This window comes from Phacochoerus africanus, chromosome 6 (assembly GCF_016906955.1).
Source record: "Phacochoerus africanus isolate WHEZ1 chromosome 6, ROS_Pafr_v1, whole genome shotgun sequence".
In the NCBI taxonomy this organism is placed as follows: domain Eukaryota; kingdom Metazoa; phylum Chordata; class Mammalia; order Artiodactyla; family Suidae; genus Phacochoerus; species Phacochoerus africanus.
Window position 1 is genome coordinate 79,884,597 of NC_062549.1, and position 1,153,433 is coordinate 81,038,029.

General features: G+C 40.3%; 7 protein-coding genes and 2 long non-coding RNA genes across 20 annotated transcripts; 4 read left to right on the forward strand and 5 right to left on the reverse strand.

Annotated features, from left to right (window-relative positions):
- Positions 1-242: 242 nt before the first annotated feature.
- UBE2V2 (ubiquitin conjugating enzyme E2 V2) lies at positions 243-31,102 on the reverse strand. Its single transcript, XM_047783943.1, has 4 exons — positions 30,980-31,102; positions 15,930-16,078; positions 10,454-10,579; positions 243-1,135 (listed from the first exon to the last, which is right to left on the reverse strand). The coding sequence occupies exons 1-4, from the start codon at positions 30,993-30,995 to the stop codon at positions 989-991; spliced, it is 438 nt and encodes a 145-aa protein (XP_047639899.1). The 5' UTR covers positions 30,996-31,102; the 3' UTR covers positions 243-988.
- A 22,545-nt stretch (positions 31,103-53,647) lies between these two features.
- Positions 53,648-65,656, reverse strand: MCM4 (minichromosome maintenance complex component 4). Its single transcript, XM_047783944.1, has 17 exons — positions 65,518-65,656; positions 65,327-65,396; positions 65,099-65,188; positions 64,809-64,972; positions 64,622-64,723; positions 63,723-63,818; positions 63,545-63,640; positions 61,779-61,917; positions 59,829-60,049; positions 59,250-59,370; positions 58,386-58,645; positions 57,780-58,145; positions 57,388-57,515; positions 56,395-56,602; positions 55,244-55,472; positions 54,758-54,891; positions 53,648-54,100 (listed from the first exon to the last, which is right to left on the reverse strand). Exons 2-17 carry the CDS (start codon positions 65,388-65,390, stop codon positions 54,008-54,010), a joined length of 2,511 nt encoding a protein of 836 aa, XP_047639900.1. The 5' UTR covers positions 65,391-65,396; positions 65,518-65,656; the 3' UTR covers positions 53,648-54,007.
- Positions 65,657-66,270: 614 nt separating this feature from the next.
- PRKDC (protein kinase, DNA-activated, catalytic subunit) lies at positions 66,271-222,693 on the forward strand. 4 transcript variants are annotated; one of them, XM_047783945.1, is made up of 86 exons: positions 66,271-66,434; positions 67,623-67,699; positions 67,788-67,880; positions 68,234-68,308; positions 68,989-69,097; positions 70,965-71,077; positions 71,171-71,270; positions 77,254-77,309; positions 77,391-77,421; positions 77,875-78,032; positions 82,366-82,512; positions 83,757-83,921; positions 84,370-84,538; positions 85,434-85,483; positions 86,082-86,207; positions 88,683-88,835; positions 90,169-90,284; positions 90,915-91,074; positions 91,951-92,037; positions 92,945-93,064; positions 93,315-93,474; positions 99,494-99,600; positions 101,279-101,387; positions 102,898-103,061; positions 103,701-103,853; positions 109,758-109,865; positions 112,784-113,010; positions 121,660-121,754; positions 123,234-123,333; positions 126,094-126,227; positions 128,955-129,209; positions 131,460-131,686; positions 132,446-132,654; positions 132,891-133,023; positions 133,448-133,606; positions 134,269-134,475; positions 139,969-140,154; positions 140,546-140,650; positions 142,142-142,309; positions 145,328-145,455; positions 151,154-151,361; positions 153,986-154,164; positions 155,438-155,606; positions 155,718-155,783; positions 157,041-157,113; positions 159,277-159,425; positions 161,558-161,692; positions 161,893-162,012; positions 163,827-163,970; positions 164,813-164,964; positions 165,471-165,602; positions 166,976-167,087; positions 168,146-168,270; positions 168,375-168,524; positions 170,398-170,571; positions 171,041-171,139; positions 172,360-172,567; positions 174,412-174,601; positions 175,656-175,868; positions 177,905-178,017; positions 179,339-179,470; positions 180,472-180,651; positions 183,587-183,792; positions 185,509-185,647; positions 186,623-186,811; positions 187,303-187,527; positions 188,527-188,635; positions 190,685-190,796; positions 198,835-199,009; positions 202,427-202,601; positions 204,953-205,146; positions 205,828-206,008; positions 206,494-206,654; positions 209,000-209,211; positions 210,439-210,526; positions 210,609-210,752; positions 212,934-213,138; positions 214,482-214,549; positions 215,003-215,223; positions 215,382-215,474; positions 219,176-219,265; positions 219,456-219,527; positions 219,598-219,799; positions 220,226-220,414; positions 220,989-221,128; positions 222,337-222,693. In XM_047783945.1, exons 1-86 carry the CDS (start codon positions 66,281-66,283, stop codon positions 222,539-222,541), a joined length of 12,411 nt encoding a protein of 4,136 aa, XP_047639901.1. In that variant the 5' UTR covers positions 66,271-66,280; the 3' UTR covers positions 222,542-222,693. The 4 variants fall into 4 exon arrangements, with proteins under 4 accessions (XP_047639901.1, XP_047639902.1, XP_047639903.1 ...); XM_047783946.1 differs by having other exon boundaries at positions 204,956-205,146; XM_047783947.1 differs by lacking the exons at positions 219,176-219,265; positions 219,456-219,527; positions 219,598-219,799; ... (1 more) ...; positions 220,989-221,128; positions 222,337-222,693 and adding an exon at positions 218,769-219,169.
- Positions 222,694-249,472: 26,779 nt separating this feature from the next.
- Positions 249,473-251,044, forward strand: CEBPD (CCAAT enhancer binding protein delta). The gene has a single exon (XM_047783957.1). The coding sequence runs from the start codon at positions 249,515-249,517 to the stop codon at positions 250,283-250,285; it is 771 nt and encodes a 256-aa protein (XP_047639913.1). The 5' UTR covers positions 249,473-249,514; the 3' UTR covers positions 250,286-251,044.
- A 469-nt stretch (positions 251,045-251,513) lies between these two features.
- SPIDR (scaffold protein involved in DNA repair) lies at positions 251,514-561,414 on the reverse strand. 6 transcript variants are annotated; one of them, XM_047783956.1, is made up of 20 exons: positions 561,258-561,414; positions 554,449-554,595; positions 553,264-553,330; positions 548,228-548,407; positions 541,810-541,970; positions 473,546-473,793; positions 458,751-458,848; positions 430,504-430,711; positions 365,032-365,227; positions 362,893-363,110; positions 292,016-292,156; positions 273,474-273,561; positions 272,488-272,631; positions 272,337-272,396; positions 269,956-270,160; positions 268,908-269,054; positions 255,824-255,917; positions 254,931-255,045; positions 254,688-254,741; positions 251,514-252,008 (listed from the first exon to the last, which is right to left on the reverse strand). In XM_047783956.1, exons 1-20 carry the CDS (start codon positions 561,288-561,290, stop codon positions 251,844-251,846), a joined length of 2,769 nt encoding a protein of 922 aa, XP_047639912.1. In that variant the 5' UTR covers positions 561,291-561,414; the 3' UTR covers positions 251,514-251,843. The 6 variants fall into 6 exon arrangements, with proteins under 6 accessions (XP_047639912.1, XP_047639909.1, XP_047639908.1 ...); XM_047783953.1 differs by having other exon boundaries at positions 254,931-255,048; XM_047783952.1 differs by having other exon boundaries at positions 548,228-548,410.
- A 188-nt stretch (positions 561,415-561,602) lies between these two features.
- Positions 561,603-829,963, forward strand: LOC125129345 (uncharacterized). The gene is made up of 3 exons (XR_007135461.1): positions 561,603-561,774; positions 664,708-664,812; positions 829,631-829,963. It is a non-coding gene; the product is annotated as an uncharacterized LOC125129345 (long non-coding RNA).
- PRRX1 (paired related homeobox 1) lies at positions 795,413-868,471 on the reverse strand. 2 transcript variants are annotated; one of them, XM_047783959.1, is made up of 5 exons: positions 867,464-868,471; positions 813,433-813,608; positions 808,682-808,863; positions 804,844-804,915; positions 798,683-798,768 (listed from the first exon to the last, which is right to left on the reverse strand). In XM_047783959.1, the coding sequence occupies exons 1-4, from the start codon at positions 867,702-867,704 to the stop codon at positions 804,861-804,863; spliced, it is 654 nt and encodes a 217-aa protein (XP_047639915.1). In that variant the 5' UTR covers positions 867,705-868,471; the 3' UTR covers positions 798,683-798,768; positions 804,844-804,860. The 2 variants fall into 2 exon arrangements, with proteins under 2 accessions (XP_047639914.1, XP_047639915.1); XM_047783958.1 differs by lacking the exon at positions 804,844-804,915 and having other exon boundaries at positions 795,413-798,768.
- Positions 868,472-934,970: 66,499 nt separating this feature from the next.
- GORAB (golgin, RAB6 interacting) lies at positions 934,971-957,402 on the reverse strand. Of its 2 annotated transcripts, none has more exons than XM_047783960.1 (5): positions 957,241-957,342; positions 948,328-948,676; positions 945,999-946,100; positions 943,167-943,307; positions 934,971-936,738 (listed from the first exon to the last, which is right to left on the reverse strand). In XM_047783960.1, the coding sequence occupies exons 1-5, from the start codon at positions 957,299-957,301 to the stop codon at positions 936,282-936,284; spliced, it is 1,110 nt and encodes a 369-aa protein (XP_047639916.1). In that variant the 5' UTR covers positions 957,302-957,342; the 3' UTR covers positions 934,971-936,281. The 2 variants fall into 2 exon arrangements, with proteins under 2 accessions (XP_047639916.1, XP_047639917.1); XM_047783961.1 differs by having other exon boundaries at positions 934,972-936,759; positions 957,241-957,402.
- Positions 957,403-957,715: 313 nt separating this feature from the next.
- Positions 957,716-1,024,033, forward strand: LOC125129348 (uncharacterized). 2 transcript variants are annotated; one of them, XR_007135462.1, is made up of 5 exons: positions 957,716-957,799; positions 959,978-960,031; positions 961,108-961,136; positions 962,141-962,215; positions 1,022,943-1,024,033. It is a non-coding gene; the product is annotated as an uncharacterized LOC125129348 (long non-coding RNA). The 2 variants fall into 2 exon arrangements; XR_007135463.1 differs by lacking the exon at positions 961,108-961,136.
- The last annotated feature ends 129,400 nt before the right edge of the window (positions 1,024,034-1,153,433 follow it).

A 1,153,433-nucleotide genomic window follows, 5' to 3' on the forward strand; every position in this document is an offset into this window, starting at 1 on the left:
GCTAGAACTCAAATATATTTGTGGTGAATTCGAATTCAGAACATCATTCCTCCTCCTAACAAGAAATTAAACTAAGTAATCTGTTCTCTGAAATACTCTGTAAATTTCAACTCACAAGACATATACAACATAGGATAAATAATAAACAGTGTGTATAAATGAAAAGCTACAATATTTCCAACTTTTGCTACCTCAGCAAATTACCATATACATACTTCATCAATATAATAGAAATGGCACAGTTTCTGAGGACACGTTCCACATTTTATTTACAATTTAAGACTAACTTTAATCTCAAAATCACATATCCATACACCTATTTCCTTTTTGTTGATTTCACTTAAACATAAATGCATGGTTTGTCCAACAAAGACTGTAAACAAATATTTACCACGTCTGTTACATGGAACACACAGGAACAGCTTGTAACAGAAGTTCAGCCACTTCCCCCACGACATTTTTTATTATAAATACAGGTATCAAAACAATCCTGAACATATTTTTGATACTACTAGTAGTCAGCACCCATACCGCTTCAAAAATTAACACATTTTGTGACAATATTCATTGTACCTGCTACTTTAGACAATTTCAACCGAAGCTCTTTCACTAAGCAAGATGGACACAGCACGCCCTTTCAGTTCTTCCCTCTTGAGATTTTCTCCTTTTCAGAAACACACCTGCTTCCACAGCCCTCTGACACTTCTTGCCATGCTTTCACTTGTAAACCTGAGCTCTGTTTTGAGTACTCCAGGTTAGGCTTAAATGACAGTGCCTTAGCAAGAAAGAAAAATGTGCTGCATATTCCTCCTGCTACCCGAAAACATACTGGGTGTACATATATTAAATATAGTCTTACAAATGTCCAGGTCATGTTCACCAGCTGGAATTATCTTCATGTGTGGGTATTTTGCATCGTGATATTTGATCAAGACATTAACATGAATAGAAGGTTGTTGATTTAAGACAAGTTTCAGATCCACTAAAATTAATTGTTGTATGTTTGTCCTTCTGGTGGCTGTGGCAGCTTCATATTTTCTTTGGACATCATTAGACGTCTTAGCTCCTGAAGTACAACTTTAATGCTATATGAATTTTGCCATTTTGCTAACACTGGTATGCTCCGTGCATCCACCTGAAAAGGGGCAGAAAGAGTAAAATTAACTACCAGGTTCAAAGTACTTTGGCACCAATTTACTAGACATATTTTTTTTTTTTTGTCTTTTTGCTATTTCTTTGGGCCGCTCCCGCGGCATATGGAGGTTCCCAGGCTAGGGGTCGAATCGGAGATGTAGCTGCCAGCCTACGCCAGAGCCACAGCAACGCGGGATCCGAGCCACGTCTGCGACCTACACCACAGCTCACGGCAACGCCGGATCGTTAACCCACTGAGCAAGGGCAGGGACCGAACCCGCAACCTCATGGTTCCTAGTCGGATTCGTTAACCACTGCGCCACGACGGGAACTCCACTAGACATATTTTAATAAGAAGCACTTTTAAAAATTCATAGTCTGGCTGTATTTTCACAAAAGCCAACATTATGAAACAACAAGTTTGTATAATACTTAGGGAAAACATTCCTTCTTTAACAGGTGTTTCTTACACACCTGTGTCCTTTTTTGTGTGGTGCTTTTCTGTAAACACCAAGGGCACTTTGGTCCTCAGAAATAAATGGCATAACTACACTGTAAACATATGTAACAATTCCTTCTCCATGAGGTAAGGTCAGACGGCTCCTCTCCATTTCCAATACTACCACCCTAAGTCTGAGCAAACCTCCTCTAGGATCTAGGAAAGAGCTTTGAACCCAAATTCAGCCTGCAATCTCTCCCAGTGCACACTCCAAACTGTACTGAGTCCTCCCTGGTGGGAACCTGAGAAGGTGGGGCCGGAGCGCCTGCAATACCTCCCTCCCAAGTACCTGCTGTCATTCGGCCAGTCTGACAGTTCCCTGGAAAACCCCAGAGACAAGGTTTCTCCTTGTCTGACTTCAGAACTCACTCACTGAGGACCACACACCTCCACCCTGGCATTTGTCAAAAATAACCAATGCCAATCGTTTAACAACTCAGAGAAACAACTACTATGGAGAAAACAAATAAGCAGCAAGGATATGTTGTACAGCACAGGAAAAAAGCCGTTATTTTGTAATAACTTTAAATGGGGTATAATTTATAAAAATACTGAATCACTATGTTGTACATCTGAAACAACATAATATTCTAAGTCAACTATACTTCAACAAAAACTAAAAATTTGAGGGAATTCCCTGTGGCTTAGCAAGTTGGGGATCGGCTTGTCACTGTTGTGGCTCTGGTTGCAGCTGCACCGCAGGTTCAATCCCTAGCCTGGGAATCTCTGCATGCGTGGAAGTGGCCAAAAAAAAAATTTTTTTAATTGTTTAACACCTCTGCTGCCTGAGGAGGCCATGAGAGGGCAAGCAGGAAGGTGATCAAAAACTTCCCAGGAAAATCTGGCAAATGAGACATCCACAGGGGCTTTGAAATGTTCCAAATGCCTGTGAATCTAAAAGAGCCTGTACTCAGGCTCAAAAGACCTGAGAAAGCCATAAACTCTTACCTACAGTTGGTCTTGAGTAACATATAATAAATCTGATTATGCACCGTAACCAAGTGGAATTTATCCCAAAGTGCAAGGTTAGTTCAATATATAAAAATCAATCAGGAGTTCCTGCAGTAGTGCAGCAGGTTAAGGATCTAGGGTTGCCGCAGGTATAGCTCAGATTTCATTCCTGGCACGGGAACTTCCCTATGCTGTGCATGCGACCATAAAAAAATAAAAATAAAAAAATAAAAATCAATGTAATAATTAAGAGAACAAAGAACAAAAACCATGATTATCTTAACAGACACAAAAAAGCACTTAACAAAACCGAAGAATCTTTCATGATAAAAACACTCGGTAAATTAGGTATATCAACCCGATAAGGAGCATCTATAACAAATACACAGCTAACATCACACTCAACGAGGAAGATGGAGCACTTTCCTCTAAGATAAGGAACAAGACAAGGCTGTGGCTGCCAACACTGCTATTCCATCAACACTGAGCTGGAGGTTCTAACCAGTAATCAGGCAAGAAAATGACACAGGAGGTACTGAATAGAAAGATGTAAACCCGCCTCTACATGCAGATGACATGACCAGTGAAGATACTACTAGAGTGTTAAGCTACAGCAAGGCTGCAGGATGCAGGGTCCATACACAAAACCTCGTCTGTATACTTGCAATGAATGAGCTGAAAATAAAATACCCACTTACGATAGGATAAGAAACGATGTAATACATAGGTATAGATTCAAAGAAGTGTAGGATATATAGGCTGAATACTGTAAAATACTGTTGACAAATCAAAGCCCAAAATAAATGGATGGACCTCCGTGGAAATGGGTCAGAAGACTTCATGTTGTTAAGATGACAATACTCTGCACATTGATCTATAGCATTCACACAATCCCTATCAAAATTTCAACTGCCTTTTTTTCCTGCAGAACCAGACAAGATGATCCTAAAATTCATATGGAAATGCAAGGAATCCAGAACACCCAAAACAACATGAAAAAACAAAGTTCTTTCAAAGCTTACTGCAAAGCTGCAGTAATCAAGAAGGGTGGTGCATACATAGGAATGGACATACAGATCAATGGAATACGACTGAGAGCCCAGAAGTAAATCCATGCATATACGGTCAAACATCTGAACAGAGTGCCAACCATGGAGAAAAGACAGTCTCTTCAACAAATAGTGCTGGGACGACTGGACATCCATGAGCAAAGGAATGAAGCTGGACCCTTAACTCACACCATACGAAGACATTAACTTAAAATGGATCACTGACATAAACTAACAGCCAAAGCAATAAACCTCTAAAAAGGAAACAGAATTAAATCTGTAAGACCCCAGATTTGACAGTAATTTCTTAGATATAACACCTAAATACTTCAAACAAAAGAAAAAGGAGAGAAACTGGATATTTAAAAACGTTTAAGTTTTGTGCTGAAAATATCAAGAAAACAAAGAGACTTGGGAGTTCCTGTATAGCACAGCAGTTAAAGGATCCAGCGTTGCCGAGAGCTGCAATGTAGGTCACAGATGCAACTCAGACCCATTGCTGCTGTGGCGAAGGCTGGAAGCTACAGCTCCAATTTAACCCCTAGTCTGGGAGCTTCCATGTGCCACAGGTGTGGCCCCAAAAATAAAGAAAAAAAGGAAAAAGACAAGACAACCCACAGGATGAAAGAAAATCCATGCAAATCAAATATTCAGTAAGGGCTCTTTTTCAGTAATGAACTCTGTAACTCAATAACAAAAGCCAAAGTGCTTAATGAAACTGTGTGCGCATCACATGGTGGTAGGCAGCTGTTACAGACTGCATGTCCATGTCCCCTAAAGGTGTATGCACAAACACTAACACCCACAGAGCAGCACTGGGAGCTGAGGACTCTGGGAACTAGTTAGGTTCAGATGAGGACACAGGGATCAGAAGAGACCAGAGCAGAGTTCCACAGTGGTTAACGAATCCGACTAGAAACCATGAGGTTGTGGGTTCAGTCCCTACCCTTGCTCAGTGGGTTAACGATCCGGCGTTGCCGTGAGCTGTGATGTAGGTTGCAGACGCGGCTCGGATCCCTCATTGCTGTGGCTCTGGCATAGGCCGGTGGCTACAGCTGCGATTAGACCCTAGCCTGGGAACCTCCATATGCCGCAGGAGCGGCCCTAGAAAAGGCAAAAACGACAAAAAAGAAAAAAAAAAAAGAAGAGACCAGAGCTTGCTTGTCTTCCTGTAGGGACTTAGCAGGAAGTCAGTGCCCTACAACCCAGGGTGGAGGTCCACCAGAACCCTAGCACATAGGCACCCAGAGCTTGGGCTGCCCAGCCCCCAAACTGCGAGAACTAAGTTCACGGATTTAAGCCGCCCTGGTTTATGGTGGTTCTGCTACAGCAGCCCAAGCTGAGAGCAGCTTTCCTAACAGCTCCAGTCTTTGGATCCTCAACCCAACACACATGCCTACCTACGTGTGCCCTTCCTCGACCATGGGCCACACCTAGCAACTGTTTCCAAGGACACGGTACTGGGCTATCGCGCCTGGTATTAAGTCACAAAAACACTCCACCTTCCATCTGGCTCTTATTTGCTCTCTCTCACCTGCTTTGCAGATGGAAACCAGCTGCCGAGCTGGGAGCTGCTCTGTAGAAAGGCCTATACCACAAGGAACCAAAGGTGCCCCCTGGGCAACAGTGTATGAGAAACTGAAGCCCTCAGTCCAAAAATCGGCTACGAGGAGCTCCTGCAACAGTACACCGGGACCAGTGGCATCTCGGCAGCACTGGGATGCGGGTTCAATGCCCAGCCTGGTGAGTTGAGGATCCAGTGTTGCTGCAGCTGCTATGGTCAGATCTGATCCCTGGCCCAGGAACTCCATATGCCATGGGGCAGCCAAAAAAGAAATAAGACAAAACAAAACCTAAGAACTGACAGCTGCCAACAAGCAAGTGAGTTAGGCTGGATCCTCAGCTGGACATTCAGAAGAGACCCCGGCACAGGCTGGCATGCCGACTGAAGCCTGTGAGAGACCCCTAGCCACAGGCTCAGCTGCACCCACAGTCCTGCCCACAGGGCCAGAAAAACAATAAATCCTGTTGTCTCAGAAGGATCTGAATAGACAGTTCGCCAAAGATGGAAAAAAGGGGCGGGGGGGGGGGGGGTAAAGACGTAAAAAGGTACTCAATGTTATCAGCCTAACCCGGGGAGTGCAAATCAAACACCAACGGAGCATCACTTCACACCCACTAGAGTGGCTGGAGTCAGAAAGACACGAGCTGGCAAGGATGTGCAGAGGCTAGAACCCTCATCACTGCTGGCAGAAAGGGAGAGCAGAAAGTCCTTTCTGAAAAACAGTCTAGCAGCTCCTTAAAAGCTAACAAAGAGTAACCATATGACCCAGCAATTCCACTCGTAGGTATGAACCCAAGAAGGGAAAATATTTGCTCACAGGAAACCCTGCAGACAAATGTTCACAGCAGCATTCCTCACAACAGCCAACAGCGGAGAAAACCCGCAAACCCATAATGTGATGAATGAATTAACAAACTGTGATCTATCCATGTAATGGAATTATTTATAGCAATAAAAGGAAGTACTGATGCTACTACATGGATCAACCTTGGAAATATGTCAGGTGAAAGAACACATATTGTATGATTCCATCTACAATAGGCAAATCTGCAAGCTGAAGACCAGGCCACCTACCCCACCCTGGGCCCCACCTCAGTGAATGCCCTAGAGCAGTGCCACTCAAAGAACTTGCCACGGAAGAGCTCCAGGCCTGGACCTTTTACTGGCCCATCACAAGATAAACACATCAATTTAACAGAGAAACTTTTACCTTAAAAACCTAAGCTTGGATTTTCTCCTTTTCATCTTCCTAGTAATTCATTTTCATTGTACTTATACAAATACTGATCCCAGAGTTCCTGCTGTGGCTCAGCAGGTTAAGAACCCAACCAACATAGTATTTATGAGGAAGCAGGTTCGACCCCTGGCCTCACTTAGTGGATTAAGGATCCTGCGTTGCTGTGAGATGTGAGTCACAGATACAGCTTGGATCCGGTGTTGCCATGGCTGTGGTGTAGGCTTGCAGCTGCAGCTGTGATTCAACCCCTGGCCCAGGAACTTCCAGAGAGAAAAAAAAAGAAAAAGAACCCAGCACTGTCTCTGAGGCAGTGTGGGTTCAATCCCCAGTCTCGTGCAGTGAACTGAGGATCCAGCATTGATGCAGCTGTAGTGTGGGTTGCAGATGCAGCCTGGATTTGATTCCTGGCCTGGGAACCTATATTTGCCATGACACCACCCTCCACCCTCCCATCCCGACACACACACGCTATTTCCAAAGCAGAAATACTTCCACGCTGTAAAGTTAAATGATAGTAAACCAAGTAACTGCAAATCCTGTGAAATACCAACAGAGTGGCGGGAAGGGATGAAGAGGGAGAAAGAAGGAAAAGAAAAATCCTGTCAGAACAAATCTGCATCTTATGAGTCCATGATAAGGCACTGGCCTCCAAAGAGTAGGCCTCATGGAGTAAAGCCCAGTAAACCAGGCAGTGCTAACTGCCCACAAGGAATAACCACTTAGCTGTAAACCAATGCTCCAGGGTATAAGAATACTTGTGTAAGAGTCTTCACTGGGAGTTCCCAGTGGCTCAGCGGTAATGAATCTGACTAGTATCCATGATGCAGGTTCCATCTCTGGCCTCACTCAGTGGGTTGGGGATCTGGCACTGCCGTGAGCTGTGGTGTAGGCTGCAGACACGGCTCGGACCTGGCGTTGCTGTGGCATAGGCCGGCAGGTGTAGCTCTGATTTGACCCCTACCCTGGGAATTTCAGGGTCTGGCCCTAAAAAACAAAACAAAAAAAGAGTGTTCACTGCAGCAATCTTTTCAGTACAAACTGAAAACAACCTAAAGGCCCAGCAAGAGAAAAATGGAAAATTAAACAACAGAAAGGAACAATCTAATCTGCACGAGTATGGATGAAGTTCGAAATTCACTGCCGTGAGTCCACACAAAAGTGACACGCCGCAGAGGTGTATGCAAACATGCACAGTAAAAGCACAATCATGCATGGAAATGATAAACACCACATCTGCGATGCGACTGTCTCTGAGGGAGGAGGAAAGGGAACTTGGGAAAGGCACCAGCAGAGTTAACTATTTAGAATGCAGTCTTCTCCCACCCCCTCCAGGAAAAAAAAAAAAAAAATCTGTTACAAATAAGACAAAAGTGTTAAGATTTGAGGAACGTGGATTTCTCCTGTGGCACAGCAGGTCAAGGATCTGGTGTTGTCACTGCAGCAGCCTGGGTGCTGCAGAGGCTCAGGTTCTATCCCTGGCCCAGGAACTTCCACATGCCTTCTGTATGGCCAAAAAAAAAGAAAGATTTGAGATAGGTCTATGGAGGATGTCGGTTATATCACTCTCTAAAACTTGCCTGTATGTTAGAAATAATTCTTTTAAAAACACCAGAAATAGAAAAATAATCAATTTACAGTAAGTGCTACATAGGAAAGAAGAGTGACTGTAACAGAATAACAAAGGTACAGGATTCAGACTGGGGATCAGGAAAGACTTCTCTGAGAGAGGAACATTTACACTGAGAAGTGAAAGCTCTAAGGATCAGCCCAGGGTGGGGGTGGGGGGTTCCCACATGGTGAACAAAAAGTGCAAAGGTCCTGAGGCCAAAGGAGAGGTGTTCGGGCAGCGTGCTCATGAGCCCCTAGAGTGCAGGCAGAGGGTGAGCAAAGGGGGCTAGGCCCTTATGGGACATAACGCATAGGAGCGCTAGGACACAGCTTCTGCCCCAGGTTCCTCCAGCTGCTGGCTTCATAAAGCGTGGAGGGGTGAGAAGGTAAAACTACAGCGGCCGTGCAGGGTGCAGACAATCGATAATGGCCAACATTCCCCTGGGACCCCCCCGTAAGGAGAAAAGTAAGACTGACTCAGGTTACACTTTCAACAAACACTAACAGGACAATGACAAGGGGTAGAGAAAGAGAGGCACAGGAGGTAAACGTCCAAAATGGACAGGAAGCCCACGAGATCAGATGAACGCCTTAGAGGTGGGCGTGAAATTTAACCCTGAATTTCCTAGTTCCCACAACAACACAGAACCCAGCTTGAATTATTTAATTTGCAGTCTATGATATGAAAACAAACCAGCAACTGAGACGAGCAGCTAGTCCTGGTAGAAGAATTTAACAAAAGTATCCTCTTCATAAAGGCAAAGTCATATGTCATAAAAGAAATTCCCAGAGTTCCTGTCGTGGCGCAGTGGTTAATGAATCCGACTAGGAACCATGAGGTTTCAGGTTCGATCCCTGGCCTTGCTCAGTGGGTTAAGGATCCAGCGTTGCCATGTGCTGTGGTGTAGGTCGAAGGTGTGGCTCGGATCCTGCGTTGCTGTGGCTCTGGCGTAGGCTGGCAGCTACAGCTCCAATTAGACCCCTAGCCTGGGAACCTCCATATGCCGCGGGAGCAGCCCAAGAAATGGCAAAAAGACAAAAAAAAAAAAAATTCCCTAAACAGTATCCTTTCTGTAAATTCAAAATGTTTCATAATCCCACTTCCATCAACTCTAATGTTACTTGATATAGAAATAGCACTGTGTAATTTCCAGAATAATGACTGAAAGACCAGAAACAATGAAAACTGAGAACTGCCATTTCAAAAGCAGGCAAGAAAGAAGAAATGTAGAAAAACAAAAAGCACAAACAAAATATGATGGTTCAGTGAAACCTGAATGCATTCAGCATACTGCACAGTAAAGGTCAGAGGGTGGATGCCCTGTAAGTCACAGGAAGGGCAGACTGGCAGCAAGGGCTGGCAGGCCCAGGGCCGGGAAACCCAATGACCTTCCTCCAGCCAGCGTCCTGCTTGTGTCCAGTGGACCCAGCAAGGAGGAGCCAGCCTACCTGGGGCCCAGCTGTGGGCCTGCACCCCGAGACTGGGGCTGGGGCTGTAGGGCTGGCTGTGCCCAGGGCTGGGTTTGTTGCCAGAAACACGCTTCTATGCAGGGGACTGAGCACATTAAGTAAATACTCGGGATAAGGGGAGCTAGGGCTTGAGCACTGCAGGGGCACTGCAGATATGGGAGCCTGGAATGTGAAGTAGCCCTCATGGTTTGGGATGGACAGTGGATGACGGAGGAGAGAAGGGGAGGTTAAATGCACACATGGGACACATGGGGTGAGACTGAAAGAACATAAACGAATGTCCAAGACATTAATTGCTGTTGCTGGAGACAGGAACACAGGGGCTGGAAGAGGGCGCACGCAGAAGCTAACGTAATGGTGACTCCGTACTGGAGTGACATCCTGCTTCCCATCATGAGTCCTACCCCTACAGGTACTCTCAAAGGGCAGATCCTGAGCAGGAACCAGGACTCGTAGGGAAACCCAGCTACATCCACTAACTTGAGTGAGTCAGGCGGAGCCTGTCATTTTGATTTATCTGCTTTAAACAGACAACCACACTCAACCGTGACCATCTGTTCCCATCCAGACACACTTGTTCCTCCAAGAAAAGCTTCCTCTTCATGAATAGTCAGCCTTGTAATCTCACCAAACGTACCTTAACCCTAAAGAAAAATAACATTCAAAGAGAAATAATGACCATCTTTTCACTGAGTAAGGAGTCAACCTACTGAATAGTAAAAATATGACCAGTGAAGAAACAAATAAAACCCCAGGAAGGGTGACCATCACATCTGTATCATAACACAAGGTCCTAAGGGACAGGTCTGTTCATAAGAGAAAAACAACATAAACTGCTTCACACGTTCAATAAACAAAGGGCTTTTTTCTGTTTTAACTTACTCCTGACTATATATTTATAGGGTTATATGAGAATAATGAAAATGACTACTTTAACTTACCATTCCACTGGAATTATTTATTCCATTCATATTAATTTTGGTTACAAATCTAACTGATGGAGGAGCTTCTGGGTATTTAGGTCCGCATTCTATTTTCAGGCTATATATTCTGTTTTCATAATTTGTCTGGAAAGCAAACATAGTAACAGTAATATTGAAGTGTTAATAAAGAGAAAAAGTACAATATAAATGCACCTCATATTACCACGCATATGATCAAGAATTTACTTTTACACTTTTTTTTTTTTTTTGCTTTTTTAGGGTCAAACTTGTGGCATATGGACGTTCCCAGGCTAAGGATCAAATTGGAGCTGCAGCTGCAGGCCTACACCACAGCCACAACAACATGGGATCTGAGCCTTGTCTGTGACCTACACCACAGCTCATGGCAATGAGGGATCCTTAACCCACTGAGTGAGGTCAGGGATTGAACCCACATTCTCATGGATAATAGGTTCGTAACCCACTGAGTCACAATGGGAACTCCACTTTTTTACAAATGTATTTGATCTATATGGTTAAAAGAAAATGCAATGAGTATATTAAAAGTAGAGATTTTATAAAATTAAATAATTCCAGGCTTCCCCTGGTGGCTCAACAGGTTAGGGATCCAGCATTGTCACTGTTGTGGCTCTGGTTATTGCAGTGGTACAGGTTCGATCCCTGGCCCAGGAACTTCTGCATACCACAGGCATGACCAAAAAAAAAAAAAAAAAACTAAGTTAATTCTACAAAGTAATATCAAAATGATCAGAACTTGCTTTTGTGGTATAAACAATACCCTTAACAAATTAAAAGGAAAAAACAAACCATTTAAATTCAGATTTTACTAAAAAGTTCACTTTGTAGGGTGTTCCTGCTGTGGTTCAATAAGTTATGAACCCAACTAGTATCCCTTAGGACACAGGTTCAATCCCTGGCCTCACTCAGTGGATTAAGGATCCAGCCTTGCCCTGAGCTGTAGTCTAAGTCTCAGACACAGCTCAGATCCCGAGTTGCTGGGCTGTGGGGTAGGCCGGAAGCTACAGCTCTGATTTGACCCCTAGCCTGGGAACTTCCATATGCCGTAAGTGCGGCCCTAAAAAGTAAAAAATAAAAAAAAAAAAGTTCACTTTGTGGCTTGACTTGACTTGTGTCACACCCCTAGAAAGGGTCCCATTTGTCCAGGACAATTCTGTTTATTCTCTTTTCCCCGTGTTAACTTTTTTTTTATATTTCTGCTTGATTGATTCTGCTTCTTTTTAGGGCTGCACCCACCCATATGGAGGTTTCCAGGGTAGGTGTCAAAACAGAGCTAGAGGTGCCAGCCTATGCCACAGCAATGCAGGATCTAAGCCGTGTGTCTGCAACCTACACCACAGCTCACGGCAATACTTTAACCCACTAAGCAAGGCCAGGAATAGAACCCACAACCTCATGGTTCCTAGTCGGATTTGTTTCCGCTGTGCGCCATGTTGGGAACTCCTCCCCTGTGTTAATTATTACTAATGTTTCTTTACATTCTCAAAAGAGTCTGGCTGAACAATCAATTATATGGTTACCCCACTAATAGGCAATCAGTACTTTCTAGCAAAAGGGAAAACATTGTATTATACCATTGTATAGCACTAAAATAATTAATTTATGCCTCTCATTAGTTACATTTACATTATTACTTCATTAATTTTGTGGTTCATTAAATTCCATTACCTAAATTCAGAGTTACAACAGCCAACTTTTATGTTTCCACATCATTTAAAAATAGGGTTTCTTGGAGTTCCCATGTGGCCTAGAAGGATTCAGCATTGTCCCTGCTGTGGTTTGGTTTCAAGCCCTGGCTGGGGAGCGTCAATGTGCCATGGTGCAGCCAAAAGCAAACGAACGAACAAACAAAAACAAGTTTCCTGAGAAGTCGAACATCATCATTTTATACAACAGCCATTTAAAAACTACCAGACTTGATGCTTCTACATTTTTTTTAGTGCTTACTTTCACGCCTATGATTTACTCTTCTTTATCCTTATGGCTTTTGTTCACTTGGTAAACTTATTAGTATACAATTAAAACCAGACAGTCAAAAATAAATGAAAGCGACAAATTTAAAACCTGTTGACTCCTGTATGAACCTGGGGAAAAAAGCAACTATGTGTAGATTTCACTTATCCCAACTGAGCCCAGCTTTCTCCCCCTTAAATAAGAGTCCTCCCAAGCAGAGGTCAAAGCTGAGGTATTAAACAACCATAATTTTAAATGTATGCAGGGAGCTCCCTGGTGGTCTGGGAACTAAGACCCCACATCAAGCCACTGTATGCCATAACCAAAAAATTAATCAATAATCCCTGAGAAATTCCATAACGTTAAAAATACTCAAAGTACGTGGAAACAACCAAAACTCTCATACTCTGCTTGTGTAGAGAATGGTATAACCATTTTGGAAACAATATGGCATTTTCTGATAAAATAAATAAGCATACACCTCCCCTACTGTGCAGCAATTCCATTCCTAGACATTTTATCCAAGAGATATGAAAACAAACCTACGGTCAAAGACTTAGAATCATAGCAGCTTTAGTGGGGTTTTTTGGCCACACCCATCACAAGCCACGTCACAGTTCCCAGGCCAGGGATCAAACCTGCACCTCACAAGTGACCTGAGCCACTGCAATGACACTGCCAGATCCTTAACCCGCTGCACCACAAGAGAACTCCTCAAAGCAGCTTTATTTGTAATAGCCAAAGAGTACTGATAAACACACGATGGCATATGCATACGATGAAATACTACTCAGTAATAAAAAGAAGCACACTGGGATTTCTCCTGTGGTACAGCAGTGAAGGATCTGGTGGTGGTGTCACTGCACTGGCTTGGGTTGCTGCTGTGGTGTGGGTTCAATCCATGGCCAAGGAATTTCCACATGCGACGGGCACAGCAAAAAAAAAAAAAAAAAAAAAGGAAAAAAAACACTATGGGAAATAGCTGAATCTGAGATATTATGTGAGGTCAAAAAAAAGCAGACCTCTAAGCACACAACTGCATGATTTCACTTATTTGTATACAATAAGGTATCCACAACTTGTTCTTTCTACAATAGGTGGAGGAAGGTCTGGGGTGACAGAAATGTTCTCTACCCTGACAGGAGTGTAGGAGACAAGGTGCTTTTGTCAGAATTCTTGGTCAGACTTATTATGCACGTTACTATATGCTAATCAGACCTCTCTTTTTTTTTTTTTTGGTCTTTTTGTCTTTTTAGGGCCGGACTCAGGGCATATGGAGGTTCCCAGGCTAGGGGCCTAATCAAAGCTGCAGCTGCCGGCCTACACCACAGCCGCAGCAACTCAGTATCCGAGCCACGTTGGCAAAGAGGACCTCTAAAGTTTCATATATTTTTATTTTATTTTTTATGGAGCTGCACCCATAGCATATGGAGGTTCCAGGCTAGGGGGTCTACTCAGAGATGTAGCTGCTGGCCTACACCACAGCCACAGCAACCCCAGATCCTTAACCCAATGAGCGAGACCAGGGATCGAACCTGCAACCTCATGGTTACTAGTCGGGTTTGTTAACCACTGAGCCATGATGGTAACTCCAAGGTAGGAATTCTATTATCCTAACTGGACACAGACATCTGAAGCTGGGGACAAAACTGTTCTCAATCTGGCACCTTCCAAAGAAGAAACGACTGAGATGCCAGCCCCTGCAGGTTTTACTCCAAGGCAGCTGAGTGAGCGCTGGGGCCAGTCACCTGCACCCAGCCCCACAGGCCTCAGTGAGGGAGGGTGGGCCTGGAGGGACGTTGCCTCTCAGGGTGAACCCTCCCGCTTCCTCCTGCCCCAAAGGGAGGGAAGCGACCTAGGACGACCTCTCACCACCACAGAAAGGCAGTCAGCCACACCCTATCTCTGGGCTCCCTGCAAGCAGACTTATCTCACCCCTATCCTACCCTACAACAGCCCTGGCTCCCACTGGGTACAGCCTGGACCCAGGAGGTTCCTGAGGCTCAATGACACCAGGAAGACAGCTAGCCTGGGGGTCTTGCTGGTGACCCCAACTGGGTAAGGGATACTAGGTATGGGACAGACCACTAGATCACTGAGGGTCTTATACACAAGCTCCAAAACACTCTTAAAAGTCCATTAGAGGTAGTAACTGGAGAAAAACCAAAGCTAAATAGTTTCAAATTTACACTTCACCCAGCTCAGACTATCCAATCTTCAAGCTATTCATTATATAAAAATGTTAAGTTAAAAATACTTATTTTTACCAAATAGGCCATGGTGATACTGTTCACAGGCAGTGAAAAGTCAAGGTTTTCACTACAAATAATTATAAACTTATAAAGCATCAAGAAGTCTATAAACATTTCCTTCTTCATGTCTTACAGAAAAATCAGAGCAGTGGGGGGAAAAGGGAATTTATTATTTAGAACACAAATTTTGCAAAGGAATAGCAGAAAATACAAAACACACATTCATTCATTCTCTAAAGTTAACACTGCTAATTACCGGATCATTTTTCTTTTGTAAAAATCAGAAGGAAATACAAACTCTACACAACAGCAAAACAGTTGAAAAGCTCCCATCACAGGTAGCAAACACACAAACCAAAGACTTAAACTTCGAATTTATATTTTTTTTTCCAACAAGTCAAAAAGCAAACAATACATATTTCAAAGACTCACTGCAGGGTGTGCAGCACATGAGGCCTTTGAGGAAAGAATGCAATGTAGAAAAAAAATTCCCAATCTGAACATAATTTTGAGTAAAAATAAAAAGTCAGAAACTTGAGAAAGACCCAAGAATAAAACACAATAGGGCCTGTTGCCAACGAAACTAGAAAACATTCAAGAATCAGCCTTTTCTACCTATTTAATGGATGAAGATATTGAGGCCTGGGACACGTACATGGTGAGTCAACCGTCACTGGCCAAGATCGATATGCACTTAATACAACCAGTTTAGAAACCCGGTAAAACACACAGTGGGTTAGTCACACGTTACACCGAGATACACTGCTTGCTCTTCCCGCACGCCCCTCCAATTCCTCATCTTTTCTCCTCTCTATCTGGAATGTTCTCCAGCCCCATCACCACCTTCTGAAATCCTACCAGTCAGTCCTTTAAGGCTCATTCCAAAGGCAACTTCCTCCACTCTCCACAGCCTTTCTCAATCATTCCAGCTAGAAGAAACATAGTCTAAAGTCCCGCAGTGAACTTTCTCTGCCAGATTCTGAATGTTCAGAATCTGTCATTTGTACTCATTTCTTCTCCTCTACTGAACTGCAAATATTTTGACAGCAACAATCTTATCAGTCTTTCCCCCCAATCCTCCAGAAAATCAAGCGTCAATAAATGCATACAAAATAAATAAAAAGTGAGGGACTGTTTCAGTTAGAAATTATCATAATCATTTATTTTGATATCAGTATTATAAAATAAAATGCTTACTCTAAAGTGACAATAAATATTAACAGAAAAAGTATGTAATTTACAGCACTGACCCTTGGTGGCCCAATAATCATGCCTGTCCACCTTGTAAGTGTCATGTCTTCGTCATCTTCAAGGCCCCAGCTAACCGTACCATCGCCTACTCCTTTTTGTCCTTCTTCAAGTTCTTCCAACAAGCGAAAATTACGAGGAACTTTAACTCCTATACAAAAGAATGTCAATGTAAATGTAAAAAGCTCATAATTATAAGGACTACACATATTCAAATTCAGCTTTTCCCGAATTAACCTTTATAAATTATTACCCAAAAGACAAAATTCCCTTTAAAAAGCATTCTGTCCCAGAAAATGCTGAATCTAAAAACCTTTCAAAATGTAAACACTAGAGAAAGCATGTACCAAACATTGACAGCAGTACAAAACCAGTACCTCAACTCCTAATCATTCCGTTTTATACGGACATAAATCACCCTAAGGGAATCATTCTAAGTGATTATTTTTCATAACGGAGGTTCTGTTCCTAGTCAAGAATGCTGCATCAAATAAATGGGCAGGACCAGAAAGTTCAAAAAAGCTTCATTTCATTAACATATGCTCTCCAATGACCTTTAAAGAATACAGCTATGTTCCATCTGTAAAAGTGTACTAGAGGGACCCTGCTAGAATGCAGACCCCACCCTGGGCCCCCCACGGGCTCCTTCCTGCAGACATGCCTACTGACCACAAGGGCCTGCCTCCCCCGTCAGCAGGTACAAGACTGAAGAGCCCATTTCCTGGAAGACCTAACCTCCTGGTGGAAGACATGCCTTTCACCTCCTGGCCCAACCCCACGACGTTTTCACAACCCGGCATTCTGAACCCTTTAGCTCTATTTCTAAAATCTTAACACAGAATCTTCCTCTCTACCTAGAGATCCCCGCCTTTCAGGGTCTCACTGACCCTGGTCTTTGCCACCACTCTGATCTCCAACCCCTGGAACCAACCAAGATTCCTGGGCTTTATCACAACCTGTCCCAGACTTTACTGGCCTGACCTCTCCAAAGCATGGACCCTGCAGCCCTCTGGTTCTCAACAGCACCTAGCAAGAGACATCCTCCACCCCACTGCACAAGTCTTGAAACCCCAGAACCTCCTCTCTGACTCTGGAGCACTTCTCCCTCTCCTGCCAATCCAAGCACACACACAGGTACCAGGCAGGAAAAGGGGACATCTCTTTTAAAGCAACTGTCATTTTGTATAGCTTTTCTCTTTTCCTGAAACTAAGACATCTCTTTCGGTTATCAATTCGGAGTAATCCTTTTGAACATATAATGAAAAGCCACTAAGTGCCATAACTTAAAAACACTAGCCATGGAGTTCCCATCGTGGTTCAGTGATTAACAAACCCAACTAGGAACCATGAGGTTGCGGGTTCAATCCCTGGCCTTGCTCGGTGGGGTAAGGATCCATAGTTGCCGTGAGCTGTGGTGTAGGTTGCAGACGCGGCTCGGATCCTGCATTGCTGTGGCTCTGGCAAAGGCTAGCAGCTACAGTTCCGATTAGACCCCTAGCCTGGGAACCTCCATATGCCACGGAGCAGCCGTAGAAAAGGCAAAACAAACAAACAAACAAATAAACCAAACACACACTAGCCACTTTATGTGTTGTGCTTCATAAAAAACTGGAAAACCTTGGGCCACAGAAACACGAAGCTGTTATAACCACAAAAACAAGAGTAGTCATTACTAGAGTTCCCACTGTGGCTCAGTGTTAACGAACCCAACTAATATCTAGGAGGATTCAGGTTTGATCCCTGACCTCACTCAGTGGGTTGGGGATCCGGCATTGCCGTGAGCTGTGGTGTACGTTGCAGATGGGGCTTGGATCCTGCATTGCTATGGCTGTGGTGTAGGCTGGCAGCTGCAGCTCTGATTTGACTCCTAGCCTGGGAATTTCCATATGCTAAATTTTTTGGCCCTAAGTCGTTATCACAACTACAATAATTACTAAAAACCATTTGCTTAGTGTATAATAATTATTAATAACCATTTGCCTAGTGTGCTATTTTAAATAAATTATCCCATTTGATCCCAAAAGCACTCATTTTACAGTTGAGGAAACCGAAGTTTGAAGAAGCTGAGTGACCAACCCAAGGTCACACAGTCCTAAGTGGCAGATCCGGTATTAAAACCCAGTCTCTTCACTGAGGTCACTCTCTTAACCATGAAGTCACATAGCAAGCCACCCAGGCAGCACCCTGTGCACAGGCCAGGGATCAGACTGCCCACAGCTAGCTCCCAGTGCTGCCGCCTTCCAGACAGGGGGCCCAGCACTGTTTTCTCATCCATAAATGTGAGAAGAGACCACAGCAGTTTCTACCTCACAGGCTCACCGTGAAAAGTCAACACAGTAAGGTTAAACTGAATGTTGAATATGATTTTAGTGCTCATGTTAAGTTACAAAACACTTCTATTCATCCCCAGCTACCTCTGGTGAGAGCTAAAGCTCTCTGAAGGCTGGCCCCGGAACAGTTACCCTGGGCTGGAGTCTCTACCCATGTAACAAGACGACTGCTCTTCTCCTGGGGCCGTACCGTCATGATCTCCACAAGATACTGCTATTGACCTGCTCTTTGAAGTAATCTTAAAGAAGCCTGATTACCTCTTACCATTCTGAAGTCATTCCCTAAGTAAAATTCTAAATTTGTGTCATTTCGTAGCCTCCTTTTTTATAAACAATTCAGTCAGGTGATCTTTATAAGCATCCAAAACTACAAAGTAAACAATGTAAAATTAATGTTTCTTTTTACATAAGTGCCTTAAAAGCAATAAATTTAGTGGCTGCTAAACTTTTCACCATATCTCTATGCAGCATTCTGGAGAAATAGTTCAAAGATTAATGGATCGATTACTGGCAATGTCAAAATTGAAAAGGTTATAGCAGCTAGGACTATTTTGTTTTCAAAGTATAAGACTCAAAACAAACAAAACCCAGTGAGCTGTATTTTCAAGCTCAGGGCTAGAGTTTTCTGTTTTATTTCGCCCAACCACTAGCGTCTGCAAAGAGAAGGAGCCACAAGGGGGATGGTGGTCTATGAAAAAGCTACAGCAGGCACATAGGTGGTCCTTTGAATCTCTTACCACCTCCAAGCCTTTTTCTAGAGTTCTGCTTGCTTTTCCCTGTATCATGTTTGTGTTGTTGTTGTTGAAAAGCAGCCCATACACCCACCCCTTTCAAGCTGAAACTCTTTTACAACGCCATCAATTTTTCAGTCCAGAAGAATCCCAGAGATCATCCAGTACAAAACCTAACATTTTAGGCTTTCCCCATAGTACAGTGGGTTAAGTATCTGGCACTGTCACTGTGGTAGCTCTGGTTACAGCTGTGGCATGGATTCAATCCCTGGCCCAGGAAGTTCCACAAGCCGTGGGTGTGGGAAAAAAAAAACAAACCCTAAAAACTGGATTAGTCTCCAGGTGTCCACTAATCTAGTCTCCTTATTACATGATGATGAACTTCCATTTATGAGGCAAAACCCTGAATAGACAACCTAAAAAATATGCTTCCAGTTTTTAGTATGAAGGGTATCAGATTCCTAACCATGTGCCTTTGATTTTCAAAATACCAAAAGTAAAGGCATAAAGACAACAAAAACTAGAATGAGTCTTGAAATGCTGTGTATCAGGAACAAGGATTCCCCAATTTTAACTCATAAAATTTAACCTTTTTCAGTTACAGGGAAAAAAGCATAAATAAGACCTTAAATAGTAATAAATCTGTCAATCTACCCATACAAACATAAGAAATGACAGCAAAGCAAATTCATTATCAGTTTACAACTAACCATCTAAATTAAGTAAGTTCTGAAATAACGCTTAAATTTTTTTTAGGGCCTCACTGGCCATATACAGAAGATCCCGGGCTAGGGGTCGAATTGGAGCTGCAGCTGCCTGCCAGATCCGAACCTCCTCTGTGACCTATGCTGCACCCTGCAGCAACACTGGATCCATAACCCACTGATCGAGGTCAGGGATCAAACCTGTGTCCGCACGGATCCTAGTCAGGTTCTTAACCCACTGAGCCACAACGAGACTGCACTTTCTTTTTTAATGAACGTACTTCTATGTGAAACACAGTCAAGTACCATATCTACCTGCTGGGTATGAGTATTCATCTTTGGGGGTGGGGCAGGGTCACTGGACACTCTTCCAACCCAGCTGACCAGGGGACCCACCATCTACTCAAAATTAACTTGCCCAGAGGAATGCCATGAACCCGCTCTCCAACCCCACTTCAGCGGGAACTCACGAACATACAAGTGCGCTCCACGCCCCCTTCCCTCACTACTCTACCTGCCCTAAGCAGCTGTGGGTTAAGGAAAAGTGTGTCTGGGGCACCCAGCTTACCTGCCCTGCAGAGTTCTCTCAGGCACAGGGGTTTCTGCCACCAGGCAACAAGCTGAGGGGCACACGGTTAGGACGGAGCTCTCAGAAAGTCCCCTGTTAACTTCAGTGCTGGCTCCTGTCCACCTGGTGAATTCTGAGTCCCCTCGAACCCCCAACAGGCTGACTGAGTGAAAACTGACTTTTACTGAGCACCTATGTGACAGACATGTGCAGACAGGCAGAAGCATCATGTTCTACTCTGCAAGTTGTTTTAACACCACCATTTCACTAAATAAGAAAATTCAGGTTTAAATTACAAGGTTGAACCTTATGAATGAAACTGTTGGTATTCAGGCATCTTTTTAACCAACAGAAAAGAGATTTCATAAGGTTCAACCTAACATGGAGTAAGTGGATTAGGTGAGATGAATAGGGTTTCAAAACCCAAGCTCACGTCCCTCGCTCCTGCTCAAATGCCCTGAGCCCTGCAGATCTGATGGGGATGAGGGACACATAGTGACCAACTGAGGGGAGCAGTTCTGACAAAACACATCCAGCTCTGCACCCTTTAAAAAAAGAAACTTTCTATAGATCACATACTTGGGTTGTGCTCACAGCAAAATACTACTACCCAGGCAAAGAATATAACCATCATTTTATATTTTTCAAAGTACTTTCCCATACAGCCATGTTATCTGAATAAAGGAAAAATCTTTTAAGGTACGATGGGCAGATATATCTATGTTTTACAAAGATAAGGGCATGAACTAACTCACTCAAGATCATGGCAAGCTAATAGCTAAGTCAAAAGTGTCATTCATATTTCTTGACATGAGTATAACTCTGTTACTGTATACTGCATACTCCAGAAAACAAAGCAGGGAGACCATAGAACATGTACAACCTAAAATACATATTTTTCAAAACACACTCATTGCTGACATTCACTATATAAACAAAAACATTATAAAGAAAGTCCCAAAACTTAAATCCAAAAAACAAGAACATCCATTCACTTTTACGTTAATCCATCCATTTACTCAATAACCCTCTGATGACTACTCGCTGCTGTTACTCTGCAGGCACCTGATAAAAACTCTCTTTGCCCTAAGCAGCTCACCTGAGAGGAGGCCAATACAGAGACAGCACAACACAAAGAAAAAAATCCTCTGGGGGGACCTAGAAAGGACAACCAACCCCAAAAGAAGGACAAGGAAGAACTCCTTGAGGAAGAAACTCCCCAGGTACAACCTAAAAGAAACCACGCAGATGAGAACTGCGTAAAAATATTCAAGATGTCAGGGTGGAAAAACATAAGCAAAGAATGTCAAAAAACTGAATAAACAGAGCAATCTGCATGCATGAGAAACTCACAGCAAAGATGGTAAGTTCTCCTCAAAATAATCTTCGGACTTTCAATTTAAACGGAAATTCTAGGGAGTTCCCTGGCAGTCTACAGTAATTAGGACTCGGCACTTTCATTCCTGTAGCCTGGGTACAATCCCTGATCTGGGAACTGAGATCCCACATCAAGCCTCAGCATGCTACAGCCAAAAACCAAACAAAAACCCCTGAAATTCCAATGGCATTATTCTCAGAAATGGACAGTCCTAATATTCTTATGGAAAACCTAAGGGGCAAGAATTTAGAGAAGATATTTAAAGAAAAAGAACCACCCCCCCCCCCCAAAAAAAGGAGTTCCCATCGTGGCGCAGTGGTTAACGAATCCGACTAGGAACCATGAGGTTTCGGGTTCGGTCCCTGCCCTTGCTCAGTGGGTTAACGATCCGGCGTTGCCGTGAGCTGTGGTGTAGGTCGCAAACGTGGCTCAGATCCCGAGTTGCTGTGGCTCTGGCGTAGGCCGGTGGCTACGGCTCCGATTCGACCCCTAGCCTGGGAACCTCCCTATGCTGAGGGAGCAGCCTAAGAAATAACAAAAAGACAGGGGAAAAAAAAGAAAACAGAGGGGATACTTTTCCTAGATATTAAGATTTCCTCCTCAGCAAAGAACGTAGTTAGGATAATGTGAAATTAGTGCAGGAGTCAGTTCTTCACTCTGGAGAAATTCTGTTTGATAACCCTACCTAGGCCCATAAGCCCACTCACTGGCTGCTTCAAAAACCACAGTCACGGGAGCTCCCATCATGGCTCAGCGGTTAACAAATCTGACTAGCATCCATGAGGATGCAGGTTCAATCCCTGGCCTCAATCAGTGGGTTAAGGATCTGGTGTTGCATGGCTGTGTTTAAGCCGGCAGCTGTAAGCTCTGATTAGACCCCTAGCCTGGGAAGTTCCATATGCCTTGGGTGCAGCCCTACTAAGCAAAAAAAACAAACAACTAAGATGGCATCAACTATACAAACTATTACTTTAAGAAATTAAAACACACTACCAATTAAACTATATGACATATATCCATTTCAGATAGTAAAACCTGTCTTAGAATTAATGGAATATGCGGATAAAAAAAATCTGAAAAAATTCTAAATCAAACATTCTACATTTGAAGCATCTGTACTATTTACCTTCAAACACAGATAGAAAAACCTGGATTAGGAGTTCCCATCGTGGCTCAGTGGTTAACGACTCCGACTAGGAACCATGAGGTTGCAGGTTCAGTCCCTGGCCTTGCTCAGTGGGTTAAGGACCCAGCGTTGCCGTGAGCTGTGGTGTAGGTTGCAGATGCAGTTAGATCCCCAGTTGCTGTGGCTGTAGCGCAGGCCAGCGTCTACACCTCCAGTTAGACCCCTAGCCTGGGAACCTCCATATGCCGCGGGTGCGGCCCTAAAAAGACAAAAAGAAAAAAGAAAAAAAAAAAACCTGGATTAGAAAATTTGTGAATTACCTCGAACCCATGGTATGGAGGCTGCAGAGTGTACAGCAGAATACAAACCATGCTGCCAGTACTCTAAAGATTACAACCAAAACCACTCTGCCCCCGGCTACTCCGCAAAAATTACTACAGTCTACGTGCTGCACACTAACTCAGATAAGGAGAAAACAAGCAGTTTCGTGTGTTTACTTAATGAACGTATTTGAACACAAAATATCCTTTTAGTATTGTTTCACTTCAGAAAAGTAAACTAAAAACTTATGAATAAAACATTATAATACATAAAGGGGGAAAACTAGATTTTCTTGAGCCATTTCTCGTGATTAAATCACTCACAGAAAGGGCACCCTAAGAAAATGATGACAACACAAGAGGTACTCAGTAACATTCCATGAGCTTATGGCAGAGGCTCACGTTCACCCTTTCTGGCAACATTTATGGGCTTAAACTCCCACCCTCTGTCAAATGGTAAAACAATCATAACCAGATCATCAGTTAGAACTTAACATACGTCAACGTGATGCTTTTAAAAGAGTCAGTTAGGTGGTAAAACTATGCAAGCCAAACTTTCCATCTTAATAAAGTAGAAATAAGTAGACAAATTGGATTTCATCAAAATTTAAAACTTTTGGGTTTCAAAGGACAAATCAAGAAAGTGAAAAACCTACAAAATGAGAGAAAATACAAAGCATACATTAATAAGGAACTTGTATCTAGACCACATAAAGAAGAAATAGAATATATAAAGAACTCTTACGACTCAACAATAAAAAGACAAACAATGCAATTTTTTTACATGAACAAACCAGATGCTTACATGGGCAATTAATCTACAACAAAGGAGGCAAAAATACAATGGAGAAAAGACAGTCTCTTTAGCAAGCCAGGAGGATTGGGGAAAGTGGACAACTACATGCAAAAGAACCAAACTGGACTACTCTTCCCACACCATTTACAAAAGTAAACTCAGAATTCATTAAAGACTTACAATAAACCTGAAATCTTAAACCTTCCAGAAGAAAACAGTATGCTCTTTGACACTGGTCTTTGCAATAATTTTTTACATCTGTCTCCTCAGGCAAGGGAAACAAAAGCAAAAATAAACAAATGAGACTGTATCAAACTAAATGCTTTTGCACACCAAAGGCAACTATCAACAAAACAAAAAGGCAGCCTAGGAATGGGAGAAGACACCTGTAAACAATAGATCTGACAAGGGGTTAATACCCAAAATACACGAAGAACACAAATAACTCAACGCTCAAAAAAATAAACCTGAAGCCTGATTAAAACAATGGGCAGAGGATCTGAATAGACTTTTCAAAAAAAAGACATTCAGATGGTCAACAGTTAAGTGAAAAGATGCTCAACATCATGCATCATCAGGGAAATGCAAATCAAAACCACAAAGAGCTATATCACCTGACATCTGAGTGGCTGTCATCAAAAACTTAACAAATAAGTCTGCAAGAATGTGGAGAAAAGGGGACCCTTGTGCACTACTGGGGGGAATATAAATTGGTGCAACAACTATATAAAACAGTGTAATTTCCTCAAAAAATTACAAATAAACTAATGCACAATTCAGCAATTCCGCTCCTGGGTATTTATCCAAAGAGAACAAAAACACTATTTCAAAAAGATCCATGCATCCTTTTGTTCATTGCACCATTATGCACAACAGGCAAGATATGAAAGCAACTTAAATGCCCATCGATACATGAATGGATAAAGATGTACACACACACGCAATACTTCTCAGACGTAAAGAAGAATGAAATCTTGCCATCAGCAACAATATGGACGGACCTAGAGAGTATTATGCCAAGTGAGCTAAGTCAGAGAAAGACAAATGTTGTATGCCCACTTATATACAGCAACCAAAGTTTATAAAATACAGGGTGATACAGAAGCAGCATCAAAGAACCTGAAATCAAGAAACTAGCTCTGGACTCAACAGCTGGCTAAATAATCTTGTCAAACTCACTTCATAACTAGATATTCAGTGCTCATCTATAAAATAAACCTGGTCTAGAACCTAAATAATTCATAGTGTACTTATAAATAAATCGACTTTAAATTTCATCCCATTTATTTTAGTCTACATACCTTCCATCATTTTGAAGTTTGGGGTCAAACAGCTCCCCAAATGATTGATAAATGGCTATTTCCACACATGGCAACCTCTGTTTGCCATGGTTTCCATATGCATGACTTCCAGTTCCCATGGTTTAAAGACCAGCCCCCCAACGACACAGTTCAAACTTCAGTCACCACAGTATCCTAACTATGCATGAAGTACGCACTTTGCCACTAGCCCCTCGGTCCACAAGACTGTGCACGTAACATGAGCAATCACAATCATTGGCCATCACTTCCCATTTACAGTGCTTTTAACAGGCTGCTGCACCTCTCTCAGTTCTCAGACAGCAAAGCATGCAGGAGAGCTGCCTCCTGTCCCCCAGTGGTACCCACGTGAGAGTCTATAGCCAAAAAAAAGTTCCCGTTATGGCACAGCAGAAACGAATCCAACTAGGAACAATGAGGTTGCAGGTTCCATCCCTGGCCTCGATCAGTGGGTTAAGGATCCCGCACTGTTGTGAGCTGTGGTGTAGGTCACAGACATGGCTCGGATCTGGCGTTGCCGTGGCCCTGGCATAGGCCGATGGCTGGCAACAGCTCCGATTAGACCCCTAGCCTGGGAACCTCCAAATGCTGTGGGTGCGGTCCTAAAAAGACAAAAGACAAAAAATAAAATAAAATAGCCAACAAAGGCAAAAATGCAGCAAAGAAACAAACACTGGTAACATGGGAAATGAAATTTGAACAGAGAGTCACAGAAGATATTTCTGACCATAGGAACGTTGAAGAGACTCCAGAAGAGCAGGCAGTGGAATGCAGTGAAGGTGAACTTATGCACATAAATGTAGAAAGGAGATGCAGGAAGATGACCACATCCCAGAGGAAGGGAAACTTCACAATTAAGAAACTCTCAGAGATCTACCCTCTAACACTGAAAGCAAAGGAAAGAGTTACCGCTGTGGACCAACGGGATCAGCTGTTGTCTCTGCAGTTCGGGGACCCAGGTTCCATCCCTGGTCTCGGATCTGATTCTTGGCCTGAGAATTCCACAGGCCCTTGGGGCCGCCAAAAAGAGAAAAGAAAGAGGGAAGGAAGGAACGAAGGGGAAGAGAGGAACAAAGGGAGGAAGGAAGAGAAAGAAAGAGGAGCTCCCATCGTGGATCAGCAGAAAGGAATCTGACTAGTAGCCATGAGGACGCAGGTTCGATCCCTGGCCTCCCTCAGTGGATTAAGAATCTGACATTGCTGTAACCCGTGGTGTAGGCCAGCAGCTTCAAGTCTGATTCAACCCCTAGCCTGGGACCCTTCCTATACCACGGGTTCGGCCCTAAAAAGACCAAAAAGAAAAAAAAGGAAAGAAACACAAAGAATAAAATATTGGAAGAAGATCCAAATTAGAGAATGACAATTCAAAGCATAGAAAAGATGCCTGCTCCACATAAATTACAAGATGAGAAGAAAAAGGCAAGCATTGTTCAAACTAGTCTAGACAATTTTATAAAGAGATCAAACACTCTAATTCTTTATTTTTGTTTGTTTTGTTTTCTGGCTACACCCACCGCACGTGGAAGTCCCCAGGGATTGAAACTGCACCGTGGCAGTGCCCTGGGCCACTGCAATGAAAACGCTGGATCCTTTGGATCCTTAATCTACTGCACCACTAGAGAACTCCCATTCTAATTCTTTTTTTTTTTTTTGTCTTTTGTCCTTTTAAGGCCACACTCGCAGCATATGGAGGTTCCCAGGTTAGGGGTCAAATAAGAGCTGTAGCCGCCAGCCTATACCAGAGCCACATCAACACCAGATCCAAGCCTCGTCTGCAACCTACACCACAGCTCACAGCAATCGCAGGATCCTTAACCCACTGAGCAAGGCCAGGGATCGAACCTGCAACCTCATGGTTCCTAGTCAGATTCGTTAACCACTGTGCCCCGACAGGAACTCCCCCATTCTAATTCTTATTCTCACATTTAAATCACAGTGTACTAACAAATGTTAGTTTTACTTTTTAAAAAATGTTTTAGTGAACATTTTCAAAGGTCACAGAATGATCCTAATTTTTCACACTTAGTAAGACTGTTTGGGACAGTTTCAGTCTGCCACCCCAACTACTCTGCAAAGGGAGGGCTGCTCCACAGTAAGCAGTACCTGACGTTATCAAGAGCAAACATGCATCAGGAGCATCCAGGTTCATAACTAACAGACAAATCTACCAGGCCAGTTATTACTCTCAAGAGGGAAATACCTTAGACTACAACAGTTCAGCTCCTATATTGTTTAGTTTCCAAATTCTACGGTTTATACATGCAAATCTCTTTTACTGCTCCCACGTTCTGCCATATCCACACAACTTCATCTTTAATATGGGGAAAACAACCTCATATTGTCCAACCTTTTCATAGACGGGGAGGTGGAAAGCAAGGCTTAAGAGACTCAGGAGCACATCTAGCATGCAAAGCAATCTAGGAGGGCAGCAGGAAAACTGAAACACTGCTAACCCAGTTCTTGCTCCAGGATACATAATGCTGCCCACTTCTGAAAATGGTAATTGGGTTTTACTTTGGTCTTGTTTTCCACTCATGTGGCTTACCATCAAAGAAAAAATATTCCATCTTTTTTTCTGAGCCTCTCACTAAAGACATTTTGCAATCTTCTGCATTCAGAGAAGACAGCTCCATCACACCACTAGTCTAACTACTGATAAATGACAAAAAATATTCAAATGTTTCACATTACAATGTATTCTGGATGGGATCCTCGGACAGAAACAGACATTAGGTAAAAACTAAAGAAACCTGAATACAGTACCAACTTCAGTTAATGATAAGTATGTTGATACTCGTTCATTACTTGGTGATAAATGTACCAGACCATGATGTTAACAGGAGAAATTGGATACGTGTATAGGAATGCCCTGTACCATCCTCACAACTTTTCTGTAAAATTTGAAAGTACTCTAAAATTAAAAATGTACTATTTCTATAAATTATTGCATACACTTTTAATTTTGAATCACAGGTACTAAACATAGTAGTGTATTTCTTTTTCTTTTTTTAAGCTGTGTGCTATGAAATCATACCGACCCCCCAGAAGTGACTCTGCCTCTGGGAACTGGGAATCTAGCCAGTGGGGTTTCCACCACAGCCCATTTCATGAATGGAAGTGTCTGAGAGTCTGAATAAGGATTCTACTAGAAGAGAAGCATGAAAGCCACTCTCAAATCTAAAAGGGAATAAGGGCTCCTGATTTCAGGATTATTCCAAATTCAGAGTTCCTCATGATGAAAAAAGCACTAGGCTGAGAGTAAAAAAACTAGATTCTAATCTGGACTCTATTGATAACCAACTATGTAAAATCTTATATTTCCTTAGGCCTCAGTTTTCTCGTCTACAAAAAAAGAGGATCAAGTAGTATGGCAAAGTATGTTTCAGCTCAGAGGTCTGTTTAATTAGAATCCCCCTCAATTTTTTTTCTAGTAACAGAAAGGATAAAAACATATGACTTAGGCAATGGACATTAAAATACAGTGCTTTAATTGAGGTAAAAAAAATATTTGTCGGATGCCTTTTCTTTTTGGCCTATCAAACAACTATTTTTGTCAAGATTATTTTGGCTCAATTAAAAAACAAGTAGGAGTTCCCACTGTGGTGCAGCGGGTTAAAGATCCATCTTATCTCTGTGGAGGCACCAGTTCAATTCGGCCCAGCACAGTGGATTAAGGATCTGGCACTGCTGAAGCTGTGGCATATGTTGCAGGTGTGGCTCGGATTTGATCTCTGGCCTGGGAATTTCAATATGCCTCAGGAGCAGCCAAAAAAGAAAAGGAAAGAAAAAGAAAAACAAGCAAACATATACAATACCTGATCTAACTAATCTAATTTAAATTTCAAGCTTTACCACATCTACTTCACAGATATAAAGGTACTGTTTCCCTCCCTTACTACCAAGAAGCAAATATGAAAGTGTAACTAAGAGAAAATATAATTTAAAAATAGCTTCAGGAGTTCCTGCTGTGGTGCAGTGGGTTAAGAATCCAACTACATTGGCTCAGGTTGCTGCAGATGCATGGATTCCATCCCCGGCCTGGTGCTGTGGGTTAAAGGATCCATCATTGCCGCAGCTGTGGCACAGGTTGCAGCTGCAGCTCAAGTTCAATTCCTGGCCCAGGTACTTCCATATGCCTCAAGTTCAGCCATAAAAAAAAAAAAAATAGTTCCAATACATAATCCAGAACTTACTTTAGACTCCTCTCCCCCAAGTGGACAACACTGTCACTCTTGTAAAGCACAAAAAAGGATAACTAGAACATAAAATTCACCAGGGCAATTTTTAGCAACAGTTTCAAAACAAATTTCAGTGGTTTAAGAAAACATCAATTAACTACCTAAAATATATTCTTTTTAATTAAGCTAAAGTTTCAAATCTCATAAATCTAAACGGTGTAAATACAGGAATGCTGAAAATACAGACCAGAAAATACACATTCCAATATATAACAAATATGCAAATAATCTCACAGCAATTTCCTTACAACTCCCCCAAATGATTAAATGTGGTTAATAAAAAGTACCTGTCATTAATATAACCATTGGTCTTTTCAAAATATTTCCACACTCTCTCATATGTACAGTGTGTGTGGGAGGGATTGTGTTTAAGTAAAAAATGAAATCCACAAAGTGAAAACTATCAATCGAATGAAAATAAATCATTTTATTACTAAGTTTTCAAGAACCTATAAGTACTAAGCACAACTCATAAACACAGCCCCACTCACAAGCACGCAGGATTTCAAATGGCAAGGGCAGTAATTATAAAGTTTTAACACTAAAATATCACTTTTAAATCACCCATGCTTTATTACTTAGTTCTCATCTCATCTCTCATCAGTCTACTGAAATAGTTCCCCAACACTAAAACTACTAAACATCTTATCCTGACGTCTGCACGTAGTCAAGATGAGACACTAAAAAGACACAACTTCTCACTGAAATGAATGTAGAATGGTATTACCTTGAGAGTACCCATCACAACATACACTGATGCCTTCCACTTTAGTATGTAGACTTGAAAATTCGTTTTATTATATAATGATGACATGAAATGCAAAACTAGTTTGTATTAATGGGTATAATTAGAAAAATTAAAGATCATACGCATTAATATTTTTAAGTAATAAAGCCTAACATTTTGACTTTAACATTTAAGAGTCAAATGTCTAAAACCTTAGTGGTAATACTTAATTTCAAAGTCTGTGCTCATAGAAAACAAAACTGTATTAAGTACAAGAAAGGAGTTGAATAGCTAATCTAAGAAATTGCTTTTTCTTCAGTTAGCGTTCACCTCGCTCCTTGCTTTTACTTAGTTTGGACCACAGTTTTTCACTCAAATCAAAGATAACACACCTGCGGTCAGTTAGGAGACGGCCCCGTCCTCCGCCCACGTCAAGGCGAGTCAGGAATCAGACTCGCTTCAGCCCGGACCCCCAAGCGAGCCCTCCCGCGCCCAGGTGGAGGTAGCCCACCCTGGGTACCCCTCCTCGCTCTCTCAGAGTCCGCGAGCCCCCGCCTGCCTGACCCAGCACCGCCTGCAGGACCCCGGACCAAGCAGGGCCCAGCCCAGCTCCCGGGCGCGCAGCCGACGCGCGGGCACGACCGCCGCCCCGACAGCAGCCCCGACCCTCCCTGCTCCCAGTGCGCTTCACGGGAAACGCAGCCACCGAGGGGCCGCGCTCCTGCTTCTCCCCATGGCCAGGCCGATAGCCGGCAGCAGGCGGAGGCGCAGCTCGGGTCGGGGTGGAAAAGCAAGCGGCCCGGCCGGGAACAGACCTGTGGAGACCGCCATCTTCTCCTGCAGTCCGACGCACCGCCCTCACGCACGCGAACACCGCGCCACTTCCGGGAGCGCCACTGCCCGCCCTGCGGCTTCCGACCACAGGGTCCCGCCCCGCGGCTTCCGGTGCGTCACCACGGACCCGCCCCGCGGTTTCCGGGTTCCCGAGGCGCTGCAACTACTTCGGAGAAATGTGACAGAAGTTGGCGGAACAGTCTCGAGTCGGTCACCGTAAGAGAGAGCGAAGCGCGAGGCGAGAACGCTCCGGGAAGGGCTCGCGCTTCGGAGAACCCCTGCCGGCGTGACGTCACGGGCGTGCGTCGAGCCGGGGGGCGGAGAGCCGCCGAGGGCCCCCTGATGGGGAAGGACGCGGCTCTGAGAGTTGGACGGAGGGCTTGTGGGAGGAAGGCTGGTCCCGAGGGGTCGTTTTCTGTGGAAATAATTCAAGAAGCGGACCGGAACTTTAAAGAACCGTTAAAATTAAGCTACCTTATTCGTATTTTCTTTTGCGATATGAGTGGTGGAGGCAATGATTAAGATCTATGTCCAAGTCTAGAAAATTCTCCCCAAAAGTGTGAAAGAGCTTCCGAGTCACAGAAGAGCCTCGCTGCGAACGTGCCCCCACTGTTGGCGTCGGCCGCGGGGACGCGCACAGACTCGGGTGGTGGCGCCAAGCCGACCCCGCGTAGGACTGCCGGCGACCCCCGAGGGCTGCGAGGCCCCGGGGTGCATGCACCATGCTACCCGCAGAAGGGGCGCGGACGCAGTCCCGCCCCACCCCCCGCGCTGGTATTCCCGACCGGGCGGGGCCGAGGAGCTCGTCCCAAGTCCTGCCTTAGTAGTACTTGCTATGCACAAGGCGAGGTGGTTCCTGTTGGGTGGTGCTGACTGAAAAAAACGCACAGCCTGAAAGCTGAGAGTTAGGTTTTGTTTGGCAGACATTCTGAGGACTTGGAGCGCGGGAGCCAAGACTCAGATCACTGTGAGAGACTGCTTGGAAGTGGGGGGAGTGTACATTACTGTTGAAGAACAGACATCCCAAATTAAAGAATTTCACGCTTTTTTGTCTATGGGAAGGTGCAGAGTCTGGCATTGAAATATTCCTTTGACGAACACCTTAGGTACCTCGTGCCCTTAGTATCCCGTGCCCTCAGGATGCAGCCTTGGCGGTGGCTGCAGCGCTCCCTGAGCTGAATTCCCAATGTGGTGGCCTGATGGCTATGACATCCTTTGTTTACTGATATGGCAGGCAATATTTTTGGCCAAGCCTGCAGCATGTGTGGAAGTTCCCAGGCCAGGAATGAAACCTGCACTGCTGCAGTAACAATGCCACTAGATCCTTAATGCTACGCCACTATTTTCTAGTCAGAGGGGCCACTTCTTTCCACCCTGCACCCTTATTTCTCACCCATCTCTTACACATGACTTAGACTTTGGGAGGAGACAGATCCTGTTCTTAATTTCTCAATGTGCTGTGTCAGCTGCTTTTTCTTCCCAGTTGCTCCCAGCTATGCCTCATAATAGGAAGTGGCACTATAGGGTGCTCTTTTAAGATTTGTTGCACTCTTCTCTGGAAGGAAGCCTCTACAACGGCTTCCAGTGATCCCTTCTGGTGTTGATACCTTGTTTTATAATCCTCTTGCCTTTTGTGGGGCGGGGTTTACTGACCAGCTTCCAATAAACAAAATAAGACAAGTGCAGGAATATCACTTCTGAGATTTTGTTTAGAAAGACTAGGCTGCTGGGAGTTCCTATTGTGGTGCAATGGAAATGAATCTGACTAGGCAGGTTCAATCCCTGGCCTCGCCCAATGGGTTAAGGATCTGGCATTGCCGTGAGCTATAATGTAGGTCACAGACATGGCTCAGATCCCACATTACTGTGGCTGTGTTGTAGGCCAGCAGTTACAGCTCCAATTTGACCCCTATCCTGGGAAACTCTGTATGCTACAGGTGCGGCCCTAAAAAGCAAAAAAAAAAAAAGGACTCCTGGAGTTCCCTAGTGGCTCGGGGGTAAGGATTCAGCCTTGTCACTGCTGTGGCTCAGGTTTAATCCTTGACCTCAGAACTTCTGCATGCTTTAGGCATGGGGGGCCAGAGACCGGATTTCCAACATGCTCTCTCTTGCTCCCTGTGGAGGAAGCCAGCTGTCATCCTGACAGCTGCCTTCTAGAGAAGCCCACATGGCAAGGAGCTAAGATCCTCTGGCCCAAGAACCTTGAGGAAGTGAGGTCTTCGGTTCAACAGCCACAAAGAACTGAACCCTATCAACAAATATGGGGAGTTCCCATCATGGCGCAGTGGTTAACGAATCCCACTACAAACCATGAGGTTGCGGGTTCGATCCCTGCCCTTGCTCAGTGGGTTAACGATCCGGTGTTGCCGTGAGCTGTGGTATAGGTCGCAGACACGGCTCGGATCCTGCGCTGCTGTGGCTCTGGTGTAGGCTGGCAGCTACAGCTCCGATTAGACCCCTAGCCTGGGAAACTCCATATGCCCGCGGGAGTGGCCCAAGAAATGGCAAAAAGACAAAACAAAGCAAATATGGGGGTGAGCTTGCAAGCAGATCCTCCCCGTTGTCTCTTTGGATGACACTGCATCCTGGGCCAGCCCCTTCATTGCCACTCTGCTAGAGACAGAGGAACCAGCTAAAGGTGCCCAGATTCCTGACCCACCAATAATGAGATAATACATGTTTGCTGTTTTAAGCCACTACATTTTGGAATAATTTGTTTTGCAGCAATAGGAAACAAACACACTCTCTCACAGTACCCAAGACATGGAAGCAACCTAAAGTGTCCATCGACAGAGGAATGGATAAAGATGTGGTAAATACATATGATGGATTATTAATCAGCCATAAAAACAAATGGAATTTTGCCTTTGTCAGCAACATGGATGTACCTGAGGGGTATTACGCTAAGTAAGTGAGACAAAGACAGATACTCTGTTTTCACTTATATGTGGAATCTAAAAAAAATCAAACAGGAGTTCCCGTCGTGGCGCAGTGGTTAACGAATCCCACTAGGAACCATGAGGTTGCGGGTTCGGTCCCTGCCCTTGCTCAGTGGGTTAACGATCCGGCGTTGCCGTGAGCTGTGATGTAGGTTGCAGACACGGCTCGGATCCTGCGTTGCTGTGGCTCTGGCGTAGGCCAGTGGCTACAGCTCCAATTCGACCCCTAGCCTGGGAACCTCCATATGCCGCGGGAGCGGCCCAAAGAAATAGCAAAAAGACAAAAAAAAAATTTAAAAAAAAAATAAAATAAAAAATCAAACAAACAAGTGAGTGTAATGAAGCAGAAACAGGTTCACAGATATAGAGAACAGACTAATGGTTATCCGAGGGGAAAAGGAAGAAGGAGGGGCAAGGTAGGGTTAGGTGAGTAAGAGGTGCAAACTACTATGCATAAAATAAATAAGGTGTGAGAATATATTGTGCAGGATAGGGTATATAGCCAGTGTTTTATAATAACTTTATTATTTGTTTTATTTTTTTTTAATAGTTATTTCCCCAATGCAATTTTTTTTCTGCTGTACAGCATGGTGACCCAGTTACACATACATGTACACATTCTATTTTCACTTATTATCATGCTCCATCACAAGTGACTACACATGGTTCCCAGTGTATAATAACTTTAAATGGAATATAATGTAAAAGTTTAGAAACACTGCGTTGTACACCTGAAACTAATAATATTGTAAATCAAGTATAACTCGATTTTTTTTAAAAAAACTTTGTAAATTTCTCTTGCGATTTCATCCATACCTCAAGTGTTATTTAGAAGTGTGGTATTCAGTCTACACATATTTTGGGAGTCACTGAAGGTATTTGATGTCTGATAATGTTTACTCAATGTTTGGAGGATTAGCTAATGTACAATAACAGTAAGCAGTTATATTTTTTTTTCCAGAGCCTCACCGCAGCATATGGAAGTTCCCAGGCTAGGGGTCGAATTGGAGCTGTAGCTGCCAGCCGACACCACAGCCACTGCAACACAGGATCCTTAACCCATTCAACAAGGCCAGGGATCGAACCCGCGTCCTCATGGATACTAGTTGGGTTCATTACCACTGAGCCACAACAGGAACTCCAAGAAGTTATGTTCTTGACTTCTTTGTTGTGGATTGACCATAAGTACATGGGTTTATTTCTGGGCTCCCTCTTCTGTTCCATTGATCTGTGTACCTGTTTTTTGTGCCAGTGTCATACTGTTTTGTTTTGTTTAGTTAAAAACTTATTTGAGGAGTTCCTGTTGTGGCACAGCGGAAACGAATCCTACTAGGAACCATGAGGTTGCAGGTTCGATCCCTGGCCTCGGCTCAGTGGGTTAAGGATCTGGTGTTGCCGTGGGCTGTGGTGTAGGTTGCAGACGCAGCTTGGATCTGGTGTTGCCGTGGCTGTGGCGTAGGCTGGCAGCTGTAGCTCTGATTTGACCCCTACCCTGGAAACCTCAAGCAAAAAAACAAACAAACAACAACAAAAAAAAACCTTATTTGAACTCACTGTTTTGACCAAAGCGTCTATTTACCAGCCTCCCAATAAGCCATGGTGTTTGCTAGTGCCTTTCTGTTGTGGACCCCGATTTGGGGGCAGAGGAGGAAGCCAGGGAGACAGATGACAGTCCATGAGAGGGGGACACCTCACTCACATACACTAGTTTATCCCACTCAGCTCATTTAATGGGATTTGTTAGACTTGGACTAATTCTGTCTTCAACCTTATCTACCGTGCAGCCTTCTGTAGATCTTGGTTGCCTCATCAGCAGTATGACACTACCATACTGTTGTGATTAATGTAGCTTTGTAGTGTAGTGTGAAGTCCAGAAGCGTGATGCCTCTGGCTCAGTTCTTTCTCAAGATTGCTTTGGCTCTTCAGGGTCTGTTTTGCTCCATATAAATTTTAGAATTATTTGTTCTAGTTCTGTGAAAATGCCATTGGTTGTTTTTTTTCCCCTCACCTGCAGCATATGTAAGTTCCTGGGCCAGGGATCGAATCCGAGCTGCAGCTACGACTTGTGCCATCGCTGCAACAATGCTGGATCCTTAACCTGATGCACCACAGTGGGGACTACCATTTGTATTTTGATAGGGATTGATAAAAAGCTTTTTATTTTTTTATTTTTTTTTAATTTTTATTTATTTATTTTTTTGTCTTTTGTCGTTGTTATTGTTGTTGTTGTTGTTGTTGCTATTTCTTGGGCCGCTCCCACGGCATATGGAGGTTCCCAGGCTAGGGGTTGAATCGGAGCTGTAGCCACCAGCCTACGCCAGAGCCACAGCAACGCGGGATCCGAGCCTCATCTGCAACCTACACCACAGCTCATGGCAACGCCGGATCGTTAACCCACTGAGCAAGGGCAGGGACCGAACCCACAACCTCATGGTTCCTAGTGGGATTCGTTAACCACTGCACCACGACGGGAACTCCCCTGATAAAAAGCTTTTTAAATGAATGAAAATACAACTTATCAAAATTTGTGTCATATAGTAAAAACAGTATTTTGTGTGTGTGTGTGTCTGTGTGTGTGTGTCTTGAGGGCCACACTTGTGGCATATGGAGGTTCCCAGGCTAGGGGTTGAATGGGAACTGTAGCTGTTGGCCTACACCACAACCACAGCAATGCCAAATCCAAGCTGCGTCTGCGACCTCTACCACAGCTCACGGCAACGCCAGATCTTTAGCCCACTGAGCGAGGCCAAGCATCAAACCTGCATCCTCGTGGATACTGGTCAGATTTGTTTCAACTGAGCCACAATGGGAACTCCTGAAAACAATATTTAGAGGGAACTTTTAGCATTTAATGGAATATTTGACAAGAAAAGAGGAGTTCTCACTGTGGCACAGTGGGTTAAGGATCCTGCATTACTACAGCTGTGGTGTGGCTTGTAGCTTTGGCTCAGATTCAGTCCCTGGCCCAGGAACTTCCAATGCCACAGGTGCACCTGGGGAGGCGGGGGAAAGAACTGAAATCAATCATCTATGCTTCCACCTTAGGAAACCAGAAAAAGAGACAATTAAATCCAAAGTAAGCAGAAAAAAAGAATAGAAAGGAGTAAAATTGAAAACAGGAAGTCAGTCACATCAACAAAACCAAACTGGTTCTTTGAAAAAATCAGTAAGAGCAGTAAGCCCTCGAACCAGGTTAACAAGAAAAAGGAGAGAACACACAAATGACTAATATTAGACATGAAAGAGGGTACATCAATGTGAATCCTATAGACATTAAAAGTATACTAAAGGAACACTATTAACAAACCTGTGCCCCAGATTTGACAACCCAGATGAAATGGACCAATTCCTTGAAAGATACAATCTGCCAACACTCACAGACAAAATAGATAGTATATCTATATAAACAAAGATGAATCACTAATTAATAACCTTCCAAGATAGAAAGCACCAGGCCCAGATGGGTTCATTGGTAAATTCTATGAAACATTTAGGGGAAAAATTATATGAATTCTCTACAAAATCTTCCGGAAAGTAGAACAGAGGGAACACTTCCTACTTCATTCTGTGAGGTTAGCATTACCCTAATACCAAAACCAAAGGCATTGTAAGAAGAGAAAACTATAAACCAATTTATCTATTCACCATAGATGCAAAAATCATCCGTAGAATATTAGCAAATAGAATTCAATAATGTATAAAAGGAATTAAATGCCATAACCAAGTGGGATTTATCTCAGGAATGCAGTTATTTCAGCATTCAAAAATCAATGTAATTCATCATATCAACAGATTAAAAAGAAAAGCCACGTGACCATATCAATAGACGCAAAAAGCTAGGATAAAATCCAACACCGGAGTTGCCGTCGTGGAGCAACAGAAACAAAATCCGACTAGGAACCATGAGGTTGCAAGTTTGATCCCTGGCTTTGCTCAATGGGTTACGGATCCACCATTGCTGTGAGCTGTGGTTTAGGTCGCAGACGTGGCTTGGATCCTGCGTTGCTGTGGCTCTGGCATAGGCTGGCAGCTACGCTCCAACTAGACCCCTAGCCTGGGAACCTCCATATGCCGCGGGTGCAGCCCTGAAAAGACAAAAGATGAAAAAAAAAAAAAAATCCAACACCTATTCATGACAAAACCATGAGTTAAATAGCACTAGAGGGGACTTCACTCAGCTGGATAAGAAAAAAACTACGAAAAAAGCCAACAGCTGATGTGATAGTGGTGACAAACTAGATTTTACACTAAAATCAGGAACAAGACTAGGATGTTCCTTCACACCACTCCTTTTCAACATTGTACTGGAGAAGAAAGTCACTTTCACAATGACATGATTTTATATGTAGAAAATCTGAAAGAACAAAGATCTGGAATAAGTGACTATAGCAAAGTTGCAGGATACAAGGCTATTATACAAAAGTCAGTCATTTTCCTAATAACAGCAATGATCACGTGGAGTGTGAAATTAAAACAATATCCTTCATGTTTCAGTGGGTTAAGGATCCAGCTGCAATGGCTTGGGTTGCTGTGGAGGCATAGTTTCAATCCCTGACTCCAGTGCAGTGGGTTAAGGGATCTGGCATTGCCAAAGCTGTGGTGTGGGTTACAGCTGCAGCTTAGATTCAATCTATGGCCTGGGAATTTCCATCTGCCTCAGGTGCGGCCATAAAAGAACAAACAACAGCAACAAAAAAGACACAGTGCTAATGTAAGTATCCTCCAAATTAAATTCTTAGGTGTAAATCTAGCAAACTGTATAAGATCTATATGAGTATACTTACAGAACTCTGATTAGCAAAAATCAACAAAATAAATGGAGAGGTATTTCGTGTTCAGGAACAAGGAGACATAATATCTTTAAGAGGTCAGTTCTCCCCACCTTAATCCATATATTCAGTGCAATCCCAAAGTCCATGAAGTTATTTTGTTATTCTAAAGTTCATACAGAGGAAGTTCCCACTGTGGCTCAGTGGTTAACGAACCTGACTAGCATCCATGAGGATGCAGGTTCCATCCCTGGCCTTGCTCAGTGGGTTGGGGATCTGGCGTTGCTGTGAGCTGTGGCGTAGGTTGCAGATGTGCTCAGATCCCGCATTGCTGTGACTGTAGTGCAGGCAGCGGCTACAGCTTCGATTTGACCCTTAGTCTGGGAACCTCCATGTGCCAAGGGTGTGGCCCTAAAAAGAAAAAAAAAAAAAAGCCAAAGTTCATATAGAGGCAAAAGACCTAGAATAGCCAACACAATATTAAAGGAAAAGGACAAAGTTGGAGGAATGACACTACTGGGATCCAGGACTTACTGTGAAGCTACAATAATCAACACAAAATCATATTGGTGAAAGAATAGATCAATGAGCAGAATATAGAGAGCCCATAAACAGACCTATATAAATAGAGTCAACTCATCTTTGACAGACAGCAAAGGCAATGCTATGGAGCAAAGATTGCCTTTCCAACAAATGATATTTGAACAACTGAACATCAACAAGCGAAAAAAAAAAAAAAATCTAGGAGTTTCTCTTCTGTCTCATCAGGTTAAGAACCCAACATAGTCTCCATGAGGAAGCCTCTTCTATCCCTCGCCTCACTCAACAGTTAAGGATTCAGCATTGCTACAAGCTGCAGCATAGATCACAGATGTGGCTTGGAACTGGTGTTGCCATGGCTGTGCTGTAGGCCTGTAACTGCAGCTCACATTCGACCCCTAGTCCAGGAACTTCCCTACACTGCATGTGTAGCTGTACAAAGAAAAAAAAAATTCATAACTTACTTTAGTATATCTTCTTTTTTTAGTTTCTTGCATGTCTTTCACATAAACATGTTTTTATTCATCGCTCTTTTATTCTGTATATTATTTACTACTTTCAGTGAAAAATATTTTTCCACACAATCTTTGTAATTATAATTTTAAAGGCTTTAAAATATTTATAACATTATCAGGCCATTCTCTTAATTTTGGACATTTGTCAATTGCTTCCAGGATTCTTCCTAGAACAAGTTCTTCTATCTGCATCTTTAAGCAGTTAGAGGAAAGGCTAAAGTTTCTTCCTAAGTCTTCTGGACCCTAAAAATAATCAGCCATAATTAATACTCATGTCACTGACCAGAACTCAGTTTCACTCACCTGGGTGCGGCAAAGCCAATCCACTGACCCTTGGTTGTGGTGAAGGAAAGTGCGGCATTTCCTTGCAGGCACCAAGCAAAGAGCAGGCAGCTAGTGCTCCAAAGAACTCCCTGAGGACCTCAGGGAAGGTGTTTTTTTTTGTTTGGTTGGTTGTTGAGTTTTGTTTTTGTTTTGTTTTGTTTTGATTTTTGTCTTTTTGCTATTTCTTGGGCTGCTTCCGCGGCATATGGAGTTTCCCAGGCTAGGGGTCAAATCGGAGCTGTAGCCACCAGCCTATGCCAGAGCCACAGCAACTTGGGATCTGAGCCACGTCTGCAACCTACACCACAGCTCACGGCAATACTGGATTGTCAACCCACTGAGCAAGGGCAGGGACTGAACCCACAACCTCATGGTTCCTAGTCGGATTCGTTAACCACTGTGCCACGACAGGAACTCCGGTTGTTGGTTTTTTTGTTTTGTGTTTGTTTTTTGTCTTTTCAGGGCCGCACCGGAGGCATATGGGGTCTAATCAGAGCTGTTGCCTCCAGCCTACACCACAGCCATAGCAACATGGGATCTGAGCCATGTCTGCGACCTACACCACAGCTCAAGGCAACACTAGATCCTTAACCTACTGAGTAAGGCCAGGGATCCAACCCACAACCTCATGGTTCCTAGTCGGATTCGTTTCTGCTGCGCCACAACGGGAACTCCAGGAAGAGTTTTTAAGGCAACTTTAGGGATGAGGGTCACAGGTGAGATCAGCTGATGGACATGGACATTCTTCTGATTGGTGGGGATATAACAGGATTATTTCAGGGAATCTTTTTTTTTTTTTTAATTTTATTGGAGTATTGTTGCCTTTCAGTGTTGTATGTTTGGGGCATTTTAGTCCTCTGTCTTCTGGTTCCAACCAGTCTGTTGTTGTGGTTAGAGTTTCTATCTAGTAGGGTCCTGGTTTCTGTGAAGACTCCAGGATATGTATCAGATTGTGATCTCTTTCCCTTCAGGAGGAACTAGGAGTCCGAGGACGGTTTTATCACTGACCTGTTGTTCAGACAGTTATTACCTTTCTTGCTTAATTGCTTTTCCTTTGTTTCTGCATTTTTCTCACTTCTCTAAATATTAATGTTTGAGGCTCCTCTTTTGTTGTTGTTGTTGTTGTTCATTTGTTTGTTTTTTGCTTTTTAGGGCCGCACGTGCGGCATGTGGAAGTTCCCAGGCTAGGGATTGAATCTCACTGCATCTGCCAGCCTATACCACAGCCACAGCAACGTGGGATCCGAGCTGTGGCTTCGACCTACACCACAGCTCATGGCAATGCTGGATCCCCGACCCACTGCAAGGCCAGGGATTGAACCCCCATCCTCATGGATAGTAGTCAGGCTCATTACTGCTGAGCCACAATGGGAACTCCTTGAGTCTGCTCTTTGGATCTCAGAGGAGGTGTGGAAGACTACAGGTTTTTCTACAAACAAGAAGCAGAGGAGACGAGGGGCCTGTCACTGGGAAGGCCCCACAGGGTCCTGCTTGGTCTCGCCCATGCCAAAGAGAACATTTGGGGGGAGGAGTTAAATTTGGCTCCCTTTCATTGACAAGTCTACAGTAAGCATATGTCTTTGAGTTTGTTATCTGGACACACAAATTCATGTGCCTGACACAGTGAGGCTAAACATTGACAGTTTAGAGCAGAGAAAAATTTATTGCAGAGAAAAATGTTCCACAAAGAAAAGCCTTGGATCAGATGACTCACTGGTGAACTTGACCCAGCATTTAAAAAAGAATTAAAGCCAAATCTCTAAAACACTTCCCAAAAATTGAAGAGGAGGGAACGCTTTTTAATGCATTCTCTGAAGTCAGCATTACACAATAACAAAGCCGGACAAAGACACTGCAAGAGAGGAAATTGCAGTCCAATATTCCTTATGAATACTGATGCAAAAATTCTCAACAAAATACCAATCAACTGAAATCAACATAGTAAAAATACTATGCACCATGAATAAGTGGGATATTTTCCAGGAATGCAAAGTTTGTTCAACATAGTATACCACATTAATAGAATGAAGAAAAAAATTACATTGTAATCCCAATTCATGCAGTAAAAGCATTTGACAATATTCAAAACTCTTTCATGATAAACAATGCTGAAAAACTAGGAATAGAAGGAAACTCCCTCAAGACGAAGAAGGCCACACATGAAAACCCCATCGCTGACATCATTTTCAGCAGTGAGACTGAACACTTTTCCCATAAGATCAGCATTAAGACAAGGCTACCTACTTTGCCACTTCCATTCAACACATTTTAAAAGTTTTACGAAGAACAATTAGGCAAGAAAAAGAGATAAAAGTTATCTCAATGAGAAAGGAAAAAGTGGAGTTCTCTTGTTTCACAGCAGGTTAAGGATCAGGCATTGTCACTGCAGTGGCCCAGATCACTGCTGTGGCACTAGTTTGATCTCTAGCCCAGAAATTTCTGCATGCCATGGGCAGGGCCAAAAAAAAGGAAGAAGTAAAATTATCTCTGTTCGCTGATGGCATGATCTTATATGTGGAAAATCCTAACAAATACACACAAACTTTCAGAACTAAGAAACTAATTGAGGAGTTCCCACTGTGGTGCAGTAGTTAACAAATCTGACTAGGAACCTTGAGGTTTCGGGTTCGATCCCTGGCCTCTCTCAGTGGGTTAAGGATCCACTGTTGTCATGAGCTGTGGTATAGGATGCAGACGCAGCTCGGATCCCGAGTTGCTGTGGGTCTGGTGAGTTACTGTGGGTCTGGTGTAGTCTGGCGGCTACAGCTCAAATTAGACCCCTAGCCTGGGAACCTCCATACGCTGCAGGAAGCGGCCCTAGAAAAGGCAAAAAGACAAAAAGAAAAAAGAAAAACTAGTTGAGCAAGGTGTCGGGATACAAAATCAACTCACGAAAATCAGTTGCATCGCTATACACTAATGGTGAACAATCCTTAATAGAAATTAAGGGAACCGGAGTTCCCTTCGTGGAGCAGTGGAAACAAATCCAACTAGAACCATGACATTGAGGATTCGATCCCTGGCCTCACTCAGTGGGTTAAGGATGCGGTGTTGCAGTGAGCTGTGGTGTAGGTCACAGATGTAGCTCGGATCTGATGTTGCTGTGGCTGTGGTATAGGCTGGTAGCTACAGCTCCAGTTAGACCCCCTAGTCTGGGAACCTCCGTATGCTGTGGGTGCGGCCCTAAAAAGAAAAAAAGAAATTAAGAAAACCCTTTTACTTACAATGGCATTAAAAAGTACTTAGGAGTAAATTTAACCAAGGAGGAAGAAGACTTATACACTGAATATTACTAAAAATATTGCTGAAAGAAAAAGACAGCCCACGTTTGTGGATTGGAAGACTTAACCTTGTTAAGATCAAAATATAGGGACGCTGCTGCAGGTCTGCCCACAGGGAAGCAGTACGTGATGTTGGGGATGTAAGAACAGACGAGGCGGTGCTATGTCTCCCATCTTGGACTTGAGGAGGGGTGGTGCCCTTTGTCATAGGCTGTGCTCACATCTGCTCCTGGAGGAGGTGACTTCCTCCTACCTGCAGGTGAGCCAGCAGCTCTGTACCGGGAGGAAGTGCAGCTACAGAGGGAATGGCTGTTCCCTTACTAAACCTTCTTGGTCTCGGGCAGACCTCTCCTGTGACCACTGCAGCCCATTCAATTCAGGGAAATGAATTCCACAAAACATAGTACCAGCTTAATCAAGGTGACAGAGAACACAGCCACTCTAAGAGCTAGATAGTCTTTTTTTTTTTTTTTTTGACAAGTCAGGAGGATGTGAATGCTTTCACTAGGATAATTGTACCATGTTGTAACTGTTTTTCTTCCTGGCCACGCCTGTGGCTTGTGGAATTCCCAGGCCAGGGATCAAACCTGTGCCGCAGCAGCAACCAGCTGCTGCAATGACAATGCTGGACCCTTAACCTACTTCACCGCAAGAGACTCCAAGATGTGTCTGAACTTACAGTGAATTTACTCTCTCCTTTTTCTTTTCCACCTTGGTCCGAAGTAGAGTATTTTTTTCACACACTATTTTTAGAACTAAATATATTTTCTTATTTCTTTTTTTTTTCTTTTTAAGGCCATACCTGTGGCATATGGAGGTTCATGGGCTAGGGATACAATCGGAGCTACAGCTGCTGGCCTATGACATAGCCACAGCAATGCCAGATCTGAGGCACATCTGCAACCTACCACAGCTCATGGCAACGCCAGATACTTAATCCACTGAGTAAGGTTAGGAGTTGAACCCACGTCCTCATGAAGACTAGTTGGGTTCTTAACGTGCTGAGGCACAACAGAAACTGCTGGAATTAAATATATTTTCTGATTGTTGAAATAGGTGTTTTAATTCCTATCTCCCTGCTGTTGCCATTTATAAAACACCTGACTTTTTTTTTTTTTTTTTGTCTTTTGGGGCTGCATCCATGGCATATAGAGGTTCCCAGACTAGGGGTCGAATCAAAGCAGCCTACACCACAGCCACAGCAATGCCAGATCTGAGCCCACATCTTCGACCTACCTCACAGCTCAGGGCCACACCGGATCCTTAACCCACTGAGTGAGGCCAGAGATTGAACCTGTGTCCTTATGGATGCTAGTCAGATCTGTTTCCCCTAAGTCACGATGGGAACTCCAACACTTGAAATTTTTTAATGCTTCTGATAGTTTCAAACTTAACAGTACAGGGGAAAACTGTAAAAAACTTTGAAAGGGACTGAGAAGCCCGTTGGCATATGTGATGGAAACAAGTATTGTCCGAGTGACCTGATCCTGCAGGTTTTCTGCCTTTTTTGCTGTCTCTGACCTATTTTACAAGGCGTTAATTGTAAAAAACTGAAAACAGACAGGAGTCAGTCAGAGAAGGCATTTCTCGTGCAGAAGCACCAGCTGAGGGGGGCGTGGCAGGTCCAGGGGACACGTCCAGAGGTGAGCAGGGCACCTGAGCGAAGGCTGGCACCTCCATCCTTGCGCTGCTGTACCAAGTAAAGGGCCAGAGGCAGAGTGGCTTACATGCAATGGAAACATTTCTCACAGCTCTGGCAGCTGCGGATCCCAGGGTCATATCTCCAGCAGATTCAGCATCTGGTGAGGCCCCTCTTCTGGGCTTACAGAAGGCTGATGGTGTCCTCACAGGATGGTCTCCATTAAAAGGGCACCAGTCCCATCAGGAGGCTCTCAGTCACCTCCTAAACCCACCAAGACCATCGCCTAAGGCATCAGGTTTCAACACAGGAATGTTAGGGGGACTTAGCGCTCAACCCACAGCAGCTGGCCAGCCCTGGGCTCTGAAGGACTGCACCTGGCAGGTCACACAAACAGGAAGCTGTTTCTGCAGGAAGAGATGCTGCTTTGTCAGTAGAGTGCCTCATGCTCACACTGCTCTGCTGCTGCCTCTGCCTCTGGAGAATTAGCTGAAATCCAGGACAACAAAGTGGAAAAGTTCTGTTTTGCTCCTTTTTGATATATATTTTAAGTTTATCTGAGACATTTCTCCAAAGAAAACATTCAAATGGCCAACAGGAACACGAGAAGATGCTCAATCATCAGGGAATGTGAATCAAAATCACAGTGAGATTATCACCTCACACCTGTCAGAATGGCCGTCATCAAGAAGACAACAAATGGAGTTCCCACTGTGGAGCAGCAAGTTAAGGATCCAGCATTGCCACAGGTATGGCATAGGTTGCAGCTGTAGCTCAGATTCAATTCCTGGCTTGGGAACTTCTAGGAGTTTCAGGTGCAGCCAAAAAAAGACAACAGTTGCCAAATGTTGTTGAGGATATAGAGAAAGAGGAATCCTCGTATACTTTTTTTTTTTTTTTGGTTTTTAGGGCCACACCTGCTGCATATGGAGGTTCCCAGGCGAGGGGTCGAATTGGAGCTGTAGCCTATACCACAGCCACACAACACGGGATCTGAGCCGTGTCTGAGACCTACACCACAGCTCATGGCAACGTCAAATCCTTAACCCACCAAGCGAGGCCAGGGATCGAACCTGTGTCCTCATGGATGCTAGTCAGATTCATTAACCGCTGAGCCACAACAGGAACTCCGAATCCTCATATACTATTGGTGGGAATTTAAATTGTTGCAGCCACTGTGGAAAACTATGTGGAGGTTCTTCAAAAAGTAAAAATTAAACTATATGATCCAGCAATTCCACTTCTGGGTATTTGCCCGAAGAAAACAATAACACTAACCAGAAAAGATACATGCACTCCAGTGTTTACAGCAGCAGTTTTTATAGCAGTGTTAATTATTTGCATTAACCAGGACAGGGAAGCAACCTAAGTGTCCATCGATATATGAATGGATGAAGAAGGTGGAATTCTACTCAGCCATAAAAAAGAATGAAGTTTTGCTGTTTGCAACCACATGGATGGACTTGGAGGATATTATCCTGAGCAAAGTAAGTCAGAAAAAGACAAATATTGTATGATATCATTGATATGTGGACTCTAAAAAATAAACTAGTTCCCCTGTGGCTCAGTGAGTTGAAGATCAGGCCTTGTCACTGCTGTGGCTCAGGTAGCTGCTGTGGCATAGGTTCACTCTCTGGCCCAGGAACTTCCACACATTGTGGGCATGGCCAAAAATTTAAAAAACAAACAGGGAGTTCCCATTGTGGCTCAGTGGTAATGAACCCATCTGGTATCCGTGAGGATGCAGGTTCGATCCCTGGCCTTGCTCAGTGGGTTAAGGATCCAGCGTTGCCATGCACTGTGGTGTAGGTCAAAGACATGGCTCAGATCCTGCTTTACTGAGGTTGTGGTGTAGGCCAGCAGCTGTAGCTCCAATTCAACTCTTCGCCTGGGAACCTCCATATGCTGCAGGTGAGGCCCTAAAATGAAAAAAAAAAAAAAGCAAACAAGACTGCAGCTCAGATCTGATCCCTGGCTCGGGAGCTCCATATGCTGCTGGGGTGGCCAAAACAGAGGGAAAAAAAAAGAGTAATATTTTAACCTTGTTCTAAAAGAATCAATATGTAAATCAGTACTTTGGAAAGCAGGGAACTCCACAGTCAAATCCTATTTCGTGGAACTGTGTCCTGTATCCATGAGAGAAAGAGTTTACCTAGGAGCATATACAGTTCGGAAATCTGACATTGAGAATAAGTGAGCAAAGTGTTTCACATGCTTGAAGATTTGCCAGCCTGGCATCTTTTCTTCTGAAGGCTCATCTCACAAATTCATTCTGAGCAAGATTTCCCATTTGATGGTGTTTGATGTGTAAGCCCTTCTAAGTAGGTCCTTGGGAGCGATTGTCATAAATGCTTGCAGACTTTCACTGAGGAAGTAACCAGACATGCGCTGTAGCTGCTTCTGAAGCTTTCTTCTCTATGATTGTCTGTAATTTTTACTTCTTTGCTTGCCTTTGCTATATCCGTTTTTAATTTTCAGGAGTCTTGTAGGAAGCAGTCATTACACTTTATTCTTGAGTCAGATGTTTTGCTGTAACAATGCTGGAGTCCTGGGGCAGGGAGCATGTTGCCAATTAATCACTTATTCTCCAGCGCATTTGCCCTCTCCAAAGCTCCTGGTTCAGGGGAAGAGGTTTCATGCACTTAAAACATGTCACTGAGCTTGAGTTTGGCACTCTGGTTGCTTAAAAGTTCAGAATGTGTTTAATAATGTAGCAGTAGTTTTTAGGGATGTTTTACTATAAACCTACTGGAAGCAGTCACAATAGATATGACAGAAATCGTCAGCACAGGTGCTATATGCAGTTTGAAAACGGTTTCAGTTTTCCTCAGCTATCATATGACAATATAATTTTCCAACTAAAAGACTTTTTGTTTTTGTGAGATTGTGCGTTTAGAGTTCACAGTGCTTAAAGCCGTGAGGTCACTCCCCTTGCCTTTGAAATCGAACAGAAGAGTGGGGAGGGCAGGCTGCTGTCAGAGGAGAAGAAGAGGAGTCTGGAGACTTGAATTTCTTGAGCCACAAATTTCATCGAATCAGAAGTTTCCTTTTAAAGGCTGATGCTAGTCTATTGCGCAGAGCAGGAGTGTACTTGTCTAACTGATCCTGGCGGTCCTGGAGCAAACCCTGGGGAATTCTGGATCTTCCCACCCCTTCAGAAACCATCCCTACATTTCTGTCCTTGGCTGAGATCTGCTCCTCTGTGACCAGGGTTGGAGCTGGAACATGTCTTCTTTTGCAGAGATGCCAGAAAGGGAGCAGCACTGCCTGTGGCTGTTCAGAGGCAAGAGCCCGGCATGTGGTCTGGAAGAAGCCCGCTTGTGAAATAAAATGCACCAGCTATTGCTGGGTCTCTGAGAGAAGTTTGAGAAAGTCTGGAAGCATATTTTAAAGTCTATAACTTTCCTTGAGTTCCCTTGTGGTGTAGCAGGTTAAGGATCTGGTGTTGTCACTGCACCGGCCCAGCTGTGTGGGTTTGATCCCCAGCCCAGAAACTTCCACATGCTGCAGGCACAACCAAAAAAAAAGTTTATAACTTTCCATTTGCAGTAAATAGGCAGAGATCAGTTAGAGGAAGGAAGGAGTCTAGAGGATAAACACCCCTATGTTTTTTATTTTGTTTTTTAGATTCCACATATAAGTGAGACCATATAGTATTTGTCTTTCTCTGTCTGACTCATCTCCCTTAGCATAATGCCCTCTACGTCCATCCACGTTGTCACAAATGGCAGGACTTCCTCTTTTTTTTTCAGGGCCGCACCTGTGGCATATGGAGGTTCCCAGCCTAGGGGTTGAATTGGAGCTACAGCTGCCGGCTTAGCCACAGCAATTCTGAATTCAAGCTGCATCTGCAACCTACACCACAACTTATGGCAACAAGGAGTCCTTAACCCACTGAATGAGGTCGGAGATCGAACCTGCTTCCTCTTGGATGCTAGTCGGGTTCATTAGTGCGGAGCCACGACAGGAACTCCAGGATTTCCTTCTTTTTCTTTTTTTTGATTTTTAGGTCCGCACCCTCGGCATATGGAGGTTCCCAGGCCAGGGGTCTAATCAAAGCTGCAGCTGCTGGCCTACACCATAGCCACAGCAACTCGGTATCCAAGCCTCATCCATGACCTATACCACAGCTCATGGCAATGCCAGATCCTTAACCCACTGAGTGAAACCAGGAATCGAACCTGCAACCTCATGGTTCCTAGTTGGATTCGTTTCTGCTGCGCCACGGTGGGAACTCCCAGGATTTCCTTCTTTATAGATGAATAATATTCCATCATATATATATATATATATATATATATATATATATATATATATATCTCACACACTCTACCTATTCATCCATCAGTGGATTCATAGATTGTTTCCATGTCTTGGCAGTTGTGAATAGTGCTGCAATGATTATGGGGCCCCTGGAGTTTTATAAATGGCTCTTTTTATCTGGAAAATTTGTGTATGCCTTGGAAAAAGTCCCTGGCTTCATGGGACTTACATGGTAACGGAAGCAGACAAACAGTAAACTCTTAAATACATGTATGAGATCATGGTAAGTGCTAAAAAGAAAGAAGGGTAATGGACTGAAGGGTGACAGATGACCACATTGGGCCCCTTGGTTGGGCAGTTAGAGGAGGTCAAGGATGTCCCCGTGCCCCTTTGTCAGGCAGGTCCTCTTGGGAAAGGGTTGCCTGCAGCTTGACCATGGGTCAGGCAGTGTTGTGTGAAGCCAGGCAGGAACCCAGGCAGAGGCGGCGGCTGAGGGGAGGTGGGCCTCACAGACCTTTCAGATGGGCCAATATGGCCACCAGAAGAAATCCAGTGTGGCTGGAAGATCCTGCATTAGCCATGGGGGCCCAGGAATGGACAGGGGTTAGACTCTGCAGTGTTTTAGTTATAAATGGCAAGAGGTTTCTATTTTATTTTAATTAGAATAGGCAACCTCTGAAAAGTCTTGAAACATGATAAATGTAGTGTCAAATTGTATGGCATTGCCAAATTGGGATGATGATACTTTTTTTTGTCTTTTTAGGGCCGCACCCGCAGCATGTGGAGGTTCCCAGGCTAGGGGTCAAATTGGAGCTACAGCTGCCAGCCTACCCCACAGCCACAGCAATGCCAGTTCTGAGCCTCATCTGTGACCTACACCACAGCTCATGACAATGCCGGATCCTTAACTTACTGGGCAAGGCCAGGGATCGAACCTGCGTCCTCATGGATGCTAGTCAGATTTGTTTCCACTGAGCCACAGTGGGAACTCCTGATTTAATTTTTTTAAAAGATCAACTCTAGAGTTTAAGGGTAAAGAGGAGCACGTGTGTAACTCTTAACATTTAATGAGAAACAGTATATTTATATAACCCTAGATTGTCTCCCCACACGCTACTTAAAATTTCAAGGGAAAAAATAGTTAATTTAAATGAAGAAACCTGGCAGAGACTTTACTCAGGTGATCAAGGTTAACCTGAGGAGTGAAGGTCAGTTTTGTTGACCCCTGATGGATGCACTAAAGCCACAGCCTCACTTTTGTGCAGCTCCTGCCAGACCACACCCAAAATCTATCCATAATGACCATTGGTGAGATTTGAATGTCTGTAGATTAGGTGACAGTATTAATTGATTGCTATGAAGTTATTCTGTGGTTATTATATGAAGTAAGGCTGCTGTTTTTAGGATATACATGGTTTTTAGGACGTATTTAGAAGTAAAGGGCATCCTATCTGTAATTTAGTCTTAAATAATTAAAATATTTACAGAGAAGGACAAAAAATAGATTTGAGAAAATATAATGTTACAGGAAATTAAGGGTAAATGGGAACTATGCTATTCTTATTTATGTAAGCCTGAAGCTTATTTTTTAAAAAAGTTTTTAAAAATAAAATGGCAGGAGTTTCTGCCATGGTGCAGCGGAAACGAATCTGACTAGGAACCATGAGGTTGTGGGTTCGATCCCTTCTGGCCTTGCTCAGTGGGTTAAGGATCCACTGTTGCTGTGAGCTGTGGTATAGGTTGCAGACATGGCTCAGATCTGGCATTGCTGTGGCTGTGGCATAGGCCAGTGGCTACAGCTCCAATTAGACCCCTAGCCTGGGAACCTCCATATGCCGAAGGTGCGGCCCTAAAAAAAAGACAAAAAATAAATAAAAAAATTAAATTGCAGCCTTTTAAAAATAAATAACAGCTTTTTCTCAAACTAAACATGCAAACCTAACCCCATGCAAAGAGTCATTAAGTTCTGGGTCTCTTCAATCTTGCTGACTTTTGGTTCCTTGGGTGGAGTTTGGAATGATGGAAGGACAGTGGCTTTGTGTGTGTAAATCAAAGCTATTCCATCTAGCAGGTCTGGTATCTTTCAGGGTCAAAGTTAGAGGAAAAAATTGAAATGCAATTACATTATATTGTAACATTTAAAAAATATTTGTAGGAATTAAGCTGAACTGTATTGTAGTGAGAAGAGCCTATATTCTCCTTTCCTGTTCACTGACCAGGTGCCTGAGTCCTCAGGTCCCAGCCTGGGCAGCCACACCTGTGCTCAGAAACTACCTTGGACCATGGGGATGAGGCTGACCTTCCTGCCCGGGGGTAAGGCGGCTCCAGCTGTTGGGAGGCTCCCCTGAGGGGGCAGCTCAGGACTGGAGTGGGCAGAGCTCTAATCCTGGACTTCCTGCCTTTAAGGATGGCCTCTTATGGATGTTGCATGCTCCCCCACGTCCCATTTTGGGACAAACACCTCACAGGCACCTGTCCCTGCACTGCACTGAGGGTGAGCCCCTCCCTGCTTTCAGAACCCACGAGCATTGAGCCATCACATCATCACACGAGGATGGAACCCTCATTATATTCATTCAGCTCACATTCCCCGAGAACCAAACTTCACTTGCAGCTGTTAAGTAACTTCCATCTTGGTGTTGAATGACAAGGTTCAGGAAAAATATCTAGGGTATACTTGCGGGGGGAAGGACCTCAGTCGACATCCTGAGGGTGCACTATTTCCCAAGGGGCTCTGGGTACTGAGCACATGTTCTGGAACTTCCAGTGTTTCAGCCGTTCTGCAGGCTGAGAATCATTTGGTGGAAACCCCTGTCTTATTTCCGTATCAGGTCTACAACCTGTGTAAAGGAGGAATTCTCCAGTGGTGCAGTGGGTTAAGGATTGGGCATTGTTACTGTTGTGGCCTGGATTCAACCCCTGACCAAAAAAATCCCAAAAAATCTGTGTAAAGGAATCAGCTCCAGAACCTGGTGGTAGCAATGGTTTTTAATTAGCTTATAATTGTGTAAGGACTTCCGATGACCTTATTCAGTGTACAATTTAGTGAGTTCCCTGGTGGCCTATTGGTTAAGACGTGGTGCTTTTCACCTCTGTGCCAAAAAAAGAAAAAAAAGACAATTTCGGGCAAAGCAGCTCTTGCTGTGGCCCTGCTCATTGGGTCCCAAGAGACGGGTATGCCCCCCACAGCTGGTCAGTGGCCTGAGAACCAGCCACCTGGAGACACGTGGACTCAAGACTTCTCAGACTCGGGCATGGTGGGGCTCACTTTCCCACCTGACTGGACCTTGAGCAGCATCCAAACACACTGAACTGAGCTGGAAGGCCAAGCTTGGTCCTAGAGCTGAAAGCTCCAGGCCTTTGCCCCAGCCCAACCATGGCCTCTAAGTAGGAGGCACTGAAAGAAACCCCAGGATGCACGGAGACCAAATTTAACCCACACTAACATTTTAATGCTGTTTAAACACTCAATTAAATCATTTTTGGAGTTCCTGTCGTGGCTCAGTGGTTAGCGAATCCGACTAGGAACCATGAGGTTATGGGTTCGATCCCTCCTGGCCTTGCTCAGTGGGTTAACGAGTTGCTGTGGCTCTGGCGTAGGCCGGTGGCTACAGCTCCAATTAGACCCCTAGCCTGGGAACCTCCATGTGAGCAGCCTTAGAAATGACAAAAGGAAAAAAAAATTTTCTATGAACACTTTACTAATGAATGTTCATTCTAAATAAAAAAGGCCAATTCATGGGAGTTCCCGTTGTGGCGAAGCAGAAACGAATACGACTAGGAACCATGAGGTTGTGGGTTCGATCCCTGGCCTCGCTCAGCCAGTTAAAGATCTGGTGTTGCTGTGAGCTGTAGTGTAGGTTGCAGACGCAGCTCGGATCCTGCGTTGCTGTGGCTGTGGTGTAGGCCAGCAGCTGTAGCTTTGATTTGACCCGTAGCCTGGGAACCTCCACATGCCACAGGTGCAGCCCTAAAAAGCACCTCCCCCCAAAAAAAGGCCAATTCAGAGCTCCTTTGCAGCAGGTTAGGGATCCAACACTGTCACTATGGAGGCTTGGGTCATTGCTATGGTGTGGGTTTGATCCCCGGCCTGGGGACTTGCATGTGTTGAGGGTATAGCCAAAAAACAATCAAAGCCTTTGTCAAACTCCAGTGACTTCTGCGTTGTAGGGGTTACTTACCACAGCAGCATTTCCACCCAAGATTTTAGCCTATGGTGGTTTTAGGAGAATGACTGCTAGGAATGAGGTAATTTTTGGATAAAATGAAATTTATTCTATTTTAGTTTCTTTTATGATTTAGATAAAGTACTCATCATCATGAATTTCCATGTTTATTAAGACTGTTTTTGTAATGAAAAATAATGCCAGATAACCAAGTATTATTTATTCTATCATTTATTGAGGAAAATGTTTGATACATATTAGGATGAAATAATAGAAAGTGACCAGACATTGGGCTGTTTCCAGCGTCATAGTAGCCAAAGGAACAAGCCAGGACTCAGCAAGGACAGGAACCCTCCAGGCACCATCACAGATCCAGCACAAGGCCAATACCCACCTGGCCGCCTCCTGCGGTCTGTACATGGTCCAGCCCTAGTGCTCAGAAGCGGGACTTGAGGACACAGGAAGATACTCTCCACCGTGTGCTCTTTACTCTGCACGGCACCTCTCTAGTAAACTGAACATCTAAGGAGCCCGTAACGACCCCGAGGCTCTCCTCACGGCTGCTCACGGGCTTCAGAGCAAGCGCACTGTCTTGCCAGTCACCGTCAGGAAGTCGTCATCGGCCAGGGCACGCAGTGCTTCTTCAAACATGTCCCTGGTAATTGCCTTCAGGGAGAGAAGAGAAAAAGAAGTTGTGTGTGTGGAGCCCCTTGTCACTGCGGCATCTCCTTTCTTGGCGGCTGCACACTGTCTCCTGCTCCCACTCAGGAGGCAAACATTCCCTGCTGAGAGGCTCTGCTCTGCGTAGCCACTCAGCTCTGCCTTGTGGGGCCAAGAAGAGAGAGAGTGTCACAAAAGCAGGCGAGGAGGGCATCCGACCAGAGGTCTTTCTGTGAACAGTTCAGCCTCCCTTGTTCACAAAAGGGAATCCAAGTGTTTTATCCCCCAAACAAACTTATTACCTCACATAGATTTGATAGTTATTAAGATGTGTGACAGTAACAGTGTAACAGCAAAAATATACACTCTGAATATGTTATGAGGTTATTCACCGTCACAGATGATGCTAAGAGTGTATCACGGATGAAAAAAATAGCGAGTGACAAAAATGGAAACTGGTAAGGTTCAAAAGCCACGTGTCCACATTCATATAGAAACGGAAAACCCAACAAAATTCTCATTGCAGTTGTTCCCTGATGGTGATTCTCTTTTGTCTATATCCACGGTTATTACTTCAACGGTAGATGCAGGAAAAAAAACCTTTAAAGTGGCATCAAAGGAAAAGAAAACCCTATTAAACAAAATATACACATTAACACTTACTATGTCAGACTGTCCCCGAATATCTTCAAAAAGTTGCTGATATTTCAGGGCTGGTGTTTTGCCCTTGGATAAAATAAGCTTTTTCAATGCTTCAGCTAACTCTTCTTTCCGCTTACGAGAAGTGGCACTCATTCCTGATTTAAAAGAAATTAATGAAGACATTTCTGCTATAACAAAGTGAAAATGTTTTAAAATTTCCATTAATGTTTCTTTAGTCACGTCACCAAAAAAGGTTAGGGGATGGTGGCTGAGTGCCAGAATACACTCAAAATCAGAACGAGTTCTGAATTGCTTCCCATTTTCTATAAGCACAAAGCTGTGACTTTCCACTGAGCAGCCCTGGCCGTCCGTATAGAAGCAGAGCTGCCCTCGCCCAGGATGCTGGACAGCACGAAGCCCTCTGCAGTCAGACACTGCTGCTTGGGCATGTCTGTCTCTCACAACCCCGACCAGTCTGGGGAGGGACACGGTGCCCGTGCAGCGCACCTGTGGTCAGGATGGAAATGTCCACAATGCCGGTCCGAGGGTCGGTCGCCGACTGCTTTAGGGCCTCCCGGTGCAGGCGCTTCGCCTCCTCCACGTCAACTGCCTCTACCTTGTTTGAAAAGCGCACTTTGGCGTGGGCTTCGGCTAGACGGATCAGTGACTCCAGCTGCCGGGGGTACGCGGACACCATCCCTCGGCTGCTGCCGATCTTCCTCATGTCCACGTAAGCCTGCGAACACACAGACAAGCCGCCACTTCTCGCACGATGACCTCTGAACCCTGGTTGCTTGGGCTCCCCGGAAGCAAACCAAACCCCCACCACCTCTCTGTGCAGGCCAAGAGGGGGCAAGAGCCAGGTCCAGCTCAGGCCTCAAACTGTTAGGGCCGAGGGGTCTGCCCAGGACACACAGGGGCCTGGTGCTCAGAGGATGGGCTGTATCAGGAACCCGTCTGGCCTGTTTACGCAGCAGCCAAGGGTTACTGGGCTAACGTGCAATGAGGTCAACTGTTTAAATGCAAGTATGGATGACAAATTCCATCGAGATGATACAGGTGGGCAGTTGTGTATCAGGTGTAACTCTCATCGGAGCATTTTTTGGGGCCTGTGTCAGGATGTAAAGCCCACCAAGAGCGAATAAAAATCCCCAACAAACAGAAAGAGGAGTTCTACAGTGGTCTAGTATCATCATTGCTGTGGTGTGGGTTTGATCCTGCCCTGGAAACTTCCACATACTGCAAGTATGGCTGAAAAAAAAAAGCAGCCCAACAAAACATCAGGAACTTCCTTAGTATCATGTGTGAATAACCTGATGTGTGTCTTCATGCAGTGCTGCCCATGTAAAAGTTGCTGAAAAGTGAACATAAAAACAAGTAGATGAAGACCAGAGTTACAAAACTAAGTAGCACCACCTCTATTTTGGCTCAGGTCTTAAGGACACCATGTTTACAAGTATTTAAATAGAAAAAAAGTGCTTAACATGTAGAAATGAATCCTTTCCCCTTTCGACATTTGGAAAAGTCAGTTATGCAACACAGGAGGGAAAGTAGTTGCAGAAGAGCGTCTGTTGCTCTTGCCCAAACACTGGCTGCTTCAGAGGCTGCACAGCGCCCACAGTGCTCGGGCCTTAGGCAGCCTCGAGCGGACCTGGTACCTCGATGAGCGCCTGGCTGGCGTCCTGGCTCAGCCGGGGCAGGACGGTGCTGTGTGCATAGGCGATGTAGTCCCTGAGCACTGCCATATCCATGACCTCCTCCTGCGCCTGCTCCTCGCTTTGGTAGTACAGGGACACCAGGTGGTGCGCCAGACGCCGGTCATAGGCTTCGTCCTGGGGGTCCAGCATGAGGAAGATGAGGTCAAACCTGAGAAGACATGGTCAAGGTTCCCTGTGGAGACGGCAGTGCACCTGCAGGGATGCCCAGGTGCACACCTTGAGCGCATGCTCCCTGCAGCTCTCAGGCACCAGAGGCTCCTGAGTCGGGAAACACCGTTACAGTTCTGAAGACTGAAGATGCAAATGGAAATAATTCAACAGTTCCAGGGGAAAGGAACCATTTGTTAAAAGAGTTGAGCCATCGAAATCTAAAATCTGCTTATGAAATACACCTATGTCTGAGAAAAGTGTGGGCTACGTGACTCCTTTTCCACCAGCTACATTTTCAGAACCTTTTCTACCACACGAAGCTGCTCTCTGCACTTTGCTGCTGACCCTACAGCGGCTGTAGGACCCCGTGCCCAGAGACAGGCTTCTGCAAGGGCCAAGGTGAAAACACAAGCCTACTTCAGGGGAGCAGAGAAACACACAGTCCTCATCTTGAAAACCCGTGACGACCGGATCTGCAGACATCTACATTGCAGTGAACAGCTTATGACGGTGGCACGCGTTGTCTTGGTGCTTCCTTTCGGCCACCCCTGTGGCACACAGAAATTCCCAGGCCAAGGGTCGAATCGGACCTGCAGCTGTGACCTACTCCATAGCGTGGCAATGCCGGATCCCTAAGCCACTGTGCCACTTACAGGGAGAAGCTGGATCCTTAACCCACGGTGCCACAGTGGGAACTCAACTATTTCCTTCTCTTCATCTCACCCCCAGGCCTTTCTAAATGAGCAAAGCATAACCATCTTCCATAAAAATACACTTCCATACCTTGATAACAGTGTGTGGGGCAGCTGAATGTTTTCAATGGTGGTTTTTTTCGGGTTCCACTGAGACTCGATAGGGTTTGCAGCTGCCAGGATGGAGGTGCGGGCGTTGAGCTGACAGATGATCCCAGCCTAGTAGAGGTACAGTGCAGTTAGAAGCCTTAGTCCCTCTGTCAGGGACCTGCTGTCACCACGAGCCACAGGGCCTAGCACAGTGACCTCACCACCAGGGACAGCGCCCTGAGTCAGATTTGTGCTGTTTCAGATCAGCTTTTGCTCTGAACACATCTTTCTCAGGAACTGACCTCTCACACAACATTTAGGACAAACTTGAGTTCTATGAGGACAGTGACAGGAAAATACCCGGAGCCTGAGCTCCAGGCCCCGGTATTTCACCTTGGCGATGGAGAGCGTCTGCTGCTCCATGACCTCGTGCAGCACCGACCGCGTGCTCTCGTTCATCTTGTCGAACTCGTCGATGCAGCAGATGCCATTGTCACTCAGGACCAGGGCCCCCGTCTGCAGCACGAGCTGCCGCGTCTCGGGGTCCTTGGTGACATAGGCGGTGAGGCCAACGGCACTGGAGCCCTTCCCGGATGTGTACTGGCCTCGCGGCACCAGGTTGTACACGTACTGCAGCAGCTGGGACTTGCTGGTCCCAGGGTCCCCGCATAGCAGGATGTTGATCTCGGCCCGGAACTTGCCTCTCCCTGTGTGGCTGAAGTCCTTCCTTGTTCCGCCAAAGAGCTGAAGCAAGATTCCCTGGACACAGACAGGCGCAGTCACCAGCAGCCAGCGGTGGAAACCCGGCTGAATGCTCAAGGCGCTTTTCTACCCGGTGAACAGTGTGAGTTACCAGAGTGCAGGAGGACCAGGGGCAGGAGGCAAGTGCTCTGCAGCTGTGACACCGGCCGAGCCGTCCCGCCAGGCATGGCCCTGAGCCTGGCTCTTAGCTCCTCGGGGCTGTTTACCCAGAGGGCCCAAGACCCCAGCCCGCCTTACCTTCTTTATATCTTCATGTTCATAAATGCTCGGAGCCAAGGCTGAAGCAAGTCTCTCGTAAATGTCTGGTTTTCTGGAAAGCTCCTTAAGCAATTCCACACGTTTCTCTGAGAAAAGTTTCTGCTCCGCCTCTTCATCGAGGCCATGCAGACGTTTGGAGTCGGTTTTGCGGTAGTGAATGACGTCAATGTGGGTTTTGTAGACAGACTTCACGTTGCTCACTCTGGGGTTGATGCGGATGGGGACAGCTCGGTAGATGCCTGAGGGCACAAAGGGTTACTCTCACCACCCGAGGCGGGCAACTCAGACCTGGCGCGGCTCTGGGCACAGCAGCCAAGGTGACACAAACCACTGTCTCTACAGGACGCGCTGCTTACACCTTTGTTTGAAACAATTTTCATTTCTCTTAAACCAGATATACTGAATCTAGTTATAACTATCTGACTGAAACAAACACTATGATCTTATACCAAAAACCTGGAAAGAGAGGAAGTCCTACCACTCATAGATTATTTCTGGCAGTAACAGTGGGACAGCCTACAGCCTTTGGGGATACCACGTTGCCTTCCCTGCCGAGGCTTCCATAACTTAAGGCTGAGTGACAGTTGCTGGACCCCACGGCCAAATTCAGCGCCCATGCTCTGGGACGAGGGTGGCAGGCTGTGGGGCACCAGGGGGAGCATGTCCTGGCATAGCCGCCACTGAGGCCGCCTGTCCTCCTACCAGAAAAAGGTTAGCCCTGAACCAAGTGTTTGGGAAGGCGGCAATGCCAATGCCAGCTCCTTCTTGAGACACCAGGGCCATCAGGTCAAGAAGCACACAGCTGAGACAGAGAAGAGGTGATGCAGGGGACACAGCCCTCACCTGTGACGTGCACTCTGTCCCCAGGCTGGACCTTGTCCACCAAGTCGTTGTGAGCAAAGAGGACGACTGTGTGTGGTGTCTGGCCGGCGGGCATGTCCTCAGGAGACTCCTGGAGCTTGATCTGAAAGAGCCGTGCAGACCCTCAAGACAGGCCGCGCCCTCCCCGCTCACAGCTATTTCCACCTCCTCAGGAAGATTTTCACATTAAACCTGCTATGGAATAAAGTGTGCACGAGAAGCCGGCACACACACTCAGCCCAGTGGCTGCCGGGTCACCCACCTGCCAGCTGACAGACTTAGCCTCCACGTTTGGGGACCTTCAGGTTTTACATGTGCCTGCCTGATGGGCTAGAGACCCTCCAACCTTAGTATTTCCCACAGAAGCATCTCATTAGATTTAACTTAATTACAAATGATGTTAAACTGAGGATACTCCCTTACAGAACCCCTGCCCCTGGCAAGACCCCAGAGGAGCACCCAGGGCCCGGCCCAGGCCTCTAACGAGCCCGCCTGCCCCAGAGCAAATGAAGTGTGGTTTCAGGGGTCCGGAGTGGACAGGGCATGCAGAGGGGCACGCACCATCTGCTTGTCGGAGAAGACGGAGCGGTTGTGGATGAGCGCCATGCTGTGGGTGGTGTGGCAGCGCTCGCAGGTGCCGGGCTCTGCAATGCGGCCTCGGTCTATCTCCACCCGGGCCGTGTGGGCGCACACCTGGCACTGGAAGAAGGCCTCCTGCATCTCGGGGATCAGCTGGGATGTCCTGATCACCATGCCGCTGATGGCAATGAGCTGGTCGATGTCTGCAGGGTGGGGAGAGGGCAGGTGTCCTGAGCCGGAGCAGACGTCCAGCCAGGAGGGCCTCAACTGAGGTGTTGGGATGGCCAGGGTCACAGAGCAGACATCTCGCTGGATACCCTGGGGTCTGGCCTCAGACATGCTTCCCGTGTCTGGCTTGCTCCCCCCAACCCCTTAGGTCCACTTACCCGTGCTGAGCTGGGCCAAGCCAAGGCTACCTGGAGATGTGGGCCCCAGGATGCAGCCGAGAGCCATGCTTGTGACCATCTCCTACAGTCACAGGGGCCATCCCCACGTCAAACACCATTGCTTGTCTGTTCTTTCTTTCCTGGGGCCCTGTCCCAGGCACCCCCATCTCCTCCCTCGTGTGCCTCCTGTCCAGCTCCGCTTTTTGCCTCCATGCTTTTGCCCATGTTGTTCCCTCGCCTGGATCTCACTCTTGCCACACGCGGGGACCCTGGCTCCTAATGAACCGGGTAGGCGGCTGGGCTGGGTGGGGTTCCCGTGTGCCCTTGGGGACAGGCTGAGCCTCCGCAGCGTCACCCATGGGGCAGGAGTCAGGCCCCCCTGCTGCTGAGGACTAGCACCCGGCAGAGAACCACCTTCCCCACAGCTGAGCTTCCCACGCCGCCAGCTCTCAACAGGGCTCACGTGGCCTCTGCCATCTGGTCCCCGCCCCCCCCATATCCTCCTGCTCCCTCCCACCAACCCTCCTCTTCTTTTAAAATGTAGCTGTTGTGATGGCTGGATCTCTGGAAGTTCCTTGACTTCTACAACCATGGTCATTGCCAACCTCCCTGGAACTTGCCCTTTAGTAATAAAGCAGCCCAGCACCCTCATCTGGACAACTCCTACCCACCAGGGTTCCTCCACAACCTCCCAGTGCGGGGATGGTACCAGAGTCAAGTTCCCAAGGGAAAATATGACTCTTCCTTCGTAAATGGCCAAGTCCAATATTTGCTGCTGTTTATTGGTTGTTTCGCTTTTACTGAGATATGCGTCTTTAGCACATTTACCTACAGGAGTACTTGCTAATTTCCTACAGCTTTTATACCTCACTCAACCATCACATCTGCCCTGTGTTTTCACTCCTACAGGCACCGTCCATGGTGGAGCATCCTAACTGCACTTGAACACACCCTGCATACTCAGGAACTTCTCAGGAGAAATTCTTTCTGCTCAAAAAGGATCAATGGCTCCCCACTGGCTTAGGATTAAAAGCCTAAGCTCCTCAGGCCCCACCCAGACATCCCTGCTGCAGCCATCGCGTCCTGTCTGACATCTTGCTTCACTTCTGCTCACATCCCTTCTTTCTGTCTAGAGTGAAGCCCTTAGGTCTGCTTCCCAATCCTTCCCATTGGGCCGGCACTGCCTCTACTTGGGCTGAGACTTACCCGCCACATGCTTCTGCCTCTTCCACCATTTCTTCTGTAAGCTTCAGGGCAGGGACTGCATTTTATATTTGTTTTCAACACTGACCCTGAATTTAGAGAGCTATCGAGTTATAGTATCTTTTTTATGGTTTCACTTTAGTTAACAATAGGTATGGTGGATCTAAAAGCTTATGGGTGACTGGATCTGTCACTAGGTCTTGTCAGTTTATAGCCCACGACCAATGCTTTTAAAGTTCCTTGATGAGGTTTTGTTTACTTTCACATAAGGTATTTTCCTGCTATTAAAAGTGTTACCCTCTATATGTCATCTCTATCTCAGTAAAAGTGGAAGAAAAATCACCTTCTGGATTCAGGTTCCTCATATTCTTAGTCTTCAATGCATTGAATGGTCTTACTTGAATCTGATGTTCTAAGATCGAGTCAGGATAACGGTCAAAGAAGATCTCATTGACAGCCATGTCGAAAGTTGGGATAACTTCCTTTAAAAACAAATATAATGCAGGCTGTGTTTGTGTTCTTATTTCAATATATTCTTATTTTTTTATTTTTTGTCTTTTTAGGGCTGCACTTGTAGAATATGGAAGTTCCCAGGCCAGGGGTCAAATTGCAGCTGTTGCTGCCAGCCTGCGCCAGAGCCACAGCAATGCGGGATCCAAGCCACGTCTGCGACCCACACCACAGCTCACAGCAATGCCGGATCCTTAACCCACTGAGCAAGGCCAGGGATCGAACCTGCAACCTCATGGTTCCTAGTCAGATTCGTTTCCACTGTCCACGATGGGAACTCCCAATATAGTCTTAAATATAATAAAGCAACTCATGTTAGCAAAGCATCAAAGCAAGAAACAAACAAAAAAAACCCACAAAAACTCACAACCTGCATAATCCAAAAGCATTACCTTGTAAAATCACAGACATGCTGTTTACAAACCTTTGGGCACCCTGAACTCTCTCACCTCTGCGTATTCCCACTTGAGTTAAATAATACCAGACAGACAATAGTGCCTTCATGGAGTTCCCTTGTGGTGAGGGTTCGATCCCTGGCCTGGGAACTTCTGCATGCCATACCCAAAAAAGTTGCCTTTATGATACTGTAGTTACATGACCTTAGTAACAGAACCTCATCCTCTCATGACTTACTTTTTCTCTATAACAAAATGATATCAAAATATTCACTCAAATTTGTTAATACCTATTCCCCATTTTGCAGATAAGGAAACAGCCTCGTGGAAGCTGAGGAACTGGACCAAAGTCTCAGTTACTCAGCAGCAAAATCAGGATTTAAAACCAAGTCTGGGAGCCTTTTATCGAGGTTACCTGACCTGCTACCTCCCAGGCCTAAGTCCTAATTTCACCCCAAATAAAACTTAGCTCTCAACTTAAAAAAATAAAGCAAAACCAAGTGTACCTGCCTTCAAAGCCTCAAGCTAGATTCCATGTAGCTGATATTTTGTTGATAAAACCTGAACTTAGTAGGTTAATGTATCCTGTTAGACTGCAGGAATGGGAACACACCTAGGAAACGTTTCCATTTAAGATACTTTAAGTCACCAAACCCAACAAACTGTCAATTATAAGTCACCATAATTTTATATAGAAAGACATATGGCCAGTTCAGTTACAGCATGCTGTTTTTTCATTTGTTTGATCTTTTGTCCTTTTTAGGGCCGCACCCATGGCATATGGAGTTTCCCAGGCTAGGGGTCTAATCAGGGCTGTTGCTGCTAGCCTACGCCAGAGCCAAAGCAACGCCAGATCTGAGCCACGTCTGTGATCTACACCACAGCTCACGGCAACGCCGGATCCTTAACCCACTGAGCGAGGCCAGGGATCGAACCTGCAACCTCATGGTTCCTAGCCAGATTCATTTCCGCTGCACCACAACGGGAACTCCACGACATGCTGTTGACATTACCACACACCCCAGTTTCAAATGTTGAAGTGTGGAAAAGTGTCCCTCTTAGAGAAGAAAGAACAGGGTTTTAAGAAGTTGTTATGCTTTGGAGGCATAGTCTGTCTGCTATGAAGTTAATTCTACTGTACGGAAACTTGGCACACGCTCTAGATGCCTACTGTAGTTCCCCAAGGTGAAGGCCAAGTCCTTACCTGTGGGTAGCAGATGAGCTGTCTGTACAGATTTGTGTCAAATGATTTTATGTGTTCACAGTTTACGTTTAAAAATGGCTCTCCAGTAACGTTAATCTATGAAACAGAAAAAACAATTTATATTCTGCTAATTGTTTTACCACCTACTTTGAGTTTTGAGGTGAGCATATTTGATTACCTCCCCAAGTCGCTGCATGTACAGAGGTTCAGTAATGTCTATGCCAACATTTTCTTCTTCTTTAGCCAGAGGATCGATAAAACGCTGAAGAAATCTCTTAATGGGGAGAGAAAAACATTAAGCTTAATGCAGGTAGGAATAAGCAACTATACAAAACAAAGTTATGAACACTGGGGTGCATGTATCTTTTCAGGTTAGTCAAGACATGGAAACAACCCAAGTGCCCATCAACAGAAAACTGGCTTAATAAGATATGAGAAGAAAAGACATACACAGTAATACTACTCAGCCATAAAAATTGAAAAATTGCTGTTTGCGGCAACATTGATGGGTCTAGAGAACATTATACTTAATGAAATGTCAGGCAAGAAAAAGACAAATGGTATATGATATCACTTATGTGTGGCATCTATAAACACAAATAAATCTATACACAAAACAAACACAGAGACATAGAAAGCAAACTTATGGTCAACTGTGATAAAAAAAAAAGAAAAAAGAAAACAAATTTACGGTTATCAAGGGGAGAGGAAAGAAGGGAGAAATTAGGAATATGGGATTAACAGACACAAGTGCTATATTTAAGATAGAAGGGCAATATGGGTTTACTGTATAGCACAGGAAGTTATAGTCAGTATGATAACCTATAGTGGAATATAAACAAAAAAACACATATAATAACTAAATCACTTTTCTATACACATGAAAATAACACAATATTGTAAATCAACTATACTTCGAAAAAAATGGTGTGTCAATTTGGAGACAGCCATATTTCTCTTTTAAAAACTTGTCAGCTACATAAAGATCTGCCCCTAAATATTACAGGTTACTTGGATGCAGTTACAAACACTTTCTTCCAGCCATTTCTGGAGCCTGCAGGATGACAAATATCTCACCTGAAAATTTTCTTTGCACGTTGCCACATTTACATCTGTTCCCCAAATCACGAGCTTCTGGCCCAAAGACTGCTCGCTTGCCACTATATCCTCTGCGGCTGGCTGTATAGGAAAAGACGACGTGAGCAGGGTCACGGGGATGGCCCACCTCGCCCGGCCCCTATGCCCGGGACCGCCCAGCACTCACCCCGTCCGAGTGCAAGTCCACCTGCAGCCCCTTGCGCGCCGACCCCAAGTCGGGCCTCTGCCGCACCGGTGTACCACGAACGCCACTCCTTGGGGTGCCCTCCACTCTTGAGCTTGGAGTGCCGTAGGTCAGCGGCGAGCTCATGTCCAGGTCCAGGGGGGCCCCTGGGGACCGGGTCCCATGGGGTGAGCGCAGGGGCCTGATTCTCGTTCACTACCCCCACCCGGGAGCACCCCACCCCAGCCACCTCCCAATCCTGCGGACCCCCGAACCCCGACCGGGTGGCTAACCTGCCGACGGCGCACGGGGCGAGCTGCGGAGCTCGGTGCCTGGCGACAAGGGCAGCAGCTGAGGTTCTCCAGCTGACGGGGGGTCCTGGCCTAAGGGGAAGGGCATGGCGGCGTCGGCGCAGTTGGCCCCGGAGCCGCACGGGGACTGGGGACTTGGGGCTGACCCGGCACTGCCCGCCTGCCCTCCCCGGAGACCCCACGGGGCACAGCCCAACCCCGGGTATTCACCTGGCGGCGTAGGGGCGGCCCGCCGAGTGCTGCGACGGCTTGGGGTGGACGCCGGGGACGACATGGCTGGCTGCGCGACAGGGATTCTGGCTCGAGTGGATCCTCCCAGATGGACGCCCGCCTTCTTCCCGCGTTCCTGAACCCCTGCCTCTCAGCCCTTCCCCCAGCCCCGCTGACCCGCGGGGCCACACCTGAGGGTCGCGCTTGCTCTGCTCCAGCAGGGCCCAGGTTTCCCGCCGGCGGCACCGTTGTCTCCGCCCCCTGACGGCAGCTCACCAATCAGAGCGGCGCCCTGCTTCCGGAAAGGACCACTGTGCAGCAGCAGGGGGAGCTAGACGGCCTCCTCACGCGCCCCGCAGGAGACTGACGCAGAACTCCCCGGCTCGAGTGGTCTTGTCCGCGACTGGAGTGCGATTTCGCGGGAAATCTAGGGAGGTCGCCTGACTGCGTTCAGGGTCCAGGCGCCACAGGGCGTTCCTTGGTGGAGCCGCTCCTGCGGCCTTTGGAAGTCCAAAAGATATGTCCCTGCTCCTTACACAGGGCTAGCTGTCGCCCCTGACCCGAGCCCTGGCCTGTCTCTTTCTGTCTGGGGCACTTGGTCAATTCGCCACCTGTCCTGCGCATCTACTTCTGGAGGTCGAGCCGTTGAATTCCTGACTCTCCCCAAGTTCTAACGTTTTGTTTTAAGTGTACTGTGGACCCCACGTTCATAACCCTCCCCAAATCTTAAAGTACGTGTAAGTCACTATTCCTACAGGGAGAGACCCCCTCGAGGGTCCCGGGAAAGGTTTCAGCACGGAAAACCGAATCCAAGGCATTTCAAGGACCGGAAAGGGTGTGCGCAAGCGCCAGGGAACCTTGCAGGTCCGCGAAGCCCCGCCCACAGCCCCACCCCCTGCCCCACAGCACTTCTGGGCCGGGGCCTGGTGTGCGCAGGCGCGATCCTCGGCCGTCATGGCTGACTCGGGGTCCGGCGTGCGGCTCTCCCTGCTGCAGCTGCAGGAGTCCTTGTCGGCCTCCGACCGCTGCAGCGCGGCGGTGGCCAGTTGTCAGTTGCTGCGTGGCCTGGGGCAGGAGTGCGTGCTGAGCTCCAGCCCGGCGCTGTTGGGTGGGTACGGTTCCTCACTTCCGTCGGCTGGTCCAGCGTGGGCGACTAGGGCGGTGTTTGAACTGGGTCCTCAGAATTTGTGATGTGTTCAAAAGTGGTTTAACAGCTGCCTCTTAACGGCAGAGTTAAGGTATTTAAAGCAAAGCCGAGGGTGGTGAGGGAGTTCCCGCTGTGCGCAGTGGGTTAAGAATCCGATTGCAGCGGCTCGGACCGCAGAGGTGCGGGTTCATGCTCCTGGCGCAGGGGGTGAAGGCTCCCTCCTTGCCCTCTGGGCCGGGCATTTCCCCGTGTCCCCTGCGGCCATAAATCAATGCCCTGAATTGGGCCATCATTGCTCTCCACAGTGGGGAGGGTAATCGAGAGGATAGTGTTTTCTTCCACGTCACTCTCGCCTAAACCCGCCAGTCCATCTTCCAAAAGTTTCACTGGGAATATTCAGCGTATGTCTATTCGCTTGAGAGGTTATCCAGAAGTGTATTGATTTTTTACCCCTTCTCAGACATACCACAAGCTTAGTGTTTAAATCAACACAGTGTTGTTAAAGTTTTGGAAGCCCAGCAGGCCTCTCATCAAGCTAAAACCAAGGTAGCAGGCATGTCCCCTTTCCTTTTTCTACAACCCTTGGGGAAGAATTCATGTCCTTTTTCATTCAGGTTGTTAGCAGAATTGAGCTCCTTGCAGCTGTAGGAGAGAGGTCCCTTTTTTTCTTGCTGGTGCTCCTTGCTTCTAGAAGGCATGTGCAGTTCGAGGACTATTCCTCCCTATCTTCAAAGCCAGCAGCAGTGGGTCGGGCAACACAGGTGGAATCCTTATGTTCTCTGATTTCCCATCTTCCCTCTTCCTCTTGTGAAGGCCCTTTTGAATGAACTGGGGCCCCAGGTGGCCCAACAGTCTCCCCAGTTTAAGGACAGCTGAGTAATGACCTTAGTTCCACAGGCAACTGTAATTTTCATTTGCCATGTAAAGTGAGCATATTGACAGGTGTGACACTAGAAGTTAGGATATGGGCATCTTTGGGACCATTATTCTGCCTACCTTATCCCTATGGAACGTCATCTAGAACTTCCTGTTTTCCTTGCCAAAATATGGCCGCCTTAGGCTAGTGTTTTATCACTCAAAAGGCAACAGCTTTAGGGGGCATTTATGGAGTACTTCTTGGCAGTTTATTAATTTGTTGTTTTTTTACAGCATTACAGACTTCCTTAGTTTTTTCCAAAGATTTTGGTGTGCTTGTATTTGTTCGGAAATCACTTAGCATTGATGAAGTAAGTTGAAGATTTCCATTTTATTCTTCTTGATATGCCTTCATGTTGAGGGACTGTGATTCTTACTCATGATTTTTTTTTATTATAGTTTCGTGATTGTAGAGAAGAAGCCTTAAAGTTTTTATATATTTTCTTAGAAAAAATTGGCCAGAAGATCACACCTTATTCTCTCGATATTAAGGTAAGGAGGAAAAAACATACCTTGTGTATCAAAGTCCATTGTAACTTAATGGTGTAGATTAAACTTGGATTTTGATTTTATGTCTACATTTCTCATTGGGGCACTTACTTATTTCTTTCTTTTTTTTTTTTTTTTCGAGTTTACTTATGTCTGCTTGATTGTGTTAGAAATGCAGTGGGCTTTTTTTTTTTTTTTTAATTTAATGAAGTGAGGTCCTAGTCAAGAAGTAGTAAATGGGAGTGTGTTGTATTTTGGTGCTGCTCCTCTCAGAAGTAACTTTAGTTGTTGTTAAATCTTACTTATAACAACTAAGATCTTATTGATGATTTGGAATATCTCCTTTTAAAACCTAGAATACTTGTATCAGTGTTTACACAAAAGATAAAGCCGCTAAATGTAAGATTCCAGCCCTAGATCTTCTTATTAAGGTAATTAAAAAAAGTTTCCAAGTGCATGTGTTTCATATTAAGTGTAACTTAAATAGAAAGCTGGAGTTTGGGGTTATGTTTTGGGTGAGAGGTTTTGGGATAAGCTCAGATCACATCCACGTGTGGGGAGGATGCATGTTTCCCAGACATCACCTAATAATGTCTTGGTATTTTGCCCTCAGACCCTTTTGGGAAGCAAGGGAAGAATTTGGGGTTGTGAGGGGGAAGACAGCTGAGGAACTGACTTGCTGCTAAGAGCTGCCAGGCTCCTCCTCATTGTGCCTTTGAATGTTTTCCGGAGGGGCCTGTGTGGTGTTTTTAGTGGTCATAGGGGCTCACACTCACCTGGGTCTTGGTCTTAGATGCATCTCTCTTATCTTGTCTGTCTTAGGATTTCTTTGGGTCTGTTTGGTCCTTCTTGGCCTCAGTGCCTCTGAGATCATGGGTCTAGTGATAAGTTTTCTTAAGTCTACATCCTCTTGCTTTTGTAAACCCTATTTTTCCACCACCCACCTCAAATTCCACCTCCCGAATAATTTGGCTGGAGAAGAGTCCTGAGGGGTCAAGCGTGAGTACAGGTCAAGCACAAGTGCCCCAAGGTCCACGGTTGTGGGCCTGTGCTGTGTGCAAAGGCGGTTCCCTCCATCCTCTGTAAACTTTGCTGACTTGCACTCTTTCAGTTACTTCAGACTTTGAGAAGCTCTAGACTCATGGATGAATTTAAAGTTGGAGAATTATTTAGCAAATTCTATGGAGAACTTGCACTGAAAACAAAAATATCAGATACAGGTGAGATTTATATTTAAATGTTATTGTAAAATATTTTAAGAAATTTGGAATTCTTTTATTGCCTTGTTGCCACGGCTTGGGTTGCTGCTTTGGCATAGGTTTGATCCTTGGCCCGGGAACTTCCACATGCTATGGTCTTGGATTAAAAAAAAAGCTAAAAACATTTTACGCTAAAAAATTATCACTGCATTCACGTCGTGGCGCAGCGGAAACAAATCTGACCAGGAACCATAAGGTTGTGGGTTCAATCCCTGGCCTTGCTCAGTGGGTTAAGGATCTGGGGTTGCCATGAGCTGTGGTGTAGGTCGTAGATGTGGCTCAGATCCCGTGTTGCTATAACTGTGGTATAAGCTGGCAGCTGTTGCTCCGATTGGACCCCTAGCCTGGGAACCTCCATATGCCGTGGGTTCAGCCCTAAAAAAAAGCGAAAAAAAAAATTTATTACTGTGAAACTTAGGTTTTCCTTTTTTTTTTAAATGGCTGCACCTATGGCATATGGACGTCCTTGGGCTAGGGGTTGAATTGGAGCTGCAGTTGTAGGCCTATGCCACAGCTGATGGCTCTGCCGGATCCTTAACCCACTGAGCGAGGCCAAGGATCGAACCTGCATCCTCACAGACACAATATCAGATTCTTAACCCCCTGAGCCACAACAGGAACCCCCAAAACTTGTTTGTTTTTTTTTTAATTTTATTTTATCGAGGTACTTAGATGTTTTACAGATCAACTTTTTTGGCTGAAAACAGACCAATGTGGAAACGAAAGCAATGTGTAAAGACTTTGCTTTTAGAAATTTTAATCTTTTTTTTTTTTTTACTTTTTAGGGCCACACCCGCCGCACATGGAAGTTCCTAGGCTAGGGGTTGAATCAGAGCTGCACCTGCCGGCTTACACTACAGTCACAGCAACACCAGATCCTTAACCCACTGAGCGAGGCCAGGGATCAAACCTGCATCCTCATAGATCCTAGTTGGGTTTGTTAACTGCTGAGCCGCGAAGGGAACTCCTAAAAATTTTAGTCTTTACAAAATGATTTTTTAAAATAGAAAACTCCCAACCCATGTCAAACTCTAAAATAATAAAAGATAATAAATTATTATCTTTTCTTATCAGAAAAGATTGAGCACATAAAGTACCTTATTGTAAAATTGTTTTGAACGAAATATTCTTTTTTTTTTTTTTTTTTTTAACGGCCACATCTGCGCCATGTGGAAGTTCCTAGGCTAGGGGTAGAATCAGAGATACAGTTGCAGGTCTACACCACAGCCACACTGGGTCTGAGCTGCACTTGAGACCTACACTGCAGCTCACGGCAACGCTGGAGACCGAGGGCAGGGATTGCCTGCACGCTGACAGAGTCAGTGTTTTGTCCTTAACCCTCTGAACTGAAACCAGAAGTCTTTGTACATTTTTAAAACATGATTTTTTTTTTTTGTCTTTTTGCCATTTCCTGGGCTGCTCCCACGGCATATGGAGGTTCCCAGGCTAGGGGTTCAATCGGAGCTGTAGCCACTGGCCTACGCCACAGCAATGAGGGGATCTGAGCCGCATCTGCGACCTACACCACAGCTCCTGGCAATACTGGATCCCTAACCCACTGAGCAAGGCCAGGGATTGAACCCGAAGCCTCATAGTTCCTAGTCGGATTCGTTAACCACTGAGCCACGATGAGAACTCCAAAACATAAATTTATTTACATTTTTTGGCTGTACCCGAAGCACATGGGAATTGTTGGGCCAGGGTTCAAACCTGAGCCACATCTTCGGCAATGGGGCTTAACCCCACTATGCTACAGGGGAGCTTCCTCTTTATTTAACTTACTAAAATGTCAGTTTTGGTCTTAATTTGTCTAAAATTTATTTTTCAGTCTTAGAAAAAATATATGAGCTCCTAGGAGTACTAGGTGAAGTTCATCCTAGTGAAATGATAAATAATTCAGATAAACTCTTCCGGGCTTTTCTGGGTGAACTTAAGACGCAGGTATGATGAACTTTCTGATATTCTTTTCTCGTTGCACATATTGGGTGTATTTTTCTCCATGAATGTAGCTTTTTGATGAAACTCTTCTTCTAGATGACATCGACAGTAAGGGAGCCCAAACTGCCTGTTGTGGCCGGGTGTCTGAAGGGACTGGCTTCGCTTCTGTGTAACTTCACCAAGTCCATGGAAGAAGGTACTGCTTAACAGCACTGGAGTTTCTGTCCTTAGGAAACCGTCAGTCTAGGAGTTCCCATCGTGGCTCAGTGGTTGACGAATCCAACTAGTACCCATGAGGTTGCGGGTTCAATCCCTGGCTCGCTCAGTGGGTTAAAGGATCCGGCATTGCCATGAGCTGTGGTGTAGGTTGCAGACATGGCTTGGATTTGGCGTTGCTGTGGCTGTGGTGTAGGCGGATGGCTACAGCTCTGATTTGACCCCTAGCTTGGGAACCTCCAAATGCCGTGGGTGCGGCCCTAGAAAAGACCAAAAAAAAAGGAAAAAAAAAAACCTAAAAAAACCAGTCAGTCTAAAGTGCATTACTTGTGAAGGTTTTTGAGCTCTCACATCAGTGGTGGACTTGCATGTGGTTGTAGGAAGTAACCCAGAGGCTCTGTGTGCCTGTCACCAGCCTCTCCTGGAGCCGTGGTTCAAGAGCACTCAGACCCTACCTGCTTCCTGCGCACACTTGGCAAGAGGCACTGGGTTCCAGCAGGGTTGTCACGTGTGGACTTGTGTCCGGCAGTCCATTACTACCAGCCTCCTTCCTGCTGCCCTTTTTGGGGTACAGGCACCTCCTCCCTCAGCCACTACTGGCCTGGCTGTGTCTTGAATGTCATAATTTCAGGGTGACATAAGGGGACTTGTAGCATGTCATGTTCTGTGACTGGCTTATTTCACTTTGCACAATGTCCTCAGGGTTCATCCAAGTTGTAATGCTTGTCAGAATTTCTGTTTTAAGGTTGGCTGATATTCTATTGTGTGAGTATACACTTGGGTTGCTTCTTTTTGACTGTTGTGAGTAGTGCTGCTGGAAAATGAGCATGCAGATATCTGGAGTCTGTTTTCATTTTGGGGATGAATTCCCAGAAGTAGAATTGCTGGACCGCAGGATAGTTCTGTGTTTATTTTTGGGGGACTCACCATCATGTTTCCCACCCTAATTTACATTCCCACCAGCAAGCACTGTTTGTCCACATCCTCTCGCCAGCACTCATTTTCTGTGGTTTGAAGTAGCCGTCCTAGTGGGTGTGGGGTGGCACCTCCCTGAAGGCTGATGGTATTGAGTGTCTTTACATGTGCCTGGTTCCTGCTCGTGTGTCTTCTTTCCATGAAGGTCTATTTGGGTTCTCTGCCCATGTTTAAAGTCAGATCATTTGACTTTTTGTTATTGATGTGTAGGAGTTCTTTATATATTCTGGGTATCAATTCCTTATCAGACATGTGATTTGCCGTTGTTTTCTCCCATTCCGTGGATTGCCTTTTCACTGTTGATTTGATGTGCAAAAGTTATTCATTTTGATGAAGTCCAGTTGATCTATTTTTTCTTTAGTTGCCTGTGATTTGGGTGCCAAATCCATGAAATCGTTGCTAAGTCCCTGAATTGTTTGGGCCTTTGTAGGAATCGTTGGGCATCAGTGTGTGGATCTGATTCCTGAGTTCTCTGTTCTAATCCATCAGTCTGTGGTCTGTCCTCTGCCAGCACCACTCTGTCTTTTTGATGTCAGCCTTAGCTGTCAAGTGCAGTTAAGTTCTCACATGTTACTCTTTTCAAAATCATTTTGAGATTAGAAGGCCTATGCTTGTCCATGTAAATCTTAGAATAAGTTTGTGTCTGTGAGAAAACTTGTTTGGATTTTGACGGTCATTGTGTCAGGGGGTGAGTCTGGGGAGAGTTGATGTCTTCTCTGTGTTGAGCCCTCCGGGCCACGCACACAGTGCATCTCCGTTTATTTAGGTCGCCTTTGATTTCTTCCACTCACATTTTATAATTCTTAGGATGCAGATCCTTGCCTATTGATTTTAAACTGTTTAATATAATTTGTTCCATAGCTATCAATAATGTTTTTCTGTGGTATCTCAAAATTAAAGGTTTGGAGAATAATCTATGACAGCATTATAAGGATTGTGAAGTTCAATTAGTCTTAAAAGACAAATAAAACTTGACTAAAAGATTCTTTAAAGGGAAAAAAATCTTTTTGCTCTTCCTTAACATTTTTGCTCAGGTAACTGCCAAATTTTTCTACCTCCTGCCTGTGTTTGCTTTTATTAGATAGGAACTTAAGAAATTGCCATATGCCATGATTTTTTACCTGTGAAAACGACTTTTGTATGTTTCAGCCACTGTTCCTGCTTATCCCTTCTTTGCTGCCTCTGACTGAGAGCGCTGGGGCAGCTCTGCCTGGTTTCCCTTCCTTGCCCTCTCCCCGCCTGCCCTCGCCTGGTCTGTGGCCCCTTCTTGCTCTGTCAGATTGCTGCTCAAAGATCTCCTGATAGCTGGAGCCTTTCTTCTCCCCCGTGAGAGGCGCCTCCTCTGGCTTCTGTAGTCCTCTCTATCGCAGCGCCCGTGACGTGTTTTTAATCCACCAAGTGTATGTTTATTTCCGTCACCTGACTGTAGTGGCAGGGAATGTTGCTTTTGCTTCTCATTAATTGACATTTGGTGAACAGGAAAAATAATAACACATTGCTCATGTAATGTGTACTAAAGATTATTCATGTTGCAAGGAAAATTCCTGTAGGAATTTTCTCTAAGATAGGTGATAATCTCTTTGTTTTACAGGCTAGCAAACTAGAACTAAGGTAAGTAACTTCTCCTTTGTCCTTCAGGTAGTGAGGTGGGCAGAATCACGGCACTGTGACCCCAGCCCCTGTGACCTTTCGGGCACACGGCAGAGGGGAGTTGGGGCTGGAGATGCTTGTCTGCTGACCTGGGGACCTGGCTATCACAGGGCACTTAACTGTGAAGGAGGGGCAGTAGTCAGAGCTGCGCTGTGACGCCAGGAGGCTGGCTTTGAGAAGGGCCCAAGCCAGGGGTGTGAGCAGGAAGAGGCAGCCCTTAAGCCTCTAGAAAGGAACACACCGTGATGGCACCTTGACTTTGTTATTTTGCTTTTTTTTTTTTTTTGCTGTACCCAAAGCATATAGGATTTCCTGGGCCAGGGATCAAATCTAAGCTGCACCTGCAACCAGTGCTGCAGCAGTAGCAACGCTGGATCCTTAACCTGGTGTGCCACAGTGGGAACTTCTATTATTTTGCTTCTTTAATTGAAGTGTTGCAATGCAATATGTTGATTGTTTCAGGTGTACGGCATAGTGATCTGACAATAAAGTACCATAGGAAACCGTCTGTCACCAACAAAGTTGTCATAGTGTTGCTGACTGTGTCCTGGTGCTGTGCATTACATCTCTGGGACTCAGTATTTTATAACTGGACGTTTCTACCTCTTAATCTTCCTCACCTGTTTGACTCATTCTCCCACCTCCCTTCCCTCTGACAACCATCTGTTTGTTCTCTGTATATGTGAGTCTGCGTCAGTTTTGTTAGGCTTGTTCATCTGTTTTTTAGGCCCCGCATATAGGTGAGATCACATGGTATTTGTCTTTCTGTGACTTGTTTCACTGAGCGCAGTGTCGTCTAGGACCATCCATGGAGCTGCAGGTGGCAAGACTTCATTCTTCCTTCCAGCTGAGTAGCAGTCCTACAAATACACACACAGATGTGTACCTTTATCCATTCATCTCTTGATGGGCACTTAGGTTGCTTCCCTGTCTTGGCTGTTATAAATAATGCTGTTATGAATATTGGGGTGCATGTGTCTTTTCTGATTAGTGGTTTCATTTCCATTGGGTAAATACACAGGAGTGGGATTTTCTGGATCATACCATAGTTTTATTTTTAATTTTTTGAGGAACCTCCACACGTTTTTCCACAGTGGTTGTACCAGTTTACATTTCCATCAGTGGTTCCCTTTTCTCTGCATCCTTGACAGCACTCAATGTGGCCAGCCCTTGGGGCGAGAGCCGCTTTGGAGGGATGCTGGTGCTGGTCAGGGGTGCCTGATATGGCAGGGGCGCTTTGGGGCTCTGGTGTGGCCGAGGGCGCCCACCAGGGCTGGTGGGGGATGGCTTGGAGGAGAGCAGCTGGATCGGGTCCACAGGTGAAACCAGGGCAGGGTGAGCGGTGCTGATGGGTTAGGTGGGGAGTCAGGAAAGGTGCTTGCGAGCCTGGCCAGCTAGCTGGAGGATGAGCCACACAAACAAAAGCCCACACGCAGAGGCTGGTCCCCACCAGCCCCTCTGTACCCTGAGACTGTGCCAACAGATCGCTGCCCCCCACCCTCTGTATAAGTTAGCCCAGGACTCTCCTTCCTGGGAGCCCTGGCTGCTTTTCCAGCTGCTGCCTCTGCGCCACTGGAACTCTGGCCCCGGTTTCCTGCAGGCCTCCAGCTCTCTCAGGTGTTGTAGGCACTCCTCCTGTGGGTGCATCTTCTCCGGCTGGGGAGTCCGATGTGGGGTGGAGACCTTGTTCTTCAGAGGAGCCTCCAGGGCTGTGATTCCCTCTCGCCGACAGAGTGCTGGGGGCGTGGGCCAGGCAGAACTGCCCCTTTGAGTGGCTGTTCCTTGGTGTCTTCAGTTGTGTCTTGAGGTCATTCTCAGACAAAGTTTTTCCACTTGGAGCTGTGATCGTGCTGTGTCTGTGGGAGGAGGGGAGCTCGGAATCCTTCCCTACCCCCCACCCCCCTTTATTTTATTTTTTCAGTCTTGTAATTATGCTTTATGAAGATGTTTTTCTTACTCTAAAAATATGTTCCTCATAGGAAATCCAGAACTAATAAAAAAGAAAACGAAAATCACCTGTTAGTCCACCATTAAGAAACACATGTTGCTAATATTTTGGCATGTTTCCTTCATACCTTTCTAGTTCCCAACCCACACATCCCTGGCTCCTCTAGCAGCACCTCATCTAAAAGACTTCCCAGACCTTTCATCATGACCTGACACCTTGATTTTAGCTCAGTGCCATCCATTTCAGAGTTCTCAACTTCCAGGACTACATGGTAATAAGTTTGTGTGGTTTTAAGCCACTAAGTTTATGATAATTTATTCCAACAGCAACAGGAAGCTAATCTAACCAGCCTGTGGCAAGATTGAGGTTTAAGCCTGGGCATGAGGCTAAAATGTAGATGTTGGGCGTAGTGTGATGCTGTGACCGCAGGCATCAGGGCTGCATACCCACCCGCTCATTCATGGGACACCTAGTTGCTGGGTGCCTTTTGTCTGCCGACTGATGCTTTGGGCGAAGTGATGAGAGTCCCCAGCTCCTGGCCATGGTGAGTGTCTGCAGGAGACAGATGAGGTGCTTCGCAGGTTTCAGCGCTTCTTTGGGCAGACACGCTGGGTGCAGTGAATAGGCGTGTGGGAGTGTGGGGAGATGAAAGAGGCACAGCGGGTGGTTCTCCTCAAGGGGGAATGAGAGGCGACGGCCTGCAGGCTGGCACAGAGCCGGCTGGGTAGGGCATACCAGGCGGAGTGGCCTGTGAGTTCCCGGCGGCAGCCTGCGGCTGTGGCGGGCAGGCTCAGGAGGGCTGGGCTGCCTGATGTGGCACTCGAGTGGTGAGCTTGCCCAGCTTCTGGGGGCCGAGTGTGAGGGGCTTCTAAGGCGAGCCCTGGTTTTCCTATAGGGAGCAGCTGTGCCAGTGGCTGACCAGCTGAAGGCATCGGGGGCGTGGCCTCTTGATGGGTGTGGCCCGGCGGGCGTGAGCCCCTAAGGTCTTGCCCAGGTTGCTGAGCGGCAGGCAGGCCGAAGCTGCGCTTTCTGTGTTGGTTACGTTTAGCTGTGGTGGCTCCGCAGCCTCCAAGCATCTGTAGGGCCGGATCCTGCGGGGGAAGGAGCCGGCTTCCGACGTCTTCCGAGAGGAGCTGAGAGCATGAGCAGGGTTAGCTCTGGAGCCAGTGCAGAGAAGCAGGGAGTCTGCTGCCAGGAACTGGCTTGTTGTGTCTAGCTCGGCACAGGCAGCTCCAGTGGGGTTCAGAGCACAAGCTGACGGGGTGCTTAAGGGTCAGCGGAGTGAAGGCTTGGCGAGGGTGCCGCCTGAACTAGGTTGCTTGTACGGTTCTTGTGAGGTGTGTCCTTGATGCACTTGTGATCTGACAGCCTGTGTTCTCTTTTTCCCCAGATCCCCAGACTTCAAGGGAGATTTTTGATTTTGCATTAAAGGCAATCCGTCCTCAGGTAGGATGAATATTTTCTCTAATTCCTTTACAGTTGAAACTTGTGATTGTCAAACACTGATGGTAAATTTTTTTTTGATAGATTGATCTGAAGAGATATGCGGTGCCTTTGGGTAAGAGTCTACATTTAATGAGGTGAAATGTTTCCGATTAAGTTGATGCCTTGAGTGAACTTTTGCTTAAATTGTGGATGAGAGCATGATGACACCTGTGACTGACGTGCCTATGTGGTAATTGATGGGAGTTTACGCAGGCAGAGGTGGCAGGCAGAGGTGGTTACATTTAGATTATGTGACTTCAGAAAACTACTTTAGAGCAACTTTCAGGGAATCCAGATTGTTTGATTCTGACTTTATCTAAACAAATCCCGATCCTACTTCTGATGCTTGTTTTGGGGTCATTGGCCAAGTCATGGCCCTCTTGGTTCCAGTGGAGGTCTGAGAGGGTCCTATGTCATTAGCGATGATTAGTAATGATGCTGGAGCTTGGGGAGCAGAGTTTGACTTTTGACACTTGTTCCACCCTTGGTTGTCCTACTCTAAGTGTGATGTGTTTTGCATCTGCAGCTGGCCTGTGCTTATTTACGCTGCATGCCTCCCAGTTTAGCACTTGCCTTCTGGACAACTACATTTCCTTATTTGAAGTCCTGTCAAAATGGTGTAGCCATCCAAACACGGAATTGAAAAAAGCTGCACATTCAGCTCTGGAATCTTTTCTGAAACAGGTACTATTTAAAAATATTTTATGCAAAAAATTAAATTCCCATATTGTGTGTGAGCATTTGAAAACGAGTACAGGCTCATCTCTGGTGCTTAGGGAAGGTTGGCCACCAGCCGCAGGGTGGCAGCCGGTCTGGGGGAGAGCTTGGAAAGCAGCAGATCGGTCAGGGCCTCTGAGCCAAGGCTGGACAGAAGAAGGGGCAGCAGTGGAGAGGCAGGAGGGAGGATGGGGGTCAGGGTTGGGGTCAGTGGTCCTAAGACAAGATGCTTCTCTGCGTTGCTAGGAGACTGAGGAGAGCCCACCTGCCCTGGGGTGTTTCCATCCAGGTGGGATGTGGGTGTGGAGCCCGAGCCAGCAGTTGGCAAGGCGTCTCCATCAACCAAGGCACGTGTACCTGTGCTTCTGTGCGCCCAGTGGCAGCTGGAAATTCCCGAGGACCAGGCTGGTGGTGGGAGTTAGCCTAGCTGGGTTGGCCCTGATGGAAGAGCTGAGCAGCGGTGCTGGAGTGGGGGTTAGATTCACAGGCTGACCCGAAGACCTCACCCGTGGCACAGTCGGGGTCCATGCAGAGACCCCCACACCTTGTTTATGGACTTAGGGTTGTTCCTGGTTTGGGGCTCCTTGAAAGAAAACAGCTGAGAATATTCATGACCAAGTGTTTTCGTGGGCATGTGCTTTCTTTCAGTAAACACCTAGCAGTGGTATTGCTGGGTCACATGGTATATTTTAACTTATAAGAAACTGCTAAGCTCTTTTCCAAACTAGTTGCACTGTTTTACATTCCCACTGGTGAGCTCTAGTCTCTCCACATTCTTGCCAACACCTGACACAGTCAGCCTTTAATTTTAGCCCTTCTCGTGGTTGTGCCGTCACCTGCTGTGGTTTTGAGTTTCTGTTGAGTCTGTTGATGATCTTTTTTTCCTGTGGTGGTTTGTCAATTCTTATGTTTTGTGAAGTATTCATGCAGATATTTTGCTTGTTTTAAAATCAGGTTGTATGTTTTTTAATCAACGAGCTATAAATATTCTTTATACAGTTGGGAGGCAAATTCTTTTTTCAAAATATTGCAGATAGTTTTCCTTTGTGGCTTTCGTTTTCATTTTCTTAACTGCCTTTTTTGAAGAGCAGGAGTTTGAAGCTTAAGTCCAAGCTCCCAGTGTTCCAGCTGACTCTCTTGCTGACCTCAGAAACTTCTGCCAGTCCGTGGTTGCAAAGGTTTTCTCATCGTTTTCTGCAAGAAGTTTTATGGTTCATAGTTTTAGCATTTTCATTTAGGTCTATGATCCATTTTGAATTAACTCTTTTTTTTTTTTCTTTTTATCCCTACTTTTTAGGGCCGTACCCACGGCAAATGGAAAGTTCCCAGGCTAGGGGGCAAATCAGAGCCACAGCAAGGTGGGATCCGAGCCACATCTACAACCTACACCACAGCTCACGGCAATGCCAGATCCCTGATCCACTGAGCCATGCCAGGGATGAAACCTGTATCCTCCTGGACACTAGTCAGATTCGATTCCGCTGCACCACAAGGGGAGCTCCTGAATTAACTTTTGTGTGTGCTGTAAAGGAAGGTGTAAAGGTGCTCTTTTTCCTCTCCCATTTTTTTGGTTTGAGCATCACTTGCTAAAGGTTGCTTTCCCTCTCGACTAACCTGGGCACTTTTGTCACAAGTCAGTTAACCAAGTGTGTGAGTTTGTTGTGGACTTATATTTCACTGGTCTGTTTGTATAGTACCTCACTGTCTTTTTTTTTTTTTTTTTGGCTTTTTGCTTTTTAAGGGCGATACCCTAGGCATATGGAGGTTCCCAGGCTAGGCATCGAATCAGAGCTACAGCTGCCGGCATACACCACATCTCATAGCAACGCCAGATCCTTAGCCCACTGAACGAGGCCAGGGATAAAACCTGCAACCTCGGAGTTCCCGTTGTGGCACAGTGGTTAACGAATCCGACTAGAAGCCATGAGGTTGTGGGTTCGATCCCTGCCTTGCTCAGTGGGTTAAGGATCTGGCGTTGCCATGAGCTGTGGTGTAGGTTGCAGACACGGCTCGGATCTGGCGTTGCTGTGGCTCTGGCGTAGGTTGGCGGTTGCAGCTCCGATTGGACCCCTAGCCTGGGAACCTCCATATGCCGTGGGAGTGGCCCTAGAAAAGGCAAAAAGACAAAACAACAACAACAAAAAACCTCTGCAACCTCATGGGCCCTAATCAGATTTGTTTCTGCTGTGCCGTGACAGGAACTCCTTTTTTATTTTTATTTTTTTTTTTAGTACCTCACTGTCTTGATGACTGCAGCTTTCTGTTAAGTCTTGAAATTAGGCGATGGATGTCTTCCAACTTAGTTTTTCTTTTCCATTGTTTTGACTCTTTTTTTTTTTTGGTCTTTTTGCCTTTTCTAGGGCCACTCCCTTGGCATATGGAGGTTCCCAGGCTAGGGGTCTAATCAGAGATATAGCTGCCGGCCTCTGCCATAGCCAGAGCAACACGGGATCTGAGCCGCATCTGCGACCTACACCACAGCTCATGGCAACACCAGATCCTTAGCCCACTGAGCAAGGGCAGGGACCGAACCCACAACCTCATGGTTCCTAGTTGGATTCGTTAACCACTGAGCCATGACAGGGACTCCTTGAGTGCACATTTTTTAATTTAAACGTTACTCCTGTGGGAAGGAAGTTTTTCCTTTTTTATTTAATAGCATTATGTAAAGTTGTTAAAAACATGGCAGGATACTAGCATGTAATTTAAAAATGTAGAAAAATACAAAGGAGATTGTTAAATCCTTTGAAATCTTACCACCAGGAAAAAAAAAATCACCATTTTGGTGGTGATGCTTCTAGGCGCCCTTTCTCTGTCTGTTGTCCCCTTCTCGTTATCTCCTTTCCCCAAGGAAGAGGATGGGGAAGGAAGGAGGGAGAGAGTTTGACATCAAGGAGTAATTAGTTGTAATTTCTGTAGTCCTGAAATTTTCTGCTCTGTGGGCTCTGTTTTCCTCCTGCATCTTGGGATCTACTTGATGAACTGTAGTGGCAACATACAGATAATATGTGTCATTGTATTAGCAAAAATGTGGTAACCTCTTGTCTACCATTGGGGAATTATTTTCAAGTTTATGCTACTATATACAGAAAATAATTGGGTAAATATGCATAAAAGGGACTTCCCATTGTGGCTCAGCAGTAATGAACCCAACTAGTATCCGTGAGGGCATGAGTTTAATCCCTGGCCTTGCTCAGTGGGTTAAGGATCTAGCAGGTTCAAGCCCTGGCCTTGCGCAGCAGGTTAAGGATCCAGCGTTGCTGTGGTGTAGGTCTGATTTGACCCCCGGCCTGGGAACTTCTATGTGCTGCAGGTGTGGCCCTAAAAAGCAAAAAAAAAATAATAAATAAATAAATAAAAAGGGTGTTTGTTGAAAGTAAAATAGTAAAAATTTAGAAACAGCTTAAATGTGTAAACATTATAACATGTTCATAAAATGAAAAACTGTTCTGTGACTAAGATGACGGCATGTGTTCCTTCCTGAGGAGCGTGTTCAGGAGTCTGGGAAGGGGATCTAGGACGCCACGTACCTGACGTCTGCTCTCCTGAAACGGATGGGTGCCAGGTGCTGCAGGGGCGTGTTCGAGGCCTGGGGGCTGGTGCGGGGCCAGGTGTGCCCTCCTGGTTGGCCACACAGGGCCCTGTCTTCTCTCTGCCTTTGCTGATTTCCTGGCTTCTTCCCATTCTGGCCTCAGACCGTCTTAGCGGATTTAGGAATTGGGGTCACCTGATGCCCTGCCACCCCTGTCTTTAGGCCATAGACTCTTGGCGTGGTGAGCAGTGGTCTCCTTGCTTCTTAGAGTACTTCTTGCCTCATGGAATTTCAGCTTTATATTTTGTAGCTTATTTTGCAAAATGAGATGCTGTGTCTTTCTGATATTAGTTCTGAACCCTATTCTGTGTTGCCCAACTGGGGGTCCAGTCTGTTGGTGACTCTGAACTCACTGGCCACTGGGCCTGCCTCACCGTGAGTCGCAGATGAGTCTAAAGATGATTTCTGCTTCAGCAGGAGCCTTAGCCCTGGAGCTTGTGTTACATGCGTACATTTTTCTGCATTTACCTGGTCTCTTTCAGTTGCTTTCTCTAGGAAAAATGCATCATGCGTAATAAAGGCTTACTTAAGAAAGTGCCTTTTCCAAACCTAATGGAGACCAAGCAAGTTGACTGGTTCTTTACAGTAAAAGTGACTGTGGTGGCAATAGCCCCTAGGTCACATCCAGTCCAGCAGTTCTAGCCTTCCCACGTTTGCATAGATTCCTTTGTTAAACATACTTCTCCAGGGAACGTCATGCTCTTGCAGGTTTCTCTGATGGTGGCCGGCGATGCTGAGAAGCACAGGAGCAAGCTGCAGTACTTCATGGAGCAGTTCTACGGGATCATCAGAGACAGCGATGCCAGCAGCAAGGATTTGTCTGTCGCCATTCGTGGATATGGACTGTTTGCAGGGGTGGGGCTCCTTCACTTCTCTTTTCAGTTTCATTCGAGTGTTTAGAGAAGTGTGATTTATTGCATTTTGAATAGCATCTCACACTTGTGATGTTCTTTTTTGCTTTGTTAATTTGTCTTTTCAGTGCCTGCTATGTACTAGAATTCTGTCTGTGTATTATTTCAAATAGTCATAACTTTGCTACAAGTTTTTAGGGGTATTATTCCACTTTACCGATGAGGAAAGTGAGGCCCAGAGAAATGAGGTCACCTGTGAAAGGACACAGTTAACAGGTGACAGAACAAGATGTAATTCCAGCCTGAAGACTAGAGATACCACGTTTTCCCTGTGCTGTGCTCCCGTTCCTGGGGAAGGGACGTCGAGCTCTATGACACTCACTGCTTAGCAAAGGCCCCGGGGCTGCGGGTGGTCTATTGAGGGTTGTGGAGTGTAGCTGAGGTTGCTTCCTTCCTGGTGGATAAGTGGCGTCTGCTGGACAGACAGAGTCCCCTGCTGCCTCTCTGTGCTGACCTGCCCACCAGCGAGACTCCCAGCCTTCCACTCTCACACCTTGTTCCATCCCTGAAACGTCCTCATTTGCTTCTAGATGATCTTTCCCCTTCAAAAAATCTTCATCTTCATTTGTCTCTTTTGTCCTTCCTAGGGCAGAAGAGCCAGTGTGACAAGGCTGAGAGGTGCCCAGTAGCGAGGGGTGTCTAGCCTCATGGCCAAGCGCTAACTCTTGTGGACATGTTCATGGTGCTTAGGTGCACACTTGACTGAGTTAGGTGGTCAGAGCGTGGCCTCAGGCAGGAAGGAAGGGAGAGCACTCTGAACAGGCGCAGGGCCGGAGCCTTCCGGAGGCTGGGCTGCACCTTACGTCTGAGGAAGCCCTTGCACCACCCTCAGTGGGCAGTGGGTGGCCGGTCAGACTGTGAGTTATGAAGGTGGCGCAGTCCCGCGTGCTCTATGGGTGTGCTTCTGTCCCTCATCTGGGCCACTGGCCTCTGCACAAGGACTCCCCTCCTTTGTCCAGTGCCTAGAATGCAAGTGTGATTAGTAGGTGTTTTGAGTATCAGTAACAGTTTAGTATGGCTTTCAGATTTTTTTCAAGTATAACATCCACTATTTAATATCTGTATTTCTTCTCCATTAAAAAGCTTTTTAATATTCAGTTTATGGCAATGTGGCTTAACACAAAACCTTACATATCATTACTTAGACGTTGGTAAGGTTGACAAGAGTGTTGTTTACCTTTTCTCAAGCCTTGCAAGGCTGTAAATGCCAAAGATGTTGACTTCATGTACGTGGAGCTCATTCAGCGCTGCAAGCAGCTATTCCTGGTGGAGACGGACACTGCTGAGGACCATGCCTACCAGATGCCCGCTTTCCTCCAGTCTCTGGCCAGCGTCCTGCTTTACCTGGATACAGTAAGGGAAAGAGTTACTGAAAAGGAGTACAGATTTTACTATTTTATCTCAGTTCTTCAAGTAATCTGGTGGAATAGTAGGAGTTTTATGCATTCGGTACAGGCACCTTTGTGATCAAGGGGGTGTTTTTAGTTAGTATTTCGGGTTGGTATAATTTTGATCCTGAAACTTGACATTTTGTTCCCAAAGTAGGAAAAATTACCTGGTGCTCTTTTTATCTTTCTAAAAGATTAAGATTGTTGCTCGGGATGGAATTAATTATACCTTGAGTATCATTCAGATGGTTTCGTTCTGATTTTTTAGTCACAGCAGTGAATTTAAGCCTATTAGCAGATTAGATAAGAGGCTCTGCTGTGTGTCCGGCTGGGTTCTGGTCGCTGTGGCGCTTTGGGTATCTTTGTGCTTGTTTACTCCCTCCCCTGACTTCAGCTGGCTTTCTTCTCTGAAGCTTCCTGAGGTCTATACTCCGGTTCTGGAACATCTTATTGTCGCACAGATAGACACTTTTCCACAATACAGTCCAAAAATGCAGTCCGTGTGTTGCAAAGCCATAGTGAAAGTGTTCCTGGCCTTAGCGGAAAAAGGACCAGTTCTCTGGAATTGCATTGGTACTGTGGGTGAGTTTGGAATTCACTCTTGTTTTTATGATGATGATGATGAATACCTAACGTGTTGTTTGATATAGATAAAGAACATCTGGTTTTCTTTTCTTTTTAGGCCTGTACCTGCGGCATATGGAGGTTCTCAGGCTAGGGGTGGAATTGGAGCTACAGCTGCTGGCTTACACCACAGCCACAGTAATACAGAATCTGAGCCGTGTCTGTGTCCTACACCACAACTCACGGCAACTCCGGATCCTTAATCCACTGAGTGAGGCCAGGGATCGGGCCCACAAACTTATGGTTACTAGTCAGATTCGTTTCTGCTGTGCCACAACGGGAACTCCTATTATATCTTTAAAAAAACCATTTTTTTATTATAGTTGATTTATATTTATTCTATCTTTTGATGCCTCTTAAAGAACTCCTGATGTTTTGGTGGACCAAAATCTCCTTTTTCTATCTTTTTTTGAATTCTTTTCTCTTGCTTTTGAATCTTAATAGTCTAAAATTTAAAAGTAAAGATAATAGCAAACTTAGGGAAAAAGATTGAGAGGTATATTATGTTAAAAAACAATGGCTGGGAGTTCCTCTTGTGGATCAGTGGGTTAAGAATCTGACATAGTGTCCATGAGGATACAGGTTTGATCCTTGGCCTCGCTCAGTGGGTTAAGGATCCGGTGTTGCTGTGGTTTAGGTCGCAGACGTGTCTTGGATCTGGGTTGTTGTGGCTGTGGTGTAGGCCGGCAGCTGCAGCTCCAATTCAACCCCTAGCCTGGGAACTTCCATATGCTGCAGGTGCGGCCCTAAAAAGAAAAAAAGAAAAAAATGGCTGTAATTTCATTGAAGGTTAGTTTTTGTTTTTATTGAGGGTTTGGTTTATTTTTCAGTTTTTCATTTTCTTTTTTTTTAGTGCATCAGGGTTTAATCAGAATATGCTCTAAACCAGTGATTCTTCAAAAGGTAAATTCTGACTCTGATTTGAAAATTAGCCTTTATTATCTTGTGAGTTAGAGATGTTGCTGGAGGTTTCAGTCTGTGAATGTATAAAAGTGGCTTTTTTTGTTATTAGCCATGCCTCACATTCTGAAAAGTGTAGGATGTAATACCTGTGTATTTTTTTAGGTAAATGAACTTCTAGGTTATGCAACATTCCTAAACATGACCTATTATGCATACATTTTTACAAACAGGGATATTTTTTCTCTTGAAACTCCAGGACCAAGTACTTAGGTGTGTGATGGGAGGCATGTCTTAGTTATTTGAAGTACAGGAAATAGAATGAGGTGAGAGATCTATGTCCGAAGGTGAGATAAGTTATTTATGACACATACCTTTGATATTGTTTTGAAGTATTTGTTAGTGCATTGCTATTTTAGTCCCAGTTAGAAATTCATGACTTTTTCCCCGAGTTTTTATTATGCTTTCACACTATGCTATCTTCCTTAACCAAATTATAGCCTCCAGCTGGTGGCTGTTTTCGTTGAGAGAATTCTGAAATCAGGAAGTGGTGCTTGTTCTGAGAATCCGTCCTCAGTGCTTGGTGTCTGTCTTCCCCCAGGGTGCGGAGTCTGAATCTGAGGATGCCCATGCATCAGAGGAAGTTAGGACCAGAGGGTGGAAAGTGCCCACGTGCAGAGACTACTTGGATCTTTTTAGAAATCTCCTGAGCTGTGACCAGACAATGGTAAAAACAACAGGTCTAAAGCCATAGAAGTACCTTGGTTCCTCTTTATTAGCCTCCACAGTTTTACACACTTAGGACTTAATTATTTCAGAAGTATATTTTATTAGCTTTCAATTTTTTTTTTTTTTTTTTTGCTTTTCAGGGCTGTACCCTTGGCACATGGAAATACCCAGGCTAGGGTTGGAATTGGAGTTGCAGCTGTCGGCCTGTGCCACAGCTCATGGCAGTGCTGGATCCTTAACCTGCTGAGCGAGGCAAGGGATCAAACCTGAGTTCTCATGGATACTAGTCAGGTTCGTTTCTGCTGAGCCATGACAGGCACTCCCAAAAAGTTTTATTTTAAATTTTTTAATCTTTTTTTTTTTATCCTTTTGGGGCCTCACCTGCAGCATGTGAAAGTTCTCAGGCTAGGGGTTGAATTGGAGCTGCAGCTGCCAGCCTACTCCACAGCCACAGCAACTTGGGATCTGAGCTGTGCTTGTGACCTATACCTCAGCTCACTGCGACGCCAGATCCTTAAGCCACTGAGCAAGGCTAGATATCAAACCTGCATCCTCTTGGATACTAGTCAGATTCATTTTCCCACTGTGCCACAACAGGATCTCCCCAAAAAGTCTTATTTTTAAAATTTAAAATTTTTTATTTTTTTGGCCATGCCTACAGCATGCAGAAGTTCTGGGCCAGAGATTGAACCTGTGCCACAGCAGTGACAGTGCTGGATCCTTAACCCACTGCATCGCCAGGAAACTCCAATAGTTGTTTTGTTTTTTTTTTTTAAGTACTTCAAGTAATGAAAAATTAAAACAGTGTATGTTAGCATAGTTAAAGTGAGACTAGAAAAAAATCAATTAAAAGGAATAAAATCTCAGAACTCAAATTTAAAATTAATTACTGTAGCTGGGTCCTTCTTCATTTTGTTATTCATTTATTAGGGCCACACCTACAGCATTTAGAAGTTCCTGGGCTAGAGGTTGACTCAGAGCTGCAACTGCTGGCTTGTGCACAGCAGTGCAGGAGCCAAGCCACATTTATGACCTACATCACAGCTCATGGCAACTCAGGATCCTTAATTCACTGAGCGAGGCCAGGGATCAAAGCTGAATCCTCATGGATACTAGTTGGATTCTTAACCTGCTGAACCACAACGGGAACTCCAAGGGTCCTCCTTTTAGCTTAAGAAGCAGCATTCATGGTATATAGTTGGTGCTATGTTGTTCCTTTGAACAGCAGATCCAGCCTGGTAGATGACAAAAATGTGACAGTGTTATCATCTTGGAAGAGCTGTGTTCTCATCTGTTAAACTGACCTAATAGGTCTTATGATTGTCGGTGCACAGCTGTTTTTCATGATTAGCATAATGCCTCCTGCCTCATGTTTCTGGCCAATTTTTTTTTTTTTTTTTTGTCTTTTTGCCTTTTCTAGGGCCGCTCCTGTGGCATATGGAGGTTCACAGGCTAGGGGTCTAATCGGAGCTGTAGCTGCCGGCCTAAGCCGGAGCCACAGCAATGCAGGATCCGAGCCATGTCTGCAAACCTCACCACAGCTCACGGCAATGCCGGATCCTTAACCCACTGAGCAAGGGCAGGGACTGAACCCGCAACCTCATGGTTCCTAGTCGGATTCATTAACCACTGCGCCACAACGGGAACTCCCTGGCCCATGTTTCTTAGTGCCTGCTTTAAGCCAGTTTCTGGCTACCATGTAACATAAAGTCTTTGACAAAGCATTAACAGCCTAGAAGAAGCAATTTTTCTCAAAAGATGGTTCCCATCCTCTGAAAAAAATCTTAGTAGTTTTTGTTATTGAGGTAAAATTGTGTAGTAATGTTAGTAATTTTACCTAAAAGAATTCTTTCTTTTTTTTGGTCACGCCCATGGCATATGGAAGTTCCTGGGCCAGGGCTCAAACCCATGCCAGAGCTGCGGCAATACCACATCCTTAACCCGTTGTTCCCAGTGGGAATTCCAAATAGTTCTGTCTTCTATGTGATGTTAGGTGTATTTTGAGGTAAGTTCCATAGAATATTTTAGGAAAGGCATTTTTGAAGAAGTAATAGATAATAGTGCTTTAAAATCCATTCTGAGGATATTTGTCTGTATGCATGTACGTGTGTATATTAATATGTGTATATGTGTGTGCATGTGTATTTGCGTGAATACATACATGACAGGTGTGTATAGTGCACACACACAAAGTTTGTGAAGTAAACACTTTGGCAAGGATTGCCCTAAATCTTCTCCTCCTCTGCTGTGTATGTGTAAGTGTTTGTTATGTTACTGGCAAGTCGTATCTGACTAAAATGATATTGCCCTAATAGTTTAGGAAGTACGTTTTCCAGCTTGAAACCTTTGAAGTAAATCTATGGTTTGCACAGCAGTTTCCATTGTACCTAAATTTGCATGTATATCTGTATGTCGTAATGCTAATTTAATGCACTTTTTTGCAGATTTTGAACTTTATTTTTTTTATTTTAAGGATTCTCTTTTAGCAGATGAAGCATTTCTCTTTGTGAATTCCTCCCCTCGAAATCTGAGTCGTATGCTGTACGATGAATTTGTAAAGTCAGTTTTGAAGATTGTGGAGAAATTGGATCTTACACTAGAAAGGCAGAATGTTGCAGAGAAAGAGGTTAGATTTTGTCGTAATAATTCTGAACCATTTTTATACCATCTCTCTGTAGAGTGTTGCAGGAAATTGGTTTCTTCAGCATTACTATGTGTCATTGATCCTTTTCTACTTGAGTTGCATAATGTATAGAAAATATTCTGTAGTAGATGGTTTAAAAAGCAATTTATATGTTGAATAACAGAGCAGTTTTTTTTGGAAAAAATTATTACAAGGATTGTTACTCATTCTTAGGCAATATTAAAGAGCCAGATCTTGTTTAGGGTAGAGGTTTTTGCAGTAAGATTGGGAAACCTGGGATCCCTCTGTTTCCTAGCAGGGGAGAGGCTATGCTCTTGAGACAGTAGATAGTAGGCAGAGGCAGACCAAAGAGAATGCCCCCTCCCCTTTTTCTGCACTGTTTTCCTGGCCGGGGTCACAGGTGTATGACCTGGAGTGAAACTGCGGCTCAGGGCTGCTGGCCTCTGAGGATTTTTAGTACCAGAACACTCAGATAACGAGACTCGTGGCAAAGTGCAGTTGACTCTTGAGCCCTGTGGTCCTTGGAGTTGATTTTTGCATGTCAAGGTCTGTGCGTGTGCGGCCGAGCCCAAAGCCGTGTGGGGGCAGAGTAAGGCCCTTGCTGCACTGCTAACTTTCTGCTCTTACGCTTGTTGGCAGGGACACCAAGTGTGGTCTGTCGCTCTTTACGCTTTCTGCTATGCATGTCTAAAGCATTTCATTAACCCTGTGCCCTGGGGACTCACCAGGCCTCTCAGCCACCCATCCGCATTTGGAGCACACATACTAGTCTCTATCTCTGCTCCCCTGGCATCTTCCAGCGTGTCAGCTGTCACCTCTGTTAGCGTTTCCCAAATAAGTCTAAGTTCCAAAGAAGTCTCTAGCCTTCCCTGCTTCCAACCCTGTGTTTCTAACTACTTCTGCAGCATTTTCACCTGAATTTGAAACACTCACTTAGTATTTTAATATTTGTATGTTACTTAATACTAGCCCCTAGCCCTGTGTTTCTCAGTTTGACACCTCTGTGTCATTGCTGATGCTTCCTACCGTGTGAAGCTGGCCTCTGTCCAGGCACCACTGCTCCTCTGAGGAGTTGTCTCCCCACGCCTTCCTGTGTTTGCACCTCTCTTTCACTGGTGGTGTCCCTGTGTCCCCTCTCTAGTGTTTTCTGAGGGTCCCAGCTTTTCTATCCACCTGAGCTTCTTGGGCAGGTCTGTGCCTTCTCACCTCTGTATTCCTTCTTCATAGCCTCAGGTTTGGCCATAGAGTCCTTTGCTCAGTTGTTTGTTGAATGATTGAATGGTGCAGTGTCTTCTTGGTACAACTTATTTTTCAGGGTGAAAATGAAGCTACTGGTGTTTGGGTGATCCCAACTTCAGATCCAGCCGCTAACTTACATCCTGCTAAACCTAAAGATTTTTCAGCTTTCATCAACCTGGTGGAATTTTGCAGGTATTTAAAAAATCTTAGGATTTCCTGTCGTGGCTCAGTGGTTAACGAATCTGACTAGGGACCATGGGGTTGCGGGTTCGATCCCTGGCCTCGCTCAGTGGGTTAACGATCCGGCGTTGCCGTGAGCTGTGGTGTGGGTCACAGACGCGGCTCGGATCCCACGTTGCTGTGGCTCTGGCGTAGGCTGGTGGCTACAGCTCCGATTGGACCCCTAGCCTGGGAACCTCCATATGCCGCTGGAGCGGCCTAAGAAATGGCAAAATAAATAAATAAATAAAAATAAAGAAAATCTTATATGTTTAAGAGTGGAATTATCAGTTATTGGCTATAATATAGGAAGATCACTTTTGGAGACGTAAGAAGTGAAATTGTAGGGCTTAAAATATAAAACCACTTCTGCAAAGCTTTAAACTCTATCTAAATGTACCAGCTGAGGCTTATTTTTTTTTTCTTTTTAATATATTTTAAAGGTCCTCAGGTAGGGAAAATAAGGAATGTATATATACCTGAAAATGCTATATAATGGAATCACAGATTATAATTTTCATTATGTTCCTTATAATTTCAAAGCCAAATAAAAACAGTTTATGGTGAGAACTTCTACATTAAGTTTTGAGTTTGCTTTTATAGAGACATTCTTCCTGAGACACACATAGAGTTTTTTGAGCCATGGCTGCACCACTTTGCATATGAGATAATTCTGCAGTCTACACGGTCACCACTAATTAGTGGTTTCTACAAATTGCTTTCTGTTGCCGTGAGAAATGCCAAGAAGATAAAATATTTTGAGGTAAGCGTTTTTTGGAGGACATCGAATATTCCTTTGTTTATAGGTTGCGTGAGTGTGTATAAGTGTATTATAAAATACAGCATTATAGTGTATTGCAGTTTTAAGGAATATTGGTTTTATGATAATATATGTATGTATGTATTTATTTTTGGTCTTTTTTTGTCTTTTCTAGGGCTGCACCCACGGCATATGGAGGTTCCCAGGCCAGGGGTTGAATCGGAGTTGTTGCCGCCAGCCTATACCACAGCCACAGCAACGCCAGATCAGAGCCTTGTCTGTGACCTATACCACAGCTCACAACAACACTGGAGCCTTAACCCATTGAGCGAGACCAGGGATCAAACCCGTAACCTCATGGTTCCTAGTCGGATCCATTAACCACTGTGCCAGGACGGGAACTCCCAATATGTATTTTTTAAGAAAAGTGGTAGTGTGAGCTGATGGCACTCTTTTTAAAAAGTTAACTAGTTGCCCTCCCTGCACCTGGCTGACTATGTGAGCTCTGCAGAGGCTCTGAGGGCCTGGTTGGTGCTAATCAAACTAATCAAACTCTGGGCCGCAGCCCAGCAGCCTGTGCCTGGGCCACCCTGGGGATGTGCTGGCTCATGAGGCTAACCGGGTTAGTGTCCAAGGGCTGTGGTCATGAGCCCGTGTCTGCTCTGGGCGTACACCATGGCGAATGGACTCAGGCCTCTAGCTTTTGACCAGCTGTCTACCTCCCACCTCACGCTCGGTTTCTCACCGGCCTCTGCCTGCAGTGTTTTCAGGGCCGAGTTCCCTTCCCTTCTGTGTGAGGCCTGAGCAAGGGGATAATGGGTTGCCCGGGGAAGGATGGGGGTATCGTTCACTGAACTAATTTAGTGGTTTATTCCACAGGGAGTTGGTCCACAGAGTCAGAAACAGTCTCCTGAGGACCCAGAAAAGTATTCCTGCTTTGCTTTGTTTGCAAAATTTGGTAAAGAGGTAATTTTTTTTTTTGTCTTTTTGCTATTTCTTGGGCCGCTCCTGCGGCATATGGAGGTTCCCAGGCTAGGGGTCCAATCGGAGCTGTAGCCACCGGCCTACACCAGAGCCACAGCAACGCAGGATCCGAGCCGCGTCTGCAACCTACACCACAGCTCACGGCAACGCCGGATCGTTAACCCACTGAGCGAGGGCAGGGACCGAACCCGCAACCTCATGGTTCCTAGTCAGATTCGTTAACCACTGTGCCACGACAGGAACTCCAAGAGGTAATTTTTAAATGATTTATCCAGTGTCATCGTCAGTTATTTAAGGATGAATGTAGGGACTTCCTATTGTGGCTCAGTGGTAATGAACCTGGCTAATACACATGAGGATGTGGGTTTGATCCCTGGCCTCACTCAGTGGGCTTAGGGGCCTATGTGGCTGTGACTGTAGTGTAGGCTGGCAGCTGCAGCTATGGTTCAGCCCGTAGCCTGGGAACTTCCATATGCCACAGGTGCAGCCCTAAAAAGCAAAAAAAAAAAAAAAAATCTGTATGTCGAAATTTATGTAAATGATCTGATTACATAAACATTGGTTGCTCAATACACGTGAGAATTAAGAAGTTGAAAAACACTAACAGAGGAAATCGTGGGGCTTTCCTGAGTTTTTGCAAAATAATTTGAATGCTGACAGCTCAGAGTTAATAGATTCTTTAGCTTTTCCATATGGTGGGGATTAAGTACTAAACAAATGAACTTTTCCTGGAGATCAGGCCTTCATTTTTAAATGAATGTGTCTGGGTCAAACAAAGACCACATGGTCATTTCTCATATTTGAGAGTAGGGTGTCTTGAGTTGACCTTGCAGTCGAAGGCTCTGTTCAGGTGCATAGCACTGACCTTCTTGTCACCTTTCTTGCTAAGGTGTCGGTTAAAATGAAGCAGTACAAGGATGAACTCCTGGCCTCCTGTTTGACCTTTGTCCTGTCCCTGCCACATGCCATCATTGAAGTTGATGTCAGAGCCTACGTCCCAGCACTGCAGGTGCGTCGTCCTGTTTCCTGCAAAGTGTGGCAGTTACAGTTGGCACTCACCCATTAGATGCCCTGGTTCAAGTTCTGCTGCCACGGAGCAGCGTGGAGACAGCCGGCTGGGCCTCTCAGGGCCCTCGGGGGTGTGAGGAGGAGACACCACTGCCAGGCCTTCCCCAGAGGCCCATCAGGGCAACCTCCTCTCCTGCCTGTCTGGGGAAGCCCCTTCCATCCTTGGTGACCTTGTTTGTACTGCTATGCAGATGGCGTTCAAGCTGGGCCTGAGCCACACCCCACTGGCAGAAGTAGGCCTGAGTGCCCTGGAGGAGTGGTCCGTTTGCATCTGCAGACAGGTGATGCAGCCCTATTATAAGGACATTCTCCCCACCCTTGATGGATATCTGAAAACTTCAGCCTTATCAGGTAAGGTTTAGGAGAATTTTGACATGTATCTTAAATAAAATGACAGCAAATAACTATAATAAGATTGCGTATTTATATTTTTGCTACTTCTGAAATTTGAGCCCAATATATTCAAAATATGTTCGGTATCTTTGTAATCTCCCCAATTCATTTCAGTATAATTGGGACATAGAAAGTATAGCTGAAGTATTAAACCAATTTTTTACTTTACTCACTTATATCCTACCAAGATTTACGAAGTCTCCAAGGGCAGAAACTCTGCCTTAAGTGTCTTGAACTTCTTATAGATCCTAATAATACTACCTTGCAAAGACTTTTTTTTTTGTCTTTTTGCCATTTCTTGAGCCGCTCCCGCGACATATGGAGGTTCCCAGGCTAGGGGTTGAATTGGAGCTGTAGCCGCTGGCCTACGCCAGAACCACAGCAACTCGGGATCTGAGCTGCATCTGCGACCTACACCACAGCTCATGGCAATGCTGGATACTCAATCCACTGAGCGAGGCCAGGGATCGAACCCGCACAACCTTGTGGTTCCTAGTCGGATTTGTTAACCGCTGAGCCACACGGAAACTCCGCAGAGAGACTTTTGTTTAATAAATCAACCAGGAATTAAAACAATAAGAAAACCCACTAGTAATTTTATATTTTGACCTAATCTCAACTGACTTTTATTGGTGTTCTTCAGATATAACTGATGAAGCACTAATATTATTTAGGAATTGTCAGATAAGAAATAGGTTTGGGAAAAAATTCAGTGAATAAATTCTCCTAGTCAAGAAAAGTAGTATGTAGAATTGAGGGGAACAGATTTGCATGAACCAGGTGGACTGGATGTTGTGACCAGATGGACTGGACGTTGTTATCACAGATGCAGCACAAAGAAAGGTTCATACTGGAAAAGATCCTGAAGTATTAGTAAGAATTTAAATGAACTGTCACCAAAGTGAAAAGTCGTGTTAATTTGTAAAATTTTATCTATGTAAATCATTTTCTTTTTCTTTTTGTCTTTTTAGGGCTATACCTGTGGCATATGGAAGTTCCTAGGCTAAGGCTCAGATTGGAGCTACAGATGCCGGCCTGTGCCACAGACACAGCAATGCCGATCTGAGCTGTGTCTGTGACCTATACCACAGCCCACAGCAATGCCGGATCCTTAACTCACTGAGCGAGGCCAGGGATCGAGCCTGTGTCCTCATGGATACTAGTTGGGTTCATTACCGCTGAGATACAATGGGAACTCCAGCAAGTCCTTATTTTATGTTCAACTTAAATACTGTTGGTTTGAAAACAGTAATTGAAAATTGTGTGACAAGTTTTGTTTACTGTGCCTAGTTTTTATGACACCTCAATACATATTCAGAGTTCATGAAGAAAGTCACAATTTTGGGATAGTAATAACAAGTATTGTTTAGAAACAAAAAATACAAAGTAGTTGATGTTTGAACCCTATCTGACTTCTGAAATTCACTTACTGTAAGGAGAGCTGCTCTTTGAGTAGTTCACTAAAAATACGTGGATTTGGTTAAAGAAAATGAATGTGGTACTTTAATTTGCTTTTTTGCATTTAATTCTGCCAGTTACCTCATTGAAAGATTTGTATTTCTTTTAAGTTAATGTGGGACATTTCTGTGATTCTTCTAAGCAGAGGATTGTTTTATATCTTGGTAAACATATGGATAATTAGATAGGGCAAAGCAGAGGGAGGTAAAGTAATAAACTCACTCCCTGGTCTCAGAGGCCACCCCTGTTTTAGTGATATTTTATTGCATGGGAATTAAACTCCCATAACTGTTGCTTTAACAGTCAGAGAGCCCCTTTGCTCTTTACCCAGACCTAGCAGCTCCGTCGTATGCCCCCGCCCTGTTGCTGTGTGTCCTTTCTCTGTACCTTGTAGTAGTGGGTGTGCACACAGGACGCCGTTTCCTGACCCCTGTGTCAGGCAGTTGCGGGCACCATGGGTATTTCTGCCTGAATCCTGCACGTGCATTGCCTTTCCGCACCCGAGGCATCGTCGTCGTCAGAAGCAAGCCGGGTCGTGTTCTCCTCCCCATCCCCTGCAGCCCAGTGTAGGCTTTCAGCTGCTTGTAACTTCCTCTGAGGCTGTCCTTTTAGCCGAGTTTTCTGGGGCCGAATTCAGGCCTGTCTGTGTCCTGCGTTCAGTTGTTGTGCTTCTCGATGGGCATCTGTCTGGGCCAGTTCTCAGATTGTCACGACGGTAGAGGGTGATGGATGGGATTTGGGAGAAGGTCCTGCTCCACTGGGCTCGTCTCGCGTCCCCTGGTGGGGAGCCTGGGGCTGGCATTGGTGCTGCCACAGTGGCCATGCTCTTTGGCGTTGGCTTAGCAGGAGCCCTGCGGGGCCCCTAAGATGGTGAGTAGGTCCCAGAGGTCCTCCTCCCTCTCCTCAGGTGCTGGTGGGGCCCCAGCTCCTAGGGTGGGGGTGCAGGCAGGGTGGGGAGGGCAGCATGTGGGGGTCGGACTGCTAGATCAAGGTGCTGTTGGCTAAGGAGAACTAAGGGGCCCCGAGGAATCACCCAGGGGAGGGTGGGGGCTCAGGGCTGCCGCCTTCTCTGCTCTCACTGTGACTCTTCCACCCACATGGTTGATATAAGCATACACACATGGTGGGATGGACGTAGGAACAGGGAGGGAGGTGTGCGTGTGTGGGTAACGCACACCCATGCTCCCCCTCTGTCCATGGAAAGGCCTGCCCTGGGCTAGTGCTACCTTGACAGCAATGAGCAAACCCGTCCCCAGATCGTGGCTTTGCAGAAATGCCTGGTTCCAGCCTGGGACAGGGAAGGACAGGAAGAACCTGGAATTTTGTATTTCCTGAAATATTCAGAAATCAAGGAAGTGTCCAGAGAACGATGGGGAATGTTCCAGGAAACGGGATAATCTGAGCATCAACATGGGTCATTCCAGCCAGAGCCAGAACCATAGGCTCAGGGAGGCCCTGTTAAGTGTGCAGTTACAAGTGGCTGAGTACGTGGGGTCACGTGGTGCCCTTCCTCCTGCTGTGGTAAGTCACTGCAGGCCGAGCAGTGGAAGCATCACCACCTGTCATGTCCCAGTCCTGTGGGTTGCAGGCCCCAAGTCTCCCACAGCTGGAATCCAGGTGTCTGCTGGCTGGGCTCCTACCTGGGGATGAGTCTTCAGGACCGTGTGGGTTGTCTGGCACCTGAAGTCCCCACCTCCCTGCTGTTGGCAGTCCAGGCTCATGCTTGGCCTCCGGAGGCCTTTCTCTGGTCCTCCAGCGTCACAGCCAGCAGTGTGCTTTGAACCCTTAGACTTGGACTCTTCCAGAACAGAAGCCCAGATTCTCAGTGAATGCTCCCCAGGGGTCTCGCTCACTTGGCACAAGCAAACCAAAACTCCGTCTGAGGGAGAAGAGCTGGAGAAGCAGGGGGTGGAGCGGGTGAGGTTCTGTTGTCACGGGGTCTCGTTTCTGGGAGCCAGGAGAGGTGGGTGCAGCCATGGTGGAGTCAGCGCATCAGCACTGGAAACCGCCGTGACTCCACCAGAAGAAGGTGACCCCGTGTCGAAGGCCTTATCTGACCCGGGATTAACAGGACTAGTGAGGTGTCCCAGGCGGTTCCTGGAGCCTGAACGCAGTCAGGAGGCAACGTTTGACGAGTCCAGATCGAGGGACATGTACTGCTGTCCTGGCACCTAGTTTTGTGAATGTCTGGGTCGTGAGGTTCCAGGAGAGACCGAAGAGAAAAGACGGCTAAGTGTGACCTGTGCTTCTGCGCTGAGACAGCTGAGGGCGAAGTGGCGTGTCTGCAGCTCAGCACCCTGACCTGGGCAGTGCCTGGCTTTCACAGGGACAGGGACCTTGCAAGTCACACACTCTTCAGGGTGGCGGAACTCTCATCAGGTTGCTAACTTACAAATAGGTGGTTCGGGAAAGAAAAGTTCTGTCCTGTATTTGCATATCCTGTAGAAGATTAATTGTTTTAAGAGTAAGTTTAATAGAAGCTGCTTTGCAGCCATAAATGTTCTTATTCTTCAGGGAGCTCTCACCAGGCTGATGATTCTCCTGAATTAGTTATTACTATCAAAGTGGCGAAATGGTGGTTTTCTTTATTTAACATTTTTTAATTAAGATATTGTCGAGTTCCCGTTGTGGCGCAGTGGTTAACGAATCCGACTAGGAACCATGAGCTTGCGGGTTCGGTCCCTGCCCTTGCTCAGTGGGTTAACGATCCGACGTTGCCGTGAGCTGTGGTGTAGGTTGCAGACGCAGCTCGGATCCCGCGTTGCTGTGGCTCTGGCGTAGGCTGGTGGCTGCAGCCCCGATTAGACCCCTAGCCTGGGAACCTCCATATGCCGCGGGAGCGGCCCAAGAAATAGCAAAAAAAAACCCAAAAAAGACAAAAAATATATATATATTGTCGATTTACAATGTTGTGTTAATTTCTGCTGTACAGCAAAGCGATTCAGTCACACATACATATGTTCTTTTTCGTCATCTTTTCCATTATGGTTTATCGTAGGATATTGAATGTAGGTCCTTGTTTATCCATCCTGTGTATTACTGGTTTGCATCTGCTAATCCCAAACTCCTAATCCTTCCCACCCCCGTCCCCCTTGGCAACCTCAGGTCTGTTCTCTTTTTTTGGCCACACATGCAGCATGTGGAAGTTCCCAAGCCAGGGATCGAACCCACGCCACAGCAGTGACCCAAGGCACAGCAGTGACAACTCCAGATCCTTTGACCATTAGGCCACCAGAGGTCTGTTTTCTGCATCTGTGACCCTGCTTCTATTTTGTAGATAAGGTCGTGTGTGTGGTATTTACTTACTTACCTTCCTATCTTTTTGGCCGTGCCCATGGCTTGTGGGAATTCCTGGGCCAGGATTGAGCCCATGCAACATCATTGACCTGAACCTCAGCAGTGACAGTGCCTTAACATGCTGAGCCACAGAGGAACTCCTGTGTTATGTTTTAGATTCCACATTTAAGTGATATCCTATGGTATTTGTGTTTGTCTGACTGACTTCACTTAGTATGATAATCTTTAGGTCCATCTGTGTTTCTGGAAATGGCATTATTTTGTTCTTTTTTATGGCTGAGTAATATTCCATGGTATTTATGTACTGCATCATCTTTATTCATTCCTCTGTCATGGGACATTTAAGCTGCTTCCACGTCTAGGCTATTGTGAATAGTGCTGCGGTGAACACCGGGGTGCACATATCTTTTCGAATTAGAATGTTCTCTGGATAGATGCCCAGGACTGGGATTGCTGGATCATAGGGCAACTCTGTGAAATGGTAGTCTTCCAACTCATCATCCCTTTTATTTAATTTGCATTCTAGCTTGAGGAACAACTTTGTTTTTCACCTATTTCTTTCTATTAGGAAGGACTTGTGGTTCTTATTTTCTTAGTGGGTGTCCTTTCCTGCTCATGGATGGTGGTGCTCAGCTGGCCCTCATGTGACTGGTCTGTAAACGGTGGGGGTTGTCCTCCTCCTGAGCAGCCCCTTCTCTCTGGTGCGTCTCATCAGGATAGCCTGCACCATATGAGAACCAGCCACTTCTCCAAGGAACCGTATTTCTTTAGTCAACCAGTCAACAATGATATTTCAAACCAAGACAATCATTATTAGTGTTTGTGTTCTAGAAATTTCATTTTTTTGGTCTTTTTGTCTGTTCAGGGCTGCACCTGCGGCACATGGAGGTTCCCAGGATAGGGGTCTAATCGGAGCTGCAGCTGCCAGCCTATGCCAGAGCCACAGCAATGCAGGATCCGAGCTGCCTCTGTGACTTACACCCCAGCTCACGGCAATGCCGTATCCTTAACCAACTGAGCAAGGCTGGGGATCGAACTTTTGCAGTGTCATGGTTCCTAGTCGGATTTGTTTCCTCTGCACCACGACGGGAACTACTAGATATTTCATTTTTAATCGTAAATTAAATTAGGATTTTTCTGTCTCTGTGTGCAGTATAGTGTGTTTTCCCTTGTATTCACCAATAAAGGATGCTTAAAATTGACTTTTGTTGACTGTTGATAGATGAGACCAGGAGTAACTGGGAAGTGTCGGCACTTTCTCGGGCTGCCCAGAAAGGATTTAATAGAGATGTGTTAAAGCATCTGAAGAGGACCAAGAACATTTCATCAGTAAGGAATCCCTTGTCTTTTCTTTACTTTAAATAACGGAGAGATCAGATTCTAATGCTTGTGAAAAGTGAAAATCTTCATTTAAAATATTAATTGTTCTTATATATAAATTAGAGTTTAGAAATAATTCAAGCTATATATAAATTGAATTTAGAAATAATTCCAATACATAATTTAGCAATAAAAATGTAAATGGTATTGGTGTTCCCTTGGCACAACAGGTTAAGGATCTGGCTTTGCCTCTGTGGTGGCTCGGCTTGCTGCTGAGATGCGGGTATGATCTCCAGCCCAGCGCAGTGGATGAAGGATCTGGTGCTGTAGCTGCCATGATGTAGGTTACAGCTTTGGCTCAAGTTCAGTCCCTGATCCAGGAACTTCCATATGCCATGGGTGCAGCCAAAAAAGAAAAAAGGAAAAACTGTGTTAACTGGTTTATTTCCTTGATCTTGTTTTCTCTTTTTTGGCTGCTCCTGTGGCATGCAGCAGTTCCTAGGATGGGGATCGAACCCAGGCCACAACAGGGACAATGCCAGATCCTTAACCCACTGAGCCCCAGGGAACTTCTTGCTATTGTTTTCTTGTTTGGCATAAGCAGTTGCAATACTGATATTATGGATGTGTGGGATTGATTCATTTACTGATTTGATCTGAAATGCATCATTTTGTCAACTTTAATTCATGGCAGTTTTTATTTTTTTTTCAGTGATAATATCTTGAACACTTTTTAAAGATGTGGTATATAACATAATAAAAATGATGTAAATAGAGAAAACTGAGTTAGTGCAGGGAAAGTATTTTAGGTGTGATGTAAAAAAATGAAATTTGAAAAACCTTTTATGTCTGGAACTGATACTTCAAGCTCTGGGGAAAAGTCCTCCCACCTCATTATTTTCAACAGCTTTTTTTTTTTTTTCTTCCTTTTAGGACTGCACCTGCGATATATGGAGGTTCCCAGGCTAGTGGTGGAATCAGAGCTGTAACTGCCAGCCTACACCACAGCCACAGCAACATCAGATCCGAGCCATGTCTGCAACCTACACCACAGCTCGTGGCAACGCCAGATCCTTAACCCACTGAGCAAGGCCAGGGACCAAACCTGTGTCCTCATGGATGGTAGTCAGATTGGTTTCCTCGGAGCCACTATGGGAACTCCGCACACCGACCAAGCTTTAAGAAGCTACCATGTGCTCAGTTTGGAGAAGTAGGAAGAAGGGCTGCCCGCTGCCCCTCCTTGTCCAGCCACAGACATGAAAATGGAAACACACCCCTTGCCTGGGGTTGTTTGTTTGAAATACATAGTTACTTTTCCTAAAAGTATGTCATTGGCTAATATGCAATGGATTTAGTATTTTTAAATAAGATGATAACTATTTAATATTTCAGTTTTAACTTTTATTATGATAAATATTGGGAAATATAACCCACATAAGCAAAAGTTGTTTGGAGATTTTCATATTTTTAGGAGTGTAAGGGGGTCCTCACAAAAGTTGGAGCCACTGGCCTAGGAAATGGACATGTAACTGAAAAATTGCAAGAGCTGTGACTTCTTTTCATGGATTTACAATGAAGTTAATGCAGTACCGTGTAGCCTATCATGAGCCCTTGGAGCATCAGTAGTGGAGAGAGACAGGGAAGAGTTTTATTCTGGCTCACGTTTGTCTTTAATATTTTCACTCAGTTATCGGCACATTCGCAAAGTGAAGCACTGTCCTTGGAAGAAGTACGGGTTCGAGTTGTGCACGTGCTTGGCCGTCTTGGAGGACAAGTCAACAAAAATCTCCTAACAGGTAACCTTTCCTTAAGATAAATTAACCTTTGCAAGTTCCTGGTGGCTCAGCGAGTTAAGGATCAGGGTTGTCACTGCTGTGGTGCTGGCTGGATCCCGGGCCTGGGAACTCTGCAAGCCCTGGACATGGCCAAAAGAGAAAAAAAGATGAACTAACCCTGTAGCTGTATTTTTGTACTTCAGTTTGAATCCTTACAGACGGTGGTGTATCCAGATATTCACTCCCATTTGTGATTTTTGTGTTTTCAAGTAAGATTTCAAAGAATCCCGTTTTGCCTGATGAAATGCTTCATCTGGGCCCTGCAGTCAGCGGGGTTCTGTGCCCTCACAGGAGTGCTCTGGCGTCTTTTCCACTTGAAGCAGAATCTGAGTCGATACTCTACATTAAACATGGTGTTGGGAATTCAAAGTTATCTCTTTTAAGGCTGATATTCTCAATATTTAGACATTTTCAGATTGTTTTTGATCAGAATTAGTGTTTTTGACTTGCTGACTTGGCATTTAGGAAGTTAGAGCCTCTTGAAAGGGAATAAAGGAGAGTAAGTGTTAAAAAAAGATTTTTTTTTTTGTTGTTGCCCTGGGGCATATGGAAGGAATTTCCAGACCAGGGATCAGATCCAAGCTGTAGCTGTGACCTCTGTGGCAGCTGTGGCGATGCGAATCCTTAACCCACTATGCCCGGTGGGGATGGAACCTGCAACCCAGCGCTCCAGAGACACAGCCCATCATGGCACAATAGTGGGAACTCCCAGCAGATTTTTTTTTTTTTTTCTGTCTTTGGTCTTTTTTTAGGGCCGCACTTGTGGCATGTGGAGGTTCCCAGGCTAGGGGTCGAATTGGAGCTATAGCCGCTGGCCTACACCAGAACCACAGCAACACGGGATCCAAGCCTTGTCTGCGACCTACACCACAGTTCACGGCAATGCTGGATCCTTAACCCACTAGGCGAGGCCAGGGATCGAACCTGCAACCTCATGGTTCCTAGTCAGATTCGTTTCTGCTGTGCCATGATGGGAATTCCATTTTTTCTTTTTTTTTGGCCAGCAGATTTTTAATCAAAATTGTGTTCAATTACCATTCTCCCACAGAATAGTAAGTCTTACTGCAATTAGAAATTAAACATTCCGGAGTTCCCGTCGTGGCGCAGTGGTTAACGAATCCGACTAGGAACCACGAGGTTGCGGGTTCGGTCCCTGCCCTTGCTCGGTGGGTTAACGATCCGGCGTTGCCGTGAGCTGTGGTATAGGTTGCAGACGCGGCTCGGATCCCTCGCTGCTGTGGCTCTGACGTAGGCCGGTGGCTACATCTCCGATTCAACCCCTAGCCTGGGAACCTCCATATGCCTCGGGAGTGGCCCAAGAAATAGGGACAACAATAAAAAAGACAAAAGACAAAAAAAAAAGAAATTAAACATTCCAGACTATGATACTAGTTTAGAAATAGCTAAGTCAGATCTGCAGGTGGCTGGTGGCCACTGGTCAGCACATCTAAACCTCTGAATCTCTGGACAGGGGTGTCCTCGCGGGATCGTCTGCGGAAATGCGTGGCGTGGGACCCACAGCGGAGGCTCAGCTTCGCGGTGCCCTTTCCGGACATGAAGCCTGTGGTCCATCTGGACGAATTCCTGCCTAGAGTCTCAGAGCTGGCGCTCTCGGCGGGCGACCGCCGCACCAAGGTACTGGGTGTGCCTGCTGCGCCGAGGGTGTGTATGTGCGCACGCGGAAATGGTGCCTTTTCTGTCCGACAGTGGGTAAAAAACTGCCAGTTTGCAGAAGTATACGTCCTTGGTAAGAAAAAGTTACCTGTCAGTTACCTCAACAGCTAATAACCTGGCAAATGTTTACCCCCCAGGGCTCTTCATAGTGCGAACATAGTACAGAGGCATTTAAGGTGATTTTTAGTCTGCTTGGTTATCTCCTCAACCAGAGAGACTAGAAATCTCAAGTTTTTATATGACTTTGTACATTTCCAAAGTTGGCGCTTTAAAAGCGTATTTACCAAAATTGATAGTTGAAAATGTGCTGAGAGATGAAGCACAGTTCTGGGTATGGCAGCACTGAAATACATTTCTTATGGATGTATTAGTCCCAATGTCTAAACATTTTCAGTTCATTTCTTGACTCTTGGAAATGGGTGCATCAGAAGTGGACGGAAGGAAGCACTGCTCTTCTGCAGGGGGTGCTCCGTGCAGTCAGCTTCTGTTTGGGTGTGACGCTTACCTGCTGCAGGGCTGCTGCTGCCTTTGGGGAGCCTTTGAAATGCTCTTCTCTTGTGAACTGAGAACGTCGCCTTGTTGGACCCTGGCCTGTTACAGGTTGCAGCCTGTGAACTTCTGCATAGCATGGTTGTGTTCATGCTCGGAAAGGCCAACCAGATGCCCGACGGGGGCCAGGGCCCGCCCCCGATGTACCAGCTGTACAGGCGCACCCTTCCAGTGCTGCTGCGTTTGGCGTGTGATGTAGATCAGGTGAGTGGGTGATGAGGAACTTGAAACAGTTTTGAAACTTTAACAAGTCTTTGGAACCATTGGGGATCTGCCGTCCTTCCGCCTCTGGTTTAGTTCTTCAGGGTTAGGACCTGGGGCTCGGGACTTTTAAAAGCTCCCTGCGCTTTTTTTTTTTTTTTTTTTGTCTTTTTGCCATTTCTAGGGCCGCTCCCGCGGCATATGGAGGTTCCCAGGCTAGGGGTTGAATCGGAGATGTAGCCTCCGGCCTACGTCAGAGCCACAGCAGCAAGGGATCTGAGCCGCATCTGCAACCTACACCACAGCTCACAGCAACGCCGGATCGTTAACCCACTGAGCAAGGCCAGGGACCGAACCTGCAACCTCATGGTTCCTAGTCGGATTCGTTAACCACTGCGCCACGACGGGAACTCCTCCCTGTGCTTTTTAAATTCATGGCACAAAGTCTGGGGGAGAACTGCTGTTCCAGGTAAGTTTCCTGAGAGTCTAGTGTCTGGCTGTTTGCTGTCAGCCCCTTCACATCGGGCTTGTGTCTTTTTTTTTTTTTTTTTTTTTTGGTTGGTTGTCTTTTGAGGGCTGCACCTGCAGCATATGGAGGTTCCCAGGCTAGGGGTCTAATTGGAGCTGTAGCTGCCGGCATACACCACAGCTCACAGCAATGCCAGATCCTTAACCCACTGAGCGAGGCCAGGGATTGAACCAGCAATCTTGTGGTTCCTAGTTGGATTAGTTTCTGCTGAGCCACGACGGGAACTCCCAGGTCTCGTGTCTTTCAAAGGAGTCGGGAAGAAAGGAGGAACTTGAGCAGGCAGTCAGGGAGGGGACTGGAGACGTCTGCAGGTCGCCGCTTCCTCGTGGCTTTGTGGAGTGAATTCTCCATTGCTACCGCTACGCAGAAAAAATTTGAATTGTCACTTTGTTTTTGAAGCTAGCAGAACCCTGATACCAGGGTGCACACGTAAAAAAGAAAACTAGGCAAAAAACTCATTTATAAATATAGATGGAAAATCCTTCAGTATATGTATGAATGAATACAAGCCAGCTATGTATGAAGGTGCACTGTGACTAAATAGAATTTGGGGTTAAAACTGGAGATTTACCACAGAAATAGATTTCGTAGGACTGATAAGCCTTCAGGGTATTTTAGTGAAACAGGAATGGTTTAGTTTTGCCTTTAAAATGATGAGGGATGTTTGTCTGAATGTCGCATTCAGATCATACCCAGCTGTGAAGCTCTGGTGGTGCCGTGGGGAGAGGTGACGTGGCCTCTCCTCTGTCTGGAGCAGGGCCTTGTGTGGGTGCTTGCTCGGGAGGCCTCACGTGTGTTCCATCGGTCGCTCGCACTGGTTTGTCCCTGGGCCACTCTAGGCCCTGAGATCCCGGAGGGAGGGGAAGGAAAAAATGATTATTTTAATATAATTTTTAAAAAAATTGTGAAAGTTCAGAGTATCAGCTGTTAAATCTAAGGATTAATGAAGGAAGGAGAAAGCTGACGTATTACAAAGTTGAATTCTCATATGTCAGTATTGACCACTTGGAAAATATGTCTACATTATGCCGTTCATAACAGCATAAAAAATAGAATAATAAAACATCTAGGAACAAACTTCAGTGTGCCAGGCAAACAGATTTTTATAAATATAAAATTAATATGCTGTGTCCCTAAAGAATCAATACTGAGGCATTCCCTTCGTGGCTCAGTGGTTAGTGAACCTGACCAGGATCCGTGAGGATGTGGGTTTGATCCCTGGCTTCACTCAGTGGGCTCAGGATCCATTGTTGCTGTGAGCTGTGGTGTAGGTTGCAGATGTGGCTTGGGCCCTGCATTGCTCTGGCTATGGTGTAGGCCGGCGGCTACAGCTCTGATTCAACCCCTATCCTGGGAACCTCCATATGCCACTGGAGGGGCCCTAAAAAGCAAAAAAAAAAAAAAAAAATCAATATTGAAGAAAATGCCAGTTCTTTCTAAAACATTCATCAAGTTTGGTGTCATTCCAACAAAAATCCTGGAATTAATTTCATTGTTTTTTCATTTTTAAAGTTGTGTTGAAGTATAGTTGATTTACAGTGTTGTGTTACCTTCTATTGTACAAGTAATTCAGTTACATGTACATACATACCCATTCTTTTTCGTAGTCTTTTCCCATATAGGTTGTCACAGAGTATTGGGTAGAGTTCAGTAGGTCCCCTTGATCATTCATTCCATAGACAGTAGTGTGCACAGGCCAGCTCCCAACCGCCGTCCATCCCTCCCCACAGCCGTTCCCCCTTGGTAACCATTAGTTTGTTTTCTGTGTCTGTTGGTCTGTTTCTGTTCTGTAGGTAAGTTAATTTTTTTCGTGTTTTAGATTCCACGTGTAAGTGATATCATGAGATACTTGTCTTTTTCTGTCTGGTTTACTTCACTTAGCATGATAATCTCTGGATCCATCCATGTTGCTGCAAATGACATTATTTCTTTCATTTTTATGATTAACATCCCATTGAGTTATACACACACACACACACATACATTCACACCACCCCCCACATGTTCTTTATCCATTCCTGTGTTGGTGGGGCTTCTGTGTCTTGGCTATTGTGAATAGATCTGCCATGAACATTGAGGTGCATGTATCTTTTCAAATTATGGTTTTCTCCAGATAGGTGCCCAGGATGGGATTGCTGGATCATGTGGTAGTTCTATATTTCATTTTTTTAAAGAGCCTCCATCATGTAAACTGATAGAACCTGGTAGTGGTTCTATCAGTTTACATTCCCACCACCAGTGTAGGAGGGTTCCCTTTTCGCACACCCTCTCCAGCATTTGTTATTTGTCAACTTTTTAGAGATGGCCGCTGACCAGTGTGAGGTGGTACCTCATTGCAGGTTTGATTTGCGTTTCTCTAATAGTGACGCTGAGCATCTTCTCATGTGCTTTTGGTCTTCTGTGTGGCTTCTTTGGAGAAATGGCTATTTAGATCTTCTGCCCATTTTTTTTATCAGATTGTTTTTTTGATGAGCTACACGACCAGCAGCTGTTATCCAGAAAGGTGTTCAGGATTTTCTATATAAAACAGTCATAAGCTAGAAATATCTGCATTTCGGTTTTTTTTTTTTTTTGCTATTTCTTGGGCCGCTCCCGCGGCATATGGAGGTTCCCAGGCTAGGGGTCGAATCGGAGCTGTAGCCACTGGCCTACAACCTACACCACAGCTCACGGCAACGCCGGATCGTTAACCCACTGAGCAAGGGCAGGGACCGAACCTCCAACCTCACGGTTCCTAGTTGGATTCGTTAACCACTGCGCCACGACGGGAACTCCCAGAAATATCTGCATTTCTAATAGGATTTGGGTAACTGGATCATGCTATATCCATATATGAAGTACAAGACATCTAAAAAGGATATTTTTGTAGTGTATGTATGTATTATTTATTTATTTATTTATATTTTTACGGACAAGTAGCAGCATATGGAAGTTCCCAGGCTAGGGGTCAAATCAGAGCTGCAGCTGCCAGCCTATACCACAGCCACATCAATGCCAGACCTGAGCTGCATCTGTGATCTACACCACAGCTCAAAGCAACCCTGGATCCTTAACCCATTGAGCGAGGCCAGGGATTGAACCTGCATCCTCACGGATGGGCTTCTTACCGCTGAGCCACAGCAGGAGCTCCAAGTAGCTTATGTATTTGTAGAAAGTAGTTACAAAAGTGTATGTTTATTTTTATTTTTTATTTTATTTTTTGTCTTTTTACCATTTTCTTGGGCCGCTCCCGCGGTATATGGAGATTCCCGGCTAGGGGTCGAATCGGAGCTGTAGCCACTGGCCTATGCCAGTGCCACAGCAACATGGTACCTGAGCCGCGTCTGCGACCTACACCACAGCTCACAGCAATGCTGGATCCTTAACCCACTGAGCAAGGCCAGAGATCGAACCTGCAACCTCATGGTTCCTAGTCGGATTCATTAACCACTGAGCCGCGATGGGAACTCCAAAAGTGTATGTTTGTTTTTATACTCATGTATATACATATTTAAATGTGTATAAATCAAATATGTTGAAATTTTTTTGCTTTTTTTAGGGCTGCACCCATGGCATATGGAAGTTCTCAGGGTAGAGGTCGAATCTGATCTCCTGCTTCTGGCCTACACCACAGCCATAGCCATGAGGGATCCAAGATGCATCTGCGACCAAATAGCACAGCTCATGGCAATGCCAGATCCCTGACCCACTGAGTGAGGCCAGGGATCAAACTTGCATCCTCATGGATACTAATTGGATTTGTTACCGCTGCACCACAATGGGAACTCCCTCAAATATATTGAAATTTAACAGTGATTTTGAATAGTAACAGTGATTACCTTTTGGAAATAGGATTGTAGATGGATGATTTTATACTTTTACTGCAATTTCTGTAGGGGGTATGTGTGTACAAATATATATAATTTACTTGCTAAGATTACAAAATAAGGATTTCCCTGATGGTTTAGTGGTTAAGGATCCAACATTGTCACTGCTGTGGCTCAGGTGTGATCCCTGGCAGGAATTACTTCATGCTGCAGGTGCAGCTGGAAAAGAGAGAATACAAAATGAATCTTTTAGGAAATAAAAGTGATGCTTTAAGACCAGGTTAAACTTCCAAGCTGAGATGTAAGACCCTTGTACTTTTTATTTTTTTTTAATTTTTAAAAATTTTTTTATTTTTTAATATTTTTTTTTATTTTCCCACTGTACAGCAAGGGGGTCAGGTTATCCTTACATGTATACCCTTGTACTTTGATTATGTAAAAATTGCTTCAGAGTTTAGAAAGATATTTTTTGGGGGAGATTTAGCAAAGTGCAAGAGAACTTGTTGTGGTTCCCATTGTGGCTCAGCGAGTTAAGAACAGAACATAGTGTCCTTTGGATGTGGTTTTGATCTCTGGCCTTGCTCAGGGGGTCAGGGATCCAGCATTGCCGTGAGCTGTGGTATAGGTTGCAGACGCGGCTCGGATCTGGTGTTGCTGTGGCTCTGGCGTAGGCCGGTGGTTACAGCTCCGATTCGACCCCTAGTCTGGGAACTTCCATAAGCTGCAGGTGCGGCCCTAAAAAGACAAAAAAAGAGACGCTTGTTGTTTAGTCTGAACCCCAACACGTGTCACATGATTATTGTTGTGGTTGCACTTGCAGCACATGGAAGTTCCTGAGCCAGGTATTGAACCTGTGCCACAGCAGCAACCTGAGCCACTGCAGTGACAATGCCGAGTCACTGGGGTACGTTCATCTTGAGCTTGGGGAGGGGGCACTGTCTGGACTCCCTGGAATCCCTGCCGCCAGGGCCCCTCCTGGTGAGATGGGCAGGGAGACCTGAGGCTGGGCCTGTGAGCACTGCAAACGTGTGTGCAGATCGAAGTTGATGGTTTTGACCCCAGTGAATGATAAACCTTCTGGATCATAAAAGCCAGCACCCAGCGCTCCCTGGGCCCTGGAAGACTTAGGTAGTTCGAGAAGGTATTGGGAGCCCCCTCCTCTCGAGGAGTAAGGTTTTCTCCCTCTTCGGGGTGGATGGGGTACCTCTCCCCTGGACGTCGTGTGTGTGGGGCATGGAGCTGGCTCCCGGCCTGTCACCATGGGGGTGGGAGGTGGGGCTGGATAATGACCTGTGTCCCGTACTGTGCATGTTCAGGTCACGTGAATCTAGATGCATCTGATGAAAACTGGCACTGGTACCCTGTCACCCTCTCGTTAGAGGAACAGAAAGTCTTAGTGCTCTCAGGAAGGACAGCAGGCAGACGCATCTTCCACAGAAGTGAACTAGAGAAGGAATCCAGTAAACCATTGTGGCTTTACTGGATTTTATTTTAATTTGTCTCTTGTTAGTAGAACTCTTTTTGATGTGAAATTTACGTGAAGAAAACAAACTGATGGTGCTGCTTCCTCAGGTGACAAGGCAGCTCTTTGAGCCGCTAGTCATGCAGCTGATTCACTGGTTCACCAACAATAAGAAGTTCGAGAGTCAGGACACTGTGGCGCTCCTGGAAACGATACTGGTGAGTAATGGTTGTGCTTTTCCTGCTGTTCCCACTGACTGCTTGTATTTGATCCACACTCAGACCTTTAAGGAAAGCTACCTGTCAAGGTATCAGAAGGTAACATCGGCTCTGATTGTTATCATCTTTTGCTCTTGTCGTAGAGAACTGGAGAGGTGGCATTTTAATGAGCGGGGTACAGTATTCATTTACTTAAGTGATAGTTTTTAATATTTGTAAGACGATATTTGCTTTTTTGGTTTTTTTGGGGGCATGTTGTGAATTTGACATGCTTCATCTGATTAACAGTGTGGTATGTGTTTTCAGGGTGGAAGGGGTGAATCAGAGTATTCTTGGACTTTGATCAGAGTTGCAATATTCTTTATTATTCTTTTTCGTGTCTACAGTATAACAGTTAACTCAGGTGTGAAAGGAATTTTTTGAGGTTGTCCCATTTTCTCTTGTATTTGCATTCAGTGACTAAGACCCCGGGAAGTAGTAGCTCACCGTTTGCATAGAGCACCCTGAGGTGCTGGAGGCAGAACTGTCGGCATCATCACTGGTTCACTGAGGGTAGGAGCTGTGTAGTCAGGGAGTTCCCTCTGTGGCGCAGTGGAATAAGAAGCTGACTATAGCAGTTTGGATCACCGGGGAGGTGTGGGTTTGATCCCTGGCCTGGCACAGTGGGTTAAAGGATCTGGTGTTGCTGTAGCTGTAGTGTAGGTCACAGCTGTGGCTCAGATTCAACTTGGCTCCGGAACTTCCATGTGCCTTGGGTGTGGCCATTAAAAAAAAAAAAAGAAAAAGAAAAAAGAAGCAGTGTAGTCAGTCAAATCTTTACTGTCTTTCCACACTTATAATACTTTTCTGAATTTATGCAAATTGCTTTACATTTCATTTCTTTAATGTTGTCATTTTTATTTTTTTGGTCTTCTCTGTGGCATGCAGAAGTTCCTGGGCAGCAGCAGTGACAGCACTGAATCCTTAACCACTAGGCCACCAGGGAACTCCTGAATGTCATCTTAATTGGTTTTTACCTATTATTTCAAACCTATAATTTTGTCCCCAGTTGAACACATAGCAGATTTGTCCAAACAGACATTCTTTTTTTTTTTTTTGTCTTTTTAGGGCCGCACCCATGGCTCGTGGAAGTTATCAGGCTAGGGGTCGAATCGGAGCTGTAGCTGCTGGCCTACACCACAGCCACAGCAACATAGGATCTGAGCCTTGTCTGCAACCTACCCCACAGCTCATGGCATCGCTGGATCCTTAACCCACTGAGCAAGGCCAGGACCGAACCTACATCCTCAAAGATACTAGTTGGGTTTGTTAACCACTGAGCCACCTAGGGAACTCCCAAACAGACATTCTTAAATGTCATGTTTTTGCAAATAGGTTCGCATTTGAATCTGTGTCGTCTTTGTTTAAGATGAGATGACGTGTGTCGGGCAGAGTGGCAGAGGTCGCACAGAGAGCCACCAAACACCCGCTGTTGTTCCCGTGGTGTGTGGAGTTGTTAGCAGTGAGTCCTCCTTTGGCTCTCAGAGTCGCCCCAGTCAGATGCCACTTATGGGCGGTGGGAGTTACTGAATGTTTTTAATTAGGAGGAGGATGTAGACATACCTATGGTTTAACTCCCTGCAGTGTCTGCAGTGACATCTGATTGGAGCAAATACATTTAACTACGTTTAACTTGTGGCTTCTTCAAATGGATTTATTCTAATGTTTCTAGTCCAGAGTTTCTATCTTTGCTGTTTCTTTCCCCTTTTTGACCTTTGAAGGTAGCTTAAGTCAGGGCTGCAAAAAAAAAAAAAAAAAATCGGGAGAGATGATGATGGAAAGTGAGGTGCTGTGGAAAGCACAGCTAGAGGAGGAAGTGAGAGGCTGGCGGCCCTCCAGCCTGAGTGTCCAGTGGCTTCCTCCGTCCACGCACGGCTCAGCGCTGAGGGCCCTGAATGCCTCTGCCCTTTCCCAAGTCTGTTCCCATCACTTTCGTTAATTCTCATTGGTGCTGTGGTCAAAGATGACAAAATCAAAGTAGCAAGGGACTGGGGATGGAGAGGGAATTCTCACTTCAGTGTCAGTTCCCTCGAACTGTGCAGCTCGAAGAGGGAAACAAACTTCAGATCTCCTTAGCTGTTTTTTAGAGACTGCCTTTATGGAGACTGCACTGACAGAAAGTTCTATTTTTAGAGCTGCACCTCTCTTCCATTTTTCTCTGTGTAGCATTACAGTTTCCTTGGAATTTGCAAGGGTCTTATTCTCCTTTTTTTTTTTTTTTTTTTTTTCCCTTAATGGCTGTACCTGTGACACATTGATTCTCAGACCAGGGATCTAATCTGAGCTGCAGCTGTAGCAATGCTGGGTCCTTAACCCACTGCACCATGCTGGAGATCAAAGCCACCCCTCTGCAGAGACCTGAGCAGCTGCACTCGGATCCTTAACCCACTGTGCCACAGCAGGAGCTCCTCTTTCTTTCCAATAAATAAAGCATTTCAGACACTGTTGTGAAGTAGAATCAACAGCAGTTTGTAGGATATAGTCATTGTGTTTCTAAAGGGAAAGAAAAAGACTGCTTTGGCGTTATAATTGAAGTATTCTCCCTCCCTCTCCTTTTGGACACACTGGCACGTGGAAGTTCCCTTCTTCGGAATCAACAGAAGCAGTGACAACACCTGACCTTTAACCAGCTGAGCCCCCAGTGACCTCCCTGTTCTTTCTTTTTCCCCCTCACAGATTTTCTTTTTCTCATAGATTTTTGTTTAAAAGCATTTTCATTATGTCAAAGGGAATCTGTTATTAGAGTCTAGATTCTAGACAGTCAGATTGGTTTGACTAGTGTGTTTTTTCTTAATGCTCTACGTTAACTTTCATAAATACTCCAGTTATGCTCAGAAGCAGACTAGAGAATTCAGTTCTCATTTTATCCTTTCTTTCAGGATGGAATTGTGGACCCTGTTGACAGTACTTTAAGAGATTTTTCTGGTCGATGTATTCAAGAATTCCTCAAATGGTCCATTAAGCAGACAACACCGCAGCAGCAGGAAAACAGTCCAGTAAATACCAAATCGCTTTTCAAGAGACTGTACAGCTTTGCACTTCACCCCAATGCTTTCAAGAGGCTGGGAGCTGCCCTTGCTTTTAATAATATCTACAGAGAATTCAGGTGAGTAGCCACACAACAGGAAAGCATGTAAAGTTGTTTAAATGTTGAGTAGTGGTTTCATAAAGCGACTGGATTTTTTTTTTTTTTTTTTGGCTTTTTAGGGCTGCACCCTCGGAATATGGAGGTTCCCAGGCTAGGGATCTAATCAGAGCTGTAGCTGCCGGCCTACACCACAGCAACTCCAGATCTGACCCGTATCTGTGACCTACACCACAGCTCATGGCAATGCCGGATCCTTAACCCACTGAGCGAGGTCAGGGATTGAACCCACAACCTCATGGTTCCTAGTCGGATTTGTTTCCACTGCGCCATGATGGGAACTCTGGGACTGGATGTTTTTGATCAAACATTTAGTAAATAATTACATGCTATTTTCAGGGGGGTTAAATGATTGGAAAAATGCAGTTTGCATTCCAAAAGGTCCTGAGCACTAAATTCAAGCATTACACTGCACAGCCTGGTAAGAGCAGCACAAGACATTGTGCAGAAGAGGTGTGTCCGACCCAGTCTGGGTGGGTCAGGGAGGCTTCCTCCAGCACCAACACTTGGGACGAGACTTAGAGGGTGAGTGCGTACCAGCCCAAGCATTTCAGGTTGGGGGATGGGGCAGCGGTCAGAGATGGGCCATGTATAAGGAGGTGAAGGGGTTTTCTCCTCCTTGTCATACAGTTTGAGGCTTGGAAGGGCCCCAACTGAGGCTGGCCAGTAGCTTCTGTCTGCAGAGTTTAGACGTGAGGTGCATATGGCGTAGGAGTGGGGAATGATGTGGTTAGACTCCTCCTGAAGATCACCTGCCCGTGGCTGTGTGGAGAGTGAACAGGCTCTTTCACAGCCCTGACCTAAGGCTCTAGTAAGGTGTGTTCATTAGTTCATTGCTAATTAGGATCGATAACATGCGTGCCAGATGCTGACTATACAAAGATGTGGCCCTTTGTGAGGGTTGCATTTTAAAGAGAGGTAGAGGGAGTTCCCTGGTGGCCTAATGGGTTGAGTGTCCAGTCTTGTCCCTGCTGTGGCGTGGGTTTGATTGATCCCTGGTGGGAACTTCCACATGCCATGGGCACAGCCAGAACATAATAATAATAAAATGAAAAAGAGAGGTAGATAGTATTTAATCAGTCACATAGATAAAGGTAAAATTTGTAGCTGAAATCAGTGCTTTTAACTAGTGGCACATGATCACTAAAGAGTCTTATAACGAGGAATCTGACTACATGGTCACAATAGCTTCTCAGGAAATGGCAGTTGGGATAGTGATGAGGGAGCAGGTGTAATAGTAAGAGAGATGATGGATGGATGGGGCTCTGGCTCTGTGTGTAGGCCTGTGCACATTTGTATGAAAATCGACTGGAGTTGGAAGTCATTGTACTGATTTATTTATTTATTTATTTATTTATTTTTGCACATCCACAGCAGTGGAAGTCCCTGGGCCAGGGATCAAACCTGTGCCCCAGTAGTGACTCGAGCCCTATCAGTGACAGTGCTGGATCCTTAACCCACTGGGCCACCAGGGAACTCCAATTTTTTTTTTTTTTTTTTTGAGGTGTACTTGATAGAAAACATTACGTTTCTGGTGTGCAGTGTAGTGATTGACAATTTTTGAAGGTTATGCCCCCTTTATAGTCATTACAGAATATTGGCTGTGTCCCCTGGACTGTGCCATGTCTCCTTGTTGCTTCTCTATCTTATGCACATAGTACTTTGGGTCTCTAAGTCTTCTCCTCCATCTTGCCCTCCCCCTTCCTTCTCCCCATTGGTAACCACTAGTTATCTATATCCTCAAGTCTGTTTCTGTTTTGTTGTATATGTTTTATTTTTTTAGAGTCCCAGTATGAGTGATATCATACAGTGTTTGTCTTTTCTCTCATCTATTTCACTAAGCATAATACTCTAGGACCATTCATGTTGCAAATGGCAAGTTTTTGGGTTTTTTTTTTTTATGGCTGAATAGTGTTCCATTGTATATATAAACCACATCTTCTTTATTCTTTCATTTGTTGATGGACACTTAGGTTGCTTCCATGTCCTGGCTATTGTAAATAAGGCGACAATGAACATTGAGGTGCATGTTTTTTGGTTTTTTTTTTAACCCTGGCCACACCCATGGCATGTGGAAGTTCCTGGGTCAGGGATTGAACCCGTGCTTCAGCAGTGTTCCAGGTGACGGTGGTTATAGTGCTGGATCCTTAACCAGTTGCACCACAGGGGAACTCCTGCATGTACCTTTTTTTTTTCCCCCTTTTTTCTTTTTAGGGCCGCACCAGTGACATATGGAAGTTCCCAGGCTGGGGGTCGAATCGGAGCTGTAGCTGCTGGCCTGCACCACAGCCACAGCAACGCAGGATCTGAAAATGTACACCACAGCTCACGGTGATGCCCAATCCCTGACCCACTGAGCGAGGCCAGGAATCGAATCTCCGTCTTCACAGATACTAGTTGGATTTGTTTCTGCTATGCCACAAGGGGAACTCCCTCTTTTTTTTTTTTTTTTTTAGCTATTTCTTGGGCTGCTCCTGCGGCATATGGAGATTCCCAGGCTAGGGGTCGAATCGGAGCTGTAGCCACCGGCCTACTCCAGAGCCACAGAAACGCGGGATCCGAGCCGCGTCTGCAACCTACACCATAGCTCACGGCAACGCCGGATCGTTAACCCACTGAGCAAGGGCAGGGACCGAACCCGCAACGTCATGGTTCCTAGTCGGATTCGTTAACGACTGCGCCACGACGGGAACTCCCCTCTTTTTTTTTTTTTAAATGGCTGCATCCCTGGCATATGGAAGTTCCCAGGCCAGGGACTGAATCCATGCTGCAGCTGTGGTAACACTGGATCCTTTGGCCCATTGCACAGGCTGGGGATCAGACCTGCTTGTCCTAGCAACCTGAGCTGCTGCAGTACGAATTTTAACCCATTGTGCCAAGGCGGAAACTCTCCATGTGTGTCTTTTTGAATTGTGGTTTTCTGCAGATATATGCCCAGGAGTGGGATTGCTGGGTCATTTGGTAGTTCAGTTTTTAGTTTTTTGAGATATTGCCATACTGTTTTCCACGTGGGTGTACCAGTTTATATTCCCACCAACAGTGCACAAGGCGTCCCTTTTCTCCACATCCCCACCTACACTCATTATTTGTATTCTTTTTGTTGACAGCCGTTCCTACAGGTATGCGGGGATATTGTGGTTTTGATCTGCAATTCCCTGATGATTAGTGATATTGAGCATTTTTTCGTGTGCCTGTTGTCCATCTGTGTGCTTTCTTTGGAAAAATGTATATTCAGGTCTTCCGCCCAATTTTTAATTGGGCCATTTGTGTTTCTTTGATGTTGAGCTGTGTGAGCTCTTATATATTTTGAATATTAACCCCCATCAGTCATGTTATTTGCAAATATTTTCTCCCATTCAGTAAGTTGTCTCTTTGTTTTGTTGATGGTTTTCTTTGCTGTGCAAAAGCTTTTTTTAAGCTTAGTTAGGCAACATGTGTTTATTTTTGCTTTTGTTTCTTTTGCTTTAGGAGACAGATCCAAGAAAATACTGCTACAGTTTATGTTAGAGTGTTCTGCCTTTGTTTTATTCTAGGACTTTTAAAGTTTCTGGTCTTATTATATTTAGGTCTTAAACCCATTTTCTTTCTTTTTTTTTTTTTTTTGCTTCTTAGGGCTGGACCTGTGACATATGGAAGTTCCCAGGCTAGGTCAAATGGGAGCTGCAGCTGCTGGCCAACGCCATAGCCAAAGCAATCTGGGATCTGAGCCACATCTGTGACCTACACTGCAGCTCATGACAACACTGGATCCTTAACCCACTGAGTAAGGCCATGGATTCAACCCGTATCCTCATGGATACCAGTCAGGTTTGTTACTGCTGAGCCACGACAAGAATTCATTAAATCCATTTTGAGTTTATTTTTGCGTATGGTGTTGGAGAGTGTTCTAATTTCGTTCTTTTACATGTAGCTGTCCAGTTTTCCCAGCACCACTTATTGAAGAGATTGTCTTTTCTCCATTGTATATTCTTGACTCCTTTGTCATAAACTAATTGGCCATAAATGGGTGGGTTTATTTCAGGGCTCTTTGTCCTGATCTATGTGTCTGTTTTTGTGCCAGTACCATACTGTTTTGATTACTGTACAGTGTAGTCTGAAGTCAGGGAGCATGATTCCTCCAGCTCTGTTCTTTCAAGATTGTTTTGACTACTTGCAATCTTTTGTATTTCCATACAAGTTTTAAAATTATTTGCTCTAGTTCTGTGAAAAATCCCCTTGCTGTTTTGATAATTTTTCTTTTCTTTTTTGACCTTTTAAAATTGTGAAATATATATGTACAGAAGAGTGTTAAAACATGCTAAAACTACCACTATTTGCAGGAGACATGACATATATAGAAAACCCTGAAGACACCACTGATAAAAATTGTTAGAACTGATAAACTCAGTGAAGTTGCAGGATCCAAAATCATTATATGAATCAACATACAAAAGTCTATTACCTTTCTGTGTACTCACAATGAACTATCAGAAAGTGAAATTAAGAGGACCCTATCATTTACAATTACGTTAAAAAGAATTTAAAAACCTTGGAATAAATTTAACTAAGGAAGTGAAAATCTATATACTGAAAACTGTAAGACATTGATGACAGAAATTTAAGAAGACGCAAATAAACAGATATTTTGTGATCATGGGCTGGAAGAATTAATATTGTTAAAATGTCCATAATTCCCAAAGCTATCTACAGATTCAGTGCAATGCCTATCAAAGTTCCAATGGCTTTTTTCACAGAAATAGAACAACAATCCTTAAATCTGCATGAAGCCACAAAGACCCCAAATAGCTAAAGCAGTCCTGAAAAAGAACAGAGCTAGAAGCATCATGCTTGTGATTTCAAACTGCAGTGTGAAGCTATAGTCATCAAAACATATGGTTTTGGTGTAAATACTGTCATAGATTAATGGAATAGAATAGAATGCCCAGAATTGAACCCACACACGTAAATGAATAAATATATACATAGGCCATTCACAGAAACTAGCTTGAAATGAATTAAAGATTTGAATGTAAGACCTGAAATCATAAAATTCCTAGAAGTAAACATAGGCAGTAAGCTGCCTGGCTTAGGTCTTGGTGATGATCTTTTTCTTTAGGGCCACACGTGCCGCATATGGAAGTTCCCAGGCTAGGGGTTAGATTGGAGCTGTGGCTGCTGGCCTTCACCACAGTCACAGCAATGCCAGATCTGCGTTGCATCTGTAACCTATGCTGCAGCTTGCGGAAATGCTGGGTCCTTAGCCCACTGAGCGAGGCCAGGTGTCAAACCCGCATCTTTTCCAGCACGATGTTGAGTTCTTAGCCTGGTGAGGCATAATGGGAGTCCCATTGACAGTGATTTTTTGAATTTGCCACCAAAAGCAAAATAATGAGCAAATGAGACAGTTCAGACTAAAAAGCTGCACAGCAACAGAAATGATCAACAAAATGAAAAGGCTCAATTTCCCTTGTGGTGCAACCTGTTAAAGATCTGGTGCTGTCACCGCAGTGGCTTGGGTTGCTGCTGTGGGCAGGTTCACTCCCCGGCCCAGGAACTTTCATGTGCCACAGGTGCGGCCAAAAGAAAAACATGAAAAGGCAGCCTACACAGTAGGAGAATACATTACAAATCATTTATCTGATAAAGGGTTGATATCCAAGATATATCAAGAGCTCAATAGCAAAAAAAAAAAAAAAAAAAAATCAAATCTGATTAAAAAACCGACAGAAAATGTGAATAGAGATTTTTGCATAGAAGACATAGAAATGGCCAGTTGTTACGTGAAAAGGTGCTCCACATCCCCGATTATCAGGGAATGCAAATCAAAACCCCAAAGAGTTATCCCCTCACATGTGTCAGAATGGCTGTCATCAAAAAGACAACAAATAAATGTTGGTGAGGATGTAGATAAGGGGATACACTGTTGGTGGGAATGTAAACTAGTGCAGCCACTGTGGGAAGCAGTGTGGAGGTTCTTGAAACTAAAAATGGAGGTACCATATGACCCAGTAATTCCACTCCTGGGTATTTATTCAAAAAAAGAGAAGCTTTATTTACAATAGCCCAGATATGGAAACAGCCTCCATGCCCATTGATAGATGAATGGGGACACACACTCATATACATGTGGTGAAATATTGCTCAGACATAAAAAGGAGGAAACCTTGCCATTTGTGACAACATGAATGGGGCTGGAGGGCACTCTGCTAAATAAATTAAGTCAGAGAAAGACAACTACTGCATGATCTCACTTATGTGTGGAATCTTAAAAAACAAAACAGCAAGCTCATCGATAGAACAGAGGTTGCCGGAGGCAGGGGCTGGGGGCTCAGAGAAATGGGTGAAGGGGATCAAAAGGTACAAACTTCCAGTTATAAAATGAGTCCTGGTGATACAATGGATAGCACGCTGACTTTGGTTAATAACACTGTGTCCTACATGTGAAACTTGCTAAGAGATCTTAAAAGTATCTTGTCCAAGACAAAAATTTTGTTACTGTGTCTTGACTGATGTAACTGGGCTTATGGTGACAAGTCCTTTTGCTGTACATATAATGTACAATTATATACATTGTTGTAATGTTATATGTCAGTTACACCTCAATTTGAAAAACTCTAAAGTGTTTATAGTTCGTAGGATAATAATATAATAAAAGGAGTTCCTGCATCCTTACCACCTGGTTTAGTAATAGAGCATTATCAATATTCTGTTCCTGGGTTAATCATTCTCCTGGCTTCAATATTACTTCTAGCCTTGCTTTGCCTTTTGCTTCGTTACCTGTGTATGGTCGCTAAGCGGTACACTCTGGATTTTGGAAAGTAGCTGTTAGGCATAGACACGGCCAGGTAAGGATGGTTCAGTGTTTTCACTGTCAGGTTAAGGATCCTGGGAAACTGCTGAACAAGAGACTGGCTTCAGCTTCCCCGAGAGGTTCCAGGAGCTCCGTCCAAGGAGTTCAATTGATAAGGTCCTTGTTAGTCCTGGAAAGCCGAGCTCTTCAGAACTGCTGAGGGGAACGCACAGCCGTGAGAGCTGCCGCTGAGCCTGTGCACAACCTTTTAGTTTCCTCAGTCCTCAGGCGCCTGCCTCAGCTGTCGGGAGCGGGTCGAGCACAAGTCACTGGCGGGGTCAGGCGGAATGTGGGCCGGAGGGCAGCTTCTCCGGCGGGGCTGCTTAGGTCCCGCTCCTCTGGGTCTGTCCACGTGGAAAACCCCATCAGCAAGCCCCTTGCCTGCCCTGTCACCTACCCTTGCTCCTGGGCACTCCTTCCCCCGTCCTGTCAGACCTGGTTTCCTGTCCCCTGTGCCGCCTTTCTCAGGTGCTCTGATTTGCTGGACCGTATTCCAAGTGGCCTGGGGAAAAGATGCTGGAGGGAACCATGTCTGAGGGCTCGTCCGTTGAATAAAGACACAGCTTCTGATGTTTCCTTCCTGTGTACTCATGAACTGTGCTGGAGAGCTTTCTTTGGATGTGATTTTGTTGTGTCATTTTTCTGCTCACCTCTTTGGTTGGCTTCCATATCTAAGATAAAAGCTCTTGGACTCAGCCTGGCTCGCTAGGGCCTCCAATTTCAACCCCAGGCCCTGCAGTCCGACCGTGGAGTGCGCTTCTCCACGGCCTTTCCTGCTCCCGCTGCCTCCATGGCTCTGTCCACACACCTTGATTCCTTTATTTTCTTGTCAGATCTGGGGGTGCGATGGGGAGTGTGGCAGACGTATGGTGCTTGTGGAACCCTGGGAGGCTTCTCAGGTCCCCCTCTGGGATTCAGAGGTTTTTTTTTTGTTTTCTAAATTAGGATAGGAGTTCTCTTGTAGCTCATTGGGTTCAGGATCTGGCTTGTCACTGCAGTGGTGCCGGGTTTGATCCTCGGCCTTGGAACTGCAGGTGTGGCCAAAAAAAAAAAAAAATTAGGATAATATTCCTGCTAAGCCAAACACCAATTTCCAGTCTCACTCTTTGTTGTCCTTGTCCTAGTCTAACACCTGCTGGTTCCTCGCTGTGGTTCCCATTGTTCCAAGAAAGCGCTCCTTCCCAGAAGTGGGGCAGTGACCCTGTGCTTGGTCACACAACTGGACCACCTGGCATTTTGTACTTAGTCATTCTCTGTCCTGTGTTACTGAGGAACAGATTTTCCAGGGAGAGGCTGGCCTGTGTCCGTGGCCTGCCCATGACTGGGCTCCCTGTCTGTAGGTGACCCACATGCAGCAGCTACACTTGTAAAAGGCCCAGAGATTATGGGTGGTGGTGAGCTTTTAGAGTTTTGGATAGGTGGAGAGCTTTTAAAATGCCTTCATTGGAAAAGACTGTGGATGTGGTACCAGATCTTTTCTGTTATGTGTGATTTTAATGAGGTGTGTGGAGCGTGGTCAGAACTGTGGCTTTAGAGTTTGGGTGTGAGCAGACCCACAGGTGGAGGGAGGTGCCTGTGAAAAGAACCTGTGTCTCTTGGGTCTGCTCTTGAGGAAGCTTTCATCTTTGAGAAGTATTTTAGGTTGTTTCATGTTTTAGAACGTTGGAGCCATTTTTGAAGACAAGTTGAGTTAAGGCATGTGTTGTTTAATAGCATTGCTTTTTCTCCTAATTTCTCTTCTATGTTTTCTCAGCTGAGGCTCAGGACCCTTTATTTTGCAGGGAGGAAGAGGCGCTCGTGGAACAGTTCGTGTTCGAAGCCCTGGTTACGTACGTGGAGAGTCTGGCCTTGGCCCACGCAGATGACAGGTCCTTGGGTATGTCTCATTGGTGCTTTCTGCCTGCCCATAGCCTGGGAGAGCCTGTCTGCTGGGGGCTGGTTATTCCCCCGTGGGCAGCTGTCTGTCTTCTCTTCCATGGCTGACGTGTAGGGTGACAGGTGAGGGGAAGATGGGCCCCCACTGTCTCAAACCCAGTCTGTACCAGAGGCATCCAGGCCTACCCGCTAAGCCTCCCATGGCCCCCTGGTGGCCACTCAGCTTGACCCCTGTTTGGTCAGCAGCCTGTGGGGCCGTTTGATTGTAAAGGTCTAACGAAGCATCCAGTTAACTATGGTGACACAGTTTGTGAAAACTTAGGATTGCACAAGGTAAAGAAAGCTGGATGCAGTAACCACTGACATAAGTTCAGTGTCTCTGAACTCATAAAGATAGAAGAATGTGATAAAGCTATTTGGACAGTAATTAAGACATAATTTTAAGATACTGTGTTAGAAACAGGCTAGAGTGGCTAAGAGAGTGATGAATGATGGTCCTCACTTTCTCTCTGGAAGCCCAGGCGCTCTGAGCTGGGGGCCTCTGGATGGGCTGCACACTGGGGGTCAGGCAGTGCTGTGGGCTCTGCTGCGGGCCTCGCCACGGCTGGTGTATGGCTCTCCCTCCCACTCACCCAGACGGGGGCTGAGGGGGCGGGGATGCATCTCATCTTTTAGCAGATGGCTTGAGCTCTGTTACCCTTCATGTTGATAGCTCTACTAATAAGCAAAAACACTTAAAATTGAGTCCTGCCATCGACAGCTTAAATTTGCTTTGTCTCCACATCACATGTGGGTGAGTTTTCTCCACAAGTGAAACTTTACTCTTTTAAAAATCATTGCCAAAATGCTATAAAATGTGGTTGTAATGATCATTGTACAACTATAAATGTAATTGAGTAATAAAAAAAATGCTATATATAAAAAAAAAATCACTGCCATATTAGAAAGCAGAGAAAGAAAACTTTCCCTGATATGGTATCAGAGGTCAAATAAGTTGTGCGAGACCCTTTTCTAAAATAACCCTAGAAGCCTGTAGATGGTTTTACCCTTGTACTTCTCTTCTACTCTGACAGTGGCTCTTATTTAGCTACAGTATGTTTGACCTAAATGATAAGGAGAGGTCAGGGAACTTATACCCCTGAAATAAGAGCATTAAATGGAGGTGCTCTGGCCTGCTCTGGGGGTCTCGTAAGCTGTGGAGTCCTCCTTCCATCTCAGACCTGGCCGGGAGGCTGTGCTGTGCCGACTTGAGTTGCCGGTGTTGCTTTCTGGGCACTGCTCTATCCTGCAGCCTTGAAGATGGGTTTTGTTTTTGGACATGCACTCAATCATTTACTTAAATTTTGTATTTTGAGAGATGAAAAATACTATCTTTTGTAAATCACCTTTTTAATTAAAAAGCTAGCCAGTAAGACTGTGATGCTCTTCATTAATGATGACCAGCTGTCTTTCCCTCTGGAAACGGTGTCTGTGAGAGCAGGTACGGCCCAGCAGTGCTGCGATGCTGTTGACCACCTCGCGCGCATCATTGAGAAGAAGCACGTTTCTTTAAACAAAGCAAAAAACCGACGTCGGCCCCGGTATGTAATGTTGCTTCCTTTTCCATTTTTTCCCCCCACCATAAAATGAATTAGCAGTTAAAGGAGAATCTGGGAGGAATTTGTGGAAGTATGAAGTCAGTTTTCCAAAGTCATTAAAAAGCTTTCTGTTTGAAATGCTTCAAAGTGTAGTTCTCGTTGATCTTGGATAGGATAGTGGATACATTTTGAAAATTAGTTTTGTAACTAACATTTATTTTCTCAGCACTAATTTTTCATCTTTCTGTTTTTGTTTTTATTTGTTATTAAAGTATAGTTGATTTATAATGTGCCAATTTCTGCTATAGAGCAAAGTGACACACACACACACACACACACACACACACACACACATATGCTTTTTCTCATATTATCTTCCATCATGTTCTGTCCCAAGAGACTGGATCTAGTTCCCTGTGCTGCACAGTAGGACTTCATTGCTTATCCATTCTAAAGGTAACAGTTTGCATCTGCAGCAGTTTTTGAATACAAATTTGATGTTGAATTATCTGACTGAAATATGCATGAACTGCTATGGAGTAAGTTTGAAATGTAAGAACCAGAATATTGAAATAGTATGATTTTGACAGACAAGGAATTGCAGAATTATGAAATGAAAGTACTCGAAACCAGGGCTGGGTTATTGCCCAGTGGTTTCCAGTCTTTTCTCTCATTTCCATCCCAGCAGGGTCTCATTCTCCAACAGGATGGGGGGATGCCATCATTTGGCCCCGCCTGTGTTTGGTGTCTGCTGGCTGCTGCCATTCTGCATATGCCTTGGCCTTGTGGATTGGTCATTAAATTCCCTCTGCAGTTCTATTTTTTTTTTTATTTTATGATTTTTATTTTTTCATTATAGTTGATTTACAGTGTTCTGTCAATTTCTACTGTATAGCATAGTGAGCTAGTCACACACACATAGATATATTTTTTTCTCACATTGTCCTCCACCATACTCCATCACAAGTGACTAGATATAGTTTCCTGTGCTATACAACAAGATCTCATTGCTTATCTATTCCAAATGCAATAGTTTGCCTCTATTAACCCCAGATTCCCAGTCCATCCCACTCCCTCCCCCTTGGCCACAAGTCTGTTCTCCAAGTCCACAAGTTTTTCTGTGGAAAGGCTCATTGTGCCATATATTGGATTCCAGATATGAGTTGTATCATATGGTATTTGGCTTTCTCTTTCTGACTTCTCTTAGTCTCTAGCTACATCCATGTTGCTGTAGATGACATTTCCTCCTTTTTTCCTCCTTTAATGGCTGAATAGTATTCCATTGTGTATGTGTACCACATCTTCTTAATCCATTCATCTGTTGATGGACATTTAGGTTGTTTCCATGTCTTGGGTATTGTGAATAGTGCTGCAGTGAACATACAGATGCATGTATCTTTTTGAATGAAAAGAATATATATGTCCTGAATATATGCCCAGGAGTAGCATTTCTGGGTCATATGGCAGTTCTGTATTTAGTTTTTGGAGGTACCTCCATGCTGTTTTCCATAGTGGTTGTGCCAGTTTACATTCCCACCAACAGTGTAGGAGGGTTCCCTGTTCTCCATGGCCTCTGCAGTTTTAAAATTGATTCTTCCAGATCCTGCCACTAACTTGTAACATCTATCTCTTTAGGTCATTTTTGCTCAAACTTGAGTATCAGAATTACTTTGAGGTCCAGTTAAAACGCAGATGGCTCAGCCCTACCCTCAGAATCTGCTTCAATAGGTTTGGGGTCGGCTGAGAATTTGCCTTTCTGCCAAGTTTACAGATAATACTGATAGAGGTGGTCCAGGGGCCACAGTTGAGAAGCACTGCTTTAGGTCTTAAACCACCTTTTGTTTCAAAGTGCATTGAAAAGGAAACATGACAATACTTGGTGCTGTTCTTTTAGGAAATGCTTTTAAATTTTTCCCTCAATTAAAAATAAAGGTTTAGCAGCATTTAGGACCTATTTACCCTGTGATGTTTGGATTGTATTCCTCTTCTTCTTTTTTTTTTTTTTTTGTCTTGTGTCTTTCTAGGGCCGCACCCGAGGCATACAGAGGTTTCCAGGCTAGGGGTCTAATCGGAGCTGTTGCTGCCGGCCATTTATTTCCACTCTGCCCGATTGTATTCTAATGATAATACCTTAAAAGTAAATTCAGAAGTTTCTGTTGTGGCTCAGTGGGTTAATAATGTGACTAGTGGAGTTCCTATTGTGGCTCAGCTGAAAGGAACCTGACTAGCATCCATCAGGACACAGGTTCAATACCTGGCCTCATTCAGTGGGTTAAGGATCCAGTGTTGCTGTGAGCTGTGGTATAGGTCGCAGACATGGCTTGGATCTGGTGTGGCTGTAGCTGTGGTGTAGGCCGGCAGCTACAGCTCCGATTCAACCCCTAGCCTATGAACCTCCATATGGCTCAGGTCCAGCCCTAAAAAAACAAAAAACAAACAAACAAAAAGAATGTGACTAGTACCCATGAGGATGCTGGCTGGTTTGATCCCTGGCCTCACTTAGTGGGTTAAGGATCTGGCATTGCCACAAGCTGCTCCCAGCATTGCTGAGGTTGTGATGTAGGCTGGCATCTCCAGCTCCAATTTGACTCCTACCCTGGAAACTTCCATATGCTGCAGCTGCAGCCCTAAAAAGGGAAAAAAAGTAAATTGAATGCCTTTTAATGAGGTTTCTACATGTATCAGGGTAGCAAAGTCAAATTTATGGTTTTAGACTCTGGGCTGCTGGGGCATGTGTTAAATACAGCGTGTTATCTCCTGCAGAGGGTTTCCACCTGCGGCATCCTTGTGCTTATCGGATGTGGTCCTGTGGCTGTTCGCCCATTGCGGGAGACCCCAGACAGAATGTCGACACAAATCCATAGAACTCTTTTATAAATTTGTTCCGTTATTGCCAGGTAAGGTGATCTTTATGTCCTATAAATGATGGGCTTTGTTTTTACCAGTAGTTTAGCGAGGCACTTAGTTAAAATGTGATCTTTCTATTCTTTAGAGAAATGTAGCCTAATAAATATAAAAGATAAGTGTGTTCATTAGCCATTGCAGATCATTTAATTTTTTTTTTTATCTTTTTGGGGCTGCCCCCATGTATATGGTGGTTCCCAGGCGGGAGTCCAATCAGAGTTGTAGCCGCTAGCCTACGCCACAGCCACAGCAATGCCGGGTCCAAGCTATGTCTGTGACCTAACCCACAGCTCACTGCAACATGAGATCCTTAACCCATTGAGTGAGCTCAGGGATTGAACCTTTGTCCTCATGGATCCTAGCTGGGTTTGTTAACCACTGAGCCACGACGGGAACTCCAGATTGTATGAAAGGTGATAAAACATGGCTGTACCTTTCTCAAAGATTTATAGAAGGAAAGAAAACAAATGATGCTTTGTTGTTAGATGATACAAATGAAGTAAATTTAGAATTCCCAGTATCTTTTTTATTCCACTACATTTTTTCTTTTCTGTCCCATATTTAGAAGAAATAAAAGAGTTGGATGGCCATTGCATTTGTTAACATGCTATTCAGTTAAGATTTAGGGATCTTATTAATAGTTAAGGAAATAATGCAGTTGTTTTATTTCAGCATGTAATTAGGAATTGCCAGACTCCTAGGTCTGAATGATCTTAGATCCCGTTGTGCTATTAAAAGAAAGCCATGGACCATGCTTTTCAGTAATTGCTGCACTAAACCATTAAACTGCTTGCAGAGTTGAGATAGTTTCTACATTTCTCCGGAATAAATGTATTGTCCTCTTTCCTCCTGTAAGCCCATCCCTGAGTCTGGTAGCTCAGGAGTGGGGAGCTCTGCCCCAGGAGCAGGACAGCCCAGGCCCTGGCTCCCCCTTTCTGGGCACTGAGCTCTACTCCAGGGCCAGGATGTGCGGGGCGTCTGGGTAAGCGCAGGGGGTGCTTCAGGAGCGTGAGCCAGAGACACTGTGGGGCTTCTTCAGGGAGGAAGAGGTGAAAGTTACTGTGTATAATTCTGAAGGATTCTGCATTCTACTAAAGAATAGGTTGTGTTAAATACACTACATATTATGTATTATATATTGTAATGGTATTCATCTTATATATTACATATACTATTTAAATGTGTATAGTATGTATATACTGTAATTTTATGTGTATTGTAGGAATGTATATTTCTATTTTCAATTCAGAGAATCATTTCAGAAGCATTATTAGTATTTTATATTATAAATTTATAAACTGCTTTAGTTTACAGAGTTAGTTTGACGTGTTGTCATTCTCACAGCGGAATCAGTGCGGGGTGGATGGAGTGGAGGTTGGGGCGCTTCTTATTTTTAAAGGATATCAAGGCCTAGACACTGCAGAGGGAGGACAGCTGGCTGCAGCCCCATGATTTCTAGTGACATCAGCTCAGCTGACCCCAGGCATTTCTGCTGCTCCTCCTCTCAGCTTTCTGCCAGGGGGGCTATGTGTATTTTCAGTGAGATAACTAGAGCTCCAACTCTCAGAATTGTCTTTGTTAAACTGGTGAAGCCTGCCCTGCTGCCACCTTACGATTTATCCTCTTGTGCATCCTCCTGTGAGGTCTCTGCCTGGTGACTTTTAAGGGATGGGCGTAGGCATCCCTTGATTAGAAAGGTCCTGTGTCCCGCAGGAGTGCCCCGTGCCCTGGGGCCAGGCTGTGGACACCCAGGCCTGTGGGATGTAATGACACGTGCACGTTCGTCCGCACTGTGTGTCGGGGCCTTTGGGTGCTGGCGCTGTGAAAAGGGGCAGGTTGGGCAGAAAGGCAGAGGGATGGGCCCTGCTCGCTCTCAGCGGGTCTGGTTCTCCTCTGGACCTGTCCTCCCTGGTCCTTCATTTCTGCACATCCTCTTCTGCCGCTCTGACCTAACCCTTGGCATAGAATTAAAATGTCTTCTCATTTACTCGTTGGAGTTTTATTTTCTTTGTTCTTTGCAAAAATAATGGAGTGTTTCATATTTCTTTCTAAAACAAACCTTGAAAACATGGTACTAATCTTTTATTTATATAGCTTGTGATAGGTGTTTTTTTGGTATAATAAACCCATTTCTTCTTCTTTTCAGAAATACATAATTGTTTTGGATTCTGCTCTAACTTCTCTAACTTAGAGTCAGAATGACTTAACCTTTTCAGAACTAGTGATTTCAGAGCATAGAAAATACATTTTTGATGTTTTTTTCTTTTTTTCTTTGCAACCTACATACACCACAGCTCATGGGAATGCTGGACCCTTAACCCACTGAGCGAGGCCAGGGATTGAACCAGTGTCCTCATGGATTTGTTTCTGCTGAGCCACGACAGGCACTCCAGATTAGTGATTTTTATTATGTGAAAGTTATTTGTATGTCTATTTTATTTTTTTGTCTTTTTGCTATTTCTTGGGCCGCTCCCGCGGCATATGGAGTTTCCCAGGCTAGGGGTCTAATCGGAGCTGTAGCCTCCGGCCTACGCCAGAGCCACAGCAACACGGGATCCGAGCCGCGTCTGCAACCTACACCACAGCTCACGGCAACGCCAGATCGTTAACCCACTGAGCAAGGCCAGGGACCGAACCCGCAACCTCATGGTTCCTGTTCGTTAACCACTGCGCCACAATGGGAACTCCTGTATTTCTATTTTAATCTTCTCTTTTTTAAGGCAACAAATCCCCTTCCTTGTGGCTGAGAGACGTTATCCAGAAAGAAGATATTTCCTTTCTCATAAACACATTTGAAGGGGGAGGAGAGACTTGCGATAGGCCGTCTGGCATCCTCGCTCAGCCCACCCTCTCCCACCTGCGAGGGCCGTTCAGCCTGCGTGCGGTGCTGCAGTGGATGGACATGCTGCTGGCGGCGCTGGAGTGCTACAACACCTTCCTGGGCGCGAGGACCCTCGAGGCGGCCCAGATCCTAGGTGGGTCACGCCTCCCTGAGCCAGCACATCTGGGGAAAACCATCGGGATTTAGAGTAGACAGGCCCCTGGCCCCTCAAAGCTGTGGAAACGAGAACAGGGGTCCTTTATTTAGTTCCACTGCTTCTTGGGCTCTCAGCAGGGGTGGCTGTGACTCTTGTCTGAGGCTGCAGGTACGTGTCCAAAGTCGGTGCTGTTTTTTCACCCTGTTCACAGGATTCCGTTTTTTTTTTTTTTTTTTTTTTTTAAGGGCTGCACCCTCGGCACATGGAAGTTTCCAGGCGAGGGGTTATATCAGCTGCAGCTGCCAGCCTACACCACAGGCAATGCCAGATCCAAGCCATGTCTGTGAGTTACACCGCAGCTCCTGTCCACGCCAGATCTGTGACCCACACTGAGTGAGGCCAAGGATCAAACCCACATCCTCATGGGTACTAGTTGTGTTCGTTAGCGCTGAGCCACAACAGGAACTCCCTGTTCACAGGTTCTTGATGACTCTTCCATAAAATAACCTTTTGAGGTTTTTGTGCCTGTTGTACACTGAGTTCTTCCTGACACGAGAATCTGTGGTCTTACTCCATGTTTCTGTGTAGCAGGTCTTTATTTTCCTTACATTTTGCTGTTTCTTGAGCATTTTTGCTGTGGTGTGGCAGTGACAGTGTCATTTACAGAGGAGAGCAGCTAGGGTGGAACGTTTGTGTGTGAGGATGGCTCTGTCCTTGTGACCTGGGTGGCCTGTGGGGGTGGCAGCCCTGAGAGGCGTGGCCCCTGGGAGGGAGCGTCAGGAGCTGGTGGGCAGCTGAGAGATGTGCCCTCCGCTTGGAGGTTTTCTGAGCTTTTACCTGGATCCTCTCGCATCGGCTGAACTGAACCACAGACGTGCCCCTCAGCTCGTGTTCCACTGCTTAGAGGAAGGGCCCCCACTCCAGCCACGGGGGCCGTTGACCAAAGGGATCGCCGTCCCCTCCTCAGTCTGTCAGAGGCAAGGTCTCTGTTACAGGCATCAGAGAGAAAGGCGCCTGGTTGCATTCCTTCCAGCTTGAGGCTGGCAGGGCCAGGCTGGAGGGCAGTGGGTACTGGGTACACATGCCCTAGGGCCAGGAGGACAGGGTTTATGCTGAGAAAATCTGACACCAGCATGAGATTCTCAGAAGGGGAGGTCATAAAAGTTGTGCAACTTTATTGACAGCAGTAGTGGCTGTTCAGTTGCAAACAGTATCTTAAATGTGTTAAGAGATTTCATATATCCTCATTTGGAAAATTAAAATAAGGAAAAAGCATAGGAAATACACAAACCATTCTACCCAGTTGCATTCCCCAGTGATAAACGCTGTAATAACAGAGTAGTGTTTACTTTTCTAAACTTTTTCTCTCTATATATACATAACATATGTATGTATTTTAATTTTTCAATTTCTACACACATGTATAAATAATTTTTTGTTAACGGGATTATTCATGCTTTACTGTAATATGCTTTTTAGAAAGAAAGTACATTGGACATGCGATGTCAGTATATATAGCTTGATCTGTGAATGACCACATATTCCCAAGTTGTGTGGCTATGTCACAGTTAAGTGGTCTTCAAACTATTTTATTCATGTACTCTGAGAGGAGGGAGACATTAAAAACAGTTTACTTTCTCTCAAGCTTTAAAGTTGACCAAAAATTTTTCCTTACGGCTTTGAATAATTGAAAAAGTTTTAATTTCTGGAGTTCCTGTTGTGGCTTAGTGGGTTAAAGAACCTGACATAGTGTCCATGTGGATGTGGGTTCGATCCTTGGCCTTGCTCTGTGGGTTAAGGATCCCAAATTGCCACAACCTGTAGGTCACAGATGAGGAGGCTTGGATCCCACGTGGCTGTGGCATAGGGCGGGAGCTGCAGCTCCAGTTCGATCCCTAGCCTAGGAACTTCCATTTGCCACAGGTGTGCACATTTTTTAAAGCTTTTGGTATGATTTGGCAAATTGCCCTTCAGAAAGATCGTTATTAATTTATGATCCCACAAGTAGTATTTGAGAAGCAAGACCTAACCATTCATAGATGTGTTCTTACTGTCTAAATTTGAATTCTCTTAGGGTGGTTTTAATTTAGAAGTGACAAGCAATAACTGCCATTTTATTCAGCCTTCATTAAACTTGCACAATTTTGACTTAAAATATATCATACCTATCCCTAAAGAAGAGGTTTCACGTGAATCTAGGGGCTAAGCAGGAAGCGTGTGTTAATATTTTCATGTCATTTTTTCTAGGTGCTGACACACAGTCTTCCCTCTGGAAAGCGGTGGCTTTCTTTTTAGAAAGCATTGCTCTGCAAGATATTTCAGCCGCAGAGAAGTGCTTTGGAGCCAGGGCAGCAGGTGAGAGACCCAGCCCGCAGGAGGGAGAAAGATACAACTATAGCAAGTGCACAGCCGTGGTCCGTGTCCTGGAGTTCTGTACCACGCTGCTTGGCATCTCTACGGACGCCGCCTGGAAGGTAGGCTCGTGCCCTGGCTTCTTGCTCTTGGATCTCGCCCGCCCCCTGCTTTGGTGTTTCTGGCCTTCTCAGACTGTATGCTGCTATTGGAATTACCTTTTTTTTTCTTTTTCTTAGTGCCGCACCCACAGCATATGGCGGTTCCCAGGCTAGGGGTCTAATTGGAGCTGTAGCCATCGACCTATGCCAGAGCCACAGCAACACCAGATCTGAGCTGCGTCTGCTACCCACACCTCAGCTCATGGCAACGCCAGATCCCTAACCCACTGAGCGAGGCCAGGGATTGAACCCACAACCTCATGGTTCCTGGTCAGGTTGGTTTCCGCTGCACTACGATGGAACTCTGGGAATTACCTATTCTTGAAAATAATACAACTCTGCATGTGCTTTAGATTCTCATTATGTGAATGAAAGGCACATTTTAAATTTCATTTATTGGCTGTTGCATTTTAAGCTCTGGTCCAGAATCTGCCGTAGGAAACACGCCTCAGTTGGTACCTGTTAGTGTGTCTGGGAGCCTCCCAGCCATGGGTCCCTGGGGTCAGTGCATTCTCAGTGCTTGATGGATGCCAAGCCCACCCCTCAACCAGGGCTGGATGCCTGCGGCCACACTTTCCGCAGTTGTGGCAGAAGGTCTGCAGCGGAGACCCAGCGGCCCCAGAGCCTCGGGGGTGCTGTCCAAGGCCCCACCAGCCCTGCCCCGGTGGGTGGAGCCTCACCTCCTGGGCACGGACACCCACGGTCGGCGTGTTTGTGCAGCTCCTTGGGACCGGTTCATGCAGCACAAACCTCATGAGGCTCCTGGTGACCACACTGTGTGCGCCCTCGAGCGTGGGCTTCAATGTCGGAGACGTCCGGGTGATGGACCACCTCCCCGACGTGTGCGTGGGCCTGCTGAAGGCCCTGAAGCCATCCCCGTACTGCGACGCGCTGGAGACGCTCCTCAGGGCGGAAGTCCCAGCCCGGAGGTGGGCCCTGGTCCTGGGGGTGGGTGGAGGGGCTCCCAGCAGCTGGCTGCACCTGCCCAGTGCTCAGCCCCGAGGTGTCCAGGCGCCACTCACCGGCCCTCATTCGCTTCATCTCTGTGGCTCTCAGGGCCGGGAGGTGGGTCAGCACAGGCCACTGGACACACCAGTTTTTAGTGTTTTGTGACATAAGGAGAACGGCGCTCACCTGGCTTTCCTTCTGTCTCCTGCGTGGCCAGCATTGAGGAGCTCTGTTCCGTTGACCTGTACTGCCCTGATGCCCATGTGAGCAGGGCCAGGCTGGCTTCTGTCGTGTCCGCTTGTAAGCAGCTGCACAGAGCTGGCTTCCTGCACGTGACAGCGCCATCACAGGTAAGCTCCCCATGTGTTTCCATTTCTCTTAGCTTATTAGTCCTGTTAGTCTAATTATTCATAGTCTTTTAAAAAACATCCGTTATGTACAGAGTATGCCAAGGTGGGGGATTAGAGAAATACTTATTCCAGGCATGTCAGTGTTGCCTAGAACATAAGTATGAAAATAAGTGTACAGAATTATAAATGTGAATTGAAAATAAAGGAAAGGATGCTGGAATAGTTCCAGCAGCCTCTGAAGACCTTTAGGCACTGACTGCCCTTGTGCATCTGAGGCCAGGAGGCAGGGGTGCATGAAGATGTCCACGACGATTGGAGGGCAGTGGTCAGTATTCGCTACCAGGGATTTTTCTCAAGGAAGGTGGGAGATTGTGTTTTCTCTAAGCAACCTCATTGCTGATAAGTCAATGTGGCTTTGCTTTAGTCTACAGAGCAGCAGCACTCTCCTGGTATAGAGCTGCTTTCCCTGGTTTATAAAAGCATCGCACCTGGAGTTGAAGGGCAGTGCCTGCCTTCCCTGGACCCCAGCTGCAGGCGACTGGCCAGTGGGCTTCTGGAGTTGGCCTTCGCGTATGGAGGACTGGTAGGAAAGCTGCCATGTGCCTGTCCTAGTGCTGTCCCGGTTCTGTCCTAGCGCTGTTGCGTGTAACTCATTTGAAGCGATTCTGGATGCAGGGATTTGTTGGGTAATTTCTTAGCTGCATGAGGACTTTAATTGATTTACGTGAGGTGACTTTCTAAAGTTCTTCTTTTTAATAAAAGAGAACGACGTTCTGAGGTTGAGGTTTTGGGTCTGTCCTAGTTTGTTTCCGTACAGAACGCTTGTGAGTGTAAAGCTGACCTGTGGCCTCTTCCTCCCCCATCCTCGGTGATTCTTCAGATGGCAGATTTGGGAGAGACCTGGGGGGCAAGTCCAGAGTCCTTATGGCTTTTAACTGTGGGGCTGGCTTCCCATGGCCTCTCTGAGGCTTGGTCCCCTTTGTCCACTCAGTGCAAACAGAGGACGCCTAACGCCACTTGTCCTTCCTAGACTCTCCCCTCAAGGCTTCAGCCGTGAGATTTTCTGGAACTCTGGGAGAGTTCCTTACCCAGAGTGAAGCCTAGAAAATGGGGCCGCTCTGAACCATCTGCAGGTTAGACCACCAGGGCCCCCAGGACCAGGCCCCGTAGGTGCTGTGTTTTCCACTGTCAGAGTTAACAGCTGCCTGGGGTCTCTGTGCCATCGATCTTCTCCTGTGTCCACAGTGTGAGCATCTCGTGGGTCTCCTCCTGGACACGGCGGCGGTGGTGTCCATGCCGGCTTCAGGGGCCTCCCAGAGGGGCATCGTCACCTTCTCCCACGGACAGTATTTTTACAGCTTGTTCTCAGAAACAATCAACACCGAATTGTTGAAGAACGTAGATCTTGCTGTTTTGGAGCTCTTGAAATCATCTGTGGATAATCCCAAAATGGTAATGGAATTTTCCTTTAAGTAAAATATGTTTTCTTTAGTAATGCTTGTGAAACGATTGCCCTCTTCCTGAAGTAATACATCATGAAAACAAAGTAAGGTCTCTTCCTAGAAGGTTTAAAGCCCTTGCTGATGTCCAAACACAAAACCAAAGCCAGCAAAGCACAGCCTGGTGAATGGCTGGCAACATCAGTGGGTTTGAGACCTTGCTCTCTGTTTCTCTCAGGCCCTGAATCTTGGGCCTCATGCAGTGAGGCCCAGCTCTGTTGGAGGGACGTGGCATCGGAGGCCCTGATCCTGGCCCCGGGCCAGCCTGCCTTTGGGTCCCCACCAGCCCCTGGCTGGCCCATGCTCGTGGTTTCCAGGGGCTCAGCCGAGTCCTCCTCCCCATGTGTTCCTGTGGAGCCCTCTTCATCTTTACACTGAACCTTTGCAAGTCCGGGTTTAACGTGTACATGACTCCGGTTTGCTGAACTTACACAGTTTTGAAATTTAACCTGGTCACTAGACAATCAAAAATTGTTAACTGTTGGTGCTCCTATTGTGGTGCAGTGGAAATGAATCTGGCTGGTATCCGTAATGATGCAGGTTCAATCCCTGGCCTCTCTCAGTGAGTTGGGGATTTGGTGTTGCCATGAGCTGTGATGTAGGTAGCAGATGTGGCTCTGCTGTAGGCCAGCAAAAAAAAATTTTAACTGTTGGAATAACCATTCTTAGGGAGAGGCCTAATTTCCTAGAGTTAATAAGCTCTTATTCCAAACAGTGCTTTTTGTCTGTTGTAGGGGAAGATTGCACTAGGAATTTGTCTTTTAAAAAGTTAGAAATAAAGGAGCAGTAGGCCCACAACACTCAAATACGACATTTTGACCTTTTAAACTATTCAGACTTATGGGGAAGATGATGGGTAAAGCTAACTCATTTACTCCTCAAGCAACAGGGTTTTTATTGTTGTTTGAGGGTTTTTTGGCTGCACCTGTGGCATGTGGAAGTTCCTGGGCAGGGGATGGAACCCGCGCCTGAGCCACAGCAGTGACAACGCTGGATCCTTAACCCACTGAGCCACAGGGGAACTCCACGTTGTTTTTTTTATTTTAAAGCACAATCTCGAAGGACACAGAAAACGTAGAAAAGACGAGTGTGTCAGCATTTCGGAAGCTGGAAAGCAGAAGGACCAGTGGTGAAGAGATTTCAGAGTCTGGGAAAGCTGCAGTGGGGCCTGCAGTGGGGCTGTGCTGTGCAGGGGCCTGGAGGAAGGACAATGGGATCGTGTTGTGCAGCAGGCTTGGAGGAGGGAGAGGGGACTGGGTGTCAGCCAGCCCCGCCCCCCCAACCCTCCCTATCTTCAGGGGACGCAGGAGGCTAAAGGCACTGATTCCCTTGGATCAGGGATCCTGGGCATGGTTGAGGGTAGGGCCACCTTTTTCTAAAGAAACACCTTTAGTGAAGATTAAAATCACAGGATATAGCACAAGTATTTTTTTGAACAACATGGTGGAGTTTGAAATGCTTTGCACGGTACCAAAAGCACTTCATTGCTCCACTGGTGAGAATTCCATTTTGTACTTTTATCTCCCCAGTTTAACATTAGTTCTTCAACTCTTCTGATCTTGGTCTCCTACTGATTTTTTTTGAACAGCCAGAGTGTTTCTGGTGTATGCTGTATTTCTTATTTTGCCCATTTTTCTGATAGGATGTATTTTCTTATTCATTTATAAAAGTTTTGTATCGCAAGGGTAGCAGATCTCTTCCATGTCCTTGAAAGCAGAAAGTCATTTTTCCTACTGACCATTTGTCCTGCTTACTCGGAGTCTTTTTTTTTCTGTACAGAAGCATTTGGTTTGTGAAGTTTGAAATGCTTTACACCATAGCAAAGCAGAAGTGGCAGAAGTATTTGAGTTTTTACCGTTGGAGAGATACTAGTTGCCTTTTTTTTCCCTTTCTTTTTAAGGTGACACCTGCACATTGTTTTAATTTCAGCAATTATAAGACATTTTAACATCTACTAAGGCAGTGTTCCTTCTTAGCATTTTTTTTTTTCAGAATTCTTCAAGCTGTGCTTGCATGTTTATTCTTTGAGGTGGAAATTTAGAATCATTTTGTCCAATTCCACACACCCATCTCCGAAGCATGGAGGGATTTTGATTGTTAATACATTGTGGATAGAAATATATTTAACCAAGCTGACCTCTTTTAAAAAATTAAGGCACATTTTCTGTGGTAGATCTCTCCATTTATTCAAACCTTTATTCATGTTCTCAAATCTTTTTCTCATACTGTTTATGTGGAAGGTTATAATTGTGTATTGATTTTGTATCCTGTTTCCTAAGTTTTTGGGTTAGATTTAACAGTTTTGGGCAGAGTCTTTAGGGTTTTCTGTATATTGGATCATTTGCAAACAGGACAGTTTTACTTCTGAGTTGAAAGGATACCTTTTATTTCTTTTTCTTGTCTGATTGCTGTGGCTAGGACTTCCAATCTTGTATTGAATGAAAGTGGGGAGAGTGGACATTCTAATCTTTTTCCTGATCTTAGAGGAAATGTTTACAGCTCTTCATGGTTGAGTATGATGTTAGTTTGTGGTCTTGTCGTATAAGGCCTTTATTAGGTTGAAGTGTGTTCCCTCTATATCCACATTTTGAGAGTTTTTGTTGTGGATGGATGTTGAATTTCATCAGATGCTTTTTCTGCATCTATTGAGATGAACTGATGGTTTTTACCCTTAGTTTGTTAATGTGGTATGCCACTTAGATTGATATGCAGGGACCGAACCATCCTTGCATCCTTGAAATAATTCCATCTTGATCGTGGCATGTGTGATCCTTTTAATGTATTATTGAGTTTGTTTGCTAATATTTTATTGAGGATTTTTGCATCAGTGTTCATCAGGGATATTTCTCTATAATTTTCTTGAGGTGTCTTTGTCTGGTTTTGGTATCAGATTAATGCTGGTCTTGCAAAGTGAGTTTGAGGAGGTGTTGGTTCTTCTTGAATGTTTGGGGGAATCCATCATTGAGGCTGTCTGCTTCTGGACTTTCATTTGTTGAGATGTTTCAATTACCAGTTGTATCTCTTTATTAGTGATTGGTCTGTTCAGATTATTTATTTTTCATGACTCAGTCTTGGTAGATTATATGTTTCTAGGAATTTATCTCTTTGTTCTCAGTTGTCCAGTTCGTTGGTGTGCAGTCGTTCATAGTGGTCTCTCATGGTCCTTTGTGATGTACGGAAACCTTGAACATGGGGAGTTAAGTGAAAGCCTGTCTAAATTCTGAATTTGGAGGCTTTAGCCCTTTTTCTTCAATTTGGCTCCCAGAATACAGTCAGCTAGATATGCTTTCAGGCAGTATATCAGACAACTTGGAAAAACCCAGGAGAAAATCAAGGTCCTGTTATCCCTCCCTGACCAGATGAGCTGCAGTGACCCTCCCCACCCACGGCTCGAGCATCCGCCAGGTCCTCGGTGGGCACAGGCCCTGGAGGCAGACTGTGCAGTGAGAAGGGATTGTAAAAAAAGAAACCGGAGTTCCCGTTGTGGCGCAGTGGTTAACGAATCCGACTAGGAACCATGAGGTTGCGGGTTTGGTCCCTGGCCTTGCTCAGTGGGTTAACGATCCGGTGTTGCCGTGAGCTGTGGTGTAGGTTGCAGATGCGGCTCGGATCCCGCGTTGCTGTGGCCCTGGCGTAGGCTGGTGGCTGCAGCCCCGATTAGACCCCTAGCCTGGGAACCTCCATATGCCGCGGGAGCAGCCCAAGAAATAGCAAAAAAAAAAAAAAAAAAAAAGACAAAAAAAAGAAACCACAGAGAGGTGAGAGAAGAAACTGTCCACGAAATAGGAATTACTCCCGAGAAAGAATGTCAGAGAAAGAAAAAGAAAGCTTGTGAGTTGAGATCAGCATCAGAAATTACACGTGAAGTGGATTTGGAAGATGGAATTGAGGAGCTTCACAGAGAGGAGGGTAAAATGGCAAAACAGCACATAGAGGAAGATGAGGAAACTTGGGATTTATCTCTAAGGCCTGGCTCCAGGGCCTCCACCCCAGAGGGAAGGCGGGCCAAGGTGAGGCTCCAGGATGATGTTTCATAAAGGAAGGTGTTGAGTTCCAGGTGAAAAAGGCTGTCGAGGCTCTGGCACAGGGTATGAAAATATCTCTACAAGGATCAGACTTGAAAATTCAAAACCTGGAGGGCTGACCAGGAGAAAGATCCTGAAAAGGTTCTACAAAAGGATCAGGAACCTGGATGGCGGTTGTCTTTGCAAAGCAGAGTGCATGCTGGAAGACAGAGGCAGTTGTCTTTCAAAGCCCCACATAGAAGGTTTCCAGCCAGGAGGCCTGAGTGGCCAGGTCGTGAATTAGGGTGTCTCAGGGGCTCCGGTTCCTGCACCGGGAAGCTGCCAGGGACCTTCTGCACTGATGTGGGGCGGCAGGAGAGAGGGTGGGGACTCCGGGAGTGAGACCAGGTGGGTGCTGCAGAGACAGCCTGCGGCCTCCTGGATGCTTGCACGTCTGCAAGAGGTCGAGTGGACTGGGGAGAGCTGGATGACAGCAGTGGGGACAGCGAAGAAGGTGGGTGTTTGACCCCTGGGCCCCTGGGCTGGCGCTGAATCCCCACCAGGTGGACCCCTGTGTGTAACTGGCTTTATGGTTGGCCCTGAGTCCGTGTATAAGTGGATCACCTAGGTTCAAACCCATGTTGTTCAAGCATCAGCCATCAACTCGAGGAAGGTAAAGTGTTACATCAGGAAGAACACATGTGCCTGTACTTGGCTTGGGTCACCTGTGAGAAATGTCACATTGCCACCACGGCAAGAGTACTGAATACATAGATCTAACAGTGTTGCTTTTGGGATGGAAGTGTGCGTGTGCATCCCTGGTATGTCCCTGTGTGTGTCCCCATGTGCGTGAGCATTCCCATGTGTCTCTGTGCGTATCCATGTGTGTCCCCCATATGCACACAGCAGGGATGGTGACGGGAGAGCTGATTTCCACTCCAATCAAGAATGACGCCAAGTAGGAGTTCCCGTTGTGGTTGAGCAGATTGGGGACCCAACGTTGTCCCCTTGAGGACTCAGGTTCAACCCCTGGCCTCCCTCAGTGGGTTAAGGGTCTGGTGTTGCTCCAAGGTGTGGCCTAGGTTGCAGGTGGGGCTTTGATCCTGCATGGCTGTGGCTGTGGTGTAGGCCAGCAGCTACAGCTCCGATTTGACCCCTAGGCTGGGAACCTCCACATGCTGCACATGTGGCTGTGAAAAGAAAACAAAAATGGCCGCAACTAGAACAAATAGTAGTTTAAGCTGATTCATCAAGGGCACCACTGTGGTGGAAACATTTGTGGAAAATGTTTGTGTTAAAGTGCTTAATGTTGTGTGGTAAGCAGCCATGAAGAGGTGGTGCCATCTTCATCTTCCAAGAATAGCTTGGAAGGAGGGTAGATTTCGGGTGTGTCCAGCAGCCGAGATGCTGAGGGTTTCTTCCTTCACGCGCGTCTCTTGCAGGTGAGTGCCGTTTTGAATGGTCTGCTCGATCAGAGCTTCAGGGACCGAGGCAGTCAGAAGCAGCAGGGGCTGAAACTGGCCAGTACCATCCTGCAGCACTGGCGGAGGTGTGACGCGTGGTGGGCCGAGGGCTCTGCTCCCGACGGTAAAATGGCAGTGCTGACCTTACTGGCAAAAATTTTGCAGGTATTTTGAGAGTCTTTGAAAATATAGTCTGTTTGCTGTTGGCATCTTTAAAAATTTGATGGAAGTTTCTTGAAAAAGCTCATTGGTTTGACAAATAAAAAAAAATTTTGACCATTGCTGGTTACCTTATGTTTTATACCTTTTTCTGTTGTTTTACATCCTTTTATTCTCCGTATCAACTTTTATACTTTTATCTTTTTAGTGTAACTTTATATACATTGTCTTTGTGGATAGTTTAAAAATATTTCAGAACTAGAATTGTTGAAATACCGTTGAAGCCGAAGAACAAATTTATAGGTTATTTCTGAAATTTAAAAGTTTGAAAAATGTATTAAAGGAAATTGGAGGCATACCATAGAAATCTATTGTGTTTTTATTTTGCCTCTTTTAGATTGATTCCTCTGTAACTTTTAATGCAAATCACAGCTCATTCCCGGAAGTTTTTACAACATACCTTAGCCTCCTTGCTGATTCGGATTTGGGTCTACATTTAAAGGTAAGTGGTGTAAAAGATTCCTTCCAGATTATGTTCTCCATTTGCTTTTTCCATTTTATATTTTTGTGTATTTGTGAAATTTTTTATTTTCTTAATATGGAAAATTTCAAACATATTTGAAATCAGAGAGACCAGCATAGTAAACCCCTGGGTACCTGTTGCCGGCTTCCTAGCCAGCTGTCTGTGGGAATGTTCGTTTCAGCCATAGTCACCCCCAGCAGGACGTATGGAAGGCCCTGTATCGCATTATCTCCACGTTTTGTAGTTCATCTCCAAGAGATAAGTGTGACCAGAGTGAGATTGTTGCAGTTGGAAGAAGAAATGTTTATCCTTACATCTGGATGACTAAAATGAGCTTTTTCTTGAATTCCCGTCGTGGCTCAGTGGTTAACGAATCCGACTAGGAACCATGGGGTTGTGGGTTCGATCCCTGGCCTTGCTCAGTGGGTTAAGGATCTGGCGTTGCCATGAGCTGTGGTGTAGGTTGCAGACTTAGCTCGGATCCCACACTGCTGTGGCTATGGTGTAGGCTAGCAGCTACAGCTTGGATTTAACCCCTCGCCTGGGAACCTCCATATGCTGCAGGCGTGGCCGAAAAAAGAGAAAGAAAAAAAAAAAAACAATTCTCAGAAAAAGCCCATTTTATTTTATTTTATTGTCTTTTTGCCTTTTCTAGGGCCGATCCTGCTGCATATGGAGGTTCCCAGGCTAGGGGTTGAATTGGAGCTGTAGCCTCCAGTCTATGCCACAGCCACAGCAACGCCAGATCTGAGCTGCGTCTGCTACCTACACCACAGCTCACGGCAACGCCGGATCCTTAGCCTACTGAATGATGCCAGGGATCCAACCCACTTCCTCATAGATGCTAGTCTGATTTCCTAACCCACTGAGCCACAACAGAAACTCCAAGAATTGCTGCTTTAATGAATAAAAAAAGCATAAACTATTGCTCATTTTTACTTGAATCAATAACAAAGTATCTTGCAAATCTTTAGGATCAAGAACTCAATGGACTTTGTGATTTTAAAGTCCTATAAAAATGAAATTTTACTCTCTAATAAAATGTGACCTTTAGGAAAGCCATCTTTTTGCTAGATCCTGAAAGGGTCTCTGGCATTTTCTGCTGTCGTGATTAATCAGGTTTCAGGTTTATTACTGGGAGTGGAGGACCTGAGCTGCCCCAGGAGGGAGGGAGGGAACAGTGGTGAGATGCTCTGCGGCCCAGGCTGAGGGCCCGGTCCACCTGCACCTCCCAGATGGTCTGTCCTCAGAACTGAGGCCACGCGTCCCTAGTGGAAGGAGAGGTTGCATACAGAGCCATCCTGCCCGCCCGGCACCAGCGTCCTGCCTCGCCTGAGTGCAGGCAGAGGCCCGGATGCGCCCTGTTGCGGGCCTGATGCCCTAGAAGGCATCCAGAAGTCATTGGGTCCACACAGCGCTTTGCACTCTGGAAAGCAGTCATTTGCTTGTTGTGTGTCCCTTGCTCTGCAGGGCCAGGCCGTGGTCCTCCTCCCCTTCTTCACCGGCGTCCCGTGCGGCCGTCTCGAGGAGCTAAGGTGCGTTCTTGAGAAGCTCATCGTCTCCAGTTTCCCTATGAAGTCTGAAGAATTTCCCCCGGGGACTCTGCGGTACAATAACTATGTGGACTGTATGAAAAAGGTTAGTTTTTAATAGCACCTAAAATTCAAACACTGCTTGTTTGCTGTTACATTTCTTTATGAAAGATTTGAAATATTCAGCCAGAGTTCTGACTTTAAGGATTCAGTTTAATTCATTTTGAAAGCTGGGTATCTGTGGAGGCAGATGCATATCCCAATTCTATGAAACTGATTTTATCCCCATATTTATTTATTTGCTTTTTAGCGCTGCATCTGCGGCATATGAAGGTTTCCAAGCTAGGGGTTGAATTGGAGCTGTAGCCGCAGGCCTACACCATAGCTACAGCAACACCAGATCCAAGCTGCATCTGCGACCTACACCACAGCTCATGGCAACCCCAGATTCTTAACCCACTGAGCAAGGCCAGGGATCAAACCCACAACTTCGTGGTTCCCAGTCAGATTCGTTTCTGCTGCACCACAACGGGAGCTCCTCCCCCCAATTTTAAATGGTGAAGTATTTTATGCCTAATTTATAAGTTTTGAAGAATAATACCACAAAGAGCTAAGATAGAATATTACCAATACAGTTCAGTTTCTGGAGTTTAGTTGACTAGTGGTTATTCAAGAAACATGTGGTGGTTCTTATGTATCTTATGGTGGAAGTTTCCTGAAACAGCAGGGGCTTAGCCACGGTGGTAGCTTCCCTTTCTCCCATACAGTTCTTCATCTGCTGTGGTGACCCCTGCACAGAGCTGCAGCTCCTGTCTCGTCCCTTTTGGGAGGAAGGGAGGGGAGAGATCCTTTCCTGTAAGGGCTCAGCCCAGACCTTGCTCTTGTCAGTTCCCGCTTGACACGTACAAGCGAGCAAGGCTGTGAATGTTGTTTTCGGCAGCAGGATGCTCAGCTAATAACGTCATGGGCCAGCCAGTGGGAAAAACGAGAGCAGCACCACGGGAGGGTGGCTGGAGGTCTGCCACACTCGTGGTGGACAGAGCCCTGGGCTCAAGAATCCTGAGGCATGGAGCCTGTGGTAAAGCAAGGGGGAGAAACGGATGGTTAAAGCACACACTCTAAAAAATGCCAAGGTGGTTAAAGCACACTCTAATAAATGCCAGGATGGTGAAAGCACACACTCTAATAAATGCCAAGGTGGTTAAAGCACACACTCTAAAAAATGCCAAGGTGGTTAAAGCACACTCTAATAAATGCCAGGATGGTGAAAGCACACTCTAATAAATGCCAAGGTGGTTAACGCACACTGTCTAATAAATGCCAGGATGGTTAAAGCACACTCTTTAATAAATGCCAGGGTGCGGTAACCATGCCCTTCAAAGACGGCTGCTCCAGTACCTCCAGTCTCATGTGTTCTTACGATGTGATGTTTCCATTGCCTGGAGAAAAAGAGATGTTGCACATTTTGAAAGATTCAGCCAGATTTTCATCCCATTGGGTATGGCTTGGCCTTAAAGACTCACTGATGATAATGCAGTGCAGTGGATGTGATGCTTATGACTTCTAGGTCTAGTCTCAAAGGCTTCTGGCTGGCTCCCGACTCCTTGCTGGGTCTCGGGGTGTGGGCCCCATCGCCGTCCTGGACGGAAGCCAGGCGGCCACATGGAGAGGCCCGTGCATGTGGACGCTCTCCTTCCTATCCTTTTCCTGTGATTTGATTTTTCTTTGTAATACACAGAGAAGTTGAAAGAATAGTAAACAAGCCTCCAGAGAACCATCTCCTGTGTTCAGCAGTTAACTTTTGGTGATAGTTGCTTTATCTGTGTGTGTTTGGGGTGAAACGTGTACAGCTGGCTTCAGACATTGCGCTGCTTCACCCTGAAAACCTTAGCAGCGCGTCTGCACAGTCAGGACGCAGCAGTGACACCAACCCAGGAACACCTGCTCCTCTCGCACCCTGTGCCCCTTTGTCCATGGCCACGTTTCTCCAGGCGTCCCCAAGCGTGGCTGGATTTTTCAAACCAGGATCTAAACGATGGCATCACGTTATCGTGTCTAGAACTACTTCCCTCCCATCCTGTTTATTTCCCATAACGTTGGGTTTTGGAAGAAACCAAAGAAGTCCTCCTGGCTACTGTCCCGTTGTATTGTTTCCCAGCATCCCTCACTCTCCTGTTTCCTCTAAACTGGCTGTTTGGCTTCAGGTTTGGTCCTGGGATGAGTAGCATTTGCTGCAACAGCAGCAACGCATCAGGAGGTAGATGGCACCCTGTCCTGTGGAGCAGCCTCTTGCTCAGTGGGCTGGCTGGGGTGGTTACTGCCTCACTTTTCAGACTGCACGTGCTTTTTGCAGTTCCACGTCACAGGTGGGGGACACCACTGTGCTGGTGCTGGCTGTGTAGCCTGCTCCCCACCAACCTTCCAGCCAGTGGTTGTTACGTCCACAAAGGTTCTCAGTAAATCTTTAGTACTTTCTCTTAATGCAAATACAAGTGCACACGACCCCGAAACACTGGAAGAAAGCTTCTAGTCTAAGAAAGATTAAAACCAACAGAAGAACGCAACTCGGAGGCAGCAGTCAGCACGATGAGAACATCAAAGAGGCTGTTGAGAAGGGCCTCAGAGACAGGCGGTGCCGCATGTGTGGGATAGGACAGGGGCTTTTGGAAATGTAATGTACAGAAGCAAAGTAAGAGCCCTCAGAACAGAAGATGGGATTGTGTCCCTCCCCTGGGCAGGAGAGCAAGGGGACCCGGCCATGGCAGAGGGGAGCTGCCTGTGCTGCAGGAAGGAGGTGTGGGAGGGACGCAGCCCTCAGGGGCCCAGGGTTGAGAAGGAGGCCCTGCCAAGGACCTCGTTATGCAGCTTCAGACCTGAACACAGTTAGAGGGGAAGTCTGTGCAAAACCTTGAGAGACTCAACTCAAATACATAGTGAATGTCATCATATGCCAGGCATTCGTTGTAGTTGCAGAAGTGACGTATATTAGCTCTTGTTAATCTTTGTGAAATTGTTATAATAGTATCTCTTTGTTTTTCCTTTGAACTTTGAGAAATAACACAAAAAGAAAAATCCAAAATTATTCTTGTCATCATCGTCACTGTTGGTATGTCTTTCTTTCTAGTTTCTGGATGCATTGGAATTATCTCAAAGTCCCATGTTGTTGCAGTTGATGACAGAGATTCTTTGTCGGGAGCAGCAGCATGTTATGGAAGAATTATTTCAATCCACTTTCAGAAAGATCGCCAAAAAGTAAGCCATTCTGTTCTAGTCAAGGATCCCAGGAACCATATACGTTGTATTTCTGTGGGATATTATCTTTTTGTTCCAGGGTGAGTGCAGTTGCACGCTGACCGCTGAATTTTGTTTGGTTTTGTTTTCCTTTGAGGGGAAAAAAAAGACTTATTATGAAAGTTTCAAATATGCTCAAAGCTGGAGTTCCCGTCGTGGCGCAGTGGTTAACGAATCTGACTAGGAACCATGAGGTTGCAGGTTTGATCCCTGCCCTTGCTCAGTGGGTTAAGGATCAGACATTGCCGTGAGCTGTGGTGTAGGTCGCAGATGCAGCTCGGATCCCGAGTTGCTGTGGCTCTGGCGTAGGCTGGTGGCTACAGCTCCGATTGGACCCCTAGCCTGGGAACCTCCATATGCTGTGGGGGCAGCCCAAGAAATGGCAAAAAAGACCCCCCCCAAAAAAAAATTCTAAAAGCTAAAGCTAAGGCTGTAAATGAGACTCTGGACTGAAGAAACATCAGCTTTTTCCAGCTCGATCACCCTTTCTAGCTTTTTCCTCTTTGCTCAAGATTTAAAGCAAATCTGTGACACATGTAATTTTATCCGTATTCTCTATGTATCTCTAAAATACGCTATTTTCTTAGGTAGCTATAGTATCATTATCGACTAAGCAAAACTATCAGCAATCTCATACTCAGATTTCTCTGTTCCGCTTTAGTGCTCTAGTCTGTTGGGTGATTTTAATTCTGATCCATTTGGTCCCACACGTCTGCTTTTGTCTGCAGCAGCCCCTTCCCTCAGTGATTCCCTCTTGTTGTTGTTGTTGGGATGCTTGCCCCATGTGTTGTCTTAGTTATCTGGTTTTTTTCTGTTCCTTTCATTGGACATATTCATTCAGCCCTGATGTTTCATGTAACGGGAAAGTTAAGTCTGAAGGCTCGGATTTGGGCTTGGGTTTGGTGAGGTTATTTGACACACATACGCATGCTCTGCACTTCACGTTGGCGGCATGACCGGCCCTGGTGTCGGGATGCTGAGATGGATCAGCCACCTTCTGGGCAGCCTCTTCCTGGTGGTTTCCTAGCGTCCATTCATCAGTGTACCAGACCCCTTACTTCGTCAGGATTTGCGATGCTGTAGAATAAATACTGTAATGAAAAACTGGCCCTCACCAGGCATGCCACTGACAGTATTTTAGTGAAATAGGGTAGAAGAGATGGGATAGGTTTGATTATTGGTTTTTAAAGTGAAGACTTGACATAAAAACGAGTGAAATAATGCATTTGCAGCAGCATGGATGGACCTAGAGATTATCATACTAAGTGACATAAGTCAGAGAAAGACAAATACCATATGATAGCACTTATATCTGGAATCTCAAAAAATACAAATGGACTTATTTACAAATCAGAAACAAACTCACAGACTTAGAAAACAAATGTTGTTACCAAAGTGGGGAAGGAGATGGGTGGGGTCACATACATGCTACTATATATCAAGTAGATAATCCACAAGGGCCTGGAGTATAGCAGAGGGAATTCTGCTCAGTACTCTGTCATAACCCCTATATGGGAAAAGAATCTCAAAAAGAATGGGTATATGCATATGTATGACCGAATCACTTTGCTATATACCAGAAACTGATACAACGTTGTAAAGCAACTGTACTCCAATATAAAATAAAAATTAAAAAAATAAAGTAAGGAGTTCCTGTCATGGCTCAGCAGTGACAAACCCGAATAGTGTCCATGAGGACATGGGTTCATCCCTGGCCTTGCTCAGTGGGTTAAGGGACCTGTGTTGCCATGAGCTGTGGTGTAGGTCGCAGACATGGCTCAGATCCCATGTTGCTGTGGCTTGGTGTAGGCGGCAGCTGCAGCTCCGATTCAGCCTCTAGCCTAGGGACTTTGCTGCAGGTGCAGGTGCAGCCCTAAAAAGACAAAAAAAAAAAAAAGTAAAGTAAGGGCTTGATCCCACAACTTGCTTCCAGTTGTGACAAGAAGGCTGGATCTTTAACCCACTGAGCAAGACCAGGGATTGAACTTGTGTCCTCATGGATGCTGGTCAGATTTGTTAACTGCTGAACCATGATGGGAACTCTATGGAGGCTTTTTTCTTAATTGGCATTATATATATTGAATATGTAAATACCCATATTAATTTATCTTTTGAACTATATTTTACATATTGTAAAATTGATCTGTTTTAAGTATATAATTCAGTGATTTTTTTAATTTTACCAAGTGGTGTACAACCATCACCATAGAATAATTTCATCCTTCCAGTGAGATTTGACATGACCATTTATGATTAATTGCCATTCCCAGCCCAGGCAATCACTAATCTGCATTTGCTCTTCATAAATTTGCCTTTTCTAGACATTTCATGTAGTGGGAATCATACAGTATGTGATCTCATGTCTGGCCTCTTTATTCAGCCTGTGGCTGAGGTTCATCTGTGATGTAGCATGAATCAGTGGTTCATGTCTTTTTATTGGCATTTAAAAATTAATAATTAACCAACTATGGAACATTCAACATGACAGTGGGAGAATATACATTCTCTCAGCCCACATGGAACACTCCTCAGGACAGTCTCCATAGTAGGTCGTGATACAAGTCTTCATACCTTGAAAAGGATTGAAGCCTTAGAAAGTACATTTTCTGTTTTTTGGTTTGTTTGTTTTGTCTTTTGAGGGCTGCACCCACGGCATATGGAGGTTCCCAGGCTAGGGGTCGAATTGGAGCTGTTGCTGCCAGCCTGTGCCAGAGCCACAGCAACGCAGGATCCAAGCTGTATCTGTGACCTATACCACAGCTCATGGCAACTCCGGATTGTTAACCCACTGAGCAAGGCCAGGGATCGAACCTGCAACCTCATGGTTTCTAGTCGGATTTGTTTACCACTGAGCCACGACAGGAACTCCCAGCATTATGGACTTTTAAATTTAACTTCTTTTATTTTTTTCACTTACGCTATATATGTTTTTTTTTTTCTGTTCAATGTTGTTTTTAATAACATTCCAGGAGTTCCTGTTGTGGCTTAGTGATAATGAATCCAACCGGTACCCATGAGGATTTGGGTTCAATCCCTGGGCTCACTCAGTGGGTTAAGGATCTGGCATTGCTGTAGGTCATAGAGGCAACTTGGATCTGGTGTTGCTCTGGCTGTGGTGTACACTGGCAGCTGTAGCTCCAATTCAACCCCTAGCCTGGGAACTTCCATATGTTGTGGGTACAGGCCTAGAAAGAAAAAAACCAAAACATTCCAGAGTTCCCATCATGGCTCAGTGGGAACGAATCTGGCTAGCATCCATAACGACATAGGTTTGATCCCTGCCCTTGCTCAGTGGGTTAAGGATCCGGCATTGCCATTACCTGTGGTGTGTCGCAGATGCAGCTCGGATCCTGCATTGCTGTGGCTGTTGCGTATGCCAGCATCTGTAACACTGATTTGGCCCCTAACCTGGGAACTTCCATATGATATGAGTGTGGCCCTAAAAAGACAAAAAATAAAAAACAAAAATAAACTTAAAAAATTCCATCATTGGAGTTCCTGTCATGGCTCAGTGGTTAACAAATCGACTAGGAACCATGAAGTTGCGGGTTCGATCCCTGGCCTTGCTCAGTGGGTTAAGGATCCGGCGTTGCCATGAGCTGTGGTGTAGGTCACAGACTCAGCTTGTATCTGGTGTTGCTGTGGTGTAGGCTGGCAGCTAAGCTCCGATTTGACCCCTAGCCTGGGAACCTCCATATGCCTTGGGTGCAGCCCTAGAAAATCAAAAAAAAAAAAAAAAAAAATTCCATCATTACTTAATTGCTTTATCCTATGATACAAGCAAAATTTTTTCAATAATGACAATACTAGTATTCATATTCAGAATAATTGTAGCTGGATGAGTTAAAATTTTTAATTTCGGTTCTGATTTACTTAGAATATCCTGAGGACATACGGTCTTAATTTTGTGTTCCAAAATCACTTAACAGTTTTTGGCAATGTGTGGTTAGTATACCATTTAGTTAGGAATGCTTTCATTAATTTTTGGATCTTGGAAGTTGTTTATGTTTTCTATTCTGATATACTTTTCATTCTGAATATATAAAATATGTATATAATTCAGAGGTTAGGAGTACATAAAGTTGCACTCAGGAGCCTTGCTCCTGTCCCCCTCTAGCCTCTTCTGTCCCTTCACTTTTGTTTCTACTTCAGATCTTCTACAGGTCACTCAAGATCAGCATGTGGAGATGGTCTCCTTGCCTTTTAAAAAACCAGCTCTGTAATTTTTCACTGTGTAGAAGTGTCATGGTTTTGAAGCCGCCCAACTGATGGGCTTTTGGTCAGTCTTTTGCTGTTAAAAATAAGGGCACAGTGACTAGCCCTGCACATAGGTCATGTTGTATTTGCCAATTTATCTTTGGAGTGGATTCTTAAGTGCATGGGACAGGGTAAATGTATCTCTAGTTTTGCTGGCTGTCACCATGGCCCCTTATTCAAACAGCTCCAATAACATATGAAAGGGACTATTTCATCATTCTTGCCAATAGAGTATGTTGTCAAACATGGGGATTTTTTCTGGGTGTTACAGGTGAGAAAGGATATCTCAGTGTTGCTTTACTTTGTCTTATTATGAGTTAACGGGGGCATGTTTTTATGTATTTAATGCTCACATGCATGCATTTTCCAGGAAACCACCTCTGCCCTGCTCTCGCATTTCCCCTTTCCTCCTCCCCCCTTTGCCTTTTTCCGGGAGGACCTCACGTCTCCACTCTGCTCCCAGCAGGAGCTGGAACCCCAGGCAGCATCCATGTGAACATCGCAGAGCCCGTGGAGATCTGTGTCCACAAGTTTTTATGGCTCAGTTACCTTTGGATCTAATATTTTTGCCCTGGGTCCTATCTAACTTGTGAGCATTGAGATTTTAGAACTGGAAAGGATTTTAATGACCTTGTGTTTTTGTAGGTGAGGTGACCAACTCTGCACTCTTAACTTAGAGATCGATAGACCAGGTCTTGGGGGTCATTATTCGTGTACCGTATTTTCCAGATGAGAAAATAAAGGGCCATATGGATGTATCTCTGCACAGGAAGTAGGAGTGGTGTTTCATTACTGAGGGAGAGACTGGAATTTCTCATCAGAATTCATGGGTTTTAAATTCTGAGATGTGTGATAGTCTTCAGGCTGAGACTCTTGCAAAGCTTTTCAGATGTTTTCTGAGCAAGACCAGATTAGAAAGCAAATGAAAAGAATCCTTCCTAATACATAAATTGACATGAAGATTTCTGGACATGAGTAAAATAATATGGTTTATGTACAAATACTTTTTGTATTTCACTGTTTTTATATATAAAATCTTTAACGTTATTTTTCTATTTAAAATTTTTTTTCCACAGCATATTGGAGGTTCCCAGGCCAAGGGTCTAACTGGAGCTGTACCGCTAGCCTACCCTACAGCCATAGCAACACCAAATCCGAGCTGCATCTGCAACCTACACCACAGCTCACAGCAACACCAGATCCTTAACCCACTGAGTGAGGCCAGGGATCGAACCTGCATCCTCATGGATACTAGTCTGATTCATTTCCACTGAGCCATCATGGGAATGCCTTATTTTTCTAGTTCAAAATCATTGGTGTTTACTTTGCTGGTAACGTAGTGGGCCCACGTGAAATATTTTTTTAAAGCATGAATATTCATATGATTTTCTTTTTCTCTTAGGAGTTCATGTGCCACACAGCTAGGCCTTCTGGAAAGTGTCTACAGAATGTTCCGGAGGGACGACCTACTTTCCAGCGTTACTCGCCAAGCAATTATGGACCGAGCGCTTCTCACTCTGTTGAGGCACTGTGGCCTGAGGGCTTTGAGAGACTTTTTTAGCAAAATCGTGGTGGATGCCATTGATGTGTTGAACTCCAGATTCATGAAGGTTATTAAGTTAATTTTTTTTTTTTTTTGCGCTTTTCAGGGCCACATTTGTGGCCAATGGAGGCTCCCAGGCTAGGGGTCCAATCAGAGCTACAGTTGCTGGCCTGCACCACAGCCACAGCAACACCAAACTGAGCCTCGTCTGTGACCTACACCACAGCTCATGGCAATGCCGGATCCTTAACCCACTGAGTGACACCAGGGATCAAACCTGCAACCTCATGGTTCCTAATCAGATTCGTTTCCTCTGTGCCATGACAGGAACTCCTGTTAAGTTAACTATTAATGAGAGTTGATGGATCTCCTTGGTTTGTGACATTGGAAACCACCACATGTCTGTGAAGTGAGGGGCATCAGTCTGCGTTGTGACCCTGGCCTGCGTTTCCTGAGGCTGCCAGAACACAGCCCGCTCTTGTGGCCCTGGAGCTGGAATCCAACGCCTGCTCCAGCGGCTTTGGGGGGATGCACCCCTTGCTCTTCAGGCTCCTGGGCTTCAGCTCCTTGCGGTCTTATCACTGCTCCCTCTGCCTCTCGGGTCACTTGACCCCGCACTTCTGCTCCTTTCTCTGCTCCCTCCTGTAGGTGTGCAGTCGCCTTTAGGGCCTGCTTGATCTTCCCATTTCAGGATCCTTTGCTTCATTTCATCTGTATCCTCCCTTTTGTCAGGAGACGTAACGGTCACAGGTTCCAGGTGCTGGAATGTGTGTCTTTTAGGGACTGTCCACTTAATATTTCCACTTGCAAAACACTTACCCAGCATCCCCCAGAGGTAAACCCATTATAACACTGACTTTGAAATCCAAAAGCTTATCTGGTATTACTAGACAGAGCCCCAGATCTCGTCATCTAAATTGGGTGTGGATGGGATTTGGAGTGTGGTCTTGGGACAGGCATGGGATGGCAGTCATAGGCACTCCTGTTTCAAAGAGGAGTACGTGGAGGTGGGGAGTCAGTGTCTCAAAGCAGTTTGAATGTCCAGCCAGGCCAATTCCACGAGGCTTCACGTCTGGGAATCATGCTCCCAGGGTGAAAAAACGGGTTTATCTGTTTTTCGCCTGTAGAATTTTGGAAACGTCCTTTATTTCATTTTCATTTTGTCTCTGTCCCTTTCAGTCCAGGCTGCTGTAACTTTCTCAGAAACCTTCTGTCTCCCATGCACGTGCACGCCGTGGAGATCCACTCCATGAGGGGGGCCGCCTCTGTTCCAGGCTTCTGTCAGATGATTAAGTGTGTCTCTGTGTCTTACAGGCTTAGTTTCTTCAACCACGCCTTCGATCTTCTTCCCAACACACTCTCCTCACAGCGAATCTCCTGATGTTCGTCTTTTCTAGTCTGGATAGGCCAAGACTTGGTCCAGTCATCCAGTTCTGCTGCTCGGGCTTGTCTTTGTTTCTCATGCTTCACGTTTTATGATAAGCAGCGGAGAAGAAACCAGGCAGCACCTCCTCCAGATCTGCTTGGGAACCTTCTCAGCTGAAATTCAAGTGCAGAGCTTACAAGTTTTGTCTTCTCCTCCCACTGGCTTTTTCTTCACTTCCTTCTGAGTCCTCACCAGCATGTGCCTTTTTCACTCTTGGCTCTGCCTGGCAGTACCTTTTTTTTTTTTTTTTTTTTGCTTTTTAGGGCCACATCCGTAGCACATGGAGGTTCCCAGGCTAGGGGTCAAGTTGCAGTTACAACCGCTGGCCTACACCACAGCCACAGCAACACAGGATCTGAGCCGTGTCTTCGATATACACCAGAGCTCATGGCAACGCCGGATCCTTAGCCCACTGAGCAAGGCTGGGGATCAAACCCGCAACCTCATGGTTGGATTTGTTTCCACTGCACCATGATGGGAACTCCTCCAACGGTCCCTTTAATGTCGACATTTCCACCAGTAGTCTCCACACGGCCAGCCGGGCTCTCGCTGTCATACTTGGGAGAATTTTTTACACTGGTACCCTCTGTCAAATTCCAAAGCCACTTACATATTTTTTTTCAATTGTTATAATAGCCCCCAACTCTTGGTACCAGTGTGTGTATTAGTTTCCTTACGCTGCTGTAATAAATTTCCGTGAGCTTGGTGGTGTAGAACAGCAGAAGTTCATGCTCTCCAACTTTGGAGGCAGACGTCGGACCTGGGTTTCACTGAGCTGAAGTCAGCATTTGCTGCCACACTGAATCTAACCCATTAATACTTAACATACATCGTTTAGCCCCCGGGCCTTCTCTTACTGAAGTGGTTTAATGTCTTTGTTAAACTTATTCTTAATGTAGAGGGTGTTGGGTATTTTTTGTTGTTGTTGTTGTTGTTGTTGTTGCTATTTCTTGGGCCGCTCCCACGGCATATGGAGGTTCCCAGGCTAGGGGTCTAATCAGAGCTGTAGCCACCGGCCTACGCCAGAGCCACAGCAACGCGGGATCCGAGCTGCGTCTGCAACCTACACCACAGCTCACAGCAACGCCGGATCGTTAACCCACTGAGCAAGGCGAGGGACCGAACCCGCAACCTCATGGTTCCTAGTCGGATTCGTTAACCACTGCGCCACGACGGGAACTCCAGAGTATTAAATTTGATTTATTCAGTAAAATAGTTCTCATGTTTGACAGGACCAAAGGTAATCATTTGTTATCTTTTCTTAGCTGAATGAGTCTGCCTTTGACACTCAGATCACCAAGAAGATGGGCTATTATAAGATGATCGACGTCATGTACTCTCGTCTCCCGAAAGATGATGTTCACTCTAAGAAATCTGAGATCAATCAAGTGTTTCACGGCTCGAGTATTACAGAAGGAAATGAACTGACAAAGGCACTTATTAAGTAAGTAAAGTTTGGATCACATTTAATTTGTTAATATTTTTCATGCATGTATTTTTATGAATGCATGTAATGTGAATAAATGTTTAAACACTGAATTTTTATAGTTTTCCTACATACAGACTGCTTAGATGGACTATGATTCAGCATGTTATTGGGTAGCATGTTTTATGCTACGCACATCTTTTATAAAGAATAAAGCGTAGAGCTCCATGGTAGCACACACATTTAAGGATCCAGCATTGTTGCTGCAACACAGGGTTGCTGCTGTGGTGCAGGTCCAATCCCTGGCTTGGGAATTTTTATATGCCATGGGTGCAGCAAAAAAAATAAAAGAATAAATCTTCTTTCCTTTGGTCCTACTTGTGCCATATAGAAGTTCCTGGGCCAGGGATCAAACCCTTGCCACAGCAGTGACAACACTGGATCTTTAGCCCCCTGCACCACCAGGAAGCTCAAAGATATATATTTTTTTTCTTTCTCAGTGGCTTGATATATTTTTAATGCTATGATTTACAGTAAGAAAGGAGTTGGTGTACTTCGTTTTTTCCATCGTTTGAAATTAAAGGAGTGTTAAATGTTCTTCAGTAGACAGTCTAGAAAGAGTCTAGTCATGAGGTTCTTTTCTGTTGAATCTAGCCTTCTGCCGTGGTTCCCTCTGGGTCTATGCCCAGTACCAGTGGTGCCAGGTCTCATTCTGCACGCTCCCTGTGTCCCTACTTGTGATGATGTCACCACCACACATTTGCATAAACGAGTGGCTTGGGGGTCCTGTTGCTTTTTGTGCATTTCTCGCACCTCCTTGCCCTCCCGCCAGGCCCAGAGCTGGTGGCTTTGTCTCCGTGGAGCTCCTGGAACCAGAGGCCTACCTTCCTTGCCTCCTCGTGGCACCTGCAGGCTCCTGCACAGCTGCCCTCCCTGCCTCGAGGCTTTGTTCTGGATGCTGCCTGCCCAGTTGCCAGGGACAGCAGCTCTGTTCTGCCAACCTGGTAGCGGGCTGCAGTGTCAGCGTCTTCGCGGGCAGCATGCAGGGGAGGGGCAGTTGCTCGGGCCACTGCATAGGCCCTGCAGCATGAGGGCCAGGATCCCCTCCACCCTTGAGGGCCTGCGGTCGCTTTTCCTTGTGACTCTGTCAAGGATCAGGTGTGACGGGGCCTCCTGGTGCCTCTCCTGGCCCCTGGGCCCGGACTGGACTGCTGTTACCTCCCTGCAGCCCGTGCTTGGTCCAGCGGGCACAGCGTCCCGGCGAGGGCTGACTCTTTCCGGTGCCCCGTAGGCTGTGCCATGACGCCTTCTCGGAGAACATGGCAGGGGAGACACGACTGCTGGAGAGGAGGCGGCTGTACCACTGCGCTGCCTACAACTGCGCCATCTCGGTGGTCTGCTGCGTCTTCACCGACCTCAGGTTTTACCAGGGCTTCCTGCTCAGCGAGAAGCCAGAGAAGGTAGGCCCTGCCCTGCTGTGGGCTTGGCCGCCCGCGGGCTGTGCCTTGGTCTCCCCTGGCGTGGAGTGTCCCACCACCCAGGCATCTCTGTGTGCTTCTTTGCATTTGCAGAACTTGCTCATTTTTGAAAACCTGATAGACCTGAAGCGCTGCTATACATTTCCTGTAGAAGTGGAGGTGAGTGAAACTTCTCAATGGTGTTTCTAAGATCAGAGCACTTACAGAGAGGAGCATGTTAAAGCACCCATATTCCAGTCTGCTTTGAACTGTAAACACTGGCAATTTTTCAGTTTGACCTGAGATACAATCTCAGGCAACATGACTCGGATCTTTCCTTAACATGTCAAAGAGAGAAAATGCCAGTAAAAGGGGCAGTTAGGACACATCCCGAAGTTGTTTTCTGAGTAAGTTCCTCTGGTCAGTTGAGGTCTGCCCCCATCCAGGATTAGGGCCATTGCAGGTCATGGGGGCCAGGATCAGGGATTCTGATCGGAGATGCTCTGGCAGAGGAAGAGCCAAGCCAGCCTCAGCCAAGCTCAGTGGTGGTGGGAGGCTGTGGGAGGCCGCGGGAGCCTGTGGCAGGCATGCAGAGCGCGTCTGGGTGGGAAGGGGGGCAGAGCCACACAGCTCAGCCTGCAGAGTGAGTGGCAGGGAGCCTGCCTCTGTCAGGTACAGCTGCCAACCTTGACACTGTCTTAGTGGCTCACAGGTTAGGGTGAGCGGCTGTTTCCTGCTTGGTGGCCCTTCCTAGACCTGTGTTCAAAGAAGTAAATGAGAACACAAGAACAAAGTCCTACTAGTTTAGTAAGCCTTGAGACACATGCTGTGTTACTACTGACCTTCCAGCCGCTGGGAGGCGCTAGAAGCTGTCAGGAGCGCATAGTCAGGAGCTGAGGGTGGAGGGTGGGGGCTCTAGGCCTGTGGCAGGAGCAGCTGAGCCCAGACTGGGTCCCAGAGCCCGAGGGGCCTGAGCCTGCTCAGCTCCCTGGGGTTGTCTTCCTTAAGGGTGCCTGCCTGCCCTTGTAGGTGTTTTTCAGTCTTTTAAAAACTTTCTTGGGGAGTTCCCATTGTGGCACAGCAGAAACGAACCCGACTTATATCTATGAGGTTGTGGGTTCCATCCCTGGCCTCACTCAGTGGGTTAAGGATCCTGCATTGCCGTGAGCTATGGTGCAGTTCCCAGACATGGCCTGGATCCTGAGTTGCTGTGGCTGTGGTGTAGGCCGGCAGCTGTAGCTCCACTTCAACCCCTAGCCTGGGAACTTCCTTATGCTACAGGTGTGGCCCTAAAAAAACCAAAAATAAAAAAAAATTTTTTTGGTAAATTGTTGCTTAAAAATTAATAATTTTATTTTTTTTGCCAGATTGTTACTAAAATTGAAAATATGTGATCACAATTCTAAAAAGTTTTAATTGTCTATTTTTGCCTAAAAGGTTCCCATGGAAAGAAAGAAGAAGTACATCGAAATTCGGAGAGAAGCCAGGGAAGCGGCAAGTGGGGATTCAGGTAGGATCTTCTCAGCATGAGGAGAAAGATTCCAAGAGTTGATGTTTGTTATGCAAATAGACAATAGTTTAAATGCCCCCGAGTGTTGATACTGAATTTGAAAATTCTTACTTTGAAGCGGCAAATGGAATAGTACTTTTTTTTATTTAGGGCTGCACTCTCAGTGTATGGAAGTTCCCAGGCTAGAGGTCTAATTGGAGCTTTAGCTGCTGGCCTACACCACAGCCACAGCAACTCGAGATCCGAGCTGGGTCTGTGACCCACACCACAGCACAGGGCAATGCCAGAGCCTTAACCCCCTGATCAAGGCCAGGGATCAATCCTGTGTCCTCATGGATTCTAGTCAGATTCGTTTCCGCTGAGCCATGACAAGAACTCCTGGAATTGTACTTTGAAAGAAATGAAGTTGGTTAAATTCCACCAGCATAGAAATGTCTCATAGGGGCCAAAGGGGCTCAGATCTGGTATGAGTTTTTCACAGCTGCAAGATTAGCTCAGTGTTTGTTGGTGTTTAGCCACATTCAGAATTCTGTGTTAAAATACAGTCCATCCTGCCACTCCTCAGCTCCACCTCCCGCAAAACAGCTGCCCGCAGCCCCAGCAGCCCACCTCCCAGCCTCCCTGCTTCCCTGAACCCCAGGGCGTTTGCTATGATGTTCCCTCGGCCCCAGAGATCAGCATGGCCGTGACACTGTGTTTCAGGCCAACCTCTGAAGGAAGTTCTCCCAGCCTCCTTGTTTAGAACCAACCCTCTGTCCTCTACATGCTTCTTCTTTCAATTTTTTGTTTGTTTTGGCTTTTTTTAAAATGCATTTTTTAAATTAGTTTTTTTGATTAAAGTATAGTTGATTTATTACAGTGTTGTGCCAATTTCTGCTCTAGAGCACAGTGACCCAGTCATACATACGTTGCCTTTCTCATACTCTCTTCCATCATGTTCTCTCCCAGAAGATTGGATATAGTTCCCTGTGCTGTACAGTGGGACCTCAGTGCTTATCCATTCAAAATGTCATCATTTGCATCCACTAAACCCAAATTTCCTGTCCATCCCACTCCCTATCCCTTTCTGCTTGGCAACCAACCACAAGTCTTTTCTCTATGTCTGTGAGTCTGTTTCTGTTTGGTAGATAGACTCACTTGTGCTGTATTTTAGGTTCCACATGTAAGTGATATCATATGGTATTTGTCTTTCTCTTTCTGGCTTACTTCACTTAGTTTGAGAATCTCTGGTCGCATCCATGTTGCTGCGAATGCCATTTTTGTTTTTTGTTTTTTTTTATGGCCGAGTAGTATTCCATCATGTATATATACCACATCTTCTTAATCCATTCATCTGTAGATGGACATTTTGGTTGTTTCCATGTCTTGGCTATTGTGAATAGTGCTGCTATGAATGTAGGGGTGCATGGATCTGTTTTTTTTTCCTTTTTTTTTTTTGTTTTGGCTGCCCCATGGAATATGGAGTTCCTGGGCCAGGAATCAGATCTGAGAAGCAGCTGCTACCTAAGCCACGGCTGCAGCAACACCAGATCCTTAACCCACTGTGCCAGGCCAGGGATCGAATCTGTGTCCCAGTGCCCCCAAGAGGCCACGAATCCCGTTGTACCACAGTGGGAACTCTGCAAATATCTTTTGAGTTGTAGCTTTGTCCGGGTATATGCCCAGGATATGGTAGGTTTTGTTTTTTGTAGTGGCTGGATCTGAGCCATATGGAAGGCTAGAGGTTGAACTGGAGTTATAGTTGCTGGCCTATATCACAGCCACAGCAATGCAGGATCCCAGCCACATCTACAGCCTACACCACAGCTCACAACGCCAGATCCTTAGCCCACTGAGCGAGGCCAGGGATTGAACCTGCATCCTCATGAATACTGGTCAGGTTTGTAACCTGCTGAGCCACAATGGGAACTCCACATCATCCAAATTTTAAATGCAAAAAAGTTCTGTGAACGTCACATCCAAAACTGAATCTAGTTCAGTTTCTTTGTTGGTGATGAAGAGCAGCTCTTAGTGCGGACAGAACCCGAGCCCCCAGGCCCTGTGCTTTGTTGGCTCGGATGGTGTTAGGGAACCACTGGTCTGGAGAACACCTTTGCTGGAAGAACCCTAAACCCTGCTCTCACTGATTTGAGTACATGTGTTTCCTCCTCCTTCTTCCCTTAGGCGACCCCCAGTATATGTCATCCTTGTCACATCTGGCAGACAGTAGCCTGAGTGAGGAAATGAGTCAGTTTGATTTTTCAACGGGAGTTCAGAGCTACTCATACGGGTCCCAGGACCCTAAATCCACTGCTGGTCGTCTCCAGAAACAGGTAACTCTAAAAGGGGGCAGTGGGCAGCGGGGACAGCCTCTCCTCCTGGGGTGCATGTCTGATCCCGCCAGCACGGGAGGGGCCTGGGTTCACGTCAGCTGGGCTGATGTCGGCATCCCTGGCATGAGTGGGGCCTCCTTGAGAGCAGGTGATGAGGGTGGGCGCTAGGTTGGTGGCTGCTTTTAGGGTGGGGTTCACTCTGTTTCTTCTTGGGTCCTGCAGCTGACGGAGTTGGTCACCCCTGTTTCCTGGGTTACCCGCTCCTGTGCTGTCTCTAGCTTGGGTGCATCTCTAGCCGATTGCTCTGAAATTTCAGGGAGAAGACATGCCTGTCTTCAGCCCCTCCCCTCCTGCCCTCTCTGCCTCCCGCCTCCTCTGCGCTGTTCATTCTGGTCTGTGTGTCCTGAGTGCTTTTCAGCATCTTGGCGCTCGATGGGCTGGTTCTCAGACATGCCTGCGGCTGCCCTGGCCTCTTGGCAGTGATCTGTGCTGACTCTTCTAGGTGGGCGGTCACCTTGGGGGCCCTTTCTCCACCTCTCTGACTAGTCTTTGTTTTGGAAAGTGACTGTTTTCAAACCTTAGAGCAGAGTCTGACTCAGTAGGGGCAGGAGCAGTGCCCAGATCCCTGAAGCCCCAGCTGTCTGGTGGCGTCTCTGTGGCAGGGGTCCTGCTCCTGTTTGCCCAGGGCAGGAATGTGACTGCCAGGGCGATGCCCTGCTCTCCTGGGGAGAGGGGTGTGGACCCCATTTCTGAGACTGTGCATTTCATTCCTCACCCATTTCTGCCTCCTGGTTCTGCCATCCACTGAGGTCCGTGCTGCTGTGCTGTTGTCTGACTGTCCCTGGGCCCCGTCAGCCGGCCTCATGCCGGTGACCCGCTCTCCCCTCCCCGCGTGCCCTCTGTTGGCAGTTAGCAGTGTCATCTCCTACCTCCTTTTTTTTTCTTGTTTGTCATATTTCATTATTTCAGAAACATTTTCTTCTATTATATCATCAAATGTTTTTAAAATTTTAAGAAATTGTGATAAAATATATATAATCTAAAATTTAGCATTGTAGCCATTTTTAGGTGTCCAGTTCAGTGGCATTAAGTACATGCACATTGTGTAGTCATTACTACTATTCATCTTTAGAAATTTTCATCTTCCCAGACTGAAACTTCACAGCCATCCAACAGTGAGCCCCTCTTCAATCTCCCCTCATCCCCCTTCTCCCCTCCCTCCTTCATCCCGCCCCCTTTATCCCCCTTCATCCCCCATCCCTCCCCCATCCCCCTCATCCCTCCCCCTTTTATCCCCCCTTCCTCTCCCCTTGCCCCTCCCATAGTTCTTGGCAACTACTGCCCTCACTTTTTCACTCTGTTCATTGAGTCACCTTTATTTATTGTGATGCTCAGATTGTCCCGGCCTGGCCAGTGGGCCTGGTCCCTATGTGCTGGCATCTCTGTCCCTGAATGTCCTTGTCGTCCTTTGAGCAGTTCCTTGCTGGCGGCTCTGGAAGCACCCCCAGTTGTCTCCTTCCCCCAACCCCACCCTGCTTGGGTGCTCTTCCCGGGGCCCTGGTCCGTGGGTGGAGGGTGGCAGGGCTCCATGCACACCCACACATCTGTGTGAGTATGTGTGAAGCCGAGCTCCACGTCAATGTCCTTTTCTAGCTCCTGACGCTCGCTGACCACCCCGCCCTGCTCTGCACACCATCACCCTCTGTTGGGCCCTCGACTATGCCACCGCCCACCCTCCTCCCCCGCCTGGCCTGCTGGCAGCACTCCCCTCAGCTCCAGGGCCTCTGCCAGGAAGGGAACGGGGGCTGTATCTTCAGGTCGAGTTCGTGCCATAATGACAAGCTGGTGCACGAGTCCTTTGGGGAGGCAGTACATGGCACAGGTCATCCTGGGGAGGCTCTGCTCCTCTGCTTCCAGGACACACATCTAGAAAGATGGCTGTGTTTGTGTGAAGCGGCCCGTGTCTACAGCGGGGCCCTGACCTGCGTGTGAGCAGAGGAGGGCCGTGCAGAGGGGGCTGGGCAGCTGTTCTGGGAGTCATGGGCCCCATGTGGGGTGCCGTTCACTGAGGAGGTAGTCGTGTATTCAGAGCTCTGCCGTGTGCCCTGTCTCACGAGTTTCTCCTCTCCCAGGAACGCAGAGACGCCGCCGTCCCTGGCGATGTGCTGGAGATGGAGATGGACGAGCTCAACCAGCACGAGTGCATGGCCCGGATGGTGGCCCTGCTCAGGCACATGCAGACGGTCCAGGCCGAGCAGACAGAAGAGGTCTTGTTTCCCCTAATCTTGCTCGTCTCACTTGAGAGCACGTTGAGAAGGAACGTGCACCCCACCAACCAGGCCAGATTCCATCTTGGGCAAACATGGCATCTTCTCTCGTGTCTTGCTTTGTCATTGTTTCCTAATATCAAAATGGGAAGCTGTGCTGTTCTGTTTTCTCACGAAAGTAATTCTGAGTGTCGTTTCAGGGTTCAGTGCCGAGCGATCTTCCTCCTTGGATGAAATTTCTTCGTGACAAACTAGGAAATCCATCGGTATCATTAAATATCCGTCTCTTCTTAGCCAAGCTTGTTATTAATGCAGAAGAAGTAAGTAATTTATTATTTCTTTAAAAGTTCTTGGCAGTTATGTGCATTTACTTAAAAAAACCCACAGTGGAGAAAGATATAAAAGGACAGAGCCGGGCATTATTCACTGAATAACCGAGGCCCCCTGTTATTTGTTCAACATCGTTCTTTCATCATTTTCTTGTAAAACACGTGAACTAACTTCCAGTGACCTTTGTTATGAAGTTTTCTCATGGCTGTTAACCTTCTTGGTTTATGGCACAAAGAGCGTGGTGAAAACACTCCTGTTGACTCCACATTAGTCCAGTGGTCCCCAGGGCTCGGGGTGGGGGTGGGGCTGCTGCACAGGTCCCTACGGGCGGGGGCTTGCGGGGCAGAGGGAGCCCATTCACTGTGTCCCAGAGGGGCTCCTCTAGGCTGCATGCGGCAAGGCCTCGGGTGGTGGGGGCTTGGCCTGAGGCTGCTGCAGGACCCCTTCTTCAGGGTTACACTTGGTTTCTGGCTCCTGGGTCTCAGACAACACCACCCTCTTGGTTCTGGAGCCAGAAACTTGAGGCTGCGGTGTCAGCTGGCTGATTGCTTCTGCGGCCACGAGCGGGCCTCTTCCTGCTGCTGTGGCCTCGGGCGTTCCGTGGCCTGAGGGTGGTTTCTCTCTGCACCTGCAGTGTGTAAAACTCCCTCTTAATGAGAGTGTCATTGGGTTAAGGCCCACCCCAGTGACTCCTAACCAGATGCTCTTCTGAGACTCCATTTCTGCTAAGGTCCCACTTACAGGTTCTGAGAGTTAGGGCTTCTGCATCCTTTGGGGTTCACAGTCTAGCTTGTAAGACTCGGGCTCACACGTGATTTCTAGCTCAGGACCTGTGGGTAGGATCAGCCGACTCCATGGCTGACAGAAAGGAGCTGGTGTCTGTTTTTTGGCTCGACAAGGAGGCTGCTGCATTGTGCTCACACATGAGGTTGTGGGCCTCTGGACATGACTGAAGGTGGCCCTGCAGCCTCCTATGTGCCCGGAGCTCAGGGACAACTAGGGCCCATTGTTTTGTGGGACAAAATAGGAGAACTTGTAGTTACATTTCTCTTTAAAGTTTGAACCTTTAATTTATCCTTTTCTTACAGTTTAGTAATATAGTAAAGAAGGATATGTTTCCAACTTATAAATAACCAGTAGACAAACTTAAAGAGTGTAAATTTTTCTTACCTGTAGGGCACATGATCAAAAAAGATTTGAGACCATACAGAGCTAAGCTGTGAGAGTAGATGAGAAACCCCTGCACAAACATTTGGAGGAAGAAGGTGCCAGAGGGGAAGAAATTTAGTAGCCTGAGTTACACTTCAGTATGCAGTTTTTAAAATAAATTAAATGGAGTTTAGTATGCCAGAGGCACCATGGTTTTCAGAGATCTTGAGCATGTGAAGCTTATAATAAAATGACTTCTACAGCGACAGAAGAAATGAAAAAAAAATTAGCCACATGCCCCTAATTTTGATCTTCTAATTTTTCACGTACCCTGTGCCTTTCTTCCCTAGAGCTGCGTGCCATTCCCCTGGGACAGGCTGGTGCAAAATACTTCGATTTTTACTTCTGCCAGCTTTGCTGTGTCAGGAAGGTTTCATGCAAAGAGAAGATCAACAAGAAGTCCATTTCCATTGTTTGTGGTTTCAGGGCCCATGCAAAGAGAATTAATTGAGAATCTGATTGAATTAAGCAGGAGTTGTTGGAATTTACATCTGTTTTGACTTTAGGTCCAGCAGTAACATAGAATAATGTTCCTGAACTCACATTTTGGTCGTTTAGAGCAGTCTTGTGACATTTGACTTCTGAACTCTCCTAGGTCTTCCGGCCTCATGCCAAGCACTGGCTCGGCCCCCTGCTGCAGCTGGTAGTCTCTGAAAACAACGGCGGGGACGGGATACACTACATGGTGGTTGAGATTGTGGCAACGGTCCTTTCATGGACAGGAATAGCTACTCCTGCGGTAAGAATGGAAGCGTCCCTTCGCATCCCCAACAGAGCCTGTGCCATGTCCAGGCTTCCACCTGCCCATAGTCGTTTCCAGCCTGGAGCCATCGCAAGCGGCCTCAGTAATGCACAGAGCTCTCCTGGAATGTGTCCTGGGACAGCCTGTCTTAGGCACGAGGTGCATCCATGCGGCTATTGCCCATGTCTGTGTGGGGCTGCGTCTGTCTCATTTCACAGCAAACCAACTTCAGTGGGAAAGAGCGACTTTGATGTTAGGAGTGGGCTGAGCCGAGAGCCGAGCTGCTTGGGGTCAGGACACCAAACCTTCCACCACTTGTTGCAAAAGTCTGAGCGAGAGCCTGAAACCAGAGGAAGTGTGTCTCCCCTGCTCTGTGTGCCTGGGGCATAGCTTCCGGGTCAAGGGTCAGGGACCAGCATGACCTGGGGGTCATCTTGCCTCAGAGGGAGTCCCAGTGCGAAGGCTCCAGCACTTTGGTGGCCCTGCCTTAGATGTTGAGCCAGAGTGGGGAGAGGGGCCTTCAGGGTCCCCTCCCTCCCTATGGGGAGGTCTTGGCGGAGGCCCCTGGGAGGAAGCGTCCAGAGCCTGTGAGAGGGCACGGCCCCGAGTGCTTGAGGGATGCCCCGGCCTGGGGGGAAGAGGGTGGCTTTCTAGGAGGCTGGCCAGGTAAAGTCTTTGTGATCACCTAGGGTCTCATCTGCACAGTCCCAGGTGGGTTTTCACCAGGAGCCACACACTTCCGTGGAAGGCCAGCTTTCTTATAAATGGACTTTGGGGCTAAAAAAATGCTTTCCCAGAATGGAATGCTACATATTAACAGAATTTCTGTACCTTTTTAGGGGGTCCCTAAAGATGAAGTGTTAGCAAATCGATTGCTCCATTTCCTAATGAAACATGTTTTTCATCCAAAAAGAGCCGTGTTTAGACATAACCTCGAAATTATAAAAACCCTCGTTGAGTGCTGGAAGGATTGTTTATCCATCCCTTACAGGTATAAGTTTACTGGATTTTGCAGTGTTGTTTAAAGATCTTTGATGTGTTGTACATAATGATTACAGTGAAAATTACTTGGAATGAGAGAAGGAAAAATGTAACCTGAAATGGAATCTATTTATAAGGTGTAATGTTGCCACCAGTGTATCAGATCCAGAAGCATCTCTTGGTGGCCATTGTCTCTGGGTGGCCCCCTTCGTCCCTCTGGGCGTGTGGGTGTGCCCTGCCCCTCTCTGCCCAGGCCAGTCATGCAGCACTGGCCTGGGACAAGCTAGAACTTCCACAAGGTTTTACTGTCAACCAAGGGAGAATTGAGGCAGATGAATAGATTGTAGGAAATGTAGACCTGCATGTGTTCCTGAGCCTGAGTAAGCTGGATGTGAACAAAGAGGGAGGAGCAGGAAAAATATTCCTCCCCTGAAAAATTAGCCACAGAAAATTTACATGTCTTCCTTCCTCCTTGTATGTGACAGCTGATACTTGTCCTTCATGCTCATGTTTCAGGTTAATATTTGAAAAGTTTTCCAGTGAAGATTCTAATTCTAAAGACAACTCAATCGGAATTCAATTACTAGGCATTGTAATGGCCAATAACTTGCCCCCCTATGACCCAAAATGTGGCATAGAAAGTATGAAGTAAGTATCACGTTTTGTTTGCTTTGTTTCTTTTTTAGGTTAAAGCATACCTGAATTGAAATAGAGCTGGAATATTTCAGTTTGATAAATTTAAGGACTATAACCCATGTTAAAAGTATTTCCACCCAGTTCCCGCTGTGGTGCAGTGGGATGGACAGGTCTTGGGAGCGCTGGGACACAGGTTCTATCCCTGGCCTGGCACGTGGATTAAGGATCTGGCATTGCTGTCACTGTGGCCTAGGTTAAAACTGCCGCTTAAAGCTGATCCCTGCCCCGGGAGCTCCATATGCCTTGGGGTGGCCAAAAAAAAAAAAATTCCACCCAAATTACATAGTTGGGTTTAGAGGTCATTTGGGAGAAAAAAAAAAAAAAATGTTAGTGGAGTGAATAAGGAAAGATAGTTTTTTTTTTTTTTTTGTCTTTTTGCTATTTCTTGGGCCGCTCCCGCGGCATGTGGAGGTTCCCAGGCTAGGGGTCGAATCGGAGCTGTAGCCACCGGCCTACACCAGAGCCACAGCAACACGGGATCCGAGCCGCGTCTGCAACCTACACCACAGCTCACGGCAACGCCGGATCGTCAACCCACTGAGCAAGGGCAGGGATCAAACCCGCAACCTCATGATTCCTAGTCGGATTCGTTAACCACTGCTCCACGACGGGAACTCCAGGAAAGGAAGTTTTTAAAATAGTGTAATTTTTTTCACGTATATTTGGCAGACAAGACATTAGCTATTTTTGTTTGAGCATCTACTCCTGACAGCAGCATGAGCTGTGGAGCCCATTACAAGTCATGGCCGTTTAACAGGGTGGCCCAGACCCTGCCCCCCATCCCCTGGCCTCTGCCGGAGCTGCAGCCTCTCGGCTCCTCTTCACAGGGCTGGGGGCTTCAGGAAGGTGTTTCCTGACCTCACAAGGAGGCACTAAGATCTGTGTGGAACCTGTTACTTGGTGGATTTCGCATCTCCCGAGCTTCTCCTGGTTCTTTGGAAGTTGTCACTGTCCGTTGGTCCTCCTTTGTTTGCCTGGTGTCACAGACAGACATGTGGCTCAGCACAGATTCAGCGGGAAATGGTTCCCTTTTGTGAGCTCACATCCTGCTGTCACAGGCCTAGGAGCACCCCCCGCGTTTCCATTTCCTTCTCTTGATATGTAGACTATTCAAAAGGTGCCGCTGATGTCAGCGGTGGGTCCTGCTGGCTCACCCTCCACATCCCATGTCAGCCTTGTGTTCATCTGCCCCAGAGCTGCGGGTGGTCTGGGTCCTGGTTGGGTTTCATTCATTCAGGCTCGGTGCGCAAGGAGTGGGACAGCTGTGTTCTCATTGCTGATACAGAATGTGCCGTTCATGCCTCTGCTTTCTGTGCTTGTCCTAGATACTTCAAAGCTTTGGCCAGTAACATGTCCTTTGTGAGGCATAAGGAGGTGTATGCGGCAGCAGCCGAAGCGCTGGGCCTCGTGCTTCGCCGTCTGGCTGAGGGAGAAAGCGTGAGTGCCGGGTGCCTTGGAGTCAACACTTCCTCCTGATCTGTGACCTGACACTGGTGTCCTCCATCCTGGAAACTAGCCTGGGCATTGGGCATCAGTAACAGTTTACTCCTTCCTGCTCTATACAGCACTCAGGTTTTTAAAATGGCGTGGTTTTTTTAAAATGCTCGGAAACTTGGCAAACATTTAGATGGGTAACTTAATTTTTAATTAATTTGACCCTCTGAACTTGGTCTCAGGAGTCCCATTTGGAGAAACTGCCATTAGAGCCTGTTGTGGTTTGGGCGAAGTTCCAACTGGTGAAATTTTGCGCTTGCAGCTTTTGACACAGTGTAGTGGACGCCCAGGAGGCAACCAGGAGGATGACCGGGGGGAACCAGGAGGACCAGGAGGGGGATGAGGATGGGACTTGGGGGGGGACCAGGAGGGTGACCAGAGTGACCAGAAGGGGAGCTGGGAGAGAACTAGAGGGACCAGGAGGACGACCAGGGGGACAGGAGGGTGACCAGAATGACCAGCAGGGGGATCAGAGTGACCAGGAGGGGACCGGGAGGGCGACTGGGGTTCTGTGCTCTGCCCGCCTCCAGGCCTGTGAGCAGGGCCTGCTGCATCTGCAAGCACAGCACACAATCTCTACAGATTGGCATTAAAGATGAAGAGAGCCACGTGGGCTTGGGATGGAAACGGCCCCCACGGGTGACAGGGACTGCCCAGGAGGCGTGCCGGCCCTCGGCCCTTTGTCCCTGCTCCCAGGACCCTGGGCCCTCCTTCCTGGAACTGTCCTCTCCCCAGCCTCCTCTGCAGCTCTGCATTTTATCCTCTTCTCTCTCGCTGCCCCCTTGCTGGTCACCTAACCTCCTGGTGTTAGGAACTGCCCTGTTCGTCTCCAGCCCCTCCCCCCGCCCCAAAAGAGACCGAAGAAGTGCAGTCACCTGAGCCCGAGCCTCTGTAGGTGTCCAAGCCCAGGGCCCTCCATCCGTGACTTTGAGCACTTAACTCCTCTCGGTTCTCAGCCTAATTTCCACCTTGTGTATCTAAAAAGAAACTTAATTTTTCAGATGCTGGAGGAGTCTGTATGTGAACTGGTGGTGACATGGCTGAAGCAACTTCAGAACAGGATGGAGGACAAATTTATTGTGTGCTTGAACAGAGTCACGAAGAACTTCCCTTCCCTGGCCGACAGGTGCGTTGTCCTGGGGAGTCAGCACTGCCCCCCCGCCCCTGCTGACAGGTGGGGACTGTGTGGTCAGCACTGCCCTCGGCTCACTGGCCTTGCCCGCTGGCCAGGTTCATGAACACCGTCCTCTTCCTGCTGCCGAGGTTCCACGGGGTGATGAAGACGCTCTGTCTGGAGGTGGTGCTGTGTCGTGCGGAGCAGATCACTGACCTGTACTTGCACTTGAAGAGCAAGGATTTTGTTCAGATTATGAGACACAGGTGAGTGAGAAACAGCCTCATCCCCCAGTGCGGCTGCCCCCTCCGTTCAGGGGCACTTGCAGGTGGTCATGGAATGTGTCTTCGTTCACTTTGAATCTGTGAGGAAGAGATGGTGGGGCTGCCCCTGGCTTCTCTGACCTGGCACCAGCGAGGCCCCATCTTGAGTTGTTTGAGGCTCTTCTCAGATCCAAAGTATGCCTAGTTTTGAGTTCCATTTTGTCAAGTAAGTGGCTTCTGTTATTTTTTTGTTTATTTTCATTTTTTGGAGTTTTATTGAAGTATAGTCGATTTAAACAAGGTTGTGCTAATTTCTGCTGTACAGGGATTCATTTATACATGTACATACATCCATTGTCTTTCAAATTCCTTTCCCTCTTAGGTTATCACAGAACACTGGGTACAGTTCCCTGCAGTGCAGCAGGTCCCCAATGGCCAATGGTTCCATAGACCTCAGTGTGCAGATGCCAGTCCTAATCCCAAGTCCATTCCTCCCACTGCCCCCCCCCCACCACCTGTCCCCTGTCCACTTTGGTAACCGTAAGTTTCTAAGTCCATGAGTCTGTCCCCATTCTGCAAATAAGTTCATTCGTATCCTTTTTAGATTTCACATATAAGTGATCTCATATGATATCCATCCAATGTTGTGACAAATGGCACTATCTCATTCTTTTTTATTGCTGAGTAATATTCCATTGCATATATGTACCACATCATCTTTATTCGTTCCTCTGTTGATGGATGTTTAGGTTGCTATTTGTTAAATTTGTTTATTTTCAAAATTGCAATATGCTATTAAAGTAAACGTTAGGAGAGGATGCTCTTGATGACTTAGCATGTTTTCATTTCTCTGTTTTACTGCATATTTGTTATGTCCTCGTTGCCCTGATTCCCTCCCCTTGGCATTTACTCGGATCCCTGTGGTAGGGCGTTCTCTGGGTATGTCTTTTAAGGAGGGAGGTGGGTGTGTGTCCTGTCGGGACATGCTGGTGCCTGACCAGCTCTTGAAGTCATGTTAAAAATTATGAAATCCTTTCTTTTTAGCTTATTTTGTTTGACATTGTCAGGTTTTTAAGAATGAACTTTCTATTTTGGAATGATTTTATTTTCAGAAAAGTTAAATGATGGTACACAGAATTCCCACACACCCTTCACCCAACTTTCCCTCTGACATGACCCTCGTGAGTTTGCCAAAACTGAGAAATTTACCCTTAGTACATTTCTGTTTTGTTTTGTTTTGTTTTTTCGAGGGCTGCACCTGTGGCATGTGGAGGTTCCCAGGCTAGGGGTCTAATTGGAGCTGTAACCACCGGCCTATGCCAGAGCCGCAGCAACGTGGGATCCGAGCCATATCTGCAACTGACACCACAGCTTATGGTAACGCCGGATCCTTAACTCACTGAACAAGGCTAGGGATTGAACCCACAACCTCATGGTTCCTAGTTGGATTCATTTCCACTGCCCCACAATGGGAACTCCGATAATTATTTTTAACAATGTTAAATAAGTGTAGTATTGCCTATTATATTAAATTCTGAAATACAGAACAGTGCAAAGAAGAAAAAGTTATCTGTCATATCTGAAAGTATAATTAAACAGCTGTTAAATTTGTGTGTTTTTAAAAATTCCTCCTTTTTTTTTTTTATCTTTTTAGGGCCACACCCGCAGCATATGGAGGTTCTCAGGCTGGAGCTATAGCCGCTGGCCTACGCCACAGCCACAGCAACGTGGGATCTAAGTCGAATCTGCAGCTATGCCAGATCCTTAACCCACTAAGTGAGGCCAGGAATCGAACTTGCATCCTCATGGAGACTAGTTGGGTTTGTTAGCTGCGCATGCCACGACGGGACTCCAAAAAAAGTCCCTCTTCTTACAGAGATGACGAGAGACAGAAAGTGTGTTTGGACATAATTTACAAGGTGATGGCGAAGTTAAAGCCAGTGGAGCTCCGTGAACTCCTGAGCCCCGTGGTGGAGTTCCTCTCCCACCCGTCTACCCGGTGCCGCGGGCAGATGTATGACATCCTAATGTGGGTCCACGACAATTACCGGTGAGTCTGCGTCGACCATTGATGCCACTTTCCATGGAACGTTTGGACGCCTTTAGAGTCTGGAACAATAATGATGATACAGCATTTAAAAATATGATTGATAGTGAAAATATAACCTTATGTTTTTCCTTTTTTTAAAAATTAGAGCATAGTTGATTTACAGTGTTTCATCAGTTTCTGTTGTATAGCAAAGTGACCCTGTCACACATATAGCCCTATATCCTTATTATAATTCACTTTACACACGTGTGGGAAACATTCAGTGTGAAGTTACTGGTTGAGTTAAGGATGTCATTTGTTTTCACAGCCACCCTTCTGCTCTGACCTGGTGACTCCTCCCGGGCAGGTGGTTGGGGTGAGACGCAGGGGCTGCTTGGAGCTGGCGGGCTGAGGCAGGTTTTCAGCATTGTTGGGGTTGAACAGACTCAGAGGGGGCCCTGATGTCTTGTCATTGTGTGTCTTCTCACAGAGACCCAGAGAGTCAAGCAGATGGTGATTCCCAGGAAGTGTTCAAGTTGGCGAAAGACGTGTTGATTCAGGGATTGACTGATGAGAACCCCGGGCTCCAGTACGTACCCCCCTGCACCCCAGCACCCGGGCCAGTCGGGCACTCTGAGGTTCTTTCTCGGCCAGTGTGGGGCCTTTAGAGGCGTCAGAGGGCATTTGCAGATTAGCATTTTCTTTGCCTCTTGCTTTCATTTTTTTGTTTTGTTTTCTTTTAATCTGTTTTCCTTACAGTTGATTTACAGTATTCTGTCAATTTCTGTTGTACAGCAAAGTGACCCATTCGTACAGATGTATACATTCTTTTCCTCACCATAGCCTCCATCATGGTCCGTCACAAGTGAGTGGATGGAGTTCCCTGTGCTGTACAGCAGGGTCTCACTGCTTATCCGCTCCAAGTACCAGTTTGCATCTGCTGCCTCTTGCCTTCACAGTGTGTAGCAGACATGTATTTTAGATCACATTAAGTCTAAAAACCCTGACCCCCGTTACTTTATTATGAAAGTGGCGTGACTCACTCTCAACTGTGCCATGAGTGATGGTCTTTTCAGCTGGGAAATTGGACAAGAAGCTGGGTTATTGTTTACTATTTAACCCAGATACTGAGGTCCCACCATTCATTCAGTGTCGAATGAAAAGCTTGAAGCCTTGGGAACAGGAGGAGACTACACTGCAGTCACGCATGGAGATAAGACGCGGTTCTCATAAATTCGAGCTTTGTGAGTTACAGGGCATGTGTCCAGTGCTGATGAAACTTCATAGGAGGCTCAGACCTCATACAGTCTGTCAGCTCACCTGCAGCTGTGCTGCAGTTGTTAATTCACTGAGCTTTTAGAAATTGTATTTGGACTTCATAAATAATCGCAAATTGTAAAGCATAATCTGCTTTTTAACTAGATTAGTTTGAATATTTTATATTCATATTATGTTTTGAATACTTTATGGCACTAATTTTTGGAGTCAGTTTTCTTAGCAAGGCAGTGAAGGACTGTATATCTTTTTTTTCCACATTTTCTCAGTTTGAAAATAGCTAGTGGTATATACTTATCATCGAAAACTTCCCATGTAGTAGAGATGAAAATAACATCTCCCAGTTTCTCCCCTCTTGTTAAACGTGCTAGCATTTCTCCCCTTGAAGGGATGCGTTGTTTATAAGTCAGCTCGCTGTGTTGGTAATAGTTTTGCGTGTGGGTTCCCTGCCTTGAGCCCCTGGTGGAGGAAGAGGTGCCTTCCTGCTGGCCATACACACGGGCCTCCTTCTCTTGCTCCCTCTCTGCCTTTCAGGTTAATTATTCGGAACTTCTGGAGCCATGAAACTAGGTTGCCTTCAAGGACCTTGGACCGCTTGCTGGCACTAAATTCCTTATATTCTCCCAAGATAGAAATGCACTTCTTAAGCTTAGCAACAGATTTTCTGCTCGAAATGACCAGCATGAGCCCTGATTTCCGGAACCCCATGTTTGAGCACCCTCTGTCAGAGTGTGAGTTCCAGGTGAGTTCTCGTCCCTGCGATTCTGAGCCTTCTCTGCCTGGTGGTCAACAGACACTGTCCACTAGCGTGAAATGGCTCCTGCCTTCCTTCCTTCCTCCCTCTTCTTTTTTTTAATGGCTGCACCTGAGGGTCCTAGGCCAGGGGCGGAAGCGGAGCTTCCTGTACCACAGCCACAGCCACAGCCACACAGGATCAGAGCTGCAGCTGCCATGTGCGCTACAGTTTGCAGCAACACTGGATCCTTAATCCACTGAGCAAGGGCAGGGATCAAACCCGTGTCCTCATGGACTGGTTGGGTTCCTAACCTGCTGAGTCACAGTGAGAACTCCGATTTCTTTTTGTCTTTAATTGAGGTATAAGTGACACCAGCTTTGTGTTAGTTTTAGGTATACAATGTAACAATTTAATACTTGTACAGGTTACAAAACCATCACCACAATAAATCCTTACTTCAGGTAGTTACAGATTTTTTCCCCTTGTGATGAGAATGTTCAAGCTTTGCTCTTTTAGCAACTTTCAAGCAAACAGCAGAGTGTCCTTGCCAGGGACCCCTTGCTATGCATCACCTCCCATATGTGTTGATCTAACGGGTGCAAGTCTGTACCTTTTCTCTCCCTCACCTGTTTCTCCCACCCTATCTGACTCTGGCAACGCCATTCTATTCTCTGTTTCTGTGGGCTTGGTTTTTTGTTCGTTGTTTTAAATTTTACATATGAATCACATCATACAGTATTTGTCTTTTTCTTTTGGACTTTTTTGTTTTTTTAGGACCTAAGAGAACCAGTGATCCAGTTTGTTCATGTTTTGAAAATCTTTTTTTTAAATTTAATTTTATATTTATGTATGTATTTGCTTTTTAGGGCCACACCCGTGGCTTATGGATGTTCCCTGGCTAGGAGTCAAATTGGAGCTACAACTGTTGGCCTATGCCACAGCAACACAGGATCCAAGCTGCATCTGCGACCTACACCACAGCTCACGGCAACACCAGATCCTTAACCCACTGAGCGAGGCCAGGGATCAAACCTGCATCCTCATGGTTCCTAGTCGGATTCATTTCCACTGCGCCACAACGGGAACACCTGAACTTATTTTTTATTGCTGAGTAGTAATCCATTGTGTATACAAACCACCTCTTCCTTACCCATTCATCTGCTGATGGATACTTAGGTGGCTTCCACATCCTGGTTACTGTGGAGAATGCTGCAGTGAATAGTGGGGTGCCACGTATCTTTTCACATTAGTGTTTTCGTTCACTGGACAAATACCAGGAGTGTCGCTAGGTCATCTAGGAATTGGATTTTGAAGTTCCTGAGGAACCTCTGCTTGGTTTGCACCGTGGCTGCACCGATTTGGATTTGCACCAGCAGTGCAGGGGCCCTTCCGCCACACCTTCCACTGCACTTAACTGGAGCGGCAGCTCACTGGGGCTTTGGTTTGCTTCTCTGATGGCTGGTGAGGCGGGTCACTTGTTTTACATGAAACCCACTTGTGTTCTTTCTGGAGCACCTGCTTGCGTGTCCCCTGCTCTCCCCACCCGCCCACAGCTCACTCTTGTCCTCCCAGCCCCCACGTAGCTCTTCTGTTCTCATGTGTCCCACCCCGGTTCCCAGCACCTCCTCGGAGAACCCTGCAGTCCAGAGTGTTGAGAAGTAGAAAAGGGGGTTTTCTCCCCCAGTGCTGATTAGGTTTTTAGTTGGCAGATAATTGTTGTTAAGACCCTGAACTTTGAAAAGGTGGTTCTTCAGCTCCTTCTCACGGAGCAACGTGAGTTATAGCACACACCTGCCCAGGGGCCCTGGATCCTGGAGGGGCCGTTGCTGCATCTGAATGTCTCTCCTCAGGAGTGTGCCATCCGCCCTGACTGGCGTTGCCGCAGCACCGTCCTCACGCCACTGTTCGTGCATACGCAGGCCTCCCAGAGTGCAGTGCAGACCCGGACCCAGGCCGGGCCCCCCTCGGCTTGGGGGGTGATGGCCGGGCAGGTCCGGGCCACCCAGCAGCAGCATGACTTCACCCCTACGCAGAGCACAGGTACTGTGCCCTGGGCCTGTCCATGGGATGGTGCTAGGAAAAGTGCCAGGAGCCTCGGGGGAGATATGTGGGTCCAAGGACAAGGGGGTGAAGGTCCTGGATCTAGAACTCCTGGAGGCAGAGGTGGAGGGTAGGCTGGTTCACGGGGGCCAGCGTGCGGAGGGGGGAGCATGTGGTGGGGGAGCTTCAGGCCTGGATGGATGGTAGGGACGGCTGTGGGGCTTCAAGCCTGCTGCCCAAGCTGGCACCTGAAAGTTTTGGTGGAGCCCATCAAATGTTATTTGTTTTTACCACAATAAGAGAAAAGTGAGAAAAGGATTGTTTCTAACTGAGAAGGACAGAAAGAGTTTCAGTACATGTATGTTCTTTTGTTTTTGTCCAGAAAAATCTGTTTAGTGCATCACATTTAAAGCCACTTATCTCACAAGCAAAGCAAAGCTAAATTCATTACTATGTTTGTAGGTGATAAACTTCTTTCTCAAATGGTTCAGCTGTTTGCTTTGATCAGCAAAGTATAAACTGTAGAGTTAAATATCCAAATGATTTTATGTAAATACTTCAGTGTTCTTCCTTTGTATAATTCGTTCATGTTCTGTTGGTTCTAGAAGTAGGACTAATTTGGACATTTACAGTGAACGCTTTATGAGGCCAATGTTAGAAACACCAGGGCTTAGAGCCTCACAGGTGCAAAATGTCGTTTTTATGAGCAGGTGACGTGGTTCCTACTTTTCAAATGAGGGCCCGTGGCTTGGCTACCTGGGCCGCCCAGGTTGCCCACTGAGGTCCCAGTCATTGCTGCTGGGTAGCCCTGCTCTCACGGCATGTCCTGTGGCTTTTCCCCTGGTGTGTCCCGTGTCTTGTGTCTCATCCAATGTCCTATGGTGTGTTCCCATGTCTTGGTGTGTCTTGTGTCTCATGGTATGTCATGGCTGCATGTCCCCTGTCTCATCCCATGTCCCATGGTGTGTTCTCATGTCTTGTGGCATGTCCTGTGTCTCATGGCATGTCCTGTGTCCGGCCGTGTGGAGTGACTAACCATTGCACCTGTTCGCAGGGGGAAGAGGCTCCTACCACTGGCTGACTGGGGGCAGCATTGATCTGCTGGGGGATGACATGGCCTCTGCCGAAGATTCCTCGTCCTCGTCCTTGCTCTTTGCCCACAGGAGGCCTGAGAGGTCTCAGAGAGCCACCCTGATGTCGGTGGGACCTGACTTTGGGAAGAAGAGGCTGGGTCTTCCGGGGGATGAGGTGGACAGTGGCACGAAAGGTAATGAGGTCGTCGCCATGTGTTGGAACACCTGCCTCTGAGTCCTGTCCCCTGGGTGGAGCACCTGGGAGCCTGGAGTTAGGCGTCCAGAAAGTGTTGTGACCCCCTCCCTGGTGATGTTCCAGAAATTTAGGGGTCATGAGAGGAGGCAGAACTGGGAGGCTGAGTCTCAGGAGGAGCGGAGGGGTCTCAGGGGCCATGAGTGGGGACAGGCCAGGCACCCCCGCTCCCGGCAAGAAGCACAGCCTGTCCTTCCCAGACCCCAGACCTGGCTTCTGCCAGCCCGCCAGCCAGACCTGTGTCCCCAGTGGCATTTTTATTGCCCCCCTTTCTCTCTGGGTCAGTGTCTGGGACATCGAGGACACATCTCCCTTCCCTTGTTCCCCTCCCCCACCCCGCCTCACTTGCAGCAAACCTGGGGCGCCACCATGTCATGTGCTTGAGCATGGGTCACATGGACCGTTTTCCTTCCTGCGCAGCCATTTCCCGGGGCATCAGTGACCGTCTCCTCTGGACCTTCTTTCTCCCCGTCCGTCCACAGGTTTCCTCTGAGCACAGAGCTGTCCTCTCTCTGAACCCCTAGGCCTCCCCCTGGCCGTGACCTAAAGACCGTGCCATGTCTGCTCACCTGAGCTTGCTCCTTTGGCCGGGTCGGGGGCACCTCCCGGGCACTTTGGGGCAGAGCTCAGCATGCAGCTTTGGGGCCAAGGGTAGGTGAGGCTTTGAGGGAACAGGCCCCTGGGGTCGTAGCTCTGGACTCGGGGCTCTGATGTGGCTCTCATGTTTTCCAGCGTTGGAACTGGGTCTCTGTCCTGGGGACACTCTTAGGATCTTCTCTCTTCAACCAGTTTTAGGAAACATCACAGAAGTGTCTTTTGGTGCAGGTCTGTTTTAGTCCATCTTCCTGGGCGAGAGGAAGGCCCTTTCCCATTGCTCACTCCTGTTTTCTGGCCCTGGGGTGTTTTCCTTGGTGATCTTGGATGATTTCCACACGTCCATCTCTCTTCAGGGAACCGTGGCTTGAGTCATGGATCCCTCTCCTGATTTCCTTGTGTTCATCCTCCTGTTTCCTCTTCTGGTGTCTCCTGGACCCCATCTTCTGGGCTCTGCTGTGACTGATGAAATCCTCTTTCAGGATCCAGGCGCCCTCGGTGCCTGACCGTCCCTCAGTCCTGACCCCTCTGTTATGACATCTACTCTGATCTTTCTGAGAGATGGTTGCATTTTGAATTTATTTCCTAGATGGTCTGCTTTCGACGTTTACTCTTTCCCTGTTGTTTTGGTCTCTCTTTTCTTTTTTTTTCTTTTCAGGGCCACACCCACAGCATGTGGAGGTTCCCAGGCTCAGGGTCAAATCAGAGCTGCAGCTGCCAGCCTACACCACAGCCACAGCAATGCCAGATCCGAGCCTCATTTGCGACCTACACCCCAGTTCATGGCAACGCCAGATCCTTAACCCACTGAGCGAAGCCAGGGATCAAACCTGAGTCCTCAGAGATGCTAGTTGGGTTCATTAACACCAAGCCACAAGGGGAACTTCTGGTTTCTATTTTTCTCATGTGAAGCTTTCCTCTAACGCCTGGTGCCTGGTGATCGTCAGCTTTGTGCTGTGTTGCAGGCATTGGGGTTGTGTCGGGTTGGAGCTGATTCACCAGCCCCGTGCTGGCTGCTCACCTAGAGGCATCATCTCTGCTCTCCTGCCTTCAGGCCCAGGGCTGGGGCCGGGGACCTGGGGCCATGTGGGAGTGGGGGGTTGCAGCCCTGCTGAAAGTCCTCTAGCCTTGCTGCCACCTCGAGTTCCCGAATCCCCTGTTATCCCTTCTATGTGACTGCCCGACTCCCCACGTGGCCCTGGGCTCCAAAGCCAGCCAGTCCTCACCGTGCTGGCCTTTGTGTTTCACGGGTTCACACTGTTCTAAAAACCAAATGAAGGAAAGGTGAAAAAGGGCAAAAAGCAAACAGTCGCACTTTTGTTTTCGGGATTGGGGAGGAGGCAGAGTCAGGCACAAGTAACAAACCTGCTTTCTGTCCTTCAGGTTCAGATAATCGGGCAGAAATACTGAGGTTACGCAGACGATTTCTAAAGGACCGAGAAAAGCTGAGTTTGATTTATGCCAGGAAAGGTGTTAATGAGCAAAAAAGAGAGAAGGTTTGTATCTGTTTCTCGCCTTCATTCTGTCGAGGGACGTGTGCTGAGAAGCAAGCTTCCCTGTTGGCCAAGAGCCGGGCCTGAAGCAGCGCCACACAGCCTCTGCATGTGGCTGGGAGGCCCCAAGCCTGGTCCCGCCTCTCTGGACACATGGGCTTTCTCTGCGTGGGGCAGACAAGACCACCCGTCCTTCCTAGGTTTGCGTCTGACTTCAGCCCCTCTCACCTCAAGGCCAGGGCCTTGACCCACCTCAGGACCAACATGCTGAGCTGCGGGGGGAGGCCGTGCTCGTAGAGGTGAGGGGCGGCCGGCAGGGGAAGTCCTGAGCCCTCTGCTGGGGCACAGGGGGGCTTGAGGTGGCAGCTGAACATTCCTCAGAATGTGGGGATTGTGGGAGAATTCGTTTAGCCACGGCTTCAATGTGAGACACAGGTCAGTAATGGTGACAGTGTTAGGGACCAGGTTGTGAATTAAAAAACCCGTCTTTGTTCCAGCTCAGTGTAAATCCTCAGCTTAGTCCACAGTGAGTTCAAAACTGAAGCACGAGACTTCAAATCTGAGCGTGAGCTGGTCGAACGGTTCCATTGTATCTTCTGTGGAAAGAGAAGGACCTTTCCACTCCATCATGTCTGTAACCACGACTCCTCAGGCCTCTCGCTGCCCACCCATCTCGGTGGCTTGGGGATGCCTGGCCTTGGGGGGCGGTCCTGTGCTCTCTCTGGCTGGTGGTGTTTGTGCTTGCGGAGTTGCGTTCCGTGTGAACTACACACAAAAAAGCTGGGGCCGCGTCATTGGAAATCACCAGGATTGAGCACGTTGGGAACTGTTCAGAGGCCCTGGGGAGGGTGCCTGCAGTGGGAAAGCTGCAGAAACACTCCAGCAGAAGGCGCCGTGCATCCACGGCCCATGGGCAGGGCGGGCGGCCAGAGAAGCAGGTGTGAGTCCAGCAGCTTGAACAGAGCAGGGCCAGAGGGGCCGGTGGCCTCGCTGGGCACAGCCAGGGTTTGGCCTCAGAGTAACAGAAAGGAAGTACAGCTTTCTCTTTTGCGGTTTTAAAAAGTTTTAAATCAAGTTCTCTGATTTCAGAGAAACTCAGGTTTTTGGTAACAGATTTTTAAATAATCTTATTGTTCATCTGCCTGGGATTTTTACTTTGGATTTCTCACCTGCCGGGCTGGTAGAGCACAGCAGCCACACCCTTTGGATAGAAACTGTCCCTCGTGCACTTTGCGTTGTGCGGCAGAGATGGTCCCGTAGCGGGGGCACTCAGCTTTCTCCACCGAGAGCCCTGAATTCCGCTCTGTGTCGCTCTTGATTGTAGGAGATCCAGAGTGAGCTGAGGCTGAAGCATGAGGCCCAAGTGGTCCTGTACAGGAGTTACCGCCACGGAGATCTTCCCGACGTCCAGATTCCCCACAGCAGCCTGATCGTCCCCTTGCAGGCTGTGGCCCAGGTCGGTGCTGGAATCCGTCTAGTGCTCCAGGGGCTGCCACTGGGAGGGCTCCCTGCGGGCACTGCTTTGTCCCTGAAGTGGGCGTGCTGAGGCCCTTGTCTCAAGTCTTGGCTGTGTTGCCTCGTGAGGCCCTGACACTGACATGAGGCCCTGTCCAGACACGCTGCTCTGTGCAGTGTCTCCATGTGCAGGTCACAGAGTGGAGCCACTCAACTCACAGAGTCCCTGGGTGAGGCCGGGTCGGGAGAGCACCGATGGCTCAAGGGCCTCCAGCCCCATGAACTGCCGCTGGCTCAGGGCTGGCTGGGAACAGTACTTGGAATGTGGGGAAGAGTAATGTTTTCTAGCCAAATTCTGACAGAAATAGGATGTTTATCCCTTGCAAGTTCTTTGACTTTAATTGAAATGATTTTTAAAATCAAAGAGGATTATTTATTATTCTAGGTACAGAATATAATGTTTTATATTTCTAAGGATTGCAAATCTAATATTGATTATAACAATAGGCTATATCTGTGTAACCCATTACTGCTTTATAATTTCTTTTTTCCCCCAGGGCCGGACTTGCGGCATATGGAGTTTCCCAGGCTAGGGGTCAAATTACAGCTTCAGCTGCCGGCCTACACCACAGCCACAGCAACGCCAGATCCGAGCTTTGTCTGTGACCCACACCACAGCACACAGCAATGCCGGATCCTTAACCCACTGAGCAAGGCCAGGGATCAGGCCTACATCCTCAGGGATGCTGGTTGGGTTTGTTACTGCTGAGCCATGACAGGAGCTCCATTAAGCCAGGTTTTAAATCAGCATCTTTGGGTCCAAAATCCATGCCGCTGTGCCCTTTACAAGAGTCGTGTCAAATCCAGCTCCTCCCCCGGGGGCGGCCGCTGCCATGCTCTCCATGGAACCGAGAGGTGTCATTGGGTTTGCAGCAGTTGGTGCTCTCTGGGACGCCTGGTGCTGCAGGTGCCTTACAGGGCCTGTCTGCCCCCCCTCCCCAGAGAGACCCGATAGTCGCCAAGCAGCTCTTTGTCAGCCTGTTTTCCGGGATCCTGAAGGAGACGGACAAGTCCAAGGCCGCAGCTGAGAGACTCAGCATCGCTCAGCAGCTGCTCCAGGACCTCACACGCTTCCTCGGCACCACCTTCTCCTTCTTTCCACCCTTTGTCTCCTGCATCCAGGTAAGGCTGCGTCCCACCGTCCACCCGTCGCAGGCCAGTGTCTCCGCAGTTCTGCTCACTTCTACGGGTGAAACAAGGTTTTCAGCAGTGGATGTGCTCTGCTGAGGCCTCCTCTTCCCAGATGGTAGACACCATTTATTTGTATTTAAAACTGAGATATGACAGAATAATCAGAAATGAAATGTGGCATCAGTCGTTCTGATCTTGAATAAGCCAGGCTCTTCCCCAAGTCCTGTCCCCCTTGCAGGTGTTGGCAGAGCCTGAGCTGCCTGTGCTCAGGGGTGGGGCCGCCGCCGCCCTGCATTCTGGGTGGGCAGACGTGGCAGGGCGCCAAGGCAGCCTCGTGCCAGGAAGTCGAGTGTTGCGATGCGCTGAGTGGTGTGGGGTCTGCTGGGCAGTAAGCTGGCCGCCTCCTGGGTGGAGTGGGCCGTGTATCATACAGACGATGAAACACAGTGGCCACAGTCCTACTTTGATGACCTCCAAACGTGCTAATTAGAAGATTACTTTCTCATGTAGGAAATGTTTCCTTTGCCACTTAAGACATGGATCCTTACAGAGGCCCTAATGGAAACTCTTTGGGCTTCATTTCAGTATTTTTGTAACTAATTAACCTTCCTGGAGGGCTTCAATAATCATATTCTTTAAGCAGCTTTGATGTGCAAACTAAATAGGTAATAATTCTCCAATTAAGTACTGAGTATTCCTACTTTGTTCTTTTTTTTTTTTGGTCACACCCATGACATGTGGAAGTTCCCAGACCAGGGATCGAACCTGAGCCACAGCTATGACCTGAACCACTGCAGAGACAATGCCAGATCCTTAACCCGATAAGCCACTGGGAACTCCCCTACTTTGTTCTTTTTGGAGTAGCGTGAAACTGTTGGTGTATTTTCTTTTTATGTATTAGTTCTATTTTTATTGGTTTATAACTTACAAATGGAACTTTTTCGTTGGTTTTCTCTTGGTGATACCAAAGATTTTGCATCAGCCAGTATTTCAAAATAAGTTTCTCTCTATGTTGTATTCTGGTTTCTTTCTTTTTTTGTTTTTGTTTTTTTAGGGCTGCACCCTCGGCATATGGAGGTTCCCGGGCTAGGGGTCTCATTGGAGCTGTAGCTGCCGGCCTACACCAGAGACACAGCAACACAGGATCTGAGCTGTGTCTTCGACCTACACCATAGCTCTTGGCAATGCGGGGTCCTTAACCTACTGATTGAGGCCAGGGATCGAACCCTCGTCCTCATGGATCGTAGTCTGCTGAGACCCGACGGGAACTCGTCTGTCTATTGTATTCTGTGGCTTTTTAAATCTGAATTTCTACTTTTGTTCCTGTGTTTATTTAAATAAACAATCACGGGAAACACTGGGCAGGCAAGCTTGCTGTCAGGCCCTGAGCTTGGGAAACACAGCAAGAGTGCAAGGCAGGCCGCAGGTGCAGACTTGAGCAGGCTGATTTCTGCTTCGTGTCTGAAGCCTTGGTATCTCCCCTCCCTCCAGGCCTCATCAAGCCTGCCGGGGGCATGGGCCAGGCCGAGGTCTCCAGGACACTGCTGCCGCCAGCACTTGGCACAGTTTGCTCTTGTCTGCGGCACCCTGCACCCGTCACACTGTCCTGACCATGCTGTCAGACACACTGGGAGGGCATTGTGTGCAGACCTTTCAGAAGAAGAGAAAGTCTTCATCTGACACAGTGAACTCACATCCAAGCAGGGACAGTAGGCAGCTCACTTCTTTCTGTGTGGGAATTTAGAAGTGAAATCAGTTGGCCAGTTGGCTACATGTTTTTGCTTAGCAAACCCTTCTTTATAAAGTAAAAAGATACTGTTAACAGGATCAGACAGAATAGTCAATTTTCCTGAAAATGGAAGTTCCTGAAAATGAATTCGTCCTGAAGAGCTTGTTTCATTATAAGCACACACTCATAAGGTGCTGTCCCACTGATAGGTGTTTGTGCATTAAAACCATTTCATGAAGGACTTTTCTTGGGCAAAAGGAGTAAATCTTAAATCACACAAAGTCAGAGATAACACTGTGTACATGTGCCTGAAGCATAGGAGGCACTCAGTATTTGTAGGATGAGTGGCTTTTACCTGAAAATTAAAATACATTTATTTAAAACACCCCATTCCGGGCCTCACTCTCAACGTTAGCCTAGTGCTGTCTGGAAACATGACCCTCAGTTAAGACAGAGCTTTGCGGCGTCATTAATGGAAATAGAGTCTCATTGGATCTTCCTTCCTTCACCGCTCGTTCCTCTAAGGGAACCAGAGGCTCCTGTTTACTCTGCAGACTCCATGCTCCGCCAAGACCCCTGAGGTAGAACCACGTGGGCTCATGGTCACTTACTTGTCAGTCTTGGCGAGGGGCCTGGAGCGAGGCTCAGACACAGGCCTGCTGTTCATACTGTTCTCTGTATTGATTGGGGTTTATTTTTTGTTATTTTTGCTGAGATAGAACGCTCAGTGGAAAGTGAGAGTTGCAGTGATAATTCTGAAGTCTTTTGTTCAGTGTTATGAGCAAGTTTGCCCCTGGGTGGAGGGCGATGGAGAAGCCGCTGGATAACAGAGCTGAGGGCGCGTGCTTTGTGGCGACTGGATGTGAAATCCTTGTATCTCAGATACTTTTCTCATCCACTCAGGCTCAATATTCTTGGGAACCTCGATTTGTCAGGATATGCACAATATCTATAAAAACCTTCATAGTCTGCTGGGGGTTTGATGGTTTAAGTTAATCCTGGATTGCCATTATAAAAATAAAAGGTCCTTTCCTCCTCTGAGCAAATTGCAGATAAGGAAAACATAACAGAATTACCTAGAAATGTTCGGTTTTATCACAATGAAGTCAGACTTTGTGTTTAGGAAAGCAAGTTACTCATTGTGCAGATGGGGTCCAAGAAGCACGGACTAAAGTTCTACTATGTCTGCCTTTGCAGGAGGTCAGCTGCCGACACACCGACCTGCTGAGCCTTGACCCGGCCTGCGTCAGTGTGGGTGGCTTGGCCAGCCTGCAGCAGCCCGGGGCCATCCGCCTCCTAGAGGAGGCCCTGCTGCACCTGGCGCCCCAGGAGCCTCCTGCCAAGAGGGCTCGGAGGAGACCCAGCCTCCCTCCAGATACTGTCCGATGGATGGAACTCGCCAAGTAAGCCTTGGGCCCTGGGCTGCTGGGCCCGCAGTGCCACAGCAAGTGGACAAGTTAATAGAAATGCAGTCCATGCATCAGGAATCCCTGTCACAACAGGGATGTCTTGCTCTAGGGGAGGGAACTTAAAAGGAAACCTGTTCATTTTTCTCGGTGTCCAGTTTTTTAGACTCTGTAGTACTCACCAGGTTTAATTTCATGTGGAGTGTGGTTGGTCATATCTGAAAGTTCCTAATATTTTCTGTGTTTATGCTGCATTGCTAACTAGAGGATGGTGTGTTATTTCAGTAGGACTCAATCTTTAGAAACGATCTAATATGATGACTGTTTATTTGGGAGAAACAACTTATGTTTTCTATGATTCTTCTCTTACGTGAGGTTTTATCATAGGAAAACCCGTGCTGATTCTGAGAAGATGTTGGATTAGGTTGCAGTTTAGCTTGCACTGCTCTTGTCTAGCACTGATGGTGAGATCTTCAGCTTCTAGGGAACAAGAGAGAAGAGGGAGGGTGGAGTTCTCACCTCGTCCCCGTCTCTGGTCTCTCTGACCCGAGCCCCGCAGGGGGAGCAGAGGCCATGAGAAAGTGTGCCCTGGGGCTCCGGCCACGTCAGGTCATCGCTTTGAGCATGTCCAGTGATGGGTCCAGCAGTGGGGCTGGTGTAGGGTGGCCATGACGCTGGTCTCTTCTATCCCTGGGAGATGAGTATAGCTGCATCGCCTCTTGGGCTCGTGGGCTCTGAGCTGTGTCCCCACCTCTGCCTGCCTCTGACTTGTCACCTCCTCCCCTCTGTGAGCTGGGCAGTAAGTCAGAGCTCTGAAAGAGAACCACAAACACAAGAGACTCTGCCCAGGGAAACACCAGACAGACTCAGGAAAAGCAAGGAGGGAGGGGGTCCTTGGGTGACTGCGGGGTTAGGAAGAGAGGGCTTTTCTGTGGAGACTCAAAAGATGGAAAAAAGTCTCCAGAGGAGTGAGCACCTGAGACTGTCTCAAAGGGGAAGTTTGGCTGATGTCAGGCAGATGTTTTGTTAAGATCGGAGAGACGAATGCTCTAGCAGACGTTCAGGCTCTGAGAAAACCACTTGTCCGCAGCATTGAGGTGGCCATAGAACAGGGATAAAACGTGGCATCTTAGGACCAGGATGAGTCTGTACCTGCAGCTGGGGTCTTGACAGGGCTCCAAATTTCACGGCTAGACAAGGATTCCAAGAGGTTACCAGGTATGTGCAGTGTTTCTCTGATGGATCAACCTGGAACGAGCTCCCTTAATGAGTCATCTGTGCATATGATACTTTCAGATTCTACTTTAAATGCACATTGGAATAATTTCTGACTTCTGTATGGCTAAAGTCATAAAACTTAATGGTAATTTCAGACTTTGTAAGCTCATATTTTTACAAAACAAAAATAACATTTGTTTTTTAATATACTGACATTTTGATGTAATATCATTTCATTAGAATAGATTTTAAAACTGTTGGCAATGAGATCCTGCTATATATATATAGCACAGGGAACTGTATCTAGTCACTTGTGATAGAACATGGTGGAGGATAAGGTGAGAAAAAGAATATATGTGTGGCTGGGTCACTGCTGTACAGTAGAAATTGACAGAACTAAGCCAATTTAATTGACAGAATTAAGCCAACTATAATGGGAAAAATAAAAATCATTTTAAAAAAATTGATTGGGACTCTCTTGGGTTTGTTTTACAGACTGTATAGGTCGATTGGAGAATATGACATCCTCCGAGGTATTTTTAGCAGCGAGATAGGAACAAAGAAGATCACTCAGGACGCATTATTAGCAGAAGCAAGAAGTGATTATTCTGAGGCTGCGAGGCTGTATAATGAGGTAAAATTGACCTCTAGCATGTCAGTTGCTTAAACATTTTTGTACTCTGATTCAAAAACTACTAACTTTAGAATTTAGAGCTTCGTAATGTTTCATTTTTATTCCCCATTTCACACAATAATTAATAGCAGAAAATGGTTTCCTAATAACCAAATGTGAACTAATTACTGTTGTACTCTTATTCTTTTTAAGAAAATTCATTGAATAAAATAAAGCATTTTTTTTTTTTTTACCGAGTACTATAAAATTGTAAGATGTTATTTCAGTATCTGATGTTACTATATAACCTCCATTTGAGTAGTTTGTTTTCCTTAAGTTAGCAAAAAAAATTTATTAAAAGGTCAGTAAGAGTTGGTTTTGGGAAGATGACTTTTAGTTGTCTTGAGTGTTCTGTGTTCGAGGTGCCAGAGGCCGGTGAGCAGGTAGCAGGATGTACTTGATATTGAGGTCTGCGGCCTGTGCGAGAGTGAGCAAGGTGGTAAAATTCTCTCCGTTTTTAAAAATGTCTCAATTTCTAATTTTCATTATAAGATCCTTTAAAGTAGTAAATAATCCGTGGTATTTACATCAAATTATGGGCATTTAAAGTCTTCGGTTTGGAGTTCCTTGTGACACAGTGGGTCAGGGATCCGGCGTTGTCGCTGCAGTGGCTCCGGTCGCTGCTGTGGTGTGGGTTCCATTCCTAGCACAGGAACATCTGTATGCTGCTGGCATGGTCAAAAAATAAATTAAAAAAAAATTCAGTTTCTTAATTGGCTTCCTTGGCAAATTTCCCAGAGAAATGCCTCCCTCTTGGCCTTTATGTTGGTTTTTTCCTATTAGATTCTCTCCAGTTCCTGTTCGATTTTCCCTTCTCTCCGCCTGTGGTAAACGTGAAAAGAGTCGTTCTCAGTAGGGACCTTACACAACCTGCAATGCGGTGTTTTCATCTGCATCGTTTCCAACTGAAATAACACAGGATCTTTCCTCTGCCAGGCTCTCAATAAACAAGAATGGGCAGACGGGGAGCCTTCAGAAGCCGAGAAGGACTTTTGGGAGCTGGCGTCCTTGGACTGTTACAACCAGCTTGCCGAGTGGGGCTCGCTGGCCTACTGTTCCACGGCCACGGTGGACGGCGCCAGCCCCCCAGACCTGACCAAGGTGTGGAGCGACCCTTTCTATCAGGTGCGTTGAGTCACTGCTGAGGCCACCGAGAGACACGTTCTGATGGTCAGGTGTTTTCTGGTTAGTGACATTGTTTAAAACTCCTCAGAAACAGGGCGTGGTTGTGAGGCAGTGGGGTGTTTATATGACCCAACAACTCCACAGTGTTGCTGAACCACTTACTGGTAGCTTTTAGCCTTGTAGCCCTTTCAAAGCAAGTGGCTGCGGCAGCCCTGGTGGGACCCGGGGACCGGGGCACCTCCTGTCAGGTCTGCGCTGGTCGCACTGCGGGCCCCCTTGTCTGCAGGACTTCTTCCTTATGTCTCATGGTTGCTAGATGAGCAGTGTTAGATGAGCCTCTTTAAAAAATTGTAGTTTTAGGTTTGAAACATTTGAAACACTCTCACTTTGGCTCTAAACCATGACCTGTAACGTGACGCCAAAGACACCATAGTATGAAATCATGAGGTGCCGTCGGCCCTCTGCGTCACAGGCTGACTTGGGCTCTGCAGGAGGCATGCCTGCCTTCCATCATGCGCAGCAAGCTGAAGCTGCTGCTCCAGGGTGCGGGCGACCAGACCCTGCTGAGCTTCGTGGACCAGGCCGTGACCTCAGAGCTGCACAAGGCCCTGCTGGAGCTGCACTATAGCCAGGAGCTGAGCCTGCTGTACCTCCTGCAGGATGATGTCGACAGGGCCCAGTACTACACTGAGAATTGCATTCAGGCGTTTATGCAGGTAAGACAGGTACACCGACCCGAAACCTGCCATTCCTGTGACGTTTTGCTCAGGTCAGCAGACTTGTGGAGGAAAAGCCACAGCAGCAGTTTCCACTAACCGCATGTCATGCCCTCTGGGTGCATTTGTCCTGGTACCTCTTAGACCTTCTGTTTTATTTATTTATTTATTTAGTCTTTTTGTCTTTTTAGGGCCACACCCTGCAGCACATGGAGGTTCCCAGGCCAGGGGTTGAATTGGAGCTGTAGCCGCCGGCCTACAGCCACAGCCACAGCAACAACAGATCCAAGCTGTGTCTGTGAACTACACCACAGCTCATGGCAACGCTGGATCCTTAACCCACTGAGCAAGGGCAGGGATCAAACCTGCAACCTCATGGTTCCTAGTTGGATTCATTAACCACTGAGCCACGACAGGAACTCCGACAGTCACTGTCTTCATCTTAGTTTTTAAACGTGTTTGAGGTTCATTAGTACACTAAAGATGAAGCTGAGCAAAGAAGAATTGGCTTCTCTAGTTGGCAGTTTTACCCTATAGGGTGTTGTGATTATTAAGAATTGATGGCAAATAGGGAGTTCCTGTTGTGGCTCAGTGGGTTAAGAACCTGACTAGTATCCATGAGGACACAGGTTCAATCCCTGGCCTTGCTCAGTGGGTCAAGAGTCCTGTGTTGCTATGGCCGTGGTGTAGGCTGGCAGCTGCGGCTGCGATTCAACCCCTAGCCTGGGAACTTCCATATGCTGCAGGTGTGACTCTAAAAAAAAAAAAAAAAAAAATTGGTGGCAAATAGAGTCAGTGCTGCCTGGTTGTGTTGCTGTTATTGAATGTGACCGAAAACCTAAATTAAAAACATTTAGACCATTTGTTAACTGCTCCTGTGGCTTAATGTTAACCACCCAGAGACATTTTGTTTAGTTGCTGTTTCATGTTGTTGAGGACTGTGTTAAGATCTAAAGCAGTCACTTGACTTGTGACCAGTGCCGAATCACTTTTTTCCAGAATTATTCCAGCATTGATGCCCTCTTGCACAGAAGTAGACTCACCAAATTGCAGTCTGTACAGACTTTCATAGAACTTCAGGAGTTTATCAACTTTATTAGCAAACAAGGTAATTTTAAGTTTATACCTACCATTTTTGTTCTCTTTACAATTATGGAAGAGTTTCAGCATTTGATCTTTTGGCTTTTTAGTGTTAGTACATTTCTTAATGTATGAGTTAGAAACTGCCTTGAGTTTAACCAACAAATAACATATTTCGAGATTGTTGAAATAAATGCTTATAAGAGTCAAGCGCTGTTCTCGGCCTGAGGAAGCTCAGCGTGGTGGTTGGACATGTGGCACCTGCCAAGGCAGGTACAGGATCACATGAGGATCTTGGGCGTCAGGACCTGCTGGGGTGGGCCCTGGGTGGGGTGTGCGGGGAGAGGGGCTCATGGAGGGCTGTCCTGAGCCTGAGGTGATGGGGGGCTGCTGGTGACAGTGCCTAGATCTCGGAGGCCTCCCCTGGAGTCAGAGGTGACATCCTAATTGTAAACCTGAATTTCAGTTTTTGTGCTAAATAATTAAAAATCAGGGAGTTCTTGTCGTGGCTTAGTGGTTAACGAATCCGACTAGGAACCATGAGGTTGCAGGTTTGATCCCTGCCCTTGCTCAGTGGGTTAAGGATCCGGCGTTGCTGTGAGCTGTGGTGTAGGTCGCAGACGCGGCTTGGATCCCATGTTGCTGTGACTCTGGCATAGGTCAGCGGCTACAGCTCCGATTAGACCCCTAGCCTGGGAACCTCCATATGCCGCGGGAGCGGCCCAAGAAATGGCAAAAAGACAAAAAAAAAATCATTATGAAAGACTTCAGAGTACTAATAAAAATTGGTATTCAGGAGTTCCCGTCATGGCTCAGTGGTTAACGAATCCAACTAGGAACTGTGAGATTGCAGGTTTGATCCCTGCCCTTGCTCAGTGGGTTAAGGATCTGGCGTTGCTGTGAGCTGTGGTGTAGGTCGCAGACGCGGCTTGGATCCCATGTTGCTGTGACTCTGGCGTAGGCTGGTGGCTACAGCTCCAATTCGACCCCTAGCTTGGGAACTTCCATATGCCGCGGGAGCAGCCCAAGAAATGGCAAAAAGACTGAAAAAAACCAAAAAACAAAAAACCTTGGTATTCAGAAGTATCTACCTAATTGTTCTCTGTTTAAGTTTGGAGATTGCTTCTTTTTTTTTTAGGGCCGCACCTGTAGCATATGGAGGTTCCCAGGCTAGGAGTCTAATCAGAGCTACAGCTGCTGGCCTATGCCATGGCCACAGCAACGTCGGATCTGAAGCATGTCTGCAACCTACACCACAGCTCACAGCAAGTCCAGGGATCGAACCTGCAACCTCATGGTTCCTAGTCAGATTCGTTTCCACTGCTCCACGACGGGAACTCCCGGAGATTACTTTTCAAGTACTTATTATGAATGACGTCACTCTGGGAGCTGTGTTACCAGTCTCTTTTCTCTAAGTTACCTGTTTTTTGCAATAGTCTTTTGAGAGGTAGGTTTTTTTCCCCATTGTACAGAGCCTCAGAGAGATCCAGCACCTTGTCTAAGCTAATACAGAGAGCGTCCAGATTTTGAACTCAGGACTGTTGGATTTCAGCTTTGGTCTTAAGCACTGCTTTCCAACCAACAGAAAGAAAATCGAAGGCTTAAAACTTAGCAATGCGGAATTTAAGTTTCACGAGGACGTTCTGAATCTGTGGTGATGTGGCCTTGGGCAGAGCTCTGTCTCAGACACCACTTGGTGCACGTCCCCCGGGTACCCTGTGACGGTTGAGACCAGAGCTTCCAATAAGAAAATTGGCTGCAACTCTATGCAAACTTGTCAATTTTCAGTGCTGTCTAGGTTTTGGAATTGTGGGTGGAGCTTGTGGGCCTGGGATGAATGTGAAGGTTGGGTATGTTTATTTCCTCATTTTTGCTCTGGGGCCTTAAGAAGTTGAGTTTTAATGTAAAAATGTATTAAATATGGTAATTTTGTGCTCCTGTTGTGAAAGATGAGACAAAATGTTTTAGTGTGGAGCAGAAATTTGAATTAGTTTCTTTTGACTAATGGCAGCTGGGCTTTGGAAAGTAATGTGATCCTCGAGCTGTGGATAGTCATGTGCTCTAATATTGCTTGTAGGTAATTTATCATCCCAAGTTCCCCTTAAGAGACTCCTAAAAACCTGGACAAATAGATACCCAGATGCAAAAACAGACCCGATGACCATCTGGGATGACGTCATCACGAACCGGTAAGGTCCGACCCTTTTGAGTGGAATGTGGATTCTTTGCTGAAGTTGCCACAAACTGTGGTTTAGAAAAATGTGGAGTTTGAACGTTTCAACGACGGGCCAGTTTCCACGAGTCTGTCCTGGCCTGTCTTTGCTGGCGGCAGCCCCGTGGCCATACTCTGGAAGTGAGAGAGGGCAGGGCTGCACCTCTGCTCCTGTCTCAGGGCTGAGTGTTAGGGAGGGAGGTGGCAGTGAAGAAGGTACTGCTTAGGCATTTCTCATAATTCTGCTGTCATCACCTGGATTTTTGACATGGCACCTCCTGCTCCCAGCTCTGTCAACTCCTGGAGTTTTCACTTTACCAGATCTGAGAGGATTTTCCTTTTCTCGTCCTTTCCTCACCTGTAACAGCCATGGGAAACCGTATGTTTCAGAGAAGAGGTTGTGAGTTGTTTGGTGCAAATACATGCAGTCGATGGAAGAACTGTGACCCTGTCTCCTGTTCTTGCCATCGGACTCTGTTTCCTTGTTTCCTCTGCTACTAAGCTTTTACAAATTTACTTTTTATACTCTTTACTTTTCATACCTTTTTTATTTTTTATTTTGAGACAAGTTCTTACCTATGAAAAAGTTACGAGAAAATTAGAACTCTGGAGTTCCCATTGTGGCTCAGTGGAAACGAACCTGACTAATATCCATGAGAATGTGGGTTTGATCCCTGGCCTCGCTCAGTGGGGCGGGGATCCGGCGTTGTCATCAGCTGTGGTGTAGATTGCAGACATGGCTTGGATCCTGCGTTGCTGTGGCTGTGGTGTAGGCCGGCAGCTGCAGCTGTGATTCAAGCCCTAGCCTGGGGACTTTCATATGCCACAGATGTGGGCCTAAAAAGAAAAAAAAGAAGAGCTCTTCTGTGTGCCTTTCATCCAGATTCATGGTTTTTAACTCTGTTTTCTTTTCTGTGGCTGCACCCATGGCATGTGGAAGTTCCTGAGCCACAGATGGGATCTGAGACAGAGCTGTGACCCATGTGACAGCTGCAGCAACACCGGGTCACCCACCCCCTGCTCCAAGCTGGGGATCAAACCATTACCTCCACAGAGACGAGCCGGGTCATTAACCCTGAGCCACAACGGGAGCTCCAGCGTTTTTCACATGTTCCACATTAGCATTTCTTTCTTTCTCTCTTTCCACATATGTGTATGTATTTTCTGAACCGTTTGAAGGTAAGTTGCACGCATATGTTTTCTTACCTCGTTGTCAGTGTACCTTTTTCCTAAGACAAAGAGTATCTTCTTCGCACCGTGCTACAGTAATACCATCCCTGTTTTCATTTTAATCTGTAGCCTCAGTTTCAGTTTTGTCGACTGTCCTGTTAATGTCCTTGAGAGCGTTTTCTCTTCTCAAGACGGGATCCAGCGCACGGCCCTGTGCACACTTGGCTGATGTCTTTAGTCCCTTTAACTTGGAGCAGTTCCCCACCGTTCTGCACGACCCTGACACTGGGGAGGGCTTTTCCTGAGTTTGGGTTGACTTTACCCCCTCATGATGACCAGGCGCCGTGCCCCTAGCCAGAAGGCCCCCCAGGTGGAGTGTTCCTCCTGTGGTCCCCCTCTGGAAGCACAGGGTGTCCACCTTCTTTTCCCGTGATGGCCATGCTGGCAGCCTCGTTAAAGTGGCATCTGGTCTTTCCAGAGTGAGGCCCGTCTTCCCTCTGCCACTGAAGAGCAGGGTGGGAGGTGCTTTGAGACATACCTGTCCCCTGCTTCTCCCGAGACTTACTCCTCATGCTCTGTGTCTGTGGACGACTTTGTAGCCCAAACCAGTCTGTGTGTGTGTGTGTGTCTTTTTTTTTTAGGGCCGCTCCCGTGGCATATAGAGGTTCCCAGGCTAGGGGTCAAATCAGAGCTATAGCCAATGGCCGTAGCCACAGCAATGCCAGATCTGAGCCGTGTCTGGGACCTACACCACAGCTCATGGCAACGCTGGATCTTTAACCCTCTGAGCAAAGCCAGGGATCAAACCTACGTTCTCGTGGATGCTAGTTAGATTTATTTCCACTGAGCCACAGTGGAAACTCCCCAAGACAGAAACTCCCCAAGCCAGTCTTGCCAGTGACAGTTGCAGAGTGATGCTCTTCTTGCCCCACCGTCGGGTTCCTGTTCATCAGTCTGTGTCTTATGAAGAAGCACTCTCCCTTCCCCCAAGTCTTCATTGACTGACGTACCTAAATTTCGCAGTATTACTCTAGGAGTGATACCACGGTTCCTGTCATGGGCAACAGAAACAAACCCGACTAGCATCCATGAGGGTGCAGGTTCCATCCCTGGCCTCGCTCAGTGGATCAAGGATCCGGCGTTGCTGTGATATGTGCTATAGTTCGCAGATGCGGCTTGGATCACATGTTGCTGTGGCTGTGGTGTAGGCTGGCAGCTATAGCTCCAATTTGACCCCTACCCCGGGAACCTCCATGTGCCGCAGGTTTGGCACCCAACCCCTCACCCCCCCCCCAAAAAAAAAAAAAAAACCCAGCAGAAAAATGAAATGAAAATATAGTCTTACTATAGAATCATGGATTCCAGTTTTATTTAATGGAATAGAATCCATTACTTATTTTCTGTTCAAATTGTCTCAGATTTGGCTAGTGGGAGACCCTTCAAGCTGATAGGCCAGGCTCAACTTGCAAACTTATTCTCCTACTTTCTTCTAGAATTGTTAATGGCTTTAGTTTTTACATTTAGGTCCTTGAGAAAGTGGGAGATGATTCTTGTAGATGTTATAGGGTGGGTTAGATTTTTCCTGTTTCCTTATGGAGACCTAGCTGTCTAGTCGCATTTGTACAAAAGTCTTTTTATAATTGAGTTGTCTTGGTACCTTTTTTTTTTTTTAAATCAGTGACCATTATGTCTGTGGGTCTATTTTTGAATGCTCTGTTCTGTTTCTTGATTTTTTTTAAATTTATATTTTTTGTTATTTCCCCAACACAGTTTTTTTTCCCACTGTACCGCATGGGGACCTAGTTACACATACATGTATACATACTTTTTTCTCCCATGTTTCTTGATTTTTATGCATCTCTTTTTACTACAGAAATCTGTCTTCTTTACTGTTGCTTTATAGTAACTCTTGAATCAGAGTGAGTTCTTCAACTTTGTTTTCTTCTTCTTTTCTCTCTCCCTCTTTTCTTTCTTTTTTTTTCCCCTGCTTTTCAGGGCCACGCTTGCAGCATATGGAAGTTCCCAAGCTAGGGATCAAATCAGAGCTTCAGCTGCTGGCCCACGCCGCCACAGCCACAGCAACGCCAGATCCAAGCCACGTCTGTGACCTTCACCAGATCTTGTGGCAAAGTGGATCCTTAACCCACTGAGCGAGGCCAGGGATCAAACCCACATCTTCATGGACACTCTCAGCTTCTTAACTTGCTGATCCACAATGGGAACTCCCCAAATTTGTTTTTCTTTATGAAAATTACTTTGCTTATTTTAGATTATTTATGCTTATATATATAGAATTTCTGTCAGTTTCTACCAAAAAAAAGAAAGAAAGAAAAATAGAGTTTGATTAGGATTTCATTGACTATAGATCAACTTTGGGAATTGCTGCTTTAACAGTATAGAGTTCTCCAATTCAGGAATGTGTTATGTCTCTGTTTAAGGCCTTTTTAATTTCAGTGATTTGTACTTTTTCAGCACGGAGATCTTAGATGTCTTTTGTTAGGTTCATTCCTAAGTACTTAATATTTTTTCAGCATTGTAGAAAATGGAGGGGTTTTTTCGCTGTATTTTCCAGTTATTTGCTGCTTGTCTGCCGGTTTTCTAAAAGTTTTGTTTTACCATGAATAGGTGTTGAATTTTGTCAAGGGCTCTTTTCTGCTTCCATTTAATTGGTCATGTTGGTTTTCTCCTTTAGTGTGTATATATTTATATATGTCTGTTAGGTCTGTTTTGTCTGTAGGGTTGTTTAAATCCAGTTTCCTCACCGATTTTCTGTCTGGACGGTCTGCCCTTTGTTGAGGGTGGGATGTTTACGTCAGCTATTGCTGTGTTGCTGTTTATTTCTCCTTTTAGTTCTATGAGCATTTGCTTTATTATTTGCTTTATTATTAACCCTAACCCATTTGCTTTATGATGTTGGGTGCATAGATATTGTCATTACATTTACTTGACAGACTGTCCCCTTTGTCATCATAGGACAACGTTCTTTGCATCTTTTTACCATTGTTCGTTTAAAGTCTGTTTTGTCTGATGGAGTCTAGCTACCCCCACTTTTTGGAGTTGCCATTTGCTAGAAGTCCTTTCTCCATCCCTGTTTCTGTCAGTGTGTCTTTAGAGTGAAAATGAGTCAATTGTGGGCAGCACATTATTGGATTTCTCTTTTTTTAATCCATTTTGCCTGAAGACTGACCCATTTACATGTAAAATGCTCATTGAGTAGGTGAGGATTTACTGTTGAGGGTCCGTCACCCCTGGCTGCTTATCCTGCTCTCTTCCTATGGTTTGATGACTTTTTGTTTGCTGTGCTTTCACTTCTTTATAGTGAGTTTTTCTGTAACCACTACAGGTTTTTCTTGTGTGGTTACCATAAAGCTTACGTAAATGCTCTCGTAACCTGATTTTAAGCTGATAACAACTTACTTGTGATAACATTCTTAAACTTTATGCTTTTATGTCCTCATCGTCTTACATTTTAAGCTATTGATGTTACAATTTACTTTTTTTTTTGCCTCTGCAGCATGCAGAATTTCCTGGTCCAGGGATCACACCCACAACACAGCAGTGACAACACTGGATCCTTAACTGCTGGACCACTAGGAACTCTTCCATATTTTTATATCATGTACCCAATACCAGATTATTGAAGTTGTGGTTATATTTAACATATTTGTTTTTTAAATTTTAAAGTAGAGTTGTCACTGAATTAAATACCGTCATCACCATACTGGAGAATCTATGTGTATGGTTACCAGTGGGTTTTATACTAACTTCATGTGTTCCTGTGATATTAATTAACACCTCTTTCTTCCTTCCTTCCTTCCTTCCTTTCTTTCTTCTTTCTTTCTTTATCTTTTTAGAGCTGTACCTGTGGCATATGGAGGTTCCCAGGCTAGGGATCAAATTGGAACTATAGCAGCCGGCCTACACCACAGCCACAGCAACTCGGGATCCCAGCCACATCTGCGACCTACACCACAGCTCACGGCAATGCTGGATCCTTAACCCACTGAGTGAGGCCAGGGATTGAACCTGTGTCCTCATGGTTACTAGTCAGATTTGTTTTCCACTGAGCAGCGACGGGAATGCCCACCTTTATATTTCTGCTTGAAGAACTCTCCTTAGCATTTCTTATAAGGCAGGGAGGCCTAGTAAAGTACCCCTCAGCTTTTGTTTGTTCAGGAAAGCCTGTCTTGTTTTCATTTCTGAAGGACAGCTTTTCCAGGTATTGTCTTCTTGGTTGACAGGTCTTTTATTTATTTATTCTTTTCTTTTGATATTTTGAATGTATCATCCCATCCTGAAAAGTTTGTCTTTTTTAAAAATTTATTTTATTGAAGTATAGTTGATTTCCAGCATTGTGTTAATTTCTTCTGTACAGCACAGTGATTCGTTTATATATATTCATACATTCTTTTTCATTTTCTTTTCCATGATGGTTTATCCCAGGATATTGCATATAGTTCCCTGTGCTACACAGTAGGACCTTGCTGTTTATCCATTCTATGTTTCCTGAAAATTTTCTTTCTTTTTTTTTTTGTCTTTTTGCCTCTTCTAGGGCCGCTTCCGTGGCATATGGAGGTTCCCAGGCTGGGGTCTAATCAGAGCTACAGCTGCTGGCCTACACCAGAGCCACAGCAACACCAGATCCGAGCCGTGTCTGTGACCTACACCACAGCTCATGGCAATGCCAGATCCTTAACCCACTGAGCAAGGCCAGGAATCAAACCCACAACCTCATGGTTCCTAGTCGGATTCGTTAACCACTGAGCCACAACAGGAACTCCCTGAAAATTTTCTTTTGAGAACTTCACCTTACTGGGGGAGGGAGGTTTTCCCTTGTGTGATGTGTCAGAAAATCAGGCTCGACCGTTTCCAGTGGCCACGACGTGGAGGCAGCTCTGTGTGCATTGGCCCAGAGCGGGTAGAAGAGGTGGTGCACTCACTCTGGAGGCCCCGCTGTGTGGGCTCAGCTCTTTTATGCTGTTTGCGTGAATGAGGGAGATTCTGTTCCAGCAGCTTGTGGACTTGGATGTGGACTCTGTCATGCTTTCTGTTGGCTCAGGTCTCGGTTTGGTTCTGAGTCAGTCCTACGCACATGTCCGTCAGGAGCTAGAGGCTCTCTTCTCTGGTGCTGCCCCTCCAGGCCTCCTCTTCCAGCCTTTGGTCTCTCCAGGCACAGCACAGAATCCCAGCCCCTGGGGCTGGTACACTCCATGTCATGGTCACCCTGCTGGCAGACCTGGAAGGAGGGAGAGAAAATGCGGGCAACTCATCCCAGTGGCAGAGCCTTCTCTGACTTTGACTTCCTTCCACCTGAAGTTGGCTGTGTTTTATTTACTCTCAGGTTCATTGGGTGGTTATAGGTGCATTTTCTCCAGAGTTTCTAGTTGTCATCAACAGAAGGATGGCTTTAGGGGCTTACATGGCCCTACAAGAACCAGGACTCTCTAAACTTTAGGAAGATGAGTCTTTCATGCTCCTTCCCCCCCAGGCTAGTACAGGAACCCAGCAGGGACACAGTACTGGGAGCTTCTGCCTTGGTTTAATTTGTGCCTTCTCTCTGGGATGTCATGGTCTGTGCTACCTGGAGTGGAATGCCTTCCGCTGTCCCCACACCTCTGGGGGCCCAGGCCATGTTTGTGCCACAGCATAACATTCCATGTCCCCCATTACTTGTTTTTCCAGAGGCTTATCCAGCACCCAGTTTCCACCCCCTTTGCTTGCTTAGCTTTGGGAGGGAGGGGGCACGTGTGTGTTGGGCATGGGATGGGGGCATAGAAGCAGATGAATGACAGGTTGTGTGTTGAGGAAAAAACAAGACAAACAAGAGAGATGTGGCTACAGTATGTCTAAGAAAATTGAAACTAGTCCCTGGATGAATAGAAATTTTGCTAATTATTAAAAAAAGAATGACAGTTGATTTACAATGTTCTGTCAATTTCTGCTGTATACCAGAGTGACCCAGTTATATATACGTTCTTTTTCTCACATTATCTTCCATCATGTTCTATCACAGTTGATTAAATATAGTTCCCTATGCTATAAAGCGGATCTCATTGCTTATCCATTCCAAGTGCAAGACTTTGCATCTCCTAATCCCAAACTCCCAGTCGATCCCACTCCCTCCCCCATGGCAACCACAAGTCTGTTCTTCATGTCCATGAGTTTGTTCATTTTCTGTAGAAAGCTTCGTTTGTGCCATATATTAGATTCAAGATGTAAGTGATATCATATGATGTTTGTATTTCTCCTTTGGACTTACTTCACTTAGTATGAGAGTCTCTAGTAGTTAATTATTGATGAGGGGTACATTTTCCATACTTAGGTCCTTTGTCAGTGTTACTGGCAATGAAAATAATGAAAATAAAATCATGGGAACCAAGTCATATATAAATCATGCTACAAATCAAAACAACCTTTCAGCTCTATGACTTTGTTGTCACTGTTCCCAGTGGCTATGGCCTGCTTGATGCTTGACCTTGTCCCCCTTTGGGAAGAAGACTTTGGGTTTGGAGATAAAAGGAGAAAAATGGATATGATGCAACACAGGCTCTATTGTCCGTTTGTTCAGAGAGCAGGTTATGGGTGTGAATACTTTACTTTTGCGGAGGTGGAAGCCGTGGCCGGTACCTGGAAAATTCTCTTGAAGTATTCTAGTGATCTTCCAGGAGTTGGTTAATTAAAATGGAGATTAAATCCAGTACTGAGAATGTATATTTACAGTCCAAAAATGAGCACAGTTTGAATGAGTGTAGCGTTTCTGTCTGAATGCTACCCAGTAGCTTCCTGTGTGTCAGAGATTTCTTTCATGGGTCTGGCATTAATTGTCGTTGTCTTGTTTTGTGTAGTTGTTTCTTCCTCAGCAAGATAGAGGAGAAGCTTGCTCTGCTTCCAGATGATGCAGATGTGGGTGTGGACGGAGGTGGGGGCCCTGGGCACCAGGTGGAGAAGGAGGCTCAGTCTCTGATCTCAAGCTGCAAGTTCTCCATGAAGTTGGAAATGATAGCAGGTGCGAGAAAGCAGGTAGGCGCTGCTGCTGCTTTTTTTTTTATTATTACTCAAATGAATTTATCACATCTGTAGTTGTATAATGATCATAACAATCTGATTTCACAGGATTTCCATCCCACAGCCCAGGCACATCCCCTCACCCCCCAAACTGTCTCCTCCAGAGACCGTAAGTTTTTCAGTGTCTTTGAGTCAGCATCTGTTCTGCAAAGAAGTTCAGTCTGTCCTTTTTTCAGAAGGTAGGCGCTTCTGAACTTGGCTTTCTTCACACAGTAGAATCTAAGGCTGAGGGATATTTTAGTTGTTAGATTTGTTTTTTGTTTTTTTGGGTTTTTTTTGGTCTTTTTGCTATTTCTTGGGCCGCTCCCGCGGCATATGGAGATTCCCAGGCTAGGGGTTCAATCGGAGCTGTAGCCACCGGCCTACACCAGAGCCACAGCAACGCGGGATCCGAGCCGTGTCTGAGTTGTTAGATTTGTTTGCTTGTTTGTTTATAAGAAGGTAAACTTGAAGAAACACTTAAAATTTTCCAAAAGCCTCTGTAGTTTACTCTATACTTGTTAATTATTTCAAAACGATTATTAGAAAATAAAGCTAATTTCAGGTATTCTCTTGTTCAACAAAATGAATGCTTGCCAGTTAGTTACAAATTGTATTTAGGTTTAGTTTGTGGAAATCTGTCATTTTTTGATGCAAGTGTGCTTTGCTTAAAAGTTGTGTATAAACATTTTAACTGTTTAGATCATACTTTTTGTGTAATTAAATCATATTTGAATGTCTTAGGGGAGCTTGGTCTGATTGCTGTTGTAAAGCAAAGAATGTAATTCTGATAGAAATAATATTTCTGTTTTGTGGGTTTAAGTGCTCAGTTACAGGTTTTTCTTTAAGATGGGTGTTGTATCAGTTAGGAATTTTTATATTTCAAATAACAGAAAGCCCAGCCCAGAGCGGCCTAAGTGAATAAAGGACATATATCAGTTCCTCAAATGACAAGTCTGGAGGAGCCACTTCCAGCTGCTCTCAAACACTCTGCCAAGGACGTGCTTCAGCCCTGGTCTCCCGGTCCACACGGGTCTTGGCCTCAGATCCCACAGGATGAGTCTCTTTGGCAGCTCCGGGCTCGCCCTTCGAAGTTGGAAGCAGCTTTTTCTTGTCTTACTTCCTCCCCACTGCATCATCCTGGAATTAGTTTCTCCCTGACAGATTTCCCACAGAAAGAAAGGAGATGCTTTTTCCCATAAGGCCTGGCCATCTCCTCCAAATCCTCAGCTCCTGGTGCAGCAGCAGTGGCCATGGTCTAGGGCATGTGGCTTCTCAGCAGGAGATGAGGGGCTCATCTCAGAGGGGACAGTGGGTGCTGGAGGTGCAGGAAGGGGGAGGAGGGGAAAGAAGGCTCCCTGGAGGCGGCAGCAGGGGGAACAGCAAGAGAGAATGGTCCTGGATGCATTCAGACAGAATCCTGAAAGTGAGAGACTGGGAGCTAAGGTCTGCTGTGAGCGGAGGGGTTTTCTTGCGATGCTGGTTTGAGGTGGACTATGGAGCATGTGGCCAGGAACTAGGCCTGGAGGCTCGAGGGACACAGCGGAGGCTGCTGAGGGGCCGGCCAGAGAGACCATGTGGGAAGTGGGGGCGGGAAGATGCAGTTGGGACAAGCCAGGATCAGCAGGAATGATGAGGCTTGGGGTTTTCGTCTGAGTGGTGGAGGGGAGGTGACTAGGCAGGCACAGGTCTGATGTCCGTGTCTTTGAAGCTTAACACAGAGTTAGATTTCAAAGATATCCACATAACAACCGACTAAATAAAACTAGATAAATTGAACTTTGAAAACTTCTCCACCTCAAATGACACACCCAGGAAAATGAAGCGACAACCCATAAGATGGGAGAAAATACTTGGAAATCCCGTAGCTAAGAATGGTCCACTATCCAAAATACATACATCAGTCCTTATAGCCGGATAACAGAAAGTTGAACAACCCAGTGAAAAATGGGCAAAGGATCTGATTAGACATTTCTCCCAAAAAGACACAAGTGGCCAGTGAGCCCATGAAAAGACTCAGCTCCATGAGCCATCAAGAAGATGCAGATCAAACCACAGCAGGGGCCATGGCCCCCCCAGGATGGCAGGTGTGGGGCCACTGGGGGTTCGTTCTGTGAGCTCCTCCAGCCCCGTCACCAGTGGCCCAGCAGGCCCCCGTCTCGCCCTGCACCCAGAGAGATGAGGAGGCGAATACCTCCATCCAGAAGTTTGCGAGCAGATTACGTTCAAGCGAATTAGCAAAACGAGCATTATTCAGAATAGCCAGAGGGTGGAAAAAGGTGAAAGTTTATCACTAGGTAAATGGATAAATAAACTGAGGTTTATCCAGCGAAAGGAAGAAAGTTCTGATAACCCCACACGCAGAGCCAGCACCCACCTTCTCACTCTGTCTGTGGGGAGGGTCCAGAGGCTGGGCAGTGGCTTCCGTGTGTGTCGGTGAGTGTGTTCTAGAATTGGGCGACAGTGGTGGCTGCCCAGCCTGGTGGTTCCTGGAGACACCAGATTGTGTGCGGTCCTTGAGCCCGTCCCCACGGTAAATACACAGACACCCTTGTGACTGACGCCAAGGCCATGCCGTCGCTGCTCTAAGGAGGGTCATGTCCCAAAGGCCAGAGAAAACTCCTTGTGTGCAGGGACTTCTAAGTTGTCCCATGTGTCAGCTTGCTGCTTTTGTAATAGGGGCGGGCGCAGCCCTTAGTGTGTGTGACCCTTAGTGCCAGTTAGAGGTCCCCCTCCTCCAACAGCGGTGCCCCTGGTGGTGGGCGGCGTGAGCGGATTGCAGCCTTTTCCCGGGCCCTCTAGGCCCTCCAGCCCCGGGCTGCTGAGGGAGCTGGGAGTGGCGAGGCTATGGGCTGTGACCTGCTGAGACCATGCCACCTGCCCACTGGCCAGCCCAGCCCCACCTCTGAAATCTAATGACAGCAGAGGCCTCCCAGAGCTGAAGATGCTTGTGACCTTGAAGAAGTAAGATAAAGGGTGGTGATGATGCTTTGCCTATAGGATTTGTTAATGGTTAACAGCTGCCAGGAGTCGTGGAGACAGAGTTTAATGTCTCCCTTCCCTTTCCTTCCTTGTGTGTTACACCTTCAGATTAAAAAGTGGCAGAACAGAGGGTGACATTTGTTCGATAGGGGCTTACAGGTATATCCTTCTGGGCAGCCTCAGGAGCGAAGGATCCAACACCAGGAAGTTTGCAGCAACTTGCCATGCCCCTCCCTCACCTTTCTCTGAAAAGCTTTGCTAAAGGCTCGGGGGAGTCCAGGTTTTCGGGCACGGGCCAACAGTTTCCTCGCGTGGCCTGCAATAAAGCTTGCCCGCTCCAGACTCCTGTGGCCTCACTGTGGGTCAGGCACAGACCTGCGTTCCGTGACGCGCTCTTTCTTCTGCGTGCAGAGCAACTTCTCACTCGCCATGAAACTGCTGAAGGAGCTGCACAGAGAGGCCAGGACGAGGGACGACTGGCTGGCGCAGTGGGTGCAGAGCTACTGCCAGCTCAGCCACAGCCGCGCCCGGGCCCAGCGCCCATCCGAGCAGCTCTGCACGGTGTTGAGGACCGTCTCCCTGCTGGGTGGGTACATGCGCCGGGCGCTGCGTGGGAATTAAAGTGTGTAAACATTTATAAATATTTAGAGCCAAGATACTTTGTGTCCTAATCATACTATTGAATATGACTTCTGGAGCTTTTATTTCTTTACAAAGTAAAGTTGAAATAAAAAATGTGCTCTTTATGAAAGCACTTACATGTGAACCTAAAATATGGCACAAATGAACCTGTATACAGAATGAAACAGACTCACAGAATAGAGAACAGACTTGTGGTTGCTGATGGGGAGGGAGCAGGATGGACGGGGAGTTTGGGGTTAGATGCAGACGATGACATTTAGACTGGATACGCAGTGAGGTCCTGCTGTGCAGCTCAGGGAGCTATAGCTAATCTCTTGGGTAGAACATGATGGAAGATAACGTGAGAAAAGGAGTGTATATCCATGTATGACTGGGTCACTTTGCTCTACAGCAGAAATGGGCACAACATTGTAAATCAACTCTCCTTCAATAAAAACAAATCAAAAAGTGATAAAAATGTTCTCTTTAATACCTAGCCAAATTTTGGATGTAATATTTAATTATTCTGAAAATGTTGTGTTTACATATGAGAACTGCCTTAAAAATTAAACACGAAAGCCTCTTCTCTTTCTCTGACGACACTGCCTTTAAGGCTGAGGGGCCTGCGTGGACCGGGTCCCATGCACACGTCCAGGGCTACGGTCCTGAGCTGACTCCATCGGGCACTGCCTCCAGGTGCAGCAGCACTTGGGACGCACTTCCACAGTGCCCTCAGGATCAGAAATCATCCTGTGATTGCTCAGCCATTTCTGATGGTTTTTGGGCTGGGGGTGGGGTGGGGAGGAGTTTGCCGACACTGAGATACCATTTAATCCTGGTGACAGTAATTGCTTGTTTTTGGTAACAGCCCTGGGAAATGTGCAGGGCTATTCCTGTGATCACCTGTCTGAGGGCACAGGAGTGTGGCTGTCTGGACCTCCTGGGTGGCTGCCCTTGCTTCTCGACCTCTGCAAGCTGCAGGCTTGACCAGAGCTGAGTTAGTGCCACATGGGAAGACCAGCCCTAGACCTTGGACTGCACTGGTCACTGTTGCTTTATCGGCTGTAAGTTTAAAAATCTGGGTCATGGAGTTCCCATCATGGCGCAGTGGAAACAAATCCGACTAGGATCCATGAGGATGCGGGTTCGATCCCTGGCCTCGCTCAGTGGGTTAAGGATCTGGCGTTGCCGTGAGCTGTGGTGTAGGTTGCATACATGGCACGGATCGGGCATTGCTGTGGCTGTGGTGTAGGCTGGCAGCCATAGCTCTGATTAGACCCCTAGCCTGGGAACCTCCATGTGCTGTGGGTGCGGCCCTAAAAGGCAAAAAAAAAACAAAAAACAAAAACAAAACTGGGTCATTAGTGTAGATGCAGGGGGCATTCGAGCCCTGTCTATTCTCTGCAACAGAGGTGCTTTGAGAAAAGCAGAGGGTAATGCTTGAATGACAGTGTATTCGGTGTTGTTTTTATTTTTTAAATGATATTTGTTTTTTCCATGATAGCTGGTTTACAGTGTTCTGTCAATTTTCTGCTGTACAGTAAGGTGACCCGGTCACATATACATGTATATATTCTTTTTCTCTCATTATCCTCCATCATAAGTGACGTGATAAGATATGTATTCAGTGTTTTGATTGTTGAGCCTTGATCAACTGTGGTTACTATTGACAAAGAATGTTTTTCATTAATGTGAGTTCAAGAAATTCCCAATGCTTGAAGTCAATTTCTTATATCTTCAGGATTTATTTTAATTGGTTTCTTAATAGAAAACAGCATTTGTACATTATGAATATCTTCTTTTTAATTTGTGGTATTCTCAAAAAATTGTGTGTGTGCGTGTGGTTGGTGTATGTATGTATATGTGTGTGTGGCTGGGTATGTATGTGTATATATGTGGTGTCTATTGCCTGGTGTGTATGTGTGGTGTGTATTGTGTTTGTGTATATGGTGTGGGTGTGTATGTGTATATGTGTGTGTATGCGGTATGTATTGTGTGTATATGTGGTGTGTGTGTATGTGTGGTGTGTATTGTGCATATGTGTATGTGGTGAGCATGTGTGTGTGTATGTGGTGTGTTTGTGCGTATGTGTGTATACGTGGTGTGTGTGTATGTATGCGTGCACGTGTATATTGTGTGGTGTGTGTGTATGTATGTGTGTATATGTGGTGCATGTGTGTATATGTGGTGCGTGTGTGTATGTGTGTGTATATGTGTATTGTGTGGTGTATGTGTGCATATGTGTGTATATGTGGTGCATGTGTGTGTGTATGTGGTGTGTGTGTGCATATGTGGTGTGGGTGTGTGTTTAACCAGCAGGTGAGAGCACTCTGAGTGACTCGAGTGGGAACCTTCCGTCCTCCTGGGACCAGAACGTTCTCCTGGGCACAACGTACCGGATCATGGCTGACGCGCTCAGCAGCGAGCCCGCCTGCCTTGCAGAAATCGAGGCGAGCAAGGCCAGAAGGGTCGTGGAGCTTTCTGGATCCAGCTCGGAGGGCGCAGAGGAGGTGGGAGTGAGCTCTGAACACCCGTGTGTGTCTCTACCCTGCACACTGCTGCAGAAAGATGCTGTGACTCTTGCTTTGTGTTTTTAAGGTGTATTTGACAGTTACCCACAGCCAAGTTTCTTATTGGAAAAATGACATACTCTGTGTGTTTCCTGGTTATTTGAATGACACAATTTTTCTTAGTCTTAAAAATGGGAAGTCTGTGTTGGACCGATGTGGGCAGTTCTTCCATGAATCCTCTTGCTGGAGTCTCACCACTGGTCCCATAGACACCCCACTTGCTCGTGGCAGAATGAGTTTTTCTGCTTGTTTATTTAGTTTGTGGCTTTGTTGACTTTTCTCAGGTGATGCTGTGTTTTTGGAGGTTCCTGGGTGCTCCTCATCCCGCCGTGTCCCACTCACTGTATCTGTGTCCCCGCCTCCTCCCCCCAGTGTCCCAGCCTGCAGCCTCCCCCACAGTGTCCCTGCCAACGCCTCCCCCCACCCCAGTGTCTCAGCCCGCAGCCTGTGACCAGGGCTGTTCAGCCACATGTAGTTGCGGGCTGCGTCATCCTGGGCTTTAGGCCCTTCCCAGCCCTGGCAGACTGGCCTGTGCACCTGACCAGCTTTCTGTGTGCCCGTGGCCGACGGGTCCTGGTGCGGAAGCCAGGCCCCCTCAGGTTTCGGGGTCTGAATTTCTAGGTGGCTGCAGGTCTGTACCAGAGAGCCTTCCACCACCTCTCGGAGGCCGTGCGGACAGTGGAGGAGGAGGCCGGGCCTTCCACGCAGGGCTGGGGGCCCGTGGCAGCGATGATAGACGCCTACCTGACGCTGGCCGAGTTCTGTGACCAGCAGCTCCGCACGCAGGAGGAGGGCCCGGCCGGTGAGTGTCTCCTGCATCAGCGCAGAGTCTGAGGGTCTTGTGCATCCTTCCGGTTTCCTCTGGTTTTAAATGACTCACATTCTCAGAGAAGCCCTGTCTTTTTAAGAGCCTGTGACAGTGCCCGCACTGTGGCTGCAAGTGAGCAGAGTCAGGCTGTCCGTCCTTCTCTCGGCTTAACGGACACGTGTGTCAGTGGCTTCTGCGGCCAGCCTCCTGCTCCTGGAATGAGCTCAGTAACCAGTGGCTGCACTGCCTTTTCTGTTCCAGCCAGGAAGCAAGCTGGGCTTCCCCCCATGGAAGAGGGGAGCTTCGGACAGAAGCCGTACACACAGTCCAGCTTGGTGTCTGTGGAGCTGGTGTAGTTGTTGGAAAGGGCATGGTGACCACAGAACGCGAGCCCAGAGGGGAATGTCGCCATTGCCGAATCTGCACTTGATGTCTGCTGGGGTCCGCTGACACTGTCTCTCCTTTCCTGTCCTCGCCAGTCTTCCGGTCTGCAGACGTGCAGGCATATCCAGCCCGCGTGGTGGACAGTACGCTGAAAGCTCTGAAGTTAGACTCCAGCGAAGCCCGGCTGAAGTTCCCCAGGCTCCTGCAGATAGTGGAGCAGCATCCGGAGGAGACCCTGAGCCTGATGACAAGAGAGGTCAGTGCCTTCATTCTGGCGGAAGGGAGCGTGACTGAACCTGAGGACACAGGCCTGCTTCCAGCCAGACGCGGGACGTGAGAAGCGCGTTTACTGCGGCACTTCCTCACCACTGAATTGTGCTCCATTCCAAGAACACATGTCATCAGAGTGTCAGACCCACGTTCCTCTGTGGTTGTCGATCTGAGCCCTGCATCTGACAAGGACCCAGGAAATAGAGGTGGGGCATCTGGGCAGATGGAGCCCTGGCCCACAGTCAGCTGCCTGTCAGGACCGAGCTGATCTGTAACGCTCAGGTCACTGCCCCGCAGCGAGAAAAGGAGAACATTTCAGCGGGTGTCCCAGGACCTGAGGTCCCGCCCAGACTGGTCTCTCCGCCAGGCAGGGCTAGCTGATGGTGGAGGGGCATCAGAAAGGCCCCTTTGTGGCTTCTCTGGATGGTTAACTGGAAAATAGGGCCAAGCTTTGAATGAGCAACGTCGTGGTTCAGAAAGGGTGACGAGCTGCTGTTGACTTGCACAGCAGGCTTATAAACAGTGCCGGTTGCTGAGCTCAGGCCTCAGTGTCTGTGTGCTTGGCGTGGTAGGACTTTCCAGTAGGTCCTAGACAGGAGATTCAAGTGAATTCAAAAATGCAGCACATAGGCGTTTTTCTCAAAGATATTTCAGTAAGTTATGATTATATTTTTTCCCCGGACGGTATTTATAGATAATGAAGATGGCATTTTGAGTCTGCGAGGAAGTAAGTGGGGTGGTGGGCAGTGTTGTCACGGCACTTGAGCTGGGCAGCTGGCTTGTGCTCACGGCTGCCTCAGCCTCCGTCCTTCCTGGTTTTACCAACATCCCAAGTGCATCATGTTTTATCTTGAAATGAACACCTGGAAAAGCATTAGAGGAAAATCTGAGCAAAATTTCTAAATGGTCTTGGAGTGAAGAGACAAAAACCAGGAACCCTAAAGGAAAATAATTTGATACTTCTATCGTTAAAAAATACCATATACAAAGTTGGAAAGAAAAACTAGGAGAAAAACATTTGCCACACGTGCTAGAGACAGGGGAGGCTTGCGGTCCCCGGAAGAAGCAGCCTGGGAGGGGAGCAGAGGGCCTGCGTGGATCCAAGCACATAGGGCTGGTGACACAGGCTGTCCAGCCTCACTCATGATGAAACATATAGACTAAAGGCAGATAGTTTCCACTTCTTAGATTGACAATATGTTTAAAATTTTTTTATTTTATTTTATTTTTTCTTTTTGTCTTTTCTAGGGCCACACCCATGGCATATGGACGTTCCCAGGCTAGGGGTCTAATCAGAGCTGTAGCCACCGGCCTACACCACAGCCACAGCAACACCAGGTCCGAGCCGCGTCTGCGACCTACAGCACAGCTCACGGCAACAATGGATCCTTAAGCCACTTAGCGAGGCCAGGGATCGAACCCACAACCTCTCGGGTCCTAGTTGGATTCGTTAACCACCGAGCCATGACGGGAACTCCTAAAAATTGATCGTGTCCAGTGTTGGAAGGGATTTGGGAAAGTAGTCAATTTGATACACTTTTAGAACTGAAAACTGAAAACATCTTCTTTAAGGGAAATCTAGTGATGCTTTTTTCAATTAATATTCACATTAAAAGTAAAAAGGAATTGAAGGAGTTCCTGTTGTGGCTCAGTGGAAGCGAGTCTCACTAGGATCCAGGAGGATGCGGGTTTGATCCCTGGCCTTGATCAGTGGGTTAAGGATCCAGCATTTCCATGAGCTGTGGTGTAGGTCGCAGATGTGGCTCAAGTCCCAAGTTGCCGTGGCTGTGGTGTAGGCCGGCAGCTGCAGCTCAGATTCAACCCCTAACCTGGGAATTTCCATAAGCTGCAGGTGTAGTCCTGAAAAGCAAAAAAAAAAAAAAAAAAAAAGGAATTGAGGAATTCGTTTAGGAATTTCTCCTCTGGGAGTATTGCACAAGTACAAAGAGATAAACATAGAGGGTTGTCCATTGTAGGGTTATCTGTGATAGCAAAAATTGGAAAATACCCTAAAAGTTCATTATAGAGCACTAGTGAAATAAGGAATACTGTCCAGATGCTGAAAGAAATAAGGTAAATCCAAAAAAACCAGCAGTGGCACGTCTCATCTGATCCCACTCCTGTAAAGGGAGGCTCTGTGCACAGCCTGGGGAGGATCTGGTTCCCAGTGGATCAGGAACCGAGAGGGAGAGGTGAGCAGGCTTTTTCTCTAGACCTCTGTCTGTTTTGTGCTCGTGCTATATATACATGGGCACTTCCACAGTGGACATGCAGTGCTGCTATAGGAAGGCTGAATGCTTCCTCATGACTAAGTCCCAGGTCTCTTTTCAGATTTCGTCCATTCCTTGCTGGCAGTTCATCGGCTGGATCAGCCATATGGTGGCCTTGCTGGACAAGGACGAAGCCATCGCTGTCCAGCGCACTGTGGAGGACATTGCTGACCACTACCCACAGGCCATCATCTACCCATTCATAATAAGCAGCGAAAGCTATTCCTTCAAAGGCACTTCCGCTGGTCATAAGAACAAGGAATTTGTGGCAAGGTAATAGAATAAAAATTAGGTTGATCAAACATTGAACATTTATAAAAAAGTGTATGGTTCGAGCCTATGTTTGTTCTCAAGTTAATTAGAGCTGCTGTCAAGGGTGGGAGCTCTTAGACACCTGCTTATAGGCTTATCTGCCTGGTGTGTTACTTGCTGTAGAATTTCCTTCCTTCTGTAAACACATTTCATCTTAAAATGTTACACTCATGAAGCATTCTACCTTTGTGCCCTTAGTAATCTGTTTGCTGAGACACTAACTAGATGGGTGCTTTCTGAGGTCGGTTCCTGAAATTGTTCTTAATCTCCAGGGGGCCCTTCTTCTTTTTTTTTTTTTGGTCTTTTTTTGCCACTTCTTGGGCCGCTCCCTTGGCATATGGAGGTTCCCAGGCTAGGGGTCTAATCGGAGCTGTAGCCACCGGCCTACGCCAGAGCCACGGCAACGCGGGATCCGAGCCGCACCTTCGACCTACACCACAGCTCGCGGCAACACCGGATTGTTAACCCACTGAGTAAGGCCAGGGATCGAACCCGCAACCTACCTCATGGTTCCTAGTCGGATTCGTTAACCACTGCGCCACGATGGGAACTCCGGGGGCCCTTCTTCTTAATTAAGACTCAGTGTCATTCTCTTCACTTCTTTTGATTTGTAAGTGGGGGCAGTTGCCAGAGCCGGTGATGGGGCTTCAGCCGGAACATTGGTAAATGCACGATATTTTAGTGACCTTCTCTGTCAAGAGCTGATTTGCCTCATTGGACTGTTCTGCTTCTGTGGGACGAGGCAGAGGAAGGCACAGCTCTCGCCACAGCTTGGCAGGGGTGGGGGTGGGGGTGGGGGTTGTCCCCCTTGCCCCCCGCCCCTGTCCTCTCTCACCAGACCAGCTTCAGCTGATCGGTGTCTTGAAAGAGAAGTGTTGACAGCATGTCCAGAAGGCCTTTGATCTCATCACATAACTTGAGGAGCTGGATGTGTTGGCTCATGTGCCCCAGAATGCCCATGTCATCTGCCAGGGGCTTGGCTTGGCCTTGTCTAGGGACCTCCCTTCTGCATAAGAGGCACACTCTCTGCAACCTCTGTTTTGGACAGAAGGTTTAAATTGCTCCTTCCCTAGGCTATGTCACTGGTGAAGTACAGTTTATACGTAAGTGTAATCATATACATATAAATTATAGGCCTTGATCCTTGGAAGATGCTTGAGCATCTCAGCTTGGTGGTTTTTTTCCTAGGATTAAGGCTAAGTTGGACCGAGGAGGAGTGGTTCAGGACTTCATTAACGCCCTGGAGCAGCTGTCCAACCCCGAGACGCTCTTTCAGGTAGCATGACCGCTTCTGTCGCCTGAGCCACAGCCCAGTGAGCCCTGCCTGCAGCTGGCCTGACTTCCTTCCTTCTGCACAGGACTGGATGGAGGACATGAAGGTTGAACTGGAGAAAACCCCTGTCAATAAAAAGAAGATTGAGAAGATGTATGAAAGAATGTACGCAGCCTTGGGAGACCCACAGGTCCCAGGCCTGGGGAGCTTTCGAAGGCGGTTTATTCAGGTAGGGCGGACGGCTACACGTGCAGTCATTGGATGGGACTGGATAGTAATTGTGGTTTAAATGTCTGTTGAATTTGTAAACTTCTTTTCCATCTTGCGCTCACTGCAAGCTATCGATGGCGTATTTTCAGGTCAGATGATGCCAAGTAGGTCCATGGGTAAAACTTCAGGGTTTATTACATTCTGTGCTTTCGGTCCAATCCTTAGATGCGAAGGTTTCATGTAGTCTAGGGTTTGTAATTCTCAGAGCGATGTGCACGTCACATCAGAAAGGCACTTGTCTTTGCTGTGGGCTGATTGTGCCCCTGTGAGCGCTTAGTTTGTCCAGGGCCTCTGCATAGTTGCCCCCAGTGCATACATACAACTGGGGCGTCAGGGTGGACAGGACCCCGTGTGTGTGTGTGTGTGTGTGTGTGTGTGTGTGTTTGGGGAGCCCATCCCTTCTCTGCAGCTGCCCAGAGCCGCCTCCGCCTCCTCACCATCCCCCGACACAGCGGGCCCTCCACCTGTCACTGTTCCTGTACTGGGTTGTCTAAAATGGAGCATATAGGAGTTCCCGTTGTGGCGCAGTGGTTAACGAATCCGACTAGGAACCATGAGGTTGCGGGTTCGGTCCCTGCCCTTGCTCAGTGGGTTAACGATCCGGCGTTGCCGTGAGCTGTGGTGTAGGTTGCAGGCGCGGCTCGGATCCTGCGTTGCTGTGGCTCTGGTGTAGGTGGGAGGCTACAGCTCCGATTCAACCCCTAGCCTGGGAACCTCCATATGCCGCGGGAGCGGCCCAAGAAATGGCAAAAAGACAAAAATAAATAAATAAATAAATAAATAAATAAAATGGAGCGCATATTTCATTTATACCAGCTTCATGATGTGGGGTTAGTTTTAAATTGGGGGGAACATTTCTAATTAAAGACGATCAGGTAAATCTTGACAGCTATTAAGTCATCATTAGTAATATACTCTTCAGGTTTTTTAAAAAATTTTGATGTCGAGGTTATAATTTAAATAGTATTTGAGTAGAAACTAATACAAAGAATGACTTGATATGTTCCAAATAGGGAACTTCTGATAAATGCTTTTAGAAATACAAATTATCCAAATAATATTTATATTGGTTTATGATCCAAAATAATGGCTTGAAAGATCCTCACTAAGGGAAAGTGTTTTCTTTCTTATGTTTTTCTCTTTTGCTCCAGTGAGGAATTGTGGGCTGTTCATTTTTATTGAATTACTGCCTTAATTTTGTACCTTGTCCAGTTACTCCTGTTACCATAATGCTCTAGGTCAGCAGGTACATAGCAGACCCACAGAGGTTAAAGGACTAAGCTCTTTGCCAAGTTTTCTTCCTTTTTTTTTTGTTTTTTTTAGGGCTACACTGGTATATGGAGGTTCCCAGGCTGGGAGTCAAATTGGAGCTTTAGCCGCTGGCCTACACCACAGCCACAGCAACGCAGGATCCCAGCCAGCCACATCTGTGACCTACATCACAGCTCATGGCAATGCCGGATCCTTAACCCACTGAGCAAGGCCAGGGATTGAACCTGTGTCCTCATGGATGCTAGTCAGATTCCTTTCCACTGAGCCACGATGGGAACTCCTTCCTTTTGTTTTTGCAGCCATGGATGGTCCTGGGCCAGGGATCTAACCCAGGCTGCTGCAGTGACAGCGTCGAATATTTCACCTGCTGAGCCACAAGGGAATTCCTGGGATTTTCCCAAGTTTTAAAAAGCCCTTGTTAGGATTTATGCCCAAAAGTTGGACCCCAGCAGTGCATGGGTGTGCTGGGTGCATGGGTGCGCTGCAGCTCCTGTTCAACCCCTAGCCATCACCCTTTCCATCCTTTCAAAGGCACCAAAGAAACAAACGGAAAGTAGGCTTCAGTGCTTTAGTGTTGAAACATTCCAGGCAAGTGAAACTACATTAAAAAAAACAGTTATCACTGAGTACCTGTTTATTTTAAAGAGTCATAATAAGTGTAGAACCTTTTCAGAAGCTCAGACTAGGGAATTCCCTTGTGGCAGAGTAGTTTAAGGATCCATATTGTCACTGCTGTGGCACAGGTTTGGCCCCTGGCCCAGGAATTTGCATATGCTATGGTTGTGGCCAAAAAAATAAACTAATTAAATTTTTAAAAAGGAGTCCAAACTAAACAGTAATACTTAAGGTAAATTATTATGGATTTCAGGCTTTTGGAAAAGAATTTGATAAGCACTTTGGACGAGGAGGTAACAAGCTGCACGGCATGAGGCTCCAAGACTTCAGTGTCATCACCAGCTCACTGCTTGAGAGGATGGGCAGGGCCTCAAAGGCGCCGGGGAACCTGAAGGAGTTCTCGCCCTGGCTGAGTGACTTCCGGGCAGAGGCCCTGCGGGACGAGCTGGAGGTTCCTGGTGAGCTGGCCTGCGGGGACCACAAGGCGGCCTCTGAGGGGAGTCCTGCTGCAGCAGGAGCTCTTCATTTCCAAGATAGTGCTATCCAGTCTCTACTGTTTTCTTTCCTTCAAAAGAATTTTAAATTCCATGTATCCTTCGCCATTAGGAAAATCTACCTTTACTATGAAGAGTACACATAGCAAATGTCTAGTTAAGTTAGAGTTCTCTTACGTTCCCAATTAATGACAAGAGCTCAGATGTCCATCCACTAATAGTAAGAACTGGTAATTTCCTCTGAACATACCACACATTGCCCCCAAATAACTTCTCTTTAGAAATAAAACACAGGCAGCGGCAGAGGTACTGCAGATTTGGCCCCGGTCATGGCAGCAAAGCAAATTAAAGCAGGCGGTTTCCCAGTGCACATGAAGTTGTGCTCACACTTACTCAAGTTTATTACATGTGCAAGAGCAGTGAGTCTGAAAATAATGTGTGGGCCTTAATTAAAAAATAATTTATAGGAGTTCCTATTGTGGCTTGGAGGATTAAGTGAGCCAACATAGTGCCCATGAGGATGTGGGTTCCATCCTTGGCCTCGCTCAGTGGGTTAAGGGCCTGGCATTGCTGTGAGCTGTGGTGTAGGTCCAGACTCGGCGTGGGTCCTGTGTTGCTGTGACTGTGGTGTAGGCTGGCAGCTGCAGCTCCAGTTCAACCCCTAGCCTGGGAACTTCCTTATGACGCAGGTTTGGCCATTAAAAGAAAAAACAAAAACTTTATAGCTGGAAAATGCTACCCATCTTTTGGCAGCTTAGGGTTGCCACAGACCTTCAATTTTTATAGATACAGGATCTGTAAAAGGCAGGAACTGTGTCTGCACAGCCAGAGTGCATGTCACCTCTTGGGACACATGCTGGTCCCACGTGAAGTGATGAGGTGGTGCTACAGACACACCTTCTGGAGGAGGGAAGGTGACGGGACAGAGCAGCAGTGTCCTGGTCAAATGTGAGCACAGTGGGATTTCTCACATCTCGTGTGAGATTATGAAAAACGGTAGCATGGTGACTTAGGTACTTGCTCCAGTCATGAGGATAACAGACCACATGGTGAACACTAACCCTGTGCCTTGCACACCTACTCGGTCCCAGGACGACTGCAGGGAGCTGGGGCCTCCTGATGCACCCTGGACTCTGCTGGGGGCAGGGTCGCTGGCCTCGTCCGCTCTGCCCAGGGGCAGAGCGGCTCCGCGGCCAGTCCAGTGGCAGCTACAGTGGCCGTGGACCCCAGCAGTGCATGGGTGTGCTGGGAAGTTCAGGGCTCGGCCACCAGCGGCATCCGAGCCGGGCCCCTGTGTTTGGTTTCAGGTCAGTACGATGGCGGAGGGAAGCCGCTGCCCGAGTACCACGCGCGCATCGCCGGGTTTGACGAGCGGGTAGGTGAGGGGCCCTCAGGGTGGCCAGCTGCACCTTGGGCACAGGAGTCACTTAATGTCCCTCAGAGGAACTTAGCGACCTTCATATGACATTTCCAGCCTTTCGGTCATATTTGAGGATCTAGTAATGCAAAGAATAAGTGGGGTGTGTGGGGTGTGTGTGTTGGTTACACACGTGTGTAGACGTGAACTCATTGTAAGAAGTTGGCGTGTTGTGAGCGGCCTGCTGTGAGGCTGCCCAGCTGTGAGCTGCTTTGTCACCAGGAAGGTGGCATTTCTCGGCCATGATGGTTGGGCGGGAACGGGGAGCAGGGAGGTTGGCCGCCCTCACTGTCTATCCCTCTTCTGTGGCCTGCCTGTGTCCCTGGGGACAGCTCAGCAGCCTCGCAGGCCCTTGGTGACAGATGCTGTGCTGCCCCCGGTTTCACCTAAAATGCTTCTCAATTTTTACAGGTGAAAGTAATGGCTTCTCTCCGGAAACCGAAGCGCATCGTGGTCCATGGTCACGATGAGCGGGACTACCCCTTCCTGGTGAAGGGCGGTGAGGACCTGCGGCAGGACCAGCGCGTTCAGCAGCTGCTCCAGGTCATGAACTGCGTGCTGGCCCGCGACGCCGCCTGCAGCCAGAGGGGCCTGCAGCTGGAGACATACCGTGTGGTGCCCATGACCTCCAGGTGCCGCAGCTGAGCGGAAAGCCCGACCCCTTTGCCAGGCGGGGGTGGGGGTCACCAGCTGGAGCTGGCGGGATGGCGCTTGTCACCCGTGCGGCACGTCCTCGTGGAGACGGTGAGGGAGAGGAGGCCATGTGTGCATAACCGCCCTCCCCTTGCAGACTGGGGCTGATCGAGTGGATTGAAAATACTTGCACCTTGAAGGAGTTTCTTATGAGCAACATGTCCCAGGAGGAGAAGGCGGCTTACACCAGGTACGTCGAGTCTGAGGGCTCCTTCTCCGGCTCTGCCTCCCCCGACACTCTCCCCAGCCTGGGCCCACTGGGGACCTTTTAGGGTCCCGTTAATTAGCGCTGTTGGCCACAACCTGGCCTATGCTTTAATCTGCCTTTAGCTGGGGGAATAAAGGAAATGGAGTTCAGGGTTCCATGGTCGCATGTGTTTTATCAGAATTTCTAAAAAGGATGGGGAAAAAGAAAAATCTTACAAGGTGAGTGTTATTGTTGCATCCATACAGCTGAGGCAGCTGAGGCCAGAGGGGTGAACTGACTCCAGTGTATAAGTGGTAAAGGTGGGCTTATTGGTGCTTAGTTCATGATACAGGTGCGGCCCTTTTTTTTTTTTTGGCTGCACCTGTGGCATGTGGAAATTCCTGGGCCAATGGTCAAATCTGTACAGAGACAATGCCTGATCCTTAACCCGCCGTGCCACAAGGGAACTCCAGGTGCTTTTTATTTTCTTTTATCCTTTGGTATTTTCCAAGTTTTCTACAGTGAACATGTATTTTTAAAATCAGGGATTTATTTATTTATTTGCCTTTTAGGGCTGCACCTGCGGTATATAGAAGTTCCCAGGCTAGGGGTGGAATCAGAGCTACAGGTGCTGGCCTGTGCCACAGCCGTGCAGGATCTGAGCCATGTCTGCAACCTACACCACAGCTCCTACATCATGCTGGATCCCCAACCCATTGAGCGAGGCCAGGGATTGAACCCATATCCTCAGGGATGCTAGTCAGGTTTATTTCCGCTGAGTCAGAATGGGAACTCCAGGAATATTTTTATTTATTTTTCATTAAAGTATAGTTGATTTACAAAGTCGTGCTGCCAATTTCTGCTGTACAGTAAGATGACTCAGTCATACATATATATATATTCTTTTTTATATTACTTTCCATTATGAAATTCTGTTTCCTTCTATCTCAGAAGATTGGACATAGTTCCCTGTGCTGTACAGGAGGACCTCATTGCTTATCTATTTTAAATGTCATAATTTGCATCTACGAGCCCCAAACTCCCTGTCTATACCACTCTCCCTCCTCCCTCTTGGCAACCACAAGTCGGTTCTCTATGTCTGTGAGTCTGTTTCTGTTTTATAGATAGGTTCATATTTTAGATTTCACATATAAGTGATATCACATGGTATTTGTCTTTCTCTTTCTGACTTACTTCACTTAGTATAAGAGTCTCTAGTTCCGTCCATGTTGCTGCAAATGGCATTATTTCGTTCTTTTTTATGGCTGAGTAGTATTCCATTGTGTATATGTACCACATCTTCTTTTTTTTTTTTTTGTCTTTTGTCTTTTTTGTTGTTGTTGTTGTTGCTATTTCTTGGGCCGCTCCCGCGGCATATGGAGGTTCCCAGGCTAGGGGTTGAATCGGAGCTGTAGCCACTCGCCTTCGCCAGAGCCACAGCAACGCAGGATCCGAGCCGCGCCTGCAACCTACACCACAGCTCACGGCAACGCCAGATCATTAACCCACTGAGCAAGGGCAGGGACCAAACCCGCAACCTCATGGTTCCTAGTCGGATTCGTTAACCACTGCGCCACGACGGGAACTCCATGTACCACATCTTCTTAATCCATTCATCCATTTTGTTTTGTTTTGTTTTTTATCTTTTAGGGCTGCACCTGAGGCATATGAAAGTTCCCAGGCTAGGGGTCAAATCAGAGCTGCAGCTGTCACAGCCACAGCTTCTCAGGATCTGAGCCTCGTCTGTGCCCTACACCACAGCTCACGGCAAAGCCAGATCCTTAACCTACTGTTCAGGGCCAGGGATTGAACCCTCATCCTCATGGATCCTAGTCAGGTTTGTTAACCACTGAGCCATGTTGGGAACTCCCCATTCATCTGTTGATGGGGATTTAGGTTGTTTCCTTGTTTTGGCTATTGTGAATAGTTCTGCTAGGAATGTTTTTTAGATTTGTCTTTTGTTTATGTAAAGAAAAATAAGGACAGCATGACCTAAAGACATTTTGAAGCAGTTTTGGTGACCAGCAGTAGGATGGAGGGAGAGAAGAAGGTCACAAATAGCTTTAAGGCCCATTTCTCTTCACCGTCCTCGTGTTATTTCCTGGGAGTGTTTTCTTAGCCTGTTCTCATCAAACTCTTATTCCCAGGTACCAGTTGCTGCTCAGGGCAGTGTCTACCATGTTTAATTTCAGTCATTCGAGGCCTTTCCCTAGAACTGTTCCTGCTTTCCCTAGAGGAAAAGGACACTGGTGAACAGCTCCCCTGGGGTCAGCAATCCTAGCTGTCGCTCGTGCTGCCACCCAGGGGGCCAGATCCCACTGGGACAGTGACTTTCCCTTTCCCACAGCTGTTGCCACTTGTAAGATGGGAAAGCATGGGAAGCGTGTAGGCCAGCGCAACTGTCAGTGGGGTGCATGGCGCTTTTCCGGCCGGGGGTTGTATAAATTACTTCCCACCACCTTTTTTTTTTGGCTCACTGTGGCATATGGAGGTTCCCAGGCTAGGGATTGAACTCATGCCACAGCAGTGACAATGCTGAGTGCGTAACTGCTAGATCACCAGGAACTTCCCGCTACCTTTTCAAGACAAGGCACTTCCAGGAGTTCCTGTTGTGGCTCAGGGGAAACAAATCTGACTAGTAACCATGAGGATGCAGGTTCGATCCCTGGCCTTGCTCAGTGGGTTAAGGATCCAGCGTTGCCGTGAGGTGTGGTGTAGGTCACAGATGTGTCTCAGATCCCACGTTGCTGTGGCCCCTGGCCTGGGAACTTGCAGGTGCAGCCCTAAAAAATAAATAAATAAATAAATAAAACAAGGCACTTCCAGCCTCTACTTCGAAAATTGTTGCTATTTTTTTCTTACTTCACGTGTTGCAGTTTCCCCATATAAGTATTTTCATCTAGTTGAAACTGGGAGAGAATTTAGATGGAAATGGAATTTAACTTATTAGAAGCAGCTCAGAAAAGATTCGCCTTACATGATTTAACTACTAAGCAATGTGTCCTGAAGTTGTTCTTTAGATTTTTTTTTTCCAAGAAAACTTAAGCTTTTGACACCAACCCCAAAGTAGCTAAATATACAAATATCATATTTGTATGTTTTCAAACTGGCCAGACATTGCTTTTTGCCTGTGACACATTACTGAAAACAGCTTTTCAAATTCCGTTTAAATCCATTGTCATTTAAGAAAATACTTCACTGCACTTTACGGATGTTGTATATCTGCATACTGGAAATTGTTAAAAAGAGAGAGAGAGTGTTTAAATAATGACAAAAGCAGTGTCTGTTTTTATACAGCTTGGGGCTGTTCTGTCTGTGGAAGTGACTTGCCTGCTCTGCTCTAGTCGCCCGGGGAGCTGTCCTGCCTGAGGCCTCTCTGAGAAGGCAGCTGTTTGGAACCACACGCTTTTCAGCTCCTCTTGTTCCTCCCTGTATGAAGTGGGAAGTTTACTGTACTCAGTTGCTTTGTACCTGAATTTTTGCACAGGAAATAACCATGGTTCTTCAGGAGCAAATAAGAATAAATAATGATAGATTGGAAGTCTAGGTCCAGTGTAGCACGAGTTCTTTGTTAATATTAAATACGATTAAAAGTCATATTTACTTTTCCCTGTTGCTCAATGAATTCCTGGTGACCTCTGCCTCTGAAATCCTCTAACCCTAAATATCTTTCCGCTGCCGACTCCCTTTTTCCTGTGTGTTAGTGGCCCCGCAGCACCAGCCCATGATTATAGAAACTGGCTGATGAGGATGTCTGGGCGGCGGGACCCTGGTGCCTACATGCTCATGTTTAAGTAAGTGCTTTTCCGACTTTGCTTTGTACTAAGTCATTCTTCTCAAAGTTGCATTTACACTATTTTTTTTGGCCTCAGAGAAATTAAAATCTAGTTATTTGATATTTGGCCTTCAGCCTAACAGAGAACTTTAAATTCTTAGTCACGAGAAGTTTGTTCTAATCAGACATTTCCTGTTATTAAATCATAGGGGAGCAAGTCGCACTGAGACAGTCACATCTTTTAGAAAAAGAGAGAGTCAGGTGCCAGCCGACCTCTTAAAGTAAGTGTGTTTCTGGCTTTACAAGCTGGCGGGGCCTAGGGCAGAGGCTCCATGGACTCTCCCTCTGCAGGCGGGCCTTCCTGAGGATGAGTACCGGCCCCGAGGCCTTCCTGGCTCTCCGCTCTCACTTCGCCAGCTCCCACGCGCTCCTGTGCGTTGGCCACTGGATTCTGGGCATCGGAGACAGGCATCTGAACAACTTCATGGTGAGCTTGGAGACGGGCGGTGTGATTGGAATTGACTTTGGACACGCATTTGGATCAGCCACCCAGGTGAGCTCGCCCTGCTGTTCTCGATGGGTCTGGCCTTGTGACCCCTCTGGAAATGGTTTGTCATTGTCGTTAAAGTTGACATTCTTGCAGAAAGGGAAAATTGCAGCTTTGTTTCAGCCTTATCCACAGGTTGTGGAAGGAGTGATGATAAGTTAATTATATAATCAGAGCTAAGAAAAATGTGTTCCTGTAAGAAGGTGGGAGGTTTGACGACGCCCCATCACCAAACGGCTTGCACAGACACAAACCTTCCTGACGTCACACTCGGAGCCTCCACCTCTGTGGCCTCGGGCACGGTGATGTCACACCCTGGGGCTGCTTTTAGGAAGAGAGCAGATGTGCTCTCCCCTGGGTGGGCCACAGCCATGGGGTCTGCTCGGCCTGGCTCCTACCTGCTGCCTCTGACACACCCCGTTTTCTCTGTAGTTTCTGCCGGTGCCCGAGTTGATGCCTTTTCGCCTGACTCGCCAGTTCATCAACCTCATGTTACCACTAAAAGAAACGGGGCTCGTGTGCAGTGTCATGGTGTGTGCGCTGAGGGCCCTGCGCGCACGCCCAGACCTGCTCATCACCACCATGGACGTGTTTGTGAAGGAGCCGTCCTTCGACTGGAGGGTAAGGTTGTTTCTACACACTTTTCACCTCTATTACAGCACACCAAGATTGAGCCAGCATTTCCTGTTATCTGATGGAAGTGTATCCTATCGTATTTACCAAAATTCTTTTGTTGTTATGTACAGCATTTTTTTTTCTTTGAAATGAACATTTGGGGTCATTTAGCTTGAAAATCGCACAAGAGACATAACCTTTATTTGGGAAAAAAAAACTGTTGTTTCAATTGAGAATATTTCCAACCCTTTGGTTCAGTTTCTCTCTGAGACAACTTTTACTTTAAAATCTGTTCTACACATAAAGCCAGATGCTGCTTTTTCTTAAATTTCAAGGGTTCTTTATAACACAGCCCCTAAAGGAGGCCCAGCAGCAGCGTCCTTCACAGGGAGCGTGGTTTCAGCCCTTCATGGTCATTGTCACAGTTATGTGTTCTGCCACAAGGGTTTCCATAAAAAGCCACAGATCCCTCCACCGTTACAGAGATTTGTTTATTTGAAGATCATTACTTGTTTAATCTGTTGGAATGTGATCATATATTGTTACAATAAGCAGAGAAAGTCATGTTCTTTCCCTTTAGAATTTTGAACAGAAAATGCTGAAAAAAGGAGGCTCGTGGCTTCAAAAAGTAAATGTGACTGAAAAAAACTGGTACCCCCGGCAGAAGGTACATTACGCGAAGAGAAAGTTAGCAGGTGCCAATCCAGCTGTTATTACTTGGTAAGATGTTGTTTGTGGATAAAATCCTGGTGTTTCCTGAAGGGTCACCAAGTGCCGCATGTCTGTCTTTGGCCTGTGGCGTCAGCACTGTCACCCCTGCTTACCAGCAAGCAGCAGAGCGTGTGGGGGCCGACCTCGCCATGGCCTGGCCCCGGGCCCAACTCTGACACATTCCTAGACGTTGTAGGAAGATCTTTACTGGCACAAGGAGATGTAGGTTTTATGTTTGCTGTGGTCCTTTTTCAGGACAAATAAGACCCTGGTATCACAGCCCCGAGGTGCACATAGCACGGGGGCTCGTCAGCAAGTGTGCAGGTCCATTTACCTTTAACTTGGTTCTGGCTGAGGTCTGAAACCAACAGGAATTTATAGAAATGATTCGCAAGAAGGAGACAAAGTCGGCCTTCACGATTAATTAATAGTGCAAGGCAATCTGTGGTCAGTGGTCTTCTGACAAAGGTGCCAAGACCATTCAGTGGTCTTTCCAGCACATGGCAAAGAGATGAAGGTGCAATGTCTGCACACTACATACAGAGTTCATTCAGACTGTCAGGCCCTGACCGATGAGCGAAGGCTGCAAAATACTTAGGAGACAGGGGTAAATACCAGGATATCCTCAGGTAGGTAAAAATACAGCCCATGGAATGGGAGAAGACATTTGAAAGTCACTTAGCTGATAAGGGACTTGTGTATAGAACACTAACAATTTAGAGCAGAATAAAAAGACCACCCAATTGAAAAATGACCCAAGGACTTGAAAAGACGTTTCTCTAAAGAAGATATGCAGATGGCTAGTAAGTACTTGGCGAGATGCCGAGGTCATTAGTCATCAGATAAATGCAGGTGGGATTCCACCTGACACCCACTGGGGTTGCTGGGCCACGCACCAAGCTTGTTACCGAGCTGGGTGGTGAGGAGCCCTCTGACGTTGCTGGTGGGGATGGAAGACAGTGCAGCAGTTCTTCGAACAGTTAACCGTGGGGTCACCATGTGACCCCGCCTCCACCTTGGGTATGAACCCCAGAGAGGTGAGAGTGCGAATCCACACGAACACCTGTAGACAGACGTTCATGGCATCCGTCACGCTCTGTCTTCCTACAGATCAGATCTCTTACCTTCAGGGTTACGAGCAACAGAAATGCCCTATGTGATGACAGGAAAAATAATGCATGGTTTGTGTCTTCATATTTGTTGAACCTTTTTTCCAGTGATGAGTTATTTCTGGGCCATGAGAAGGCGCCTGCTTTCAGAGATTATGTCGCCGTAGCTCGAGGAAGCAGTGATCACAACGTTCGGGCCCAGGAGCCAGAGAGTGGACTTTCAGAAGAGGTGCAGGTCAAGTGCCTCATTGACCAGGCAACAGACCCCAACATCCTTGGCAGAACTTGGGAAGGGTGGGAACCCTGGATGTGAGGTCCAGATGAGTCAGCAGATCGGGCACAGCGAGTATTTGAAGTGTGCCCTGAACTTTGATCTGAGCGATCCATGAGCTGCACTTCCTGAAGAGGAGTCTGTTTAGTGACACACTCCTGTATGACAAGTTTAATCAAGGTCATGACAGAGAAGTGAGTGCTGGTGTGTGTGCAGGGTTGGGTCATAATCACAGATTAGGCTTAGGGCTCACATGGATGTTTAAGAGAGAAGCATATAGCCAGCCTCCTGCCAGCACTGGATCAAGGGTATCACAGGTTACCAATGCCAGGACTGGGGGAGACGGTGTGTGTGTGTGTGTGGGCATTCCATGCAGTGTTCCCATTGGTAATTACCCAGGAGACTTGCTCCCTGAGACTTTGTGACAGTAACTGGGAGGCTGTTATATTGTATTAGGAACACAGAGATAAGAACAGGTCAGGCTCTGATTATGGCTTACCATATATAAAAATGATTGTGTTTGACATTTTAGGATAACTTTGTAGGGTTTTTTCTTTCACTTTATTTTCTTCTAGTTTTGATCTTTTATGACAGAATTGCTCTCGAGCAGAGAGAAGATGTAGGAGATAAAAACCTCAGTCTTGGAGTTTCTGTTGTGGCGCAGTGGTTAACGAATCCGACTAGGAACCATGAGGTTGCGGGTTCAGTCCCTGCCCTTGCTCAGTGGGTTAAGGATCCGGCGTTGCTGTGAGCTGTGGTGTAGGTTGCAGATGCGGCTCGGATCCCGTGTTGCTGTGGCTCTGGCGTAGGCTGGTGGCTACAGCTCTGATTAGACCCCTAGCCTGGGAACCTCCATATGCCGCGGGAGCAGCCCAAGAAATGGCAAAAAGACAAAAAACAAAACAAAACAAAAAAACCCCTCGGTTTTCGAGTGCACTCTTGCTGCTTTGATCACAATAGAAAGGGAGAGAAAGGGCTTTGCATCCCAGACTCAGGAGAAGTTCAGAAATTTCAAGTATGACAAGAGGGGTGATACTAAGCATTCCAGTTCTAGGAAAATAAAAGAAATGCTTGTTGAAATGAGTCTTCTTTGGAGATAAAACATGCATTCTAGAGCAGTAAGATCAAGTTAAAAATGAAGAAATGACTTTCTCTACGTCACAGAGCCTCTGGCTCTGCCCCAGCCCTTCCCACCGGGAACCACACCCACGTCGCCTGGAGGGTCCCAGGCTGGGGGTGGAATGTGAGCTGTATCCACCGGCCTTCACCCCACAGCCACAGCAATACAGAATCCAAGCTATACCTGCAACCTACGCCGAAGCTTGCTGCAACACCAGATAACCTGCTGAGTGGGGCCAGGGATCGAACCCTCATCCTCGTGGAGTCTAGTCAGGTTCATTACCACTGAGCCACAATGGGAACTCTGGCTTTGAGCTTTTTGTGTTTTTCCAACACTTATAGTTAGAAACTTCTGTATGATTTTGAGAAATAGTAACTCTTAAGAACATTAAAGCTTTTTTTTTTTTTTTTTTACCCACAGTAGTGTATAGCTTTTATGCTATGTCAAAAGCAAAAATGTTCATCTTATAAATTATTTCATTATGTTATTTAACAAACTTATTCTGATAAATACAGGTTTATGGCATTATGGCATTAAAATAAGCCTTTATCAACAAATAGTGTCTATTCATTGAAAGAAATTTTTTCTTTTAAAAAAAAAGTGATCATGGTTTGAAAAGCAGTATCTACACATATGAGCTAGTAAATGTGTTTTTGCTACAGCAAAACAAGCCACTTTAGTGTTGAGTGTTATATTTTGTTTTCTGTAACAACTAACCATAATTTTTCCTTGAGTCTTGACAATGCTAGATTTGTTCCCTGCTCCCTGTATCATGGGAATCCCCTTTCTCAGGGACTACTTTTTGTATCAATAAAAGTTCATCATGACAAGATGAATGTGTGTCTGAGGCCATTCTCAACATTCTCTTCTTGAAAATTCAGCGGGACCCCATGACAGTGAAGTGAATAATAGAAAGTTGATTTTTTGCAGCATCCTGAAATCCTCGCCAGTCACTTGGGGTGGGCAGTGCTCCACACTGAGGGGTTGTGTCCTGCTCAAACCTTGGTTCACACTTAAGCTCTGTGATCCCTGCTGAATAAAGATGCTTGGCTTGGAAAACAGGAAGTAAAAGACATCTCTACTGATTATAAGGAAACCTGAAAATATTAAGCATATTTTTATTTTTATTAAAGCATTTTAATATTTTTATCTTCTTTCTTTTTATGGCCACACCTGTGGCATAAGGAAGTTCCCAGGCTAATGACCAGTAACTTCTGCAAAGGTGGATATTTTTGAACTTTGGAGTACTTGCTGTGTGTTCAAGTGAAAGCCCAGCTTTGGGGGTGGTACTTACTCTCTCTGAACATTATGAAATTGAGGAATTTAAGGATTGGCTATTTGAAAAGCAAAGGCCACTAGAGTTTGGTTTGATTAATTTCTTTCAGCATTGGTTTGTAATTTTTACTAGTTTTTGATGTTTCTACTTTTCAGTTTCCTTGTTTAAATTTATTTCTAGGTATTTTATTCCTTTGGATGCTATTATATCTTGTATTATATAGTTTCCTAATTTCTGTTTTGGATTGTTCATTGCTACTGTACAGGAACACATTTTTTTTTTCTTTTCTTTTTAGGACTGCACCTGTGGTATACACAAGTTCATGGGCTAGGGGTTGAATCAGAGCTTCACCTGCAGTCCTACACCACAGCCACAGCCACAGCCACAGCCACACCAGATCCGAGCCACATCTGTGATCTATGCTGCAGCTTGTGGCAACACCTGATCCTTAACTCACTGAGCAAGGCCAGAGATTGAACCTATGTCCTCATGGATAATAGTCTAGTTCTTAACCTGCTGAGCCACAACAGGAACTCCTTTATTTTTCATTTTTTTCTTTTAGTTCCCAGGCTGGGGGTCGAATCAGAACTGCAGCCACCAGCCTATGCCAAAGCTATAGCCACATAGGAAAAACAACTGACTTTGTGTGTTGGTCTTTTCTCCTGAAACTTTGCTGAATTAATTTATTAGCTCTAGTACTCATTTTGTATATTCTTTGGGATTTTCTATATAGAGGATCACTGACTATGATGGAGGTAGTTTTACTTCTTCTTTTCCAGTTTGAATGCCATTTCTTTTTTTTCCTTGATTGATTTGGTTGGAACTCCCAGTATTGAATAACAGTGGTGAAGGTGGGCGTCCTTGTTTCTGATGTGAAGGGAAAGTTTTAACCTCTCACCAATGAATATGATCTTAGCTATGGGTTTTCATAAATGTCAAGTTGAGGAAGTCCATTCTAAGTTGCTCCATGTTTTCATCGAGAAATAGTGTTGAATTTTGTCAAATGCTTTTTTTTTGCATCAGTTGAGATGAACCTGTGTTTTTTCTCTCTTGTCTGTTAATGTTACCATAACTGATATTCGATGTTGAGCCCCCCGCCTCCTCCACATTGCTAAGACAAATCCCACTTGGCCATGGTGAGTAATCCTTTTGACATGCTATAGGATTCGATTTCCTAGCACTTTGTGGAGGATTTTTGCATTAGTGTTCATAAGGGGTATTGTTGGTCTGTAGTTTTCTTATAGAACCTCTTTGACTTTGCTTTCAGAGGATGAGTTAGGGAGTTTTCCCTTCTCTGATATTTTTTGGAAGAGTTTGAGAAAAACTTGCGTTAATTTTCATTCAGTGCTTTGTAGAATTTGCCAGCAAAAGCATCCTTTCCTTTGGAGAGGTTTTTTTTTTTTTTTTAATTATTACTATTTCTAATTAAATCTCTTATTGCAGATCTATCCAGATTTTCTATTTCTTTAAATTATTCAATGAATTTTATTACATTTATAGGTGTACAACAATCATCACAACCAAATTTTGTAGCATGTGTTTTTTAATTTCTGCATGTGTTTTTTTAATTGTTCCCAACACTATTTGTTGAGAAGATTTTGCTTTTCTCACTCTTGGCTCCCTTATCAAATATTACTTGACCATACATGTGAGGAGTTAATTCTGGGGGCACTATTCCATTGGGTCTATGTGTCTGTTTTTGTTGCAAATCTCATACTGTTTTAATTACTGTTGCTTTCTACTATAGTTTGAAATCAAGAAGTGTGATGGATCTGGGTTTGTTTTTTTCTCATCACTGCTTTGGCTATTTGGGGGGGGGGTCTTTTGTGGTTCTGTATAAATTTTAGAATAGTCGTTTTTATATTTCTGTGAAAAATGCCATTGTGATTTGTAGAGAGATTGCCCTGAGTGTATAGATGGCTTTGGGTAGCAGGAAAATTTCCAGTGTTACCTCTTCCATCTGATATATGCAAGATGTCCTTCCACTTCTTGGTGTCTTTTTGGGTTTCTTATAATTTTCATTGTATAGATCTTTCATTTCCTTGTTAAATTTATTCCTAGACATTTTATACTGTTTTTTATGCTGTAGGACAGTTTTCTTTTGCAGATGTTTCTCAGTATATAGAAATGAAGCTTATTCTGTGTGTTGATATTCTTTTAAATTGGCCACACTCATGGTATATGGAAGTTCCTGGGCCAGGGATTGAATCCCACCTATAGCTGCAAACTGTGCCATAGCTGCAGCAATGCCAGTTCCTTTAACCCATGTGCTGCAGTCAGATTCTTAACCCACTGCACCACAGTGGAAACTCCTATGTATTGATTGTTACATCCTACAAATTTACTGAATTCATTGTCTATATCCAATAGATTTTAACTTGAGTCTTTGGGGCTTTCCTAGCTAAGATTACATCATCTGGGAGTAGTGATAATTTTACCTTTCCCTTTCAGATATGGGTATTTTTTTCTCCGTCTTACTTGATTGTTCTAGGTAGGACTCCCAGGACTGTGAATAATTTGTGAGGGTGGATACCCTTGTCTTGTTCTCAATCTTCGAGTAAAACTTTTATTTTATTTTTTCCATTGAGCACAATGTTAGCTGTGGGTTTGTGGCATATGGCTTGTTATGTTGAGGTATTTTCCTTTCAGCTGAAGGTTTTCATTATTATAAAAAGTTGTATTCTGCCAAGTGTGTTATCTGCATCTATTGAGATGATCATGTGACTTTCATCTTTCATTCTATTAATATGGTTTGTCACATTTATTGATTGGTGTATTTGAACCATCCCTGCACCTTTGGGGAAAAAAAATCCCACTTGATGATGGTATATAATTCTTTAAATGAATTCTTGAATTTGGATTGATAATATTTTGTTGATGAGTTTTGTGTTTATCAGGGATATTGGCCTAGAGTTCCCTTTTCTTGCAGTGTCCTTATCTGGCTTTGGTATCACGATAATACTGGCCATGCAGAATGAGTTTGGAAGTGTTCCCTCCTCTTCAGCTTTTTGGGGTGTACTTGAGAAGGATTGGTGTTAATTCTTCTTTAAAAGTTTGGTAGAATTCTCCAGTGAAGCCATCTGGTCTTGTTTTCTGTGTTGGGAGGTTTTTGATTTCTGATACAATCTCTGGACTCATTATTGGTCTGTTCAGAGTTTCTGTTTCTCTCTGGTTCAGTCTTGGTAAGTTGATCTAGGAAATTACCTGTTTTTTCAAGGTTGTCCAGTATATTGTGTATACTTGTTTTTAGTAGTTGCTTATGATCCTATGTATTTTCGTGTCTGTTGGTTTTTTTTCTCATACATTTGTGATTTTGCAGTTTTTCCTTTTTTACCTAAGCCTCACCAAGGGTTTGTCAATTTTATTTTCTTGGAAAACTCATTTTTATTGACTTTTCTATCATTTTACTGGTCTGTTTCTTTTATTTTGGCTGTGATCTTTATTATTGCCTTCCTTCTGCTAACTGTAGGCTTAATTTGTTTTTTTCCAGTTTGTTATGCTATAGTTATATCGTTTGTGATCTTAAAATTTTTATTTTTTGACTTTTTTTTTCTTTTTTTTTAGGGCCACACCCATGGCATATGAAGTTTCCCAGGCTAGGGGTCCAATCAGAGCTACAGTTGCCAGCCTACGCCACAGCCACAGCAATGTGGGATCCTAGCCGCGTCTTCGACCTACATCACAGCTCACGGCAACGATGGATCCTTAACCCACTGAGTGAGGCCAGGGATCACACCAGCATCCTCATGGTTCCTAGTTGGATTTGTTTCCACTGTGCCACAATGGGAACTCCTTAAAATTTTTAAGTACATGATTTTAATATTTTTAATTTTTTTTTGTCTTTTGTCTTTTTTGTTGTTGTTGCTATTTCTTGGGCCGCTCCCGAGGCATATGGAGGTTCCCAGGCTAGGGGTTGAATCGGAGCTGTAGCCACTCGCCTTCGCCAGAGCCACAGCAACGCGGGATCCGAGCCGCGTCTGCAACCTACACCACAGCTCACGGCAATGCCGGATCGTTAACCCACTGAGCAAGGGCAGGGACCGAACCCGCAACCTCATGGTTCCTAGTCGGATTCGTTAACCACTGCGCCACGATGGGAACTCCTAAATACATGATTTTATAACTAAACTTCCTTCACTGAACTGCTTTTGTAAGGTCCCAAAGGTTTGAATATATGTTGTATTTTCATTTTCATTTGTTTTGAGATATTGATTTCTTCTTTGACCCATTGATTGTTCAAGAGTGTGTTTATTTTCTGCATATTTGTAGAGTTTTTAGCTTTCCTCATGTTTTTGAATTTGAGTTTCTTTCCATTGTGGTCAGAGAAGATACTTCCTATGATTCAAATCTTCTTAGATTTACTAAGAATTGTTTTGTGCCCTGTCACATGATTTATCCTTGAAAGGGTGCCATGTGCCATTGAGAAGAATGTATTTTGTGGCTATTGATTTTATAGTTATCTATTAGGTCCATTTGGTTTAATGTTTGATTCAAGTCCACCATTTCCTTGTTTATTTTCTTTTGGGTCATCTGTCCTTTGTTGAAAATCTGCTATTAACGTGTCCCCTACAATTTTTATATTATTTTCCCCTTCATTTCTGTAGTATTAGCTTAATATATTCAGGTGCTCCCCTGTTGGGTACGTCTATACTTAAGATTGTTATATCTACTGTAATGATCTTCTTTGACTCTTGTTACCGTTTTTGTCCTAAAGTGTATTTTGTCTGATAGAACTACTCTTGCTTTCTTTTGGTTTCCACATGAATAAAATATTTTTTTCCTATCCCATCATTTTGAGTTCATGTGTCCCTAAGGCTCAAGTGAGTCTCTTGTAGGTGCATATAGTTGGTTCTTTATGCTTTTTTTTTTCTTTTTTTTTTTAGGGCCACACCCGTGGCACATGGAGATTGCCAGCGTAGGGGGTGAATTGGAGCTGTAGCTGCTGGCCTACACTACAGCCACAGCCATGCTGGATCCGTAACTCACTAAGCAAGGCCAGAGATCGAACCTGCGTCCTCATGGATGCTGGTCAGAGTTGTTAAGCACTGAGCCACAACAGGAACTCTGGTTCTTTTTTAATATATCCAGCCATTCTGTGCCTTTTGATTGGTGAGTTTAACACATCTGAATTTAGAGTATTTGTTGATATGTAAGGACTACTGCAATCTTAGCTTTTACTTTCTGGTTGTTTTGTATTTCCATTGCATCTTTTCCCCTCTGTTTCTGCTTACCTTGGTAAATTTGTTATTTTCTGAGGTAGTGTGTTCTGTTTCCCCCTTTTTTGTTTTTTTGTGGTTACCATGGGGCTTACATAAAACATCTCATAGATAGAACAGTATGTTTTAAGCTGATAATGATGACTCTAATCAAGATGGCAGACCAGGGAGTTCCCGTTGTGGCTCAGTGGTTAACAAATCTGACTAGGAACCATGAGGTTGCAGGTTCGATCCCTGGCCTTGCTCAGTGGGTTAAGGATCCAGCATTGCTGTGAGCTGTGTTGTAGGTCGGAGACGCAGCTCAGATCTGGCGTTGCTGTGGCTCTGGCGTAGGCCAGCAGCTACAGCTCTGATTAGACCTCTAGCCTGGGAACCTCCACATGCCGTGGGAGCGGCCCTAGAAAAGGCAAAAAGACAAAAAAAAAAAAAAAAGATGGCAGACTAGGAGGACATGGAACTCGCCTCTCTCTCTGTAGAGACATCACAAGTACATCTACACAGAAAACAATTATCACTGAAAACTAACTGGAGACTAGTGGAAAAGACGCCTGTGCAACCAAGGCTATAAGAATGATCCACATGGAATCAGGCAGGCAGGAAAGAGAAGTGATCAGGTCAAGACCTGTGTCTCTGGGAGGGGACTCAGAAGAAAAGGGAGGTGACTTGGGCAGACAGCCTCCCTGGAGAGTGAGAAGTTGGGGCTATACACTAAGCCCCCATCCCTAGGGGCCAGCAAGGGAAGATGAACCTTCTTGGCTGGTAGCACTTACAGGAAGGCTATAGGGAGACTGGACTCGGCTTGTGAGCAATGCGTGAATGCTTGCTGGCTCTGAAAGCTGGGCGGGGGACAGACTGAGACCAACCCAGCATGTACCCTAGCTAGAGTCAAGGTAACACACCAGCGCCATTTGCCATATGTTGCGTCTCCACCATGGAGCAAGGGCTGCCATGACCAAGGAAAAAAACTTGTACGTGAAATGCCTGGCATCTGAGCAGGAAGGAAGCAGCCATTACTGGCAGGTGCAGAGGCAGCGGATCAGAGAGCAGATCTTTGTCAGTAGCCAGACTGCCACACCCCATGCCCTCACCCTTGCCCAAACCATCTGGGACTGAGGGTGTCAGTGCTGGGAGGGGGAAGGGCACACACTTTAAGGGGACTGAGTGAGCCTGGACCCAATCCTCAGGGCTTCTGCTCCAGCAACTTGGGATCTGAGCCTGCCCCCAGTAGAGTGGTGGTGGCCACTGAGTAGAGGCAAAGCCCCGCTTCACACAGGGCCCCCACCCTTGGCCTCACCGTCTACCGTGGTGACAGCTGCCATCATATCCTCAGAAAAGATGTGACCGGCCTTCACATCAAATTCAGCTCTCTCATGAAGCCACTGAATACATGCAAACTATGGGGGCACCCCATCAAGACCACCAGAGCTAACTATTTCATCTAATTTAATAGATGGAGCAGGATGAGCAGAGATTTAACTCAACTGAAAGAGCAAGAGAGGGTTAATGATCCGGCGTTGCCGTGAGCTGTGGTGTAGGTTGCAGATGTGGCTCGGATCCTGCATTGCTGTGGCTCTGGCGTAGGCTGGCAGCTACAGCTCCGATTCAACCCCTAGCCTGGGAACCTCCATATGCCGTGGAAGCGGCCCAAGAAATGGCAAAAAGGACAAAAAAAAAAAGAGCAAGAGAAAAGTCCTGAAAAAAAAAAAAAGAAACAATTTATTAGATAAAAGCATCAGTAATAAGAATGCTAACTAAATTAGGGAAAAGAATAGATGAACATAGAATTTTAACAAGAAACTAGAAAATTATACATAAAAACACCCAATCAGAAATGAATAATTCAATAATAAATGAAAAATACACTGGAAAGGAAGGAATGAAGAGCAGACTGGGTGATACAGAAGAATACATAAGTGATCTGGAAGACAAAAGAATTTACATCACCCAATCAACAGCAACAAGAAAAGTTTTTTAAAGTTTGAATGACTTTGCTGTACAGGAGAAATTTACAATGTTTTATTAATCAACTCTACTTCATTTAAAAAAAAAAACTAAAAAAGTACCCACAAATCTAAAGATTATACTATTTTTTTATTTTTTGCTTTTAGGGCCATATGGAGGTTCCCAGGCTTGGGGTTGAATTGGAGCTACCCCAATCCTACACCACAGCCACAGCGACACAAGATGTGAGCTGCGTCTGTGAACTATATACACCACAGCTCACGGCAACGCCAGATCCTTAACCCACTGAGCAAGGCCAGGGATCAAACCTTCAACCTCATGGTTCCTAGTCGGATTCATTTCCTCTAAGCCACAACAGGAACTCCTAAAGGTTATGCTATTAAGAATAATTTTTGTTAGCTATGACCTCACTACTAACCCAGTTAACTAACAGTCCATTTATAACATTTTGCAATAGGAGATATTCTTGTTAAATTCCACCTGATTACAAAAACAGCCTAAGGGATCTTTGGGATAACATCGAGAGTACCAACATTCACATTATAAGGGTCCTAGGAGAAAGACAGAAGGGGGTCAAAATGCACTTAATAAAATTATGGCTGACAACATCCCAAGTCTGAAGGAGGAAACATATCCAGGTACAGGAAGCAAAGAGGGTCTTAAGATGAACACAAATAGATCCACACCAAGACGTGTCATTAAAATGGAATAAAGAGAAAAATTCTAAAGGCAGCAAAAGAAAAAGTCATTTACGAGGAAACCAGCATAAGGCTATGAGCTGATTGATTTTTTCTTCAGGAACTTTCTAGGCCAGAAGGGAGTGGCATGATGTATTTAAAGTGCTAAAAGAGGAAAACCTGCAACCTAGTATACTCTACACAGCAAGATTATTATTCAGAATAGGAGAGATAAAGTACTTCTAAAAACCCAAAGAGTTCCCCAAATAACCCTAAAATGTTAAAGGATCTAAGTGGAAAAGAAATGGTTACAAGAGTAAATATAAACAGGAAAGGAAAAATCCCACTAGTAAAGGCAAGTAGATATTAAAGGCCGAGGACAAACTAAGATTAAATAAAGAATAAAGGACAAAAACTGATAAACTCAAGTGTAACAATAGTAATTAATAAAGGGGTAACACATGATATCACAAAGTGTGGCAAGGAAATAAAAAATGTATACCTCTTAGAATGAGTTTGAACTTAAAAAGAACTGTTTGAAACAAGTAGAGTTCCAGGTCTCCATCTACTTGTTTTAAAACCGAAGGATAACTACAGATTGTAAACCTACAAACGAGAGAGTAGCTAAGATGGACCCTGTGCTCACCTCCTCTCACAATGCAAGCCACCAAAATTACAACTACCTGCAGGACAACCTTTGGTGAAAAGACGAACCTGCCGGGAGTTCCCATTGTGGCTCAGCAGGTTAAGAACCCAGCTAATATCCACGAGGATGCAGGTTCAATCCCTTGCCTCAGTGGGTTAAGGATCCCGTGTTGCCACAAGCTGAGGTATAGGTTGTAGATGTGGCTCGGTTCTGGTAATGCTGTGGCTGTGGTGTAGGCCGGCAGCTGCAGCTCAGATTCAACCCCTAGCCTGGGAACTTCCATATGCTACAGGTACAGCCCTAAAAAAAAAAACAAAGCAAAACAAAAAAGGTGAACCTACCAGTAAAGGTCTACAACTAAAGACATAAAGCAGGAGCCACACTGAGATGACATCAGGGGTGGACTCACTGTATGATCAGTCCCATAGCACTGTGTGGGTGACCCTCCAGCTGGAGGATAATTACATTGCGGAGCTTTTTCCACAACAGTGAGAGTTCTGGGCTCTATGGGTCAGGCTTCCCAGGCTAGAATCCTGCACCAGGAGGATAAGTCCCCAGAGCATTTGCTTTGAAGGCCAGCAGGGCTTAATTTGGGGAGTCCCAAAGGAATACAGAAAATAGAGACTCCAACCATAAAGGGCACACACAAAAAATCTCATGCTCAACCAGAACCTAGGGCAAAATCTTGGCCAGACCTAATTGCTGGTCTTGGAGGAGTCTACTGGAGTGATGGGGAGAGGATGCAGCCCACTCTGGGGACATAGACACTGGTGGCAGCCATATTTAGGAACATTCTACTGCTGCTGGTGGCTTCCATCCTGGCTCACTAGTGCCAAGACCTGCCCCTCCCAAAAGTCTCTGGGCACCAAATGCTGGGATGACTCAGCTCACATAACAAGCTGGGCAGGGAAACAGTCCAACTCATCAGCAGACAAGCTCCCTAAAGATTTCCTGAGCCCACAGCTGTATCCAGACATGCCCCTAGACAGTCCTGCCCACCAGAGGGCCAAGACCCAGCTCCATCCACCAGTGGGCAGACACTGGCCCCTTCCACCAGCAAGCCTGCATAAGCCTCTAGACCAGCTTCATCCACCAGTGGACAGACACAAGAAAACCATGATCTTGCACATCCAGCTTGCCCATAGAAAGCCAGACCAGTGCGTTCCCATTGTGGCTTAGCAGAAATGAATCTGACCAGTATCCATGAGGATGCAGGTTCAATCCCTGGCCTTGCTCAGCAGGTTAAGGATCCAGCGTTGCCATGAGCTGTGGTGTAAGTCACAGACGCATTTCAGATCTGGCATTGCTATGGCTGTGGTGCAGGCTGGTGGCCACAGCTCTGATTCAACCCCTAGCCTGGGAACTTCCGTATACTGTGGGTGCAGCACTAAGAACCAAAAAACGAAAAAAAAAAAAAAAAAGCCACACCATACCTTGGGTCTAGCTGGGCCTTGGCCCTGCACAATAGCAGGCCAGCACAAGCTCTGGGACACCCCAGACCCTACACCCAACTGCCTGTGTGAGGAACCAGACTCCCCACCCCCCCATCACTGCCAACAATCTAAAATGAGCTCTGGGATCACTGGGCCCTGCAGCCAGACTCTAGGAATGAATCTAGCATAACCCCAGGACCTGGCTTCACTTGCCAGTGGGCAGCCAACAGCCCTGGGGTCTTTGGGACCCTGACTCCACCCATTACTGAGCCAGTGCTAGCCCCAGGGCCCCTAGGGTTCTGTAGCCAGCCTCCACACTACCAGGGCCCACTGAACTGCCACCAGCAGCATCTGCACAAAGCGGAACCTGTCAACTAACTGGACTAGGGGCCAGCCAAGCTTAACAGACTGCCCACATAGCCCACCACAAGAGAAGGACCTATGCAGCCCTCTTAGGGGGAGCCCTTAGAGCATACAGCTTGAGCAACAAGAGGGAAGTGCATGGTGGGATACACAGGAGGCCACTTTTCTAAGGTTGAGAAACATTACTAACTTATGCATACCAGAAAATACAAGTAGCAACTTAGACAAAATGAGGCAGAGGAATAAGGTCCAGATGAAAGAACAGAATAAATCCCCAGAAGGACAACTAAGTGAGGTGGAGATAGGCAATCTACCCAACAGATTTCAGAGTAATAATCATAAAGATGACCAAATAACTCAGAAGGATAATGGACGCTCAGAACAAGAAATTAGAATTTTTTAGCCAAGAGAAAATAAAACTGTAAGGAATCAGTAGTAGACTAAATGATGCAGAAGAACAAATCAGTGAGCTGGAAGACAGTGGTGCAAATCACTATCACTGAACAGAAGAAAGTATGAAAAGAAACAACAGTTTGAGGAGTTTCCGTCTTGGTGCAGCAGAAATGAATCTGACTAGGAACCATGAGGTTGTGGGTTCGATCCCTGGCCTCACTCAGTGGGTTAAGGATCTGGCATTGCCATGAGCTGTGGAGTAGGTTGCAGATGCGGCTTGGATCCTGAGTTGCTGTGGTTCTGGCAGAGGCCAGCAGCTGTAGCTCCAATTTGACCCTTAGCCTGGGAACCTCCATATGCCACAAGTGCAGTCCTAAAAAGCAAAAGAAAAAGAAATGACAGTTTGAGAGATCTCTGGGACAACATCGAGTGCACTGATAATTTGTACCACAGGGCTCCCAGAAGAATAGAGATAAAGGGACGAGAAAATATTTGAAGAGACAACAGCTAAAAAATTCCCTAATCTGGGAAAGAAAAGTCACCCAAGTCTAGGAAATGGAGAGAGTCCCATATAGAATGAACCCAAAGAGGAACATATCAAGACATATTCTAATCCAAATGACAAAAACGAAAGAGAATATTAAAAACAGCAAGGGAAAAGCAAGAAATAACATATAATGCAACTCACACAGGCCATCAGATGATTGTTCAGCAGAAACTCTGCAGGCCAGGGGGTGTGGCACATTATTCCTAAAGTGATGAAAAAGAAAACCTATGACCAAGAATACTCAACTTAGGAAGGCTCTCTTTCAAATTTGATGGCAAAATCAAAAGCTTTACAGACAAGCAAAAGCTGAAAGAGTTCACCACCACCAAACCAACTCAACAATAAATGCTAAAGGAGGAGTTCCTGTTGTGGCACAGTGGGTTAAGGACCCAGTGTTGCTGTGAGCTGTGGTATAGGTTACAGATGTGGCTCAGATTCCACAGTGCTGTGGCTGTGGTATAGGCTGGCAGCTGTATCTCCAATTGGACCCCTAGCCTGGGAACTTCCATATGCTGGGGGTGTGGCCCTAAAAAGACAATAAATAAATAAATAAAAATAAATAAATCTAAAGGAACTAATCTAGGTTAAACAGAAAAGACCATAACAAGAAATAAGAAAATTACAAAAAGGGAGGTTCTCTTCAAGCAACAGGTTAAGGATCTGGTGTTGTCACTGCAGTGACCCAGGTCACTGCTGTGGTGAGTTTGATCCCTGGCCCAGGAATTTCTACATGTCGTGGGTGCAATAAAAAAAAAAATAAAAAATTACAAAATGAAAAAGCTCTGAAAAAGCTCACCAGTAAGAGCAAATTTACAGTAAAAGTAGGAAATCATCCCTACACAAAGCTAATAGGGAGCTTAAAAGACAAATATAGTAAAACCAATGATATTTACAATTTGCAGTTGAAGGATACACAAAACAAACCTAATGTATGATATCAAAAACAGTAATCATGGGGGGAGGAGAGTAAAAATGCAGGGTTTTTAACATGCATTTGAAACTAGGAGATCAGTAACTTTAATCACACACACACACACACACACACAACTATACAAAAATTTCATGGTAACCACAAGCCAAAAATCTATAATAGATACACACAGAAAAAAGAAAAAAGGAATCCAAACATAACACAAAAGATAGTCATCCAATCACAAAAGAAGAAAGAGGAAAAAGACCTAAAAAGCAAATTCAAAACAATTAACAAAATTGCAATGAGACCATACATATTGATAATTACCGTAAATGTAAATGGATGAAATGTGCTGACCAAAAGACACAGATTAGCTGAATGGATTCAAAAACAAGACTGACACGGGTTTGATTCCTGTCCTTGCTCAGTAGGTTAAGGATCTGGCATTGCTGTGAGCTGTGGTGTAGGTTGCAGATGTGGCTTGGATCCCACATTGCTGTGGCTGTGGTGTAGGCCGGTGGCTACAGCTCTGATTCGACCCCTAGCCTGGGAACTTCCAAATGCCACAGGTGTGGACCTAAAAGGACAAAAAGACAAAAACAAAACAATACAAAACAAACAAACAAAAAACTCATATATATGCTGGCCTACAAGCAACTCAGTTCAAATCTAGAGACACACATAGACTGAAACTGAGGGAATGGAAAAAGGTATTCCATGCAAATGGAAATTAAAGGAAGCCAGAGCAGCACTAATTAGACAAAACAGACTTTAAAATAAAGACTGTTACAAGAGACAGAGAGGAACACTACAAAATGATCAAAGGATCAGCCCAAGAAGATATAACAATTGTGAGTATATATGCACCTAATATAGGAGCACCTAAATATATAAGGCAAATATTAACAGACATAAAAGGAGAAATCAACAGTAACACAATAATAGTGGGGTACTTGAACACCCTACTTACATAAATAGACAGATAATCCATAAGGAAACACAAGCCTTAAATGACAAATTAGACTAGATGGACTTAATTGATAATTATAGAGCATTCCAACCCAAAGCAGCAGGATGCACATTATTTTCAAGTACACACAGAACATTCTCCAGGGTAGAGCACATGCTTGGCCACAAGGCAGCCCTTGGTAAATTTAATATAACTGTAATCATATCAAGCATCTTTTCAAACCACAGTGCTATGTGACTAGAAATCAACTACGAGGAAAAAAATTGCAAAAAACACAACATGTGGAGGTTAAACAGTATGCTACTAAACAACCAATGGATCACTGGGGAAATCAAAAAATGCCTAGTGACAAATGAAAACAAAAACAAGGCTACCCAAAACCTATGGGATGCAGCAAAAGCAGTTCTACGAGGGAAGTTTATAGTAATACAAGTTTACCTCAAGAAACAAAAAAATCTCAAACAACCTAGCCTTACACCTAAAGCAACCAAAGAAAGAACAAAAAACAAAACCCAATGTTAGTAGAAGGATAGTAATCATAAAGGTCAGACAGAAATAATATAGAAACTAAAAAAAAAAAAATAAACTCAATAAAACTAAAAATCTGGTTCTTTGAAAAAATAGACAAAACTGATAAATCTTTAGCCAGACTCATCAAGAAAAAAGGGAAAGAACCCAAATAAAATAAGAAATGAAGAAGTTACAACCAACACCACAGAAATAGAAAAGATCAAAAGAAACTACTATGAACAACCATATGACAATATAATGGACAACCTAGAAAAAAAGGACAAACTCTTAAAAAGATATAATCTCCCAAGACTGAAACAGGAAAAAAAAGAAAATAAGAACAGACCAATTACCAGCAATAGAATTGAATCAATAATTTTAAAACTCCCAACAAACAAAAGTCTAGAACCAAATGCCTTCACATTGGTAAATTCTACCACACATTTAAAGAACTGACACCCATCCTTCTGAATTTGTTCTATGAGGCCACCATCACACTGATACCAAAACCAGTCAAAGATATCACAAAAAAAGTACAGGCCCATATCACTGATGAACATTGATGCAGAAATTCTCAACAGAATACAAGCAAACTGAATCTAACAATACATTATAAAAAGAACAAACCCCAGGAGTTCCCGCTGTCGTGCTGTGGAAACAAATCCAACTAGTATCCATGAGGATGCAGGTTCAATCCCCGGCCTCGCTCAGTGGGTCAGGGATCTGGCATTGCCACGAGTGGTTGTATAGGTCACAGACAGGGCTTGGATCTCATGTTGCTGTGGCTGTGGCACAGGCTGGAAGCTGTAGCTCCAATGTAACCCCTGGCCTGGGAACCTGTGTATACTGCCAGTGCAGCCCTAACCCTCCCCCGAAAAAAAATTCAAACACCATGATCAAGTAGGATTTATCCCAGGCAGGCAAGGATTTTTCAATATCCACAATTCAATTTATGTGATATACCACATTAATAAACTGAAGAAGAAAAATCATACAATCATCTCTATAGATAAGACAAAGATTTTGATAAAATTTGACATCGATTTATGAGAAAAAAAAAACTCTCCAGAAAGTGGCATAGAGGGAACATACCTCAACATAATGAAGGCCATATATGACAAACACACAGCTAACATCATACTCAATGGTGAAAAGCTGAAAGCATTTCCTTTTTTATTTTTTTACTTTTCTAGGCTGCACTTGTGGCATACAGAAATTCCCAGTCTAGGGATCAGATTGCAGCTGCAGCTGAGGCCTATGCCACAGCCAGAGAAACACTGGATCTAAGCCACACCTGCAACCTATGCTACAGCTTGCAGCAATGCTGGATCCTTAACTACTGAGCAAGGCCAGGGATCAAACCCTCATCCTCACAGAGACAATACTGGGGGTTTAACCCACTAACCCACAATGGGAATTCCTGAAAGCATTTCCTCTAAGATCAGGAACAAGATAAGGATGTCCACTCTCACCATTTTTACTCAACATAGTTTTGGAACTCCTAGCCACAGCAATTAGAGAAGAAAAAGAAATGAAAAGAATTCAAATAGGAAAGGAAAAAGTGAAACTGTCATTGTTTGCAAATGCCATGATACTACTATACATAGAAAATCCTAAAGATACCACCAGAAAACTACTAGAGTGCATCAAAGAAATCAGTAAACTTGCAGATTACAAAATTAATACACAGAAATCTGTTACATTTCTATACACTAACAATGGACTATCAGAAAGAGAAACTAAGGAAACAATTCCATTTACCATTGCACCAAAAACAATAAAATACCTAGGAATAGGGAGTTCCTGTTGTGGCTCAGTGGAAATGAACCCTACTACTAACCACGAGGTTGCATGTTCAATCCCTGGCCTTGCTCAATGGGTTAAGGATCCGGTGTTGCCATGAGCTGTGGTGTAGGTCGAAGACATGGCTCAGATCCTTCATTGCTGTGGCTGTGGCATAGGCCAGCAACTGTAGCTCCGATTCGACCCCTAGCCTGGGAACATCCATATGCTTCGTGTGTGGCCCTAAAAAGCAAAAAAAAAAAAAGAAAAAACCAAACCAAAACAAAACAAAAAACAAACCTAGGAATAAACCCATGTAAGGAGGCAAAAGGCTTGTACTCCAAAAACTATAAGACATTGATGAAACCAGAGATGACACAAACAGATGAAAAGATATACCATGTTCCTAGACTAGAAGAATCAAAATTGTTAAAACGACCATGGAGTTCCCGTCGTGGCACAGTGGTTAACGAATCCGACTAGGAACCATGAGGTTGCGGGTTCGGTCCCTGCCCTTGCTCAGTGGGTTAACGATCCGGCATTGCCTTGAGCTGCGGTGTAGGTTGCAGATGCGGCTCGGATCCCGAGTTGCTGTGGCTCTGGCATAGGCCGGTGGCTACAGCTCTGATTCAACCCCTAGCCTGGGAACCTCCATATGCCGCGGGAGCGGCCCAAGAAATAGCAATAACAACGACAACAACAACAACAACAACAAAAATCTCTGCCCAGAAATAGCAACAACAACAACAACGACAAAAAACAAACAAACAAAAAAACGACCATACTACAGATTCTATGCAAATTACCAATGGCATTTTTCACAAAACTAGAATAATTTTATATCCTTTTTCCCAATTTTTTTTTGTCTTTTGTCTTTTTTGTTGTTGTTGTTGCTATTTCTTGGGCCGCTCCCACGGCATATGGAGGTTCCCAGGCTAGGGGTTGAATCGGAGCTGTAGCCACCGGCCTACGCCAGAGCCACAGCAACGTGGGATCCGAGCCGAGTCTGCAACCTACACCACAGCTCACGGCAACGCCGGATCGTTAACCCACTGAGTAAGGCCAGGGATTGAACCCGCAGCCTCATGGTTCCTAGTCGGATTCGTTAACCACTGCGCCACGACGGGAACTCCCTTTTTCCCAATTTTTTATAATTGATTTACAATGTTGTGTTAGTTTCTAGTGTACAGCAAAGTGATTCCATTTGTGTGTGTGTGTGTGAGTATGTGTGAGAGAGAGAGAGACAGGGTAAGGGTAATGCCTTCAACTTTAGACGAAATAATTTTAAAATTTGTGTGGAAACACAAAAGACCCCAAATAGCCAAAGCAACCCTGAGAAAGAAGAACGGAGCTGGAAGAATCAGGCTCCCTGACTTCAGGCCATCCTACAAAGTTACAGTCATCAAAACGGTATGGTACTAGCACAAAAAGAGACACAAAGATCAACGGAACAGGATAGAGAGCCCAGAAATAGACCCAGGCACTTATATTGAACTAATCTACAACAAAGGAGGCAAGAATATATGATCGGGAAAAGACAGTCTCTTCAATAAGTGGTGCTGGGAAAACTGTACAACTACATGTATAAAAAAAAATAGAATCAGAACATTCTCTAACACTATATACACAAAGTCAAAGTGTATTAAAAACCTAAATACAAGACCAGGTACTATAAACTCCTAAAAGAAAACACAGAAAAAAAAAAAGGAGAGAAAAAAATTAGAAAATTTATATATAGCTCGTAGAACTCAATAACCAAAAATCTAAGAACCCAATTTAAAAATGGGCAGGAGACCTGAATAGATATTTTTCCAAATAAGATATACAGATGGCCACTAGGCATATGAAAAAAGTGTTCAATGTTGCTAATCATCAGAGAAATGTAAATCAAACCCACAATGAGATATCACCTCACATCTGTCAAAATGGTTATAATCAAAAAGTCTGCAAATAACAAATGTTAGTGAGAATGTGGAAAAAGGAACTCCTAGTACACTTTAGGATTGTTAACTGGTGTAGTCAGTATGGGAAACAATATGGAGGTTCCTCAAGAAAACTAAAAACTAAAACTACAAATGATACCATATGAATTCCAATGCTTGGGTATATATCTTAAGAACACGAAAACACTAATTTGTTTTTCAATTTGTTTTGTATTTTTAGGGCCACATCCATGGCATACTAAATTCTCATATTAGAGCTGCAGGTGCTGGCCTATGCCACAGCTGGCCAACACCACAGCCACAGCAATGCAGAATACAAGCTGCTGTGCAACCTACACCACAACTCATGGCAATGCCAGATCCTTTTAACCCCCTGAGTGGGGCCAGGGATTGAACCCGCTTCCTCATGGATACTATTTGGGTTTGTTACTGCTGAGCCACAATGGGAACTCCTAAAAAAGCTAATTTGAAAAGACACATGCACTCCAGTGTTCACAATAGCATTATTCAATAGCCAAGACATGGAAACAACCTAAATGTGAAACCAAATTCACATTTCGTCTTTTTTTTTTTTTTTTTTTAAGACTATACCCACTGCATATGGAGGTTCCAGAATTGGAGCTGTTGCTGCTGGCCCACGCCATAGCCACAGCAGGTCTGAGTCCAAGCCGTGTCTGAAAACTACACCACAATTCATGGCAATGCCAGATCCTTAACCACTGAGGCCAGGGATCAAACCAGAATCTGCATGGATATTAGTTGGGTTCATTAACTGCTGAGCCACGATAGGAACTCCCCAAATTCACATTTTTCTTTCTTTCTTTCTTCCTCCTTCCTCTCTCTCTCTTTCTTTCTTTCCTTCCTCCAGTGGTATGTGAAGTCATACCACTGGGGGAAAAAAAGCCACCTGCAAGCTCCCTCGAATGTGTGAACGCCTACCCAGGTCAGCACTCACCTAATTTTTGCCCACAATGTCCACAGGGGTTTGTCTACTGGCTCCATTGGTTCTGCAGCCTGTTTGGAAATTTGCATGACTCTTACTAGCTGTGCTGGTTAGACTCTTCCGGGACCTACAGGGTAAGGTGTTAGATTCCAAAAGACCCAGCAAGGTGTTTTTTTCATGTATACATGCCTAATTTATTGATTTAAAAGAGAGATAAAAGGAAAAATGTTTTCATTACCATGTAGCTGATATCATTCCTATGCATTTTTCTTTTAATCCAAATAATAAGAATTTACAAAGTAAAAATATAATTATGCAGGCTGTTACGTTTAACTGTGTAGCTACATTTACCTTCATTTCTTTGTATGCTTTTGATTAACCATCCAGTATTCTTTCATTTCACCTATAAGGGCACCTTTTAAGATTTCTTGTAGAGTAGGTCTCTAGCAAAATACTCTCTATTTATCTGGGAATGTCCTAATTTTTCCATCATCTTGGCTGGATGTAGAATTTTTTATTTCCGTATTTTTCTTTTTTCACACTGATACATGCCTCCATGGTTTCTAAGATGGAACTGACTATTAATCTTACTGAGGATTTCTTTTTTCTTTCTTTTTTTTGTTTTTTTTTTTGCCATTTTATTGGGCCGCTCCCACGGCATATGGAGGTTCGCGGGCTAGGGGTCTAATCAGAGCTGTAGCCACCGGCCTACACCAGAGCCACAGCAATGCGGGACCCGAGCCACGTCTGCAACCTACACCACAGCTCACGGCAACGCCGGATCGTTAACCCACTGAGCAAGGCCAGGGATCGAACCCGCAACCTCATGGTTCCTAGTCGGATTCGTTAACCACTGAGCCACAACAGGAACTCCGAATTTTATTCCTTTTGATAATTTCTTAACTCTTATTGATAGTTTCTATTTGGTGAGACATCATTCTCCTGATTTCCCTTAGCTCTTTGAGCACATTAAAAGAGGTGACTTAATCTTTGTCTAGTAAAGCCAAGATGTCTGGGTTTCCTCAGGGATATTTTGTATTAATTCTTTCTTCTGTGAGTGGGTCATACTTTCCTGTTTGTCTCATAAAGTTTTGCCTTAAAACAGACATTTTGAATGTTATGATGTGACGGCTCTGTAGATCAGATTCTCCCCCCGCCCCCTTTTTTGGCTTTTTAGGGCTGCACATATGGCATATGTAAGTTCCCAGACTAAGGGTTGAATCAGACCTACAGCTGCCAGCCTATGCCACAGCCACAGCCACATGGAATCCGAGCTGCATCTGCAACCTATACCACAGCTCACGGCAACACCGGATCCTTAACCCACTGAGTGAGACCAGGGATCGGAACCCACATTCTCATGGATCCTAGTCGGGTTCATTTACTGCTGAGCCATGAAGGGAACTCCAGATTTTCCCATCTCTTCAGGGTTTGTTGTTGATGTTTTCTTTGGAATACCATTTGTTTAGTGACTTTTTAAGAACTATTCAATCACAGTATTCTTTGTTATGTGTGGCCATTTAAATGTTTCACCAGCTTAGTGATCAGTTTGTGTTTTAATAGTTACCTAAAATGCCATAGGCTGCTATACCCATTAGTTTTGCTCTAACATGCTTTTGGTAAATGATTAGTGCTACCCCTTGCTCTGCCTCTCAGGACCTGTGGCAGGTCCAAGCATACAAACTTTGTTGAGAATAGAGTCTATATTGCTCCCTCTGGCACTAGCAACCTGCAACAGGAGTTCACACTGCTGTTCTCATGACCAGCATCCACCCAGAGAGTGCAGGACAGCAAGAAAGACATTTGAAATGCCACAGCACTTTCTTATTGCAATGCAGCGGCTTCTTTTTTCATTAGGCTTTCCTCCAGTTGTTGGAGGTTTTAGACAGACTCCAGAATTCCATGGAATTTGATTCTCAAGGGTTTGCCTGCAGTTATTATGGAGGGATGGAGCTATACACCACCATTCTTAGCCAATTTGCTCCTGCTGTTTTTTAAAGGTACTATTTTGTACTCATATCAAGAACTCACGTATTTCCACTATGGCTTAGTGGGTTAAAGTTCTGGCTTGTCTCTGTGGAGAAGCCAGCTTGACCCTGGTGCAGCGCATGGGTTCAGGATCTGGCTTTCCTGCAGCTGTGGTGTAGGTCTGAGCTCCAGCTCTGATTTGATTCCTAGCCTGGGAAATTCCATATGGCCTGGGGGTGGCCAAAAAAAAAAAAAAAAAACTTAATCTCCTCTAAACTTTGATTTTAATATCACTCTTATGCATATGTAACCAGGAAAACATAAGCCAGTTATTTTGCTTAAGATATCCCTAAGTTTTTTCATTTTCATTGTTTGCCTCCTCTGAATCACTTGTTTTTTTTGTCTTTTTAGGGCTGCACCCTCAGCATACGGAGGTTCCCAGGCTAGGGGTTGAATTGGAGCAGTAGTCGCTGGCCGACACCACAGCCACAGCAATGCCAGATCTGAGCCACGTCTGTGACCTATACCACAGCTCATGGCAACGCTGCCTGATCCTTAACCAAATGAGCGAGGACAGGGATCGAAACTGTCCTCGTGGATGCTAGTCAGATTCATTTCTGCTGAGTCATGATGGGAACTCCTGAATCAGTTTTAAACTCAGTCATTGATGTTTGTAATTTTTTACAACATTCTCTCTGTTCCATCCAGAGAGGTGATGACACAGACCTTATAAGACCACTCTTCACTATCATCCCCAGGATCTTACTCCCAGGCTCTAACATTCCTATGCAGGCAATGGCAAATGTCATAAATGATACCTTGGCCAATGGTGACTGTCATATGCATCCTAGTTTCAACAAGATAGAAAAAATGTGCATCCAATAACTGGGATGTATTTTTTCTTAGAAACCAGAGTGGAAATGATTAATTGGGCTAAAACAAGGCACAGAGAGTAACAGAGAGGTGTCATTTTAGTAGGGCTCTAGGAGATGGAAAGATCTTACTAGACATAGCAGAGGAAGAACCATTGGCATTGCACCTGGGCCTATGCAGGACTGTAAGGTTTTCAGAGTTGAGTCAGGCATCAGTTGCATGCAGTGGGACATGGATATAAAAGAAGCGAGCAGTGGATATTCACACTTGGAAACAAACCCCATTCTCTTGGCAAATAGCCCTTCAGAAGATTCTAAGGAACAAAGTAATGTGATGGCAAATTCCTCTTTAAGGTATCTTGGCAGCCACCTGAAGAACAGGCTGGGTGGGGAGAAGAGGTTGCAAGAGTGCAGACCTGCCAACCCTTCCTGGGTAAGTGGTTGTGATGGACATGCCACTAAGGTGGCAGGGGAGCTGGGGTGTGGCCGGGCCGACAGGTATGGGCTGAGGGAGTCTGAATTCATTTGACAGGAATATAAGATGGCAGGGAAAATTGCTTCTCCCTGTGTTTTATTACTGGGAACATGAGCAAGTGTGTGCCAGGTGGGACACCTGACTCACAGAATCAAATACCTATTCTTAGCTCTGGCTACTTTGTAATCTGTGGGCTCTGTCTCTTAATGTGAGACAGAGTAATATGTTCACTCCAGAGGGTGAAGTAAATGCAGAATTCTTTCCCCATCACAGTAGAGCTCTAATAAAACACACAGCACTTAGCGGTGCCAGGGATGCATGACCCCAATTTCCACTGGCTTCGTTCTTTTGGTCCTTAGAGTCCCTTTTACAAACAAATACATTGGGAATAAGGTTTATCCAATAAGTCTATATTTGTAACCACAAGACACATGAGAATATATCATACAGTTAAAATTATCCCTAAGCCAGGAGGTGAACAAAAGTTATCTGATAGTTGAGAATCATCATCATCTGAAGAGGGCGCTAAAGTCACAGTTTCCCTCTTCTTGACACTGGCACTGCTCAAAAATATTTTCACTTTTCCAAACTTTAATTTGGAGAACTGTTCTTGTCCCATATCTTGCACCATATAAAACATCCAAAAGTGATCCCTCGTGAGGATTGAGGTATATTCTGTCTTATGAATGGGGCAGCCCAACGTCCTATACAGTGCTATACAGCTAAAGCACATCCAGGCATGTCCAGCCTCTAGAATTCTGAAAGGATGGAATGTGTTTAGAAAGTCCACGTGAAGTGGGCTGCATCTGAACAACTCAACTGAGCTCAACATAGCAATGCCCGCATAAACATGGGGGAATCCAAGGATCCATTTTTAAGGAATGCTTTCTAACCTGGCCGCTTCCTTTCGACAACTCTACTCAGAACACTACAGCTTGGAGTTCCCATTGTGGCCCAGGGGAAACGAATCCGACTAGGAACTATGAGGTTGTGGGTTCCATCCCTGGCCTCGCTCAGTGGGTTAAGGATCTGGAGCTGCTGTGAGCTGTGGTGTAGGTCCCAGACGAGGCTCAGGTCTGGTTTTGCTGTGGCTGTGGTGTTGGCGGGCAGCTGTAGCTTTGATTCGACCCCTAGCCTGGGAACCTCCATATGCCACAGGTGTGGCCCTAAAAAGCCAAAAATAAATAAATAAAAAATAAAAATACTACAGCTTCAAGATCCCTAACAATGAGAAATGCAGTAAGTGGAGACATTCAAAAAATGACTGTGAACTACTATCAGAGAGCTATATTGTTATACTGCATTTTTAACAGTCTTTCACTTGTGTTCAATGTCATAACAAATCTATACTTTGCTGGCCTATGACCTCTCCTTTCTCTATTTCTGAAAGAGGGAAGAAAATTCTTAAATCTACAAGTTATCATTGGGATTTCCCACTCTGGCACCATGGAAATGAATCCAACTAGTATCCATGAGGATGAGGTTCTATCCTTGGCCTCACTCAGTGGGTCTGGGATCTGGCATTGGGGTGGGCTGTGCTGTAGGTCGCAGACGTGGCTTGGAGCCCATGTGGCTGTGGCGCAGGCCAGCAGCTGTAGTTCAGATTGAACCCCTAGCCTGGGAACTTCCATATGCCACAGGTGCAGACCTAAAAAAAAGTTCTAAAAAATAAAAATTATCATTAATTACTGGTTAATACATTTAAAAAATATGAGGATAGCATCTTCCAAGCTCAATCCCAATCTGACATCTGGATGTACCAATCATCTCGCTGAATTTTTTTTTTTTTTATGAGAAATGGTTCTTTGTGCATTCCCTCCCTGGAGAAGTCTTTGGTAACGTTTTTATGGCTTCTGAAATACATGTCTTTTTGGGGGGATGTGCATGAACCACACTCTATGTGTTCCTAGGTTTTACCATTAATAGGTAATTATAAGTGTGAGATCTATATCATGTCCCCTGAGTAATTCTAGCGCATTATGTATGTCCCTCTAGAAAGCCTACTCAGTACCCTATGGTGCGTTTTCAGAAGTCACCACTGGAACTGACGGCAGACACTCCAGCGATAGTTCATGGAGCGCTGTAGAGCTTGTGGAATGTTGAGTGTTGGGACAAGAGGAAACGAGAAAGGCTGTGGATGAAGGCCAGGTCTGAACAGGGTCTGTGGTGCGAAAAATGGAATTGACCTGAAATGCCTGTCCAAATTGTAGGAAACGCAACAAAACCAGTTCAGTGTCTTTTTCCTGCATTTTACAACCCGGAAAGCGAACATGTTAATACCTTACCAGAGGTACTAGTATAAACGTTTTCTTTCTCCTGAAAGGGACCCACCCCACTGCTCTGGATCCAAAGGCACTTCTTTTTTTGGAATATTGAATAGAAAGAATCCGGCATAAAAAACTGAAGTAAGAAACCACCGCAAGATGGCACTGCTCTAGTGGACCAGGAAGCAGCGCCAGGGGTGCCGGGCTCGTGGGGCAGGGAGTTGGTGGGGTTCGCCCGGGGCACGGAGTTATCTAGAGGCTCCGAGCTCGTGGGGCTTGCGGGGTGCAGGGTTCAAAATAGCTTCCCCTGGCCCCAGGCCCGCGGGGTTTGAGAGCGACCCCACCCACCACCCAGGAGCCAGCGGCCAGCGGAACGCCGCGGGACAGCGTCGCGATCCTCCCCCATTCCCCATCTCCGTGATCGGGAAGCACCAAGACCCAAATTCCCTGAAGCTGCGAGGCAGCGCCCCCGTGCAGAGTCCCCGCCGCCCTCCGCTCTGGTTCCGCCCCGGTGCCGCGGGAGCAGAGGCCCCGACCCACCAGCAGGAAGGAGGCGCGGCCGAGGGAGGGTCGTTCCCGGCAGCGCCGCGCGGGCCGGGCCGGCGGGCAGGAAGCGCGGGGGAGGCGCTCGGGCGGGGGTCCCGCGGTCCGCGGCCGGGGCGGAGCGTGCGCGTCAGCCGGGCTAGAAAAGGCTGCGCCCGGACCGCCAGGGGACCGCGCTCGCTGTCGGCTCGACGCCGCCATGAGCGCCGCGCTCTTCAGCCTAGACGGCCCAGCGCGCGGCGCGCCCTGGTCTGCGGAGCCCGCCGCCTTCTACGAGCCTGGCCGCGCAGGGAAGCCTGGTCGCGGAACTGAGCCGGCCGCTCCCGCCATGTACGACGACGAGAGCGCCATCGACTTCAGCGCCTACATAGACTCCATGGCCGCCGTGCCCACCCTGGAGTTGTGTCACGACGAGCTCTTCGCTGACCTCTTCAACAGCAACCATAAGGCTGGCGCCCTGGAGCTGCTGCCCGGGGCCCCCGCGCGCCCTGCGGGCCCCGGCCCCGCACCGCGACCGCTCAAGCGCGAGCCGGACTGGGGCGACGGCGACGCGCCCGGCTCGCTGCTGCCCGCGCAGGTGGCCGCGTGCGCACAGACGGTGGTGAGCCTGGCGGCCGCCGCGCAACCCACGCCTCCCGCGTCGCCCGAGCCGCCGCGCCGCAGCCCCGCGCCCCCAGCGCCAGGGCCCGCACGCGACAAAGCAGCGGGCAAGCGGGGCCCGGACCGCGGCAGCCCAGAGTACCGGCAGCGGCGCGAACGCAACAACATCGCGGTGCGCAAGAGCCGTGACAAGGCCAAACGGCGCAACCAAGAGATGCAGCAGAAGCTGGTGGAGCTTTCAGCCGAAAACGAGAAGTTGCAACAGCGCGTGGAGCAGCTCACACGGGACCTAGCCGGCCTGCGGCGATTCTTCAAGCAGCTACCCGGCGCACCCTTCCTGCCCGGCGCGGGGGCGGCGGACGCGCGGTGACGCGGGGGGCGCGCGGACTGCGGCCGCAGTGCCTGGAGTCGCCGGGCCGGTCTGGGACTTGGACAGCTGTCGCGTGGACCCTAAGTTACTGTGACGGCAGCTTCTCTACATCCTACCCCTAGGATGCAGCTAAGGTACATTCGTAAGAGACTTTTCGAGACTAGCCTTTGTACTGTAGATACGAAAAAAAGACTGAGCATGCTCACTTTTTTATATTGATTTTTACAGTATTTGTAAAAATAAAGATGCGTTAGACCCACCTTGATTCCTGCGCTCAAGGCCCTCCGGACCCGCCGCGGAGGGCGCGTCTGGCCGGCTTGCGCCCTGGGGCCGGGTTCCTGGAAGACCATGGCTTTGCTTCTCAAACAGGCCGAACTACACCTGCGGACGTGCGGGTTAATTTGAGGAGACCCGCTCAGGTGGAAGGCGCCCCGGGATCGTGTCAAAAACTTGCTGGAGCGCGCCCCACCTCGAGTGGGGGCTCCAGGGGCGGGGAGAAAGAGGGCTGAGGTTATCCGAAAACTGGTCTGATTCACCTTGACTGTAATGGGATTTGCTTTCCCTTTGCTCAGTCTTGTAGACAGCTTTAAGTAGACTTCCAAGGTGTGTCAAGTACAGAAGTCACGTAGGAGATGAAAAGAAACAGTCACAAAGCTACTTAAAACCAGCTACCTTGCCAGTACTTGTAATGTTTCAACGCTTAATATGGACGAATAAATAAAGCCTTTCCCCCAAGAGTGTGGGTACTAGGCACCCTTTCTTGGTCTTGGCTGCTACATCTATATTATGTAATTAATTAACTGTGGCCTGTCATGATTATGTAGTCATAAGGGAGGAAATGCAACATCTTTAGTGTCCAGAGATAATTAATCCGTGGTTTTACTTTTAAACTCAGATCTCTGCCAACACAGTGAAGGATAACCGAGCTTTCCCAGTTTCCATAATCTTGGCCCCCGCCCCGGGCCGGGCCAGACTAACCAGACCTGTCGGTGTCTCTGTAAGGTAGCTATCGTCAGGTCAGTTACTCTACCTACACTTCATGAGAAAGTTTTACCTCTGACATAGTTCCCCAGAACACTTTACGAAAAGCACTGAACTGCAAAATGCTTAGGTTGGACACTGATTATGGAGAGCAGTGATAGCACAATAGAGGGCAAAGGTTTAAGCTTTGCAAGGTATTCTTTGGGGAAATGTTAAAGGAAGTACAAAAAAACATGCTGAATCATGGTAAAATTTGAACACTTTAAAATTACAATGGAACAAAATAATTTTTTCTTCTATATTCCTGTCTAAGATAAACACAAAATGAAGATCTCAAGCTTATTTAAGCTTTAACGTGTTTCTAAATTTGCAGAAAGGTAATAAAAAATAATCATAGAAAAAAGTATTTTGATTTCTAGTTTACAAAACCATTTTTCCAACATTTGCCCCAGAAAAGCTAGAGTTCCATTTCGAGATCATAAAGTACATTCACTCTGTCCAGAGTTAACCAATAACTCCCAGCCACCACCACCACCACCACCACCACCACCACCACTGTAAAGCCACTTTGTAAAATTCACAGATCCCGCAGCTGCAGCTGGTGTTCTGAAGGGCCTCTCATGTCACTCAGGAGCTCGACCTCCTCCAATCCCACACAGCTTGTAGGGTGGGTGGTCACCGACAGGACAAAACAGGTTAATGGCCCCACCTCCTTTCCGAGGACACTCCTCACTTCATAACTCTGCAGGGATAAAAGGTAGGCTGGTTAAAGCAAACAGCCCTGGACATTCTGTTCCCAGCAGCACAGGACACCAGAGACAGAGCAGAAGGTCCTTCCCCTGCTCATGACCCTGCTCTTCAGAGGTGAGAACAGGCTCCAATAAAAGCAAAGGAAGGAACTGCTTTTTCCTGATACTGGAGTTAGTTTTTACACGAGAACATTACAATTATCTGTTATGGTGTTAGTGGATGCACGGATGCGCGTCTCCCAGCTGGCTGTCCTGGGAGAGGAACTGGGGGGAGAGCAAGTCAAGGGCCGAGCCCTGTGTCCCAGCAGGAAGCACGCATCCAGCCTGTAGCTGGCTCCCACTTCCCCAATCCAGCAACACTTCTGGCCAAAGGACTTCCTCTCGTCCCACTTCCTCTGTAACAGGACCCCGTTTCTTCCAGTTACCCTGAGCTTAACACCTCTTCCTACGCTGTAGAAAGATTCTCCTTCACACTGGTTAAACTTGGGCAAGTCTCATCTCTACTTGGGAATGCAGAGCCCTGGATGGCAGGGGGACCAGGTGACCAGATTGGGAAGGTGTGCTGTGCCCTCCTGGTCTCTGAGGATCAAACCTCAGAACATTTTCTTGCAGAGGTGGGGCTGAAAGCAAAGAGAGGCTTGTTGATCTTATGGAGACTGAAGCCCTAGATGGTCACATGTCCTTTGGGAAACTCCTCTGCTGCTACTTGCAGAGTAACGTCAGGGGTACCCCTCAGCCCCGCCCTGGGCCAGACACTTGACAATGTCTATGATAACCAAGTTCAGTGCTAACTCCTCTCTTCCATCATGAGCGTGTCTTAGCAGAGGAGACTGGGGCTGGAGGATCAGATGACGTGGCCAAAGCTGGCATGTCTGTGTCTTCTTGGTGGGCACCTCACTGCCCTCAGCCTGGGTCTGGGCTGGGTGCCCGGCTGGCTTCTCCTGAACTGAGTGTGGTGGGAGGGGCACTGAATGTGTCCCAGGCTTGGCCAGGACAGGGGCCTATCTTTGAGACCCAGACACATGCTGTGAGGGGTCCAGGCTGTGTGCCTGTCTGGTCAATGCCCAGGAAGGTCCCGCCCAGCCCAAAGGAGCCCAACAGCTGCCCAGGAACTGAAGGGCTTCCTGTGAATCCAGCCCAGCCTCCAGGGCACCAGCTGCTGCCCCGTGGATCCTCGCTCAGGCAGCAGGCCTATGTGCAGAGTGTGGGGGAGCACTGGGCCTGGAGATGGCTTGTTCTGGAGCAGTACATGCCTGTATTGGTCTGGGACATGGACACTGCAGTGCTTGTCTTCCCGTCTATGAGACAGGCCTGGAGCCAACCCCCTTGCCTCCCCAATGTGGCCTGCAGGGAGCTAGCTCTGGCTTCCTTGGCAGCATGTTTGCATGAAGGAAGTTAGAGGATATGGCTGGAAAAGTGGGGAGGCCTCCTGCCTGGGCTCTTGTGACCAAGACATCAAGGTCATGGCCCCCTTGATCCTTCACCCAGCCCACAAGGTGCCTCACACAGTGGATACATAGCAGGAAGGAGATAGAGACGCTGGGTTGGGAAGGTGCCCACACAGGGCTGGAAGGGCTGCATGTGGCTGTGTTGTCTGTTAGGGCTGTACCTGCGGGTGTAGGCAGGGGACCTAGGCACGCTCCCACTGGGGGTACAAGCATGGAACTCTGACTTAAAAAAAATCCTCTTTTTAAAAAGTCAGATTTGGTAGCTACGGTTTTCAGTAATTACTGTTTATAAAGGAGATTAAGTTATAGTTTTATATTCGGGAGAGATGAAAACATGCACATGTGCTGGTCAAATGAAAGCGTGTGTGTGTGTGTGTGCACAAAATGTGCCTTTATTTTTAAAAGATGCAATGTATCTTCCTTTAACTTTTCCTTCTGTGAAGGCTAAGGAAAAAGACAGCACATTTCCTGTCCTTGTAATGTTACCCAGGAGCAGTGGCCTGTATGACCACAGCCAGTTCCACTGCTTTCACATCTGGAGCTTGACCTTGTTAAGTGGAGGCATGAGACCAAATACTCCTGCGTCCTAATCAGAAGCTGCATGTTGTTCCCAGGAATGGAGTCGTGGTTCTCATGGATTTTGGTGAGTGTACATTCTCACACTGAAAACTGGCAGAATCCAGACAAGCCTCATGGCCAGTGTCTCCACACAGGCCTCTCCTACACATGTGTCCGCGTCCTTCCTGAGAATCGCTGCATGGAGCCAGGGGTGGGGTGGGGGTCGGCTTGCATCCTGGTCAACTAGACTTGGCTCCCAGTGCACAGCTGCACAAGGGAACACTGAGTGGCCACCCAGGCCCCTCACCCAGAGCACACATGTACATACTTCATACACCCATGCACACACAGGTGCACACACATGCCTTCTGAGCTCTTTAGGAGTAGGATGTAAGTAGCTAAGAAGTGTAATGTGTAGAAGGTATAGCCTGCCTCCATCAGAAGGGGCTGAATGAAATGAGGGTGTTCCTACCAGCACCCCCTCCCCTGTCTCCAGGTTCCTGAAGGGAACAGGTGGTTGAGGGCCACCCTTGCGGGAGCCTAGGGCCCGCAGGTGTTCTGTGCGCCAACCCCAAGAGCTCAGCTATTGGCTTTGTTTGGGTCCTAGTCGTAGGACCCAGCAGAGGAGAGCGAGGATGTGGGCCTGGGCAGGGCACCTGGACTTACCCCATCCTCACAGGCCGCAAACTTCAGGAGCGAAGAGATGCTGTCCTGCAGCAGCTGCAGTAACAGGAAGGGGCTGGGTCAGGACCCCGAAAACACCCCCAACCCGACCCGAGAACTGACGTGTGGCTCTAAGCCACCAGCTTCCACCTCAATGCCTTAGGTCAGACAGGGTGACTGTGGTCCATGGGTGAGTCCTTTCCCTTTTCCCAGGAAGAGAGCTGGGCCACACCTGCCAGCTCTTACCTTGACCCTCACTGTGCACTGGGGTCGAGAGGGGCAGTCCAGGAAGACTTGCAGGTGCCTTCTGAAGAGAGGTAAGGTGACCACGCGGGAGCAGGCCCCACAGGAGAAGGTGCGCCTACTGTTGGAAACAAGACCCAAAGAGAAGGCACAGAGCACAAGCGTCTGGCAGTGGACAGACACTTCCTACACTTGAGGGTCTGCCGAGACGGAGTGGAGCATTCACGTCCAGAAACCCAGGTTCTGAAGCAGGTCAGAAGCAGCCCAGGCTCAGCGGTCTGGCCGTGTGTGTAATGCATGGAGGACAGAGGCACACGGGCAGGGAGCCTCATCCCAGCTGAGCAGGTGGCAAACAAGCCAGAAGGGCCAGATCAGGAAAACCTGCTTTAATCCTCAGTGTCTCTGCTCCTTCCCGCTTCCAAGTAAACCTGAGAGACACTCCTTCTGTCTCCAAGTGCAACCGGGTGTTGCCTTGTCCAGGCCTCAGACCACCCCCTCAGAGGCCTCAAGCAGCAGGAAAGTGATGACACACCCCAGTGTAAGCCTACAGTCACAGGGGAGCCAGATGGGGGCAGTGGTGCTGGGCAGGGAAGGAGGATCTGCTTGCAAATGACCCAGTGGGTCTCACGTTATGTTTGCTCTGAGTTCTTTTTCTCTTGGCTGATAATTAAGGAGCTGAGGAAACCTGGCTCTTCTTACTTTTAAGACAGGAGGTGGTGCGGGGCAGAGCTGAACCCCAGTTGTAAAGAGAGAAAACATGTTATATGTGGCCTCCCTGCAGCTTGACCCTGCTCCCTGTGCACTGGGCCCCTGGCCCAAGGCACAAGGCCATCATGGAGTCCCCAGATGGCTGCTGCTGCCCTGGGGTCTCTCAGGCCAGCCCCCTGCCCCCATACCTGTCTTCTGGGCTCCGTTCCAGTCTCTCGCTGCCACACAGGTCACATACAGGCCATGAGAAGGCGGTGCTCTCATCCACAGCAACCACAGAGCCTGGGCCCACAGGAAGCAGAGCCAGGTTCAGAAGCGGCTCTGCCCCCCACCTCCCCAACTTCTCTTTACCCCTCAGGTCAAAGATGGTAACATGAGGTGCTCCAGGTTTGCTTCTCACTGAGTTTATATAAATGTTGCTAAAATTTTTATAATTCCCATTGCAAAAAATTACAACAAAGAGTAAGTTTTTTGTTTCTGTTTTTTGGGCCATAGCATGCAACAGCTTTATGTGGGAATCTCAATTCCCAGACCAGAGATCAAATCCAGGCTGCAGTGGTAAAACTCCAAATCCTGATCACTAGACCACCAGGGAACTCCCAACAAAGAACAAGGGTTTTTTTTTTGTTTTTGTTCCACCCATGGCATGCAGTTCTCAGGCCAGGGATTGAATTTGTACCACAGCAGTGACAACGCCAGATTCTTAACCCATTGTGCCACATGGGAATTCCAAGAGGGAGGTTTTTGTTTGTTTGTTGTGTTTGTTGCTATTTTAGGGCCGCACCCTTGGCATATGGAGGTTCCCAGGCTAGGGGTTGAAGTGGAGCTACAGCTGCCAGCCTACACCACAGCCACAGCAATACCAGATCTGAGCCGCGTCTGCAACCTACACTACAGCTCATGGCAATGCTGGATCCTTAACCCGCTGAGTGAGGCCAGGGATCGAACCTGCACCTCATGGTTCCTAGTCGGATTATTTCTGCTGTGCCACGACGGGAACTCCTAGCAAGAGCAAGTTTTAAAGCTTAGACATGTTACTACTTAACCAAATAGTCTCATTTTTGGCCTTTTCCAACGTGCATGCACTGTTCCAAGCAGGCCATCACTGCACCATCTCATCCTGCCCTTAGGCTGCTGCATGCTGTCTACTGAGGTTCCCTCCACCACTCTCCAAACTGGACACCAGGCCTACAGTCTACCCCAGTCAAGGCAACTGGCATCTATCTATCTGGCCCCTTCTGTGCAGGACCCTTCCCTTGGGAAAGTCATGGAAGCACAGTTACCGTGTCACGGTGTATGAGGGTTAGAGACAATGGAACCCTTTTCAGAGATGCTTCCCATGGAACCTTCAGATTCACATTGTCCACACCCACCACTGCACTGATGGTGACATTAAGTATTTGCCTCTTTGGTTGGTAGAACAGAACTCCACACCTTAGTTAAATATTCTTATTGAATTGTTAGGATCTCCTCTTATGTGACTTCTCTGGTTTCCTTATTTCTTTTTCACTCTAACATTTGTGATTTACTTATTCAACAAATCCAAGTCCAGTGCTCTTTAGTGTGGGATAAAGCTTAGCACTTCAAACATAAGGATAAATGACACAATCTATACTTTCATGCACCCCCCCATTTGGCTGGGAAACTGGATAGTTTTACTCAAAAGAGGAGTAAAAATTTCATGAAATATAAGAGAGAATATCTGCAAAAGACACTCTGGTAAAGGACTGCCTATCCAAAATATTAAAGAACTTTCAAAACTCAACAATAAGAATCAGAATAACCCAATGAAAAAATGGACCAAACACTCTGACATCTTACCAGAGAGAATATCCAGATGTCAAAGAAGCACATGAAGAGATGTTCAGCATCATGTCACGAGGGAAATGCAACTTAAAACAACAATGAGCTATCCCTGCACACCTATTAGAATGGCCAAAATCCAGACACTACCAACACTAAATACTGATGAGAATGTGGAGCAACAGGAACTTTCAGTCATTGCTACAGGAATGCAAAATGGTGCAGCCACTTTGGAAGAAGTTTAGTGGTTTCTTATAAAATTAAACACAGTCTTACCATACAACCAAAAATCACACTTCTTGCTATTTCCCCAAAGGACTGAAACTGTGTGTCCACATAAGTACCTGCATGTAGCTGTTCACAGCAGCTTTATCCATAATTACCAAAACATGGAGGCAGCCTGGGCATCTCTCAGTAAGTGAATGGGTACGTAAACTCTAATGCTCTAGAAAATGGAGCACTATTCAATGATTTTTCTAAAAAAAGTGAGTTCTCAAGCCTCGAAAAGGCATGGAGAAACCTTAAAAGTGCATATTACTAAGTGAAAGAAGTCGACCTGAAAACGCTAAGCACTGTATGATTCCAACTGTAGTTTTGCTTCTGGAAAAAGCAAAACTATACAGATAGTGAAAACACCAGTGGTTGCCAGGGACTAAGGAGGAGTGAGGGCAGAACAGGTAGAGCACAGAGGATTTTACATTAAGGAAACTATTCTGTATACTGTAATGATGGTCACATGTCACACACCTCTCTAAATCCACAGAATGTACGACACCAAGAGTGAACTCTGACATAAACCATGGACCCTGGGCGATGGTGATTTTTAATAAGAGTACCGTTTGATGAGGATGCTGATAGTGGGGGGCAGGAAGAATGCAGGGGATCTCTGTACCTTCTGCTCAATTTTGCTGTGAACCAAAAACTGCTCTAAAAAAAAATAGTCTATTAAAAAAACATGGAATAAATGCCAAACTAAGAAATGGAAAAAAACCCCCAGAGGCGCAGAAAGGACTCCCTCTAGGCTGGCCTGAGTGTCAGGGGAGCTTCCTAAAAGAATGGACCTGAGGTGGGGCTGCAGGAAGGGAGGCCCACCCAGTACCTACAGCAGGGCTGGAGGCCAAACAGGCATAAAGGAAATGCAAGTGAAACAGCTGTCAGGTCGGCAGGCCAGGACCACCTAGGGTCTTGCTAAGGATTCCAGACCTGGTCTTGGAAGGGATGATAAGTCAGAGAGGCATTTTAAATGGGGGATGAGTTGGTCTGATTTTCTTGGGATATGAAGCATTGCAGATACTACTGAGATGCACTGCAAGTCACAGACCATCCTTGCTGAAAAGTGGTGAAATTAGACATTTGAGAAAAAGTAAGATGTGACCTAAGTTTCCAGAAAAACAGAAGAGTCATCTTTCCCACTCTTGGAGCAAAGAATTTCATTTTCCACTAGAACAAACATCAGGAGAAAATTTATCTGCAGAGGATAAAAGAGAATGATGAGAACTAAGCAGGCTTGGCTTATTAAAATGCATTCATGCAATGCATCCTTGAATGGCTTTTTAAAAATGAAAATAATACATCTTGATTTTGAAAAGGCTGCCCAGCTAATTTGATTGTCCTTGCAAATCTGATCAAGACTAAGTCAAAGGGATGAAAAATTAAGCCAATAAGAGCTTATAACACAGCCAGAAGGGCATGTCTTCACCAATGGCAGAGCATAGGCTGGGGGGTAGAGGGGCTCCCACCCCAGGGGTGTCAGCACAGAGGCCAACACAGTCCTAGGTGGGTCTGCTAACCGAATGATGAAAAAGAAGACCGCAGTGAACCACGGTTGCTCTTACTCTGGGCTTTCTTTGGGTGTTGATGGCATTTACATTTATGTGCGAGTAAGCAATTTCCTTCCAATTAGGGATTAAGTAAAACGTGAGCTGAGGAAACGCACTTCATCTCAGATCTACACACCAATGGAAATCCCTTGTGGCGACCCAAGGATGGCTGTGAAGTGCACCATTAAAACTTTAGTATCTGTGATATTCACTTCACAAGCATCGGATGGAAAATAACAACTTTCTTAGAGTTTGAGAGTTTGTAGCATCACACTCCATGCTTGGCTGCAATTTGCTATTAAAAACCTTTACTTTCTTTGACTTATTTACAGAAATCTCTTATAACTAGGCTTGGGAAGGTTTATCACAAGTTTATTAAAACAACTTTGGAAAAGGTCCTGCCTGAGGGTCCTGTCGGAATCGCCCCAGGCCGTCCTTTGTGGACAGTTCCCTGGGCCAAAACCTTCCAGTGATGGCCTGCTCTCTGCCACATTCTCCTCACCTTTCTTTCTGGCTGAAAGAAGTTGGGAATCCAGACCTTTTTCTTCTAGTTCAAGGTTGACACCTGGCCTGAGGACTGGACTCTGCCCCCTTGTGTGATGCATCCCCCACACAGGGCAGGGAAGATCACTGTCCACAGTGAGCAGCGTGCAGAGTGGCAAGGAGTGCAAGGAAGACAGAACCAACTCCCAAACTGTCCCCCAAACAGACCGGAAGTACCTGCAGCTCTGGAAGCCACCCCTTGAGGAGGTTCCTCCCTAGAGGTGATGTTGGTTCTCAGTGAGTGACGGACTCTCAGGCCATGCTCTGTGCAGGGAACAGGCTTGCTGTCCTGCCAGGTCCAGGTGGCTGTGGGAGACCCTGAGGCCAATGGACAATCTGCCTGGGGCTCTGCTTGGACTCTGTGGGACAGACTGGGCACAGCAGAGCAAGGCTGAGGGGCTCTTCTGGATCTGATGGAGTTGGATCTGGGAAGGCCCACAGCTGGCTAAAGGGCAGGGGTCCCCATCCCTCTGTCTGGGAACTGGTTCCTGCCCCTTGGCTGGGGGCCCCTGCCAATGGTGGTTTCTGCGCTATGCCTTCTTTTCTCAGGCTAATTGGTTTTATCAGAGGATCTGGCTGCACTGCTGTAACAGTCGTCTGCACCCTGCGGGACAGCTTCAGAGAGACCCACAGAATGCTGGATACTAAAATGGCAAAGAAGGAAGATGGTATAGGTCAGAAACTGGATCTACACAAAGGGAAGGAATAAATGAGGGTAAAGTAAAACCTTTAACCTTAGTATAAATTGATCTGTAAGATAATAGTTTGCTTAAATAATAACAGATGTGATGCAATGCCTGTGGGTAAGAGAAGTGAATGACAGCTGTTATAAGGGACTGGAGGGAGGAAATGGGAATATGGTTATATCTCGAAGCAGGCAGTATTATTTGAAAGTTGATTTGACTGGTTCTAAATGTACACTGCCAACTCTGGGGCAACTACTACTAACTTTTTCTGGAGTATAATTGATAATACTGAGAGAAGAAAATGGAATCATATGACATGCTCAATTAAGATGAGAAAAGGCAGAAAGTGGAAAACAAAAAAAAGAAGGTCAATGCATAGAAAACAAACATAAAGATGATATCTACTAACCCAATTATATACTCACTTTATTATTATTATTACTATTGTCTTTTTGCCTTTTCTAGGGCTGCTCCCGCAGCATATGGAGGTTCCCAGGCTAGGGGTCTAATCAGATCTGTAGCCGCCGGCCTACGCCAGAGCCACAGCAACGTGGGATCCGAGCCACGTCTGCAACCTATACCACAGCTCACAGCAACGCTGGATCCCTAACCCACTAAGTGAGGCCAGGGATCAAACCCGAAACCTCATGGTTCCTAGTTGGATTCGTTAACCACTGAGCCACAATGGCAACTCCCTATATACTCACTTTAAATGTCTAAATACACAAAAGAGACTATCAGAGTAGAGAAAATGTGAGTCAACTCTAGAGTGTCTGCAAGAAACCCACTACAAACACAAAGACACACAGAGATTAAAAGCAAAGGGATGGAAAAAGGTACACCATGCTCACGACAGTAAGAGAAAACTGGAGAACTACATTCATTTCAGATAAAGCTGACTTCAGGGCAAGGAAAGTTATCAAGGATAGAAAGGCATGACTTAATGATAAAGGGGCCAGTTCTCCTAGAAGACATAACAGTCCTTAATGTATGTGCCCTAACAGGCTGCTAAACTACATGGGCCAACTTATAGAATAGCAAGGTGAGACTGACAGACCCAGGGCTGTATTTTACATTCATGCTTGGAGACTTCAATATGCACCAGTGACCAACAGGTCCACAAGCAGAAAATCACAAGGACATAGCTGAAGTGAGCAGCACCGTCACCTGTGTCTCACTGATGTTTACAGATGAGATGACTCCACTAATCCCTCTTCTCAAGCACTCATGGGACCACCATCCAGACAGGCCACATTCTGGGCCACAAAACACACCTTAACCCATTTGAAAGTATAGAAATCATGCTAAGCATGCTCCTAAACTACAATGGAATTAAATAGAAATCAATAACAGAAGGATAGCTGAAAACCCCAAATTATTTAAAAATATTTTGAGCTAAATGAAAATTTTTAAATATCAAAACTTGTGGGGTATAGCAAAAGCAGTGCTTAGAGAGAAATTTATAGCAATAAATGTAAACACTAGAAAACACCCTAAAATTAATAAATAATAATCTAACCTTTCATTTTAAGAAGAAATAAGCAAACTAAAAAACAAAGTAAGGAGAATATAAACAAATAACAAAAATTGGAGCAGAAATTGAAAACAGGAAATCAACAGAAAACCAAAAGTTGGTTCTTTGCAAAGATCAATAGAAACTGATAAACTTCTAGCTAGGATAACCAAGAGTAAAAGAGAGAAGAAACAAATTATTTATATCAGAAATGAGAGACATTAAAGGGATAATAAAGGAACGTTAGAGACAACTTTGCTAACTTAGATGAAATGTAGCAACTTCTTGAAAGAGACAATTTGCCAAAACTCCCATAAGAAACAAGGGATCTGAATAGGCCCAGAGCTACAGGCACAGCTGAGAGATACTCTGGGCTCAGTTCCAGACCACTCAACGCAATAAACCGAGTCACATGAATTTTTTTGGGTTTCCCAAAGGATATTAAAGTTAGGTCTACACTCTACTATAGTCTGTTAAGTGGGAAATAAATACATTATGTCTAAAAAGCACAATACCTTAATTAAAAAATACCTTATTGCTAAGATGTGCTATCCATCATCTGAACCTTCAACAAGTAATAATCTTTGCAAAGGTAACATCAAAGATCACTGACCACAGATCACCATAACAAATACAATCATAAGGAGAAGTTCCGAAATACTGCACAAATTACCAAATTGTGACACTAAGACGCAAAGTGAGGAAATGCTGTTGAAAAACAGCATGGATAGACTTGCTTGACATAGGGTTGCCACAAACCTTCAATTAGTTAAAAAAAAAAAAAAAAGGAATATCTACAGAAGCGCAATAAAATGAGGTAAGCCTATCTTGAAGAAATTGAAGTGATAGTTCATAACCTTTCAAAACATAAAGTACCAGGCCAGGGTGGGTTCATTGGTAAATTCTACCAAACACTTAAAAGGAAATTATCACCAATCCTCTATAATTTCTTCCAGAAGACAGGACCAGAGGGAATACTTCCTAACTATGAGGACAGTATTCACCTAATGTCAAATCCAGAAAAAGACATTACATGAAAGGAAAACTATAGACCAGTATCTTTCATGAACACAGACGAAAAAGTCCTTAACAAGATATTGGCAATCTAATCCAAATACATAAAATGAGTATTATACTGTGACCCAATGGGACTTACTGCAGGTTTACAAGGCTGGTTCAATATTTTAAAAATCAATTACTGTAATCTATCACATCAACAGACTAAAGTAGAAAAATAATATGATCATTTCAATAGATGTGGAAAATGCATTTGACAGAATCTAGTACCCACTCCTGATAATATCTCTCAGGATTCTAGGAAGAGAGAGGTCTTCCTCAACTTGTAAAAGAACATTTACAAAAACCTACAGTTGGAAGAAACCAATAAAGAAGCTATGTGATTTAGGAAAGAGTGAATCAAACCCAAATGATAATACAGGGAAGCCTAGGACAATACTGACCACAGACCCAGGTTTTGCTCAGAAAGGGGGGACAGAAACTTCAGGAGGGAAAGGACAAAGGAAAGGGGTGATTCCAAAAATCTGTCACCATTTTTGAGGATTTGGAAAATAATTAGAGTGAGGCAGGCAGTGCAACAAAAATAAAAGTCAACATAAAACTCCACAAAAAAAACCATACAAGAAAACAGTGTGGTATATATACTAGTTTCCTGTTCAGCAATAAGTATTTATATAATCATAATAATAAAATACCACTTATTGAGCTTCATCTTTGAGAATCAACCCGTAGACGAAGAGCAAGGCTTTATAGCTACAGGACAGAACATTATCGATCTTGACACACAGAAACAACAGGGCGGAAAGGAAGAGGACAGGACAAGAAGGGCAGGAGAGCTATGTTTTATCTTTTCCTTCCATGTGTGCAATAAAGAGTTATTTATCTTTAGTAGACAAAGCAACAAATACACAAAATGCCTACAGCTAACATCATACCTAATAGTGAGAAAGTTGATGCTTTCTCCTTATGATCAGGAAGAGGGCAAGGAAGTCCCCTCTCCTCTTTGGCCAGGTGCTGGAAGGCCTGGCTAAAGTGAGAAGGCCAGAAAAGGAAATAAAAGGCATATAGATTGAAAATCAAGAAAAACACTGTCCTTGACCACAGATGACAGTTTTCTATGTATTATATCCCCCCAAATCAACAAAAAATCTAGAACTACAAAATGATTATAACGAGGTTGTAAGAAACAAGGTTAAAATACAGAAGTCAATTGCTTTCTTTTACACTAACAATGAACAAATGGAATTTGAAATTAAAAACACACAATAGCATTTACATTAACACTAAAATAAATAAAACACAAGTATAAATGTAGCAAAATACATATATGATCTATATGAGGAAAACTGCAAAACTCTGCTCAAAGAAATCAAAGATCAGACCTAGAATAGCCAGATAATACTGAAAAAGAACAAAGCTGGAGGACTGACTCAGCCCAACTTGAAGACACAACAGGGCTACCATAAGCAGGCCAGTGTTGAAATGGTGAAAGAACAAATAAATCAGTGCAACAGAATGGAGAGCCCAGAAATAGACCCCCATAAATATAGTCAACTGATTTTTGACATTTTAACAGAGAAAGGGCAGTCTTTACAAAGGTGTTGGAACAACTGATAATATACATGAATAAAAATGAATCTAGAAAAAGAACTTACACCTTCCACAAAATTTGATTCAAAATGGATCAGAGACTTAACATATAAAATGCAAAACTACAAAACTCCTAGAAGAAAACAGAGGAAAATCTGGGTGATGTTGGGTTTGACAATGAGTTTTTACACAGAATACCAAAAGCTCAATTCATGAAAGAAAAAGCTGATTTTAGACTTCATTAAAGTTAAAACTGGTCTGCAAAAGCCAGTATTAAGAGAATGCAAAGACAAGCCAAAGATGGGAAAGAGATCTGCAAAAGACAAATCTGATAAAGGACTGCTATCCAAAATGTACCAAAAACTCTTATAAAAAAATGAACCCCTGAATAAAAAGAGGGCCAAATCTCTCTATAGATACCTTACCATGGAAGATGCACAGATGGCAAATGAGCGCATGGACGTCTCAACATCACATGCGCCAGGGAAGAGCGGTGAGAAACACTACACACTGGTCAGTGGCTGACAAACTAAAACAGTGGTGAGGATGTGGAGGGCAGTGAGGTGGCCTGCTACAAAGTTCTGCTCTAGGGGCATGAGATGAACTTTGCTGGCCCAGCTCTCCGTCCACTGCCCATGTGTCACTCATGGCAGTGCTGGAAGACCCTCCATGAACACCACCCTCTCCAGGGAGGCTGGAGTGGACAGTGGATTCTTGTGCCTTGGTTTTTACCTCCTGAAACTGCCCTCTGTCATCCTGTGTGGACCTGGAGCGTCTAATCTCAGTCTCCTCTTCTGTCTCTCTGGAGGGTCACTTTCTGTGGACGCCTCCCCATCAAGCATGGAGGTATCACAGTTTCTTTCTCATTCTACTGATGCTGTATATATAATCATGGTCCACATGAAAACTATCTAAAACATCAGAAATACACCCAAAGGATAGAAAACAGATGTGTACTCAGAGGCCTTACATGAACATTCATAGCAGCATGATTCATAATATCAAAAAAATGTATGTCTATATCCGGACAAAACTTTCATTGAAAAAGACACATGCACCCGTATCTTCATTGCAGCACTTCAGCACTATTCATTGCAGCACTTCACAAGAGCCAAGACATGGAAACAACCTAAATGTCCATCAACAGACAAATGGATTAAGAAGATGTGGTGTATATACACAATGGAATACCACTCAGCCATAAAAAAGAACAAAATAATGCCATTTGCAGCAACATGGATGCAACTAGAGACTCTCATACTAAGTGAAATAAGTCAGAAAAAGAAAGACAGGAGTTCCCGTCGTGGCGCAGTGGTTAACGAATCCGACTAGGAACCATGAGGTTGCGGGTTCGGTCCCTACCCTTGCTTAGTGGGTTAATGATCTGGTGTTGCCGTGAGCTGCGGTGTAGGTTGCAGATGCGGCTCGGATCCCGCGTTGCTGTGGCTCTGGCGTAGGCCGGTGGCTACAGCTCCGATTCAACCCCTAGCCTGGGAACCTCCATATACTGCAGGAGCGGCCCAAGAAATGGCAAAAAGACCCCCCCCCCAAAAAAAAGAAAAGAAATGCATGGACTTGGAGAACAGACTTGTGGCTGCCAATGGGGAGGGGGAGGAAGTGGGAGAGACGGGGAGTTTGGGGTTAATAGATGCAAACTATTGCAATTGGAGTGGATAAGCAATGAGATCCTGCTTATAGCACAGGGAGCTATATCTAGTCACTTTGATGGAACATGATGGAGGGTAATGTGAGAAAAAGTATATATATATATATGTATACACACACATATGTATGACTGGGTCAATTTGCTGTATGGTAGAAATTGACAGAACACTGTAAGTCAATTATAATGGAAAAAATAAAAATCATAAAAAAATGTATGTCAACTGATAAATGGATAAACAAAACAGGGTCTAGCCATACGGTGGAACATTCAGCCACAGAAAGAAATGACGCCTAAAAAAAGTCTTGAAAATGTTCTGCTAAGTGAAAGCAGCCAGAAACCAAGGAACATGGAATGTATGACTCATTTACATGAGTGTCCATGGAGACAGAGGGCAGAGGGGTGGGTGCCAGAGCCTGGGAGGGGGCTGGGTGCGACTGCTGACAGATACAGCATTTCTCTCTGAAGCTAGTTAGTGGGATGGTTGCACAACTGTGTGAATACACTAGAAACAGTAGAGTTGTGCACTTTAAAAGGGTAGATTTCACCTCAATTACACTGTGATCAAAAACTAGATGCCACTTTTTTTCAAAGCCACTGAAATGACAAAAGACAAAATGTAAAACAGGAAGTGGCGGCACACTATTGTAAATGGACTAATTACCACTGAATTTCTCACTTTAAAATGGTTAATTTTATGTGCTTTAAGTCTCATTATAAGTTATTTTTAAAATTAGGAGGTTCTGGAGTTCCTATCATGGCTCAGTGGTTAGCGAACCTGACTAACATCCATGAGGATGCGGGTTCAATCCCTAGCCTTGCTCAGTGGGTTAAGGATCTGGCACTGCCCTGAGCTGTGGTGTAGGTTGCAGACCCGGCTGTGGTGTAGGCTAGCAGCTATAGCTCTGATTGGACCCCTAGCCTGGGAATCTCCCTATGCCACGGGTACAGCCCTAAAAGATGGAAAAAAAATAAGAGGTTCCTTAGAAAGATTGGGTCTCTCCTCTCCCCTTCCCACAAGTGTCTGCACATCTCCTCGGCCTGTGTCCCTTACTTCCTGGCTGCAGTTAAGAGTGGGTCAGGGTCCAAACCCTCCTCGGTGCTCTGGGTGGTGGTGATGTCTGGTCCCCTAAGGCCTGAGTGGTGACTTCTGAATGGGGGATGCTTCCTCACCCTTCTCTGCTCTGAGCCCTGGAGCGATCCCCACTCTGAGGGAGGGGAGGGGATAGGAGCTTCTCCACAGGTGGCTGGAGGCCACAGGCTGTGACAGATGCCCCAGGGTCTGCACATGCTCTGTCCTCACTGCCTGTCTGCTAGGGGCTGCTCAGCCTCGCAGACTCTCAGCCACCCTCACCCGCACTCCTCCAAATGGCAGTGCAATGGTATCCCTGCCGACAGCCAGTCCCAGCTTTGCACCAAGCCTCTCCATGGTGCTGAAAGCACTGCTTCTTGAGGACAGAAATCCGATCACTCCACCTCCTTAGCATGGCTGGGACAGCAGAGCAAGACAGAACCAGCCGCACCATGAAGGCCTTCTCGCTGCCCTCCCTCCTGTCTGGAAAGCCTTTACCAACTCTGCCTGAGCAATCCTGAACATCCCAGGGCCATGACCCCTGCGTCACCAGCTCCAGCCCCCAGCCCTCAGTCACCAGCCTATGGCAGTGGAAGCACTGAGTGTTGGCCTCTTCCCCCAGCTCCATAGCCTCACAAGTGCGTCTCACGTACACCTCAACAGTGCTTTGAGGTCAGTTCTATTACCCCTGTTTCAGGGTAGAGAAAGTGGGAGACCCACATGCAGTGACTTAGAGCCTGCTTATTCAGGACCGATAAGCTGTAGCAGTTATGTTTTGATACTAACAGTGAAAGGAGATGTAAAGAGGGGAAAATCCAAATGATCTCAACACAATGAACACAGCTTCAACTCCCAGGCACACAGGGGACTGTGGATTCAAGCAACAGTGGGATCACAGCTTTTGCTGTTCATAATGGGGTTCAGGAATCTAGGGGTCCAAGGGTGGAGGAAACAGGCCCTCAAGGTTATTTTCAGAATTTCTGTGCTTTCTGGAAAGTGCATTACCTTCACAGAGGTTCCTGCCCGCCACCCACATCGTGCTCCCTCTGGACTGGATTTGTTGTCCCACCTGTCAAGTTTCCTCCCGGCTAAACCCACCTCCAGACCTACTCCTCTCCCTTGTCTCGCCCCACCCTGGCTGTACCAAGGCCATGCCCCACCCCTACCTCACGGGTCAGCCTTCCTCCAGACCCCTCCTTCCAGATCGGGTGCTCACCCTGTCCTGCTGTGGTCTGTGAGAGGTCTGCTCTCTTCCTGCCCCGCCTCTCTGTCTAACCACCCCCCTCCTCCCCCCTCCAACTGGGCTCAAGGCTCCCACAGGTGAGGGAGGTCCAGGCACTGGCACTTGGAAGAGCACTGGAGGCTTCGGGCCTGGGTTTGGCTGTCCTATACAGACAACGAGTTTGAGAGGCAGGGGTCTCTTCTGATTTTTTTACTTATGCAGCCAATGTCTGGAACATGTCAGGCTTCAACAAATACTGGATGAATAAAGAGTAAAGGAATATAAAATAAATGTGATATTTAAGAAAATACAAACACCTCTTCCATCAAGATTGACTACCCACCTTGAACACTGCAAGTGGAGTTGACCTGAGTGACAGAATCCAGGTCATCTAGCCTCACAGGGCCTGGCAGCTCCCAGGCACCAGCAGCCATATCCAGATGGGGCTTTGGAAGCAAGAGGACAGTGCGTCCAACACAAAGGATCCGCCCTGCAGATAGAGACACTCAGCTATCACAGCCCTGGGGTCTGAGGTAAGAGCTCTCTGGGGTTAGGGTGGGGAGAGGGCCAAGGGCACTGCCGAGGGGTCCCTGAGTATCACAGACAGACACAGCGCTGGGCAGAAAGGAAGCTCAATGTCTTGTGCACTGACCTGGAAACACACACAAACACCTGGCTTGAATTTGATTCAGAAAGGCAAATTTTGTGTCATGCAAGTTATAAATGGAAAAATATAATATAGGCCAGATCCTAGTCTGATTACTGGAAAAAAAAAAAAGGGCTAAGTGATATAAGCACACAGGCCTCCGAACCCACAGGTTCTGCACCTGCAGATTCCACAAGCATGGATTCAAATGACGGTGGATAGAAAATATTTGGAAAAAGTTCCACAAAGTCCCGAAAAGTAAAATTTGACTTTGCTGCACATGGGCAACTATTTACACAGCACAGACATCTGTAAGTGGTCTGGAGATAATCTAAAGTGTAAGAGGACATGTGCAGGTCACATCATTCACATCATTTTACAGAAGGGACAGGAGTACCTGCAGACTTTGGTGTCCGCAGTGGGGTGGATACTGACGGCTGACTGTATACATTTAAATGTCCTAGCCTTTGGTCTGTTTTAAAAAATGATGCTGCAGGCAGTGGCCTCAGGTGACTTTCGCACCTGTAAAGTATGTCCCTAACAGACCACCCCTGTGTAATCCCTGGTGTCCCCTGTAGCTGGGTCAGCACTGCAGGGGCCTCTGGTTCTGTCCAGGCAGCCATCACAGGGGTCATGTCTGCAGTGGACTTCGGGATGGGCCAGCAGTTCTGGAGCAAGGCAGAGGCATCAAGAATGCACAAAGCTATGTTCTGGCATCAAAGCTGCCAGTAAGAGGAAAATATACCTTGGTCTCGGAGAGCATCCTTGAAGAGGAAGCTCTGGGAGGTGGCTTTGGAGAGCGCGTCTTGGACATCCTGGGCCAGCACACATGAGGGGGCCACACATACAGGCATGGTTCTGGGGAGTCCAGAGTCCTCATCCTGCATTTGCAGAGTAATGTCGGTCACCACCAGCCATATCTCCCTTGGCTCTGGAAGCAAACTGTTTACCTATAATTCAAAGACACAGTCAAGGCTGTAACTTAATAGCTATTCTTATACCCCTCAACTTTTTTTTTTTTTTTTTTTTTTTAAGGGCTACACCTGCGGCATATGGAGGTTCCCAGGCTAGGGGTCGAGTTGGAGCTATAGCCGCTGGCCTACATCACAGCCATAGCCATTTTAGATCCAAGCTGTGTCTGCGACCTACACCACAGCTCATGGCAACACTGGATCCTTAACCCACTAAGTGAGGCCAGGGATTGAACCTGTGTCCTCAGGGATACTAATCAGATTTGTTTCCTTTGAGCCATGACAGGACCTCCTATCCAAAATTACTTTTATTTTTATTGACTTTTTATGGCTGCACCCACAACATATGGAAGTTCCCAGGCTAAGGGTTGAAATGGAGCTGTAGCTGCCGGCCTATACCAGAGACACAGCAACGTGGAATCTGAGCCACATCTGTGGCCTACACCACAACTCGCGGCAATGCCAGATCCTTAACCCACTGAGCAAGGCTAGGGATTGAACCTGCATCCTCATGGATACTAGTTGGGTTTGTTACCGCTGAGCCGTGACGGGAACTCCCAAAATTATTTTTCAAAGCAATAATCTTACTTTATTTTTTAATTTTTGGCTGTACTTACAACCTTCAGAAGTTCCCGGGCCAGGAATCAAACCTGTGTCACAGCAGCAACAACACTGGATCCTCAATCTGCTGCACCACCAGGGAACTGCACAACTGAATCTTTCTTGCAGTGCCACGTGCACTCTAAAGTGGATGGTTAGCACCCTAGAGCATATAGGTGGTTTGCTCCAGGACTTAGCTTATTCCAAATCCTCTTTGAGGAAGCTGGGTTCCGCTGATTTTCTTTCCCACAAAAAGCAGAATATAGGAAGTATAAAGAAATGCAGTGAATTGAGGAATCTGTTCCACTGGCTCCCTAATCCTCTGTATATACACCCCCATGATTGCTGCCAGGAAGTGCCTGTGCTAAGGGAAGCCTGTTTCTTGGGACAGAAGGGGGTACATGTTCTCAGCCAGCCCTGAGCCAGGCTCCTTTGCTCAGTGAGGCCAACAACTGCCTTGGGCCTCCACTAGGCAGGTGGCTGAGACCTGGCTGTGGGGTCAGCCCTGGACATCTGCTTCCTGTACCACAACTTCCGGGCTGCAGGCAGGAGCAGGCGGAGTGAGAGCCACAAGGTTGCTGCTCGTGCCGAGGTAACTCTACCTGCAGGTAACAGCAGCTACATCATGAACCACTGACGTCTCTCACTTGCCACCTGGGATGCATTCAGGGTAACATGCATGTGCAAGGTGCCAAGCTTCAGTGCACCCAAGCTTTCCGCTGACAGCGGGTGAAGGAGCGCAGTCAGCCTTGGAAGTAAGAGGCACACGAGGTGCTGGACTGTGTCCTCACTGGGGGCTGTTCCCTGCCTGTGAAGCAGGGACTTAGAATGGCTTGCAGGAGTGCTGCTGGTGACTAATGTCAGTCACCTTCTTGTTCCAGGAGAGGTGTTAATTCTGTTAAATGACTGGAAGGAAATATCCACGCCCTCTCGGATGACTGTGACACAGGGACATTCCCTTGTGAGTTAAGGTCCAGCAGGGATTCCTGGCTTGCTGAGAGCACCCCTTCCCTGGTCTTGGCCTAGCTGACCTGTGGGTCGCCGCTCTGCAGAACTGCCTGAAGCCTCACAGGCACCACAGGGTCCCTTGACTGTGCAAGAAAAGGCTCAATCCTGAAATTTTTACTTTCACCCCAGAAATGAGGTTCAGCTTCTCTTTCCTTTCCACAACCTGCCTGCTTCACACCCTAATACTATCCTGGTGGCTGCAGTCCCACTGCACAAGGAATGGATTTATTAGTGTTTTACCGCAAGTGGATTTGTTTTTTTGGCTGCATCCGCAGTATGTGGAAGTGTCCGGGCCATATGTCAAGTCTGAGCCACAGCTGTGACCTACACCACAGCTGTGGCAAATGTCCAATCCTCACCCTGCTGCACCAGGCTGGGGATTGAGCCTGTGCTGCCACAGAGACAATGCCAGGTCCTTAACCTGCCACACTACAGTGGCAACTCCACAGGCGAATTTTGTTTCTATTTTGGTATTCCATTAATTTCTGAGAGATATTATCTTTTAAAAACCTGTATAACACTTAACAAGAAAGAGGAGACTGATTACCTGTGGTCTTCGGTAAATCACTCTGGCATAGAAACTGCAACGGGTACAGAGGCCACCAGTCTGGAAAAGCATTAAAAACGGTGAGTAATGTCTCCCTGAGGGCACAGACACAGCAAACTAATTGAGACCGTGGTAGAAACAAAGACGCCACCTGGAGAATTTCCTTTAAGAAGCGGGGAACTGGAGGCTGGTACAGCTTAGAAATGGGGTCTTCTTCAATGATATCAATTTGTGCCAGATTTGGGTGTGCAGTGAGGATATAACAGAAGCTTGGAGGAGGCAGATGGGTTTTTTCCTGTTCAAAATGAAGACAAAAGTATAACACTATTAACATAAAGCTACTTTTTGATACATACTTATTCATAGATGCAGACCACTCTCTGTAAGGCTCTGTAAGAAACAAGTCATGCTGTCTCCCTCTGGGACCAAGCATAAAAACTTCTGTGCTTCTGAATTCATTACTGATTCCAGATTTCCTTTTAGAAATGTATCCTTCAGAGTACACTGAGGACACATTCAGAAACTTCTTCCCTGTAAATAATCTAGAAACAGCTTCTGACCACTATGCTGCTGGCCTAGCACAGGTCCAGTCACTGCACAAGCCAGGTGGCCCCAGCTTTCAGCCTGGGGAGCTATGGCCCAAAGTAGTGCTGCCAGCCTGGTGGATAAATAAGACTCCAAGTAGAAAGGAGGGACACATTTTAATCAGTCAATTTTGCTATCTGTAAGCAGCTACCATAAACATTCTGATGAGGAAGGAAAGGGAAATCCCTGATTCAGCCAGGGGTTGAGCCATGAACTTGTTTACTGAATTTCTGCTCTAATTGGTGACTGAGTGTCAGCTCTACTACTGACTGGAAGGTGCTGGGAGAACCTACCCCATGTCTTGTTTGATGTGAGGCTGAGACCCTCATTGTGCAGGGTGTGTGATGGTGATAGTCGAGAGACGTCACCATAAAGTAACCTCAGGAAGGATGGACACAGCACAGTGGGGAAGGCTCCTGCCAGGGAGGCGAGTGGGTCTGGTTCATGCTCCTGGGACTGGGCTTCTCGGGGTGTGGACTGAGCTGTGCACCTCGCTCAGCATCTGGCACAAGGCAGGTGCGACCAGAGGAAGCACTTCAGTGCTGGGCTTACCTCTTCACAGGCTGGGCTGTTGCCAGGTGCTTTCAGAAGTGCCACTGGAGGCCACATGGTGTCGATCAAGCTGAAAAGTTCTGCCATCCTGGAAAAAGAAGAGATGTTTAGTAAGTGAGCTGGTCACACACAAATCTGCTCCATAGACACCAGGCCAAATGCCAAGGAACCACCATTAAGGACGAGTGATGAAGACGGTGGCACACAGACATACAGACCTTCAAACCTGACTGCCTAAGGACAGGAAGGAGACTATTCACTAAATTATGATGCACCTGATATACGCAGAGAAAGCTCTAATTCGAAAAGATCCGTGCACCCATATGTTCATAGCAGCACTATTTAAAATAGCCAAGGCATGGAAGCAACCTCTATGACCACTGACAGATGACTGGATAAAGATGTGGTACATATATACAATGGAATATTACTTAGCCATAAAAAAGAATGAAATAATGCCATGTGCAACAACATGGATGGACTTACAGATTATCATACTAAGTGGAGTAAATCAGACAGAGGAAGATAAATATCATATGATAGCACTTATACGTGGAATCTAAGAAGTGATACAAAATAAACTAATTTATAAAACAGAAAGACTCAACGGAGACACTCTACCAAAGGGGAGAGCAGGGTGGGCGGGAGTAGGGGTGAATTAGGGATTTGGGATTAATAGCTATACATGACTATATATAAAATAAACAACAAGGTCCTACTATATAGCACAGGGAGCTATATTCAATATCTGATAATAACCTATAATGGAAAAGAATCAGAAAAACTTAACTGAATCACTTTGCTATACACCTGAAACATTTTAAATCAACTACATGTTAATAAACACTATAAAAAAGAGAGTCATGATACTTTGCTAAGTGAAAAGCAAACAACAAATTATGTTTCTCTCTGAAGGATATAGAAATGTTTTCAGTGGTTATCTGAGCAGAGGTTAAAGGTGAAACATTTTCTTTCCTGGGCTCGTGTATTTCCTATATTTTTCTAAAACAGATACATGCTACGTATATAAAAAGAAAAATTATCAATAAGTTATCTAAAACAAAGCCAGACACCCAAGGACAAATAGTGTATGATACACTTATATGATGTCCCTAGAGGCAAATTTACAGAGACAGAAAGTAGAAGGGTGGCTGTCAAGAGCCGGGGAGAGGGGTGGGGAGTCAGTGTTTAATGGGGACAGAGCTTCACTTCGGGAAGCTGGCAAAGGGCTGGAGATGGATGGTGACAAAAACGGTTAAGATAGAAAGTTTTGAGTTATGTACATTTTACTACAACTTTAAAAATCATGTTTTAGTTGCAAAAAAGGAAAGTATATCACAAAGTCTTAGATTTTGCCAAGTTTCAACAATATTAAGAGATAACGTTTACTTTTTAAAAAGCAAGTACTATTTTAGGTGCTTAGGATCCAGCAGTTAACAAAACTGAAAACCTCAGAACTGAGAATGAGGGTCTCAGCATCAAGGAGAGCAAGATTCAAAGCTTCCTCACCACCCTCGGCCCTCACTCCAGTCACCAGAGAAAGAGGGCTGTGGGTGCGGCTTTTGGCCAGTACCAAGTTCTTGGTTAAAATCAAGGGCAAAAGTAGTGAGCAAAGGGGCACACAAGTGAAAATTCACTCTCTCCTTCTCCTGGCAGCAGCTGTTTTTGTGGGTAACTGGACAGGGGTGGGCACCCAGGGCCAGGTGAGGTTCAGAGGCAGCCACTGGATGCTAGGAGCCCACTGGACGCTACGGGCCAGGGAACCTGCTGCGCCTCTCTTTTGTGGCCTGTCTGCTGGCTCCTGTCCCTAACTTCCTTCTAAGAGTGGCACCTCCTGCTTCTTTCCATGCAAATCCCCGAGAGATGGGCACTCATGTGCCAGCGGAGATGAAGGGTAGCATCTCAGTGAATGAATAACCCACACTCATAAACACAGACACAACCTCATTGTGGGTACCAGAGCTGGCACCTCTGATATCCTACTGTGGTCTGGAGAAATGCATGTTCGGAATGTTGCTGTCACCTCCACACCACACAGATTCACCTCCTGCCGTGTCCATTAAGCCATCATTCATGCCCCTCCAACCACTAATCTGCTTTCTGTGTTTATAGGTTTACCTCTCCTGGACAATGTATATAAATGGAATAACATCATACATGTATCCTGTGCCTGGCTTCTTTCACTTAGTATAAATGTTTTAAAAGTTTATCCACATTGCAGCCTGTCAGTATTTCACCCCCTTTATGGGCTGAATAATATTCTATGATATGGATAAATGATATTTATTCATCCACTCATCAGGTGACGGACATTTGGGTGTTTCCACGTCTCAGTTACCGTGAACACCGCTGCTCCGAGCATCTCTGTGGACCCAAGTGTTCATTCATTTGGGGAGATAATCTAGGAGTGGGACTGCTGGGTCACATGGTAATTCATGTTTAGCTTTTTGAGGAAAAAAAGTGCCAAACAGATGTCAAAATGTTTTCCACGTGCTGTACCATTTTACATTCCTAACCATGTGTGAGGGTTACAAATCCAATTTTCGCTTTTAAGTTAGGTATAAAACTTTAGGAATTCCCACTGCGGCACAACAGGATTGGTGGCATCTCTGGAGTGCCGTGGCATGGGTTTGACCCCTGGCCTGGCAAAGTGGGTTGGGGATCTGGTGTTGCTGCAGCTCTGACCGGGATCTGATCCTCGCCTGGGAACTTCACAAGCTGTGGGGCAGCAAAAGCAGACAGACAACCCCCCAAAAGCCCAACTTTATATTTAGAAGGATTTGTGAAAAACTCCAAGTACTTTTTCCCCCTACATTTACCTTCTATTTTATGACGATGAAATTTTAATTTGAACATATATCACTTTTATAACCTGTTTTGAAAAGAAAACGGCTAGGGCTCTGCTAGAACAGTGGTGACAGTGGAAAGAAGTGCAGCACAGTGGAAAGAGCATCCTCTCTGTCACATGGGCCTGGTCTGCACCTCCTGCTGCCCTCACTGGTATTAGGAGGCTGCCACCTTTACACTCGAGTAAACTCCCAAAGCAGTAATCATTTACTCATAATTATCTAATTACTATTATTTTTATAATCATTTTGTCATTAATTTACTTGATTAAAAAAACTTATTTTAAAATAATTACAGTCATAGAAAGTTGCAAAGGTAGACTAGAGATCCTGTGTCCCTTTCCCCACTTTCTTATGAAAATACAGGACACTGGCGCATGTTCTTTGCCATTTCTTCACAGATGTCTATTCCTGTAACCACCATCAAGATGGAACTATCCCATCATGTTCCTTGTGCTCCCACTTCCACCAGCATCCCAAACCTCTGTTTTCCATCTCTCCAGCTCTGTCACTGAGAAGGTTACATGCACAGAGTCATATGGTGTGTGACATGTTGAGGTTTTCATTCAGCAAGATGACCCCAAGACCTACCCAAGCTGCTGAAGCATCATCAGTCTGTCCCTCTTCACTACTGAGTGCTGTCCATGGTGGAGGTGACACAGTTGTTTACCATTCACCTTTGAGGGCCATCTGGGTTGTTCCCGGTTTGAGGCTATTACAAACACTTGTGTATAGGTTTTTGTGTGAATGCAGATTTTTTTCTCTGGATAAATGCCAAGGAGTACAGTTGCTCAGGTAAGTTCAGTTTTTAAAGGAACTGCCACCTCTATCCCTGGAGAGCCACACCATCTTACAGCCCCACCAACACAAGAGACAGTTTCTTCACATCCTCATTAGCATCTGATATTGGCACTGTTTCTCATTTTAGTTGTTCTGATGGGAGGGTGGGAATATCTCAACATGGCCTAGATGTGCTTTTTCCTAAGCACAGTGATGTCAAAGATCTGTCCATGTGGTTATCTGCCATGCAAGGGCCTCTGGAAATGTCTCTTTATGTCCTTTATCCATTTTCTAACTAGACTGCTTATGTGTGTGTTCACTATTGAGTTTTGAGGTTCATTATTTAGTCTAAGATATAAGGTTCACAAATATTTTCTCATGGTCTGTGGCTTGCCTTTTCATTCTCTTAAAATGATTTTTTGCAGTTAAGTAAAAGTTTCTACTTTTGACAAAGCCCAGCTTACTAATTTTCCTTTTATGGCTCATGCTTTTCGTGTCACATCCCAGAACTCTTTACTCAGTAGGTCCCAGGGGTTTTCTACGAAAGACTGTAGAGATTTTATGTTTAAACCTAAGATCTATTTTGTGGCATGAGATTGGGTTGAGACAAAGTTTTTGCCCATAAACATCCAATCTGTTGAAGACTATCCTTCCTCCTTTGAACTGCTTTATTTGCACCTTGGTCAAGAATCACTTGGTCATACTCCCACAGGCCTGTTTGCAGGTTCTCTCCACCAATCAGTGTCACCCTCCACCAGTGCCACAGTTTCCTGAAGCCATATAATAAGTTTTGAAATTAGGTGTGATTCTTCCCACTTCATTCATTTTCAAAATTGTTTTATCTACTATAGTTCCTTTGTATTTACAAATAAGGTTAGAATAGGCCTGTCTATATCAACAATAAATTTTTTTTTTCTTTTTACAGCTGCACCTGCAGCATATGGAAGTTTCCAGGCAAGGGGTAGATTTGGAGCTGCAGCTAAGGCCTATGCCACAGCCATAGCAACACCGGATCTGAGGTGCATCTACAATCTATGCCAGCTTGTGGCAATACCAGATCCTTCACCCACTGAGTGAGGCCAGGGATTAAACCAGCATCCTCATGGAGACTACATAGGGTTTTCAACCTGCTAAGCCACAACGGGAACTCAGCAAAAATTTCTGCTGGGACTTTTAATGGGTATTGCATCAACCTGATATTCTCTATGGGGGAGAATTAGCATCTTTACAAGGTTGAGTCTTCCAACCCATGAATATGGCATACCTCTCCATTTATTTAGATCTTCTCTAATTTCTTTAATCAGTGTAATTTGCAGCATACAAGTCCTGACATGTTTTGTCAGACTTATACCTAAATAATCCTTTTTAGGCAACTGTAAATACCGTATTTTAAATTTTGGTTTCCATTGCTAGTATATAGATATGTGATTTTTTTTAAAAAAATTGTTGCTTCTTCATTTTTTATTTATTTATTTTCTTTGCTGTGCCTGTGGCATGTGGAAGTTCCCAGGCCAGGAACAGTACCTGTGCCATAGCAGTGACCTGAGCCACAGCAATGACAACACCAGATCCTTAACCCTCTGACCTACCTGGGAACTCCAGAAATGTGATTGATTTCTGAATATTATTCCTGCATGCTGACCTGTGACTTTGATGACCTGACTTCCTAGTTCTAGGAATTTTTTTTTTCCTTTTGTAGACTGCTTGGGATTTTTAATACAGACCATCATGTCATCTGAAGTAGAGGCAGTTTTATCTCTTCCTTTGTGATCTTTTTGCCTTATTGTGCTGGTTACCTATTTAGTACTTTTAAAGCACCCATCAGAACCTGACATTTAGCTTCCAGTGTGAACCTCTCTGATAGAGAAGAGACTGAGAGGACATCAAGGACAGAGAATATGAGAACATGGAGTGTGCTATGAGCGTGATGTCAGTGACAATGTTGGCAAAGCTGGATGAAGACAGTAGGGATGCCATTTAAAGGGCAAACTCACTGCCCTCTTCTCTCATTTCCTTTAGGCCAATTCCTTTCGCTTCTCCCATCTTTCCCCTCCCCATACCCTACACCCCAAGGATGGAAGCTGTTGAAATCTAAGTAGAAAATACACAAATGAGTCACAAAGGGAGGGGACCAACATGAGGCCAAATTCAGCATAAGAGTCTGAAATGATGTCAATACTCAGGTGTTTCTCTGGGATGCAACAAGAGCCCAGGCCTGCCATGTGGGGACAACAATGTGCTTGCAACAAAGAACCCCAAGTGGGCAGATCCATCTCTGAAGTTATGGCTGAGAAGGGCAGCTCTTTAACCCTTTCTCCCAGTGCTCTTGGTCACTCTGATGAGCACAAGAGGACCGGGCTTAGTTCTGGGGCAGCCACAGCAGGGCTGCTTGGAACAAAGAAGAGGCCACAAGAGCAGAGTGTGACTGGGACAATAGCGAGAGGAGTTGTAGAAACATCCACCTGAAATGCTGCTGAACTTCCTTATTTCACTAATTGTATACACTGGTGCAGCCTTGTTGTACCAGGGCGATTTCTCTTGTCTAGCAGATGGCCAGTGTCACCTGGAAGCAGATCACAACTACAGCCCATTGAGAGAAAGCAAGGCTGTGAGCTCCCTTTGAGCAAACTAGATCATTCACCAATACCTACTCTCTGGGCCTGTTCTCAGTTATTTTAGGGTTATTTCCCCACCTGATGCTGTCTCCTCTAACTACCCCCAAATCTCCACTGGGTAATCTGAGACTGCCTGAGCCACTTCTTTTAGGTGTAGGTGGAGTGGAACTTGCTGCAGGAGATTTAAATCACAGTGGTGACATCACCCACAAGACCAGACACAACCTGTTCATGGAGTTAATTCATCCTCAGAGATTTCAGAACTTTTCTTAACCAAGCAAATTTTGGGGATGTAAAATGTTCCACAAAGTTGCTAATTTCTCTGTACCCACTATTAGGTTGTACTCATGGCTTTCCAGGATAGGTGATCTGTAGGTGGAGTATTTCAGAGCAGTGGTTCTCAAAGTGGGTCTCCAAGATCCTTTCAGGGCCAGAACTGCAAGGCCAGAACAATTTCCTAGGACCTTATTTTTCCTTCTCCCATGAGTGTAGAGTGGAGTCTTCTAGTGGTTACATGATGTAGACATAAAATGCACAATAGACTGAATGCAGAGCAGTGACACCAGCCCACAATCTTCTATTAGTCCAGACATTAGAGAGAGCTGCAAAACATAGAATGACGCTACTCTTCTCACTAAAGCTGCCTTGTTTCAGAAAATATTTTTCATAAAAATGCTATTTATGTTACTAAGTAGGTTAATTATAGGAATTTTTTTTTTTTTTTGCTTTTGCTTTTTAGGGCAGCAGCTAGGGGTCGAATCAGAGCTACAGCTGCAGGCCTATGCCACAGCCACATGGAATCTGAGCAACGTCTGTGACCTAGACCACAGCTCACAGCAACACTGCATCCTTAACCCACTGAGCGAGGTCAGGGATCCAACCAGCATCCTCATGGATCCTAGTTGGATTCATTACCGCTGAGCCACGAAAGGAACTCCAATTATTAGGATTTTTAGGTGAACTAATACATGTTTAATTTTTTCCATTTTAATTTCTAATATGGTAATTATTGGTCAGTATAACCACAGTGAAAGAACTCCTTGGAATCACAATAAATTTGAAAAGTACTAAGAGGTCTGGAGACCAAGAAACCTGGAACTGGTCTTTAAACCTCTGTGCTGCCCAAGGTCCACTTCACCATCTTCCTTCCCTCCCTCTGCCTGCCTCTGTGCCCTTGACTGTCTTCCAGAAGGTAGCTTGTGTCACCTTATGTCCTTTTATGTCACCATCAAACACACGCAAGCCAATGTCAAATGAACTAAAACTTTTGCCTTGATACCAAAATACATTTCCTCCAGAGGTTTGGTCTGCTAGACATTAACCAGATGGCCCAAGAGATCATGAACAACTGATAGGAGCCAAGGCAACCTTAAGATCCTCAGGTCAGATGATCAGGGACTAAAATACATCACTATGCTGGTGAGGGAGTAAAATGGGACAGTCACTTTGGAAAACAGTTTGGCAAAGACGCAGCAATCCCACTTCTAGGTATCACTCAGGAGAACTGAAATCTTATGTCCATTCTGAATGTTCACAGCAGTATTATTGTTCACAACAAACAGAAAGTAAAGTGGAAACAACTCAAATGTCTATCACCAGATGAATGGATAAATAAGACTGATATAGCATATATTAGCATACCGGCAGCCATAAAGAGGAAGGAAGTACTGACACGTGATACAACATGGATGAACCCCGAAAATATGATGCTCATGGAAGAAGCAGGATGGATCCTTCATACGAAGTGTTTAGTATATGCAAATTCACAGAAAAAAAGAGTACATTAGTAGTAGTCAGGGCTGTGGGATAGGGAGTGACTGCTAACAGGGATGGGGTTTCTTTTTTGGGGGGGTGATCAAAATGTTCTGGAATTAGACAGTAATGGCATCAAATCAGGTATTCTGACCATTCTCTGCTAGTAATATCCCCCCAAATATCTTATAGATGTGGGGAATTACTAAACATCTTCCAAGGCTGGTTCCATGAATTTCAGAAAGATATTTTTAAATTGTAGATAGTTGGAGAAACTGAAAAAAGGAAATGAAACACATCTCAAATTAAGCCTTTTGCACCATTCCTTTGAACCATTGCTTAAATTTATTATATAAGTGTTGGAAGATAAATTTGTGATTTTGGAATGCCTTGCATTTTATACTATTATCTGCTAATTGTATTAAAAAAGTGTCCTTCGTAATCTCAATCATTTCCTCAAGATTTAGGATATAAAAATATTAATTAGCACAAGTTTGTATAAGACAAGTTCTTTGCACACTTCTGTTCTACCTCAGCACAAAATATCACACACTCAATTTCACAAGAAATAAGGGATTCTTGCTGCATGCTGCTATCTGGACCTCTGCAGACCATTCTTGATTTGGTTTCATGTCCCAGGTGGAATTTATTGTTTCAAAACTGTCACCTGATCTACTCACCAGTGTGGAAGCAGGAACACCCACATTCCCCACAAATCTGTCAGCCCGTAGTTTCTGACAGATCCATATGCTTCTACCAAATGTTATTGTAAGTACACTCTGGGCGTTCCCATCGTGGCACAGTGAAAGAAGCAAATCTGACTAGGAACCATGAGGTTTTGGGTTTGATCCCTGGCCTCACTCAGTGGGTTAAGGATCTGGCGTTGCCATGAGCCATGGTGTAGCTCACAGACGCCACGGCTTGGATCCTGCATTGCTGTAGCTGTGGTGTAGACTGGCAGCTACAGCTCCGATTGGACCCCTAGCCTGGGAACCTCCATATGCCTCAGGTGTGGCCCTAAAAAAAGACAGAAGACAAAAAATAAAATAAAAAAATAAACAAGTGCACTCTGACACTTAAGAAAATGTGCCTCCTTACAGACCACTCTGTTATCATGAACTCACACATCAGGTTGCCTCCTTTCGTACACTCTTCCAGAGACAGTCTGATGGTCCCGCTGGGGCCGTCTACATTGGTGTGAGAAGGGAACCAATGAAACCCTCTTGCCAAGCGAATGGTCTTGAGGGACGTCACAAAACGGTAAACTACAAAGAAAACCATGGAGGAACTTGAATGACTGCAATGACCCTGGGGGCTCAGGGGTGTCATCAGGACACAGGCTAGCCATGGCTTCTGGACACCTGGCACGTTTTGTTTCTTAAGCTTGGTGCTGGTGCCACGGGTATCTCCACATTCATGCACCACACTCTACAATCAGGCATAGTTTGTATCTGCTGTATTTCCCTGTAAATAAGCTGAACCTAAAAGACTAGTAAAGAAGGAAGTACATGCACACATGCAAACGTCTGCTGCCAAGAAGTGGCAGAAACTGGAGAGGGAAAAGCAACCAGAGACACGTTTAAGTTCATGGGAGAACATGAGGAATGAACATCCAATGGGAAGGAGATACTACTTTCCTTTTCTCTATATGTTAATTATTTTGACAGCAATGACCAGTGCAAGCAGTGGCAGCATTACTGCTCCTTCACAGAGGACACTGTGACTCCTGACCTGAGGCTTCTCACAACATGTGGTCCAGCTTCAGAGGCCTCCATGACCATTCTCTGCCTTTTTAGTGATTCTGGGGAGAAACGAAAATTCTCTTGCTTTTTAAAAAAACAGTAATGAAAATTACCTTTCTTAAGCCATATTTGGAGTTCCCGTCATGGCTCAGGGGAAGCAAATCTGACTAGTATCCATGAGGACAAAGGTTCAATCCCTGGCCTCACTCAGTGGGTTGAGGAGCTGGCATTGCCATGAGCTATGGTGTAGGTTGCAGATGAGGCTCAGATCCCTCGTTGCTGTGGCTGTGCTCTAGGCTGGCAGCTGTAGCTCTCATTTGACCCCTAGCCTGGGTATCTCCATATGCCACAGGTGTGGCCCTGATAAGAAAAGAAAAGGAAAAAAAGCCATATTTTCATTAATAAATGTCTAAGTAAACAGAAAAAAAATCCCTAACTAAAACTGAAGGAATCAGTGTGATTATTTACCAGGGATCTGATGTGCTTCCTGGTCACTCAAGATCATTCTAGTATACAGATGGCTCACTGCTGTTGTTTTAACAAAAATAATGGAAAACACCAAGGATCTAAATTAAATCAACACCTCTGACAAGAAATGATCAGATTTCTGATTCAAGGACCACGGATCATACCTATAAAGCAAATGAGAAATTTACAGAAACAAATTCCCCTAAAACTGTTAGTAATTACACGTCAGCTGTAGCATGGAGGATGCCGGCACCAGAATCTGATAGACCTGGCTCTAGGCCCACTTCACTGGTGCTGAGCCAAGTCATTACTTCATCAGGGTCTTTATTTAAGAACAGAATAACACTAACTAATTTTCTAGCTAGTTGGAGAGTGAAAGGAAAGAAAAGAGGGATTATAGTGACAATGAAACTCCTGTTCTTTCCACTTCCAGCATCCCATATAAACAGACAGGAATTTCACTGGCAAACATAAAGATTTAAGAGTATTTCTCCTAAAATTAAAATGTGTAAGATTCTCCATATTTAAGAAGGCACTTAACGAAAGTATATTTTAAAAATCCGTATTTCATATTTGAGGTTAACAAGGAACACTCCACTTAGTTTCTGAATCACATGTCCCCATAATAATAGCCACTGCCACAGGCTATTATCTTGAGAGAGGGAGAAAAAGAACATATTGATAATGTGACATGTTTATAACAGCAATTAATCCTCAATAATTGCAAACCATGAAGCCCTGGGAGCTGAGTGGGAAGTTACAGTGGCTCCGACCCACCCAGCTCCCAGTTTTGAACAGAACAGTCCCGCCACATGGATTTGTTATTAAAATGGAACTTTCTCTTTGGATTTCTATTTTTTAAAAGCTCAAAAGATTTAAAACTACCGGTCCCCTACTGGTAGATAATTATGATTTTTGTGAGAATGGTGGGGGGATGGGGGGAGTGTTGAGATTTCTGAGAGAAGGAAAGAATGAAAAAAAAAATCCTGTTCACTTACTGAATTCTAGACTTATTGTGTGCAGGTAAATTCACCAGATAAATTCCTAACCTGGAGGGGTAGGGAGCAGTTGTTTTTAATGTTCTTGCATCAGTTGATATTTCTTCTGGTGTCTCCAATCCCTGTTTTAACTACAATCTCTGTATTTTCAACTCCACTGGCTTCATTAACCATTCTCTATCATTATTATCATATAACTGACAAGGCTAGCAATTTCCAAGTGGGTTTAATTCCTTTCCTGGAAAGAAATGGAACACTTCCAACTCTAGTTATCATCCTTCTGGATTACTCGTCTTTCTCTTCCCATTTTGTTTGTAAAAATAAGACAATAAAGACATATATCAATGCTGGCCAGAGTTCTACTTCTGAAATTTTGGTGTTGTCTTTTAACAGCAAGTCCCCTGGCACAAGCTGGGCTGACACAGCTAAATCCCCCCGATGTAACTGGTGCTATTCTGTCTCTCGATCATGGCAGGGAAGGTGGTGGAGCAAGGGGAATGATCAGAGCTGCTTCTGAGACTGCTACTAAAAGTTCTGTTATGTTTTTATATGGCCAAGAACTACTGTGACAGTTTTGGTTCAGACGTCATCATTTTTCGTGAGGTTTTTACTGAACACTCTGTTAACTGCTACAGAGGACATGACAATAAATAACACTTGGCCTCAGCACGGCAGGCTATTTTTTGTCAAAAGATAACAGGAATGAATTTACGGTGTCTGCCTGGAAACTGGATGAACCTACAAGCCCCACCCACCCAGAAAAAATCTTAGTAGACTCTCAGGGCTTCCCTGCTGGAAGCTCAGCACTCCGAAAACTCGACTGTGACTCCAGCTCTGAGGCCACACTCGGGTGCTGTGTAAACGGACGAGTGGAGAGAGACATGCAAAGGCCAGCGAGAGCAAAGCCTCTTTACCTAACTGATGACATGGTAAGTGCATCTTTATTAAAGAGTTTTTCGAAACACTACTAGGGCAGTCAACTTGACAATGGTTAATGCTTGGCTTACACAGTTCAAACGACTCTTTCAGGTGGTTTGTGGTTCTTGCTCCTCCTGTTCCTGTGATCAACCTGATGGGTGCGTGGAGCCTTTTTCTAATCTGCTGTTTTTCCCCTTCAGATGCTTTACTCAGTGTCTCTATCACTGATTATACAGATAGATATGTAATAGTTTCCTCTTAAGGAGTGTTCATTGAAAAGATAAAGATAATGACTGATTTAGAGGGGTAGCCATTTTACTAAACAAATCTGTCCTAAATGGTTAAGATTAAATAATTGTCATGTCCTTTCTGAGCCTCTATTTCCCAGTTGGTCTTTTTGAGCTATGTGAAATTATGCCCAGAAGTTTCATTTAGAAACTGTTCTTCTCCAACTGGACTTATGAAACACTATAGCTGTTTTCATAACTCAGTGTAAACACTTTTTAGGCAATTAGTTCATTCCCCCCCCCCAACTTGTAAAAACCCACAAAATTAATGTAAATCAATAATTAGCCACATTAAAGTACATAGTTCTGTGATACTTTGCACATTCACAATGTCATCTGGCCCCTGTACCCGTCAGCAGTCACTTCTGCTCCTTCCTCCTGGAACCAGCAACCTGCATTCTGTCTGTTTGTTTCATATAAATAGGTTCCTACAACCTGTGATCCTATGTGGGCCTATTTCGCTCAGCATCATGTTTTACATGGATCTATGCTTCATTTCATTCAGTCAGTTCTTTGAGCATCCTTGGTTTTAGGAGTTGGCACCTTCTCTTTCAGTGACATTTTATTCTCCTTCCAGAAACTTGGGTGGTGAACTTAGCAGGAACAATTTTCATTTTTCAAAATTATGAAAGAATTCTTAGGCATGTCCCTTAAAAGAGGGTTTCCAACCACAGCAAGGAGCAAAGAGATTCTGGACATCAAACCCCAAGGGAACTTGGGGTAATCTTTTTGAAGAGGGTAGTCTTTTTGAAGAGGGGAAATCAAAGGAAGGAAATTGCCACTGAGGTTTCTTCCCCCAGGAGAGCTCTTGCCACTGCTTATTTCCTGTTAAGGGAGCATCTGAGATGATTCCTTAATAACGACCCTACCCCCAGCCCCATCGACGCAGACTGCACAACTCCTAAACACTCCCTCTGCTGTACCTCTGTGCACGTGGGCCACACAAGGGTCTCCCAGGAGATCAATGCCCTGGTGCCCCAGAGTCACAGTGGGGCCTGGCCTCTGGCCAGTCACCCTCACCTTGGCTGGGCCCTCCTCCATCCTCCATCCTTGACAAAGAGCTCTCACAACACAACATCATGCATGTACCTCCGGGCTTAGTGAGGGGAACCTAGGGTCTGGGACCAGCATACACACAGGGCGTGGTCCTTACCTCCCTGGACACTGGTATTGGGGCCAACCTAGTCTCCATTTCTCCCACCCAAACTGAGCACCAATAATTACTGCTTAAAAAGTAAAAGTGTGCATATTCAAATCTTGATGCGGGAAATTCTACAATGAACCTAAGTAAACAAGTAATGTCCATTCCACAATTATTTACTGTGAGCCTCTCATCTGGCAGGGATTTAGCTATGTACAGGAAATAAAATGGTAAGCAAGAAGCTAAGCCTGTACCCACAGAGCCCAATGAAGGGCAGGCCAGCCTAAAACACTGGCCATGAGGTATTCCTATCCACAATGGTCTATACCATGCAAATAGGTGTGAGAGTGACAAGGCCAGGTCTGCTTGTCAATGAGCCAATGGGACTCACAGCTGGGCAGCCCAGACATGGCCCATGCAAGCCAGCTGGGGGAGCATCCCAGGGCTCCTCAGACAAGTGTTAATGTTTGCCTATTACTGCTAAGATGTCACTCTCATTGACATTAGAATTTGCCCTCTGGTGGGAGTGAGGTCACGTGAATCCCATTCAGTCCTGAGCACTGGGCACAAAGTAGCTGCTGCAGGAGGAAAAATCCTTAGGTGAGAACTGGCTGTGAGGGCAGGAGGGACTTGAGAGCTCCAGGCCCTGAGTGCAGTGAGCTGGGGAGTGGGAGGGAGGCTTCCAGGGGCTTCGGTATTCTGACCAATGGGGTTAATTTGTGAGCATGCTATCCAAGCTTGGCTTCTAATTTACACTTTATCGTACTTAATCTGTTACCATTAAAACAAAATCTGGCATTTAAACAATAAATAATTAATTAGACCATTCTCTGAAATACACCCCCCTCAGAGTGCCCAACCCCCTTCTCTATCATCAAAGCGGACCAGAGATGGGGGAGGGTGTGTGTGTGTGTGTGTGTGTGGGGGGGGGGTCCTCCCCACCTTCCTGCTTTCCTGCTGGGCTGGGAGTCCTGAGAGGGAGGAGGCAGTGGGCACTCCTGGCGTCCACTACAGCTGCCAGCAGGGCTGCCCCGAGCTATGAGAAATGAAAAAAGCAGTGCTACCTGGTTCTTCCTCTCCTCCCTCAACTGATGCAGAAGTTTCCAGATTTGAAGCCCTGCTCCAATCTCCCTCTGTGCCAAATCTATATAAAGTACAACAGCAGGATAATCTTAACTCCATTTTCATGTTTTTATCTCTTCTTCTCTCCTCTCAAAAACCTCTAGGGCCCCTAATTTTCTCTTGGACCAATGCAGAAATCCCTAATGATAGGATTTAAGGGTTTATCTAGCTGACATTTTATTTCAGTATTTTTTTTTAATTTTAATACATTCAGATTAGGATAAATCCCAAAAATCTAGCACAGTAGCAACTAGCCAGGGAGCACAGCCAAAAAAGGTATTAAATATTCAAATAAATGAGACAGGAGTTCCCATCATGGTGCAGGGAAATGAATCCAACTAGGAACCATGAGGTTGCAGGTTCGATCCCTGGCCTCGCTCAGTGCGTTAAGGATCCGGCGTTGCTATGTGCTGTGGTGTAGGTCACAGATGCAGCTTGGATCCTGCATTGCTGTGGCTGTGGTGTAGGCTGGCAGCTGCAGCTCTGATTTGACCCCTAGCCTGGGAACCTCCATGTGCCACGGGTGCGGCACTAAAAGGCAAAAAAAAAAAAAAAAGGAATAAATGAGTGAGTTAAATTTCCTCCTAATCCTACTTTTATGTCTTCGCAGATAACATCTTACCAATTTGAAGAGAAATTTTCTTTCTGCAAGATCAAGATGTTTAAACATCCTTCTCACTTCTTTCAGGAAAACTTCTGAGACAATCCATTTAAGATTTCTATCACTTAAATCCTTGAGCAGGTCTAGCCTTCAGTTCAAAGGGAGGCAATCCAAGGTCAAAAATCATGTTAGTTGCTTCCTTGTCATTCTAGCACTCAGGTAGGCCCCTCTGTGCTTACTAAATGCTCTTCAATAGACTTCTCCAGTACATTACTCTTAAAGGGCCATTTGAGAGATCTAAATAAAATAGTATCTGGGAACCTGGGTCAGGGGACACGCCTCTGTATTTTAGACAGATTAGTTTTAACAAGTTGGGATATAAATACTAGTAGGATTTTAAACTGAGAGGTTCCCCCCCAATTTGCTAGCTATATTTTTCATACATATAGAGTTAACGCTATTTCAGAAAACTTTTTCCCCCTTAGTATTACCCCATCACATAAAAATAAAAGCACATAATAATCAGCAATAAAAAGATAAAGCTCATACACAGAATTATGACACCAAAGTAAAGTGAGTTTTTGGCTTGTTTGACCTCTAAACTGTTGCAGAGGCCACCTGGGATGACAAGGGTCAGGGGACATGCCTCAGTCACTGGACAAACAGCTTGGAGTCCTCCCAGGAGGGAGAAAGCAAGGCAGAGCACATGCCTCAGCAGTGTTGTTTTAAAGTGGCCTTTTCCTTTAAATCCAGGCTATTATTCTCTGACTCTTCTGATTTTGACCAGTCAGTACGGCTGCTCAACTCCAAAAATGTGTCAGAGAAACACAAAAGACCTGACAGATTTTTTCATGCAACTGTTCTGAGGAGGCAGGTGGGGGCCCTATGTGGGGGTCCGGCAGCAAATCTCTCTGACTGCCCACCCTACCCAAAGCCATCAGAGGGAGCAGTGATTTCCGTCATGATGAATGGGGACAAGATGAAACCTGTGAGCTAAGATTTAAAAGACTCCATGACATAGGCCAAACTTAAAACTCTCTTCCAACTGGCAAAAAAGTAAATTTCTGTATTAGATATTGGAGTTATATAATTATAGTTATACTTCCCTGAATTTTGGGAAATAAGTGTATTATGCTAAAAATTTTAAGAAGTATATTTTGTTACAGTTTATGAGAGTTGCTATGAAACATAATAATTTTAGAAAAAGAGACAATTTGTCTTTACTGGGCCATGGATGGGCGACCGACAATGGATGATATCACTAATAGGCAGTTATAACAGTCAGCATTCCAAAACTATTTAATAATTTGTTTTGAAGAAATATAGTTTCCAAAAGAACAAAAACAATCTAAATATTTGGATGGCTGGATGATAAAATAAAGTTAAATATATGAGATAAAGAACTTAATTCCAACTTAAAAAAAGTATGTATTTAATCACCAATTTAAAAATGGAATAGGTTCCAAAAGTTCAAATGTAAATGAATTACTTAGAGTACTCCATGCATTGCCCATGGAAAAAAACATTTCCTATGGCAATGTTTGCAGATAGTAGTAAGGCTTCCAGTGTAACCCACCAAAGCTGGACAACTATCAGGCACACGTATGGCCACATAGTGTCACTGTAGAAGAACATGTCCTTTAGAGCCAGAGGCTCCTGGACCCTGCCTTGGCTCAGTGCCTAGCAGTATCCCCAAGGAAATGCATCCCCAGGAGTGGCCTCCTCTGGCCGGCAGCACACCCAGAGACCTGCCAGCTGGAGGATGAGCCCCATCACGGGGAGCCACCGGCCCTGGCGTGCTAGGCAGGGAGGCTGGTGCAGAGTCTATGCAGCTGGGGCAGTGAGTGCCATCAGGCCAAGGTGCAGGCAGCCCCTTGCTTACCACAACCACATGTCATCTTTTCAGATGCCTGTGATTCTGAAACTGAGGACCAAATGGGGTTCAGACTTCATAAAGATAAGGTTCATGTGACTCAATAAGCTTTCCAAATATCTGGGCAGCTCTCTCCCTAATCTATAAGGGATTATTGACAGTGTAACACAGACACCATCTACAAACAAAAAGAAGCATTTGTTAGAGACTAACCTATAAGAATCAATAAAATGCTCTTGTATCTACCTGGAACTCACAGGGATCTGCCCTTCAGGAAGACCGAGTCTTGGGCACGGTCACCACTCACCTGTTTACTTGCACAGTGCCATGGGGAAGACAGAGGAGGCACAGAGTTGGGGCCAGGGGGAAGCACAGTGAGAGATGTCAGTCAGGAAAAATGCTCAACAGTGCTCACAGTTTAGAAAGACCACAGGAAGTTCCCACTGTGGCTCAGTGGTAACAAGCCTGACTAGTATCCATGATGATGCGGGTTTGAGCCCTGGCCTCGCTCAGTGGATTAAGGATCTGGTGTTGCTGAGAGCTGTGGTATAGGCTGCAGATGTGACTCAGATCCCACATTGCTATGGCTGTGGCACAGGCTGGCAGCTACAGCTCTGATTCGACCCTCAGCCGGAACTTCCATATGCCACAGGTATGGCCCTAAAAAGCAAAAAAAAAAAAAAAAAAAAGAGAAAAGACCACAGCTGGAATAGTCATTATACAGACCACTGGAGGTGGCTACCAATGACTGCTTCCAAATCAGAGTAGCATATATGCTTAATGGGTTTTCCTCCATCACATACTGTTATAGGCTCAGACATTACTATAATTAAACAAAACATTACCATCAAGAGAGCTAAAATGGCATGCTATGGAGGCTACAAAGGAAACTCCAAATTCACTGTTTACATCAATTCTCTATATGACTGGATAGTTTCATTAAAAATGTTTTTTCTTTTCCCTAATTCACAGATTAAGATGATTATTTGACAGAGGACAAGCTTTCTTGCTCTGGAAAGCAAAAAGATAAGACAAATTAAGAGTGCTGCTTAAAGCTTATAAAACACCTTTTCACTAAGTTATATTTTCATTTATATAAACTGACTGATGCAAAGCTGCCTTGTTATCATAGATAGGGAAATATATAGAAAAACTTTAGAATTAAAACATGTACATAATATTTTTAATCTTCTTGATTTTAATAAAATTGTGAATCATTAAACCTGCATAATTATTTTTGCTGTCAATTATAATTTTTCTCCCAGAAGTACTTTATGGGCTTCACTCAATTTCTGGCCTTGTTTCAGAGGCAAATTCTAAGATCCTAGTTTATTGTCTTTATACAAGTACAATTAGAAATGTTACTATAGTGAAGTGGATGCTACTGTGGTGTCCTCACCTTTCTCGGGTGGCCTTCTGCAGCACCTTCATTCCAGCCAGCCTGCAGGACTTCCCCTCCAATTCTCTGTCCTTCAGGGGAGCGCCCTCCGTGTGTACCTCACTGAAGAGTCCGTGGGCATCTTGCACAAGAAGGCAGACTCTATAAAAAAGCATTCACATTTGCTCTTAAGAGACAGGGGTTTTTTTTGTTTTGTTTTGCTTTTTTGCCTGTGCTCATGGCATGCAGAAGTTCCCAGGACAGGGATCAATCAACATGCCACAGCAGTAACAATGCTGGATCCTTAACTTGCTGAGCCACCAGGGAACTCCTAGGAGACAGTTTTTTGATTCAGTATAGAGGTCAGAAATTTCCTTCTCCTTCACTAAAAATCCACTGGAATTATCTTCCTAAATGGATGAATCAGGATAAATGACACTGAACTGAAACATGAACTCCCTAGATTTGTACTTGCAGATGTGTGGATCACTATCCACAAAATACAGGAGACAGAATTCTTTTGACATAAAACTACACCCTTAAAACCAAAGGTAGTTTAAATGCACATAAAGACCACCCTTTCAAATCAAATATTTTACTGTTGCCCAGAAAGAGAGGATCCATTTTCATCCTGTCTGCCATGACAGAAACATTTATGTTTGCTCAACACTAAATTGAGTATGGCTGCTCGACACTGAACCAGTCACTCATGATATTGCCCTGTTTGGAGCAACGTGCTGTGTGAAGGCAGGGGTGAAAGCATGCAATTTTGTGTTAATTTATAACGTTGTTTTTGTCCCCTAACTATTCTGTATCATATATAACCTCTTGGAGGGAAGTGCTTTAGTATCTGCCCTGACTTGCCTCTCTGTTCTCTAACTTGGGAAGCCGAAGCAGAGCCCTGGGACCAGGTCCCCGTTTCCCTGCAGTGGGAGAGCAGACTGGTGGTCCGACACCTGCTCCCATGCCCTGAAGTTAACACCTGCCCCACTCCTGATGCATCCCACTGCTCTGTAATCATCACTGTCTGTCAATACACACCAAAGTCAAGATGAATACAAACATCTCCATGGATCTGCTTTTTAGAACTAGAGAGAATTTCGATCGCTTGTGTTGAGAAGGGAGAGGTGGGGAACTGGCTCCTACCTCAGCCTTAAATCTGCTCTGATGTTTGCCAGCATCTCAAACAACCAAGGCATAGTGCCCTTTTTTATACTTCTGCCCTAGAGATGAGCAATTACTACCGTCCTCTTCTACTTTTTCGCATCCAGCCAGACATGCCTTCCCATTTTGTTCTGCTCATGCAGCAGGTCTAGGCCTGAGGTCCTCACTGGCTCATCAGGATGGGAACCATTGCGATCCCCACAGTCCCAGCATGAGCTGGTTTATTAGCAGTGGCACACAAGGAGCCCCATGCCCTCGTGATACTATCTTCTAAAATTGCTGCTGGTGTGATAGTCTGCATGGAAAGGCCCACGATCAACTCATCTTACCTGAACCACCAGAGACATTTTCCATAAATTACAGCATATTCAGGGGTCCACAAATGGCTTCGAAGGGAGGAAGCACCATGTGGGTGACCCTGGTACCTGCTGTAAAATGTTCCTTAACTCTACAAGCTTTTTTGTTCTCACTTAAACGTGAGAATGAGGGAGCGACCACTGAGGCCTATGTGGGCAGAAACTGATCTCAGGTTTGGCAGTGACTGGCACAAGGAGTCAGTCCTGCCTTTGGGGGGGCACGTAGGCCAATTTTTAGAACAGTTTTCTCCATACGGCTCTTGTGCATCTTTGATCAGGTCTATGCCTAGATGGCTCATGGTCTGATGATGTTTTTGTTGTGGCCTGTGAGGCTGAGACATGAGAGGTATAACTAATGTTTACGTAGTGAACTTCTATAATCCGTCAATCTTTTTTGGCCGCCCTATGGCATATGGAATTCCCAGGCCAAGGATCAGATCCAAGTCCTAGTTTTGACCTGAGCTGCACCTGTGGCAATGCCGGATCTTTAAACCACTGTGCTGGGCCAGGAATTGAACTGCGTCCTAGCATTCCCAAGACTCTACCAACCCCATTGCGCCAGAAAGGAAACTCCTGTAATCCATCAATCTTAATAAAATATATTGTTGGTAATACTGTTAATGAGGTTTATGTAATTATTTAATCCTTGAATAATGACAGCTTTGGCTCCTGCCTACTAGTCCTATGCTTTTTACTTATTATCTTTTCTGACTGCTCTTTGGGGTTTCAGCACAGTCTTGAAAAGAAGGCAGTGACAGTGGGCATTCTGACCTTGTTCTCAGTTTTAAAGAAAATGTCTCCAAAGTTTTACAATTAAGAATGATGTTGCTATAGGCTTTTTTTTGGTAGTAGACATCCTTCATCAAGTTAATGATTCCCAGTTTGCTGAGGATTTTTCAAAATCATGAATGGGTGCCAGAGCTTATAAAATGCATTAATTTATTATTAATGATTAATGTATTAATGGAAAAGATTATATATTTTCACTTCCTTTGCTAATGTGGTAATGATAATTACAGTTTTCCAAGTGTTAAAGCAATTTTTCACTCCTGAGAAAGAACAAAGATTCTATTTGCTTTGTTTTGTTAAAGATTTTTGTATCTAAACCCATGAGTGATACCTTTTATTTTTCATATTCGATTTGGTATCAAGATTATTTTTATCAGCCTCATATAAGGAGTTGGGAGGGATTCCTCTTTTATTTGAAAAATTTGAGTGATCTGTTTTTTTTGGCAGTTTGAAAGGATTTAGTGATAAAATGACCTGGCTCTTGTGCTTTCTTTTCTTTTTTTTTTTAGGGCTGCACCTGCAGCATATGGAGGTTCCCAGGCTAGGGGTCGCATCGGAGCTGCAACTGCCAGCCTACAGCACAGCCATAGCAACGCAGGATCCGAGCCATGTTGGCAACCTACACTACAGCTCATGGCAATGCCAGGTCCTTGACCCACTGATCGAGGCCAGGGATCGAACCCGAAACCTCATCATTCCTAGTCGGATTCATTTTCGCTGTGCCACGACAGGAACTCCTCTTGTGCTTTCTTTACCAGGGAAGATTTTAACTCTCAATTCAATTTCTTGAACAGTAACTGGACTATTTGGGCTTTCTAATTTTTTCTTGAGACATTTTGGTAAGTTATATTTTTTAAGTTATATTTTTATATAGGGATTTGTCCATTCTGTTCACATTTTTAAATTTATTAGCATAAAGATAGAATAATAACTTCTTATTATGTTTCTAATCCATGACAGAGTTGATGCTCTTATTTTTCCTTTTTAGTACTACTTATTTATATCTCTCCTTTCCTCTTTATGAGCTCTATCATAGAACCATTAACCATTTCAAAGAACCAATTCTTGGAGTTCCCATCGTGGCACAGTGGTTAACGAATCCGACTAGGAACCATGAGGTAGGTTGCGTGTTCGGTCCCTGCCCTTGCTCAATGGGTTGATGATCCGGCGTTGCCATGAGCTGTGGTGTAGGTTGCAGACGCGGCTTGGATCCTGTGTTGCTGTGGCTCTGGCGTAGGCTGGTGGCTACAGCTCCGATTTGACCCCTAGCCTGGGAACCTCCATATGCTGCGGGAACGGCCCAAAAAAATAGCAAAAAGACAAAAAAAAAAAAAAAGAACCAATTCTTGGCTTTGTTTATGTCATTATTTCCCACCTTTTTTTTTTTTTTTGGTCTTTTTTGCCATTTCTTGGGCTGCTCCTGCGGCATATGGAGATTCCCAGGCTAGGAGTTGAATCAGAGTTGTAGCCGCCGACCTACACCACAGCCATGGCAACGTGGGATCCAAGCCGCATCTGCAACCTACACCACAGCTGATGTCAACGCTGGATCCTTAATCCACTGAGCAAGGCCAGGGATCGAACCTGCAACCTCATGGTTCCTACTCGGATTTGTTAACCACTGCGGCATGACGGGAACTTCTATTTTCTACTTTTATGTTTATATTCTCTTCTCTTCTATTTTCTTTGTACTTATTTATTTTTCTCTTTAGGGCTGCAGCATATGGAAGTTTCCAGGCTAGGGGGCAAACTGGAGCTGCAGCTGCTGGCCTACGCCATAGCAATATCAGATCTGAGCCGCACCTGCAACCTACGCTGCAGCTCATGGCAATGCAGGATCTTTAACCCAATGAGTGAGACCAGGGATCAAACCTGCATCCTCATGGATACTAGTTGGGTTTTTAACCTGGGGAGCCACAATGGGAACTTTCTATTATTTTCACTTATTTTTTTATGTATGTCGGGCTGCTCCCGTGGGATGAAAAAGTTCCTGGGTCAGGTATCGAACCTGTATCACAGCAACAACCTGAGTCATTTGCATGACATCAGATTCTTAACCCTCTGTGCTACAAGGTCACTCCATTTCTATTATTTAAAACTGTTTCTTATATTAGCGGCTTAGCTCATTCATTTGGAGACTTAATTCATTCTAAAATGAGCTACTGGAGTTCCTGACGTGGCTCAGTGGTTAATGAACCCGACTAGGATCCATGAGGATGTGGGTTCGATCCCTGGCCTCACTCGTGGGTTAAGGATCCAGCATTGCCGTGAGCTGTGGCATAGGTGGCAGACAAGGCTTGGATCCCGCGTTGCTGTGGCTCTGGCGTAGGCCGGTGGCTACAGCTCCAATTCGACCCCTGGCCTGGGAACCTTCATATTCTGCAGGTGCAGCCCTAAAAAGACAGAAAAACAAAAAATAAAAATAAAAATAAAATGAGCTATTTACAATGGTAACAAACCTGACTAGTACCCATGAGCACATGAGTTCGATCCCTGGCCTGATCAGTGGGTTAAAGGATTCTGAGTTGCTGTGAGCTGTAGGTTGCAGATGTGGCTTGGATCCCACCTTGCCATGGCTGTGGCATAGGTTGGCAGGTGCAGCTCCAATTAAACCCCTAACCTGGGAACTTCCATGTGCCATGGGTACGGACCTAAAAACAAAACATAACAAAAAAATAAGTAAAAGAAAATTAGCTATTTAAACTACAAAATTTCTTCTAAATATCGAATTAATGATATCACATAAATTTTAATATTTATTATTTTTATTATATTAATCAATTTTAGGTAAATTTTCCATTATTATTTCTTCTTTGCTCCATGAGTTATTTGAAAGTATTTAAAAAATCTTTTCTACAAGGATTTAAAATGCACATATTTGTGTTATTAATTAATTTAATGCACTAAGGGGAGCAAATGTGCTCTCCAATAATGCTTCTCTTACATGTGTAGAGATCTGCTCTAGGGCCTAGCACATAATCAATTTTTATAACAGTTTTATTTTATTTTATTTATTTATTTATTTTTTGGTCTTTTTGCTATTTCTTTGGGCTGCTCCCGCAGCACATGGAGCTTCCCAGGCTAGGGGTCGAATCGGAGCTATAGCCACCGGCCTACGCCAGAGCCACAGCAACACAGGATCCGAGCCGCGTCTGCAACCTACACCACAGCTCACGGCAACGCCGGATCGTCAACCCACTGAGCAAGGCCAGGGGCCGAACCCGCAACCTCATGGTTCCCAGTCGGATTCGTTAACCACTGTGCCACGACGGGAACTCCCAATTTTTATAACAGTTTTAAATGAGAGAAGAATGCACATGCTCTAGTTGTTAAGGACAAGGTTTCTGACATGATCTGTAAGTCAAGTTACTAAGTGTATTTTGCAAATCTTCTGTATGTTTTCTAACTTTTTTTGTTTGCTACACTGATAAGTTATTGCATTAGTTATCCATTCCTTCATGACAAATCATTCTACAAATGAGAAGCTTAAAATAACAAAACCGATTTTGTTTTACAATGTTTGTGGGTTAAAAATTTATCTTTTTTTTTCTTTTTTTGTCTTTTAAGGCTTGCACCCTTGGCATATGGAAGTTCCCAGGCTAGGGGTCGAATTGGAGCTGTAGCTGCTGGCCTACACCACAGCCACAGCAACACCAGATCCTTAACCCATTGAGCAAGGCCAGGGATCAAACCTGTATCCTCACGGATACTAGTCAGATTCGTTTCTGCTGAGCCAAGATGGGAACTCAGAAATACATCATCTTTACAGAAGTTGGTTAGTGCCAGCTCTGATCTATTTGCATCTTCTTATCCTCAAAAGACCTCAGAGTTAGGCTAGTCTTACCCTTTCTTAGCATACAAAGGGCTGAAGATCAGAAAGTTTTACTATTTGCCCAACATCATACAACATTAAATAAGAAAACTCTAGAAGTTCCTGTTATGTCTCAGTGGGTTATGAAGTTGACCAGTATCCATGAGGATGTGGGTTCAATCCCCGGCTTTGCTCAGTGCATTAAGGATCTGGCATTGCCGTGAACTGTGGCATAGGTCACAGACGTGGCTCAGATCCTATGCTGCTGTGGCTCCGATTTAACCCCTAGCCTGGGAATTTCTATATGCTGCAGGAGCGGCCCTAAAAAAAAGAAAAAATAAAGACAATTCTAACAAAATAAAACGAATACATAAACATATCTTTTTTTTTTTTTTTTTTTCTTTTTGGGGCTATACCTGTGGGATATGGAAGTTCCCAGGCTAGGGGCTGAAGCACAGCTGCAGCTTTAGCCTATGCCATAGCCACAGCAACACTGGATCTGAGCTACACTGGCGACCTTTGGATCTTTAACCCACTGAGCAAGGCCAGGGATGGAACCCGCATGTTCACAGAGACAATGTTGGGTCCTTAACCTGCTGAGCTGCAACAGGAACTCCTAACATAAACTTATCTTGAGGTGTGGGGAATCACCAGGCTTAGAAATTAGCCAGAAATGGAACCCAACCTCCACATTTCAAGACAGGTGGAAGTGATATACAAACAGCTGGAGTCAGAGCAATGCACAACAGACCTTCAGGCCACAGCAGCATATTGGCTCAGAGAACTCCATGCTGATGGAAGGCCCTACACCTAATGTGGCAGCTACATGGCCTACTGGGTACTTCCAATGTAGCTAATGTGGGTGAGGAACTGAAATGTAAATTGCACCTAATTTTAATTTGTTTAAATATAAATAATCTCATGTGGCTACTGGCTACCCAACCTGACAGCACAGTCTTAAAGGCATAAGAACTAGAGGAACCCAAAATCTATAAATACTTAATGATTGGTTTATCAACCTATTAAAGAGCAGTAAATAAAAAGTGAAAAGCTGGAGTTCCTGTCGTGGCACAGTGGAAAAGAATCCGACTAGGAACCATGAGGTTTTGGGTTCAATCCCTGGCCTTGCTCGGTGGGTTAAGGATCTAGCGTTGCTGTGAGCTGTGGTGTAGGTCGCAGACGAGGCTTGGATCTGGCATTGCTGTGGCTCTGGTGTAGGCTGGTGGCAACTGCTCCAATTAGACCCCTAGCCTGGGAACCTCCGTTTGCCGCGGGAGCGGCCCTAAAAAGACAAAAGAAAAAAAAGGTGAAAAGCATAAGTGAACCAGAGGTAACTTTCTATTTAAAACATTTCAAATTGTATTTTATCAAACACTAATATTCAAAGTGATTAAAAGGCGTTCCTTAAAAACTATCAACAAAATTTTGCTAACAATATTTTTTCTAAAATGTACTTTATCGGATCCTTGGAGAAAAAGATATAAAAATCCCATATAATTATTAATGTGTTCAATTCTTGCAAATACACTTTATACCCAAGAACACCAAGAAATCCCTGACTAGTTGCCTGATGAACATATGATTTTAGTCTGTTTAGTAGCAATATTTATTTATTTTCTTTTTTCTTTCTTGGCCGCACCCTTGGCCAAGTTTCTGGGCCAGGGATCGAATCTGAGCCACAGCTGTGACTTACGCTGCAGCAACACCAGATCCTTATCCCACTGTGCTGGGCCAGAGATTGAACCTGTGCTGCCACAGAGATAACACAGGATCCTTAACCCATAGCATCACAGCAAGAACTCCAGGATCAATTTAACAGGTGATGTCCAGAACAATGTCCCATCTATCTTAAAGATACTAGCCTTAATATTTTCACATTATTATAATGACATTATTTGATATACTCTGGCTGTAAGGTATTTACAAACTCATTTCTCATGGTTGACTGGAAAAAGGAAATTTTACACAAAAATTAGGGTTCTGTGGCTTATAAATAGGTCTGGATCAAACACGTGAAAAGCTAGGATTCTTCAACATGAAGATGAACAACTGTGGCCTTTGGAGTTTACAAAAATGAGGTGCTGAGTTGCCTAAAATAGAACAATTAATGTTCAGTCCTACTGACTTAACCTCAGGATTTAAGGGCCAAAAAGGAAGTGTGATACAAATTATTTGTTTCTTCCAGAATTCTGAGTGTTGTCTCACTGCCTTCTGGCTTTCCACTGTTTCTAATAAGAAGTCCCTTGTTTAAGAGGAGTCAATTTTCATTTGCTGCTTTTAGGACTTTATCTTTGGTTTTCAACATTTTGACTATGATGTATTTGAGTATGGCTCTCTTTAGGTCTATCATACCAGAAGTTCACAGAGCTTCTGGGACATGCTGACTAAATTTTCCCAATATAATCGGAGACATTTTCAGCCATTATTTCTTCAACTACCTTTTCTGTGCCCTCCCTACTGCCCTGCCCTTTGGGTACTCCCATTACACGTGTGCTGGTACACTTAATGATGTTTCACATTTCTATGAGATTCTGTTTCATCTTCTTCATTCTTCTCCCACCCTCTTAGCACATTTGTCATTTGTGAGATATCCATAATTGTACAGAGATTATTATGGTTTTTTTAAACTCTTCATAGATTGTTATTAAAAAGCTTTCATAAGTATTTTTTAATCGAATACTCTGCAGTCATAAATTTGAGATTAAGTTTTAACATCCTATTGAAATTACAATATTCTTTTCTTGAGAAAGAGCTTTAAGTTTGACTAAGGACTTAAATATGTCATATGCACAGGGGCCGTGCTAATCTCTTTATGTTCCAATTTCAGTGTAAGAGCACTTTTCATTCTTTCTCTCTCTCCTTTAGGCTGCACAAGCTCCATTTTTCTAGATTTAACTTCATGGATTCAAATATACGAACAACTCATACAATTCAACAACAACAGAAAAACGACCCAATCAAAACATGGGCAGAAGACCTAAATATACATTTCACCAAAGAAGACATACAGATGGCCTGTAGGCACATTATAAAATACTCAACATCACCAATTATTAGAGAAATGCAAATCAAAACTACAATGAGGTACCATGGTTAATGACCATCATTAACAAGTCTACAAATAACAAATGCTGGAGAGGGTATGGAGAAAAGGGAACTCTCCTACACTGTTGATGGAAATGTAAACTGGTATGACCACTATGGAAAACAGTTTGGGGGCACCTCAGAAAACTAAATACAGAGCTATTTACTATATGACCCAGCAATCCCACTTAGAGGCATATATCCAGACAAAACTATAATTCAAAAAGACACATGCACCTATATGTTCAAAGCCTAACCCTATCCCTAACCCTAGCACTATTCACAATAGCCAAGACATGGAAACAACCTAAATGTCCACTGACAGAAAAATGGATTATGATATGGTATATATACACAATGGAATACTACTCAGCCATAAAAAGAATGAAATGCCATTTACAGCAACATGGATGCAACTAGAGATTCATATACTAAGTGAAGAAAGTCAGAAGGAGAAAGACAAATACCATATGATATCACTTATATGTGGACTCTAAAATACAGTATAAGTGAGTCTATATACAAAACCGAAACAGACTCACAGATATAGAGAATAGACTTGTGGTTGCCAAGCGGGAAGGGGTATGGAGTGGGATGGACAGTGAGTTTGGGGTTAGTAGATGCAAATTATCACATTTTGAATGGATAAGCAATGTGGTCCTACTGTACAGCACAGGGAACTATATCCAGTCTCTTGGGACAGAACATGATGGAAGATAATATAATAAAGGAAATGTATTTATGTATGTGTGTGCACACACACACACAAACACACACACACACATGACTGGGTCACTTTGCTGTACAGCAGAAATTGACACAAGGTAAATCAACGATACACAAAAAATTTTTTAAAAAGTTCATGGATTCTTTCTTCTGCCAGCTCAAACCCACTTTGAGCCTATCTAGTGAATTTTTCATGTTAGTTATTATACTTTCCAACTCCAGAATTTCCATTTGGTTCTTTCTATAGTTTGTGTCTTTGTGTTGATATCCTACTTTGGATCAGACACTGTAAGCTGTAGACATGGGTTTCTTCCAGTCCTTTGAACATATTTATAATGGCTGTTCTGAAATCTCTGTCTGCTAAGTCCAACATCTTAGGCCCTTCAAAAGTGGTTTCTATCATCTTCTTTTTTCCTTGTATATGGGTCGTGTTCTCCTGTTTCTTTGAATACCTTGCAATTTCTTGTTGACAACTGGACATTTTGGATAGTATACTGTGCAACTTTGGATCCTGGCTCCCCAGCCCCAGCCCCACGCCTGGCTGATGATGTAGTTTATTCACTTGTTCGGTCACCTGTCTGAACTGCTTTTCCTTGCAGGCTGCAGTCCCTGATGGTCCTGCTTGGACTGTTTCCTTTTATCTTCGCACAGGGCTACCTAGGGATGTCCCCAAGTTAGGGAAGCTACTTACTGGTGAAAGGTTATGCTTAAGTACCTGTAGCCAGTCAGACTTTTCTCTCCACCACTGGATATGTGTGCCTGGAGGTTACTCTTAGTTCAAGGAGTGAGGTTTTAGTCCTCATCCCCCACCTTTCGACAGAGCTAGTAATTCCCCTCCCTAGTCACACCTGTGAGGGTGTGGCCTTGGGCAGGCCAGATGGTCAGACCTATGTGTGATTTTATTTTAAAGCCTGGTTTCCCAGAGTTGTTCCGGGATCAAAGCAGCTGACTGTTCATCCAGTACAGTTGGAGGTGGTTCTGAGGCCTATAGGGCAGCAAGGTTTGCACCCCAAATCTTCCCATGGAGGTTCTGAATGCTCCTAGGAGCACACCCTTCCTGTCTTTCAAGTATGACTGTGATTCCAGGAGGGCTCGCGGCTGTCTCTTCTCCCTACTCTCTGTTAAACTTGATTGCTCTTCCACTTGGTGATATGGATTCAGGGAGGTATAAGCACTCTCTGAACTGCTTTTCACCAAGATGGCTCATTCTTTTCACCAAGATGCCCATTCTTTTCAATGATACCCTTGGGCATGGAATTCTCCTGCCCTCTCAGGCAGCCCTATAGAGCTCTTCTTCCCCATATTCTGTCTCCCTCTGGGCAGTGCCCTCTTGTCCTGGACTAATACCTCTGGCCTAGAGTGGGTGCTAAGGGTCTTCTGGCCTGGCCTGCCTGTGTGCTTTATCTATCCTGGAGGTGAGCTGGGGTAGGACAGTTGGGCCAGTATTCTGGGCCAACTACACTTGGGGTAGAGCTTCTGTAACATGGCCTGGAGACAGGGATGCAGGGGGACATCCCTACCAGAGTGAAACTGTGCCCTGGACTGGAAGCTGAGGGGAGGGGAGCCAACTTCTGGACTCAATCCCTGGAGTTGAGCCCCAGCATAGCAGTGGTTGGTGAGGGTCAAGGGCCGCAAGCTCACTGGACTTCCTGACATTCAGTACATCTTCCCCAGTCTACTACTGATGGAGTGTTTTTCCATTTGCTGTATGCCCCCAGGACAATTTGCAGAGGTTTTACATGATTGAATTTTTTAAATAGCTTTCTCCAGTTAAAATATTTGTTTGTTAGAGTTTCTGTCGTGGTGCAACAGAAGCAAACCAGACCAGTATCCATGAGGATGCAGGTTTGATCCCTGTACTCACTCACTGGGTTAAGGATCCAGCGTTGCCTGTGAGCTGTGCTGTAGGTCTCAGACACAGCTTGGATCCCGTGATGCTATGACTGTGGTACGGGCCCGCAACTGTAACTCTGATTTGACCCCTAGCCTGGGAATTTCCATATGCTGCAGGTACTGCCCTGGAAAGCAAACAAAAACAAAAACAAAAAATAAAACTAGGAATTCTCATTGTGGCACAGTGGAAATGAATCCGACTAGCAACCATGAAGTTGCAGGTTCGATCCCTGGCCTCGCTCAGTGGGTTAAAGGATCTGGTGTTGCCGGAAGCTGCGGTCTAGGCTGCAGACAAGGCTCAGATCCTATGTTGCTGTGGTGTAGGCCAGCAGCTGTAACTCTGATTCAATCCTTAGCCTGGGAAGCTCCATATACCATGGGTACGGCCCTAAAAAAAAAAAAAAAAAAAAAAAAAAAAACACCAAAAAAACCCCCCCACCACATTTTTTCGCTAGAGAGAGAATCCACTGTGTCTTCACTTTGCTATTCCGAAGTCAGTCTTCTATTTGTTTCTTCAACTTAACTTCCATGAGAAATAAAGGTGATCTGGATAGGAGGAAGATGGTGGAAAAGAAGGACTGGAATTCAACTTCTTTCCTAAAAACAACAAAATTTACAACCAAATGCTGGACAATCGTCAACCAAATGGACTGGAAACTTTCAAAAAGATATCCTACTCCAGAAGACAAAGACAAGGCCACATCAAGGAGTAGGAGGGGCAATTATGCGATATATAAGTAACCCCATACCTCCTGGGTGGGAAGCCCCACAGACTGGAAACTAACTGGTTCACAGAGACTCACCTACAGGAGTGAGAGTTCTGAGCCCCACATCAAACTCCCATGTGTGGGGATCTGGCACTGTGAGAAAGAACTCCCAGAGCATCTGACATTGAAGGCCAGTGGGGCTTATGCATAGGAGCTCTATGGGACTGGGGGAAATGGAGACCCCATTCTTAAAAATGGATTAAAGCCTGATGTTAAAAGGCACACACAGACTTTCACGTGCACTGGGTCCCAGGGCAAAGCAAAGTCTCCATAGGAATCTGGGTCAAACTTGACTACAGTTGTTGAAGGACCTCCTGGGGAAACAGGGGTGAATGTGGCTTGAGGTGGGGCAAGGACATTGGAAGCAAAGCTCTTGGGAATATTCATTCAGCGTGCCTTTCTCTGGAGGTGGCCATTTTGGGAAAATCTGGCCCCAACCATCAGCCCTGAGAAGCCCCAGCCCAAACAACAATCCAGGTAGGCTCACACCTGCCCATCAGTAAACAGGCTGCCTAAAGACCCCCCAGGCACACAGCTGCCTCTAATCTCACCCAGAGACAAAGCCCTACCCACCAGAGGGATAGGAATCAGCTCCACCTACCAGTGGGCAGGCATCAGTCCCTCCCATGAGGACGCCTACAGAAAGTCCCCATACTAACTTCCGCCACAAAGCGGGGCAGATGCCAGAAGTAAGAGAGGCTACAACTCTATGATCTGTAAAATGGTCACCCCACCAAAAACCTATAAAAATGAAAACACAGAGAACTATAACTCAGAGGAGAGGGAGGGAGAAAAAACCCAGAAAAACAGCTAAGTGATCAGGAGATTCTCAGCCTCCAGGAAAAAGACTTTAGACTGTTGACGCTGAAGATGATGCAAGACATTGGAAATAAACTGGAGGCAAAGAAGGATAACTTACAGGAAACACTGAGCAAAGAGATACAAGACATAAAACTTAAACAAGAAGAGATGCAAAATACAATAAATGAAATTAAAAATTCATTACAAGCAGCCAACAGCAGAACACAGGAGGCAGAAGAACGAATAAGCGAGGTGGAGGACATACTAGTGGAAATCACAGATGCAGAACAGAAAAGAGAAAAAAGATTGAAAACAAATGAAGAGTCTCAGAGAACTCTGGGACAACGTTAAACACACCAACATCGGTATTATAGGGGTGCCAGAAGGAGAAGAGAGAAGGGGACAGAATAAATATTCAAAGAGATAATCGCTGAAAACTTCCCTAACACGGGAAAGGAACCGCTCACTTGAATCCAGGAAGCACAACGAGCACCATATAAAATAAACCCAAGGAGGAACACCCTGAGACACACAGTAATCAAAATGGCCAAAATTAAAGACAAAGAGAAAATATTGAAAGCAGCTAGGAAAGAGAAACAAACAACATACAAGGGAACCCTGATAAGGTTATCCGCAGATTTTTCAGCAGAAACTCTAAGGCCAGAAGGGAGTGGCAGGATATACTTAATGGGATGAAAGGAAAAAACCTCCAACCAAGATTACTTTACCCGGCAAGGCTCTCATTCAGATCTGAAGGAGAAATCAAAAGCGTCACACATAAGCAAAAGCTAAGAGAATTCAGCAACACTAAACCAGCTTTACAACAAATACTATAGGAACGTCTCCAGACAGAAAAGAAAAGGCCACAACCAGAAACAAAAATACCACAAATGACGAGGCTCACCAGTAAAGGCATATATACAGTAAAGATACAAAATCATCCACACACAATTATGCCACCAAAATCCGAAATCGTGAGAAGAGGATGGTACAAATGCAGGACACTGGAGATGCCCTTGCAGTTAAGAGACCAACAACTTAAAACAATCTCATATATATATATATATATAGACCCTTATATCAAAACTTCAGAATAACTGCAAACCAAAAGTTGACAATTGATGCACAAACAAAAAGAAAAATCAACTCAAATACAACACTAAAGATAGTCATCAAACCAGAAGAGGAGAGAACAAGAGAAGAAGGGAAGAAAAAAGAGCAACAAAACCAAATCCAAAGCAACTAATAAAATGGCAACAAGAACATACATATCAATAATTACCTTAAATGGTAATAAACTAAATGCCCAAATCAAAAGACATAGACTGGCTGAATGGATACAAAAACTGGGATGTGGTGTAGGTCACAGACGTGCCTCGGATCCTGCATTGCTGTGGCTGTAGTGTAGGCTGGCAGCTACAGATCCAATTCACCTCCTAGCCTGGGAACCTCCACATGCCGCAGGAGTGGCCCAAGAAATGGCAAAAAGACACACACACACACACACACACACACCCACGCACACAAACCATCAATCCAAGAAGAAGATGGAACAATTTTAAATATCTATGCACCCAACATAGGTTCACCACAATATATAAGGCAACTGCTAACAACCTTAAAAGGACAAATCAACAGGAACACAATAATTGTGGGGGACTTTAACACCCCACTTACAGCAATGGACAGATCATCCAGACAGAAATCAGTAAGGAAACAACAGGCCCTGAACGAAGCATCAGACCAGATGGACTTAATGGCTGTTTATAGGATATTCCATCCAAAAGCAACAGAATACACATTCTTCTCAAGTGCACATGGAACATTCTCTGAGATTGATCACATCCTGGGCTACAAATCCAACCTCGGTAACCTTAAGAAAATTGAAATCATATCAAGCATCTTTTCCGACTACAACGCTATACGACTGGAAATCAACAACAAGAAAAAAAAAAAACTGCAAAGAACACAAACACATAGAGACTCAACAACATGCTACGAAACAACCAATGGATCACTGAAGAAATCAAAGAGGAAATTAAAAAATACCTAGAAGCAAATGACAACAAAGATATGACACTCCAAAACCTATGGGATGCAGCAAAAGCCATTCTAAGAGGAAAGTTTATAGCAATACAAGCCCACCTCAGGAAACAAGAAAAAGCTCAAATCAACAAGCTAACTTTACATCCAAAGCAGACAGAGAACAGACAAGACCTAAAGTTAGCAGAAGGAAGGAATCATAAAGATCAGAGCAGAAGTCAATGAAATAGAAACAAAGAAAACCCATAAAAAAGATCCATGAAAGGTAAAGCTGGTTCTTTGAGAAGGTCAACAAAATTGATATACCCTTAGCCAGACTTATCAAGAAAAAAGAGAGAAGACTCAAATCAATGAAATTAGACATGAAAAAGGAGAAGTAACAACAGACATCACAGAATACAAAGGACCACAAGAGACTACTATATGCAACTATACGCCAATAAACGGAAAACCTAGAAGAAATGGACAAAAATTCTTAGCAAAGTACAATCTTCCAAGACTAAACCAAGATGAAATAGAAAAGATGAATGGACCCATCACAAGAACTGAAATTGAAACTGTGATTAAAAAACTTCCAACAAACAAATGTCCAGGACCAGATGGTTTCCCAGGCAAATCTACCAAACATTTAGAGAAGAGCTAACACCTCTCCTTCTGAAACAATTTCAAAAACTGCAGAGGAAGGGATACTCCCAAACTCAGTCTATGAGGCCACCATCACCCTGATATCAAAACCAGACAAAGATACCACAAAAAAAGAAAACTACAGGCCAATTTCACTGATGAACATCGATGCAAAAACCCTCAACAAAATACTAGCAAACTGAATCCAACAATACATTAAAAGGATTGTACATCATGATCAAGAGGGATTTATCCCAGGGATGCAAGGGTTCTTCAATATCCACAAATCCATCAGTGTGAGACACCACTTTACCAAACTGAAGAATAAAAACCCTATGATCCTCTCAATAGACGCGGAGAAAGCCTTTGACAAAATCCAACACCCATTTCTGATAAAAACCCTTCAGAAAGTGGGCATAGAGGGAACCTACCTCAACATGATAAACGCCATGGATGACAAACCCACAGCGAACATCGTTCTCAATGGTGAAAAGCTGAAAGAATTCCCACTGAGATGAGGAACAAGACAAGGATGATGTCCTAGCCACGGCAATCAGAAAAGTAAAAGAAATAAAAGGAATCCAAACTGGAAAGGAAGAAGTAAAATTATCACTATTTACAGATGACATGATACTATACCTAGAGAATCCTAAAGACTCTACCAGAAAACTGTTAGAGCTCATCAATGAATTTGGCAAAGTCGCAGGATACAAAATTAACACACAGAAATCAATGGCATTTCTATATACTAACAATGAAAGATCAGAAAGAGAAAGAAAGAGAAAGAGAAAGAAAGATCAGAAAGAGAAATTAGGGAAGCAATCCCGTTTACCATCTCATCAAAAGGAATAAAATACCTAGGAATAAACCTACTAAAGAGACAAAAGACCTATACTCTGAAAACTATAAGACACTGATGAATGAAATCAAAGAAGACACAAATAGATGGAAAGATACACCATGCTCGTAGACTGGAAGAGTTAATACTATCAAAATGACTGTACTACCTAAGGCAATCTACAGATTCAGTGCAATTCCTATCAAATTACCAAGGACATTTTTCACAGAACTCAAACAAAATATTTTAAAGCTTGTTTGGAAGCACAAAAGACCCAGAATAGCCAAAGCCATCCTGGAAAGAAAAATGGAGCTGGAGGAATCAGGTTCCCAGACTTCAGACTATACTACAAAGCAACAGTCATCAAAACCATATGGTACTGGCACAAAGACAGAAATATAGATCAGCAGAACAGGACAGAAAGCCCAGAATTAAACCCACGCACACACAGCCAACTAATCTATGGCAAAGGAGGCAAGAATACACAATAGAGAAAAGGCAGCTTGTTCAATAAGTGGTACTCGGAAAACTGGACAGCCACATGGAAAAGAATGAAATTAGAATACTCCCTAACACCATACACAAAAATAAACTCAAAATGGATTAAAGACCTAGATATAAGACCAGACACTATAAAACTCTTAGAGAAAACATAGGTTAAACACTTTCTGACAAAAACAACAGCAACATTTTCTCAGATACACCTCTTAGAGTGATGACAGTAAAAACAAAAATAAACAAATGGGATCTAATTAAACTTAAGAGTTTCTGCACAGCAATGGAAACCCTAAACAAAATAAAAAGACAACCCACGGAATAGAAGAAAATCTTTGCAAATGAATCAGCTGACAAGGGATTAATCTCCAAAATTTATAAACACCTCCTACCACTCCATACCAAAACAACAAACAACCCCATCAAAAAATGGGCAGAAGATCTAAAAGGATGATTCTCCAAAGAAGACATATAGATGGCCAAAAAGCCCATGAAAAGATGTTCAACATCACTCATCATAAGAGATATTCAAATCAAAACCACTATGAGGTACCACCTTACATCAGCCAGAATGGCCATCCTCAAAAAGTCTACAAACAGTAAGGGCTGGAGAGGGTGTGGAGAAAAAGGAACCCTGTTATACCTTGGTGGGATTGCAAATTGGTGCAACCACTGTGGAAAACAGAATGGAGATTCTTCAGAAAACTATAGATAGAACGACCATTTGATCCAGCAATCCCACATCTGGGCATCTATCCAGAGAAAACCATGACTCAAAAAGACACATGTACTCTAATGTTCATTGCAGCACTATTTGCAATAGCTGAGACATGGAAGCAACCTAAATGTCCATCGACAGAGGAGTAGATCAAGAAGATGTGGTATATATACACAATGGAATATTACTCAACCATTAAAAGGAACAAAATAATTGCATATTTAGCAACATGGATGGTCACAGAAATTACCATGCTAAGTGAAGTCAGTCAGACAATGAGACACCAACATCAGATGCTATCATTGACATGTGGAATCTGTAAAAAGAACACAATGCACTTCTTTGCAGAACAGATGCTGACTCACAGACTTTGAAAAACTTATGGTTTCCAAAGCAGACAGTTTAGGGGGTGGTAGGATGCACTAGGGGCGTGGGATTGAAATTGTATAAAATTGGATTGTGATGATCATTATACAACTAAAATGTAATAAATTCATTTATTAAAAAAATTAAAAAAAAATAAAAAAAGAAATAAAGATCCTCTGATAGTTAGCACGTGCTGTGTAAGAAAATGTGATAGCTCCTTAGCTATTATTTGTATTACATTTTGAGAGTATCTGGAAACTTTGCAGACCTAAGTGTGAGCTGTTCTTTTTTCCTAAAAAACATCTTGACTTGCTTCGACACAAGAAATGAGCCAAGTACAAAATCATTGCGTCAGACACAGAAATGCCTGATGCAGTGAGGTCCAGAGGCCTGCAGAGCTGTGAAATCAAAGTCATAAGATTCTTAATAACAATGGAACACACAAGGTTGTTAATGTGCTCCAAACAGTGCCCTGACCTTGGGTGTGCCTATTTATGTGCTAAGCAGGCAGGACTGCTGGGGGCCTAGGCCCTGTGCAGGTGCCCTCTGCATCTCCCCAGGGAAAGGCCCAGCACAGGTAACACAATCACAGGCCGGGGAGTGTAGGAAGGAAATAGCAGAGAGCATGCAGTAAGCACTGGGGTGGACTGGCTTGGCCAGGTGGTCAGGAAAAGCTCCTTAAAGAGGTGATCTTAAAGCTGAGTCCTGAAGAAAGAGAAGCTCACTGTGCACAGGGTAGAGAGAGGCATTCAGAGGCATTGAAAGCACAGCGCACACAGCCCTGGGATAGCAATGATCTTGTCCATGATTGAAAAATTGAAAGAAGGCTGGAAAATAATAAGAAAAAGAAGGTGGGGGAAAGTGGCAATAAGGGGAAAGACTAATATTTGGGGTTTCAATGCATTACCCTTAATTTAAAATCAGTTATATTTAGGAAAAACTTAAATTATGGGAAGCACTTGTGAAGGGGCAGGAACAGGGTTGGGGAGGAAGCAGAGGTATCTCCCTGGTGGTGTGCATCTGGTGGTGGGTATGGGGCAGGTGGCCAGGGGCCTGTGTGGGGGCATAAGGGACAGGCCTGATGGGACTAGATGGTGAATCACTGGCACTGTGCAGCCAGCACACCCACCTCCTGCCACCAGCAAGCAGCGGGGACACTAAAAGAGTTGTTAGATCGAATGCTATTTCAGAAGTGTAACTGCTGGGACAGGGAGGAGGTTGGCTTGAACAGAGAATTCAGTCTCCTTGGATCTGGGGTGAACTCCCCGCCCGAATCAATGGCCAACAGGGGAGCTGCCAGGTGCTGTTCACAGGCTGAATTCTGCTGGATATGTTTTGTTTGTTTATTTCATGTTAAATTTTAAAAAATATGAGCTCCAAATATTAACATTTGGGAGATTTTATATGATTCAAATTTCCCATTGTCCTGAGAAGCCTGAAGCTATGGAGGCACTGGGCCAACACCTGTGGTGAGGCACCAGCTTGTCAGGCCCTCCAGTGGCCCCTGCCCGCCCCCCAGCCCTCACACAAGTGCTGTCCTCCTGGCCTCATTCAGCATGCCAGCCTGTGTTAGGGCCACATTTTAGGGCAGAGACAGAGCACATGGTCTTGGGGGATGGATGTGGGACAGGGAGTGTCCCTATTGGCCTAAGATTTCTAAAGAGGTGAGCGGAGTGGAGAATAAAGAGCAACTTCAGGAATGGGCAGCCCAGCTGTGGGTCTCATTTCAGAGAACAGAGAAGCTGGGGAATCCAAAGGTAAGGATAGAACTGACCCACACAGGACTCGTGGGGCTCGGGCTCACTGTGGGTCACACAGAGCACAGGTGAGGAGGGCTGGGGTTCTGCCCTGCTCTGCCAACACCAAACTCTGCACTGACCGTCTCTCTCCAGACTGGGGGTCACTCTCTGGAGGCCTTGCCAGTTATCTTGGTCTAAGTCAGGTGAGATGACTCTATTTCTACACGGAAGGTGCTCTGGCCCTGGCAACTGGGCAGCAGCATGTGGACAAGCACAGCAGGACAACTGGCACTGTCCTCAATAAGCTCTGAAAAACAGAATTTAGCTGCAGCCAAGCCACATGGAGATTAGAACTGACATTTCAAGTGGTGTGAGGGGTCAGCACACGTGAAATCGAGCTTCCTTGCTGGGAAGCAGGTTGGGCACATCTGTTCACTCTCTGGCTGCAGGACACCAAAGATGCTCAGCAACACCCACCCTCCACTACCTGCGACCAGCAGGCTCGGGCTCTGACGTTCCACACACACTGAGCACTGGCGCACGTGAGCAGGTCACTGTGTTTTCAGAAGTAGTCAACTTAGATAAATGCTAGGGACAGCACAAGGAAAAGGTCTCCCAAGGAGGAGGGGATACTAGTGGTTAGAATGAGAGCCTCAGTAGTGCATTCGCTACATAAGACAGTCTGCCATTCAGATCTCTTGGAATAACAGTCTGGCAAGTGAATGCTACTTATTTAAAAGCAATGTTCCATTCATGCCTAAAACATTGACTTTCACCTAAATAAAATCCCTTCCCCTACCTTCATGATTTTTAGCAAGTGGTGCCTGCTGGCACTGGCCAGGGAGGGGCTGCTTGAATTCTGCTACTGGTGGACATGGGCCTGGCTGCTGGGAGCTTCAGCTTTCCAACCTGTACAATCCAGATAACTTCACTTTGCTTCACACCCAGCTAAGTGCCCGCACCTCGTATGTGCTCAGAACCCTGGTTTCCTGCACCCACCAGGCAAATTCACATTGTTACCAATGCAGTTTATCAACAAGAAGGTGGTTTTCTCCTATCACGCTTCAGCCCACCCCTTATATCATGAGTGTGCCCCTCAGTAAAAGGGTTGATCTGCAGGAAGGGGCTCAGTGAAACCAGCCTATGGTCAGCCTGGTGGTGCTGTCCCCAATATCCAGCTCCTGAAGTTCTGTTGTAAGTGAAGCTCCTCTCTATGTAAAGCAATCAAGGCTTATTAGCAAACCCAGTGTCCTCTACCTGCCCAGCCACAGGGCACCCCATCCTGGCCACCAGAGCCTGGCTACGGCACTTGGACTCCATGAATTTCTGAGACATGAGGGTGAGGCTGGGAGAACTGACTGAAACTGGTGCCAAATGAAACTACACAGCACATGCCAGCAACATAAAATAAGAGAGATAAGAGGTTCCCAGTTCAATCCCAGGCATATCATGATAGAAGGATAAAGTCCATCATGGAGTTAATATTTGTCTTTAAGAATGTTTCTTCCCTTCTCGTAACAGCCAAATGTCCCATCATTAAAGATCACTTTAAAAATTCTAGAAATGCGTGCATTGTTAATCTGTGAAAGCAATGGAACAAAGTACAAGGAATAAGGAAAACAAATGTTGATTCATAGATGGGGTTTTAGTAAGACTATAATTTAATTCCCCTTTGAAGTTTTAAATGCCCCTCCCCAACTTTTCAAAAGTATTTATTTTTCCCTCCTTTCATTCTGTGACTCAGTAAGATAGATACATAAGAAAATAGAAGCAGTGTATGTGTGTGTGTGTATGTGCGTGTGTGTGTGTGTGTGTGTGTGTGTGTGTGTGTCTATGCTTGTGTTCTGAGAGAGAAGCAGATGAAGTGACATGTGGGATGTTTACACGAGTCAGGGAAGTAGTTCTGAGCAGTCCACCAAGAATTCCCGGAATCAGAATCAGGCTCCGCTGTTTTATTCTAGGTCAGTGTCAACTGAAACAGCCTCTGAAAATCAACAAGGATCTTTCTCTCCACATTATAATCCCTTACTAAGCCTCAATTTAAGGACAAGAAACAGAAGAAATTAGAGGATGAAGTGAGAAAAAAAGCAAGAGAGAGAGAGAAAGGGGAAGGAAGCTGAGAGGGGAGTTTGGACCAGACCCGGGGCGGGGGAGTTGGGGGGAGTGCAGAGGAAGAGAGCCGAGGGGGCAGGGCCTTCCCAGCTCCAGCCCGCACGCAGACGGGAAACCAGATACAGCAGGACACTGTGTCCTCCTGAAAAACAACCAGACTGCACTCCTAAAGTAAACAGTTAATCCCGCTGTTTATCTTCTTAACATGAGATGTTAGCAGGATGATCCCTACTGCACAGAAATGTGGTCTCTATTCATTTAAAAATCCTATTTCTCTTTGCTAAAATAAAAGTGTGACATGAAAACTTTCTAGTATCAGTGAACAGGAAGGAATAATAATCTTTCTTTGCTGAAAGTGACTTAACTAAAGGATGGCAAAAAGCCTGAGAAAGGCCTTTTCCACACTCATACTTCCTCTTCATTATTGGAAAATACTGTATTGCTGAAATCAACCAAACAAAAAACACTGCTGCCAGCTTGGTCTTTAAGGAGGACACGAATAATGCTGACATAATTGTGGTGTCCTGGGCTTGGACTATGGTCTCAGTTCCTAGAGATAAGACTGTGACCGGACCAAGACAAGTCACAAGAGGACATTTTACACAATCATACAAGTTTGCCTCCAGAACGAATTTTCAAAGGTACAGTTGCTCTCACATATTTTTGTTAGTTGAAATTTGTACTGAAGGAAGCAGCTGTGAGATTCACCAGAGACCCTTATATAAGTACTTGGCCCCTTCTCCCAGTATGCTGGGCATCAGTAAGACTTTGCGCCAGACCCCTCATGGCTATGATCCACCCACCCAGGCCAGGGCTCACTCACTTGACTGGTCTCTCACCTGTGTGTGTTTGGAGCTGTGAAGTTTCATCACTTGTGGAGGACCCTGCGCCCACCAGCACAAGGACCCTTGTGACACCTTTTACCACCTACCTCCCTACCATCCACCCATAACATCTAATTTGTCCTCCATTTCTGAAATACGGCCACTTTAAAATGCTATAAAAATGGAATCAAGTAGTATATGCTCTCTGGGACTAATTTTTTTCCCTTAGCATAGTTCCCTGGTGATAATCCAAGTTATTATGCCTTTTATTTTTATAACAGCTTTGTTGAGGCCTAATTTACATACTATAGAAATTCATCCCTTTTAATTGTGGCAAAATAACCATAACATAAAATTTATAATTTCACCATCTTCATGTGTACAATTCAGTGGCATCAAGTACATGCACATGTTCTGCAACCAGCAGCACTAACTAGTCCTAGTCCCAGAATATTTCCCCAAAAGGAAACCCCAACCTGTTAAGCAGCCTTCCTTTTGTCTCCTCTCCCAAATACTTGGCAACATACTGATCTGGCTCTATGGATTTGCCTGTTCTAAATATGTCACATAAGTGGAATCATGCAAAATATGGCCTTTTGTGACTGGCTCCTTTCACTAAGCATAACATTTTCAAGGTGCGCCCATGTTAAGGCAGGTGCCAGTCCTGACTTTCTGTAGGTGGCTGAAGAATATTCCATTGTATAGATATATCACACCCTGTTTCTGCATCCATCAGCTGATGAACATTTGGGATGTTCCTACTTTTTTGAAGTGATATTATTATTATAATATTACTATATATAATAACTATAATAGTATTATGAATGATACTGCTATGAACGTTAGTATAGCAGTTATGTAGATATGTTTTCAATTCTCTTGGGTTTATACTTGGGAGTAGAATTGCTGGATCATGTGGTAACACCATATTTAGCTTTTTGAGAAACTGCCAGATTATTTTTCCAAAGTGGCTGCACTATTTTACAAGCCAGTCTGAGGGTTCCGATTTCTCCACACCTTTGTCAACACTTATTAATGTCTGTCTTTTTTATTACAGTCATCCTGGTGAGTGAGAAGTGATATCTCTTTGTAGTTTTGATCTGCATTTCTCTGGTGGCTACTGACATCGATTATCATGCACTTCTTGGCCACCTATATATCTTCTTTGGAGAAGTGTCTATTCAAATCCTGACCATTTTTTATTTGGGTTATCTTTTTATATTGAGTTGTATTCGTTTTTATATATTCTAGATAAAAGTCCCCTATCAGATAATGGGGTTTGCAAAAAGTTTCTCCCAATCTCTGGGCTGTCTTTACTTTCCTTATGATGTCCTTTGAAGCACAGAAGTTTTTATTTTGATGAGACCCTATTTATGGTGTTTTGTTTTTGATTTTTGCTTTTTCAGGACCATACCTGTGGCATATGGAAGCTCCTAGACTAGGGGTCGAATCAGAGCCACAGCTGCCAGCCTACACCACAGCCACGCAATGCCAGATCCAAGCCTCATCTGCAACCTATGCCACAGCTCATGGCAAAGCCAGATCCTTAACCCACTGAGTGAGGCCAGGGATCAAATCCGCATCCTCATGGATAACAGTTGGGTTTGTAACACGCTGAGCAACAACAGCAACTCCTGTATTTTTCTTTTGTCATGTATGCTTTTGGTGTCATATGTAAGAAATCATTGCCTAATATATTCCTATGTTTACTTCTGATAGTCACATAGTTTTAGTTCTTCATTTAGGTCTATGATCCATCTTGAATTAATTCTTTTGCATTCATTGTGAGGCAGGGGCCAACATAATTCTTTTGCAATGTGGATATCCAGTTATCTCAGTGTTATTTGTTGGAATTACTATTCTTTCCCAGTTGAACTCTCTGTCTCCCTTGTCAAAAATCAGTTGACCATAAATGTAAGGCATTACACGTTTTAAAAGAACATATACATCATCCCAGTGATATTTTAAAAAATATGAATTTTATGAGGATAGGTCTTTTTTTGTGTGTGTCCTCATGAACTCACCATTTAATAGAGGAGATAAAGCACATATTTAAATAAGCAAAGTACCACACAGAAACTCTACGAGTCATAAATAAAATACCATGGAATTTCTAAGAAGAGAACATTACCTTCAGTCTGGACCCCAGGGAAATTTCTGCTGACTGGGGTTATATGAGACAGACCTTCAGAGGGAGGGAGCATGTCATCTTGTAAGAAGAGGGAATATAGGCACAGGAATGGTGGAGAGGTGGGACAACGTCAGCCAGTGAGCAGTGGGGGCAGCAGAAGGTAAAAGCTAAAAAGAGCAGCTAAAGGAGAATCCTGCCAATGGGATTCTGGCCATCATTTCATCTATTTATCTTTCTGGGGTTATTCATGGTTCCTTTTTTTTTGGCTTTTGGTCTTTTCAGGGCCTCACCCACAACATCTGGAGGTTCCCAGGCTAGGGGTCTAATCAGAACTGTAGCCACCGGCCTATACCACAGCTCACGGCAACGCTGGATCCTTAACCCACTGAGCAAAGCCAGGGATTGAACCCGCCACCTCATGGTTCCTAGTCTGATTCGTTTCCACTGCACCATGACAGGAACTCCTCTTTCTGGGGTTATTCAAATGATCTGAAATAAGAAACTATTACTTCTTTAATCAGAAAACAATTAGCTAAATTATTACAAAATATTACAGAAAGTAGATTAGTGGTTCCCTGGAGCTAGCGGTGGGAATGGGGGCTAACTGTGAAAGGACATGAAGGACCTTACTGGGGGGCAAGAAAATGTCCCCAAGCTGATTTAAGGTGATGGCTTCACTAGTTGGTAAAGCTACTAGACAACACTAACTCATATAATTGAAAGAGGTGAATTTTATGATCCACCTATTTCTTTTCTTTTTTCCTTAAAAAATTTTATATTGGAGTATAGTTGATTTGCAGTGTTGTTTCAGGTGTACAGCAAAGTGATTCATTATACGTATACAGATCTCTTTTTTTCAGATTCGTTCCCCATATAGGTTGATGAATGTAGGTCTTGGAGAGGACTTAATTAGGGTTTTTGACTGTCATTGGTGTATAAATCTATCTATTCTTCCCAGGATACACAGACTAGAGCTGCTGATGTGTTTATTCAGGTTCTCTGAATACTGAGCAAAAGTAACTGGCCAGAATACCTTTTAATCTAGGCCTATTACTTGGCCGTCATCATGCAGAGGACTCCTAAAGCTTCAAAACTGTGCCTCTTCCTCTGTGCTCCTCTTTGTGTAACATGCCCACCTCATTCTCTTAGTCATTTGGTTCCGAAACTTGAGAGTGACCTTTCTTTTCTTTTTCAAGTCCAGTGGCTACAGCCTATCCATTTACACCAAATTTAACTTTTTAATGTCATCACTCCTCCTCATTCCTGTTTTGCTTTCTTGTTCTGCTTGTGAACTCTGCTGACTCCTACATGGACTAGGCAGATGTTGCCCAACCGGTCTCCTGACTTCATTCTTCCCTCAAACCACTCCTGCAGGCTGCTGCTCAAGCAGTCTCAAGGAACAAAGTTAGTCACATCACTCAGCTGGCCATGGACCCTCCACGGGACCCCAGAGACTTCTGCATATCTCCTGATATGCACAAGCATGAGTCTAAGACCAAGCACTTGAAGTCTCTACTCACCTGAATCTTGGCTCCCGCTGCTTCCTCTAATAAAATCCAATATTCCCTGCTGCTGCCACTTGTCTAAGTATGCTCACTTTTCAAATTCCATTTCTGTCATGATTCTTCTCTCATTCCAATAGTGTAAACAATTGAGTTCCCATCGTGGCTCAGCAGTAACAAACCTGACTAGGATCCATGAGGACGTGGATTGATCCCTGGCCTCGTTCAGTGGGTTAAGGATTCAGCGTTGCTGTGAGCTGTGGTGTAGGTTGCAGACAAAGCTTGGATCCTGTGTTGCTATGGCTGTGGTGGAGGGCGGGGCTACAGCTCTGATTTGATCCCTAGCCTGGGAACTTCCATATGCCATGGGTGTGGCCCTAAAAAAAAAAAAGTCAACCCCCCCGCAAATCTTCCTTTTTCTTTGCATGTAAAACTGTTCATTTTTTGCCTTTATTTTAGTTTTTATCACATCCTATATTATATTACAGAAACTTGAATAGATCTTTTCTCTGTCCTTTTTGACTGGAAGTTTCTTAAGGAAGGGGAACATATTTTTTATTCCCTATGTAACCATCATAGCCCTGAGCTGAGAGCCTTATGCACTGCAGATGATCAATATATGCTTGGTGCACCAAGCTGAATTAATAGACAGGCATTTACTCAGGCTTTGAAGGGAGAGAAGGTATAAGTAGTAGTTCCTACCCTTAGGGACAGGAATCAGTATTGAAATGCTTTATACAGGTAATTCACAAGGTACACCTTACACTGCTGCAAAGGACAGGACAGGGAAGAGAAGTATCAGTAGAAGTAGCAAAGCTCTAAATTGGAAAAAGATAAATGAAGGGAGGAAAGGATCTTAGCTAAGAAAGTTTTTGCTCAAAATGCGCCAAATCGACTCAGCAGTCCTGGGCAGACCATGGTCTTGTTTCCTCTCATTTATCCCCCAACTCACTTTCAAATGAGGGTCATTTGGTATTCCCACTTTTCCATGGCCTTCCACCATGAAACCTGAACAGCCTAGGGTCTGTGAGCATAGCCTTAGGAAGAGAGCATCGGGGTAGGGTGGGGCGGGGGGTGTATGTGTATGTGCGAGTTTTGGTAGCACACCTCCTATGGCCTCCCCCTGATCGCCCCAGGCCACACTGGCCAAACTGAGACTCATCACTGCCTTTCCTAACCAGGGTTCTGTGAGGGTGAAGCCCTGACACTTTGAGGCCAAATTGTATGCAGTGGACCCCACCTCCTATGCAGCCAGATGGTACTAGTTATGTGTAGTCTTGGGAGACGAGAGAAGAGTCTGGAATATCCTCAGAGTTCTGTGGTTCCAGCGAGGGAACCAGCTGAGCGTCAACCAACCTTCATCAGGCCTCGTGACGCAGGAGGAACAGCGTTACTCATTCTTAGATGACTGGCTTCTGAGTCACATTCAAAGCTGACTAACTGGCCTAGAAACCAGTCCTGTCTAATGCAGCATCTTATAAATCATCTGTGTTTGTGAAGCAGAAGTACATGTTCTACCTGCTTTGACCCTACCAAATAAAACACAATCTACTGCAGCAAAAAGCATCCACGGAGGGCTTTCTTATTTTTCAAATAACAATGTTGATTTTACAAGTTCTTTGGCAACCCTAAGAAAATCTGTTCTAGGAACACCAGCACTGAGCAATATTAAATTGTTTTAGGATATTTTATAATGATGTAATTTCAAAGGCTAAACCACATTCAGTTTACTGTACTCAGGAGAGCAGACAAGGGTTACTTTCAGAAGACAACTCTATTTCACAGAGAAGGAAGCTTCTCAAGTACGAATCTTCTGTTTCCAGCCAGCCTACCTCATAGTAGGACTGCATGCCACACTTGCCCCTTCTCCCAGCCTCCTTCTGCCTCATCTTCCCACCTGACCAGGTACCAGGAAACCCCCTGCCTATGCCCAGGAGACCGGCATCTCTCCTATGCCTGTTCATATCCTAATACCAGCTCCTGCATGTGGACCAGTAGATGGCACCTGAAAGTGAGTTCAGGGCATTCTCCTCCCAGCTGGTGCCCACATGGCCCTCTTACCTCTGTCTTCCAGAAAGTATGGGCCTCACGATCTCAAATTTACTAAAAGATCTAAATACAGTATACTCATTAGTGTCCTAATGAAATTTGAAATTGGAACAAGACAAATGAAGGGAAGGAGGAAATTTAGCTAAGTAACTTTTTTACTCAAAATGTTCCAAATCAACTCAGCAGCCCCGGACAAACCATGGTCGCTTCTCTCACTTGTCCCCCACTCACTCTCAAATGAAGGTCATTTCTGCAAACAAGGACTTTCTCCTACATCAACAGCCACCACATGACCACCGAGGGGAGGAAATGAACACCATCTACCCTCTGCCTAACTCTCAGCCCCGCTTGAGCATCACCCGCCATGCCTGTTGCATCCTGTGCAGAAGACAACTCAGACCTGCATGCTGCACTGAAATCCTCTGTGATCTGGAAGGCTCCTGGTCTTCCTTGACTTTCATGACCTTGATATTCTCCAAGGATACATGCCAGTAATTTTCTAGTACACAAAGCCTTACTTTGTGGTTTTCTGATATTTTCTCATGATGTGATCCAGCCCCGTATCCTTGGAGTGAATGCAGGAAGTGATGCTGTATTCTTCTGAACAGTTGGCGCTGTACTTCAACTGGTCCCATTAGTGACAATGTTCAGATTTATCACTCACTTGAGTGATTATTTGTCAGGCTTCTAAACTATAAGTTACTTTTTCCTTCCTAAATTAAAAAATATTGTGTGGGAAATACTTCCAAATTATGTAAATATCCTATTCCTTATTAAATTTTCAATTCACTCTGTTTTTTTTTTTTTGGTATTTTTTAGGGCTGTACCCATGGCATATGGAGGTACCCAGGTTAGGAGTCCAATCAGAGCCATAGCTGTGGTCCTACACCAGCAATGCCAGGTCCTTAACCCACTGAGCGATGCCAGGGATCGAACCTGCGTCCTTATGGATGCTAGTCAGATTCGTTTCTGCCGAGCCACAATGGGATCTCCAATTCATTCATTTTTAATAACTGTGGGTTCATGAATTCTTACGCAGTGGGTAACATTTATTTATTTATTTGTTTGTTTGTTTGGCTGCATCCACAGCATGTGGAACAACCACACCACAGGAGTGACCTGAACCACTACAGCGACAACACTGGATCCCTAACCTGCTGTGCCACAGGAGAACTTCCCATCATTTATTTTCTTGGTCAAATTGCCTAAGACTTGACTGGTGGTAGCCTTTTCCAAGCTGGCTCCCATGTCCTTTTGCTAAGTCCCCAGCGTTTTTTTTTTTTTGGTCTTTTTAGGGCCATACCTGTGGCATATGGAGGTTTCCAGGCTAGGGGCCTATGCCACATCCACAGCAACGCCAGATCCAAGCCACATCTGCGACCTACACCACAGCTCATGGCAACGCTGGATCCTTAACCCACTGAGCAAGGCCAGGGATCGAACCTGAAACCTCATGGTTCCTAGTCGGATTCGTTTCTGTTGCACCACGACGGGAACTCCCCCAACATTTTTTGAGCATGTTCCTACTTCCCGCTGTAACAAAATGTTCAAGGCTCATCTTATAATTTCTCCCATGCCAGTCTGGAATCAGCCATTTCACCAAGGAACCCTGGTTTCTTTCAGATATTTAAAAGCTAATATCTGGGTGCTAAATGTGTCCTTGCTACTGGAGGGTCACTGTCCCAGAATATTTAGAGGACGGAGCTGGGGATGTACAGCTCCTCTCACACACACTAGTACACATACACCTCCGCTGATTCATCCATAGATCCACCTTGAAAACTATGAGATTACACACTCCAGGGTTCATTTCATGTTTCTCCATTTCTATGTCAGTGTCACAAACTCAGCATGTCTACAACTGAATCCACTATTGTCCTAGCTCTCTCCAAATCAGTTAGCCTGCTCAATTTCTTCTCTCCTTTCATGGTACCATTTATCGTGACCCAAACCACAGAACCCTTCCAGAGTCTGCCCTTTCCTCCACTGTCCACATTCAATCCTTTGCAGAGTTCTGCCTCTTCTGCCTCTTGGCTGATTCAGGACGTACCATCTCTTTATCCACAGCTCCCCTTGCTTCTCACATGGTCTTTGCAGGTTCTTCCTCTTCCAACAAAACCCTCCAAAGACTTTGGATCACACACAGAATAGAATCCCAAGGCCCTGTTGTAGCTTTTGAGACCTTCTCATGACCAGATGCCGACCAGACCTGACCACCCTGACCTTTATGCACTGGCCTCCCTGCTGTTTGGCAAACTCGCCAGGCTCACCTGTCACTCAGCCTTGCATACGTTCCCCTTCCAAACACACGGAGGCTTCTTCTCTCACTTCCTTTGAGATCTTCACTCAATTATTATCTTCTCAGTGAGGTTCTCCTCTATTCTTATGTAAAAAGAGCAACCCCTCGACAGTCACTGCCCCCCTGTCCAGCTTTACTGAAGTCACAACCAATATCCATTTGTCTGCTGTCAGTCTTCTCCAATTTAAAGTAAGTTCCACTACTGCATAGGTTTCATCTTTTTTGTTCTTATTCACTGCCATGTCCCTAACACCCAAAACAATGTGTGACAGAGAAGGCACAAAAATACTTGCTGAATAAATATTTCCAAGTGGATGTCTTAGCTATATCATGTAGTGGCTCAGTATTATATCATGGAGTACGTCATAATTCAGTAATCCACCTTTTACTGAATATTGAGGTGCATCTCAATTTTTCCCATTATTATAGGCTTTGCTATCATGAAAAATAGTGTGTATTTGTGATTTTCATTGTTTCTTGTGAATTAAATTTCTAGAAATTACTGAATCAAAGAGTATATTGACTTCATTGCTGTGTGTTACATACTGCTTTCAAAACAGTTATGTTTAAAAATTCCAAGAGGACTACCTGTATAAAAAGTCCTATTATTTTCTAAATAGAATATAATTAAAAATGTAAAAGTACACAGAGACATGTGACTGTTTCCCTCCCATTCTTGTCTTCCATCCTCTAGTCCCCACATGCCTTTCACAGATAATCACTATTGCTTTTTCACAGGTTCTTTCAGAGTTTCTTTCTTTCTTCTTCTTTTTTTTTTTTTCTTTTTTAGGGCCACACCTGTGGCATATGGAAGTTCCCAGGCAAAGGGTCAAATCTGAGCTACAGCTGCCACCTACTCACAGCCACAGCAATGCAGGATCTGAGGCACATCTGTGACATACACCACAGCTCATGTCAACTCCGGATCCTTAACCCACTGAGCCAGGCCAAGGTTCAAACCCGCAACTTCATGGTTACCAGTGGATTGTTTCCACTGCACCACAATGGGAACTCCCCTTTCAGAGTTTCTTATATATAAAATCTCCAAGGAATACAGCACATTTTAAACATCACAGTGTTCCTTGCTTTTTGTATTTAACCAATGTCATAAATGTTTGTGTATCAGATCACAGAGCACTTCCTCATTCTTTCTTTTTTTTTTTATAGCTGCACAGATAGACTGCTGTGTAGTAGGTAGGTATTCCATTGCAAGTGATTTAATTTTAATCCTCTAATACTGACCATTTAGGTTATTTCCACATTTGCAATAAACAATAGGGCCAAGAATAACCCTGTACCCCATATGTGTGTAGGTGTATCTGTAGGATAAATTCCAAGAAGAGGCAATACTGGGTCAAAGATATAACATGCTTCAAATTCATGCTCACATGCACACCACACACATTCACATGTACACCTCCCAGTGCCCCTCTACCCTACACAGTGACAACTCACTCTCTCTTCACCAGTGGGAGCAAAAGCACATTTTTTCTCAGCCTCATCAAACTAAATGAAACTAAAATTTTGGATTACTGCCAACTTGATAAAATTGCATTTCTTTAATCATGAGACAATGAACATATTTTACCTGCTGATTTTTTTCTATGAACTGTGTGTTCATATCCTGAGTTGCAGGCTTCTTCTCTATGAATTTCTGTGCATACTTTGTCATCAGAGAGACTAGCTCTCTCTAATATGGACTGCAAAGGTATGTTTCCAGTTTGCCATGCAGATTTAATAGGATTCATTAATAGTTTCTTTTGGAACCTTTGAATGTTAAGTCACAGAAAACTTCCACTTCAAGATAACTCTCCTATGATTTTTTTGAACTGTTACAGTTTTAGTTTTTATCTTTAAATCTCTGATCCATTAGGAATTTATCCTAGTGTAGGATGAGTGAAAACAATCCAATCCCACCCTCACCCTCAATGGCTCAGCTCCTGTCCTTACACCACGTATTGAATGGTTAATCTTTCCCCACTGCTTTGAAATATGTATGTTATTTATGAAATTCTGTATATATTTGGAATTTTCTCTTCTCTTCCATTGGTTTATCTATTACATGTAGAAAGAAAATCCTTTCAATTTTAAAAAGTGGCATTCACTAATTTCTGCTTTTAACAGCTAAGTGTTTCCTATCCAAGGCATTTTTGTGAAGAATAAAGAAGATAATCCCTTCAGGGCACAGTGCCTGGTTCTCTTGTCTTGATTTCTCTCCTCTACTACAAGTTTACATCCAGGTGGGTTTCTCCAGCTCAGCACTTCATGGGCCCTTCTGTCTTAACCAGAATGTGCCAGAACTCTCAACTTAAACTCTATGCTTCCAGGTCACCCCACCTCAGTAACTGAGCAGCCATCAAACTACAGTCATCCCTGATTCCCTTTCTTCCGCCATCCCACGCCCAGCCGTTGTCACCTTTAAAACAGACCCTGCATTGCCCTACTTTTCGCCACCTCCTCTCTAGCATGCTTGCTTGTCCAGATCACCAGCCTTCCCAGTCTGGATTCCTGAAACAGCCTCGTTAACTTGCCTCCGGCTCCTGCTCTTCCACAGACCTTGTCATCCAGAGCAGCCAGAGCCTTCTTTTCTGAGCACATATCAGATCAGACCCACCCCCTGAAGGCTTCAGAATGGAATGAAGCTGCCTGCATCCTCTGGGTTCATCTTCCACCAGGGCCCTGGGGTCAAGGAGCCTAAACGATATCAGCTCCCTTTCTGCTCCCGGAACATACCAAGTTCACCCTTTTCTTTGCCAAAGATGTTTTCTTTGGAAAGTGTCTCCTGGAGATTTGCAGGCTGGTGCCACCTCTTCATTTAGGTCCCTCCTCAAAGGGCTCTTTCCTGGGCCTTCCCAGTCAGTCTAGGTAAACTTGACACTGCCCCCCGCCACACACACACCAGGTTCTTCCACACTCAGCACAGTATCATTTCCTATGATGAGAGCAAACATTTTTTGAGCTCTTAGCTACAAAGGAGACAGAGGTGACCTCAGCCTCCATGTAGATTTATGCTGTGCTTGGATATCTTCTCACCCTCTTGCAAGGAGGTGGCCAGGGATGTAATTCCCAGCATCCTTCCTCACTGGTGACCCCATGGTACTGGTGCGGCTGTGTGATTCAGCTTTGGTGTGAGTGGAAGTCACCGCCAGGGACCAGCCAGGACAGACTGAGGGTGGAGCCCACAGGTTCCAGAAATGTGACCTCTGTGGGCACCGTGCTTAGAGTTTAAGTAGTGCAATTAGCAAGCGTCTGCATGTCACTAACTATGATGAATGACCTCAACAAGTTCATACAGTTAAATAAAACATGTCATGGAAAAAACCAAACTTTAATAAATAAATGGAAAGGATGTGTTAGGTACTACCCTACAAGGTCATGGTAGCATATAGCTGAATTACTATTACTATTCCATTTGGGGCAGAAAGGAAAGTCTTTCCATTTTGAACACTTCATATTAATGCTTTTTAAAAATCTTTCTAAAAAACTTATAGTTGATTTACAGTATTGTGCCAATTTCTGCTGTACAGCAAAGTGACCCACTCATACATATATATTCTTTTTCTTGTATTATATTCCTTCATGGTCTATTCCAAGAGTTCATATTAATGCTTCTGCATACACAGTTCAAAGGTTTTTCAAGGCAAATTTTTTTTTTTTGTATATAATATGCCAAAAACATTTCAACTACTGAGTTGCAGCTTTCTCTAAAATAGAAGATCACAGTTCTTACAATTGTTATAGAAAATAGAAAATAAAGATTATTGCGGTTATTAATCATCTGAATATGAGTATTTTCCATCACAAATACACGGGTGTGGGCTGAATTTGACTTAAAACACATTCTGTTTAAGAGGAGCATCCCACAGTTTGTTTATGAAGTATTCATATTTTAAGGCCTTTGTAAATCTTAACAGCTATCTTTGTGTTAGATGTTGGCTGAGAAGACCAAGACACTAGTAGTGATGATCACTGCAGTAGGACAAAGAAGATTATGCGGTGACGCTGGCACGTCTAAGAGGCTCAGCAGAGCAGACTAAGGGGAGGCAGCCCTGGGGTCCATGGTAGAGACCCTGGGGCTGACAGAATTCCTTCTCCAGAAATACTTGCGAAGACAAAGCATGTCATCTACAGAAAGAGAGGTTGGAGGGTGATATGGAAAACTGTGAGCCAAAAATGAGCACAACAGCTAAAGAAAGTTCTATGTAGAGAACCATTTTGAGAGAAGGCGCTTTTCCTCGGACACAAACAATCTCTGCCAAGCAGTCAGAGCTACACACAGAGAACTCCTTCTAAAGCCTCTATCTGGCCATGACCACCAAAGCTGGCAACAACCCTACAGTGCTTTAAAATGAGCTCGAAGGTTTTTTTTTTTGTCTTTTTGCCATTTCTTGGACTGCTCCCGTGGCATATGGAGGTTCCCAGGCTAGGGGTTGAATCAGAGCTGTAGCCGCTGGCCTACGCCACAGCCACAGCAACGCGGGATCCGAGCCGCGTCTTCGACCTACACCACAGCTCACAGCAACACCGGATCCTTAACCCACTGAGCAAGGCCAGGGATCGAACCCGAAACCTCATGGTTCCTAGTCAGATTCGTTAACCACTGTGCCATGACAGGAACTCCTGAGCTCGCAGTTTTTTAATCTCCTTGTGTTCTCCGGTATCTCAGAATCATTCTCCAACCAAAGGACCTCTTTGGAGGAATGGCTAATTCTAGGGCGGGGCCAGGAAACAAACAAGATAAGCCTGGAGCATCTTGTAATGTCAGGAGGGAAGAAAGTGCTCAAAACGAAGCAAAACCAAATGGGAAGCTCACACTGACAGGGGTATGTCAGAGACAAGAAGTCAGCGCGGAGTTTCAGTGGCCAAAGCTGGAACAATCTGAGCAACAAAATAAATAAAACAGTACTGGATTTTAAACCAAAATATAAAATAAAAATTCATGAGTCCAGGGAGTTCCCGTCGTGGCTCAGCGATTAACGAACCTGACTAGCATCCATGAGGACGTGGGTTCGATCCCTGACTGGCTCAGTGGGTTAAGGATCCGACATTGCCTTGAGCTGTGGTATGGGTTGCAGACATGGCTCGGATCCCAAGTTGCTGTGGCTGTGGTGTAAGCCAGCAGCTACAGTTCCAATTCAACCCCTAGCCTGGGAACCTCAATATGTCACGGGTGCGGCCCTAAAGAGACAAAAAGACAAAAAAAGACAAAAAAAAAGAGTCCATACTGATCTAAAAAATGAATAAGCGAGGGAGAGGAGAAATCTGTTGTGCAGACCCCAAGCACTCACTCTAGGGTAGTGGAGGGCCAGAACTCACTCCTTGGGCCTGGCTGAGTACAGTGACTTCCTGCCAAATATCGGGAAGAGCAGGGAGAAGTGTAACTTTGCAGTGGAAACGCCTGACAAAGACCACCTCAGTCAGTGATCAAGGCCAACACCAACAGGCCACGCTGGCGGCACACACCCCGAGGTGTGGTGAAAATGTGATCTTCCTCCAGAGAAGACTAATCATGAGTAATCCGATAAATTCCAGTTAAGGGGATGCTACAAAACCCAGTGCCCCTGGAAACTGTCAAGGCCATCAAAAGCTGGGGAAGTCTGAGGAGCTACCACAACCCAGAGGAGCCTAAGGAGCACGACCACTAAATGATGTGGTCCCTGGAAGGGTCTTGGGGCAGAAGAAAAACATTAAGTAAAAATCTAAGGAAATGTGAATAAAGTAAGGACTTTAATTAAAAGATCACGGGGGAGTTCCCATCGTGGCACAGTGGTTAACGAATCCGACCGGGAACCATGAGGTTGTGGGTTCGATCCCTACCCTGGCTCAGTGGGTTAACGATCTGGCATTGCCGTGAGCTGAGGTGTGGGTCGCAGATGCGGCTCGGATCCCACGTTGTTGTGGCTCTGGCGTAGGCCAATTGCTACAGTTCCGATTGGACCCCTAGCCTGGGAACCTCCATATGCCGTGGGAGCGGCCCAAGAAATGACAAAAAGACAAAAAAAAAAAAAAAAAAAGATCAAGGCTAGGAGTCCTCTTCTGCCTCAACGGGTTTAGGATCTGGCATTGCCACTGCAGCTTTACTACCTGGCCCAGGGAACTTCCATATGCTGCAGATGCAACCAAAAAGAAAAAAATTATACTTACCCACCTTCCGAAAGTGCTATGTACCTGTAGCAGATATTATTTCAGTGTACACAGACAACGATAACTGTTTACGTGGATCCCAGGACCCCTTGCCCTAAAGCTGAAGACTCTGGTAGAGATCTGGTCATCAGCACTACACTGGGAAGGAATCAGACTTTTTAACTTTATTTTACTCAATTATTTTTTCCCCAGTTTTATTGAGATATAATTGAATAAGTTTAAAGCATATAGCATAATGGGATAATATTTTTCTTAACAAGCATGACCACTTTGCTATTTTGTTACCTGTACATTTCTAAATTGCTACAATTTTAGATTTAACCTCATTTCTTACACTGACCAATTGCTTTTCCGACTAAATTTCTATACACTTAGGGAAACAGTTCCCTTTGTGGATGGGCTATCTTGCCTGAAGTTGCGCAGAAAGCCAACACGTATGCTGGCCCAATTTTTACCCCCCTGGATGTGGGTCAGCATGCTGGCCTCCTCCCTGTCTCCTACCCTGCCTCTCTCCCAACCCCCCAGGATTCCGAGGCACTTTTGCCCAAAGAGCCTCTTCTTAGGGTAATCTGTTTTTTTAATATTTGATGCTTAGTTACAGTTCTTTCACAGCTCTTTCTAGCTGTTAATAGAGCAAACTCTGGGGTCCCACTCTCAAGTAAAGTGTTACTTGATGATATATATGCTTTCCGGGGGAAAAGTGTTTAATTTTTATAGCCAGAAATATAAGAGATTCACTAGAAATTTTAGTTAATTATCTCTACGGGTGGTGCAAATTTTACTCTAGCTATTTAATGCTCCATTATTTCATCTCTGTGGGCTAACAAATTGCAAACAGAAAACAGAGGCTGCAATCCTGTAGACAAATATTTCATTGAAGATGAGTCAGCAAATGTTGCAGGATTAGGAGCCAGGTGGTGGTGCCAGCACAGGTCCTGGGCCAGGTGAGACACGCTCTACCATGCCAGGCAGGCAGGCTGTCCTCTGGCTCAGGTTGGGGCATGACACTCAAAGAGAAACAGTGCCTTCAATGAACGTCTCTGCTGACTTTATGTATATAAAGAGTAGAGGTTTTCCTCTGGAGGAATACAGAGACTTAAAACATGAAGAATTTTTCTCTCTCACTTTCCTATTTGGAAAAGTCCCTTTTCTTTGTTTTTAAAGGTGCATCTGGGATCTAGCTTAGAAACTAGATTAGACTTGAGATCACTTCTAACTAAGTCTGCTATGCATTTCCCAAGCCATAATATTGCCATGTACCTTGAACATGCCTAGTGAATATGAACTGACGGTGAAGGTGAATGCAGTTAGCAGCAAGTAATCTCTGTGTCTGTCTGTCCACTGTCCTCTCTCTTCAACCACACTTGAGAGTGTCTGCCTGGCACTGGGCCCTGCTTTCTATGTAAGGGATGCAGACCTGAATGATACAATTTCTCATATTGATAAAGTTTATAATCCAGTAGGACCCACAGAAAGATAAACTCAGATTTTTAAAAAGGAGCTCATGAAATGTGTCTTCACATGGGGAATCTGAAAAGTACTAAAAACCCAAAACTCTTAGTTGAGAATCCAACCCACCAATAAATCACCAATCGAAATCACTAAATAAAAAACAGTGATAACACCAAAGACTGGTGATGGTTCCTTAGCAGTGTGTGAACCCGGGTCCCTCACACGTTGCTGGTTGGAAGGTAAGATAGTGCAGACCCTCTGGAAATGGTGCGGCAGCTTTTCAGGAAACTGAACACATAACTGCCCTATGACCCGACAACTGCACTCTGTCCCAGAGAAATGAAAACGTGTTCACACAAAAACCTGTTAATGAATGTTCACAGCAGCTTTACTCATAACAGCCCGGATGTCCTCCAACAGAGTAACATCAGGTCAAACTCGGGCATCCATGGCCCAGAGCACCCTCAGCAACAGGAAGGGACAAGCTACTGGAGTAAATCTCCAGGGAATCATGCTGCGTGAAAAAGCCAATCCCCAAAGATGACACACTGCACATGTATACAACACCTAACATTCTTGAAAGGGGAAAATGATAGAAATAGAGAATGGATCAGTGGCTGCCAAGTGCTGGGGTGGGGGTGGGGGGAGGTGGGCCCGAGGAAAAGGGTATGATTATAAAAGGGCATCAGGAGGGATTCTGTGGTGACAGAACTGTACTTTTCTTACAACTACATGTGACTCACAGTGATCTCAATAAAAATTTTCATTAAGAAGACAAAAAAATCCCCTTCAAAGTAAAACAGTGTTTAAAACTCTACTGAACACAAGCATAGCATTCACTCCCCAGAAGTGCCCGTGGACGCTGTGCTGCACAATGATTACCATGACCCCTGCTTCCACCACAAATGCCCACCAACAGGAGACAGGAAGCAGTGAGACCCAAAGTGAGAGGCTTCCTATCACTACAGCGATGGAGCTGAGGCCCTGGAGGTGTCCCTGTGCACAGGACAGCATGGGCCTCCCACCATGCCCAGGCAGGCCGGGGGGACATGTCCAGATATCTGAGGCACAGTGGGACACACACACTCAAGCCAAGGCCTATGCTTTTCCTCTTCTGGGTTTGCTCTAAGCAGTAGTGCTTTACTCTCAAAATATACAAGTAGTTCTACACAGTGATATCTGACTAGAAGAAATCTTTCTTTCCTCTTTTCCCTTCATGTTAGAAATCTACTTTTCCACATCTTTATACCTGTTTTTTAAAATCGACTCACACACATCAGGTAGCATGGCATGGAGGTCCTGCAAAAGGTAGTAGCACGGTCCTTATTTTCATGGCTCTGTACCGTCCCTTTTGTAAGAAAAGCGCTGCCACCTATACAGCCAGAAGCAGGAAGAGGCGACAGTGAAATGCTCAGGGACATTTACTTTCTTTCTTCATCAAAGAGTCTAAGCAATTTTCTGACTGGATACATAACTGACTTTTTGTTTAAAAATATGTTTTAGACTTTAAGAAATGTTATAATATTAATTTTCCAAACACCAGATTATAGCCACCTGCTTTAATGGCTATGTTCTTTATAAGTGAAGCAGACAGTAACTGCTCTCACTTCAAATAAAAATAGTACTTGTAGTTGTGCTATCCGTGCCAGCGTGGGACTAGCAGTAAGTGAGAGTAACTGTGCTGATGTTGTAACCGGTGGTCCTACAGGATGGGAAGTACCTTGGCACCACACTGACAGCAGCAAACTGCTGTGAGGCACACAGACCTCAGCCTCCTGCCCTTCCACAGTCTTCTCTGAGCAACAGGAAAACTTAAATCCACCTCTCCTAGGTGCTAGCCTTTTCTAACACTGCTGTACAGGTGCTGCATGGCATTTTACGTGCTTAACAGCTCCTCAAAAAAGCGAACAAAAACACAAACACTTGGCATACTGTAGGTTCTCAACCAAGTTCCTTTTCTTCCCTTGAGTACATAGTCAAACTGAAGTGTTGGATAAAGGGAGTAAAAAATGTTGTCAGTGTGCTGACATTCTTCAGGCTAAGACAAAATGTTTCATGATTTCAACCTAAAAGAAGTATTATAAAAAGACTAGAAAATAATATACAAAATAATTATACAGTGAACAGAATTTGAATAATTTTTCTATTAGTGAAAATCATGAAATTTTCCATAGATGTCACCATGTCACTTTTACCATTTAAAAATTACACCAAAATATTAATGGAACAGGTTGTCACTTCCATGGTCACACTATTTCATGCACAAGACGGGCTGTGAGCAGTGCGTGTTGAGCAACGCTGCTTCTCATGTGAGCTCTGCCAAGCCTGGCCCACGCTCGGGTGCCATGTGTTAACTCTCAAATTTCAGAGTAGGTAAAATTCTGCAATTTGTTTGAAAAAGATGGGACTGTAGTTCAACTTTTATTTCACAATCAGTAGAATCAATCACAGTATGGGATATGTTGCAATTAAATCAAAATGTAAATATTTTTGTATGGGATGTAATGCAAAAAGTTGTGAAAAAAACATTTCCTACCCCCCTATCATTTTCTTAAAAATAGTCCATTCCAAAAGGTTTAACTCAAAATATGTTCTGTTTGGGTGTTGGGGAGGGGGATGTGTGTGCAGAATTCTCTTCTACATCTGTGACTCCTGCAAAAATATCTGGCAGTACATTCAGTTCTGCGTCTTAAAACCTCACAGGGCCAATTTAAAAATAATATTATAAATGTTCATGGTTATCATCACTTAACTAATCTAAAGCAACAAAACACTTGGCTCCACAGTTTTCTCAGATCATCCTGAGGTAATGGCTGAATCCTGGACTTTGGTCTCACCAGAAAGATAGTTTGTCAAGAACTAAATTTCATATAAATCAAGGAGCTGTGTTTCACTGGCCTTTTAGAAAATAAACTACCATTATAAATGAAAACCGTATGTTGATTCTCTGAATTTTTGGTGAGTTGTGAACTCTGAAAAATCAAGTAAGAATTCTTCATCAGCTCGTCATTCCCTTTCATAGGTTCAGAACGAATAAATCTAAACCCGTTTTTGAGATGCAAATTTCCTATTCACCATTTGTCCTAATATATTTATTGTGATGATTCCAGAATTCAGTGCTTTTCTGTAGCTTTTTAAAGATCTGCTGTAATATTTGTGTGGTTTTTAAAATTCATTAATACATGAAATGTGTTATGAGGTAAGACATATGTGATTGTAGATGAAAGCCTAAATTCTTATTTTCAGTAACTAACTGTATGACCCCAGTAAAGATTTTCCTTAAAATCTATTGTAATGACTAATTTCAAAGCCTGAAGCCAAAATCAGTAGCCTTTATTGTCCCCACTGCTTCTAGGCCTTGGGGACACCAAAGAGGCTGCCTGGGAGGAGCAGACCTGGAGGGAGAACGGCGCTCCTGGGGGTGGCAGGCCCAACCCTTCTCCCTGCCCCTCACTCAGGACACTGGGGTTGGTGGCATTCTTGCCATCCCCATGAAGGAGGCCTTTGACTTGGTGTGACTCTGGCACTATGACTTCCTGCCAGTAGTTACAGCTATTTTACTGTTTTTGAGTCAGCAGGGCATAGAAAATATGTTAGGGACCTGTCATGTCACATCAGCCACATGGATTCACTCAAGGTGCAGGAGGCACAGATTTGTGAACAGCTGAATGAGAAGTTGCCTCTTCTCTAGAATTTTCAGACACCTTGCAACCAAGGCTGGTGTGGAAGGCATGACACACATTTGGGTAACAAACAGAAGCCATGAGTCCTCTAGGTCCTGCTCCCTGGGAGGCAGCCCCAAACTGCCCTTGGACCAGTGTGTCTGTCACACGCACAGTCGATGATGCAAGGCTCACAAAGCACTCTGCACACTCTGCCATGTTCCAGGACAATGTAAGGACATGACTCTCTGCTTGCCCAAGGTCATGAGACCAGGGAGGCCACCGGAGCTGGCGCTGAAGGTGAGATCTGAATTACCAATCCTGGATTCCTTCTCACTTCCCCTATTGCTCTTCTCAGAATTTACATTAACACTGTTTTCAACATAGTTTTATTTATATTTTTCATTTTGCTTTCTATTTTCCCCAATGTTCATTCTCTCACTTGTAAATCATAAATGCTGGTATAAAGATTTGATTTTTTTACCTTACTTTGGCTCATAAATTTGCTGTGCTACCTGTGTCATTTTGTAATTCAATATATTTGAGAGTTCAAGTATGCAGAGAAATGCCAACATTTCTGAAGTCACATTTTACCACATGTAAGCTATTTTACCTGAAAATTAATATATTAGGCGCTTTAATTTTACACTTTCTTTTCAGTATGTAGTTCAACAATACATAAACATATACCTATACCTCCAAGTATTATTCTGATGAGCAGTGTGGGAAGTTAACAATTACATTAAACACCAGCTGAAAATTCTCTTTTATTTTATTATTATTATTTTTTTGTCTTTATGCCATTACTTGGGCCGCTTCCACGGCATATGGAGTTTCCCAGGCTAGGGGTCTAATCGGAGCTGTAGGCACTGGCCTATGCCAGAGCCGCAGCAACGTGGGATCCAGCCGTGTCTGCAACCTACATCACAGCTCATGGCAACGCCAGATCCTTAACCCACTGAGCAAGGCCAGGGACTGAACCGGCAACCTCATGGTTCCTACCGGATTCGTTAACCACGGCACCATGACAGGAATTCCTCTCTTTTATTATTTAAAGGAAATTCAAGACTAAAGAGATTTATCTCTTTGTATTCTTCATGGGGTGGCAAACTATGGCCTGTGAGCCAAATTCTTCCTGCCACCTGTCTTTATAAATAAAGTTTTATTGGGACTAGCGCATCTCCTCACACACTCCTGTCCAGCGCTGCTCTCATGACACAAAGGCTGAGGCCAGTAATGGGCATAGCCTACAAGTCAATGCTTGCCAACCCTGTTCTGTACGATAACAAAATGAAGCCCCACTGTGAGCTAGGCACCTCACCTTGCCTCCTCGTTTAATCCCCAAAACAACCCCGTGCAGTGGACGACAGTCCAGCCCCTGTCTCCATCCTAACAAATGTAATCCCTAAATCTCTGAGACTGTTGGCCTCTATTCTGGGGGAAAAGAAAGCATCAGGAGGAACCCAGGGCAGCTCTGGATCTTGGGAGAGGTGGCTGTGTCTCGTCGCACAGCTGCTGGGAATCCCAACCCGTGTCTGCATGACTTCATCACTTCAAACGCCTAAGTTCACTTCTGCAAATAAATTAGGTTTAAAAGGAGAATATATTTTCTAATTTCTGGTGAGACTGATCCAGGAAGTAGCTAAGGCCCACGGATTCTTGGCTACTTTGGAATATTGGCTAAATTGGTTTATCCTTTAATCCCCAAAACAAGCCACACAAGAATCCAATGAACACTCTCCATTCAAAATGTTTTTCATTTTCCATCTAGCTATTTCCATCTAGCTATTAATGATCTCCAAAAAGTTAAATTTTGCCTTCAGTCAGAGTTTATCCCATGAAGAGCTAGAGCAATACAAACAGTTCTGTTTAACATATCCAGAATGGTTGGGAAAGTTATTCTCCCCTCATAAGATGATAATTCCTTGCTGTGGCTAGAGAAAAAACAACTTTTCCATCCAATTTTTATGACACCGATGGGAAAACATCCTAGCTCTTTTCAAAAGCAGCATGCAAGGAAGCATGATCTGTGAAGGACAGCTACTTTAACAGAGAAAGCTATACATATTTTTTGTTTTCAAGGATGATAGGAAGAGCACCCAGGGAGTTCCTGTGTTTTAACAGAGCTATTCTAAATCACATCTCATGACAGACTGGGTGAGTTCATATAAACACAGTCGGTGGTATGAGTAACAAAATCTGTTTCCATCAGAAGCCCTTTATCCTGCGTAAGAGACCTGCACACTAATGGTAGCCCAGGCCAGCGCTAACCAGCTACAGCTGGTTCGATGCTATAAAAAGAACTAATGAAAACATGAAGGCTCCCTCTCACTCCACTTCAGCCAGCCCGTCAAGGCTGCATAGACAAGCCTTTCCAAATACTCTGTGAATGAACTGGCTGGGCTTGGCTCTCTGTTGTTTACTGAACAGTGTGTGCAGGGCCAGTGTGTGTCCGGGAGGAGCAGGCGAGGGGTGGTGGTGGTGGAGGAACCACATGATCTATCAATGCGCGGGGCCACTTTTCCCAGTGGTCTTGGATTGCACTCTCTCACAAATGGGGGGGGGGGTGCAGAGAAATTTTTGAAAGCAGAGCTAGAGTACTTTGAGCAATTTCTTACACACACATACACACTTTAAGTACTTAGGCTTTTGTTATGAAAGTGTATCATTAAATCTGAGGTAAATTAATGCCTTATCAGATACGCTAAATTCTTAAGGTAATTTCTCACTGACTTGCATTCTCAGAGGAAGCGATCATCTGATAAAGAAATGATCACCATTTAAATTCTTTACTCAGCTAAAATATTCCAGACTTTTAGTGCTAGACGGGACTGTGGTGATTTTTTCCATTCTTCATCTCACATATGCTCTTGTGGGGCTCAGAGGGTCCTTAGCCTAGTTCAGACCACATGCCTGGGGGCACAGCACCCACCACTGTTCTTCTACTCCACCTTTGCTAGATGTGGCTAAATGAACATGGCCAAGAATAAAACATAGTGCCTGGATTATTTCACAGTTTTGACCTAAATCAGTCTTTTCACATATGATGTTACTGCAACGTCAACTGAAAGTTTAGGGAGTTGCCCCAGCCTGTCTTCACATTCTTGAATAGCCTGAATGCACTACTCCGCTGGATAAAAGGGTTTTGCCTTGGACATGCAGGGCTGACACTTGGTGCCTGAGACATGAATCTGCAGAGCAGATGCTGACTCACATGCCAGGCCCACACTTCCATCTGCCTGTGTGATAGCCCACCAGGGCCTCCTGTCATCACTTTCATCTCCATATTCACTCAAATTAATGTCAGACACCAAACCACAGATCCAGGAAGTTCAGAGAACACCAAGAATGAATAAATGCCAAAAAACCTACACACATCCATGTCAGTTTCAAACGTAGAAGATGAACAATAAAGAAAAAACCCTGAAAGAAGCTGGGGTGGGGGCAGGGGAGTGGTGGAAACACCCTCAACTATAGCGGAACAAAGACAGGAACTACATCTGACTTCTAAGAAATCATGCAAACAAGAAGAGCGGAGTGAAATATTTAGTTTTGAGAGGGAAAAAAAAAAAAAACACCTAGAATTCTGTACTCTGTGAATAAACACTTTCTCAAACAAATATTGGGGCAACTTGCTGCCAGTAAACCTGCCTTGGAAGAAGTGGTAAAAGAAGTTCTTTAGAGAGAAGGAGAATGATATAGGTCAGAAACTCGGACCTACACACAAAAAGGAAGAACACTGAGGAAGGAATAACTGAAGGTAAAAATAAAGACTTTTACTTTAATTCTTAATTGACTTAGTACATAATAGCTTGTTCATAATAAGAGTAGCAACAACGTATTTGATTATGTGTGTTTATGTGTAAGTGAGATGAATGACAGCCACAATACAAATAATGGGAGGGAGGGATCAGGACTGTCTTGTTCTTAAAAGGTGCTCACATGCTGAAGTGATCCATGTTATTTAAAAGTGGACTTGGATTTCCTGTAAGTGTATATTGCAAACTCTAGGGCAACCACTAAAAAAAGTAAAAATGTAAGTACAACTGATATGCTAAGAAAGGAGAGAATCTTGAGACAGACCATGATGGAAAATAATATAAGAAAGGGAATGTATATACATGCATGAGTCACCTGGCTGTACAGAAGATATTGGTACAACAACACTGTCAATCAACTATCTGGAAGTTTCCAGGCTAGGGGTCAAATTGGAGGTGTAGCTGCCAGCCTACACCACAGCCACAGCAACACCAGATCCGAGTGTGTCTGTGACATACACCACAGCTCACAGCAATGCCAGATCCTTAACCCACTGAGCAAGGCCAGGGATTGAAGGTGTGACCACATGGATACTAGTTAGATTAGTTTCTGCTGAGCCACGATGGGAACTCCCTGACTATACTTTAATTTTAAAAAAGGAGAGAAAATGGAATCATAGAAAATGTTCAATTAAACTACAAAAGGCAGAAAAAGAGTAGAGGACAAAAAAGGAACAAAAAAACAAGGGCAACAAATAGAAAACAGTCATGACTATGGTAGGTATTAAACCAATTATATCAATGATCACTCTGAACATCAATGGTCTAAATGCACCAAGACAGACTGTTGAAGTGGAAAGAAGACGATGACCTCTGTATTGTTCACAAGAACCCACTTTAAATATAAAGACACCTATGGATTAAAAGTAAATGGATGAAATAAGAATATTCCGTGCAGACAAAATAACATGGTTATAGTATTATAGTACCATAATACCTAATATAACATGCTAACAGTAACACAATGAGAGCCAGGAGGAGTTATTTTAATTTCAGACAGAGCAGACTTCAAAGTAAGGTAAGTTATTATGGATAAAGAAGGACATTACAGGGGAGTTCCCGTTGTGACACAGTGGAAATGAATCTGACTAGGAACCATGAGGTTGCAGGTTCGACCCCTGGCCTTGCTTAGTGTATTAAGGATCTAGTGTTGCCATGAGCTGTGGTGTAGGTCACAGATGTGGCTTGGATCCTGTGTTGTTGTAGCTGTGGTGTAAGCTGGCAGCTCCAGTTCCGATTCAACCCCTAGCCTGGGAATCTCCATATGTTGCGGGTGCATCTCTAAAAAGAAAAAAAAAAAAAAAAGAAGGACATTACGTAATGATAAAGGGCTCAATTCTCCAAGAGGACACAATTCTTTTTTTTTTTTTTTTTTAAAGACATAACAATTCTCAATGTATGTGTGCCTAACAACAGAGCATCGAACACTGAGACAAAAACAGCGTGACAAAGAGAAGTAGTGAATCCACTATCATGGCTGGACCACCACCCCTCTCTCAGAAATGGACAGAATCCAGCTGAAAGAAAATCAGTACAGTCATAGTTGAACTTAATGACAGTATTAATCAATTGGACATAATTGACATCTATAGGCTACTTCATCGAACAACAGCAGAGGACACATTCTTTTCAAGTCCACATGGAACATTCAACAAGACAGACCATAGTCTACGCCATAGAGCACATGTTAACATGTTTAAAAGAACAGAAATTATACAGTATTTGTTGTCAGTGGAATTAAACTAGAATGCAATAACAGATAACTGGAAAATCCCAAAATACATAGAAGCTAAAGAAAACTTAAAGTATAGTTGATTTACAGTGTTTCAGGTGTACAGCAGAGCGATTGATTCAGTTATACATACACATGTATATGTATATATATTCTTTTTCTGAGTCTTTTCCATTATAGATAATTATAAGATATTAAATATAGCTGCCTGTGCTATACAGTAAGACTGTGTTATTTATTTTATATACGGTAGTATATAGCTATTAATCCCAAATTCCTAATTTATCCCTGCCCTCCAGCCTGTCCCCTCTGGTAACCATAAATTTGTTTTATATATCTGTGAGTCTGTTTATTTTTTGTAAATAAGTTCGTTCATATCATTTTTTCTAGACTCTATATATGTGGTAACATATATTTGTCTTTCACTTTCTGACTTACTTCACTTAGTATGATAGTCTCTAGTTCCATCCATGCTGCTGCAAATGGCATTATTTCATTCATTTTTTTTTTTTTGTCTTTTTGCTATTTCTTGGGCCGCTCCCACGGCATATGGAGGTTCCCAGGCTAGGGGTCGAATCGGAGCTGTAGCCACTGGCCTACGCCAGAGCCACAGCAACACGGGATCCGAGCCGCGTCTGCAACCTACACCACAGCTCACGGCAACGCCGGATCGTTAACCCACTGAGCAAGGGCAGCGACCGAACCCGCAACCTCATGGTTCCTAGTCGGATTCGTTAACCACTGCGCCACGACGGGAACTCCTCATTCTTTTTTAATTGCTGAGTAGTATTACATCTACAGCACATCTTCTTTATCCACTCCTCTGTTGATGAACATTTATGTTGCTTCCATGTCTTGGTTACTGTAAACAGTGATGCTATGAACACTGAAGAGCATGTATCTTTTCAAATTAGAGTTTTCATCTTTTCTGGATATGCCCAAGAGTAGGATGGTTGGACGGTATGATAACTCCATTTTTAGTTTTTTAAAGTACCTCCATAATGTTCTCCATAGTGGCTGCACCAATTTACATTCCCACAAACAATGTAGGAGGGTTTCCTCTTCTCCATACCTTCTCCAGCATTTATTGTTTGTAGACTTTCGTTTGTTTGTTTGGCCGTGCCCACAGCATATGGAAGTTCCCAGGCCAGGGATCAAACCTAAGCCATAATAGTGGTCCAAGCCATAGCAGTGACAATGTCAGATCCTTAACCATTAGGATTATTCTGACCAGTGTGAGACAATACCTCATTGTAGTTTTAATTTCCATTTCTCTAGTAATAGCAATGTTGAGCATCTTTTCATGTGACTGTTAGCCATCTTTATGTCTTCCTCAGAGAAATGTCTAACTATGTCTTCTGCTCATTTTTTGAGTGGGTTATTTTGTATATATATTGAGCTGTATAAACTCTTTGTATATTTTGGAAATTAATCCCTTGTTGATTGTATTGTTTGCAAATATTTTCTCCCATTCCATGGGTCAAAACAACACCTGAGACATAGATGAAATCTCAAGAGAAATTTTGAAAATGTTTTAATAAATGAAAATGGAAACATAACTTAAGAAAGTGTGTAAGATGCAGCAAAAATAGTTCTTAGAAGGAAATTTATACTATTGAATGCATTAATTAGAAAAGAAGAATCACCTAAAATTAATCATCTAAGTTTCCAACTCAGGAAACTAGAAAAAGAGCAAACTAAATCTAGTAATGGATTGGTTCCAGCACTCCCCTGGGTACCAAAATCTGCAGATGTTCAAGCCCTTATATAAAATGACATAGCAGAGCTTGTCCTCTGTATCCATGGGTTCCTCATCCCACGGATACAGAGGGTAGACTGCACAAGACATTCTGGAAAAGGCAAAACTATGGAGACAATTAAAAAACTGGTGGATTTCCTGGGTGTGGCAGAGGAGATGAATAGGGTTAGAGGATATTTAGAGCAGTGAAAATATTCTGTATATCATAATGATGAATATATGTCATTACAATTTGGTTTAAACCCATAGAATGTACATCAGCAAAAATGAACCCTAATGTAAACTACAGACTTTGGGTGTTTATGACATGTCAGTGTAGGTTCATCCTCAACAAAAGAATATACCATTCTGGAGAATGATTGTGATATGGAGGAAGTTATATGTACGCGGGAAAAGAGATATATGGGAGATCTCTGTACTTCCCTCTCAATTTTGTTGTAAACCTTAAACTGCTCTAAAAAAAAAAAGTCTTAAAGTGATTCCGATTTTGAACAAATTCAGTTTAGTTTTCTTTCAAGACTGAATTAAACCAATTCAGCTGTTTTGGTTGAACTGGAATACAAAAAAAGATGTCACTGATAGATATACCTTTCCTGCAAAAGATAAAGGAATGGAAGATATTTTATAAATTAAAAAAAAAGCTGGACAAATCAGCTAGAAATGATACATGGGAGGGACTCTGATTGAAACACAAACCACAAACACAAAAGCCTGTAACTATGCAATGACCTCTTGCTTTCTGAGGTCTTTGTCCCATACTCTCAACTTTTACAGCTTCCTTGTGACGTTAAGGTCCACCATGACCTCTGAGGATGTAACACACCCTGAAGATGCTACAGGTGCCCAGAGGACCAGGGTGTGGCTTTTTCTATTCCAACCTTGCAGTCTCCTGGCCCCTGCAGGCATAATACTCATCTCCTTCGAGTTTCCTATCTCCACGTGGCATCAAGTATCATCCACAGCAAGTCTGAGTACAAAGGTGACTTTTGTTAATGTTGTTATTTCAGGATGGGGCTCTAGTTTCTTTTCCGTTAACGCTATTTTTTTGTGTGGCAGGATGACGTGCCATAGTAGGCTCAAGATAAAGGTCTGCTAATGAACACTGCCCTGCAACACAGGCCTACTGTTTCTCCTTGACCTTTCTAAAGGAAAATAATGGGTCTTCTGATAGCTAGAGCAATGTTTTTCTCACTACACAACTATGTTTGAGGGTAAAAAATCCCAGACTAGTACTTTCAATGTAGGAATGAATGTGAATAATAATAAATGATTCAAAGACAACTCAAAATCTGGATCATAGTTAACTCTCCTTTGAGCTTGTAAAGGTCAAAAATGCTATTGCTTCAGACTCCCTTAGATACCAGTGAGTGCTCTGGCTTTGTCCCCAGAACATTATCAAACAGGAGTTAAAACACAAGTTAATTTTTTAAAAAGTAACTTCAGAGTAGAAACCTGATAAACACTACCTCATCTAGAAATCAAGTCAACAACAGCAGAGATAAGCCATGTGGACAGGATGCACCCTTGATAGGATGTGGTGAAATGGCTCTTCACCAATGATTTTCCTCTCTAAACCCATACAAGTCTAAATTCAGAAAAACACAAATTACAGGATATTCTACAAAATATCCAGCCAGTAATCCTCACAGCTGGCAAGGTGATCAAAAATAAAGAGTATCTATGAAATTAACAGTCTGAGTAGCTCAATGTAATATGGTCTGTGGATGGGATCTTGGAACAGAAAAAGGACATTAGGGAAAATCTGAGGAAATCTGAATAAAGCATAAGTTTCCATTAATAATAAGAGTACCAATACTGGTTCAATAATTGTGAGACTGTATCAAAACAATATAGGATGTTAAAAATAGGAGAAACCACACCTGAAACTTACATAATGTTGTAAATCAACTATACCTCAATTAAAAAAAATAGGCAAAACTATGTATGGGGTATGTGGGAATTCTCAGTATTATCTTTGTAAATCTAAAACTTCTAAAATAAAAAAATTATTAAAATCAGTTTTTAAAAAAGCAAAGCTAAGTGTATGTTTGTAAATCTGCATTACAGAGACTATTATTGCAAAGACGGATCATACAGAACAAAACTAGTTCCATAAAATGATGACTCAAAGCAATTATTTTATTATTTTATATTTTTATTTTTCAATTTTTCATTATAGTTGATTTTCAATAAAGTAATTATTTTACTATTTTGGTTACAATACATTCCTTACCAAGAATCACCATGTTAGTAACTTCTCTGATTCCTAATTTTATGATGTATAATCCAAAAAGAGTTGGATAAGGCTGTGCAGAAAAAGCATTTGACAAAATCCAACACTCTTTCCTGATAAAAACACTCAACAAACTAGGAAGAGAAGGGAATTTCCTCAACTTTACAAAGGGCATACATGAAAAACCAACACCCAAAGTTCCCATTGTGGTTCAGTGGGTTAAGAACCTGACATAGGATGCGGGTTTAATCCCTGGCCTTATGCAGTGGGTTAAGGATCCAGTGTTGCTGCAAGCTGCAGTGTACGTTGCAGATGAGGCTTGGACCTGGCAATGCCATGGCTGTGGTATAGGTAGGAAGCTGAAGCTCCAACTTGACTCCTAGTCTGGGAACTTCCATATGCTGCAGATGCGGCCCTAAAAAGAAAAAAGAAAAGGAAAAACCTATTTTATATTCCTGGCTCCTTTGTTGAAGATTAATTGACTGTAGGTATCTGGGTTTATTTCTGGGTTCTCTATTCTGTTTTAGTACCAGTACCACACTGTCTTGATTATTATAGCTTTGTAGTATTGCCTGAAGTCTGGGAGAGTTTTATACCTCCTGCTTGGTTTTTGTTCCTCAGGATTGCTTTGGCAATTCTGGGTCTTTTATGGTTCAATGTAAATTTCTGGATTGCTTGTTGCAGTTCTGTAAAGAAGGTCATTGGTAATTTGATAGGGATTGCACTGAATCTGTAGATTGCTTTGGGTAGTGTAGCCATTTTTTATGATATTAATTCTTCCAACCCAGGAACATGGAATATCTTTCCATTTCTTGAATCCTCTTAAATTTCCTTGATTAATGTTTTATAGGTCTCAGCATATAAGTCTTTCACATCTCCTTGGTCAGGTTTATTCCTAGGTATTTAATTTTTGGGGGTGAGATTTTAAAAGGTATTTTTGTAGTCCTTTTCCAATATTTCATTGTTAGTATACAGAAAGGCAACCAATTTCTGAATGTTATCTTTTATCCTGCTACTTTGCTGGATTCGTTGATCAGTTTGAGTAGTTTTTGTGTGGAGTCCTTATGGTTTTCTATATATCATCCGCATACAGTTACAATTTTACCTCTTCTCTTCCAATTTGGATACCTTTTATTTCTTTTGTATGTCTGAATGCTGTGGCTAGGACTTCCAATACTATGTTGAATAAAAGTGGTAAGAGTGGGCATCCTTGTCTTGTTCCAGATTTTAGTGGGAAGGATTTCAGCTTTTCTCCACTGAGTATTATATTTGCTGTGGGTTTGTCATAAACTGCTTTTATCACGTTAAGGTATGTTCCCACTATGCCCACTTTAGAAAGAGTTTTTATATTGAATGGATGTTGGACTTTGTCAAATGCTTTTTCTGCATCTATTGAGATGATCACGTGCTTTTTGACTCTTCTTAATGTGGTGTATGACATTGATTGATTTGCATATGTTGAACTATCCTCATATACCGGGATGAAACCCACTTGGCTGTGGTATATGAACTTTTTTATATGTTAATGGATTAGGTTGGCTAAAATTTTGTTGAGAATTTTTGCATCTATATTTATCAAAGATATTGGCCTATATTTTTCTTTTTTGGTAGTATCTCTGTCTGGTTTTATTATTAGGGTGATGTAAAATGGGAAAAAGATAGTCTCTTCAGCCAGTGTTGCTGGGAAAACTGGACAGCTGCATGCAAATCAATGAAATTCGAACACACCCTTATAACATGCACAAAAATAAACTCAAAATGGCTTAAAGACTTAAATGTAAGACAAGACATGGTAAAACTCCTAGAAAAGAACACAGCCAAAACATTCTCTGACATCAGTTGTACAAATGTTTTCTTAGGTCAGTCTCCCAAGGCAACAGAAGTAAAAACAAAAATAAACCAATGGGACCTAATCGAACTGACAAGGCTTTGCAGAGCAAAGGAAATAATAATAATAAAAAAACCTTAAAAGACAACCTGTGGAATGGAAGAAAATAGTTTCAAATGATGCAAATGATAAGGGCTTAATCTCTAAAATATACAAACAACTTATACAACTCTACAGCAAAAAAGCCAACAACCCAATTGAAAAATGGGCAAAAGACCTGAACAGACATTTCTCCAAAGAAGATATACAGATGGCCAACAGGCACATGAAAAAATGCTCAACATCACTAATTATTAGAGAAATGCAAATCAAAACTACTATGAGGTACCACCTCACACCAGTCAGAATGGCCTTCATTAACAAGACCACAAACAACAAATGCTGGGGAGGGTGTGGAGAAAAGGGAACCCTCCTACGCTGTTGGTGGGAATGTAAACTGGCAAAATAGCAATGGAAAACAGTACGGAGGTACCTCAGAAAAGTAAATATAGAGCTACCATATGACCCAGAAATCCCACTCTTGGGCATATATCTGGACAAAACTTTCCTTAAAAAAGACACATGCACCCGCATGTTCACTGCAGCACTATTCACAATAGCCAAGACATGGAAACAACCCAAATGTCCACTGATAGATGATTGGATTAGGAAGGTGTGGTATATATACACAATGGAATACTACTCAGCCATAAAAAAGAATAATGCCATTTGCAGCAACATGGATGCAACTAGAGACTCTCATACTTAGTGAAGTAAGTCAGAAAGAGAAAGCCAAATACCATATATCACTTATATCTGATATATGGCATAAGTGAACCTTTCCACAGGAAAGAAATGCATGGACTTGGAAAACAGACTTGTGGTTGCCAAGGGGGAGGGAGTGGGATGGACTGGGAGTCTGGGTTTAAAAGATGCAAACTATTGCATTTAGAGTGAATAAGCAATGAGATCCTGCTGTATAGCACAGGGAAATATACCTAGTCACATATGATGGAACATGATGGAGGATAATATGAGAAAAAGAATATATATATGTATGTGTGACTGGGCCACTTTGCTGAACAGTAGAAATTGTCAGAACACTGTAAACCAACTATAATGGAAAAATAAAAATCATCAAAAAAAAAAAAAAGAAAAAAAAGAAAAATCCACACCCAATATCAGACTCAGAGCGGAAAGATGAACGTTCCCCCTATAATCAGGAAAAAAAGATGCCTTTTCTTGCTACTTCCATTTAAGCTTGTCCTTGAAATTCTATCCAGAGCAATTAGGTAAGAAAAGACACAAATGACAAATATATTGGAAAGGAAGACGTAAATATATCTCTCCACACTAGCCAGAATACAAGAAAAAGAAAAAGAAAGAAAGGAAATAACAAGCTTTGGTGAGGATGTGGAGAAACTGGAGCCCACATATGCACATATGTATCTGGAGAGACAATAAAATGGTGCATCTGCTGTAGAAAATATGCTGGTGGTTCCTCAAAAAGTGGTTAAACATAGAATTACCATATAACCCAGCAATACTACTCAGAGGGATATACCCAAGAGAAATGAAAAAAAAAAATGTGTCCACAGAAAGTCTTCTAGGAAGATATTCACAACAGCATCATTCATAACAGCCAAAAGTGGAAAAAAAAAATCCCAAACATCTATTAGAGGATGAATGGCTAAACAAAATTTGGTATACCTATACAATGGCATACTGTTCAGCCATAAAAAAGAAAAGACAATGACAAAGGCTTCAACACAGACAAACTTTGGAAACATGATGCTAAGTGAAAGACACCAGACCTCAAACGCCCCCACACTGTACAACTCCTCTTATATGATGTGTTCAGAAGAGGCGCAGACGTAAAGACAGAAAGCAGATGCTGGGTCACCAGGGCCTGGCAGGGGCGGGAAGTTGATGAGGAGGGCGCAGGGTTTCCTTCTGTGATAGGAAAAATGTGTTGGAGATAAATAGAAGTGGTTAAACAATAAATAGACCTGGTGGTTGCACAACACTGTAAATGTACTAAATACCTTTGAATTGTATACTTTAAAATGGTTAATTTTATGTGATGTGAACTTCACCTCTATCAAAAAATTTTGTAAAAGTAAAGGTGATGTGTGCACACAAAAGACCCACATGTTCTGACAGGCATTCAGGGAACTAGTCCTAGCACACACAATTCCTCCCAAGGCAGTGACTGTAAATGGCCTCTTCTCATGTAAGCTTCCAGGCAGTCTGTTTGCAAGGGGGCATGTAGGATGGCCCTGAGCAAATGTGCATTCTTTGTGCGGTTTTTACTAAACGTCACTCTCCAAGCAGAAGTGACAGGAGAGCTGCAGCTACCAGGGGGCCAGAAAAAAAGGCAAAGAGCCCCTGGGATGAGGCTCCACTGCTGTACCTTACCCCTTAGGCCAGAGCCTCCTACTTTCCACCCATGCCTCTACACAGACACCAGATACCCTTCTTTGAGAAGCACCTGGGAGAAATTCAAAATTTAAACATAAAGGTACACTGGCAGATAGCCCACCATGGTGAATGACACTTGCTCCCCAAAACATGGTAACAACTCTATCATAGCAAGAAATCTCATTCTAGTCTTTTCTGAAGAGATGATACATTAATGAACAGAATAAAAATTGGAATTTCTTGCTTTCAAAAGATTTAAAGATTTCCTGGTATCTTTGCTGACACTGCAGTTTTCTACTTTTCTACAGCTCACAAAGACAGGCTTTCAAAGACTGTCCATTGTTTTCTTGTACAGCCAATGTTCTATGGTCGCTTATCTGTGTGCACAGCTGCCTAAGGCACCTCTAGGTTTTCCAAAAGGCAGTTTAAGTGGCAATATTTCAGAAGGTTTGATGTTTATTTCACTCTTCTCTTCCCACTGCCCTACATACACACAGAGGCTGGTCCTCTCTGCTGGCTCCCTTCTGCAGGAACTTCTGACACCTGCATTCAGATTCCACACCAGAGAGAGGGAGGACAGGCTGGGACATGGCTGAGGACCCTGCAGAGCAGCTGTGCCGCAGTCAGAATTACTCCAGACCTGGGCGACTGCCCCCCTCTCAGCTTCCCCTGAGCAACACAGACCTTATTCTCTCTTCAATTCAAAGCATGGGTTTCTGCCTCCTCAGCTAATTAAATTTTGTTTAATGTTAAATGTTGCTTTCATCCTTTCATCACCTACCTGTGCCATATTTCTCTTAGTCCTGCATTAATTGCAATAAATGCTGTAACCCCTCAGTCATTCTCAGCTGGATTCTTTTTTTTTTTTTTCTCTTTATAAATATCCTCACTCTAGAGCAGCTTTTACTGCTCCCCAAGAGCCCCTCCTCTTTGCCCTTTTCTTGTTCCTTTACATCGACTGAGCACCTTGCAGGGGCCCTGAATGCAAGTGTCTCATCTTCTATATTCCCTAAAGCAGAATGTTCTTGGCAATTCCTACTCCTAGGATCAGACTCCCTGTCAGTCTCCTTAGAGGAATAACAGCACGTGAGGCATGTCCACACAGCTGGTTAGTCCAGAGTAAAGAGAGGGACACAATCACGCATTAGGCTACTCCGTTGCCACTCCTCTTCCCACCCACACGTACTGTTATGTGTCTACTACCTTCAGGGTCCTGTACCATCTGAGGGTCCTTGACCTCAGATGGTTAAATGGGAGAAGCGAAATTTAAAAACAATACGTATTGGCTGATTCTGAAAGCACTGACAAGTATTAGTGAATGCCTAATACCTGGCCATTATCCTCACTATATGACAAGCACCTGTCTAGACGCCCTTGTAGCTGTGCAAATAAATGCAAAGGTTCAGAACACATATCACTTCCAGGCCAACCAGTCTGAAGAAACAAGGGTCTCTGTTAACATATCACACTGTCTCTGTCTTCCAAAGAATGGCTTTGGAGGGTATGTTTGCTGCATTTTTCTGTGGCACATGGGGCTGATTAGGATCAAGCTAATTAGAACTGCACGGCCAGGAAATGAGCACAACAAGGGTAAGCCTACCAAGACTGCCAGCTGGCTGTCCCAAGTGCTCTGGGTCCAGCAGCAGCTGGAAGGAAGGCAGGGCAGAATAGGTCATGTGACGGAGGCAAACAGAGAGAAAGGGGGCAGCAAGATATGTCAACTCAACGTGAGCAGGAAATTGGATCTTACACTTGATCTAACCCGTCTGCGGGTATTTGGCTGTGCAGACACGTGGTGTTTTGTGCCAGAACTTGGCTGTCCCCTGCCCCTCGCCCCAAACACTGTCACTGTCTCCCACGGCTCTGCTCTGTGCTGTCGTCTCAGAACGCACATTCAGAGCTGCAATCTGGCTCACAGGGAAGTTCTAGTGTGACCAAAGTACTGCTCCAGATTACAGCTGCAGGCATGGGGCGGGGGGGGGGGGGGATGCAGACCATCAGAGCTCTCCGGCCTCTTTTAGGAACAAAAATTTCCAGGGGAAGGAGATCAGGGACAGGCAGAAAATTCCCTGCCTGTTATATAGGGCCACCTTGAAATCATTCTTGATCTTGATGGAAAACAGGTGCTGGAAAATCACCACGGCCAGATTAAAATGAAAATTTAGAACTATGGATACACATACCATGGTCGTCTGGCTATGAATCTGGAAAACTACTCTTGTTATCTTCATAACGTTACGAAAATTTTATTTTCATAACTGTCTGTATTCACATTAGTAGGCTATTGTTATTCCTTTTGATTTTTTCAAGTGAATCACATAAAAAAGAACATAGATACTATTTCACATTATCAATAAACTCATTGAGGATACATATTCAAGGTATATCTTCGCTATAAATATGAACTCCAGCAATGAAAAGTGTTGGTATTACACAGTATTTAAAGAACATGAACGTACCGCTTTCATATTATCTACAGCTCTGATTCTACTCTGAAACATTTAAAACTTCAGGAGTTCCTGTCGTGGCGCAGTGGTTAACGAATCCGACTAGGAACCATGAGGTTGCGGGTTCGGTCCCTGCCCTTGCTCAGTGGGTTAACGATCCGGCGTTGCCGTGAGCTGTGGTATAGGTTGCAGACGCGGCTCGGATCCCGCGTTGCTGTGGCTCTGGCGTAGGCCGGTGGCTACAGCTCCAATTCGACCCCTGGCCTGGGAACCTCCATATGCCGCAGGAGCGGCCCAAGGAATAGCAAAAAGACAAAAAAAAAATTAAAAAAATAAAAAAATAAAATTTCAATCAGCTAGCTGTAACCTGACATTAGACCAATAAAATGATAAAAGCTTAAAAAGAGATAAAGAGTAGGAAAATGGATCCATTTTCTGCCATCCAGAAAGGAAGAACTGATACTCACACAAAGACAAACTGTTATAAATGCCAAAAAGAGATACACCTAACTGAAATATATTTAGGGACATATAGAGCAGGCACAATATTTGCAGATAAATACTCCTACATATAATCCTTACCTGAAAGGAGTTTACAACCTTAAAGACTGACATCTCTATAACTACAATGCAAATGACCGTAATAGCTATAGAACAAATTGTGCTATCTACTTGGAATCAGGCATTTTATAAATGTTATCTCATTTAATCTTCAAAATAAACACTCAAGGCTGACAATGATGGTACTAACTGCACGGTGCTATTCTACCTACATACCTACCCATCTTTTTTTTTTTTCTGTTTTGGCCACCCCACAGCACGCGGAGTTCCCAGGCCAGGATCAGATCCAGCTGCAGCTGTGACCCACACCGCAGCTGTGGCAACACTGGACTCACTGTGCTGGGCTGGGGATCAAACCTGCATCTTGGCACAGCAAAGATGCTACCAATCCCACTGCGCCATAGTGGGAACTACCCATCTACTCATCTTTAACCAATAAACAGTGCTAGAGGATAGCAGTGTTCAGATTCAAACTCAAGTTTGTCTGCTTCCAAAATTTGTTTTTCTCATTGTACCACACGGAAGAAGACACTATTTCCCTGGGGGAAATCAGGAGAGATTTCACGGGGCAAATGGCATAAGACTGGGTAGGAAGATGAGCTACTGTGAATGTACCACAGCATCAAATAATAATTTCTATTTTTCTGCCTTAAGATAATGAAAAGAACTTCCAGAACAATTAAGAAAGAAAAAGAAATAAGATACAACAGATTGGAAATGAAGAAGTAAAACTACCTTTATTCAATGGAGTTCCCATTGTGGTGCAGTGGTTAGCGAATCTGGCTAGGAACCACGAGGTAGGTTGTGGGTTCAATCCCTGGTCTTGCTCAGTGGGTTAAGGATCCGGCATTGCTGTGAGCTGTGGTGTAGGTTGCAGACTCGGCTCAGATCCCGTGTTGCTGTGGCTCTGGTGTAGGCCGGTAACCTCCATATGCCTCGGTGTAGGCCGGTAACCTCCATATGCCTCTGGTGTAGGCCGGTAACCTCCATATGCCTCGGAAGACAAAAAGACAAAAAAAAAAAACAAAAAAACTACCTTTATTCAAAGAATGAGTGATTTTATGTATGAAAAATCCTATGAAATCCACTAAAAAGCTGTGAGCTAATAAGCAAATTCAACAAGACTTCAGAATATAAATCAATATATAAAAATCACTTGCATATCTACACGTTAGCAATAAACAATCCGAAGTGAAATTAAGGAAATAATTCCATTTACAAAGGTATAAAAAAGAAAATATTTAGGTATAAATTTAACAAATATATAAGGCTTTCAGGCTGAAAATTATAAAGTACTGCTGGAAAAAAATTAAAAATCATTTATCTATTTTTTTTGCTTTTTTAGGGCTGCATCTGAGGCATAGGGAAGTTCCAGGCTAACGGTTGAATTGGAGCTGCAGCTGCTGGCCTACATCACAGCCACAGCAATGCTAGATATGAGCTGGATCTGTGACCTACACCACAGCTCACGGCAATGTGGATCCTTAACCCACTGATTGAATGCAGGGATTGAACCCCCATCCTAATGGATACTAGTCAGTTTTGTTATGGCTGACCCACAAAGGGAACGCCTAAAAATTTAATTAAATGAAAAGACACCCCATAGTTATGGATCCAAAAACTAAATATTGATAAGATGGCAATTGACAGATTCAACACCATCTCTATCAAAAAATATCTATCAATAACCCAGATGGTTCACTGCAAAAGTTATCAAGTTGATTCTAAAATTCATACGTAAATATAAGAGACTCAGAATTTCCAATATAATCTTGAAAAATAAAGTTAGAGCACTCACAGTCCCTGATATCCAAAACATACTATAAACTTACAGTAATTAAGATAATTGTGGTGCTGGCATGCAGATAGAGCAGCAAAGGAGAACTGAGAGTCTAGAAATACACACAGGAGTTCCCATTGTGGGTCAGTGGTAACAAACACGATTAGTAACCATGAGGATACAGGTTCAATCCCTGGCCTTGCTCAGTGGGTTGAAGATCCGGTGTTGCCATGAGGTGTGGTGTAGGTTGAAGACGTGGCTTAGATCTGGCATTGCTGTGGCTGTGGTATGGGCCAGGAGCTGTAGGTCCGATTCAGCTCCTAGCCTGGGAACTTCCATATGCTGCATGTGTGGCCCTAAAAAGCAAAACAAAAATAAAAATAAACACATATTTATGGTCAACTGGTTTTTGACAAGGGTGTCATGAAAATTCCATAGAGGAAGAATACTTATTTTAGTAAACAGAGCTAAGAAAACTGGATATACACATGTAAAATAATGAAGCTGAACTCCTGCCTCACAGCATACACAAAAATCACTCAAATGGATCACAGACTTAAACATAAGCGTAAAAACTCCTAAAAGAAAATACATAGAATAAATCATCATAATTTTGGATTAGACAACATTTTCTCAGATAAGACACCAAAATACCAGAAGCATATGCAACCAAACACCATCAAAATTAAAAACTTTTGTGTTCCAAAGAATATTATCAAAAATGTGAAAAAACCCCTACAGAATTTGAGAAGATATCTGAAAGTCATATATGTGGCAAGAGACTTATATTCAGAATAAAGATATAAAAGTAAAATATAAATATAAATAAAATAATATATAAAATAAAAAATATATAAAATAAAAATAAAAATATATAATTCAACAACAAAAAGACAAATAATTCAATTAAGAAAACATGCAAAGCACTTAAAAAGGCATCTCTCAAAAGAGGTATACTAAGGAGTTCCCGTCATGGCACAGTGGTTGACGAATCTGACTAGGAACCACGACATTGCGGGTTCAATCCCTGACCTTGCTCAGTGGGTTAAGGATCCGGCATTGCTGTGAGCTGTGGTGTAGGTCACAGATGCAGCTTGGATCCCTCACTGCTGTGGCTCTGGCGTAGGCGGGTAGCTACAGCTCCAATTAGACCCCTAGCCTGGGAATCTCCAGGGAGCGGCCCTAGAAGAGGCAAAAAGACAAAAAAAAAAAAAGAAAAAAGAAAAAAAAAGTATACTAATGGCCAAGATGTATATGAAAAGATGCTCAATGTCATTAATCCTGAGGGAATGTAAATTAAAGCCATAATGAGATACCACTTCACATCTACTAGGATGGCTAGAGTAAAAGAGTCAATCATAAGTGTTGCTGAGGATGTGGAAAAACTGGAGCCCTTATACATTGCTGGTGGGAATGTAAAACAGTACACGTTCTTTGGAAAACAGTTTAGTTTCTCAAAGAATTTTTAAAAAGGGTTATCATATGACCTAGCAATTCTACTCCTTGATATATACTTAAGAAAACCATGAAAAATTACATCCAGAGAAAAAAAACTTGTACGCAGATGTTCATAGCACTATTCCTATTAGTCTAAAGTAGAAGCCACCTAGATGTTCATCAATTGATGGATAAACAGATAAACTAAATATGGTCCATCCATACAACAGAATCACTCAGTCATAAAAAGACAAGTGCTGACATATGTCACGACATGGGCGAACCTTGAAAATACAGGAAGTGAAAGAAGCCAGTCATTAAAGACCACATATTGTATGGTGCCATTTATAGGAAATGTCCAAAACAGGCAAATCCACAGAAACAAAAAGTAGATTAGTGGTTACTGTGGCTAGGAGAAAGAGGAGTTAGTAGTCAATTGGTATGGGGTTTCTTTTTGAGGTCACAAAAATGTTCTAATATTATCATATGGTTATGACTGCACAGTTTTGTAAATATAAAAACTGTTGACCTGTACATTTTGGAAAGGAAAATGTTTACATGTGAATTACATATTGATAAAGCTCTTTAAAAAAGAGGTAGAAATAAGATAGATTCCTTCAGCTTCTTTTCAGTTGAGTTCTTATTTCTACATTTCTTTGTATATGTATTAAAGAACAGCAAGGATTAGATCTATAATTCAATGGGCTTGATACTATTTTACCCTTCAGTATTTCAGATTGTGAATAGGAAGAATGGCAAGGAATTCAAAATATCTGGGTGTCAATTAGTAGGATTACTAGTAATGAGACAGTACTGAGAAAAATACAGGGCTAAATGACCTTGGGATATCATAAGGACCACCAAGAGCTGTTTTAAAGAAGAAATAAGCAAATCATTTCACCAAGTAACAGGAAGAAAGTGAAAACTCATAAGATCTGCAGATGTGGCTGGTGTGCACACAGCTGACAACCTTCTTTTCAAAAGAACTCTAGCAGCTGGAGACAAGATTTGTTCTCTAATGTCCAAGCACACACACACAGGTCTCTGATTTTCTCACTCAATACCTGTCACCTCCTCATTCGGCATTTCCACTACCAAGAGTCTGGGATGTCTTCAACTGCTCTAGATAAAGCAAAACTAGACCGTTGTAGTTACCAGTATCAACCAATACTGGGTGCAGCACTAAGGCCGTTGTTTGAAATGTATTTATTACAGAGGAAACTTCTATATCTCCATCATTTAGAGGCAGCGTTCACTGTTGACAGATGAATATACATAAATGTTCATTTTCTAAAGTAAACAGGCACCAACTCCTTGCTGATGAAGAGGCAAGGACAAGGGTGGTCAAAAGCATGGAAGTAAGGAGTTCCCACTGTGGCTCATCGGTAACAATCCCTGGCCTCGATCAGTGGGTTAAGGATCTGGCATTGCTGTGAGCTGTGGTATAGGTCACAGATGCAGGTTGGATCCTGTGTTGCTCTGGCTGTGGTGTAGGCCAGAAGCTGCAGCTCCGATTCGACCCCTAGCCTGGGAACTTCCATATGCCGCATGGCAGCCTTTAAAAGAAAAAAGCATGGAAGCAAAACAACTTCAGTCAAGCTTCCCCTACAGCCAGAAAACAGATGCCAAACCAACACAAATGTTGATTCATAACTTGATGTCTTTTCTTTGCGTTTAGGTTTCTATTACTTTACAAAGTTGTTTGTTAGTATTTTACAATTTTTGCAAATTCATGCTTGCTTGCTTTTTTTTTTTTTTTTTTTTAATATATGGCTACACCTACAGCATATGGAAGTTCCCAGGCTAGGGGTGGAATAGGAGTTGTAGCTTCCGGCCTGCACCACAGCCATAGCAACACCAGATCCAAGCCACGTCTGCGACCTACACTACAGCTCATGGTAATAACAGATCCTTAACCCACTGAGCAAGGCCAGGGATCAAACTTGTGTCCTCATGGATACTAGTCAGGTTCCTTACTGCTGAGTCATGTTGGGAACTCCCCATGCCTGCTTCTAAAGAACAAGTGAGCCACCTTCTACTGAGTGCTATTAGTATATGGAAGCGTCATGGTAAATGCTTTACATACATGATCTCATTTAATCTTCACCCATGAACCTGTATTATGGGAATTATTATAATTCCAATTTCACAAATAGGAAATATAATTTGCTCCAAGTCTCCCCGCTAAGTGGCAGAGCTGGAGTCAGCATGTGAACCAAGACTAGTCTGATTCCAGAGTTTTGGTTATTTCCATTGATGGCCTGCCTCTACCTCAATGAACTTTCAAAAGACAAATGGTATTTGTCTTTGTCTGACTGACTTCACTTAGTATGACCATCTCTAGGTCTGTCCAGGTTGCTGCAAATGGCAACATTTTATGGCTAAGTAATATTCTATTGCACATACATATTACATCTTCTTTACCCATTCATCTGTTGACACACACTTAGGTTGCTTCCAAGTCTTAGGTATTATAAATACTACTGCTATGAACACTGGCTATAAATCTAAAAAATTATACAAATGAACTTATTTACAAAACAGAAACAGAATCACAGGCATAGAAAACGAACTTATGGTTACAAAGGGGAAAGGGGGGAGGGATAAATAGAGTTTGGGATTAACAGATACATACCATTTTATATAAAAGATAAAAAAACGAGGACCTACTGTACAGTACAGGGAACTATATACAATATCTTATAATAAGCCATAATGGAAAAAATATGAAAATGAATATATATGTATATATAACCAAATCACTTTGCTGTATATCTGAAACTAACACAATATTGTAAATCAACTATACATCAGTTAAAAAGAAGGGAAAGGAAAAAGAAAGAAAACTGGTACCTCTATTAAGAGCGAGAGCTAGAATGCCTGGACTGTGGTTATGCTGTGCTGTGAGCGCTGGGCATCCCCAATACCTTCTGTACAGACAAAACCTTGCTCTCGAAACCTGCCTACACGCCCTGCTCCCAGTCATGCTTCTACACACCCCCTACCCCCAGCAACTCCGGTGCACAAAGCCACCGAGGAACTTGTTTCAGCTTTCAGCTTATGAGGCATCCCTGTGGCACTGTGTTAGCCGCCCTCTTTCACACATGGAGGTCCCGCCACTCTAAGTGCCTGCCACAATGACCTGGCTTTCCTTGTGCGTCACGCCCTTCCTCTCCAGTTCCCTCTGTAGTCTCTCTTCCTCCCATTCTCTAGTGCTAGATGACCTGACATGGTGATGTGACACTTCCCTAATGTGACCTCACCCATTGCCCTGGCTGTGACATGGCAGCTCTGAAGGGGGCACAGGGTGGGGCAGCAGGTACTGCCTGTACCAAGGAAGCTGTTATCTGCCTCTCACAGTACACGCCCTCCAGTGCCTTTGGAACTTAGCACCATGGACAAATGCAACCTATCAAACTAGCCCTCAAGACGAATCCACATACAAATATACATACTGCCAGCTATAGGCTGAAAACCCCCAAATATTTATCTCCAACCTAAAATCCTTCTCTGAATGTGAGATTTGTACATAAAGACATTTCTCATGTGACATCTTTTCTTAGATCTCAGGAATCTCAAACTAAATATGCCCCAAACTGAATTATCAGTTTCCCCTCCAAACCAGTTTTTCTCATCAGTAAACAGCAATCATTCAACCAAGCAATCAAACTGAAAATCACTTTTTGTTTTTTGTTTTTTTTTTTTTTGCTTTTTAGGTCTGCACCTGTGGCCTATGGAGGTTCTCAGGCCAGGGGTTGAATCGGCGCTGCAGCTGCTGGCCTACACCACAGCCACAGCAATGCAGGATCTGAGCCGCGTCTGTGACCTACACCATAGATCATGGCAACACCAGATCTTTAACCCACTGAGCAAGGCCAGGGATTGAAACTGCATCCTCATGGCTCCTAGTCTGATTCATTTCCGCTGAGCCATGATGGGAACTCTGAGAATCACTTTTTGTTTTTGTGCTTCAATAATGTTTTATTTATTTTTAAATTTTGTAATTATAGTTGATCTCTTAATACTTCCTTCTATCTTACCCCTCACCCAGCCCTTTACCAAGTCACTACACACCATCAGAAACACTGTCTCCATTTCCCTTGGTGTCACATGGGGCTCAGGAGCCTCTGACAACAGCAAGACTCTCTTCCTGGGTCTCTGCTTCCCCTGGGGTCCTGCCCCATGAGCATAGCTAAAGTTGTCTGCTGGACTGGTAAACCTTATTTGGGGTTAGGTGGTGGCCATGGCAAACACTGCGGTTCCTGTATGTGGCCTGTGAGGTTGTGGCCACCCTAAATCTGGGTTCTCTGCTGTCTTCTCCATCCCGGCCACTCTGCCATCTCCCACCTGTCTAGGAACTATCAAAGGTACTTCCTCTTGTGGATGCAATTCTCTTTCATCTGATTTTCACCTAACATCCATTTATCTTTCAAGTGTCACTTAAATAGTACTTTCTTAAAATACTCATGCTTGAATCCCCAAACTAAATTCTGTCCCTTCTCCAGTGGTCTCATAGTGCCCTACTTTTTATTATCAGAGCACTGATCACAGCTTAAACTCATAAATTGTTTTGTCTGGGAATCCCTCAGCAGACTATGCTCCATGAGCACAGGATGATGCCTGGTTTAGTCAACTATGCAGACCCAGAACCTGACCCAGGACAACAGCGGATTTTTTTTTTTAATTGAAAAAAGGAAGAAATATGATATAAGAGACTTCCTAAAGAAAGAGTCAAAAGATGAAAAGAGAATAAAACATCATGACATAGAGAAACGAAAATGTGCTTTTTTCCCTGAGTTCAGCTCAATGAATTTCCATAAAATTAAAATGCAAGATAATTAGAAAACCGTTAAATAGGAAGGTTCTGTCCCTGCAGGCTTTTGACCACTGGGTAAGTTCTATGAATTCAATGCCCTCACAAAAGACTAACTCCCCCATAAGAAATGTCTCTTCAATGATAGGCTAGAAAGAATGTGTGTCCCTGAGGGATAAAATTAAATTATTTGTCCCTAAGTTACATACCTCAAGGAGAAAGGACATAAAGGTTTCAGAAAGGGAGGAAGAGAGGCAATGTTCAAGGGCGATCACCAGGGACTGGGAACAAAGTCGTTTTGTCTAGACTCTACTCTGCTGGCAGGGAGAGAGTCACTAGGGAATCCAATTACCTGTCTTTGCCTTAGTTTCCTTCACTATAAACTGTCTCCAAGACTAGTGCTCTATTTCAGCTAAAAAAGCCTATGGCCTTATTAGTCATGCACTTATCTAATATTCATCCAATATGCAGTGGATTTAGATAAAGGTGTATTTTGGCTTTGAACAGACTAACTTGCTTAATGCTTAGGGAGTGTCCTCTGGACTGGTTTTTTGTTACCTTTGATTTTAGTGATTTATAAAACTTGGGTTCATGTTGGTTACTGTGACCTACAACACCTTGAGAAACTGAGCAGAAGTGGTTTCTTTCATAACCCAAGTTAAAGGAAATCATCCAGAAAAACAATGGACAGGAGACTCTTACATACTACATTTCTGAAATCTAAAGTATATTTCTGATGATGTTTCACAGCTCAGAGGACATGAGTCTTTTGACAGAATCTATCCTAGCCTCTTCAGGACTGGCAGGTTTCAAATAAATTTCATTTCAAAGCTAACAAAAATTGGGTTTTCTACCATAGAAGAGAAGCTTTTACTGATCTCATAAAAGTGACACTGCTGGAATGCTGGGAACGGACTGAGACGATATGGTCAAGGAGTCAAGTTAGACATAATTTTTCATCACAGTGTTTCACTGGGAATCACCCCACCTGGTTTGGGCAGGAAGACAAGGGAGTCTCATAAGACAAGGTTGTTTATCTTTGCATAGGCCTTAATTTATTCTGACGTGGCAATTTCCAGCTCTTTATAGAAAATACACAGTGTTCAGTTCAAGGATGGTTAGACAGGTTCTTGGGTTAAGACAGGTAAGTAAAGCAGGGACAGCAAGAGATCCCTGGCCAGTCTTCCTCCTGCACCCACCACACTCATGTTCTGGACAAGGATGACTCCACATGATGTATGGCTGCCCAGTACTGATGGGCAGGAAGTTACAGGCAGAAATCTCAAGTAGAAAAGAGTGTTCCAAGTAACAGGCCTGAATCTTCTGATGGTGTTTCCTCTGTTGTGTTGCACATGGAGGTGTAAAGGTCCACGCCAGGACACATGCTGATGAGTGACTCTCCAAGGAGGTGTTTTATACACACCAGCAAAGAATTAATAGAGAGCTAAGTATAATGCTACTTCTATGTCAATTAGATTTGTAAACTGGAGAAGCTGATCATTATTATAGCAAATGAACTGAGGAAAAACTAATAATCAGTTATACAATAAGATCTCTTTGTATCCCAAAGACATCTCAGAAGCCTTGTCCCAAACCCAAGGCCAAATACTGTAGTCTCTGTCCCCAAAGCTCCTTTTTCTGCACAGTCTACCGAGTTCCCCCGGGCTAGCTTTCCAGGGTGAAAAATGACCCCTGGGTCAGCTGTAATTTAGATTACACAGACTGGTTCTTACTCAGTTTTTTCCCCTGTCTTTCAGCTCCAATATTCTCTATAATTCTGTCATTGGGGGATTCTATATCTCATGATATTTTTATGTCCACCTGTGTAACTGTCAGCAAGTAAGAACCTCTCTGAGGCCCAATTTCCTCATCTGTGAAATGGGATTAGTGTCCTCCAGCCTCTGTCTACAATCTCATGTGTGCTACAAGAAGCCCCTCTCCCTGCCCCCACAATGCATATTATTACATCTGAATAACTGAATGCTGTTTTCTTGTTTTTGAGGTTGATGCCTGGCTTGCCTTCAATCTGCCTGAGCATAGCCTCATTCGGTATGTTGCAGGGTGCGTTACAAGGCACAAACCCAAAGCAATCATATGCCGACCACTGGCAACAGCTCACCTTTCAATTTCTTCTCTTTGTTCAATGAGTAAAATAAGTGTGACTATAGGAGCTGGAGGGACAGACTCTGAATCACCATCAGCTTCCCCCACCCTCTCACCACTTGGCTCAGCACCTGCTGCCCCCACCTCCTTGGAGTTGTGCTCTCTATGCCTCACTCACTCTTATTCCCCTCTCCAGAGCCCACAAGGTTAGTTATTTAACCTATACCTGTCTCAGGTAATTCTACTCAGATTTATGCAAATTTAAGTCTAGCACAAAACTGGTTGACAGCCACAAGTCATGTTTAAAACCTAGACAATGGTTTGACACACATATATCAAACAAAATAAAAACACCTTTTTTTTCTATAATTCCAAAAGAAATGTTCTCTAACTCTACACATGAAGGGGACTTTTCCGAAATTCACAGTACTTTAAAGTAAATTGCCACCTACTAGAAGAGAATTCCTAACTAACAGAGCAATGTTTATGTTGCTCCTTCCAAATAACATCAGAAGGCACCTTAAGAATAGAATGACTGTGGATTATTATTTCTTCAATATGTGTCTTCTTAATAGTAGATAGAAAAAGAGATCATTTGATGAATGGGTATCTATGCTTTTAATTTCTATTCTGTTATAAATCTGTCTTTCTACTTTGAGGGCAATTTAACATGGAAAGAAAGATAACCTCAGAAAGGTCTGACATAAACACTCAGTAAACAATGTGTCTACAACTCTTTGAAAACACATAAATTCAGGGAGAGTTTAAATCTAAGTACTAAAGATGCCATTCCCACAATCTGTTGGAGAAAGGTACCCTTTTTTTTTGAAGTTTAAGTTTTATATGGGGCAAAATGAGGACTTAAGCCCGGGAGGCGGCATCTCAAGTAAGCCTGAGAAAATAGTAAGTACTTTGGATCACAGGTCTGGAACTTGCTCTTATAGCCAACGAGCTACACTGTCCACCAAGGCAGCCACCATCTACATGGGGTTACTGAAAATCAAGTTAATTAAAATTTAAAATGTAGCTCCTCAGTCTCACCAGCCACTTTTCCTATGTGGTCAGGGGCTACCTCACTGGTCAGGGCAGCACACAATGTCTGTATCACTGCAGACATTCTGCAAGGAGCACTGATGCAGACTCACAGCTCTCTGGGAGCCACAGATTTACCAACTGCCATTGATTCATTAAGGCTTTTAATTCATAAAACTTACTGCAGCAGTCTTTTTTAAGTATATAACCACACTATGGCTTTTTCAGAACAATGCCAATTGTGCTTGTATTACTTTCAATAACATAAACTATTAAAGGTAAAAATAAATGCAACAAACTTTTTAAGTAGGGCTTTGTATATAAATAAATAAACAGACACAATCTTTTGTAATACCATGTGTCCCAGATTTTGATGTAAGAAAAAAACCAACCAAACAAAAACAACTCATGTATGGTGAATACAGTGAAGAAATGGCCCCGAGGGAGAAGAGCCTCCACTTTCTCTAGGTGAGTCTGGGCACCTGGGCCTTTGTCTTGTCACTCACCGTACTCCGGGGGGGTCTGAGTCTCCTGCCTGCTGACACCTGAAGGGAAGAGAGTACACTCTCTGCACCACCACTCGGACCCCAACTCCCGGCAAGGTGGCAGCTCCTTGGCCTTCCACTGCATCCAGCAGAGAATCCCTCAGGGGGGCTTGGGTGGGGAAGAGCTGCTCTGGTCCTTCATGCCTGAGGGTCCCATCTGCGCGACCACCACACATAACCTGGCAAGACATGCAAAGGAACGGTTCCAGTCTGAGTCATGAGGGTACACTGCCTACCACAGTGATGTTCTTGGGTAGTCCTCCGCTGTGACTGCAGAACACCTGAGGGATGATGAGAGTACAAAGCACATCCATGGCGTGGGCCTCGTGTCTGCAGGCCACCAACTCGGCCAAGGAGGCCCAGTGAGCCCTAGTGATGGGAACAGCGGAAATAGACTACCTCAGGTCTTTGAAAACATGTAGAAAGTACTGCTATTAAAATACCTTATGGTAATTAAAAACATTTTCTTTTATGAAGTAATAGTCCCAACAACACAAACTAAAAAACAAAATAAAAGAATGACTAGGGTTTTTATGAAGTGCCAGCACTTTGCACAGGGTTTTATGTTGTTCACTCCTGTGAACAACATAAAACCCCTTTACAATCCCAGTAAATATCTTAAAATAAGATTGCAGCACCTCCAGAGTGCTCTGTGCCTCCTACATTCCACACGTAGCAGACACGTGTAACCTCACAACCCAAGGAGGCAGGTTGTACCAATACCACTGTTTTACAGTCAGGAATGCTGAGTCAGAATTAAGTATGTGCCCAAGTCACCTAGCAGGAAGTGGCTGAGGAAGGACCCAAACTAGGCACCTAGTTCCAAAGAGCATACTCTTAACTACCAAGCTATGTGGCAGCTCCCTGGTTGCTGACTTGAGGCAAAGACACCAGCTCGTGAATTTAATACCAGACAGCTGTTTAAAATTGTGCTGAAGCAGTAATGCACTTTGAGCTGCCCTTTTTTTTCTTTCCTCTTTTGTCTTTTTAGGGCCACAGCCACGGCATGTGGAGGCTCCCTGACTAGGGGTCCAATTGGAGTTACAGCTGCCAGCCTACGCCACAGCCATAGCAACGCCAAATCCAAGCCGCCTCTGTGACCCACACCACAGCCCAAGGCAATGCTGGATCCTTAACCCACTGAACAAGGTCAGGGATCGAACCCACAACCTCATGGTTCCTAGTTGGATTCGCCTCCCCTGCGCCACGATGGGAACTCTTGAGCTGCATTTTAATCTCCTTTTCACATAATCCCCTCCAGACAATTGTTCTGATGGTCAAAGGGAGATTCTGCTTGACTCCACACACAGAGTAGGATGAAAATTCATCTGCTTTTCTTTCTGATTTCTTCTCAACGCTGTCTTTGGCCTCAGTGTGGTACTCTGCTCTGACTCAGGAACTCAGTGCGCCTGAGGCAGGAGCGCTGGAGTGAGATACTCAGGGCCTGGAGTGGTCCCACTGCAAGTGAGGTTTAGTGGTTCTCCAAGTTCATCGTGGTGGATGATCATGGCTCAGGACCGCTAAAATTACAAAAAGCAATCTCTAGGGTTTAACCTCAAAAGTTTACGTGGCTCTTTTTATCCCAAGGGACACATATATCACAAAAAAGAAAAGCATGCTTTTTAATTTTTTTTTTTTTTTGTCTTTTTAGGGCCACACCTGTAGCATATGGAAGTTCCTGGGCTAGGGGTTAAACCAGAGCTGCAGCTTCCGGCCTACGCCACAGCCATAGCCATGCCAGATCTGAGCCACATCCATGACCTATGCCACAGCTCAAAGCAATGCTGGATCCTTAGCTCACTGCGGAAGGCCAGGGATCAAACTTGCATCCTCATGGGTACTAGTCAGGTTCTTAACCTGCTGAGCCACAATGGGAACTCCAGGAAAAACGCGATTGTTAAAAAATAAATGAAAGAGTCTTAAATAAACTTCTTAGGCAATTATGAGAACTTAAAACTCCAATTTTAATACATAGAATAAAGATTACATATATATTTGAATATTTGGAGAGGACCAAAGGTAAACACCTCTATAAATACCAAAGCCGTTAAACACAATATTATCACAAAGCAAAAAACCTATAAGTCAATGGCAGTTTACCTGGCTTTCGGGTGAGTTATTTGTTAGGCTCTTAAATCTATATATCTGGGCCAAAGTGATGCTTCTTCTTGGAAGGGGCGTGTCCCAAATGTGTACTTCATGTGCTGTTTTTGAATCTTCTTTGGCAACAACTTTCTGACAAAAATAAGTATTCAGAATAACAGGGAAACTTCCATTTGGGATAATGAGCTTTTGCCTAGAAAGGGAAAGAAATACAAAAGCTTAGTTGCAATGCTGGATTCCCCTCACCTTGCTAAACTGCAAATACAAAGGGCAGTGACTCACTGGCTGAGGACAACACCAAGCCAGCCCCAGTGACAGCCAACCTCTCACACGAGTGGCTGTCAGTGCATCTGGCTCTACTCCTCAGTTTAGAGAGCACGTACTGAGATTTTTTTTTTTTTTTTTTTTTAAAGAGCAGGTTTAGAGAGCATGCACTGAGACTTAAAAAAAAAATGCAAGTTTAGAGAGCATGTACTGAGATGAATACTGTAGCACCTTTAATTAGTTTTTCTGAAGATCAAACTGAAAATAAAAACAAACCTAAGGGTTAAACCTCACTTGATAAATGACACCACAACCAACAACATTAATGATCAGCATCATGATGCTGGACTCACACAGATTCTGTTAAGGAATTTGAGGAACATGTATTTACTGTCCAGAAAACTCTCAGAGCATCCTTGAGAAGTCAGCAGCCATGGAAGCAGGCAGGCCACAATGTGGGGGAGTTACACACACAAGGGAAATAACAAAAAACTAGACAGTAACAGTCCCCCAGGGTCCAAGCATTAGGGTTTCTCCTGGAATCAGTTAAAAGAGAGAGAGAAAGAGAGAGAGAAAGAATCCTATATGTTCAATAAAAATGACAATTTGTCAGAATATCTGCTTTCACGAAGAGCCATTTTGGTTGCCCTTTACTGAGTATTATATACAGAACCCAGGCAAGCAGGAAAAAATAGACTTTTTTAATGTTACTAAGAACAGAGAAGGAAAATCAAGTGAAATATCTTTTCATTTTCTATCACTTGTCAACACTGCCAAAGTGTGAAATACTAGGTTTGCAGTTCATAAAACAAACAGTATTTTATTCCACATGACAAATAAGATCAATTTGCTTGTTTACGGTCTAGGAAGAATGTGTCCAAAACTGCAGGGTGGCAAAGAAGAATAGGATTAATGCAGTGACCTAAAGAAAACAAAGACAAAGGAATTTTCTTTTCTTCTTTCCTTCCCTCTTTTAAGGTCCAGCTAGCTAAAGAAGTTAGACTAAGAACCACAGTTGTCCAAAAAACAACCTAGACCTAATTCTTCTTCCCACAGAAGACATACTTGGGATAAACCAATCAATTTGTTTACAATTTAGTCTCAAGTGGAAGCCCCACTGCCCCAAGGATGACACTGTCTAGAGGACACATCTTCCCAGCAGGTGAGACGGAGCCATCCTGTTGGGCTGGTTGAGAGGGCTTACGGCCCATGCAGGGACTTACACCAGGACATACACCACGTGCACTAAAGCTGTAGCAGAAAGAACACGGGCTTCTGGGGGGATTTCTCCATATTAATTAAGATCTCTCTGAAAAGCTGTCTCTGTGAGAGGTCTTGTCTGGCTGGTTCAACAATGACAGAAACAATGTTTTTTTGTTTTTTTTTTTGTCTTTTTGCTATTTCTTGGGCCGCTCCTGCGGCATATGGAGGTTCCCAGGCTAGGGGTCGAATCGGAGCTGTAGCTGCCAGCCTACGCCAGAGCCACAGCAACTCGGGATCCGAGCTGCATCTGCAACCTACACTACAGCTCACGGCAACGCCGGATTGTTAACCCACTGAGCAAGGGTAGGGATCAAACCCGCAACCTCATGGTTCCTAGTTGGATTGGTTAACCACTGCGCACGACGGGAACTCCAACAATGTTTTTTGAATGAATGTTGCCCCTTTTTCTGGCTTCCTTGGGAAAGCTGTTTTTTTCTGTGCTCTTTAGTGCTTTTCATAATACTTACGTCCATCTCTACAACTAAATTCCTCAACTATTAGAATGTAGCAGCTGTCTTTAAATTTTAAAAATTTTTTTTTGTGTGTTTTTCTAGGGCCACTCCCACAACATATAGAGGTTCCCAGGCTAGGGATTGAATCTGAGCTGTACCTGCTGGCCTACGCCAGAGCCACAGCAACTCGGGATCCGAGCCACGTCTGCGAGCTACACCACAGCTCACAGCAATGCTGGATCCTTAACCCTCTGAGCAAGGCCAGGGATTGAACCCGCAACCTCACAGTTGCTAGTCCGATTCGCTAACCACTGAGCCACAACGGGAACTCCTTTTTTAAAAATTTTATAATGATTTTAATTTTTTTACATTATAGCTGGTTTACAGTGTTCTGTCCTTCTTCTACTGGACAGTAAGGTGACCCAGTTACACATACATGTATACATTCTTTTTTCTCCCATTATTATGCTCCATCATAAGTGTGTTTTTGAGTGCCAAATAGTACCTAACATGTGTGAGGGACTAAAAAGATGTTTTTCAAGTTAATGAAAAAAACCCATACTTTATCCCTATTCATCGGATATATGTACAAAGAAATGAGAATGCCTTTCAAATAGATAAATCAGACCTTATACAATTGCTTCTCATGTGCTTTCAAAGAGGAATCTGCGCATAGTATACATTTAAAATCAAGGGGAAGTGTCTGGGCACACCAGCTCCTGTGCACAGCACACAATGACTTAAGACACAGGAGAGAAGAAGACATGCTTTTGGACTTAAGAAGTCCTGGCTTTGCCACTTACTAGCTCTGTGAAAGTGGACAAATTTAATCTGTCATTCAGTTTCTAAAGATGGGAGCATGAACAGAGGCTTAGCTATAGGCACCGCCCAGATTCCTTTGAGGATGAAATGAGTAACCTGATGTGGAGTTCTTGGAGTAGCTTCACAAATACAGGCCGAGGCTGATAGTACTGTCGCTACCCCAAGAGTTACACTGTCAGTCATTTCAGGAAAAACTAGAGTTATTTAGTGTTATTTCCCCAAGGCCCATTTTCTTTCTCCTCCTAAAGATTACTAAGAAGTCTATACCATTAGCAGCAAATATAACTTTTCTCTCACCCTTCATGTACTGTGCTGCTGATATTCTCGGGTTAGACTCTGCTGGGTTCTACTGCACTGGCCCACACTCTGATTTCATCCTCTTCACAATAAGTAGGACTATCCCCATCATCAGAGGAGGTGAAATAACAACTGCGTCTGTGCCAACGGTCCATGACAGGGCTTAAACACAAACCCGTGGCTTTAAAGCCAGTCTGTTTATTTTTCTGGAGGGACCAGTGCACAAGAGAGGGAGCACCATAACTGTCTGGCAGTGACTGGCTGGCCCATAGGATCAGATGAGGCCACCAGGGCAGTGGGAGATGTGGGGGGCTGGTTTGACAAGTTGCAGTGGAGGGACATTAAGTTTAATGCACAAAAGTGCCTGGTGATAACAGAACATCAGAGCCATCTTCTATACCTGTGCCTACAAAGTAGCTCTTGTAGCTAATCAATTTTAAATGAAATAAAATGAATTTGAAAATGCAGTTCCTGAGTTGGAGGAACCACACTGCCAGTATTTGAAGTGGCTGGTGACCACACTGGGCAGCACAGATAAAGAATGTTTCCATGCCTGCAGAAAGTTCCATGCAGCTGAGAATTTTGATTCTTAGGATAGACAATAAACCACATTCTAGTTACTCAGTAAATGCTTTTTGGTTAATCAACTGATTGAATTTGAAAGAGACTATTATGCCCCAGCGACTTCTGGGGCAACTTCACAAGCTTTGAACCATTTAAATTCCCTCTTTCAGACACCAGCATCTGAACCCCTGCATGAAGCCCAAGTCAGCAATAACACAATGGTAACAGTGCTTGTCATGAATTTTTTGGGGGCTTTTTTTCTTTTCTTTTCTTTTACGGTCGCACCCACGGCATATGGAGGTTCCGAGGCTAGGGGTCCAATCGAAGCTACAGCTGTTGGCCCACACCACAGCCACAGCAATGCCAGATCCGAGCCGCGTCTGTGACCTACACCACAGCTCACAGCAATGCCAGGTCCTTTAACCCACTAAGTGAGGCCAGGGATAGAACCTGCAACCTCAGGGTTCCTAGTCAGATTTGTTTCCACTACGCCACGACGGGACTCCTTCGTGTGTTTGTGTGTGGGTGATGAATTTTTTAAAATAGTAAAATATCCTGCCCATATTTTCAATTATTTAAATACTGAATAGGCACTCTTCCTCTTACCAAAAATCAGATTTATTATAAGAAAAATTTAAAGACATAAGTCCTAGGAAATATCTCTAAACTGAAGAATTAAGCCAGTTTCAGAAATAAGAAGTTTAAGGCTTATACTTCCTTTATTTTCAACTTATTTGTTAAGATTTATCTCTTGGGTTCAGATGTGTTTCTTTTACTTTCCTATCCAAATAACACCCATAGGAGTTCCCGTCGTGGCACAGTGGTTAACGAATCTGACTAGGAACCATGAGGCTGCAGGTTTGACCCTGGCCTTGCTCAGTGGGTTAAGGATCTGAACATTGCCGTGAGCTGTGGGGTAGGTTGCAGATGTGGCTCGGATCCTGTGTTGCTCTGGCTCTGGCGTAGGCTGGCGGCTATAGCTCCAATTCGACCCCTAGCCTGGGAACCTCCATATGCCAAGGGAGCGGCCCAAGAAATGGCAAAAAGACAAAACAAAACAAACAAACCAAATAACACCCATATTATTTAAGAAACTGGTTAAAAGAGTGAAGTAGAAAACTAACATTTATACTTGTATTATTTTTAAATTCCCAGAGAGTAGACTTTGTCTAATTCCCTTTTTATCAAAATAAAATCACATCAAGGAGTTTAGTTCCACTCCAAAGTGAACACTAAAACACATTAAAGATGAATTCATGGAAGAGTATAAAATATGAGATAGACTTCCTCTATAAACCAGAAGTCTAGTTCTCTAGGCAAACATAAGTCTCTGACCTATTTCCTTTTTGAGGCACAGGTCACTGGAAAGTGCAATTTAAAGAAAGAACTACCAGATTTCTGGAAGTGGTTATAAACTTTATTTTCAAGGCACAGATCCTATACTTTTATCCAGTAATGAAAATTCTGCCAAATATAATAGAAAATGCAAAGAGGAGAAAAAAGCAGGAGAAACACGGCCTGAAGTTGAACTGACCTAGGTTTAAAATCTAGCTCTGCTACCTCTTGTCTATTTTATCTTGATCAAACTACTTCAATTTTCTGAACTTTAACTTTTTCATATCTAATATGGGGATCATGTCTACCTAATGTTTTTACTGTGCGATTAGATACATACATTCAAATATACAAGCCACACAGAGACAAGTACATGCAATGCTTGTCATACACACTAGCTGTTATTTAAAACAGTACCTAATGCACTAGCTATTTCTAAAATCTCTAAATGTTATTAATTTTTCCAATAGAAGATAGTATATATTAGAAAAATTTAGTTTTTTCTGGGTTCATGGTAGTTTATTCACTTCTGTATACAACTGGGTAATTAAAGACCTAAAAAATATTCATACATTTTTACTCAACAAAGTCACTATTAAGAATCTACACCACTGTAAACCAGCTATAATGGAAAAAATAAAAATCACTATAAAAAAAAAGAATCTGTACCAGTAAAATAATCAGAGATATGGAGAGAAACACAAAAATATTAATCACACTCATTTATTATAGTGAAATATGGCAAAGAATCTAACTTTCTAACAAAAAGAAAAATAAATCACAAAACAGCTATACAAAAGACAGACTTAAAAATTCTAATTCAAAAAATGTATTTAATGACATTGTGGGTGGAGCTCCTATTATACTATTGAACTAGATACAGACTCAGCTCTATATGAGCTATGAGATCCCAAGATGGTAGGACTATATATGTATAGTGCATATGTATTATACATATATTTTTATCTTTTTATGGCCACACCTGTGGCATATGGAAGTTCCTGGGCTAGGGGTCTAATGGGAGCTGCAGCCATGGCTTCTGCCACAGCCACGGCAACACCAGATCCTTAACCTACTGAGCAAGGCCAAGGATCAAACCTGCATCCTCAGGGAGACAACATCAGGTCCTTAACCTGCTGAGCCACAATAGGAACTATAGGACTGTATGTTATTAATACAATATTCTCGCAAGGAGAAAGTGCTGGAACGAACTGCACCAGAAAATTAAGCAATTTATCCCTAAATGAAGGGATTATATACAGGTAATTTTCATTTTCTCCTTTGTATTATTGCCTTTTTCCCCCCCACAATAAAATGTATTAACAGACATAATTAAACACTTAAATCAGTCTTTAACAATAAACTGTTAAACTCTCTTATCTATCCACCCATGCTTCCAGCCACACATCGATCCACTCATCCAACCCAATAGCTATGAGTCAACATGCCTTCATCCTGTCTCTTCTCAGCATCCCAATTCTCTCATCTGTCTATCTCTAAGTTTAGATTTGTGCCATGACAGTACCATCTCTACAGAGTTGGCTGTGAGTCTAGCACTCAGAAGGTAAACTATCCTCTTTCAGCTCCTTTGCTCCATTAAAATACAGTTGACTAGGTAACACAGCACAATGCTATGGCTGGGTAAAGGATGAGACCTGCTCTAATTAATACTGTTTCTTGAAAATCAGAAATAGAAATATTTACAAGATCAAAATGTACGCATTAACAAGTGAAGTGCAGAGTGCAGACAGAAACCAGATGCTTACTATCAGTTATGACTGGTCTCTTTCTCTCTCTTTTTGTGCTTTCAGGATCTTTCAATACTTATTTTCCTTTTGAACAAAATACTGAAAGAATAAACTTAAAAGACAATATATGACTGGTCTCTGTCTTTAAGGGACATTCCACATTGAGTTATAAGGCATCTCCTGAATATAAACCTAAATATATTTACGTGTTGCCAGCGCTACTTTTCCCATGCCAATATTAAATCTTTATCTGACAGTCTTTATCTTGTAGTGTGACTCCAGAACAGTTTTCAAATTTAGCATGAATCAGAATCATAGGCTTGTTAAAACACAGATTGAGTTTCTGATTCAGTAGGGCTGGGATGAAGCCACCTAATTTGCATTTTTAACAAATTTCAAGGTGATCCTGCTGGTCCCACCATCATACTTCAGGGATTACAACACTAGAAAAACACACATGACCATTACACCCTCCTAACTTGACTCAAGCACACAGCACACCTCTGAAGTTTACCCTTTTTAGCTACAGAACACCTACTTCATTGTTAGGACTTCACATAAATGTCAGGAAGCTTCTCGGTGGAGGCTTCCGGCTTTGCAAGAACTTGTAGGAAAGTAGCACTTTCCTCCTTTGAGCTCCATTACATCTGGTGAGCTGTAGAATTTTAATGATTTAACTTGCTGACATCTAGGGACTGGCTTTCTCACCTCTGAATTAACAATAAAGATCTTATAAATAACAAGGTCCTACTGTATAGCACAGGGACCCATACTCAATATCCCATGATAAACCATAATGGAAAAGAATACTCAAAAAAAGAATGTATATATGTATACAAAATATTAGCAAACCAAATTCAACTATATATTGAAAAGATCATACACCATGATCAGATGGGATTTATCCCAGGGATGCCAGGATTCTTCAACATGTGCAAATCCATCAGTGTGATACATCACATCCACAAACTGAAAAATAAGAACCACATGATCATCTCAATAGATGCAGAAAAAGCTTTTGACAAAATTCAACACCCATTTATGATAAAAACTCTCCAGAAAGTGGGCACAAAGTGAACCTACCTCAACATAATAAAAGCCATATATGACAAACCCACAGCTAACATCATTCTCAATGGTGAAAAACTGAAAACATTTCTGCTAAGATCAGGAACAAGGCAAGGATGTCCACTTTCACCAATGTTACTCAACATAATTTTGGAAGTCCTGGTAATGGCAATCATAGAACAAAAAGAAATAAAAGAAATCCAAATTGGAAAAGAAGTAGTAAAACGATCATTGTTTGCAGATGACATGATACTATACCTAGAAAGTCCTAAAGACACTACTGGAAAACTATTAGAGCTCATTAATGAATTTGGTGAAGTTGCAGGATACAAAATCAATACACAGAAACTGATTGCATTTCTATATACTAAGAACGAAAGATCAGAAAAAGAAATTAGGGAAACAATCCCATTTACCATCATATCAAAAAGAATAAGATACCTAGGAATAAATCACCTAAAGAGACAAAAGACCTGTACCTTTCAGAGCACAGGTCTTTTGTCTCTTTAGGTAGATTGATGAAAGAAATCAAAGATGATACAAATGGATGGAAAGATACACCAAGCCCTTGGATTGGAAGAATCAATATCGTCAAGATGACTATACTAACCAAGGCAATCTACAGATTCAATGCAATCTCTTCCAAATTTCCAAAGTCATTCTAGAACAACATTTGTTAAAATTTTCATGGAAACACAAAAGACCCCAAAGAGCCAAAGCAATATTGAAAAAGAAAAATGGAAATGGAGGAATGAAGCTCCCTGTCTTCAGATTATACTATGAAGCTACGGTTATTAAAACAGTGTGGTACTGGAACAAAAACAGAAATATAGATCAATAGAAAGCCCAGAAATAAACACAAACACAATCAATTAATCTATGACAAAGGAGGCAGGAATATACAGTGGAAGAAAGATGTGGTGCTGGAAAAACTGGACAGTTACATGTAAAAGAATGAAACTACAACATTCTTTAACACCATACAGAAAACTAAACTCAAAATGGATTAAAGACCTAAATGAAAGGCCAGATACTATAAAACTTGCAGAGGAAAATATAGGCAGAATGCTCTTTGACATAAATCACAGCAACATCTTGTTTGAGCCACCTCCTACAATAATGACGTTTAAAAAACAAAAATAAACCAGTGGGACATAATTAAACTCAAAAGCTTTTGCACAGCAAGGAAGCCATTAAAAAACAAAAAGACAACCCACAGAATGGGGTTACAAACAATGCAACTGACAAGGGCCTAATCTCCAAAATATGCAAATAGATCACACAACTCGATGACAAAAAAACCAAATAGCCCAATCAAAAAATGGGCAGAAGGCCTACACAGACATTTCTCCAAAGAAGCCATATGGTGGCCAAAAGGCACATGAAAAAATGCTCTAATTATTATAGAAATGCAAATCAAAATTACAATGAGGTACAACCTTACACCAGTAAAAATGGCCATTATTGACAATCAACAAATTACAAATGGCGGAGAGGGTGTGGAGAAAGGGAACCCTCCTTCACTGCTGGTGGGAATGTCAATTGGTACAACCACTATGGAAAACAGTGTGGCGGTTCCTCAGAAAAACTAAATATAGAACTACCATATCATCAGGCAATCCCACTCCTGAGTACATATCTGGACAAATCTTTCATTCAGAAAGATATATGCACCCATATGTTTATAGCAGTACTATTCACAATAGCCAAGAAATGGAAAACAACCTAAATGTCCATTGACGATGAATGGGTTAAGATGTGGTACATATACACAATGAAATAAAAAAGAACAAGATAATGCCATTTGCAGCAAGATGGATGCAACTAGATATTCTCATACTATGTAAAGTAAGTCAGAAAGAGAAAGATAAATACCATACGATATCACCTATATGTAGAATCTAAAATACGGTAAAAATGATCCCATTTATAAAACAGAAATAGATCACAGACATGGAGAGCAGAATTGTGGTTGCTGCAGGGGGAGGTAGGAGGAAGTGGGATGGACAGGGAGTTTGGGGTTGATAGATACAAACGACTACATTCGGAATATATAAGCAATGGGCCCTACTGTTCAACACTGTCCAGTTTCTTGGGATAAAACATGATGCAAGATGGTATGAGGAAAAGAATGAGTGTGTGTGTGTGTGTGTGTGTCTGTATCTATATATATACATATACACACTACGCTGTACAGCAGAAATTGACACTGTAAATCAACTATATTCTAATAAAAAAATTACACGTGGACTAACCCCCCAAAAGAATTTATATATAACCGAATCACTTTGCTGTGCAGCAGAAATTAACACAACATTGCAAATCAACTATACTTCAATTGAAAAAAACAACAAAAATCTCACTCCATGCAGTGGGGAAAAAAAAAAATTGTAAGTAAAGTCTCTGGGCCCACAGCTCCATTGCTGCAGAAAAAACTGCAATCTGATGAACATTTTCTTTCACTTGATTAACAAGGCTCCTCACATCTCATCCACAGGGTCTTAAGTCAACAAGTAACATGCAGTTCGGAGTTCCCATTGTGGCTCAGCAGAAACCAATCTGAATAGCATCCATGAGGATGCAGGTTCTATCCCTGGCCCTGCTCAGTGGGTTAAGGATCTGGTGTTGCCATGAGTTGTGATATAGGCCAGTGGCTGCAGCTTCAATATGACCCCTAACCTGGGGACCTCCATATGCTGCGGGTGTGGCCCTAAAAAGGCAACCCCCCCCCAAAAAACAAACAAACAAACAAAAAAACAATTAACATGCAATACACCATTCCACACATCTTTCTAGGTAGAACTGTCTAATCTGAGCAGCAGTGTGGTACAGTGTGTACAGCAAGAATGTGAAGTCTACAGATGGTAAAAAAACACATGAAAAGATGTTCAACATCACTCATCATTAGAGAAATGCAAATCAAAACCGCTATCAGGTACCACTTTAAGCCAGCCAGAATGGCCCTCATCAAAAAGTCTACAAACAATAAGTGCTGGAGAGGGTGTGGAGAAAAAGGAACCCTAGTACATTGTTGGTGGGATTGTGAACTGGTGCAACCACTGTGGAAAACAGTGTGGAGATTCCTCAGAAAACTAAAAATAGAACTACCATTTGTTCTAGCAATCCCAGATCTGGGCATCTATCCAGAGAAAACCTCAACTCGAAAAGACACATGTACTCCACTGTTCATTGTAGCACTATTTTCAATTGCCAAGACATGGGAACAACCTAAATGTCCATCGACAGAAGAGTGGATCAAGAAGATGTGGTACATATACACAATGGGATATTACTCAGCCATTAAAAGGAAGGAAATACCGGCATTTTTAGCAACATGGATGGACCTAGAAGTTATCATGCTAAGTGAAGTCAGCCATAAAATGAGATACCAACATCAAATGCTTTCACTGACATGTGTAATCTGAAAAAAGGACAGACTGAATGAACTTCTTTGCAGAACAGATGCTGACTCACACACATTGAAAAACTTATGGTCTCCGGAGGAGACAGTTTCGGGGGTAGGGGGATGTGCTTGGGCTGTGGGATGGAAATCCTGTGAAATTAGATTGTTATGATCATTATACAACTACAGATGTGATAAATTGGAATAATAAAAAAAAAGAAAATTAAAAAAAAAAAAAAAGAGGAGTTCCCGTTGTGGCGCAGTGGTTAACGAATCCGACTAGGAACCATGAGGTTGCGGGTTCGGTCCCTGGCCTTGCTCAGTGGGTTAACGATCCGGCGTTGCCGTGAGCTGTGGTGTAGGTTGCAGACGCGGCTCGGATCCCGAGTTGCTGTGGCTCTGGCGTAGGCCGGTGGCTACAGCTCCGATTCAACCCCTAGCCTGGGAACCTCCATATGCCGCAGGAGCGGCCCAAGAAATAGCAACAAAACAACAACAACAACAACACCAAAAAAAAAAAAAAAAGAATGTGAAGTCTAGAGATTTGCGTTGTCCCAACCTGTCACTTACAAGCAGATGATCTTGATTGTATCACCTGAAAAAACAGAATCCTCTATGTCTTGTACAGGGTTATAACCACATTTATGTTAGAGCATTTTAAGGCAATAAGGAATATGAAAGTATTTTATAAATTAAAATGATTTACATAAATGATTATTATTCTTCCAAGACCTTGGATTTATAAAAATTAGACTATTCTAGAAAACTTTTAAATAGTATCAAACCAGTAACAAACCATTTAAAACTATAATTTAAATGCAACTTAATGTTATTTAAACAAACAAAAAACCCTGTTTCTTTGTTTTTTGGGTTTTTTTTTACTATCAAAATTCAGGAATCTTTGGTGTATTGTTTTTAAACAGAAATATATGACTTTCCAGGAGTTCCCATTATGGCTTAGTAGGTTAAGGATCTGACATTGTCTCTATGAGGATTTGAGTTTGATCCCTGGCCTCACTCAGTGGGTTAAGAATTCAGTCCTGCCGCAGCAGCATAGGTTGCAGATGCTGCTTGGATCTGGTGTTGCCATGGCTGTGGAACAGGTGCCAGCTATAGCTTTAATTTGACACCTAACCCAGAGACTTCCACATGCCACAGGTGTGGCTATAAAAAGAAAAAAAAAGAAATATATGACTTTCCAAATACGCAGGTAACAAAGCCTTCTTCAAGAATGCCTATAACCACAAACCTCAATGTGGTGAACACTTTCAAAGAAAAAAAAAAACTTAGAAACATAAAAATGAGGTGACAATACCTAAGACAAATCAAGAGTCAGAGGAGTGACTAGGTTTTTCCTCATACTCACCTCTACTCAAGCTCTGAAGGAAAACCTGGCTCAAGACAGGCTAAAGAACCAGAGCAGTCCAAACAGCTAAGCTTGCCTTGTTGTCTAGGTTTTTTATTCCAACTGAGCTAAAAAGTTGATTTAAAAAGCCCACTCTATCAAGAAATATCATAGTAAATATTAATATGAATAACTCAATCTGCAAATATATTCAGATCACTAAAAACCAACAAAGGCAGAAAAGTAATAGCATTCTTTAAAAAGAATTCTTATAATGGTCATCATACATACATAACAGAGGTCATCTCAACAAGCCAACGGTACCCATACATAAAAAAATATTTTAATGGTTCAATCTTTTTATTTCATAAGAAATAAAAATTGAGATGACAAAATATGAGGAACAGACTAGAATACTTGAATAGTGTACCTAGAATAGAAAGAGAGGAAAAAAATCATATGAATTGAAAATATGTTTTTCTAAAACCCACAAAATGCCCCAAACTGAAATTTCATTTGAAAATCTACGGAATTCAGAAGAAAGGGATTCACACTAAACGACAATTACAGAAATTTGAGAAGACAATGATCACAAAAGAGCTGAAGTTGACACTATTAAAATAAGAGAATCAGTAAATTAAAATCAAGAAATACTGTCCTCAAAACCCACAAAGCCTAGGTTTAATTATTACCACAAATAGAACTTAGTGTAGCTTCAAACAGAACAAACCTCAGTTAAACTAGATAAATGTGCAAGGCTGGGTAAAGGACATAATTTAAACTATAAAAGGAACAAGAATGCTCTGGGATCAAAACTGTATTTCACAGAAGAAACACAACTTCTCTTGAATGGCACAACTAATTTTCGTGAACAAAGAAATTAGGGCAAACAAGAATGGCAGAAACCTCAGAATATCACATAGCAACCAGAGCACAGCAAAACCATAGTAGGGTGTGTCATATGCCAAAACCAAAATAGCAGCCCAAGGTGAGCTTCACCCACCCATGAGAGATACTATGGTAACTAGAGCCAGAAACAAAAAATACATTTTTGGCCCTTTGAAAGTGAGCCTGTGACCCGAAAAGAAAAAGTTCCCCGGAGATGCTACAACTAGCTGAAGGCTACAGTCCTGGTGAGGATTAATCCTGAGGAGGGTATGAAATCGCCCAGCCTTTGTTTCTCCACCTGTTCCTATTCCGTTCATCCAGACTTGGTTGGTCCTGATAGTGTGTCCTCCTGAGAGCTTCCTGGCCCTCGTCTGAGGTGCCATCATTGCTCCCACAAACGTGCCTGCAGAGCAGAGGAACGTTTGGAGGGCCTGAGGGCTACTCTCAGGTTATGACAAAGGACTCCTGAGCAGGCCTGACCTGAAAGTGAGTGTGTGGCCATGGAGCACTCAATGTGCCATTACCCTTTCAACTCTTCACACCTGGAAGAGCCTGAAACACAGCCTGAAACACACCTTTTAGCTACAAGCTCATCACACTCCCAAGTCTCCCAGGTACAGGCTTGTCTGGAGCTCTGTGAGCCCCACAGGCATTATCAAGACAAGGAGCAAGTACAGTGTAGAAACTTCACTTTACAATTTAGACATTAAAACATTTTTATGGGGAGTTTCCAACATGGCTCAGCAGAAACGAATCTGACTAGTATCCATGAGGATGTGGGTTAGATTCCTGGCCTCGCCAGTGGGTTTAGGATCTGGTGTTGCTGCACGTCTGGTGCAGGTTGCAGACGTGGCTTAGATCCCATGATGCTGTGGCTGTGGCACAGGCCGGCAGCTGCAGCTCCGCTTCAACCCCTAGCCCGGGAACTTCCATATGCCATTGGTACGGCCCTAAAAAGAAAAGAAAAAAACCCAAAAAAACCCCAAAAAACCCAACCATTTTTATGGTTGCAACTGTGCCATATGGAATTTTCTGGGCCAGGGATTGAATCTGAGCTGTAGCTGCGACTTACAATGCAGCTGTGGCAATGCCAGATCCTTTAACCAAATGAGCCAAGCTGGGGATCCAACTCAGACTTCCACAGGGATCCAAGCAGCTATAGTTGGAGTCTTAACCCACTGCACCACAATGTGAACTCCTAGACATATTTTAAATAGAATCTCAAGTCATTTATACTTTAGGCTAACCTGTGTTTTTTGGTTTGTTTTTGCTTTTTGTGTTTTTTTTTTTTTTTTTGCTTTTTAGGGCCACATGTACAGCATATGGAAGTTCCCAGGCTAGGGGTCGAATCAGAGCTGCAGCTGCTGGCCTACACCACAGCCACAGCAACACCGGATCCAAGCTGCATCTGCTACCTACACCACAGCTTGCGACAATGCCAGATCCTTGGATACTAGTCAGGCTCGTAACCTGCTGAGCCACAATGAGAACTCCTCCTTTCCTTTCCTTCCCCTTCCTCTTTTCTTTCTCTTTCTTTTCTTTCTTTCCTTCCTTTCTCTTTCTTTTTTCTTTTTTTCCTTCCTTCCTTCCTTCCTTCTTTCCTTTACTTCGTTCCTTTCTCTCATTTCTTTGTTCCCTCCTTCCTTATCCTTCCTTCTTTTTTCTTAGGTCTTTCTCTGTTCTTTCTTTCTTCCTTCCTTCCTTCCTTCCTTCCTTCCTTCCTTCCTTCCTTCCTTTCTTTCCTTTCTTTCCATGGCTAACCTGTGTTAAATTTATTACCTGAAAAATTAATACATATGACTTTCTACTTAACAAACTGTTCTGGTTATACAAAGACAAGCACACAAGGATTTGTTTTCATCAATGATAGGATTATTTGTTTCCTTCTGTCCAGGGGTATTGTTTAATGTTCTCCTCCTTCTGGACACTGTTGAGTGGGTTTGTGGGGGGCGAGGACAGTAGAACTCCAGTTCCAGCAGAGACTTTGAGTCAGTGTGTGAGAGGGTACAGATTCAAAGGAATGGAGGTCTTCTTAATATTTCATTTTTGTCTTTAAGACAGTTCTCATTTGCAAAGTGATCTTCAAAGGAAATGATGTAGGAATCAATTATACAAGTGTTTATATCTTTTTTACAAGTTTATAACTGACAATATCAACTAAATACTTGATCCTCTAAAATTTATAAAGATACATGCACATTAAGGTTGCAAACTATCACTCTGATGAGCTATACATACAATGGTAAAGATTATCTACATCATCTTTGTCAAAATAGACCAAATAGATGTTAATTCTAAATAGCCTGCAGCATCCTTTCAGGAAATATTTTATGTTAAAGCTTTATACTATTTCAATTAAATTCATCTCCAATACATTTACTGAGCACTTATTATATACAAGGAATTACGCAGTGATTGATACAAATGGTACAGTTGTATATGATTAACTCAGTAAAAAGCCCAGTTTATTAAGACAGGGAAAGCATAATAATAACACGCATTCTTGTTATAATAATCCTTTAATAATTATATGTTTTGTACATTAATTAAATGAGCATTTTATAAATGACTTTCCCTTAAATTACCTCATTTGATTCATTTTTTCTTTTTATTTCTTTCTTTTTTTTTTTCTTATTAGGGCCACATAAGTGGCATATGGAAGTTTCCAGGCTGGGGATTGAATCCCAGCTACAGCTGCCAGCCTACACCACAGCCACAGCAACCCAGGATCTGAGCCGCATCTGCAACCTACACCATAGCATGCAGTAATGCCAGATGCATAACCCACTGAGCAAGGCCAGGGATCAAACCCACATTCTCATGGATATTAGTTGGGTTCTTTACTGCTGAGCCACAATGGGAACACCAGCTTATTTGATTCTTATAACTTCCTTGGAGGAAAGCAGGATACTAGAATTATCTCCATTTTAGAAGGGAAGACAGTGATGTGCATAGCAGATGAGTGAAAACCAAGGTTCAGACTCCTACAGGTAGTGATGATATTGTAAAGTAAGGGAGCTTAGGATGACAACAAAAAGAGCACCAGCCACAGGCAAAACTTCTTCCTGCTTCTTAGGTGCTAGATACCTTCCAACCATTAAATCCTTTAAGCTCAAAGAAGACCCCGTGAGACACAGAGAAATGCAGCAGCTGCCTAAGAATACATGTTAAAATTGGTGAGTCAAGATTTGAGAAGAGGTGTGTGACACGAAAAATCACTACTCTTACTGACACTTGTATGACTTCTTTGAAGAAATGTTTACTCAGATTTTTTGCCTATTTTAAAAATTGAGTTAGTTGTCTTTTTATTACTGAGTTATTAAGAGGTCTTCATATATTCTATGCAAAAGTACACACAACCATTTATCAGATATATGATATGCAAATATTTCCTCCCATTCTGTGGGTTCACTTTATTCTTTTCCCCCACTTTACTGAAGTACAATCAACAAATAAAAATTGTATAAATTTAAGGTGTACAATGTAATGTTTTGATATACGTATACACTGTGAAACAACTACCACTATCAGGCTAATTAACATAACCAACACTTTATATAATTACCAAATCTTTTGTGTGGTGAGAACACAAGATCTAACCTCTCAGGAAATTCAAGTATAGACTACAGTATTACCAACTACATTCACCAAGGTGTACATTAGGTCTTTAGAACCTATTCACCTTACAAAGGAAAGTTTGGGAGTTCCTGTTGGGACTCAGTGGTAAACGAATCCGACTAGCATCCATAAGGACACAGGTTTGATCCCAGGCCTTGCTCAATGGGTTAAGGATCTGGTGTTGCTGTGAGCTGTGGTGTAGGTCACAGACTCAGCTTGGATCCCCTGTTGCTGTGGCTGTGGTGTACGTCGGCAACTGAAGTTCCAATTAGACCCCTAGCCTGGGAACCTCCATATACCGTGGGTGCGGCCCTAAAAAGCAAAAACAAACAAACAAACAAACAAAAAAACCAACCAAACAACAACAACGAAAAAACTTTGTACCTTCTGACCAATATCTGCCTATTTCCCCTACTCCCCAGCCCCTGGCCACTATTCTTCTACTATGTTTTTATGAATTTGACTTTCTTAGAGTCCACATATAAAGTAAGAACAACAGTATTTGTTTTTCTATATCTGGCTTATTTCACTTGTAGCATAATGTACTTTTCACCATACTGATAGCATATTTGAAGCACAAAAGCTCTTAATTTTGATGATGTGTGATTTATTGTTTTGTTGTTGTTACTGCTGCCCATATTTTTAATTTCGTATTTAGGAATCTATCACCAAATCTGAGGTTATGAAGATTTGTTTCTGTTCACTTCTAAGTGGGAATTGATAAACTATAACGTGTTTCAGTGTGGCTCTCCTTGTGCATATCCTTCTAGGAGTTCACTGAGCTCTTGAATACATGTATTCATGCTTTTCCTCAGATCTGGAAAATTTGGGGTTATTATCTCAAGTATTTTTTTCTGCCCCTTTCATTCACTCTTTTCCTTTTGAGACTTGTAAACTGTGTATGCTGCTATACTTGATGGTGCTCCACAGGCCCCATACGTTCTGTTCATACTTCTTCATTCTTTTTTCCTTCTGTTCCTAAGGTAGGATATGTTCAATCTTCTTATCTTTTTTTTTTTTGGTCTTTTTAGGGATGCACCCTCAGCATATGGAAATTCCCAGGCTAGGGGTTGAATCGGAGTGGTAGTCATTGGCCTACACTACAGCCATAGCAATGCAGGATCTGAGTTGTACCTGTGACCTACACCACAGCTCACCGAAATGCCTTAAACCCTCTGAGCAAGACCAGGGATCTAACCCTTGTCCTCATGGGTACTAGCTGGGTTTGTTAACCACTGAGCCATAACAAGAACTCCTCAATTTTCTTATCTTTAAGCTTGCTAATCTTTTGTCCTGCCAGCTCAAATGTACTGTTTAATTCCTCTAGTGAGTTTCTCATTTCATTTTTATACTTTTCAGCTCCAGAATTTATGCTTGGTTCTTTTCTCTCTTTAGGATATTCTCATTTTGTTCATAGTTTTCCTGATCTCCTTTAATTCTTTGTTCAAGGTCTATTATAGCTCAATGAACATAATTAAGACTATTGATTTAAATAATTCCAATGTGTGTGCTTCCTCAGGGATGGTTTCTGTCAAATTCTTATTTCCTGTGAAGAAGTCATTCCTTTCTGTTTCTTTGTATGTTTTTTCTTCAAATCTGGATATTGTGAGATTAAGCTGTGGTAACTGTAGAAATTTAATTTCCCCATTCCCCAGGAATGGTTTTTGTTTGCTGAGGGCTGGAGCTATCCTTTTGGACTCTTCTAAACTAGTTTTGCAAAGTGTGTATTCTTGTGATGTATGAGAAACTAAAGCTTCTCTTCATTTGTCTCGGCAGACAGCCACTGACCAAAGCAAAGGATACTTTAAATGTCTGACTCCCAAGAGTTGGTGGGGAGAAAAAACATTCCTGTTTCTTAAATCCTCCAGTGTCTGGAGAGCCACTTCAGCCCAGAGAGGGGTGAGACAATGGCTGACCTCTCTGTCATGCCCTCAGTGATCAAAAGCAGTAATCGACAATAAAAATTCATAACACTCATTTTTGGAGGACAAATTCCTCACTGCATGAGGAATGCTTACCACCAGACAGCTGCCTGTCATGGGGCTGGGACTAGGGGATGATAGCCACTATAGTGTGAAGGCTGAATTCAACCAATATTTACTGAAATTTACCAGTGTCTCCATCAAGTTCTCCCCTGGATGCTGAAAGTATTCTATGAGACCCAAAGTTCTAAAATGGTTGCCTCAGAGAGTTTTGAAAGTTCAGTTGTTGTTTTGGTAGAGGTACACATTCCTGGAGCTTCCTGATTTGCCATCTTCCCTGACTTCACTTCAGAAATAGCTCATATTTAGTAAACACTTAGCTTCAAAGAGATGGGAAATGATTGACTGGGGACATAAAGCAGTTTAGCATAAGATTTATTCTCTCAACACTATACTTTGCATATAGAACTTCAGTAGAGCTGGAAAATGCCTTAAAAATAATCAAGTTTGAGTTACTGATTCTGTAAATAAGAAAACAAAAGTTCAAGGAAGTTAGTGAATTATCCAAAGGTCACATGGAGTCTCCTGATGGCAAAGCGATGATTATAACTCAGCTTACTAAAATTCCTAGTCTCTTTTCTACCATATGTCCTCACTTATCTGAGCACCTAGGCATTTGGAAATAGCATGAAAATCTTTTTTGAAGTAGAAGTATCTTTATAAGCAAGGGCAGAGTCCAGAATTCACATTCTTTAGACATATTGCCTATCCTCCAAAACCAGCTTAATCCCCATTTTCTCCAGGGAGCCTGCCATCATGAGTTAATTGTAACTAGTAATTGTAGTCTCCATTTGTCTATATTACTTGCATGGAATTCATTGCCTTATACTACCATTACTTTGTAGTCATGTGTTTAAAATCTCCTAAAGAGAGAAGAAATTGTTTTTTCTTTTTATTTATCTGTTCCATGTATATATAAATAAAATAAGGTCTGAACAAATACTTGCCGAGTAAGTGACAAATGGAATCTTTCAGCCCAGACCCACAGATTAAGTCTACTTAAAATACAACTTCATAGTGTCATAGCTACACTAAGATAAACCTGAAGGCTCCAATATACAGAATAAAGTCCACTGTCCTTAGGTGATATTTGAGCCCATTCAATTTCCAAGAGTGGCCTGCATGGCCTTCATGGGTGAAACTTTAATTTGTATACTTCTCAGTATATAATACTGTGTCTTGCATGTAGCAGGTGCTCAATGATTACTGACTAAATGACAGAGGCTTAAACTACAGTGAATATGATTTAAGAGCAATGTAAAAAGCAAAAAAAAGATTTAAAATATTTAACAATGGTTATAAAAGTCCTAGGGATGTAATGACTGTACAGCATGGTGACTATAATTAATAATAATGTACTGCACATTTGAAAGTTGCTAAAAGAGTAGATCTTAAAAGTTTTCCTTACAAGAAAAAATAGGAAAAAATGTAACACTGTCTGGTGATGAATGTTAACTAAACCTATTGTGCTAATTATTCTACTATATATAAATATCAAATCATTATGTTATATGCCCCAAATTAATAATATATAAATTTTAAAAAATTCTAGATAAGCAGAATTTTTATACTAACATTTAAAAATGTTTCTAAGAGACTAAAATGACAAAACAAAGATCTTCATTTTTACTTTTAAAATGTGAAAAAATACAGAGTTCCCATCGTGGCTCAGTGGAAAGGAATCTGACTAGTATCCATGAGGATGCAGGTTCGATCCCTGGCCTTGCTCAGTGGGTTAAGGATCCAGTGTTGCTGTGAGCTGTGGTGTAGGTCACAGATGCAGCTCGGATCCAGTGTTGCTGTGGCTGTGGTGTAGGCTGGCAGTTGCAGCTCCAATTTGACCTGTAGCCTGGGAACCTCCATATGCCACAGGTACAGCCCTAAAAAGATAATAAATAAATACATAAATAATGAAAAAACAGTATTTTCTTAGACATACTTTAGGAACTTAGGGTGAACATTATTCTTTATTTAACTTTATATTGTTTTCTCTTTTTGTTTTTCTTTTTTTTCACTGCCCAAAGTATGCAAGTCACCCAAAAAGCAAATCAGAATTCCTCATTCAATATCTTTTATGAAAGGTAATAAATCTAATATAAATCTGTGCTGAATTTTACTTATACTTCAAGCATTAAGAAACACCTGCAAAAAAAGAGGAATAAATAGCTTAAGTTGAGCAAGGAAATGCATTTAGAAACTTGAAAAATGATGAAATAATATAATCATTATATATATGTGTTTGTGTGTATACAGACACATGCATACATGTGTCAAATGTTTTATTTTTATACACATTGTTTATAAAGCTCCATGCTGACCTACAGGAACCCTTACATATGGGATGGGTAGAGATGGGCAGTCACTCGAAGAGATGATATGAGGGACCCTGCCAGGGAGATGGATGTGGGACCTGGAGGAGAGGCAGGGAAGAGGTAAACAGGGGCAAGGGAGAGATGAGGGAGAGACAAAGATTAGCATTGTAACCATGCTGGTCAGATCCTGGGTAAAAATGGCAGAGGTAGAGGAGTCAAACAGGATGTAAGCTGGAAAAAGCCAACGGATTCAAAAATTAGTTGGCCAGGAATTTACTACTGAGTGAATAATCTCAGAAGAAAAGTACGCCTAAAGATCAATTGCAATGGGCTGAGAACAGAATGTAAAACCTACACTTGGAAATGTTCAGGCTGCTGAGAGGAGGAGGCTTTCTAGGCAATGTCTGAGGAGAACGTGGTGCAGAAGGAGGCAGACTGAGAAAGGGGCTCAAGGTAAGTGATGGAGCAGGTACTGAGGAGGCCAGGGGATTCAGGTCAGGATGTGAAAAAGTAATTCTGCTTGGATGATGTGGGGAAACTACAAAACAAATACAATACTCAAATTGAGAAACACTTAAATTTGACACGAGCCTACGAAGGTACGACCAACACTTCATAGGCCCTAGTTGAACAGCTGGGGCCACCTTGAGTTTCATCTAAATCCATGTACTATTCAAGTTGCCAACTGCAAAGGTTTTATGAAGCACTTGCCCCAAGCCAGGCACTGTGATCAGGTACTGTGTATGCTTCACTTTGATGAGCTGTTAGGCCCGTCCTACAAAGGAGGTGCTGTTAGTGTCACAAGTTGAAAGGTGAGGAAACTGAGGTAGAAACGAATTAATGTACCAAGATTACAAAGCCAGGGATAGAGAAACTAGGTTTGAAATAACTCTGCCTTAAGTGGATCTAACACAAGGTCTAGAAAGGACATTTCCCCCAGACACAGAACTGGCTCAGTTTCTTTTTAGAGCAGAGTTGGATGGACTATCTAAGGGGGGGGGTGGGTACTTAAAGTGAAATGCTTATTATTTTGGAAAAAAGACACACACAGGAGTTCCCGTCGTGGCGCAGTGGTTAATGAATCCGACGAGGAACCATGAGGTTGCGGGTTCGATCCCTGCCCTTGCTCAGTGGGTTAACGATCCAGCGTTGCCGTGAACTGTGGTGTAGGCTGCAGACGCGGCTCGGAACCCGTGTTGCTGTGGCTCTGGCATAGGCTGGTGGCTACAGCTCCGATTCAACCCCTAGCCTGGGAACCTCCATGTGCCGCGGGAGCGGCCCAAGAAATAGCAACAGCAACAAACAACAACAACAAAAAAAAAAAGAAAAAAAAAGACACAGAAACTAACTCTTCAAGTGGTAAAATGTGAGAGTTGCTCTAGACTTAAGAATAAATAGATTATCCCAAGATATACATGAAGGGAGGAAAGGAGAGCAGCAAGAAAAAAAGTTGTTTTATCTGATTACTAAAATCATAAATGACCATTATAGATAACTTGGGAAAATCAGAAAAGTAGAAAGAAGAAAAAAAAATCATTAATAGGCAGACAGGCATATGATTATGTTGGTGTAATTTGTTCCTGAGCAAACCCAGATTTTTGGCAAACTGCCTTTATACTCCTTGGCTGAAATCGGAAGGCTTTTCAGAGAATCCCAAGGGAACTGCTAGATGCAAGAAGAGCTACAAGCTGGATGAGAGAAAAAGAATAAGCATGGGTGCCTGGCTCCTAATGATGCAGAAGTAGAACTTTGAGCAGCTAACTTGAGGAATTCTAGAAAAGATGCTGGGCCCCAAGAATCTGAACAACCTGAAGAGTGGTTTTCCCCTTGGCTTAGAAGTACTAAGTGTGAAAAGATGGATTTGGAAAGGACAGTCAAGACTATAATACACAACAAAGTAAAAGAGCAGTAGTTCCTACCAGGAGAGTTGGACAAACGTCAAGTTGCACACTAACATATGCGCATCAGAGTCTAAGAAAGAGTGTTAATGCCATGAGAAATTATAAAACACTCCTTAGGGTAGCCAACAAGAATGACAACTTTTGATAAGATCATCTGCAATTTTACCATGTGTGGCCTATCAACGTAACGTAAGCAAGGAAATCTTTTAGATCACTTTGAGAGTTGTATCGGTGGCTGTTTTCTCCAAAAGGAATAAGCATTTCACTTTTAACCAAATAACATTATATTAAGTATTATTCTTTTTTTTTTTGGCTTTTTCTAGGGGCCACACCCGTGGCATATGGAGGTTCCCAGGCTAGGGGTCAAATTGGAGCTGTAGCTGCTAGCCTCCGTCACAGCCACAGCCATGTCAGATCTGAGCCACAACTGCGACCTACACCACAACTCACGGCAACGCCAGATCATTAGCCCACTGAGCGAGGTCAGGGATCGAACCTGCAACCTCATGGTTCCTAGTCAGACCTGTTAACCACTGAGCTATGATGGGAACTCCATTAAATATTATTCTTATCAGAAGTTGGTTACATAAAGTCAAGAACCAAGGTTTTTGTTTGTGCTTGGTAAAGTCAACCCAATTTGAAAGAGAAAACTTGGATTTGAGTCCTGGATGGAAGATACAAGATGCTATATGGTAGTTTTTGCTCTGAAGACTTCTTTCATAATTTATTTCAATTCATTTCTTCACAAAGGGAACAAGGTCCTGTGAACATGGCAGTATATAATGCTGCTGCCCAGCCTCATCTTTAAACCCCTCCAGATAAGCTCAGAGGATGCCTCTGTGGCAACTGTCACTGCATAGAAAACTGAAGGTCTCACCAGGTGTCAGGATTGCCTTGCCTTAGGAGAACACATAATTATTTCTTTATGCCATCACAGACATCATAGACATAGAAACAGAGAAGTATGACTCCTTCACAGGAAATAAGAATTTGACCATTTTTTTCACTTGGCTACGGACAGCTATCGCCTGCTCTGGTCCCTTCTGAAGGCCCTTCTTTCCTCTCCCCTCTCTGCATATTTCCCCACAAGCCTCATGCCACATGATGGCCAACCCCATGTGCTCCTCAGCTTCTGCCCAACCTGCTGACCTGCATCTCCAGCCTGGACACTTCATGTGCATTCTATTCTAACAACTGACTAGACCATGTGGATTCCAAATGAACCTGTCAAAAATGGAACTAGAATTCTTCTCTAGCCTCAGTATTACCCATCTTTCTTAAGAGTTCCAACAACATGCAGCTGTCTACATTAGAATCTGGGAATTGTGGAGTTCCCATTGTGGCGCAGTGGTTAACGAATCCGACTAGAAACCATGAAGTTGCGGGTTCGATCCCTGCCCTTGCTCAGTGGGTTAACGATCCGGCATTGCCGTGAACTGTGGTGTAGGCTGCAGACTCGGCTCGGGTCCCGCTTTGCTGTGGCTCTGGTGTAGGCTGGTGGCTACAGCTCCTATTAGACCCCTAGCCTGGGAACCTCCATATGCCGCAGCAGTGGCCCAAGAAATGGCAAAAAAGACAAAAAAGACAAAAAAAAAAAAAAAGAATCTGGGAATTGTCTCAGACTCTTATCTCTTGCCAGTTCTACCCTCCAGTCCCTTATAGCACTGTTGTCATTTATTTCACTTATGGATAAGCTAAAATCACCAGATACATGGTTTTATTATTGTTTGAACAAACTTATCTGTTAGATGAACTAAGAAATATATTTAGCCTTTATTCCTTCTCTGATGTTCTTCCTTTATGTACATCCTAGTTTCTGACCTATATCTTTTCCTTTTTCCTGAAGAATTTCTTCTAACATTTCTTGCAAGGCAGCTCTATGTAAATAAATTCCCTAATATCTTGCTTGTCTGAGCTAGAGTTTATTTTTATTTTATTTTTGAAGGAAACTTTTGCTAGATTAGGATTTGAAATTGTTTTTTTTTTTCTTTTTAATACTTTAAACATTTCACTATGCCCTCTTCCTGCTTTCATGGTTTCTGAGGAGTCTGATGAAATTCTTATCCTTACTTCTCTATAGGTGAAGTGTTTCCCCCATTTTGAACTCTTTCGGGATTTTTTTTGTCTTTGATTTTCTGTGTGTAAGTACGATACGCCTACATACAGATTTCGTTTTCATCCTGCTTGATGTTCTCTGAGCTTCCTGAATCTGTACTTTGTTGCCTATCATTTATTTTGGAAAAATTTCAGTCATTTTCATATATTTCTTTCCTTTCTTTCTTTTTTCTCCGGTGTTTGCATCACATGTATGCTACACCTTTTGGTCACTGTTCCACAGTTCTTGGGGAATTATTCCCTTTTTATCATTCCTTTTTTCCTCTTTGCACTTCAGTTTTGGAAGTTCTATTGATGTTTCTTCCAGCTCTTGGATTCTTTCCTTGGCCACATTCAGTCTGCTAAGTTCCCCCAAGGCACTCTTCATTCTGTAACAGTGTTTTCATTTCTAGCATTTCCTTTTGATTCTTTCTTAGAGTTCTCACCTCTCTGTCTGCATTACCCATCTGTTCTTGCATGTTGTGCACTTCTTCCTTTATAGCCCTCATTATATTATTCACGGCTGTGTTAAATTCCTAATCTGCTTAATTCCAACATCTCTGCTGTAACTATGTCTGGTTCTAATGCTTGTTCTGTTTTTCTTCAAACTATGATTTCTGCCTTTTAGAATACCTTGCAATTTTTTTTTGTTGAAAGCCAGGCATGATGTCCCGAGTCAAAGATGTGTAGGCCTTTAGCAGGAGGCTTTATGTTTACCTGATGAGGACTTTACTGCTTGCTACAGCTGTAGTCGTATAAACCAAAATGTTCTCTGGTGTCACTGTTTTTGTCTGCCCTGGGTCTTCTGCATTTCCCTTAGAGGCTTCTTCTTAATTTAGGTTTGAGATGTATAACTCTTTCGTTTTATTCCTCTGTCCTTATACAGGAGTCCTGATATAGTGGTAAGCTGTAGGGTTAGGGGAAATGTTCTCGAGCCTATGATTAGGTCTCGAGCCTGTTAGTGAACCTGCACCTCTGGACTGTGACCCTCACAACAGCTTCTCAGCTCCCCTGCCCCACCTTCGATGAGACAGGAAGACTGGAAGAATATGGAGTTGGGTATCTTCCTCCCTCCAGGTTTGCTGGGCTCAGATAAGACCCCAGCAGATGAGGCTCTGGTTAAATAGTTTCCTTTGGCAGCAGGTCTTGTTCAGAAGTACAGAGGGCCCAGCTGTGTTTCAAAACAATTCGTGTTCCCTCTCCATGCTGGAGACGTGAGGGGAATTTTCTGACCTTCCCTGTGAGAACATGTAGGGTTCCTGGAGGTAAATCTCAGAAACTTGCATCCCAATCCCCCAAGACAGTGGCCCCTGGAGTTTTTAACTCTCAAGCTTGTCCACCCCGAGTCTCCAGCAATTTGTCTATTACAGCTAAGGTTTCTCCACCCCAGTACAGGATCCAGTGGATGTTTCTGCTCCTGCACTTCTATGAGTCTCCACATCCTCTTGTCTGTTTCTCTAATTGAGGGGGCAGCCCTGTGATTTCAGTCTGCTATGGCTCTAAAGAGCTGTTGATTTTGTTTGTTAAGCTTTTTTCATGTTGTGGAAATAGAAGTAACAACTTCCAAGCTCCCTGTATGTCAGATCAGAAACAAAGTCAGAACTCCTGGGAGTTCCCATCGTGGCTCAGTGGTTAATGAATCCGACTAGGAACCATGAGGTTATGGGTTCGATCCCTGCCCTTGCTCAGTGGGTTAAGGATCCAGTGTTGCCATAAGCTGTGGTGTAGGTCACAGATGCGGCTGGGATCCCGAGTTGCTGTGGCTCTGGCGTGGGCCGGCAGCTACAGCTCCGATTAGACCCCTAGCCTGGGAACCTCCATATACTGCGGGAGCAGCCCCCCAAAAGGCAAAAAGACAAAAAAAAAAAAAAAAAGAAAGTCAGAACCCCTGGTTCTGATTCTGGGCTTTTAAACTCATCTTGTTTTCCTTCCTGGGCATTTGATGAACCATCCTTGCAGCACTCTCTAGTAGCTTTGGTAAGCTTTCAACCATTTCTTTGTTCCACAGGTCTCGTTTAATGTCCATCTCCATAAAACATACAAGCAAGAATGTTTTTTGTTATTGCCGTTCATCACATTCTGCTGGTGGGTGAGTTTGCTGGGTTTTAGGGTTTCTATCCAAAAGAGGACCAGAGGCTCTCTGTGACAAAAATCTGTGTCTTAGGTGTTCTGAGTTTTCTTTTAGCATCTAGCAAAGGAGCAGCAAAGTCTCAGGGCTCTTTGCTCTTCACTGATAAAAAAGTCAAAATTTAATGATACTTATTCAATTAAAGATTCAAATTTCTTTTATTTATATAAAACTAAGTCTAAGGAAAAGATAATCTGCCTCGAGTTCAATGGGCCAGACTAGAATTAAACAACAAAACCAGAGCAGCAAGAGATACGGAGGCTGCGATGTCTTGTGGGAAGGATGGTGCCACCACACCCCTTATTTTAGCTCCACGTGGTGCTGCCTCGGTGAAGGAGCTGACCCTGGGGACAGAGCTGAACAGACCACCCCTCTTTCTGTCCTTTCCCCAAATTAGGAGTTTCTGAGTTTAACTCCGGGGAAGGACTCTAAATACACTGTTCCTATGGGCACCCAGGGTGGCCGGTACCACTGTACCATTCTGGACTCCTCACATTTAATAAAGAAACAATCCTTTCTAATATACACTCGGCCGAGTTTTGTCAAGCGTCATTATGGGGTGCCTGGGGTTATAATGATCACACCCAACCATCCTTTTTGTTACTCCAGGCCCAGGAGGTGAGCCCTGCAGATCTTACCCACACATCCAGATGGTAGCCTGCTGACCGGAAGCTTCCTCTAGGATGGCTCAGTGGGTACAATCAGGTTGGACTAGCCAGCAGTGCCACCATCCAGCCTTGTGACCTTTCCCTTATAGAAGGCCTTTCTTTATACACAAAACTTTGTAAAGAGGAAAACATAAGATCTCTCTTGCTTTTTTCACCTATATTTGTTACATAGTAGAGTGGGTTATTCAGTTGCTAACCTTAACCCTAGAACCATAAAAAGAGAGACTGGTTTTTGTGTTCTGGGTTTCTTTTTTTTTTTTTTTTTAAGGCTGCTTCCTGTTCCAGTAAATGGAATATCAGGATTCTCCACAGAGTCACGTGACAACTAGGCAGCACACAGCTGCCCTCTGGCACGGTATGTAAATGAACTCAGTCACCCTTTGGGTTTTCCCCTTTCCTTTCCCTGTTCTTTGCGGAGGACACAGAACCATAGGGAGTAACTAGCTGAAGTTTGCTCTGTACTTTAATAGCAGGCAGAAAGCCAAACTGCAAATACAATGACTGGATTCAGTTTTACAAGCAAACACTGGAACTGAATTCACCCTAGTCCGGGAAGAATGCCTTCGATCAGAACTAGCAGGAAATCCAATTCAAAACAGGGTGTGTCACCTTAATTCACAGTGTGGCCTTTACACCTTTAATGAAGGCCTTTGGAAATGAAAGCTTACTTCCGTAAAAGGTCCACAAAAAAGACTAAATTTTACACAAATGATACTAGATATGCTATGCAGAGCATCTGAGTTCCCACAGCCAGCACCCTTGGTAGGACTGTGAGCTCTGCTCATCCTCCCTGGGATAACTATGGTCATCGTCTTAGAGGATATTAATAATTACTTATTTCCTCCACCTTTCTTCCAAGCTCTGAGGCCCTTCTGACATCATGTCAGTTCTCCTCTTATTCTCTGGGTCACTTGAATAACCTGATATGGGAACCTAGACCCTGAGGGCAGGAGAATAGACACATACTTTGGCCCAAGCACCTCTGAAACCTTCCAGGAGGCTTATGTGCCTGTCTTCCGTGGCTCTGGCTGGCTGGGGACAAACCCAAGTGCTGAGTCGGCTGTTCCAGGAAGGGTCAGGAGAGGTCAGGACCTCATCCTACTGCAGTGGTTGGGCCTTACCTAAATTACACTATGACTATAAGGACCAGGCAGAGGAAAAAACGGGCCAGATGCCCTTCCAAACTGTTAATCTGGGTGTATGGGAGGGGGGAGTAGAAGGAATAATATGAAGTAAAGGCTTCCCTAACTTCAAGGTTTGGGTGAGGAATAAGAAGGAGGCGAATGCTCTGCAGCCCTGCAAGGACATTATTTTCTACGAATTTTTAATATTTTATATAATTTAGCCTCAAGTGAGCAGCTGCCAGATTTACCAGATAAAATATAGAATGGCCAGTTAAATGTGAATTTCAGGTAAATGATAAACAATTTTTCAATGTGAATATGCCCTGTAGTTTACTTGAAATTCACATTTACTTGATTGCCCTCTATTGCATTTGGTTTCCCTACTTGGGTGTCAGTTCCAACAAAATGATCACTAAAATGACTTTTACTGCTGGGATTCAGGATTGTGAATCAGACTGCTACCAGTGAGATGTGCCTGACCCCGGGTGACACTGGGTCCAGCCCTCACTGTGCTTTCTCATGGGGATGGAATAAGATGCCATCTTTTCATCCAATGGCAGGAAAACAAAGATGTCATAACAGCACCCAAGACTAAAACTGTAACACTGAAGAAACTAGGTCATAGATGGTGTCAACACATCACACTCCCATCTTCCTGAGGAAGTCAGTACTTCTTATTGGGAAGACTGAGCCTGCTTATGGTGTTAGTGCCATCACAAGAAAAATTTGAGAGGTATCTCTAGGCTACCCAGTATGGCGGAATAAAGAGACAACAGTGGCAAACCTGGCTGCAATGTGATTTATGCTAAGGATCAAATGTAATCTGCATCACCAACCAATGTGTATACAAGCCTATGTGTTCAGTAGGCCCTTTTACCTAAAACACAACCTTCAAACCTCCACACTCTCAAATCAAGTTCTCAGGTCACAAAACTGACATTTGCGGTCACAATCCTAGCGAGGACTCCTGTGTGCAATGCCTCCATCTTACTGATCTAGTTCAGGTCAAATAAAATGCAACAGGTTTTCAATAAAATACCAGGAAGTTCATTAAGTGGAATTTAGGTGGAAATACACAAAACTAGTACCAAGGCTCCAATTTTGAAAGAAAAATTTGCCTTAAAATTTAAAAATATACATATTTTAAATGTTGCTTTTAAAACAATGTGTTAGAGGGAGTTCCCGTAATGGCTCAGCAGTAACGAACCTGACTAGTATCTATGAGGATGCAGGTTTGATCCCTGGCCTTGTTGTGGATCTGGCGTTGCTGTAAGCTGTGGTATAGGTTGCAGATGTGGCTCAGATCCCACATTGCTATGGCAGTGGTGTAGGCTGGTAGCTACAGCTCTGATTTGACCCCTAGCCTGGACTGGGGTCGGGGGTGGGGGGCTTAAAAAGACAAAAAAACGAAACACACAAAAAAACAATGTGGCAGCAGAAATGTCATTAGGTTATTGTAGATTTCACAAACAATATGTAATATTGGAGTTCCCGCTGGGGCAAAGTGGTTAATGAATCCGACTAGGAACCATGAGGTTGCCGGTTTGATCCCTGGCCTCACTCAATGGGTTAAGAATCTGGCGTTGCCGTGAGCTGTGGTGTAGGTCGCAGATGCGGCTCAAATCCCGCGTTGCTGTGGCTCTGGCGTAGGCCACTGGCTACAGCTCTGATTAGACCCCTAGCCTGGGAACCTCCACATGCTGCAGGAGCGGCCCTAGAAAAGGCAAAAAGACAAAAAAACAAAAACAAAAACAAAACAATATGTAATAAAGAGCTTCCTCAGATACAGAATATTACTACCTGGAGGAAAAAAAAACTATGCCCAAACAAGAACAAATATTTTCTACCTTTGTCTTTTAAAAAGAATTTGTCTTTTAAAAACAAGGAGCTCTCTTGTGGTGCAGCACGTTAAGGATCTGGCATCATCACTACAGTGGCTTGGGTTGCTGCTGTGGCGCTGGTTTGATTACTGGCCTGAGAACTTCCACATGCCATGGGTGCATCCAAGAAAAAAAAAAAGAAGAAAACAAACATATAGCACACAACACAGTGGTATTTTGTGATTTCTGACATGAACATATTTGTACCAACCAATCCTGGAAACAGAAGAGGGGGAGACTGGTCAGCCTAAGGTCACTCTGGCAGCCAGGAAGAACAGACACTTCCTCTTTCCCTGTGAGCTCACAGGCTCTCACATTTCCACGCTGGCTCTGACCAAGCCTTCAGCAGTTTTTCCAACCAAACAGGGAAAATAAATGGATTTTAAAAGTTATTTTCTTCACAAATTCGGGGCAGGAGATCACCCGGGGAAACACATATAGTTACACAGGGCTGTGGGTCACAGTGCTGCACTGCAGAGACCAAAGTACATGCTTATCTAAATGATGGGCAGGCAGCAACAGGACAATTCTCTTAGGACTGAAATTCTTTTTCTCCTGCTCATACATTTCTAAGAAGTAGGAGCACCTCTAATTAACACAAAATGCTGCCCTATCTTAATGGTTAGATTTACATCTACAAAAACTAACTGGAACACTTCCAATATGAAATGCATCTCCCCTCTATTAGAACAACAAAAACGTCTGGATATTTTTTCTAAAATCCTCCTTGCGGTTTCTGTATTTTCTTCATTTACAGCAACATATATTCCATAACATCCAAGAAAGAAATTTCTGGTTTTAACTATTTGTTCTTGAGGAGAAAGTATTAAGGAAAGGAAGATAGTTATTACTATTCATTTATCGAAGGCACTTAATAAAATGTCTACAGCAAAACTAAATGAGGTCATTCTGGAGCACCCCCCCTACCACTGGATTCTAACCACTCTGCCTCTGATTTGACACCCACTCTGAGGAGCTTCTCTGTGGAGAGATGACTTAGATCCAAAAGGCATTCTCAAAATGCTACTCATGCATTTTCCTCTGAAAAAGCAAAGCCTCGAAAAGGTCACATCCAGTTAATATGGAAGCTGCACAGCACGTCAGGAAAAGGTAAAGCTGCAGGCATGTCCCTAGAAAACTCTTTGAGCCTCATTAAGTTTGCATAAGTTTTCTCAGGAACCCCAACATTCTCCTTTCTCATCAACAGACTACAAAAGAATCAAGGAAACTTGACATCCCAGACCTGCTGTGTGCTCAACACTAAAGCAAGTCTAAGATGAAGATGAGTTCCTTTCTGAAGCCAGGACTCTGATGTGCCCTGTCACACAGCTCTACAATCCTTTGTCCCCCATTAAGTTTATTTATTTACAAATTAGTCAAACACACAGAAGCAAGGCACGGCTTTATGGCAGGGTTTACAGACTATCAACACAACAAAACAGAATACAGAGCAAAGAAAAATATCCTAGGATACAGGAATAGAGTAAGTGATAAGGGATACATTTAGAATCCGTGGAGGAAAGTTATTTAAAAAATGAAGCGGATAAAATTATTTGGAAAATATTAAAATTGACCCCTATATTGATCACAATATACACTAAAAAACATTTCATATGTACTAAAGAGTTAAATATTGAAACCATAAAATTGATCCCTATATTGATCACAATATACACTAAAAAAATTTCATATGTACTAAAGAGTTAAATATTGAAACCATAAAATTACTCATAGAGAAATAAGCAAACATTTCATTGAATTGGTGATTTCAATATGTTCTCACTGCAGTAATAATGCTATGACCTTTTCTTTTCCCATTATTTAATTCCTACATATAGCTTTAGATTAAAAGCTTGCTTTTTCTAAGAAGACTAGTAAGTGTAAGTGAACATAATCACTTTGGATGCCTAATGAATTTGATACAACTAGAGCAAAAGGACATGTCACTGAAGGACAACCTGATTGGAGAACCACCACCAATCTCTTTCTGAGCCCTGAGAGCAGTGGCCCCAGCCTTGAGTCATAGATACAGATCACATCAAGCAACTGTGTCTGTGGGCTAGAGGGACTGGAATTGGAGTAAAGAAGGCCGGATAAGGAACTCTGCATCTCTGCTGCAACTTTTGTTTCCTGGGACTACTTCAGAATTTAAAAGTTATTATATGCTCATTATCCACCAGTCATTAAGGAAATGCAAATCAAAACCAGGATGAAATACCACCTCACACCAATTAGAATGGCGATTTAAAAAGAAAAGAAGGAGTTCCTGTTGTGGCTCAGTGGTTAATGAATCCGACTAGGAACCATGAGGTTGCCGGTTTGATCCCTGGCTTTGCTTAGTGAGTTAAGGATCCGGCGTAGCCGTGAGCTGTGGTGTAGGTCACAGATGCGGCTTGGATCCTGTGTTGCTGTGGCTCTGGCGTAGGCCGGCAGCTACAGCTCTGATTAGACCCCTAGCCTGGGAACCTCCATATGCCGCAGGAGCGGCCATAGAAAAGGCAAAAAGACCAATAAATAAATAAATAAATACACAGAAAAGAAAAGGAAAATACCAAGCATTGGTGAGGATACTGAGAAACTGGAACCCTTGTGTATTGCTGGTGGGAATGCAAAATGGTACAGCTACTGTAAAAAATTATAATTGTTCCTCAAAAAATTAAACACAAAATTACCATATTATAGGCCATTTTCACCCCTGTGTATATACTCAGAAGAACTGAAAGCAGGAGCTGAAACAGATATTTAAATAAATGTTCATAGTAGCATTATTTGCAATAGCCAGAAGGTGGAAACAAGCTCAAATATCAATCAACAGATGAATGAATGAAAAAAAAAATGCGGTCCATTCATACAACAGTACAGTATTTAGCCTTAAAAGGAAATGAAATGTTGATATGGTACAACATGGATGAACTTGAATGACATCATGCTAAATGAAATAATCTAGACACAAAAGTACACATACTCTATGACTCCACTTACATGAGTTACCTAGAATAGGCAAATTTATATAGAGAGAGAGTATAATAGAGATTACCAGGAGTTGGGAGAGATGGTTGGGGGGAAGAATGGGAAATTATTGTTTAATGGGTACAGAGTTTCTGTTTAAGTTGATAGTAATATTAAATTTCTACACAATTACCAGATATGCATGGAAAAGTAATTTATAAAACTTAGTATCTGGACTTGCACAGAGTAATTAGGAACAATGGACAAAAAGCACATGAAGTCCTGTAAGTCCTATTACAGAAACATATATGGCCCTGAGCTTTGAAGATTACCTAAGGATCCAGTGTGGATGGCATGACAGGCTCTAGGCGCAGGGGCGTCACTTCCAGCATCAGGGCTGATGGCTACTGCCTGCTAGTGCTCATTAGTTCTCACTCACGACCCAGGGAATTTGACAAGGGTCTTCTTTACCAAGTGTTTAGAGAGCATACATTTAGAATGATACTCCAATTTTGAAACAGGAGTTTCACTGTGTTCATAAATCCTCATAAACACCCTTAAAAATAGGTCAACAACTCCTTTTGCACCTTTTAGCAGAAGGTGACCTTGGTGAGTGTTCAGGTGAGACAATAAGTGCCCCCCAGAACGACAGCTCAGCATGTAAGGGCCCGTGCACCACTGCCTGTGGCAGGGGCTCTGCTCACAAGAAAGACAAGAGTCCTTCCTTTTAACAACATTCAAAATCACAGCAAACAGTTTTAAAACATGTTCTATGATTCCATGATTACCTGTTACCAAATAGCCATTCAAATTCTTCAAGAGTATGTGAGAAAGGTAGACCTCAGACACGAAGGGCAGTCGTGCTGTTTTGTGAGCTGCATGTGTGAACATAAGGAAATGATTTGCAGTGTATGATTTACAATAATTATTAAATTTCCTTTTAAGCAGTCTCAGTATCTGTCACACATACATTACTACTGCCCTCATCTCCCTATCAGATTGTTTTCTTAGCACTGCCTACTTAACTTACTTTCAACCATCAATGCTGACATCCTCAGAATCATATCAAAAGAAACTAACTCCATAGAATTTAGCATAGATCTGAATATCCCCCTTTGTGCCTTGCTGTACCTGTAGCTTTCTACCATAACGTAAAGGAATGCTGCACCCAATTATTGACATGTGTTCCCTGTTCTGGTCTGCAGCACCATCTCCTCTCAAAGATGATACAAGAAGCACATCTTTCACAGTGCCTAGCACTTAACGCCTAGAACTCAGCAGCACCATCTTGGCACAAAGCAGTTATTCAGCAAGTGTCTGTGGAATTGATGGATGAATACATTTGGGATATATTAACTTTTTGAGACCAGATAGGTGCTTAGAAGTAAATTTTTGTTATACAAAGCCCCATCCCCTAAAACTAGCAGACATCTCCATACCAAATGAATGAAAATTAATCTCAACCAGTAACTGCATATTCAGACAGTTTAACAAATGTAAAACATCCAGGACAGAGCCAGACACATTAAATGCAACAAACCCTAGTTTATCTCCTAACTACTGTCAGCTAATATTTAAAGTTTTTAATAAATTGTTACTATGAGATCAGGAACTTCTGATCACAGACATAAAGGATGAAATACTACAGGCCATTTTCGGGACCAATCCCTCAAATGCACAGACCACTGTCACTGACGTTTTACAGAGCCCACAGCCAATCACCACTCCAGGCTGAGGGCACGGGGTTCGCAAGTGGGGCAAGACACAGAGAGAACAACGGTAGGTGACTACAACAAAAACAACCTGTTTTCCAAACTCTAATAATAGACTGTAGAAAAACACACATTTAGACACACACCTAACCCTAGAGCTTTTAGTCATTTTAAAGCTATTAGCAAGGATCTTATCCCAAACAACAGCCTCTTCTCCACCCCTACTGCTACGTCTAAAAATAAAATAGCACATTACACAGGCATATTTTGCTTTCTCCAGCTAGGAGCTCAGAAAACCCCCTCAAGCCTTACTGCAGCAGGATCAGTCCACTGTACACTATGAGTCAGCACTTCTCCACATTTCTGGAAATTCCTTACTAGCAACATGACCCACACAGGAAGCCAACTTTCCATTTCAATGTATAACAGGAAATATTCAAACATTTCACTTAAACTGGAGAATTATTTTAATGTAAAATAAGTAAGAATCTACTAAAAGGCATTTGCTTAAAAAAAATCTATTTTAAAATAAGTAGACAAACAACGATTTGCTAAACCAGTATAATCAATCTGAGCAAAGACAATTCAGTGCCTAGAAGAGAGGAAACACAGATTAAGTTTACAATTTAACTCAGTTACTGTCCAATTTTATGTTGTACTCATTACTACAAAGTTACGTGACTTTGGAAAACCTATTTTGTTATATTAAGAATCTGCTAAGTTTTGTTTTGAATACTTGGCTTGGCCAGTAATGCAATTATACAGAAATAACAATGGAAATGTAAATATTATTAGGAAAGAAACCCTTTATAGCAAATATTATTATAGAATATACCTCCTCCCTTAATTAATGTATTGAAGTTACTTGATTAGCATAAAATACATCAATAAGTTACAGAGATTTTATGTTTCAGAAGCGATTTTTTAGAAGATTAACAAACTTGAAAACAGCCTGTCTGTCCACTAAGGACGGCACCCAGCCCTCAGAGGGCCACGTTTCCAATTTGCGTTCAGAATGCTGCTTTCACAGTTAAAATGTCAGCTACAAGTTGTTTTCCCACAATTCTTAAACAGAGTTTCAAAACTTAAGTTCAGGAAAAAGCCAAATAGCTCAGCTATTACAGTCATTAATAAATGTATTTAACATTCGTGCAGCATCAGAATGTAAGACATCTGGTCCTAATTTCAGTTTTGGCTCAGAATAAAAGTGCCTCCCCCACAACAGTTTGATTATAAACTGTTCTTTTCCTCCTCTCTCTTTTTCTTCTTTGGAAGCTGTTGTCCTTCATTCTTGCTGGAAGCCACCTGACCACTGCCTGGAAGAGGAATGCAAAACATTCCCAGGAGCGGCTGTGACGTCAGCCCCACATTCCACCTCTCTGCGGTCAGGGCTGCCGGGAAACTCCAGCCTCCAGCAAAACCCCTCAGATGAGATAACAGCTAAGGCCTGCACTAAATCACAGTAAGAACTCCTTCACATTGCCCTTTAAAGATGGACATTTAAAAGGGGGAGGGGTATAGAGCTGGCTTTATGAAGCATATTTACCACTGATCTTCAAAATTTTGGTTTATTTGTTTTCTCCTTTGGAGAAAAAAGCAAGAAAAAAAAATGATTTAACAACAACCAACAGCAGACCAAATCACCTTAGGCCTTAGTATAGAGACAGGGTAAGATAAACAACAAAATAATTTGGCCTTCCTCAATTAAATAACGCCCCACCTGTCTCCAAACTCTCTTAGAGGAGGAAGAGAAGAAAGTCCCATGCAAGTATGCCTCCAAAAGTGGTGGCTGCATAGAGAAGGGATATGTGTATGTGTATGGCTGGGTCACTTTGCTGTACAGCAGAAATTATCACAGCCTTGTAAATTAACTATACTTCAATAAAACTTAATTAAAAAATGAAAAGGAAAGTAGTGGATGCATTTTCTCTAAAAAGAAATATTGTATAAAGAAACTGCACAATGTAAATATTCCAAATAAAATACAAACATACATGTAATCTTACATACAATTTTCATTTGCAACTTCCTAGATTTTGCCAAGTGTATTTATTAATGTATTTGCAAATGTACTGTACATGATATTTTGTCCTCTGTTTTCCTTACATGCTTTACTGAATATCTTTGCATGCTATATAATGAACCTCTATACTTATTAAACTCTAAAACTGTAAAATGTTTCTTGGGGAGGAGAGAGGAGTCTATTACAAAACATGTTCTATGCATACCATTTTTTCTGTTTCTGCTAAATAATACCCTTGGAATTAATTTGCAGGCATAGATAATTAAATTGAATGAAATGTCTTATCACATTTCCTATACACAGAGACACTGATTTCCAAGAAGAATTATTCAATTATAAGACGGATATAAGTTTCCATGTATCCACTGTACTGTAACTTTGTCAGTATTCATATATGTATGTATACATAACTGTACATAAAATAGGCATGGAATAATGTGAAAAGATGCTTTAATTTTAAGCATCTTTAATAAGGACACTGAAGGATTAATAAGGACACTGAAGATTCCTTGATGAGTTTTAGGCAATTTTTATGATGAGAACTTTTAGAAAAAAGTACCACAATCATAAGTAGAAATTACAGGTATTATCAAAAAACAGATTTTAGGAGTTCCCGTCATGGCTTAGTGGTTAACGAATCCGACTAGGAACCATGAGGTTGCGGGTCTGATCCCTGGCCTTGGTCAGTGGGTTAAGGATCCGGCGTTGCCTTGAGCTGTGGTGTAGGTCACAGACGCGGCTCAGATCCCAGGTTACTGTGGCTCTGCTGTAGGTTGGTGGCTACAGCTTTGATTTGACCCCTAGCCTGGGAACCTCCATATGCCGTGGGAGCAGCCCAAGAAATGGCAAAAAGACAAAAAAAACACAAAAAACAAAAAAAGGATTTTACATTCATCCAAACAACAACAAAAATTGTCATAGTTGAGCTTCTAAGTAATATATGCTATTATTAAAAGCAATCACCATCTAATACGACTATAAAATATAGTTGCTAGATACGGGCATGTGTGTATCCCTCTGTGCTGTATTATGTGTGCACATACCCACCTACCACTAAAGTGTATGTGTAAATAAGGAGCACAAGATAAGATACAGGTCCTACTTCTACCTCCAGAAAAGTTAATTGCCTTTCTGAACCTGTTTCCTCATCTGTAAGAATCTTCTACTTTGCTTACTAAATCCAGCTTGTCTTTTCTTGATATTCAACCTCTGAATCTTCATCCCTAGCACAATGTCTGGCACCAAACATTCTCATTAATGGCAAATGAATATATTTTAATTCACTAGGTAGATTCAAAATAGGCAAATACTGGTAAAACAAGGGGAGAAATGCTCCAATATATTATTTTACTTTTTCTTTCATTCTTGAGTATCAAGTGAAAATGAAATCACCAGTTTAAGCTGGTGGTCACATTCTCTTTTTACTATGATTCATTTTAAAGTTCAAAGCACAGTGGGACAGAATGTTTTGGAATTTGAAATACCTTAAGCCTTCTGCCTTGGAGTAAAGCCAGGTGACCTAAACACATATCATTAACAAAACAAAACAGAACAAAAACTAAGAGAAACTAGATGACAAAAACTAAAGAAACTAGCACCATCCTCACAGAGCTCTAGATGGACTTCATCCATTTTCCTAAGAGCTGCTGAGTTCTTGAGCACAGACTATTCTATTATTTAATTGGATACATTCTATTAGCTTAGTAAAAATTACAACTACAACTTGTACCAAATTCCTTCCTGACAAACTGCTCTAGACCCCTTGCATCCCTGCTCTGGGAAGAGCAGGGCAGCTTCAGGATGTTTTCTGCACAAGAATACCACCTGGAGGGAGAAATCTCAGCAATAGCACCTGCTGCAGCTCTTATTGCTTTTCTTCCTCTCAGTGAGCAAAGGCAGTTATGGGATGTGCTGCAGAGTTCATTAAAGACACCTGTTTATGACACTATGCCAGAAGCTGCACCCATCTGGCCATCAGAGCCAGGAGGAAATGGTCACCTAACAGATCAGACCATTTCCAGCAAAGTAAAACAGAACAGTGTTCCACATCCCTTTAAAAACTACCTCACTGACGTTATACCAATTTGGGATGAGACGAATGTCACAGTAACCAAAACAAGTAGAAAAAATTATTCAAAAGCAAACTATTATTTTATTGCCATAGGCTAGGAATGACCTTGATAAGCTATTGCCTCAGCTGATTAAAAATGGCTTCAGATTAATTATTAAAAAACCAAAGTTGTGGAGTTCCCGTCATGGCTCAGGGGTAATGAACCTGACTAGTATCCATGAAGACATGGGTTTGATCCCTGGCATCACTCAGTGGGTTAAGGATCTGCTATTGCTGTGAGCTGTAGTGTAGGTTGCAACCAAGGCTTGGATCTGGCATTGCTGTGGCCAGTAGCTGCAGCTCCAATTCAACCCCTAGCCTTGGGACTTCTATATGCTGCAAGTGTGGCCCTAAAAAGGAAAAAAAACAAAAAACAAAAAACCCCAAAGTTGCCTTATTTGGTAAATATTACCCTGTACTCAACAAGGTTATAACTGATAAACTTATCTAAATTATTCAGTGTTTTTTTTTTGTTTGTTTGTTTTTTGTCTTTTTACCTTTTTCTAGGGCCACTCCTATGGCATATGGAGGTTCCCAGGCTAGGGGTTGAATCGGAGCTGTAGCCGCCAGCCTATGCCAGAGCCACAGCAATGCGGGATCAGAGCTGCGTCTGCAACCTACACCACAGCTCATGGCAACGCTGGATCTTTAACCCACTGAGCATGCCAGGGACCGAACCCACAGCCTCATGGGTCCTAGTCGGATTCAATAACCACTGCGCCACGACAGGAACTCCTATTCAGTTGTTTGTTATAACCAGTTTATCTTGAAGGGTACATCTGATGTTATACTGCAATCAAGCCTCATGAGTATTTTCTGTGATTACCTTTTTAATGGAGGAATGGGCGCTCATTAACACTCAGAAATGTTACTATTTTATTGGGCTGAATGAAACACAGAATGAAACTATATCAATAGCATAACTTTAAACTTACTGCACCTAATATTTATCAAGAGACTGCCAAAATTAATAATGTCCATCAAGGATTCTTTTCTTTCTTTTTTTTTTTTTGCTTTTTAGGGCCGCACCCGCAGCACATGGAGGTTCCCAGGCTAAGGGTTGAATCAGAGCTGTAGCTGCTGGCCTACACCACTGCCACAGCAATGCAGGATCCAAGCCATGGCGTCTGTGAGCTATACCATGGCTCACGGCAACGATGGACCCTTCACCCACTGAGCAAGGCCAGGGATCAAACCTGCAACCTCATGGTTCCTAGTCGGATTCATTAACCACTGAGGCACAACGGGAACTCCAAGGGTTCTTTTTGATATAAAAGTCTGAATCAAAATTTTCTTTTCTTCTTTTTGTCTTTTTTTTGGTCTTTTTAGGTCCACACCTGCAGCATATGGAGGTTCCCAGGCTAGGGGTTGAATCAGAGCTGTAGCTGCCGGCCTACACCACAGCCACAGCAATGCCAGATCCAAGCCACGTCCGCGACCTACACCACAGCTCACGGCAACACCAGATCCTTAACCCACTGAATAAGGCCAGGGATGGAAACCGCATCCTCATGGATACTAGTTGGGTTCACTAACCACTTAGCCATGACTCCCTCTTCTTTTAAAAAATCATCTGTATTGTAGAAAGCATTAGCAATTAATGTTAATAAACAGCTAAAATTCACTGAGCAACTATTATACTGACACTAGTAACAGACACTCTGTTTCATTAAATTTAACATACCCCTTAAAGTACTTTTGGCTTCATTTCATTCATTTAGGTACTATGCTCACAGGTGCTCAAAACATTCCCACAATAAGCCAAAAAAGAATAACATCCACAATCTCAGTGAATAGCACTGAGCTCTTATGTTGGCAACTTGCACCAACAGATGTTAAGAGAAAGAATCGCCATTAAACTCATTATTATATTATACTTTTATTTCTATATTACAGCTTTGTCCTTTTAGGGACATTCTTCTAAGAGACCACTACTAGGTATGGCAGTCCTTTTTATGTGTACTGGATCTGTTCACATGCAAAACCTTGAACCCGCAGTGAATGAACCTTCTACTTTACCACTGCTTGTTTGCTTCCCTTGCATGTAGATTTCCATATTCATTAAAATCTTACACTTTCAAGTCCACATAAAATCCATTTTAGAACAAGACAGAATACATAAACAAACAAATAAATGTGCATTGCTAACTTAGGTCCATGAAGAATCAGAACTGCTGGGGTAGAGGTGGTTGTCCAAGAACGACAGGTAGTCCTGTGTTGTTGAGATATGTGAGGTGTGAAATATTTAGCAAAAAGGAGAAACAGAAGGCAACTAGTTGGGAAGTGGATAACTGAAAAGGCCACTGACTGGTACTTCCAACTTAAAAATTATAGTTTAGCTTCAGATACCATTTATTGAGCTGCTACCACTTATTGGCAGCTTTCTGGGTGCTCAAATAAGACATTTTCATAATCTCCTTGAACAAGCCAATGAGATAGTTATTAATGCTCTGTGTCATCTCTGTGGACAAGGAGAATCATGGCAATCAAAGAGCTTGCTCATATATATCTAATGTCCTGACTTTCCTAGCTGCTGCTTGAAGGATGGGCTTCCAATTAACCTGTATGAGGGAATTAGTAGTCCTCTGAGAGTCCTGGCAGGCATACAGCCTTTGAGACACTGATGAGTTTGGGGCATACCCTCCAAGAATGGAAGCCACTATGAACAAAGCTGCTTGAACAATCAGAAGTTTGAGTGAATGGCTACCAGGAGCCTGGACTGGCCAACTGACAAGGGACATCTCCTACATGAGATTAGTATGATAAGACTGGAGAAGTGGCTGTTTTATATAATCACACAGAAACCAACACAGAGAATCAAGAAAAATGAAGAAATGGGAGATCTCTTCCAAACAAAAGAACAATATAAATCTCCAGAAACTGACCTTAATGAAACAAAGTTTAGTGAGTTACCTGATTGAAAGTTCAAAATAACAATCACATAGATGCTCTCCAGGGTCAGGAGGACAAGGCATGAATAAAGTAAGAATTTCAGCAAAAGATAAAATTTTAAGATTTTTAAAGCTCCAAATAGAAATAATAAAGCTGAAGAACAGAATAACTGAATAGGAAAATTCAACACAGGGATTCAAAAGCAGTGTAAATCAAGGAGTAGAAAGGATCAGTGAATTTAAAGATAGGGCAGTATAATTCACTCAGTAGCAAACTGTTAAAAAAAAAAGAAAAGAAAAAAAGAAAAGAAAAAAAAAGAAAAGAAAGTGAAGACAGCTTAAGACACTTATTGGAACACCATCAAATGGACCAATATATGCTTTTATCCTTTTATAGGGGTTCTAGAAGGAGAAAAGAAAGCCAGAAAGGGGCAGTAAGCATATTCAAAGAAATAGTGACTCAAGCTTCCTAATCTGGGGAAGAAACATAAATGAAGGTCAAAAGTTCCAAATAAGATAAATACAGAGAGAGCTGCATAATGAGATACATAATTATATTCATCAAAAGTTTAAGACAAAGAAAGAATTGTAAAAGCAGCAACAGAAAAGCAACTTGTTATGATAAGGGAATCTCCATAAGACTATCAGTGGATTTATCAACAGAAACCTAGCAGGTCAGAAGAGACTGGATGATACATTCAAGGTGCTTAAAGAAAGCAAATGCTAACTAAAAATACTCTACCTGGCCAAGTAATCCTTCAGAACTGAAGGGGAGAGAAAGAAATTTGCAGATAAATAAAAACTAAACCATTTCATCACCATTAGACTATCTGTATAGGAAACACTAAAAGAAGTTCTTTAAGCTAAAATAAAAGAACTGGAGTTCCTGTCGTGGCTCAGTGGTTAACGAATCCGACTAGGAACCATGAGGTTGCGGGTTCGGTCCCTGCCCTTGCTCAGTGGGTTGACGATCCGGCGTTGCCGTGAGCTGTGGTGTAGGTTGCAGACGCGGCTCGGATCCCGTGTTGCTGTGGCTCTGGTGTAGGCCGGTGGCTACAGCTGCGATTTGATCCCTAGCCTGGGAACCTCCATATGCCGCGGGAGTGGCCCAAGAAATAGCTAAAAAGACAAAATAAAATAAATAAAATAAAATAACTGATTAGTAACACGAAAAAAATCAAAGTATACAATTCACAAGTAAAGGTAAATATAAAGTTAATTTTAAATAGTATAAAATCTAAAATGGCAATAAATACACATTTATCAATAATTATCTTAAATGTCACTGGACCAATGCTTCAATCAAAATACAAAGAGTGGCAGACTGGATTAAAAAAAAAACAAAAACAAGTAAGAGCCTACAATACGCTGCCTACAAGAGACTCCCCCTAGGGCAAAGGACACACATAAATTGAAAGTGAGGGGTTAGAAAAAGACAATTCATGTGGATAGAAACAACAGCAAAGTGAGAGTTGCAATACTCATATCAAACAAAACAGACTTTAAAACAAAGCCCATAAAGAAAGATAAAGAAGGACACTTTTAATGATAAAAGGATAAATTCAAGAAGAGGATATAACACTGGTCAATATATATGCCATAACATAAGAGGATGCAAATATATACAACTAACAGACATAAAAGAAGAAACTGATGGAAATACAATAATAGTAAAGACTTTAACACCCCACTCACATCAATGGACAGGTCCTCTAGACAAAATCAACAAGGAAACAGAGATTCTAAATGACACAACAGAGCAGTTAGATTTAATTAGTATTTTCAGGACATTACATCTAAAAAAACCCAGAATATACATTCTTTTCAAATGCACATGGAACATTCTCTAGGAATGACCACATACTGGGGCACAAAACTAACCTCAACCAATTTAAAGAGCACAGAATTTACTTCAAGCATCTTCTCTGACCACAATGGCATGAAACTAGAAATCAACCACAGGAAAAAAAATTGAGGGAGTTCCCGTCATGGCTCAGTAGTTACCAAACCCGACTAGAATCCAGGAGGACGTGGGTTCGATCCCTGGCCTTGCTCAGTGGCTTAAGGATCCAGTGCTGCCATGAGCTGGGATGTAAGTGGCAGATGTGGCTCGGATCCTGTGTTGCTGTGGCTGTGGTGTAGGCTGGCAGCTACTCCTCCGATTCAACCCCCAGCCTGGAAACTTCCATGTGTTATGGGTGCAGTCATATAAATAAATTAAAAAAAAATTAGAAAAAGAAAACAAACAAAACCTTAAGTCAGCAGAAGGAAGGAAATCATAAAGATCAGAGAGGAAATCAGTAAAAGAGATTTAAAAAATTAGAAAAAATATCAATCAAACCAAGACCTGGTACTTTGAAAGAATAAACAAAACTGACAAACCTCTGGCCAGGTACACCAAGAGGAAGAGAGAGCGAACCCAAACGAATAAAATAAGAAGTGAAAAAGGAGAAATCTCAACTGATACTGCAGAAATAAAAAAAAAAAAAAATCAGAGAATACTATGAACAAACACGTCAACAAATTTAACAACTTAGAAGAAACAGACAACTTTCTAGAAACATATAGCCCACAAGGCTTGGATCCCGTGTTGCTGTGGCTATGGTATAGGCCAGCAGCTGTAGCTCTGATTCGACCTCTAGCCTGGGAACCTCCATGTGCTGTGGGTGTGGCCCTAAAAAGCAAAAACAAAAACAAAAAAAAAACTGAATGAGGAACACTCCCAAAGACATTCTATGAAACCACCAAAACCAAAGATATCACCAAAAAAGAAAATTATAGCCCAATATCTTTGATGAATATAGACACAAAAATTCTCAAAAAAATTTTAACCAATGGATCCAACAGCACATTAAAAAGATCATATACCACGACCAGGTGGGATTCATCTCAGGTTCACAAGGATGGTTCAACATATGCAAATCGAACAATGTCACATACCACATTAAGAAAAGTCAAAAGCCACCATGACCATCTCAAAAGATGCAGAAAAAGCATTGAAAAAATCCAACATCCATTCATGATAAAATCTCTTACCAAAGTGGGCATAGAGGGAACATATCTAACTTAATAAAAGTCATTTATGACAAACCCACAGACAATACAATACTCAATGGCGAAAAGCTGAAAGCCTTCCCACTAAAATCTGGAACAAGACAAGGATGCCCAGTCTCATCACATTTATTCAACACAGTATTGGAAGTTTTAGCCACAGTAATCAAATAAAAGAAAAGCATCCCAAATGGAAGAGAAGAGGTAAAATTGACACTCTATGCAGATGATAAGATACTATATGTAGAAAACCCTAATGACTCCACACAAAAACTACTCACACTTATCAATGAATTCAGCAAAGTAGCAGGATACAAGGTGAACACTCAGAAATTGGTTGCATTTCTGTATACTAACAATGAAATATTAGAAAAAGAATATAAAAAATCTTTTAAAATTGTACCCCTAAAAATTCAATAAATCTGACCAAGGAGGTGAAAGACTTATACACCAAGAACTGTAAAACATTAATCAAGGAAATTTAAGAGGATTCAAAAAAATAGAAAGATATCCCATGCTCCTGGATGGGAAGAATTAAGGTTGTTAAAATAGCCATTCTCCCCAAAGCAATCTACAAATTTAATGCGATCCCTATCAAATTACCCACGACATTTTTCACAGAACTAGAACAAACAATCCAAAAAGTGATATGGAACCATAAAACCCAGACCACTCCCAGACCCAGAACTGCCAAAACAATCCTAAGGAAAAAAACGAAAAAACAAAAAACAAACAAACAAAAAAAACCAAGCAGGAGGCATAACTCTCCCAGACTTCAGACAACATTACAAAGCTACAGTAATCAAGACAGTGTGGTATTGGTACAAAAACAGACACAGAGATCAATGGATCAGAATTTAGTTCCAAAACTAAACCCAGACACCTCTGGTCGATTAATCTTTGACAAAGGAGGCAAGAATATAAAATGGGAAAAGACCATCTCTTTGGGGAGTTCTGGTTGGGACTAAGTGGCACAAACGCAACTAGTATCCAAGAGGCTGCACCTTTGACCCCTGGCCTTGCTCAGTGGATTAAGAATCTGGCATTGCCATGAGCTATAATCTAGGTCACAGACACAGCTCGGATCTGGTGTCACTGTGGCTGTGGCACAGGCCAGCAGCTGCAGTTACGATTCAACCCTATGCTATGGGTGCAGCCCTAAAAAGAAAAAAAAAAAAAAAAAAAAGAGGAGTTCCCGTCGTGGCGCAGTCGTTAACGAATCCGACGAGGAACCATGAGGTTGCGGGTTCGGTCCCTGCCCTTGCTCAGTGGGTTAACGATCCGGCATTGCCGTGAGCTGTGGTGTAGGTTGCAGATGCGGCTCGGATCCCGCGTTGCTGTGGCTCTGGCGTAGGCCGGTGGCTGCAGCTCCGATTCAACCCCTAGCCTGGGAACCTCCATATGCCACGGGAGCGGCCCAAGAAATAGCAAAAAGACCAAAAAAAAAAAAAAAAAAGAAAAAAGAAAAAGGTCTTTTCAGCAAGTGGTGCTGGCGAAATTGGAAAGCTGCACGTAAATCAAGGAAACTAGAATGCACCTTCACACCATGCACAAAAATACTCAAAATGATTTAGAGTCTTAAATATAAGAGAAGACACCAAAAAACTAGAAGAGAACATAGGTGAAACATTCTCTGACATCAAATGTTTTCTTGGTCAGTCTCCTATGGCAATAGAAATAAAAACAAAAATAAACCAATGGGACCTAATCAAACCTACAAGCTTTTGCACAGCAAAGGAAACCACCACTAAAAAAAAAAAAAAAAAAAAACAGACAACTTATGGAATGGGAGAAAATAGTTGGAAATGATGCAACCAACAAGGGCTTAATCTCCAAAATATACAAACAAACTCACACAACCCAACAACACAAATACCCCAATCGAAAAATGGGCAGAAGACCTAAATAGACATTTCTCCAAAGAAGAGATATGGATGGCCATCAGGCACATGAAAAAATGCTCAGCATCACTAACTATTAGAGCAATGCAAATAAAAACTACAATAAGGTAGCCCCTCACACCAGTCAGAATGGCTGAAGAGGGTGTGGAGAAAAGGGAACCCTCCTTCACTGCTGATAGGAATGTAAACTGGTACAACCACTATGGAAAACAGTACAGAGATTCCTCAGAAAACCAAATATTGAACTACCATATGATCAAAAAAAAAAAAAACAACAAAAAAACCCAGAACTACCATATGATCTAGCAATCTCACTCCTTAGCATATATCCAGACAAAACTACAAATAAAAAATAAAATAGTGTTCATTGTAGCACTATTCACACGAGCCAAGGCATGGAAACAACATAAATGTCCATCAAGAAATGAACAGACACAGAACTCGAACAAAATATTTTAAAGTTTGTTTGGAAGCACAAAAGACCCAGAATAGCCAAATACATCCTGAAAAAGAAAAATGGAGCTGGAGGAATCAGGTTCCCAGACTTCAGACTATACTACAAAGCAACAGTCATCAAAACCATATGGTACTGGCATAAAGACAGAAATATAGATCAGCAGAACAGGACAGAAAGCCCAGAATTAAACCCACGCACCCACAGCCAACTAATCTATGGCAAAGGAGGCAAGAATACACAATAGAGAAAAGACAGCTTGTTCAATAAGTGGTACTCGGAAAACTGGACAGCCACATGGAAAAGAATGAAATTAGAATACTCCCTAACACCATACACAAAAATAAACTCAAAATGGATTAAAGACCTAGATATAAGACGAGATAATGTAAAACTCTTAGAGGAAAACATAGGTCAAATAGTTTCCAACATAAACCATAGCAACATCTTCTCAGATCCACCTCTTAGAGTGATGACAGTAAAAACAAAAATAAACAAATGGGACTTAATTAAACTTAAGAGTTTCTGCACAGCAAAGGAAACCCTAAACAAATAAAAAGACAACCCACGAATGGGAGAAAATCTTTGCAAATGAATCAACTGACAAGGGATTAATCTCCAAAATTTATAAACACCTCCTACCACTCCATACCAAAACAACAAACAACCCCATCAAAAAATGGGCAGAAGATCTAAAAGGATGATTCTCCAAAGAAGACATACAGATGGCCAAAAAACTCATGAAAAGATGTTCAACATCACTCATCATTAGAGAAATGCAAATCAAAACCGCTATCAGGTACCACCTTACACCAGTCAGAATGGCCATCCTCAAAAAGTCTACAAACAATAAGTGCTGGAGAGGGTGTGGAGAAAAAGGAAACATGTTACACCGTGGTGGGATTGCAAATTGGTGCAACCACTGTGGAAAACAGTGTGGAGATTCCTCAGAAAACTAGAGATAGAACGACCATTTGATCCAGCAATCCCATTCCTGGGCATCTATCCAGAGAAAACCATGACTCGCAAAGTCACATGTACTCAATGTTCATTGCAGCATTATTTTCAATAGCCAAGACATGGGAACAACCTAAATGTCCATCGACAGAGGAGTGGGTACATATAGACAATGGGATATTACTCAGCCATTAAAAGGAAGGAAATACCGGCATCTTTAGCAACATGGATGGACCTAGAAATTACCATGCTAAGTGAAGTCAGTCACATAATGAGACACCAACATCAAATGCTTTCTCTGACACATGGAATCTGAAAAAAGGACAGACTGAACTTCTTTGCAGAACAGATATTGACTCACAGACTTTGAAAAACTTACGGTTTCCAAAGCAGACAGTTTGGGGGGTGGTAGGATGCGCTGGGGGCGTGGGATCGAAATCATATAAAATTGGATTGTGACAATCACTATACAACTATAAATGTAATAAATTCACTGAGTAATAAAAAAATAAAATAAAAGCAAAAAGACAAATTAATAAATTAAGATGATGTGGTACATTTGTACAATGGAATACCACTTAGCCATAACAAAGAACAAAATAATGCCATTTGCAGCAATATGGATGCAACTAGAGATTCTCATACTAAGTGAAGTATGTCAGAAAGAGAAAGACAAGTAGATCAATGGAACAGAATGGAGAACCCATGAATAAACCCATGTGTACATGGCCAATGAATTTCTGGCAAAACAGCCACAAATATACAATGGATGAAAGACAGTCTCTTCAACAAATGGTGGTGAGAAAGCTGGATAGCTATATGCAAAACAGTGAAACTGGACCCCTAGTTTACACCATACACAAAAATAAACTCAAAATGGATTAGAGACTTGAAAGTAAAATCTGAAATTATAAAACTCCTAGAAGAAAACATAGACAGTAATCTTGACAAATGCCTTTGTGATGGGTTTTTGGACTTGATACCAAAAGCAAAGGCAACAAAAGCAAAATAAACAAGTGCAACTCCATCAAACTAAGAAGCTTCTGCACAGCAAAGGAAACCGTCAACAAAATGAAAAAGCAACCTACTGAATAGCAGAAAATATTTGCTAATCGTTTATATGACAAGGGGTTAATATCTAAAATACATTATGAATTCTTACAATTCAACAGCAAAAGCCCAAAAATCTGATTAAAAGAAATAAGCAAAGGAAATAAATTTTTCTAAAGAAGACATCCAAATGGTCAGAGGTACACAAAAATATGTTCAATATCACTAATCGTTAGGGAAATGCAAATCCAAACCACAATGAACTATCACCTCACACCTGTTAGAATGGCTATCATCAAAAATAACAAGTGTCAGTAATGATATAGAGAAAAGGGAACCCTTGTGCATTGTTTACTAGGGAATGTAAAATGGTACAGTCACCATGAAAAACAATATGGAGGTTCCTCAGAGAATTCCAGCAATCCCACTTCTGGGAATACCTTCAAAGGAACTGAAAAGAGGATATCAAAGAAATATATACACTCCCATGTTCACTATAGCATTACTCAAAATAGGTAATATATAGACACAAGCTAATCTTCATCAATGGATGAATGGATAACGATGTTACACACATATAGAATTTTATTCAGCCAGGAGAAAGAAGGATATTGTGTGCCATTTCTGGCAACTTATGAGACTTGAGGGCATTATGCTCTGTGACATTAACCAGCCAGCCAAAGACAAATACTTCATGGTATCAGTTATACATGCAATCTAACAAAAACAACAACAGAAAGTCAAATTCATAGTAAAGTAGTTTCCAGGGCTGGCAGGTGGGAGAAATAAGGAGAGGCTGGTAAAAGTGTACAAATTTTCAGCTATAAGTTCTAAGGATCTAATGTAAAATACGATGACTACAGTTGGTAACACTGTATTAAAATCTGAAATTTACTGACAGTAGAACTTAAATGTTCTCACCATGAAAAAACAAGTGTAAATATGTAAGATGTGTTAATTAACTAGATGGGTGGAAACTTTAACAATGTATACATATATCAAATCACAATGTACATTTTAAATACCTTTCAACTTCATTTGTTGATTATACCCCAATAATGCTAGATGTGTGTGTGGGGGGGGAGGGGGGAGGGGAATTATAGGGGAAATGCTAACACTTCCAGGAGACAGAAATTAGTAGCAGTTGTGTTTGATTTAAACATTTTCCTACAGCTTTTAACTAGTTTCTGTATTTCAGAGAGTAAGTAAAATTGAAACACGGTGAAGTTTCATGGACCATGCCCAACTTCACAATCTTTACACCCGCCAGTTGTGAAATGTAGACACACGGAAAAGACCTACATTCCAATGTTCAAATACAGAAGACGTTAACAATTTTCTAGTAATTATGAAAGAATGATACTCTCCTTGAAATTTCATTATAACAGAATTCATTTCCTGAATCAGTACATGATTTTAATTATCACTACATGATCTTTAGATTATTTTAAGATATCAATCTAAGAAGCACAAGACTATTCCTCAATATCTGATTTGACTCCTATGTGAAAGGTAGAAAAAGAGTTAAAAACAAAACAATTTGAAACAACAGAAAGACAGAACGCACTATCCTTCTCGAGTACAGAGTATGCTTCTAGAAAATCTGGCAGGGTATGGGGAAGATGGCAAACTGAATCCATATGCCTTTGCTGGACCACCAGTTTACCTTCCCCAACAGCCTTTCCTAAACTAGGTGAAATGGGCCAAAGGCAACAATAACTCAACTACATTTGTCTTTAGGGGAGCATCACAGGAGAGTATTGCTGCTTTCAAGATTTTATTTTCCAAATAAAAATCTTCCTTTCCCGACACACTCTCCTATTTCCCATTGTCACTCCCTCAGCAGTTGAAGAGAACCTATGAAACACTTGGTCCCAGAACATAAAGCTGTCTCCCCAAATATCCAAAGTACCTTAAATATTAGATAATTTGTTTCTTCTAAGTATCCATGACACTACTGATAAAAATGGTGACAGATACAACCCAAGCAGATCTGAGAGCCAAGAATTTTGAATGTTATGACCCAGCTACAGACTGACCCAGTTGCTTTTATTAAACAACTGTTACTTAAATTATATAAACTCTGAACTCTCAGCTGTAAAATGGAAATGACAAATGCTACAGACATCCCACGAAAAAGAGCAGCTAACAAGTTAATTCTGTATTGGACTGGATTCATACTTCTTAAACTAAATCAATTATTTCTAAAATTTTTAGAATTCTAGCTGACAGATAAAATATAACCAGCACTTATATTTTCTGTTGTAAGAGGAGAGGTCTGAGGCCAACTCTGTAAAGGGAATAGAAATTCAGAACTCTGTTTTTACAGAATTGTCTTGTCTGAAAGAGAGAAATATGCAAAATGGCAACCTGACCTGTTCACAGCTCTCTCAAAGGCAAAGAGCTGACCTTTAGTTCCATTAAAAAGTGATCCAAAAAGGAACTAAATACTGACATTTTTAGCAACATGGATGGAGCTAGAAATTATGCTAAGTGAAGTCAGCCATACAATGAGACACTAACATCAAATGCTTTCACTGACACGTGGAATCTGAAAAAAAGGAGAGAACGAACTTCCTTGCAGAAGAGATACTGACTCACAGACTTTGAAAAACTTATGGTCTCCAAAGGAGACAGTTTGGGGGGTGAGGGGATGCGGTGGGGTTGTGGGATGGAAATCCTATAAAATTGGATTGTGATGATCATTGTACAACTATAAATGTAATAAATTCATCGGGTAATAAAAAACTATTATATATAGGATGGATAAACAACAAAGTCTTACTGTACAGCACAGAGAACTACATACAATATCCTAGGATAGACCGTGATGGAAAATAATTAAAAAAAAGAACATATGTGTATACATAACTGAGTCACTTTGCTGCACAGCAGAAATTAACACGATATTGTAAATCAACTATACTTCAATAAAATTTAAAAAAAAGAAAAGAAAAAAAAAAAAGTGATCCAGTGTTCAGAACCACCACCAAGAGTGTGATTTGTGATTGGGGTTAGAAAAATCCTTTAGGTGTTTTTACTATTTCACTCTTCGGATTATTCTTTCAAGATTATATTCCTAAAACAGGCAGGGATGGCATTTTTACTGAGAAAAATTTTTGAGTAAGGTAATAATTGACATTCATTTTCAAAAAATTACTTTAAAATTTTCTCAAAATATCCATGAATGTTCCAAACAGCATTAAGAGAGGTCCTATATTACAAAAAAACCTGAAAAAAAAAAAAAAAACCCTACTCCATACATATGCTTAGGATTTGGGTCAAACAGAAAACAGAACCTCTATTGAGCAGTCATTAATCAGACTAGTTTGATTTTTTTTCTCCTGGTCATTTTTCTTTAGCCAGCAAAGACTGGCAAAGAGACTCTCCACAGTGTCATCATGCCAGGCTGAGAGGGAATGTTGCACTTGAGAACACTTGGAGGCCCAGGGATGATGCCTGCATGGAAGTACTGTCCCTGACTGCTTCGCACCGAGTTAGCAGGAGAGCATTACTGTTAAGTGAACACCACCTGCCCTGTAAGGTTTTATCTAAGCTGAGCTAGGAGGACCTATAAACTGTGTGCTTTCATAGCTATAAATACACATATTCCCACTTCCTCAAAAATGAGCTAGTTGTCTAATTTCAAGATATTCTCAGAAAGCATGGAGACCATATGGTTGTACTTGTCTCAAAGAGCCAATTTCCACTTCTACCACCAATACCAGCCCTGCCCCCAAGAAACTCACAGCATAGGAGGAGAGACATAAGTGTGTTCTAACAGAGGCATGTGGAAGACACAATGTAGCAGGCAAGAGAGAGCAACCACCTATGCCTTGAGCTGGGAAGAAAATGGCAAGGAAGTACAAAGAGAAGGGGGAGAAGGGGTGCAAGTTTTGTCATGTGGACCAGGGGGTTATGAAAAGCCCCTCTAGTAAGAAATAACAGTGCCTTTAAACAGGGGGAAAAAGTACGGACCCTTGGTGACCACAACAGTCATTATCATCTGGAGAACAGGACCAGCCAAAGGCCACCTTTATTCTGACATCTGCCTTTATCTCATAGATTACCATTATGCCAAAAATAATAGAAGAAAAAATAAGTTAGAAAAATTTCTTTATTCTAGCTGTGACATGTATGGGTTTATGCTTCTATGATTTGAAGACAGAAGACAGAAAACATAATTGTTTCCAACACCTTTTAAGCAAGAATAAATTCATACTAAATTATGAACTATCATTTGTGTTCACAGATATTACTTAATTTAATGGGTACGATTACTGCATATTGGAAATAATTCATGTGCTGAATGTAGTGTTCTTAAAGGAAGATGCACTAAGAGGGCAAGGCAACTGACACCTACCACATTTTCTCTGTGTAGGAGCTCACAGGCCAGAGCTTTATGCCAGGAACTCAAGGGTTGTGCTAACAACCTATCCTTAGAAGACCAGGGCCAGAAAGCAGAACATTTTTAAACAGTGGAACTTTTTTGTTTGCTTTTCCATTCTTTACTTTTGTGATAAAGAGTATGCATGGGCCAACTGGAAGGCTGCATTTGATATGAAACATTCCATTCATTCAATAACGTTTAATATTTAACCATAAGTTTATTGCTTTAACTGTAATGTTCTTAACAAGGCTTCTAAGTGAGATCAAAACGGGCTTGTGTTTCTGCAAGTAGCTGCCTGTGCGGCTGGATCAAAATTACTGATGTTTAGCTTCCCTGAAATAAAGCAACTTTGCTCTAGACAGTAAAGATGCGGTATCCTCTGACCTCGCTGAAAGGGTGAAAACATACTCCTTTAGAAACAAGTCCATAGCGCATCTCATCTCTAGGACTTCACCTAGTTTACCCCACGTGTGTCATCTCAGAGAGTAGTGTTGTACTCAATCCTTGGATGATACCTATACTACTCGGTAGTTACTTCCCAGTTCTCTACAGAATTCTTACCTGAGTTTTACATGATTTTCCTAATCAATCACTGTGTGAAGATGAAGCCTCTGAACCATACAATTATGTTTTTATGGCACAGAGAAATACATATGAAAACAGGTTCATAATGGACCTTTTTATTTATTTATTATCACTTATCTTCAGTCATATGAAAAGCACAGCCAAGTATTACCTGCCAGGCTAGAAACGAACATAAGGAGGCTCAAGGAAAAAAAAAAAAAAAAAAAGACTGGAAATGTCATGCTGGACCTTAAACACTGGACAAGTGTAAGCCTAATACACTTTCCACCAAGTTCCCTCAAGTCTAAGGAATCAACATTTCTCTTTGGTCCCACCAGACCCTCAACCCAGCAACACTCTCCCCGCCTTGGCTGCCACTCTGTCACTGGTCACAGCACAGCGCTAAGGTGTAGGTCAGGATCTCTCTCCATCAAGGCTTATTTTTTTTGGCTATGCCAATGGCATGCAGAAGTTCCAGGGCCAGAGACTGAACCTATGCTACAGCTGTAACCAGAGCCACAGCAGTGACAATCTTGGATCCTTAACCACTGAGCCACAATGGAACTCCATCCATCAAAGCTTCTTGAGCCTCACAACTGAACACTGCAAAGTGACAATCCATTATCCCAGCCTCTTCTCGGAGAGAGACAGTAGGGTGAGAGGGATAGGTCCTATTCAGTACTTGTTCGTAATTATTATGCACACCTTTTTGCAGAATACAGTCTTGCTAGTTGCCTTCCTGAGCACTCTTGTTACTGCCGAGGATTCTTCATGCTTAGGCTTCTTGGTATAGAAAATGAGGAAAACAAAGAGCAAGAGCCCTGAAGGGCTATTGTGAGGTTAACTGAGATTCAGGAACTGAACACTGTACCTGGCATATTATGAACACTCATGTAAATATTAGCAATTATCACTCTTGTACTATTTAGAAGTTTAATAATGAACTGATTAGTTGGGACAGCACTGGAATTTTGGAAGGCTGTGAACTCATAGATTTGGACCTTGTAACATAGGGATTATTTGACCTATAAAATTTACTTATTCTTTTTTTTTTGGTCTTTTTGTCTTTGTTGTTGTTGTTGTTGTTGCTATTTCTTGGGCCGCTCCCATGGCATATGGAGGTTCCCAGGCTAGGGGTTGAATCGGAGCTGTAGCCACCAGCCTATGCCAGAGCCACAGCAACGCGGGATCCGAGCCGCGTCTGCAACCTACACCACAGCTCACGGCAACGCCGGATCGTTAACCCACTGAGCAAGGGCAGGGACCGAACTCGCAACCTTATGGTTCCTAGTCGGATTCGTTAACCACTGCGCCACGACGGGGAACTCCTACTTATTCTTAATTTTAATAGCAAACTAAGTGTTACCAAAGATTCCATTTAAATTGTTTCTACATATCTACAGAAAATAATGCCTTCATACTTCCATAGCGTGTACTACAAAAGTATGAATTTTGGTCTGGTAACTCATTTGTGAAGCGGAACAAACACTCGAGAATGAGTAGCTCTCTTAATTGCTCTCTTCTGCATTTTGTTTGTTTTGTTTTGCTTTTTAGGGCTGCACCCATGCCGTATGGAAATTCCCAGTCTAGGGGTCAAAGTGAAGCTAAGGCTGCCAGCCTGTACCACAGCCATAGCAATGCCAGATCCGAGCTGCATCTGTGACCCACACCACAGCTCACAGCAACACCAGATCCCTGACCCACTGAGTGAGACCAGGAATCAGTCCCGGGTCTTCATGGATGCTAGCTGGATTTGTTTCCACTGCGCCACAATGGGAACTCTCTGCATTTGTTTTTATGATGGTAAAAGACATGTAACACAAATTTTACCATTTAACCATTTTTAAAAAATTTTATGGCCACACCCACAGCATATGGAAGTTCCTGGGCCAGGGACTAAATCTGAGCCACCGTTGTGACCTACACTGCAGCTGTGACAATGCTGGATCCTTTGACCCACTGTGCCGGGCTGGGGATCGAACCTGCACCTCAGCAGTGACCCAAGCTGCTACAGTTGGATTCTTAACCCACCACGCCACAGCTGGAACTCCCATTTAAACATTTTTTTAAAGCAGACAATTCAGTGGCATTAAATATATGTATAATGTATAACCATCATAACTGTCTATTTCAAAAACTTTATTGCTATCCCAAAGAGAAGCTCTATACCTATTAAAGTTACTCTCTAATTCCCTCACCCCTTGGTAATCTCTAGTCTACTGTCTCTATGAATCTGCCTATTTTAAGTAACTCATAAATGGAATCAAATAATATTTGCTTTTTGTGTGTCTGGCTTCTTTCATTATGCACAGTGTTTTCAAGGTTCATCCAAGCTGTAGCATATATTAAAATTTCAGTCCTTAAAGGATGAATAATACTTCACAATATGTATATACATTTTCTTTATTCATTCTTTATTCATACTTGGGTTGTTTTCCCTTTTGGCTATCAATAAACACTGACATACAAGTAACCATTTGAGTCCCTATTTTCAATACTTTCGGATATATACAAAGAGAGGAACTGTTGGATAAAATGGTAATTCTGTGTATAACTTTTTGAGGAACAGCCAAACTATTTTTCACAGTAGCTACACCTTTTACAATTTCTACCAGCAGTGATCAAGAGTTCCTAGTTTTTTTGTCTTTGTCTTTTTACAGCCAAACTCAAGGCATATGAAAGTTTCCAGGCTAGGGGATGAATTGGAGCTGCAGCTACTGGCCTACACCACGGCCACAGCAATGCGGGATCTGAGTTGCATCTGAAACCTGCACCATAGTTCACGGTAACCCCAGATCCACTGAGCAAGGCCAGGGAACGAATCTGCATCCTCATGGATGTTAGATTCGTTTCCACTGAGCCACGACAGGAACTCCAAGAGTTCCTATTTCTTTACACCCCCATTAACACTTGTTATTTCCCATGGTTCCTGATCACAGCCATCCTGGTGTGTATGAAGTGGTATCTCATTGTGATTTTGATTTGTATTTTCCTAACGACTAGTGATGTTGAGCATCTTTTCATGTATTTATGGCTGTTTATATATCTTCTTCAGAGAAAGATCTATTCAAATTCTTCGTCCATTTTCAAAGTGCACTGCTTATTTTTTTATATCAAGTTATAGGAGATCCTTATACACTGTAGGTGTGAATCCCTTAGCAGGTATATAATTTGCAAACATTTTCTCACATCCTGTGGGTTGTCTTTTCACTCTCTCAATACTGTCCTTTGATGCACAAATGTTTTTAGTTTTTGATAAAGTTCTATTTATCTTTTCTTCTGCTTTTTTTGCTTTTTAGGGCCGCACCTGTGACATATGGCAGTTCCCAGGATAGGGGCTGAGTCAGAGCTACAGATGACGGCCTACACCACAGACACAACAACTTGGTATCCGAGCTGCATCTGCAATCTACACCACAGCTCACGGCAACGCTGGAACCTTCACCCACTGAATGAGTCCAGGGATTGAAACTGCAACTTCATGGTTCTTAGTTGGATTCATTTCCGCTGAGCCACAACGGGAACTCCTATTGATCTATTTTTAAACTGACTGTTCTTTCGGCATCATACCCAATAAATCATTGCCAAATCCAGTGTTATGAAGATTTCCCCATGTATTTTCATCTAACGGTTTTATAGTTTGATTTCTTAAATTTAGGTTTTTGATCATTTGTTAATTTTTCTACCTGCCCCAATTTTTTTTTTGCATATGGCTATCCTGTTTCCCATTACTATTTTTTGAAGACTATCCTACTCTCAATGAATGGTCTTGGTACCCTTGTCAAAAACCATTTCAACATATATAAAGGGTTATCTTGGAGCTCTCTATTCTACTCCATTGTTCTTTATCTCTGTCCTTATTCCAATATGACACTGTTTTCGTTACACAGCTCTGTATTAAGTTCTGAAGTCAGAAAGTATGAGTGTGTTTATTGTAGATTTTTGGTTTGTGGTTCCCATGAGGTTTTGATATAGCATTCTATATAATGCAAAATTGTTTTAAGTTGCTGATCTCTTAATTTCAAATGTGTTTTCAATATTCTCATTTGTCCTCTCCTCTAGAGAAGCTCCTTTAGCATTTGTTGTAAAGCTGGTTTGGCGGTGCTGAATTCTTTTAGCTTTTGCTTGTCTATAAAGCTTTTGATTTCTCTATCATATCTAAATGTCTGCATGGTTAGAATATTCTTGATTGCAGGTTCTTCCCCTTCATAACCCTAAATATATCCTGCTACTCCCTTCTGGCTAGCAGAGTTTCTGTTGAAAATTCAGCTGATAACCTTATGGTGATTCCTTGTAAGTTACCTGTTGCTTTTCATATTTTCTTATTTTTTTATTTTTAAAAATTTTTTCAAGTATAGTGCATTTACTATATTGTGATAATTTCTACTGTACAACAAAGCGATTCCATTATACATATACACACATTCACTCTTTTTCAGAATCTTTTCCCATACAGACTATCAGAGAATATTGGGTAGAATTCCCTGTGCTATACAGCAGGTCCCCACTGGACAGTCATTTCATATGTCGAAGTGTGAACATGCAGGTCCTACACCTTCAGTAATACCCTGTCCTCAACCTATCCCCTTTGGTAATCATAAGTTTGTTTTGGAAGTCTATGAGGCTGTTTATGTTCTGCAAATAAGTCTATTTGTATTCTTTTTTTTTTAGATTCTACATGTAAGTGGTCATATGATGTTTGTCTTTCACTAACTTCACTTAATATAATAATCTCTAGGTCCATCCATGGTATTATTCATTCTTTTTAATGGTTGAGCAATACTCCACCGTATAGATGTACCACATCTTCTTTATCCATCTCTTTGTCAGTAGACATTTAGGCTGCTTCCATGTCTTGGCTATTGTAAACAGTGCCGCAAGGAACACTGGGGTCCATGTATCTTTTTGAATTATGGTTTTCTCTGGATAGATATCTAGGAGTTGGATTGTTGGAGTTCTATTTTTAGTTTTTTGAGGAATCTCCATGCTGTTTTCCATAGTAGTTGTACCACTCTACATTCCCACCAACAGTGTAAGAGGGTTCCCTTTCTTTGCACCCTCTCTAGCATTTATTGCTTATAGAGTTTTTTTTTTTTTTTTTCCTTTGGTCTTTTTGCTATTTCTTGGGCCGCTCCGGCGGCACATGGAGGTTCCCAGGCTAGGGGTCTAATCAGAGCTGTAGCCACCGGCCTACGCCAGAGCCACAGCAACACGGGATCTGAGCCGCCGCGTCTGCAACCTACACCACAGCTCACGGCAACGCCGGATCGTTAACCCACTGAGCAAGGGCAGTGACCGAACCCGCAACCTCATGGTTCCTAGTCGGATTCATTAACCACTGTGCCATGACGGAAACTCCTAGAGTTTTTGATGATGGCTATTCTGGTGGTATAAGGTAGTACCTCCTAGCAGTTTTGATTTGCATTTCTCTAATAATTAGTGATGCTGAACATCTATTCATGTGTTTTCTGGCCATCTGTATGCCTTCTTTAAAGAAATGTCTATTTAGATCTTCTGCCTGTTTTTGATTGGGTTGTTTTCTTGATATTGAGCTGCATAAGCTGTTTGTATATTTTGGAGATTAAGCCCTTGTCATTCATTTGATTTTCAAATATTAGTATTTTCTCTTTGTATTTAATTTTTGTTTGATTAGTATGTGTCTTAGCATATTCCTCTTTGAGTCTATCCTATATGGTACTCTCCACACTTTCTCAACTTGAGTGTTTCCTTTCCTACATTAGGGAAGTTTTTGGCTATAATCTCTTCAAATATTTTCTCAGGCCCTTTCTCTCTTCTGGGACCCCTATGATGCAAATATTGGTTCATTTAATGTTGTCTCAGGGGTCTCTCATTTATTTGTCTTTTTGCCTTTTCTGGGGCCACTCCTGAGGCACATGGAGGTTCCCAGGCTAGGGGTCCAATCGGAGCTATAGCTGTTGGCCTACACCACAGCCACAGCAGTGGGGGATCTGAGCCGCGTCTGCAACCTACACCACAGCTCATGGCAACGGCAGATCTTTAACCCACTGAGCAAGGTCAGGGATTGAACCCGCAACCTCATGGTTCCTGGTCGGATTCATTAACCACTGAGCCACGACGGGAACTCCAGGGGTCTCTTAGATTGTTCTCAATTCTTTTCATTCTTTTTTATTCTTTTCTGTGGCAGTGATTTCCACCACTCTGTCTTCCACCTCACTTATTTGTTCTTCTGATTTAGTTATCCTGCTAATTAATTCCCTCTAGGGTATTTTTCATTTCAGATATTGACTATTGTTCATCCTTCTTTGCTTGTGCTTTAAATCTCTCTGTTAAACATTTCTTGTAACTTCTTGATGGGTTCTTATATTTGTTTCCTCAAATCTTACTATCATTACTCTGAATTCTTTTTCAGGTAGACTGCCTAGCTCCTCTTCATGTACTTGCTTTTCTGTGCTTTCATCTTCTTTCTTTGTCTGAAACATATTTCTCTATCATCTTACATTGTCTAACTTTCTGTCTGTGATCCCCTTGACAGCAAGTGTACAGATGCAGTGGCTGGTGCCCAGTCCTGGAGTTCTTGGCAGTGGTGACAATTCATGTGCATGCAGAGCACACAATGGGAGCAACAGTGACTTGTTACCTCTCTGGAGTCAGGTGGCTGCTAGGGATAGGGTTGATGATGGAGGTGGCAGGTGTTCACAGGACTGCTCCTAGGGATGGTGGTGGCTTGCATAACCCCTCCTGGTGCCACCTCCAACTTTGTTCTTCTTTTTCAAGATTGTTTTGGCTATTCCAGATTCCTTTATAGTCTACATGAATTTTAGAATGGCCTGTCTCCTTCTGGAAAAAAAAATGCTGTTATAATTTTGATAGGGATTACACTAAATCTGTAGATACACTATCATCATCTGAACAATATTAAGGGCTTCTGATTCATGAATATGGGATGTTTTTCCATTTATTTATGTCTTCTTTAACTTATTTCAGCAAAGTTTTGTAGTTTTTACTATGCAAGTCTTGCATATCCTCAGTTAAATTTGTTCCTAAATATTCTATTCTTTGTGATGTTATATTATAAATAGAATTATTTCTCTAATTTCCTTTTTTTTGTCTTTTTGCCATTTCTTGGGCTGCTCTTGCAGCATGGAGGTTCCCAGGCTAGAGGTCTAATCGGAGCCATAGCCTCCAGCCTATGCCAGAGCCACAGCAACAGGGGATCCCAGCCGTGTCTGCAACCTACACCACAGCTCACAGCAATGCCGGATCCTTAATCCACTGAGCAAGGTCAGGGATTGAACCCACAAACTCATGGTTCCTAGTCGGATTTGTTAACCACTGAGCCACGATGGGAACTCCTCCTTTTTTGTTTTATTTATTGCTAGCATATACGTGATTTCTGCATGTTGATTTATATCCTGCAACATTGCTGAATTTGTTTATTAGCTCAAGCCATGCACGTATGTATCCGTGTAATCTCACAGGGGAAAATCTATGTGAGGTCACAGCAAGAGCATGGACATCTGGAAGCCAAGGATAGAGTACTCAGTGGAAACCAACACTGCTGTTACCTTGATCTCGGATTTTCAGCCTCCAAAACTGGGAGAAAATAAATTTATGTTGTTGAAGCTGCCCAGGCTGTGGTATTTTATTATGGGAGTTCTAGAATTTAATATTGGTAGCGAGTCAAGTTTGTCTGCTGGTTGAAAAGACAAGCTGGCCAAGGGAGATGCAGGGCTGCTCTTTCCTCTCCAGTGGCCTGACGGCTCCTCCTCTCTCAGTGACCCCAAGCATCATCTTGTGACCTGCTTTCTGTGAAATAACACCATGATCTAGATATCTTTCTATAAGTGGAAATGCTTTCTCTATCACTGTGTTAAATGACCACCTATTTTAGAGATATATGGTAATTTATTAATCCATCCAATGTTAATGGCTCTTTGGGTTGGTTTTCAATTTTAAAGTTTTAAGCAAAACAGTTATGCCAAAATCTTTCATACGTATTTGAGTTTATTTATAGGATGAAGTCCCAGTAGCAAAAGTTCTATATCAAAGTGTACTCACATTAATTTTTGTGACATATTGTCAAAGACGGTACCAACTTACACTCCCACCAACATTTTGGAATGACCAATACTTTAAAATTTTTGCCAAAGTATTTTGCTTTATATATTTGGTACTTGTAAGAATAAATTTTAATGTGTTTGTATTTATTACATGTATTTATGTGTTTGTTTCCTTCTTTTGAGATAGTCATTTTGAAAAAGGTCATAATGACACCAGAAAAACTGATCACATTACATCTATTTCAAATATTTTCACTTTTATAGATTTGCTAAAATTCTTAAAGATATCATTAACATCTAGCACCATCTGGCTTGGTTAACACAATCAGTCCAAGTTGTCTTTCTAGAGAGTAAAATTCATTTCCCACTGGATGGCAGAGTTTATAAAACCAGAAAGATATCACACATTAAAACTGAAAAACATAGAATTACATTTCACTCTTATTTTATAACCAATATTCTATTTACAGAGCAAAACCCCTCAAAGAATGATAACAAAAAACTTGAGGAGAAAAAACATCCAAATAAAGTTTAGAAGTAACAATCCACATACAGCACCATATACAGAATTCCTCGTATTTTCCTTAAAAGAATGAAACAACTAACCATTGAGGGAGTTGCCCTTAAGATCCAGACCTAAAGACAGCCCAAAGTCAAATAATAATAATAACTCATGTACCTGTAAGGTCTAAGAGGCCAGGGGGATTTGGAAATTTTTTGTGAATATAAATCTTTGCTGATAACCTTGATCTAATTTTACTTCTCATGAGCCAAAGAAAGAGACCCGCATTTACACAGTGGTCAGCAACTCCTCAAGGCATTCTGCTATAAAGGAAAGAAGAAGAATGAACCTACAGGAAGATGATGTTAGGTGAAGATAAATTAAAAAAATTTTCTTCACCTGACAGGAAAAATAGGATGATGGGAAATTTCACAGAGAAGAGAATTAATGGCACTGTATTCTTGAGTATGCTCCACAGAGTGACAGTTGGTCCTTACAACATTATATATAATATCCTCAAACTGAAGATAGCCACAACTATCTGTCAACAGAAGAAAAGCTTAATTGCCTAAATTAAATATGCAATACTATATAGCAATGAAAATGAACAAACTGCTAAGTGCAACAGAATTGGTAACTCTCCCAAGCATAACTTTAAGCAAAAGCAGTCAGGCAAAAGAGAATGATTATATGATTTCTGTATGATTCTATTTATATAAAGTTTTCAAACACTTGAAGGAGTCTACTGCATCAGAAGTCAGGATCATAGTCATCTGGGGCAGGAGGGAGAGAAAGGAGAGAGGGTTGCAGTCTGCAGTATGGACATTCTGTTTTTTGGACTGGATAGCAACTGTGTATTCACTTTGTAATTACTGGATGAAAAGGATACTTATAATCTGTGTATGGTTCTATATGTACTTTACATTTTTTAATAAAAATATATTAGAAATTTAAATAAGATAAAGAGATGCAAGTTGTCCTCAGATACCCTTAGATTAGAAACTGATGATTACTCACTTGGAACACAGTGAAAAGATTTCTCCTCTGAAGAGGAAGTATAACTTAATGATCTGTAAGTTGACTTTGAATCTAAGAATTTACAGATGAATGAAATTTAAAAACAGCCAGTAAAATTAATAGCCCTTTAAACAAGTCTGCTCAAACTTTTCCTCAGAGTAATGACTTTATTTTTTTGTGGTAAAAATTAATATCCTATGCAGAAGAAAACAAACATGGTATCCTTAAAAATGATTTCTGATCCATTAATGACCACTTACGCTCCTTAAGATCAAACTCTATTTTGTCTTAATTCATGATTTTACCCCCTCAAAGTAATTAGCGAAGAAATACTAAGTTAATGTGTATTATCCTACCGTCACATAATAACTCTTATGAAAATGACATTTCTAAACAAGATTAAAAACAAAAACAGCCAGATTTCATAAAAACACACCACTTAGGCAGGAATCTTGATGTGGCTGTTCCTCCCTCACCATCCCCGCTACCTGCTACTTTGCCAAATTATCAAAATTTTGCTGCCAGAAGAACAAACAAGCCATCAGAGAAAGGTCAGAGCTTCTGTTACATAAAATCTATGTCAAATACTGGCTCCTTTCCCCTGGCATTACTGTATAATAAAGTGACAAAAATGTTCCTGATAAAAATTTCTTCTGAGACAAACTCACAGTGATTGCATGGATCAGTTCTTTGCACTCACCAGGGAGGATAGATGTGGACGATGTCTTGTGGAAGTCCTCTGAGGCAACGTGCAGTCTCCTTGGAGAAGAGAACCTTCAGGCCAGGGACTCCACCTTGAGAAGGGCTGTCACCCTGTAGCCCAGATAACTGCTCACACATGGCAACTTGGATAGTGCATTCCTCATGCAGCTCTAGAATTTTCACAGTTAATACACCAGATTTAATATCTAAAAGATTAAGAAAAGAAGAAGACCAAAAATGAAGTCTGAAAGACATATGGTGCAAGTATGATTAAATTATCATGAAAAAGAGAAGCACATTCATATAGCACTTCCTCCCTGGAGAAAATGGTCTATAACTTGGCAAAGTAAAACAGAGACTATAACATGCTCAGGGTAACATTTTTAAAAATCAAATTAACATTCGTATTGTATTTCATATATGCATTTTAAGCAACAGGAAAAGTCCACTATCATAAAGAAAGTATTATACATACAGAAAACCCAGTCCCATCATTTCACAAAGCATGTTTTTTCACTCCAAAACTTGAACCCTGATGGGATTAAGATGGCGGAAGAGAAGGACTGGAGCTCAACTTCTCTCCTAAAAACAACAAAATTTACAACCAAATACTGAGCAATCTACAACCAAATGGATGAGAAACTTGCAAAAAGATGTCCCTAGCCCAGAAGACAAAGAGGAGGCCACATCAAGAGGTAGGAGGGGAATCACATGATACAAGTAACGCCATACCTCCCAGGTGGGAAGCCCCACAGACTGGAAACTAACTGGTTCACAGAGACTCACCTACAGGAGTGAGAGTTCTGAGCCCCACATCAAACTCCCATGTGTGGGGATCTGGCACTGTGAGAAAGAACTCCCAGAGCATCTGACATTGAAGGCCAGTGAAGCTAGTGCACAGGAGCTCCAGGGCACTGGGGGAAATGGAGACCCCATTCTTAAAAGGTGCACACAGACTTTCACGTGCACTGGGTCCCAGGGCAAAGCAAAGTCTCCATAGGAATCTGGGTCAAACTTGACTACAGTTGTTGAAGGACCTCCTGGGGAAACAGGGGTGAATGTGGCTTGAGGTGGGGCAAGGACATTGGAAGCAAAGCTCTTGGGAATATTCATTCAGCGTGCCTTTCTCTGGAGGTGGCCATTTTGGGAAAATCTGGCCCCAACCATCAGCCCTGAGAAGCCCCAGCCCAAACAACAATCCAGGTAGGCTCACACCTGCCCATCAGTAAACAGGCTGCCTAAAGACCCCCCAGGCACACAGCTGCCTCTAATCTCACCCAGAGACAAAGCCCTACCCACCAGAGGGATAGGAATCAGCTCCACCTACCAGTGGGCAGGCATCAGTCCCTCCCATGAGGACGCCTACAGAAAGTCCCCATACTAACTTCCGCCACAAAGCGGGGCAGATGCCAGAAGTAAGAGAGGCTACAACTCTATGATCTGTAAAATGGTCACCCCACCAAAAACCTATAAAAATGAAAACACAGAGAACTATAACTCAGAGGAGAGAGAGGGAGAAAAAAACCAGAAAAACAGCTAAGTGATCAGGAGATTCTCAGCCTCCAGGAAAAAGACTTTAGACTGTTGACGCTGAAGATGATGCAAGACATTGGAAATAAACTGGAGGCAAAGAAGGATAACTTACAGGAAACACTGAGCAAAGAGATACAAGACATAAAACTTAAACAAGAAGAGATGCAAAATACAATAAATGAAATTAAAAATTCATTACAAGCAGCCAACAGCAGAACACAGGAGGCAGAAGAACGAATAAGCGAGGTGGAGGACATACTAGTGGAAATCACAGATGCAGAACAGAAAAGAGAAAAAAGATTGAAAACAAATGAAGAGAGTCTCAGAGAACTCTGGGACAACGTTAAACACACCAACATCGGTATTATAGGGGTGCCAGAAGGAGAAGAGAGAAGGGGACAGAATAAATATTCAAAGAGATAATCGCTGAAAACTTCCCTAACACGGGAAAGGAACCGCTCACTTGAATCCAGGAAGCACAACGAGCACCATATAAAATAAACCCAAGGAGGAACACCCTGAGACACACAGTAATCAAAATGGCCAAAATTAAAGACAAAGAGAAAATATTGAAAGCAGCTAGGAAAGAGAAACAAACAACATACAAGGGAACCCTGATAAGGTTATCGGCAGATTTTTCAGCAGAAACTCTAAGGCCAGAAGGGAGTGGCAGGATATACTTAATGGGATGAAAGGAAAAAACCTCCAACCAAGATTACTTTACCCGGCAAGGCTCTCATCCAGATCTGAAGGAGAAATCAAAAGCGTCACACATAAGCAAAAGCTAAGAGAATTCAGCAACACTAAACCAGCTTTACAACAAATACTATAGGAACGTCTCCAGACAGAAAAGAAAAGGCCACAACCAGAAACAAAAATACCACAAATGACGAGGCTCACCAGTAAAGGCATATATACAGTAAAGATACGAAATCATCCACACACAATTATGCCACCAAAATCTGAAATCGTGAGAAGAGGACAGTACAAATGCAGGACACTGGAGATGCCCTTGCAGTTAAGAGACCAACAACTTAAAACAATCTCATATATGTATATATATATATATATATATATATATATATATATATATAGACCCTTATATCAAAACTTCAGAATAACTGCAAACCAAAAGTTGACAATTGATGCACAAACAAAAAGAAAAATCAACTCAAATACAACACTAAAGATAGTCATCAAACCAGAAGAGGAGAGAACAAGAGAAGAAGGGAAGAAAAAAGAGCAACAAAACCAAATCCAAAGCAACTAATAAAATGGCAACAAGAACATACATATCAATAATTACCTTAAATGGTAATAAACTAAATGCCCAAATCAAAAGACATAGACTGGCTGAATGGATACAAAAACTGGGATGTGGTGTAGGTCACAGACGTGCCTCGGATCCTGCATTGCTGTGGCTGTAGTGTAGGCTGGCAGCTACAGATCCAATTCACCTCCTAGCCTGGGAACCTCCACATGCCGCAGGAGTGGCCCAAGAAATGGCAAAAAGACACACACACACACACACACACACACACATACACACACACATCATCAATCCAAGAAGAAGATGGAACAATTTTAAATATCTATGCACCCAACATAGGTTCACCACAATATATAAGGCAACTGCTAACAACCTTAAAAGGACAAATCAACAGGAACACAATAATTGTGGGGGACTTTAACACCCCACTTACAGCAATGGACAGATCATCCAGACAGAAAATCAATAAGGAAACAACAGGCCCTGAACGAAGCATCAGACCAGATGGACTTAATGGCTGTTTATAGGATATTCCATCCAAAAGCAACAGAATACACATTCTTCTCAAGTGCACATGGAACATTCTCTGAAATTGATCACATCCTGGGCTACAAATCCAACCTCGGTAACCTTAAGAAAATTGAAATCATATCAAGCATCTTTTCCGACTACAACGCTATACGACTGGAAATCAACAACAAGAAAAAAAAAACTGCAAAGAACACAAACACATAGAGACTCAACAACATGCTACGAAACAACCAATGGATCACTGAAGAAATCAAAGAGGAAATTAAAAAATACCTAGAAGCAAATGACAACAAAGATATGACACTCCAAAACCTATGGGATGCAGCAAAAGCCATTCTAAGAGGAAAGTTTATAGCAATACAAGCCCACCTCAGGAAACAAGAAAAAGCTCAAATCAACAAGCTAACTTTACATCCAAAGCAGACAGAGAACAGACAAGACCTAAAGTTAGCAGAAGGAAGGAATCATAAAGATCAGAGCAGAAGTCAATGAAATAGAAACAAAGAAAACCCATAAAAAAGATCCATGAAAGGTAAAGCTGGTTCTTTGAGAAGGTCAACAAAATTGATATACCCTTAGCCAGACTTATCAAGAAAAAAAGAGAGAAGACTCAAATCAATGAAATTAGACATGAAAAAGGAGAAGTAACAACAGACATCACAGAAATACAAAGGACCACAAGAGACTACTATATGCAACTATACGCCAATAAAACGGAAAACCTAGAAGAAATGGACAAAAATTCTTAGCAAAGTACAATCTTCCAAGACTAAACCAAGATGAAATAGAAAAGATGAATGGACCCATCACAAGAACTGAAATTGAAACTGTGATTAAAAAACTTCCAACAAACAAATGTCCAGGACCAGATGGTTTCCCAGGCAAATCTACCAAACATTTAGAGAAGAGCTAACACCTCTCCTTCTGAAACAATTTCAAAAACTGCAGAGGAAGGGATACTCCCAAACTCAGTCTATGAGGCCACCATCACCCTGATATCAAAACCAGACAAAGATACCACAAAAAAAGAAAACTACAGGCCAATTTCACTGATGAACATCGATGCAAAAACCCTCAACAAAATACTAGCAAACTGAATCCAACAATACATTAAAAGGATTGTACATCATGATCAAGAGGGATTTATCCCAGGGATGCAAGGGTTCTTCAATATCCACAAATCCATCAGTGTGAGACACCACTTTACCAAACTGAAGAATAAAAACCCTATGATCCTCTCAATAGACGCGGAGAAAGCCTTTGACAAAATCCAACACCCATTTCTGATAAAAACCCTTCAGAAAGTGGGCATAGAGGGAACCTACCTCAACATGATAAACGCCATGGATGACAAACCCACAGCGAACATCGTTCTCAATGGTGAAAAGCTGAAAGAATTCCCACTGAGATGAGGAACAAGACAAGGATGTCCACTCTCGCCACTGCTCTTCAACATAGTTTTGGAAGTCCTAGCCACGGCAATCAGAAAAGTAAAAGAAATAAAAGGAATCCAAACTGAAAAGGAAGAAGTAAAATTATCACTATTTACAGATGACATGATACTATACCTAGAGAATCCTAAAGACACTACCAGAAAACTGTTAGAGCTCATCAATGAATTTGGCAAAGTCGCAGGATACAAAATTAACACACAGAAATCAATGGCATTTCTATATACTAACAATGAAAGATCAGAAAGAGAAATTAGGGAAGCAATCCCGTTTACCATCTCATCAAAAGGAATAAAATACCTAGGAATAAACCTACTAAAGAGACAAAAGACCTATACTCTGAAAACTATAAGACACTGATGAATGAAATCAAAGAAGACACAAATAGATGGAAAGATACACCATGCTCGTAGACTGGAAGAGTTAATACTATCAAAATGACTGTACTACCTAAGGCAATCTACAGATTCAATGCAATTCCTATCAAATTACCAAGGACATTTTTCACAGAACTCAAACAAAATATTTTAAAGCTTGTTTGGAAGCACAAAAGACCCAGAATAGCCAAAGCCATCCTGAGAAAGAAAAATGGAGCTGGAGGAATCAGGTTCCCAGACTTCAGACTATACTACAAAGCAACAGTCATCAAAACCATATGGTACTGGCACAAAGACAGAAATATGGATCAGCAGAACAGGACAGAAAGCCCAGAATTAAACCCACGCACCCACAGCCAACTAATCTATGACAAAGGAGGCAAGAATACACAATGGAGAAAACTGGACAGCCACATGGAAAAGCATGAAATTAGAACACTCCCTAACACCATACACAGAAATAAACTCAAAATGGACTAAAGACCTAGATGTAAGACCAGACACTATCAAACTCTTAAAGGAAAACATAGGCCAAACACTCTCTGACATAAACGACAGCAGCATCTTCTCAGATCCACCTCTTAGAGTACTGACACTACAAACAAAAATAAACAAATGGGACCTAATTAAACTTAAAAGTTTCTGCACAGCAAAGGAAACCCTAAACAAAATAAAAAGACAACCCACGGAATGGGAGGAAATCTTTGCAAATGAATCGACTGACAAGGGATTAATCTCCAAAATTTATAAACACCTCCTACCGCTCCATACCAAAACAACAAACAACCCCATCAAAAAATGGGCAGAAGATCTAAACAGACAGTTTAGACATACAGATGGCCAAAAAAACTCGTGAAAAGATGTTCAGCGTCACTCATCATTAGAGAAATGCAAATCAAAACCGCTATCAGGTACCACCTTAAGCCAGCCAGAATGGCCCTCATCCAAAAGTCTACAAACAGTAAGTGCTGGAGAGGGTGTGGAGAAAAAGGAACCCTAGTACACTGTTGGTGGGATTGTGAACTGGTGCAACGACTGTGGAAAACAGTGTGGAGATTTCTCAGAAAACTAAAAATAGAACTACCATTTGATCCAGCAATCCCACATCTGGGCATCTATCCAGAGAATACCATGACTCGCAAAGTCACATGTACTCAATGTTCATTGCAGCATTATTTTCAATAGCCAAGACATGGGAACAACCTAAATGTCCATCGACAGAGGAGTGGATCAAGATGTGGTACATATACACAATGCGATATTACTCAGCCATTAAAAGGAAGGAAATACCGGCATCTTCAGCAACATGGATGGACCTAGAAATTACCATGCTGAGTGAAGTCAGCCATAAAATGAGATACCAACATCAAATGCTTTCACTGACATGTGGAATCTGAAAAAAGGACAGACTGAACTTCTTTGCAGAACAGATGCTGACCTACAGACATTGAAAAACTTATGTTCTCCAGAGGAGACAGTTTGTGGGGTGGGAAGATGTGCTTGGGTTATGGTTAGAAATCCTGTGAAAGTGGATTGTTATGATCATTATACAACTACATATGTGATAAATGCACTTGAGTAATAAAAAAAAAAATTCCATGCAAAGGAATCCAAATAAAGCTGGAGTAGCAATACTCACATCAGAGAAAACAGACTTTAAAATGAAGATTATTTGAAGGGATAAGGAAGGTCACTAACTCATGAGCAAAGGATCAATCCAAGAAGAAGATAGAACAATTTTAAATATCTACACACCCAACATAGGTTCACAACAATATATAAGGCAACTGCTAACAACCTTAAAAGGAGAAATCGACAAAACTTGAACCCCTTCAAAATGCATAACGAAGGGAGTAGAACCACGTTCTTCTTTCTCATATGCCCCTCTACCTCATCACCTGCTTTGATTGTCTACTTTGATATGACATAGTGTGACTGGTCAGCTGCATGTATTCTAATAATCATGGAAGTTAAAAGCAGAGGATTTCTGTGGAATGCTGGGAGTTAGGGCTCTAGATTTAAATGGGTGGCCTTTAGGAGTTCCCCTGTGGCTCACTGGGTTATGGATCTGACAATGTCACTTCAGTGGCTCAGTTTGCTGTTGTGACATGGGTTCGATCCCTGGCCAGGAACTTCCATATGCCACAGTAGTGCTCCCCCCACATTTTTAAAAAATAGGTGGAATTTTATATGGATTCAATCACTGGCACTCATTAATTAAGCCGACTAAGTTATACAGCATTCCAACATTTCATGTGTAAAATGGGATCATGCCACCTTCCTTGAACAACATTTTAAAGAATTAAGTGAGATAAAGTTGACAGTGTACATAACCTATAACCCAGAAATCTCAGATATGTACCCAGAAACTCAGTCACAGGCACAGGAGATCTAGACAAGGCTGTACACCTCAGGGTTCTTTATAAGAGTAGAAAACTGGACCCAGCATCAGTCTGTAGCTGATGGGTAAACTGTGGACCCTACAGATGCTAGTGTGGGCAGACATGATCTGGATTAGCTAGGAGAGATCTTAAACACAAGAGGGGCAAACAAGACAGGTACAGTCTAACATCCAAAATGTTATTTTTCTTAAAGACGGAGATCAATAAAATATTGATACAGACTTGTCATTCCAGTACATAAATATGGACGAGCAGGATTCCCAGAAAACTCGGGATAACCATTGAATCATGCAAGAAAGAGGAGTGTGACAAGTGGAACCCACTGGATTTCAAATTTATTTGTCATATTGTTTCCGTTATAAAAACAGAAGACAAAAGATTAACATGTGTTATTAATTCTAGGTGCTGAATACGCTTATGTTTTTCTATTACTCTCTGTTTTATAATTGAAAAAATAAATGAAATAAATGAGATAAAACCCTAGTGTCTGGCACAGTGCCCTGCTAATAAAAGACACCAATACGAGTTTCATTATTTTAGCTAAGTAGTTAGTAATGAGTGTAAAAATTAATATTAAAATAGTGCCAAGGTTTTAGTTATATAATTTAACTTCATTTCTTTCTTTGTTTCACTTTTCTCTAGTCATTTTCCACTCGACCCCAAGTTTTCCATGCCCTCCTATCTCTGAGTCCCAGTAGCAAGTATTCACATATGAAGCAAGGGCATAGCATCTCCCCAGTACATTATTTGGGACTACACATTCTAAGGTATGTGTCTATCTTGAGACTATTTCTTAAGGTAGGAAGGAAACAGAAGGGGGAAGGATATGAACAAGCACAATGCCTAAGCTGTGCTGGTCACTATGGGGAGTAAAAACACACTTTAAAGAACAGCACTGCCCAGGAAGAGAAGACTGAGTCTGCTCTGCCACTACAGGGGTCTCTTTATTAAAAATTAGTTCACCCTCAGCTGGTGAGGAGGAAAAGAAGTCAGGATACACAGGGGTCACCATAGTGCACAGGTTGTCTTTCCTAGGCAGGGCACCAGGGCAGTGGGTGGACACAGGTTCATTGGCACTGAAGGGAAAAGTCCTAGGTTTAGCGACCACACTAGCTACAGCTGCATTTCTGGACGTATCTACTCGTATCTGTACTCAAGGCTCACTCAACACTGTCCTCACCACTGGCAGCAGCTGTTGTCCATATCATCATGGCCAGTGTCTCCAGAACCCATGGCCTTGCTCAAGTTCAAGTGGCCAGTGCCTGCCAAGGTACCACTCACTGTCTTGTGTGGCTGATTAAAAAGTCACATAGGTTTTCAGTGATTTGCCCCCAACCCTATAGTCCCCATAGACTCTGATAAGAGTTTACCAAAGGCAAGACGCTGCAGAAACACAGAAACAGTATTACAGCAGAAACACCTAGGTATCTAAGATGAATCATACTATTACTGACTGCAGTTTCTTAGAAGATATTTATAAGAACTCCTGACAATATCAAATAACTATGAATCGTGATTTGAATATCACCACAGCATGCGTGGTGCCAAAATAGGTTTGGGAGTGCCATCTTGTTTGCATACAGGGCTGCGACCAGCATGGCACTCTCCACAGAACACTGAAGTCCCCTGCACAGGACGCGCTCCCACACAGGCTTGGGGAGAAGCCAGTGGCCTGCTTTTCCTGGAGAAAGTAAGCAGCATAATCTCCCATTCATCTGAGAGGGAAAAAGATGAACAACAACCCTAGACAAGGTACGTATTCAGTGCAAGCTTTCAATCTGAGTACAAGAGATACTGGTTCTACAATGAAGATGTTATGCAACTAGATAGAAGGAACACAAAAGGCCATTCCATCACAGTGGGGCAATGTTTTCCATAAATGCTGTGAGATTCGGCCAGTGTTTCACATTGTCAAGAAGGTGTTTTCTGAATCCCATCCAGAGCCAGCTACTCCTTCCCTTGAAACCCTCAAATATCTTATCTACACTAATCTTACAATAGTGTCCTCCTTTTTAAACGGAGATAGCATTAGCTATAGTCAAGAACACTGCAAAAGTTGAGAGAGAGCACAGAAAGCCCACAGTGCAGAGACTGGTCTGTCACCCATGCATCAACGGCAACCACTGTTATCACAGTCACTGTCACAATATTAACTTTTCAAGGCATTTTCAAATCTATTACCATACCTGACCCACAATAACCCTGTGAAATAGATAAGGGAAATATTAACTTCCCTTTTTGACAAATAAGAAAACTAGTTAGTTGCTCACATGACTTTTTTAAGGTCAGAGAGGATTTACTGGCAGGTCTCATGCTCAAAACTGAGTATCCTCACAAGTCACTGACTTGCAATGTCTCAAGGGTAAAGGCTAGTTAAGGACAGGAAACTGAGGATTTTTTTTTTTTCTACTTTATTATGCTAAAATATCAGAGTTGTTTAAAATGTTAAAAAAAAAAAGTGCACTAGGCTGAGAAATGGATTCCCGTGAGGCTTCTCACTGGTTGGACAGTCAGGATTTCAACATATAAAGGGAAAGCCTAATATGACAGAAACCAAACACTGAGAAGGTGGTGTCCCAAGGACTGAGGTGAGAGTAGACATCAACAAAGCTCCAAGGTTGTTAAGACAGAGGAACGGACAATCCACACAGAAAATACACCACAGGATCTAGTAATTTCTATCCAAACATATGCTGAGCAGATGAAATGCTTTGAATTAAAATGGAAAATAGTTAACTTAAAGGCTAACATTTGCTGAATGAATACATGGATGAATGATTTATCAGATAACTGTTTTAAATAAGCCTTGATTTTAAAGGAGCAGGAGCCCTTAAAGGAACTAAGAGATATATGAACAAAATATGTTTGTGACTCCTGAGTTAAATGACTTCTCTGAAATATACAGATAGCCAGGGTCCATTTATATGCATGTTAATTCCAATCCCCCTCAGTGGGTTATGTTTACGAATTAGTATATAGTGTGAGGATAATTTTCACAAAATACTATACAGGAAACTAACAAAAACTATAAGAAGGTACCAAATGAAGCAAGTTAACATGTGGGAAGAAATACTGAAATGATCCTCCTACAGAGACAGAAACATCTGTAATTTTTTTAAAAAATTTTTTCATAATATAGTTGTTGCACTAACTTTAGGTTGTTCCATTTAATTATCTAAACACTGACCACAGAGTGATTTGGGATTTTCCCTATATTATTACTTTCTCCGAATCTTCATAGCCATTGCAACAGGCTAATCCACACAGTATCTTGCTTTAAAATACAGGTTCTACTATTCTCTGACACTGGTACTTTTTCTCTTCTTCATGCTAAATCATCAACAGGTGCCCAAAGTTACTCTTTTCCTCAGTCTTCACCCATCATCTACACACCCATCTACACACACACACACACACACACACACACACACACACACACACACACACACAGAATGGGATAGAAGGGCAAGAGAGCATAGCAAGGGTTAGAGATGGAGATCAGGGGAGCTCAAAGTACACCTGCTTCCTGTGCAGACAGAGGAACAGGTTTCTTGGTGTGGAGGGGGGGGGGTTAGGAGTGGGTGGGGAGCGGTGAAGAGGCTAAGAGTGATATCAAGATATCAGTTTGGGATATATTAACACTGAAATGCCTCTTAATTATTACAACAGTGTCACCCTAACTGATCTCAGTCTGATACATGAATATTCTGACCTATCACCAGACCCCCTAGAGTGACCTTTCTACATGCACATTTAATGACAGCCACCCCTATTCCTGAACCCTTCAATGGCTATCCACATATAATCCAGACAACTGTCCACTGTTTAGAAACCTTTGTTACCAGTTACTTCTTACTGTTCTAGCCTCAAATTTCACAACTCTACTAAATTATTTTTAAATTATCTCTATACTCATGCTTTAAGGAAGTATTTTATCACCATCTTCCAGGTGAATTCTCTGAATACAGCTCTCCTTTTCCATCCAGCAGAGTGTATTACCCTCCTCTATGTCATCACTGTACCTCTTACTTACCAAGATTTTATACATAAAAGGAATAATTTTGTCTTTCAAACCATGAACTCTGTGCTGTACCTGAATAAATACTGATAAAATATACATGAGCTGAATGAACTCTAATAATACAAATTGTGAAAAGAACTCTGGAGATTATTTTTCTATTCTTGATTTCACTGCCAATCAAGATGGTTCTGACCTACCTCCTTTACCTCGAATGGATATGATGTGTACCCAGAGGAAGTAAATTAAGCTTTGATTAAAGTGATGCTCCAAAAGCAAAAACAAACGGTTCAGTCCAAAACCAAATCTAGGAGTTCCCATTGTGGCTCAGCAGTTAATGAACCCGACTAGCAACCATGAGGATGCAGATTCAACCCCTGGCCTTGCTCGGTGGTTAAGGATCTGGCATTGCCAGGAGCTGAGGTGTAGGTCGCAGGTGCAGCTTGGATCCCACGGTGCTATGGCTGTGGTATAGGCCAGCAGCTACAGATCCAACTGGACCCCCTAGCCTGGGAACCTCCATATACTGCAGGTGAGGCCCTAAAAACTTAAAAAAGAAAAAAAGACAAAATCAAATCCAAATGATGTTTTAACTATTCACCGTATTGTACTACTGTTTTTCTCCATTAACATGAACTGAAATTTATATGTACACAATTGAACTATCTTTCCTTTTGAGATGCTACAACTATGTCTAATTTTACCAATGATCCCAAACACCTTGCAAAATTATACTTCTGTGAAATATTCAATTAGTGAGTCTCTAACCATATTATTGTATTATTATTAATGCTCAGTATATCAAAATTTTAGTTTCTGAGAGAATGTTATAAGCAGCCATCTGATTCATTTCACATATAATTTCACAATAAAATTCAGAAAGCTCTAACTAGGAAGTCTAGATCACAGTACTTAAAAACTACATTCTAAAAAAAAAAACAAAAAACTCCACAAAACTAAATTCTAAAGAAATTCACATCTTTACCCTGCAAAAACACAATTACCCCTTGTTTAAAATTTATGCTCCCCCATAAAATTTTAAGTCATCTGGCAATGATGAACAGACACATTTCTTAACCACAACTGCTTACTGAACTGTAAACAATTGTGCTTTCACTTCTTGATTCTACATTTTTTTCCCTTTTCACCCAGTTTAAAATATTCTCTGCCAAAAGCCACAATAATTCTAAGCATGAAACAGAAATCTGAAACCCAACTTTTATTAAAAAAAAAAAAAAAATGACCAAGCGACTGTAACGTTCATCACAGTCCCTAACCATGAGAACAAACAGACTTTAGCAGAGCATGCCAGCCACCTGGGATCACAGAATCACAGTGCTAGCACCAGACATGTTACTGTGACTTGTTCTGTAGCAGTAGACTCTATCATTCTGTAGATAGTGAATGGGAGACAGAAGGTCCCCCTTTTTTTTTTTTTTTTTTTTAAAGAAATCCAAGTTAGGAAAAAGCATACAAAGGCTCCAAGAATAGATCCTAAGCAAAGTTTATACAAACCCAGAGAAGGAGTACTATGGACCAAATGTCTGTGTACCCACTTCAGTTCACATGTTGAAGCCCTAACCTTCAGTGTAGCTGTATTTGGAGATTGAGCCTCCGAGAAAGCAATTAAGCTTGGATGAGGTCATCAGGGTTGGGCCTTGAACTCACAAGATTAGCGACTGTCCTTATAGGAAGAGACACCAAGAGATCTCTATCTCTCTCTGCTGAGCAGGGAAGAAAGGCCATATAAGCACACATTCAGGTTAAGTGCTGCCTACAAGCCAGGGGAGGTGGCAGAGCTCTCACTACAAACTGGCCATGGTGGCACCCCACTCTTGAACTTCTAGCCTCTAGAACTGTGAGAAAATAAATGTCTACTGTTTAAGGCCTGTTGTCTATGTTATTTTTTATGGTAGTCTAAGCCGACTAAGACAGATTTTTGTACCATGAAGTGGGGTGCTCCTATAACAAATACCTGAAAATGTGGAAGCAGCTCTAAACTGAGTGACAGGCAGAGGCTGGAGGAGTTCTGGGATGCATGCTAGAGATACGGATATTAAAGGTGATTCTGATGAAGTATCAAACAGAAATGAGGAACAAGTTACTGGATACTAAAGGAAAGAGAATTACCCCCAAATCTGTATGTTGAGGCCTCACTCCTCAATGTGATGGTGTTTGCAGGCAGGGCCTTTGGGGGTGATTAGGACAGGAAGGTGGAGTCCTCATGAACTTGCGCCCATATAAAAAGAGACATAGCAGTTCCAGTCTTGGCTCAGTGGTTAATGAACCCAACTAGCACCCATGAGGATGAGGGTTTGATACCTGGCCTCAGTTAGTGGGTTAAAGATCCAGTGCTGACATGAGATGTGGTGTAGGTCAGACACGGCTCAGATTTGGCGTTGCTGTGGCTCTGGCATAGGCCAGCAGCCACAGCTCTGATTGGACCTCTAGCCTGGGAACCTCCATATGCTGCGAGTGCGGCTCTAAAAAGACAAAAAGTCAAAAAAAAAAAAAAAGAGAGAGAGAGAGAGACAAGCGAGGATCTCTCAGGATGTGAGGATGCAGCAGAAGGTGGCCATCTACAAATTTGGAAGAGGCTCTCATCAGGAACTAAATCGACTGGCACCTTGGATTTGGACTCCCAGCCTCCAGAACTAGGAGAAATAAATATCTGTTGTATAAGCCAACCAGTCTATGGTGTATTATTAAAGTAGCCCAAACTAAGACAGAAGTTTTTATTAAAAGATGGCAAAGAGTTTGGCTGAATTTTTTCAGTGTTGTGCAGAAGGTGAAACTTGAGAGCCATGAGTTCAGACATTTAGCAGAGGAGATTTCTAAGCAAATATTTAAGGTACAGCTTGGGTCCTCTTGACTCTTTTTTATTTTTTTCATTTTTTTAAATTTTTTTTTTTACCTCTTGACTCTTAACAATAAAACACAAGAGGAAAGACATGAATTGAAGAAGGAACTGTTAAGCAAAAAAAGCAGCAGAACTTCAAAATCTAGAAAATTCTCAGCCTGTTCAAAAGAACAGAAAGCAAGCAAGCAAGGAAGAAAGCAAGGAAGGGAAAGAAAGCAAGGAAGGAAGGAAGAGGGAGGAGGGAGGGAGGGAAGCAGGGAGGAAGGAAGGAAGAAAGAGAGCGAGAGAGCATGCTGGGAATAGGATACCAAGGGTATGGCTAGACTATCACTTGATTTTTTGACTATAGGAACAGAAACATTGCCAGTGAGAACTGAAGGGAAGAGAGCAGAGGAGATGAGGGAAGGCTGCTGGACTTCTTACAGGGCAAAGAACTACCTGTGAATGTACATCGCCCTTCAAAAAAGAGAAGGGTAACCCTGAAGGTGGTTCAGAGATCATCAGGGCTGCTACTCTCACCACAGGCCCAAGGCCAGGGCTGATTTTTTTCCCCCTGGGTTTCAAAAGGTACAGCTATCTTTCGGGTTTAGGTGGGCCAAGATGCCCCTCCCAGCCCAGGGGTAGTTCTGCAGAGAGCCTTGGGTGAGAAGCCCGACAAAGTTGTGGGGGTGACTTTTCTCCAGTGGACCTGGAGGGCAGAGGACTGAAAAAAAGGGGATTTTCCCTGAGCCTTAAAATCTAATACAATTTCCCTTCCTGGTTTTTGGACTTGCCTAGGACATACGTCTTTCCTGTGCCTGACCCAGCATTATGTGTGGAAGCACACAACTCACCTGGTTTCACGGAGCCCAGTTGTTGAGGAATTTTGCCTCAGGATGAACTGGACCTGAGTCTCATCCATATCTGATTTAGATGCTATCTAGATGAAACTTTGTACTGTGGAGTTGATACTGGATTGAGTTAAGAGTTTGGGGGCTGTTGCGACAGAATGAATGTATTCTGAATGTGAGAAGCACATAAATTATGGAAGGCCAGGAGCAGAACATCACAGACTGAATGTTTTTGCCTCTCCAAATTCACATGCTGAATCCCTAACATCCCCCTCCCAGCCCCCAGCCGCCTGCTCACCGGTGTAGCTATAGTTGGTGATGTGGCCTCTGAGGAAAAGAACTAAGGTTAGATTGAGGTCATGAGGATGGAGGCACTGATCTGATAGGATTAGGGTACTGATAAGGAGAGATCCAGAGAGCTGAATCTCTCTCTCTCTCTTCATGAGCACACAGCCAGATGGCAGCTGCCTGTATGCCATGAAGACAGCCCTTGCCAGAATTAGATCATGCTGGCACCCCAATCTCAGAATTCCAGTCTCCAGAACTGTGAGCATTAAACGGCCCGTTCTGTGGTAATTTGTTATGGCTGCCCAAGCTGAGACAGGGGCTATTACAGGTTAAATTTCCCAAAATGTGGTACATGAGACCATCTAGTGTGCATATTGACCCCTTTCCCTCTGAGTACACACAAAGCAGGGGCTTTCTTTGAAAGACGTCCTTATTTAAAAATCTTTCATAGCATTGTAGGTAATATTCTTGGCTCGGAAAATAGGATTGAAATACTGAAAATAACTTTTAAAAAGTCATATGGTTGTTAAATTAACTGTTTTTATAAATTTAACATCAATTGAAAAAACAAATAAACGCACTGACAAAAATTTCAGCAACCCGATCACAATTACAAAATAGCGAATTACTTACTGTGGATGGTTACTAGAGTCCTCTAGTGTTTAAAGCTTATACCCACCCTCCTCTAAATAATCCTAAAGGAAGCTAAAATTGCGTGTGCATCTGTACAGAACAGCATACCCACTGTAAGGCCAACACACCGTAAACCTTGAGGCAAAAACAACTTGCTGATGCGCTGCTAGAATCTAGGGTGTCCCTACTACCATGCTATTCTGATACTTACTCCAACACCAACCCTCAACACCTTCCCACTTTCAAGGAACTATTAATAAGGGATATGCTAACAAACAACTTCTTTTTTTTTTTTTTTTGCCTTTTCTAGGGCTGCTCCCATGGCATATGGAGGTTCCCAGGCTAGGGGTCTAATCGGAGCTGTAGCTACCAGCCTATGCCAGAGCTGCAGCAATGTGGGATCTGAGCTGCATCTGTGACCTACACCACAGCTCACGGCAATGCCAGATCCTTAACCCACTGAGCGAGGCCAAGGATCGAACCCACAACCTCATGGTTCCTAGTTGGATTTGTTAACCACTGCGCCACGACGGGAACGCCTAACAAACAACTTCTAAATCATCAGTTAAGTCACTTTAAATTGGGTTAAAATAGGCAAAATCTACAATCAGCTGGGGCAGTGCATGTCCCAGTAGGAGTACAATGAATTCACAACTACTAAAGAAAAGCAGATATTCTGGTTTTAGGTGCTATCTCCTTCCAAGAACACTGAGTGTGACAGTATAAAAGACATCATCTCTTGAAGGGCATACAGGGAGAGACCAGAGAGAGCAATCATAAGTGCAATACCTAGTGGCCCTGAGGGGAAGCACTGAGAATGAATGACTTTACACGGGAACAATGGACAGAGCCAGGTAAAAGCGCAACACAGAATCGCAAAGTAGAAATCAGCAAGACTTGATGAAGTCAAATTTTCTCAGAAAACAAACAGGCACAGATAGTGATTCACATGTGCCTTCAGCTCCAGCGATTTGGGACCCGTTTTACACTCTGGTGTCACATAAAATTTTTACATTCACCACTGATACCATTTATTTACTTCATAACACTGAGACTCCAGGCACTGCTCAGGTTGCTAGGTCAGCTTATATATCCTTGAAACACTTTGCAGAGCTACAATTTGCTTACAGTTCGTGTATAAGTACAACACATCAACACCAGAAGCATAACTATGAACAAACTATACTAGGCTTAGTAACTGAGTGTATTATCATGAAAGACACATCTGATCCACAAAGGAGATACATAGTGTTGTGACAGGTGCAGGGAGACACAGCAAGGGAACCCGTGAAAAATAGTCAGGTAGGCTGGGAGCATGACCAAGAATGCTCCCCAGAGAGTTTAATGGTGATGAACATTTACTCCAACATGAGAGACAGTCAATGGAAATTTTTTAAAGCAGAAGAATGATATCAGATTTGCTACTTAGGATGATGAGCCTGACAGGCTGAAAATGAGGAAAAGGGCAATGGCAGAGAGACCAGATGGAGACTGACATAGTAATCCAGGCACAAGGGAATAGGGGCCTGAACTAGTGGCAGGTGGGATCAATGAAGACACCTGACCTAGGGGTTCCCATTGTGGATCAGTGGTAATGAATCCAATGGGTATCCATGAGGATGTGGATGAGAAAACTTTTTTTTCCTTATCCACTATATAATTCATTTAGAATGAGATAACTTTGTGCAGTCTTATGTTGGGATCATTTACAACAGGAAACAGAAATGAAGATTCTTTTAAACCTAGATATATGAGAAAACAATCTATAGAACTACTATTTTTATTTTCATGTAAAAAGAAGTAGAGAAAGCATAGGTTAAATAAATTTACAGGGAACCTGAAGGCATCATTTAATTCTGTTGTATTACCAAATCTCATTTCATAGATTTTTAGATAGACTTACAAGAGATAAAAATGGACATGGCAGAAGCAGCTAAGAAGTGACAGATACGCTAGCCAGAGAGCTGATTTTGGTATTAGTATTTCTTCCTCTGTTCTCAGGTCCCATCACTATTTTTAATATAATTCTGAAACAATTTGATATTATGAAAGTCACATATGAACTCTTTACTCTTCTGTTAGCTCATACTTAATATTCACTGGAAATTATAGCCATTTGGGACACAAAAATCACAGCTCTAACACTGGGCAAACTAGTATCGTAGTTTGTTTTCTGACTTAAATAACTCAAGAGTATTGATGTGAATTCCTTTTGTCCATGACTAAAAGAACAGTATTAAATACCACTGCTGTACCAAAATGTGGGTCTAGATCTAAAAAGGGGGAAAAAATAAAGCCTAGATATTAATTGGCTTGCTGGTTTTACTGGCCAAAGGAAAGCTGGAGATAATCCAAAGGCAGCTTCCTTGACCCAACAGGAAAGGGAAAGTTAAGCAAAAGAACTGCAGCAAAACCTCTCTAGCAACCTGGAGGCAGCCCACACTGAGTGGGTCACAAGCAGCGTCCCTTCACTTGAAGCAAAGAGTGGTAAGAAAGGTAGGTCAAGGAGTTTGAGAGAAAAAATTGAAATGACTTTTTGAAGACTTTGAACGAAAAACCTACTACTTTTTTCCGTCCATGTCATTCTCATTTTATAAATCTAAATAAACATGCAGTTTTTAAACTCATCATATTATATCAAAAACCCTGTACAAATTACCAACGATCAGCCAGATTAAATGAACAGCTAACCACATGCCTCTCTTTCCTACCTTAAAACACTCAATATTCAGAGTTCCTGTTGTGGCGCAGCAGAAACTAATCTGACTGGGAACCATGACATTGAGGGTTTGAGCCCTGGCCTCACTCAATAGGTTAAGGATCTGGCATTGCTGTGAGCTGTGGCGTAGGCCTCAGAAGCGGCTTGGACCCCGCGTTAATAGGCCAGCAGCAATAGCTCGGATTAGACCCCTAGCCTGGGAACCTCCATATGCCACAGATGCGGCCCTAAAAAGACAAAAGACAAAAACAAAAACAAAAACAAAACAGTCAATATTAGAAGACTTAGATTAAATATGCCTATTTTCTAACAATTATTTGTCAACTAAATAGAGGGATCTTAGTTTACCAACTAACTTCCTTTGAGAGAAAAAATCAGCCTAACATTTTCTAACTCAAGACATTCTTTAATTATGAAAAAACAATTCATCAAAGAAATTAGGAAATTAGGATACACACATAGCTACATAAAATTCTTGGCTCTTCTTTTTGCTCACACCACTGTCACTATATAGGAAATGCTGACCCTCATATTCCTTCTTTCTCTCTTGACCACTCAAGTGGGGAGTCTGGCATTTCAGGGTGGTCCCAGGCCTCATAGGGGCCCCCTGAACCAATGAGAGAGAGGCAGGGGCCAGATTTCTGGCTTCCCATTCCCAACAGGGCCAAAGGAACTCCACTCCAAGGAAGCCGATCCATTACTCTGGAAGCTGGAAACTTCCTATGCATCGGGGACACAGCAATGTTTGGGAAAGGATAATGCAGGTGTGAGGAGAGATGCAGGAGTGCTCAGGAGACTGAAACCAAACCTTCAGGGTTGCTCCAGGACAAGTAACAACCAACTGTGTTGTGAAAATGTCTTACTGGGAAAACCAGCCTCATTATTCAAGTTTTCACAAAGGTATAAATTTCAGCACTTCTTGAGTAAAAGTAGTGGAACTCTCTATCATTTCACATTTTCCTCCCTTCTTCTCTAATTGTGAAAACAATATATTTCATTTTTAACAGACTTCTTCTTTTTTAAGAGGAATATTAAAAACAAACAAAACACCTATCCCATTACCTTTTCCAATGATAACCTTTGTCAACAGTTTTCTACATTTTATAGCATTTACTAATACTTCTAAACTATTATATATGAAGAAATTCTAAAAGCATTACAAGGGCCCAGGAGCACTATCCTGAATATTTATTACAGTTAATCATCAGAATAAGGAATAGTAATACTCTATCTTTCAATATTTCTTGAAACTGTATAAATACAACATTCTTCAGGAGTACTCACTATAGTCATTCTCCTTTACAGTCTTATGGAATAATCTTTACTCCCTTTGGCTTTGTTTCTTGTGTCTGATTTTCCAAAATGTGCTTCAATAAGTAGAATTTTACAGACATTACTAAAACATCTTCAAATGTAAAATACTATTTTATCTCTAAAGAACAAAGCTTTAATATTAATTTTAAAAAAGAAAGAAAGAAAAATTAATTACACTGTTCTGACAGGGTCATTTCTGTCAGTAATGGACTCATATTTGTTGCTTAATGAAAGTATGAATGAATGAATGAAATGAGAAACAAAGTAAAACAAACAAATACCCACAGGTAAAAATACTAAGGCCATCTGTCATGAAAAAAAAAGATGAGGCAGCAATACACTGTATTCCTCCAGTGAGTAAAAAACAAAAACAAAAACAAAAAAATTCTGAAATTGGTAGAAAACCATCTATTTCTATTCTTTGAGTAGTGACAGTTATAGGGGTACTCCTTTCAGAAGTACTTGTTAAACATCTATGTTTTCTATACTTTCTTTGCTGTGATTTATTTCAACACAAAACGGTAATATAAGAAAAGCAAATATTGACATGGTAAAAGTTCTTCAAATTAAAAATCTGTTTCATTCAGATTTTCTAATGTATCTTTATATTTCTCTGCTTGAATATAATAATGTTCACCAAATAAAGTGTTCCTTATTGGACTTTAATAATAACCTAAAGAAAAAAATCTTTCAATTACAAGTACTGTGCCAGTGGAATATGCACTACTCAGGTCAACAATTACATGGAAAGATGCTTGACATTATTAATTATTAGGGAAACACAAATCACGCAAGGAGATTATCACCCTCATATCTGTCAGAATGGCTACCATCAAGAAAAAAGAAAAATTGCTGGCACGGATGTGGAGAAAAAAGAACCCTTGTGCATTGTTGGTGGGAATGTAAACTGGTACAGCCACTGTGGAAAACAGTATGGAGGATCCTTAAAAATTAAAACAAGAACTACCATAAGATCCAGGAATTCCAATTCTGGGAACATATCAGAAAGATATGAAAACAGTATACTGAAGAGATACCTGCACCCCCACCCATGTTCACTGCAGCATTATCTACAGTAGCTAAGTTATGGAAACAACCTAAGTGTCTATCAATGGATGAATGGATAATGAAGGTATATTATAAATATATGTATTTGTATATACATATTTGTGTATATACATAAAATATTCCATTGTGTATTAAAGTATACACAAAGAATATTATTTTTCAGGCATAAAAAAGAAGGAAGGTCTGTCATTTCCAACAACATGGATGGACCTTGAAGGCATTATGCTTAGTGAAATAAGTCATACAGAGAAGGACAAATACAGTAAGATCTCACTTGTATGAGTTCTCATTTTAACCTAAGATACATATACATGGAAACAACCTAAATGTCCATCCACAGATGAATGAATTAAGAAGATGTGGTATATATACACAATGGAATACCACACAGCCATAAAAAAAAACCAAAATAATGCCATCTGCAGCAACATGGATGGGACTAGAGACTCTCATACTAAGTGAAGTAAGTCAGAAAGAGAAAGACAAATACCATATGATATCACTTATATCTGGAATCTAATATACGGCACAAATGAACCTTTCTACAGAAAAGAAAACCAAGGACATGGAGAACAGACTTGTGGTTGCCAATGGGGAGGGGGAGGGAGTGGGATGGATTGGGAATTTGGGGTTAACAGATGCAAACTACTGCCTTTGGAATGGATAAGCAATGAGATCCTGCTGTACAGCATTGGGAACTATATCCAGTCACTTATGATGGAGCATGATAATGTGAGAAAAAAGAATGTATACAGGTATGTGTGACTGGGTCACCTTGCTGTACAGTAGAAAATTGACAGAATACTATAAACCAGCTATAATGGAAAAAATAAAAATCATTATAAAATTTTAAAAAATAAAAAAATAAAAATAAAACACACATACAACAACAACCCAACAAATCAAACTGATAGATCAGATTTTTGGGGGAAGAGGCGATTGGAGGAAGGTCAAAGGTACACACTTCCAGTTCTAAGGTAAGTAAGTCCTGGAGGTGGGATGCCCAGTGTGGTGACTGTGGTTAATATTCCTGGATGAGATACAGGAAAATGGTTAAGAGAGAAGATCCTAAGGGTTCTCATTCTGAAGGAAAAAATAATATTTTTTTTGTTATTTACATGAGATGATTGATATTAATTACACTTGTTGTGGTAACACATATATGCATACCAAATCATTATACTTTACATCTTGCACTTACACAGTGATACATGTCAACTACATCTCCATAAAACAGAAAAAAAAATAGGAGAAATTCTCTAATCTATAATTTTTAAATATATATTAATAGTTAATCTATAATTTTTCTTACAAAAATTAGTAACAAAACCATTGTTCCATAATTCTTTAGCCACACTCCTCTGGTACTCTAGACTGGAAGCTTGACTGAGGCTGTAGGCAGCCACTGAAAACGTGACGTTCTCCCACACGGCCTGTCTGGCATAGCACTCACCTGAATGCCTCACAGATGCTTTGCTGTGCCAACCTATACCTATGTTTGCTTTTTTTTTTTTTGGTTATTATTTTTTTTATTTATTTACTTTCCCACTGTACAGCAAGGGAATCAAGTTATCCTTACATGTATACATTTCCCCCCCCCACCCTTTGTTCTGTTGCAACATGAGTATCTAGACATAGTTCTCAATGCTATTCAGCAGGATCTCCTTGTAAATCCATTCTAAGTTGTATCTGATAACCCCAAGCTCCCGATCCTTCCCACTCCCTCCCCCTCCCATCAGGCAGCCACAAGTCTATTTTCCAAGTCCATGATTTTCTTTTCTGTGGAGATGTTCATTTGTGCTGGATATTAGATTCCAGTATAAGTGATATCATATGGTATTTGTCTTTGTCTTTCTGGCTCATTTCACTCAGTATGAGAGTCTCTAGTTCCATCCATGTTGCTGCAAATGGCATTATGTCATTCTTTTTTATGGCTGAGTAGTATATATACCACATCTTGCGAATACAATACTCTGTTGATGGACATTTGGGTTGTTTCCATGTCCTGGCTATTGTGAATAGTACTGCAATGAACACGCGGGTGCACGTGTCTCTTTGAAGTAGAGTTTTGTCCGGATAGATGCCCAAGAGTGGGATTGCGGGGTCATATGGAAGTTCTATGTATAGATTTCTAAGGTATCTCCAAACTGTTCTCCTTTGTGGCTCTACCAGTTTACATTCCCACCAACAGTGCAGGAGGGTTCCCTTTTCTCCACACCCCCTCCAGCACTTGTTATTTGTGGACTTATTAATGATGGCCATTCTGACTGGTGTGAGGTGGTATTTCATGGTGTTTTGATTTGCATTTCTCTTATAATCAGCGATGTTGAGCATTTTCTCCTGTGTTTGCTGGCCATCTGTATATCTTCCTTGGAGAACAGTCTATTCATCTGAGATAATGAAAGCTCCATGCATGCAGTGACATGGTACACAGTGTCTAGGAGTAAACACCTCTGGAATGAATAAATGAAGGATGACCCGTTCAGCTCCTTGCCCTGTACTTCTCTCTTGCCACCTTCCCATCTCCACCATCAGATTCGAAGCATCAGTAAAGTAGCAGTATGGGAAAAGAGCATTTATTTCATATAACTAAGATCAACACAGAAATATGGGTACACAAAAAATACTGCTCTGCACAAGTGATTTTACAGAAAAAGACACTGAAAATTGCTTGGTTGCTTACCCTCTACATAAAGAACAGGCAGTGAAAATGTAAGATTTAAAGGCCCTGTCTCCTGCCCCCAAATCGGCCTTCTTCATTTAACAAATAATCTCTGACTCAAGGCCTGTCAGAGGGTATTCTAAGGTAAGCACCCACATACGTGCACTTAGTGACCACTTCCAACATTTTCCAGAGTAGCAAGTTGAAAAAAAAAGAAAATTCAGAGAGAATTCTGCTTTGGCCAACAGTAAATTTTACTACCATGACTTTGCTTCTTTCTTCCCCTTGCCTCCTTGCCCCTTCTTCTTTCTGAAGTTTAGAGGGAAATTTTATGAACAAAATCTCATGAAAAATAATTTATCTAAAGCCCATCATTTTTTGTTTTTGGTTTCACTTCTTCTTTTTCTTCATTATTTTTTTTTCTTTTTACATTCTTCCTCAACAATATAAGGAGTTCACTGGTTTTTTTCATCCAAGAATATATGTAACTTAATTTTTTAATCTTAAAAACACAGACATAAAACATTATAAAAATATTTGCTGCACTGTTACTAAACTGAGGCCAGACAAGGGAATCTTAACACTCACATCTACAGAACTCATATCACATCTATACTCACATCTAACACAACACGGGCTCATGTCCTCAGTGCCTGGATCTGCCCTCCCAGGAACCTATCCAGAACAAGAGAGGCCATGACCACAGGCCACTTGGGCAGAAAGTCTCATGTAAATCTGGCTCTGCCACCCACTGGCCAGGACACAGGACCCTGCCTGCCCACATTCTCTCCGTTTCTAAAATGGCATCAGAGAACCTAACTGCAAGAGCTGCTGTGAGTATTAAATGAGATGATAAACATGAGAAATATTCTGAATATCACTTAATAAAAACTGGCCACTGCCACCAAGGTGAAAAGCAATGTTGGAAAACTGTTTCCCCTCAAAAAGAAGAAAAATAAAATGGTTCCTGAAAAGAAATGCGGAAATATTTTCCTCTTGCTTCTACACTCATCATTCTCTATTCCATAGTCACTATTTTTTTTTTTTTTTTAACAGCCACACCTGAGGCATATAGAAGTTTCCAGGCTAGGGATCAAACTGGGGCTATAGCTGTGGCCTATGCCACAGCCATGGCAACACTGGATCCAAGCCACATCTGCAACCCACACTGTAGCTTGCAGCAATGCCGGATACTTATCCCACTGAGCCAAGCCAGGGATCAAACCCACATCCTCACAGAGACAGTGTCAGGTCTTAACCTAGTGAGCCACAATGGGAACTCCCACAGCCACATTTTAAAATGCATATGTGTGCAAGGCATCACACTAGAATAAAACCCAATCATGGCCTCCAGGCCCTGAATGGTCTGGCCTTTCCCCCCCAACTCTTCTTGGTTTGTCATCCAACAAACCAATCTCTACTGGCCTTCATGCGAGGTACACATGCTTCTCTCTGTTCTTTCGACAGTGAAGTTGAATCCCCCGAGTGTATCAAAAGAACAAAAACAAACAACAACAACAAAAACCAGAAAATAAGAACACATTAAAATTCACTCAAGTTTAAAGAACCTTGAGATTATGTCTTTTATACTGAAATGTACTAGAAAGTACTAAGAAAACAAAACTGACTATAAAGTAGCCCAGAAAAGTAAGCTATCTATGAGGGAAGCAAAGAAAAACTGAAATCCACAAACTAAAGGTATTAAAGGTATGAAAAATCTTTTTCTTAAAGTTAGAAAGATGTGTTAGATATTCCCTGAAGTATTTGATATCTGATATTAATATGCAATGACTTAAAAAACTAGACATGCCCTTATTTTAACACCTAGCAACTGAACCCTTGCCCATTTATATCAGAAAATTAAACACCTGTGTTCACTCAAAATCTTGTTCATAGCACTTTTATTTATGATTGCCCAATCCTAGAAATGATCCAAATGTCCCTCCATACGTGTACAGTTAAACAAAGTCTGGTACACCCATAGCACAGCTCACCAACATAGACACATGCACATGGGTAAATCTCAAAGGAATGCTGCTGAGTGAAAAAAGTAAATTCCAAAAGGTTATTTACTATATTATTTCACTTATGTAACATTTTGGGGATGACAATAATATGGAAAGAGTGAATAGGCTGGTGGTTGCAAGGTATCAGGAGGGCAGGAAGAGGTGTGCACAGCCATAAAAGGCAGAACGAGGAATCCTGGTGATAAGTGTTCTGTACCTAGAGTGTGGTGATGGATACCTGAATGTACATATGTGATTAAATTACATAAACAAAACACACAGAAGTGCACGTAAACTGAAAAAACCTAAGCAAGGCTGGCAAATGCTATCTGGATCAATTCCTGGTTATGTCAGCTACTAGTGCTAGGGGCCATGTCATCCTTGGGGGAAAGAGGTGAAGGGGAAGGAACCACTGTGTTATTTCTCACAGTGGCATGACCTTCATGTGGATCTACAATTATCTAAACATGAAAAAATTTTTTAAAAAGACAGATATGGTAGAGACACCCACTCAAATATTTCTAGTTAGTAAGCAGGCTCAATATCCCTCTCAAATGTGAAATAATTAAATGACACTCCTCAAATGGAAGAAACCTGGGAAGAAAGGCCTCAGACTTAATAATTACAATTATAGATTAATTATGTAAACTATAATTTATCATATCTGAGGGAGATGAATAATGATATTCATGGTGAGATGTCTTGGGGAGACATGTTATACTTAATATCCAGAACAAAAACCAAGATGTGGTTCATAAATTTACTACTAACTCCTAGATTTCTCAAACCCATCAGAAGAAAGTGAAGCCAAGCCTAATACAGTCACCTGGTCAGTCAAAATTAACCAAAGCTAAGTAACACTCCTGAGTGTAAATGAAATAAGATGGGATTCTGACTGTGGTACCTTGCAAACCCAGATCCTAAGGGGGAGGAGGAGATGTTGCTCTTGGCTGCTTCTGCCAGAGCCAGCAGCAGGGAAACTGACCTCAAAATGACAGCACCTCTTGTTTCCACCACCTATGGAGTCTGGGGTTGCCCTGAAGGCTGCATGTTCTTCCCATGCAGTATCAGATTTATTGTTAGTACAGCTCATAAGGCAAGGCTCAACAATTATACTCATTTTTGACAGGGAAATTAAGAGAGTTAGAGAGCTTAGATTAAGAATGGAGATATTTTAATAAATCCATCACTGAATTTCAGCTGTTTATTCAATTTCAGTTCTTAGGATTAGGGGGTTACCTTTATTTATTTATTAGGAGAGTTATCTTTATTTAATATTTGCAAGTTTTTCTTTTATTTACTCAGTTGCTATAAACATATAGAAAGGAAAAAAATTTATATTGAAATAAAAAATTCTTCTGCCCGGCCACAAAGGAAGCAAAACACTGAATACTGAAATGTTCCTCCTAATAAATGTTTATAATAACATATCAAAAGGAAAGGAAAAAAAAGACATAATTTTGTACAAGGCATTAAGGGGAGGATTCACAGATATGAAAAATAAGAAATTTATCTAAGGAAAAGAAACAGAAAACAAAATCCAAATTCCTAAATATTCAGACTTCTAACAGAAAATACCACTGGAGATGGTTATATATTCATATTATAAAATTCATGGATTAACGTTTGGCTCTAGTTTTTTGTTTTATATTGCTTTTGTTTTTCATTTATGGCATGACTAAATATCCTCTATTCTCAAATTTAAGAAGGAAAATCATAAGGAACATCCCAAGTAAACTATTTGGTACTGATGAGTCAAACACGGCTTTTCCCTTCAGTCCAGGCATCCAATCACAGACGTCTGATGGTACCTTTCTAGCCCAACCACCAGCTCTGTGCTTGACAATTTGGTTAATTCACTATAATGAGAAGCTGTAGCAGCAACTTTCAATCTGTATGCTGCAACTCATTAGAAGGGTCCTGCATCAATTTAGTGAGATCAGGATTTTGGTATTTCACATATACTGAGGCCAGTGTTGTTTATTAAATGTTTGCTTCAGATGTGCATGTGTGTGTGAATGTTGTGTGTGTATTGAGAGATGACATAAGATGTACTGCTTACTATGTCACAAAAGTCTGAAAGCTACTAGAATAGATACAGCAAGAAAAAGGTATAACATAGAACCCTCCAAGTCAGCTCTTTAGACACCTGAAGAAAATGGCATGAAAGTGGTAATGATCAACTTCATATATTTTGCTGTAAAAATAATTTTTTTAATAATGATTTTTATTTTTTCCATTAACTGGCATATTCTTTACTCACAGATGGCAGTGCAGCCTTACCTGAACGTGTCCTCTGGTAAGGACACTGATGTCTCCACAAAGAAATGGCAGATCTCTCTCGATTCTGCAGTCCATTTAGTCTTTCTGCTAGCCCGCCTCTGTTTAATGAATTATAATGTATTAAGTTTAGTTAAAAGAAAAAGCTTCAGAATTGTTGAAACATTTATATTTTATAGCCTCCAATCAGGAAAAAATAAAGCATGAAAATTTTGACTTATTTAATACTATATTCTCTTCCTAGAGGCCAAATCCTTCTAGGTTAGTAATCTCTTAAGATTATTTGGAAGATCAGTTTTCTGGTTCTTAGAAATATGGGCTCCTCTGAGATCAGTCCAACTTCCTGACTATTCTTTCTCAGTTTACTTATTCCAAAAATATGTACTGATTACGTGTTTCCTGCTCTATCTAGGCAAGCACCAGATGTCAAGAATATGAAGAAGGCAACAAGCCATGCAATGGTATACCTTACAATCTGATCAGCAGACAGGAGCAAACAGATAAAAGTAAAATGGGTTCCCAGTTGTAGTCAAGTATAAAGCCTGTATGCTGTTAATAAGTAGAACATTCAAATAAGAGGATGTGGGTATGGGCCATTACCTTGGCCCACAGAGATAACTGAGTATTAATCATAAACATAAAACAAGGATACCAATATTATACAAAGACGAAAACCCCCATGTGTGGTAGGAGAACAACTCATAACAATGTTTACACGGGCATTTCATAAGAGCCCCTAGCCATCAATTCTTATCAATAGATAGACAGATAGATAGATAGATAGATAGATAGACAAATATAAACACATCTGTATTTTTTGATTCAGTATAAACTACCTGCATTCAGAAAAGTCAGTAGCTCCTGACACACCTGTGATCTCAAGAGAAATCAAGCTCAGCTGTTAAACCTCATTGTGACTACAGCTACATAATGTTTCAATGTATTCGCTTATAAAAGTATGTTCACTAGTCATTTCACTAAGTTCTCTCTCTTCTCCCTCTCTCTGGTGGCATATGGAAGTTCCGAGGCTAGGGGTAGAATTGGAGCTGTAGCTGCCGGCCTACTCCACAGTCACAGCAATGCCAGATCTGAGCTGCATCTGTGAGCTACACCACAGCAATGACGGATCCTTAACCCACTGAGCAAGGCCAGGGATCAAACCTGTGTCCTCATGGATCCTAGTCAGGTTTGTTAACTGCTGTGCCATGAAGGGAACTTACTGAAAACAGTTGTTGAAAACAGAAAGGACTTAGCAGTGTCTGGCATTTAGTAAACCTTCAAGAAATGCTAGTCATTGGTGTTACTGATTCTGTTAAGATTCTTTTTTTTTTTTTTTTGGTCTTTTTGCTATTTCTTGAGCCACTCCCGCGGCACATGGAGGTTCCCATGCTAGGGGTCGAATCGGAGCTGTAGCCACCGGCCTACGCCAGAGCCACAGCAACGTGGGATCCGAGCTGCGTCTGCGACCTACACCACAGCCCACGGCAACGCCGGATCATTGACCCACTGAGCAAGGGCAGGGACCGAACCCGCAACCTCACGGTTCCTAGTCAGATTTGTTAACCACTGAGCCACTACGGGAACTCCAATTCTGTTAAGATTCTCATTTGCACTCTATGCTTTCCACAATGATTGAAGGATCTTAATATATATCATATGCATTATCACTACCACCTACTTTGTTTAGGCACTAATTATTTCTGACTATGTGTGTGTGAACAGCATTCATAAAAACAAATTTTAATCACAAATATGCCAAAGAATCTATATTTGTGCAAGTCCTTCTTCATACCATTCTGTTTACAATGAAGTAACTCATCTATACACTGCCTTTAAACAACACAATGAAAACAGGTACTACTGTCATCTGCATTTTACAGGTGATACTGGGACTTCAACACTGCACACGCTGAGACATCTACTGAGGGGCACAGCTGATGTACACCAGGCAGTCTGGCTCCAGCCTCAATAATATACCCACAGTCTGTTAAAGAATACCTACTACTTAAAAATACTAATAATATAATAAATACAAGGAAAAAAGGCAAAACACTGTATGCTTTGCCCAATGATCTAGATATCTGCCAAATGCTGATTTTCAATCTTATGACTTTAGAGAGAAGCAAATGAAAGACAAACGACAATCTGAAAGCAGCATATGGTTAATGTCAGGCCTAGAATCTCACAAAAAACTGTAGGAATTATAGAATGAAAGGTAAAAAGCAAGAGTAAAAATGAATGCAGAACAGTTCTCCACATGCAGGAACATCTGAAGCCTAAGAAAGAATCTGCATTTCCACCTTGGTTTTAGTCATTAGGTCACAGAATACCTCTGCTCCAAGAATTCCTGCAAGGAATTCCAAGCAGAAGCACCACAACTTAGGGATGGAAACACCGTGACCTATGATCAATAATCATAATTCTAGTAAAAACTCCTACACATTTAAAAAACAAATAAGGTTCAATAAGACTCCTTCTACAATACATGCAAATTAACATTTCTTGTTTCCTTTTTCTCTTCAGTTTAGATGTATTTGACAAATAAATTTGTATTTAGAGTGAAAAATGTGGGATTTAATACATGTATACATGTGAAAGGAACCCCACCCTTCACTTAATTGAGAGAGAACCATTACTTCATATATTTATCTTCTTTGCTTTTAGACGTAAACTTTTTTATTTTAGGGCCATACTTGCAGCATATGTAAATTCCTGGGCCTGGAGTTGAATCAGAGCTACAGCTGCCAACCTATGCCACAGCCACAGCAACACCAGATCCGAGCCACATCTGTGACCTATGCCACAGCTTCGGGCAACGCCAGATCCTTAACCCACTGATTAAGGCCAGGGATCAAACCTTCTTCCTCATGGATACTATTCAAGTTCTTAACCTGCTGAGCCATAACAGGAACTCCTTGGTATAAACATTTAAATTCTACTCTCTTAGCAAATTTTGATTGCACAATACAGTATTTTCAGTAACTGTCACCATGTTTACATTAGATCCTCAGAACTTATCCACCTTGTAATAAGTTTTCACCTCTTTCATATGATATATTCCCAGAAGGAGTATTTCTGGACTGTATGGTAGATATATTTTTAACTTTCTTAGAACCTCCATACTGTTTTCCACAGTAGTTACACCAATTCCCATTCCCACCAACAGTGCACAAGGGTTCCGTTTTCTCTGGCCAGCACTTGTTGTCTCTTGTCTTTTTGATGACAGACATTCTGATAGATGTGAGATGGTATCTCACTGAGTTTTGACTTGCATTTCCCTGATTATCACTGATGTTAAACATATTTTCGCATACTGTTTATCATTTGAATGTGCTCTTTGGAAAAATGTCTATTCAGTTAATCTGCTTATTTTTTAAATCAGAGTGTTTGATTTTTTTTTTTTTTGCTATTGAATTGTATGAATTCATTAAATAGTTTGGACATTAAACTCTTATCAGATATGTGATTTGCAAATATTTTCTTCCATTCTGAAGGTTGCCTTTTTCATTTTGCTGATGGTGTCCTTTGCCATGCAGAAGCTTTTTAGTTTGGTGTAGTTTCACTCATTTATTTTTGTTGTTGTTGCCTTTGCTTTTGGTATTAAATACAAAAATTCAACACCAGGACCAAGGTCAAGAAGACTACCAGCTGTGTTTCATTTAGGTCTTTTGTTTTCAGATCTTCCATTAAAGTCCAATACCTTTTGAATTGTTTCTGTGTATGGTGTAAGACGGGGTCCAGTTTCATTCTTTGGCATGTGGGCTGTACAATTTTCCCAATACTATTTATTGAAAAGACCAATTTCTCTCCATAGTATATTTGTGGCTCTGTTGTAGTAAGTCAATTGGCCATATATCCACAGGTTTATTTCTGGACTCTCTATTATGTTCTACTGAAATATGTACATTTTTATACCAATACCATACGTTTTTGATTATATTGCTTTGTAATAACAGTTTGAAATCAGGTAGTGTGGTTCCTCCAGCTTTGTTCTTCTTTCTCAAGACTTCATTGGCTATTCAGGATCTTTGTGGAGCCACACAAATTTTAGGATTGTTTGTTCTATATCTGTGAAAAATGACATTGGACTTTTGATAGGGATTGTACTGAATCTATAGACGGCTTTGGGTAGTATGGACATTTTAGCTATTCTAGTTCTTTCAATCCATAAGCACAGTATATATACCCATTTATTTTTGTCTTTCTTAATTTCCTTCATCAATGTCTTATAATTTTATTACGCTGTCTTTAAGAGACCAACTTCACTTCTAGGGACACATACAAATTGAAAGTAAGAGGATGGAAGAAAATATTCCAAGCAAACAGGAATCAAAAGAAAGTTGGAGTAGCAATACTCATAATACACAAAACAGCCTTAAAATAAAGAATATAAGAGACAAAGAAGGACATTACAAAATGATCAAAGGATCAATCCAAAAAGAAGATATAACAATTGTAAATATATATGCACCCAACATAGGATCCCCTCAATAAATAAAGCAACTGCTAATAACCTTAAAAGGAGAAATTGACAATAACACAATAATAGCAGGGGACTTTAAAACCCCACTTACAACAATGGACAGATCATCCAGACAGATAATCAACAAGGCAACACAAGCCCTAAATGAAGCATTAGTCCAGATGGACTTAATAGATATTTGTAGGACATTACATCCAAAAGCATCAGAATACACATTCTTCTCAAGTGCACATGGAACATTCTCCAGGATTGATCACATTTTGGGCCACGAATGAAGCCTCAGTAATTTTAAGAAAAATGAAATCATATCAAGCATCTTTTCTGACCACAACACTATATGACTGGAAATCAACAACAAGGAAAAAAAAACGCAAAAAAAATACGGACACATGGAGACTAAACAACATGCTACTAAACAACCAATGGATCACTGAAGAAATCAAAGAGGAAATTAAAAAATATCTAGGAGCAAATGACAACAAAGATACGACACTCCAAAACCTATGGAATGCAGCAAAAGCCGTTCTAAGAAGAAAGTTTACAGCAATACAAGCCCACCTCAGGAAATAAGAAAAAGCTCCTCAGGAAATAAGAAAAAGCTCAAATAAACAAGCTAACTTTACATCTAAAGCAGCTAGAGAGAGAAGAACAGACAAGACCTAAAGTTAGCAGAAGGAAAGAAACCATAAAGATCAGAGCATAAATCAAGGAAATAGAAACAAAGAAAAACATAGAAAAGATCAATGAAATGAAAAGGTGGTTCTTTGAGAAGATCAACAAAATTGATAAACCCTTAGACTTATCAAGAAAAAAAGAGGACTCAAATCAATAAAATTACAAATGAGAAAGGAGAAGTAACAACAGACATCACAGAAATACAAAGGATCACAAGAGACTACTACATGTAAATATATGCCAATAAAATGGACAACCTAGAAGAAATGGGCAAATTCTTAGAAAAGTATACAGTCTTCCAAGACTAAACCAAGATGAAATAGAAAAGATGAACGGACCAATCACAAGTACTGAAAGCAAAACTGTGATTAAAAAACTTCCAACAGGAGTTCCCGTCATGGCACAGTGGTTAACGAATCCGACTAGGAACATGAGGTTGCGGGTAAGGTCCCTGGTCTTGCTCAGTGGGTTAAGGAACCGTCGTTGCCGTGAGCTGTGGTGCAGGCTGCAGATGCGGCTCGGATCCCGAGTTGCTGTGGCTCTGGTTCTGGCTGGCAGCTACAGCTCCGATTCAACTCCTAGCCTGGGAACCTCCATATGCTGCAGGAGCGGCCCTAGAAAAGGCAAAAAAGACAAAAAAAAGACATCAAAAAAAAAAAAAAAACTTCCAACAAATAAAAGTCCAGGACCAGATGGATTCACAGGTGAATTCTATCAAACATTTAGAGAAGAGCTGACACCTATCCCTCTGAAACTATTCCAAAAAATTGCAGAGGAACACTCCTAAACTCATTCTATGAGGCCACCATCACCCTGATATCAAAACCAGACAAAGATACCACAAAAAAAGAAAACTACAGGCCAATTTCACTGATGAACATCGATGCAAAAACCCTCAACAAAATACTAGCAAACTGAATCCAACAATACATTAAAAGGATTGTACATCATGATCAAGAGGGATTTATCCCAGGGATGCAAGGGTTCTTCAATATCCACAAATCCATCAGTGTGAGACACCACTTTACCAAACTGAAGAATAAAAACCCTATGATCCTCTCAATAGACGCGGAGAAAGCCTTTGACAAAATCCAACACCCATTTCTGATAAAAATCTTTCAGAAAGTGGTCATAGAGGGAATCTACCTCAACATAATAAAGGCCATGGATGACAAACCCACAGTGAACATCGTTCTCAATGGTGAAAAGCTGAAAGAATTCCCACTGAGATCAGGAATAAGACAAGGATGACCCCTCTCACTGCTACTATTCAACATAGTTTTGGAAGTTCTAGCCATGGCAATCAGAGATGTAAAAGAAATAAAAGGAATCCAAACTGGAAAGGAAGAAGTAAAATTATCACTATTTGCAGATGACATGATTCCATACCTAGAAAATCCTAAAGACACTACCAGAAAACTGTTAGAGCTCATCAATGAATTTGGCAAAGTCACAGAATACAAAATTAATGCACAGAAATCAACTGCATTTCTATAGACTAACAATGAAAGATCAGAAGGAGAAATCAGGGAAACAATCCCATTTACCATCTCATCAAAAAGAATAAAATACTTAGGAATAAACTTAACTAAAGAGACAAAAGACCTGTACTCTGAAAACTGTACAATGCTGATGAAAGAAATCAAAGATGACACAAACAGATGGAAAGACTTACCATGCTCTTGCATTGGAAGAATTAATATTATCAAAATGACTATAGCACCTAAGGCAATGTACAGTATCAATAAAATTCCTATCAAATTATCTAGGACATTTTTCACAGAACTCAAACAAAATATTTTAAAGTTTGCTTGGAAGCCAAAAGACCAGAATAGCCAAAGCCATCCTGAGAAAGAAAAATGGAGCTGGAGGAATCAGGCTTCCTGATTTTAGACAATACTACAAAGCAACAGTCATCAAAACCATATGGCACTGGGACAAAGACAGAAATGTAATCAGTGGAACATGATAAAAGCCCAGAATTAAACCCACGTACCTACAGTCAACTAATCTATGACAAAGGAGGCAAGAATATACAATGGAGAAAAGACAGCTTATTTAATAAGTGGTGCTGGGACATCTGGACAGCCATATGTAAAAGAATGAAATTGGAACACTTCCTAACACCACACATAAAAATAAACTCAAAATGGATTAAAGACCTAGATATAAGACCAGACACTATAAAACTCTTAGAGGAAAACATGGGGCAAACACTCTCCAACATAAACAACAGCAACATCTTCTCAGATCCAAAAGGGGATGGGTTGGGGGTTTGGGATTGAAATGATATAAAATCAGGTAGTGATGCTCACTGTACAATTATAAATGTAATAAAATTCATTGAGTAATTTAAAAAAATGTCTTATAATTTTAAATGTAGAGGTTTTTTTCCTGCTTAGCTTAATTCACTCCCAGATATTTTATTCTTTTTGATGCAACTGTCAATAGGATTGCTTTCTTAATTTCTCTTTTGGATAGGTTTGTGGTTACCATATAGAAAGAAAACTGATTTTTCTAAACAGAGATGTACAGGGGGTTCAGTTCCAGATGATCATAAAATATTTGAGATGGCAATATAGTAAATCACCCAAACTTTTGGGTTTCCCAGTGTATATCAAAGTTATGCTTACACCATACTGTAGATTATTAAGTGTGCAACATTATGTTTAAAAAATGTACAATACTACTGGGAAAATGGCACAGATAGATTTGCTCAACACGAGATCATCACAAAACTTCAATTTGTAAAACACGCAAACAAACCCTCACAATGTCTAGAAAGCACAATGAAGCAAAGCACTAATAAAATAATGTATGCCTATACTGATTTTACATCCTTTACTGAATTCATTTATTACTTTTAACACTTTTTTAGTGGAGTCTTTAGGGTTTTCTGTATAATATAATGTCATGTGTCATTAAGACAAGTTTCAATTCAAATGTTTGGATGTCTTTTATTTCTTTTTCTTGCCTAATCACCCTGCCTAGAACTTGCAGTACTCTGTTGAATAAAAGTGATGAGTGCATATCCCTGTTGTTCCTAATACCCAGGACACTTTTCCATTTGCAAACCCCTTTCACCAAGACAGACACAACTCTGGCAGTTATCCTCTCCATCCTCTCCATGTGTTGATGACCCTTTCCATCAACACATAAAAAATGCTGTCATTCTCAATCATAAAAAAACTCAACCTCCTAACTCTTTTCAATTAACAAACAGTTCTTTGTACCTCTTAGAGCAAAACACAATGAATTTTCTATTCATACTATCTTCAGTTTCTCTCTTTCCATTCTCTCTTAAACCCACAGCAATGTGGTCCTTCCTGACCATTCCACTGAGAAGGCTCCACATTCCCTGCTTTCCAGAGTGCAAACCCAGCAACATCAGTCTCAAATGGCTGTCCTCTCTTCTCCTTAAATACATTTCTTCACTTGCTTTCCAGGACATCATGCTCTCTTAGATTTGATTCCTCCCTCAGCAGCCTCTTCCTCTGTGCCTCAACCACTGCAGAGTGCCTAGTACACAGATTCTCTGACAGACTTTCCTTTCAATGTGTGCTTGATCTATGAAATGACCTGGCTTGTGCTCTAAAAGCAATCTGGACACTGAAGACTACAAATTCACATCTAACACAAACCCTGACAGGTGAAGTCCGGACTCCTACTCCTACTCAGATATATAATGTCTAACTGAACACAGTCAAAACCCTCATCATTTCTTTGAACAATGTCTTATAGTTTTCACTGTAGAGCTCTTTCATCTCACTGGCTGATTTTATTCCCAAGTATTTTACTATTTTTGATGTTACTGTAAAAGGAATTACTAGTGTCTATATCAATACTACAACTGATTTTTGCATGTTAATTTTGTATCCTGCAACTTTGTTGAATTTGTTGATTAGATCTAACAGAGTTTTGTTTTGTTTTGTTTTGTTTTGTGCAGGCTTTAGGTCTTTCATCACATATAAAATATACATATGATATATATGATGAATATATACCATATATATATTCATCATATATAAAATCATGATGAAAGAAACAGAAAACACAAACAAGCAAATCGATATCCCATGTTCATGGAATGGAAGAACTTAAAATATCCATACTACCCAAAGCCATCTAAAGAGTCAATGCAATTCATATTAAGATTCCTACGGAATTTTTTACAGAAGTGAAAATTTGTATGGAACTGTAAAAGACCCCAAATAGCCAAAGAAATCCTGAGAGAGAGCAAAGTGGGAAGCATCACACTTCCTAATCTCAAGCTATAAGATAAAGCTATAGTAATCAAAAGAGTATGGTACTGGCACAGAAACAGACAAATAGGAGTTCCTGTTGTGCCTCAGCAGAATCCGACTAGTATCCATGAGAATGCCAGTTTGATCCCTGGCCTTGAACAGTGGATTAAGGATCTGGTGTTGCTGCAAGCTGCAGTGTAGGACACAGATGCGGCTCAGATATGATGTTGCTGTGGCTATGGCATAGGTTGGCAGCTGCAGCTCTGATTCGACCCCTAGCCTGGGGAATGCCATATGCCACAGGTGCAGCCCTAAAAAACAAAACAGGCAGACACATAGACCAATGGAACAGAATAGAGAGCCCCAAAATAAATCCATGCATATACAGTCAATTAATATCTGACAAAGGAGCCAAGAACATCCCAATTGAGAAAAGACAGTCTCTTCAATAAATGGTGCAGGGAAAACTGGATGGTCATATGCAAAAGAATGAAACTAGACCCTTTATCTTATACCACTCACAAAAACTAACTCAAAATGGATTAAAGGTAGTTCCTGTCATGGCTCAGCAGTTAACAAATCTGACGAGCATCCATGTGGACACAGGTTCGATCCCTGGCCTTGCTCAGTGGGTTAAGGATCTAGCGTTGTCATGAGCTATGGTGTAGGCCACAGATGTGGCTCGGATCCTGTGTTGTTATGGCTGTGGTGTAGGCTGGCAGCTACAACTCTGATTCGACCCCTAGCCTGGGAACCTTCATATGTCAAAGGTGTGGCCCTAAAAAAAAAAAAAAAAAGGATTAAAGATTTCGATGTAAGACTTGAAGCCATAAAAAATAACAGCATAATGCCATCTGCAGCAACATGGATAGAACTAGAAACTCTCATACTAAGTGAAGTAAGTCAGAAAGAGAAAGACAAATACCATATGATATCACTTATATCTGGAATCTAATATACGGCACAAATGAACCTTTCTACAGAAAAGAAAACCAAGGACATGGAGAACAGACTTGTGGTTGCCAATGGGGAGGGGGAGGGAGTGGGATGGATTGGGAATTTGGGGTTAACAGATGCAAACTACTGCCTTTGGAATGGATAAGCAATGAGATCCTGCTGTACAGCATTGGGAACTATATCCAGTCACTTATGATGGAGCATGATAATGTGAGAAAAAAGAATGTATACAGGTATGTGTGACTGGGTCACCTTGCTGTACAGTAGAAAATTGACAGAATACTGTAAACCAGCTATAATGGAAAAAATAAAAATCATTCCAAACAAATAAATGTAAGACTTGATATCATGAAATTCCTAGAGGAAAACAGGAAAAAAACTCCATGACAGGGGTCCTAGCAATGATATTTTGGATATGACACCTAAAGCACAAACAACAAAAGAAAAAATAAACAAGTGGAACTACATCAAACCAAAAAGGTCCTGTATAGCAAAATAATCAACAAAATGAAAAGGCAACCTACGGAATTGAAGAAAATTTTTGAAAATCATACATCTGATAAGATGAATCAAATACATAATCAAATATATATCAAATACAAAATACATAATGAACTCATATAATTCAATAGCAAAAAAATCCAATTTAAAAATGGGCAAAAGGCTGATAGACATTTTTCTAAAGAAATTCAAGTAGCCAACAAGTGCATAAAAAGGTCCTCAACATCACTAATCACCAGGGAAATACAAATCAAATCAGTGAGGTGTCGTCCCTAATGCCTGTGAAAATGACTCTAATCAAAAAGGCAAGAGATAGCAAATTCTTATGAGAATGTAGAGAAAAGAAAACACTTTTGCACTGTTTGTAGAACTGTAAATTGATACAGCCCACTAAGTAGGACAGTCTCTCAGAAAATGAAAAATAGAACTACCACATGATTCAATAATTCCACTATAGGGTATATATCTGAAGGCAACAAAATTACTACTTCAATAAGATATCTGCACGCCCACATTCACTGTAGCATTATTTACAATAGCCAATATAAAGAAATAACCTAAGTGCCCATAAATGAATAAAGAAAATGCCTTATGTATATATATGCAATGGAATACTAAATGCTACGTGGGCATAATAAAGAAGAAAAACCTTCCATTTATGACAACACTGATGGACTCAGAGGATGGATTATGCTAAGTCAAATAAGTCAGACAGAGAAAGACCAACACTATATAATCTCACTTACATGTGGAGTCCAAAAAAAAAAACTTACAGGAAAGGAGCTCAGACTTGTGGCTACCCAAAGCAGAGGCAGGAGGAGGGAGAACTGGATGAAGGAAGTCAAAAGCTATAAATTCCAGGTATAAGATAAATAAGTATTGGGGATGTAATATATAACATGATGACTATGGTTAACACTGTTTTATGATATATACAAAAGTCACTAAGAGAGTAGATACTAAAGGTTCTTATCATGAGGTAAAAAACATTTTTCAATTTTTTTTAGTACCTATGTGAGGTGAAGATATTAATTTATAATGTATTTCACAATGTATGTAAGTCAAGTCATGCTGGAACTTATACAGTGCTATATGTCTATTAAATCTCACTAAAACTGGAGTTCCTGTCATGGCTCGATGGTTAAAGAATCCAGCTAGGAACCATGAGGTTGCAGGTTTGATCCCTGGCCTCACTCAGTGGGTTAAGGATCCAGTGTTGCCGTAAGCTGTGGTGTAGGTCGAAGATGCAGCTCGGGATCCCATGTTGCTGTGGCTTTGGTGTAGGCCGGTGGCCACAGCTCTGATTGGACCCCTAGCCTAGGAACCTCCATGTGCCGTGGGTGTGGCCCTAAAAAAGATAAAACAAACAAACAAACAAAAAAACAAAAAAGAAAAAAGAAAAAAAAAACTCAATAAAAAAGAAAGAAAGAACACAATACATATAAAAGAAGATTATTACTGTTAAGGATGCAGAATAACTTCTATGTTTAAAAACTAATTGGGAGTTCTCGTCGTGGCACAGTGGTTGATGAATCCGACTAGGAACCATGAGGTTGCGGGTTCGATCCCTGCCCTTGCTCAGTGGGTTAACGATCCGGCACTGCCGTGAGCTGTGGTGGAGATCGCAGACGCGGCTCGGATCCCACGTTGCTGTGGCTCTGGCGTGGGCTGGTGGCTACAGCTCCTATTAGACCCCTAGCCTGGGAACCTCCAAATGCTGTGGGAGCGGCCCAAGAAATGGCAAAAAACAAATAAAATAAAATAAAATAAAAATAAATAAATAAAAACTAATTGTGGGAGTTCCCATTAAGGCTCAGCAGTAATGAACCCAACTAGTATCCATGAGGATGCAGGTTCAAACCCTGGCCCCACTCAGTGGCCTAAGAATCCAGTGTTGCCATGAGCTGTGGTGTAGGCCAGCCCCTGCAGCTCTGATTCGAACCCCTAGCCTGGGAACTTTCATACACTGCAGGTGCAGCCCTTTAAAAAAAAAGGGGGGGGGGGAGATGATGTGCACAATATGACTGACTGACAAAACTGACCACATAAAATATAAACTTTTATACATTGACCCAAATATATGTACACATATAAAAGAATTTAATGCCAAATAGCAAAGCTGGAAAACTCCAATTTTTATTTGAAAGTATGGAATCAAAATAATGAGAAAAACTCAAAGCCCAGTAAACTGTGAAAAGAACCTGAAGAGTCAATTTATAACAGAGAAAGTAAAAGATTAATAACCTTACTCTCTTCAAAAAGCCTCCTCATTTTCCCACCAAGGAAAACCAAACAAACCATAAATCCCCTTTTCTCTCATCTCAGGAAATGTCAGCTCTGTTCTTCCCAGCTGCTCATTAAGCCCATTCCCTGATCCCATGTTAAACCAGCCATCTATCCCTCTTTTTTCTGCTTTTTCTCGATAAAGTTTATTTCCTTTTGACATGACAACTACTTTACTTCTTGGCTCCTCACAGGCCTTCCCCTCAAAACAAGCAGGGCCTTCACTGAAGCCTCTGTTCACTGTCCTGCTTCCAGGACATGAAACAGTGCTTGCCAGGCAGTATGTCCTCAATAGGGTTGGGAACAGGACTTTGTGTAATTGTGCAGGATTGCTGTGACTGAAACAACGACATTCAAATTCCTCTAATTAGCTTCCTTTCCCTTTTTCTCCAGAGATTTTTACAAACCACTACCATTCTCATTTGAGGCTATAACTTCCTCACTCTGGGCATAAGGCCTTCTGTCTTACTTTATGTAAACAAAAAATGGGCATAAACTGACTCAGGACACTACATTCATCCCACGAGTCTCGGTTACATCCTCATATTCTTCCCTCCACTCCTTTATTTAAGGCAGGCCTCCCTCCCCCATTTCTTTTCCTGGACATTAATGGCAATTACCCCTAACTCCCCTGTCTCCATGGGTCTTCCCTATTATTCTATAAATCCACCTCACCTTTTCTCTAGGATCGCTTTAGACACTGGAACTCATTCATGCCCAAACAAGCTTAGTTCCCCACTCCTTTTCTGCCTTGAATCCCAGATTCTAGACACTTCTTGTCTCTACTCCTTGAGTCCCTCGCCTCCTCCCCCAGCAGTTCACCGACACTGCCTGACACTGTCATTGGGCTCTCCTTGGTGTGTATCATACCTGCCCTATCTTCATGTAGACATACCCTAAACAGATCCCACACCATGTTCTTCATTGCCATGTTTATACTTTCTACTGTACTCCTTTTCCTTGAAACTCTACTGAGCCTGCTTTTGTGGCACTGTTTCCCACAAGTTCTCCTTCTCACTTTCATTAGGGTTCTGTCTTCACTGTTTTGTTCTAATTTAAAACACAAAAGAGATGATGTACAATGCAGGGCTGAGACATGCCCCCTCACATGGCACATCCCAGACCCCTTCACACACCCTTCTGGGCCCCCCTGGCCCCTATTTGTTCTTCACAAGCACACCAGCCACTTTCTTGCCTGTGAATCCTTGCTCTCATAAGTCTTTACATCTGTAAGTGTTTCCCTGGCCAACCACAATCACAAAAGTAATCTCTAGAGTCTATATTTCTACTTCCCCCTTTAGATATAAGTTACTCGAAAACAGGAACACACATTTTCTCATCTTACTTGTCTAAGACAACACCGGAACACTGGTGCTCAATAAAATTTGATAAACATAAATAACCAATTTCCATTAAGGAAAACAGTCTATATAAGCTGGTTATGACTGAAACAGTGACTGCTCAACTCAGATGAACAATTCCATATATCGCTTCCAGAAATCAGGACTCCGTAACTGATTCCTGGAATTACAATTCTATTCCATTAATCTTCCTTCCCAAGCAAGTAAGTATTCTTAAATTAACATTTTAGGTATTCGGTTTTTTTAAGAAAGAGGAAAATTTTTTAAAAAGTATTTAAAAAGGTGTAATTTAACCTTAAAAGCTTCTTTCTTGCTGAATTTTCTAGAGTCTTGGGAAGCTTTGTGTGTTTCTGGGGTGTGGATAAAACAGGTTCTGTAGATTTTAGCTTCGGGTTTATCAGTCTCTCCATAACCCGTCTTCCATCTGATCCAAAATCCATGTGGTATTTGTAAGAGGATTCTGAATCAATGAACAAGGCATTCTCCGAGTCATTTTCTTTTTCACTATCTGATGAATACTCCAAAATTTCTGTAGGACTTGTCTGAAAAATATTAAAAGAAACGTAATTAAACCTGGAGAAATCTTTATTTAAATCCGTATTTATATATGCCTACTATTCTATTCCCTTATGACTATATTCACTGAAATAACTTTGTAAATATGGTATCTACAGCTTAAACTTCTATTTTGACACAAAATCCAAAGCAAGCAAGTCACAGACTCAAAGACAAGAGATTAAATCAACTACAACACAGACAATATCTCACAGAATCCACCAAATTCAGTACAAATATTTCATTCTTCCTTCAATGAACTAAAATAAATGTGCCACACATAATATCTCAGTTTCAGAAACTGAACTAATAACAACAACCTGAATGATCACAGTCATTGTAATCTCACAGGGATAGGGAAAAAGTATTGTTTTGATTTTGACTTTTAAAGTGGGGTAACTAGTATTCAATACTTGTTAAAAACCAAACTAAGAAAATTGTCTCTTTAAGCGTAAAACACTTTATTTACCAAAGTATTCTCCAAGGATAAAGATAAGAAACTGACTTTTCCCACACAATTCCAATATAATATTTCCTAGAGGCTAGTCTGAAACTGCTAATATCAACAGGAATGAGTCACTGAATCTTCTTCCTAACATTTTCAAAATTGTTTCTTCTTTCTTCTATTCAAATTACTGAACTACCAAATAAATAAGACTTTTTTTTTGAAAACCAGATTATAAAACAGGAATTTATATTCAACAGCCAATCCTAGAGAGAAGAATCGAAACGTTCTTTTGTGGTGTTTTCTGTCTTTGTTAGACATACACTAAAACTTTTAAGTGTCATAGGTATTTTATTTTCCCAATACTTGGTTTTGCAGGTCAGTCCCACATTGTTCTAATGTCAGTAATAATTTATCCTTTAACATTCTAATTTTCCAGCCTATTAGTAGCCCCTCCTAATTTGATACCTACACTAAACTTAATATTTACTAAACGTAAATTGTATATTTAGTTGAATGGATCTTCTGTACCCAGTCAATTCAGTGCCGCTATGGGGACTCTCAAGAGGAGCCTTTCTGTTGACGGTCAGCATGGACTGTGTCAGCGGTACTGTAGCAAGCACTTGGCTAGAGACAGTGAAGAGGATACAAGTAAATGAGGGTTATCACTTGTGGGTATAAGTGTGTGCATGTGTATGCATGTAGGTTGGCATTACGGTTTTTATCATTTCCTAATCTACACACGTTAGACAAAAGGCTTTTCACATGCGGTCTTTTTTGAAGATTTTAGAGTTAAAAACCTTTCTAAGAGCTTAAAAAGAGCTCACCACATCTCCTCTAAAAACCAGCTTGGGCAGTCACCTGTTACCAGGCACATTTAAAGTATGAAAAAGTAAATTAAAGGAATTCTCAAATGAAGAGCTTTGTTTCACTATCATTTTCACAGTCTCAGTTGTGTGCCTAAATTACTGCATTACTAAAGTTTTTTTTTTTTTTTTTTTTCTGGCCATGCTCACAAAATATGGAAGTTTCTGGGCCAGGTATTGAATCTCAGCCACACCTGCAACCTATGCCCCAGCTCTGATCCTTAACCAAATGTGCTCGGCTGGGGATCAAACCAGCAACACCACAGACAAGCTGGATCATTAACCCACTGTGCCGCAGGAGTAAATCTACTAAAGTGTTTAATTACTAAATGCTGCTAACCCATTAATAAATGCACAAGGGTTGTGTGTTCTCCCCATAAAAGTTTCTGAATAAGTATTAACAATAGGGTGCAAAAAGAACCAGAGCAGCTTACACTGAAAATTAAGTTCCTCAACAATGAAAGCTTATATATATATTGCTAGAGAACTCCAAATTTTTTTTTTTTTGTCTTTTTGCCATTTCTAGGGCTGCTTCTGTGGCATATGGAGGTTCCCAGGCTAGGGGTCTAATCGGAGCCATAGCCTCTGGCCTACGCCAGAGCCACAGTAACACCAGATCCGAGCGGCGTCTGCAACCTACACCACAGCTCACAGCAACGCCAGATCCTTAACCCACTGAGCAAGGCCAGGGATCAAACCCGCAACCTCATGGTTCCTAGTCGGATTCGTTAATCACTGCGCCACGACGGGAACTCCTCCGAGAACTTGAAATTTAATTTCATCTTTCTGTTGTGGAATGTCTTTTCTTTTAGTACTCTCAAGTTCTGCCCTCCCTGGTAAAGCAGGGCTTCTCAACCTCAGCACTACTGCCATTTCAGGTTGGATAATGTGAGGGCCTGTCCTATGCACTGCAGGGTGACAGCAGCATCCCCGGGCACTACCTACTAGATTGTACCATCACTCCCCACCAGTCGTGACTAATCAAAAACATCTCTGAGCATTGCCAAATGTCCCCTGGGGGACAAAATCACCCCTTGTTGAGAACCACTGTCCTAGCAAAATGTCAACAAATAACCAGCCCACATGTGACCCGTGCTAGGCACACATATAAAGAAGCGAAGGGGACAGAGTGCTTTGTGGGGATGGGGAGTTCAGAATGCAATAGGCATAAAACAACATTGCAGATGTACCGCAACTAAAGCTTTGTTCAGGCTCCATGGGAATAGGTAGGGCCCAGCGAATAGGGACAAAAGAAAGAACTGCTGCTTAAGTAAGGAACTGCCACCTAAAACTGCATGCTAAGTCTAAGTTATTAGGCAGAGAGAGAAGGAAGTGCATCCAGGGACAAGGAACAGGAGGATCACACATATGAGGCCAGACAGAACAGAGCATATGCCAGAAAATCTATAAGCAGCAACTGACAGAGAGAAGGCTATTGAGTGCTTTGCAGACCGCAGCAGAGAAGGCAACTTTATTCAGAGGCACTAGGGGAGCCACGCGACATTCCAATAGGGCCTAACCAAGTTGGATGAGAATATGGAATGATCATCCAAGCATTCTGAAGAACACACTCTAGTATAAGCATGTAGGGAAAACAGTTAGAAGGCTCTTCCACAATCAAAGCAAAACATAAAGAGGTTGTAAGTGGTAGTGGGAGTAGACAGAAGTGAACTTAAAAGAAAATAAGAAAAGAGATATAACAATACTTAAGGACTCCCAGATGTTAGAAAAGAAAGTGAAGGCAGAGTCAAAGGGAGACCCCAAGCATCTGGTTAGGCAACAAGTAAAGAAGGGTACATTTACCAAGGATGGGAATTCGGCAAACACATCTGGAGAGGGGTGGCTGCTAATACTAAATTTGGTTTTGCTATTTTAATACTGCAATGCCTAATAACATAGTTGAGGTAAAACTGACCAAGAGACAGCAGCTCTCTGGGTCTAGAGCCTTAAGAAAGGGATATGAGATGGAGATACAGGTTCAGGAATCACAAAAACAGAAATAGTGCATGGGATTCTGAGAGTTGGAAAAGATTGTCCATAGAAATGACGTAAAAGTGAGAAGAGAAGGTCCAGGTTGGAACCTTGGGAATATCATCAACATTTAGGCTATATTCAGGTGAGAAGAGACAGAAAAGTGGATTGGATTTGAGCAAAAAGAGACTGCGCAGATATGACCCCAACATCATCTCCTGCTCAGCCCTGCCCTCAAGAGCAGGTTATCTTGAGCAATTTACTTAACTATTCTATGCCTGTTTTCTCACCTTTCATTTAGAGAAATAATAACATCTAACACATCAAGCATTTAGTAAATGTTTTAAATTTTATATTTCTAATTTTTCTATTTATTTTTTAAGTTTTTTTTTTCTTGATTCCAAAGAGGATCTCTATGTAAAGAATGAGGAATACAACAAATAACATCTTCAGCAGCCAATCAAAAGGACAAGCAATGCCTTAGCCAACAGAGGAAAAATGTATTCTTCACACAGGCATTTCTAATTTCTAATGGGAAACAAATGGCCATAATAAAAATCTTTAGGAAAAGATAGCAAGAAGCAACACTTTAGCACATTTTATTTTAGAGCCGTCCTCCTCACAAGCCTGAATCCTGATGAATGTGGAGGAACTCTCTCTACATGGACACAGAAAGGAATTACAGCACACCAAACACTAGCTGTCTTGGCCCCAGCCTGACAGGAACTCACGTTCTTTTACAAAGGATGGTGTGTGCCTGTGCACACATGTACACACACGTGTGTGTGCATGAGCGGAGGTGCCAAGTGCCTAAAATGGGAAGAGAAGAATCAAAGACAGGTCAGAGGAGCTGCAGATTGAGAAGCTCCAGTTTACATTTTATCTTTATTTTGTAGAATCTGATTAATTAGAAAGAAGGGCTATGAGTTTTGGGGTAATAAAGACTTGGTACTAAATTACAGCTCAGCTATTTTATTGTTTTGGAGTTGCACAGTTATTTCACTGACTCTCCCATTCCTCAGTTAAATCACTCAAAAATGGAAAAATTCTTCTAGAAATACTTTGAGAATTAGAGGTAACCACTAATTATTATGAAATAATTCAAGCACATGGAAAAGTATAAGAAATAAAAAATATATGTATTCATTACCCAATCACCCTTCATCAAATATTAGCACATATAATTTTTTCTTCAGTATTTATTTATTTATTTGTCTTTTTGCCTTTTCTAGGGCCGCTTCCATGGCATATGGAGATTCCCAGGCTTGGGGTCTAATCGGAGCCATAGCCACCGGCCTACGCCAGAGCCACAGCAACGCAGGATGTGAGCCTCTTCTGTAACCTACACCACAGCTCATGGCAACTCTGGATCTTCAACCCACTGAGTAAGGCCAGGGATAAAACCCGCAACCTCATGATTCCTAGTTGGATTTGTTAACTGCTGCGCCGCGACGGGAACTCCCAGTTTTTTTTTTTTTAAATGATGCAGTTGAAATTTCCTGTCTCTCTCTTCCTGTTCTAGCTTTCCTCCTTCCTAGAGGTAACTCTCTCCTGAATTTGATGTTTCATTAACATCCTGTTTTTATTCTTTTTTATCACACACACATTAAGAACTGTACAGTATTATTTTATAAGCTTTTAAACTTTGTACAAAATTATAAAATGGTATCTTATGAACACAGCTCTGAATAACCCACTTATCTCATTAATGTTATCTTTTTTATATTTATCCATGTTCCTACATGTAGCTCTAGTTCAGTGATGCCCAATGCAAGAAAGGTATATAACTTTAAATTTTCTAGTAGCAACATTAATAAAAGGATGAAACTAATTTAACAATGTTATTTAACCAAGTATATCAAGGCTATTATCATTTCTTTTCTTTCTCAAGTCTCACTAGAAACACCTTCAGCAGTCCCTTCACAGCAGTCTCAGTTTCTGCTTCCATGCAGATCAAAACTCTTCAGGGAGTTCCCATGGTGGCACAGGGGAAACGAATCCAACTAGGAACCATGAGGTTGCAGGTTCGATCTCCGGCCTCGCTCAGTGGGTTAAGGATCCGGTGTTGCCATGAGCTGTGGGCGTAGGTTGCAGATGCAGCTTGGATCTGGTGATGCTGTGGCTGTGGCATGGGCCAGCAGCTGTAGCTCCAATTAGACCCCTAGCCTGGGAATCTCCATATGCTGCAGGTGTGGCCCTAAAAAGCAAGCAAACAAACAAACAAAACTCTTCCAGCCTCCACAAACCCAGTTCCAAAGCCATTTCCACATTTAAGGTATTTGTATCAGCACCACCACACTTCTCAGCGCCAATTTCTATATTAGTCTGCTCCGGCTGCCATAGCAAAATATGAAATAGAGGAAGAGAGAGAGAAATTTTCTCTGCTTTTCTTGGAAGGCTAACCAACTGGTGCCCTCTGAAAACTTTCATATATGCTTACTTTCTTCAGGTATAAAACCCAGTTACAGAAATAATACAGAAGAGAAAATTAGTATCTTTTGCAGCAGAATAAATATTGCAGTGTTCAAATTCAGAGAGCCAAAGAATGACTATGTAGCTATGATTATAGCCAATGTTTAAAACATAATAAAATTACTAGTATAATTCCTTTTCTCTCCTCTGATCCAATGAACTTTAGAACTAAAAGTCTCCTGAATTAGTAATTAAATATCACAAACAACAAGATTAAGACATGAGCAAGGAGTAGTTCCTGTGAATTGGTCAGCAAAGGTAAGGACAACATCCCAACCTGTCCACAGCTGAAGTCACCTGTAATTTACCAAACCCATACTGGCTCAGTTTCCAAAAGTCAGCAATACGCTGTGGGAGACATCTGATACAATTTATTTCTGACCAGCCTCCTCCCTGTGGCAGAGAACCAACTGCCTTTCTACCAAGGGGATAGCCATCCATTTCCAAGCAGCCACAGGGGTGGCCTCCAAGGTATGAACTATGTGTCACTATAACAACTGACCAGAGTTGAGACAAGCAGACTCTTGCTCTGCAGATCTTGAATTGAGAGATACAGAGTCTGGGAAGTAGAAGCTGAGACACACTAATGACAAATCTCTAAAGGAAATATCCAGGAGTTCCTACTGGTGAGGCTCCCAGAGCTCCCTGAGGCCCAGCTCGCCCTTCAGCTTTTTCTTAGGTTCCTCAGGGTACACTTGCATGATTCCAAAAAAAATTTACTCTTCCTCTTAAACTGTCTACATTTATTTTCTGTTACTTGCAACTAAGAAGATTAACCATGTGCTAAATACAAGTACAGAAATGTTCCACTGAACAAATACTTATTAAGTACACACTATGTGTAAGGTGTTATGCAAGAGTGAAAATTTAATGAGACATAAAGTGCTTGAAATCAAATAAAGGAGATATTATAAGCATGGCTCATGTTAAACGATCCAAATGGGCAAAGAATGGGGCCCTTGTTTCTTGCCGATTTGAAACCAGCAGACATACTGGAAGAGAGTAAAACCTATACTGAGTCTCATAGGATTGAAAAATTCTTAACATATAAATATAAAAAAAGAGAAAACACATAAGGCAGGAAAAGTACTATGGGTATTTCAAGATAGGCAGACAAGTCTAGACAAAACAGAGTTTAGAGTTCACGTTGGGAGGCAAGATACAATAGCGACATTAATTCTCAAGATTCAGTGTGTGGGGGTTCCCTTGTGGCACAGCACGTTAAGGATCTGGCACTGTCATTGCAGCAGCTTGGGTCACTGCTGAGGCAAAGGTTCGATCCCTGGCCCAGGAACTTCCAAATGCCACAGCAGCTGCCAAAAAAAATGGAAGGAAAAAAAGGAAAGGAAGGGAAGGAAGGGAAGAGAGGGAAGGAAGGAAGGGAAGAAAAATATTGGGTATGTATCTAGAGAGAGCACACCTGTTCTCTTACATAAAGATAATCAAATGACCCATCATCAATGGAGGATACGTTCTAAATTTATTTATTGGGCTAGTAATAAATTTGGGCAAATTCGCTCACATCCTTCCAATGTGGCTTCTTGGTACCAGTGACTGCTCTGGGTCAGTGGTACAGTACATGTCTTCAGACTTGTATCTATTCCCAGTCCCATTGCTGAAATGCAAATTAAGTTACTATATTGTTTAAATGTACTGGAAGTCATTCAGCACACTGGCAAGTGCTAATTCATTTCTGGTCTACTACTTTAATAATTACTATTCTAAAACTGTTCGGTAACCAAATAGCACTAATGAAAATGATAGGGATGGAGTAGGATAGTTACACAGGTAGTTGTATAAGTCCCAGTAGGGGACCACAGATAGAGAAGGAAACCTAGGGAACTTTGGGAGACCACTATAAGTTAATGAGCACTCAAGAAAGCCAACAGAATGAAGCAGACTTGCTTAACTATAAACCACAAGTCATGCCTCCGGTCAATAAGAGAAAGATAAAAAGAGGCCTGCATTCAAGTTCAGCAAGAAAATGGCCCTAGGGACCAAGGGAGGGAATTTAAGGACTGCCCTTCTGCTGATCTGAATAAGCACTCTGACAGTACTAGTTTGACCTTATAGGGTCAAATACTCTCCTACTGGATATGAATGAGGAGCTAATAATGTAAGCCTGAGGCTACTCAAAGAATGAGGAAGAGGCAGTCTTTTCCCACTCCCCAGTTCCCTTGGATTATAAAAATTTAGCCCACCTAATCCTCAGGGCAGAGCCTCCTTGCCTGCCTGCTTGCATCTCACAAGCATCATATCTTAATAAATCTATTTCTTGCCTATCATTTTGTCTCTCAATGAATTCCTTCTGCACCAAGGCACAAAGAACCTGAACCTCCGTAAGTCCAGACACTGGGTGAGTAATTCTAATTTAAAAACCGTGGGTTCAAGTCCCAATCTGGGTTCTGGCTAGTTTTAAGTCCTAAGTGCTGTCAGTTTCAAAAATACTTCAGATAAAGAATTACTTGGTTTAAGTAAAGTACTAGGAGAAGCCAAATTTCATGAGTCAGGATAGTGGTGGTACTACCAATTGAAACAGAGAACACATTTATAAGCAAAGAAAGGGGAAAGAAGATAATTCTTTGGAACTAAAGGAGTTTTAAATAATCTCCAGACTAGCCTAGAGACACAGAGCTACCTGGCAGGAGGCTGGAAATTCAGCTGCTTGGCCAAGAGGCCAAGCGGCAGAAGAAATGACCCAAGACACTGACCTATAAGATGCCCTCATGGAAAACACCAGTGAGGACAAGCTGGCCTCAGCACTAATTTCTAGGCCCCCTGAACCTAGTTAAGGTGAATTTATGACTTCAGCCTCATAGTGGACTATCTCCTACAGATTGTATGATAGGAATCACAATGGCTCCATGACTTCCACTACTTTCAGAGATTGTTTATTTTGATCATCTATAATACTGAGTGCCAAGATTATTAAAAAAAAAAAAAAAAAAAAAAAGGACCCCCAGCAACTCTCCCTTATAATCTGGCAGTTACCTGGCAGTGCATACAACATCTGGGTGATAGGAAGAGTGAGAATGTGTGTGGAAACACATTCATACTTATGTGAGTTGATTAAGAAAAACCCAAAATTTAAAAAACCCTGCAATTTACTAAATAGGTGGATATTCAACAATATTATATACTATCTTTTTTAGAAAACAGATTTTAAACAACTATCATAAATTTTAATTAAAAACTTTAATTAGCATAATATTCTATGCAATTCATCTGATACTCTAAAGCTACTTCCTAAAATCCTATCTACAAATTTCTTCATGAGTTGTTCAGGAAAGATTCTTGTAAGTAAAGAGCTACCCATGAACTCAAGTGTCCTAATTCCTATAAATCAAATCTTAATCTAAATCTGTGTATGAAAGTCCAGAAGTGTAGGGTTTCCTGGATAAAAACTGTGTCCACTAACAAAGGGAGAAATTAAACTGCAAGATTAAGCAGATCCTCACATTAAAGAAAATGTAACCAATCAGCCAAATGAAACACTGCTCTTAATTAAACATTCAGAAATTAAAGCTTTTAATTCTAAAATTTATAGAAAGGTCACACTAAGAGCAACAATGGACCATCAGTAATAAATGATAACCTATTTTTATTTTTTTATTACTCAAATGAATTTATCACATCTGTAGTTGTATAATGATCATAACAACCTGATTTCACAGGATTTCCATCCCATCGTCCAAGCACATCTCCCCATCCCCCAAACTGTCTCCTCCAGAGACCGTAAGTTTTTCAATGTCTGTGAGTCAGCATCTGTTCTGCAAAGAAGTTCAGTCTGTTCTTTTTTCAGATTCCTCATGTCAATGAAAGCATTTGATGTTGGTGTCTCATTGTATGGCTGATTTCACTTAGCATGACAGTTTCTAGGCCCATCCATGTTGATAAAAATGCCAGTATTTCGTTCATTTTAATGGCTGAGTAATACCCCATTGTGTATATGTACCACATCTTCTTGATCCACTCTTCTGTCGATGGACATTTAGGTTGTTTCCATGTTTTGGCTATTGTAAATAGTGCTGCAATGAACAGTGGAGTACATGTGTCTTTTCGAGTTGTGGTTTTCTCTGGATAGATGCCCAGATGTGGGATTGCTGGATCAAATGGTAGTTCTATTTTTAGTTTTCTGAGGAATCTCCATACTGCTTTCCACAGTGGTTGCACCAGTTCACAATCCCAACAGTGTACTAGGGTTCCTTTTTCTCCACACCCTCTCCAGCACTTATTGTTTGTAGACTTTTTGATGAGGGCCATTCTGGCTGGTGTAAGGTGGTACCTGATAGCAGTTTTGATTTGCATTTCTCTAATGATGAGTGACGCTGAACATCTTTTCATGTGTTTCTTGGCCATCTGTATGTCTTCTTTGGAGAACTGTCTGTTTAGATCTTCTGCCCATTTTTTGATGGGGTTGTTTGTTTTTTTGGTATGGAGCTGCAGAAGGTGTTTATAAATTTTGGAGATGAATCCCTTGTCAGTCGATTCACTTGCAAAGATTTTCTCCCATTCTGTGGGTTGCCTTTTCGTGTTGTTTAGGGTTTCCTTTGCTGTGCAGAAACTTTTAAGTTTGATTAGGTCCCATTTGTTTATTTTTGTTTTTACTGTCAGTACTCTAAGAGGTGGATCTGAGAAGATGCTGCTGTCGTTTATGTCAGAGAGTGTTTGGCCTATGTTTTCCTTTAAGAGTTTGATAGTGTCTGGTCTTACATCTAGGTCTTTAGTCCATTTGGAGTTTATTTTTGTGTATGGTGTTAGGGAGTGTTCTAATTTCATTCTTTTCCATGTGGCTGTCCAGTTTTCCCAGCACCACTTATTGAAGAAGCTGTCCTTTCTCATTGTATATTCTTGCCTCCTTTGTCATAGATTAGTTGATCAGTGGAACAGGATAGAAAGCCCAGAATTAACCTCTTTATTTTTAAATGATACCTTTGTAGCTAAATACCTACTCAAGTGGTAAAACAAAAGAAAGACTAAACTAAAATCATTCCTTGAGAAAACCAATTATGGGACAGAAAAAGCTCACTTTATTTCATGCAAAAACAAAAGCCTCAAGCCCTGGTCTCAGCCCAGGTTAGAAGGCGTTCCCCCAGTGAAGTACCTTGTGTGCCTACCAGCCCTGCCGTGCGGGCAGGTGCTGGCTGCACCCTACCTGGCAGGGCGAAGTCCTGCAGCACTGGTTTCTGCTCTCCAGGGCTTTCCACCCAATTACTGGCTAGCCCAGACCTGCCCTGCGAGGATCTTACAAGATCAACAAGAGCTGGACTATGCTAAATTCACCATGTTTATCCAGGTTCAGCCTCTTTTTCTTCAAGTCACACTAAAATGAGAACAGTTGGGAATCTTAAGGAAATAATAAGAAAATTATAAGCTTTTATCTGATTAGAAGCTTTTAAATCCAATAACAACCACTAAATATTTTTAAGGAGGTTAAAAGGTAGGAGCAACAGCAAAAATGCTCAAGAAAATATGCCACAGCAACTGTGATGGTAAAATTACCAAAACCAAGACATTGCTTAAAAATTACAGGGAATGAAAGAGTACTGGTGGCTGATAAGCCTACAAATTTAGTTAACAAATGCTTTAATTTTCACTTCCAATTCTAAAATGGAATTCAATCACTTAACAAATTAGTTTAATGCCTGCTATGTATCAAAATTCATTCTGGGTACAATGGATATAGTGGTGGAGGGGACACCAAAATCCTTATCCATGTGGTTTTTAAATTCTAGTAGAATCATAACATACAGACAGACACAAACTCCTTAACTAACGTGGGCTGTTCTCTGGCTATTTATCAAGAACTAGCGTGAAAAAGAACTAGTGTGAAAAAGGATAGCAACACCACCTAGAATGGAAGACTCCAAGCTACTAACAATTTTATGTTCTATTGGGATTAAAAATAAATAAAAGCAACATAATTCAAGACAACAGAGCCTTAAACTACAGATAGGAGATATACTTTCACTGTTTACTTTGTATGCTTTTTGTGACAGAAACTTTATCCATGAAAATCACTGCCAGCTACTGAGAGGGAAAACAAAAGCTACAGATTTTTCTCACACATTCAGGAAAAAAAAAAAAAAAAACCACCACATCTTTTCTGAGGTAAACAGGTTTAACAAGCTACACCCATGGTTACACCTCTGTAAACCACTTGGCTTGCCTTCCTCAAACCAAATATTTCCAACCTTAAATTCCAGCCTGATGAGAACTACACAACTCAAATTCTACCAACATGGGTTCACGAAAGCACCACTCCACCTCATCTTAGTGTCCAAAATGTCTGCTCTGAGGAGCCCAACGAGGAAATGAGAAGCAGCAGGGCAAAGGCTCATAAGAGAAAAGGTGACAAAGAGAGAAACTGCAACATTCAAGAAGGAACCTGCTGGGTCAGTCAAAGTTCACCCAGCAGCAGCTGATCATAAGAGCCTGCGGGCCCAAGGCCACAAAGGCACTGCAGCAGAAGCAGAGACCCACCAGAACCAGGATCACATGGCCTGGCAAATGACTCTAACAAAGAAAAGCACCCTCCCTCCAAGGAATATAGCATACAACTGGAATATGGATGCAGCCTGTGACACAACCTACAGACCATTCTCTCTGTTTAAAATATATTAAAAGACACAGCCCGTCTTTGTCAACACTGTTGTCTAGCAGACCCAGACAGGGGCAGGCACATGTACTCTGGTTTGCTGGAGGCTAAGGGGCATCCAACTCAAACCTACACTCAAAAGAAAAGCCTCAAAATTAACAGAGAAGCAAAAATGCCAGCATACTCAAAAAATTAATGTGTTCATTTATGCAAATAAACCCAGAGGCAAGACATAGGTTGTTGCTGGTTATAAGCCAGGCTTTGCTTTTATTGAAGGCAAAAGAATTAAAATGCTATACAAACTATTAGGTACAAAATAAGCTACAAGAATATACTGTACAACATGGGGACTGCAGACAATATTTTATAATAATTATAAATGGAGTATAGCATTTAAAAATAGTGAATCACTATATCATACACCTGTAAGATATATAATATTGTACAGCAACTATATTTCAATTAAAAAAAAAAAAAACTAACCTAACCAAAACTAAAATAAAACCCTACACAATGAGGATGGGGTTGGGGTGTGGGGTTGGAATGAAAGAAATGGAGGGAGGAGCTTGGAGAAGGGAGAAGACTTTAAAGGAAAAAAGCCAGGTAGGAGTTCCCATCATGGTGCAGCAGAAATAAATCCAACTAGGAACCATGAGGTTGTGAGTTCGATCCCTGGCCTTGCTCAGTGGGTTAAGGATCCAGCATTGCTGTGAGCTGTGGTGTAGGTTGCAGATGCGGCCAGGATTTGGCGTTGCTGCAGCTCTGGCGTAGGCTGGCAGCAGTAGCTCCGATTAGACCCCTAGCCTGGGAACTTCCACATGCCTCGGGAGCGGCCCTAAAAAAAAAAGACCAAAAAAAAAAAAAAAGAAAAGAAAAAGAAGAAGAAAAGAAAAAAGCCAGGTAAATGCCCTAAGGAATGAGGGAACACAAAAGCAAAAACCGTGAAAAGCTGGTACACAGACTCACAGGGTTACAGGGCCTAGGGTGTACCCTCCAAACATGGGTTCCAGGAGGTGTTAATAGGCATTAAGAGAAAAGGGAGCACTGCCATCAATCACCTTAAATTCTGAGATTTCTTAGGAGCCTTTAATATGTCCTTCCGCAATGTGACCTTTAGGAAGAAGTTGTAATTTTTCATAATTTCTTCTACTTCTATCCTCTTACATGTTATATGCTGAATATAATTTAGTATTTTCTTGACAACTCACAATTCTGTTTGTGGATAACCATTATTTTGGACTTGGAGATACTGCAGTTCTGCAAATGCCAGATGGGTTTCCTTTCCCTCTATTTACAAGGTTGCTGGCTGGCCTTGATCCTATGATGCCCAAGTGTTTCTAGCCACCTCTCTGATTGACTATCAAAGTCACAGACTTCTTGTTTGCTTTGGGTTTGAAACCAGGAAATAGGCTCAGTGTTGGACATCAGGAGGACTATAAAGGCTAATAAAATATAGATTCTGCTCTTTAGATATTTATATCTGGGAGTTCCCGTCATGGTGCAGTGGTTAACGAATCTGACTAGGAACCATGAGGTTGCAGGTTCGATCCCTGGCCTTGCTCAGTGGGTTAAGGATCCGGCGTTGCCATGAGCTGTGGCGTAGGTCGCAGACGCGGCTCGGATCCCACATTGCTGTGGCTCTGGCGTAGGCCCAGTGGCTACAGCTCTGATTCGACCCCTAGCCTGGGAACCTCCATATGCTGCGGGAGTGGCCCAAGAAATGGCAAAAAGACAAAAAAAAAAAAAAAAGAAATTTATATCTGGCTACTTGTCCACAACTGAGTGAAGGCAAAAACACGTGCTGTAAAGGAAATCTAACAGCAATTATTTCAAAGGTCCAAGGCCTTGTTCCAGATCCAAGGTTAGCTGAAAAGCCTCAATCGGACTTGTGGTCATATCTTATATAAAACGAAAATGTTTCTTCAAAATAATTAAACCTTAACAAATTAATCGTCACAAAATTCCTTTGAGGTGAAAAGAGGACAAACTAGGTAAAATTAACCAGAGGAAGATAAAATTATTTATATGTAGTTGTCCATTGTTACACATTTCATTAAGTGAAGAGTCTAAGGAATTCCCAATATCCACACAGGATCCTAAACACATGATACCAGCCTCTGTCTAGAAAATAATGCCAGCCAAAAGAACAGAGGAAAATTTACAAACAAACACACACACACACTTAACTTCAACAGCTACAAAAATGCAACAAGGCAAAATGAAATATCTTCAGAGATTTAGAAGAAATTTGTCTGTTGCATTTTCCATACATAAGGGTCAATAAAGGTGATTCAGCAAACACTTTACATTAGTATTAAGGAATTTAAAAGGTATAAAGTTTCATGATGCTCATTTTATCATTATTTCAATAACTAAAAGATAACATTTAATATACTATTGGGAATTTTATTGGCCATAATGAGCTAAAACTATATTATGTAATCTGGACAAAACTCTACTTAAAAGACACACATGCACTCTCGTGTTCATTGCAACACTATTCACAATAGCCAGGACATGGAAACAACCCAAATGTTCATCAACAGAGGATTGGATTCGGAAGATGTGGTATATATACACAATGGAATACTACTCGGCCATAAAAAAGAATGACATAATGCCATTTGCAGCAACATGGATGGAACTAGAGACTCTCATACTGAGTGAAGAGTCAGAAAGACAAAGACAAATACAATATGATATCACTTATAACTGGAATCTAATATCCAGCACAAATGAACATCTCCACAGAAGAGAAAATCATGGACTTGGAGAACAGACTTGTGGCTGCCTGACGGGAAAGGGAGGGAGTGGGAGCCTGGGGTTATCAGATACAACTTAGAATAGATTTACAAGGAGATCCTGCTGAGTAGCATTGAGAACTTTGTCTAGATACTCATGTTGCAACAGAACAAAGGGTGGGGGAAAATGTATACATGTAAAAATAACTTGATCACCATGCTGTACAGCAGGGAAAAAAAATTGTGTCATTCATCAAAAAAACAAACAAAAACTATATTATGTAGATAAGTCATCTCTAAAAACAATTACTCTTTAACATTCATGCAAGAACATGAATTATGAAAAAAAAGTGTCAGGCCATCTCAGTCTCTATAAAAGCTAGGCACAGCAAGATAGTCTACTCTTAAGAAGATACTTGGTTTAATCTGTAAATTCAAATTATCTTGGTGAAATTTTAAAGACCTATGATACTATAAAGTTATGCTGGGCTTGCCTTTTGAAGTCATATAGAAACTTCTTACTTGAAAATAAGGTAATGCTGACTAAAAATAACCAATTCACTAAAAAAGCATATTTGAAATATAATTGTAACTATCAGAACATTTTATATATACATGAAACCACATACATAAAACACTGTATAGCAGAGCACTTAAAACCAGCAAACATTCACCTATGTTTCTGAGCACTGATTATGGAGTGTGTCAGGAATGCTAACTCAGCAACCAACATGCAGTCAGAAGGGCTGCTTTTGGAGTTCCCTTGTGGCACAGTAGGTTAAGGATCCAGTGTTATCACTGCAGCATGCACAACCAAAAAAAAAAAAAAACCAACAAAGAACGGCTGCTTTCCTCACTGGCCCTTGATAGCATATGAGAAATGATCTCTTGGAATATTCAAACTGATAGAAATATCTTGCACACTCAGTACCTTGATCATACTGTACTACTGTGTCTAAATGGTATATCCAAATAATGTAATCTATGGTGAACAACTGCCTTCCTTCTGCGAGGGTGGGTTTGGTCAATCACTGAGCACTGTTACCAGCTAGACAAATCCTCCCAGGAACCAGTAAGATTATTACATTCTGCACATGCTGCTACAGTCATTGCTTGGGAATCAAGCATGTCATGTGCAAGCCCTCGGATAGGACTCTTGGAAGTTTGTGCCTGGTTCTCCCAACTGCTCTTGATGCACTCTTCTTCTGTAGACTGTGCTTGGTATCATTTGCTGTAATAAACCACAGCCTCAAGTATATAATTTTCAAGTCCAATAATTCCTCCTAACAAATCATTAAATCTAGGGATGGTCTTAGGTACTCCAGATGCAGAGTTTATAGGATTTTATTAATTTTAACACACTCTCCATCATTTGAGTAGAGAGATAGAAAGCAATCTACATAATCCTAGTATTCAGGTATGGCTGGATATAACCTTTGGATATTGTATATTCAAATCTTAGAGAAATATCAGGCCCCACTCATGCAAACCATTTAAGATTAGATAATTAAGATTTTAAATCAAATCATCTAGAACAGGGTCTGGCAAATTTTCCTGTAAATGACCATATACAGTAAGTACCTTAGTCTCTGAAGGCCATATATGTCTTTCGCAAATACTCAACTCTGCCACTGCAACATGAGAACTGCCACAGACAACACATCAACTGGTTCCAACAAAATCTCTTTTGCCACGACAGATAAGGGGCTTGATGCAGCCTGCAGCTACAGTTTGCCAATCCCATTCCAGAACAACTGAGCTTCAATAAAAACAATTTTTCTCAATTTCCTTACTAGGTAAAGAAAAGTACAGGTTAAAAAATAATAAAACAAAAAAGTAAACAAATGAGAATACCAAAATTCTTTTCTTTTTTTTTTTAAATTTAATTAACTAATTTTATTTATTTATTTATTTTTTGTCTTTTTGTTATTTCTTTGGGCCACTCCCGAAGCATATGGAGGTTCCCAGGCTAGGGGTCGAATCAGAGCTGTAGCCACTGGGCCTACGCCAGAGCCACAGCAACGCGGGATCCGAGCCGCGTCTGCAACCTACACCACAGCTCATGGCAACGCCGGATCATTAACCCACTGAGCAAGGGCAGGGACCGAACCTGCAACCTCATGGTTCCTAGTCGGATTCTTTAACCACTGCGCCACGACGGGAACTCCTCAAAATTCTTTTCTGATGAGAAATTTCAACATACCTTAGTGATAATAAAAGTAAAATTCCAATCACATAATTATAAATTTTAAAATTCAACTTAGTATTTGCTGATATCCATTTGATCTCAGTACAACACCATCAGAAGCTATGAAGAGAAAATCCAAGTGTAAGTTGGCTCACTGGCACTGGGTACCCCTAGAACTGGCTGACATATCCCTACACTGGTTTTCTATTGCTTTGTAACAAATACCATAAACTTGGCAGCTTAAGACAACATACATTTACTAGCTCACAGCTCTGTTGTCCAAACTTTCTCCAGGCAAACAGAGTCCAGGCACGGGAGGCTGACTTCTCAGTCTCCCAAGGGTAAATTAAGTTGCTGACTGGCTGCTTCTCTTTTGGAGCTCAAGGCCCTCTTCCCACCTCACCTGGTTGTGAAAGGTTCATTTTCTTGCAGTTGTCAGGCTGAGGTCCCTGCTTTCTTGCTGGGAGACAGCTGGGAGCTGCTCTTAACCTACATAACTTTCCACATAGCCTCCTCCATCTTCAAAGCCAGCAACGGCAACGGATAATTTTATTCCTGTGGGATCCTCATACAACTGCTTGCAACTGATTCTTACAATCAAAGTTTAAAACATTTAATTTACCCAATAACTAGATTGAGTATTGCTCAACGAATATGTTGAAGTATGCCTGACAAAATTAAAGCCCCTAAAAATCACTGAGAGGTTTTGAAAAGAGTTTTTTAAATAGAAAGGATCCTACCCTAACATTTAAGATGACAGATTTCTGGACTTAATCCAAACTTCTGAGACACCTGGACCAGCATTAACACGAATCTTAAGCATATAGGTAACACATGACTATGAAGTCAAACCAAAAAAAGCTTTTCTATCATGCTATGTTCTTAATCACACTCGTAAGAGCCCCAAATCTATATAAATTCCTTCCTTCATCATCCACAACTTGTTGATTTAATGAAAACTATCCTAAAAGAAACTGAACAAAACAGGAAATTTCTAACTTAAGAATGTAAAACAATTAGAGTTATTTTCTTCAAGATCTTGATTAAAAAAATTTTTTTTTGTTTTCTTATTAGCTATTAAGTCTTAATCCATTTTACCAAGACAAAAAAGAAAGGAAAAAAAAATTTCTAAACTAGACAAAGCAAAATAAGAGAATTACATGCCCTGAGAACTTTCTACCAGTTTTGGCTACAAATCTACCTGGCTACAATTATTAAAGCTAGGTGTTGCTGGAGTTCCCATCGTGGTGCAATGAAAACAAATCTGACTAGGAACCACGAGGTTGTGGGTTCAATCCCTGGCCTTGCTCAGTGGGTTAAGGATCTAGCATTGCTGTGAGCTGTGGTGTAGGCTGCAGACACGGCTTGGTGTTGCTGTGGCTCTGGTGTAGGCCGCAGCTACAGCTCCGATTAGACCCCTAGCCTGGGAACCTCCATATGCCGTGGGTGAGGCATTAAAGGACAAAAAGACAAAAAATAAAGTTAGGTGTGGTTATCAACCATACTTTAATAAATAAATAAAAAGGGGATTACAAACTTAAAAAAAAAAAAAGATCAGGTGCTATTGTTGAAATGGCCTTTCTTGTCTTCTTGATTTAATTAGGTATAATTGAAAGCTGAGCTGTCCAGAACAAATCAGAAGATTAAATCTCAGCTAAAAATGAGGATAGAATCTAAAACTAAACTGTCACAAAGAGGCCCAAGGTAGAGACAAACAGGAAAATAACCTCTTTTTGTTAGACAGCTATAAAGAAAAGGAAAACAAAAGAGAACCTAAATAGACATTTTAGACTTCAAAGTTGCATAAGAAAGGAAAAACAATTAAACAATTCAGAAACATATTCACAATAGGACAGTCTATATTTTTGTTTTCTAGGTAACAAAGTTTAATTGCTTAGAATAGATAGTCTTCACTTTGGAAGTTTATATGGACAAATAATGATATACCTAAAACAAAATACGGTAACTGGTTTTAATAGAACTGATTTCTATTATGCTATTTTAAATTCTAGGGAAATACCAGGTTTATTTATTTTATTTTTTTCTTCTGAAATCCCTTTTGATTGACTTCCTCCACATCTGTCCCTAATCCTATTTTTAAAATTTCCCAGATGGACCAGAGAAAAAAGACGGTTTAGTAGAAACCACTACCACACCTAAAATGAGTAAAACAAATTAAGAGAACACAGGTCAAGAACAGCTCAACTTCTATTAAAAGAAAAAAAGAGGGGTTCTTATTGTGGTTCAGTGATAAAGAACCCAACTAGCATCCATGAAGACGTGGGTTCGATCCCTAGCCTTGCTCAGTGGGTGAAAGGATCCAGCGTTGCTGTGAGCTGTGGTGTAGGTCACAGACTTGACTCAGATCCCAAGTTGCTGTGGCTGTGGCATAAGCAGGCAGCTGTAGCTCTGATTCAACCCCTAGACTGGGAACTTCCAAGTGCCATGGGTGCAGCCCTAAAAGATCAAAAGAAAAAAACCCACAATACTAACACATACACACACAGCTGACAGCAGGCTTCATAGGTAAACCTCAGGCATGAGCACTTTCTACAATTTATTTCTCCTAGGCCTGTGCCCCTGAACACTTATTAATATCAGATGACTGCTAACTTTTACGCTTTTAAATTAGAAATTTTAAAAAATGGAACTTAAACCAGAATACTACATTTTAATACAACCAAATATTGACATAAATTCAGCAAAAATTTTAAATAACAGTAATTTGGGCCTATCACAAAAATCCCCCCTTAATTCGCAAATTAATCAAAATGACTTATTTAGGATCTACTCAAAAATCACTGAATCGATCTGGCTAGAGCACATATTTAGGAAGCCCATGTAACAAAAAGCCTTAACTTCTCTTCTCAGAAAAAGAAAAAATTCCAACTAAATTACTGCCAAATTTTAAACCTGGAAATCTCAAATGCTTTGAATGCATTTCCCCTTAGGACTATCCAAAACCAAGCTAATTATTAATGTGTACCAACTCCTATGTCCAATTTTCTCATACCAAAGCGCGAAACTTTTTCTGGATTAGAAATGTTTAATTGTGAAAGTGGTTCTATATCTTCTCTATTGTAAATAAAGCTGCAAAGAATATAGGGGTGCATGCATATATTTTTTCAAAATAGTGGTTTTAGGTTTTTTTTTTTCCAAATAAATAGTTCTTTTGTTTCATTTGTTGAAACTATAAGACATTGATAAAAAAAAGTTGAGGATGACACAGATGGACAGATATACCATGCTAATGGATTGGGAGAAATAATATTGTCAAAATGACCATGCTACTCAAGGCAAAACAACCCCTACCAAAAAACCAATGGCACTTTTCACAGAACTAGAACAAGTAATTTGAAATTTATATAGGAACATAAAAGACCCTGAGTAGCCAAAATAATTTTAAGAAAGAACAACAAAACAGGAGATACTGTGCTCCCTGATTCTAATCTATCCTACAAGGCTACAGTAATCCAAACAGCATGGTACTGATACAAAAAAAAGACACAGAGATCAGAGGACAGATTAGTATCTTTGTTTTCTTCAGGTAAATACTCAGAAGTGAATTGCTGGATTGCACAGTAGTTCTACTTTTAACTTTCTGAGGAAACTCCATACTGTATTCCACAAGGACTGCACTAAGTTACAATTCCCACCAATTGTGCACAAGGGTTCTCTTTTCTGAACATTCCTCACCACTACTCGTCATTTATTTCCTTTTTAATAACAGCCATTCCGACACGAGTGAGAATGTATCTACTGAGGTTTAATAGTAATGATGAGCATCTTTTCATGTGTCTTGGCCATTATATGTCTTCTTCGGAAAACTATCCATCTATACAGATTCGAAAGTCACTTTTTTAATCATTTTTTTTAAGGTTGCATTGTATAAGTTATTTGTATATTTTGGATATTACCCCTTATCACATACATGTTTGCAAATGTCTTTTCCCATTCAGTAGGCTGCCTTTTCATTTTGATGATATTTTCCTTTACTGTGAAAAAACTTTTCAGTTTGATGGAGTCCCATCTGTTTATTTTTGCATTTGTTTCCCTTGTCTGATGAGACAGATCCAAAAAACACTCCTAAGATTATAAAGTAAAAACAGCATACTGCCTATGTTTATTTCTAGCTTTATAGTTTCAGGTCTTACATCTAAGTCTTCAATCCAATTTGAGTTTATTTTTGTATACTGTGTAAAAAAATTGTCTAGTATGATTCTTTCATATATAGCTGTCCAGTTTTCCCAACATTAATTACTGCAGAGGTTGTCTTTTTTTGTTTGTTTTTGTCTTTTTAGAGCTGTACCCACTATGTAAGTTCCCAGGCTAAGGGTCAAATCAGAGCTGCAGCTGCCAGTCTATACCACAAACAGAACAACATGGGATCTAAGGCGTGTCTGCAACCTACACCACAGCTCATGGCAATGCCAGAACCCTTAACACAGTGAGCAAGTCTAATGACTGAACCATGATCTCCTGGATACTAGTCGGGTTCGTTACCACTGAGCTAAAATGGGAACTCTGAAGAGGTTGTCTCTTTTCCATTGTATATTCTTGCCTCTTTTGCCATAGCTTGGTTGACCACATAAGATAGGGTTCATTTCTGGGGTCTTTATCGTATCCATGTATCCACATGACAATTTATATGCCAGTACCATGCTGTTTTGATTAATGTCACTTTGTAGTATAGTTAATTTTATTCCAAGGTATTTTATTCTTTTAAATGCAGTTGTATTAAATGGGATCATTTTCTTAAATTCTCTTTCTGCTACTTTGTCTTAGAGTATAGAAATGAAACACATTTCTACATATTAATTTGTATCCTGCAACTTTACTACATTTATTAGTTCTAACAGTTCACCAGCGGTGTCTTCAGGATTTCCTATATATAGTATCATGTCATGTTTCCTGATGTAATAAGCTTTTATCACTATAAACTTCCTTCTTAGAACTACTTTTGGAGTTCCTATCGTGGCTCATTGGTTAACGAACCCAACTAGTATCCATGAGGACACAGGTTCAATCCCTGTCCTCACTCAGTGGGTTAAGGATCCAGCATTGCTATGAACTGTGGCATAGGTTGCAAACACGGCTCAGATCCCAAGTTGCTGTGGCTGTGGTGTAGGAGGGCGGTTACAGCTCTAATTGGACCCCTAGCCTGGGAACCTCCATGTGCCACAGGTGCAGCCCTAAAAAGACAAAAGACAAAACAAAATGAAAAAACCAAAACAAACAAACAAAAAACCTGCTTTCACTGCATCTCATAGATTTGGGATCATTGTATTTCTGTTTTCATTCGTCTCCAGGTATTTTTTAAATTTCCTCTTTGGTTTCTTCAGTGACCCACCAGTTGTTTAGTAGCATGGTGTTTAGCCTCCACAAACACAAAGCTTTTGTCTTTTCTAGTTTTTTTCCTATAGTTGATTTTTAGTCTCATATCATTGTGCTTGCTAAAGATTCATGACATGATTTCAAACTTCTTAAATTTATTGAGACTTCTTTTGCGGCGACACATCTTATCTATCCTGGAGAGTGTTCCATGTGCACCTGAAGAGTGTGTATTCTGCTGCTTTGGGACAGAATGTTTTATCTCTCTCTCTCTCACACACACAAAGTCCATCTGATCTAATGTGTCATTTAAGGCCAGCATTTTCTTATTTTCTCTCTAGATGACTGTCCTTTTCATTTTTTTTTTTTTTTGCCTTTTCTAGGGCTGCTCCTGCAGCATATGGAGATTCCTAGGCTAGGGGTCTAATCGGAGCTGTAGCCATCAGCCTACACCAGAGCCACAGCAACTCGGGATCTGAGCTGTCTCTGCAACCTATGCCACAGCTCACGGCAATGCCGGATCGTTAACCCACTGAGCAAGGCCAGGGATCAAACCCGCAACCTCATGGTTCCTAGTCAGATTCGTTAACCACTGTGCCACGATGGGAACTCCGAACTGTCCTTTGATTTAATTGGAGTATTAAAGTCCCCTACTATAACTGAGTTACTGATGATTTCTCCCTTTATGTCCACTGTCACTTGCTTTTTGTATTTAGGTACCCCTATGCTGAGTACATATATATTTACAATTGTTATATCTTCTTTTTGGATTGACCCTTTTATTATTATACAATGTCCTTTTTTGTCTCTTGTTATAGTCTTTGTTTAAAGTCTGTTTTGTATGATACAGATATTGTTACCTCAGTGTCCTTTTTGCAAAGAATATCTTTTTTATCCAATTTTAGTCTCTCTGTGCCTTTAGATTTGGAACAAGTATCTTGTAGGGAGCATATAAATGTGTCTTATTTTTTTTTAATCCATTCATCCACTCTATGCCATTTAACTTAAGTATTTACATTTAAAGTAATTATGGATAGGTATACTTAGTGCTTAACTGTTTACAGGTTGTTTTATAGTTCTCTTTTGGTTCCTTTCTTCTTTTGCTCTTTACCCTGTGATTTGATTATGACTATCTTCACTGTTACACTGGCATTCTTTTCTCTTTTTTGTGTATCTATTATAGATCTTTAGGTTTTGGTTATTGTGAGGTTCATATATAGCTATATAAACATACATGTGTTTGTGTGTTTGTATGATCATTTTTAGTTCATGATCTTTTAAGTTTAAACACACTCTATCTCCCCAACTCATTTAATGTTCTTAACAGAGTTTACATCTTTATGTTTTATATATCCCTTACCTACTTATTTTGGAAATAGATGACTGTACTACTTTTGTCTTTTAACCTTCTTACTAGCTTTATAAAGAGGCCAACCTACTACTTTGCCTTTACTCATGAAATTTTTTCCCTTTGGAAATTTTCATATTTTTAGTTGGCTGTGGTCTTTCCTTTGCTTAGAGAAGTCTCTAACATTTCCTGTAAATCTGGTTTTGTGGTGAATTCTGTCAGCTTATGAACAGCCTGCTGAATTCTACTTGTCTACTCTTTATCTTTCCTTCAAATCTGAATGAAAGCCTTGCCAGGTAGAGAAACCTTTTCTTTTTTTCATCTATACATTGTTAATTTTTATTTTTTAAATTTTATTGAAGTATAGTTGATTTGTGATGTTGTATTAATTTTTACTCTACAGCAAACTGATTCAGTTATGCACATACACTTATCTATTCTTTTTCAGATTCTTTTCCCATATAGGTTACCACAGAATACTGAGTAGAGTTCCCCATGTTATAGTATTTTTGTTTGTCAGGCTTTTCCCTTGACCACTTTGAATATTGTGCCACTCCCCTCTGGCCTGCAAATTTATGCTGAAAACTCAGCTTATAGCCTTATGGGAATTCCCTTGTACATAATTAGCTGCTTTTTACTTGTTGCTTTTAATTATCTCTACCTTTTTAAATGTTTTAACAAATCTCAGATTGTAGTTTTTAAGGAGTGTGTAATCAGTAGAGCCAATGCTGCTGATAAATCATGTGGAATGAGTATGCCTTAGGACTGAAACTGCAGTATTGGGGAGTGGTACCATGCACAGGGATAGAAGCTTGAAAGAAGGTAGAGGAGAGACATTAGAGACAGAAACTTTAAGACACATCTCAAGGAGTTTACATAAGACTTAGGGAATGAGGCAGAAGGTGCAAAGTAAATGCATTCAAGAACAGTGTGAGGCATTCTTGTTGTGGCTCGGCAGGTTAAGAACCCAACTAGCATCCCTGAGGATGCAGGTTCAATCTCTGGCCTCGCTCAGTGGGTTAAGGATCAGGCATTGCCACAAGCTGCAGTGCAGGTCACAAACATGGCTTGGATTTGGCATTGATGTGGATGTGGCTGTGGCTCTAGTTGCAGCTCCGATTTGACCCCTAGTCCAAGAACTTCCATATGCTGCAGGTGCAGCCCTAAAAAGAGAAAAAAAAAAAAGGAATGGTGTGAGTTTTGTTTCGATAGGTAAAGCACTTTCCCTGTCTTTTGCAAACATAAATAAAAAGCAAACAGTTTGTCATTCAAGGCCTTCATGATCTTAATTCCCTACCCTAACTTTTTATTGCTCTTCTGTAAAAAAGCCTAACTCAGCTACACCAAAATTTCTGAATTTTCCCCAGAATGCTGTTTTTCTTTTCTTTTTTCTTTCTTTCTTTTTTAAATAACTATCTTACCTAGAATGCCCTTCCTCCTTCTTTTCTACCTGGCAAACTCCTTCAATGCTAAAGACTTTGTTTAAAGCATCAATCATCTGTGAAGCCCTTCTCCCTACCCCCAACCTTCTATGAGTGAATTTCATAGTGAGCACCCACATATTCACCTTCTAGAGTCTACCATTAGTATTTCCCATGTTTGCCTTACATATGTCTACTATACAGTTCTTCCGAACGCACAAAGAAAGAACTGTATAGTAGTTTGCTGTTTGCCTCCACTACTTATTGTACCCATTCCTATTCCTGAATTTCTATGCACTATTTGTATACATGTCTGTCTGTACTTGAGACTATCAACTTGAAAGCCTAATCTGGTTTTTGTATACATGGCTCCAAGAGTATATGACATAGAAAAATTCCCCGTAAGACAGAATATGAAATAAATAAATTCTAATCACATAACTCAGTGAAAACTTATCTTTACCTGATCTCTAAATTACAGTAACAGAAAAAAAATTTTTTCCACAATATACCTTTCCCATATGTGTTGGGAGCCCTAGGTGCAATTGTTCCATCCAAAGAGCAACAAAGGGGACATAAACTTTGTATCACTTCTGCAGTTGATAGAGAAGGAGACTAAAGAGATTCCTTATGCTTTGGGAGGAGAGCAAACATTTCTTTCTGTATTAGATCACACACACACACACACACACACACACACACACACCCTCCAGGAGACCACAACAAAATTTATAGATACTACTCATGTGATAGGTTAACCACTTCTGTTCGACCCCATTGTTGCAGCTAGGAAACCACCTCTTCAGGAGATAATCATGAAATCAGTTCCTATGCAGAGATGAGATTAACAGAATACAACAGACCTTAAGTGTAGAGAACAGGAGAGAATGGAAGATAAATGAATGGAGATTACTTTCTATTCTATTAAAAGATTTTCATATAATGGTGGGGCGTAGAGGTGGTGTACATACATATCTTAAAAAATAAAAACAGACAAACCAGAAGAGTCACTGTTAAAAATGAGTGAATTTAATATGACTATAGGAAAAAAGCCTTGAACAACAGAATCCTTTTCAGACTATGGTGAAAGTATTTTCTTTCCACATGTATTTTGTTCCCCAGATGATTAGACTCTTAAATATACCCTAGAAAAGAAGTTCTTTCTACAAAGCATCCCCTTCATAACTGCCTATCATGACACAGCAACCAAGAAACACAGAGCTTGCACTGGGGACAGTCAACTGGTGACTTCCTGCTAGACTTTCTCAACTCATAAGATGATGAAATTGCTTGGTGTTGCAATGCAGTTATGGCTTTGGGTGAAAACATAGGGCATCCAAGACAGAAGTGGCCAAAGACAGTGGTGCCCAGTAGGAAGTTGTTCCTACAAAGGAAATTGCAGTTTCTAAGATGAAGAGGAAGTCAAGAGGGAGAATTAAGTGTCTTAAGAACTTGAGATAATACTGAAGAAACTATTTGTGGTCTCAAATATAGTTAAAACCTTATGTAGTGTATTCAGGTTATCATTTGAAACTGTGAATGCAGCTTAGGGTACAGCTTGCCCACAGAAGTCAAATCATGTCTTCATTAAGTGTCTATTAGCAGCTGCTGTTCTCCTTCTCTATTCTTTGCAGAAAGCTTTTCTAGAAAAATGTCTGATGATAATATTGAGTAAAAGGGACATAGGAAGACCATTCTCACTCATCTGCTCCTACACAGTAAAAATCTTAGTTACATTCCTCTTCATTTTATGAGGCCCTGTACTGCCCTCTTCATATACAAACCCTTCCACAATGAGCTTTTAGTTTCTGTAATAAATGGTAAATTCTAGAGTTTGCATATTTCCATTTGCCCATAATATGTATCCTAGTCACAACGAACACATTACTAGTCGGTTCCTTGGCATTAAATGAATTAACCCAAACTATCATTTTTAGTTCAACACAACCTTCATAATAAGGTCTAAGGAACCTCTGGCATAAGTTGTTTCTATCTCCCTCATCTATAGATAATAGAAACTCAAGAGAAACTTCATATCCCACCCACTTATCTCTCTTTTTAATTTTTTATTATGCCCGGAATTTTTTCCTGATGCTTATAAATATTCAGAGCAGACTTATTCCACTATTAAGCAAGAAACAGCATTGCATATATGATTTTAGTCCATAATAGGCTTTATAAACATTTAATAGTGGAATTAACAAGAAGAGGACTATTAACAGCTTTTCATAAAAGACCACATGGACTTTCTTTCCTGTGTCTGCAAAGTGGGTGTGACAATGTCAATTTCCTTGCTATTAAGAGTAGTAGCACATGCACCTATGCAAGATTATGTGAGGCACCAAGGATGTGCTTTTTATTCTATTTTCTGAAATCTTGTTTTGGTACTATTTTACTCTAAACAATCTCTAGACACCTTTTTGATGTCTCAACTGCTTCTGACTCTGTTAACAACCACTGAGATCATCCTCCTACCATTTCTAATTTGGCTTTTGAATCACTGTGTTTTCATGACCTCTGGCTTCCTTTCTCACCTTCATTCACTTAAACACTGCTGAATACCAAGCACTCTGTTCAATGCTGCTGCACAAACACTGAGACGATGCAGGCTAGCTGTGGACAGGGAATTACGTGTTACAACAGAGTGCATTACATGCTAATGGAAAGAGGAAGGGCTAAGTGCTACAGGGAGTGTAAGGGCAGGAAGCCAGACCCAGGGGTGTGTCCCCAGAGGGAGGGACAGTGAAGATGGCCCTGTGAATATATTAGAACACCAGCAGCAGAACTTCTTGCCATTTTTTAAACATATTCCCACTGTCTTAAACATGTGAGTATACATAATACACTACCTATACCCTTCGAATGCTGTCCACGAGCTTTATGTTAGTTTTCTATTATGTGTAACAAGTGCCTAAAAACTCAGGGGACTATAGCTGCGCTGGCTTATTAAGTAGTTCTGTAGGCGAAAAGTCTTGTACATTTCAACTGAGTCCTCTGCTCAGGGTATCACAAAGCTGAAATTGAAGTACTGGTCGGGTTTAGTCCTCCCAGTTCTGGAGGCTATGGAGAAAAATCTGATTCTAAGGTCATTCTTGTTGCTAGAATTCTGCTCCTTTTTGCTTTATGACTGAGGTCTCCATTTCTTTGCTGGCTGTCAGCCAGGGTCTACTCTGAGCTCCCCTAGATGCTGCCACATTTCTTGCCCTGTGGCCTCTGCCAACTGTGAGCCAGCAATATTACATAAATCCCTCTCCTGTTTCCAATTCTGACTTCCTCGGTCTCTGACCTCTAGAGCCAGATTTAAAAGGCTCATGAGATCACATCAGGCTCACTGAGAAGCAACTCTTATCTTCAAGCCCATTATGCTATATAACAGAAACTAATCATGGGAGCAATCAGGTGCCATCCTAGTCACAGCCTCAGGGAATATACAGGGTATAGCAGGGAGTGGGGATGTTGGTCATTCTAGAAGTCTACCTACCAAAATTTACAAAGTAAACACAAAAACTAGGTATCAAAATACTTGTCATCAAGGAAGAATTTTATGGCACTGATTAGAAACGGTACTTGGGAAGTTCCCTGGCAGCTCAGAGGGTTAGGGATCTGGCCTTGTCGCTGCTGTGGCACGGGTTCACTCTGTGGCCTGGGAAGGAAGGAAGGAAGGAAGGAAGGAAGGAAGGAAGGAAGGAAGGAGAAGAGGAAAGAAAAGAAAAGGAAAGGAAAGAAAGAAATAGGATATTTGGGTTTGCTCTAGATACGGATTTTATTTTTCAATCCTAAGATTGCAAAAACCAAAAAAATTACAGACAACTATCAAATCTATGCCTCCTGCTTTTTTATCCTTAATTTACTCTTTACAAATGCCTGAGATATTTATATTTGAAATATCCACTTCACATAATAAAACTGAACTAATAAATAACCTTTTCCTTTAGAGATACTCCTTTCTGAGATTTCCATTACACCCACAGGCAGCCAGGACTTGAGAGTATCAGCCTCAGCATGGTTATTTTATCTTTTACTCTATGTTCTCTTTGACATCAAGCCAAACTGAAACTAATTCATCATAAATCTTAATACTCTCCCCTCTCTCCATTTTTAAGCACACTTTGTATCTAGAATAGGGTCATGAGAAACAAGGTCTCCAAACCTGATGTCCCCTCCCTGTAATTTTCTTTTCTTCTCCTCTGTCCATGAACAAACTGGCCCCACCCCACACATCTCAGTAAAGTCCCCACCCCCCCTCTCAGCTCATTCAGCAACCCCACGGGGGAACAAGAGCAGCTCTTGTCCCAATCACAGCTATCAGAGCACCTCATCCCAGCACCCAAGGCCAACACTCAGCATTCTCTGGACCCCAAACTCATACTTCAAGCCCCATAATCACCTCTACACCATAGAGTCAGTTTCCTGGACATCTCACCTTCTAGTCACACCTCTGGCTCTGCATACTCCTCTCAGGCAGACATACCTTGGCCTTGAGGGGTCAGATCCAAAAAGGTTTTTCTGATTACTCTCACCACCATCCGCCTCAAGGTCCTCTGCACCTATATTGCCTGGTATTAGCCTTATCTTGCTCTGGCTCCTATCACTGTTTAACAGGTGCACTCTACAAAGCATACCTCTCCCCCCTATCAAGATGGTTGTCTGTGTGTGTATTTACTCTTCTATATCCCTCAGCATCTTATGCAGCATACACAAGAAATAAAAGAATGACTCCCCCCCCCCCACAATCCAATCTACATTTCCAGTCCTAACTTTTCAGCTCTTTTCATAATCTCTATTTCTCCTTGCCTGGAAGTACAGCATCTTTAGAATAGAGGTTAATACAGTAGGCCATCAACTCTGGTCTCTACAGGACTGAAATAACAGCATAATTAACAGTCTGGAGTTGCATATGAGTCAATTTATTTATATTTTTTGTCTTTTTGCTATTTCTTGGGCCGCTCCTGCGGTATATGGAGGTTCCCAGGCTAGGGGTCGAATCAGAGCTGTAGCCACCGGCCTACGCCAGAGCCACAGCAACATGGGATCTGAGCCGCATCTGCAACCTACACCCCAGCTCATAGCAACGCTGGATCGTTAACCCACTGAGCAAGGGAAGGGACCGAACCCGCAACCTCATGGTTCCTAGTCGGATTCGTTAACCACTGCGCCACCACGGGAACTCCAAGTCAATTTATTTAATGTTTAAATTAAATAATATTTAAGACTCTTCAAATAGGAGTAACAGGAAAACAGATTCTAGGAAAATAAACTACTTCTTTTAGATACTAAGGACACATAGCAAAAGAAGTGTTAGAGAGAGTAATAGAACTTGGAAAATGTGCATGAATGTGCAAAATTGCACATACATAAGGGCTGTTTTATTTCATAAGTAAAAGATACGAAACAATTTGAAAGTTCACCCACAGGGGACAGCTAAATGGGTGAGGGTATCACCATGTGCTGGGCCACTGCACCTCAATGGTAAAAAGGAGACTTCCGAGTCACCACAAAAAGATCTGGGAACATTAAATGTGCACTTTGAGCACACAGCTGTGTGTCAAGTATGCTGCCATTTGTCTAAAAGGGCCAGAGGACAGGAGTTCCAGTTGTGGCTCAATGGTTAAAGAATCTGACTAGGAACCATGAGGTTGCAGGTTCCATCCCTGGCCTTGCTCAGTGGGTTAAGGATCCGGCATTGCTGTCAGCTGTGGTGGTCACAGAAGAGGCTCCCATCTGGTGTTGCTGTGGCTCTGGCGTAGGCTGGAGGCTACAGCTCCAATTAGACCCCTAGCCTGGGAACCTCCATATGCTGTGGGTGTGGCCCTAGAAAAAGACAGAAAAGAAGAAAAGGGTTAGAGGATAGATCTTCATATACATTTATAGCTCTGGAAGAATTTAATAACAATGTTTGCCCGTGGGGGAAGGAGTCTTTGGGAATGAGGCAGCTTCCATCCTTGCCTATTGTGTGTGGAATGTGTGAGCCTGGTACCTAAAGAGGCCAGGCAGAGCTACTTCTGCAAGTGTGGATATGGAGCAGATTCATTCACGGCTTGTTATAAAGCTCAGTGCCCCAGAAGAAGCTTGATGCCTCGAGAAATAATGCATATACATCTTTACCATTATATTTATGTCTTTCTTCTCTGGCAGAAGAAAAGTTACAGAGGTAACATTCATGGACTTCTTCTTCTGCTATAGGTGCTGCGCTGTACATAGCACAGACACATACAGGAACAGTCACAGACTGTCTGTAAGGGCAAGCAGGTGGCACCTGCATACAAGAGGCTGCCCACCCCTTAATTCTGCCATTTGAGACAACATGGATTGGAGCTTGAGGCCATTATTTATGCTACAGAGAAAGACAAGTATTACATGGTATCACTTACATGCAGAATCTAAACAAGCCAAACTTATAAAGGCACAGAGTAAAGTGGGAGTTACCAGGGGCTGGGGAGTAGGGGGACAGAGCAGATATTGTGGAAGGGTATAAACTACAGTATGTAGTAAATAAGCCCTCAAGATCTAATGCACAGCATAGTGCATACAGGCAACAATACTGCATTTTCATCATCAAGCCTGCTTAGAGACTAAAAGTTAACAATTCCAACCACTAAGAAGAAATGATTTATATTTAACAAGACAGAGATACTAATTATCGCCACAATGGCAATCATATTGCAATGCATAAAGGTATCAAATTAACATGTTGTACACCTTAAATTTACAGTGTTATGTGTCCACTATTTTTCAATTAAAAACTTTATCAATTAAGAAATTAATCTGCTACCTGCCTAAGTGTATGCAGAGAAAGCCTGGAAACTTACCTGAGACCTGAGTAGCTATGGATCCAAGACAAGCTCTGACCATAAATTCAAAGAAAAAAGCCAAATTATTAAAGACAGAGCTACATTTTAATAAACATTGTTGGATTATGATTCCTGCTTTACCAGAAAGGCCACTGAAAAGACTGTGAGAAACAAAGGTATTTTAAAAATCCAAATCATAGTCTCTAAGATCCATTACAACCGAAAGAAAGCAAATGGACACTGGATATTTCCCAAATGAGAATTCTCTATTTGAACTAAAGAGAAACTAGGGCTTGCCAACTGGTAATTAAATGACTGAGCAGACCTAACCAGCTAGCGGAGTTGGTCCCCTCATCCAGGAGTAGGCTCTACACCTCATGTGAAAGAAAAACAAAATCTGCTTTGAAGTTATAGGATCAAAAACATTGCTTGACAGATGTTAACTAGACTTATGGTGATCATTTTGCAATATATACAAGTATCAAGTCATTATGTCGTATACCTGGAACTGATATAATGTTATATATCAATTATACATTATTTTAAAAAAGAAAAACAAAGAACCAAAACAGGGCTTGAAACTACAGCCAGGGTTCTTCTGACAGCTTTTGGCCCCGATTAGGCCAAATGTGACGGCAATGCGTCTTCAAGTGAGGCCTAAGCTCCAGGGCCAAGGACTCAGGAACACCTGGTATAAGTAACCTTGGCTTGATGGCCAAGAGGTCAGACGCCATAAAAGAGTTGGAAAGAGGCTGAAATCTATTTCAAGTCTACACAGGCTTAAATGTGACCATTTACTGTTTGGGCAAAATGTGTGATACATTCACACAATGAACCAAATGTTTTATTTCATAAGAATAATGCTTTTATAAAAGCAATAAATAAGCTCAGAATGCTTATTCCCCTTTCTCCATTGTTCTCTTTTGAAACAATGACAAAAGCATATTTAGAACAGATTCCTACCTTCAAATAAATGCAGTAGATTCTCTATAGGCATTTCAGCCACCCTGCTCTAAGTCCCCAAAACAACTTGCAGAACTGTGCTGGGAGAGAATGATTTTCCTTAACCTCTAGAGAGGGAAGAAGAGAGAGGGGGAGGAAGGGGGAAGGGAGGAAAAGAGGTGGAGAGGGAGAGGACAGAAAACTACCTAACAGCACGCTGGCAGCAGACACCCACACTCTCCTGACTAAATGGGAGCTCAGTGGCCCCCATACTGAATTGAACCACAAAGCATGTTTCTGCTCTTAACAGCAAAATCAGAAAGTATCATTTCAATAACATGAATAACTCTCTATAAGACTTCCATACACATGGAAAGGAGCCATCCAACAAGCTACCTTTTTAGAGAGATCACTGCCAAAGGTTGGGGTAGGGAACAAGAAGGGGAACTAAGAGACTGAAGAGTTTGAAATATTCTACCTCCTAAATAAAAAATTTTAAAAAGAGCTATAATTTTTATGCCTTTTAATTCTCTCAGAAATACTTTGCCTCAAGATTTAGCCTATGGATCACCCCTGGAGCTTACTGTAACATGACCTCTGACAAGCACACTGCTTTGTCAGTTCACTAGGTAGAGAAGGGGACAAGACTGACTATTTGAGGTGATGCTGGCCATAAAAAAGGAACGTGAGCAAAGACGGGAGGAAGGTGCATGAATTCTTCCTATGATGTCTTATTTCTCAGGCTCTACAGATGGGTGTCCATGATTTTTTCTCTTTCTATTTTTGTGTACCTAATCTATTTCACTTTTTTTTTTAATAGAGAGGAAGACACAATGTATATATTTCAGAAATAGCAGAAATCTAATGTGGCTGACATGTAAAGGTGTGCAGTCAAAGAACAGCAGGAGGAAATGCTTATGGTGGGACTTGGCACACACATCAGCACAGGTGAGATGTGCCCCAGGCAGCCTTGCAGACCACAAGGCACAGAGGAAGAGCCCCAGTCCGACTCCCATGGGTAGCTCTGCAATAGCATTCTGAATAGAAGATTCTGATCCCACTGCACAGCACAATCACTGTGGGCCTTTAAAAATGATGCAAGTGGTACTGTCAGCACCATGTAAGACAGGTGGGCAACTTACATCAAAATCTCTCATTTCTGGGGCAGCAAGGCAGACCTCTACCACACCAACCTCAAAAGAACGTGCACTGCCACCTGCCCTGCTCCATGCACATACATGCGCACACAGCACTCCACCTCACAGCCATTAAGACTCGCACTTCTTCACGGTCCACCAATATGTTTTCCTGGGGCCTCTCCAGCTACCCCAAGGCCTAGACCTCAGACTGTCATGAGATATAAAGCATACAGAGCCCCTGAACTGGACAACTAGAGCAAAGCACAGTCTAGGAGTACCAGCCATGCCCCTGCTAATGGTCTTCACCAAGGCACTGCTCTTTCAGACCATATTAAGACAACCTAGTAAAATCTGCCCTCAGGCTAGTGCTCCTGCCCCTGCCTACATTCAGGGGCCCTGGGTTCCTGACCTCCCCAAACATGCTAGCTTCAACGCTGCTCTCCTACAGGACATTTCGGCTCCTCTGACTGGCTCTCCATCACAGCAACTCCCAAATCACAGAATACCTGCAGAGCTCATGAACACAGGATAGCTTTGCCCCACCTCCTGATTTTAATTCAGTGGTCTGTGGTAGGCCCAAGAATTTGCATTTCTAATCCGGCATTGCCCTGAGCTGTGGTGTAGGTTGCAGACGCAGCTAGGATCCCGAGTTGCTGTGACTCTGGTGTAGGCCAGCAGCTGTAGCTCCGATTAGACCCCTAGCCTGGGAACCTCCGGATGTCGAGGGAGCGGCCCTAGAAAAGACAAAAAAAAAAAAGAATATGCATTTCTAACAAGTTTCCAACTGGTGCTCTGCTGCTGGCAGGAGGGCCACTGTTCTACATAGTCCTCACATCTGAATAACTGGTCTCGATTCCTGTCCACCTGATACAGCCTTATGTAGCCCAAACTTCTAACCTCTCCTGGGACAGCAGACTCCCTAACTATGCTCAGGGGGTTGTAGCCCCCACTCAGGCCCTTCCAGAGAGCCACAGTGTGTCAAAGATTCACAAACAAGGATAATGTATACTCATCTTATCTCTTCCTTACTAATGGGCAGACGGATAGAAGGCACTCAGTACAATATATAATGAACTGAATTATTAATAAAATGATTTATTGCCATGATAAATCCACAAAGTGCTTTACCATTTACAAATCTATTTCATTCTATATGTTGCCTCACTAGAAACTGACAACAATCTTTAACAGTAACTATTACTGTCGATATTTTAGGGGTGATAAAGCTGAAGTCAGGGCAGTTTTGAAGCTACCCAAGATCACAGCACTTTAGATACCTTTAGATACCTCCTTTTACATAACTGTGGTTATTTAATCCATTTATCTTTTTTTTTTTTTACAGTTTCATCAGCATCCCTCATCACTTATTTTCAATATTAAAAAGCACAACAGCATTCAAGGAAGGTATGAAAAAAGTATGTGAATACTCATCAGAAACACTAAATAAATGCTGAATCAGAGTCCCATCCTACCATGACTGCAAACAGCACCAAAGCAGTGTTTGTGGTCTGGCAGTTCCAAAGACAAGGCTAATGGGCCCCACAAGTTACTTTAAAGCACAGAAGGCAGATTGGCAGCCAGTGAAAAGTTTTTGGTTTTGCTTTTTGCATTACACAGTTTTTTACTCTTTACTTTTATTTTTCTTTGAACTGGTTGCCTATATGTAGAAACTAGGCAATTTCACATACAGATCTAGATTGACAGCTTCTCTTGAAATTGAGGGGCCTGGCAATGCCAGAATCAAATACTTGCAAGGCAACAGCTGGCCAGAGCTTACTAAGGAATCCTGTGCTCGGCCAGCCCCTCTGGGCCCTGATGGTTTGTACCACTTGCCTGGTCCACAAGCATTCACAGGTCTCCTGCCCTAGGGCTTGTTCTTACACAGATGGATTAATGACAAACAAGGTGAGGAGAATACATTTCTCCAGGCTCAATGAATTACAGTTTGAGAGTGGTACCATTTGGCTACTTTGGGACTAATGAGAAATAACCAGCCACACAGCAATGATTCTTATTTCCTGTTTTCTGAGAAAGTCAGTCTCTCCATTTCTATAAAAAGAGTATTCCAGCCTCTTTCAAACAGTTTTACATACATGCATTCACACATATGATTCAGTAGGAAAGCCAATCCTGATCACATTGTTATGGCTTGTTGTTACAAGGATCCATTTTTCGGAGTAAGAATAAAGCCAGTGTTACATTCAAAATGAGAACTACCATTCACAACATACTCTTGAGACACACAAAAAATATACGCAAAACACACACATACAAAATGACTGTGCTTTCTTCAGAGATAGGATGCCCTCTATCCTAAATTGTAGGACAAATGCAATAGGGCATAATGTCAAGTGACTGAAATCTCAAGTTTGGAGTTCCTGTCGTGGCACAGCGGAAACAAATCCAACTAGGAACCATGAAGTTTCGAGTTCAACCCCTGGCCTCGCTCAGTGTGTTATGGATCCAGCGTTGCCATGAGCTGTGGTGTAGGTCACAGATGCGGCTCAGATCTGACGTCGCTGTGGTTGTGGTGCAGACCGGGAGCTGTAGTTCCAATTAGACCCCTAGCCCGGGAACCTCCATATGCCGCAGGTACAGCCCTAAAAAGCAGAAAAAAAAAAAAAAAGAAAGAAAGAAAAGTTAAGACATATAATCACCATCCTGTATTTGTCAACTCTCATTTCCACTTGGCCTCTGTGGGTACAGCCAAGAAGGACGGCTGTCTCAGGTCCTTTGTGTGATCTGATATATAGAACTGGGACCTGGGACTCCCAAACAAGCAGAGGCCTTGACTGCAGTGCTTTTCAAAAGAGAACTTCTGTCAACATTTAGGATTAACTGTGTTCCAAGCCAATGACAACAGAACTCTACTAAAAAATCTATTCAAGGAAATCGGTCTGAGACCACTATGCCTCATTCTCATCACCAGATATCTATAAAATAGTCCCACTAAGAGTTAAGTGTCTTAAAGTGAAAATAAGTTACACAAAAATGCTAATTCTAACTACCTCAAGTTAGAGAGATTACAGAAAAGTTATTGTGATTATGAGTTAATGATGCAGAAAAAACTCAAAAAGGGGTATATGTGTGTGTGTGTATGTGTATGTATCATACATCCTAACTTCTTAAATGTTAATAATGATGAGCAGGACTAAAACCCATAAAAAAGAAAGGAACATATAACATGAAAATAAAATCTTTAAAATTTTCCTACTGAAAATAGGAATGGTCAGAAAGTGCTCTTGAACTGAGAAATTCCTAAGAGACAATCTAAGCCATTCCATGTTCAGAGACAATTACAGAGAGAACAAATGTGAATGTATTTAATCATTTTCTCTTCACAAGCCTGCTGTGGGGTAGATATAAGGAAATCTTAGCCTAAAATCTTAATCTTTTTTTTTCATTTTTTAAATTTTTGGTCTCTTTTGGGCCGCACTCGCAGCACATGGAAGGTCCCAGGCTAGGGATCGAATCAGAGTTGTAGCCACTGGCCTATGCCACAGCCACAGCCAATGCCAGTTCTGAGCTGTGTCCACGACCTATACCACAGCTCATGGCAATGCCTGAGCTTTAATTACTGAGCAAGGCGAGGTATCAAACCTGTGTCCTCATGGTTACTACTCAGAATGGTTTCTGCTGAGCCAAGAAGGAACTCCCTTAAATCTTAATCTTAAAGTAAGAAAGTCTGTGTGAGGTCCTGTCTCCTCCCACCACAGGAAAACAGGCCAAACTGTGCAGTGAACGTACACTGCAAATCTATCACTTTTTACATATTTACCTGTGGAAAAAATACAATAATCTCTCAATATTTCTTTCTTTTTTGTGTGTGTGTCTTTTTTCGCCTTTTCTAGGGCTGCACCCTTGGCATATGGACGTTCCCAGGCTAGGGTTCTAATGGGAGCTGTAGACGCTGGCCTATGCCACAGCCACAGCAATGCAGGATCCGAGCCGCGTCTGCGACCTACACCACAGCTCACGGCAACACTGGATCCTTAACCCACTGAGCAAGGGCAGGGATTGAACCCGCAACCTCATGGCTCCTAGTCAGATTTGTTAACCACTGAGCCATGACGGGAATTCCTCAATATTTCTTTCTTTAAAATTAAAAAAAAAAAAAAGGGAGTTCCCATGGTAGCACAGTGGAAATGAATCCGACTAGTACCCATGAGGATGCAGGTTTGATCCCTAGCCTCGCTCAGTGGGTTGGGGATCCAGCACTGCCATGAGCTGTGGTGTTGGTCATAGATACACCTCAAACCCCACACTGCTGTGGCTGTGGCGTAGGATGGCAGCTATAGCTCCAATTTGACCTCTAGCATGGGAACTTCCAAATACTGTAGGTGTGGCCCTAAAAAAGCAAAAAAAAATTTTTTTAATTAAAAAAAAAAAGTCTGCCCAAATCCCAGTTTACCTGTTAATATAATCTGATAAATAAGGACAGCAATTCTTACTGGGGTAAGGAACAGAGACCATCAGAATAAAATACATGTAAGCCACATACATTTTAGTGAGCAAATACTCATAAATCCATGGAATCACAGGTAAGCATGCTTACATTTAATGCTCTCTAACGTCATTTACTGATCTTCAAGCAGCTTTAAAACCTTATAATTTCAGCACATAAGAAATCTTTCCTTTCTTTCTCATCTCTTCCTATTTCCTTCCCCAATTTTTTTTCAGAACTCCAAATTCTGTATTTCATATTTCTTTCTTATAAGTGAAAAACAAAACAAAAGCACATATTTTTAGAAATGAGTCTGAGGCTCTTTGTGTTTTCCATTTTAGAAATTCAGCTGAATAAAAGAACCAGAAATCATATGGTGAGAAAAACAAATGTTATCTTGCTCCATCATACCACGAAAAGAATGTAACCTATAATCAAAGTGAAATGAAGGAAAAAAGAAGAGAAAGGAAAGAAGTCTGACTTAAGCAAATGTCCTCATTCACGAAGACCCTGGCTCTCAAGAAACTTCATTCTAGTTGGGGAGAAAGGCAGATAAGGCACAATGGAAGCAGGAAGAATACTATGGTGATGTAATTCCCAAACCTTAACTTTCAACTAACACTACAACATCCGTCTTGAGGAGAAGGGGAAGTAAGCAGTATATTCCTTTCAACATTTAACAATATAAGGCATTCTGAGAAATTTACATATATCCAATCTACTTTAAGAATACTTAATATTGGAGTTTCCATCCAGGCACAGCAGAAATGAATCCGACTAGAAACCATGAGGTTGCGGGTTCCATCCCTGGCCTTGCTCAGTGGGTTAAGGATCTGGCATTGCCGTGAGCTGTGGTATAGGTCACAGATGCGGCTCGGATCCAGCGTTGCTGTGGCGTAGGCCGGCAGCTGTAGCTCCGATGAGAACCCTAGCCTGGGAACCTCAAAAAAAAAAAACCTTAGTATCATTCAAAGGTCCTTGGTAAAGTGATAAATTAGTATTTTTGCCAAGATTTGATGGGAAAAAAATTTCTTCTGTTCATGCTTTATTGAAAGCCCAGCCAAAATAACCCATGCAGAAAAATACCCCAAAGAAATGTTTATATTACAGCTTTTGATAACATGTTTGGTTTTAAATCCTTAATATTAAGTCTATAAAAGCATTTTTGTGACTTATTTGCTTCATTTGATTATTTTTTATGATATGAAATAGATTCCCAGACCTAAATACCCATCATCACAAGTCTGACCTGTAACATGACCGTTACCCATTAACTGACCAGGCTGTTAGTACTTGGTGAGCAGCTGAGGACAAGGCATCAAATTCCAGAAAGGCATTAATGAATAAGACAGTGATTGATCACAAAAAAAGAAATATTACTGGACTTTAGCCAAAAAAAATCACATATTAATACAGACACCAATACAAGCCTTCTTTAAAACCTTTATCAGTATCAACACAAACTTAATCACCTTAAACACTGCAATGAATAGGGAAAAATGTTATCTTCTGCAATGAATAGGGAAAAACATATCTTACCTTATAACTAGTGAGCTATAAGATGTGGTTGCTCATTTACATATATGCAAATTTAATATTTTTAGAAAAATTTATTTACACATGTATAATTTTCAGGCAAAACTGCTCCAACCCTTAGCTTTATGCATACTTATTGCATTTTTTTTTTTTTTACTTACTGCATTTTTAATACAACAGAGTCAATACATTTCTGTAACTGGAAAACAAAGATGGTAAGTGAGGAAAAAACCAAGACCCTAAGAAAGAACCATTCATTCCAACGCATGAAAGGATGAATAAAAGCCTTAAAGATGGATATATCTTGACAGTCTTTTTCTTACTTCTAATTGATCTTTTCTAGCTTTAATTTGCATATGTGACTGAGAGAAGCACTTTCTGACTACTGTGTGTTTTCTTCAGTGGTATAAAGCAATACAGCACATAACACCAGAGTGCATGTAGTGCCTACTAGATTCTCCTCTGGCATGGTTGAGAGAGCAGTGAAATTTTACCAATTCAGGCGTGGAGAGTCAACAAGCAGGCAAGGTGACATCAAAAGCAATGTTTGTATATGAAGCCATAAAAACTATATTCTTGAAAGACAAAAGTATTAATAATCTTATTTAAAACAATTAATTCTCCAGACCCACCTAACATGACAAGACAAGAGGAGTATTCCTCACTCAGTTCAGAACCTACACTGAAACTCATCTGAATGAACTTGACCCTGGGTGGCAGCAAGCCAGAAATCTTCGTCACTGAATGACTTAACAGAACACTGTGTTCTTGGCACAAGCACAAGAAAAGGTGTTGAAATTCATGCTAAAAAGAATCTCAGCTTTCATTTTAAATAAGTTTTTTAAATATGATGATAAAAGATACTTTATATAAGGACTTTTCACTGTTTGGTATATTTTTAAATCAGGTAATTTTTTTACTCCTACTCCATCTGGTTCACTTTCAATACTTCCTGGAACAATCAAGAAAATCCCCCCTCCCCGGTCCCCAGCACTGTGATTCCCTGCTCTGGCCCTCCCCTGTACCTCCTCCTCTAAGGATATACCTGGAAAATTCCAATGTGCCCTGCACTGGCACGGTAGGGAGGGACAGCAAGTAAAGCCAGAAACAATGTATTGACTCACTTCCGCAGAGAGCCCTGGAGAAAAATGTGGGCCATAGATTAGTCCTCTCACGCAATGCAGTTAGAACAGGTAAGAGGTAGTAAAGTTATGTCATTCTCATACAGGTTACGTTAACTTATCCACAAAGCTAAGATGCAAATGAGAAGGCAAGGGAAACACAATTTAGCAGAGTCTATTTACTTTCTTTGAGAAAAAAAAGACACTAGTCTTTTCTCTTAGTTTTTGCCATCCTCTTCTCCCACTCCAGAAATGCCATCCTCGGTATAACACTAGGGTAGCTCATCCTCATGAACTACTGCATTTACAATCCTTCCTACTCTGGGGGAAACCCACACAAGTCCTAGAGTGCTCAGAGTGAACAAGATTCAAACCACAAATATTTTGCAGTCTACACTGGCAGAAGTTGACAACGAAACGACAGATGTTTGTTTACTCACCCTTAAACCCTTTAAGTTTTAGTCTTAATTCTTTACTTAGCCTTAATTCTTTTTCAGATTTCTCATATCAGCACATATTCAATGTCTAGGTCAAAGCAAACAGGCATATAAAGCCTCTAACTCTGATACTGACACTGTTGTGCCTAGACTCCAGAAAAAGACCGAACCACATAGTCAAAGGATTTTTCTCAACACAGTAAAATGTTAAGGATTCTTTTAAAATTATACTTTAAAACTTACCCCTTCAAAAGTATAATCATTTGTTCATAATTATTTCAAGTTATGTTTAAGATAAGTTTTAAGTAATATTAGCAAGGAGGTCAAAGGAAAAGAATTTAAATATATATGGTTTACCTTCAAATAAAAGCTTTTTTCATTCAATTATGATTTGCTCACATGAATGTTAAAACTAATCTAGTTAGAATGAGTAAGAGGTAAGTAAAGTGATGTCATTCTTAACACCAACTGATAACTAAGGATATATGGACCAAAACTGAGTCTACAAATAGGTCTAGGCTTACAATTTTGCTATAATTAAAGTCATCTCTATTGTGTATTTCTAAGACACTTAACCAACAAATAAAAAGTCTGTTCATTTTATTAATGTTATGTAAAATATCATTTATATTATACATCATTTTCTAGAAGGATATATACTTTCTTATGGGGTTCCACAGTATTACATAAAGCACTTCCACAATTTACACCTTGGCATAAAAATTATGAAAATTCTATGTAAAGATCACCTGATAATCCTTGAGAAACTATCCCACCTACACAAAATGACAGAGATGACTTTTGAGGGTGTGTGTGCCTATGACTATATACCTATCTATGAAGGCAGTGCTTACAAAACATACATGAATATAAAGATAATGGCAATTTCAATTAAAAAAAGAATTTTAAATGTCAGGAGTATTTTTTTCACTTTCCGTTTTGATACAATTTCAGACATATAGAAGAGCTACAAAAATAATATGTAGTTTCTAAGGGGTCTTCCCTCAGCTTTCCCTAATGTTAACATTTTACATAACCATGGTACAACTGGGAAAACAAAAACTAACATAGAAACAAATACTATTAAACTAAAAGCTTTAGTCAAATCCCTCCAATCTTTCTGTTTTAGGACCCAATCCAGGATCTCACATGGCATTTAACTGTCATAATCTCCCGATTCTCTTCCCATCTGTGATGGTTCCTCTTTCCTCATCTTTCAAAGTTGGCACCTTTGAGAAGTACTGTTGATGTACTTTGTAGAATGTCTCTCAATGTGGATTTGTGTAATATTTTCTCATGATTAGATAGAGGTCAGGACTTCATGGTGGTGTGCCCTCAGTTCATCACATCAAAGAGTACATAACATCAATGTCTTATTAGTAACACTGATAACTGGTTAAGGGAGTGATGACTAGGGTTCAATATGCACAGTTACTATTTTCACCTGTATCATCAATAAAGGGGGTATATTTTAAAGTCATACAAATATATCCCGTTTCTCATTAAGTTTTACCCACTGATTTTAACATTCAAAGGTGGATCTTATTACTCTTCTGGTCTAGATGATTTCCTATTTCCCTCATTCCCTCTACATTTATTGAAATTCTTCTCTAAGTCATTCTTTCTCTACTAATTATTTATTCAATCACGTATCTATATCAGTATGGATCCACTGGTTCACTTATTTTATTCTTTGTGTTATTATTCAATATTATCATCAGCTCCAACTGTTCCAGTTTTTGGTCAAAGACTAAATGTGACCTTTGGACATTCCCCCCAAAACTCTTTTTTTGTATATTTTCTTATTTTCTAACAACTAAAGATGTTGTTAGAAAATAAGAAAGGCTCACCTTACATCTTCTCTGCCCTGCCACAGACTCAGCCATTCTTTTAAAGAGCCCTAATTCCTTTCACTGGAGTGTGGTAATGAAAACCATGGGCTTGGGGTGCTAGACTGACTTGTTGCTTACTGCTTCTAGGCCTTCTCAGTTAACAGAGATAGGAAAATGCATGCATGAGAACACATACATTTCTACATTTCTTTCTTAAATATATATGTGTGTGTGTGTATATACATATATGAAGCACATAAGTTCAGACTGATAGGCTGTACTCCAATATGGAATCACGGAATTCATTTAGCATTTCCCATTGCTTACTTGTAACTTCATTCTCCTCTAGCTCTCAGCATATGAGATGTATTTATTTATGTGCTCAACAATAGTACATATAATATTTTCAAAATTGCTACATCATGCAGCTGTGAGACACAAACATCAAATATAGTACAATGTGTACATACAGTTTGTTCTTAACCTTATAGTATTCAGCCAAAATTACTTAGGTTAGTTCCCTCTTCCTCAAACCCTTAAGTAAGGTTATATCTTTTACCACAGTTTATATTCCACTTTGGGTTCCCCGGACAACCTGATCTATTTAAATGTGTGCAAAGCAAAATTTACTCTTTAAGGTTCACAGTTCTATAGGTTGTAGCAAATGCAGAATTGTGTGTGCACTGCCGTAGCACACCAAGGACAGCTCCTTCACCTTGAAAACTCACATTTCTCCTTTGCAGTCAATCCCTTAGCTCAACCTTGTCAACCTGCTTTCCATCCTGACAGAAATGTAACATACTTGGTTCTGACTTGTATCACTTAGCAAAATGCATTTAAGATTCATACACATTGTTGCATGGATCCATAGTTTTTTTTGTTACTGAGAGTATTCCACAACGTGGGTGCATCCATTTACCTACCGAAGGATACCTGGGCAAATTCCAGTTTGGAAAGGATATGACCAAAGCTGCTATTAATATTAACTTCCATGTTCAAGTTTTTGTGAAAACACCACAGTTCATGGCAATGCTGGATCCTAGAATTGAGTTTTTTTTGGGTTAAGGACATCCTCAGGAGTTCCCGTCGTGGCACAGTGGTTAACGAATCCGACTAGGAACCATAAGGTTGAGGGTTCGGTCCTTGCGCTTGCTCAGTGGGTTAACGATCTGGCGTTGCTGTGAGCTGTGGTGTAGGTTGCAGACACGGCTCGGATCCCGCGTTGCTGTGGCTCTGGCGTAGGCCGGCAGCTACAGCTCCGATTAGACCCCTAGCCTGGGAACCTCCATATGCTGCGGGAGCAGCCCAAGAAATAGCAAAAAGACAAAAAAAAAAAAAAAGGACATCCTCAACCTTGGTATGTATGTGTGTCTCTGTGTATATGTGGTTTTATTTATTTGAATTTTATTGAAACATATTTGACATAAATTTAAGATGTACACATGTTAACCAGTCATTTTGTAATATGACTGCCATTGTAGCAACAGTCTCATCTCTATCACATCACCTACCATTTATTTTTTGTGATAAGAATGATATCTAGTCTCCTAGCAAGTTTGATGACTATAATACAATACTGTTGTCTATATTCACTACACTGTACATTAGTTCTCCAGGACATATTTGCCAACTAATGGCAAGTTTGTGCCTTTACATGGCATCTGTCCTGTCCCCCCAGCCCAACAGCCCCAGATAACCACTATTTTACTCTCCGTTTTTACACTTATTATTTTTTTGTCTTTTTTTAGGGCTGTACCCACAGCTCATGGAGGGTTCCAGGTTAGAGGTCGAATAGGAGCTGTACGCACCCGCCTACACTACAGCCACAGCAACACCAGATCTGAGCTGCATCTGTGACCTACACCACAGCTCATGGCAATGCTGGATCCTTAACCCACTGAGCAAGGTCGGGGATTGAACCTTCATCCTCATGGATACTAGTCGGGTTCATTAACCACTGAGCCATGACGGGAACTCCCAGAAAACAGTGTAAAAGTTTCTCAAAAAACTAAAAATAAAACTACTACATGACCCAGTAATTTCACTCATGGGTACATAGCCATAAAAAAACAAAAACACTAGTTCAAAAAGATACATGTACTGCAATGTTCATTGGAGCATTATTTACAACTGCCAAGACACAGAAACAAGCTAAGTGTCCACTGACAGATGAACGATAAACATGCATGCGCATGAACGCTTACACACACACACACACACACACACACACACACACACACACAAATGGAATACTACTCAGCCATTAAAAACAAAATTTTGCCATTTGCAGCAACATGGATGAACTTGGAGGGCATGATGCTTTGAGAAATAAGTTAGAGAAAGGCAACTACTGTAATGGTATCACTTACATGTGGACTATAAAACATACAACAAACTAGCAAATACAGCAAAGAAGCAGACCCACAGATACAGAGAATGGTTACCAATAAGAAGGGGGAAGAAGAGGCGATATACAGGGAAGGAGTGGGAGATACAAACTACTGGGTATAAGACAGATTCAAGGATACATTGTACAACACAAGGAACAAAGGCAGTATTTTGTAACAACTATAAATGGAAAGCAATCTTTTAAAAATGTACAGGATGAAAAGTTTTTAAAAAGTAATTCAGAATGATGAGGTGTGAGGGAGCTTCCAGAATGGTGAACAGATCCACGCACTGGGAGAGCAGCAGGCCAAGAGAAACCCCTACCCCTTATGCCACCTACACCCCCATCGTAACTTCCCCTATACATCTCTTCCTGGTATTTGGCTGTTCCTGAGTTACATACCCTTTATAATAAAACTGAAACCATAAGTGTAAGAAAAAAATTTGTAGGTACGTATGATAACAGATATTAACTAGATATTGTTGTGATAATTTCACAATATATATAAATATCAAACCATTATGGTGTACATCTGAAGCTAATATAATGTTATATGCCAATTATAACCCCAATTAAAAAAAAAAGCTAGGAGTTCCCGCCATGGCTCAGCAATAACAAACCCGACTAGTGTCCATAAGGACACAGCTTCAATCCCTGGCCTCGCTCAGTGGGTTAAAGATCCATCATTGCCATGAGCTGTGGTGTAGGTCACAAACTTGGCTCAGAACCTGAGTTGCTGTGGCTGTTGTGTAGGCCAGCAGATGCAGCTCCGGTTTGATCCCTAGTCTGGGAACTTCCATATGCTGTGAGTGGGGCCCTTATAAAAAGACAAAAAAAATTAAATTAGAATTAAAAAAAAATCTGTATCAAGTGGAGTTCCTATCACTTGAAATAGTGGAAAAATCCTAATTAAGTTTGGAGTTGATCTCCTGCAATTAATAGAAGCTTAAAGTTACTTAAATCAATACAATGAGGACAGTCATACCTACCTGAGATGCCTGTAAAGAGTTAGTGAATTCAACTGCATTCAATTTACACATCAACTAGGGAGCATTATGTTAATTTTCAAATATCTGGATTTTTCCTGGATATCTTATTATCAATTCATACTTTAAATTCTGTGATGGTTATAGAATATCCCCTCTTCAGCGTGTCAATCTTTTCAAATTTATTGAGATGTTTTATGACTCAATATACGATTTAACTTGGTATGCATATCACATACATATGAACAGAACACTCACAGTATTATGTCCTAGTTACATGTGATACCCTACAAATGTCAACTAGGTAGTTTATAATATTCTTCAGATCTTCTATGTTCTGATATTTTGGTCTAGATTTCCTATGTTATAGATATAGTGGTGCTAAAATTTCTACCTATGATTGTAGATCTTAAGTATATACAAATTTACGATTGCTACGTCTTCTTGATGTTTTAATCACTATGAAATGCCTTTTTATCTGCAATAACACTGTTTGAAATCTACTTTATCTAATATTAATATAACCACGCTAGCTTTCTTATACTTACTATTTGCATGCTACATCTTTTTCCATGCATTAATTTGCAGTCTATCTGTGTCACTATATTTTTTTTCTTCTGAGGGCCACATCTGCAGCATATGGAAGTTCCCGGCCTAGGGGTCAAATCAGAGCTGCAGCTGCTGGCCTACACCACAAGCCAGAGCAACACCAGATCCTTAACCCACTGAGCAAGGCCAGGGACTGAACCAGAGTCCTCATGGATACTAGCTGGGTTCTTAACCTGTTGAGCCACGACAGGAAATCCATATGTCATTACATTTAAAATGCATCTGGGAGTTCCCGTTGTGTTGAAGCAGAAACAAATCCGACTAGGAACCATGAAGTTGAGGGTTCGATCCCTGGCCTTGCTCAGTGGGTTAAGGATCCAGCGTTGCCGTGAACTGTGGTGTAAGTCGAAGATGTGGCTCAGATCTGGCTGGCGGCTACAGCTCCAATTAGACCCCTAGCTTGGGAGTCTCCATATGCCGTAGGTGTGGCCCTAAAAACACAAAAAGACAAAAAATAAATAAATAAATAAATAATAATAATAATAAAATAAAATGCATCTCTGGTGGAAAGGAAATAAGTAGGTCTTGCATTTTACCAATTTATCAATCTCTACCTTTAAGTGAAACACTTAATCTACTTTCATTCAGTGTAATTGCTAATGTAGGTCTAAATTTTTGTTTTCTTTTCATCTCATCTGTTTATATTGCTGTCCCTCCCCTTACACCTTGTTCTAGAGTCTCTGAATGTATTTCAGAATCCTATTTTGACTTCTCTGTTGCTTTTTAGCTAAACCTCTTTGCATGATTTTCTTCTTGAGTATTTGCTGTAGGGATTACATGTCTTAAACTTTTCATAGTGGACTTAAAGCTAATATTCTACCACTTTTAAAAAAAGTACCTAGAGTTCCCATCGTGGTGCAGTGGAAACAAATCCAACTAGGAACCATGAGATTGCGGGTTTGATCCCTGGCCTTGCTCAGGGGGTTGAGGATCCGGCGTTGCCGTGAGCTATGGTGTAGGTTGCAGATGCAGCTTGGATCTGGCATTGCCGTGGCTGTGGCGTAGGCTGGTAGGTACAGCTCTGATTTGACCCCTACCCTGGGCACTTCCATATGCCACGGGTGCAGCCCTAAAAAGACCAAAAAATAAAATAAAATAAAGGTGTTCTATAGCCTGCTGGCCTGCACTGTTTCTGATAAGTAGTTACCATTTGTTACTGTACCATTTCTCAGGGTGCTTTAATGATATTTTCTTTATGGTGGCTCAGTGGGTTAAAGATCCAGGATTGTCACTCTATAACTCACGTTGCTGCTGTGGCATGGGTTCAATCCCTGGCCCATGAATTTCCATATACTGCCAGTGCAGCCAAAAAAAGAGACAGATTTTCCTTATCTGTCATTTTCAACATCTTGACTATGATATAAACTAAGTGTGATTTTCTTGTATTTATCTTGTTTGAAATTCACTGAGCTTCTTGGATACGTAAGTTTATGCATTTCACCAGTTTGGGGAAATTTCCAGCCATTATTTCTCCAACAATTTTTGCCCCAACGCTTCCTCTTTGCCATCTCTAGGACTCCATTAAATATGAAATGGGAGTTCCCATTGTGGCTCAGGGGTAACGAACCTGACTAGCATCCATGAGGATGCAGGTTTGAACCATGAACTCGCTCAGTGGGTTAAGGATCTGGTGTTGCTGTGAGTTGTGTTATACGTCGCAGACATGGCTTGGATCCCGGGTTGCTGTGGCTGTGGTGTAGGCCAGCAGCTGTAGCTCCAATTCGACTCCTAGCCTGGGAACTTCCATATGCTGTGGGTGTGGCCTTAAAAAATCAAAGCAAAAACAAAAAAAGTGTTACTATCACTGAGGCTAGCTTCATTTTCTAAAAATCTCTTTTTTCACTTTTTCAGACTGAATAATTTCTACTGATCTATCAAGATCACTGACTCTTTTATCTTTATCCAGTCTTCTGTAATCCCACCCAAATAGATTTTTATTTCAAGTATTGTATGCTTTATTACAGAATTTTCATTTGCTTTTTTTTCCAATTTATATTTTTCTGTTGAGTGTTTTGCTGTATATATGTTCCTTTACATCCAGAACAGAGTTAAAACAGTTGCTAAATCTTTTTTTTTTTTAATTTTATTGGAGTATAGTTGACTTACAGTGTTGTATTAGTTTCAGGTGTACAGAAAAGTGAATCAGTTATACATATACATATATCCATTCCTTTTTCCCCATATAGGTTAATAGAGAACATTGAGTTGACCTCCCTGAACTACACAGTAGGTCTTTGTTAGTTACCTATTTTATATATAGTGGTGTGTATATTAATCCCATACTTCCAATTTAACCCTCCTGCCATGGTTTCCCCTTTAGTAGCCATAAGTTTGATTTCAAAATCTGTGAGTTTATTTCTTGTTTACAATTGAATTCTTCTGAATCATTTTTTATTAGACTCTACATATAAGTGATATCATACATTTGTCTTTGTCTGACTTACTTCACTTAGTATGATAATCTCTACATCTATTCATGTTGCAAATGACTTTATTTCATTCTTTTTTATGGCTGAGTAATATTCCACCTTATATATGTGCCACATCTTCCTTACACATTCCTCCATTGATGGACATTTAGGTTGCTTCCATGTCCTGGATGTTGTTGTTGCCATGAACACTGGGGTGCACATATCTTTTCAAATTATGGTTTGCTCCAGATATATGCCCAGAAGTAGGATTGCTAGGTCACATGGTATTTCTATATTTTTTTAGAAAAATATATTTTTCTAAATATATATAATACTATATATTGTTTATATAGTTTTTTAAGTAAGATTCATAATGTTTTCCATAGTGGTTGCATCAATTTATACTCCTACCTACAGTGTAGGCTAATTCCAATATACAAGTCATATTAAGGTCCATCTCAATTAACTGTCCTTTCATTTAAGTATAGGTCACATTTTCTGGATTTGTGTGTGTATAAACATAGGCATTAGAGTGATACTTTTTTTTTTTTTTTTACACTCTGGAATCTCTTATGCTCTTCTGAAGATTATTTACTTTTTTGCTTAAATGGCAGTTGGCTATACTCATTCTCCACAATGCTTTCTCACATGTAGTAGAAAGTAATTGAAATCTGTGTAGTTCCTATATCTTATAAGATATAGATGCATAATTTGGGGGTTCCTTCCTTCCTACTCTAACTTTTAAGCTCCTACAGCCACCCCAAACTCTGTGTTGTGATATCTATACAAGTTTAGCCACTTTAAACTACATTGATGGGGGCAAAAAGCAGAGAATAGTGAAAAACTCTCCTTGTTTGGGCCACCCTCGTCTTCTAAATGACAACCCCTTCAGTTTCTGCCAGCTGCCTGCCCATCTACTGTGCCTTCACTTTTATATTCTTTTTATACCTTTATATAAATATATTTCAAAAATGTTTATTTGTCCATAATTTGCCATTGCTATTTGTAAGAAAAATAATCTGAAACACGCTATTGTCATTACTAAAAGTGGAACTCCTAAGAATTTTTTAAATTAGAAAACTAGAGGACTATAAAAGTCACACTGTGATTACTTATATCATTACTTTTTAATTTATATATAGTTGTAACCTGAATTCCTACAGTAGTCCTTTTTCTATTCTATTCCTTCTTATACCAGAAAACAGATAACTGGGGAAATGAAAGGAAGGAGAAGAAAGAGGAAAATGAAGGGAAATGGGATGACAGGGTGATAATGAAAGAGGAGGAAGATTTATACTGGCCCCAAACTGACAAAGTCCCTGTCCTGTTCCGTCACAAACTAAAGTTTAGCCAATTAAAGAAGATATGAATAAATAAGGATGTAAGTTCTGAAACAGATGCTATTAATGCTACTGGCACATTCTTTCACACTCACTTCATTAAAAAGAATAAAAGCCAAAATATGCTATAATATTAAGAGATCATGAACAGATAGACCATAGATATATACACACAAAATTGTAATATAAAATAAAAACCAAAAAATATCTACTCCTCAATACAACTTATAACACTCCACCTTTTTTATCGTGAGAACGCACTGGACAATAGATGTTGTTCTTAAGCATAATGTTTCTATAATGGAATCTTTCATATATAATCAAAGAAAATCATGACTAAAAACTCCATATTTCCCTTTACAAATGTTGTCAGTTTTTTTTTTTTCCATTTTTTTTGCTTTTTAGGGCCACACCTATAGCACATGGAAGTTCCCAGGCTGGAGGTCGAATCGGAGCTACAGATGCCTGCCTAGGCCACAGCCACAGCAACGCAGAATCCGAGCTACATCTGCAACCTACACCATAGCTCACAGCAACACCACATCTCCAACCCACTGAGTGAGGTCAGGGATCAAACTCGTATCTCCATGGATACTACTCAGATTAATTTCCATTGAGCACAACTGGAACTCCCTTGTCAATTTCTATATAAACTTATTTTAGAGAGGGTTTCTAAATGAGTGCTTTTGATTATGATAATTAAATTCTTTCAACTCTATAACAATGTATATACATTGGATAGCACTTAGACATTAACAATTAATACATAGTCATATCATTTTATTCTAATTCATCATTAAAACTAAAGTGAAATTGAATGTCTTCTGAATATATAGAAATAAATAAAAATAGAGAATTATAAATATGCTCATTCAATCTACAAATACTTTCTAGGTTTGCATGATCACTTTCTAAATATCCTCCTATGTGAGAATATAAAACTGTGCTTATTCCAATTCTGTTAAACCTTTTCCATATTTCATCTTCTGTGACATATTGAATCATTTGTTCTGCCCCTACTGTTAAGAGTACAAAAAACACAACTGGTTATTTTGTTTTTTTTTTACCTTTTTTAAAAATTAAAGTATAATTGATTTACAATGTTGTACCAAGGAACACATCTGTTTTATAACCATGAATCCATATTTCAAATTTGAAGATCACATTTGCTTTCTCTTTAAAACTGCATGAACTAGAGAGTTCCCGCTGTGGCACAGCAGAAATGAATCGGACTAGCATCCATGAGGATGCAGGTCCAATCCCTGGCCTCGCTCGCTCAGTGGGTTGGGGATCTGGTGTTGCTGTGAGCTGTGGTGTAGGTGGCAGACACGGCTTGGAGCTGGTGTTGCTGTGGCTGTGGTGTAGGCAGGCATCTGTAGCTCCGATTGGGCCTGTAGCCTGGGAACCTCCATATGCCACTGGTGTGGCCCTGAAAAAGCAAAAAAAGCAAAAAACAAAAAGCAAATCCTACATGAACTACTTTCAGATCTTGTTTATGCCAGCCAGCTTCTCTTAGGCACCTTCACCAAAAGCTCAAACCTCACTAGGGTTATCTGATATTTATTAAACCTATTAGCCTATACTTGCATAGGAGTCACTACATAAAGCAGAAGAAAATTACATAACAAAGCTCACCTAAACCCAATTTTCTTCACACTTCCTTAAAAATGTAGGTTACACAGAAAACTCACTGCTGTATCTCTGCTGCCCTCTATAGGAATGATTCTTGGAAGACACTAACAAGATAAATCAAAAACCCAGACAGCAATACTGAACCATAGGAAAAATCACATCAATAATCAACTCCATTTGACAAATGTCCTAAAAGGCAACATTATGGTCTTTGATTTCCATCATGCTTTTCCTACAAGTTGTTATGTAATGATGCTATACTTCAAGAAAATGAACACAAGTAATTAAGAGAACTTGGGACCAGACTCTATGAGTTAGAAGCTCATTCTGACATTTATTAGCTATGTCTCCATTCCCTTATCTATAAAATGGGGCTAATAACATCTAGATAACACCATCAGCACTTAGCAAAGTGCCTCAGATAAAGAAAGAACTCAGGATTACTGTGTTTTATTAATATTATTGCTATTACTATTATTGACAAAATGGTCAGGACCACAGCACTGAAGCCAAAGTCCCTGAGTAGAATCCAGGTTCATTTTGAGTTCATATTTGTGTATGGTGTTAGAGAAATTTTTTTTTTTCTTTTTAGAGCCTCACCCATGGCATATGGAAGTTCCCCGCTAGGGGTCGAATCAGTGCTGCAGCTGCTAGCCTACGCCATCAGCCACTGCAACACCAAATGTAAGCCACAATCTGTGACCAACACCATAGCTCATGGCAATACCAGAGGATCTTCAACCCACTGAGCAAGACCAGGGATTGAACCTGTGTCCTCATGGATACTAGCTGGGTTCTTTACCACTGAGCCACAATGGGAACTCCTAGAGAATGTTCTAATTTCATTCTTTGACATATATCTGTGTAGTTTTCCCAGCACCACTTATTGAAGAGACTATCTTTCCTCCACTGTAGGTTCTCTCATCCTTTGTCATAGATTACTTGACCATAGGTGCTTGTGTTTATTTCTGGACTTTCTATCCTGTACCATTGATCTGTATTTCAGTTTCTGTCCCAGTACTGCTTTGATTACTGTAGCTTTGTAGTATAGTCTGAAGTCAGGATATCCGATTCCTCCAGTTCCGCTCTTCTTTTTCAATACTGCTTTTGCTATTCGGGGTCTTTTGTGTTTCCATACAAATTTTAAAATATTTTGTTCTGGTTCTATAAAGAACGAACGTCACTGGTAATCTGATAAGGATTGCACTGAATCTGTAGATTGCCTTGGGTAGCATAGTCATTTTGACAATAGTGATTCTTTCAATCCAAGAGATTCTCATACTAAGTGAAGTAAGTCAGAAAGAGAAAGACAAATACCATATGATATTGCTTATATGTGGAAATTAAAATATGGCACAAATGAATCTATCAAACAGAAACAGACTCACAGACATAGAGAACAGACTTGTGGTTGCCAAGGGAGAGGGGGGAGGAAGTGAGTTGGATGGGGAATTTGGGGTTGGTAGATGCAAATCATTACATTTAGAATGGATAACAATGCGGTCCCACTGTACAGCACATGGAACTATATCCAATCTCTTGGGATAGAACATGATGGAAGAGAGTATGAGAAAAAGAATGTATATATGTGTATGACTGGGTCACTATGCTGTACAGCAGAAACTGACTGTAAAATCAACTATATTCTTTAAAAAAAAAAAATCCAGGTTCAATCATTTACTACTTTATAACCATAGGAAAATTACTCAATCCCTCTGTTTTAGAATCCTCATCTGGAAAACAGGAATGGTAATAGTTCCTACCTCACAAAGTTATTGTGGGATTTAAATATGCTTTGTATGTAGCTAAGCACTTAGAAGAGAGTCCCACAACATCAGAAGCACTCATGATGTTATTAACAGATGCTGTTACTATGAGTTCAGTAAACTTTACACAAAGACTAGGAGAACTCTGTTACAGAGAACTGATGGAACTGTCTTTATAGGCATGTATGTATGTTTCCTAATTCAAAAACATCCCTCACCCCACCCTGGGAACTGGATTCAAGATAGATGTGAAATAATCAAGGCTTCCCACTGAGTTAAAATACAATTCTTCTGTAGAGTAAATATCCACTCACCATGTATGTTCCATTTCTACAAACACACATGAGATGCAAAAAGTAATAGCCTTGTGAGTTATATAAGGAAGGTTTTATTTCTGAAGAGCTAAGAAACAGTTATAAAACTCCCAATTATAGTACAAATCTTCCCCCTCCATGTTATTCAAAGTGCACAACTCATTTTAACACTGTAACTGACTCTGTCAACACCCTACTCACATCTCCTACCTCTTTTCAGTGATGCTGGCCCTATTTCCAACTTTCAGCACCCTCATTTCTTTGCATCAGGGCTTCACCTGGCTGTTGGGACCCATTTTTCTCTACCTGCACAGTAGTTTGTAAGAACTAGGAAACACTCCTATCCCCTGTCTCCACCAAGAAGCAACCCTCAACCAATGAATGAAGGGATTATATATAAATACTCGGGCTTCCTTAACCCTCTGGAGGCATAATTCTGATGCTTCCAAAGATTCCCAACAGCACTAAGGTCTAGTGCCCACAATGGTAACTTGCTTGATATAGATGCCTTGATTGGCTGCTATCATTCCCCAGGCTCAATGGACCACTTCACCACCAGAGAATTCTCAGGGCATGCTGCTATGGAAATTCAAGGGAAAACAAACTATAAGTAGAGGCAAGTCTACAAAACTGCACATCACATAGTTGGTTTTTTTCAGCCTATCTGAAATACTGAAAAAACAAAGGAGAGTGGTTTTAGGTATGAGCACAGGGAAGTATTAGGAAAAAAGTGCTGATGTGACTACAAGATACTGGGTAGAGGTATGCAGGTATGAGTTAAAGTCTCCTGAAAGGTAGATGCCAACACAGCATTGGCTACTACATGAGAAATTTATTGGGGGAAGTACCTACAAAGGATAAAGGGGAGAAAGCAGGAGTCAAAGAGACCTTTAAGGCCACAGTGCAGGTCTGACAACTATGAAAGGTGAAGGAGAAGGAAAGAGGATTCGGTAGAAGAATTTCTAATGGCAGTGAAGCACTAGGAAATTTTGGCTTGGCTGATGGTATGTTGTCAAAGTCACCCCTCAAGCAGATCTGTGTGACTCTATCTCACAACCCTGGCATATTCCATGGTCAAGTATTGGGACAAGCCCCTGGGAAGTATGGCCCCAGTACAAAAATAATAGTGGGTCCTGAAGGATGGCAGTTGGGGCCATCAATCAACTAGGTTCCTCGCAACAGAAGATCTGAGTGCACACTTCTTGCCCTGCAAAGGATGATAGTCCAAACTGACATCAACTTAGGACTTGAAAAATGTGTCTAGAGAAAATCTTCCTCTTCTTCAAGGCTGTCACATTATCAATTTGCACTACAGTTTTCTATGTCTATAAACTTCATGTAATATACTATCAAACTGTACCTATCCTTCAGCAAGCTGGCTTAACTTCTCAACATTATCCATTAAACTATAGCTCTCTACTATATAAAAATATACTACAATCTGCATTGATCATATAAAATTAGGTTGCTTTCCAAAGTTTTTTCTCTTGTTAACAATACTATTTTTGCACAACAAAGGAAACCAAAAAGAAAACAAAAAGACAACTTACAGAAGGGGAGAAAATAGTTTCAAATGATGCAACTGACAGGGGCTTAATCTCTATACAAACAACTTCTACAACACAACAGCAAAAAAACCAACAACCCAATGGAAAATGGGCAAAAGACCTGAATAGACATTTTTCCAAAGAAGATGTACAGATGGCCAATAAGCACATGAAAAAATGCTCAACATCCCTGATTATTAGAGAAATGCAAATCAAAACTACCATGAGATACCACCTCACACCAGTCAGAATGGCCATCATTAATAAGGCCACAAATAACAAATGCTGGCAGGGGTGTGGAGAAAAGGGAACCCTCCTGCACTGTTGGTGGGAATGGAAGCTGGTACAACCACTATGGAGAACAGTATGGAGGTACCTTAGAAATCTATACACAGAACTACCATATGACCCCGCAATCCCACTCTTGGGCATATATCCAGACAAAATTTTCCTTAAAAAAGACACATGCACCCTCATGTTCACTGCATCTCTATTCATAATAGCCAAGACATGGAAACAACCCAAACGTCCATCGACAGATGATTGGATCAGGAAGATGTGGTATATATACACAATGGAATACTACCCAGACATAAAAAAAGAATGAAATAATGCCATTTGTAGCAACATGGATGGAATTAAAGACTCTCATCCTGAGTGAAGCAAGTCAGAAAAAGAAAGACAAATACCATATGATATCACTTGCATCTGGTATCTAACACAGCACAAATGAACCTTTCCACAGAAAAGAAAATCATGGGATTTCTGGGTTATATGGTAGTTCTATGTATAGATTTCTAAGGTGTGGTTGCCTGGGGGGAGGAGGAGGGAGTGGGAGGGATTGGGATCTTAGGGTTAATGGGTGCAAACTATTGCTTTTGGAATGGATTAACAATGACATCCTGCTGTGTAGCACTGAGAACTATGTCTAGATACTTACAACAGAGCATGACAATGGGAGAAAAAAGTATGTATACATGTATGTGTAACTGGATCCCCATGCTGTACAGTGGAAAAAAAATTGTGTTGGGGAAATAACAATAAAAAATTAATTAAAAAAAACAATACTATAATAAATGCTCTTGTACACATATGCTTTGGGGCATGTGTGAAAATTCCTCTCAACAGTGGCTTTCAAACTTTTTGGTCAAGAACCACAGTAAAATATACATTTATATTGTAATCCAACACATGTACAGTAATAAATCTAAATCTAAAATTTCACAAAAAATACTCCTTACTGTCATTACATTCTAATGTAGTCTATTTTATTCTAATACACACACACACACACACACACACACACACACACACACACACACTTTTTTTGGCCTTTTCTAGGGCTGCTCCCGTGGTTCCCAGGCTAGGGGGTCTAATTGGAGCTGCAGCTGCTGGCCTACGCCAGAGTCACAGCAACACAGGATCCGAGCTGCGACTTCGACCTACACCACAGCTCATGGCAATGTTGGATCCTTAACCCACTGAGTGAGGCCAGTGATTGAACCCACAACCTCATGGTTCCTAGTTGGATTAGTTAACCACTGAGCCACGACGGGAACTCCTATTCTATTCTATTTTTCTAATTTTATTTTTTTATTTGCTTTTTAGGGCCACACCTTTGGCATATGGAGGTTCCCAAGCCAGGGGTCCAATTGGAACTAGAGGTGCCGGCCTACGCCACAGCCACAGCAAGGCCAGATCCAAACCATGTGTGCAACCTACACCACAGCTCACGGCAACACCAGATCCTTAACCCACTGAGCGAGGCCAGGGATCGAACTTGCATCCTCATGGATCCTAGTCGGGTTCGTTAACCACTGAGCCTCAACGGGAACTCATGTTTTATTCTACTATATTTTTAAAAGTCACTGAATTAGTTACAGCATCTACTAATGGAACATAAGCCATATTTTGAAAAAAATCAAGGATAATTATATAAAAACAAAATCATGGGATGCTAAAATATGAACATGTTCAATTTCACTAGAACTTACTAAATCACATAATGGCTCTACCAATTTACATTCCAACAGCACCTATTTTTATCCATCCACATTACTGACATTAGGCACTGTCAGATCTTTCTTTTAATAATCTGATGAAAACAAACTATCTCATTTTTAATTTGCACTTCTCATACAACTAGTGAGACATGCTTATTAGTCATTCAGGTTTCCCTTTCCTATTCTTCACCTGATTTTCAATTGGGCTATCTGTCTCTTCTTCACTGTTTTGTAGGTCTCACTTTATTCTGGATAGGTTTGCAAAGTGTCCTTTAAAAATTTTTTTAATGCAAGCAATAAATGTACTTGGTTCAAAATTCAAAACAGCATAAAAGGTAACACAAAAAAGTTTCCTATCATTTCAGATAGTTTATAGAAATATAATCTTTCCATTTTTATACACAATTATTCTATACCCTGTTTTTGTCATTTAACAAAGCATCTTGAATATCATTTCATAAGCACGTAGTCCTACATCTTATACTTTGAAAAATGTTTTATAAATTTTATTGAGTATTTAACTTAAGTACACCAAACCACACATATTTAGAGTATTTAATTTGACCAGTTTTGACAGTACACTCCTATGAAACTATTACCACAATTAAGACAATAAACATTTCTATCACTCCCAGAACTTTCCTCATATCCCACTGTAATCCCCCACTCTCATCCCCAATTAACCACTGACCTGCTTTCTCACTACAGAATCATCTGCATTTTTTTTAGAATTTTATATAAATAAAATCATAGAGTGTATACTCTGCCTCATTCATTTTAAGCGCCTGAGGCTAAACTGTGAAGGTTAAGTTACATGGACTTTGATGTGGAGGCAATGGGGAACCACTCAAAGAGTTTCATTAAGTCAGTGATAAGGTGATAATGTTTATTAAGATTAGTCTAACAAAAAGATATAAGAAATCAGTTATGAAGCAACTGAAATATAACAAACATTAGGTGAAAGGGCCAAATTTCGGGTAGAAGTGTTAAGGATGCTGTGGTTTTGAGGCCAAATATGCATGGACTGATAATGAAATAGTCAAGCAGTGAAAAAGAAAAGACATAAATTGTGACCAAAAACACATGAAGAGGATGAGCCTGGACTAGAAGGAAGAGGGAAAAGACTTGAGACTCTTAGGCTTATAGCAACTTTAGAACATCCACACAGAAATGTCATCATGCAGCTGGAAACCCATATGGAATTCAGGACAATAAGGAGATTAGAAAAGATTTAAACAGTTATCGCTTGAAGAAAATAAGGAAAATAACTGAGGAGGAAGAGAATGGAAAAAAAAGGAGGCAGGAGTTAAGGCCCTGGAGAACACTGCTATGATTAGGTAGACCACGACTGCCACATTACAGCAATGCCTCCCAGTGCCTGCCTGGAGGAAACCATTTTTTGAGTGACTTTTCAATAATAATGTACTATATGTTATATTTCAATGTACATAATTAATAAAAACAAGTGTACCTGATGAGGAACTACATGGGAGAAGTAGAATTTTTTAAATACAAAGTAAGCCAAGCTCTTCCATCTCTCTCTCCTTTTTTTTTGACTGTAAAGTTCTGCCTATTTGCATGCTTCTTCCAATATAAGAGAGCAACCTATGCAGATTCTGAGGCATTCAAACAACACCTGAATACTTTTGTGGCAAGGTTTCACAGCTGCCTTGTTTACTACATCAATAACTTGGTCAGTCATATACTTTTTCCTGACAGTTTCCTATCAGAAAGTTGCACGTAATAGCATCGACTTCACAAAACTGCTTTTTTTCCTCCACTCAGCAGTTGGAAATTCCTGGGCCAGGGATCAAACCCATGCCACAGTAGTGACCTGAGCCACAGCTGTAACAATACTGTATTCTTAGCCCACTGTGCCACAAAGGAACTTCCTCACCAGATTGTTTTAAGGTTCAAATGGAAGATGTACTGCTATAAACTAAATGCTGAAACCTAATCCCCTCCAAATTCTGTATGTTGAAACCTAATCCCTAATGTGACGGTATCTGGGAGTGGGGCCTTTATGTGTGGTCCTCATAAATGGGATTAATGCCCTTATTAAAAGGCCCCAGGGAGACCCCTCAACCATGTGCAGACGAGTGAGGCAACAGCTATCTATGAACTAGGAAGCAAGCCCTCAACAAGCACCATATCTGCTTGCTCCTAGATGGTGGAACTTTCTAGTCTCAAGAACTATGAGAAATAAACTTATGTTGTTTAAGCCATTCAGTCTACAGTAGTTTTGTTACAGCAGCCCAAAAGGACTAATACACATAAATAAAGCAACCACTACAATATAAAGTCCAGTATAGTTTAATATACATGATGTGATTCTTTTTCTTCCTTGAGGGAAAAGCTAATGATGGCTATGTTTTCCTTTGTTTTATTTAAATTATGAATTAAATATAGCAAAGAATAAGATAAACTGCCAATAATCCTACTACTCAGAGGCACACTGTTTACATTTTAGAGAACTATGAGTGTTTGCTAGTCTTTTTTTTTTTTTTTTGTCTTTTTGTCTTTTTTCTAGGGCCGCACCTGTGGCGTATGGAGGTTTCTAGGCTAGGGGTCTAATCGGAGCTGCAGCCGCCGGCCTACGCCAAAGCCACAGCAACGAGGGATCCAATCCATGTCTGTGACCTACACCACAGCTCACGGCAATGCCAGATCCTTAACCCACTGAGCAAGGCCAAGGATTGAACCGGCAACCTCATGGTTCCTAGTCAGGTTCAATAATCACTGTGCCACAACGGGAACTCCAGCTATTCACTCCTTATAACTATACTTTACTATTCAAGAGGTACCCTGAAAAGTCCAAGTAATATTGTAATTTGTAATTTTAACAAGCCCTACAAGCTTGAATTTGAACTGCAAGCACTAGAAAACCTGTGTGCAAGGGCTTCTTAGTCAGCAGAGTTAGTATACCTAGCCAACCACCTGCATCTTTACCACGAAAGCATTACAGTCTCTAACAGATGTGGTTATTTATAGCAGCTTTCCAAGGATAAATATATCCTTAGTTGATAGACTATTTCCCCAAAAAAAAAGCCAAGAAAAAAATTTAAAGTTCTAAGAAACCGATAGTTTCTAAAGAGAAAAGTTTCTAATTAAGAGTAAAATATTATATTTTTAATTCAGTGATGGCAATAATCCATGATGAGGACAAGTATATTATTCTTTCTGTTTAAAATAAGAAAAAGGAATTCATGAAGGTAACTTCATTGAATGATTTATTACCACTGCAGAATCCGCTCATGAAATACCAGACAAAACTTGACAATTATAAAGATAGATAACCTGTAATATGAAGCTACACACAGGAATCCCACCTTTCTTAAAAGAAATAAGATCCTTTAAAAATCCAGGAAATGAAGTAACAGGTAGTTCAGCCAATGAAGCAACCAACGAGAAGTGAATACTGAGAAAAAATTTTAAGAAATATGTTTTTAATGGCTGGACCTAGAAATGATCATACTAAGTGAAGTAAGTCAGAGAGAGAAAGATAAATATCATGATATCACTTACATGTGGAATCTAAAATATGATACAAATGAACTTGTTTACAAAACAGAAACAGACTCACAAATATAGAAAACAAATTTATGGTTACCAAAGAGGAAACGGAAGAGGGGGGACAAATTAGGAGTTTGGGATTAGCAGATTCAAATTACTATATATAAAAGAAATAAACAACAAGGTCCTACTGTACAGCACAGTGAACTATATTCAGTGATTTGCGATAAGCTATAATGGAAAGGAATGTGAAAAAATTTGTGCGTACACATATAACTGAATCATTTTGCCATACACAGGAACACAACACTGTAAATCAACTATACTTTAAAAAAAATAAAGAGAAGTACATTTTTAGTACAATATGACAACAGAAAGAAAGTAGAAAATGGTATCACAGAAGAATCTGCTTCTACAATGAGTAAGTTTACACAGGTAAAGGGTTATGGGTCCAGTCCACATATTGAAAGGACAACAGAAACCTTTGGGAGAGCTCCCGTTGGTTGTGGCTCAGCAGGTTAAGAACCCGACTAGTATCCATGAGGTTGCAGGTTCCATCCCTGGCCTTGCTCTGTGGGTTAAGTATCTGGCACTGTCGTGAGCTGTGGCATAAGGCACAGATGCAGCTCGGATCTGATGCTGTTATGCCTATAGCGTAGGCTGGCAGCTGCAGCTCTGATTTGACCCCTAGCCTGGGAATTTCTATATGCCACAGGTGTAGCCCTGAAAAGAAAAATAAAGAAAAAGAAAACCCTTTGAGTCATGGCACAACACTTCCTGGTCCAGTAATATAAGGTTTATTCCATGGGGTTTTATGGCAGTCTCAGGACTTTCAATGGTCTTTTGGGACCTCAGAGTTGAAATTTTACTGTATGTTTGGTATTCTGTCTTTTTCATTTAGCATTCTCTCATAAACATTTTTATTATATCAATGATAAAAAGTACTCAAAAACATATTTTAATGATAGAAAAATATTCTAAAATACAGACATACTGTAGACTTCTTTTTTATTGTGGCAAACTATACATAAAAAATTTACCATATTAACCATTTTTAGGTACACTCCTCAATGGCATTAAGTACATTCACAATGTTGTACAACTACCAACATGAGAACTTTTTCATCATCCCAAACAGAAACCCTATACCCATTCAAACAACTCTTTCTCCTCAGCCACTGGTAACCTCTATTCTAACCTCTGACTCTCTGAATTTGCCTACTGTAGGTACTACAAGTAGAATCAAACAGTATTTGTCCTTTTGTGTCTGACTTTTTTGCACAGCATAATGTTTTCAAGGTTTATCCATTCCATATTGTACCATGTACCAGAATCTCATTCCTTTTTTTTTTTGCCACATCTGCCACATGTGGAAGTTCCTGGGCCAGGAATCAAACCTCCCTGTGCCACAGCGGTGGCAACTCCAGATCCTTAACCCACCACACCACATGAGAAATTCCTAGAATTTCATTCCTTTTGAATGCTGAATAATAACCCACAGTATACCAAACTGAGCAGCACTCTGCCATGTCTCCTGCCTCCTCTTTGTAGAAAGGCCTTAGCCTCCTAGAACTTCCCAAAGTTCCAAAGAACAAATATAATCAGAAAAGTGAGAAAATGGAAAAACAAAGTAGAACAATCAAGCAAGATAAAATAGTAATAATTTAGCTGTTAAACCAAGTCAAGGACTTTTAGTTCTCCCTCAAGGGCTAAAGATAATATCCTGAGCCATATCCTTGAGTTGTTTTGCATACACTCAATTGCCGTACCCCAATGGAAGAAGTTGGCTGCATGCTAACCACAATCACAGAGACCCCAGACTAGATGGAACCAGAGGCTGATAATGTTGACTCCTAATTACTTCACCACCAAACAATCACAAGAACGTCCATGAGCTAATCATGTACCCTGCAACCCTCTCATTCACTCTGTCTTTAAAAATCATTCCCTGAAAGCCAGTAGGGAGTTTGGGTCTTTTTAGTATGCGCTGCACATTCTTCTTGCTCAGCCCCATGTTGGGGCACCTTGCAATAAATGCTGTGCTTTCCCTCATCACAACCTGGTGTCAACAGATTAGCTCTACTGCGCACAGGCAAGCGGACCCAAGTGTTGTTCAGTTATATACATACACATACACACACACACACACGTGTGCACATACATATGGTACACAAACACACATTCACATACACGTTTTATTTATTCATTCATCTGTGGATTGGTATTTGGGTTCTTCCTACCATCTGGCCATTGTGAATAATGCCACTATGAATATCACTGTTCAAGTATCTGTCTGAGTCCCTGCCTTCAATTCTTTCAGGTATAGAGCCAGAAGCAAACTTACTAGGTCATATGGTAATTTTATGTTTAACGTCTTAAGAAACCACCAGACTGTTTTCCACAGTGGCTGCCTCATTTTACATTCTCATCAGCAATGCACAAGGGCTCCAATTTCTCCACATCTTCAAGATATTTTTCACATTTATTGATAATAGCCATCCTAATGAGTATGTAGTAGTATCTCATTATGGTTTTGATTTGCATCTCCCAAATGACTAATGATGATGAGCATGTTTTCATGTCCTGGATTGCATGGAAGGACCAGGAAAATGGCCATGATGGAATAAGAGAAAGTGGATTTATCCACTGAAATAACCAAAAACAAACAAAAAAAAGAAACAAAACCAGACAAAATACATGAAACATTTCAAGACATGAGATATCGGGCAAGAAAAACACTAACCTCGGAAAGTTGGGAAACAAAACACTGAGCTCTGCAATTGCTCCAGGAGGGGGAGCTGAGGTGGAACCTGATGGGCCCCTTGAGTTAAGGAGCTAGAGCTTAGAGTCCATGGAAACAAAAATAGTTGGAGGAGTTCCCATCATGGCGCAGCGGAAACGAATCCAACTCGTAAACATGAGGTTGCGGGTTCAATCCCTGGCCTTGCTCAGTGGGTTAAGGATCCGGCGTTGCCATGAGCTGTGGTGTAGGTCGCAGACGTGACTCGGATCTGGCATTGCTGTGGCTGTGGCATAGGCCAGCGGCTACAGCTGCAATTAGAACCCTAGCCTGGGAACCTCCATATGCTACAGGTGCAGCCCTAAAATGACAAAAGCCAAAAAAAAAAAAGTTGCTGGAGTTCATTGAACAGAGTAGCAGAAAAGCCAGCGATACATAGAGAACCACAAAAATTTCCCTCAACTATTTAGCAGACTACTGATTAGCATGTACATATAAAGACACTACCCTAAATCAGGGAAAGAACCTTCTGGAAGTATTAGACAAACAGTGCCCAGAGCTTACACAGGGTCAGGAAACAGTAGTTATTCTACCAACCAGACTGAAAAAATCCAAAATTCAGGAGTTCCCGTCGTGGCAAAGTGGTTAACGAATCCGACTAGGAACCATGAGGTTGCGGGTTCGGTCCCTGCCCTTGCTCAGTGGGTTAACGATCCAACATTGCCGTGAGCTGTGGTGTAGGTTGCAGACGCAGCTTGGATCCTGCGTGGCTGTGGCTCTGGAATAGGCCCATGGCTACAGCTCTGATTAGACCCCTAGCCTGGGAACCTCCATATGCAGAGGGAGCGGCCCAAGAAATAGCAAAAAAGACCAAAAAAAAAAAAAATCCAAAATTCAAAGCATTACAGTTAATACTGAGGAAGGTCTTGCTTCAGTTGTGGGACCTAAGACTGAGTATTTCCCTGTACTCACCTAATAAATCATAAAGCAACACCCAAAAGGATGAACCTGTTTCCAGGTAACGGCACCCCAGAACAAAGCCCCAGAACATTTAAAGAAATGTTTTTAAAATCCAGCACCCAACAATATATAATTCAAAATGTGTGATAGCCACTCAAAAATTTGGCATGTAAGAAACAAAAAAATACAATCTATAATGAAAAGAAATATCGATAAATAGAAAGAGACACAGATGACAAATTTACAGAAAAAGCCATTAAAACAACTATTATAAATATCCTCTTTATGTTCAAAGCACAGACAAATGTATGATCATGTTAAGGAGAGACATGACAATATAAAATAGATTATATTAAACTTTCAGAGATGACAAATACACTGGATAGTATTAACAGCAGATTAGACTGCAGGAAAAAGAGTATTAAACTTGAAGATATAACAATACAAACCACTCAAAACAAAACAAAGGAGAAAAAAATGAACACAACATCAATAATCTATGACATGACACCAAGTAGCCTAATTATTACACACATAATTGGAATCACAGAAGGAAAGGAACAGGGGAGTCAGGGGTGGGGGGGAGTGTTGAATAAAAGCAAAACTCTCCAAAGGTGATGAAAACTTTAAATCCACATGTGAAGAAGAGAGTTAGCTGAGCAGACTTGAAACAAGTATTCCTAGAAAGCCATGATTGTAATGTCAGTCCTTGCTTACCCCTGGAAACTCAGATTTCAGGAGGGTTCCCACCATTCCCTAAATGAGATAAGTGTCTCCCTGTGCCTAAACTGTGCTAGCTCCCCCAGCAGACAACACTGCACATATGCTGTCAAAACTCACTGCTAGAGCAATTAAGCGTATCTTGTGTGACTTTACCAGAAAAAGACTCTTGGAAGATTGCTAATTTTGCTTTTGTATCTTTTCACTGTAAAAAATCATAGCCATGACCATGACTGTATGCTAAGTTCTGAGTGTCTTCCAAGCAAATTACTAAGCCAAGAAGTGAGCTTTGGGACCCCTGATACACCACAGATTCAAGAAGCTTGATAAACTCCGAAGAGAAAGCCACATCTAGGCATATCACAATCAATAGTTTAAAACAAGGAAAAAGAGAAATTGTAAAAAGATCAAGAGTAAGAATAGTTTCAGGCTTATTTTTTTGGGGGGGTGGGAGGGCATGCCCAGGACATGTGGACTTTCCCAGGCCAGGAATCAAACCTGAGCCATAGCAGTGACAACGCTAGATCTTTAGCCACCAGGCCATCAGAGAACTCCATTTCAGGCTTCTTGATAGCAACTCTGGAACTAGAAGACAATGAAGCAATGCCTTCATAATTCTGAATAAAAATTATTTCTAACCGTAAAATTCTATATAAATTTTTAATCACACATCGAAGTGTGATGAATGTACCTTGTGACATGCCAAATCTCAAATCCCTAAATCCTTTTCTTGGAAGTTACTAGAAGATGTGCTCAATAAAGTGAGAGTGAAAAACCAAAGAAGAGGAAGATACAGAATCCAGGATAAAGCTGCTCCATGCAGGAGAGAGATGAAGGGAATTCCCCAAAAGATGGTGAAAGGAAACTTAAGGGTGGCAATGTTCACAAAGCAGAGAGGACCCTCAGCTGAAATCAGAGCAGCTAAAAGGTCGTAGGAAAGAGTTCTCAAAAATAAAATAAATAAATAAATATAGAATGCCTGTCTGAAAATCTTAATGGGAGACCTAAATAATAATGAAAAATTAGTTTATTCATAATATGTAAAATTAGACAAAATCACAAATGATTAATTCCTGAAAAAATGAGAAGTTGTGAAGGAAAATCACAATTAAAAGTTGCCTTGTTATGAATATTATTATTCAGAATTACATAATGCTGAATCAAATCTAATCTAACCAGACCATGAGACATCTGTCCTGGAGAAACAGAAGGATGGGAAAGCCCCATGTGTAGCAGAGGTGGGGAGTGGGTGAGGAGAGAACTCAGTATTTATCCATATTTAAAAGCACATTACATGGGTATTATTCAGAGAAAAAGAGGTAAAGAACAAAAGAACCCACAGAGTCAAAAGTGGTAGTCCCTGAGGAAGGAGTTACAAACAAAACACCAAAGGCTGTGACTAACGAATGCCATAACAGAACAGAAAGTTAGAATCGATGTTTGTTCTTACCTTAGGAAGTTCAGGTAGCATCTCTGCAGATGTCGAAGAACTGCTTGCACAAGAAGCACAGTCAGATATTTCCACTGTGCTCTCACAGTCTTCAAATTCATCACAATCACAGGTATCTTCCCTGTCACTCTCAACCTCCCAGTCGATAAATTGTAAGTCATCTAAAAAATTCAATTTTAACCTTATTAAATATTCTTAATGTGTTTCAAATCTATTTTTCCTGTAGTTTTAAAAGACCCATGTTGATCAATACTTAAAAATTATATTCCCACTCTTACCAATAACCATCTTACTTCTCCCAACTCTTAGCCAACCCTGATTTTCAGGTAACTACTTCTATTAGTTGTCTTTGTATTCTAGAGTTTCTCTAGCATGTTCAAGCACATAAAATACACTGTTATTCCATCCTCCTTTCTGATATACTTTTTCCCCCCTAGGGCCACACCCAAGGCATATGGAGGTTCCCAGGCTGCGACCTACACCAGAGCCACAGCAACCTGCTGGATCCATGCCGCGTCTTCGACCTACACCACAGCTCACTGCAACACCAGATCACAACCCACTGAATGAGGCCAGCGATTGAACCTGCAACCTCATGGTTCCTAGTTGAATTCGTTAACCACTGCGCCATGACGGGAACTCCCACATTTTTTTTTAATGTAACTGAAAAGTTTTCACCCATGAGTAAACAAAGAACATCCTCATTCCCACCCATGGCATATGGAAGTTCCCTGGCTAGGGGTCGAATCAGAACTACAGTTGCCAGCCCATTCTAGAGCCAAAGCAACACGGGATCCCAGCCTTGAGCCTCATCTATGACCTACACCACAGCTCACGGCAACATGTATCCTTAACTCACTGAGTGAGGCCAGGGATGGAACCTGCATCCTCATGGATCCTTGTTGGGTTTATTAACCACTGAGCCAGGAAGGGAACTCCAGGAAAACGTTTTTAAAAAGAAAGGCTTTTTTTTTTTGTCTTTTTTAGGGCCACAATAGCAGCACGTGGAGATTCCCAAGCTAGGGATCTAACTGGAGCTACAGCTGCCGCCCTACACCACAGCCACAACAACACCGGATCTGAGCCGCATCTGCAACCTACACCACAGCTCAGAGCAATGCTGGATGCTTAACCCACTGTGCGAGGCCAGGGATTGAACCTGCAACCTCATGGTTCCTAATCAGATTTGTTTTTGCAGCGCCACAATGGGAACTCCCAAAAAGAAAGATATTTTTTAAAAAGAAAGATATTTTAAAAAGAAAGATACTGAAAAGGCTCTTCCTTTTCAATACTAATTCTGGCATTCAAGACTCAGAGACTCTAATCCAACATAGTTGGAAGAAACTCTAGGAATATTGTTGGTATAGCTCACCTGATAATTCTGATAAGAAGCCAGGTAAGGGAACCACCAAAACAGTACTGAAGCACACAGCACTTAAGTTAGATATCCCTGACACACTTACTAATTAATTACATTATACTTCTCCCTAAGTCCCAATTTTCTTCTGTAAAATGAGGATACCTAGCTCACAGACTGTAGTAGGTATCAAAGGAAATAACCTACATGACATCCAGCCAAGTGTCCGGGATAAAACAAGAACATGACAAATGGAATTAAAGGTAAAAAGAAGGAAGAGAGGAGTGGAGAGGGGAGACCAGGGAAGAGTAGAGAAGAGAAAGACAAATCAGCAGTGGTACACTCAGAGGCACTTCAAGGGATCACATAACTTGTTATGTAAATGCTCAACTTGTTTAAGAGAAGGAAGTCAACAGTTTGTTAGCTCACTAACTCCTTTTAAAGTAAGTATCATTAGCTCAAAGCATCCTTTCATTCTTAAATAGAGTTTTGGAAAGTACTGAATATCTTTTCAGTAGAAGATAGAAGTTAGAAGAGGATATATACATTTTTAATGCCACTCTTACTGAGATATAATTCACGAACCATACTATTCACCCCTAAAAAGCATAGTTTTTAATTATGAAATTATTTTCTAAAGTATGTGAAGAGAAACCAAGAGTTACATACCAAAGAATTTGATTTAATATGACTGAATTAATAATATAAACCGTGTGAGAGTATGTATAACCTTAAAATACCACTTCACCTGGCCATTGCTAAAATGTCAACTGACAGACACTAAGATGGCATACAGTGGCCAAAAGAATTTTGTTTTCTTTTTTGGCCACCCCGGAGCATTTAGAAGTTCACAAACCAGGGGTCAAACTTGAGTCAGAGCTGCAACCTACACCACAGCTGCAGCAACAGTGGATCATTAACCTATTGGGCCATAACAAGAACTCCCAAAAGTGGCCAAAAGAATTTAACCACCTTCTACAGGCGCTGTCTGTACAAACTTATCTTTGACTAAATAACTAACTAATATGAACTATCGGAGTTAAATGTCAAAGTTTATTTTTAAAGCATTAAGACTTATAAAAACTCCAGGTGAACTACATATTTTAAAATTTGTAAAAAGACCTGAGTTACATAATTCTAAATCTCTAGTTCTCAAGTGAGGGTGATTTTGTCCTGTAGGGGATATCTGACATCTGGAGACATTTTTGGTTGTCACAACCAGGCTGGGTCTGCTACTGTCAACCCATTGGATAGAGGTCAGAGATACTATGAAACATCCTACAGTACTTAGGAAAGCCCCCTCCCCGAACAAAAAAATTATCTGGGGCAAATGGCAAGAGCGTCAATGTTGAAAAACACTGTTTTAAGCTGTTAACAATATGATATAATATAAAATGCCATCAGAGCAGAAACTTTAGTAATATTTTTACCACACATTGGTTGTGATAGTATTTACCCAAAACAGGTTGGCAAGAAGGCAATATGGGTGTAGCTTTATGTACTAGAGCCATCCCTCACTATATTGTGCTTCACATTATTGCACTTTGCAGATACTGCACTTTTTACAAATAGAATGTCTGTGGCAACCCTGCACTGAGCAAGTCTATCGGCACCAGCATTTGCTTACTTGGTGTCTCTGTGTTGCATTTTGGTAATTCTTGTAATATTCCAAACTTTTTCATTATTATTATACTTGTTACAGTGATCTACATTCATGATCTTTGATGTTACCATTTAATTGTTTTGGGGATGCCATGAATCATACCAATGGAGAACTTTATGGAAAAGTGTTTGTCCTGACTGCTCCACCAACCAATCTTTCTCCATCCTCTTCCTTTCCTTTAGTCTTCCTATTCCCTGAGACACAACATTGAAATTATGCTCGTTAGTAACCCCACAATGGCATCTACATGTTCAAGTGAAAGGAAGAGATACACATCTCTCACTTTCAATCAAAAGCAAGAAATGGCTATTGCCCTTGTGGCTCAGCAGAAACGAACCTGACTAGGATCCATGAAGATGCAGGTTCAATCCCTGACCCTGCTCAGTGAGTTAAAGATCCGGCATTTCTGTAAGCTGTGGTGTAGGTCGCAGATGTTGCTTGGATCCCAAGTTGCTGTGGCTATAGTACAGTCCACCAGCTACAGCTCCGAATCAACCCCTAGGCCTGGAAACTTTCATATGCCATATATGCAGGCCTAAAAAGCTGGGGAAAAAAAAAAAAAAAAAGGCAAGCAATGATTAAGATTGGTGAGGAAGGCATGGCACAGTCAGCCAAGGTGTGAATGCAAATGAAAACTTCTTGAAGGATATTAAATGTGCAACCTCAGTAAACACACCAAATGGTAAAAAAGCAAAACAACCTACTGTGGATCTGTAGAGGTTTTAGTGGTCTGGATAGAAGATCAAACCAGAAACAACATTCCCCTAAGCCAAAGCCTGACCCAGAGCAAACTCTCCTTAATTTTACGAAGGCTGAGAAAAGTGAGGATCTGCAGAAGAAAAGTTAGAAGCTATCAGAGGTTTGTTCATGAGGTTTAAGGGAAGAAATCATCCCCATGACATAAAAGTTTCAGATGAAGCAGTAATGTGGATGTAGAAGCTGCACCAGGTTATCCAGATGACCTAGCAAAGGTAATTCGTGATTCTGGCTACACTAAATAGCAGATTCTTCAGTGCAGATAAAACAGCCTTCTACTGGAAGAAGATGCCATCTAGGACTTTCAGAGCTAAAGAGAAGTCAGTGCCTGGCTTCAAAGCTACAAAGGATAGGCCAACTGTCCTGTTAGGGGCTAACATAGCTAAGCGACTTGAAGTTGACCCAATGCTCCATCTACCATTCTGAAAATTCTAGGGCCTTTAAGAATAATGCCAAATCTCTCTACCTGTGCTCTGTTACGTGGAACCACAAACTCTGAATGACAGCACATCTGTTTACAACATAGTTTATGGAATGTTTTAAGCCCACCGTTGAGACCTACTCCTCAGAAAAAATGATTCCTTTCAAAAATATGACTGCTCACTGACAATGCATCTGGTTTCCCAAGAGACCTGATGAAAATATTGTACAAAGGAATGAATTTTGTTTTCATGCCTGCTAACACAACATTCACTCCACAGCCCATGGATCAAGGAATAATTTCAACTTTCTAATCTTATTATTTAAGAAATTTATTTTGCAAGGCTATAGTTGCCATAGACAACGACTCCTCTGATGGAACTGGGCAAAGTCAACTGAAAACCTTCTGAAAAGGATTCACCGTTCTAGAGGTCATTAAAAACGTTCATGATTTAGAAGTTCCTACTGTGGCTCAGCGGCAACAAGACCAACTAGTAACCACGAGGATGCAGGTCCAATCCCTGGCCTCGCTCAGTGGGTTAAGGATCCAGTGTTGCTGTGAGCTGTGGCGTAGGTTGCAGACACGGCTAGGATCCTGTGTGGCTGTGGCCAGCAGCTGTAGCCCCCATTTGACCCCTAGCCAGGGTATTTCCATATGTCGCAGATGCGGCCCTAAAAGACAAAAAAAAAAGCACATTCATGATTCATGCATGGAAGAGGTCAAAATAACAATACTAACAGGAGTCTAGAAGTGGATTTCAACCCTCATGGATAACTGCAGAGTTCAAGACTTCCATGGAGGAAAGAACTATAGATGTGGTAGAAACAACAGAACTAGAATTAGAAGTGGAGCCTAAAGATGTAACTGAATTGTTACAATCTCAGGGTGAAACCTGAAGGATGAGGAGTTGCTTCTATGGATGATCAAAGAAAGTGGTTTCTTGAGATGAAATCTACTCCTAGTGAAGATGCTGTGAAGAAACCACAATAAAGGAGTTCTTGCTGTGATGCAATGGGACTGACAGTGTTATCTGGCCCACTGGGATGCAGGTTCAATCCCCAGCCCTACACAGTAGGTTAAGGATCCAGCATTGCCACAGTGCCGAGGGGGTGGCAAGAAAGAAAGAAAGGAAGAAAGGAAAGAAAGGAAACAAAACAAAAAAGAAAAAGAAATGGCAACAAAGGCTTTAGCATATATATAAACTTAGTTGATAAAGCAGAAGCAGAGTTGACTCCAATTTGGAAAACAGTTCTCCTGTGAGTAAAATGCTAGCAAACAGCATTGCATGCTCCAGAGAAATCCATTGTGAAAGTCAAACAATGCAGCAAACTTCACAATTTATTTTAAGAAACTGCCACACCAATCCCTGCCTTCAGCAACTATCACCCTGACCAGTGAGTGGCCATCAACATCCAAGCAAGATCCTCCACCAGCAAAAATAAATGACTCACTAAAGGCTCAGATGATGGTTAACATTTTTAGAAATAAAGCATTTTTAAATTAGGGAATGTATATTTTTCTAGACATGATGTTATTGTATACTTTATCAACAGATGACAGTAGTATATAAACATAACTTTTATAGGTAGTGGGAAATCAAAAATTCATGTAACTTACTTTATTGCAACATTCACTTTACTGTGGTGGTCTGGAACCAAACCCACAATACCTCCAAGGTCTGTCTGTACTTGACAGAACTGGCTTTGTCATCAAAGAGACACAAAATTGAATCCAACTAATTCTAACATGTTTAAACCTAAGTTTTAACAGTAAAAGTAATACTGGTAATACATATCTCTTAGAGTTACTGTGAGAAATATTACGAGAAAATGTTTCTAAAGGGCTGAGAGGCTGGGACACAGTAAGATGATAATCAATGCTAAGTATTAGAAAAGGAGGTGTTCCCACCGTGGCTCGGCTAAAATGAATCTGACTGGCATCCATGAGAATGCGGGTTTGATCCCTGGCCTAGCCCCGTGGGTTAAGGATCTGGTGTTGCCTCGACCTGTGGTGTAGGTTGCAGACACAGCTCTGATCTGGTGTTGCTGTGTCTGTGGTATAGACCGGCAGCTACAGCTCCAATTCAACTGTAGCCTGGGAACCTTCATACACTACAGGTGCAGCCCTTAAAAAAAAAAAAAAAAAAGTATTACAAAAGGAGTGTAAGTTTTTTCCAATATTCAAACCCACAACTAAATTTCTTACAAAATCATCAATTTACCTTCACTGGCTCCATCTTCTGGACATAAGAGATTTCTGTTATAAAACCTGTCTATTCTAGAACCATGTCCATTATCTCTCTGTGATTTAAAAAGTGTTTTATCTTCATCAGACAAATCACTTCCACTGGAACTCCATGTTAGAGCTGTAAGGTCACTGGTACGCTTAGATGTGGTAGGTTCTACTAAAAAAAGAAAATATTACAAAATCATCAATTGATATAATTATTTATCAGAATGAGGTTTTATGCATGTTACTTTCCCAAAGTCACAAATACACAGAATTCTAATGATAGTGAAGGTAATATCTTATTTCAAATCTCTCCAACCAAAGGTCTCTGTGCAACCCAGCCAAGATTCCTTGAATGAAAGCGAAATTACAAAGAAGTAGAGCTGACTGAGATAAGTTATAAAAGACAAGGAAAATGACTGGAGTACAAATGAAAACTCAAAAAATAACCTTGAGGAGTTTCCACTGTGGCACAGTGGGTTAAGAATCCAGCTGCAGCAGTTTGGTCACGGCAGAGGCTTGGGTTAGATCCCCAGCCCAGCGCAGGAGGGTTAAAGGATAGAGGGTTGCCACAGCTGCAGCCTAGGTTGCAGCTCTGGGTCAGATTCAATCCCTGGCCCAGGAACTTCCATATGCCATGGGTGCGGTCATTAAAAAAATAACAACAAACTTGAAATAATTATAAAGCTGTAATTTCATAGAATATCTGATCAAACCATAAGGGAAAAAACACAAAACTAACTACAAAATCAATAGTTATCTATAATTGGAATGCTTCTATGTTTTTGTTTTTGTTTTTGTTTTTTTTGCCATTCTAGGAACTCTGCTAGCAGTAATTTGCTTAAAACACTTAATAGCAGGGAGTTTCCATTGTAGCTCAGTGGGTTAAGAACCCAACTAGTATCTATTAGGATGAGGGTTCAATCCCTGGCCTCACTCAGTGGGTTAAGGATCTGATATTGCTACAAGCTGCAGCATAGGTTGCAGATGTGGCTCAGATTCAGCTTTGCTGTGGCATAGGCCAGCAGCTGCAGCTATGATTTGACCCCTAGCCTGGGAAACTCCATATTCTGCAGGTGCAGCCCAAGAAAGAAAGAAAAGAAAGAAAAGAAAGAAAAGAAAAGAAAAGAAAAGAAAAGAAAAGAAAAGAAAAGAAAAGAAAAGAAAAATAAAGAAAAGAAAAGAAAGAAATAAAAAGAGAAAGGAAGAAAGGAAAAGCCAAACTGTTTTTTGGATGGTTTTGCTATTTTACAGGCCCACCAGCAATGTGTGAGTAATTTAGTTTCTCCACATTATCAACAGCACTTCTTGTGGTCACTATTTTTAAAAAAAACTTTTATTTTATTCCTGTGCCTACGGCATATGGAAGTTCCCGAGTCAGGGACTGAATCCGAGCCACAGCTGCAGCCCACACCATAGCTGTGGCAATGCCAGATCCTTTAGTCCACTGTGCCAGGCCAGGGATCAAACCCTGCTGCAGTCAGATTCTTAACCCATTGTTCCACAGCAGGAGTTCCCATTATTTTTTATTTTAGTCATTCTGATAAATAGGAAACCTTGAAGGAATGGGGAGACTCCACCTGAGTGGAACCAGAAATCCAAGAGACAACCTTACTGATATTGATCACAAAAGGAGTAGATAGCTAATAAAAATCAATTTTTCTTATATTAAGTAATTGAGTTATAATGCTAAAACCCCAAAACCCTCCCTTAGCCATATTTTAATATACTATGAGATTAAGAGATTAGATTTTATAACTCAAGTTTTATAGACGAGGAAACAGGGTCAGAAGTTAAACAGCTTCACTAAATACATAACACCTCTGATACAGTAAATCCTGGGGGGTGGGGGAAGAAAACTCTTGCCCTCAAGAAATGCACAGTCTGGGAGTTCCCGTTGTGGCGCAGTGGTTAACGAATCTGACTAAGAACCATGAGGTTGCGGGTTCGATCCCTGACCTTGCTCAGTGGGTTAACGATCCGGTGTTGCCGTGAGCTGTGGTGTATAGGTTGCAGACGCGGCTCGGATCCCACGTTGCTATGGCTCTGGCGTAGGCCAGTGGCTACAGCTCCGATTCAACCCCTAGCCTGGGAACCTCCATATGCCGTGGGAGCGGCCCAAGAAATAGCAAAAAGACAAAAAAAAAAAAAGAAATGCACAGTCTGAAAGAAAACACTAATTAATCATGAAAAGGAAAATTAAATACTATATTAGAAGTATGTCACAATATAATGATATCACAAAAAAAGTGATGCTCCATTTTTTGGTTGATCAGGAAAGGAGGACTCACTGACAAAATGATGTCTGGAAAATCAACACTTACAAAAGCACAAAAACGTGAAATAATAGTAAACATTTACTGAGCACTTTGTGCCATAAACATCTAAAATTACCAAAGCTATCTATCCCTCAAAAGATTAAATACTAACAATTCAGATAAACCTAAGAACCTATATGGACTTAAAGAGTTAATAAAACTAAGCTGTGTACTTACTTGCAAAAGACATTATCAATCTTTTTCATTATTATGCATCTGGAAAAGTAAATCAAATGGAAGAAGTGGAATGCTACAGACTGTATGTCTGTGTGCCCCTAAAACTCACATATTAAAGCCTAATCCTCCATGTGATGGTGTTAAGAGGCATGGTCTTCAGGAGGTAATTAGGTCATGAGGGCGAGGCCTCATTACTGGAATTAGTGCCCTGTTAAAGAAGCCCCAGCGAGATCCCTGGCCCCTTCTACCATGTGAGGACATCGAAACAAGACTCTATAAACCAGGAAGTGAGTCCTTGTCAGACACCAAATGAATGCACTAACTTTCAGCCTCCAGGACTGTGAGAAATAAATTTTTTTTGTTTATAAGCAACCCAGTCTGTGGCATTTTTGTGATAGCAGCTTCAATGGACTAGGTTGTCACTATTTCCAGAATATATAAAGAATTCAGAAACATATAAATTATAGGCACTTAACCATATATTTATATAGGTAAAATCTCTACTAGGAATTTATTACTCAGTAACTCATTTTATTTGCCAAAAAGGGTGCCCTTGAAATCAAGGCCCATTCCAATGAAATTCCAGAAAGGTCATCAGCCAGGCTATGAGAATAGTTACCATGCATTTACAAACATTTCTGGGTGTCCAGTGGGTACCAGGCATTGTACTACCACCTGGTGTCATAGGCTGAATTGTGTCCCTCCCAAAACTCATTCATATGTTAAAATCCTAACCCACTGTAAACCAGGAATGATGGAAAAAATAAAAATCATTAAAAAAAAAATCCTAACCCCTAACATCTCAGTACATGATCTTATTTGGATATAGGGTATTTACAGAAGTAATCGAATTAAAATGAGATTTTTAGTGTGGGTCCTAATCCAATATGACAAGTATCCTTACAAAAAGGAGAAATTCAGACACAGCCAGACATGCAGAGAGGGAAGATAATGTAAAGAAACTCATGGAGAAGACAGCCATCTACAAGTCAAGGAAAGAAGCCTAGAGAACATCCTAGAAGGAACCAAATCTGCCAATATCTTCACTTAGGACCTTCAGCCTCCAGAGTGCAAGATGATAAATTTCTGTTGTTCAAAACACTCAGTTTGTAGCACTCTTTCTTTTTTTTTTTTTTTGGCTTTTTAGGGCTGCACCCAAAGCATATGGAGGTTTCCACGTTAGGGGTCCAACTGGAGCTGTAGCCGCCAGCCTACGCCACAGCCACAACAACGTGGGATCTGAGCCGCATCTGAAACCTACACCACAGCTCACGGCAACGCCAGATCCTTAACCCACTGAGTGAGACCAGGGATTGAACCCACAACCTCATAGTTCCTAGTAGGATAGTTGGATTCGTTTCCACTGTGCCACAATGGGAACTCCTGAGCTCTTTTTTTATAACATTCCTTGCCATATCCTAACCCTAGCCCCCTAGAATATAAAGATGAGCAATGGAGGAGGAACTGCCCTTAAGAAATGTATAGTCCAACGAGGAGAAAAGCACATCAACAAATAATAATTTAAAAATTTACTAATGCCTCACAAGGAGCAGATTTCTGACCTCAATAATAAACAGGTTTTGAGAACATATTTTGCAGGGCATTTCAAGAAAAATATTAAACAGTTTTCTTTTTATTACATAGTTTCAAGTTTTTGGTACTACATTTCTTTAAGTTCCGTCTTTTAAAGAAAATCACTACCTACAAAGGTTCATGTCTGGCCCCCTGGCCTTGTTGTTGCAATACATAAATTCAACCCCATTTCCTCAAACAGTCCAATAGGGTTTCCTACTGTTTGTAACTGAAAGCCTTCTCTAATTTGCCAAGTAAGAATTTCACTAAGTAGATAGTCCTTATATTGTAGGTCTTACCTTTATTTCCCAAATCAGATTTTTAAAAAAATTCCTGGAGCCATGAGCCTGAGCTTATTTACTGGGCTCTGTTGATAGGAGTGAACCAAGGAAGGAGACAAAAATTTTTTTAATAATTACCCATAGGAGGCAGAAAAAATGGGATAGATGCTAACTAAGATGAGAGAGATTTTTCAAGAAAATATCTTTTTACATTGTTTTGGCATATTTTAACCATGAATATAGAGTCTATCCAAACTACATAAACAGCTTCTTAAAAAAAAAGCAAATAGGGAGTTCCCGTCATGGCGCAGTGGTTAACGAATCCGACTAGGAACCATGAGGTTGCGGGTTCGGTCCCTTACCTTGCTCAGTGGGTTAACGATCCGGCGTTGCCGTGAGCTGTGGTGTAGGTTGCAGACACGGCTCGGATCCCGCGTTGCTGTGGCTCTGGCGTAGGCCGGTGGCTACAGCTCCGATTCAACCCCTAGCCTGGGAACCTCCATATGCCGTGGGAGCGGCCCAAGAAATAGCAACAACAACAACAACAACAACAACAACAACAAAAAGACAAAAGACAAAAAATAAAATAAAATAAAAAATAAAAAATAAAAAAGCAAATAAATCAAAGGAGGACATATTAGCTTTATATCTTTTCTGTCAAGAAATCAACAACACATTACCTTCCTTGGGTACACAGGACAATTCAAGGTGTTTTTCTGTAGTGGTCTTCTTTTCAGCTATTAATGACTGCAGGCAGATAATGACAATAATAATAATTAATGATGTAATAATTTATGTGAAAAGGGCTAGAAACCAATAATGTTTTGTTTTGCTTTCGTTTTTCCTTTTTAAAGCTGCACCCTTGGCATATAGAAGTTCCCAGGCTAGAGGTCAAACCGGAGCTGCAGTTGCAGGCCTACACCACAGCCACAACAACGCCAGATTCAAGCCACATCTACAACCTACACTGCAGCCTGCAGCAACGCTGGATCCTTAACCCACTGATCAAGGCGAGGGATCAAACCCACATCCTCACAGAGACTATGCCAGGTTCTTAGCCTGCTGAGCCACAACGGGAACTCCAACCAACAATATTTTGTAAAATATTCAAGCACTTATACCACACCCCCTTAACATATTCCTCAGTTTTCCTTTATTTATATTTGCCAAGAAGTGTTCCCAAAGCACATACTTGTAAGTGCTTTTCTTTTCTGCTTTTTAGGGACACACCTGCAGCATATGGAAGCTCCCAGGCTAGGGGTCGAATAGGAGCTGCAGCTGCCAGCCTACACCACAGCCATAGCTTGTGGCAATGCCAGATCCTTAACCCACTGAGTGAGGCCAAGTATCAAACCCGCACCCTCTCAGACACTAGTTGGGTTCATAACCCACTGAGCCACAACAAGAACTCCCATAAACACGTTTTTATATTTTTCCAGAATCTCAACAGAGAGCTGTCTAAACTTTAGAGTTTATAATAGTGGTGAGTATTCCTTATGTGAGTACTTCAAAGTTATCATATAAACAGAAATGAACAGAATAACTTGTTGCCATAAGATTCGTAATATATAAGCATTTCATAAACATACTTTTTTAAAAGAGTAGCATGCTCATCTGTTTCATTTTCTGAGAACATTTTCAATATGTACTCCTCACCAAAAAAAGTACAAAGGTTCTTTGTGACTATTAATATGCCACAATTAAGAATTCAAGGATGAGGGAAAAAAGTAATACACTAAGTACAGTATTCTAAACGAAATTAAGGAAGGGAATTCCAAAGAAATATAATTACGGTGACCTGAACACTCAGGAATCTGGCATCTATTCTCTAACATTCGGGGAAAACAATACTACAACTACTTTACCGGAGTCTCCTGAAATCCTTCTCCACACCTGAGCCAGGCTTTAGAAAGGGAAGCAGCTGTCCCTACAGTCCTGCGCCCTGATCTTCTGCACTGCAGTTGATTCTCTCCTGGAAAGGATCCATATTCTACATCCCAATTTCTTTTTCTCTGTAGAGATAATTTCCAAAGAAAAAAGATAATGAAATCAACTTCATTAAATGTAGATTAACAATATGGAAACCCAAGAATGGCAGTGGTGAAGGCATAGTTCATAAACATCTCTGAATTCCCACAGAAAGAAAAGATCATGAGAGAGCAAAACCAAATATACTTGGGTAACACTTAGAACCAGATTATAAACTCCAGAGTAAAAGTGGACATTAAACCCTCCAAAATCCTTCATGTTATGATATCTTTTTTTTTTGTTTTTTTGCCTTTGAGGGCCACACCTGCAGCATATGGAGGTTGCCAGGCTAGGGGTCAAATTGGAGCTATAGCTGCCGACCTACACCACAGCCACAGCAATGCCAGATCTGAGCCGTGTCTGCAACCTACACCACAGCTCACGGCAACACTGGATCCTTAACCCACTGAGCAAGCCCAGGGGTTGAATCCTCAACCTCATGGTTCCTAGCCGAATTCGCTTCCGCTGTGCCACAACGGGAACTCCCATGGTATGATATCTAAGAAGAAAGAAGCTGAGAGAAGCAAGGAAGCAAATGAGGACTGAGCACAGAGGATCTGGGGTTCACCAGGAAGGAGAGCAGGTAGTCAGAGAATGCACCCAAAATGGAGGGTGTGGAGAGGACATGGGCTCTACCCCAGAAGACCCAAAGGGGTATGGGCAACCAGGACACTAATAACTAGACAGCCAAGATTACCTTCCTGATAGGGAAGAAACTGCTGGAGTAGAACTAAACTGGAAGAAATCCAAGATCAAGCAGATACCACAGAGAGTATCTCAGAAATAGAGGGTATTATTAAGGAGGAAATTTTAAAGTTTACCCTCCTCCAATGAAGAAAGAATAAAAGAATTCAAGAGAAACAAAGATAAACTCTTTCAGGGATTTAACACAAATAGGAATCCATGAAAAAGATAAGCAAAGTAATAGGACAGAATATGAAAAACAATTACAGAAAACTTTCCTAAAATTAAAAAACCTACATTAGTAAGCATACCACATAAATATCAACCCAGAAGCAATAAAAACCAAGATATATTCAGTAAACAGAGTTTTTAAAAATTCCTTTGAGCAATTAGTAAAAAGAACACATGACATTATCATTATTGTTGACAACAACTCTTCAAGCCAGAAAAAACTGGAATCACACATTTAAGATACTTAAAGGGGAGTTCCTGTTGTGGCACAGTGGGTTAAGGATCTGGCATTGTCTCTGCAGCAGCTTGGGTCGCTTCTGAGGCATGGGTTCAATTCCCAACCCAGTACAGTAGGTTAAGGATCCAGAGTTGCCACAGCTATGGCAAAGGTTGCAGCTGCAGCTCAGATTCGAATCCTAGCCCAGGAACTTCCATATGCCTCACACGAGTTACTTTACCGTTTTTATAAAATGTCTAAAATAGACAAATATTCATTTTATAAGTGTTAAAATTTGCATTCTAAGGAAAATTGCAGATTTGCATTAGGAATCAAATTAAGGTCAACTACTATGAGCTGATCACTTAATCAGAAACAAAATCTGGAGTTCCTGCTGTCACAGTGGGTTAAGAATCCAACTGCAGTAGCTCAAGTTGCTGCAGAGATGAGGGTTCGATCCCTGGCCCAGCACAGTGGCTTAAAGGATCCATGTTGCCACAGCTGAGGCATAGGTTGCAGTTATGGCTTGGATTCAGTCTCTGGCCCAAGAACTTCCATATGCCCTGGGTACAGCCATAAAAATTTTAAAAAAAGAAATAAAAGAAAAAGAAATAAAATCCCTCATCAATGCTATTGTAGTAGTTGTATAAAAAAAAGTAAGATTAAAATATACCATATTGAAACTTCCTTAACTAAGAAGGTAACAAATTCATAAAGATAACTTCGCCCACAACATAGATGGTATTCTGATACTTAACAGGTCTAAGCACGTTCTTTCTTATGCAAAAATTCCTATGTTGGGGCAGAACTACAAGAGGAAGAGGCATCTGTCCTCAGCAAGGTGCTACCCTCCACCAGCTTGCAGTTATCTGACAGTTCTGAAGAAGCTCACTTACTTATCTAAAACAAGTAAAAAAAAAAGAAACAAACAAACAAAAAAGTGATCTACATAGAGCAAATAAATATATATATAAAACTCCATAATACCTCCTTAACAAATTAAATCAGCCAAGGTTAGCTCTTTAAAGAAGCTCTTTAAAGAAGTGGGTGAGGCGTTCCCATTGTGCTTCAGCAGGTTAAGGACCCACTATAGTCTCTGTAAGGATGCAGGTCCGATCCCTGGCCTCGCTCAATGGGTTAAGGATCCAATATTGCGGCAAGCTGTGGCCTAAGTCGAAGATGTGGCTCGGATCCAGTGTTGCTATGGCATAGGCCTCAGCTGCAGCTCCAATTCCACCTCTAACCTGGGAACTTCCATATACAGCAGGTGCAGCCGAAAAAAACAAACAAAAATCAACAAGAACAAAAAGAAGTGGGCGGCGATACTAGGGATGGGATAGGGAAGGACAAGATGAGTCTGAGATACTCTGAGCAGGAAGTAAGAAACTGTTCAAGGAATAATGACAACATGTCAAAAGGACATATGAGCCTGCAGAAAGGGGCTCTCACTGGCCAAAAGCAGGACATTCCAGCATCAAATAATGACAGTAAAGTATTAAAATCTGTTGAATAAAGTATGAATATAAATCTACATTGATACAAACAAACACATAAATGATGGATTTAGAAAATCATCAATGAATGCTAAAACTAGTGGCTGAATGTTTGAGGATAAAGAGGATATATACAGGGTCACAAAGCACCTCTCCACAAATTATTTATTAATCCCAAAGGTTAAAAATAGTAACTTGACAGTGGAGAAACCTGTTAGACATCATCTTAAGTCATCAATGTTGGCATAAATCAGCATCAAGTGCTTTCTGATATGAGACATCAAGCAGAACACAAGACAACAGCCACAGTATTACTACCAAAAATGCACAACCTAAATCTAAACTGAGAAAATAGATCATTATTAGACAATTGATAACATTTGAACATAAGGGAGTTCCCTTCGTGGCTCAGCAGTTAATGAACCCAACTAGGATCCACGGGTATTTTTCCCCATGTTTCTTCATACCTACAATACTTGCAAATCTTCTAAACTAGTTTTTCTTTCATTTACTCATCAGATACGTATTAGGTATCTAATATACTCAAGGGATTGTGGCAGGTACTCTGGGAGACATGGGTTGAAGACACAGTCCCTAACCTCACAGTATCCACATTATAAGGGAATAAAGGCATAGATACAAACAAACCTAATATGGAATGAAGTTACAAGGATGATACAAAGTTCTACAGGAATACAGAATAAAATTAATTTACAATTGCTTTTTATTGAACACATAATAAGGAGAAGGTAGGATTTAAGGTGGGCCTTGACAGATGATTAAGGTTTCAATAAGCAAAAGTGGAAGAAGTGGACTTACTACATACCAAGAACATTAACAAATATCAGGAGGAAAGAAAATACAATGAAAATAGTTTATTTTACCTAAAGGATAAATAATAAAGTTGGAAAATTTAGGGAAAGATTATGACCATATTATGGAAGCTGTGAATAACAGGCAAAGCAAGGTCTGGAGCTGACAACCTGGATACAAATCCTGGCTTCTTCACTTAATTGTTGTGTGACCCTGGGTAAATTACTTAACCTCTCTGCTCTGACTCAGTTTTCTCATCCATAAAATAACAGTACCTGTCTCAAAGGACTTTTGAAAAAATTAAATGAGTTAATACACATAAAGTACTTATCACAAGGTAAGTCCAAAATAAATTATTATGTGTTCAATAAGAAGCAAAATAGGAGTTCCCGTCGTGGCGCAGTGGTTAACGAATCCGACTAGGAACCATGAGGTTGCGGGTTCGGTCCCTGCCCTTGCTCAGTGGGTTAAGGATCCGGCATTGCCGTGAGCTGGGGTGTAGGTTGCAGATGCGGCTCAGATCCTGCGTTGCTGTGGCTCTGGCGTAGGTCAGCGGCTACAGCTCCGATTCGACCCCTAGCCTGGTAATCTCCATATGTCACGGGAGTGGCCCAAAGAAATAGCAAAAAGACAAAGAAAAAAAAAAAAGAAGAAGCAAAATAATGCCTAAGCAGAGGAATAACAATTAAGATGGGGCCCAAGGGAAAGTCATCTCAGAAGATGGAATGGAAGCATGCTACATGGTTACACACAAATATTCCATGCATGAAGTATTTTGGGCCTGACCTAGGGTGAAAAGAGAAAACAAAGAAAGAAACGAAAGAAAAAAAGAAAAAGAAAAAAAACTTCCTGGGGCAAAATTATCTTGGCAGCCAGGCTCTAAGATGGATCACCAGCTCTTGGCATCCACAACCTCTACGGTCCCACACTATACCATTTAATCTATGTGATTAATAGAAGACATGGCCTATCACTTCAAAGATTATGTTATAAAAAGACACCAGGGCCTCTTTCTTAGTTGCTCCCTCACTCTTGCTCTTAGGAAAGCCAGTTGTCATGTTGTGAGCTGACCTATGGAATTGGCAAGGAACTGATGCTTGCCAACAATCACATGAGTGCTTAGAAATGGATCCTCCAGCCTCAGTGACCCTTTATTTGATGCGACTTGTGGGAAACTCTAAGGTGGAACCACACCAAGTCATTCTCAGATTCCTGATCCTCAGACACAGTATGGGAAATAAACATCTGTTTTAAGCTGCTTTGGTTTTGAGACAATCTGTTACAGAGTAATACATAGTTAACACAACTACTGAAAAGAAAAACTGGCAAGGTCTTGAAAACTGATATAATGAAGAGAGTAAAAATGAGTATCAAGTCAAAAACATGAACACTTCTAAGTCAGGATGGAGTGTAAGTGCCTGACATTATTAAGCATTTGACCACCAAGTGGCATCCATTTCAGAAATCCATCCTGAATAGATGCATCTCCAGCTGTATGACACGGCTACTTGCAAAACCACCAGGTAAGGAACTACATACACCCCCTCCCATGAAGGGCTTTCTTTCAAAAGCCTTGGGTAATCTAGATAACTGACCATCAGAGTAACCCTGCTTCTCCCTAATTCCCAGTATTACTTAAAAATAGCCAATGAAAGTAAACCCCAAAATTCCAGACATTTGACCCTCAAACTAATAAAGGCTGACCCCAAGTATGCCATCCCTCTCGCTCTCCCTTTGTCCCTCTCTATGTCTCTCTCCTCTTGACCTTGCTGTGCAGCCCTTTGGTGTACAATGTACTCTCCAGGACCTGTAAGGAATCTTGTTTTGCAAAGTGCCCTGATGGTTTTTGCTGAAGTGCACCTTGCCATCATAATTAGAACCACAAGATCTGGTCCAGCCATAACAATGGGTGGGCAGGAGGATGTCTATGGGAGCTTTGGACAAATAATACAGGCTGAGACCTATAAAACACAGAAGAAACTGTTGACTAGGCGCCTTAGTGGACTGTGGTCGAAAGAATGATTTCACAATACACTGAGTTTAAGCTGAACTCAAGGGAAAGGTCAAATACAGATCTGAAAATCATCATCAACGTATGAGATTGCCCAGAACAAACTTGTAAAGAGGTAAAAAAGCACAAGGTCAAAAGTTAGAACCCGCAGGAAGACAGTAAAGAGAAGTAAATGAGCAGTTGCAAGACAGAAAGAGAAGCAGGTGGCAAATATGTCAAATGCTACAATGACCAAAGTTATATTGGATTGAATAGTTTAATATGCTTCCTTGGGAGTTCCCAGCGGGGCGCAGCGGCAACAAATCTGATCAGGAACCACGAGGTTGTGCGTTCCATCCCTGGCCTCACACTCAGCGGGTTGAGGATCCGAGGTTGCGGTGAGCTCTGGTGTGGGTCATAGACGCGGCTTGGATCCCGAGCGGCTGTGGCATAGGCCGGCAGCTGTAGCTCCAATTAGACCCCAGGCCTGGGAACCTCCACATGCCATGGGTGAGGCCCTAAAATACGTATATATATATTTTTTTTTCCTGGATTTTTCCTATGTCTAAAATCAGGATGTAGCCCACAACCTACACGTATGCGTGTCATAGGCTTCTTTTCCTCCCTAAAGTGATTATAAAACTGGCAAGGTGTGTGACACTCACTCAGTGGTATCCCAGAAGCGAGGAGATACGGTAGTGACAAGGGGGCTGAGCCATACACGGACTATTCTTTCAGATGGTTTTTTGGTAAAAGGAGCGGAGTCAAGAAAGTAAGCAGTGTCTGCTTTGATAAGTTTTCGGTCAGATGATAAGTTTTCGGTCAGATGAGACAAGCATATTCGTAAGCAAGGAGCTCAGAAACAGCTTTCGAAGCGCCTAGGGCACTTACACTCCGAACCAGGCTCCCCACACGGACCCCGCGCCAAAGGCTGAAGGGCCAGGGGAGGCGACGTGGCGCAGACCCGGCGGAGACACAGCCCCTCGCGGACCCAGGACGCCGCCGCCGCTGCCGGGGTGCGACCGGCAGAGACCGGCCGAACCCAGGGAGGTTCAAACCACACGGTCCTTCTGACCCGCCCCGGTCGCCCCGCGACCGCCGCCCTCCAAGAGAGCGGCTCCTCCCGCTCTGCCTCAGACGCCGGCCGCTTCCACACTACGGGCGCCACCGACCCCTGGCCTACCCAGAGGAGGCGGCACCCACACGCCCAAAGCCTACCTTCGGGCCGCGCGAACCGCCGCCGCGGGGCATGTTCCTGCACGCCGCGTCCTCAAGAGCGCACCACCCCCTCAGGGAGCCGGAAAGCTGCTCACCACCGCACCAATTCGGCGCGCCGCGCCGCACCACGCGCTACGATTGGAGGGCCTCGGGCTGAGGGCTGGGGCTCTCCAGACGTACCGCCCCCCAGGCGGGTCGCGCCGCACCGCACATTGTGATTGGTGGGCGCTCAGTCTGGGGGTGGGGACTCTGCGGGCGCACCGCCCTCCCGACGCGCCGCGCGGCACCGCACGTTGTGATTGGCTGGACCTCGGGTTGGGGGAGGGGATTCTTCGGGCGCACCGCCCTCCCGACGCGCTGCGCAACAGCGCGCGCTGTGCTAGGCTGCTGCTCCGGCTGGAGTGTAGTTTCCTCTACTACCCCCGCCCCCCGCACCCGGTTGGCCGCTGGGAACTCGGTAGGGACGCCAGGTCTGGATCAAGGTTTGCTGCGGTACTCCTCCTACCTGTACCTGGAGGTGAGTCCTGCAGAGCGCCCCTTGGACAGGCCGAAGTGCCGCCTCGGGAGCTATTGAAAAGTCCGCGCGCTGTTTTTCAGATAAGGCTCGTACATATTGTGTTTTGTTAGGCAAGGACTCGCCTTAATAAAAATAAGTGATAACCCAAAGTGGGCTATGAATTCAACAATTGATACTTAAGGAATGGTGCAGCCGTAGATAACCCGAGATAGGGGTGCTATTTCCCCACCTGCTGGGAGACAAGGGGGTTAGTATGCAAACAAGAAATTTTCAAGTTCAGAGACGCCAGAATCCCTGTGGGACTTGTTATAACCGGTGACTAGGTCTTAGACTCCTAGGGTCCGGAGTGAGGCCGGAGAACCTGCATTTCTGATGAGTTCCCAGGTACCGCCGTCCTGCCTCACTTTGAGAACCAAAGGCTGTTCCCTTCCTTAGACCCTGCAAGCCAGTTTACTTAAGTGTCCCAGCATTTGGAGAGTAGATTCAAAACGGAATACAATGGGAAGGACAGAGTATAAAGGGAATTAGGTTACAATGTCATAGGGAAGGAATATTCGCTAATAAAGATATGTCTGTGGTAGAGAAAACTAACACCGTGATTTAAGGTGAAAAGCGTCAGCCAGGGCAGGAGGGAAGGATTCCCATTGGTACCCTCACAAGTATGGCAGAAGTGGAGTTTTGGTCTTTTGCTGCAAAAGCACTTTTGTGTTTTGCAATTTAGCCGTTTTCAGTCTTTTTCTCCTCCCTGGTGCCTTTTCTTTCACCATATTGTGTTTGAGTTCCAGTGCCTAAGCCACAACTGCTTGGTATAAAGTAAGATGTCCATTCTGCAATCACCGAAAAAAAAAAAAAAGTATTAGCTTGAGGTAGACCTTACTAATAATGTTCCTGTCAACACTTAGAATAAGATAAATTGGTTCTAAATATGGGTAGTTTAGGATTTAGAATATCGAGCCTCTGCCAGGGAGTCCACAAAGATTTGCTATTATTGCCTCAATTAGACCTTACTGAAGCAGAAGATAGATGGGTCCCAGGCTGAGCAGCTGTAATCTGTTCCCTGTGGCAGATAACTTCAAGATAAAGGCTGCATCCTGCTTGAATAAAAGAGAGATCACCTTTTTCTCATTCTTGAGGTCAAGGAGACCTCCAGAACTACACATTTGCAAAAAGTTTCCTCAGGGTCAGAGAAAGGAGGGGTACCAGTACACCCTGTCAACTTCCCAGAGACCCTTGTGCAAAAATCCATCCTGAGGGCAGGGCCCTGAGTCAGGTCACAGCCAGACAAGCAAGGTGACTGGCCAGAGGAAGCCCCAAACTGGCTCTGATGGCCACAGGAACTCACCTCTGAAGGTGAAACCTGGAGGTGTCCAAAAGTTACCATTGCTTTGTTACCATGCTAGGATCTCTGACCCAGGGAAGGATTTGTACTCTGCTGGGCAAAATTCTTCCATGTGCAAAAAAGCATGGAAGACTGCGCATGCCCCAGCTAGCCCCAGCTAACCCCACCTGCCTCTGAAAATCTTCACCCCTTTCCTAGAACCCTGGTGAGAAGTCTGCCTCCTACCCCTTAAAATTCTCTTACTCCCTTCCCTTCAGAGAATTCCCTTACCCCCTCTCCATTCTCCATTCCTTGGTCAATGACTAAAGTTTCTGCTCTGCTTTACCCAACTGCATTACTTTGATTGGCATTTGCAATTCCAAGCAAAGGACGCATTGAGGGAGTCACTGATCTGATGGGGGTCAGTAACAAACCTGTTCATTTTCGCAGACATTTTATCTCTCTTATCAAAGGCCTGTCTGTCCCACATCTATGACTGAGCAGGACCCTATGGGGCCTTCCTGAGACAGCTGCTTTAGCTCCTCTCTAAAGTACCTAGATAACAGTGTCCGACGCATGTTTCCTAGTTGTTTTACAAGTGTGACCCCACCACACATACACCAAATGATAGATATTAACAATTTGATGACCCTGAGTACACAGTCCCCAGGTATTCTGGAGCCTAAGGACTGATAATGTTAACCCCTGTGACCCCGCCCTGTGATCTCACAATCAGCCAATCAGAGAATTGTGCAGGAGCTGATCCTTACTCTATGACCCCTCCCTCACCTGGCTTTTAAAAATGCTTTACAAAGACTGGGGAATTTAGGGTATTTGGGGGCATAAGCATGACCCTGCAATAAACATTTCTCTGCTCCAAACTCCAGTGTTTCAGTTTGTTTGGGGGTCACTGTGCAATGAGCACACAAACTTGCACTAACCCCTCTTGTGTTAATCTCTTACCTACACACTGCCACTACTGTATTTTAGGCCACCAGTTTCTTTTGCCCAGACTACTCGGTAGCCTCCTAACTAACATAGCCTAATCCACTCTTGCCCTGATCCATCACACACTTAAAATCCATTTTCCCTACAAGCATCCCCATGATGTTTATGCTCTCCATATGAGCGTGACTTTCAGTTGTCAGTTGTACCCTGGGCCTCAGGGTCTCTGCATTTGCTACTCCATGTCCTGAAAGGCTCTGGCTGCCCTCTCCCATGCCAGTTTGTATACAACTATTGAAAATTGTTGAAGCTGGGAGATCAGTACATAGAGGTTTACTCTGTGATTCCTTGGGATGTTTGAAAAAAAATTTTTTTTAATTTGAGATTTAAAAAAAGCGAAACAGTTCCCGTTGTGGCTCAGTGGTTAATGAATCTTACTAGGAACCATGAGGTTGCGGGTTCGATCCCTGGCCTCACTCAGTGGGTTAAGGACCCGGCATTACCGTAAGCTGTGGTGTAGATCGAAAAGGCAGCTTGGATCCCACGTTGCTGTGGCTCTGGCATAGGCCAGCAGCTGTAGCTCCAATTAGACCCCAGCCTGGGAACCTCCATATGCTGCAGGTGCGGCCCTAGAAAAGACAAAAAAAAAAAAATTAAAAAAACAAAACAAAACAAAGAAACCACAAAAACCCTGAACCTGAACTCCTTAGTTTTGTTTTTGAAATCTCGGCTGCTTTTGTCCACTGATGCCAAATAGAAATGCAGAGACAGACTTGGAGGAAACAGAAAAAGTGGCTTCAATTGCCAGGCAAAGAGGGGACACAGCAGGCTAGTGCCTCAAGGACTGTGACCCCCTCCTCCCCCTGCCCCAAGAGGTAGTGAAGAGTCTTAGACTGTTTGAGGAGCAGGGCGTGATCAGCTCATGGATATTTTCCTGACTGGTGGGTGGTGAGGTAAGTGGGAGTCAACGTCATCAACCTTCTTGTTCCAACCAGTCTGGGCTCTACATGCTTGTGGGCAGCACACAGTTGACTTCTTCCACCTGGTGGGAGCTTCAACACCTCCAAAACAGCTCCAAGGACATGGCTCAGAATATTATCCACAGTCTTTGAAGAAGAACTGAAGGTCCTTGACTTTGTCAAATGGCTAAATTTTTATTGCTCTTTTTCTTTTTCTCTGTATTTTCTCACTGCTCTGATTAAATTGGTTCTTTGATGAAAGTTTTTCTGTAGATAAAAAAGCCAGGTGGAGGATGTGAGTGGGGTTCCACTCTGGGAAGGCCTCCCGGGGTCCTGTTCAGTTAGTTTCCCTGAACTCTCAGGTGGTTGAACCTCCCTCTTCATCATTTTCACAGACCCTATGATCCTTTGAAGATGTTGTAATAATCATAACCTAAATAATTATTTTAATAATTTATCATCCGGTTCCACCTATGTACTATAACATAGTACCATTTCTGTCTTCTTGATCTTTATATCCTTAGCACAGTGTCTTCCACAAATGAAGCACCCAAATAAATATTTGATATGAATAAATAAGTGAACTGATAATTATGAAATAGAAATAATTTGCCTGAGGTTGCACAGCTAGTATGTGCTTAGGGTTTGATCTCGTGTGACACCAAGTCCATGTTTTCTCCATTTTACTATTTATAGCATACTATAATTGTGAGCAATTAACAATTGATGACACTAACCCTAACCTAAGCATTCTCTGACTCTAACATTGACCCTCATTCTGATGCTGACTCTGACATGATCCCAGAACTTGAACTTTGCACCGATCCACATTACCATAACAATGAACTTCATCCTGACCCTGATTCTAACTTTTGACCCAAAGCTTAACATTGACTCTGAACATGACACTGAAACTTAACATGACCTTGACTCATGATCTTGACCTTGACTCCCAAGACAGGAGCCCCAGCCATCACCATGACTCGGTCCCTAACACCAGCACTGACCATTACCCTAACCCTCCCACTTGACCCTACCTTCACCCTGACGTACACCTAACCTTGCTCCTTATTTCACCCAACCCTAACCCTGACCCTAACCCTTAGCTTTCTTATAAGCTGGTGCTCATAGATCCTAACCCTGACCCTCAACTTTACCTTTATGCTAACCAAGGCCGGCTTGAGACTTGACTATGACTCTGACCCTAAATATACCTGACCTTGACCCTATGCTGGCCTGAATAGTAGCCCTTAAGAGACATGTCCAGTTACTAATGCCAGTACTAGTGAATGTGACCTTGTTTGGAAAAACGGCCTTTGCAGAATTAAGTTAAGGATTTCAAGAAGAGGTGTACTAAACACTGTTTCCTTGTGGATAGAGCAGGTACTAGCTTGTTTGGTGATACATTTTGACACACAGAAGAAGGGAAAACAGACTTAGAGGAAGTCCACGAAGATGGAGGCAGAGAATAGAGTTAAGCTACCACAAGCCAAGAAATTCTGGGGCTACTAGAAGTTGGAAGAAGCAAAGTAGGATACTCCCCTAGAGCTTTTGGAGAGAGTGTGCTCTTGTCAGCACCTTGATTTCTGACTTCCTCTTTTTTTTTTGTCTTCTTTCTTTGTCTTTTCTAGGGCCACTCCAGCGGCATATGGAGGTTCCCAGCCTAGGGGTATAACAGAGCTGTAGCCGCTGGCCTATGCCAGAGCCACAGCAACATGGGATCTGAGCCACATCCTTAACCCACTGAGCAAGGCCAGGGATCGAACCTGCAACCTCATGGTTCCTAGCTGGATTCTTTAACCACTGAGCCCTGACAGGAACTCCTCCAATTTCTGACTTCTGACCTCCACAACTGTGAGAGAATAAATTTCTGTAGCTTTAAGCTAACTAGTTTGTGTTAATTTGTCACACAGATCTAGGAAACTAAAACGCACTCTGATTCCCCATAACAGTGAATATAAAATTTACCATCATCTAGCCCTCACCCTAACACCCATCCTTACCCTGAAAATGAACCTTATTCTGACCTCAATCCTGATAAGAGCCAGAAACCAACTTTTTCCTCAGCCCTCACTGTGACCTTGACTTTCAGACTCACTTTGAGCTAGACCTTGACCATTTTCCTGACCCTCATAATCACACTGATACTGAATAGATCCTTCCTCATAACTTTGACACACTGACCTTGACCCTGACCCTGAACTCATCCTGAACTTAACCTTGACACTATTTTCTGCCATTTACTACCACCATGACCTTGACCCTAACTGTGAAGATCCTTATGACCCTAAACCTCACACTTAGTATCTTCTCAGCTCTGATCCTTGTCCTGACCTGACCTCACCCACCACCTGTCCTGACTGAGTATGAGCTTGATCCTAATCCACTGCCTAATTCTTTCCTGACTTTGTCCCTGACTTTCATGCTCACATTGACCCTGAAGCTGATGTTGAACCCAACACTACTACATTTGTGATATTTGTTAGATTCCACATCCAAGGGGTATCCTATGGTATTGTCCTTCATTTTTGGACTTATTTCTCTTTGTATGAGAGTTTCTGGTTCCATCTATGTGGCTGCGAATGTCATTTTTTATGACTGTGTTGTATTCTATTGTGTATATGTACAACATCATCTTAATTCATTCATCTGTCAATGGACTTGAGTTTGTTTCCCTGTCTTGGCTATTGTGAATATTGCTGCAATCAACATAGCAGGGCAGGTATTTTTTAAAAGAATATTCATCCAGATATATGCCCAAGAGTGGGATTGCTGGGTCATATGTTCATTCTATATGTATTTTTCAGATTTACCTTGATCCTGTTGTCTGTAGTTTTGGTACTAATTTGCATACCCAACCACACTGTAGGAGGGCACCCTCTTCACCATACCCTCTCCAGGATTTGTTATTTGTAGACTTACTAATGATTGCCATTCGGACAGGTGTGAAGTGGTACCTCAGTATAGTTTTGATTTGCATTACTCTCCTAATGTATTGATCATTTTTTCCGGTGCTTGTTACCCTATGTATATCTGCTTTAGGGAAATGTCTATTCAGGTATTTTGCCCATTGTTCAATTGGGTTGTTGGATTTTTTTTTTTTTTTTTTTAGGCTGTTGGTTTGTATCAGTTGTCAAGCTGGTAATATTGAAACCCCATCCAGAATTCCCCTCGTGGCACAGCGGAAACAAATCTGACTAGGAACATGAGGTTGCAGGTTCGATCCCTGGCCTCCCTCAGTGGGCTAAGGGTCCGGTGTTGCCATGAGCTGTGGTGTAGGTCGCAGATGCAGCTCAGATCTGGCGTTGCTGCAGCTCTGATGTAAGCCAGCAGCTATAGCTCAGATTCGACCCCTAGCCTGGGAACCTCCATATGCTGTGGTTGTGACCCTAAAAGGACAAAAAAAAAAAAAGAAGGAAGGAAGGAAGGAAAGAAAGAAGGAAGGAAGGAAGGAAGGAAGGAAGGAAGGAAAGAAAGAAAGAAAGAAAGAAAGAAAGAAAGAAATCATATCCTGACCTGGGCTTTGGGAACCAGATAGAGTGCCTGCAGGTTGTGCATGGAAGGTTGTACAATGGTGATTTTTTGGTGAGCAGTTGCAGTAATCTGTGTTGTTTCTTTCAAGAGGTCTCCTGAAACTCCATTCTTTTCTTTCCATGTGAGCCTCCTTTTTTCTCTCTATACACCTGGTTTGAAGACCTGATCTAATGCCAGTTCAGATGAATTAATGCCAATAGAATGATTACAGAAAGCTCTCATGGAGATGCCTCCTTTCTCCCTGGGAAAAGATCTCTCTGTGTCTCTGTGCTGGGTTTGTTAACCTCTGGACTTGAAAACCGTCGATGGGCAGACAACTCACGCACGCTTCAGGTGCAGTCAATAAAGTAGGAAAGAAAGAGAAAAAAAAAAAAAGAATCATACTTTTATTGTATGCATGAAGGAATAACACTTGGAAAATTAAGAAAAAATCAAAAGTTACATATATACACACCTGTCTTCCTAAATACATAAGTTCAGGGTTATCTAAAAAAGGAAGAAGGCTGTCATAACATGATGGGTCGGAACTGAGTGTTTGAACAGAGTGGCATGGAGTAGGTTGGCTTCAGGGCTCTGAAAGCCTTTGAGAGAGAAATAGCCCCCTTGGAAGGGCACTTCTTGGTATTTCAAGAAATTGGAGGAAGGAAATAAAACTACCATACTGCCCTCAGACAATGCAGCCCCCTGGTGCTGCTAAGCCAGAGAGGAGGAAAACCTGAGAGTTGCTATTAGAGCAGATTCCACAAGACGTCACCAGAGGATCTTCTGGCACAGGTGCAGCTCCAGGGCTGGAGGTGCTGGCTCAGAGATGGGATTGATGGTGTGTTTCCCAGAACCCACAGCAAGCACCCAGAGGTTCGGCGTTGTTCTCTGATCACCTGGGACTCTCTGCTCCAAGATGCCTCATGTCGGGCAGAGGACACAGGTATCCCTTCAGCTTTGGATGTGGATTGGCAGCCTGGTTAGGTAGCAGTGTTCTTAGAATTCATGAGAGATTTGCTGGGTTTTGGAATGCCTTGTATTCCTCCAGAGGCAGGAGCCTAGACTCACACAGCACCTGTGTTGAATCGTGAGCTGACCATTTTCAAGCCCCTGACTGTCGGGGCTTTAGGTATGTGGAGAGAGAGGCTGGTGCTGATGAATGAATGGGGGACTTCGGTGGCATTATGGTGGGCAACTGTGCCAATCCTTGTGCTTTTTTCTGTCAAGAGACCAAGTGAAATTTCCTTCCTGCCTTTGCAGTTGAGGCTCCTTTTCAGTGTGGTACTAGGTTATGGGGGCCTGACCAAAAACAGGTATAGTGACTTAAATAGGGTTGATTGGTATCATCAAGAGAGCTCTCAGGGAGTTCCCTCGTGACTGCCAGGCTTAAGAGTCTATCTCTGTCACTGCTGTGGCTGTGCTAAGAGCTGTGTTGGGAAATCAAACTCTGGCGCAGACCACATGTCAATGTTGAAGGTGGCACCCAAATAAATTCATAAATAAAAAGAGATATTGAAAGAATTGCTCAATATTTAAGGAAATCAATAAACACATATAAATATTCCTACAGAGTAGATAAGGGATTTGATAGATAAGGCACTAATAAAGGGTCACCTGTCACTATAACTCTGGTGACAGAGGGTTTTCAGTAGCAGCCTGGGGAAATAAAAGTTTTGATTGTAGTGTAGGTAAATGTCTATTCAGGTCTGTTGCCTGTTTTTCAATTGGGTTGTTGCTTTTTTTTTTTTTTTTTTCCTCTCTGCTGTTGGGTTCTATCAGTTGTCAATCTGATAATTTTGAAACCCCATCCTGACCTGGGTTTTGGGAACTGGATAGAGTGCCTGCTGGTTGACCATGGAAGGTGGTTCAAAGGTGATATTTTTGTGAGCAGCTGCACTAAACCCTGTGCTTTTTCTCTCAAGAGGTCTCTTGAAACTCTTATTCTTTCCAGTGAGCCTCTTTTGTTCTCTCTATACACCTGGTATTAATATATGATCTAATGCCAGGTCAGGTGAATTAAGGCCAGTAGAATTGTATAAAAAAATCTCTCACAGACATCCCTCATGGCTCCCTGTGTATAAGATCTGTCTGTGTTGCTGTGGTGGGTTTGGTAAGCTCTGTGGCTTGAAAAATTTCGATGGGCAGACAACTCATGCACACGCTTCAGGTGGGATCAAGAAAGAAAGAGGGAAAGAGAAAAAGAAAAAAAAAGAAAGAAAAGAATCAAGACTTTAGTGTACGAATGAATGAATAACAGTTGGATAATTAATAAAAAAATCAATAGTTCCATATATACACACCTGTCTTCATAAGTACATATGTGCAGTGATATCTAAAAATGGAAGAAGGCTGTTATGACCTGATGGGTCAGGAGCTGAGTGTTTGAACAGAGTGGCCTTGGGTATGTTGCCCTCAAGGCTATGAAAGCCTTTCAGAGAGAATGAGCCCACTTGGAAGGGCACTTGTTGGTATTTTAAGACAATGGAGGAAGGAAATCCAACCAGCCTATTGCTAACGGCCAGTGTAGCCCTGGGGGCTGCTTAGCCAGAGAGAGGCGGAAAGCCTGAGAGTTGCTATTAGAGCAGATTCCACAAGATGGTGCCAGAAGTACCTTCTGGACCCCGGTGCAGCTCCAAGGCTGCTGGTGCTGGCTCAGAGGTGGGGTTAATGGTGTGTTGGGTAGAACCCACAACAAGCACTCAGAGGTTTGGGGTTGTTTTCTGGGCACCTTGGACTCTCTGCTCCAAGATGCCTCATGTTGGGCAGAGGACACAGGTATCCCTTCAGCATTGGATGTGGACTGGCAGCCTGGTTGGGTGGCAGTGTGTTTAGAATGCTTGAGAGATTCACTGGATTTCAGAATGCCTTGTGTTCCTCAAGTGGCAGGAACCACCACCCATGCAGCATTTTTGTTGAATCCTGAGCTGACCATTTCAAGCCCCTTACTGTTAGCGCTTATTTGAAGAGAGAGGCAGGTGCTAATGAATGAAATCAGGATGTTGGTGGCATTATGATGGGCAGCTGTGCTAATCCCTGTGCTTTTTTTTGGCTCAAGTCCTAGTGAATTTCCTTCTTGCCTTTGGAGATGAACCTCTCTTTTAAGCATAGCGACAGGGTAGGGAGGCCTGACCGAAAGCAGGTCTGATGAATTAAGCAGGGTTGACTGGTATCAAGCAGGATCTCAGGGAGTTCCCCCATGGCTGCTCAGCTTAAGAGTCTATCTCTGTCAGTGCTGTGGCTGTGGTAAGAGCTGTGTTGGGAAATCAAACTCTGGTCTGACAATATCCCAGTGTCCCTGGTGGCTCCTGAATCAACTTATAAATAAAAAGAGATATTGAAAAAATAAGCTTAGTTGATAAATAAGTCAATAAATACATGTACACATTCCTACAGAGTAGCTAAGGGATTTGGTAGATAAGGCAATACTAAAGGATCTCCTGACACTGTAGCTCTGGTGATGGAGGGTTTTCAGTAGGGTCCTGGGTTAATAAAAGCAGTGGCATGGATTCAATTCCTGGACAGACAGTATCTGCTTGCCAAAAGTGAGTGCACAAAAATAAATAGGCAAATAAAAAATGAAGATGTTAATATAGAAATAAATTCATACATCCTAGGTAATTACTTCTGGTCAGATATCACATTGCTAAGAAATCTTCATAGGTTCAGTGGTGTCAGGTTGCCTGTTTTTTTTCTCGAGAGACAGGAGTCCAGACCCAGACACCTTCTCTGGTGAATGCTGAGCAGGCAATTTTGGTTTCTTTTTTAAAAATCATTTTTTATTTCCATTATAGCTGATTTATAGTGCTCTGTATCTTTCTTCTTAACAGCACAATGATCCAGTCATACATGTACATACATATCCTTTTTCTCACATTATTCTCCAACTTGTTCCAAAAAAAGTGACTAGAGATAGTTCATGGCGCTATACAGCAGGATCTCATTGCTTGTCCACTCCAAGTACAAGAGTTTGTATCTGTTAGCCCCAAATCCCAAGTCTTCCCACATCCTCCCCCTCCAATCTGGCAACCACCAGTCTGTTCTCTAGTCAAGATTTTCTTTTCTGTAGAAAGGTTCATTTGTACCACTTATTAGATTACAGATCCAAGGTGTATCCTATGGTATTGGCTTTCATTTTCAGACGTATTTCACTTAGTATGAGAATCTTGAGTTCCATCTATGTGGCTGCGAATGTCATTTTTTATTTTTGTTTTTTTATTTTTAGGGTTGCTCCTGTGGTATATGCAGGTTCCCAGGCTAGGGGTCCAATCAGAGCTGTATCCACTGGCCTACACCATGGCCCCAGCAACTTAGGATCCGAGCCCCATCTGTGACCTACACCATAGCTCACCGCAATGCTGGATCCTAAACCACTGAGTGAGGCCAGGGATCAAACTGCCATCCTCATGGGTGCTAGTTGGGTTCGTTAACCGCTGAGACAACACGGGAACTCCTGTACGACATCTTCTTAATCCATTCATCTGTTGTTGGATCTTGAGTTTGTTTCCATGTCTTGGGTATTATGAATACTGCTACAATGAACATAGAGGGGCACGTATCTTTTTAAAAGAGGCTTTGTCCAGATATGTGCCCAAGAGTGGGATTGCTGGGCCATAGGTTTGTTCTATATGTATTTTTTTGGATTTACCTCAATCCTGTTTTCCATAGTGGTTGTATCAATTTATATACATATCTACAATGGAGGAGGGCACCCTCTTTGCCACACCCTCTACAGGATTTGTTATTTTTATTTTTATTTGCTTTTCAGGGCTGCACCCGTGGCATATGGAGGTTCCCAGGCTAGGGGTCTAATCGGAGCTCTAGCCGCCGGCCTGCACCACAGCCACAGCATTGCAGGATCTGAGCTGTGTCTGTGAGCTACACCACAGCTCACAGCAATGCCAGATCCTTAACCCACTGAGTGAGGCCAGGGATTGAACCCGTAACCTCATGATTCCTAGTCAGATTCATTTCTGCTGAGCCACAACGGGAACTCCAGGATTTGTTGTTTGTAGACTTGCTAATGATGGCCATTTGGATAGGCGTGAGGAGGTACTTCAGTGTAGATTTGCATTTCTCTCCTAATGAGTGATGATCATTTTTTCCGGTGCTTGTTGCTCTCTATATATCTGGTTTTGGGAGGTGTCTATTCAGGATTTTTGCCCATTTGTCTATTGAGGTTTTTTTTGGTGGTTTTTGTTTGTTTGTTTGTTTTGTTTTAACTGTTGGCTTGTAACAGCTGTTGAGTTGGTAATGTTGAAACCCCATCCTGACCTGTGTTATGGAAACTAGACAGAGTGCATGCGGGTTGTGCATGGAAGGTGGTACAAAGATGATATTTTGGTGAGCAGCTGCACTAATTCCTGTGCTTTTTCTCTCAGTACATCTCCTGAAACTCTGTCCTTTTTTTACATGTGAGCCTCCTTGTTCTCTCTGTACACCTGCTATGAAGACCTGGTCTAATGCCAGGTTGGGTGAATTAAGGCTGGTAGAATGATATAAAGAAAGCTCTCTCAGAGATCCCTCTTGTTCCCCTGTGTAATATCTGTCTGTGTCACTGTGGTTGGTTTGGTAACCTCTGAGCCTTGAAAACCGTCGATGGGTAGACAACTCACACATGTTTCTGGTGGGGTCAATAAAAAGAATGAAAGAAAGAGAGAAATTAAAAGAAATAAAGACCAGAGTTCCCATCATGGCTCAGTGGTTAATGAACCCGACTAGGAACCATGAGGTTTCAGGTTCGATCCTTGGCCTCGCTCAGTGGGTTAAGGATTGGGTGTTGCCATGAGCTGTGGTGTAGGTCACAGACACTGCTCAGATCCCACATTGCTGTGGCTGTGGTGTAGACAGGCAGCTACAGCTCTGATTAGACCTCTAGCCTGGGAACCTCCATATGCTGTGGGTGCGGCCCTAAAAAGACAAAAGACAAAGAAAAAAAAAGAAAAGGAAAGAATCAAGACTTTATTGCACGAACGAAGTAATAAGAGTTGGAAAATTAAGAAAAATCAACAGTTTCACATATATACACCTATCTTCATAAATGCACACATGCAGGGATATCTAAAAAGGGAAGAAGTCTCTCATGAAATGATGGGTCAAGAGCTCAGTGTTTGAACGGAGTGGCATGGGGTAGGTTGGCCTCAGGGCTCTGAAAGCCTTTGAGAGAGAAATAGCACACTTGGAAAGGTACTTGTTGGTATTTCAAGAAAGTGGAGCAAGGAAATCCAACCAGAATATTGCTGAAGGCCAGTGCAGCCCCAAGACCTGCTGTGCCAGAGAGAGGAGGAAAACCTGAGAGTTGGTATTAGAGCAGATGTCCACAAAATGGCGCCAGAAGTACCTTATGGACCCAGGTGCAGCTCCAAGGTTGCAGGTACAGGCTCAGAGGTTGGATTGATGGTGTGTTGGGCAGAACCCACAGCAAGAACTGAGAGGTTTGGGTTGTTTTCTGATCACCTGCTACTCTCTGCTCCAAGATGCCTCATGTCGGGCAGAGGACACAGATGTCCCTTCAGCATTACATGTGGATTGGTGTGTGGCAGTATGTTTAGAATGCTTGAGAAATTCACTGGCTTTCAGAATGCCTTGTGTTCTTCCAGGGGCAGGAGCCAAGACCCACACAGCCTCTGTGTTGAATTGTGAGCTGGCCATTTTCAAGCCCCTGACTGTCGGGACTTTAGGCAGGTGGAGAGAGAGGCAGGTGCTAATGAATGAAATCAGGATGTTGGTGGCATTATGATGGGCAGCTGTGCCATCCATGTGCATTTTTCACTCAAGAGTCCTAGTGAAATTTCCTTCTTGCCTTTGGAGATGAGCCTATCTTTTCAGTATGGCGCCAGGATAGGGTGGCCTGACTGAAAACATGTCTGATGAATTAAGCAGGGTTGACTGGTATCATCAAGCAAGCTCTCAGGGAGTTCCCTCGTGGCTACTGGGCTTAAGAGTCTGTCTCTGTCAGTGCTGTGGCTGTGGTAAAAGCTGCATTGGGAGATCAAACCCTGGCTAGACAACATCCCAGTGTCACTGGTGGATCCTGAATCAATTTATAAATAAAAAGAGATATTGAAAGAATGAACTCAATTTTTAAGGAAGTCAATAAATACATATTTGCATTTCTACCAAGTAGCTAAGGGAATTGGTAGATAAGGCAATACTAAAGGATCTCCTGACACTGTAGCTCTGGTGACGGAGGGTTTTCAGAAGGGGTCTGGGCTAATAAAAGCCGTGGCATGGATTCAATTCCTGGCCAGACAGTATCTGCATGCCACAAGCGGGTGCAGAAAAATACATAGATAAAAAATAAATAAATACAGATTTAAGATAGAAAAAAATTCATACAAGCTAGGCAATGACTTCTGGTCAGATGTCACATTGGTAAGAAATCTTGACATGTTCAACAGAATAAGGTTGCCTGTTTTGTTTTGTTTTGTTTTTTTTGAGAGGAAGGAGTTTGGACCAAGACACCTTCTTGGGTGAAGACTGAGCTGGTAGGTTTTTTTTTTTTTTAATCGTCTTTTATTTCCATTATAGCTGCTCTATTTCTCTACAACAGCAGTGTGATCCAGTCCTACATATATACACGTATCCTTTTTCTCACATCATCCTCCATCTTGTTCCACAAAAAGTGACTAGGTATATTTCCCTGTGCTATATAGCAGCATCTCGTTGCTTACCCACTCCAAGTATAAGAGTTTGCATCTATTACCCCCTATATCTCAGGCCTTCCCACTCCCTCCCTCTCCAATCTGGAAATCACCAGTCTGTTCTCCAGGCCAAGATTTTCTTTCCCATAGAAAGGTTCATTTGTGCCATTTGTTAGACTCCAGAGCCAAGGGTTAACTTATGATATGGTCTTTCATTTTCAGATGTATTTCACTTAGTATGAGAGTTTCTAGTTCCATCTATGTGGCTGTAAATACCTTTTTTTTTTTTTTTTTTACGGCTGTGTAACATGCCATTGTGCACAGGCACAACATCTTAATCCATTCATCTGTCAATGGACATTGAGTTTGTTTCCATGTCTTGGCTATTGTGAATATTGCTGCAAGGAACAGAGCAGGGCAAATCTCTTTTTAAAAGAACATTCTTCACGATATAGATATATGCCCGAGAGTGGGATTGCTGTGTCATATGTTCATTGTTTATGTTTTCTTTGGCTTTACCTCAATCCTGTTGTCCATAGTGGTTGTACTAATTTACATACCCACCCATACTGGGGGGGGGGGGAATTCTTCTCCACACCCTCTCCAGGATTTTTTGTTTGTAGACTTACTAATTAATGATGGCCATTCAGACAGGTGTGAGGTGGCACCTCAGCATAGTTTAGATTTGCATTTCTCTCTTAATGAGTAATTGTGACCATTTTTTCAGTGCTTGTTGCCTTATGTATATCTGGTTTGGGGAAATGTCTGTTCAGGTCTTTTGCTCATTTTTTAATTGGGTTGTTGGACTTTTTTGGCTGTTGGTTTGTATCGGTTGACAAGCTGGTAATATTGAAACCCCAGCCTGGCCTGAACTTTGGGAACCATATAGAGTGCCTGCAGGTTGTGCATGGAATGTGGTACAAAAGTGATATTTTGGTGAGTGGCTGAACTAATCGCTGTGCTTTTTCTATCAAGAGGTTTCCTAGAACTCCATCATTTTCTTTCTATGTGAGCCTCTTTTTTTCTGTCTATACACCTGGTATGAAGGCCTGATCTAAAGCCAGAGCTTTGGTAAGCTCTCTGGCTTGAAAATCGTCAATGGGCAGACAACTCATGCCCATTTCAGGTGGGGCAATAATGCAAAAGAAAGAGGGAAAGAGAGAATGAGAAAAAAATGAAAAGAATCGAGATGTTATTGTACGAATGAAGGAATAACATTTGGAAAATAAAGGAAAAATCAATAGTTCCAGATATATACACCTATCTTCCTAAATGTATAAGTGCAGGTATATGTAATAAAAGGAAGAATGCTGTCATGACAGGGGTTGGGAGCTGAGTGTTTGAAGGGTGCGGCATGGGTTAGGTTGGCCTCAGGGCTCTGAATGGCTTTAAGAAAGAAATAGCCCACTTGGAAGGGAACTTCTTGGTATTTCAAGACAATGGTGGAAAGAAGTCAAATCAGCATATTGCCTGGGGCTGCAGAGCCAGAGAGAGGAGGAAAACCTGAGAGTTGCTGTTAGAGCAGATTCCACAAGATGGCACCAGAAGTACCTTTTGGACCCAGGTGCAGCTCCTAGGCTTCAGGTGCAAGCTGAGAGATGGGGATGATGGTGTTTTCAGGCAGAACCTACAGCAAGCACTCAGAGGTTTGGGGTTGTTTTCTGATCGCCTGGGACTCTCTGCTCCCATATTCCTCATGTCAGGTAGAGGACTCAGGTGTCCCTTCAACATTGGATATGGATAGGCAGCCTGGTTGGGTGGCAGTGTGTTTAGAATGCTAGAGGGATTCCCTGGGTTTTGGAATGCCTTGTATTCTCCAGAGGCAGGAGTCGAGACCCATAGAACCTCTGTGTTGAATTGTGATCTGGCCATTTTCAAGCTCCTGACTTTTGGGGCTTTAGGTAGGTGGAGAAAGATGCTGGTGCTGATGAATGAATGGGGGACTTCACTGGCATTATGGTGGGAAGCTGTGCTAATCATTGCACTGTTTTTTGTTCAAGACACCCAGGGAAATTTTCTCTGGAGATGAGCTTCTCTTTTCAGTATGGCACCAGGGCATGGAGGCCTGATGAAAACCAGGTTTGATGAATTAGCGAAGGTTGATTGGTCTCATTGAGAAAGCTCTCAGTGAGTTCCCTCATGGCTGCCTCGGTTGAGAGTCTCTCTGTTACTTCTGGGGCTGTGGTAAGAGCTGCATTGGGAAATCAAACCATGGCCACACAACAACCCCATGTCACAGGTTTTACCCAAATAAGTCTATAAATAAAAAGTGATATTGAAAAGAATGAGCTCAAATGATAAAGAAGTCAATATATACATACATGCATTCTTACAGAGTAGCTAAGGGCAATAATAAAATATCTCTAGACATTATACCTCCAGTAACAGAGGGTTTGAAGTAAGAGCCTGGGGTTGTGTAGCCATGGCATGGATTCAATTGCTGGGCAGACAGTATCTGCATGCCACAAATGGGTGCAGAAAAATAAGTAGGTTAAGTTAAAAAATAAATAAATGTTAATATAGAAATATTCATACACACTTTGTATATACATCTGGTTGGATGTCACATTGCTAAGAAATCTGGACAGATTCAATGGAGTCAGTTTGCCTGTTGTTTTCTCAAAAGGCAGGAGTCTTGACCCAGATACCTTCTTTGGTGAATGCTGAGCTGGTAATTTGGGGGTATTTTTGGTTATCAATTTTTGTTTCAATTATAGCTGATTTAGAGTCCTCAATTTCTCTTTGACAGCAAAGTGAACCAGACCCATATTTAGATACATATTTTTTCCTCACATTATCCTCCATCTTATTCCAAAAAAAAGGGACTAGGTATAGTCCTCTCATTGCTTACCCACTCCAAGTACAAGAGTTTGCATTGATTACCCCCAAAATTCCAGTACTTCCCACACACTCCTGCTCCAATCTGGCAACCACCAATCTGTTTTCCAGTTCATGAATTTCTTTTCTGTACAGGGGTTCACTTGTGCCATTTGTTCGATTCCAGGTAGAACGGGTTTCCTACGGTATTTGTCTTTCTCTGTTGAACTTATTTCACTTAGTACGGGAGATTCTACTTTTATCTATGTGGCTGTGAATGGCATTTTTTGTTGTTGTTATTATTATATGTCTGAGTAGTATTCCATTGTGTATATGTACATTTGCTTCGTTTGTGAAAATAGTAACTTTACCTACTAAATCAGGCTTCTCAGAAAGTAGAACATGTTTAGAGCTGGTATCAAGCTACCTAAGTCCACTGCAACCCCTAGAGCTCATAGAGCTTTTGGCAATTAATCGGCTCCAAGTCCTATTTAGAAGAGAAACCTAGTTTAGAAAAAGGCAAGAGTTGCTTTTATTGCAAACCACTATTGGTTTGGTGTTCTTTCTCTGAATGCAGGATATTTTTCAAGTAGGAAGCTTCAAGCCTCCTGTATTGTATCATTTATGACATTGCTATTGGGCATTAATTGCCTTGTCATAGCTATGTGCTTCTTATCCCACTTGGAAAAAAAGCACCATTTCTTACCATATCATGCTTCTCCAAAAAGAAGGACACTTTTAAGTTTGGTATCAAGCTACTAAGGCCTTCTGTCACCACCTGTTGCCACAGAGGTTCTATCAATTGAGTGGCTCCAAGGCCTAATTAGCAGAGAGGCCTACGTGGCCTTTCATGTTGCGTTTCATTGCAAACCACTACTGGGGCTGTTGTTCCTTTTCTGAATGAGTTATATTTTGCAAGTCAGAAGCTTCAAGCCTCTTGGTTTTTGTTGTTGTTGTTGTTTTGTTTTGTCTTTTTTTTTTTTTTTTTTTTGCTATTTCTTGGGCTGCTCCCACGGCATATGGAGGTTCCCAGGCTAGGGGTCGAATCAGAGCTGTAGCCACCAGCCTACACCAGAGCCACAGCAATACCAGATCCAAGCTGCACCTGCAACCTACACCACAGCTCACGGCAATGCCGGATCGTTAACCCACTAAGCAAGGGCAGGGACCGAACCCGCAACCTCATGGTTCCTAATCGGATTCGTTAACCACTGCACCACTTCGGGAACTCCTTTTGGTTTTTTGTTTGTTTGTTTGTTTTTAAGCCTCTTGTTTTTTTGTCTTTTTGAGAATGCTATTGGGTGTTCATCTCCCTAACATCACGATGTGCTACTTTGCCTCGTTTGTGAATTGACCAAACTTTCTACCAAATCAGGCTTCTCCATAAAGGAGAATATGTTTGGCATGGGTTTCAAGCTACTGAAACCCATTGCAAATACCTAGAGCCCAAGAGCATTTGGGAGAAATGTGGTTCCATTGGCTTAGTTAGAAGAGAGGCCTTGGTAGGAAATAGGCCAAGGTTGCTTTTCATTGCAAACCTCCATTGGGACTGGTGGTCTTTCTCTCAGGGGAGTTTACTTTGCAAGTAGGAAACTTCAAGCCTCTTGTTTTGTGTCATTAGTGAGATTGCAATATGGTGTTTATCACCCTTACCATGGCTATGTGCTGCTTTGCTTTGTTTGTGAAATGACCTACTTTTCCTAGCAAATCAGGCTTGTACATAAAGGTGAACATGTTTGGAATTGGTTTCGAGGTACTTAAGTCCACTGCAACCACATAGTGCCCACAGAGCTTTTAGCAAGTAAGCAGCTCCAAATCTTATTGAGAAGAAAGGCATAGTTTGGAAAAAAGCAAGGGTTGTTTTTCATTGCCAACCACTATTGGGGCTGAAGCTCTGTCTGTGAATGCAGTATATTTTGCAAGTAGGAAGCTTCAAGCCTATTGTTTTGGGTCATTTGTGAAATTGCTATGGGGCGCTTATCACCTTAGCATCGCTATGTGATGCTTTGCTTCATTTGTGAAAGGATCAACTTTGCCTACTAAATAAGCCTTCTCTAGAAATGAGAACATTTTTAGAATATGTTTCAAGCTACAAAGCCTACTGCAAAAACCTAGTGCCCTCAGAGCATTTGGTAGGGTAGTGGCTCTATTGGCGTAGTTAGAAGAGAGGCCTAGGTGGGAAAAGGCCAGGGTTGCTTTTCATTGCAAACCACCATGGGTGCTGGTGTTCTTTCTCTGGGTGTACTATACATTGCAAGTAGAAAGCTTCAAGCCTCTTGTTTTGTGTCATTTGAGAGATTACTATTGTGTGCTTATCATCCTAGCATAACAGTGTGCTGATTTTCCCATTTGGAATAAAACCATCATTTCCTACTTTATCTCCCTTCTCCAGAAAGTAAAAAAAAACTTTGGAGTGGTTTTCAAGTCACTGAAGCCTGCTATAAACACCTAGTGCCCACAAGAATTTGGGAATGTTGGAGTTCCTGTCATGGCTCAGTGGTTAACAAATCTGACTAGGAACCATGAGGTTGCAGGCTTGATCCCTGGCCTTGCTCAGTGGGTTAAGGATCCGGTGTTATCATGAGCTGTGGTGTAGGTCGCAGAAGAGGCTCTAGATACAATATGCTTACCTAGCTTGAAAAATATTCAAAATCTATTCTCTGTGCTGGAAAAGACTGCTTGATATAAAAAGGCACTCCCTTCACTAGTGTTTTCATGCAGTACATACCCCACAAAGGTAAACCTGCAAGATAAATCATTTTTAGAAAAGACACAAAATAAGATGCTTCTAGCTTCCTACTTGCAAATTTTATGCCACTCAGTGAAAGAGCCCAAGCCCAAGTGGTCTTTTCAACAGGAGAGCAATTGCTATCATGCACTTGGCAGGTGAGCCACTCTGTAAGCCATGTTGTATATGGGGCATATGTGGGAAAAAGAAAAGGGTTGCTTTCCCATGGAAAATACCCTTGGGGCTGGTGCTCTTTCAGTGAGCGGCATACGCCTTGCAAGTAGGAAGCTAGAAGCCTATTGTGTCATTTTTGAGAATGCTATCATGTGGATATAGGCCTTAACTGGCTATGTGCTGCATTTCCACTATAGAGAAGATAGCACCTGTTCATTGGAAATCAGTCTTTTCTATCATGGAGAATATGTTTTGAATGTGTTTTAAGCTAGTTAAGCAAATTTAATTATCTAGAGCATACAGAACTGTAGGTAGTTGAGCAGCTCTATGAGTTTGTTACACCAGAGGCCTATTGGGAAAAAGGCAAGGGTTGCTTTCTGTGGAAAATGTCATTGTGGATGCTCTTCTTTCAGTGAATGGCATAAACTTTGCAAGTAGCAAGCTAGGAGCCTCTTGTTTTGTGTCATTCCTGAGAAAGCTCTCTTGTGGGTATCATTCTAAGCTGGCTATGAGCTGCATTAACACTGTAGTGAAAGGAGCGCCTTTTCATGCCAAATCAGGCATTTCTAGCAGGGTGAATACATTTTGAACATGTTGGAAGCTAGTTAAGCATATTTTAAGTATCTAGTGCACACAGAGCTTTGGCAGTTGAGCAGCTCAATATGCAACATTATACATGAGGCTTATGTGGAAAAAGGCAATGGTTGCTTGCTGTGGAAATCACCATTGAGGCTGGTGCTCTTTCACTGAGTGGCATAGACTTGCAAATAGGGATCTGGAATCCTCTTGTTTTGTGTCATTTCTGAGAATGCTGTATGTGGTCATCAGCCTAAGCTGGCTGGGCACTCCATTTCCACTGTAGTGAAGAGAGCAATTTTTCATACCAAAACAGACTTTTCCAGCATGAAGAATATGTTCTGAATGTGTTACAAGCTAGTTAAGGAAACTGAAAGTATGTAGTAGACACAGAGAACTTCACAGCTGAGTGGCACTAAAAGTCTTGTTATAACTACTTGTAAAAAATGCAAGGTTTGCTTTCTTGTTGAATACACCATTTGTGCTGGTACTCCTTCACTGAGTGGCATACCTTTGCATATGGGAAGCTAGAAGTCTCTTGTTTGTGTCATTCGTGAGATTGCTGTTGTGTTGGTATCGGCCTAAAGTGGCTATGCTCTTCATTTACTGTATAGTGAAGGAAGGACATTTTCATAGCATATCAATCTTTTCCAGAATGGAGAACAAGTTTTGAGTGTTTTACATGTTAGTTAAGCCCACTGCCAGCATGTACTGCCAAGAGAGCACTTGGCAACTCTGCAGCTCTATAAGCTTTGTTGCATCAGAGGCCTATTTGGAAAAAAGGCAAGGATTGCTTTCCTGTGGAAATCACGACTGTGACTGGTGATCTTTTACTGAGTGGCATAAACTTTGCAAGTTGGAGGCTAAATGCCTCTTGATTTGCATCATTTCTGAAAATGCTCTCTTATGGATATTGGCCTAAAAGCTGACTACTCACTGCATTTCTACTATAGCGAATGAATGCCTTTTCATAACAAATCAGCTTTTTCCAGCATTGAGAACCTTTTGAAAGTGTTGGAAGCTAGTTAAACAAGCTGTAAGTATCTGGTGCACGCAGAGACTTTGGCAATTAAGTGGGTTTATAAGACTTGTTACACCTGAAGCCTATGAGGAAAAAAAGACAAAAGTAGCTTTCCTGTAGAAAACACCACTAGGGCTGGTGCTCCTTCATTGAATGGCTCACTTTGCAAGTAGGAAGGTAGAAGCCTGTTGTTTTAGGTCATTTTTGAGATTGCTGTCATATGGGTATTGGCCTAAACTGGCTATGTGCTGCATTACCTCTACAGTGAAGAGGGTGCATTTTCAAAGCATATCATCCTTTTCCAGAATGGAAAAAAAGTTTCAAGTGTTTTCCAAGCTAGTTAAGTCCACTGCAACCATCTAGTGCCGAGAGCCCTTGGCAGCTATGTGGCTCTCTAAGACTACTTGTACTGAATGCCTATTTGGAAAAAAGGCAAGGGTTGATTTCCTGTGGAAACCACCACTGAGGCTGGTGTTCTTTCAGTGAGTGGCATACAGTTTGCAGTAGCAAGCTAGAAGTGTCTTGTTTTGTGTTTATTCTTGAGAATGCTATCCTGGGGGTATTGGCTTAAGATGGCTTTGCACTGCATTTCCACCATAGAAAAGAGAGAACCTATTCATACCAGATCAGTTTTTTCCAGCATAGAGAATACGTTTTGAATGTGTTGTAAACTAGTTAAACAAACCGTAAGTACCTAGTGCGCATGGAACACTTGGTAGCAAAGCAGCTCTATAAGACTTCCTATACCTGAAGCCTATGAGGAAAAAAGGCTTTCCTGTAGAAACACCATTAGACCTGGTGTTATTTTACCATCTGGCACACATTTTCTCTTTCTTTCTTTCTTTATTTTATTTATTTATTTATTTATTTATTTTTTTGCCTTTTTGCCTTTTCTAGGACTGCTCCCGCGGCATATGGAGGTTCCCAGGCTAGGGGTCTAATCAGAGCTGTAGCCGCCGGCCTACACCAGAGCCACAGCAACGTGGGATCCGAGCCACGTCTGCGAGCTACAGCACAGCTCACAGCAACGCCAGATCATTAACCCACTGAGCAAGGGCAGGGACCGAACCTACAACCTCATGGTTCCTAGTCGGATTCATTAACCACTGCGCCATGACAGGAACTCCTACAATTATTATTATTTTTTTTTTTTAATTTTATTTTCCCACTGTACAGCAAGGGGATCGAGTTATCCTTATATGTATATAAATATATTTTTCCACACCCTTTGTTCTGTTGCAACATGAGTATCTAGACATAGTTCTCAATGCTACTCAGCAGGATCTCCTTGTAAATCTATTCTAAGTTGTATCTGATAACCCCAAGCTCCCGATCCCTCCCACTCCCTCCCCTTCCCATCAGGCAGCCACAAGTCTATTTTCCAAGTCCATGATTTTCTTTTCTGTGGAGATGTTCATTTGTGCTGGATATTAGATTCCAGTTATAAGTGATATTATATGGTATTTGTCTTTTTCTTTCTGGCTCATTTCACTCAGTATGAGAGTCTCTAGTTCCACCCATGTTGCTGCAAATGGCATTATGTCATTCTTTTTTATGGCTGAGTAGTATTCAATTGTGTATATATACCACATCTTCCAAATCCGATCCTCTGTTGATGAACATTTGGGTTGTTTCCATGTCCTGGTTATTGTGAATAGTACTGCAATGAACATGCGGGTGCACGTGTCTCTTTGAAGTAGAGTTTTGTCCGGATAGATGCCCAAGAGTGGGATTGTGGGGTCATATGGAAGTTCTATGTATAGATTTCTAAGGTATCTCCAAACTTTGTGGCTCTACCAGTTTACATTCCCACCACCAGTACAGGAGGGTTCCCTTTTCTCCACACCCCCTCCAGCACTTGTTATTTGTGGACTTATTAATGACGGCCATTCTGACTGGTATGAGGTGGTATCTCATGGTAGTTTTGATTTGCATTTCTCTTATAATCAGCGATGTTGGGCATTTTCTCCTGTGTCTGCTGGCCATCTGTATATCTTCCTTGGAGAACAGTCTTCTCACTCAAATCTGGAACAAGACAGGGATGCCCACTCTCACCACTGCTATTCAAAATAGTTTTGGAAGTTCTAGCCACAGCAATTAGGCAAACAAAAGAAATAAAAGGCATCCATATAGGAAGAGAAGAGATAAAACTGTCACTGTATGCAGACGACATGATACTCAACATAGAAAACCCTAAGGACTCAACCCAAAAGCTACTTGAACTGATTCATAAATTCAGCAAAGTAGCAGGATATAAGATTAACATTCAGAAGTCAGTCGCATTTCTGCATACCAACAATGAAATATTAGAAAAGGAATACAAAAATACAATACCTTTTAAAATTGCACCTCACAAAATCAAATACCTCGGAATACACCTGACCAAGGAGGTAAAGGACTTATATGCCAAGAACTATAAAACTTTAATCAAAGAAATCAAAGGAGATGTAAAGAAATGGAGAGATATTCCATGCTCCTGGGTTGGAAAAATCAATATTGTAAAAATGGCCATATTAACCAAAGCAATCTACAGATTCAATGCAATCACTATCAAATTACCCATGACATTTTTCACAGAACTACAACAAACAACCCAAAAATTTATATGGAACAACAAAAGACCCAGAATTGCCAAAGCAATCCTGAGGGACAAAAACCAAGCAGGAGGCATAACTCTCCCCGACTTCAGGCACTATTACAAAGCCACAGTCATCAAAACAGTGTGGTACTGGTATCAAAACAGACAGACAGACCAATGGAACAGAATAGAGAACCCGGAAATAAACCCTGACACCTATGGTCACTTAATCTTTGACAAAGGGGGCAAGAACATAAAATGGGAAAAAGAAGTCTATTCAACAAGCATTGCTGGGAAACCTGGACAGCTGCATGCAAAGCAATGAAATTAGAACACACCCTCACACCATGCAAAAAAATAAACTCAAAGTGGCTGAAAGACTTAAATATACGACAGGACACCATCAAACTCCTGGAAGAGAACATAGGCAAAACACTCTCTGACATCAATATCATGAATATTTTCTCAGGTCAGTCTCCCAAAGCAATAGAAATAAGAACGAAAATAAACCCATGGGACCTCATCAAACTGAAAAGCTTTGGCACAGCAAAGGAAACCCAAAAGAAAACAAAAAGACAACTTACAGAATGGGAGAAAATAGTTTCAAGTGATGCAAGTGACAAGGGCTTAATCTCTAGAATATGTAAGCAACTTATACAGCTCAACAGCAAAAAAGCCAATCAATCAATGGAAAAATGGGCAAAAGACCTTAAAATTATTTTTTTAGTAGTTATTTCCCCAATACAATTTTTTCTCTACCATACAGCATGGTGACCCAGTTACACATACATGTACACATGCTATTTTCGCACATTATCATGCTCCATCATAAGTGACTAGAAATAGGTCCCAGGGCTACACAGCAGGATCTCATTGCTAATCCATTCCAAAGGCAATAGTTTGTACCTATTAATCCCAAACTCCCAATCCACCCCACTCCCTCCCACTCCCTTTTGGCAATCACAAGTCTATTTTCCCAGTCCATGATTTTCCTTTCTGTGGAGAGGTTCATTTGTGCCTTATATTAGATTCCAGATATGTGATATCATATGGTATTTGTCTTTCTTTTTCTGACTTACTTCACTCAGGATGAGATTCTCTAGTTCCACCCATGTTGCTGCAAATGGCATTATTTCATTTTTTTTTTTAATGGCTGAGTAGAATTCCATTGCGTACCATATACATACATCACATCTTCCTAATCCAATCATCTGTCGATGGACATTTGGGTTGTTTCCATGTCTTGGCTATTGTGAATAGAGCTGCAGTGAACATGGGGGTGCCTGTGTTTTTTATAAGGAAAGTTTTGTCCAGATATGTGCCCAAGAGTGGGATTGCTGGGTCATGTGGTAGTTCTATGTATACATGTCTCCATACTGATCTCCATAGTGGTTGTACCAGCTTCCATTCCTACCAGCAGTGCAGGAGGGTTCGCTTTTCCCCATACCACCTCCAGCATTTGTTATTTGTGGCCTTATTAATGATGGCCATTCTGACTGGTGTGAGGTGGTGGTATCTCATGGTAGTTTTGATTTGCATTTCTCTCATAATCAAGGGGTGAAGACCATTTTTTCATGGGCTTGTTGGCCATCTGTACATCTTCCTTGGAGAATTGTCTATTCATGTCTTTTGCCCATTTTTCCATTGGGTTGTTGGCTTTTTGGCTGTTGAGTTGTATAAGTTGTTTGCATATTCTAGAGATAAAGCCCTTGTCCATTGCAACATTAGAAACTATTTTCTCCTATTCCGTAAGTTGTCTTTTTGGTTTGTTTTTGGGTTTCCTTTGCTGTGCAAAAGCTTTTCAGTTTGATTAGGTCCCATTGGTTTATTTTTGCTTTTATTTCTGTTGCTTTCTGAGACTGACCTGAGAAAATATTCATAAGGTTGATGTCAGAGAATATTTTGCCTATGTTCTCTTCCAGGAGTTTGATGGTGTCCTGTCGTATATTTAAGTCTTTCAGCCACTTTGAGTTTATTTTTGTGCATGGTGTGAGGGTGTGTTCTAGTTTCATTGATTTGCATGTAGCTGTCCAGGTTTCCCAGCAATGCTTTGCTGAAAAGACTTTCTTTTTCCCATTTTATGTTCTTGCCCCCTTTGTCAAAGATTAAGTGACCATAGGTGTCTGGCATACATTTTATAAGTAGGAAGTTAGAAGCCTCTTGTTTGCGGCTTTTTTGCGATTTCACCAAAGTGGCGATCATTTGATATCGTAATGAGTGACATTGACTCTGTAGTGAAGAGAGTGCCTTTTCCTAACAAATCAGCATCTCCCCACATGGAGAACATGTTTTGAGTGAGTTGCATGTTAGTTGAGCCCACTGTCAGAATCTAGCACACACAGAGATTTTGGCAGCTGAGCAAATCTACAAAACAAGTTGTTTGTGAGAGACCTATGCAAAAAATTAGGTGAGGCTTGTTTTTTGCTGGAAACCACCATTAGGCTTGGTGTTCTCTCAGTGACTGACATACACTTTGCAAGTAGGAAGCTAGAAGCCTCTTTTTTAGTGATGTTTATAAGTTTGCACCTTAGCGGCAATCACCCCAGGTCTCTTTGTGCTGCATTTCCTCTCTTGTGCTAAGAGCATCTTTTTAAAAAAAAAAAAAAGTATTTTCCAACAGGGAGAATATGTTTTGAGTGTGTTGTAAGTTGGCTGAGTCCACTGCCAGAATCTAGCACACAGGGTTTTTAGCAGCTAAGTGCCTCTATAAAACCCATTGTGAGAGGCCTAGGTAGAAGAAAGGCAAAGGCTGCTTTTCTGTATAAACCACCATTAGGACTGGTGTTTTTTCAATGACTGGGATACACTTTGCAAGGAGGAAGCTAGAGGCCTCTTGTTTTGTGACATTTATATGATTGCTCCCACGGGGCAATCATCTGATATCAAAATGTGTTGCTTTTCCTCTGAAGTGAAAATAACACCTTTTACTAACAAATCAGCATTTTCCAGCAAGGAGAATGCCTTGAGTGTGTTGCAGGCTAGTTAAGCCCACTGCCAGAATCTGTCACCCACAGAAGCTTTGGCAGCTGAATGCATTTCTAACCACAAGTGTATGGGAGAGACCTAGGTGGAAGAAAGGCAAGGGCTGCTTTTCGGTGGAAACCACCATTGGACCTGGTATTCTTTCAGTGACAGGCCTACATTTTGCAAGTAGAAAGCTAAAAGCCTCTTTTTTGTGTGTGATGTTCATAATTTTGTTCCCATGTAGTGATCATCCAATATCATAATGGGCTTCAATTCCTCTATCAGAGAAGACAGCACCGTTTTCTACCAAATCAGCACATTTCAGCATGGGGTATACGTCTCGAATGTGTTTCTTGCTGGGTGACACCATTGTCTGAATATATGGCTCACAGAGCATTTGGCAGTGGAGTGCTTCTAAAACAATTGATGTATGTGACAGGCCTAAATGGAAAGTAGGCAAGGGTTGCTTTCTTGTTGAAACCACCATTGGACATAGGTGTTCTTTCAGTGACTGGCATACATATTGCAAGTAGGCAGCTAGATGCCTCTTTTTTTCTGACATTTGTAACATTGCTCCCAAGCAGCCATCAGCCAAGCTAAAAGTATGTGCTGCTTTTACACTGTAGTGAAAGGAGTGCCTTTTATTCCCAAATCAGCATTTTCCAGCATGGAGAACACATTTTGAATATGTTGCAAGCTAGTTGAGCCCACTGCCAAAATCTCATGCACACAGAGCATGTAGTAGCTTAACTCCTTTGTAAGGCCAGTTGTTCTTGAGAGGCCTAGGTTGGAAAAAAACGCAAGGGTTGCTTTCCTGTGGAAACCACCCTTAGCCCTGGTGTTCTTTCAGTGACTGGCATGAACTTTGCAAGTAGGAAGCTAGGCACAACTTGTTTAGTGTCATTTTTAAGATTGCTCACACTCGGTGATAAGCTGAGATCACTATGCACTGTGTTTCCAGTGAAGTGAAAGGAGTGTCTTTTATTACCAAATCAGCACTTTCCAGCATGGAAAACACGATTTGAGTGTATTGCAAGTTATTTGAGCCTGCTATCATAACCTAGCACGCACAGAGACTTTGGCAGCTGAGCACTTCTGTAAACAATGTTGTACGTGAGAGGCCTAGGTGGAAAACTGGCAAGGGCTGCTTTCTTCTGGAAACAAACATTGGGCCTGGTTTTCTTTCAATGAAAGGCATTCTCTTTGCAATTAGGAAGCTAATAGCCTCTTTTTTAATGACATTTGTAAGATTGCTCAAAGGTGACAGTCAACTGAGCTCACTATGTACTGCATTTCCTCTAGTGATGAGAGCTCATTTTCCTACCAAATCAAGATTTTCCAACATGGATAAAAGATTTTGTGTGTGTTGCAAGCCAGTTGAGCTCGCTGCCATAAACTAATGCACACAGAGCATTTGGCAGCTGAGTAGCTCTGTAACCCCACTTGTATGTGAGAGGCCTAGGAGCAAAATGGCATGGGTTCCTTTCCTATGGAAACTACCATTGGGCCTGGTGTTCTTTCATTAGCTTGTTTATACTTTGCAAGTAGGAAGCTAGAAGCCTCTTGTTTGTGGTTTTGTAAGAGTGCACCAATGCGGCAATAGGACTAGCTTGCTATTTGCTGCATTTCCATCATAGTGAAGATAGCATTTTATCTTACCAAATCAGCATTTTCTAGCAACAAGAACACTTTTTGAGTGTGTTGCAAGGTATTCGAGCCCACTGCCAGAATCTATCACACAGAGAGCATTTGGCAGCTGAGCATATTTCTAAACACAGGTGTGCAGGAGAGGTCTAGGTGGAAAAAAGGCAAGGATTGCTTTCTTGTGGAAACCCAGTTGGACCTAGTGTTGTTTCTGTGTCTGGCATACACTTGGCAATTATGAAGTTAGAGGCCTGTTGTTTAGTGGCACTTGTAAGATTGAATAAATGCGGGAATCAGCCAAGTCGGCTATGTGCTTCATTTCATTTGTAATGAAGTGAATGCCTTTTCCAACCAAATAAATATTTTCCAGCATGGAGAAAACGTTTTAAGTTGTTGCAAGCTAGTAGAGCCCCTGCCAAAATCTAGCACACAGAAAGCATTTGGCATCTGAGCACATTTCTAACCCCAGGTGTAAGGGAGAGGCCTAGGTGGAAAAAAGGCAAGGATTGCTTTGCTGTGGAAATGACAATTAGGCCTGGTGTTCTTTCAGTGACTGGAATATATGTTGCATGTAAGAAGCTGAAAACTTCCTGTGTTGTGACATTTATCAGATTGTTCCAACATGGCACTTATCAGATATCATAACGCGCTGCATTCCCTCTGTAGTGAAGCGAGTGCCTTTTCCTAACAAAACAGCATTTTCCAGAATGGGGAACAAGCTTTGAGTGTATTGCAAGATAGTTGAGCCTACTGCCAGAATGTAGTGCACACAGAGCTTCTGGCTGCTGAACGCTTCTATAACACACATTGTACATAAGAGTCCTGATTGGAAAATGGCAAGGGATGCTTACTTGTGGAAACCACCATGAGGCCTGGTGTTCTTTCAGTGACTGGAATTCACTTTGCAAGTAGGATCTTGATACCTCTAGTTTAGTGACATTTTTAGATTGTTCACACTTGTACTATATTATTTCTGTAGTAAAGAGTGCACCTTTTCCTAAAAAATCAGCATTTTCCAGAATGGAGATCATGTTTTGAGTGAGTTGGAAGCTAGTTGAGCCCATTGCTAGAATCTAGGGCACACATAGCCTGTGGCAGCTGAGCACATCTATACCAAAGTTGTACTTGAGGGTCCTAGGTGGAAAAATGGCAAGGGTTGCTTTCCTGTGGAAACACCATTTGGCCTGGTATTCAGTAAGTGATTCACGTTCATTTATCAATTAGGAAGCCAGAAACCTCTTATTAAGTGACATTTATAAAATTGCCCACAGGCAGCGATCAGTTGACCTCACTATGCACTGCATTTCCTCTATAGTGAAGAGAGCACATTTTCCTACTAAATCAAGATTTTCCAGCATGAAGAACAGGTTTTGAGTATGTTGCAAGCCAGTTGAGCCCATTGCCATAAACTAGGGCACACAGAGCTTTTGGGAGCTGAGTGACTCTATAACCCATTTAAATATGAAATGTCTGTGAGGAAAATGGCATGGGTTGCTTTCCTGTGGAAACCACCAATGTGCCTGGTATTCTTTCACCAACTGGCATACACTGCAAGTAGGAAGCTAGAAGCCTCCTTTTGTGGCATTTGTAAGATTGCACCAATGTGGCAATTTGCAAATCTCCCTATTTCCTGCATTTCCACTGTTGAGAAGATAGCACCTTTTCCTACCAAATCAGCATTTTCCAGCATGGAGAACACGTTTTGAGTGTGTTGCAAGGTATTTGAGTCCACTCCAGAATCTATTGCACACAGAGCTTTTGGAAACTGAGCACATTTCTAACCCCAGGTGTAAGAGAGAGGCCTATTTGGAAAAAAGGCAAGGGTTGCTTTCCTGTGGAAATCTGTATTGGCCCTGGTGTTCTTGCAGGGACTGGCATACACTTAGTAAGTAGGAAGCTAGACACCACCTTTTTAGTGGCATTCATAACACTGAACACACACAGGAATCAGCCGAGCTTGCTATGTCCTACATTTCCTCTGTAATGAAAAGAATGCTTGTTCCTACCAAATAAGAATTATCCAGCATGGAGAAAATGTGATTCTGTTGCAAATTAATTGAGCCCACTGCCAAATCCTCTCACCCAGAACTTTTGGCACATATTCACCTTTATAACAACCATTTTACGTGAGAATCCTATGTGGAAAAAGGGCAAGGGATAATTCTTGTGGAAACCACCATTGGGCCAGCTGTTCTTTCAGTGACCGGCATGTTCTTTGCAAGTAGGAAGGTGGAAACCTCTTGTTTTGTGACATTTATAAGATGGCTTCAACACGGTATTCATCAGATATACTAATGTGCTGCATTTCCTCTGTAGTGAAGACAGCACCTTCCCCTAACTACTCAGCATTTTCCAGAATGGGGAACAAGTTTTGAGTGTGCTGCCAGCTAGTTGAGCCCACTGCCAGAATCTGGCAAACACAGAGCTTTTGGCATCTGAGTGCCTCTGTAACATGTTATAAGTAAGAATCCTCGGTGGAAAAAGGCAAGGGATGCTTTCCTGCAGAAACTACCATGGAGCCTGGTGTTCTTTCAGTGACTAGCATATTCTTTGCAAGTAGGAAGCTAGAATCCTCTTGATTTTGACATTTGTAAGACTGACGACCTATGGGTAGCTGCACACCTACCTATGCCCTGCGCTTCCACGGTATTGAAGAGAGTGCCTTTTCATACCAAATCCGCTTATCCCAGCATGGAGAACTCATTTTGAATGTGTTGTAAGCTTGTTAAGCCCCCTGCACAAATATAGCCCAGGCAGAGCATTTTGCAGCATTTTGCAGGTCAGTAACACTAGTTATACATGTGGCCTAGGTAGATAGAGTCAAGCGTTGTTTTCCTGTGGAAACCTCCATTGAGCCAAGTGTTCTTTCAATGATTGGCATAAAATTCACAAGTTGCATTTCCATTGTAGTGAAGAAAGCAGCTTTTCCTAACAAATCAGGCTTTCCAGTATGGAGAACACATTTTGAGTGTGGTGCAAGCTAGTTGAATCCACTGACAGAAAGTAGCACACACAGAGCAGTTGGCAGCTGAGCTGGTCACTAACCCTATTTGTATGTGAGATGCCTAGGTTGAACAAAGGCAAAGGTTGCTTTCCAAAGATACAACCTTTGGGCCTGGTGTTCTTTTAGTGACCAGCATACACTTTGCACCTAGGAAGCTTAAAGTCTCTTGTTTGTAACATTTGTATGTTTGCTGATGTGTGTTGCACCCTATCTAGCTATGACCTGCATTTTGCTCTCTCTCTCTGTCTCTGTGTGTTTTTTTCACTCCCCTCTGATCAACACAGTTCATGAACTGTCATGTTGATCATAACTCAGTGTCTTATACCCTGAATAATGATGGTTCCTTCTGGTCTTTTGTGCAAGTGTGATGTGACTATTTCCTCATTCCTTTGTTCCTTGGCTACTCCATGATTCCAAGTGGAATCAAGGGAAGATCCTACTACCAAGTTGGAACTCACTTCCTCCCATTCCAAGTAAAGGATTTTTAGTTTTGATCTTCAAATGTGAAAATCATGTGAGAAAAAAACTTGTCAGTGTCTCAATACAGTTTTAATTTACCTTTCTTTTATGACTGTATATTGATCATCTGTTGATGTGTATCTTTGCTTCTTTAATGAAATGAGTATTCAAGTCTACTGTTATAATTTTAACTTGTTTTTTTAACTGAGATTTGAGTGTTCCTTTAAAATTCTAAATACAAGTCTTTTATCAAATATGTAACTTGCCATTATCTTCTAATAGTCTGTGCCTTTCTATTCTTTTAAGTGTCTTTCAAAGACCAGAAGTACTTAATTTATCATTTTTTTTCATTTATGGATCATGATTGTGTGTTGTATTTAAGAAATCTTTGCCTAGCCCAAGGTACAAAGATTTCTTCTAATTTCATAGTTTTAGCTTTTACATGTAGTCTTACTTATACATTTTGAGGTAGCTTTTGGTTATGTATAAGATGTAGATCAAAGTTCTTTTTTTGAATATAAATCACCAGTTTTTACAGTTCTATCTACTGAAGTTTATCCCCTCGCCACTGAATTGCCTTTGGAAATCTTTTAACCATAAAAGTAAGTATCTCTTTCTGGAATCTTATTTCTATCAAAAGCACTGTTTAGCAGAAATACTGACAATGCACTTCCTTGTCTTTTTCCTGATCTTATGGGGGAATCATTCAGTATTTCACCATTAAGTATGATTTTAGGTGCAGATTTTTTATAGATGTACTTTCACAGGTGGAGGAAGTTTCTTTCTTTTTTTTTTTTTTTTTTATTTTCTTTTTACAGCCGTGCCTGTGGCATGTGGAAGTTCCCAGGCTAGGGGTCAAATCAGAGCTGCATCTGCCACAACCACACCAACACCAGACATGAGCCAGATCTGCAACATACTGCCATTGTTTGTGGCAGTGCCAGATCCTTAAACCACTGAGTGAGGCCAGGGATTGAACCCATATCCTCGTGGATATTAGTTGGATTCTTAACCTGCTGAACCACAATGGGAAGTCTGGAAGTTTCTATTCCTAATTTTCTGAGAGTTTTTATTAGGAATGAATGTTGAATATTGTCAGGTACTTTTTCTCTAGCTACTGAAATAATCATATATTTATCTTTTTACATCTGTTAATGTAATATGTTACAATGGTTGATTTTCAAACATTACAATGACATGGCACTTCGGGATAAAATCCACATGCCTCTGGTATATTATTTTTTTATTTAGTGTGCTTTTGGATTTGCTAAACTTGCTTAAAATTTTTTGCGTAAATGTTTTTAAGGGACATTCGTCTGTAGCTTTTTGGTTTTGTTTTTATTTTTCTTGGAGTGTCTTTATGTGATTTCAGTATCAGAATGTTGCAAGCCTCATGTAAGGAACTGGCAATCATTCCCTCATCCTCACATTTCTTGAAGAATTTGTGTAGAATTAGCATAATTTCTTTCTGAAATGTCTGCTAGATCACTTAAGCCTGGAGTTTCTTTGTGGATGTGGAGTTTTCTTTGCAAGATTTTAAACTACAAATTCAACATCTTTGCTAGATATAGAATACTCGGGTTATCTATTTCTTCTTCAGTGAACTTTCGTAATTTGTGTCTTTCAATAAATTTGTCTACTTAAGTTGTCAAATTTATTGGAATGAAGTTGTTCATGATATTTTAATATCCATAGAATCTCTGGTGATATTATTTCTCTCATTCCTTATGTTGATAATTTGTGTCTCTTCTCTTTTCCCCCTATGATGTTCTCAAAGAAATTGCTTTTGGCTTCATTGCCTTTCCTTAATGTTTTTCTCCTTTCTAGTTTTGTTGGTTTTTGTTTTGATCTTTATTATTTTCTCTCCTTGCTTACTTTTAATTTTATTTGCTTATTTTTCTCTACTTTCTTAAAGTGGAAGCTAAGGTCATTGATTTGAGAATTTTATTCTAATGTAGGCAAATGGCACTAATAATTTTCCCTATAGAAACTTGTTTATCTGCATCCCATAAAGTTTGAAATTTTATATTTTATTTTCATTTACTTCTAAATACTTTAAGCTTCCCTTCTTTTTTTTTTTTTTTGAAGACATATTGGTTATTTAGAGGTAGGTTATCTAGTGTCCAAATTTTTGCATTTTTCAGATATGTTTCTGGTTTTGATTTCTAATTTAACTCCATTTTGAAGATATTTTATATGACAACTACCTTTTGATTTCTTAAGAATTGCTTTATGACCTATAATATGGTCTATATTGGTAAGTTTCCTCTTTTTTCATAAAAAAAGTTTTTTATTTTTGATTGAGTATTCTATAAATGTCAGGTCTAGTTGGTTCAAGTCTATATCCCTTATTGATTTTTTTGTGTGATTATGGACTATTGAGAGAGTGGTATTGAGTTCCATGATTGTAAGTGCATATCTATTTCTCATTGTAATCCTATCAGTTTTTTTTAATGTATTTTGATTTTTATTTTAATATTTTTTTGTTTTCAGGTACTTAAGTGTTTTGGATTGCTATGTATTCTTACTTAATTGACCCCTTTATCATTATATCATTATGCAACTACATGTCTTTTTCCCAGGAATCATTCCTTGCTCTTAAATCTCTCTCTCTCTCTCTCTCTATATATATATATACACACATATATATTACTATAATAAATGCCAATTTATGATATTGATATATATCATATACAATGTGATATTTATATATGATATTGATATAGTTATTTCTGCTTTCTTTTGAATAGTGTTAGTATGTTATATCATTTTCCAGCCTTTAACTTGAATTCTATTTGCGTATTTATATTTAGGATAGATTTCTCATAGGCAGCATAATGTTGAGTCTTGCTTTTCATTCAATCTAAAATTCTCAAATATCTTTTTCACTGTAGATATTTAGAGCATTTATATTTATTCGGAGTGGGTTTAAGTCTTCATTTTACTTTTTCTTTTCTGTTTTTCCTATCTATTTTTCTTTCTGTTTTTGTCTTTTTGATTATGTATTTTTTATGATTCTATTCTATCTCTATTTTGGCTTAATATATGTAACTCTTTTCTATATTATCTAGTAGTGGCTTTTGGATTAATATTATATATCATTAATTTACTTTGAAGTGATATATTATAAATTTATGAATAAGAACCTTAAAGAGTATTCATATTTTCAATCTTTTGTGCTATTTTTGTCATATATTTAGCTTTTATGTTGTTATTTTTTGATTTAAGCTGTTGTTTCTCATTTAAATGGATTTAGATAATAAGGAAGAAAAATTTAGTATTTAATATATTGCAGTCCAGTGTTCTTTATTCCTTTATGTAGACTAAGATTTTCATTTGGCATTACTATTTTTGGGGGCATTATTTTTTGGAAGAATTTCCTTTAAAATTTTTATGCTGCAAATCTGGTAAGAATGAATTTTGCCACCTCTTGTATACCCAAAAATATCTTTATTTCACTTTTGCTTTTGAAAGATACTTTTGCTGGTTAAAGGATTCTTGATTAATAGCTTTTTATTTCAATACATTATGAGGTTGTGTCATTGCCTATGATTTGTACTGTTTCAAGATAAATTTGTTGTCATCTTTACATTTGCTACTCTGAATGAAATGCATCCCCCACCCCCAGCTCTCTCTTTTATTTTATTTTACTTTAGTCTTTTTAGGACTAAACCTGCAGTATATGGAATTTCCCAGGCTAGGAGTTGAATTGGAGCTGCAGCCACCAGTCTACGCCACAGCCACAGCAACACAGAATCCAAGCTGTGTCTACAACCTAACCACAACTCACAGCAATGCCAGATACTTAACCCACTGAGTGAGGCCTGGGATTGAACCTGCATCCCCATGGATACTAATCGGGTTCACCATCACTGATCCATAATGGAAACTCCCTACTCTGGCTGTCTTTAAGATTACTGTTGCCCATTAAAAGATGATAAAAATCATTACTTATTAAAGAAGTGCAAAACAACAATGAGATATTAGCTCATACCTGTCAAAATGGCTGTCACAAAAATGTTTATAAATAATGAATGCTGGAGAGGGTGTGGAGAAAAAGAGACCTTCATACGCTATTGGTAGGAAAGTAAATCCGTGCATCCATTATGGAAAACAGCATGGAAGTTACTCAAAAAACTAAAAATGGAACTACAATATGATTCAGCAATTTCACTCCTGGGAATCTGGAAGATGTATCTGGAAGAAAGGAAGACATTAATTTGAAAAGATACATGCATCGCTATGTTCACACCAGCACTATTTACAATGGCCAAGGTACAAAAGCAACTCAAGTGACTATCAACAGATCAGTGGATAAAGAAGATAGACACACACACACACACACACAAATATTATATATATATTAACCTCAACCAAAAAAGAATGAAATTCTTCCATTTGCAGTAAGATGGATGGACTTAGAAAATATGATGCTTAGTGAAATTCAGACAGTGAAAAACAAATGCTGAATATCACTTATATGTGGAATCTAAAAATAAAAAATAATGCAAATGAACGTATGTACAAAACATAAATAAACTCACAGATATGGAAAACAAACTGTTGCTTACCAAAATTGAGAGGGAAGAGGGAGTGGGCAAATTAGGCATATGGGGTTAAGAGATGCAAACTACTATGTATAAAATAGATAAGCAACAAGGATATATTGTATAGCATAGGGAATTATAGCCATATTTTGTAATAACTTTTAATGGAGTATAATCTGTGAAAATACTGAATTACTATACTGTATATCTGAAACTAATATAATACTGTAAATCAACTATACTTCACTAAAAAAGATCACACTGTTAATACTTGCTAGAGTATTTTTAATATCAGATATTATAGCTTTCATCTATATAGGTTCAATTTTGGTCTTTTAGAGATATTTCTTTGTCTTTGCTTAACTGTTCATCCTTCTACTTAACTTCTTAAATAAATGGAATATAGTTATTATAATTGTTTATTGTCCCTACAAATTCTATTGTCTGTTATTTCTGGGTCAGTTTTGATTCATTTTGCTTACAATTATGGGTTGAATTTTGTTTCTCTGCACGCTTTGTAATATTTTGTTGGATGTCAGACATTGCTAATTTTAATTTGTTAAGTGATGGAATTTTTGTATTCCTAGAAGTAGGCTTGAGTTTTGTTCTGATAAGTAATGAAAATATTTGGAAATCAGTTGATCCTTTTAAGCTTTGTTTTTATTTATTTAATTAATAATTAATTAACTAGTTTTTGTTTTTTAGGGCTGTACCTGTGGCCTACGGAGGTTCCCAGGCTAGGGGTCGAAATCAGAGCTACAGCTGCTGACTTATGGCCACATCAGTGCAAAATCTGAGCCGTGTCTGCAACCTACACCACAGCTCATGGCAATGTGAGATCCTTAACCCACTGAGTGAGGCCAGGGATCTAACCCACAACCTCATGGTTACTAGTCGGATTCATTTCCACTGTACCACGACAGGAACTCCTAAGCCTTGTTTGTTTCTTTTTCTAATTTTTAAAATTTTTTTTCATTTTATTATTATTATTTTAATAGTTATTTCCCCAATACAATTTTTTTTCTACTGTACATCATGGTGACCCAGATATACATAAATGTACACATTCTATTTTCGTACATTATCATGCTCCATCATAAGTGACTAGACATAGTTCCCAGTGCTACACAGCAGGATCTCATTGCTAATCCATTCCAAAGGCAATAGTCTGTATCTATTAACCCCAAGCTTCCCAACCACCCCACCTCCCTCTCCCTCCCCCTTGCAACCACAGGTCTATTCTGCAAGTCTATGATTTTCTTTTCTGTGGAAAGGTTTGTTTGTGCCTTATATTAGATTCCAGATATAAGTGCTATCATATCTTTCTCTTTCTGACTCATTTCACTCAGTATGAGAGTTTCTAGTTCCATCCATGTTGCTGCAAATGGCATTGTTTCATTCTTTTTTATGGCTGAGTAGTATTCCATTGTATATATATACCACATCTTCCTAATCCAGTCGTCTGTCGATGGACATTTGGGTTGTCTCCATGTCTTGCTAAGCCTTGTTTTTAAACTTTGCAAAGTAGAACTAAAACAATTCAGAAATAATTTTTTCTCCTCTGAGACAAAATCTGTTTTGAGTACTCTACTTTATTACTTGTGAATAATGAAGTTTTAATTTCTAACTTGTAGGCGTAAGCACTATTCCAGGTCTTTTGGAATCCAGTGTATTTTCCTCTTTAATCATTTTGGGTACCTGCCCACCTCCATGGCCCCATCATAAGCCTCAGGTAATTTCTTGAAATGTGTGTTCTGATCACTGCATAGTTGAATAGTTAAAGGGACTCTCTGCAGATCTCTGGAACTCTCTCTTTGTGTACTCCTTTCTGGCACTTTTCTCTGTGAACTCTAGATATCTTGACCCCTCTGGCTTCCCAATTCTGTCTTTTAAACTTGGTGAGACCCTTGGGTTACTCCTTTATGGGCTGCAGTCTAGAAACTTACTGTAGTTGGTAAACTCAGTCAATTGTAGACTCTGTTACTTTTCCCATCTCTCAGGAACCATTGTCCTTTGTTATCTGATGTCAATGACTTGTGGACAATTAGTGTATATACATAGGTATGTGTATATATGTGTGTGTATATAATCTTTCAATGTTATTATGTTAGGGTAAATCTATTCTCTGTTTCTCTATTTGGAAATAGTTTGATAACTTGAAGTCTTTCTTTTACACAGTGCTAGGCAGACCAGAGCAGCATTTTATCTGGGTCTTGGGCTAACTTTTCCCCACCCTGAGGCAAGAATCTGAGTATTCTTTTCAATGCTCCCTTAGAGGGGAAAAAAAGATGTATCTATTTTTAAAAATCCCATTGGGAATTATTCTTCTCTTTCTTCCCTACCTCTACCCAGCATTAATACCATTAACACCCAACAGTAATTATAAGTATAGTACATTATAGAAGAACCAACTATATAATTTTTTTATAATTCTAAAAAGATTTAAAATACATTAAAAAGTAGAGCTATAGATCTTGGGTCAGGACTTGGAAATCTATAGACATAGAGCCTCCTTGGGACCCACAAGTATAATATTTAGGAAGAGATTCCTAGTAATCCTTAAAAACATGGAGAATCTTGCTTACCATTCTGACACTGCAATGCAGAGGAGGTTGGACATTCCTGAGAATGCTTGTTGTGTGATTGAAGGATCAGTATGGGAACACAAAAGAGACAGTTCTGCTGCCAAAACACGTGATCATGGAGCATCAGCACTGTCTAATGAAAAAACAAAGAAGAAAAACACATTTGCTATGCATAGTCAATGTTAAATATTTGTGCTGAGCCTCTAATACATGCATATCTATGTATCTATATCTATCTATCCATCTATATATCAGAGTAGGATTAGAAATGAGCTTCAGAGTTCACAAAATCTGTATTAAAATCTTGTTTCTGTTACTGAGCCACAATTTTTTCATCTATGAAATTCATAAAACAAATGCTACCTTGTAACAGTTACTGTGGGGATAAGAGGGTAACATTCATGACAAAAAAGGAAGTTCCTAGCAAAGTGATTGGAAATGGGGACTCAGCTACTGTTAGCTTCTATTCCCATACATTAGGCAGCTAGTTGTAGGTAGCAACTTCCTAGGATGCTAGGGTAGAGGGTGTGGACATCCCCAAATTTTCATGCTTCACTCTCCATGCATGAAATACTTCAGATCACTCTCTAAGTCACTGGAGAAATGTTACTTTTCTTTCTATATTTTCTCTTCTTCCCAGGGAAATTAATTTTTTAAAACTCAGAATATTTACCTCTGAGCTAATAAATATTTAGATTTTCACCCTGACTGTTTGTTTTTTTGTCTTTTGTTTTGCTAGATTAAATGCAAATACGGGGGCAGAATGTAAATACATAAAAAAGAGAGATGGAAGAAACATTTTACTTTTGTGAAAGTATGAGTACCATTGCCAATTTTTTTTAAATTTTGGGACTCTGGTCACAGGTAGGTTTGTTAAAGTAGTGAGCCTGAAGAATCTTCTTGTCTCTAAGACAAATGATTACTTTTCCTACATAGATAGACACTAGAATGATTGGAGCAAAAGTTGGTGATAAAATTTAAGTTGCAAGTCAACCTTCTAGGGACATCCTTATACCTCTCTCTTTATATTTCCCTTATGTACCCTTTTCCTTGCCTCTCATTTTGCTTGACCCACTCATATCTCTCTGGGCATCTATCTCAATCTTATACACATACATGGATTTATTTCTAAAGAAGAAAGTGAGGTGTGAGGTGACCTGGGTCCTGGGCCAAGGGTATAAGCCAGTTGGATGCTGGGAGGGATGGTCTTAGTAGAAAAAGGGAAGATGATCTCTTGCTTCTGTGGATGTCTTCATTGGATTCTTTTAGACCTAGCCTTCTTTTAGTTATATTTCCTTTTGGCACATAAATATGTCTTCTCTATTCCTTTTGAAACTAAATTCTCTTCTGTGCCCTGAATTATCTCTCTATTTTTGATAATCATTTTGTTCTCTTTATTGGCTTGTATTCAGAAGGTTTTCACAAATGTCTCAAAAATCTTGGTTGTCTAGTCATATTTAATAATTGGATGCCACTGGTGGGGTATTGTATGTGAGAAATGCTTATCAACTAGTGGGCTTGGCTTTAGAATAGTTGGGTGGGGACCCTAGGGTTATGCTGAAGTATATCTAAGCAACAGAATCAAGGTGATTTTTAAAGAAAATTTATAACTGTTTTTGAGAAAAAATGTCCTCACATTTTGCCTGCTAATGGACTCATGTCCCCATGGAATATAGTATGTGTGTAAGGGGGGATGGGAGGCAATATAGACTCTTCTGTATAAACTTTCAATGAGTCTTTTCAGCAAATGCTTATGTCTTCAGCTTTCCTCTGCTTCCCAACGTTTGTCATTACTTTGATTTCCATAGCTCCAGACTTTCCATGGTTCCATAGGGCAAACTGCCTCCCTTTTCAGCTGTCCTCCATCCCAGTGTTCATGTACTCCTGCCTTTCGGCTTCCTCTACCGTACTTTATCAGTTACCATCTTCTATCTCCTCTGTCATCCAGAAGTTTCCTGATATTGATAGCTGATTGAGAACCCATCACTAATTCCCTTTGTTGCTGTGGCTTTATACATTTAACAAATTTTATTACTGTTATTGTGTGGAGGGAGAGGAGATAGACATCTGTTAGCTTCCACTAGAAATCTTCCATTTGCCTTTTAAATGCTGACATGCCAAAGGAACAATCCTAGGAAGAATCTCTATTCATGATATACCATGACATATTTAGCTTAGATTTCTTTGCCTATTTGACAATTAATGGTTTAATTGAAAGGACAAATATTCTTTGACTGTAGCAATTTCTTCACCCTGATGGGTGTACAGGCCATGTAAGAGAAATAATAGCACATTAAACTATATTTCTAATAGAATACAAATGAAAGGATTGTTTAATAGGACAGGGGCCTCTGAGAGTCTGCAAGACAGAGGCCAGGGTAATTTATGAAGAAAAAAGGCTTTATCCAGTGAATGGACAGTACCTGAGAACAGAATAGGTTAGTTAGAGAATGGCAGAACAAATCTTCATTTATTATTTACAATGTGTCGGATATAGAGATAGGCAGACCGTGCCTGTGGGAAGTTTAGCTTTTAATTCTTTAAAACTTTTAAAATTGTTTTATGTATTTGTCCCTCCACACCTCCATTAATTTAAATAACTTAATTATCTTTAGAAGACATTATTTTAAAGAGAAGGTTAACTTAGTAAAGTTTTAGCCTTGCATAACTGTGCTAAGCTAGTTGAGGCTAATTCTTAGCACCCACCTTCTGGAAAATGTTGGTGTGCTTCCACCTGGTGGTATTAAGCAAACATTGCAGAACAGAGTAATAGGTTATCCGCTTGGCTTCTCAAACAAATCTGTTATACCTTAGGAACCCTCAACAATTTATGAAAGCCTGTTGCTGTATGTGTGAATTTACACATTTCTACTTTCACAGTTGAGGGGTGGGCTGTGCACAAGGGAGAATGAATTTATGATTGTAATTTAAGGAGTAATAGAAGATGAAACCCCTAAATGTCACATTTACTACCTGAGTGGAATTCACTGGAAGTTATATATATAACTTATATATACACACACATATACATATAGATTATACATACATATATATAAAACACATAGCATATATATATAGTATATACATGTACACTAAGTATGTAAATAGCATGGATGTGTATTGAAATGCGAAGAGAAGCATATGAATAGTCACCATGAAATACTTGCATAAACCATGTTAGGAACTATGCAGAAAACAGGCTGGAGTGGTCAACTACACTTAAGCCTCACTTGTAAAGTTTTCTGAGTCCCTTTGAATGGACAGCCCAAACCATCTCAGAAATAGAGGGGAAACTGCCTTCCTAGGCCAAAGAATCAGAATACTTAAACAAGATACTCAGTCTCTCTCTTAGGCCCTGAGATAGGGAATCAGCATGATGCAAAGCACATCATGGGCTGTATTTCCCCATGGAAGTGAATTATATTATATTCCAAAGCTGATTTTCAATAAAATAATATTTCAGCTATGTTATAAGGCCAATCTAGGATTTTTGTCTCAATAGGTCTAGAGACTATGCAAGTAATAGAAAATGGATACATGTAGGTAAGGTCACTAATGCATATTACTGATCCACCATAACTCTGAACTCCTGAACTCATTTAAGCATTCAGATTCACAATTAGTAGGGCATTTTTTAAAAAATCACACTAAAGGATAAGTCATGAAGCAGAGACTGAAAACACAGTATCCGTTAGAGAGAAAAGTGTTCAGAGAAAGTCTGAGGCTTCTTAAAAGCCAGGAAATGATATCATTCAAAATACATAAAACCTCAGTTTTATGAAGTTTTATGGCAATTATAAGACACCCATTTGTTCTCCATCTGAAGGGCAACAGTTAAAAAGTCTGATAATATCCAGGTATGTGTGAAAGCATGAGGAAATAGGCACTCTAATATTCACAGGAATGCAAACTGACGGACAATTGTGCATTACAAAACTTCAACCTCTTCATACTTTCTGGTCATTACTTTCTTAGCATTGCAAAAAAAAATGACAATTTTTGTATAGTTTGAAATTGAAGAACCAAAGATATAATTCAGTATTCATCATTTGAAGAATAGTTTAGTAGATCATAATACATCAAAACTATAAGCTGTAAGCTGTAGTTAAAAGAATGAGGTAAATCTATGAAAATATCTGTAGGACATAAGTTGAATGAAAAAAGTAAATTGCAGGCCATACGTAAATATGTGAATTTAGTAAAGAAAACTAAATAACAAAGCTATTTGTCTCTGTGTGTGCATGTATATTTGGATGTGAACAGAGCTGTTTGGCAGGACACCTCACACAATAGCTGGGGAGGAGGTTGGGGAGGTGAGGATAGTGAAGAAGACATCTATGTCTTTAGCATGTTTTACAATGAAAGTTCTCAAGAATTGTGTACATTTGAAGTAAATAAATAATGGCTAAAATATTTTAGGAAAAAGAGAAAGTAGGAATGGAATAATTTGTAAGTTTTAAAGTAACACTGACTGTGATTCACAGAGGAAAATCCAGAGAGTCAGCAAAAGTCTGGCTTTTACACATTCATACTGTTTGTGTAAAGCATCAAGGGTTTTAATCAGTTGTTTGAGAAACTCTGCTCTCATTGACATAAATCATGTCGGGTATTGACTCCTTTTCTGGTATCCCAACCCCCTAGCACAATAATACCAAGTAGGCATCTGATGCTCTAAAGACCCAAGACAAGAAAGCAGCACTGTAGTCTTCAGAAGCGGGTGGCATGATTATTATTCTGTGACTTACACATCCCTTGACTTTCCTGGATGCAAAGCTTCGCACTTTGCTGATGATCATCACGACTCTTTCCTGCATGTACACACTCTCTTTCTTCATCCACACAGCCATTTCCTGTTGGGAACACAAAAAACATAATAGAACCATACTGTTTCCATTACCACTAGTCCCCTTCTTCTGGTCTACAATTTCACCAAGTCAGGTTTCCCCATTGTCTCCCAGTGGTTTCAAATTTAACCTATATTTGTTTTTAAAATGTGACAATAGGCTGATATATTACTATCCAGTGTAGTACATCACCTATCATAATAACTACACCTGGGTTTTATTTTATTTAATTCTATTCAACTAGGATTTACTAATATCCACTATAAAAGTCACTTTGCAAGGCATCATGAAAAGTTAACATGAGACTATAACGAGATTATCATCAGCTCTTTCTCCTCTTTGTTTCAAAATACATATTTTTCTCTTATTTAAAAAAATCATAAGAGCTGCTTTTCAGTTTTAAAAAAGAATCAAAATGTGATATGATCTTGAGGTGTCATTTTATCCCAGAATTTTTTCTGCAGATTCACCATTCAGATACTTTCTGGCTCACAGGTTCAGAGTATGTTTCTGGAGGCAGCTCGGTGAGAAAATTCTTGTTGATTTTGATTCATTGCTAAATTTGGTCTATCTTGATTTAATTTCTACCTATTTCATTTAAATCCTCAGATGCAGGGACATATTTGCAACCTTGGGAAAGGAGGGAGACCACATATGCCTTACATACTGACCACTCAGTAGACTTAAGGCAAACTGTCAGAGCCCTTAGTGTTTAGCCAGCGGTTAGCCAAATTTCATCCCCTTCACTTGCTCCCATTGTCTAATACTGTTCTGAGGTTTATTTCCTAGGGCAGAAGAGTCTCTAAATCTCAGGGGGAGGGAGGAGGTCAGCCTTTGCCTTTTCTGGGAGTGAGGTTCAGCTTTTTTTGAGGATCAGGGGAATTTCTACAAATGGTAGTATAAGGACTAGGTGGTTAAGTAACAGGGTCCCAAGCTCCTCCATCCAATAGCTGTGTACATATTATTGCTCCTCTCTCTGCTTCCACTTTCTTATCTGCAAAATGGCTTTTTTTTTTGTCTTTTTGCCTTTTCTAGGGCCGCTCCCATGTCATATGGGGGTTCCCAGGTTAGGGGTCTAATCAGATTTGTAGCTGCTGGCCTACGCCAGAACCACAGCAACGCAGGATCCCAGCCACATCTGCAACCTACACGACAGCTCACGGCAATGCCGGATCCTTAACCCACTGAGCAAGGCCAGGGATCAAACCCACAACCTCATGGTTCCTAGTCGGGTTTGTTAACCACTGAGCCACGACGGGAACTCCCTTTTTCTTTTTTTATATCCAGATTTTAATGTAAATATAGGTTTGTGGAAAATACATCACAGAAGTGAAAGGTCCTCATCGTGAGAAAGTATCAAATTTTGAATTTAATCAATAGTACTATTTTTCTTTTATCAAATTTAGGGATATGGCTTCACTTTTAGGTAAGCTTTCTTTCCTTCTGCCTTCCTTAGATTTATTTCAAGGTTTTTTTTCTCCCCTAACTTCATTCAATTATTTCCAACATTTCTGATTTATAATTCTAAGTATTTAAAACTATGGATTTTTTTCTATACATTCTTCCAGCTATATTCTATAGGTTCTGATGTGTAGTGCTATCAACTTTCTGTAATTTTCATATTAATTTTCTTTTTTACTTTTTTTCTTTTTTTGTTTTTTTGTGTTTTAGGGCCACACCTGCAGCATGTGGAGGTTCCCAAGCTAGGGGTCTAATCAGAGATATAGTTGCCAGCTTACATCACAGCCACAGCAATGCCAGATCCAAGCCATGTCTGTGACCTACACCACAGCTCATGGCAATGCCAGAGCCTTAACCACTGAGCGAGGCCAGGGAGCGAACCTGCAACCTCATGGTTTCTAGTCGGATTCGTTTCTGCCCACCACAATGGGAACTCCCCATATTAATTTTCTCTTTAACCTAAGAATGGTTTAAAATAGAATACCTTATATGAAAATGGTAGAGTTTTTGGTTTCATAAATTTATTGTTGGCTTTTAATTTTTTTGCTTTCTGGTCAGAGAACATTTCTGCTATTGGAATTTTGGAATTTGTACAGAAATACTTAGCTTAATATAGGTTATCTTTTGTGAGTATACCTTCTTATGGACACTAGGAAAATAGTGTCAGGGCTAGAGATTGATATATGGGTTTCTTTCTCTTTCCCACACACATAAACACACACTTACCTCTGTCTGAAGTATATCCTAAATTCTTACTTGCTTTAATAGTCCTTGATGACATGCTGACAGGTGAATTAAAGCCTTCTACTGCAAAAGAGTACTTTGTGTTAGTATATGAACCAGTAACTTTCTCATAACTTTGTTTTCAGAAACAAAGTTTCTTTATCAATTTTTACTACTATGAAATATGGTATCTAGAGTATATTAATTTTTGATTGCTGTATAAGAAAAACACCCATTTGTTTTTTGATGTTTCTGTGGGTCAGGAAGGTCAGGCTGTGCTTAGGGTCTCACATGGTTGGAAACAAAGTGTCCTGTGAACTGTGCTCTTATTGAAGGCTCAGGATCTTCTTCCAGGGTCATTTAAGTTGTTGGCAGAATTCGGTCCCTGAGGCTGAAGAACTGAAGTCTGTCCTCTTGCTGGCTCTGTTTGAGGGCAACTTTCAGCTTCTAGAAGTTCTATGCAGTTCTTTGCACTGTGGCCCCACCACAGGCCTTCTCACACTACGAATATCTGACTTCTTTCTCCAACATCAGGACCCAGGCTTAAAGGGATCCTGTGATTACACCAGGAGCATTCATAATCTTCCTTTTGATAAACTCAGAGCCAGTCTTCTAGTATCCTAATTACATCTGTAAAATCCCTTTTGCCATGTGGTGTAACATAATCATATCCCATCACATTCAGAGATTCAGCCTGTATCCTCCCTTGATTTCTCAGCCTTGAGAGGAGGGATTTATACAAGCCACAGATACTAAGAAATAGGAATATTGGAGGACATCTTAAAATTCTTCTGACCAAATGCATTTTTATAATTATTTATTTTCACTATGTATTACAAACTTTTTCATGATGTGATACTTTAAGAAACCACACAGAATATTTTAAAGCTTAAATCAAAGTCAAGATCATCTGAATTAAGATTCCCAACTTCTAATTTATTGCTATTATTGTTTACATTTTCTTGGTATACTTTTTTCTTATTTTATTTACAAACTTTTTGAGATTTTTTTTTTTATAAATGTCTCTAGTAGGTAGCATATTTCTGGGTTTTATTTGTAATTTTACCAGATTCCTTTCTCATTGTACATTAGTTCAATCCATTTTGATTTATTTACAAAACAGATTTTGGTCTTAATTTTGTTCTATATTTGATATTGTGCTTTTTTATGTTGTTATTGCTACTTTAAATATTTTATTATTTGGCATTTTTTCCTTACTATCTTGTGTGTGTGTGTGTGTGTGTGTGTGTGTGATGTGTTTTGGCGTGTTTCTTTAAAATGAAAGGTTTATATTTCTGTTGTGAATTATGATTAAGATGACTGTAACTTTTTGTAATACATTTACTCCTTGAAACTTTAGACCAAATCTGTTGATTCCCAACAGTGAGAAAAGATGAAATTTGTTCATTTCTATTTCCTCCCACTTCATTCTCCATAGGATTTTAGTTGATTAATTTCCTTAGTAAGGTGGAGGCAAGATGGCAGAAGAGTAAGAGGACATGCTCACCGTCTCCCACAAATGCATCAAAAAAACACATCTACATGTGAAACGACTCATGCAGAACATCAACTGAATGCTTGCAGGAGAACTTAAACCTCCAAAAAGGGCAAGAAACTCTCGACATAACTGGGTAGAACAAAAGAAAAAAAGAGGGAGAGAGAACAGGAATCAGGATGGGACTAGCATCCTATGAGGGAGCAGTGAAGGAGAAAGGGAACCCACACCCTGGGAAGCCACCTAACCAACAGAAAGATCAGCTGAATTGGAGGGATCTCCAAGACACTGAGAAAAATGCAGCAGCAGGTCTGAGAACCAAAAAGCAGAGTGAGAGATGCACAGATCATCTGAACCACTGACACAGACCCCACAGCCTGAGATGCTCATGTGGGGGCTGGGGTCTGAGACTTAGGCTCCAGAGGTCAGTCCATGGGAGTAGGCTGGGGTTGGCTGTGTGGAGACAGCCTAAGGGACTAGGCAGCAGTGTGCTGCAGGTGGGGGAGCAGTACACTAAGGGCTGGGGAGTGGAAAGCCACAGCAGAGGGAACACAGGAGAAAGTCCAGACATGCAGGGGAGACAAGGAGCCATTGTTGGGAAGGGTAGAGGAGGAGGGGCAAGCCCCCATAGAAAATTCCTTGTCCCCTAGTGTGTGTGTTTGCCCTCTGGATTGCAGAAGGTGGAGCATTCCCAGTGTACCCCCGCCACCCATGACTGGAAGCCACTTGCCATCTGCTGCAGACCGGCCCCCCTGCCAGTGGGAAGCTGCCCCACTGGCCTGCTACACTCCCTGCACCCATGCCCTGGCCATGTGGAGCCATCCCTCTGGCCACCATGCTCCTAGCACCCATGCCCTGCCTGCATGGAGCTGCCCTGCCAGCCCAACCATGGACTGTGCCAGACTACAGTTTGGTTTCCCCAAATTCTCAGAAAAATAAAAACATAAGAATGAAGAAGCTCAGAAACCATTCCCAGTTAAAACAACAGGAGAACTCACCTAAAGCAATCAACAATGAAACAGACCTCTGCAATCTGACAGACTTTGAGATCAAAAGGGAGATAGTGAAAATACTGAAGGAATTAAGATATGAACAGTAATGCAGATTCCCTCAGAAAGGAGCTAGAAAGTATAAGGAGGAGCCAAGAAAGACTAGAAAATTCATTTGCAGAAATACAAACCAAGCTAAAGGCAATAGAGACCAGAATGAATAATGCAGAGGAATGAATTAGTGACGTGGAAGGTAGAATAATGGAAATCACGCAAACAGGACAGCAGACAGATAATCAAATGAAAAAACATGAAAGCAATATAAAAGAGACCTATAGGATAATATAAAGTGGGCCAATCTACATGTAATAGGAACTCCAGAAGGAAAAGAAAAAGAAAAGGGGATTGAAAATATATTTGAAGACATTATGGCCGAAAACTGGCCAAATCTAAAGGATACTGATATCAAGATACAGGAAGCACAGAGGGCCCAAAACAAGTTGAACCTAAACAGGCCTACACCAACACATAGTGCAATAAAAATGGTAAAAGTTAAAGATAAAAAGAGGATCCTAAAGGCAGCAAGAGAAAAGCAAAGTGTTAATGATAAGGGAAGCAGCTGATTTCTCTACAGAAACACTACAGGCCAGAAGGGAGTGGCAAAATGTATTTAAAGCGCTGAGGAAAAAATCTGCAATCTAGAATACCCTATCCAGCAAGAATATCATTTAAAGTAGAATGGGAAATCAAGAATTTCTCCAACAAACAAAAGCTGAAAGAGTACAGCAATACTAAACCCATTCTAAAAGCAATACTGAAAGGGCTTCTCTAAATTAAAAAAAAAAAAAAAGGAAGAACTAGGATGGAGGAAACCACAATTGGAAAGCAGTCACATAAATAAGCCAGCATACTGATCTAAACATGAAGATGTTAATAGTAAAAATATATTAAAATCAAAAAATGTGGGCAAGAGAAGTAAGAAAAAATAGAATTTTTTTTTTGAATTTTAATGATGTGTTTGGGCCAATATGATTATCAGGCTAAAGCAAGCAGATATAGGAAGGGGTTAACATACTTAAAAAACAGGGCAACCACAAATCAAAACCAAACATTACATTCACAAAAACTGAAAAGAAAAATACTCAAGCATAAAATAAATGGAAAGCATCCAACCAAAAAATGGAGAGAAGAGAAACATAGAATCAATTGTAAACAAGGTTTAAAATGGCAATAAATAAACATCTATCAAATATCACCTTAAATGTCAATGGACTGAATGCTCCAATCAAAAGACACACAGTGGCAGACTGGATAAAAAGCAAAAACCTTCAATCTACTGCCTACAAGGAACTCATCTTAGGGCAAAGGATACATATAGATTGAAAGTGAGGGGATGGGAAAAGATATTTCATGCCAATGGACAAGACAGGAAAACAGGAGTAGCAATATTAATATCAGACAAAATAGATGTTAAAACAAAGGCTGAAAAGAAAGACAAAGAAGGACACTATTTAATGGTTAAAGGATCCATTCAAGAAGAGGATATTACAATAGTCAATAATATGCCCCTAATATGGGAGCACCGAGATACATACAACAAATCCTAACAGACATAAAAGAAGAAATTGATGGGAATACAATCATAGTAGGAGACTTTAACAACCCACTGACATCAATAGACAGATCCTCTAGACAAAAAAATCAATAAAGCAACAGAGATCCTAAAGGAAACAATAGAAAAGTTAGACTTAATTGACATTTTCAGGACATTAAATCCAAAAAAATCAGAATACACATTCTTCTCAAGTGCACATGGAACACTCTCAAGAATTAATCACATATTGGGGCACAAGGCTAAACTCAAAAAATTTAAGTGTATGGAAATTTTTTCAAGTATCTTCTCTGACCACAATGGCATGAAAGTAGAAATCAACCATGGGGAAAGAAATGAGAAAAAACCTACTACATGGAGACTAAACAACATGCTACTAAAAAACTAATGGGTTAATGAGGAAATCCAGAATGAAATTTAAAAATACCTCGAGACAAATGATAATGAAGACACAACCACTCAAAATCTATGGGATACTGCAAAAGCTGTGCTCGGATGGAAGTTCAGAGCAATACAGGCCTTCCTCAGAAAAGAAGAAAAATCTCAAATTGGCAACTTAGCCCACCACCTAAATGAATTAGAAAAAGAAGAACAAGAAAAACCTAAAGTCAGCAGAAGGAAGGAAATCACAAAGATCAGAGAGGAAGTTGATAAAATAGAAATTCAAAAAACAATAGAAAAAATCAATAAAACCAAGAGCTGGTTCTTTGAAAAGGTAAACAAAATTGACAAACCTCTGGTTAGACTCACCAAGAAGAGGAGAGAAAAAACCCAAATAAACTAAATAAGAAATGAAAAGAGGAGAAGTCACAAACAGATATTACAGAAATACAAAAAGCCATGAGAGAGTACTGTGAAGAATTGTATGCCAACAAATTTGACAACCTAGAAGAAATAGACTTACAGCCTGCCCAAACTGAATCAAGAAGAAATAGATCAACTGAACAGACTGAACACTAGAAATGGAATTGAATATGTCATAAAAACACTCCCTACAAATAAAAGTCCATGACCAGATGGCTTCACAGGTGAATTCTACCAAACATTCAAAGAGGAACATGTACCCATTGTCCTTAAGTTTTTCAAAAGGTTGAAGAAGAAGCAACACTCCCAAAGACATTCTATGATGCCACCATCACTCTAATTCCAAAACTAGACAAAGATACCATCAAAAAAGAAAACTATAGCCCAATATCTTTGATGAATATAGATGCAAAAATTCTCAACAAAATTTTAGCTAACTGAATCCAACAACATATCAAAAAAATCGTACACCACAACCAGGTGGGATTCATCCAGGTTCACAAGGATGGTTCAACATATGCAAATCAATCATCCAGGTTCACAAGGATGGTTCAACATATGCAAATCAATCAATGCCATACACCACATTAACAACAACAAAAAAAGTCAAAAGCCACATGGTCATCTCAATAGATGCAGAAAAATCATTTGACAAAGTCCAACATCTATTCATGATAAAAACTCTTACCAAAATGGCTATAGAGGGAACATTCCTTAACATAATGAAAGCGACTTACGACAAACCCACAGTAAATTTAATACTCCATGGAGAAAAGCTGTAAGCCTTCCCACTAAAATCTGGAACAAGGCAAGGATGCCCACTGTCACCACTGTTATTCAAAATAGTTTTGGAAGTCCTAGCCAGAGCAATCAGAAAAACAAAAGAAATAAAAGGCATCCAAATAGGAAGAAAAGAGGTCAAACTGTCACTGTATGCAGATGGCATGATACTATATATAGAAAACCCTGAGGACTCAGCCTAAAAACTACTTGAACTGATCAATAAATTCAGCAAAGTAACAGGATAGAAGATTAACATTCAGAAATCAGTCGCATTTCTGTATACTAACAATGAAATATTAGAAGAGGAACACAAAAATACAATACCTTTTAAAATTGCACCCAAAAAAATCAAATACCTGGGAATACACCTGACCAAGGAGGTAAAGGACTTATGTGCCGAGAACTATAAAACATTAATCAAGGAAATTACAGAAGATGTAAAGAAATGGAAAGCTATTCCTTACTCCTGGGGTGAAAAATTAATATTGTAAAAATGGCCGTATTAACCAAAGCGATCTACAGATTCAATGAAATCCCTATCAAATTACCCATGACATTTTTCTCAGAGGTAGCAGAAACAATCCAAAAATTTATATGGAACCGCAAAAGACCCAGAATTGCCAAAGCAATCCTGAGGTACAAAAACCAAGCAGGAGGCACAACTCTTCCAGATTTCAGGCAATATTACAAAGCCACAGTCACCAAGACAGTGTGGTACTGGTACCAAAACAGACAGACAGACCAATGGAACAGAATAGAGAACCCAGAAAGAAACCCAGACACCTGTGGTCCATTAATCTTTGACAAAGGAGGCAAGAACATAAAATGGGAAAAAGACAGTCTTTTCAGCAAGCATTGCTGGGAAACCTGGGTTGCTGCGTGAAAATCAATGAAAATAGACCTCACCCTCACACCATGTATGAAAATAAACTCAAAATGGCTTAAAGACTTAAATAGAAGACAAGACACCATCAAACTCCTGGAAGAGAACATAGCAAAACATTCTCTGACATCAACCTTATGAATATTTTCTCACGTCAGTCTCCTAAAGCAACAGAAATATGAGCAAAAATAAGCCAATGGGACCTAATCAAACTGGCAAGCTTTTGCACAGCAAAGGAAACCAAAAAGCAACCAAAAAGACAACTTACAGAATGGGAGAAAATAGTTTCAAATGATGCAACTGACAAGGGCTTAATCTCTAGAATATACAAGCAACTTATACAATTCAACAGCCAAAAAGCCAACCACCCAATGGAAAAATGGGCAAAAGACCTGAATAGACATTTCTCCAAGGAACATGTACAGATGGCCAACAAGCACATGAAAAAATGCTCTTAACATTCCTGATTATTAGAGAAATGCAAATCAAAACTACCATGAGATACCACCACCTCACACCAGTCAGAATGGCCATCATTAACAAGTTCACAAATAACAAATGCTGGAGGTGGTGTGGAGAAAAGGGAACCTTCCTGCACTGTTGGTGGGCATGGAAGCTGGTACAACCACTTTGGAGAACAGTATGGAGGTACCTTAGAAATCTATACACATAACTACCATATGACCCAGCAATCCCACTCTTGGGCACGTATCCAGACAAAACTTTCCTTAAAAAAGACACATGCATCTGCGTGTTCATTGCAGCACTATTCACAGTAACCAAGACATGGAAAAAACCCAAATGTCCATCGACAGATGATTGGATTTGGAAGATGTGGTATATATACACAATGGAATACTACTCAGCCTTAAAAAAAAGAATGAAATAATGCCATTTGCAGCAACATGGATGGAACTAGAGACTCTCATCCTGAGTGAAGTAAGTCAAAAAGAGAAAGACAAATACCGTATGATATCACTTATATCTGGAATCTAATATAAGGCACAAATGAACCTTTCCACAGAAAAGAAAATCATGGACTGGGAGAATAGGCTTGTGGTTTCCTATGGGGAGTGGGAGTAAGTGTGGTGGATTGGGAGCTTGGGGTTAATGGGTGCAAACTATTGCCTTTGGAATGGATCAAAAATGAGATCCTGCTGTGTAGCACTGGGAACTATGTCTAGTCACTTATGATGGAGCATGATAATGTGAGAAAATAGAATGTATATATGTATGTGTAACTGGGTCACCATGCTGTACAATAGAGAAAAAAACCTGTATTCGGGAAATAATTAAAAAAATAAAATTAAAAAAAAACAAAAGTTGCCCTGCAACTCAACAGCTGGGTAGAAGTTGAGAAAAATATATGAATAGAGAATTCACAAAAGAAGAGAACTCAGTGTTCAATAAATATTATAAGGTTCTTAATCTTCCTTGAAGTCATGGAAATGGAAACCATCAAAATACCATTTAGCAAATAAGTCAAAATAAAATAACTAAAAATAGGTAAAAATTTAAAGTTGATCATTCACATACCTACAAAGATAAAAGAAACTGGAACTTTCTCACATCAGTGGAGGAAGTAGAAATAGATATAGATACTTTGTAGAGTAGTTTGTCACATTTTAGAAGAATTGAAGAATTTGCAACCTAGAATTTCTAATTGTAAGCCCATAGACACAGGAATATTTGTACAACTTGTGCACTAGGAGACATATGAAAGGATGTTTATTGAAGCATTGTTTTTATAACAAATTTGAGATATAATTCACATCCATAAAATTCACCTTTCAAAGTGCACAGTAGTTTTAAATATAATTACAACCATCATCACTATCTGTGCACGCAGATTTGTAAGAAGTATTTGTCAGTAGTTTTCTTGAGATATTTTTGTCTCATTTTGTTACCAGGGTACTGTCGGCCTAATAGAATTAGTTGGATGGTGCTCATTCCTCTTCAATTTCTCTGAAACAAGTTTCTAAATATTGGTGTCAGTTTAGCTTAAACATTTGGTAGAATTTGCCACTAAATTCATTTCGTTCTGAGATTTTCTTTGTAGTAAGGGTTTTTGGTTTGTTTCTGTTGTTTTTGTTTGATTATTTTGTTTTTTGATTTTTTTTTTTTGCTTTTTGCTTTTTAGGGCCATAACTGTGGCACTGGAAGTTCATTGAATTGGAGTTGCAGCTGCTGGCCCATGCCATAGCCATAGCAATGTGGTATCCGAGCCATGTCTGTGACCTACACCACAGCTTACAGCAATGCTGGATCCTTAACCCACTGAGTGAGACCAGGGATGAAACCTGCATCCTCATGGATCTTAGGTTCATTTCTGCTGAGCCACAGTGGGAACTCCCTGAGTTGTTTTTGGTTTTTGTTTCTTTGGACTAATAATTTAATCTCTTTCTACAATTCTATTCAAAAGTTTTTCTACTTTAAAAATAAATGAAGTATAGTTGATTTACAATGTTGTGTTAATTTCTGGTGTATATCAAAGAGCTTCAGTGATACACACACACACACACACATATATATATATATATATATATATATATATATATATATATATATATATATATACTTTTTGTAGTCTTTTCCATTATGGTTTATTAGAGGATATTATATATAACTCTCTGGCTATATAGTAGGACCTTATTTTTTATTCACTCTCTATATAATAGTCTGCATCTGATAATTCTCAAACTACCAATCTATCCCTCCCCCCACCCCTTGGCAACCATAAGTTTGGTCTCTATGTCTCTGAGTCTGTTTCTGTTTCAAAGTTAAGTTCATTTGTGTCATATTTTAGACTCCACCTATAAGTGATATCATATGGTATTTATCTTTCTCTTTCTGATTTACTTCACTTAGTATGATAATCTCTAGGTCCATTCATGTTGCTACAAATGGCACATTTCATTCTTTTTATGACTGAATAATATTGCACTGTATATAAGCACCACATCTTAATCCATTTGTCTGTTTATGGACTTTTATTTATTTATTTTTTGTCTTTTTGCCATTTCTTGGGCCGCTCCTGTGGCATATGGAGGTTCCCAGGCTAGGGGTCTAATCGGAGCTGTAGCTGCCAGCCTACGCCAGAGCCATAGCAACATGGGATCAAAGCCGTGTCTGTGACCTACACCACAGCTCACGGCAACTCCGGATGGTTAACTCACTGAGCAAGGCCAGGGATCGAACCCTCAACCTCATGGTTCCTAGTTGGATTCGTTAACCACTGTGCCACGACGGGAACTCCTGTTTATAGACTTTTAGGTGATTCCATATCTTGGGTATTATAAGTAGTGCTCTATGAACACTGGGGTGCATTTATCTTTTCGAGTTATAGTTTCATCTGGATATATTCCCAGGAGCGGGATTTCTGGATCATATGGCAACTCTATTTTTAGTTTTTTAAGGAACCTCTGTACTGTTCTCTGTAGTGACTATACTAATTTACATTCCCACCAACAATGTAGGAGTGTTTCCTTTTTTGCAACATCCTGTCCAGCATTGTTTTTTGTAGACTTTTTAATGATGGTCATTCTGACCAGTGCGAGGTGGTACCTCATTGTCATTTTGAGTTGCATTTCTCTTATAATTAGTTGAGCATCTTCTCGTGTGCCTGTTGGCCATCTGTATGTCTTTTTGGAGAAATGTCTACCTAGGCCTTCAGCCCATTTTTTATTGTGTTGTTTGTAATTTTTTTCTACTTCTTGAGCCAGATTTGATAGTTTCTGTCTCTCTAGAAATCCATCCATTTCATATGTTATGTAATTTGTTGGCTTACAATTATTCACAGCATTCCCTTATAACTTTCAATTTCAGTACAATTTTTCTTAATTTTTGAAATATAGTTTTGCCAGATATAGAAATATTGGTTGACAGTTTTTTTTTCTCCAAGCTCTTGGAATATGTTGCCCTACTACATTCTGGCATCCATGCCTCTGATAACAAACCAGCTGTTAATCTTCTGACAATATCTTTTACATGATGAGTTGCCTTTCACTTGTTTCTTTTAAATTTTCCTTTGTTTTTCACTATAGACAGGCTAAGTTCATTGATTTTCTTGTATGTGTAGGTTAATGGTATTCTTGGTTAAATTTGGGAAGTTTTTGACTATCATTCCTACAATTATTTCTGCTCCTTTTTGTCCTCTCCTGTTATTCACATTGGGCATTTTTTTTTTTTTTGGTATATTGTTGATGTACTGCAAGTCACTGAGGCTCTGTTTATTTTTCCTCATTCTTTTTTAAAATTTCTACTCTTTAGACTGGAGAACATCAATTGACCTGTTGGTAAGTTTGATAATTTTTCCTTCTGCTACTCATATCTGCTTTTGAGCTCCTCTAAGTAAATTTTTCATTTCAGTTGTACTTTTCACTCTAGAATTTCTATTTGGCTGTTTTGTATAATTTCTATTTTCTTTTTGTAATAGAGACGTTTTCTCTTTTCTAAGAGACATTGTTTTCATACTTTCTTTAAAAACATGGTTTACTTTAGTTCTTTTTTATATTTATATATATATAACAGTTTGTTAGAAATTTTTGTATAGTAGATACAATATCTGGTTTTCTTAGCAACAGTTTTACTGTTTTTTTTTCTAGCTGTATATAGAATATAACTTCCTTTTTCTTTGCATTTGCCATATTTTTCATTAAAATATGGATATCTACACAATATAAATCTGTTGAAATCATATTGCTCTCCCTTCAAAGTTCTTGTTATGCTTATTTTTGTTATTCTTCATGGTTAATAAAAATAATTATGAATGCGGTGATTTTCCTGGAGTAATTCTGTAAAGTCTGTATTTTTGTCACATATAACCACTGAATTCTTTGTTCAGTTATCTAATGATTGGAGCACTAAAAGAGCAGAGAACCAAGCAGGGATTTTCTTAAAGGTTTTGAAACAATAAGTCTCTCAACTTTTGCCAAAGTTGTGTGTGTGTTGTTGTTGAATTCTTTCTGCACTTCTTCCAGTTTACAACACTGCCTTAGCCTTTGCTTCCTGATTACAAAGAACCTCAAGGTAGTTCAGAGGTAAGAGATTAGAAACTTCTCAAGGCTTTCTTTGGCATGTGCCAATCCCTGAACATGTGCATGACTGCTAGATTCCCAGAAATATGTCAGAACTTTCAAAGCCTTCTAGGGCATCTCATTTCCCAATTTTTCTTTTTCTTTTCTTTTTTGGTCAGCCTCCTTTTTTGCTCCACCTCTGGGAGATGCAATGTTGAACAACTGCCACTGCTAGGTTTTGACGAATGCTCTGGGAATAGTGCTATTTTCACTGAGGGACCTTTGAGTCAGGTAAAATAAAGATAGGCCTTGTGAATAGTACATTTTTCAGGAAGATAACAGAAAGGTCAAATAGTGATCATTCCCCTGGATAATTTGAGGGATCTATGAACGTATTCTGCCCACTATAGCAGTGGTTATGCCACTGATTTTCACAGCTACTATGGTTTTGGGGTTGTTAGTTTTTAACCTTTTCAAAGTAAACACTTTTTAGCTGATTGAAAACATTAAGATAATTCCCAGAGTTTTCAAAAATTTGATTTTGCCAGTGTTCTCACTGCTTTTGTGGAGGAACAAATTTTTAGTCTTACCCAACAATTACAAAAGTATTTGCACAGCCTTATTTTTAATAGGAAAAAATTGGAAAAATATGTTATAGCCAGAAAATGGAAAAATGAATTGACCTCTTTATAAATGGGACTCAGCAGTTAAAATTATAGACTGATTATATATCTATACATGGATAGCTATAAAAACAAATCATAGGATGATACCTATAGTACAATAATATTTATATAATTAAAACACATAAAGCATACTGGCTAATATGCTTGATGGATGCATATATTGAAAGCAAATTATTTTTACCAAAAATGTCTGGGAAGATAAATATCATATGCATGATACTGATGGGAAATAGGATTGGAATAAAATTTAAAAATATGAGCAACTTTTCCCGTAGCACTTTTTATTTTATTAACAAAAAATATGGACACATGAGTGTTTTCTATGTTACTTTTGTGCCTTTCTCTATTTAAAACTTAGGAAGAAAGAAGAAGAAAGTCATAATAGATTGTATTCTTCTGTTCCCCAAATTGACTTTGTTCAATTTTTTATAATCTATGGGTGGAGAGACAACAAAACACAAAAGTAAGATAAATAACACCGGAACCACAATTGGGTCTATTACAAAATGATTTTGAAATGACTTTCAAATCTGGAATGTCAAATTCTGGTTTTCATTTTGTTTTTAAATAATCACAAGTTCAAATCATGCAGAACATTGTGAATCATTAGGTTCTTTCTCTCTTAAAACTCCATAGTATGTCTCTTCTCCAGCCAAGGAAACTAAACAATCAACACCATGTCTCTTCCTTTCTCCACAGTGTTGGTTTGTAATACCCCCATTGTTTCCAGGGGAGAGAAAAGGAATTGCTTTGTAGTTACAACCACTTGAAAGAACATAGTACCTCTCTTTCAGAGATTTTTTTGACATCCCATCAGTGATATTGGGAGCACAAGCACCTATTCCACTTTATAGGTAGCAAGTGGGGGAATCTGAATTGCCATTGATACAAAGTAATTGTCCTCATAGACTATTTGACAAGTGTTAAAATTAGAAATAAACCCAAGCCTAGCCCTTCTTGGTCTCTTAGCCAGAGAAAGCATCAAAAGCGTTCTCATTACCACATAGAACCACTAGGTGTCACTAAAGATAAAACTTGTATACATTGGCAGTAGCTAGGAAAGCAGAAAAAGCAAGTGAAATTCATCATGTTTATGGAGAAAACTAAAATTTCCACCTTCAGGTGACACAATGGAAAATGGCTTCCCTCTAAACCAGTACCCTCAGGAAATGGTTTCAGAACCTGTCTTGTCATATCTGTATGTGGACCCATTTGGGTTGGCAAAAGCATCTAGCAGAAACAACTAAATGATCTCACAAAATTCAAGAAGCATGTTATAGAATGACTCTGTTGCTGAATTGGGGTTAAAGTTCCAAGCCTCAAATGCTAAAGTCTCTCGTGGGAATTGTGTCTAAAGTTTCAACAGCTCTCCTCAGAGAGTCAGATAAATTGAATTCTCTTTAGACAAGAAAAATTGAGATGAGATACAATTTTTTTTTCAAATTAGGTTCTTCTTTTCACTGTGGTTTCCCCTATTTATGTCTTTATGCTGAAAAACATAAATGGCAAATAGTATGAATTCAATACATATTTGATGGATGAAGGAAATCAATCTTTATTTAGTTCCTCTCTACTGTTATTTATGTATTTGTTTTTTGGCTTACAACATCAAAACATTTTTAAAAATTATTTTATTGAAATATAGTTGATTTATAATATTGTATTACTATCTACTGTACAGCAAAGTGTTTCAGTTACACACACACGCACAATTTTATGTTCTTTTTCAAAAATTTTTCCATAATCTTTTTCATTATCGTTTATTACAGGATTTGTTATAGTTCCCTGTGCTATACAGTAGGACCTTGTTTTTTGTCTATTCTATGTATAATAACTTGCATCTGCTGATCCCGAACCCCCAATCCTTCCCTTCCCAACCCCTCTTCCCCCTTGGTAATATAAATCTGGTCTCTATGTTTGTGAATCTGTTTTTGTTTGGATAAGTTCATTTATGTCATATTTTAGATTCCATGTATAAGTGATATCTCATGGTATTCTGATTTATTTCACTTAATATGATAATCTCTAGGCCCATTCATGTTGCTGCAAATGGCATTAATTCATTCTTATTTATAGCTGTGCTATATACAATATAGCACATCTTCTTTATCCATTCAACTGTCAACAGGTATTTAGGTTTCTTCCATGTCTTGCTATTGTAAATAGTGCTGCTATTATGGAGGTGTATATATCTTTTCAAATTACAGGGTTTTTTTTTTTTCCTGGATATATGCTCAGGAGTGGGATTTCTAGATCATATGGCAACTCTCTTTTTAATTTTTAAAGGAACCTCCAAAATGTTCTCCATCATGGTTGTACCAATTTATATTCCCACAAACAGTGTGGGAGGGTTCTTTTTTCTCCGTACCCTCTCCGGCATGTATTTGTAGACTTTTTAATGATGGCCATTCTTACCAGTGAGGTGGTACCTCATTGTAATTTTGATTTGCATTTCTCTGATAATTAGTGATGGTGAGCATCTTTTCATGGGTCTATTGACCATATGTATATCTTTGGAGAAATGTATATTTAAATTTGTTGATTGGTTGTTTTAGTAGTTGTTGTTATTGAGTTATATGGGCTGTTTGTATATTTTGGAAATTTATCCCTTGTAGGTCACATCATTTGCAGATATTTTCTCCCATTCTGAAGGCTGCCTTTTCATTTTGTTTATGGTTTCCTTTGCTGTGCAGAAGCTTATAAAATTGATTAGGTCTATTTATTTATATTTGCAATAATTATTTATTTTGCCTTGAGAGACAGACCTAAGAAAACATTGGTACAATTTATGTCAGAGAATAGTTTACCTACTTCTAGGAGTTTTTAGTGCCATGCATTATATTTAAGTTTATAAGCCATTTTGAGTTTATTTTTGTGCATGATGTGAGGGTGTTGTTCTAATTTCATTGATTTACATTCATCTGTCCATGAGTGCTCAACATCACTTGCTGAAGAGACTTTTTTCCCCACTGTATATTCTTCCCTCCTTTGTCAAAGATTAATTGATTGTAGATGTGTGGGTTTATTTCTAGACTCTATTCTGTATTATTTTCCCACATTTCTGTTTTTGTGCCAATACCACAGTGTTTAGATTACTGTAGCTTTGTAGTATTGTCTGAAGTCTGGAAGGCCTATGCCTCCAGCTCCCCCCCCCCCCGCCCCCCCCCCCCAGGATTGCTTTGGCAATTCTGGGTCTTTTATGGTTTTGTATAAATTTCAAGATTATTAGTTCTAGTTCTGTGAAGAAAGTCATGGGCAATTTGATAGGTATTTTATTAAGTCTGTGGATTGCTTTGGGTAATATGGCATGAGGTATCTTTCCATTTGTTTTAACCATCTTCAGTTTCCTTTATTAATGCAACAAAACATTTATTATATCACCATTTTTGTGGTTCAGAAAATCCAGCCAAATCATGGCTTGGTACCCTGACTCAGGCTCTCTAACAAAGCTGCATTCAAGTTGTTACCTAGGACTGTGGTCTTCACAGGGCCTCTGTCCAAACTCACTCAAATAGTTGTTGGGAGGATTCAGTTCATAGATTATTGTACTGAGGGCCTCAGGTCCTTGTTGAGTGTTGCCTGGAGGCCTCCCTCTGTTCCTTGACATGTGCATTTCCTTATGTGGAATCTCTTCACATGGAAGCTGGCTTATATTAGAGCCAACAAGAGAGAACAGAAGGGAGAGCCAGACAGAAATCTTAGTCTTTAAGCAACCTAATTTCAGAGGTGACATCCTAAAACGCTGCCATTTTCTATTCATTAGAAATGAGTCACTAGGTCTGGCCTGCACACAACAAGAAGGGATTACAGAAAGGCATGATTAACAGAAGGGAAGGCTTCTATCTCTTTCTTGCATTCTTTTTTTAAACATAATCTTCACCAAAAAAAAAAAAAAAAGGCGTATTGAGTCACAGCTTTGTATAAACAATACTCATGGGATATAGTGACAAATGATCTTTAATTTTATTTCTTATTACCCCTTTAAACACATTAAGTCATAAATTCTTTCCCTGCTCTTGGATAAAACCTTTAGGCATACCTATAATATATGATCTCCTGTTGCTACTAAAAAATTCCTATGATCATTTTAAGTAGAGAACTATGACAATTTAGTAATGGAAACTGTCCAACTGCATGTAATAACACAATTTATTTCACTCAAAATCACAGCTTTTTTTCCCTCATGCTACAGCTGGTGGCGGTCTGGCAGCTTCCAGAAGGAGTTAAGTTGTGTTTCTTCTATTTTTTTATACTCAACTCCTCCCTGACTCCCTAACATAGTTTGGAGAAGCTGGAAAGAGGAAGAGCTGAAGAGAGAAGTTAAGTGTCCTTTTTCGAATGATGCTTTGAGATATTCAGATGTCCTCACTAGAAACATCTGATTGCATTTCCAAAGATGCAAGCTAAGCATTTCTTCTGACTGGCCATTCTTTCTTGGTTTTTCATATACATTTATTTTCTTTAATATACATTACATTTTTTTCTTTCATTTACTTTTCATTATTAAATGCTATGGCATTCCTTCCTTCTTCTATAATATTAGATTCCCAAGTTTTAGCTGAGTCCACGTTCATTGCTATTCCCAGCCTTCCTTATCATGGTCCATGTACAAATTCTTGGAAGCATCCTTAAGTGGAGAGGTAGGCTTTGTTTTTCCTTCCATCTTTCCTATTGGCTGCTGCAAGAACATGGTCATTGCAGATTAAACAGTGAGGTGGAAACCCTTTGCTGAGGGTCTGATGATCATGGAGCTTTGTACATTCTAGCTCTAGATTTTATTCATAAAGATAATTAAAATTCTAGTCTCCTGCTTTAAGTTTCTATCACTTGCAGACAAACAAAATCCTAGCTAATAGAAATGCACAACTAAATGAGATTTAATTATAGGAGAGCTTTGTTCATGAATAAAGTCAAGACTTAGGGGATCAAGATGACAGAGGAGTAAGACAAGTCATGCTCACCTTCTCCCACAAACACATTAAAAAAATATCTACATGTAAAACAACTGGCACAGAACATCTCCTGAATGCTGGGAGAACTTAAATCTCCAAAAAGGGCAAGAAACTCTTGACATAACCGGGTAGAACAAAAGAAAGAGAGAGAGAGAGAGAAGGAATCAGGACGGGACTAGTGTTCCTGAGAGGGATCTGTGAAAGAGAAAAGGAACCCACATCCTGGTAATCCACCTAACTGATGGGGAGATCAGCTGAGATGGAGGGACCTCAAAGTCACCAGAAAAGCTGAGTAGCTGGACTGAGGAGGGCAAAGTAGAGTGAGAGCTGCACAGATCATCTGCCCTACTGCCCCAGACACCACAGCTTAAGATGCTTGGGCGGGGGCTGGACGCTGAGACTTGGGCTCTAGAGGAACACTGCCCTGCAACTACCACTGCCAAACACTCTGGGCAGCACCCAGATGCTTGATGACTCCCTTCCCAAGACCCTACAACTAGGAGAAGCTGGTGCAGCACCTCCTGCATGATCTAAGCCTGAGGGTGCTTCTTGAGTGGTGTGCAGGTGGCAAGGGCAAACCATTGCAGTTATCTCTGACTCCGGAGGTACGCGTGGCCTACCACCACTGGGGATCCCTGAACAAGAACCACTTGCAGCCCCAACCACCTCCGAGGGCACCACAGAGGAGGACATTGGAATAGAACAGCACATGTTGTTGCTCTTGCTACCCTGGGAGCATACCTGCCCTGCTGCTGCCACTACCATATTCTCTGGGCAGTGCCGAGATGCTTGATCACTGTCCATTCCCAGGAACTTACAACTAGGAGCAGCTGGTGCAGCACTTCCTGTGGGGGCTCAGTAAGATGAGGTGTTTCTTGAATGGATTACAGGAGGCAGGGGCAAACCACTGCAGTTATCTCTGACTCCACTGGTGCATGAGGCCTGCCACCACTATGATTCTGTGAACAAGCACCACTTGCAGCCCCAGTCACCTCAGAGGCCAAAAATCACCTGCTGGGAGGTGCACCCCTGGGAGCACACTGGCTCTGCTGCTCCCACTGTCAAATGCTCTGGGCAGTGCCCAGACACTTGATCATTGTCCCTTCCCAGGATCCTGAAACTAGGAGGGGTCTGTGCAACAACTCATGTATGGACTAAGTGAGATGGGGTGCTTCTTGTGTGGTCTGCAGGTGGTGGGAACAAACCACTGCAGTTATCATTGACTCCAGAGGTGGGCATACCCACTACCTATTGGGGGTCACTGAACAGGCACCACTTGCAGCTCCAATCACCTCAAAGGAGGGCCCTGCAATCAAACACTACCTGTTGTTGTTCTCAATACCCAGGGAACACAAACACACTGCTGCTGCCACTGCCAAGTGTTCTGCACACGTCGTCAATCTGCCTAAGGCTCATTACTCTTTCCCAGGACTTTGCAACTAGGAGTATCCTGTGCCACCTTCCTGCAGGTCCTTGCTGCTTTTAAGAGCCAGCAACCAGGCACTGACTACCAGCCTTACCCACTGCCTCCTTCTCCCTGGAAACACACTCAGGGATTAGAGCTGCTCACATTGAAGAAAGAGAGAGCTATTATTCAAACTCCCATACCAAAAAAAAAGTAGTAACACCCCACAAAATAAAAAAGGGTGCACTTGCATAGAAGTAGTCCTCTATGAATACAGTTTGGCTTCCCTAAACTCACAGAAAAAGAAAAATATGAGCAAGATGAAGACGCTCAGAAACCATTCCCAGTTAAAAAAACAGGAGAATTACCTGAAGCAGCAAAAAATGAAACAGACCTCTGTAGTCTGACAGACACTGAGTTCAAAAGGGATATAGTGAAAATACCCAAGGAATTAAGGCTGAATATCAAGGAATTAAGAGCAGATATGAACAGTAATGCAGATTACTTTATAAAGGAACTAGAAAATATAAGGAGGAATAAAAAAAAAGAAAATTCATTTGCAGAGACAGAGACTGAGCTAAAGGCACTAAAGAGAAGAATGAACAATGCAAAGGAACCAATTAGTGACTTGGAAGATAGAATAGTGGAAATCACCCAATCAGGACAGCAGACAGAAAACCAAATGAAAAAAGCACGAAAGCAATATAAGAGATCTATGGGATAATATAAAGTGGGCCAATCTAGGCATAATAGGAATTCCAGAAGGAGAGGAAAAAGAAAAGCGGATTGAAAAAATACTTGAAGGAATTATGTCACTAATCAAAAGGAAAAATCTATACATAGAACTATGACATGACCCAGCAATCCCACTCTTGGGCACATATCCAGACAAACTTTCCTTAAAAAAGACACATGCATCTGCGTGTTCATTGCAGCACTATTCACAGTAACCAAGACATGGAAACAACCTGAATGTCCATCAACAGATGATTGGATTAGGAAAATGTGGTATATATACACAACGGAATACTACTCAGCCATAAAATAGAACAAAATAATGCCATTGGCAGCAACATGGGTGAAACTAGAGATTCTCATCCTTTGTGAAGAAAGTCAGAAAGAGAAAGACAAACACCATATGATATCACTTATATCTGGAATCTAATGTATGGCACAAATGAACCTTTCCACAGAAAAGAAAATCATGGACTGGGAGAATAGGCTTGTGGTTTCCTATGAGGAGTGGAGTGAGTGTGGTGGAATGGGAGCTTGGGGTTAATGGGTGTAAACTGTTGCCTTTGGAATGGATTAGAAATGAGATTGTGCTGTATAGTACTGGGAACTATGTCTAGTCACTTACGATGGAGCATGATAATGTGAGAAAATAGAATGTATATATGTATGTGTAACTGGGTCACCATGCTGTGCAGTAGAAAAAAAAATGTATTGGGGAAATAACTAAACAAAAAAAAATAAGTTAAAAAAAGAAACACAACATGTTGCTAGTAATGAAAAAAAAAAGGAAGAAAGTGAGGGGATGGGAAAAGATATTTCATGCCAATGGACAAGACAGGAAAGCAGGAGTAGCAATACTCACATCAGACAAAATAGACTTTAAAACGAAGGCCATAAAGAAAAAAGAAGAAGGACACTATTTAATTGTAAAAGGATCCATTCAAGAAGAGGATATTATTACAGTCATCAATATATATGCCCCTAATATAGGAGCACCCAGATACCTACAACAAATACTAACAGACATAAAAGAAGAAATTGATGGGAATACAATCATAGTAGGAGAGTTTAACACTTCACTCACATGAATGGAGAGGTCCACTAGACAGAAAATCAATAAAGCAACAGAGATCCTAAAGGAAACAATAGAAAAGTTAGGCTTAATTGACATTTACAGGACATTACATCCCAAAAAATCAAAATATACATTCTTCTCAAGTGCACAGAGAACATTCTCAAGGATTGATCACATATTGGGGCACAAAACTTACCTCAACAAATTCAGTGTATAGAAATTATTTCAAGTATCTTCTCTGACCACAATGGCATGAAAGTAGAAATCAACCATGGGGAAAGAAATGAGAAAAAACCTACTCCATTGAGACTAGACAACATGCTACTAAAAAAACTAATGGGTTAATGAGGAAATCCAGAATGAAATTTAAAAATACCTCGAGACAAATGATAATGAAGACACAACCACTCAAAATCTATGGGATACTGCAAAAGCAGTTCTCAGAAGGAAATTCATAGCAAATAGAGGCCTTCCTCAGAAAAGAAGAAAAATCTCAAATTGGCAACTTAGCCCACCACCTAAATGAATTAGAAAAAGAAGAACAAGAAAAACCTAAAGTCAGCAGAAGGAAAGAAATCATAAAGATCAGAGAGGAAGTCGATAAAATAGAAATTCAAAAAACAATAGAAAAAAATCAATAAAACCAAGAGCTGGTTCTTTGAAAAGATAAACAAAATTGACAAACCTGGCTAGACTCATCAGAAAGAGGAGAGAAAAACCCAAATAACAAAATAAGAAATAAGGAGAAGTTACAACGAACACTACAGAAATACAAAAGCCATGAGAGAATACTATGAACAATTACATGCCAACAAATTTGACAACCTAGAAGAAATGGACAACTTTCTAGAGACTTACAGCCTGCCCAAACTGAATCAAGAAGAAATAGATCAACTGAAGAGAATGAACACTAGAAATGAAATTGAAAATGTCATAAAAACACTCCCTGCAAATGAACGTCCATGACCAGATGGCTTCACAGGTGAATTCTACCAAACATAAAAAGAGGAACATGTACCCATTCTTCTTAAACTTTCCAAAAATCTGAAGAAGAAGCAACATTCCCAAAGACATTTTATGAAGCCACCATTACCTTAATATCAAAACCAGACAAAGATACCGCCAAAAAAAACTATAGCCCAGTATCTTTGATGAATATAGATGCGAAAATTCTCAACAAAATTTTAGGCAACCAAATCCAACAACATATCAAAAAGATCGTATACCACGACCAGGTGGGATCCATCCCAGTTTCGCAAGGATGGTTCAATATACGCAAATCAATCAATGTCATACACCACATTAACAACAAAAAACGTCAGAAGCCACATGGTCATCTCAATAGATGCAGAAAAAGCATTTGACAAAGTCCAACATCCATTCACAATAAAACCTCTTACCAAAGTGGGTATAATGGGAACATTCCTTAACATAATAAAAGCCATATATGACAATACCGAACAAATATAATACTCAATGGAGAAAAGCTGAAAGCCTTCCCACTAAAATCTGGAACAAGACAGGGATGCCCACTCTCACCACTGTTATTCATCATGGTATTGGAAGTCCTAGCCACAGCAATCAGACAAACAAAAGAAATAAACACCCAAATAGGAAGAGAACAGGTCAAACTGTCACTGTATGCAGATGACATGATACTATATATAGAAAACCCTAAGGACTCAACCTAAAAACTACTTGAACTGAGCAACAAATTCAGCAAAGTAGCAGGATATAAAATTAACATTCAGAAATCAGTCTCATTTCTACATACTAACAATGAAATATTAGAAAAGGAACACAAAAATATAATATCTTTTAAAATTGCACCTCAAAAAATCAAATACCTGGGAATACACCTGACCAAGGAGGTAAAAAACATATGTTGAGAACTATAAAACATTAATCAAGGAAATTAAAGAATCTGTAAAGAAGTGCAAGGATATTCCATGCTCCTGTGTTAGAAAAATTAATATTGTAAAAATGGCCATACTACCGAAAGCAATCTACAGATTCAATGCAATCACTATCAAATTACCCATGACATTTTTCACAGAACTAGAATAAGCAATCCAAAGATTTGTATAGAATGACAAAAGATCCAGAATTGCCAAAGAATTCAGAGGAACAAAAACCAAGCAGGAGGTATAACTCTCCCAGACTTCAGGCAACATTAAAAACCCACAGTCATCAAGACAGTGTGAACTGGTTCCAAAACAGACATACAGACCAATGGGACAGAATACAGAATCCAGAAATAACTCAGACACTTATGGTCCAGTTAATCTTTCACAAAGGAGGCAAGAATATAAAATGGGAAAAAGACAATCTTTTCAGTAAGTGTTGCTGGGAAAACTGGACAGCTGCATGCAAATCAATGAAACTAGAACACACCCTCACACCATGCACAAAAATAAACTCAAAATGGCTGAAAGACTTAAACAGAAGACAAGACACCATCAAACTCCTAGAAGAGATCATAGGCAAAATATTCTCTGATATCAACCTTACAAATATTTTCTCAGGTCAGTCTCCCAAAGCAACAGAAATAAAAGCAAAAATAAACCAATGGGACCTTATCAAACTGAAAAGCTTTTGCCCAGCAAAGGAAACCATAAAAAAAAAAGACAACTTACAGAATGGAGAAAATATTTTCAAATGATGCAACTGACAAAGACTTAAATCTGTGAAATATACAAACAACATATACAACTCAACAGCAAAAAAGCCAACAACCCAATGGAAAAATGAGCAAAAGAGCTTAATAGACATTTCTCTTAATATATACAGATGGCAAACAAGCACATGAAAAAATACTCAACATCACTGATTATTAGAGAAATGCAAATCAAAACTACTATGAGGTACTCACCTCACACCCGTCAGAATGGCCATCATTAATATGTCCACAAATAACAAATGCTGGCAGGGGTGTGGAGAAAAGGGAACTCTCCTGCACTGTTAGTGGGAATGTAAGTTGGGAAAACCACTATGGAAAACAGTACGGAGGTACCTCAGAATGCTATATGTAGAACTACCATATGACCCAGAAATCCCACTCTTGGGCATAAATCCAAACAAAACTTTTCTTGAAAAAGACACATGCACCTGCATGTTCATTGCATCACTATTCACAATAGCCAAGACATGAAAACAACCCAAATGTCCATCCACAGATGATTGGATTAAGAATATTTGAGGAGTTCCCTTCATGGCGCAGTGGTTAATGAATCTGACTGGGAACCATGAGGTTGCGTGTTCGATCCCTGGCCTTGCTCAGTGGGTTAAAGGATCCGGCGTTGCCCTGAGCTGTGGTGTAGGCTGCAGACATGGCTCAGATCCTACGTTTCTGTGGCTCTGGTGTAGGCCGATGGCTACAGCTCCGATTCGACCTCTAGCCTGGGAACCTCCACATGCCGTGGGAGCAGCCCTAGATAAAGCAAAAAAAAACAAAACAAAAAAAAACAAAAAAAAAGAATATTTGATATATATATACAGTGGAATACTACTCAGCCATCCAAAAGAAGAAAATAATGCCATTTGCAGCCACATGGATTGAACGAGAGACTCTCATGCTAAGTGAAGTAAGTCATAAAGAGAAAGACAAATAGCATATGATATCACTTATATCTGGAATTTAATATATGGCACAAATGAACCTTTCCACAGAAAATAAACTCATGGACTTGGGGAACAGGCTTGTGATTGCCAAGGTTGAGTGGGAGGGAGTGGGATGGACTGGGAATTTGGGGTTAGTAGATGCAAACTATTATCTTTGGAATGGATAAGCAATGGGATCCTGCTGTATAGCACTGGAAACTATGTCTGGTCACTTGTGACGTAGCATGATAATGTGAGAAAAAAGGATGTATGCATGTGTGTGTGACTGTGTTACCTTGCTGTGCAGTAGAAAATTGACAGAACACTGTAAACCAGCTATAATGAAAAAATAAAAATCATTAATAAAAAAAGTTTTAAAAAATAGCCTTTACTCATGCATGAACTTTTATAGCTATTCATATATGACATTGAATGAGGTTCTAGAAGAAGGTGAAATAGGGAATTTTTCCCACAAGAGGTCACTCTCCTCCCTTCCTAGTCCTTCCTCCATAAGACATAGGAATCAACACCCTGAGACTGATTGCTTCTCCAGTATTTTATAGCTGCTGCTTCTCTGTTCTCTGAGGCAGCAAGCCTTGTATTATTCTTATTAAATTTCAGGAATATCTCTTGGCTTAAGGGGAAATTAATTAATAATGTGACCATAATTTTTTCATGCCTAACTTCCTATAATTCTATTTCTCTTAGATATTATGTATTGTTATATATTATAGAATATTGTGATAAGAAATTAGGGTTGTTCTTTTTTCCTAGAATGGTCAATTCCTTGTCATAGTCTGATAATATTTCTCTCTGTGATTTCCAGCTTAAAGACATGCTCCATGAACATAAGATTCTATAGCCACTACCTCCTTTTGCAAGTTTCATACTGCCTGTTAGCATATTAAATGGCAGAGTACCCAAAGCATTTTCCAGTCTCATTTGATTGTGGGATCCTTTTATCGTATAGCATCTACTAACACATATTAGCACAAACCCTCTGCATCCTGGAGAGTGTGTCACAGTGAGCTCCTCATGCTTCCTGTGGCCCATGGGTTTGATCACTGATTGCATGACAGTCTTCCCTAATTTGTAGATAAAAGCCAGACTCACGGATAACATTTCTTTAGCTTAAAATAGTTTTCTGGAGTTCCCTTCGTGGCTCAGTGGTTAACGAATCTGACTAGGAACCATGAGGTTGCGGGTTCAATCCCTAGCCTCACTCAGTGGGTTAAGGCTCCGGCGTTGCTGTTAGCTGTGGTGTAGGTCGCCGATGCGGCTTGGATCTGGTATTGCTGTGGCTCTGGCGTAGGCTGGTGGCTACAGCTCTGATTAGACCACTAGCCTGGGAACCTCCATATGCTACCGGTGAGGCTCTAGGGAAGGCAAAAAAGACAAAAAATTTTTTTCTTGTAAATTTTGCTTAAATCTTTGTGTCAGTTGTTGATTTTCTGCTTGACCAAATAAATGAACAAGTAATAAGCATGTTAGAGTCAATCATGCTTAGATTTAGGCTTATTTTTCCAAAGTAATAATTTCTATGGTTGTGATTTTATGTTACACATATACGGTATCAAAGATTTGCCAGAAAATTATTTGTAGCTCTTATGATAAAGTATATTTTGACACTGTCTCATGATGAATCTCAAAAGTAAAGCTGAGGAGCTAGAGGAACTTCACTCCTTGGATTGAAAGATGGAAGCTTGAAAGAACAGGAAGGCATTTGGGGAAGGGACTTGAGGGGAAGATGGGAAGGAGAGGAAGAGGAAGCATTGCTTTCTCATTAGTGAAAACATTAGGAAATCCACCCTTCCCAAGTCTATAAACTGTCCCAAAGAAATGTCCTTATTTTCTTTACCCATGTTTCTCCCTTTTGTCTCTTTTCATTGTGTCTCAAAATGGAAAGGACCTGGTTAAGGTGAGCAGGGACTATTCTGATTTTTCTTATTTCCTAGCATTTAATTATAGGAATGGTAAATGTATGAATCTAAAAATAATGCCTACTGGAAAACAATACCTAATGGAAACTGGGAAACAATATGCCGGCCCACCCCTAGCATGTGCTGTATAATCTAGCTCCATTGTATTTGATTTTTTATTTAGTTATTTTAAACTTTTAATCAATAAGAACATTTATTTAAACTTTAAATAAGTTTGCTACATTTTTGTAGAAAAAAACAAAACAAAAATCTTTCCACCTTCATATTAAAGAAAATTCTGCAAACAAGAAGCCTTAATTATTTAAGTTCTCTTTCTGGAAAAGTGGAAATTTTGTGGGTTGGGCGTAGGACAGGGAAGGGACTAGTTATATCACATTTTCATTTAGACATGGTAGTTCTTAGGAGATATAATTGAATTTAGAATGAAATTCTTATAATGGGAAAAAAAAAAGGAAAGTCCAAAAACAATTACAGTACACAATCTATTGCATTCTATTTTACAGTAACATTTGAGACATTTCAAAGAGACTCAAGATTCTCCCATGGAAGTTTTTAAATATGAAAAATATGTAATACTCATGGTACTTTACCATCAAGTTTTTTATTTTTAAAAGACTTACAATATGTGGGGCACAGCACATCATATAATAATTTTTCTGGCCTTCCATATTACCAAATTTCAAAAGTAGATAGAAAATACAGAAACATCTACATTCAGTAAGAACAAATAAATAAAAAATACTCTGAAAAAATATGATCCAGTCAAAAACCTAGAGATCTTTTTTTTCAAAGCTGTAAAATGAAAACTTAAAAAAATATGTTGATGGGATTATGAAGCATAAAAACTTAAGAGACTGAAGACTCATCACTGAAAAAAATGAAACATTACTTCCCTCATGGTCACCTTCTAGTATGGGAAGACAGACAGTAAACAACTAAATACAAAATGTAGTATATCATATGGTTATAAATACTACACAAAAAGACAAAGTAGAGAAGAGGGGCAGAGATTTTGGACAAATGAGAAGTGGGCATACTTTGCAATTTTACACTTGATCTTAGCCAAATTCTGAGAAGCAATGTAATTTGCAATTTTAAAGAGTGTGGATAGCAAATGCTTCCATGAAAAAATGATATTTAGGAAAAGACCTAAAATGAGTGAGAAGAGGAGCCATGCAGCTCCTTAGGGGAAAGGCCTTCCAGCAGAGGAAACAGCAAATGTATAGGCTCTGGGCCAGAGCATGCTTGGGTTTCTCAAAGAGATCATTGTAGTTGACATAAGTGGGAAAGGGAAGGAAGGAAGCCACTGGGGCTTTGAGTAGAAGAAGGACTTGGTCTGACATGCCTATTTGATAAGAGTCTGAAGTTGGACTATTGCATTAGAACAGAGAGCCATTAGAAGTGTTTATAATAATCTGGGCAAGAGGTGTTGGTGCTGGGCCAGAGTAGAAGTACTGCGGGTAGAAACAGTGCTCAGGTCCTGGACTGTTTTCAAAGTAAGGCTTCTGCATTAGGTGATGGATTGGATGTGGAGGTATGAGAGAAAGAAAGAAATCATGAGCAAATAGAAAAATGGACATCCTATTCTGTGAGATAGGGATGGTTGGGAGAGGGTGTGTAGTAGGAATGGTATAGAAGTTAAGAGTTTTTAAATACATGAATTATGCACATGTTCTAGTATAGATACTGAGTACACAATTGGATATGAGAAATTTGTTTATGATAAACGATGCATCACAAGATTGAAGAAAAAATGGATTCGTATAAAAAATGCAGGCAAAAGTAGTTATTCAAGGGGAAATTAGTTTGGAGCTTAAATTCACACAGTACAGTAAAAGAAATTTAAGTTGGATTAGAAAAGTAAATATTTAAAAAAAAATCTGGAAAAATATGCTAGTTTTTGACCTCTGAATGGCAAAAATCTGAGTGTAAAAATAATGGAAAAAACAGAAGGGAAAAGATTGGTAGCTTTATGCACCAATAAATTTGAAACACTATCAAAAATGTAGAATGTGAATAACAATCTAGGGGAAAATATACCATAGATATGACAAACATGGGTCAATAGTCTTATATAAAGATGCTTTACAAAGCAGCGATAAAAAGACCCAAATTCAATATAAAAAATTTAAAGATCATGAAACTACAATTTATGGAAAAAAGAAAAGTTGAATAACTATATTTAAGTGTTCAAACTGACCAATAATCAAAATGATGAAAATTAAAGTATTCCCCTCTTCTGTTTTTATTTATCAAAATGTATGTTTCCAGCAACCCTGAAAGAGAGGCAGTGTGGGGGCTGTATTCAGATCCTGTCATCCAGTGCTGCTGGGAACACACACCTGGACCTTCCAAGAAACATACATCCTTGGAAGAATTCATACTCTATGACACAATGACACTTCAGAGATTGCAAAGGGATATTCAGTCAAAACTTTGTGTCCAGAGATATTCGTCACAGTATTATAATGCAACTATCAACAAAAGAAAAGCGATTGACTCAATGATAAGGCATACCTAAAATTAAAGCATATTATGTAGCTATTAAAATTATGTTATGGAGAATTTTTAAAGATGGGGAAACTCTAACAGTGTATTTTTTACTAAATAAAATATGAGTACAAAACATCATAAATCTAATTATGTAAACATTAAAGAAAAATATATTCGACAAAAATAGCTCCCCATGTACAAAAATTTAATGGATGTTTAATACACCTAACTAGGAACATATAGCAATTGAAGATTATGGAAACAGAAATTATCCACAACCCAGAGATATAAGTGAGGTCTTCTTACATCCTCAAACCCCAGGTGAGCCAGCCCAGACCTAGAGGACCTCTTCTAGGTAAACCGTAGGACATTGAGAAATTTTATGCTACTAAATTTTCTGTGATATGTTACATCAGAAAGCTAATTGATACACTTAGTTACTCAAACCTGGGGAGCAACTGCTTTTCTCTCCATTATTATACTTTCTGGGAAAGGAAGGATCATACTTTCAGGAAGAAGAATGAATGGTACAAGTGAACCAGCATGCAAGGGGCAGACATTGCGCTCCCCTCACTTTATCCCTGCCCACACTTTTACCTTCAGAAAAGCAGTAACATCATCCTGTAGGGCCTTGTGAGAAGCCTGTGAGCAAAGGCTGGTCAGACCTTCAGTACTTCCTGAGTTCCTGCCTCTCACTGCTTCATTAGTTCTCATTTAAAAAAAAAAAAAAAGAGAAATGATTTATTTCTTCACCTAGATGGTAGTTTTTGTAAATCAAGTATGCTTCAATCAAATTAAAAAGAGAAACCAAGGCAGATAGAATATGATGACTAACAAATTAAATATGCATGAAGGGGAGAACCATATTCATCAGTTATTCTTGTAATACTGGGTGTCCCTTTAGTTTGTGTAATGGGGGGAAAGCCTATACCATAGTTAACTGAATTAATAAAGTCATACTTCAGAGTGGAGAAAGGCATTTGAGTATCATATTTTTCATCAGGTGCCTGAAAAGGAAAAGCAGGGAATTCAGAAGGCATTTGAGTGTTGGAAAAACAGGTTGTCATTTCTTGGCACCACAATCTTGTTCTTAAGGACCTTGGGTGGAAACTTTTCCCTTCCTTCATTTTTCAGCTCATATGTATTTCCATTGAAATCCAATCCTTAAATTTCTGATTCATTTACACTTAACTCATTACAATGTTTTTGGGAACTACTTGCAGTGAACCTTTAGAACATGATTCCATTTACCAGGAGAATGAGTTCCCATTCCTGCCTATCCCAGAGGGCACATGTAAAAAGAGGAAGTGACAGTCCCCAGGAAAATTATTGGAATGTAGCTTCATAGGGGAAACAGGGCTGAACTTGGTAACTTGCTTTAATTCTTACCATCTTCAACCGAATTAATGAAGGAAAACCGAATGTCCTGGGGGCCCTAAGCAGTTAAATTATCTTGGTGGGGAGAGAGGCTAGATCCATCCTAGAAATGATGATGCCAGGATGATACACATATCACCTTATCTGGCTGAGTGGGCCATCAGTAATAATTACAGTAACTCACTGGAAGAAACCCTTGTAGCAAGGGACTCAAGTATGCTCTCCTGGACAGAATTAAGTAATCTCTTTGGTGATAGTGAATAAACTCAATCTGATGAATATTTCTAGAGAGAAGCTCAACAATCTCAGAGAAGTTTCCCTACCTTCTTTCTTAAATCAACTCAATTACCTGTATCGTCTTCAAACGTCCTCTTTAGAGAAGTTAATGCATAAACTACTCTCTCTTTTGTATTATTTCTCCATTGCCTTCCATTTAGCTCTCCATTTAAAAGATCCTTCCTTAAACCTCTGTTTCTCACCATTCACGTTGTCCTTTCAACTGAGATTCTAGGAAAATTAACTCCTATTCATACTACGCATACTTTGATTCTCAATTGCCTGCTGAAGAAAAGCAGAATACTTGACCCCAAAATATGTTGCTTTTGGCATATGGATTATTTTGAGCTGAAGGCAATCAAGACCAGCAGACTCAAAAAACAAACAATAGCAACAACAATAAATTAAAACAAAACACTTTTCCTCTTCCTTAACTACGTAAAAGAATTTAGATGGAGAGCGTGACTAAGAGAGAGAGCTATTATTACCAAAGGTAACTTTTATCCAAATAGTATATCTGTACATCAGGGTAAATGTCTAATTATAAAATGTATACTCTTCTTATTGTCCTGTGCATTGCCCTAATCCCTTTTGTTTCATTTTTATTTATTTGTCTGGCTGCACTCTCAGCATGTGGAAGTTCCTGAGCCAGAGATTGAACCTGCACCATGGCAGTGACCTGAACCACTGCAGTGACAATGCTGGATCCTTAACCCACTGCACCACCAGGGAACTCCCTACCCTCCTCCCCTTTGAAGCCCCAGGCTTCTAACCAATTTCTTAGCTCAGGAAGACACATAAGCCTCAACTGCTGAAACTTGCCCTTGGGTCTTATATTCTTATGGGGATCCCATGCATATGTAATTGAATTTGTTTTTCCTGTTAATGTCTTAGGTTAATTTAGAGACCCAGAAAAAAGAACCTAGAAGCATAGAAGAAAATTTTTCCTCCTCTACACTGCTCAACCCCTAAAATCTATATTTTGCCTCTACCACTCATTTAAATTTTTTTTTTTTTTTTTTAACCACAGCTGGGCAAAGATCTTCATAATGAATATATCTAGTGGAGTGGACACATTGCACATCACTCTTGATGTATCTATTTCTTGAACACTATAGAAGCATATCTCTATATCCATGTGTATCACCAACAAAGAAACTGCGCTAAGCTTCTGTGTCCAGAGTTTTATTGGGGTTTCATTACATAAGCATGATTTATTGAATCATTGGACATGTGGGGGAACTGGATCTCCAGCCCCACTTTCCTTTCTGCAGCCCTCTGGTAACATAGTTGGTATTTCTGGCAGGACCAGAAACTATCTCTATCTCGAGGCCAGCATGGGTCACTTTTTTAGCATAAATTCAGTGTCTCCCAGGGGGTCACCATGAATAACAAAGACACTCCTACCACTAAGGAAATTCCAAGGATTTATAGGCTCCCTCCCAGGAACCCGGGACAAAGATCAGATAAATTCTTTTCTTACTGAAATATAGGTGATTTACAAAGTTATGTTAGTTTCTGGTATACAGCAAAGTGATTCAGCTATATAACACATGTATATACATATATTCTTTTTCAGATTCTTTTCCATTATAGGTTATTACAAAATATTGAATATAGTTCACTGAGCTATACAGTAGGACCTTGTTATCTATTTTATCTATAGTACTTTATATCTGCTAATTACAAACTCTTAATTTATTCCTCCCTATCATCCTCTTTGATGACCCTGTTTGTTTTCTATGTCTGTCTCTGTTTCATAAGTTCATTTGTGTAATTTCTTAGATTCTATATAAAACTGATACCATATGATATTTGTGTTTCTCTGTGACTCCCTTCACTTAGTATGATAATCTCTAGTCCATCTATGCTGCTGCAGACAACATTATTTTATTATTTTTATGGTTGAGTAATATTCCATTTTTATATACACATCTTCTTTATCCATTCCTCTGTCGATGGACATTTAGGTTGTTTCCATGTCTTGGCTATTGTAAATAGTAATGCTCTGAACATGGGGGCGAGTTAATATTTTCAAATTAGAGTTTTCTCCAGTTATAGGTCCAGGAGTGGGACTGCTCAATCACATGGCAACTCTATTTTTAGTTTTTTAAGAAACTTACATACTGTTCTCCATAGTGGCTGCCCCAATTTACATTTCCATCAACAAAATTGGAGGGTTTCCTTTTCTCCAATGTCTCTCCAGCATTTAATATTTGTAGACTTTCTGATGATGGCCATTCTGAACAGTGTGAGGTGGTAAGTCATTATAGTTTTATTTATTTATTTATTTATTTATTTATTTTTGTCTTTTTGCTATTTCTTGGGCCGCTCCCACGGCATATGGAGGTTCCCAGGCTAGGGGTCGAATCTGAGCTGTAGCCACTGGCCTACGCCAGAGCCACAGCAACGCAGGATCCGAGCCGCGTCTGCAACCTACACCACAGCTCACGGCAACACCGGATCGTTAACCCACTGAGCAAGGGCAGGGACCAAACCCGCAACCTCATGGTTCCCAGTCAGATTCGTTAACCACTGTGCCACGACGGGAACTCCCCATTATAGTTTTAATTTGCATTTCTCTGATAATTAGCGATGTTGAACATTTTTCATGTGCCTGTTGGCCATCTCAGTAGTCTTCTTTGGAGAAATGTCCATTTAAATCTTCTGCCCAGTTTTTGATTGGATTGTTTGGGGTTTTTTGTTATTTAATTCTATGACCTATTTGTATATTTTGGAAATGAATCACTTGTTGGACACATCATTTGTCAATATTTTCTCCCATTGCATAGGCTGTCTTTTCATTTGTTTATGGTTTCCTTTGCTTATAGTTTATAGTTTTGATGAAGACTCATCTTTTTTTTTTTTTTTTTGCTTGCATTTATTTTGCCTTGGGAAACTGACCTAGGAAAACAATATAATTTGTGTCAGAGAATGTTTTACCTATGTCCTCTTCTAGGAGTTTTTGGAGTAATGCCCTATGTTTAAGTCTTTAAGCTATTTTGAGTTTATTTTTGTGTATGGTGTGAGGATGTGTTCTAACTTCGTTGATTTAGATATGGCTGTCCAGCTTTCCTAACACAACTTGCTGAAGAGATTATCATTTCTCCATTGTATATTCTTACCCCTTTTGTCAAAGATTAATTTACCATAGGTGTATGGGTTTATTTTCAGGCTCTCTGTTCTGTTCTATTTTCCCATATATTTGCTTTTGTGCCAGTACCACACTGTTTTGATTACTATTGGTTTGTATTATTGTTTGAAATTTAAAAGGCCTGTGCCTCCAGCTTTGTTCTTTTTTCTCAGGAATGCCTTGGCAATTCAGGGTCCTTTGTGGTCTCATATAAATTTTAGGATGATTTGTTCTAGTTTTGTGACAAATGTCATGGGTATTTTGATAGGTATTGCATGAAATCTGTAATTGCTTTGGGTAATATGGCCATTTTAACAGTGTTAATTCTTCCAATTCAAGAGCACTGGATATATTTCTATTTGTTTAAATCATCTTCAGTTTCTTTTATCAATGTTTTTATAGTTCTCAACATATAAATCTTTCACCTCCTTGGTCAGGTTTATTCCTATGTATTTTATTTTTTGATGTGATTATAGAAAGGATTTTTTAAACTTTCCCTTTCTGATACTAAATTATTTATAATATAACATTCAGCTAAAGCTTTTGAAATTCTATAGGGAAGAGGTAATTCACAGAAGAATGCTATATGGTTTCAATGCACATTGTAACTGATTAAAAAAATCTGATATATGGAAGTCAGATTTATGATGACAAAATGAATACAATAATAATGGAGAGTTATGGAATAATCATATAGCAGATGTATTAGTGTAGACATTAAAATTATGCTCAAAGAATTTTTTAAAGGCATAAGAAAAATATAAAGTAATAAAATTTTTTCATATGGAGAGAGAGAAAGTAAAAAGAACAAAAACATCGTGAAAATACCTTAGCGATGATCATAGTTGGGGAAGAGTAGAAAATGATGATGTAGTAAAGCTGAGAACACACTCTCCAATCAACTCCAAGTTGTGTTTACCTGGCTGAACCTGGGGACAGGCAGTTTTGAAGTCCACACTGGCTGCGAGATTAAAACAGAAAAGCTTTGTGTCTTCTATATATCAGTGTGAGATAGAAAATAAAGCTGCAACCTAGTTTAGTTAAAGGCAATGATGAGACAAAATGTAAAACCCTTCCATATTTTATTCCTACTGAGTTCATACCACTTAGCTGTTTTGTGTGTGTGTGTGTGAAAGACACAGAGGGAGAGAGAGAGAATTTTAACAATAGTTATTTAAAAAATTATTCCTTTTTTTTTTTTTGGTCTTTTTGCTATTTCTTGGGCCGCTCCCGCGGCATATGGAGGTTCCCAGGCTAGGGGTCGAATCAGAGCTGTAGCCACTGGCCTACGACAGAGCCACAGCAACTCGGGATCTGAGCGGCATCTGTGACCTACACCACAGCTCACGGCAACGCGGGATCATTAACCCACTGAGCAAGGGCAGGGACCGAACCCGCAACCTCATGGTTCCTAGTCGGATTCGTTAACCACTGCGCCACGATGGGAACTCCAATTATTCCTATTTTTATGTCAATTTTTTTTTTTTTTTTTTTTTTTTTTTTGTCTTTTGAAAGCCATACCCACAGCATATGGAGGTTCCCAGGCTAGGGATCAAATCACAGCTGTAGCCTCTGGCCTACACCACAGCCACAGCAATGCCAGATCCAAGCTGCTTCTGCAACCTACAACACAGCTCATGGCAACACCTGATCCTTAGCCCACTAAGCGAGGCTAGAAATCAAACCTGCATCCTTATGGATATTAGTCAGATTAGTTTCTGCTAAGCCATGATGGGAACGCCATATGTCAACTTTTATTTGTATATTTCCCCCTTTTTCTTTTTAAAGTGAGTGTATACTTTTCTTTAAAAAACCCAAAAGGGGAGTTCCTGTTGTGGCACAGTGTAAATGAATCCTACTAGGAACTATGAGGTTGCGGGTTCGATCCTGGCTTCGCTCAGTGGGTTAAGGATCTGGCATTGCCGTGAGCTGTGGTGTAGGTTGCAGACGCGGCCTGGACCTGGTGTTGCTGTGGCAGTAGGCCAGCAGCTGTAGCTCCGATTAGACCTCTAGCCTGGGAACCTCCATATGCCACAGGTGCAGCCCCAAAAGACAAAAAGACAAAAAAAAAAAAAAGAAAGAAGCAAAAGGTACAAAATGGTAATATGGCATTAAGAATAATTTTCTCTTTTTTCCTTCTTTTTTATCTACTAGAAAAAAATGTAAAACACATTCTACATAGAAGGAAAAGGCTTTTCTTTTGTACTTAAAGGATTACCTCCCTGTCCACATACCTATTTTATGAAATCTTATACATTTGCACTAAAATTGGCTTTAACTCTTAAATTACTTTGAGGAGAAAATTTCCCCAAGTTCTAAGGCCAGTTGCTATTCAATGATGATAAATTGAAGCCACAGATTTTACATTTCTTTGAAACATTAAAGTATAATTCTAAAAAAAGGAATTCTCATTTTTGTATGCTCTACAAGAACTTTCCTAAATTTGCCCAGTGAAGTATTGTCAACCTAAGATTATTCCCATGGCAGAAAGGAAATAATAAAGGGGGAATCCAAATGTATTTTTCACATTTCAGATGCAAAATGCTTTTATTTCATTTAATTTAGTTTCTTATTTTGTATTAAATTTTTATTCTTTTCCGCCCTTCATTTTACCATTGAATTGCAATGATCACGTTTGTAGATTGCCCCTAAGATTCTCTCCTTTAAGTATCTTCCATAAAAGGTTACATTTTACATAACCCAAGTAGGAATTAAGCTCTCTTTTTAGAACCTAAGCCAGAATTTTTCCTTGTTGCTATTCTTCTGTAATCTTTATTTCAAGTCATAGGGTAGTCATTGTCAAAGTGTCATCACCAGATTCTTAGAGGCTCCTGAGATCCTATCAGGAGTACATAAGGTCAAACTACTTTCATAAAAATGCATTTATGGTGCAAAAGCATTGGCAAATAAAACTGCTAGTTCTTTAGCATGAATCAATGCAATGGCACCAAACTGTTACGATAAACAAAAATAAACCAGGCAAAGGTAATACAAGTCTCTCTAATATCCTGTGTAATGAAATGGGAAGCACACATAAAACACTTCTGCTACAGCATGAAATACAGTGACTTCTTGTTTTTGAGGAAAAGCTCTTGTGTGATTCTTTGCGTTGTGAGCTGAACTCAACAATTTATTCATGAAACTTTTTTTTTTTTAATGTGAAAGAAGGAATGACACACGATCGTTTTTCAGCCTGAGGTATTTGGCAGACAGTTTCTTGAAAATGAGTGAAGTGAGTTTCTCACTTTGGGGAAAGCAAGTATCTGGTGCCAATGATAAAATTAAAGTTTTAAAGAGAAAATTTGAATCTTGGAAAATTTTATCTCCCACCATGAGTTTGACAGCTTCCAAATACTTAAAGACTTTTCTGATGAAACTGGTGTTGATATTAATCAGTGTGATTTTGTGTCAGCATTTGGAAGAGCTGCATAACTAAGTAAACCAATGTGTTCCAAGTTACCAATATATCATGTTACAAAACTGGATGTGAGTGAATGATCTCAAAGTGCAAGACAGACCAATGGATTTTAATAGAGTATAAAAAGTTTGATGTGATTTCAGATTCCACATTATAACTAACACTTAATAAATTATCGCTGATCAAATTTTAGTATAATAGCAAGGAATAGTGAAAATATGTGAAAGGCATATTGAAAATATGTGAAACAGCAAGGAATAGTGAAAATACGTGAAAAAACCCTAGACATGACGTCAAAGGGACTACACATAGTTCAATAATTATTAGAACATTTCTTCTTCAGGCATATTTGCTATTGAAAAACAATTTTAAGAAACTACACTACTTTGTTGGAGTTCCTGTCGTGGCTCAGTGGTTAATGAATCCAGCTAGGAACTATGAGGTTGCGAGTTCGATCCCTGGCCTTGCTCAGTGGGTTAGGGATCCGGCATTGCCGTGAGTTGTGGTGTAGGTCACAGATGTGGCTTGGATCCCATGTTGCTGTGGCTCTGGCATAAGCCTGCGGCTACAGCTCCAATTAGACCCCTAGCCTGGGAACCTCCATATGCTGCGGGTGCGGCTATAGAAAAGACAAAAAGACAAAAAAAAAGAAAAGAAAAGAAACTACTTTGTTGAAATTGCTACCTAGTTTACAAAATTCATTCCCCTGAGATATCTAAGAGTAGTAACTGCTTTGTATCAATAATTAACATGGTGAGGGGACATGAAAATGTTGACTGACCTTGGTAAAGGCACATTTTTATTAAGTGTATTTTAAAGGCAAAGTTTTGAATAACAACTTCAATTTTTAATTTTCTTGTAAATTATTTCAATTTAGCGACTGAAATTTCTCAAGAATAACTGACCTATTAGGAGATAAGTTTAGTATGTCTGTGAAATACACTTTAGCTTTCAAGTTCCTTACAGATGAAAGCTTTTGTTCTTGGCCGTGTAAGAGATATAACACCTTTCTTGAAAACTGTTTTTAGGAAAGAATATGCTTACTTTGAATGTTCCCCATGAGCAACTAGGACACTCTCAAATAAAATAAATGTTTCCTTTATTTCAGGGCAAATAAATGATATGTTCAGATGCCTCTGAATGGACTTCAGAAATGAGTCATTGAGTTTTTGGAGGGGTCTCACTAGCCTTGAAGGAAACCAGAGAACTGAAGTAGTGCCTACAGGCACTATGGCCTGAGATTTGACCTACAAAATCCTTTAGAACCTCGACCCTGTAAAACAAAGAGATGAGTGGTGAGGAATGTTTCAGTTTCCTACTCACCAGTAAATGTTCGTCAGGTTTTGCTCCAGACCTCCTCAGCCCCACTACATTGTTGCCCAATATTTAGGGAAGTCCCCATATAAGACATTCTTCAGCTCTAGTCATAATTGAATTCATGGATAAGTGGACTTTTCCCGTCTATGTCACACTGAGATATAAGAAACACAAACTGTTTTACTAGATCCGATTCTAGAGACTATTTAATTGCTAGTTGTATAATTTTTAACAAATTACTTGTCTTTTATGGACCCCAATTATTTCCTCATTAAAAGAAAATGCTAAAGTAGATTTCAGTTACAAAATTCTATAATTTTATGAAAACTGTCCTGTCACTGGTTCTTAGGCTCCGCAGAAGAGAGTTGCTAAGTATCTACACAATCCAGTTTCCCTACCCTTGCAGACCCAAACCTAAGTTATATTTTGCTGTGCTCACATTTGGGCTCAAAATCCTACTCATTTCAAGACATTAAGAAGCTATTACCAAATGATTAGAGTTGGAATATTTTCTAGATGAACTTTGAAATTAATTCCTGGTTATTAGGATGACTTCTCCTTAAATAGCTAACATTAGCATACACTATTTTAAGTGTATTAATTCATGTATTAGTTCACTGAATCTCAGCCATTTTGTTAGACAAGTGCCATTACTACTCCACTGAATACATGAAGAAATTAAGGTACCAGAAAATTTAGTACTTGTTACAGTTGCTCAGGGGTGAGGAGAAATGGAGTTCAGTCTCAGCGGTCAATTAGAGAGCTGCATTCTCAGCCACAACCCAAGACTGTTTCCAGTATTCATTTCTGCCTGTTTTCTCCCTCTTTTTTACACTGCTTATTATGGAAATATTAAATCATATGTGAAAGTAGCAAGAACCTTGTCACAAATCTGTACATACGTAGCATCTAACCTCTATAATGGTCAAACATGACCAAACATGTTTTATTTATATATTCTTTACCTTCTTCAACTACATTATTTTGAAACAAATCCCATGGATCTTATCCTTTATTCATAAATACTTCAGTATGTATCTCTAAAAGATTTCTACCAATACCATTGTCATGCCTAAGATAATTAATGGTAATTCTTTAATATGATCAAATATTTAGTCAGTATTCAAACTTTCCTAATCATCTCATAATTTTAAACATTTGTCGTTTTGCAGTTTGTTTAAATCAGAACCCCAGAGTGTTGTACATTTTGTTTGTTCATCATGTCTTTCAAATCTCTTTCAAACCATAGATTTCGCCTCCTTTTTTCCCCCTTGCGATATATTTGTGGAGGGAACTGAGCTGCATTTGCTTATTGAATATTGCGGTGTCACCAACATTATCCTCTGTCCTTTGTAGTTCTGATAAACTGAAAATTTGATCTAGAAGCTTGGTAAGATGCAGATTTGACTTTTGGCAAGAATATAGGTATACTTCAGAGATATTGTGAGTTTGGTTCCAGACCACTACAGTAAAGTGAATATCTGAATAAACTGAGTCACACAAATGTTTGGTTTCCCAGCATGTATAAAAGTTATATTTACGCTACCACTATACTCATAGAAGTTATGTCTATTAAGTGTGAAGTAGAACTATATCTGAAAATGTATATAACTGGGTCACTTTTTTGTACAGCAGAAATTGACAGAACATTGTAAATCAACTATAATAAAAATTTTTAAATGTACATACCTTAATTAAAAAATATTTTATTGCTAAAAATTGCTAACCATCAACCTGAGCCTTCAGCAAGTCGTAATCTTTTTGCAATAGCATCAAAGATCACAGATTACCATAACAAAATATCAAAAAATTCAAAATATCATGAGAATTACTAAAAAGTGACACACAAACACAAAGTGAACAAATACTTTTGAAAAAATTGCAACTTGCCCTCAGGGTTGCCACAAACCTTCAAGTTGTTAAAAAAAAAAAAAAAAAAGGCAATATCTGCAAAATGCAATAAAGTGGGGGATACCTGTATTTCACGGATGGTGTTGTGAATGTTCTATGCATCATACCAGTAACCACAAAATATCTGGTTATTTTTCTTTTTGTTACATTAAGACCAATGGGTTTCAGTATTGTCAGTTTGAGACACCCCTTCAATGTTCCCTTTCAATTTTTGGTCTAATGGTTTAGCATCTGTTGATGATTATCAATCATTTTCTTACTAAGTTTTGCAAAATGATAATTTCTAATTTCATAATTCCTAATGAAGTTGTTAGCTGGAATTCTGATACGAGAAAATAAACTCTAGGAGTTCCTGTCGTGGCTCAATGGTTAACAAATCTTACTAGGAACCATGGGGTTGTAGGTTCGATCCCTGACCTTAATCAGTGGGTTAAGGATCCAGCATTGCTGTGAGCTGTGGTGTAGGTACTCCAGGTCACATAGCCACAGAAAGAGGTAGAACCAGGTTTTGAAGCCAGTCATTCTAGCCCTGGGAACCATTCTTTTAACTGCTATGTTTTACTCCATTTAGAATGGAATCCACAGGTTTATGAGTCAAGCTGCTTCCACTGACCAAGAGGTAAACACACTGGCTAACACAATTTGTAAATAATATCACTCAAATAGTGTACTAATTATAAGATGATTTTTAATACTAGGAGGCTTGATTCTTTACAATTTTGATAACTGAATTTATTAATTAATAAAGTCAATGATCTTGTGAACTGAACTTCAACAGAAAGCTTGCAGAGACTTTGTATTACATCCCTGTGGTGAAAAATAAGATCCACGAAGACTAGCCTAAGATAAGGCTCCTGAGTGAAAGGAGAGAGGAAGAAAGAAGTAAAAGGGGAAGAATGTAAGTTTCTCCTTGAGGTCTAATGTAGAACTACTTAATCTGGTTTTGCTTGAGAATCTCAGGGTAAAAGACCTCTAAGGCAGGAAGTAAATTCCAAAAAGGTAGGGACCACACCATTTTTATCACCAATGGATTTCTCTGTGCTTTAGGCACAAATAAAAATTACTGAAGGAACAATGAGTGTTATATGTGTTTGATTCTTCAGCAGTGAGTCCCTATGGCTCTATAAGAAATGACAGAAAAATCATGAGCTTCCCTGTAGAGACTGAGATACAGAGGTTAAAATGTCTACTATCCAGTAAAGCCAAGTATATTTGTATGGGGAAAAGAATTCACCTAATTCACCTTGTACAGCCAAAGTAACATTTTATAGAGACCTTAAATGCCTTCCAATCTATTGGGGGCTGTAGCTGCATCAGTAAGTACACGTGTATCTTTGAAAATAACTTGCTCAATATGGTAGTCACTGTCCACAGGTGGCTATCTAAATTTAAATTGGTAAAACTAAATAAAATTAAAAATCCATTTTCTTAGTCATTCTAGCCACATTTCAGATGCTGAATAGCACATGCAGCTGGCTAGTGGCTACCAAACTAGATAGCTCAGTTCTAGATTATTTTCCTCATTACAGAAAGTTCTATTGGGAGTTCCCGTCGTGGCTCAGTGGTTAACGAATCCGACTAGGAACCATGAGGTTGCGGGTTCGATCCCTGCCCTTGCTCAGTGGGTTAACGATCCAGCGTTGCTGTGAGCTGTGGTGTGGGTTGCAGACGTGGCTCGGATCCCGCGTTGCTGTGGCTCTGGCATAGGCCAGTGGCTACAGCTCCGATTCGACCCCTAGCCTGGGAACCTCCATATGCCGTTGGAGCGCCCAAGGAATGGCAACAAGACAAAAAAAAAAAAAAAGTTCTATTGGACAATGCTACTGTGAGGAATGAGCAGAAAATAACTGCTACATTGAAAGTTACCATAGTGGCTCATCAGAAACAAATCCACCTAGTATCCATGAAGATGCAGGTTTGATCCCTGGTCTCACTTAGTGGGTCAGGGATCTAGTATTACTGTGAGCTGTGATATGGTCACAGATGTGGCTTGGATCTCAAGTTACTGTGGCTGAGGTGTAGGCTAGCACCTACATTTCTGATTTGATCCATAGCCTGGGAACTTCCATATGCCTCAGGTGTGGCCTAAAAAAGAAAAAAAAAAAGAAAGAGTAAATCTTGATAAGGTGAAGAATAAGTGAAGAAGTCAACTACCATCACCAATACTAACACCAATATGAACAACAGTCCTTCTCCTTTACCCACACTCCTAGATAAAATTCCCTTTCTGGAGTATGTGGCTCCCCATCTTTTGGATAAAACCTAGAGCAGATCCCGTGACTTTTGTGGTTACTCTGAAATGTGATTTTTATTTATGAAACTTATTTCTGTATTTTGTCTAATTACAAGTACATTTCTTAACTCTGTCCCTACTTTTCAGGCCCTGTCAATTTGCCTTTTTTGACGATGACTCCAGGCTGTTCCTTTGGAAAAATTTATGGTTGTCTTTCCAGGACCCATAACAATGCCTGGCATGAGTACTAAATACATATTTGTGGTTAAATAAAGATGGCCACAAGTTTTGTAAATAAAGAAAATCTAATTTTACCCTCAAGTATTCATCAAGAGTGGAAAAATATGGGAATAGGCATTTATGGAAAGATGAGATCAAAAAGCAAAATTATAGTATTTTTTAATATAAATTTTTCTTCAAAGTTAAAGTAGAATTTTCATCAAATGAAATGGACAGATTTTAAGGATTGATGAGTTTGTCCAAATTCATATACCTATGTAATCCTTATTCTCTCCAAGATATAGAGCATTCTACTCACACCAAAGATATTTCCTGCATCTTCACAGGCAATCACTGCTAACCACCCACTTCCCAAACTATAGCTTTAACTATTATCAAACAGTTGAATGAAAATTAAACACTATTTAGTGAACTCAAACTATAGACTCTTTTGTGTTTGGCTTCTTTAACTTAGCATAAATATATATCTTTAATATATGTATTTTATATTATACATATATTAATATTTACATTATATATATAGTATATACATATATATACACATTTCTTTGGTAGTCCAGCCATGTTGTGGCATCATGTGTAGGATTCCACTCTATGGGTATACCACAACTTGTTCTGATCTGTTAATGGATATTTGCATTATTTTCAGATTTAAACATATTATGAATAAGGTTGTTTTAACATTCACTTTTTAAAACATTGTATTTATGTTGGGCAGGTAAGCTAAAAGTAGGATAGTTGGATCATAGATAGATATATTTTTAACTTTATGAAAGACTTCCAGAATGTCCCCGAAGTACTTTTACCGTATAATATTCCCACTAGCAGTATATAAAATGTTAAATTATTTCACATCTTAATAATTAGTGTTATCAGACTATAAATTTTAACCATTCTAGTGAGTGTCATTTGGTATTTGAGTTGTTAGTTTGCTTTTCCCTAATGACTAATTATGTATATTACTTGTACTTTTTATATATAAATTGGCAAAATGCTTGTTCAAGTGTTTTGTTCATTTTAAAAATTTTGATGTATACACCCAAATAGCCCCGCCTGACCCAGCTAGCCCCTCCCTCCAACCAGCACTGCCCACCCTGGGGAAGTGCTCGCAGGACAGGGAGTGCCAGGGCAAGCCCTGCCCAGCTACGGGAAGTACACCCCCACCACAGTGCCCACCTCCAAGTCCCACCCACCCCTGGGAAGCGCCCTCCACCTCGGAGTAACCTGGCTGGCCCCACCTGTGCTCCAGAAGTGCCCTGCTGCTGCTAAGCGGGCTGGGCAGCACCACCCACCCTTAGAAAGCACCCTCTGCAGTGGAGTGACCTCTCTATCCCCACCTGCCTTCGGAAGCTCCCCACTGCCACGGAGTAAGCTGGCCAGCACCACCTACGCTGAGCAAACTCTGCTGTGTGGGAGTGACCCATCTAGCCCCGCCTACCCTCAGGAAGCACCCCCACTGCTGCGGAGCAAGCCGTCTAGTGCTGCCTGCCCTTAGGGAGTGCTCTGCCGCCAGGGAGCATCAGGGCAAGTCCCGCTGTGCAGCCGGGAGTGCACCTCCAACACGACCAGGAAAAATATAAGCAAGATGAAGAAGCTCAGAAACCATTCCCAGTTAAAGGAACAGGAGAATTCACCTAAAGCAGTCAACAAAGAAAAATATCTCTGTAGTCTAACAGACTTGGAGTTCAAAAGGGAGATAGTGAAAATACTGAAGGAATTAGGATATGAACAGTAACGCAGACTCCCTCAGAAAGGAAATAGAAAATACGAGGAGCAAAAAAAAAAAAAAAATTCATTTTCAGAGATACAAACTGAGCAAAGGGCAGTAAAAACCAGAATAAATAATGCAGAGGAATGAATTAGTGACGTGGAAGATAGAATAATGGAAATCACACAAACAGAACAGCAGACAGAAAACCAAATGAAAAAACATGAAAGCAATATTAGAGACCTATGGGGGTAATATAAAGCGGGCCAATCTACATATAATAGAAATTCCAGAAGGAAAAGAAAAAGAAAAGGGGATTGAAAATATATTTGAAGAAATTATGGCTGAAAACTTGCCAAATCTAAAGGATACTGATATCAAGAATACACAATGGAGAAAAGACAGCCTATTCAATAAGTGGTGCTGAGAAAACTGGACAGCCACATGGAAAAGAATGAAATTAGAACACTCCCTAACACCATACACAAAAATAAACTCCAAATGGATTAAAGACCTAGATATAAGACCAGACACCTTAAAACTCTTAGAGGAAAACATAGGCCAAACACTCTCTGACATAAACGACAGCAACATCTCAGATCCACCTCCTGGAGTAATGACAATAAAAACAAAAATAAGCAAATGAGACGTAATTAAACTTCCAAGTTTCTGCACAGCAAAGGAAACCCTAAACAAAACGAAAAGACAACCCACAGAATGGGAGAAAATCTTTGCAAATGAATCGACTGACAAGGATTAATCTCCAAAATTTATAAACACCTCCTACAGTTCAATACCAAAAATCCAAACAACCCTATCAAAAAATGGGCAGAAGATCTAAACAGACAGTTCTCCAAAGAAGACATACAGATGGCCAAAAAAACCATGAAAAGATGTTCAGCGTCACTCATTACTAGAGAAATGCAAATCAAAACCACTCTGAGGTACCACCTTACACCAGCTAGAATGGCCATCATCAAAAACTCTACAAACAATAAATGCTTGAGACAGTGTAGAGAAAAAGGAATCCTATTAAACTGTTGGTAGGGATGTAAATTGGTGCAATCCCTGTGGAAAGCAGTGTGGAGATCCTCAGAAAACTGAAAGTAGAATTACCATCTGATCCAGCAGTCCCATTCCTGGGCATCTATCCAGAGAAAACCATGACTCAAAAAGACACATGTACTCTAATGTTCCTTGCAGCACTATATGCAATAACCAAGACATGGAAACAACATAAATGTCCATCGACAGAGGAGTGGATCAAGAAGATGTGGTACATATACACACTAGAATATTACTCAGCCATTAAAGGAGAGAACGGCATTTTTAGCAACATGGATGGACCTAGAAATTATCATGCTAAGTGAAATCAGTCAGAAAATGAGACACTAACATCAAATGCTATCATTTACATGTGGAATCTGAAAAAAGGACACAATGAACTTCTTTGCGGAACAGACTCACAGACTGAAAAACTTATGGTTTCCAAAGGAGACAGGTTGGGGGGTAGGGGATGCACTGAGGGTTTGGGATTGAAATGCTATAAAATTTGATTGTGATGATTGTTGTACAACTATAAATGTAATAAAATTCATTGAGTAATTTAAAAACAAAAAAATAGAACAAAATTTAACCATTGCAGGAATTATGATTGCAAAAAACATCATAATGTTATAACCCTTAAACAAGTAAAAATCACATAACTAACAAAAATAGGAAGGGAGAGAACTAAAGGAAATGTAGCAACACCAACAGCTTCATTGCTGTGGCAGAGATAAAAATCACACTAAGATTGGAAAAGCAGTTTAAAAAATGACAATGAGACTAATTTAATTTTCTTCATATGTCTTTTTAAAAATTTTTTAACAATTTAAAAAATTTTTTTAAAAGTAATCACTTTGATACATGAGAAAATTTTATGTCACATTTAACAATTTATTTCTTTATATTTTTCTTCACAAAGTAAAATTAATTGTTAGATATTTTATTTAAAATAGCATAAAAGGTGGAATTCCTGCTTTGGTGCAGTGTGTTTATAATCTGAATTGTCTCTTTAGCCTTACTGGTTTGATCCCAGGCCCCATGCAGTGGGTTAAGGATCCAGCATTGCTGCAGCCGTGGCAAAGTTTGCAACTCTGGAGAATGCAATCCCTAGCATGTGAACTTTCATATGCTGCAGCGGCAGTTGAGAATGGAAAATAAACAAAAAATAAAATAACAAAAGGTATCATCTCTTTCTTATAAAAATTAATTTCATCTACCTACTCTTCTGATACTATTATTTTGTTGTGTTCAAATTTCATTAATTTTTTAATTTTTTTAAGGATAATTTCTCTTTTACTTGCCTTTTGAGTATCACATTAGTTAAAGCCTGACACATAACAAAATTTAGTATTTTTGTTATTATTTAGTTGTGGATATATTTCTATTACCTTTATGATTTCTTATTTAAGCCATGAGTTTGAATAGCTCTTTTTAAAAAAGACTTCATGTATATGGCATATTTTAGTTACCTTTTTGTTATGGATTTTTCATCTAATTTTATGTGATTAATTTTTTATACATTTTATATTCTTGAAGACAATGTATATTTTCTTTCTCTTTTTTTTGTTTTTTTTTTTTTTCTTTTTAGGGCTACGTCTGCAGCGTGTGGATGTTCCCAGGCTAAGGGTCCAATCAGAGCCATAGCTGCTGACCTGTGCCACAGCCACAGCAGCAATGCCAGATCTGAGGCGTGTTTATGACCTGCACCACAGCTCACAGCAACACCGGATCACCCTTAACCCACTGAGTAAGATCAGGGATTGAACTTGCAACCTCATGGTTCCTAGTAGGATTTGTTTCCACTTAGCCGGGACAGGAACTCCATATTTTTAAATTTAAGGTAGAAAAATAATCTCTATAGATAAAAAGATAGAAATATGGATATTAGATCAGGCTTGGTGATATTTGGTTCAAGTCTCCTATATCCTTGTTTTTGCTCTGCTTTGAAGAAGGACATATCTCTTACAGATATATTAGAAACCGTGCTTCTAGGTACATACACATTTGTGATGATTATTTCCTTTGTTGTTATGCTATATAACACCTCATTTATGTTAACTATCTTGCTCTACTCTGGTATTAACATTATAAAATAAGCTTTAATTTGGTTTGAGTTTATATGTTATATTTTTATAACTTCATTTTCTGCCTCCAATGCTTAGTTTCAGCTGTGTCTTATCAGCAACATTTAGATGTATTTTATTCTTTATTTTATCCAAACCGCTAATCTCTGTCATTTAATAGGTGGTTTCATTGCATTTATATTTAATTATTAAAATGTGCATTTATTCCTCCTCTTTTATTTAGTGTTTTTGGTTTATCACTACTTCTTTGCTCCATTTTTCTTTTTCATTTTCATCTGTTGGATTAATGCAGTTTAATATTTTTATTTTTTCTTTCCCTCTCTTAGTTCAGAAGATAAGTATCTCTGTTCCTTTACTGCTTATCCTAAACTTTCTATTGTTCTATCATGCATGATTAGCTCTAATTTTTTAATGGTGTATAAATGTATTAGTTATTGGCATCCTCCTCATGAATGAGATGCTAGCATTCTCTTAACCCACAAAAATTAGTCATCAGTTGGCTTTTTTACAGTTACTGAGTTATTAATTTAGTGACAATGTTTATTACTTTCCATATTTATGGTTATTTCTTATATGCTATTCCTTTTCCATAAGTTCCCTTTTCTTCTCAGCTTCACCTAATATTTGTAGGGCCTAGAGCAGGAATATAAATGGAGGTCACATATCCTATGCCTATATATTTAACATTTGTAAGTAAAGCATACATATTATTAAATAAATTATATTCTATCCTCTTTTTTTGACAAACATACCTTCCTAACAACCTGGAAGTCTATGTTCTAAACTAGAATTCTTAGATTTCTTGGACTTTCAAGCCAGAAAAGCATGGCTTGGGAAAAATAGTCCCTTGGCCTTTGTTCTTCAGCTTGCAGCCATTCTGTTTTCACTCTGGTTCTATCCCACACAATTAAAGGCCTTTCATACATGTTTATAGTCTCCACCACCACTACAACCAAACTTCATGGACATTTCCTGCAAACAGCAACCAGTGGGCCACCTCTTGGTGGTGGCACCTCTCATTTATGGGACAACAGACTGGGGAAGGAGCCCCATGCATGATCTGTAAGCAGGTTCAGGGCTGTTTTTGTGGAAAATTGTGGGGGTTCTGGGTATTAGGACCAGGGTCTAGAAGAAGAAGCTGATTCCAGGTGGGCACTTCTCCTTTGCCCTATAGATTCTACTTCATGGATAGAGAATTAGAAAAATCAAGGGCAGAGAGAAGGCTGACAGCACAGGGTTCAGGAGAGCTGCCTGGTTCTCAAAGTAATAATATCACGAAAAGACTGTCTTTCCTCCATTGTATATTCTTGCCCCCTGTGCCATAGATTAATCAACCTTAATTGTGCAGGTTTATTTCTGGGCTTTCTGTCCTGTTCCATTGATATATATTTCTGTTTTTGTGCCAGTACTGTACAGCTTTGATGACTATAGCTTTGTAGTATAGTCTGAAATCAAGGAGTGATTCCTCCAGCTCCACTCTTCTTTCTCAAGATTGTTTTGATCATTCAGGGTTTTTTCTATTTACATACAAATTTATTTATTTTTTTTTCTAGTTACATGAAAAATGCCATTGGTAATTTGATAGTGATTGCATTACATATGTAGTTTGCCTTGGGTAGTATGGTCATTTTAACAGTACAGATTCATTTTAATAGTCCAATTCAAGAACATTGTATATATTTCTATCTGTATCATCAGTGTCTTACAGTTTTTGAAGTACAGGTTTTTGCCTCTTTAGGTAGGTTTATTCCTATGTATTTTATTCTTTTGTATGCAATGGTAAATTGGGTTGTTTCCTTAATTACCCTTTCTCAGCTACATGTAAAAGAATGAAATTAAAACATTCTCTAACACCACACACAAAAATAAACTCAAAATGAATTAAAGACCTAAGTGTAAAACTGGGTACTATAAAACTCCTAGAAGAAAACATAGGCAAAACATTCTTTGACATAAATAGCAGCAAAGTTTTTTTGGATCCATCACCTAGAGTAATGGAAAAAAAACCAAGAATAAACAAATGGGACCTGATCAAACTTGAAAGCTTTTGCACAGCAAAGGAAACAATAAATAAAATGAAGAGATCACCTACAGACTGGGAGAAAATATTTGCAATTAATGCTACTGACAAAGGATTAATTTCCAAAATATACAAACAGCTCATACAACTTAATATATATATATCCTGCAAACAACCAAATCAAAAAAAATGGTCAGAAGACCTAAATAGATATTTCTCAAAGAAGACATAGAGAAGGACAACAGGCATATAAAGATGTGCTCAATATCACTAATTATTAGAGAAATGCAAATCAAAACTACAATGAGGTACCACCTCAAATGTTCATCATTAAAAGTCTACAAATAATAGGGAGTGCCCATGGTGGCTCAGCAGTAGTTAACCTGACTAGCATCCGTGAGAACACGGGTTCAATTCCTGGCCTTGCTCAGTGGGTTAAGAATCTGGTATTGCTGTGAGCTGTGGTGTAGGTTACAGGTTGCAGCTTGGATCCATTATTGCTGTGGCTGTGTCTGTGGCTTGCAGCTACAGCTCCAATTTGACCCCTAGCCTGGGAACTTCCATATGCCACAGGTATGGCCCTAAAAGAAAGAGCCTACAATTAATAAATGCTGATGAGGACCACTGTTGGTGGGAATGTAAATTGGGGGCAGCGACTAAGGAAAATAGTGTGGAGGTTCCTTTAAAATACTTACAAAAATTTAAAAACCTATGATAGGGTTACAATGTGATCCAGCAATCCCACTCCTGGGCATATATTCAAAGAAAATTCTAACTTTAAAATATACATGCACCCCAATGTTCATGGTAGCACTATTTATGATAGCCAAGATATGGAAACAACCTAAAATTCATTGACAGAGGAATGAATAAAGAAGATATGGTGTATCTATATATGTAATATATATGCACATACTGAATATTAAAAAGGAGTGAAATAATGCCATTTGCAGCAAAATGGGTGGACCTAGAAATTATCATACCAAGTGAGGTAAGTCAGACAGACAGTTATCATATGATACACTTACATGTTGAATCTGAACAAAATGATACAAATGAACTTATTTACAAAACAGAAACTCACTCACAGCTGTAGAAAACAAACAAGGTTACCAAAAGGGATAGTGACAGGGGAGCAGGGAAGAGATAAGTTAGGAATTTTGTATTAATATATACATACTATTATATATGAAATTGATAAAAGACCTACTAATAGCACATAGGGGACTATATTCAATATCTTGTAATAACCTAAAATGTAAAAGAATATATATATGTATATATATATACATGTTATGCATATATAACATATAACTGAATGACTTTGCTGTATACATGAAACTAACAATGTTGTAAATTGACTACATTTTTTAAATGGTTAAAAAAGTAATAATGTCATGAAGCACATCCTTTGATAATTTTTTCAGTGAGATACTGTGCATGGTAAACTATGTTCCCCACCTCCCCTTAAATAGTAGTTAAGGTGAGCGTAAAATCCTAGGTTTACTGACTTTGCTTTAGTACTTTGAATATATTATGCCATTGTCTTCTGCTATCTGTTGTTCTGATTAAAAGCCTACTTTTAATATCATTGTTATTTCTTTATGTATAATCCAAAGTTTCACTACATGTCTCAGTTTGAATCGTAGTCATTAAATCTTAGCCCTGGTTGTTTATGGGCAGTGGCTTCATTGATCCATGTGTGCTTAATACCAAAATGATCTTAGAAGTCATCTGCGGAGGAGAGAAATTACTCTTCTGTTTCTTTTCCATCCCCTGCTTCTGCCTTGGTCCATTCAGAAGAGAAAGTTTACCCACATTTTGACCTTAAGTGTCTTTGCACTTGAGCATCTGAGATAAGCTGACTGTTCTTATCCATGAGGTTAGTTAATTATGTAAATTTAGAATATGCTTTCCAGATCCAATCATGCTAGATAGTAGTAGGGAAAGGAAGGCCTGATAGAGACTCAAAGCCCAAGATGTTCTGTAATGACTTAGTTAAGGAACTCTACACTTGAAATGCTGACATATTATTTCCTATTTGCTGTTTAGCCTAGCTAAAATATCTCTCAATAGAGAACCCTGATGTAGGAGTAGGGTGAGATTTGGACACCAAAATTCCTACTGAAATCCTTAACAGCATTATATTTATCTTAATTTGACAGAATATATGATAAAACTAAAGCCCAGGGAGATGAAGTGATTTTACCCTGAGTAGAAAGTTAATAAGAGAAGTGGCAGAAAATAGAACTTTAATTTCTAGCTCAGGAATATATCTAGGATTCTGTGTTATGTTTTTAATTTTTCTATTTTTACAATCTCTTTCCTTAACAAAATAAAATTTTCTATATGATATTTTCTACTAATGATCCTTTACACAAACTGCATTTATATAGAAAGAGCAGAGATTTTAGAATCAGGAAAAGCTGAATTGAATTCTGCTTCTGCCATTTACTAGTTCTGGAACCTAATGTTAATCTCTTTGAGCCTCAATTTTCTCATCTGTAAAAAAGGGATAAGAATATTCATCTCAAGGTGTTTTAAAAGGTTACTACAGAGCTTCTGGCATTGTGCCTGGCACACAGTAGAAACTAAATAAATGGTATTGTTTTGTTATGTTGTCACTGTTACTAGCGTTTTTTCATTTTAACACATTGACTCTGGCCCTATCATGATATTCTTATTTCTTTAGGGAGCTCTTGTCTTTATCCCGTATTTATGAATGTGTGTGTTTAAGGAACTTCAATGGGACTTTCTCTGGGTAAAGATATATCTCACTTGCTGCTAGGGTAGCATTTAGTACACTGTGCATGAAGACTGTGAAGTGTGATTGATACTAAGTGATAAATGAAGAGTTGACAAATAGATCATAGCCACTCTAATGTAGAATTAGTGCTAGTAGCTTGTTCATAACTCTTTAGTCTGCTCCAGACCCAGCATATGAGTCATAGCTCCTGAATGCCAGGCTCAGGAACAGAAAGGCCAGCTTCCTCCCTGATCACAATCTCAGAAGCCACTCATTAGTGTGAGTGCATGAAGATGCTCAGCCACTGCATGATTAGTGTGTCTCTGTTCTCCTTCCCAACTTTCTATCACTTCCCTCCATGTTTCTCATTGTTGCATCATCCTGTACTGCCTCTCACTTGAGATTCCCAAAGGAATTCTAACTGCTTTCTGGAAAGTTGGGGATGGGATTAAATTATGAAGATTTAAGTGATTTTTGTTACATTTTCATTTAAATCATCAGAGTAGGATAGATGGGTGGTTTTCTTTAATTCAAGCCTGCCAAGTTTATCCAAAGTGACAGAATAACATTTAGATCCCCAAGAGAAAAAAATATATTACTTATCCCCTTGATTATTGGGAAACAAGGAGAATATCTGCTTCTTAGATAGATCCCATATGATCCAAAATCTACAGATGCTCGGGAAGCCAAAGTTGAAGGATGCCTTTGCTATTAGGAGGCCCAGTCAATGTACAACTCCAGAAGCTTCAAGGGAAAAATGGGAATGGAAATTCCCAAATGATGATAATGTGGTTTCAGACTTTTAAATACATGACCATGAAATCCCTGAGCTTTAGTGTGTTAGAGGCAGGCCTTCCTGGATACTTTGAGTTTTGCATGAGAGAAAATAGATAGCACATGTGAATATTGACTTTCATCTAAGACAGACCTGAATTCCTGATCTTGGATTGGTATTTACTAACTCACTAATTTGTTGTCCATACATAATCTTCATCTCCATATCTAAACATTGGAAATAGTTTATACCTCCTTCACTGGGTGTTTATTTGTTTGTTTTGAGGATCATAGGAACTCATGTGTATAAAACATTCATCACAATGAATGGGACTTATTAAAGGCTCAATAAATGGTAACTTTTTTAGGTGTTGGCCAAGACATGCATGCTCGCTAAGCTAAATTAACAAAATATTTATTAAACACCAATTCTGACCCAGACTCATTGCATCATATACCTTCTAGGCACAGAGATGATCTTGTTCTACCTTTAAGAAGATTATGGTCAATATATCGTCTTTTGACCCTTTAATTTTCAGCTCCATGACATCATAAGAGCAGAGATTTTGTAGGTTTTATATTACTGTATTGTCATGTTCTAGCAGAGTCAATAAATTTAACACATATTCACTGAGGGTCTTTTTGTCCCAAGTACTATTTCAGGTATTTGGGATATATCAGTGCATAAATTCACCAAAGATCTTTGCCCTTGAGGAAGTTACATTATGGACAAATAAATCTACTTAATAATAACATCCAAAAATGTGCCATGAAATATTTTTCTTGACTCATATATTGAAAATTTCCCTGAAGAACAGAAGCAATTCATAAATAACTCAACCAGATAGTGTGATGCCACTTATAAGCCACTACTGCAGATGTTGCATTTTGCAAGGTTACTAAGCCTTCTTACAGATTTTATGAGAATGACATGTGGGTGTGTGGTCTATGAGACTGTCTGGCTCCTTTGAGGAGGTGGGCTTCATACCATGTAGTTTGGGAGTCCTGGTCTCCCACCCACCAAATCAATTAATTGGTCCCCAACCTAGAAGGCAACACAGGGACACACATGGAGCCCTGGTGGTTAAGCGAACTTTCTCTGACCAGTAGGTGTATATCTGCTGCTTTTCTGGATCTGCCCCCCTTAGGGACTGTGCGCCTTCTTCATCAAGAAATCTGCCAGCATTCACGATTGGAACATAAACAGACCAGCATGTTCTGATTAATCCAAATTGGAATTATTCAAACAGTCACAAAAAGAGATCTTTTCCCCTGAAGGAATTTATATGTGAAGAGAGACTAGGATGGGAAATAAACATTTCTATAATGATTAAAGTTAATTGGCTTGAAAGGATGCCTCTGAAAGAAATGCTTTCTGGTTTTAGTTCCAATCTATTTTGGGACAAGCCTGTTTTTCATAAGATTGGTAACTGCAAACAGATACTGCCCTTTCATTGGAAACAGATGGTACAAGACATAATTAAAGAAGTATGCACTGGCATCTCAAATAACTGCTTTCAATTACAGCATTTCAAGAGTATTAAGGGGAAATATTTTAAACAAAACCACTGCAAAAATAGATTTTGTCATTAACTTTGAAATAATATTTGACTTAAGGTTGAAATTTCCATGTGCCAGGTTTGGATCTCATGGCTGATGCTGATTGGTACAAAAGAAATTGAATCATTATGGCCTATGATTCAGGGTAAAAAAAAAAAATTCTCTTTTTTTTTCAATGCGGAGAAAAACTGTTTCCTCCACCCATCCCGTAGGACTTGTATTTTATTTTGCACTTGGATCTCAGTTCTATATTACAGTCTCGACATTCCATAGTGAAACTATCTCATAATTAACTCCAAAGTTGTCTGTCGTGTGTGTGTGTGTGTGTGTGTGTGTGTGTAGGCAATGGTTACAGGCCCAGCCCCCAATCATGAGGCATATTTATATGCCCTATAGCTCACATTGTTAAGTATATACTGTATACATTCATGCTGAGATCTATATGTAAACCCCCAAATTAGATAATATACAAACTCATCAGATTGCCTTGGCTGGTATATTTATAATCCAGGGTTTGCTTATTGTAATTTTTCTCTTTAGGTAATGTTAGTGGAGATTATAACAATTATAAGGAGGTATATAATATTGGCAGGTTACAAAATACATCACTTGTCCTTCCGTAACTTATTGGAATGATGTTTACTTTTCTTAGTAAATACTTGTTTATGTATTGAGCAATTAACACATGATAGGCACTGTACCAGTAGATAAAAGAATGAATAAAGACAACTGCTAACTTGCCCTCCTAGAGTTTATGATTGAATGGTGGACAGAGAAAAGGGGAAAAATTGCAAGGTAGTAGGGATGGCAGAAAACACTGAATAGGAGTACTTCATCTAAGGAGAGGCTTCTACTCTATTACCTTAATCTTGGTGTTAGAAGTAGAAGAGTAAAACAACTGTACAATGATGACTCAAACACATAGTATAGTTTTGGATATAGCTCCTAATGATGATAGCAGCAATCAGGAAGATAGGGCACTACTTATTGATCACTGATGGGCATTAATTGATCAACCAGCATAGCATAAATTTACTTTTTATTATGTACACACTCATGTGCACACAAAGGGAGAGAAAGTGACACAGAGAACTCATGTGAGATATACAGCTGACCCACAAAAGTTGCATGGACTCTAAGCCCTGTCTAGTTGTGATGATGGATTATGTGTGAACTATCCCTACTCTCATGCCCCTGCCTTTACCCTAATTTTTGTGTCCTTGAAATGGCCGGATGAAGGATTGTGGTGAATAACAAGTAAAAGAGCAAAATACTATCCAGTCCATGCATTTATTTCCTCATTGCATTGGTAGTGAGTAGAATGTTGCAATTGGATTTTTGGACTATTAAAAAAAAAAGACTTTTTGATAGCCCTGAAAAGGATTAGAATATCCTTCAAGGATATATTCGTATCCAAATTATCCATGAAGTTGTTCACATTAACCCCACCTAATAATAAGCTTTTCCTCATTTTGGACACTCTCTGTAGTATGTGTGTGTGAGCGTGTGTGTGTGTGTGTGTGTGTGTGTATGTACATGCACACTCCATAACCTTTGTTATTAATGGGGAGTGAATTTAGGAAATACCACAAACATAAATAACATTTTTTCAAGAAAACACTATATTGATTGGTTCCCAAAGAATTAAGAGGAAATATAGCAAAAAGTGATAATGCTTTGATAAACAACAAGGGGGGAAATTTTCTAATTTGAGGCAGGAAAGAGAGAGAAGAGACAGTTCTGGACTTTGGTGAGGGAGCTGTGGAAGGGACTTAGAACCTTGATAATCACTTTTGAATAATGATATAAAAAGTGAAGTAAGAAAAATCATTTTAACAAAGAAACTTCAAATTCTTCAGATAAAAGCACTTTTTTTTTAAGGGTTGGGGTTATTCATATGGGTAGACTAAATGCTCCAATTCTTCACTTTTCCCTACATCTGTCCACTTGACACAGCCTAATTGTGGGTGGAGTGTATTTTCCTGCTTCAACTTGGGGTTGACCATATGACTTTCTTGACCATGTGGGTAGGAGTGATAGAGGCCACTTCCACATCTATGTTTTAAGAGGCCTCACATGATTCTTCTTGCTTCCTTTGCTTCTGTTCCCTTTATGAAAGAAGCATGCCTTGGCTGATTCTCCAATCCCATTATGCTGAGAGACACATGTAGCAGAGCCACTCCAGCTGGCCCAGGAACCTGAAGTAAGAAGCAGATCCACCCAGGTAAGCCCAGCCTCAGTCCTAGCTGAGCCAACCCACAGACTCATTGAAAAAAAAAGAAAAAAAAAGATTGTTCCTTTAAGCCACTGAGTCTTGGGGTCATTTGTTATTCAGAAATATTGTGCCAAAGTTAATTAATACATTGCAAAATAAATGGTAGTGTGTTGAGAAGGAGGAGGAGAGTGGAGATGGGCATCCTTTTCTGGCTGTCTCCCTGGTTCTCCATAATCTATGGAAAGGTAGCTATCAGGCAATGGCTGGTCTGCCTAGTGGTTGGCTGTCTTCCTTGAGTAGGTGAAATTCGCTAGAAATTCAGAGCAAGTTCACTCAGTTTGAAGGGTGAGAAGCTGTTATTTATGGTTGATAATTCTTCAAAACCTGAAAATAACTAAGCAAAACTTGGCCATTGATATCAATTTATGATTGCCTCTGCTTCTTATATTCTGAAAGATCATGTAAGCTCCTTCATTTTTAAGGGTAATTTCAAACATTCTTTTGTCTAGTCCACTGCTAGGTAATACAGGAATTTAGTAAATTCTACTAAAGGACTATGTTAAAAGTTTTTGGGTTGCAAGTCCTAAGTGTCAGAATCTGGATAATCAGTTGAATACTCAGCCCTTTTTTCCAAACCACCTCCAATTTCAACCAAAAGCTTCCTAATTCCTTCTTGCCAAACTTTCTTACCCTCAGAATATTGGATTAATAGCATGTGATATCTAAAGATAGATGATGATGTAGTGAATGCCGAGATTTTGAATGATATAATCTCACAGCATCAATATCCCAGTTAGGAAATCTAGGCACCTTTACTTACAGAGACTGAAGACTAATTGCCTCAACAAGCATACCCGAAAATGTGTGATTGATTGGTATCAATGAGCAGTTTAAATCTCTTAGGTCAATGGTATTTTTCCCAACTGTCCTCTCACTCTTATCTCAGAAAAATCTCTTTCTGTCATACAGGATTATAAAGTTTAGGTGATGACTAGATACCCAAGGGGAAGTGTCCTGTCACACCACTTGGACTGCATTGAAGACGTGCATCTAGAAAATAAAATAATAGTGATGACGATGATGATAATGATGATGATAACACCTAGACTATTTGCTGAACTTAGGATCAACAAGCACTGTGCTAAGTGTTTTATTTGCCTCATCTTATTTAAACCACATAACAATTCTGAAGGAGTGATTATTATTAACCCCAAGGATGTTAAGTCACTTGCAGTTAACAAGTAGCTGACATGAGATTTGGACTCTGGCCCGTCAGACTCCTTGATCATTATTCTTCACTACCTTGGCGGGAGGTGTTAGTTGAAAGCATGGTTTTGGATATTCTCTTAAAAGACTAGGACATTTTCCCCCCCACTTACTTGTCTTTTCCACAAGTAAAGTGTAGTCGTAGCCTTCCTTTTTCCAGTTTTGTCTTGATAGAACTCCAAAAACACTCGACAGCTTCCAAATGTCAAGTGGGTGACCCCTGTGTTTTTCTATTTATGTTTCCTCTTTCAATTCAACTCAAGGGCCACAACACTGAAGCCTTCAAGCAGGATGGGTTTATGGAAGAAACAGAGAAAAATCTAATTTGTTACCAAGAACTTCATAAGGCAACAGACATAAAACTATTGTGGCCTTACCCAAATGAATGCCTTACCTCTGTTGAGTTTTATTATAGCCATTCATTTATATATGACTGAAACAATATGCTGTACAGCAGAAACTGACAACACTGTAAATCAATTATACAAAATTAATTTTTAATTTTATAAAAACCTAATAAACCAAAAAAGAAAATAAATCTCACATTTAATTTGATAATTTCTTCTTTCTGAAAATAATAAAGTATTCTCAAGACCTTACCTGAGGCTAAGGAGGGTAAATCACTGTCTTAGTTACACCAAAGTTTTGTAGAAAATTTACTCAAATAGTTTTCATGTGGCAAGCTGTTTAGATCTTACTGATGAGACAAATCACACAAGTGTAAAAGAAAAGAAAACTTTTTTTAAAAAAAGACCATGAGAAAAGCATTATTTTGTGCTATTTAGAGAAGCTTGGGAGCTTTTCTTTTCCTTTGGTAAATGCCACAAAGGAGATGTTTCTCATGAAAATGTAACTGATAGACAGATTGTAACATGAAGAAGGATGGCCTCTGGGAATACTTATGGGAGAGAGCTTGGAGCCAGGACCAGTAATTATGAGACACCAAGGAAAAAAGCAGAGGTTGCATAGATGTAAAATATTCAAAAAATGATCATAGAAAATGAGAAGAAGAGAAAGAGCAAATGCTTTAAATAAAAGCAGTTCTCATTATATAAAACCTGACAACATTCACATCTGGTATAGCAGAAAATATACTTGGTTTGAATGTATCCTTGAAATATATTGAAGAAAAATTGGATACATGCATAAAACTATGTTAGACAGAGAGAACTGGAATTTGAATCTTGGACCTACATTTCCAATTTGAGTGACCTTGAGCAATTTTCTACAGCTTCAAATTTATTACTTGCAAAATGGAACTCATGAAATAACATATGCAGACATGCATAACATATATAGTAAGTGTTTAAAATGTATTAATTGAATCTAAATAATACAACCAGTTCTACACTAGAGGCAAGAGTGCCTATTATGGCCAATAGAACTTGAAACATAAGGCTCAGACCTCAGATTTCTCAGGACCAATCACTTGACAAGTATCAGGAAATATGATAGATTTCTATTATTATAGATAGAGCTGAAACACATGAGTGTTAGGTTGTAGGAGTGAAGAATAAAAAGACCTACTGGATGCAAATTCTCTCAATCAAATTTAAGCTTCAGATACATGTGACTGAGTGACACCACAATAAGAACAAGATTTAGGGTCAGATTTGCTTTCAAATCTTGACTTTGCTTGTGTGACTTTTATCTAGCATTTCCAACCCTCAGATTCCCAATCCATAGAATAAGAACAAAAATACTTACTTTTCGATGCCTTTTAAGGATTACAGATGGTTTATGAAAAATGCCTAGCAGTTAGTATACATATGATACAGGGAAGCTATTGTTACTTAAAAGGCCATGGCTCCTTCAGAGCAGAAACTGAACCTCATGAATCTTTATATCTTTCATTGTGCTAAACACAATGCCTGTCATATATTAGGTATAATAAATCTTCATTGCATGGATGAATAACCAAAACATGCCCATGCCTTTTGCACTAATTGACATCAGATGGAGCTTTTGCCTAATTTGAGAGGTTTGTTTTGCCTTTAAAAGACCAACAGCATCACCTTTGACTTCATATCATATCTCCAAAACAGAAGAAGTACAGTAGACATTAATTGGTTGTCTGGGGTGCTTCCCTATTAGCAGCACATTCAGATTCCACCTAAATGATTGGTTATACTTCTGGTTTTAGACTCAGTCCTGTATTCATTTCCCAGCTCCACCATGTCTGACAAGTCACTTTGGTAAAAGTTAGTTACCCCTTTGAACTTAATTTCCTCATTCATAAATAATGACCTTAATCGATGTAAAAATTAAATGAGACAGCATATGTATAATGCCAGACATATAATAGGCAGCACAAAATTTGGAACTGAACGTATGACTCCAAAGTTCAGGCTCCTTATATTACGTTTGATTTCCAAAGGATTTTAGGCTCCTTAAAGAAAGGAACTATATCTTACTCAGAAACACTTTGCATATAACTTGGTGCCAAGCATAATGCAGGGCGAAGAGTAGTATGTAATCAATACTTATGGGGCTGAATTGCTTCCAACTGTTAGCCATACTCTAAGTGAATCAAGAACATTTCTTTAGGAAAATGTGCCTTTGGACACAAGGAACCATAATTGATTCACAAAAACAAGGAATACCAAGGAAAATTTCTTTCCCTTCTTAAAGTTATTAGACTGGTTGTTTGGAGGAAAAGAAAAATATAGACATCACATCCTTTCATTTTAATACATCTTTAGGCAGTTAAACACTTGATACTTTTACATGCAAGTAATAGAAAACCCAAATCAAATTGACTACAAAAGTAAGCGTATTGTCTTATATGCTTGGAAGTGTGTGTCAGAGTTGGTTGATCCAGCAGTTCAACAATGTGATCAAAGATCCAGCTATTTTCTGTCTCTCTGTTTTGATAACAGTGTCAGCTTTATACTGGATGTAAGTTGTTCAGTAGTAGAAAATAGGATACGTGATTAATTTCTGGAAAGAGAAAATCAAAGAGAACATGTCACTCCCAAGCATCAAACTTAATTTTCTCTTCACAGTGTTCCTAGTTCTTAAGCAGTAATTGTCATCAGTGAAATGCAGTGCATTGATAAGCTTAGGTTAGGGATCCTGGCAAAGGATATGGTAGTATGATTGGAGTTAAGGTCAATTCCTCAAACATTATTGCTTCTACAAAGGGGTGGGAGTAAAATGGAGAAAGAAGGAAAGGGATTCAGTTACCATGTCCCCAGAAAACATTATTATGTTTACCAAGAAGATGTAAAAGTTTTGCCTGGATGACAGAGTTGAGTTGATTAGTAGCTGATTAAGTAGCTACATGGTTAACAAATTAGAGAGAGAAGTGACATGTCACATACTCCACAAATTTCCCCTTATATTACATTGTTGGCTCAGATTGGGTTAGGTTCTTCTCTACTGTGCTTTTGAAAAAAATAGGTGTCATTTCATATACATACAGTATATTAATTATATAAGTATATTCCAATCCAACTGTGAAGTTGTTGAAAGCAGGAACTGTGTCTTACCCATCTTTCCAGCCTCAAGACAGCACAGAAGCTGGCAAATATAAAAAGCTCTATTTTCAAATATTAGTTAAAGAGCAAACAATGGGTAAAATTTCAGGAAGGGAGATTTCAAATCCTCACGTGTGTGAAAAAAAAACTTCCTTATAAGAAATGTATTATATAAATTACTAACAGTCATCAATAATTTAACCATAAAGAAGATTAAAGTTGAATTAAGATCCATTTGATGTCCCTTTTTAGTCTGGAATTTGATGATTTTCTGAGTTCACTGATGGAGATCACAATATATACTCCATGATTATGGCCCAGATGGGACCCAAAGAGAAATCAGGACATTCTGGGTGGTTGGAAGTTGCTCGAGTCAACTGTTTGATTCATGAAAATTCAAACGTTTTTCCAGGGCCATGATTTGTAAGAAGGGAGAACATTCCATTCTTCATGCCAGCTGTGATGCCCAGTTCTTACTGATTGTCATCTGATATGGACTTGGCATTCTCTACCTGGTTATGGGCCAGATGCCAAAAATAAATAAATAAATAAATAAATAACCAACCAAAACCGAAGGAAGCTCATGAGCCAACACTAGTGCCAGAAATGGGGGAGGAAACTTCTTTCTCTTTTTTGTCTTTTTAGGGCCACCTCCTTGGCCCCACACATGAGGTGATTCAGAGCTGCACCAGCTGGCCTATACCACAGCCACAGAAGCACCAGATCTGAGCCATATCTGTGACCTACTTTGTGGCTCATGGCAACACTGCCAGATCCTTAACCCACTGAGTGGTGAGGCTAAGGATCGAAACCATGTCCTCGTGTATACTAGTTGTGTTTGTTACCACTGACACAGAGTGGGAACTCTGGGGGAGGAATTTCTTTACAGCTGGAGTAATCATTAGCTCAGACAATCTCTGTTTTGTTTTGTTTGTTTAAAACATGATTTTTTAAGATAAATGCTATTGGAATATACTTAACTTACAATCTTGTATTGCTTTCAGGCATACAGTACAGTAAATCAGTTATACATAATATCCATTCCTTTTCAGATTATTTTCCTATATAAGTTACTACATAGTACTGAGTAAATTGCTCTGTGCTATAGAGTAGGTTCTTGTTACCTATCTATTTTAAATATAGTAGTGTATACATGTCAATCCCAACCCCCTAGTTTATCCCTCCTCCTGTGTTTCCCCTTTGGTAACTATAAATTTGGTTTTAAATTCTTTGATTATGTTTCTGTTCTCTAAGGTCTTTGGTATCATTTTTATTATATTCCACATGTTGGTGTTCTCATGATATTTGTCTTTCTCTGTCTTACTTCATTTAGCATGATAATCTCTAGGTCCATACATGTTGCTTCAAATGTCATTATTTCATTTTTTATAGCTGAGTAGTATCCCATTGTATATATGTACCACATCTTCCTTATCCAATCCTCTGTCAATGGACATTTAGGTTGCTTCTGTCTTGTCTACTGTAAATAGTGCTGTGAAGTATATTGGGGTGCCTGTATCTTTTCAAATTATGGTTTTCTCCAGATAGATACCTAGGAGTAGGATTGCTGGATCATAGGGTAGTTCTATATTTACTTTTTAAAATAAATCTCCATACTGTTCTTCACCAGGGTAGGAGGGTTCCCTTTTCTCCACACCTTCTCCAGCATTTTTTGTTTGTAGACTTTTTGATGATGACCATTCTGACTGGTGAGGGTGCCTCATTATAGTTTTGATTTGCATTTCTTTAGTAATTAGTGATATTGTAGCTCAAACAGTATTTAAGAAAGAGAAAAAACAAAAGCAGAACTCAACATGGCAGACATTCACTGTTTACCTAATTTGGGTACTGTGCAGGCCCTCTGGTTAGGGGGATAATAAATACATGGAGACAAGGTACTGGCTTATGATCAAGTTTAGAATTTAGAATTGAATATTTGCAAAATACACACATGTGCACATACACACACACACACATAAACACTGAGAAATGTACAAAACAACATCCAAGACAGTAAAGGGGGTGACTGGACAATATGATATCCAGAAATGTACTACACACAGCATACTCTCCCACTCTCCCACTCACCCACCTAGACTGTCCTAACCTCTTGATTTGCTTCAACACTGATATTCTCTCCAGCCTATTAGAATTGATTCTCTTAAACCCTTGATTCCCATAAATATTCCCTGTGACATTAGCTTGCTCTCTGTTGAGGTTATGTTTTTAACACCATCTTTTTTTTTCTTTGCTTTTTAGGGCCACACCTGCAGCATATGGAAGTTCCCAAGTTAGGGGTCCAATCAGAGCTACAGCTGCTGGCCTTTGCCACAGCCACAGAAACATCAGATCCAAGCTGTGACCTATACCACAGCTCATAGCAATGCTGGATCCTTAACCCACTAAGCAAGGCCAGGGATTGAACCCTCAACCTCACAGTTCCTAGTCAGATTCATTTCCACTGCACTATGATGGGAACTCCAACACCATCATTTTTGGTAAAAAATTATGCATCACTCTCAATCTTTACACTCAGATATAACCACTGTTAGTTAGCATAGTGATGTATGTTCTCTTATTTTTGTTCTATATGTATTCTTTTCTTTTACAAATTAATAGGGTTTCACTTGCCATTCCTAGGATACAGTTTGTTTATATAGGTGAAGATGTGGAAGAATATATGCAAAATTGTTAACTGTGGTTTTTCTCTGGGGAAGGAAGGATGTTGGGATATTTATCTTATTCTTGCAAGTCTATGTTGTCATTTTAAACAATAAAGATGTATTTAGGTAAATTAATAACATTTATAAAAGGAGAAAATAAAATCTCTACTTCCAGTGCAGTTGCCAATAAAAAATACCTGTTCATTCACTGTCTCATGGCAGTAGTCCTCATCCTTGGGGACATGGCAGGAGAGGAAAGTATTCTGTCTGGATCCTAATTTTTTTTTTCCAAGAGAGGACTAAGAAAAGAAAAATGAGAAAGAGGAGCCTTGATTTTCTGCTAGAGGCTTCAAATGCTTAATAAACAAAAGAGCAAACATCAGGGAATAACACTTCAATTCATTGAGGGAATATTCTCATCAGCTTCTAAGAGGAAGGAGCTTTTGTGAAGAGAAAGCAGAACTGGCTCAAAGTTAGGAGGCATGAGTTTTAGCTCCAGTTCTGTGAAAACCAATATCGGTGAATCTGCAGAAGTTATAGTGTCCATTTTGGGTTCAACTTCCTGCCTCATGAAAGAACTATTTTTATAATATTTTAAAATTTAAAATTTTGAGGACTCTAAGCTTTTTAACCTTGCCAAGTAAGGAGGATGAAAAGGAAAAAGCAAACAAACAGCAAAATCAAAACCTGTCATCAAACTCCATATTTTGCAAATGAAATGACACATTAGCACCAAAAGTGACATGGTCTCATATTCTAAAAATTAACTTTATGTAAAAAAAAAAAAATTCTCAAAATTTTCCCTTGTTTGTCTTTTTCCTCCATTGGCAAGTACATATTTTGCCATGGATTGCATTTGGGAATCTTGGCAATAAGCCCTCTCACATTTCTTTCTGAGGCCATCATGCTGGCATGATGTGACCCTAAGCCTGACCATGAATAGCACACTGGACCCTGAAAGGCAAATTCAAGGACTCAGAGGGAAAGTAGAAGCTACACTGTAGAGCAGAGAAGTTCAGCACTGAGAAAGCATTCTTTATGGAACAACTGCTACATGCCACATACTCTTCTGGGTGAAGGAATTCCACAGAGCATAACACAAACACAAGAGCTGCCTTCATGGAACTTATGTTCTATTAAGAGGACAAGATTGGAGTTCCTGTCGTGACGCAGTGGTTAACGAATCCGACTAGGAACCATAAGGTTGCGGGTTCGGTCCCTGCCCTTGCTCAGTGGGTTAACGATCCGGCGTTGCCGTGAGCTGTGGTGTAGGTCACAGACGCAGCTCGGATCCCAAGTTGCTGTGGCTCTGGCATAGGCTGGTGGCTACAGCTCCGATTCGACCCCTAGCCTGGGAACCTCCATGTGCCGCAGGAGCGGCCCAAGAAATAGCAAAAAAAAAAAAAAAAAAAAAAAAGACAAAAAAAAAGAGGACAGGATTATTAGCAAAGAAACAGCAAATAGATCGTATATCACCTGGTCTTAAATATTACAGAGAAAAACAAAACATGGTAAGTCTGATACATAGAGTCGTTTAAGTGTGAAAAGTGAACAAAGAAGGTCTTACTGAGCAGAGATGAGAAGGAAAGGCAGGGAGAGTGCCATGTAGACACCTGAGGGAAAAAATTTTTAGTACAGGAAATAGTAAATAGAGATGCGCTTAGACAGGTGTGTGCTTGATAGGGTTGAGGAACAGCTATGCACAGAGGGATGGGGAAGAAAATGATTTTGCATTAGTTGAGGACCAGAACATACAGGACCTTACAAGCTCAAGCAAGGATTGACTTTTCTCTGAGTGCATGGTGAGCTGTCAGCGGGAATTGAGTGGAGGAGTGACATAGCTGACTTCTGTTTCTATAAAATTCTCTGCTAATATACAAAATGACTCCACATGGACAAAGGAAGAAGCAGGGACTCTAGTTGATGCTACAAGTTCCAGTCTGAGCAATGAAAAAGAATATTTTAGAGCATAAAATATATACCCGAAAAGTACCCCTGTGGTAGTGTAGTGGCTGTTGTTGTTGTTGCTGTTATTTTAGGAAATAGGGAAATAGGGAAAAATATGGTATTCAGTGGGAAGAAGGCTAGGATTTGGAAATTAATATCTAAACCACTATATGTCCATATTTTCTGTATTTTATACTTATAAATATCTATGTAGATAGATATTTCTGTAAAGATTGTATCTCAAAATATGCAGAGAAATCATTTGACAAAGTCAAACATCCATTCATGATAAAAACTCTTACCAAAGTGGATATAGAGGGAACATACTTTAACATAATAAAAGCCACTTATGACAAACCCACAGCAAATATAATACTCAATGGAGAATAGCTGAAAGTCTTCCCAATAAAATCTGGAACAAGACAAGGATGCCCACTCTCACCACTGTTTTTCAACATAGTATTGGAAGCCCTAGCCACAGCAATCACACAAACTAAAGAAATTAAAGGCAACCAAATAGGACGAGAAGAGGTAAAACTGTCATTGTATGCATATGACATGATACTATATATATAGAAAACCCTCAGGACTCAACCCAAAAACTGCTCAAACATATCAATGAATTCAGCAAAGTAGCAGGACATAAGATTTACATTCAGAAATCAGTCGCATTTCTGTATACTAACAATGAAATAGTAGAAAAAGAATACAAAAATACAATACCTTTTAAAGTTGCACCCCCCAAAATTAAAATAACTGGAGATAAACCTGACTAAGAAGGTGAAAGTTTTATATACTGAGGACTATAAAACATTAATCAAGGAAATTAAAGAGGATGCAAATAAATGTAAAGATATTCCATGCTCCTGGGTTGGAAAAATCAATATAGTAAAAATGGCCATACTACCCAAAGCAATCTACAGATTCAATGCAATCCCTATCAAATTACCCATGACTTTTTTCACAGAACTAGAACAAACAATCCACAAATTTATATGGAACCACAAAAGACCTAGAATTGCCAAAGCAATCCTAAGGAACAAAAACCAAGCAGGAGGCATAACTCTCCCAGACTTCAGGTAATATTACAAAGCCACAGTCATCAGGACAGTATGGTACTGGTACCAAAACAGACATACAGACCAATGGAACAGAATACAAAACCCAGATATAAACCCAGACACTTAGGGTCAATTAATCTTCTACAAAGGAGGCAAGAGTATAAAATAGGAAAAAGACAGTCTTTTCAGCAAGTGGTGCTAGAAAACTGGACAGCTGCATACAAGTCAATGAAACTGGAACACACCCAAACACCATGCACAAAAATCAACTAAAGGAGTTCCCGTTGTGGTGCAGTGGTTAATGAATATGACTAGGAACCATGAGGTTGCGGGTTCGGTCCCTGCCCTTGCTCAGTGGGTTGACGATCCGGCGTTGCCCTGAGCTGTGGTGTAGGTTGCAGATGCCGCTCGGATCCCACGTTGCTGTGGCTCTGGTGTAGGCCAGCGGCTACAGCTCTGATTCGACCCCTAGCCTGGGACCTCCATATGCCGTGGGAGCGGCCCAAGAAATAGCAAAAAGACAAAAAAAAAAAAAAAACAATTAAAAATGGCTGAAAGACTTAAATAAAAGACAAGACACCATCAAACTCCTAGAAGAGAACATAGGCAAAATATTCTCTGATACTAACCTTACACATGTTTTCTCAGGTCAGTCTCCCAAGGCAACAGAAATAAAAGCAAAAATAAACCAATGAGACCTAATCAAACTAGAAAGCTTTTGCAAAGCAAAGGAAACCATAAAAAAAAAAAAAAAGAGAGAGAGAGACAACTTACAGAAAGGGAGAAAATAGATTCAAAAAATGCAACTGACAAGGGCTTAATCTATAAAATATGCAAACAACTTACACAACTCAACAGCAAAAAATCCAGCAGCCCAATGGAAAAATGGGCAAAAGGCCTGAATAGATATTTCTCCAAAGAAGATATACGGATGGCCAACAAGCATATGAAAAAGTGCTCATCATCACTGATTATTAGAGAAATGCAAATCAAAACGACAATGAAGTAATTCTGGGTCTTTTGTGGTTCCATATAAATTTGTGGATTGTTTGTTCTAGTTCTGTGAAAAAAGTCATGGGTAATTTGATAGGGATTGCATTGAATCTGTAGATTGCTTTGGGTAGTATGGCCATTTTTACTATATTGATTTTTCCAACCCAGGAGCATGGAATATCTTTACATTTATTTGCATCCTCTTTAATTTCCTTGATTAATGTTTTATGTTCTCAGCACATAAGACTTTCACCTCCTTGGTCAGGTGTATTCCCAGGTATTTGATTTTTTGTGGTGCAATTTTAAAATGTATTTTTGTATTCCTTTCCTAATATTGCATTGTTAGTATACAGAAATGCAACTGATTTCTGAATGTGAATCTTATATCCTGCTACTTTGCTGAATTTGTTGATCAGTTCAGTTAGTTTTTGGGTTGAGTCCTAGGGTAGTCTATATATATAGTATCATATCATCTGCATACAGTGACAGTTTTACCTCTTCTCTTCCTATTTGGGTGCCCTGTATTTCTTTTGTTTGTGTGATTTCTGTGGCTAGGACTTCCAATACTATGTTGAATAACAGTGGTGAGAGTGGGCCAAAAACCAACAGGAGGAATAACTCTCCCAGACTTCAGGTAATATTACAAAGCCACAGTCATCAGGACAGTGTGGAACTGGTACCAAAACTGACATACAGACCAATGGAACAGAACTGAGAACCCAGAAATAAACCCAGACACCTATGGTCCATTAAGCTTTGACAAAGGAGGCAAGAACATAAAATGGGAAAAAGACAGTCTTTTCAGCTGTGCTGGGAAACCTGCACAGCTACATGCAAATCAATGAAATTAGAACACACCCTCACACCATGCACAAAAATAAATTTAAAATGGCTGAAAGACTTAAATAGAAGACAAGACACCATCATACTCCTAGAAGAGAACATAGGCAAAACATTCTCTGACATCAATTTTATGAATATTGTCTCAGGTCAGTCTCCCAAAGCAACAGAAATAAAAGCAAAAATAAACCAATGGGACCTAATCAAACTGACAAGCTTTTGCACAGCAAAGGAGACTTACAGAATGGGAGACAACTTACAGAATGGGAGAAAATCATTTCAAACGATGCAACTGACAAGGGCTTAATCTCTAGAATATACAAGCAACTTATACAATTCAACAGCCAAAAAGCCAACCACCCAATGGAAAAATGGGCAAAAGACCTGAATAGACATTTCTCCAAGGAAGATGTACAGATGGCCAACAAGCACATGAAAAAATGCTCTTAACATCCCTGATTATGAGAGAAATGCAAATCAAAACTACCATGAGATACCACCACCTCACACCAGTCAGAATGGCCATCATTAACAAGTCCACAAATAACAAATGCTGAAGAGGATGTGGAGAAAAGGGAACCCTCCTGCACTGTTGGTGGGAATGTAAGCTGGTACAACTACTGTGGAGAACGGTATGGAGGTACCTTAGAAATCTATGCATAGAACTACCGTATGACCCAGCAATCCCACTCTTGGGCATATATCCAGACAAAACTTTCCTTAAAAAAGACATATGTGCCTGCATGTTCGTTGCATCACTATTCACAATAGCCAAGACATGGAAACAAGCAAATGTCCATCGACAGATGATTGGATTAGGAAGATGTGATATTTATACAAAATGAATACTACTCAGCCATAAAAAAGAATGAAATAATGCCATTTGCAGCAACATGGGTGGAACTAGAGACTCTCATCCCAAGTGAAGTAAGTCAGAAAGAGAAAGACAAATGCCATATGATATCACTTATGTGTGGAATCTAATATAGGGCACAAATGAACCTTTCCACAGAAAAGAAAATCATGGACTTGGAGAATAGACTTGTGGTTGCCAAGTGGGAGGGGGAGGGAGTGGGATGGATTGGGAGCTTGGGGTTAATAGATTCAGACTATTGCCTATGGAATGGATTAGCAATGAAATGTTGCTGTATAGTACCAAGAACTATATCTAGTCACTTATGATGGAGCATGATAATGTGAGAAAATAGAATTTATACATGTATGTGTAACTGGGTCACCATGATGTACAGTAAAGTTAAATTGTATTGGGAAAATAACAATAAAAAAAGATGTGATAAGAAAAACCACTGTGAGGTACCACCTCACAGCAGTCAAATGGCCATCATTAATAAGTCCACATATAACAAATGCTGGAGAAGGTGTGGAGAAAAGGTAACCTCCTTAACGATCCGGCATTGCCGTGAGCTGTGGTGTAGGTTGCAGACGCGGCTCGGATCCCGCGTTGCTGTGGCTCTGGCCTAGGCCAGTGGCTACAGCTCCAATTAGACCCCTGGCCTGGGAACCTCCATATGCCGCGGGAGCGGCCCAAAGAAATAGCAAAAAGACAAAAAAAAAAAAGTAACCTCCTACACTGTTGGTGGGAATGTAAGCTGGTACAACCACTATGGAAAACAGCATTGAGGTACCTTATAAAACTATACATAGAACTACCATACTACCCAACAATCCCACTCTTAGGCATATATCCAGACAAAACTTTCCTTGAAAAATACACATGCACCTGCGTGTTCATTGCAGCACTATTCACAATAGCCAAGACATGGAAAAAAAACCTAAATGTCCACTGACAGATGAATGGATTAAGAAATTTGGTATATGTACACAATGGAATACTACCCAGCCATAAAAAAATAATAATAATGCCATTTGAAGCAACATGGATGGAACAGGAGACTCTCATCCTAAGTGAACTAAGTCAGAAAGAGAAAGACAAATAGCATATGATATCGCTTATATCTGGAATCTTATATATGGCATAAGTGAACCTTTCCACAGAAAAGAAACTCATGGACTTGGAGAATAGATTTGTGGTGGCCAAGTTGGAGTGGGAGGGAGTGGGATGGACTGGGATTTTGGTGTTAATACATACAAACCATTGTCTTTGGAACAGATAAGCAATGGGATCCTGATCTTTAGCACTGGGAACTATATCTATTCACTTATGTTGGAACTGGATAATGTGAGAAAGAGAATGTATATATGTTCTTGTGACTGGTTCACCTTGCTGTATAGCAGAAAACTGACAGAATACTGTAAACCAGCTCTGATGGGAGAAATAAAAATCATTAAAAAAATAAAGATTTTGAATATAGGTATATAAATATAGTGTGCATGTATCTATACTATGCACATATATATATTCTCCCTATATGTTACTAAATAAATTCTTATCCTTTGGTTTCCCTCAAATTAATGCTTTCCTATTTTAGGATCTTTAAGATTTTCACTTTTATTAGCTAATTATTTTTAAAAATTTTTTATTGTTATTTCCCTAATACATTTTTTTTCTACTGTACAGCATCATGACCCTGTTACACATACATGTATACATTCTTTTTTCTCACATTATTATGCTCCATTATAAGTGACTAGCTAAGGGGATTGAAAATATATTTGAAGAAATTATGGCTGAAAACTTGCCTAATCTAAAGGATACTGATATCAAGATACAGGGAGCACAGAGGTCCCCAAACAAGTTGAACCCAAATAGACCCACACCAAGACATATTGTAGTAAAAATGACAAAAATTAAAGATAAAGAGAGGATTCTAAAGGCAGCAAGAGAAAAGCAAAGCATTAATTATAATGGAACCCCCATAAGGCTATCAGCTGATTTCTCTACAGAAAAACTACAGGCCAGAAGGGAGTGGCAAGATATATTTAAAGTGCTGAAAGGAAAAATTCTGCAACTTAGAATAATTTATTAGCTAATTATATATCTAGTACATATTCCATGAGAACACTGTATTAGTCCAGAAGGACTAGTGTATGCTGCAGTGACAAACAAACCTCAAAAATTTGAGGATTTAACACTATATATCCAATGTAGGTTAGCATGTAGACTGATCATCTTGGTTACCCGAGACCAGACTGAGAGAAACTTCATCTCAGATCCAACATTTGGATCCACAGTTGGTGAAGTAGGAAAAGGATTCATGGGAAATACTGTACTGGATTTTAAAGCTTCTGCCCAGAAATAACACAGTTTTCCCTCACATTTCATTGGTGTAAGTCTACATAGCCATGCCTCACTTCCATGAGGCAGGGGAATGCAGTTGTACCATGTCCTTGGAAGAATGAGAAGTAGAAAAAAAATTGAACAGTTTTAGTGACTCCTACAGTCTGGCTCTCTATTTCTAGTTGAATCTCAAATTTTCCTTGCTTTCACTTTTCCAGTGTGCATAGGTCTTCTCTATTCATTTTTTTTTTTTTTTTCCAAACCTGAGGTATGTGATGTGGAGGTTCCCAGGCCAGGGATCCGCAGAGGTGACAATGACAAATCCTTAACCACTAGACCACCAGGAAACTCCCTTCTTTATCTTAATTGGAATATTTATGAGCTATAAACTCCCAAATCACTTATGCCACTCACATGACACTGTAAATTGCCTAATATTGTAGTGAATTTTGTACAGACAAGCAAGTGGCATATGCTGTTCTGAGTGCACACCTATGTTTCCTTTTGCCTCACTAGATAGCCTTCACAGATTATCTTGCCCAAAGATAAAAACAGAGATGTCTATTGCTTTAGACCCCCTTCTGCTCTTCAATAATATGCCTCTTATTCCCCACCTGCTGTGTCCACTTGGGTTTTCAATAAATGTGGGAATGGTAGCAAGCAATTCCAGATTTTCTTTGCTTCCTGAAGCCAAGCCAAAAGTTAACTTCATGCCCTTACTAGCAATGGAAAAGCCATAGCATCAAGTATTTCAAAGTTAGACTAATGCATCAGTGAGTGACAAGGTACCATCTTGAGCAATAGTGATAAGTCTCCAACTCTGATGACATTCTAAAACTGTCCCAAACAAAGAAATCGTTTTGTGTTTCCAGGTCAGGGAATAGATCTACATGTTATTTCACTCTCAGAGTATCAAACTCTGATTTTTCTTTCATGACATTTTAGAGATTATGACTACATAGCAATGACAAGTAAAGGAAGATTCAAAGTTGCCGAAAATCCACAAACAGAACCATCTTTGTTGACTTTTTAAACAATTATCTGATTTATTAAAATAATCGTCTTGGAGTTCCCATTGTGGCACAGCGGTTAATGAATCCGACTAGGAACTGTGAGGTTGCGGGTTTGATTCCTGGCCTTGCACAGTGGGTTAAGGATCCGGCGTTGCTGTGAGCTGCAGTGTAGGTTGCAGCCGCAGCTCGGATGCCGAGTTGCTGTGGCTGTGGTATAGACTGGCAGCTACAGCTCCAATTAGACCCCTAGCCTGTGGGAGCAGCTCCAATTAGAACCTCCATGTGCTGTGGGAGCAGCCCTAGAAATGGCAAAAAAAAAGACAATAAATAAAATAATCGCCTCATTGTTAAATGAAAGTTATTAGAGATTGTTATTTACTCTTGCAGCAGTCCATAAATGGAGTGTAAATACACTAGGCATGAAGGAGCAATAGAGTTAATGCCAAGATAGAGAATAATCCTCCAGAGGACTTGGTGGAGGAAAAGATCAGGTTTTAAAATAGAAACTCATCCATTAGCTATGAGTGGGAAAAAACCTTTTATCTGATTTACTAAATAGAAGGCTTATTGCAATTTGGAATTGGCTTTTATTTTTCTTTCTCATGCTGGAGCCCAGCAGTGTGCATTGCCTAGAGGAGGGATAAATAAACCCTTGCCTAGTGAACAAAAAATTGAGTCAGTCTTGCTCCTTGTATCCAACAGGTGGCATTGTTGATTTATAAATGGCTTTAGAACTGATAAAGCAGCTAAGCAACTTCCACCATCAGTTTTATTGTTTTTGTTTTTTAAATTACACCTATTGTTCACAGCCTAGGGCAAATACAAACAGCACAAATACCCCTCTTTTCAGAAGCACTTTGTTTTTGAGAAGATAAATATGGCTGATGAGTCATTTCAATGATAGAGCATTAGTAAATGACAACAAAGAGCTAATTTCCCCCATTTTGATGCCTCTGGATGAACTGAGAAGGAATTCTGTCTTCAATTCTGTTAGACTTCAATAAAACCATGACTCAGACCATTTGAATTTATACATTTATTCCCTGAATCATTTATTTCTTGAAACAATAGCTTTTACAGAATTGCAGTTCTACGCTTATTATACAAAGATAGAAAATGACAGAGCTACAAAAAGAAAAATGAGACCCCATCTTTATTGCCCAGGATTTTTACAATCTAATTACTAAGATAATATACATATAAATGCCACTAGTAACAATCAGGGCAAGATAATTTTATTTTGGGCACTAATAGTCAAAAACTAACTTTTGGTAAGAATTTACTGTGTGCTAGACACTGTTCTAATCATTTATTTGATACTCATATCAATCCTATGGAGTAGGTGCTTTTACTGTCCTCATTGTATCTAAGACCTGGGGGACTTAGGTGACCACATCATGGAAAGTAGTGTGACTCCATTTATAAGAGCACCTGATACTGAGTTCTCATCATATGACTAGTGTTTATGACCTTTGGATGCATTATGTTAATTTTCATGTTAACAATTTCAGCTAAGTATCTTTATGTTATTTTTTTCCTGCAGAAGTTTAACAGCCTTTCTTAACTAAACATAAATGCATTTACCTCTCTGTTCCTTAAAAATAGAGATTTAAGTAAATGCGAATTTGTTAATTTAACTTCAAACATGACTAAGCTCCAGAATGCCAGTCGTTTACTAAACATCATGAGAGTGTCCATATTTTCCCATAAGGTAATCAGTTCCATTCCAGCATTATAGTAGAAATTTAAAGTGTATATTTGAAAATCTTCATTGCCTCCTCTTCAGATAAAAAGCCTGTTTTCAGCTCTGGGAAGAGTGGCCAAGTGACTAATTAAGATTACAGAAATTTCATCCATTTTAATTCACTAGTATACCATAAAGTCTTTAAAAGAGAGACATATGCTAATCTTTTTCTATCTTCAAGAAATAAAACCTCATTAAACTCTAGCAATCTATAGCCTTTCCTTCAATCAAGGAAAAAAAAAAAAGGAATGAAGAGTAAGTGTTGAGGGGAAGAATCCAAAAAAGAAAAAAGAAAAAAAAAGAGATAAATTTGAACACTGATTTCTAATCATGGTATGGGTTAGCAGGAACCTCTAAATATAATGATCATAGCTATTTACCAAATCATTTGATAGCTCACTTTCTGAACTTACCAGTATTTTTTTTCCTCAATGGTGAGTAATGGGATATAATGATTAATCTAATATTCCAGTTATACTTGCCACAGATACATATTAACTCAACACAGCTGAATTTCAGTATTTCTAGACTTCTGGCTACTTTACATGCAAGCTGAAAATATTTTATTTTTAAAGGGAAGTGACTAAGAGTTATTAGTATACATTTTAAATTCCTACTAAAATACTGGTAGCAATATTACTGGTATCCTCTTATTACAAGTTAGACTTATAATCAATTGCCAGAATTCTGTAGTTTGTCTGAACTCTTTGTGCAGATTTCAATTCAGAGTTCAAAGAATGAAACTCTGTGTGTGTGTGTGTGTGTGTGTGTGTGTGTGTGTGTGTGTGATTCTGATGCTTATTTTCAAAGGGTTGAGAGACAATGCATTTACATTTATTCTTGAAAGAAAGGAGAAAAACTTGCATGTAATTTTAGGCTCACATAAAGGAAAACCTATGGCTCCATAGATAGCTTAAGATTTATTTTTGCATGTTTGCATCTCCATAAGCTTAATAGTGTTTTTTCCAATCAGAGGACACTAGCTATTGGAGTATAAAACATATAAAACATTGCCTTGATGGTTTTCAGCTTTCTTGTTCTCTGGAAGAACCCTAAAACCAAACTGAGTTTTATATCCTACCACTAGGATTATATTCCAGAGGAGTTTCCAGATACTTCCTGTGACAAAATTGTGTATTCATGAGGCAATGTATAATGAGAAAGAGGGGATTTTGAGTGTGTATTTCACCAACATACTTTTGAAAATTTAGAAAGAAAACACATGCCCCAAGAGGCAAGGTATGGGGAAAGCAAGAATTCTTGCACTGTTTTGGAAAGGAGGAGATAATTGTTTACAAACTTCCAGGAAATCACTTGTGTAAATGGTCTTAAAAGAAACTAGCAGGGGGGGGGGGGGGGAAGACAGCTCAAGATTGTGGAAGAGTAAGACTTCTCAATCACATAAAGAAAAACACATCTACATGTAAAAAAACTCGCACAGAATATCTATTGAATGCTGGCAGAAGAGCTTAAGCCTCCAAAATGGACAAGAAACTCTTGACATAACTGGGTAGAACAAAAGAGAAAGGGAGAGAGAGAGAAGGAATCAGGATGAGACTAGCACTTCTGAGAGGGAGCTGTGGAGAAAAGAAACCCACATTCTGGGAAGCCACCTAACTGACTGGGAGATCAGCCGAGATGGAGGGACATCAAAGTCGCTGAGAAAATTGCAGCAGCTGGATGGAGGAGGGTAAAGTAGAGGGAGAGCCCCACAAATCATCTGCAACACTGCCCCTGAGACACTTGGGTGGGGGCTGGCCACTGAGACTTAGGCTCTGGAGGTCTGTCCCAGGAAGAAGACTAGGGTTGGCTGTGTGGGGACAGCCTAAGAGGCTAAGGAGAGTGTGCCATGGGCAGGGGAGTGGTGTGCTATGGGCTGGGGAGTGGAACGCCATGGCAGAGGGAACCTGGAAGAAGGTCTGGGCCTGCAGAGGGACACGGTGCCATTCTTAGGAAGGGTGAGAGGAGGAGGGGTGGACCGTCATAGGAATCTCCCTGCACATGCATGCATGATCTCAAACTCTCAGAGGATGGGGCACATCTGGTGCAGGTTATGGGTGGCAGGTAGTGGTGGTGAGAAGACACTAGCCCAGGCTATGGGGAGACCAGGCGATTCTTGTGCAGGCTATGGGTGGCTGAGCATTTCTTAGGTGGGTTAAGGGTAGTGGGAGGCTAAGTGCAACGTGAATGATCTACAGGCAGCAGGGACGGACTGTGGAGGTCGTCTTGGAGACCAGAGGGAGGCATGGCCTACCACCACTGGGAGCCTGTGAGTGAGCTCCACCTGCAGCCCCAGTCACCTCACAGATCAGCAGAAACAAACAAACAAAACCAGTGTACTGCAACCAAGCACCACACATTATTGCTCTCACTCCCCTGGAATACACCCACCCTGAAGCTGCCACTGCCAAATACTCTGGGTAGCACCCAGACACTTGATCACTGTCCCTTCCCAAGACCCTACTAGGAGCAGCCAGTACAGCACTTCCTGCATGGGCTAAGTGGGACGGGGTGCTTCTTGCATGGTCTGCAAGTGGTGGGGGAAAATCACCAGTTATCTCTGACTCCAGAGGTGGGCATAGCTCACCTCCACTGGGGATCCCTGAGCAAGAACCACTTGCAGCCCCAACCACCTCAGAGGGTAGCACAAAGGAGGACATTGCCACAGAACACCACATGTTGTTGCTTTGGCTCCCCTGGGAGCACACCCACCCTGCTGCTGCCACTGCCAGATTCTCTGGGCAGTGCCCAATTCTTGATCACTGTCCCTCCCCAGGAACCTACAACTAGGAGCAGCTGGTGCAACACCTCCTGTGGGGGCTAAGTGGAATGAGGTGCTTCTTGCATGGTCTAAAATTGGTGGGGGCAAACCACCTCAGTTATTTATGATTCTAGAGGTGGGCGTGGCCTGCCACCACTAAGGATCTGAGAACAGGCACAACTTTCCGCCCCAAGCACCTCAAGGGTACCACAAAGAACTACGAAGAACAAAAGGAAAAATAGAAAAAAAGGAATCAGGGCATGTCTAACACTCCCGTGAGAGAGTTGTGAAGGAGAAAGGGAACCTACACCCTGGGAAGCCACCTAAGCAATGGAAAGATCAGCCAAGTCAGAGGGAAATCCAAGAGGCCGAGAAAAGCACAGCAGCAGGTCTGAGATCCAAAAAGCAGAATGAGGGATGCACAGACCATCTGAACCACTGGCACAGACACCACAGACAGACGCTCAGTGGGGACTGGGTGCTGAGACTTGGGCTCTGGATGTCAGTCGCCGGGAGTGGGCTGGGGTTGGTGGTTGTGGAGACAGCCTAAGGGACTAGGGAGCGGTGCGCTGCTGGCGGGGGAAGTGGTATGCTAAGGGCTGGGGACTGGAAAACCATGGCAGAGGGAACCCAGGAGAAGGTCTGGACCCAACAGGAGAGGCAAGGCACCACTGTTGGGAAGGGGAGAGGAAGAGGGGCAGGCTGCCATAGAAAACTCCTTGGGCCCCAGTGTGCACGCTTGCCCACTGGATTGCAGAGAGTTGAGTGCTCCTTCCTGGTGCCTGAATCTGGCTCTGCTGGCACCCTTGCATGCTCCCAGCACATGCTCCCTGCCCATGCAGATCCGGCCCTGCCAGCACCCTCACGCATGCCTGGAGCCCACACCCAGCCCGCACTGATCCATCCCCTGCCCTCACGGAGCCAGCCCTACCTGGACTGTGCCAAACTACAATTTGGCTTCCCCAAATTCTCAGAAAAAGAAAAACACAAGCATGATGAAGAAGCACAGAAACCATTCCCAGTTAAAGAAACAGGAGAATTCACCTAAAACAGTCAGCAATGAAACAGACCTCTGTAGTCTGACAGACTTTGATTTCAAAAGGGAGATAGTGAAAATACTGAGGTATTAAGAGAGGATATGAACAGTAATGCAGATTCCCTCAGAAAGGAGCTAGAAAATATAAGGAGGAGCCAAGAAAGACTAGAAAGTTCATTTGCATAGATACAAACTGAGCTAAAGGCAATAAAGACCAGAATGAATGATGCAGAGGAACGAATTAGTGACGTGGTAGATAAAATAATGGAAATCACCCAAACAGGACAGTAGACAGAAAACCAAATGAAATAACATGAAAGCAATATAAGAGACCTATAGGATGATATAAAGTGGGCCAATCTATGCATAATAGGAACTCCAGAAGGAAAAAGAAAAAAATGGGGGGGGATTGAAAATATATTTGAAGAAATTATGGCTGAAAACTTGCCTAATTTAAAGGATACTGATATCAAAATACAGGGAGCACAGAGGGCCCCAAATAAGTTGAACCCAAATAGACCACACCAAGACATACTATAATAAAAATGGCAACAGTTAAAGAGAGGATCCTAAAGGCAGCAAGAGAAAAGCAAAGCATTAATTATAAGGGAACCCCCATAAGGCTATCAGCTGATTTCTCTACAGAAACACTACAGGCCAGAAGGGAGTGGCAAGATATATTTAAAGTGCTGAAAAGAAAAAATATGTAACCTAGAATACTCTATCCAGTAAGAATATCATTTAAAATAGAATGGGAAATCAAGAATTTCTCCAACAAACAAAAGCTAAAGGAGCACAGCAATAGTAAACCCATTCTAAAAGCAATACTGAAAGGGCTTCTCTAAATTAAAAAAAAAAAAAAAAAAAGGAAGAACTAGGATGGAGGAAACCACAATTGGAAAGCAGCCACTTAAATAACCCTACATACAGATCCAAACATGAAGATGTTAGTAAAAAAAAAAAAAAGATATCAAAATCATACAATGTGGGTAAGGGAAATAAGAAAAAATAGATTCTTTTTTTATCTTGATGTGTTTGAGCCTATATGATTATCAGGCTAAAGTAAGCAGATATAGGAAGGTGTTAACATACTTAAAAAACAGGGCAGCCACAAATAAAAACCAAACATTACATTCATAAAAACTGAAAAGAAATATACTCAAGTATAAAATAAATGGAAAGCATCGAACCAAAAAATGAAGAAAAGAGAAACATAGAATCAACTGTAAACAAGGTTTAAAATGGCAATAAATAAATATCTATCAATAATCACCTTAAGTGTCAATGGACTGAATGCTCCAATCAAAAGACACAAAGTGGCTGGTTGGATAAAAAAGAAAAAACCTTCAATCTGCTGCATACAAGAAACTCACCTTAGGGCAAAGTATACATATACATTGAAAGTGAGGGGATGCGAAAAGAGATTTCATGCCAATGGACAAGACAGGAAAGCAGGAGTAGCAATACTCATATCAGACAAAATAGACTTTAAAACGAAGGCCGAAAAGAAAGACAAAGAAGGACACTATTTAATAGTTAAAATATCACCTCAAGAAGAGGATATTACAATCGTCAATATATATACCCCTAATATAGGAGCACCCAGATACCTACAACAAATACTAACAGACATAAAAGGCGAAATTGATGGGAATACAACCATAGTAGGAGACTTTAACACCCCATTCACATTAATGCACAGATCCTTTAGACAGAAAATCAATAAAGCAACAGAGATCCTAAAGGAAACAATAGAGAAATTAGACTTAATTCACATTTTCAGGACATTACATCCAAAAAAATCAGAATACACATTCTTCTCAAGTACTCATGGAACATTCTCAAGACTTGATCATGTAATGAGGCACAAAGCTAACCTCAGCAAATTTAAGAGTATAGAGATTATTCCAAGTATTCTCTTTGTCCACAAGAGCATGAAACTAGAAATCCCACCACAGGGAAAGAAATGAGAAAAAACCTATTACATGGAGACTAAACAACATGCTACTAAAAAACCAATGGGTCAAAGAGGAAATCAAAAAGGAAGTTAAAAAATAACTGGAGGAGTTCCCGTCATGGTGTAGTAGTTAACGAATCAGACTAGGAACCATGAGGTTGTGGGTTTGGTCCCTGGCCTTGCTCAGTGGGTTAAGGATCTGGTGTTTCCCTGAGCTGTGGTGTAGGTTGCAGACATGGCTCGGATCCTGCATTGCTGTGGCTCTGGTGTAGGCTGGCAGATACAGCTCCGATTAGACCCTAGCCTGGGAACCTCCATATGCCATGAGTGAGGCCCTTTAGACAAAAGACTAAATAAATAAATTATAAATAAATAAATAGATAATAAGTAAATAAATAAAAATACCTGGAGACAAATGATAATGAAGACACAACCACTCAAAATCTGTGGGACACCGCAAAAACAGTGCTCAGAGGGAAGTTCATAGCAATACAGGCCTTCCTCAAAAAAGAAGAAAGATCTCAAATCAACAACTTAACCCACCACCTAAATGAATTAGAAAAAGAACAAGAAAAACCTAAATCAGCAGAAGGAGGGAAAGCCTAAAGATCAAAGAGGAAATCAATCAAATAGAGACTCAAAAAACAAGAAACAAAATCAATCAAACAAGAGCTGGTTCTTTGAAAAGGTAAACAAAATTGACAAACCTCTGGCTAGACTCACCAAGAAGAGGAGAGAAAAAACCCAAATAAACAAAACAAGAAATGAAAAGGAGAAGGCACAACAGATACTACAGAAATACAAAAAACCACGAGAGAATACTGTGAACAATTGTATGCCAACAAATTTGACAACCTAGAAGAAATGGACATCTTTCTAGAGACTTACAGTCTGCCAAAACTGAACCAAGAAGAAACAGATCAACTGAACAGACCAATCACTAGAAACGAAATTGAATATGTCATAAAAACACTCCCTACAAATAAAAGTCCAGGACCAGATGGCTTCACAGGTGAATTCTACCAAACATTAAAAGAGGAATGTATACGCATCCTCCTTAAAATTTTCCAAAAAGTTGAAGAAGGAACACTCCCAGACATTCTATGATGCCACCATCACCCTAATTCCAAAATCAGACAAAGATGCCACCAACAAAGAAAACTATCAGCCAGTATCTTTGATGAATATAGATGCAAGAATTCTCAACAAAATTTTAGCTAACCGAATCCAACAATATGTCTAAAAGATCATACGCCACAACCAGGTGGGATTCATCCCAAGTTCATAAGGATGGTTCAAAGCACACAAATCAATCAATGTCATACACCACATTGACAAAAGGAAAGCCAAAAACCACATGATCATCTCAAATAGATGCAGAAGAAGCATTTGACAAAGGCCAACATCCATTCATGATAAAAAAAAAAAAAACTCTCAACAAAGTGGCTATAGAGGAAACATTCCTTAATGTAATAAAAGCAACTTATGACAAATGCACAGCAAATATAATACTCAATGGAGAAAAATTGAAAGCCTTTCCACTAAAATGTGGAACAAGACAGAGATGCCCACTCTCTTCACTGTTTTTCAACATAGTATTGGAAATCAGCCACAGCAGTCACACAAACAAAAGAAATAAAAGGCATCCAAATAGGAAGAGATAAAACTGTCACTGTATGCAGATGACATGTATATAGAAAAATAAGTACTCAACCCAAAAACTACTTGAACTGATCAACAAATTCAGCAATGTGGCCAGATATAAAATTAACATTCAGAAATCAGTCACATTTCTGTATACTAACAATGAAATAGTAGAAAAGGAACACAAAATTACAATACCTTTTAAAATTGCACCCCAAAAAATCAAATACCTGGAATACACCTGACCAAGGAGGTAAAGGACTTACATGCTGAGAACCATAAAACATTAATCAAGGAAAATAAAGAAGATGCAAATAAATGGAAAGATATTCCATGCTCATGGGTTGAAAAAATCAATATTGTAAAAATGGCCATATTACCCAAAGCAATCTACAGATTCAATGCAATCCCTATTAAATTGCCCATGACATTTTTCTCAGAGGTAGCAGAAACAATCCACAAATTGATATGGAACCACAAAAGACCTAGAATTGCCAAAGCAATCTTGAGGAACAAAAACCAAGCAGGAGGCATAACTCTCCCGGACTCCAGGCAATATCACAAAGCCACAGTCACCAAACAGTGTGGTCCTGGTACCAAAACTGACAGACAGACCAATGGAACAGAATAGAGACCCCAGAAAGAAACCCAGACACCTATGGTCAATTAAGCTTTGACAAAGGAGGCAAGAACATAAAATGGGGGAAAGACAGTCTTTTTAGCAAATGTTGCTGGGAAACCTGGACAGCTGCACGCAAATCAATGAAACTAGAACACACCCTCACACCATGCACCAAAATAAACTCAAAATGGCTGAAAGACTTAAATAGAAGACAAGACAACATCAAACTCCTGGAAGAGAATATAGCAAGACATTCTCTGACATCAACCTTATGAATATTTTCTCACGTCAGTCTCCCAAAGCAACAGAAATAAAAGCAAGAATAAACCAGTAGGACCTAATCAAACTGACAAGCTACCTATTTTTCTATTTTCTTCTGATCTTTTCCCATACTTTTCATATAGCTATAGATATAGCATAAAAACACTTTTTGTATTTTGTTTTCTTTTAAATATAATACCATTTCTTTCTACACTTGCACTCGATACCCATTATAATCACCCTCAATATTTGCATGGCACTGAATATTTTTACTTATGGTCAAGAACCTGGGCTTTGGAGTTACCCCCCAAAAGTGGATAAAAATTGTTAAAATCTTGTCTTTGCTACTTATTGGCCTGTGATAAAAGTTACTTAAAATATAACTTATAGTGAAATGGGGGTAATATAGAATCTATATCGTAAAGCTATTATGAAAATAAAATGAAAAATGTAAATTAATCCTTAGGAGAGTGGCAAGCACATAGTATACATGCAATTGAAAATAGCTACCTTTATTACAGTCTATTTAAATGCACCTTTTACACTATCATTTCCTAGATATTTAAGTCATACCTATATTTTATTACTATAAAAAATCACAGTTAATATTTGCTGCAAATAAACTTGTTTTTTACTATGTTTAATTTTGAAATATAATCCCTTCAGAATAAAGTCCCAAAATTGGAATGAGAGGGTTAAAAAGCATGGACATTTCACATCCCTGGACCACTTTTCTTCAAACAATTATTATCTGCATTTCCATCTGCAGTTGGTATATATACAAATTCTTCCAACACAGCCAATACTGGACAGTATAATCTCTTTTAGTGATTGATAAGTTAACTGATATAAAATTGTACCTCATTGTTATTTCAGTAAGAATCTTCTTGCTTTTTATTGTGAACAGTCTACAAAATGATAATCTACTTATCAAATTTTGGCTCACATAAATCAACTCTTCTTTAATGTTCAAAAGTAACCATTGATTTTACCCAGAAATCTGCTTTGTCTCCCAATTTCTCCATCTAGCTCTATCCCTTCTATGCAGTTTCTCAGGACAAAAGCTTGGATTCATTTTGAACCACCTCCTCCCCCACACTTTATATTTAATCCATGAGCAAGTCTGCCTTTTTCTGGGTTTTTTTGTTTTGTTTTGTTTTGTTGTTGGTGGGTTTTTGGGTGGTTTTTTTTTTTTGGTATTTTCTAGGGTCACACCTGTGGCACATGGAGGTTCCTAGGCTAGGGGTCCAATCAGAGCTGTAGCTGCCAGCTCACACCACAGCTACAGCAACGTGTGATCTGAGCTACGTCTGCAGCCTACACCACAGCTCATGGCAATGCCAGATCCTTAACCCACTGAGCGAGGCCAGGGATCAAACCTGTTACCTCTTGGTTCCTAGTCGGATTCGTTAACCACTGAGCCACAATTGGAACTCTGCCTTTTTCTTCAATAGAATCAGGAATGCAATTCAATCAAAGATAACCCATGCTACAACGGGGCTAAATGGTTATAACTTGTCCATATCATGGTAATAGTGTGATCACTTGACTATACATGCCAAAGTTTATTGAAATGTACTCTTAGAATGGATGAATTCTTTATGTGTAACTTATAGCCCTTAAAGACTGATTTAATATTTTTCTATGCCTTTTGTGCTTTAAAAGAAATCCAGTCTCCTACACACTTTATTTTCTGTCCTATTTTTCTATGTCTGTTTTTGTGCCAATACCACACTATTTTGATTACTGTAGCTTTGTAGTACTGTCTGCAGTCTTGGAGAGTTATACCTCCTTCCTTTTCTCCCTCCCTCAGGATAGCTTTGGCAATTTTGGGTCTTTTATGATTCCAAAACAACTTTTGGATTATTCTAGTTGTGTGAAAAATGTCATGGATAATTTGATAGGTATTGCATTAAATCTGTGATTGCTTTAGGTAGTATGGCCATTTTAACAATATTAATTGTTCCAATCCAAGAGTATGAGATATATTTCCATTTCTTTGAATCCTCTTTAATTTTCTTTATTAGTGTTTTATTGTTCTAAGTGTATAAATCTTTAATCTCCTTGGTCAAATTTATTCTGAGATATTTTTGGCGCAATTTTAAAAGGTATTTTTTTTTACATTCTTTTTCTGATAATTCATTGTGAATATTCAAAAAGGCAACCAATTTCTGAACGTTAAACTTGTATCCTGCCACTTTGCTGAATTTGTTTATCAGATTGAGGAGTTTTTGTGTTGGGTCCTTAAGGTTTTCACTATATAGTATCATTTCATCTGTATTTACTAAAAATTTTAATGTCCTCTCTTCCAATTTGGAAAGCTTTTATTTCTTTCTTTTGTCTGATTACTCTGGCTAGGACTTCCAGTACTATGTTGAATAAATGTTGTGTGTGGGGGCATGATTGTCTTTTTCCAGATTTTAGCAGGAAGGCTTTCAGCTTTTTCTCCATTGAGTATTATATTGGCTGTGGGCTTGTAATTAATAGATTTCATTATGTTGAGATATGTTTCCTCTATACCCACTTTGGTAAGAGTTTTTAATCATGAATGGATTTGAATTTTGTCAAATGCTTTTTCTCTATCTGTTGAGATAATCATGTGGATTTTGACTTTTCTTTTATTAATGTGGTGTATTATATTGATTGATTTGCACATGTTAAACCATCCTTGTGAATTTGGGATAAACCCAGTTGGTTGTGGTGTATGATCTTTCCATGTGTATCAGTATTTTTATAGATAAATCATCTGATAGCCTTACAGGGCTTCCCTAGTAATTAACTCTTCTTTTTCTTTTGCTGCCTTTAGAATCATCTCCTTATCTTTAAATTTTGCCATTTTTATTATAATGTCTTGGTGTAGGTCTATTTGGGTTCATCTAGTTTGAGACCCTTTGTCCTTCCTGTATCTGGATATTTGTTTTCTTCTTTATATTTGACAAATTTTTAGCCATAAATTTTCAAATACATTTTCAATCCCCTTTTCTCTTTTTTTCTCCTCCTGGGATCTTTTATATGCAGATTGGCACACTTTACATTATTTCATAGATCTCCTATATGCTTCCTTTTTTTTTTTTTTTTTGCTTTTTAGAGCCACTTCTATGGCATATGGAACTTCTAAGGCTAGGGATCCAATCAGAGCTGTCACAGCAATGCCAGATATGAGCCACATCTGCACACTCTACCAGAGCTCACAGCAACACCGGATTCTTAACTGACTAAGAAAGCCAGGGATTGAACCCACATCATCGTGGATACTAGTTGGGATTATAACCCACTTAGCCACAATGGGAACTCCCCTTTTTTTTTTAATTTAGCTTTCTGACTGCTGTCCTGCTTGGGTGATTTCCATTACTCTATCTTACAAGTTACTTATTTGTTCTTGTGCATTATTCATTCTGTCAGTCATTGCCTTTAGCTCAGCTTTTGTCTTATCAAATGAATTTTTTGTTTTTTCTCAGCTCCTCTTAGGGCTTCAGTTCCTTTTAACAGTAATAGGTATTTCTGTCAATAGCTTTTCTTAATTCCTTCAGTATTTTCATTACCTCCTTTTTGAATTCAGTGTCTGTTAGACTGAAGAGGATTTCTCCATTGTTTGCTCCTTCAGGAGAATTCCCCTGTTCTTTTCACTGGGGATGGTTCTTCTGCTTCTTCATTTTGCTTATGCTTCTCTGACTTGTGAGCTTAAGAGTAACAATTATCTCCTGTGGTTTTGGAGTGCTATTGACATGTGAGTGTGTTCCTTGGTAGCTTGTGTGAGTTTAATATTTCTTTTGGCATGAGAGCTGCTTTTGGTTTGGATGATTGATACCTCTTTTCTCAGTGTGTGCAGGCCATTATCCCCTTGATGGGGGTGTGAAGGTGCACTGCCCATGCCCACTTATGGCTCCCTCTCTTGCACTCCTCACCAATGGCACCTTGCTTCTTTGGCCTGCCCTGGCCTTCTCCCATGCTCCCTGGCTGTAGTACACCACTCCCACTCCCCTCATGCTGTTTCCTTTCAGCTAATTCTAGTCCTCTCCAGAAATGACCTCTGAAATCTGAGCCTCAGCATCCAAACCCTGCCTGCCCCAGTGGACTAGTGTCTCAGACTAGGGTGTGCTGGGAAGAAGCACTGACCATCTATGGCTCTCTCTCTCTACTTTCCCTCCTCAGAACAGCTGTTGCACTTTTCTCCTAGGCTTTGAAGATTCTCATCTGCTTCTGCTGATCTCTTGACTTCAAAAGCCTCCAGAATCCTTTCCTCTTTCACAGCTCCCTCCCAGGAGTGCTGATCCCATTATTTGTCTTTTTTTTTTTTTTTTTTTTTTTGCTATTTCTTGGGCCACTCCCGCGGCATATGGAGGTTCCCAGGCTAGGGGTTGAATCGGAGCTGTAGCCACTGGCCTAGGCCAGAGCCACAGCAACGCTGGATCCGCCACGTCTGCAACCTACACCACAGCTCATGGCAACGCCAGATCGTTAACCCACTGAGCAAGGGCAGGGACCGAACCCGCAACCTCATGGTTCCTAGTCGGATTTGTTAACCACTGCGCCATGACGGGAACTCCATGATCCCATTCTGATTCCTTTTTCTCTCTTCTCTTTTTTTCCCACCCTCTTATGTGGAGGTTTTCTTGTCCTTTGGAAGTCTGAATTCTTCTGCCAGCATTCAGTAGATATTCTATGAGAACTGTTCTACATATATAAGTTTTTAATGTATTTTGGGAGAAAGTGACCTCCATGTCCTACTCCTCCACTTTGTTGATTTTTTAAATCATAAATTGATGTTGAATTTTGTCAAAAGCATTCTTGATTCTGTTGAGATGATCACATGATTTTTATTTTTCAATTTGTTTTTGTGGTATATCATATTGATGATTTATGGATGTTGAACCATCCTTGAATCTCTGGGATAAACCCCACTTGATCATAGTGTATGATCTTTTTAATGTATTGTGGAGTTTGGTTTATTACTATTTTGTTTAGGATTATTACATTTATACTCATTGTGATTTAGGCCTGTAATTTTATTTTTTGTGTGTGATATCTTTGTCCACTTTTGGTTTCAGGTTGAAGCTGGCCTCATAGAGTAAGTTTGGAAGCATTATTTCCCATAACATTTTAGAATAATTTGATAAAAATAGATATTAACTCTTTTTTTAAATGTTTGGTCGAATTTTCCTGTGAAACTGCCTGGTCCTAGACTTTAATTTGTTGGAACTTTTTTTTTTTTTGGCTACATCCATGGTGTATAGAAGTTCCCAGGCTATAGATAGAAATCAAGCCACAGCAGCTGCAAACTACACCACAGGTGCAGCAATACAAGATCCTTAACCCACTGTGTTGGGTGGGAATTTAACCTGTGCCTCAGTAGTGACTCAAGCTGCCAGAGACAACACCAGATACTTGACCTACTTCCCCATTGCAGAAACTCCAAGGTTTTTTAAATTACTGTTTCAAATTTATTACTGGTAATTGAACTGTTCACATTTTTTATTTCTTCCTGCTTTAGTATTGGGATATTGTATAGTTCTAGGAATTTGTCTATTTCTTCTTGGTTATCCATTTTATTGGCATATAATTTTCTCATTACTTTTAAGGGATTAAAAGTAATCTCTTTTAATTTTTTCAATTCTGTGGTGTCAATTGTAACTTCCCTCCTTCATTTCTAGTTTAATTTATTTGACTTCTCTTTTCTCTTTAGTCTGGCTAAATCTTTGTCAATTTTCTTTTCCAAGAATGAGCTCTTAGTTTTATTGATCTTTTTATTGTGGTGGTTTTTTTGTTTTTGTTTTTTGTTGTTGTTGTTTTGGTCCATATTTCCTTTACTTCTGCTGCCATCTCTATAATTTCTTTCCTTCTATTAACTTTGGGCTTTGTTTATTCTTATTTTTCTAGTCTTTTAGGTGTAAGATTAGGGGATTTTTTTTTTTTGAGATTTTTGTTTGTTTCCTGAGATAAAGTTATATTAATATAAACTTCTCTCTCAGAACTGCTTTTGGTTCATCCTTTAGATTTTGGATTACTGTGCTTTTATTTTCATTTGTCTCTAGGTATTTTTTGATTTCTTCTTTGATTTCTTCACTGACCCACTGGTTGTTTAGGAGCATATTGTTTAGTCACTTCACGTTTGATTTTTTTGCAGTTTTTTTCATTGTGTTTTATTTCTAATCTCAAAATATTTTGGTTTAAAAAGATGCTTCATATGATTTCAATCTTCTTAAAGTTACCAAGATTTGTTTTATGCCCTAGCATGTGATTTATCAAGACTATTCCATGTGCACTTGAAAACAATATACATTCTGTTGCTTTTGGATGGAATGATCTATATATATCTACTAAGTCAATCTGGTCTAATGTCTCATTTAAGGGCAGTGTTTTCTTTATTGATTTTCTCTCTGGATGATCTGTCCTTTGATGTAAGTGGTGTATTAATGTTCCTTACTATTATTGTATTACTTTCAATTTCTCCCTTTATGTCTTAATATTTGCCTCATATATTTGTGTCCAATGTAGGTGTGTATATATTTACAATTGTTACATATTTTTCTTGGATTGATCCTTCAATCTTTATGTAATGACCTCTTTTGGCTCTTGTTATAGTCTTTATTTTAGAGTCTATTTTGTCTGTTACAAGTATAGTTACCTTGGCTTTATTTCAATTTTTATTTGCATGGGATGCTATTTTTCATCTCCTCCCTTTCAGTCTGTGTGTGTCTTTAGATCTGAAGTGAGTCTCTTCTAGATAGCATACAAATGGGTCTTGTTTTGGTATCCAATAAGCCATTTAATGCATTTTGATTGGAATATTCAGTCCATTTACATTTAGAGTAGTTATTGATGGGTATTTACTTAAAGCCATTTTGTTAATTTTTTTTGATTGTTTCTGTAGTTCTTATTATCCATGTTCCTCTTTTTTTGCTCTTTCCCCTTGTGATTTAATGACTATCTTTAGTGTTATGTTTAGATTTCTTTCTCTCTCTCTCTCTCTTTCTCTTTTTTGGCTGCACCAGTGGCACGCCAAGGTTTCCAGGCTAGGAAATGAACCCATACAATAGTCATGGCCTATGTGACAGTACCAGATCCTTAATCTCTGGGACAATGCCAGATCCTTAACCCATTGAGCCACCAGGAAACGCTTCCCTTTCTCTTTTTTTGTGTGTATATATATCTATTATAGATTTTTAGTTTGTGGTTACCAAGAGGTATACATAGCAATCTATATAGAGATACATAATTATCTTAAATTTCTGATCTCTTAAGCTTAATCACATTTTAACAAACCTGCATTTTAATCCTCCCTGCCACATTTACTGTCTTTGACATCATATTACATCTTTTGGTTTTGTATATCTCTTAACTACTTATTGTGGATGTATAGGTGACTTTACTACTTTGTCTTTTAACCTTCTATTAACTTTATACATGGTTGATTTACTGCATTTAGTGTATGAGATTTACCGTATGTCATTGCTGATGAGAGTTTTAATTTCATACTTTTAATATTTATAGTGGTAGCCTTTTATTTTCTGCTCAGAGAAGTCCTTTTAACTGGTCTTGTAAAGAAATACAGTAAATCTGAAGTATATTAGTTTTTGCTTGTGTGTAAAGACTTTGATCTCTCAATCACATCTGAATGAGAAGAGTTCCTGTTGTGGCTCAGTAGGTTACAAACCTGACATAGTGTCCAGGAGGACATGGGTTCAATTCCTGGCCTTTCTCAGTGGGTTAATGATCAGATGTTTCCACAAATTGCAGTGTAGGTTGCAGATGTGGCTTGGATCTGATGTTGCCATGTCTGTGCTGTAAGTCCCAGCTGTAGTTCTTATTCAGTCCCTAGGCTGGAAACTTCCATATGCCACAGGTGCAGCTATAAAAAGAAAAAAAAAAAGAAATCTGGATGAGAACTTTCTCAGGTATAATATACTTAGTTGGAAGTGCATCCTTTCTTCAGTTTAAATATATTGTACTAGTTCCTTCTACAGAGTTTCTGCTAAAAACGTCAGCTGGTAGCCAAATAGGTGTTCCTTCGGAGGGGAAAAAAAAAAAAAAACTTGCTACTTTTCACTTGGGGTTCCTGTGGTTGGTGTCAACTTGATGGTAGAGTGCTGTCACAAATGATACATATAAAGGGATTTAAAAATGTATCTCATGACTTTCTAGCTGTTCAAAACAACTCTGTTTTCTCAGTACCATTCTTCCTGCCCTGGTACTCATTTCTCCTCCTTTATTTGTGGATAGCCAGCAGTAGAAGGAGCAGGGGAAGTGCTTGATGGTAGCAACTTTGCTCACTGTATTAATGACCTACCTATTTATTAGCTTCCTGAGCATGGACACATTACTTGATTTTTCAAAATTTCTATTTTTCTTAGATAAAATAGGTATAATAACAATGCCCACCTTGTAGGATTTTTGTGATGATTAATTTAGATACTATTGTGCTAAGCACGTTATTGGCAAGTGCTTAATACATATTAGCAATTATTATTATTCTATCATGATATCAGCATCCAATAGACAACTGAACCTGAAGGCAAAACATGGAGCAGAAAAGACCCTAGAAGTATATTTGAAGCTGAGCAAGATAAGAACACTGACAGAAAACTACTTCCCCTCCACATTTCTTGCCAATCTGATGCTGAAATGCCTACAAATCTTGCCTTATGAATAAAATTTCACTTATCCATAATTCATAATCAAGATGTAACCATTAAAAAAAATAGAAGATAGAAAGTCATCTTTTTAGCTGTCTTTCAACACACAGACAGACAATAAGCAAGGTACAGAGAGAGAGTAAAGTGAATCTTCCACTTATATACCAAGATTATACAGACATTACTGCCAGCAAATCAAAGGGATGGCAGCTTCCCTTTCCTTCAGCCTAGTACACTGATCCATCATAGCCTACCATGTGAGCAGAAAGATTTGAATTAAGTTCCAATTTCAAAAGGGAGGAGGACAGTCATAGGGAAAATATATTTTTCATATAAATGGTAATTGTGTTAGCCGAAAGTATATTATGTAAATTGTACAAACTACCTGTAGAGAAGTATGTCATTACCTGATGGGAATAAATATAGGTACTGTGTGGTACAAGTATCATTTGGCAAACCCAACCTAAGGCTCATAGACCTAACTTCCAAGGTAAGTTTGTTCCTGGTTGAGATTCTTCTCTGTCAGGAGGCAATATGGTTAGGTCCCTACATATCCCTTTCCATTTCTTCCAGGAGTTCAAGTATAGGCTAATGCAGCCCTTGGATCTGTATTAGGGTAATAAAGAATCACTGTCTGTGATGGCACCTTTGTGTCATAGTAGCAGTCGCATTGTGGTGTATTTATACATCTCCCTCCCCAGACTTGCTCTCTCCTCATATACAGGAATAGAAACAATATGAGGCAGGCTCACAATAGCACATCAGCAGGTCTTAGCCAGAATAAATGGAAAGAAAATTTTACATATGTATAATAGAACTTTTAGGTGTCATGGCTGAGCTTTTGAAAGTAAGTGGGAGGGTGTAGATGGAAAGAGGAATAAAACCCACTGCCTATCCTGCCACTCAACAGTATTTACCCAAAGAGCCCTATACCTACACTTTACCTACACTTTATTGGTGCTAGGATTGAGCACCAATCCATTGATTAACAACAATTGATTTATTGTGCTCTACTTGCAAAATAATGGGAATAGAGCAAAAAAAAAAAAAAAGAAATAGATAAAAATATCTGCCTGAGAAAAGTAATAGATAGGATCATAGATGTCATGTGAGTGTGGGGTGGAGTAGACAGGAAGACTGTGCATATAGGCTATGATAAAGACTTTGACTATTGTGGGAAAGTATTGGAAGGTTTTAAACAGAGGAGTAACATCCTCTGACTTACATTTTAATAGGATCACTGGCTATCATGGTGAACATAACCTGAGCACTTTCAATGGCAGAGGCAGTGGAGGGCTATGAGGTTGTTGAAATCATCCACACAGAAAGTGATGAGAGTTTGGGCAAGGAATGGAAGTTAGAGGGTAATATTTTGGGTGTTTTCATTATGTAAATGACATCTGAAGTTTGAGAAAGAGTGAGATCACTTGGGGAGTGACTTCAGCCAACAATTGAAGACCAGGGCAATCATTTAGAGGGCAGAGAGTTGAGGAAGAAACAACAACAACAAACTGAGAAGGAATTAGCTATAAGGGTAGAAGCTATTCTAAAAGCCCAATTTTTAAGTGTGTCAAATACTTCTACTAAATTAAATAAGATGAGAATCGAGATATAATCTTTGATTTTAGCATCTTATAGGTCATTTGAGACCTTGATGAGGGAGTTTTAGTGGAGTGGTAGGAGGAGAAAGAAGAAAATGTAAGATCATTTTTTGGAGGACCAGCAAGGAGAATGGAAAAATTCAATAAAATATGGTTGTTGGGCAGCATTAAAGGCCCATTAAAGCTTGTGGCATTGACTTTAAGGAAGACAAGTCAGCATGGTTAGTCTTTTTCCAATCATGTTTAGCTTCATTGGTTCTGGTGAAGGGAGGCAGAGGGTTGGAAACAAGGCTGTGGTTAGCCAAGTGAGGATGTGAAATCAGAGGGGGTTTGAGATTGTGTGAAAGAGATCATTATAGTGATAAATCATGGAGTTTAAGCTGCATAAGGAATATGGGAGTGAGAATAGTGACAAGTTCATAGGATCAAAAAACTAAAGGAACAGTGACATTGAAGAATGGTTGACTTGGGTACTACAGGGAAAGAGTGGAAATTTAGGTCAAAGCATGAGATGTTTGAGATTGAGTTTACAGAGGATTTCAATTATTGATAAGGAGTATGGAATGATTGGCTGGCATGGATATGAAGTGTTAGCTTTTATGCTAAAAACGAAAATATTATTAAAACTATAATTAACCCACAAAAACTGACAAAACTTGTCATTAACTCTTTTAATACTTAGACTTAATTGTCTTGTTCCCATATGTTCCTATTCCTGTTGACTGATCTAGGCTAGCCTAACAGTACAATTATGAAACCTTTCTGAATCCATCTTCAAAACCATTGATAAAGTACATAGGAAAATTTTTGGTGTACTCTGTCTGGCAGTCACTTCTATATGACTTTATTCAAACCACGTAACACACAAATTACTCAATAAATACTAAGTAGGTTGTTGTTGCTGTTCTTATTACCATTATTCTTTGACATACACAGCCCTCCCTGGGCTAAAATGAAACCAGCATAGAATTTCAGTTCTTCTCTCCTCGTAAATTTTCATAATGTTACATTCTGGAAACCAGTTAGATAAAAATCCTAGTGATCCTTTACTTAAGAAATTAGTTCAGGTTTTAAATGTATGTAGCATGTCAAAATGTAAGAGGTGGTACACTTTAAGTAACTGGCTCCGGGTCAATCTGCTAGAATTAAACTAATACAATTTGGGAAATGGCTGCCTTTAATTGCAATTGAAAAGTAAAAATAGGTAACTACAGGTTAGTGAACCCAAGATTCTCAGGCAGCAGAGGATGATGTCCAGGAAGAAGAGAGTAGACCTGGCCTCCATGGCAGCTCTTAGACCCACCTGCAGAAATCAAACCCAAAAGACAATTTGCCATTTTTTAAAATTAAAGTGTAGTGGATTTACAGTGTTTCTTCAATTTCTGTTGTACAGCAAAGTGACCCAATCAACAAGTTCCCTGTGCTGTACAGTAAGGCCCCATTGTCCATCCATTCCAGATGTAGCAGTTTGCATCCAAAACCCTAAACTCTCCATCCACCCCACTCTCTCCTCCTTCCCCTTGGGAAGAATTTGCCAGTTTTGTTCCCTGCTCCCCTCCCTATGTACTGTGGCCACTGCCCTGATGTCAGACAAGGATCAGAACAGGATTAGCTGATTTTTATAGCTTCAAGGAGATTGGTCCATGAAAAAGAAAAGTGCTTACTACCATAGCATGTCAAATTGGTAGATCCATTAATAATTTTAGGTGTTGGGATTTGGCCCAAATGGGAACAGTATTGTTGGTATCAGATAAAGTGTTGATAAATCCCTGAGAATTGTAAGGAGACACTCCAGAAACCTGAGCTAGCCTAGGAAGCTCTCTTGGAGGGTGGTTGGGGCTCAGCCTTTCTTTTCTATTGTCCCATGTGTTTGGGGTTAGAGCACTCTGCCAGGAAAAATCAAGTCTGGGAGGATGGCAGCCTGTTGATTTGGTGGGGAGGATAGGAAACCCTCTTGCCTACTCTGTATTCAACGTGTGTTCAGCACATTATGTTCATCATTTCATATAATCATCACAACCATCCCATGATATTGATACTAATAATATCTCTATTTTGTAGTTGAAGAACTGAAGTTTAAAAATATAACATGCCCAAGATTAACTAGCCAGTTCAGGGGTAGAACATAGCTTTGAACTCATGTATGCCTAACTCCAAAGTCCATATCTTTTTAAACATTACTTTGAGTCCCCTCCACAACCATCTCCTAAGAGCTTATAATGGGCAGGGCAGTGTATTAGGTCCTGTGTCTATCTAATATCATCACCTTGATTGATAAAGAAGGAAGAAGAGTCTCAAAAAGTGGCATGCCTAAGCTTACACAACAGGTACAGACTGGGATCAACACTAGAACACTCTGTTTTTCTTGAGTCCTAACATTTCTGGAGTGGTAGAAAGAAAGGAGAACATTTAGCTCCATTGCCCTGGGCCTGCATGATACCAATATTTGCATAGCTCTTTATAATTACATAATTTCCACATAAAATTATTTCATTTAAGCCTCTTACAACTCATGCAGGCATTTTTTTATTTTATTTTATTTTTATTTCCCCAATACATTATTTTCTTCCCCTATTGTACAGCATAGTGACCCAGTTACACAGACATGTATACATTCTATTTTCTCACATTATCATGCTCCATCATAAATGACTAGACATAGTTCCCATTGCTACACAGCAGAATCTCATTGCTAATCCATTCCATAGGCAATAGTCTGAATCTATTAACCCCAAGCTCCCAATCCATCCCACACTCTCCCCCTCCCCCTTGGCAACCACAAGTCTATTCTCCATGATTTTCTTTTCTGCGGAAAGGTTCATTTGTGCCATATGTTAGATTCCACACATAAGTGATATCCTATGGTATTTGTCTTTCTCTTTCTGACTTACTTCACTCAGTATAAGAGTCTCTAGTTCCATCCATGTTGCTGCAAATGGCATTTATTTCCATTTTTTTCACATTAAAAAAGAAGTTCAGAAAGGCTAGCCCTCCGTAACATTTAGCTAGTAAGCCATAAAGGAGAGCCATGTCTTTGTTCTTTTGACTCCAAATCTAATTCGGCACTTGTTGAGCACTTCCTACCTGTCAAGTATTGTGATAAGGACTGGGAATGTAGAGGTGAGTGAGGTCCAGCTCTAGCTCTCAAAGAGCTTACAATCTAATAGGGGATAATAGCCAAACAAATTTACAGAGGGAGGTAGCAGGCTCTTACTCCTAGTTAACAAAGCCACAGCATCCTGTGATAGGGAACTTGGGGATTAAGTCTCACTGGACAGAACAATTGAAGTACTGGTCATAGGGCTTCTTATTACATCCCAGTCTTTATCAACAGCAATGACTTTTTTGTGTGTGTGTGAAAAGTAAAGTATAATCAAGTTCCCACTGAAGCAAAGAGGGAGTTGATTGCTGGATAGCAAGATAAACTTTTTCAGGGTTTTTAATATTTTTTTATCATTATCTCAAATATCTTCACACAAGGTTCCACACTTCTCTACTCCACAAGTTCCTCTCAGAAACTTTTAGGCCCAAGGAAGGAAGATTGTATCATTGATGGGGTGAGAAAAGAAAGACCTTAGAACTGTGAAAGAATGGTAGAGGGGGAAGGACACAGATTTGCATGGGTTATAATTTAAACAAGTCTCTGATGAGAAAAAAACAAAGTAATATTTTCATAGAAATCTTTTTTGGAAGGCAGCCAGACAGGCTGGGTCAACTCTGGCCTTGGAGGCCAGCTTCCATGACTATTTTGGGATTTCTAAGAGGGGAAACTGCAGGGATGAAGCACAGCAGAACAAGAGGAAGCCAAGCGTTTCATCAGCAAAGACTTCATCTTGACTTGTTTTGCAGTGGAAACAAAAGTGGGGTGGCCCTTTGCTCTCTCCTGGGAATGTGATGGATATTCAAACATATTAATTTTGGAACAACAGTGCCCACAATTCTGAAAACAAGCTAACTAAGACAGAGCTATTGTTTATTAGACTGGCAGAAAGTCCCTCTGAAACCCCTGAGGATGTCCATTCCAAGTCCCCACAGCCCTTCAAAAGAGAGTCAAAATGACATAACATGTAGACCAGGAAATACTCAGCCAAACAGATTGCAACCTCTAGGCAATCCACATATCTAACACAAACCATAATTTAGCATTTTGGAGGTATCCCAGACTTTGTAATAATTAAAAAGGAAGCAGAATCTTCATTTGACCATCCACAAACCCTTTGCCACAAGTTTAAGTATCATGTTTTCTTCCTTGCAGGTTGTCCTTCCAGAATATAGAACCAGCTCCATGTTACAATGTTCCCAGCACTTATGTAAACATTGATGCCTAGTTTCCCCACCCCCAAATGCCAGGTCTAATCCTATTTCCTGACTCCACTCAGAATCAACAGTGCTAGGCTAAGCTTTCTTTCCTGTCTCCTCCCAATTCAGCTTGCCTACCCAACTTTCTTTGTATCTTCTATTTAGTTAGCTGCTCATCTGAATGTATAAATCTATGGATAGCAAGAGTAGCTCAATGTCTCTTTCCTCCTAGAAGCAGCATATTTTTACCTCTAGAATTAATGCATTAACTCAAAAGAATGAATATCTATTAGTGTAATTTTGAGGAAACAGGGCATATTAAAGAAGGTATCTGAAAGCAGAAAGTATCTTCCTCATTGCTTTATATTATAACACAGAGATGGTTACTTGATTTGTTTCTGGGTAAATTCAATTCTACTTCCACAAATACATTTAAGAAAATACTTTGATCGCCTATGATAAGGTTTATAAACTTGTGGAATCCTATGACACAGGAAGAAAAAAATGTTAGTGATTTGAAGTTTGTCCTTCAGGTGCTCAATGGTAGGACTCAATATTGTAAAATATGTCAAATTTCCACAAATTGATTTGAAAATTCAAAGGAGAGTGGGAGAGATAGATACATGATAAACCAAAAAAAAAAAGGAAAAATTTTATTGGTAGAATCAAAGTGGTAGGTATGAGTGTATTCACTATAAAACATTTTTTCGAATTTTTTAATATGCTTAAATTTCTGCAATAAAATATCAGCGGAATATATTACTTCTGTCACCATAATTATAGAAAAATATTTGTCTCCTAACTCTTATTCTTGTTTTAAGATGAATTTTTAAATTTGGAATTACTGAGTCTAAAGTATGACTACTCCAAGGTTTTTAAATGCTTGTTATGAAAATATTTCTCCAAACATTTTTTCTAAGTTGTTATTCCCACCAATAGAACATCTGAGGCTTTTGAGATAGCATTTGTAAAAGTATGAACAACTTTAATGTTATAATTTACCTGTAATGAAATTCCCAGATCTTAAATGCACAGCTTAATGAGTTTGCTCATTATATGTGTACTCCTGTGTAACCAACATCCCAAACAAGATACAGAACATTTCCATCACCCCAGAGTATTTTTCCCTCATGCTTATTTCCAGCTGCTCTCTGTCCAACTCACTTGAGGTAACCACTATGCTAATTTCTTTTTACAAGGACTAGACTTATCTTTTCTAGAGTTTCTTCTGAGTCTTCTTGCTCAGCATGTTTTTTTTATTATTATTATAATGTTTTTAAGTTTTATTGAAGTATAGTTAATTTGCAAGTTTGTGATTCTCACCATGTTTTAAAGTTTCATTCACGTTGTTGAAGTAGTTTGTTTCTTAATATCACATTGTATTGCAATACTTAGTATTGCATTGCATTGTAAAAATAAACAACCAATATGTTTATTAATTCTCTTGCCAATGGACATGAGATAGTGTTTTAAATTTAAAAATACGTAATTTATTGTATAATACCATTCATATGAGAAAGTCATACATGTAAGACCCAGGTCTTTTGAAGTCCACCTACAAAATGCTAAATTATGGTTTGTGTTAGATATGTGGATTGCCTAGAGGTTGCAATCTGTTTGGCTGAGTATTTCCTGGTCTACATTTTGACTCTCTTTTGAAGGGCTGTGGGGACTTGGAATGGACATCCTCAGGGGTTTCAGAGGGACTTTCTGCCAGTCTAATAAACAATAGCTCTGTCTTAGTTAGCTTGTTTTCAGAATTGTGGGCACTGTTGTTCCAAAATTAATATGTTTGAATATCCATCACATTCCCAGTTATCTAGCTCAAATTCCCTGTTCAGGTAAAGAAAGTGAGGTCCAGAAATTACATGATTTGTCAAAAGTCCCATAATTACTTGGGTTGTTCCAGACCTGTGTCCAGAACTTTGGCCTCAGGAGGCCCTATCCATTTGAATTTTTTTTTATTGTAATCGATTGTTATTTCCCCAATACATTTTTTTCCTACTGTACAGCATGGTGACCCAGTTGCACAGACATGTATACATTCTTTTTTCTCACATTATCATGCTCCATCATAAATGACTAGACATAGTTCCCATTGCTACACAGCAGAATCTCATTGCTAATCCATTCCATAGGCAATAGTCTGAATCTATTAACCCCAAGCTCCCAATCCATCCCACTCCCTCCCCCTCCCCCTCCCCCTTGGCAACCACAAGTCTATTCTCCAAGTCCATGATTTTCTTTTCAATTATAATCCACAACCTTGCCCTTTTGTGGCCTGAGGCCAAGTGGCTTATATAACCTAAGTTCTATGGACCATGAATTCTCTTCTTATGTACAGAGGATTTATCAAAACCGAAGTGGGAACGTCCCCTGATACTCTGACTGTGAAGTCCTTAAGCTATGAGGCCCTTAAACTATGAAGCCCTAAGCCTCTCTGTGCTTGTTTCCTGTGCACTTCTCAAAGTTGGGTTATTCCAACATCTAACCTCAAATTGAAATAGCATAGCAAGAATGTGTCAACCTCAGTTTTGAAACTTTTGATTTTTATTTTTGAAAATTTCATGTTTTAATATCAGCTGCAGTTATTCAGAATGCCTACACAGTGTAATAAGCCTCTAATAGTAAGGACAACAAAAAATGAGATCTTTAGTAAATACTCAGCTCATAGCAATAAACACAAACTTAAAGGCATTGTCAGATATAACTTCCCAAATCCAAAAAGGAGTAATAGAACTGGTGAAAGGCAAAGGCTCATCTTTATATTAGACAATCATTAAGGAGGATGGTGAATGATAGTGTTCACATGAAGCTTAGGTGTAGTCTCAAACTATTTGATGAAGCAAGTTACTGCTAATGGAAAAATCGTGGGTGCAAGCTTGTATTAGCATAATGAGACACAGAGCTGTCTCTGGCTCGGTGCTTTGTGATATTCTCAGGTAAGGGCTTAGACATAACTCTTTGATGATGGACGAGGTGGGATATGCTGCCCAGCCAGCTATCCGTTAAATTCTTACGTAGCATGGTGATTCTCAAACTTGTTCAGTGAAATACCTAGAAGCCATTATGCTCTGTGTAAAGAAAGCACCAGGGCAGAGTTCCTGTCATGGTGCAGCAGAAACAAATCTGACTCGGAACCGTGAGGTTACGGGTTCAATCCCTGGTCTCGCTCAGTGGGTTAAGGATCTGGCGTTGCCCTGGTCTGTGGTGTAGGTCGCAGACACAGCTCAGATCCTGCATTGCTATGGCTGTGGTGTAGGCCGGCAGCTATAGCTCTGATTAGACCCCTAGCCTGGGAACCTCCATGTGCTGCAAGTGCGGCCCTAAAAAGACAAACAAAACAAAACAAAACAAAACAAAAAAAACCCCACCAGGGTACACTAATCTATTTCATTTCATCAGATAATCAGATATATGGAACATTTTTTCTAGCAGAAGATATGACTCTATAACATTTCCATATATGGAAATATATGAATCTTTTTTTTCTAGCAGACTATATGGCTCTATAACAGAGAGTATTATAAGCAATGTGAAGTCATAGCCATGCACACTGTATACAGAAAAACAAAGTATTATGCTAAGCATCTTGGCTGTTTACAAGTACTTTCTGTTTTTCCAAAAGAGCAAAAGCTTATGGCAAATTAAAAAGGAAGACATTCTATTCACTCTTTGTTTTCCCCCAGTGAACTGTGAGAACAGAGCCACTATTTTAGGAGCTGAATACTTCTGCCCTATACTCGGTTGGGATTCGGTTTGAGAACCACTATTTTAGAAGAAAATATTGTCCCCAAAGGGTCCTGAATTCTTCTTTTGCCTTCTCTTTTACAACCTCATCTTCCACTTCAGACTCATACAATCCTTAGGCTATTTCTAGCACCCCCTTTGTAAAAAGCGATGATGATTTTTATCCAAAAAATCGTTTTTCCAGCTCAGATCCCTCATTGCTGTGGCTGTGGCTGTCGGCTACCACTGCAATTCGACCCCTAGCCTGGGAACCTCCATATGCTGCAGGTGCAGCCCTAGAAAAGCCAAAAAAAAAAAAAAAATGCTTTTCAAATGTGATATAAATTACCATTAAGATAAAATGTTTTTATCATATTCAAGAAGGTTTAAATTTGTTTTAAAAAGAATAAATTGTCTTGAGTCAAAGAAATGAAGCTCTAATTGTAGGCATCAAATAACAAGATAAGGAGTTCAAATGGCAGCCATTGAGGAGAGGGAAAGGCAAGAGTGCTATCACAAGAATTACATGCAAAATTGTACTATAAAGGTACATAAAGAAAAAGCTGTAGAAAAGCCTGTTCCATTTTAGGGTGGCTTGTTTAGAGTTTATATTTCTTCATAAGACACAGTATTGATTAATGAAATATTGTTTGAAGTTTAGACAATTCCTGGGATTCCAATTTTTTTCCATCTAAATCGAGTCTTATTGCCTATTTCTATGTATCTGAGTCTCCAGCTTGGATTGATTTTTCTTTTTAAATATTATTTTTTTAACTTTTAACTTTGAAATAATTTTAGACTCATGGAAAATTTGCAAAATAGTAAGAAGTGTTTTAATCTACTTCTTTTAAAACAATAAGTTACTGCCTTTATTAAACCAATTCCTGCCAATGATATCTCCCATCAGGGCAGCTCTGGCTCTAGTGCCAGCAGCTCTAGGATGGCTGCTCTTGCAGCAACAACTCCTAGCAAAGACCATTTACATAATCTCCATTGCTTTCTTCCTAGGTGTCCCAATGCCTGCCCCAAAGAGTGACTCTAGTCAGCTCTCTGAAGGATCTCCATGTTCCTTGACAATTCCTAATTGTGTCACTGTCTTAGTAGCATCTGTCCAACAAATATTTATAAAGTTTCCACAATTTGCCCAACACTTTTTTTTAATTGAAATACATAAATTATGGGTGTATAACATAGTGATTCATTATTTTTAAATATCTACCTTTTTTTAACATTTTTCCCAAATACTACATCGTCCATAACTATGATATAATTATCAATACCCCCTCTAAAAAAACCCAGTACAATACTACTAACTAATCGATAGACATACCTTATTCAATGTTATTAGTTGGTCCCAACAATGTCCTTTTTTTTTTTTTTTTTTTGGTCCAGGATCCATTTAGCTTTCATGTCTCCTGGGTCTTACTGGGTCTTATCCAATCCAGGACTATTCCTCAGTCTTTCTTTGTGTGTTATGACCTCAGAACTTTTAACAAATCCCCCAGTTTGGTTTACATAAAACTTTTCTATGGTTAGTTCAGGGTACTCATTTTTGGCAAGGATCCAAAGAAAGGATTTTTCTCACTTCTCAGAGCCTCAAATCAGGAGACACTTTGTACTGACTTAGTGCTGATGCCATGGTTAAAGTGGTGACTTCCAAGTTTCTACGGGTTTTTCCTCTTTAAAATTAGTAAGTGAGTATCTTGTGGAAAGATACTTTGAGAAACTACAAATAGGCTGTGTCTCATCATATGTTTGCCTACTGATATCGATTGTGATTTTTGCCTGCAACAGTTGTTACTGTGGTATTTGACAAATGGTGATTCATCTCTAGCCTCCTTCCTTCCTTTCTTCCTCTTTCCTCTCTTGTTCTTTCCTTCCCCTTCTCTCTCTCTCTTTCCCTCCCTCTGTCTATTCTTCCCTCCTTTCTTTCTTTCTGCTCAGATTGTCCCCAATGAGCCATTGGGACTTTCTTTAAGCTGGCTCCTATATCTTTTGAACTGATTTTGGGAACATTTATTATCAGATATCTTTGTTATGGAAGCCTAGCCTATATCTGAAATAACATGGACACAAATACAGTGAGCAAATGCAATGGTTTGGATTTGAACCCAAGCACACACTTATGTGTGTGGAACTCTCATCTTAAACTGCCTCATCTGTCCTCCTTCTTCTCATTCTGTTGCCCTATGGCTACTACCATAGCCCCTGTTTATACTGAATTGGACAGTCCAACTAAATGACTGCCTTTCCCCTTCCTCTTTTCACCCAGAGATGCAGAATGACCCCAGAAACTGTTAAGATTTCTTCATTTGAGCTTCCTCCATTGACTTCATCTGCTATTATATGGGTCAGAGAACTAGTGACCCTATAAAATCTAGATATTAGATTGAATGATATCCAGGATAGATTTAGAACCCAGGCCTAAAATAATTTCATCTACTCAAGTAATTTCTTTCTACTGTAATAGAAGGTTAAAAAAAAAAGAATGCAAATCATTCCTTACCCAAATACAACCTTCAGGTCATTTTAGGTTCCCATTGCACACTTCCCAAGAGGAGAGGGCATATTTCATTTTAAATATGTGATTTAGAACTTACACCTGAAGTCATGACTGACGAATATCCCTTGCACAAGCTAACACTATTTTCAAATATGGCATGTTTTATATTCTCCAGAGGAAGGTGTAAAGCAGGCTAAAAACATGAATTAGAGTTTTGATGGGAAATGGGGTGTGGAAATGGACCATTTTCACAGCAGGTTCTTATTTTGAAGCAATGTATGAATTTTAGAAAGATAGTGGCCCAGAGAATTATCTTCTAAGTTTTTAACTACTTTCAAAGACCAGTCATTTATGAGGAAACTTATTTACAATATCTGTGTCTAAAAAATGGAGAACAGAAAACTAAACAGAAAAATCCTGGGGAAACCACACTCAGTGTAATAGCAATGTGGTAGAGGTTTTCTGGGAACTAGATTTGGCTTTATGTAATTTAGAGATAATCCAATATATTATGGCAGTAAAATGTTTTTTAGCACTTAATATAAGAGCACCACGATTATTTGTGAACCCACATTTAAGAACACTCTAGTGTACAATTCATTCTAATGAGTTCCTCAGTGCATTTCAGGGTTGGTGTTCCATTTAGAATGCTTTCAGTTGCAAGAAGAAAATGAAATTTTCATTGGCTTAAATACTAAATAATGTTTGGTTTTGCACATAATAAGCCTAAGGTAGGGTACTTCTGGGGCTGACCAACTCAGCCCTCAGCGATGTCATCAAGAATAAGATGCATCCCGTGTTTCCCCTCTGCCATCCTCGGAATGTCGGCCCTCCTTGTGCCAGATGGCTGCAACAAATTCAGGGATGAACCACAATGGTGGCATTTACAGGCAGAAAAGGCACAACTGCTCATTGTATCCATTAAAAAACAATGAAGCAAGATGCCCTGAAGAAGTCTTCCCCTTTCATGTGTAGCCAAAACCTTAACTGATACTTAGGGTTCAGTGGACTGGGTGGCAGCAAAATTTGACACCCCAGTTAGAAAAATGATGCTAGTAAAAAATACAAAAAATCCTACAAAAATGAAAACTGATAGAGACCTGAATGAGGTACACAGCCCTGGAAAGGCAGAGAGATAGATGAACTACATAGATATTTGGGATCTGGCCCTGACAGAGACTGTGGGGTTTTTTTTTCTTTTTTTTTTCTTTCTTTTTTTTTTTTTTTTTTAGGGCTGTACCTGTGGCACATGGAAATTCCCAGGCTAGGGCTCCAACTGGAGCTGTACTTGCCGGCCAATACCACAGCCACAGCAATGCGGTATCTGAGCCGTGATCTCTGACCTACACCACAGCTCAGGGTAATGCCGGATCCTTAACCCATTGAGCAAGGTCAGGGATCGAACCTGAATCCTCATAGATGCCAGTCAGATCTGTTAACCGTGGAGCCACGATGGGAACTCCGAGACTGTGATTGATGAGATTTGGGGATAATAAAGTAAGATGCTGATACTATTGACATTTGGGGCCAGATAATTCTTTCTTGTTGGGGGATGTCCTGTGCACCATGGAATGTTTAACAGCATCTCTGACTTCTACCCACTAGAAGCCATTAGCACCACAGTCACTGTCATAACAATTAAAACTGGCTCCAGACATTGCCGAATATCCTTTTGGGGGCACAATAACTGCTGGATAAGAACCACTGAAAGAAAAAGAATTTCAATGCTTATAAGTAATCATGGCATTCCTCTGGCCTTAAGGCTTGTTTCTGAAATAGGCATAACATATACAATTCACATTAAGGAATAATTAAAAGATGTTTTTCTGGGAGTTTCTAGGAAAAGGCTCTCTTCTCCCAGGTCTACTGCAGCCTTTTTGCACCCAGCTGGCTCCTGTGAATGTATAGTCCTGAAGCCACTAGATCGTGTGATGCCTGACCATTGTTTTACTCCTGGTTTTCCAATTACATGAGCTCCAAATTGCCCTTGTAATTTAGCCCAGTTTGCATTGCATTTTCTGTTACTTATAGTCAGAGACTTCTAACCTACACGGTGATTTTGGCAGGTTCCATTCCAGTGGTGTTTTTAGGGGCAGAAGTTAGACTGGGGTGGGAGTTCCCGTCATGGTGCAGTGGAAACAAATCCGACTAGGAACCATGAGGTTTTGGGTTTGATCCCTGGCCTCACTCATTGAGTTAAGGATCCAGCGTTGCTGCGAGCTGTGGTGTAGATCACAGACACATCTCACATCTGGCATTGCTGTGGCTCTGGCATAGGCCAGAGGCTACAGCTCTGATTAGACTCCTAGCCTGGGAACCTCCATATGCCATGGGTGCGGCCCTAAAAAGACAAAAAAAAAAAAAAAGAATTTAGCCTGGGGTGGCTGGAGGATTGAATAAGTGGTGAAACATAGAAGATAGTGAGTGAGAAAGACTTTCAAAAATTTATCAGGAAAAGAAAGACATAGATAAGACAGTAGGTAGGAGGTGGAGTTTGACAGAGGTATAATTGTGTAGGCAAATATGTGAAGGACTTGAGCTTGCTTAAATGCTAAAGGCAAGGGATTGGCAAAAAGAAGAGGCTGAAAATAGAGCCAGGAGAGAAACTTTTTAATGGAACAAAGTATATCCAGAAAGAGAAGGGTAAATGTAATGAGATTCCGGAATAGGTGGAATGGTGCATCTTGGGTAGAAAGAAGAACAGTTCTCCCTTCCAACCCAGAGATGGAAAAGGAGATGCAGATAAATTTGTGGTATAGAGGGAAGATGTCAGGAATGTTATTTTTTGATCATTCCAATTTTTCTGTGAAGCAACAGGGAAAGAGGGGAAGAAGATGTGGATAAAATCCTAGGGCAAGTCTCCAGAAGTCTTAAGGAGCTACCCAGATATGAGGTGCTGTGTTTTATATACATAAATTGGGGCTATAGTCAGCTCATTGGGACCATATCTGTTTGGCCAAATGAGTCCTTTTCACTCTCCACCTTGTAGAAAATGCTCCAGAAACAGGATTAAAAGAGAGATATCTGGGAATGGGCATGAGCCTGTGATTCCTGTGATGGAAATTGCAAAGGTCAAAGGAGGCTCCCCAAATTTTGGGCTTCTCCTTGGCAACCTGTGTTGTTCATTCTATGCTCTTCTGATATGGAGTTCAGAGCTGGGGAAGACATTATGGCTATTGGTCACTGAACAAATGTGAGAAACGACTCTTTGGAGTCCATGTTAACATGGTTTTCCTCTCAAACCTCTTGTCTGAACTTTAATAATTGAATGTTTGGAAATCGTTAAGTAGCTGCCTTAACTTGTTTAACTCAAAGGCCTCAGACATTTCATCAAGCTGACATAGGATTTACGTCTTAATAACACAATAACATTTAGCGAGCACTGTGGTTTCAGGACGATTTATGCCTGATCTGCAATTGGAGGGTGATTTACGCCCAAGTGAGGTGTAGAGTTATGAAAGACATGCTGTATCCTGCGGCTGAGTTGCTTTCCACAGGAGGTGGAGAGGAGATGGCGATGTTCACTCCCCAACATTTTTCTTTGATAGTTTTTTCCATTAGAATAAAATGAGAAGTCTGAACTAGTTCCCTTTTCTCTGCGAAATGTTTCCAGTCACTCTGGTTCCCATTAAAGTCCAGATTGGTCTTGGACAAGACAAGGATGAGAGCAGTCATAGGAACTCAATGCCAGACAAGATTCTTTAATTCTTCCATCCCTCATCTGACCCTACTGAGGGTCTGTGCCCAGGGCATGCTGTGCACATCTAGGTGCAGAAAGCCTCAGTTTAAAGGTCACTAGATACTTTTCTCAAGTCACTGCTCATACCCACAGCATATCAGCTAGCAGGTTCCCACGATGCCAGGGAGCTCACAGTGAACGCTGGCTGGCAGCTCCTAGAGATAATGATATAGAGAAGTGCCCAGTGGTTCTGAGCATGGGCTTTGGAGTCCGCGTGCCTGAAACTGCATCCTGGCTGCACTGTTATCTACATCTGCAACTTTGGGCCCATTACTTCATCTGTCTGTGCCTCAATTGTCTCACTTAAATATTGGGGCAATAATACTTCACTCAGGGGATTTTTCTGAGAAAACTTCACTCTAAGAATATCCAAATTTCAGTAGTAGAATAATCAAAAGGGAAAAGAAGAAGGAGAAATACAAGTAAACAATCTTATTTTCAGTCTTAACACACCTTGGAAAAGCAAAAAGAGAATTGAACTTAGTTAGAAGTCTTGGTCTAAATTCCAGCTCTTCTTTGATAGCTATAGAAATAACAGAAATGCCAAATAGCTGTTGTGAGAAATACATAAGAAATCATTTATGAAAACACATAATACTCAGCAGATACTAAATATATGTTCATTTCTTCCTTCTTTCCAAGAAAGCAGGAAAAAAAAATAGATGAGTTTTAATCTTGATTATCAGAGTGTTAGGTCATGAGAATGTTGTCAATTTTACAGAGTAAGGATTTTCTTGCATAAATTTGTGAAGCAAGCATAGGTTTCCTCCCACTTTGCCTCTTAGCCTCTTTTCTTCAGCCAAGCGCATCTATGTCCAGCCTCCACACAGACTTGCCTTTTTGAATTTTTGTCATAGGTAAAAAGCAACACTTAGTTAAGCTGTTAACTCATAATGGCCAAAAAGGTTGTAAAACCCAAGGGTGCTGGAATTTTAATACAAAATCCCAAGGAAAAAAGGAAAGTCTCAAAGACTTACAGGCACGTAATGATAATGATAACATTTTAGGAAGACTTTTCGGAAGCAGGCCCTTTCTAGCCTTTCCATCTTTTCCACCATATCCTCTAGCCAGATAGCCTTTGTCTTTGTCTTCCAGATCCCCTGTTTTTGGCTCAAGCCAACTGACAAAAACTTGCACCAATCTTATTGGCCCCAGTCCCTTTCTTAACAGATTTCATCCTTCACTACTACATTTGTCACTAAAGTATTCTGGGAGCTCATGCACCAGACTGTCATAGCTCTTTGTTTTTTTCCTTCTGTCACACACTCATTACTATAGAGCAAATGTTCAAACTAGACCACATTTCTCATCATGCAAAGCTTCTGTAGTCCTTTCTATTTCTCGTTTAAGAAAAATCTGTACACATTATTGATTTTAAATTTCGTTCAGGTATTTATTTCATGAGCAATAAGGAAATGAGAAGTGAAAACACATGTGGTTTTCAAAAATGCCTCAGTATTGCCCCATCCCTTTTTTTCCCCAAACCATTTCATTTTATTTGGACTTAAGGGAAAGTAAATAAAATGATAATCCATTTACTTCAAGCAAAATTTTTGAAGGTGAGAAACATGGATTAGCATAACAGACCTGGAGTTGCTATTCCTTTCATTCACTTCTGTAAACAGTTACTCACCACATAGCTGAAACATTGCTAGGGGCTGTCCAAGGCACAGCTTAAACTTGACTTCTGACTTCTGCCTTTATACCTTCAATATATGGAGTATATGAAATTTACCAGGTTGATTCAAATGTCTTATTTAGGCTGTCCATCTCCCTGGACTAGACAGTGAGATATTCCAAGGCAGGAGAATGGCTTAGTTAACTTTGTGATTCAGATGTCTCCTGTCCTTGGTTAAAAGCTCAAATTCATTTTGATGTAAATTTAAATACTACTTAATATTCCCCAGAGGAAAAGGAATCTCAATGCCAACATTGTTATTGAACAACAAAGACCTTACCAAAGTTTTTGAAGGAGAGATTGAGGTGGGAATTTTAAATCTTCAATCCCAGAGCAAACCTCTTAAAGTTTTTCATGAGACATGGGCTTTCTCCAAATTCCTTTCATCTCCTTAGGCAGGTCTGAGCAGTTGTACTAGTTCAGCAGTGGAGTAAAAAAGGCCTGAAATCCAGTCCAACCTGCCCACTCCAAGCCAATGGTTGTAGCTGCTGAAAGAAATGGAATGAGCTCCTTTTTCTTTGTACATAGACACAGTCCACTTTGTAAACCATGCCTGGCAGGTACGTCTCATCTGAACAAGAACATTTTCCTACTTCCTACAAAATCTCTGATGAGTTAGAGGCCCTGGTGCTTCTTTTCCTTCTCAGTCCATGTGTGTATTGATTGATTCTCATTTAGAATAAAAGTTTTAACAAGTAAGAAACAAGTATAAAACATTATCAAACAATACCAAAAGAATATTAGAGAGAGGAGATGCAAAGGAGTCTTGTAGTAGAAAGTAGTGGTATATTCTTGAGTGCTCCTAAATTATGCCAGTAGGAAATTGTGTGCTTTGGCAAAATTTGCTACAGCATCAACAGAATTCTTACTAAATTCAGATTTATCATGTGAACAATTTTTTTTCAAAGCAAAGTCTGTAACAATATTTTATACATCTCTTTTTAACTCAATAAAATTTAATTCACAGCAATAGAAAAATGAGGAAATTTCATTCTCAATTAGTGAAAGTTAGAACTATAAAATGTCTCTAGAAAAATACTTTTTTTACGTTCCAATGACTCAATAAATTCTAATTCAGATTAAAAAATATTGCCAACTGAAGCAACTTTAGCAATCTACTTTAGTAAATAAGTTTGTAATCAAAACAAATTTATATATTGCAAATAGGTCTTCCAAAATTTGGAAATTTCCTCTCTCATAAGTAAATTTGAAACTATTTTCTCCATTCTGTAAGTTGTCTTTTTGATTTCTTTTTAGTTTCCTTTGCTGTGCAAACGCTTGTCAATTTGATTAGGTCCCATTGGCTTATTTTTGCTTTTATTTCTGTAGCCTTGGGAGACTGACCTGAGAAAATATTCATAAGGTTGATGTAGGAGAATGTTTTGCCTATGTTCTCTTCCAGGAGTTTGATGGTATCTTGTCTTCTATTTAAGTCTTTCAGCCATTTTGAGTTTATTTTTGTGCATGGTGTGAGGGTGTGGTCTAGTTTCACTGATTTGCATGTCGCTGTCCAGGTTTCCCAGCAACCCTTGCTGAAAAGACTGTCTTTCCCCCATTTTATGTTCTTGCCTCCTTTGTGAAAGATTAATTGACCATAGGTGTCTGGGTTTATTTTATTTCTGGGTTTTGTATTCTGTTCCATTGGTCTGTCTGTCAGTTTTGGTACCAGCACCACACTGTCTTGATGACTGTGGCTTTGTAATATTGCCTGGAGTCCGGGAGAGCTATGCCTCCTGCTTGGTTTTTGTTCCTCAGGACTGCTTTGGCAATTCTAGGTCTTTTGTGGTTCCATATAAATTTGTGGATTGTTTGTTCTAGTTCTGCGAAAAATGTTATGGGTAATTTGATAGGGATTGCATTGAATCTGTCGATTGCTTTGGGTAGTATGGCCATTTTTACAATATTAATTCTTCCAACCCAGGAGCATGGAATATCTTTCCATTTGTTTATATCTTCTTTAATTTCCTTTATTAATGTTTAATCTCTAGAATATATAAGCAACTTACACAACACAACAGCAAAAAAGCCATCAACCCAATGGAAAAATGGGCAAAAGACATGAAAACACATCTCTCCAAGGAAGATGTCCAGATGTCCAGCAAGCACATGAAAAAATGCTCCACATCACTGAATATTAGAGAAATGCAAATCAAAACTACCATGAGATACCACCTCACACCAGTCAGAATGGCCATCAATAATAAGTCCACAAATAACAAATGCTGGGGAGGGTGTAGTAGGAATGGAAGCTGGTACAACCACTATGGAGAACAGTATGGAGGTACCTTAGAAAACTATACATAGAACTACCGTATGACCCAGCAATCCCACTCTTGGGCATACATCCAGATAAAGCTTTCCTTAAAGAAGACACATGCACCTGCATGTTCATTGCAGCACTATTCACAATACCCAAGACAGGGAAACAACCCAAATGTCCATTGACAGATGAGTGGATTAGGAAGATGTGGTATATATACACAATGGAATACTACTCAGCCTTAAAAAAGAACGACATAATGCCATTTGCAGCAACATGGGTGGAACTAGAAAATCTCATCCTGAGTGAAGTAAGTCATAAAGAGAAAGACGAATACCATATGCATATCACTTATATCTAGAATCTAATATAGGGCACAAATGAACCTTTCCACAGAAAGGAAAATCATGGACTAGGAGAATAGACTTGTGGTTGCCAAAAGGGAGTGGGGTGGATTGGGAGGTTGAGGTTAATGGATGCAAACTATTACTTTTGGACTGGATTAGCAATAAGATCCTGCTGTGTAGCACTGGAAACTATGTCTAGTCACTTATGATGAAGCATGATAATATGCAAAAATAGACTGTGTACATGTATGTGTAACTGGGTCACCATGCTGTACAGTAGGAAAAAAAAATGTATTGGGGAAATAATTATAAAAAAAGAGAAAAGAAAAGAATATAATACAACAAAATAAAAGAAAAAAGAAAGGGAAAAAAAAACCTTCCATATAACACAATTTGGGAGAAACTAGGCATTTCACCAGGTCACTGAAGAATCCCTACAAAATGTGGGAGCTCTCACTGGGTTAAGAAACACACAATTTCAGATGGTTTTGTTTTTGTTTTTTAATTTTACTGTGGCATGTGGCAGCTTGAAGGGGGATTTCAGTTCCCCAATCAGGGATTAAACCCAGGCTGCAGGGGTGAAAGTGCTGAATCCTAATGGCTAGACCACCAGGGAACTCTCTATTTTATTTTATTATTGAAGTATAGTTGATTTCCAATATTGTGTTATTTTCAGGTGTAGAGCAAAATGATTCTGTTATATGTATAGATGCACATATATCTACATTATTTCTTCAATTCCTTTCCCTTAGAGGTTATTATAAGATACTGCATATAGTTCCTTTGCTGTACAGTAAATTCTTGTTGTTTATTTAAAAAAATAAGTAAATTAAGCATATCTCTGCATTTTTATTGAGAGTTACATTTGTTTATTAAACTACCTATAAACACTTTAAAAGTAAATTTCATCTTTACTTCTGTGAAAATGATAATTTTCTTAAACACTGAAGTCCTAAATAATCAAGGTTCATTCTGCTTTTTTTCCCAATGTAATTTATATTAGAATAACTGTCCCTTCTGCTACACCTTCCTTCCCATATCTATCTGCCTCCCAGCATCCACAGACACATAGACACTATTTTCCCTCCTGAGGATTCCTCAGAGAAGGGGATATAGAAGTGCTACTATTGGATGTGGTCAGGGCTCATAAATAAAAGAGTTAAATTTCAGTTACATGGAAATATGTACATCCTGCCAAGGTTGCAATCATTCTCTCACTTACAAATTCTGAGTCTAAATTAAGCCAAATCCCAGTCTTTCTTGGTTCCAAATCTTCTCTTTTGGCTAAGCTTTCATTCTTGGTTCAAAGAAAAGAAAGATTTGCTTTTTATTTTTTAAAGGGGTGCAAGGCTTCTTGGACATCGAATGGATTTTACAAAGTACCATTTTGTTGAGTGCAAAAGAATAAGAAACAGCTGGGTTACATTTCCTTTGAAATGCATATTTAGTTAAAAATTAAGTGCAAAAAATAAAAAGTGTCGGAAAAAAAAAACAAAAACACTTTTTGGTTTTGCCAAGACCCAAACCATTTAAGAAAAAGAGAGGAGAGAAAAGAATAGTCTAAGATATTTTGCCACACCAGTTCCCCTTTCTGCACTCCTAAAGTTTGTTAAGCCCAAAATAAAATAGTGCAAGACACAGAATTAGTTTGAACTGGTTCTAGAAACGGTTATGGGTCTGTTAAGCATGAAGGGATTCAATAAATATTTCCCCTCTCTCTTCTCGTCCACCCCAAGTGTTGTTGCTGTCATTTTTTTCTTACTAGTTTCTGAATTTTGCCAAACTCTTCCTGAGAGATAGAAGGTTTCTAAACAGAGTAATTGAATTTAAGTAGAGAACTGCATTCTGGTTTCTAAAGTTCCTGGAAACATGTTTGTACTACACATAGTAAATAAATAATAAATGTGATTCCAGGGAATGAAAGATTGCTAGCTCTCTGCCAACTTGCTTTCATCACACAAGAAAACAAAAAGTCAATCTTGCCCTAGAATTATAGATAAAATGGGCCCATATGTAGTTATGTTGACTTCAATTCATTTTAACAAACATTATTCAGTGCCTACCAAGTTTAAATCATAGAAATAAGTGCTATAAGAGGATTTTTAAAAAAATGAGCATTCATCTCAGAAGTGGATAGAGGGAAGAGAGAAATTAAAATACAAAGTGTGGACTAGAACCCCAAAACCAATAACTCTCATTTCCCAATATAGAACATATTTTATTCAATTCCAGAAATGTACATTAAAAAAACCTGAATAAAACATATCATATGCTATTACAATATTTCAGAAATACTTTTTAAAAAGGGAGTGGAGGGGAGGCAGATCAAGATGGCAGAGGAGTAAGACATCATGCTCACCTTCTCCCACAAACACATCAAAAAAACACATCTACCTGTAAAACGGCTCACACAGAACATCTATTGAATGCTGGCAGAAGAACTTAAACCTCCAAAAAGGACAAGAAACTCTTGACATAACTGGGTAGAACAAAAGAAAACAAAAAAAGAAAGAATCAGGATGAGACTAGCATTCCTGAGAGGGAGCTGTGAAGGAAAAAAGGATCCCATATCCTGGGAAGCCACCTAACTGATCTGGAAATCTGCTGAGATGGAGAAACATCAAAGTCGCCAAGAAAAGCACAGCAGCTGGACTGAGGAGGGCAAAGCAGAGTGAGAACCACACAGATCATGTGCACCACTGCCCTTGACACAACATCCTGAGATGCTCAGGTTGGGGCTGGGCACTGAGATGTAGGTTCTGGAGGTCAGTCCCAGGGAGAGGACTAGGGTTGCCTGTGTGGGGACAGCCTAAGGGGCTAAGGAGCTGTATGCCATGGGCGGAAGTTGTGTGTTACAGGCTGGGGAGTGGAACACCATAGCAGAGGGAACCTGGAAGATGGTCTGGGCCCACAGGAGAAGCAAGCTGCCATTGTTAGTGAGGGCAAGAGGAGGAGGGGCCGACCACTATAGGAATCTCCCTGCACATGGCATGAGCAGGTTCTCAGATGGTGGGGTACCTCTGGTATAGGCTATGAGTGACAAGGAGACACTTACTCAGGCTATAGGAGACCAGGGGCTTATTGTACAGTCTATGGGTGGCCAGAAACTCTTGTGTGGGCTAAGGGCAGTGGGGGGGGCCTCTTGAGTGATCTACAGGCTTCAGGGACTGTAATCTGGGAGGTCAAAGGAAGGCATGGCCTGCCAACACTGGGGGCCTCTGAATGGGCTGCACTTGCAGCCCCAGTAACCTCAGGGGTTGGCAAAAGAAAAAAAAAAGAGGGCACTGCAACTAAGAACCACATGTATTGTTCTCACCCCCATAGGAACACATCCACCCTGCAGCTGCCACTGAGAAACGCTCTGGGCAGCACCCAGACACTTGGTCACCATTCCTTCCCAAGACCCTACAACTAAGAGGAGCTGGTGCAGCACCTCCTGGGTGACCTAAGAGGCACAGGGTGCTTGTTGGATGGCCTGCAGGTGGCAGGGGCAAGCCACTGCAGTTATCTCTGACTCCAGAGGTGGGAATGGCCCACCGCCACTGGAGGTCCCTGAACAGGAGTCACTTGCAGTTCCAATCACCTCAGAGGGCAAAACAGAGGAGGACATTGAGTCAGAACATGACCTGTTGTTGTTCTTGCTCTGCTGGAAGCACATTGGCACACTGCTGCCACAGCCTTTTTCCTTTCTTATTTTGTTTATTTGGATTTTTTCTCTCCTCTTCTTGGTGAGTCTGGCCAGAGGTTTTTCAATTTTGTTACCTTTTCAAAGAAGCAGCTCTTGGTTTTAATCATTTTTTTCCATTGTTTTTTGAATTTCTATTTCATCGATTTCCTTTCTCACCTTTATGATTTCTTTCCTTTTCCTGATTTTGGTTTGTTTGTGCTGCTTTTTCTAATTCATTTAGGTGGTGGGTTAAGTTGTCAATTTGAAATTTTTCTTCTTTTTTGAGGAAGGCCTCTCCATTCATGTGAGTAAAGTGTTAACGTCTCCTATGATTATTGTATTCCCATCAATTTCTCCTTTTATGTCTGTTAGTGTTTGTCATAGGCATCTGGGTGCTCCTATGTTAGGAGCATATGTGTTGACCATTGTAATATCCTCTTGAATGGATCCTTTTACCATTAAGTAGTGTCCTTCTTCTTTTTTCTTTATGGCTTTCATTTTAAAGTCTCTTTTGTCTGATATGAGTATTGCAACACCTGCTTTCCTATTTTGTCTATTGGCATGAAATATCTTTTTCCCATCCCCTAACTTTCAATCTATATGTGTCCTTTGCCCAAAGGTGAGTCTCTTGTAGACAGTGGATTGCAGGTTTTTGCTTTTTTATCCAATCTGCCACTCTGTCTTTTGATTGCAGCATTCAGTCCATTGACATTTAAGGTAATTATTGATAAATATGTATCTATTGCCATTTTACACCTTGTATTCCAGTTAATTCTGTGTTTCTCCTTTCTTCCTTTCTTTTTTTTGGTTGGATGATTTCCGTTTATTTTATGCTCATGTACTTTTCTTTTCAGTTTTTGTGAATGTAATGTTTGGTTTTGATTTGTGGCTGCTCTGTTCTTTTAAGTATATTAACCCCTTCCTGTATCAGTTTTGCTTTAGCCTGATAGTCATATAGGCTCAAACACGTTATTAAAAAAAAAAAAGAGTCTATATTTTCTTGCTTTCCTTCCCCACATTGTATGCTTTTATGTCCATTTTTAACATCTTCATGTTTGTCCTTTTGCTTTTCCTTGTGTTTATCATTGCTTTTACGGTTTTTTCCCCCCTCTTTTAGATCTGTATGCTGGCTTATTGAAAGTGATTGCTTTCCAATTGTGGTTTCTTCCATCCTACTTCTTCTTCTTCTTCTTCTTTTTTTTTTTTTTTAATTTGGAGAATCCCTTTCAATATTTCTTTTAGAATGGGTTTAGTATTGCTGGGCTCTTTTAGCCTTTGTTTTTTGGAGAAATTCTTTATTTCCCCTTCTATTTTAAATAATATTCTTGCTGGATAGAGTATTATAGGCTGCAATTTTTTTTTTCCTTTCAGAACTTTAAATGTATCTTGCCACTCCCTCTGGCATATAGTGTTTCTGTACAGAGATCAGCTGATAGCCTTATGGGGGTTCCCTTATAATTAACACTTTGCTTTTCTCCTGCTGCCTTTAGAATCCTGTCTTTAACTGTTGCCATTTTTATTATAACCTGTCTTGGTGTGGGCCTCTTTGGGTTCAACTTGTTTGGGGCCCTCTGTGCTTGCTGTATGTTGATACCAGTTTCCTTTTGATTTGGAAGGTTTTCAGACACAATTTCTTCAAATATATTGTGAATTCCCTTTTCTTTTCCTCTCCTTCTGGAATTTCTATTATGCATAGATTGGCCCACTTTATACTATCCCATAGATCTCTTATATTGCTTATATTATGTGTTTTTTCTTTTGTTTTTTTTCTGTCTGCTGTCCTGATTGGGTAATTTCCATTATTCTGTCTTCTAAGTCACTAATTCGTTCCTCTGCATTATTCATTCTGCTCTTTAGTGCTTTTAGCTCAGTCTCTGCAAATGAGTTTTCTAATTTGTCTATTATCCTTCTATTATTTTCTAGTTCCTTTCTAAAGTAATCTGCATTACTGTTCATATCTACTCTTAATTCCTTGATATTCAGCCTTAATTCCTTCAGTAGTTTCACTATCTCCCTTTTGAACTCAGTGTCTGTTGGACTGCAGAGGTCTGTTTCATTGTTTGCTGCTTGAGGTGAATTCTCCTGTTCTTTTAACTGGGAATGGTTCCTGAGCTTCTTCATCTTGCTTATGTTTTTCTTTTTCTGTGAGTTTAGGGAAGCCAAACTGTAGTCTTGGGTGCTGCTTCTATGCAAGAACATCACTTTGTATTTTGTCGGGGAGTTACTATTTATTTTTGGCATGGGGGTTTTGGATATTTGCTGTCTCTTTCTTCAGTGTGAGCAGGCTGTTATCCCCGGGGTACTGAATGTGTTTCCAGGAAGAAGGAGGCAATGGGTAGGGCTAGTAGTCAGTGCCTGGTTGCTGGGCTCTTAACAGCAGCAAGGACCTGCAGGAAGGTTGCACAGGCTACTGCTAGTCACAGGGCCCTGGGAAGTGGTAATGAGCCTTGGGCAGATTGACAATGTGCCCAGAGGAGTGGCACGGCGTGTGAGTTCCCAGGGGAGTGAGAGCAATAGCAGATAGTGTTTGATTGCAATGCCCTCCTCTGGGGTGATTGGAGCTGCAAGTGGTGCCTGTTCAGGGACCTCTAGTGGTAGCAGGCCTCACTACCTGCTGGAGTCAGTGATAACTGTGGTGATTTGCCCCTGCCATCTGTAGACTACACAAGAAGCACCCTGTCTCACTTAGCCCCCATAGGAGGTGCTGCACAGGCTGCTCCTGGCTGCAGGATCCTGGGAAGTGACAGAGATCAAGCGTGTGGGCACTGCCCAGAGCGTTTGGCAGTGGCAGCTGCAGGGCCAGTGTGCTCCCAGGGGTGGGAGAGCAACAACACATGGTGTTGGGTCACGATGCCCTCCTCTGTGGTGCCCTTGAGGTGACTGAGGCTGCAAGTTGTGCCTGTTAATGGACCCCTAGTGGTGGTGGGCCATGCCCACCTCTGGAGTCAGAAATAACTGTGGTGGTTCCCCCCTGCCACCTATAGACCAGGCAGGAAACACTCAGTCTTGCTTAGCCCATGCAGGAGGTCCTGCACAGGCTGCTCCTTGTTTCAGTGTCCTGAGAAGGGACGGTGATCAAGCTTGGGTGTTGCCCTGATCATTTAGCTGTGGCAGCAGCAGGGCAGGTGCCTCCAAGGGTGTGAGAGCAACAACAGTTGGTGTTTGGTCTCAGTGACCTCCTCTGTGGTGCCCTTGAGGAGACTGGGGCTGCAAGTGGTGCCTATTCATGGACCCCAGGTGGTTTCAGGCCACACCCACCTCTGGAGTCAGAGGTATCTGTGGTGCTTTTCTCCCACCAACTTTAGACCTTGCAAGAAGCACCTCATCCTCCTTAGCCCCCACAGGAGGTGATGCACAGGCTGCTCCTAGTTGTAGGTTCTTGGGAAGGGACAGTGATCAAGCATCTGGCCACTACCCAGAGCTTTTGACTGTGGCAGCAGCAGTGCCAGTGTGCTCCCAGCAGAGCAAGAACAACAACAGGTCATGTTCTGACTCAATGTCCTCCTCTGTTTTGCCCTCTGAGGTGACTGGAACTGCAAGTGACTCCTGTTCAGGGACCTCCAGTGGCGGTGGGCCATTCCCACCTCTGGAGTCAGAGATAACTGCAGTGGCTTGCCCCTGCCACCTGCAGGCCATCCAACAAGCACCCTGTGCCTCTTAGGTCACCAGGAGGTGCTGCACCAGCTCCTCTTAGTTGTAGGGTCTTGGGAAGGAATGGTGACCAAGTGTCTGGGTGCTGCCCAGAGCGTTTCTCAGTGGCAGCTGCAGGGTGGATGTGTTCCTATGGGGGTGAGAACAATACATGTGGTTCTTAGTTGCAGTGCCACTTGCAGACCATCCAACAAGCACCCTGTCCCTCTTAGCCCACCCTGGAGGTGCTGCACAATCTGCTCCTAGTTGCAGCATCCTGGGAAGTGACAGTGATCAAGTGTTTGTGCACTGCCTGGAGTGTTTGACAGTGGAAGCAGCAGGGCGTGTGTGTTTTCAAAGGTGTGAGAGCATCAACAATTGGTGTTCAGTCGTATTGCCTTCTTGGTGCCATTGAGGTTATTGAGGCCTCAAGTGGTGCCTGTTCATGGGCCTTGCCACAGTCTGTCCCTGCCACCTATAGATCAGGCAAGAGTTACCACATCGCCCTTAGCCCCCTGTTTCCCTTAACCCACACAAGAGGTACCTGGCCACCCATAGCCTGCAGAAGAAGCTCCCGGTCTCCCATAGACTGGACAAGTGGCCTCTCACCACCACCACCCATAGCCTGCACCAGAGGCGCCCCACCCTCTGAGGGCCTATGGACATGTGCAGGTAGTTTCCTAGGGTGGTCCACCCCTCCTCCTCTCACCCACCAGCAGCACCCTCCCTAACAATGGCACCTTGCTTCTCCTGCCACCCTCAGACCTCCTCCTGGGTTCCCTCTGCTGTGGCATTACACTCCCCAGTGCATAGCACACTGCTCCCCCACCCATGGTACACCACTCTGTAACTCCTCAGGCTGCCTCCACACAGACAACCCTCTCCCCAGAACTGAATTCCGGTGCCTGAGTCTCAGTGCCTAGCCCCTGCCCTAGCATCTCAGGCTGTGGTGTCCTGGGCGGTGGTTCAGGTGATCTATGGAGCTCTCACTCTACTTTGCCCTCCTCAGTCCAGCTGCTGCATTTTTCTTGGCTGCTTTGAGGTCCCTCCATCTCGGCTGATCTTCCCACGGGTTAGGTGTCTTCCCAGGATGTAGGTTACTTTTCTTTTTCACAGTTCCCTCTCAGGAACGCTAGTCCCATCCTGATTCCTTTTCTCTTTCTCTCTTTTTCTTTTCTTTTTTTTTTTCTCTTGTTCTACCCAGTTATGTCAAGAATTTCTTGCCCTTTTTGGAGGTTTAAGTTCTTCTGTCAATGTTCAGTAGCTGTTCTGTGTGAGTTGTTTTACATATAGATTTTTTTTTATGTGTTTGTGGGAGAAGGTGAGCACAAAGTTTTATTCCTCCACCATCTTGACCCTTCCCTTGGATTTTTTTTTTTTTAATACATACATACTACAAGATCCACTGTGGTTGAATCTGGCCATGTTGAAACCATGAAGGCCAATTTTAAGGTTATACACGGATTTTCAACTGCATGGGATCAGCACTCCTAACCCCTATGTTATTCAAGGGTCTACTGTAACTGTACTATTCTCCTAGCCAAACTCTAATAACTCCCTCCCACTACACACACATGCACCATGCAGTCTAATACAGCCTCTGGGAATTCCCTACTTCTCATCTAGCATCTAGGCATCTTTGTCCAGAGAACACCCTATTGAAATTTCTTCTATATCTTGCTTAGCTTGAGGATTGGATCCAGGTTAATATTTTTTAAAATGCTTCTGGGAAAAGTAACACTTAAACTCCTGTCTTTCATTTGGACTTCCATGTTAATAAATTTCAGATCTTTGCTTCAGAGATTATTGTGTTGAAGAGAGTTTGAAATTTAAACAGCATCAAAAGAAGAAACTTTGCTAAAAGAGGAAAGGGGTGTTTGGAGGATGGAGTGTAACATTATTAATTTTTGCTCTTCCTCATTTTTTATTTGGACCCAGGCTAAAATGAATATTTAAAACTTAGCACAGAAAAAGCTTCCCCGACAGAAAACACTTGGTTATTGCTGAGTGTTTTTGGATTGTGTAGCAGGCTGCCATGCCTTTGGCATTGACTACCACTAACTAAAACTTGTATGTTTATAGTGTTGATGTGTGCCTGATGAGCAAGAGACTAAACCACTATGCTCTACCCCAGAGGGGAGCCCCTCTTAAGATGTAGAATGGATGTAGTTCACTCCCAAGGCTACAGTTCTCAGTGTATCAGCAGTAGATGTACATATGCAAGCCAATAAAACTAGACAGCCTGACTTTTTCTTACCCAATAGAAACTTAAATTTCTGAAATGAATTCACATCTCATCATTTAGGGATTTATTCTGCAAGTCCACTATCTTTAAAGAGTTGTGTGTGAACGTTCCCCTTCCCAAAGTAGGTATTACAAACCCTTAATGATAGTAAATTATTCTCTTCTGTGCTATATACTATGATTACACTATGTGGAATTTTCTAGGCTATTTTTTAAGGCACCACAGCACTAATGAAGTATTGTTTGTATGGCACACTGATTTTCTGTTTTGTTTTTCTTGAAGTTTCTCTGAGTTCCATTTTTTTTTCATTTATCTTACAATAAATAATACTTAGCAGACCGAAGTATGAAAGCCAGAGTCACTCATTGAATTTTAAATGAACAAGACCTTTTTATGAAGTGTAATTTTCAATAACAATGAAACATTAGAAACCCCCCCCTTGGAGTTCCCTGTTCCATTTCTGCCTGTGTTTTTTTGTTTGTTTGTTTTTTGTTTTTTTCCTGGTTCCCAGTGCTGCCTACAATTTTCAGAGCTTCTAAAATATAGAAATAAGGATCTGTGGAGGGTCATAAAAGTCTCCTCTTCCTCAGTCATCCAGTACCAAGAAATACAACATAGACATGTTCACAGCAGACCTGCATACCAGTAATGACCTAATGACTTAGCTGAACTTTGGGTTTTGAGAGAGTTGAAGGCATCAAGAGCCACTACACTAGTTTTCAAAAAAAAAAGATGACAGTTTTTCTTTGACATTGGTCTCCTTTATACTTGAATCTAAAGAGAATAATTTCCAGTTAATCTCCCCTAAGAGCAAAAGAACATGTACTTTCAAATCAATCAATTTGGATTAAAATGATCATTCTTCCCATTTGGGGGCAGTGTGATTTGAAGGTCTTCACAGAGCTTCTAGAAAACTGGTACAATAAAAGTACCACAGGAGGAACATAGGATGAAGTATGTGCAAGGGACTAATGTAATTTATACCATAATGCTTGGTAATGGTACGTCCCCTCCCCTCCTCCCTCTCCTTTGCTTTACTTTCCTCTTGTATCCTTCATTTCCATCAGTTGTTTTAAAACTAAGTTAGTTCCTAGAACAAGAATTTTTGCTGTAGTATCTGTGGCAAATTTACTTCCCTTCCTGACTGCCATCACCACTACCCATCTCACTAAGCACAGCCTCCTTTTGCCTGCTAAGGGAAGTTAACCCCAATAACAGTCTCAGGCAGTAAATCGTGATTGATCTAAGATAATCATAGCCATTCCTTGATCTTAGAAGATGATTAGATTTAGACATAGACATGGGACTTAACACTAGTCAATAGTACATGTAGAGACATTGGAGGGGGAAGATTTTCTCACCAATAAAAAGAAAAGATTTATAGAGGACAGTCCCCCCTCCCTTTTTTAAACAACTATAGTCATGTCTTCCTGGAATGCCTAAAACAGCTATATGCTGATCATGCTTTTGACCATGAGTTAGCACCAACACATATGTCAGAAACATGGGAACCCAAGTCCTTGATGACATCACTGTGCTGCTGAATAGCCCCCCTCCAGATTCCCTGCTAGGTTGAACAACATAGAATTTAGAATTTAATTTATTGACCCCTTAGAATTTAAGGGGTCAATATTCTTTTTTTTTTAATTATTTGAGTGTAGTTGACTTTGTTAATTTTAGATGTACAGCAAAGTACACCAGTTATTCATATACATATATCCATTCCTTTTCAAATTATTTTCCCATACAGGTGATTACACAGTATTGAGTAAAATTCCCTGTGCTATATAGTAGGTCCTTGTTACTTATCTATTTTATATGTAGTAATGTGTATATGTTAACCCCCACTTCCTAATTTTTCCCTCCCCTACCCTGACACCACGTTTCAAGGTGTCAGTATTCTTTTATTTGTGGCAGAAATTAGCTGAACTGCCAAAGTGTTCCACAGACCCAAGTTAAGGTCACAGCATTCTTTGTGTATGAACTTGGGCACATTATCTAAACCCATAAGCCTTAATTTCCTCTTCGTTATAATGGAGACAGAAATTTTACTCATCCCATAGACTGATATGAGGATTCATTGAATGCACATAGAATAATCCTTAGTATGAAGTCCTCAGTAAACAGTAATTAAAGTAACTTTTTAAAATTCCCCCAATTCACAATCTCTTGATGTAAACAACGCTTACCATGGAGGATCCGGATAAAAATATCACAAATCTCTAATAATAAATTCTACTACTTTGGGTAGTTATGTGGCCAGAAAAAGTTATTCTCTTCCCTGTCCATTCTCTGTGTGTCTGTTCCTGAAGCTGTAGTCCCAGAGAGAGTCTGGACACCCCACCTCACATACTCACACATCAAAGAAAATATGAAAGGACTTAGTATTCATGTGTCCCAGTTACGAATCTGTGGTCTCGTTGGAAAATGTGAGGCCCAAATAGTCTTTTACTTATGGCAGGGGAGGGGGGATAACTGGAACACTTAATATCCTTTTACATGAATGCTTTCTGAATGCTTTCTGATACAGTACCCTACAGTCTCTCCCTTTGTCCTCCCCTAAATAATTCCTGCAATTAGCCCAATTGTTTCTCTTTTGATCTCTAAATCAGAATCTCCCACATTATTAGAAATCCTCTGCTTTTTGTCTTATTGACAAATATTACATGAAACTAGTCCTATTTTCTTAATCCTCATTAGGATACTTTTCTAGACTTACTATTTGTGTTTGTGTTTCCTTTTGTTTCTCATTTAGCCTTATGCTTGAACTTTTCATTGATCCTTTCACAGTAAGTAGAATCCCAGCCCCTTTTTCCTCTTTGTGCTTATTCTTTATCATCTCAGTTTCTAGAAGTCTACACTGAAATACCCAACACTTGAAACCTGAATCTTTCCTTTTTGTTCTTATACTGGCAAATTGGCTCAGAATCCAAGCACAGCCAAGCAGAGAAGATAAAGCTGGCATCACTATTACCTAGAAAGTGTTCTCATTGCTTTGGATCACAAAGAAAGTCAGCATGATTTCCAAGAAAACTCTATTGGGTGATTAGTGGATTTATTTATTTATTTATTTATTTATTTATTTATTTATTTAGGCTGCCCAGCAGAACTTTATCCCTGTGTTGGGAAATCTGGCACTACAGGTTTGGAGCAACAAAGTCCCCAAGGCTAGATACTGTTACTCTGGCCCCTCCTTTCTAAAGGAATAGCCATGGCTATAGCATAAAACTACAGCATTGTCATGAAGAAGCAGGGACTTCTTAGGTTCTACCTTGGAATCCCAGACTGGGCCGTGGTAGCATACTAACCAGGCTGGGCTTCTAGACATGCAACTTCCCTTCTCAGAACTTGCCCTCCAGCCATCCTATTAATCTGAGAGCTACCAGGTAACCTTCCAATCATTTCCTTTTGGTTTAAATAAATCAATCTCCATTTCTGCTTTTTTTAACTCCAAATCCCAGAGTGATACATTTTATTTCTCTTATTTCATTATGCCATGGAAATGGCAGGATATTTACAGTGAGAGGGACATGGAATTAATTCTCCTATTTAATTGCTGGAAACCTTAAGTTAACATCTCTGAGCCTCAGCATTCACATCTGAAACAAGAGAAAAATAATACCAAACTCAGGGATTTATTGAATACAGTTTTCTGTGGAAAACTCTTAGCCTTTTTTGGTTAAAACTTAGTTTTTCTTTCTAGGAACTTACAATGTCCCTGGGAAACTATGGCATGCACATAATTATTAGTAATAATTAATATTTTTATTGATGCTTAACAATAATGCATGCACTGCTCTAAAAAATGCACTGTTGCATTTATGAGCTCATTTAACCTTTACAATAACAACCCTGGAAAGCAGGTATTATTATTCATATTTTATAGAAAGTAAAACTGAAACTTCTAGAGAGAGTAACAAGCAGTGAGGTTTCATAGTAGGAATTCAATCCGAGAGCAAACCCAGGGACTCTTAACCGAGAGCCTGTGGTCCTAACCAGCTCACCTATAGGAAAAATTACTCTGATTTCCGGTAGCACAGAAATACCAGAAGACAGATGTAGGCAACACATTCTGTTGAATTCACAGGAGAGAAGAACCTATGTTTCAGAGACGCGAAGGAAGGCTTTGTAAGAGAAGAATGAAGCCATGTTTCTAACATATCAGTTTGCAGTGATACCAGAATTCCAGGACTGTCAAATCTAATGTCACATTTCTTCTGTCATTCCCTTCCCATCTTCCTTGGCCTTTCCAAATCTTATTTATTCTGAAACCTCAACCAAGCATCATTCCCGCCAGGAAACTTTCTCTGACTTCTAGTGACTCAGTCAGTCACCTCTTCTATGTGCATCCATAACATATATCTTTACAATTATATCCTGTAAATAGTGGCTATTTTTTCTGCTTACAGTCACTAGATTGTGACCCCATAAGTGCAGGGGCCATGTCTGTTTTATTAATCATTTTACTCACAATATCTTATATTGTACCTGGCACAGAGTAAGCTGTCAATCTGTGTGTATTGAATGAATGTGGAATGAGCATCTCCAGCAGAGAAAACCACACTGAGACAAATCTGGCTGAAGACAAAAGGTTTGTAGGAAAATATTTTGCAACTTCACCAATGTCAAAATATTCTGGTCCCTTCCAGGATTTGATTGCAAAAATACAGATGATCAAAATAATTAGATTAGAAGAGAAGCCAAAGCAAACATGTTTGGTGTTGTATAAAAGAGAAACAAAAATGAAATGTATGAATGTGTTTAATCTTTTAAAAAAGGAAAAGAAATTATCACCCCACCTCACTATAACCACAACCACTGATTTTGAATAGATAGTGATAATTGTATGCTCAGTGTAGTTGTTTGCATGTGTGCATATGTACATATGTGTACACACACATATGCATGTGGTTATGTGTATGTATATTCATCAATGAAAAGTTGTAATTGATCATCTTGTAGACAATCAGAAATAGGTATTTTGTCCTAGACTATCTCACACTCATAGGAATAACATTGGCTCTTTCAACATAACTTTTTGATTACTGTGGCTCCAGCAAGTCTAGCGTTTGACCTCTATCTGCAGGCTTTTTGAGGAAAAAGATTTTTGGTTATGACAGATCAATATATGTACCTGAAACATTTTTCGAATAATCTAAGTATTAAAATATGTACCAAGAAGAAGGAGACAGAAAGTGTTATGGCAGAGTCAAGACATGGCAGGGCAGAGTGAGCTGGAATTATTACAGAAGGCTTTGTGGGCAGAAGAATAGGGATCATGAGTGATTTAGGGAGCAATTTCAGTGAGATAGAGTGCAATATACTGAATGTTATGAAGTAGGTAGAAGATGTGGGTGTGGATCACTTTTGGAAATGATGGTAAATATGGGAATAGAAGGCAAGAACAAGGACAGCATTTGGTAGCACAAAGATCCTGGCAGGGTGCTGCCCTAACATTTTTTTTTTTTTTTAGCACATGCTAAAATAAACTTTTTTTGAAAGTTGGAGACAAGATGGTGGAAGAATAGGGAGACGTGCTCACCCTCTCCCACAAACACACACCCAAAAAACACATCTACACATATAATGACTCACACAGAATAGCAACTGAATGCTGGCAGAAGAACTTAAACTTCCAAAAATGGCAAGAATCTCTTGACATAACTGGATAAAACAACAGAAAAGAGGAGAGAGAGAGAAGGGGAATCAGGATGGGACTAGCACTCCTCAGAGGGAGCTGTGAAGATGAAAGGGAACCTACACCCCACAAGCCAGCTAACGGATGGAAAGATCAGCTGAGTCGGAGGGTTCTCCAAGACACCAAGAAAAGCACTGTAGTAGGTCTGAGAAGTGAAAAAGCAGAGTGAGAGCTGCACAGATTATCTGAACCACAGGCACAGACACCAAAGACTGAGACACTCAGGTGGTGGCTGGGGACCGAGACCTAGGCTATGGAGGTCAGTCCCTGGGAGCAGGCTGGGGTTGGCAGTGTGGAGACAGCCTAAGGGACTAGGAAGTGGTGTACTGTGGGCAGAACAGCAATATGGTAAGGGCTGGGGAGTGGAAAGCCAGAACAGAGGGAAACGGGGAGAAGGTTCAGGCCCACAGGAGAGATAAGGAGCCATTTCTGGGGAGGGGCGGGAGGAGGGGTGGACCACCATAGAATACTCCTTGTGCCCCAGCATGCCTGCTTGCCCGCTAGCTAACAGAGAGCAGTGCATTCCCAGCACAACCCTCCACTCCATGCTGCGCGCCGGCCTGGCCAGAAGCCACCTGCCATCCAGGGAAGACAGGTCCCACCACCCACAGGAAGGCAACCACTGCCGTGGCATTCCTCGGCCAGGACTGCCCCCCCATGGGAAGTGCCCCACTGCCTTGGCATGCTCTGGCAAGCCCCTCCCAGTATAGGGAAGTGCACCGCCACGACAGTGTGCACCGGCCAGCTCCACCCATCCTTGGAAAGTGCCCTGCTGCCACGGAGAGACCAGGCCAGTCCCACCCACCCTTGGGAAGTGCCCCTCTGTGTGGGCACACCCCAGCAAGCCCTGCCCAGCCACAGGAAGTGCACTTCCACTGTGGTGCACACCTACAAGCCCTGCCAGGCCTCAGGAAGAGCCCTGCTGCCACAGAGTGATCCAGGTAGCACTGCCTGCCCTTGGGAAGTGCCCTGCAGCCATGGCATGCCCCGGCGAGACCTGCCCAGACACGGGAAGTGCACCACCACAGCGGCATGCCCCGGACTGTGCTAAACTACAGTTTGGCTTTCCCAAATTCATAGAAAAAGAAAAACACAAGCAAGATGAAGAAGCTCAGAAACCATTCCCAGTTAAAGCAACATGAGAATTCACCTAAAGCAGTGAACAATGAAAAAGACCTCTGCAGTCTGACAGACTTGGAGTTCAAAAGGGAGATAGTAAAAATACTGAAGGAATTAAGAGAAGATATGAACAGTAACACAGACTCCCTCAGAAAGAAACTAGAAAATATAAAGAGGAGCCAAGAAAAACTAGAAAATTCATTTCCAGAGTTACAAACTGAGCTAAGGGCAGTAAAAACCAGAATGAATAATGCAGAGAAACGAATTAGTGACTTGAAAGATAGAATGATGGAAATCACCCAAACAGGACAGCAGACACAAAACCAAATGAAAAAAACATGAAAGTAATATAATAGACCTGTGGGGTAATATAAAGCGGGCCAATCTACACATAATAGGAATTCCAGAAAGACAAGAAAAAGAAAAGGGGATTGAAAATATATTTGAATAAATTATGGCTGGAAACTTTTCAAAACTAAAGGATACTTATTTTAAAGTAAAGGAAGCACAGAGGGCCCCAAACAAGTTGAACCCAAAAAGACCCACACCAAGACAGGTTATAATAAAAATAGAAAAAGTTAATGACAAAGAGAGGATTCTAAAGGCAACAAGAGAAAAGCAAAGTGTCAATTATAAGGGAACCCCCATAAAACTATCAGCTAATTTCTCTACAGAAATACTGCAGGCCAGAAGGGAGTGGCAAGATATATTTAAAGTGATGAAAGGAAAAAATCTGCAACCTAGAATACTCTATCCAGCAAGAATATCATTTAAAATAGAATGGGAAATCATGAATTTCTCCAACAAACAAAAGCTAAAAGAGCACAGCAATAGTAAACCCATTCTAAAAGCAATACTGAAAGGGCTTCTCTAAATTAAAAAAAAAAAAAAAAAAGAGGAAAAAATAGGATGGAGGAAACCACAGTTAGAGAGCAGTCACTTAAATAAGACAGCATACAGATCTAATCGTGAATATGTTAAAAAAAAAAAAAGACATCAAAATCATACAATGTGGGCAAGGGAAGTAAGGAAATAAATAGATTATTTTTCTCTTTTTAAAAAATTTCATTATTGTAATGAATTGTTTGATACTACATGAAAATCAGGCTAAAGCACACAGTTATAGGAAGGGGTTTACATACTTAAAAAACAGGGCAAGCACAAATCAAAACTGGAAATTACATTCACAAAAAATGAAAAGTACACAAGTGTAAAATAAATGGAGACCATCCACCCAAAAAAAAGAAAGGAAGAATGGAGATTCATAGAATCAACTGGAAAATGAGGTTTAAAATGGCAATAAATAAACATCAATCAATCATCACCTTCAATATCAATGGACTGAATGCTCCAGTCAAAAGACACAGAGTGGTAGGTTGGACAAAAAGCAAAAACCTGCAATCCACTGTCTACAAGTAACTCACCTGAGGACAAGGGACACATATAGATTGAAAATGAGGGGGTGGGAAAAGATATTTCATGCCAATGGACAAGACAGAGAAGCAGGAGTTGCAATACTCATATCAGACAAAATAGACTTCAAAACAAAGGCCAGAAAGAAAGACAAAGAAGGACACTATTTAATAGTTAAAGGATCCATTCAAAAAGAGGATATTACAATCATCAGCATATATGCCCCAAATAAAGGAGCAACCAAATATATACAACAAATATTAAAAGATGTAACAGCAGAAATTGATAGGAAATCAATCATAGTAGGAGACTTTAACACCCCACTCACATCAATGGACAGATCCTCTAGACAGAAAATCAATAAAGCAACAGAGATCCTAAAGGGCAGAACAGAAAAGCTGGACTTAATTGACATTTTCAGGACATTATATCCAAAGAAATCAGAGTATACATTCTTCTCAAGTACACATGGAATATTCTCAAGAATTGATCACATATTGGGACACAAAGTTAACCTCAACAAATTTAAGAGTATAGAAAGTATTTTGAGTATCTTCTCTGATCATAATGGCATGAAACTAGAAATCAACCACAGGGAAAGAAATGAGAAAAAACCTCCTACATGGAGACTAAACAACATGCTACTAAAAAACTAATAGGTCAATGAGGAAACCAAGAAGGAAATTTAAAAATACCTCGAGAAAAAGGATAATGACACAACCTCTCAAAATCTATGGGATACTGCAAAAGCAGTTCTTGGATGGAAGTTCATAGCATTACAAGCCTTCCTCAGAAAAGAAGAAAGATCTCAAATTGACAACTTAACCCACCACCTAAATGAATTAGAAAAAGAAGAACAAAATGTAAAGTCAATAGAAGGAAGGAAATCATAAAGATCAAAGAGGAAATCAATAAAATAGAGACTCAAAAAACAAGAGACAAAATCAATCAAACAAGAGCTGGTTCTTTGAAAAGGTAAACAAAATTGACAAACCTCTGGCTAGACTCACCAAGAAGAGGAGAGAAAAAAACCCAAATAAACAAAATCAGAAATGAAAAGGGAAAGTCACAACAGATACTACAGAAATACAAAAAACCATAAGAGAATACTATGAACAATTGTATGCCAACAAATTTGACAACCTAGAAGAAATGGACAACTTTCTAGAGACTTACAGTCTGCCAAAACTGAACCAAGAAGAAACAGATCAACTGAACAGACCAATCACTAGAAATGAAATTGAATATGTCATAAAAACACTCCCTACAAATAAAAGTCCAGGACCAGATGGCTTCACAGGCGAATTCTACCAAACATTAAAAGAGGAATGTATACGCATCCTCCTTAAAATTTTCCAAAAAGTTGAAGAAGAAGGAACACTCCCAGACATTCTATGATGCCACCATCACCCTAATTCCAAAATCAGACAAAGATGCCACCAACAAAGAAAACTATCAGCCAATATCTTTGATGAATATAGATGCAAAAATGCTCAACAAAATTTTAGCCAACTGAATCTAACAACATATCTAAAAGATCTTACACCACGACCAGGTGGGATTCATCCCAAGTTCACAAGGATGGTTCAACATACGCAAATCAATCAATGTCATACACCACATTAACAAAAGAAAAGTAAAAAACCACATGGTCATCTCAATAGATGCAGAAAAAGCATTTGACCAAAGCCAACATCCATTCATAATAAAAAAAAAAAAAAAAAAAAACTCTCACCAAACTGGGTATAGAGGGAACATTCCTTAACATAATAAAAGCCATTCATGACAAAACCACAGCAAATGTAACACTCAATAGGGAAAAGCTGAAAGCCTTTCCACTAAAATTTGGAATAAGACAGGGATGCCCACTCTCAACACTGTTATTCAACATAGTATTGGAAGTCTTAGCCACAGCAATCAGACAAACAAAAGAAATAAAAACTATCCAAATAGGAAGAAAAGAGATAAAACTGTTACTCTATGCAGACTACATGATGCTATATGTAGAAAATCCTAAGGACTCAACCCAAAAACTTCTCTAACTGATCAACAAATTCAGCAAAGTAGCAGGATAGAAGATTAACATTCAGATTAATATTTGTATTTATTAATTATTTATTAATATTTGTAAATATGTATTTATTAATACATATTTGTAAATATGTATTTATTAATTATTTATTAATATTTGTAAATATGTATTTATTAATACATATTTCTGTATACTAACAATGAAATATTAGAAAAGGAATACAAAATTACAATACCTTTTAAAACTGCACCCCAAAAAATCAAATACCTGGGAATACACCCGACCAAGGAGCTAAAGGACTTATATGCCAAGAACTATAAAACATTAATCAAGGAAATTAAAGAAGATGTAAAGAAATACAAAGATGTTCCATGCTGATGGGTTGGAAAAATTAATATTGTAAAAATGGCCATACTACCCAAAGCAATCGACAGAGTCAACGCAATCCCTATCAAATTACCCATGACATTTTTTGCAGAACTAGAACAAACAATCCACAAATTTATATGGAACCACAAAAGACCTAGAATTGCCAAAGCAATCCTGAGGAACAAAAACCAAGCAGGAGGCATAACTCTCCCGGACTCCAGGCAATATTACAAAGCCACAGTCATCAAGACAGTGTGGTGCTGGTACCAAAACAGACAGACAGACCAATGGAACAGAATACAAAACCCAGAAATAAAACAAACCCAGACACCTATGGTCAATTAATCTTTCACAAAGGAGGCAAGAACATAAAATGGGGGAAAGACAGTCTTTTTAGCAAGCGTTGCTGGGAAACCTGGACAGCTACATGCAAATCAGTGAAACTAGACCACACCCTCACACCATGCACAAAAATAAACTCAAAATGGCTGAAAGACTTAAATAGAAGACAAGATACCATCAAACTCCTGGAAGAGAACATAGGCAAAACATTCTCCTACATCAACCTTATGAATATTTTCTCAGGTCAGTCTCCCAAGGCTACAGAAATAAAAGCAAAAATAAGCCAATGGGACCTAATCAAATTGACAAGCTTTTGCACAGCAAAGGAAACTAAAAAGAAACCAAAAAGACAACTTATAGAATGGGAGAAAATCATTTCAAATGTTGCAACTGACAAGGGCTTAATCTCTAGAATATGCAAACAACTTATACAACTCAACAGCAAAAAAGCCAACAACCCCAATTGAAAAATAGACCCGAATAGACAATTCTCCAAGGAACGTGTACAGATGGCCAACAAGCACATGAAAAAATGCTCTTAACATTCCTGATTATTAGAGAAATGCAAATCAAAACCAACACGAGATACCACCACCTCACACCAGTCAGAATGGCCATCATTAACAAGTCCACAAATAACAAATGCTGAAGAGGGTGTGGAGAAAAGGGAACCCTCCTGCACTGTTGGTGGGAATGGAAGCTGGTACAACCACTGTGGAGAGCAGTATGGAGGTACCTTAGAAATCTATGCATAGAACTACCGTATGACCCAGCAATCCCACTCTTGGGCATATATCCAGACAAAACTTTCCTTAAAGAAGACACATGCACCTGCGTGTTCATTGCAGCACTGTTCACAATAGCCAAGACGTGGAAACAACCCAAATGTCCATCAACACACGATTGGATTAGGAAGATGTGTATGTATATACACACACACACACACACACACACACACACACACACACACACACAATGGAATACTACTCAGCCATAAAAAAGAATGAAATAATGCCATTTGCAGCAACATGGGTGGAACTAGAGACTCTCATCCCAAATGAAGTAAGTCAGAAAGAGAAAGACAAATGCCATATGATATCACTTATGTGTGGAATCTAATATAGGGCACAAATGAACCTTTCCACAGAAAAGAAAATCATGGACTTGGAGAATAGACTTATGGTTGCCAAGTGGGAGGGGGAGGGAGTGGGATGGATTGGGAGCTTGGGGTTAATAGATTCAGACTATTGCCTATGGAATGGATTAGCAATAAAATGTTGCTGTATAGTACCAAGAACTAGATCTAGTCACTTATGATGGAGCATGATAATGTGAGAAAATAGAATTTATACATGTATGTGTAACTGGATCCCCATGCTGTACAGTAGAAAGAAAAATTGTATTGGGGAAATAACTATTAAAAAATAAAAAATAACTGAAGAAAATTTTTAAAAAAGAATATCAGATAATGCAGAAAGCTATGAAGGGCCATGTTATAAAGAAAAACTGAGGAGAGGAAGATGATCAAGATGGCTTCTCTGAGCAAATGACATTTCAGCTGAATTATAGATGAACAAAAGAGAACAAAATAACAAAACAAAACAAAAAAGTTTTGTGTGGGAACAGAATTTTCCCATTGCAGTGATCAAGGGAAAGTTTATGGTAACTTGGACAATGGTGAAGTTTGTTGAATAAATGAGTAATTAATATGTGTTGGTACCCAGATACATAAAGGGGAGGAAGAATCAAAGATAATGAAAGGATATGGAACCTGTGTGGCAGACACATGAAAGATTCCATAAGGGCTAGAGTAATGACAATTGGAAGAATGAGTATTATCAGGAAATAAGGTAAATCCTGTTTGGAATAGATTAAGAGAGAAGTGATGATGAAACATATATTCTCAGGAGTCTGTGGATAAAATGAGGCTGAAACTAATAAAAGCTAAGAATAAAATAGAAATGGTTGTTTATAAATCATTGTAATAATATGATAAAATCAGACGAGTGAAAAAGTATAAAAAGACAAGAGGAGAAAGTGAGGTCTTAAAAATATTTTACACCATTTAATAAAGAATGTTATTTTTCACTTAAAGCTACAGTTTCGTTTCTCTAGAAGCTGAGAACTGCAGCTGTGTGAGTCAGGGATGCCAAGATGATTGTTAAGATGTGACTTACTATTTGTTGCCTTGTCATTCCTTTGTTCTAGTCTAAGAGACAATAGGATCATATCATTCCCCAATTTACATTAAAGATGACATGTATCCAATCCCCTTCCAAGAGAAGTTTAGTCCTTTAATTATTCATGTATATTTCACTCATCTTTACATGCTCTGAATTTTCTTTCTCAGAGCTTTGCATATATTAGCAAATAAGAAATATATGACTTAGTTTGTTTAAAACTTGTTTACATTATTAGTATATCTTTCTCCACATCGCAGTACAAGAAGACTCCATTTTTTCTCCTTCCTCAATTTCCCTACTTCCCCAAAGCACTTGCTACCATTTTCATAGATATATCTCACTCTGATTATTGTTGCAAATCTAGGCTTTTTTTTTTCCCTTTTTAAAATTAAATCATAGTTGATTTACAGTGCTCTGCCAAAATCTGCTGTACAGCAAAATGACTCAGTTATACCTATACATACATTCTTTTTAAGTATTCTTTTCCATCACAGTCTATCTTAGGACATTGGATATAGTTCCCTATGCTATACAGTAGGCCCTTGTTGTTTATCTTTTCTAAATGTGATAGTTTACATCTACTAACCCCAAACTCCCAGTCCATCTCTCATCTTCCCCTTTTCCTCTTGTCAACCACAAGTCTATTCTCTATGTTGAGAATCTCTTTCTATTTTGTAGATAGGTTCTTTGTGAAATTTAGGCTATTTTTGACCTAAATTCATGTCTCAATAAAAAGGGAACCTTATGAGAAAACCTAAGAGATTGTTACTAGGATCATGAGTAGTTGGACCTGGACAATACAGAAAAGGAATTAAAAGTTTGTCCTCCTAAAGAAGATCCCAGGAGAAGGTAAGAAAAATGTCATGCTAAACCAGGCAGTACCAATAACCCAAGATTCTTACATAAAAGGAATCAAGAAAGATCACAGATGCTACAAATTCAATAGTAGATGCAAAATCTGAGTGACTCAAAAAGGCTTGGGCTTGGACCATTTGATAAGCATACCTAAAAATAAGGTACTAACAAAAGACATCCAATATCCTCATGAAATTTGGAGATCCAGGGGCCAAATGGAAGTGGCCACTAAATGTCACCCCAAAACACAAGCAACCAAAGTCACTGCGTGCCAAAGAAACCATTCTTGTTTTATGGATTCCTTCTACATTCATACATTCATTCCTAGCTTATGCCTCCTATGAGGACATTCCCCTGATGAAGCAGAGAAAAACCTATTTCTTTTTCTTTACAGATGTGACCTCAGCCAGAGAAGATGTTGTACAGTTATCTTTCTTACCCTAAACACAATAATGCCTAGGAGTTCAAGTAAAAATCAGCCCAACAGTAAATTTGGGTTTCATAGTCACATACCTGCTATTAGCTCTTGTGTTAGACCCCACACTCCTATCCTAGTATAAAATGTGTTTCACTCAACTGGTATTTGGCTTAAGTTTCCCTATTTCCTCACTCTAGGAGTAGTTTATCTCCCAAATAAAACAAAAAACACTGTCAGAAATTTATGCTAATAATTAGCTTTAACTTATTGCTCTAAAAGCGCTAAATCTTTCTCCTTCAAAGTTTTTGGGAACTTTAAAACATCCGTGCATCATTACCCATATCCCTCCTGAATTATGGTTTCACCAGGCAGAGTCGAATCTCCTGTTATTTTCTCAAACTTACTCCCAATCATTCAAGTCAATCCTGTTTTTCTTTACATTCTCCATCAATCACCAACATCCCTGTTGCACTAAGGTTCCCAATGTTTAAACATCTAAAATGTAGTGCTTTATTGGAAGACCCCTATTTCTTTCCTATACTCAGCAATACCTAACATAGATATCAATAATATATCATATATTAACTTAATTTTCTATCTGATATTATCCATGTATGGTTCCCATAATTCAAACTTCTTGCTGGTTAACACGATAAAGAGAAGTCCACTATATTATAATACCTGAGAGAATGAACTTCTTATGATATGGTACTCTACCTTCAGCTTTGTTTATTTATTTAGTGAGGTTCACATCTATTTGTATCTGTAGCTTTGAAATATTCCTAAGACTCTTCCCTGAGCAATGCAATTAATGCACTTTGGTTCTTTAATCCAACTTCAGGTAGAGTCAATTGTTTTTAAGCCTAAGCCATACTGATTGGGATAGATGCTTGACAGTTTATCAATTCACCAATATTCTCTGAATTCTACAAATTGTGACTTTCCCACTTAAAATGTATCACTTATTGCCTAGAGCTCATTCAATTGTTTGCAACACTCTCCACTGTGACATTATTCCTTAGTTTTGCTTTGCTTGGCAGAAGCTCTCACATTACTTGATGCTATATAATCACTAATTTAAAAATTTCAGTCAGAGATGACACACAAGGATTTGGGCTCTGTAGCAGCAAATGTAGTCATTAGCTTAGAAATTTGTTTCTCTTGGAATTCATCTACTTCTAAATATTCTGACCAAAGACTTAACAGTAAAGAAAAAATATTCTCTGTGGTCTTCTTTGCTTACCGTCAGATATATGTTCACTTAAAAAGTGAAAGCTAAATAATAGCTACCAGGCCAACAGTGGAATGCAATCTAAACAATCAAGGAAAATAAAATCTGAGTATGACGAGCTTGTTATTTGAAACTGTGAGAACCTAGATTATGCCAAATGTAAGATTCTTACTAACCCTTACCACATATCTGACATCAGAATAAGTCACTCAGAAAGAGTCTAGCCAACACTAGGCTTTCTCTAAACATTTCCTCTAAGCATTCTTTAGTGGAAGTTTAAATTTCACATCTTCAGGCTAAAATGAAATTCCTTAAATCTTTCCTCGCATGACTTGTTTTGAAACACAAGAAGCTCTCTCCTGATTGACCAAAATAATTATGCTTGTGTGAAGTTTCCAAGATTTAAATTGGGAATAAATCTTAGCAGAAAAAATGTCTGGCACTGATCTTTGCTGGGTATAAAGAAGTGGGGGTGGGAATGTACTCTTAGGAGAATTTATAAGGAATTTAATAATTTGGACATGGACTGCACCATCAGCTCCTAAATGCCTCCATCATCACTAAATTAAAATCACTAAACATTGAGCAGTGCCTGAGAATTCCTCTACCCCTAGCTAGCAGGAACATTTAACTGCCTTCCTATTTTGAAAGCTTTTTTCCATTCCCAGATATTCCACATATTTTCTTTAGGTTTTTGTTTTCTTATGGTTCCATTTTAAAGAAAAATAGCTTTTCAATATATCCGGCTTTTGTTTTGCTTCACGATGTAAGGTGAGAATCTAATTTTTTTTCTAAATAGTCAATTTCAACTAATTGAGGAGTATTTTTACTTTATAGGTACAGAGGTTAAAAAAATCAATAGTTGGATAATCAGATTTCTAAGTGACCTACTTAACTTATGTTGATCAAAGACCTCACTAATAAAATAATCCACAAAATTACCTACTGGCACAAGGGTGGTTAAAGAAATAGTCATTTAAGGTCCATATAAAGGGGCTTTTCATTACTGTGAAAGAGGTGTTTTGTTTTGTTTTGTCTTTTTAGGGCAACACCCGCAGCATACGGAGGTTCCCAAGCTAGAGGTCAAATCGGAGCTGCAGCCACTGGCCTATGGCCACAGCCACAGCAAAGCCAGATCTGAGCTGTGTCTGTAACCTACACCACAGCTCACAGCAATGCTGGATCCTTAACCCACTGAGCGAGGCCAGGGATCGAACCTCATGGATACTAGCCAGATTCACTTCCACTGAGCCTTGACAGGAACTTCTGAAGGAGTTTTAAAAATAGACAAACTCTCCTCCTTCTCTTCTCTTCATTAAAAAATGTACTTCTTGCCCCCACTCTTATATCCACAACACAAAACTTTCCACCTTCTGCTTTCTTGGCTTAAAACTCTCCTCAGACCTCCATTTTTATGCCCCAAAGCTTTGTTTCTTGTTAAAATTCTCCAAGGAGGATACTTATTTCATGTTGTTCTAAGCCTATTGTAATGGAAAGAAAAGAGATGACTTTGACTTTGCATAAAACTGGATTCAGACCTTGGCTTGATTACTCAGTCATTGCTGGCTTTGAATAAATTACTTGGCCACTCTGATCTCACTTTCCTTATCTGTCCACTGGGGATCTGAGACATAAGAAGATTAACACTAATGTAAATGCACTGCTCTAGAACTGAAAGCCACAATTATTTTTTGTTGCGTGACTTTGCTTGAAGCATAGACGGCAAATTCCTGAGATAGGTTGATAACAAAATTGAAGAATAAACACATATTACTTAGAGATCCTGGGCTTGGAGATGGATGCAGTAGGGTTTTTTTTTAATCTTTGGAGAGATGAATGTATTTTCACGGTAGAATATTTACATTATGTTAGGCCAAAACATTATTGAAAGTTTATAAGAATAAAAATATTTGGCTAGCCAAAGTATGGAGTACATGTGAACTTAATGTTTTCTCCATATAACAACTAATCTCAATCCTTTACCCAGCAATACTCTTCCACAGTTTGATGGAAACCTGGATAAAGATGCTTTGTACTCCTCTAGCTGGGAGATATACAAAGAATCTAAATTAGACTATTTGGATCTAAACTTTCCAAAATTTGAGACTTGAGCACATTGACAAAGGCTGAAAACTGCATATTATGCATCAAGGGCTCAGGATGCTAGAAGAACCACATGTCCATTCCTGTCATGTGGATATTTGGAGCTACCCCAGTTTATGCTTTTCCTAAGCCTGATTCTGCAGTTTTCCCGTTGATTTATGGACTGTCCCATATTCTCCCAATAAGTTCAAGTTAGGCAGAGTCAGATTCTGTAACTTGTAACAATGAATCTTAGCGAGTAGAATTCTTACTTGATAGAAGTGGAAATTGAAGCTTCAGAAGCTAAGTGACTTGCACAAGTTTTTCACAACTAATATGTGGCAGTACCAAGATATGAACCCAGACAGTTTAATTTTAGGACTAGCCTCTTTCTGCTGTGGGTTCATGCCACACATGCCATTTTTGATCTCCTGAAATCACTGGGCTGTAAGAAGATCCCCTATCCTTCAAGAATGTACTGGTGCCAGGGTTAGAAAAACAACATGAAATAGCAAGGAAACAAATGACACTACTTAGAAAATTCTTTTTTTGTGTCTGGTTTCAGTGCATATTTGTCATATCTACACAATTTCCCATGCCCTTTGCATCTGAGCATTTTAGTTTTGATTTTTAGCTACAGCAGGTTCTTTCCTCTTGGTTTAAGGTCTGTTTCTGAAGCCCGAAGTAAAAAATCATAGCCCAGGCAAACTCATCAGTAGCTGCATCTGTTAACTGCACTTTCACACCTTGTCAGTGAAAAAAAGACTACTTGCTATCTGAACCAATTCCTGCACATTTCCATCTAAGCTAGTTCCTTCCCTTTTATTAGCTAATCCTTTCATTCAGTAACTACTGGATACCTGCTCTAGCTAGCCGTCTTGCTTATTATCTAATTGCCATCTGCTTTCTTAAGGGTACTCCTCTTTTCTTTACCTCCCTTTATCTTGGGGTGCTTTTCTAAAGTTCAAGTTCCTCCTACCTTTAAAACCAAAACAAACCCTCAACTTAATATTCTCCAGGTAGTGACCTTTATTTTTCTTCCCCTTCACAACATTTTTCAACATTAGGATTCTTACCCTTCTTGAAATTGATTTTTGTGTATGGTTTGAAGTAGTTTTATTTTTCCCTTAAAATAAATTATAGCTATCCCACCTTTATTTATTAGACTGTTTTCTCATTTAGTTTGTCATGCCTCTTCTATCATATATTACAATTCTATATTTGTATACCCTAATTTGTGAGCTATTTAATTTGTTCAGTTAATTAGTCCATCTCCATACCATATCTTTTAACTTTAAAATAGTTTTCTAATCTTTTTTTTAGTGGTTTTTGTAACTTTCTTTATATATTTTTTGTTTGTTTGTTTTTTGTCTTTTTGCTATTTCTTGGGCTGCTCCCACGGCATATGGAGGTTCCCAGGCTAGGGGTCGAATCGGAGCTGTAGCTGCCGGCCTACACCAGAGCCACAGCAACGCCGGATTGTTAACCCACTGAGTAAGGGCAGGGACCGAACCCGCAACCTCATGGTTCCTAGTCGGATTCGTTAACCACTGCGCCACCATGGGAACTCCAGTTTTCTAATCTTAATATTTAAAACCAAAGGGATTTTCTCCTTTTCTAGAAATGAATTGGCTATTCTTTGCCCTTTGGTGCTTTACCTAAAATTTAGAAATAACCTGCCAAAAAACAATCCTGTTGAGGTTAATTTATTCTTTGAGAATACAGAGCTTATTTATCTAGATTTATAATTGTTAAACACATGTTATTTCATCAAAAATATTCTAGTGAAATTTTCACTATTCATCACTAATTCCTTAGGGCAACTTTCTAAGTAAAGTTTTTTGTTTGTTTTTGTTTTTACTGAGAAAGAGCACGCTTTAATTGGGAAGAGAGCACGTGACCAACAGGAAGGCAGGCTGCCAGGCACAAGGTACTCGGGAGGTTTGCTAGTAAAGATAACTGGGCATGGACTTCGGCCTGGCAGCTTCCCCACCTCCCCCTCTGGGGCTCAGGACACTCCCACCATTTCCTGGAAGGCAGCTGTGTTCCACTACAGACAGAGCCCCTCAGGGGTGCCTTCTTGTTTTTTATAAAGAACATTTTCTTTAGATTTTTTAAAGTCTTCATCTGTTACTTTCATCCTCCGTTCTCTCAAGGCCATCAGACCAGCTTCTGTACAGATTGCCTTGATGTCGGCACCAGAGAGGTCATCTTTAGACATAATCAAGTCGTCCAGGGTGACATCGTCGTCCAGTGTCATCCTGCTCGTGTGGATCTGAAAGATGCAGTTCTTCATCTTCTCCTCGGGCAGGGGAAACTCCATCTTCCTGTCAATGAGGCCTGGTCTGATAAGTGCTAGGTCCAAAGTAATAGACTGTTTAGTAGAATATGTTCTCTCTTTCACTAATTCTGTGTTATGAAAATTTTTAAATGTACAGAACAGGTTGAAAGAATGGTAAAATACATCTCATGTATCAAACGTCTATATGGAACAACTGTGAACATTTTATTTCAAAGTAAGGTGCAAGCATTTTGACTCTTAAAAATTGATACCCTTACATCTCTTAAAAATAAAGAAAATTCCTTTATAATCATATTATTAATCCCTAGATAAAATTAATCATAAACCCCTAATATAACATAAAACCAATTCATACTTAAATATTCCCCAATTTTCCACAAAAAAATCTCAATTACCTTTTTTTTTTAATGAACAAAAATCCAATTGAAGTTTAGCCATCCTATTTCGCAGTATGTCTTTTTAGTCTCTCTTAATTGAGAACAGTCCAAATACCTTTTTTTTCTTTTTAATAACATTGAATTTTGAAGAGACTGGGCCAGTTGTCTTGTAAAAAACTTCTACAATCTGAATTTTCCTGACTGATTATTTCCATCTGGTTGTCAATTATCTTGCTTCTTTTATCTCTTGTATTTCTGTAAACTGGAAGTTTGGTTTAAAGGAATAATTAGCTTCAGGTTAAATATTCAATAAGAATGCTTTATAAGGAATGCTCTGTACTTCAGGTTATTATACATCAGGTGACACATAAAATCAAATCAAAATTTTTTACTATTGGCGATGCCAAGCTGGAGGACTTGATTAAGATGGATAGAAGTCAGATCTTTTCATTATAAAGTTGTATGCTTTTATCCTTTCAATTAGAAAGTTAAATGTAGAGAGATAGCTTGGTTCCATGCAAACATAATTTTTTTCAGCTTTGGTAAAATTGACAAACTTTAAGATATTTAAAATGTATGATGTGACGATTTGATATACATCACATTGTAAAGGGATTCTTACCATAACCACCATTGGGTAATTTAACATACCTACTACCTCCAGTATGTCTTTTTTTAAAAATGAAAACACAAGTTTTACTCTCTTAGCCAATTTTAATAAAACCCACAATATTGTCAAATGTAGTCACCATACTATACATTAAATCCTCAGACATTATTCATCTTATAACTGAAAATTTGTACTCTTTTACTAGCCTCTCCTGGGTTCCCCATCTCCTAGCCCTAGCAACACTATTCTATTCTTCTCTCTTTCTCCATTCTTTCTCTGTATGTGTTTGATTTTTTTTTTTTTTTTAGACCCCCACATGTAAGTGATACCATGCAGTATTTTTCTTTATCTGTCTGGTTCATTTCATCTGTCATAATGCCCTTCAGTTTTATCCAGGTTGCCACAAATGGCAGATTTCCCTTACTTTTTAAGGCTGGAAAATATTTCATTGTATACTATATACATATATGTAATACATTTTCTTTATTTTTAGTAACTTTTTAGTTATTAATTCATGTCATTCAAATACAATCCAACATATTCTCCAAACAACACATTTTATTTATTCATGTATCCAACAAGATTGTTTCCATACCTTGGCTATTGTGAATAGTGTTGTGGTAAACATAAGAGTACAGATCTTTTTTCCAGGTAATATTTTATTTTCTTTAGATATATACCCTGAAGTGGAACTGCTGATTCATATGGTAGTACTATTTTTAATTTTGTGATGAATTTTCACACTGCTTTCCATGGTGGCTATGCCAATTTACATTCCCACCAAGAGTTCTTTTTCTCCATATCATTTCCAACATTTGTTATCTCTTATTTTTTTATAATAAACATCCTAACAAGTATAAGGTGGGATACCTCACTGTTGTTTTTTTTTTTTTTTTTTGCTGTTTTTTAGGGCCGCACTAGCCACTCTCTCTCTCTCTCTCTTGTCTTTCTGAATTGAAACATAATTGATGTACAATATTTTGTTAGTTTCTGGCATACTACATAGTGATTTAACATTTGCATACATTATGAAATCACTGCAATAATCCTAGTAACTGGAGTTCCCATGGTGACTCAGCAGTAATGGACCTGACTAGTATCCATGAGGATTTGGGTTTGATCCCTGGCCCCACTCAGTGGGTTAATGACCCAATGTTGCTGCAAGCTGTGGACTAAGTCACAGACATGGCTGAGATCTGAGATTGCTCTGGCATAGGCTGGCACTGAAGCTCAGATTTTACCCCTAGCCCAGGAACTTCCGTATGTTGTGGATGTAGCCATAAAAAACAATAATAACTATAATCCGTGTAATCATCTCTCCCCATAAAAAAATTAGTACATTATTGACCATATTCTTTATGCTGTATATTGCATTCCTGTGGCTTATTTTATAACTCAAGGTTAGTACATATTAATCCCCTTCATCTATTTTGCTTCCACCACCATTTGCCTCCTCTGACAAGACCTGGTTGGGTCTCTGTATCTAAGTCTGTTTTTGTTTTGTTTTGCTTGTTTTGGTTTCATTTTTTTAGATTCTACATATAGGTAAAATCATACAGTATTTTCTTTCTCTACCTGACATTTCACTTAGCATAATAACCTCTATAAATGTCCATGTTGTCACAAATGGCAAGATTTGTTTGTTTTTTTAATGGCTGAATTTTTTTTTTACTTTTTAATTTTTTATATATATTTTTTATAATTTATTTATTTACATATATTTTTTATACTGTACAGCATGGTGACCCAGTTACACATACATGTATACATTCTTTTTTCTCACATTAAGTGTTCCATCATGAGTGACTAGACATAGTTCCCAGTGCTACATAGCAGGATCCCATTGCTAATCCATCCCAAAGGCAACATTCTGCATCTATTTACTCCAAACTCCCAGTCTCTCCTGCTCCCTTCCCTTCCCCCTTGGCAACCACAAGTCTATTCTCCCAGTCCATGATATTCCTTTATGTGGAGAGGTTCATTTGTGCCCTATATTCGATTCCAGATATAGGTGATATCATATGGTATTTGTCTTTCTCTTTCTGACTTATTTCACTCAGGATGAGAATCTCTAGTTCCATCCTTGTTGCTGCAAATGGCATTATTTCATTCTTTTTTATGGCCAAGTAGTATTCCATTGTGTATATATACCATATCTTCCTAATCCAATCATATGTTGATGGACATTTGGGTTGATTCCATGTGTTGGCTATTGTGAATAGTGCTGCAATGAACATGCAGGTGCATGTGTCTTTTTTTTTTTCTGTCTCTTTTGTGTCTTTTTACGGCCCACCTGCGGCATATGGAGGTTCCCAGGCTAGGGGTCCAATTGGAGCTGTTGCTGCTGGCCTACACCAGAGCCACTGCAATGCCAGATCTGAGCTGCATCTGAGACCTACACCACAGCTCACAGCAATGCTGCATCCTTAACCCACTGAGAGAGGACAGGGATTTAACTGCTACCTCATGGTTCCTAGTCAGATTTGTTTCTGCTGCTCCACGACAGGAACTCCCCATGTGTCTTTTTTAAGTAGAGTTTTGTCCGGATATATACCCAAGAGTGGGATTGTTGGGTCATGAATAATATATCATGTGGTTCTAATGCATTGGATACTTAGGTTGCTTCCATAAATTGACTATTGTAAATAACACTACAATGAATGTTGGTGTGCATATAACTTTCCAAACTAGTGTTTTTGTTTTCTTCAAGTAATTACCCAGTAGTCAAATTGGCAGATCATATGGCAGTTCAATTTTTAATTTTTTGTGATATCTACATGTACTGTTGTCTGTAATGGCTGCACCACTTTATAGACCTACCAACAGTGAATGAAGTTACCCTTTGATCCATACCCTCACCAAGACTGTTATTTTTTGTCTGTTTTTGATAATACCCATTCCAACAGGTGTGAGGTGATACCTCATTGTGGCTTTGATTTGCATTTCCCTGACAATTGGTGATCTTTAAAACTTTTTAATGTGTCTGTTGCCATTTGTGTGTCTTTAGAAAAATGTCTATTCAAAGCTTCTGCCCATTTTTTTTTATGACGAGTTATATAAGTTCCTCGTATATTTTGGATATTAACCCCTCATTGGATATATCATTTGCAAACATCTTCTCTCATTTAGTAGGCTGCCTTTACATTGTGTTGATATTCTTCTCTGTGCAAATTACTTTAATTTGATGTAGTCCCATTTGTTTATTTTGCTGTTGTTTCTCTTGCCTGAGGAGACATATACAAAAACATATTGCTAAACCAATTATTTTCTAGGGGTTCTATATTTTCAGGTCTTACATTTAAGGTTTTAACCCATTTTATTTATTTTTTTTTAATTTCTTTTTTTTGTCTTTTTGCTATTTCTTGGGACGCCCTTGCGGCATATGGAGGTTCCCAGGCTAGGGGTTGAATCGGAGCCATAGCCACCGGTCTGTGCCAGAGCCACAGCAACACGGGATCCGAGCCGCTTCTGCAACCTACGCCACAGCTCACGGCAACGCCGGATTGTTAACCCACTGAGCAAGGCCAGGGACCGAACCCGCAACCTCATGGTTCCTAGTCGGATTCATTAACCACTGCACCACGATGGGAACTCCCCGTTTTATTTTTTATACTGTGTGAGAATGTAGTCCAGTTTGATTTTTGCATACAGCTGTCATTTTTTTTTGCCAACAGAATTTATTGAAGAGGTTGTCTTTTTCCCCACTGTGTATTTTTGCCACCTTTGCCATAGATTAATGACATTAAGCATAGGTATATTTCCTGGCTCCTTATTTATTTTTTCCATTGATGTATGTGTCTGCTTTTGTGCAAGTACCATTCTATTTTTGATTACTATAACTTTGTTGTATAGTTTGAAATCATGGAGCATGATACTGCCACCTTTTTTTTCCCCCCAAGATTGGATTTGCTATTTGGGGTTCTTTGCATTTCCATACAAATTTTAGAATTATTTAATCCAATTTCTGAAAAATGCCATTGGTATTTTGATAAGGATTATGAAGGATCACACTGAATCTATAGATTACCTTGAGTTATATGGTTATTTTAACATTAATTCTTCCAATCCATGAAGATGGCATATCTTTCCATACGTGTCATCATCAGTTTCTTAAGTTTTCAGAATACAAGTTTTTTACCTCCTTGATTATATTTATTCTGAGGTATATCATTCTTTTGAATATAATTATAGATTGGATTTTTTAAAATTTCTCTTTTGTGATAGTTTGTTATTAGTGCATGGAAATGCAGTATATTTCTGTGTATTAGTTTTGTATCCTTCAACTTCACTGAATTTATCTATCAGTTCTAATAGCTTTTTAGTTGTATCTTTAGGACTGTCTGTATAATCACGCTCTGCACTGTTATCTGTAAACAGTGACAGTTTTACTTCTTTCTTTCAAATTTGGATATTTTTCATTTCTTTTCTTCTCTGATTGCTGTAACTAGGCCTTCCAATATTTGAAGATATTGAACCATCCTTGAAACCCTGGGATAAATCCCACTTGATTGTGGTGTATGATTCTTTCAGCAAATTGAATTCCATTTGCTAATATTCTGCTCAGAATGTTTGATCAATGTTCATCAGTGATATTGTCTTGTAATTTATTTTTGTTATTTGTGGTGTTTTTGTCTAATTTTGGTATCAAGGTGATGCTGGCATTGTAGAATGAGTCCAGAAGCTATTCTTCCTCTTCAACTTATTGGAATAATGGAGAAAATAGATATTGTCACTTCTTTAAACGTTTGGTAGAATTCATCTGTGAAGCCATCTTGTCCTAGACTTTTTTGTTGGTAGTTTTTAAAGTTACTAATACAACTTCATAATTGGTAAATGGTCTGCTTATATTTTGTTTCTTCCTGATTCAGTCTTGGGAGATTGTTTATTTCTAGGAATTTGTCCACTTCATCTAAGTTGTCCATTTTACTGGCATATAATTTATAGTAATCTCTTATGATCATTTGTATTTCTGCAGTGTCAATTGTAACTGCTCTTATTTCTGATTTTATTTATTTGAACCCTCTATCTGTCTTGATGAGTTTGACTAAAAGTTTATCAGTGTTCTTTATCTCTTCAAAGGCTCAGCTCTTAGTTTCACTGATATTTTCTGTTGTTTTCTTAGTCTGTTTATCCACTTATCCTCTGATCTTTTTGTGTGTTTTTTTCTCCTAACTTGTGTTTTGTTTGCTCTTCTTTTCTAGTTCCTTTTGTGCAAGGTTAGATTGTTTGAGATTTCTCTTGTTTCATCAGTTAGGCTTGTATCACCTTCCTTTTAGGTCAGGATGTTCCATGTGCACTCAAGAAGAATGTATATTCTTCTGCTTTTGAATGAAATACTCTATATTAATATCTATATAAATACTATATATTAATTTCACCTGATCTAATAGATCATTTTAGACCGTTATTTCTTATTGATTTTCTGTGTGGATAATATGTTCATTGATTTAAGTGAAGCGTTAAAGCATCCTGCTATTATTGTCAATTGTTCCCTTTATTTTTGTTAATATGTGCTTCCAGGTGGGTGAATGTATATTTACAATTGTTATATTTTCTTATATTGATCTCTTTATCATTATTTATTGTCCTTTGTCTCTTGTTATAGTCTTTGTTTTAAAGTCTATTTTGTCTGATATAAGTATTGCTACTTCAGCTTGCTCTTCACTTCCATTTGCACAAAATACTTTTTTCTTCCTCTTGTTTTTAGTATGTATGTCTTTCTATATGAAGTGTGTCATTTAAAGGCAGAATATATATGGGTCTTTTTTTAATCCATTCATCTACTCTATGTCTTTGCTTGGAGCATTCAGCCTACTTCTAATATAAATTATAAACTTTCTGGGTAAAGTATTCTTAGTTTTAGGGTTTTATCTTGTATTACTTTGAATATATTGTGCCACTCTGTTCTACCCGCAAAGTTTCTGCTGAAAAATTAGCTTATAGTCTTATGGGAGTTTCTTGTATGTGATTACCAGCTTTTCTCCTGCTGCTTTTAATATTCTTCCTTTAACTTGAAATTTTGCCATTTAATTATAATGTGGACTTTTATTTTTAAACATTTTATTGAAATATAATTGATTTACAATATTGTGTTAATTTCTGCTGTACAACAAAGAAATTCAGTTATACATGTACACATATCCATTCATTTTCAGATTATTTTCCAATATAGATTATCACAGCAGGTCCCCATTAATTATAATGTGTCTTGGTGTGGACCTCTTTGGTTGAGCTTATAAGAGACTCTGTACTTCCTAGACCTAGATGTGTATTTCCTTTATTAGGTGAGAAAAGTTTTTAGCTATTTTTCTTTAAATAAGTTATCTGTCCCTTCTCTCTTCTCTTCCTGCAACTCATATGATGCAAATATTAGTACACTTGATATTGTTCCAGATTCTCTTAATCCATCTTAATTTTTAAAAATATTATTTATTTTTTCTGTTCTGCTTGAGTAATTTTACTACTCTGTCTTCAGTTTGCTGAACTCTTTCTCTATATTATCTAGTTTACTATTGATTCCTTCTAGTATACTTTTATTTCAGTTACTGTATTCATTTCCATTTGGTTTGTCTTTGTATCTTCTAACTCTTTGCTAAAATTCTCACTGAATTCATTCATTCTTCTCCAAGTTCTCTGAGCATCTTTATGGGCATTACCTTGAACTCTTTATCAGATAGATTACTTATCTCCATTTCATTTAGTTCTATTCCCACTACTAGATTGACTAGAAAAATCTCATGATTAAGAGGCATCAAATAAGGTATTTGGAAGGGATCAGTCACAATACTGAAGAATAATTACCCTTAGATTGAGCACATATTCAGTCCAATCTAACAAAAATGAAAAGCAATATTCCAGAAGATCAAAATGTTTTCATGTAATTTAACTGCACGCCAGAATAAACTTAAGACTATTTATAGGAATGCAAGATTTTCCAACCCCCTACAAGTTAAAAACCACAATATCTGAAAATAATAATAATAATAATAATAAAACTCTCAGGCATGCAAAGAAGCAAGAAAATATGACTTGTAATAAAGAGATACTTAAATCAACCCAAAGTGACATGTAACAGACACAGATATTGAAATTTCAAGAAGTCATTAAAATACTTATTAAAGCTGAATTTCAGGAGTTCCTATCATGACTCAGTGGGTTGAGAATCTGACTAGGATTCAGGATGCAGTTTCAATACTTGACCTCACTCGGTGTGTTAAGGATCCACCATTCCCATGAGCTGTGGTATAGTTCAACGATGTGGCTTGGATCCCATGTTGCTGTGGCTGTGGCATAGGCTGGCAGGTGCAGCCCTAAAAAAGGAATGAGGAGAAGAAGAAAAAGCTGAATTTCATACATCCAATAAGTTGAGTAGAAATATAAAAGATGTAAAAATTCAGATTTCTGGAAATTAAAACTATACTGAGTTGAAAAATATGTTTGATGGGAATAATGGCACATTAAACATCATGGAAGAAAATTATTAAGCTTGAGGACATAAAATATGAACTCTCCAAAATGAAATGCAGACAGAATTTTTTTTTTAATAAAATATCATTAGTGCACTGTGGGACAACTTTTAAGTGGCCTTTAGTATGTATAGTTGAAGCCCTAAAAAGAAAAAATATATAATGGGCAAAATGTTTCCAAATTGATAAATGTTATAAATACACAGATCTTAAGATCTGAAAAAGAAAAATCCTTAGCATGAGTCTTGATTAAACTTATACAAATGCACACTATCATCCGATCACTCATAACCAGTGATCAAGAGAAAAGCCTAATAGCATCTGAAAAACAGAAACATAACAAATACAGAATCAAAGCTAAGGATGTCTACAGATTTATTGTCGGAAACAATGCAAGTGGGAAGGCTGTGGAGCAACATCTTCCATGTACTGGAAGAAGAAAATTGTCAACATAGAATTCTATACCAAGGCAAATTATCCTTCAAAAAAATAAAGAACCTTTCTTTAAAAGGGAGAGAGACAGAGAGAGAAATTCTCAGATATATAAAAACTGAAATAATGCATCACCAGCAGACCCACACTCTAAGAAACACTAAAGGAGTACCATCAGGCAGAGCTAAATGATACCAGGTAGAAGTATGCAACTACACAAAGGAATGAAAGGGATGGGTTATGTGTGTTTAAACTGAGAATTTTTCTTATTATTTACATTTCTTTCAAAGGTAATTTTAGTTTTAAACAACATTACAAATAAAATTTTTAACAATATCAGAGTCCCCATTGTGGCTCAGTGGTAAGAAAACCAACTAGTATCCATGAGGATACAAATTCGATCCCTAGGCCCACTCAGTGGGTTGAGGATCTGGCATTGCTGAGAACTGCTGTGTATGTCACAGACATGGCTCAGATCTGGCACTACTGTGGCTGTGGTATAGGCCAAAAGCTGCAGCCCACATTTGACCCCTAGCCCAGGGAACTTCCATATGCCACAGGTGCCACCCTAAAAGTAGAATTAATTAATTAATTAATAAGTAGGAGTTCCCTTTGTAGCTCAGCAGTTAATGAACCCAACTATGATCGATGAGGATGTGGGTTAAATCCCTGGCCTCACTCAGTGGGTTAAGGATCCTACGTTGCTATGGCTGTGGTGTAGGCTGACAGCTACAGCTCCAATTCGATCCCTAGCCTAGGACTTCCATATGCCACTGGTGAAACCTAAAAAAAAAGCAAAATACATACATACATACATAAAATAACAATATAGTGTGAGGATTATATATCTGGAAAAGTAAAATGTATTGCAACAATAGCATGAAATCAGTAGAGGAGAAAGAAAAGTATACTATTGTAAGTTGTTATATTTATGGAGTCACTTGAAGGTTGACTATGACAAGTTAAAGATGTATACATACTACAAAGCTTAAAGCAACTTCTAAAATTAATAAACAGAGTTACAGCTAATAAGCCAACAAAGGAGATGAAATGAAATCTTTTAAATAAAATCCCAAAAAAAGATAGACTACAGAACAGAAGAGATGAATAGAAAATAAATAGTAAAAATATTCATTAAAACACATAGCTTTAGATTTTTGTATTTTACTTTTACCAGCTTTCAAAAGAATCTTCCTCTCCCAAAATATCTTGCTTCCTTCCAAATCCTCTTTCTGTGCATTATCCAAGTTTGTTGTCTTTAATCTCAAGAATTCAATGTTTTGACTCATTGGATCTTCTGATCTGCTTTCAGTATTTTCCAGACAAATTGTGTCCCTCTCCTCAGTGGACCTTAGTTGATGTTAACTGTGTTCTACCTCTACAAGGATCCCACTACAGTGTATTCCCTTCCGTTCAGTCCCTAACTGTCTCAGCTCTCTTGCAAGTTCTGGAATGAATGCTGAGATTATCAAATATTCATTTCTCCACTTATATGTTGATTGGACATTGCATTTTCTGTTTCCTTATTATGTGGTTGGCATAGGCTATGAGTGATTTTACTTCCTATCTTTTAAATTTTCCATTGTTTTTAGAATATGTGAGGTAGCCCCCATTATCTACAGGAATCTTTCCTGTCTTCTTACTCACTTTCTATTCATTCTTCAGTGATACATACAGAGGCTTTCAACTTCACTGCAAAATTCTTTCCAAGTCCAGCAGTGCCCTTCTTGCAGACTCTAAATGATATATCTCAATCTTTACCATCCTTGATACATTTGCACATTTTTGGCTAGTCTCTACTTCTTAAGATACTTTCTTTCCTGACATTTTTTTTGATACAACACTCTCCTAGTTTTTCTCATATCTTTTTGCCTGCTTCTTGTTGTTGTAAATTCCTTTCTTCTGTCTGCCTCAGTTATTTGGGGTTCTTTCCTAAATACTAATCTCTTCTCATTCTAAACACGTTCCCTTCCTTTCATAGCTTCACTTTTCACCTCTGTGCTAATGATTTTCAAATAAATGTCTAAGCCAAAATGTCTTATTCAAATTTCACACCTATTGAACATGTCTATTCTGTTTCAAGGACACCTCAAACTCATTATGTCCCAAATTATATTCATTGCTATCTAAGCCTTCACCCTTCCCAATCCTACTGATCTTCTTTATCACTGCTTTTAATGATTTATTACCAACCGTATAATTCCCCATGTCCCAAACTTGGTGATCACTCCCCTATTCCCCCTCTCTCTTCCTCAAAGCCCTGATGATTCTGTCTCTTATCAGATATCAGGTTATCTGGTGATCTTTTCCACTTATTACAACTACTATTACCATCACCTTAGCTCAGGTCTTTATCATCTCTTATCTACCTGTCAACAATAATTTTTCTCTTCCAATCCATTACTCACAATGTAGTTGGAATAAATGTTCTAAACTGTAACTTAATTACATCCCTCAACTGCTAGAAGTTTTAATTACTCAACATGCCTTCAGGATAAGGTCCAAACATAATAAGGCTTACAAAGTCAATAGTTTAGCCTCTCTCTAATTTAGCCTCTCATCTCACTACTCTTCTACCTCACACTCTACATTTTAGCCATACTGAACCTTGTGCAATTTTTATAAACAATTCCAGGAATTTGCTTATTTTTCTCCTTCTTTCTCCCCATGACCTTTTGGATGTCATATTAGTTTTTCTTCCTTATTTGAAGCCCTTTCTGATCCCTAAGTGCCTCAAGAGTGATGAGGGGCATTTCTCTTTGCATTACCTGTAGTTATCTCTCTCAAAGATCTTTTCTTGACTTCGGGTCTGTATCCTCTATTAGAGGATGAGTTATTTGAGAGAATAACTAATCAGTAGCATCTGACCCAGAACCTGGCATACAACAAAAACTCAATTGTTAACTCAAATGTGTATGTGCATACATACATATACAAGTGAATGGCTTATACTTACATATTTATTCCCAGTTATCAAGCTATCATTGATACTTCCCTTTGTACATGAAAAAGTATGGATACAATTCTCAGGTGGATATAACTTTTAAAACTCATAATGTCAATACAATTCAAAGTTATTTTTATTATTTTTTATTGAAAGATTTTCAAATCCTTTGAAGTAGCAGGTTCATATTATTTCCAAGTAAAAGTGAAGCTTCTACTAACTTGGCTAACTTCTACTTTGTAGATAATTATAATAGGTAATGCTTTTATGTACTCGCCTTTGTCAATCAGTGTTCTTAGCACTTTACATGTAATGAGTTATTGAATTGTCACAAAAATTCAATGAGATTGCAACTGTCTCATTTTATAGATCATAATCTGAAGCATAGTTAGATTTAGCAAGTTCCCCAAAGTTATACAGCTAGTAAGCAGAGCTGGGATTTGAACCCAGGCAGTCTAGCTAAAAAATACTTTTGATTTGAGAGCTTTTGTATATGAATGTTCTTGCCACACTTTAATTTATCTTCCAATCTTTGCTATGTTTACATATGTAAATGGTGAATTTATTCTACTTAGACTCAACAAAACCAACTCAGAATTAAATTTATCCTTCAAAACTGTGTGCATAAATACTAATATATCTTCTTATTTTAATATAGAGTAATGCCTCCACATGCGTGCATTATTTTCCATAAATTTGAGTGAGCATGAATATAATATTGAACTTCCTTCCTAAGTCTCAGGATTTACTATGTAATTTTCAGGGACTAGTGCAAAATGAGAATGCAGGACCCCGTTAAAAAATTATTAAGAATTTCAAGGTGTTGACAGCAGAGCATTAAACCAAGCATGAGGCCCTTCTAAGGACAGGCCCCTTTGCAACTGCACAGGAAGAACACCCATGAAGTCAGCCTTGCTAATTCTCCTTCCTAGAAGCAGTAGACAACCAATCACTTTTCTACTGTTGACAATCACTTGACAGTAAGGCTGCTTCACTTTTTTGTATGTAAGGCTAAAAATTCTATCCTTAACTTTAAAGCAACACATTAGTTGTTTAAAAATAGTAATCCTCACCTGCCATTATCATAGCACAAAACTTGAAGATCTAGCATGTATAAAGTATCTATGTACTTTAGCCAGTGAAATAGTACTTCACAATTTTGTGTGCTAGAAATGTGTCCCTATTTTACAGATAAATAAACAGAACAAGAGAAATTAAGTAATTTCTAAAAGGTCGCTTAGCTAGTAAATTTGAGGAGCTACTAGTTAAACCTAGAGCCACCTACTTCCGAATCCCACAATTTTTCCATTATACAATGGTACTTCTTTTGCGGTAATGAAATAAGAGCACAATCAGTCATGGACTAAGAAGTTGAATTGTGAGATGTTTAGTCTTTGCTCTAAGAAAATAAAATCTTACTCTTGTTTTCTCTGCATGTCTCCACCTTGAGCCCAGATTCTTCAACCATGGGCATGTATGCACAAGACAATACATAATTTTTTAAAAGAACAAGCCTATCTTCAGAGACTTGGTGAGATCCCCACTGAGAATGCTGTCAGGGTCACTCTCAAACATCAGGGGTAAATGCAGTCTATTTGAAATTACACGGCCAGCTGTTGTTTTATATCATTAGACTTTTGAAACCAACTGGGAAAAAAATCTTCTTTTGCCAAGAGGCAAGTCTCCAGGCTCTGCAACAAATATCAATTCCAATTTGGTTGAAATTATACAACATTATTTTTTCTATGTTTCTCAAGGTTCCAGAGGTTATTCTCTGCACATTGGTTGGGGCTTAACCTGAAGTATGCTGTATTTTCCATCTAGATTGAAAGATGTATACCTACTCACCCATGCTCTCTAAAACAGAGGTGGGGCATACATTTCTGTCTAGATTGAAGAGTGTGTGCATTTATGCATGCCCTCTAAACCAGAACTAGGATATAAAACTTGGGACTTTTGGCTGAGAACAGTGCATAACTTGCAGAACCAGTCATCTTGCTTCAGACAATGGGAAAAAAAGAATTATAATTTGGCATTTCCTCTTGTGAACAGTTACATTGTTCAGTGAAGGTTACTAGCCCTCTAGAAATTCATAAGTGGCTCTCCTTGGCAAAACTTAATTTTGCATTTGAAAGCAACTCTGATGATTTCACAGCCTTTTAGAATCATGAAGTGTTAACATTGGAAAAGACCTTGGATATCGCATAATCTAAATACCTCATTTTCTGATGAGGACATTGATGTCCACTGATGTTTCAAGGTGGTTGAAGTCATAAAGGTAGCACATGAGCTGGTCTTGGAAATTAGAGTTTCTGATCCCAGTTTATTTCTCTTTCCATTACTCCACATCTGCCTTGTCTTACTTAGCTGTCATGTCAGACTCCATTTGCTCTTACTTTGCCAGCAGTTTCCAGTTAAGCAGGGAAGCGCTTTTGAAATTGGAATACTTGAATGAATCAAGATTTATTGAGCATATACTTATATTTCTTTTTTAAAATATTCAACACCGCATTCAGCATGGTGCTTTATATGTAGGAGAACTTTAATCATTCTTTCATTCATTTGATCAGCTAACAAGCATTTATTGCATTAAAAAAACATAGTAAGTGCTCATGAGTATGGAATTCATTACACATTTCTACCAAGATAAATAAGATATGATCCCTGCCCTATAGGAACTTGCAGGCCAGTGGGACAGATGCATAAGCAATTAATAATTTTTTGATTAATAATTGTGTGATTATATATTACATATATTCAATAATAAAAATACAAAAAATAAAGATGATCTTTGATAAAAATACTTTATTGAGTAGGTTTTTATATGGAATCAAATAGAACCAAATGTGAGGAATAGAGCATGAAGGGTCATGTGTTATTTTGAAATCCTGGAGATTAGGCTGCAGAGCAGGAAAGCAGCTTGTAGAGGCAGAAAGGCAAACTTACACCAGCACTTGGAGGCTATTAGACACTGGGCAAAGGAAAATAGATGTTATCATGGAAATAATGGAAATATTAAGGTGATATTAAAAAAAAAACTGAGATGATCCAATCTGTATGTTTGGCGATAGTGTAAAAGTTTTACAGGAAAAGGATGAGAAGATAGATAATTAGCAAATAATTGCAAATAATTAGCAAATAATTATAAGTAATTACAAATAATTAGCAAAATAATTATCTCTATCCAGTGTAGGTGAGATAATCCTAACAATTGTGTTTATGTCACTTTCTTGCTTTGGATCCTAAAAGAGCTCCCTATTATTAATCCTTTAAAATCTAAATCTCCTTAGCCCTTCACCAAATCTCTAGCCCATACCATGTAACCATGAAAAAAAAGAGTAATAAAGTCTTCATGGTTAAATATTGGTGCATTATTTTTAAGGCACTTCCTGATATATTGTCCCATTTGATCCTCACAATTTTCTGCTAAAGTAGGCAGGAAAAGGTTAAAAATCTTCATTTTATAGCTGATGAAATAAAGGCTCAGAAAGATTAAGATCAATTTATTAAGGGCCAATTAAACATGTTTATTCTAGTCTTCAACTACTCTAGGTACATATATGTAGAAGATGATGACAATGACCTCTCAGGTCCTTGACTTCTCTTCTTCAATGACTTGGCCCTCCATGGCCTCAGCCATAACCATCATGGTCATTCCCTGGACTCTGTCACTACCAATAACTGCAACATCTCCAATTTTTTCATTCTTATTCTATTTTTCCCACTCATTTCCTTTGTCAATCCAATCCCAATAATCAATCCTTCAACCTGGCCATGATTAATAACCCTACCACTTTCTCACTAGATCTCACTCCTTTGGTGTTCTTTTTCCCTTCCCTTATATAGTTAAATTTATGCCTAATCATTGGAATCACACCATGGTATATACTCTCAATAACCTTATCCTTTCTCACTTTGTCAAAACTACAGCCCATACACCCAGCTATCCCATCTGTCACTATGCCTGCACTTGTGCAGATGAATATAGCTGGAAAAAAACTTAGCTTTATAACCACAAACCTCCTGCTGGCCTTAATGTTGTCGGGAAATCAAGGTGTCCATACCTAATTCATTTACTATCCGATTACGATCCTAGATGACTGCTTAATACCTCCTTTTCTTTTTTTCAAGAGCTTTATTGAAATATAATGATATTCGCTAAACTGTATGTCTATAAAATGTACACTGTGATAATTTTTACATGTGTAAACACCTGTGAAACCATCATTGTGATCAAAATAATGAACACATCCATCACCCCTAATATTTCCTCCTGGCTCTCTTTAACCTCCCTCCCATTCCTTCCCCATCTCTAGGCCATTACTGATCTCTCATCACCATAGTTTTTGTTGTCCAGAATTTTGGATAAATGGAATCATACTCATTTTTTTATGTTTTTTTCACTCAGCATAATTATGTTGAGGTTTATACATGTTTATATATGTATCAGTTCATTCTGATTTATTTATCCATTCACCATTGAAAGCTTTTATGAACCTCTTTGTTAAGTATTTTTGTGGACATAAACTTTTATTTCTTTTGTATAAACACTTAATAATTAAAGGAATAGGTCATCTGATAGATGTTCATTTATTTATTTATTTATTTATTTATTTATTTATTTATTTATTTGCTTTTTAGGGCCACACCCACTAGGCAAGGGGTGGAATTGGAGCTACATCTGCCACCCTATGCCTCAGACACAGCAGTGCAGGATCCAAGCCGCATCAGTGAACTACACCACAGCTCACAACAATGCCAGATCCTTGACCCACTGAGAAAGGCCAGGGATTGAACCTGCATCCTCACGGATGCTAGTCAGATTCATTTCCACTGTCCCACAATGGGAACTCCTGTTTAATTTTTAAAGAAATTGTCAACTGTTTTCCAAAGTGGTTGTACCATTTTACATTTCTATCAGCAGTATTCAGGAGTTCCAGGTGCTCCATTAAGTCACCAGTATTTGGTATGTTTGGTCTTTTCAATTCTAGCCTTTTCTTTTCTCCTCAAATGTCCAGCATTCTCCTCCCTCATCCCCACTTTCAGCTGATGACCTTTCTTCCTGCTTTACTGAGAAAACCGAGGCAAATAGAAGAGAATTTTTAAGACTCCCATCATAACATCAACCTACCTATCAGCATATGTAGGCATATACTCTTTCTGTCTGTTATTAAACATGAACTCTCTCCATTCTCCTGTATAAGGCCATGTTAACTACTTGCTCAGAGAGCACACCTTCTTAATCTGTTCAAATGTCATTCCTTCAGTTATCCCCTCTCCTACAACATCAAATTTTCCCTTTGTACTGGAAAATCCCAATCAGCATACAAATATTTTTCTCTCTTCCTTCTTAAGACCAAAAACAAAAATACTGCTTCAACTCATTGACATTAGCCCATTATTTTGCTTCCTTCTGCAGCAAAGAGTCATCTATAGTTGGTATTTCTAATTCCTCTCATTTCTTTTTTTTTTTTCTTTTGTCTTTATAGGGCTGCACCTCCGACATATGGAGGTTCCCAGTCTAGGGGTCTAATCGGAGCTGCTGCTGCTGGCCTATGCCAGAGTCACAGCAATGCCAGATCCAAGCTGCATTTGTGACCTACACCACAGCTCCAGGCAACACCAGATTCTTAACCCACTGAGCGAGGCCAGGGATTGAACCCTTGACCTCATGGTTCCTAGTCAGATTCGTTTCCACTGCACCATCACAGGAACTCAAATATTTTTTTTCTTTTGTCCTCTCATATTTTAGTCAAGCTATTTCCTCCATCCTGATCAAAACTACTCTTGATATGGTGACTAATAGGCTCCCCATTGCTAACCCCAAATGGTCAATTATCAGGTTTTATCTTACTTGAACCTTGAGCAATTTTGACGCTATTGATCACTTTTACTTGACATATCTTCTTTTGGCTTTCACAACATCAACTTTCTTGTATTTTCTCCTGTTATCGCTCCTTTTCAACTTCCTTTTGTTGCTTTATCCTGGTCTCCTTACCACTCATTGTTGCAGTGTTATAGAGTTCAATCCTTGGTCTTTTTGTCTTTAACTAGGCTAGCTCCTTGGGGATCTCACCCAGTTGCATGGTTTTAAATACCATTTTGTATGCCAGTGACTCCCACATGTCAATCATCAGCCCAGAAATCTTTCTCCAACTGCAAATTTGTATGTCTCCTCACCTACCTGAAATCCTTACTTGAATGTCTACTAAGCCATCCAAAATTCAACCTGCCCCAAATTAAGCTCCTGACTTTTTTTGCTACTTTCCCTAAATATGTTTCTCCCATAGCATTACATATTTCTGTTGATGGCAGTTCCATTTTTCCATTTGTGCAGGCCAAAAATTTTGAAACATTCTCAAAAATATCTCTTTTCTTTTTGGACTGTTCTTTTTCTCACATTATACATTTAACCCACCAGTAATTCTCTTTGTCTTTACCTTCAAAATCTATCCATAACCCAATTACTACTTATCACATCTTCTGCTACCATCCTGTTCTAAGCTACCATGATCTTTAGGCTGGGTTATCTTAGTAGCTTCCCAAAAGATCCTCCTATTTCTTGTCTTGCTCATCAGTAATCTATCCAAGTGGCTCTCAACTGAAGGAAATTTTGTGCCTCCTGTAGGGTAATATCTGGAGAACATTTTTGATTGTCACAGCTGGGGGAAGTGGTGCCACTGGCATCTAGTAGGTCGAGGTCAAAGATACTCTAAATATTGTAAACATGCAGAATAGCACTCACCACAAATAATCATCCAACTTGAAATGTAGTAGCACGAGGTTGAGAAATATTTTGTTTATCTTCATCATATTTATTAGAGTTATCCTTTTAAATTTTTTTAATTTTTAAGAATTCTATTGGGGTATATTTGACTTACAACATTGTATTAGTTTCAGTTGTATAGCAAAGTAAATCAGTAAATGTATATAAAATCATTCATATATATAACAATTCATATATAGAGATTATATATTGTATATATATGTAATATATATATCCCCATTCTTTTTTCCTATAAAGGTTATTAGGAACTGAGTTAAATCTGGGCACTCTCTGTTAAAATTTCTGCAAAATTTCTCAGTGCCACTTACAGTAAAACAAAAGTTTCTACAATAACCTATAGGCCTTATATGATATGGCTTCCCATTAGCCTTCTGATATCTTCAATTAGCCTCTATTATGCTTATTCTGCTCCAGAGGCAAGCACAACATTAGCATTACAACCTGCTTCCTCCCCTGGCATTTCTTTTTCTTCTTCTTTTTTTTTTTTGTCTTTTTGCCATTTCTTGGGCCGCTACCACGGCATATGGAGGTTCCCAAGCTAGGGGTCTAATCGGTTCTGTAGCCACCAGCTGAGGCCAGAGCCACAGCAACGCGGGCGGGATCCGAGCCGAGTCTGCGAGCTACAGCACAGCTCACAGCAACGCCGGATCGTTAACCCACTGAGCAAGCGCAGGGACCGAACCCTCAACCTCATGGTTCCTAGTCGGATTCGTTAACCACTGCGCCACAGCGGGAACTCTCCTCCCCTGGCATTTCTGACTCTCCTTACTCTGTTTGCTATTTCCTATTTTCCATAGCAATTATTACCTTTTAACACACTAAAAAATTTATTTTATCATGTACATTGTTCCTTCTCTGCAAATAAGCTCCATCACCATATCCAAGTGTCAAGAAGCATGGTTACATATGGGAAGAACTGAATAAATATTTTTAACTGAATGAAGAAGGTTGCTTGAAGGCAAGAAATTCAATAGGAAAATGCTGTATATAGTGGTATAGTATATAGATCAGGTCTTTCTCACAACAAATTTAAAAGAAGGACATTCCTTTCCCTATTCTCCAGTTGGGCAAGAAGTTTAAGTGACTTCCCCAAAGTCACACAATAAATAGGGAAGCCAGGATTCAAACCCAAGTCTACCTCATTCCAAACCCACCTCATTCCAAACCCTCTGCTCTTTAACCAGTGTTAAACTGAACTTCAGGGAGTTCGTATCGTGGCTCAGTGGTTAACGAATCTGACTAGCATCCATGAGGATGCAGGTTTGATCCTGGCCTTGCTCAGTGGGTTAAGGATCAACATTGCTGTGGCTGTGGTGTAGGTTGGCAACTACAGCTCTGATTCAACCCCTAGACTGGGAACCTCTATATGCCGCCGGTGTGGCCCTAAAAAGCAGGAAAAAAAAAAAAACTTCAATAATCAATGTGAGGTTAACATAAGCTGGAGAAGGGGAATCTTTCATGACTTTACCACTCAATAAGCTGAGCAAAATAAAGGTGGCAAAAAAAGAATAGATAAATAAGCTTGGCAAAATTCTTATGTGAAAGAATAGAAGTAGTGAGAATAGAAGAGAGAAGAACAAGAAAAGTATCTAATATATGGCACAAATGAAACTTTCCCCAGAAAAGAAAATCATGGACATGGAAAACAGGCTTGTGGTTGCCAAGGGGGAGGGGGAGGGAGTGGGATAGATTGAGAATTTGGGGTTAATAGATGCAAACTATTGCCTTTGGAATGGATAAGCAATAAGATTCTGCTGTATGGCCCTGAGAACTATATCTAGTCAGTTATGATAGAGCATGATAATGTGAGGAAAAATAACATATACATATGTGTGTAACTGGATCACCTTGCTGTACAGTAGAAAATTGATAGAACACTGTAAACCAGCTATAATTGAACAAATAAAAATCATTAAAAAAAGAAAAGTTTAGCAATCTCAGAGAATCACAGAGCTGGCAGGAACTTAGAGGTTGCAGAGTCCGCATTTAATAGATGAGACTGCTGAAGTCCAGGAGACAAGATGATTTACTGTAGCTCAAAAATATAGTGACATGGTAGAGTCAGGAGGGAAAGTTGGACATCCTATTCTAATCTAGCGCTTTTGTAATCATCTCTTATCTTTCTGTAGAAAATAGAGCTGTTCTTTAAAATAAGTGGTCCCTGCGATTAGACATAATAAAAATTTGAACAATTTGATTTAAATCCAGGATGAAGGAAGTGATTACCCAGAATAATAAACTTTTTTAACAGATTATTTTCAAATTCAGTTGATAGTAAAAATTAAAGTCTAAAAAATGTTGTTAAATATTCATGCTTCAGTGGTCTATTTTAATTAACATATTAATATGTACTATTAATATACAATACATAAATAACATAATTTTATATACAACTACTTTTTCTAAAACTAAAAAAATATTTTCTCTCTTATATTCTGATACATTTCCAACAGGCTTTGATCCACCCCTCTAATTTAGCAGATAGGCAATTATTTATGTATGTACATGTATTATGTATGTATAAGTATTTATTTATCCCTTGTCTCTGAGCATGACATAATCTGTACTCATTTTCCAGATTATGACATTGTCATACCCACATATATTTATAGCCATCAGAACTGTGTAGAAAATAAGCAGTTTCTCCAAGCCTTGGCATGAAGCAGCTTTCCTTGAGCACCAGATTTCTCTTCTCAGTGGCCAGCATATCTCTACCATTAAGGAATTCCATTCTGGCTGGGTGACAACTATGACAAGTAAAAGGGTAAGAACTCAACTCCAGAGGAACTTCCCGTGGCTTCAAGTCCCCTAGGTTAAACTATAAACTAACTTCTTCTTCAATTAATTTTCTATAGAGTAAATCGGAAAGTACTTTCTTCTGTTTAAAACACTAATATACCACAAAAAGCCACACACATGCTACAGCTGTAAGGAATGTTTCATGCCCCCAAAAGCAAGTCTACTAGAATATTTGCTTCCCTGGAATTGGATGTCTATCTACTTATATACCATGTGAATGTCTCCAAGCTCACTTAGAATTATATAGTGATTAAGTGACATCGTTGTGTCACTTTATAATGATGTAACTTTCCTGTATTTTGTGCCTACTTATTTCCTACTTGTTTGTGCCTCTCATTTCCTCAGTCTCTTTCGATTATGTCTGAAAATCTCTAAGCAGTGATGGATGTGTTCACAAGTCTCTCCACTACAGCTACCATCACACATCTGCTAGGTTTTTCCTTCCTAACTCCTCTCCTTCCCCCATCCCCCTCCCTCTTCAGGGTGTGTTTTCACAAAGCCATAGGTGGGAAAATTCTCCTTAGCTGCTACCCCTGCTGTCCTTGGTGCTGTTACCTAATGTTCCTCAATCTACTCATCTTCATGGTTCCAAGGCTGGTGTGTTGTAAGCAAGCATGAGGAGAATGCCTTTCTCCTCATTTTGAGTCTCTACCAAACATAGGAAAATCTACTCTCCTAAGAGCCGGCAACAGATTTTCTCTTACAGAATTTACTTTGTTTAAGAAAATACCCTACTAAGCAACCTGGAGTCAAAGTTAAGACCTCACAGGCATGGGGGTTGACTGGACAGAGGCCTGGGAAACTAAGGGGCGAAATTCTTCAGCATGAGACTGTTTTATTTTTCTTATGTTTTGCTTTTAAGGGCAGCACCTGTGGCTTATGGAAGTTCCCAGGCTAGGGGTTGAATCAGCTGAGCTGCGGGCCTAAACCACAGCCACACCAACATAGGATCCCAGCCCTGTCTGTGGCCTACACCACAGCTCATGGCAACACTGTATCCTTAACCCACTGAGCAAGGCCAGGAAGTGAACCCACATCCTCATCCTAGTTGGGTTGGTTACCTCTGAGCCACAACAGCAACTCCCAAGACTGTTTTATTTTGAAGAGTAATAATATCAACATGATTGGTATTTGGGGCCAGATAATTCTTTGTTGTGTGGGTTTGTCCTGTGTCTTGCCGAATGTGTAGCAGCCCCTCTGACCAGTAGCATTTCCCCAGTTGTGACAACAAATGATGTATCCAGACTGTAAAGCATGTGTAAAGCATTTGGACTGTAAAACGTGTCTGAATGTCTCCTAGGGGAAAAATCACCTCCAGCTAAGAACAACTATCATAGAGGAATTTAAAAGAAAGGTGAATTATTAGTAAAATATAATTTGGGAAAGGGAGAACAAATACACAGTTGTCCTTATTGCCATTCTAGAACTTTATTTGTAAGAAATGAGCACAGTGTAATAATGGTGTATATTCTCTGGACAATAGTTCTCACCTAATTTTCCAGAATCTTCATCTTCTACTGTACCATGTATATCCTACAGGGCTAATTTCCTGGAATTGTCTGCTTGACATTTATCTAATCCATCTTTAAGATTCCACTCAAAGATCTACTCTCTGTATCAATATCATTCCTTCACTAACTCCAATAGTAATGAAATGCTTACTCCTTATCCATCCTGATCTAACCACTTTATTCTGTCTAGGTTTTGCAGTAGGCTTTGGTACTGGCTCTTTTTGCACTCATTTGTCTATTTCTCAATTATCTTGCATAAATCTTCCTTCACAAGTAGATAGTAGGGTCTTCCAGATCAGGATCTGTTTTAATTCATCTTATGTTCCTGTAACAATAATAAGAACAATAATTCTTAATATAAATACAGCACTTTGCAATTTTCAAAGAACTTTCATATACATTGTTTCACTTTATTCTCACAACTTGGTAAAGTATAAATATTTAGAAGTTGAGGTCAAAGATCTTTAAGGAGACTCACTTGATAGTATAAAACTAATAAACTGTGGCTTTGCATCTAGAATATGAAACTTTTATTATTAAAAAATGAATTTCTTTTAAAAAATCAAATTATAATAAGATTTTGCTTTTTTTGTCTTTTTGTCTTTTCTGGGGATGCACCTGCAGCACATGGAGGTTCCCAGACTAGGGGTCTAATCAGAGCTGTTGCCGCAGGCCTACGTCACAGCCACAGCAACACCAGATCCAAGCCTCGTCTGTGATCTACACCACAGATCACGGCAACGCCAGATCCTTAACCAACTGAGTGAGGCCAGGGATTGAACCCACAACCTCATGGTTCCTAGTTGGATTCATTTCCGCTGCACCACAATGGGAACTCCTATTTTTATTTTTTTATTGATATTTCCACAATACAATTTTTTTTTCTACTGTACAGCATGGTGACCCAGTTACACATACATGTATACATTCTTTTTTCTCCTTTTATCATGTTCCATCATAAGTGACTAGATGTAGTTCTCAGTGTGACACAGCAGAATCTCATTGCTAATCCATTCCAAAAGTAATAGTTTGCATCTATTAACCCCAAGCTCCCAATCCATCCCACTCCTTCCCCCTCCCCCAGGCAACCACAAGTCTATTCTCCAAGTCCATGATTTTCTTTTCTGTGGAAAGGTTCATTTGTGCTCTATATTAGATTCCACACATAAGTGATATCTATGGTATTTATCTTTCTCTTTCTGACTTACTTCACTCAGGATGAGATTCTCTAGTTCCACCCATGTTGCTGCAAATGGCATTATGTCGTTCTTTTTTATGGCTGAGTAGTATTCCATTGTATATATAGCTTCCTAATTCAATCATGTGTCGATGGACATTTGGGTTGTTTCCATGTCTTGGATATTGTGAATAGTGCTGCAGTGAACATGCAGATGCATGTATCTTTTTTAAGGATGTATGCTCAAGAGTGGGATTGCTGGGTCATATGGTAGTTCTATGTATAGTTTTGTAAAGTATCTCAACTGAACAGACTGATCACTGGAAGTGAAACTGAATATGTCATAAAAACGCTCCCTACAAATAAAAGTCCAGGACCAGATGGCTTCACAGGTGAATTCTACCAAACATTCAAAAAGGAACGGATGCCCATCCTCCTTAAAATTTTTCAAAAGGTTGAAGAAGAAGGAACACTTCCAAAGACATTGATGCTACCTAATTCCAAAACCAGACAAAGATACCACCAAAAAAGAAAATCTTTGATGAATATAGACACAAAAATTCTCACAAAATTTTAGCCACCTGAATTCAACAACATATCAAAAAATCGTACAATATAACCAGGTGGGATTCATCCCAGGTTCACAAGGATGGTTCAACATACGCAAATCAGTCAATGTCATACACTACATTAACAAAAGAAAAGTAAAAAACCACATGATCATCTCAATAAATGCAGAGAAAGCATTTGACAAAGTCCAAATTTTAATAAGATTTTAACACTTATGAAATTGACTGATTACAAAGTCATTGGAGATATTCAATAAAATACTTATTTTCTCCAAATTTATGGTTACAAAAGGGGAAACGTTGGGAGGAGGGATGGATTGGGAAGTTGGCATTGACATATACACACTACTATATACAAAACTGGTTAGTAACAAAGACTACACAGCTCAGGGAAACCTATTCATTACTCTGTGATAACCTATATGGGGAAAGAATCTGAAAAAGAATGGGTATATCTGTGTATGTATGGCTGATTCACTTTGCTGTATACCTGAAACTAACATTACACTGTAAGTCACCTATACTACAATAAAATTTATTAAAAAAATAAAAACACCATTCTTCTTTTTTCTTGTTCCATTTTTTAAATCAATGAATTTTATTACATTTATAGTTGTGCAATGATCATCACAACCCAATTTTATAGCATTTCCTTTCCAAACCCCCAGCCCATTCCCCTGCCCCCAAATTGTCTCCTTTGGAAACCGTAAGTTTTTCAAAGCCTATGAGTCAGTTTCTGTTCTGCAAAGAAGTTCACTGTGTCCTTTTTTTTAAGATTCCACATGTAGAAAAACACCATTCTTAACCTTAAAAAGGAATATATTTGGTTTCTGTAGCGGGTAATAAACCAGTTTTGACAGTTTATAGTATGTCTTCACAGTGTAGCATTAGAAGGAGAAAATTAACTTGAGAATTTTGATAGTAAAATGGAAAAATAAAAAAAGATTAGATTGATAGAGTTTCAGATCAAGGGAATATTTTCAAGTCATAAATCTATTAACATACTGGTATATGTAGTAAAAGAAATTGAAGAGACAGACCAAAGTATGCAGTTTTCCAGAGGTCACACAGTTACCCCAGAACAGGCTGGCATCTCATAGAAGCTCTCTCCACTACACCAGCCTGCCTTTCTGAGGTAAAAGACACTACACTGTGCTTAAGGGAGTTACCACCTCTGGGGTGGGTAAAAATGACAAATTAAGTGGGCAATTGCCACACGCCCAGTGCCATGAGGCTCCCATCTACCTGGGGACTCTGAGAGAAGCTTTTGTACAATAGAGCAGTTTAAAATACTTTTTTAAATATTTAAGAAGCAATTTCTGATATTCAGCCAATTTCCTATTTTTAACTGCTCCTGTTTTTGTGGAATTCTCATAATGCCTTAGAGAAAGGGGCTGCATGGTGGGGGGGGGGGCAGGGAATAGCTAGTTTTAGATATTTTGTCTTGTCAGTGCAGTTATGTCTGGAGCCACCATGTGGTATTGTTGTGCAATTAAAACCATCGCTTCTTTTAGCAATCTGGCCTTTCCCTGGACTAGTTCTAATTTATAAAGAGTAACTTCCTGAATTTTATCTGACAATTCTGTAATAACTGCTTACGTTCTCCCCTGATGTGGAGTTTTAAAACGTTCGTGCTCTCAAGTTCCTCTAGAAGCTGAGGGAAATGGCTGGCCAAATGTGTTTGTTCAGAAAAAGCTGTCAGGGCACATTTGCCCATACCACTGCTTCAAGAAAGGGAAAATTCTATACTTGTGGGTTGCCGCCTTTTATCACAGCACCAATTGAAATAGTGTGCTTGGTTGCAGGCCCCTGTCGAGAGAGACCCCATGGCCTATGCACAGATAGTACCACTTGTACACACTGGCCAGAGCTGGCTCTTTGATGCTCTCCAGCTCTTCCATCTTGAGAGCCACATAAAAGAACTTGAAAAATTAGGTCTCACTTTATAACTCCCTAAGGGAGAACTATTGCTGGGGGAGCATAGTGCAATAGAAGGAGCACACTAAGCTTTGGAATTTACATCACAGGTCCTGGAATCTCTTTGGAAACCTCTGGAAAATTCCAGGCCTTGAATTTCCCATCTGTGCTTGCAAGATTATCCTTGTTACCCAACACAATCACCATCATTACCAGTTATTATGCCTTAATTGACATTTTTGGTGGGGTTTTTTGTTTGTTCTGTTTTTGGGGTTTTTGGGGGTTTTTTTGGAGGGGAGTGTTGTTATATCTGGACACCCTGAAGAACCATTGCTCAGAGACCATCTTAGCTTGTTTTTGAAAAGAGACAACATCTCAAATCAAATGGAAAGGTACACTTAAGGCAAATAATAACTCCAAATACTTTTTGCATTACTTAGGAATTTTTAAAGTGCTTTCTCACACATTATCTCATTCATCCTCACAGAAATTCTGTGAGATAGGTATTGCTAACTACAAATCAGGGCACTGAAATTCTGAGAGGTTCAGTGATTTTCCTCAGGTCACCAAATGACAGAGGCAAGGTGGAAAGCAGACTTCTGATTCTCAGTCTGTTATTCTCACTGTACCCGGGCTACCCAAGCTAAGTGGCAGAATATAAAAACAAATGCATACTCAATTAATGGAGTTTGGGATAAAAGACAAGACAAGGGCAAAACAAGAGGTAGGGAAATGAGGAAACAGAGGATTTCCATGAAACAAGTGAAATTTCAGTCATCAAAATGTAGTATGTGCTTTGAATCCTTAAGGCAAAATTCTTATCAAACAGTTTGTTAGGAGGCGGGAAAGTTGATTTCATGGCTTTAAAAAAAACTCTCATCAGCTAATGTTTGTCATGATTTCTTTCATTTGAAAATGTGCTTTGCACATGTGGGTGCCCAATAAATGCTAGTTGCTAATGACAACGAGGACTGATGAACTGAAATCACCTTTGGCACTGAACTTATCAGCTTTCACATGAGCAGCATATGATGAAGAATGCTGCATCCCATTAGTAGCTTGCTAAGCATTTGTGTCTGTAATCGTTACTTTTTGAACCCATGGTGGTGGGGGTATAAAGGCTAATAACACAAGGCCCTAGATACACAATGCCAGTCATTCCAATGAAAACTGAAAAATTCAGTCAATCATATCAGGATTTATCCACATGACACCTAACATCTGGATGACCGTGTGTTTCAAGTTTTCACCAGGCGGATGCCATGTAGATGCTTCAGTCTTCTCTTAGAGACTGATAATGCCCAAAGATAAATAAATTTTATATAGCCTAACACATTTGGGGCCACAAGAATATATTTCTATCATTTATTCCTTCAGTAAATATGTTCATAATAGAGAGTACTGTGTGTCACCACTCCCTCTTTTGGTACAAGAAACCAAGCATGCACAGAATACTCACAGTCAAGCAGAGGAAGATAGTGATTACAGTGCAAGATAACAAAGGCCATCCCAGAAGCATAAAAATAAAATGTCAAGGGAACACAATGCATAAATGAACTATCTGTGCCTAAGAGAGTTTGCAGAGCTTCAAAGATGAGGTGGTATTTAAGCAAGGTCTTATAACACTCAACAGAGTAGGTGTGGATGTTCTAGGTGAAAAAGAAAGACAGGAGTTCCCATCGTGTTCAGCAGTAACAAACAAGACTAGTATGCATGAGGATGCAGGTTCCATCCCTGGCATCCCTCAATGGGTTAAACTGTGAGCTGTGGCATAGGTCGCAAATGTGGTTCAGATCCCCCATTGCTGTAGCTGTGGCTGGGCTGGTGGCTGCAGCTCCCTAGCCTGGGAACTTCCATATGCCACGAGTGCAGCCCTAAAAAGAAAAAAAAAAAGGAAAATGATATATATAAAGACAAAGAGATACTAAAAAATATTTTAGGGGAGTTCCCACTGTTGTGCCGTGGGTTAAGTATTCAACTGCAGTAGCTGAGGTTACTGTAGAGGTGTGGGTTTAACCCCTGCCTGATGCAGTGGGTTAAGGATCCAACACTGCCACAGCTGTGGCTCAGATTTTATCCCTGGCCTGGGACTTCTGCATGCCATGGGTGCAGCCAAAAAATAAAAAATAAAAATAAAATACTTCTTAGGGAAAAGGAGAAGCAAGGAAGTGAAATAGAATATAGGAAGTTTAGACTGGACCTCCCTGAGGTCCTGTGTATTAAAGGATCAGGTTTCCACCCTTCTCAACTATACACTTTCCATGAAAAAAGAAGTCCATGTGCACTTTAACTCTCCAACCTGATTATAAACTCTAATATAAAGTAATAAATATAAATAGCTTACATTTCTCTCTTTCTCTCTTTCTCTTTTTTTTTTTCTGCTTTTTTCAAGGGCTGCATGTGCAACATATGGAAGTTCCCAGGCTAGGAGTTGAATCAGAGCTGCAGCTGGAGACCTACACCACAGCCACAGCAACATTAGATTCAAGCTACATCTGCAACCTACACCACAGCCTGTAGCTGTGGGGGATCCTTAACCCGATGAGAGAGGCCAGGGATGGAACCCACATCCTCATGGATTCTAGTTGAGTTCATAACCCACTGAGCCACAGTGGGAACTCCCAACATCTTACATTTCTTAATTTTCCATAGGTGTCTTGAATAATTTTAAGGTGGTAATTTTTCTAATAACTACGTAATGATTTATTGTAAAAAGTTGATGAAAAACAAATTTGAGGGTCAAGCTGAACTATGTTCTAATGCCAATCTTTTTATATTCCTCTATCCATTTGGGACTAACTATATAATTTGCAGCACCTGGTGCAAAATGAAAACGTGCGGTTTCTTGTTTGAAAATTATTAAGAGTTTTAGGAAGATGACAGCATAGCATTAAACCAAGATGGGGCCCTTCTGAGCATGGGGTCCTGTATGACTTCTCAGGTCTTCTTCTGTTTACTCAGTTACAACAAGTTGCCTTTCCTTAGGCTTTGTTAGTAAACTCAGTGAAAATGCTCTTAGAAATCTTTCCCAAAGTGTGGTCCAGAGTAGACAAGATGATCTTAAATGGTACACAGATAGACATTTGTTTACTGTAATAGTTACATACCAATATGTTATGATAGATGTAATAGTTATGAGAATGTGTTTTAGGGAAATAAAATTTCATGTTTATTATTGTTTGGGACAAGGCTAAGTTAAAAATGGACCAAATTAAAGAAAAGTATTAAAGAAATAAGAATACGGATGGTATGCAGATGTTGTAGAGAATATGATATAGTACTTAAATGACTGAAGTTGGAAACAGTTGACAAATGGCTTGGATAAGGTGTCCTAATGACCTTAAATATTTAGGTAGCTTTCTTGAGTCACATCTGACCTTTGATTTTTTTTGTTCTGGTTGATCCCTCCCTTTTTGTATTTTCCCATTAGACTGGTAAAAGATTTTTCTGGTTTTAAAAAAGAAAGGAGCCTACTGGAGGCAGTCAGCAAAAATCGCCCTGATCTCAAAGTCCTTCAGCCATTCACCACACCCATTTCTGATCCTGTTTTGCAGATGGAGAAAACTCTTTACTGGGGCAGAATACTTGGAACTAACTACAAAGCTGTTCCTACCAGTTCCTAGGTCAGCTTTCCACCCTAGGTTTAGTTCTCCCCAATTTTATATGTGGGCATGAAAAATTTGGCAAGATTATTTGAGATAATTGCCTATATTTATTCCTATTTATCTAAAGTACATAAAATGGTACAAAGTAAAATTCATAATCTTACTCGAGCTCATCAACAATCTAGTAAAGTATTAGTATTTCCATATTGCCATTGCTTGCCCAAGGCTATCTAGAGGGCAAGTCTCTGAAGGGTTTTTATCTGGTTCTTCCAATTTCCAAGTTCAAGACATTTTCACCACTCTTTGCTAATACACTGAACACAGAAGACAGGTATTCCATTCACAAATGATGTTTCCTCCTGAGTTCACCAAGGACTAGTACTTTAAATTCCCAACAGGTATTAATCTTAGGATTTGGGAACAAGACATTAAACTTCCTGAGAATTCCTAATTCCCAGTCATAAGTTATTCTTAAAATACTTTCAACATTCTTTACACTCTTCACTTCTTATTAAGGTTATCTAAAACATATTTTTTAATAAATGCATGTATTAATAATTATTACATTATTTTTATTATTTAAAATAATAGATATTAAGATTAATAGTACTAAAAAGAACTATAGTTTATAGTAAATATTCAAACACTGGAAAACATCAGAAAACACTATTGGGTGGGATTTAAATAATGTAACACTTAGATCTTCAAACAAGTTTAGTAGCAACATACAAAATCACAGGTCAATAACATCAATTTAAGGACTTATTTTGTTTCTAAAATGTAATTCCTAGAAACACTACTCATAGCAGTTGTATAAAATATCCTGTGATTAAACTTACTGTATTTATTTTATTTGCAAGAAAGACTCACTCTTAACAGCACACAGAGCCATGAACACACACTTAGGCCATGGTAACAGCTACAAAGAAGATTAGACTGTGATGCCTCCTATATGCTCCTATCCTGATAACAAACATGTTGACCTTGAATTTCCACTCCCCAGGTCATCATCTCCTGAGAGTCCTTTGACTCAGCAACTTCTCTCTGTTGTTTATTCAGCGTAATTCTCTCAGGAGATATTTTCCTTCCCATTTCCAAGTCGTGCTTGGGATTCAGAATTTAGAAAAGTATATACAGGTAAAAGCCATGCTGGGAAGAAATATCCATGTGGAAACACTACCTAGGACAGGCAGTGATCCAGGATCAGGAGCATTTGTGTGGAATGGGTTAGGTCAAATCACTTGCGTTCCAAGGAGAAGGGCAACAACTAAGTAACGTTTTTAAGAGCACTTCCTCCTTTTTGAAATAAAGAGCCTTTTAAACCTTGTATTAGGTACTGAGTGTTCCACATGGGTTTAAAATCCACTATCTTCCCAGGAAGAAGTATTATTTAGGAGTTAATTGCTAGTTGCTTGTTTAGTCTCTCTGTGGCTGTCAGATTATCTTTGAGTGGGGGCCTCGTAAACAAGAAGCTTCCTAGCATGTCCTCCTCAGACCGAATGGACATGTGTTTCCCATTTAAACATTTCATTGCCCCAACTAAAAACAAATCAGCTGTGTCTTTGGGATGTTAACAGGAGAAGATTGGGATTTATTCCTGGACAAGCCTGAGGAAAACATTACCCTAATGAATGAAATATGTTTGTATTAAAGACTTAAAAGTGTCGAATGGGTCTTTCCCAACCTGATCTTCTCTCCCTTGAAAAGAGAGAAAAGCCCATGGGTATTATCCGAGCTTTGTCATTTAATGAGGGATGATGGATAAAACTTGCTTTGGTTTAGATAAGCATCAAAAGGAGTAGTCACTGCCTCTAGAGATTATTCACACACCTTTGACAGTGTGGTCTAGAAGCCCTTCTCTCTTGGCTTTATACAGCAAGAGAAACCCGCTTCCTGTTTTCTAAAGCCAAATTTCTTCTTCAATTCAATTTTTCCCAAGAAGGCACTCAGTGATTTCTCAATGCTCAGTGTGGTCAGTAAGAAAATTGGTTCTGGAAAAAATATTTGACTTTCTGCATTGAAAATAATGGTCTCCTTAAGACTGCAAGCCCACTGTGGAGGAATTTTGGCTTATTCTATGTTGTGTACCCTGATGGAGCACAGGAAATAGGAAAATAGATTATTTTCCTTGGCCAACCTGGGGTGTGTTTGGTTTAGCAACTGAACAATTTTTAAGAGTTCAAGCTGGGTGGCGCAACAGGAAGCAACTTTCAAAACTCTGTGTCAGGTTCCCAAGCATAATTGGGAAAATTCGTCAACACTAATGATTTTATTCTGAAATATATGTGATAGGACTGCCCAGGAAGCAAAATATGTGAGGATTTTTTTTTTCTCTTTTTTGAGTTTAATTTTGCCACCAAAAGTATGGAAACTTAAACAAACTTGAGAGCTGAAATACTCCATAGTGTTACCCAAAGAGCAGCTAGCTAACCAGAAACTGGCCTCTTGCTCATATTGGTATCATGCCACTCAAGCATGACTTGTGGTTGCCAAGGGGGAGGGAGAGGGAGTGGGGTGGATGGCGAGCTTGGGGTTAATAGATGCAAACTATTGCCTTTGGAATGGATTAGCAATGAGTTCCTGCTGTGTAGTGCTGGGAACTATGTCTAGTCTCTTATGATGGAGCATAATAATGTGAGAAAATAGAATGTGTACATGTATGTGTAAAATATATATATATATATATCATAGCAGTATAAAAAGTGTATTAAAAATTATGCTCATATAAACACTGAACTCAAAATTAGAATGGAATGTAGAAGTCACTTTTCCATCACTCAAATTGGTGAGCCACCATCTGGAAAGAGTACAACATCTAACTCTTCTGGATTTAGGCTTGCTCCTAGAACCAACACAGCTGTGTTTCAGAAGAAAAAATTTTAGCGTTAGGGGTCAGTCTGTGGCTTTCCCTAAATCACTGTCAAGCTTTCCTATTCATGTCCATCTTTTTTGGATTTTAATTTTTTAGGTAATACCCTAGCTTTTCCCCATAATCACCCTCCTATGACATAAAATGCAACCTTCCTTGACATAATGATTTACTTCCATGTGAAATGGAAGCACATTATCTCATACTGGAAAATCATGTTCAGTTTTTATTTGGTACCAACATTATTCTCTTCCAAAATAGATTGTTTGAATTTTAGGAAACTTCAATGTGACCAAGACAAGTACAAATATAAAAAATAATAATTAAGATCACAATAATGGTTTTCATTGCTTGTTTGGAGACCCTAATCCTTTAAGCCTTTAGGGCAATTCTGAATATATAATATTCTATGAAGTCATATTGGGAATATGCTTTTTGGGCAGAGAAGCCCAATTAATTGAATTAACCAACACACACAAAATTTATTTATTACTTTGCAGCTCAAGCCATTGATTAATATCTGTTCCTGTTCCTAGATCTCACTTCTTACACTATAAAATTTTATCATAGGATCATTCAGAGATTTGTTTCTACTACCAAATGTTTATTGGTATCTCCAACATCTTTTTTAGAATTCTACGATCATACTATTTTTAAATCTTTTTTTTTTTTTTTTTGGTCTTTTTAGGGCTGTACCCGTGGTATATGGAGTTTCCCAGGCTAGGGGTCGAATTGGAGCTGCAGCTTGCTGGCCTACACCGCAGCCACAGCAACAAGGGATCTGAGCCAAATCTGCGACCTACACCACAGCTCCTAGCTAAGTCAGAGCCTTAACCTACTGAGCCAGGCCAGGGATTGAACCTGCTTCCTCATGAATACTAGTCAGGTTTGTTAACAACTGAGCCGCTACAGGAACTCCTTTTAAAATCTTTTTGAAGCATAACTTACATACAAGAAAATATACATATTTTATGAGTATGATTCAATGAATTTTAATAAATTCTGTGCAATCATGAAGCTATCACCCCAGGCAAGGTAAAGCGCTCTTCCATTCCTCATGAAGATCCCTTGTAACCTTTGTAATCAATCTTTCCAACAACAAGTCCTAGGTAACCCGCTGAAATTCTATACCTATGGATTAGATTTTTTTCTTTTCTAGAATTTCATGTAATGAAATTAAACATATGGAATCTTTGTCTTTCTGCACTCAATATAATGTTTTTGAGATTCACCCATATTGTTGCACGAATCAATAGTTTGTTTCTTCTCAATGCTCAGTAGTATTTAATTGTTTGAATATACCACACATATTGGTTTATTCACTTATTGTGAGCATTTATTTCCATTTCAGATTATTATGAATAAATGGTTATAAGCATTTGTGTACAGGTCTCTATATAAACACATTTTTTTTTCTTTTCTCTTGGATAAATAGGAGTGGAATTTCTTGGTCTTGTGGTAACTATATTTTCAGCTTGAGAAGAAATGGACAAAATGTTCTCTAAAGTTGTATCACTGTTCACTTCCACCAGCAATGTACCACATCCTCACCAACCGTTGTTACGGACAATCTATTTAATTTTAACCATTCTAGGAGGTGTGTATGTTAGGGAAAGATGTTGCTTTAGGTAGCTTTTTTCTCCCCCCTTGGGATTAGGAGCCCAATAATCCATTACCTAACATTGAAAGGAATTCATCTTGAAATGAATCCTGTGACTCAAGTGTATTAGCTCTTCTTTCAAGGCTTAGATCATTTGAAATTTTGATAAGCATAATTTTTTTTACCTTTGTACTTGCAATTGGTTAATATATTAAGCAAAAGTGACATACACCAAATTTCTGAAGTGTGCTAATGAAAAAACATAACCTTTGGATATTGATTATTCAACCAGTCAAAAATTATATTCAACTTACTATATCATTATCTATTTCATTTCTCTATAATTTTCTGTTGAAAATGAGAACATTACTCAAAAATTCATTGGACGTTTTCAACTTTCTGGCTACTACTCTGAGGATAGCATCATCAGGTAAAAAATTTAGAAGCCCTGCCATAATAATTTTCATAATTTTTAAAAGGCTTCTAGAAATAAAGATGAACAAGTACATTTGAATATCTCAACCTATCAGTCTATAAATCCTGCCGATTTAAAGAAGTACACAGTACATGAGGCCATAATCTCTATTTTTCTCTTTTTCTCAAAAAGCATTCATTCAGTAGTTTTCTAGGAAGCAAAGTCAAATAGGACTTAATAACTTTTATTAGGGAGTTTAAATTGACAGAAGACCAAGTACAGACATTGTTTTAGCAAATGAAGATGGATTCATTTTTCTAAAGAGTCCCAAAGGAAGCTAGTGAAGTAAGGATACACGGCACATTTTCCAGGGCAGATGGAAGTGCAAATTTCACACTCCAAGATTTTACAATTATAGCTTATAATGGCTACGTGAATGAAGATTAACATCAGCCTTCAGGAAACCCAGTAGTCTTAGTCTTATATAAGCCAGAGCAGGACTGAGCATGGGCTACTCAGAATACCTGAGATCATCAAACTTATTGTTATATAATATACTATAGTATTACTGAGTGCAATTCAATATAGTGCACTCAAGCATCTCCCTCAACTTCTATAGGCAGATGTGAGTTTAGTCCATGTATATTCCAGTGGGTTAAGACAAGGGTCAGTTGCACTGATGTTTCCAGGATACAGACAAACCGGGCCTTAGACTGGCTGTAGGGCTTCTCCCCTCCACCCATGTAAGTAAAATACCTGTTATCTCCCTCCCTTAAAATGTTGAGCTATCTTTCTGAAACTACTCTTCTGGAATACCCTTTGTTAACTATGATTTTCAAATATGGCCTATAATGTTTTCCCCCATGATATTTATTTTGCTAATCATATTGTGTTCAATTAATTTATTATTAAAAGGTAGTTTATATGAGTTCTTTGATATTTAAAATTTATTTTATATTACCAGTATGTATAAAGACGAAGCTTGTCAACTGTCTTGACCAACACTTCTTTCAAGCTTTTTTTTTTCTTTTTTTGTCTTTTTGCCTCTTCTTGAGTCGCTCCCACGGCATATGGAGGTTCCCAGGCTAGGGGTCTAATCAGAGGCTGTAGCCGCCTGCCTACACCAGAGCCACAGCAACACGGGATCCGAACCATGCCTGCGACCTACACCACAGCTCACGGCAACGCCAGATCCTTAGCCCACTGAGCAAGGCCAGGGATTTGAACCTGCAACCTCATGGTTCCTAGTCAGATTCATTATCCACTTGCCATGACGGGAACTCCCAAGCTTTCTAATTTTTAGTCTTTACCATTTACTGAGAGAAAAAAATTCTAATTGATATTGTAAATTTCTAAATTTCTTTTTGTAATTCTGTCAACATATAGTTTATAAATTTTAAGGCTATGCCATTAAATGTTGTGTTATTTAAAATTGTTATAGTTTCATGCTAAATTGTTCTATTTTCAACTTTCTAATGATCCTCCCTACCCCAGTAAGGCTCTTGGCCTTTGCTGAGACCAGCTCAGCAGGATGGGGCTGAAGAACGGGTGCTGTGAAACTTAAGGAAAAAAGTTAAGGTAAAACAAGACACAGAGACATTTATCTTAAGTAAAGGTGGGAACTGGGGGACTCAAGGTTTCAGGGATCAAGAGCACCACCTTAAGAAACCACACTGCTTTTATTGTGTTCTTTATGATTTTGTCAAGTGAGAGGAAGTTGTAGATGCAGGATATAGGTGAGTTGTTTTAAGTTTTTTGTTTTTTGGTTTTTTTTTTTTTTTTTGGCTTTTTGCTATTTCTTTGGGCCACTTCCGCAGCATATGGAGGTTCCCAGGCTAGGGGTCGAATCGGAGCTGTAGCCACCGGCCTACGCCAGAGCCACAGCAACGCGGGATCCGAGCAACGTCTGCAACCTACACCACAGCTCACGGCAACGCCAGATCGTCAACCCACCAAGCAAGGGCAGGGACCGAACCCGCAACCTCATGGTTCCTAGTCGGATTCTTTAACCACTGCGCCACAACGGGAACTCCTTAAGTTATTTTAAAAGTCACATAGCCAGTTGCTGATTAAGCTTTTATTCTGACCTTTAGGCATTTAACAATCATTAGCATTTGAGGAAGCTTGGCGTCAGCTGTCTATGCATAGCATCTAGAGAATCATCACTGTGCTTCTGCAGACTGCGTGCCTATCTGCAGCAATCCAGTGTGCCTAGGTTTGCACCTCGGTTCTCCTTGCTAATGCATATCCTGCTAACGACCCCTCATAAACCCCTTGGGGCCATGAGGCTCCTCTTTCTTTTATTCTTAAGAGGACGTATCATGCTGTGCAAACGGTGTGCCAATCTGCACAGGTCCAGGGTACCTAGCCTTAAGTCCTCATTCAGCTGACCCTATGAATAACTTACGCCTTTAGGTCTTTGTTCTTAAGCACTATGACTGTTTTCCAAGCAGGAAGATGGGGTAAAGTAAAGCAGGACAAGTTGGAGTTTTCAGCAAAGAAGCTAAGAAAATATTGTAGAAACATGCCTCGAGACAGGCCTTAAAGTCTGTATTACCTGTCATTAATATGGAGAGACCAGGGGTTTTTGGCCTAGTATTCAACTGATTTATACTTTTTTTCAAAATTCCATCCTTAGGTTTTGTGCAATTCTTGTCGACAGCATATTTGCAGTATATGTTTAATCCACCTGATGCTCATCAGTTTACTTGGTGTGGGAGTGGACTGGGGAAGGAGGAGCACTCTTTCCTGGGAGGCAGGGGCTGAGTAAGGTACCTCGTGACAGAGACAGCAGGGACATGTGGGAGACAGCTCCAGACTTCAATTTTTTGAGGCTTAGAGAAGGAAAATTTTGTTATCGTTCTTAGGCATCCATAATGATTGCTTTTTTTCCTCACTGAGATTATAATTCTTTGAAAACTCAGCTGGAGACAAGACGGGAAATGTTGGGGGTCAGGAGAAATAGGGAATACTGTCCAGACTGCGGAAAGTTCTCGACAGCCAAATAGCATCAAACACTCCATCCCTGACAAGAAGGGACATTGCACAGACAAGAAACAGTAGGGAAAGGGGATTGAAGAAAAATACTTTGGGGCCTTCGTCTTCTCTCAAATATTAGCTCCTTGTGCTACTGCTTTGGGGCTGGGCTATTTTGTGTTCTGAAAGAGAAAGAAAAAAAAACAAAACCTCACTGGAACTCTCCTCACTCACTATTCTGTGGACTTTACAAAGGGGTGGGGGAAAGGGGATTTTAAACATTGAGTTTCATCTTTGTATTCAAGTGGAGGAAAAAAAAAACAACCATAATTTTTCAAGTAGCTAGGCAACAGGAGAAACATCTTGTATATAATTCTGGAAAGAGTAGGGCAGTACACACACTCTATACACTCCCTCATTTCCTTTCCACATTTTTCCTTTTCTTGCTGCCACGCTTCTCTCATCTTTGAATTCCTTCCACTATGTCACCACACAGAGAGCCTGGACCTCCTAACCTACAAACCAAGATGCTCTCTATTCTGTATGAGCTGTCCCTTGGAAGTATGTAAATCTACAATATGATTTAAATAGTATGTTAATCCTTCATGTTTATTGTCTCATTTAATCCCCCCATCAACCTATGGTTTACGTATCACTTTACATGTATGTGTAACTGGGCCCCTAAGCTGTACAGTGGGGGGAAAAAGTGTGTTGGGAGAAATAAAAATTAAAAAAAAGAAGAAAAAAATCTCATAGGCAATAAGTAATTTTCTAAGATTATACTGCAACTGAGTAACCAAGTAGAGACTGGAAACAAGATCCATGCTCTTCCCACTATATCATAATATCCCCTAAAATTCCCCTCTGCAGTGTTCCCATCAATGTGTTTCATCCTGCAACAGGATTCCCAGACCTCTCCCCCCCAAACATACACACTTCTCCTCTATCCCCATCACATGCATCAAAACTATGTCCTGGAGTTCCCGTCGTGGCGCAGTGGTTAACGAATCCGACTAGGAACCATGAGGTTGCGGGTTCGGTCCCTGCCCTTGCTCAGTGGGTTAACGATCCGGCGTTGCCGTGAGCTGTGGTGTAGGCTGCAGACGCGGCTCGGATCCCGCGTTGCTGTGGCTCTGGCATAGGCTGGTGGCTATAGCTCCGATTTGACCCCTAGCCTGGGAACCTCCACATGCCACGAGAGCGGCCCAAGAAAATGGCAAAAAGACAAAAAAAAAAAAAAAAAAACTATGTCCTATGCTTTCAAGACCATGCAGGTCTGATAAGGGCTAATAATGTCAAAGTATGGGTTACCTCATACAACCCAGATAATGGGAGACTCCTGGAAGCCCAAACTGTGAACATAGGAATTTAGATTTACAATGGAGATGTTTTTGGAGAAAACCTTTCAAAGACATTTCCTCTTCTATGCCAGGAAGTTTGACTGGGTGAGTTAAATTATATGTTGGACTTTTTTTTAATCTTCTTAAAAATGTGTTATCTTTCCTCCCTACTTTGCTGGAGAAAAATCTAGGATTTATACAAACACACCACAATTTTGCATGTGCCCTTGCTGAGGTTGTAAGATAGCCCAGTCTTTTTTTCCCACATTTAACAAATTTTGATATGTAGTAAGCATAGAAAAGTACAGAGGTCAATATCATGAACATGCTGTGCTTGCCACCCAATTTTTGTCCAACTTTAATTTTTGTGATATTTGCACCTCTTATTTTTGAGGAAATGAAATATTTCAGATGTATTTGAAGCACCCAGTGTGCCCCTTCCAATCCTATCCCCTACCTCCTTACTCAGAACTTGCATTTTCTGAAAATTTTCATCTTTTTAATATTTTTACATATGTGTTTATAAACAATATGATTTTAGTATGCGTTTTTAAACTTTATGTAGTGTCATATGTCCTTCTACAATTTATTTTTTCCCCTCAAAGTTATGTTTCTGAGAAGTATCCCAGTAGATATGTTTAGCATATTTATTCCTTTCTTATTTCTACTGTATGAATACATCACAGTTTATTTATTCTTTCTGATGGATATTTCATTTTTTTCCCCAATATTTTATTATTGCAAACCATGCTGTGATGAACATTTTTGTTCCTGTCTTCACATGAACATAGGTGCATTTCTCTAGCTGTCCAGGTCTACTAGGCTTATTTTACCTCTGCTTAACTGTGTGACACTAAGCAAATAAATATGTGACTAAGAAATGGTGCAGTGGAAAAAATCTGACTAGTAACCATGAGGTTTCGATCCCTGGCTTCACTCAGTGGGTTAAGGATCCAGCGTTGCCATGAGCTGTGGTGTAGGTTGCAGATGAGGTTCAGATACTGCATTGCTGTGGCTGTGGTGTAGGTTGCAGATGAGGTTCAGATACTGCATTGCTGTGGCTGTGGTGTAGGCCAGTAGCTAGAGCTCCGATTTGACCCCTAGCCTGAGAACTTCCATATGCTGCAGGTAGAGCCATAAAAAGACAAAAGAAAGAAAGAAAGAATGAATAAATGAAAGCAAGCTAGGAAGCAAGCAAGCAAGCAAACATTTTCAGATGTCTTCAATTTGTATATGACCTTACTTTCAGGAATGCTGCCTTTTTAAAATTAAAATAACATCATGGGATGTTTTCCAGGAACTCCAGAGTGTCACCACTAATTTATTGAAAGTGTTTAGTGTATTTATTTACCACAACATTCAATTAATTAGGTATTTTCCCAAGAACACAAAATGCCACAAAACAGTATATCATAATTCAAATGTCCAGTGTGAAAAAATAAGAATATGTGCTCATGGAGAGAAGTAAGTCTATGTGTTACAAGGATCTTGAAATTCATGCGGTGTTGAAGAAAGAAAGGAAGGAAAGGGAGAAGAAAGGGGAAGAAAGTATATTAGGATGGGCTGAGATGCAGTTTACAAACAGATTTTGTCACATAATGAATGGACAGAATAGAATATTTTCCCTGCCATATAACACACCAGAATGATTCCAGGTCAGTGACACTTGCAGCTTTGCTTCCTAAAGTCACTTTTCCAGGTCCCATGTTTACTGTTGTTTCATCATCCTTAAAATGTAGCTCCCAAAGTTGATCAGAGGCTGTCATATCAGTCATCCAGAAGGAAGATCAAGTAAGGGAAAGTACAAATGGGAGATATGAACCAGGATTGAAATGATCGAATACTACTTCTGCTCACATTCCGTGGGCTAGAAATTCATCACAAGACCACACCTAACTGTAAGGGATGCTGGGGAGTGAAACCTACCCAGGTGCCCAGAAGTGGTATGGTATGGTTTTAATTAAAGTATTTGCAGCAAACATTTTCTAACATTAATGAGAAGAAATAGTTAATACCAATTGAGATGGGAAACAATTTACCATCAAAAGTGTCTCTCTCTTCTTTCTTGCTCTGGAGGGTCTGTGTTATTTTTATCTGCCTGTATTTCATTTCCTTCTCTTTCTTTTGATAACAACAGGTCCCCAATATTCAATCCACATAGTTTAGGGTAGGATACTCCTAGCTAAAGAGAATAGAGGTTCATGTTAGTCAGGGTCCTCTCCCCTCCCTCCCCCCCACCCCCCACAAAAACAGGTTAAGGTAATGGCGGACATGCAGGTAGTTTATTTGGAAAATGATTCCAGGGAGCAGGAATGAGGAGCCAGTGTAAAAGAGGAAACCAACACAAGGATGCATTGATAATAACCACTGCTATGGCGACAGATGCCCAATAATTGTATACCTGTCAATGAAGATGGGGAGCATTTATACATTGGTTCAGTTATGTTCTGTCTACAAGACTCGGGAAATATCCTGGGGTCTGAATGCTTTAGTAGTGACTAGACCTAGAGGTGAGGACATTGTAGCTGCACTGGTGCTCAAGTGGTACCTGAAAAAGGCAAACACTGGACTGGACTCTCAGTACACCTCCACCCTCAGGGCACAATGTTAGGGTCAGGGGTGTGCATAAACCAAGCCAGGATATTGAAGTCCTCACCCAGGATATTTATAACAAAAACTGGTTTCTGGAGTTCCTGTCATGGCTCAGTGGTTAACGAATCTGACTAGGAACCATGAGGTTGTGGGTTCGATCCCTGGCCTTGCTCAGTGGGTTAAGGATCCGGCCTGGCTGTGAGCTGTGGGGTAGGTTGCAGACGCAGCTCAGATCCCACATTGCTGTGGCTGTGATGCTCTGATGCAGGCCAGCAGCTGCAGCTCCGATTTGACTCCTAGCCTGGGAACCTCCAAATGCCTCGGGAACGGCCCTAGAAAAGGCAAAAAGACGAAAACAAACAAACAAAACAAAACAAAACTGGTTTCTAAGATCTTCTAAAGCTCAAGGTATGTAAGTCCGCCTCTGCCAGCAGCCACTTTCCTGACTCCAAGAAGAAAAATTACCTCTGAAATGAGAGACAAGCAGAGGTTTCTCATGATGTTAAGTCCCAGTTCCAGTAATTGAGGTTCTCAGAGCTCCCATACCTGATTCCTATGGCTCCTCCTTTATTCCTCTGACCTACCTCCCATCCATCTAATAAACACCCTAATTAAACTACTACCTCAACCTAATTTCAGTTGGCTTCCTGTCACTTGTTGCTAAAGTGTACCTGACAGTATGGAAATGTATTGGTGAAAGAGGAGTGTCCATTTATTATGGGCTTTCAAATTAGAACTACATGACCTGAGCTATTTTGTGGAACACGGAGGATCTAAACCCAATACCAGATATCGAAGACTCCTGTGGATTGGGCAATTGCAAACTGTGAAATGTAACAGAATTTCCCCCTTTTCAAGAAAATTCAGGAAGTTTGAAACACAGTGGAAAATACTGGGGCTTAAGAGGAGCTAAAACAATAACTTGAGGTCTCTCTTCTTCGTCCTTTTCAAATCTCTCTGCTGTCCTCTCCCCTTCAGACCCGTTGTAAGGTATCAAACATCTAGCCCCTGTAAATCACAATAAATTGGGATGCAGGTTTTGAAAGAAGTCTTTAAACCAAGGTCTTACTAATGCACGGAGCTCCGAATCCTATTTCTAAGAGGGGAAAAAAAGTGGGACTTGGATGGGTTTAGATTCAAGACTTATAACTCAACGAGCTTTCGGGCACTGATTCCTAGTTAATGGAATCTCCAGAAAGTAAATCAAAAGGCAGCCAAGTGAGGTCACTCATCCACAGGAATACTAGAGCAATACCTGGGCATGAGAACCCATGAAGTTCTGCCTATGTACATCTACACATTTATGTTATGAATCAAGCTAACAATCTGTTCAATAAATGATGTTCCTCTTCCTCTCCATTACTGAATCCCTCCATAATGATCTGAAAGGCCAGGTTCCCATTCAGAATCCTTAGACTGTGCGCTTTGCAGTTCCTTCCCAGAACACAGCAGTGTGGGAAGAGCTGGGCCCTAGCCTCTAGCCTGTGGCCTACACACTTCTCTTCTCATCTCAGCCCCATCCAGCATCTAAAGTAGACATGTATACAAGGTGGCAACTGCAGCACATGTATGCAAGGACCATCTGCATGGTACTTTACCTGGGGCTATGGAGAGGTAAAGAGGCTTATGGATACCATGAAAGTGGGTTCTAAATCATTTTTACAGGAAATCCCAGATTCTGAGTACCTGAAGAATGGTCTACAATGAAGGATGCAGATTCTAGGTGGGCACATCCAGCTAGCCCCAGACTCCTTGCCCAGTCAGGAGTGCTGGTGAGACCCAGAAAAGGGTGTGTGTATAGGCCTTTTCAAGTCTAAACATATGGACCTTATTTCAATGTCTGGGGGTCCCCAGAGCTACTCTGGCTCCAGAGTACTTCTCTGAGTTCAATGAACAGCCCTAGTGTCCTTTAAGTAAAGACCTTTGTAATTTGAACTAGTTTGATAGTTTTCTGCCACCTGCCGCTAAAAGAATCCTTATTTTTATGCTTTTAATGCCCCAAAGTCTCAAGCAAGTGGTCTATAGCCACTGCTTCCTTTTTTAAAAAGCACTTATTCTTACCATAACTTGCTAAAATGTATTCCCTTCTTCCAACACTCTAGTATACCGTACATTAGAAAATCAGTAATCCAGACAATGGCCTTTTCTCCACCTCCAATTAGCTGATCTGCTTTACAGCATTTGAGTATATTAAACCTTCCTTTCTTTTTGAAAACTTTTCTTAACCCTGGGATAACAAACAAGTTGACTTCTCAAACAGCTCTTTGTAAATTGCTTTCAGTAGCTCTCTCCCTAATTGGATATGTTTTTCAAAGTCCTGTCTTTCTCCCTGGGCTAAACTACTTCCAAAAGCCATTTCTGGAAATAATTATTTGAGTCGCAATGAGAGTTCCTCTTCTCAAAGAACATACTCACTCTTGTACCTCAAGATGTCACCACCTTAAAGATGAATCCCATAGAATCCCACTTCTATCTTCATCCTTGATCTTAGTTCCAAGTCCTAATTCCATGTCTTCATTTACTGGACACTTACATTTCAGTTTTCAAATGGTATAAGACATCTAAAACTGCAATTCTCTTTTCCTGTAATTGGGTCTCTCTCGTTTTTGTTGATTTTTTGGGTCAATTTTGTTAGTGATCCACCTCCTAGTCTCCAGGTTTCAAATCAGGGTCATTTTGACTCCATTCTCTTTCACTTGTCATGAAGCCCTATTGATTATTTCCTTGCAAGATGTTTCATCCTTTGTTTTTTGTTTCCCTTCTATCTGTTCTGTTTCCAGTTCCTGTTCTGCTCTATTTTATCTCCATTCTTTTTCCACAGCAATCCTGCTATAATAGTATTTTTTGCATGGCATTTTTTTCATGCTTGATAACTTTCAGTGAATCTCTATGGCCTGAGGAAAAGCCCAAACTCCTTTGTGTGACACATACCTTGCAGGATGAAGACTCAGCTTCAGTCTTCAGTGTTTTCTTCCACTCTGCTTCAAAATAACTTCTTCATCCTCTCTAGGCCCATCTTTCTCTTGTCCCAAAACACAGACTCCTCATTCCTGATCCTTGCCTTCATCCCTTCTTCTCTGTACCCTCTCCCACTTGAAAACCATCACCTCCTCTTCTCCTGCACAAATCCTTGCTGATGAAACTCAAGCCCCAGTTATTCCATGAAATCTTCTCCCACTCTAAGCTCACAGTGTTTTCTTGCTTCTTCTGCTCTCTTTGACACATTAATTATCTTGAACTATTGCATAAATTTGTTTATACTATAGCTGCCTTTTAAATCAGATTTTAATTTTTATGAAAAAGAGCCCCTGTTTCCCTATTTGATTTTCCTACCACCCCTCCCCCAATTACCATACACCCAATGCTATAGGTGCTTAAGAAATTTTACTTGTTACTTCATTTTTCTAAAAGAAAAGGCTATGCTTTATATGAAATTTGTCTTGTCAAGTGATATCTGTTACTATATACACTAAATATGTGGGCGAAAAATATCAAAACTCTCCTAAAGTTTCCACTCTACACGCACCCATTATGCTAAAACTTTCCCTTCTTTTTCCCACCATTGCCTTTGCATATGAGGAACAACAGAAAATTTTTCTTTTTAGAAAATATTATGACACTCTGATAAAAATTCTCTTGTTCATAAATCCCTCTTACCTCCACTCTTTTGAATGCAATCTTAGACCTTAGTAGATTTGTTTTTGAAGTTCAAAGAGAAAAGAAGCAGCAAACTCAAATGTACATAAAACAACAAGAAAAAAATAGGTGACAACAGCAGTATCATTCTTTTTATTGAAAAGGAATTATTTCTACTCTAGAGCAAACAATGTATATTTTACATCATAAAGCAAGATATAATTTACATATTACATTTCTTATGAGATCTTTATACCCTAAATATCATTCCCTTTTTTATCTGATCAGCTCTTCTGGTTTGATTTAACCTGCCAAGTACCCTATAAATGAGCATCTTGTTTGGGGAGGGACTGGGGACACAGACAGATAGTTTGTATGTGTTCATCTGTTATCTGGGTATAGATGATTGTGAACAGGGATATACCTTTAAACTTTTGGCCCTGAGGCTCTCTGTTGACCTCTGGTTTAGGAGCCAGAAGGCTATTCCTCCAAATAACATAGAAAACTTCTATTTTTTTAAATCAATGAAGAATGAACAAAATTGAGTGTTTGTACTCTGTGCACACTTCTCCATCAAATGCTTAGATAATAGATGTTTACGGTATTGATTCACTAACAATAAAAGTTCCCGTGACTGACAGCTTTGGTTACTCTATGATATTCCCAGACAGTGCTTGCCCAGGCATTGGATAAAGTTGCCTAGTTTCACCTAGCACTGGGGTTATGGGCACAGGCTTTTCTGTTCACCACTGAAAATGAATGTTAGGATGAAATCTTCAAATGACCTTGTTTTGTATGGCCCTCTGTCTCTTTACTCCCTCTTCTAAGATTCCCTCCTTTTTAGCAAAATCTTTTCACATCTGATTTTTTCTTCCTGCACTGTAACCCAAACCCTCTTTTAGCTGTTCTCCCCAAACTCCAAACTCTAAAAGTTCACCAATTTCTTGGACTGTACTCATTTTCATAAAGAATTTTTTAACCTGTTAAGATACACTGTTCCTTTGAAACTTGATAATCTGCAGTAGATAGAGGGACAAAAGAATTAGTTGAAGAACACTTTAGAAAGCAAGTAACGTGTGTTGTTCAGCCAGCCTACATAAACCATTCAGTAAGAAATGTTTTAATAATATATTAAAAGAAGAGGGAGTCAGCTGATAAAAGCAAAATACATAAGATGGGCTTCTCATTAAAAGAAGTACTGAATAAACATTAGAATACAGTTTCAGATTGGTGGCTCTTTGACTGAAAAAAAAATACCACCACTAGTTCAATTTGACATGTCAGGGGAAATAAATGTATTACTGAAAGTGCATCTTAAATCCCAAAGCCTTGCCTGTCACTCAGAGTTGGCATATTTGGCCAAAATCAATCTAGAGTTTTTTCAATTACTGATAATGAAAGTTATTAGGACCCAAGTTGGTATGGATGAGAACATAAGTCACAAATATGTCTGTTCTGTGTGTCTTAAATTATTCTTTGGTCAAATGATGTGGTTTTTGAGAGGTCTACAAATATAAACATATTTCTCATTTCCAAATACAAAGTTAGAGTATTTACAGCAAGGTAGCATACCCTTGCTTTCTAACAAGGCTTTTGGGTACCATATCCTTCCATTAACATGTATACTTTTATAGTCCCTTTCCTCCCATGGCTACAAAGTGCTGGACATACAAAGAATACAGGAAAGAATGAAGGAGCAAATGATTAGAGCCTCACAACACCCCTGTGAGGTAGGTAAGTATTGTTAATCCCATTTTACAAAAAGGGAAACCAAGGCACAGCATGGTAATATACTTTGGTCAAGTCTACCTGACAAATTACAAAAGCATGGGTGGAACAAAGAGAAAGAAACAAAGAAAAGGTCAGTCCTGGCTCGTAGCCCTAGAACTAAACTTTATTTCAAAATATTAGGAAATAAAAATAGCTCAGAATTGCCTTTTAAAGTTTTAGAATTTAGATAAACTTTCAAGATCTTATACATCTTTCGGGTTCCTGCTGAGTGGAAAAAAGACAGATGACTAAATGGCTTTCCCTCTTAAGTGTAATTCCCTTGATAGATCAGAGTTTATCAGCATTCCACCAGAGTTCAGGTGCCAAACTCCAGGACATTTTCATAGCCTCAAATAGTTTCTAATTTATTTAAAACCCTAAAATTAGAACCGTTCTCAAACAGCTGCCCTATCAGTTCCTCTATGGCTGTAATGAGAATTTTGTATAGAGGAAGAAAGAAAATGAGATCCCTAATAAAAATCTCATCACTATAGAAGGAAGGTCACTGGTGATGTTGTGTAATTTGTTCTTTGTAGTGTTTGAGAAACTGCAAACTCAAGCTTGCAAGAATATTTTATATATATATATGTAAAATATATAAATATATACAGTATATATATGTGTGCATCTGACTACCCTTAAGGCATCAAAGAGATGTAGGCCATGACTTTCACAACTCAGTCTTTGTTTTCCTAAAAAACTGTCTCTCCCTCTCTCAAGTGAAAAATATTTTTTCTAGCAAATAACCTATGACAGCAAATCATTCAGGAAACAACAAATATCTTTAACTTAAGAAGGCTGATTGCTTGGATATGGATGAAGGGTGGTGGTGATGGTGATATTATCCTCTATAGCTTAGAGCTTAAATCTAGAGCTTAGATCTAGAGCTTGGATCTTAGAATTAGCCAGACACAGCCAATCACACCAGATCAGACATATCAGTGACCAAGATGTTGTACACAGTTGCTCTTTTTTCCTGGTAGCTGATGGAAAAACCTTACCATAACCAACAGAGATGGAGACAGTGAGAAAGGGAATTCTGTCTGGCACAGATTCTTCAGAAAGACTTTGGCTTTTCAGAAGTTCCTAGAGTTTCTATGCAGAGAACTGGGAAGAAGGATAAGATAAGGCACTGAATTTCAAACAGGTCATTGAGGAGACTATAGGCAATTATTCTGAATGTGTGTGTGCGTGTGTGTGTGTGTGTGTGTGTAGTTTTTTGGCTGCTGTAGATTCTTTGAAAACCCATACAATCATGGGGGTGGGTGGGCTGAACTTAACTGAAGGAGCTCAGATTATATTAAGAAAAGCACATGAATAGAAGGAAAAACATAATTAACACACACAGAAACAAGTGGTGGTGGTATCCCAGAGGGAGGAGGAACATTTGTTAGCTAATTTTCATTTTGCTCCTCTCCTGCTTTTCTCTGCCATGGTCCCAATAGCTTAGTTCTGTTTTTTGGTTTGTTTGTTTGTTTTTATTTTTTTTCCCAGCAGATGAAGAAATGACAGAGCAGGATAGGTGTCTTATGGTTTTTGATTTCTTCTTAGGCCTGTTTAAATATTTTTTTCCTCAGTTGACTGTTGGCACCTGGTTCCTCTGTAAACTATATTCCTTGGCCTTCAGTCTCAGGTTGGCAATGCTGTTGGCCATGTTGATGCCCTGTGCAGGGCTATTGTTGGCACATGTGGCAGAGTAAGTAGCCATGGCGCTGTAGGGACAAAGGAGAGAGCAGGGAGAATAACAGGCATTAGTTTCACAAAGCTGCAAGTCTGCCCCAGATGGATGCAACTCTCAGGATGGGGGCAGGCAGGGGCAGGTGGGAGTGGGCTAAATGACCTCCGGGGTCCCTTACAGCCCCCGGTTTTCATTAGTCTAAGGCACTTGGAAAAGGGTGGCAGTATTTTGAAGGGCAGGGAAAAGCAGTGGAGAGTGGAACAAGGCGAGGGGAAAAGTATTTTCTGTGTTGGATACAGTGAGTAATGATTTATTTCTGGGGTGAGAGAAGAAAGCTGCTTAGGGTGGATAGCAGGTGTTTCATCAGCTAACCAAGTAAAACCATATTTAATCTTGTCCTGCCTACATCACCAGCTTGTGAGAGCAAGGAGGAAGAGAGGGAGGCGTTTGAAAAGAAACTAAAGGGCATTTTGCCTTCCTCACTCTAGGTAGCTGACTTTGATTCTCACATATTTTAGAAAATCAATGAATATCATATTAAATAGTATACTTGAAGAATCAGTTAAACAACCTAAGATGCCTTTCTTGATCCAGTAGTTTATAGCACAAAGCATTGCTGAATCAAGAGATTTCCATTCCAACTGGCCTTGATTTTACAAATTTTCCTCAAAACTATTTGAGCAACTCACCCTGTCTTTTGGGTTAGTTATTCTGGAAAAGTTTAAATCTCCTAGATAAACTAGCAAATGCTATAGTTTCAGTATTCCTGACCTCAGAGATAACTGTTTCTGATTGTTCTTATTTCTGAGAAAAACCCCAAGTTGTTTTTCATTGTCAGAGACTGTAATTAAGACCTAAGGAATACCGTTGGCAGAAATTTGTAATTGGTGGTTTTCTGTTAATTGCATCCATGAATTTCTTTTAAAGGAAAAGGAATGGTTTCTTAGACTTGGATGCAAATTATCCTTTCTTTATACTAAACAGCTATAAGGGAACACATTTTAATTAAATGAAAATATTTCTAGTTCTTTCCAAGATTAGCAAAATACCTTTCCACTGAGGGCTGGAATGAGATAGACTTATAAATGGAATGACATGTACTCTTCTGGTGCCTGCATTCCTGTGCAATTTTGTCAGCCACTTAGGAGTTTGTGGTTCTGGGGATCAAGTGACAGATCAGAAAGAGAAAAAAACTAAAGCTACGCTACAAACAGACTATATCATTAATACTTGTTTGGGACACCACATAGTCAAGACTTTCAGTCAAAACTTATAGTCAAGACTCAAATAGCCTACTTCAGCTCAGTTACTAGCAATTAACCCAGAAAAAAAATGGGTTAAAGAAATATAATTAGTTCCACATCACTAGGTCTTTCCAGAAATACACAGCCTTAATTTAAATTCCTTATAACACTGGTATGTATGTGAGTTTGAGTGCATTTGTGCTTGTCCTATGGCAGGAAGAAGACTCAGAAAGGTTCCAAAATAATCCTGTACTCTTCTATTTCATTTCTGTGTGTTTCACTCTTATTTCTGGGTATATGATCTTAACCTTCTACACAAAGTTATATTCATCTATAGCTCCCTGTTCTCCTTTTAAAACAAAGGATTTTTTTTTTGTAATTCCTCAACTATAAGCTCCATAGATTAGACACCACATTAGCCTTGTTTACTACCATGTCCCCAGGTAGAACTAACACCATATCTAGCACACATTCAGCATTCAAGAAAGTATTTAATGAATAGATAAGTAAAGAGAAATATCTAGTTATTGCATGATTGAACTGATTCCTGCTCAATATCAGTGATCTCTGCTATATTGCTGAGAGTAATGATTTCTAAAAATATTTTACCACTGTGCTTTCATTTTAAGGAACCAGTCCTTCTGATTAATTTTGGTATCTTTATAGAAAGAGCAAAATCAGAAGGGACACGACAAAAGCAGGGACTGATGGTTGCATATTCTTAATCCATCACAAATGGCTTTTAATAGTAGAAACAAACAAACAAACAAAAAACCATGTTGGTGCAGGTTAGACTTAAGAATAGACTATTACTTCTACCACTATCTACCAAAAGGCAAAGGCAGAAAGAGTCCCAGTTCAGGTAGGTTTCAATAAGGAGTAAGATAAATAATCAGAACAATCTGTTAAAATGGGACCTTTTTTTTTTTCTTACAATATACCAAGAAATCTCATTTATTTTCAAAACCCATATACATATTATCATTTAAGTTCTATATGAATTGCATGCTTCCATTCAAGACTCTACCAAAAATATATGAAAATCCATAAATCACATACTCAAGAAATTTCTAGGATATACTGAAATGTAAGATTTCAAAGAAATCAAAGCTCTAATAGCTAAGAAAAGAAGCAACTGAATTTGGGAAATCTACCTAAGTTATAGATTATGAAATCAATCAAATCAGCCTGTCTCAGACAGATTTCTCTGAGACAACTAAATGCTAAAGATAATACATAATACCATTTTAAATACATAGTAGAGAAGTTGGAATCTTGAGTTATCTGTTATTTAAGTACTGAGAATGAAGTTAAATAGCTCCTAAAAACAGGAAGCTTAAATGTCATGAGAGAGTGAAAAGAAAAAAAAAAAGTCTCTGATAGTAAACTATAGATTGTCATGGAATATTGTGCTTTTAAATATTTGGCCTGATTTTTTGAGGGAGTTGTTGTCTGTCCTTTGAGATTCTTAACAAGCAAAGTCCTATTTAATAGAAATTCTGTCTCTCCCCGCCCCCTCTCTCTTTTTTCCTTTTTTCATGATCAAAGATATGGTCCATTTCCCTTAGCAGACAAGGGGATTAGAACATTGGGGGATTATTTTAGTTTACTAAAGATGCTCTTACTGTTTTCTACAAATGTCTACTGTACTTATGATTTCAATTTTATCTATTACACAGTCGTTTTTCCTGTATTACTTTATAATTTACTAATCTCATCTGTTTTTCTAGTCTGAAGACTTAGTATGGTAACACATTTCTTGGAAATACTGATTCTCTCTTTAATGCAGGCCAGATGTTAATATCTCAAATGAGATGAATGTTGATCCACTTCCCATTTCCAAACCAAATTAATGAAATTAGAGTATATTTTGCACAGGCACAGAAGAATGGATTTTTCACTGAGACATTTTCCTTAAATATCAGCCCATGTTTCCAGAGTTGAGAAGAGCACCTTTGTCTAATTGGACTGTGGTATTGTTATTGTTACTGTCTTAGTGAAACCTTGACTGTGCCTTATAGGTAGCTCCCAAGTTAAAGGGGTGGGAGAATAGAAAAATAAAAAACAGTTGATATAAGTGAATGAGTTTTGAAATCCTCTACATGCTTGATAAATGATAAGGTTTTCACTTGGCAGATGTTTAAGAAATTTATAAACTTCCAAGAGTTAGTCTAACGTATTTCAGCATTACATAGCCATAAGAAATTGGATTAAAAAAAACAAAAACAGAGACCATCTTAGTTCATAGCCTCTAAATAAGCATTTTTGAACACGTACTCTACAGGTAGAGACTTGGGGATATTTTGTGCACATACTAAAGAAAATGAGTCTGTTTTTCCTCCAGCAGTTTGACATAAGTCTAGTTTCTCAACTTAAACTAAAAGTGCCATTTAGGTAAGTAGGGACCAGTCCTATGACCTACCGGTGACAAGTAAGATGTGTTACAGGTCAGAAAAGACAGTCTTAATCTAAGAGCAGCTTAGTCATGCTTTAAAAAGGCATTAGAAGTATGATGGAGAGGACCCACTTTCAAAAGTGACAACAGATGCAAGAGAGCCTTGAGTGGCTGCCAATCTGAAAGACTGTCCATGACCACCTGTTTTCCATGTCATCAAAACTTCCAAAGCTCTGTGTTAGGAAAAGAGAACCCTGAAATGTTTTCTCACAAGACAGAAACTAATGAGGTTAATAAGCTGTTTTCAACCAAATTTGTTGGGCCATTCAAACCAGGTAAAATGACCAGTCCTTCCTGAACCAGATTAAGCTTTCTGGGATAAAAAGGTGAGGTTGAAACTAAATAATTTTTATAGATCAAGCACATGATAACACCAAGAGCCTGCTTACCAACATCTAGAGATCCTGCCCACTGGTCTTGCTTCTGAGTAAGAACCACCTATTTGGGTGTTCCTGTTGTAGTGCAACAGAAATGATTCCAACTATTATCTGTGAGGATATAGGTTGTATCCCTGGCCTTGCTCAGTGGGTTGGGGGATCTGGTGATGCTGTGAGCTGTGGTGTGGATCAAAGATGGGGCTCAGATCCTGCATTGCTGTGGCTGTAGCTCTGATTTGACCCCTAGCCTAGGAACTTCCATATGCCAAGGGTGTGGCCCTAAAAAAGTTTAAAAGAAAAAAAAAGGAAACCACCTATTCCTCTCACAGGGTACAGAATATGAGATCTTGAGTACTGGGACTGGGCTTATATGATCTGGCCAAAACAACATTTCTATTTAGTTTTTAAGAATGTAAAAGTCTTTGTGCCCATGACCAAGAAACTACTTGCCAAATAAAGGGCATTGTGGAATTAGAGATGAAAAAGAAATGCTTGTATGCAAAGCATACTCTAGGACTAATGCAAATATGCTCTAGGGCTTTTTTTGTAGAGCTGACACATTGAAGTAAGCTTGAAATTCTTCCTTCTCCTTATTTGGAGATTCCTAACAGTTCGAGCTCAGCCATAGGCAGCAAATGCTAACTACCAGGGTTGGCGTTCTGTTTTCATTGGGGACAAATCATTTTTGATCATTTCAACCTACCTTGAGAGGTTGTTGTGAGGAATAATATGTTTAAGATGACTGCCAAACACCAACGAAGTATGGGAAATACTCTAGATACATGCTGTGGTTTTAAAGCCAGGAAACTTAAGAACATCTCCCTCTCTGCTTTCTAATCACCCAGAATGCAAATCCCACACATCACAAAACAATTGAGGAGAACTGGGGGGAAATAATACCTGACTCAGTTTTCAGCTCTAACTTTTGTTTTCCATTTGGCCCATTTGGACAAATGATGACAAGCTATGAAAAATTTCATCCCAAAGACAAATCTGTCAACCCAAGAAGTCTGTGTGTCTTCCTGAGATTCTAGGGCTTTCCCAGCTCGGGATTTTTTAAAAGGCTATCGAGCTTGAGGTTTTCATGACTCTCTCTGTTATATGTAGAATTTGGAGACCATATCTTTGGTTTGTTCTTTTGTCGGAGCAAGAACGACAGAGGTACACTTGCTTCATCTAAAAAAATTCAATGTGAGTTTTCCTAGGGAAATTTACTTTTAAAGAGAGACCCACAAAATCCTTTTGGAAGTGATCTTTGGTGATTTAGATAATCATTTCCAACGTCTGTTTTTCAAACTTGGGAGCTGAGTTTTTGAAGTGTATTTAGCTCTTAAAGTGGACAATAGGACCATATTTCATTAGTAAACGTTCAGTTTGCATGGCATATTCAGTGAGACTTCCACCATTTTAAAGTTTTTCTTTCTAGAAATATTTTATATTTGAAGGCTTGCCTATTTTCTATCATCTCATGATTTTTGTATTTCTTTTTTGAAATGCGCGTTGCTTAAACATAGGTTCCAAATTACCTCATGGGACATATAATAGGGAAACTATCACTAGCTTGATTTTAGATACAAGGCTACATAAAAGAGTGATGACCCAACTGGCCTGAGTTACAGCAGCCAGGACAAGAACACAGTTCTTCTGACCTCTGTCCCACATCCTACAGTCATCTAAAACCACACTCTTCAAAGTATGGACCAAGTGTCAACAGCATGGGCCTCACATGGCAGCACGTTAGAGGCACAAATCCCAGGTCCTGCCACAGACTCACTGAATCTGAGTCTACACCGTAACACGATCCCAGATGATTCACTTGCCCAGTAATCTGTGAAGAGCCCTGCTCTAGGCCATCAGACTACTTTAACTCTAAGGACATATTTTCTTACAGCTATGGTTTCCAATAGGATTCCCCACTTGAGGACCTCACTGCTTTCATTCCTAGGACTGTAAACCCCACTTTCTTGAACAGAGTTAATTCCCACTTAAACCCTGCCCCCAGCAGCCACCCTCTTTCCCCTCTGACAAGTTACCTTTTCAGTGTCTTCCGTTAGAATCCGTTATGAAGCCCCTCGTGTAAACAACATCTTGGGAGGGACGAGGATCTATTTTTGAAAGTGTGAAAGGGAGAAATGAGCCAAATGCGTTCAGCAGATGTCAGGCAGCACTGTGACCACGATCAAATGAGGGGAGGTGGAGAAGGAGAAGGTTGGGGGGAGGAAAATTGTGGATAAGGATGGCTGGCCTCTCTTTCACTTGTCATTAGTTGTCTTTGAAGCCCAGCCCTCCCTCTGGAAAGGGCACTCCAGACCAATACTGCAGAGCCAGGCCATTCTCTACCTTTCACAGGAAAAGATGTTTCTGCAGAAAAGATTCTTGACTACTTCATCTAAAACAGCAGTCAAAAGTCTAGGACTTGGTTAATCCCTGCTACCCAAGAGGCAAAGCACTACAAGATAATGAGTCTTAATAACTTTGGTGCTTGTGTGTGCTTTCATTTGCTTAAGGAAACAGTTCTAAGCTAAGCAGTGAGCATATGTGCCAAAGACAAGCTTTTTTCAACTGGCTACGGGTAGATAAAGAAGACACCTGCCAGGACAGTAGTGGCCTGTTAGAGAATACTTTGCTCCTCCCAGTGACTCAGTTGCCTGCCTGACATCATCACCTCTAACATGCTCAAGGGAATGAAAGAGGTCAGGACGTGCTATAAATAGAGTGACCCATACATCTCTGTTTGCCAGGGACAATCCCAGTTTATGCCTGTTGTCCTAGTGTCATTATTAATAGTACTCCCCTTTCACTCTCAAAAGTGTCCCAGTTTGAATGATAAATTATACAGCCTCCACTCTGGATATAAAAGACACCCAGAAAAAAAAATGTTTTGGCTGTTTCCCATCCCATAATTCTGACCATATGCACGCTATTGCTTTGAGTCTTGGTTTCCTCCTCTCTTCTTCCAGGGGAGAGCTGTGGAAGTCAGCAAACTGACCCTCTGGCAAAACTGTCTGCTCACTGTCCCCGAGTTGCATGACCAAGGCACATCATTTATTCCAGGGGGTGCCTGCACACCCCACAACATGGACCTCAGCTGCAGGCAGGCCTCACAGATCTGAGACAAAGCCCTGAATCAAACAGGCATGTTTATGTAGTTCTCCAATCTTATACTTTTTACTATTTTTGATATCATATAAGGTTTAATTTGAATGAAAATATGGTTATGTGGCAAATATGTTGGACAGAAAGAGGAATCATGAGCACTGGCTCTAATTCTGCTTGCTGAAGGCTTAAACTTGGGCAAGTGTTCAGTCTCTTCTTTGGAACCAGATCAAGGACAGAGCTGCCACACGGGAGCATCCAAGGATTAACCAAGACAAATGCCTTTTAATGAACGTCACATGTGAGATAACTACTTTGACATAAGAGTATCAACAGAAATAGCAAGTTTATGTTCCATAACACAAAAAGTGTATCGTTTCTTTTGCTTTTCATCACTTGTTTTTCTTTTATATTTCCTTAACAGGACTTATATTTCCTACCAAGCTTCAAAATGTGAAATCATAATGTATTTTGGTTCTAAACATAGCAGAAAAATCTCCAAGTAACAAAATAGCTTTTGCCACTTTCAGAAATTGATCAAAATATAAACACTTCAGTCAACATTGGGTCAAAAAAAAAACCATTATTATTGATTAAATTACTGCTTAAACCATCATTTTTTCTACTTAAATCTGGAGATTAATTTATTCTTCATACAGAACATGAACAATCAGATTCTATGAAATGTTGAATTATTTTTTACAAACTCTGTGCCTAAGAGAGAAATGATATAAAAGTATACCATGAAATGAGTAAGAAGTACTAGGTTATATGATTTTAAGTGAAAGGAGCAGAATAAAAAATAGTATTTACACTAAATCTATACTATATAAAATACTGAATTCTAATTGTAAAAATAAACGAACTATCTCAAGGTGGCACAATTATGAGTGTTTTTAAAAAGTGTATCTAGTTTTTCTACATAATCTTCCAAATTAAAATAGAACACTCCCCCCCAAAGCACACATAAATTCCATGTTAATAATTTCAGTTAGATTCCCATATACAAAGTATATATTGAGGCAGGCACTGGGATTTGAATTTCCACTGAGGTCCAGATAACATAGCCCAATGTAATTAAGGGAGTATTCATCCCCATTCATGCAGTGTACTGCCCTCAGCCTCTCACTGGTTAGGACCACATGATAGTCATCTGCCTTATTGGAACTGGTATAAAAAGTTCCTCACTAGGACCCAGGAAGAAAAAGGAGCTAAACTTCCTGGTTGTGACCAAATTCAAACCAGAGACCTTGAAACATCAATCAAGCTCTGAACCACACCCATTTCTGAAGCCATTTAATGAGTCTATTAAACTATCAATATTTATCAGAGAAACAAAGCAGTCATCCACTTACTTAAAATATTAAAGAATATGTTATTTCACTATGGTCCTCAAAATGTGTTTTTAATAAATCCTATAAGAGGAGTCTATATTTTAAATAGGACACACAGACATAACTAATCTTGAAATCAGCAAGGCATACTATGTCTGAGAGCTATAGAAATGTCCAATTTCTTTTGTATAGAGTCTCCATGTACTAAGACCAAAGTAATTCACACTAATTTCACAATTGGGAATTTAAAAGAAATTTCAAAATGTATTTATGGTATTTCTTTCAAGGAATTGATTTGGAATAGGAAGAATATTTAGGTGAGGTTTTTCACTTTGATTAGAGCAACCAACTTTTGAAAAGTATTTGCCTTTCACAAATGTTTCATTTCACATCAGAAGTTTAGCATCAGCTGGGAGATGATCTCCTTTAATTAGTTTAAAACCTCTCTTTCCACCCTTAATTAGCTTTAACAGTTAAAAGGTCAAACAGAAGCATAATAAATGAATTTGTGAATACTTTCTCCTTCACTGCAATCAGCCAGAGAACACATAGCCTTGATCTGGTTTCTAAGAGTACTTGCTCAGAATCAAAGAAAGACACTAGACTGATGACAATGCATCAGGCATATGTGTCTCAGCTTCCTTCTGGAATTAATCTACATTTTCTGATCAGGATAATAAATGGAGGTTAAAAAAGCTTTTCCAAGCAATTTTCTTCTTTAATATTTCTCACCTTTTAAATATAAAAATTTTGTGTAAATTATACATTGTTTTTATATTTTTTTAAAAAATCCACACAAACTAACCCCCAAAGAACTTCCAGTAAGTAGGTAAGAACTAGCAATAGAATAAGAAGGCATCTTGGATCATAAGACATTCCCACCTATTAACAAAGAATTGTGGCCGTAGAAGTGATCTGAATAATCCTAGATTTTTTTTTCTTCTTCTCCCTCTGTCTCTCTCCTTTTTTTTTTCCCCCTTCCTAACTTCCTTTCATTCAAAAATCAGTTTTATTGTGAAGTTTGCCTTTGGTCCTATACTTAGAGCCTTCCATGTTAAAAGCCTACTCGAGCATAATAACACAAATCTATAGAATTTGAAAATGGAGTAAAGTTTTGTTCCGGGAAGATTGCAAGAGGGACTCTGGGCATAGCTTAATGAACTTTTCTTTTAGATTCTTCCTCATCTTTGAAAGCTTTGCAAGAGTTCCTGAGTCCAAGAGGAGATTGCTGATGGCCTGCCCCTCTCTCTTCTGCTCCAAACCCTGCTCCTGGGGCAACTAGTAATCTCCTGTGAAAATCTGGGGATGTCAGCAAGTTGAATGTCTCTGAAGAGGTTAACCCAGTAAGAAATGTCAGCCAGCTGCACAAGCAGCTTTGAGCATGACCAACCGCTGAGAAACATGTGGAAGTGGAGCAAGGGAGGGTGGACCAGTCATTCACCTGTAAGGAGAGGCCGTCCCCCAGGAGAGATAATCGGTGGGTCTTGGAGCAGGACGAGGTACGATGGGCTGCTCCACGGCAGTCACGTCTCCTGAGTAGGATTTGAGGAGGGAAGCGTTCTTATTGGCCAGCATGGCTCTCTCGTTCCTGCGAAATTTGGCTCTTCGGTTCTGAAACCACACCTGGAAGATTGTTGGGAGGAAAGAAGGGCATGAGGGAGAGGAAAAACAAAGAAGAGTTTCCATGAATGAAGTCCTTGTTGATTTTGCTCTAGAATGCCTTCTAAGAAGATATAGGCTCAGTATGGAATTCTTCCCAGAACAATAGATATATGCCATAATCCTTCCCTGTGGACCATGTTAGAGGGCTATTAAGGACAAAGACCATAATAATGGGACCATGAGGTACTTCCAATAATCAAGCCACCAGAGATGGGATCCATGACTAACACATGTGATAGCAAAATAAAGATTATAATCCTGCTGTAATTTTTTAAAAAGAAGAAAAATCTCATTAGACTTCTGCCACAGAAATAATGACATTTTTAAAAAGTTTTTTCAAAATTCTTCAAAACACAAAAACTCCATCTGCATTCATACTACTTATTGAGTACTTAAAGAAAAATTCTCCATCTTCCCAAAAGTAAACCCTGTGATAAAAATTTAAGAAGCAAATCATTTATTCGGGAGATGCAGGGAATGCCAGCAAGAGAATGAGGAAGTAATGGAAGAAAAGCAACCCCTGACTTGTGTGCTACTGAAACAGCTCCCTCTGTGAACCAGCTCAGTTCTGTGGAACCCTAGGGACTAATGCAGGAAACATACCTCCCACCCAAGGGGTGAGGGGGTTGTGGATTTGTACATTGGCTCCTGTCAGTCATTGGTTATCAATGTTCCAGCACTTCTGGCATGTCTGCTGAAGTTTTAGAAAGAAACGTGAAATAGAAATGCAGATACTAAAAGATGGAAATTGGATTATATTTAATTGTAGGGTTCCAAGGAAATAAGCAAAACAGACAATATCAATTACAGCTAATAATAAACCTAGGTCTAAGGTCTACTTGGTTTATTATTGCATTACTAGGGACAGGAACTTATATAAGCACATTACCTATATTATTTCTAGTCATCATGTAAATTCCATTAGGTTTTATTATTTTTATTTCAGGCCTCAGCAAACAGTTTCAAAGAGATTAAGTAATCTGTTGAAGTTCACACAAGTAATAAATGGCTGAGATTTTGAGCTCAAGGACACCGACTCCTGATGATACAACTCTTCTGACTACCATGGAATTTTTTTCATCTGTGTACTCATTCAAGAAATCTTTATGGAGTGCCTGCTTTGTTCTAGACCTTGGCCTACATACTGAGAATGGAGAGATGAGCTTTCTTCACTGCTCGTAAGCAGCTCACAATCTTATTAATAGAAGAAAGACACGTAGGGAGTTCCCGTCGTGGTTCAGTGGTTAACGAATCCGACTAGGAACCACGAGGTTGCGGGTTCGATCCCTGGCCTTGCTCAGTGGGTTAAGGATCCAGTGTTGCCGTGAGCTGTGGTGTAGGTCGCAGAAGTGGCTCGGATCCTGCGTTGCTGTGGCTCTGGTGTAGGCCGATGGCTACAGCTCCCATTCAACCCCTACTGTGGGAACCTCTATGTGCTGTGGGAGTGGCCCAAGAAATGGCAAAAAAAGAAGAAAAAAAAAAGAAAGAAAAAAGATATGTAAATTTGAAAAATTTCAATATAAGAATTTTAGATGCAATTATGGAAACTCATGACAAGGTATGGGAGAAAGACATCCTATGGTGTGTCTTTCACAGCTCTAAGGGGCAACATTCACATAAAATACCATGTGATCGGTACTCTGCGTAAGGCTAGGGTGGAAATCAGTACAGGCAGAGTCTTTCCTGGCTTCACAGACTTTCAGCTCTTTTGTTTCTAGTGTGTTCCTCATGTTGCTATTAGGGTTATCATTTTAAATGCAAATATAATTGTATTAGTGTTTCTCTTTAGTTTTACATCACCTACTGACTCTGAATCATTCCTAGAATAAAATCTGCATCATTCCTAGAATAGCACAAGGACTATTCAAGAGTTAGCTCATTGTCCATCAAGTCAGCCACATCCTGGTGTCACTTGGACCTCCTGCACTGATCCTCCATCATTCCAGATTCAGCCCTGGGCTCAAGATACTCAGTTATTTTTCTCACCTGCATATATTCACACTGAATGTTCTTTCTGCCTGCAATACTCTTTCCTTTTGCTCAGGTGTCAAAGATATATTTTTTTGAGATTTAACTGTAACACCATCTTCTTTGTGAAATGCTGTAGTGGAAAGAACATGACTTTACAAATACTGGCTCTGTGACTTAAAGATTCGACCTTGGATAGTTATTTAATTTCTCTGATCTTTTGTCTCCCAATCAAATGAAGATAATAATACCTACTCACAGGGTTGTTGCGAGTTGGCATCTATTCTCTCTTTTTTTCCCCAGGCAGATTTAATCAGTCCTTCCTCTGGTCTATCATTAATTCTTGAACATTCCCTTGGTGGAGGAATCATCTTATTCTATGATAACAGTATAATATGCACATCTGTCTTCTCTGTCCCCAGTCTATAACATCCTTAAGGAGAAGGCCAGGGTATTATTTATCCACAGCAAACCAAAACCAGTTCCAGGAGAATAACAGATGCTCAATAAATGAGGAAAAAATGAATTTTGCAAAGATGGTAAGATATGGCTTCCATCCAAGAGGACTTCACAGTCTAGCTGGGGAAGTTGGCCCACATACAACTCAATATAATACATATCATATTGTAATAAATGCCATAAATATAAAGAAGGCCAGAGTCAGAGGGAGTGGCTCAGACTGGAAAAGGGGAAGACTTCATTGAGGAAGAATAAAGTTATCGAGGAAGAATTCTGTTCTGCTCAAATAGGAAAAGTTCACAACTGTAAAAGACACTATAGAGCAGTAGCGTGGAAACAGTGGAAGACAAAACAGTTTCAACATATAAGAAAGTCATTTGTTTACTGTTGTGATGGGGATAAAATAGCTACTCAACCCAAAAATACTCTTTCATATTTAAGAAAATTGCCATCATTTCCCTGTCTAGTTTCCTTTATTTAAAATTCAGACTGCCATGGCAAAAGTGGTACTCTCAGGCCCTGTGGCTTATTGGCCTAAAATTATTTACTATGCCCCTGCCAGACAAGCCTACAATATAAAAAATATGAGTTTTGAAGGAAGGGAATTTAAGAGTAGAAACAGAACATGTTTGGAGAGCTGTGGTGAGCAGCACAGGGGAGGAGGATGTGGGAAGGCAGACCTCAGCACTGCTTTGGATGGCAGGATGGAGAGCTGAGCTGGTGCCTGTGAACCACACTCACCTGAGCCCTGAGAGACTACACCACAGTGCCCAGACAACTTTTTTTGTCACCATTTTTTTTTTTTCTCCTGGGGAGCACTCCTAGATTAAGTTCCTATTTCCCATGGGGACAATTCCTGCACACTCTCTTCAGGCTGAAGGGACCTCCAGAACCCTCCCCCTCAACTCAGCAAATGTCCCTCACAGTATAGGGAGCTAGATACAGTTCCTACCCTCCAGGCTCTTCGAGTATAGTTCAAGTCCCAATCAAGAGGACTATTACTTGCAAGAAGAAATCCTCCAAGTCCAGAATGAACACAGATATACAAATAGTACTTTCTTCAGGAAGACAGGACAAATTTGGTCCATCTCCATTCTCAAAACAGCAGCCTACCACTGGAAATATGGAAGGTAATAGAATCTTGACTCTCAGCAGAGATAGCAAAGCACTGTTTTTAAAAAGCATTTAGTCAGAAGACCCTTATTTATTTAAAATCTACTGTAGTGCTTAAAAGCACGAACTTTGGATCTGCCTGTCTCCAAATCCTAGTTCAGCCACTTCCTAACTGTGTGACATTGGGCAAAATTCCCTAACCTCTGTGTCTCAGTTTCCTCCTCTACAAGTTGAATAAGACTACCCACCTCACTGAATCAGTGTAAGGATTAGACAACACAACTCAGAACACTATTTGACAGATAAGGGCTCAACTACCGTTCATTTTATCACAATTCGTATTCCTCACCACAGGTTGTGTTATCTCGATATGTCTGGCTTGTAGTTGATGTGTCGTAGCATTCATATTAGAAAGAACTGCTATTCTCTCTCTACCCAGTCTTACCTGCTCTTACCCTTCTTCACTTCACAGAAACACAAAATCATCTACTTAAATGTGCTCTTACCATGGCTTCTAAGTGCAAGATCTTTGCTGTGTTCATTTCATGTCCCACTCCTATCCATATCCATAACTGTGTGTCTGTGTTTCTTGATGATTTGGACATTCCCAGAGTCTGGGGAGGAAGACTGAGGTGGGGATCAGAGAGTTCATCTCTTTGGCCACCCTACAGCTCAAGCTGAAAGCTAGGGCTGGAGAAGAGTGCAGAGTCAAATGTGCCCACGGACAATGTTTAGACCGTGAGTCTGGAGGAGTGGGACACATTGGGAGGAAGGAGACCTGTGGCAAGGTCTGCTCTGCCCTGCTGAAAGTCCTTCCCTTTGATTTTTAAAAATACTCGGCTGCAAAAGAAACACAAGTCGAAATGGATTCTGTTCTCATGCTACCCACTTATAATCCTTATCAGAAGCAGCTCCAATCTGAAACCTACACTTTGTACTTTTCAACAGTCTTCAGAGATGTGCCTCCGAGGAGGGAAGTACTCTGGTTACCTGCACTCTGGCCTCGGTGAGATTCACCCGGCGGGCAAGGTCTTCTCGCACAAAAGCATCTGGGTAGTGTGTCCTCTCAAAGACACGCTCCAATGCCTGCAGCTGACTGCTGTTGAAGGTTGTCCTGTTTCTCCGCTGCTTTCTCTTCTTCTTTTCCTCTGAGTTCAGCTGATCATCTGAAATAGAAGAAATTGATGATGAGGAGTGAAAGTCACAGTGGAGGTCCCAGTTTACACTCTTTAACTGTGTATCTACAGCGAGATTGTCTCCTTTGCTCACATGCTTATCAAAGCGTTATGGCCAGATGCCATTTTCAATGTGCAAATGCAGGCCTTGGTGCTATCAAGTTCATATGCCAAGAACCCTCAGCAGTTCTGATGCTTGGTTGTTGCTTCTAAATCTTGGACCAGACCTGAACTGTCAGAGGCACATTTTTTTTTTTTTTTTTGGCATGCTCCTTGAAGCTTATTTTGTCAAAGAGGGCTAAAGGAAAATTTTACTTCTCCCAATATTCTAGACCTCTTTAAAGATGAGGGAATGAGAATGGACTACTTTCAACCTCACTTATCTTATGCAGTATTTTCATATAGCTTCATAACCAAGAAGACCAACTATTCCCTAGTTATTTCACCTCAGCATATGCATATAAACACAAATGCAGTGTCGGGGATATACTACGTTCAAACTGATTAGAAGGATTTCCATTTTATGATGCATTTTCCTGGAAACAGCAAGTAGTTCCTAACTGTATCTGCTCAAGGTCCCATGCTGTTGCTGAGGCAGGCTTCAGCGACTTCAGCCTAGATCAGGGCCAGTGCTACAACACTGTCAACCCAAGCTGACACTAGCCTGGGATTCAAGAATGCAAGAATAGTCCCAAATGATCTCTGAAAGAGTTTCACTCAAAATTTGAGTTCTAGAGCTGGGAATTCCATTGTGGCACAGTGGAAACAAATCTTACTAGTATCCATGAGGATGCAGGTTTGACCCCTGGTCCCACACAGTGGGTTAAGGATCCAGCATTGCTGTGAGCTGTGATGTAGTTCACAGACACAGCTTGGATCCAGTGTTGCTGTGGCTGTGGTGTAGGCTGGTGGCTACAGCTTCAACTCAACCCCTAGCCTGGGAATTTCCACATGCCACAAGTACAGCCCTAAAAAGCAAAAAAAAAAAAAAAAATGTGTTTTAGGGCTTTGAGATCTTAGGAACTTTTGGAGAATCATGACCCCAAGTTTGTACCTGTCAAGATTTCACCTCAGTTTACTCTGAGTTCCTCCAAAGGCACCTTGGCAAGTGGATCATCCAGCCTGCCCACGGCAGTCAGAGAGTGCCTGCTGCTGCCACTCCACTCAAGCAGGAATGAGGAGTGTGTGAGGCTGAGTGGAATACCAGCTGTGCTAACACCATCAAGCCATCCCCCTGAGGCCCAAGCCACTGCAGAGGCCATGCCGCACTCAGAAATTTACAGCTCATGTGCCTAAGTCACATGCTCAGCCTGATAAATGGCACTCATACTTCCAATTTTCTCCCCAAAGAGGTTCAACCCAGGGAAACATAAGAGAAGGGAGAATGAGGATGGAGTGAGACAAGAGCATGGCCACTTGCTCTGTAGTCAACAGAAAGTAGCTCTCAGCTGTTTTTTTTTTTCCAATGTGTAGTCTCTGGATCTTCTCTGACTGTAAACACACAAAACATTCAAGACAGCTACCAGCATGAATCCTGATGTCCCAAGGAGAGTGACACCCCCCCCCACCCCCGACTCAGTATTATTTTACAAATTGCGGGCAAGTTCTAGGTTTGGGTGGGGATTTAAATCCTCAGTGGGGGGCTCCTAGCCCAAGATCCCTCAGTGCCTAAGGAAGCTTCCAAGACTTTTTGATGAGATATGGCTTTTTGGTGGCTGCTGCTTCATCAGCAATGCCCTTGGATCTCAGAATAGAGACTGCTCATTTCCTCCTGATACATGAAGCAGTCAGAGATAGTAAGTGTTTGTTGAATTTATGTCAAGGGAAAATGTGAAACTTTTCTTGTCTTTAGAAAACTGTCTCTATAGGGAAAAAACCATCTGATCACAATCACATTCCCCCAGCTAAGAAGCTGCTGATACTCATTCTCTCAGCTTCATGGGCACGCTCAGAGTTGACCATCTCTCATTTTTTCCATTATGGGACCTCAAACAGGAGGCCTGCTTTGAAGGGACTTCTGGGACACCCTCAATAAAAATGTCAGATCAGTGGCATCTTGAGAATGGAGTCAATTTAATTATCATTAAGTTAAATTAATGAATTAACTTAGATTTCGGGATCTACCAAAGCTTGGAAACTCCCAACCAGAATCCCTGACTTTAGCTATTAGCAAAATTAGTTTGCAATAATGTCAGCACTAGAATCCATACACCTAGGATCACACATCTTTCAGCTGTTGCTTCTCCTTCCCTTTTGAGTACTTGGAGCATTCCTTTTTTTCCGATTTTCTTTACCAAATCTTTTTTTCTACAGTTCTATGTGTCTTGTACTTCATGTCTCTCTCGGTCATTCAGGGCTTTATGACAGCACCACACCTGCAGCTCAGGCTCCTTTTAGAAAGAAGTCTGCAAGAAAACCTTTAGTTTTCATACCCACCCCAGAATGAGATGAATTAGACAGACCCTAGGCTATTTTAAGCATATAAAGGAAATCCCTTATACAGACAATCTCATGATTTCCTTTCTGTCCTCAAAGAAAATGCTTTACCACAAATTCTAAATCCTTTATGCTGTTTGGTAAGTCAGTTCCTTCTTGTACTGCCAAACTATGATGGAGAACAAGAATGTTTTATATTTTGTTCTTAGTACTACAACCTGCTACGTAATCTCTTGGTAGTTCTTTGAAATCTTCCACTGTTCACTCAGATTCCACTGACTGTCCACCATAAACCACCAACTCCCCTGACGTGGGAGTAAGGGAAATGGAGAATTATAGTTTATGACAGAGAATAAATAGCTAGGATGACCTGAAAAGATTCCAGCAAAAGTTTCCCAGTGAATGTTCTTGTTGTTTTTAACAAATGAAAACACCAGTCCAGATCATGTTGAAGGTGAGAAAAGAAACAGAAATAAGGGGAAGAGGGGGTGTGAGGAGCCTGGATCTGGCAAATGTCCTTCAGAGCACAAGTATAATAGAAAAAGACAGTGAGAGGGCTACAGAGACAGCTTGAGCGACAGCCCTCCAGCTCATCTGTCTTTGCTCACTAACCACAAACCATGAGCTCCCAGTTTTCCCCCCAAACACAGAACAGGACCCAGCACAGTCTCAGCAGCATGAGAGGAAATGTGAACATCGTAGAGGTTCACAAATGTGGGACATCTGAAATACCAATGGTAAGGATTTTTATCAGACTCTGGACTCTGGTTGAATACAGAGAAGAGAAAGGAGTGTATTTTTATCATTGCTGGGCTGTCATCTTTCTCATAAAAACTGCTCTGTAAAGATTGATTTTAAAATGTACTATCCATTCTGCGGAAAGTTTCATTTGTGCCATATATTAGATTCCACATATAAGTGATATCATATGGTATTCATGGACTTGGAGAATAGACTTGTGGCTGCCAAGGGGGAGGGGGAGGGAGTGGGATGGATTGGGAGTTTGGGGTTAATAGATGCAAACTATTGCTTTTGGAATGGATTAGCAGTGAGATCCTGCTGTGTAGCACTGGGAACTATGGCTAGTCACTTATGATGGAGCATGATGATGGGAGAAAAAAGAATGTATACATGTATGTGTAACTGGGTCACAATGTGGTACAGTAGAAAAAAAATTGTATTGGTGAAATAACAATAAAAAAATTAAAAAATATATATATATACACTGTCCAAGGGTACTGATAGCCAACTGAATGTCAGGAAATATCTAATTCTTTTGGAATTCAGAAATGTAAAGGATTCACCAAAATGCAGAATAAACACAGGATACATGGATGCATTTTTATCAAAATCGTGTTTCAAGTCCAAGGTGTTTACAGATTTCATGGATGATTAAGTTGCAAGTATGCAGTTATTGCCATGCTTTCTAATAAAAACAAACAAAATGATCTTATTAATAGGTGAATTTGCACTTGGATTCATGAGTCATAAAATACTGGCACCACATGAAACCAGATAAATTATCTAATTCAACACTCTTATTTTACAGATGAGGCAAATGAGGCCTAGAAGAATGAAGGGATTTGCCTCACATCATAACACAGGTTGTGACTGAACCAAAGCTAGAAGCCAGGACTTCTAAGGACACTCCACTTTTAAGTTCAAATAACAGTATTTGCACAATCACATCTTGTCCGTGAGAGGGACAATGACACATCAGAGATTTATTTTAAAAACCACTATCCGGGGAAAAAATTTTCTGGGAAAGATTGGTTTATTCATACTAGCTATATAAAGAGGGTTGCAGGAAGAGGGTGCATGTGTATCACATGTTGTTATTCTTGCCAGAAGAGCCATTAAAAAATGCAAACATTCTCATGTAGGATAGCTACTTTGATCCAGATGTTCTTGGATTTTCCCTTTCAAAGGCCTCTGTAAGTCCTTGCTTCATCAATTAAATATGTGCAGGATAACTTTAGCATAGTATTAAACTCTCATCTTCCATCTTCTCCCACATTCATATTAGTACTTTTCTTTCTTTCATTTTAGGACCCAGCTCAAAATCTGTTTCCTATGACACGTCTTAATCCTACCTTCTGCATAAAACTTTGCTGAAAATGCCAATATATATTGATTTCTCCATATCTAAATTCCTATCCATATTTTAATATATAATCAAATACTTTTTTAAAATTCTGGTTCATGTCTTTCTATGTAAACATATTGCCACCTCAAGCACTCAGATATTCCCATAAAAAAGACAGTCTTTTGATAAATTAAATAAAATTTGAAAGAGCTATAGCAGTACTGTGTATAGAAGCAGTCCCAGAAAATTAGAACTTTGGTGATTTACCTAAAGTTTTAGAGGGCTGAATAATTTCTGAGTTCCAATTATTCCTTTTAACAGTGCATAGCAAATAATTAGGTTAACATTATCTTTTATGACTGGATAATTTCACCCGTGGAGGAAAAAAATCCTTCTACCATGTTCCTTTTTCAAATAGGTTTGTCATCAGTTTTAGAAATGGGAAAAAGCTATATGGTTCTGACCCCGTTGTAAAGGGAGGAATCAGTCCTTCAGATCTAAGATGAATGCATGCTTTAAACAAATAGCAACACACAGGAGGAAGAATCTCTAAAAGAGAATGATGGTGTTTCCCATGGAACAAGGTGTTGGAATATTTATGAAGCACTTCTTTAGGAAAGAAAGCCCTAAGTCCTAGGGAGGAGATCCCTTATACTTTCAAACAGAAGTTAAAGGGAACAATAGTGCTGTCCCTGGCTCTGGTTTGAAATTCATTCTGAACTTCACTTGTGGCTACTGAAATTGTACTGAAGGGAGAGTGGAGAGGGCAGGGTGCAGTGCCATCCTCAGATAGGAGGACGGGGCAGCACCCCCGTAACCGCTACTCACTAAGGCCTTGCACTCACCACGCAGGCTCCAGTTCATTTCCAAAGACCCTGACCCTCTCCTGCTCTGTATCTGTGGGAGAAGACTTGAGATTCCAAATGGGTCAGCCAAATGTAATTTAAAGGTACAGCAAAAACATATTTTAGGAATAAAATCTGAAGCAAAAATGTGTTTCGTTTGCCTGAGTCACATCAATTTGGGAAGAAATCTGATGCAAGAAGATAAAACGCCAGCTTCAGTAGCAGAAACCAACCACCACATCAAAGCCTGTCATCTGCCTTTTGGTTGAAAACATGGCAGGCAAGCGGATCTAAAGAGCAGCCCGCTGATCATTTTATGGGCATTGAAGAATGTTTTCAAAGGAATTTATATTGCACAACAACTACTTACTTTAATGGGATTTGTGTGGTTCAGGCCCTGTAACCTTTGGAAAATTGAAGGGAAGTATAATTGTAAAAGCCACTAAAAACTGTTTAGCTTTTATTGCAAGGCTTATGAAAAGCAGTGAGATACAGCCGTGGCATTCATTTGAGTTTCTTTGGTTACACTAAGCTCCAATTGTAATTAAGACAGCATTTTTTTTTTTAATAAGTGCTCCGATAAATGGCACGTGGATGCCTTCACTGCCGTAATTGTAGACTGAGTTTAGCACATCCTGGTGACAAAGCCAAGTTCAGTAGCTCATCCACGTCTTCTCAGCAGCATACCTGGTATCCTCCACCACTGAGTCCCAACAATGGTCAGCAGTGACCAGGTTTCAGCCAATACAAATGCCCAACTGTGCAGCTTTTATTCATCTTAGGGTGCATTACAGCTGACAGAACCCAAACTTTGCATGATGGTCTTTGATGAGTATAGTTTTTCCTTTACTGTCAAAACTTGGTATAGATACAGTTTGCTTTGGGTCAAGTATTAGTTCTAAACCCTAGAAAATAGTGTTAAACACCTTAAACATTTGGGGATATATGTTCTTCAGAAAATAAAATGCTCTAAAAAGTGTGAAATAGCATTTTTTAATGGTTTTCACCCAAAAGATGGCTCAGTGACCCTGGTAAATCTACCATGGTTTTATGCAGATACAGCTCAAAGTTAAACTCTATCAGTGTAGCCAACTCTCAACTGAGACAGAAAACAATGGACAATGCGAGGTATCCTAATACAATTTGTACTGCTTTTGATTTCTTCATCTCACATATTTCATTTCACCTCTCTAGGACCAACAGATTTCCATAGAGTCAAAAATGTCAACACAATCTGCATCACCTTATCTACTTTAACACTCTTAGGACATTTTTCTGAAAGGATACCTGATCAGAACCCCGAGGATATCTGATATAAAGCAAGCCTTCCTATGCCGTCCTATATTGGAACCTTAGCTTTCTTTTGGGACTATGTTGATAATTTCCCTCATACTGTCTTTTTCCAAATGATTCTGAGTCTGTGTTATAGACCTCAGAGTACAAAGTTTATGTGTGTATTTACTTGAAGATCTTATCAATGCTCAGTGAATACAAGTTAATAATCAGACATGAAATATTCATATGCTGGAATTATTATTATATGAGTTCAGTTACCGAACAGAATAACTTATCTTTTATAAAGACACAAACTGCTGGCTTCAGAAATGTAACCTACTTCCAATTTCTCTATGGATGAAGCACTTCTTTACACACTTTTCCCTTCATTTCTGGATGTCAAACAAAGGAAAATGAGAACGTTTACATCGGAGCCAAACACACTATAATTGGGAGGGAATGCAGTGAGATAGGAAAGTTCACTGGCTTGGTAATCAGAATGACCTGTGTTCTTCTATAGGCTCCTCTGCATACCAGCTGTGTGACCTTAGGTAAGACACTTCACTTCTCTGAGCCTCAATTTTCAAAACAATAAAATGGAAGTAAGACTACCTACTTCCAAGGATTACTGGAAAAGTTAATGAACATAGAGAAGGTATATAGTCTGGCACATGGTAATGTTTTTGTAAGTGGTAGATTTACAGCTACCACTGTTTGTGCAATTTCTCCTTGGAGATGGACTAGTCAAAACCACTGTTCTTCCTTTTTTCTTCTTTTCACTGTTAATATCTATTTCGTTAAATCTCTATCATAGCATAATGGGAGAGAGTGAAAAAAAAAACCATTCAAATATGTTGATGTGGCTAAGTTGGGCTTGATTGAGAGTATAGTCGAGATCAAGGGAGCTTGGAAAATGAGTAAAAACTGCAAATCAGGAGTTCTCTAGTGGTACACTGGGTTAAGGGTCCAGCACTGTCACTGCAGCTCTAGGGTGGTTGCTGTGTCATAGGCTTGATCCCTAGCCTTGAAACTTCCTTGTGCCACAGGTGCAGCCCCTCCTCCCCCCAAAAAATTTTTACAAATCAAAAAGAACTGAGACAGAACAGTAGACCCAAAATTGCACATGGAAATCACACATTGAGGTTTGTTCAAAAAGCCTCATTTGGGTCACTTTTTTGCTGCTAGCAAATGTGACTTTTTAACAAGGCAATTTTCCTTTCCCATTTCAAATTTTGACAAGAAACATTCAAAAAGCAGACAGATTCTAACACTCAAAGATAGGTAAGCAACTTGTACCTTTAACAAGTAATCTTACCGGAAAGGGGTTTAAAAAAAAATAGGAAAAAGAAAGAAGACAGCCAAGGGCTAAAGCCAGGCTATGAAAATTCAATGGTTTCGCAGCCTGTTTGCCTTGGGTTGACTAATTTGGTTGCCACATGTCTAAAAACACAAAAGTTGGGTCATATTACTTAATATTTATTCAGTGACTTTTTTTTTCTAAATGTCTGAGCGCTTTGGTGAATTCCAAAGGGATAAAAAGAAACCAAGGAAACAAACTTCTGGAAAAAGAGTGAGCTCTGCCTGCAATTTTAAAAGCTTCTAAACTTGCAATATTCCAGGTGTGTGGTCCCTTTGGAAGCACCCGGTACTTGAATAGGATTACAAACAGAGCTCTAGAGGGGCCATAAGCTCCTGCTTTCTTTGGGTAGCATTTTTCCTTTGTAGTGAGAATTGTGTAAAAGACATAACATCAATCTTGACACTAACAGAAGAAACTGGTGTCTTCATGGGAGGAAACCACCATAAGACTTCTTTTTAATGATTCCTTTTTTGGGGTAATAGATTTTAATGTCCTCAAGAAAATATTATTTTAAAAAAAGTTTTGTTTTTTTTTTAATATACCTGGAAGCAGACAGCAGTGAAGAGAAGTACATAATTAATGAGTCAGCTCAGTTTTTGAAAGGACGGTAGTGGTGGAACAAGACTCTTTTACTTGGATAAAAAGACACTTACGAGGCATTTGAACACTTGAAAATAGAAGCACGACTTCTACTTCCTTACACTTTTTCATCTCAAGTTAAAAGGACAGACGCCTATAGCAGAGAAAGCCACAGAGAAAAGAGAATTTCTCTTTAATCGCAATAAAGATGGAGCTAGGAATAATTCTGAGACACTATGCAGAGTAAATGAGGAGAGATGAAAAGGAAATTAAAGCCCTCTCAGGTGGTACTCTGGCCCCTGACATAAAACTAATATAGAACTGAAATGTGCCCAAATGGCCAACATAAGAAGCCTGGTATATTAAAACAAGGTTTGAGTAAAGAGAAATTAAAATTCTCTTTCGAGAATTAAAAAAGCTGAAATGTAAACAGTGATTTAAAGTTTGACATTTTCCAAGAAATATATCACACTGTAACATCTCTAGGTTTCAAATTTCTTGTCTATAAAATGGGTTGCTTTAAGATACATGTTTTTTAAATTATAACAACTAGGTATATACATTTCCATCTACTCTGCTTTAAGTTCTGTTATGGAGCAATTGTGGAAAGAGCTTTAGATTGGAAATCAGGAGGCTCAGATCCTAATTGAGCAGGATTACTGACCAAATCTATGATGTTAGGCTTCGGTGTCCTTACTGGAAAAATTATAGGTTGGACTAGGTAACTAAGATCTCTTTCAAATCCAGTACTGTGGGTTTTTAGGACTTTTTTAAAAAGTATTTTCAGTATCTAGACCAATAGAAAACTTTAATAATTGTTTGCTTAAGGCAATGACTGAATCATGACCTTTTGTTTTTGTTATTGTTCTTGGTTTTACTCTGTTTTGTTCTCATCTTTGTTTTGGAAAACCTTTGGCTAATTTCATGCCTGGAGGAAGCTTGGGTGATTGACCTATTTCTCCTTAACTAGACTACTCTGCCCAGATAAATCCTACCCAGAAAGTAATATAAATCTTTATTTTAAAAGAAATTAGTTCACCTATGAGCACAATCTAGAGAAAGAAATCTGAAACAATTAATCTAACCTTTACACTTACTGAACAGGAATGAGTATAACTGCTATTTCTTTTATGATTTCTACTAACTTTGACCTCCTAACCATGGTTTGGGTGACAGAAGACTTACTGGAAACACTCTATCAACTATTTTAGACTCATTCCCAAGTTGATGCCACTAACAATGGTAACACTTAATCTTAACCTTCACATCCTCTCACCTTATTCATTCATTTGAGCAAATATTAATTGACCATCTACTACATGTGAGGCAAGTAGTTCTCTGAGAAACTGACAAATATTATACACTGTCTACCTTCAAGGAAGTTTATCACTAATGTGGATAATGAAGCCACAAGCCCTTGAAAAGTAGGGTAACAACAGAGAAAAGATATTCCAATAGATGTGGTGCCCATCAGAGCCAGTAATGGGTGATGGAGGAAGGCAGACACACCAATGTGGGTGGTTAAGTGAGAAGACACGGTAAGCATGAGCCTTCCTCTGTCATGTGTAAAGTTCAGCATCCCTTTTCCAGCTGCATTATGACTTGGCATTCCATTCACCCCATTTGAGTCATGCAGCTGATGCTGGTGACAAAATCACGCCTTCCTCGTTTCTCATTCACATTCTTCTTTGATCTTGTCTCTTGGTCAACACATCATAGGCCTTTCCCCTATCCACAGACTCTTTATATTGATGGCTCCTTCTCCTCCTCCAATCTTAATCTGTCAGCTCTTCATAGGAACCTTCTCTGATCACCAAGCAGAATTAGCATTCCCCTAGTTATTGCCCCCTCCAACATCCAAATGAACTAGCTGCTTTGTAACTTATGACAATCTGTAAAGATTGCTGTTCAATGGATCACACACCAGAATATGAGTTTGTGGGGTCAGGAACCTTTCCAACTGTAGTATCCCAGCATGTAGCATTAGTGCTTGGCATCCTTCAGCCTCTTTTCTTTGAATGACTGAATAGATATGTTAACTGTGCTTAGTGAAAATGCCTCTTCTGTACCCTTGCTCAGTTCACACTCAGCCACCAAACCTGACAGCCCTTTCAGGGATAGGTTTCTATAAAGTCTTGGCACACACATTTTCCTATTAGGAAGGGTTACTGCATTCTCTCCAAGGCATGTAAATTCCAGGAGCATGTGGTATCCAGGTCTTTCATACATTTTCTTTGTACATGACTTTGTATCAGTAATTATCCTCCCAGTTAGAAGGAAACCTCGGGGCAGGTGAATAAAGTGTGTAGAACGTTGAGCCCTTACATCTCAATGGCACTAATTAAATGTTTGACTTTGGTAATGATGACACTTTTGGAATTATTGAACATTTTAGTCATGACCTGATAAAATTATTTCTGTTCCAAAAATATAAATGCTTAGCTTTAGGTTTTATTTTCTTCTAGTTAGTCACTGTGTTTTCTGTTTCCTCTCACTGTTAAAGGAGCTTGGGCAAAAGCATGACTAATTCATTCTTCAACATACAAGAACATTACTGTCTGTCAACCACACCTAAACCTTAATTATATAGTGATTTCCTCTCCCGGGATATGTGACTTTTGACTAGTAAGGAAGCTGATGCACTAAGGTCATATGAGAAAAAAAATATTTTGGGCAAAGCACTCAAAAATCCATGTGGCATAATCTTATTCCACTGAATCATGTCCCCTGCTGTTGAACGGCCTTAAAGAACTGCTTGTTAATAGGTGATTTTGTCTGCCTGGAGTGGAAACCTTTGAGTAATCAATGTGTCACTGTGATTCATGTCATGCCCACCACTTCCAACTCCCCATCATCTGAGAGTTGGCAAAGAGAATTTATACTGCTCAACTCATAACAGAAAGAAGCCAGGATGGAGGAATGACCTAATAATAAGTTTTATTGATTTAAAAGAAGATAACTAGAGGAGTTCCCGTTGTGGAAACAAATCTGACTAGGAACCACAAGGGTGCGAGTTCAATCCCTGGCCTCGCTCAATGGGTAAAGGATCTGGCGTTGCCGTGAGCTGTGATGTAGGTCACAGACATGGCTTGGATCCCGAGTTGCTGTGGCTGTGGCATAGGCTGGCAGCTGTAGGTTGGATTTGACCCCTAGCCTGGGAACCTCCGTATGCCATGGGTGCGGCCCTGAAAAGCAAAATAGATAAATATGAAAAATCGTTGCAATTCTCACATAAAAAATAATAATAAAAGAAGATAACTAGAAAAGGATGATAACCAAGGGTCAGAACAATGGCTTTTTAGTCACCACCTAAATCATTCTCTTCCCTGACATTTGTTTTCAATGTGTCTTCAATCCCAAAACAGCCATTCTTCCTTTCACATCCTTGGGTCTTTTTACAGATTTTCCCCTATCTTTAGATATTTTCCCAATTTTTAAACTATTTTCAAGAAAAAGCTTTGATAACAATATGTTGAACCAAAAGAAAGGACAAACTACCATTTAATTCCACTAAAAAAGCATTCTTTAACCACTGTCAGAACTTTGATTTGCTGGCTGTCTTATTATTCCTTCTCTATTCCCCTCCAATTCCAATTAAATTGTCACAGGGTTTGATGATAATGGCTAACTTACTGGGAAGCCAGTACCTTTAAAATAAAGTAATAAAGTATCTTAGGAGTAAATTGCAAGATTTTATGAACTTAGGGGATAAATAGGTGATAGATAGATAGACAGACAGACAGACAGACAGATAGATAGGGTACATAGGTGGGAGAAGAGATTTTGGAAAATCAAAATTTATAAATATAATGTTTGCCATAAATTGGTTGAAGAAAATGTGTTTGTGGTAACTGATTAGGTGAGTGAGACCATCCTCAGTTGCAGTTTTACATTTTTTTAATCTAGCCAAAGAGGGAGTTACCTACAAGGAAACTGACTTCCTTCTTGCTATTCAGTTGTATTTTGCAGACCCCTGCTGGGTGCCTTCACTTTGTTCTATTTGGTTGTTTATATATTAAGGTTTTTCAGAGGTAATGGTCACATTTCCCTTAAGAGCATCGCTAAACTTTCCTTTACTACAGATTCATCACTTTGGGAGCAAAGTTCATTGGCTGGAGGACTATCATGACTTTTTTTCCTGGCGACTTCAGTTTTAGCACCAGTCTCAGCTCTTCCCAAAAGCCAAAAGGGCACAAATTTTATTTGCCACTAAGCCTACCTAGGTGGTCACCAAGTGACATCCATTTAGTTAATTTTTTGACTTGAGAGAGACTATTTTTTGTATAAAAGTTTACCTCTACTTAGTGATAGCCCTAGATCAGATTTATACAATAATGATTTTATAGCCTTTCCTACATTTTCAGCAATCCAATGTTTATAAGTATTTTCATATAATTTTATCAAAAAGACTTTATGTAATCGGCAATGGATGGGGGAGTACTCCAGTGGATTAGAAGTCAGACAACCTGGGTTCTTACCCTGTCTGATCCTAAAAATCATGTGATTTTTTCCCCCAGTCATGTGATCTTAAAAATTTAACTTTGGCAAGTTGGGTTGTTATAGATTAGGGCAAGTCAGACTTTTTACTATCTTTTCCTGATTTTAAATTATAAGTTTTTCTGCAAATACTTGACCAATGAATAAATCTCTGCTCTCAAAGAGGTATATAGTAAATAATAATACATTTATTTACTAATTACTCCAATTTTGGAATCTATGATTAATGACGTATTATGCAATTCCATGGATACACATTTTCATTATCAAATCTGCAGTGTTCCTGATGTTTTAAATAACATTCAAATATCAGGGTTATTTCAACATTGAATAGATGTTTATTTTCTTTTAGATAAACTTTAAAGAAAATGTTCAGATTTAGCAAGTATTCAAACAATTGAGATAACAGCAAAGATGAAAAGCCATTTATGAAAAGTTCTGGAATTTTAAAATAATCTAACATATAGAGAGTGGAACACTATAAAAAGTCTGTGTATGTGTGTGTGGTGTGACTCAGCTCAGAGAATCCTGGGTTGAACTGCAGCAGTGCTATAAACATGAGAACCAGAAGCAGATCCAATTGCTCAAGATGGAAACGACCAAACTTTGGCATTGTGAAAGATTTTACTTGTTTGGGCTTTCTGTGTAGCCCTCTAAAACTGCTAAGACCTATCATCATTACCTAGTCTCATGCCAGCTATATTTGGTAACTCACTTTGACATATTAGTTTCTAGGTAGGAGCTCCCAGACAATGGCTCATGTGATATCAGTGCCAGCTGGATTCAGCTGTAAACAAAAAAAGTATTTTAAATAGATATTTCAGATGTTTAAAATTTAAATAAACCAAGGCAGAGTGTGTAAAGTTCCAAGCAAGTCAATTGCCAAGTTGTGCTGGTGGTACAACCATGTGCTGTATCAATGTGGTCTTAAATTGCTGCATAATGCAGACATAGAGGAAAGAAAGTGTCATAAAAGGAATAGAGGTACATTAAAAATGAATCACTAAGGGTGCTCTTCCATTAAACTCTGATAGTTTATACACTGACCCCCTCCCACTAGGACCCAAGTAGTATGTGAGACTTTGGAACCGCTGGCAGTATATGTTTCAAAGTGCAGACCAAAGCCACTAGGTAAGTTTTATGGGTCCCTCTAGAAAAGCAGTTTCTTGTCAGGGCTGGAAAAATAATGTTACAAAGGATCCAGTAACAACAGAATTTAGGCCTGTTAGTTAGATTCCAAGTTGACACCTCTTCCAAAAGAGAGCATCCAGAAAAACAATTTATTCCCCAGGCTGAGAGACCAATTCTAACATTTAAGATTAAGAAAAGTTTAGTGTATAGTCTATTATACACAGGATACAGATCTGTTGGGGCAAATCTGTCTACCATTTTATTTGTTTCAACAAAGACTATCATGACAGCGATTTTCTCCAAGATCATCCCTTATGGGGGCTCAGGACAGGAGACAGGAAGATGTATGTCACTGGCTTTCCAAAGTCCAGCTTGCCTCTAAAAGTTCCTTTAAGAATAGAGTACGGCTGAGAAGGCAGGTTTGCATACAGTCCTATACAATGCCTGCAGTGACCAACGGCCAATAAATCAATTACATCTTGTGTACACTACTTAACCTTTGGATATGATGAATATTTGGAGTGTGTTTTTTGTGGTCTCATGCCAAAAGTTAACCATGGCCTAGAGATTTGTAAACCTCAGGAAAAGAACTAGAAAACTATATTCCCCACTTTATTCTCAGTGTAGTTGGAGAGACCAGAATTCTGTTAGAAACAATGTAATTGTGTTCATAACTTCTGAGGGTTGAGAGGTCGCATTTATATGGTGCCTTTCTTCCAAAGATCATAAAACACTACACATATGCTATTTCATTTATGTCCCAGTGTCCTTATGGTATAAGCAAAGAGCACTTAATACAATTTAAAGAAAAATACATTAATAATTTAATGCAGTTTAGCAACACTAAGCAAAGTAACATTTATTTAATTGAATATGTGGGGGGAACCAGTGTTTAGTAACATTTGGAATTAAAAATGGCCAGTGGGTGAGTTCAGTAATTTTATCTTTAAAATTTTATTTTGCTTTTCTCAGCCTCTCTAGATCACATTAATTATTATTTTTTTAACTCGTACTAAGTGCTTGATTCACACAGTTGAGCACATTGTCCTACACTGTCATATTGTCTTCTTTGTTTTCTATATATTTTACTCTCAAAGGGAGAGACTGATATGTATTGGAAATGACACTAGAAGACAGAGCCTTGAGTGGCCATCCTGTGGCTGCCCTTCAGTATCATTCAGCAAACTCACATCCTTCCTAGGCTCCTGTTTCTCTACTAATGAATGAAAAAAAGAAGTCCTAACAAAATTTTTTTAAAAATCTTAAAGGACTGTTGTGAAGTTCAAATCAATTTTTTTCTAAAAATATTGTGCATATAAGAAAGACACTATTATTGTAAACTCTGTGAAGGCAGAGATAATATTTTGTACCTTTTTTTAACCTACTTTCCAGTATTTAATGTGATGTTGCATTAATATGATTTCCCAAGTATTTAATTAATATTTCTTAGTAACGAGCAATTACTGACTACTTACTATTTTCCAAGAATCATGGTAAAGTACTTTACATGGAGTATATTTCACTATCTTAAGAGGCCATGTAATCATTACCCTCATATTGCAGATGGAAAACTGAGGATGAGAGAGATTGAGCAGACTGACCAAGGGAAAGAATGCAGGGGTTATGAAACTTCCTGCCTAAACCTATAAAAAAGTGGAAGAACTTTTAAGAGGTGCATAGAACTTGTGAGCATGTATTGTGTATAATTTAACTTAGAACTTGAAATAGATAAATACACCAACTCCTTGATATATATGACTGGGTTGCAATCATGTGATTTTAATAAGAGGTATTTACTTCACAGAAACACTTCTGAGCATTTGACTTGGCAAAATCTGCAAAACTGAAGTTACAACCTGCAAGATATTTCTATTCTTCTCCTGATCATCAAGTTGCAAATGCTTCCCAGAGTCATGAGAGCATAAATCCGATTATACACAAGGCCAATGGGAACAAGATAATTGCATAGATCTAGTACCCATCCATTACATTCAGCATCATAAATCACCGGACTGCCACAACCTCAGCTTTCTGGAATCCCTGTGTTGTTTGAAATATTCTACTATTACCATTTATGGAAGAAAAATATTACACTGTCTTTGCCTGAAGTGCTAGCAAAATAAAATTTAAAATTTAAGTGTTTATCGTTCAGAGGGTGTTCATGTGGTAGAACAATGGAAAACAAGAGAAAACAAATCAAAATTTGATTTCTTCTACTGTGAAAATGGATGAGCACCTCAACCTAAGGAACTGGTTAGCTCCACTAACAAAGTAAGTCGAGTAGTCGTCTTTTTAGCTCTTTCATGATGGAAATTACATTTGTTAGCAGACATGTGTGTCTGCTTTTCCCTCATACACACCTCACACATATGCCAACTCCATAGGGGGAAGTCTGACAAATGTGCAATTCTTGAACAAAGCAAGCAAAGCATTTGGTCTGAGTAGGCATGGAATGATCAGTAGCCAACAAATTAAACTGAGTTCATGCCCAAGGCTTATTTGAGCCTTTAAACCATGACATTAAAATTAAATTGCAATTATGAAACAATTCAGGTTTCCCATCTTGTGTTCTCTTTCTATTCAATGTAATATATGTTTATTGAACATCTACTGGCTGGTGGAAGGTCAGTGGAAGGTCAGTGTCCTCCACCCCCACAAAGAGCTCATAGTTCAGTGATAAAAACAGATATATAAACTTCAAAAAAAATGAGCTAAGTAAATTAATGGAGGCATACACTGTAAAACCCCAGCACAAAAGAGGGATCATCTATATTTTAATAAGTAAAGAAATAGTTACGGAAAAGGAGAAGCTAATTGCACTGGATTTTTAAGGAAAAAATACACATTTTGACGAGGGGAAAGACTGTAATGGATGGAGCAGATTGACAGAAAGCAGTATCACTCATTCCTAATAATAGATTCTCACTTCAGTTACTCCTCATGCCAGCTCCATGAAGGAGCATGTCATTGTCCTAACATTACAGGTTCAGAAAAGTAGACATCTCAAGAATGCAGGGCTGGTAAGTGATATGATCTTGACTTTCTTATGTTGCAGAAGCTGAGTGTTGGGAACTTTAAGAAGAGGAGAAAAATTAAGCTGTAGTGAAACCAGGGCCAGATAGCAGAGGGCCTCTTACAGCATATATTTGGACCTCGTCTTTTAGCACAGGGGAGACAGTAATGAATTTGTCAGCAGAGGAGTGGGTGACAGGAGCAGTTTTGCCTTTCAAGTAGCATCCTGGCAATTGCATAGAGCTTGGTTTTGGCCGGGCATGTGGCAAACATTGATGCTTTATAGATTCAAAAGGTCAATGCTAATAATGTGGCCCATCCTGCTACAATTGTCAGGATGCTTTAGGTGCCTTTGATTCTTAAACTTCCACCATAATATCTCTGTCCATCACCTCCCACTATATTTCTTGTATGGACCTGTTTTTAACTCCTCTGCTCATCTTGTTTTCAATCTATGAAGAATATGTGTATCTGAGTTACCAATGGTGCAAAGTACAAATACAGGACATGAAGAAGAGACAATTTTTTCAATATATGGGAGAGCTTTTAAGGACCTTTCCAAATGATCCAAATGTACATCCTAAAAGTCCATGCACCGTCTCCATTAGGAACCTTCGGTAACACCATCCATGAAAGGCTCTATGCTACTTGGAAGTGCCTTCACCTTCCAACACTCCACCTGAGACCTACTGAACTTCCTGGGCTCCTCAAGAGTCTCACTTTAAGCAACTGGTTTATTTTAAAAATGAGAATTTCCAAAAACATAGTATCAGATACGACAACATATTGACTTCAGGGTATTTTAAAATTGCTAATCCTACTGATACATTTAAAACATAATTAGACAGCTATGAAAACTCTAGAAATGTATGCAATTGTACTTTGAGACAAACATATTTCTCATCATTCTTTTGTGTTGCTTTGTTTTATTTTTAAAGGCAGCAACCCCAGTTCAGATCCAAGCAAGCCTATCTCCTTTTGATCTCACAGGAACCCTTATTTCTCTTTGTCATTCTCCAGCCCTTCTTTCTTTTTCTTTTTCCTTTTTACGGGTCAAATTGGAGCTATAGCTGCTAGGCTATGCCACAGCCACAGCAATGCCAGATCCAAGCAGTGACTGCGACCTATACCACAGCTCATAGCAGTGCCAGATCCTTAACCCACTAAGTGAGGCCAGGGATTGAACCAGAATCCTCATGGATACTAGTCGGATTTGCTTCCACTGTGCCATGATGGGAACTCCCTAGCCCTTTTTTTTACTATAACTTTTCCTCTAGTCTTGAAATGGGCAAGCCCCTCAAGACCCTCTTCCCCAATCCCATTGCTCATAAAACAGTTTTCCGTGAATTGAGAAAGTCGCCTTCTTGCCATTTATCTGGAGGAACTATGTGCAAACCACAGTTCCAGAATGGAACAGAGAAAGAAATGAGACACATTCACAAACTCAAAGAATCCCTTTCTTTTCAAAGAACTAAACATTTACCTCTCTGAAAGAGTTTTTCAATGCAAGAATAAAAATTAAAAGTAAAAAAATAAATAAATAAGCCTTATTAATGTTTACTGGAGAAACAGAAAAGCTTTTTCCCCAAGAAAAGTCCTTTCTGTACTGCCATTGGCAGCCAGACGGCCCAAGCATTTATCTCCTGCATAGAAAGTGCTCTGTCAGGCAAGCTGTGATTAACAATAAACTGAAAAACACACCCCAGACTTCCACTGTATTTTATTTGGCAGAGAGGAATTATTCCTCAGCACAAAGTATTTGCAACTGGCATCAGTTAAACAAGAAATTACAACCTTTAAGAGCCCTATTTATCATTAGCTGCAAAAGTACAGATTTCACTGTCAATTACTCTGACAAAGGATTACAGACCATCAACACTGTGTAGAGGATAACACCAGCCTTGGTGGCCAGTGGGTCACTCTGAAGAGGGGCTTGGATAGTTAGCAGCCAAAGAGCTCCTTCTCCAGAGACCCCCTTCGACCCATCCTCGACCAACCTCTTCCCCTTGAAAGGCTGACTCTCCCATCTCTCACACTCTTTCTCCCTTCACCCATCTAACGGAGGCTGGTAGACCAGCAAGGTTTCAGCAGAAAGATGCAATGGTTATGAAAGGTATTGCTTAAGAATCTTCGGCCAAATCAAGTCAGCAGCAACTTTGTTCCAATTCTCCTCTGAATGTGTTCTCTTGATAAAAATGGAAATTACAAGATTGGTTTCTAAAAACTAAAGAAATAATATAGTCTTATTCCTCTCAGCTGCTTCATTTAGAGGCTAAATGATTAGAAAAATAGTGAATTTACTGAATTTTAATAAGCAAAAGGCCTCTACTGTGATTCTAAAACACCCTTCCAAACCCTGAATGGTGCCTATGTATTCTTGGAAGAAGCATTTTTGCATTTCACTGAGGCATTAAACCATCTTTAAATGATTTCTCTCCCTAGGAACAGAAAAACAAATAGATGCTTTTTGTTTTCCAGGCTTTAAATTTTTTAAAAAAATTATTCTCAAATGTATATATAAGTGGTAAGACATCTTTCTCAAGAAACATATCTGTGTACCCTTATTTAGATTTAACTTTCCAAAAAAGTCTGAGGTCATTGCCAGTATAACTGCCACCTTGTTTCCAGTTAATTTAATTGAAATGGTCTTGAGGATTCTCCAAGGTTTATAGTTTAATACTATTATTCCCTTCAATATTTTGCTTATATTGGCTGTATTTGTCTCAGTATACAAACATCAATATCTCATGAGAATGAACTAAAATAACATATGTAAACTACTTATATTTTGTCTGGTATATTGTGATCAATAAATGATGATGATAATATTGGCAGTAATGTTGATAAAGATGAGGAGGAGGGGGACTATGTAGTATTACAAGTTGTGTTTATAAAGGCTTTTTAATGTTATTAAGGGACATTTGTGAACATATATTTATCCATATATATATATTTATATATATATATGTAAGTTACACATATGATATATTCTTCTTCTTTTTTTTTTTTTGTCTTTTTGCCATTTCTTGGGCTGCTCCCGTGGCATATGGAGGTTCCCAGGCTAGGGGTCTAATCGGAGCTGTAGCCGCTGACCTAGGTCAGAGCCACAGCAACATGGGATCCGAGCTGCGTCTGCAACCTACACCACAGCTCACGGCAACGCCGGATCGTTAACCCACTGAGCAAGGGCAGGGATCGAACCCTCAACCTCATCGTTCCTAGTCGGATTCGTTAACCACTGCGCCACGACGGGAACTCCTGATATATTCTTAACTGTATAAAACCATTCAGCAAAAAAAGACTAGAAAAAAATAAAATGTTAAGAGTGTTCACCTCTGAGTGACGCCAATAATAGATATTTTTCTCTTATTGCCTTCTCACACTCTTCTCTATTTTCTATGATGGGCTTATCTTACATTGACTATGAGAAAAAAGCAGATAGGATATAGGCAAGGAAAAAAATCAAAACTAAATTCCTCTTATACTTATAAGGTGATTGTGAATATATACACTTTTCATATCTGATATGATAACCCTTTAAGAAAGACAATTGTTCCCATTTTCACAATAAAGTAACCAAGATTCAAAAAGTTGAAGTGATTTGCCCAGTGGAAACCAGTTAGGTGCCACAGCCAAAAATGGGACACAGCTTATTTTACGTCAGTCCTCTCTGATTTCCCTTTCTCCTTGCTCCCTCCTGGACCAATGGGAGTGTTTGTGTGTGCACATGCGTGTGTGCACACTCAGGCCTACTTGCATGTTCACATTCCACATCTCTTCCAAGTCATACGTGTTTCAGAAGTGGGTCTGTTCATATATGTGGCTCCTAACCTCTCCAGACTAGAGCATACTCCTTGGCATTTGGTCTGCTGTGTTCCAAAGATCTATCACAGGGCCATCACTTGTGGGTGACCTCCTCCAAAAATCACAGGAGTTTGGATGGTTTTATTTAGCTCTATTAGATTCAGAGAATGTGCCAGGCAGATTCTCAATCCAAAAATAATCTCCTTTTATTGGTGCTCTAAATTAACTCATGGAGGAGTGAGTCGAGCTAAATTACAGCTTTCATACAGTGAGGCCCCAGGATTTTTACTGAGTGGCAAACGGTTTTCTCTCTGTGAGAACTTTACTATTTCCTTCCTCTAAGAGAGGCTATGTTTAGATGCAAAGAAAGTGGCTGAAAGCAGATCTTGGAGAACTCATTTTATTTGACAAAGATTCTTAGTGTGAGTCCCCCGTGTGGAATATTTAAGATTTTATAGGTTTTGCCTGGCTTTTAAAGTAATTTTCATGTAAATAAAGAGATACTGATCTCTAGCACAAATGGCAAAATGTGTTCTTTGCCCGTTTTTAACTGGAAAAGTGGATCATAAGAGTTATTCGGTGAGATCTTTTTACTTAAAAAGAACATCGGACAGCTTGGCAAATCTTAACCACATCCCTGCTGGACTGCCAGCTATACTGTATGTTATCTTTTCATAACTATTGGAACTCTGTGGCACATTCTTCTCTGAGAACTGTACACTAGGGAATAGGCAATTGAAGATAAATATAAGATATTGAGATTCAAGGTGGCCTCTTCTTCTCTAATACAGACATGCCACGGCTGGTTGTGACTAAGGATGCATTTGCTAGCCTTCCCACAATGTGGGAGTAACACCCACTGAGTTTCCAAGTAGTATGCCAGGTCTGTCTTACTGTTGTGTGGCCCTGGCACTTTCACATGTCACTGTCTCCCTTGCTTCTGCCTCTCCACCACCTTGCATGAGTGACCAATGCAGCTGTAAGATGTGGATCCTTTCTGTCCCTCTGTGTGCTGGCTTTAGGACACACACCACCACAGGGAGAGGAAACTAAAGGCCCATGCCTCTTAGATTGAAACATAGAGGAAAACATGTCTATATTTTATTTCTCCACATGAACACCTAGAAGGTCCCAGAAAAAATCATCCTAAATTGCTCTAAGCCTCTGCTACACTGTGGCAACTGAGGTTCCAGCAAAGGTCCCAAAGAATAGACCAAAGAGTACACCAGGCAGGGAAGTGAAAGGAGAAGATGCAATCAGGACAGTTGTGGGGAAAGATGTGAGTTCATACCTCTTACAGATTTCTTGTTGACTAGAGACATTAGTTTCTAGTAGGAGCTAATAGGAAGTGATTTTTTTAACTTAAATACATATAAACTTTTTAAAAAATAAAAATCAAGTAAACAAATAAAGTAAATTGTTCCAAGACCTCAAATACATCTAGTTTCATATTTTCTTTTTATTATTTATAAGTAACTTAATTTTATAACAATTAATACCAATATGGGGCTATAAGTTCACTCATAAAATAAAAACTTGCAAAATGATTCCTCATTGAAATGAGCAAAAAAAACACATCCACAATTATTAGTCAATATGAATTATTAACCAGATTATTGATTATGTGTTGCGGATTTAATATTTTAAAATCACAAACACTGCTTCAGTTGCTCTCTTATTTTAGCACAGTTCAATGTCCACTGAATCTAAGAGTTTTGCAGTCATGTTTCTTTGATGTTTGACTCTCTTGCCAGCATACAAATCTAAAAATGGCAGTGATAGTCTCTACTTTCCTTTTTGAGTTTTTTGTTTTTATTTTTAATTTTTTATTGAAGTAGAGTTTATTTACACTATTGTCATTATTACAATGGGAAGTGATTTGAACTAAGAAGAAGTACAATTGACTGGAAGTTGACATGTCCAAGTGAAAAGAACTCAAGCACAGCTGGCAGTATAGAGGCTTTTAGTCCTGACTTTGAAGAAGAATACGTTCGCCTCAACAAATTGCATCTGAGAATCTCATGCCTGTACAAATGCCCAGTGCGAAAGAATGACTTTTCCACCCCAGAATGCATCCTCCTTCAACAAGCATATGTGAACAGACAGATAATGATAGCATCCTAAATATATCCTAGACAGATTTTTCTAAAAGAGGGGGAGGGACAATTGTTGAATGTTTAGATATGTAGTATTTATCTAGCATCATATTTTGACTGGTTGCAACCAGAAGGAAGCTATGGAAAAGCCATTATTGGAATGTAATGGGCATTAAACAGGAGCTCAGGTGGCAGGCACAGCTCTGCAACAAGTTGGCTGATCTCGTGCAAATCGCCTCAGGTTCCTCATTTTGCAAATAAAAGGTTGGGAAGGACACCCTCTCCAGCCCCTTCTATCTCTAATAGACCATGGGTGTAGAATTACTGCGTTTAGCTATTCTAACATCAGATATCTTATAAATCAGGGCTCAAAGACATCCCAGAGGGTGAACTAGACTTCCATTGCAAGTTCTTGCAACTACATGCAAGGTCAGAGAGCCTCAGTATCTCTCCCAATGCAGTGGATTATTAGACTCTACCACTTCCTAATTTATTGCATGAAGAGGCTGAATGACAATTAGAAGAACTGATGCCTTTGGCCATCTCTTAGTTCCTGCATCAATTGTTATTTTCACAACAACGGCAAAAAATCCTTAGATGTTACCATGCTTGAAATTTTTAATCTATAGAAACACTTCAAGCACAGCTGTTACTCATTAGACTTCAGTGGCTGAAAGCGTTTGGTTACTACAGGAAAAGGAAAAAAGAAAATCAGTAACGTTTTATTTACAGTCTGCTTTCATTGTGAAATAGTAGAAGTTCCTGGGTCAATAAAAAGATGTGCTTAGTACTAAAAGCCTAAATATCCTTTCTTAAAAGAGTGGTAAATACTGTGGGCACATTTCCCAGATTTTAAGCACTATTCCAATTCTCTTATTTCCCCCCATAAGTATGCTCAACTTCTTAGCCCATGTGACTAGATTTTGAATAAGAAAATGAAGTTAGAGAGGGAATATGCCTCTCCTAAATGAGCATATGTATTACACACGCACAAAAGCATACATGTGCATAATATTCCCATCTAGATTTTATAAAGATAATTCCCATCCTACAACAAAAACAGCTGTTCTGTGAGATAGTGTACTCGCTAGCTATGCAAATCTTTAAGCAAACCCTGGATTCTGCCTGCCAAGAGGACCAGAGAAGAAATTCCAGATCCCAAAATAGGTTTGACTCCATAACTTATAAGCTCTCTTTCAGCCCTGAGTTCAAAGATTCTATTCAAAGTGACTATGTTTTCCTAGATTCATTCTACTGTGTTTCCTGTGTTGGCAGGTACTATAATAAACACAAGTGAGAAGCTAAAAACTTGTGGTGCTGAAATTTGGATACATTTGCACATGGGATTTTGGAGACACTTGCACCTAGAAACCAACATTAGTGTTGATAAAATCCTTGGGGGCAGCAATCTTCCTTCAAGGAAACTGCAAAGTGCTGTCGAAAACTTAAACAATATTTGGCCTCATGAGATCTATGTGGGGAAAAATGCTATTCCCACTTCTCACAGGCAGATAACATCTGAATTAGAAATCAAGTGTTCGGGAATAAAAATGGACTTATTGCACCCAACCATTTTACTTTGTAGGCAAAACTCACCCACAATTTACACTCTATAAACTTGTTCCTGCTACATCTCCTGTTCCTCCAAGTTCAGGATTTCTGAGAGAATAAATTTTTCTTGATCGTTTATTTCATCTCAAAAATTTAGTCCAATTCAAGATCTGATCTTTTCATCTTTTTAATTCAATTTCCAAGAACTTGCAAGTAATAAATTGTCCCATAACTCCTATTGCCCGTACTCCACCACACCAACCATACTATCAAACATCTTTTTCCTCAAAGTTCTCCTTTTAGGAGTCTGGCTGAGCAAATTTTGCCTAGCAATGCCAATTTCCAAATTATTTATGAGGGTGATTGTTGAGTTTAGTGGGCATTGGGAACAGGGGAAGAGAGGGATCACAGCTCAGCAAGAAAGTCAACTGTTGTTCTTTCCTGGTCCCCTTCATAAGCAAGGCAGTGCTGCCATTTCAAATATCCTGTTTCCTGAAAACCTGACTCTGAGATTGGTATGTGCAGGAAATTACATCATAGCTGAGTTCAGTCGTGTTGACCCTACGTGCACCCATATTCCAGCTTTTGCCCTCTGACCCCACCTTCTTAATCACATTTGCATGCTGTCTCCACTCTTTATAGTAATATTTAGAACCTTTCTACAGCATATTCTATTTTGCAAGTCATTTATCAATGCTATTTCATCTTTTCTCTCCCTCATTCCTTTGAGGTAGAACCCTACGATTAGTAATAATAGCAAAAGCATGGTAATTGGCTTTTCTATAGCTTCTGTCTCCTGAGAACTCCATGAATATTAACAGCACACACAGCCTTCTCCCAGAATGGCTTAGGTCACTGAAGGATCGAGAAAGAATGCTATGACTAGCCTAAGTGGAATTAATTGAAGGTTGGGTTGGAACTGAATCAAGATGCCGGTGTTAATATGCCTGACTATTTAGGAAAAGTTCCAGGATCACTTAATGATGAAAAGCAATAAGGCTGTCAAATTTTCCTGGAGAATATATAGGATTAGGCCAGCTCCTAAAATTTCCCAAAGTACCTCAAGGTCAAGGGCTTTCTGCAGAAGGTAAGCGTTTTCGATGATATAAAAATTCCAAAAGCCCCAGATGCAGAAAAGTGCAAGAGAGGTAGGGGTGTGCGTGCATGTATGTGTGTGTGTGTGTGTGTGCGTGTGAAAGAGAGAGAGATATACTTAATTAGTTAAATATTTCTTTAACTTATTTCCATAAAGGTTCTCTAGGGCCCATTTCAATCCTCAATACTTGTCACAGATTCATTTCTTATCTTGAAGAAAATGATTCTACAACTAGGACAAATCTAATTCTTGAACAATAAGAGAATACTAGTGACCCAAAATAAAACAGCTTTGATTTTTCATCAAATACATGCAATGCAGAACTTAATAATAAGGTTATAATGCTTACTGTAATGTAAGGTTATAATAATAATTTAAGGTTATCTTTAAACTACATTATAGAAAGTTAGCTACATTCCAATATATCATACGATAGTGACTCAAGGAAGGATATTCCAGCAGGTTTACAAACCCCATTTTGGGGGGATTTTTAAGGCTCTTCTTTTGAGTTAAACCCTTCAAATTAAAAATTTAATAAAAAATACTGATGCTATGGAAAAATAATTGGATTTTTAAGCCCATAAGGATTGTCAGTTTTTAGGAAGGACATCCTGACCCTTAATAATTGTTAATATAAATGCATTTTTTTTCCTGGAAAATAAACCTGAATAAATTCTACTCCAATTTTGGACTTCAATATAAAAATCACGCCTGTATCAAATAATTTGTTCCTCTCTTATAACATCATTTTCCATTTAATGTTATATTTGTTTTTATCTAGATTCAAGAGTCTAGATTCTGGACCATCCATTAACTTAAGTTTCTTAAGGGACAAGCAACTTCATGTTCTCAGAGTGCTTAACACAGTACCATGTACACATAGTCGTACATTAAGTGTTTCTTGAATTAATGGCACAATAAGGTAGGTTTAAGAGTTATAATAAGGTATGGCTCCCCCCACCCCAATAGATTTTGTAGTCCCCTGAAAGCTGCTGCTAGAACTCTGTCAGCCATCCAGAGCACAAAGGTTAAAACATTCCCACTTTACATTAAACTTTTGGGACTGTGCTTCTTTATTTATCTTCAATACGATATGTGTCACTCACACAAGAATGGGGAAGGAAAAGGAGGGAGAGAGAGGAGGAAAGGAAAGAAGGAAGGGGAGGAGGAGAAAAGAAAGGGTTGGGGAGGGGATGCAGAAGGTGTGGCAGGGTGGGGGAGAAAAAGAAAATGGAGAGAAGAGGAGAAGATGGGAACCAGGGAAAACAACCTAATTCAATGTGCCTGAAATAAAAGCAAAAACATGAGAAAGAGAAAAAGAAGGGAGGAATGGAAGGGAGGAAGGAAGAAAGAAAGAAATGAAGGTCATTTCTTCTCGATGTCAGAATTCATTTGAGGGGCAACTCTGCAAAAACAAACTGTTCCTCATGTTAAATTCGACTTGATTAAATCTATCAGCAATCTCTAAGATATGATTTTATATTTCACTCCTGGGCTGGCTCATAAACATTTTTAACCCAGTCTTTATTTGCTTGCTGGCACTCAGCCCATCTACTTTACTTTGCCTATTCAACAAATACTTTTTGAGGAAAAATTTCTAGCTCTGTGATTGGGCATGGAAAAACGTGGTGAACAAGACATGTCACTTCCTTGAAAGGCTTACCCGACTCTCTCCACAGCCATCTGAAACGCAAATTAATGTTCTGATCCATCCCCAATTTTTGCCAAGCAAGCATCTATTTATCACACTATCCTCTCCAAACTCCCTTTGTCTGCCTAGACAAAACCATTAGTACCATCTCTCTGCAATCAAGCCTTTTCTATGGACTCCCTCTGATCAGTTCCTGCAGTCCCTTGTTCTGATCCCAATGGCAGGGCTTGCATCAAGCCAACTTACGATCCTCCCTCTAGGTTCTTATATTTTCTGAAATTTCCATTTCTCTGAATAGTTTCTAAATTTTATTTTATTCATACTCTTCCTGGCATCACACTTCCAAGACCTTTCTTACCTGAAATCCAGATGGCTCATATTTCACCTGTCCTGACCCCATAAAAACATTTGAATGTTTAAGCCCAATTCATATTATAATGACACATCGCACAAATTCTCATATTACGAGAGGGTGGGGAATTTTGCCAAATGTATATTCTCTCATATTTTCAAATTCAAAACTAGGTTTTTGAATTACTACTAATGGTAATTATGATTTTGCTTTTGAGGTATAACTTTGACTAAATGCTAAGAACCAACCAACTTTTCATCTACACACCACACATACTTAAACCGTTTGTCGTGGCAAAATGACTATTACATATAATAACTTCCCTCTTGCACACTGTTCTGAGTGATTAACATTTATTTACCTTTCATTATTCAACTCAAAATTCATATCTTCCATGAAATTCTTCCTTAGCCATTTGCCTGACAACTTCATCCTTTGACGCTTCTTTATCCTACCTCCATCCTGACTCCATCCTAGAATCCATAACGTGTTGCTGATTTAGGGGTCATGTATCTGCCTTTTCTAAACTATGGGGTCCTAGATGGCAAAGACTAGACCTTAAATAACACAACATTTCTAGCGCTTATAACAGTGTGTGCAACCTTGTAGGTACTCCATAAATGTTAAATGAATGGGAGAGAAGGGAGGAGTCTTACATACAATGAAATACTAATTAAAAAAAATGACTGTAGTAGCTACTACAGACCTTCTGGTAGCTTCCGAATTTTCCAAGTAAAATATTGCCTAGAATTTAGTAGAAAGTTTCATACAGATGATGAAGGCCATCTATCTAGTCTTTCTCAGCCAAAATGTAACCAAATCATTAAAATGTTTTTCCTTTTTTGATTTGTCTGTCTTACACACACACACGCACACACACACAATTAAATCTGATCCATTTGCTCTCCAGATCTCTACCTGCTTCCTCTTTCACTTTGACATAGTTCAACCTCAGGGCCCCAAACTCCCCACATCTCACCTCATGTCGCCACCTGGTGTCCGAAAACAAGAAAAATGCCTAAGAAATGAAAAGGATCCTCTTAAGCTGATAAATATCAGGACCCAAGAATCTTACACTTAAAGTTTAAAGTAAAAAAAAAAAAAAAAAATCACATGGCTCTTGCCATAGACTTCTGGTCAAAAACATTAAATGCACGAAAGTCCCTCAAAGCACAGACTTTTTTCCACTCATATCTTCACACACACAACCAAAAGAATGCTGTCAATCTTTTCAGCCCCAGACCACCTCCTCGCCATAGATTCCAAGTTTTAAAAACTTTATCAGAAAATAAACTATAACTTGTTATTTGCATTAAGTAAACTCAAATTGTCAGTCTATGGTGTCATTTAGTCTATGATAGTCAGCAACATCATCATTTATTATGTATCCAATCAGCTCTTTAATGAGTCACTACTGTGTTCTAAGATCTACACAAGGCTCCATAGAGTTATAGAAATTAATATCAATTCAATAAATAAAATTTAGTTTTAGCAAACATATATTTGTCATAAGGTGTTTTGAAATAACTGAACATTAGTAAAGTTTTCCTATCACTGTTCCTAAGATGTTGGGGAACCTGAGATTGCATACCAGTGAATAAGGAAAAAGTATACCTGGATGGATTTGTACCATGTCAAATCAATAATTCCTTAAAAAGTCTCAAACCTCTACTTTTAACTCATATTAGCTTTCATCTGGTTTTAAATATACCATTTGTTGTTCTTGAAGATTGATGATAATTTTATTGTCACAGAACTAAGAACTGAAAATGTATAGTTAAAGAGTAATATGAAATTTACTTGAACTTGGGTCACCACAAAATCACATGTTTCAATAATGAAATCAGCAATTATATAGTGAAGATACAGGAAGCAAAAGATGCCTCAATCAAAGATCCCCAGTCAAGAGTCCTTGGAACAAAGACAAAGTTTCAAGTTTCCCATATAAAATAAGGGAGGGGGTGGGAATAAGTACAAAGCAACGAGCTTCTTCATAAGTTAAATGTACCCATTTTTTTTTCTCTGAGATTACAGTCATTTTATTATTTTGGTGCTACAGTATCCTTTCCTTTATGAAATAATCTAGTCAGAAAAGAGTAGAAAGTTTTTGTAAACGTCCTTTCTTGGCTAAGTAATGGCGCCGAGAATTTTTTAAGATAACATTTTATAGGTAAATAAATTTCTAAAGTCTGGATTATCCTGAGTGTGAATCTGAAATTAATTTTGCAGGGCTAAAAGTTGAAAACTCTTTAGCTATACCTGACTTTATATTATTTTTAAGAGTATACATGTATGTGTAACTTGGTCCCCATGCTGTGCAGCAGAAAAAAATAAAATAAATAAATAAATTTAAAAAAATAAAAATAAAAACATAAGAAAAATTTAAAAAATCTAATTGCTTTTTTAAATGGGTTGGTTAAATAAAAGCGATTTTGAAGAAAAATAGAAAATATCAAATATCTCCATCTTTGCAAATACAGCCCAGTTTGACAGATACTCTTAACCCTGTGTAACACTACGTTTTTCTGATCCACATTGTACTCTGAGTGCTAAAGTTTCTCTTCAGTTATTTCACACTGCTTACTGAGTCCAAATTCAGTAGGCAGTTCTAGACTTTCTCTCTGAAGGTTTCCAGGTTAATAGATTTAGTAATAACAATAATAGCAATAATAATTTTTAGAGAGGGTGGCACTGGATGTAGAGGTCATTTGGCAAAAAATGTAGATATATAGCCCCAATGCTTTGACTTTTAATCATAGACTAAGCAAAGTGCTGCTTCTCAAACCAAATATGCTTGATGCTTAGCTTTAAGCAAAATATATTTCTCTCCCACCCCTTCTCTTTCTCTTTCTTTTCCCCTCTCTCTCACCACAAAGCTTTCTGATTTGAGTAGAAGTATTTGGTCACTTGCTCTTTGACCCCAGAGTCTCTTGAGACTGTATATTCATTTTAAGAATGAGTCCCTTTAGTTACCTAAAGTGTCCTCAGATGAAATTGTTTCCAGATGTTTACAAATATTTCAAGGAAATAGTCACACAGTTTTCATGGCTGAGTGATAAAGGACTCCACAGTTTCTGCTCAATTGTAAAATAAAGATCAAGTGCTTATTATAAAATAACTTCCATTCAGCAAGTATTTGCTACATGCCAGGCACAGTACTAACCATGCCCAATACATTATCTTGCTGGATGCTCACAACGGCCCTACCTATTTGGGAGGTACCGTGATCCTTGTTTAGAGAAAAAGAAGGTGAGGCTCATAGAGTAACCAACCACAGAAGGTGAAGTGAGGAAACGGGCTGCTCTGCTAAGTCCACACTGTAGTCGGTGGGCCCTGCCTCTCGCTCTCAGAAAAAAAGCTCTTTTTCTGATGGCTTAGCACAGGAAGGAGAAGAAAGAATTTGCAAACGCTGTGGAGCATCCCTGAACATCCAAAGAAATCTCCTTCAAGAGGCTGGAGGGGAGGTCTGTAGACCAAGAGTCCTTGTTTAACCTCCATGAGTACCTCCCACGGACTTGTTCACCCAACACAACTTCAACAGACTATAAATGTACGATGCCAACATTTTCTCATTAAAAACAAGCTTTCACATATGGGGTTTGAACTTTGTCTGTTTAGTGGTTATACTGTTCTTCACTCACAATATTCTGACTTGTTAAAAAAAATTGTAAGGGGTGACTTTTTTAAAAAAAGTTCTTGATATCATAGAAACCACACTTTTTGTTTAACTTTGCTCACTCTGAAAAGAGGCAAGTATTAAGAAAGCATAAATGCCTTGCATTCGGGGCAGGGATGAGGAGGTGTCCAACCAGTTTTGGATTGTTCTAACTAATGGAGAGAAGCAGGGCATGACCATTTACAAGGTACTCAATGAATGTTAGTTCCACTGCCCCAAACAAATCATTGACTATATTTATGTTCAAAAAATATTATATAGTGTCTTCATTTTCGTTTACCCAGGAGGCATATATTTCTCATGAGTTTTACCTAGGTTTCGTTTCCAGATGATTTGGGGTTCTCAGCATGTAGTCTCTGAGATAATGAAATGAAGTACCTCTGGCATGTGCAAGTTAGAAACAGCAACCATAGACTTTAAAAGAATCCACTAAGTGGGAAATCCATATGCAGGCAATTAAGAGGTGACTCTGTTTGTTCTGGAAATGTCTCTCCTGGAATTCAGTGCACAAGCTGCAGTAGCCGCCTGTCCCCTACCGATGTTAAATGTCATCTATTCATGCCACCTCTTCCCTTGTTCTCATCAAATAGCTACCCCCCTAAGGCTAGAATTTGAATGAGTGTCAGAAATTGCTGACCTTGGCAAGTCACATTTTCCTTAGTCCCACTCCCCAAGGCACCAGAGAACTCTCAGACTTTTGACCTTGCTGAAAACCATGGGATTATTTGAATGAGAAATTCACATCCCCACTTCTCTTCTTCCCCTTCTGTTTCCCCTTTTTTCCAGGGCTGCCGATAGCTCCTTTTAAAGAAAAGCTGGGTTATAAAATACAGAGCTGGAGTTCCCGTCATGGCACAGCAGAATGAATCCGACTAGGAACCATGAGGTTGAGGGTTCAATCCCTGGCCTCGCTCAGTGGGTTAAGGATCCAGTGTTGCTGTGAGCTGTGGTCGCAGACGTGGCTCAGATCTGGCGTTGCTGTGGCTCTGGCTTAGGCCAGTGGCCACAGCTCCGATTCGACCCCTAGCCTGGGAACCTCCATATGCTGCGGGTGCAGCCCTAAAAAAGGACAAAAGACAAAATAAATAAATTAATTAATTAAAATACAGAGCTTCCTGGTTTTGCCCTCTTAGGTTTTTGGTCCTCTAAGCCAGCATTTTTTCCAAGCTGCCATTCTCCACTCACCAGACCATATTTTTAAAAAATATCTGGAACACAAACAGCAGCTTGTTTTTTGTACCCTTGACTAAAAGTCTACCAAGCTTTTTTTTTTTTTTTTAATATAATGTTGTTTCAAATCATTTTAAGTGAGTTTAATTCTGGTGAAAGGTGCCCAGATTGACAGCCTGGAGGCAGAGGGTCCATATTTTTAACTATAACAGAGTGAAACAATATCAGCTACTGCCAAGGAAATTCACAGGCCTCACCCTTCTGCTTGGAAGCATTCTTGTGGGACTGAACAGATACGTATCCACTTGACATTCACTTGCTTAGTGATTATATGGCTCTTAACTCACAATACTCTGACTTGTAAAAGAAATTCTTCTATACCCAAGTCACATTCAAATGCTGCCTCTTTCAGGGAGCATTTCCTCCTCCGGTTTGAAAAATCCACCCTCTGATTCCCTAGCAGTTTGTCACCCTACTGTAACACTAGAGTTTTATCAGAGGGTTAATCAGACCTCAAACCATACACAGCTTTTCTTCCACACTGTGCTCCCTCAAGACTCCATAATAAAAAAAGAGACAAATGAAGCAAACATTGTCCTTCCATTTTACAGATCGGTAATGGAGGCCAAGAGTGGCCCACAGAGGCAGAAATAGAAGTAGAACTGAGGTCTAGTGTTTCTGGCTTCAAATTCCAAGTTTTTCTACTCTTCGGCTATTCAAACAAATATTTCCTAGTCTGAATGAAAGCACCACGTAATTCCCAAACCATCTTCCCTCTAAATGTGTCCTGCAGATTGCTTCCTTAAATCCCCTGGCTTGGAGTCAGGCTTCTGGGACTGCTGAGTTGTCCCCTAGTCAGCTACTAGTTCAGACTTGAGTCACCCTTGGATTGGCCTTCTCCACCTCACACTGTCCTCTGTGTCCCCCTGCATCAGGAGACGTGCAGGGCTGCCTGTTCCAGCCATAACTGGAAAGCGATTTATCCCAACCCAATTTCTTCTGCTCCTTTTTTTCAGATCATTAATAAGGACACTAGTGGAAGCTCAGAAGAAGAGAGAAGCCTAATCAAATCTCAAATAAGCCCTGTTACAAAGCTGATATTTCAGTCTCAGGAAAAATACTGTTTAAATTCCCTGTGCTAAGAATTAACAAACTGTCTTTGAATGCCAGTCTCAAAGTCATCTTGTTCCAAGGTTTGGTTTATATGAAGTCCAATTTTCCTTTTCAGGTACCGAAAAGGATACTTCATGGTCTTCTTAACTGATTGCATAATGGTAGGTTTATGCTGACTATAGCTTATCATCTGCCAAATAACTCGAAACATCTATGAGAAGTGTCAGAAGGTTTAGAAAGTTGAGAAAGATGAGATGACGAAGTATTTCTGAAATCTCATGGTGCTATAAGCTGCATAACGCTGAAAGTATTGGGGACTCAAAGTCCTCTTTAAAAGCAAGATGTTATCTTTTCAAAGTTTCTTCCGAGTGTTTTTCAGCTTGTGGTTTCTCACAGGTTGGAATTCTTATTCCAGTCTGGAATCACTTCTCGGTCTTAGAAAATTCCATCTATAAGGAACTACAAAGAAAGATCTGATCAAGCCCCTGTGGGACAAAATGTCTGCCCCAAGAAACAGGAATGTAGAGTGGAAGACAGAAAGGAGTTGCAGATGCTATGCAAAGGTTGATCTAGTTCCACCTGGTAGCCTGAGGTCTTGTTGAGTGATGGGGGAAAGAGGAGGAACAGGTATGAGGATCAAGTGATCTGAGGGTTGAACATGTTAAAATTACACTGAAGGTGAGCTATTTGAGGCATCGGGTTCATCTCACTGAGCATATGATTGGCTTTTTTGGCAAAAGCCTGCGTCATATGCTTTTTTAGTATCCTCCAAAGTGCTTGGCACAGTGCTGAACACGATAAACACTTGTTATCTGAATGACCTGCAGTACGTAAAGATGTTCCGATTTCAGCTCATCTGAACTATGTGCACTGCTTCGTTGTTTGGTGAAAAGACCTCAGTGACTTCTGACCTTTGGCTGCATTAAAGCATATACACTTAAGCACGGGGTTGGGGGGCGGGGAGCGCCGTGAGTAACTCCATCCTGGGAAACACAAATGACTTCTCAAGGCATTTCAGTTACAGGGGTCTTCACCTATCTGAATTGTGGTTGTTAGCAATACTGCCTTCTAATGTTTTGCTAAATTACAAAGATGCTGCTTTTTGTAGAACCTAAAACAGAACCCTTTCTTTCTGGGAAAATTATAGGCAGTACCTGAATTACAGGCTCTAACTTTTCAAATCACAAACTCCAGAAAAAAAATTGCTCCCATTTCACACCCCGCTGCACCCAACCACTCCCTCTTCTTTGTCAACTGCTTCCAGGAGCCCACTGTGGGAAGGCTTGCAAGTTTGAGAGAAAACCCACGTAAGGAAATACAGAAAAGATGAGGCTAAGGAAAGTAAGTGCCTGGGATCAGCCCTCCAGGCAAGCTTTCTTTCATCTACTAAGCTGGTGGCTCCCATCAGCCTCCTGATCCCCTGCAGTGAGCACAGTCTGGGTGCCCACCATCCATATAGTCCATTCAAAACACCATTATCTCTCACTTGGCCCTTTGTAATGACCTCCTAATTGCTTCTCCTTTCTCTTCGATGCCCTATTTTCCAAATAGTCGTTATATTGTTCATTTAAATATATCAGTCAGATTACAAAACTCCCTAGTTCAAATCTCTCCAGTGGCTTCCCGCTGCCCTCACACTTAGAATATAAGTCCAGCTCCTCACTGTGACCTACAAGGTCCCTATGACCTGGCTCTTACTTATGTCTATGCTCTCATTTATCAAACTCCCATCATTTGCTTTCTTCCAGTCAGGCTGACCTTCTTTCTATTCCTTGAACTTACCCATTTTTTTCTTGCCACAGGGCCTTTGCACTTGCCGTTCATTCCCAGTGCCTAAGAGGCTCTTTATTCTAATTGTCTCATGGTTAGCTCCTTCTTTTCATGTATATCTTTGTTCAATAATCCTGCTTTAATTCCTTTAGAGGACTTGCCATTATTTATAATTGAATCCTTCATCTAGTTGTTTTTTTAAGTACAGGTTTATTGCCTTTCTTTCTCAGCAGAATGAAAGTTCTGTGAAAAGAAACAATTTGTCTTTTTCACTTTTGTTATCCCCAAAACCTAGGATAGTGACAGGCACACAGCAGATATTCAATGCATAGTTGTCAAACTTGAGAAAATGAGTGAGAAAAAGAGAAAGATAATGGGATGGGAGTCTGTTCTGTAGTCAAGACAGACTTAAACCTCCAACTTTGTTTCAAAAATTAGATTTGCTGAGATGAGAGCACCTAGAGAGGAGGGTGGAATTCAGATATTGGTGGTTGGGGGTGGGTGTTAAAGAAGGCTGCCTGGAGATTAAATTCATCTAGCTCTAAATTTTGCCCAGCACTGGTCCTGTACCAGTAAAGGGGGAAAGATATCCCCTTCCTCCTCACTATTGAGCCACTAAGACACTTCCTCCCAAGACAGCCCTCTAGCTGCCTCCTTCATCACTGTCGCTACTGTTCATCTGTACCATACTTTTATCAATCTGATGGAGGCTTCCTGAGAAACTTCACCGTTACTTAGTACATTGCATCTGGAAAAATGAACTTTCAATTCCAAACAACCAAATCAGACTGATTCTCTTAAACAGAACCCGATTCTTCACTATGAAAAAAAAAAATCATTTCCATAGCAAGACATAATACAACAGAAATTTTGGACCTGTCATTTAGTTTCACTATTTCAATCTAGTATTTAATCTAGTATTAGACCTGACACAATTTAAAAGTTTCGTACCACTTGTGAGATAAGGTAATGAATATCCACGTAGACCTGAGTTAATATTCAATCGACTTGTAAAAAATACATGCTGTCTTTTTTGTTTGCGAGGATGACAGCTCAGAGGAGCTAGGTGGTATGGTCAAGGTCAGAGCCACCTTCAAAAATCAATCCCTCATCTTCAGGAAAGCTCTCTGGCTCACCCAATCTCTTCTCCAGCACTGTCTTCAAATTTACCCCTTCAGTCAAGTTCACTAAGCTTTGTATTTAACCTCAACTTTGCTGTTTAACTGTCAGTTCCATAAGGGACTTTGGAAAGATATACTTTTCTGAAGGACTATTTGCAATTTTTATTTGTAATCCCAATACATGGTCCAGTACCACAGTTACAGAAGTCCTGTGTTCCACTGACTAAACATCAGAGAAAAGTCATTCAATTCAACCATCTTCTTCCAATTTTCAGCCACTAAAAGATAAGTGGTAGGATAATGGAATATGGGGTACCAGAGGAGTTAAGACATGTTCTGATTTTGTCAGGATTAACTCTAAGGCTTCAGGCAAGTTGCTTAGACCCCTCCGAGTCTCAAGCCCTATTTGTAAATTGGGCATGACAATATCTACCGCTCAGCATTACTAGGAAAATTTAAACAACATAAGTAGTATAAATAACCCAGCACAGTACCTGTTCATGATGAGTGCTCAATAAATCTTAATTTATTTCCCTTAGCTCCCTTCCTCCATTGAAAGATCCGAAGGCATTAGATAAGTGGGATTATCTCTGAGCCGCAGGAAGGGCCAAACACAAAGAAATGTAGAGACTAATCCAAATCCTTTTTGCTAACCTGACAACCCTCTTTGTTATCTCTCGTTGATACATTTTAAATTCTTTGGGTTAATAGGAATAGAACCACACTTTACCATTACATTATAGAAGTCAGTGTCACATAAAAAGGATTATCTTTCTGTGGAAGCATTATGTTTGCTGCTTAGAAAATTGTTTTTAAACCAGGAAGCCCAGCTGTCTTTGGTAACTGTTCACCCCAAAGGAAAACTCATTGAGAAGGTGAGTCAGTAGGGATAACTTTCAGGACAATCACAACCAAGGTCAGCATCTGCAAGACCTGAAATATGGGATATTATGACACTTGGTGAATTACTTCTGACGCACTTAATTATGCAACAAGAAGATTTGCAGGAGCATAACCACATAGTTCCCCTGAGGATGCTGCCAGTATGCTCCACAAATGATTAAATACAAAATAAACAACAGCTAACTGTGAATTATGAAGTTGTAATTCCACTAAGAGGGCTCCGGTGATGTCATAAACCACTAGAGCAAAGTTTATGTCACCAAAGGATCCCAGATGGGTTTAGAGGCCTGTAACTCAGCAGTGGTCTCTCCTATAGATATGGCTGCAGAAAAGCCTTTCCCCTTGGCTTTTGCCCCTTTGCATCTCTGCAAAGGCCCTCCTTTCTTGTTCTCTTCCTCTGAGCTTTCAGAAATCACACTAACTCTGCTTTCTCGGTGTGGTTCCTTTTTAACTGAATGGTCTGTCATTTAAGATGCTATCACATCTCTTCACACACTCTTTAAACAGAAGTGTATGAATTAGATATACTTCATTTAAAAAAAAAAAAAGGTCTGATATTTAACAGAAAAATCCATTTAGGGCAAAAACTCTGGAGCACACCTTAAAAGGAGATATTTGAGATGTAATTTTGGTATGTGCCAAGCTAATGTATGTGCCCACTAATGGAATAAATTTGTCTCCAAACATGACAAACTTGGAAAAGTTATGTTGAAGTTTCAAAACACAAGCTTTCCACAGTCAATGTCTGATGAAAAGGTAAACTGAAACCTGGCCAGGAGTTCCTTTCACGGGTTCAATCCTTGGCCTTGCTCAATGGCTTAAGGATCCAGCATTGCCATGGTGTAGGTCGAAGACGCAGCTCGGATCTGGCATTGCTGTGGCTGTGGTGTAGGCTGGCAGCTGTAGCTCCAATTCAACCCCTAACCTGGGAACTTCCAACTGGCCATGCTGCAGGCGTGGCCAAAAAAAAGAAAAAAAGAAAAAGAAAAAAAAAAGAAACCTGGCCTTGTCTTATCAGGCCATGTTGAAGAGTTAAAGATGAGTACACAAAATTGCATGAATATTAGAAAAACTGTGCTTTATCAACCGTCAGAAAGAAAGGAAAGACTTTTTAAGAAAAGCAGATACAGAATACTGAACTATAACTTCCTCAGTGTGGCATACTTCCATTTGAAAACTTATTTAAAACTGAAGCGAAATTTCAAGCATTAGTATCTGTGGGCTAGATTGCCCTCTCTTTGACATATGCTCTATTTTCTAGAAGAAAAACTGAGATAAAAATCACTGAAAAATTCTTCATAGCTACAGTTTTTACAGCCCCCAATAATTGTCTCAAATTTGTTTTCTGCATTTTATGTGAGGTATTTTAAACAGTACCCAGGCACCCAGTGTGTGCTTTATGTGTGCCCTTTTTTACCTCTCACTTTTTTCATGCATTCATTTATTTAATAACTGCTTTTTATAAGCCATCTACAATAGGAAAAGCACCATGATAAGCACTCTGAAGTTATAAAATATCTGCCTCTCTGCTCCTATCTTCTCAACTTTATACACCTGGTTGAAAAGATAAGATTGACACTTAGGGAAAGGTAATAATGGAACACACAAGACAAAGTGGCTGCCACAAAGAAACACATTATTCAATACCAATTACTATGAAAGTGGTGTACATCAATGTTTTCAAACTTTGGAGTATTTAAAAAGTCACTAGGATATTTAAAAGCACATGTTTGGGAGATTCTGATCACTGGGTGTGGGTGGGGTCCTGGAATCTCCATTTTAAGGCACTTTTTTTTTAACATTTTTTAAAAAATTAAAGTATAGTTGATTTGCAAGGTTGTGCCAATTTCTGCCATGTAGCAAAGTGATCTAGTCATACATATATATATATATATATATATATATGTATGTATATGCATTCTTTGTCTTATATTATCTTCCATCATGGTCTATCCCAAGAGATCGGATATAAGGCGCTTCTATCTGATGTCAGTGAGCCAGGCATTGTACTTTAAAATATACAGGGAGTTGCCAAGCTGTACAGCAGAAGAAAAAACGTATTGGGGAAATAATAAATAAAATATACAGGATTGGATCATAAGCACATTAGAGAAAGAATCAGATTATCTGTTATTTCTCTTTATCCTTTTTCTATCAACCATTAGAAATGAACTACATATGGGAGAGACATATACAGAAGAAAGGAAGAAAATAAGGACAAAGGGAAAGTTTTCCTAAATGAGGAAGGACTCCATGCTCCCTAAAGGAAAGCAGTAACCCAGTTATCTATATCCCTAATGAGAGGCTCTACGTAATGCCAATAAGCACACACAGCTTTAGCAAACACACGAACACTTTTCCATATGTCAGAACTGATACTCCCAACAGAGCTGTGCTCCTAATCTCTGACTAATACCCACTGAGTATGTTTAGGAGATGATCTGCCCCTCATCTTCCACGTGTGTAAGCCACATGGCACACTGCGGCTCTAGATGGCTAGCACTCTAGTCCTGCAATAAACTCTTGTCAAAATGCCTCACCCACAGAGACACATTTTCTCCACATGCACCACAGGCATTAGCCATACTGATCTATTGCTGAAGAATGCCAGGGAGATTGAGCCATTCACTGTTTGGCAAAAGAAATAAAAAGCCCTAGATGCTTCACGATATAGAAATGCAGCCTGTATGTCTTCCAGGTTTATCAGATTTCAAAGTCATACATATGAAAGTAGGTCACATATCAAACAGAACAGAATGTTTATCTTACTCTACTGGTTAGGAAATCTAAGCTGGCAAAAGAATGGCAATTTTTATGTATAATCACAGTTAATATGGTAAATATCATTCGTGGACAAAAAAAAAAAAAAGTAAATCCCACAGAAATCTCAGAGGAGGGGCAAGACAGTGCTCTGTTAAAGACATTATATTACAGAGAAAATTTAACATGATTGGCCTCCTGGAAACATACTGGCTCTATCAGTTCTGGGATAAGAAGTCATATATATATATATATATATACGAATATGTATATCATATATTCTCCATTAAATTCAATGTCTAAACTGGGAGAGAGTGTTTGTCTTCCTCAGTAACTGTAAAATCTCCAGGGATGGAGGAAGCATGTGGAAATGGGAAAGGCTGGTGCCATCTCAAATGTTAAAAAGATCTGAAATACTGTTTCATGCTAAAGAAGTGGAGAGTGGCCTGAAGGGGATGACCTTAGTCAGGAACATCTGAGCCAGACTCCTGGCTCTACCAGGCACTGACAGCCTAGTCTTAGGAGGGTCACTAGAACCATAATGGAAAAGAACATCATGTATATCTGTGTATTACTGACTCAGTTTTCTATAGAGCAGAAATTAGCACAACATGGTAAATCAACTCTACTTTAATTAAAAATAACTTTTTTTGAATCATAAGGTATCAGTTCCTAACTATAGATCAAAAACAGATGTCTCCTTAGTCACTCCATAAGTGGCCTGCTGTTAGACTGTGACTTTTGGAGTATGGCAATATTCGTAATTTCAGGGACATTGAAAGGCCTCCAACATGGATTGTTAAACCATATTGAATATATAATTGAGCCTGTACTTGTCACAGATGTCGTGGATGTAGAGCATAGGGAAAGGGCAAGCGTGAAGGGGGAAGAGAAGATAGGTATTGGGGTCTTTCATTACATGATCTCATCATTCCAAGCAACAAATCTGTGTGATAGATATTAATGTGCCAGTTTTTCACACAAGGAAACCAAGACCCGGAAATCTGTCCACAGTCAACCAGTAAGTAAATTACAGAACCGTCATTTAACAGGGAATGGCCTGAAAAGAAAATAAAACACTTTGAAACTCTTAGTATCCCTAAATTTAAATTAAGTATTTTTGCTTTGGAGAGCTGGGCATACATCTATTGAATGAATTCTTGTTTTCCATATTTGATAACTTAATTAGAAAAGTCTCCATTTGATTCCTTAGGGTATACTAATGTCCATAAATTTAGCCATTTATTTTTCAAATATTTTCACAAAAGCAGTATCTTTGGGGCCTGCTACATACCCACGAGGAAGATAGGCACAGCCGTTACATGCCCAGTTTACAATGAAGAATAAGAACCAGAAGAATTAAGAGATGCATGCATTATGGCACGCATCAGTGTTGGTTCACTGGACAATCGTGTGCCTTAAAGAATTTGAGACATCAAAGGTGGTGGAATACAGTGAAAAAAATTAAAATGGAATTACGAGAGAGAGATTCAAGTCACTCAACAGCAGCTCACTAAAATTCTCCAAGCTACACTTTTCTTATTTGTAAAATAAAAATAATTATGCTCTCCCTACCTACTTCTTTGAAGTGGCTTTATAAACACATAATAACACTGGCATATGTTTTGGAGTGTGTGAAGCAGGTTCATATTTTATCTCACTTTTTTGTTCATATTATTACTGTTATTAATCCTTTAAGACAAAGCAAGTCATCAATTTATACAAGTAATAAGGGAAGAGAATTAAGCAAACCAGCAGTCTGAGTATATTGTCAGTTAAAATGATTGCACTTTTAAGACCTGCCCAAACACAGCTGGAATTTCCTGGCTACTCAAGGTAGCCCTGAATCTCCAAACACCCCCTCCAAAAAAAATATCCAAAACAGTGCAGCCAACAGATATTCTCACTGCCTTGAGAAAGGAGAATGTTAGCGTAAAGAAAAAAAAGAAGATATAAATTTAAATAACACTCCATATATTTTGAGTAAAAATGATCACACGCGGAAAAATCTCTTCTTCCCCGAGGGAAGCTGAGAACAGACTCATAACAGACAAACGTGTAGTGATATTATTTTCTGTTTCTCTTGTCAGAAGGGATTCAGCCTTTGAAATATGTGTAGCGAAACTGCAGAGTTCAGTTTCGTGATTAATGAACCAAATTACGTTTTATTTCTTAAACGTGTTGAGGATTCATCCTGTGGTCTTCCCTCAAACTTGAGGATTAGAGCTGCTGAACAGCACATCTGGTTCTGGGCAAAGAGCTCTCTGGGTGGTTCTCCTTCTTTTCCTCCCTTAGAACTAAGCAATATGGGGAACTTCAGAAACTTTTATTGGGCCAGTGTGGTTTTTAATCCTCAAAAATGATGCTTACTCTTTGTGTTCCCCGTTTCTCATGAGAAGGAAAAAGATGCATTGTTTCGCTATATCTAATTTATAATTTTTAAATTTTGTTCTGCATGATTTTATATCACTTGTTAAAACTTTCCCTAAAGAAAATATTTGCATTTATCAGGCATATGTTTTAACATCCACTTGCCTGGGAATGATTTTTACACAGACTTCATAATAACAATTTATATTTTCTCTGTAATTTTCACTTTAAATAAGGGCTAGGGGACTGTGGACCTTCATATCTGGACAAACGCATTATCTTTGATTTGTCTAAGTGCTTCTTCCTCTGTCAAAGCACACTACCGTGTCCTGGTAGTGTCACTCTCTGACCTGATCATCATTCTACAAGGTACAGAAAAATATATGTCATTTTTCCATCTCCCTTTTCTACAAAAGTACATATGAGTCTTAAAACATTTAATAAAAGAAAATTCAAGATCCAGGAATCTACAATAATAAGATATTTTCTCCCCCACTTGTTTTGTGGCACTTTTCCTTACTAAATCATGTAAAAAAACAAAAAAATTTTTTTGAGCTCTCCAACTGTTGGTCTCAGAACGTCCTTTAGGTATTATGCAGGCTTTTCCAATTTCAAAAAGAGACATGTGCTCATGTCTAGAGAAGGTTCCCGGCTAGAACAAGCAGAAAAGAAAAAGAAACTGTTTACTCCGAAAGTCTTTACTGCTGGAAATGTACCCACTGGAACTTGAGAACCCTAGGAAATAACTGTGATGTCACAGCTCTCACCATCCTGGGGGACTTTTGTTTGCTGTTTGTGTGTTTGTTTAACTTCTCTGATGAGAGCAAGTGGGTTCAATGTGTGTTTTCTTAATTTGAGGGAAACAGTCTTAGGAAAAATCAGTCATCAAGAATGTTAGCACAAACACTGCAAAAATAAAAAAGAAATATTTTAACATCAAACTGCTAACTGTGCCTACATCAGGGTGGTGAATTACAGGTGACTTGACTTTCCCACTTACATTTTTAATGTAAAATAATACATTTTCTAAAATAAGCATATATTGCACTTTGGTATTACTCTTATAATCAAAAAATTACTTGCACTAGCGATTGCACAAACAGCTGAACCACACAATACCCCCTCTTAAACTATCTGTTCAATTTATTTGCTTACTGCAGCTGTGGCACATGCTACCCCCCCTCAAAAAAGTCTCTAATCTTAAGAAAATTCTCAAGGTAAATTAACAGTCAGAAAATATTTAGAAAATAATTAAGCAAAACTTTAGAGGAATTGAGGAAAGGGATTTATTTGATCAGAAAGATGCAGTCAAGGAAAATGTCACAAGGTGATAGGAGCAGAAACTTGAAAGGTAGCAAAGAGGTGGGTTTTCAAAAAGCGGCCTGGAGCAAGGACATTTCAGATTAGAAGTCAGAGAAGCAGAAACTAGAAAAGGGCAAATGTATTAGACTAACTAGCATACTAGAGGAAAGTATAGAAAGAGTTTGAATTTGTGTGGTGTGTGAATGAGCAGATTGCTGGATCAGAGATGGAAACATAGATTACAAACAGGATTTTAAAAAAGAACAGGCCAAAAAAAAAAAAAAATTGGTCTTGAGGTACGAAGGAATGACAGTCAATTGCGAGTTTGAGAGAAAGGGAGAGCCATGATTTTTAACAAACGTATTTGTGAAAAGAATGCTTTTGCATTCACTAATTCATTCAGCAAATATTCTTTGAAGGTCTATTATAGCCATTCTGCCATCACCTACACAAAGAAGAGGTCAAGCGTGGGTGCGGGGAGACTCAGAAGGCTGGCTCAGCAGTGCAGGTGAGATATCTTAAGATATTTTAAAAGGAGATGAATTCAAGTGATTTTAGAAGGTAAACTTGGGATTTGAAGATGGATTGGACAGAGATGGAAAGGAAGGAGTCAAGGACAAGTCTAAAGTTTCTGAGTTTTGCACCCACCTTTGGAACACAGGAAAATAGAAAAAGCTATGAGAGGCTCGATTGGAGAAAGAGAACACATTAGTGCCATGTTTTCTTTGTTTCTGAAATTGAAGAAGATCTGTGATGTACAAATGGACATGTCTGAGCAAGTAGCAGCGTATATGGATCTGTAGCTCCAGGCGGTGAAGAGGTGTGTGTGTTGAGGGGGGGGGCGTGTAGGGGGGTTGTGAAACCATATTGAAGCTGTATCCTGGGAGTTACTGGATGGTTACTAAAATGATGAGTCTAGAGGAGATCTCTGATGCAAAGGGTTTAAAGTGGGAAGAGGAGGGGGAGGGGGCCTAGTATTTAAACTAGTTTGAAAAGAGGATCCAGTAAATTTGGGGTGCTCATTCTGTCACTTAATAGGCATTACTGAGTATGGCAACAGTGTGGTAGGTGTCCCACTGGTATATGACTGCTGTAATCCAGGCCAGTATTTAGGGAAATAGCACTGGTAGAAAATGAAAAGAAAAGCCACAATGTACATAATTATTTAGTGTCACCTCCCAATTTGGATTAATGGTGATGTGTGTATAAAGATTTAGATTCAATGCCTAATTCCACTGAAACTCAACTTCATATATTTATGAATTACTTGAAGAAACAGAAAAGTACCCAATTTCCCAAACCTCAATCCCCAAGAAGGTTCTAACTGGGCTATTTTAAAATGAATTGTCAGAGAGGACAAATATATGAAAATACCTGGTACATTACATATCATTTTGTTCAACAGCCCTCTCCTTTTCTGAGGATTCCTGAAGAGCATTTAAGAGGCTTATGTGGCTTCTAGGGACCAGTTTTCTCTGCACCACACAGATCTTGGACAGCCAAATAGGGTACAGGGAAGTGAATGCAAAGAAAGATGGCAGACCAAATCAGGACACTGACTCCCTGTCACCCCACCAGGCCCAAGCCAACTCTATCAAGTCCTTTGCAGACTAGTATAAATTTTTATGGATAAATACAATGGAAAATTGAGAAAGCATGGTTCTCTGCATATATTCAAAGTGCTGGCTAGGCCTTTCACTTTGCCCATAGTCAAGCTGATTGAACTTAGCATATCCTGGCTCAAAGTTTGATACAGTTGGGCCCCTTGGCCTTTAAGTTGTATATCTCAATTATCTTTGAAAAGATTTGGCCTATATATATATATATAGAGAGAGAGAGAGAGAGGGAGAGAGAAAGAGAGAAAGAGAGTGTACTAGAAGAGCACCCATCTGTTTTTATGCTTATTTATAACTATACTACCTTCCAGCACTGTGAGGTCCTTTAAAATATAAATGACATGACTGATGATGAGAAATTAAGCAAATGGGGTAAATGCTCTTACTCTCAGACAAATGTTTGTGGAAAAGCAATTTCCCTTCTGGTTCTGGCCTCATGCTTCTGTTTTTAGGAACACCCAGGCTCCAATTATCTTGAAAGCTATGTATTAACCATCAACGATGCTAAGAAGTCACAATATTCTTTCTGCCAGTTTGTCGCTCCCAGCATTGCTCTGACCTACTGACCCTCCAATGTTAGGGTGAGAAGCAGACCAAGAGAGAAGTAGAAAATCCCAAGATTTACAAAGGAGGAGAGGTTTAAGAATGTATCCTCATTTGTTAAGTCTTCTGAAACTCTTGCCGAAAAAGGGAGGATCAGTGGAGGCCAGGAGTCAGATTCTGGGGTTGGAAATGGCTGTGGGTGCCCAAGTTGCAGGCACACACAAGACTGTGGGACTGCTATTGTTCTTTCTTTCAAAGAAAGAGGCTTATGCTAACCTGGAGTAACTCTAAGGTGGCCAATGTTTTGCCCTCTCCAAAGACTCCAGGTACCATTAGGGTTTCTGGGGCAGTTTGCAGCATCTTGCTAATACTGCCGGTGCTCAGTCTCTCAAACCTGCCTCCTCTTTATTCAATACTTGGAGTTCATACACAGAAATGTCTTGCCCACCTCCATAAGAACAAACTCTTTCCTTTCTTGTGGAACACAGGCACCAGTCTCAGCAACCACCGACCCAGGGTCATCTAGTCCCACTCTCCTCCTGTCCCTTCCTCCTAACCTTGGAATCCTGACCATCCTCATTTCAAAGGCAAGGAAGGCACAAAGCCCTCCGCTATCTTCATTTTTCCCTTAAAAATCATTCGTAGTATATGTTTATGCAGTCCCTGGAGTGACTTCACGCTATTGATATTTCCCATATTTTGCTACTTGTGTAGAGGGGGTCATCCAGCCTGTCTCTTTCTCTTGCCCAGAGTCCAAGGGCTTTTGAAGGCAGGGTTAAGTTCCAGCCCCTGCCGGGGAGGAATGCGCCCCCTTTCAGCGGGAGAAGGCTGGAAGAGGCGCCTTTGGCAAGGCTCGCAAGTATCTTCCACCTCTCGGAGAGCTGCATCCTCCGCCCTTGGAACTGGGAACATGAGTGGAGTTGGGGGTGTTTGCATCTTCAGCTCCACGGCAGAAATTGAGAACATTAAAATCTAAGATACTGTGGGCTCTATTTTACAAGTTAAAACTCTTCACGGAATTACTGAATTCTCCCTTACCCTATTTACTCCTCCTCCACGTCCCCCTCCCACCGCAAAATAATAATAATAATAATAATAAATAAAAAGAAAGAAAAGAAAAGATGAGAGAGAGAGAGATGAGATTAAAAGAGAGCCTGCACTTTGGGCCGGTGTGATCGGCATTCCTGCATAGGAGTTTGCTTGCAGTCTCTCCTCATCCGCCCCTTAAGAGTATTTCGAATCGCTTGCAAAGCTCCATGAAAGCAGACAAAATAGGAACCAGAGGACCTGTCCTGGTCCTTTCTCATAATTCGGATCTTGAGGATTCAAATTAATACACATTTCTCAAGTGTATTTCTCATTTGGAGCTGAGTCTGGGAGAAACAATAATGGCAAAAATAAGGCGCAAAGTTCTTGGGAATTAAAGATTTTTCATTACGTGGTACAGCAAAGGGACTGGGACATCCCGTGCAGAGGACTGCATTCTGATTCTAACTCAGACCTGCATAAATTCCTGTATTTGAGAACTGCAGGGACAGCAGAATCTTTGATTCCGATGGTGCTCAGACTCTTCTGAGAAGTCACTTGTGTATGTGATTGATTTGTTCTGACATGTTTTCTTTATTTTCTTTCATAAAATTTCCCTAACCCACCACCATTTGTGCCTTTGTTCCCCTCCCCTTCCCTAAAGTGGCTATTGCCCCTGTAATCGGCTTCCCAGATATTTTTTCATCAAGAAAAGTGGTTCCAGGACAAGTGAAATGTGGTAATTTTCTTTCTGTCTTAAACCTAAAATTGATAGCCCATAATTCTCTGTATGACTACTTCCTTGAGGCTGCCTCACTAGATTAGACAAATGAGGACGCCAAGAATCTATTAATACTCAGACCATGATGGGGGCTCCTTATTCAAAAACATATATGTAGGAGGGAAAAAACCTACTGGCCCCTGTAACACCAGTGTCTGTCCCTCCTCAGTTGTCTCAGCAACGTTTTCTGCATTTACCAATGTAATAACAGCGTTTAGAGAAAAGGAGTTTGCAGCAGTTTCTTAATATTATTATTACTGTTTGAGATGGATGGTTTTTAACTGAGTATTTATTGTGAGCCTGCTCACTAAGCTCTTTGATTTTACAAGAATCCAAATTCTTGTGGATAAATGATAATGCTGTTTACATAAGCATCTTCTTTGAATTGTTGAAAAGGTAGTTAAAGGATACCAAAACTATGGGACTGGTACTCGCCCCAAATCAAATTAAAATGCGGAATTTGACAAAAAGCGTCCAATCGATTACAATCGGTGTGCAATCACAGGTAGGTCTATAAATGTTTGGACACGAAGTGGGCAACAGGGAGTTGGCCCCATATCCAAATATTTCCTGTAAATGTCGGATCTTTAACTCAGAGCAATATTCCCAAGATCCTGTTGGTTGAACCTACGGGATTGGCTTGGATGGAGGGTAATGTACACTCTCGTTTTTTTCTTTGGGAGCATTCTTCCCCCCAAAAATCTTCCACCTGCCCCCCCCCGGGGGGGTGGTGCAAAACGAAAGCCCTGTCTCCTTCTCTACAAATACACTCCCTCTGTTCCTAAAAGTTGTACCTCCTGTGGCTTCTACTGACTCCATCTCTCCTAAACGATAAAAAGTAAACACATACTCTCAGTCAGGGAAAAGTCCACACTACCAGGAGCGGGAGGCAGGCTTAGGTCGCAGCGCGCGCAAGCACGCACAGATTTGCAGCTTCCCTGTATCTGCACCCTGGCCACCCCGCAGAGGAGAGGGGTTCTGGAGCAAGAGGCCAGCTTTGATGGTTTGCCCTGCCAAAGGAGGAAGCAGGTAAACAACAATAGGAGAGAAACTGTGAAAGAAACACATCTTTTAAAATAAAAATCAAATTGGTCTATGGATCCTAGTCGTTGAAAATATATAGATGTCATTTAAAAGTGAAAAAATGTCCCGGGAGACGGTTGCTGGCTGGGAGAGACATTCAAATTTCGGATCTGAGTGGATCTGCGTCAGTGGAGCAGGAAGATATCCTTGGCTCTGAAATTGCTGAGGTTTTTACGCAGGGGGCGGGAAGGGGGTAACATCTTGTTGGTTTGGAGATGATTTGTTTTCTCTTGTTGTAAAATCTAAATGACGCCCCTGGGAAGGCCGAGGAACTTCAGGGACCTGTGTGACCTACTGCTGCTGGCCTAAGGCCCCTGCACTCTGACCTGAGCTTGCTGGGAGAAGGTTAAGGTCGCCGAGCAAAAATTCATGGCTGCGAGACGCCTACCGTGCGGAAAAGGCGCTTGGCAGAGTTTTAGGAAGGGCCTCTTCGGCGAAATGAATGGTTTAGCCACTGACTCACGGCCTTAGAGTTGGGGGAATCTGCCGCCCCAGGGATCATTGGCAGCCAGAGCCTGGGACTTTAGAAGCTCACCTCCCCGATGCTTCAAACTCCAAGTGCCCTTCGCTCCAAAATGGGAGGGACGCACTACACTGTCGATTTCTCGAAAATATGATCAGCAGGAGGCCATCCAGCCCCTTGCTTCTGCAAGTAAAATAAGCAGGAATCACAACCTCTTTTCTGGATTTGCCATTTGACCACGGGGACTCAGTGACTTTCCTTGATCCTGGATTTCACTGCCTCCTCTAAGAGGAAAAATTCCAAGCTATGTTTAAAATGGTATATTTAGTTGGCTCCCCCTTGAATCGAGATTATTGAGGCGCAAATTCATAGTGGCAGTGCCGGCTTCATGGCCACAGGCTGGTGTCCGCATAAGAAAATTTCTGGCGCCGTAGGTGTTACAAATGCTGAGACTCTGGGGGAATTGATGTTCCGATGCGAATTCCAATCGGGAAGCGCCCTCGAGAACGTTCCCGCTCTCCCGGGCGTTTCTCTGGCCTAGAAGAGTCGGCAAAGATGGGCCCCATCAGGGAGTGTGGCGGGCCGATTGGGCGGGTGATTCCTTCGCGCCGCGTTTACACCTCTCCCTTTGTGACAAATCGATTTCCCGCGCCGCTGTTCTGCATTTGCATCCCGCCGCGGCCCGGGACCCAGCTGCGCCCGCCCGGTGCACTTAGCACCGCCTTGTGAATGTGTGCGTGTGTGCGCGCGTGTCTAATTGACTTTCCGTCTACCTTTTTATGACTACATGTGTTTCCAACAAAAGGTCTTATTAGGACAATCTGGTTTCACTAATTTAGAGGTTGGGAACGTGGAAGGCACGCTTTTTTTTTTTAAGAGTTTGCAGAAGTTCAGATTAAGAAATGACAGCGGGATGCACTGTCCTCCTAGGACTAGTAGGACTGCCTATTTTTATGACCTGTTGCTCTTTCCCTTCCCAGACTCCTGTTCTACCACCACCCCCTTCACACTCCTCAGTAGCCCCTGGATTCCTGTGTTAAAGAACCGTTTCTTTAACTGCTTGGGTATTTGAACCCAGAAGTTTGAGAAATTTACTAGGTTGGGAGTATCAGTAAAAGGAGAAAGAAACCCTTCAACAGAGGGGAAAGTGGAGTGAATGAAAACCAAGAGGGGAAACAGAATTGTGGTGCGGAGTGCAAGAGATCAGCAGAAAGCCTCCACCTTGGGCAGTTCTGAGCTCCTCTTTGCTAAAATGGCCCCAGTTTGTAATTTGAAAAATTGCAATATCAATGATCTAGCATTGCAAGTGTAGATAGAGCCTGTTTTACTTAATTTAGCTGAACAGAAAATTTAGGAAGGACTTGTTTCTAAATAGCTCTAAGAGGAAAAGGTGTCTTTCAGATGTTCCCTATCTCTGCAAAGGAGATTATAGTTCTCACTATGGAGTGGACTCCCAGCAGGCTGCAAAAAGCACCTGACTCTTGGTGCCCTCCTCTGTTCCTTATGGCTGACAGTCTAGCTCTAGCCCTTTGCCTGAAGACTCCTTGCTTTTCTGATCCACAGCCTGAGACTCACTGTCCACTATGGACTGGAGGTCCATCGCAGCCCCATCAGTCCTGACTTCCAAGAAACTCATAACATCTTCCTTGGCAACTCCTAGTAGGGGCCCAGGACTAAGGACGAGGGCCTTCTGGACTCTTGCTATCATGCAACTTACCAGACTCTCTTATTCTCATCCCAGAGATGGGAAAAGAGGTTGAGGAAAGATTCCTTCTAAAAGCAGTTGCTATCTGTTAGAAGAATAGGCCCTGGTCATCTCCAGAAAGCAAGACCTATGATGCATGTGCGGGTGTGTTTGGGAATGCGTGTTTTCTCAGCTACGTTCCCAGCTCCAGGTGTTCTTCATGTAGTCCTCACCCCCTCACTCTGCATTCTGTGACCTCCTTCTGGAACTGTTTGTCTGCTATTCCTTCTCAAGCATCCTCTCCTTGGACCCTCAGTTCCCTTTCAGGGTTTACTCCCCACTAGGCCTTGTTACTACTAGAAACTCTGTGATATGCTCAAGATCAAGCAGGCAGCTTTCTGCAGTTCTCATCCCTTTTCCTCTGGATACACGGTCCGTCCCCAACTCCACTCTGCTGCCCTTTTCCTGTGCCCTCCGCACCAGCACAGATGCCGCATGCTCAACGGGGCCTCAGCTGCACCAGGCTTAAGTCTTGCAGGGGCCATCCCTGGGCCAGCTCCCCATGGCCTCACTTCAGCTTGGGGACACTTCCCAGCTGGCCTCTTTGGCCCAGTCTCCCTCTGTACCCACTAGGAGGCCACCATGAACCTGAGCTCCCCTCTTGCTGTGGCCATTTGAAGTCAAATAACAGGAACCATAAGCATCCTGCTAGCCCTGTAATACCTGGTGCCCAGGGCTGAAGCCTTGTTGGGGCCACTAACCCTGGGCCTGCTTTTCACAGCCCTCTGCCTGCTCTTGGGGCAAAGCAATCCCTGCTGGTCTCTCTCACCTCACCCTAATTTTCTATGCAGTGGTTTCTTTACAACTGTGTTTTCCATTACGGCGCCATCCTTCAGTGCTCCAAATAGTGATAAATATTGCAACTAATAATTAGTGATGGTAAAACAAACAAACAAATTGGCAGAATCTGCAGAATTAGTGAATCCGAGTCATGAGCACATGGACATTCAGAATACTATTCTCCCTACTCTTTGTATGTTTAAATTATTCCCTAGCAAAGTGTTTTAAAATTATTTTGCAGAGCATTTTCTTGAGCTCAAGTGTATACATCAACAATTAATTTACATCGCTGCCTACAGTGAGTGAGCATCTCCCCAACAAACACCAATAACTCAACAAGGTGGTCTCTGCTTCTGTGCCTAGCTATTACCCTGGACTTAAGGACACCAGGTCTTCATTTCCCAGAGTTGACCAGTTTTTTGCTTAGTGACAGCCTAGATCAGACTCCCTATTACCCTCCGCCTTTGTGGTAGTAGGGTGGACTGGCCCAGTTTGTGTTTGGCTAAAAAACATTGAGGGGAGTCCAGGCCTGGACCAAAGATGCAAGGTGAAGGCAGGCGGCCTTCTGGAGACATAGGCTCTCCCTGCTGCCTGTTTTAATGCTGCAGCCCTCCCAGCACTTTGCACAGGCCTTGCTTCCAGCTGTTTCTACATCTAGTTTGCTTTGCTCTCTGTTTTCTGAGAATCTGACTTTGGCACTGTTTTTTGAAAATCATAGAATGCCAGCAGGCCCCCTGGTTCCACAAGTTCCAAGTTTTAAGACAAATCAGTCAGCAACTAATGGCATGGAAAGCAATCAGCCTTATTTTAAAACTTTCAGCCAAGTTCTGACTCTTGCAACATTGAGGAGGAAATATCCAACCCCAGGTCACCTGGGATGAGCCAGGTGACAGGTCTGTTACAGACGCTGGGACTTATGGATACACCTGGAGTCGCATTTTTAAGGCAAGGCTAATAACGCAAAAAGGAGATTTGCTTGAGGGACACCATATCAATCAGAGAGGGTGCGGAAAGGAGACTGTGGAGGGACTTTTCTAGAAATCTTGGGAACAATAGAGAGAGGCCCTCCAGTGTGACACCTTTCTAGGCATTGGAGCCCCACACTTCCCTGGCGCATCTCTGCTGTGAGGAATCATGCCTGGCAGGAGCTCGGGTTTCACCCCAAAGGGCTTTGCCTCTCCAGAGTCTTCCCGAGTCATTCAGGCCGTTTATTCCACCAGGGGTCTCAAACCCTTATGTAGATGGCAGCAACAGCCGCCGGGACAGACAGCAGCTCCGGCGGGTCCAGCGACACCCCTCCCGCACTCCCAGTTTTCCGGCCCCCGCGCTGTGCGCAACACGAGCCTCCCGGTTGCAGCTCCCTTTAGGCGGTGCCCTTCGCCACTCTGTCCGTGTGCCCTCGAACCCGCTTATGCCATCCGGAAGAAGCCCTCCAGACCGGACTGAGCATCTTTAAGCCGCTGCCTTCCTAAACAGGACGGGCTCCCTGAGTTTGCACTGCTCTGGGACCCTTTTCCAGCCCAGCCCCATCGTCCCACAAGCTGGAAGATTTGGCAGCCTCGCTCCTCTGGGACTGAGGGGCAGCGTAGTCGGCTTCGGCGCGAATCTGCAGCGGGCAGAGTCCCTGACCTCAAATGCAGAGCCTCGGAGCTTTCCTCCGGCGTTCTCCCTGGCTACCTCCTCCGCGGAGCCCTCCTTTTCTCATCTTTTTTCCTCTGTCTGTGACCGCCCTTCCTCTGGCTACTGCCACCAATCTCTCCTTGTTTCTGACTTTCTCCCCCTGGCGCAAGGCGGGCTCCAGCCGCTCAGCCCGGACCCCTACCCTCGGTCGGGACACGCACGCCCCTCACTCACTGTCCTGTTGCGGGGTGTCGCTGCCGCTGGTGAGTCCCGGCGACTCCAGGAGGCTCCGGCCCGCTTCGCCCACGCTCTCGTCCGCCTGCGCCGCCACCATGTCCCCGGCTTCCTCCAGGTCTAGCAGGTGACTGACCGAGAAGTTCTTTTTCGCCTGCAGGGTGTCGAGGTTGCCCGGGCTGTCCAAGCGGCCGCCCAGCGCCGGTTGCCGCTCCAGAACGTGCCCGTAGCTGGAGGTCATGGTCTCCCCCTCCGATCCCACCCACCCCCCTCTTCCCGCTCGAATCAACACCAAACGCTGTGGGCGCGAGGGGGGAGAGGAGCCGAGTGGGGAAGTGGGGGAGGGAATGGAGAGAGAGAGAGGGAGAGAGAGAAAGGAGGGGAAGAACAAAAAAAGTGGAAAGAGGGCGGGGGACCCCCTTCTGTAGAGCAGAGCGTTGTGCACCGGCAGCCTCCGACAGCTTCGGTTGCTTTCCCGAGGCCAAGTCCGGCGCGGTCCAAAGAGATAATCCACACCAAAAAATAAAATTAAAAGTCACCCTATGTTCAAGTCAGGAGAAGAAGAAGGAAAAAAAATCCCCTTCAGCTCTCCAAAAGCGTTCACACGCACACGCTAAAAATAATAATAAGGGGAAGAGAGGAAAGGGGAGGCCAGCAGGGCGGGGGAGTTAGGCAAACAGAAGAAGAGAGAAGAAGGGGTGGGAGAGAAGAATCAAAGTGTGTGTGTGTGTGTGTGTGTGTGTGTGTGTGTGTGTTTTAGGTTAAAAAAGTTATTCCCAGGCAAGAGTTCAAGCACCAACAGAAGAAGGCTTGTTCCAGCTTTAAAACATCTTCAAGAAAATGTGTTCCCCCTCTCTGCACTCCTGTGGATTCTCAGGAGTGACTAAAGTTTCAGGAGGAGAGGGTGATGTCTTGCAGATGTATTGGAGAGCAGGATTCTCACTTTACTTTTCCTAAGGAGGGGGGAAAAAAGGCTCCAAGAGTCCGAAGGAGGGTGGTGGTGGTGGGTTTCCCTGTTCCCTTCTCTCTCTCCCCCTCTTCTTGCTGAGCTCCTTTTTCCTTCTCAGTTGGATCAAGAAGCTCTCTGGCACTTCAAAAGGCACAAACTGGCATGCAGAGGAGGCTTTGTAGGGAATACAAGAAAATTGGAGACCCCTGGGAGGGCAGATCTCGACTTAATAGGAGCCTGTAATTACGTGGCAAAGCCTTTGTGCCGTGCCTGACGTTTTACAGACCCCCTTTCTCCATCACAATCTCCTTCTTCCTCCTTTCCCTCAGACCAGAAAACAGTCTGATTAAGAAAACCCCCTTTGCCAACTTCTGAGCAAGAGAGAAAGAGAGAGGGAGAGAGAGAGAGAGAGAAAGAGGGAGGAGGGGAAGAAAAGGGAGGGAAGAGAAAGCAAGAGCCCCTTTGGATTTTTAAAGTAAAGGTCTAATTATCATTCCCCTGCAATAGTATCACGGGAGAAAAGACAAACTGAAACCCACAGTCACTTCAAACAAGCTGATTATTTTGCTTAGGCATTAACTCCTCCAGATTTGTTTAAGATCCTGTTGGAAAATTTCATTTGCATGTTTTGATAACAGCTGCGGGGAAACTTGTTGGAAAAAATCCACAACTATCTCAATCAAATTTTCTTCTCCCTCTGAGTTTTTTTCTTTTTAATGTTTCCTGCTGTTCTAACAATTTTGAGTGGTGGTGGGCTGGGTGGGTCTGCGAACGAGGGAGAGAGATATTAAAGCTACATTTGGTTCTGTAGAGACAGCCTATTAAATAATGTAGTAAAACGACAGGGTTGATCATAATGGAAGGCTCTCCCACGCTTCTTCCACGGACTAAAGAGATCTAGAAGTCGCTGCATTGATTCGAGTCTCTCTGCGCTGCTAGGAATCCACGGTACAGGGCAGTAGGAAATTTACATATTTATTTAGCTGGAAGAAAGGACTCTAGGAGTTTGTCATAATTGCTCCCCTTCCCCCCCACCCTGGCCAATTTCGTAACCTCTTCAGTACGGCCAAGGTCGCTTCCCCAGGCTACGACGCTAAGCCGAGAAGGTCGCGCTGCCCAGATGCGGAGGAAGCAGGGGCACTCCTAGAGCCAGCTGCGGGCAGACGTTCCCGCGGCGGCTCAGGGTCCGATTCGGGTGCCACGGGGGTGGGGACAGGGAAGAGGGGCGGAAGAATCCCCACTAACTCTAGAGATAGTGCTTTGTCGTCTGTCTGCTGAGCCCTAACTTGGTAGAGGACAGAGAGGTGCTGAGCGATTTTTTCATGACCGGGTGGAATTTGGTAACAGCTTTAATAGTCTCATTAGAAATGAGTTACTATATGACGAGTAAGTAAAATATTCAGTGCTTATTTGTGGCGTTTTATGTTCTTTAAACACACACACACAGTCTCTCACTCCCTTGATTACTTTTTTTTTTTTTCTTTCCTCCTATAGTCTAGGGGCTCGGCTCGACTGAGAGAAAGAGTGTGTGTAAATGGTTTCTGGGCTCCAAACGGCCATAGTTAGCCCAGAACTTCCAGCCCTGATCTAGGAAAAGAACATTTGATGCCATCAAAGGGCTGCAGATTGAAACCAGATGTGCTAGCCTCGGTTCTTTCCATGCATTTAATTAAGGAGCCAGGACGGAGGAGACTTTTTCATCATTAGTCCACCCACTCCCCCCTCCTCTTTCAATTCCTTCACCCTCCCCCCGTCCCGCTCGCACCCCCTGACCGGGAGCCCAGAGGCCCCCACCCCCAGCCAGCGCCGCGAGGTGCGCCAAGCCCATCGCTCCTTCTACCCAGCGGTCGTGGCTCTAAGCAGTAAACATCTGTCCCGTCTAGGCCGTGGCGAGCTGCGCGGCCGGGTTAGCGGGATGCTGGTGGGAGACAGACGCGCGCCAGAGTGGGCCCGCACCCGAGTGGCAGCTTTGGAGGAGGGTGCCGTGCGAGGACATTTCCAACACCGCTTCTTCTGAGAGCCTAAGCCTACACGTGTCAGTGCCACCACCGGCTGTAAAAGACTGGGCTTAATTGCACAGAGGCTTTCACCAGCGTCCTGCAGCATGAGCTTGGGTGCAAGGGCTGAGGGGCCTTTTTCGCTTCTCTCCAGGTTCCTCGAGGCACTGCTAGGTTAGTGGAATTCCGCAGTGGAATCAGCCTCCTCGAATCTTCCCAGAAATGGAGCAGGCCTTAGCCTCTCACTCCTTCTCCACCCTCATTTACACAGTTGTACGTTAAGTTTATTTTGTCCTTGCCACTGACGAAACTGCTCTTAGTAACAATGGTTTGGATAAGGGACCAAGGGCTTCTGACTCCCCCAGGGACTTGCCTCTTCCCCTGAAGACTCATTAATCTCCGTCATTTGAGGAGAAGTCGCCTTTTGGAGGAAGTTGCCTTGTCCGGAGTGTGCCATTGGCCTGATGGAGAGGTAGCCACAGGGAAAATACAGACAGTTGGAAATGATCAAATGTCTCCATTTGTGTTCTGCAGTGTTTTCCAGAGGGATCAGGCTCTCCCTTAACATCAGCCCCTTGTCATATGCCCAATAATATCAACCAGCCCTACCAATACCAACTAAGATGCTAACGGTTTCAAGTATTGAATCACACATTTGCTTAACATTTGTCAACCAAATGCATACATATATATGTATGTGTGTGTATACTTTTGTGTGTATATATACTTTTATGCATAATATTTTCCCAAAATAGCTTCCAGAATGAGAACTCAAATACCAGCCAACTGTGTGGGGATGGTCCAGCTTCCACAGCACTCACTGCCACTGTGCTAGAGTCCTGAGGTCCAGGCGTTCCTCTCCACTCCAGAAATCAGGGTAGCATTTGAGGGCTGTGTGGGGGCAGGAGGGCAGACAGAGTGCCCTCCAAGCCCAGGAGAAGCTGGATCTAGGCAGACTCCTGGGGTGTCCAAAGCAAGGGAGATGCCAGATTGGGACAGGCTCTGAAGGCAGGCAGCAGGGCCCCTCTTGCAGTCACCACACTCTTTTTGGAACCCTGTGCAGAAAGTGTCACAGGACTCTTCACCACTCCAGAAGGTGGCTCCTTCCCAGAGCATCCCATAGGCCTCAACTGCAGGCACCAAGCTCCAGAATTCTCATCACAGGGAGCCAGGGCTGCAGGGCAGTCTGGGAGGATGCTCTGGGAGGGTCCCCAAGAAATCAAATCTTCAAGGCATAAACCTGCAGAATTTATTTTTTTTATTTTTTTATTTTTTGGTTTAAGTCTTGTGGGTTTTTTTCTTTTTTTTTTTTTCTACTAACAATTAGGAGTGAACTGGATGCACACCCTTATTGTATTTACACAGAACATTTGTAATTTGTTGTGATTGGATTGTAATTAAAAACCATCAGGATAACCCTACAGGGAGATTCATGACCAAGCAGAAGGCACATTCACCAGGTAAATGATGAAAGACCTTGGTTCCTCCTGCCAGGTGGCCAGGTAGGAGAAGACTGACTGACATGGTAGGTTCAGAGCTGGCACCAAAGCTCTACCTCAGGCATACAGAAGGGGGCCAGTGAACTCCTTGTCAGAACACCAAGGGTCATTGCTCCTGGCCTCTCCTTGCATCCAGGTGCCAGGTCCTCTCCCGAAAATAGTATAGAGGGAGGGGAAAATTGGTGGATCAAAGTTCTTTTGGCTCAGGTTGCAGGAACCAAGAGGGTCAAGCACCTCTAGAATTCAAGAAGGGCCATCTGGCAGAAAGATGTCAGGAGAGGAGAAGCTGTGACAGGGAGCAGTTGCTCATTTCCCAAGCAGGCGGGGGGCCTAGCCTGGGATCTCAGGAGGCCTCAGAGAACAGAGAACTCTATGGCCTGTTTAGTGCCCTAATCACTAACTACTTGGTTTTTCCCATGTGACGTCCTTTTGGGAAAAATTGGAAGGAGAGCATTTCTAACTCAAAATCTCTGAACATGTGTAGATCTTTCCTTGGCTTTTGCTTTGACTTCCATCCATCGATCAGCTGTTATTAAAAATATGAAGCCCTGGGTGATATAATTAACAATGACCCTCTTCTGCATGGTCCTTCAAGTGTCTGAGAGTGGCTTTGCAACCCTTCCTTATGCTCTACCCTCTTTCAAATAACTCCTATCTCTAGATTTCTTCCCAAGTAATTGGGAGCAAAGCTGGGACTACTAAGGAAACTCGCCAAGAGATCAGACCAAGGTAGGAGGGAGGTTTGGTTCCCAGCCATGTGCCCTTGGGTGGTCTTATTCAGAGTTAGGTTTGATATTGATTATTGCCCAGGGTTTCCCTGGCACTGGAAGCTGGCAGAACTCTTCATCTGGCTGGCAGAATGCCCCACCACCACCACCCCAAGCAGTTTCTCCTCTGAGGTGGAAGCCAGGAGTTGCACTCTGACATGTTAATAAGCTGACATGATAATTTCATGTGACAGGTCACAGGTTCCATGACACATAAAAGACACAACACCACCCTCATGCAAATAACATTCTGGAGGGGTGGAAATGCTTTCCTGCTCATGGTTAACATTCCAGTATGTATTCATTAACAATAAAGAAGGGGAAAGAGTGAAATGTGAGACGGATTCTGCAGGGTTCCCATATTTTAATGTTTCTGAGAAGGATAGTTTATGCCAGACTTGAAAAAAACTCTCATTTGCCCTCCTAGTCCTGGCTCTTGTAATCATAAATGGCTACTTCTTTACAGTTCTGTCACTAGCTCTTCCAGTTGTTGATGTCACAAAATTACATCTTTCTTATTACGTACCCCCAAACTTACACAATAATTCTTTTGAATTCTTTTAGTCTCTTAAATTATGTGTAAGACAACATGTAGATTTACAAACCAAAGTTACAATAATGCTTGCTTTTAGACAAGAATTTAAAAAATAGATTAGTCTCTTAAATCATGAGGAATAGAGAGTGAAGCTACAAACCATTGTAATAATAATGTTAGGTATTATAATTGCCCATATATTTAACTTTACTGAGCTCTTAATTTCTTCATATGCCTTCAGTTTACTGTCTGATTTCCAACTCTCCCAGACTTCAGACAATATTATAAAGCTACAGTAATCAAGACAGTATGGTACTGGTACCAAAACTGACATCCAGACCAATGGAACAGAGTAGAGAACCCGGAAATAAACCCAGACACCTATGGTCAATTAATCTTTGACAAAGGAGGCAAGAATATAAAATGGGAAAAAGACAGTCTTTTTAACAAGTGGTGCTGGGAAAACTGGACAGCCTCATGTAAATCAATGAAACTGGAACACACCCTTACACCATGCACAAAAAATAAACTCAAAATGGCTGAAAGACTTAAACGTAAGGCAGTACATCATAAAACACCTAGAAGAGAACATAGGCAAAACATTCTCTGATATCAACCATACAATGTCAGTCTCTGGAGGCAACAGAAATAAAAACAAAAATAAATCATTGGGAGAACCTAATCAAACTGACAAGGTTTTGCACAGAAAAGGAAACAATTATTTTAAAAAAGGCAACCTACGGAATGGGAGAAAATAGTTTCAAACGATGCAACTGACAAGGGCTTAATCTCTAAAATATACAAACAAGTCATACAACTCCACAGCCAAAAACAACAACAACAACAACAAAAACAACAACAAAAAACAAAACAAACCAACAACCCAATTGAAAAATGGGCAAAAGACCTGAATAGACATAAAAAAATGCTCAACATCACTGCTTATTAGAGAAATGCAGACCAAAACTCACATCTGTCAGACTGGCCATGATTAACAAGTCAACAAATAACAAATGCTGGAGAGGGTGTGGAGAAAATGTTGCCTTCCTACACTGTTGGTGGGAATGTAAATTGGCACAACCACTATGGAAAACTGAATGGAGGTACCTCAGAAAACTAAATATAGAACTACCATATGACCCAGCAATCCCACTCTTGGGCATATATCTAGACAAAACTTTCCTTGAAAAATACGCATGCACCTGTATGTTCATTGTGGCACTATTCACAATAGCCAAGACATGGAAACAACCTAAATGTCCATTGACAGATGAATTAAGAAGATATGGTATATATATATATATACAATGGAATACTACTCAGCCATTAAAAAAGAACAAAATAATGCCATTTGCAGCAACATGGATGGAACAAGAGATTTTCATACTAAGTGAAGTAAGTCAGGAAGAGAAAGACAAATATACCATATGATACCACTTATATCTGGAATCTGATATATGGCACAAGTGAATCTTTCCACAGAAAAGAAACTCATGGACTTGGAGAACAGACTTGTTTTTGCCAAGGGGGAGGGGGAGGGAGTGGGATGGACTGGGAGTCTGGGGTTAATGGATGCAAATTATTGCATTTGGAGTGGATAAGCAATGAGATCCTGCTATATAGTTCAGGGAACCATATCCAGTCACTTGTGGTGGAACATGATGGAGGATAATATGGAAAAAAAGAATATGTAAATATATGTATGACTAGGTCCTTTGCTATACAATAGAAATTGATAGAACACTCTAAATCAACTATAACAAAAAAAGTAAAAATCATAAGAAAAAGTATAAAGCTAAATGTTGGAAAAAGACATGCCATTCTAATAATAACCAGAAGATGGCAAGGGTTGCTGTATTAGTATCAGAAAAAATAGACTTTTTATAAAATAGGTTAAAAGAAACAAAGAACACTATATATTAATAAAAGTTTTGGTACATCAAGAATGTATAACAATCATGAACATTTACATACCTAATTATTGACTTGAAAAATATATGAACCCAAAACTGAGAGAACTGAAGGAAGAAACAGACAGCTCTATAACAACAGTGGGAAACTTCAAAACTCCTCTGTCAATAATAAATAGAACAACCAGAAAGAAGATAAGAAATGAAATAGAGGACACCACAATAAACCGACAAGTATACGTGGGGCATTTTTCAGGTTAAACTATATGCAGATCACAAGTTAAATCTCAGTGGATTTAAGACAAATACAATTCAAATTATTTTCTCTCATTACTACATGATAAAATCAGAAGGAAATTTTGAAATTCACAAATTTGTGGAAATAGAACAACACATTCTTAAATAGTGAATCAATGACAAAAAATCACAGCAGAATTTAGAAAATATGAGATAAATAAAAATGAAAACACAACATATTAAAAGCAAAGACACTATGAGAAAACTACAGACCAATATATCTCATGATCATCAATACAAAAATCCTCAACAAAAATACTAGCAAATTAAATTCAGCAGCATATCCATCAATAGGGTTATACATGAGGACCAAGTGGGATTTATTCCTAGAATGCAAGGATGGTTCAACATAAAAAACATGTACTCAAAGAAATGTTAAAAAAATTGTAACAGTACTATTTATAACAAAGTCAAAGTGCAAAAAACCTGAACACGCAACGATATTATGGATAAATAAACTGCGTTATAGTTACATAATTAAATAACTATCTGCTGCTACATGCAGCTATATGGATGAGTCTCACAAGGATAATGTTGATGGGAAAATGTTAGATACAAAGAGCACATTGTGTTGGTCCATTTGTTTAAGTTGATTTCCTCCACATTCCGCTTCACAAGCTGAAGACATCTCATATTATGTTTCTTACAGAAACTATAATTCAAGCAGAAAATTGGACACCCATTTCTCACCACTTATTTAACATTTGTCTTCCACAGATAATTTCTGTAAGAATAAGAAGAAGCATGTGGGGAAAAAATGCTTAGAGCATCACTTGGCCTAGGGAGCATCACATATTTTCACAAATTGCCTTTTGATATTTAGCAGAATCTTAACTATGCTTTTATGTGTTCAGTGAAATGATAAACTAAGTATATAGCACTGAACACAGATGTCTGAAATATACAGGGGCATGACAATTTTCTCCTAGCTATATGGGTGTTCACGCTGATCTCAGCTTCACAAACTTGGAACTGTAATAATCATTGCTACTATTTGCTGCATATTTCACTATGTGCCAAACACTGTGCTATTTTATATTAATTATCTTGTTTAATCATCCCAATAACCCCAGAAAGTAGGCTTTACTTTCCTTTGTTTACAGATAAGGAAAACAAGGTTAAATAGCTTTCCCAGGAGAGTCACCCAGCCATGATTAGTATCTGGTTCTCTCTGATGATTAGGTAATCACTCTTAATTACTTTGCTAAATGTGGTGCTGTGCTGCTGTACATAGGTGATTTAAAGAAATGCCAGTTCAATGGTCTGAAACTGTAAATATAAGATTTAGTATATATTTATCTCCAAGAATCCCTGTTTCCCTACTTTTGGCCTCCAGTTTACCCTCATTTGACCCTCTTGAGTCACCCTACGCTACAGTGGCAATTGAAAAACTAGAACTAGTGTGTGAAGAAGAGAATGTTAATCTTTTGCTTGTATCACCAATGGGTCCATATCCCTAGTGCATGTTTGGGAACTGTCTTTCTGTTCTCCTTCTGGGGATGAAGTAAAAATGAAACCTATATAGTAGAATTCAGACTTACTATTTTTTTTTTTTGTACAACAGTGGAAAAGAAAAAATTATAAGTGTATGTTTAGATAGCCTATAAATCAGGGGATACTTGTGCTTAGATTATTTTTCCTCTTTACTTTCACACCCACCCCATTTTTGAAAGGTGCGGTAACAGGGAAGGCTTGTTATTGTGACTCTGCCCTTGGATTGTGTTAGTGAAATATGTTCTTGCTGGAGATAACAGCCTCAATTGAAAAATGAATCTGTACTTATACAGGTTGAAGAAGAATTTCAGCTACTGCATCCTGCTGCAGCAAGAAGGCTAATAAATACCTTGAACCCATTACTCATCTATGAGAACAAAAGGAGTTTTATTGAAGATCGAATAAAAAATATAAATAGTGAGTCAGATAGCACATGAAGTGAAGATTCTAACATTCTTTTTTTTTTTCTCATGTTGCTTTAAAAGAATTTGAGATTAAAGGTCAAATAGAATTTAATGCAGCAACCCTTGTAAAGCTTGATTTTCTGCCTTTGAAGATTCTAACTGTTCATCCCGAACTTCTCTTCTCAATGCGATGTCTGTCTTCATTGCACTTGCTGTGTCTATTTACCTCAAATCCTAACAAGCAAAATGGGTGCTTTTAAAACAATCCTTTAGGCCTTTATGCACTAGATACTCCTTCATTCACTCACTTAACATGTGCCGAGTGTCTACTCACCTTGAGGATTAAAAACCAAAATAAAACAGGTCTTCCCATGATACACTCACTAAGAGGGGAGATAAACAGATGTTTAGAAAATGATTTTTGTGGCAGAGATGATGATTAAACACTGTACTTTTCAAATTAAAAAGATATTTTCTTTTATTTCTAAAACTGATCTATTCCTCCAGTCCTTCATCCAGCATGGCCAAGAGAAAAGATTAAATTCAATAAGTAATGGTATCTCAGACTCTTGGAGATTGACTGTTTTCCCAAAGAGAATGCATTATCCTTGAGGATGTTGATGCTCGTCATCTTGTTTTATCCATCCCCCCGGCTGTCTTCTAGGATAGCATCTGAGAATGTTAGGCAGTGGTTTCAAGTCTTAAAGAGGCTGGGGATAGAGAATCTAAGATCCACAAATAAGATCCACAGCCCATGAGTAAGTCCTGTGTTGATTCCTAGGTCCAAAGCATCTAGTTGGGACTAATTCCTGGCCTCCCTTTCACAGGTATTATTGATGAAAGTGTGCTTTTATTTCTCTTAGCTGATTAGGCCCTGGTGGTCCACCATGACTCACTAGGCTCTAAATTGACTGGCACTGAACAGCCCTCTTGGTTTCGGCCCACTGTGTTCCATTCCCTAGGATTAGGATCCTTTTGGTGAATCCCTTCATTCCTTGTCACAGCAATGTCATACTATTCCAATGGCTCAACTAAATTGCTTTCCCTACCTCCCCTCCCTTTGCATGCAGACTCTGTATATTTTTTCATATACTAAAGGAGATGATGGAGTATTTGGAGAGCTAAACTCAAGCCTTATAAGCAAACCAAGACTTTCCATTTTTCTGTTTGTTCATGTGTATGGTTTGTTTGATTTTTGTGTTTATTTTGATAGAAGATAGCACCCTGTTAGATCATCTCTTTCCAGAGTTGCAAATAGGAAGTAGAGGGGAATACTCTTGGACTCTTGGATTTGGTGAGAAATAGTGTTGTATGGAGAGTGACTGGGGAAATGAACCTCCTCCCATCTCTTTATTTTTTTTTATAATTTTTATTTTTTCTATTATAGTTGATTTACAATGTTCTGTCAATTTCTGCTATACAGCAAAGTGACCCAGTCACTTGTTTTTACATTCTTTTTCCAACATTATCCTCCATCATGTTCCATCACAAGTGACTAGATATAGTTCCCTGTGCTATACAGCAGGATCTAATTGCATCTTTTTAAATTTTTTTTTCTTCCCATACTCTTTTAGGCTAGAAAAAGTAGAACTTGCTCACTTTCCAGTGTGGAAAGGATGCATGCCTTCTGAAGTCTCTCTATCCATGAGAATTTGATGTTCAGGTCAGCCTGTCCTACTTTTTGATGTTTTTAAAAGAGTAGAAAAAAATAGATGTTATTTTCTCCTTTCACAAGCTTTTCTTCTAAGAATATTGAAATTAAAAATGACTCAAAAATCCCATTTTGGCAGTCATTATTTGAATATCATCTACTCTCTTTTCCATTTCTATCTGCCATCTCCAGCAGATAAGTACTTTCAAATAGAAAGTTACAAGGAAATATAAAAGAACAATTTATATATTAATGTTTATTATATGCATATTTTATCATGGCATTTCAAATAGATTAAATAGTTCTAGTTTTATAGCATAGGTTATTATGTAATATTTTAAAATACATTATACCCATTTTAGATTCAAAAGCTACAATGGAAATACCAAGAAGGAACACATAACTATAGATATCAGGATAAAATGATGAGAAAGAGAATTAATTAAATTGCCATTATTAGCTTTCTTTGGGGAAACCAAAGCAAGAGATACAAATTTCTTCTATTGTTACTTCCCAGGATTTTCATTAATAGAGCATAGGTTTTCCAAGAATATGTTGAAAATGTAAAGTCTATTTCAGTAAGCCATTAAGACTTAAGAAAAACCAGATGGGGAACTATAATGTAATTTATTAACTAAAGAAGAGCCTTTAGAGGATGAAGGACAATGTTGATTTATCATCCTTAAAGTCAATACAGATCAAATAGTATTACTGACATTGGATACTTTGGAATATATTTGGAAGTGCACACATACAACAGGTCTGGAAAGGATATTCCAAGTAGAGCTTAGTGATCCATTCAGTCATTGATACCCTGTACATCTCACCCTGTGCCCAGCTGACACTGTTCTCTGTGTTTTCCCACATGAGAAGAAACTCAACGGCAGACTTGAAGTAAACTTCTATGCTTAAAGAAGTTTGGCTAATATAGTTGGATCGTAGAATACTGTTGCATGAATAGAGTCAAGTTACTATTCTCAAGTATCTTTGATGCTAGTGATAAAACTTGAGTACCCAAAAGACACTTGCTGAAACTTACGGACACTTTGAAGGCAGACAAAATGTTGCCTGATATTATATCTTTTGAATTTAGTTGCTACTGTACCTCAGGCAAGAGTGAATTATCTTGTCAACGAGTGTATAGCATTCTTTTAACAAAAGACAAATAAGTCTTAAACAGTCAAAGATTGGTGTCTATCATTGATGAAACAAAGAACAATTAAACTGTGGTTACATCAATCAAGTGCCATTAAATTTTTAAAAATTATAGTTGATTTCCAATGTCATGTCCATTCAAGTGCCATTTATTACTATAATTTATGAAAAAAAGAAAGCCACAGAAAAGCAGAAATAAAACAGGTCTTTTCTGACCCTAAGATAAGAAAGTTAGAAATTACCTTTTGAAAAAGTATGAAAATAAACAATTAATGGAAAATTAAAATTTTAAGTTTATAAAAATATATAACCCTAGAAATAATTAAAACCAAACTTTTGAAATATTTTTTTTTTTATTTTCCCACTGTACAGCAAGGGGATCAAGTTATCCTTACATGTATACATTACAATTACAATTTTTTTCCCCCACCCTTTGTTCTGTTGCAACATGAGTATCTAGACAAAGTTCTCAATGCTATTCAGCAGGATCTCCTTGTCAATCTATTCTAAGTTGTGTCTGATAAGCCCAAGCTCCCGATCCCTCCCACTCCCTCCCCCTCCCATCAGGCAGCCACAAGTCTCTTCTCCAAGTCCATGATTTTCTTTTCTGAGGAGATGTTCATTTGTGCTGGTTATTAGATTCCAGTTACAAGTGATATCATACGGTATTTGTCTTTGTCTTTCTGGCTCATTTCACTCAGTATGAGAGTCTCTAGTTCCATCCATGTTGCTGCAAATGGCATTATGTCATTCTTTTTTATGGCTGAGTAGTATTCCGTTGTGGATATATACCACATCTTCCGAATCCAATCCTCTGTCGATGGACATTTGGGTTGTTTCCATGTCCTGGCTATTGTGAATAGTGCTGCAATGAACATGTGGGTGCATGTGTCTCTTTTAAGTAGAGTTTTGTCCGGATAGATGCCCAAGAGTGGGATTGTGGGGTCATATGGAAGTTCTCTGTATAGATTTCTAAGGTATCTCCAAACTGTTCTCCATAGTGGCTGTACCAGTTTACATTCCCACCACCAGTGCAGGAGGGTTCCCTTTTCTCCACAGCCCCTCCAGCACTTGTTATTTGTGGATTTATTAATGATGGCCATTCTGACTGGTGTGAGGTGGTATCTCATGGTAGTTTTGATTTGCATTTCTCTTATAATCAGTGATGTTGAGCATTTTTTCATGTGTTTGCTGGCCATCTGTATATCTTCTTTGGAGAAATGTCTATTCAGGTCTTTTGCCCATTTTTCCATTGATTGATTGGCTTTTTTGCTGTTGGGTTGTATAAGTTGTTTACATATTCTAGAGATTAAGCCCTTGTCGGTTGCATCATTTGAAACTATTTTCTCCCATTCTGAAAGTTGTCTTTTTGTTTTCTTTTTGGTTTCCTTTGCTGTGCAACTTTTGAAATATTTAGAGCATTATATAGACTTGTTTATAATGGTCATCACATCTACTTTGCTTAAGATTAGCTTTTGTTCATCCTTCAGGTGTCACTTTAAGAGTTACCTCTCATAAGAGCAATTCCTGGACTTTAAAGTATTTCTGTTCTTTCTCATGTCTCTTTCTCTATTCTCTATCTTAGCCCTCACTTTTTTTTCTTTATAAACACTTAAACTTTGTAATTATCTAATATATTTATTTACATATAACTTTAAAAATCAGGCTCCATTACTATAAATAGTCTTCATGCAGGTATAGGCTGGATACATCTTGTTCACTGTTCTAAGTTTAATAAATGAATATATGAATAAAACTTTAAATAGAAAGAGCTTCAGCATTCTGAAGGGATCAAGCTATTTCAACCTCTGCCTTCACATTTTCAGCTTCCTCTGTCTGAAGCATTTGTCATTCTCTGGAAAGTCTGGGGGATATGTAGTCATATTCCGTGACTCAGCTCAAGCATTCCTTCTTCTAGAAAGCCTGGTGTAGTTGGTCACTTTTATTTAGGGGCCCTGCTGAATCATAGTTCACCTTCTTATCATAAATTGATCACATTCTACTACTTTTATTAGTTCACACATCTATTTCCCCCTACTGGAATGTAAGCCCCTCCCCCCCTCCCAGGCAGGAATTGAACCTTATTTGTCTCTATTCTCCTAGGGTTTAGTACAACACTTCCTTTCATTAACTGGATTTAACTTTACCTCCCACCCTTCTCTTTACATATTAGGACCTATGTCATTAACTTGTCTATAATGGTCATCACACCTACTTTGCTTAAGATTAGCTTTTCCTCATCCTTCAGGTGTCAGTTTCAAAGTCATCTCAGCAATCAAGCAGAACTGGTTGGGTGAATGAATAAATGAGTTTTTCTGAAATGCTTCCTAGCACTCATGATTGATAGCTTCATATTATGCCAAATGATTCTTATTAAAAAATCACCACAAGATTATTTATAATAGGAAGAAAAGGCAAGAGCTTTCCAAAGGAAAATTTGAAGGACATTCCATCTCTCTATAATCGATGGTGTTTTAAAATACAACGTATTAGACCAATACCACCAATAACTACAACAAAAAATAGTAGTCAATATAAAAGTTAAATTCATTGACAAAACCAGTCTCAGCTAAGCACCATGCTGCATGGCCCTTTGAAAAGACTACAATTGGGCATGGTCTGGAATTCAAAAATCATTGGTTTACGAAATGTAAAAAATTTAAATATATATTTAGAAAAATACTACTGACTTTCTTCTTACTCTCTCTCAGCTGAAGTCACTCTTGTCCTCGATGGAAATAGCCTTGGGAAACTGGTTTTAACTCAGTAGGACTGGTCACATTCCTCTTTTGGTTCAGGACCACCAATGTACTTTCTACCTCTAGGTCCACAGCGGTGATGTTACTTCTCCAGCTTCAAACGTACACAGTTATGCATGGAGAGCCTCTGGTGCTCAAATGAGCATAAAACAGCCATTTCTGCAGGTCAGAGTTGCCTTTATAATGTATTATTGCTTTATTACTGGGAACCAGGAGAGACGTGCTGTGTTTGTCACGTTTTTGTTATTAGGCAATATCTGAAGGCACTCAAGATTTCTATTCCATACTTATCCTCTTCTGGAGCAGAAAGCAAGTACTGTAACAGCTGTGTGTGTATTTGTTTTCTTTGGGGCAGGCAGAAGCCAAAGAAACCACAAAACAGTCTAAATTACAAATCTTGCTTCACTGATGTAAGGATTACAGAAGCAGGTGCACAGTGTTTGTTTCTTCTGGGTGTATAAGACTTCTGAACTTTCATATTAATAATTTATAAGCAACCCATTGTTACTGCTATATACACAGTTTGAGTGCTGCCTTAACTACTCTATAGTGCCACTTTAAAGGACACACATGATGGTTATCTTGGCCTTATACACCTGATTCATATCAGTATCATTATTCTTACTCTTAAATCTGAGAATCCACAAAGTGAACAGTCAGAGCTACATAGCATGGATGGGATCTATGTTGAACTGAAATCTTCATTCTAAACACTCCGCATTACAAGGATCCAAAAGGGTCAAGTAGAAAATATTTGATGTTTTAGGGATATTTCTCACTCTACTCTTGATTGTTCACTAAGATGAAGAGGATACTATTTCAGAAAGATACACTCCTTGATGAACCTAAAGATTAAGAATGGCCTTTTTCCTGATCTTCAGACACTCCAAACTTGAATCCACCTAGGGGCCATGTGGAATGGCTTGGTTGTAGATTATCATTATATTTCTAATTTTCATAGATATTGCCAAACTGTGAAACACCAAATTTCGAAAGAAGTTACACAGGATTCTAAGTAGGGACAGGGCAATATGGTAAATAATATCTTTAACAACATTGACTAGTAAATACAATAGTAAATTATGTGTTTTAAAATAAACTAATCATAATTATTACTCTCCATGGGCATAAAGAAAAATGCACCTGAAGTCCAATGTGTAGCTATCCAGTTTACCTCTCCTGATAGGGAGCATAAGGAATATTTTTTGCTGCTGTGTTTCATGAGTGGGACATCCTGCATTTGGCTTCTGTGCCAAGGAGCAATGAGCAGAAGCAGCATCCAAAGGTGATGCCAGATGAGTGAGGATCAGTGTATTAGTTTGCTAGGGCTGTCATAATAAGCATAGAGGTATCACCAATTGAGTGGCTTAAACAACAAGAATTTGTCATCTCACAGTTCTGGAGGCCAGACATCTGAAATCTAGATCTCATCCGCTTTGATTCCTTCTGAGGGCTGTGAGAAAGGATCTGTTTTAATCCTTTTGCTTTGACTTATAGATGGCCTACGTCTCTTCACATCATCTTCCCCCCATGCGTTTTCTGTAACTGCGTCGAGATCTACCTACACCAGCCATACTGAACACCAGTCATTTTGACTTGATTACCTATATTAAGAGTCTATCTCCAAATAAGGTCTTATTCGGAGGTACTTGGGGGGAGGACTCCAGCACACCTTGGGTGAAGAAGGGAAGTAGAGAGATACCGTTCAACCTATAGCAATCAGAATGGTCATCAACAGATGAGCAATCCAAGATCCAAAAGCAAGGGAAACTGGAGACTCAAGAAAACCAATTTGTGAGAGAGTTCAGAGTCCAGAATGATTAAAAAAAAAAAACAAAACAAAACAGAAAACTTGGAATAAGTCTAAGGTGAAACGTCAATGATTGAAGGAAATTTTATGCGATGCTCACAGCTGCTATAATGTTTGGTTCAGGAACATTTGAAACATTAGACAGGAAGAGGAGCTACAATAGTAATGATGTAAAACAAGGCCAAGTTGTGACATCGTTAATAATTAGGAGCTTCAATATTAGCATATTTGACCCTTCTCAATTTCTTATTTGTTGTAATTTTGTTGTTTTATCTTGTTCCTTTTGAATTCCTATAGCTTTATGCTGAGTTAATTTAGGTTGGGTTTAATCCAGAGTGATTTTTGCAGCAATAAAGTCTAGTTTGCTGAAGACGCCTGTGTTTCCTATTTATTAATTTTCTGGAACATGGCGAATCCTATTAAAAGAGAACTGAAGGAAGATTTAGGATGACTCTGAGGTTCTTGGGAGGAGAAATGACAGGAAATGATGACTCCATTCTGAAAATAGGGAATATTGGAAAGAAAACATTTTTGAGATTACTTCATTCATTCACCTATTCATTTATTCATCTAGTCAGTCAGTATTGAATCTATACCCTGGATTAAGCATTCTGTTAAGTGCCGGATATATAATGCTGTGTAAATTAGACTAAATTCTCATGCACTTTATAGGCTAAAGGCAAAATCAAGTTTTGGAAATGTTGAGGTACCTATTGGTCATAAAGGAACACATGTTTAAGAAAAAGATTTGCACACATGCTTTTTTTTTTTTCTTGATGATTATTTAAAATTTATTGAAGACTCAACTTCTTCCTGGAAACTCAATCACATCCAGTCCAGAGTCAGGCCCTGAAATATGCCTCAGACTCCTTTCATCTTTGCTCTGGTCTAGGTGAGTCTACACACAGAGATGGGATGGACCACAAGCTCTGATCTGTAACCAGTAAACCTGTGGTGAGCCACCCTTGGGAGAAAGGAGATTTTCATCCCTGGAAGTACAGGCCCAGAAGCAGGCTATGGATATAGCTTAAAAATAAATATGAATTGGAGGTAGACATGTGAAGGTTGTCAGCATATAGGAGGTGGATTAAGACATTTATGTGAATGAAACTGAGATGAAAGAAGGCCCAAGATGGTTCTTGGAGTAGCCATTAGGAAGGGGTCCCACAGAACACTTAGATGAAAAAGCCAGATAGGTAGCAGAAAAACCTGGACATTGTCTCATTTGTACTCACTATTTATCCTTTTATATATTAAGAATCTTTACTTGGAATTCTGGTATTGATGAACAATGGGTTTCTATCACTGTAATGAGGTATGGAGCTTACATTATACACGCTCTAGAGTGCTTTGGGGCTGGAGGGCATTGTCAAGTGCATATGGTGTTCCAACAGGATGATTTGTTTAAATCAGAAATCTTAGAAGTATACCTAAGCCTTCTGGAGTCTTCTATTCTTTATTTTTCTTCTCTACCTCCTGACATATGATAATAGCCAAAAAGGATAGAAGCAATATTTTCTGTATAGTTGATCTATTGGGGAGGAGTTTTAATTTGTGGTAAATGCAGATACTCATAAGCTTGGTTAGAAATCTTAAAATATTGTTTATCTGATCCATCCAATCTAAATAGCAGACTCAAACTCAGGAATTAATTTGGCATCCCTCTTATCCAGGTGTCCTTTGACATTCATGCAGAGCACAGTGTCTCTGGAGAAACTCAAATGACTGGGAGTGACTTGAATGACTAGAGGACAGAATCATTTGAAGGCTTTTTACATGTCTGGCAATTCCTTTGGGATAACTCAAAGGCTGGATTCAGTTGAGACTGTCAACTGGAACTCCTACTACATGTGACCATCTGGTTTGGGTTTCCTCACAGCATGGAGACCCCAAGGTGGCTGGACTTCTTACTCAATGATCCAAGACTGTTCTCCAAGAGCAAGTGCTCCAGCCACAGGTGGATATTTCATGTCCTTCTATCACTTAGTTTCAAAGTTCCCATGCATCCCATGTTTACTCAAATCAAGGGCAGGGGACATATCTGACCACTTTACGGGAGAAGTTATCAAAAAATTTGTAGGAATGTCTTAAAAATGGCCCTGCTTGGAGTTCATTTGTGGTACAGTGGGTTAAGGATCCAGTGTTGTTACTACAGCTGCTTGGATCGTTGCTGTGGCACAGGTTTGATCCCTGGCTCTGGAACTTTCACATGCCATGGGTGCAGCCCAAAAAGTAAATAAAAATTTTTAAAAAACTTCTGCCATACTTATTAAAAGTGTTATGAGAATGAAATGATAACAAAAATGATTAAATAAGATTGTCTAGTTGTGTATTATGGTGTGAGAATGGTATAGAACTTTGATTAGATAACTGCACTAGAATTAGCTTTACAAATTTAAGAGGTCGTGTAAAGAACACCTGGATTCATTCATTAATTCCAAAAATATTGAGACTACTATGGTGAAAAGATCAAATCCTTGATCTCATGAAACTTACATAGTGGTAGTAGGGTAAAGCACATGAAACAGATAATAAAGAAACAAAAGTATTCCACTGATTCTGAAAATGCACGAGATGATTTAAGCCTAAAGAAAACAAATTGTGTTGATAAAGATTTAGCATTTGCTGGGAAATTTAATGCCAGACCAAAAGATCTATAATCATGAGAACATGATACACGAGTTAAATAAATCCGGAAGATCTGCATCAGGATCTAAAAGATGAGATGACTAAAACTGAGAGTTCAGCAATATTTTCAGGGATCATGGAATATCAAATCATCTAAATTCAAAAGTCATATAAGAGATCAGATTTGGGGCCAATGAAAGGAAATGGAGCCAACAGTCAGAAGCAAGTTGTATCTGGAATTTTGAACACTAATGGGATTGATAAGAAAGCAAAGTGAAGTTGCTATAAAATTTCCTTTAGGTCATTAACTGTGTGTTGTGTGTGGAGCTGTCTCAAAGAATAGAGATGGGGCATGACATTAAACACAGCAATACATAAATAACTGAAGAAAGAGGCATAAGAGAGAGAAGTTATTTGCAAGGCATATTACTGTCAAAGAATTAGTACATATGATATATTAAGAACTCTTACAAATTAATTTTAAAAAGTCAAAGAACCCAGTGGGAAAATGGGCAAAAGCTATGAATACGAACATCACAGAAAAGGAAATCAGTCTCACTATAATCAATGACATATAAATAAATAACAAAATAAAATTACAGTATTCTCCTTTAGTAGATGCTTTCTGAACCCAGTGAAGTTTTTGTCTTTTACCTTAGGATTTAAATGTTTACTTCTATACATAAAAATTTCGATATTAATGACAGAAAATTCTCCATTTCTCTGCTTTATTTCAAAGTGTACACAATAAGTATGTTTAAAAAAAAACCCAAAACAACACAACTTACCCAGCAACAGGTACTTTCTGAAAATACTGTTTCTAACACTCATTTCTCATTTGAGTTCTCCATCTTACTCTCTTCTATGCTGTTGTGGGGGATAGGGTTGTTTTTGTTTTTTTTTTTGTTTTTTTGTTTTTGTTTTTTTTAATTCTGGTGGGTGGGAAATGAATAGCTCTCAGGCTGGGTAAAATTTGAAAAAAATGCTTGTTCATTGTTCTGGATTATGAACTTCATGGTATTTCATTTCCAAAATTATTTAAGCACCTAGTTTCTACTGTGAAGCAGCATCCTAGGATAGAAATGTTGGTTCATCCCTTTGCCAGGTGGACCATAAAAAGACTGTACAAGAACACAAGGCAGCATCCCCCTGGAGCATCTCATGAAAGAGATACCATCCTTAGATGAATTAATATAATGCTTTTGCAAAGGACAAGCTGTTAGCTAAGAGCAGATTTTGTAGCAGTTTAAATGCCAAATCAAATACCCCAGTATTAAAGGGCAGTTCATCTTTTTCCTAACTTATTCCCAACATTCCCAATAGTAACAGCAATTTTGGAAATTGCTTCCTATAAGATTGTGCTCAATTTATCACCAGTAAAGTTTGACTTCTTCTTCTTGGTGACATCACACCCATATCAAGCACTCATGTTTCTGAATAAGCTCAAGGCTTTGGCTGGGGCAACCCCAGCATGCTTTCTGCCAGGCACAATGGAATGCATAACTCACAATGGTTTCCAGATATATCAATTCCCTTCCTGCCTAGGACATTGCATTGCCACATGACCTTCGCCAAGTCACTTCTTTCTGCTCTCCCATAACATAAGGTTGTAATTATGATGATCTCCCTCATAGAAATGTAATGAGAAGCTATTCATAACAAAGACTGTAAAAATTGCAAATGTGATGAGAGAGGCAGATATTAAATGTATGAAAATGATCTAAATTGAATAGCAATGTCCTCCTTGGCCCAATGTGTTCTTAAATTTTATTGTAAGGACAACAGTAGCAAGAGTGCCTCATTAAGCCCTTCTGTTAATGGTATCCACTATATATATAGTATTCACATACACACACACACACAGAGTATCCACTATATATAAAATGGTATCCACTATATATGTATCATATATATGTGTGTATATATATATATCTATATATTTATGATCCTAAATATGGCCTTGGTTTTGAGCTAAATGATATGTGTGTGTGTTGGGGGGTATGTTTTCATTGTTCTCTTATCAGCTACACAGACTTTTTTTCTTTCTCCCCAAAACTGAGGTCATTGAGTTAGCTGTAAATTGGCAATGTGATCTTTTTCAGTGCCAGACACATGGCATGTTCTAGTAGCTGTCTGAAATTGGGGCTGGGATCATATTCCCTTCTATCCCCAATATATGTTCCAAACACTTGTGGGTGCACTGAAGGGCAGAGGCTTAAAGAGGTGAGATCAGGCCAGGCTGGCATTCACCCTGTAGGATTCAGGGACAGAGTCATACTTCAAAGTGGTGCGAGGGAGTGATTGACAATGCACCAGGGCTGCTTATGTTAGGTAGTGGGACAGCGGGAGCAAAATAATCTGCCTTAGTACATTTTTTTTTCAAGTTTCTGTTTATCTTCCATCTGTAGACTCTTTCAGCTGCCTTCATATTTGGATGTGGACATTGAAGTATTGCTGACCAATGCCAGAGTCACAGGAATATCCTGCCGTGCTTTTGATCTTCCCATATGACTGGATTTCCTGAATCATCATGTTACTGTGTGTGCACATATGTGCACACGTGAATCTTCTGGCACATCTCCCAGAAGTGTTAGTCCTGGGACAAAGGGTCCATTGGTGCTTTCAGAATATAATATTGATCACTTTGGCTTGCCTTGGCTCAGAGCCAGACACTTTGTCTTTCACTGCACAAGATGGCTGCCAACTCCATAGTTTCGTCTCATTGTGACAGGGCTGGGCAGAGCGTCCTGAAGAGAAGAATAATGTTTTAAAGGCTTTGAAAAAAAAGGTTGTTTCAAAATGGAACTTTGCGTGTTGCCAGCTATAGGTAGTGCTTTGAATTTGACTCTGGTCTTTTAACCCTTACGTTCTGTGGTACATTCTATATTTAATTACATTATTCTACAATTACATTATGGAATTCAGCCAATCAGGGAAGTCAATGAGACGAAATAACTCACTAAGTTTTTCCCCCTATGGTTTTGCACAATTTGCTACCTAGACCACAATTTGGGGTTCAAACTAAATGATATCCAAAGGTCAAATTCACAAAAATAGAGGGAAGAAATCTCCTAAGTTTTCGAAGTGTACTTATCATGTACAGGCTTATGAAATTTATAAAAGCAAGTAATTCAGAAAAGAACTTGATGCCAGTTCTTGACCTTTAAATGATAAAAATCTACCTAGATCACTAGACTAGAATAAAAATGTATGATTATCTTCAGGCAGACTTCCTTCACATCAAGAACATGATTATAAATTTCAGACCCATTACAAGCTTCTAGATTACCCAAGAAAGATACACCAGAATCTTATTTTTTTCCTTTTTAACCAAATGTTATGTCTAGGATCTGACCTAAGCAGAAGATAAATTGGCAGTATTCTCTCATTTCTGGACTTCTTATTTTCAGCCCTACTGCCTTCTGCCCACCAAAAATGTGTTGACTGCCTTTTCTCTCCTCTCCTAGGAAGACATTTGCAATTAGTCACAAAATGCCTAAATGTGAATTTATTTCATGTATAAACCTTTCCTGTATTCAATAGAAACAGTTTTTTAAGAGGCCATAAGGAAGGCACACTCATAGTAGACTTTTAGTTCCATGGCATCTGTGAGAGGGAATGTCTGAGAAATGGGCTTTCAGCCTTGCCATGATTTTATACAGTAGTGAGACCCTGTCCCTTGCTACTGTGGTGTGTTATGATTTGTTAGGAGCTGAATCAGCTGTTTTCATTAACCCCTATTTTATTTGACTCCTGATTAATGCTACAGAGCAAATCTTTAATCCAGGCCAAGAATGGAATTTAATCTGAATTCCAAACATTCCAGTTGTAATGGAAAGAGCATATGCTTTGGAATCAGGTAGATACGAGTAAACTTCCTTGTCCTGTCACTTCCCAGCTGTGTGATCTTGGGGAAGGTATTTAACCCCTTTGAACTTCATTACTGATGTATGGAATAGGAAGAATAATACTACTTAGTTAATGGGGTTATTATGAGGTTAAATGAGGTAATGGATGTGAAAAACCTAGCCTAGCATTTGACACAGATGATTTCTTAATAAATGAATTTCCTTCATTGTGCATCCTGTAATGTCAGTAGTCCCTATCAAATTCTATGGAGCTTCTTTCTTAATGAAAACTTAACTATCCAAAAATTCAGCTGCAGTATTTTTAAAAAATCATTTTCCATGGTTATGATATCACCGGTGTCAAGTTTAAACTTGTGATGACAACACAGCTGTGAACTCTTTGGTGTCATATTCTTTGGAAGTAGGGCAATGTGGCAGTCCTGGGGAAATTGCCATATTTGCCATTCTTTGAGTACACTTAGATTCTCAAATTCCTAGACAGAAAAGGCTGATTGAATGTCTTCCATTTATTCTGAATAGCACACCTCAAATCCTTTCTTTGAAAGTAGACATTATAAATAAATGTATTATTACACACATTATATACCTATCATGTATAACTGGATCCAATACTCTTTGAGGTTAATAATAGTCTGTTTTGAAACTCACTTTTCAAACTCTCTGAGAGTGAAACAAAGACATTTAAAATTAGAGAGTAAAATGAGATGGGTTCAACGATAAATCCATGAGTGTCTTTTTTTCTTAGAATAATAACAGCAGCCTTGAAAGGCTAGACATTAATATTTTGACCCAGGAAATCTCTCTCTCCATGCTCTTGAGGAACACAGTGTTTTGCCACAGTTATGCAGTGTGCCTAGCACTGTCAATCCCACACATCTTGATGTCATCCAGGGACACCAAAAGCAGGTTGCAATTAGATAGGGTTCAGGTTAATAGAAGCAGCACATGGTGCATAGACCATCAGAGCCTAATCAAAGATTAAATAGATTTGCAATTCAAAACTTGGATTTTTGGCCTTTCTCCCTCAAATTTTGAAATCATATTTGGGTTCCCATCTTAATCATTTCTTCAGCATTATAATATTAAGACTCCATGTTTGTAAAATACAGGACAATGATTTTATGGTTTTCCTTTCCTTAAAAACTCTCATAGAGAAGCATGGAGAATAGAAAAATAATGAAAATCCCTTGTTCTGAGTTCAACCTCAGACTACCTCACTAGACAAAGCTTTGCATTAAGGTAGAAGTTGTGTGAAATCTTCAAATCATATAGCTGGGACAAAATTTTCTGTCTTCCTCACTAAGTAATGTCCAACTAACTCTTTGCCCCAGAAATTTTGTCGGTTGAGATTTTGAAAATATTTTGGCCTTATAGAAAATTTGTAATTGTACATCTCCCTTGCCTCTGCTAAAATGAATTTCAGGGAATTTGTTTTTCATGATACCATGCGTCATTCCTCTTCCATTCTCAATTGTCACATTAGCAGCTTCCTCTACTGCAGTACCATTTATTTATTTATTTATTTTTGCAAAAGCAAGACCAGCAATTTATTAGTCTTTGACAATGGCTCCAAAAGTTATCCTATTTCATTCTATAAATATAGACATGAAAGATCTTGTGCATACCATATGCTGTACTTGGTAGAGAATGTGGATCTGCATCCAAGGAGCTTGCTTAAAAAGAAGGCATTATAGTGTTCCTCCATGGGGAAAGTAGAGATATTCATCTATTATCCAGAGTACCGTCCACCCCTGAGATTCTAGCCTAGGAGCCTGTGGGCTAAATTCGACTTATAGACGTACTTGTTTGGCCTCACAAAGTATTTACAAAGAAATTTTTGACAAGTCATTGATATCTTGAAATGGGAAAGTATTACATAAAATGATAGATTTGTGACTTTTTTGAAAAGTAAAAGGGAAAGGTCTTGCTTCCCACTTGGCAATAATTGAATGCAAGCCCAGTTTTTTTTTGTAGTCCTCATCACTCTGTTACTGTTTCTCTCAATTGCCATGGTTTTTACAGAAAATAGTGGGGAGTTCCTAGGAAGGAGGTAACCTAAATATATCTTGTTTTCCTTTTCTCTCACCTTTATTCTGCTTTCTGAGCCTCTAGACCACTGGAGCTGATTGGCATACACCATGTTCTGGTGAGACCTAAGCTCTATGGGATACCTGGAGGAGAAATGTTGTATAGAGACTTTGTCTGTGTAGCCTTGGAGAGACTGGAGATCTGCAACATAAAGACTAAGAAGTTGTGGGTCCTGGAAAGCACCAGGTTCTAGACAGTATGGATCCTTGGAAGAAGTTTAACATTAGTTCCATAGAATGTGCATTATCTTCTGGTCTTGAAGAGCTAAGCAGAAGCAAAACAGAACAGCTGAACTCTCATTACACCTGGGATTAGAAGAGAAGTAGGGTATCTGGAGGTAGGAAGCTTTACACATAGTCCCTCAACAAGAGTCAACCTCTTGTTTGTAAAGTCTGCTTCACCTTCCACAATTCAAGACTCTATAGTCACTTGAGATAGTTCAATAAGTAGACAATGAGCTCGTAATGAAAAGTGATCAGTTGAGGAGAGCCCAACAGTCTATGAAGAGAAGGTAAGTCATAATGCACAAAACACCCTGCATAGCTGCAGAGGGAGACAGATGGCAACATATATTCAAATACAGCCTCAAAATTCTTCTCTGTATGTGAAATCATAATTTCTGAGCTAATAAATTCAGTAAATGAGTTGACTGAATTGTTGATTACCATTGAGATTCAAATTAGTGGCCTGAAAGATCAAATAAAAGTAATCTCTAAAGCATGACCTAATATGTCAAAAATATGAAACACATATGGAAACTTGAAGGATAGAGCAGAACCCCGCATGTGAATGATGGAAGTCCTGAAAGAAGGCACAAAAGGAAGTGAAGCAATGAAAAAAAAAAAAGATTTTCCTCAAGTTTAAATAAAGGTCTAATTTTCAATTAAAAGGACTAATGAGAAAAGACATAAATCTGATAGGTTTTTGAAGAAGAAAAACATAGTAATGTTATTAAATTTTCTCACAAAACTGAAGGAATTTAAAAAGAGACATCAGTTTCATAAAAGAAGGAAAAAAATTATAAAACAGTGTTACATAAAACTCTTAACACCAAATCTGGAGAAGTCAAGAAAAGAATATATTCCTAGCAAAATAAAATTACTGAAGATGATCCAGGAAAATTGCAATGGATCAATTACCACAGAAGAGATTGTCAAAAATGAAACAATAACAGGAACAGATGGATTCATAACTAACACTTATCTAGCCATTTCAAAATAGATAATTCCAAATTTGGTCTGAAAAACCACTATTCCGGGCCGTAGAAAAATATGGAAAAATTCTCTGACTTATTTTTCAAAGTCTGCACATGTTTCATATAAAAAAAATCTAATAATAATTGTGCAAAAGAGGGAAATAAAGGTCAATCTCAATGATGATAATAAAGAAATCCAAAATATAAGTGAATATAATTTTGTGATATATAAAAAAGCAATTATTTTTACAGGTATATTTTATTGCAGGGATGAAGTGATATTTCCTTAATCATCAAAAACTTGAAGATAAAACCCACATAGTTATATCACTAGATGTTAAAAAGTCATTTAACATATTCAGCAGTAATCTCTAATTTTTAAAACCAACAGCTGAGATTATCCTAACAGGCAAAATTAAAGTAATTTCAATAAAAATTAAGAACAAGATAAAGATGAGTGCAAACCCTGTTATTATAGATTATTGAATAAGTTGGCTTTAGCAAGTAAATCATATAGAAGAAACAAATAAATATTTGGAAATAATATTTAAAGGAGTGGAAACTAGATGAAGAAGATATAAATCACGTGAAAGATATAAAATAAAATATTCACAAATGAAGTCTTTCCACATTATTTGATGAAAATACCTAATATAAATAAAGTCAATTTTCCAAAAACTTATGCTTAAATTTAAAGTAATCTCAGTCTTAAACCTTACAGAAGTTTGGGGGAAATGGATTAAAAAAAAAACTTCAGAGTTTACAAGGAAGCAGCTATTTTTTAGAATAGCCAAACAAATTTTGATAAAGGTGAATAATGAAAAGCGACTTGCTTTGCTACCAGAATATACCAGTAAACTGTTGAAATTGCATTAGTATGGCTATAGGCTTAGGAAGAAACAAATAGATCAGGAGAACAAAATTAAGAATCCCATGATTCCCATGATTTGATATATGAAAAGAGGAAAATAATGGGGTATTTAATAAATAATGCTCACACAGAAAGTTACCCAACTGAAAAAATAAATTGAGCCATATTTTTTAGAAAAAAGTTAATTACAGGTGGATTAAAATATCAAATAAGTAAAAAATAGTAATAAAATGGGGCAAGAAAATCTAATACAAGTGCAATATAGGAATAGGAAAGACTTAGCAGCATAAAAGACATTTTGATAATATGAAAATTAAAGTCTGATTTTTAATTTAAAATTTTAATTTTAAATATTTAAATTTAAATATTTGAATGACAAAATGGTATATACTATATATTTTAATGTTAAGTATTTTATATTATGCATAAATATACCAAATGCATTTATAAAATTGATTTGGAAAAAATATTTGCAATTCAGGAGATCACCAGATGTTAACTATGATGATAAAAAGCTCCCATTAGTTGACAAAAATGGCAAAGGATATGAAGAGGCAACCAAATGACCAACCAATATATGAAGATATTCTTACTTTAATTTTTATTTCCCCACTTCTCTTCTCTTTACTCCCCATTAAATTGACAAAATGAAAAAGTATCGTTAACATCTATTGTCACATTCATGGAGACATGAGTTCTCATATATTACCAGTGAAATGTAAATATTCTCAGCCTTTATGAACACCGATATAGCAGAATATTAAAATTAACAAAAACATGGACACTTTAACCCAGTCAGTCCTTCTCCTGAATATTTATCCCATAGAAGGAAAAAGCCATTAGTTTGTAGAAATAAATTTTATTTGTTTAGATACATGTTAAGACACAGTTGATACTGACAAAAATAAACTAATAAAGTAAATATAGCTCAGTATAGCAACAGAATATAATGGTACAACTATAACAGGGAATATTATGGAGCCACTAAAAAGAATGAACTCCTAAAATGATGCAACTGAAAAGGGCTTAATCTCTAAAATATACAAATAAATTATACAACTCAACAGCAAAAACAAAACAAACAAAAAAAACACATGGATAATAGACTTGTGATTGCCAAGGGGGAGGGGGAGGGAGTGGGGTGGATTGGGAGCTAGGGGTTAATAGATGCAAACTATTGCCTATGGAACGGGTTAGCAATGAGATCCTGCTGTGTAGGGCTGAGAACTATGTCTAGTCACTTATGATGGAGTGTGATAATGTGAGACAATAGAATGTGTACATGTATGTGTAACTGAGTCATCATGCTGTACAGTAGAAAAAAAATTGTATTGGGGAAATAACAATTAAAAAAACAAAAACAAACAAACAAACAAAAACCAATTAAAAATGGGCAAAAGACCTGAATAGACATTTCTTCAAAGAAAATATACAGATGTCCAACAAGTACACGAAAGGACATCACTATTATTAGAGAAATGCAGATCAAAACTAGTAGGAGCTACCAACTCACACCTGTCAGAATGGCCATCATTAACAAGACAACAAATAACAAATGCTGGAGAGGGTGTGGAGAAAAGGGTACCTTCCTACACTGCTGGTGGGAATATAAATTTGTACAACCACCATGGAAAACTGAAAGGAGGTACCTCAGAAAACGAAATATAGAACTACCATATGACCCAGCAATCCCATTCTTTTTTTTTTTTGTCTTTTTTTTTGTCTTTTGTCTTTTTTGTTGTTGTTGTTGTTGTTGCTATTTCTTGGGCCGCTCCTGCGGCATATGGAGGTTCCCAGGCTAGGGGTTGAATCGGAGCTGTAGCCACCAGCCTACGCCAGAGCCACAGCAACGCGGGATCCGAGCCGCGTCTGCAACCTACGCCACAGCTCACGGCAACGCTGGATCGTTAACCCACTGAACAAGGGCAGGGACCGAACTCGCAACCTCATGGTTCCTAGTCGGATTCATTAACCACTGCGCCACGACGGGAACTCCCAGCAATCCCATTCTTGGGTATACATCCAGACAAAACTTTCCTTAAAAAAGACATATGCTGCCAAATGTTCACTGCACTATTCACAATAGCCAAGACATGGGAAACAACCTAAATGTCCACTGTCAGATGAATGGATTAAGAAGATGTGGCATATATACACAGTGGAATACTACTCAGTCATATAACAGAACAACATAATGCCATTTGCAGCAACATGAATGGAACTAGAGATTCTCATACCAAGTGAAGTAAGTCAGAAAGAGAAAGACAAATATCGTATGATATCACTTATATCTGGAATCTAATATACTACAAAATGAACCTTGCCAGAGAAAAGAAGCTCATGGACTTGGAGAACAGACTTGTGGTTGTCAAGAAGGGGGAGGTAGTGGGATGGGCTGGGAGTCTGTGGTTAATAGTATTGCCTTTGGAATTGGATAAGCAATGAGATCCTGCTGTATAGCACTGGGAACTGTATCTAGTCACTCTAGATGGAGCATGATAATGTGAGAAACAGAATGTATATATGTACGTGTGACTGGGTCACCTTGCTATGCAGTAGAACATTGATAGAACACTGTAAACCAGCTGTAATGGAAAAAAATAAAAATCATTTTAAAAAAAAGAATGAACTTCTAGAATTAAAGAATTTAAAAGTAAGTTAATTTAGAGAGATTTCAGTAGTTATTCACTATGTTTCCCTTTTTTTCCTCCAATTACCATTTGTTTCCCAACATTTCCCAACTATATTTGGAGTTAGGCTGAGGCCACATGATAAGCTCTAACCTTTGGGCTGAGAGTAAAAGTGAAGCTGTTAAGAAATGATGTGTTGGAGTTCCCATCGTGGCACAGTGGTTAACGAATCTGACTAGGAACCATGAGGTGGTGTGTTTGATCCCTGGCCTTGCTCAGTGGGTTAAGGATCTGGCGTTGCCGTGAGCTGTGGTGTAGGTCGCAGACGCGGCTCGGATCCCGAGTTGCTGTGGCTCTGGCGTAGGCTGGTGGCTACAGCTCTGATTGGACCCCTAGCCTGGGAACCTTCATATGCTGCAAGGGCAGCCCAAGAAATGGCAAAAAGACAAAAAAAAAAAAAAAAGATGTGTTTCATGCATTTCTCTTTTACCTTGCCTTGGAAAAGTTGGTGGCCATATATTCTGGATGGCCTAACTATAACTCTGAGGAAGACCGCCAATCTACATTGAATTTTGCATGATAAAAATTAAACATTTTGCTAAGCTTTTGCGATTTGGGCATTTTTCTTTTATGGAAGCTACATTAATTATGCTAATCCAGGGATTAATATTTTGAAAGGGGATGTTGCTGAAATTAAAAATCTAAAATAAATGCTTTGTATCAGCGTGAAGTAGGCTCTGATAAAATTGACATCAGGGGAAAGAAAAATAGAAATTGATGTTATTCAGTGCCCCACATCCAACTCAAGGAAAGGAAAAAAAGAAAAGGTAAAACTACCACTTCTGGTAACTTGGGCATTAGGCCAGGCCACATGCATAGCAGAAGAGATTTAAAAAGACAAACATTAGTGGTGAATATTGATTATTACTGATTGTTTTTGTCAAAATCTTGAGAAACTGATGAACTTAGGAAAAAAATTGTCCAGTTTTCAAGCAGAAGTTAGAAAGATTACAGAGATGAGAAATTTGGGATCATGCAGTGTTGGAAAAACTGCTTGCTTATCAACCTCAAAGAGTATAAGATAGTAACAAAAAATTAAGGGTAAGTGTCCCATAAAATCTCCTTGTTGGCAAAAGTGATAAAATTCAGATTTCTCACTATCAAGCCTGAAAGTCTTCAGGTGGCTATTATTAAGTTAAGACAAGGGTAGAGATAGGAAAGCAAAAACATAAAGCAGATCTGAAAACTGCTTCAAAAAGATTTAGGGTGTGGTTACTGACACATGGAACTGAGCAAGTAGATGAGAAGCTTGCTACATTTTTAAGAGTCAAGCCAACTAAGATTTTAAGAAACTACACTGCCAAAGAAACCAGTAGCTTATACCATTGTAAGATTTTGTTCAAGATATGGAGATTTCTACTCAACATCAAAATAAATTAGCATCCTATATAAAACAACTAAGAAACAAAAAGTATGAAAAACTGACTTTCAGACATCAGGCATGAAGAAATAAAGAAAAATTATCTTCGAGAAATGGGAAACAAAGTGGGTGAGCCCTACTTGTTCCAGCTTATAAAGCCCAGAAAAAGTGTCTGATTAGCACAAAGATAGGGGAATACAGATGGAGCATGGCAATTTCTCTGAATGGAGAAGACAGAGGTGAGAGCTTGGGTAATAAAATATGGCTGGATTTTGCAGGCAGAGTACCAGAGAAGAGAGCTACACAGAGATAAAATTCTAGACATCTACAGAGGGTATATCTCAAGTATGACCCACACATGAATATAATGAAAAATCAAAGACTGAGGGGAAAAGCACGTAAAAGGATTAGAAGGAACAATCCTCCCATTCAGAGTGAAAAAACTTCCTAATGCATGGAACTTTGATTAGAGTCCTCAGAAAGATTTTATCTCAAGGTAAGGAAAAATCAGTCCTTAACTCAATGCTACTATGTCTAACAAAATTTAAAAGCAAGATCCAAAGGCTCAAATTGCTCCCAAATAATTTAATGTCTCAGATAAAGCTCAAAAATTTTTAGAGGAAAACAAATAAATAAAAAAGTCCCTAGTCATCAACAAATTCACAAAGTCTGAGAGCCAATCAAAAACTATCAAACATGCAACAAATAATGGCTGATAATATGTGAAAAGTCAATCAAAACCAAAACATAAATGATAAGGAGGACAGAATTAATAGGCAAGGACATTGAAATAATTATTGTACATTCTATATGTTCAAGAAGCTAGAGAAAAGCTTGAATATGTAAATAGAAATATGGAAGGTATTAAAGAGAACAAAACCGAATTTCTAAAAATGAAAACTATAATATCAAAGATGAAAAATACAGTGGACAGGATTAATGGTAGATTAAACATTGCAGAGGAAAAGATTAGTGAATTAGAAGACATAGCAATAGAAACTATCTAAAATGAATCACAGGGAGGAAAAAAAGTTATTGAAAAATGGATAAACAACTTCAATTAGTTGTGGTACAACTTTCTGCAACCTAATATATATGGGAGAGGAGGGGAGGTCAGAAATTTTTTTAAAGAAATGATGCTCTGAAATAATGGTCAAAACAATTACAAATGTTATGAAAATTATAGATCCCAAGAGCTCAAGGAATCAAAAACAAATAACAAAAAAATATGAGGATAAAGACACCAAGGAATATAATAATTGACTTTCTTAAAAATAAATTCTTACAGAAGACAAAGGAAGCACATTGCAAAGGAACAAAGATAACAATGATAGCATATTTTTCACAAGAAATTTTGAAAAGTTAAAGCAATAAAAAGATATAAGAAGAGAGTTCAGCAACATCTTTAAGTAAAAGAAAATAAAACCCCATCAATCATAGAATTCTTTATAGTGAAAATATCTTTCAAATTAAAAGTATAATAAAAACATTTTCATAGCATAAAAAATCACCAGCATACTTGTACTTCAAAAAATTACTCTAGATGGATATTTGGATCTACACCAAGGAATGAATAAAACTGGAAATACAGCAGGAAAAAAATAATGTATTGGGGAAATAAAAAAAATTTAAAAATAAACTGGAAATAACTATGCAAGTAAATACAAATAATTTTTAAATTTAAATTTCTTCAAAATACAATTAACATCACTTCTGGCTTTGGCAAAATGAGGAGAGTGGCAAATCGGCAAATCTTCTCCCAAAGGAGCAACTATAAAGCTAAAATAAAATGGACAAAAATAAACATTTCAATTTCTGGACATCAACCAAAGGCATACAACAATCTGAGAAGTATATAGTCTTGAAAAAACAGCTGAAATTTAGGTAAAGACAGTGGGAATTTGTAACATTCTGGCCTGGATATCGCCCATCCTGTCCTCCCAATTCACTCAGCCTGGAGGCTCTGCCAGGGCTGGGAAAGCCATGAGAATGGATACTTTTCTGTGTGGGTGATGGCCACATTCCATGTCACTGTCAGTATAAGTGACTTTGGAATGTGGGAGAGTTGGAGAGGGTCACCTTGGTTTTACTGATCTCAAGTCGTAGTCACGGTTTGGGCAAGCTTATTCCTAGCTGAAGCTGTATATTTGTACTGTGGAGACTGAAGAGAAAGTTATTCATGCACTTCTAACCAACTCTGGTGCTGCATACATGCACTCAGGAAATTGGAAGAACTTGGTGGAATGTAAAACTAGGATCAGACTTTGAATAAAGTCAAATATACAGAGGTTTGAATATGCTCTACTATCCAAACACAAATTCCTCTGCAGAAAACAAAAGATGTATTGGTTTAAGGTGTTTCAGTATGACCTCTGTCTAATTATTGGCTGAAAGCATGCAAGTGAAGGGACAATCCCTTGGAGCTAGGCATAAAATTCAAAACAGGAATCAAAAAAATACCCACAACGGCAAAAATATTAGTGACCATGCCCTGGAGGGGAGTCAGATTTATCCTAGGTAAGTAATTGAACAAGAAACAAACAAACGAACAAAAAACAGCATCAGCAACAACCTTTAGAGTAAAAATATCTGAATCCGGAGATGCAATTAAAAAATTACAGGACATTCAAAAAAATAGGAAAGTATGGCCCACTCAAGAAAAATAAAAGTAATCAGTAGAAATTGTCTATGAGTATCCCAGAATTTGGCTTTAGTAAGCAAACTCAAAGAATCTATTACAAATATGTTCAAATAACCAAAGTAAACCATGTTAAAAGAATTAAAAGAAAACATGGCGGCAATGTATCAATAAACATATTCTCTATAAGGGAACTATTATTATTTTAAAGAACTAGATGGAAGGTTTGGAGTTAAAGGGCATAATGACAGAAGTTTTTTAAGTTGCTAGGGAGATTGAACTGCAGAGTAAAAGAAAAAATTCAGTGAACTTGAAGATTAATTATTAGAAGTAATCCAACCTGAAGAATACAAAAGAAAAAATTAAAGAAAAATGTGCAGAAATCTCAGATAAATGTGGGATAACGTAAAAAATAACAACATATTTGCAATAGGAGTCCAGCAGAACAATAGAGAAAAAGGGTCCAGAAAATATATTTGAAGAAATGGACCAGGAATTTCTAAAATTTCATGAAAAAGATTGAAGTTCAATGAGCTCCAAGTAGGATTAATTCGAAGAGATTCACAGATAAAACTCAAACTATTTTAAAGACAGGGACAAATAGGAAATCTTGAAAAGAGCAAGAAAAATGCCACCCGTCAGATAAGGGCAGCATCAATTCAATTACAAACAGATTTCTCATAATACGCACTGGGGGACTGAAGGCAGTAGAATGATATATTTAAATGTAGAAATAGATAATGACTATTAATAAGAATTCTATCGCAAAAAAAACCCCATATCATTTTAAAATCAAGGCAAAGTAGAAATATTTTCAGGTTAGCAAAGAAAGAAAGAATTTGGTGTTAACAGATCTATCTTACAAGAAAAACTAAAGGGATTTTTTTTATCAGGCTGAAGTGATATGATATCAGAAGGTAACTTGAAGCCGCAGGAGAGTAGCAGAAATTGTAACTGTGTGGGTTAATCTTATCAATATACGGGACAGGCTGGGGGGAGGGACAGATTGGGCACTAGGTTTGGCATATGCACACTGTTGCATATGGAGTAGATGGTTGACAAGGACCTGGTATGTAGCACAGGGAACACCACCCAATATTCTGTGAATATGAGAAAAGGATCTGAAAAAGAATGGGTATGGTATGTGTATAACTGAATCACTTTTCTATATAGCAGAAATTATCACAAAAGTACAAATCAAGTATACTTCAATAAAACTTAAAAGTGGGTGGAAAGATAAATATATATACACACATCTATGTAAAATAGAAGAAAATGATAAAATATTATATATTATTTTCCTCTTATTTAAAAAATATGATTGTATGCAGCAGTAATTGTACTACTGTATTATTTTGTTTATAACATATAGAGGTATAATATCTTTAATAATAATAGCACTAAGTATGATGTAGAGAATAGAACTGTAATAGAGCAAAGCCTCTATATTTTACTGGAATTAAATTAGTATTAATCTACATTATGTTGTGAACAATTAAAATGCATATTGTAACCCCTAGAGTTACAGAGGACTGAAATATAATTCAATGATATAATACAAAAGTCAACAGAATAATTTAAATTATTCATTAAAAATATATAGCTAATAAAAAGGGAGGCAGCAAAGGAATAACAGAGCAATAGAAAGGACAGAAGACATACAGAAAATTAATAGGAAAATGGGAAGTTATAATAATATATAAATAATATATAAATTAAATGCGAATGATTCAAATAATCCAATTAAAAACTGTCATAATGGATTAAAAATAATAGCTGTCTAAAAGAGGGATGCTTTTTTATTTATTTATTTATTTATTTATTTATTTGTCTTTTTGCTATTTCTTTGGGCCGCTCCGCGGCATGTGGAGGTTCCCAGGCTAGGGGTCGAATTGGAGCTGTAGCCACCGGCCTACACCAGAGCCGCAGCAACGCAGGATCCGAGCCGCGTCTGCGAGCTACACCACAGCTCATGGCAACGCCCGATCGTTAACCCACTGAGCAAGGGCAGGGATCGAACCCGCAACCTCATGGTTCCTAGTCGGACTCGTTAACCACTGCGCCACGACGGGAACTCCAGGGATGCTTTAGATTCAAAGATACAAACACACTGAAATTAAAGGATGGAAAAATATATCTTTTTTTTGAAAAAATATATCTTGCCAATAGTAATTATAGAGAACAGGAGTAATTATATTAATATAAGACAAACTATATTTTAAGGCAATAGATATTTTTAGAGGTGGAGTTCCCATCGTGGCGCAGTGGTTAATGAATCCGACCAGGAACCATCAAAATTAAGAATTTCTGCTCTTTGAAAGATATGTTTATGAAAAGACAAGTCTCTGGCTGAGCAAAATGATTGAAAATTACACATCTGATAAAGAATTTATATTCAGGATATGGAAGGAACTCTCAAAACAAAAAGAGAACAAACCAGTCCAATCAAAAAAAGCCAAAGTAACTTTGAAAGTTTCTATGCATTTTTTTCCTGTCTTTATTCATCTTTATATACATTTCCCCCAGAGTAGTAATAGTGTAATGACACGTTATAATTTGCTCACTTTATAATATCACTTTTAGTAGTTGTAATACTATTTCACAATGTGTATGTCAGCAGCCAATTATTTATTTTCCCCATTTTGGATAGCTCCAATGTTTTCAAAATTTTGCTGTTGTGGAATATCTTTCGGAACATAGCTTTTCCTTCATAATTTTTTTCTAGGCTAGATTCCAAGGAATGAGTTTACTGGATTATTCTATATCTTAACTTCCTAGCCTCTGTCTCTCCACCCCTTTACTCACCGTTTTGGGGGATCAAATACATGAAGGCGGACTACCACTTTTGACCTATCCACCTTTTCTGTTTCCTACTTCAGCTTGAATTCCAAACTCTCTAGGATTTTGGCACAACTGGCACCAACTTTCCTATCTTAGAGCCTCTGTCTAAAGGCATGAAACAAGCTTTATTTATTTTTTTTAAGTACTAAAATTCCCCACCATTTAAAGACAAATATATCATTTCCTTTAAGAAGATATACTCTATGTAACCAAATAAAATATACAGAATTTAAAAGAAATTTAGATTCCATTGAGAAAAGGAGAGGTGAGAAATAGATTTATCACGTGGAGAGTAATCTAATTTACTCAGGGAGATTTCATGAAAAGAAAAAACCTTGAGCTGTGGCTTAATATATATTATGGACTTAACACAAGGAGAAAAATAAGACAAACAACTAAATGTATATTTGTTTATTGTCTGAGATCTTTCCTTTATATGTACTCTGTTTGGGGTTCTGCAAAGTAGATTAAGAGATGTTGGTTTAAGGAGTGAATTGGAACCCAAAGGCAATGCAGAAGCTCAGAGTTTCTGGAACTACATTCCTGACTCTAACACTTACTGGTTAGGGGAACTTGGGCAATTACCATCTTCTCTAAGTCCTAGTTTCCTCATGTACAAAGTGGAATAATTATATTTACTCCACATGGTTGTAGTAAGAAACATTTACATCTATAAATTGCAAGTAGGTATCCAATCAACAGCAGGAACAGCAACATATGAAACTCTTCAGGTGTAATGTGGGCTGCACATAAACAATAAAAAACGGTTACTGTATGTCATTGGTTAACAGATTTATCACTCACTATGAAGAGTTTCTGAATAAATTAAATTAGATCAAGACTGAAATAAACAAAATATAAATCAGCAGCTTATTCTAGATATTGACAAAGTCCCCATGTTCCACTAACAGTATCTTTGAGGAAATGCTTGAATTTTGCTTAATGACTACCAAAAAAACCAAAACCAAAACCAAAACCAAAACCAAAACCAAAAAACACAAAAGTATGAACAGGTGAAAGGGACCATTTTTGGTCTATAGTGGAGTTGAATTCATGGTTATTTTGTGTTTGTTTGTTTGTTTTTAAAAAAGGGAGAATAATGAGATACATTTTCCAAGAGTTTTTTAAAAAATGAACAAAGGAAATGATCTCAAGAGCAACTATCACAAATCACTTTTTAATCACAAGATGCCAATTAAAGAGTCAATAATGCTCACTTTGGGTCCTTGATTTTACCTTCTTAAAGATTCTAGCTAGTGTGAAAATGACCGAAGCTATAGACCATTACAGTATTGCAAAACTGCCCAGCAACTCTGGGAGCCTATAATATGGATATTGAGAATGTCATGGGCTCAGAGCAGAGTCTGGATCTGATCTAGCTTCAGTGTCACTGAAATGGGAACCTGACCAGCAGGAAAAGCGTGATCTTTTCCTGCCTCTGTGAAACACGGTGGAAGAGCTGCCAGGGGCTAACCGCTAACTGTGTGTCAGATCTTCATCCTGCTGCCTGTGAGGCAACAGGTAGTATCTTACCTATAGAACAGAACAGAGTTCTCTCAGCAAACTTCCAGATTGTATCCTCCTACTCTGGCTCAACGTTGAGAACCGACCCTACCGATTTATTTTCACATTTCATGAGTGAGAATGAAATTCAACACACTTTTTATTCCCAAATGATAAATTAGATTTGATACACACACATAGGTTCAGTTTTGGCACCAGGGAAGAGCCCTGAGAATGTGGTAGTCAGTCTCTGGTTCCCATCGACACTATCCTCCTTTCAGACACTGATGTCTGTTACCTCTCCTACAAACACAGCATGCCTTATCCCTGCCCTAGAAATTCCATCCAGGCAGAACTGTGAATATTATAGATTTTGCCTCCCTTCAGCAGTCTGGAAAACAAACAGCTAGACCGAGCCTAACTGTTAATTGGTTTCTCCTGAGCCATGTAAATATAATAACACATATTTTTATCTAGATGTAGTAAATATACAAATATACAAAGACTTCTAACCCCCTTGTATTGCTTTCTGAAGCCAAGTAAATGTTTTCCTGGGATCCATTTTAGGAGTATGTTGTTTTCAGAGATGGTTTATGCTGACCTGTATTATCAATGCTTGCCTTTCACCTTATAAGCTATTTCAGTGTTGTACATTATTTAAAAAAACAAAACAAAACAAAACACCAAAGGGTTTTAATTTTTACCCTCTTTTCTTCTGTTTCTACTTCTCCACGTCCCACCTATACTAGTATTAAGTTGATTTCCTCCAGAACTCTCATGAGCATCTGTCTTCATTCTGTTTTCCCCTCCCCTCTGCTGGATGGATCCCTGCTATTGACACAGTCTGTGTTCAGGCCTTCTCTGCCCTCCTTGGCTTGCTTGTTTGTATTTTCCCTGACTGAGGTTGGACTGACTGTGGGGCTTTCCACAGAAGAGGTAGGAGTTTGGATAAGCCAGCAGTTTAAACAGGTTTTATGACCAGCCAGTGTAATAAAATGCATTCAGGGGTCACCCGGGAAACTTTAATCAGCACCAGGGGTCACTGGATAGCACTTCTAGACAGGGGAGACAGAAATGAGGAACAGAGATTCAAAATAGAGGACGAGGAGTTGGGGGAGGGGCTGGGGATCAACAGTTCTCAAGTTATCAGAAATAACTTAAAAAAAAATCAATGTGTTTTGCAATCAGAAATTGTAAAAAGAGCCATAATTGCTCAGCGGAAACTGGGGATCTGCTGCAAATTTAGATGAGAATTTTACCCAAAGACTTAATTTTTGTTCCCTTGTGCAGTTCTGCATGAAAGTTTGGCCTTATGATTGGTCTCGGGATGGATATCAGATATCTCACCCTGAAGGGAGAAACATTCCCACCAAATCCTTCTCCTCTGGAAGAAAAAAAAAATTCTGCATCCAATAATCAGAGCCTGGGCAGACAAATTGGCACCACTTTTTTTTTTTTGCTCTCCAGTCTCCCTTTTATTTTCTGCTAGAAATAAGACTGCAGACTTGAGTCACAATTCACAAATATTTGGTAGTATTATGTTGCAGGGACTAGGGGGAAAAAAAACAGAAGAAGGTAATTCTTAAAAGCTTTGCCTTCACTCATGCAAACAAACTTTATGCTTCTCAATAAATCTCCTGTTTTGTAAGTGGCCATTAAAATAGCAGATCATTTGATTAAAATTCTGTTTTCTTTTCACAACGGTCATTTGGAGTTTTGGGGAACCTCCAAATGTGGTCTTGGCCATGATGTCATTAGCATTTTATTAATGCATTCAAAAGGTTAAAAGCTCTTAGTTTTTATAGGGCTTTTAAAAGCAAACATTTGATTGTCTCTTGCATAAACTGACTCTGAACCCATTAAAATGTGACAACAACTTCAGAACTGACCCTGTTTAAGGGTAAAAAATTGATCAAGGATTTGCCACATTTTAATTGCTTTGAGTGAACTGGAAACTGAACTGAAGCCAATATTTGGGAATGGAAAGAATTAAATCCAGCCTAACACCTTTTGATATAATAATGATATTTTTTAATTAGGATTTTTCCCTTTTAGACTTGAATGATTCTTTATGGCACAAAAATAGTTTATAGTTTGAAAGGTTTATTTTTTCCTCCTTTAGTCCAGTCACAATACAATCCATTTGTCATTAAAAATAAGATGGAAATTTTTTTAAAAAATATGTTTCAGGTGTCCTAGCCTAAAAAAAATGCTAAGGGCGGCAACTGTAAATCTGTCTTTGTTGTTTCTTTGGATGAAAAAGCATATGTCTGCACAGATTTGAAATGGCATTATCAAAGTTTAGACTCATTTGTAAATTAGGCACTTTTGGGAATTACATAATAAATCCCCAGTAAAATAATAAAACCCAGTGGTGCTGGGATCTGCATAGTCATTTATCATTTTCCATTTTGTCTTATTCTCATCACATGTATTTTTAGGTTGAAATACCCCATTTCACAGGGTGATATTTTGTGTACAAGAGAAAATTCCAACTTCTCCTCTTAATAGAAATGTGCATACTTCATTCTTATTTTTTCCTACTCTTATATCATTGATTATGAAATGTTTTCAGTTTACCTTTATTGTTTTATTCATTTATTTTTAAGTGACTGTTCACATTTCTCACTCTAATACATTCTGTTTTTTCAGAGTACCTGAGGTCTCTATTTTTTCTTCCATCACAAATGAACTACTGAAAAACCTTCTCCCTGAGCCTTTTTTAATTGCCTCTGTGCTCGGAAGAATTGGGGGAGCTACATAACTAGCAGAAGCAGATCAGCAGATAAGCTTGCATAACACACACTTAATTATACAAACAAGTCTTTCTGGAGAAAGTCTTCTGACAATTACCTCCTGAAATAAATATACCTCAGTAAGGTGACTGTCAATAGTAATAAAATGCGCACAATCATTTCTTAAAGCTCTTATTGTTTGCCTGTAATTAGCATGTTGATGTGATTAAAGCTACATTTGACTTTTGATAAACCCCAGACTCCTATAGATAACATTTCCAGCAGTTCAAAGCTGCTTTCATTAGAAGCGATATTTATCTGATTTGTAACCAATCAATTGGAAATAAAACTTTCCTGTGGCATGCTGTTAAAACAGCCAGCAGCAGCGCTGGTTCCCCGAAGCCTCACTTCTTGTCTATGTCCTTGAATGAGATGGATTCCATATGGTTAGGTGCAGGAGAACGGGCAGGGATTGAAAACATAGAGAAAGCGGCTCTATGGAGAGCCCCTCCAGACGTCCTGCCTTATTTCTACTTGCTGCTTGCTATTCGAAGGCACGGTAACTGCTGTAACCAATTTTCTTGAAAAATACACTTTTGTGGGGCAGCAGAAAAGCCTGTAGAACTGGGGTTCGTTAAGGGCATTTTGCGATGTTCGCTCTGCTTCTATATTTTTTTAAGTTTATTTTTGATTCTTTTTTTTAGACCTCTTCAATTCTGATCTTAACTTTGTCCTCTTTGCCCTCTCTCCAAACTATTTCTCATTCCATTTCTAAATTATTCTTCTCATTTTATGTCTTCTCTCATTCTGACTTTTGTTTTTGTGTGTTTGTTTTGTGTTATAACCTTTGGTTTGCAACCACTTTAATTTCCATGTTCAAAATTACCAAGTATTAAATTTTGAAGTTTTAAAAAATAGGCAAATAATTATTTTCAAAGGTTTATCTGACCCATAAAACATGCTGAGGACTTCTAAATGTCTGTAAATGATAGAGGAACACGGAATTAATAGTATTTATGTATCATCACTGCAGTGATGTTCCATCCTATATCTCAATTTCTGTATAATTTCTCCTCTACACTAAGCTCCTAATCTATTTGTTTTTGTTCTCAGTAGAAAGAAGGAAAGAAAGAAGAAAAGAGTGCATCTTCAGAGTCTGTATTTAAAGTACTTCTTCTCTCTTATCTTCCATACTCTCCAAATATTTCATATTTTTAGAAATAAAATGGAGAAAGGAAAATACTTTCTATAATGGAACCAGTGTTGACATGCAAATCTTTATGGATTTCCAGCCATGGCTCATTAAAATTTGTCTAAATATACGGTAAACACGTACATAAATGCTATGTATGCCATGTTTTTTAAGTTGAGTGAATGTACATAAACAAAATATTTTATTGCTATTAAAATGAAAACATGAAATCTATGTCTGTGATGCAATTTACACTAATCTGGACGTGTTCAAAATGTCTCAATTTTTATTTAATTATATGGTTTCTCAGTGCCCACTTCAATGTTTTCTCAAACATTGTAATTTATAACTTTACAGATAATCCTATACAATTCCAACCTTGTTTAAGCACATGAATGTCTTTGCACAGATAGTTCAAGTGCATTGTATTGAAAACACTGATTTTTTCTAATTTTAAAATGACCTCAATTATGACATTTAATATCTTGGACCTAAGAACCATTTCATGTATATATTACTTAGAGGCAGTTACATTTAAAACTTCAGGAAACAAGAAGAGGAATTTTTTCTGTAAAACGAGTAACTAAAAAGATAGTATGATTGGGTGTGACAAGAATGTCTCTACTGGTCTAGGGATTATGAATATGCCTTATAATCAAGAAAGTTTCTGAAGAATGCCAAGGGTTAGTGGTATGTTATGTGCCTCTTGAAAGCAGCTTTTATCATTTTCTTTCCCCTTTATTTTAGAAAATATTTTAGAAATCATTAAAAATCCATTTTAAATAGTCAATTGTAAAGTGGTTCTTCACTTTAAATGCATTCCCTCATTTCTCCATTTCCTAACTGATAGACATTAAGTCTTTTGGCCAATATATTATGCTAACAAAACACAAAATATTTATTCTCATCTTGATTTTTGGGTCCTTTAGTATAAGAATATTAATTGCGGGTTCTTTAGATACAGTTTTTATTTCCGTTGAAAAAATATTAAGCATATTTTAGAAACCGAAGCTTGAAATTTTTTTTTTTTGCCCATAAATTGTCTTGTATTTTGGCAACCATATGATCACTAAAATAACAAAGAGGCTCAGAGTATTCTGGATTTGAGCACTGCCTTTAAAATATACTCTGCACATAACTGAAACCACAGCAACAGTATTTCCAAGTGATAGAAAGAAAAATGGTTTGCAGATTTACAAAGAGAAGTCATGTACTTCTGCAAAGTTTATTCTCGTAGGAGTTGTCTGGTGTATGGATGAGTAAGATTGAGATAATATCACATCACATAAATAAAAGTAGAGGGAAAATCTCGCTTAACTGGATTTTTAAAAAATTGGTGGTTGAGTGTGTGTTTGCACATGTGTGTGTTATGCATTTGTGTATAAGGATATATGGGTGATCATGACACCATAATTTAGCAGCTTACCTTGTATATCTTCTGTGTATATTATCTATCTTGAATTACTTGTCATACGTACATAACTTCTAAACTTTTTTTAATACTTATTTAGCCATTGACTATAGCACACAATATCAGTGAAAACTGAAAAATCTGAATTGTTTTCCTTTACAATGCCAAATTGCTGAGTGTCTGAAAATCATCAAGGCATTGGCATAATGGTTTCAGTTTTTACCCAAGTGTTTGGCCGCAGGCTCTGTTCTCTTTCTGATGAGGGGGTTTATCATTTGCAGGTATAGGACATTTCCAAAGTATTCAGTAGAGCAACTGCAGAAGTTATTGAGATGACATTCTCCAGGCTGCATACTTGAAGAGGGTAAAGTTTGAACATTTTTTCTTGCAGGTAGCCAACTCAAGTCATTCCAATTCACGTCTCTCATTTTACACTTCAGATGATTTTCTCCCACATGTCTTTGCATTTGTATGTGTGAACTCCTTTGTCTTTGCTTCCTGAAATTAGCATGACTGCTTTCAAAAATTCCATTCACAATGAAAATTTAAATTTTGTTTACAGATCCTAAGTACCTTTTTGACAAATGGCATTGTGTTTCTAGGTTTCTTTGAAAAAAACTCATAGGGAAAGATCTTCTTATTTCAAGGTCTTATTTCAAGGTCTGAAGACAGAGTGGGCTTCAGGCTTCACAGCTAAGTCTTTCAAAGAAGCTGAATATCCATGAACTTGCCAAGGTTTAGACAGTAATAGTCCAATTTCTATTGTCCTGTTAGACAATAGTGCGGATTCAAATTTAAGTACCTATCAATTTTTTAAGGCATTGAATTTTTTTTTTTAACATTCCTGATCTGAAGCACACTTATGGGTGTGTTCTGATGTTAAGGGTCCTTTCCAAAGTCCGATCACACATTGCTAGAAACAAAAACACCAGCTAAATCCGCAGAAGCTCCCCAGACAAAAAGAATGAGGACAAAAATGTTCCCTGGCAGTGTGTTTCATTTTATATTCTGTGTCTTCATGATGCTTTTTAAAGCCTACTCCGTATTCATACAAAACTTATTTGCTTAAATTTAGATAAAACCATTGTAAATTAACTATACTCCTATATAAATTAGAGATTAAATTAAAAAGAAAAAATGTAGATAAAAACAACTATCTTCTTTGCAGTTCTATGTGTGGCTGCATGGCAAGTGTGATTCTATTTTTCATTTTTCCACAACTTGAAACATACTGTGACAAAACTAGTTAAAAACGAGGTCCAATAAAGTGGAATAGAATTCTGTGAATAAGGGAATATAGTAACCTCCACATTTTGAGTCTCAAAAAACTAGTTCTTAAAAGAGACTTGGAGGATTCTCTGCCGGAAGTTCTTGACGCAAAATGGCTGCATTGGACAAGTCTGCTCACAAGGGAAGGTTTTGGGGGAGCTGCAGACTCTCGCAGAGAAGTGAGTCACGGGCAGCATGTATTTGCATTCCTGAACATGTTTATGTGCCCCTCCTTGAATTGCTCTTTACATGTTGTATGAAGGCCTGATGGAGGTGGACAGAATGGGCTCCAGAGACACGCCTGCTGCTTGCTCTGGTCTTAGCAGTTATTGCAGAGTCACTGCAGAGCCCAGGAGAAAGAATACTAAAGAAGTTTTAAGAGAAAAGAAAAGCAAAGGAAGAGGGGAAGAAAAGAAGAAAGATCAGGCCACTCTCCGCTCCAACGGAAGCCATGCCAAGAAGCAACTAACTAAAAACAGACAGAACGGAGAGGAGAAATGAGGAAAGAATAAAATGGTTTGGAGTCAGGCTAACAAATGCACGAGAGAAAAATTCACATGATTTCAGCAGTACTTGGCATTTATCTCAGAAATTCATGTGTGTGTATAGTTTCTCATTTTTATTTCTGGAAGAATATTTTGCAATTTCTTTTTACTGAAAAAGATGAGTTATTTTTCTTCTTTTAAAATAGTGAAGAAAACACCTCTATTTCCCCCTCTTTAGGGTAGACTTTTTTCTATCTTCTCTAGCTTAATGCAGTTTTAAAATATGGTGGTTTTTGTGTTATGTTTGCTAGACGACTTCCTACTGTCTCTAACCAAATAGAGTGCTAAAACCCTAATGTCTGGACCTACTATCTTTCACCTAGTATCCTAACACCCCCTTATGAGTAGATTGAGGCCCATTGGCTTGTTTCAAAGGAAGGCAGGGTGTAACTCGGGCCCATTGGACTTTGCATTAATTTGAATAGTCTAAGCAGCCCCAGGGCTGAGGTCTGCAAGTATTTGGCTTATTAGATCTAATCCACTGATGGCTTGTGTGGTAATGAATGTCTGAAATGTTTGTCTATGATTAGGAATTTTTAATGCTGTCCTTATGGGCTCTGCTGAGCTTTCCTGCTTGTAAATGGAGGCTTAACACACTCAAATCATCCGTGGAACTGTGTGAGCTGGCAATACCCAGAAAGAAAGCTTGCCATTGTGATGCTAATTTCCCTCTCACCTTTGACCCGGAGGGAAAATTATACATCATTTGTAGAAACAGTTCCTCTGGAGTGAGAAAACCTAAGGGAAACACAAGTTTGTTTAAACTAAATTAAATACTTGTAGATAAGAAATACACATGCAGTTTGAACTGGATTATTCTCTGTCCCAGGATCAAAGCTGGGGAATTTTTGACTGCTCCGAAAATCAGGGCCATACTGTGGACACTCTTATTTGGACCTCTCTCTGCAAGGCTGCAAAGACTGGACTTGAGGAAGCAAAGACCCTCAGAACAGCTGCCAGGGGCTTTTGTTCTTTTGTTTTCTTCTGTGGCAGATATGTTCTAAAAGCTCTGATAGCATCCATTTCCCATTCTTCTTCCTTGCCACTCCACCCCTCCCCTTTCCTTGCCATCCATCTTAAACTAGTTGCATGAAGATAGACACACCTGGAAATTCACTCTGGAGAAGGGTGTGCATGGCTCCCACCTCTCGAGAGAGTGGTCACCAGGGTTGCCCTGAGAGAAGCTTCTTGAAATATGTTTCATCTGATGTGTACCAATTTCCAGTATTTTTCCCATCAGAAATGAGCTCACCAAAGGGGTGAACTCTTCAGGGGTGCAGTAAGAAGCAGTATCCAAGCTGACTGATGTGGATAACAGTGATGATCCATGGTACAGCATTAACCTCCTTTCTAGGGTGAATGGTGGTGGTTGGGGGCATGTATTTTAACCACAGTCAATTTAGAAGCCAGATGTCGGTAATTTATTATTGATTGAAATACTCTTTCTATCTCTTTCTACTATTGATTGAAAGGTGCAGAAAAGTGAACGCCAGATCTAGCCACTCCCATATCATGGAAATAACACAAGCTTTAAAGACAGATGAGTCTGGATCCACATGTTTATCGTACTACGTATTCACTACGTACCTTTGACTTCCCTGATCCTCAGTATCCTCACCCTTAAAAAGTCCTCATGCCAAAGGACTTTTAAGATGCAGAAAGTGCTTGGCAAACTTAAAAAACAAACATAAAGCAGGCAGAAAACAAAAACAAAACCCTTAACACTCAGTGAAAGGTAGTTTTTTCCTCTCTCCTAAAGATAAAACAATTTTTGAAGTGAACCATCTTGTCGCAAATCACTCTGGAGTCTAGTCATCTCTCTTTAACAATTGATGACCTTGATAGATTAGTGTGGTTATAGACGTTAAAGGTGACATGAACAATGTCTTAAATGCTTAATATTCGGTGTCATCTGTCTTTACTGCCAGTTTTCTTGTGCTGTAGTAATCATATCTTTTTGAACCTTGTGGTGAGAGCTGTAGGTATATTTTTTCATTTATTTCACATAACAAATAGGAAATGATCTTTCCTATTTTACAAATGATAGAACTGAGTCTCAAAATGTTACAACTGTGTGCCACCACGCAAATCATGGAGATGAGATTTAAACTTAGTTCTGCTTGGCTCTAAATCCCAAGTTCTTAAGCACTGTATATACACTGCCTTATGCTTTTCAGCCACATGGTACAGAATTTCACCATAGCATTGGTGCAGATAATCATTTAGAGTCTGCTCAAATACTCTGATGACATGCAATTCACTTTTCCATCGAGGTAATTCATTCCACTTTTTAAAAATTCTGTTCTTTCTACAATTATTTACTTTGAATCTGATGATCGCCACTTTGAAGCTGAGAGAGACATTAAAACAATTGCATGAAATGTATTGTAATACAGGGGAAAAAGAGAAGAAGCTGGTGAATTCACTACAGGTCCCCTGGCCATTATCCAGTTTCTAGCAATATTCCCAAGGGCCATTAAATGTTATTTTTCATTCTTTGGAATATTTTCATGACCAACATTTTAGAACTACACTTGCTATATGTGGGTATTAAGAACTTGAAATATGGCTAACGTGGCTAGTCCAAAGTGAGAGGTACTGTGAGTACAGTCTATTCACCAGATTTGAAATGCTTTATACCAAATACACACACACATTTCTTGTTAATTGGTTATTTATTGAAATGATGATATTTTTGACATTGGTTATAGAAATACATTATGAAAATTATTTTTACCTGTTTCTCTTTACTTTTCGAATTACTAGAAAAATTAAAATTATATATGCTAGACTTACATTTGCAGCTTGCATTACATTTCTACTGGACAGCAATTGTTCTGTACCTTTGAGAGTGGATTGTAACAGATGTTTGAAATGTATCAGGTCCACACATTGCCCCTTACAGTCTCAGAGAGCAATAAAATCAAACTCTTATTTGTTTTCCACTCTGCCCTATTTTAATGCTCTGAGTACAAAGTACTTTATATGCACAGAGAGATTGTTTATCTTTTGGCATGTGAATGCTGAAGCGATTATCTCTTAATCATTCTTGTTTAAAGTTGATGAGTATTATTTATTTATGCTAGAAGTATTGCTCTTTGTGTTATAGAGAAATGCATGGCTATAGTTCTAAAAAAAACCCTTGGAGTTAGCATTGGAAAAATTCAGGCGTCTGTCCTCCGTTTTGCTGAGTGTGGGTAGGTGGGTGTGGAGGAAAACCATGGAGCACAGAACAGAGGGAGAGCTCTCCTAAACACAATGAACGTAAAGGTCTTTCTAGATCCTGAGTTCTCAGAACACAATGGAATATGATCCAAAGCAACCAACCATGCTGAAGACCTGCGCTGCCTCTGATAACTGTTTCCTGGGAAATCAAGTGGTATTTCCAACCTCCCCACCTAGAAATGGTTTGTTCAGGTCACAGAGAGGAGTCTACAGCTGATTTCCATCTTGGAGGAAGGAATTGTTCCCGTCAGCCTGCTGCTTCCTGCCCGCCTGGGATTGCAGCTGAGCCATATTTAGCCTCTAAAGCTAGATGTTTTAGTGCCTGGCTCTTTTTAACTGGCATATGTTAAGAGCTTTGAATTAACAGGTGCATAAAAACTGTCAAAAAACACTTAAATCTCAAGACAGACTGTCGGTTGTATTAAAAAATATGGTGTTACATAACCATGCACTCTCAACACATCTAGCATATAACAGCTTGGAAAGTCCTTTCTCCCTCCAAGCAACCCAGCAACATTACTTCAGCCTATGAAACAAAAGGCCATGGTCCTTTAACCTCTTGATGGAGGATAGTGTGTGTGCATGTGTGCACACATGTGCGTATGTTTTGGGAGGGTCAGAATCGTACATGAAGCTTTCCCTTCTGCAATTGATTCTTCCTTCAGTTTCCAAGGTCCCCATTTATAAACTAAGAAATTGACAGAAAAAAAGAATTCCCAGAACTCTGGAAGGCATACTTGAAGTTGTTCCTTTTAAGGAAAATAAACAATTTATCATGTAACATGGTGAAATGTAAATTAAAATTAGCACAAGATGGCAGTGAGAGAAAATACTTCACTTAGAGCTGTGTGAATTATGTGTAAAAGACACTACTTGGTTAAAATACGTAGAATGAAGTAAGATCCAGTTAAATCAGAGGATAAGGTTTACTTCCATGATATTATGCTGTTTTATTATATTTTTGAAGATAATCATTATGTTTCAGTAATTTGGATAAAAGAATATAGCATTTCTGCATTAAGTACTTTCTTGCACATAATATGTAGCATAAAACATCTTAATTTAATCAGATTAAAAGTTTAATATGACTTTGGCTCTCTGTTTCATAGTGATGTCTTAGAGTCAGCATTGGGCCCTAATCTACCAAACAGCTGGGTAACCAGGACCAATTCAGTTACTTTTTCAAAATCTCATTTAGTTTTTAAATTGTACTATGAAGGTGGATGGGAGTGGGGTGGGAGAGAAAAACTCCTTAATATTCCTTTTAGTTCTAAAAAGAGTAAAAAATCATATGATTTATGACCTTCTTCCTGGAATAAGAGCATCATTTCTAGATATCCCTATGTAGAATCCTAGGACTACTATACTGAAATGATGAGGCAAGGCTTTGTTTGCTTACCTTTTTGTTTTTTTCTGTGCCCTGGGCTTTACATTGTTTATGCTTTTTTTTTTTTTCTTTTTGACGTGCCCTCCATAAGACTGTCAGAGGTCAGACTTCCCAGAAAGTAGACTCTGGGATGAAGACGTGTATGCAAAATCTACTGGAGGTTATGTCTGAGGACAATGGCTGTCAGTGGTCAAGGACGCAGGATGGGCAGAGAGAGACGTTGGGTGAGGTATAGACATGACAAAGGCCTCAGCTAATCCTATGGGGAGTTCTGGCCCCAGTTCTTCCCAGTTGAGGCATGGTGGCCAATTCTTTTTGCCCCCATAACTCTTAGTCTTTGGTGGCAGGCTACCTCCCAGGAAGGGGGCACAAACTTTGGCAAGGCCACTCTCTTTAGCCTAGGACAGCTCCTAGAGAATCTTCCAGTGAGCCATTTGCCCCCAGTACTCCTCACAGCCCCCATCCTGAAGAGGTTATCTGGGTAGTACACCAGTGTGTCCATTGCAAAGACAAGTGTAGGATCTGTTCTCATGGTCCTTGTAATTTCTCTTCTGCTAGATGTCTGACCTTGGACAAAATGCTTAGTTTTGTGCTTCTTAATTTCTTCTTTGCTTACTCCCAAATAGTGGATAATAATAGAACCAGATAAGGTTATCATGAAGACTAAAAGATATAAAAAATTTAAAGCATCTAGCTAGTGCCTGACATGTAGCAGGCTCTCTTTAAAAATGAGTTTGGGGAATTCCCACTGTGGCTCGGAGGTTACAAACTCGACTAGTATCCATGAGGATGCGGGTGTGATCCCTGGCCTCACTCCGTGGGTTAAGGATCTGGCATTGCTGTGAGCTACAGAAAGATTATTTCTGCCCCACTTATGCATTAATTTGAGGCCCTATGGCTAAGTATCCTGACAAATTTGTCTGGCATCAATCTATTAATCTGCATAGGGTTTAGATGGGATAGAAGGGAGATAGATCAAAGTACTTAGTTATTTTGCCAAATCCGTTTTTAAGTATGAAACCCAGCCAAAATCAGATATCATACACAGTCAACACTGTTTTCCCATTGGGAGGTGTTAACATGATTGTTATTGTTTTATCCTTATTGATTGGCAACAAGATGTTCATTTCTGTAATGGGCATGGAGGAGAAAGGGGTTTGCTAAAGAGGACTTCATTCTAAGAAAGATCAAAATGTGGCTCTTTCATCTGATACATGTTTTCTCTTTGTTTGGATACTGGGCCTTGTGGCTGGTTTTAAAATTGCGGTGTGTATGTCAAATAGTCAGGGCTTGTTCCTCTTTCTTGCTCACTCTCTCCTTTCCTCCTTCATTGCCCACAGAGGTTTCCTTCTGGCTTTTTCCCTGCTCACCACCAACCAGCCTGATGTAACTATCCCAGCAGGCCAAAGAAGGCGAGGCAATGTCATAAAACCAAGCGTTGTTGGTAAATATTTTCATTTCAGAAAAGCTGAAAAACAATTGTTATTGCGGAAGTTGAAGGGCCAAGTCCAGGAAGGAAATTCCTGAAAAGGGACCTGGCCCCAGCATTGACAATCTCTTTAGCTGGGAGATATTTTTATCTTTGAATATGGAACAGGAAGATCATTTTCTCTAAACATTAGAATGAAACCGAATCTTTTCCAGCCGGCCAGCAACTTATAATAGAGAAGAAGAAAATTACTCGAGTCCTAACCATCGGGAAGTTAAAACCATAACAATAAAACAAACTAAAAAGACCCAAACAAACAAAAACCACTTTTCGTTCCACTGTGTGAACTAAACAATCCCATCCCTCAGGGTGTATTGGTTTTTATTTTAGTTTACTTACATTTGGGCATCCATTTCGCCTCTCTTTAAAGGAGGCAGAGGTGTTGAGGGATGGAAATCAGTTTTCTAGGTTATTTATATTAGCAGTTTTCATCGTGCTATCTTGATGATTATATAGGAAATCATGCACTTCCTTTTTTTTCATCTTTAAAGAAAGTATGGAACAAGTCCTTGAGAAAAAGTATTCAATTTAAACTCTATTCATATTTGTCCTTCAGTTCTGCTAAAAAGAGATGATCAGTGGCCTCATTATTGATTTATACCTGACACCTGGTCAAAACAGACAGTGTTTATATAGCACAAACCTCAAAGTACACCAAGTCTTGTGCTGAATTATGGAGTCCTGGGGGATGGGGGCTGAAATCCATAAGACCATGGGGGTAGAGTGGGATGGAGGTGTGAGGGGAGGGATTTGGAAGTGATCCGACACATTCTAAGTATCTCTCAAGATTACTTGGAACCTCTCACTTTCCAGACCCTCACCCCCTTTCTTGCCTTGCTCCACCACAGCCTACCAACTTAGCTGGGCCTGGTGATGTACCTGCTGCCTTCAGCAGCCTACTACTTTGTGAATGCCAGGTCCCTCCCCTTCAGCCGCCAGTCCTGTGTCCACATGGTTCTATCTCCTCCCAACACTTTCAGACTTGGGTAAAATGGTACACCGCAGGCACACTACTATGCCATTCGCTATCCCAGCAGCTGCCAAAACGATATACTCCAGAAAGGTGGGGAGACCCATCCCACAGGGCAAACTTCAGCCAGTGAGGAAGGAAAGTAGCTGCGAGTAGGCCAGATGAACTTCCTCTTCTTCCTCACATCCATGGACTGCTCTGAAGCATCATTTCTTTTTTTTTTTTTGTCTTTTGTCTTTTTTGTTGTTGTTGTTGTTGTTGCTATTTCTTGGGCCGCTCCCTCGGCATATGGAGGTTCCCAGGCTAGGGGCCTAATCGGAGCTGTAGCCACCGGCCTACGCCAGAGCCACAGCAACACAGGATCCGAGCTGCGTCTGCAACCTACACCACAGCTCATGGCAACGCCGGATCGTTAACCCACTGAGCAAGGGCAGGGACCGAACCCGCAACCTCATGGTTCCTAGTCGGATTCGTTAACCACTGCGCCATGACGGGAACTCCTGAAGCATCATTTCTTAATTATCTGTAGAAGTGCCTGCTGGATATGCCTGTGGTGCTGTCCACTACATCTCCTCATCACTGTGGCAAAGCATTGGCCAGTGCATTACTGCTTCCTAATCCTTCCCTTCCTCATTCCTCACTCTATCTGACTTCCCAAGCAAGGAATCACCAGTGAATCTTTGCCTCAGGATCCTTTTTTTAGGAGCCCTGAGCTAAGACTAAAGGGCAGCGTAACTTGCTCTGAGAAAATGGTCTTTTCAGTAACCCTCATGACCTACTGTCTGAATCTTTAAAAGTGTGTGTACAATTAAGAAATCCCTCTGAGATGGAAATCCTGTGAAATCAGATTGTTATGATCATTATACAACTACAGATGTGATAAATTCATTTGAGTAGTAAAAAAAAAAAAAAAAGAAAGAAATCCCTCTGAGGAGTTTGGAATGCTTGACTGCCCCCTTTAAGGTCCTGATAGCAGAGAATGGCACAGATACACATCCATGGGGGCAGCAGAGGAGAGATCTTGATACTTCCTCAATGCAGGACAAGGTAGGCACAGGCCAGCCTCAAGGGGCCATTGGGTCCCTCAGTAGCAGGAAGTATCCAGCCTTGGTGGTTGTGATGATGAATCTTCATGGGGAAATCACTAAAGATAAATAGAGAAGGAAATAATCTTGTGGGTGGTACATAGCAATTTGAGAGCCCTTGTTCAGAAGAATTTGCAAGGCCCCTCCTCAAAGTTTTAGAATTATTTGGAACTTTGAGAATGAAGAGGATTGGGGCAAGGGTTAAAGTGTCTGCAGTACAAGTCAGACAAAAGCCAACTTTTATAATGCAGTTGTTGGGTTAGAATGACTAACCGCAGTGCCTGTGAGCTAGCTACAGGTTGACTACAATTTGCTGTGCACCCTTGATGTTTCTGTAGGGCTCAGTGTGACACTTGGGCCCATTTCCTAATGAGATGTACCAGGACTGGCTCCACTTTATTATTTGTTTTGCTACATCCTAAGCCCATTAACCAATCCATGAGTTAGCCCATGAAATTATCACCTAACAACATGACATCAAACTTTCTGGACTAGGTCTTTTAAGTCATATACTCAAAGCTAAACTCTTCTCAGATGATAGCTCTGGGTAAAATGAGAGAGAACTTGACAGTAGAAAAGTATGTTCTAAGGATAGAGCCCTCTGCTTACAATGAAAGGTATCTTCCAGATACTCTCAAATTAAGTTTGAGGCATTATTAGTAATTATTAAGCTGAGAAAAGAGTGACTATAGGAAAGAGCAAAATATGCAACAGCTGAGGAAGATTGATGGCAGAACCCATGACTTCTTCCCTTAAAATTTAATAATCTGTGTCAGAGTTTCTAAGTTCAGGAACAACTGAAGGGCCTGCCCAGTTGATTAGCAATGAGTGTCTGTACAGAAAAGGGACCAATGTAATACAGCTGTAGTCATAAACATATTCCTCATAATTTAATCAAAAGAGATCAAAAAGTCCATGCCAGTGATGCTCATCCAGTTTCCATCCTGAAATATTATGATTTCCTAACCCTTTCTTTGAGGAGTTAAAAGGAATGATGATTATTTTAATTTTAGGATAAAAAAATGAATCATAACAATACAATTCAGAATTCACATATGACACAAGATTAAAGGTTCAACATGTATCTAATTGTTAGTAGATCTATTACTACTGCACTATTCTAGTTGATATTCAATAGTCAAAGATATTTGTATGTACATAATTATGGATACACAAAAGTAAAAAATGATATTGTGTGTTGCTGTTCATCTATTGCCTCTTCTCTCACCCATCCCCTCCCTACTTATCAATATACCAACTTTTATTCAATCCAAAGACCAAATTTTGTTGATTTTTATTGATGTATCTTCAGTATCATAGCACTTGACATATATAGTAGATATTCAAGAAATATTTGTCCGAAAAGAAATTTATCAAAGGTGATCACACTAGTGAATAAATCTCTTCAAACCATCTCCTATTCTGAGAAATCTAAACAGGCTTTTTCCCTCTTAGGCTACACACTAAGCTATACGAAGCACAAAATTTTGAGACCTAATATGTGTTTACTCTTGTTCATTTACCCTGAAGAGTGTATTTGTTAATCAGGTAAAAAAAAAGAGGCTGTATGTATAATTCTAAGGTGGTAGCAATTATATAACTTTTCATAGAATATGTGCACAGCTTCTGTGTATATGTAACAAGGCATTAATCTTGTTCCTCATCAATGTGATTATCCCCATCTTCATCCACTGAGGGCTACCAAACATCTAGGAGGAAAGCAGGGAAGGCAGCAAAGGAGATGTCTAGAAGGAAGGCTCAGGAGACAGTGAGATATGCTAAAAAAAAAAAAAATGCATTGGAATAGGAATAGGAGACGAAGGTCCTTGATAAATTACATAACCTCTTGATCCTCCATTTCCTCAGCTATAAAATAGAAATCACTATAGTTTGTCAATCTTAACGGAGTGACAGGACTATCCAAGGAAATCAGTACTGGAGAGTTCTGAAGTTCTATATGGCTATAAAGTATTATTATTAATGTAACAGTGTATTTCGGAGGTAGGAGGGCATTAGAATCAGACAGACATGAGTTTTAATCCGGAAACTTCCACACTAGCACTATATGATTTTAGATGGGTTACTTAATTTTCTGAGCCTCTTTTCATTTTTATATATGTCTAATCATATCTTTTAGAGTGGATGTTAACAATAAATGGCCACCGTGTTGTTAGACACAGCACTTGAACACCTTGTTTGTGTAAGCTTGATTTTAAAATGCAATCATTTTAAATGAACAGACATTTTTGGAGGATTTTGGCTCAAGAGTTTGACAAATTGGACCTTGTCATCTAGTAAATAAATGGAAACTCTGATGCATTATATAAAATATATAATGCAGACTAAATTAATTTCCTGAAGAGAAGGTCATAATCTGTTTTCTTCCAGAAAACCAAGAGAATTTGAGAAATTTCAACCAATTAACAGTAGCTTGCTCACAAACAGAATAATTGTTTTCCATCAGAGCTCAGAACTCAGTAGCTAACTTGAGCAGTAGTTGATGTGGAATAATAAAATAACCTTAGTCAACTGGAAAAGTGAATTACCCGTGATGAGTGACAAACAATAAAAATAAGGAAGTTTTACTAGTAAAAATGTTCATGAATGGCAGATAACATGATAAGAAAAGATAATTTAAATCAGATTTTAAAGACAAATAAAAGACTGGAAATAGCCGCAGATATGGCTTTTTCTTTTTCCTAAGACCACTGAATTTGGTGAACAAAATGTTTCAAACCTACTTGACCAGTTTACCAAGGTAAGTTTACTTATCTTGAAAAAGGGCAAAAATAACCCTGAGGTCTTTTTTTCAGTGTTACTGTTCTGTTTCTGATGGGACTTGAAGAAGAAAGTCATTTGCTAGAGGAAATAAAGCAGTGACTCAAAGGTGAGATCATTACTGATCAGACAGAAATAAAGAATAAAATAATCGTGAGACAATATACTAAGGTCACCACCCAAGGTTTAATAGGAAAACAACTATGAAGATTTTCCATGGATAAAAAAGAGTCACCAGAAAAGATGAGTAGCTAGCATCTTCTAGACCAGAAGATTGTAGGTAAAGGACTAAGAGCAGGAAAGAGATGAGGCACATATGTGCAGTCATGGAGGTCCCTGGGACAGAAGCACAGAATGAAAGCTGCCAGGAGACAGCTGATGCCAGCTCTTGGACATTATGCTGAAATCTAGGACTTCCATTCCCTGCTGTCTGTTGAAAAATCTCTCCTGTATCCACTATCAGATTCTGCCTGTTCCTGGCCTCCTTGCTAAGACACATGCAGTCACTTGTGTCCTGTGCGCTGGACTTGCGTCATTTTGGACTCTTCTATTCTCTTTTAGGGCTGGGTGCCTCATGTTTTTAAAAATCTTCATTTCTTTCCACTTTTCTGGTTGGAAAAAAAATGTGAGTAGAAGAGAAATAAGAAATGGTGGATAATGGGGCATTAGACCAGCCTGCAATCACAGGTGTCTTGTTAGGCCTGATTTATGTTTGACCAACTTAGAAAATGTTTTTACCAAAACAATCCAGTCCTAATTCATAGAGCTACGTAGTCTTTTGCCCTCAATCTGACTTAAACTACTAATATGATTTAAACTCTGAAATGCACACATTGCCCAAGGCAAGGATTTGAAGTGAGAGTCAAGTTTGCAGTCTTTTACAAAGTATATTTTCTCACCCCCTGTCACTTCTCCAGTTACCAGATCTTTTCCAACCTGTCTGGACCTTCTGGGGCTCAAGCATAAATCAGAAGAAATGTGGTTGGAAATGGCTTCCTTTTCTTCAAAGCAGCATGTACCCACCTCAATGGTGCATTAGAAACCCATAATGATACATGTGGTTTCCATTATGCCAAGGGAAAGTCTATCTTAACTGTTCTAAACTGTCTCTCCAGTGTATGACATCATAGCCCGAGTTGATTTAAAAAATTGTGGAAAAATTCCTAGGTCAAAATCAAGAAGGGATCTTCTAGGATCTCAGATCTAGTTTCTTATTCTGAGAGACTCAGAAAGAGTATGTCTCTGATGCCTGTATGGTGGCTTGGCTCGGTCTCTGAAGAAGAGACCATGCTCTGAGATTTCTGGGCTCTAAATATCACTATCCTTTGGGAACTTTAGAACTCCTCTGAAGCTGTTCCCAGACTGAGCCAGATTGATCACAAAAGGCATGGGAATAAACGTAGGATGTGCAGGCTTGAGGCAATAGTGACATATTCACAGCATTTTTCCCCTCCATTTTTTTCTTTTCTTCCTCTCTTTTTGCATCTTTCTCCCCTCTCCTTTCAATACCTTTATGATTGACTGACTTTTTTTTTGAGTTTTATATGTATTTATCAGCATGTTGGGCAGGTAGAAAAGGTTAATAAATGATACATATCTATCAAATGCCTTCTTCTAATTTCCTTCCCCCCCCCCAAGATGTTTATTATTTTTACTCTGTTACTGCTTCCATCATTGGGGAGTAGCATTGAAGTCCATAGACAAATGGGTTAACTGCCATGATGAATAAGAGACCTCTATGTGCCATCAAGAGTCAGCCAGCAAATAAGGAGACCAAGGACGCATAAGAGGACACACATCAAACTCCTTACACCAAGTATGCCAAGAGATATATGCATGAGCCCCATCATCCAAAAATGACAGGCTTCTGGAGGAAAAAATAGAAGAGAACCCATACTTATCACGCATTGAATATTCATTAATCATTTAATACACATTAATTGAGCACCTACTCTGTGCTAGCAACTCTTCCAGGTGCCAAAGATAAAGCAGGGGAGAAAAAAGAGACAAAGCTCTAACTTACTTTGTAGTGTAAGGGGCCAGGTACTCAGTATATATGACTTTTTTTGATGTTCCCAAGAACTCTGTATGCTAGATGTTATTATTTCCAGGTTACACATGAGAAAATGAAACTTTGGAGAGGTTAAATTATCACAATTAGAGAAAGATCCTGTATCTTCAGCTAAGTCTATTTGACTCCAACGCCTATATACTTTTTGCAATATTACAGGGCAATGTAGATGAGGCTAAGGGATCCAGGAAAGAGAGACCTAGTAAAGCCTGGGGCAACCCGTAAGAGCTTCCTGGAGGCATCCAGGGTGAAGAACAGACAGAGCTTAGACAAGAGAAAAGAGGGGACACAGCAAATGAGGGTGCAAAGGTACATGTATGCCTGGCCTGGTTAGAAACAAATATAAATGGCTTCAATGAAAAGAAAGATTCTCATGGGAAAAAATCTGGAGACAAAGCTAAAGAGAGAGCCACAGTTTCTGTTCTCTGGCTCTATTATTGCTAGAAGATTTTTTTTACACTTTCATAGTTATCATTTCTTTTCAGTTGAGATAGAAGCTAATCATGGACATGTTTTTAGATGACTTCAATAATAATCAGCTAATAGGAACATCGGTTAATTGCTGGACAAAGGGCTAGCCCACAATTAGATTTCTACCATGGATATATATATATTTTAATACCCATTCAGATTCTTCTTTGGGCAGGCTTGGAGTTCATATAACTGGATACATGAGTATTTAGCCAATAAAACTGGTTGAAGTATGTGAGAAATTTATCTACTACATGAAGTCATTGTTTCATACTTGTCTGAAGCTCCCAGCGGACTCTGAACACCAGATTTTCGTTCCCCTCTGCTTTGCACATTGCTCTTTCCCATGAGGAGATTCTTTTGATATCAGCATGGGGTATATGGAATTCTTTGGGGGTGAAAGGTGTTCTTTCTATTATAGTAACTTTTTATTTAACCAGTTCATTTCCATGTAAAGGCTGCTATTGATGCAATACAATTAGAAGGAGGATACCAGACTTGTTTTTTAATTTTCCTCTGATGGGGCAAAGTTGCTGAGCAAATTTGTTGAGCAGCTGGAATGGCTAAGGTCACACTAACTTTGAAAAAAGAAGGTCCTGACATCAACATACCCCGAGATCTGAATAATTCTGGGCTGCCTCCAATTCTGAAATCCATTTCTCCAGGCTGTTCATTTCTTCCTTTCTTTCTCCCACCCTGGTTTCTGACTTTTTCCTTTTTTCTAATGAACCCAGTACGATGTGGATGTTTTAATTCTGCCTGCTCTAATGCAAACAGTTCCTATGGTATAACCCTTAGGTCAATTCTATCAAGTATTATTTGCTCAGTCTGTTCAGGAAAAAAAAAAAAAAATCGCTTTCTTCTGCCCAGATCTCATGTAATTGCATGAATTCTCTGATTTAGTTGGCTTGCAAATCTATCCCAAGGTGCATGACGGCAGAGATGGAAGGGAATTCATTATACATTCCCTGCTGAAATGGTGACCTGCAAATAATGATGGGGAAATCAACCTTGATCGCTGTGCTTTCCCTTTAGTCTAATTTCTTCTGAACTTTAGGCTGTAACTTGTTTTTCGGCTGGATAGCCCCAGGACATACTGGAGTCTCACCAAGGGGGTGCCTAGACCTGGATTTTCACACCATGAAGCTGGTAACAGTTTTGACTTCAATGCCTTGAAAAGTAGGTGATTTCAATTGCCCTGTTTCCTTTCAGAGGAAAATGCTTTCTTTGCACCTAAACAATCTTCCGGTGCTTTTGACTGACAAGCATATTGTTATGATTATGACTGGACTTCTTGACTCCTGCAGGGATAGCATTTAAAACTGCCTGAGACTGGCACAAATCAAAATATTCATCAACTTAAACTATGTCAGCTAAAATGGAAAAGCCAAAATTGTAGTGTTTTATATCATGTCAGAAGTCCATGAACACAGTGCAAAACCACTTAACTCTTTCCCTGCCTAAAGAAAATTGTGGCATGTGATAGAAGGTATCTAGATTTTTTTTTTTTCAAAATTACACCTATCATGTAAATGACTTTTATGTACCCCTCTTTAGTATCCATTGCTTTGGGGGAGCTTATTTGTTCAATTAACTCTTCTCCATTCCCATTCATTGATTCATTTGATCCTTTAATAGATACTTTTGAATGCCTTTACTGTGCAGGACACTCTGTGTGCCTTTGTGGGGAGAAGAAACTAAGTTCTTGCCCACAGTTGCTTGTCCCATTAGAAGAGAAATGAATCCATAAATAGCTATGAAATGAAATAAGCAGTCTGGTAAGTACTACATGATAGGTAAAGATAAGCTGCCAAGATAGTTTCATAAAGGTGAAAACACGAGACATCTAAAGGGTTATCTGTTCAACCTCCTCTTTTTCAAGATTTTCTCTTTCCGTTCTTCCATTGTTGGTGGGCACTGGTCAGTCTTTTTGTGAAGGGATTCTGTCCTTCCCTGCAAGCACACTCTCAGCTATAGCTGTGTGATAATTAACCATGATGATTGATCAATTCCATTAGAAATCAAATATTAGGAGTTCCCTGGTGGCTCAGTGGGTTAAGGATCCAGCGTTGCCACACTGTGGTGTGGGTTTGATCTCTGGACTGGGAATTTCTGTATGCCATGGGCACAGCCATAAAATAAACAAATACATAAGAATTCAGATATTAGAGCAAAAAGATTTTAGTCTTAGCATGGTACCAGGAAGAGTTCAAATTGTGGCCCTGTCTACAGAGGGGCCAGAGAAAGCCATGGAGTAAATATACTCAATACAAAAAGAGAAAGCATGGTTCTGATGGAAATTCAGGTCTTTGGTGCCTTTGTGAGGCATAATTGCATTTCTGTCTCAGTCTTCATCCCACTCTTTCTCCCAGCACCTGCATTTCATTTTCAGGGAGCGGGTGGGCAAGAATGAGTGGATTTCTATTACTTTACATCCCGAAGACCCTCTCTAATGCAGAAGTCTTTGTAAGAAAGGAGAAAGACAGTTTGTCGTTCAACAAAGAATGAGAAAGAGAATAGGAATCTTAGCGTAGCAGTATAATGTTTTTATGCATTAACAAATGTGTTTTTCCCCGTGATTTCCTGTTACCCTTGACCCTCCCCCACCAGGGCAGCTAGACCATGAGTCATTACTTGCCTCAAGGGAGGGTTGTCACAGCAGAACCAGAGAACAAAAGAGACAAATTCTTGGCTTTCAATTTTAAAAAGCTGAGCTTCGAGCTTCAGACAAAAAAGATTTGGAAGAATACTTGATCAACTTGAGCCAATTTTTTCCTGCCCACGTAAAATAAAAATTCCCCTGGCTGGGAGACAGGAGGCTATTCTGAAGAAGGCAAGAAGGTTAGATGCTGGTAAGTCCCTCAAAGGGACTCTTGCCCTCTCTTCTTGCCCCCTCCACAGGCTGAACCCTGGCTTGAGTGTGGGTTTTTCAGGCTCTGAAAACAGGGAGATCTGTACCTTATTTCCAGGTTGGAAGCCACAAAATGGCAAACCTCTGAAAAAATCCCTTCTACCCAGCATTGAGCCAGAGAAATCTGTCTGGCACATCTAGAACAAAAGGGTATGGGTTGCCTCAGAGAGTTTTCCATGGTCCTAGTGTGGCAAAGGTGGTGTGAGCCTAATATATTATTTTTTGGTCCTGAGAGAGGTATAGAAATGGCTAAGAGGGAGCCAGATATGGAAGAATCCCATAGACTGGTCCACGAGATGTTGAAGATGTAATCCACATTAACTGAAAACAAGGGACAAGTGGTACCATATACAGCTTAGAGGATGCCAGCTGGACAGATAACAACCAAGAACCTGACCCTGAGACATGTAAAAGCAATTCTTGGAAAGTAGTTCAGTTTCCCTTTGGGTAGCAATCTGAGCTTGACCCACAATTCTCTACATTGAATACTTCCTCAAATGAAGGCTAAGTTTCAGGATGGTTTATGGTTTACTTGCACAGCCATAAATAACTGATATATGTAACCTGAATGGCAGACTTGGTTTCTCTTCTTGAACAGCATGTTGCACTAGCAACAGGACTTGAGGGAAGAAGGTCAAGGTAATTTTCCTCATATGAGGATTATGACAGCACGGGCAAAAAGGCTTCAGGAACTTATTTCTCAGGTTGTGCAATAGAGCATGATGTCAGGTCCTCTTCATGCAGCAGCACCAGTCTCCCAATTCTCACACCCGCTCTCTGATGCTTGAAATTCCTTTAGCTGGGGGTTAAGATTTCCACTGCACTAATTAAAATACAAATTACTTTAAAATATTCCATTACATTAAAATGCAGACATCCTTGACAAAAATAACCTATTGACTTAAAGTTTCCCCAGGATGTAGGTAATTATTGTCTTGGTCTGTTTGAACTGCTGTAACAGAATATTGCAGGACATTCGGTCCTACCTAAAATGCCCATAAGAGTTTTCGCCCATGCCAAAAGGTCTTTGATACTTGGTCCCATGCAAAACCAATTGGCATAGACTATATGTGCTCATAGAAGTTTTGGACAGGACCAAATGTCTGCTAATGTAACAGAATAGTGTAGACTGGGTGATTTAGAAATAGCAAATTTATTTCTCAAATTCTGGAGGCTGGGAAGTCCAAGATTAAGGTGTTGGCTGATTCAGGGTCTGGCAAAGGTGACTAGATATCTTCTCTCTGTGTCCCCACATGGTGGAAGGGGTGAGGGAGTTTTCTGGGGTCTCTTATAAGGGCACAAATACTGTCATGAGGGCTCTAACTTCATGGCCTAACCATCTCCCAAAGGCTCCATCTCCCAATACCATCACATTGGGGGGTTAGGTTTTGACATGAACTTGGGAGGGACACAAGCACTCAGTATACAGCAACTGTCTTCAGATTTCTCAGGAACAGATTTTGAGAGAGCACTGCTCACAGAAATGGGACCTAGGCTGTACAAGATAAATGATTGTTTGCCCAGAATTTTGTCTAGGGTACAGCCTGGGATAAAATACACTGGTAAAATTAAGGTCCACAAAAAAATCTTGTCCTTTGACTTTGTTTCAAAAGATTTTTAGCTATCTTCTGTGGTGATAAAGAATCATAGAAACATGGAGAGACATCTCGCAATAAGGTATCTACCTATATGATACTTGGGCCATGGCTATTAGTAGTTTCTGAGGGAAATGCACTTGGGATAAATGAGCCAAGATACTAAAAAATAACTCAGTGTGGTTGCTTCAGTTACTTTTCAGTTATAAAAGCCACGTCTAAGCAACTGTAGTTATAATTCCAGCAGATAGTAGTTCCATATAGATGGCTATGGACTTTCAAGTCTGTTTGTGTCTTAACTGCTTGGTTTTTGCTTGGCTAAGAAAATGAGAAATGGACAATCCTGTAGGACATTAAAATGAGTGAAGGCTCTGATATAAATACAGAGCTGGGTACAACTAACAGCCAGATGTACTGTACAAACGACAGTATTACCCAGCAACTGAAATAATAGCTCATGGAATGACCCTTCTAACTCCCATCATTCATTTCCTTCTCTTTCTCCTTCTCCCTCTAAGTGTGTGATACTATACACTGCAAGGTTCTTATTTCACTCCTCATATGAACCTTTGGCCTAGTGAATTCTCCCTTGAGACCTGCTATAATCACTGAGAAATGTGCTCCCTGTCACGTCTTATTGCTTAATTATGGCTCTATTTTAGGTGCTTAGAATCAATTTGGCTTGAAAAGACCTCTTACATATGCTCCTTGAACAGGCATCCATGTTATCTTTGAATTCATACCAGTCGGTTCCATTTCCATCTTGTTCTGGCTTGGGCAGTAATTATTGCCCATTGGTTCAGCAACGCCTTGAATTACTGTAATGAGCCATTATATTTATGTTCTTCTCCATGTAAGATACCATCAACCCTTTGTCAGAAAGACGTGAGTTTAAAGTTCATTTTTCCAATACTTAATTTTTTCTCGCACTGATAGATCCCAGTGGGCCCCCTATTTTAAATTATGACATGCAAAGATCTCCCCCTTTCCAATTCACTATTCTGGTGACTACACTTTTTTAACTCAAAATCCAAACATGTTGTTTTTTGTTGTTATTTTGTTTTTTTAGTTGTGTATGTGTTGCTCCTCAGAGCTAAAAGCAAACTGAGAAATGGCACATCCTAAATACATTCAGAGATTGCAGAACGCCTGAATAGAATATTTAAGATTAGGAATGGTCTAAAAATTTGAGATTTCTAGAGGATGCCTCCCTGATCATTTATTTTGCTTCCCATTAACAAGATATTATGTTCTGTTATCAGTGCTTGTTTTATGAATGGAATTTTCTTTTTCTCTTTTTTTTTTTTTGCTTTTTTAGGGCCACACCCACGGCATATGGAGATACCCAGGCTAGGGGTCCAATCGGAGCTGCCAGTCTACACCACAGCCACAGCAACGCAGGATCAGAGCCTCGTCTGTAATCTACATCACAAGTCACAGCAACGCCAGATCCTTAACCCACTGAACGAAGCCAGGGATCAAACCCACAACCTCATGGTTCCTAGTTGGATTTGTTTCCGCTGCGCCACGACGGGAACTCCTGAATGGAAATCTTAAACCTTCAAGTACACTAAGTTTCTGAAGGACAAATGGCCCAGGTTGTATCTCCTTATATAGCTCTACATTTATGTAGTTACATATAGCTGTTTGATCAACTGCATGAGGAGACAATGTTGTATTTTCGACAGTTGTTTGAGATTAGGAGCAGGCAAAAGTGGCCTGACATTAAGGTACAGGAGAATAGTATCCTGCTTCATCCTCTAGAGAGTAGTACAGGTCAGACCTGGGTAGATCTGTGTTGAGAAGGGATATGATTACCTTGGTCCAGGGTGGCCCCAGGTCTTGCCTTGCACACTGAGTTATATCTATCAGGGCCTTTTAAAATGCTGACTTAGCTCCTTAGAAATACAAAACCCCAAACATCATTTATAAAGGTCACTGGGAATGGCCTGGGTCAGAATAACTTGAGTTTGTTTTGTGCCAGTGCCCTGGAAAAGGAAGTTGCTGAATACTTTGATAAAGCTCCTTGAGAGTACTACGTTGCTAAAACCAAACAAAGAATGAGAGAAGTTTATGGATGAATTTTTACTCTATAATTCAAATGTCAATCCAGCAATGAAATATGTTCTATAGGAATTCCAATCAGAGATTTTTATCATCTAACTTAGAAACCAGCTGTGCTCTCTGTGAGCACAAAGATTTACCACCCACAATTGCTATAATCCAGAATTATGCAAAAGTGAAAAACTTGAGGAAAAAACTATTTTAAATGCAATGAGAACCATGTTTTAGGAAATGTTGCTCCTCTGCAACCTATAAAAATGACTCTAATTTAAAGAAAGAAATAGGGGCTCAAAGTATAAGAAATCAAATTTAGGAATTCGAGTTTATGCTTCAAAGTATGTTTATGATAATGAGTGACAATAACCACAATGTGGTAAGCACTATCTTTTAAATAGAATAAGTGAGATAACACAAAGTAGCTAACTCCTAAACTAGCTACTTTGTTAAGAGCCCCGATAACATTATGCTCTATTTGAGAAGTGAAGGCAAGATAAGTTTAATATCAGAGAGGAACAGTTCTATAAAGTGCCCCAATAAACTCACGGCAGTGATTCTGAACCAATGTAACTTGGTTCCGAGAAACTAACAATTACTGTGGATTTGTGAATCCATATATCTCAAGTCTTTTGAATATAATTTATGATTTTAAAAGATATCAGGGCTGTCCTGGAAAAGCCAGTGCATATGGTCCTCATACCAATGAGCCCCCATTCTCATTCATTTGCTCTGTTCCTCTCACACATGGGAGACAGCTGCCTTGTACAAAACTGATGCAATAAAACTTTGTCACTTATATCATCACCTGAGCACTTGGATACCACCCTGGAAAGCCAAGCGAGGTTAGTTTTTCACAATAATGGTTTCAGTGGACCTTTTATACACATATTTGAAAGGATTTTACATGTACAAACACAAACCCTCAATGGGTTATACGGCAAAATTTTCAAGTGGTGGGATGCAGTGAATTTCATGGCCTGATATATGTAAGAGATCAAGAGTTTAGAACCACAACTTTACTTGTACTTTAAGTGTAAAATGAGTCAGTCGACCAACATGCCATAAGTAAAATTGCTGGCTCACAAATTTTTCAATTGTGAAATGAGATGATCAATTCAAATAATATGTGAGGTCCCATCCAATTCATTTATTTCATGATTCTCATTTCTCCTTATAAGTACTTAAAATATAGACTGAGAATTAAATTGTACTTACCTGTATTTAGTCAATACTATAGAACTTCATTTATTGATGGGTTTTCCCTAACAGAGGCTCATACAAGGGAGTTAAGTCTATCTACCCCATGGAGATAACAGGATGCAAAACTGCCATACAGTGTTTAAGAATACACACTAAACTGTTTGAAACTTTTTAAAAAGGTAAACAAAAGCCACTTTATAAATGCATCAGACTCATTTATTCCTTAGAAAAATAAGAGTGTACTGGACAATGAAACATTCAGTTTTCATGTATTAATTCATAAATAAAAAAACACAGCTCTATATAAATGCCTCTGTTTAAAGAAGTCAGTAATGGAAAGCTATGAATTCAAGTTACATAATATAAAAATACAAAGCTCATCTACATTACTAGAAGACAATACCCTCAAACAAACTCATCTAAAAATAGGATATCCCCAACTTTTTCAGAAATTATTATGGACACAGTATTAAATTTGTCCTTAAATTCTTTTATAATAGTTCCATGTGATATTCATAGATTTTTGTGACAACCTACAATATTTATTTACACATTCACATATAGCACAATGTAGTGGTCAAGTATTAGTGATGGTAACTAACAAACTATGAAGTAATAAGAAAACCATCATTTTAACAATTTAAATGTTCCATGACAGGATAATTTATAACCAACATATAGAACACATATTTACATAACACTTTAGAAAGAAAATGTCAACTTTTTAAGATAATCAACAGTAGCAATAAGATTTTTCTATATTATTTTCAACCTCACTGTGGAAGTGTTTTCACTGCCTAAATTTAATCAATATACTGACTCTTAAAAAAGAGACAATATATTAATAGTAATATTATATATATATATGTAAATAATGGTATATTTATACATATGTCTGTGTGTGTGTATGCAAGCATATCAATGAGCCAAAACTCATTTAAAAGGCAAATTGAAAACAGAAGTGATGCTAGCTTAAGCTGTCTGGTTCTTTTTGTAAAGTTCAGTTTCTAAACTGTGTTTTATAACTCCTGTAAGAGCCAAAGAGATAACCTATTACTTTTGTTGGCTGTTTCTCATTCTCTCTTTTCACATGTTAATTTCTGTCTCTTTACTGACGACATAAAATAGGACTCTCCTTCTCAACATTTCTCCCAGAAGAAGTTAAGTGAGTTCAACTAGGTACTATCATTTTTCACTTTACCTTTCCGTATTTACCTGGTCAAATAACACTATTAACCATGTAGTTTTTCTTTCATCCTTTTAAATTACTTGTATTTACCAGTAATATGGGTACAGTGAAGGAAGTGGACCAAAATCAAGGTGAATTATGTATAAAAAACTATCATAATCTGAGATTTTAGAATGGACAAATATGTTATACTAAAACCCATTATGGATTCAAAAATTAATTCTGTTTTTAAAGAGGCATTTATCAGAGGTCATGGCATAATCTACAAGAGGAAGTTTACTTCACTGAATACCCTATTAGCTATAAAGAACAATCACTGGCATTTCATGTGGTCAGAGCAGCTGAAATGTCTCTTCCAGTAGTTTCAACTTCTTGATTCGCCTGGTCTGGATTAAGGGCAATGCTACTGGAGTTTTCATACTGTTTATCTACCTCTGGGGAAGCAGTCTGTTCTTGATGCTTTTTGTTCTCTATAGCAAACCCCAATGTCACACACTCCCCAGAAGGCTGAAATGGCCTCTCTAAATGAACCACTTGTTTCCCTGCTTCTGCTTCTTGTTCACGCAGCAGTCTTTCTACCTTCACCTCAAGCTCCAAAGTCTCCTCATCAGCTTGCACATCCAGTTGATGCATCAACTCCTCCAGCTTTTTGGCTTTTCGGAGCTCGTTTTGCTGTATGATCGTACAAAGGTGTTCAGTGAGTTGTTCTTTAAGCTCTGTCTTACGCTGTAGATCTAGCTTTGCTGTCACATACTCTGCTTCAGCCCTGTCAAACCGCTTCCTGCAGGGACAGGTACAAAGACTGGTCCATTAGAGGGCCAAGAAACAATAATTAAACTCCAAAATCGGGGAAAAAATACATATGATGAAAATATGGCTATTGATACTTAGGAACACTTGTCTACATGTTAAACAAAGCAGGCTACTGCTGCTGAAATTTCTACAATATGCACATTTAGATTCTCCTAATCTAACAACATTCTTTTGTACTCATTTTCTCTTTCTAAGGCTGTGCTTGAATGAAAGCAGGCTGAGAGGGTTGATTAAGTGCTGTGCTAGCTCCAGAGGGGGACAGTACAAACCAACTCCAGCACACAACTGGTTAAATTTATGAGGCAAAACAATAAGAGATGGAGAAAGTAGGAAGTCTGTACCTCTTGATTAATACATTAGAAAAGAAAGACAAATTTTGGTGGAGAAGCACATGAACAGTGGTTGGGAGATGAATATAAATGGGACAAAGCACAGCCAGCAGAATGATAGAGTGAGAGAGCAAGAGGGAAACATCAAGTAGAACAGAAAACTTCAGGCAAGGTTTAGGGAGGGTTTCTCAACCTGGGCAGCACTAACAACTTGGCCATATAATTCTTTGTTGTGGGGAGCTGTCCTGTACATTGTGGGATATGCAGAATATCACTGGCTTTTTCTCATTAGTTGTCAGACACTATCAAATGTCTCTCTTCTAAGGGGCAAAACTGCCCCCACTTGAGAATACCTGGGTTAAGCTGTTCTTACCCTCTCCACTCTGCAACAACAGACTTAAGAAAAGTCTGTTATATTTACATGTATAGAAAATCCATAGAGAGGTAATGCCAGTCTTATTTGAAGGAGGGTAATTCTATTAGGGAAGTCACTGTGTGATCTTTTTTGTTTGTTTTTTGTTTGTTTTTTGCCTTTCCCATATAATGTGTTGCTTTTCTTTTTGCCCAGAAAAGAGGCTGATTCTATTTAGTTACTACCAACAGTTGTGAAGTTATGCTGTCTTACCTGTCATGATTGCCTGTACCAACTCAATGTAGTATGTAATTTCTAGTACTAGGGTTATAGCAAAAAAAGAACAAGTATATCTCTTCATGCAAGATTCTCTGTCTTGGAAGGAAACACAGTAACAAAATAAAAGGCTTTGCTTTTAGAGAACCCAGGATTCAAAACCTGCCTTTGCCATTTATGATGTGTGTACCTGTTCTGGTGAAGGTTTTTTTGGTCGTAATGAACAGATACTCAGTTGTATTATTAACTCAGGTAAACAGTGGGTTTTATTGTAGGATATAAGAGGCAATCTCACAGGCTTGTCATCAGAATCAAAGGCTATTCTCTTCAATGCTCAGAAACCACAGTTTCTCTCATTTAGGCTTTCCTATCATATTTACAGCTCAATATGGCCACCAGCTGTAGGTCTATATCAAATTCACTCCACTCAATCTCTGCGTTTCAATTCCAAAATCCCAGAGGGAAGGCCTGGTTTGGCTTGGCTTGACTCATACCAATTTAAACAGAACTTTAGTGCTAAGCCATGTCATGCACCCCAGTTTAGCCTGTGGATTAAATGTTCTGCAGTTTCTACCCTTGTTCTAATCAGGTGTACCCCCCATGGTCAGCATCATGAACACAAAATACAGCCAGTTCCTATGGAAGAGGCTGGAGAAGAGTTATGCAGTGACTGAAAATTCCAGTGTGACCATAGGTAGCTTCTTGAACTAAGTCATAGTTTACCTGTAAAAAGATAGTGATAATACCTCATGGGAGAATTAAGCATTAAATAGAATAAATAGGGCCCAGTGTCTAGCCCAGTGCCTGGTAGGCATTCAAGAAACAGAGTTCACCCTTCAGAGCACCAGAATAAAAAGGCCTTTTTAGCAATCACTAAACATGTATCTAAAATTAAAATTATGTACAATTTAAGAACCTACTGTTTACATCTGAAAACTCATTTATATAACATTCACTTCTCATATTTCATTTTTTTTTTTAATGTCAAGAAAGAGAACTAAATGTTGAAAATTTCCCCTTCGTTAAAAGAACTGTTCTAAAGGAGTTGTGTTAAATATCTGGATTCCTTATTTCCATACTTTATAGCATATCCTGTTTATGCATGTTCTCCCATCAAGCTTAAGAGTGCTGACAACATTCTCCATAGGTACATATATCTTGCCCCTTCCCCCAACTCAAACCTCCCTTCTCTGCAAGTCTGTGGTCTCTCTCAGCCAAAGTCAGTTAGTAAAGATTTACTGTCTGGGCTCATGAATGCTGAATTGAAATTAAAATTTGCAAATAGATCCCTAGGTTTCCACTGATCTTTCACCCTGGGTAAATCACTGAAGATTCTGCATTTTGTTTATTTAAAGTCTTTCTGGCCAGAAACATACATATATATTTTTATACAGTGATTTATGTTCAAAATAATGATTAGTTTTACATACTGTGCTATGAATTGGGGGTCAGGTGAATAATATCAAATCAGAGTATGATGATACATTTTGGAACAAAATAATAAGCATTATACATAACAGTATGATGAATTGCATTATACATAACACAGTAAGATGAATTGAACTGGAAATGTAATTATAGAATTATTTTAATGGAATGTTGAATGATTTAATGAGAATGCTATATAAAGGATTCTAGAAACTGTCTCTCAGTTTCAGTATTCCCAAAAATTTTTAAAAATTCTATTATTAACCCTTGGCATGTCATCGGTTTCCACTGAAATACTTCTAGTTTTTCAGTTTCTTTTCTGAGCAGTTCTGTAAAGATCAACATGTTATTTTTATTCTTTCTTAGAAGTTTTCCAGTAAACAAAGAGAAAATTCGCTTATAGTTTGAAAAATAGACTAAAACCAATTATATTTTGCAATTACTATATGGGTTCACTGGGCCCTTTTGTGAATCTCAGCTACGTTATGGGATTGTTGAAATACTATTTTTTATTTTTTTGCTTTTTAGGGCTGCACCCACGGCAAATGGAGGTTCCCAAGCTAGGGGTCAAATTGGAGTTACAAGCTGCCAGCCTACACCACAGCCACAGCAACATCAGATCCAAGCTGCGTCTGTGACCTACACCACAGCTCACGGCAACGTCAGATCCTCAACCCACTGAGTGAGGCCAGGGATGGAACCTGCAACCTCATGGTTCCTAGTCAGATTTGTTTCCACTGTGCCATGATGGGAGCTCCATTTTTTCTATATCTTGAAATATTTTGTCATTTCATCGCCCTAGGAATTATTCCCTCGTTACTCATCAATTATTATTTATGCTAAAAAATTAATATGAATACAGAGAATGATGGAATGACCTAAAAGGATGATGCAATAATGAAATAAATCATCACTCAGTTTCTTCACTGGGTGGCCAAAGCATTACATTACCTTTTAATAAATTATAAAAGAAGACTGGAAAAACCATATTTGTAATCTGTTCTTTAGCTCTCACTGAACAAATATGAGAATTATTTTTCATTTTCTACCCATAATGGCAAAGAAAATTGAAAGATGAAGATATTTTGCCATTATATGACAAATCAAAAGAATCTAATCCCAAGAATCTCTGAATATCACCTTAAATGGCAAAAGATGTGACTAAATTAAAGATTCCAAGAAGAGTTTATTCTGGATTATCCAGCTGGGCCCTAAATGCAATTACATGTATCCTTTTACAAAAGAGGCAGAAGTTTTGAGACAAAATAGGAGGAAGCGATGAGATTATGGGGGCCCAGAACTGAGCAGTGTGCCACAAAGAATGTCAGAGCCACCAGAAACTGGAAGAGGTCAGGAATATATTCTTCCCTGTATTTTCTGGAGGAACGGCAACCTTCCGGCTTCCAAAAATGTAAGAGAATAAATTTCTGTTGTTGGAAGTCACCCAGTTTTTCAGTTTTTTGTTACGACAGTCCTAGCAAATCAATACAAATGCAAGGATAGGCTAGATTCTAGATAGTGCAACTGACCATATAAAGTGAAATTTCAGAGTATGAGTCTTCAGAAAAACATTTTGTAGATGAACTATGTCAAACTCAAGAATCAATGAGTGAAAAATATATTTCTGAGGATAAAAGGAAATATGTTATTCTCATAGAGGTAATAATTTCAACAGGAAGAATTCATCATATAATATTTCATATACAAGTTCCTGGACCATCCTGTGTTGTTCAAATGATATAACCATATTCTTTTAGCTTTTTATAATGTTTGGAGTCAAACATTACTTGATATAAAGAGGCTTACTATGCTTACATTCTTATTAAATTTTTTAATACAGTTGTTTTCTACAATCCTTTTTATTCTTACTTTTTAAAATTATTCATAAAATAACAAAATATTTATTATACATGTTTTCATGTTTATCTGTGTATGTGTGTGTACGGTAGTATCTAATAAACATAGAAGGTAAATAGTGATCATTGTTTTTCCTGGTATATTGAGGGTTAAAGAAATGTTCTACACGCAGCCACACTCAGTTTTACAAGCTGGTCTGCAGAGCACATGGCAACACTGTAATCACAGCTGTAAATGGCAGCGATGACAACTGTCTCAGGCAGACTCACTCCAAGTGCTGTCTCTTCAGAGGTGTCTACCCTGACACTGCTCTACAGAAACCAGTTTTAAGGTGAATTCTGGCTTATTTGTATGCAAGAATCTTTTGTGGACCAGCACTGTATCAGGCACTACAGAACTACAATATTATTATTTAAAAAAAAAAAATCAAGGAAATCTCCCACAGAACCACAGAAAGTGATTGCCCTGGGGATTATATTCTAGTAGAAATCTAGACCATACTACCATGTCACCAGTCTATAACTTCTTAATAACCACTCAGATGTAAATGTAGAAAATGTTGCCTTAATTTTATATATGAACAAGACACAACCCTAGTTCTAGACTAAATTATCTATGGCTTCTCTTTGATTTAACTCAAGAGCTTACATTTTTAAAAGTAACTCACACATACAATAATGATATTTACATACAACTATACTAATATTGCCATGACAAACTGTCATCTTTAGCTTGTTAAGAGAGGTAAACATTTACCATGTAAAATCTTTTTACTACATAAAAATGTATTAAAGGTCACTAAAAACAGTCATATACTATAGGATGTCTTCCCTTTTAACCAGTAATCCCACCTTCTTTTCTGTTTTCTGAAGGCTAAAACTATGACATATCTTATATAATGTTCAATGTACAAAGGCATCTTTCTCCAACCTTCTCCAGGACAGAATTAAAACACGATCAAGTAGTTTTTCTGTTGAGATATCCAGAATAAGGGAATTATTTACTTAAAGAGCTACAAAGACATAAAAATGTTTCTCTGACAAATTACACAGAATAAAATATGCTAAAAATCTAGGCTTAGTTTAATCTTAATAAAATCTTGGTTACCTTTTTAATGATCTTATTAACAGAAATGGAACCACTAGTTATAAGCTACTGATGGCATTAATTTACACAGTTAATTAATAAAAGCAACCCATTAGACCTAATAACATATGGTCAAACAACAATTACAAAAATCACAAGGACACCACAAACCTCTTTCTTAAATAATAAATAATGAATTAAAAACCACAATCAAGCATTTCCGCTTTATTAAACTGTTATATAAACATTCTGATGCTGTGGTTTACCCTGGACTAATGAGGCATTCTGATTGATTTCTAGTGTTACAGAGGAAGATGCAAAACTGAGTCATTAACACAGCATTCCCTTGTGAAAAAAGACAAATCAGGATGATTAAAGCAAAGCTGAAAAGACTGAAAATCCTGAAATTGGACTTAATTTTTTGCTCTTTTATCTGTTTGCAAACTTCATGTAATTCTTTACATGTGTTAGTTTGTTTTGAGAATATGCCATGATGATTTTTTTCTCTTTAAAAAAATGCCAATCATTGCAACTAAGAAAGCACGTGCCAGAAAACCATTTTATACAGATATAATTATAAAAAAGAGAAAAAACTTTCAAGATAGACTGGTATTTTCTTTAAAATACTCAAAAAGGCTTAAAAAAATTAAACCAGATTTTTTTCTTCGATGAAAAATGAATTGAGAACTAGGTTAATCCCTAGACCATCTCAGATAATCAAAGTTTTTAAAGAAAGCATAGACTTGGTGTTAGAAAAAAAGTCAAGAGTTTTGGGAGAAAGTCATCCCAAACATTAAATAGCTAATAGTTTATCAGGAAAGACTAAAATGTAAATAAATAATGCGAGAAATGCTCTAACAGAGATATGAACAAGGTTCACAGGTAGGGCAGAGATAAGACTTTAAGAAGAAGAGATACGTGATTCTGTATAAAAGTGGAATAAAGACAGTGCATGGCAGGGTTGTTATGAGGCTCAGCGATAATACACATAAATCCCCTTGGCGCAGCTAGCAATACATTATTAACTAAATCAAACACCTTGTTCAGAGTTCAATTTCCCTAACTCACCGAGCATAAGAATAGTCAAGGCTAGCCTGATCAATCCTGTTTCTGAGGATTCCAATGTCAGCCGACACCATGTCATCCAAAGCCTGTAACTCCTTCTGAATCCTCTTTAGTTTAATGGTCTCGGCCTGAGTTCTTTTAGATCTAGAAAATGAGGAACATGAGTGGAAAAACAGAACATTTTAAAATCATGAATCCACACACAATATAAGTGAAAAAAAGCAAGCTACTATATATATGATTATAATGCATAATTTTTAAAAATTAGAAAAAAAATTGAAATGAAACAAATGCTAGGAGCATTTTGGCATACTTCTAAAACTGCATTTGTACTTCTCCCCCTTATTATTCCAAACTTTATACTATTATATATTGTTTTTATACACAATAAAAAAGGTAATAGTAAAAAAATACCAATAAATAGTTTATTCATAGGTCTATATTCATTCTTCTTCTTCTTCTTCTTTTTTTTTTTTTTTTGCTATTTTCTTTGGGCCGCTCCCTCGGCATATGGAGGTTCCCAGGCTAGGGGTCCAATTGGAGCTGTAGCCACCGGCCTACACCAGAGCCACAGCAACGTGCAATCCAAGCTGTGTCTGCGACCTACACCACAGCTCACGGCAACACCGGATCGTTAACCCACGGAGCAAGGGCAGGGACCGAACCTGCAACCTCATGGTTCCTAGTCGGATTCGTTAACCACTGCGCCACGATGGGAACTCCCTATATTCATTCTACAAGGACAAGAATAAATACTAAAAGGATGTATGTGAATTCTCTTTATTTTGGAACATCCAACCCAGCTTTCCAAGTTTCTAGCCTTAAATTCTTCTCTCTAAGCCATTTTCATTTGTCTAATACTTAGTGGACAGCAAGAAAAGATGCCATTAAACACCATTTCTTTGTATGTCTAAAAACATCTATTTGGTTTTAATTTTCTTAGGACTCATTTCCTCAAAGTCTTATTGCTTTGGTTCCTGTTCTTTAGGCAAAACTACAGGTCCTCAAAATTCTTTCTGCGGCTCAAAACCAAACACTCTTTCTTTCCCTTTATTGAAAAGCAGCCTCATCATCTCTCAGTCCTCTCATCACCCTCAAGTACATCATCTACTTAAGAAACAGGAAACAAATACGAAAGCCAACCTTTAATCACGACTTCACTCATTTCAAAATTTCACACATATTCTTATAGGAGAATAAAATTCCCGATAAAACCTCTATATTCTGCTAATTTTTTTTTTTTTTTTTTTTGCTATTTCTTTGGGCCGCTCCCATGGCATATGGAGGTTCCCAGGTCAGGGGTCTAATCGTAGCTGTAGCTGCCGGCCTACGCCAGAGACACAGCAATGCAGGATCCGAGCCACATCTGCAACCTACACCACAGCTCATGGCAACGTCGGATCGTTAACCCACTGAGCAAGGCCAGGGATCGAACCCGCAACCTCATGGTTCCTAGTCGGATTCGTTAACCACTGCGCCACGACGGGAACTCCTATTCTGCTAATTTCTACTCCATCATGCGTTTACCCTTGTTTTCTGCTGTTAAAAAAAGTTAACCCTATGATTTTTTTTTAATTTCAAGTACTTTACTGTCCATTCATTAACAACTGAAATAGGTACTGTTTCCTTACATTTCTGTCCATAGCAGTTCTTTCTGTCTTAAATCAAAAGCACACAGAGGAGAACAAATGCTGAGCCCATAAATCTTTTTGTAAACAGCTTTTCCAATCTCTTCCAAATTGAAGACTACTAAAATGCTTTTCAACAGTCATTTTGTTTTCCTTCTTGAAATATAAGTTCAGTAAGTTGAATTATTCCTATGCTTCATGAAAGATCAAGGTGTGGCAGTAAGAGAAAAAAAGAATCACTGTTTTCAAATAAATACACCCTTTTGGCAGATAAAATTCTAAACTACTCTTATGCCCATCTCCCTTCCTCTCCATTCTTATTCCTTCCCCTTTCCCTGACATATACACCAGCTTCAATAAGTAATAATTTTGCCAATGAGTAATAACTTTTCTGCAGACCTAAAAGAAAATGCCACTGAATACTTGCTTGCATTGAGTTCTCATATTCTCAGTCATTGCTTTACTGCCTGAGCTTGGTTTCCTAAGACCACAGCACACTATAAACTACAAACTAAAAGGGAAGAGTGGGTGAGGGATGGGAAATGGGAATGTAGCTCAAGTGGGATTGTTGCTGTCTGAGGCCAGTACAATGCAGTAAAGGAACAGGGACTGCTGACAAACTTACTCTGCAAAGTGCTCTCACCTTCCAGAAAAGTGAATTGTACACAGCATAGGGCAATGCTCATCATGGACCCAGAGTCATGGATAAAAAGTTAAACTATATCATGCTTTTTCTATCAGTGGTGACAGGACATGTAATTATTTAAGAAAAATGTCCATAGGAAGTACAATTAAGACTTGTGGGAGTATAAGTAACTAATGTGGAATAATCTTATTCATCTACATGTCAGTTGATTAAGGCCTATATCAAAATTAAAACCTGCATTTGTTACTAATTTACTAATACTGATAGCTATTTACTGCTCCCTTACAAATGCACAGATGGATAAAACTGAAAACACTGATAACGATCCTTAAGTTTTAGTTGTACCTGCGTTCATAAATTTATTACAAATACATTTAGAAAGTCCTCCTTCATAAATTAAGACTGAGATTTCAGTACCATTTGTAAAGCATAATTTGTTTAGTAGGTTTTAAAAGCAATGGTTGTAGAGAAAATGTCATTTATTAAAACAGATATGGGGAAATAAATATAAAACAGGACAAAACTGATTACAAACAACCTCTCCTGGTTCAGGTGCCTCACCTTTCTGCAATAGCTTTAGCCAAAAGAGCTTTCTTACGTTTATTTTTCTCTTCCATTAGCCGCTGTTCTTGCTGGAGAACTTCCCAATGAGATTTTTCTTGCCTAGGGAACAAAAGCATAAAAATGAGTTTCTGAAACCTCATTCCACACCTTACTAGACTTAGTTCCTAAGTATAAAACTTAATCAACCAGATTATGTATTTTTGTTTTTCAAAAGTCCTCTTAAAAAGAACCCATCTGCAGCTCATTATTTTGTTCTAATGGGAACAAAGACTATGATTTGAAGTAAAGAAGGCTTACAAAAACTGGCTCTTTGAAATCTATTATATGTATATAATCTAGGAACCCACAAACTGGAAGCCAGAGTACTGTGGCATTTTTTAGGAGTACAAAGAAACTTGTTTAAGCTAATTATGTATAATATGCAAAATAGCAAAATAAATTGGTCTATAGCTAATGTCATGTTACATCTTTTAGAATTTTCTATAGCAAATGTCTCCAACACCTAAAACTCTTAGCACAATAACCAATCTTTACTTCATACTTTTTTTTCCTATTTCCTCACTTCTTTCTAGCTCTTAAACATTTTTAAGTAGAGTGAAACATTATGAACGCTTAAATACTGAGCTAAAGAAAAACTCCAAAGATCTGAAAACATGAACTGTTTTCAGTCTATCCAATCTATCCAATTCTAAATAAATTGTTAAAATTTCCCGTATATTCATGAACTTACTATCAACTCAAATTAACAAGGTAATGACAAAGCCACTTATTCCTATTACTGTCACTTCTCACAACCATTATACCAAAAATCTCTATTCCCAGACCTAGTAACCAATTGCAAAATTATCCTTTTCTCCCAATTTCTACAGTTTCCACCTTAGTGCTGGCATTGACCCTTTCTCATTTTTACATCTGCAAGCATTTCTTCACCAGATACCTTAGTTCCAGCTCACCCGACACCCTATGCCAAATGGTCTGCAACACCGACACCTACATTTTCTCTAACCATTATTTTCTCTCTTCAGGGGTCTTGGTGACATACTACACCACCAAGGAATTCACTATGCAGGTATCTCCTGCTTTCAAATCCTTCTTCACAGCTTTAATTAGCTATTGTTCTCCGGCCTATTTTTTTTGCCTCTTTCAAAGAAGTGAGGTGTCATCTCTGAGCATTCGCTAGGATATAGCTTTCCTTTCCCTTTCTTACAGCCTCAGATTTTATCCTTTTCAACAACAGTTCCTGAGATTACACATCCTCTATGAAAACTTTCAAAAGTACCTAAAAACATAATAACTTTCCTAATGACATGCAATCTAAAATTTTCAGCTCAATTTAACACTCTCCCACCACTAACTTGTCTCAGGACTATGCTGGTAAACTATACTTAAGGACATTAAATGTATGCACTTGTTTAATTTTGGTCTCAAAATTCATGTGGCTTTATATCTCGTCAAAATGATTTCTTGGTTGTAAACCTCTGGTAGGCAGGAAACACTTTAAATTCAGTACAGAATCTGAATTAGCAGAGATGGGAAAAATATCTGAGGTTAGAAAAAACATAAGACACTTCAAAAAAGAAAGACTCAAAATGTAAAACAAATACCATTCTTTCTTTATGAGTGATAAATCAGGAGGAAACAAAGACTAGATATTCAAACATTAACTAATATAAACATTCTGATCATAAGAATTCACAAATCATAGAAGGGCAATTTCCACAAGAATATGGTTAAACTAAATTCTGGAGGTGGTTTCTAATATAAACACTTTAAATAAAGAAATCTAATGATGCAGTTGAATTAATTAATTCTCTCAATTTCTTATACTCTTTCCTTTCACCATCGCTTCATGTCTCTTCACAAGTACCCTTTTCTGGGCCAGTGGAGATGCAATCTGGAAAATGAACGAATGAGTTCAATTTGGGGAAAAGTACTATGCATATAAGAACTGGTTCTGGTGAGTGTAAAGGGCACAGACTTTGGATCCAGAAAGACATGATGTGAACCCCAACTCTGCTACATATTAGCTGTGTATTCACTTTGGGAAGACTATCTTTTCTGAGTCTAGGATATAGCTGTAAAGTAAAAATAATGAAGGTGCATGGCAAGGCTGTTGTGAAGACTAAGTAACATAAAACATATAAAATGCTTCACACCGACTGCTTATAATATATTTAGGTGTTAGCTATTTTTCAATAGTTTATTCATTACCTTTATAGGTTAGAATACAAAACAAAGAAAATGTTAAAACTGTATTTCTTCAAAGCCCAATGGGGGAAAATAGGTAAAACAGAAAGAAGTTTCATGGATATATAGACTTACTAACAATTCCACTTTCTTTTTTTCCAATTTGCAATCTGGTTTTGGAGGTAGAACCTCAGCATTTTTGTGACCTTCATGGCAATTCTCCAGTCCTAATTCCCTTGGTTGACTTTCATTACCCTGTGGTTTTCTATCACCAAGAGGAGGGGTGACTGTAGGAGCAGCAGGGGGAGAAGAATGTGGTCTTTGAGTATTGAGTCTTTGTTTTGGTGCAGAAAGCAGCTGCTCTGGAGGTAATGAGGTTGATCTATCTTGAAGTCCAAGTTTTTGGCTTTGTTCTTGAAGGGCTTTTTCTCGCTGAAGTTGTTGTCGACTTTTCTTCACAGGGAGGCGCCGCTGTGGTTCAAATGGATCTATACAGAAAAATAACGGAGGACAATTCCTTTGTGTAAATGGCAAATAATTCTATAAAGCAATAACATTTAACGATAATAATTCTTCAGGGTTTCTTTCCCTTCTATCTTAAGAGCCCAGGGGAAAACAGCCATCTTCCTGCAGAGTTTTGACAGTTCTCCAATCACACTCGTAATATTTAACAAAAACTACCCTAGTTTCAATTTATCTTTGAAGAAGTCCATTTGCCTGCAAGTCAGGCCTTAGGATACAAAGCAAGGTTTCAACATGATCTTTCAAAAGACCAAAGTAGGTAGACAAATGAATTCTCTGATATGCCTTAAATTTGATTTATGGGTTTACGGTTCTGTCTCTTCTTCTGAAATAAAATGGTGGTTAGGTTCTCAAATGGGCTTCACCTTTCTTAAATTTTAATAGATCTTAGTGTAATTTGATATACAGGTAGACACTATATACAAAGTAAAATTGAATAAAGTCTCTTAATTTTAGGAATGCTAGTTAACCCTTTGATCTTCCAAACAAAGTCTAGTTAGCCTTTAATCAATGTATGCAAGCTAATTTTAAAAGAAGCCTGAGCAAAGCAATAGAGGAAAATAAAACAATCGGGAAAAAATTTTTTTAAAAAAGTATTGTGAACTAAATAAATAAACAAACACTTCTATTGTAGTTTCTGGATTGTCCATACCAGTGTTAACCTTGTAAGTCAGATACCTGGAGAACCTGACTCACATATATACCGTATTTAATAAGATACATAAGTAATATTCTTGACAAAATGCCTGGGAAATGAAACTATGATAAATCCTTACAAATTAACTTGGGGCTTTGAAATCCTATGTATTGACCTTTGAAATAACATAAGCTTATTATTTAAATTTACCAAAGAAGAGTTAAAAGCTTTGGAGTCAAAAAGCTTCAGTGTTGTTTTTTTCCACCTCAATAACCTTAGGCAAGTCAATGAATTATTCTATACCTCAGTTTCCTCATCTATCAAAACTGGGTGAAAATTTACCTGCTCTACTAAACTCATGGAGTTGGTGTAAGAATAAAGAGATATGTAAAGGAAATACATATCTTTTTTGAAGACATATAATCAAAAGTAAAATGTTATTATTATTGATTTTAGCCAGGAACACAAAGTAGCATCCTATATCTCACAAAATAAACTTATTCTTGGCTACTTATCTTTACTCACATCATTAGCAAACATCACTGAGCCTGCTTACTTTCCAGTTACACCTGTTAGCTGAATTATTAACATCCCTCAGAAAGTCAGTAATGCAGGTTCCATTTTATTTTTCGTTTTCACAGAACCTAACTATGAGATTAAAAATGCTGATTTTTAAACTCTCAAACAACAAGTCAGGCCACTTAAAAATTTAAAATGTGACCAAAAAAAACAAAAAACAAAAAACAAAACCCTCCTGGAATTAATGTCATTATAGCAAGGTTGCAGGATACAAGATTAATATGCAAAAGTCAATCACTTTCCTATGTACCAGTAATTAACAAGTAGAATCTGATATAAAAAATACAATAACACTTACATTAACACTAAAAAAATAATACCTAGGTATAAGTCTAAAAAAATATGAATAAGATCTATGAGGAAAAGTCCAAGACTGATGAATGAAATCAGGGAACTAAATAAATGGAGAAATATTCCATGTTCATGGATAAGAAGACTAAGTACTGTCAAGATGTTGGTTCATTCTAATTTCATCTATAGATTCACTGCAAACCCAATAAAAATCCCAGGGAGTTATTTTGTGGATATTGACAGACTAATTCTCAAATTTAAACAGTGTCAAAAAACTCAAAATAGCCAACACAATACTGAAGAACAAAGGTCGACTGGCACTATTTGACTTCCATACTTACTACAAAGCTACAGTGATTAAGACAATGGGTATTAGCAAAAGAATAGACAAATAGATCAACAGAATAAAGAGCCCAGAAATAGGCCCACATTACACAGTCAACTGATCTTTGATAAGGCAGCAAAGTCTATACAATGGAACAAAAATATTCTTTTCAATAAATGGTGCTGAAACAACTGGGCATTCTCATGCAAAAAAAATAAATCTAGACACAGACCTTATGCCTTTCCAAAAAATTACCTTAAAATGTGGATCACAGACCTAAATGCGAAACCTAAAAATATAAAACTCCTAAAAGACAACACAGGAGAAAATCTAGATGACCTCAGGTACAGCAATGACTTTTAGATACAACACCAAAGGCAATATTCATGAAAGAGATCACCAATACATGAACTTCATTAAAATTAGATTTCTGCTCTGTGGAAGACAATGCCAAGGGGATGCAAAGACAAGTTACAGATTGGAAGAAAACATCTGCAACAAACACACCTGAAAAAGGACTGTTATCTAAAACATACAAAGAATTCTTAAAACACAACAAGAAAAAAATCTGATTCAATAGTGGTTCAAAGACCTTAACAGATACCTTGTCACCAAAGAAGACATACATACAACAAACATGCATATGAAAAGATTCCAAATCATTTGCATCAGGGAAACGCAAATTAAAATAAGATACCACTACACAACTATTAGAATGGCCAAATATCTATAACACTGACAACACCAAATGCTGGTGAGAATGTGGGGCAACCAGAACTCATTTGTTGTTGGTGGGAATGCAAATTGGCACATCCACTTTGGAAGACAGTTTGGTGGTTTCTTATAAAACTAACTCTTGGCATGTGATTCAGCAATTACACTCTTTAGTATTTACTCAAAGGAGATGAGGATTTACGTCCATGCAAAAACCTGAACATGGAGTTTTACAGAAGCTTTATTCATAGCTGCCAATACCTAGAAGCAATCAAGATGTTCTCTAGCAGGTAAACAGATAAATTGCAGTATATTACAATGGGATATTACTCAATGCTAAAAATAAAAGAAATAGGTCATCAAGACATGTAGAGCAGAGGAACCTTAACTGCATCCTACCAAGTGAAAGAAAACAGTCTGAAGACTACATATTGTATGATTCCAACTATATGACATTCTGGAAAAAGCAAAATGGAGACAAAAATGGAAACTGTCTCCATATTGGTAAGTGCTGAGGAGAGAGAAGAAGGGATGAATAGACAGAGAAAAGAGGATGTTCAGGGGAGCAAAAATACTCTGTACACTATAATGATGAATACATGACATTACACATTTGTCCAAACCCACTGAATATGCAACACCAAGAGTGAACCTTAATATAAATTCTAGACTTGGATGATAATGCAGGTTCTTCAGTTATAATGAATGTGTCATTCTGGTGGAAGATGCTGATAATGGGGGGGTTAGCTGGGATAATGGGGGCAGGGAGCATATGGGAAATCTCCGTATCTTCCTCTCAATTTTGCCATGAACCTAAAACTACTCTAAAAAATTAAGTCTTTAGAAAAAAGAACTGGAGATAAAAATGTAACATACTCTTACATATTTACATTGGGGGCTGCAACTATCCAGGAGATTGTAGTAAGCTGGGAGCACAAGTATAGTTTAAAGGGGGCAATCCATAGCCACTTCTGCCCATTAAAAGTAGCAGCTGTCATTTAAAAATTTAGGTATTTTCAGAAATATTTCAATAGAAAAATTCATATTTTTACATAAAATATAGGGAATTGTGTCAGTTAAGAAATCTAGATTATGCCGTGAGGGCAAAGAACTCCGGAATCTTTGTGGTTTTAAACACCAAAGATTTATTTCTCCTTAATGCCATGTGCCAATGAAGGCCAACATGGGCTTTCTACTCATCAGCCACATAAGGCTCCAGGCTGACTGCACAATCATTTAGTACTGCTAACAGGTAAGAAGAGAGTGCAGGAATGTCTTGGTTCAGCAATTAATTGCTTGACCCAGTAGTGACATAACACAATTGCTCACAATTCAATGCTGAACTAGCCCTAGGTCTGACCCCAGAACAAGGGCAATGAAAATATACAGGAAGAAGGAGAATAAGAAGTATTTGGCAAATGGCAATAATGATTATCACCCCATTAATTTAAAAAGAAATGCAAAGATGAGATAATCCAAAAAGGGGAAAAAATGAAAAGACGAACACATTTTTGGGTTAAATTAAGCCTACAGGCTAAGTTTGTGATCTTTGTGCTATATCCTTTATTTAAGCCCTGCTTTCTCCACCCAAAACCATCATTTGAATCATGTTGATCATTCCCTTCCTTTTTAGTTATTTGTGCTGCATCTACAAATATTTATTTTATTTATTTATTTTGCTTTTTAAGACCACACCCACGGCATATGGACAGTCCCAGGCTAGGGGTCTTATCGGACCTCAGCTGCTGGCCTACGCCACAGCCATAGCAATGCCAGATCCGAGCCACGTCTGCAACCTACACCAGAGCTCACAGCAATGCCGGATCCTTAACCCACTGAGCAAGGCCAGGAATCAAACCTGCAACCTCATGGTCCTAGCTGGATTCGTTTCCGCTGAGCCACAACAGGAACTCCCTACAAATATTTATTTTAAATTTTAATTTGTTGTTTAAGGGTGTCATGCTATATGTAATCTTTTCTAACTTAATATGATATTGCCAATATTCATCCATGTTGTTCATGTTCCTGTAGCCAATCATTATTAAAGATGTATAATGTTCTATTGTATTAATAAAAAAAAGCCTACTGATCTTCCACTGATGGACATTTAAGCTGGATCCAGATTTTTGCTTGTGAATACTGCTGTTGTGTCACCTCTTGTATAAGAATTTGCCTTGAATACCACCTAAGAACTGTTGGGTCATAAAGTATAACTTTAGGAGAAATGTCAAATTGCTTTCCAAAGTGCATTCCCTCTAGCAATGTATCAGATCCTGTGGATGCATTTTTTCTTCAATACATAATATTGTCAGACTTTCTGATATTTGTCAATCAAATAGTTTGCAGCTGTCTTTTCATTGGTGATAAGCATCTCTTCATATTACCTTTTCTAAGATATATCTATTCAGGTCTTTTGTTGATTTTTCTTTCAGCTTATCTGTATTCTTCATATCAGCAGCAATTGGAAAACATAATTAAAAATGATCAAGTGTCTAGGAACAAATCTAGGAAGAGGGTATTCAGAACCTCTACAGGAGATTAATATTGTCTAATAAAATTCCAAATTTTTATTAAAAGATATTAAACTTAAATAAATGAAGACATATACAGTGGTAGTGTTTCATTATGTGAAGATGTGAAATCTCCCCAAATTGATCTAAAGACTCAATGCAATTCCAAAAAAAATTCCAACTGGGGAGTTCCCACTGCAGCTCAGAGGGTTAAGAACCCAACACAGTGTCCATGAGGATGAAAGTTTGATCGCTGCCCATGCTCAGTGGGTTAAGGATCCGGTGTTGCCATGAGGTGTGGTATAGGCTGCAGATGCGGCTCAGATCTGGTGTTGCTGTGGCTGTGGTGTAGGCCAGCAGCTGCAGCTCTAATTCGACCCCAGCCCAGGAACTTCCATATACCACAGATGTGGCCATAAAAAGCAAAATATTTAAAAAATTTAGAAAATTTAAAATTTCAACTGGGTTTTCCATGAAATTTGGTAAAAGATTTTAAAAAATTATATGAAAGGGTAAAAGTTCAAGAATAGCAAGGAAATTTCCAAAGAAAAAGAACAAGGAAACTAGACTGCTAGGAATATTATAAAGTTTTAAAACAGTATAGTATTGGTGCAAGAATAGATAAAATGACCTACACTAAAATAAAGAACCCAGAAACAAGCCCATTCATATTTGAAGCACTGATATACAATGGAAGAGGCAGAGCAAATCAACAGCAAAAGGTAGAATAGTTCAACGGACCTAGAGGAAAATAGTTATCTACATAGAAAAGATGAAATCAGCTCTAACTGTCCTACCACATGAAAACAAACAAAACATTCTCCACATGGATTAAAGACTTAAATGTCAAATCAACACTAAAACTCATCAGAAACACAATTCTTTATGCAATGTTTTGAATCTGTTATAGCTTATAATAAAAAAATTTTTAAAAACCTTCAATTGAAAATAGGGATTAGTATCTTTTAGAGCTTACAGTACAGTACTAATTTCTTAAGACACAGAAAATGTTGACTATAAAAGGACTGATAAATTTTCCCACATTAAAATTAAATACTTTCTTCATCGAGAGATAAAAGATAAGTTATGCACTGTGAGAAGATATTGATAATATAACTGGCAAAGAACTAGTATCAAGAATAAAGTCATTGGAACTCCCGTTGTGGCCGCAGCGGAGACAAATCCGACTAGGAACCACAAGGTTGCGGGTTTGATCCCTGGCCTTGCTCAGGGGTGAAGGATCCGGCGTTGCCGTGAGCTGTGGTGTATGTCACAGATGCAGCTTGGATCTGGCATTGCTGTGGCTGTGGTATAGGCCAGCAGCTACAGCTCCAATTAGACCCCTAGCCTGGGAACCTCCATATGCTGCAGGTGCAGCCCTAAAAAGACAAAAGACACACACACACACACACACACACACACAAGATAACAAATTCATGATTATTTAACTAGAAACTGACAGCACTGTTTATTTCCAGTTTTTTCATTATGAAATATGTCATAGATTAAGTTATTACATGTGGCTATGGTACATATATTCTCATTAGCTGTATTAGCTGTTCACTGGATTATACCACAATTTACTTATTCACTCCCTTGCCAATGAACATTTGGATGGTTTCCAGCTTTTAATATCATAAACAATATAAACAAAAGTATTAAGAATATTTTTGACCTTCCCAAATGCCATATGGGTTTTTCTAGAGTAATGTCATCCTTGTTTTTGCTGGCAACCAACCATATCTTCATAGATTATTTAACTGTATTTTTAAGGCTGGAAAACAGCTGAAAAGAGCCTGAAAAACTTGAAGATTCAGCTCTGTTAGTTTTACAAATGAGAAATCTAAGACACAAAGATTTAAAGGCAGAGCTGGAAGATCTACTATACACCAATCACTGTGACTGGCTTTAAGCATACAAAGATGCTGGGATGTCTTCTCTGTTCCTAAGGTGGTCAAAGACTAGTGAGTTGGTGTCTATACTCTATCATCTCACTGAAAGGATAAGTCTTGAGGTTAAGGTCCTTCCAGTCTGTCTTCATCCCAAATTGCAGAGATACTTAAGAATATACTTCCACATAATGAATCCAATGTTTAATTTAGACTTTTTCATTAGGTCTTCTTACTCCTGGCAAACTCACCTCTGCTAACACATAATCTCTGTGAAATTTTGCCAAACTCCACCCAAACACCAGCACAGTAAAGTTCCTGATAACTCTGTAGCAAGCCCTTGCACAATACCCACTATCACATTATATCATAATTTGTCTCTTTACTAGACTATAAGCTCTTTGAAAGCAGGGATGATGCCTTGTTCATATCAGCATCGCTAATGCAGGAGCTGATATCTGTAACTCTGGGTCAGACCAGAAACAAGGGTATTAGTACTCTGTACATCTGAAAATGGGAATGACAGTCAATTACACACAGTGGTTTAACTTTTATGATATAGTTTTTAAAGGCCTCTGGACCAGTCAAAATGTCCTCAATCTATATGATCTACACTGGCCTTACATTATAAATGTACTTCCTTTTCCACTGATCAGCCCTAGACTATTTTCACAACCATGCTAAAAATGTACAAGCTTACCTGAGCAACATCCAACATTCCAACAAACTCTAAGAAAAGGCGGGGCTTGCTTAATTTTCTCCCAGAGTATATAAGGTATGATACAAAGAGTGGTGTAAGATCACAGATGGGAGGTGCACTAAGTGGTGTCCACTACCAGGATCACCATACAGAACTTTATGAAATTTCAATCACAAAACACAGTTTATATTATCAAGAGTATCTCATTAAGTATCATCAAATTTCTTCATTAAAAGATAACAAAATAGTACAAGTCCATTCAGCTATTAAGCTATAAAGCTGAAAAAGGAAGCACAAAATTTTAGCTTATGCCCAAGTCATTTCATATATTTATATTTATATATATATGGCACATCTAACATCTCAAAGGCCGTTTTGGTTTGGTGACTCTTAAGAGTTGGAAAAAATCATCTGGCAAGCAGAAGTGAATGCAAGATTCCAAATGTACTACGAAAAGCACTTACTTTTTGCATTTATTCAGACCTCTGTGTTCCCTTTTTCCCAATCGTTGCCTGCTTCTATAAATTTATCAAAATTCTAATATGCTAGGTGCCCGTCCTTCCTTTATCCTGACCCCAAACCTCCAACTATTGATCTATGCAGCAATCTTCCTATTGCATTTCCTCTCCCAAGTCCCATTCTTTTCACAGGAAAAAGTTAAATCTCTGAAACAAATTCCTGAACTCTCTTTTTAAAAAACTGATCCCAGTGCCCTGCTTCTCCAGCTGTGACTTCAAGTACTTCCACCTCTAAATCCCCCTCAATTCTGTCTTTCCATAACACCCAGAACCATGTCCCCCTCCACTTTCCCCCTCAAAAACCGCAGCCCCGCCCCTTCCCCTTAACAGACCCAAGACCTAAACATCTGCAGACCCGTCCCGTTACCTTTAGTCTGCTTTAATCGCCTCAGCTCCTCCTCAGAGAAGCCGGCCCAACCCTGCGCCATCCGCCTGGGCCGCCTGCACACCTTGAGCACCTAGACTTCAGAGCCCCGACTGCCAACACGACGGCCCAGGCACATCCGGGTTCTTCCCCGGCCTGCAGCTGACCAACCAATCAGCGCATTGAGCTCTGGGCACAAATCCCCCCCTTCCCTGCCTCAAGGCCCGGCTCCCTTCCCGGCTGTCTCCGGCAATGCCAGATAAACTACCTAAGGAAATCTTGGCCTCGCTGACATACTTTTCCCCTGACCTGGCTCTGCTCTTTCCCACTATCTCCTAGGTTCGTTGTAAATTATCTCTTCAAGATATAAAGGGAAATAGCGATAGGAATAAGGGTGGAAATAAACAGGCAGTAAAGAAGAGGCTACGAGTCGGAGGACCTAACTGTCAAGAGGGGCTCTCCGTAAATTTACTGGGGCGGAGCCTTCTACCTGGTGGTCTTGGACATTTGTACTTCGGGCCTGCAGAGGTTTCTCACAAGACTGCACTGAAAGCATCTGCAGGTCGACTTAAGCACACTCAGATTTATTATCTAATTAGAGAGAATGATTTCAGAGGATGGGGCTTAATAGTGGAAAAGGAACAGACACGTTTGACAGCATAGCTAGTTGTCCCGCAGGCTGTAGCGTCTCCCGGTTTCTGTTAATTGGGTGTTGGTTCTTTGATGTTTTGTGAATCATTATCGATAATCTGTAATCTCTCTCCTAAGGGATGTCAAAATTTCTTTCGTTAAAAGTGATCTTTCGTCTGTTTTTCCGTTCAGAGAAGACAATGTAAAATGTCGCTACTGGGGGATGGGAAAACATTTCTTAGGCTTCTCCCGCTTGGAATCTCGATTGCAATGTACTAGTAAGACCTTCCAATTTCTCATTTTAAGCAATATTTCAGAGATTTAAAAATGCGAGCGTTGTTAAAGTACATATAGTCAGGATGATTTAAAAGAAACCACTTATTTAATTTTTCAGGTTTCTCTTCTCACTGTTTTGCATTTTAAAACACAGTTATTTTGGCTTACATTTAAAAATCCCATGGGTGGCATTTGGCTTTAGTGTGCCAATATTTTAAAACAGAATAAAGGAGTAGGCTAAAAATAAAATACTAAGAAACGATTTGGAATGAGTATTTGAGACTTAAATAGGTGATTAGAAGATGGGATGTTTGGAATTCTCTTTGTAACTTTTAAGCTTTTATACTCTAAAAGGATTTTTGAAATATAGGTGTCCACAAACACTTCATTTTAAATGTGGACTCATTTTCCCTAGCATTTAAAAGTTAAAATGTCATCCAAAAGGATTGGAAGGAGACAGCTTCATCCAGTTTTTGAACTTAGACTAAAAAAAAAAAAAAATTAAGATTATCTAGCTCCGAAATAATAGATGGGGATCAGTACTAGTCTGATAGTTAATTCAGTTCTCCATTTTCAGGCATCAGCCATCTAGTTCCATCTAATAAAAACGAACCACTTGTATGACGTATGTTAAATGTTATATACACACTTTCTTTAGCTCAATCTAGGTGGATTTTAAGAATTGTCAATAATCTTAATAGATATAGAAATTAAAGTATTTTAAAATACCTTAAAATATTTTAAAAAGGATATTATTATAAATTTTGTCCTCCTTTGCCTGATAATATTTGTCTTAAATCTACTTAGTCTGATGTTCATATGTCATTCTAATTTTCTTTTGAATAATGTTAGCATTGTTAGCATGGTATATCTTTTTTTTTTTCTTTTAATCTACTTGTACCTTTCTTTTAGGCAACTTTGTTCTTGCTTTTCTATCCAATAGAACAATCTCTGCTTTTTAATTTGTGTTTATATCATTTACATTTAATATGATTGTTATGTTTAGGTCTTAAACCTCTAAGCTAAGCCTTAAACCTTAAACTAAAACATTCTAGTCTTTGATTTCACTTTGTTTCATCTGTTGTTTGTTCCCTTTCCCCATCTTTTTTTTAAGTAATTACTGATATTTTATTTTATTTTTCAATAGTTATTTCCCCAATACAATTTTTTTTCTACTGTACAGCATGATGACCCAGTTACACATACCTGTACACATTCTATTTTTGCACATTATCATGTTCCATCATAAGTGACTAGACAGAGTTCCCAGTGCTACACAGCAGGATCTCATTGCTAATCCATTCCAAAGGCAATAGTTTGTATCTTTTAACCCCAAGCTCCCCAACCACCCCTCTCCCTCACCCTTCTCCTTGGCAACAAGAAGTCTGTTCTGCAAGTGCATGATTTTCTTTTCTGTGGAAAGGTTTATTTGTGCCTTTGGTTAGATTCCAGATATAAGTGATAACATATGGTATTTGTCATTCTCTTTCTGACTTACTTCACTCAGAATGAGAGTCTCTAGTTCCATCCATATTGCTGCAAATGGCATTATTTCGTTCTTTTTTAAGGCTGAGTAGTATTCTATTGTGTATATACACCACATCTTCCTAATGACTTCTTCCATTTTTTTTAGTCTCTATTTTATTGATTTCCTCCTTTATCTTTATGATTTCCTTCCTTCTGCTGACTTTAGGTTTTGTTTGTTCTTCTTTTTCTAATTCATTTAGGTGTTGGGTTAAGTTGTCAATTTGAGATCTTTTTTTGTATTAAATTAAAAAAATGATTATTTTTCCTTTGGTAACTTATTAGGTATAATTCTGTTTTGTTATTTCAGTGGTTGCTTTAACATCATAATATACATCATTAACTTATCACAGTTGACCTTCAGGTAATAAATATACCACTTTGCATATAGTATAAGAAACTACAAATATATATTCTATTTCAGTGCTGGCTTTTATGTTATTGTTTTCATGCATTTAACTTATATGTGCTATAAACCTCACAATGCATTGTTATTTTCATTTAAACAGTTGCTTTTTAAAAGATTTAAGTGGAATTCCTTCATGGCTCAGCAGTAACAGACCCGACTAGTATCCATGAGGACATGAGTTTGATCCCTGGCCTTGCTCAGTGGGTTAAGGATCTGGCATTGCTGTGAACTGTGGTGTAGGTCTCAGGTACAGCTTGGAACCTGAGTTGTACCTGAGTTGCTGTGGCTGTGGCGTAGCCAGCAGCTATAGTTTTCGATTTGACCCCTAGCCAGGGAACTTCCATATGCTGTGGGTGCAGCTATAAAGAAAAAAAAAAAAAAAAAAAGATCTAAGTATGAAAGTCTTATATATATATGCCCATATAGATACAAATTTCTGTGTTCTTCATTCTGTATGCAGATCCATTTTTCCATCAGGTGTAATTTTCCTTCTTCCTAAGAGGCTTCTTTTAACATTCCTTATTGTACAGGTCTGCTGTTGATGAATTCAGCTTTCATATATATAAAAAAGATTTTCTTGTCTTTTTTTTGTGCTTGAATGTGCAAAAAAGTTTTATTCATATTAGGCAAAATACTGGCAACAATCCCAATGTCTATTGCTTGATGACTGGATAACCAAATTGTTATATCCATGTGATGGAATACTATTCAGTAATAAAAAAGGATAAAGTACTATATAATTGACATATAGCACTATATAAGTTTAAGGTGTAGAGCCTAATGATTTGATTTCATATATCATGAAATGTTTATCTTAATAAGTTTAGTGAACATCCATCATCTCATATAGATACAAAATTTAAGAAATAGAAAAAATTTTTTGCTTGTGATGAGAACTCTCAGGCTTTACTCTCAACAATTTTCATATATAACATGCAGCAGTGTTAATAATATTTATCATGTGCATTATATCCCTAGTACTTATGTATATTATAACTGGAAATTTGTACCTTTTGATTGTCTTCATCCAGTTCTCCTCCCCCCCCACCTCCTGCCTCTGGTAAGCACAAATCCTGTCTTTTTCTGTGAGTTTGTTTATTTGTTTTTAAAGTATAATTGACCTATAACACTGTGTTTATTCTTGTTACACAACATAGTGATTTGATATTTCTTTCATTGCAAAATGATCACAATAAGTCTAGTTATGATATGTCACCATACCAAAGAAATTACATAGTAGTTGATTATAATCTTCACACTGTACATTTCATACCAGTGACTCATTTAAATATTTTGTCATTGAAAGATATTTCACTAAGAATTTTATATTTTTATATTTTAATACTTTATGCCATAAAATTCTAGCTAGACTTTTTCTTTCAGTACTTTCCAGATGCTGCTCCATGGCTTCTAGTTTGCATTGTTTCTGATGAGAAAGCTATCATCTTCATCTTTGTTTCCTGATATATAATGTATCTTTTTTTCTCTGTTAGCTTTTAGATTTTTAGTTTATTACTGTTTTTGAACAATTTGAATATAATGTTCCATGGTGTAGATTTCTTCATATTTCCTGTGCATGGAGGCTATTTGAAATTCTTGGATGTGTGGGTTTATAGTTTTCATAATATTTGAACATTTTCTGGCCATTATGTCTTCAAATATATTTTATGTCTTCCCTCTCTCTTCTTTTGGAGTTTCCATTACACATTTGTTAGACACTTACTGATGCTCTTTTTCATTTTTAACATGTTTTTTCCTTCCTTTTGTCTCATTTTGTCTCAGTTTATGTTGCTGTGTCTTAAAGTTCACTAGTATTTTCTTCTCCAGTGTCTAACCTTCTATTTATCCCATTGAGTGTGTTTTTTTTATCACAGACATTGTAGTTTTCATGTATGGATGTTTTATTCGGATGTTTTTATAGTTTAGTGTCTGTCCTTAACTTTTTAAAGAAATGAAATACAGTAATGAAAATATTAATGTCCGTATCTGATGGTTCTAAGATCTGTGTTCTGAGTCAGTTTCAGTTGATTAATTCTTTTCTTCATTATAATTCATATTTTCCAGCTTATTTGCATGCTGCATAATCTTTGATTTTATTCAAGATGTGAATTTTATCTTTTGGGGTGCTAGTTAGGAGAGGTAAGTGAGAAAATATTTTTGTTTATGGCTACATTGCAAGTAACTAGAACAGTGCCTTAGATGGCGGCTCAATCAATAAAATGGATGGACGGATGAATCGGGGTATGCTGGTGGCCAATTGGAGGAACCAGAAGATTAGAGGGCAACAATATGTTGTAGACAGCGTATTCACTATGAAGTGAATGCCTATACCAAGGCAATTGAGTCTTGACTGCATGATGTCCTGGCTTTAGGATGTCTTTTCCATCTACATTTGAATACGGTTGTAATTGGATTTCAGAATTCCTCTTAATGTAGGAAATCATACTGACTCCAAGATAATACTAGAAGACCAAATTTCTCTTTCCTTTTTTATATGCTATTTTCACTGTTTTTTTTTTTTTTGCCTTTTTAGGGCCGCACCTGTGACATATGGAAGTTCCCTGGCTAGGGGTCAAATCAGAGCTGTAGCTGCCAGCCTATACCACAGCAGCAGCAATGCCAGATCTGAGGCCAGTCTGCGACCTACACTACAGTTCATGGCAATGCCAGATCCTTAACCCACTGAGCGAGGCCAGAGAATTGAACCTGCATCCTCGTGGATACTAGTTGGGTTCATTATTGCTGAGCCACAATGGGAACTCTTTCACTGGAATATTTTAAATATGTTTCTCAATGAAGAGTCAATTCCTTTTCATTACACTAGTATTTCAAGCATTTTTAAGAAGTGAAAATGCATTAAAGTATTAACTGGAACTTCTGGGCAAATAGCTCCCATGTTTAGTCTTCAGTTTAATTACTATGTAATTCTGCCAGCTTTCTCCAGAAATAATTGACCGAATGAAGTAATTTTATTGGATATTTACAAACACTGTGACTTATAAAGGTCTGTGAAGTCCCATTTGGCTTGGAAATGACTGAGGCTGACCTGGCAGTGCACAACAGTTATTTCGGGCTTAGCATATTTTCATAGTCACCAACCCAGGAAGATACTGGGAAGGAAACAGAGTAAGGTAAAATGTTTGGCCTTTATGCTCAGTCCTAGTTTTGTAATTTTAGCTGTAAGTTTGCTTTAAAATGAGAGAGTAAAGCCTTGAAGTGTTGGATCGTGATTTCTGTGTGTGGTTGTTAGAATATCTTGTTAAACTATGAGTAGCCTGGAAGAAATTTTCAAAGCTTTGAGGATCAATAGTCAAAGCTTAAACATTGGTTTGTCAATCATGGGAGACATGAATTACCAAGGTCACTCTATGAGTGGTACTGATTTAATATTCTGTAATAAAGTGCTTTTGTTTTGGATTAAATAATAGGGCTTGATTTTGAAGGCATGATATCAAACTAGAGAGCAGACTCTTTCAAAGTGGGCTATTCATGGTCTTAAAATATTGAGAAGTGTGGAGAGTGGAAGCAGGACTATTGGGTAAGGTGTTTATTTAAAAAAAAAAAAAAGAATAGTAGATGTGATAAATGTCCTAAAAGGAGTTCTAAAAAGTGAGATGGTTGAAGCCACTGTACTTATGAAGCATAGAAGGAAGGAATCTACTTTTAGTTCTTATTCAGATCTATATTTTAACTATACAGGAAGATGAATACCTCTCTCTCAAAGGTGACCTGAGAGTAATCTAAAGTGAATTTTAGTCTGTCATATCATTGATAATTTAAGTTCAGCTCTCAATCACAATGTATATATTTGGTGAAAACCTCTTGAGCTGTTTTCAGTCTTATAGGGTAACAGCAAATTTTGCAGGGTATAAAGATTATACAGTTTTGTGGGGCTTCCTTAAGAAAAAAAGAATATAGTGTTATCAATGCAAACTTATTTTCGGGGACCTGAAAGCCTCAATCAAGTGGAAGGCCCCCAAGCCTGAACTTCAGTAGCTTCAGGTGGTCAATGTGCTTCTAAACAAGTTTCATTTCATTTATATAGGATGAAAAGTTCATGTAAGTGTAACTAGAATTCCAGAATGGTGGAAAAAGGAGTGGATTGGGATTTAAGATTTGTGTTGTAAACTGGGCTGGTTGATACATTTCATTGTTCATTTATGGAGTGTGGCATTATAAATGGCCTTATGGAAATGACTGTAAATACAAGAACCTGTACTTAAGGAATAAAACATTCCATGCTCAATTGAATTTAGGAAATAGTACCCCTCTTAGTGAGAGACAGTAGACTCTGGCATATTAGTGGCTCTGAGAAATGTTGCTGTTGACAAACACATCACATAAACCCACACAGTTTAACTTTGCTTATTTCAGTTTTTAACTCTTTTTGTCTTTTAATATGTGTAACACATAGCACCATTACCTGGAAGGCATTTTGAGAAATGCTGCTGTGGAAGAATTATCTCTTTCAACCTCCTTAACTGTTGCAGGTGTTCTTAGAGTTTCCTCCTTGGCCAAGTGGAAACTGTCAATCTTTTTTTTATTATTATTACCCAATGAGTTTAATACATTTATAGGTGTACAATGATCGTCACAGTTGAATTTTATAGGATTTCCATCCCATACCCCCAGCACATCCCCAACCCCCCAAACTGTCTCCTTTGGAAACCATAAGTTTTTTAAAGTCTGTGAGTCAGTGTCTGTTCTGCAAAGAAGTTCATTGTGTCCTTTTTTCAGATTCCATGTCAGTGATAGCATTTGATGTTGGTGTCTCGTTGTCTGACTGACTTCACTTACTTAGCATGATAATTTCTAGGTCCATCCACGTTGCTAAAAAATGCCAGTATTTTGTTCCTTTTAATTGCTGAGTAATACTCCATTGTGTATATGTACCACATCTTCTTGATCCACTCCTCTGTTGATGGACATTGAGGTTGTTTCCATGTCTTGGCTATTGCAAATAGTGCTGCAGTGAACATTGGAGTACATGTGTCTTTTTGAGTCATGGTTTTCTCTGGGTAGATGCCCAGGAGTGGGATTGCTAGATCAAATGGTAGTTCTATTTTTGGTTTTCTGAGAAATCTCCATCCTGTTTTCCACAGTGGTTGCACCAATTTACAATCCCACCAACAGTGTAATAGAGTTCTTTTTTCTCCATACCCTCTCCAGCACTTATTGTTTGTAGACTTTTTGATGATGGCTATTCTGGCTGGTGTAAGGTGGTACCTCATCGTGGTTTTGATTTGCATTTCTCTAATAATGAGTGACACTGAACATCTTTGATGTGTTTTTTGGCCATCTGTATGTCTTCTTTGGAGAATTGTCCATTTAGATCTTCTGCCCATTTTTTGATGGGGTTGTTTGATGTTTTGGTATTGAGTAGTAGGAGGTGTTTATAAATTTTGGAGATTAATCCCTTGTCATTTGCTTCATTTGCAGATATTTTCTCCCATTCTGTGGGTTGTCTTTTTATTTTGTTTAGGGTTTCCTTTGCTGTGCAGAAACTTGTAAGTTTAATTAAGTCCTATTTGTTTATTTTTGTTTTTACTGTCATTACTCTAAGAGGTGGATCTGAGATGTTGCTCTCATTTATGTTGGAGAGTGTTTGGCCTATGTTTTCTTATAAGAGTTTTATAGTATCTGGTCTTATATCTAGGTCTTTAATCCATTTGGAGTTTATTTTTGTGTATGGAGTTAGGGAGTGTTCTAATTTCATTCTTTTACATGTAGCTGTCCAGTTTTCCCAGCACCACTTATTGAAACAGGCTGTCTTTTCTCCATTGTATATTCTTGCCTCCTTTGTCGTAGATTAGTTGGCTGTAGGTGTGTGGGTTTAATTCTGGGCTTTCTATCCTATTCCACTGATCTATATTTCTGTCTTTGTGCCAGTACCATATGGTTTTGAAGACAGTTGATTTGCAGTATAGTCTGAAGTCAGGGAGCCTGATTCCTCCAACCCCATTTTTCATTTTCAGGATGTCTTTGGCTATTCTGGGTCTTTTGTGCTTCCAAACAAACTTTAAAATATTTTGTTCGAGTTCTGTGAAAAATGTCCTTGGTAATTTCATAGGGATGAATTTAATCTGTAGATTGCCTTGGGTAGTATAGTCATTTTGATAATATTGACTCTTCCAATCCAAGAGCATGGTATGTCTTTTCATCTATTTGTGTCATCTTTGATTTCTTTCATCATTGTCTTATAGTTTTCAGAGAACAGGTCTTTTGTCTTTTTAGGTAGGTTTACTCCTAGGTATTTTATTCTTTTGGATATGATGGTAAATGGGATTGCTTCCCTAATTTCTCTTTCTGATCTTTCATTGTTAGTATGTAGAAGTGCCATCAATGTCTGTGTGTTAATTTTGTATCCTGAGACTTTGCCAAATTCATTGATGAAGTCTAACAGTTTTCTGGTAGAGTCTTTAGGATTCTCTAGGTATAGTATCATGTCATCTACAAATAGTGATAGTTTTACTTATCCCTTTCCAATATGGTTTCCTTTTATTTCTTTTACTTCTCTGATTGCTGTGGCTAGGACTTTCAAAACTATGTTGAATAGTAGGGGAAGAGCAGACATCCTTGTCTTGTTCCTGATCTCAGTGGGAATTCTTTCAGCTTTTCACCATTGAGAATGATATTAGCTCTGGGTTTGTCATAAATGGCCTTTATTATGTTGAGGTAGGTTCCCTCTGCCCACTTTCTGAAGGGTTTTTATCAGAAATGGGTTGGATTTTGTCAGAGGCTTTTTCTGCGTCTTTTGAGAGGATCATATGGTTTTTATTCTTCAGTTTGTTAATATGGTGTCTCACACTGATTGATACGCAGATATTGAAGAATCCTTGCATTCCTGGGATAAATCCCACTTGATCATGATATACAATCCTTGTAGTGTATTGTTGGATGTGGTTTGCTAGTATTTTGTTGAGGATTTTTGCATCGATGTTTAATCAGTGATATTGGCCTGTAGTTTTCTTTTCGTGTGGATTCTTTGTTTGGTTTTGGTATCAGGGTGATGGTGGCCTCATAGACTGAGTTTGGGAGTGTTCCTTCCTCTGCAATTTTTTGGAATAGTTTCAGAAGGATAGGTGTTAGCTCTTTAAATGTTTGATAGAATTCGCCTGTGAAGCCATCTGGTCCTGGACTTTTGTTTGTTGGAAGTTTTTTAATCACCATTTTAATTTCAGTACTTGTGATTGGTCCATTCAGCTTTTCTATTTCATCTTGGTTTTAGTCTTGGAAGATTGCACCTTTTTAAGAATTTGTCCATTTCTTCTAGGTTTTCCGTTTTATTGGTGTACAGTTGTATATAGTAGTTCCTTATGATCCTTTGTATTTCTGTGATGTCTGTTGTTACTTCTCCTTTTTCATATCTAATTTTATTGATTTGAGTCCTCTCTCTTTTTCTTGATAAGTCTGGATAAGGGTATATCAATTTCCTTGATCTTTTCAAAGAACCAACTTTTCGTTTCATTGATCTTTTCTGTGGTTTTCTTTGTTTCTATTTCATTGATTTCTGCTCTGATCTTTATGATTTCTTTCCTTCTACTAACTTTAGGTCTTGTCTGTTCTCTCTCTAGCTGCTTTAGATATAAAGGTAGCTTGTTTATCTGAGCTTTTCCTTGTTTCCTGAGGTGGGCTTGTATTGCTATAAACTTTCCTCTTAGAATGGCTTTTGCTGCATCCCATAGGTTTTGGAGTGTTGTAGCTTTGTTGTCATTTGCTTCTAGGTATTTTTTAATTTCTTTAGTGATCCATTGGTTGTTTAGTAGCGTGTTGTTTAGTCTTTACGTGTTTGTGCTTTTTGTAGTTTTTTTTTTTTGTTTTTGATTTCCAATATGTAGCATTGTGGTCAGAAAAGATGCTTGATATGATTTCAATTTTCTTAAAGTTACTTAGGTTTGATTTGTAGCCCAGGATGTGATCAGTCTTAGAGAATGTTCCATGTGCACTTGAGAAGAATGTGTATTCTGTTGCTTTTGGATAGAATGCCCCATAAATATCTATTAAGTCCATCTGTTCCAATGCTTTGTTCAGGACCTGTGTTTCCTTATTGATTTTCTGTCTGGATGATCTGTCCATTGCTATAAGTTGAGTGTTAAAGTCCCCCACTATTGTTGCGTTATTGTTGATTTTTCCTTTTAAGGTTGTTAGCAGTTGCCTTATATATTGTGGTGAACCTGTGTTGGGTTTGTAGATATTTAAAATTATTATATTTTCTTCTTGGATTGATCCTTTGATCATTAAGTAGTTACCTTCCTTGTCCCTTAAAATATTCTTCATTTTAAAGTCTATTTTGTCTGATTTGAGTATTGCTACTCCAGCTTTCCTTTGATTCTTGTTTGCATGGAATATATTCTTCCGTCCTCTCACTTTCAATTTGTATGTGTCCCTGAAGTGAAATGGGTCTCTTGAAGACAGCATATATATAGGTCTTGTTTTTGTATCCATTCAGCCAGTCTGTGTCTTTTGGTTTGGGCGTTTAGTCCATTAACATTTAAGGTAATTATTGATATGTATGTTCTTATTGCCGTTTTATTAATTATTTGGATTTGTTTTTGATGCTCTTTTTCTTCCCTTCTTCTCTTGTTCTCTCCTCTTGTGGTTTGATGACTATCTTTAGTGTTGTATTTGAGTTGATTTGTCTTATTTGTTCGTGTATCAATTGTAGATTTTTGGTTTGCAGTTATTCTGAAATTTTAATATAAGAGTCTATATGAGATTGTTTTAAGTTGTTGGTCTCTTAATTGCAAGGGCATCTCCATTGTCCTGCATTTGTACCCTCCTCTTCTCACAATTTCTGATTTTGGTGCCATAGTTGTGTGTGGATTATTTCCTATCTTTACTGTATATATACCCTTACTGGTGAGCCTTGTCATTTGTGGTATTTTTGTTCTGGTTGTGGCCTTTTCTTTTCTGCCTAGGGAAGTTCCTTTAGTGTTTGTTGTAAAGTTGGTTTAGTGTTGCTGAATTCTTAGCTTTTGCTTATCTGTGAAGCTTTTGATTTCTCCTTCAAATCTGAATGAGAGCCTTGCTGGGTAAAGTAATCTTGGTTGGAGGTTTTTTCCTTTCATCCTGTTAAGTATATTATGCCACTCCCTTCTGGCCTGCATAGTTTCTGCTGGAAAATCTACCGATAACCTTATTGGGGTTCTGTGGTATATTATTTGTTTCTTTTCCCTAGCTGCTTTTTTTTTTGCCTTTTCTAGGGCCACTTCCACAGCATATGGAGTTTCCCAGGCTACGGGTCCAATTGGAGCTTTAGCCACTGGCCTACACCAGAGCCACAGCAACACGGGATCTGAGCTGTGTCTGCGACCTACACCACAGCTCACAGCAACACTGGATCCTTAACCCACTGAGCAAGGTCAGGTATCGAACCTGCAACCTCATGGTTCCTAGTCAGATTCGTTAACCACTGCGCCACAATGGAACTCCTTCCCTAGCTGCTTTCAATATTTTCTCATTGCCTTTAATTTTGGTCAATTTGAGTAATGTGTCTTGGGGTGTGTCTCCTTGGGTTTATTTTATATAGTACTTGTTGGGCTTCCTGGATTTGAGTGAGTAGTTCCTTTCCCATGTTAGGGAAGTTTTTGGCTGTTATCTCTTTGAATATTTTTTCTGTCCCTTTCTTTCTCTCTTGTCCTTCTGGCACCTATATAACATGGATGTTGGTGCGTTTAACATGGTCCCAGAGTTCTCTGAGACTCTCTTCATTGTTTTTCAATCTTTTTTCTCTTTTCTGTTCTGCATTGGTGATTTCCCTAGTATGTCCTCCATCTTGCTTATTTGTTCTTCTGCCTCCTGTATTCTGCTGTTGGCTGCTTCTGATGAATTTTTATTTAAGTTACTGTATTTTGCATCTCTTCTTGTTTAAGTTTTATATCTTGTGTCTCTTTGCTCAGTGTTTCCTGTAAATTATTCGTCTTTGCCTCCAGTTTATTTCAAATGTCTTGCATCATCTTCAGCATCAACAGTCTAAAGTCTTTTTCCTGGAGGCTGAGAATCTCCTGATCACTTAGCTGTTTTTCTGAGTTTTTTTCTTTTTCTCTCCTCTGAGTTATAGTTCTCTGTCTTTTCATTTTTATAGGTTTTTGGTGTTGTGAACTTTTTGCAGACGATAGAGTTGTAGCATCTCTTACCTTTGGCATCTGCCCCCCTTGTGGCTGAAGTTTGTATGGGGGCTTGCTGTAGGCTTCCTGATGGGAGGGATTGATGCCTGCCCAGTGTTAGGTGGAGCTGATTCCTATCCCTCTGGTGGGTGGGGCTTTGTCTCTGGTATGAGATTAGAGGCGTCTGTGTGCCTGTGTGGTCTTTAGGCAGCCTGTTTACTGATGGGCAGGGCTGCGATACCACCTGGATTGTTGTTTGGCTGGGGGCTTCTCAGCAATAATGGGTGGAGCCAGATTTTCCCAAAATGGCCACCTCCAGAGAAAGGCACATTGAGGAATATTCCCGAGAGCTTTGCTTACAACGTCCTTCCCCCACAACAAGACCCATTCACCCCTGTTTTTCCAGGAGGTCCTCCAAGAATTGCAGTCAGGTCTGACCTAGATTCCTTTGGAAACTTTGCTTCCCCCTGGGACCCAGTGCATGTGAAAGTGTGTGCGCCTTTTAAGAATGGGGTCCCCATTTCCGCCACTGCTGTGGAGCTCTTGCACACAAGCCGCACTGGCCTTCAATGCCAGATGCTCTGGGGGCTCTTTCTCCCAGTTGCAGATCCCCACACATGAGGGTTTGATGTGGGGCTCAAAACTCTCACTCCTGTAGGTGAGTCTCTGTGAACCAGTTACTTTCCAGTCTGTGGGACTTCCTATCCGGGAGGTATGGGGTTGCTTATATCACATAATCACCCCTCTTACCTCTTGATGTGGCCTCCTCCCTATCTCCTGGAGTAGGATATCTTTTTTAAGATTTCCGGTCCATGTGAGTGAAGATTGCGCAGCCTTTGGTTGTAAATTTTGTTGTTTTTAGTTAAGCTTCAGTCCTTCTATTCCACCATCTTAATCCCCCAGCCCATAACATCTATTTGATTGAAACGATATAGCTCTTCTGGCCTCTGCAGTTCCTTAACAACACTGACTCACGTTGTTGCATCACCCATCCCATGGTCTGTGAACATTAGATTCCAGTGACCTTCAAAAGTTGGTACTGTGCTTTGTGGATGAGGGCCTCTAGCCAGAGCATGCAGAAAAATGTGAGCAAGCCCTTATTTCCAGATCATGTTAAATTTACCTGGAACTGTCATTCTTAAAGGAATCAATATTCTAAGCAGTACATATAGGCAGACTTGCACAGTTGGACTGGGTCAGCAGCTCTTATTTAATGGTACCACCCATTAAGCAGAGATTGGCAGTGGGGCGTGAGTAGGTGCTTAACAGGGATGGAAGGACTGGTCCTTCACAACCCAGGCTTGTTCTTCATGATTCCCTAAAATAACCCTTTAAGCATCTTTCAGACTTCTTTAATGAGCTCTCTGCTTTGGTAGTGTTTCCTTCTGTGCTTGTTTGTAGAGGTCACTACACTTGCATGGGAATACCACCCAAGGAATGTGTGCAGTGGTTGCAAGAGGGAGATTCTGCCCCTTCTTCAGAGCATTTCTGAATTTAGAGGCCTGAAAGGAAGTCTTTTTGCCAAGTGTGGTTTGGAATTCAAACTTAATGCCAGAGCCACCACACCTTTTTTAGCGCAATTACCGCTTAACCAAACATTTCTGAGTTCTTTAAAATGGGTCCCCTTCGTCACTTAAATATTTTAGTATTTAAAATATTTAAATACTAAATATTTCAGCTCTTCTCTGAACTTTGTCTAAGTTTTACACAATTTTAGTAATAAAGTGCTCTGTAGGGAATGCAGTGTCCAGGTGCAGTGACCTTGCCAGAGCATTTGGTGCGGTGGGAGAGAGCAAGAGAAAGATAACAGCCACCCAATATCCCTCAGGCTCTCCTAAATGAATGGCAGCTTTCCAACAAATAGAGCTGAGCTTACCATAAATGCATAGGTGAGTAGACTAGAAATTGCCCTTTCCTTGATTCAGGTGGAAGAAAAGCCCGTGGCCTGCCAGCAAGTAGTGAGTGTATGTGCAAAGTTGAAATCCTTCACTTGAAATGACATGGTAGCCCTACTTAACAATGATATTCTAAAGCAGAGGCTGAGAAGTTCTTAACAGGGATATTTTGAGGAAGGCAATGGCCTAACCTGAAAGTTACTATTGTTCTATCTTTTTTCAGTATTTATGCCATACTTGTATAAATCAGATCATTGAAATATTGTTTATCATCTTTGTTTTCTCATTTTTTAAATCTGAAAGGAAATCTGATGGAATTGAAGTCACTTCAAGTTGAATGATTTCCTCAATGGTCAGGGAATGGAAAAGTCAGAATGGTACCCTGTATATGTGTGACTTCAAACCCTGTACTTTTCACTTAACTCTAAACAAACTAGCAAACCAAACAAAAACATTCCCACCCCTGTATCCTATAACACTGGTTCAGAAATAGACTTTTTGGCAAGTCTTTGGCCTTTTAATTTAGTTACAGTATCTTTTGTGTCCATTATTTAAAAAAATCTTATAGTCATTGGTTCACTTTTTTTTTTTTTCCCGGATAACTCTCTTTTATACCAAAAGTGAAATTCCAAAGATATCAGCACCTGGTACTAAAGTAAAAGTAAGTTATATCAGAGTTTGTTGGGCTTCTGGGAGACCTTAATAAGGATTTTTAAGGTTTAAATACAAAAGTCAATAATAAATTTCTGAAAAATATACTGTACTCATTTCTTGATATTTGGGACACTTAAACAAGAATTTAACAATCTAATTCTAGGGCTAATTAAGCATGTGTATAATGGACCACCCTAAGAAATATATTAATAAGTCATTCATGCATGAAACTGCATATCTCTGTAGCAACTAATATTTGAACTATATTTACAATGCAGAAGTGTTACTATAAAACAAAACTAAGCAAAGAGAACCATGCCAGAAGGAGTATAATATTTAATGACAAATATGCATATAATGTATCCTTTTAAAAATACTTTTTTATAATCATGAGAACATAAGATTTTGACCAAAACGTTACTATTTCCCACAACCCTGGAAGGTCACTTGCTATTAACATTCTCAGTTCACTGCTGCTAACATGAGGTCACGTGCTGTCAGTATAGGAATTGGGCATTTGTTCCAAGCTCCATGTTCTATTATGGAATCTCCCTAATCATTGCAGAATGACTATTATCAATAAGAAATCTATAATCAAGTGAGGATTTAGAGAGAATAGGATATTAAATATTGCACTCTGGATTATTCTTCCCTTCTGTAGTCTAATAACTCTTTGTATCAGCCCTATCCATCTCTGGAGACTGAGTTCTAGAGATCTTTGAACACAGCTGGACTCTCAGGTAGTTTGGTCTTCAGGGACTGACAGACTTAAAATAACTTTGAATAGTTAAGTTTGACCACGTGTGAAATGGCAGTTGCCTTTTAATTTTAATGGAATATTTTAGAGCATTTTTATGGAAAAGCTCTTAAAGTTCTTTTTTTTTTTTCACTACCTTAATGAAAGGGGAAAATGTGTTGCTGTTGCTATTATTTTTTGTAATAAATTTAAAGCAGTTCCTGCAAATCTTAACAAGTAGAATCAAATATTTAATGCTTTTGGCAAAACACCTTTGTAAAATTTCCAGAGCAAAATAAACCATTCTGCATTTAAACTTCTTTGAATAAAACATTCTGAATTTCTAAGAGGACTTACATCATGTACCAATATTTCCAAGTTAATTTAGTATGTGGAATCATCAAACCACAGTACAACAATAGTTATTCTTTTTCATATGAAAAGATTTATGCTCAAAATTTTAAACCAGGACAGAAAGCTAGTTCACAAAAAAAGGAATATTATATGTAGAAACACACTTTTTTTGCACTGTATTTCTTTTATGTATTTAAATCAGGGTGTCTTCAGATACCTGCTTTTGAAATAAGCTGCATTGTAAAAGATGTTGACACTCTAACTCTGGAATTTCACCAAGACTGATTATTTTAAACCAGAGGCTATGATTTGCTGCAGGTTTAACAAAAGACTCCCCAGAAAGAAAGAAAAAAGAAAAAAAGCCAACACCCACCTTGATTTATTGATTCCCATTGTGTAAACATGAAATGTGGAGTTAAGAGACATGTACCCTCAACTCTCAACAGTTGATGCCAGCCTGCTCCAGCAGATCATTGAAGAGAGGTTCTTTTATACTTGCTAAACATATAATTTAGAAACCATCAGTTATAAAGGTCAAAGTTTAAAGGAAAAAAATTGATTTAACTGGGTAGGATGGACTAGTACTGTTTCTTTGGGCAAATATCACCTGGGAAAGCCTTGACAGCATTTAGTCACCTTATCAGATGGAGAATTTTGAGCAAATGCCTAGTTTTGAACTTTAGGTAGCTATTAAATAAGTCACTTGGCAAAATGAATGAAAATAAAAAAAAGTTTTGTGGTCATTTTTTATTTATGTTACTTATTCATAAAGACTTTTGTTCTACTCTAAATAAACTTTGATCTGGATCCCTTAAAACAATCATCATTTGTATGACAGAATGCTGAAATGTTTTTTGGAAAGAGATCTTCTAGGAAAATATTAAAATAATTATTGCTAACATTTATTTTGGCATTCTGTTCTAAGAGTTTCTCATGATTACTTCATTGAATCCTCACAACAGCATTCTTCTTATCTCTCCAATTTTGCAGGAGGAAACTGAGGAACACAGAGTTTAGGTAATTTTTCCAAGGTGGCACAGGTAGTAATTGGGATTAACCCAGGCAATCTAATACACGACTTTGTGCTCTTAATGCACACTTTACCTTCAAGTATTGTTTTTGTTTGATTTTTTTGTTTATTTTTTTAAGATTACTGTAGTTAGCCAATCACTTCGAATATTGAAAAACTGTTTCTTTTAGGTAATTGAATTTACATTAGGTTGAATATATGTGGATAAGAGATACAGAGAAGCTGTCATTAATATTCAGAAGGACAGTTTGTAATTAAGGTTAAGACATTTCTGGGCCAGATAATATTTGGATTATATCTATATAATATGTATGTGTATATATATATATATATATATATATATATATGTATGTATATATATATATATATGTATGTATTTTTTTTTGTCTTTTTGCCATTTCTTAGGCCTCTCCCGTGGCATATGGAGGTTCCCAGGCTAGGGGTCTAATCGGAGCTGTAGATGCTGGCCTACACCAGAGCCACAGCAACACAGGATCCAAGCCATGTCTGCAACCCACACCACAGCTCACAGCAACGCCGGATCCTTAACCCCCTGAGCAAGGGCAGGGATCGAACCCGCAACCTCATGGTTCCTAGTTGGATTTGTTAACCACTGCGCCACAACAGGAACTCCATTATTTGGATTATATTAATAAAATGGAGATTAAATACTAATATGGATAAACTGTACCCTGGTTTTTAGTTAAAATCATATATCAAGAAATGATAAGGAGTTCCCATCTTGGCTCAGTGCTAATGAACCCGACTAGTATCCATGAGAATGCGTGCCTGATCCCTGACCTTGCTCGGTGGGTTAAGGATCTGGCATTGATGTGAGCTGTGGTGTAGGCTGCAGATGTGGCTCAGATCTGGCATTGCTGTGGCTATGGTATAGGCTGGAAGCTACAGCTCCAATTTGACCCCTAGTCTTTGAGTTCCTATCCTGGGAATTTCCATATGCCATGGGTGCACCCCCCCCCAAAAAGACAAAAAGGAAGAAATGACAAATTTGTACACTTTATATTCCTGCCTAGGCTAGAAAGAATTTAAGCTGATGGGTATGTACACAAACACACACATTTATATATATTATATATGTGCATATCTGCACACATTTACTGAAGTATTTTTCTTTAAAAGAAATGAGAAAATCCAAATTAAGGGAAAAGAAGAGTAGAAAAAATAAAATGGAGCCAGGAATGAGGGAAGTTTAGTTTATAAAAACCATGTTTCAAGGTCTCATATACTTTCTGGAGCTACATCACAATTGTGGTTCTGAACCTTTTTAGGTTAAAGCAGAGGGGAAAATAATTTGCAGTGTTCATGTTATACTAATTTAAAAATAAATACTTTGATTTATACATTTATAACAACATACTAATATCAATTTTTCTATCAACATCAATAATTAATCAGAATCTAAATCTCCTCTATGTCCTAGAGCAGACAGATCCTTTAGGAAAATTTCTCTAACAATGCACTGCCTCATCAAATTACATTTGAAGATTTTTTTTGGAATTCTTGTGATTGCTTTGAGTGTATTTGCATCCTCCTCTACCATTGTTTCTGATTGCTGATGAATAATTTCTTAGCAATTGAATTACCTTTAGAGTCATTTATCAATTGGTATTTGATCTTAACCGCAGGCTTTATAATATGAAAAGTCATAAGAGTTGGACACCAATAATCTTTCTGAAAAAATGTGAAATAATATAACTGAAAACAGAATTTAAGGAAGAGGCCAATAATGGGAGTTCCAGTCATGGCACAGTGGAAACGAATCCGACTAGGAACTATGAGGTTGGGGGTTCAATCCCTGGCCTTGCTCAGTGGGTTAAGGATCCTGCGTTGCAGTGAGCTGTGGTGCAGGTCGCAGATGCAGCTTGGATCTGGCATTGCTGTGCCTGTGGCGTAGGCCAGCATTTACAGCTGCAATTAGACCCCTAACCTGGGAAGCTCCATATGCCACCGATATAGCCCTAAAAAGACAAAAAGACAAAAATAAATAAAGAGGCTAATAAGACAAAATGTGAGAAATATTAACCTCTTAAATTCTGTCGTTAGTTATAGTACATTATTTTGTATTTTTTCAGAAAGACTATTGGTGTTCAACTCTTAGATTTTTCGTATTATTATTACTTGCCCTGGTTTTTAAATGATAGTTTAGCTTTGTATGTAAATTATAATTTTCTATTATATATATATAGGTTTTTTTTAGGGTCGCCTCCATGGCATATGGAAATTTCCAGGCTAGGGGGTCTAATCAGAGCTGTGGTTGCTGGCCTACGCCACAGCCACAGCAATGCCAGATCCAAGCTGCATCTGTGACCTACACCATAGCTCCTGGCAATTCCTGATCCTTAACCCACTGAGCAAAGCCAGGGATCAAACCCACAAGCTCATGGATACTAGTCTGTTCATTACCACTGAGCCATGAAGGGGACTCCCCTAATTAATATATAAATTGTTCCATTATCTTCTAGCATACTTTATTGCAGATAAGAGACCTGCCCTGCTGCTCTTTTAATTTTCCCTTTTATTTAATTAAACTCTTTGTCTCTTACATAGTTTAATACTTATTGTTGGAGTTCATATATTTTAATAAAATGTGTCTAAACGTTATTCTCTCACTGCTATCAATGGGTTCTTCCATTGTGAAGGGACTCTCTAGGGGAAATTTTGTTGTTGCTATTCTTTATTGTTTTGATTATTTATTTTTTTCCTCCTGTTTTTTAATTTTCTCTTCCTTGAACTCCTACTAAATGCATGTTAGAACTTTTAGATCTACTCTGTATATCTCAAGTTTCCTCTCATCCTTTTAATCTCTTTGATTTTTCACTGAATTAAGATAGAATTTTTCAGTATACCCTTCTCACTGATTTAATCTTGAGTCCCATTCATTCTGCAATTCAGCCCATATTTCATTAATGATGATAATTTCTGGAAACTTTGATTCTTTTTCACAGCATCCCGTTTTGTTTGATATGTATATATATATATATATATATATATATATATATATAGAGAGAGAGGAGAGAGAGATGAGAGAGAGAGGGAGAGAGAGAGAGAGAGAGAGAGAGAGGGAGAGAGAGAGAGAGGGAGAGAGAGATACTTAGTTGACACATTTTATTTTTTGGAATTTATTTATTTATGCTTTCCCTGAATTTTAGGAGATGAACAAATATGTTTAGCTTGCCTTCTTAAACCGAAGTCTACTTATGTTTATTTAAGTAAGGATTTAGAGTGTATAGCAGTGGTCCTCAAACTTGCAGATCCCTTTGAAAGAAAAGCCAAAATTTTTTCAGGCTCCTAGAGTCTACTGGCTTAGCCTGAGAAAGGCACTTGTATTTAAAATCTTCACTGGATTTCTTCTTATCTTCTACTGCTTCTGCTTCTTTATTTAAACTAAGGCACTTGGAGATAGGGCAGTGATTATCTTAAAGTTCTTTCCTTTGACCCAGTACACCTCTCCAGAGTTTTTAGTGGCCTGTGTCATTATTACCACATTCTTTGGTGACTCACCTATCTTACTATTGTGCTTTGTTTGGTTGCTGATTGAAAATAAATTTAGTGAGGTTCCTTGTGTCCTTTATCTGTCTGGTTACACACTTTTGCCTGATATTAAGATAGTTCCAATGTTGAAACATATCAATATGGACCCAGGGCTAGTCACACTTGCAAGGACTGCCACCAGTAGAATTCTGTAGGCTATGTTTTCCACAACTAAAAAGTCCAGATGATTTGACAGTTACATAACTATTTAAAGGTATTTTGGTTTGCACCGAAGTAATTAATTTGTTATCACTTAAATTTGGAGATTAAAGACATGGTCCCTGATTATATTTTTAGTTTATTTATTTATTTATTTATTTATTTATTATTTATTATTTTTTTAATAATTTTTTTTTATTTTCCCACTGTACAGCAAGGGGGTCAAGTTATCCTTACATGTATACATTACAATTACATTTTCCCCCCTCCCTTTCTTCTGTTGCAACATGAGCATCTAGACAAAGTTCTCAATGCTATTCAGCAGGATCTCCTTGTAAATCTATTCTAAGTTGTGTCTGATAAGCCCAAGCTCCCGATCCCTCCCACTCCCTCCCCCTCCCATCAGGCAGCCACAAGTCTCTTCTCCAAGTCCATGATTTTCTTTTCTGAGGAGATGTTCATTTGTGCTGGATATTAGATTCCAGTTCTAAGTGATATCATATGGTGTTTGTCTTTGTCTTTCTGGCTCATTTCACTCAGTATGAGGTTCTCTAACTCCATCCATGTTGCTGCAAATGGCATTATGTCATTCTTTTTTATGGCTGAGTAGTATTCCATTGTGTATATCTACCACATCTTCCGAATCCAATCCTCTGTCGATGGACATTTAGGTTGTTTCCATGTCCTGGCTATTGTGAATAGTGCTGCAATGAACATGTGGGTGCTTGTGTCTCTTTGAAGTAGAGTTTTGTCCGGATAGATGCCCAAGAGTGGGATTGTGGGGTCATATGGAAGTTCTATGTATAGATTTCTAAGGTATCTCCAAACTGTTCACCATAGTGGCTGTACCAGTTGACATTCCCACCAACAGTGCAGGAGGGTTCCCTTTTCTCCACAGCCCCTCCAGCACTTGTTATTTGTGGATTTCTTAATGATGGCCATTCTGACTGGTGTGAGGTGATATCTCATGGTAGTTTTGATTTGCATTTCTCTTATAATCAGTGATGTTGAGCATTTTTTCATGTGTTTGCTGGCCATCTGTATATCTTCTTTGGAGAAATGTCTATTCAGGTTTTTTGCCCATTTTTCCATTGATTGATTGGCTTTTTTGCTGTTGGGTTGTATAAGTTGTTTACATATTCTAGAGATTAAGCCCTTGTCGGTTGCATCATTTGAAACTATTTTCTCCCATTCTGAAAGTTGTCTTTTTGTTTTCTTTTGGGTTTCCTTTGCTGTGCAAAAGCTTTTCAGTTTGATTGGGTCCCATGGGTTTATTTTTGCTCTAGTTTCTATTGCTTTGGGAGACTGACCTGAGAAAATATTCATGATGTTGATGTCAGAGAGTGTTTTGCCTATGTTTTCTTCTAGGAGTTTGATGGTGTCCTGTCGTATATTTAAGTCTTTCAGCCATTTTGAGTTTCTTTTTGTGCATGGTGTGAGGGTGTGTTCTAGTTTCATTGCTTTGCATGCAGCTGTCCAGGTTTCCCAGCAATGCTTGCTGAATAGACTTTCTTTTTCCCATTTGATGTTCTTGCCTCCCTTGTCAAAGATTAATTGACCATAGGTGTCAGGATTTATTTCCAGGTTCTCTATTCTGTTCCATTGGTCTGTCTGTCTGTTTTGATACCAGTACCACACTGTTTTGATGACTGTGGCTTTGTAGTATTTCTTGAAGTCTGGGAGAGTTATGCCTCCTGCTTGGTTTTTGTTCCTCAGGATTGCTTTGGCGATTCTGGGTCTTTTGTGGTTCCATATAAATGTTTGGATTGTTTGTTCTAGTTCTGTGAAAAATGTCCTGGGTAATTTGATAGGGATTGCATTGAATCTATAGATTGCTTTGGGTAGTATGGCCATTTTTACAATATTGATTTTCCCAATCCAGGAGCATGGAATATCTTTCCATTTCTTTACATCTTCTTTGATTTCTTTGATTGAAGTTTTATAGTTCTCGGCATATAGGTCCTTTACCTCTTGGTCAGGTGTATTCCGAGGTATTTGATTTTGTGAGGTGCAATTTTAAAAGGTATCGTATTTTTGTATTCCTTTTCTAATATTTCATTGCTGGTATACAGAAATGCAACTGACTTCTGAATGTTAATCTTATATCCTGCTACTTTGCTGAATTCATTAATCAGTTCAAGTAGTTTTGGGGTTGATTCCTTAGGGTTTTCTATATATAGTATCATGTCATCTGCATACAGTGACAGTTTGATCTCTTCTCTTCCTATATGGATGCCTTTTATTTCTTTTGTTTGTCTAATTGCTGTGGCTAGGACTTCCAAAACTCTGTTGAAGAGCAGTGGTGAGAGTGGGCATCCTTGTGTTGTTCCAGATTTGAGTGAGAAGGCTTTCCGTTTTTCCCCATTGAGTATTATATTTGCTGTGGGTTTATCATAAATGGCTTTGATTATATTCAGGAATGTTCCCTCTATACCCACTTTGGCGAGGGTCTTGATCATGAATGGATGTTGGACTTTGTCAAATGCTTTTTCTGCGTCTATTGAGATGATCATATGATTTTTGACTTTTTTTTGTTAATGTGGTGTATGATGCTGATTGATTTGCGTATGTTGAACCATCCTTGTGAACCTGGGATGAACCCCACCTGGTCATGGTGTATAATTTTTTTGGTATGTTGTTGGATTCGGTTGGCTAAGGTTTTGTTGAGAATTTTTGCATCTATATTCATCAATGATATTGGCCGATAGTTTTCTTTTTTAGTTTATTAAAAGCAGTTTTGCTTCTTAAAATTATTTAAATTTCATTTTAGAATTAACTCATAATGGAAGTTTTTTTCAATTTGCATTTTAAATTATCTCAGAGCTTTTTACATAATAGAGAAGGAGAATTTTGAGAGAAAGAAGATTGAAAATTAAAAAAAAAAAAGGTGTCCTATTCCCCCAGGTTAAGCATAAAATTCAAAATTTAAAAATCTTAGTTCCATCTCAAGTTGTTGATAAGCAAAAGGTGAAATTTTATTCTATCATCAATACAATCTGTGGGTAAGATAGAGCTGAATGTAATGCTTACTGTGGTATGGTAATAGGCACCACCTTGCAAAACTTTGGCAGTATCTGGGAAGAGGAAGCGGGAAATGTCAAAATTTTATTGAGGGTTGGAAATTTAGTTTAAATCTGCTCTCAATGTAGGGACTAGAGTAGGATTGGGTAAGAAGTCTAAAATTGGTAGAAAGTGCAAGGGGAAGATTTTGAGTCAAGGGATTCCAAAGAATCTGAGTATTATTTGTCTATTGGTGTTTACTGTTGAAGAGTTGATGGGTCTTTGGGGAAACTCCTGTAATGAACAATCATGCCATTTGCTTGGGTAAGACTGTTCTGGAAGATTTAAATAAAAAATAAATAACACACAAATAGATACATATTTAAAATGTTAATGAGGATGGTAGAATAGCAAAATCACATGAACCTAGGCAGTAAAGTGAGATTTCCTTCCTCAGGGCCCAGGCTTGATGTGTGAGTACGTGGCTTTACTTCTCAAGATTCTGAAAAGTCACTCAGATTGTATACCCTTCTATTTGCTCTGCAGTCAAATCTCACTGAGGTCCTCCTCATTGTCTAACTTCTCCTCACTAAAAAGTGGTAGAATAAAATTTCACCTGAAGCAAGGGAATAACTGGCACATTCTGAAGTCTTTGGATAATCATGTGCTTGTCTAAAGGTTGAATCCAGGAGACCCAAAACCTGAGAGCCAGATTCTCTACTTCCCCAGCATGGGCAGGAACAAGGCGTGTAAGCTACCTGCTTCAAGCACTGTGACTTTGTGAGCATCAAGGGAGCCTTAGCCATGGAGAACAAGGCCCTGAAGGTGATGACATTTAAGCAATTTGTTTGCGGGGTGACTGGTGAGATTGTCAGTACAGGATTAGAAACAAAGGATCTTCAAAGGTGGCTTTCAATTATCTTTTGAAACTGGGTCTCCAGCTGGTCCCTAAAACAGCTGTCACCCTGTCTCAATGCAAGGAAGATGAATAAGTCTCTCCTGCGATGAATGTATATGCCATCCACTCTTCTCCCTCCAAATACATATCCCTTTCCTATCTCCATATGAAAGATCCATATTTCCATTTTATTAAAATTCGCACCTGGAATATTCTGTCAATATTCCATTTTCTATGTTTAAATTGCCTCCAAATGGACATGATAACCCAGAGTTCCCATGTACACATCACATTGTTCTGTGCCTATGTATTGAACTAGAAAATATTTTTTTTAACAAAAAAGGGGGGGGAGAAGATGAGTAAGAGGCAAAATGAACATTTCAAAATCTTATTTCAGTGATGCTCAAAGGATCTCTGTTGCTCTCAGAAACTTCAGAGCAAGATAGGGCCCTTTCTTTTTTGTAGCTTGGAGCAACTTTCCTGTCAACCACTCGTCTAACCTCTGTCACTAGAAAGCTATGTGCTGGCAAACTGGCCTCAACAATTCAAGGTTGGAGAACCCCAGCCAAGGCCTGAGGGTGGGACAGAACCCAGGCGCCAAGCAGTATCCTCAGGCTGCTAATTTGCTGGACACACAGAGCCCTGTTCTGTAACCTCCCCCTAGGTTGTGGGTGAGTGGAACCCATTAACATTTAAAAATATTTGCAGAAATCAGAGGGGGGAAAGGTATTTCTGGAGGGCCAGTACTCAGTGCACTTTCATGCGTGCCAAAGTTTGCTGGCATGGCTGAGGCTTTGATAGAGAACATCTGGGTGACTGCTGCTGCAGCATATAGATGGGGCGGAGGGCAGGGAACAAAGAGGGCTTGTGAGAGAATGCTCAAGTGGGGGAAATGCTCTCTGAGAAAGGCCTTACTTAATGCCTATCCCATGCTCTGCTGGGGGAGGGGATTGAGGACCGGAATGGAAGGTTTGGCCTTCACTTTGCCTCAGTGATGAACGCTGAAGACAAAGACAGCACAGCACTGGGTAGTGGGGCTGCAGAGACCTTTGTTTCCACTGCTAGATGGGCAAGAGCCGAAGTTCAAAGATGCGACCAACAGTAATCGCAGCCATTGGCATTCTTTTTTTTTTTGGTAACTTTATTTTTAAAAATTTTTTATTATGATTGATTTACAGTGTTCTGTCAATTTCTGTTGTACAGCAAAGTAACCTGGACATACATTTATATACATTCTTTTCTCACATTATCCTCCATCATATTCCATTGGCATTCTTATGCCACTCCTGCTCTTGGAACCACTGGGCTGGGAGGCCAGAGAACAGGAGATGGATTGGAGAGGAGGAAGAGTTGGTAGAATACTTTCAGTTGAAACAGATTTGTCATTGTTTCCCCATTGCCAGTCCCATCCATATGGAAACAAGATAAAATGAGTTGGATATATCATGAATGGGTATATTTCAAACACAAAAGTGCTTTTATTTACTTAAGGTTAAGGTCAGACTGTTGAAAAATCTGTCATTTATGAGTAGAATTTTGTATTGAGTTCTGAATTATGCATGCTGCACCTTACCCAGCATACACACACATACACACATGTATATAAAAATCCATGTTTAGGCATTTATTAAATCACGGAAATCTTGACCACGGAAAGCTTGGTTTTATAAGAATGAATAAACTACTACCCCCTTTACCAATCAGGTACTGGCTGTAGATACATGCTGGTCTTGGTGTTTCAGCAAATATAATGTACATACTTCATTTACAAATCCTCCCTCCCCTCTTTCCTTTGCTTCCCGTTATTGCCACCTTCTGACTAAGCTCTGGAAAACTAGTCCCATATTTTTAATATTAATAAGAGCTTTCTTCCTGGTGGATTCATCTTAGAGCCCAGACATTAACATTTGGAAGTGCTACAAGTTTTGTGATGGTAGGGGAATTTCTGGAATTTTCAGTCTCCATTCACTTAACATATTTACCAAGTGTCTACTATACCATATATATATATATAACACTATAATAATATAATATATACTGTAGTGTCCACAATGTAATGGGCACTCAGTTATGATATTCTTTCCAAAGCTGAGAATCCCAAATGATAATATTTCACATAGGGGGTTCTGGCTTGCTTGAAAATAGGTAGGCAAAACTTAACTTCATTTAATTGCCTTTATTGTTTTGGTGACTTATTCTATATTGGCTCTTACTATTTCAGATTGTTCACCATATTTTAAAACTTACATCACTTGATTGTCTGTTCTGCTGTTCAAAAACTGCTAGTAAAATAAGACTACGCCATGGCTTTGAATTTTAGGCGATCTAGTATCCATGATTTATCTATGTATATCTACCTATCTATCTCCATTATCCATCTATCTATACCTATCTATCTCTGGCCTAAAATAGGCCAAATAGTTTCCTAAGAGATTTGGCTTTAGCAAGAAGTAATTTTAAAACCACTGTTAGTCCTAAGTTTGTTTAAAATTTGAGTTTATTTCAATCGCTTGTTAAGAATTATATTCTGCTGCTCATGCTTTCACATTTCTGATTATGTTCTTTAATACTTTAAGATTTTTTTGATTTTAATTGTTTCTGAGACTTTCACCTTTCCATCTCCTCCCTTCCCAAGCAATAAACCAGATCCATCTAAATGAGGCAGATTTATGGCTGGTTGCACCAAGAAAAAACAGTTTTTTAAACTAAAATCACTAGAGGTTATTTCAGTTCCTTACTTCAGATCCTATCAGGTATTCTCTCTTTATAAAGTAAAATTGTAATAAACTATCCGCTCCTTTATCTCAGAAATAATAGATATCCAGTGTTATATGGAAATAGAATCTACAACTCAGACTACAAAACAATGATCTTGATCAACGTTTAATCCAATGAAAGCTAAGGTCTCCTTTTCCAGGAAAAAAAAAAAAAAAACGAAACATGTTAACACCAAATTTTGCTTCTGTCCTTTCACAACATTGTATCTGTTAGTAAGAAACTGTACCCCAGGTGACCAACTCCACTTCCTTTTGAGGTTAACTTACATTTTTATGCAATTACTGCCTCGTGGACAAAAAATATTTCATATTTATCTGAGTATCAGTGTTTGCAGTATAGTAGATACTCAAATATTAAGTAGAACTTACAGTCTGGAAATTAAAGCATCATAAGGATTGAGAAAATGGAATGTTAATCATACCGGTGACATCAAAAATGTGAAAATACTCTCAATTTATCCAGCCCATATTGAATGAGAGATAACCAATATGCAGAATGTTTGTTTCTCTCATTTCCAAATTGCAGACTCCCTTTTATATCATGTGGAGGCTCAAATGTCAGAAATTATTCATTAGGTTCCAAAGAAAATCTAGCAATTATCATTAAGTCCAAGAGTAAGTCTCTGAATTCACTATTCTGAGCAAATAATTAAGCCTGGACTAAAAGACTTAGGAGGTTCTACTTTTATTTCCTTCACTAGGCTAACTATGGTGAGTCCTTTGAAATTAATTCTCCATTTAAGAGTAGTCCTAGTAGTATAGGTCTGTGTTACAGCTTCTTAATATGTATCCAATTATCAATGACATCTTATATTTGACATCTATTTCTTTATCAACTAGAAAATTGGCTCATGTGAACTTGCGTTGGCTTTCAAGACAATGAAATGACAAAAATATTCAGTGATTGGTCTTTTTTTTTTTTAAAGATTATTTCTAGCATGATGACATATCAGAGGTAAAGGCATTGTTAGGTTTTTTTTTTCATTTTTCAAAGTTTTAGTGAATTGTAGTTGATTTACAATGTTGTGATAATTTCTGGTGTACAAGGTGCTTCAGTTATACATATATGCATATCTACTTTTTTCAGATTCTTTCCCCATATAGGTTATTACAAAATATTGGGTAAAGTTCTCTGCACTATACAGCAGGTCCCCATTGGCCATCCATTCCATATACAATAGTGTGCATATGCCAGTACCAGACCCCCAATCCATCTGTCCCCTTTGGTAACCATAAGTTTGTTTTTGAAGTCTATGAGTCTGTTTCTGTTTTATAAATAAGTTCATTTGTATCATTTTTTAGGATCCCACATATAAGTAATGTCATATGATGTTTATCACCAGTGATCAGTCTTAAAAATGCAATGGCTGATGCTAATTACCCACAATTAAACAGTTTTCATAGAAGTCTTCTGAGTTTGATGTCAGGGACCTACTACCATTCAAGCGTCTCAAGAGTTAAATCCCTCTCATGAACATGTAACTGTTGCCAAGTCCCAAGATGTCCACTAGAATAAACCATCTGCATACAGCAAAAGAATTTGGAGTTGCCCTCTTGGCATGAGGGGAAGATTGACTTAGCTGCTATGTATGATCCCAAACTCTCTGTTTTCCATAATGTCTTATCACCTTATTTGAGTCTATCTCCCAATTACTTCAACTGTCTTGCCCAGCACTTTGCTTAGCAGCCCAGCACTTTGCTTAGCAGCCCAGCTCTGCCGTTTTAGCCAGACCTAGTCTTGCCATATATGGAGTGGGACTTTTTTAATGACAGTAAACAGTCATCCTTCCTGCCAGAAGATGTAATAAGTTTACTGAGCTGTGTAGGCATTTCTATTACACTACTCCACTGAAACAACCTTCACTGTTGTCTGAGATTCTGCGATCTTGATGTCTCTTTGGTCTAACTGGGTTATCAGCCAAGCACTGAGCAAGACTCAAAGTTAACAATCACCCACAGCCTAGCATCACCACATTAATCCCTTTATAATGTAATCATAGTAGTCGTTCTATCAATATAAGCTCAAGTGTCAGCTGGTAATTTTGATGATATAAATATGTACTTACAACCATGAACTGTCATTAATAACACAAACTTTCCTGAGATGTTCAGAAATTCAGCAGCAGATGAGATATCAGTCTTGCCATATCTATATTTCTTTAGTGCTGCTCAAATCATCTTGAATTGGTCATTATTGCCCAAAGAGAGATGAGTGTGTGTGTGTGTGTGTGTGTGTGTGTGTGTGTGTGAGAGAGAGAGAGAGAGAGAGAGAGAGAGAGAGAGAGAGAGAGAGAGAGAGAGAGAGAGAAATATTACTTTTACTCAAAAATCTAATCTTAATGAAAAACCACATTGAAAAAACAGGGTTGAAAATACACAGAGCAAGGATGTCAATGATACAAAGGGATAAAAATCTAATCAAAGGTACTGAAGTCATATACTTCATAGCAGAAGGCAAGCAGACTCTTAGTACAAGCAAAAATTACTTGACTCTTATAGAAAACTTGTGTATATCATTGCAAGTTTCATTTAAGTGAAAGGTCATTTACAAAAGAGTAACCTTCATTAAATGTATATAAAATTGACCTTTATAAGAGTACTTTTTTTTTTCATTTTTCTTTTTAAATGTATGTAGGATTAGCAGTGTGTAAAGAAGCGAATCCTTATTCAGGAATCTTGTTCATTTGACTATTCCTAAGAGAACTGATAACAACAAAGGTCTGAAAGAGTCACTGCAATAAAAGCTTTGGTAGAACCACTTGAGCTAGTATTCCAATGTTTATAATCTGATTTTGGGGGCTCCATTTACCACAGAAGAGATTAAAGGCTTCAATTCATCTCCTTCCTGCAGCATGCCTCATGGGGAGAATATGTGGTCCCTGGTGATGTTTAAATAGTTCTCCAGCTGGTGGGTTTCTAGAGGTGTTTCTCAACCTTTTTATAACCTCTGCCCCTCTTTGATAAAGAAAAATCCTCATGTTTCTCTGCAAATTATGTTATGCCCTGCCTGCAAAAGTGGAAGACCAAGATGGGTGAGGAGAGGGGGAGGGATGCTTGCTCCATTTACTTTCTGTGTTCTGAGTTTTTCTACCAGGTGAGAAGATTATATCAAGCTTTTATTTTTTCCTGTAGCTTTTCAAAAATCTTTTATTGTCTGCTTGTTTTTTAGCTTTTTTTTTGTTTGTTTGTTTTTTTGTAAGTGCTGCACCCGCAGCATATGGAGGTTCCCAGGCTTCTAGGGGTCCAATTGGAGTTGTAGCTGCCAGCCTACACCATAGCCACAGAATGCCAGATCTGAGCCATGTCTGAGATCTACACCACAGCTCACAGCAGCATCAGATCCTTAACGCACTCAGTGGGGCCAGGGATCGAACCTGCATCCTCGTGGATCCTAGTCAGGTTTGTTAACTGCTGAGCCATGAAGGGAACTCTGACTTGTTTTTTAGATACTAAAAATGTAATATTGAACATGTTTTATTCAAACTCTGTGTCTTCCAGTTTTTGGTTCTATTAACCCCCTCTAGATATGGAAGACAGTAGCAGGTGGCTCTGACAAATGCAAAAAACAGTTTCTCAAATGCTAAAAATAAACTAAAATTTTGGAGCACAGGATATGTTTTTAGCATCTTTGGGGATAAAAATATGGATTTGGCTTATGCATACTTCAAAATTAAATGTAGTTTTTAAACTACAGAACAAATGGTTTTGGGACAAGATGGGCAACAACTGACTTCATAGGACAAGGAAAACACTGTTGTGTCATTTTTCTGCTTGTGAAGACAAGTGAGAGAATTCTTAGGGGGTATCTTTAAATTATTAACAGTCATCAGCAAGTAATACTCTGAAGGTCATTGTGCTTTAAACTCTTTTTTTGTCTTCTTTAGTTGATACGCTTTTCTATCATCTGATGGTATTACATCTAGATATCCTTTATCTTATAGTTTTTCAAAGTATCTCTAATTACTAGTGAAATCTACCTTTCATTCTAGCCCTAGATTTGTTTTATATGGTTACTAACAATCACTTCATTCAAAAAAATCAGATTTAAATTTTTTTTTTTTTTTTTTTGTCGTCTCACAATGATAGGACACTCTCCTCCCTGCTTAGTTCACATAACTTTGTGGTTAGATCTCTGATTACCTGGAATAGCCAATTTTTTAACTTCTTGCAGTGTGCCAGGCACTGTGTTAAGTGGTCACACTCGGGTGCCTACCTAACCCCATAGCAGCCCATAGAGGCAGTCAGAGTTATTTCCACTTTCCAGATGAAGAGATTGAAGTTCAAAGAAATTAAGGAGTTCTTTCAAGGTCAGTCAGCTAGTAAGCAGTAGAGCCTGAATTCAGACTCAGATCTGTCTGACTTCAAAGCCTATGATCTGCAATGTGACCTCATGTAGCTTTTCAGAAGTAATATTTGACTCTTCTCTGGATCTTCACTGAACTACTCTGGCAGCAATCAATTTATTTGACATCTCTTGTCAGGACTTCTGATAAAAAAATATCTCATACCACCCTTGGACAATATATTGGTCATGTGTTGATGCTCTCATTATTCTGGTTTCCTGATCACCCTCATCCAGAAATTATTTCTAAGTAAGTCCCAGTTGGTACAGTTTGGTTTGCTTAGGCCAAACTATACGATGTCTTCTTTTATCCTATAGAGTCATTTTAGTCATTTCTTTTTTTCCCTTGTGGAACTTCTCCTGTCAGTGAAACAGGAATAGATTTTTTCTAAACTTAAAGACTCTTGAAGCTGTGAATAGACATTAAAACACTGCTGTCTGTTGTGAGTTAGCAAAGTCCACCCAAGACTACATTTAGATACACCAAAATGTGTGGGAATTTCCCATGGCATTGCTGTCACCAGATGTGAGGATTATGATCATATCTTTGGGAGAAACTTTCCATCTCTGCAAATTTAAAGATGTTAGTTGACAAAAATTTAAGAACCCAAGAGGGACTTTGATGGCAAGGAAGGCTCTCTGTGTTAAAATATATAGTCTGAAATTTCTTCAGTGAGGGAAACCAAATTTGAGTATAAACTCCATTTCTTTAGGTATCTTATTTCCTTAGCAACAATGCTATTTCTCGTGGTAGAATTTGGTCCTAGAACTTTCTGGTGATGAAGATATCTAACATTGCTCTGCTCTAGATTTGAGAGGTAAAATCAGAGCTGTGTGCCAGAGCTATGGCAATTTGGGCCATTTTTTCCCTGATAGTACTGGCAAAATCTAGTTTAATATCATCAAATAAACCCATTGAAATTCAGCTTCTTCTGAAATAAGAGGGTGTCATTTTTACGTAACCAAATAGTGAATATCCTCTGGGGAAAATGTGGAAGGATAAATGTTGGCATAATGCATTTGATATCCTAGTTAACAGCAAAGATATTTAAGAAAATACAAGGACAAACAGAAATGATACATTTTTTAAGAATCAATATTCTATGAATTCAAACATCTGGTATATGTTCTTCCACTTAAAACTGGGTAACAAAAAATAATGTCAGGTTGTATCAATGAAGTAATTCTATTTTTAGAAAATTCAAAGGCTAATCTTAAACTGAATTATAAATTGAAATATTTAATTAATGAGTTGGTTCATAAATGCTCATTATTGTGAAGTAAATGTCAATTACATTTAATTAACTGAGTGGTCCTGTATATATTTTTAAATTAAATTTATTTAGCTTGCTAATATGGAAAAGATTATTTTCAGTAGGATTTTCCCTGTTGAATTAGGGAAATAAGGAAAATGAGTAGCAATTTAAAAATTATCTGCTGAGTTCCAAAGTTTGGCTATGTATACAAACCAGATCCAGAGTCTTTTGATCCCTAAACTAGAAAACATTAGATGTCTGAAAGACAAGCTCTAGTCTTGGTTAGACAAACTCCAGTCCTTGTTGACCAGATAATATTTATACAGTCCTGGGTCAGTCTCTACCTCTGGACCCTCAGTTTTCTCAGCAGTATAATAATGGATTTGAAGTGCTTATCTCTAATAGTCCTAGTTCTAAAAGTTTCAAGATTATCTTCCCTAAAAAAGGTAATAACATGGAAGACAACATGGAAGAAGAACCACACTGTTTAGAGGCATAGTTCCCTCAACTTTCTCTTCCTGGGTCGATATTCTTCTGCTTCTTTCCAGATAGGACTGTGTTTTTCTAAAGATATCTCTTTTCTCCCTCTTCCTAATTCATTTCATTATGGGTCATGCTATTGGCATCTTCTTTAACACCTCACCACTGTGGATCCCATATCTAGGGCCTCAGAAGTATATTTGGCTCCCTTGAACATGTTAAAGCTCTTTGCACTGGAAAACTTTCTGAATTCTCTTCAGCAGCAGCAGTAACAGCACTAGTTCTCCAAGGACTCATTGAGAGGAGTTAATGTCACTTCCACATCATCTTCCATGACCTCATTAAGACTATCCAGTTGTACAAACCATGCAGTATTGGGATCTGGAGACATATCAAGTTCAAGACTAAGGAAATCAGGTCCAATCTCAAATTAGACTTCTTTCCACACACTGTTCATATCACTTCCCTCCATCATTTTTCAGTATTTTCTCTTAACTTGTTAGTAGAAATGTGCCAAAATCCCTGACACAAGCCACTCTCAGCCTCAGTATCACTGATGAGCTATAAAGTGGGTATGGGTGTTGTATCCAGTCCATCTTCTATACGCAATTACTTCTTGCTTCGTTGGATGCTATATGGGTTTGTGTTGGGTGGACATAACAAAATTGAGCATTTGCTGCCAACGATTCAAAGTTTATTGAGTGACTGGGGCATTGCTCAGGAGCAGCAATGTTTTCTTTGAAAGGTCATTGTTCTCACAGTACCTATTAACAGCTAAGCAATAATCACAAATCAACCACTTACTGAATATCTCCAATATCCTCTGTCATCCTGTTTTAATACTGTAATACCAGCAAGTTTGATTTGCTGTTAGCTCATTGATATTGGATAGTTTTCTATGTGATGCACAAGTTGGAGTTTTTATTTTAAATTCCGTATTGAGTATCCTCTAAGCAAGAAAGTTAAGTGGTCTTCATGGTTGCCTTAAAGCCAAATACAGTCTTTTATTTTTTATGTGCAATAAACATATAGGAAGGTATCTGTTTCCATGAGAGACTGGTTCCATCCTCTTTAAAAGCAAATTGCAGAGAGCATTCACCAATTTCTATTATGAACCTTAGAAGTTCTGGAAATTTCTCTACTGCTACCTAGTCTGTATTCACTCTCTATGCTGGAGTTTGGTGTTAGACGATTTTTTGTAATTCAAATCAGGTCAGTTAAATTATCCATGTCCGGCATTTTAAAATTCGTTTTGTAAGCACATAAACTGAATGCCTTATTTATTAATGCTCAGAGGTAGTGAGTGTAGTAGAAAGAGCACTGAGACAATCTTTCCAGATACAGCATTATGACAGTGGGATGTATTATATGATGGTGGTGGTGGTGGTGGTGGTGGTGGTGGTGTGTGTGTGTGTGTGTGTGTGTGTGTGAGCACACATATATACTCATACGTGGAAGGATTTAAGGGGGTACTTATGTATCAAGCAAACAAGACTTTATAAAAACCCCACTTAAAATACTACATATTGACTTGGATGTGTTCCCAGCTGAGTTCTTGGACTCCTTCTTCTGGGAGACTCTTCCTGATATGTCAGTTGATTCCTCCTGATAGTCATTTTCATGACCCGTGTTAGAAGCCATTGCTTTGGTGAAGTGTTTCCTGACATTTCCAAACTCCAGGCTAAACTAACAGCTTTCTTTGTTCTTCATGCATTTTATACACTTGCAATAAATACAATAGTGGGTGTTTACAAATATGTCTCTCCAGCTATACTGTGACTTATTTGAGGGTAGTAATTTTGTTTTATACTTTTTTCCCTTCTTTTTAGGGCCACACCTGTGGCATATAGAAGTTCCTAGGCTAGGGTTGAATTGGAGCTGTAGTTGCAGGCCTAAGCCACAGCCACAGCAATACTGGATCTGACCTACATCTGTGACCTACACCACAGCTCACAACAAGGAGGGATCTTTAACCCACTGATCCCTTTAACCCAGGGATCCAACCTACATCCTCATGGATACTAGTTAGGTTCTTAACCCAATAAGCCACAATAGAAACTCCTGGTTTATACTTTTTTTTAATGCAAGAAGTGTAGTAAGTGAGGAAGAATTTGAACTCCCAAGCCACACCTGGTTTCAAATCAATTTCACCATTATATTGTCTTGAACAAAGAACTCAAAGCTTAGACTCAGTTACTTTATGTGGAAAATAGGTATAGTAATGTCAAATTCCATAAGGCTGTTTGAGAAGTGCAAAAAGTCCTCATATAGTTAATTTCCTTTTATCTTACCTAAAGTCTAGTGCCTACCAAAAACTTAAGAAGCATTCAAACTTATCATGTCCTTTGACCTAGAGTACCCTTATAGCCTAAAGTCTACTTTCTTCCAAAAGAAATCAGCTCCTTCTAAGTAATGGCAGCCAGACAAGGGCCTTGGCAATGGTCAGGCTTCATCATTGGGAATACTTAAGACCATTTAGAGAATCAACTATTAAGGAAGCTATAAAAAAGATAATCATCTTTATGTAGAAGGTTAATTCAGATAACCTTATTTATTCAACAGACAGTTTTGCAGTACTTGCTATATGCCTGACAATTGGGCCAAATACTGTAAAGATTATAATCTAGTAAATGCCAAAGACTTTTAAATGAAATACACTTTAAAAATACAGCTAAATAAAGTAAGTATAATGAAGGCAAGGAATAAAAGCTGAGATCCTGAATTTCTTTCCAAATGTAAACTACATGGTTCAATGTTTAAATTCCCAGGAAACTGAAAAATTCATCTGCAAACTGCAGATGGAAATTTCAAGGTCCTTTGTAAATCAGTTCAACCCTACTTATTTAATCTTGAGTTCTATTTCTTTCTGACCTGCCTGTCTAGTCAGAGTTGTATCCCAGCAGCTCAGTCAGCATCCCTGTGTCTATAGAGATGTAGTTTCATTTACCTGGAAGATTTTCCATCCCACTACTTAAAATGTGGTTAATTATCCTGCCCAATTCCCACAATTATAAGATAAGCTGCTGAGACTAAATGGTCTGTAAGATTTCTGAGCTCTAAAATATTTTGATTCCTTTGACCCTGCTAATGAAGGAGGACGGCAGAGTGTGCTCCCTACATTTTTACTTCTGAGTCTTATTTTCTATTCCTGGTTATCATGATGAACTGTTTTTAGCTTTTCCTGGTATCAGGGCTCCAAACAGAGGAAGCTGGAATGTGGGGCATGCATTACTTGAAAAGTGAAATGTTTTGAAAGGGCTTTGAAGTGTTGAATAGGAATATTGTATTAAGAACATTCCACCAAATGGCAGAAGTCTGGAAACTGGACAAGCTGTGGATGTGCAGATGGTTATTACTAACCATCAGTCAAGTAGAGAACACAGCCTATGTGTACAGATCGATATGTTATGTGTCTTTATACATTGGGATGTACCAAGAAGTTGTCAGCAGTTGTTATCTCTGTATGTATTGCCTCCAAGAAGAATAGTTAAATTGTCCATATTACACAGCCTAGAAGTTTTAGTTTTGTCTGCACCAATGTGAATGAATCCATTTAAGATGTCTCACATGAGAGAGGATGCTTCCGTAAATGCAAATTGACATAAAATTTTAAGTTTGTTTGTAGGAGAGTTGAGGGCAGGGGAGGCATAGAAAGATCTTCTATCTTTGTAGATCTTTTAAAAATCTTCTTTAGCCTAATATCAGACAATCTACAAACTATAATAATCCACCATGTTCCACATCACCCCACAACACTTCACGATTAGAATAAAATCACTCTGCCCCTGTCAATGTTAATATGAAAGAACAGCGGAGAGTCCTTTAGGCAGGTACAACCAACCATGAGTCCGTCAGCCATTTGAACTATTACAGGGAGGTGTTATTTCTTAGAGATAAGGAACAAAGAGATCTTAATATCCGGCTCAGTCAGGGCAGGAAATTGCCTACTTCCTGAGCTAGAGTGGTAGAGCCTGTGGGATGGGAGCCAGATATTGAAGGGAGGAGGCATGTAAGCACTGGAGACCTTAGGATTTTATTGTCGGGCACATGGACTTTGTATCAGAATGTCAAGAACTCATTTTGTCTTGAGCACAGAAAGATGCTTGGCAAAGAATTAATTACACTAAAGCATTCTTATAAATGTCGTGGCTGGACATTAATTTTCACTGAAGGATATTCATTCTCAGATGTTTATGCTTTTCATTCCTAAACCTCCTCAGATTGTGGTATGTGACAACATTTTAATTTTAAAGACTATCAATTACCCTGCTAATTCTAAATTCTACTATAAAAGTGTAAAGTACCAGGTTGACCTTACATCCCTTGTCCTAATTACATGTGTTTTTATAGGCCATCTATCTAACCCCAACAACACTAACAAACTAGTTTACAAAGCACTTAACATCTTCAGCCTTTTTTTTTTTTTGGTTCTCCTTTGTAAATCAAGATTGTTGAAGTGCACATCTCAAATGTTTGGGTTCTGAAGAAAAGCGACATAGATTCCATAAGTATAACACTGTATGGTGGAAAAAGGACATTTCAGAGATCCTGGAGACCCAAGTCCAAACCTCTACACATCCAGTTATCAGATGTATGACACTGGGAACATTCTCTAATCTTGTCAAGCTAGTTTCAACATTTGTAACTTGAATAATACCTGAGTTATATGGTTGTTATACAATTAATGACATGGGGAATTAAAGCGTCTGGCAGATTATATATTTAGTTGATATTTCTTTCCCTTCCTCCTCTTCATCCAGTATCATGTAGACTTAAAAAAAAAAGGTTCAGATTGTAATGAAAGAAAAGAATATAAAGACTAATTTATAGGAAGATCTAATGGGAGCTTGAATTTTGACAAGCAAAAATAAGAAATTGGGGCATTCTACCCAGGGAGGAATGTAATTAAAAGTAAGATTACACAATGGAATACTACTCAGCCATAAAAAAGAACAAAATAATGCCATTTGCAGTAACATGGATGGAACTAGAGACTCTCATCCTGAGTGAAGTGAGTCAAAGAGAAAGACAAATACTTTATCATATCCCTTATATCTGGAATCTAATACACAGCACAAATGAACCTTTCCACAGAAAAGAAAATCATGGACTTGGAGAATAGACTTGTGGTTGCCTAGGGGGAGGGGGAAGGAGTGGGATCGATTGGGAGCTAGGGGTTAATGTTGCTTTTGGAATGGATTAGCAATGAGATCCTGCTGTGTGGCACTGAGAACTATGTCTAGTCATTTATGATGGAGCATGATAATGGGAGAAAAAAGCATCTATACATGTACGTGTACCTGGGTCACCATGCTGTACAGTAGAAAAAAATTGTATTGGGGAAATAACAATAAAAAAATGGAAAAAAATATGATGGCTCTAATTAAAAGCGTATGTGGAGGTAAGTCTTCTGATGCTATTGAAATGTAGAATGCAGTGCCAGAGTTAAGGTATATATTTCATGTTTCTATGTCTTGACTCATAAATTAACTTTTACTCAGATGTTGGTATCTTGCACACAATATTCTCTCTCTCTTTTTTTTAAAGCATACCTTGGAGATCATCTTATCTGTACATAAAACTTCCTTTTCTTAATTTACTATTTGTAATATACCATTACAATTGTAGTATATACACTACAATTTATATAAACAGTACTCTAGTGATGGATATTCAGGTGGTTACCATACTTTGCTTTTTTAAACAAGGTTACCGAGAATAATCTTGTATATACATCACTTTACCGCATGTATAAGTAAATCTGTAGGATAGAGTCCTAAATGTGGATTTTCTGGTTAAAGGATGTGTGTAATTTCAATTAGTACAGACAAATGCCCTGCAAACAAGTTTTATTGATTTTGATGTACACCGTCTATGTATGAAACAGTTTCCTTGAACTCTATTCAATACAGATTTATCATTCTTTTTTCTTTTTCTCTCTCTTTTTTAAATTTTAAATGTTTTTTTTTTCCATTATAGCTGGTTTACAGTGTTCTATCAATTTTATACTGTACAGCAAGGTGACCCAGTCACACATACATATATACATTCTTTTTTCTCACATTATTATGCTTCATCATAAATGACTAGATATATTTCCCAATGCTGTACAGCAGGATCTCATTGTTTATCTATTCCAAAGGCAATAGTTTGCATCTTTTAACCCCAAATTCCCAGTCCATCCCACTCCTCCCTTTCCCCCTTGTTTATTATACTTTCTAAATTTGGCCAATCTTCTGATTTGAAAAACTTAGCATTTCTTAAACATCTTGTATTTAAGATTTGTCTGTATCTCCTTTTCCAGTCACAGTTTGCTTATTTGGGTGCTGGGTTATTGAGGTTTTCCTTATCGATTAGTGGACACTATATGTTGGAGACATTGGCTTTTTGTTTCTTATGCCAACATTTTCTCTCAATTCTTTTGTTTAATTTTTGCATTTATTGTGATTCTTACCATAGAAAATATTTTAAAAATCTTTTTAATATCAGTTTTTATGGCTTCTGGATTTTATTTATACTTAGAAAAAATTTCCTCACTTGAGAGAATAATTTTTTCATGGTTTCATCTGTTACTTTTATGATTTCATTTCTTACACTTAAATCTTAGATCAATTTCATATTTTTTCTGGGGAGAGATATGAATCCATATTTATTTATTTTTTCAGGTGGCTACTCAGATCTCTCATCACAAATTATTATATAATCCACATTTTCAATACCACCTTGAAGTGTTTCCTGTATATTTACGATACAACTATATGTATTGGTATACACTTCTGAATTTTGTTTCTTTCATAAGCTTGTCTGTCTACTCTTGTGCAAGACGTGAATTTTTAATTTTTATTAGATTTATAACAAGTCTCAAAACCTGGTAAAATGATTTCCTTGTCTTTAGGTTTTTCAGAAAATTTCTAATTATCTTCACTTGCTTATTTTTCTGGATGATTTTTCGAGTCAATGACATGTCCCACACTACCCTCTAATACAAATACATCCAATGCATAAATTAACTTCAGTGACATTTACTTTGAAAATTTTTTTAATATTCCTTTCCAAGTGCACTCTATACTTTTCTTATAATCAAATGTGTATGTGTGCATGTGTGTGTATATACATGTATGTGAATATCTGTGTTTGTATATTGTATGATTCTCAAAAGAATTTTAAAATTTATTCATATTGATCTTCATTATTTCTTCTACTTTCTTCATTATTAAGTGTATTCTTAGGTTTTGTTGCTATTGCTTTCATAAATCTTTTTCTCCTGTAGATCATCCAGCTGGGTATTGTTTGTAATATAAATATTGTACATTAATCTTTCACCCAGCTACCTAATAAAGTTCTCTTATTGATGTAATACTTCTTAAAATTGATTTCCTTGTTTTCTCCAGGAATATAATCATATCATCTGCAACTGATAATAATAATTTTACCTCCTTTTTTATATCCTAGTTTACTTCCTTTTAGAATTGTGTTGGCTAATATTTCCAGGACAATGTTAAATGAAGGTAGTGGTAATAAACATTTATGTTTCAACCATGTCTTTAGTAGAAATTTTTCTCTGGAACAATTTGAATATTAAAATGATCAATTTTTCTAAAGATTTGGCACAAATACCCCATTAAGTCAGATGATGATTGAGATGCATACTTCTTTGCATTATAAAATAATTATCATTCTCATTTTATTAAGAATTTTAAAAATCAAGAACATATAAATAGTTAACAAAGGGAAGAGATTAGATCATGTAGTGGAATCTTTTTTAATCAAAGCAATAAAAACAGAAAGCATGGCACAACTGACAGAATGAAAACCAAACAAGACTGGCTTCCATAAATATAAGTGGGTAATTCACTTACTAAAAATTGCTTTTGATCACAGTAAAATATTCAACTCTGTTTTATACAAAAATTATGCCTAAAATAGGTATCTTGAAAGAGTGGAATAGTTTATTTAAAAAAAAACCCACTCAGGAGTTCCTGTCGTGGCTCAGTTGTTAACAAATGAGGTTACGGGTTCGATCCCTGGCCTTGCTGAGTGGGTTAAGGATCCGGCATTGCCTTGAGCTGTGGTGTAGGTTGCAGACACGGCTCTGATCCTGCGTTGCTGTGGCTCTGGCGTAGGCCGATGGCTACAGCTCCAATTTGACCCCTAGCCTGGGAACCTCCATATTCCATGGAGAGCGGCCCAAGAAATGGCAAAAAAAAGAAAAAAAAAAAAGACAAAACCCACTCAGATCTCTTTTAAACAGATAAAAAGATGTTTAACCTGACCCATACAGGAGAAATTTACAAGTCCCAATATTAAGATACACTTTTTCATCTACCAGATTGGCAAAAATCATGAAGTTTAATAGCAAAATAGTTTGTTGGTGAGGTGAGTGAAACACTCATACATAATTAGTAAGCATGTGCATTATTTTTTGTAATGATTTTTTTTCATTATAGCTGGTTTACAGTGTTCTGTCTTTTTTCTACTGTACAACAAAGTGACCCAGTTACACATACATATATACCTTCTTTTTCCTCATATTATCCTTCACCATATGTGACTAGATATTGTTCCCAGTGCTATATAGCAGGATCTCATTGCTTATCTATTCCAAAGGCAAGAGTTTGCATCTATTAACCCCAGATTCCCAGTCCATCCCACTCCCTCCCTCTCCTCTTGGCAATCTCAAGTCTGTTCTCGATGTCCATGAGTTTCTTTTCTGTGAGAAGGTTCATTTGTGCCATAAATTAGACTCCAGATGTAAGTGATATCATATGGTGTTTGTCTTTCTCTTTCTGACTTACTTCACTCAGGATGAGAGTCTCTAGTTACATCCATGTTGCTGCAAATGACATTATTTTTTCTTTTTTTATGGCTGAGTAGTAGTCCATTGTGTATATATACCACATCTTCCTAATCCGACTATCTGTTTGATGGACATTTGGGTTGATGGACATTTGGGTTGTTTCCATGTTTTGGCTATTGTGAATAGTGATGCAATGAACATGTGGATGCATGTGTCTTTTTTAAGGAAAGTTTTGTCCAGATATATGCCCAAGAATGGAATTGCTAGATCACATGGTAGTTCTATGTACAGATTTCTAAGGTACCTCCATACTGTTCTCCATAGTGGTTGTACCAGCTTCCATTCCCACCAAGAGTGCAGGAGGGTTCCTTTTTATCCACATTCCCTCCAGCAATCGTTATTTGTGGATTTATTGATGATGGCCATTCTGACTTGTATGAGGTGGTATCTCATGGTAGTTTTGGTTTTCATTTCTCTAATAATCAGGCATGTGGAGCATTTTTTCATGTGCTTGTTGGCCATCTGTACATCTTCCTTGGTGAATTGTCTATTCAGTTCTTTTGCCCATTTTCCCTTGGGTTGTTGGCTTTTTGGCTGTTGAGTTGTGTAAGTTGCTTGTATGAGCGAGAGATTAAGCCCTTGTCAGTTGCATCAATTGGAACTATTTTCTCCCATTCTGTAAGTTGTCTTTTTGGTTTCTTTTTGATTTCCTTTGCTGTGCAAAAGCTTTTCAGTTTGATTAGGTCCCACTGGTTTATTTTTGCTTTTATTTATGTTGCTTTGGGAGACTGACCTGGAAAACATTTGTAAGGTTGATGTCAGAGAATGTTTTGCCATGTTCTCCTCCAGGAGTTTGATGGTATCTTGTCTTCTATTTAAGTCTTTCAGCCATTTTGAGTTTATTTTGGTGCATGGTGTGAGGGTGTGTTCTAATTTTATTGATTTGCATGTAGCTGTTCAGGTTTCCCAGCAATGCTTGCTGAAAAGGCTTTTTCCCATTTGATGTTCTTGCCTCCCTTGTCAAAGATTAATTGACCATAGGTGTCAGGGTTTATTTCCGGGTTCTCTATTCTGGCCCATTGGTCTGTCTGTCTGTTTTGGTACCAGGACCACACTGTCTTGATGACTATGGCTTTGTAATATTGCCTGAAGTCTAGGAGAGTTATGCCTCCTGCTTGGTTTTTGTTCCTCAGGATTGCTTTGGCAATTCTGGGTCTTTTGTGGTTCCATATAAATTTTTGTATTGTTTCTTTTAGTTCTGCAAGAAATGTCATGGGCAATTTGATAGGGATTGCATTGAATCTATAGATTGCTTTGGGTAGTATGGCCATTTTTACAAGATTAATTCTTCCAACTCAGGAACATGGAATATCCTTCCATTTCTTTACATCTTCTTTAATTTCCTTGATTAATGTTTTATAGTTCTCAGCATATAAGTCCTTTACCCCATGGTCAGGTATATTCCCAGGTATTTGATTTGGGGGGTACAATTTTAAAAGGTATTGTATTTTTTTTTGAAGGAGCCAAATCATTATTTTATTTTTATTTTTTTTTAATTTTTTAAAATTTTCCCACTGTACAGCAAGGGGATCAAGTTATCTTTACATGTATACATTACAATTACATTTTTTTCCCCACCCTTTGTTCTGTTGCAACATGAGCATCTAGACAAAGTTCTCAATGCTATTCAGCAGGATCTCCTTGTAAATCTATTCTAAGTTGTGTCTGATAAGCCCAAGCTCCCGATCCCTCCCACTCCCTCCCCCTCCCATCAGGCAGCCACAAGTCTCTTCTCCAAGTCCATGATTTTCTTTTCTGAGGAGATGTTCATTTGTGCTGGATATTAGATTCCAGTTCTAAGTGATATCATATGGTGTTTGTCTTTGTCTTTGTGGCTCATTTCACTCAGTATGAGGTTCTCTAACTCCATCCATGTTGCTGCAAATGGCATTATGTCATTCTTTTTTATGGCTGAGTAGTATTCCATTGTGTATATCTACCACATCTTCCGAATCCAATGCTCTGTCGATGGACATTTGGGTTGTTTCCATGTCCTGGCTATTGTGAATAGTGCTGCAATGAACATGTGGGTGCTTGTGTCTCTTTTAAGTAGAGTTTTGTCCGGATAGATGCCCAAGAGTGGGATTGCGGGGTCATATGGAAGTTCTATGTATAGATTTCTAAGGTATCTCCAAACTGTTCACCATAGTGGCTGTACCAGTTGACATTCCCACCAACAGTGTAGGAGGGTTCCCTTTTCTCCACAGCCCCTCCAGCACTTGTTATTTGTAGATTTATTAATGATGGCCATTCTGACTGGTGTGAGGTGGTATCTCATGGTAGTTTTGATTTGCATTTCTCTTATAATCAGTGATGTTGAGCATTTTTTCATGTGTTTGCTGGCCATCTGCATATCTTCTTTGGAGAAATGTCTATTCAGGTTTTTTGCCCATTTTTCCATTGATTGATTGGCTTTTTTGCTGTTGGGTTGTATAAGTTGTTTACATATTCTAGAGATTAAGCCCTTGTCGGTTGCATCATTTGAAACTATTTTCTCCCATTCTGAAAGTTGTCTTTTTGTTTTCTTTTGGGTTTCCTTTGCTGTGCAAAAGCTTTTCAGTTTGATTGGGTCCCATGGGTTTATTTTTGCTCTAGTTTCTATTGCTTTGGGAGACTGACCTGAGAAAATATTCATGATGTTGATGTCAGAGAGTGTTTTGCCTATGTTTTCTTCTAGGAGTTTGATGGTGTCCTGTCGTATATTTAAGTCTTTCAGCCATTTGGAGTTTCTTTTTGTGCATGGTGTGAGGGTGTGTTCTAGTTTCATTGCTTTGCATGCAGCTGTCCAGGTTTCCCAGCAATGCTTGCTGAATAGACTTTCTTTTTCCCATTTGATGTTCTTGCCTCCCTTGTCAAAGATTAATTGACCATAGGTGTCAGGGTTTATTTCCAGGTTCTCTATTCTGTTCCATTGGTCTGTCTGTCTGTTTTGGTACCAGGACCACACTGTCTTGATGACTATGGCTTTGTAATATTGCCTGAAGTCTAGGAGAGTTATGCCTCCTGCTTGGTTTTTGTTCCTCAGGATTGCTTTGGCAATTCTGGGTCTTTTGTGGTTCCATATAAATTTTTGTATTGTTTCTTTTAGTTCTGCAAGAAATGTCATGGGTAATTTGATAGGGATTGCATTGAATCTATAGATTGCTTTGGGTAGTATGGCCATTTTTACAAGATTAATTCTTCCAACTCAGGAACATGGAATATCTTTCCATTTCTTTACATCTTCTTTAATTTCCTTGATTAATGTTTTATAGTTCTCAGCATATAAGTCCTTTAGCTCCTTGGTCAGGTGTATTCCGAGGTATTTGATTTTGTGAGGCGCAATTTTAAAAAGTAGTGTATTTTTGTATTTCTTTTCTACTATTTCATTGTTAGTACACAGAAATGCGACCGATTTCTGAATGTTAATCTTCTATCCTGCTACTTTGCTGAATGTGTTGATTAGTTCAAGCAGTTTTGGGGTAGAGTCCTTAGGGTTTTCTATGTATAGTATCATGTCATCTGCATACAGTGACAGTTTGACCTCTTCTCTTCCTATTCGGATGCCTTTAATTTCTTTTGTTTGTCTGATTGCTGTGGCTAGGACTTCCAGTAGTATATTTTATAACAATAGTGAGAGTGGGCATCCCTGTCTTGTTCCAGATTTTAGTGGGTAGGCTTTCAGATTTTCTCCATTGAGTGTTATATTTGCTGTGGGTTTGTCATAAATGGCTTTGATTAGGTTAAGGTATGTTCCCTCTATACTTGCTTTGGTAAGAGTTTTTCTCGTGAATGGATGTTGGACTTTGTCAAATGCTTTTTCTGCGTCTATTTGAGATGATCATGTGGTTTTTGACTTTTCTTTTGTTAATGTGGTGTAAGACATTGATTGATTTGCGTATATTGAACCATCCTTGTGAACCTGGGCTGAATCCCACCTGGTCGTGGTATACGATCTTTTTGATATGTTGTTGTATTCAGTTGGCTAAAATTTTGTTGAGAATTTTTGCGTCTATGGTCATCAAAGATATTGGCCTATAGTTTTCTTTTTTGGTGGTAGCTTTGTCTGGTTTTGGAATTAGGGTGATGGTGGCATCATAGAATGTCTTTGGGAGTGTTCCTTCTTCAACCTTTTGAAAAAGTTTAGGGAGGATGGGTATACGTTCTTCTTTCAATGTTTGGTAGAATTCATCTCTGAAGCCATCTGGCCCTGGACTTTTATTTGTAGGGAGTGTTTTTATGACATATTCAATTTCATTTCTAGTGATCGGTCTGTTCAGTTGATCTATTTCCTCTTGATTCAGTTTGGGCAGGCTGTAAATCTCTAGAAAGTTGTCCATTTCTTCTAGGTTGTCAAATTTGTTGGCATGTAATTGTTCATAGTATTCTCTCATGGTTTTTTGTATTTCTGTAGTATTCATTGTAACTTCTCCTTTTTTATTTCTTATGTTGTTATTTGGGTTTTTTCTCTCCTCTTCCTGGTGAGTCTAGCCAGAGGTTTGTCAATTTTGTTTACTTTTTCAAAGAACCAGCTCTTGGTTTGATTGATTTTTTTCTATTGTTTTTTGAATTTCTATTTTATTGATTTCCTCTCTGATCTTTATGATTTCCTTCCTTCTGCTGACTTTAGGTTTTTCTTGTTCTTCTTTTTCTAATTCATTTAGGTGGTGGGTTAAGTTGTCAATTTGAGATTTTTCTTCTTTTTTGAGGAAGCCCTGTGTGGCTATGAACTTCCCTCTGAGCACTGCTTTTGCGGCATCCCATAGATTTTGACTGTTTGTGTCATCACATAAGTTTTTAAGTTTAAAAAGCAAGAATAGCATATTATAATTTAGGGTTAAAATATGAAAAAATATTATGTATGTTTACATATACATGCACACAGAGCCACACATGTACATGTGTGTATGTATGTATATATATATGTGTGTGTGTGTGTGTGTGTGTGTGTGTATATGTATATATGCCTGTAGATACACTGATTATATCTATAAGGACAATGAAGAACTTTTTAGAGTGATTGGTTTTGTGGAGAACAGAATGTCTGGGTAGAGAAACACAGGTAGAATGGAATTCAAGGAGCCACCGTGAGCATATAAATCAGTAAAGCTTATGATCATTCTAAGTGAATATTTTGTGTTACAATAATTATTGGATTTTTAAAGTAGACATAAATATAGATAATGCTAAGTTCTTACCTGGTAGTATGATTTTGGAGGAAACTGAAGTGTACTAATCTCATTGTCTTTGGGGAAACAAATACTAATACTAATTCTTCATCCCTTTTTTAAGCAAGATATAATTATTAGAGTAAAATTCATTATTAGAGTTGTGGCTAAAATAATCAAGTTTATAGTAAAAGTAAAGGAAATAGTGAAATGTGATGTAGCTCATGGAGTTAGGAAAGGAGGAAGAAGAGCAAAACTCTTGACAAACAGATAACAACAACACAAATTTTCATTAAAATTCACCATGTCTATAATATATAAATGCAAGTAAAAGAATTCATTCATCTGACAAGAGTCTTTTAATAATGTTATTTACAAAATTAAGTTAAATGACATAAGTCTGAAAAAAAAAAGAGATAAAGGTACAGCAAGCAAAGTTAACTAATTAACAGACTAATTAACTAATTAATACCTGACTTAGATCAAATAAAATTTAAAGCAGCATGTAATTCTGTATTTTCCAGATTTCTTATTAAAATAAATTATTCAATCTATCATCTCTCAATGTATCTAAATATTTCTTAAACACATTTTTTCCTTTTAACCAGAGATGTATACTTGGAGAAGAGTCATATGTTTTTTTAACTTAAAAAAAAAAAAAAACTTTGGGAATTCCCATCATGGCTTAGTGGAAAGGAATCTGACTAGCATCTATGAGGACACAGGTTCAATCTCTGGCCTCGCTCAGTGGGTTAAGGATCAGGTGTTGCCATGAGCTGCAGTGTGGGTCACAGGTGAAGCTCTGATCCCGCATTGCTGTGGCTGTGGCATGGGCCGGCAGCTGCAACTCCAACTTGACCCTTAGCCTGGGAACCTGTGCCACAGGTGCAGCCCTAAAAAGACAAAAGCCAGAAAAAAAAATCAAAATATTTAGTTATAAACTAATTTTCTCTTTAGGAGGGCATCCCATATACGTTTAGGTGTTTATATTTTTGTAAACTTAAGTCATTTACCATTTTTTTCTTCCCTTTTTTGGATTAAGGAGAATCTTTGTCATTTTTTAAGAGCCCCTGTTTCTATGCAAGCCTCCTCTCCTGCTTCTTTCCCAGGGAGCTGCTCCTCTTTCCTGGTGCTTTTCTTACTTTGTTTTTACTGAAAAATGTTCACTGAGAATATGACGTGCAATGATATGGGGGTTTTTCCTTTCAAGGTTAAGACAATGTTTTCTGCTTAATTTATGTGCTCTGTGTGTGTGTTATTTCAAGAATTAAATTGCCCTATAGCATAAGGAAATAGTTTTCAACGACACCTAGTTTCTTTCAGTGTCACCTAGGTGACAGCTTAAATCTCTGGAACCCCAAGATAGAAGCAGTTAGGAAGTCCCAATTTATTTAGATAACTGCAAGTCAATTCCAATTTTGAGTGCCTATAGAGAACTAAGTATTGGGAGATTCAGAGGTAACTCAGGTGTAATCCTCTAAGGAGCCCAAAGCAAATCAGTCTCACTGATCACTTAGTGTTTCAATACACAGTGGAAGCAAAAAGGAAGATGGAATACTGCCCATGTTCAAAATAATCCTGGACTTGTTTCCTGAAATGGAGACAATCCCCCCAGTGAAAGACAGTGACAAAATCATATCTTTTTGACTTTTTAAGTTTAAATGACCTAATACTCAAAGGATTAAACCAAGTTTCCAGCGCTCCTTTCCTGTCTTGTACTTTCTATTCTTGTTTAATTATAATAGTAATAGCAACAATAACCCTACAGTTGAATTAAGGCCAAACTCTTTAAGCCATTATTTTATTTGTAAATGTTTTCTAAATTCCTTCTCATGCAGTCACTCTGCAGTCAGCAATTGAGTTTCTGTCCAAGGGAAAACTTCAAATGAACAATAGCAGAAAAATACTATAGGGAAGACTGAAATGAAAATAGTCTATTGTAGGGGTTGTTGCTTTTTTCCTTAATTAAAAAAAAGCAACCCACAGAAAAATGGGAATATGAAGATTTCACCATTATCTTGGTTTAGTCAACTAAAGGAGAGCATGATCAGAAGCTGAATAGGATTTCAGTTGTTTGTGTTTACATTTAAGAAAGATATTTGGTCTGTAAGAGGACTTCTTTTTTTTTGTCTTTTGTCTTTTTTGTTGTTGTTGCTATTTCTTGGGCCGCTCCCGCAGCATATGGAGGTTCCCAGCCAGGGGTTGAATCGGAGCTGCCGCCACCGGCCTACGCCAGAGCCACAGCAACTCGGGATCCGAGCCGCGTCTGCAACCTACACCACAGCTCACGGCAACGCCGGATCGTTAACCCACTGAGCAAGGGCAGGGACCGAACCCGCAACCTCATGGTTCCTAGTCGGATTCGTTAACCACTGCGCCACGACGGGAACTCCATGGTCTGTAAGAGGACTTTTTATGGAACGTAGAGGATGTAAGCTTAATAAGACCAAGGTGGCTTTAGATAACCAGGAATATGAACACTAAATTCCATTTAGAAAATACAGGTATGCATGGGTGAAGAGTAGCATGTTCTTGATTTTAAATGAATAGAGAAGATACCATTATTACTGCCAAATAATGAACAATGATTAAGCCATTTTGTTAAGTGGTTTGGGTGAAAAATATTTTGAAGATGTTATCACATCTGAGCTTCCCCAAAGCTGCATCTCCAGATATAGGTGTGCTATAAGATAAAGGGAGAGAGGAGAGACCAGGAGAGACATGGAGAGACATGAGACTGCCCTAGAACTGGTCCCCATCTACCAGGTCCCTCTCAGCCAGGAGAGACATGGACTGCCCTGGAACCTGTCCCCTCTACCAGTGGAGGATATGGGGAGGGTATTGGGTAATGGAATTGTCTCCGTTTGGTACTTTCCTTGCTATACCACTAAACATCCTGTGTCTTGGGAAATCCTTTGGTCCCAGGCAAACAGGGACTGGCATCCTGCCTAAGGGCAGTCTGCACAGCAGGGTCTGCGACAGGTCCCCTGTTCCCCATAGGCTGGAGGAACCTAAGCAGCATTCAGCTCTTGCAGCTTGGTTGTGATGGACTGATCAGAGGGTGACTAGAAAAGTACACTTCCACCTGATCATAAGCCTCACTAAGCAGTAGTTTTAAAGGATTTTACCCATTTAATGTTATTAAATTATTGATGTAAATTTGTTTTTACTATTTCTCATCCTTCTAATGCTTGTAATGATTTCCCCCATTTTACCTTGAAATTGGATGGTCCTTTCCTCTCTCCTCCTAACCTTTCCTCTCCCTTCCCAACTGTCTCTTTCTTCTCTGCTCCTTCTCTCTGTCCCGTTTTGTTTTTTTAAATCAAATTTCCTAGGGATTATTCAGGATTCTGTGTTCTCAAAATGGACTGACCCTTTTAATTTTTTCTTTCTTTCTTCCTTTTTTTTTTTTAAATCTTTTTGCCTTTTCTAGGGCCGCTTCCCGTGGCATATGGAGGTTACCAGGCTAGGGGTTGAATTGGAGCTGTAGCCACCTGCCTATGCCAGAGCCACAGCAACACGGGATCCGAGCCGCGTCTGCACACCACAGCTCACGGCAATGCCGGATCCTTAACCGACTGAGCAGGGCCAGGGATCCAACCTGCAACCTCATGGTTCCTAGTTGAATTCGTTAACCACTGCACCATGACGGGAACTCCCGACCCTTTTAATATTTTGAAATATCCCTCTTTATCTCTCTTAACTCTTCTCACCTTAAAGTCTACTTTGATATCAGTAGAATCGTGCTAACTCTCTTGGTTAGCACTTGCTTGGTATATCTTTTTTTGGTCCATTTGCTTTTTAAGCATTGTGTATTTTTATATTTATGGTATATTTCTTATAAGCAGCCATAATTATATATTTTTTAAAAATCCAATATAAACATCTGGAGTGTTTCATTCATTTATATATAATGCAATTATGATACAGCTGGGTTTAAGTCTACCATCTTTGCTATCTGTATTCTATTTTCCCCCTCTGTTTCTGTTTTTTAAATTACCTTCCCTGCCTTCTTTTGTAATAGTCGATTTTTAAAATATTCCACTTTATCTCCGCTGTTAGACTTTTGCTACACTTTTTAATGTCCTCGTTTTAGTGGTTACCCTAAAAATTATGACACATTCTAACTTATTATAGTCTATCTTAAATTAATACCTGTATTGCTTTTTCAACAATGCAAGAAATTTAGAACAATATACTGTTATTCTCTACCTCACTCTTAACATTTTTGCTTTTGTCACATACTTCTATATGTTGTAAGCCTCAGAGACATTATCATTATTGTTATTTTAAATAGTCAATATTCTTTTATATATTTGACATATTTACCCTTTCCAGGACTGTTCATTGTTTATTGCATTTCTGTTATTATTTTCCTTTGGCCTAAAATAGCATTCTTTATTATTTCTCATAGTAAAGGTCTCTTGGTTGTGAATTCTCTGCACATCAGTGGGGTCTTCTGTTTGATTATCCATCAACCTACATTGAATACGTCTTATTCAGTCAAATTTGCTGTCCTCAATAAACCTTTACAAGTTAGAAAATCTTTCTGTTGAGCAACTGATGAATCCTGCCTGGCTATTTTTAGAAAGATATAGTCATTCCTTGGTTTTCCTTCTTCCCTAGTATTGACCTTGGGCATTATTTCATAGGTAGGTAGAGAAGGCAAATAAATGAATGGATGAAACATGTGAAAGTACTGGGTAAAACATAAGAGCTATCTAAATGCACAATGGAGTTATCAGGATCTTATCACTGCTGGAACTCTGTCTCTTTAAAGACATCAATACTTTTGTCAACCTTACTTTTTTAGTTCACATGTTTTCTTCTAATGTGATAATAAACATTTATCAATGTTCACCTCATATTTTATTCTATATGATTCATTTTGTGGTATGGCAGTTTTCAAGTCTAAATTAGAAAGTAGCTTCTTTTGGCATTCTATTTATAGTTACAAACACCAAATTCAAAACATATGATTAGTGGAGTCATGTCATATGCACATTCAACTCTTATAATTCAACTGTACATGCTGCACCAAATTTAAAAAGACGAACACTTTGAGTAGGGTGGATGATTTCACCCACAACTTCCCTCAGTGAGCACAAGAGCCAGGCAGAGCATGGATGGGAAGATGTCAATCTGATCCCTTTAGAGGCTCTCTTGGTGTGAGCATCTTACTTCACTGACCTCAGAGCCTGACCCCCAACTGAACACATGAAACATATTCATAGTTAACTAGATGGTCTTTTAAACCCTAACAGAAACCCTCCAATTACCCAGTAGCATTTTCATGCTCTATCACTTGATTATAACAAATAATTTTCTCCTAGAATAATTTAATCATAGGCCATTTACAACAACATGAACTGTATCTCTCAGACTTCATTAAATACTTCCAACAGATACCACCTTTTCTCTCACAGGTTCTTATGAAGTAGAATCAAAGTCTAGACAAAGATAAGCACACAAAACAATGGGCAGTGTATGTGCTCCAAGAAAAGTGCTTTACAGAGAAGGAGACTTAGAGCTAAGTAGGAAATAGGTCAGCAAATGAACTGAAGTAAAGCATTAAAACCAATAGGAATAGCATGGACAAAGACTCCAAAGCACAAAAGTATGAAACAGGTCTTTAAAAAGTAAGATATTTGTGATAGTTTAAAACCCAAGTATATGCTTAGCAGAAAGGGTATTAGAAATTAAAGCTATATTTTTAAGAGAATTAAGATGCTATTCAAAGAAATTTGGATTTGATCCATTTGTTACAAAAATCCATCATCTTATTTGGTTCTCAAATGTCCTTGAAAGAAAATTTGACTCCAGTAGTTTTGGACTTCTGTGTGCACGCACACACACCTTCCTCCCCCAGAGATGGGACTTAAGCTCAGATGTCCCAATTCAAATGCCATGCTCTTTCAACTCCACCAGACTGCCTTTCACTGCATATTCCAAGCTGCTTCCTATACCTACATTTAGGTCAGTCTTGTTATTCATTTACTACTGCTCTGGTCATGATCTGCCTTTTCCGTCTTTGGGATAGGCCAACCCTGACAATCACTCTGGACCTTTCTTTCTTTTTGGAGTTTCAAGATGGTGGCAAATCTAAAGAGTTGTCAAAAGCAGACAGTTGGAATGCAGAATTACTGGGCTGTGAAATTTCTGCGGAAAATTCAAAACACTCTGCACTTAACACAATGCCAGAGCTGATTAGTGCAGTTTATTGCTCAGCCCCAAGGGACACCTGCAGGCTTTTACCTTCAGTCTAGAACCCCTGGCCTGAGGGAAGGTGTAATGCCACATTAGTTCCGCACTCTTTCTATTAGAGTTTACTCAAAGCTGCCGACACCAGATGTGTTACAAACGAATGTTAATTCTCCTGCAGCATCTGGATCGCATGTACAATGAGGGGCAAGATTTATGCCCTGCTGAAGCATTCCCCGGTTTTTAGCACAGAAGTGATTGAACTCCAGATGTTAACAAGATGCAGAGACCTTTTAGTATGATTAAAAACATGATTTCTTGTTTTGCTCATGACAAAAACCATTGGATTAACTTATTAGAAGTAGAGCTGCCGTCCTGCTCATTGGAAGCTGTGTCTACTTTAGCTATTGGAGCTTGTCGTCAAAGATTTTATGAAGAAAGAATGACTTACAAACTCCTAAAATCGACAACTTCAAGGGCCTTCTCAAAATCAGAGGCTCCAAAGGTAGATATTCTCTTAAGAATTTTGATAAAGATTTAGACGAGAATGAAAATCAACGAAAGTACTTGTATGAATAAATTAAATTAGAATCTCCTCCCTTTCAGTAACTATACTATCAAGAAACATGGAACCCTAGTCTTAGAGCCTTAGAGCTAGAATGATCCATCAAAGATCATCTGATCTGCTCTTCCCTTCATAACTCCTTCTCTTCTTCCACCTTACAGGGGAGAAGAGAATGGTCTCTGAAGAATTAGACAACCGAGAGCCAAAAAGATCTAATGTTTTGATACAGGTTTCAAAACCAGTAAAAAATGAATTCACTGAATTCAAATCTTCTATTTTCAAAGTATTTCCTCAATGATAGCATGCACTTTGCCCATAGTTGACTTTTTCCATAGTTGGAATGCATAACATATTCAGTGTGAACATTTAGTAAATATATTTATTTTTGTGCCCACAATTTTCATTGATTAATGGTGCATATGCTAGTCAAAGGTATCTTAGAATCCAGAAAATGCAACTTTGTTTCATTAGACAGAAACCTTGAACCAATAAGTAATCATCCTGATTTTTTACTAGTACCCTAATTTAAGTATCTGTAAAATGTATTATTATGCTAGAGAGAAAAATGTCTTCCTACAGAGATCCTATATAGACAATGTTCTTGGCCTTACCTCGTCTGAATAAAGGAGGAACTAAATTGATTTTAAAATAAAATTTTAAAATAGAGAACATGATCATGTTGAATAGTCTTCATTAATCATGACTTTAGTCTGCTATTTCCAATATACTTTTCAAGTTTGTGGACTTACTATCTGAATGGTTTATAAATCTTAAGAGCTTAAGTCATCATTTACCTCCAGTTCTTTTGTTTATTCTGTTCTGTCCTCCATGACAAAATTAATTTTCTTTGTAAATCTCTTATGTGACGCTGAAGAGATATAATGTAAGTTAAAAGTAGCGTATTCCTAATCATGTATAGTGAATCGCTCTTTACAGTTTTATCTATGCCTAAGAAAGGAAGAATCCCAGGAAGTACCTTTTCTTAAATTTGTTTGTTAAGTGCTTTATTGTTTGACTCTGAGTTTCCATTGTCAGATTTATTGTAGAAATCAGCCCACTTCACATTTCCCACCACCACTCATGCATTATAGATTTAACTAAAGATTTTGTGGAAAAATGGGAGATAAGTGTTGTGTTTTCATCACAAGCTTATAACAAACAACTTAAACACAACTCAGCTAACTATTTAAACAACCCCAGTAGACATTTTACTTATTCTTCAAGAGTCGTTTGCTTTGCTTTGCTTTGCTTTCCTTTCCTCCAGGATTTTTTGTAAGCAATTGAAAATTCCTTATCCCTATTCACGCAAGCTTTCACTTAACAAGGAGTTCCAGTTGTGGCTCAGTGGGTTAAGAACCTGACTAGTATCCATGATGATGCGGGTTCAGTCCCTGGCCTTGCTCAGTGGGTTAATGATCCAGTGTTTCCACGAGCTGAGGTGTAAGTGGCAGACACAGCTGGATCTGGCATTGCTGTGGCTGTGTTGTAGGATGGCAGCTGCAGCTGGATCTGGCATTGCTGTGGCTGTGTTGTAGGATGGCAGCTGCAGCTGGATCTGGCATTGCTGTGGCTGTGTTGTAGGATGGCAGCTGCAGCTGGATCTGACATTGCTGTGGCTGTGTTGTAGGATGGCAGAAACCTCCATATGCCACAAGTGTAGCCATTAAAAAAAAAAGTTTGAAAAGTTAGAAGTAATTAGAACAAAAATTGAAATTCGTTTTGACTACTCTAGATTTCATATGCTGGAATATACAACAGAATAATGGAAAGTACATATAATGTAAGTGCACGTACTCTTTTTTTTCCTGGCTTTTTTCAGTTTGTGTAATGGCATTGAAACTCCATGTTCTGGAATGTGGTAGTAGTTCATTCGTCTTTTATTTTTTTTGGCTGAGTAGTATTCATAATTTGTTTTTCCATTAACCTGTTAATAGACCTTTAGGTTGTTTTCAGTTTGAGGTCATTAAAAATAAAGCTGTTATGAACATTTGTATACAAGACGTTTGGTGGACATATGTTTTCAGCTTTTATTGTAAATATCTAGAAATGTAATCACTGGTCAAATAGTAAGTATACTTTAATTTAATACAAATCATCAAACTGTATTCTAAAGAAATGTACTCTTTTACACTTCTACCATCAATGTATGAGAGCTTCTGTAGCTTTTCATCCATAAGACCAATGAACATTGACCAGTTTAATTTTTTTAACCAGTCTAAATGCATGTGTACTAATGCTTCATTGTGGGTTTCCCTGATTACTGATTATGTGGGACATATTTTCGCTTACTTGTTAGTCATGTATATTTTTTCTTTTGCAAAAGTCTGTTCAAATTTTTAACCATCTTTGAAACAGATTTTTTTTACTGTATAAGATATATATATATATGTATATGCCACAAACCATATATATATATTCCATATTACCTGATATAGTGTTATCATAATATATCACAGACATTCCCTCCCCCAAATCTATAGCTTGCATTTTAATTTTCTAATGATATTTAAAGAGCTGAGTTTGGTTTTATAAATGTTAAAAATTAAGTAAATTTAATATTTTTTTCATTGTGGTAAATGGAAATCCTTGTCTTCTTCATCGGCCTAGCTAGATGTTTGTAAATTTTATGGATCCTTTTAAAGAAGTCACTCTTAAATGTTTAATTTTTCTCTATTGATTTTCTCTTCTCTATTTCACTGATTTTTGCTCTTGTTTTTATTATTTTATTCTTCATATTTCTTTAATGCTCAATAGTCTCATCTTTTTCTCGCTCCTTAAAATGAAACCTTAAAAATCTCCTTATTCTTTTTTGTTTCTAATATATGCTCTAAAGCTATACATTTATTTCCAGGCACTGCTTTAGCTGCATCCCACAAATTCAGGTGTACTGTTTTCATTGTCATAAAATTGAATATTATATTATTTGCTTTGCAATTTTCTTATTTAATTCATTGATTATTGAGAAGTATGTTGTTTAATTTCCAAATATGTGGGGATGTTTTATAAATCTTCTGTTATTAATTTATTATTTGATTTTGTTGAGGTCATACTCTGTATGACTTTAATCCTTTTTAGTTTATCTAGATGTACTTTATAGTTCAGTATATGGTTTATCTAGACATTCCTTTGTACTTGAAAGGAATTCTATCCTGCCATTGCTGGTATATGTCAAATTGTTTCAAGTTGTTTGGTAGTGTTGTTTAAACCTTCCAGACTGATGTTTTTTCATCTTGTTTTATTAATAAGACAGAATCGTTTTTGCATTCAGTTATCATTGTAGATTTTTCTATTTCTCATTTCATTTCTATGGGTTTTTATTTCACGTATGTTTGAAACTCTATTATTAACTCCGCATATTGAGAATCTCTAGACATTCAGTGTGATTCTTATTTACCATTTCCACTTCTCTTGTTCTTATGTTCCTGTTTTACTTTAAATTCATGATCATATTTGTAAGGGTTATTTTTATTAAAATAAAATATTTTAATCATCTCTATCATTTCTGCATCTGTTCCTATTGATTCATTTTTCTTTTGATTATGGGTTGTATTTCCAAGTTTCTTTGTTTATTTAGTCCTTTTTGATTACTTACTGGACATTGCGAATATTATACTGATAAATTTGGGCATTTTGTTTTCTTCTTTTTTTTTAAGGACCAGCAGGAATTTCCTTTGTTCCTTTGTTCCAGCCAACCTTTGATAGTGTTGTACTAAAGCCTTTGTTTTAACCCTGTCAATGTCTGTTTTGTTCATTCTATTTTTTAGTAACCATTTAACAATTTCCACCCTGCTGGGATGAATCCTGTGACTCTTCTGTTTCTTCTTTGATTTGTCCCTATTCATATTTGCTTTATTCATCATATTCCTTAAAAAGGTTTTAAAAATTTCCACCCTAAGAATAGCCTTTTGATTCTCTCCTCTTCCTTTCCCCTTTCTCTTATTAGCCTAATATTATTAGGCTCTGTGAGACCCATGAGGGGAAGGTGAGATAGCAAATTCAATAAGGCTCCCTGAATGTTTCCTTCCTTTAAAGAATGCTGAATTTTGTTTTGAGTGCCAGTTAGATTAATTGAGATTCTGCTTTACTCTTTAAGGCTTTCTTAGTGGAAGTCTAAAGCTGCCTCTCCTTCAGTTAATTTCATCCTACAACTAAGGTGTAAACTGCTTTATTTTTTTAAAATTTTTTTTTGTCTTTTTGCCATTTCTTGGGCCTCTCCTGCGGCATATGGAGGTTCCCAGGCTAGGGGTCCAATCAGAGCTGTAGCTGCCAGCCTACGCCAGAGCCACAGCAATGCGGGATCCGAGCTGCGTCTGCAACCTACACCACAGCTCACGGCAACGCCAGATGGTTAACCCACTGAGCAAGGGCAGGGATCGAACCCGCAACCTCATGGTTCCTAGTCGGATTCATTAACCACTGCGCCACGATGGGAACTCCTAAACTGCTTTATTTTTAAAAAAATGTTTTAATTTTTTGACCACACCTGTGGCATGGGAAAGTTCCTGGGCCAGGGATTGCATCTGTACCAAAGCTATACCCAGAGCCACAGCAGTGACAGATTGAGCAAAAGGGAACTCCATCTTAAAAAATTTTTAATATATATTTTATAATTTACATATAATAACATACATAATAATTACATATATATTTTTAACTTGAGTCTCTACTCCATGATATGGGTGTTCAAATAAGTCTTTCTATTTTGGATGATTAAAATACTATATGGTCTCAAAAGTGTTTTCAGGAAGAAAGTTGGAGATTATAGAGCTCATTTCATTTTCCTCACTTCTTGTAAATTTCTGTGATAACAGTTGTTTTTTATATTTCTTATATTTTTGTCCAGTTTTTGAGTTTTTTTTTTAGCGGGAAGGTAAATCAGGTACCAGTTATTCTGTCATGGTCAGAAAAGTAATTTAATCTTTACATTATTAAAAATATGGTTTCCATATTTTCTACAATGAGCAAGTATTTCTCAGAAAATATATGTAACTTTATTGTATGAGTTTTCTATTGTTTCTAACAAGTTGCCACAAACTTAGTGGCTTTAACGTTTTTTTTTATCTCACAGTTCCAAGGGTCAGAAGTTCAATAAAATTCTCCCTGGGCAATATCAAGGTGTTGACAGCACCACATTCCTTTTAGAGGCTCTAGGGGAGAATCTATTTCTTTGCCTTTTCCAGCTTTTGGAGGTCGCTTGCATTCCTTGGCTCTTGGCCACTTTCTCCATCTCCAAAGTTAGAAGCATAACATCTTCAAATCCCTTTCTGATTCTCCTGCTCCACTTTTCCACTAAAAGAATATCTTGTGATTACACTGGGACCACCCGGATAATCCAGGATAATCTCACCATCCAAGATTCTTAACTTTATTAACTCTTCAAAGTCCCTTTGGCAATGTAAAGTGGCATGCTCCTAGGTTCCAAGGATTAGAACATAAACATCTTGGAGGGGACCATCATTCTGCCTACCACAATTTTTAAGGTATTTGTCATCGGTTATTAGGATAATACATCACCATTCTTACAATGCACTATAACAAAAGTTATTCTGTTGTCATATTCCATATACACTCTGAAAGATATGAGGGCACCAGGGTTTTGGTACCATCTAAGCAAATTTTGCTATTCATATTCTTTAGGCTACATGATGTTGATAGGCTGCTTATGTCATAGAGGATGATGCTTTGTCTACAAGATAGAGAACATACTTACAGCCAGTCAATATTTACCAAATATGGCCCCAGGCACTCTGGTTCCTAGTCTCTGATTTTCCTCTAGCCTGCCCTTGATTTCTTGTGACATCTCTGAGTGTACCTGCCAGAACTAATTTCTACAGCTATTACCACTCCCTAAGCAATGTATTGAAAATTTTGTTTTCAAAAGTTACCCAAACATTCCCCTTTTGATATCCTAGGTCTATAAATGGTGCCATGTTTTTCTACACTTAGGCTTAAAGACACGGTCACACTTGCCTAATTTTTATCTTGACCTTTACTTTCTCCCCCTAATCAATTGTCAGACTTTGGATACTTTTTTCAAGAAACTTCTCACAAGGACCTTATGTACTTTGTTTAATTTTAATTCCCACAACCCTCACTGTATTTCAGGTTCTTGTCATTATAGCTGAACTATCAAAATGTCTTCTAATGTGTCTTCTTGCTTAGAAACACTTTTGCTAGATCAGTCTTCCAAAAGATTGATTTCTACACAAACATTTTTTGATTTTTAACCTCAGTGTCCATAAAGTAAATTTCTGACTCTTTGGTATAATGTAAATCCCCCCTACACTTTCACCAATTTAAAACCTTCATATCCTATCTCAAATCCAACTTCCTTTTATTCTGTTTTCCTTGACCATTCTGGCTTTTTGCAGTCTCTCACCAGCATGAATGAATTTCCACAGCAGTCTTCTATCTTATATTAATTTATCAAAGAGTGTATTGATTTATCTTTGTGTAAGTATATCCTTTTATGTTTTGCTAACTAAACTAAACTTTCCAAGTGTAGAATTCATGTCTTATAAGTCTTTGAATCCTTTATAGTATCTAATACCTAGTGTTTAATAGACATCTATTGCGGGATTTCGGGCTACATTTTCCCCAGGTTTCTTTCTTTTTTTTTAAGCAGCTACAGTTTTAAAACATACGAAAGAATCCACTTTTATTGTGCCCTTATAACCATTTTGCAGGGTTAGGTTAGATATCTCCATTTGAATAACTGCATGATTTCCATAATGCAGTTCAGTTACCAATGGGCAGAGTCAGGTTGCATTATTCCTTCTTCTATTTTCTGGCCTCTTGGAATTTGACTCAATATTTGTCATTTTATTTTAAAAAATTTAGGTCTCCTTGTAACCACATTAGTAATCATACAGGCTATGTTAATAATTTTTCTCTGAAACTGAGCTCACTCTTTTGGTTTCCTCTTGTCAGAATAATCTTCCTATAGCTCATGAATCAAATGTACTTTGTTTTTACAGCAGAACCGAAAAGATATTTTGCTTCCTTTGCTACACTCACTGCCTGTGTTCTCCATTCCTCTGTTTCAGTTCATTCTGAACTGTACAAATAAGAAATAAAAAATACACTTGGATTTTGTTTTAAATTGTCCCAAATATCTCAAGCTTTGACTAACTGTTAAACCTCATGGAAACACTGGTTTGTTTGGCTGAACATGGAACTGGGATTTGGGGAATTATGATAATTATGGCTCATCTTATGATTCTAAGCCAAGTATTTATTTTTCTTTGCTTTCATTGCTCCATCAGCAAAAGGTAAAATTTTTTCTGTGTAACCAGAAGGTTGATTGCAAAGAATAGTAAAAGTTGCATACAGTTTGTGAGCTTAAGGTTATATATAAAACCTGAATATCACCATCCCAACTCATGCAGGGGGGTTAGAGCTTTCAGATCCTTCTCCCATGAGACCCAACAATGAATATATTTCCCAGCACCATTTTCAAGACCAAATGACATAACTTGTTTTTAAATGATAAATCTGAGAGATTTCAGTATCTCAAGAATATTAACAATGATGACGATGAAAATAGCAGCCTTTTTTTGAGCCTTAAGAGTGTACCAGATTCTGGATCAAACTTTACAAAGAACTCCCATGAATTATGTATTCTTATCTTCTTCTTGAAAAAAAAAAAAAAAGACTGAGGTTTTGTCTGAATAAATGACTTGTTTGAAGTCACAGAAAAAGCTTGACTTTGTGCAAAAGCTTGCACTCATAACCAGCATACTATATCACTTCCACTGACCAAGGCACTGGGCACACAGCAGACAGCTGCAGAGTGGGAAGTCTGGTTATTTGTGACAATTTGACTCATTTTATAGCCACTAACTTGACTTGTTATGCTAAGGATATTTTAGAGAAAGTAAATTAGAAAATAACTACAGGAGTTCCCGTTGTGGCTCAGTGGTTAACCAATCCAACTAGGAACCATGAGGTTGTGGGTTCAATCCCTGGCCTTGCTCAGTGGGTTAAAGATCTGGTGTTGCTGTGAGCTGTGGTGTAGGTTGCAGATGTGGCTCGGATCCCACATTGCTGTGGCTCTGGCGTAGGCCAGCAGCTAAGGCTCCGATTCAGCCCCTAGCCTGGGAACCTCCATATGCCGCGGGAGCAGCCCAAGAAATGGCAAAAAGACCAAAAAAAAAAAAAAAAGAAAAAGAAAAGAAAAGAAAAGAACTACACTATTCTGCTTATTGCAGTTTGGTTTAAGTATATGATCCTATGCTCTCTTTGTTGGTTTTATTTTCCTCCCTCACTTCCTCTTTTTAAAAAAGTCTTCTTTTGCGGGGGAGGGCGTTCCCACCACATGAGAAAGTTCCCAGGCCAGGGACTGAACCCAAGCCACAGCAGTGACAACATGGAATCCTTAACTTCTAGGCCACCAGGGAACTCCCTTTCCTTCCGTCTTTCTTTCCTTTCCCTTTTTTTCTTCCTTCCTCCTTCCCTTTTTTTTTTTTTTTTGTCTTTTTGCTATTTCTTGGGCCGCTCCCACGGCACATGGAGGTTCCCAGGCTAGGGGTCGAATCAGAGCTGTAGCCACCGGCCTACCCCACAGCCACAGCAACACGGGATTCGAGCCACATCTGCAACCAACACCGCAGCTCACGGCAACGCCGGATCGTTAACCCACCAAGCAAGGGCAGGGACCGAACCCGCAACCTCATGGTTCCTAGTCGGATTCGTTAACCACTGGGTCACGACGGGAACTCCCTTCTTTTCTTTCTAAAAGTTAATGATATTGAACTTAAATTCTCATACAAGGATTTATTAAATTGCTATCTACTTCCAGCAGCTATCCAAGTCTTCATTACATTACAGCAATAGTTTGGAGATATTTAGAGCAAACTTTTGGCTTTCTTGTCATCTAACTTGAGATAGTAACTGTTCTTCACTTTCATTGGTATCAATGTTGAGTTCAAGGCATTTTGGCACCATAATTGGGCAACTTCCTTCATCTCACAGAAATGGCACAGTTGCATACAGGATAAACCATCACCCTTAAGTACAGAGGTACATGTTCATTGATCTCCTCCTTATTGAGGTATCAAGGCTTTTGGCTCTTACTAGATTCCACCCATTCATTGGTTCATTTCATTAAATTCTGAAATCAGGAGTAAACAAAAGAGATAAAATTCTTAATTTCATGGAGCTGATCCAATGCATGTATTATAGCTTTCTTCAACATTCTTTACATATTCCTTGGGCATGTCTATGGGCACTAGATTCTGGGAACTCAGCTTGAATTTTTAGATTAATTATCACACAAATATTTTTATTTTGTTACTCGTTGGGTTTTATTAGTCTAGATGTGTTTTTCCTTGGATAATCTTGATTCACCTGCATTTTCCCCTTTGCCTTTTGTTTTCTTCAATAGCCTAAGCACACCCCCTGGCCAAGTACTCCCCACTCCACCTCCCACCATGCTTTAATATTTTTAAGGGCCCTGTCAGGCTTCATTTTATAGATGAGGAAATTAGACTCAAGGAAGTTAAATAACTTCCTCAAGGCCACACAGCTAGTCAGTGGTAGATTTGGGATTTCGATTCATATATATCTGACTCCAAAAAACTTTATTACCAACCACAATTTTTATTCTTGTTCTCTTTTAAAAATGTCTTCCATGCATTTACCACTAATATTTAATCACATGGGATTATAACTTCTCTGAGATAGTCTGTGACTCCTGGTATGGTACAATCTAGACTCTGATCTGTAAATATGTGAATGGTAAAAGCATATATTATTTCTGGTACTGTTTTCAGCTTACAGTGGTTCTTATCCATTGCAAATTGTAGTGTTTTTAAGACCATTCAGTACCAAGAGGAAAATCATTCATTTTCTTTGGAAAATTCTTTGGTCTTCTGTTCAGTCCTTCCTACACTATACCAATCCCCAGCTCACCCAGCAGAAGCCTTTTTCTATAGATAACCCTAACATTTTTGAATGACTGTATGTAATGATGATTCACTAAAGTGACTGAGGAATTCCTTTTTTTTGTATATGTGAGCTATCCAAGCTGCCAGTGTTTCAGCTCCCTTTATGTAAACCTCCTCACCCAAAACAGATGAACAAAAAAATTACCTTTTCTGATAACTGTTCTGAACTTACATATTTTTCTAATATAACCTGAATTGAGGGTAGAGGCATTTAAAAGGGGCCCTGTGTGAACAGAATGGGTTCTCTTTGGTACATGGGGTCAAAACACACAAGGACATAGCATGGTTAGGAACATAGAATCTGTTTTACTTTAGCAAAGCTAATATTTTTGGGCCTGAGTTTCTGAATTTATAAAATTAGGTGTATTATACTAGACAGTTACAATATGTCAGCATTGTGAAGGAGATTCTTCTTCTTCTTCTTCTTTTTTTTTTTTTTTTTCCTTTTTAGGGCTTCACCTGCAGCATATGGAATTTCCCAGGCTAGGGGTCAAATTGGAGCTGCAGCTGCCAGTCTACAGCAATGCGGAATCCAAGCCGCATCATGAAGGAGAGTCTTAGGAACACAGATTCCCAGTCTCCACTTAGGGCTAGAAGATCTGAGATTGGATTGAGAATCTCTGTATTTTAACTAGTTGCCCAGGTGATTCTATTCTGGAACCTTTCTTTGAAAAAAGATTGTGTGGGAACCCTATAATATTCTATGCTTCAATGCTTCAGTGGACTTTTTGGGGTTTGTTTTGTTTGGCTGTGAAACCAATGTGAAATTTCCTGGGCCAGGGATTACCTGCACCGCTGTAGCGACCTGACCTGCTGCAGTGATAACACCAGATGCTTAACCTGATGTGCCAAAAAACTCCTTCTGTGGTCTTTTTGTGTGACTTCATTAAACCTATTATTTTCCACTTAGGAACAATCCCTGTTGCAAGTAGGAGAGAGCTAATATTCCAGCTGTAAGCCTCTCATTCAAGGTTCTTGCTGCAGCCAGCAGTGTCCTTGGAATCTAGTTCAAAGCTGGAGAAAGTGAACCATGGAGCTGGGAGCCATTGGTGGAGGGCCTGGCCTGAAGGAAGTGAAGTGTTACAGCCAGAATGTACTGACGCATGACCAGGAAACCACAGACTGGTGAAAACCTTTCCAAGCCTGAGCTCTATGATCAAATGAGGTACAGGAAGTAGCTCTGCCAAGAGTCCTCTCCGCTGCTGCCTGGAACCCTGAGCTTCTAAGCTTCCCTGAGTCAACTCTCCAAGCAGATGCTGTCGTCTATGGAGCCATTACTAAAGCATGTCCTTGCTTTGCTCTCGGGTGACTCCACTGGTGGGTGAGAGTGAGTCCCTTGCTTTTTTTTCTCTTTCTCACTTCTTTTTGGCAGAGTTTGCTGTCTGATCACTCCACTTTGATTTTTCCAGAAATCATAGATGACTGGATCTTTATCCTTTGCCAACTGGCCATTGTTTGATGCTCAGGGCCTATATACAAAAACTAAATCCTCAAACTCTTAGCAATACCTAGATCACCTGATCAGCAAGTATCAATAGCCTGGACTTAAATGGGAGTGAATGTCCCTTATTTATCACATCATAAAATCTCTATCCCTTCTCCCAGACTAGTCTCCCTGTTGTTCATTTTAAGAATAGATTCAAACAGAAATTACATTCAGAGCCCTGTCCCAGCTACACATTGTGTCTGGATACAAGGTCAAAATAATCGTGTTCCTGTGAATTCTCTCTTTCCTTGGCCACAGTAACTGCCAGTTGCCATGCAATAAATCACATCATCATATAACAGATCCAGTTAATAGCTGAGAATAGCAGGATAACTGAATTATGTCTTGAGGGCTAAATGATGGAGAAATTGGACTGACCATGGAGCACTTCAAATTGATGGCTTAGTAATGGTGTATTTTTCCTGGAAAGAACCGGATAATTCTGAACTATTGATTTTGTCAAGAGTACAAGCTCCCATGTAGAAGAAAATAAAGCAAGTGTGATGAACTTTTCACTTGGCTCTCAGCCTGGCTTTCTTGCTTTTTGCCTTGCATTTCATGCCTATATTTTTATTCTTTAAACCCTGACTAGATGATCCAGCAATATTGGCCATGTGGCATAAAATCCACAATCTTAATCTTCTTATTACCAAAATCTCAGCAAATATGAGGTGGCCAACAGCTTTTATGAGACAATGCCCTAAATCTTACCTTAGGTTTCAATCAGTTTAGGAAACATGAAAAATTTGGTAAGGAGACAGCAATACACTCTCTGTAAAGATTTCAGAGGTCAGGATTCAGAAGACTATACATACAAACTGAATACTGACAATCAAGTGTTTTCTGAATTATTCATCCTCTGGGACTGTTATGTAAAGTAGAGACTTTGCAAACACATTGTGCTGCAGTGCATTTTGAGACATGCCATTTTTGGAAAGTGCTAACTTTGTACACTGCTGACACTAAACATTTGAAAATAAAACCTTTTTTTCTCTCTTTCTCTCTCTCCTCTACTTTTGGCTCAGTTTATCCTATCAAAACATACTTCAAAAGACTTTTTATAGAAAGAATGTTTCAAAAATATAATATTTCCAACTGTTATTTTAATAATACATGCTCTGGGACTCTCTTTATGAACCATTTTCCTTTCTTTGCTCCCATTTAGATGTATAAATATTTCATTCGAAAGCCCTAAGGAATAGTCAGCCAATCAGGTTGCTGAACTGTGAACATTCCTAACCCTATAATTTTGTCTGTAGCAGGCACCTCCTGCTGTGGAACTAACTGCTAAGGGATATAGCAATGTAATCCTCAGACTGCTCCATCTCAAGCTTGCTCTGAAGTGGAGAGAGGGAAGTAGTTTTAATTTTGATAAAATAAACTTTATTTTGTAACTTTATTATTTGTTTTTCTTTCTCCTTTCAACACTTCATAATAGACGTGTCTGGTAACTTGAAGTCAGTCTCCCCTGCTAAAGTGCCCTAGGCCACCCCATATTCTTATAGCTTTTTAAAAAGGTAGCCACACAATGTTTGGTCCTGTCATTCCACAATTCAGAACCCAAGTCTCTTCTACCTTCTGTGAACCAAACCAAGCCATATCTGACTCTTACTAAACATATTCAAATGGTGATTTCCCAATGGGTGGCAATAGGAGAAGCATGAGCACTGTCATGTCACCTAGATGACATGGAGTTCTTAAAACCATGTGCAAAATTTTAAGTACCTTTCTAGTTGTTAGACTTTGCATACCAGACCTCTACTTCAGCAATTATTGAAGCATTTAATGTTACAACATGAATTTCATGGGAACTCCCGCTTTGATATAAACTCAAACATGTTGCTAGGAATAAAAAATCTTTATGGATAAAATTTAATATATTTTGAATCAAGCTCAAAGAGATCTTTTGTTGTGTGTGAAAAATAAAATAAAAATTCCCTTTATAAAATTTTATGGTTAGATGGATAGGGAAAAATATTTTCCAGGATAAAAATATTTTCTCATTTCTTCTTAAATTAGGAAAGTACAAAGTTATATGTATGCACATAAAATTAAGGCTAATTATTAGCATGCAAATAGCCAAAGTTTTCAGGAGACAATAGGACAAAAATGTGGCAGAACTTTTAAAATATTTATAATTGACCAAGGAATTATGCCATTAGAAGCCTATTCAGGAAAAAAATCAGGTATATATCCAAAAATGTTGATCACTGCATTATTTCAAAGAGTGAAAAGTGTAAGTAGTTTAAATTTAAAAGAAAAAAATCCCTTTAGCAATCTGAAAAAGAAATCTCATATATTTAGTTTCACTTTAAAAAGATCATTTCTAAGTATTAATTTGAGTATTGTCATCCTTTAAGTTAGTGAGCTTAAAACTATATTAAAAAGTGCTTACTGCAATTAGATATAATAGACTTTAGGGTGACAATATATACAGCAGTTGTTAACTTTCACTTCTAGTAATGAAATACAGCTTGTATGTGACCAACATTCCAACAGTAGCAACTTGAAAAGCTGGTTAAATTGGAAAAAAAAACCTTTTTTTGGCCACACCAGCAGCATATGGAAGTTCCCGGGCCAGGGATTGAATATGAGCTGCAACTGTGACCTAGGCCCCAGCTGCATCAATGCCAGATCCTTAACCCACTGTGTTGGGCCAGGGATCAACCCCATGCCTCAGCAGCAGCCTAAGATGCTGCATAGACAGTGTTGGATTCTTAACCCCTTATGCCACAGTGGCAACTCCTAAAATTTTTTATGGCACTGGGAAGCTATAAAGCAACAAATAATTGAGGGTTCAAGAACTTCAAAATAAAAGAAAACTAGAGAAATGAGCCTAATATTTGGTGTTGGTTTTCCCATCAAGTTATCTCCCAATTTAAAAGCAGCCAAGAAAATAATAAACTGAGGGAAGCTTTCAGCAGTTTTATGGAATTGAAGGAACAAAAATTAGATTTGGAGACTGTGAAGGTGTTCAGTATTTGGTAAATAAAAAGCTTCCATTTGGGATCCCTCAAGGTCCGCAAACTAAGAGTAAGAATTAACAAAATCAACCCTAACAGAGACTGAAACAAACTCTAGAGTCAGTTTAATCCCAGGTTAATATAAAGTGATCTGTGTAGGCCAATGGCCAACCAAAAGCAAAGTAAATGCTCTGTGCAGGGAGATAACACTATCAAAACCTCCAACTATCTTTAAAATGTCGCATACTTAATGCTGGCATTGAATAAAATAATAGGCATTCCAGTAAGCAAGACCAAATGATCAAAAATAAAGAGAAAGAAAACACTCAAGGAGAAGAATTTAAAAGACCTGTAGGAAAAACATTTATTAGAGTTATGAGACATGAGTTTTAAATAAACTATGACTATCACTGCTTGAAAGCAGATGATGCCTAGTACCCAGAAAAGAGCAGCCTTTGCTTTTATTTTCATCATTATCTGATCATAAATAAAATGGACATGTTTTAAAAAAATAAAAATAGGAGTTCTCGTCATGGTGCAGTGGAAACAAATCCAACTAGGAACCATGAGGTTTCAGGTTTGACCCCTGGCCTTGCTCGGTAGGTTAAGGATCCATGTTGCCGTGAGCTGTGGTGTAGGTTGCAAATGCAGCTTGGATCTGGTGTTGCTATGCCTGTGGTGTTAGCTTGCAACTGTAGCTCAGATTCAACCCCTAGCCTGGGAACCTCCATATGCTGTGGGTGGGCCCTAAAAAAAGCAAAAAAATTTTTTTAATAATTAAATTAAAATAAATAAATAAATAACTATGACTAATATTTTCAAGAAGACACAGGACAAGATAAAAAGATTTAGCAGATAACTGCAATCTATACAAATAATTAAATTGGAATTCTAAAATAAAAAGTAAAATAAATAAATTTTAAAGATCAATAAACAGGTTTAAGACCAGATTAGATATAGCCAAGATAATATTAGTGAACTGGAAGATAAGGCAGTAAAAAAAAAATCTAGAATAAAGTATATAGAGAAAAAAATACAGAGGGTAAGAAACATATAGAACATAGAAAGAATGGTAAAATATAACAGCAGTCCTAGATGAAGAAAGAGATGAGGTACAAATGATATTTGAAGAGACAATGGCTGACAATTTCCCAAAACTGCTGGAAAATCACAAGGCACAGATTCAAGTAATGCTATGAATGACTAGTAAGAAAATAAGAAAATGACACCAAGGAACGCTATAATAAATCTACTAAAAACCAAAGAAAAAGAGAAAAATCTTAAAAGCAACCAGATAAAAAATATTTTGTGAGTTCCCGCTGTGGCACAGTGGGTTAATGATTCAGCTTGTATCTGGAAGTACCCGCCTGGTGCAGGATCTGGTGTTGCTGAAGCTGCAGTGTAGGTCATAGCTGTGGCTCAGATTTGACCCCTGTCCCTGGAACTTCCATATGTCATGGCTGCAGCAAGAAGAAAAAAAATTTTTTTCAAAGAAGAGAAACAAGGAGAATAACAATTGATCTCTCAGTCAAAATAATGGAAGCCAATAAATAATGGAAATCGTATTGAAATACATGAAAGAAAAGAATTTTTTACTTCAAATTTTGTACCTGGTAAAATTATCTTTCAAAATTAAGGCAAAAGAAAGAAATTTATAAACAATCAAATACTTAGATTCTTCATCATCAAAACTTCACTAAAAGAGATTGTAATGGGAATTATCCATGCAGAATAAAAATGATCTTAGATAGAAGCATGGAAATGCAAGAAGAAATAAAAAGAAGTTAAAATAGGATAAAGAGAAATGGAAAGGGCAGATATTTAACTAAATAAATAATAACATGGGGATTATGATATCTTGTCGTGATAAGGGATGCATATAAATCAAAACATATGCCTCCAGAAGCAAAAAAAAAAGGATAGGAGTAAAGGAATTAAAGTCTCAAGGTACTTGCATGTGTAGAAAATGTCAAAGTATTAATTTCTATCAGCCTTTTGTAAGTCAAGGATGTATGTTGTACATGTCCAAATTAACCGCTAAAAATAATGGAAGAATAAATAATGACAGCAAAAAAAAAAAAAAAAGAAACAAAAACAAAAAGAGAATAGTAAAATGGTAGAGTTAAACTCAAATGTATTACACCTGACCAAGGAGGTAAAAGACTTATATGCAGAGAACTATAAAACATTAATCAAGGAAATGAAAGAAGAAGTAAAGAAATGGAAAGATATTCCATGCTCCAGGGTTGGAAAAATTAATATTGTAAAAATGGCCGTACTACATAAAGCAATCGGCAGATTCAATGCAATCTCTATCAAATTACCCATGACATTTTTCACAGAACTAGAACAAACAATCCAAAACTTTACAGGGAAATAGGGGTTTAAAATTACAACTTCACAGGGCAACTGGTTCCTATGTAATTCTGACAGGAAGGTGAAAGTGAGGCGGAGGACTGGGTCAGAGCATTTAGGCAAAAGTATCTCACCAATGAGGAGGAGCTAAACAGGAAGAAGAGAGAGGAGGAGAGGCCTTGGAGGAGGAAGGAAAAAAAGAACAGGAATGTCCTTGAGGGAGGAGAAGAAAGTGGGAGAGAGGTAGGGGGAGAGGTAGAAGGGAAGAAAGAGGCCTTGGGGGAGGAGGAGGCAGCTTAGAAGGGTCTTGGCCTCAGATCATGTACCATATATTCCTAGGCCTGGGTTGGTTCAGCTGGACCTGCCCTAGAGGAAGAAGTTTCAATGGGAGGAGGGGGTCAGTGGGTGGACCCCATGTCCTGGCACACATGTAGAAGTGGTGGCCCAGGTTGGATCCAGGCTTAATAGCATGGTTAAAGATGAAATGATTTAGCTTGTTCTAGAGGTTTCTACCCAAGAAGCCGTGTAACAGACAATGGAGGGCCTATACACTGTAGCTGGGTACTTCTCTAAAGTCAGCTTCCAGTGCAATGCAAAAGAGAATTTCTTAATTGTTTCTTCAGACATTTGCATATGCTTAGAAACTAATATGGTCAAATGCTCATTTTGCACATACAAATTACATAAATGCTTTCATATTCTCAACAATGGTCTTCAATCAGTTCAGCATGGTTTTTATCCTTGCCAAAAGTAAATTTTCTAAATAGTTGAACTATCTTCATATTTTTGAAGCAATTTATGCTTTCTCTAAAATTTTTGTCATCTTTTAATGTGATGGTGGCAAAAAAAATTCCTTCAGGAATTGAGAACAAAGAAAAATAAGACTGCTTTGGATTTACTAATTTTTTTCCTTTCTTTTCTTTTCTTTTTTTTTTTTTTTTAAGGGCCACACATACGGCATATGTAAGTTCCCAGGCTAGGGCTTCAATCGGAGCTGTCGTTTCTGGCCTATGCCACAGCCACAGCAACTCATGATCTGAGCTGCATCTGCAGCCTACACCACAGCTCACAGCAATGCCAGATCCTCAACCCATGAGGACATCCTCACAGATACTAGTCGGTTGGTTACCACTGAACCACAATGGGAACTCCCCATTTGGATTTACTTTTATACTTTCTCTAGAAATGAAATCGGTGTGGTCATTCAAAGGGAATGGTATTTGTTTCCTTAGTGCTCTTCCTGTGACCTGTGTTTCAGTTCTATAGCATTGCCAGCAGCCTCAATGTAATAAAATATATTACTTTCTGGAAACACACTGATAACCACTATTGTTAGATATCATTCACAGAATTACCCAATCTTCTTTCTCAACAGACTTGAATTCTATGGATTTCAACATAACCTAGAGACTCACTTGGTTCACAGAATCTTTGGAATTTTGATAGCTCCCAAAACAGAGGTGTCATCTTAGAAATGAGCAATGCAATGTCCATAGCCTGGCTCAAAAGAGGACATTTTGATAAAGACTTACATAAGTAAAAATACTTCCTTCACTTCAACAATTTCACAATTCCCTTGAAACTTGGTCTCTCTTACCCATCATTCAATGACACATCTCACTCCCGTGCTAGACAGTGAAAGCTATTATTTTTGTTGGAACAATCAGCTCCTCTCCTGTTATGATCTTTGTCTTTTGGCCACAGAGTGGAAAGATAGGTATCTCAAGGTTCCATCTCATTGGTTACAGTGATTGGATTAATGGTGGGCACATGATCTGAGTAAGGTCAGTCAATATTTTCCTGGGACCAATCTAGTCTTTGAGATTTCCAAAATAGGAGCATTTTTACCTGGAGTTGCTAGCAGGTCTGTAGAATGAAAGCACTTGCTGAATGAAGCCAAGGGGAGGCAACTGTCTCACAGAGACAGAAGGAATATTGTGGTTTTTCTTCTCTTGCTAAAGACCCTGTGGCTCTGATTCTTGTATCTCTTCTTTCCACTCTCTCAATTACTCACGTAGGCTCCAGAGCTTTGTGAGTGAAGGAATTCTTTTTTTTTTTTTTTTGCACAAATCAGAGTTGACTTCTGTTACTAGCAAACAAACAGTCCTAATGAATGAAAGAACAGTATCAAGAGTGATAGGGAAGACAGCTACTGCCAACTGATTCCACTTTGGAGCTACTTATTTTTAGCAACTTATTTAAATATGCTCTTTTCTTTGTACGGGCCCTTGCTGACTGGTTTATATATATATATATAGTGATAATTTACAAATAATCCAGGAACTCATACAGCTTTTCTCTTCAAGGGCAGTGTTTATCAAATGTGCTCTCAGGAGCTAAAGCTTCATTTGTTTCTTTGTTTTTTGGCTGCCCTTGTGGCATGTCAAAGTTTCTGGGCCAGGGATCGAACCCTGAGCCACTGCGGTGAAGCCAGATCCTTAACCCACTATAACACAAGGGAATTCCCTGCTTTTAAAATATCAAATGTGACAAGATATCTAGATCATAACCTTGTTTGGCACAAAGTTAGTAACATCCACTGTATTCTAGGCACTGTGCTGAGCAAGAAAAGTTTAATGAATTTAAAAGTTATTTTAGACTTCAAGTTACTTACAGCCAGAGTTTTTTTTTTTTTTAATTTATAGCTTATACCACATTTATTATTAATTACAGGAAAAAATGACTGACAACAAATTCAAGAAGGAATAATCACATGGGCTGGGAAATCTAAAGGGATGTAAGGTTCAAGCAGAGTTCTAAGGACAGATAGGTTCAGATTATGCAGAAGGAGCAGGGATTTTTCAGAGAGAAGAAATAGTGGGGGAAATACTCTGAAAAGAAATAATGTAGATCTGTGTGAGAGGAATGGAAGCTTGATGAAGAAGAGGACTTTGACTCATTTGATCTTGTTTACTGACCTTTTCAATTGTGATTTCTCAATGGATTTTGATTTGAGGGTGAGAAGCAGCAGCTCATCACCCCATCTGGAGCTTTCCTTGACACATGGTCCCTAAAAGCATTTTGTCCTCTCCTATCCTCATGGCAACCATGGCTTCCCTTCTGATCATTCATCAAAGTAAGGGGCCATCTGCTCTGTGCTCTGTCTGCTCCATGAATGAAATAAAGGCATGTGTTATGTGGCTCCATTCCAGCTTCCCCTTCTTTACATCTGCTCTGCCCCTTTGAACAGCCCATGGGGCATAAATGATGTCTCACCTTACTGCAAGGTACATGACCCCACTGCTTCCAGTCCTCTTTTACTTTGAAAAATACCTGCACCTCCTGCTGTTCAGGTGATACTGTAGAAATTTTTACCATACACCAAACCACTAGTTATTTAGACTTCTTTGGCAGTAACACATTTTACCAGTGAAAGGTATCAAAACCTTTCAATAAAGGAAATTCAACGTTTCAACCAGTTCTTCTATTACAGGAAGAATAACAATTTCCAATTTATATATCCCAATCCCTTTGAAGCACATTATTGACATTTGCTCACTAATCTCCTCCATGCCCTTGGACTCCTCAACTTACAGGAGAGGGTTTGAAACTAGAAAAACCTTGAGACTACAGAGTCTAAAATGAATGAAAACAGGCCTGGAAGAAAAGTGACCAAACTGAAAAGAATATTGCAAAGGCATTCAAAAAAGTGTGTGTGTGTGTGTGTGTGAATATGTAATTGACAAATGCTCTTTTTTTTTTTGTCTCTGAACAAGAGAAGGACCCAAAGATGACTAAGACAAATAACTTTAAAAATGTTTTGTATACAAAACATTCACTTTTCTAAGATTTTTTTTTGTGTCCAAGACAAGTAAAATGGGACAATTATTTAACCACCCTGATCCGCACTTGGCTAATCTGTAAATAAGTTTTATTAGGGACTACATATTGAAGAGAGTGCCTCAAATGTAATAGTCACTCAAACAATTATCACAGTGCCTTGAATATAGTGAGAACTCAATAATTATCCCTTGTGTGAAAAGAAAGATTAGTGAATAAAAGTAATTTGTAGAAAGCTTCTTGTCTTCTAGGTACATAGATGATATAATTTGATAACGTTTATGCTCCTAGCAAGATATATTCCCACCATAATTTCTGTAGTGATGGACTTCTATCTCCTTGCTTATGAAAACTATACGAAACATAAAAGCTGGATTATAGAAATAGTCTTAACCAACAATTAAATAGCACTGTGACCTCATTCTTTTTGCAGAATTTCAAAGAAAAAATAAGTCTCTGAGAGAGATAAGGAAACGGAAAGCAAATGTTTAATAACAAGAATCCACAGGGGCAGTAAACAGAATTGAAAGAGAGAGATATTTTTTAAAAGATTTATTGAGAAATTATTGACACAATAAACTGTATTTAAAGTGTGTGATTTGACAGGTTTTGGCATAAGCATATATGCATGAAATCACCCACAAAAACTGTCCTCTTGCCCCTCTGTAATCCTTCCTTCTTCCTCTCCCCCTTTCCCTGGCAAACCAGTGTTTTTCTATTACTGTAGATGGATTTAGATTTTTCTGGAGTTTATATAAATAAAATATGCAAAACATGCTCTTCTTATTGTCTGGTTTCTTTCATTCACATGTTTTGCTGAGGTTCATTCTTCCTGCTGCATATATTAAGAGTTAATTCCTTTTAATTTCTGAGTTGTATTGCTTTGTATGACTGTAACACACATTATCCATTCACTTGTTGGTGGACATTTGGCTTGTTTCCTACTTTCAACTGTTAAAATAAAGCTATGAATATTTGCGTACAAGTCTCTGTATGCTTTCATTTCTACCTAGGTTAGATGATGGTAGGTATACGTTTAACTTTTTTAACAAGCTGCTAAACTGTCTTCCAAAGTGGCTGCACATTTTGTAAATCTACCAGTAGTCCAGTTCCTCCACATCCTCACCAGTCCTTGGTATGGTCATTGCTTTTACTTCCAGCCATTTTAACAGATATGGAGTGATATGATGTTAACTTGCATTTAATGATATCGAGTATCTTTTCATGTACTTATTTGCCACATGCATATTTTGGTGAAATGTCTGTTCTGATCTTTTTGCTTTTTTTTTTTTTTTTTGGTCTTTTTGCTATTTCTTTGGGCCGCTCCCGCGGCATATGGAGGTTCCCAGGCTAGGGGTCTAATCAGAGCCGTAGCCACCGGCCTACGCCAGAGCCACAGCAACGCGGGATCCGAGCCACGTCTGCAACCTACACCACAGCTCACGGCAACGCCAGATCGTTAACCCACTGAGCAAGGGCAGGGACTGAACCCGCAACCTCATGGTTCCTAGTCGGATTCGTCAACCACTGCGCCACGACGGGAACTCCCTTTGCTCATTTTTAATTGGATTTTTTTCTTATTATTGAGTTTTAAGTGTATTTTGTACATCTTCAATACAATTTGTATTGATCTTTATGATTTGTAAATATTTTCCCTAGTCTGTGGCTTGTCATTTCATGTTCTAAACAATGTCTTTCAAAGTGTAGAAGTATTTAATTCTAACAAAGTAAAACTTTTTTGTATGCTGTTTGATGTTTGATGGAACATGATTTCAGTGTCCTAAGAAATTATTTTTCTCAGAATGTTCTATGGTTTTAGGATTTACATTTAGGTCTATGATTCTTTTTGAGTTTATGCATATTGTAACAGGTGTGAATCATGTGCATGCTTTGCATTTGGGTATCCACTGATTGTTGAATAGTATAGTTTCTTCACAGAATTTCTTTAGCTTCTTTGTATTAAATCAGTTGTCTGTATAGGTGTTGGGTCTGTTGCTGAACCCTATTCATTCTATCTGTTGATCTATTTTTCTATCTGTTTGCCAATACTATATTATGATTAATTTAGTTGTAAAATGAGCCTTTTCTTTAAAGATTTTACTCTTCTAAATATATGTTGGTTATTTTATGTTCTTTGAATTTCATGTGAATTTTACAATTAACTTGCCATTTCTTTAAAAAAGAAGTCTGCTGGGATTCTGAGTCTGTTGAATCTGTAGGCCAATTTGGGGATAACTGATACTCTAACTATATTGACTCTCCCTACTGCCAAACACAATATATCTCTTCATTTATTTGGGTCTTATGTAATTTCCATTAGCAATGTTTTGCAGTTTTTAGCATACGGGTTGTGTAAATATTTTGTATAGTTTTGCTCCTAAGAAGCTGATAATTTCTTATGCCACTATGAATTATATATTCAAATTTCTTTAATTTCTGATTTTTGTTTCTAGTACATAGAAATAAAGTTGACTTTTGTTTATTGATCTTGCATCTTATAATTTTGCTAACTTACTGATAGGTTCTAGTAGCTTTTTAATCTATTCCATTGGATTGTCTACATAGAAAACATGTCTGTGAATAAAATTTTATTTATTCCTTTCCAATCTTGATGCCTTTTATTTATTTTTCTTACCATATTTTACTGGCTATAACTTCCAGTTTAATGATGAACTGGAGTGGTAGAGCAGGCATTTTGGTCTTATTCTTGAACTTAGGGGGAAGACATTTAGTCTTTTACCATTAAAGATGATGTTAGCCATAGGCCTTTCAGAGATGACCTTTATCAATTTGAAAAATTTCCCTTCTATTACTTGTTTACTGAGAGTTTTACTAAGAAACGGATGTTAATTTAGTCAAGTACTTTCTTCATGCATTTATTGAGATTATCATATAACTTTTCTTTTTATAATTTAATACGGAGAATTACATTAATTGATTTTGTGTATTAAACTAACCTTACATTTATAAAACAAACTCCACATGTTAATGATATATTATCATTTTTTGTATGGTTTCACTTGCTTGGATAAAATACTGTTTATAAATGATATCCATCATCCCTACCTTTGCTTATTTGTCTTTCTCTGGTTTGGTATTTGAGTAGTACTTGAACCAAATGGTAATTTGCAAAGTATTCTCTTCAGTTTTTTTTAAAGAGTTCATGTAAAATTGTATTATTTCTTATGTTAATATTTGGTAGGATTCACCAAATCAACAACTTAAATGAAATGGCCCAATTCCTTGAAAGATACAAAAACTGTCAAAACTCACTCAAAAGGAAATAGATAATGTGAATAGCCTTAAATCTAATAAAGATATTGCATTTGCAGTAAAAATCTTTCCATGAAGATTATAAATGCACTTGAATCTAATAAAGATTGTAAAGATATTAAATCTAATAAAGATATTGCATTTGCAGTAAAAATCTTTCCATGAAGATTATAAATGCACTTGGTGGGCAAAATTTTCTTCATATTTCTTGTGCTTGAAATTAATTGAGATTTTGGATCTCTGGGTTTATAGTTTTCATCAAAGTTTTAAAAGTGGGCCATTATTTCTTCAAGTACTCTTTCTACCTCCCCCCACGTCTCTTTCAAATACACCTATGCTAGGCTGAATAAAGTTATCCCATAGCTGATGCCATTTTACACATTCTTTTGGCTCTTTTTTGTTCTCTCCGTACTTCATCTTGGACAGCTTCTATTTCTTTATTTTCAAGTTCACTTAGCTTTCCTTCTGCAAGATCCTATCTGTTGTTAATTGCATCCAGTGTATTTTTCATCTCAGACTTTTTTGTTTTCATCACTAGAAGTTTGATTTGTTTTTTTAAATTTCTTTTATGTTTCTACATAACTTTTGAACATATGGAATACAGTTACAATAACCATTTTTATATCCTTGTCTGCTAATTCAAACATCTGTGTCAGTTCTATGTCAATTTCAATAGATTGCATTCACGCCTCATTATGGATTGTGTTTTCTTGCTTCTTTGCATGCCTGGTAATTTTTGATTGAGGGCCAGATATTTTAAATTTTATATTTTGAGGTACTGGATATTTTTATATTCTTATAAATCTTCTTGGGCTTTCTTCTGGAATCCTCTTACTTAGACACAGTTAGATCTTTGGGGGTGCTGCCTTTCAGATTTGTTAGATGTGACCAGAGAATTTGCTCTAGGACTAATTATTCCCCACGACTGAGGCAAGACCTTTCCCAATGTATCATAGTTATGAAGTTTTCTAAGGGTGACAAGAGCAGATATTCTTCCTGGCTGTATCATTCACAGGTCCTATTATCACTAAACTTTTGAGGTAGTTCTTTCTCTGCTCAAATGGTTTCCTTACATGCATTGCACTGATCAGTTCTCTGCTGAGTACTCATTGGGGACCCTTTGCAAGTCTCTGGAGCTCTTCCTGTGTGCAGCATTGTGTTCTCTCACTGTCTTGTGACCACCTGCTGTTCTGGTCTCTCTGGACTCTCAGCTCTGTCTCCTCAACTCAGAGAGTCTCCTGGACTTTACCTGGATTCCCTCTCCATGTGCCATTGCACATGTGTTTGGCAACTCTCACAAGACAGTAACTGGAGGTAATTATAAACTTACTTCATCCATTTTTTTTTTGTTGTTGTTTCTCAGGGACAATTATCTTCTGTTGCCTAACAATGGGTCTATTGAAAATCATTGTTTCATGTATGTTGCCTGGCTATTTTGGTTGTTCCACGGGGGAGGATAAATATCATCCCCATTATTCCACCTATGTTTGAAATAGATGATATTTAAAAGCAACGTGTCAGGTGCTGAGAGAGTTTCATATTGACTCTAAACCTTTTTTTTTAACTCCAGCATACATCTCAGATTTGACATTATTCTTTAAAACAGAACCTCACTGCAGCAATGACTCTCAAATAGAACAAGAGATTCTCACGAACCACCCTTATGCCCTGCAACGCATTCAATATCAAAAGGGAACTGGAGTTCCCGTCGTGGGGCAGTGGAAACTAATCCAACTAGGAACCATGAGGTTGCAGGTTCAATTCCTGGCCTCGCTCAGTAGGTTAAGGATTCGGCGTTGCCATGAGCTGTGGTGTAGGTCGCAGATGCAGCCCAGATCTGGTGTTGCTGTGGCTCTGGCATAGGCCAGCGGATACAGCTCCGATCTGACCCCCAGCCTGGGAACCTCCATATGCCACGAGTGTGGCCCTAAAAAGACAAAAGACAAAAAAAAAAAGGAGGGGGGGAACTTATTAAAGAGATGCTAGGAAAATAAGGAACACCACTCTCTCACTTAGACCCTTACCAAAGAAGTCTGGCCACCATTCCCTTAGTTCTTGCAGCTTCTACAGAATTCCTGAATACCTACACCTGATGTAATGAAGTAGAGTTGGATCCAAAATTTTGCAACAGGAGTGCCCATCACTCTGATACTCATTTCATGATGATCCACAGGCATATGACTCCCTTGATGAAATTTTTCTCCTTTTCTTTCCTTAGTCTTCTCTTGAAGTTTCTGCCTACCATTTTAGGACCTCAGTACTGCAAAACAAAACCACCTCCTTTAGATATTTTCTAGCATATAGAACTTGCTGACCCATCAGGGAGAGCCCAGACCTCAGGAACAGAGTGGCTGAGTTGTACCTAAAAGAGGTTGGTAGGCTTTAAACTGACTACCATTCTCACCCATTAAATTACAGAAATTCTATAAATATGAGGCCCTCTCCTTCAGGGTTTCCTGTAGAAGCATGGGGGATGAGTATTAAACTATCCCAGAAACCAGAGTGTCTGTCCAGAGCTAGGTATCCCAGGAAGGTAACTTCCACAGGCAAAAGGATGCCTTAAAGCAAAGGCTGTGTTCTCCCTGAGCTCTTAAAGGGCATATAAGGGAGTTTGATATAATGATATTTCTTGCTTCTTTGTTTTAGGGTCAATCTCTGTTTCCCAAATTCTCACTTATATTGTGAATGCCTTCCCCCATTAGATATGACTTCTTAAATTTGTCTGATTCTCTACACACATGCAGATCTTTCCTGAGCATATCATCCTTTCTGGTGGTTATTACATGGAGGTTAAGATCTTTGGTGAACTTAACCTTAACTCTAAGCCTGTCAGTTCCCTTCTCTGACTCTTTGACTTTCTCACCCTGGTCCTAATGAGTCAGAAGCAGCTTCCATTAACTGTGGTTGGGGAATTGCTATCGGCTTCTATCTTGACAGGTCCCTCTTGGATTTTGTATTCAGGGTTAGAGAGCTGATAGGTTTGTTCTTATTCAAACATCAAAAAAGGAAGAGCAAAGGCTCTGTCATTATATCCAGGGACTTTACTGACAAAGAAGAAAAAAAAACCCTGCCTGTTGTCTTTGTTGGTTTCTAGCCAGTCTTATGGACCCTCAATTTACTTAACAGAGTTGGTTTAAACCTTTCTGGTTGTCTCCTTGTGGGTGGTAATTGGTCCTGATTGCACCCCCGCCAACTTAAGTGTTTCTTAAAGCGAGTAGAACCTCTCACTCCTAGTTTCCTCCCTAGAGGGGAGTGCATACACCAGGTGATTTCCACTGTTCTTGAGTCATATAGAAGGATTTATGCTCCCTTGTAGGAAAACTCATGGCATTAAGCCACGGTGAAGTGTTCTGTAACCCTTAGGCATATCTTAGGGGTTGGGTTTCTATTTAAAAGGCAATTAGTAAGGGATCTTACTGTTCTATTTGGTTTTTAGGTAAGCTCTTCCTATAGGAAAAGTTTCCCAATGTTTGCTATGACCAAATGTTTTTCATGTAGATATGAAAATCTTGCTGTATTTATGTATATAATCTTTGAAATTCTCTATCTCACTACATGACAAAAGCCATTAGCAAAGCTCTAGAGACTAGCTTGATTATTTTGAGCAGTAGCAATTTTTAATTACATTTCTTTCACTTGGAACTTTAGCTTCCTTTGCAACCCCATAGAGAGGATCATGATATTGTAGGCTTAGAATGTCTGGTCTTTCCACTTCCCTCAGCTTGGATTTGTTCAGTGTCTCTTTCAGGCCTCTGCCATCAACCTAAGACTCTCTTGGTACCCAGTACAGAGGGACAAAAAAAAAAAAAAAAAAAAAGGCACAGGCCAGGTAAGGGCAACTGAATTAGAGAGGACTAGAAGAATCTGATTAGGATGCTAAAGTCAATAAAAATTCTATCTATTTACAGAAATAGAACTTATACACCAGAATGATCATTAGTGTTCTTGCCACCTACACAGTTTTGTGCTGGTCTGTTGGGGAATAAGAAAATTAATGAGGATAAAGAGAAAGGGCTGTTGTTCCAAAGTCACTGTAGAAAAGAACTACCTGACCTCACGAGAAGGCAGCAGAAAAAGGTAGGAAAACTTCCATTTGTGGGTGGCCTAGCCAGTTTTATCAATTATCAAGTCATGTACCCTAAACTATGAAGAATATTTTTTATCCCCTCTCCAAAGCACTTTCCCTTTAAAATTATCCTCAGCCAAATTACCACATTGTTAAAACCAACCAATATTTATAGTACCTTGGCAAGAAGTTACAAATTTATCTTTAATTGAATTTTTATCAAATCCTTTTTAAAAATATTATTTGCAAATATGGTTATTAGTTTTCTGTTGCCACTGTAACAAGTTATCACAAACACAGGTTTATTATCTTAGAGTTCTAAAGGTCAGAAGATTGTAATCAATTTTGGTGGACTAAAGTCAAAGTGCCAGCAAGACTGGTTCTCTCTGGAGGCTCTGGAAGAATCTGCCTCCTCGCCTTTTCCACTTTCCAGAGGCCATCCATCCCCATGAGCTCATGGCTGCCTTCTTATGTTTTCAAAGCCAGTAGCATAGTATCATTAAATCTTTACCTCTACCTTTTTTTCTTTCATCATTATATTGCCTTCTCTCTTTCTGACTTTGCTTCAATTCTATAAACCTCTAAACTTTACAAAAAAATATTTTTTTGTCGGGGTCGTTTTCAGTTGCTTACAACCAAAGTGCTCTAACTGATACATCTGCTGAAATGCACATCTCATCTCTTATTTACATCTTCCCAGTGGGTCCCCATTGCCTACAGAGTAGTAGAAGGACCGTGGCTGGTCAAACTTGGGCCTCCATGACCAGAACCCCCTCTTACCTTTACATTTTTGTCAACACTCTTATTTCCAGGGTTGTCAGTCTGCTGAAAAGTAGCCGTAAACCATATGGATTCGCTGGATCTTCCCTTTCCTGGAGTACATTCCCCTCCTTTCTTCATGTGGCCAGTCATTATTTACTTAAGCATCATCTCCAAGAAAACACCACTGAATACTTCATTGTGCTCCTATAGAGCCCAATAAATACTTTCCCTTATTATTTACTGCCAAAGTTTGATGACCACTTTATGTATCTGTCTTTTCCATCAGACTCTAAATGTAAGAGCACAAATCTTATTTATTTTTATACCTCAATGCATTGGATATCACCTCACATTCAAAATAATAAATGGTTTGTAAACTGAAATGGATATTTCTGAATTGTAAAAAAGATTAAATTAAATACCACATAATTGAATTGTGTTCAAAATTTTATGAGTTGTTTTTAAAAGTTCTATCCAAAAAGTTGCTTTTAAAGATTGAAAATGGTAAGTGTTAATGCTTAAAAACTGAGACAACTATCCTAAATATTGTGGTTTCTCGCCAATGGCTGTGTAAAGTTCTACTGACCTTCTTTTGGAGAAATTATCAAACTCTCCATGGTTGTCCTGCTGCGATCAGAGAGCATCATTGATACGATCTTTTTAAAGATGTCCATCAGATCATACTTAAAGCTTTTCAGTGTCTTCTCATTGCACTTAGACTAAAATATTAATGTCCAGGACATCTGTCCCTGCCTGTATTAATTTCCTAGGGCAGATGAAACAAAGTGCCACGAACTGGGTAGCTTAAACAGTAGAAATGCACTGCCTCACAGATCTTGAGATGAGAAATCTGAAATTAAAATGTCACAGAGCTTGTTCCTTCTTACAGTGTGGGGGAGGATCTCTTCTATGATTTTCTCCTAACTTCTGTGGTTTGCTGGCAATCTCTGGTGCTCCTTGCTTTGCAGATGCATTACCCCAAACTCTGCCTTCGACTTCATATAGTGTTCTCTTCTCCCTGTGTATGGCTATTTCCAGATTCAAATTTCCTCTTTTGTTAAGTCATATTGGATGACAGCCACCCTGATGACCTCATGTTACCTTAATCAATGCAAAAAATCTCTACTTCCAAATAAGGTCTACTCACAGGCCCTGGAAGTTAGGGCTTCAACTTCTTCTTAGAGGACACATTTCAATTCACAACAATGTCTACTTTTCTTATATCATCCCTTGCCACTTCCTTTCTTGGTTAAGCCCTAATGGCTTTCATTCTGTTCCTAGCATAGGTCAGGGCATCATCTCCTCTTAGAGATTTCCTCATGCTGAGAAAGCCTTTCATCTGTCCACCATAACCTTCTCATTGAGCCCTCAGATCAAAGTCAGAGATTCTTGCCCTGAACATCCTATCTGAGGTCTCTGTCTCCAACTACCTGTTATCAGTCCATTTATTTCTGCATAACCTTCACCACTATCTGAAATCATCTTGCTCTTTTATGTGTTTGCCTCCCTGTTTAGAATGGAGGCACCAAAAGCACAGAGATCCTGCCTGCCTTCTTAGTGGTGTATTTCCAGTGCCTGCTCTTAATAGGGGCTTAGTAAAAATTATTCTATTATAATGAATTAAATGTACTCAGAAGTAAGGTATAAAAATAAAAAGCACTGTCTTGCCTTTTCTGTTTCCAATTTGTTTAACCTTTGCATTCTGGCAGTAATAGAACTTCATCTGTGAAAAAAAACTCAAGAGAAAACTCTAGAGCAGATAAGAGAATCAGAAGCATAGAGAGTACACATTGCAGTGCTTTTATACAGGCTCTTGGAATCCTTGCTTAACATGTAGTCATTTATTGGCCCTCATGTATTAAAACTCCCATTGGGTTGAACAAATCCTGCTGGGGCTGCATTGGTCCTGGACTCCAGAATTCACTCTGGCTTTGACTAGAATGGGGGTCTTGTCACTCTTTAGGCTGGTGGTTAGCCAGGCCCAGTACATTCCTTTTTTGTACAGAAACTTTTTTTCTTTTAACCATTCTAACGTGAAAGGCCTCCCAACCATTCAGACCAACCTTTGTCTTAATGGAGTCTGAAGTTCACTCTTCTGTTTATGATGTGTAACAACTGAAGTGGGAGGTATAAAGTTTGCAGCTATTATGTAATCAGAACCATTTGTGTTACCCAAAGAGGAAGGAGGAGGCAAGAAGGGGATGGGAAGGCAGAGAAGAGAAAGAAAAGTAAAAATCCCAGAATTGGAAGTTTAGAGCCTGTGCAGTGAGCAGGAAGTTGAAACCCATCCAACTGTCACAAAACAACAGAAGAAAAATGCTTTTTGTATTCAATCATTATTAAGTGTTCTGCATGTCTATTTCCCACATTATTTGCCAATATATATTGGTTTTCAAATGCTGGCATCTTAAGAGCAGGAGAAATATTTGCTTTTAAGATAAAAATTGTTCCATCCATTTCTGAAGTCCATAAAAACAAAAATTCCATGAGGTGAAAAAGGAGGAAAAAATGTGATACCCTCACTTTCAAGCATTCTTTACTGAAACCAAAAAGCCACTATTGCCTTTAACTTTGCAAAGCACTTTCTAGATGAAGGGCCACTCCAGGCTGAATCACTTTGTGTGCCAGTTCCATAAAACTACTTTAGGAATAAAGTGCCCAATGTCCAATGATGGTGGAGAAGTGAAAAGAGCTTCAAAAGAAAGAAAATGATTGCCCAGTGAGCTGCTAGCACATGGCTCTCCTTTAGAGACCAGGTTTCACTAAGCCAAAATGAGAGAAGGAACATTGGGGGAGGTCAAAGTCTTTGTGGATATTTTTTCTTTTAGCTCTGTTCAGACAATTTTCTAAAATAGCTTTCGGAGTTGAATCATTAAATTCATGAATCTTAACATCATCACATGTTAAGGCTAGAAGATGCTGGAGAAAACAGAGACCTATCTCTTTATCTTACAGATGAAAAAACTGGAGCACAGAGAAAAGCTGTGACTTTCCAATGTCTGAGCCAAGCTTCACACCGAGTAATGTAGTTGTGTGAAAATAAACGTTAAATGTAGATGTCTGACTGTGATCTAAGTGCCCCTCTGCTGTCCTTTGAAAACTTACAAAGGGTTGCCATTACTACTTCTGGAGGAGGAAGCTCACTTATCACTGCTTAGTACATTTACTTCATTTCTATAAAAGGCCATATTGAGAACGAGTTTTATACACTCCAGTTTCACATAAATGGAAAATTTGATCCCAAATGAATAGAAATGCTTGTGGTTGATTCTCCAAGGGCAACAGTTTTGATGCAGCTTTACCACTGGAAGAGTTCCCAAGTTCCTTTTCATGATGCCCATGTCTCCCAGAATGAAGGCTTTGTTTACATCACCATTAGTCACTGCCTTCCCTCCTCCTATTTACTCTACTGTTAGTCTAAGTCCACTTAACGCTTTTATCTGTCATTAGAGATTTCTGTCTTAGCTCATATTCAACATCTTTTTGACTCCAGATCAAAACTCCTCTTTGAGAAGCCTAAATAATCTGACACTTGCATTGTCACCTCTTTCCTGCCCTTGGACTTAATTGGGATGCTTGTTTATCTAGTCCCTGTGCACAGTACCCTGCTAAATTCCCCTGACTTCATATCTTCTTTCTATTAATAAGCCCTAAATTCTTGACACTTTTTTTTTGTCTTTTGTTGTTGTTATTGTTGTTGTTGTTGTTGTTGTTGTTGCTATTTCTTGGGCAGCTCCTGCGGCATATGGAGGTTCCCAGGCTAGGGGTTGAATCGGAGCTGTAGCCACCGGCCCACGCCAGAGCCACAGCAACGCGGGATCCGAGCCGTGTCTGCAACCTACACCACAGCTCACGGCAACGCTGGATTGTTAACCCACTGAGCAAGGGCAGGGACCGAACCCGCAACCTCATGGTTCCTAGTCGGATTCGTTAACCACTGCGCCACGACGGGAACTCCTTGACACTTTTTTCCTTTTCTTACTTTACTACCTTGAAAATAAATGGACACAAAATTGTATGTCAATCAGCTTAGTTCATTTCTGTAACTCTTGAATATACCCATTGTGTGGGAACTTTTAAAAAATAATGATAACATTAAGAAGTGCATACACCATCAAGCTCAAAAAAATAGAATATTGTCAATAATGTTGAAGTCCGTGTAAATTCTCCTGATCCCATGTGCCTTTCTATTCCTTCAAAAGACTTGTTGTTCCATTTTTAAAAATGATTTTACTCTTAAGAGCTGTTTAGTTTTGTTTTTGTTTAGTGTTACAAATATAGCATTATATTATACAGCCTCTGGGACTTGTTTTTCTGGCTTATAATTTTTTTCATTAATGTTTGTCAATACATAGTGCTTAATTAATTTTCATTGCTATGACAAATCTATTATATAACTGTACCACAATGTATTCTTCCTTTCTATGGTTTATTGACAGATATTTGGGTTATTTTCAGTTATTTGCTATCATAAAAAGAGCTGTTATGGGAGTTCCCATAGTGCCTCAGTGGTTAGCGAACCCCACTAGCATCCATGAGGATGTGGGTTCGATCCCTGGCCTAGCTCAGTGGGTTGGGGATCTGGCATTACTGTGAACTGTGGTGTAGGCTCGGATCCCACGTAGCTGTGGATCTGGCATAGGCAGTGGCTACAGCTCCGATTGGACCCCTAGCCCATGAACCTCCATATGCCACTAGTGTGACCTAATAAGACAAAAAGACCATAAAAAATAGCTGTTATGGATTTGTTTATGCATATATCCTGGTTTATTTATTAAAGAGTTTTTGTAGGTTGTAAAGGTAAGAGGAAAATTCCTTGGTCATAGGCTACAGGTACTGTCAACATAACTAGATCATATTATTTCCTAAAGTGGTTGTGCCATTTTACACACTGAACAACACTTGAATTTATCTAACTTTTTTTTTGTTTATTTTGTTAATACATGCGTGTGTGAAAATTTTCTCATTTAGTGTTCTGAAATGTATATTTCCCTAGTTATTAGCGAAAGTGAGCATTTTAAAAATAGGCCTATGGGCCATTTCTGTTTCTTCCTCTGATATAATCTTGTTTATGTAATTTGCCTACTTTTAAAAATTGAATTGTCTGTCCTTTTCTTATTAATTGATAGAAGTTCCTTACATATTCTAGATTCCAAGCTTTTGGTCCATAATATATTGTAACTTTACTCTGTAGGTTTGTGACTTTCACATACATGTACACATAAATTTTTTCTCCCATTGTTGTGCTATGTTGCAAGTATCTTGACATTGTTCTCAGTGCTACACAGCAGGACCTCATTGTTAATCCATTCCAAAAGCAACATTTTGCATCCCTTAACCTCAAGCTCCCAATCCCTCCCACTCCCTCCTCCTCCCCCTGGGCAACCACAAGTCTATTCCTCAAGTCCATGATTTTATTTTCTGTGGAAAGGTTCATTTGTGCTGCATATTAGATACCAGATATGAGTGATATCATATAGTATTTGACTTTCTCTTTCTGACTTACTTCACCCAGGATGAGAGTCTCTAGTTCCATCCATGTTGCTGCAAATGGCCTTATTTTGTTCTTTTTTATGGCTGAGTAGTATATATACACCGTAGTGTCTTTCGGTGATCTTAATTTTTTGATGATTCTTAATTAAAATGGTCAAATCTATCTTTTTCTCTATGATTTGCTTTTTTTGTATTTTATTTAGGAAATACTTTCCTATCCTGAGTTCATAAATGTATTCTACTTTTTTAAATTGTCAACTTTGGAGTTCCCATTGTGGCTCAGTGGCTAACAAATCCAACTAGGAGCCATGAGGTTGTGGCTTCAATCCCTGGCGTTGCTCAGTGGGTTAAGGATCTGGCATTGCTGTGAGCTGTGATGTAGGTCACAGATGCAGCTTGGATCCTGTGTTGCTGTGCCTCTGGCGTAGTCCAGTGGCTACAGCTTCCATTCGACCCCTAGCCTGGGGACCTCCATATGCCGCAGGCTCAGCCCTGGAAAAGGCAAAAAGACCCCCCCAAAAAAAAATTGTCAAGATTTTCTCTTAATCTATAAGGATTCGGGGTGAGTGTGGTTGGAAATAGACTCTTCTTTCTTTCTTTTTTTTCTTATAAATAGTAAATAGCAGTTTCCATTTAGTGGTAACCATTTACTGGAAGATCATTTATTAAAAAGTATTATCTTTTCTCATTAATCTGCAAAGATAACTGTTGTATATCATGTTTCCACCTTTGGATGAGTTTATTTTTGTCTCTCTACTTGGTTCCACTGGCTTATACATTTATCTGGTACCAATATCCTACCCTCTTAATTACAGGTATTGTTGCTTTTCAAAAAGTTCATCTTATGCCACTTTATTTTTACCAAAAAATCTACATTATTACCTATTTTTACTAATGTAGAGAAACCCAAAGAGGATTTTTGTTTTTAGGGAAAAAAAATGAAAAGCAAAAATAGCCTTCAGTGTTTGTTTTGCAGCAAGCTCTTATAGAGGAAGTACCCACCCCAATCAGCAAGTGGCATCACCATGCTTCTTCCCTGGAAACTGCACTCAGCATCAAGCTGCCAGAGCTTTAAACTGTGTCTGTAAGCATATGTGTTTTGTCTTGACTTATGCATCCATTAACAAGTGATATCCTAAGGTAATTGCATCTTAATTTTATACCAGCTAGGGAATGTTTCATGGGAATACTGTGCTTTCAGATAGCGGGGGACCTGTATTAGAACTTTTATATTAAAGAAAGATATCTGGCAGGATGAGTCCATTGTTCAACATTTGAACTTCAAGGCAGTCTTTGAAGAAGTATACAACTCTCCTAAAAAATGAGTTGAAAATTTACCTTTTTTCTCCTCTGAAAAAGCTTTGTTAAGTTTACATGAACTATTTCTTGAATGTTTGTGAGACTTATTGGTAAAATGTTTTTACATGGTGCTTTATTTGTTGGAAGATTTAATCATGGATTTAATTTCTTGAACAGTAAAAGATTATTCAGGACTCTTAGTCACTTCTTCTAAGTCACTTTTGTTAAGTTATAGTTTCCTAGTACTTTATTCATTTCACCTAACTCCTCAAATTTATTGTCATTTAGCTCTAAATGATTTTCTCTGTTTAAACTAAAGATGCTCCTCTAGTTAGCTTCCATTTTTTAGTATTATTATTATTTATTTGTCCCTTTTTTTTTTCCTTGACCAATATTGCCAAAAGTGGATTGATTTTATTAGATTTTTATAAAACAACTTTCTGGCTGTTTTGAGCCTCTCTACTTGCATCTTTTTTTTTCTTTTTTTTTTTTTTGTCTTTTTGCTATTTCTTTGGGGGGCTGCTCCCGTGGCACATGGAGGTTCCCAGGCTAGGGGTTGAATCGGAGCTGGAGCCACTGGCCTATGCCAGAGCCACAGCAATGTGGGATCCAAGCCGCGTCTGCAAACTACACCACAGCTCACGGCAACGCCAGATCGTTAACCCACTGAGCAAGGGCAGGGACCGAACCCACAACCTCATGGTTCCTAGTCGGATTCGTTAACCACTGCGCCACGACGGGAACTCCTCTACTTGCATCTTTGTTTTTTCTTTTGGTAACTAATTACAGTCCACTAAATAGTACGTTTCTTTCTGATACTGACTTGTCCCTTGGCAAGGAATTTTATATATAAATACACCATTTGCTGGTTTATGTTATCAGGATGAAAGGATAGAGTGGCAGAGTTGGGAAATTCCACTCCATGTCCTCCTAGACTTTAGCAGATGCCAGCTCTTGGCCAAGTGGGCAGAAAATAGCTTTGGATTTCAGAGAGTGAAAGAGGAAGAGTCTGAAGAGAACATAGGTACCAATTACCACACAATTGTTATCAGGATTTTCTTACTTGGTTCCTTAAACGGGATACTGGTGAATTCCAAATATGTTATTCCTGTGTGAGAGACAAAGTTTCCCACTGATTAAATATTTCCCACTTGCACTACTGATGGAACACAAGGAAACAGAGTTGCTGAGGATGGAATTGACCCTTAGAAAAATGGACCTTTGACTATGAAATAAAATGAAAGAATGGAGAGGGGAGAAAGTGTGTGCAATTATTTATCATTTGTACAGTAAAATTTTCTTTTTAGAGCATCTTAATAAACAAAACCTCATTTGATCTTCTAACTCCAATCTCAGCATAGTGAGCAGGGCAGGTATTCTGGTGAGTATAGAAAGAGAATCAAGTCCTCGGAGGTTGTTTCCTTGGAAGAGGAAGTCATCAGTTTGCCTGAAGACAGCCTTTATAATGAAACAACTAATAATAGATTTTTAAAACTTTTTGTTGAATTCCTGTGATGCATAGAGTGTTTTGAATAGATTTAAGATGAACTTGATTGAGAGGCAAGATGTTTCCATTGGCATAGCCTTCCTGAGAGTCGCCATTATTCTTTACATTTGATTTCCTTTTCAGGACCCAAGATACAATATACATCTTTAATTTGTCTCATCACTCTGTGGGGCACTTTCCAGCATATGCTATTGAATTTGCTAAGTGAAGGCATATCTCTATTTTGTAATCCATGAAAGCTGGTATTAAAAACAAAATAAATACACTTCAGGAAAGATAACATTTTTCACAACAGATGTGAGAGCAAAGAAACTGCTGACATGTTTATTAGCAATGGATAAACTGAACGTTTCAGTTTGGCCCGGCACTCAGAAAATGCAGATGTTGTATCCAGACTCAAACCTCTAGAGTCTGCAAAAGAAAATTTGTGTTGGACATTCAACAAGCTTTCTGGCACTTTGTGTTTGACAAGAAGTACCCCTGAGAGCTACCCATCTCATGATATTTTGGCAGCTTTGTTCCCTCTGTTCTGGTAAAAGCAAAGAAATGCAGCAGGGCACAGCATTTTTTTTTTTTTTTAGATTTTTAGAAATGAGTTTGATAAACTATTTTTGACAATCAAGTTAGAATAAAAAAAAGTGGGTCTGTCTTGGAATAGGCAATGCCTGGGTCATCTTTCTTCACCCTAGGTTATTTTTACTAGTTGTGAATAAACTGAGCATTCTTTAGCTTCTGTAAACATTTATTTAAATGCATAAAGCCTCAGTTTAATTGCTTGATTGTCTTTTCCCTAGTGGGAAAGTACTTGACTAAACTATTAGCCAACCTCAGCATTTAGTAACAGTTTTTACATATGCGCTAATTCCAATTGAAAATCAGGCTCAACATAAGACTTCAAAGACTTCATGCTTTTAATAATGTTGATTTAGAATAAAAAACACATTGGGCAGTGTCCAAAACCCAATAATTTGACATTGTGTCTACTCTGTAGTGTATGATTACTGAGTTAATTAAATTTTTGATTAAATTATCTTCCTGACTGTTTTATCAGTAATATTAAAATAATAATAATAATATTAAAGCTGTCATTAATTTATTCAACCACATAGTCCAAGTATCATGCTGGTTGCTTTCCATGATAATAGTGACATTAGCTAACATTTTTGAGCACTTGTGTTACACACTGTGCTAAATTTTTTACTTGGATTATTTCATTTAATTCTTACAAAAACTCCTCGAAGTCAATCTTACTATTATATATATTTTACAGATGATGAAGCTAAGGCTTAGAGCATTTAAGTGACTCTCAGTAAGATTCTTTTAAAAAAAGTTAACTAAGGGAACATTGTTTTGAGATTTTTTTTAATAGTTATTACCCCAATACAATTTTTTTTTCTACTATACAGCATGGTGACCCAGTTACATGTACATGTACACATTCTATTTTTGCATATTATCATGCTCCATCATAAGTGACTAAACATAGTTCCCAGTGCTACACAGCAGGATCTCATTGCTAATCCAGTCCAAAGGCAATAGTTTGTATCTATTATCCCCAAGCTCCCCAACCACCCACTCTCCACCCTCCCCCTTGGCAACCACAAGTCTATTCCTCAAGTCCATGATTTTATTTTCTGTGGAAAGGTTCATTTTTCCCTTATATTAGATTCCAGATATAAGTGACATCATATAGTATCTGTCTTTCTCTTTCTGACTTACTTCACTCAGGATGAGAGTCTCTAGTTCCATCCATGTTGCTGCAAATGGCATTATTTTGTTCTTTTTTATGGCTGAGTAGTATTCCATTGTATGTATATACCACATCTTCCTAATCCAAACATCTATCAGTGGACTTTTGGGTTGATTCCATGTCTTGGCTATTGTGAATAGTGATGCAATGGACATGAAGGTGCATGTGTCCTTTACAAGGAAAGTTTTGTCCAGATATATGGTCAAGAGTGGGATTGCAGGGTCATACGGTAGTTCTACATATAGTTTTCTAAGGTACCTCCCTACTGTTCTCCAAAGTGGTTGTACCAGCTTCCATTCCCACCAAGAGTGCAGGAGGGTTCCCTTTTCTCCACATCCCCTCCAGCATTTGTTTGTGGATTTATTAATGATGGCCATTCTGACTGGTGTGAGGCCATAAAAACTCTTACCAAAGTGGGTATAGAGGGAACATACCTTAACATAATCAAAGCCATTTATGACAAACCCACAGCAAATATAATACGCCATGGAGAAAAGCTGAAAGCCTTTCCACTAAAATCTGGAACAAGACAAGGATGTCCACTCTCACCACTGTTATTCAACATACTCTTAGAAGTCCTAGCCACAGCAATCAGACAAACAAAAGAAATAAAAGGCATCTGAATAGGAAGAGAAGAGGTCAAACTCTCTCTGAAGGCAGATGACATGATACTATATATAGAAAACCCTGAGGACACAACCCAAAAACTACCTGAACTGATCCACAAATTCAGCAAAGTAGCAGGATAGAAGATTAACATTCAGAAATCAGTTGGATTTCTGTATACTAATAGTAGCAAAGGAATACAAAAACACAATACCTTTTAAAATTGCACCCCCAAAATTCAAATACCTGGGAATACACCTGACCAAGAGGTAAAGGAAAGGACTTATATGCCAAGAACTATAAAACATTAATCAAGGAAATTAAAGAAGACGTAAACAAATGGAAAGATATTCCATGCTCCTGGGTTGGAAGAATTAATATTGTAAAAATGGCCATACTACCCAGAGCAATCGACACATTCAATGCAATCCCTATCAAATTGCCCAGGACATTTTTCACAGAACTACAACAAACAATCCAAAAATCTATATGGAACCACAAAAGACCCAGAATTGCCAAAGCAATCCTGAGGAAGAAAAACCAAGCAGGAGGCATAACTCCCCCAGACTTCAGGCAGTATTACAAAGCCACAGTCATCAAGACAGTGTGGTCCTGGTACCAAAACAGACAGACAGACCAATGGAACAGAATAGAGAACCCAGAAATAAACCCTGACACCTATGGTCAATTAATCTTTGACAAGGGAGGCAAGAACATAAAATGGGAAAAAGACAGCCTTTTCAGCAAGGGTTGCTGGGAAACCTGGACAGCTGCATGCAAAGCAATGAAACTAGAACACACCCTCACACCATGCACAAAAAGAAACTCCAAATGGCTGAAAGACTTAAACAGAAGACAAGATACCATCAAACTCCTGGAGGAGAACATGGCAAAACATTCTCTGACATCAACCTTACAAATGTTTTCCAGGTCAGTCTCCCAAAGCAACAGAAGTAAGAGCAAAAATACACCAATGGGACCTAATCAAACTGAAAAGCTTTTGCACAGCAAAGGAAACCAAAAAGAAACCAAAAAGACAACTTACAGAATGGGAGAAAATAGTTCCAATTGATGCAACTGACAAGGGCTTAATCTCTCGTTCATACAAGCAACTTACACAACTCAACAGCCAAAAAGCCAACAACCCAATGGAAAAATGGGCAAAAGACCTGAATAGACAATTCACCAAGGAAGATGTACAGATGGCCAACAAGAACATGAAAAAACACTCCACATCCCTGATTATTAGAGAAATGTTTTGAGATTTAAAAAAAATTTTTTTCTCTCTGATTGGGATTGTTTTTATGAACTTGCAATACAATGAAAGTTCTTGAAAATTGCAATGACATTGAATGCATAAATCATATATAGGTTTTTCTTGACTTAGGATGGGGTTATATCCCAATAAAACCATTGAAAATTGAAAACATTGTAAGTTGAATACAATATTGTATTATTGTTAGATGCATTAAATATACTTAACGTACCCAATATTCTAACTTAGCCTGACCTACTTCAATTGTGTTTGGACACTTACATTAGCCTACAATGGGGCAAATCATCTAACATAAAGCCTATTTTACAATAAAGTGTTGAATAACTCATGTAATTTATTGAATGCTGTACTGAAAACAGAAGGTCATGTGGGTTCAGAATGGTTCTAAGTGCCTGCCACTGACCATTATCATGGGAGAAGATCATATAGCATATCACTAACCCAGGAAGAGATAAAAATTCAAAATTCGAAGTACTATTTCTACTGAATGTGTATTGCTTTCACACCATCATAAAATCAAAAAATCATAAGTTGAGGAGTTCCCTTGTGGCTCCATGGAAACAAACCCAACTCATATCCATGAGGATGCAGGTTTGATCCCTGGCCCTTCTCAGTGGGTTAAGTATCTGGCATTGCCATGAGCAGCATGTTGCAAAAGTGGCTTGGATCTGCTATTTCTATGGCTGTGGTATAGGCCAGCAGCTGCAGCTCCCATTCAACCCCTAGCCTGGGAACTTCCATATGCCATGGGTGCAGCCCTAAAAAGACAAAAAAACAAAACCAAAAAGAATCATAGGTTGAGCCGTTATAAGTCAGGGACCATTGTACTGATTTGCTGATGACTGGCCATTGCTATTTCCTCCTCAGTCCCAGGAAAATGTCAATCTAGTGCCAGTTGCTCAAATAACTGAGCTCATTGGAGGCAGCAGGACTCAGAAACCAAGAATCCAGGACATAACCTGTGGTTGAAACAGAAATCAGGAAAAAAGTTGACCTTTAAAATAATGGGCTTAACATTTAATCAAGGTGAGTGACAGCATCATTCAAAATTTGAGAATACTGTCCTCATGAGTCCCTTCCAGTCTGTCTTCAAACTCTCTTGATTTCGTACTCTTAAAACTTGATCTGAAAATAATCTATGCTAAAAACTCTTTAACATGGATAAAATTTGAAGTATCAGGTTGAAATGAATGTCCATGTGTACATGCTTCTGGTACAATAACAATGCATAAGTGTATTTTCAGGAATGTATAAAATTGAACATTTTGAATATTTATTTCTATAAGCCAAATATAATATTTTAACAATTTTCATTAAAAATAAATACAGTGATTGTGAAAATATGCATATGTTTTGTTAAACTTACTCACCTTCGTATTTTATGAAAGCCACCCAAGAAACCTAGTTTAATTTGCTCATAATCACACTCTATTTAGGACCCCAACCATATTATCCTGCCTGGTCATTTACCTCATTCATATGCTTCAAAATGGTCATGACTGTTGTTAACATTCAAATCCATTCTTTAAAACTATAGATTTGTAGCACTGAGTAGATAAAAGAATGTATCTGAGGCTGTTATGGCAAAACAAAAGGCATAGTCATGAAAATGTTTGGACTGAAAAACAGCAACGTCATTGGAATAAATATGTTGTTTCCAACGGCAACTGTTTTAAAATGTAGAGTGAGAAGTATTTCCTCTGAACATGCCAAACTTTATACATTTAGAGCAGTGTTCTCAAACTTCAATGTGCATCACATAATTTAGGAATTTTATTAAAATAAATTTGCAGATACCCCAGGGTCCAAGTCTCAAATAAACCAGTGGTTTGTAATAGGGCTCAGGCATCTGCATTTTAACAAACTCTCCCAAGGGTTTCTCGTGCACATGATCAACAGGCCATTTTCTATAACACACTCATCTGGACAGATTACTGCATAGCCACATGCTATACACCCAGGAATGTGAATTAACTATGCCATGTTTTCCTTTCTTAAACCATCTCAGCATAGCTTAATACCATATGACCTTAAGCTAGTAACTTGTGGTCACATTAGTAACTCTTACTGGATTATAAATGAAATCCCTCAGATTCAGAATTGTAATCTCTCCATAGTGTCCAGGACTATAGGCTGACAGCTTTGTCTATGTCTGTTTTTTTTTTTTTTTTTTTTTTGGTCTTTTTGCTATTTCTTTGGGCCACTCCCTCGGCATATGGAGGTTCCCAGGCTAGGGGTCGAATCGGAGCTGTAGCCACCGGCCTACGCCGGAGCCACAGCAACGCAGGATCCGAGCCGCGTCTGCAACCTACACCACAGCTCACGGCAACGCTGGATCGTTAACCCGCTGAGCAAGGGCAGGGACTGAACCTGCAACCTCATGGTTCCTAGTCAGATTCGTTAACCACTGCGCCACAACGGGAACTCCCTTTTTTTTTTTTTTTAAGAAACCCTTGTAAAGGAAGCTAAGTTTCATGGGGACACCAAAGAACAAGGTCCCAGCTTTGAGGCATTTCTATTCTAGAGAGGGAGAAAAGTGTATATGTAAGTAACTGAAATTTCATGCAGCATTAGAGATGAATGAAGAGTTGAATATTATTTCTTCAATCACATTTGACACACACAGGCCATGTCTTCTTGAGTGAGATGTTAACAGCTGTTACAAGTTAAAAGGATTTCAGGCTAAAACCATTCAAGATATGCTGAACTAAACTTGGGACTTATAAGTTCTGATAAGTCCCATAGATTTCTTTACTATGGGACTTATCAGAACTTTGAACATGGTATTATCACTCTACATGAAGGATTTTAGTATAGAGTTTTCTAAACTTTCTTGGTGCTGGAGACTGACTAGGAAAGTGTATCAGGACACTAATGTAATATGTATCACAGCTTACGGAATTATGGTTCAGCCAAATACACAGACATCCTAAGGAAGGTGAGATCATTCCCAGGCAGGGTGTTCAGGGAAGGTCCCCTGTAGATGCTGGCAACCTTTTCTCAGCAAGGACGAAATATTCATGGAGAAAAGGAGTTGACAATAGAGTTATAAGTAGTTATCGTCTTTGACAAAGGATCCTGTCATCAGAGAAAAAGCTTTGAATTTGACAACTTAGAGAACATTTACCTTTTAAACAGCAGTGGCTGAGGAAATAGAGGAATTAAAGCTAAATTTCCCAGGTTCGAGAATGAAGAGTTAGAAAGTAGATGCTTAATTCAATATTGTAAAAGAAAATGACAGCTTGGTGTGGGTGAAAAAGTAGAGTAGGAGATGCCATTTTTGGGTTTTTTTTGTTTGTTTTGGTTTTTTGTTTTTGGTTTTTTGGGTTTTTTTTTTTTTTGGTGAGGAGAGGCCTAAGTATTTTATCTTAATGAGTAACATTTTTGGAAGCATCTTTAGAGATTTGTTCTAAGTTGCAGGGTTTTAACTCAAGATAATATAAAGTTGTTCATTCCTGTAGTCCCTACTTATTGGGAACCTGCTGTGTACCAGCTCAGCAGGCTTTGTATATAAACAAAGGATCTAACCTCAGACTTAGGAAAATGAAAGTCATGCTAGTTTCTTCCTTTGTTTGAATTTCATCAACTTATCTGATCCAGCCCAATAAATCAAGACTAACAAAAAAGAATTTCTTGCCCTAATTCATTTTCACATTAATAGGTAAAATTTAAGAGAAGTCATTGACATATTTCTTTATTAGATTAAAAATCAACAAAATCTTTGCAGGACCTAACTGCTCACTTCTGCACTCATCTGCTACCAACAGATGTTTAACTACTCTTGTGCCTAATGGATTACTCCTCACACTTTGTATGCTTACTAGTTGGAGGAAAAGTATGAGATTAAACACAAGGGGGGCTAAGGACACAAAGACAAGGATATGGGAGGAATTTGCTTTACTATATATCCAGATTTATTATAAAGAGAGTAATTAAGACAATGGGGTTTTGCACAGGGACAAACAAATAGACTAGTGAAACAGATTAAAGAAGCCCAGAAACAGGGCCACTCAGAGATTGGCACCTGATACAGGGCAAATGTGTCATGAGAAATTAGTGAGGAAAAGAAATTTTAAAGAAAAGATACTAGGATAATTGGATATCCATGTGGAAGATAAAGGAAAGTGGGCTCTTACATTAGGCTGTACATAAAACCAAATTTCAGGTACGATTAAAGCTAAAATTTGAAAGTAACAACCATATAGATTTTAGGAACATAAACAAGAATAAGTAAATAAAAAGAGCTTCAGCACAGGAAAGGGCTTTCTAAAATAACCACAAAGTAAAGACATAAGTTTGACTATGTTAAATTAAATTTTTTGTTCATCAGAAAGCCACAGAAAGACTGAGAAGACAATATGTAGTGTGCTTTTAATGCATACTTGCAACATGTATAATTGGCAAAGAAAATGTATTCAGAATATGTGAGGTTTTTAAATATCATTCAGAAAAAGGAAATGGAATGGAAAAAAATGAACAAAATCTTGAACATGGATACATAGAAAAGAATCCAAAATGGCCAGTATACCTACAAAAATGGACATAATCTTATTAATCATCAGAGAAATAAAAAAACAAAATGTAATGAGATATATTTACTTCACCAAATTTAAAAACAGAAATCTGACAAAACATGGTGTTGATAAGTATATGAAGTAGTGGAAACTCACATGTTGCTGATGGGAGAGAAAAATAAATAGCATCTTTAGAAAACAAGTTGACACTAAGTATGAAATTTTAAGATGTACCTGCCTTATGAATCAGAGAAGTGGTTTTCACACTTTTTGCTCTCGGGACTCCTTTATGCTCTTCATTATTAAGCATAACTCACTGTTCATGTGAGTTATATCTGTACATAACTGCTGTATTTGAAATTAAAACTAAGAAAAAATTATAACACATATAATTCATTAAAAAGTGTTGTTAAAATATTAAAAATAAATGTTAACATAGGTAACATAAGCAACACTTTTTAAGACAAAATAACTATAACTTCCGAACCAAAAAAAATTAGGGAGAAGAATGGCATGATTTTACATTTAGCAAATTTCTTTAATGTCTGTCTGGATTACTAGAAGACAGCTGCTTCTGCTTTTGGCTTGGTGCAGTATCACATGTGATGTAGGCTGTGGAAGACTCCACCCTACATTCATGAGAGACTAAGAGTGGAAAAGGAAAATAAAATATCAGTATGATCCTGAAAGTTGTTTTTCACTCATAGATCCACTGAGAGTGTCCTGAGGACTTTGGGACTCTCTGGATCAGCCTTTGAGAACTGTGGCAAAAAGAAACTCCTGCACCAGGATGCAATATGAAGATATTGATAGCAGCATGTCCAGAGTGCTCATAGAAACAACTGAATGTCCATTTAGAGTAGGATGGATAGAAAAAGCACTGCTATTTTCACACCATGTACTGCTGTGCAACAGTGGAAAGGAACCAAGTACAGCTACGTGTGTCACTATGTATGAGTATCACGAATGTAAGTTCAGCAAGTGAAACAAGTCATAAAAGAATATATACATAGTGACTGTTCATAGATAATTCAAAACAGATAAAATGAACCATAATGTTTTAAAATACATACACTAGTGGTAAAACTATAAGGAAAAGCTAAGCGATTAAAATCACTAAAATTCTGGCAATGGTTACCTGTGAGTGGGGGTGATTTTGAGGAAGCAAGAGCATACAGAATGCAGATGAGTGCTAGTATTGTCCTATTTCTTGATCTGGGTAGTGGTTATGTGTTTGCTTTACAACTATTTGTTAATTATATTAAAATGTAAATGTAAAATTTATTTATTTTACTCATAAACATGCTATACTTAAAAAAATCAAAACGGGAGTTCCCGTCGTGGCGCAGTGGTTAACGAATCCGACTAGGAACCATGAGGTTGCGGGTTCGGTCCCTGCCCTTGCTCAGTGGGTTAAGGATCCGGCGTTGCCGTGAGCTGTGGTGTAGGTTGCAGACACGTCTCGGATCCTGCGTTGCTGTGGCTCTGGCGTAGGCCGGTGACTACAGCTCCGATTAGACCCCTAGCCTGGGAACCTCCATATGCCGCGGGAGCGGCCCAAGAAATAGCAAAAAGACAAAAAAAAAAATCAAAACAAAAATATGAGGGAAGTCAGGGAATTTCTCTGGATGTCAGACACACACACACACACACACACACACACACACACACACACACACACACACACACAGGGTTATTTCCGTTATCCATTACTGTGTAACACATTACTTACCTTCACTTAGCAGCCTAAAACGACAGCATTTTATTGTTCTTATGATTCTGTAGGTTCACCAGGCTTGGCTGGCCAAAGGCTGAACTTTTTAAGATTGTTTCTCCACATGTGGGGCTCCTCCAAGGGACGGCTGTTAATATCTAGGGCTGACTAAGTAGCTTTCTCTCTGGGGGGGTCTCTCTGGCAGAGGAGACCATTTTACATGGTGGCTCAGGGCTCCAAGAGTAAACATTCCAAGACGGTAAGGCTCAGTGTGAGCGTGGTTATCAAGCCTTTGCATCGTGCTTGATTATATCTCAATGAGCCCAGAGGCAATGGGGGTGTGGCCTACAGAAGGGCCTAAAAACCATAGTGGGGAGGCATGCTTCATTGGGTGTCATATACATATAGGACTTTATTTATAATCACACAATAAGAATATATCAGTAAATGAATATATACATATGTACATATAAAGGTGTGTATGTATACACATGTATGTGTATATATATATGAAAAGTCTCCATGTTCTAAAGGTGGCCCCGCTTGAAGGTAAGAAGATGGTTCATCCTGAGAGTTGCTTGTTATGTAAGTTTCCCTGTTGCACAGTCACTGCCAACTGTATTCTCCTTAGTCCAAGTTAACTTGTTAACTAAAGTAACCAGTAAACAAATTGGGTTTTAAAAAACAAAAAAGCAAAAAATGAAACAAAACACACACAGAAAAAACCTAGTGCTGAAAATCTGCCATTCCATCTGCGCATTGACAGGACTGTGGTCAATCTGCAAACAATTAGAAAGAGCAAACATCAGCAATGCTGTATTGGTTTCTAGGCTCAGAAGTTAATAACAATTTTATTTGACTTTCTTCAGCCAGAAAATCCTTATAATGGTAATGCAATAATGACTTTTCTCAGCCTGGAAGATAAATCTGGAGTAGGGAACACATCAGCTTTTGGCTCTGCTCAGTGAGTGTATGGGTCGGTCCTATGGGCAGCATCCTGGAGCACATGGATCCTGCCTGTGCCACATGAGCTTTGGTGTCAGACCCAAAGCAGGTGGGGAGGGATCCTTGAATGGAAAAATTCTGCCAATGAGCATGCTGATTAAATGGTTTGGGAATTTATTTTTTCTTAGAAATTTGACTGAAAGCCTTCTCTATTTTAGCATTTCTTGTAAGAAATTGCATGGTAGTTCTTTTTCTACTGGGCCATAAGTTCTCAGGGGACGGGGGCAAATTCATTCGTTCTTTATAACTCCCCATAGACCCTTGAACTGACTAGTACCTTGTACCCATGGGTACTTAATCACTGTTGTTGATTTGGCGCAGACACAAATATCAAAATCCAGAGTCATTAAGGGCATGTTAATATTTTTAGATATTAATGTTAGATATTAATATTTTTAGATATTAATAAGCCAAATATTTTTAGACTTTAAAAGAGGTTTTGTTTTGAGTTTGAGATGGAGGCCCAGCTAACTTCTTTATTTCAAGCAGCCCTGTGTCTCCAACAGAAATTTTGCATAGAAAAATGTACTTTTATAAACATTCGGCTCAGCTAACTGCCTCTTGGCATATCACAGAACCTCATGCTCAGTCATACTCCTCCAAGCTCTTAAGAATTGTCCACACCAAAGAGGAGTAACTTAGTCCATTGATCTGATGGTGATTTGCACGAAGTCTGGATAAGATGAAGCTCCTGTGGGGCTCCTGAAAAGCTCTGGAATGCAAAAGACAGAATTCTAGAGCAGAATTTTCTCTTGTCCTTTTCTTTTCTCATTAAATACAGTGTATACATATGTTTAAGGATATGTAAGAACTACTTATTTTTCTGTTTTTTCATCTTTCCTTTCCTTATAGATAGCCTTAATTAATAACTTAGTCCAGAATTTTCATCTGAAAGTCCTATTCAAAATGTAATTAATGATCCATCAGTAAACAACACTGAAGTATCTAATTGTTGAATGAATGCTGAATGATTTACTTCAGAGAAGCAGGTGATCATTTGCATACCTAGCATGGGTCAGATACTGTTGTTCTTAGTATCTGAGAAGGCTGCCTTGAAGCGAAGACTCTAACATTATAAAGCTGGTCATTTGGGAGCATATGACTCCCGTAAAGTGTATTCCATTTCCCTATCCACTTCTTTAGCTCTTTCAGAAATGGATTGATGACACTGACAAATTTTGCTCTTTATTTCCACTTAAAGTTTTCAGGTTGGGTTTGGCTTTTCTATGCCACATACTCCCAGCTATGCCTGTCTCCTAAAGACAGAATTTTATGTCAAGTGCGTCACAGTATGAATCTCATACTGAGATTAATCTATCGTCTTTTTCCCTTCTTAAATCTAACACTTCTTTTAAAGAGTTTTAACAGAGACTTTTAAGGAAACAAGATAATAACCACCATGAATAGAGACCAGCCAGGGCCTAGCACTATTTAACAATAGCGACAGGACTCCTATTATTCTGCCAGGATGATTACTGTGGCACTCATGCCAGATTTCCCACTGCTTTGATGTAGGGTATGTGTTAGGTCTCCTGGAGTTATTGCTTTACATAATGTCACCATAGTTGAACAATAAATTAAGTACTCTTACTTACCAATGTGACAACTGTGACCAGCTAGGAGAGGGAATATTCTCTGGTCACATATTCTCAGAGGTGGGCTGGTTGCTCTCCACCTGGCAGAAAATCACCAGAAAGATCCTTCCCAGCCCTGTGTTCTCTCTTCAGTGTACCGGGCTGACCTGAGGACCACTTGCAAGGCTCTCTCCCATCTTCACAGATGCTTCTGCCAGAAAGTGTAAAACTGGATTCTACTTTTTCCTACACCAGAGCATCCCTTCTTTGAAGTGCCTTCTAACTACTTTTATTTTTTCAAGATTTTAGAAACTGCCTCTTACTTTCCTTCCAGTGTATCTGGATGTTTGAGAGAAGTTTGTTTCCAAAAGTCTTGTATCCAAATCACATACTAGTTTTAGGAAAAATACTGACTTTTTGGCTTAAACTGGGGTGTATGAATGGAAAGAAAAGTAACTTGTGTGTGATAACTGAATGGTCAGCAATAGTAATCTTATATCTCTTTCAAATTAGTGTTTGTTAACTTTTTAAATCATTTATATATATATATATATTTTTTTTTCTACTGTACAGATTGATGACCCAGTTACACTTACATGTGTGCATTCTTTTTTCTCACATTACATGTTCCCTCATAAGTGACTAGACATAGTTCCCAGTGCTACACAGCTGGATCCCATTGCTAATCCACCCCTAAAGGCAACACTCTGTATTTATTTACCACAAGCTCCAGGTCCCTCCCAGTCTCTCCCCTTCCCCCTTGGCAACCACAAGTCTATTCCTCAAGTCCATGATTTTATTTTCTGTGGAAAGGTTCATTTTTCCCTTATATTAGATTCCAGATATAAGTGATATCACATGGCATTTGTCTTTCTCTTTCTGACTTACTTCACTCAGGATGAGAGTCTCTAGTTCCATCCATGTTGCTGCAAATGGCATTATTTTGTTCTTTTTTTATGGCTGAGTAGTATTCCATTGTGTATATATACCACATCTTCCAAATCCAAACATCGATCAGTGGACTTTTGGGTTGATTCCATGTCTTGGCTATTGTGAATAGTGATGCAATGGACATGAAGGTGCATGTGTCCTTTACAAGGAAAGTTTTGTCCAGATATATGGTCAAGAGTGGGATTGCAGGGTCATACGGTAGTTCTACATATAGTTTTCTAAGGTACCTCCCTACTGTTCTCCAAAGTGGTTGTACCAGCTTCCATTCCCACCAAGAGTGCAGGAGGGTTCCCTTTTCTCCACACTCCCTCCATAATCGTTATTTATGGCATTCTGACTGGTGTGAGGTGGTATCTCATGAAAGTTTTGATTTGCATTTCTCTAATAATCAGGGATGTGGAGTGTTTTTTCATGTTCTTGTTGGCCATCTGTACATCTTCCTTGGTGAATTGTCTATTCAGGTCTTTTGCCCATTTTTCCATTGGGTTGTTGGCTTTTTGGCTGTTGAGTTGTGTAAGTTGCTTGTATGAACGAGAGATTAAGCCCTTGTCAGTTGCATCAATTGGAACTATTTTCTCCCATTCTGTAAGTTGTCTTTTTGGTTTCCTTTGCTGTGCAAAAGCTTTTCAGTTTGATTAGGTCCCATTAGTGTATTTTTGCTCTTACTTCTGTTGCTTTGGGAGACTGACCTGGAAAACATTTGTAAGGTTGATGTCAGAGAATGTTTTGCCATGTTCTCCTCCAGGAGTTTGATGGTATCTTGTCTTCTGTTTAAGTCTTTCAGCCATTTTGAGTTTATTTTGGTGCATGGTGTGAGGGTGTGTTCTAGTTTCATGGATTTGCATGCAGCTGTCCAGGTTTCCCAGCAACCCTTGCTGAAAAGGCTGTCTTTTTCCCATTTGATGTTCTTGCCTCCCTTGTCAAAGATTAATTGACCATAGGTGTCAGGGTTTATTTCTGGGTTCTCTATTCTGTTCCATTGGTCTGTCTGTCTGTTTTGGTACCAGGACCACACTGTCTTGATGACTGTGGCTTTGTAATACTGCCTGAAGTCTGGGGGAGTTATGCCTCCTGCTTCGTTTTTCTTCCTCAGGATTGCTTTGGCAATTCTGGGTCTTTTGTGGTTCCATATAAATTTTTGGATTGTTTGTTGTAGTTCTGTGAAAAATGTCCTGGGCAATTTGATAGGGATTGCATTGAATGTGTCCATTGCTCTGGGTAGTATGGCCATTTTTACAATATTAATTCTTCCAACCCAGGAGCATGGAATATCTTTCCATTTGTTTACGTCTTCTTTAATTTCCTTGATTAATGTTTTATAGTTCTTGGCATATAAGTCCTTTCCTTTACCTCTTGGTCAGGTGTATTCCCAGGTATTTGAATTTTGGGGGTGCAATTTTAAAAGGTATTGTGTTTTTGTATTCCTTTGCTACTATTAGTATACAGAAATCCAACTGATTTCTGAATGTTAATCTTCTATCCTGCTACTTTGCTGAATTTGTGGATCAGTTCAGGTAGTTTTTGGATTGTGTCCTCAGGGTTTTCTATATATCGTATCATGTCATCTGCCTTCAGAGAGAGTTTGACCTCTTCTCTTCCTATTCAGATGCCTTTTATTTCTTTTGTTTGTCTGATTGCTGTGGCTAGGACTTCTAGTAGTATGTTGAATAACAGTGGTGAGAGCGGACATCCTTGTCTTGTTCCAGATTTTAGTGGAAAGGCTTTCAGCTTTTCTCCATGGCGTATTACATTTGCTGTGGGTTTGTCATAAATGGCTTTAATTATGTTAAGGTATGTTCCCCCTATACCACTTTGGTAAGAGTTTTATCTCTAAATTTATATTAAAAAAAGGAGGAAAATCTAGGATGGAGGAAACCACAATTGGAAAGCAGTCACTTAAATAAGCCACCATAGTGATCTAAATATGAAGATATTAAAAGAAAAAGGAAAAAAAAAGACATAAAATTCATACAATGTGGGCAAAGGAAGTAAGAAAAATTAGATTCTTTTTCATTTTTTTTAAGGATGTGTTTGAGCCTATATGATTATCAGGCTAAAGCCAGCAGATACAGGAAGGGGTTAACATACTTAAAAAACAGTGCAACCACAAATAAAAAGTGAACATTACATTCACAAAAACTGAAAAGAAAAGTATTCAAAGATAAAATAAATGGAAATCATCCAACCAAAAAAAAAAAAGAAAAAAGAAAGGAAGAAAAGAGAAACATGGGATCAACTGGAAAACAAGGTTTAAAATGGCAATAAATACATATCTATCAATAATTACCTTAAATATCAATGGACTGAATGCTGCAATCAAAAGACACAGAGTGGCATGTTGGATAAAAAAGCAAAAACCTTCAATCTGCTGTCTACAAGAGACTCACCTTAGGGCAAAGGACACTTACAGATTGAAAGTGAGGGGATGAGAAAAGATGTTTCATGCCAATGGACCAGACAGGAAAGCAGGAGTTGCAATACTCAGGTCAGACAAAATGGACTTTAAAACAAAGGCCAGAAAGAAAGACAAAGGAGGACACTATTTAATGGTTAAAGGATGCATACAAGAAGAGGATATTAAAATTGTCAATATATATGCCCCTAATCTAGGAGCACCCAGATACCTACAACAAATACTAACAGACATAAAAGGAGAAACTGATGGGAATACAATATTCGTAGGAGACTTTAACACTTCACTCACATGAATGGAGAGGTCTACTAGACAGAAAATCAATAAAGCAACAGAGATTCTAAAGTAAACAATAGAAAAGTTAGACTTAATCAACATTTTCAGGACATTACATCCAAAAAAATCAGAGTATCCTTTTTTCTCAAGTGCACATGGAACATTCTCAAGAATTGGTCACATCCTGGAGCACAAAACTAACCTCAACAAATTTAAGAATATAGAAATTATTTCAAGTATCTTCTCTGACCACAATAGCATGAAACTAGAAATCAACCACAAGAAAAGAAGTGAGAAAAAAACCTACTATATGGAGACTAAACAACATGCTACTAAAAAACCAATGGATCAATGAGGAAATCAAGAAGGAAATTAAAAAATACCTCGAGACAAATGATAATGAAGACACAACCACTCAAAATCTATGTGATGCTGCAAAAGCAGTGCTCAGAAGGAAATTCATAGCAATATAGGCTTCCTCAAAAAAGAAGAAAAATCTCAAATCGACAACTTAACCCACCACCTAAGTGAATCAGAAAAAGAACAACAAGAAAAACCTAAAGTCAACAGAAGGAAGGAAATCATAAAGATCAGAGAGGAAATCAATAAAATAGAGACTCAACAAAACAATAGACAAAATCAATCAAACCAAGAGCTGGTTCTTTGAAAAGGTAAACAAAATTGACAAACTCTGGCTAGACTTACCAAGAAGAGGAGAGAAAAAACCCAAATAAACAAAATAAGAAATGAAAAAGGAGAAGTCACAATGGATACTACAGAAATACAAAAAACCATAAGTGAATACTATCAACAATTATATGCCAAAAAATTCAACAATCTAGAAGATATGTTAACTTTTTTTAAATTCTAAGAAATGGTAACCTTTCAAATTTTAATGCAAAAATACCCAGTGTTTAAAGATACCTTAAAATTTTAACAAATAAAAGGAAAAAAGTCTGCCTTAACCAGTATGAAATTTTAATTACACTGGTTCCAACTGGTGAAGACTTTTCCCTAGACACCTCTATAAGCTAGGTATGTGTTCCTGCTAGAGGTAAAATAGACCCCAAGTCTTCTGTATGAGACTCTCATAGACTTGCTGCTCCTCAGACAGGGTCAAGCAGCACTTGACTCATCTCACAGACGCTATGAGAGTGGATTTCTTCTAGAAAACTACCCCCTCTTAAACAGTAATGCTATCAGGAGACTGAGCAGAAGACCAGTGATTTCCAAAATATATCCAAGATGCTTGGTAAGCCAGGACAGATCCTATTTCTGACTTTTTTAAATTTTGGAGGCTTGGAAAATATTAACTACTATAAAAACAAACAAGCAAACAAAAACTTCTTTGACAGGAGTGCCTGTTGTGGCTCAGAAGGTTAAGAACCTGACATAGTGTCCATGAGGATGTGGGTTCAGTCCCTGGGTTAAGGGATTGATCAGCGGGTTAAGGATCCAGCATTGCCACAAGCTGTGGCATAGGTAGCAGATGGAGCTCCAATTGGACTGGGAATTTCCATATGCTGCAGGAGTGGCCTTAAAAAAAAACCAAACAAACAATAAAAACCCCCAAAACAAAAAAACTTCCTTGACAGTTAGGAAAGAACACTGAGATGTCATGCCTTAAAAAATTAAATGGTGGATCTTTTTCTTTAATCCAAAGGCAGTGAGAAAACAATTTTTTTTCTGGTGACAATCCAGAATGAGGGACAGAGAGAAAAGAATTTTCCAGGAAAGATAGAACACTTTTCTATGGTTTTGAGTCAGTATTTTGTGCATATTGATTTTCAAGCAAAAGAGATTTCGACATGGAATCATCAGGAAAAAAAAAATGCCCTGTCTATATAAGGGATCAGAGCAGTGTTTATGAATCTGCTCTAGATAGAGAAATGCAACAGAAATGAGCTATCACTTAGTTGCTAAGAGTATGAGGCTAGGAATTTGACAGACCTGGGCTCAAACCTAACCTTCTTCACTAGTTATTTGTGAAACTTTGGATAAATAATTTAACCTCTCTGTTTTCACTTCTTCATCTGTAGCATGTGGATAGTAATATGAAATCTACATCACTCCTAGAATTGAATGAGATCATGCATAAAGCTCTTAACACAGTGCCTGGCACAGCTTACAGCTGCTGTTAGAGTTTTTCTTTTTTTTCCTCTTGCAACACATTTTTGTGTTCGTTTCAACAGTTTAACCCCACATCTCTACCAAGTTGCCAGAAGAGAATTTTCCATTCCTGCCCCTCGTAACCACACCCTGTTTTAATCATGAACCAGATTTCAACACCATCCCTGAAAGTTCACCACCCATTACAGATTTTCTCTGTGCAGTTTTTAATTTTGCTGTACCCAGAAATGCCAAAAGCTAAAGTGATACTTAGCACCTATTATTACTGTTATTGTATTCCACTATAGTCTAGAAAGGAAAACTAGGTGACTTGGATATCATGAGAGTGAGGGAATTCACAATACCCTCAACTGCAATGGCTTTAAGGCAATACTCAATGTTTTGTGCAAGGAAGGGAAAGTTTATACCTTATTAGGCCATCTCTCCAAGGGCTACAGATACCTCAACCCTTCCAAGAAAGCCTCTATCTATCCATCCATCTTACAAAATAGTTCCAATGGTGGAACACTCTAGGTTTTAAAAAATTTATCTTCCAAACTTAATTGATGTTTTATATTATTTTTATTTCAGATTTCAATTGTGTTTGTGAAATACACCACACCCAGTTTATAATATAATTATCCTTAGAACACTGGCAACTTTAATTTTGGAATAGATCTTGAAGATTCAGTTATGCTCCATCTGTATCAGCTCTTTCTTGTGCAATAAGGAAACCCTAACTAAATTTGGCTTAAACCAAAGGGGAAAAAAAAGGTGGAGGAAGAAATTTTTTGGTTTTCCTAATCAAAAAGGTTAGGGGAAGAATCACTTTTAGATGCGGCTATGTCCAGGGACTCAGCAAATGCCAATAGACCTTCATTGCTTTACATCTTTCAGTTCTACCTTTTAAGTGGTGGCTTCATTACTAGGATCTATGAGTTGGCAGGATGGCATATAGCTGCAAGTCCAGTTGGCCCTAGGTTTATGTTCAACAACTACAAAAAGTTTCTTTTTCTTTCCCCCTCTCTTCCTCTCAACTCCTAGTGGAAGACTCACTGCATGTGAAAATTGCATGAACAAGGAAGGTTGAATAGTTGTGAGGTGCAAAAGCAAGTTATCTAGTAGAGCAACCTCAAGTTTCTTCAGGCAAGGGTGGAATGGTTATTTAAATTGGGCTACCCTGCAACTGTTACACTTTTATATATCCTAGAATATTTGGAAATAACCCAGTCCTATCCGACCATCTCAAATCATCTTGTCACATGCTAAACATCTGCTCACTATGTGTTAGGCAAGCTGTCTTGTTTGAAGAAATATATATCTTTACCACCAGCTTTCCTAATATCCACTTGTTCATATAAGCCATTGGACATTTCAGCCTAGTTGAGGAGAAAATAACCAGGGTACAATGAAAACTTTTTTTGGCTCCGTGTGTATGTGTGTGTGTTATTCATACACAGAATTCAAAAAACAAACAATCCCACAACAACCAGAGAGACTCATGGCTTTGAGATATATTAAATACATAAAAATTATTCTCCCTTAAGTCTAAACTTATCCAGACCCAGGGCACATAAAATGATCTGGAACAACATTACTTCTGTCTTTTATTGAGAAAGGTCAGAGGATGTGGAATTGGCATTGATTGACCACTGAGTGGGTTCCTGGGAATGCTCCCTTCAACTTCAGAGAATCTCACAGAACACAGAGAATTTCCCGAGAGAGTTCATTTTGGAGGCTGTGTTATCTTCAGCCAGGACTAATTCCTCCATTATTTTAATCAGGGTGAACAACTGCTGTCATTCTTTTCTACACTGATATACACTTGTAAAGGCCCTAGATTACTGGCTTAAATTGTTAGCCCTCACAGAGTTTTTTGTTGTTGTTGTTTTGTTTTATGTAGGACAGGGATAATAGCATCATTTAATCAGTTCTGCAATTTAAGCAAACATTGGAAGAAGTTTTAACTCCCATAAAGCATGAACCTCAAATATTTCCCTCTCTGTTCTTGTATTGGGTGACCCAGAGGAGAGCTTATCTCAGTTCTCATAACCAAGAGAAGACAGAATTGGAGCTTTTCCAGGTATCTATGGAGAGAATCTGGGTCAGTGAAACCTGGTCTGGACATAGAAATTATCCCCCTGTTCTTATTTTTAGCCAATAAATGGTTGCTTTCTGAATACCAGGAAAATTCCATTTGAAAAGTTCTTATGAAATGTGGTCACACTATTTAACACTTGCAAAAGCACACAGAATGCATGGCTTTGATTTTTATAGACTAGACAAAGTTCCTCAGCATAGGTTGGACCCTGTTATCATGGCTAGCAGAGTGAGAACCACCACAATATGTATAGGTTAATTGTGAGGCTGCTCATAGCACCTTTGTTTTTCCTAGACAATACAGATTAAAGCAGTCTTCCTATTGTCTTTCTGGTTTCTTCCTATAAAATTAAAACATTGCAGTAGCTGTTTAGTTTAATTTAATTTAGTTTAGTTTTTCTCACATTGGTAATCAAATAGGGAGAGGAAGGATATGATCTTCCCAAAAGTAATAAAAAATATATTTTTTTAAAAATCAGAATTTTAGGGAGTTCCCATCACGACTCAGTGGAAACAAATCTGAGGATATAACCATGAAGATGCATGTTGAATCCCTGGCCTTGTGTTAAGAATCCGGTGTTGCCTTGAGCTGTGGTGTAGATGGCAGATTCAGCTCAGATCCCATGCATTGCTATGGCTGTGGTGTGGGCCGGTGGGAACAGCTCCAATTCAACCCCTAGACTGGGAACTTCCATATGCCATAGGTGCAGCCCTAAAAAGACCAAAAAAATAAAAATAAAAATAAAAAGTGGAAAAATCAGGATTTTAGATTTGCAAAGAGAAACTTATCTGCTATTTTTTAATTTGTTAAAATTTCCAAAGAATTTATGCAAAAGTTTTAAGATTCTGCGTGTGTGTGTGTGTGTGTGTGTGTGTGTGTGTGTCTGTATATACATTTGTGCTTGAAGTACTCACATTAACTGGAGAAGGTAATTGAATTATGAGGGATTGTTTTGGGGAAGAGGTGGTAAACTAAAGTTGACTAGATTATAGGATTTGACTAAGGACAAAGTTGACCGAATTTTGTTTATATTGGGGCAGTTGGTTGAATAAAATATGAAAATCTATGTAACCCCCCAACTATTTCTGGTAGCACCTCATGAGAGTAAGATATGTTTTAATTTGAACCTACCTTTACATGTAATATTTTCATACTCTTCCTTCAAGATTTAACTGAAATTGAGGTTTCTATGGAAATATTCCTCAGCAGTCTCACACTTTCAAGTCAGCCACTTTTTCCTCTTCTGTAATGGCATAATTTTTTGTTTATCTACATAGGCAACATCCTTAGTGAAGGAAGAGGACTGGCTTGTTCATCACCTAATCCTCTCTTCTAGTTCAGTGGTATGTGATGTATCAGTCCTCAAATGTCTGTGTTCCATAAGACATCAAAACTAGACAAATCTCATTCATTCATTCAATTATTTATTGAGCAAATATTATGTTCCTGGCTATTCCAGGTGACAGGGATATAGCAGTGAACAAGCAAAAAATATTTCCCTCATGCAGCTTATAGCGGAACTGGGAGACAATAAACAAATAAGAAAAAAATAAACTATATAGTATGTTATGTAATGACAAATGCTAAAGAGAAAAGTAACATAGGGAAAGTGGGGGTAGGAATACTGAGGATAAACAGGTTTTAAATTTTGGATGAAGTAGCAGAGAAGACTGTCTTTAATGTAGATCCCAGGTGTGTACAGCCAAGGCACAAGACTTAAAGTATGTGGAACATAGTCATGATGATTTAGAATGCCTTAATTTATAATGAATGATTCTTAGATAGGAACCCACATGTTTAACTTCTATGAGGTGAGGAAAATAATTTTTGGCTTTTTAAAATGATTGTAAATAGGATTTTAAAGCAATTTAGATGAAAAACTTTTCCAATTTATAACTGCAATTTAAATATTTGATATGCATTAAAATCATTAATTAATCATTAAATTAAAATCATTTTCTGTATTCACTAAATAGGTGCCATGAGCGTCACTTCAGCAAGCAACACATTGTTAGCCTAACTCCAATTATTTTAAGTACAGAAAGGTTATAAAACCCCACTTCTTAAAAAAATATAATTCCAATATTTCATTAATTCAGTTTTCCTACCAAGATGAATTGGTGTTATTTTCCAAAGCATGTTTAAATTTGTACAAAAAGAACATTTCTTTCTTTCTTTCTTTCTTTTTTTTTTTTTTCCTTTTTTGGCCACCCCATGGCATATGGAATTCCCAGGCCAGTGATCAAATCTGAGCCCCAGTTGTGACCTAAGCCAAGGCTGTGGCAACACCAGATCCTTAACCCACTGTACCCAATGGGGGATCTAATCTGCTCCCATCGCTCCCAAGATGCCACAGATCTCGTTGTGCCACAGCAGGAAATCCAAAATGCACATTTTTAATGATATGTTTTCTTATGTTCCAGTGTCTAACTAGTCAGAGTTTTGTGATCCAAGGAGGTCAAGGAAATTCACAAATTATGCTTTTGCTAGAAACTAAAATAATCTGAACCCCTGATGAGATTTGGGAAGTATCTGCAGAAACAGGAACAATAAGTCATTTTTCACCTTTGCTTCAACAAGTCTGCCACAGACATTTCAGTTTATTTCTGTTTCTGAGTAAGCACACATCTTGACTGTCCATCGTTATCTGTTAGACCTGTGAATCTCCCTGGTAGATAAGTACAATACATATGTACTTTGAGAACCCTTCCTCTTTGCTTCTTTTCTAATTTTATTGAAGTATAGTTGATTTATAATGTTGTGTCAATGTCGGCTGTACAGGAAAGTGATGCAGTTATACATATATATATATACATTATTTTTCATATTCCTTTCCATTATGGTTTATCACAGGATATTGAATATTGTTCCCTGTGCTATAGAGTAGGACCTTGTTATTTATGCATTCTATTTGTAATAGTTTACATCTGTTAATCCCTAACTCCAAGTCCATCCCTCCCTTACCCCCCCTTTGCAAACACAAGTCTCTTTTCTATGTCTGTGAATAATTAATTTGTGTTGATAAATTCATTTGTGTTATATTTTAGATTCTACATAGAAGTTACATCATAATGATATTTGCTTTTCTCTTTATGACTTACTTCACTTAGTGTGATCAATCTCTAGGCACATCCATGTTGCTGCAAATGGCATTTTTTCATTCTTTTTATGGCTGAGTAGAACTCCTATATATTATGTACCACATCTTCTTTATCCATTCATCTGTTGATGAACATTTAGTTTGTTTCCATGCCTTAGCTATTGTAAATAGTGCTGCTATGAACATAGGGGTGCATCTATCTTTTCAAATTATAGATTTTCCAGATATATGCCCAGGAGTGGTATTGCTATATCATATGACAACCCTACTTTCATTTTTTTGAGGAACCTCCATACTATTTTCTATGGCGGCTGCACCAATTTACAATCCCACCAACAGTGTAGGAGGGTTCCCTTTTGAGAACCCTTTCTCTCTCTCTCTTTTTTTTTTTGTCTTTTGTTGTTGTTGTTATTGTTGTTGTTGTTGTTGCTATTTCTTGGGCCGCTCCCGCGGCATATGGAGGTTCCCAGGCTAGGGGTTGAATCGGAGCTGTAGCCACCGGCCTACGCCAGAGCCACAGCAACGCGGGATCCGAGCCGCTTCTGCAACCTACACCACAGCTCACGGCAACGCCGGATCCTTAAACCACTGAGCAAGGGCAGGGACCGAACCCGCAACCTCATGGTTCCTAGTCGGATTCGTTAACCACTGCGCCACGACGGGAACTCCCCCTTTCTCTTTATTTCACTGAAATTAGTTATTTCTCACTAGGTAATTGAAAACAAAATTTCTCCTTCAGCTGAGTTTATCTTTTGCCTCTTTCTGTGGCATTCTACAATGCACTCAGTCTTTGGCTGCTCCTTGCAGCAATATGCAAGATCTGATTTACTGGATGCCTTTTCCTGAGTAGCTTCTCATCTCTGAATATTGAGGTCTTGGCTGGATCAAGCTTTGCTGGTCTGCAGCCTATTAGGGGACCACTTATGCTTTGGGATAGATTATAACAAGGATTTCTTCCATTTAAGGTACTTTTTTCTTCTTTAAAGGGAAATCTGAGCAAGAGTGATGTGGAATGCAAAGAACTTTTCTAAAGCTCTTTCGGACTGCATACAGGGAACAAAGAGGAAGGAAAGGCTGTATGTTGCTGTTTTGAGAAAATTTTAGGCCTACTAACTCACAGTGGATTAGTTGATATTTTTGCTTCACTTTTATAGAAATGGACCCAATTCTCAAATGTTCAAAAGCAGATTTCCAAGTATGTGTCAATTTTCTCAGAATTTCTTTTTGCCTTTTTTTTTGCCTTTTTGGGGGCTGCACTTGAGGCATATGGATGTTTCCAGCCTAGGGTCTAATCGGAGCTGTAGCCACCAGCCTACACCAGAGCCACAGCAACACTATCTGAGCCATGTCTGTGACCTATACCACAGCTCATGGCAACGCCAGACCCTTAGCCCACTGAGCGAGGCCAGGGACCTAACCCGCAACCTCATAGTTCCTAGTCGAATTTGTTAACCTCTGAGCCATGATGGGAACTCCCAGAATTTCTTTTCTTTCTCCCTTTTGTTGGATACTTTTGAAGTTAGGAGAAGACATGTACAACAATTTCTTCTGAAATACTACATGGGAAATGGTAGGAATTTAACTGATAAAATGAAAATTTTGAATTATTGAAGGATTTGAATTATCTATTCTTCTGATAGATTTAGGTAATAAAAATTATTAAGTTAATGTGCTCTATCACTTTTTCATGTGTTACCAGTTTTCACCCTCTTGTAGCTCAAATATAACTATTTCTGAAAAAAGCAAGAATTCTGAACATCTCAAAAATTCACTATGACACAGAGAAGTCCAATCTTGAGTGGACTTCAGTGAGGATTGAAAAATGAAATAAAATCTGAAGGCATATTTACAAGCATTGGATTCCCCTTCAGCATTTCCAATTTAGCCTTATCCCTCACCCTCCCCACTTTTCCCTGGCCTCCTTCCGGAAAGCTGGCGGGTTCTTTCAGAATCAGGACAACTCCTCAAGTTACACTCTATATGGAAGCTCTGGCAGTTACTCCACTGTTTTCACATAAAAGTTTTATTAAGTCTCTGCCAAACAGCTTCCCATCATGGGATCAGCTAAAGATGAAAGTTTTTTGCTCAAGTGAGAACTTTGTATTAAAGGCGTGTGTGTGTTAGAAGATGGAGATTTCTCCACGTCAGATACTGGATTTTCCAACAAACACACATCAAAGGAAAACCCTGCTTCTCAACTGGTTCTCATGTTTTCTTCCAGTTGGCTTCTTATCAAGATGATTCAGAAAGTGCTGCTCAACTGTGGTGCACAAACAAGGACATGGGGTATTGGTGACTCAACCTTGTCAAATCAGCTGGGGTTTCTCCTCAGAAGCCAGGTAATGAATGTCCGTTTGAAAAGATTTCCTTCTACCAAGAAATGCAGAGAGAAGTATAGGAAAGCCTGGTTATAAAGAAATACATGGAGATTGCATTTTTTTCAAAGCCGTTATTAAAATTCTCATAGCATTACACTCTGAGTGTGATAATTGCTGAGGAGAGTAAAGCCCAAGGTGGCAGCATCATTACCCCTCCCCTTTCAAAGAGTGGTGCTAATGGACCCTAGAGGAGTGCCTTCCAAATTTAGGTAAAAATTAAAAATTTTAGTTGGTCAGGCTTTTAGCTATGACTAAAAACTCAGAAAAACTTGATTTTAGGCTTTTTAATCACATCTGAACATGTTTGTTTGTTTTTCAAAATTGGGTCTGATTAAAAATATTTCTAGTTGATGGAAATTTGGGTTGTTTCCAGCTGGGGCTATTACAATAAATCTGCTGTAAACATTTGAGTACAAGTCTTTTGAGAAACTTATGTTTTTATTTCTCTTGAGTAGTAGAAAAGAGTAGAATTGGTGGGATATTCCTAAATATAGATAGATAGATAGATAGAAGTTATTTGTATGGTTAATCATACAGGGGAAATTGTACAACTTTGCATTCTCACCTTAATTGTATATGAGTTCCAGTTGTTCCATATCTTTGCCAACATTTGGTATGGCTGGTTTAAATTTTTTTTTTTTTACCATTTTATGTATGTATGTGTGTACATATGGATGGTTGGATAGATGGATGGATGGATGGATTGTTATCTTATTGTGGCTCTATTTGCATTAGCCTAATAACTAGTGACCTGAGCGTCTTTTTCTGTGCTTATTTATCATCTACATATCTATTTTGGTGACATGTCTATGAAAATATTTTGCTTATTTAAAAATTTTTTTCATTATTGTGATATAACTGTTATCTATGTATTTTACATAGATTCTTTGTCAGATACATGTTTATGCAATATTTTCACCTAGTCTGTGGTTACCTTTTTATTTTCTTAAGACTTTTTTTTTAAAGATTAAACCTTTTTAATTTTGATGGAATCCAATGTATCGTCTTTTATTATTACGGATTTTTTTTTTTTTGGTTAAATCTAGAACATCTTTGTTTAGCTGAAGGTCGCAAAGTTTTTTTCACATGTTCTTCCAGAAGAGTTTTAGTTTTAGCACTTACACTTAAGCTTACAATCCATTTTGAGTTAATTTCTCTTTTTTTTTTTTTGCTTTTCAGGGTTGCAGGTATGGCATATGGAAGTTCCCAGGATTGGAGTTGAATCGGAGCTACTTTGAAGTTCCACATAAATTTAAGCATTAGCTTTTACATTTCTACCAAAAAAATCTATTTTGACTGGGTTTGCATTGAATTAGTAGGCCAATTTGGAAAGAATTGATATCTTACTATTTAGTCGTCTGAACCATGAAAATGGTGTATCTTTCCCTTTATTTAGGTCCTTTTAACTGTCTCTTCACAATGTATTGTAGTTTCTAATGCACAGGCCTTACACATATTTTGTTAAATTTATCCTTAAGCATTTCAGATTTTTTATGTTATTGCAATGGTGATTTAAAATATCACTTTAATTATTTATTACCTGCACCTGGAAGTGAAATTGATCTTTTTTTTTTCTTTTTTGGACCACACCTGTGGCATTGGAGGTTCCCAGGCTAGGAGTTGAATTGGAGCTGCACCTGCCAGCCTACACCACAGTCACAGCAACTCAGGATCTGAGCCATGTCTGTGACCTACACCATAGCCCATGGCAATGCTGGATCCTTAACCTACTGAGCAAGGCCAGGGATTGAACCCTTATCCTCATGGTTCCTATTTGGGTTTGTTAACCACTGAGCCATGAAGGGAACTCCATGAAACTGATTTTTTAAAATTTACTTTTTTTTTTTTACCATACCCATGGCATGTGGAAGTTCCTGGGCCAGGGATCAAACCCATGCCACAGCTATAACCAGAGACATAGCAGTGACAACACCAGATTCGTAACCTGGTGATCCACGAGGGAACTCCTAAAATTGATTTTTAGTGTATTGACTTTGTATTCTACAACTTTGCTGAGCTCACTTATTATATCTTGGATCCCTTTGTTTTGGCGATTCCTTGGGATTTTCTTCATAGGCAATCATGTACTGGTTATTAATAAAGATAACTTTACTTCTTTCTTTCTCTCTTTCCTTCCTCCCCTCTTTCCTTCCTCTTTTCTTTCTTCCTTCCTTCCTGTCTTCTTTCTTTCTCCCTTTCTATTAGAGAAACGCAAATCAAAGCTACAATGCAGTATCTCCTCACACCTATCAGAATGACCATGATCAAAACGCCTACAAACAATAAATGCTGTTGGTAAGAATGTAAATAGATGCAATCACTATGGAGAACAGTACGGAGATTCCTTAAAAAACTAAATGTAGAACTACCATATGACCAAGCAATCCCATTACTGGACATATGTCTGAAAAAGATAAACATTCCAATTCAAAAGGATACATTCATGCACCTCAATATTCATAGCAGCATTATTTACAATAGCTAAGACATGGAAGCAACATAAATGTCTACCAACAGATGAATGGATGAAGAAGATGTGGTATAAAACAGTTTGAAATCACAACAAAAAAAGATGTTATATGTATATGTGTATATATATATGTATACACACAGTGGAATATTACTCAGCCACATAAAAAAAGAATGAAATAATGCCATTTACTGCAACATGGATGGCATTAGAGATTATAATACCAAGTGAAGTAAGTTAGAAAAAGAAAGACAAATATCAAATATTTATATGTAGAATCTAAAAAATTATACAAATAAACTCATTTACAAAACAGAAACAGACTCATAGACATTGAAAACAGACTTGTGGTTGCCAAGGGGCAGGGGATTGAGGGATAAATTAGGAGTTTGGGATGAACATATGCACACTACTAAGTATAAAATAAACAAGGGCCTACTGTATAGCACAAGGAACTATATTCAATATCTTATAATAACCTATAGTGGAAAAGAATCTGAAAAAGAATATATGTATGTAAAACTGAATCACTGTCCTATATACCTGAAACTAACACAACATTGTAAATTAACTATACTTTAAAAGATTGTTTTAAAAAAGTGTAGATTATGGTATTTAGGATGTGATATCTGCTGATAAAATATTTACACAATTTTTAAATTTTATGCCCCATTTACCTATTTTAAAATCCTCACTTGAGCTTTGTCACCATTAGTAAGTTCTCAGATTTTTTTTTTTGAGTTTTTTGTTTGTTTGTTTGTTTGTTTGTTTGTTTGTTTGTTTGTTTGTCTTTTTGCTATTTTTTTGGGCCCCTCCCGCGGCATATGGACGTTCCCAGGCTAGGGTCGAATGGGAGCTGTAGCCACTGGCCTACGCCAGAACCACAGCAACGTGGGATCCGAGCTGCGTCTGCGACCCACACCACAGCTCACGGCAATGCCGGATCCTTAACCCACTGAGCAAGGGTAGGAACCGAACCCACAACCTCATGGTTCCTAGTCGGATTCGTTAACCACTGCGCCACGACGGGAACTCCTTTTTTGAGTTTTTAAGTTGAAAGCTGTTAGACATTTTACAGGCCATTTTAAGTGTTTGAAAGTTGTCCACAGATAAAAAATATAAAAGCATTAACGGAGCTCCCACTGCAGTGCAATGGAATCGGCAGCATCTTGGGAGCACTGGAACCCAGGTTTGATCCCTGGCCTGGCCCCATGGATTAAGGATCTGGCATTGCAAAGCTGTGGCTTAGGTCGTGACTAAGGCTCAGATCTGATCCCTGGCCCAAGAACTCCATATGCCACGGGGCAGCCAAAATTAAATTAATTAATTAAAAGATATAAAAACATTAAATCTTTCTATTGCTGTGAATAAACAAGCTGGTTCACATAAGTCTTTGTCTATTAGGGCTATCCATTTATTCATGAAAAAACTTCCACCAATAAGAGGTATGATTAAGAATCTCTTATTAACCAAGTTTTGTCATAGTACATACAGATGTAAATTTTAAAATCCTATATGAATGACTCTAAAAATACGTCTGTTTATGCTTAGTCTTGATGAAGAAAAAACAAAAAGTTACTGATGCCACACTTAATTTTTGAGGAACCAGGGACTAATGCTCTTCTTTAAAGCTCTCCAGCCCTTTAAGGCCAGGCAGAGCCCTCTTAAATGAATATCCTGGAATGCTGGCAAGTTCTGCATTTATTTATAATCTGAATACACCAAGATAGCCTTTTGACTATTTTGCTTTCCTCTCAGAAAAGAATTTAGTTAGATGATTAGCTATCTCAGTGACCATTGGTGTGATTTAATTTAATAAATATTCTACACAAAATCCAAGTAGCTAAGAAACCGAGTAGCTAAAGTAATGTGAGCGATGGAAACTACAGAGTAATTTTCAAGGTGATTGAACTTGCAGAGTGGATCAGCTTCAACGTAGTAATAGTGAAACCATGCCTACAAGAGCAGTGCCTGGGTCTACTTCTATCCAGCCTGACCAAGGCAATCAAACCAGAGCTTTACCAGATGCCTACAGATTCTGAATGATTTGGCAGCCACCCAATGCTTCAGGGAAGGAGGAGACAAGGGCATTTTTCGATAAAAATCCATCAGAGAATTCTATCCTGGCTGCATTTTATCTCGTGCAAGGGAGACATCTTGTGTTCCATTAAGCCCAGAGGCTTTATTTTTAGTAAGCATAGATGGAAGCTCTTCTCCATTATCCTAGGTGATCTTTTAGAAGACAAATTTCTCCTAGAGACATAAATCTATACTTAGGCTATAGGTGAAACAATGTCAATTTTTACCTTGGATTGAAAATGCTGAAAAAAAAGAAAATTCTTCGGCCATTTTGGCTGTGGATGGAATTCTTCAGCCTCCTATTTTTAAAAGCTTCATGCTTAGGAATTCCTGTCATGGCTCAGTGGTTAACGAACCTGACTAGTATCCATGAGGATACAGGTTCAATCCTTGGCTTTGCTCTGTGGGTTAAGGATTCGGTATCGCCGTGAGCTGTGGTGTAGGTCGTAGATGTGGCTTGGATCTGACAGGTGCTATGGCTATGCCGTAGGCCAGCTGCTACAGCTCCAATTCGACCCCTAGCCTGGGAACCTCCATATGCAGTGCAGCAAGTGGAGTGGGTGCAGCCCTAAAAAGACAAAACACAGGCAAAATAAATAAATTAATTAATAAATAAAGTTTCAAGTTTTAAAAAATAGGAAAAGCACCACCGTAAAACAGAAACTTTAAAGAGAAGGACCATCGATTAATCAGCCTATGTTAAAAGACCAAGTTAAATCTAATGAGTTTATGAAGCTGGTTTTATATTCAGCTCATCAAATATTCATTGAGTATCTACTAAGTGCAAGAGGCACAGGGTTGCATGAAAACTGTGGTCACTTTAAGAGAGTTTTAGTCTGGAGGAAACAAAGATGTATTTTAAATAGGCTACTGAGTATGTTAAAAATTAGAAGTGAGCACAACGTATACCATAGGAATGTTTTACAGAGGTGATTTCTGAATTTCCCCTGCTTTGTCAATCAGCTTCAGCAGAAAGTACAAATCAAAGTGTTCCTTTGAGGGCAGTTCTGTGCAAGAGTATGGAGGGTGTTCTGGCAGTATACAGGTCACTCGCCCTCTCACTAATACCAAGAAATGTGAAATTTAAACAAGCAGCTTGGATCCCTATTTACAATTTTATTCAAAAGTGTTCTGGAAGAGAAAGCCAGTATATGAATCAATATAAACATATTTATGGCTGAGAAGTGAACAGGCAGAATCACAACTAGGAAGTAGCGGACCCAAAGTTCCAGAAAGGGAACCTGGGAGACCGTTCACTCCTAAATGGCCAGGGGAAATAAATGACGATGGAATTTGACCTGAAGTTTTTGGAGCTCAAGTTTTAAGCAAAACCTAAACCTCGAAGACAATGTTCTGCTTGCAGAAATCTTATCTTGGGATGAAGGACTGTGCTGGGTCCAGAAAGTTTTAACCAGTCATTGACATGCTAGGGAGACTTTCTGGCAGGGTGTGACAATTTTGAGGCGGCACTGAAATCTCTGGTATGTTTATATAGTCATGTCCAGTTTACCTGTGTCAGACAAGACTTTGACAGGCCTACAGAGGGAACTCCACAGGGTCGCCAGTTATCCATGCAGCTGGAAACACCACTAGCCTAGCCAGCTGAAGAAAAACACATGTGTCTGCCAGAAGTAACAAAGTAATGAACTTTCCATGAGAGCTATCAGTTCTAGACAATTTGGTATTTTTAGAGAAAAGACTTATGTATGGTAGGTACCATGATCCTTAAGATCTGAACTGAGGTGGCTCATGTATTCATGAAGGTGGGGGCTGTTAGGGAAGAAATGAAGCAACAATGCAGAGAATGTGTGTTCTCAAAGGAGCAGTAAGGCACAAATATCAGGGAAATATATAATAACTTACACTTTAAGGCATGGAATGTCAGAGTCTAAGGATTCCTCATGGCACCAACAACCTGTTACGAACACATAGTTTGGAATGAGAACCAAGGGGTTAGAAAATGTGAATATGCTTTACCCACAATCTAGACTCGTACTTATTGTGTCTTAGAAATGGAAAGACAAGATATATACAAGAGTTTCACACACATTAATAATCCCTCAGGGTCCTTGGCTAGGATTTATTTAGTTCATTGTGGTCCTGTACATTTCCAGAGATTTCCTTAGGTCCAATTTAACACTTAGATTCTAAAGTTATAGGTTTTTTTAAAGTATGCTTTTTGCAGCTTATCAAAGGAGATTATACAGTTTCACAGAGACACACGCAGACTCAATGTTTGAATAGTACCTAGGGCTTAAAAACAAAGAAAACGTCTCTAAAAAAACTGGTAAATGTCAGGCATAAGATAGTAAATATGAAACGGCATATTTCTCTAGACCTTATTACAACATCTTGCACAAGATTATTACCTAGAAAAAACTTGTTGGCCTGATGATGAATTTTTTCATTAATAAATTAATCCTGTATAAATGCCAGTATTCTTAGCAGTAATTTATTTTATTTCTCCTGGAAGCATCACTTAATCTAGGAGTGCCAGATGTCATCATTCAATAAAGTATTCAGCACTCTATCTATATGAATATTCATGAACCCAGATGCCTAGGAAATGTCAGATTACTGATACTCTGTTGAAATTGTATAGCAGAAACTGCTCAAGATACGTTTTGGGAAAAACTAGTTCCAGGCCAGAGTCTCTGATTTTATTCAGTATTTAGCTACAGCTCCATCTCCCTCCTTAACACAAAGTTTCTTATTAACACTGAAAAGTTGGGGTTGGAATCTGAATTTGTTTCCCTTACATAAAACTCTTTGGATTTAACAGAAGACCAAGAGAGATATCACCTGCACCTTTCTTATCAAGACTTCCTTTATTTTCTTTGCATCATGAATAACCAACAAAGGTAAAAAAATCTCTCTTAGAAACCATTCGCCTGAATTAATGTCTATTTTCTGCCAAAGCTCAGTGGTAATATGTTGGATATTCCAAATGAGAGAACCAATTCTTGCCATAAAACCCTTAACATAAAGAGCCATTCGTGAATGATTTGTAATCCCATGTATTTATAGTTTAATTCTGTACACTTAGAACTCAGTTCAGTGTTGGCCAAAGATTAGGACTTGATATCCTTAATGAAGCTATCAAACTGCCAAATGCAAATTTAGGAGAATGGACAACAGAATTGAAGTGAAGAAAGCAGAATGCATCTTTCGTGGCCACACTGCTCAAAGGCTTCTTAATGCATCTAGAATAAAACTTTAACTCTTCACCATGGCTTACTGTCCTACCTAATTTTGCTTTGTTGGCTTCCCCAGCTACCTCTGGTCTGCTGTCTACCCTCTTCGTGATGCTCCAGCCACATAGCCTCCTTTAAAACATTCAAGATCTTCAGGCCCTGCCTTATGGCTGTCTCACGTCATGCTCTGTCCCCCTCCAACGGCTCTCAGTGAACCCCTCCTCTCCCCCAGATCTTCCTGTGGCTGCCTCTGTCTCATCTTTAAAGTCTTAGCCACAATTTCCTATACTCTCCACTATGGGAAGTGTCTCCTGAACACCCAATAATTTAAAGGGGTTTTCTAGTATCCCCATCCCTCTCTAGCATATCTTCCTGTTTAATTCCTTTATTTTTCTTCAGAACACTTACTATGTTTCAAAGTAACCTTGTTTATTTGCCACTTTTCTGTCCCACCAACTGGACTCAAGCCATGTTGAAGGCAGAGACCTTGTCTGTCTTGTTTGTTTCTTATTTCTGGCACATGTGGCCTGGCTCATAGAAGGTGTTCAATAAATATCGGTGGACACATGGAAACCAAAAAGGATCAAATAAAACTCTGTTGTGGGTAATTGGATCCTAATGTTGAGCCCATGAAGACAGTACTTCAGGAATCCAAGCAAGGATGGCCCATATTCAAGCCACGGTGGGCAGAATGCCCAGCTTTAATGTCCACAAGTAGCCTTCTGACAAGTTCATCTAACCCAACCAGCCTCTGCTTCTCTCGCCCCTATTTATCACTCATACCAAGCCTTTCATCTGGCCTCTCCTATAATCCCTCTTGGGTATTCTGGAAATGACACATGGAAACATGGACTCTGTCCATGGGAACCAACTCACAGTTAACCACCCTTTCACCAAAGCTCCATTTAGTCTCCAGTGTGTTTGGACTGGCTGTTTGTCAGGGTACAGGGCCCTGGTCACTCTCAGAACAGGAGCTTTGCCTCCAATTGTTATAGCTGTCTGTGTCTTAATCTTAATCAGTAGCTCTGTTTTAAGCGGTTAGAGCTGCATAGTATTTGGCTTTAACCGCAGGCATCCCTGGAAGGAAAATGGGAGGATGAGAGATCAGTCAATCTGTGGTTGGAATCAAAATACTTAAGCCCAGTGGGGTCTTATCTAAAGGAGGCTGAGTATGCAGAATAGCTTGGGAAGTGAAAGGGAGAATGGTTCTGACGCTTTGGCAAAAATCAAGGAAAGACGAAAAGTGTTCAGAATGGATGGGAGAAACAGGGATCTCCAGACTGAGAATCTTATGACTTGATGGATGAATTACTTCATTTTATTGGAAAATATTTTAGAGTAGGCAAGTTTTGAAGGGAGGTTGCTAATTTTTTCTTCTCTCAATCAAAGTATTTTGACAATATACCCACAGATGCTGTGTAATCCATGACCCCAGCTGCTATATATCACCATCTGTCAAAATCAGAAATATTAACCTTCACGTTTCCATGGGTCTTTCGGAGTTAATATCTGCATGCAACTTGGTGATTCAGCTATGATGACGCAGTGAGGACATAGAGCGTAATAATGTTGAATTTTGATTGTTCCAATTTCTTCTTTCTTTTTTGTCTACAACCTCCTTGAGAGAATCTGATTAGCAGAACTTCAAGTGTGCTTGTTCAATTATTGTGGTGTGTTTATTTGTGTCCTCTACACAGGAGAGGAGAATGTTAAGTGCTAGACATACAAGGAAGTTTTTGTTTTCCAACACCCAATGGACTCTGCATTTTCCTCATTGTGTGCTGTGGTAACAGGAGATGAAAGCCATCTGTTCTCCATCCAATAATCATGTCTTCTTGATCTGCCTCTTAAAATTACACAGTTATTAGAAAGCTCTGTCATCCATTTCCTGTTTGCTAAGACACCTGTCACATGGACTTCACATTCAGAATCAATAACGGCTAGTCTGCTGGAACACACACAGCTTTTAAAAACAGAAGCCTGAGGAGTCAGAACTTCTGGATTCTTGTCTTTGTTACTCCTGTTGCATGATCTGTAAAAAGGTAATACTATCACCAACCTTGTGTGGTTGTTGTATGGCTCAGGCTAATTCATATGCATAAAACAGTTGGAAAATAGTAACCAATAATGTGAATATAAGCAGGAATTAAAGATTCCAAGTGATAGTAGGGAGTCTTCTCTACCAGAACTTCCAAAAGGGCTTCATAGAGACACATTTATTAATTGAGGCTTCTTCATGTGTTGGTAAATCACACACATTTCAAATGAGCTATGTAACGTATTTTGAGGTCAAAAGTTGTATATTATTTTTCTAACAAGTATGAACATCTGTTCACAATACCAGGATGCCTTAAATGGCACACACACATTTATTTCTTAATTCTAATTTAATCTGTTCCCATCAAGACGGTGGAAAATTAAAATCCAGGTATCTGCAATGTTAGTAGGGGTAACAAGAAATCAAACTATCCCACCTCTCTGTATCATTCAAGAACTATGAGAACCTTAGGCAATTGACAACATTCAGAGTGCCTTTTTGTTATTGGTCATCACTGCTCATCAATGATATGTTCATTGTCCAAGTACATTTGTACCCTGCTACTTCTACTTCAGCCTTGGGTTCTAAGGGTTTTACTGAAATTGAATGCTCCATACTTCTCAAACACATATATCTCAAAGCTCTCCTCACTTATATCAGGCAATAAATGTCTTCAAAAATACTGCCACCTCCCCAGGCCACTAGAAAGGGAGAGACACCTGATTGTGGCAAGTTATCTAAACTGAACCCAGAAAAACAGAAATCCTTTTTTTTCTTTTTAGGGCTTCACCAGTGACACATGGAGGTTCCCAGGCTAGGAGTCCAATCAGAGCTACAGCTGCTGGTCTACTCCATAGCTGCAGCAATGCCAGATCCAAGCCACGTCTGTGACCTATACCACAGCTTACGCCAATGCCAGATCCCCGACCCACTGAGGGAGGCCTGGGATTGAACTCTCATCCTCATGGATCCTAGCAGGGTTTGTTAACCTCTGAGCCATGATGGGAACTCCTTTTTTTTTCTTTTTAACTTATTTTTCATTTTATATTGGAGTAGCTTGATATACAATTCTTTTTTAAAATTTACCCAATAAGTTATATTTTTCTACTGTACAACATGACCTAGTTACACATACATGTATACATTATTTTTTCTCACATTATCATGCTCCATCATAAGTGACCAGATAGTTCCCAGTGCTACACAGCAGGATCTCATTGCTAAAATCATGGACTAGGAGAATGTTGTGTTCATTTCAGGTATACAGCAAAGTGATTCAGTTATTCTTTTTCAGATTCTTTTCCCACATAGGTTATCATATAATATTAAGTAAAGCCCTTTTGCTATACAGTAGGTCTATATAGATTATCTATTTTATATATATAGTAGTGTGCTTGTGTTAATCCCCAGCTCTTAATTTTTTTTTAAATTATTTATTATTATTTTTTTCCCACTGTACAGCAAGGGGGTCAGGTTATCCTTACATGTATACATTACAATTACATTTTTTCCCCCTCCCTTTCTTCTGTTGCAACATGAGCATCTAGACAAAGTTCTCAATGCTATTCAGCAGGATCTCCTTGTAAATCTATTCTAAGTTGTGTCTGATAAGCCCAAGCTCCCGATCCCTCCCACTCCCTCCCCCTCCCATCAGGCAGCCACAAGTCTCTTCTCCAAGTCCATGATTTTCTTTTCTGAGGAGATGTTCATTTGTGCTGGATATTAGATTTCAGTTCTAAGTGATATCATATGGTGTTTGTCTTTGTCTTTCTGGCTCATTTCACTCAGTATGAGGTTCTCTAACTCCATCCATGTTGCTGCAAATGGCATTATATCGTTCTTTTTTATGGCTGAGTAGTATTCCATTGTGTGTATATATACCACCTCTTCCGAATCCAGTCCTCTGCTGATGGACATGTGGGTTGTTTCCATGTCTTGGCTATTGTGAAGAGTGCTGCAATGAACATGCGGGTGCACGTGTCTCTTTTAAGTAGAGTTTTGTCCGGATAGATGCCCAAGAGTGGGATTGTGGGGTCATATGGAAGTTCTCTGTATAGATTTCTAAGGTATCTCCAAACTGTTCTCCATAGTGGCTGTACCAGTTGACATTCCCACCAGCAGTGCAGGAGGGTTCCCTTTTCTCCACAGCCCCTCCAGCACTTGTTATTTGTAGATTTATTAATGATGGCCATTCTGACTGGTGTGAGGTGGTATCTCATGGTAGTTTTGATTTGCATTTCTCTTATAATCAGTGATGTTGAGCATTTTTTCATGTGTTTGTTGGCCATCTGTATATCTTCTTTGGAGAAATGTTTATTCAGGTCTTTTGCCCATTTTTCCATTGATTGATTGGCTTTTTTGCTGCTGGGTTGTATAAGTTGTTTACATATTCTAGAAATTAAGCCCTTGTTGGTTGCATCATTTGAAACTATTTTCTCCCATTCTGAAAGTTGTCTTTTTGTTTTCTTTTGGGTTTCCTTTGCTGTGCAAAAGCTTTTCAGTTTGATGAGGTCCCATGGGTTTATTTTTGCTCTAATTTCGATTGCTTTGGGAGACTGACCTGAGAAAATATTCATGATGTTGCTGTCAGAGAGTGTTTTGCCTATGTTTTCTTCTAGGAGTTTGATGGTGTCCTGTCGTATATTTAAGTCTTTCAGCCATTTTGAGTTTATTTTTGTGCATGGTGTGAGGGTGTGTTCTAGTTTCATTGCTTTGCATGCAGCTGTCCAGGTTTCCCAGCAATGCTTGCTGAATAGATTTTCTTTTTCCCATTTTATGTTTTTGCCTCCCTTGTCAAATATTAATTGACCATAGGTGTCAGGGTTTATTTCCGGGTTCTCTATTCTGTTCCATTGGTCTGTCTGTCTGTTTTGATACCAGTACCACACTGTTTTGATGACTGTGGCTTTGTAGTATTTCTTGAAGTCTGGGAGAGTTATGCCTCCTGCTTGGTTTTTGTTCCTCAGGATTGCTTTGGCGATTCTGGGTCTTTTGTGGTTCCATATAAATGTTTGGATTGTTTGTTCTAGTTCTGTGAAAAAAGTCCTGGGTAATTTGATAGGGATTGCATTGAATCTATAGATTGCTTTGGGTAGTATGGCCATTTTTACAATATTGATTTTCCCAATCCAGGAACATGGAATATCTTTCCATTTCTTTACATCTTCTTTGATTTCTTTGATTAAAGTTTTATAGTTCTCGGCATATAGGTCCTTTAGCTCCTTGGTCAGGTGTATTCCGAGGTATTTGATTTTGTGAGGTGCAATTTTAAAAGGTCCCAGCTCTTAATTTATTCCTCCTCACTATGTTTCCCCTCTGGTAACCATAAGTTTGTTTTCAAAGTCTGTAAGTCTGTTTCTCTTTTGTAGATAGGCTCACTTGTGCATATTTTATATTCCACATATAAGTGATATCCTATGGTGTTTTTCTTTCTCTTTCTGACCTGCTTCACTTAGCAGGAGAATTTCTAAGTCTATCCATGTTGCCATAAATGCCATTATTTCATTCCTTTTAATGGCTGAGTAGTATTCCATTGAGAATATGCTCACATCTTCCTTATCCATTCTTCTCTTGATGGACATATATGGACATTTAGGTTGCTTCCTTGTCTTAGTTATTGTAAATAGTGCTGCAAAGAACACTGGGGTGTGGGTGCAGGTATCTTTTCAAATTATGGTTTTCCTCAGATATATGCCCATGTGTAGTATTGCTGGATCATACGGTAGTTCTATATTTAGTTTTTTAAGGAATCTCCATACTGTTCCCCGTAATGGCTACAACTATTGACATTTTCACCCACAGTGTAGGAGGGGTCCCTTGTCTCCACACCCTCTCCAAGGTTTATTGTTTGCAGAATTTTTGTTTTTGTTTTTGTTCTGTTTTTGTTTTATGTTTTGTTTTTTAGGGCAGCACCCGTGTCATATGGAGGTCAAATTGGAGCTGCAGCTGCTGGCCTACACCACAGCCACAGCAATGCTGGATCCTTAACCCACTGAGTGAGACCAGGGATCAAACCCGCAACCTCGTAGTTACTAGTCAGATTCGTTTCCACTGCACCATAACAGGAATTCCAATTTTTTTGTAGAATTTTTGATGACGGCCATTCTGACTGGTGTGAGGTGATATCTCATTTTAGTTTTGATTTGCATTTCTATAATAATTAGCAATGTTGAACATATTTTCATGTGCCTCTTGGCCATATGTATGCCTTTTTTGGAAAAGTATTTAGATCTTCTGCCCTGACAAAGGGAAATCTTGTATTTGAGTATGAAGTTACACTACTTCCTCTATTTCACAAATTTATTGAGCATTTTCCCAGGTGTTTCAGGGCTTGTAAAGATAAAAGACAGTGCCTCTGACTTTAACAATTTAGCAGATTTCAAATTCTTTCATGAAATTCATCTAATTTAATCCTTGATTCAAGATCATTCTCTGTGGTGAAAACACAGGCAATATTACATATTCCTGTTTGACTACTGAACCAACTGAAGCTCAGAAAGGCAAACTGATTCACATGGTACCATATCCAGTTACAGAAAATGCTAGAAGTACATCCAAAGATTCAATTTCAGTAATATTTACGTCACTCCACACTGATTCAGAGTCCATGGGCTCCTTCAGAGAGGAATGTAGAATAGATTTGCCTATCAACCAGAAAGAGGAAACAATTTGGGCACTTCTCTAAAATGGTATAGTAAAGGGGTTACCCAACTTCACACCTTGTAAGATTCACACATTGACTGAGAGGATACAATCAATGAGACTCTCCATCACCATGATATGAAAGGAGTCCATGCTTTGGGGTGGACAGATCTCGATTCAAATACAAATCCACAATAACTTAAATGAATCTCCATGTGCCTCCATCTTCTGAGGAGTTCCAGTGACCTCTCTTGTAGCACTGGTAGAAGGAGTGAGTGAGACAGCTCATATAAAGATCATAGTCCTGTGCTCGGGACCCTGACCCAGAGGAGTTGCTCCAGAATTCCCTCCTCCCAACCACCCAAACACACGTACACTTTACTCAGTTTGTGCGTTCAGCAAATGAACATTTATCAAATACTATATGGGGGTCCCACTGCTTGGAAATAGGAATACAAGCATAAATAACCTCTAGTCCCTGCCTCAAGGAATTTGGCCATCTATGGCCCTTGTTTGGGGAAAAGCTTTTGCTCCACCCAAAGACTTCCATTTGGAGGGAGAAAAGAAGGCTTGGCGTCCTGGGAATGGGGAACTATCTATCCCTACTGCTATTTCAGTTGGCATATAGGAAACAGGGCCAAATCCTCTCCTGGATTTCACTCTCTCAGAACGAGTGGTGGGTTTGTGGCAGGGAATGGGATGTGGCCTCACTTTTCTCAGATACAGCTGGGAGAGCTGCATCCACAGGGAACTCTTATTTCCTATGTCTTTTGTTCCTTGACATTTTCAATATCCATCACAGGAGCCTTTGCCAGTCATCTGCTTTGCTTTTATCCTGAAATTAATTTCCTGGGAAGGTGCAAGATCCCATGAACATCTGGCCTGAATGCTCAGGCCTGTCCTTCACAATAGGTTGTTCCTTGGGTGATACAGCCAAGTGGCAGCACTGTCTTGGCCCTGAGATGCAGCAAGGCACATGGCCCTGAGTGGCCTATGTCTGTCCAGGTCCCCTCTTCCTTCTCTAAATACTGGAAACATTCTTCATACTTCACTTGCCATTTTGACTTCAAGTAAAACTAGCCTACTTATGGTAGAAGAAAAGTTCTGGAATTCACTGTGGCATGCCTTTCTCCTCCAGAGAGTTCATGTAAGGAGCTCAAAGTAGACCTCAAAAGGATTCTTTCCAACTTACTGTGTGCACCCAAAGGCAGGTACAGCAAAGCATCAAAGAGTAAATACTGATGTGTGTGTGTGTGTGTGTGTGTGTGTGTGTGTGTGAGAGAGAGAGAGACACACAGAGACAGAGACAGAGACAGAGAGACAGAGACAAAGACAGAGAGAGACAGAGAAACAGCAATAATAGCTACCGTGATTGCCCTGTTTCAAAGCAGAGGCATTTTTACTTAAGAAATTTCAAAAAGTACTCCAAAATAAATGTGAACACGTACACACTGAGCAACCAAAAGCATTTTCTCAGACTACATGTCTCCTGAGGAGAATGTGGAGTTTTTCCTTCTAGCCAGACTGGAACCTGTCCCCATGCCCACCTCACCCTGCCAAAGCTTTGATCCTAAAGAAACACTTCAATATTTCAAACTCAAACCCACAATAGCAGACCTTGTGGTGGATGTATTTCACATCATGATATTTCTAATTCACACTAACTCTCTCAAACCACACTCAGTACGAGGTACATACCACACATCCATTCCCATTTTCCTGACTGCCAGCCCCAGCTCCAACCATGCACTTCATAAACTGCTTTTTTCTTAAATCAAACTTCCTTTTCATTTCTCATGCTTCAAGAGTGCCTAAAATTTCAAATCTCCTCCAAACTACATAAACTGGAAGTAAGATGGAGTTTTCTCTCTCTTCATAGTTCTAAGATAAAACTCATACCTTCAACCACACTGCAAATGACAACTATGATAATTTGTGTTATCTTCTATTGAGCTCAAAACATTTTTAAAGATCGTAATATATTGTCTTTGTAGCTTTTGACTAGGTAAAAAGAGGAAGGCATTGTTTTCTCATGTTGTAATAGCAAAACCATTAAGCCACATACCTAAGATCCCTCGGAATGATCCAGGGGGAGGCAGGGCAGGGAGAGAAACTGCTGATTCCCAAAAATAATAATCCATGGGTTCCAACAATTCCTTGAGCTCTACATCCTCCTTGTCACTGCTCTTTATAACCATGTATTTTTCTTCGTTCTTATTCTCGGATGTTAAAATTATTTAAAAATCCCTCTTCTTCCCAATCATTACCTGTTTTCCTCCCTCCAAATACATGTATGTTTCCCCCACCATGTTTAGGGTTGTGCCTGAAATTCTGACCATTGTGGTTCGAGGTGAGAATTTCCTGCTTTCTCCTCCTCTTCCTTCTAACTCAGCTCTTGGGAATAAAGGAGACTGATGTTTATTAATTGTCTAGTGCATGATATATTTAATGAGATTTTCATACTTATTATACCTTTCCTTTGGTATAACCTCCCCTCAAGCAGACTTATGTGCCATTCTATAATCTCACAGTTTGCAAGATGCAGGGCTGAGCTGTGAATCTCTGAGGTCTTGACAATTCCAGAATCTATATATGTCTGCTTTTTTCCTTCCAAGATTGTTCTTGATGTTCATTTTAAACATATTTAGGTCATACTACTGTCTTTTGGATAAATGCTGCAAACATGCCATTAGTGAGCATCTTTATCCTTGTTATGGCTACTAGAATTTAAAGTTTTCTTTTCTGGAGTTCCCTGGCGGGCTGGCAGTTAAGGTCTCAGTGTTGTCACTGATATGGCCTGGGTTCCATCCCTGGCCCCAAAACTTTCTCATACCGTGGATTCAGCCAAGAAATAAATAAGTAATTTTTTTAAATATGGAGTTCCAATCACGGCTTAGTGGGTTAAGAACCCAACTAGGATCCATGAGGACATGGGTTCAATCTCTGGCCTCGATCAGTGGGTTAAGGATCCTGCATTGCCATGAACTGTGATGTAGATCACAGACTGGCTCAGATCCTGCATTGCTGTGGCTGTGGTGTAGGCTGGCAACTGCAGTTCCGATTCGACCCATTGCCTGGGAACTTCCATATGGTGCAGGTGTGGCCCTAAAAAATAAATAAATAAGTAAATAAAAATAAAGATAAAGTTTTCTTTCCTTTTTTGGTTTTCCTGAACATTTGATTTTCTTTTTTGGTTTTCCTAAGCATTAAGTTGGCTGATCTAACATTCTTATTCCAAAGGCAGGGGATAAGATGAAAGCCAAGGCTCTGATTTATTTCTTCAGGGATTCATTTAAATCATACTAAGCTATTCACTGACTTGGTTTTCCCTTCCAAAGATCTTAATTTAGAATAGTTTGATTTCATTACTGGTGATTGGGAGATTTTACTGAATAGAAACAAACTATATGATCCCTTAGAGAGATATGAAAGTCATCACCGGCTGAGATGACCCATGAATACGATGGGTGAAAAGCATTCTAGAAAGGAAGAATCTGTAAGGTAGATAATTTTTAGATGAAAAAAATATTGTTGGAGGTAATAATATGTCTTAGGCTAGATATGTTATTTGGTCTCCTCACATAACTTCTGCAGAATGGAAACAAAAATAAATTTTGAGTTTTTTCCTCTCTATCCAACACATATGATCATTATGGAAAAAAATATGTGTAGGATAAAAAACAAAATAAACACACATAATTCCACCCACCCACATGTAACGATAATAGACAACTTGACGTATCAATTCCTAGCCCTTTTCTCTGCAATATATAATTTAACAGAAATAGAATCATACCCTAATACCGTTGAAACTTGCTTTTTCATTTATTGGTGAACATAAGGAAATATTTAGACACAATAGTTAAAGGTCTTATAGAATGATATTGCGTGCTGTATCCTAACATACTTAACCTGTCCTTGAAGATTAGACAGTGAGGCTGTTTCCAATTTTCATTTTACATAGTGACACGAAGGCTGTCATACAAAAGACCTCACAAAAGAGACAAGAGATAGCAGCATATATTTGGAAGTACAATTTTTGTTAGATTTGTTAGATTTTTAAATTGTACCACAAATTTTTAATTTTTAATTTGTGGTACAATTGGATGGATGTTCCCAAATTATTTTTCCAAAGGTTGTACTAATATACAAAGTAGTGCATGGCTGTGCCCATTTCACTAAACCCGTAGATTGATAGAAATAAATGTCATTTCATCACCTTAATATGCGTTTCTTTGATTAGCCATAATGTTGAATAATTTTACTATGCACAGTAACTATACATATTTTTTTATTTTGTAAGTTACTTATCATTTTCTGTTGTCTATTATTTTCTACCCCAGTATTAGCAGTTCACTTATTGAATTGTACAAATTATTATTATTATTATTTTCTTTTTAGGGACGCACCTCTGGCACATGGAAGTTTCCAGGCTGGAGGTCAAATCAGAGCTGTAGCTGTCGGCCTACGCCATAGCCACAGCAATGCCAGATCTGAGCCACATCTGAGACCTATACCACAGCTCATAGCAATGCCAGATCCTTAACCCACTGAGCAAGGCCAAGGATCCAACTCTCATCCTTATGGATACTAGTCAGGTTCGTTATTGCTGAGCCACAACAGGAACTCCTTAACTCTTATTATTTTAAATGTAGTAATACATCGTATGCTGCAAGTATTTTTTCAGCTTATTGTTTTTTGCCTTTTAACTTTTCTTCTGGTGTTTTATGCAACACACTGAAATTTTACATTTCTTGGTGGTCAAATTTATCAGAATTTATTTGTTTCTTCCCTTTGGTTTCAGGCGTAGACTATCCTGAGGACTTTAAGTCAACTGAACTAGTCCAACTTGTATTCTCTCTAGAAGCTCAGAATCTCCATGCCTCTCTAGTTATGACACTAGCTCTCAAACTATGCTTCTGTGAAACACCATTCTTCTACAATCTTAACCAAGGTGTTGTGCTATAAAATATGAATAATGGCAGTCTTTCTAATTTTTCAGAAATATCCATGTAATGGAATATCTTTCAATTATAAGGTTCCATACTAGATTTTTTTTCTTAAATGTTCAGTGCTGCTCCTTGTTGCCTTTATTACTATCTAATAAAACTTGGTGTCATGTTATATATTCTGTTAGTTTAAATTTAATATGTCAATATTAAATGGTGTTGTGCAAAGATCACTATTATTTCCAGATGTTGTACTAACTGACAAGTTCAAGGACCTCTAGTGTATAGTAGATGGTTGCTATGGTTCAAAACTAAAAGAGAGATAATGTTCACAACACGTAAAAACTAGAAAACTGAAGACTAAGAATTCTAAGTGCTAGTAACCTCTTACTTTCTTTAAAATCCCGTGGCTTAATTACAAATATCTCTGGCAATTACATTCAATGAATCTGATTACCATACTCATGAAATTATTTTCCAATGGTCTCAGATAACTTTCCTAAAGGAAAGATACTTCTTTACCCACGAAATTATTATTCTCAACATTAGAAGAATAAATGGGACAAAGGAATGTATTTCTTGTTTTTTTAATGCTTCCAGAGGCAGTCTTTATTGCTGTACTGGGTCTGTAAAGAACATACACAAAGGCACCTCTCAACTGGCACTCACAAATAGAAGCTTTGAAAATATGCACCTATAAAATGCATGCATTTCCTGAACTGGTAGCTGCTTTATTCACCAGATCATTAAAAGCCCATTTAGAGAGCCTCTCACCAGCTCATGTGCACTATAGGTACTTAAAGCTGGTGAACCCAGCATAGTAAGAAACAAAACAAAACAGAAAGTTGGACCAACATCTACTAAAATTTACAGAGAAAAAGAGCTCTCTCCGCAAACCTAAATTTCCTCCAATACTAACACTCTTATAAAGCACAGGTAATATGACAAAATCGCCCCACTTCCAATCTCCCAGCCAAAATCCAACACCCATCCTGCCCTCCAAGTATCAATCATCAGCCCAGGCAAGGCATATGAACTTTTAATCAATAACAGCTACTGTTTCTTGTACCAGGACTGTTTATGATTTAAAGGGGGAAAAAATTTAAATCAATCCTGATGTGAATGTTTTCCCTATCGAAGAGCAAAAGCAACATCCTGTGTCAAAGAACAGGGTGTCGTTTCACATGTTTTCAAATATATTAAAATAAGATAAATTTGAAATTGTTTTTATCCTCATTAGCTATAGACAGAAAAGTAATTGCATAGGATGCTTTGGATTGATCAGTTGAGTTAGACAAATGCTTTCAATTTATGTTTTCACAACATTGTCTTTCCTGTTTACATTCATACATTGATAGAAATTAATGGAGCTAGAAGGGAATTTAGGGAACATCTGTCCAAAGATGGCTGACTTGGGAGCCTTGTCCTTGCAGCTATTGAGGCAAAGGGATGAATCAGTCAGGAAGCTGTAGAGGGAATTCAAACAACAGAAGGGTTTTTAGATTATACTAGTGAGTGAAACTGATCATATGTGGAAGCCTATATGTAGAATCTTCAATAGTAGGTCTGTTCTGGCTGAAGATTCTTGCTACTTTCCCTGTCTTTATCCAAAAGGCAACTCTTGCCTGCAATCTCTGGGATTTTGCTAAAAAGGTTTGTAAATCCCAGTACCAGACATGTTTATGGTTCCCTGGGTGTTCCAATTCTCCCATCAATGTTCCTTCCATTCCTCTAGGCTACATTCATGTAGGTCTGACTAAACATCTTAAGTCCTAATAATACTGTTGGTCAGTCTTCCTACATCTTGAGTCTCCCTTTAGCCAGCAAGAAATCAAACTGGAGTCTTTATGAAGCCTGCTGCACTATTCCGGCATGTTTGCACAAAACAGAAATAACTTCCCTAAAGAATACTGAAATGAAATCGTCTTTCACTTAATTGGGAAAGGCTACATAGGCTTTTTCCCAGTTTTAAAGAGTAACATGATGGGGGGGGGACTTGGAAATAATGATGGGAGTGATTTCTTGACTGTTTTCTTTTACAGTTTGCTGAAATGGAACAAATCAATCCTGTCTTGTTTATTTATAAAACCTTAACACCAATGAGGTGGGGAGAATTAATGAGACCAGGCACAAGGAATGTGGAAATTTTCATTTCTAAACTGCTGGCACACAGACATGCATTAGTGTCTTGTGTTTCTCAAGGGTGATGAAGAAATGAGTTTTCTGCCTCTTAAAACTTTTGGTGGAGAACTCACATTTGCACATAATTACTTACCACAATAACTGTCAACCAGGGGAAGGACTCAGCAAAGAAGCCCATATTTTTAAAAACCATGATACATGCAAAGGTGGAAGAACACAATGATAACTGTAAATCCCCAGTAAAGAATAATTATGTGAACACAAAAGATGTTAAGAGACTTATAATGTGCATTTTGTTTTAATGCTACTTCTATGAAGTCAATGTTTTCTGCATGCTACAGAAACGGAAACAGTCTCCAAAGGATCAAATGACCTGTTCAAAGAGGAATAACTAGCAATCAAAAGAGTTTGGATTTGAATTCAGATCTATTTATAAATCCCAAGTTTTCTAAGAAATATTTTCCTGAGATGTGGAGGAAGACTTCTGATCTATATTAAATACCATAGTAACTAATAATATAAAGAAAAGTCTTGGTGTCTGTCAGCCATAGTAACAGTTGTACCTGCTGTGTCCTTCCGTTCTGGAACCCACTTACTTATAGCTGATGTCCTCCAAACTCCTTGAAGACCAGCCACTGTAATCTCTGTCAGTGTTCACCATTAAGGACACTGATAACCATGCTGAGGGTACCATTACCATTGCTTCCAAAGCAGCCAAGACTCCAAGTGGAATCACAGCTCATGGACTGTCTCTGTGAAATAGCCACGCTCTATTCTCCACCAAAAGAGAATGGTTCAATAATAGAGTACATACTGCATTTCATCTCCTTTGCTCCACAGCCACACTGTTTGAGTTGCCCCATGCCACTGAATGTTTCAGGAAAAGGTCCATTTCAGCTTTTGTTGGTGCCACCTCTTCCCACAGGGCTCAGATTTATGCTTTTGTGTCTGGGACAAGAGATGCACTAGACTCCACACTTTTGTCTCAGTCCCACTTTTTGTCTTCTGGGACTCTGGCTACCCAAACAGTTTAACTCTGCCTATTTTCTTTACTATTTTCTGGGAAGTGTATGTGCTATTCAGGTAGTAATATCTCAGTATCTTAATCTGTCTGAAGGCTCTTGGCTTAGAAGAAGAAGGACATCTAGCTTGTCAGCTTCATGACCCACATAGTCAAATAATTAAACAATAGAGAAAAATAATAGAGTAACCCGGTCTGAATATAAGAGCAAGAGCTCGTGTCTCTTTACTTTAATCTGTTCAAAGCCTTGGAAGATAAACTTAAGTGTGTATGTGCTCAGATTTCTGCTATTGATGGTAAACTGTTTGGAAAATCAATGATGATATGTCAGACTCATGGTAGGGAGGTAGAATTTTCCATTCTATTTATTGTGTTTAATTCCTTGAATACTGGGGGCATTTAGTATATGTGTGACAAAATGGGTCCAAGGGAAGGGCATTTGAAGAAAAGAAAAATGCCTACTTTAGTATCATCCTTAGATCTTGTAAGCAAGGACTTCTGTCCCTAGCCCCATGTCTTTGGATTATCCTTGTCAACATTTTCTAGTCCCCTTCCAGTGCCTAGGAACAGGTGGTGCCCTCAATGCCATCCAGGCAAGGCTTTCATTGAGAAGACAGAGATGCACATGGAACTTCAGCCAACCTCCATCCCATGAATGGAGTCAGCCAGGTGCCTCTAGAAGCTCTGAGATTTCCACCTGTGGGGTCATATCAAGTCCTTAAGAGGCTGACCTGGCAAGTTGATCACTCTTACCGACTGGAGAGGAATTTCTTTGGCAGGACCACATGAGATCAGACTTCCAGAATGGGACTGACACACTGATTTGGAGTGACTCAAATCGTTTATATAAATAAGGGCCCCACAAATGAATTTTTCCAGGGTTTCACATATCTTAGAGATTGCCTAGGGAGGTTCTTAACCTGATGACTTGCAGTCCAACATAACAATATTTTATGATCCCAGAGAGTGGGAATCATGATTCTTCCCCTCATGGCTTCACAAAGGCTGGCACAATGCCAAGCATATCATAAACACAACAAACATACTTGATTGATATTGAGATCTTTTCTATTTGTCCGTCCATCCATCTATCACTTCCCTCAGTAACTGTTTCTTCTAATATATAATGTCTGGCTTATAGGACAGGTGGATTCTCAGACTTTCAAAAGCACAGTGGGTTGAAGATCAATAACATTTCTAAAAACCCACTCTCAGAAAGACATGTGGGTAAACAAGGGCTAAAAATAAGGAAAACTGCATTGAAGGAAGAATACTGAGTAAACTTCTCTAAAATTAAAACTTACATATAAGAGGAAAATCTTATCCAAGCTTCAAGTAAAACAACATTGTCATCTGCCCAGACTTATAAAAATAGAAAAGCAGAGCAAACAATTTTAATCTCTGAGAAAAATGCACTTTGCTCATCAAGATGACAAGAATATAAAGTGTGTCCAAGTATCTTTTTATAATTGAGAAATTGTAAAATATTATTATCTTGCTACAGCTACATTTTAAAATACAATTTAGCATTTTTCCTGATTATAATACATTAGGCTTTCTGTATTAGTGTGTTGTTGTAGTTGTTTGCAAGGAACACATGAGCCACCTTTAGGAAGGGGGGTTTATTGTGAGGTATATATTTATTCTAATTGACCCTAGGAAATGATTGAAAATGGAGAGTGGAGGCACCTTTGGGGATTCTCTTTCTCTCTCTCTTTCTCCCTCCATCCCTTTTTCCTTTTCTCTCCTTTTCTCACCACCCTTGAAAAGTGGAGGCATCATCTTTAGGGGTTCATCAACCAACCTAAGAATAAGGTAAGTTTGGATCACTTAACTACCTCAGACCTGTAAGTGAGTCACCAGTGCCCAAAGAAAAGCTGTTTGCTCTTAAGGGGAGATTAGATACTACAGACATTAAAAACTGTAAACACAAGTATTTAGAAAAAGTATAAAGGAAAATAATTTTGAAATTCCTACAAATCAAAGATGATTGGCATAAATACTTAAATACATTTCATTCACGTTTCAATATAGGCATTATATTCTCAACATTTTCACAGATTTTGGATAATGTGATTCTATTTTATAGCTTACCTGTTAGGGATATACATGTATGTATATATACATATATATATATACACACATGAACTTTTAAAATTGAAGCTGTTAAAAAACACTTCCATTTTTATAGAAATAATTATGCCAATTATGCTATGTGTGGAGTATCTCCTTCATTATAACTTATGGACACCAGGCATTACATCTCTCTCTTTATTTTTTAATTTCAGTGTTATAACTTACTACATTTCATTAACTATACACCTGCAACTTAAAAGGGATTACTGGAGTTCCCATAGTGGCGCAGCAGAAACAAATCTCACTAGGAACCATGAGGTTTCGGATTCAATCCTTGGCCTCGCTGCTCAGTGAGTTAAAGATCTGGCGTTGCTGTGAGCTGTGGTGTAGGTCACAGACTCGGCTCGTATCTGGTATTGCTGTGGCTGTGGTGTAGGCCGGCAGCTACAGCTCCGATTAGACCCCTAGCCTGGGAACTTCCACATGCCGTGGGTGCGGCCCTAAAAAGACAAAAGACAAAAAAATTAAAAGTAGAAATAAAAAAAATAAGAGGGAATATTGTTGCCATCAGTTTGGTTGATCCCTTAGGAATAAATATGTCCCTACAAATCAACCTCTTTTCAATTTTCACTGAGAATACGTGGAGATAAGACTCATGGGATTCCTAATTTTCCATAGAAGAAATCTTCTATGTTAGCTCTGAGGCCTTAATATTTGCATATGTCTGAACATTTAGCTATTTCTGTTCTATAAATATTAGAAGTTTATTAACTGAATGGATCCTCTTTACCATGGGCAATTGTTATGCAAAATAGAAGGCACTTAAATTATGTTTTACTCTAAAATGAAGTGCATAAAAGGTAGTTTTGGTTGGTTGGTTGGTTGGTTGGATAGTTGATAAGAGAATCTTCTGTAATTTCTCCTGAGCATTCTTTTACTTAAAGTGTTAAAATACTGATGGCTGACTAAGTCAGGACTCTTGGAAATCTGAAGACATAAAAAGTCTTCTCTGGTAAGAGAGAAGGCTGAGTGTTTCCTCTATTTTACTTAACAATTTTTGCTGTTGTAACGCATTATTTTTCTTGGATCAAATCTCTTAGGGAAGATGTGACTGTTAAAGTAATTGCTTACTTCTGCACACTCCTCCAAGTTCAAGGGCAGAACAATTCAAGTGCACACTAACACCCCACTTCCAAATAAGCGCTGTTCCCATCAATATGTTCTTTCCCTCTTGGTCTTCGCAATGAGTTTTCCACACTAGAATCAGTCTCTGGATTCCTCTCCATCTGATCTCATTTGCTTCTTATTAAACCCAGAGCCCTTTCGAAAATACTTTAATAAGGACTTTTGATCCCTCCATGTTTTTCAAGGATTTCTCCGTTTCTTCCAAGCACTCAGCTGACAGATTTCTGGGAGCAGTCAGTCCCACTTGGAGGCACTTGAAGCTGATGATATCATCTGAACACCCAGGGAAAGGGCTTTTGGGGGGAGCCTTGTTAGCATGGGTTACTGGGAGCCACATTGGTACTGTTCTTCATTTCCCTGGAAGTGAGTCAGGGAAGAGAGGGCTTGCAGATGTGCACTCCTTGCTTCCTACAAATGAACAGGTTTTTATAAAAATAAAAGCAACTTCAAAGTGCCCATTTCCCTCAGTCCTTGTTCTCCCAAGTGTTTTTTTCTTACTAGAACAGCCCTTCTTGACTTGTCTACAATTTTCCAGGTGAACATCCTGAAGCCATTGGACCATTCTACCTCGGCAGAGGCACTACTGACTTCTCTGTGCTAAGAGTAAAAAATCAGATCCATGCTAACATTCCTGTGGAGTTTTAAAAGTATCTTTGAAATAGTGAAATACATCAGGGAAGAGAGCCAAGCATCATGGCTTCTGGATCCTGCTCTGCCTTCAGCTGGCTTTGTGTCTTTGAGGATGCCATTAGGCATTTTGTGATTTCACACTGTCTAACACCCTGCACACTGTTTGTAAAATGAAGGAGTTAAAAATTTTCATATCTTCCCAAGGGTGAATTATGATTTTAACCATGAAAGATCAGTACAATTAATTTGAAAAAAAAGTTTAATGTGGCAATTTATTTTTGGATTTGGAAAAAAACACTGGGAAATATTAGGGTACTTTTTATACCATAATTTATGCAAAGTAAAGTTTGGTAGCATAGTTTTGGTGGCAAGGCATAGGTTTTAAATGGATGAGCAATGACTAGCTAGCCATGCCACACTGGAGTATAGTGGTTTCAAGCACAGATTTGGAGTCTGAGGAGTTGCATCATGAGCCCTTTGGCTCTTCACAGGATCTTGTGTAAATTAATCTTGTTCTTTTCAGCTACAGATTCTTTTTAAAAAATTAAAAATAAAAAGGAAAAGAACTGAAAAACCCAAAACTCAAACCAAAACAAAATCCTTAGATACTGTCTCTTCATACTTGAGAAATCAAAGAAAAAGTTTATGAAGTGCTTAGTTTAGTAGCTGGTACAAGGCTAATCCTTACTGATTGTAAATGACACTGATTATTATGACACTGTTTGAACTCTCACCATTTAATTTGATTCGTTTCCTCCGGCTTTTCTAAGAATACATGTCAGTGCCTTTCTCTTTGTAAGTTTATTTTCAATCTATTCAATATATTTCAGTATATAAAACAAATACAAATATTCAAATGCTGAAGTATTTCTCTAGTCCATTCATCAAATGCTTTTATTAAAATATTTCCAACTGGTAGTTCCTGTTGTGGCTCAGCAGATTATGAACCCCATTAGTATCCATGAGGATGGGAGTTCAATCCCTGGCCTCACTCAGTGGGTTAAGGATTAGGCATTGTTGTGAGCTATGGTGTAGGTCACAGATTCTACTCAGATCCTCCATTACTGTGGCTGTGGCATGGGCTGGCAGCTGCAGCTCTGATTTGACCCTCCCAGCCTGGACAACTTCCATGTGCCACTGGTGCAGCCCTAAAAGAAAAAAAAAAAAAAACCAACTGATTTTGAAAAAAATCAATACCAGTTTATAGAAATCCTTTACAAAAATATTTACTTTCACTGCAGTTGACTTGGGTTACTTTACTGAGTAATACTTCAAAGGCTCAAACATTTTTTTTTTTGAAGTTCAAATAGTACACAAAACATGGACTGCTATCCCAAAATACTTTAATAAAATTTAAAATCAGTTTCATCAGGAGTTCCTGCTCAGGTTAATGATACAGCATTGTCTCTGTGTCATTGTGGGTTCGAGCCTGGCCCTGCTGGAGTGGGTTAGGTCACACAGTGGAGTAGGTAACAGCTGCGGCTCAGATTCCATCACTGGCCAGGGAACCTCCACATGCTGTAGGTGTGGCCTAAATAAATAAATTAATAAAATAAAATAAGCTTTGTCATAAAATTTTGGAATTTAGTTCCTCTGTGTATTTAAAAACAGATTAGCTACAGCTTCTACATCAGTTGGTAGAATATCACAACTTATTTCAACATAATTATGAGATATGTGTGCACCACATCCAATTCCAAATGCACCTCCAATTCATAACTTTTTAATTTATTGAGAACATTATTTCACCAAAATTTGTGTTGTGTTATCATTGTAAAAACATAATTTTTGTCCAATGTCAAATGTTTTAACTGAATTTACATTCATAAAACATCAGATGTTCTACTGTCAAAATAATTAATTTCTAAAAGGTTGGCTTTGATTACATGAAACTGATGGAAAAAGAAGCATAATTGAGATAAGTTAACTTTTTTGTTTGGAGTACCTGATGACCAACATAAAAATCTCATTATTTAACTGTGAATTCCTTTTTCTGCTCATGAAACCACCCACTAATAGCTATTGCTTTATTTTGAATTCATGCACGAAAAATTCTTGGAGCAAAAAATGAGTGAAAGTGATTTAGAATAGCCATTTAATCTAAATGAAAAGTTGTATCTAGCCGAATAATATGAAGGGTAATTTCTTTGGATATAAATAGGGCACAGTTAATATAATCTAGTTACTAACTTTTGAAGTAACTGCTGGAGTTTCTCCAGAAGACTTGTGTCTTCTGGTTTTCCTGCGGTCAGTTATACCACTATGACTCCATGGTGGATGGCGAATGTCAAGAAATACTTTGTGCAAGTTACATGTTCATGGTTTACTCTCTTGAGTAATCAAAATTCACTTCTTATTTTTCAACTAAACGCATACTTCCTTTTTAAAAACTGATTGCTGCTTAAAGTGTTCATTGTAAAATAAAAAATAATTGTCAAACAATAAAATAAGTGGTTGTCGATTTTACACTGTATGATAAATGACAAAACACCAGTACCCAAACTGTTCAAATTGTTCTCTTCCTGCTTCACAGACAGGACTACTCTGTGTTTATTTCCTCCACTTACTTTAAATATAACTAAACTATAATTTACCACATTTCTTATTCACAGTCACCCTGCTGACCGTGATCTGGTGACTTCATGTATTTTGCAGCCCTTGCAACCAGTCACAGTATAACCGATTGCTACATCAGGTGGCCAGGAGGAGTAGAGTGTTGAATACACCCAGAACTATCTGAGACTGGAGAGAGTCAGCCATACCTAACAATTTGTGTCTGAGCAAACTGTTTTAGAAGGGGGGGGGGGTATTGAGGATCGAGAAAATGTGGGGCAGAGCTCCCATTGGGGCTCAGTGGATTACAAACTCCACCAATATCTCTGAGGATGGGGGTTCGATCTCTGGCCTGGCTCAGTGGATTAAGGATCTGATATTGCTGTGAGCTGTGGCATAGGTTGCAGATGTGGCTTGGATCTGGCGTTGCTGTGGCTGTGGTGTAGGCTAGTAGCCACAGTTCAGATTTGATGAAATTCCTATGCCATGGGTGTGGCCCTAAAAGAAGAGAGGAAGGAAGGAAGGAAGGAAGGAAGGAAGGAAGGAAGGAAGGAAGGAAGGAAGGAAGGAAGGAAGAAAGAAAGAAAGAAAGAAAGAAAGAAAGAAAGAAGAAAGAAAGAAAGAGAGAGAAAGAGAAAGAAAGAAGGAAGGAAGGAAGAAGAGAAAGAAAGAAAAAAAAGGAGGGAGGGAAGAAGAGAAAAAAAAGGTGAGGCAAAAGGTGATGAGCTATCACTGGGCATCTTTCATATTTAGCCATATATGAGACTAATAACCCTGTGTCCTACAAGCATGTCTCACCCACTATAAGATGAGACTATGGTAAAAACTAGAAGAACAAAGGGGGGAGCTCCCCAACTGTGTAAAGCTTATTCTAAAGCAACTATTACAGTAAAATTTTATTCTACAATGAAAAATTTGGATCAGATGAGAAACCAGGGCAATACTCATAAACTGGTATTGTTCTGGCTCATGACCACACCACAAAGTCATTTCAAACCTATCTGGACATACTCTCTCTGGTTCAAGAAGAAAGAGTTAAAACTTATAGATGGAGGTCACCAGAAAATGGATTTTAAATAAATACTAGGAAGAATTTCTCAAAATGGCACTGACAATAGAGAAATCCTCATTACAGGAAGTGCTAAATCTGAGCATGGATGTTATGAAGAGAACTCCAGTTGAAAACGATGTGCTCCGAGACCCCTTAAAAGGGTTTGTGATTCTTGATCAATGTACAATTATAAGTAGATCTTAAAAAGGAAGAATCTGAGCCCTCAGAATTTTGGAACTGTTCCAGCAGATGTCAAAAAGAAGAAAAAAATCACATTCATTAGCTTACATATTCTTCCAAAGACTTTTAATGGGTTTTAGGTATATTGAGAGAATCTAATCATCCTTAGAATTGCTGAAGCAAAGAATAGACTTTTGAATAAAAGAGATCCTAAGAGGTCAGCAAATCTAGGGTTGATTTTTAGTCATAATGCTTGATACAAAATTGATATAAGAATTTTTTGGAAGTATTAAATTTCTGAACATCATCTATATAATAAGCATTGTATTATCTGATTGATTCTAGATAGACCAATAATGTCCAACAGCTAATAATGGAGAGAAGAGAAAGCCAGCTACTTGTCTTCTTGTGAGATGATATAGAAGCTGTGCAATTATGCTAAAGAAGAATGGATGTGATATAAAAGCCATTTTGTGTATTGTGTTTAGAGTTTTCTGATATTATTGTTTCTGATACTATTGTATTGTGATATAATTACTTTCATTAGTTTTCTTTTTATGGCTGCATCCCCAGCATATGGAAGTTCCCAGGACAGGGGTCAAATCAGAGGTGCGGCTGTGACCTATGCCACAGCCATGACAGCACTGGATCCCTAACCCACTGAACAAGGCCAGGGATCGAACCCACATCCTCATGGATACTAGTCAGATTTATTTCCCCTGCACCACAACAGGAAATCCCTGGCAGTTTTTTTTTTTTAATCTGAATACTTTCCAATCCTTATTATCTTCATGGTTCTTTTTATCTACCTATGAAGGCCTAGGCAATAAGCAGTCAAATAGAATGTTTTAAACTGGTATTATCGATTCATTTGAAACTAGAGCTCATGAAACATAAGGCATTACTACTACAAATAAACTAAGCCATAGGTCCTGGTAAAAAACAGGCTCTAACTTTCAGTCATAGCTCTGCATTTACTAGCTTCGTGACTTTAGACAAGTTATGTAAATTCTTTTGGACCTGTTTCTCCATTTATAACAGGGGGATAATAATAATTTGTAGGAGTTTTGAGGATTAAAGGAGATAATGTAATATAGAGTGATTAGAAGTTCCTAAAATTTGTCTCCCTCTAAGTTGCTTGCCTCCAACTACACTTTCCCAACTGGAGATATTTTCATTGTGGAAGAGAATTCAAATTCATCAATGTGTTTGCAGTATGCTCTATGTCTGTAGGTACTGCTACAGATATCTTGAGGAAGAGAGGGAAATTTTAAAAAGGAATAGAAAGTTTTTCTTGCCCTAAGAGAAGGAGCAGCAAATAGACCAGTATGATTCTTAGGTACCAGAGTGCACATAGGTGAGACGAACCTCTGAAGTATGAGGCCATGGCGTTGAAACTAGCCTATAGATGGGAGGAGGGAGTGGAATGTCAGCAGTCCCATCTCTGAGACAAACAAATGTGACAGCCATTAAAGAGCAGCCAGTTAATCCTCAGGTAACACTCTTCCATGACAAAATTAAAAGTTGACAATTATAGTCATTTGCTAGAATTCCAGAAGGTGTATCTCAGAACGATTTGCAGACTTTCACCACAGAGCCTAAGTACAGGACTTAGCTAACAGGTCCTGAAGGGAAAACATCTTTTCTATGAGTAATTGAGCAGGAACAGGAGAGCTCAGTGGGCCAACCACAGGCTTAATTCCATCCTCCTGAGTTATCTTGGTTTGGTTGTCGCATTGCTTGGAGACATTCAGGAAGCTGCTTCATCTCTGTATTTCACCATCTGTGAGATGAAGTTGTAATTTTAACCAACACATAGGGGAATTTAGGGGATTACTACACTGCTTGAAGTCAAGGTTTTGAAGAAAGTCTGCTGTTTTTAGAAACAAGAGACTATAAAGTAACACAATAATTTATTTTTATTTTACATTTGTACAGTTGATTCTCATTATTCATGGATTCCATATTTACAGATTTGTCTACTCTCTAAAATTTATTTGTAACTTCCAAATAAATATTTGTGGTGCTTTCATAGTCATCTGCGGCTGTGTGCCGAGTGCCAAAAAATTTTAAATAGCCCTACGGACACGTTCCCAGCTGAGGTCCGACAAGGCAATGCTCTGCCTTCTTGTTTTAACTCTCAAACTGTAAATGTGTCCTTTCCACAGTTTATTTAATGCCATGTTTTTAGCATTTTGTACTTTTTTTTTGGTGATTTCATCTGTTGAAAATGGTCCCCAAGCAGAGTGATGAAATGATGTCTAGTGTCCCTAAGCACAAGAAAGCTGTAATGCAGCTTATGGAGAAAAATGACACATGTTAGATAAGTTTCATTCAGGCACAAGTTTATAGTGCTGTTGGCCATGAGTTCAATGTTAATAACTCAAAAATCTACATTAAATAAGGAGTCTTTAAATAGAAACACCCATAAAACAAGGTTATGTGTTGATCAGTTGATGAAAATGGTGTGCTCAGAGGTTTACAGGAACCTAACTCTGTATTTCCCCTAAGAGCATGGTTCAATATTTACTAATTCAGTCTTCCCAGCTACTTAGAGGACATAATGCTGGCAAGTAATGAGAATCAGATGTCTCTATTATTGGTTATACTGATTTGTTTTCCTTAGAAAAATCACCTCCAGGGATGAAGGAGTGTTGAGTGGTCATTTAATTCAACTCCATAATGGTACATAAAAGAAAATGAGTATATAAAGATATGACTTGATTTAGGTCCCTAAGCAAAGAAGAGTCAAGCAGAACCTGGACCAGAACCAGGCGTCTGAGCCCTCAAGCCCATCCGTGTACCACCAGACCTCACTGGCTTTCCTGTGTAAATATTACCAAACTCAGATTTGGCTACTCATGACAGGCCAGCATATCAAGTGACAAGATGTAGAGGCAAGGAAAGTACATTATTCAAGAAACTTGCTAACCAAGAAGACCCTGGGCTGGTGTCCATAAAAACCATCTTAACATCTCAGCACAGGCAAAGGACTGTTAAAGGCAATGTGAGGGAGGGTGCTGCAGGGTGTGTGAGCAGCTCATGCGCAATTCTGGAAATGGCTAGCATCAAGGTGAGGTTTCCCTGGCTCTCCAATATGATGATCAGCATCACCAATCTCCTGATTTAAACTGTTCTGGGGTCTACATACTTGAGGTCAGCAGTTTTTATCTGTGGGCCTCTGCTTCCTGTAAAACAGCTGAGGACTGTGTGTCAGACCTTTATCTACATCTTTCAGGGAACTGGGAGTTTCGTGCATCTGCTATGCGGCTGCTTTATAGTCTAGATTTTTACCAGTTTCCCAGTCCAACAGCTACTCTTTGTTTCTACATCTTCACATTTCCTAATCATGAACTCTTGAACCAGTCTTTTGAAGGTCCTGGAGGGCCTGGAGGCTAAAGCAAAAGGCTTTTACTTGAAAGGACAGAGACATAAAGGCTCTATGCTGTTTCATAAGCATGGGGAAGTGACTGCTTCAGGAGATGGTCTCTAGTGGGGTGAGGTAAAAGAATCACTTCCCACATGGCTTGTGCTGCAGGCTTCACCAACAGTGTTTTTTTCCCCTGGTGATGTTAAGATCATGGACCGCATTTCTCATGTACCTAAGCTTAAACACACAGGTGTACTTCCACAATCCTTGTGGGCAGCATTATGCTATATGGTAAATGGCCTTTGTGATTCATATCAGGACTAAATGATATCAACACTTACAGAAAATAAATTTTCTATTAAAATCTTCACTATTATCTGTGTGGTTTTTTAATACAAAAATACCTTTAATTATTTAAAATAAAAGGTACTGATACCTATGGGTTTTATGTCTTTACATGTAAACCATACAACTAGATCATAATTTAAACTACCTAAACTGTCATTCACATTTTTTCTTTTAAAACTTTTTGTTAAATTAAAGCGTAGTGTTTTGACTATGAGATTAAGTCAGACAGTATTGGGAGAACCTAACAAAGCTTTTTACTTTCCTCTCTATTCCTGAGGACCAAGCAGAATTCACTTACTTTAAATTAAGACAAGAAAGATTTGGTTCATATTTAAACCAAAATAGATTACTAAGAGAACAATAAGGCAGAGGGAGAGAACCATCCAGAGATTTGGGGAAAGCATAAAGCTGACTATGTGTCCTGAATGATGTCATTGAGTTCAGTGAACACTTGAAGATCTACTAAGTACAAAGCATATTTCTTTTGGCTTTAACCTCTTGAGGTCTGTATTATGGTAATAGCATTATAATCCCAAATTCATTTTGATTGCTAATCAATTTGGGCATGATGAGATAATAAACAAGTAGAATTTATTCAAAGTCATAGTCCATTTTATCTCATCATTTTCTTGGTACTTTCCCTTTTTTTTTCTCAGTATATATTTGAAAATATCTTCCCTAGAAACACAAAGAGCCAATAAACTAGTTTCTTAGTACAGAAAATCAATGTCTAAAAGTGAGTCTCCAATCAGGTCCTTGGACCAGATCTGGAGCCAGATTAACCTGATCTGTCTCTTGGCACCTGGACACTTCTATTTATAGCCCCAGGGCAATCATTGTGTAATCACATGTAAGTGAAAGGTAAAAAATAATGAGGTTTGTAGATGCACTGAGAAAGTGTGGGGCAAATTTAGAGCTGAGATCTACATAACTTTATCATCAAGTTTTTTTCCAGTCAGGTATAAGTTGTCAAAAAGCATTAATTATTAAATGTCATTGGCATCATTTTGTCGACACACAGTACCTACCAATGTTTATTATCTGCTCTACAACCAGATTATAGATTCCTTGACTGCAACTACTCAAATTCATTTGCATAGCTCTGCTATTATGCCTTACGCATTGGGGGTGCTTGATAAATATTTTGGTTGATTTGGTAATGCATCAGTGATCATTTGCAACCTCAAACTTAGTGATCTATATTTGATCTCTCCATGCTGTATCAAGATTATGTAGGTGGCAACAGCCCTTGAGAGTGCTAAGCTTCTCTGGATCTGGCTGGGAAGAATGAAAATAAACATCTCATTCCCCCAAGGTGGGCTGGAATTCCCAGAAAGTTCAGGATGTAAAGGGAGGTGCCTTGCAGAATTTCTTACCAGACATAAAGGTCATAGAAGGACCAAGACCTGGCTGGAGTCTTCTGCTAAATGGATATGGTTTTTTGGAGGAGACAAAGAATTTCAAGAACATGGTGGACACGCTCATTGCAAATCCTGTCACTTGGCTCCTCCCCCCCCCTAAATTGAGACCTAGTCCAGTGTACAATTGTTTACTTATTTTCCTGCTTCAATCAGTCGTGCCCAATCTCTGCAGTATGTTACTGATACTCATCACCACATTCTGGAAGGCATCCTTAAAGCTTCCTTTTATGTCATTTTGTTAAAAAACATATGTGATACCTTATTCTTTTTTAGTCAGACTTCTTTCCATTTCCCCTAATAAATAATTTTTGCAAAATAATTTCCATGACTGCTACTTAAATTTCAAATGATATTGCTTCCTTTTACAAAATCGAGTCCATTTGCAACTTTCCAAATTTGTTTTATATTCTGTAATTTCTGGAGACACAACCAAACCACAGCCTTCTTTGAATATGTTGGTGCAATCATGTATTTAAATTATAGCCAATAATAATTATTACCAGTATTATGAAAGGATTGCTTTGATCTGTCTTCCTTTGTGCCTCTCCTCCACTTACAACAGAAGAAACTTGAAAAAATGTTACCTCTTTTCTCCATTATTCCCTTCTCCAGACCTAGAAGTGCTTTTGTTCTCAGAAGCGTTCCCACAGCTTGTCATGAAGCTAAACTTGGAGAAAAGATCACAATTGGCAATTTTTTTTTTCCCACTTAGGAGAAAAAAAGCTAAAGATCCTTGTATACTTAGCCACATTTAGAACACTTGCACGGAGAGGTAACTCCATTTGGGGGAGTTCCCATTGTGGCTCAGTGGTTTAACAACCTGACTACTATCCATGAGACTGCAAATTCCATCCCTGGCCCTGCTCAGTGGTTTAAGGATCCAGCATTGCCATGAGCTGTAGTGTAGATTGCAGACATGGCTAGGATCCCACATTGCTGTGGCAGTGGTGCAGGCTGGCAACTACAGTTCTGATTTGACCCCTAACCTGGGAACTTCCAAATGGCACAGGTGCGGCCCTAAAAAAAAAAAAAAAAAAAGTATCTCTCAGTTGCCAGGGCAACTTGTATTCCTGCTCCTGGTCCCACACAGATTCAGGATCTTTCTGTCACAAAGCCACTGCTTGTGTTATAATTGTGTGGATTCTGAAGCACCCAGAACTAGGCAAGATGAGTGGACTTCTTGAGGGTTTCCCTAAATTTACACGAACTATTTGAAGGTAACAAAGGATATCATCTTGCTTAAAAATCCAGGGAGCTTTTGATGGGGAGGGGGGGTGGAAGGCATCATCCATAGATTTGGCACCCAGCACAACCACAGAGGTTGAGTAATATAAATAGTAGAGCCCTGAAGGAGATGGGCCTGGTTTCAATATCACATCCTGGTCTTACAGTCCAGCAAAGTACAATAAGTTGAGGCTTAGGAAAATGAACTACAATCTGTGGAACATATGAAGAATGATCAGGGAATGATTTATAATACTCATCTTGGTAATGATAAAAGTGTTGGGTGAAGAGCAATATACAGAGGGAATCTATCTTGTCCTATTGTGGTCTGTAATTGTGTTATTTTCTGGCAGCTTTTAGATACTAAACCCAGGTGTCAATTATAGTGACAGTTTTCATGTTTACTTAAGTGAAGTTCCAGACCTTTCCTGGATCACTCAGTTCTAGAAGTTGTCTAGGTGAAAACTTTCCCTAAATGAAGCTTGCATTATTTTTCCACCCTATAATTGTAAAGCTTTTTTACTTGCATCCAACTAGAAGTAAGATATTATCCAGCCACACTGTCTTGGAAGCATTCTTCACAAAGTGACTAATGATGCATTCTTAATAAATGGCACTCCAGAGAAAATAATGTTCCCTAAACATTAAACTCTATGTCTGTGGTCATTAGAAGAAAGACATCTATGTGAAACTTTACTTTCTACTTCAACTCCTGGAAAGAATCAGGGTATTTTTAATTAATAGAGGGAGGAATTTATAAAAATTAAGTTTTACTTTTCTTATAAAAATAGCTTAGAAAAAGAGCAGAAGGACTTTAAAAGCCAAAACCAAACTATCAAGTCAGTTCAAAAAGATTAAATTTCCTGACCTTAGAGAAGGTAGAATGAATGCTCATTTCTTCCATTTTGTAAACTTTCTGGTAATTTACCCCATTAGAGGAAAAGTTATATTTGTTTTATAATTTGGTACATTTTCTCAGGTAATTTGGTACAATGATTAGATCCAAAAGGGAGGATAATAGACCTAAGTCCCCTTAGAGAGCTTCTGGTTCTTCATAGAAATATCTGTTTAGAACATTCTGAGGCTAGTTAAAAGAAAGTTATGGATATCCTAGATGTTGATTCTTAGTTGCATGACCTAGCTCCTTTCCAGAAGTCTTTGTGCTTCCTTCCTCTTTGTGCTTCCTTCCTCTGTGCTTCCTTTGCTGCTCCAGGTGCCTTCAAAGATTCCCCAATCTTAGCATCATAGGACAGTTTCCAATCCCAACCTCAGCAATCAGTCAGTTGACCAACATTATTTTGAAGAATACAGATTGGTATCAATCACTTTGTTTGAAAACCCTGTGACAAAATATACCTGAAGAATTATATTTCAGTGTAGAGGAATTACAGGACAAAGGGTGATTTAAGAGAGGTTGTCCAGGAGTTCCCTTATGGTGCAGTGGGTTAAGGATCTGGTGCCACCACTGCAATGCCTCAGGTTGATGCCTGGTCCAGAAACTTCCATGTGCCATGGGCACAGCCAAAAGAAACTTAAAAAAATAAAAAAGAGAGGCTGTCCATCATCTATCTCAGACTGAGAGTTAAATAAGGTAAGCTTGGGAAAATGGCACATAGAAAATTCTCACCACGTGTTGGTTTCCTTACTTTTCTCAGGGGTTTGGAGTCTTATCCAAAAGTTGCCAAAGACACATGATGTTCATTGTTATTACTTAAACTAAATTTTGTGTGAGAACAATAGTACTAAAATCAGAAGACACTTTAAAATAGCTTCTTTTTGTCTGATTATAAAAATAATGTCATGTTCAGTGTCTAACATTTGGACACAATTAGAAAGTGTAAAAAGGCACATAAATATCACTAGAGACAATATAGTTGGCACATGGCTTTTATTTGCTCTTTTTTAAAAAATCTTCTCTCTCCTTTTCTCTCTTTCTCTATAATTTTTATAAAATTGAGTCACAATATTATATACCTTGTTTTTGTAAAACAAGTATATCATAAATATTTTCAGATTATTAAAATTCTTATTTTTAACAATTGCTCATCTTGTGAATGTGTTATTTATTTAACTAATCTCCAATTTTTTAACATTTGGATTATTCCCATTTTTCTCAATTGGGAAAATATTATTATTCATAAATTATTACTATTATTCATAAATTATTACTGAGTAGTTAGAATAAATCCTTAGAACTAGAATTCTGGCAATAAAGGGCATGAATATTTCCAAGAATTTTTTTTAATAGTGATTTTTATTTTTTCCATTATAGCTGGTTTACAGTGTTGTGTCAATTTTCTACTGTAAAGCAAGGTGATCTGGTTACACATACATGTACATATTCTTTTTTATCACAGTATCACACTCCGCATAAGTGACTAGATATAGTTCGCAGTGCTATACAGCAGGATCTCATTGCTTAGCCATTCCAAAGGCAAAAATTTGCATCTATTAATCCTAAATTCCCAATCTATCCCCCACTCTCCCCCTCCTCCTTGGCAACCACAAGTCTGTTCTCCATGTTCATGATTTTCTTTTCTGTGGAAAGGTTGATTTGTGCCGTATATTAGATTCCAGATATACAAGAGTCTTAATATATGTAGGTAAAGTTATATGTACACATGTCTGTATGTGTTTGTTTATGATTAAGATAGTCCCTCCAAATATTGTACCAATTTCTGTTCCTACCTGCAGGGTACGCAAATGCTCATTTCCCAAAGGTGAACATTTCAAAGCCAAATAAACAATAGCTAGAGAGAATTCAATCTGGAGGAGAAAAAGATGTAAGGCAAATCGGTTTTCTTTTCCTACCACGTATTTGAATGACTGGAGAGAATGCTGAGGAAGGGAGACTAAATAGACATCTACAATATCAAATTTTGGCCACATTCTTCAGAGGAAAGAATGAACAGCGTGTTGAAGGGTTTGTGCCTTCAGAAAGCTGGTAAGATGCAATGGCACAAGATATGGTATGTGATTCTATGCATGCCATCACGTAGCTCCTTCCCTCCCTTTACCCACAGAAAATGACAGGACTTGGCCTGCTTACAACTTTGGATATATGGGAATGATGTTCCCCACATGGCTGAAGGGAAATAGCTCAGACATCTGCATTCCTGAGGCCAGCTGAGTGGCGTGGTCTTGGGGAATTTCTGTTAGTTTGAATCAAGGTAGCCACAGGAGTGGTGTTGCAGAAGATTAAGTTGAAATTGTTTTTCTCTAGGTTTAGAATGCACGAGGAGTCTTTGGTAGAAAAACTGGTTTCCAGGCACAATGACCATGTTTCCTATTTGGGTTTGTCGTGTCATCTTTCTTCAGATACTTCAATTATTTAATTATTGGAAGGATACATGAGTTATATTTTTAAGTCTTCTAAAAATTTAAACAAAGAGGAGTTCCCGTTGTGGCTCAGCGGTTAGCAAACTCGACTAGCATCCATGAGGATGTGGGTTCAATACCTGGCCTCACTCACTGGGTTAAGGATCTGGTGTTGCTGTGAGCTGTGGTGTAGGTTGCAGACACAGCTCGGGTCTGGCATTGCTGTGGCTGTGGCGTAGGCCAGCAGCTGTAGCTCCGATTTGACCCCTAGCCTGGGAACCTCCATATGCTGTGGGTGCCCTTTAAAAAGAATGAAAAAAAAATTAAACAAAGAAGCATATACAAAAACCTCCCACAAGTTCACTGTCTAGAGATGGGGTATCATGGTCTCTTTTATGATGTGTTTACTTTGTATCTATGTGGGTCCTTGTGTTTCTTTTACATAATTAAAGCCATATTGTATGCACAGTTTTATGTCTTACTTTTTCACTTAAATACAATATTGTGAGCATTTTATGTCATAAAACATTCCTTGGAAACTTGTTATTTAGTGCATGTATACTATTTCATTTTATCAGTGTGCACTAAATTATTTTAATTTTCCTATTGTCGAGTGTTAAATTATCTTCCATTATTTTACCTACATGAGTAACACAATGATGAACATTTTCTAACAGAAATCTTTGCTGCATTTATGATTATTTCCCTAAGGTATGTTTTTCCAGAAATATGTATTTGTTATTTCTGAGAAAAGGAAATGATGACTAAAGCTGCAACCACAATGTTTATTTTCTATTATTTCATTTACTTTCTGCCTATGTGTTATAGGGCCATCATTTCTTTACGGATTCTATTTTTGTTTGCTTATTTTAAAATTATAGGCATGATCTTAATGACCTCTCAGCTTCCTGAAGATTCTTCTATCTCAGCTGTCTCTTCCTGACTGATCATTATCTCAAATCCCCACACTCGTTTGTCATATATATATATATATATATATATATATATATATATATATATATATATATATAATGCTCCCCATGGACTGCGGCTCCTTTCAAGAGAGCCATCTCTCTGATTGTCAAGTTTCACCCAACTACTCCTGCTATATCCTGCTTGGACACTTCTGGGAATACAGGCTTTTCTCACACAGATTTCAGATTTGATCCCAGCTCATTTGCCTGCTTGTAATGGAAAACCAAAGGTGTGGTTCCCCAGAGCTTTCATGACTGCACTGCTTTCCAGTTCTGCCCGGGACCAGGCTCACACCTGCATCACATTTACTTTGAAGCTGAAAAGAAAAACACCCTGAACATGTCCAGAGAGCCAGTGATGGGAAAAACCATGGAATTGGTTGAAATTTGTGAATTATTACTCTTGAAAATGAAACCAAAGGGAAGCAGAGCTACTGTGCATGGGAAGCCCCTGTGAAGTTCAGTGAGCTTTACTGGATCGAGCTTGGAGTTCAGCGTTAAGAGACTGAGGTTCTATTTCAGTTGTATGACTTTATGAAAGTAGTTTTGTCTTCTTGGGCCTCTTTCTACCCAACAGAAAATAGAAAATAATATTCCCCATTCCCTCACTCACCTAATATAATCCTTGAAAATGTAAAAATTCTTTCTCAGTGTTTTGTATTCATTCCTCAGAGGAAAAGAAGTTAACAGATGGCCATTTTCCCTAAAACTAGAACTCAGATAAATCTGGTGTTGTGTTTAGTACTATTGCCTAAATACATGATGATAATTTATTGTTGGCATAGAAGCTTCTTGATGACATGAGGCATGTCTAGAAGTACCAGCTCCTTTAAGCTATATCCAGGCAGTGTGCATCAGACACCCGCTGCTGCTCAAATAATTGGCTTTATTTCCACATTCTTCAGTCTCCACTTTTGCTTTAGTTCCCCTGCCAGGGCTACACACCATAATATCTCATTATTGTTGAGGTTACGAGCATCAGTTGTTCATTCCAATAAGGGTAGAAATCTTTGTCTCCAGGCTAAAGCTTGTATCATTATAATAACTAGCATTTATAAAGGTCTCATGGCGTGCGGTGAACTGTGCTTTATAGGCATTTTAACATATAATCCTCACAACCACCCTTTGAAAAAGGCCCAAGTCTGTTTCTAGTTTTGCAGATGAGGAAATTGAGGCCTTACTGAGTAAGAAAGACGCTAGGGTTGATACTACCCAAGCTCTATAGAACGTTCAACTTTGAGCTTTTTAGCCGATTGTAGTTACTACCTCCTGGAAGAAGCTGTTTTAGTGTGTAGCTTTTTACCACCCAACTCAAATAAAAATTAAAAATCTAGCAACTTTTAATGAAAAAAGTATTCAATTCTAGGTTGTTATTATATTTCTTTTCTTTTGGAGAAATTAAACTAGCTTTGGCTTTGTTGGGCTTGACAGGTTTTATTTTAGCTTGTAAAATGTTGCACATTTGGTATGGAAATTATCCAGGGCATATGACTCTTAACCCCAACATGCCGTTTATGTGAGAGTCAGGGTTTGGGAACTGTAACCTCTCTTTTCATGTCTCAGAACTGGTCTTTCTGTGGATTTTTTTTTTCATTCACTAGAAATGTGTTCTTTTACATTTCTCAGCCCTGAAGAATGAACACTGCCAGGTGAATTTAATTTAATACTCTGCTGACCACATCACTCTTCTGTCGTCCTCCCTTTTTATTTCTAAAGGGGTCACATTTCTACTGATATGTTGGTGTGACAAGTCTTTATAGAAAAATAATCTTTTGTTTAATGGTGCTTTAGGAAATGTCCTAAAAGAAACCAGTTGGTATAAAAATAAATCCAAAATATCTATGTATGTGTTTCATGGGACTCGAGATTTCTTTTTCCTTGCTAAAATGTGGAGGACAGAAAGATTTATATCCCAATTAAAAATTATGAAAGTATTTTTGGTAGTTTGGAGGTATTGCTTTCTCATAGATTCCATTAATATAACTCGTCTTGTTAGAGCTTTGAGGTGATGCTTACAGGGAGAACCCAGCTTGTGGTTAAGTCTATGTTGCTGATGAATCAACTGGAGACTAACATTTCTCAGGACACTTTCAGAGCCTCGTGAAGACCTGTGTCTCTGAAGATAACTACTCTACCTCTCCAAAGAGATGGACTGAAGAAACGTATAGAGCAAGGATAAGCCAAATGAGCAGTTGAGGCCCAAAATTGTATGCTGAAGAACAAGAATCTTTTCAACCTTTTGGCAATTTTTCTTTCCATTACTTTGGGAAAAATGCATGCTTAAATATGGCTTTGATCATCCATCCCTTTGTTTGTTTCACCCACAGGTATTTGGTGCCCCTTGCAAGGTGGTCCTCAAATGTCAGGGTCCATAGGATTTACACAAGAAGGTTGTTAAGATATAAAATCCTGGGCCACTGCTAGAGATCATAATCCATTGAGTTTGGGGAGGTGCCTAGGAATCTTCTGTTCACCGACTTTTAGGATATTCTAAGGCAGGTGGCACTTTGGGTGCACTTTGAGAAGAAATTTTGTAACATACAAGGCACAGGATGAGTCCACAAATGTGTACAATGATGGAAAAGATCTGTTTTCTTTCTCAGAAACCTTCAAATTAAAAAATAATATGGATTTTAACATTCGTGATAAATGACAGCAATAATAGCTATTATGTGTCAGACATTATTCTATATTATATAACAGTTCAATAAATCTTCATAATAGTATTACTCCCATCTTACAGTTGAGGACTGAAGTTCATAAAACTCAAGTAACATGTCCAAGAGGGGGAACCCAGGCCTGGCTTACCCCATAGCCCAGCCTTTATTTCCTGTCTTGTACTAACTCACTACTTATACATAGGTCATAACGTGAGGCAACACATGGTAAATATTATGAGAACGACACACTTAAGTGGGTATAATGAGTACAATGGAGACAGAGCTTACATTTATTAAGTGCTTACTGAATGCCATGGTCCATATTTTTTTAAGTCTTATTGAAATATAGTTAATTTACAAGGCTGTGATAATTTCTGCTGTACAGCAAAGTGGCCCAGTCATACAGATACACATATCCATTCTCTTTCAGGTTGTTTTCCCACATAGATTATCACAGAATACTGGGTAGAGTTCTCTGTGCTACACAGCAGGTCCCCTTTGCCCAAACATTCTATATACCTCAGTGTGCATATGCCCCTTTTTTAAAAAAAATTTAATCTTCTTCATTCAGTGAGATATGAATTATCATTTCATTTTTTTTACTTTCAGTTTCCTCATATCTAAAGAGTGTGCGGTAAAATGCCTTGTCCCACAGTGTCTTAAGAGGATCGAATAAAACAGATGATGTAAAGTATCTAGCATATACTTGACAGTAAGCACTCAATACATGTTAGCTACTATTATTGCCACTATCACCTTTTATGGTTGAGAAGCTGAGGATCAGAGAAGTTGGGAAACTTGGTCAAGGTTACCCACCAGCAAGATCTGGGATTCAAACCCTTACCTGTGCAGCTTCCCTGTACATGCTGTGCCAGAACACAGCCTCAGGAAGAGAATGCCCTTTCAGATCTGAGGACCTGGGAAAGCTCCATGGATGAGACAGCTCTAGAGCAGGCCTCGAAGGATGGGTAGAATTTCAAGGGCAGAAATGATGGGAGGGCACTACAGTCTTTGCCTGAGCTATTTATCTTCACTGAAATTATGTCCATAATTTAACAAAATCCAAATCTCTCAGGAGTTCAGCCTTCAGAACTTCTGCCAAAATAAATCTCAGGTGGTTGAAGAATGCCCCCTGGACTCCTTCAAGACACTCACATGAAATGTGCAGAGAAAGATAGTGTATTTGGAGTAGAAATAAAAATTGGACCACAAGTTTGCTGCAGCAGATGGAACACGGCATTCTAAAGAGGCAGGCCACAGGCATCCTCATGAGCTCTCGGTGTTAACATGAGCCTGCAGAGACCACGGCCCAGTGGACATGGCCCTGCTCCATGGGGTGGAGTGGAGGAATTTCTGCTGCCACAGGCATTTCTGGAGGAAATTCAGAGGCTAAAAATGTGGCTCCTGGGCCCTTCAATACACCTATAACATTTAAATCACTTATCAAGGAATTGTTCTTTCAGTGCAACCCATGTGGAAGAAAGTCAGAGCCCGCAGAAGTTCAAGTTTCTCCACCAGTAAAATCAGGGCCTGAGTGAATAGAAAGGGCTTCCACACACTCATCTTGCTCGAGGCAGAGACAGGGCTAGAGCCTGCTCTCCTGGCTCCCAGGCCAGTATCCTTCCTGCCACAGCTCTGCCAGCCTCAAGTTTCTCTCGCGGGTGGCTGATGGAAAGCACCTTGATAGTCTTGCCCCCAAGGACGTCCCAGAAGGAAATGGGCTTTAGAACATTCCCTTCGGCCTTCCTTAGAGATCCCTTTTACATTTCATATTTCTGTAGGAAAAACTCTTTTATTTTTTCATCCATTCCAAACCTCGTTTAACCAGTTTGTTCATTTATTCACTGATGGCAACAAATATTCACGAAGCACCTATCTTGCACCAGGCACTGCATTGGTTGCTGTGGAGACAGGAGTGGAAAAAAAAAAAAAAGATGACAACCTCTACCTATATGAAGCTTACATTTGGGGGATGGAGAAGGATGGTCTATACAAGACGAAGTTGGTCCTTTGAAAACAAGTGCTAAGGAGAAAATAAAAAGGTAGATAGGAAGTTGAGGGAAGTGGGGGCATGCAATTGGGGATTAGGTAGCCAGTGAAGGACTTACTGAGATGACATTTGGGAAGAGGTCACACAGGTACCTGGGGCAAGAGTATTCCAGGCAAAGAGAACAGCAGAACAAGGGCTGAGGTGGAGTGTACACAAGGAGGAACAGAAGGGCAGAGTGGCAGACGGGGGATTGTGGCTTTTCTCTGAGTTAAGGGTGTGAGAAGGGATGTCACTGGGGAGTTCTGAGCAGCAGAGAACATTGATGTGCTTAAGTTTTATGGAGTCACTTTGATCATTGTGTAGAGATGAGACTGAAGGGGATGGGGTTGCCACAGGATGCCAGTTATGATGTTGTTGAGATTGCTCAGTTATTGAATTCACTATAGCTAGTCAGTGTTTGCTGTTCTTAAGGGCCTCTAAATGCTAATCATTGCTCTGTTTCCTCTATTTCCTATGCTTTGTAAATTTTTCTCCCTCAGCATCAAATGCACAAAACAAACCCCACTATATATTTCCACTGCTGCATCCCCCACAAATTCTGAACAACAACAGCTCTGACACAAAGAACCACAGGCAAAGCTGAATTGATAGAGTGGAAAATACTTCATACTGGTTCTCTCAACACCCATTCCAGTCTCATTCTCATGTGTCTTCCTGTACTTCAGAGGCTTGGAAAAATGGACAATATGAAGATATTTTCCAGACTTCCTTATAGCAATGGTTTCCAAGGTGACTTGGGTTCCACCAAGCAGACACACCAGTGCAAAACATGGAGGCAGAAGTGAGCAAAGGGAGGCAGTGGGAAGGTACAGGAAGATGGGAACTTCTGGAAAACATAATGGGAGAGACCATGGATTCTTAGGGGACAATTCCATTTTACTGTCACAGGTGGAAAGGACTGAGCAGTAATGTACTGGCAGGGAAGCATGCCTCCTAAATAGCTTTATTCCTGTTTACACAGACCCTGGCAAATACCCTCAAGCCCTCTTAGAAATTATGTCAACTTTCAGTATCCTGCCATAATTACTTTCTGATTGAATGCGTCCAAAAGGGCTGCAGAAGATCCAGCCGTTTAATCTTAGTTTTAGGCCTCAGGAAAGAGTAGAAGCAAAAGCAATTTCATCAGTGCTCTGCTCCAATTCCAAAGAGACTTACTGGAAATTCCTCACAAATAATTTCACTTACATCTCATTAGTCATAAAAACTTAGTCACATGGCCACACTCGTTTCACGAGGGCTGGGAAATGTAGGTTTAGCAGGACGCATTTTTCATCTCAATAACAAAGGATTTCTGCTAGTAAAGAAGAAGAGGAAAATGGGTATTGGGCAGTTAGCTTGCAGTTCCTGCCACAAAGAGTATGAATTCCTTTAGAGCTCTGGATACATAATGTTAAATAGTTTTTCAGAAATGTTTACACTCTCCTCATCATAGAAAACGAAAAATATAACATGGGGAAACAATTAAATGTACATGTTCAAATATTTAACTGTAGCCATAAAATTGTCTCTTTGTATCAATAAAATTTTTCAAAAACATTCCAGTGCCTAGAATATGCCAGGCTCTGTTCTAGAAACTGGGAAGAAAGCCTGGGACAAACATGCAAAATCCTTGCTCTCAAGAGAACCTGGATGCAAAATGTGTCCCAAGAGGGATCTGCTGTCTTTTATATGGAGTTCTTAGCGTTGGCTATATCAATATTGGCAATTCTTAACAAAAATTGTGATTTGGGTTTTGGAATGGTGGATCTGAAGCATTCCTTTTGACATAAAACTGTTTAAATATAGAATCTGTGGTCTGTTGAAGGCCCTGAGAATTTGTGACAATAAAGTTATGTTGGCAGCATCTGTTAGCACATAGTACGGTACTCATCTTGCTGTTCTCCAAGAGATGGGGAAAGAAAGAGTCACAGTAAACTATCTCGTGTAAGAAAGTGATCCAGTTAATGAGATATATGAAGTTAAAAATGTGTAAGAGCACTTTCAGTGAGTCTGAAAGCAAGAAGACATGAAAGCATGGAGGGAGCTGTGAGGTAATGTCGAGAGAGGGTAACAGTGGCAGGAGAAGAAACATGGTAAGTAGTATGCCTGATTGTGACTATATAAAAGAGTTGCAGTTTCATGCTGTTGGAATTGGGAATCTTTAAAAACCTGGGAGAGGGACATGTGGATAATCATGCCCTCTTAGGTCTCAATGTTCTAGTCCAGTCTTAAACACTGACATGCCATGTCAAGGGACCTGCTGGATTCAGAATCCCTGTTGGAATAATGTGAAGAACAAGTCAAGTGTCACCTCACTCTTTTCTCGCAAACTGGATGTTATTTCTTAGTGGCTTTGAAACCTCTTAGCTCATGTCCTAGAGGGACCAGGACATTTGCTTGGGTTCCTTTCAAGCCTGGTTATTATGTAATGCTCACCAAAAGCAATTATGATTTCAATTTTCTGCTCAGGTCACAAAGAGCAGCTGAGAGTGTAAAAGAGCAGTGAACACTCTTCCGCAGCATCTGTGGTGGAGAGCAAGCTGGCCCTTCAGGAGCTCCATGTACCTACCTGGAACTATGTAAAGCGAGAGCTGAGAAAGGCTCCAAGTGCTCATGGACTGCCTGACAGCCTGCCTGTGGGACCATCTCCCATAGACGTTTTCTGACAGGAGCAGATTTTTCAGGAATAAAATCTTGGTAACACACCTTCTTTGCCAAAACGCAGCTAGGCTAGGTATTTTGGGAAAGCAGGCGAGGGAATAAAAATTAAATGCACATTATTAAATTTTGTTTCACCTGCAGCCCACTTATTTTTAGGCCCAGCATAATTGCTTTCAGACGGTGAGCCTGCTGAGTTGGTGATTTTGTTTGGCGCTGCAGAGTCATTGTGACAAAGCTCCAGGCCCCGGATAACAGTGCCCTACCTCATCTAACACCCGAGACATCAAAAGAGAGAGGAGATGAATATCTTGGTACCTCTCTGAGTCTATCCCTCACTCACCCTGGCCACTTGATTATGTTAAACCCAATCCAATCCTCTTTCTCTGCCCTTACACTCAGGTAAAAGCCTTTATCGTCCCCTCCACCTCCTCCCAGTCCTTTATGCAGCCACCTCAAGAACCCAACCTCCAGTTCAGCTGCCCGTGGATACCAACGGATGGCTCTTGCACGTGTGCTCCTGCAAATGCAGAGTGCAAATGCTCCTACTGCAAGAAGAGCTGCTGCTCCTGCTGCTCCTACTGCTCCATGGGCTGTGCCAAATGTGCCCAGGGCCGCCTCTGCAAAAAAGGCCTCGGACAAGTGTAGCTGCTGTGCCTGAAGTAGGGGAGCGCCTGCTCCCAGGTGCAAAGAGGGCAACATGTGCAAACCTGCATTGTTTAATACAACCTGACATGTTTGCTACATTCTTCTCCTTTTTATCCTATAAAATATATGAACAATAATAAAAATGGTTGATTTTTAAAAAAAAATACTACTGCCATTAGTGTAGTATCTAAACTAGATCAGAATCTCATTTTCACTCCTTGGGAGCTCCAGGTTAACCCAATCCCTCTGAGCCTTCAGTATCCACACGTGTAAAAGAGGGGCTCATCCTAGGGCTTAACACCTAGGGTTATTGTAAGATTGATTAACATAACATGATGCATATAAAAGTTGCAGCCTGGTACCTCATGTTCTATAACTTGCAGAGCAGGGTGTACATGATACAGATGGCGAGATAGATTAACAATGCATTCCAACGTGGTCAGTGCATCTAGGCCAGCCTACACAGGCCTCCAATAATAAATCACTGGATCTTAACTAAAGAATTTTAATCAGAGGCAATATTCCAAACAAAGCAGTGACTTTGGTCATCTACAGTCTGGGAGGGAAGAAACAAGACATAATTATTTTTACAGAAGTTCCCACCAACAATTTTCAAAATACATAAAATCTGATGTTCTCATCAGGGAAATCAACTTGCGCATTCTGGGGTCTTGTCTCCTGCAGTGACAATTAAAGCTGGAGAAACCACTGAGCACTGCCTCTATCTTTCCAGAACCTTCCTGCTCATGGGTTAATTCCTCCTTATTCCCTGAAGATTATACCTGTAAAAACTTTAGACTTAACATAGGAGATTCAGTTACCTTTTTTATTATTCACTTATCTTATGTTCCCATGTTATTATACTAGAAGAATTTTAACCACCCCAACACCATCTAAAAAACCGTGTAAATGTAATTTGCAAGAAAACTTCTGACAGATCCCTTTGGGCCTGTTTGAGCTTGGTAACAGAATGTACTTTAAGTGAGTCTATTTTTCTGGCTAAAATGTCGCATTTGCTCTGTGTTTATATAAGAATGTATTTGCTCTCTCCCAGGGACTGGACTTCATCTTTCCATATTTCCTCTGGGGTATAGTGTAGCTCTACAATGGACCAGTGGTTCTGATGGCTTCCCGACGTTCTTGCCTTGAGAACACATGATTTGGAGAGACCAAAGCAGGGGCAAAAGGCAGGAGAAAAATGCCTCCAGAATACTGCCAAGCCTCTAAGGAGTTGGGGGCAGTAGTACCAGGAGAGTGTAGTACAACATAGCAAGAGATGGACATTAAATACCTTTTCTGATGAGCAAATGATGTTCTTAAGATAAACAGAGCATGTCACACATAAGAAAGGCTCCATCCCTTCCATTCTCCAGTTCATCTCACACTCCACTAGATTTCCCCTTCTAAAAACCCAGCCATGATCAGGTCGGAGCTCAACATAAAGTCCTTTAGGCATTGTAATGAATGTATGCCAGCCACATCTACCATTGCTGCCCCTCACATCCACTCCTCCGACCACGCTGCACTCCTTCCCCCAATTCACCAGGATTTACTCTCTCCCAAGTTTTGGCCCTGGCCGTTTCTTTTGACTGCTGAAATCCCATGCATTCATCAAGGCCCAACTTAAACACAGTCTCTTCAGGAAAAGTTCCCAAATGCCTCAAGATGACATCGTCATATTCTCTTCTGTGGGCTTGGGCACTTTCTAACAGACCTCTATTAAAGCACTATACTCACTCTTTCATAATTGACCTTTTGAATGACCCTTTCCCCTATTATATAGTAATATATTCAGAGGGTAGGATACATGCTTTATAAATTTTATGTGTTCCATCAATTCAGAAATAGTGAATGAATTAAAATATGGGTGGATGAGTCAACCCAGCACAAGGTCCAATGGTGGATCTGAGAGAAGACGGAACATGAAGGGGAGATACGCAACTTTTCTGGACTATTCTACTGAGTGACTTTGCAGAGGGTTTACTGGGAGCAGATAACAACTGAGCCCCTGGGAAAGAGCCTCTCTGTTCACAGAAAGGCAGGTGCACTTTGATAGGACGAAAGGAGGCCTTCCAGGTTGCCAAATTTCTCCATCATGACAATTTACCAAAGAGAAGACAGCATGGTAACGTGTCCTCCATGAGAACGGAGGGGACCGTGTGGGAGAAAACAGGGCATAGAGATTCTTTGGCAGAAAAATCACGGCTCTGTGGGCTGGGAAATTCTTCCACTTGAGAGTCATATGCTCTGGAATGTGCAAGGGGAAATAGTCTCAGTAGGGTCTTGACTCAGCAAGGCCTGGAATTGATGTTTGGGGCTGTTCTGCAAGGTCCTGGGGCATTTAGATTCACAGCGGTCTGGGCCGAGTTGCACACGCCGGCGTGTATCAGTACAAGCCTTAAATCAGAACCACCCGTTACACCCCCTCCCCTCTCCCTGGCTCCGAGTCCTGCCCCCACCCTCCCCCTTCACTGCAGGCTCATTAAGGCCTTTCCCATTGCAGAGACACTGCATTTTGGGGACTGGTGGAGTGTTTGATATTTTCCACTCTGCGTGTCAAGGGCATTTACAGTCGGCGTCAGAATGTTATGTCGGTCTGAGGAGGCACTTTGAAGTGTTTGTGGTAGAGGCCACATGTGCAGGCAAGATGTGCCTCCTCCCCATCCCTGAGGTTCCTGCTCAGCTCTTTCCCAGCATCATGTGACAGTGCACAACACCGCTTAACCCTTTACTTCTTGGTGTAGCTGGTTATGTTCACTATTATTATTACTATTATTATTTGAAAATGAACTTCACCTCCTCCTACACCCCAACTTTGGAGATGGTGTGGAGGCCTCCCTCCCTTGTCTCTGGGTCACCCCTTCTTGGAACCTCTTTTCTTTTTTTTTTTCCGTTCCATGGCATATGGAATTCCTGGGCCAAGGATCAGATCTGAGCCATAATTGTGACCTATGCTGCAGCTGCGGCAATGCCAGATCCTTAACCCACTGTTTGGGGCTGGGGGAATCAAATCTGCATCCCAGCACTCTAGAGACGCTGCTGATCCCCTTCTTGGAAACTTTTTGTGGCTGTTTTTGCTACCACTCAGCATGAGCTTGTGTGTGGAAATGTATTTCTCAAGAGTGTACACAAAGCCAAGGCATACCTTTTCCTACTGCGTAGATAGTAAAAGCAATGGGGTTCTTGACACTTTCCACCATCTCAGAGCCAATCCAGAGATGCTCAGCTACCTCCAGCAGCAGGGAGCGCCCAAATGGAGCCATTGCTTTTTCGCTTTACTAAAAGATCATTCACAAGGTAGCCCTTCAAAATCATTCAGCCTAGGCTATGAAAGTTTGGAGATCTGAAACCCCGAAAAGGAGACTTTGAGAGGAAATATTATTAGCTGACCTAAGTGTCTTACTTAGCTATGTGGTCTGGCTCTTGCAGTAGAGCTGGGCTGAGATTGATGACCTCCAAAGCTCCTTTCAACTCTGAGGTTCAGCAAATCTCAGCCCTCAGCTAGCCTGGAGAGTTCTTGGATTTGGCAGGATGAGCCGGGTGGAGAAAGAGGGCTCCTCTCACAGACAACAGGCCACAGTCTCTCTTGGGATCAGTTCATATTCACAAAGCACTTGGCAATCCAATGAGAACAAAAGAGTTTTTAATGAACATAAATCATTTTTAGACACCCTGAGATTAAGAACTTTTGGCAAAGGTGCCTGGGGCTCTCTCCACCACCTGGTAGAGTCTCTGGAGATAGAAATGATCACATGCAATAATAGCGATGCTTCTTTATTTTAAAAATTTTAGGGATTTGAAAAAATGGAAAAGATGTGCCTTGATATTAAGCTGCTAAGATACTAATAACCTTTACAATATGTCAGGTAGAGTGTGAGGCAATAATGTGTTAGGAAAAACATTATGCTATTTAAAGCTCATAATAACCCTACGAGGTAATTACTATTTATTCACATCCAAAACCCAGACAAGTTAATAATGTGCCCAAGTCATATTAAAAAATGGAGAATGGGGGACATGGACCCAAAACTTCCTGATTCCAATTAATATCTGTGTTATTAACTTCTATAGCACAGTTGTGCCTGTATAAGGTCAGAGTCAATGAACTTTTCATCTCCTAGGACAGTTCCTAGCATGCTGCTTGCCCTTAGCTCACATTTTCCTAGCTCTGAGTCAGGAGTGTTTTATAAATACCTACTGAATGAAGAATGAGTGAATGGCACGTAACAAGCCTGGGAAAGGCACTGAACCCTAAGGCAACATCTCTCAGTTTCTGTAATGAAAGACTGCCCTGGGACATCTCCAACACAAACAGGACACTTTCCCGAAGCAGCCAGGGATTCATGTCCTTTGGAGCCAGGAATCCATGTTTTCTTGTCCAAAAATCCCACTCCCCCCAGATAGCATGAAACTCACAGGCTTCCTACACTTCTTTCTTCCTGTTCCATAGGCCAGTAATGGCCTGCCAACAATTAGGCACAAGGAAAACAGATTGAAGAGAACACCGATTTACATAGTTTGTTAGAATAACTTTGCTGTTTGTATTTGCTTTGCACGAGGTCAAGGTCTTTCCTAATAAATAGGGCATTTGCATTTGGATGAAGAGTCTTACTGAAATAAGAACGAAGCAGCCAAAAGGAGAGAGTTCCTAGTGTTTTACTGCAAAGATGTCTTAATTTACAAGTTGTTCCCAGGAAGGCTGTTAGCCTGGGATCAGGAGAAGCGTACCCCCCACCCCCCACTTTTTTTTTTTTTTGCCTTGGTTGGAATGAGAAACCTTTCTGGTCACTGCGTCTTGGAAATAAAATGTTTGATGTGGAATAATGTCCAAGACATATGACCCCTAAAAAGCCTACTTGGCCCAACACTTAAACCATGTTTTCAATCAAGAAATGCAACCTTGAATCCCCTCTGTGCCCTTGACAGTGGAGACCCAAATCCAGTCATTCCCTTATAAGGCTTCTGCTTTACATAGCTCTCTCTCCTTAACAGAGCTAATTTGTCTACAATGTACCAAAAAGAAAAAGATATGTTTTTCTGTTGCTAAATGGACTAATCCAAGTATCTTTATTTGTTTTAGAGTTGAATTGGAGGCTGATTCTCACAGGAGAAGCGATTGGCAGCTAAATTAATTTTAAATGATGCATTTGTCATGACTGAACCAACACATAAACCTATAAAAAAAAAAAAAAACTTGAAGGTCAAAACTACAAAACTAATAAGACTGGACCTGCTTGTTTTTTAAATTAATAAAGGCAGTTGGTGGTCCTTTGCCTGCAAGTCTGTATTACTACCAAGAATTTAACTTTGTTTTTATTCTTCTATAGTCCTTCATTTTCCTTACACTTTTCTGTTTATGTCTTCTCTGTGTTCCTCTTACTTCATATTTCCCCTTGCTCACTGACTCATACTTTCATTCTTGACATCCCTGACTTATTCTAACTGATAATGTACACTTCAGATTTGAAGTAGATTGGGAAACCAGTGGGAGATATTGCACTCTGAAAGAGAATGGTTACATCAAATCTGTCAGCAGCATTGTTCACTTTCGAGTCAGGAAAATCCCCAAGAGCTTTCACCAGAACACCTACCTTCCCTTTGCGGTTTGTTTCCTTTGTCTTTGTTGTTTTTCTCTTTTTCCTCTTTTTCTACCTTTTAAATTTCTTCTGCCTTCTTTCCAGAGGGAATAAAAATAACCATTATTCACTGAGTACTGAATATGCTAAACAAAATATTGAACCCTTTAAATTAGTATTTAATCATACCTGGAGTACTCTTTGTAAAGATGAGGGATCAAGTGCCTTGCCAGATCCAGTGAGTCCAAAGAATCTGGATTCAACCCCTTTTTCCCCCAGTCCATGCTGTCTTTATAGATCATTCCATTCTCTATTCTTCCAAGAACTTTAGGCCCCCAGGGCACCTGAGTTTTCAGTCTAAGATCTGAATATCTAAGGCTTGAAACCTTGATACTGGACTCAATCCTCTGTTGGGTAGTTTTGTCAAGGGTGTGCCAAGGTTAATGAGAGGGTAAGGTGGGAAGGAATCCTTTAGTTCTCTTCTATCAATTGCTATTTTATTTAGATAATTTTCATGCTGCTTTTGAATGCAGTTTGCTTTTATCACAGCAATTTTATTTTAGCTTAGGGTGTAACTCACTGAAAATGAAACTAATCATACTTTTTATGAGGAAAATATCCACTTAAAAAAATTAGCCCACATGCAAAACTTAAGCATCATGATTATCACAGATAACCATTTTATTGCCACAAATTCAAATGAGGGTGTAAACAAGAACCGGCTAGTGTTTTGTGCCTTAAATAGAATTTTTAAAATAATAATAATTCAAGTTTAAAGGCATTAGGCCAAACATTGTAGAATATGGCAGAGGTTAAATCTGAGGTATAGGAAATAGTTCAGGAATTTCCTTTACGATTTCAGGAAGGGACAAAAACATTTAAACAAAGAATTATCCACTCAACACCCTTTTACAGAAGTTGTGTTGATAATACCTTTATTCGTATAGATTTGGTGATGACTTTGCCCATTATAATGTGATATTTAACAAAAGCTAAATAATAAATTTAGTTTCCTTCCTAACTTGAATCAAATGATCTTGTGTGATTTCAATGCTGATAAGGAGAACATAAAGAGGAACATGAAATTCAAGTTTTCTAAATGGATCTCAAATATTTAATTTTTTTATTATTTTGGTGGGTCAAGTGAATGTGAATGAAATAATGAAAAAAAACAAACAAACAAGGAAAGTATCCATTTATATATCTTAATTTAGCTCTGAATCTTTTCTGCTAGTTCCATCGAGGTCAGCTAAATCAAGGATGGTTCATTTTAAGAATTTCTATTCAATGCAATATATATTTGTAGCTCATTTTAATTGAATCATCCATGAAGATTCTCTTGACTATTTTGGGGAAAAGCATATCTATTCCCCCTCCCCTTACTAGTCCCTCCCTTGTGAATGGGGTATGCATTAATGTAACACTGGCTCTCTTCACTGCCTTTCTCACTCCTGGGAGTGACAGGGGTGAGGAAAGGGGCAGGAAGTAGTGACTAATCTGATTGGTGGTCTTCAGGAGAATTAGAGATGCTTACCCCTGCTTCTTCCTCTCTTCTTGGAAGAGTGATGTACACAGGGTACATGTGTTCACCTGTTTATCTCTGGTACTCCCTGGAGATTATGAAAGCTGGTCTGAGTCCAGTGGTGCAGAAGAATATATTGGTATAATTCTAGGGTCAAGCACAACCACTTAATTTGCAGGGCCCAGTGAAAAGTGAAAATGTAGGTTTCCTTGTTAAAAAAAGCAAGAAAAAAAATTGTACTGTTAAAAGTGCACATGAATTTTTTTCTTCTGCAGCCTCTTTCTTAACATGTCACTGTGTTTTTACTTGTGATTTAATGTCAGTTTAAGTAAACTTAAAATTTAAATCATTAGCATGAATTTTGTCATTCATCTTTATATTGTTTAGCACCAGTTTTTAAATGCAAATATTAGAGCATTTAACTTTTATGCAAATCCACCAAAATTCTCAATTTGTTTTTTGTGGCTTGTTATTGGAGAGTGCCTCAAGCTGGCCAGAAGAGATGAACATTCAGCAATTAGCAACAAAGAACACTTCCTCAACTCAATTAAATTATTTATGAAAATCCCACAAATAGTATCATTTTTAATGGTAATCAGCTGAATATTTTCTCCCCTAAGATCTGGTACAAGAAAGGGAGGTCTGTTCTCACTACTCTTATTCAACAATTAATGGAGGTTCCAAAAAAGGCAATTAGGTAAGAAAGAAAATGTATATAGATTGGAAAGTAAGAAGTAAAATTATCTCTATTTGCAGAGATGATTTTGTATGTATAAAATCCTAAAGAACTCACCAAAAACAGTCAACTAATTAAAATAAAGTTCAGCAAGATTGCAGGATAGGAGTTCCCTTGAGGTGCAGTGGGTTAAGCATCCAGCATTGTCGCTACAGCAGCTTGGATGGCTGTGTGGCATGGGTTCAATCCCTGGCCCGGAAACTTCCACAGCCAAAAGAAAAAGAAAAATCTGTTGTATTTTCATACAGTAGTAAGTTGAAAATGAAATCAAGAAAACAATTCTTTTTAGAAGAGCATCAAAAGGAATATAATACTTACAAATAAACTTAACCAAAAATTTCAATACTTGTACAATGTACACTAAAAAAGATGAAATATTATTGAAAGAAATTAGAGAAGACCTAAATAAATGAAAAAACAAGGGACATTTTCACCATTACTTGAGCATAATGTTTCCTCTTTCCACCAGCCACTAAACTGATACATTAGGGGAGTTCCCGTCGTGGCGCAGTGGTTAACGAATCCGACTAGGAACCATGAGGTTGCGGGTTCAGTCCCTGCCCTTGCTCAGTGGGTTAACAATCCGGCGTTGCCGTGAGCTGTGATGTAGTGAGCTGTGGTGTAGCTCGCAGACGCGGCTCGGATCCCGCGTTGCTGTGGCTCTGGCGTAGGCTGGTGGCTAGCCTGGGAACCTCCCATATGCCGCGGGAGCGGCCCAAGAAATGGCAAAAAGACCAAAAAAAAAAAAAAAAATACAGGAGGGCATCTGCAGAAATTGATTCAAGCGCCTCCCACTTTCCATGAGCTCACTGCCCCAACTTGTAACAGATAGGTCACCCTTAAAGGTCTTTAAACTTCTGCACTGGGTCATCCTCAGTGTTTGACTGTTGGGGAATTGGGGAGGGAGAAGGTAAGAGGCTCAAGCCAGCCAAGATATAGCCTCTTACCAGCCACCCATCATACACACTATGCCACCATCAATCCAGAGTGGGAATAGCCACTGCAATATCTCCCCTAGAGATGTCATGGATGCACGTGTTCTTTCCTGACTTTTCCCAAGCCCACATCTAGGCTCCTGCCTGGAGAAGAGAGTAACAGGCATCACAGAGTGCAGAGGGAGAAGACAGGCAGGACCAGGGCCCAAGAGGACAGGGGAGCTCATTCTGCAGAAGAGGTAGGAGTAGGGACTAGGAATGAGCCACGGCTCCAAACCCCTGGTTCATGGTTCATTGCCACATTGGACTTCACTTGCAAATCCCAAATCCAAAGATATAATAGTTAAGAATTCAAGAATGTGATCACAGAACATTAAATCCCAAATGTGGGGATCTTCCTAAGATAGGACCCTGTATCACTCTATCACTATCCTGATTGCATGTTCACATAGCCAGCCCTGTCTAAGTTTGAATATTAGGAAGTTCTCTTGCCCATATTAGGAAGAACATATTAGGAACATATCAGGAAGTATATGTTACTACTTTAATATTAGTTTCATCCCTAACAAAGGTGATAGTTTGGCTCCCATTTGACCTGCTCCTTTGTCTTATTTCTCAATTGGTTTGGGTTTCTGGAAGGATGGAGATTCCTTAAAGACTAACCTCACTTACCTAAAATCTGATCTTGAAAAATACAGAGAAAACAGCAATTAGGTCATATGAAACTTGAGGCCAAGTTCCATCCCTATCGTCCATCCTCCAGATTGGAGGCAGGGTTAACTAGCAGTTCAAAATACAGCTTTGGAGTTAAACCAACTTTGGGTTCAACTCCGAGTTCTACCAGTTAATGCTTCTTTCCAAGATATCTTCCTTCCTTTGCCTTACATGTCAAATGCATATCTCTTTCTAACTATTGTTGTGAATTTTTTTCTTAATTTTTTTTTCTTTTCACGGTCACACCTGTGGCATATAAAAGTTCCCAGGTTAGAGATCAAGGCAGAGCTGCAGCTGAGGCCTATGCCATAGCCACAGCAATCTGAGATTCAAGCCACATCTGCAATCTATGACATAGCTCGTGGCAATGCCATGTCCTTAACCCACTGATCAAGGCCCAGGACAAAATGTCAATTTCTTAACCCAATGAGCCACAAAGGGAACTCCTATTCTTGTGAAAATTTAATGAGAAAATATATGTAGAGCATGACAGTTTTCTGTCTTACAGTAACTGCTTGAAAAATGCTGGTTTTATAATTTAATCTATAACATAAATATGTTTTAGCCAAATCGAAGGCTTTGAAGACATACTGTTGAATAAGCGTCACAGAAGTGTGATATTGACACATAAGGGACACAGATCCAAAACATTTTAATGACACTAAATAGACAATAATTTGGATGGTTCCCTCAAAACCCCAGAACAACCCCTTACAAATTCATTATGGGACATCACAAAGCAGGAAATTCCTACTTTTATCTATAAGTTATCATTAAATTCATTATCAAAGATGATTTTAAAGATATTCAAGCTTATTGTCCACTTATGTTTAAAGGTTCATTCAGTGTTCTAAAATAGATCAATGTTTAATAGGTTTCAATTATAATAATTTTTGCTAATCATTTTCTCTTGTTTTTCTTTTTTCAACTGTCATCTAGAAGATAATTATTCTAGAGTATGGTTTCCTTACGGTTCTTTCCAGGAAGATAAGAAATGTGTTTTCAGGGAAGCATTATTACATTGTGATGTCATCTTCCAGGGAGTTCTGAAGCCAGAGAAGTCAGATATCAAAACCCAGCAGTACCTCTTAATTGTTCTGTGACATTAGGTAAATTCATTAATTTTTATAAACTACCCGTTCTTCACCTGTAAATAAAGATTGTAATGGCACTTCGCAGGGTTGTTGGAAAGAGTAAATGAATATGTGTGTATATAATTTCATTATTTATATATATTTATATTTTTCATAAATGTCTATATATGATATTTAACATGATAACTGGCACATAGTAAATATTTAATAAATACTTAATGCTATTGTTGTATTTCTGTGTTTGTTTTCACTAACTCCTCAAAGTTTCCATAATTTTTTTAAAAAACTGATACCCACTAACTTGAATACATGCCCAAAATATGTACATTTTTTAGAACAATAAGACTTGCAAAGATGCTATCAAACGTCTCAAAGATTTTTCATAGAACTATGAACTATGAACTCACATGGAAGCCAATGTCCTTACATCTGCATCAAGTCTTTGCTCTGGCTGAGAGTTGGGTGGTGCCTTTTGTGTTCAGGGAAGCAAGATTTGAACAAGACCATTTTTTACTCTTATTGTTATAGGATAATGGTATTCTAAAATTGTACCAAGTCAAAATGTAGATGCTACCATATGAAATAATAAAATTATTACTACTGGTTGTATAATTTTGTGTCTAAAATTATGTTAGATGTTTTAGATGCATCTAAAATGCCTCTGTGATGTAGATATTATGATTTCCATTATAAAAGTGATAAAATCAAGTTTTGGTGAAGTTATAGGAATTAACAATGTCTCATGCCTGATAAGTGGTAGAATTCAGATTTTAATATGGTTCTGTCTGTTTCCAAAGCATGCTGCCTGCTCAAGCAATAATTCTCCTTCAAAGTGATCTTCTGGTTCATAGAATTTTCCATTGTAACAGCAGAATCCTGATTCCTAGATTTTAAGGTATGGCAAAATACATCAATGATCAGAGGTCAGCAAAACATGTACTTGAAAAACTTTAAGATCCCCATGTTTTTACATATAAAGAACGCATAGCTAACAATATACCTTGTGATAAAGATTTAATACTTTTCCTCTTGGATCAGGATCAAAAAGAGTATATATACTCTAAATGTTACTGTTCAACATTATAACAGAAGTTTTAGTCAAGGCAATCAGGCAAGAAAAAAGAAATAAAAGGCATCCAGATTGAAAAGGAAGAGGCAAAACTACATTTATTTGCAGATGACATGATCTTGCATACAGAAAATCATAATGAAGCCGCAAAAAATTTTTTTGAGCCAATAAATCATTTCAGCATTGTGTCAGAATCAAGGTTAATATATGAACATGTGAATTAATATATGAAAATCAATTTTATCCTACAATTTTTAAATTTATTATAATTTTATTTCTACACACTAGCAATAAGCAATCTTCCTCATTTTTTTTTTGCTAGGTGTATACCCAAGAGAAATAAAACTTATGTACATAAAAAACTTGTACATGAATGTTCATAGCAGCCTGATTTACAGTAGCCAAAGAATGGAAAGAACATAAATGTCCATCACTGATGAATGGATAAACAAAATGTTGTATATCCATACAATGGAATATTATTCAACATTAAAAATGAAGTACTGATACATGCTACAATGTTGATGAAACTTGAAACTATTATGCTACATGAAAAAAACCAATTAGACCTCATATTGGGCACATTTAAGAAAAATGTTCAGATTAAGCAAATCCATAGAGGCAGAAAGTAAATTAGTGGTTGCCTATGGCTGGGGTATAGGAGGAGAACAGGATGGGGAGGTTACTGTTAATATATAAGGGATTTCTTCTTGGGGTGTTGAAAATGTTCTAAATTTAGATTGTCATGGTGATTAAACAACTTTGTAATGTATTAAAAACCACAAAACTGAACAAAAAAAATATATTGAGGGTAACCTACACTGGGCAAGTCACAATGTTAGGAGTGCAAAAATAAATATGACATGGTTTATACTAGAGAAAAAAATAGAAAAATGTTAATTCACACATATTGAAAGGGAAAAATGACAATGCACCAATTTAGTTAAATAAAGTCATGAACAAGTAAGTCAGAATATAGGAAACAAATATATGATGAAATATTCACCCTTACTATTAATCAAAGAGATACAATTTAAAATAGCAATAAATTGCTCTTCTTTTCTTTTTTTCCTTGCAAAATATTTTTTTATTTCCCCAATACATTATTATTTTTTTTCTACCATACAGCAGGATGAACCAGTTACACATACATGTATAAATTCTTTTTTCTCACATTATCATGCTCCATCATAAGTGACTAGACATAGTTCCCAGTGCTACACAGCAGGATCTCATTGTTAATCCATTCCAAAGGCAATAGTCTGCATCTATTAACCCCAAGCTCCCAATCCATCCCACTCCCTCCCCCTCTCCCCAGCAACCACAAGTCTATTCTCCAAGTCAGTGATTTTCTTTTTTGTGGAAAAGTTCATTTGTGCCATATATTAGATTACAGGTATAAGTGATATGATATGGTATTTGTCTTTCTCATTCTGACTTACTTCACTCAGGATGAGAGTCTCTAGTTCCATCCATGTTGCTGCACATGGCATCATTTCATTCTTTTTTATGGCCGAGTAGTATTTCATTGTGTATATATACCACATCTTCCTAATCCAACCATATTTCTCCAAGGAAGGTATACAGATGGCCAACAAGCACATGAAAAAATTCTGTTAACATCCCTGATTATTAGAGAAATGCAAATCAAAACTACCATGAGATACCACCTCACACAAGTCAGAATGGTCATCACTAAGTCCACAAATAACAAATGCTGGAGGGGGTATGGAGAAAAGGGAACCCTCCTGCACTGTTGGTGGGAATGTAAGCTGGTACAACCACTATGGAGAACAGTATGGAGGTACCTTAGAAAATTATACATATAACTACCATATGACCCAAGCAATCCCACTCTTGGGCATCTATCCAGACAAAACTTTCCTTAAGAAAGACACTTGCACTCATTGCAGCACTATTCACAATAGCCAAGACATGGAAACAACCCAAATGTCCATTGACAGATGATTGGATTAGGAAGATGCTTTTCTTTTTTAATAATCAACCAGAAAATTTGAATTTGAACACCCTGTGCTGGCAAGAGTGTAGTGAAACAGGTAATCTCATATGTAGCTGACGTCATTTTGAAAAGTTATATTAGCATCATTTTGAAAAGCAATTTGGAAATATATATCTAGGGCAATAAAAATGTTCATACTGGTTGACCTAATAATTCCACTTGAGGTTCTCTATCCTAAAGAAATAATTTGAAGTATGAAAAAGCCATTTGAGAAAGTAGAGAGAAGGAATATTAATTAAATCCCTGTGTGATGCTAGGCTCTTGAGATATATGATTAGTTAAATATTCTTTGCTTCATTTACAGAAAAGGAAATTCAGGTTCTGCAAAATTAGGGCTCCTGTCCAAAGTCATACAGCTTATAAAAGGCAGAGTTAGGTTCATCTCAGATGATCCAGCTTCAATGGCACCAGGGTCTCAACCGCAATGGTGGCTTTCCTGGGGGAAGAACATTCCTCTCACCTCAAAGGTAACTATTATTTTACACTTGACATTTGCACTGTCAAAACAAATGAACAAACAAATAAGAAGTAGACTTGCTAAGTATTGACATGTTTAACTTAAATGTTATAATTGCTCCACAAAGTAGTTCTACCAACATAAAATCCAACAGCTATGTGCTGGAGGTCCCATTTCCCTACATCTTTACCATCATTTAGTGTTAGCAGACATAAAATTTTGCTACTATGATGGGCATTAAGTATTATCTATTTATGTATAATTGAAACTTCTATATAAAGGCAAAGCAGAAGCATCAAAATTTCCTGAGCTATTTGGTTCTGGCCATATTTATCTTTTATAAAAGTCAAGCAGACATAGCTAAGATACTTGAGTTCTCACTGTTTAAAGAATTTCCAAAGCTTTGAATTTTGCCAGTATGAAGATATTTTCTAGAACATTGAATAGTCACTGAATCTCACTCTTTTTTGAGACCCCAAAGGAAGCCTAGGATGAATTTTAAGACCATCCTTACAGAAGTTATGTAATCTTGGACAAGCAACTTAAAGTAGAAACAAACTCATATTTATCCCAAAAGGATATTGAAAGAGATAAATTAAAGTTAATACACTTAGTCCAGTGCCTGGTCAAAGTAAGCACTGACTAAAAGTAAGTGATAATACTGATACTATTAATAATATTGAAGTAGTATTTGGCCATCAGATTCCAGATGATCCTGAAGCATCATCTACATTTAGTTCAAAAAAGCATTTTTTAATTTTATTTATTTTTATAATGATTATTTTTTCCATTATTGCTGGTTTACAGTGTTCTGTCAATTTTTTACTGAACAGCATGGTGACCCAGTTACACATACATATATACATTCTTTTTTCTCACATTATTATGCTCCGTCATAAGTGACCAAACATAGCTCCCAGCGCTACACAGCAGAATCTCATTGCTAATCCACTCCAAAGGCAACAGTCTTCATCTATTAACCCCAAGTATCTCATCCATCCCACTCCCTCCCCCTCCCCTTTAGCAACCACAAGTCTATTCTCCAAGTTCATGATTTTCTTTTCTGTGAGTACTACTCAGCCATAAAAAAGAACAAAATCATGCCATTTGCAGCAACATGGATGGAACTAGAGACTCTCATCCTGAGTGAAGTAAATCAGAATGAGAAAGACAAATACCATATGATATCACTTATATCTGTAATCTAATATATGGCACAAATTAACCTTTCCAAAAAAAAGCATTTTTTTATGGCATCCAATTTTTAACACTTTTTTATAGAAATCCTGGCTGTCAGGGTGAGGTATAAGGAAACCAAACTCTGCTTTGACATATTTTCTAAGGCCAGGCCCAAATCATAAATCATTATATATGTAACCCTGGAATATTTCCTATTTTTAAGTTAATGGTATAAGAGTGAAACTCTGAGAACAGAACGTGGCACTCGGGGATGGGGGAAACATGTCAGCTTCCTTTCTCTCTTCATTGTCTCATTAATTGGCACAAATCTAGATTTGCTACCAGAGTGATCTGTATCCTCAGTTAGGAGTAAAGAAGGATGTCAGTAAATACATTCAAGCTACTCAAAACTAATTACTATGAGTTATTTGATCATAAAGAAGGCCTTTCATGGAAAAATTATGCTGATCCTCCAGAAAATGGTCACCACATTTTCTTGGCCATGCGATACACAGCACACTTGGGAATAGTTCACATGAAAACTTTGGCTAGTAACCTTGTCTAGTGGCCTGGAATTGATTCTAATATTGGAAGGATTAAAAACCAGTATTGTACATGCCAGGCTACTCAGCATAACTCAGCAAATACACCTCTGCTTCCAGAAGGTTAAGACCAAAATTCTTGGCCAATGATCTATATTGATTTTTATATTTTATCTCATGGATAATATTTTCAGTAGATTTCACCTGAAAATACTTTGTAAAGTTCCCACTTTTACCTCACATATCTGAGGCAGACAGAATATCTCTCCGTCAATTTTTGACAGTAGTGAACTCTAGAACCTTTGTGAAGGAGATAATGAAAACTTGGACAGGTGTCATGTCCAAATTTAAATCTCATATTTCTTGAAAAAACAGCAAGACTAAAAGAATCCTGTGCACAGTAAAACTCTGATCCAGTAATTAATATTTTGGAATCTTTTCTGCAGAGTCTTAAAAAATCTCTTAAAAGTTTTAATTATTTTCGTGCCTTTTGAAAAATGGAGGCTTGACCTAAAGTTTAAGGCAGTGCATCCCTTTGACATGGGATAACTTTACTAAAAGAGATTTACTTAAGCAAACAAAGATCAAATATCTTTCCTGGAATGGAGATGTTTGAGTCAATGGGACTCTAAGGAGTTAAACTGCTTTCCAGGAGTTCTCGTTGTGGCGCAGTGGTTAACGAATCCGACTAGGAACCATGAGGTTGCGGGTTTGGTCCTTGGCCTTGCTCAGTGGGTTAAGGATCCGGCGTTATTGTGGGCTGTGGTGTAGGTTGCAGACGCAGCTTGGATCCCGCGTTGCTGTGGCTCTGGTGTAGGCCGGCGGCTACAGCTCTGATTGGACCCCTAGCCTGGGAACCTCCATATGCCGCAGGAAGCAGCCCTAGAAAAGGCAAAAAGACAAAAAAAACAAAAATAAAAACAAAAACAAAAAACTGCTTTCCACAATAATGAAAAATGTTGGAGTTAGTGGTGACAATAATCTAATTCTTGCAGTTATTTTCTTTAGAGAAATATTTCTTTCCTATGTATGTATAAGGTTACACTTCCTATTCTTAGACTCATGAAGGTGTTTTATGTTTTTGAATTGTCCTTCCCACATAGCTGGCCATGAGTGACCAATCCTAAAGCAGATTAATAAAAATCAACTTATACTTTTTACCAGTAGGCTATCTTGCTTTCTGGAGGAAGTTAGTATGAGCATCTACTCCAGCTATGTCAACTAATGCAGAACAAGATTTGATATATAAGTTCCTGTTTATAATTTTTACACCACTTATTCTGATTCTTAACACTTGCCTTGACTCTCTCTTTCTAGTTAACCCCCAAAGTGATAGAAATTTACCACATAAAATCTAAAAGAGGTATCCCTGAACACTGGCCAGTTCTTCCCCAAATTGTGCTTCAAGGATCCAGGATCCTTTTGTCTTCTGGCTCTGCCATCTTCATCATGTGGATTCCAAGTTTGCATGTTCATTTTCATCAAGCTCCGCAAGGGAAAAATCATGGAGGGTGAAGCACAGGAAATTTTTATGGCCAGACATTGGGGTAATATACATTACTTCCATTCAGATTCCACTGCTTGAAGGCAAATAATAAACAGATTTAATGGAGGCTAAAAGTCATACTCAAATGCATGCCTACGAAGAGAAGTAAATGGGTTTGGCTAATAGCTGGACAATATTAAATCACACTATCCGTGTTTCTTCATCAATCAATTTTTTTTGGCTGATCCCATAGCATGCAGAAGATCTTGGGTCAGGGATCAAGCCCACACCACAGCAGTGACCTGAGCCACAGCAGTGACCTGAGCCACAGCAGTGACAACACTGGATCCTTAACCCACTGATCGACCAGGGAACACCTCAATCAAAAATTTTTTTTTCCTTTTTAGGGCCACACCTGCAGCATATGGAAGTTCCTGGGCTAGGGGTCCAATCAGAGCTTCAGCTGCAGGCCTACACCACAGCCACAGCAATGTAGGATCCAAGCCGCATCTGCATCCTACCCTGCAGCTTGCACCAGTGACAGGTCCTTAACCCGCTGAGTGAGGCCAGGTATTGAACCTGCACCCTTATTGATACTAGTTGGGTTCTTAATCCACTGAACCACAATGGGAACTCCCAATCAGTTTTTTAAATTGGAAGTTTACAGTCTTCCTTGGGAGGCTAGAGTTCTCATTTCTAGCTTACTGCAAGCTGAGGGAGATGAAAGATTTTCATATAATAGAGGTCAGAGGAATTAGTTAGCATTAAGAAGTTTCTTCAGCTACATGTGTTATAATCTTTATAGTCATATATAGCAGGAGTGAAGACCAAAAAACAAAAAGAGAGACTTGGAACCCTGCTCTTCACCACATGTTAGTGGAGGAATAAAGAATGAAGTGAGACTGGGATTGCTAGACCCCAACCTGGATTTAGCTGTTGATCTCTAACTCATGGGGTATGATAAATAGATTAAAAAATAGAGACAGCAGAATCATTACAAATCTCAGTTATCTGCATACTAATGGAGAAGATGACTTAATACTTATGAACTCATCAGAAAATTGTTCTGATTTCTATATATATATCTACTCTCCTCTTGGATAATTTTTTTCCTGCAAAAGTCAGTTTTCATAAAGATATGGAGCTCGGTCATTGTGGCTTCCTAGCAATATAATCAATTTCACTGAGGCTGGGTTCATTTAAATTTCACAGCACAGATAGGCTAGTATGGCATCACAGTGTTGAAGATTCAGAAGGCCATTCAGCTAGACTCTAGAGTTGCATCTCATTAGTGCTATCTGACATTGGCCTTTCTGATGACTCTCCAGAACCATAAAGTGAAATGCTCCATATGCCTTCATTTTCCTGCAAAGGAAGAACCTGTATTTTTCACACATATTAATAATGTCTAGGGACTGATATTTAATACTTTAAATGACTGATAGAGGTGAATTTGTTTATTTGTAAAATGAATTAATGCTTATCTTAAATATAACAAAGCACTTTGACAGATTCTGCAGAGAGATGGAGGAGAATAGCAACAAATAAGTAGTCTAGGTAATTTTATTTGCATTGGGAGAGGAGATAAGAAATATATACACCTACTGACCAAAGGGTACAAAGGTTCAGTTACATAGAATGCCTAAGTCCTGGAGACCTAATTATAGTATGGTAAATATAGTTAATACTGTATTGTATACTTGAAAAAAGAGTTGATCTAAAATGTCCTCAACATAAAAAGTCATAACTATGTGAGGTTATGAATATATCAACTAACTTGATTGCAGAAATCATTTTTCAGTGTGTACATATCTCAAAACATCACATGGTATACTTAAATATATATAATTTGCCAATTAGACCTCAAAAAACTGGATAAAAGATATATGTAAATTTAACTAAAATATATGACATAATAGTGCTGAAGCAGAAATATTAACATGGCATATTGGCAGTACATATGATTAATAGATTAATTCTGATTAGATGATATCTAAGAGGGCTCACAAGGGAAATTATATTTTAGTTGGGTCTTAAAGGAAGATTGGATTATAGATGGTGGATATGATGCAAGTAACTTTATGTGAGCAAAGGTACAGAAATAAGCAAGTTCATAAGTTTGGAGAGTAGAGAGTAATCTGATTTCATGGAAGCAGTTCAGTCATTATTCTATAAATATTTACTGAGTGCGATACTATTATAGACTCTTCAGAGACATCAATGAACAAAACAGATTAAAACAAAACATTACAAAAATCCTGAGTTGGATCCTTTATGAGTAAGAGAAGCATAGAAAATATAAGAAAAAGTAAGATAAGAATAAAAAGTTGAGGTATATTGATGGCCTTAATTCATTTGCTAATAAGCCAAAGAGAGAGAGAGGAGACCCACAGAGAGAATTCTGAGGAAACAAAATTAAATAAGGAGGATAAGGGAAGAGCTGGTAGAGTATATGAAAAAGAAATTGTCAGAACTTAAAGTTCCCAAAAGAAGAGACAGTGGGTCTCTATCTTTTCACCAATGGGTATCCCATGTCTAGCATAGCACTCTCAACAGAGTAGGGGCATGATATTCTTTTAGATGAATACATTTTTGAAAGAAACCAGGAGGTAACACTATGGATCTCAGAGTTTGAAAAAATTTTAAGAAGTAAGCAGAAAAATCTTTAAGTATTAAACCAGATAAGTAATTATGCTGGTTATTCTCTTTGTCCCTCACATTCCTCCAATCAATTATCCACTCTTCTCTACCTTGCTTTCTACCCCCTAGAAAACTGACCTCTACACATGCCTTACCTAAGATTTCTTGCTTTCTGGCAACTTTGGCTTAACCAATGGAAGACAGCAGCATGACGCAAAGGGTAAAAGAAGAGCAAAGTAAGAAATTTCTTCCCTGCTTCCTTCCTGCTGGCTGGTGGTTTGGCAGAGGCTGATTTTCCCCTACGGAGGCCACAGCTCATACCAGATTGTTACAGCTCTTATTTGTTTGCTAACATTCCTTTCCTCACGTACAGCTCCGTGGCGTGCTTTTCTGCCCTCTCTAGTCCCTGGAGAACTCACCACCCCTGGTTGGCTCCCATAACCTCCTCACGGGGTTAATTCACTTCACTAAAATTTACTTCCGTAAAACAAAATCGAAACCATTTGAAGGTGCTGTTTCCTACTGTGACCTGACTGATGGAGTAATTAAAACCTTCAGAGATCATGCCTGATACTTTAGGGTGGAGAATCTGAATCAAGGTAGGGTAGGTCAACCAGTCAATAGTAAGCAGGAAAGTCAAATCTGTGAGTGGAGAGTCTTTTTTAAAGTAATACGAGAGTGAATAGAAGGAAAAATGTGAATGGAAGGCATGATGTGAAGAAGAAAGGGCAAGGGAAGTTGTTGCTCTTTTTTTTTCAAGGATGGGAAATAATTCATATATAAATATGTTCAATGGAATGAGCCAATAGAAAAAGAGAAAATAAAAAATTTAAGTCTCAGAGATGATAATTAATAGAGCACTATTCCAGAGAAATCAGACCCAAGAATACTGGTCAAACCTATGAAAGAAATAGAAACTTATTCTCTGAAAGGAAAGAAAAAAATGCAAAGTTGGTAAAAGACAGAGATGGAATCAGTGATAGAAAAGATGAAAGCTAAGACTATATCTGAGTGTCCCTCTTTTCTGGGCAACACGTCATGTGGCAAAATTAGCTCAGATGATTTTAAAAGACTGTCCAGGATTCAAGAAAAATGGAAAAAGGGAATAAGTTGAAATGTTCTGGAATTTAATTTTATTCTATAAAATGATATTGGGTAAGAGATGATGACAACACTGCTTTTCTGTCCTTGATCTTGCAGCACTGAGTAGACAGATTAGAGAAGAGGAAAACTTCTACTTTAGTGGAAATTGCAATAGTCTAGGGCAAGAATTAATGAAAGTTGGACCTGGGCAGTGAAAAGTAAGGCTGAGTGAGGATGCTGCAGAGAGCTGATTCAAACATTTATTGACTGTTCTGTGCTATAGAAGGCACAATAGCGATTTTACATGGAGTAGAAAACCTACTTCCTAACTTCAAGGAACACACAAGCTAGGTGGAAAAGCACAGATATACCAAAAAGAACTACAGTAAAGGAAAGACTATTGAACAGAGAGTCAGATCCAGATTCTAATGCCTGCCTGCCTGCCACTAATTCAGTATCAGATCGTGGGTAATTATTTTCCTCATTTGCACTTCAATTTCCTTGTTTAACCAATGAAGGAGTTAAAAAACTGATGGTCTCCTTGGTTTCTAAAAACCATTCTTGATTGAAAGGAATACGGGCTCCTGGAGAAATACCTGATGCTAGAGCTGGGACAGATAAAAGAAAAGATGAGTCTGGAGTATCTTGTGGTCCAAAAAGGAAGACAATGCTTGACAAATAAATAGATAGGGTATTTCAAAGGAAGCCAACCAAAAGGAACTTCTAATTGCTAAAGTTGGAGCAATTTGGTCAACAGAATAAATGACACAGTATGGAATTATAACCTAACATGTAAAATAAATGTACATGTTGAGATAAATGAATAACTAACTTTTAAAAACAAAAGAGAAGAGTCAAAGCCTTCTTATAGAATTCCAAGTAATATATGTAGATACTCCACACTCCAAGAGGTGACGCTTGACCCTCCCTTCCACCCAAATACACCTTGAGAATCGTCTATGCTGTGTGACTCACTTCCAAAGAACAGAATAGGGAAAGGAATATAGTAACTTTACACTGGAGAAACCTGGTAAACACAACATTAACCAAAAGATAAAGGTTAATATCACAATAAAGGCATGAGGTTATCATATACTGCCATTATGGTATGACAAGAAGGGCGTTTCATCTCTATGATCTTCTTCCCCCAACCCCATAATTCCAGGCTACTCATAAGAAAGACATAAGGCAAACACTGATCGGAGGACATTCTACAGGATCCCTTGCTAATATTCCTAGGCACTGTCAAGGTCATTTAAAAAAGAGAAAATACTTTTTGGTATGGAGCTGCAGAAGTTGTTTATAAATTTTGGAGATTAATCCCTTGTCAGTTGATTCATTTGCAAAGATTTTCTCCCATTCTGTGGGTTGTCTTTTTGTGTTGTTTAGGGTTTCCTTTGCTGTGCAGAAACTTTGAAGTTTGAGTAGTTCCCATTTGTTTATTTTTCTTTTTATTGTCAATACTCTGATAGGTGGATCTGAGAAGATGTTGCTGTCGTTTATGTCAGAGAGTGTTTGGCCTATGTTTTCCTCTAGGAATTTGATAGTGTCTGGTCTTATATCAAAATGGATTAGGTCTTTAATCCATTTTGAGTTTATTTTTGTGTATGGTGTTAGGGAGTGTTCTAATTTCATCCTTTTCCATGTGGCTGTCCAGTTTTCCCAGCACCACTTATTGAAGAGGCTGTCTTTTCTCCATTGTACAGTCTTGCTATACAACCCCATCCAAAAATGGGCAGAAGATCTAAACAGACAGTTCTCCAAAGAAGACATACAGATGGCCGAGAAACATATGAAAAGATGTTCAGCGTCACTCATTATTAGAGAAATGCAAATCAAAACCACTCTGAGGTACCACCTTACACCAGCCAGAATGGCCATCATCAAAAACTCTACAAATGATAAATGCTGGAGAGGGTGTGGAGAAAAAGGAACCCTAGTACACTGTTGGTGGGATTGTAAATTGGTGCAACCACTGTGGAAAGCAGTATGGAGATTCCTCAGAAAACTAAACATAGAACTACCATTGGATCCAGCAATCCCACTCCTGGGCATCTATCCAGAGAAAACCACGACTCATGAAGACACATGTACTCCAATATTCATTACAGCACTATTTGCAATAGCCAAGACATGGAAACAACCTAAATGTCCATCGACAGAGGAGTGGATCCAGAAGATGTGGTACATATACACAATGGAATATTACTCAGCCATTAAAAGGAAAGAAATAATGGCATTTTTAGCAACATGGATGGACCTAGAAACTATCATGCTAAGTGAAGTCAGCCATACAATGAGACACCAACATCAAATGCTTTCACTGACATGTGGAATCTGAAAAAAGGACAGACTGAACTTCTTTGCAGAACAGATGCTGACTCACAGACATTGAAAAACTTATGGTCTCCGGAGGAGACAGTTTGGGGGGTGGGGGGATATGCTTGGGCTGTGGGATGGAAATCCTGTGAAATCAGATTGTTATGATCATTATACAACTACAGATGTGATAAATTCATTTGAGTAATAAAAAAAAAGAATATTAAAAAAAAAAGATAAAATACTGAGAAAGGGTCACAGGTCGGAGGAGACAGAGGAGACATGACAACTAAATGCAATGTGCTTTTCTGGATTGAATCCTGAAACCAGAAGACCTTAATGGAAAAACGGATGAAATTCAAATAAAGTCTGGAGTTTAGTTAATTTTTTTTAAAAAAATTGATGGTCTCTAAAGTCTCTTCCAGCTGGTAGCTATAAGAATAGCATTTATTATCTAATTGCTTCATAACTGTGCTCATATTGCTTACAAAGTGCCAAGAACATACGAGGTAAGGGAATCATTAAAGCAGGATGGAAGGCTTTAATCAACTTTTTTTCTTCTCTAACTTCCTATAGTTGTGTGTTTCAGCGATGTAGTGTGTGGTTAGGGCAAAGCAATTTTTGAGACAATAATGTAGGGTTTTGGTGAAAGTCTCTTGTCTGTTACTTTCCCAAAGCAGCCCTCACCCTCTGCCCTAGTAAGCACAGATTCTGGTGAACCAGCGGGTTTCCATCCATTTGCAACCCCAAGTGTTTGAGTCTCCTAAGCTGCATCATCCCAAGGCAGCACGCTAGAAAACTGCTGCTATGGTAATGGTCGCTGTGGCAGGGCTACCTTTGGCTCATTTGATTTTCCTGGACAGTTTCTTTGCCTAAAAAAAGTTAATGGAGCCCCGATGTGAAATCATGCTGGCTCTGATTCATGACATTTTCCTGAGACTTTATAATGTTTCTTTTTACTAAATAAGCAATTTCAGGTCAGGTAAAAATGTGAGTAAATCATGCCTGGCTCTTGCTCCAGATGTATCAATTTCTGTTCATTCTCTTTTTTTCTCTTTCATGGCTTTGGAGCAATAAAAATAAGCAATGCCTCCACTCTGGAGCCTTTCTGAGTATGCAATATATAAACGGTATACCATGCAGGGAGTAATATTTCCCTACCTCGGCTATTACCAACCGTAGCGTTTTCTCTGGCAATTATCTGAAACAGAGCAAGAATGTGGAGTAATGATTTTGGCACACTCAAAACCCTGGGAGGATCAAAGGGGCTGATGTGACAGTTCATGAACAGGGAGGAAGCAAACCTCCCCCACTGCCAACACTAACAGAGTCCTGTGCTTCAGAGTCTGAGAGAGCCCAGTTGCCAAGTGTCTGCCTGCATTTTGTTTGAGGGGGCCAGGCCCAGAGCAGGTCAGGAAAATTATGGCTTTTATCGAGCACACACTATGGCTCTCTTTGAGGATGGCCAAAGTCTCAGTCATTGCTGGTAACTGCAACACATGTGGTCTTTTCAAGAGAGGATGTGAATATTTTCATTAACCAGGAAAGAAGCTGCCCACATGAGACTTCATCTATTTGGAATATTAGGGCAAGCCTGAAAGAGGTAAGATGTTTGTCAAGAAATTAAAAGTGAGGCCTCTGGAGGCAGATTGCCTGAGTTTTAACCCTGGCTCTTCAACATACTCTTCTGTATAACTTGAGCAAATTCCCTAACCTCTCTGCCTCAGTTCCCCCATTCAGTAAACAGAATATAGTAACAAAATCCAAGTCCCAGGAATGTCCTGGAAATTAATAGATGTGAAATACTTAAAACATTTTCTGGCACATGGTAAATGCTCAATAAATGTCAGCTGCTAGTATTACTTTTATTTTAATCATCATTATTCAGAAAAGAAAGTAATCAGGTTTGGGGATGTCCTGTGAGCTATTTTCAGTCTGTTAATCTTCCAAATATTCACCAAAGGTTTAAAACGTACCAGGCATTGTGTTAAACACTGAAGATAATTCAGGGAAATACAAGCCCAGCTCTTTGCTGTAAAGAATTTGTATCTTGGTGGAAGAGTTTTCTTAAGTGTGCACGAAGGACTACTCCACATGATAGAGTGTTTTTCACTCTGATTTGATTCTAATGTACTTTGGGATTTCAGGAAAAGTGACTAGTAATTGGGATTGGGCACTCTATGTGGAGGAAGAAGCATCTGCCAGAACTTGAACTACAGGTAGAATTTTTTGTTTTAATGGTAGATATTTGAGTGGATGTGAGTAGCAGGCAGGTGAGGGGCAGGGTGGGGAGGACTCAAGGCAGATGAAATAACAGAGGGAAGATGCTGAGGAGGTACTTGAGAGGCAGGAGAGTGATGTCCAAATCCAAGGCTTGCACCAGGGGTTCTTGGTGGAAAGGAGTCCACTGAGGTAGAAATGACAGTCAGTGGAGGGCCTTGAACAGACTTGGCCAAAGGAGTTTGCATTTTTATTTCATAAGAAGTTGGGCCTCTTTAGGAATGAATTAGAAATAATTGAATAATTGATTAGAGGTGTACTCTAGAAACTGACTCTGAAAGAATATCCTGCCTTGTCACTAACTTTCCCACACAACACAGAAAGATATATTCATCATTTATTGCTCTTTCCAGCATGTAAGTTAAAAATGTAACAAAATACCTTAACAGAATTCTAGTTCCTCAAAGATTATGTGTTATGAGTTTTATAATTGCAGGGTACTTTTATCAAAGGTTTTATACAGAGTGGTACAATTAATCTCAATAATTTTCATGACAAACGGGATTTGCCAACAGAGATTTCACTTTTAAGAAGGGTCTCTATTCCATTGAGCCACGTGCCTTATTAATTTAGTGCTGGCACTTGGATCCATGTAACTCATATAAAATATTTCTCATACAACAGTTTTGATCAAAAGACCAAGTTATTTCAATTATGTAAATATATGAGAAGAAATCTCAACAAAAATAGGTTTTTCAAAAATTCCTTGAACTTAAATTCAAAACTTCATTCCAAATGCAAGCCACAACCTCTACAAAAAGAACATTTTAAAGAAGCCCATATACATCTGTATTATCTTTGGGATACTAAGCAACTTGTATTTGGGGTCCATTCTTTTCTATTTTAAAAGCTGCTTTGAATAGCCCTTCATATATTTCCACTCTCCCTCCTTCCCATCAATAAACTCCTCTCTGCTAGATACCATACCAGATGCTTCTGTATTAGTTTCCATCAGCCCAGGTGTTTTTATTTGTTTGTCTTTCCTATTAAGGCTTAACTGTCAATGGTGATAGGGGAAGGTCCTAAATCAAGCACCATATTAGTTATTTAATGAAGTTCTCTTACAAAAGCTTACTCTTTGATTAGAGAGGTACTACTGCAAAGCTTTTTAGGAAGTTCTTCAGGCACTCTTTGAGAGGCTCTGGGTAACTGTGACCTTTGAAGTCAATTAGGATTCTTAAGAACTGGACTGGGGTTGTGATTCCCATACACCCTGAAGGTAAGCCAGTAACTCAACCTATCTGAACTTTGGTTTCTTAAACTAATTTAAAAATTTTATGGCTGCACTCATAGCATATGGAAGTTCCCAGGCCAGGTGTTGAAATCTGAGCTGCAGCTGTGACCTATGCTGCAGCTATGACAATGTTGGCCAGATCCTTTAACCCATGGTACCAGGTGGGATTGAACCCACGCTTCCCCAGTAAACTGAGTCGCTGTAGTGAGATTTTAATCCATTGCACCACAGCAGGAAATCCTTAAACTAATATTTTATTGATAATACTTTCTACATGCTGCAAAACAATTAAGGTATACATATGGGCAAAGCACTTTGAGCTCCTTCAATGAAAGTAATTTTAGGAATTATTAAATAAAAATAACAGGAATGGCAATAAAGCCAAGATGAAAGAAAATTGTGCTGCCTGAATTTATTTCTTCCTCCAAGAATTTTTCCTCATCCTTAAAGGGGTTAAAAATAAATAATATTTTTAAATGGCCACCCAAAAGACTGGCATGTAGACTATTAAACAAGAGTGATACAATTCTGTATACTCAGTTACCCAAAAAGAACATTTCACAGCAGAAGAATAATACCTAAAAATTATCAGGAGAAAACAGGTAAGTTAGATGACAAGGTCTACAAGATCCTTTCCAATACAAAAAGTTTAGGGCTCTTGAAACAACTTCATGATAACCCTCAGTGCAAATTTTAAGACACATATGGAAGTTCTTAGAATTTGAAATAGTCATAATTTTTGCTGTTCTTCAACACTAGGCCACTTCAGAACTCATACCTTTTGTTGGGTGAGCCAGAGAACATGGTGTTTTCCCAGGGTTCTTTGTTTTAAGTAGAATTATGCTCCAGTTAGATTTCCCTGGTTTGCTTATTTCACATTTTACTGAAATTTGGCATTCAACTGCTCAGGGAAACATTGTACCACGGTTGAAAGCTCCAGATCATTTATTACCTAGGGTCCTCTCAAATTTATTCCCAGAGAATGAGAATCTGAGAGCAGCTGAAAGAATACTTCTAAACCTGTCCTAGTTTTCCAGAGACAGCTGAACTCAAGTGTAGCAGTCTAGGCACCTTGTCTGTCATCAGAGGAGTATATGGTCAAGGTCAAATATATTACAATTCTCCAATACCACCACCACTTATAGCTAAGGGAAATCAGGTTGAAATGAACAAAGGAGGCTGAATAATAGTCTTTTTCGTAAGATCTTTATAAAGTTTTAAGATAATACATGTAAAGCACCTGATATAGGGAAGGTAGTCATTATCAAGAAATACCTAGATTTATTGGCTCAACTCTAATCACACCCACCCCTCACTCTAAGCCCTTGCCAGAAAGAAATCTGCTGTTCCCCATAATTATTATGCTATCTTTTGCCACTGAGCCACTGTATATGCTGTTTCCTTTGCCTGTTCCAATACCCCATTCCATTTCCTTCAACTGATTAACTGCTATTTAATATTTTAAATTTCAAAATGTATTCATAAATTCAACAAATATTTATTGAGCACCTACTATATCCGAGGCACTGCCTTTGATGCTGGACATATATCAGGGAATAAATCAGACCACAACCCAGCCATGTGTTCCCCTAATAAGTCTTGTAATACTTATTATTCCTCTTTATCCTCACTAGACTGTTTGTTCCCTAGGGGTGAGGATCAGGCCTTTTATTAAAACACAGTATCTTTTGTTATCTGCAACAACATGGATGGACTTGGAGGGTATTATGCTAAATGAAATAAACTGGACGAAAACAAAATACTACATGATATCACTTTATGTGGAATCTAAAAAATATAACAAACTAGTAAATATAATTTTAAAAAAGAAATGGGTTCATAGATATAGAAAACAGGTGGTTACAGTGGGGGAGGGGATAAAGGGGTACAAGCTATTGTGTATAAAATAAGTTACAAGGATAGATGGTACAACGGAATATAGCCAATATTTTATAATAACTATACATGAAATATAACCCTATATTGTACACTGGTAACATATATTATTGCACATCAACTATACCTCAATCAAAAAAAATATAGCACCGGAGTTCCCGTTGTGGCTCAGAGGTTAACGAATCCAACTAGGAACCATGAGGTTGCGGGTTTCATCCCTGGCCTCGCTCAGTGGATTAAGGATCCGGCATTGCCGTGAGCTGTGGTGTAGGTTGCAGGTGCGGCTCAGATCCCAAGTTGCTGTGGCTGTGGTGTGGGCCAGAGGCTACAGCTCTGATTGGACCCCTAGCCTGGGAATCTCCATATGCTGCAGGAGCAGCCCTAGAAAAGGCAAAAAGGCAAAAAGGCAAAGAAAAAAAAACAGCACCAAACAAATGTCTGGTGTAAAGTAGGTGTTTGGTATTGAACAAATAAGTTAGTGAGCAAATAAAAGCTAAGAATAATTGAGAATAACTGGAAATAGGAAAGGGACAAAATTTTAGTAATGTTGTCAGACCATTATAACATCAGCATAGGAAGAAGAGCATTTTGGAGTTCCTGTAGTGGTGCAGCCGAAACAAATCCGACTTGTATCCATGAGGCCGCAGGTTCAATCCCTGGCCTCGCTCAGTGGGTCAGGGATCTGGTGTTGCTGTGAGCTGTGGTATAGGTCACAGATGCAGCTTGGATCCAGTGTTGCTGTGGCTGTGGTGTAGGCTGACAGCTGTAGCTCTGATTCAACCCCTAGCCTGGGAATCTCTATATCTCCATATGCTGTGGTGTGGCCCTAAAAAAAGTGAAAAAAAAAAAGTCATCTGAAAAAAGAGAATTCTTATTCTCTGATTAATTGAACCCTAGAAACTTTCTTGCTAGTTGCTAAGGACTTTATTCTCAAAAATCACAGCTCTCTGAAAGGAGAATTGTAAACCTGTTTGATTCCAAGCACAAGTTTAAGCTTCCCCTTAAATTT

What these genes read in the sequence shown, in the direction of transcription:
- UBE2V2 (XM_047783943.1), bottom strand. An exon ending in TGATTATTGGGCCACCAAGG is followed by an intron (nt 10,580 to 15,929) that starts GTCAGTGCTGTA and finishes TTTGCTTTCCAG; the next exon opens with ACAAATTATGAAAACAGAAT. An exon ending in TAAATAATTCCAGTGGAATG is followed by an intron (nt 1,136 to 10,453) that starts GTAAGTTAAAGT and finishes GCCCCTTTTCAG; the next exon opens with GTGGATGCACGGAGCATACC.
- MCM4 (XM_047783944.1), bottom strand. Translation starts at nt 65,390, where the DNA reads ATGTCGTCCCCGGCGTCCACCCCAAGCCGTCGCAGCACTCGGCGGGCC. An exon ending in GGCCGCCCCTACGCCGCCAG is followed by an intron (nt 65,189 to 65,326) that starts GTGAATACCCGG and finishes CCTTCCCCTTAG; the next exon opens with GCCAGGACCCCCCGTCAGCT. An exon ending in AGACGCTCTCCATCGCCAAG is followed by an intron (nt 57,516 to 57,779) that starts GTGAAATACCGG and finishes TACCTCTACTAG; the next exon opens with GCTGGGATCATCTGTCAGCT.
- PRKDC (XM_047783945.1), top strand. Translation starts at nt 66,281, where the DNA reads ATGGCTGACTCGGGGTCCGGCGTGCGGCTCTCCCTGCTGCAGCTGCAG. An exon ending in ATGAGCAAAAAAGAGAGAAG is followed by an intron (nt 178,018 to 179,338) that starts GTTTGTATCTGT and finishes TCTTGATTGTAG; the next exon opens with GAGATCCAGAGTGAGCTGAG. An exon ending in CTGCGAGGCTGTATAATGAG is followed by an intron (nt 185,648 to 186,622) that starts GTAAAATTGACC and finishes TTCCTCTGCCAG; the next exon opens with GCTCTCAATAAACAAGAATG.
- CEBPD (XM_047783957.1), top strand. Translation starts at nt 249,515, where the DNA reads ATGAGCGCCGCGCTCTTCAGCCTAGACGGCCCAGCGCGCGGCGCGCCC.
- SPIDR (XM_047783949.1), bottom strand. Translation starts at nt 561,290, where the DNA reads ATGCCCCGCGGCGGCGGTTCGCGCGGCCCGAAG. An exon ending in TGCTACCTGAACTTCCTAAG is followed by an intron (nt 473,794 to 541,809) that starts GTAAGAACAAAC and finishes AATATTTTTCAG; the next exon opens with ACAAGTCCTACAGAAATTTT. An exon ending in GGATGCTCTCCGAGACCAAG is followed by an intron (nt 269,055 to 269,955) that starts GTATATTTTCCT and finishes CTCTATCTGCAG; the next exon opens with GGCGGATCCTTTGTGTTGGA.
- PRRX1 (XM_047783958.1), bottom strand. Translation starts at nt 867,704, where the DNA reads ATGACCTCCAGCTACGGGCACGTTCTGGAGCGGCAACCGGCGCTGGGC. An exon ending in CGACACCCCGCAACAGGACA is followed by an intron (nt 813,609 to 867,463) that starts GTGAGTGAGGGG and finishes CTTCTATTTCAG; the next exon opens with ATGATCAGCTGAACTCAGAG. An exon ending in GGGACGGCCTCTCCTTACAG is followed by an intron (nt 798,769 to 808,681) that starts GTGAATGACTGG and finishes TTGTCCCTACAG; the next exon opens with CGCCATGGCTACTTACTCTG.
- GORAB (XM_047783961.1), bottom strand. Translation starts at nt 957,301, where the DNA reads ATGGCGCAGGGTTGGGCCGGCTTCTCTGAGGAGGAGCTGAGGCGATTA. An exon ending in GCGATTAAAGCAGACTAAAG is followed by an intron (nt 948,677 to 957,240) that starts GTAACGGGACGG and finishes TTTTCTGTATAG; the next exon opens with ATCCATTTGAACCACAGCGG. An exon ending in GAAAAAAAGAAAGTGGAATT is followed by an intron (nt 946,101 to 948,327) that starts GTTAGTAAGTCT and finishes TTTGTTCCCTAG; the next exon opens with GCAAGAAAAATCTCATTGGG.